At 40.0% G+C, this 1,115,375-nt stretch overlaps 3 protein-coding genes and 1 long non-coding RNA gene across 14 annotated transcripts; 2 read left to right on the top strand and 2 right to left on the bottom strand.

Moving 5' to 3' along the window:
* Positions 1-84,122: 84,122 nt before the first annotated feature.
* SUPT3H (SPT3 homolog, SAGA and STAGA complex component) lies at positions 84,123-644,220 on the bottom strand. 3 transcript variants are annotated; one of them, XM_032340149.1, is made up of 12 exons: positions 643,921-644,205; positions 630,946-631,046; positions 380,232-380,316; positions 273,946-274,032; positions 270,775-270,865; positions 263,247-263,386; positions 217,456-217,531; positions 212,281-212,393; positions 210,983-211,090; positions 206,391-206,558; positions 198,079-198,189; positions 84,123-84,432 (listed from the first exon to the last, which is right to left on the bottom strand). In XM_032340149.1, the coding sequence occupies exons 2-12, from the start codon at positions 631,044-631,046 to the stop codon at positions 84,400-84,402; spliced, it is 1,113 nt and encodes a 370-aa protein (XP_032196040.1). In that variant the 5' UTR covers positions 643,921-644,205; the 3' UTR covers positions 84,123-84,399. The 3 variants fall into 3 exon arrangements, with proteins under 3 accessions (XP_032196040.1, XP_032196042.1, XP_032196039.1); XM_032340151.1 differs by lacking the exon at positions 84,123-84,432 and adding an exon at positions 113,623-113,776 and having other exon boundaries at positions 643,921-644,220; XM_032340148.1 differs by lacking the exon at positions 84,123-84,432 and adding an exon at positions 113,623-113,757.
* LOC116588702 (runt-related transcription factor 2-like) lies at positions 591,776-638,904 on the top strand. The gene is made up of 3 exons (XM_032340152.1): positions 591,776-591,972; positions 592,173-592,296; positions 638,741-638,904. Exons 1-3 carry the CDS (start codon positions 591,835-591,837, stop codon positions 638,881-638,883), a joined length of 405 nt encoding a protein of 134 aa, XP_032196043.1. The 5' UTR covers positions 591,776-591,834; the 3' UTR covers positions 638,884-638,904.
* Positions 644,221-681,561: 37,341 nt separating the features above from the next.
* On the top strand, positions 681,562-905,812 carry LOC116588700 (runt-related transcription factor 2). Of its 9 annotated transcripts, XR_004285049.1 has the most exons (8): positions 682,109-682,982; positions 691,698-691,854; positions 697,990-698,094; positions 748,184-748,357; positions 767,900-768,061; positions 797,536-797,601; positions 799,156-802,339; positions 802,551-803,529. XR_004285049.1 is itself a non-coding variant. In XM_032340146.1 (7 exons), exons 1-6 carry the CDS (start codon positions 682,620-682,622, stop codon positions 769,132-769,134), a joined length of 987 nt encoding a protein of 328 aa, XP_032196037.1. In that variant the 5' UTR covers positions 682,105-682,619; the 3' UTR covers positions 769,135-769,177; positions 797,536-797,593. The 9 variants fall into 9 exon arrangements, 8 of the variants coding, with proteins under 8 accessions (XP_032196034.1, XP_032196030.1, XP_032196037.1 ...); XM_032340146.1 differs by lacking the exons at positions 799,156-802,339; positions 802,551-803,529 and adding an exon at positions 769,109-769,177 and having other exon boundaries at positions 682,105-682,982; positions 797,536-797,593; XM_032340141.1 differs by having other exon boundaries at positions 799,156-803,529.
* Positions 905,813-998,374: 92,562 nt separating this feature from the next.
* On the bottom strand, positions 998,375-1,003,358 carry LOC116587806. Its single transcript, XR_004284650.1, has 3 exons — positions 1,003,258-1,003,358; positions 999,628-999,696; positions 998,375-998,510 (listed from the first exon to the last, which is right to left on the bottom strand). It is a non-coding gene; the product is annotated as an uncharacterized LOC116587806 (long non-coding RNA).
* Between the last annotated feature and the right edge of the window lie 112,017 nt (positions 1,003,359-1,115,375).

Genomic DNA, 1,115,375 nt, shown 5'->3' on the forward strand with positions numbered 1-1,115,375 from the left:
CCAACTGGGTGGTCAATTACTGTAAAGAGGTAACAGTGAGTTCTAGAAAGGACGTAGGAGGGCGGGTGGTGAGAGCTTGCTTGTTACCTTGTCCAGAGTGAGACAGGACACCGGGGACAGGGCTGTTAAACTAAGGTCAAGTACAGGCTTTCCAGCACCTCCAATGACAGCTGTGTGACCTTGGGCATATTATTCCGATCTCCTCTGAGCCTTGCTTTCTTCATCCCCAAACCGAGGACAGCGTGCCCACCTCTGGGCGGGGCCTGACAGTTCAGTCAGGAAGCACACAGGAGCCGCACGTGGCCGGGCACACAGCGTGGCAGACTGGCTGTGACTTTGTCCCTGATAGATGGGTCAGAAGGAGTCTGTTTCTTTGAAGCCATAGGATGCCTGGTTGTTTCTTCTTGGCCTTCCATCTGTTTTGCTCATTGTTATTTTCCCAGCCTCTAGACCAGACTCTGAACGTTTGCTCACAAGATCTGTTAAATAGAGAGGCCATTCGTGGCATTTCCCCAGTAGCTGTCGGGGATCCGTTATCTATTTTCACACGCCTGGGGAGGTTTTCTGGTAGCGGCCCCCACGCCCGCCCTCTGCCTGCGGTAGTCCATCCCGCCGGGGCCCATCGTCCGTCCTCCCCGTTCGCTCTGTCTCCCCACTAGCCAAGAGTGCAGTTACACCCCAGCCCCGCCGACTCCTTGCGCAACCCCACTGTGACAGGCCGCTCTTCTAAGGCTATGCAGATTCTTGACCCTGCTCTCTAACCCAGCCCTGTGCCTGCAGAGTCACCCTGCGGTTTGCTGAGGGTCAACCCTGATAACTCTAGATTTTCTCAAGCGGAACCCAAAAGTCATCAGCTGAGGGGGTCATGAAGACAGTGGCCGGTGGATCGCACTCAGAGCTCTGGCTCCTTGCTCCAGCTGGGGCTCACCCCCACCCCACAGATGGACTCATAGGCACGTAGGGTTGAGGGACCCCCCTCTCCTTGTATTTTTTGCTTCAGCTCGCGTGTGTATCAGCCCGTATCTAGATTGGGGAAGGCCGGTTGGGGCCAGCAGACCTGGGTTCATTTGCATCCCTTGTTTCCCCAGAAGGGAAAGGGGAGCCACTAGCAGAGGGGGATCCCTTCCTTACAAACTCTGGGACAACGTCCTCGGTGGTGTGCGCAGCTCTGCCCACCCTGAGGATACGCCTGCCGGGAGCTCCTTGGCCAGAAGCCAGTGACCTCCCATCCCCAGCCTCAGGATTCACTGTGGATCTCGGCTTCCCTGTCCATGGGACCGTGGTCACCCTTCTCTGGCCCTAAATAGCCGGCTCCAGGGAGAGAAGCCAGGGCACCGATCCCAGGCTCCGCCCAGGTTCCCGAGTGTCACTGCCGACACCTCCTTTGCTTTTTTGTTGTTCCTTCCCTTTCTCTCTCTTGCCGCCCTCACTCCTTCCTGCTCTCTGGCTTCGAGGCTGTCCTACAGCCATACGTCTGTGTGGGGACCTGATGACCACGTAACTGAGGTCACTCCGGGCAGTTGTGACACCACCCTTGTTCTAAAATCCGCTCTTTGGCTCCTCTGACAAATTCACATCCACTTCAGTGTTTGGCTCCAAAGCCACCGGTCTCCCTTACTCCGTATTACCGAGGAAGACCCTTTCACGCTCCCCAGTGCTCCTCAGCTGCTGAGGTTGATGGGGGTTTGGGTAACACGACCATCCCACTGTTCTGGGGGAAAGGACAGGGGCTCGTGATGCTTTTGGCTCCTTAGCGCCCCTCTGCGGAAATCCCTGCAGCCCCTGAGTGTTTCTCAAATCCCTTCTAAACATGTTCATATTTTCAAAATGTAGAAAGCAACAGTGACCTTCGGCTGCTCTCGCGCCACGTTGGGAGGAAAGAGGCAGAACTCATGCCGTGCCACTTACATCTCTCCTGTCAATGGGACCTGGTTTTCTGCCAGAAGAAGCTCATCATTCTTTAAGTAATAAGGTTCATGCTATCAGATTCTTGGATGCTGAAGTTTGATCCTTGTCTTCAGGGAAGGGGCCAGTAAGGCCACAGGAATAGGAACGAAACAGCATTCCTGCAGCTCAGAACTGGGACAACACTGCCCCAGACCCCTCTCCCAGCTTCTGCATCACGCATTGTCCCTCATCATCCTGGACACCCTGTGACATCTTCTTGTGTCGTGGCCACGTGGGTCTCTGGCTCCAAGACTGCTGCTCCAGAGGGAGACTGGTGGTGACTCAGTGGTACTTTCCCTGAGGCTTCTCCTCCTGACGTTGGCCTGTCGTTCCCAGATTGCCTCAGTTTCCAGCACACTCCCAGCCCTGTCTCTGAGTGCTCATGGACCAGAGAGCCAGTGAAACACCCTCACCACCCGCCTTCGACAGTCCCAAGGTGACCAGCCTTGATCCCATGACACAGTCATCTTTCTCTCCCAGTCTCCCTTCTTTGGAACTCTAGCCCAGGCCCAGGTAACCTGTGTCAGAGTACTTTGGCTAAGGGACTGTGCAGAAGGAGAGGGTGATCTGTGTTGTACACATTCAAGTTATTTGGAGACAATCCCTGCCCATCTAGAGATAACCCATTGTCCCTCATCAAGCAGAAGCATCTTTAACCTCTCTTACCTTCAAGAGGTGGCTCTCAAAGGTGGTCAGGTAGTAGGAGTACCTGGGGGGATTTCCAACCCTTCTACACACACACAGATTCTGACGCCTCCACGCTGCCATGGGTGGAGTAAACACTGCTGGTTGCCTCCTGTGCCGTACTGACAGTAGCTCCTTGCCCCTAGTCAGGCCCACATCTCTTTTGTAATACAGGGGATGAAAGCCTGGGAACTACATTTCCCAGAATCCATTGCCAGCAGGCTCTGATTTAGACTCCCCAGTGAGAACAGGGAGGAAGAAGGGACCCACAGGCCGTATCTTTCCTCCAGCTATGGTGGGCAGACACGTTGCTTTTGGCCGATGTGGGATTTTGCAGTCACCTCTGGTTTTTCCCTCTGTGAATAACCTGTCTCAGGACTATCAGTGGTTCTAGGACTAGCAGCTCTGGAAACAGTGGTGGTTTCCTGCAGTAGTGAGTTCCCAATGCCCTGAAATCTCGCAGTGAATCTCAGAGCTAGCACCAGCCTTCCCTTCTGTTGCCTCCCTTAGTGCTTTCTACGGTCTAGCAAGACTGAAGTCCCTCCTCCGAGACCCTTCCTACTGAAACTACATGAATTGGGTTCTGTTTTTCTGACAGATACACACGGACTACCCTTCATTCTTTCTTCCTTATGAATAGAATCTTGGTTTCAGAAGGCCAGCCATTGGCCCAGCTAAAACGTCCAGATGTTGTCACAGGGACTGACAAACCACTGCAGAAGTCTACCAGGGACTTGGAGGAAACATTTTGCTTTTCTGATAGCAGCATGGCCCCTTCTTTCTTGCTCTTAATTCCTCTTTTCTACTTTCTGGCTGGAATTTGGATGTTGTGGCTGGAAATGCAGCAGTCATATTGTGACCATGAGGGAAAGGCCAAGGAAACTGCAGAGACTTTGGCCTTGGAATTCTTAAACCCCTGAAGTAATAATAGGAACTTCCTCTCCTGGACTTCTTCGTTTATAAGGGAAAACATTCTTAATTTATGTTAAGTACCATTTAGTTATGATTTATGTTACTTTCAGCCAGGAGCAGTCCTAACTAATTCAGTATAGGTGCCCATCCGCCTCACCTCTTTGGGGAATCACTGTCGTACTGAGCCACATTACTGCAGGTGTGTTAAGATAGAAAACTGGTTGCAGAATTCTGCATGAAGGATTCCCTCCCGAGGCTCCTTGGCCTCTCATGAGAATACAGTCCACTCCAGCTGCTTCAATAGCTCCCAAACATGTCCAGGCATGTCTGCATCCACAAGATTTCAACAAGATTTAAACATCTTAGGCAAACTTTCCAGCATTAAAGCATGTATGGAATTTATCTAGAATCTCTTAATCAAACAAACTCAGTTCTAAAACATAAATTATCTCTCTCATCTCTATAAAGCCTCCCTAGCAATCACAATGTTATATGTAATGAGGGTCACAAATTCACACAAATAGGCCCCATTCCCTCAAAAAACAAAAAAACAAAAAACAAAAAACCTCTCAGGTCTCACAACTGGGCTCCACTGGAAAAAGTTGTAAGTGACTGAGGCCATGCTAGGAGTAACAGTGACAGAGAAGGGTGTCTGCTTAGGTGAAGTTAGTGGGTGGTGTTTTTGCTTATTAAGGAGGAAAAAAAAGTGAATTTTGTCCTAAAGTAAAGAGGTTGATTGTTTCAGATCTTGAAAGAAGACAGTGAGGGTTACAATCTCCATGAAGATAGGAAGCAGTAGAAGCTTTGTGGAAAGACTTTTATTTGCCTTGAATTATAACACTCGCAAATAATGAGTCTCAAAAAGGCAGTGAAATGTCAGATGTAAAATTTTCCGAAAGCTGGCTAAGGTTTTATGGGTTTATTAATAAGATTTTTAAAAAAGAAACCTATTTAACATTTACTGCCAAATATTATGTTAATGCAAAAGTCAGAATTTGTTTTCTTTCTACTGAAGGAACAAATTATTCAGTCTGCTCTTAACAAATGGTAGTAAAAGATTTTTCTTTATTAGATCACAGAGATTCTATATTTCAGAATGTCTTTCTGTGCTTTGTGCCATTTTTAAAAAAATTATTTTTAACATAGAAAATTACAAAACTTTCTTACTTTTAAAAAGGCTAAGATTCTATAAGAGAGTTTTTTCCACAGTCTTGAGACCATCTTTGAGTTTGCAACAAAACCTAAAGTGGGTTGTAATTGCAGCCAAGGTTTATACCAGAAAAAGTGTATAGAGCAAGACAGCAGGAAAAGGATTATTATTACAAATTTAAGATATTTTATGGATCCATAAAGATAGGCATAACATGTAGAAAACAGGGTAATGACTTTTGTCCAGTAACAATGTAAATACATTTTGTTCAGAGGAGATACAATTACCATTGACCCTTGAACAAGGGGGTTCAGGGTGTTGACCTCCCTACCCTCACGCTATATAATAGAAAATCTGCGTATAACTTGTGACTCCCCCCCAAACTTAACTACTCATAGCCTACTGTTGATGGGAATCCTCACATAATATAAACAGTGTGCATGGATATACATTTTTGAATGTTATGTGTGTTTTATACTGTATTCTGACAATAAAGTAGGACTGCAAGAAGAAAATATCAAGAAAATCATAAAGAAAATTCTTTTTTTAAAAAAGATTTTGTTTATTTATTTGACAGACAGAGATCACAAGTAGGCAGAGAGGCAGGCAGAGAGGCAGGCGGAGAGAGAGAGAGGAGGAAGCAGGCTCCCTGCTGAGCAGAGAGCCCCATGCAGGGCTTGATCCCAGGACCCTGGGATCATGACCTGGGGCGAAGGCAGAGGCTTTAACCCCCTGAACCACCCAGGCGCCCCAAGAAAATACTTTTATAGTATTCTCCTGGATTTATTGAAAAAAGTCTGCATCTAAATGGATCTGTGCCATTCTCACCCGTGTTGTTCAAGGGTTAACTATATTTGTCTAATAGAAAAGATAACTCCAAAGGTTACAGTGTTATCACTCTCTGGGATATTAACTGGTTCTATATGTAAATTAACAATCCTATAAATAGTTTGCTATTTATTTAATCAGTAGAGTTGGCGCATTCCAAGTTCCTTTGAATCAGTCTTGTCATTATGCTCCTTCCACCACTGATACGTGCTCAGTTAAAAACAAACAAAGCCCTGAACACTCAGAATGAAAAGAACATCATCGTTGAGATCAGTTTCTTAATGTTCCTTTTAAAATATCATGAATGTTAATCTTCTGACTTTGCAGAAAAACAAAGAAGAGATATGATATTAATCATCAACCGTAGCATGCAACATCTTCCAACACCATATGCAACAAACCCAGACAAAATGTCTTATGACTCGGGGGAAGTAATGGTACAATACAAAGCCCAAAATGTCTATTTCTGGAAAGGAAAACAATTTACAGATTGATAATTTCAACAAAAACATGGACGTGTGGGATGCCAACAGCGTTTAAAAACTCTGTCATTGAAATTCGAAGTGCCTGGGGGCGCCTGGGTGGCTCAGTGGGTTAAGCCGCTGCCTTCGGCTCAGGTCATGATCCCAGGGTCCTGGGATCGAGTCCCGCATCGGGCTCTCTGCTCAGCAGGGAGCCTGCTTCCCTCTCTCTCTCTCTGCCTGCCTCTCTGTCTACTTGTAATCTCTGTCTGTCAAATAAACAAATAAAATCTTAAAAAAAAAAAAAAAGAAATTCGAAGTGCCAAATACTTAAATATGTTATCTAAAAGGCAAGCCTGTTTTGGTGAAGTGCATGGTCCAGATAAAGAAAGTTTGCTATCGTCAGTGACTAAAAGATTATCAGGAGTTAAGTTTATATATAAACCAGCATTTGAAATCATTGGAATTTATGGGGCACCTGGGTGGCTCAGTCGTTAAGCGTCTGCCTTCAGCTCAGGTCATGATCCCAGCGTTCTGGGATCAAGCCCCGTATCAGGGTGCTTGCTCAGCAGGAAGCCTGCTTCTCCCTCTCCCACTCCTCCTGCTTGTGTTCCAGCTCTCACTGTGTCTCTCTCTGTCAAATAAATAAAATCTTTTTAAAAAGATGAAATCATCAGAATTTCTGAAAATATTGTTTATTAATGTCAATAAAGAAATTAAAAACAATCAGAGTACTATTAGATTTGTAACAATATCAAGTGGTTAGTTAAGAAAACAGTATTTTCAGATATGAAATATTTAGTATATTTCAAAAAACAATAATTTCAATATGGGCATATTATTATAGTCTAGATTTTGTTATAAAGCATTTATCTACTACAATGTGAAAATTGCTTTCTGGAAAACATACATCTGGGCTATAAAATGTGAACCATTAATAACAAAGCTTGAACTATTTCATATTGAAGTATTGTTAATAATTTACCTGTATGTAAAATTCAAGACTTTGAAGATAATTTAATAGATTTTTGTTTACCTCGTGGAATGAAGTAGTAACATTTGATGTAATCTATTTTAGTTTATCATCAATGCTTAAGAAAAATAATTTTTCACTGAGAAATGTTTACATGAAAATCTCATTGCACAGAGTACCAGGATAATAATATGGACAATATCGGAGATTTCAACCAAAATTTTAGAAAACCCTTCAGCTGTTTTAATTTGATGTAGTCTAAGCCATTGTGCTCAGTTGTCTTTGAAAGATGCAATGGAAAATGTAAACAAAGAAAATCACTTTAAATCTTTCTTCCAAAAATTTTGTATTTACCACCATTCTTCAAATAAAACAGTCTTGGGGATTAAATAATACATTTGAAGAGATCAGAATTTAAATAACACCTGGAAGAATATTGAGACCTCACGGGGCAGCCTTCAGTGTAACAGCTACAAAAGCAGGCTGGAAATTGTGTCAAGGTTTGGATATTTGTTTTAATAGAAATAATGAATAGTAATAGTGGAACAGTTTGAAAAATAACTTTTTTTTTTTTTTTAGAGGTTAGGCTTTAATAAATGATATCCTAACAAAAATATCAGTTTTTTCTTGTAAGAAAAAACATTCTATGAGTGTTAATTTGGGGGACGACGTACAAGACTAAGTCTGGGAAACTACGGAAGAGAAGCAGGAGATGTTATAGAGACAAAGAAATGAAATGTATCTTCGTATCTTCTGTTGGCCCCTGGGGGACCCTCTGTCCTCTTCTCCGTTCTACTCTCTGTCCTGTCGAGGCTGGCTTGTGTGGGCTCATCAAAGGACTCCCTGTACTTGGCCTGCCAAGTGGTTTTAGCGACTAGGAGGATCAGCAAAATGTCCCAGAAAGGAAGGACTCTGAGTTCAAAGTGATTATATCCAGGCTATAAGTCCCTGCTGGGAGTTACTGCCCACCTGCCTTGTGACCTAGGGCCTGCGAGGCTGCCTGCCCACAGCTCTCTCTCCAGATTTGGTAGAACTTGCTCCTTCTCGGCTAGGCTGAGTGTGGACTTCCTACTGTTCCTAGCCCTTGGGTGCTGCGCTGTCGCTGGCCAACCTTCCTCTCGTCAAATTACCTAATTTGAGTGTGCCATCTCTCTCCTGCTGAGACCTTGACTGATTCATATACCATTTGAAAGAACAAAAAATAGGATCTACTCAAAAAAAAAAAAACATAAAAAAACCAAAAAAAACCCCCAAACCAAAAACCCTACTAGCATTAAACAAAAATGTTTATTGACAATGCTAAAATGAAAAATATAATAAATGTTTATGTTCTTTTAATTTATTGAATCCTTTAGTAAGACAAACAATATTTGGGTTAAAGGTAAACAAAATTAATAAAGTTGGGCCAATTAATTAAATATGACATTTGAACAAATGATTTTGTATGACTTCTTCAATGATGGAGATGTGGGATATATAAAAGACAGTATTTTAATTTGTAATATATAACAAACGGGTGCGTATTTTTAATGGTGGCCACGACCTCTAGCATAACAGAGGGTGCTCCTAATGTGAATAATGAACAATAGATGGTAGAAACCCATTAAACTAAGGAGAACTTAAATTAAAATAACACAATCCAGACGTTATTATAATTTTTTTTAACAAAGCAACACTCAGATTTCTTTTGGTCATTGTTTGAGGTTGAATCATAACCACAGTTTTTCATAAAACTTAGAAAAGAGTCGAAGGAACAGGACCACTGATTTTTTGCCAACTTTCCTGGGCAGAGGCCAGGGGAGACAGAAGTGGGCTCCACACCTCAGCCGGGAGTGGAGGCAGACCCTGACTTCCAGACTGGTGCACTGCGGTAATGACAGCAGGTGTCCCTGGGTGGCAGAGAGACGACCCCAGGGAGAACACTTATGGCCTATTCCCTGGGCCTCTGGGAGAGAAAACTGCTCCACAATCAGTATGAATCTGCCTCCCCACCTCACTTCCCCCAAGAGACCCAGGCTGCAGGGCTGGGAGTGCAGGTTTTTCCTGAGGGGTCCTGTCTCTGGGGATGGGGGCTGTGCTTGGTCAGAGGCAGGCCGTCCTCCAGCTGTGGGGAGGTGGCCACCTCTCTGGAGGCAACTGTTTGTCTCCAGCTCCCAAGCTCTTGTCCACAGCCCCATCAGACTTGCCAGGGGGCCTTGTCAGCCTGGAGTGAGACCAGCAGGAACGCAGGTCTGCCCCCCTCTCCCTGGAGACAGGGAAATGTGTCTGCAGTGATCTCTGGAGGTTTGGCTACACCTGTTGGAGCCAAGAAAGTTCCAGAGCAAGAGAGGGGTTCTGACACCCGGAAGCTCCTAACACATGTCCAGCATGGGAGGAGCACAACAGGGGTGGAGGTGAGGCGTGGGAGGACCAGGGCCAGAAAGGAGGATTCTGGGCCAGTGGGCTAAGAGGGGAGGTAGGTACACCCCTGCCAGCTTGTCCCAGCTGTGCTGGCCTTCAGGCCGTGGTGGGCCTTCGAGGCTTGTCTCCAGATGTGCCTTTGCTAATGGCCTCTATTGGACTATGGATTCCTTCATGCTGGGGGATCATGGACAGGAGATTTTGAGAAAGAGAAAAAGTGCACCCTGGCCAGGCCCACGAAGTGGGCAGGAGCCTAAGGAGATTGTACTCCTTGCCTCAACCCTTTCTCCCACTCCCTGAAAACCCACTCTGGGAGGCAGGAGAGATATATTTGGTATATTCTTGGCTTAGAGTCACACACACACATGCACACACACACATCAGTCACGCTCCAGTTTTGAAAATGTCACAATTTTTTTTAATGCGGCTGCGATGATGACATCCTTACACACTGGGAAGGGATTCTCCGGGGGCAGAGGCAGCGGGAGGCGGTAACAGGATGGGGGCAGATGGTTATAATCCTCCTGTGACTCTCCAGAGTGCACAGAAGAATCTGTCAGCCATTTAGGAAGCACAGTGTCAGGCTGTGGCTGCCCCAAGAGGAGGCTCTGAGACAGTTCACACCATGGCGGCTGAAGCCCGCGGTTTGGAGATTGTCTCAGCTAAGCCAGCTGTCGGCACCCAGCCCTGAGCCTCAAACCGCCTCAAAGGTGGGACTGGGGCCACTTGGGATGTTCTTCTCAGGTTGCTAATCTCTGGAAAGAGAGTCAGGTGGGGGCAGCCCGAGGTGCAAGCTGCAGCTTCGTAGGTGTGGCTCTCCTGGCCACTCGGGGACTCCACCTCCGCAGGGCAGGGAGCTGGGTGGTGGGCAAGGCAGACAGACACCTCCACTTCTGGGAGACAGTGAAGAAAATGAACACAGCTGCCTTGTCTAGGGCATGTAGAGGACAAGCATGGAGCAAATAGAAACACCTTCTCTAGCCGTGTCCTCACCAGCCAGGAAAGCTGGCTTTCCTCCTGGTGGCTGTGATAAGTCATCTGTATGTTCTCCCAGGACCATCACATCCTTCCCCACAGTATAAGCCACCATCTTAGTGATGATCACAATTTCCACCAACCACACCGTGAACCACCAGTTCGTGTTTTTCTCCTCTGCCCGGTCTACTCTCACTCTGCCCATTCTATTTACTCAACACCTTTACGAGCTTCCACTATATATCACCCCCAGTGCTAAACCTGGAAAGCTCATGAATTCAGAAAGATGTAGGTCCAAATTCCGGTTTGGCCACTTACTAGTTGCATGACCTCAGGTGTCACTTAAACTTCCTGAGCCTCAGATCTTGTAAAAGGGGGACAATTTCACATGCCTTAGAATGCAACTGGCCAGATTTAAATGAGATGATACCTGTAAGGTGCTGAGCACAGTAGCAAGTACCCTAACTCTTCTTCTTAGTTCTGCTTCCCTTCCTTGAAGGTAGAGGTCTTGCTTGGTACTTCCCCAAATGCCCAGTAGCACCTAGCACACAGTGAGCACTCCAGAAAGACTGGTTGGGAGACTCCACGTGCTGTCTGGGGGTAAGCCGGGACAGGAGAATCGTCCATGTGCCTCACGCTGGACGATCCTGCCTATGCCCTTCAGCTCTGGTTTACAAGCCTTATGGCTGTAGTTGTCTTAGAGACACTACTCCTATCCCGACGGTTTCATTTATTTTTTTTCTCTCTTTTGTTAGCAAATGAGTGAACGAAGACATGAGAGGTGGCACCTTGCCAATAGGGAAGCTGAGCCGTGGAATGGGGGAGCATGCTGGATGGGGCCAAGAGATCTGGTTCAAATCAGAGCTATGTCATGAACCACATGTGTGCTGCTGTTAAGGCTCTTACGTTCGTAATGTTCAACTCTGCCTCCTCCAAAGTCATGTGGCTCATCCCTGCCCCATCTACTCTGTAAGGTTGCTGGCAGGGACTAGGGCCTCACATAGGCATGATTAAAAGGATATGGAGGATGAACAGAAATTGGGCAATGGGAGCTCTCACTGTTACTGCTCATTAAACCACATATACATTTGTGCTAAGTGAAATTACTGTCATGCTGGAAAGAACAGGTGATGGGATTGTTGGAATTTAGGTTTGAAATTTGGACTTAAGCTGCTAACTTGTTGTGTGACCTTGAGCATCTTGTTGCCCACTTGGCACATCCAGAGTCTGTGTGAGGTCATCTGTTACTTCCCTCCAGGATTTGAAGGTTGAGTACCATGATTAGACACTAATGACTTTGAAAAGTAGCAAGCCCCCTCCAGTTCTCGGTGCTTTGGAGAGTGACGATCTGTTGACAATGCACTAGTTGGCTGCTTGAGGCCAGACTCTCTTGGCGGTCATCCTGGGAAGCAGTACAGGGCGGCCCGGACCATCGCCGCAGCCCACGTGTAAGGCAGCTGTGAGGTTGCAAGCACATATTTGAGAGGAAAATAATTTTCCTTCAACAATAAATTGGGCAGCTGCAGGAGGTGTGGCTCCCCGGCACTGGGGTTTTCCAAGCCCTGTCAGACCAAGTGGGCTTTCACCTGAAAGATGCAGGGAGCGAAACCTTTGGATTCATCTACTCCCAGGCCCAGCACTTCTCTGTAACAGGGCTCTTGACACACAGCCAAGCTGAGCCCATCTTTCAGACCTCTTTCCACTGTTTTGTGCTGTTTTGTCTCTCCTCTCAGTAGTCCCACATAATATTCCAACCCCGTAGGGAAGAAATGGGGAACCACAGAGCCTCTGTATTGGAAGAATTTCAAGAAAACTTGAAACCACTTGATGGTCCTCAAATCTTTTCAGTAGTTTTGTCAAGAGAAAATGAAATCACCCAAAGTGGTGCTTTTTAAAGGTCAGTTAAAAAAAAATTGTATTTATTTATTTGACGGACACAGATCACAGGCAGGCAGAGAGGCAGGCAGAGAGAGTGGGTGGGGGGGAAGCAGGCTCCCTGTTGAGCAGAGAGCCCGATGTGGGGCTCGATCCCAGGATGCTGGGATCATGACCGGAGCTGAAGACAGAGGCTTAACCCACTGAGCCACCCAGGTGTCCCTAAAGTTCAGTTTTAAAACATTGTCTTATGATAGAGCCAGTAAATGAGCACAGAGATGCTAGTTTAGATGGACCTCAAAATTGGAAAATTCAGAATTAGGAGTGACAGTTATAATCACATTAACATCGGCAATTTATTTCTGCTTTTGTTGTTGTTGTGGGTCATTAAGAAAATGAATAGCTGCAAATGGTAATCCTTTTTAACTAGCTTGCAATCTTGGGAAATGTTTTAATTAAATAGAGATGGCTAAGAAACATCATTTGAGGTCTGTTTAAAAACAAGCTCACCTGCCCCTTTCTCTGGGAGTTAGGGTGCATTAGCAAGTTTAGAAACCACAGACAAGGTTAGTCAGTGTCACGGAACATGACTTCCGCATCTGTGCACCTCAGTGCCCGGCACAAACTTTGGCTCATAATAAGAACTTGAAAAGTGTTTGTTGAATAAATGAACAAATGGTCAGTTTACTTGATATTTTAATCTTGAGTCTGTCTTCCTGCCAACCCTCTACCATATTCTCAATGAAGATGGATGGATGGATGGATGGATAGGTAGATAGATGGGGATCTAGGAGTGTCTCAGAGTCATCATAAGAAGAAAGAATTCTCATCGTACAGTTCTCTGGATGGATGGCGGATATACCTATACGTATATCTGTATCTATCTGTATCTATCTATATCTATCTTTTTAAAAAGAAGGCTCCATGTCCAGCATGGAGCCCAACATGGGCTTGAACTTACAACCTGATATCAAGACCTGAACTGAGATCAAAGTGGGATACTTAACCAACTGAGCCACTCAGACACCCCCCACATTTACACTTTCATACAAAAACCTTAATTCCTGTGGTGGCAGACATTCACCTTGCTAATAACCACACTGCTCAGCCCCCCCAGCAGGTGGGGACAGCTACATAATTAAGTTCTCACTGGTGGAACGTAGGCAGAGCCCAAGTCTGTGATTTCTGCATCACTTACAGAAAATACATGAAAATAGACTGCCTCCATTTCTCCTCTACCTTGCTCTCTATGAGTAGGGATGCTGATATGGTAGTGACCCAGTCTTTAGAGAACACAACTCTCTAGAGGCCAACAGAGGAACAAAATGGAAGGATCTCAGGTGCCAAGTGAAGCAGAACTTCCCTGCAGACTGGGGACACTTACCTCCAGGCTATCACGTGACAGAGAAATATCCTTCAGCCTGATTGGGGTCTCCATTCCAGCTACTTATACAGTCTACATCCTAACCACTACACCAGTCTGGGATTTACTCCTTAATTATAATCACTTTTTGCAGAGGGTGTATTTGGCTGAAACTATAAAAAGTCCAAGGTCAGCACGTTTTATGTATGAGAATCCTCTCCCCCAGCACTCACCTCTTCAGGGACATGTGTAAAGGGACCAATGTGGTGAGACAGCAGCAAAAGAGGGAGAGGTTCTTAGAGATGTTGAGGCAAGACACCAAGGCGGTCTTCCATACCCTCTAGCTCTGACCACTCCTCCTCAGTCCCAACCAAGTTTTAACCTCAGAAGAGTAAGAACAGCCTTTCAAAGAAGCAGTCTTTAAGTCCTTATCATCTCAGGGCTCCTATCTGACCAACTTTTCCCTTTTTATGTGGAGTCTGTATGTGTGCACATGCACGTACACATGCATTTGAATCGTGAGGGCTAGAGAGTGTTGGAGCTGAGAATTTAAATAAGGTCCCCATCTAGAAAGCCCGCTCTAACTTCCGTCCTGCGTGTTGTGCCAACTGTCCAACTGGGATGGATCGTGACTCTCGTGCCAGGCTTGGCCTTTTCTCTAGACCTTACAGTACAACCATCGCTGGCTTGTGCCCTGTGGGGTGTGGGTCCCCCAGCCCAGGAAACAGCCCCTCCTCGGCCTAGGCTTTCCATCTCTGACTATAGAAAATGCAAGGAGCTAGTAGCTTGTCTCACTCACAGTTGCTTGTGGCTGTTCATTTCCAAGGGCCTCGTCTTTGTCTCTTTTGATCATTCGGAAGCTGACACAAAACCCCAGGACTGCACTAGGACTTTGATCCGAGTAATGGAATCAGGCAGAGGGAGAGACAGCAGCATATGCTGCAAAGCCTTTTCGGCTGGCTTTGGGCTTGGATGTTTAATGAGAGCAAATTCTGGGAAACCCGGGAAATAAAAACTGAAAGATGTAAATAGGGAGAGATTATCGCTGAATTCTTGTAATTGTCTTACAAGCCCCTCTGGAGGGGCAGACAGTGACTAAGAAGGGACTCCACCATGGGATGGCGATTAGGGCTTGGCAGGCAGAGGTGCGGTTTAGCGTTGGTCCTGAATGAAGCTAAATGTTCCAATCTGGGTTTTTCTATCACTGGTTTTGTCAGTCTTCCTCCTCCTTTCCCCACCCGGCAGACTTGTTAGGCATGAGTCAGGAAGAGGATGCCGAGGATCTAGGGAAGTGGATGGTTCCCCCTGGTTTAGTGGATCTCCACTTGGAAGGGCTCGATTGGCCCCAGCTCTGCCCTAACCAGTCACATGAAGGGACAAAATTGTCTTTCACTTCTCTAGGCCTCTGTCTCCTCACTGGAGGTGTGGCTCCAGGCACCTCTCACCACCTCTGTCAGCCTGTGCTTTCCTTTACCTGTGTATCCATTTCTTGTGCTGGTCCGCAGCTATGGGGCGCAGGGAAGGGGGTACCTCAAAAGGCCAAGCTTCCTGCTGAGGCTGTGAGGCTGAAAGTTGCAGGAGTTCACTTCTCCGGAGCTGGCCTGGCTTCAGCTAGCTGGATGAACTTGGACTTGTTACTGAGCTTGTGGTAGACATTGTGCTAGGTAGATAAGCTAGACAAAGACAAATACTGCATGGTATCACTTACATGTGGAATAGTAACAAAAGAAGAGGTCAAACTCCCAGAAATGGAGAGCAAAAAAGTGGTCACTAGGGGCAAGGGCTGGGGGAGACAGAGAGAGGTTGGTAAACAGGGACAAACTCCCAACTGTAAGATGAGCAAGCTCTGAGGAGCTAATGAATAACGTGGTGACGATAGTTGATGCTGCTGCATTGTAGACTTGAAATTTGCTAAAGGAGTAGAACCTAAATGTTCTCACAAAATATATGCAGATATACACACACACACACACATATATATATATATAAGGTGATGGGTGTGCTAATTAACTACACGGGAGGAACCCTTTCATAACGTACGCATATACGTACATATATGTGATGTACATTATAAATAGCTTACAATGTTATTTGTCAGTTAAACCTCAATAAACCTGAGCCAAAAAGAGAGCTGTGGGGGCTAAATCCAATGTTCCACGTAAAACGCTCTGCATAGCGCTGGGTTCAAAGTGAGTGCACACTTCGTATTTACTGCTACTACTATTATTTTCTGACTTCTCCTTGGGGCAGGACCTTCTTGCCGCAAAACTCGACTTGACCTCGAATTCTTCAGTGTCTCCTTGGCCTCAGACTCTGAAACGCAGAATCCTGACCTGGGTAAAGACGGTGTGACTCACCCATGGTGAGAGAAGCACATCCTTAAAAGATTTTCCTCCAATCAACAGCTACCAGGCACCGCAATACACGTTTTGTATACTCATTTCCGACTCTTTCAGCGTTCTTTGGTTTTCTTCATTTTACAGAAGAGACTGAGTCTCAGGGAAAGTAAGTGAATTGACCACAGTCACACACTTAGAAAGTGCTGGAGCCAGGATTGTACCAGTTGGGTCTTGTGCCAAAGACCACGAAACACCATCCCTGCCGTGGGTACCAGATGGGCCTTTCCAACTTCACCTTGTCTTCTTATGAGGCTGACTCGGGCCAAGTGAGCAGGAAAGGGGCTGAGGGTTTAAGTGTACACAGTAGGCCAAACACCTGATTCTGGCAGCTAGAGCATCACACTCCAGCCAATGAAGCCAGACTGCAGGCTGGAGCTCCCCTCCCAGGGAACACTTGAGAAAGAAAGAAAGTTCTGGTTGAAGATATCCAGCCATAGACTCACAGAAAGATAATGGAACCCCGCTGAGGCAGAATTTTATTTTATTTTCATTAAAAGATTTATTTGAGAGAGAGAATGAGTATGCACACACACACAAGTGGCAGGGTGTGAGGGGAGAGAGAATCCTAAGCAGACTCCCCACTGAGGGTGAGCCCAACATAGGGCTTGATCTCACGACCTTGAGATCATGACCTGAGCCAAAATCAGAAGTCAGACACTCAACTGTCTGAGCTATCCAGGCGCCTTGAGGTCAAATTTTACACTGGACAAGAGCTGGCAGTGATTGTGTCTCATTGCTATCTAGGAAGAAAGAACTTGCCAAGCAAATTAATAATGTAAACAGGATTTCCCAGAAGAATCTTTAATCCATGTAATCCTGTCTAATCCAATAAACACTTCCTAAGGGTGCCAAAGATACAGAACTGAATGACTCTTTCCCTTTCAGAAGAAGCTCCTAGGCTAGCCCAGAAACAAGCATCTAAGTGCTTATACAACAAACAATAAAATTTAAAAATGAAAAAAAAAAAGAAAGAAAGAAAGTTCAGCATGAGCACAATGATAAGAGGGAGGAACTGGGTTTGCCAAGGTCTAAGAAAGTTTAAGACTCAATCAACTATTTTGGAAACCTACTCCCTTCAGAAATACCTGTAGTTGGAAAGATTAATTTAGTAATTAGTCAATCCCATCAAGTTATTAAAGCAGGATATCAAAGGGCTGATATCACCTCAACTTTGGTAAGTCTAACTGAAACCACTGTATGAGTTTTCAAATAATAAGATTTCCCCCCTTCTAGAGACATTCTAGAATTTAGTTGTACATTTAGTTCAAGTGCATGTTCCTCTCAGTCTAGCTTCTTGGTCCAGTGGGCCATGTGTGGGCAGATTATGTTTTCTATTTCTTAGGGGGCCTCAGAGTGTTTTTGCAATGAGCATTTTCCAGAAAAATGTGCAGAATAAGGCAGAGTGGGATTCAGAGCCAAGATAAATGGAGAGCACAAAGGATGGTACCAAAGGGATGGGACCTGGACCACAGACTTGGTATTTCAACAGATTTCTTGGGGGAGACATAAGAGGAAGAAAGTGGGGAAGGTGTTAGTCAAGAAATGGCAACGTTCAGAGGCAGAACTGGCACGAGGCAAGAACAATGGAGTGAGAGGCTTTGGGCCTGAGCCGTCTGCTTTGGAAGGTGGTTGGGAGGCTGTGACCCTCCCTGACAGGAAGTCCGAGCCATGGGAAGTCGACAACAAACAGTGGGCACTCTCAGTGGTTGCAGAGCCTGAGCTGGCTCAGTCGCACGCCCCCTCTCTCAAAAACCAACTGCCCTCCTTGAAAACTCACCCAAGTCCGACTACACTGACTCAGCAGGCCCGGGAAGCACCGAGAAACCCTTTGGGGGAAATCCAAAGCCCAGATCTTATTCTGAGAACCTCCCACCACCGGAAGGAAGAAAAGATCATGAAACTCAGCACTTTCCAGCTTGCCATTCCTCTCCACCGTGGTGGCACTGGCAAGGGGCTGGCGGCTCTGCAGCTATTTTTACCCTCAGATTTCCGGAACTGCCTACGGATCCTTGTTAGAGGTCACCACAGTAAACTCAGCTCTGTCCACAGCAGTCACAAGAAGTCTAAGCCACAATGCCCAGCTGTGCACAGCCACACTCATCCATACCCCAGAGACATGGGCCCTAAAACCAGAGCCAAATGCCAGGGCCCATGCTGGACAGCAAGGGGACAGCTCCCTCCAGCTATCCAAGGATCAGACGTGAGGTGATGCACGTTGTGGCCAGCAGTCTCTGGCCCACTGGAGGAGGGCACCCAAGTTCACAGTTTGTGTTTTAATCCTTCGAAGGGCCTCGAAGTTGACTGTTCCTGTGGTTTGTGGTGGACATAGGCCAGAATAGCTCTTTAGAGCCGCAGAGAGCTACCATATGGAGAGCCATCTTGCTCTGACCCTGTGTTAACGGTCACCAACTTGACCACGGTCTCTCTTCTCTCCCTCGGAACCCCTCACCTGTGAGCCTCTAGGCAGGCTTACATTTTGCTTGCTATCTTCCATGTGTCTTTCAGTCTATAGCCTTCTCTCAGGGGCTTGGATGCTGGTGTATTTTAAGAAGGAAATACTTCTTCATCGTATAGATAAATAAATAATGTCAATGCTGGAGAAGTATTCTACACCAAGATAGGATCTTCTTGTGCCCAGCATCCGTGTGAACAAAGCCTGTGAACTGTGAAACCCCACTCCAGGCTTGCTCAGGTGCACCGTGAGGAGGCTGTTGAAAGATAGTGAAAATGACCACTGTGTTCTCTCCTCCAGCGGCAGCCAAGGGCCTTGGGTTTCTCTGGGGTGACAGCTAGAAAATGGGCAATGACAAACGACTTAAAAATTCTTGTTAATAATGGCAATTATCATTGCTGCAATGAAGAGAATGCTGTCTGCAGGCCAAATGCCCCTCAGCCTTCTTCTGGAAGGGGGACTTCACGCTGAAGATTTCTAAGTCCTTGTGATCCAAATGTTGTCAACTAAAAGCAACCAAATGTCCAAACTACCATTTTCTCCTTTTACTGACCAGTTTTTTAGACCTCTAAACACTGAATTATGAAGTCTTTTCCCATCGGATTTCCCTCAGAAAATTAACTTGGATCAAGAAGGATTCAGTGTGGGTTGGCCTCTAAATCTGCCCAGCTCAGGGAGCTCAGATGTTGGCTCCCCGCCCCTCCTTCACAGGTCCCGGCTTCCGGTGACCGCCCGGCAGGGGATTTGCGGCCCCAGCGATTTCCCATCTCAGTTATAGGGCTGTGACTCAACAGCTGCAGAGTTGTAAGCCCACCGGCAAGGGCACCACCCGGCTTAGAAGGCCAGGCTGAGGGTGGGGGTGCGGAGGAAGGAGAGCTTTGGAGGGGGGGAGGGCAGAGGGAGAGAAAAGAAAATTACAAAATGATGGACTTGCTAGGCCTACAATTTCATCATGCGATATTCAAATATTAGACCCTGGCCCCAAATAGCTGCTCACTTACTGCCTTTTCCCTTTGTGTTGGCTCCAAGAAACACGAAGCAAGAGGTAGCTGAACAAAATGCCCCATTCATGAGAGTCTGGCGGATGCAAGCGAGTTCATGACTTGATAATCCCTGACAGCCCTCATTAAATCAGGGAGCTGCAGGTGTGAAGGCGGCTGGGGGTGGGGGCTGTGATCCCGGCCAGGGGACCGGAGCTCTGTCGGTTGTGGGACCTTGTCAGGGCAGGGCAGCTTTCCAAGTTGATAAGGGAACAGTGCCAACTCAGAATGAATGCTTAACGCAGAAGTCTCTTTTTATGGCAAGAAGTCAGAGGCTGTTCTCTTCATTTGAAGCGTGTTTATAAATGCCTGGTTTCTCCAACAAGATGGAGCTCTAGAGAGCTCAAAACCGGCTAAAGGGGTAGAATCTCCTGGTGGTTCCGGAGTTCATCCCTGTCCCGGTCCTGACTCTTGTTCCTCAAAAACGATCTTCCTTTTAGGCATCCATCCTAACTGCTGTTTCCTGCACACGGACTGCGGGAGACAGCCCTCCTCTGCAGCTGCGGCACGCCACGTGACCCCACAGCGCCACCATACTGGGCTTCCCCAGTTTGGTCATGGAGTGTGGCTCTCTGTGGGGAGGGGGGCCTCCCCCTGGGGAACTCTCCCTCCTCTTCCACTGGGGAGGTGAGGGCGTCGCAGGGCATGTTCCTGACAGAGGAACGGGTGTGGGCCGGGGCAGGATTAGCAGCTGCCATTGTAGTGGGGTTTTAGGAGTGCTTTTGGGAAAGTCTGAGGTCAAAACATTTCTCCCATACTGCCTTTCTGTTACTGATCCCCGAAACCCCTCAGCGGAGGAATTTGCTAATTTTAGTAAACATCTTGTTAAATTACAAGGACTGATGAGAGTCGTAATGCATAATGCTGTTTCCTGTATCAAAAAGTATCAAGAGGAAACATCAAGAAGTGAAAGACCACAGGTCCTGTCCCCAGTGACTCGACCAGCACACTCCTGAATGGCAAGGCAGAGGCACAATAAAGAAATGACGGGAGGCAGCTCCGGACAGCCTCTTTGATCCTGTTTCTCAATCTGTGTAAATAATGGGAGTGATGGTAGAAACAGCACCTGACTCCAGAGGATTGTTAAGAAAATGTAATGACGTCCAGGAGTCTGTATGAGCACCTTAAGATTATACCAGTCACGTGAAAGCTTCCCATTGTGCTATTTGCCAGAAGATGGGAACTAGGTAAGTGCAACTCTCTTAGATCCTTCCAGGTAGTTTTGCTTATGACCCAGCAGAGGACATGCTCTCCAGGGATGGAGGCTGCGGCATTTACCCCAAAGACTTGGCCTCTTGAGGTCTCAGAGTCAACGCTCACAGAGGAAATTGGAGCCTCTGGGTCTCCCAGTACACAAGCTGTCTTGTATCTGTGGGAGCATCAGGTTTTCAACTTCAGTGCACATAATTAAGCTTAGTGAAAATACCTATTAATAGACTCATTCACCTGGTCACCTAGATAACAACTAGTATTTAAGGAACCGGGAACAAAAACACCAGGAGTCATTCAAAACAATCCAAACCATTGAAATTCAAGCACCATGTCAACCAAAACACTTTGCAAGCAGACAAGAAAAATGTAAAACTCAAGCTAGTTCTAATGGCTTTTGCTAAACAAAATAAACCTGGAGGGGAAAATAAAAGTATTTCTTCCAACTGGAGTTTTTACAAGAGGAGAAAAATCAAATGCTTTCCTTAAACTCTACAAAGCAAACAAAACCCTTCAGAAGTCCATGAGAAATGGAGGTATTTAGGTGATTAACTTTGAGTGGATATGCAAGAAATGTTTCTGGAACAGTGTGGGGCAACTGGTCGGGGCAGTGCTTGTCAGAATCATCAGGATTTGACGGTATTAGAAATGCAAGCCTGGAGCTACAAACTCGAAACCTGGGACTTGGAAACTGAATTCCATACTTAACTTCCCCCTCGCCCCCCAAGCTCACCTCCCAGTAGAATAAAATCTCAATGTCTTCTACAAGCTATAGTTGTGGAGGAATAACAGGCAAAATATTTGAAATCATTAACGTTTACGGGGGCCTTCCTTCTGCTTTTCTAATTGGCTTTTCTCTGTGTAGGTTGCTAGGGCTGTCATAACAAAATATGACCAACTGGGTGGCTGAAACAACAGAAATTTATTTCCTCACAGTTCTGGAGGCTGGAAGTCCAAGATCAAGGTGCTGGCAGATCTGGTTTTTCCTGAGATCTCTCTCCTTGGCTTGAGGATGGCCACCTTCTGTGTCTAAACATGGTCGCCTTTCTGTGTGTACACATCCCTGGTGTTGCTCTTTGCGTCCAAATCTCCTCTTTGCATAATGACACCAGTCGGATTAGATTGGGGCCCACCCTATCAGCCCCATTTTAACTTAATTACTTCCCTAAAGGCCCCCAATACAGTCCCATTCTGAAGTACTGGGAGTTAAGACTTCAACATAGGAATTTGGGTGAAGGGGAGTGTGGCCACAATTCAGCCCATAATATTGTTCTTAAGCTTTCCATACCTTTGTCCTGGGAAGATTCTGCTGTGGGCTCTTTTGTTTTTAGCTCAGTCTGTCTTTGCTTCCACCCCGGTACCTCTCTGTCTTTCTGACCCTCTGTATCCACAGTTCCTCTGTGCATCCCAGTCTGGGTATCTGTCTCCCACCCTCACTCCTAGCCCTCTCACCCACTCCATTCTTCTGGTCTTTCTCTAAATACCTAATAAGTAATTTCTATGTGCCTGCTATAAATGATGGCAACAGAAAAAGGCTGTCCCTGTCCTTAAGGCACTTTTATTCTAGAAGTTCAGAAGAGATCTGATCTCAAATAACTACATGTAAAGGCGGACTGTGGTAAACCCCATAGAAGACAAAAGCAGAGGTTGGGCCCACAGCCCAAGGCCACAACCTGTTTTCATAAAGTTTTATTGAAACACAGAATGTCATTTACTAATGTACTATTTATGTCTGCTTTTACAGAGTTGTGACATAGATCATATAGCCCTCAAAGCCAAAGATGTTTACCATCTGACCCTTTACAGAAAAAATTCACTGACCCCTAAAGTAAAGTCAAATTTTTTACGAGATGAGAGGCAGGAAGAAGCCCATCTGACTGTTATCTTCTGGGATGTGTCACTGAGCATGCGTGATTTTAGCTGGCCTTTGAGGGGTAAATAAGAGTTCAGGAGGTGGAAGTGGGTTCTAAGTAACATCAACAGCATGAGCAGACGTGTGAGGTGGTAGGAATTAAAGACGCAGTTGGGGCTCTAAGTGAAGGCCCTCAGACATCAAGATAAGAGCCTGGACCTCAGTCAGAGGACTCTGGAGCATCTTGGAGGGCTTTTGCGCAGGAGGTGACACATAATTAGCACATTCTATGTGAGAGGCACTACATGGAACGCACAGATGAGTCAGACCCAATTCCTGCCATCAAGGAACCTGTGAGTTTATTCAAGGGAATGAGACAAGTACCCAAACAATTCAAACAATTACTTTTCAGGGCAGAGTAATGCTTCCCTGGGGGAAACTTAAACCAGAACAGTGATCAAAGAGAGGTTCAAGCAAAGTCAACGCTGACAAATGGGTGGAGGATGGATTACTGCTAATAATGATAGTTCAGATTCACTCAGGCTGTGGTACGAGTCAGGTCCTCGGCTAGGTGCGTCACACACATTGCATCTCATTTAATCCCATAACAATCCTGGAAGGAGATACACCTATTATCCCCACTTAACTGATAAGGAAAGGGAGGCTAAGTCTGAGCAGGGTTCAAACCTAAGTTAGATTCTCCCGTACTCTGTACATCCAAATTAGAGTCTCCATACTCTACAGATCCAAGTTAGAGTCCCCCAGCCTGTTCTTTACTGCTCTGCTGAGAGGGGAGGCAGGGAGGCCTATCAAAAGAGATTTGCAAAAGTCTATCATCTGGACAGAAGCAAACAGCAAGATTCGGGATTCATGATTTACAGGTTAGTATTTGAGTTGGTTCTAATTTTTTAAAAAATTTCCAAGCGTAGAAGGATAACTGATAAGCCTCAGGATCTGTATTTGGCTCTGACGTGTGGCTTGTGAAGCAATGACCTCTACCTCCGTTTCACAAATGGACCGTGGGCCATTTGTGCTTCCCGAGAGATGGGCAGAGAGCAAAAGCTTGTCTATCTAGGAGGGAACTCTAAAGAGGTGTTGTTCTCAATACCAGGCCAATAATGTTCGTTTTACCACACCATAGTATTTTGTACTGCCATTTAAATGAGCCATAATAGGGCGCCTGGGTGGCTCAGTGGGTTAAGCCGCTGCCATCGGCTCAGGTCATGATCTCAGGGTCCTGGGATCGAGCGCCGCATTGGGCTCTCTGCTCAGCAGGGAGTCTGCTTCCCTCTCTCTCTCTTCTCTCTCTGCCTGCCTCTCTGCCTACTTGTGATCTCTGTCTGTCAAATAAATAAATAAAATCTTTAAAAAAATAAAAAGAGCCATAATAATACTCAGAGAAGCCCTTCCGGACCCTCCTACCATCCTCCCATGCCAGCGACGGCTCCGGCTCCTAGAGATGCCTCCTGAGGCCGGGTGTTACGGAGAAGTGTGGCTCAGACCGCAGGAGGGCAGAGGGCCGCATGACCAAGCAGGGAGCCATCCTTCGGGGGTGAAATCGAGGCTGTACAGTCCTGATGACCAGCAGGAAGACAGCACGGCTCGTTGGCTACGTGGGGATCCTGAAGGGAAAGGTGGGGAGCTGGCTGCAGGATCCAAGGGAGCACAGAGCGGGCTGAACACAGGACCGCGGTAGCTCTCGGGTCCCCCCTCCACCCCCGCCCCGGGCTCCTCACATACCACTTGGTCCTAGATGACAAGCTGCAATTAAGTAAAGTGCTAAAGTTACAAGTTGTTCTAAACACTCTTCAACAAAGACTATTCTGTGAAAAGGAACCCCAGGCGGTTATAAACCTTTTTTTTTTTTTTTTTTTTGCTGTGTAGAAACCATAAGGTTTGCATCCAAGAATGTGCTGTCTGTTTGAGGCTGGCCTTTATTCTTTCAGTCGGGTGCCAGTGGCATGCATTTCAAATGAGCAGTTGTCTGTGGCCCCAGAGTCTGTGGCCGGGGCATATCTAATCAGGTTAAGCAGCCGTTCATCCCAGCTGTCAGCTCTCTGGAAATCAGAACAGTATCTGCAACCACACACAACTCAAATAGAAGGTTGGCACTTGGAGCCCTGAGTCTCCGACTCCTCCCTGACCTTACTGCGGTGGCCCCTGGTTTTTCTTTTCCTATGTGACTCCATACAACAGTAGCAAAGCTATTTTAGGGATTCAAACAGCTAATTGCAGATTTCCATCAAGGCCAGCCACTCCGAACACAGGTTTGGAGAGCACGTTGGTGGTCTCTGCTTGTGGGGATGGTTTTGGCTTGTTTGCCCTGTGAAGTGGCTCATCCACACCCCGGACCCACAAAGCTGTTAATTGGAGGCTCTTCCATGTAGGCCGCTTGGTTCTGGGGGTGAGGGATTTGGTGGAATTTAGTGTGAAAAAGCATGTGATGTTTTCTTGGCCCTAAACGCATGGCTAGAAGGGCGTTTAAAAGTCATCGAGTTGGCCTGCTTGCCGAACCGATGAAGAAAGCGCAGTTCAGAGAGTCCCATGGCCACAGAGGCAGAGGTGGGATGAGACTCGGGGCGTCCAGACTTCCTTCCTGGTGCTCTGTGTTCTGAGATGTCTGCACAACTCCATCGTGTTGTTTAAGCTTAAAGGAGGCACTAAAAGAGGCCTAAGGCCAGGTTTAAATCCAGCTCCCTTCCCCAGCTTTCCGACACATAAGGCCTGCCTATCAGATCGGTCAAGTATTACACTTGCATAGCTCCTGACACTTTGCAAGTGTCCCCTTGACACTGCTTGATGGGCCTGTTCCTAATTAACAACATGCAGCTCCTTCCACTGAGGGAGGTTCTGCAGACTGTCCCCCTGGGAGGAACTGCACCGGAAGCAGATTTTCATGCAGTGACTACCTCCAGCTTCCTAAGTACTTCCTGGCATTTCTGAGAAGCAGTCTCCCTAGGGTTAGTGGGACACAGTCCGGAGAAAGCTGGGGACATAGGGGGATCAGAGAAATTCAGGAGACAGAGATCTGTTATTTTTCATCAGAAGACTATAAAGATCTTATATTACAATGAAAATAAGAACTTTGAATTATGCTTCTCCCTTTTCTTTAGAACAGAGTGGATGTGCAAGTTATCACGCTTGCCTAAAGTGCCTTGCGTGTCTCTATCCCCGACTCTGAAGGTATGCTGCCCAGAGCAGTCGGCAAGGTCTTGTGAAGGTCTTTCTTCCTTCCTCCAGGGAAAAGTGTTGCTTTCGTGAGAGAAAGGACAGGCTCCTCCCTTGCTTGCTCTAGCCTCTCCCACTGACCTGGAGATGTTGGGATGGAAAGTTTATTCCTTTGCCCAAGCAAAAACGGCCTTCTAAAATACGTGGGGAAAGTTGGAACTTTGTGGCCATTTTGCCAGATCTTTGAGGAAGATTAAAAGAATGAAGCATGGGGCACCTGGGTGGCTCAGTGGGTTAAAAAGCCTCTGCCTTTGGCTCCGGTCATGATCCCAGGGTCCTGGGATCGAACCCCTCATCAGGCTCTCTGCTCAGCGGGGAGCCTGCTTCCTCCTCTCTCTCTCTCTGTCAAATAAATAAATAAAATCTTTAAAACAACACACAAACGAAGCACTACATGAAAAGAAATGACAACTGACAGAAAATCACGAGACTGATTATTTAGAGTCAGAGTTGGAAAAAAGAAAATTTGGTGACTTAAAAGATTTTTCTCCCTTTTTCTCTCTTTAACTTTTGTCTTAGTCCATTCAGTCAGCTCTAACAAAAATACCATAGTTTGGATACTTCATAAACATCACATATTTATTTCTCACAGTTCTGGAGTCTGGGAAGTCCAAGACCAAGGCGCTGGCAGGTTTGTTGTCTGGTGAGGCCCCACTTCCTGGGTCACAGATGGTCATCTTTTTGTTCTAACCTCATATCTCTTGGGCCTCCTTTATAAGAGCACTAATCTCATTTATGAGGGCTCTACCCTCATGACCTAATCACCCCCAAAAGCCCCACCTCCTAACACTATCAGCGATTAAGATTTCAACATGTGAATTCAGAGTAGAGGGGGGCCGTGAACAATCAGACCATGGCAGGGTTTCTCTCTCAAAGAGAACATTAAGTCCAGTTAATACAGTAAATGTCTTTATTTTACTGTAATACTAATGTCCTTTACTAGTCTTAATTCTCTGCCAGATCCTCATCTCTGATTTCTTAAAGCTGAACATGAACCATGACATGTTTTGTGACTTGAAACTCTACTTCCACTATCAATTCTCAAAGAATATGGTCAGCATAGAAGTTAAATTTTTAAAAAATTCTAAATATTAGTCGACCCAATGCAACATCTAACTTTAAAAATGACATCACATAATCCCTATTATGAAGTAACTCATGAAGGAAAGGATGGTTCAAAACCAGAAAATCCATCAATATAACTGCTCATATTCATGGATAAAAGACGAAAGGAATCGCATTATCACCTCGTCCTAGTTGCAAAAGAAGCACTTTCTAAATGTCAACACTTACATGTGTTCATAAAATAAAATCTATGCTATAGGCTGAATTGAGTGCACCTCCTCAAGCCCCAAATTCATATTTTAAAATTCTAAACCCCAAGGGGATGGCATTAGGGGGAGGGGTCTTTGGGAGGTGATTAGGCCACACGGCTCCATCCTCATTAGTGGGATTAATGCCTTTATGGAAAGGCTCCAGAGTTGTCCCTTGCCCCTTTCACCACTAGAGGACAAAGTGAGAAGTTGGTAGTCTGCAATTTGAAGAAGGCTTTTGCCAGAACCTGACCACACTGGCATCCTGCTCTTGGACTTCCACTCTCCAAAACTATGAGAAGTAAATTCCTGTTGTTCATTAGCTACCCAGTCAATGGTAATTTGTTAGAACGGACTAAAAGAACTAAGACAACCTCATTACAAAGAAGAAATAGCTGGGTATTTCGTCCACTTAGTAAAGGTCAGCTACATCAAAAGCTATAGTAAACATCATGTTTAAACTTTGGGGATCCCCTTTAATACTGGAACAAAACAAGGATCTCACTATTGCTGCTATTACTTTGCAAAGAATTGGTCCGGGCAAAAACTAGAAGTAGGCTTTCCTTCCCCCACCTCCCAAAATCCACAATGGAATAAGACAGCAATAAGAAAAGGCATGAAAATTAGCAGAGAAGAAATAGCTGTTCTTACATGCAAATAAGAAAAAAAAATCAGCAAACTCATAGAACTGATAAGGATATCTGGTAAGGTTGCTAGAGACAAGTTTAACTTATAAAAATATCAACTAATAACATTATTTCTAGGCTGGCAATAGGCAACTAAGGATATAAGAAAAAACAAAATATTATAATTATTAACCAAAAAACAGAAGTATCCAGAATTTAATTTAAAAAATACACCATGGAAGAGGCACCTGGGTGGCTCAGTCACTTAAGCTTCTGACTCTTGATTTTGGCTCAGGTCATGATCTCAGGGTCATGAGATCAAACTGAGCACTGTGTTACTTGGATTTCTCTCTGTCCCTCCTCCTGCTTCCACAAGTGTGCATGTGCATGCATACTCTCTCTCTAAATAAGTAAAACCTGAAAAAGAAAAACTGTGTGGCTCAGTCAGTTAAGTGTCTGCCTTCAGCTTTGGGATCTAGTCCCCTACAGGGCTCCCTGCTCAGCAAGGAGTCTGGTTCTCCCTCCCACTAGTTCTCTCAAATAAATAAAATAAAATCTTTTTAAAATTTTTTAAAAAGGGAATACACCATGGAAGAAAATGGAAGTTCATCTAAGAGAAAATTTAAATTTAAAAGAAAAGAAAATTTAAATAACTGGGAAAGATAGTCCATACATTTAGATGGGATTGCAAAACATTATAAGGTTGAAATATCTTTCCTAAATAATCTGTGAATTTAGTACAATCCTACTATAAAAACTCATTGCATATTTTGAGAAACTCAATATTTTTATTTTAAAATTTTTATGGAAACACAGAGGTCAACAAATAATTTTGTTAACAGAACACAAGCAAAAAGGAGAAATCTATCTTACCAAACATTAATATATATCAGTAAACTTTACAAAGGAAACCCATATAGGAAAAAAAGGGGCAAAGGATGTGAATGGACAACTTACAAAAAAGGGGACTTAAATGGCTGAGGAAGCCATTGGTCCATGTGGAAATATACTCAAACTCAGCAGAAACCAGAGGATTCCAAATCAAATCAACAGTAATGTATCACTTCACTTCACTGGGATGCCAACATTGAAGAGCTGGATAATGCCAAAGTCGCATGGGTCTGGGGAAATAGGGAATTAGTGTCCCACCGGTGGAAGTGCAGTTAGGTGCACTCATGCTGAAAAGCTAGCTGGGAATACTCAGTCAATGAAACGTGTTTCTGCCTCATGTCCCAGCTTGTCCCCTCTTTCACCTGTAGTCCAGTGAATTCATCCTCTAGGCCCATAAGGGAGTAGGTAGGAGCATGCTCACCACACATGGTTTGTGGGACTGGAAGGAAGAGGAAATCCTTGTGTAGACAAGGAGGGGAAATCTCGCTATGGAGTGCTGTGTCGCTGAGAAGCATGGTGTGTTGTGATATATCTTAAGAATATGGTGATTAGTCAGGAGAGGGGGTGGAATAAGAAATAGAATAAGGTTCATAGGGCCATGCCATTTATACAAATATTTGCACCCTTAAATATCACACTGATACTTAGAAGTATATATACAAATAAAACACATTAGAGTGCTTGCCAAAAGGGAGAGAAGAATGGGGGCAAGAAGTGGGGAATCAGCAGAACCAGGGCTAGGCCCTGCAGACTGACCAGTGACCAAGTGCTATGAGCAGAACATTGTGCTCTGCAGCTGTAGTCCATGTAAAGGTGTAAGAGCAAGAGAATTCGCCACCTGTAAAAGAAAGTTCTATGCCTCCCATCTATTTTGACATTGTACACATGCAAATTTGGGAGTGATTTATTCTCCCAAAGAGATGTTGGTGCATCTAGGAGGATTTGACACATTAGATCTGACAGATTCTGGCTATGATTAACTATGTCTCCAGCACTTTGCCTGTTTACATTATGTTTTACGGAGAACTGAGGCCTAAGGTAGTTTGAGAGTTGGTAGTTGGAAAACAATGCTTTGTTAAGCATAAAATTTATAGCAAATGTTGGTCATTTTGAGAGGGTTTAACACCAAACAGGTAAATTGGAGAAAGAAGTAGAAGTCCTCACTTGAAGACTGCTACCAAGGAAAAAGAGATAAAAGAACAATAATAAGAGATATAACACTGGGACGGACAGAAATTTATATTGTTCAAGTTTTACTGATCTTAAAATTTTGCCCTGGAGAAATACTATTTCAACATTTCTTTCTACATCTTGTTAAGTTCCTTTCCTATAAAAGGAATTATCCTTACACTAATTCATTTCATTCTCTAACAACCCTATGAATGAGATATTGTAAACTTTATGGAAAAAAAACCCTGAAGCACAGAGAGGTTACTTTCAGTTACTTTCCCTGAGCCATGAAGGCAGAAAATAGAGAAGGACTCAACCCAGACATGGTTGGCTCTTTCCAATGCTATATACCAGAAGGTATTTGAGATTAACTATGCTTGTAAAGAGACTTTTGACATTATAGTATGGTATGCAGAGTTCAGTGCAGGAAGACAGAAACTACTCTGTATTTTTAAGTGGAATGGGATTTAATACCATGAAGTTGTTGCTTAGGAAATCTTTGTAAGTGTTGGAGGGGCAAGCTCACAGCTGCACGACCAGAAAGGATTCCCAGAACACTGTAGAAATGAATTGCCAGTCAGGAAGATGGGAGAAGGTAGATCAGAAGGTCAGAAACCACGTCAATAAGGGAACCAGAAATCAGGAAACCAGATCAGGAAGCTGTTATCGTCACCAATATTGCTTGTAAACACCCAAGAATCTAGTTATCAGGCAATGGAAAGCTGGTTTCAGCCAGTGAAGTTCTTCGAATGGTTTTCCAAAACCATGTAAATGGAACTGGACCCTGTATCTTTATAATCTTCCTTACTAGCAGAAAACAGCCAAAAGCTTCTGGAAGGAGGCATCTGTCTCATTTCTGCACCCAATGATAGAGCTTAACTGTCATCTAAAACTCTGCCTGAAAGGGAGTCTTGGAAATGAAGTTTTTGGTCCCCCAGACTTTGTAGTATGGGACATCCACTAGAAAGTTGACTTTGCTTGTAAAGAGACTTTTGTTATGGATGGTGAGTCCAGCAAAGGCATAATATTCATTTGAAACTCAGAGGTCATGCCACTAGAAGTAAGAAAGTCAATGAACTAACTTCTTAAACTCAAGAATGTACTCCCTGCCTGAATCCTGTAAAACCATCATCATCTATATCACCTGCTAGCAACATATCAAATAAAATAGACTTTATCAAATAAAATAAAATAAAACAGTAACTAAGAAAAAGTCATCCTCAGTGTTGATCCAAGTGGAACCTCTAGAAATAAAAAGTAAAGAAGTACAGTCATTAGGGGGAAAAAAAAAAAAGATCCAAAAATCTAGAACCTCAATGATTGGTTAGACTGCAGATTAGATACAGTTGAAGAAAGAATTGGTGCACTGGGAAACAGGTTGAAGAAATTACTCAGATTGGAGTCCAGAGACACATGGAGTTGGAAAACATGAGAAAGAGATGAAGGGTCATGGAAGCTAGATGCCACATGTAGGAGCTGCAGAGAAAGTCAACTCAGAGGATGGGGAAAAATATTTGGAGATAATTGCTAAGTTATTTCTAGAATTTATTAAAGATATACATGTCCAAGTAAGCTAGCTAAAAATAAATCCATTCCCCAGGACACCAAAGACAAAGACAATATAACAAAAATAACTGGAAAGGAAAGATAAATCACTTTTAAAGGAGTAACGGACTGATGGTAGACTTCTCATCAACAATAATGAAGGTCATAAAAACATGCATTAATAGTCTAAATGTGTTGAAGGGAAATAACCCCACCTAAAATTCTATTATAAATTATCATTTAAGGAAGAAAACCATAGATTTTTCCATTAATGCACTAAGACTAAGAGAATTTAAAACTCACAGATCCTCACTCAAAGATTTAAAGGACAGACTCCAGGAAGCAGGAAACTGAATCTATTAAGGAGAGGAGGAGACACAAGAAAAAATGGTACACAGGAAAACCTTTGTTCAATGTGTCACTCAGCAGGTTGAAAGGGTCACAGAGCAGGTAGAGCCCTGAACTCAGCCCTCTGCCTGGCCTGTGGCTACCTCCACAGCCTTCCTCCTCTGGGCCCTGGCTGCCAACTTAGCTCTAGCCTCCGTCAGCTCTCTGAGCTGGGGCTGGGGCTGTCACACTGCCTGCCCATCTGCATCCCAGCTCTGGCTCTGCCTTGCTCTTGCTGGGACCTTTCGCAGTCCCAGAACTTTGAACTTGTCCCTGCCTCCTGTTCAGCTCTGGGAGCAAGACCTGCCCCTGCCTTGCCACAGGCCACCTGCTATGTCCTGCTGTGTCCAGACAATATCTTCACATGGCAAGAACTACCACTTATGGAGCATCTGTGAATCATCCTCATGTTAGACATCTTTGGGCAAATTGCTGAACCTCTTGGACTTTAGTATTCTTAGCTATAAATGGGGCTAACAATAGCATCAAATTTCTAGTGCTGACCTGAGGCTCAATGAGTTACTCTATGTACAGCACATACAACAGTGCCTAGCACAAAGCATGCACAACATAAGTATTGGTTAAACAAGACTTAGTTCTTTTTTTTTCATCCTTTTATTTTGATATTTCACTTTTGATTTCACATTTTCAAGAAATGTTCTGAGAAATTTTGCAATAGTAAAAAGCCACTTATTGTTATGGGGGATATTACCAATTTCTTCTGACTTGTGTCATTCAAAAGTATTAACAAGAGTTAGTTCTTCTTAGCCCCATGTTACAAGGTGGGGAACCAAGGCCTAGAGAGACTCAGTAACTTGCCTGAGGCCACACAGTGAGTGGGGTGGGCCTGGCACTCTTAGTGGCTAAGGCCTGTTTGCATCCCTCTTCTTCTGCAGTGATGAGCAGTGTCCGTGGCTCCCTATGCCCAAACGTTATCATGCTCAATGAGGCCAGTGCAGACTCCAGCACTCACAAATGGGGCAGTGACTCCCAAACACAGCATTGTGCCAGCCTAGGAGGGGGTCTTGTCCCAGGTCCCAGAGTTTTTTGGAGTTTTCTATATCATGTCCCCGTAACTGACCATGTTTGGTTTTGGGAACAAGCGTGGGCTAAGCCACCACAATGAAATGGCAGAAAAACCAGACAAAGTGCTCCTACCAGACTGGAATGCTCTCTCTGAGAAGTGGGAGGAGGGGGATGTCTACACGAATTTAAGATTCGGTGGGTGGGCGGGCGGGGGGGTGCCCTGTGACAGGCAGCAGCCAGTCTAACAATGAGGTCATTGGTTTGGCTGGAGTCCTGAAGCAGGCTGCCCACCTGGAGAAGGGGCAGTGTCCGCCACCTTGAGCATCCCCTGGGGCCTGGAAGCACCAGCTGGGGATCTCCCCTCAGCCTGTAGGAGCCCCCTCCTCACCCCCTGGCTCATTTCCATAGGAACTTGACTACTACTAGAGAAGCAGCTTGAGCAAGGTGCATGAAGGTACTCCTCAGACATGCTTTGAGGCCTGGGGGTCGAAGGCAGGGTTTGTTTAAATTACCTTCTGCAGGAGAGCCTTCCACAAGGGCCTCTGGGGCCTCTAGGATTGAACCCTGGGCTCTTTAGGCGCTACTCAGGGTCGACCATGCTTGGTTTACAAGTAACACTCTGGGTGAAACATTCTTCATTCACGCCTCACCACTTGGCACTCTGGGCTCACTGATCACACTCAAGTCCTCCTCCTCCCATCTTCCTGGTAGACTGTCTCAAAGGGCTTTGTGAGGGATCAAACACATAGAAACATGCAGGTGTCCCAGAACTAACAGCTCTTATTATTGGGAGATGGGCAGAATAAAGCAGTGGTGGTTATGAGCCTGTCTTTAGAGTTGGGCAGTCTGGGTTTGAATCCCAGTTTTTAATTCTAAAAAAAAAAAAAAAAAAAAAAAAAAAAAAATTGAATCTCCCAGTGCCTCAGTTTCCTCATCTGTCAAAGGGAGATAAAAAAAAAATGCCTACTCCCTGAGCTTGTTATGAGGATGAAGTAAGGCAAGGTGAGTAAGGAGCTTAGCACCAAGGTGGCCCAGGACAGCCTCTGCACATAGAGGGTACAGTGACAACGGTGATCACGTTCCTTGAGGAAACTGAAGCTTTGGGAGGTAAAGTAACCTGTCCAAGGTCACCTGGCAAGTAAATGGCAGAACTGGGACTGGAACCAGGTTTCCTGGCTCTCCCTTAGGAGCTCTTGCCCAGCTCCTGGCCCTGGCCTTAGAAACCCCTACCTCCTCCCATGCCCAATGCCTGAGAGCTTGGTCTTTGTGAGGATAAGATGCAAGGACCTGCCTGGCATCCTGAAGACCTCTTACTCTGAGCCAGTAGAACCCATCCGCACCCAGGAGGCAGCATCTTGAGGTCGTTTCCGAGGAGTGAACTTCCAGTCGGGGGAAGATACCTTGCAAGAGAAGTGGGTCTTTAACAGGGAATATTCTCTTGAAAGGATAATGTGACTAGAAAGAGAAGGGAGCTGCGATGGGGAGAAACAGAGCAAGCCTCTGGGCAAGGTGCTGACTGGCGTGGGGTGGGGGGCGGCTTGAGGAGGAGCTGGAGGAGGCTTCTTGGCCCTGGGGCAGAGGCCGGGTAAGGGGCTCTGTGCTCAGCCCCCGCTCTAAGAGTCTATCTCCTCACTCTGGGAAGCCAGCGGAAAGCTCTACCTGGTCTGTGCTCCTCGGATTGTTTCCAATTGCCATGTGGAACTGCCAACATTTTCCACATTAAGAACAAATCAAAAGAGATTTTTTCACTGAGCATGAGTTAGTGGAAGGGAATGAGAGCAAATCAAATTCATACAAAAATAGAGGAAATTAATTTTTAAAAAGCCCAACCAAACACCCTGTAATTTTCAGTGATTTCCTTTCAGGGAAACTGACCACTGTCACTATAAACAAAGCAGAGAATAAATAAATAAAAAGGAAAAGAAGGTTGTGCTTTTTTCTTTTTGCCTCCCTGATGGATGGTTTATAGAGGCCTCAGGATAAAAGTCAGCCTCTAATTGGTCCCAGATGGCGCCCGCCTCTGCCCCTGCTTCAGTGTTTCCCTGTGCCTCAGTCCAGGCTTGCCAGACATGCTGGTGGTAACGGGAGCTGGACCCTCATCCCCCAGTGGTGGCTGCGGCCAGAGGGAGATGGGCCATAGAAAGTCAGGGTCACAGACTCGTTACCACCGTGGAAATGACAGGCTGCCGGAGCCGGTGCCTGCGTCTGGCCCTAGGATGGGCACGCCTTTCTCTGGAGGTCCCACTGCCAAGGAGAAGGCCTGGCTGGGCAGGGAGGGCTGGTCCTGCCGATGCCCCACCGGTATTGTGCAGCTACTGGGAGCGGGCTCCCACTCTTTCTGAAATGACATGGGGGGTTGTCACAGTTACAGCAACCATCTCGTGACATCTCTGTTTCTGTGGGATTGGGGATGAGGTCGGCACGGACTGCCCTCAGCTGGCATCGCTGTCTCAGCCGGCTCGACACCCCTCTGCTGCCTCCGGTTTCCCGGAGCATGTGACAAGGGCAGTGGCTCTGGAAGTGTCTTCCCTCTCCATTCCCCTCCCCCACCCTCAGCCCAGGAATGAAGCCCAGAATGCCATGGGAGTGGGTCCCCTCCAGACTCCTCGACAACTAGAATTTAGCAAGAATGGGGGCTGGACATGTAGCTAGATTCTAAACCTCTGTTCTCACCATCTTGGCTTCTCTTCTGACTATATTTTAGGGACTCTAGTTTTCTTTCTTTCTTTGTTTCTTTCTCTCTCTTTTTTTTTTTTTTTTTTTTTGCAAGAGCAGACATTCTATTTGTATATGAGAAGACATAAGCCTTTCTCTATGAAGAATTTGAAAATAACTTTTCATTGCTGAATCTCTCTTGCAAAACAAATATCATGATGAGTTGGGGTAAATGAATCAGAAACAGATGGATAAAATTTATCTGCAATACACAGAATTCCAACCCAGAGGGAAGGGGTGGGGAGGGTAGCCTTTGGGGTTTCCATGATCCCAAATACAAGGAATGGGGCTTGAGCCACTTGACTGATCCAACTAGCTAATCTGGGGGCACCCAGTCCAGCATCAACAGAGACGTGTGTGCAGCTCTCCAAGGAGCATGGTTATCAAGAACACAGAGCTGCTATCGAGTTTCTAAAACGTGGCTTCTGAAAATAAGCTGTTCTAATTTACAGTATATCTTCTCCTAACTACTCCCCTGGAGCACATGGCCCCATGGAAGATGGAAATTATTTTGGAGATAACCAGTTGCTGGGTTTGGCATCCATTCTGCAACAGTTACATGTGTGGAAAGAGGCCCTGATTGGTGGGGTGGGCGTGTGCTGGGTAAGGGGTTGAGGGGGGAGTGGGGCAGGGGCACACATAAGTGGTTTCAACAAGAATGCAAAAATACTATATTTTGTGACAAAGTTGCTCCAGGGAAAGCAGATTGTTCACAAATCGGTTACAGATTTCCCTGAAATATGTTGGGACTTCCACGCAGAAGAAAGGGAGTTTGGGGACCAAAGGCATTTGGGGTTTTGCTGAGCTCAAAAACGGGCATGGAGCTGGAGACAATGACTGGTCCCAGCAGTGGACCCCGGGCCAGTCCTCACCCTTCCTACATGCACGGTCATGCTAGGTCGCATGTCTGCAGGGTGGCTTTGCAGGATTCTCAAGAGAGACCACTGTCCCCTGTTCCCCAGTCTGCCCTGTGGGGTTGTTAGTCTTTCCATAACCAATCTGAACATCTGAATACCACTGCCATGTAGCTATCTTCATCATTCTAAGGACGAACCTACTTTCCAGTTTAGGACATGGTGTTCTGAAAATGACACCAACATGAAAAGTGACTGGGGATCAGTTTGTCTTGAATTTACTATTCGACCCAAAATTTCTGATATTCAATCACAGACCCAACTGTGGTACTTCCCAGAAAATAAAAGGCATTAATTAATTTATTAGTTCACCCTTAACACTTCTGAAATGGGACTCTGTTTTTATCTTGATATCCTTAGTTTGGCAAGGGGCAGTGGCATCTACTCAAGCAGGATATCTCAGGTTCCTCCTTGAACGTTCCTTCTTTCTCGTTCCTTAAATCTGGTCCAACGGGAGCCCTGGAGGTTTAAGTAGAATCCATATACTGCCACTGTCCGCCTCCAGGCCACCAACATCTTCTGTGTGGACAACTTTAATCACCTCCAAGATGATCTTCATCTTGTCACTGTCACTCACTGGCCACTCACTGTCTCTCCTGTCCTTTCACTCGTCCATCCTCCACACAGGTGTCCCAGAGACCACTTTCTTCTCAAAATGGGATTCAGATCATGATGCATTTTATGCATTTCTCTGCATAAAACTTAGTGGCTTCCTACTGTAGTTAAAATTAAATCCAAACTTCTCACCGTGACCTTTAAGACCCCGCACGAGGCAAACTTTGCCTCCCTCAGCTACCTTCCATGTTCCCCTCTGCTCTCTGCTCCGTCTTCCCTGGACATCCCCTCTCAGACCCCTGCCCCCATTTCAAGTCCCTCACAGACACATATCAATGGTCCTTTCTATTGCTGCCTTTGAATCTCTCAGCTTAAACCTCTTCTCCTATTTGTTCATAGATAATGATCCAAAACCCCAAGAGCTTAATGTAAGTTAGCCGTCAATTAAAGTAGCAAATAGAAAAGTTTTCTGGCTCTAGATCTGATATTCAGTCTCTGACCCTTGTTAACACAAGGATGAAGACTGGCATGTGTGAGCACATACATTAACACACAACACATGAATTAACACCTGATCCTGGCAAGGACTTTGCTGATGAAGAAGGGCTGATAGGAACAGGGCTGGAGTTCATGAACAAACCCTATAATGAAAAAACCAACTATAACTCTGGATCCTACTAGCCCAGGAAACCCTGCCATAGTGGTCCTGTGAGCAAGGGCCTCTCCCCTCTTTCCTGACAGGAAGATGAGGACCCTGGGACACCTACTGGGCTGGTGATATGTAAATTGGTGAGCATGCACCGGGTAGGCAGCACAGTGACAACCAATCCAGACTGATTCTCTGGAGCATGAAGAGGAGTAAAAGCACACCAAGAGGAAGGTCTTATTTAGGACACAGGAGGGAAGAGGGGGGCTCTTAGGGCATTTGGGTCTCTCTTCCATTACTTATCCCCAATACACAACAATGCAAGCTCTCCTAGAAACTTTTAGACATTATAGAAAATTTAGATCTAGGAAGAACAAATCTAGAGTACACTAATGTAAAGACAACTATTGCTGTATTCTTTAAAGACTGATTTATTTTGGAGAGAGAGAGAGATTGTGTGCGCACATGAGCGGGGGAGGGGCAGAGGGAGAGGACAGAGAGAAAATCTCAAGCAGCCTCCCCACTGAGCATGGAGCCTGAGGCAGGGCTAGGTCTCATGACCCTGAGGGCATGTCCTGGGCCGAAATCAAGAGCTGGACACTCAACTGACTGAGCTACTCAGACACCCCAACTACTGCTATTTTGATGTTTTTATTCTGGCCTTTTCTCTGTGCAGGTTTTTGGTGGTGGTGATAGTATACTCTTACACAGCAGTCATCATACTGTTATCTATAGTTTTCTGTCCTGCTTTTTCTATTTAATCTAAACATTTTCAGGTTATTACCTACTCACTGAGAAAACTGTTGCTAGAGGAATGGATATACCCAAGATTTAGTCTGTCTTTCCCCTATGAATGGGAATTTATCTGTAATAGTTATTACACATAAAGCAATGACTCACAACTTTTGTATGAAAGATTTAGGACAACTTGTCAGGATTAGATGGATTCTGTAAGAAGGGCTAGCTACTTTAACCTACAACTTCACATTTATTTAGTTCATTGTGGTCTGTAATATTTTTTAAATCTTTCTTGATCTCCTTTTGTTTTCTCTCAGATTCTCTATCAAGTAACTTCAAATAGTTGCAGGAGTTTTCATCAGTCTGTAAGTGCGATTCCTATCACACTCACAGCAAAATAAATCCTTTCTCCCATTCTTCCTAGACACACAACCAAATCCATTTCCTGGTTTCCCTTGCTGGGAAGATGTGTCATGGTTGAGTTTTATCCATTGGAATATGAGATGAAGTGAGCCACCCTGCTTCCAGGCCTGGTCATAGTCTCCCATGTATGATCCACCACATTTTTGTCCTTCCAGCAACTGGATGAACAGGCTCTAGAGGTGGACAGAGCCATGAGAGAGTAGGAGCCTGGGTCCCTGAATGACAGGGAGGAGAATCACCCTGCCTTTCTGAACAGCTGCCCAGAATTATTTATGTGGGTAAGAAATAAACTTGTATTGGGTCTATTTTTTACAACAGTTTACTCCATACCCACAAATACAAGGTGCAAATACAGCTCCACCAACATTAATATCTCTCTTTGTTCCAAGTCCCTAACAGTATGAGTGTAGGACCTCATCCCCCTCGCCCAGGTATTTCTGGAGGTGCTGGGCTTATGTGTGCACAGCAACAGTTCTGCTCACCCCATCCACCAGCCTCACCAAAGAATCCTCTCTCCTTTTGCATGGTGAATGAAGTACAAGAGTTATTGGCCCCCCAGGGGTGTGGCCTTGGAGCTCACAGTTGGGGATGTTCTCTGAGTTCCTCAAAGCTAGGGGTACTATCAAAGGCTCCACCTGGCCGTAGGGTTGAGGCACCTCACCTGAGCTGTCCTCTGGGAGGGGGTCCTGGGCTCAGGTAGAACCCACAGGCAGCTAGATGGAGCTAGAAAGTTCTGAAGAGCACTAGCCAAGGTAAATGCAAGGATAATCAAAGGAGAGATCTCCTTAAGCCTCCTTATGGAGAGACGTGGTATGGAGAGCAATGACAGCCAGAGATAGCTGGCAGGGGAGCAGGGTGAAGCAAAGGTGGAATGGCACATTTTGAATTTCTAGGAGCTCGAGAATAGGGCCTGTGGTCCTGCTCATGGGGTCTTGCAATGTGCCAAATCTGTTTAAATATGTGCTACAAAATTATAAGGCCTATTTCCTGAGCTGCCTAATTAAGGGGGGGAAAAAAACCCCACATCAATGACTGGGTCATAAAAAAGCTTCCTCTGTGCCACTGTTCTTGTTAAGGAGCCTCTTGCTCTGTGATAGTCCCACCTGGATAGCTCCAGTCTGCCTCTGGCACAAGTGGAGGTACAGGGAAGCGGGCACATCCCAGCTCCAGCAGCGCAGCCAATCCAGGGCTAATTCCTCACCTTCCTAGGCCCTCGAGTTCTGCTCTGTGATGGGGACAAAAGTGGAAACTGTCTCAGAGGTACTGGGAGGACTGAATGGATTACCGCCTCAGTTACCTATGCTGGAAGATAGCTATTCTTGTAAGATGCAGGCTTTCTCTGGCTGAATTCTGCAGTGCCACATACATAGACTTTGATCTTATATTTACCAGACACCTGAACCAAGTACAGCAACTGTCCAATTTGAAGAGCACTTTTATGCTTTATTTTTATTCCATTTCAGGGTTTTTATTTTCATTAAAAAACTTGTACAGGTCCAATTATTTTTTTCAAACTAGGACCTTTTTTTTTTTTTTTCTTTTTTTCCTGGGCTTTGGGAAAAATCTCTGGTTTGGTTCACGACAAACTTTGAAAACTAGCATTTGGGTTTGGTTTGGCTTTTAGTTGGAGAGAGCAGCTTGGGCTGATTTGGGTGCACAGTTCGGCTCAGTTCAAAGCCTGCCCATGGAATTCTGATTCTCTCTCTGCTGCTCGCCAGAGCATGCACCAGGGAGGACAGTGGTGCCCTGGGGACCAGCACATCTGCATATCCTGCAAGCTGCTGTGCCTTTGGCTTTGCATCAAAAAGCTATTTGAAAAGAGGGGCACAGGAGCATTTTGCAAGGTGACCATTTTAGAGGTCTCAAAACCAAGCACCTCACATCGCAGAACCCTGACAGAGACAGTTTTGTTTTGTTTCATAGGCACTATGTAAGTGCTTTATCCAAAGAACCCAGAGGCACTTGGAAGTGACAGCAGCAGAATCAGGTTTCAACCTCAAAGTTCAGCAGATTTCACCTTAAGTTCACGTCCACTAACGAATGCTAGCTTCCGGCCTCACAGCGTTCGAGCATCACTGAATTTGTAGAAGATGTTGAAGTCATCCCCTGAAAAATTTCTTTTAGATCTATTTTCCCAACTACTTTGAACCAGAGAGGTTAAGTGAATTTCCAAGTCACCTGAAAGCACATGAGGGAACAAGAAATACCAGTGAGACTCCCGATGTCTGGTGTCCTGCTTTAGCCTCCAGAATTTCCTTATCTTCAAGAGGGTGTCTATGTATCTGAATGGGATCCTTCGGTTCCCTGGTAAGTCCATGGTAATCCAACACTCGAGTGGATAGTGTTTTCTCATTTTGTTTTGGGTGTCTCAATAACTGAACAGAGATTCAGGTCTATGACACAGAGCAGCAGTTCATAAATGAATGCGCTGTGATTTCATTTACATAGCTTCTTCAGGGATAATTATTTCCCCCTGGGAGCCAAGTTTCCCCAAGCTCCAAGTACAGAGGGGGGCCCATTACCAGTTAAGAACCCACAACTCGGTGGTTCTTGCTTCTGCCTGTTCAGGGAAGAGCTTGGTCCCCCAAGTTTCTGGGGGTCATCTCCAGAGACACAGCCCATGGTCTGTGGAGAAAGAGCTCCCTCTTGTTTGGGGTTATAAAAGGCTCCTACTGCTATGCTGCCTCTAGATTTTGTTAGCAAGGCATCTTCTGTTTGCCCTCAGCCTTCTACCTTTCTAGGTCCCACCACATAGGAAACCTTGTGCATTTCAGAGGCGGCTGAAATCAGAGTCATAGCTTTCGAGCTCAGACCCTCTTCAGAACCATGGATTCCCTCCTCCCCTAAACTGAGCCAAGCTGGTCCCATGGGACTTTCTTGTCTATGAAGCTGTGCTCTTCCAGGTGTTCCTTGTTCCTTTGGTTGCATGTTTCTGGCAACCCTGTCTGCAAGCTTTCCAAACACATCCCAAGGAGTGCAAATTCCAGTTGAGGCCTCCTCTGCTTGTCTTGATTAAGATAAATGGTGGCTGTGGGTAAACGAAGCTATCATGAACTTAGAGCTTAAGCTATCAGTTTATGAGATAGAGTTAAATCAGCCACATTAAATAAGTAATGAGAAAGCACACTGTAAACTCGAAGTGCTCTGCAGATAACAGACTGATTTGCCAAAAATCAGTTTGCCACATAATCTGCTTGCCGGTGTTTCCCATTTCACTGCAGTCCTTATTTGGAAGGGGTTGGAGGATCTGTGGCCCACTCCTGCCTTTGATCAGGTTGGATTACCTACCAACCCAAATCGTGTTTCTATTAACTACTTATAATGCTGACAATAATTCACACTGCATGAAATGGTTTCCACAGCCTTTGAGAGTATTTTTCTTGTTTTCAGTTCTAGTTTTGCTGAGGCTTTCTAAAGCCAATCCTTGAGCTGGCTTATGGGGTTCCAGAGATCCTGCTTTCAGAACAACAGTGGTATCCTCCCCTGCCCTTCATCTTGTCCCACAATTGCCCTGTGTCCTGTCCTCAAAAACCCCTAGGAGCAAATCCTCAACACATCCTCTCACACCATCATGGAACCTGCCAGCTTGGAGTGCAGCTGTCATTTCTGGAAAGTTCCAGGGATAAGATTTATTCTAACTGGGGTAGGCAGTCTGCAAAGTCGACAAATAATTTTTCACAGCCCCAAAGGTGGACTCTATTCTCCCGCCACTTGAATCGGGATTTTGTGGAAGTCATCAGGACATTCTGGAACTTCTGAGCTCAGGCATTAAGACAGCTTGCAGCTTCTGCTATCCTGAAACTCATCAGCTACCCCATGTAAGTCAGACTCTCCTCCAGGGTGAGAGGCTGCATCAGCTCTGGGCTGTTCCAGCAACAGCAACTGAAGGGCCATCCAGCCTCGGTGTAGTCTCCAGACTGCAGAACCAGAAGCAAATAAATGGTTCTTGTTTTAAGCCACTAAGTTATGGGGTGGCCCATTATATAGCAAAAGATAACTGGTACACCCTCCGCAACAAGCTGATTGATTACTCTGGAAGTCTGCATATGATTGACTTGAAACTTACAGGGAAGATGTGAGCAAATCTGCATAAGGAATTCAGAGGTCTTCTGGGAGAAAATAGAATAAAACCTCTTTTTTTCTTCCCAGAGATTTCAAGTTGTGGACATTAGCCAGGCTGGATCTAAAGTCTGTAAAGACTATAATCCAGTAATATGACAGTACAATAGCCTCCTGGAAAAAACCCAGCAGAGTGGCTGTGATCGGAGCTCAGCATACTCATTAGCAGCCATGGTGCTTCTTGTACTAAGACAGTAGCCTGAGGCAAAGGGACTCTAATACTCTAGATAGCTCGTTTCCACTGAGAACAGCCAGAAGGACTTATTGGAGTTTCCTTGACCCTTAAGGAGGGGGAGGTGAAGGAAAGGAGGGGCCTCAAGCATTATCCTCTAAGACAATACTGAGGGAGAGGTTATATTTTGACTCCCAGACTGTGAAGATTGACATTCCAGGTGTACTACTATTATAATTTCCCATCTTGCTTAATTTCCCATCTTAAGATTCTGAGGAGGAAAAATTGTTGGGAAAAAAAAAACAGTAACAGAAGTCATAAAGAAATACCCTCCCATTCACAAGCAGTGTCGGTCTTTCCTTCCAAATACACATTGTGTGAGGGAAAACACAAAGAAATAATTTTTAGCATATGAGGAAAATTGTTCATAACATTCCCACAACCTAGTGTTTGAAAATATGTTCTTGCTTTCACTGAAGATATTAATGGTTAAAATATTGATTTCTTTTTTCAAACAAAGGCTCTAAAAGGTAAGTTATTTGGCTTTTGGGGTCCCCCCCCAATCAACAAATCAGAATACACCTCCACCTTGCTGAACTTGAACTCTAAACATGTGCTTAAGGGAGACAGGACTGACAGCCCAGGGACTTGAGGGTCCCATTAGCAGTCGTCCACCCCCATTACCCTGTCTCTCTGGATTTCCTTTCACGCCACGGTTCTAACACTCTTTGCAAAGAGAGCCGGCAGACAGATTCTGAAATTTGCATGCAGATCCCTCTTGATAAAAATGCTTCAAGATGTGGCTGGGAGGGCTGGGTGGTTGACTTCTGGGTTTTGAAAAGCCCTTCCTGGCCTCAGCCTATTTCTCATGGTGGAGTGTACTGACAGCGCTCCAGACAGAGGGACCCCTCACCTCCTCTGCAGCAAGGGGTTCCCAGGGGAGACCATGTGACCCAGAGAGTGACGTTCTTCAGAGCATTTGGAGGTCAAGTCTCATAGAGGTGGGGACGGGCAGTAAGACATTGCAGAAGCCAGTGTGTGAACACGATAGTTTTGCAAATCCTGTTCAGTGACTCTCATCATGGCTTGAGTTCATCTAATGACCAAGACTGGACTTGGGGTGAAAAGAAGAAAGTTCACCCACCAGGTCACTGGGATGGTTGGAAGCTGGGCCTGCAAATCTGTCAGACCTTTTCCTTTAACTTCAGCTTGACAGGTTTCTAGGATTCTTCCACCAGACATCTCGCTCCCACACCAGGTTTGCTTAACCTGGAGTGATATTTCAAGCTGTCTGTGAGTTAGGGTGAGGAAAAAAAGTACATTTCTATTTTTATTCACCTCAAACTGAAATTTAGCCTTCGTTTTTTATTGAGATATAATTGGCACTTAACATACCAGTTTCTGGTGTACAACATAATTTCCTATTTGTACATATGGTGAAGTGATTGCCATAGTGAGTCTAGCTAGCTAGTATCCATTACCACAGCTAGTTTACAGAATCTTTTTTTTTTATGATAAGAACTTTGATTTATTTTAAAGATTTGTTTAGTCATTTGAGAGAGAGCAAGAGAGGGCAAGAACAAGCAGGGGGAGGGGTTGGGGGAGGGGCAGAGGGAGAGGGACAGGGAGAGACAATCTCCAACAGACTCCCTGCTGAGTGTAGAGCCCCATGTGGGGCTTGATCCCATGACCCTGAGATTATGACCTGAGCCAAAACCAAGAGTCAGATGCTTAACCAACTGAGCCACGCAAGTGCCCCTCTAATGAAAACTTTTAAGACCTGCTCTTTTAGCAACTTTAGCAACTTTCAGGAGACAATACAGTATATTATTAACTATAGTAACCATGCTATACATTATATTCCCATGACTTACAGATTTTACAACTGGAGGTTTGTACCTTTGACCACCGTCACCCATTTCATGACCCCTCCTTCCTCTTTAAACAAAAGCTTTATCATCAGTAGAACTCAGATATATAAATATTTTTTATTTATTTGAGAGAGAGAGTGAGCATGGGGGTTGGGGGAGGCTAACAGAAGGAGAGGGAGAAGCAGGCTCCCTGCTGAGAGCTGAATCTCAGGACCCTGGGATCACGACCTGAATCAAAGGCAGATTCTTTACCTATTGAGCCACCCAGGGCCCCCCAAAAATCAGTTATTTTCCCATTTATAGTTGCATACATAAGAAAATATTACTTAAGCTCATCACTAATTATTATCGCAGTCCTCATATCTACTACTAAAGCTTGTTATTTAAGATCTTAAAGGAACACATATAAAACTATATCACATCCTCATACACACTAGGATGGTTCCTATCAAAAACAAACAAACAACAACAATAACAAACCTGCTTGAGGGAACAGCACTGATTCCTAGATAAATAAGGATGGCCCCTGAAAATCAGTTTTACTCAAGGGTCACAAAACATGGAAGTATTATGGAGTAGAAAGCAAACTTTCCAGGATGTTTTGGGCCAAAATATGAAATGCTGAATGCATTTTGTGTATGTGTGGCTGGTTGTTAAGATAGGACTTCAGCAATTCTGGGGTTCATAGTGTCCTCCCCCGTGTTAGGGACAGATACATCCTTTACAAATTTGATAGGTGCTTGAGTACCGCAAAGGAGGAAGGCCTCTGGTCCCTCTCTGGCTCAGGTCACTTTAAATTAGGGAGGATGCACAGAATGGTTCAAAGAACAGACATTTTCACAGGAGGTAAACTTGGGCTCAGATATGAGCTCTGCCACTTATTAGCTGTGTGGCTCTGGGCACAGTACCCTGGCTCTGCATTTCCCTACCTGTAAAACTAAAACAGCAATACCCATCCCACCACATATATACCTACTCCACCACATATATAAAACATCCGGTCCCTACAAGGGGCTCAATACCATCGAGTTTCAAAAAAGGGCATCCAAGTTCTTTTCGGTCTGTGGACCCACTCTCCTAAGGATTTCGTGGTCCCGGGCCCCAATTTTCATCTCACCTCCAGCACCCCAGTCCAGTCTGGAGGGATGGATCTAGAAGACAGGCTTAGGTGAACCAAACCTTCTTCCTCTTTCTCAGTCTGCCCCTGGGGGTCTCCAGTCTTTCTGGCTGCCTCAAATGCTTCCACTTTGTCCACAAATCTGAGCTGGCTGATAACAGCTTGGCGAGCTCGTGTAGGGTCGCTGAGTTGAAGCTGGGTTATCCCATCGGCACCTCAGAGAGGCCTGCAATCCTCTGGCTTCCACCCGCACGCCGGGATCCCAGCACCCTAAGTCCGCGGCCCTGGTCCCGAGGCGACACACGGCCAAAGAGGAGGCAGCCGCAGAAGCCCAGAAGAGCATGCAAACCTGTTCCCACCTGGTGCACATGAGGCACGCATGGCGCATGCGTAAGGCGCGCAGTGTGGCACTCAGAGCGCATGCCCGAGGCACTCAGGTGGCACGCAGGGGGCTTGCACAGGCAAATAGGCACACACAGAGCGCATGCCTGAGGCATGGAGGTGCTACGCACAGGCATGTAGGGGACAGGCACCCGGCAGGCTCTCCTGCTACTCCTGGCTTTCCAGGAGGCTTGCTCAGGGACAGCGGGGCGGTTGGGGATCCAGGAGAGGCGGGAGGACCCAGGACATTTTTGACAGGTCCCGGGAGGAAGGTTCGGGTGGTGGAAGGGAAGCCAGCAGCCTGAGCGGGTCTGGAATCCGCTGGGTGCCTGGGGCAGTGGTCAGGTCAGGCCAGGGAATTGGGCCAGGTAGGAGCACTGGAGGACAGTAGAGCAAGTGGAAGAGCCCCATCTCCTCTCTTTTTCTCTTCAGACCTCTCAAAGTCTGCATTAATGTGGTCCCAGGGCACATCTTCTTGCTTCTCACTGTTTCCCTATCGTACTCTCAGCCCTAGACATTATCCCTTGGAATGGGTCCTCTCCTGGCTTTGTCCCATCCTGGGCGGCAATAGATCATTGACTCCTCAGTTTCCTGCCCAGGAAAACAGGTCTGATTTTATGTCTGCCTGGTGGTAGTGAGAATTGAAAGAGGAAATAGAATCCAAGTCTTTGGACCCTGCAAAGCTGTGTAAAAGCCATTGTCATTTGCTATTTTGTTGCCATTGCCACCATGCCACCTTCTGGGGAGCTTTCATAATCTAGAACAGCCAGTTCCCCACAGTGGCTTTGCTGACTGCCTTGGGCCTTCTGTTGGCAGTCCCCCCACAGATGGGGAGATGGGGAGCACAGTGTTCAGCACACCAGTCCAGAAAGGGGGAGGCTCAGGCTTTTCCTCACTGAGGTCAAAGGATGGGCTGTAATCAACACATGTTGGGTGTTTCTCAAACAGGTTCAGTGGCCTAGTGTTATTAATAGTGCAGAGTAAGAGTATAAGCCCTATATTTGTGCTTCCAAGTTTGAAAAGCCTTTTCATCAGTATTATTTAATTCTTACAGCAACATTATGGGGCTAATATTATCCCTATAATAATATTACCATTTACTGATGTAGAAACTGAGGCACAGAAAGGTTAAGCAACTTACCCGGGTCACTGGATTTTTTTTTTTTTTCCCTGTTCATATTCCTGATTGTAAGAGCCTCTGTAGTTGGATAGGGGTAGGCAGTAAAAGAACAACTGTGAATATCACCATAGATAGTGTCTGCTCCAAAAGTGAGGGTGTTCAGTTTCTTCTAAAAGCTTCCCTGGTTGATAAGTGGGTCTAAACTTAATGATACCTGAGTTGCTGGGGATGGTGTGGAGACCAAGGACCATGTGAGAGACGAGGCTGGGGGCCGGGGGCGTGCTCAGAGGAAGTCCTCAGTGGCCCCACACATGTACCACTCTGTCAGCAAACCAGCGTGATGTCCCAGCAAACCCTTCATTGGTGTTTTTGACCCTGTGATACCCAGTATCCCCTACTCCCTGCCTCCTAGAGCTCTGGGAAGAGAGGAGACTCCAGTTCAGCCATTCTGAATAGGGTGGTACAGGGATGCGTTGAGGACTACAGCTGGTATTTAGTAAGTGAGCCAACGGATGCCCGACACCTTGTCATTCTGCAGGAGATTGTAGGAGATGGTCTTATAAAATGAGTTGTCCCACAGCCCACACAATTGTCAAATGTCCAGCTTTTACAGTAGTTCCTAGAGGTGAAAAGCCTGTTTTTACTAGAACCTAATAAAATTATTTTTGCATGGTTTTATAGTACATTAAATTTTCCCAAGAATGCAACCAATACATAAATTAAGATGGTACTTCAACAAAGTTCATTATTTAGTTAAAATTTGTTCCCACCAGAAATGCTGCCGGTGGTTTTGGAATCCTAGTACCACTCACCTGCATCCCTCTGCGTTACTGGTGTAACTGGCTCAGGGGTCCATTCACAGGTGCAGCTGTGCTCCCTCGGGGTTTTCAGGAGAGTCATGCCTGGGGATTTGTCTATGGCAATACCCACTAAATTATCATCAGTCACTTCCTTTTTGTTGGAGTTGAGTTGCTGACCTTTAAAAATTTTGTGTGTACATACATAGTACCTTTTCCTTTCGTTTCAGGATAGTAAAGGAGCATTATGAAATATTTGAAATACAGAGGAGGCGTTGCATTGGAGAAGGTTGAGAATCCCTGCTCTGAGCAAATAGCAGTTTGCTTCTTTTGCTGAGAATCAGTATTTCAGGTTCAGAGACCTTGACGGTCACCTAGCCCCATCCCTGCCTCCAACCAGTGCTCAAATCTATGTAGTTGGAGTAAGAGCTCAGGACCTTCACACACCTCTGCTTCCTTTCTCCCTTCTGTAGTGTGACCCCTGTGGGGTTCCGGGATGGGGCAGAGCAGAAGATGGGCCTGGAGGACGAAGGACCTAGTGAGCCTTATGGATGTTGGCATGAGGCATTGTAGATGCTTGGGTCCAAGAGGCACTTCATATGACCCCTTAAAGCTCTGGGCACTAGCTCGGTGGCAAAACTTGGACCTGCATTCCAAGTAGAAATACTCTCCTAGCAAAGGCTCAGTCTGTATCAGGGATCCCAGAAATCTGGGCTCCACCAAGTAGTAAACAAACATACCGCATCTCAGAACATGTCCTGGTGTTGGAGTTCTGAATGACTCTGTGGGCATCTGATTGTCATGAAGCAGGGGGCTAGGTGGAAATCAGTACATAGAGGCATTGAGGTCAGCATGGAACTCGAGAGCACCTAAGCGAAAATGTCTACACTTGGTGGTTTCTTCCAGAGTCCAGGGTCTCTGGCTCCATATTCTAGGATAAAGGGATTGTCAGAAGGTTGCTTTAGCCAGGGTTGGCCCATATTTCCACTGAGTGTCCTCAAAGCTGCCTTGACAGAGAGAGACAGGAAGTCCAAAATACTGGGATGAACTCCAGCTTTGGCATTTTAACCCGGTTGCTTTGCCGCACGCTGCTACCGCACTCCATCCTTCCCACTGCCCCCTCCACCTCATGAGCTTGCAACTCCCTTGTCCTGTCTTATGCCCTATGCCCTTTCCGCTGGGGGCTGGACAGCCTTACTCCTCCTACTTCCCGCCTGCCCACCATCCCTGGCTGACACAGAGCCCTCTGTCTTCCTGTGGAATGCAGTAGCAATCCTGAGCGTGGTGTTGGACAAGGAGTCCAGCTCCCCCTATAAACTTTTTATAGCTTAGGAAAATAAACATGTGGTTTAAGGTCTTTGCATACGCAGTGCTCACAGAGTGTGAGCTTGCTTTACAGAACGATGAAAGAAAATATTGGTAGAGCTAATAAATTTCTGAGCCAGCCAAGGGACAGTCTTCCAGAAATCTCAGGGCGGCTTTGATGGTTTGGGAGATAAAAAGAGGAGTTACCTTTCCAGCTGCCATGCTGCTCAGAATGGACCCGCCTGTGTGATGCAGCCAGCCTCCTGAGTTCCCCAGGATGGGGGGCGGGGATAGGCATTTCCCTGCTGCTGGAGGGCCCTTGGAGATCATTTTCCAGATGAGGAAGCAGGGTCCAGAGAAAGTGGGGAAAGTGATGCCGGGTCACACAGCTCATTAGAGTTGGGGGCCAGGGTGCTTTTCATTTAAATGGCTCTCAGGTGTCTGCTGTGCCCTTGCCGGGGAGATGGGGGGAAGCAGAGAGCATACGTGGTGGGCGGCGGCATGTGCTGCATGACGCAGGCAGAGGGGAAGGCTTTTAAGGGCCATTTCTGAGGTTTACTTCCTGGGTTTGTGGAGGAGCAGAGACTCTGGGAGGAGGGTGAGTGACTAGAATGTTTCCAGCTGGAGCACTGGGTAGTATCAATAAAAATGATAATAAGCATCGCTCTTGCTACCGTTTATGAAGCATTTACTCTGTGCCAAGATGGAAGTCAACCCACTGAATCCTTCTAGCTTGGAGAGACCAGAACCACCATCCCTATTCTGCAGCTGAGGGACATTGCATGCCACTTTCCCCCAGTCGCCTGGCAGAGCGGGGAGTCAGACCCAGACTGTGTCACACCTCCCCCGCCTAAGCTCCCCCAACCAAGGCCCCGGACACCATACACCTGCTCAGACAGCCTGCAGCAGCAGGTCATGGGAAAGGCAAGAACAGATGTAGTTCAGGTGAGTTTGAGGACCCCACAGAACTGCCAAGCAGGAGATGGGCGTCCGAGGGTGGCCTGTGGATTTGGGCATCATGTGCTGGAGGGTAGATTCTAAAGCCAGAGGGGTGCTGGAGAGTTGGGTGAAAAGCTGGAACACACTATGACAGACAGGAGCTCCCAGGACACTGACGGTGGCTCTGCCAGCTGGAGGACATACCACAGCAGGCTGTCACTGCTCAGAGGGTCATGGTTCTTAAGTGATGAGAGCCCTTGCTCTCCAGTGAGAGAAAGGCTCTCACATGACCAACAAGGACATGGGAGGGCATGCGCATGTCCCTCTGCCACTGTGCTTCTGGAGGGACTTATTCTTTCCAGACCAGTCCAGCAGTATCTGAATCAAACCATCCTAAAATGCAGCATGTTTCTGGGTCCAGAATATCCTCTTTTAGGAACTGATTCTGAGGACATAATCAGGGACATGCACGAAGATCAGCATCACAGCATTATTCTTATTTGTGAAAAAGTCACAAATCATATAAATGTCTCACTATGAGAGACCAAACAATGAAATACATGTAGCCAATAAGATCAAATCATCAAATAATATTTATAACCAACAATTTTGACATATTGTTAAATTTTAAGTGACAGACCATGAACAGTATGAGTAGCTCGAGATAATTTCTTCTTTTTTAAAAGATTTTATTTATTTATTTGACAGAGCACAGCGAGAGAGGGAACACAGCAGGAGGAGTGGGAGAGGGAAAGCTCTCCCGCTGAGCTAGTGTGGGGAACTCGATCTCAGGACTCTGGGATCATGACCCGAGCCGAAGGCAGAGGCTTAACAGCTGAGCCACCTAGACGTCCCTCAAGATAATTTCTTGTAAAGAATGGAAGCATATACAGATTTCAGTGCCCATGCCATGTGGTTTGTTGGCTTTTCTTTGGATGGTGAGATTGTGGATGAGTTCTCTCTTTCTCAGATACTGCAAGGTTGTTTTGTTTTTTAATTGGAGTATATATTTTTTTGTATTTTGAAAGAAGTTCTTACTGTAAGGATTCATAATAAGTAATATTAGCAGGGCACCTGGTAGCTCAGTCAGTTAAGAGTCTGCCTTTGGCTCAGGTCATGATCCCAAGGTCCTGGGATCAAGCTCTGCACATAGGGCTCCCTGCTCAGCAGGGAGTCTGCTTCTCCCTCTGCCCCTCCTCCCCACTCATGCTGTCTCTCTCGCTAACTCTCTCTTTCTCAAATAAATAAATAAAATCTTAAAAAAAAAGTAATATTAGCAAAACTTGCCTGGTACTTTTTTCATGTCAGGCACTGTTCTAAGTACTTTGCAGGGATTCCAGAATTGAACTCCCAAGAGAATTCAGGTGAAGGAACAGTGGCTCAGGAAGATTGGGCTAGTTGCCCAGCATCACAGAGCTGGTGTGTGGCAGGGCTGGGACCCGAAGCCAAACCATCAGTCAGCAGGGTCCGTGCTCTGACCCTATTCTCTAACCACTGCCTGACACTATCACTCCCCAGTGAGACAAACAGGGTCCCCATGCCCACAAGGATGTGGAGGACATGCACATGCTGCTGTTGGTAGCAAGCATCCTTGATACACCTCGATCCCCTGAGTGCCCTTTAATGACAACGCTTAGGTGCCATGTTCAGTGAATGAATGAATGAATAAAAAAAGAATGAATGCACACATGCAAATGACAGGCCCCACTTATTCTCCAGAATATGAAAATAAGTTCTCACATGCTTTTTGCTAGATTTGAGCATTACCATAATGGGACTCAAGGAACCTTTCCCCCGCCTGAGAGCAAGTAGCTTAGCTTCTTACTTCTAGGAAATGTCTCTGATTGCTGAGACACCTGCCCTGTCTTCCAGCATCCTGGGAGAATGAAGTGTGGCTTATGGCTTCATGTCTCTGTCCCCACCAAGGGCATTCACCAGCTATCGTAGATTATTGCCTTGGTAGTCTCCAGTGGACCGCGTCTCTCAGAATTCACGCTTTCATGAGTTCCTCCCTCATTGACTTGTGTTGTCTGAGTGGCCTGCTTTGGCCACTGAGACAGTAACAAGTGTGAAGCAAGCCAAGTCTTCGTAAGTGTTCGCACATCAGGCTTGTCTTCTCAGGATGGCCTCTCTTGGAGCCCAGCCACCACGCTGTAAGGAAGTCCAGCCTATCAGTGAGTAATATGAGGCCATGCGAGAGAGGCTCTGTGGGGAAGAGGCCATCTTGGACATTCCAGGCCCAACCAAGCTCCCAGGTAAATGCAGCTTCTGGGTGAGCCCAGCCAAACTCCCATCTGAGAACAGTCAACCTGGAGATTCAGGAGAAAGAATCCATGGTGGTTGTTTCAAGCCACTAAGCTTTGTGTTTTGCAGCCGTTGGTAACTGAAATAGTGGCCTTACTTACTTACTTACTGGATGGCTCTTGGAAACAAATCCGCACACCCTTATTAAGCACTTGCTATGTGCCTGGCACTATGGGCTGATAATGAAAGGTCCCTGATTAAGAATAGTAGACCTAGGGAGATGAGACTGTTGCATGCAGTACGACTGAAGGAGCATCCAGGGCTAAACTTGCTGCATGAAGAGGGAAGACAGCTGACTTCCCCACTGGTTCAGCAGCAGGGAACTGGTCGTAGCTGATCTATTTGGTAAACAGAGATATGTTGACCACTTACTTCATTATAAAACCATCTTTTAAGTCCTCTGGATCCCTGTGTTGCTGCATGACATTCAGGTGGCAGATCAAGTGATTCTCTGTGAACCATTTGCATGGCCCTGGGAGCAAAGAAGAGAGATGAGATGGGGAACTGAGTGGTGTGCTCATTTGTGTGTGGACCATGGGCCCATCACTGCTCTTCAGGGGACGCGAGGGGATATGTTTGTGCTTCTTCTGAGCTCTGGCTGTGACTGGCCTGCTCCAGAGGGACCCACAGCCGATTACATGGGAGCTGGCGAGACTCGGACATCACCTGACCTGATGTCCTCAATGTCCTCACTGTAGACAGGAAGGAACGCAGGCCCAGAGATGGGTAGTGCTCGCTGGAAGGCACACAGGGTTTCTTAGCTCCTCCATCACTGGCCTTCCTGGTAACCAGAGCTTAACTTCCCACCTCCTGCACGTTCCCTCTTCCTGCCCCGCTCCCCACACGCCATCCTATCCCCACCCAGGACTGGCTTTGGTGGCCAAGCCGAGCTGGGCTGCAGGAAACAGCTTCAAACAGGGTCCGAGAAAGTCCACCCAACTGAAGCAAAGCCAAACACGTTAACCCCCACTTTCAGACAATACGCAAGAAACTGCACATGTGTGGTGAGAATATCCTGCTTAAAACAAATCCTTTAAAGGTATTCTGAAGCGACTCCTTTAGGAAGCGGACAGCCCATCGCTTTGCTCTCTTTCTTAGTGTGATTTTTTTTTTCTGGGTGCTGCTTGCTGGGAGCCACAGTGTGCCTTGCACGCTGGAAGGAATGCCAGCAGGGCTTGGAGTCCTACATGTTCCCAGGTGTCCCGTTTGCCCCACCTGGACTGAAAGGGGGTCACTTCTTCCTTTGCTTCCTAATTTCTCCCTGGGACCAAGCGAGGAGAGCCAGGACTACGCACAGTTCTGTGACTCAGAGATACACTGGAATACAAGGGAGAGCCGGGGAGGCTAGCCCAGCCCAGGAGGCATCACTGCACAAAGCAGCAATGCAGGCTCTCGGGGTCAGGGGTTTCTCAAGGCCAGGGGCTGCAGGAGCCCGGCCAGGAGGAGACTCCCGGAGAGGCTTCTGGCGGGAGGACAGGATGAGTCAGGCCCGAGGTGTTTTCTTCACATGGTTTCGGTTCTCAGGTCAGGATCTTGGCGCCCACGGAGAAAGCCTGGTCCAGGCCCCGGGGAAAGCCTCAGTGGCTGTAGCTTTGCTGTGCTTGGATTGGGTGTGGCTGGGAGGTGCGTGGCTGTCGATAAGTGATTTACAGTGTGTTCCCTCCTGTGTTACCTTTTCCTCTTGTCATGTCGCAGTCCAATCTCCAGTAATGGGATCTGCAGAGGCAACGACTCCCCCCACAGCTTCCTGGAGGAGGGGCCCGAGTGGGGCAGGCAGCCCAGTCCCGGCCACTTGGCCTTGATTTTCACCGTGGCTCTGTCACGTCTCTAAACTCTGTATCCCAGAACCTTTGTCATGACCCCCTTGGTAGTCCTCCCTCCCTCCCTTCCCACTCCTGCAACCCCCAGCCTCTTAGAGTGCTGTCTGCAACCACACTGTTCTGGGCTGAGGGTTGGGGAACTTGGATGCCCCAGGAGCCCTAGGTGGGATTTCCCTTCTCGGCCTCCCGCACATCACACAAAGCCCCCAGACGAATCCTCTACCACCTGCTGTCTGTCTGAGGATTCCCAGAACCTTTCCACTGGCAGGAATGTCAAGGACATGGCCCCCGTGGAAGACTGTTCTGGGGGTCCTCAAAAAGTTAAACATATTTCTGTTACATGGCCCAGGAATTCCACTCCTAGGTGTACAAGAATTGAAAGCAGGGACTCAGCAAACACTCGTGTACTCATCTTCACAGCAGCATGATTTACAATAGCCAAGGGAGGAGAAAAGCGTGCATTGACAGAGGAATGGAGAAACAAATGGCCACACAGTGGAGTATTATACAGCCATGAAAAGGAGTGAAGTACCGCTAGGTGCTACCACATGGCTGACCGTGGAAATTGTTGTACTGAGTGAAGGAGGCCAGGCCCCACATGTATGACATGGATATGAAATGTCAGGATAGATAAATCCATAGACAGTAGATGAGTGATTGCTGGGGGCAAGAGGAATAAGGAGGGCCTGCTTAGTGGGCACAGGGTTTCACTTTGGGGTGATATAGAAGTCGCAGATGCACAACCCCATGAATGTAGTAAACGACATTCACCTGTATACTTCCAAATGGTTCAGTTTGTGTTATGGAATCGTACCTTTGAACGTTTATTTTTAATTAAAAAATTAAATTAAAATAAAATAAAATTTAAAAATTCAGATAAAAATTTTTTAAATAAAATATTTTTTCCACTGCCTAAAAATCTGCCAGCACCCTAGCACACGCCTACGGTGTTCATCCTCTCCACTGCTCGCCCAGGACTCCAGATGCAGGACGTGAGGTGGTTGGTGAGGTTGTCAAGGCAGGAAATTTGGGATTGGCCTCTTGTGGGGCCGGGGATGGGGCCACAAGGACAGGCTCTTGGCCGGGGCTGCACTAGAGGCTGTCCAGGGCAGGCGCCAGCCGTTCCGGGCTCTCTTCTTGCTCCGGGTCCCCAGGTGCGCAGTGATTGCCGTCCCGGGGAGGGAGTCACAATGTCTGATAATCCTTTCTGGCTGAGAATCCTTTCTGGCATGCTGGGGATTTTTGTGAGGTCTGGATCTTTGGGGTGGGCTTCTCGGCTCAACTCTTGGGCCTCATAACCCCCTGAGCATCACTGCCAGCCCTTGGTTAGTCACTCTTAACCTCCCCTGCCCCAGAGTCACTCCTACTTCCACATCATGTGGCCCCCCAGCAGGGTCCTTTCCTCTGCTCTCCTTTATGGGGCACCGCGTCTTCCTCAAAGACCACCCCACGACTCTGGCCTCCAGGAGCAGCCCCTCCCCAAACTCCTGAAGTTGCCGTCCGGGCCTCTTACTTTGTGTTCATTCTATCCGGGCGCGGCTGTGGGTCGATCCCATGGCACAGCCGTTTGGCAGTTCCCACACTTCGGTACGAGCCATACTTTGCCTCTGCTCTTTGAGAAAATTCACGGCATCCTGTGCAACTGTTTTATCTTTCGTGCTAGGTCAGTATTTCATAAATTACAGTTGCCATTTGAATACAGACTGCCGCATAACTCCTTCCAATCTGACACAACGGCTTCCCGGTGGACTTGTCCGATGGGTGATCGGACCTGGGTCTGCCCCGGGACCGATGGAGGCAGGGTCTTCAGGAGGAAAGCATTTGCCTGCAGGGTTGTGATGACAAAGAAGGCGGAGCAGGGATGCTCCCTGTGTTGGGGATGTGGATAGTGGAGGCATGGCAGCGGCACCCCAATCCTAGCCTGGGATAAGCCCTTCTGGGCAGAGCTCCCAGTCTTCCGGGCCAGACCCACTCCCAAAAGAAACCCTTGAAGAAAAATTGCTTTCCAGGAGGGCTGAGAGCAGAGGGCACAGTCCTGGTTTCTTCTCAGCTGCTGTGGAAAGTCCCCACATTTCTCTCTTCAGATTCTTATTTTTTCTTCCCGTGACTTTAGGCTTCAGGTTGGCAGAAATAAGGCCCTAGCATAGAAAACAAGCAGGGAGGCAGGTGGGACCCAGCAAAAGAGGGCATACCCAGAGCATTAAAATAAGATAATCCCACTGTCTCTTGCAGTGGTTTTGAAGTGGTTTTTCTATTTAGAAGGAAAGTCTTTGTTTCCAGTTGAAAAATAACACTGAGGATTCATCTCATCAGGAGAAGGGTTACGATAGGCAACTCTCTTAGCCCTCTTGGGCTCCACTGTTGGGGAAAGGGGCGTTTGCAGCAGGAGAGGGGAGAAGAGGAAGGCGGAAGGGACAGACTCTCAGCCCAGGCCTGGCGGCCATCACTAGGCACCCGTGGGGAGAAGACCATGAGGGAGCACAGGACATGGCTTGGCTCAAGAGGAGGGAGACTGAGAACAAAGAAAATGAATACCCACATGGGGAGAAAAAGCAAAAGGATGGGGAGGGGTGGTGGGGGTAGACCCCAGAAGGAGGCCTCACGCTCTCCCGCCCCCTTCCTCTCCCTTTCCAGACACTGACGTTCTCCGGGCTTCCCTCTCACATATGGGCCTAATTCAGGTAGAGTGAAATCTTGCATCGCTCTGGGTAAAAATTATTGCTTCGGATAATGAAATCTTTGTCATTGGAAACTCCAAAAGAAAAAAAAAGGCCCTTCAAGCCATGACTTATGGGCAGTGTGGTGATGGAAATGAATTCATCATCCCATTTTCCCCGCATCGAGCAGGAGGACAGGCTTGATTCATAACTGGGCCATGTGTGGCTGGTCCCCGTGGGCAGGGTGGTGGCTGGGCCTGCTGAGGAACCGACCCGGGAAGCTCCCAGAACGACTGGTGGGGGTGTGGAGAGCGATAAGCGGCTCCTTGGCAGGCTCTGGCCTCAGGTTTTCCTGAGAATTTGCCTGAGCTGTCAAAACATTTCAGGGCTGTGCAGAGACTGTCTACTTCTACAGAGAAAATCCCACAATAGCTTTATGAAATGAACCATTTTTTTCTTCAGACCCTAAACCTCACACCCACATAAAAATCTCCCAGACAAAGCCATATGACCTTAATGGGTGAGCAAGATGGCTGAGGATCTCCCTCTGACTGTGGCCCTTCTTGTCTGAGAAGCTCAACGTCCTTCCTATTTCAATTTTCATGGCTGCCCTAGCTTCCCTGCCACGCGGTTCAAGGCAATAAGTGGCTGATCTGTTGGACAGAAGATGAATTTAACTGTGGCCCATGGATGTGGGCCCTAGGGATTTGGGAAGGACAGGACAGATAGGGGCCACTCTCTCATGTTGGGGGAGGGGCGGATGGCAAATGATAAATTAATAAATGGATGGTATACCTAGAAGAAAATTCCATAGGGTGAGGTGATGGAGAGGGTCCCAGGGGGCTTCTTTGGATTGGGGGGTCAGGGAAGCCTCTCCAAGATAGAAGAGTCACTTGAACTGGGTCCCACAGATGAGATCGGACTTGTCATATGGAAATCTGAAGGACAGTACTCCAGAGCAGGGCATGGTCCCCGAGGTGGGAACGGAAGACCCAATTTACCAACAACCCCAGCAGCTGAGTACTTTCCCAGAGTTAACATGGCAAACCTGGACCCTAGTCAGCCAAAGATGTTTACCTCAGGCTGCGAGTCAGCACCCAAGACCTAACTTGGGTTTACCTGCCTGAGGAACCAGGGGCCCAGAACAGACCCCAGGGCCCCTCATCTTTGTTTGGCTCAAGCAATATGGAGAAGAAGAACAATCATAGAACTTGGAGGTAGCCATGACTAATTTGAGTCCTGGCTGCCTGGGGCCCTGAGCAAAATCATCTACCTTATCTGTGAATCTGGGGGGATAACTCCTCTCAGACTTGCTGTGTGGATTAGAAATGACATCTATACATGCTTTAGCACAGCTCCTGGTGCCTGAGGATTGGTAGCTGTTTCAGAGCCTCTCCAACCCTTCCAGACCTTCCTCCTTTTTGTTCTCCCGCTACCCTGAGACCTGTTGCTTGGGAGCCAAGGCCCTGCCTTCTGTACCAGCCCCTCATCCCACACCCTGGCCTGGTGGTCTTGTCCCAGCTACCGGCCATAATTCTTGAGATCTCAAGATTGCCTGTTTTCTTCAGACCGCAGGCACTGTTGCTTCTAGAACTATGACTAGGCAGAGGCACGCTTTCCAGACGCCCTCCGATGCAGACCCTCTCTCAGAATCACCTGTTCCTCTGGCTGCAGACCTCTCCTGAAGGTCAAGTTCTCAGCCAAGCCTGGAGTCATCCCAGAAGGAGATGAAGATCTGAAGACAGATCTGAGTGAGATCCTACTTCTTCCCAGCTGTGAGACATTAACCAAGCTACTTAGCCTATCTGTGCTCAGAAGTTCTCATCCCTTTAGGATCGTACTTTAAGAGGAAGATACTATCATCACAACCTTATCCATTTCACTTAGGAAAGGAACAACCTTAGTTTAGGAAAATCCAGGAAGGACACTTGGAGAGGGGAGGGGGCCCTTGGGGAGGCAGGAGGAAGAGGAGGAATAGAGAACCATCTCAGCAGCCCGCATAATACGGGACCCGGGACCCGGAGTTGGCCGTGGGGGTAGGGCAGGGGGATTAGCAGAGAGAGGGCTGGAGCAATGGGGACCTGAAGCTGAGTGGGAGGAAACAGCTCAAGGACCTTTCAGAACTTCAAAGTCCGCTGTTTATTTTCTCAGCAGCGTGGAGTGGGATGGATGCCTCCTGCTATTGCCCTGAATCTTCAGAGAATTCTCGACACCCAACTTCTATGTCTGCTTGTATGCAGAGCCTTGGGGAGTCAGGAAAAAGGGTCCTCTCACTTCTGCATCAGCGCTAAGGAGGCATCATAAAAGAGAACAACAAAATACAGAGAGGAGGATAACTGAGCAGAAGCCTGGAATCAGGGCCAGAGGAAGCCGGAAAGGATGTAAATCTCAAAGATTTCCCAGAAGTCCTGGGGCGGGCACGAGACATGCCATGGGAGGGGGTCAAGCCTGTCAGCCTGCGCATCTGTCTTCCTGGGGCTCCAGCCACTGCTCCTGCTGGAGCTATGACTAGGCAGAAGCAACCCTCCACCATGCTCTCCCTCAATAGCCCAGGCCAGACCGTGGGGTTCTGGTGATTTCTGCAACGGGGAGCTGTGGGGGCAGCTTCCTCAGAGTGTGGGGGGAATTGGCTGGTGCCTTGATGGCTTCCTACAGCCCCGTGCCCCCACGGCAGCCTATGACTGACGGTCAGAGCAACCCTCAGAAAACAAACAGCACACACGGAAGAGATCTCTGCTCGTTTCTGCTCTGAGTGCTGGCACGCTTGGCGGATTGGCCGGTTATCTGAGCGAGGAAGGGCTGCCAAGGAATTCCCTCCTGTCCGAGGGTTTGTGAGGCCGGGTCCTTGGGAGGGGAGGTGGGGGTGTAGGAATCCAACTTCTGAGAGCTAGTCGAGTCACCACACCCACTCCTGCTTGTGTGGGGCTCCCCCTCCACCTCGAGATGGGAAGGTGGGAGTTCAGAACCTTCTTAACACAAAAATCCAGGTTCTAGGCTTGGGGCTAAGAGGGAAGCCAGATGCTCAGGCCTATCCTTGGTCACCCTGGGGGCCACTGAACCCCCGGGAGGTCTCATTTGGTGAGAGCTCCTGTGTGATCTAACCCGGGTTTAGGGGGCAGAGAGGAGAGAAAAGCTTGACCCAGAGACAAAAAGAGATAAGCAGACCGCTCTTGGCATAGAAGAGACATCAAACCACATTGTTTGCTTTCAATCAAATTAAGTCTGGCCCTGAGCTGCCATGGCCACTTGTGGGGACCCTCTCCTGGGATAACGCAAGAGCCAGAAAACAGGGGGAAGCTCACCTTCAGCTCCTCTTGGTGGTGGCTCAGAGCAAGAGGCTCTCACACTGGGGTCAGCCGAGACCTCTGCCCCACATTCAGTGACCAGCTTGCCCCGGTCTGCCCCAAGGTTTTCCCAGGCTAAGCACTGAAAACCCTTTTTTCTGGGAACCCCTTTGGTTCTGGGCAAACTGGGATAGTGGCTTACAGTAGCTCTTCCCACTTCCCATCACTCAGGTGCCTTGGTGGCCATTTTCCTGACAGGTCCTGTCCCCTCCATGGGTGGGGGTGCTGCAGGCCCTACTGACTTGGGGAAGTCACAGGCTCCTCTGTATAGGGCCCCACCACGCTCCCACCGGGGGACCCCCGTCGGCTTCTCTCACTTCGGGAAGACGGAGGCCCGGAAGGTGGATTGGTCAGAGCGGCCTGTCCTCCGCAGAGGATTTGGACCTGCAACAGAGGGACAAGCCCAGCACACACGCGTATCTCGGTGACTTCCCTGCACCAGTCTGTGTAAATCACTTCGTGCAGCTCACACTTTGGGGAGTCAGGGCAAGTCTGTGCTGCCACAAGAAGGCTTTTCCTGGGACCTTCAGGAGCACGGTTCCTTGAATCCAGGGCTTAGACTATAAACGTGTAATCCCACCGGCCCCCCACCTCCACCCTCGGCTTTTCCCCCTGCAAATAGTGCTTGCTCACTCCAGAAAGGCTTCCACTCGTTCCCGGCGGGAAGTTTCCTCCCAAGGGACGTGATACTTTCAGTTTTCCGAAAATCAAGACCAGGAGCCTCAGACTCCTACATTGGCTCCTGGTCACAGAAAGAGTCCACGATTTAAAAACGTTCCAGGGCAAGGGGCAAAAGCCAGCCTACAGACAACGATGCTTGTTAGCCGGGTAGCACCACGGCTGGTGAGAACCCACAGCCGGTGGGCCGGTGTGAAAGATGGGGGTTGGAAGTGGCCATAGTCGGGCCTGCAGCCAGCCCAGAGCTCACCTGTTTCACTCCCTGCGCACAGAAACAGAGGGTGGAAAAAAGGACGGGAGAGTGTTTAAGCTACTTAAGAGAACAAATAGCTTTTAAATACTTCAGACATGTCGTTTACATGTAACCAAATGATGTGCTAATTCCACTCCATTCTTCCCTGTTGCACCAATGAAGAAAGCACTGAGGCATTCTTCCTGCCAGCAGCCCAGGGCGGGTTACTCTCTGTCCTCAGAAGTAACAAACTCTATTTCTTCAGGCTTTATTTAATTTCTTTAGGAACAGTCTGTAATCAAGAGTTTTTATACACTGCATTATTTCCAGTTAGCTCACGCACAGTAGGCCCATATGAATTGTCGTCCCGACCCCTCCAGGTCCCTCCTGATTTCCAGCACGAGGGGCAGGCTGAGGGGCAACGGGGCTGGGAGACGTGGTGACATGACCCTCAAGAGGTTGGGGACACTTCTGAGCATCTCTGGATTCCTGACTCAGGGGCCTCCAGAAGTGGCGTGGGTCTTCCAGGAGCTCCTCGACTAGGTGAACATAGGCCACACTTCCTCACAGAGGAAGCCATCTTCCTTTTCTTTCGCAGAACTCGCCTCTGCGGACTTACTATGGGGTACTTGTGGGCTGCACACAGTTTGCCTGTCTCCATCTGTGACAGGCACTGTTCCAGACGCTGGCTGCTCCATGAGCTGATGGCCAGAGCAGTCACAATACAGAACTCTGGGCCAGCTGAAGGACATGTTTCATAATTAAGGAATCGACCTTTTGTTTTTGTGGTGGGCCACCAAGGTTTTGGTTTTATTGATCATCACAGCATAATCCAATTCACTCTGACAGGTCCTCTCTACCACGTACACTCCTTTGTTTATTGAACAAATGTTTACTTACTGTGTGCCATCCTGAGCCCCAAGGATACAGAAATTAATATAGCTCAGGGCACTGCCTTTAAGGAACTTACCATTCGGTGAAGGAGATGAACAGGGCAAGATTCAAACGACATTTTCCTTTACCGTCCACCTCATATACATATCTGTGTTAGATGTTAGCACTCTTTGGCACTTTTTTTTTACTGTATTCTAGTGGTTTCCCATGTCTCCCCTCCAGCCAGGCTCAAAGCCCCTGGTTAGAGGATGGAGAGATAGATGATGGGTGGATGGATGGATGGAAGGAAACATGGAGAGAAGAATGAATGGATGGATGGACAGGTAGATGGAGTCAGGTGGAGCTGGTCTGATTGAAGAGACACCTTCCAGGGCCCATCCTGTACCCTTTCCCCACACCATAGGAAGCTCACAGCAAAAGGAAAAAGGTATGGTCCTTCCCTGGCTCTCCTTTATTACCAAGACTGATACTGTTGATTCTAAAAACTTACCTGAGTGATAAGAATACTTACATCTCTTGGATGCACCTTTATCAGACACATTCTATAGCCACTGTGCTTTTGAAGGGCCAGAAGTAATTCTCAAACACACGGACCTCAGTTTTGGCCTTTGAACATCTTCCTGCAAGAACCCCCACCAGCCAAACCCCTGTATCCCATATTTCTCTTTTCCATTTCCTGCTGCCACTGATTTATTAGAAATTCAAGGCAATTCCAGGAAGCCTTAAATCGGTCTTCTCTCCACGGTTGCTTAGAATAGGATGGGTAAGTCTTTTAGGTTGGATTAGCTTGTCCCCATGCATTTTTAAATCTTTCATTTGCTTCTGAACATAATTTGAGGCAGTTTACCTGAAGAGTATTGTTCTGCAACAGACGTTAGACTAAGAACAAAATGCTGAGAGCTCTTGGGGACCCTGGTGGCAAAAGGTCAGAGAGAGCTGGTTCGTGGCTAAATTGTGAAGTCAAAATCATGGTCTTCATCTCTGTTTCTGACATCCTTATCTCACTTATGTCTTCTGGTCTCCCCAAACCCAGCCTGGGCCCTGGAAAGAACACCAGACTGGAGGCCAGGATGTCTGAGCTCATCCAGGATCGACCAGGAAACAGCTGGGCATGTCATTTCATGTCCCTTGGCCTTGGTCTCCTCTGTAAGAGTCCAGGGTCACACCTGGTGCCCTCCGATGCCCCAGCCATGTCCAGAGCACTCAAGTTTTGTGACTCAAACACAAGAGTAACATTTTTATTTCAAATGAAATATTATGTATGGTTGAATAAGTAAAACAACCCTGTGGTTGAGAACATAATACTATGAACAAATGCATAATAAGAAGTCTCATCCTAGCCCACCTCCTTGTATGTCTTCCCCATCAAGAACTGTGAAGGCTCTAAGATTTTATCCCACCTGCAAGCTAAAAATGAAGTCTACCACATTGTCATGGATATGGGCAGAAGACAGGTGACAGAGACACTGGCAAGCAGCACGAGCTTGCTGCTCTCGTGGGTTCTCCATATCCGACTCCCAGGGGGAAGGGGGCCCCGTGCGGTGGCCCAGGCGGGTGAGGAGCATGCAAAGTGGGGGGCCGGTTGCCTCACCTCGGAGGAACCAGGAGCTTAGCAACTTGAAATCTTTTCTATGGGGCTGAGAATAAACCTCCCCAAACTGTCCTGAAGGGATAGTAAACAAGTAAACAAGCTTGTTTTCTGCACTGGAGGGACCCACTGTCACTATCTTCTAGGGGTATTGCTGTAAAGTCCCCTGGAGAAGGATGGTCTACAGCAAACACAGTCAGGCCTCTGCGCAGAAAATTGCCTCCCAGCTGCAAGCATCCAGGTAGCTAGCTGCTGCACTGTTGGGTAGGCAACCGCTCAGACTTTTCACGTGCTGCTGGAAGCAGATACACACACATTTTCTAACTTTACTGTGTAAGTTGCACAAATGCAAAGCACTATTTTCATCACAATGCACTTCCCTTTTTTAATTTGACAATGTAAGTTTCTCGCTTTTTTTTTTTTCTCTTTCAGAGTTTCCATTGAATGGATAAACTGGTTTCTTTAGATAGTCCCCTACAGAAAATGGACACTTTCTGCTCTTTCAAACAGTGTTGCAGTAGATGATCTGGACCTTGAGGGTGTGCCAAATTGCAACAAAGAGGGATTGGGCACCAGGCCGGAGGGTGGTGGAATTTACAGTTTAGTTAGACATTGTTAAATTGTTCTCCATAAGATAGAACCACAGTCTGGGGGCTTTTACCAACTTCAACCATTCTATCAGTCAAGGGCCAGGGAGATCCTCTCAAGAACAGGGAACAGGCAGGACGTCCACAGGAGGCAAAAGATGCAGGAGCTTGCTCCTTCTGCCGCCTCCGACCTTGCAGACCCCTGCTAGCGCCCCCTAACAGCAGAGTCTCAGAGGGAGCCCCTGGTAAAGCAGAGGCGCTCTTGCAGAGTCCCAGCCCCTGGGGCACAGCTCAGGAGGGACAGGGGTGAGTAGGGAGCCCAGGTTACTTAATAGCCAGCACACCTCAAGGGATGCTTGCAAATGTTTGCCTTCTCTCCATGCCGCCAGGTGAGAAGTGGCATCCCGCTGGAGTTTCCACGTGCGTTTCTTTAATTAGAAGAGTGTTTCTGTCATTTCTGTGTGTGTGTGGCGCCATTTATGTGCTCTTGCTGTGAGCTCACCGCTCATACCCTTTGGCCATTTTTCAGTTGAGCTGTTGGTCTTTCTTGGTAACATCTTAGTCCAAGGAAGCACACTTAGCTGAATGATTCCCCTACACAGAGAATGTTCATGTTCAGTGGAGAGGGGGGTGGAGAACCCAGTGGAATGAAGCTCACGTGGGGTAGTTTCAGACATGGCAAAACCCAGCCTGGGAGATCATGGGGCTTCCAGGGACCCTCACAGCACATCCTCTTAGCTCAAGCCTGTATTCCTTATGTCACTCAGGCCCTGACCTTGGAAGCCACCTCTGGCCACCTCAGACTGTGGCTTGGATGCTGTTTGCACATCTGTGGTCTCCATGGTGAGCCCTTCCGGAGACCCATGCCAGATCCTTATTGGTGCCCGAAATCCAGGTGGTCTTTGCCAAGGCCACTTCCTCAACTGACTCATGCAAGGTGGGAAATTCTGTCATAGGGCATTTTTTTTTCAAAACCTGGAAAGTACAGGAGAGTTTTACTCAGATTCAGGGTATGCGGCTTTGGATGTGAAACACACTTTCCAAAGGGGAACAGAAACCTGCATAAAATGGTTAAATCATGCAACAAGTTGGGAAACCCCTCAGCTGCTTTCAGCTGAGAACCAGGAAGGAAGTGGAAAATCCTCGAACATCCCAGAGGTCCCTGTACCAAAGACCTTGTGCTTTCCTGACCAGGTTGAGCCCCTCAGGCCTCCATCTGCAGCCTGCCCCCTCTGCTAGCAATGGGGGAGAGAGGCGTTTGGCTTTGATTGTGATAGCCACCATGCATCATGCCCTTGAGTGGCACTGACTTGGCAGGTTTTCTTTCTAATGCCTACAACCATTGGCAACTCAGGGTCATGATCCCCATTTTACAGAGGAGAAACCGAGTAGGTCACTTGTTGTGGGGCACTGGTCTGGAGCCAAGTTTATTTTTTGGGGTGAAGGCGAAGCCATTGAAGAGAGTCCCAAGATAGGGTGCAGGTGCCCTTAGCCAGCTCTGGAGGATATGGTGGAGGCAGAGACTCCAACCAAGGCAGCCCAGGCAGACCTCCTAAGAAAGGAGGCGAGGCTGGAGCTGGACCTGGACTGCTAGGAAGGGTCAGGGCAGTAGGGCCCGGCCGGGGCATAGGAATATGGTGGTCCTGGCACAGTGGGATCCTTCTGGCTCAGGCGGGGGCTCACCATCTCTCCCTCTGCAGTGACAGGCAAGGCACCTGCCCACGGGAACTCGGGCTGGACGTGTTCCTGTATTGCCCGAATTAATGCTATGTGGAAGGGGCTGAGCCTCGACGGTGTGGGAATCAGAATAAGAACTGAGAGGGTTTGAGCCCCCACCCACCCTCCCCGACCCAGTGCTGACCAGAGCTACAACTACAGGCAGGACTGGCCCAAAGCCTTCTGGAGGGCAGTCTTCTGGCCATGCAGCAGGAGGAAGGGCCTTTTATCCCCATGTCCTTGGTGGGGAAATGGAGTAAGGTTGTCCAGGGTATATGAATAGGGAGGCTGAGTTCTTAGTCACTTTGCTAGGCTGTCATCTCGTGTATCCCCCTTTGTCCTAACTCACCTTCTCATTTGGCAATATAAGACTTCCGATTTCCTAGATCAGTAAATATTCTTCTATCACACCAGTTTTAAGGTCAGCATGTGGATGCAGAATTTATTAACTAACTTCCTGTATTTGTTTTTCTTTTTTTTTTTAAGTAAGCAAAGGTGCCACGAGCATTCTTTCAGCCAAATCCCTGTGCCCATCTAGGACTATCTCTTTCCTAGTTTACGAATTGTAAATATTGAACAGTGGTGGTGTTTTAACCGCTTTTGATACAAACTGCCCAAGTGCCCACCAAGTGCTTGCGACAATTTATCTTCCCACCCGCCATAGGGACAATGTCTTACTATGTAGTGATGCTGGATTTATCATTTCAAAACATCTTTTCTGATCTGATGAAAAGTGAGGACTTGTTTTAATTTGCACTTTTTTTTTTCTATTCCAAGTGAGGCTGGATTTGCCCTTCAGTGTCCCATAGACATGTGGTCCTCACTTTGAAACTCCCTTTGGGTCTCTGTGTTTTCCATTTATGATGAAAAGGTGATGACACCAGATCCCTTCCTGGGGAGACTCCGAGGCCCCCTGTCTCCACCTCTCCCCAAGAAAACTCTCTCCATTTAGGCTCCAAATGAAACGATTACACCTTTTTTTCTTTCTCACCTTGGAGGATTTTTTTTTCCCCCTTTAATACAAGATGAAACACATTCACTGTTTCTTTTGGGGCTTAACCACAAATTTCACCCAGTGTAGACAGCATCCATTATACACTTTGCTGCAGGAAAGAAGAAGAAAAAGAAAGAGAAAGAGGGAAGCACTCTCTCTCCCCCAAACTTGAAGGGGGTTCTCAAGCCAGGACAGAATGCATGGGAACCAGTTTGGAAATAGGGCCCTCTCATCCCCGGGAGAGCCAGTCAAAAATTTCCCCCTCTTCTGTGGGGGCGGGAACAGAGCTTAGGAGGTGAGGGTCTAGATGGAGTCAGAGAAGGAAGAGAAAAGCCAAGTTGTCTCTAAAGGGATCCAGTCTATAGGAAAGGCTGAACTCTGCCTCCCCTTGCAGTCCAGATGTGGACAGCTATAGAGACAACCATTCCTTGGGTACTGCTCAGATGTTTCAGGTTCCCACCCGTGGCATCATCCAGGGTGATGCCAGAGGCAGGTTTGCATTGACAGAGCTGGCTCTGGTGGTAAATTCCTAAAGTGGTGTTAATATCTTCCAGCTGGAAAGCAGGAAGCCCGATGGCACTCTGGGGACAGGTTTCCCCCTGACCTCTGACTTCACCCTGGACTGTTCAGTGCGTGGTTGGAAGCTTCCACACCAGCATGATTCATATCCAGCACCGGATCCTGGCCAGGGTCCCAGGGCAGCAGGGGTGAGGGCAGTGAACTCCACGGCTTCATGCATGTTAATGTTGGGGTGAATCCCTCTCTAGGCACCTGCCCCAATACTGAGCCAGCCGTCTGAAGCAATACAGGAGCTGACAGTTGCTTTTAGTGCAGTGAGTTGACAAATGATTCTATCCAGTAATATTCCTGGCTCAGTGAACAACAGCGTACAGTAGTTAAGAACCCGCTACCTCACCTACTCTCTGGGAAATCTCAAGTTATTACACATTCAAATTCCCACGTTGCTCACTTGTAAAATATGAATAATCACGATTTCTGAATCATATGGAACTTGGTCATCTCAGTGAGTGACAATTCCATGCCTCTAGTTTGCTTAGATCAAAACTCCAATGGTCTTCTTGATTCCTCTCTCAGACTCCTTATCCAATCACTCAGCAAGTCTTAGCTCTGCCTGCAAAATATCAAAAGATATGCAGGATCTGAGCCTTTCTCACAACCTCCACTGCTTGCTTGCTGGTGCAAGCCATGTCATCTCTTGCTCATATCATTTTATGAGCTTCTTAGTAGGTTTCCCACTTCTGTTGGTTTCCAGGAAGCGAGCAAAAGCTCGAAGGACATTGACAAGAGTGTCAATGAGAGCCCAGAGTGCCTTGAATAGTCTGGATGCGGAGGAGGCAGCTGGCATGGGTTTAAGGGAACTAAGGAGCCTGTTGTTAGAAACTGAAGGAAGGGGAATCCCTGGTATGCCGTGGCAGCCAGCCTAGCAATAGTGTCATCTATAGTTAATGGAAATAGGAGGTGCCTCCAGTGAAGGCAGTGAGTTAGCTAAGGTTGTTTTCAGCCAGAGTGCTAAACGTCTTGCTGCTTGAACTAAAATGCACCAGGAGGGAGATAAGGTAGAGAAGCTGCTGCCAAACAAAAGGGAAACAAGATTTTGCCGATTTAGAATTTCCCAGCCACTTCAGATGCCAAATGATGATAAAATTAAGAAATATCTTTCAACTGAAGTTCAAATCAAGGGCACTGCCAGGAAAGAATAGTCCCCAAATAAAGCTGATGGTGGCTGTCAAAATTCTTTGTTTAAGACCTCAGAAAGATCATAGTGGGTGCCTCAGGGTTCCAGTCAGCCAGATGAAATGCACTCTACAGTGCCGAGGGATGGGGGCGTTTGGGTGGCTTAGTTGGTTAAAGGTCTGACTCTTGATTTCGGCTCAGGTCATGATCTCAGGGTCATAACATTGAGCCCTGCATCTGTCTCCCTGCACAGTAGGGAGTCTGCTTGTCCCTCTCCCTCTGCTTCTCTCTCCCAGTGCGCACTCACTCACTCACTCATAAATAAATAAATAAATTATAAATTATAAACTAAAGACTTTAAGGATGTGTCCCACAGTCGTAAGCAGTACGGCTTCTGAGAAGCTTAGCATTTAATGTAGGCATTGCAGTAGAAGCCCAATGTGGAGAAGAGCTTATCTCAAATAGAAGTGTATGTGTGGCCTATGCCTCATGGAGAAAACCCCAATGAATTTCAAAGGAGAACCAAAAAATGTTAAAGATAATTATACACACGCACACAAAATCTCCAGACTGTACTAAAAGGCGCAGAGACAGAACAGGATAAACAGACATTGGGACCTCCAAAACTCAACCGGCAGGAAGCTGAGTGAGAAAAATAAATGTGAAGGACGACTCGGGAGATGAAAGCAAGAGCCACAGAGGGGAGCACGAAGAGCCTAGAAGGTAGCTTTAAGAGCCATGGAGAATTATTTCTCGGCAGAAATAAGACTGAGTCCTTATCACCGAACTTCCACCATTTTCCCCACTGGATTTCAGAAATCTTGTGGGCCAGTGGCTCCTGTGTGTCTTCCGTTTTTCCCCTTTTTGAACAGGAATGACTACAGCAGTTATCCTAGCCATGTCCCAACACCGGATGTTGGGGGCTAACGCATCTGTCTCGCTTGAAGTTCTTAAACTAGAAAGCTACCGCATTCAAAGAGCTTCCCTCAGGAGCTACACTGCCTGAGCCTTGTTTGCGCCTAGATCTGACTGAGATGATGAGATTCTAGACTTCATAATGTCCTCTTGTGTTCTGTGGAATCTCTACACTATGTGTAGATGTGTTCCTTTTCTCATTCCTAAAATGGTGTGTTTTCATTAGCCTCTTTCTTTCTGGATTAATCTTGTAAGAGGGTTGTCTTTTCCAAGAAACAACTTTTGACGTTGCTGATTCTATTATTTTCTGTTTCATAAATTTCTGCCTTAAGTTTTATTATTTCCTTCCTTCTACTTTCTTTGGGTTATTATGTTCTTTTTCTAATTTCTCAAATTTCCTGGCTATCTCCCTAATCATGATGTTTTCTTGTCTTCTGATGTGAACGTAGAAAGCTTTAATGGCCTTCTAATTGCTCTTGGGCTGCAGCTCCCAACTTCTTCTTCTTTTTTTTTTTTTTTTTTTTTTGGAGACAGGGAGAGAGAGAGTGGGGGAGAGGCAGAGGGCAAGAGAGAACCTTAAGCAGACTCCACGCCCAGTGTGGAGGCCGATATGGGGCTCCATCTCACAACCCTGAGGTCATGACCTGGGCCAAAATGAAGAGTTGGACGCTTGACTGACTGAGCGGCCAGGCTTCTGAGAGAGTATCCACACGTTGTCTGAGGATCGATCCACCTCATTTTACTTGTCTGTGCCCCTAGGGATAAACATTTAAGATTTTCCTTAACTCTCCAACACCAAAGTAAGGCCACACGAACCTCCTCATAAACACCCCTTTACTAAACGATTGCCAGAACTTGGGGAAACGCATACTGAATTGCCTTCCATGGCGCCAGCTGGCCGTCCCAGAAGGCCGTACCCGTTTGTGTCTCTCCAGCAGGTCGTGTGCCCTCATATCTTAGCCCTGGGACATTCAAGCAAGACTAGGTGAGCCTCAGGCGGCGTCAGATTGCTGTGTGCTATAGTCACTACGCAGGCTGAGTTGGCGTCTCAGAGGAAATGGTCTCCCCCTGAGTGGAGCCACACGTGAGGGGGGAAGGGAAGAACAACCTTTGAATCCCTGGGGTGTAGCTTGAGGTGATGCTTTGTGAAAGGCCTAGAGCCTTGCTTGTGGGTGGAGAGGGCTCTGTCAGGGGTAGAGAGGCAGCCCCAGCAAGAGGCCCCTTTTCCCTCGCCGGGTGCCTCCCAGGGTTCTGTGAAGGGCTCATGGTCCTCCTTACACATCTGGGACCCTGAACTATGGCCCATCTCGACCCCACCCCTTCCCCCGTCAGCCTCCTTCCCACTCTGCCATGTCACTCATGACTTGGCACTTGCCCGGGTGCCCACGGTAGGGCTGCTGGAGGCCCAGCGGGGGCAGGGGGACGGCTGAGATGACAGGGTTGCACCAGGGACAGCTTCCTGGAAGACATTTTAAAGACAGAGCCTGACTCCCAACCCCAGCCTCTTGTGATCTTAATTTGTGGCTTTGTCTGATGGGATTCGCTTCCTTCTGCATCTTCCTCTGGCTGTTTATTTGGGTAAAGGATATTCTCCTCCCTTTCATGTCTGAGCGGTTTCCTCCTGTGTGTGTTCACTGTGAGGTCTTCCGCGCGCCTCGGCCCCGCAGGGAGGGCCCGGTGCTTCTCCTGAGAAGGGAAGCCTTTGGGGCAGTGAGGGCAGACGGAGCCTCCCTCGGGGCTGCCTCCTGGGGGGCCGCCTCTGCCCTGTGGGCAGAGCCTGAAGAGCGGACTGAAACTCTGGGCAGATTTGCTTGGACTTGGGCTAATAAGATTTTTCCTTTAAAAGGAACTTTCCATTGTTTGTTTTAAAAGTGAAATGAGCATTTTTTCCAACCGCAGGGGCAATGCTGAAGGAGCCTGTAATTTCTAGGATCCAAGACTGGGACTTAAAAACAAGAAGAAAAGGAAAATAGAAAAAGCCTTCCAATTAAAATGGTCTCTCTCTTCCTTCCCTCGGGCGTTCTCTTGTCTCCGGCTTCATTCAGAGTCGCAGAGGGGCTCTCGTTTTTGCATTCTACCCCAAGTCTAAAGAGCTATGTGCAGCTAAGGAGACGGGAGGCACTGGGCCCAATGGGGAGTGAGCCTTACACTTGGGTACACACCTACCTGGTACCGTCCAGTCTCCGGGCCACGGGCCAGGGTCTGATGGAGACTGGACCCTGCTCCCCGGGAGCCTGGAGGGAAGATGGCCAAGAACACAGGCTCAGCTTTTCTCCTCTGCTAGGGGGGCTGTGATAATCACAGCATGCAGTGATAAGAGGGACAGCTCATGATGGAAAGGAACAGAGGGGCACAAAGAAGGGCCAGAGCAATTCTCCTTTGTTTCTCTTGTTCTCAGCCCCTTCTAGAGTGAACCAGGGGGGTGGGCACCCACAGGGCACTAGGATAAAGAAGACTTCAGCCCCGTCTTCCAGAAACCACAGGCTTGGACAATAGATTCACTCACCTGTCTGGACCGAGGCAGGTCGACCAAGACTAAGTACCCGGTACCACAACGGTGCTGAGCACAGTGTCACGGAGGCTGAGGAGAGGGAGAGAGGAGTCTTGACCAGGGAAGGGAAGGATTCAGAGGAGACTAGAAGCTGGAATCCCACAGGCCTTGGGGGGGACAATGTATTCCTCCTGAAGCAAGCCCAAGGGCAAGAGAATGTGGGCCTGGGAGGACACAGAGCACGGATGAGTGAGGTTGGCTCAGAGCCTCAGGGTGCACAGCAGGGGTGCGCTGGTAGGGAGCAGTGAGGCCTCTCCCCTCTCCCCTCCTGAGTTGGGGGGCAGGCTGCCAGTCACTGTTCAAAAGAGCTCAGAGCTGACCTGGCCTGAGTGCTCAAGTTCATTACTAGTCTTGATTCCTCCTTCCAGAGTTTGCAGAGTTTGGCTGGAAAGTTTATGAGAACTGGCTTATTCTCTGGTGTCTTGGCACTTTCCCTTCATGTCCTGATTGGAACCAGGGAGGCTGTAAGTGCAAACGTTTTTGTACCTTAGAGTAAATTATATCTGCGTTCCTGGAGAAGGCCGTGGTGAAAGTGTCTCTTGTTTCCAGTGGCCCCACTCTCCCCCCCTCAGGAGACCTGAATTCCAAGCCTGCGCTTCTATAAAGTTGATGAATGCATGCCAGGCCCTAATCCAATATGCAATTGCCCTTCTTTCTCCTCTCCTTTCTGCAGGGAAAGGAAGCTGGATTTTTTAATAAGGTAATAGCACCTCTTTTATATTTTCCTTTCATAAATTATAAGGAATTGAAAGCAGAATAAGGCAGCAGCTTGGCATAATGGAAAGATTACTGAACTGGGTGGGGGTGTAAATTGGTACAACCACTTTTGGAGAGCAAATTGGCAAATATCTAGTAAAACTGGAGCCGTGCCTGTCCCGCGGCCTGGCGATCCCTCTCCTGGGAAGTCCCTAGAGAAACCCTCAGCCACGTGTCTCGGAGATCCGGCAGCTCGGGCCGGGACAGGGACACGCTGGGGAGAAGGAGTGTCCCAACAGGACGGTGGAAAAGTTGCTTCCCCAGACAGAGCTGAGACAGTCATCAAGATGAACGTAAAGAAATGATGATAAAGAAAGAAATGAAGGCATCCGAGTAACTAAAAGGATGAACAAGCCCTGCGCTTACCATCACGGTTAAGGCTCAAGAACCTACTAGCAAGTTGCAGAAAGGCTTCTAGTGTGTAATGCTGTTTATATCAAGTTTAAAAACATACAAACCGATCCTGTGTACTGTTTATAGATACATACATCTGCTGTGTAAGTATAGAAACAAGTGGGCATGGTGAATGCCAATGTCAGGATGGGCACAGCCTCTGGGGAGGAGGAGAGGAGGTGAATGGAATTGGATGAGTGACCTTCCACGGGTCATAATGTTTTATTTAGAAATGAAAACTGGGGGCACCTGGGTGGCTCCGTCATTAAGCACCCGCCTTCGGCTCAGGTCACAATCCTGGGGTCCTGAGGATGGAGCCCCACTTCGGGCTGCCTGCTCTGCGGGAAGCCTGCTTCTCCCTCTCCCACTCCCCCTGCTTGTGTTCTCTCTCTTGCTGTCTCCTTCTGTGTCCAAAATAAATAAAATCTTAAAAAAAAGAAAGAAATGAAAACTGTCCCATCTTTGCAAATTGTAAAAATTCAGCAGTGTTGCGGTGTGAGTATATTCACTGTGCTTTTTGGCTTGCAGGGGGCCTGGTTGTACCCCAGCTCTGCCATGAATTCACCACTTCTAACATCTCTTTCATGGCTCAAAGGTCTGGTAGGAAGTTGAGGCATAATTACGCATTGAGATGCTGTGGGATCAAGGGAAGGAAAGTCAGTACCCAGGGTCTCCTGTGGGAGGGGGCCGAGTGGCACCTTCATAGGCTGCCTGAGTCCTCAAACTGCTTTGCAACCCAAGTATGGAAGGAGAAGTGTTGCCATTCAGAGGATTTATTGCTCCACTTTCCTGAGACCAGGAGTAGGACAGTGTGTAGTATGTGGTCATGGAGGAGCACTGAACTAGGAGTCTGGAGATCTGGACCCGAGAGACCCAAATCCTATTAACTGGCTGTGTGATTTTGGGAACTCACGTTCCCACTCCTGGCACACTCATGGGTGAGAACATGAGAAATATGAGGGATCACCCTTGTTCCCCCTAAGGAGGAGGTTTGTGTTGACCAAATAGGACAATGCCCAAGACAGGGCTATGGAACAGAAGCTCTGTTACTTTGTCATCGCTCCCTGATGCTCAGATCTGCTTCTTCTTCCATAAACATCCAGCCTAGACTAAGGATTTTCTCTGTGCTCCACTCACTCTCGTGTTCTACGTATAAGCCACACTTTCTTCTGGAGCAGAAAGACAGCCCCAGCTACATGTAAGCTTGTGGACAGATATTATTGGGGAGCTTGAATTAGATACCAAAATAAAGACATCCTATAAGCATCTGGATCTATCAGGGTAAGGCTCCTTGGAGGATTCAAGGCTAGGGATAGGAGTATAGGATTCCCTGGCGAAGAGATGGTGTTCAGAGTCATCAGACTAGACGTGATCTTCCACGGAGGAGGAAAAGCCAGCAAAGTAGAACAGGAAGAAATGGTCACCGAGGGAAGGGGAAACCAGGCAAGGACAGTGCCACTGATGTCCCAAGAAGAGGATGAAAAGAGACAGAGTGGTTTTCTGTGCCAAATGCTGCTGAAAAGCTCAGTAAAAAAGGAGAGGACTGACAACCAGATTTGGCAGTGTGGGGGTCACACAAATGGCCTCAGCCAGAAGGGGAAGACTTGAAGAACAGGTCTGAGTGGGAATCAGAACACATGTCCCATAACCTTTAGGAAGGAAGCTGCAAGCCATGTGATTCCAGCCTTGTGGCCACAGACAGGAGACACAAGAGGAGACCCTTTCCCCAAGCTGAGCCGATCAGATCGTTTCTCCCTGGACTGGGGACTCGAGATGCAGTGACTCCCATTGAGTGACCAGTGCCTCTGGCTCTGGAGGGGCTTTTCTTGAGTAAGTATAAGTGGGCAGGGTTTCACCAGTCTCCTTGCTTCAGGAAAGATACTAGGCCATTCAGTCCCATGCAGAGGAGGGTGCTCCATACTCTACCCCCTTCGGCATATCACTGGTATTTGGGGAGGTTGTGTTGTTATCATAGATGCATTCAGGATGGGTCTGAGCAGTGTCTCAGGGCAGCACTGATCCAAGAACAATCACCAGGCCGCATGCAGACTACTACCAGAGAGAGATATTTGTTGGTTCACTGTGAGACCCCCTCGCCGGCTTCTGGCTAGAGCTGTGAGTGGTGGGTGACCCAGGAGTCTGAGGGTGCTGATCTGGCAGTCTCTAGAGAGTGAGCCTACTTCTCTCTCGCCACCCTGGACCCTGCCAGTCTCGCTTTGTGACATCCCCTCTGTTTGTCCCATCTACTTCCCAGGCTGGGATCTGATGATGTCTTTCCCTCGTAATCATCAAGGCCATCAATCATGGATTAGGGCATTAGAGCTCCTTGGGATTTTGCCTTTTGGGTTTCCATAATCTGGTTTTTAGAACCCAATAGTCTGTTTCCCTTCCTTTCAGATGAATAGCCCCAGACTCCCTGAAAGAATGGATACCACTCGCCAAGATCAGCCCAAGGCAAGCAAAGTGTTCAAGATGTTATCCCACAGCGTAAGTGAGACGACGCTGGTGGGCAGAAGTGACAGAGAAGTGGCTGTGTTTCCTCTAGGTAGCTAGGTTCCAGTTCTTGTCCCTTATTAGACCTGCCCCACTTAGTGCCTTGACTCCTTACTCCAAAGCCCCTGTCCTTGAGCCCATTTGAGAGGATGTCTATTTTTTTCCACCTAAGGCAGTGGGAAGGGTCCCTGGGGCTCATCTGGGAGCTCACAAGTACTTTTCATGGGGGTGTGGGTGAGGCAAATGCCGGATGGACACAAATTATCCTTGCTTTCCGAGGTAAGTCAGGCCTCACAGTCACTTCTGCCACCAAATGAGTGGGATTTCACTGAAGTTTCAGGGAATAGCTTTGAGTTCTGCCATCTTTATGGTTTTTGTTTCTGTTTCTTTCATCAGTGCCAAGCCTTTAGAGCATGGGACTAGAGCGAGTGATCAGTGCCACAGTAGACACTCAAGAAATGTTCAGTTAAGTGGATTTTTGTTTGTTTGTTTGTTTGTTTGTTTGGTCTTGTTTTCCTAGAGAGAGTCCTTTACTTCTGGTCAGTCCCCACAAAGATCATTCAGCATCTGATTGGTGAGTAGAAGTCATCTCACTAACTCATATGACGTGTCACTTTTGCTGGTCTCTGGTCTGAGACCTGCAGTCTCATGCCGTATCACAAACCGCCCTCCCACCCTGTCCTTCAAACTCTCTCTTTCTCCCCTTGTCTGCTCCCCACTCCCCCCATTTGTTTTTAAAAAGTCCTTTTATTGTGGAAAATCTCAAACATAAAAGTAGACAGAATAGTGTGATGAATCTCAAAGTGCCCATCTCTTAATTTCAGTCGTTACTGGTATTTTCCCAATATTTCATCCATTCTCCACTGGGGTTTTTTTCTTTCCCTGAAGAATTTTAAAACAGATACCATATGTATTAGTTTTCTCTTATTGCTATAGAAAATTACCAAAACCTGTGACTTAAAACAACAGAAATTGGTTATTTTTTAGGTGTCTGCAGGGCTGGACTCCTTTTTGAAGGCTCTAGGGGAGCATCCATTTCCTTGCCTTTTCCAGCTCCAAGAGGCTCCCCAACTTCTTTGGGGTCTGGCCTTCTTCCTCTATCTCTTATGTGATTAGATTGGCTCACCCAGATATTCCAGGCTATCCCTCCAGCTGAGGATCCTAATGTAACCACATTTGCAAGGTCCTTTTTGCATGTCAAGTAATGTATTCACAGGTTCCAGGGATGTAGACATCTTTGGAGGTCATTATTTTGCCCATCACAAAGGGATATCATTTAATTTTACCCTAAATACCTTAATAGAGTAGGTTTAGAGGGAATCTATCTCAACAGAATGAAGGCCGTATATGAAAAACCTACAATGAACATGATACTCAATGGGGTCTAAGGTCAGGAAGAAGACAAGAATATCCACTCTTACCACTTTTATTCAATATAATACTAAAGTCCTAGCCACAGCAATCAGACAACAAAAAGAAATAAAAGGCATCCAAATTGGTAAGGAAAAAGTAAAACTTTCACTATTTGTGGATGACATGATATTACATATAGAAAACCCTAAAGATTCCACCACCAAAAAAAAAAAAAAAAAAAGAGGTACTAGAACTGATAAAGAATTCAGTAAGTTGCAGGATGCAAAATCAATGTGCAGAAATTTGTTGCATTTCTATACACTAATAATGAAGCAGCAGGAAGAGAAATCAATCCCACTTATAATTGCACCCAAAATAATGAGATACCTAAGAATAAACCTAACTAAAGAGGTGAAAGACTTGTATTCTAAGAACTATAAAACATGGATGTAAGAAATTGAAGATGACACAAAAAATGGGCTTTTCATGTTCATGGATTCAAAGGACAAATATTTCTAAAATGTCTATACTACCCAAAGCACTCTACAGATTTAACACAATCCCTATCAAATTACTAACAGCATTTTTCACCGAACTAGAATAAACAATCCTAAAATTTATATGGAACCACAAAAGACCCCAAAGAGCCAAAACAATCTTGAAAAAGAGAAGAGAAGCTGGAGGTATCACAATTTCAGACTTCAAGTTCTATTACAAAGCAGTAGTGATCAAGAAAGTATCGTATCTATACGAAAATAAACATAGATCAATGGAATGAAATAGAAAGCCCAGAAATAAACCCATGATTAACCTTTCAATTAACCTTTGACAATGCAGGGAGAAATATCCAATGGGAAAAAGATAGTCTCTTTAATAAACGGTATTGGGGAAAACTGGCCAGCTACAAGCAAAAGAATGAAACTGGACCACTTTCTTGCACCATACACAAAATAAACTAAAAATGGATTAAAATACCCAAATGGGAGAACTGAAATGATAAAAATCCTAGAAGAGAGCACAGGTAGTGGTATCTCTGACATCGGCTGTAGCAACTTCTTGCTAGATGTATCTCCTGAGGCAAGGGAAACAAAAGCAAAAATAAACTATGGGGATTACATCAAAATAAAAACCTGCACACTGAAGGAAATGGTCAACAAAACCAAAAAGCAACCTACAGAGTGGGAAAAGATATTTGCAAATGATATATCTGATAAAGAGTTAGTATCCAAAATATAAATGATAAAGAATTTATCAAACTCAACACCCAGAAAACAAATAATCTGATTAAAAATGGGCAGAAGACATGAACAGACACTTCTCCAAAGAAGACTTTCAGATGGCCAACAGACACATGAGAGAAGATGCTCAGCATCACTCATCATCAGGGAAATGCAATCCAAACCATAATGGGATAACACCTCACACCCATCAGAATGGGTGTGAAAATAAAAAATGGGTGTGAAAAATAAAAAACGCAAGAAACAAGAAGTGTTAGTGAGGATGTAAAGAAAAAGGAACCCTTTTGCACTGCTGGTGGGAACGCAAGCAGGTGCAGCCACTGTGGAAAACAGTATGGAGGTTCCTCAAAAAATTAAAAATAGAACTGTCCTAAGGACACTACTGGGTACCCCCAAAATACAAAAACACTAATTCAAAGGGATACATGCACCCCTATGTGTATTGCAGCAGTATTTACCATAGCCAAATTACAGAAGCAACCCAAGGGTCCACTGGTAGATGAAGGGATGAAGATGTGGTGTATGTATCCAATGGAATATTGTTCATCCATAAAAAGAAGGAAGTCTTGCCATTTACAATGACATGAACAGAGCTAGAGAGCATAATGCTAGGTGAAATAAGGCGGTCAGAGAAAGACAATTACTGTATCATTTCACTTGTGTGGAATTTAAGACACAAGCAAAAGGAAGAAGGAGAAGGAGGAGGAGCGAGGAGAGGAGAGAGAGAAACCAAGAAGCAGACTTTTACCTACAGAGAACAAACTGATGGTTACCAGAGGGAGGTGAGGGGTGGGGGATGGTTGAACTAGGAGATGGGGATTAAAAAGTGCACTTGTGATGAGCCTTGGGTGTTGTATGGAAGTGTTGAATCACTGTATTGTACACTGAAATGAATATAACTCTGTATGTTAGCTACATTGGAATTAACATTTAAAACAATAATTTTACCCATCATAATTAGCGTGCATCTCTAACTATTAAATGTATCTCTATGACATTGCCCTATCTTAAAATTTTAAAATTAATTCTTTAATATCAGCAATAGCCAGTCCCTATTCAAAGCTTTCTGATTTTGTCTTCCTGATTTGCTACATTTGTTTGTTCAAATCCTGGCATGTTTATACATTGCATTTGGTTGTTGGATTCCTTATTCTTATTCTTTAAAAACTCTCCCATCCACCATCCCCTGTCTTTTAAATGCCATTGCTTTGGTGGAGAAATCAAGGTGTTTGACCTGTAGGAGATCCCACGTTTTTTATCTGGCTGATTGCTTCCTTTTTCTCTTCTCTGATGGCGTTTCAGCAGAAGTGTGCTCCCCTCTGCCAAAGGTTATGAAAAAAAAATCTGGCCAGGAATAGACTCACCCAGGAGACAGGCGAAATACTTTTCTGGAGGAAATCTTCAGGGGAAAAATGAAAAAGAACCGAAAGACAGAGAGGGGATGGAGCATTTGGCTTTTGGTAATTACTGACTATGGTAGGAAAAAGAAATCCTCTGAATCCATGAGAGAGTTTGAGATAATGATGATGACAATGAAAGTGCTGTCCTATGGGGACCCACTTGCCGGGTGCGCTCTTGGCGCTGCCTCAGATCCTGGCTGGGGAGGAATTCTCACCTCCATTTTACGTGGATGAGAGACTGAAGCCCAAAGAGGTCATTGTCAAGCCCCAGAGCAGACGGTGGACCAGGACAGAACCAGAACTCAAAGCCCGGGAGGTTCTTACAAGTTCACAGTGCCTTCAGGTCCAGGAAAGTTCGGGTCACAGGAAAGTGAGCTGTGTTAGGCGGTGGGGTGGGACACTCCCACAGCTGGCTGGAAATCTGCCCTGAGCTGAGCTTCTCTCCTCTTGACCAAGGAAACACTGTAGAAGTTGCAACCTCCATGGGCTGCTGTGTGGCCCTGGGCTTGGCGAGTTGAGGGCTCAGTGAATGAATGAAGCAAGGCTGTTTCAGAGGGTCCTGGATGATCTGCCGGAAGCTGGAGAGGGTGTCATGTTTGCGCACACAGCCCTGGGAGCCAGGGCTGGGACCCCAGTGGCCTTGTTGGCTTTATGGCCTTGTGGCCAGAGAGCAGTTCATCGTTTCAGAGGAAAGGGGAGAGGTCCAGAGCGAGTCACCTGGAGGCTACTTAGATCCACCCTGGGAGGTATGGTAATGCAGGTCACCCTCTTCCCTTCTCCATCCAGGGCAGGTAAAAACGTTAATGTGCCTCCTGGTGTCATCACGTCTGATTTCATGAGAGCTGGACCCATAATAGAGGGGAAACCTCTCTAGGTTCAGTTTCAGCACAAATTTAAGGCCTCGATTTTTGTCACCATAACTGATAGAGATACAAGCTCTCAGCTGAGCATTTCTAAGACCCTTGGGGAAAGGTCTAGAACCTTGCCCACGTCTTATTATTTCATTGTCTTTTGGCCATCTGAAAGTAGACAGACTTGCTGTGATTAGTTGTTTTAACTTTGAGTATTTGCCTCCATAACTGTTCGGAGCCCTGTTTTCTGTCTAGAACCACATAAGGATCTCCAATCCTCTCCTTGGTTCAATCTGTGTGCCCTCAAACCCCTCTACACATCAGATTATCATCTGTAAAAAAGAAGGATTTGATTGGCTGTAAGGATTGAAGGAGAGAGAAACATATGCATATGTGTGTATATTTCAGATAATGGCATGTGTAATTTCATGAGTCCTTTTAGTTGACTTTCTCTCCCTCATTCTTCACTACATAAAGTTCTGTCCCATTCTCTGATTTCCTTTCTCTTACTATCATCAGAACACAGATGACAGGGATCAGTCGAGACCTGGAACTTCTCGTTCAGAAATCCCACCTCGAAACCACAATAGGGAGAGACATTTTCCTCTAGTTCCAGAGACAGCAAACAAGAATCATGCCTGCAGGTTGCTGGAGTTTAATTATTAAATAGAATTATGTATTTATTACATGTACATGTTTTTATTACTTTCATTTTGCCCTAGAGGGGAGCAAAGGACTTCATTCTCTTTCCGTTCTTTTCCTGATTGGCTTTTGGTGCTCATTGACTTCCCTGCCTGTTTACTGCTTCTAGAATGTCTCTCAGGTGCTGCAAGCTGGGAGCAGAAGGCACAACTCGAGGAGAGCGAGGGCTCCTGTGGGAAGCAACAAGCGGTTGCTAAGGAGGGCTGAAGAGAGCGTATTTGTTCAACATCCCTATTCCTGCCTTGTCGAGTCCAATGGCATGTTATTTCCACTGGGTGGGAGCCAATGCTGAGTTCCTCTCCGTTGTATCCAACCTTGAACATTTCTCAGCGATTATGTTTCATCCAGGGATTAGCAGAATGCAGAGGGGAAAAAAACCTGAGAAGGTGTTTGGCACGGGGGCTTAGTGCTGCGTTAGCACAATCTGTGGGCATTCTCGGCTAATTGGAGAACAGCAACAAACAGAAGGGGCTTGGGAGCTCCCAGGAACGTCTCGTCTTTGGTTACTGGAAATGGTTTATTTATCAAGTGTCAGCTTTTTTGTACGTTTTGTTTGTTTTTTAGAAACACCCCACCCCACCCCTACCACCACCAAGAATGCTGCAAATAAGCAAAGGGGTCTCACCCCCCTCGTCCTGCCCACACCATCGCTTTGCTATCAGGAAATCTGGGAGTGGTGAGTGAGAGGCTAAGAATTCTTCTTTCAGACCTGCCAAGTCTCATCATTCTTGAGCAAACCTTGAAGAGACTTTTTTTTTTTTCCTTTTATAAGGGGACACCCTTTCACTCAGCTGTTAAAAACAGAAGACAGAGCAATTCCCATAGACACTCCACCCATTCCGGTCTTACGGGCAGAGTCGGGCCGGCGGCAGGTAGTGTGTGTGTGAGGCCAAGGGCAGTGTCCAGAGTGACCTCTAAGTGCCTTGCAACCTCTTCTCTTCACCCCAGACCTGGCCTGCCCTGCTGTGTCTTGAGCATACAGTACCTAGTGAAGAGGATAGGCTGTCAAGAGAACAGGAACATGCCAGGGAGGAAGTGGGGGGAGGCTGGCTTGAGGAAGACTGTCCTCTCCAGGCCCAGGAGCTGCTGTGCCACAGTCTGTGTCCAAACCCTCAGAACCCTGACCTTCTACAATCCTTCTGTGGGACCAGGGGGAGGTGACACCCCAGCAGGCACTGAGCTGCCACCAAGTTGTTCCAGAACCAGGAGCTCCGGGTCAAGTTTCTTATTAAAACTCCAAGGCCAGTGATTGCATTTAAATGGTTTTCAGCACACTTGAGGAGTGTGGGAGGTCACCAGCTTATTCTATAAAAACTGGAAGAGGGCCAGTGTCTTGGGAAAGAAGTCAACAAGCCTTAGATGTCAAGAAGACATCCAGAAAAGGGAGAGAAGGGATTCAGGGTGCAAGCAGCAGGTCTGAGGTTGGGATATGCAGCCAGATTGGGATATGCAGCCAGAAGTTGAAGCATGACAGCAGAAAATAGACAAAAGGGCTAAGATGACTCTTAGCGGGAAGACCCAGATTTAGCAAGAAATCAGAGAATTTGAGTGAGCAAGAGTATTAGAATCAGTCTTTAATGAAGTGTCCAAGAGTGGTGTGTAGAGTACAGTATCTTTCCGGGATTATTTGGCCTGGGGTTTCCAACACTGTGCTAAGGGGACACAGAGACCAGGACCTTGGGGTCAGGCTTGATTTGGAACAATGAGCCTCACCCCCAACTCACTACATGTCCACACATTTCTTCCCACACTGTGCAGGAAACTACTTGTATAAATGCATGCCACCAGGCCAAAGGGGATCTTCTGAGTGGAATATTGGAAATGGCTCTGAACTTGCCAGCGGAAAACCTAGATTCTAGTCCTCTGCTGCCACTTACTAGCTCCAGGCAAGGAACTGAACCTGCAAGAGCCTCTGGTTTCCTTAGCTAATGCGTTATGTAAAACAAACAAACAAACAAACAAACAAAAAACCTGAAAGAGATTTAGCATTATAAAGACCTACATTTAGAATCAAGAAAAGCTATTTACAAATCTTTGGTCGATTGATTGCACAAAATATGCATGATTTGTCATTCTTCCCTGTCCACACCACTTGCAAAGTCACTTTGTAGTTAAAGAAATAGAACTCCCCCCGCCCCCCAACCCTTTGAATCTGGGCAGGTCTTGTGATTTGTTATGGCCAGTAGAAAATGGCAGAAGTGACATGGTACCGGTTCTGAGCCTAGGACTCAAGAGATCTGGTGTGCTTCCTCTCTCTCAGAGATTCCTGCCAACTTTCTATGATCAGCCTAAGGTTGGAGGGCGAGACCATGGAGAAGAGGCCAGTGGTCTCAACCATGGCCATCCTACATCAGATGTAGTCACTTGACTCCCAAGTGCCCAGCCAAGAAGAACACAGCTGCTTACCAACCCACAGCAAACCAGAGATGCATGAGGGAGTCAGCCAAGAGTAGACAACCTCTGGACTCATCAACAAAGTGCTTTACTGGGTTAAGCTGAGTTTGGGAGTGTTTGTTATGTGACAGTAGCTAGTAGATACAGAACTTGTAGATGACTTAGCCAAAAATTAATTGGTTGGAACTAATCATCAAGGATAAGCTCGATATCTCAGTCAATGGCAGGGGCACATGCAACTGGTCACCGAGAAGAGCAATATGGTGGCCAGCCCTGAGGGGCTCTTCTCCAGGCCACACTCTTGGGCGGGAAGATGGAATGTCAAATCAAATGGTGTCTTGTTCAGATCTTAGGTGAGTCTGTAATATAAGAATAATATATTAGTGTGTGAGAGGCAGTCTCCAAAAGGAAAACCAATATTTATTTGAGGTTTATAAAAACATTATTGTAACAAATGAATTCTTTCTGTGGAATCTGTTAAACTAATATGCAGCATCATAAATTAATAGTGTGAAGTCAGAATCCCCATTCGTGATTTATAGATTTACCAAATTAACCTGCCAAATTAATATCCTTCTTGCAAAGACAAAGGGTGGGTTCAAATGCCATGTGTCATTTCTAGTGCAGCCCTTGCTGGGAGGCATCTGGGACTTCGGTGGGGGCTGAAGGGCAGAAAAAAGGAATCAACAGATGCCTGGTGCTGGCGTTAGCAAAACTGAAAGGAGGGTAGGGCTGTCTCCACAGGAGATGGGCACTAGTCTGAATCACCATCCAAACAGAGCTCTGGGCTGGGGTATCTGTGCACAAGTCTGAGCTGCTGGAGGGCCCTACCAGGAGCCTCTCTGCAGAGGAAACAATCAGGAGGTTGGCTCCAGGGTACTTCTTCCACCAAGCTGAAGCTGGATCTCAATCAGAGGGTGAAGAGGGTGGAAACAAGAGTGTCCTGGAGAGAGGGAGTAAGGATTGATAGAATGGGTTCATGTATCATCTCAATGAACTAGAAGGGATCCCTGGAAGCCAAGGCAAAAATGCAGAGTACTTTAGCACTGGTGAGAATGGGTGTCATGTGCTGGCTTGGTTGGGCCCGGGTCAAGGACTGGACTAGTTCCTTTGGAAGCCTCTGGAAATCATGGATGGCCAGTGGAGAGGATCTGAGGCATCAAATCCTTCTCTGTGAATGCTGGACATCACTGGGTCATTGATGGTAGAAAAGCTTTCTCCAAAGGACTTGTGGAAGGAAGTGGAACACCAGTGGGTCTGTGCCCAAGAATCAGAATCCTCTCCCCCCATGAAAATCTAGCGCACCAGAAGTGGGGAAGAATGGATGTAGGGGGAGAAGGGGGCTGAGGCCTGTGAGGGACCATACCTCAAGTTTGTGGGCCCATCTTAGAAAGTGGCACCTGGACCTTATAGGGCTCAAGGCTTCTTTCTTCTCTAGGCCCCAGTGATCCCATGGTTTTATGGCAGATTGAGAGAACAGCTAGGCCAACCAAACTAGTCTCGAATCTGAATAGAACCAGTTCTCTCTGTAGAGACGATTCGGCAGGCTTTAGGCTGAATGACAATGAAAACAGCCTCCTCCTGAAGCTAGGGGTGATCCTGGAACTTTGAGAGGTTTCAGACTTGCTGTCTGGGACAAAGTAACTTCTTCTGTAGCACTTTGTCCCTAGAAGTGATGACACCATTACTACTGATGGCTGACCCCGCCAACATGTAAGCAGCAGAACTCTGCCTCCTCTGTCTGTTGTGGCCTCATTCCTCCAGGTCCAGTTCCGGGGCACCTGCGAGCATTCACAGAAACTTGATACAAACCAGAAAGACGTATCCTGTCCGGGTACAAGAAGTGCCTCCTCCAGGTGAAGAAATGAGAAATAATGTTCCCTCTGAGTGAAGGGACCTCGCTCTTGGCCGACACAGCTGCTGTACCAGGACACAAGGCTTGGCAAGTGAAGCCTGAGCTGGAAGCACGTGCCCCCATGAACCCCCTGACCTGGTACCCCATTCAGCCCACTTGCTGCCCAGAACCAAACTTCCTGACACCTTGTTCCACTAGGTCTAGTGCCCCCTTGGGTCTGGAGAGGTAGGAGTCAAATGTTGAGTGGGGCAAGGAAGTCTGGGGAGAGGCGGGGGTGTGAGTGAGGACAGAAGGAAAGGCCGCCTTCAAAGACTCACATTCTCCTGCCCTGCCAGACTTCTGTGAATTTCTTGCCACTTGCTAATTAAGTGACCCAGGGGATTCAGGTAAGTTAGAGGGAACTCCTGTCTTGCTCCAACAGCTGGAACAAGGTGGTTATTTTCTATCACACAAATGCAGGTAATGAACAGAGAAAGAGCCAGCAGGCAGATCAAGTTCCATAAAACAACAACAACAGTAACAAAACAGCAACACAACAACAACAAACCCGCACGTGCAAACAATGCACCCTTCCATGACGCAGGCTCGCAGAGATGACAAACCAAGTGTGTGAGACGGGTCCCACGCAGGGACGTATGTGGTCCTGTAGCTCTAGACCCTGCCGGCAAATGCGGGATTCTATAATTCCTTGCTTCTCAGCACCAATGACATCACCACTCCATAAGAGAGGGAATCACAGCCACATTTCGAAGAATCATTCAGTTTTCTCATTAAGAATCTATAGGATCTCCTCCCCAACCCCCCACCCAGCAACAGCCTTGCCAAAACAATGTTAAAAATAGGCCCGGTAAGACTCTTCACATTTGTAGGCAGTCATGAATGTTTAACAGTGTATATGTCCAGCAGACGCACATAACTTTAGAATTAGGCACTGAATTATATAGGACATATATTTGCCAAAAGGATTAAGAAAAATGAAGCAAAGAACAAACCTTGGGTTTGGTTTACTGAGGGGAAGCAAAACCCGTACTCAACTTCATTTTCTCGAAGGAGGGTGTTTGTTCAATATGTAGGCTATTTGGGGGTAAAATATATGTGAATAAAAGTCAAAAGAAGTTAAATCTGGATATTTTGACTTCATCAGCTCATATGGTCAATTCTTCAAATTCAAGGGCTTCAGTGCTGGTTCTCAAGGTATACAATTATTTCCGAGACAGACAGCACCCTATGCTTGTCTGGGCCTGCACTGCTTAGGAAAGGACACAGTTCGGGTTCAGCCGGAAGAGGTTAGGGTCAGAGGGTCTCTCTGCTGCGAAAACGTACTCAGTTTGACAGCCTGAAATGTTAAGCAAGATAAGGAAGGCATACAGAAAATGAGACGCTACCTAAAAAGAGGTAATGAAGTAAAATATAATTATAATGATTATAAAAGTAAGTACCACGCATGAGTAACTTTATTTGGGGAGCGACCTGAGTGAGTTCTAAATAAATCACTGGCTCCCAGAGAGGAAGGGCTGCAAAACTGGCCCAGTCCCCCTCTTACGAGTCCTTCCGCAGCTGAACCGACTCAGCATTTTGGAAGTATATCAAATGTGCCTCCAAGCGTTTGAGGAAGGAGGAGGATGTCTCCTGAGGTCTCAGCTCTACTTTTTGTTAGTAGTTAAAACCGATCAACAGATGATAAGGAATCGATGGTTTTATAAATACAGCTCTTAGGTGTAACCATCATAACTTTCGGACTGGGCTGGGCTAGGACTTCTCCATCTCCAGCAGTACATCTACAAATGGATGTTTTCTTGCTTTTTGGTCAATCATGGGGTCAATCCTCTTCTGCCCCGAGGCCCCCAAAATTATTTTGACCAAAATGTTTAAGTCAGGGGTTTCATGTAGACAGCTTAAATGAGTCATTAAGAATTTTATTGGTTAAAGTAGGCATATTTTTTCCCTAGTAGACATAATGACATAACAGTAATAAAAATGTAATATTCAAGTAATTGCTGTAATGTAATTATAGTTTGGTCATAAAGTAAGATTAGGGGTCTGGGATGGCTGTTTTGTGGGTATTTTAATGTCTGAAAGCAGTCTCGGAGGTGCTGCTCCCGTCCCCCTGGAATGCAAGAACCTTCCATCACATAACCAGGTGGCCACGAGCCCAGCTGGACCAGCATTATCTAGGCGGCCTGCTTACCCCGGCTGCCCTCTCTGGACTCCAGCATCCTGCCTGCTGCAGATCCCTAACCATCACTGTAACTGAAAACAGTGTTCTGTTTTCCCAGAGACCACAAAAGGGGAAATAAAGAGGGCCAGACTCCTCACTAGGGGAGCAGATGGAAGTCAGGTGCCATCCGGGAATAGGCCGCTCTCTGCCCCCACAGCCTGGTAGCTCCCAGTCTCCCTCTGCTCCCAGGGCTTGGAGTTCTGCTTCTGTCCATCTACACTGTGCCGGCTGCAGAACTAGCCTCTTCTCGCTTTTGGAGGGGAGAACGAGTTCCAGATTGAGTCTAAACAGAAAGAGCTGAATTGTTTTATCAAAGGATTTGTCATCATTGGACATATTCTTTGAACAGTTATAAATTAATTTCTGTCTGTGTTTCTTATTTAATGGCATGGCCTGATGACAGAATTAAGGCAAAAGAAGCGCTTAACCATTTGCGAACCAAAACAATACAACCATATTTTCTTTTTTTTTTTTTTTTAAGATTTACTCATTACTCATTACATTTACTCTCTCTCTAAAATTAGAGAGAGAAAGAGAGAGTGAACATGAGCAGGGGGAGGGGCAGAGGGAGAGGGTGAGAGAGAGAATTCTCAAGCAGGCTCCGTGCTGAGCAGGAGGCCTGTGGAGCTCACTCAATCCCAGGATCCTGACATCACGACCTGATGGGGAATCAAGAGTTGGATGCCCAACCGACTGAACCATCCTGGTGCTCCAATAAAAACACACTTTATTTTAATATATTTTTAAAAACATTATTTATATATTTACTTAAAAGCAAGAGAGAGTGTGAGAGCAAGAGAGAGAGAGTGTGAGAGCAAGAGAGAGAGAGAGAAAGGAGCAGGGAGAAGGGACAGAGGGAAAAGCAGACTCCCTGCTGAGTGGGGAGCATGATGTGGGGCTTGATCCCAGGACCCCGGGATTATGACCTGAGCCAAAGACAGACCTTAACTGACTGAGCCACCCAGGTGCCCCTAAAAACATATTTTAATTAACAGTATCTGCAATTGGGCAGAAATCTAAGAGGAAACCAGCCCCTCATTCCCAGTAATATGGATACATCACACACCATGTCAGTTACAGTCTGGGCAAATTGTTAAGCTACTTAGACTTTTCTTCCTCTTGGCAAATACCGGTCTCTAAGCCCCTGATACCTTTCGATGTCTGCTGAACTGTGGTTCAGTCACACAGAGGGAATGTAGAGCGTTTTACAAACCGATCTTCTTGTTGGTATCTGTGACTTTAAATATTCGCTGTCTCCTAATGCCCTCTTTTATGCACTTTTATACATCTTGAGTCTGTGGTCTGGATTTCCACAATGGTGAGTGCTGAGTGGAGGCCTCAGGAAGGCGGGAGAGCCAGCTGTGCTGAGCCCGAGGGCGGCAGGGCCCGATGGACAAGAGTTCCTCTTCAGCTCCTCCCACTGAAGTCAAGGGAAAACAAAGTGTGGGGTCTGACTGATCCAGGAGGGGTGTTGGCTTTTACTTGGCATCCACACCCTTACTGCTTGAGAAATGTTATTTTTTCCTTAAGCTTCTATCTCATTAATCTTGTGTTAAGAGTGGTCTAACCCTATTAGTTGGGCAGCCTGCTTCTGCTCCAATTAGCATATATTTCCATAAGTGTTGAGAGGAGAAGGGGATGGAAGAGGCAGAATTTCTAAACTATTGACCCAGAGGGACTTGTAAGAAGGTGTGTCTGACGTGAGCATAACACAACCGAAAAAGCCCGAGTAAATGGTAAATTATGGTTGGCTCTGATGATTTGTGCGAAGCAGAATAAACTATGATGGAAACATAAAATATTTCTAAGCTTACACTTTAGTCACTCAATACACATATAACTCAATTTTCTTCCTTAAAAAATAGATATTTCGAGCACAGAGACTTTCCAGAGGAAATCCGCTTATTTGCTATCTTTGTGTTCACTCGCGTCACATGTTCCAAGCTTAAAAGTTGAAAATGTTTTGATTTTCCCTAGTGAAAGGGACTGTGTGATGCCCCCACTTAAATATAAATCCCACGATTATATTATCCCTACCATTACATTAAGTGACTTTCCTCTCTACAAACAGTTTGAAGGGGTAATGTCAGAACAAGCCTTCAATAACCAAACTCATTGTTCAAGTATTGACAGGCCAGTCGCCTAACCAGAAAATGCAGAAGTCATCCAAGGGAGCTTATTTTGGGGATCAGGTTTGTCCCACCTACCATAGGTGAAACCAGGAGGTAAACAGGAAGTGCTGAGTGGGCTTGGTTTACTCCTACAGGCACAGAGAGAAATAAAATCAGTGTTTACCAAATGGAAAAGCACAAAGTTGGTACAGAGAGCAATGCTATTTTCATGCTTCTAAAAAGGTATTACAAATAACACAAAGTTTCAAACCTATAATTAAAAACTATTTTAAAAAAGCTTTGATTAAATTCCCTTCAAAAATAGACGTCTTAGGCTAAAGCCTATTTCTTAAAGGGTCTGCCTCCCATCTATGCTGCTTTCCCCTAATCCATACTCTATAAATGTCCCTCTTAAATAACAGACTTCAATGGAAAAAGCGTGTCTTAGAGTCATCTAGCAGAAGTCCAGAGCTCCTGGGGCATTTGGGTGGCTCAGTTCGGTAAAGCATCCAACTCTCGGTTTTGGCTCAGGCCATGATCTCAGGGTTGTGAGATCAAGCCGCATGTCAGTCTCTGAGCAGGGCATGGAGGCTGCTTGAGATTTTCTTCCTCTGTCACAGCTTGTGCTCTCTTTTTCTCAAAATAAATAAAATCTTAAAAAAAAAAAAAAGAAAAAGGTCAATGCTCCCACCTAATTGAAGAATCCAAGGCCCCAAAGTGAATTTATCAAATACCATGTAGCAAGAGGTAGAGCCACTTAGAAGCAGGAAGAATTTAGGATCCAGGCAAAAGTTAGAGATAGACTGAATTTCTTAGTGCCAGACCTAAGGACACAAACCCTGTGGGAAATGGGCTAAATGCATTGTTGGTGTTATTTTGACCAGAAGCTGAAAGGCTGGTCCTATGGGTCCAAACAGGGGAGACACCCCCCCCCCCCGCCCCAAGACCCTCTCAGAATCTCTGGACAAGACCCTTTCTTCTTTTGTGTTAATAGTCTCAACGGAAAACCAAGGGGATTTGTAGTTCTAATGTTGTGAATCTAAGAAAAGAAAAGGACTGAAAAAGGTGACGATCCAGGGAAATAAAGAATAAACGAATGGAAATGAAGATAGATTATTTTGGGCAAGAGTAAGTAATAATATTTAAAAACCCGGTAGGGTTGTCTGAGGTCGGTTAAACTTTAATAACCCAGATTTCAGACCAAGGTCAACACTCAAACCAAGAATAGCCGAAGAAAAGAATGGGCAAAGTGCAAGATCAGGCAATTCAAAAAAAGAACATGTAGACATGGCCAATAAACACATAAAAAATGTTTGGTCTCAATGGTATTCACACATGCAGGGGAAAAAAACCCCTGCACCAATCAGACTTTCCCTGTCTTTAAACCGCTAAAGGCTAAAAAGGGTAATGACACCCAGTGTTGGTGAAGGCACAGAGAAATTGATTAGTGAGTACCACCAATGAGAGTGCAACCTGGCAAAACTGAATGGAGGGACTTTTGGACACGTGTCAAGTTTTTAACATGAATACCCTCGATGCAGCAGTGCCGATTCTGGAAATTTACCTTAGAGGAAATTTCCACGACCGGTTTAGTGGATTGCCGATGGGCACAAATTCTTTGCTGCTCCTCTCAGCAAGAGGGAGAGGGTATTTCCTTTCCCCTTTCATCTGGACTGGCCCTGTGGCTAGCTTTGGGTGCCAAATATAGCAGAGGTGGTATTGTGGGACTTCTGAGCCTTGCCTTAAGAGGTCTGGTGGTTTCTATTTGATCTCTGTTAAATGCCAGTTGCCTTTGAAGTTCAATTACCCTGAAAACTACCATGTTGTGAGGAAGCCAAAGCTCGTCACAAGGGAAAGGAGAGATCACTGAGGCTCAAAATCTCCAAATCTACCAGCAAAGCCTTTTTGATCCTTCTGGTCCAGCTCAGTGGCCTCCAGACAATGCCATGTGCAGTAGTAGGACCACCTAGTGAAGGCCTACATGAACCCTTGGTCCCTCAAATCATGAGAAATAATAAATCACTGCTGTTTTAAGCCACTGAGTTTTGGGGTAGTTCATTGCGCAGCAAAAGAGCACTGAAACGGAAATAGGAAGGATCACCCCATCAGGCAAAGCATTCCAGCTCAAGTGTCTACTGATGAGAGCAACAGGAATGGAGACTGGCCAGCGGAAGAAGGAAGTCATAAATACCAGCTACGACCACTGGACCATTAGAAGTGTTTCTTTCTTGCTTTAGTATAATACAAGGATGCCTGGGCGGCTCAGTTAGCTGAGCGTCTGACTCTTGATTTGAGCTCAAGTCATGATCTCGGGGCCATGAGATGGAGCCCTGCATCATGGAAGCCTGCTTAAGATTCTCTGTCTCCTGGGATGCATCTGCGGCTGGGTTCATTAAGCGTCTGCCTTCAGCTCAGGTCATGGATTCCAGGGTCCTGGGATTGAGTCCCACATTGAGCTCCTTGCTCAGTGGGGAGCCTGCTTCTCCCTCTGCCTGCTGCTTTCCCTGCTTGTGCTCTCTCTCGCTTACAAATAAATAAATAAATAAAATCTTAAAAAAAAAAAAGATTCTCTCTCCCTCTGCCCCTCCCTCTGTCTCTCTCAAAGCAAAAAAAAAACAAAAAACAAAACAAAATGAAACAAAAAAACCAAAAATCTTTTGTATAAATACAGCATATTTGCTTAGGTATTAAAGACCTCTTTTTCTTTATCTCCACCCCGTGCTCACCTTCCCATTCCCCTGTTAGCTAACATAAGAGGTATTAATAGTGGTTAGTCATGGATCTTTGTATTTAAGTTACAGGATATCAAAGGGGAATTATAATTTAGAGAAAAGAACATTGCCCCCAAATGAATAAATCTTCATATTCTATTATTTATTTATTTATAAAGATTTTATTTATTTATTTGACAGATAGAGATCACAAGTAGGCAGAGAGGCAGGCCGAGAGAGAGAGGAGAAAGCAGGTTCCCCACTGAGCAGAGAGCCCGATGTGGGGCTCCATCCCAGGACGCTGGGATCACGACCTGAGCCGAAGGCAGAGGCTTTAACCCACTGAGCCACCCAGGTGCCCCAATATTCTATTTTTTAAAATAAAGTTTTATTTTAGAATAATTTTACATTTATGGAAAAATAGCAACGACAATACAAAGTTCCCACATATGGGCCTACCTCATTTGATTGCATTTCTTTTTATTGAGATTTGCAGATATTGCGGATTTTACAAATTGCTGGTTTGTGGCAACTTTTCATTGAGGAAGTCTACCCATGCTACTTTTCCAACAGCATATGCTCACTTATCACATATCTCCATGTCACATTTTGGCAATTCTTGCAATATTTCAAGCTTTTTCATTATTATTATATTGGTGATGGTGATATGTGATCACTGATCTTTTTTTTTTTTAATTTTTTATTTTTTATAAACATATATTTTTATCCCCAGGGGTACAGGTCTGTGAATCACCAGGTTTACACACTTCACAGCACTCACCAAAGCACATACCCTCCCCAATGTCCATAATCCCACTCCCTTCTCCCAAACCCCCTCCCCCCAGCAACCCTCAGTTTGTTTTGTGAGATTAAGAGTCACTTATGGTTTGTCTCCCTCCCAATCCCATCTTGTTTCATTTATTCTTCTCCTACCCACTTAAGCCCCCATGTTGCATCACTACTTCCTCATATCGGGGAGATCATATGATAGTTGTCTTTCTCTGCTTGACTTATTTCACTAAGCATGATACACTCTAGTTCCATCCATGTTGTCGCAAATGGCAAGATTTCATTTCTTTTGATGGCTGCATAGTATTCCATTGTGTATATATACCCCATCTTCTTGATCCATTCATCTGTTGATGGACGTCTAGGTTCTTTCCATAGTTTGGCTATTGTGGACATTGTTGCTATAAACATTCGGGTGCACATGCCCCTTTGGATCACTACGTTTGTATCTTTAGGGTAAATACCCAATAGTGCAATTGCTGGGTCATAGGGCAGTTCTATTTTCAACATTTTGAGGAACCTCCATGCTGTTTTCCAGAGTGGCTGCACCAGCTTGCATTCCCACCAACAGTGTGGGAGGGTTCCCCTTTCTCCGCATCCTCGCCAGCATCTGTCATTTCCTGACTTGTTGATTTTAGCCATTCTGACTGGTGTGAGGTGATATCTCATTGTGGTTTTGATTTGTATTTCCCTGATGCCGAGTGATATGGAGCACTTTTTCATGTGTCTGTTGGCCATCTGGATGTCTTCTTTGCAGAAATGTCTGTTCATGTCCTCTGCCCATTTCTTGATTGGATTATTTGTTCTTTGGGTGTTGAGTTTGCTAAGTTCTTTATAGATTCTGGACACTAGTCCTTTATCTGATATGTCGTTTGCAAATATCTTCTCCTATTCTGTCAGTTGTCTTTTGATTTTGTTAACTGTTTCCTTTGTGATCACTGATCTTTGATGTTACTATTGTAATTGTTTTGGGACATCATGAACCCTATTCATATAAGATGACAAACTTAATCTGTAAAGGTTGCGTGTGTTCTGATGTTGAATACTCCACTGAGCAGCTGTTCCCCCATCTGTCTCCTTTTCCTTGGGTCTTCCTGTTCCTTGGGACACAGTGATACTGAAATTAGGCCACTAAATTCTATGATGGCCTCGGAGTGTTCAAGTGAAAGGGAGGAGTTGCATGGTCAACTTCAAGTCAAAAGTTAGAAATGATACACTTAGTGAGGAAGACCTGTTCAAAGCCCAGATTGGTGGAAAGCTATAACTCTTGTCCAACCAGTTAGCCAAGTTGTGAATACAAAGAAAAAGTTCATGAAGGAAATTCAGTGCTGCTCCAGCGAACACAAGCTTGGTAAAAAAATGAAAGAGCCATACTGCCGAGATGGAGCAAGTCTGAGTGGTCTGGATAGAAGATCACACCAGCCACAACATTCCCTTAAGCCAAAGCTTGATCCAGAGCAAGGCCATAACTCTCCTCAATTCTGTGAAGGCTGAGAGAGAAGGGGAAGCTGCAGAAGAAAAATCTGAAGCTAGCAGAGATAGGTTCATGAAATCTAAGGAAAGAAGTCATCTCCATAACATCAAAGTGCAAGGATTAAGCAGCCAGTGGTGTAAGAGCTGCAGCATGTTCTCCTGAAGATCTAGCTAAGATCATCCAAGATGGCAGCTACAGTAAACAACAGATTTTCTGTGTAAACAAAACATTCTTCTGTTGGAAGATGCCATCTAGTACTTTAACAGACAGAGAGAATAGTCAGTGCCTGGTTTCAAGGCTTCCGAGGACAGGCTGACTCTCTTATTAGGGGCTAATACAGCTGGTGACCTTAAGTTGAAGCCAATGATCATCTACCATTCTGAAAATTCTAGGACCCTTCAGAAATGCTAAATCTACTCGCCTGTGTTCTCTAAATGGAATAAAGCCTGGATGACAGCACATCTGTTTACAACATGGTTTACCGAATATTTTGAGCCCACTGCTGCAACTTACTTCTCAGAGAAAAACATTCCTTTCAAAATAGTACTGCTCATTAACAATGCACCCAGGAGTTCTGATGGAGACGTACAAGATTAATGTTGTTCTCATGACTGCTAACACAACATCCATTCTGCAGCCCATTGATCAAGGAGCAATTAAGACTTTCAAATCTTATTATCTCAGAAACACATTTCATAAGGCTAGAGCTGCCACAAACAGTGACTCCTCTGATGGATCTGGGCAAAGTAAATGGAAACCATTCTCAAAAAAATTCACCCTTCTAGAGGCCATTAAGAACATTCATGATTCATGGTTAGAGGTCAGAATATCAACATTAACAGGAGTTTGGAAGAAGTACTTGTGGAGGACTTTGAAGGGATCAAGACTTGAGTGGAGGAAATAATAGCAGATGTGGTAGAAACAGCAAGAGAACTAGAATCAGAAGTGGAGCCTGAAGATGGGACTGCATTGTTGTGATCTCATGAAAAACCTTGCTGAGGAGTTGTTTCTTACGGATGAACAAAGAAGGTGGTTTCTTGAGATGGAATCTACACCTGGTGAAGATGCTGTGAACACTGTTGAAATGACACAAAGGATTTAGAATATTACATAAACTTAGTTGATAAAGCAGTGGCAGGTTTTGGAGGGACTGACTCCAATTTTGAAAGAAGTTCTACTGTGGGTAAAATGCCATCAAACAACATCACCTGCTCCAGAAAAAGCATTCATGACAGGAAGGGTCATTCAATGTCATTGTCATCTTCTTTTAAGAAACCTCATTGTCATCTTCTTTTAAGAAACTGCCACAGCCACCCCAGCCCTCAGCTAGCACCGCCCTGATCAGTCAGTGGCCATCAACATGGAGTCTAGACCCCCCACCAGCAAAAATACAGCTACTCGCTGAAAGCTCAGATGATAATTAGAATTTTTTTTAGTAATAAAGTATTTTTAAGTTAATGTATGTATATTGCTTTTTAGACAAAACATGATTATACATTTAGTAGACTAAAGAATAGTACACATATAACTTTTATATGCACTGGGAAACCAAAAAAATCATTCAACTTGCTTCATTGTGATAATTCACTTTATTGTGGTGGCCTGGAACACAACCCATAGTATCTCTGAAGAATGCCATATTCCACAGGGAGTTTCTCCTATTATTATTTTACATTGGCATTGTATATTTATCAGAATGAATGAATGAACCAGTTTTGATACATTACCATTCACCAATGCCCATACTTCATTCAAAGTTCCTTCGTTTTTACTTAATGTCCTTTTCTCTATCAGAATTGCATCTAGGAAACCATAAGTATATGTCGCGTCTCCTTAGATTCCTCTTGGCTCTGATAATTCCTCAGGCTTTCCTTGTTTTTGATGGCCTTGACAGTTTGGAGGAATACTAGTCAGGTCTTTTGTAGAATGCCTGTCAACTGAGAGTCATTTGATGCTTTTCTCATAATTAGATTGAGCTCCTGGGTTTTGGGGAGGAAGCCCACAAAGGTTAGCATGCAGCATGTTACATGGAAGTATTTTGCTGTTTTTATTTGGAGGATTTTAAAAATATGGTTAAAAGCGATATGTATGGGTGCCAAATTGACAAAGCGTAGACTGTGGTCACCAGTACGACGTCAACTTGGTGAAACAGAAACCCTTTTTCCAGAATCCCTTTCCCTCTATGGTTCTGAGTTAGAATTGGACAAAAAAGAAACTTATGCAAGATTTGGAATATGGAAGTGAAGCAGTTTCTAACCTTTGAAGTTTCTTGTGGTCGGATACAGTTAGAGATGCAGAAGTACTGATAGCTCTAGCATGTTCTCCCTTTCCTCCATTCTGGATGCAGCTCTTCTTGACTGTTGACCAACATAGCTCCAAAGTTCCTACCAGACACATGGTGGTGAACCAACAGGGGTGGTAGTTATACAGAAGCCTGGCTTCTTCCACACTTTCCCAGAAGACATCACTCTGCAGCCACTTTTGGCAGGTGGTTGTGCTTTGCTTCCCAAATTCAGGGGTTGGTGACTTTTTCTCTGATCCTCCAACTTCCTTCCTACGCTTATATTTTCACAGCTCCTTCCACAACTATGTCACATCTGATTCCTATAATAAAATCTTTACCCCATAATGTACATTAGTTCTCATTCTGTGACTGAACTCAGACGGATACATCAAGCTATGGGAAACTAATCCTTGACCTGAGAACAATTATAAAAGCTAGCAAAAAAATAGAAAACAATTGTGTAAGAGTCTTATATGCTGCCATTACAAACTGCCACAAAGTTAGTGGCTTAAACAACACAAATATATTCTGTTGCAGTTCTCCAGGTCAGAAGTCTGGTATGGGCCTCACAGATTAAAATCAAGGTGTTAGGATGCCTGAGTGGTACTGTCAGTTGGGCGACTGATTCTTGGTTTTGGCTCAGGTCGTGATCTCAGGGTCATGGGATTGGGCCCTGCACTGTGCTCCGTGCTCAGAGTGGGGTCTGCTTAAGCTTCTCTCTGCCCCTCCCCCCCCACCCTCTCTTCCTCTCTCTCTAAAATAAATAAATCTTTAAGAGAATGACGTCAAGATGTTGGAAGGCTGTGCTCTTTTCTGGAGGCTGTAGGAGAGAAGCAGTTTCCTGCTCATTCAGATTGGTGGGAGTATTCAATTCCTGGGCTGTAGGACTGAGGTGCCAGTTTTCCTGCTGACTATAAACAAAGAGGCGTTTCCCAGACTACCACCTGTCCTGGTTCACAGCAGCCTTACTTCATCTTCAAAGCCAGCCATGTCAAGTCTTTGTCATGTTGCAACTCTCTCACCCACTTTTCTGCCTCCCTCTTCTGTTTCTATTTTTATTTATTTTTTAAAAGATTGATTTATTTCAAAGAGAGACAGAGAGAGAGAGAGAGTATTAGTGGGAGGGGCAGAGGGAGAGAGGGAGAGAGATCCCAAGCAGACTCCCTGCTGAGCGTGGAGCCCTACCTGGGGCTTGATCTCACCACCCTGAGATCATGAACTAAGCCGAAACCAAGCATTGGACCCTCAACCAACTGCACCACCCAGGTACCCCTCTCATCTGTTTTTAAAAGCTCATGTGATTAGTTTGGGCCTACCTGGATAATATATGATAAATTTCCTATGTTAAAATCTGTTGATTAGAAACCTTAATTCTATCTCCAACTTTAATTCGCTTTTGTTATGTAATATAATGCATTCACAGGTTCTGGGGATTTGGGTCTGAATACCTTTGACAGACCACACTCTATTTGTGGCATCAGAAAAAGATCAAACTCATCAGGATTTAAAAGGATGTGAAATTTCCCCCTCTCAGGACATTTGCCACTTAAATGTGAGAGGAAAAAGAGCCATGGAGGAAGCAAAGGTTTAGGGCTTTTCATAGTTTCATTGAGCCAGAGGATGGAACATGAGGCTGCCAATAGCCGAGGGACCAAGATCTCAGAGAGGAGGAAACTCAGAGAAGTAAACCTATAATTCTACATGAAGTTTCTCCTTGAAATACATGTTAACCCCAAAGTTGCATGTGGGTAGGTTGAGAGCAGGAGCTGGGAGGCTAAGGAGGTAAGCAGAAATTTCATCCATCCTGTGGGTGACTGGAGCCAGAAGCTGATTTCAGAGCTTACCATGGTTGAAGGGCTTGGCAAACAACACAAAACTTTAGCTGAGGCCCTAGAGATACTTTCCATGAATAGGGGCAAAGCAGAAATAGATCAACCTTGATTTGACTACACCCCCTTCTATCTATCAGAAATGCAATCCTTTTGGGAAGAAATCATCATCCAGAGCTTCTGTACTTTTTCATATACAACGTCTGCCACTCAATAAAAAAATCCTAGTCATAGCAGAGGATACAGAACTAAATGACTGAAAACCAAGAGGAAAAAAATGCAGACAACAGAAGCAGATCCACAAACAACCCAAACATGGGTATAATGAGAAAGGGATTTGAACTTTTTCTTTTCTTTTCAAGAATCAAACGGTGATTATATAACTAAAAAATAAAAGAACTAAAGTTGAAAATTCAATACATGGGCTTATCATCTCCATGACTTATTTATTTTATAACTACAACTCTATACTCCTTAATGCCCTTTATCTGTTTTATTCATTTCCCCATCTACTTCCCTCCTGGCAAACACCAGTTTGTTCCTTGTATTTAAGAGTTTTTGTTTGTTTAACAGAATTTCAGATGCAGCAAAAGAGAAGGTTAATAGAGATAAAATGGATTAGGAAGCATCCAAATTGAAGCACAGATAAAAAAACATAGGAAGTACAAAAAGACCATAGGAGACATATTGTATGTCATGTAAAGTCTGACATACATGTCATTAAATTCCTAGAAGACAAGAAGAAATATCTGAAGAAAAGTCACTGGGAATGTTAAAAAATTGATGAAAGATATCAAACCACAGATTCAAGAAATTATACAAACTCCAAAAAAGATACTTACAAAGAAAACTACACGTAACCTAGTCATACTGCAAGGGCTGAAAAATAAAATAAAATCTCAAAAGTATCCAGAGAAAAAGTTCAAATTACTTTCACAGGGGGCAACAAAAATGCTGACAATGAAAATGACAGAATACAAAAACAAAGGAAAAATTATATGTACAGAAAATAATGTACATTTTATAATGGTAAAACTTTGGGAACATAAATACATCCAACAATAAGATACAATTAATTAATAGTAAAACAGCCATAGTATGAAATATTCAGAAGTAAAAAAATTGGTATAGGAAAGCATTATAACAGGCTACAAAGAAGTATGTACTATATGAATGTAATTTGTGAGTGGGTATAATAAAATGTCAAGAATGTTTAATCTCAATGTTAAAGGGCTGTAGATAATTCTCCTTGTATTCTTTATGCTTTCCTGAGTCTTTAAGGTTTTTGTTTGTTTGCAAAATGTGTATTCTTTAGGTAATTAAAGAGAATTATAATGAACAAATTAAAGAGTTATAATGGTAAAAATAAGTTAAAATCAAGGAACACAAATTAGTAAGTTAAACAGTTATGATGAGGACAAGACTGTAAATTTAAATGCAAGCATATCAATAATTAAATGTAAGCAGTCTGAACACCTCAGTGAAATGGTAAAGATTATAAAACTGGGTGAAAGACCAACTTAATTATAGACTGTCAATGAGAAAGACACTTTAAATATAAAGAAATAGATAAGTTAAAAGTAAGAGAATGTTAGAATATACTCCATATAAACACTAATACAGTGAAGTAAATTTACTAATATCAGACCTAGTACAGTTTGGAAGATGAAAAATTGCTAGGGATAAAGTGGACATTATTTGATGCTAAAGGAAACAATTAATCAAGACATGTCATTCCAAACTGTACATGCAACTAAAAACAGAACTTTAGCATATAGTGAACTAAAACTAAGAAGACTTAAAAAAGAAATAGACAAAGCCTCAACATTCCTTTCTCAGTCATTGATTCTTTAAAAAGCAAAAAGCCAGAGAAAGTGGACACTACAACTTGACCTAATTGACATTTATAGAACACCCAACAACAGCCAATACGTTTTCAAGTGCATATGTACATATTCTGGGCCATAAAACAAACACAAACTAAAAGAACTGTAATCATATAAAATATGTTCTTCATTATAAAATTAAACTAAAATTTAAAAACAGAAAGATACCTGAAATATTCTCAAAAAATTGAAAACTAAAGAACACATTTCTAAATAAGCCACAGGTCAAAGACACAAACAGAAAGGAAATTAGGAAATATTCTGAGTTGGATGGAAATGAAAACAAAACACATAAAAGCTTCTGAGATACAGCTAAAGCAGTGCTTAGGGGGAAGCACATAGCATCAAAATGTTTATAGAAAAGAATGATCTCAAATGAAAAAAAAAAGAAGAGTGAATTAAATTCAAAGCAGCAGAGGGAAGAAAATAAAAGCAAGATAAAAGCAGACTGATATTGAGAACAGGAAAAAAAAGGGAATAATCAATGAAACCAAAGGCTGTTTTGAAAAATACAGAAAAAAGAAAAAAATTTTCTTTCTTTCTTTCCTTCCTTCCTTCCTTCCTTCCTTCCTTCCTTCCTTCCTTCCTTCTTTCTTTCTTTTTTACGTTCAGAGGAACTCACCAGTGAGGCTACTGGGAACTGAAGTTTTCTTTGTAGGAAAGTCTTCAGCTATGAGTAATCTTATATGTAAAGCTATTGGGATTATCCTTTTCTTTTTGAAAAATTTTGGTAGTTTATGTCTTTCCAGGTTATTTGTCTTTCCTCTAACTTATTTTATATCCTATACTTTTTATCCTACAATATTGGTGATCTCACTTATTATCTATAATAGGTTGTTGTTTTGTACTGTATATTCTTTGGAGCTTTCTACATAGATAATCACGTTATTTACAAACGGAAAGTTTTACTTCTTTCTAATCAGTATGCTTTTTATTTCTTCTTGTCTTACTGCAGTGACTAGGATCTTAGGTACAATGTTGTGTACAAGTGGTGAAAATATCCCTGCCTTTTTCCTGATTTTATGGGGGAAACATTCAGTTTTTCACGATTAATATAATGCCAACCTCTGGGAAAAACTTGGGCAGTTTCCTTTCTTTTTTCCTGATTTTATGGGTATTCAGTCTTTCACCCTTAAAACATCTGTAAGATTTTCTTAGATATTCTTTATCACATTGAGGGAAACTTCTTTCTCTGTTCCTAGTTTGCTGAGCTTAGTGAACGGATTTTGAATTTTGTATTATTTTTCTACATCCTTGGATATCTTACAGTTTTTCTTTTTATAATGGTACATTACATGGATTGATTTTTCAATTTATTCATTTCATTCATTCATTTCAATTCATTACTAATGAACTTTTCAATTCATTACTACGATGAATGCCACTTGGTCTTGATGTATTAATCATTACAGGAAAATTCCAGATCAATCTCTTTCATGAACACAGATACAAAAATACTTAACCAAATACCATGAAATCAAGTCCAGCAAGATTACTGGACTTGATTTCATGGTATTTGGTTAAGTATTTTTGTATCTGTGTTCATATATATATATCTTTTTCTTTTTCATATATAGAAACAGATTTTATTGGTATATACTGGCAATGAACCAGAAATTAAAATTAAAAAAAAATCTTAAACGATCAAACATGAAAATCCACAAATAAATCTAACAAAATATATACTAGATCTATATTCTTAAAATTATAAAACACTGATGAGGGAAACTACAAAAGAACTAAGTAAATGAAGAGCTATACCATATGCGCTGATTAGAAGGCTTAACACCACTGTCAATTTCCCCCAAACTGAGTTATAGATTCAAAGGAGTTCCAATCAAAATCTCAGCACATGAGGGCACCTGGATGGCTCAGTTGGTTGAGCGTCTGACTCTTGATTTTGGCTTGGGTCATGATCTCAGAATCACGAGATCAAGCCCTATGTAGGGCTCACGTGCTGGGCATGGGGCCTGCTTAAGATTCTCTCTCTTCCTCTCTCTTTGCCCTTAAAAAAAAAAAAATCCCAGCAAATGTTTTGTAGAACTATTGAAAAGCAAAGAACCTGGCATTTAAAAAAAAAAAAAAAGGTTTGAAAAAGAAAAAGCTGAAGGATTCATAAGGCCTGATTTCATGATTTAGGAATAAAGACAGTTGGGTGCCGGCCTAAGGATAAGCATACACATCAATGGAACAAAAGAGAATCCAAAATAGACCCATGTACATATGGTTTTAGATAAATATGTCAAGATAAATAAATGAAGAAAGGATAAATCTTTTCAACAAATAGTTTCGGAACAATCAGACATCCTTATAGAAAAAGGAAAAAGAAAGAACTTCAACCCTCACTTTGCATCATATACAAAAATAAACTCAAAATGAATCGAACACCTAAATGTAAAAGTCAAAATTTAAAATATGAAGATTAAAACATAGGAGAAAACCTTTGTTGGCCTTAAATCAGGATAAGACAAAAAGTATAAGCCATAAAAGCATAAAAACCCAAAATTGGACCCCTTCAAAATAAAAAAATTCAGCTCTTCCAAATATACCTTAAGTCAAGCCCCAGACTCAGAGAAAATACGTGGAAAACATATTTCTGTATAAAGACTATAAAAAGAACTCTTATATTTTAGTAAGAGAAAATAACTATTTTTTTTAAGTGGACCAAAGATTTGAACACTTCAATAAAGAAAAGCTACAGATGGTAAATGAACATGAACAATGCTTAGTATCATTAGTCAACAGAGAAAAGCAAAGTAAAAGCACAGTGAGATATTACTTATTAGAATGGCTAAAATCAAATAAAAACAAACAACAGAATGAATCATATTCAAATGCTGGCAAAGTTATAGAGTAACTAGAAATCTCACATTTCTGGAGGGAGGGCCCACAGGTTCAGACGCTTTGGAAAACACTTTCTTAGAAAATTAAATATTTACTTACCATATGACCATATCCACACCTAGGTATTTACCTAATAGAAATGAACATGTAAGTCCACAAAAAGCTCTGTCCATCCATGTTCATAGCAGATTTATTCTCAATAGCCAGAAATTGGAAACAATAATAATGTCCACTCAGTTACACAGACAAGCAAACTGTGGGCATCCACAATGGAATATTACTGAGCAATAAAAGGAAGTAAACTACTGATACACGATGACATGGGTGAATCTCAAAAGCATTACGCTAAGTGAGAGAAGTTAGACACAAAAAACCCTTAAATCCAAACTTGTTTAGAACTATTTAAATTTATTTGCTATTATGGAAAAGTTAAAAAAAAAAAAAAGAAAGAAGTCCGATCAGCGGTTGCCAGGAGTGGTGGGTGCGGAACGATTACGAAGGAACATGAGAAAACTTTTTGGCATTAATGCATCTTGATTGTGTTGGCAGTTATATGATTGTGTTTATTTGTCAAAAGTCATTGACTTGTACTGTATATCTAAAAAGGGGTTATTACTGTATGTAAACGATACTACATTCAACTAATTTTTTTAAAAAAGAAATATATTCTATGTGTCCTGTCTAAAAAAAACTCTATGACTCCATGAGGTCATAAATAAATACACCAAAACCATTTGCTAACCTGGAGTTTTGGGAAAAAGAAAATTTGAATAAGTAGTGAAATAAATATATCAAAAAGTTTTACAAGATATTAAATGAAAACCTAACTATGTCATAACTCAACTCTTGCTTGTGGTGGCCAAACTTCTCGTTCCATTGAAAATGCACTGGGATTTGGAAGTCCTAAAATGTAAAGACCTTTTTTAGAAAGTTGTGCTGACGAACACAGCTGAGGAGGTTCAGAGGACTTGGGAAAGTCAGGGGGAAGGAGGGGAGAAAAGGACAGGCCAGGCCAGAAGTGAGAAGGAACAGTGCAAGGCTGGAGGGCAATCCCACGGGTATGGCGTTGCAAGACTTTGCAGAATTAAAGACTGAACGATGATTTGTCCATCTAGGAAAGCACTGACTGGCATGTAGTAGATACTGGGCCTGGTCTAAGTGCTGGAGGCAATGGCAGCAGAGACAATCTGTTCTAGAAGGAGGAGGGAATGAACAAACCATGTGAGTATATGAAATGGTAAGCAGGTGTTAGGGTGACAAAAGGAGGCAGGGAACAGGGGTATGGGGTGCTAGGACAGAGGTTGGGGTTTCAGTATGTGAAAGGGTGGGCAGAGAAGGCTTTATGGGAAAGTGGTATCTGACAAAAGACCTGAAGAAGGGGAGGGAGCCGTGAGGAGAGGTCTAAAAGTGGGTGCTTTCCCACACTGAGGCCTCATGGCCCTACTTGGCTCACATCCGCCTACTTTGCTGAGATCTGTTTCGCTTCCATAACAAGGATATAAAAAGATACCATTTAATGCAATCACTGGTTAGGATAATTTACAAAAATGATTTATGGAATACATATAATCTTCATTTCACCTGAACAGGAAACATTTGAAATCTAACTAAAAGAAAACACGCCTCAATTTCTTTTTAAGCGCTACTACCCCTCTTTGAGACCTGTCTCTCTTTTAACATTCATTATACACGATTCTGGAAAAGCTGAATGGCACAGTTAAGTATTAATAAATTTCTGAGTATTATTAACTGGGAAAAGGGGTTGGGAAAAACCAGGAGGAAATAGCCTATCCATATGAAAACAATAATCACATAGTATTTATTGTCTGGGATTGAAATGTTTCAAATACGCAAAGCAATAAAATGTCAGGAAAAGCGAAACTTCCTAATGTTAAAAAGATCATAAATTTTCCCCAAAATAAGACATACTAAAAAAAAAAGTTCAGGTGATACTTTATGTCACAGGAAAAATATACACTTAAATCTAAGTTACAGCAGCTCAAAATCTTCAGAAGGCCCAAACCATTCACCACGGGACGGAAGAGCCCGATGAAAGTTACCGTGAGAGCACAGAAAGCAACAGCTTTTTTTTTTTTTTTTTTTTTTTTTTGAGCTTGAGAATCACTTTTTAACACAAAGAAATTCACGGACCCACACATTCTATAACTTGTACTTTTGTTAACTCTTGAATGAAAAATCATATGTCATGTCAAAAAGCTACCAGGATTTCAGGATCCCTTTTAAATGAATCGAATTTTATAAAACACATGAGCACATATGTTATATTTAAAACTAGAGTGGCACCTACATGGGCAAAACATGTTTATTTAATCTACAGGTAATTTAATGTAGGTGGCCTCCTAGGCCCCTTTCAAGAATTGCACTCTCTTTCAAGAATTGCACTCTCGCACAGGTCCCTGGCTCACTGCTTGGGAATTACAGACTTCATGTTGATTTTTCAACTTTCAAAGGTGCTATTTTTTTTCTTTTTTTTACATGATGGAATGACTGAAGGACTGACTGACTGAATGAATGAATAACAGAGACAAAAACCCAGATTTTTTCATTGTAAGCTACTCTTGGGTGATAAACTGTTGCTTCCAATTCACAAAAATCTCATTATTTTCAAGCTAAATAGATCTTCATATTTGCTTTATGTTCAGTGGACATATTACTGCTGTTACCTTTAGGGAAATGTGATTGTAGAATGGCTCACTTTAAATAAACCAGTAGGTGAACTGGCACATTTTCAAAGATGTTGCTATATGTAAAAATAGCAAGTATGTCTCTAACTCCTTCCCAGGTTTGTACAGATGCAGATGGAACAAAAATGTTCCTAGGTTTAGTAGTACAACTGTGAGTGAGGCAACCTCTCTTTCTGAGGTCACTAACCCCTTCCAATAAGACTGAAGTGACAGTGACCTACTCATACAGGCTCCAAGAAGCCCCATGCCCAGAGGGCTCTGGTTTCTCTGAGACACTGCATTTGTCTTTAAGAAAAAAGCTGTGATCATCTACAGTTCATGAGATTTGAGCCAAACATGCATCAATACAAGATTAAACACATTTAACCAAACAAAAAAAAAATAATTCTGTGCTTATGTTTAAATGAATAATTTTGTTTCCACCAACCAACCAACACATGTTTACTGAATACCTAATATGTGCATGTGGGGATTTCAAGGGGGTACATGCTCAAGACTTTGCCCTCAAGAAATTCTTCATCTGGCGCAGGCTACGAGACATACAGAGAGACAATTAGCGACACCAAACAGGAAGTATAAAGAACAAGAGGGCCATAATTAGCTCAGAGGAAGCAGAAGGTAGCATGCATGGAGGCAACCTTTACGGGAAAGAGCTGGGGAAGGAGGCCACCATGAAAACCTAGGAGGGGAGGCAGATTTATTTTTCATGTTGGGAACAGCATGTCCTACATACCGTGGGGGAAACACCTTTTTTCGGAAACGAGCGCCAGCTAAGGGACGGCTTCCTTGTCCTTTAGGCTTGGCGCTGCATGGTAGACCATGGTAGAGTACCCCAACCCTCACGTCTGGTGTCATCTGGGCCCCCCTCCCTGGAACACAGGATGTTGACACCATGCTGATCTTCCCTGTGTTGCCGCATAGCTAACAAACTGCCTAAATCCGTCTGTGCTCACTGTCTCTTCGCTGGTCAGATCTATGGAAGTGTGGCCAGCCAACCCACCAGCCACACACTCCCTGCTGCTTAGGGACACCTTGGCTAAGTGACAAGAAGTGGCCAATGTGCTGGCTGGTGAACTAACTTCTTGAAGTGGTCTGAATGAAGTGAAGAAGTCAATCCATGCCATTCAGAAAACGCTGCAGGTAAGCTGGTCCGTTCCTAGCTGGGAATCCTAAGGGACCTAAGTCAGCAAGTAACTTGAACTGAGGCAGAGGAGACCTGGGGTTGAATTAGGGAAGCTGCTGACTACATATCATGCTCAGCAAGTTTCTTTCCACTTTCTTCTCTCTCCCTGTCTGCCATTCCCCCCAAGCACACACACAGAAATCCCTGGGCAGGAGAAAGAATGACTATGTCATCATTAACAAGCAAACAACTAAAAAGGGCATTTTTATAAAGTTTCAGGGGTTGTCATATGTACCTCTGTATCTGCCACTGCAAACACAAAGTACACAAGATGGGGATTATTTTATAACAGGACAAGCATACCTTACATGAAAGCATAAAACAGTAGCATAAGTAGTTAGAGCTTTCTGGAGAAATTTGATCTTCATAAAGGAGGCTTTATAAGCATGGATCTTGGATCTTTGAAGAAGATTTTCTTATAATTTGTATAGGGATTCTGAGTATGTGCATTGATCATATGTAATTATCTTTAGATTTAAAACATTATAGAGGACTTGGCATCATTCAACGTAACTATAGTCTATGGCATGTGATATGATATCCCATTATATACCTAGTACTTGGCCTTAGAGAAAGAATATTCAGTTAAAATGAAATTTTCTGGGCGCCTGGGTGGCTCAGTGGGTTAAGCCGCTGCCTTCGGCTCAGGTCATGATCTCAGGGTCCTGGGATCGAGTCCCACATCGGGCTCTCTGCTCACCAGGGAGCCTGCTTCCTCCTCTCTCTCTGCCTACTTGTGATTTCTCTCTGTCAAATAAATAAATAAAATCTTTAAAAAAAAAAATGAAATTTTCTTGTGACCAGTTTTCTGGCACTGAGAAGTGCTGCTAGGTTCAGAGCAACATTTCTCTTTAATACATTATTGGAAACCTATACTCGAGCATGCTCCATGCGGTGGAACAGTGGCGAAGGATATGGGCTTGGGGGTCAAATCGTTGGGTACAAATGCCAGCTCCACTGGCTTCCCCTCTGCTACCTGTGGGCAATGGAGGGTGGGGTGGGGGTAACAGTGCGCATCCTGTGAAGGGGCTGTGAGTATCTAATGGAAAAATTCGGACAAAGTACGTGGTACACAGGATGGCACATGGAGTGCTGTAATTATTATGTCAAACTTATTCTTAAAACGCTGGTACAACGGGGTGCCTGGGTGGCTCAGTGGGTTAAAGCCTCTGCCTTCGGCTCAGGTTATGATCCCAGGGTCCTGGGATCGAGCCCCGCATCGGGCTCTCTGCTCAGTGGGGAGCCTGCTTCCTCCTCTCTCTCTCTGACTGCCTCTCTGCCTACTTGTGATATATCTGTCAAATAAATAAATAAAAATCTTTAAAAAAATTAAAAAAACAAAAAAAAAAACCCAAAAAACGCTGGTACAACATAGCCTCATTTTGAGAGCAAGCAAAGCGTTAACCTGGTTTGAGTAAAATTAATTAAGCGATCATCTTGATTCTTGATTTTTCCCAGTATTTTTTTGATTGTCCCAATATCCCAATAAAGAATTGCCAGTAATTTTTTTCCTTTAAAAAAATGGAATAGTGAATATTAGGTGGCGATGAGCAGAAGGAGGAACATGAATATAATGCTCTATAGAGAGTTATAGTGGTTTCCAACAATGAAATATTGTATGTAGGTTTTTTGTGACTTTCTAGGAATTGATTGTTTTGCAACATGCTTCAATTGCCAAAGCTCCGATGACTTATGATGGCTTGAATATCTGATATTTTGTTCCAGAAAACAAATGCAAGTCTCATTCCTTGTGTTGGCTTTTTTTTTTTTTTTTTTTTTTTGAAGTGCTACAGTATCACTCCCAACACTGGAAACTTACTTTAAGAGATAGGACTTTTTTAAATATTTGAGTTTTGAAAGGGATCTGGCCCTTATTTGGCCATCACATTCATATCTAATTCCTGCAGGCATGGTTTTGTTGTTTAAGTTTGGCTTGATGCCCTCTGTGGAAAGCCTCTGCTTTAATGAACACAGCTCCTGGAACACTGTTAGAGTCCCGCGCCTACCTTCACCCCTCTCCCCTTTACTCTAAAAGCACGGAAAGTTTCATCTTGGATTTCGAATAAGGAAATAAAAATAAGAAAAATACATTGCTGGAGAATCAGCTTTCTGTGGGAGCCACTGCCGTGACACAGTCATTCAGCTTGATGCCCTCCTATTATTTGCAGAAGTGTTTATGTACTATGAAATGTTCAGCCAGAGCGTACCGGAAACCATAAAATATTTTATGAGATGTATACATGGTTGAAGGTAGAATTTTAAATGCAACCTGGGAAGGTTCTATCTAAATTCCAGGAGGGTAGAGGAGGGAATATTTCTCTGTAGTGATTCAGTTTTACACAAGGGGTTATATGAACTGGAAAGAAATACCTGATTTGGGAACTATATAACATTTTTTCATAAAATTAAACCTTCTAATTTCTAGACAAGTAAACTTGTCTTCTTTCAGACCAAGAATCGCCACTTATGTGTATTTGTCTTCTATGTGGTAAAAGCATTACATGTGGATTGTTTATTATTTTATAGAAACAAAGGACAAACAGCGATAAATGAAGAATTTTCCCCAGGTACAGGAATTATATACACCGTTTAAAAAATATTTGTGCTTCTGATGGTTTTTAAATAAAAACTCTTGGTTCTAAAATTGGAACATTAATTCTGAATCTTAACTATTGCAATATGTGAAGGCAGGAAGGTTAATGACATGGCCTCAAATGCCATGTTCGGAACGTCACATTCCCAATTTAGGTGAAGGGAGAAATATTTCTATTTCCTTTACCCTCAAATCTACGAGGCCCTGTCAATTTCCCATAAGAGGGGCTATTTTTACTGATTTGTTGGGTTTTACTTATTCAGATTTGATCTCCAAAACACAAGGCTACAAAAATACAGATTATTTTGTGTATTCACATTTGTTTTAGAAATGAGCCTGATGTGGTTGTTTTTGTTTCTGATAGCCTCTATCTCATGAAATCATTGTGAAGATCAGTGAAATCCCAGAGGTGAGGTTCCTGACAGAGAGTTGGTGCTCAAAGTATATTAGTTCCATCTCCCCTGCTTGCAGACCTCCTTTTTTTTTTTTTATTTTAACTGATATATAGGGGCTCCTGGGTGGCTCAGTCAGTTAAGCGTCTCCCTTTGGCTCAGGTCATGATGCCAGGGTCCTAGGATTGAGTCCCGCATTGGGTTTCTTGCTCAGCTGGGAGCCTGCTTCTCCCTCTCCCTCTGCTGCTCCCCCTGCCCTTGCTTTCTCTCTGACAAATAAAATCTTTAAAAAACAACAACAAAACAACCCAAAAAACTGATGATAACTGACATATAATACAGATTATTTAATTATACCATGTCCCTTTGAAGATTTTAATGTAACACTTATGCTTTATAATATGCCCAAACTAGTATCATTTAAAAATAAATGTAGGTTATCATCTAGGATAAACATGCCATAAAATCCCAATATGACTTGGGAGTATCTTATGCAAATCCAGTATGGTGAAGCAAAATGGTAGCCTGAGAATTAAGGGCCATGGGTGTGGTCTCTGGGCCGTCACTGCCACCGCTGAGTGACCTTGGGAATGTTAACTCTCTCCAGGCTACATACTTTCATTGGGAAAACGAATGGTTGTTTGCAATGATTTCCAAGACTCTCTTCTGCTCTAACATTTTATGATTTTACTGAACATTTTAATCTTGAGAGAGCAATTTATTGAAGTCACATTTTCTGAAATTTTCCTTCTATACAATTTTTTGTATACCCGCTGCTTAAGAAAACTTTATTTCATTTTATTTCACTGAGTTTTATTTCAAATTCAGTGTTGCTGAAAGAGTCAGAGAAAGAAGCTAAGTGTAGAAAAGAAAAAAAGAATTAAAAATATTAATATTGAGCAATTATGGGGACATCTAGGCTGGATTGGGACAGACATAAATGACCTTGTTTTATTCTAAATTCAGCTCACTGGCTTATGATGAAAAGTGAAAGGTTATTATATGGACTTACTGGGTAAAACCAGATTTTATAAATAATTACCTGTCAGACTGTTCAAGATAGACAAACATACGCCAGACCAACAAAAACACAGACCTGTCATATTTCTGAGAGAAATGTACGTTGAGTCTTCCTTCTCTGGGACTATAAGGAGATCAGGTAGAATAAAATGAAGGGGAAAAAAACCTAAACCCTGTGTTTTTTTGCCTTGTGCATACTTTAAAATGTATAATGTGGGAGAGCAGGAATTTTGATGTGAAAAATTAGCCCCTGAAAATTTTATACATCTATAAGCCTGGCAGATCGAAACCAAATACAATAAATGCTGTCGTTTTAAAAGTTAGGCTGTTTACTGCAAGCTTATAATTTTCCATGATTAGGGATGCCAAGAAAAATAAGAATGATGATAAAAAGAAAAGTTTAATCATACATTTCAACAAGCACAGATGGAACATCAAAACCCCTTGGCAATTTTTTGGTATTATATATCTGCGTTTTTTTGTTCTTGACATGAAGATTTTTTCCAGAAGGACTAACACAGAACAGGTAAATGATAGTTAACAAATGTCAACAGTATGGCACAATCATATTAATGGAGACTCACGATCATTTGGTCACAGGAGGAAAATCTTTCATGCTTCTTATTTCTGTTTTTATTAATGCTTTACAAAAGGCTCTTTCGGTTTGTGCAAAAACCACGATAAAAATAAAATTGCACAGAAGTCCTACCAAATTAAAGAAATAACTTCCTTTTTTGTAATTCAAGTTGAAGCAGGAACTGTACAATTACATCTGCTACATTTTGATTTGTTCTCAAAAGTTTGAGTTCCTCATTTAATGGAGAAAAGTACAGAAGGGTAGCTCAGCTGCTACTAGCAAGAAATTACCCAGTCCACAATCCCAGTGTAGCTGTGGGAATGCTTCAGAGGGAGAAAGCAAATCACTCAACTACTCTTAATCAACGGATTCTGATTATTTTGCTTCTAAAAGGCTCTGTGTGTGTGTGTGTGTGTGTGTGTGATGGGCCTGGGGACTGGAGGGACAGGGGATGGAGAGACGTGAAGACAGGGAAGAGGGCCTAGAGGAGGGAGAACACGCACAACAGGCAGATCCTCAGGAAGTTTGGGAAGAAGGCATGACAGATAACACGTACGCTGCAAGTGCGGGCAAGGGATGCGAAGATGGGAACAAACAGTTCATCAGATCGATTATGTCTCTGATTAGTGTGAGTTTATAAAATGACTACTGGTCTCTAAAATACGAGTAGGATATATGTAATCAGCAGATGTTGCAAAGTGAAGTTGGTTGGGACGGTGCCAGGGGAGAAGTGACTGTCCTTTTAATTTTGTTTCCTTTGTCCCAAACCTGGATTACAAAATGCATCAAATAAAACACAGACTAAACACTGCGGGGGGTGGGGCAGGAGACGGTGGTGGGGACAAGACACTGCTTTTAAGATCTGTGAGCTGAGGGCAGTAAATCCATTCCAAATTAAAATTTCAAAATTGTGTGATCTGCATTCTTGTCCACCTACACACTATCCCAAACATCCTGCCATTAATTAGCTAAACGGCCCAGCCAGTAAACAAGACGAAGCATTGAGAGGGCTGGAAAAAAGAGCTGCAGTCAGCCAGTTGATAGTCACAACAAACCAACCCACTCCTGAGGACACAGAGAAGGTAAACTTGTATTTTATTTTGTCCAAAGAGGGGAACAGAAATCACCTTAATATAACATTGCCTTTCCTGTTGTTACAGTCACAGTCCCATCAGCAGGCCAGAAAAGCCATCCCATTCCTGCGGTAGGCACTCTGTCAAAGAAAAAGAAATCTGCAATGAATTATCACATCAAGTCAAACCAGGAAAGGAGGCAAAAAAGCAAGCAGGGCTTTCTTCCTGTTTTGCAGACTCTGCTGCCTACACTGTAACTGGGTGCTGGATCTGAACATTTCTGGGGCCATCACTCTGTCTGGTAGAAAGTCAGTGTGGTTAACAAGTGGTTAGCGATTCTATTTTGGGGGGAGTGGGAGATATGCAAACTAAGAGATCCCATTTTGTTAATTGATTGGGTTTGGTTAGGTCAGAGACATGTTGTGTTGAATCTGTTTGTCCTTTATAAACATGTGTTCTTGATTGGATATGCTCAAGAATCACTTCTAATTAACTATCTTAATAGTCTATAAATTACTGACTCGTTAGAGCCTTCCCAGGCCTCATTTATAGTCTCCGTGAAAAGCTTGGAAACAGACACTAGCAGAGGCCTTTCCTCCTCGCTAAAATACAGTGATCTCTAAGGAGTTCTGTACATTGCGGACGTTACAGAAAGCTTGAATCTTACATAATTTTATGTACATACACATGTAAATATAGAATGTGTATGAATAATCATAGTGGGATAAAATACTACCATAAAAGAAAATGGGAAAATGGATACTAATGGCAATAATATGATGTACTCCAGTAAATCAAGTAAAACTGCATGATTTTTTCTTCCTGTAAGATACACTCTACAGCTCAGCACTAGAAGAGCTAGACGACACAGGGCCTCTTGTGACTTGCCTTGAGTCTCATAATGAAACCCAGAATGAAAAAGAACTAAAATCGAGGACTTAGGAAGAAAATTACCCTTTTCACCACATTTTTCATTATTTGAACTAGGACTAGTCATATCCAGAGAATTCATAACCCTCAATTAGATGGATTTTTTTCTACAATCTGTTTTCAGAAAAGCAGAAAAATGACAAAATCTCCTATTAAGGATTTTTTTCCCTTTAGGCTAATAACTTTGATGCTAGAGTTTGCATACTTCCAGTCCAATATATTTACCTTCAACAGCCACATTATAGGAAATACAGAGTAAGTTTTTATGAGTAAGATAATGCTGTGGAGGGGCCGAAGAGTTTACATCTAAAAATGGTTAAATTACATTTAAAATTACACCCAAAGAGAGAAAAGTGGAAGCAAGCTTTTCTGAAAGCTCTCTACCTACATGAGGCGAAACAAAAACGGTTTTCTGCATAACTTCCTGTTCGTCATAAAATTCAATTCCCTTCCAAACCTCTCCTCCAAACATTCAGCTTATTCAGGATGTACTACTGTTGTCAGGCTTTGGGACGCAGGCTGACATTTCAGAGGCTGGTCGTGTGGCTCTTCAGCTCATTCCAGATCAGCATTTCAAGGATGAGAAAAACAGTGGCACTTTCCACGTTTCCTCCCTCAGAGCTCTGTCTGGGGGCTCGCTCATTACCGTCAGACTTTTTGTGCTACTGGATGCTTGGATGGAAGCAAACATTCTAAGAAGGACTAGAAAAGTCCAGCTTTACCTCCTACAAGTGTGCACTGGAGAACAGCATTAGATGAGCTCCTCAGAGAGCCGCAAATAAATTGCAGGAATGGATAGTGTCTTCCCACAATCACAGGCAGGGGAGCCTCAGGTCTTGAAACAGCACCCCCCTCCGCCCCCCGACATCCCCTCACCACAGTTGCCTTAGAAAGGCTTATGCCAAAGTCATACTTTCAGGTTCTTGACCTTGATGTTTGAAATTTTACAACCACAGTGACAGCCGTTAACATAATATTGAAAGCAGGGGGATGGTTTACATGGAGATAAATGGACCTGGGAGTTGAGCTGGATTCCTTGTAAAGGTAAATGGTTGAAGTGAGTCCTGCTTGAAAAAGCAGTTTTGGCTCAAGGGAAGACGGAGTTTTGGCTAAGCACACCTGAGAAATTACGAAGTTTCATTTTTCCAGGGTGGGCATGTGAAATGGTTCTGTCGAGTATTGAAGAGGTTACTTTTCAAAGATCAATTCACCTTCACAGATGAGTTGTCACTATTGTTTGCAAAGGACTACAAGACTAGAGAGACTTCGGGTAGCCACATTTAACAAGAAAGCCAGAGTTTAGACCTGCCCCAGATTTCTGGAATAAGTGCTTCCTATTCCAATTCTAAAATAGAGAAGGGACAAATAAGCATGTGATTAGTGAAGAGCAATTTCGGCAAACCAATCCCCTGGGGTCCTCCAGCTTGAGTCACAGCTTTTTCCTTTTGATGTACAAAGGATGTATGTTGTCTGTGGAGGGTGATTATGGGAACATCCCAAATCTGGCATCCTTTCCCGAGTAAGCAACTTTAAAGGAAGATGGATGAGGACAGCTCATCTTTGTGTCAACTATGAATTTCTCTCTGTTTGTGTTGTGAATGCTGAAACTAAATTTAAACACTGCTTGGTGTGAGGGCCTTCCAGAGGCCACATTCTCTTGAACACTTTGTATCCTGCTTACTCTCTACTGTCAGATTCTATGAGTGACTCCCTGCTTCTATATCTTTACAGATACTTCTACTTAGTAAAAGCCAGGCCTTGGCAGGGAAAAGCTGGGACCACCTCCGCCACTACTAAAAATTAATCAATAACGCAGTTATCTTCAACCCAACAACCCAGCTTCTATGTGATATATACCACTTAAACTTTCTTATTTAAAAAAGCTCTGTTCTCAACTATGAGCTGCTCCTCTGTGAATTTGTTGAAATCCTTAGACATGCTAGGATCTCTAAAGTTACCAGCAAAGATACTTTTTTTTTTTCTTTCAAAGACCAACTGCAGTTCATAGGCTTTTTGTTTCTCTTAAATTGAGGATCAAATTAGCTCCCAATTTTACACATTCATATATTCATTCAGTTCCAAATTACGGCCTACTACCAGAATGTCGATCTAACTGGAGGAGCTGACACATATTCTCCCTATAGCATTATAGGCACTGATAGGTAGAAATTAACTCATAAGTTTTCACTTTTGAAATATGTTTTTTTTTTCTTATCTGCATATAGACAAGCTAGAGAAAAAATTTAAATCCTAAATGGGTTTGTTGCTTCTTTTTTGTGGGCCATGATAAATCGTAGATTTTAAGGAATAGAAATCAATATTAAAAAGCAGAGGATTAATATTTAAACAAAAGGTAAACACACTACAAAACACGACCTATGTTATTTGTACCATTAGCTTGATTACTAAGGGTTTAACTATAGATAAAACTACCCCTTCCATCAGTTTGGATTTATACTTATTCTCCACTACTAGCTTTCCTGATTCTTTTCCACTTTCTCAAACAAATAAAATAAAACAAAAATTTCACTGTAGGGACTGATATTGGCAAGATGGCTGGCTAGGTGGTCCCAAAGCTTGTCTCCCCACAAAAACGGTGAATAAACAACTATAAACAGACAAACCAGCTCTGGGAAAGCTTGAGACTATAACTAAGAAGCAGCAGAAGCCCTGCAGGGCTCAAACACTGAGCACAGCCTCATAGAAAAGTCTAAGAAGCATTTAACCTGCTTCATTCCATCTCCCAGCCCAGAGAAGCTCAGTGCAAAGAGGAACCCCTTTGGAGGGATTAGACCTGATGGGAAAAGGAGAGGAGCATCACTTCCATGGCCACCTGTAGACTTTGCCACTGAGCACTCCCAGTCTGCACCAACACTGAGTGTCTCCTCACTGCTGTGTCTCCTCACAGGGACTTACTGGAGTTACTGTTGTGGTGAGACTGCTGTGGTTGATGCTGTGCCCCACTCTCTGGGACTGGGATGCCACAGCACCTTGCCATTTGTGAAACTAGAAGTGCCATTGCTTTTTATGCCCTGCCTTCAGGGTTCTAAGTCATAGCTTTGATCAGCCATCACTGGGGCTGACCTGCTGCTTTTCTGTGACTGATCCCTGGAGTCACAAGCTGTGGCTTTGACCTGCCATTACTAGGTTGTGATGCTGCTGTTGTTGCTCTCTGTTCCACCCTCTGGGTTCTAAGCCATGGCACTGACTTGCCATGAGTGGGTTGTAATGCTACAGCTCTGTGCCATGCCCCTTGTGCCTTGAGTCACAGCTTTGACCCTCCATCCCCAGGGCATGCTGCTGCTATACCCCTCATCCTGGGCCCAAGTCACTGCTGTACCTTGTCATCCCAGAACCTGTGCCACTGCTGTGTGGACCCCATCGTGGGGTCCAAATCACTGTGGTGATCCCCAGAGTCTCTGATTCTAGTTCCTTGGAGATCTGCCCATGCATGCTCATCAGACATTTGAACTACCATCAAAACAAGTGCATCTGGGCCCCAGGACCCCTGGTTTCACTGCTGTACTGGGTGCCAGTTCACCAGACCTGGTACCAAGAGGCATTCCCCTTGGATAGAACTCCCTGCCACAGGGGAAAAAAAAGAGAATAGCAAGACCCCATCAGTCTCTTCCACCTAGAACCCCAACAGCCTTAGTCACTGTTGCTGCTTATAGGATCTCCACAGTCTTGGTCAAAGAAGAACCCCATAGTCTTTGTCAATGTTGATCTCAGTTGATGTAGGTGTACAGATTATGTTGTGTGCCCTCTCCAGACCCAGAGACACAGTACCCTATTCAGCCAGAACCCTCAGAGCCACTTTCTGTTGAGTCTTTCCCCACCAAAATCAATCTAAAAGGCTGGAGGAGGTGACTCCTCTCTCAAATGAGCAAACATTAATGCAAAGGCACAGAGATGTGAAATAAGGAAACACAACACTACCAAAGGTGCTTGATAGTTTTCAAGTTATTAACCCCAAATAAATGGAGATCTGTGAGTTACCTGAAAAAGATTTCAAAACAATTATTTTAAGGAAGGGCAGTGAGGTTTGAGAGTACACAAAGAACAATATGAACTTAGGAAAATAATGCAACAATAAAATGAGGGGTTCAAACAAGAGAAATCATAAAAACATTTTGGAGGTGAAGTATACAGTCAATGAAATGAAAAAAAAAATGCAACAGAGAGTTTCATTAACAGGCTCAAACAAGCAGAAGAAAGAATTTGTGAACTTGAAGACAGATCTTTTAATATTATCCATATGGAGCAGAAAAAATAAATAAAAATGAAAAAAAAAATAAAGAAAGCCTGTGTGAATTATGGAACCCCATTAAATAAAACAATATTCATGTTATAGGAGTCCTAGATAGAGAAGAGAGGGGGAAGGGATCAAAAAATGTAAAGAAATAATGGCTGATAACTTCCAAACTCTGGGGAGAGATGGGTAGCCAGACACATGAAACTTAAAGATCCCCAGATTCAACCCAAAGAGATCTTTACTGAGACAACATAATCAAACTCATGAATATCAAAGATAAAGAGAGAATTCGGAAAGCAGCAAGAGTTTAAAAAAGAATCATCACATACAAGGGAACCCTGGTAAGGCTATCAGCAGATTTCTCAGAAGAAATCATTCAGACCAGGATACACTGGGATAATATACTCAAGTAGTCAAAGAAAATAAAATGCCGATCAAGAATACTTAACCCAGGGGTAGAGTTAAGACTTTTCCAGACAAATAAAAGCTAAAGGAATTGGTCAACACTAGACCTGCTTTACAAGAAATGCTAAAGAGAGTTCCTTAAGATGAACAAATGAGTGCTAATTAGTAACATGGAAACATGGAAGTATTAAAATCACTGATGTAGGTGAATATACAGACAAATTCAATATACTCAATATTGCAATGGTGGCATGGAACTCACTAGACACTAGTATATAAATTAAAAGACAAAAGTGTTAAATATAACTATAGCTACAATAATTTGTTAATGGTTTTACAATATGAAGAAATGTAAATTGTGACATCAACATACAACTGGGAGGCAAGTAAATGTGTAGAATTTTTTCAGGCAATGGGAGTTAGGTTGTTTTCAACTTAAAACAGACTGTTACAAGGTTTACTATGAAAGCCTCATGATGATCACAAAGAAAAACTTATACAAAATACACAAATGATGAGAAAAGAATCAAAGCATACCATCTTAAAAAAATAATCAATTTTCAAAGAAAGACCGCAAGAGAGGAAGAACCAAAGACTACAAAACAATCAGAAAACATTTAACAAAATGACAACAGTAAGTCCTTACCTTTCAATAATTACTTTAAATGTAAATGGTTTAAATTTTTCAATCAAAAGACACAGAGTGCTTGAACGGATTTTAAAAAAAGATCCAACTATATGGTGCCTATAAGAGACTCACTTAAGCTTTAAAGACATTCATGGGCTGAAAATGAAAGAAATGCAAATGGAAAGAAAAAAGGATAGTGGTAACTATTCTTATAACAGAAAAAAATGAACTTTAGGTCAAAGGCTGTAACAAGAGATAAGGAAGGTTGTTCGGTAGTGGGGGCAATTAATCAAGAGGCTGTAATAATCATAAATGTATATGCACCCAATATCAGAACACCTAAACATATTAAATGATTATTAACAGATCTGGAGGCAAAAACACACTGATGCAAAAATAGGAGGAAATGGACTTCAATATCCCACTTTCACAATGGGCAGATCATCCACACCTAATATCATTAAGGAAAGAGTGGACTTGACCTACACTTTAGAACAGATGGACTTAACAGACATATATAGAACAGTTCATCCAACAGCAGAACAATAAAAAATATTCTCAAGTGCACACAGAACATTCTCCAGGACAGATCATATGTTATGTTATAAACTAAGCTTAAAAAATTTAAGAAGATTGAAATCTTATCGAGTATCTTTTCTGGGCACAATGGTATGAAACCAGAAATCAGTAACAGAAGGAAATTTGGAAAACTCACAAATAAATAGAAAATAAACAATGCATTTCTGAATAGTCAATGGGTCAAAGAAGAAATCAAAAGGGAAATAAAGTATCTTGAGACAAACCAAAAAGGAAACATAACATACCAAAACTTATGGAATGTAGCAAATGCAGATCTGATAGAGAAGTTCATAGCAGTAAATGTCTGTACTCAGAAAAAAAGAAAGATTCAAAATAAAAAATATAGGGACACCTGGGTGGCTCAGTAGGTTAAGCCTATGCCTTCAGCTCAGGTCAGGATCTCAGAGTCTGAGATCTTTTTTTTTTTTTTTAACATGACTCCTAATCTTGCGTTGCAGGATTTTTTGCATCCGTTTTTGTTTGTTTGTTTGTTTGATTTTTAAAGAATTTATTTATTTATTTGACAGAGAGAGACCACAAGTATGCAGAGAGGCAGGCAGAGAGAGAGGGGAGGAAGCAGGCTCCCCGCTGAGCAGAGAGCCCGACGTGGGACTCGATTCCAGGATCCTGGGATCATGACCCGAGCCGAAGGCAGTGGCTTAACCCACTGAGCCACCCAGGCGCCCCTCAAATAAATAAATCTCAAAAAAATATATAACCTTATACTTCTTAGAACTAGAGAGAGAAGAACAAACTGAGCCCAAAGTTAGCAGAAGGAAGGAAATAATAAAAATAACAGCAGAAATAAAGGAATAGGAAAACAGTAGATAAGATCAACAACTAAGAGATGGTTTTCTGAAGAAAAAACTGACAAACCTTCAGCTAGACTAAAAAAAAAAGTGAGATGACTCAAATAAAATTACAGATAAAAGAAGAGACATTATAACATATCTCACAGACATTCAAAGGATCATCAGTGCCACTATGAAAATATGCAAACAAATCCGGTAACTCAGAAGACATGAATAAATTCTTAGAAAACTGCTAAGAAAACTTAGAAAACTGCTAAAACACTTACCAAGACTGAAAAGCAGCAATGTCCACAATAGCCAAACTATGGAAAGGCTAGACATCCACTGACAGATGAATGGACAAAGAAGATTACACACACACACACACACACACACACTCTCTCTCTCTCTCTCTCTCACATACACAATGGAATATTATTCAGTCATCAAAAATAAGAAATCTTGGGGCGCCTGGGAGGCTCAGTGGGTTAAGGCCTCTCCTTCAACTCAGGTCATGATTCTGGGGTCCTGGGATCGAGCCCCACATTGGACTCTCTGCTCAGCAGGGAGCCTGCTTCCTCCTCTCTCTCTGCCTGCCTCTCTGCCTGCTTGTAAACTCTATCAAATAAATAAATAAAATCTTAAAAATTTTTTTAAATTTATTTGTTCTTCAGATTTATTTAGGTATAAGTGACAAAATTTTTTAAAATTTAATTTCTTTTCAGTGTAACAGAATTCATTGTTTATGTACCACACCCAGTGCTCCATGCAATACGTGCCCTCCATAATACCCACCACCAGGCTCCCCCAACCTCCCACCACCTGCCCCTTCTAAACCCTCAGATTGTTTTTCAGATTCCATAGTCTCTCTTGGTTCATCTCCCCCTCCAATTTCCCTCAACTCCCTTCTATCCATCTCCCCCTGTCCTCAGTGTTATTTGTTATGCTCCACAAATAAGTGAAACCATATGATAATTGACTCTCTCTGCTTGACTCTTGCCATTTGCAATAATGTGGATGGAACTAGAGGGTATTATGCTAAGCAAAAAATTCAATCAGAGACAGACAATTATCATACGATCTCAATGACTTGTGGAATTAAAGAAACAAAACAGAGGACCATAGGGGAAGAGAGGAAAACAATAAAACAAGATGAAATCAGAGAGGAGACAAAACATAAGAGACTCTTAAACATAGGAAACAAACTGAGGGTTGCTGGAGGGAAGGTAGGTAGAGAGGGATGGGGTAACTAGGTGATGGACATTAATGACGACACATAACGTAATGAACATTGGGTGTTATGTAAGACTGATAAATCACTGAACTCTACCTCTGAAAGTAATAGTACATTATATGTTAATTAATTGAATTTAAGTAAAAATTAAAAAATACAAAAAAGATGAATATAAAATCTGAACAGACCAATAACAAGCAGAGAGACTGAATCAGTTATAGAAAATCTTCCAACAAATAAAATCCCAGGACCTTCAGAAGACTTCACTGATGAATTCTACCAAATGTTTAAAAAAGAATTAATACCAATCTTTCTCAAACACCCAAAAACTGAAGAGGAGGAAACACTTTAAAACTCACTTTACAGGCAAGCCTTATCTTCATATGAAAGCCAAACAAGGGCAGTATAAGAAAAGAAAATTACAGTCTAAGACTTTGGTCACCAATTCCAATGTGGTTTTTCTTCCACACCAACAAGCAATTCTTGGACACCAGTTCAGTGTCCTATAATTCAACTTAATTCTGACAAATCTATCTACAGAGAGCATCAGACCCCACAGGTTAAGGACTCAGTCCTACAAAACTGCTGCTTCCCTGCCCCCCACGTGGTAGATGCCAATCATAAGTCCAGGTTACCATCTGTGTTTCTGACTGACCAGCTGTAGACTTGAGGGTCTGATTAATTTGCCAAAGTGGCTCACAGAACTTAGAGGAACATTTTACTCATAAGATTACTGGTTTATTACAAAAGTATATAATTCGGAACAGTCAGATGAAACAGATGCATTAGGACAAGGTACGAGGTTAGGGTATGGAGCTTCCATGCCTTCTCTGAGTGTGCCACTCACCCTGAATCTCCATCTGTTCACCAACATGGAAGCTCTCTGAACCCCAACTTTTTTTTAAATGGACTTTGTTACATAAACAAGATTGATTAACTCTATGGCCACTGGTAACCAAACTTAATCTCCAGGCTCTCCTCCCTCTCGGGAGGTTGGGGAGTAGGATGGAAAGATCAAACCCCTAATCACATGATTGGCTCCACTGGTAACCAGCCTCCATCCTTAGGTGTACTCTAGAGGTCACCTCACTGACATAACAAGAGATACCTGTACAGCCCATGAGAAATTCCAAAGGCTTTAGGAGCTCTGTCCCAAAAACAGGGATAAAGATCAAATACATATTTCTTTTTTTTAAATTAAATTTATTTATTTTCAGCATAATAGTATTCATTATTTTTTCACCACACCCAGTGCTCCATGCAATCCGTGCCCTCTATAATACCCACCACCTGGTACCCCAACCTCCCACTCCCCTGCCACTTCAAACCCCTCAGATTGTTTTTCAGAGGCCATAGTCTCTCATAAATCACAGTATCACACGGGCCATGTCCCTGCTAAACACAGATGCAAAAATCCTGAGCAACCTACTAGCAAATCAAATTCAGTAGCACACTAGAAGGATTATACATCATGATCAAGTGAAGTTTTATCTCTGAGATACAAGGGTGATTAAACATACATAAATCAGTAAACATGGCATACTACATTAATAGAATAAACAGTAAAAACCATATGACCATTTCAGTAGGTACAGAAAAAAGCATTTGACCAAAGTCAACATCCTTTCATAATAAAAACTCTCAACACATTATATTTATTAAGAACATGCCTCAACATAATAGAGGCCATTTATGACAAACCCAAAGCTAACATCATGCTTTGTGAAAAGTTAAAAGCATTTCCTCTAAGATTGGGAACAAGACAGTAGTGCAAGTAGTAGAAGTCCTAGCCATAGCATTTAGACAAGAAAAAAAAAATGCCACTTAATTCAGAGAGGAAAAAGTAAAATTATCTCTGTTTGCAGATGGCATAAACTTAAAAAAATTAACATATAGTATATTATTTGCTTCAGGGGTACAGTCTGTGATTCATGTCTTACACAATTCACAGCATTCACCATAGCACATACCCTCCCAATGTCCACCACCCAGCTGCCCCATCCCTCACACCCCCTTCCACTCCAGCAACCCTCAGTTTGTTTTCTGAGATTAAGAGTCTCTTATGGTTTGTCTCCCTCTCTGGTTTCATCTTGTTTCATTTTTTCCTCCCTTCGCCTATGATCCTCTGTCTTGTTTCTCAAATTCCTCATATCGGTGAGATCATATGATAATTGTCTTTCTCTGATTGACTTATTTTGCTTAGCATAATACCCTCTAGCTCCATGCATGTCCTTGTAAATGGCAAGATTTTGTTTTTTTTTTTTTGATGGCTGCATAATATTCTGCAGATGGTATAATCTTATACATAGAAAGCCCTAAAGATGTCAGCAAAAAAAAAAAAAAATAAAAAATGTAGAACTATATATTAATTCACTAACACAGGATATAATATCAACTGCAAAAATCAGTTGTGTTTCTTTACACAAACCATAAACTATCTCAAAGGGAAACTGAGAAAGCAATCCCATCTACAATAGGATCAAACACAATAAAGTCATTGGGAAAAAAATTAACCAAGGAGATGAAAGATCTCTACCCTCAAAACCATAAAACACTGGTAAAGAAGTTGAGGAAGACACAAATAAATGGAAAGATATCCTGAATCTGTGGGCTGGGAGAATTAGTATTGTTAAAATGTCTGTTACTACCCCAAGCAATCTACAGATTCAATCCTATCCTATCATATCCTATTCAAAATTCCAATGCTGCCACCCTTTTTTTTTTTTTTTTTTTTTTTTACAGAAATAGAAAATACAAACCCAAGGATGGAACACAAAAAATCCTGAATAACAAAAGCTATCTTGAGACAAAAGAACAAAACTGTATGTATCACATTTTCTGATTTCAAACTATGTTCAAAGCTATAGTAATCAGAACAGTATGGTACTGGCATAAAAACAGATACAGATAAATGGAACAGAATAGAGAACCCTGAAATAAACCTACATGTATATGGTCAATTAATTTTTGACAAAGGAGCCAGGAATATACTAGGGAAAGGACATTTTATCAAATAAATGGACAGCCACATGCAAAAGAATAAAACTAGACCTGTATTTTACACCTTATACAAAATCAGACACAAAAACCAATTCAACCTGGATTAAAAAGTGTGAATGTAAGACCTGAAACTGCAAAGGTCCTAGAAGTAAACACAGGGAGTAAGATCCTTGACACTGGTATTGGAAATAATTTCTTGAATCAGACACCAAAAGCAAAGGCAACAAAAACTAAAATAAACAAGCAGACTACATTAAAAGGATGAGTTTCCGCATAGCAAAGGAAACAATAAATTGTAAAGGCAACCTACAGAATGGAAGGAAATATTTGCAAATCATATATTTTAGGAGTTCATACCCAAAATATAAAAAGAACTCATATAATTTAACAGCAAAATAGCAAATAATCTAATTAAAAATAGGCAAAGGACCTGAATAGACATTGTTCAAGGAAAACATACAAATAGCCAAGGGGTACATGAAAAGGTACCCAACGTCACTAATCATCAGGAAAATGAAAATCATAGATACAATGAAATATCCCCTTTTACCATTTAGGATGGCTATTAACAAAAAGGTAAGAGATAACTAACACTGGTGAGGATGTGGAGAAAAGAAAACCCTTACACACTGTTGGTGTGTATATAATACACTACAGTCATAGAAATCAGTGTGACAGCTGTTCAAAATATTAAAAATAAAATTATGATAGTCATGACTCAGCAATCCCATTTTTTCCCTATCCCAATTTTGATAGGATATGATAGGATAGGATTTCATTTCTCATATCCTAAGGGAAATGAAATCAGTATCTTTTATTTTTTAAAAAATTTTATTTATTTACTTGACAGAGAGAGATCACAAGTAGGCAGAGAGGCAGGCAGAGAGAGAGGAAGGGAAGCAGGCCCCCTGCTGAGCAGAGAGCCTGATGTGGGACTCGATCCCAGGACCCTGAGATCATGACCTGAGCCGAAGGCAGCAGCTTAACCCACTGAGCCACCCAGGTGCCCATGAAATCAGTATCTTAAAGAGATATCTGTACCTCTATGTTTACTGCAGCATTCTTGACAATAGCTAAGCTACGGAAACAACTTAAATGTTCTCTGATGGATGAATGCTTCAAGAATATATATATATGGTATATATATACATACATACACATATATGTGTATATATAAAGAATATATATTATATATACAGATATATTTAAAAAATATAAATTCTTTATATAAAAATATATGTATATACACACACATACAACAGAATGTTATTTAGTCATAAAATAGAAGGAAATCCTACCATGTCTGCAAACATGGATGTTTGGAAACTGAAGAACAAAACCCTCTGCTTTTATCTAGAATCAAAGAACAATAGAATTTTGGGATCTCTTCCAATTCCTAATTTAATAGATGAAAAAAACCAATACCCAGAGAGAGAGAGAGAGAGAGACAGACTCATCGCTGGTCAGCGCAGGATTCTGGACTCAGTCTAGGGCTCTTTAAGGATGGTTCTCATTCTGCCCAAAGCTATGTGTTTAGCTTCTCTGACCCTGATGGGGAAAACAGATGTAGGGAAAGATATTGTTTTTCCAGATTAAGAGCCCTTGGGATCAGAATAAAAGTGAAGGGATTGAAGTATGTGTGTGTGTGTGTGGGGGGGTGCTTAATGATGTCTAAAACAGGACAGCTGAGTAGTTAGAACAAGGCAGGTCATTATGAGCTTTTCACTCTACTTCTGGCTCTTCTGCTATATGATTAGCTCCTCCTTGGAGAATCACCTAATTTCCCTAAGTGCCCCAAAGAATAATTTTGATAAATGGGTGAAATATCAAAATCAGTAAGAAAAACGTGACTGAGAGGTTCCATGGCCAAAGTATGCATCTTTGGGACCTTCGGGGGTGACAGACAATGTGTTCCCATAGAAATTTTACTAAGGATCTGCTCAGTGTCTGATTTAAGGCTGAGCAATAAAGCGGCCCACCTGGATCTGTTTGGAGTGGGCCAGTTGGAGTTAACATCCAGTAGTAAAGAGGACAATCAGAAGATTTGGAGTGTATATTTGCCCTTTCCCAAGCTCTTCCTAACTCCCAATTAACTAAATGTAGGGGAGACTCTTTGCATTTTAGGTGATCTGTAGGCCCCAGGAGTTGCCCTGGTTATCATGGTCCTGGTGGTTTCCTGTGTGTTCTCTACACCACAGGGACAAAGAGGCACAGAAGGGACAGGGGTCCTACAGCCACTAGCTTGGCCCTGCTGGAGGGAAAATGTAGAAAGGGAGTGGAGCAAACAAGAAGTAACAGGCTAACCTGAGTGTTTGCTTTATTAAAAGAGCCAGTAGAGTTGGGGCAGGAAAGTAGGTATTTTCCCAAATTTCTTGTATGAATGCTATTTCGCAAGACTGCTAAGTTAGCCCTCCTTTTTGCCCCATCCCATTCCTAAGTTTTACCAGTAAAAACCAGTTTGCTTCCACTTCACCTTTTTCTACCTCTTTACTGGCAGCGACACTGGAGACGGTATCAAGTTGCCGCCAATTCTACTGGCCCCAGGTGCCCCAATTCAACCTGTGGTGGGGTCTCTGGATTCAGAGTCCAAGCCCTCTCCCGAACCCTCCATTTCCCTTAGGAGGTGACTGTACCCCAAGAGACATGCTGTTTTGTTTTAATGCTACAAATCTTTGAAGCTCTGGAACTTCATATCAAAGCTATGTAGTAGTTTTTTAAGAGATAAAATATGCCCCCCTTTTCTTGCTCCCCTTGTGTCTGCGTGTGGGCAAGAGATTTAATTACAATGAATAAAACTGAATGGTGGTCCAAGACTCTTAAAATCAAAGTGGTAACCATGACTGAATTTCATTAGCAAACATAAATACAAATAGGCACATCTTGTTTGTACCAATGCCATGTGACTTTTCCCCTTTTGATAATTTCATTCTAACTCTGATATTTAAGAGAATCTAAATTGAACCATATGATGTATAGCGCTGTAACATGCAAAGCTCTTCATTAAACATTTTCATTTTTTGTACACTTCCCAATGTTATAAATATCCTGTGAAAATCATGGAGGGCAGTTTGTCAGACAGCAGAGCCCTGATTTAAAGAACAGTGGAGGGAGCCCTGCCCTTCAAATAAGAGGTCTTGTCTGGCTGGCAGAATGGGAAAAAAGACATAACATTAACTCTCATTCTATTCCCAGTAACTGGGAGCCTATAAATCTTGAGGAACTTGTCATTTTATGCATGGTTTTCTCTAAGTGTGTGTCATACTCTTCTTATTACCAAGTCATTTCAGCATTCTGAACACAAACATCTCTAGATTAAAATTTAGTTATTAAAAATGATCATTTCCAGTGGTGCCTGGGTGGCTCAGTGGGTTAAAGCCTCTGCCTTCGGTTCAGGTCATGATCCCAGGGTTCTGGGATCGAGCCCTGCATCAGGGTCTCTGCTCAAGCAGGTAAGCCTGCTTCCCTTCCTCTCTGCCTACTTGTGATGTCTGTCAAATAAATAAAATCTTTAAAAAAATTATAATTTCCAACTAAGTCATCCCAATCAAAGTATATGAGTGATGTGTTAATTTTTGATGTTGTTAAGCAAAATAATTAAGTGACTGATACATACAACAATGTATTTCAGAGAAAAGGTTTCTCATGAATGTCATTTTTAGCAATTTTATGAGACTAAAAGTATGCCATTTCCACATAGAAATTATTCTCTCCATGATATTGTGTGTACTCAAGTATATCTATGATTAATAGCAACTTTTTAGGAAGCCGTCTGGCCCTGGGCTTTTGTTTGTTTGGAGATTTTTAATGACTGTTTCAATCTCCTTACTGGTTATGGGTCTGTTCAGGCTTTCTATTTCTTCCTGGTTCAGTTGTGGTAGTTTATATGTTTCTAGGAATGCATCCATTTCTTCCAGATTGTCAAATTTATTGGCGTAGAGTTGCTCATAGTATGTTCTTATAATAGTTTGTATTTCTTTGGTGTTAGTTGTGATCTCTCCTCTTTCATTCATGATTTTATTTATTTGGGTCCTTTCTCTTTTCTTTTTGATAAGTCGGGCCAGGGGTTTATCAATTTTATTAATTCTTTCAAAGAACCAGATCCTAGTTTCGTTGATTCGTTCTATTGTTTTTTTGGTTTCTATTTCATTGATTTCTGCTCTGATCTTTATGATTTCTCTTCTCCTGCTGGGCTTAGGGTTTCTTTCTTGTTCTTTCTCCAGCTCCTTTAGGTGTAGGGTTAGGTTGTGTACCTGAGACCTTTCTTGTTTCTTGAGAAAGGCTTGTACCGCTATATATTTTCCTCTCAGGACTGCCTTTGTTGTGTCCCACAGATTTTGAACTGTTGTATTTTCATTATCATTTCTGCAAAGAAGACATCCAGATGGCCAACAGACACATGAAAAAGTGCTCCATATCACTCGGCATCAGGGAAATACAAATCAAAACCACAATGAGATAGCACCTCACACCAGTCAGAATGGCTAAAATAAACAAGTCAGGAAATGACAGATGCTGGCGAGGATGCGGAGAAAGGGGAACCCTCCTACACTGTTGGTGGGAATGCAAGCTGGTGCAGCCACTCTGGAAAACAGCATGGAGGTTCCTCAAAATGTTGAAAATAGAACTGCCCTATGACCCAGCAATTGCACTATTGGGTATTTACCCTAAAGATACAAACGTAGTGATCCAAAGGGGCACGTGCACCCGAATGTTTATAGCAACAATGTCCACAATAGCCAAACTATGGAAAGAACCTAGATGTCCATCAACAGATGAATGGATCAAGAAGATGTGGTGTATATACACAATGGAATACTATGCAGCCATCAAAAGAAATGAAATCTTGCCATTTGCGACAACATGGATGGAACTAGAGCGCATCATGCTTAGCGAAATAAGTCAAGCAGAGAAAGACAACTATCGTATGATCTCCCTGATATGAGGAAGTGGTGATGCAACATGGGGGCTTAAGTGGGTAGGAGAAGAATAAATGAAACAAGATGGGATTGGGAGGGAGACAAACCATAAGTGACTCTTAATCTCACAAAACAAACTGAGGGTTGCTGGGGGGAGGGGGCTTAGGAGAAGGGGGTGGGATTATGGACATTGGGGAGGGTATGTGCTTTGGTGAGTGCTGTGAAGTGTATAAACCTGGTGATTCACAGACCTGTACCCCTGGGGATAAAAATATATGTTTATAAAAAATAAAAAATTATATAAAAAAAATAGTAACTTTTAAAAAAATTTAATTTTGGGGCACCTGGGTGGCTCAGTGGGTTAAAGCTTCTGTCTTCCACTCAGGTCATGATCCTGGGGTCCTGGGATCGAGCCCTGAATTGGGCTCTCTGCTCAGCAGGGAGCCTCTCTCTCTCTCTTTCTGTCTCTCTGCCTATTTGTGATCTCTGTCCGTCAAATAGATAAATAAAATCTTTAAAAAAATTTTTTAATTTAATTTAATTTTTTTTCAGTGTTCCAAAATTCATTTTCTATGCACCACACCCAGTGCTCCATGCAATACATGCCCTCCTTAATACCCACCACAGGGAGGGTGGGAGGTTGGGTGAGCCTGGTTAATAATAAGTTCTTCTTCAGCTACTTTATATTGCAAACAATCAAAACACAGATGTCTGAAATTATTCCAAGTTGCAAACACACATAAGAATATGTGTAAACAGTGTCACATTGGCAGGAGCTAGTAATCAAAATCTCCATTATTATGGTGGGGGTGCTCAGATCTGATAACATTTAATTCTCATTTCTCTTGATTGACGTGTAGCCTCTGGAAGGCAGGGAACTTGCTATTTTATTTATCTTTATATGTCTAGGGTATAATCCAGTGAAGAGCCCAATAAATAGATGCTCAATAAATAATCACCTATTGAATGAATGCATTTGACTAGCAAATAGCTTTGCTCTGGACAACAATGAGAAGTGGTAACATGTGTTGACCATCAGAGCAGGGGCTGGGCTATGCTCAGCTCCTAAAAATTAGGCTCAAACCACACATTTATTATTTCACAAGATAACCATCATCAGCAGTTGTTAGAAAAAAAGAAATTAGTGACCTTAAGAATTCAACCCTAAGCCATACTGCAAAGCAAATTGTTATTCTGATATTAGTTCTCAGCTCCCACAGGAGCATTTCTGGTCTTCTCATTATTGTTATCTGCCAGGAGTAAAATCTTTTGCACTGATGAAGCCAACTGCCTCGTTTGCCAGAAAAAAGAATCCAAGTCATCTAAAACAATACTGCTAAATTGTTTTGTTGTGTCTAAACATTTCAAGTCCAAATATTCTGTTACTGAAAATTATAATTAAGAGAGAGTTTATAGTAGATAGCAGAAAATAATTTCTTTTTTTACAATCTTGGTTGTGTGGCAGTGTTACTTAATTGCCTTTTCCAAGTTTTCAACAATGATGCAAGCTAAAAATAAAAAGAAAATACCGCCTCAATGGCCTTTACCACATCAAAAAATACAACACAAGGAGTAAGAGCAAGGATGGCAAGAACTGTTTACCAATAATCAAGACACCAATTTAGAACAGTAAGTACATTATAATTAAGGTTCTTAAGTATTTTTTTGAAGCTAATGAGTAATAAAATTATGACAGAATAATCAGGACACAATAGTTAATAATATCCACCACATATGGTAGCCACCTGAGATGGCATATTTCTATATAACCCTTCCATCATTTATTTATTTATTCAGCAATACAGAGTGCAAAGTGCAATGGATACTACAGTGATCACAGATGTGGTTCCTCCCCTTCATGCTGAACAGTTTAATGGGGGACATGTATTGAATGAGAAATGAAAGAAGTGATGGGAGTTACAGAATGAGAATAGGGTGTAATAGGACCATATGACAAGGTGGTAGGGGTGGGTGGTAGTGATCAAGGAGACTTCTTGAAGGAAAAGATATTCAAATGAGACCTGAACTGGAGATGAGAGGGGAACAGGTAGTAAGTGGGTAAGACCCAGAGGAGAGAGAGCTTGACTTACTTTATTCCCAAATGGCAATCTTAAGCTAGGCTTGTCACAATAAATATTAAATCTGATCCACACTACCTACCACTGAAGTTTCTCAAAATTCTGGTAAGAAATGCTTATGTTAAATAAGCATGTAACCAGTTTTGTTTTTTTTTTTTCCTGAATCTCTGCATTAGGGCCTGATATAAACTCTTCATATTAAATTGGAATAATCTGAGGACTTCCAGTTCTGGTCTGGCATGTGATCAGAAGCTTGGAAGTTGCCACTCTGTCCTAACAATAACTAAAAGCTGAACAAATTGGAAAATCAATAACTCTTCTTAGATCCAAAAGAGAAGTGGGGTCACAGGGCAAACCACTTCTCCTACATTCAGAAAGACAGATAGGAGTATACAGGCATCAGAACTTAATGAGAATACAGATTGAATCACAAACGTCCACAGGAACCTGTGCCAGGTAGAGAAACCTGAACTGTATGTAATGCACAAATTGCTAGAAGTTCGTGCAGACAAATCTGGGAGATAACGCTCTAGGTGGACTCAGTCATGGGGGGACAGGGAAGAGGGCCCGCACTTTTATAAGTTTTACCTCCGGAGCCCTACCAGGTTCTCACAGTGAATATCACTGAAAAATCTCCCATGTTTTGGGCAGAGAGAGGGGAAAACATTTCGAAATATGCCAGAGCATTCTGTTCTTCTCAACAAGATCTACCCTGAGGGAAACTATTTAGCCACAGCTTAACTGCTGGGATTTTATCACAGTCTAACTGACCTGGGAAAAGGGAAATACCTAACTTATACCCACTGTGGCCATCCTATTCACCTAACAGAGGAGTGGTTGGAAAGGGGAAGACTAAGGAGTACTTGTAAAGTTCATAGTCCAGAGGCACACACTTGCTGAAAGACTAACACCTCATCACACTAGTATAGAATGCTTCCCTGCCCCTGCCTACCCCCTCAACATCTAACAACTACATTAATAAATGCCTTTTTATAACAGTTCCTTTTACCCTGTGCATCATGCCTGACTATTAAGACAAAATGGCAAGGTATACTGAAAAGCAAAGAAACAGTTTGAAGGGACAGAACAAGCATCAGAACCAGACCCATCTGTGACCGACAAGCTGGAATGAAGAGACCATGAAGTTTAAAGCAACTATGATTAATATGCTAAGGGCTTTAGTGGACAAAGTAGATAGCATGCAAGAGCAGATCAGGAATGTAAGCAAAGAGAATAAAAAAGAGAATAAAAAAATAAATGCTAGAGATAAAAAACCACGTAAGAGAAATGAAGAATGCCTTTGATGGGCTTATTAGTAGACAGGATACAGCTAAAGAAAGAAACTCTGAGCCTGAGAAAGAAAGAAACTCCACTGGAAAGTGGAGTTTGATTAGCTCTAAATGTGTATCCTGAATTCTAGACCAACAACCAAAACAAGTTTAAAAAAAGGAATATGCAAAGAAAGAAAAGAAGGTGTAATCACATAAGATGCTCCATTAATATAACAAAGGCAGAAAAAGACGGAAGGACAAGATGGGGACAAAGAATGAGGGCAACTAACAGAGTAAGTAATATGGTAGATATTAGTCCAACTATATCAATGGTCACTTTAAATGCCAATGGCCTAAATGTACCAATCAAAAGTCAGAGATTATCAGGGTAGATCAAAAAACAAGACCTAACTATTTATTGTCTATAAGAAACTGACTTTAAATATAAAAACACATGTAGATTAGAAGTAACTGGATGGAGATATATATATACCATGCTAAGAGTAATCAAAAGAACGAGGGGTAGCTAATTTGCTTTCAGACATGGAAAACTTTACAGCAAGAAAGTTACAATAATCCTTAACAGGTATACACCTAACAACAGAGCATCAAAATACAAGGGGCAGAAACTGATAGGACTGAAAGGCGAAACAGATGTATCGACTTTTACAGTTGGAGACTTTGACACCTCTCCATCAGAAATGCAGGGATTCAGCACTCAGAAAATCAGAGCACATGGCAGAATTCAATAACACCATCAAACAACTGGACATAACAAGCATCTACAGATTACTTCATCCAACAACAGATTACAAACTCTTTTTATGCTCACATGGAACATTCAACAAAATAGACTACATTTGGGGCCACAAAACATACTCCAATAAATTTAAGAGAATAGGAATTATACAATGTCTGCTCTCAGACCACAACAAAATTAAACCAGATAGTTGGAAAACTCTAAAACACTTGTAAATTAAACAGCATATTTCTAAGTAATATATGGACTAAAGAAGAAATCTCAGAGAAGTTAAACATATTTTGAACTAAACAGAAATGAAAACACAACTTATCAAAAATTGTGGGATGTACATATGGAAGAGAGCCTCTTTTCTCTGTCAAAAGGATTTTCTGTCATTTCCCTACTCTATCCTCTACTTAGTACTGCTGATAAATTGGTATGATGCATTCAGTGGGATGCCTGGGTGGCTCAGTTGGTTGAGCGTCTGCCTTTGCTCAGGTCATGGTCCCGGTGTCCTGGGATTGAGTTCCACATCAGGCTCCTTGCTCAACAGGGAGCCTTCTTCTCCCTCTGCCTCTGCCTGCCACTCTGTCTGCCTGTGCTCACTCTATCTGACAAATAAATAAATAAAATCTTAAAAAAAAGAATATGCCTTAAAAAAATTATGGGATGTGATAAAAGCAGATTAGAAGTAAATTCATAACATTGAGTGTCTATATTAGAAAAGAAGACAGATGCAAAATCATTCATCTAAGCTTCCATGCTAGGAAACTAAAAAAGAAGAGCAAATTAACATTGAAAATAAGCAAAGGAATAGAAATAATAAGAAATTAGAGCAGAAATCAAATTGAAAACAGGAAATCAATAGGAACCCCCCCCAAACCAGTTCTTTAGAAAGATCAATATGATCGATAAACCTCTAACCAGGCTAAGAAAAAAAGGAGGACTCATATTACTAATACCAGAAATGAAAGAGTAGACATCACTATCCTTTGGACGTTAATTGGACAATAAAGGAATATTATGAAAAACTTAAACTCAGAAATCTGATAACCTATGTAAATGGACCAGTTCCTTGAAAGATACAATCTGCTAAAAACTCAAACAAGAAGGAACAAACAAGATAGGATCGGGAGGGAGACAAACCATAAGAGACTCTTAATCTCACAAAACAAACTGAGGGTTGCTGGGAGGAGGGGGAGTATGGAGAGGGGGGTTGTGTTATGGACATTTGGGGAGGGTATGTGATATGGTGAGTGCTGGTAAGTGTGTAAGCCTGACGATTCACAGACCTTTACCCCAGGACAAAAAATATATTATATATTAATAATTAATAAATTAAAAAAGGTGAGGGTGGAGGATATAAGAGAAGGAAAAAAAAAAGAAGGAACAAACAATCTGAAGAAACCTGTATCTATTAATGAAGTTGAATTAATAGTTAATAACCTAAAGCAGAAAGCATTATGTCCAGGTGGGTTCACTGGTGAATTTTAACAAACATTTATGAAAGAAATTATATCACTTCTCTACAGTGTCTTTCAGAAGATACAAGCAGAGGCAGTTAGGTCTTAATTTATTCTATGAGGTCAGCATTGCCCTAATACCAAAAGGAGACAGAGACATTATAAGAAAACTACAGACCAATATCTCTCATAAACACAGGTGCAAAAATCCTCAACAAAATATTAGTAAGTTGAATCTGGAAATGTATAAAAAAATTATATGCCATGATCAAGTAGGATATAGTCCAGGTACACAAGGCTGGTTGAATATTTGGAAATCAATTAATGTAATCTATCACATCAACAGGCTAAAGAAGAAAAGTCACATGATCATATCAATGGGTGCAGAAAGAGCATTTGACAAAACCCAAAACCCATTCATAATAAAAACTCTCAGTAAACTAGAAATAGAGGGGAGTTTCTTCAACTTGGCCAAGAATATCTACAGAGGTCCTATTAGCAAGATGGCAAGAATGTTCCCTCTCACCACTGTTTTTCGACATTGTACTGATAGTACTAACTAATTCAATAAGACAAGAAAAGGAGATAAAAGGGTCATAAATTGGGAAGGAAGAAATCAAACTTTTTGTTTGCAGATGACATGATCATCTATAAATAAAATCTGAAAAGAATCAACAAAAGCATTCCTGGAACTAATAAGTGAATATAGCAGAGTTGCAGGGTACAAGGTTAATATACAGAAATAAACCATTTTCTTATATGCCAGCAATGAACAAGTGGAATTTGAAATTAAAAACACACTGCTGTTTACAATAGCACCCCCACCCCAAAATGAAACGCTTAAGCATAAACTAATAAAATATGTACAAGATCTATGTGAGGAAAACTACAAACCTCTGATGAAAGAAACCAAACAAGAACTAAATAAATGGAGAGATAATCCATGTTCATGGATAGGAAGACTCAATATTGTCAAGATGTCAGTTCTTTCTAACCTGATATACAGTTTCAAAGCAATTTCAATGAAAATCCCAGGAAGTTATTCTGTGGATATCAACAAACTGATTCTAAAGTTTATATGGAGAGGTAAGAGACTCAGAAGAGCCAGTATAATAAAGAAGGATGAAAACAAATTTGGATCATGGACACTACACAACCCAAAGACTTATGAAGTTATAGTAATCAAGACAGTGTGGTATTGGCAAAAGAAGACACAAATAGATCAATGGAATGGAACAGAGATCCCAGAAATAAATCCACATAAATATAGTCTACTGATCCTAGACAAAGAAGCAAAGGCAATAAAATGGAACAAAGAGAGTCTTTTGAACACTTGGTGCTGGAATGACTAGACATACATGTGCAAAAAATGAATCTAGTCATAGATCTTTAACCATTTACAAGAACTAACTGAAAATGGATCATAGACCTAAATGTAAAATGCCAAACTCTGAAACTCCAATAAGATAACAGGAGAAAATCTTGACAACCTTGGGTTTGGTGATGACTTTTTAGATACAACACCAAAGTTCATGAACCATGAAAGGAAAAATTAAGAAGCTGGATTTCATTGAAATTAAAAATTTCTGCTCTGCAAGAGATACTGTCAAGAGAATGAGAAGACAAGCTACAGACTGGGAGAAAATATTTGTAAAATATTAAGACTATTATCCAAAACATACAAAGAACTCTTAAAATTCAACAGTAAGAAAACAATCCGACTAAAAAAGGGGCCAATGACCTCAAGAGGGAGATCACCAAAGAGGATCTATGGATGGCAAATAAGCATCTGAAAAGATGCTCCACATTATATGTCCTCAGGGAAATGTAAATTAAAACAGCAAAGAGATATCACCATACACCCATTACAATGGCCATGGTTCCAAACCCAGAAAATGATACATGCTAGGGAAGATGTGGAGCAACAGAAACTCTCATTCATTGCTGGTGGGAATGCAAAATGGTACAGCCCCTTTGGAAGGCAGTTTGGCAGTTTCTTACAGAACTAAACGTACTCTTACCATATGATCCAGCAACTGCACTAGGAGTCGAACACTTAGGTCTATACAAAACCTACACATGGATATTTATTCATACTTGCCCAAACTTAGAAGCAATGAAGATGTCATTTGGTAGGTGAATAGATAAATAAATAAATAGATAAATAAACTGTGGTACTTTCAGACCATGGATTATTAATCAGTACAAAAAGAAATGAGAAATTAAGCCATAAAAATTCATGGAGGAGGCTTAAATCCGTACTACTGAGGGAAAGAAGACAATCTGCAAAGGTTCCATGCTGCAGGATTCCAAATAGATGGCAAAACTATGGGGCCAGTAAAAGATCGGTGGCTGCCAGGTGACAGGGCTGAAGGGAGAATGAATCAGCAGAAGACAGGATTTTTAGGGTAGTGAAACTATTCTGTATGATAATGCAGTGATAGATACATGTCACTAGACATTTGTCCAAACCCCTAGAATGTTCAATGGAAGCTTTCCCACTAGAACATTAGAGTGAAACCTAATGCAAACTGTGGACTTTGGGTGACAATGATGTGACACTGAAGGCTCATGGAATGGAACTAATGCCTCATTCTAGTTGGGGATGTGGATCAAGGGGGAGGCTTATGCATGTGTGGAGCAATGGGAACTCTCTGTACCTTCTGCTCAATTTTGCTGTGAAAATAAACCTGTTCTTTAAAATAAGTATTTTTAAAAATGGGGATACTTTCTCTTGACATTTATTTCAAAACTGAACTGCTGTACTCTGACAATGACAGGCATGCCTCCACGCTTTTCCCTAATTGGGTGTTCCTGAGGTGCTATGGACATATTCTTTTACCTCCTACATATTATACACCTCTCTCTCTCTACCAGTGTTCTATTAATGGAATCTGCCACAGATATTTATGGTTTGCCTGAGCCATTTCAAAAATTTACCTCCAAAATATCCCCAATTACCAAAGTTTGTCCTCCAATGTTAAAGATTAAATTGAATACAGATATTGTATTAAATGACTAAACTCCTGAAGGTATGGGACTACCCCAAGTCAGGTATATTATTGGTACAGTAGTGACAGTTTCATTTTATTGCATATTATTCTAATCAAGCCTAAAAGGCAGACTATTTGGGTCACAGTAACTAGGATGTCCCACTCGCTCAGACCACCCCTATCACACGCTATCGTTCAAATCTACCATTTCCTGGTGATATTGTCTCTCAAAACCAGTGAGAAGGTTTAAATTTCACACAGTAAAAAAGTCACAGGAATAAAAGGTACAGCATAGGGATTATAGCCAATGGTGTTGTAACAGTGTTGCATGGTTATAGGTGGGAGCTACACTCACAAGCACAGTAACAAAGAGTAATGAATCTGTTATTACCCCAAACCAATGTAACACTGTGTGTCAACTGCACTCCAATTAAAAAAGTTCTTAGTTTCATGTTTAGCAGAAGTCATTACTATTAAAATATTTAAAAAAATACTTTGTTTTATCAATCACAGCCAAATTTAAAAAATAGATTTTTTGAAGGCCTGTGAAGAATTCAGCACCAATTCTGGCCTTAGAGAATTAAGAAAGCAGGTGACATTCTTGTGCCAAACTGGTTGGCAAAAGTTGAGATCAGAGTCATCCTTAGGAAAGAATGTTGTATTTCAGTAACTCCTCCCATGACTTCTTGAGGAAGGGCTGAATGAAGTCTACCTTTATGTATGCTACTCACGTAACACTCAAATGAAATGCAAGCAAGGCAATCTAAAAGTATAGCTTCAGGATGTATAATTTCTGCACTGAAATTAATTCAGTGAATCACTTCACGTAGGCTTTAGAAGAAAGAAAGAAAAGCTATTTTGCAAATGAACCTCTCTCTGCCTGTGTATTCCATGTGGGGGTGGTTGAGATTTAAGCAGGCAGGTCCCATCACTTTCCGGACCGCTGGCCGCCCAAGCGTGTAGCCAGCCTCTTGCTTCCCACAGCCACAGGAGGTGACAGGAGGTAATGTAATGCGTGAGTAGCTACCAGGAGAAAAGATGGGAGGGGGAAGACAAGCTAAAGAAATATAGTATTTCAATCAAAGTCTGAAATTTGTAGAAGTGGTTTTGGTCTCCATATAGTAAAAATATTTATCCAAGAAACTCCTACTCGGGTGTGAACATCCTACTTCTAGTGGGATTTTGTTTGGCAAAGGGCTGTGAAAGAGTGGGAGCTAATACAGAACATGTCTATAAACAAATTTATTTAGTTAGTACAGATTGACACAGTCACTAGAGGATTTCAGCAATTATATGTGTAAAACTATTTCCTCCAGTGGTTTCCTTTTGTGATTTTGCTAATTTATTCAATCTAGGCCATTTTCATGCATTGACTGCTATAAGCCACGTAGCCACCCAGGCTGAAATGAAACATATAGAGACTCTGCCTTCTTTTCGATTCTTCATGTAAATATAATTATATGGAGATATTAAAGAGCCAAACATTAATGAAAGAAAGTCAGGTAAGGTTGTAATACCTTAAAACATGATGCTGTAGTCTAACTTGAGAGAAGAGCGATTTTTGAGGTTTGGCTATGATAATGTACACAGAAGTATTCAATAAAAGGCAAACCCATGTCTGAGGGCAAGGTGTTTGGATCTGTATTCAGTATGTATTTTTTTAATTGAAATTCAATTAGCCAACATACAGTACATCATTAGTATCAGATGTAGAGTTCAGTAATTCATCAGTTGCATGTAACACCCAGTGCTCATCACATCATGCGCCCTTCTTAGTTCCCATCACACAGTTACCCCATCCCCCTACACACTTCTCCTCCAGTAACCCTCAGTTTGTTTCCTCCAGTCATAATAACATATGGTCAAATCATATGCTTTTAGAATTTTAACTTTAACAAATATATGTTTGTTAAATTGCATATTCTCAACTCTGGAAGCACTTTGATTATAATTATCTAGTAATACATATTTCTATTTATATATGTTGGTATAATTCATTATATTAACTAATTAAATTTCTACTTTTTAAACTCTGTTTCAGCCATTATTAGTGCTTCCATGCCTTACAATTATATGCTCAGTAAATATTTGGTAAATGAGTAAAGACTATTCAAAGTTTGGCTAGTCCTCATGGAAGAAAACCAATATGGATGAATACTTATGTTTGCAAAATAATTTATTTCACAAATTGAGAATTTATCAAACATATTTTGATATATTTATCAAACATATTATTTTCAATTATATATATATATATATATGTTTTTTAAAGATTTTATTTATTTATTTGAGAGAGAGCATGAGAGGTGAGAAGTCAGAGGGAGAAGCAGACTCCCCATGGAGCCGGGAGCCTGATGCGGAACTCGATCCTGGGACTCCAGGACCGTGACCTGAGCCAAAGGCAGTTGCCTAACCAATTGAGCCACCCAGGCACCCTTCAATTACATTTTTAATTAAGGAAACGAAATGCAGAGTACCTGTTCTTAAAGGATTGTAGAAGTACTATCATGGGAAGGGGGTAATTGTCCATAAAATATATTTATATGAAATAGCGTCCAAGATGACTGGGAATCACTGGCCTTGTTCCAGGGCAAGGGTGGTCTATCCAGATAGGGTATAGTGGGGTCTTGGCATTCAAGGTAAAGGGGACTTGGGAGGGTTGGACCATTGAGTAGTCTAAGTGACAAGCTACTAAAATCTCCAATATGGAGTCTCAGATCACTAGGCTACCTGAGAGCTCTCTGTGCTGGGTACAGAAAGGAATTCTATTACTTCATTTTCCCAAAGTTAGGTTGTAATTATACTTATAAAAAATGTTAAAAATCCTTATTAATAATGGAAAAGTAATGATGGTAATTTTTATTTTTTATTTTTTTACTCCTTAAAGTGCCATGTTGAATTTCTTTTGTTCCTTCCTTTCTTTCTTTGGTCATTTGTTTTGCCACAATAAAGTCAGCAATATCATTGCTATGGGTCTTACACTGGAGCTAATTTTATTTACAATTACCATCTTGATATAATGGCAATTGGATGGCGTTACTGGTTAAACTGTGTCCTCTGAAAAGATAAGCTGAAGTCCTAACTCCTGGCATCTGTGACTGTGACCTTAATTGGAAATAGGGCTTTTGCAGATAAAATCAGGTTAAGATGAGGTCATTAAGATGGGCCCTAATCCAATATGACTGAAGCTCTTTGAAAAAGAAGAGAAAGAGACACACAGGGAGAAAACCACATGAAGACAGAAGCAAGAGATTGCAGTGACGTATCTACAAACCAGAGAACACTGGTCATCACCAAAAGCTCAGAGCCCTCAGAGGGACCCAGCGCTGCCGACACCTTAATTTCGGATTTCTATCCTCTAGTACTGTGAGATAACACATTCTGCTGTTTTACGCCATCCAATTTGCAGGACTTTTGTTATAGCAGTCTTAGGAAACTAGAAGGTTGGTAACCCACCTCTCTGTAGATCTGTATGGTGTGGGAGAAGCCAGGCTCTAAACAGACAGTCTGGAAACTAAGGCCACTGCTCAAGTCCTTGCAAACCTAAGCAGTCTAGGAAGTAGAAAGGGCAACTTCTGTAATCACTCATTTTCTGAGGCAAAGGGGTCAAATGAGATTAGTTCTGCTTCTACCTGCTCAGGAAATTCTTCTTTCTGGGTTTTATAGCAGGTACAGGGGAGTTACCGTCGGCTGAAACAAAGACTGGCCCCAAAGTGTATTTTAAGCAAAGTTTCTTCCTAAATGATAAATCTAGAAGGTGGGAAACTTAGGGTAATATTCTCAAGACTGGCATTTTCATTGTAAGTGCTGTGTAAAAACATAAGAAAAAAAGGACTATTAAGGACTGGCCTCGAAAGGAACAAATCTGAGATATTTTAAAAGTCAAGTTGTTGCTAATGACCATCACACCAGTCCCTTGCTTTAAGCTAACCTAAGTAACTAAGATCAAGTTACTTTATTTTTGACCTAGCAAACCTTAGGATCAGTAATTCCCATCTTTTTAATGTATAAGGGAATATTAAAAATATAGTATGGTGAAAAAATCTGTGTACAGGGAAATAGAAAAGTTTAAGAATGCTCACATGGGAGTTGTATTTCTGGTAGCCACCGACTGAGAAAATGTTAATGATCTAAATCCTTTGATGATGCTTTTGAATGAATTCTACTAATCACAACAGTATCTACACAGTGTTGAAAACATACCAACATGCATCAGTTATCCTCTCTACACACAATGTTCAATGTGCCGTTGGGTCTGGGGATGTCCCAGCTAACTCTAAGGTTCTTGGAGAATGCAGGCTCACAGATGTGAAAATGGCCCTCTGGCCTGCATTTATTTATTCATTCATTCCCCAGTATTTACTGAATGCTTATGATGGGTCATGCTCTGTACTAAGTGCTGGGAATGCATCACGGATACACTGGCTCTGACTTTCTAGTGGGGTGGGAGAGTCACTAAAGAAGTAAGTACACAGTCTACAAGATGACAGTGGCGGTAAGTGGTACAGACACTAATAAGCCTGCCTGATGGAACAGAGCGAGGCGGGGTGGGACTGCTGTCTCTCTGTCAAGGTGACATTCAGAGGCCTGAATAAAGTGAGGGAGAGAGCACTGCAGACACCCACGTGTGGATGGCCTCTGAACCCAACAGCAGAGTGTGGGGCATAAATGGAATCACACTTAGAGGAAAACCCTGGTGAGCTCAGGGGAATACCGAAAACAACCTATCTTCCTCCCAACCTTTTCTTGCGTGTACACTGTGAGAAAGGCACACAGTGCGTTCCAAGGAGCAGTAAAACGGTTATTGGGTTCTTGTTACTAGGAATCTTACATAAGGGTCAGGGGTAGGGAGAGGGAGGAAGTGATTTGCATGTGAGTGTGTGCGCGCCCATACACACATGTACACAGAAAGCTATCAAAGAACCTTTCCAAGAATGATGGTCAGAGCCCTGCTCAGTCCCATGGGAGTGACAGAGCCATAGTTTCAGTTCAAAAAAGGAAAATTATCTGATTTTCAAAAGTCCATTCTACCACTCACTGGCAAGCGCGGAGTGTGAGCTCTTTACTAAAATATTTGCAAAAAACCCACAAATCATCTCCTAATCAATTTTTCAGTTTTCTTTTTTCATCTCTAAATTCAGTTCAAGCAGTTAAAATATGTTTCCTCAGAGAAGGTTAGATCTTAGTGAGAGTTTCCCTTACAAAGTCCCCTAAAGCAAGCAGTGCTCTGCAGTCTATGAATATCTGTGTGCCAAAAGGGAGAAAGTGCACTGAGCCAGCCCTACTTTGAAGTCATCTGGGAGGAAGAGATGGTGTGTATGTGGGGCACATAATTGCAACACAGTAGCATACGAACTTAAATACAGCAGCATACAAACGTAACTCTGATGAGGATCTCAAAGTACATCACACATGACATGTGACCTGCCACTTCTTTAGTTCCAAGGTCTTACAGAGAGCTCATTTACCCATTGCCACCAACCCCAACTCTTTCAAGAGACACTGGGAGGTTTTAGTAGCTGCTGAGAATGCTAGGCCATGGATAAAGGCCTATCTACAGTAGCCTGGGTTGAGAAATAAATGGAAAAGTTCTGCTTTCTCTCTAAAAATAGTACCAGTTTAATAACAAACCTACCAGGGCATGAGATCATGAGGCCGGTCAGGGCTGCCCAATTGCTTTGGGATTATTTCAGTATAAGAGAATGAACAGAGAGAGGGAGAGAGAGACATTACCAGCCACAAATCATTCAAATGTTTTTCATGCATTCATGGATTTATTAAATACATATTAACAACATTTGGATGATCTATAAGGATAAGAAAAATTATTTTTTTAAATGCCAGGGATAAGGGCAGCTTGATGGTCTGTGCTTTGACATAAGGGGAATATGGCTGCTGTGTGGTGACAGTCAGGCTGTTTTGCCAGTCTCCTGTAAGAGCAGAGGGTCATTTATCACATGACCGTACAGCAAGGTGGTGATAGTCACAAGCATGAAAGCTTACATCAGAATGAATCATGTCAAATGTTCAGTGATGTCACTTGCTTTTGGTGGGCACCAAGACATAGTGCTCAATGAAAAAGACTCAAGTCCACTGACTTTTGAAAAGAAATGTATTGTTATGTGGAAGGGAACTGTTAACCAGGGCACAGTGGCCACCTGGATGACAAGGTGGATTAGGTAAGAAAGTTTCCAATATTGCTAGAAATTTTAGAAATATTAAAAAATGAAAGTCTAGTTTCAGGACAGATACACTTTGGTGTGCTAACAGAAGACCTTCTTGGTGGCAGAAATTACTTGAAGTGTATAGAATGGTATATGTGAAAAAGCATTAATTCCAAAACGAGGCATACACATATACAGATAAAGACAGGTTAAAGACAATGGTGTTCCTTAATCTGATAAGAGACATGTATGAAAAACCCACAGCTAATATGAATCTTAATTGTGAAAGGCTCAAGACTTGTCCCATATGATCACAAATAAAGCAAGATACCTACTCTCACCATGTCTATTCACCATTAATACCAGTGAAATCAAGAAAACAGAAATAAAAGGCATACAACAAACTGGAAATGTTGAAATAGAGCTGCCTTGATTCACAGACATTTGTCCACCTAGAAAACAACAAAGAAATCTAAAATAGTTAATAGAACTAATGACCTTATCAAGGTTTCAGAATATGAGGACAACATAAAAATCAATTTTATTTATATATTCTAGTAATGAACAAGTAGCAACTGAAATTAAGAAATTATAGAAACATGAAAAAAACATGATATACTTAGGGGCAATTTTAACAAAATATATGTAAGACCTATACAATGAAAACTACCAAATGTTGATGAGAAAAATTTAAAAAGATCTAAGTGAGGGCGCCTGGGTGGCTCAGTGGGTTAAGCCGCTGCCTTCGGCTCAGGTCACGACCCCAGGGTCCTGGGATCGAGCCCCACGTCGGGCTCTCTGCTCTGTGGGGAGCCTGCTCTCCTCCCCCCACCTGTCTCTCTACCTACTTGTGGTCTCTGCCTGTCAAATAAATAAATAAAATCTTCAAAAAAAAAAATCTAAGTGAGTGGGTAGGTATACTTGTGTTAATGGATCCAAAGAAAATATTAAGATATTCTCCATAAACTCATCAACAAATTCACTGTAATTCCTTTCTAAATCCCACCAAGCTTTTCTGTAAAAAGTAACAGATGGATTCTAGATGAAAATGCAAAGGGCTTGAATAGCCAAAAAACTATGAAAAAGAATGAAGTTGGAGGATATGTATTACCTGATTTCAAAATTGAGTAGAAAGCTAAAATAATCAAATCAGTATGGTGATAGCATACAGTCAGAGATGGAGGTCAATAGAATGGATGCCAAAGCACCAAGACAGACTCACATGTATGGGGTACATTTATTTTCAGCAAAGGTGCCAAGATAATTCAGTGGAGGAAAAGACAGTCTTTTCAACAGATGAAGCTGGAACAACTGAACACTCATATGCAAAAAGAAAGAGATAAAAAGGAAACACCCTCAATCCTTACCTCACACCTTATACAAATATTAAGCAGAAATGAATCACAGACTGAAACATTAGAAACTATAATACTTCTACAGAACAAACAGGAGAAAACCTTTGCGACCTTATGATAAGCAAAGGTTTCTGAGCTAACACACTTATACCCAAAGAAAAAAACTGAGTAATTAGACTTCTTCAAAGTAACAAACTGAAGAGAAATGAAAACATGCCTCACAAAGACTACTATGTCAATGTTTATGTATCTTCAACTTTACTCATAATTGCCCCAAACTGGAAATAACCTGAAATGTCCATTAACATACATAGAGAATGAACTATTGATACATTTAACAACACAGATGAATTTCAAATGCATAATGCTAAAAGAAGAAATCAGACTCAAAGGCGTACATGTGTATGATTCTGGTTATATGATATTCTAAAGGCATAACGATGAGGTCAGAAAACAGATCAGTGGTTAACAGGGTTGCGGTTGGGGAAAGAAGACTATAAAGGGGCATGAAGACTTTTTTTTTTTCAGTAGTAGAAATGCTCTAAATTGTATCTAAATTCTAATGGTGGTTATAGGACTCTTCGTATTTGTCAAAATGCATCAAACTACACACAAAAAGAGTGAATTTCATCATATATAAATTAAACCAGTAAAACAAAACAAAAAATAGTTAAATGCTTTTCTGGGGATAGTTAGGATTTGTATATCACAGACAGAAAAAATATCTGTACATGAACAGTGCTAGGAAATGAAAAACAACACTTAGTTCCCAAGTTGTTGGTTTTTCACATGGCAGCATACTATGTTTTCATAAGAAAGATCCAGTTGAATAGAAAAACTATATGGCTAGGGGAAAAAATTTTTTTTTGGCTAGGAAGATTTTATTAAACTAAAGTTAGAAGTGTATATATTTATAAAATCAATTCAACTTGTCAGACATTTATTGAATACTCATTATGTGCCAGGCACTGGACAAGGCACCTCAAGGGAAGAAGACAGATAGATCCCTGAGGCATGCAACAGCATCTCCAGGAACTCACGATGTAGTGGATCTAGGCCACCTTTTCACATACCATTGCTGGAAATGATGAGGAATCAGTAAAAGAATTTGAAGTAGCTCTTCCCTGTGAATGCCTGAAATCTAATTCTGGAGAACTGTCCTTTGATAAGAGTGCATGCAGTAGCAGACTTTGAGAACTGTTTTGGGACAATCTCTGACCCTTGGTGCCTTTCATCCCTTGGCTTTCCAACGTTGCTACCCTTTTGCACTGTAACTTTAGACTTGACAATCATGAACTTCTCTTCAACTTCATGTGTAAGTCTCATTAAGGACCGAAGTGGAGGGTTCACTCATCTTTTTAAGAGCTGGACTTCTAAATACTCCAACAAGCTAGCCACAGAGGTAGCGACAAGAAGTTCAAGAGTAGTACAGACACCAGAAAGCCTTGCAGGGCAACTTCAGAGCCCTTCACTAAACCACATGCAGCAGACGATAAAAGAAACAAAGAGAGCTTTTAGAAGGGAAAATGAGGGGAAAGGAGGTAAGACAGAGACAGACATGTATATTGCCGGGAAACTGAGAAGGGTCTTTGGAGAGAACATAGGAGGCCTGACCTTTCTGAACATTTTTGTCTTTTTCCCAATTGAAAATATTTTTTGAAGATTAAGAATAACTTTCCACACCAGGAATGGAGTTTTTAGCATTAGAGTTCATATGACTTTCTCGTTTTTTTTCTGTGTTTAAAAACAGAACTTGAAAACACAAAAATGTGACTTTTTCTTGGTAACGGACATTAAGGATCGGCTTGAACCCTTGGGCATAAATCAGGACAATGCTCTGGCAGCTGGACCCTGAGTACCACAATGAAAGGCTAATACTCTGTTTCCTGCATTTTATTTTGGGACTGTGCTAAGTACTATATACTTTTCCAATTGCTGATACAGTTATTTCGCCAAGCATAAAATGCCACTGTCTTTCTTGCGGAAAGATTTTTTTGGCGGGGGGTGGGGGGCATTTCTGTAAATGACCTGAGACTACAAGTCTGGTGACAATCAAAGTGTCTGCACATTAAAGGGAACCAGCCATGATTAGTTATAACAACTCAGATTAGCCGTTACATAAATATTTACTGCAGGGAATGAGAATTGTGAAAATAACACTTAATGCTCATGTTTATGTATACCTATTGCCACTTGACTCACCCTACAGCTCTCAGATTACTGGGTGGAAACTCATTTTCAAATGTAAACTCTAACAATTATGGGAAGGTTTTTGTAACCCCCCTCTGTCTTTTCTTCTGCTTTTCTTTTTCACCTGGTGGGATGTCAGCCCAAGCTACTGTAACACTATCGGAGCCCTGTGGGTGCCACCAATCTTCTCTACATTTATGACCCACATACATCCTTCTACTGTTGCCAGTTATCTCTTTGTGTCCATAAGTTCTATCTTTATCATTAGACTTTTGGAGGTCTTTTTTGATCTTTTTATTTTTCTAAAGGTTTTATTTATTTATTCCAGAGAGAGAGAGCACATAAGCAACAGAGAACATGAGCGGGGGCGGGGGGAGGTGCAGAGAGATTAGCAGACTCCCCACTGAGCAGAGAGCTCCACAGGAGACTTGATCCCAGGACCCCGAGATTAAGGCTTGAGCCAAAGACAGATGCTTAACCAACCTGGGCCACCCAGACGTCCCTTTTTTGATTTTTCTAGCACAGTGATTTTTCTCAACAGTGGCTGACTGTCCATTAGAACTACTTGGGAATCTAAAAAATCCTGACACCCAGAAGGCACTCCCAGGTAATTAATTTCTGAAAGTGGGGCCTGGGCATCAATCCCTCATTTGTTTTTTGGGGTTATTCTGAGTTTTAAGTCCCCAATGCCTTTCTCCCCTGTGCTAGGAAACATATTACAGTTCTGTTCTGCGTACATGTGCTATGGGGGTGTCTGCAACTGGCCTTCCTACTCAGGGCTTTCTGGTCAGCCAGCTTAGACGTGAACCCTTCCTAGCAGAGACAGAGATATTACAGAAGTCCAAACTGCTTGCTCTTGAGACAGTTCTCTTGATTTACTGTCATCATTTTGCTTCTGTTGGCTGGCATTAGTAACAATCTATTTTGTGCGCATGTTTGCATGGTAGCTTATGGTTGACAAGGACCTCTAGAAGCACTCTCTCATGTAAACCTCACCATAGTTCCCGAAGGCAGGTGGGGTTATTACGCCCACTTTAGAGGAGACAAATGTGGTACAGGGAGGTTAAATGACTTGTCAACATCTCTCGGAATGCAGTGATAGAGGCCAGACGGGGAGCCAGAACATCCAACACCCGGCACACTCTCCACTCCTTTCTATCTAACTTTCCTCTGAAGGAAAAGAGAGGTGAGACATGGTTCTTGTTACCTTGTGACGATTTCAATTCAAATGTGATGTTAAAGGCTAACCTATAGCTGAAGCCTTAGGTACCCTATATGGAATCAGATTAATGTAATTTAATGATGTTCCTGGAAAATGATATGTAGTCCACAATTATCTGTGGAATGAATGAATATGCAAAATCCTATTTTCTTGTGGCAATATATATGACCCTTCTATGGAGGAGAGCGGGAGTGACTAACACTTCAAATGAACCCCAATTTCTATCCTGGTTTGATCTGCTTATAATGATAAGGGCCTGGAAAAAGGGTCAAAAAAAGTAATTCAGTATTGAGGCTAAATGAGTCTTGGAAGAGCATACAGGCAGACAGACAATAAAACACAAAACATAGTCGTTGATTCTTCCTGTCTGGAAGAATAATCTCAGGAAGTCACTAAATGTGTGCAGGACATGTGTAGCTTATAAGACCTACATGTTAGATGAAAATCACTGAGCAGGAACAATACAGGAGAGCACTTCCAGGAGATGAACCAGATGTATGACTTGAACTCCAACTATCGAGGCTGTAAATTTATACATTTAGAAAAGTGAATTCATAGTGTTGGTGATGTATTTAGCTGGGAAGAAGCCAGTTACTATGTATTTGTAATCATGCTCCCAGCACACCTGGTCTGAGGACCACCACTGGCTGACATTCAGAGCAAAACACAGACACCACTTCCTCTTTAGACGTTCAAGTCTACGTAGTTGCAAATTGGTTCCGAGGCCAAGAATTGGTCAGACACGATGACCAGATTCTGAGAAACAAAAATGCTAGTTAATGGTAGGATGACTTCCAAGAAACCGCATCAGCAAGTTCCAAAAACTCTGAAAGAAGGTACTAATGTTCAGATTATATTTTAATGAGACAAAACTAAACAAGATTTAAAGAGGCCAAAGGGATGATCTCATGGTTGAAAAATAAAAACTTGAACCAAATAAAAAAAAAATGGACTCACAGGCTCCACACTCTTTTTTCCCCACTTCCCTTCAGGTTCCCGAGTCTCTTGATGATTCCCTGGGGGGGCTCTCAAGGGACACACACTTCTTGACATATATTATGCAGGTCAAATCCAGATGTATGTTTTTTGAATTAAGATGGCTTATTTAAAGCAATAAGAAGCTGCCACAGAGTAGCCAAAATTACAGATATTAAGGATGGAAAAGGCCTATTAGATCATCAAGTCTGTCCCTCAGGGCCAGTGCCGGAGAAGCAATCGAAATAAAATGATCCACTTGCTCCAACTGTTCTCTGTGGTTAGCAAGACAAAAACACTCTCAAAAAGAAATGAGTCTTGGAAATTTATGACTGAAACGCTGAACTCTCTCTTTTTTTCAGATATTTGGCTCTTTGTCAGTCAGGGTCTGGGGATGTTGGGCTTACTTGGCAATAGCTTCTATATATGGTATGTATATGTGTATGTATCTATCTTTCTAAATGTACCTGTATTTGCGTGTGCACCAAACACAGATGGATGCTGTGAGGCCACTTATTGTGGCTTGTAGTCACCTTCTGCATAGTCACATTCATATTCATGAGAAGCTCCCGATTCATCTAGAAGCACAGATTTAGATTATATTCAAGATTTGCCAGTGTAGGAATCACACTCACAGACAAAGTCTCTTTTCTGGGAGCTCAAGATGTAATAATGACTCTGTAACCACTGAGAGATGGTGTATGTGGACAATGAATTAAGTTCATGGGATGGAATTCTCAATAGAAGCATTAAGAACTTGAGGAATTTTTGTGTGCAGAGACCAGAGAAAGTGAATAGCTTTTAGCTTTCCTCACTGGAATGGTTTCAATAATTTTGAACAATACCTTTCCATGACATTTTTTAGTATATTTCTTGAATTATTAGTATATAAAATTTACCTAAGTATAGGCATAGGATAAAGCCACATCAGCATGGAAGGAATAAAAGGAGTTTTCCAAACTGGCTGGGATGAATAGAACGTGGGTATACAAAAGATTCTTTTTCAATGGTAAACAGACAGCCTTGGAAAAGACACAGATGTGACTCACAGCAGTGAGCATGCCTGGGTTGGTAACCAATGAAGTTATGACGGGCAGCACAGATAGACTTATAAGGTAATTATGAGGAAAGGAATCCAGCCACAAACTGATCTACCAAAATACTCATTCTCTAAAGCTGTGTTGGCTATGGTGGTATTAGCAATGAGAAAAAGCATGATTTCTTTATCAAAGAGTCATCATTGAGTGACCCTATGCTTCCTTGAAAAAAATGGGTCAAAATGTTCCCCAAAAAGCCTTGTAAATTTCCACACTAATGTAGACAAATGGTTACCTTCTAGTTTCTTCAGATTAAAATGTGATAGAGAAAAAAATTTAAGATGGTTCCAAAGGGTTAACTATGGCCTTACAGTAAAAATACACAAATGTGTCTTAAGTTATGAAATACTAGTGTACCTTCATTGACTGATTTCATTGATGAAATCTTGGTACTGAGTTAGTTCTATAAAAAGCTGAGCATCAAACCCTTGGTCATGAATATCAACTCCTTAACATGGTTTTTATGGGAAACGTCACAATTGACTCACATCATTTTTACTTGTTAGGCCTTTCCCAGGAACTTAACCTGCCAAAGGGATGAAGATTGACTCCTCATTTAAAGATGAGGAGCCCCAAAGGTGCTTCCTATGTATTTGGGTGCCAAGGGAAATGGAAAACCCAGGATCTTCAGACATTCGAAGACCCATTCATGGGAATGATACCACAGTTTCCATTTTCCAGCTTTGGGAAACCTAAAAGAATTGTGCTCTTAATTTTTATTGTATTCTAGTAAGTAAGGATGGAAGAGGCTTTGAATCAGGTACTTAGAAATATTTATGGCAGAATTAGGAAAAGGGGCACCTAAGATCAAGTCATTATTGGTGACAGTAAAAAAACTCCTCATTCTAGTCGCCTTTTCCATTTTGCTTTCTCCCACCTTTCAACTAATTCCACTTTTCTGTTTTCCCCCTAATTATGCACTGTGCAGGGCTGTGACAGGCTTACACCTTGCCCAACTTCATTAACTTTGCTGAAAAGCTACATCATGGACCTGTGGACATTTATTGCGGCACTGACCTAAAAACGGGCAACGGCAAATTTCAGCAAGTCTTCCATTTTATGTCTTCTTCATCTTCTTTAAACTGTGTGATTATAAGGCCATTGAAGGATTTTGTCCTTTGGAAAACCCAGTGCAGAAGGAGTGATCTGTTCTCCCATGCCTCTGCTTCCTTTTCCTACTCCCCTTCCAACCCCACACACAAGAAAGAATATTCACAGACATTAGAAGGGAGTGGCAATGTTCAAAAAATTTATGCTCTATTTGTCCATTCTTCACTTTGGAGAAGAGACTATTTTCATAGTCCAATAGCTACGGTAAATTATCTATGTTTTGTACATTTTAGTGGTTTTTCTTTTTCTTTTTTTTTTTTAAACAAAAGACTAACTGGACACAGTCTTGTTCTCCCCATAAAATTAGCAGTGAATTTGCAAATAATGAACGCTACCTCTTACATACTTGTCTTTGTGAGCTAACCGTTCAGCAAAGGCGGAAGGAAGATGTACTAAAGCAGTAACTAGGCAACTATCTGCTTCCACACTCTGTCTTCAGGAGGTTCCCTTCCACCACCTGCTTCAAAACAATTACAAACTGAACCTTTAAAATGGATGCATTTCTAAATGATGTCCTAGTGGCTGTAGAAAGTATTTTACCTAAAGAGTGCCTTGTTCTTTTGGAGATTAAGAGAAATAAGATTTTGTTTCTTTATGACTATAAAGGCTAACAGATGGTATTGACTCTGCCGGGCACTGTTCTAAACACCTTACATACGTGGACACCTTTGATTCTTACAACAATCTATGCGGTGGGTGCTGTTAGGAAGGCTGTGTAATTTGCACACGGTCACATAACTACTAAGCGGTGCAGTCGTGATGGGAATTGAGGCAGTCGCTCTAGAGCCCATGTTCTCAAGCTGTATATCATCCTGGCCTTGGAATCTCTGATCCCTTTGGGACGCTCTAAAAATCATCACCGGAAACAAGCACTCAGTAAAAGTATGCATGTAATAAATGCATGCTAGGTGCTTACTCTCTACCTAACTGTGCTGTGCCCTGGAGACGGAAGCACGAACGACACACAGACATCACCATAATGGCTTGTTGTATTTTAGACAAATGAATAGTTGTATTTTGTTTGGGTCTTGGAAATGCACGTTGAACAAAGTACAAAGGTGGAGAGCCTGGGTGGCGCAGATGGTGGAATGTCTGCCTCTAGATCTGGGCTCAGGTCATGATCCCAGGGTCCTGGGATTGAATCCTGCACCGGGCCCCTTGCTCAGCAGGGAGCCTGCTTCTCCTTCTCGCTCTGCCTGCAACTCCCCCTCCCACTTGTGAACTCTCTCTGATACATAAATAAAATCTTTATAAAAATACTCATATAACAGATAAATAGAAACTATCATTTAGATAATTTTTACCTTCTAAAGATTTTCTAACGAAATCTGGAAACACGATAGCCGTCTTCAAGTATGAGGAGGTCTATCTCATGAAACAGGATTAGCTCTATGCCTGAAGTTCCAAGAACCAATCCCCCCAACCCGAGATAAGACATAGTATCAAAACAAAAAGGAGGAAGCACCATGTGTGTTCTGATGGCGTCCCTGTGAGAATGGACACCATTGCAGAGTTCACTCTTTTCCATTCCATGCTGGAAAGTTAAACTCCTTGGTTATCAAACACCAGTCAGACTTCAAAGAGGAGCCCATGTTTTCTGATTTCAAAGCTTGTCAGGCTCCTTCCAGAGAGAAAGAAATTCCGTCATATGGAACTGTACATAAACATGTTGCACTTTCTAGAGACTCTGCCCCCGTCTGTCAAGGTCTCAGCCCTGAAGAAGGAGGTGCGGAGGGGCTTGAGCCCATCTCTCAGGCTGGCGGCTCTGATGGGCAGATGCTTCTACTGCGGCAGCAGGTTCTCATCCCCCTCAGCTTTCTGGCCTGCACTGCAACAGATAAGGGGTAGCAGACATCCCACCTCTCATGCCACCAGAAACAAATGCAAACTAATGCAAAACAGAATCAGAAGGTGTGGTTTTTCTTATTTTGCTCGCCTAATGAAAGGGTCACCTTCAGTCCCAGAGCCCTCCATTCCTATCTCGCCGCTGCTCCTGCTGTGCTGACACAGGTACCAACCTGCGTTGCACTGTGTGTTTCACCCCTGGTCAATTCCAGTTTCTTGACTACTGCAGGGAATCACAAGTTAGGATACAGCCAAGGCCACTGTAACAGAGGTGGCATGTGTATGGTTTTCTGAGTATGTGTGTGTAATGCATTCATGCATGATGCACATCTGAACACACCTGGTAGATATGGGTTCACAAGTTTTTTTTGTTTTTTCTGTTTTGGTTCAAGGGCAGCCGCTGGGTTTCCCCCGTCCTCCTCTGAGCAGGGACATTTCTGACTGTCTCAGAGGTGGCCCAGTATTTACGCTACCATTACTCTTATTAAATAGCAGGAAGCCCAAAAAGCCACCATGCCTACTCAAGCTACTGACTGTCTTTTAACAGTTTCAGTGAAAGTTGTGCAAGGAAATGATACTGTAGGATCTCGGGTCTCCAGGGAAGGATACAGTCAATCCCGAGGAGAGCGGGCCTTTGCTGAATCTGCTGCTTTAGAAGTAAAACAGGAAGCTTGGGCCTCTTTTATTGTACCTTTCTCAGTTCTGAAAAGCCTCTCAAATAGTTCCAAGTAGAATTGAAGCAAAGTTATTAACGTCAAGAAGCCAAGATCTTTCTCCATGGTTTGCTGGCTTGAGGAAGGGAGAAAACTCTTTGTACTCAGCTGTCCTTTGCTGCTTCTGCGTGAGCCAAAGAAGCAGGAAGGAGAGGGAAGGAATAAGCGAAAAGAGATGGTGTTTATCTCTGCACAAAATCACAACGTTCTGCACTCAGCTCCGGCAGTCTGATGTGACCCCTGCATCTCTAAGACAGATAGTTCCTTCTGGGAGAGACCACGCACACACTAATTATAGTGCTTCTGCCAGAGAGAACTCACACATGCAACCTATTACGGAAAATGTAATTTCTTTGTCTTTAGGAAGACTCAAGATCATTAGACATGGTTTCCTCAATGCTAAAAAATCAGAACAAAAAAAAAAAGAAGAAAAAAAGAAAACAAACAGTTTCAAGTATTTGCAACATAATGCCTGCACGTATTTATGGAAATACAGTAGAAGTGCCCTAAAATGTGGTTTGATGTTTCATGCTGCACTGTTTTTCTATCTTCCCAATTCTCTAACATGTGTCCTCTTACCCTATCTCACTTTCATTTTACTGTATTTCAAACTTCCGCAGAGCAGTAGCCACAGTGATTCCCAAATAGTTGGGCTTTCAGGGAGCTAATGACCCACAGGAAGCAGCCCAGAAGCTTGTTGTAAATTAAACAAACTCCTTGTAAATTAAACATGGTAACGTATGAACACAAAGGTAGGGCATGACAACATGACATAACTTTTAAAAACAGCAATTAAATGTAGAGCACTGCTTTCTCTAATGATGTGCTATGCTAATTTAAGGCTAAGGTGATGATTCTGTTGATTTAACAGTTTAACATGGAACTCATAAATGGGAATAAAGTCTGTAATAAAGAAATCATGGGGACTTTAGCATTTATGAGTATAGAATTAGGTATGTTATTATATGGGAGAAAGATATACATTTCAATCCAATCAATTTTCTCTGTCATAAACTAACCCAAGACATTTAGGTTGAACAGTAAGCAGGCTTTTTAGAAATTAGAAGAAAATACATCCTTTCATTAAATATGCAGATTCTGAATGGGATATTAAGTGATAAATTATCTTTTTCATTTCTGTTTCACATTATTGTCTATGTTTTGCTTCTTTCACAGGTTTACCCTTTTAACATGTTTTTTTTTTGGGGGGGGCAAGATATTCTGAAGACACAATAGAAATGTAAGCCATCCCTTATAACCCCCTTATCACTCATAAAGTCCTGTAAAGGATGTTCAGGTTCCACTGTAGTAAAAGGACAAAAGCAGAAAGAAAAACATATCCTCGGTACAGGGTTTTGGTGAAGGAAGGGACTGCTCTGTTTGGGGGGGGGTCAGCCTCACTGGAAGGAATGTGTGCTGCATTCCTTTGTATTTCCTGGTTTACTTGGCTCTGGAGCAAAACAATCCTCATCAATCAGGTTGGTTTCTAATGTTCATGGTTAGCTCAGCACTAACTGGCTTTGTTTTTGAGATAAATTCTGACACACAGGTCATCAGCTTCTACTGTCATATTACTGTTTACTATTACATATTACTGTATGTCTACTGTCATATTACTATTGATACTATTGTGATACTATTGTGTGGCATTATGAACAGATTTCTTTTAAGTCCTTTTTAAATTTCAGAGTCCAGATTTTGGGAATCCCTTTTTTCCTATCTAGAACATTTGCTACTCTATACCCTTTATAGAGTAGCTACTTCTGCACAGGACAGAACCATTATAGTTAGAACCCCTTGGTCAGCAGCTACCACGTTATCCGAATTGGCAACTGGCAATACTCACTTGATTATATTGGTGGAAATCACGTACATTTCTGCTTTAGTGGCAACAGATGGAACCTGCGGATGTTATGGGGTAACAAGTGCAGAGTAGGAGGGAAGTAATGACTTCGCGTTTCGCTCCCTGCTCCCGCCACAGTTAGCCACTTGCAGGTCCTGGAACACACCGTGCTCTCCCTCCCTCGGGCCTCTGTACTTCACATTCATGCCAATGAGATTGACTTTTCTGGTCCTTTCTCCTTGACTGATTTCATTCGTCCTTTAGGTCTCTGTTTATTTTTAAAGATTTATTTATTTGAGAGAGAGAGGAAGAGAGAGAGGGAGCACACAGAATGAGAGGCAGAGGGAGAAGCAGACTCCCTGTTGAGCAGGGAGCCCAATACGGAACATGATCCCAGGACACTGGGACCATGACCTGAGCTGAAAGCAGACACCTAACTAACTGAGCCACCCAAATGCCCCCTTTAGTTTCAGTTTAGATAATACTTCCTCTAAGAAGCCTTGCTTCTATGGTTAAGATAAAGTAAGGCTTCACCTATGTGTGTCCACGGTATCTGTTGAACTCACACCAGCAATGACTATACTACATTGTAATTTCCCTACACTTCCTTGTAAGCTCTTTAGGGTAGAGAATATAGCTTATTCAGAAATTTGGTGCTAGCACCTGGCACTCAGCCTGCCATACAGTCACATGCCCACAATTATCTGTTGAACAGATTAGTAAGGTGTTGATAATGATGAGAATGCTGGGGGTGCCTGGCTGGCTCAGTCATTAAGAGTCTGCCTTCGGCTCCGGTCATGATCCTGACATCCTGGGACTGAGTCTCATATTGGCCTCCCTGCTCAGTGGGGAGCCTGCTTCTTCTTTCTAATTCCCTCCTGCTTGTGTTTCCTTTCTTGTTATCTCTCTTGTCATAAATAAACAAAAATCTTAAAAAAAAAAAAAGTGATGACAATGCTAATGATGCCTAAATTTACTCAGTGCTTATTGTGCACCAAGCACCGTCCTAAGCCTTTACATTTAACCTTCACAACAGCCCTATAAGGCAGGTGCCATTCCCATTCGCATTTTATAGATGAAGAAACTGAGGCACAGACAACCTTCAGTACCTTTTTGAGTTGCTTCATTTTGAAAACGGCTTGTCAATTTAGGTGAACTTAGTTTATATGCCAGGAACTAAAGTGAATTGAAGGGTAACTACTAATTGATAACAGATCCAAGTAATTACCAGGTTGAATCATATGAGACTGTTGATATTCGATTGGTTTTTACTTAAAAATATGGCAATTTCATCCGTTTCGATCTTGTATACTGAGCTCAGTTACAGCTCAGTCTTCACCCTTGTTGCCTACCCCATTCACCCACAGCTGGAAAACATACCACAATCCTACATATTGTCATGCTAACGAGTGACAGGTACATGGATAGGGACCAGAGAAAGCATTTATGCATAGAATTCTTTTTAACTGTGTCAACAGAGCCTTGTTTCTATGGTTGGCTAAGACTTAATGATCTCTTTGCCATATATAACCCTTTTGTGAACAATGACATTGATTGTAATGTGTTCTGCCTATGTAGACCACGTCTAGGGCCCCAGAAGAGGTAAAATCAGTAATAACATGTTTTTCCATAGTTTTAACTCATATATGATGACATAAAGCCAAAGGTAAAAGGAAAAAAGAATTTGGAGTTGAAAATGATTTAAATTTGCCAGTTCCCAGCACTTCTGGAACACTGCCAGGGTTAATTTGGATTGGGCCTTTCAGAGTCTGCACTGCTCTAACCTGATGTAGCCTAAAAAACCTACTTGATATAAAGAGGTAAAAAAAAAAAAAAGTCCACCTAACTCAACACAACTGACAGTCTGTTCTCAGGCTGCCTAGTCCCGCACCAGAATGTTCTATTTATTTCATTCCAGAAGAGGGTGATACTGTGTCTCTTATTGAAAGGTATTTGTGATGAGAATAACTTATAGGCTCATCCAAAGCTACGGAAGGCAAATGCTCACAGGAGGGAACAGGACTTGTTTGCAGGCTGGAAACATTTTTAGCATTCGCTGGAGATTTTTATTTCAAAATCTCCAAATTCAACAATTCTTCAGCCTCTGTAAACTTTCAGATGGAAAGCTCCAATATTTAGAGTAAATAATGTCTAAGCTTCCCCTTCCCAGCAAGTTTTCTTTTTCTCCCCTGTCATAAGAGTGTTATATCCTGGCAACTGAAATACAGAAGCCCTTTGTAGTCAAGCTATCATACTATAACCCTCAGAATGTGTTGCTAATGAGGTTATAGCTTACTAGAACCATAGAAGGGCACTGAAAAAAGAAAATACCCTGACAAATGTGTTGACCAAAGGATGCCAACAACTCTCCCAGGGTCCTGTCCGAAATTCAAGGATTTACAAAAAAAAAAAAAAAAAAAAGTAAAAATGAACTTTAGTGTATGTGAAAAATCATAACATTGAAACATAAGTCCATTTATCTTTTAACTATTTTTCTAGCTCTCTTCCAAAATTTTACTGGTTATTAAAACACTGCTGTGTAAATACAAATGTTCTGCTTTATAACTCACCCCCTATTTCTGGTCCTTACAATATAATAATGTCATTGTTTGTTGTATCACACTTATTCTTAAAGTAATAGGGCTTGATGTGAAGGACTTTACATAGCAGAGTGAGGAAGGGCTTCTGCACCAACAGGAGATGGAGGAATCAAGTGCAGAACGGGGAGTTCAGAAAAGGACTCTGAAGGGCTTCTCTAGTTCTGAGAGTCCTTAAAGAGTTTCTATACCATGATATTCACTGAGCTAAGTCAGCAGTGCTCTTCATAAACATCCTCCTGTTCCTGAAGCAGGCTGTCCAAGACTGGACTGTCCACTGACAAGGTCACAGGGAATGTACTACCAGAATTTCAGCCAATCCATTCGAACTCCCAGACTGGGAGTTTAGGTGCAAATAAATTTCACTAGCATATGCTAATTAATATGCTACATTTTATTAGCATACACCCTTTGCCTCGATGAGTAAATGAACAAATGCCCACTTCTCTTTTTGAGAGATTCCCAAACAACTGCTTCGCGTAACCAACTATCTTGAGGGAGGACCACCAGAACTGAGAACTCTCAGCAGTCTTTAAAACATCAACACTCTCAAAGATAAGATACCACATGTGCTGTAATTAGAATCACAGACTGTAGGGGCTGGAATGGGCCTTTGAGGTAATTTAGTTCAAACTTCTCATTGTACAGTTGAGCCCAAGTGACTTTTCTGAATGTTATTCAGCCAGCTAATTGCTGGCCTGGGAGTAGAACCGGGTCTCCTGACTTTTATTCCACTGCTTTTGCCATTATAACAGGCGTCAGCCATGATATACTATTTAGACAAGGTCAGTAAACTCAGGCTCTATCAAGGCTTGATGGGGAGGGAGTCCATTAACAAGAGGCCTTAACAGAAAACTCCCTGTATCTAATTCCTAAAAATTCAAGTTGAAGGAAAACTTGGTACTCTCTCAGCATGAAAAGTCAAAGGGAACTATATGAACTAGGATCCAATTCTAATGAGTCTGTTAAAAGAAAAAAAGACCTGCATCAAGAGTTAGCATGTATTAAATGTAGAAAATTTACTCTAACTTGGGCATTTTCTTTCTTCATTTCTTCATTTCACATTGTACCTGTAATAGGAATGAAGAATTTCTGTTGCGTGAAATAGCCAATTTTTACTCCAATGACAGAATGTTACACTGTGGTGGGGGGAAGCACTAAATTGGGAATCAAGAGGCCTGGTTCTATTCTGGGCTTTGCCATTAATTCATTGGGATACTCGAGCTTTTTTAGCCAGTTGTCTAGTTCATAAGATGAAAGGTTTATTTTTAAAAAGGCTGCTCAGAAAAGCCAAAGAGGTTTTGTGACGGTGTCCCAGGAGCTGACTAAAGGGCCAGGAGAAGGGCAGGGGAGGCCATGCAGGAAGTTCTGAGTTTTCTACCCCAACCTCAACTGGGCAGTTCTGCTTTGATTTGATTTTGATATCAAGCTAATATGTAAGATTTTGTGTGAACAACAGCTATGTGGTAAAGTTTCAAAACCACCAAAAAGTTGAAAGTGATAGATTATTCCTTCTACGTCTGATACTCACTTGCCAGCTTATAGGCCCTTGGTCAAAGAATAAGCTCCTAAACATGGTATTCTCCATGCCTTAGCCCCCACATCTCCGGGAATTCTGCACCATGTACTTCATGCTTTACTAATCTCCAACTGTTGGCAATGCTGTCCCTCCCTGCAACTCTACTTCTGCTCATGTTCCCTCCGCAGCTCTTCCTTCCCTGCTTGGCTAACTTCTTATCCTTCGCAATTCAGCTCAAGCAATCCTTCTCCATGAAGCCCTCAGGACCCTGGAGTAGGTGAAGTAGCCTTCCCATGCTCCCACTTCCTCCTGTGAAGGACTACCAAAGTAGTTAAAGAGTATAATGAGATTATATAGTTCTCGGCTATCTCTTTCAACTGGGCTTTAAGCGTCTTGTGGGCAATGCCTTTCTCTTCCATATTTGTTAAAATACTAGTTTCTGAAAGTTTAATAAACATGTATTGGAAGAGGGAATAAATCAATCAGAATTAGGATCAGAATTAGAATAAATAAATCAGAATCAATCAATCAATCAGTCAATCATAATTAGGATTAAATCAGAATTAGGTCAAGCAAAACTTGACCTAAAAAATTGATTTTAAAAAATTCTCAAAAAGCCCTTGATGATGTACAACTTATTTATTTGAAGCTTTTTTCTCTTATTGTCCGAACCTTAATTCCAAGCTGGATTAAGAAATGATTCTTCTCAGCAAGGATTTGCTTGTATCATTTGATATCTATTTATTATGAAGCAAAAGGAAGGTGTAGCCAGAAAGAGCAATGCTCCATTTAAGCACTGTTTTTAAAAATACCTGCACAGGAAAAAAACCCTGAAAATTCACTGATTAAAAAAAATACCCCAGGGGCACCTGGGTGGCTTAGTGGGTTAAAGCCTCTGCCTTTGGCTAGGGTCATGATCCCAGGGTCCTGGGATGGAGCCCCGCGTCGGGCTCTCTGCTCGGTGGGGAGCCTGCTTCCTCCCATCTCTCTGCCTGCCTCTCTGCCTGCCTCTCTGCCTACTTGGGATCTCTGTCTGTCAAATAAATTTAAAAAAAAATCTTTAAAAAAAAACCCCAAAGCAACAAAAGAACAAAGTTAACCAGAGAAAGGGTTAGTATATATTTGCAGGATATTTATATATATCTGTATCTTTCATCCATTCAATAGTTATTGATCAAGTGCCCACTACTTACTTACCAGCCACTCGCAGAGGTGCTGGGAATGCACCTGTAAGCAAGAGGCAAAGTTGGTGCCCTCAGGCAGTATCTTACACAAATATACCACACAAATAAATACACAGTGTGGCAGGGGTGACAAGTGTTCTGGGAAAAGACAATAGGGACTGTGGAGGGGGGATGGAGTTAGCGGTACAGGTAAGCTGTCAGGGAAGGCCTGTGCACAGAGCTAACATTGGATCAGGAAGACCTCTAGGAAATGAGGGAGTAAGCCATGCAGATTTTTGCAAAAAAAAAAAGGCAAGCAAGCTAGAGAGACCTGCAAGTAGAAATTCCCCAAGGGAGGAGCCTAAGTGGAGTATTTGAGGCATAGGAGAAAGGCCATCCTGGCTGCAGCAGGACAAGGTAGACGGATGAGTCTGGAAAGGTTGTCAGGGGCAGGAACAAGCAGAACGTTAGACAACGTAAAGACATGCAATACATCATCCATGCAAAGTAGTAGTACGTTCTCCAACATTCTGAGGAATTCTGCTGTCAAAGGGCAGTAATAGTAATAGTAAGCTGAACCATCAAGGACAGGACTCAGGATGGGGGGGGTACCTGAATCTGTTCACATACAGAAAGGAGGGGGAGATCGGAGGGAGAAGGGGGGGGTCAGGCACCTGCCCAACAAAGCCACGAAGACGTCTTCAGAAACAGGTCCAAGAGAGATGATTTCAGGCATTTTGAGGTCAATAAGAAAAGAATTCAGAAAGCCTACACTGGCCTTGGATTTTTTTTTTTTTTTTTTTTTTTTAAGCAAAGTAGACCATCTAGCTGAGAGTCATGGAGCAAAACGTGGGGCTTGGGAAGAGTTAACTGTTTTGCTCTAGTTCCTACAGGGATACTAATGAACCTCCCCACTCCCTGGCTTGAAGGGGAGATGACAAAAAAAGGTCTGCATGAATTGTGTTTTATTGTTCAACTGGGGAGTTGGGAAGAATGTAGAGATTAAAAATGATGAAAGCAGAAGGCTCTTGTAGACGTCGAGTGAGGCTCAGTCCTTTTCTGTACCAGCCGGGGTGACAACTCCTTTTCTGGTCCAGGGCCTGCACTGTGAAGACCTGAAACTATTCATTCGACTCATGTCCTAGAGAAAGCTCTGGCTACACGTATTTATTTTTCCCCATTGCCTTCAGTGGCTGCTTAAGTGGAAGTTCTAAATTATTCTTCAGCTGGTAGAACACTGGCTCGCAGTAAGACAAGCAGGAAGGAGTGACCAAAAGCAGTATAAACACAAATCATTACTAGGGGCTGTTCTTAAGTCAGAGGAACAGCACACTTAGTTAAGAGCCATTCCTGAATTATAAAGAATACCCAAACCTTAGATAGTCTTAGATACAAGGGAGAGAAAAGTGAAAGGAAGCCTCAGCACTACTTTAACTGCAGTTGTTAAATTAGTAACAACTAGAAAAAAATATCCCATTTCTCCAATGAAATGAACTAAAAACAAGCACTGTAATTCCTGAAATTTGGGTTTCAGGAATGGATAATCCAATCTTCAAAGCACGTTTCATATAGTTGCTTGTACAGGAAGATACGACTTATTAATGAAATTCATGTCATATAGAGGGCTACTAAATTGTCGACCCTCAATTCAGAATAACGGAAAGACCTTCTACTACAAATATGACTGACTAACGTCTAAGAAAGAATCAGTTAGTTGGAATCCCAACTTCCCTTGCTGTCTCTTCCAGCAAGTTCTCCCTTTTTTTTTTTCTAAAGCAGTAATAAGCAATCGCACCCAAAATGCTGATTTACAATCACAGCCTGCATGTGTAAGCCCATAACAAACGTGCCTGACACACGGTAGAATCTCACTGGTTCACACCCCTGCAAAAACCACAACCCCTCCCAACCCCCAGCTTTCAATAAAGCGAAGGCCTCTTTACCTAAGTGCACATTAGCTGCTGGCTTAGCTGGGCTGTGTGACATGGCGGCCTCCCCAGTGGGCAGGCACACCACAGCAAGGCACTCATTAAGCTATAGAGTTTCATTCCAGTAACCGTTCAAATACATTCTTCATTGTACCAGAAAGTATGTTTGTTTGATGCTGGAACTTTGATTCCCCCCCACTCCCATTCTCCCTCCATACCCCCTCATCCCCTCACCCTTGTTTTGGTATTTGTTCCCATGCTAACATATTCACAAAAATTCAGTAATTCTCAATGGGTCTCTTGGTCATTAGTGCAAATTAGTGAGGTTTTACTGAATATGGTCAGATTTGATTTGCCAAGTTCTTTTCCCGTTAAGGTTTTAAACCCATGTGTATTTCAAGGGAAATCTAATTTGTAGGTTTCGGATTCATTTACACTCAACTCACAAACGTGGTTCTGTGAGTGCCTCCATAGCTGGTGTACAAGAAGCCACAGGAGCTGGTTTCCCTTCCTTTTAACAAGTTCTTGTTAGAATGTTTGCTTTGAAGTAGGTATTTGGACCGTGCTGGAAGCAAATAGAACTAAACCCCAGGAAAATGTAAAGTAAAATTTAAAAACCAAGTTCAAAACAGTTTTCCTTGCCCCCACAATTATACCTTTTAAAGAAAAAACTCCAACCATGGAACCATCCACTTCAGCCTTTTAAGGATGATGTCACCCACCCGCCCTGCCTACATGAGGCCGTGTCTCTTAACACTTTTGTCTTGCAGGGTGACAAAATCATCTGTGAGAGCAGGCTTTGTGTGCTGGGCTCCTGCACTTGGAGTGTCCACTTGGTCATTCCACTCTGTTCAGCTGCTGGGCCACCCATCATTCCTGCCAGGGCCCCACTGTTGGGATTCTTTCAGGTGTCATTTCTGTCCGTGGCTGGTCTCAAACTGATTCGTGCCCATCTCCCCTTCTTTGGAGCTCGGAAGGCCTGACTTCACCATGGTAACCACTTCTGGTGTGGCCAGATGTTTGCTCCAACCTCCTGATAAGATGGAGTCTTTGTCACCTCGCCACAGATGCCCAGTGCTACTTTCTAGTGGAGACCCCAGCTGCACACCAATGCAATCTCTGACCCTCATGCATCTTCCTCCAGGCTGTGCTTCTGTGATGATGACTTCATGGGAACCTCTGCTGGCCCAGGTGAGGACCCACTGCTGATTCTGGCTGCCCTCCCTCACTTTGGATTGTTCTGAGTCAAAGAGGTCAATCTCACTGATGTTCTATTACCCACTGCCACAGTAAGTAAAGTAAGCAATTCTCAGCGCTGAGAATACATTGCTTTGTCTTTCTTCCCCTTCCCAGAGCGCCTGCCTGGAAAGACAGATAGTATATCACACCCCAAGGACTGCGGCCATACCAAAAAAGCCCTTCTTACCAACTGCAGCCTACACAAACAATGCCTTCCAGTGCTTGGGAGGGAAACAGCCATGGATGCTCTGAATGCTGGCATGACTCATGAAGACAGTGGTGAACTCTGAGCGGAGGACAAAGAGTGGAGAAGAAACCACTAAGAGCAGCTAAGGCTCCAGTGGATGCAGACCAACTTTAAACTACAACTACTCGAGAAATCTACGACTAAAACTAATTCAGGGACGAGCAGAAGAGGCACACTGACCAGTACCCCTAGTAGGCTCAGACAATGTTGATGTGTCTGTATATATAAATACAATACACACACACACACACACACACACACACACAGCTATATTATATAATTATATTTTTATATATTACGTATACAAAGACAAATAAATCTAAACCAGTTATGCACACCTATGCATGAGAAAGCCCTTTGCTGACCTGCCTGGAATTTTCTAACATCTTTAGAGAGAGCTGCACACGATCCATTAGAAGATCTAGTATAATTATCTCATAACCACCACTTAAGGTGTCCCTCCCTATTAAAGGACCACTGACTGCTAAGGATAGTAATTCATTCATCTGCACTCACCTAGGAATGTTTAACAAGGGAACAAGCATGTGTCAGGAGCCACATGAGATTCTCTCCAGTTAGTGAGAAAGGATTTCTAGGGATGACAGCGGAAAGCAGAAACATCTTTTTTTTTTTCCATTTGCCCGCCCTCAAACTTGCAAGGCAAAAGTAGAAAGCCAATCATTCATGTGTGTTCATACAAAGTACCCAGAGGCCTATCACAAGTCTTTCCTGATCTTCTGCTATATTTACCTTCTTTATTTAGTTTTTTTCAAATCTGCCTTTTTAAAAAATTTTTATTTATTTTTTTGAGAGAGAGAGTGAGCGAGCGCAGGGGTGGGGGCAGAGGAAGAGAGAGAAACTCAAGCGGGCTCCATGCTCAGCAGTGTGGAGCCCAACGCAGGGCTGGATCTCATGACCCTCACTCAGATCATGACCTGAGCCAAAATCAAGAATCGAATGCTCAACCAGCAGAGCCACCGAGGCGTCCCTTCTTCTTTTCTCCTTCTCCTCTTCTTTCTTCCTCCCTCCTCCTCCTTCTTTTTAAAGATTCCAGTATTTCTCTTCATCTCCCCCCTCCTACTCCCCAGCTTTCTCCTTTTTAGTGATTGAAACGATGGTGATTTTAACAACTAGTATTAAGTCATAAATAGCTTCTACTAATGGAACTGTGTCCTTTTCTCAATACTCTTTCCTTTACTACGTATATAGAACAGTAAGATTTAAAATAGTGATCCAAAGGAATTTTATCAGAATGCTACACTTAAGAATTGTGCATTTCATTGTACAAAAATTTTATCTTAAAAGAAGGAAGACTGGACTTTAGCTCAATGCTTAAGTAGTGATGTCTGCAATCTACTTTGAAAGGCCTAAAAAAAGATAGTTGACAGATGAACGGAAGACGGATAGATGTGAAAGAAAACAAGAGTAAAATATTAAGTGAGGATACAGTGAGGATATATGTTTGTGGGCTTTATGTTAAAAGTTTCCATAATAAAATATTGTGGAAAAGTTTCATCAAGCTACCATTTCCATTTCTAATCCTTTTACACATTTGTTGATAATGTATTTATTATTTATTTCTCTGATTTTTGGAAGCTCAAGAAACTTCAGGTTTCTTCATCTAAAAAAGAAGAAAGTCAGTACCAGCCACCGGAATGAAGAGATTTCTAGAGATTTCTAGATATTTCTAGAACAAAATATCTAGGAGAGCTGTTCTGTTCTCCCAAACTTCAACTGTTGAAGCTCCAATGCCCAATGTGACTGTATTTGGAGACAGAGTTTTTAGGAAGTAATTAAACTTAAATGAGATCACAAGGGTAGGGTCCTAATATGATAGGACTTGGCAGCTTTACAAGATGGAGATAATAACCTCTCTCTTTCTCTCCATGTTCTCCCAATGAGAAAAGACCACATGAGGAGAGAGCAAGACAGTGGCCATCTGCAAGCCAGGAAGAGTACTCTCACCAGGAGCTGAGATGGCCAGCACCTTGATGGGGGATTTCCCAGCCTCCAGAACTATGAGAAAATAAATGTCTGTTGTTTAGGCCACCCCGTCTATGGCATTTTGTGATGGCAGCCCAAGCGAACATAAAACCTGGAAGTTAAACATCTGTCGGTATTTAGGTAGTCTACATGCAAATAACACACAGGGAAAAGAAGATGCGAATCAGTACATTCAGAGTTAGAATAATGAGGGATGTTATAGCTCAAAGGGGTTGTCGTCAAAACTCTCATTTTACAGATGAGCAAACAGAAGCTCACGGGGGTCAAGTGATTTGTCTGAGGTCCTTCAGAGAGATTAGTGGCAGAGCCAAGGACTTTTAAGCCTGAGTCTCTTGATTTCTGCTCTTTTCAAAGCCACACCACGCAGCTTCATTAAATCAAACCCCTTGAGCCAAGGGTTAGCAGCCAAAAATCTAATTTCTTTCCCTTTACTGAAATCTCTTTGAAGAATTCAGCTCCAAGTTTTTCTGACTCTGTACTTTTCTCTCTACTCAAATTTTTTTTTTTTTTTAAGTCACAAATCAATTTACCCATACAGGATAAAAACCAAATCAGAGTGTTCTGAACAAATACACAATGTGTGTAAAAATACAAAAGGGTTAAGTATAAACACAAAACTTACACTTAAATTTAGACAAATGTTAACTCGATATTCATTTTGGCGTGCACGCCTAAAGACAGCATATGTGCACATAGAAGGCATCTTTCTTCCTAATAGTTGCCTATTAAAACAAATAAAGGCATTCTAGGAAAAGTAATAAAAATGTATTTGTTTTCCAAATTAATCATTTATAGTCTAATTTAGCACAGTATTACATCTTTATAACATTTAAAATATCCATTTTGATAAAACATTCTCATAAATAGACCAAGAAAACCAGGTTAATAAGCTTGTGTGTTTTATAGGGCAATAAAATAATATATTTTTATAACATTTAAAAATAATATAAAATATAAAAATTGAATATAATTATTGAAAATTATTTTGTTAAAAAGTGTTCCTATAGAATGTTTTATTTAACTTTTCCACTAGGTAAACTTAGAGTATATGAAGGTAAATATTCTTAATGATGTTGATACAGTGGAAATGTGCCAGTGACATCCAGAAATGGCAATAATCTATTATTACTAGTCAATACTTAGACATTTTTCTTTAACGTTTCTTTAATTTTCTGCATAAGTTTAGCTTCACTATACATAGACGCTGAGGAGCCACAAGACAATCTCTGCCACAATTTTTCTTTTTCTGTCAGTAGTAGTTTGAATCTACAACCATAAAGTGTGTTAGTAAAATAATGTGATTGGTGTGTCACCACTGAGGCTTTTCAAAAGAATGTGTTGCAAGCTCTAAAGATAATTGCTAGAGAGTAATTTTAAAAATATTTTGGGTAAAGGCAGCACTGTTTGGAATTGTACAGACATTCAAGGACATTTTGTTTTGAAATACACAACCTCCGAGAAATGATGTCTGGTTATATTTGAAAACAAAACAAACAATAAGAACAGTAAAAGTAATCAGATCACTTTCCAGGGTCACCTCGCTTTTAAAAATGGCTACAATGATGTTTGCACTGTCTGTGGCCATGGAGCACCCCAGTGTAGTAACTGCACGGGCGACAATGCGATTTTGCTTGTCGTGCGGTCGCCTGAAGCGGAATCAGGACGAGTGGAGAAGACTGGAGAGCTGGAGGACAGAAAATCTATTTTACTTCATTTTATTTTATTTAGTTGTTAAAGATGTATTTATTTGAGAGAGAGAAAGAGACAGAGTGTGGGTTGGGGGAGCAGAGGGAGAGAGAGAGAGAGAGAGAATCTGAAGCAGAATCCCTGCTGAGCGCCGAGCCACTTGCAGAGCTCAATCTCAGAACCCTGAGAGCATGACCTGAGCCAAAATCAAGAGTCAGATGCTCAACCAACTGAGCCACCCATGCGCCTCCAGAGAATCTATTTTAAATTCATACTATAATCTACTGCTTTAATAGGCTGAACTGTGTACAATGAAATGTGTTCTCGTTCTCTGAATAAGTGAAAAGCATCGAGATATGACTAAGGCAGGGTAATATGAGTGATTACCAGCAGAACTAAGGCAGCCACACGAGTGCTTGGGAACTAAGTAGAATTCTCTTCCACCCTCCTGGGGGGTGATGCCCTGGTGGAACTTGGTTTTGAAGGAAGCACTGCCATATGTCCCACCAACCGTCAGAATCCTGGGGACAAGTAACACCCCATCTTCTTCTTTCTCTCCTTTTCTGTAAAACAACCTTGGCAGAAAGTGACTGGGTGGGTTGGGGGGCTAGCTGTTTAGATGCTGTGATAATCAACTGTGTATTTCAAGGTTTGAAAGGTGTACGTGCCAATAAGGTGGTTTACTAGAAGAAAGGAACTCAAGTCCAGCTCTATGACTTCAGAAAATACAATCAGCTCTCATGAGTCTCAGCCTTCTCGTCTGCAGAGTCATCTGAGTTTGCATTGCTGACACTGCCACTGCTTACCATGTTCCAGGCACTGTTCAAAGGACTAGATGTACTTGAGCTCATTTAATCTTTAACTAGCCCATGAGAAGGCACTATGCTTAGTCACATTTTCTACCTAAGGAAGCTGAATGCCAGAGAGGTTAAGTAACTCACCCGACGATAAACCTTACTCAGGGCTGTTATGAGATCAAATACAAAATCCATGGGATGACTAGCGATGGAAGGGATCTTTAAGATTATCTAGTCTTAAACTCTGACTGCAAGTATGAGGCATCCAGGGTTTGTGAAGGAGCTGCTTACCTGAAGACACTGAGCCTCTTCTAGATCTTATTCTAGGGGTCTATTAAAAGAAACTCTTTCCTATTCTGCTTTTCTTTAATTAAGTTTCATATATTCTTTCACTTATGTGTATAAAATTCCTGTAGGGTAGAAAAGTGGTAAAGAGTGGTCTTGTCCACTTTTGAAAAAAAAAAAAAAAGGTTAGAAAACACAGGAAACCTCAGAATCAGCAGGTGGTACAGCTGAACAGAAACTCAAAGTCAACTGCACGATGGTGGTAGTGACGGCACAATTAGGATGGCTATAAAACCATTTCATTGCATCCTGATTCTCTTTCTCAAGCACGGTGCCAAAGCATCTTTTCTTTTCTTCCCCCCAAGATTTTCTTTGCTCTTCTTTTCTTTTCTTACTTACTGACTTAATTTATGAGAGAGAGCTCGTGCATATGTGTGCATAAGGAAGGCGAGAGGTAGAGGGAGGGAGAAAATCTCAAGCAGACTCTGCACTGAGTGTGGAGCCCGACATGTGTCGCAATCTCATGACCCTGAGATCATGACCTGAGCCAGAATCAAGAGTCTGAGTTTAACCACCCAGATGCTGCTCTGCAAAAGCATATTATGGACAATATCGCACTTAATGCTAAATCTACCTTTGAGTGTATAACTTAAAATGTTACTAGTTTTAAAATCAGAGAATGGCTGAGTCTGAGGTTTAAAAAATGCAGACTTTCTGGAGTCAAGATTCCAAATCCCTGTTGTGTTGAGTCAGCCTTAGGTCCTACTAAGAGGATAAAGTGAAGGCCAGGTAGATTAGTGAGTGTGGGGTTGGGCTAGACATCGACAAGGGAGGCCATCCCTCTACCAAGAGGACACACTCAGGCCCCTCAGTACTTTCTGAAAGAGTGGGGGTTAACCTCAGCTCTTTCAGCAGAGTCTCGGGTTTATTTGCCAAAATGGATTTTTAAAAACAATGGCTGAATTACCCTACAGTCCATTAGTCATCCTACAGAAATCTAATGTTAGAAAAATGTTCACTTAAGATTTAGTGGCAGGAAAAGACTGAACTATGTTCAGCAGTTCTTGGCTGTGATCCTTTACTCAACAGAAATTTCTTCCTTCAAAATTATTAGTTACTGAATGTAATACAGTTTAATCTTCAGCATTCGTACTTATGGAGAAGAGATGAAGCTCTTGACTTCGCACTATGTTTTCTAACTAAGCCCAAACTGATCTTTCCCTAAAGACTATATCCTGCTTGAGCTGCTGTGGTAGCCAGTTTCCAAGCTGGTCCTTGATAATTCTTGCCTCCTGGTACTCATGCCCTGTGCAGCTCCTTCCCACACTGAATGAGGGCTGGTGAAAGTTGACAGTAGGTGACCTTTGGGGGTAGAAGACACTGTGGTGCCTACCTTACTCTCTCGGATGGCTTGCTCTGGAATAAGCCAGCTGCCGTGCCGTGAGAACACGTGTAGCTCCATGGAGAACAGGGATCCCCAGCCAACCGCTCACACTGACCTGCCAGCCATGGAAGTAAACCACCTAAGAAGCGCATCGTTCAGCCTCAGCGAACACCTGACTGACACGTAACTGACTGCAACCCTCTTGGGAAAGCATAAGCCCAAACTGGTCAACCATGTTGCTCGAAAATTCCTGGTTCACTGCAGTCATGAGGTAATACGTGATTATGGTTGTTTTAAGACACTACATTCTGAGGGTGCCTGGGTGGCTCAGTGGGTTAAGCCTCTGCCTTTGGCTTGGATCATGGTCTCAGGATCCTGGGATCGAGGCCCACATCAGGCTCTCTGCTCAGTGGGGGGCCTGCTTTCCTCTTTTCCTCTGCCTGCCTCCCTGCCTACTTGTGATCTCTGTCAAATAAATAAAAAATCTGTTTAAAAAAAAAAAAAAAAGACAGGGGCACCTGGGTGGCTCAGTAGGTTAAAGCCTCTGCCTTCGGCTCAAGTCATGATACCAGGGTCCTGGGATTGAGTCCCACGTCGGGCTCTCTGCTCCCTGAGGAGCCTGCCTCCTCCTCTCTTTCTGCCTGCCTCTCTGCCTACTTGTGATCTCTGTCAAATAAATAAATAAAATATTAAAAAAAAGATACTATATTCTGGGGTTATTTGTTACAGATATGATACCACAGATCAAGAATACTGCTGCCAACCTTAAGAGCATGAAACAGCCTACTGTGATTGTCTTATAACCCATAAGCCATCATCATTCCATCACTTATTACAGAGTATGTACTGTTACTAATGATCACAGTTGGCCCAAAGGCCAGCAGCTAAATCACTGTATCCTGCCTTACATTTCGTTGTTATGGCACGCATTGTTTTGAGAGCTGATTTTTCCAAGCTGCTGATAAATACATCAAGGCTGTCTCTGTTTCCTTATGCTGATTTTATGGACTTGCAAAATTTCCGATTTGATGAAATTGTTGGCAATATATGTTTAATACATTTCTCCAATGTTAAGTTAAACACAAATACTTGCTTAGTTTACTTTTGGAAGGCGCATTTTGATGTGGCTCTGTCTGTGGTGGAGAAAGGAACTGTGGGGGACCCAAAGAACAAGGAGAATCAGAAAAAGCTGCAAGACACAAATCTCTCCGTTGACATCCACTGCAGTGGCTTTCCAAAGGAAGGCATTTTAACAACTCCCCATGGGTCCAAAAGGCTTCTTTTCAACCAGTGCAAAAATGTAGCAAGATTTTCAGGGAGATAATTTTTTAAAGCTAGGGAACTGGATCTCAATTCTAAACAGAGAAGAAATGCTACACTTGAATTCATGGAATTTGCCTGCTGCCCAAAGTTCGATTTACCCATGCTGGTACTATGGGGGAAAATATTTAAGGGGACTGCCAACCATGCGATCCTGCTTCCTGAATTAGACCCATTTTATAGAAAAGGAAAGTTACCTCATGCTCCGGAAAGCTTTTACGACAAGCCAGCTCTGTGCCTAGGACATGCAAGGACTTGCAGGAAGGTGTATTTCTCTAACTCCCAATGTACTAGATACCAAGACACTACAATACCTGAGTGAAAAGTTAAAGCCATCACTCAGATATTTGGTTAACGGAACTTCCCTTGATTCTCGCTTACTTGGAGCTAATATTTTTTTAAAAAGCATAGAAATAGGTGGTATCTGAAATGGGTTTAAAATCCCCAAACTATAGCAGAGAGATAGCAGAGAGAGTATTAACCAGTAAAGCCCCCTCTCATGGCTGAACTCATGCATCAACAAACACTTTTACCAGTTTCATACGGGTCCTGCCAGATAACTCTACATGCATACAAGCATATGCAATCATATGCACGTATGTGTTCAGATACACATGTATTGATAGTCTCATAGTATTGATAGTCATGTATTGATGACCCCTCTTAATATAAATGACAACATAATATAACTTTCTGTTGTTCTGTATCTTAGTGTTTTTTGTGTGTTTTGATCACCAATATATTTTGGAGATTATTATTTTATCTTTATCATATATTACATTCACTATCTATATTTGGGTGTAATTCTGGTCTTTCTAGGCTGCTCAATTAATCTAATTACATAGCAACATCAAACTTTGAATTACTATAGCTCTGTAACATGTTTTACTATCTGGCCTGGCTACTTAATATTCCCTCTCCCTGTTTATACTTTTTGAGAATTTTCCTGGCTCTTCTTACATATTTGATTTTCTACATGAACATAAGAATTGCCTATTGAAGTCCTTACCCGCGCCTCAAATTACAACTTTTAAAAACTGGAGTCAGAAGTGATGCACCTTGGCTTTAGTCTCACAAACCCCGCACAGTGGTACGCAGGCTCAGTCTTCCCATAAACTACACTAATAGGATATACTCCAATTAGTTTAAACTTTACGTTTATCTAGAATTTTTATTACATATGAATGTTCACTTTTATCACATCCTTTAATATTCCTGACCACCTCGGGGCTGAGCAGGACATTCATCAGGGCTCTCACATTTCAGATGGAGAGACTGAGAGGCTCATGGATGTGTCCTCAAGACTGGCACCAGGAGACAAGGGCTCGGACACTTGGCTCAGGGCTCCCCCCTCCATACCAAAGGCAAAAAGCACTGTGAATCTCTAAGAAATATTTTAAAAACAAAGATTTTTTTCATTTTTTTTTGCAATGTACCTTTTAGAAATGCTGGTAAACTATCAAATTATGATACTTTTAATGAATTTCAAAACTTACAGCAGCAGTGGCAAAGATACAGTGAAATTTGAACTCCCACAAATTACCGGGGCGGGGAGGGGAGTAAACTGGCACAGCCCCTTTAGAAAGCATTTGGGCAACACATACCAAGGGTGTGTTTTAGAGGAAGAAGAAAATTGCTGCTGGGATTTCTGGAAAGACTTCACTTCCCTCCGCTCATGAACTTCCGTCCTTTGCCCGGGGCTGGGCTGGTATTCTCACTGTCTTCTGAGTGCCTGTCCGCACCTCCCTCCTCCATCCGCCTCTAGACTCTGAACCCAGAGACCTCACTGAAGGTGCCCCCACCCTCTTCCCCCACTTCTGCATCAGCTTCCAATCCCCACATGCCACTCTTCCCCTCACAGTCTGGTAGCTTCTCCCACCCTCTCGGCCACACACCCTGCTGGAGACAAGGTTTACTTCTTATAGGTTACATTTCAAAATTAATAAATATGGCTAAAAATTGAAACTTTCTTGAACAAATCATATCCCCTCACTCACCCCATGGAATTTAAGTGACTTTTCCAGAAACAACAATGAAAGCAATAAGAGATTCTTAGAAATAGTTCTCTTAGAATAATACACCTCGGGCGCCTGGGTGGCTCAGTGGGTTAAGCCGCTGCCTTCGGCTCAGGTCATGATCTCAGGGTCCTGGGATGGAGTCCCGCATCGGGCTCTCTGCTCAGCAGGGAGCCTGCTTCCTCCTCTCTCTCTGCCTGCCTCTCTGCCTACTTGTGTTCTCTGTCAAATAAATAAATAAAATCTTTAAAAAAAAAAAAAAAGAAGAATACACCTTGATTTAGAATGACCAGAAAATATACCCTATAGAGATTAGTTTTAAGACTGTGAAACTTCTCCATAATTAGGCAAATGTTTTCATTTCTTGTTTGAATCTTCCTTTGATTTAGAAAGACTATTTTCTCTTAAACTGAGAGAAAATGTTAACTTCTTTCATAGGCGAAATAGCCAAACTTAGCTATAGTTTTTTTGGTAAGTTTCTGCTAACATTATTGGTAACAAACAATACTTCATATCAAGTAACTGTGGGGAGCACAATTTAAAATTGATCTCATTTTCCTCCAATGAGCTTGGAAATTTCCAAGCTCAGAAACAACAGAAATTTCTGTTGTTCCTATTTTTTTTAGTTCGTCTTGTATCTTCTCAAAATTTCCAAGCTCAGAAACAACAGAAATTTCTGTTGTTCTATTTTTTTTAGTTCATCTTGTATCTTCTCAAAATTAAATCTAATCACTTCAACTGTGTCTAGCTAGCATTCCCACCATGTGTGTGACAGTGGTTGCAAGGGCAAATTTGCTATCTATTTCAGCAAGATGTTCCTTCTTTGGGCAATCCAGAAAATATCATAAATAACCTTCAAATTGTTCCAAAGGATGTCATCACTATTGGCAGAGTTGTGACCACAACTTCTAGTAACAAACTCAAAAGATGATGCATTGCTCAAAGCACAAAAAGCACCTCTTGGAATTTTTGCCAGAATTCTAGCATGTATACCTTTTCCATGGCCAACTGTGTGAGTACTACGATGATGGTTTTGCCCTTGAGATACTTTTAAATGATTTCAATGAGGCTAAAATTTTATTTTAATTTCACTGAAAATTTAATGTACTCTCATTAAATATTTTTATAAAAAATAAATATTCACAATGCTAATGTCTAATCCCCGTCTAGTTGCCGATTTGTGCACTTTTCATCTAGACCTAAACATACACAACAGGATGCGTCACTGCAGGTGGATACTCCTATTTCAGCTCCCATGTGCAACCATTGTGGGTCCTGGGTTAATTTTTGAGTGTATCTGGAACCGTCACTTGGAACCTGAGAAAAAGGGCTGGATGAGTTACACTGCCTTTTGTTTTACTTTAAAGCTTCTCTTGCTCAAACCTTCCCCCTCCTTCTACTCAGGCAGCATCCACCTAAGACTCTGGTTGTAGCACAGCCTGTGCCCCTTTATGGCATTCAACAGCAAATGCCTTCCTTGGGGGTTGGGGGGAGTGTAGAATATATATGAAATTTATATACAAAATGTCTGCAAAATTTTGCAATTTTAACCATTTTTAAATGTATAATCCAGAGGCATTAATTACATTCACAATATTGTGCCACTATCTTTCCAAAAAAATTTTAAGCTTTTTGAACAAATGCTCTGTACCTGTTAAACAATAATTCTCCCTCTTCCCTGCCCCTGGAAACTTCTTACTTGCTGTCTCTCTGAATTTGGCTGTTCCCAATATTTCACATAAGTGAAGCCATACGGTATTTGTCCTTTTGTGACTGGTTCATTTCACGTAGCATGTTGTCTTCAAGGTTCATTCGCACTGCAGCGTGGTGGAACTTCATTCCTTTATTTAGCTGAATAACCGTCCGCTGTATGTGTAGACCACATTTTGTTTATCAGTTCATTAGCCCTTGACTTTTGGTGAAGGCACAGTGTGGAGAAGTGGGGTCTGAGTGGTGTTTGATATAATAGGGTCCCTGTACAGCGTGGGGTGTAGGACAGGAGTCCTTCCTACGAGGTCTAGGAGAGTGCTGCTGCCTCACAGAATTCACTGCTGGAGATTCTCCATTACTCCAGCCGTTGTGTTTCCCTCTGTCTCTGAATTCCTGAAGCACGCGCAGTCGGTGAACTTTAACATTTACCTCTGGTGAGCTCCTCTTGCCCTCCCCACAATTAAACTCCGAGTTCCCTTTCTGTCTTCAGGTGTCGTGTTGGTGGTTCCAGGGAAGGAAACGAGGAGTGGTGACTGTGCCAGGTGGTGGGGGGCTCAGGAACATTCAGTTTTCCTTTCTCTCCTTTCCAGTGTCTCACCTGGCACTAACCACATGCCAGGAATTCAAAATGACTGCTGATTAATTATTTGGAAAATGACTTCATCCCAACAAAATAAATGAAATGCTCATGACCTTTGTTCTTCCTTGCCCATCAGGGGAATGGACTTCCTTGGCCAGTGAGAAGAAGTGAACCATACCAGCCCTCAGGAACAAGAGAGAGGCTTCAGAGAATTTGGTTTCCTGAAGGTACATGGGGCAGGGGCTTTCTTCTCTTTTTCTTTCCCTTTCCTTATTTCCATCTGCCTACGGAGCAGAATCACCATCCTTCCAGCTGACACTGTACATCAGGACACATGTCTGGGCACTAACTTCCCTTTGTCACCCTTCTGAGAATTCTTCTGTGTTTTCCCATGGAAAGCAGAATCAGCGTCTCTATGATGTCTGCTTGACTTCTCTTACAGCTAGAAAACATGTAAAGCCCAATCTTCAAACTGTAGCTGTCCAGTGACTTTACTTGGCCATACAGCACAGAATACGCTATGTTGGGAAGGTACTTCTTTAATGAAGCGAGAGAGGAGCTCCTCATTAAGAATGAGGACAACTACCATCTGTGTGGGGACCTGATATACGTATTTCATGGCAGTGTGTGAAAGCTGTCAGCTAAGAAGAAAACAGGTCTTCTAAATTTGAAAACAAGACATCTAAACTCTTCCTCACTGATGGCCAGGCATAAAAACGTGTCTGAAACGGCACAGGAGCACACCACTAAGAAAGAGACTTCTGTCAGAAAAACTCTTTTGTGTTTATGAGAACACATAAACATCTAACAGATAGACGTGTCTCGATATCCAAATAATTTTGTTATTCTGGGTTCCTCAGATCTTGTTTTCCAAGTGGTTATTTCTGGTGCCTAAAAGTCTTTCTGACAAAAGTTTCAGAGTGGATTGTGGTGATTCGGTGCCACCTCTGCCACAGTGTGGTTCCATATTTATAACTGCTATCATTTCAAAACACCTATTAACTATCAACTTTGGTCCTCACTGAACGTTTTCAGTTTGTTAGCTCGTAAAACAGCCACACTGACTGGAACCTGACTTCATCGGGTACCGTCACAAACAATAATTTTCTATAACAAGGCTACTTCCAGAGCCCAAGAGTTGGATATTGCTCTCCTGGATAAAACAAAAACAAGAACAAAAACATACGCCATAATAACTTGCTATCAAGAGGAATTATGAAAACATGATGGTTTCTGTGATAAAGTAAAACTGTGTGGATTCAATATTTTGTAAATACTATCTAATTTCCTAAATACCACTCTGCAAAATGATCCAACAGTGATCAAGACAGATCAGCTCTGGAGCCTGCAGCTGATAGCAGAGTTCCTTCTACCGAGTGAGTATGTGGAGCTTCGTTCTCGGTGCTGAAATGCTGAGTGTAAACAAAGGTCAATCAAAGCAACAGATGCATGTTAGCTCCAATTATGGTTTCAGTATGACGCTGGGAGTGGAAATTCATACTTTTCCCAATATGCTAAGATTCTACAGTATGTTTGGTACAGAACTCCACACTGAACATACTCACTTTAGAACAGATACTGCTCATGAGGTGGCTTGGGCATTATTCAGCCTTAGATTATAGAGGAATCAATGATAAATGCTGGTTGGTAATACTTAACCAGCCCATCATTCCTTTTTGCCACCCTGCAGTGATCTATAAGTTGTTTAATTACAGGAGTGGAGGGTCCATTTACATAGGGCACACCAAGTTTAGGGGACCTAAAACTGATCAAGGAGATTAAAAGTGGAAACTTTGTCCATTGTTAAGTTGTTCTCTCTTAAAGATCATCATCTGTCCATCTGATCAACCACTCATCCACTTTTATGTTGAACTCCAAATAAGCGAAACAAATAAAACACAAAACAAACCAAAACAAACAAAAAACACTGTACTTTGTTGAGGGAGATGCTAAGATGGTTAAACATGGGTCTCACTGCTCTACCTGATGATAGGCCCTCATTAGGTTTGGATCAGACCAGGAAATACAAAGTATCTTAGAGGAAGTGGGTCAAAGTTCAGGACTTGATTCAAAATGAAAACACAGTTCTGAGAAAAGTCAAGGAAGTAAGAAAAGATGGGATCTGGACTCCCACAATGCCCTACATCTCCAGGAACTCCTTGGGCCTACATTTACCTGTTTCTTTCTTAGAAAAAAAAGGAATTTTTCCTCTAGACTTTTCCTCAAAAGAAGTATGGGCGTTCCGAAGCTATCTCAAGATTAAAGTGGAGACAGTGACAAAATTTTCCCAAGAAGTATGTAAGAAATACTGTTACTAAAATTAGGAAGGGCCTCAGAGAGTTCATTCATATGACATTGTAATATTTTTCTTTCCACTGAGGAGAAATAAAGAAAAGCATTCAATTTAGGTTGGAAGAAAAATGTTTAACTATGGGATGGTGGAATAACCTGAGACTAGAGATGTCAAGTTAAATTCTTAGGAGATTTTTGGAAACAATAAATTCTCATTTGCCTTGAATAACTGAAGTAAGATCCTGCTCAAATGGACTAAGAGAATGGACCAAAGTTCATACTTTGAGCACCTTAAGGTATCATTACCAAACAATTTTGTTGAATTATGGATCCTTTTACCTAGATATTTGAAATATTACATTTTCTCATGTGTATAAAATAAAAGGACAATGACTGTCCACTAACAGAAGTTTAGGAATCGTTAAAAGTTGGAGTAGGAAATGTTTGTGGGGAAGGGTCTTTCCCTGACCCACGAGTTGGGAACTTATAATTAAAGTCCATCTGCAATGTACTACATCTTTCATTCTTTCCTTTCAACCTAAAGCTTCCAACTTCTCTTAACTCCCATTCCTGGAAAAGCTTTTGGCAGTTACTTTTGCAACCGACAATTTCTGTGGCTTTTCATCTTTTCACCCTATACTCTTTTGGCATCTAAGCCTCACTGCCCATATGTGGTCAGTAGTGCCACCACCACCGGAAGTAAAGCAGTCCTCAGCTTGGGCCTGTTTGCCCACACAAAGGCAGAAATGTGTGGCAGGAAAGGAGTCTATCATTCATAAATCTCAAGATACTGCGAAACTATAAAGTTATGCATTTATACATGTGGAAGTGGAAACAGAGACATTAAGGGATTCTCTGAGGGCTACAAAGATGGTCAATCAGTGTTTGGGTTTCCATCTCACACTGAGAGGTCAGGTTGAGACTCCTTTTCCAAGGAGTCTTAGTAAACTGGCCGCCTTCTTTACTTTTGAATTCTACTAGGATAGTAATGATTTTAAAAGAAAGCATTCTTTGCATTTTTTGGAGTATCTTTATATTTTAGCACCGTGCTAGGAGCTTTCAAGTGTTTTTAATAAATACTTACTAAAAATCGTTAATTTTTAGAAGTGATTAAAATGTAGCTCAGACATGTCATCGGACTCAAAACTTTTGAAAAGCCATCAAAGATGGTAGAATGTTAAATGATGCTCTACAGCAAACAGTATCAGTGAAATTTTTGGTTCATTAAAGACAATCTTTTATTTATTCAGGATATTAGCAATATATTAATAATAAATAAATTATTATTTATTCAGGATGCTAACAATGGTACCACCTTCTGGGGTGCTGTAATGATTAAATGATACACATTTAAAACCCTTAGAAATCTTTTTAAAAGGGACCCTATATATGGGTGTGTTTGCATGTACACACACATACAAGTACACACACACGTTATAACTATCTAAAAGATTCTATATGTGTGTGTGTATTATTTTCTCTTTTTAATAAAAGTGCCAACTTAATGCAAATACTGTGCCCACATCTCTGATGCTGACTTTCTCTAACAACAGCAGTCTTACCTGTAATGCTTCCCTGAAAAGCACGTCAGTACCATGACTGTCAACCATTCGAATATGACCGACACATTCCTGAGACACCTTCCACCTCGATGCAACACAGGGAGTTCCAAATCAATTTTGAGGAGTATCAATGAAGTCTGTTGGGATATATACTTTCAGGCTTAGTGGGACCACAGCCAAGCAGTCCAGAAGTTCTTTCCTTTGCTTATAATAGTGTGTGAACTATGATACTGAGATCTGTATGATCATAAGTTGTTTTAAAGGTTTCCACACCATTGCAAGCACAATCACGAAACAGAAAAATGTTCCTCTACCACCGTACAGAATAGAAGAAGAGCAGATCTTTGCAAAGCTGAAGTGAGATATTTAGAGTGTTTAAAAACCTACTTTAAAAACTGTATCAATCATGTCATGCTCTCTGAGCACAACATTGACTTCCTCATTAGCAAATTCACTCTGAGTATTAAGGTTACCCTCGGTGGCGATAACTGGTAGCCAGTTCCACGGCCAGTGCACTCCTAGAAAAGGAGTTCAAAACGATGCATCATTTTGTCCAATGCTCTTAAAACTTAGCTCTTCAGAAATATGAAACCCCTCAAAACCACTACCACAAATAGCCCACATTTGAAATAACTACCAAGCCACCTGCTTTTCTCCAGAAAACACCATAAACCTCACAAATTAGTACAACTATGGAAAACCTACCAAGCCTCTATCTTTGTGATGAGGTTTGCTTGTTTTGTTTGAGACTCTATTTCCCCTTTTCTGAGAAATGAAAAGTCCCCACCACTGACTCTGCTCAAGACACAGATTTATTTGCAAGACAAAAAAAAGTCTCGTAGCAGAAGTGGATGCCAAAGAACACTTCTTTGTCACTTTGGTCTTGACTTGGCATCGTGTTTCAGGTGGTATTCATTTGGAACAGAGAGATCGATGACATAACATGTCCAATCTTCCCCTCTAAGTGGCTTTACTCGAAGTGGGTAAGGGCGGACAAATATAAATTCATCTGTCCATAGGCAACCAAAAACATACCAACTCATCTTGGAGTAATTTAACCAATAGGATGATTTAGAGGACAGTGCAGTGGCACCATTTTTGGAAGGTAAAAGCTTAGCAGAAGGAACATAAATCAAAGGTGACTGGCAGGTAAGGGATATATGCAGCCTTCAGCCAAACCATGTGCACACTGGCACAGATTCAATAAGATCATTTATAACATTTTCAAGGCAGGAGTACACAAAAGGGGGTCTGGTGCTAACTAAATCCACAGATAGCTTACATGCCACTGAAATAAACACTTCCAGATGCGGTGTACAAAAACCTTTCAGAGAAAGAAATGTTTTCTTTCATAAATCTGAAGGAGGGGCTCTTAGCGAGGAAGGGCTGAAAGTCTGAATTTGAGACTGGGCTGCTTACAGCCTGGAAGTGCTTGCCGAGGTGGAGAAGTGGTATGGGCAAGGCTGGGCTGCACACGATCGACCGGCCTCCACGGAGAAGCATTCTCGTGCCTTCGGCGAGTGTGCGGAAAACACGCCAACAGCGTCCCCCTCCAACAGTCCTCCAAAATCTGGTGTCTGAGTCAGTGTTGTGCTCCTTCCTTATAATTTCTTTTGGGGGTATGTGTGTGTGGTGGTAGAGACAGGTTTCACATGGAGATGAAACCGCTCATCAAAGTTTAGAAAAATGATGCTTTGCATCTCACACTAGTGCAAAGCTACTGCGGGCATGGCTTTCATGACGAAAACATTTTTGAAATCTGGTTACAGTCATCCTTCAGGAATGCGTGACTAAATTCATGAATGCTTAGAGAGTCAATTTGTTCATCAAAAAGGCATAATAATATGTGGGACTTCCTGGTCATACTCATATATAAAACACTCCCAGAAGTTCAAACAGAAAGCTAGAATTTTTTTATTATTTTGTTTTTTAATTTTTAAATATATATATTTTTAAGTTCAGGTGATCCAAGCATTGAGCTCCCCACCAATATTCCTGAGAATATTTTTGTCTGTTTTTTGCACTGACCTAAGTTATCAGTATGTCATCTTTTATTCTTTCATTCAGGGTCATGTTCTATTTATTCTTGATTCCAAATATCTCTTGAGTCTATCTTCTCTAGTGTTAATGTCATTGCCTTAGTGGAGATTTTTCTGGATTCTGGCTTATAACACCTAGTTGGCCTCTGTGCCTATTCTACTCCCCAACCCTAGTCCCTCCTCTACATCATCATGTGAGTAATTTTTCTACTGTATGGATTTGTGCATATCAACCCCTTGCTCCCAAACTTTCAAACAGCCCCTTGGTGATCGTATTAGTTGTTAAAAAGAAATCTTCCAAACAAAATCTTCCTGAGAACCCAGTGTATATTTTTATCAGAGATAAAAACTCATCTGCATTATTTAGAGAAAATGCTTTCTTCCTTGCACGACGCCTGCATGATAACCTGGGGTTTCTGCAGAGCATGGTTAGGTAAGTGTTGGCCTACATCATAAAGTCTAGCTAAACCGGCTTGGAATTCAAAGTCCTCAAACTGTCATCACCCTGCCTTTGAGGCTTCATCTCCCCTCAAGGTACTCCAGACTCGGTTCCTCACCTCTGCCTTAACAGACTGCTTTCATACATCTAGCCTCCCCTCACATCCCATTTTATTCTTGTTCTGTTCTTTCTTTCTCTCTCTCTTTCTAAAAAGATTTTACTTATATATTTGAGAGAGAGTAAGAGACAGAGCATGAGCAGGGGTGGGGGAGAAGCAGACTCTCTGCTGAGCAGAGAGTCCGATGCAGGACTCGATCCCAGGCCCCTGAGATCATGACCTGAGTTGAAGACAGAGGCTTAACTACTGAGCCACCCCAAGTGTCCCCCTGCTCTTCTTCTACCTGAATTATCTTTTCAGAATTCTTTTTTTTTAATTTTCAGCATAACAGTATTCATTATTTTTGCACCACCCCAGTGCTCCATGCAATCTGTGCCCTCTATAATACCCACCACCTGGTACCCCAACCTCCCCCCCCCTCGAAACCCTCAGATTGTTTTTCAGAGTCCATAGTCTCTCATGGTTCACCTCCCCTTCCAGTTTCCCCCAGAATTCTTAGTTATTTCCCTTAGCTCTGCTTCATAAGCTCAGTTGAAATGTTAATGGCCCCCCACAGCTTCCCTGACTTCCTCAGGCAGATAGTGCCCTCCTCCTCTATACTTGAAACACTTTACCCAAACTTCAGTTGCAACACCAGTCACATGCACATCTCCTTTCCCTTCATTACATCCATCACCTGTGTTGAGACAGCTAGTTATCTCCGAGTTCCGTACCCCCACTTCAACAGATTGCTGACACAATACTTGGGAAGTGTTTATTGAATGAATAAACAGAGATATCAGATCTGTAGGGGTCTGAGGACATGTAAGGATGTTAATACTGGTCCTTCTACTTTCAGTGGTGAGGAGTTCAACTGTACAAATACAAATTTTGCCAAACGGACTGTTCAACTTAGTCCAAACTCAGAGGGCAAGTGCTCTCCTTTGTATGTGAAGTGTGTGGTCACCCTGGCAGCAAGGCACGTGCTCTGAACTGGTTTTCCAGCAATGGTGGGTGACAGATGGACTTGTAGTGGTACAGAGTCTTGCCTTACCTCCTTATTCTTTTTTTTTTGTTTTTTTTAAATTCAACCATTTGTGAGCTGGTTGTGTGTGTGAAAGATATTGCTTGCCATTGAAAACTGAGGGCAGTTTACCCACATAAGGATCAACCCCTATTACTGTTTTCTTCAGACAGTGACTCAGAGAAAAGCACATGGTAGAGCCCAGGCTAGTTTTCCTTTCAAGAGAAAGACTTTCAAGAGAAGACTCCCCTCTCTCTCTCTCTCTCGTACATTGTAGGCTTGCTTGGATGAGAAGTGCTTGTCAGCTATAACTTACATATTGGGCTCTTACCTAATTAGTCTAAAATATAGGAATAGGTGTTTTAGGTTAGATCAGGAATGAAGAATTAAATCAGAGCCAGAAATGTAGTTTCTAACTTCTCTACTAGAAACTATAAAATCTGCACAAGTGTTTGAATTGGAATTGACAGGAACCTGTAGGCCAGGTTGTGAACTTCTGGAGCCGGAGAGTCAACTAAAATCCTCCCTCCCTGGTATTTCCATCAGGGGCACAGCTGCCCAACTGTCACCTTGAATGCACCTGGGCAAATTCAGAGCCCGACACTGGACTCTGCCCTCGTGACCTCTGCCAACTAATCAGCCAAAATATTTCCAGATCTGGAGAGCCTACTCCACATTTTGGGTATATGCCCAGAACTGCAAGTGCACTCCAGTCAGGTGGGAGAGCCTATCCAGGTGCCAGGGCAAGAATTAACATCTGACTGACATATGGGCCGTGAATTTTCTCTTCTCACAGCTTGGGGTCATGCAGAGGCAGTGTGTGGGGGTGGAATATTTGATCTGTGCATACATAGCCTAGGGGATTTGGTTTAAATCAAATCATAATTAAAACACCAGTCAGGAAAACAAGGCGTAATTATTTTTTTTCCTGCATATTTTTCCTACCTTGGATATAGCCTTAAATACACGTTGGGTACAATAAAAGCTAGGTATCCATTTCATTTTGGGAAGGTGTAAATTTTCCACTTAAAACAATCCACTTATTATGTTGTGGGATTAACTCGGCAACTGCATCAGTAAATTAAGTGACAGTTCAATGATTATATTTGTAAGACTAAAGTACGTAACACTATTTAAGAAATCAAGAAAAAGTAAATCATCTCCAGTTCAACAGGCTCTCATCATGGCTGTGGGAGGAGATTTTTGACACACTATCAATAAAACAGTACACAAATGTTTCACTTAAACAAAACACACTTATGAATGTTAGATGTTTCTGGCAATGGTCAATAAGCAATGTATTTTAATAAAACCAGTGTGCTCCTTTCTAATATTCATCCAATCAGATATAAAATATTCACTGAAAATTTAAATAGTATTTTTGCTAGGTGAATGTAAACAACTTAATTTACTGGAGCTGTATGTCTAACTCAATATATATAATTTTCGTATTTATTCACAGACTTAAAAGAAGATTCTTGCCATTTTTAGAGTATAATTTTTAAGTTTAGAAATATGTCAGCTGAGGTTCTTTCCTCCCAACTAATCCTTTTGCTGCTTTCATGAATATATGAGTTAAAAGAATCCATGATTTTTTTTTTTTTTTAAAGAAAGAATAATTTCCTTCTGGGAGTCACTCTAAATATTTTCCCACACTCTCTCCATTCAGAAGACTGCAAAACCTTAAAAACTACAGTAACACAGTCAAATCTCAAGATCTCATCCTTTTAGAATATTCTACTCAAGAAGTTTCTCTTTGTTGTCAATCACTGCTCTTTCCTTGCAGTCATGTTTGAATTTTTCCTCTATTATTCAAAATACAGCCTGCCTTTTACAATAAATAGAGATATGTTAACATCTTGAACTACTTCAATATTTAAAAATCTTTGAAGGACACAACGTTGGAGAAAATACACAGGGCTGGTTAGGGCTCTCACCTTTCATTTCTATTTTGAATATGGCCTCCATTAGGGAATACAGGTTTTCGCCTTTTCACGCTGTGTTCCTGAAAACTCTAGGAATTTTTGAAGGATTTTCAGGGGCCTCCTGATGTTTGATTTGAACATCCATTTACAATTTCTGTGCTATTCAGAATAAAGGTTCTGTCATCTCATGTTTTATATTTAAACTTCTTATAAATGTTTTGTTGATGAGCAAGTTATGTCTTCAAATTTGTGTTTTGTTACTTTATTTTTTGATATTTAAAGTAGACCAGATAAATATTCTCTATACAGCTGTGGAAGTTTGAGTACATCACTTTAGCATCTATACTACATGCCAACCCAAATTTGAGGTCTTTACTACTAACATAGAAGTGAAGGCGGAAAAAAGCAAAATGTGTTTGAATAATAGCTATTTACTAGAGACAACCTAGTTGTTAATGACAGCAGAATTTTCAAATTGGAACTGGATAAGTTCTTACAAACAAATTCGCTGGCTGCCCCAACTTGAGATATTGCTGTAGATGGAGGGGTTCAAATGAGAGAAGATCTTGCTTTCCTTCTCCCCCCTTTCTGTCTGATAATTAAGGAAAATTAACTGAACAGCTTTTACATAATGGGGCGGTGCCGCCTCTATCTGGCAATACAAAATTATGATGCTATGCTTATATAGCAGAGACAGTTTCATTAATGAAGTTCACCAAATTTGGATTCAATGGGCAAAGCAAAATAAATTGGGCCCTGAAACTTATTAAGTAAATATCTGTCAGAGAAGGGATGTCAGGTGACTGAGATTTTCTTTATGACATTGACTTGCTTATCATATTTTAAGAAACCTTAAAAAATATTTTCCAGAAATCCATGAAGAAGTACCCTGGATTAGAAATCCATATTTTAATTTTTAACATTACCAGTTTAAAAATGTGAGCATTTGTTAGGTATTATTAGTGAAACAACTTTTAAACAAAAAATTCTAACTATTTTTCTTTTGGGCCAAGACTATTGCAGGTCTGTTTAGAACATTAGTTAAAAAAAAAAAAAACCAAAAAAAAAACAACATATTAGTAAAAACTGATATATATTTGTGAATCAAAACTTCTCAATACTGAATAAATAAAAGAAAATATAGACACTGTGATGGATATATTACAATGTCACCTGCAACTTCATTTTTGAAACAGCTTGACTTTTCTTTCTTTTTTTTTTTTTTTAAAGATTTTTATTTATTTATTTGACACAGATCACAAGTAGAGCAGCAGACAGAGAGAGAGGGGAAAGCAGGCTCCCTGCTGAGCAGAGAGCCCGATGTGAGGTTCGATCCCAGGACCCTGAGACCATGGCCTGAGCCAAAGGCAGAGGCTTTAATCCACTGAGCCACCCAGGCACCCCATACCTTGACTTTTCTTAATGAATGAGATTTTGAGTGGATCTTCTAGATATAACACACAGATTTTTTGAACTATCTTATGAAGAAACCCTTTTCTAGTGGAACATGTTTTAACACCTCTTGGAACACTTGCCTTTGACACAATGCAGTTTAGAAAATATGATCTCGTGTTTCCAGGCTAAGACTACTTAAAGAGTTAAGAACAGAGACCATTCTGCAAAGAGGAAGTTTAATGAGTAGAATGAGTGAGACTTCACTGAAGCCCATGGTCCCAGGGAACCACAAAATATTCCTGTCCACAGATAGAGCTCTGGGACTTACTATGTAACTTTAAGCTAGCTACTTAATTTTTCTCTAAATCTCAGTTTTCATACCTAGAAAGTGGGGATAATTAATACTCATCTTGCTGTGTTGTGAGGATAAATAACATAATGGAAGTGAAAAGTTTCTTCTAAAATAGTACGTAAATTATTATTTGATCAACCAACACTCATTTCAGATTTTAATGATCTTCCAAACTCTTCCAACTTCTTTATTTCTAAATTTCAAACATTCTCTCCCTAATTCTAAAATGAACACTGTGTTAGTTGAACCATAGGAAATTCCTGATATTCAACTGTTTCTCACCTAGAGAAACTGTAATTTCATGAAATTTGACATAATGAATTTCATCACTGCAATCCCCCCACCCTATTTCAAAATTAAAAACAACTACATTAAAAGTTTCACAGAATTTTCCTAGAGAACACTGACTTTAAGATTATTCTTATATGATAAATACAACATATGTTAATTTATTTCTGAGAATCTGTAGCCCACAACCATAAAATGGTATGTGCCTCCAATCTAGAAGGATAGATTTAGTACTTCCAAAAAATTTATTGAGAAGATTTTTGCTTCCAGTCAAAAACACAAATATTTAAGAATTCTTACCTGATTTATCTTTGGTATTTATTTTAGAAAATTATTCTAATATTTTGTGACATTTCATTTTCCAGGTTGAACAAATAAAATGCCAGCAAATCTAACGTAATTATGACGTAAGAATTTTTGATGAATGTGAAAGTCTAGATCAAAACAGTCAAAGCAATCCGCTATACTGCTTTTGTTTTTAAAAGCTTAATGTGAGGCATTCCTAAAGGAAATATCACATTTTTGATACCTCTGTGTCTACTTTCAACAGTCCTCAAGAACCAAAGATATGAGAGGATCCCTAGCATCCATAACAGATCTCTCCGCATCAAAGTCAATGGCCAGAGTGGAAGAGCAGTCAATGGAGAGTAAGGAGGCCAGGTTCCAGGGTCAGCCCTCTTGCTCCCTCGCAAGGGGCCTCTGGGTACACTGTGAAGTTTCTCTGATGCTGAGGCTCACTGGCTTTTGCAAATCTCAGCTGGATTTAAAATACTGTGATTCTGTCTGAGAATTTAAGGCAGCTAATGGACACTGAAGCATGACTCGCTTCTAAGGATTTGCTGAAGGTATTTTATAGGTTAATGACCATGCTTAAAAAAAACCAACTTTACTGTCTCCCTATTCTAGTGCAATAGAAAATCACCTAATAACAAGCAACCTCAGAGGGTTAACATGTTTTTCTAGGCAAAAATTATTCAGGAGGAGCTAAAATAGATTTGGGCATTACACGCTGGATTATGTCATCTCACCCAATGAACACAGTTTCCTTTTTCTGGCTTTCAAAATTATACACCTGATTTTATATCAGCCATTTAGAGCACTTGCCATAGAGAGCTGGATGGTGCTTCAGAGTAAGTAGACGATGGGCACCGCTCACTGCTTGTGAACAGCAAGGATCTGGATAAAACACATGTCTGACCTTCTTCTGCATGATAAACAATCAGTATACTGGGTAACTCTTTGGAGTATTATTTTCCCTAAAAAACACTTCATTCACAAAAATTTTAAATGCTTTTTCCTTCTAAACATGCACAAGGAAATTCTAAGATTTTAAAAAAACCATTACCAAAAGCATTTTAATTTTTAGGCTGAGAAAAGAAAGTATTCTTCAAACAATTAAATATCAATTTCTGATAGGACAATTCATTTAAAGCTTTTGCTATACCTTTTATTGGGATGTGCTGATATCCTTCTTAAAGTAAGTTTTATTTGCCCTTCACTATTGTATATTTTCTTAATTTTCTAACATACCAGCACTAATTTCAGTAAATGAAAAAAATTACTAAAGAAATGAAGAAATTGGCACCATGAAAAAAAATTTAAAAACTGAGGGATGAACAGACACGTCTCCAAAGAAGACATACAAATGGCTAATAGACACATGAAAAAATGTTCAACATCACTAGGAACATCACTAATTCAACGTCAGGGAAATACAAATCAAAACCACAATGAGATACCACCAATATCTCATTACAGCAGTCAGAATGGCAAAAATTAACAAGATAGGAAACAAGTATTGGTGAGGCTGTGGAGAAAAGGGAACTCTCTCACACTGTTGGTGGGAATGCAAGCTGGTTCAGCCACTCTGGAAGTTCCTCAAGAAGTTAAAAATAGAACTACCCTACAACCCAGCCAACTGTACTACTAGGTATTTACCCCAAAGATACAGATGTAGTGAAAGGAAGGGGCATGTGCACCCCAGTGTTCATAGCAGCAATGTCCACAATAGCCAAACTGTAGAAGGGCCAAGATGTCCTTCAACAGATGAATAGATAAAGAAGATGTGGTTTATATATACAATGGACTATTACTCAGCCATCAAAAAGGATGAATACCCACCATTTGCATCAATATAGATGGAACTGGAAGGTATTATAGTTAGTAAAATAAGTTAAGCAGAGAAAGGTAATTATCATATGGTTTCATTCATATGTGTAACATAGGAATAGTGTGGAAGACTACAGGGGAAGGGAGGGAAAACTGAATGGAAAGAAATCAGAGAGGGAGACAAACCATGAGAGACTCTGGACTTCAGGAAAGAAACTGAGGGTTACAGAAGGAAGGGGGTGGGGGAATGGGGTAAATGGGTGATGGGTATTAAGGAGGGCATGTGTGATGAGGAGCACTGGGTATTATATTCAACTAATGAAACACTGAACACTACATCAAAAACTAATGAGGTACTACTATATGTTAGCTAACTGATCATAATAAAAAACTAATGATGTACTACTATATGTTAGCTAACTGATCATAATAAAAAAAAAAAAGAAAGCTTCTATCAAGCAAGATCTTTCTTCATGAAGATAGAACTGCTTTCCAATGGCTGCATGGATCCATAAGGGAATTACCAGATACTGAACTCTGAGAAACATGTCTAGGTAGAAAGCAACTTTCCCCCACTGTCTTCCTTTATGAAAAAGGAAGCGTTTTTTCAAAGGATGAGAGAAAAAAAAATGAGGAAATAATTTTAAAAAATTACTACCAACTTTAAGATACTCACCAGTCTCTAAAAATTTTTTCAATAACTTACACAAATATACAATCTTACATAAGTTGAATTGGATGAAGCTTTATAAATCTGAGACCATGACATTTGTCTTTTTCTTCAGATTTCTGTTTTATAAGAGCTAGTATGCAAAATCTAGCTAGTACGCAAAAACAGAGTGACAACTATGCAATTCAGTTCTTGAGACCTTATTTTTATGGTGACAATGTGATTAATGTTCTTCAACCATTACCAATCCCCAAAGTAAAAATGAACACAGTTATTCTCAGGAATAATTATCTTTAAATGGTATTTAAATTTTAATGGTAAAAACAATTAGTCTGATAAGAAATCACATTATTTTTCAAGTTTCGGTTTCTTTTTTTCTTTTTAAAGATTTTATTTATTTGACAGACAGAGATCACAAGTAGGCCGAGAAGCAGGCAGAGGGAGAGGAGGAAGCAGGCTCCCTGCTGAGCAGAAAGCCCAATGTGGGGCTCGATCCCAGGACCCTGGGATCATGACCTGAGCTGAAGGCAGAGGCTTAAACCCACTGAGCCACCCAGGCGCCCCTCAAGTTTCGGTTTCTTTGGGCATCATGAAGTGTAGCCTCTGTGTTTTTGTGTGTGTGTTTGTGTGACTGGGTGGTGGGGGGGTGGTTTCTATTTCAGACTGTTTGTATTCCTATTTCAGACCTTTTAGAAAATATACTATAGCTACTACTACTACTACCATTGCTATTTCCACTATTATTAGTATAATTTATTAAGAGCTTATCACATGTCACCCAAAAAACATATTATCCAGGTAAGAAATGGGCAGAAGACATGAACAAACATTTTTCCAAAGAAGATATCCAGATGGCCAACAGACACATGAAAAGATGCTCAACATCACTCATCATTAGGGAAATACAAATCAAAACCTCAATGAGATACTACGTCATATAGGTCAGAATGGCTAAATTCAACACCACAGGAAACAGCAGATGTTGGTAAGGATGCAGAGAAACAGGAACCTTCTTACACTGATGGTGGGAATGCAAACTGGTGCAGCTACTCTGGAAAACATTATGGAGATTCCTCAAAAAGTTAAAAACAGAGCTACCCTATGACACAGCAGTTGTACTACTAGGTCTTTACCCAAAATACAAAAATACTGATTCCAATGGACACATGCACCATGATGTTTACATCATCAGTAACAGCCAAATTATGAAAAAAGCCCAAATATTCATCAACTGATAAATGGATAAAGATGTGGCACGCGCACGCACACACACACTGGAGTATTATGCAGCCATCAAAACCCCTCAGAATCTGACCATTTGCAACAACTTGCATAGCACTAGAGTGAATTATTATCCTAAGTGAACCAAGTCAGTCAGAGAAAGACAAATAGGATAATTATCATGTAATTCCATTCACAGATAGAATTTAAGAAACAAAACAGATGAACTTGGCGGCGGGGGGTAGGGGGAAGAAAAGGAGAGGCAAACCAGGAAATAGACTGTTAACGATAGAGAACAAACAGGGCTGCTGGAGGGCGGGGGGCTGGGTTAAATGGGTGATGGGAATTAAGGAGGGCACTTGTTGGGATGAGCACTGGGTGTTGTATTTAAGTGATAAATCACTAAATTCTATTCCTAAAACCAGTATTACACTCTGTGTTAACTAACTAGAATTTAAATAAAAGTTTGAAACAAAAACAAGCAAAAAGAGCTTATCGCACATCAAGTTCACAGTACTCCTTAAATTCTATTATTATTACATGTTTTACAGATGAAACTGAACCATAGAGAGCTTAAGAAACTTCCTTAATGCTACTTAGCTAGCAGGTGGCAGAGGTGGGATCTAAACCACGGCTCTAGGAACAGCAGTCAATCACTACCTGATATAACTTCTGTAAATACCAGCTACTCTGAGTGCAAGGACAACATAAGATGACGAGCATCAAAGTCACTTAGGACATCTGAGGATGCATACATACTGTAAAGTAATGACTACAAATCACACTTTCTGACATGATTTTCAGAGTTATAGGAAAAATAGGCAAAAACTAAGATTAGTTTTTAAAACTGTTCTTTACTATGTGTACACAGAAAGTCAGGTATATTGGGGTGGGGACAGCTGGAAAAATGTATTGAGGGAGCATATTCTGGAGCTGGGAGTTTTAGCCTTGGTTCCATCAATTAGTCTAATTAATAATTTAATGTCAGAAAAATTATTTCAATCCTTTAGGTATGATATTTTCTCTGACCTTCTGCATAGAACTGAGAATGAATGAGAACAGGGAAAAGAAAGCAGTCACCAGCACTGTGAATTGTGGAAGACTGATGAATCACAGACCTCTACCCCCAAAACAAATAATACATTATATGTTAGTAAAAAAATTAATTAATTATTTTTTTTTTTAAAAAAAAGAAAGCAATCACCAACTAAAACCAATAAGCTAAACACAGTACTGCTCTAACAGGGTGAGTGGAGATGGTGGTTTACAAGTGTCTCCACCACTCGCACGTCCTCACAGCCAGGCTGTTTCAGCTCTCCGCCCCCTTCCTCTCTGTGCCAGCACCTGTGCTCTTCTTCCTCACCTCCACCTAAGAGGGCTTCAATCATTCTTTTCTTCTATCATTCCAACTAATAACCAAGGTGAAGAACTCATAATTCTTTATGCAGTGAACTGCAGTTCTGAAATAGATCAAGCTGGGATTTTGTACAAAATTATATCAACAGTCATAATATGGTGGAAGACAGGAGGATGACTCACTTTAGCAGATTTTTACTGCTCTATTGTTGAAATTGGAATTAAATTTCTGTGTAACCTATTGGTTGTTACTTTAATTCTCTAAATCAATTTCCAATTACTGGGAATTTCTACATACGAATCAAGTTTGGATATTCTAAATTAGATATCACATATATATCTACACCAGACAAGCACTTCAGATTTGGAATGACAAGGAGCATAGACAATTTCTATGTTTCGTATACATAAACGAGTTGTTCATGAGCATTTTAGTTTACACAGGAGGTGTTATGCTGGAGGTGACTGAGCTCAGCCTTGCTGTATGAAAATTTAGGTCTCAACCTAGGCTTACTATAGAGGCAGTCAACATGCCTCCTCTCTTCTTACAAGCTGCAGCTCAAAGCCCAGGTAGCAAAGAGTCCCTAGTGCAGCATGAAGTATATCTCTGGGAGTGGGTATCAGGGAATGGGACAACAGGATTCCCCAACATCAGAAGCAACTCCTTTGAGAAAGTTGAAGGTATGTGGGAGCCATGGCAGATACAGATACACAGTCTAGGTATAATAAAATCTCTCCCAGTTTAAAGTGAATTTTTAACTAATTTAAAAGGCACATTTATGAGAGGTACACCATGAGGAATATAGTCAATGATATTATAATAGTGTCACACGGTGACAGATGGTAGCTACACTTGTGGTGAGCAGAGCGTGATACATAGGGAGGTGGAATCACTATGCTGTATGCCTTAAGCTTATGTGTGTCAACGATACTTCAATAAAAATAAAGGGCAGATTTATGTACTGTAATGTATACCATGAAACTGTATTTCCCTGATCATATTAATCATGATATAAAATAGAGTAAGCACATTCAGTCCTGCAGCCTGGACAAATTAGTATGGCCCAAGGTAATGAAGCAGACCTCTCAAGCTGGGTCCTTTCTAGGGGATGATAAACATGCAGGTGCCCCTCTCTGATGATTTTTTGTAACCACTTGCTGTGTTCTGGTAATGGTTCTATTTTTCCAGATCTATTTAAATTAAGCATTTAAAAATTGTATCATTAACTTAAAAATCATATTGGTTATATGTTTATTAGATAAAAATTAGCTTAAATTGTATCTGAACTAAGTTTAAAGTACATTTTCTGACCATATGCCACAATTTTAGATTATCAAAGCAACCTTGCACGGGTAACAGGATACCAGTTAGACATGAGGGAATGAATACACACATACACACACACACACACACACACAGACACACACACACAATGGCATCAACCAAGATGGTTAAGTGATCCATCCAGTGTAGTTAAGTATAAAAAAGGTGGAAGAATGAAGGAGCCACCACCACCTCCTTTTGAGGAAATACCAAAGACATTATGAATGGAAGATTTTCTCCTTATATTAGATACATGTTCTGTTATATAATTTTAATCCATTATTTTAGTTACCATTTTAGGTTTTTTCTCAAAACACCAGCTTCCCCTTGCTACTCTCTAACTACTTCTACATTATTATCAACACTACCTTCTTTTCCTTCTCTCTCCACTCCAATGCCTCAACCTTTTAGTTATTAGTTATTAGTTGGCTCTTAAATGTGGACTTGGTATGTTTAATCCTTTGTCAAAAGACAGCTGTTTTTAAATTCTATCAGTCATCTCCTATTTTGTAAATTTCATCTTTCTTTTGACTCATCACTAAAAGTAGTCTCACCTATCATGAAAAATAATAGAAAAAATAGAAATATAGAAAATAGAAAAATAGAAAAAATAAAACAAGAGATGCTTGATTTCATTCTGCCCTTTCAATTGTAATAATCTAAAAACACGCATGTAGAAGGATATAGTGCTTTCATCAGCAGTCCTGAAATCATGTTCTCATAAGATAGAAGACAGATTCTAAATACTAAACAAAAGTGAAAATAATACTTATCATTACAAAAAGCTTCTGAAGACATACATAAAAGGCTTCTGATACATGCTTGCTGTAACAGTGAGAATCCATACAATTAACTAATGACAATAAAGAATGGAAAGAAAGCATTCCCTTTAACTAAAAAATGGGAAAAACAGATGATCTAATGAAGAAGAAATCATGATTTCTATCAACAGGTCACAGTAAAATCCAGGAGAAAATTTCTCTCTCAGAAGAAAAGATACACTCTGTTACACTTATGTATGCATGTATGTATATATATACATACATATTGTTATATGTATATACTCTGCTTTGGTATAGTAAAGCAGAAGTGAATAAAAAGAAAGCAAACAGACAATAAATTCTGCTGTTACTCAGTCTTAAATTCAACCTCACTTTCTGAAAATCAAACCAATGCCTCATAAACAAAGACTTGGAGAAAGTTCTATTAACATGAATAAAGGTTTTTTATTTTTTTTTTTTATTTTTTATTTTTTTAAAGATTTTGTTTATTTATTTGACAGAGAGAAATCACAAGTAGATGGAGAGGCAGGCAGAGAGAGAGAGGGAAGCAGGCTCCCTGCTGAGCAGAGAGCCCGATGCGGGCCTCGATCCCAGGACCCTGAGATCATGACCTGAGCCGAAGGCAGCGGCTTAACCCACTGAGCCACCCAGGCGCCCATGAATAAAGGTTTTTTAAAAAGGGCCACAAGATGAGCACCTAATTAAAACACACACACACACACACACACACACACACAATTTCCTTAGGCTATTAAAATATAAAGTCTTTAATTCTCCATTAAAACAACAACAAGAACAACAACAACAACAAACCCTGATTATAAGCTTTAAAACCATCTGAAGATGTGAAAGAGTATCTGCATTTCAGCCTACTTCAAAGCCAGTGACGAAATCACTTCTTCTTCCAACTCAGAGTAGGTTTAGGAGCAGGACATCTGATAGAAGTGGTATTGCCAATCTAACCGATTTTAAAATATAAAGTGCTTCTAGCAATATTTGGAGACATATAATTTGACAAAAAAGTTTTATAAACCTAAGCTTTGAAAAACAGAAAATATAAGCCCCAGCAAAAAAAAAGCATAATTTGTAATTGAAAGAAAATAATATTTTGTAGAAAAAAAATTCGTCCTTCCAAAAAGAGACAAAAATGACTAACTTTTATTTCCCAAGAGAATTATGCCACTTTTATACAACAAAATTACAGCCACCACAAATTGCTTTCAACAATTCCATTGCTTCTTCATTTGACCACTTGAAAATCAAAATTCTTTCAGATTATAAATATAACTTTTTATAACTCTGTTATTACGTACTGTGAATGGGGAAAGGGGGCCAATCTTGTGGCCATAGCGTCGAACGGCCTCTCTGATGTGGCAGGGCTGGATGGCATCGCTGTGAGCCTCAACACCACAGGCCGCGGTGCTCTGCGACAGAAAAACACATAAATTGTTACTAAATCAAAAACACATAACAGAACTACAGTGTGTAAAATATGAAAATAAACTTTTATAAAATGGATGCTCCCCCCCTTCAGGATGCACGTTCCTGCTGCCGTACAAAACGTTTAAAAAAAGATTGCGTTAACAAATCAAAGATGACTTTGACGTGACCCCTTCCTAGCAGACCTACCAAATGCAATTTTTATGCCCACAATATTTCACCTAGGCCCGCACGTCAAGGTCCAGGAGAATAGAACCACTCGTGCGCAGATGAGAATTTTCATGGGGGATTGCTAACAGAACTGCAGGAAGCTGTTTTTAAAAAAAAAAAAAAAACACTTAAACATTTATTATTATAAATGTTTCTTGGGAGCTTGTTGGGCATATTTCTGAAATAACTTGAGGGTCATCAATTTTAAAATGAAAAATATGAGATTGCTATATATTTATTTATAATACTGGAGCTGTCACAGACAATCATTTTAACTTGGTTTCTAATTTTCTAGGTGTCCTCAGGGCAAAAATAAAATAAAACAAAACCTTTCTATTTTAATCTGCCTCACGTGTAAAAGGCAGGTTTGAAAGTATAAAAAGACACATGGAAGAAAAGGACTATTTGCAAAGAAAGTATGGATACCAGCTTAAGAAATGTATGTATACTATTTAAATATGATGAGACTGGGTGTTATACTGGACTAACGAATCGCTCAACATTGTACCAAAAACTTATGGTGTACTATACCTTGGCTAATTGAATTTAAATTAAAAAAAATTTAAAACCTCAATAGGAAGAAGATAGTCTCATGGCTCACTTGCAGGCTCTGGTTTCCCAAATACCTGATCCAAAGCCTATCCGTTACCAGTTCTGTCAGGTTATATAATATCTCTGCACTTCGGCTTCCTCAACTGTAAAACAGGGATAATAATTATAATTGCTTTCTACTGCAGTGGATAGCAGATGTCAGTCATTAACATTACAGAATCAAGAGAAAGAAATAGTAGTATGTGCATAACTCTTAACTGTATTCTATAAGTCAGTCATGGTCACATAATCATTACTTGTTTTTCTGATAATTACTACAATTACCAATTTCATAATTCCTTGTAGGAGTATAACTAATATGACCTTTATGGATAGTAATTTGGCAAAATCTTATCTAGTGAAAGTGTACAACCATTTGGACCCAATTTCACATCTAAGAATTTATCCTACAGATATATTACACAGTTATTAAAATTTTATATGTCTATAGGTCTATATCTATATATCTATCAGAGTCACACACACACACACACACACACACTCAGTCACTGCAGAACTCACTATATATATATACTTAGGATTGATGAACTAAATGTTCATCAATGAGAGAACACTAAAATAAAGTATGGTATATCCATTTAATGAAACAGAAACTATAGTAAGTACCAAAAAGAACAAGGGAGTTCCATATATACTCCAATGTAACTATCTCTACGATGTATGGTGTGAAAAAATGCAAGGTGTCCTACTGGGTGGTACTACGTTACCACTGATTTTTTAAAAAGACTGAACACTACATAATTATTCAAACAGACCATTTTTTGTAAGGGTATACCAAAAATCAGGAATAGTAATACCTTATCTCTTGGAGTCTAACTGTGTGTTTAAAGGACATGGATCAGAAGAGACATTTTTCACTGTATATCCTTCTGTACTTTTCAAATGTGTTTTCTGTACCTTGTGCATGCTTTTCCTATAACTAGTAATAAAATTTGAAAATTCCGATTAAATGAGAGCATTGGCTAATTATCCAAGCTGAACCTGAAATAAGATATGAAATGTAAAACAAAGCAGATCTTGATTATTTTTATTATTTTAACAAGATATTGAAAGAAGTCAAATAGGAATTTACTTTAGAATATCTTTCTCAATTTCATTCCAACAATACCCTAATAACAGATCTGCAATGCCCCAAAAACACAAATTGTTAACTTAACCCTTCATTTGGCACTGATAAAAAAGTACACAGGATTTTTTTTTTTTTTTGAGTGCTTTCTTGGTTCTTATTCCAAGTACTTTGTGTCAGTTGGAAATGCAATTACCAGGTGCCTGATAAAGGCACAGGCTCTTCTCTGTGTTCATTTGACCCCAAAAGATGAATAGGACCTACAGAGACTCATTAACGGTTGAGGCAGTCTACCCATTTATGGAAATGAATGCTGGATCTAGAGTTAAGTTTCCCAATGGAAATACAGAAGAGAGGTGTCAAGAGGGTCAGTATCCTGCATATTATGTTGGGTGGGAAGTTCCTCTATGGCATCTCCTTTATCCTTGCAACTTAGGTTTGTTTTTTATTTCTTTCCTCCATGGCCAATGTAAGATTCTACTCTTCCTTACATTCCCCGATGAAGCTGTTTTTTGTCAAAACCATAGAACATTTAGGTCAAAATCTCTCAGAGGCTCTGGCATGGTAATCAAATAGGATTTCAGAATGTGGAAGGAAGCATAAGCTAGAAATTTATAGCTGAATCGTGCTCTTTGACAAAAAGGTGAAGCTAACATAAAAATGGAAATATCCAATTTTGTGGAAAACGTTAGATTTTCTATTATGCTAACTTCAGGTTTATTTGCTAGAATTAAGTAACTGTAAATAACATGCAGTTACCATACACACTCCTACACTTTCTTGATTTGCCCACTGAGTTCTTTGAAGGGAACCCTTAAATCCGAAATGATGTATTTCCAGTGTTGTTGTCACCTCAATTGATCTCTTCATATTTCTGCCAACATTCAGGCCTTCACCAAGGTACTTTTAATCCATTCAAATCCAAAATTCATACCAGGTTGAGAATTTTAACTTAGCAGTGACTCTAGCATTTTATACAGAAGTTTCAATAGAGCTTTCTTGGACCACAGCTGAGAGTTCAAACTACTGAGACATTTTACTTGGCATCAGCCAGCAAGGATAAGTAGAGCCATGGTGCTCAAATCCAGGAATATGGAGGATTCCATAAGATACTTCACCTTCCTGTACCGAGCATCAGCTTTTGGACGAAGAGACATACATAAAGTGGAAGAAAGCAAGAACAGAGTATGAATGCAGGTGAGAGGAAGTGGACCTGACATCTGAGGAAGAACTTTACCAGGCAGCCTGTACTTTGCTCAAGGAAACAGTCTACTTTGGCAGAGATTTCAGCACTCTTTAGACAACAGGACTCAGTATTTTGTTAAATATGTTTCATTTTTGAAAATTCAAACATAAAGGATATCATAAAGTGTTGGCACACTCAGAATGGGGAAGATGAATTGGTAAATCAAATGTGGTCCAAGGAAGCTATATTGAAACTTCTATCGCTGCTGGATCTCTTACACATGTCTGTACCTGTCCTGACTTTTTAAAAAAATTGTTGCCAAGTTAAATCATCCTGTTCTTTCTCAGCTTTTCCCTTGCCAGGGAAATCCAAATTTAAGAAGGACTTGGAATCTCGATAATTGCCACTTAGTCTTTCCACATAACGGTGGACTAGATCTTTCGTTAAACTTGAAACATTCGTTCTTACAGAGTAACACATATCTCGGATTAGAGCAAATGAAAGGTTAGACTACTATTACTAATAATTTTATTACTCACTGACCACAAAGGTTGATATACAATCTGACTGGCAAGGCAAGTGTCTTCCTTCTATTCACTGTTGTACACATAGCTTTCCCAGAGTTTTATGTTTATGGAGGATGTCTTTTTGGATGAAGATGGGCCATTCTTTGGCCAAAGGTTACAACATTTAGTATAGTTAATTTTAATTTAAATTTAATTTTAGTTTTAACAGTTAATTTTCTCATTTCAAAGTTTAATTGAGATGTTAATTGTTAAAACTATAGTTCTATATAAGTAGAAAACTCTTTCCTTTAAGGAAATTAAAACAAAAAGTACTTAAGGAGAAGACAAGAGAATCAATAATTTTAAGGATTCGTACATTACTAAATCTGGAAGGAATGCAAGGTATCATCTATTCTAAACATTTCCAAGTCCCACCCCATTTTATAGATGAGAAAGTGAAGATAAAGGACTTGCTCAAGATTATAGTGACACTATCAGAATATGGCTATACATCAGATTTCTCGGCTTCTAGGACACACAGTTGTTATATAGAGGCTTTCTTATTTCATGTGGAATGAATCATACCATGTTACCACCATAGTGGAAGTTTCCAAGGAGTAAAAATGAAAACACAGCAAGAATCTGAATGTAGAAAGATGTGGATGAATGGAGAAATAATTAATAGCTTTAAAGTGGGACATTATTCTGATGTCACGGATTAATGCAATAGCTTTCAACAAGATTAGGAGAGAAATGTTTAAATATGTAGGAGAAAAAATACTTCTTTATATGTCTTTGAGAATTCTTGAAATTTTTATATACAAATGAACGATTATATCAGGTTAATTACAACTTCTTCTTACTTCTTACATACAACTTCAGTCCACTTAAGAGGTCTTTTAGGTAACACTTTGTTAACCTAGTTTTAGTTGTTAAGTGAGCTGAAGCATTATAGCCAACATTCTCTAAAGCTACTTTACAATATGCATAAGTTCCTTATAGTTCAAATTTCCCCTTAGTAAATAAGCACTGAGCTCTGTTGTTTTGTAAATGGAAGAGGAAACCAGATATGCGGCTAAACTTAAATGTGCTTACTATCATTTTAAAATTATATCTTGGTATGACTCCACTACTTGTAATGGCAAATGGTTCTTACTGTAGCAACTGAGTTTTAGATAAAAAGTATCACGTTAGACAAATTATAAAAAACAAGAACATGAAAGTGATAGAGATTGATCAAAACCAGGCAGAAACTGGAAAGGGGAATGCCTATATTTACAAGAAGAGAAAGGCAGTGGCTTGAGTTTCCTGTTTTTACTCTTTTAGGATAAGGGCAGGCCCCAGTCAGGACAGGAGGCACATAACCTTAGAGACTCTAAGAAGTATAGGCCAGAGGTCAGGGCATGCACAATAGGTATAAAGTGAGGAAGAAAATACCAAAAAAAGGCAAAATCAAAGGAGAACCCCAAATTCACTATACAAACTTTACCCAAATATATTTCTCTGTGGTACTGAATTCAAGAACCAGTTAAAGCTAAATGAACTGAGGAGAGATTCTAAGCTGCTGTCAATGAAGAGGAATTTGGGTTTGAAATTTAGAGTTGATTGTAGAATAGTAAACTGCATGCTTAACACACATGCCCACATCACCACCACTATTAACACCAACAATTCTTCAAAGGAATATAACAGAACAAAAAAAATCTCTACCATGTATTACCTGTGATGTCCAAGATATAATTCAAAACTACTAGACATGCAAGAACTGACCAAGAGAGGAGGCATTATTTTGGTCTCCACTGAGCCTAAAGAAGTCTCAAAGAAACCGTGACTTATACTCAATGGAGACTAAAATAATCCACATATTAATTGATCAAAGCAGGGTTTTATTTTATTTCAGGATTTTTATTTATTTATTTGAGAGAGAAAGAGAGAGACAGTGAGCACGAGAAGGGGGAGGGTCAGAGGGAGAAAAAGACTCCCCGCTGAGTGGGGAGCCTGATATGGACTCCATCCTGGGACCCTGGGATCATGACTGAGCTGAAGACAGACATTCAACTGACTGAGCCACAAAGAAGGATTTTAAAGTAGCTATTATAACTGTGCTCAAGAAGATCAAGGAAAATAAACCTGTAATAAATGAGGAATAAAAAAACTAGATAAATAAAAACTAAAAAGAATTCAAGTGGAAATTATGAAAGCATAAAATAAAATATCACAAGGGAAAAAATCATTGGACATGAAACAGACTGGAGCTAACAGAGGAGTCTGGAACATAAAGAAATATTAATAGAATTTATCCAACCTAAAGAACAGAGAGGAAAGATTTAAAGAGAAATTAAATAAGTACCTGTGGGACAATATCAAAGTAAATAACAAATAAGCCTTGGAGTCTCTGAAGTGGAGGAGAGACAGTGAATGAAGCAGAAAAAAATATCTGAAGAAGTAATTGTTGAATATTTCCCCCAAACAGTTAAAGTCATAAACCAATATTCAAGAAGCTCAATGAACCCTAAGTAGGACAAATACAAAGAAATTCATGTGTGTGGATAGCATGGTCAAACTGCTGAAAACCAAAAATAAAGTTACAATCCTGAAAGCATTCAGAGAAAAATAACACATTACAAACACAGAAACAATAATACAAACTACTGACATATGATTAAAACAATGGATGCCAGAAAACAGTAGAATGATATCATTAAAGTACTAAAATTAAAACTACCAACCCAGAATTCTATGTCCTGTGAAAATATCTTCTAAAAATGAAAGAAAAGGATATTTTCAGAAATATGAAAACTAAGAGAAACCATTACCAGCCAACATGCACCATAACAAATCCTAAAATAAAATTTAGTAGAGCAAAATAGGAAAGTAATACCAGAAGGCAGTCTGAGCATAAAAAAAGAGAGAAAGAGAGAGAGAGAGAATCAGAGAGAGAGAGAGAAATGAGGAACAGTGGGGATGGTAAAGTTAGTCTATTTTTTCTCTTAGTTTCATTGAGATACATTTGATTCCTTAAGATACAAATAATATTATGGTTTATAACATACGAAAATGTAAGATGTATAATGACTATAGCATAAAGGAAGGACAAGAGTAAAGTACATCAGTCTTATAAATGTAAGTGTCTCACATTTTATGTAAGTAGTGCAGTTACTCCAAGTACACTGAAAATTTAAGGATATATTATAATCCTTAGCATAACCACTGAAAAAATGATACAAAGAGGTATCACTAAGAATTGAGTAGATGAATTAAAATAAATTTTTTGAATAGTAAACAATCCAAAATTAAGACAAGAAAGACAAACTGAGGATCAAAAATAGACTAAGCAGAAAACAAATAGCAAAATAGTTGAACTATATCTAGTCATGTCAATAAATTCATTAAATTTCAAGGAAATGCAAACTCAAAGTGTAATGAGCCACCATTAAATATCCATTAGAATGGTTAAAAATAAAAATGATAACATCAGGAGTTGACGAACATGTGAAACAACTGGAACCTCACATACAATGAGTGGAAGTATAAAATGACACATCCATTTTTGGGGGGAAAAAATAAGGTCTTAGAGTTCCTTTAAATCCAAACACATATACACTCTGTGACTCAGTAATTTCATTCCTAGCTATTTACCTAAGAAAAATGAAGGCATCTGCCCCTGAAGACTTGTACAATAATGCTCATAACAGATTTACTCCTAATACCTCACAAACTGGAAACAGCCTAGGTGTCCACCAAAATGAGAATAAATACGTTGAGGTATTCATACAATGGCACATTACTCAGCCATAAAGAGGAATAAATTACACTTCTACTGAAAAACAAATCTCAAAAAAAAATCCTAAGAGTAAAAGAAATTTCACTCAAAAGAGTATATACTGCATCTTCTTTATATGATTTCTAGGACAGAAAAAACTAATCTATGATGAAAAAAAATCAGGACAATGATTGCCTCTCTGTGGTGGCAGGAACTTTCTAAACTGATGATAATGTTTTATGTCTCAAGGACTGAGAAAACAATAGGTTTATAGGCCTGTCAATACTCATCAAATGGTAACTGAATGGTTCACTGTATATAAATTTTACCTTAAAAAAACCATAAAAATTATACATAATGAATTATTAAGCCAAGAAGTGTACTAATATCTATAGCTTACTTTGCAATATAGCAAAAAAAAAAAAAAAGGATGAACTGACAGATGGACAAAAGAATAATTAGATGTGCCGATATAATGAATGTAAATACATAAATATGTAGATAATACAGCAAATATAGTACAATGTTCACTGTAGAATCTAAATGGAAGATCTATGGTGTTAAGTCTATAATTCTCTTATTATTTTTGTATGTTTGAAAATTTTTATAGTAAAATGTTAGAAAAAAATCAGAATCTTGCTTTATCCAGAAGAAAGCTGTTAAAAGAGCTGGAGTAGAAGTCATTAAGTATGGTTAAGCACAAACTGGCTGTTTCTAAAAACTTGAATTATGAGAAAAATGGAGCAGACTTTCCATATCTCTGAAGCACACCTAACTTCATCCATTCTGCACTGGGAAAACAAAAAAAAGAAAACCAAAACAAGATAAAACTTATCACTGACCTTTTTTCTTTTCCTTTGCTTGGTTTTAGTTGAGTCTTGCCCAGCACTCCCATTCCCTAGGGATCCCGATGTGGTTTTCCCTGAGTGCTGTGATCCAGACGAGGGGGCAGTCGGTGTGGGAGGAGGTGTGTTCTCAGGAGACTCTGGGTAGGACTTCATGCAAGACCCCTGCCCAAAGAGACATGCCTTTGAAATCAAGGGACCGGGACTTCTACTAACATTCAATTTTTGAGATCTCCTGAATTCAATAGTTCTTGAAGCTTACAAATATCAAAACTCAATTCATTATCCAGTCCACAGAAATGATGCCTCATCTTACCCCTATTGGTTTAGATACGTTCATTTTTAATCTGGCTGTCATTAAGATAAAATCAGGATTTCTCAGAGGCAGACTCCAAAATTTCTACCAATTTTGTCAGATACAGAGATTTCTACTTGCAAGTTTTGTTAGCATGTCAGATTTACATGTCTCAAAAGGCGCCTTTGCATTCCCTGCCAGACTGGATGCCGTCCAGACAGTATTTGCATCAGTGTGACCAGCCTTCCGTAGTGACTCCAACTCAATGCCTGGGGGTCACTGTGGATACCTCCAGCTCCTTCCATTTCTAGTTGCTTCCTTCTTTCATAACAGCCCTCATTTCTACCTGGTTTCTTTGGCTACGACTACAAGTCTGTTCTCCTCCATGTGGATGCACTTCAAATATTTGAGGACTGCGATCTTTCTCAGCCCCATTTCTTTTTTTTGAGAGAACTGCAATGTAGTTTATTTGTTTCCAGTAACATTTCTTCTTTTTTTTAAATTAATTTATTTATTTTCAGAAAAACAGTATTCATTATTTTTTCACCACACCCAGTGCTCCATGCAATCCGTGCCCTCTATAATACCCACCACCTGGTACCCCAACCTCCCACCCCCCCACCACTTCAAGCCCCTCAGACTGTTTTTCAGAGTCCATAGTCTCTCATGATTCTTTTATAGGTCAAGCTGCCTCAAATTCCTTCAACCACTTCTTATGAGACATGTTTTCAGGTTTCTTCACCCTCTAATCACTCTCCTTCAGACATTCTCTACTGTGTCAAAGTCCATCCTCTAGGATGGTGCCTAAACACTAAATAAGACAAACAACAACAACAACAACCTTTTTCTTATTAGTAACATCACAATATTGGCTCCTAAGAAATTTACAGGCCAATAAAAGTCTGTCAATCTTTTTCATACATGGTATTATTAATCGACATTTTCCTTATCCTACCAACTATACTAAACCATACTACCTGCTGGCCTACACTTCTCTATGATGTATTTGTATTTAAAAAAAAAACTGTGCTAAACTTTGTAAAATATTTGGCTGAAATGCACATATTGGTTTCAAAAGTATATCCGTATGTTGTTCTTTTGGGAACTGTATTATTTATTTAAAGTTAAAAGTGAACATGTTTAAGGAAAGCTGGTAAAGAACATATTGGAACTCTGTAATATCTCTGCAATGGCTTTGTAAATCTAAAAATTATTTTAAAATAAAATGTTTTTTAAAGGAAAAAAGTATTGCTTTGATTGTCCTGCCTAGGAACATTATTAAAAACAAGAAATAACCCTAATTTGGCATGGATTATTTTTAGAAAAAAACAACATAATTTCTAGAGATCATGCTTCCTATGCATAAACCATGTATTAGAAAAAAACTTTTTTTAATTAACTCCAGTTGGGGCGCCTGGGTGATGGTAGTTGATTAAGCATCTGACTCCTGGTTTTGGCTCACATAGTGATCTCAGAGTCCTGGGATCAAGCCCTGTGTCAGGCTCCATGCCTAGTGTGGAGTCTGCTTGGGATTCTCTCTTTCCCTTTTCATCTGCACCCTTACCACCAAGCATTCTCACTCTTTCTCTCTCTCAAATAAACATATAAATCTTTAACAAAAATTACCTTTAATTAATATTATACCTGCTAATCTGAGAACCCAAGCTTAACTAGCTTGGTTTTTCATAAGTTTAGCTCTCAAAAACGACAGTCATTGAAAGAGACTGTATTGTGTATTAGCTCCATGTCTTGAGAGCTCCTGATTCCAGATCCATTGTACATAGCCCCTTCCTTTGGATCTTCTAAAACATTTGAACTCATCAACCTTTAGAAGCCAAGAAATCTTCAACTCTTCCTTAGGCTCCTTAAGAGCCTAAGGCTCAATTTTCTAATCTGACTGCCTCTTCCTCCTCAACAAAACCTTTGCTTGAATATTTAAATCAGAGTTTTGCTTCTCCTTTGTACAGCTATGCCTACGCTGCCTCTGAAGCCTAGAGCATTCTCTCCACTTTTACCATCTCATCAAAGTCCCAGCTTCCTTCAATGCCAGTGTCCTTACTCAAGTTCTTTGTTGTTGGGGCTTGTTTTTACCTCTGCACTTCTGGTCTATACCACTCATTTGGAAATTAGCATATACATAATCTTGAATTGTCAGTTTTTTGCTTGTTATTTCCTTGTTTTCCAGAATGTTCTATCTCCCTGAATATAGATCACACCAGTCTTTGGAGTCCCCCATTTGTGCCTAATTTGGTAAGGCCCTTAAAAGGGGCCCTTGACATTGGTTGCTGGTTTGTAATGTCAATTAGTAAGAATCCTACTTTACAGTGGCCATTCCATGTTTTGTCAGGTAGTAAAGGGCAGGAAGATTTCCAGTCCCTCTGAATGTTCATTTTGACCACCAGTCGCATAGGAGGAGGGGTGTCTGGAAGGCCAGGGAAACGCTTGCGGCTTTGCTAACATATTTAGTTGGGATGCTTTCCGACACTCCTGTCCCGCCTCCCAGAGAGCCCGGGAAACCCAGCACACACAGGCCATTTTTCTTAACTGCTGGGGAGCTGGGAGTTGCAGCTGTGGTTGCTGAGCAGTTGCCCAGGGCAGCTTGACCACCCTGGAGAACCAAGAAAGGAGGGGAATAAAGAGTTTTCCTAGCCATGCAAGCAATTCCTTGAATGTTAAGGGAAAACTAGGCTTGTTATGTTCACTGTAAATTTCTTCAATTAGAAATGTTACAACAAATTTGTCTGATGTTAATGAAAAGCATACTTACACACATATTCATAGGGTGAACATGTACCAAAGATATTTTTAAAGGGTGTTCTTTGACATCGTAATTTGGGTTTGTAACATAAAGAAAACAAAGTATTTAATCAACTGGGTAAAGCTTTAGGGACTTATAAAGCATGATGACTGATAATGATGTATGATCTTTTCTAGGAAAAAAAAATGGATTTTAATGGGCATAAACATTTTAATTTCTACTTGGGTTCCAAGCCAATCTGATTCTCCAAGGGGCACAAAAAGATGTCAAACTTTTGGAAATAAAATATATTGTTTATATCTTTATATATTTTCTAAGTATCCTAGAGCAGAGGTACTTAAATTTGGGGTCCATCCCAGACTGTTTAGATCCAGAGAATGATTTCAGAGGGTCTCTGAACATCCTGTAATTTTTTTCTTAAAGATTTTATTTATTTATTTGACAGAGAGAGATCACAAGTAGGCAGAGAGGCAGGCAGAGAGAGAAGGGGAAGCAGGCTCCCCACTGAGCAGAGAGCCCGATACGGGGCTTGATCCCAGGACCCTGGGATTATAACATGAGCCAAAGGCAGAGGCTTTAACCCACTGAGCCACCCAGGTAGCCCAACATCCTGAAATTGTATGCAAAATTTGTGAATGTGTTTATGAGAGAGGATTTATAGTTTTGGTCAGCTTCTCAAAGGGGCTTGGACATTTTCAGGTTATACATTTTACCCAGCTTGATCTAAAGCTCACCTGACAATTACACATGGAGATGTTAAGCTAACCTCCTTGCTGCCTTCTCACTGGTTATTAGATGAAATTACATGAAATTGGTGTTTAAGCCAGGAAAAAAAGTCAAATATCAGCAAATTCATTCAATAGGTGATACTACATTTCTAGTTTGTAGGTACATGCAGCTCACAGACAAGCTCATACTACAAGTGGTACACAGTTATTGCATAATCCCTTAAAGTTGGCAAGATGACTTTATTGCCCCCCACCCCCTGGTGGAGGTCCCAGTAACATAAATGTGATCAGAAAGAATGTGACCCTCACATGATAGGGCCAGTATGGGCACAGAGAATAAATGGAGCCATGCTTTTTTAAACCATGTTTGGAGATGGATCAGTAACTGGGAAATAAAATGATGAGTAATTGTCAGGAGTTATTAGGACATGAATAATAATGATTCTCTTGTCTTTGAGGTACGAAGAAATAAAGACCTATTATCAACACTGTTCAGCTGTCTGAATCAGTTTTTCACCTCCCATGGAAATGAGGCATGCTCTCCAACTATTCCTTTTTTACTGAAGGGCTAGGGAAGCTAAATAAGGTAAGAAATAGGTGAAAAAAAATAACTGTATTAAGTGGATTGTTAAGGTGTGGAACATAGTCGGTGCTCAGGAAGTATTTGTTTGGATGTTGAGCATGTTAAGACTCCTGATTGAAGGCTATACATTCCTACATCGCCTTTTCCAAAGAACTACTAATGTAATAAACACCAGACCCAAGAAAAATCCATGGAGGCTTCAAAGACAGATTTTCTGCTACTCACCTCAGCAGAGTTGTGATACTGAATGAACGTTGCTGAAATGGCATGGCTGAAGGGGTCTCCTGCCTTGGTTACCATATCCTGCCTCACAAGAAGAGCCAGGTCCACTAACTAGAAGATCAGAGTAATGGAAATAAAGTCAACAGAGCTGGAAATAATCAATTAGCAATGTTACTGAAGTGGCAGAACTAGAAGCAAGACATTCCAAATGTTATTGATGATATAGCCCATCTGAAAATCTGTGTTGTAGACACGAGCATATGCTTTTGTTGGTAAGCAGACCTTCCCATGAATATAAACAATATATTCTGACTTTCTAGGGGAGGGATTCTCAAAGTTTAATTAATAACCACTAGTGAAGTGCTTTAAAATATAGGTTTTAGGGCGCCTGGGTGGCACAGTGGGTTAAGCCGCTGCCTTCGGCTCAGGTCATGGTCTCAGGGTCCTGGGATCGAGCCCCGCATCGGGCTCTCTGCTCAGCAGGGAGCCTGCTTCCCTCTCTCTCCCTCTGCCTGCCTCTCTGCCTACTTGTGATCTCTGTCTGTCAAATAAATAAATAAAATCTTTAAAAAAATATATATAGGTTTTAGTGCTCTAGACCCCAAGATTCTAATTCGATAGGTATGCTCTGGGTTACATTTTCAACAAGAAGCAAGGAGAAGCTGACGCTTGTGGTCAGAGGACTGTGCTTCGAGACGCTGTCAGAGAGCAGCGATTCTAGACTCGGGTTTTGGTAAGCACTCAGTAGGTTGTACATAGCAAGAAAGGTATGTTTCAAAGTTCAAAAACAAACTCTAAGCAAGGCAGAGGGGTACTGAGAAGTCAATGTTGAGAAAAAGTATGTGGGGATTCCATTTCTGGTTAGGATTGAGTTGCAAGCAACAGTCACTTTCACGCTAACACCCGCCAGGGCTGAGGATACAAGGAAACATAACTGAATTAAATTCCGGAAAACTTAAGATTGTCATTGGATAAAACTCATGGCTGTCCTCATTCCTGGTAGAGTAGCAGGTGGGGGAATTTTGATCATGGACAGGGGTAAGAAGAAAGGGACGCCTGGGTGGCTCAGGAGGTATGTGTTTGCTTTCAGCTCAGGTCATGATGCCAGGGTTCTGGGATCGAGTTCTGCATTGGGCTCCTTGCTCAGCGGGGAGCATGTTTTTCCCTCTGCCTGCTGCTCCCCCTGCTTATGCTCTCTGTCCCCTGCTCGCTCTCTGACAAATAAATAAATAAAATCTTTCAAAAAAAGGGAAAGAAAGTGGTCATGTATGGCCTGCTATAACACATATTATCATTCTTACCTGTGCCACAGTTTCATACGCTAAATATGCTAAAATTTCCATTGCGACAACATTGGGTTTTATCTCCATACTGCTGCAGTCCAACCAGTCTCGAAATTTGGAGGCCTTTTTGGCTAGCCATCAAAAACAAAACAAAACAAAACAAAACTCAAATATGGAAAATTTAGTTTTTGGAGTGTTTTAATACTGCATATTACCATCACAAAATGAAAAATAAGTCTTTTGAAAATTGCATTTGAAAAATAATGCATATAAAATGCCATGTTTTTAAAGTTTTATTAGTGTCGAAATATTCAAGCCCCAAGAAATTTCTTATGCATTTGGGTCTTTGATTTTGTATCTGTGCTACATAACACGGTCTATACTAAATGACTTAATATTCAGCACTTCTCACTGTATCTGAGTAAGTTACCACTGGCCATAGCTTAGGTTTTAACAATAGTCAGAAGGGTTGGTTGATATAACTTTAATTTATTCTGGTGGAAAGGAATTCCTGCAAGAAAGAACCCATGGTGGAGAAAGAACATACAGAAATTGTATTTGCAATACATTGTCCAATGTGTCTATTGCCAGAATAGGCTCAAAATCACATATTTAGAATACGATAAGAAAAACCTAGTCCTGCAGTTACGTTTTCCTGACTACAAAGATGTCCAAATTCCTAAGCCAGACTCTCAGACTGATTTCAACCTGTCTTCCTATTACTGCCTCCTGAAATGCTACCTGGCTTTGAGTCTAGTTCTCTCTTAGTTCAGCCCTGCTCCTTGCCCTCCAGAGAATGCCATCCTACCTCTCTTCCTTATTCACAGGAATCCTGCCTGTCCCATGTACTTCCCCACACTAGGCATTCACTGAACTCTTGTATCATCAGATAGCCTTTCATGTCTGCTTATAATTTCTCGAACCATGTTAGAAACACCATGCATTATGTCTCTAACAGTACCAAGCGCACGTGGAATCTTCCGGTATATCTTTCCAAAATGCTACAGTGCTAAACAGAGTCTAACTGCATGGAGGGTCTTTATTAGATACTAATAATCTAACTAGTAATCCACAGGGAAGAGATTGATGGTAAAGATTTTGTCATATCTAAAACATAATAATCTTTTAAAAAATCCACTGATTATTCTTTTGGTTAATCCAGTCCCACGGGTCTATTAAAAGACTTCACGGTCACTCAAAGCATGATATTTTGATCCTTATAGATGTGGTCTTCATGGATTCCATGTACAGAAGAGTTTGTTTGTTTTTTTTTTTCTCCCAATAAATCACAGAAGACTTGAAGTCTTGCTATGGAAGTGCATGCCCAAGCTGTCAACTGTGGCAGAATTATGATAATCCTCTTAAAGCTATCTCCCTAAAGTAACCAATCTTCCACATACTCTCTGACAGGCAACATTCCATCTAACTAGTCAGCTGCATTAGCTCACAAACACTTGTTCAACATCTGTGGAATACTTCTGAAGTCCAAGTTAATAGGCGGCAATTTGGCAAGATCAATAAAATGTACCTTATTCACTTCTCCCTTTGACAGGTTGTTAAGAACACAGAAACAAGGTATTTTGTAACTATGCACTAAACGATTTATTTGAAAAGAGAGGTAAAGGATAGTTCTTAGTATTCTGTAGGATCTGTCCACCCAAACAACAGAACTGGTAGCTCCCTCATGAGATGTTAAGCACTGAGAATACAGGATAGGACCAGGTGTCCACCACTGTATCCCCAGCACCCAGAATACTGCCTGGCATCAGCAGTCTCTCAATAAATATTTCCAGAAAAAAAAAAAAGAATGAATGGATGAATGAAAGCTACTTCTTTAATAAAAGGGTAGGGTCTCAACTATTCAGTAGCAGGAAAGTTATACAGAGGGTCCCATAAAACCACTGTGAGTTACTGCTATTCCAGCAACAGGTGAACATTCCCTGAGATAATTCCCTGTCACCTGCAGAAAGCCGGCTTCAAAGACAGACCTTCCCACAGTATTGCTCGTTTCAGCAAATAAGGCACAGGCGCTCCTAGTCACAACAGTAGGTTTCCATCGAGATGTAGGGGCACCAGAATGAATGAGTTCCTTCATCTTTACCGCTCTTCTCAATGTATCAGGAGGAAGGATAATCAGGGAAATAGATCAACAATTAAAACAGAATCCTTAACAAAGGTCAGAAGTTCCTAAGATTATCAGCCTTCTGACATTATCTGGTTTTTCAGCTTGTGCTGGGATTAAAACAATTTTGTATAGTAACTTCATATGGGAAATTTCAGTTTACTTAATTCTCATACATATTTATTTTCTCATCATTGACCGTTAGTAAAATCTAAGTTTCTCTCAATATCCAATTCTCACATCTCTGGATACTATTTCACTATTTCTACCTCATCCCTCTCACCCGTCTTTCTATTCCTGATCCTTCCCTCAGGCCCTCCGTAATGCTCATTCTACTCTGAAGAAATTCTTCCATGACTTCAATCTCTTCAAAATTACTGCTATTTGGATTAATCGCAAATACTCTTTCTCAGAGGGCATGGTTTTCCCTGGAGTCTTTTATGGTAGAGGTTCCTTATTTCTTTCCTTTAGTACGTATTTATTGACCAGTCATTGACTGCCAACCTGTTTATTTCCCCATACACCAGAGGGCTTGGGGGTCACATCTTCTTCTCTTAGTTTCTCCCACAAGGAACATACAGGACATGTGGACAGAGACAACAGAGGCTAAAAAACAATGATATCCTGTTTTAACAAATAACTACTAGCCCACAATTTCCTACCCAACTGAACTACCATTTAAGTATGAGGGCAAAATAAAGCATTTTTAAGACAAAAATCAATGCTTTAAGCACTTACAGAGCCTTGGAAAAAACAAAATTAGGCTGACAAGGCATGTTTACTAATTATCAAGTTAAAAAAATTAAAGTCAAAGACACATATTAAAAAAATTAAGGATAGCAACTAAAATAATAGAACTAAAATATACACTATACAAACTGGTTGAGGAAAAATGGAATGAAGAAAATCCAATTAATCCAACAGAACAATGAAGAGGAGGAGGAAAAGCAAATAAAAAAGGCACAGTAAATTTAAAACACCAAGACCAAAAGCTAAAAACAACAACAAAAAGCCCCCAAAAGACAGCACATTTAAACCCAATGTATAAGTAACTGAACAGACATAAATTAAAATCATCAATTAAAATACAAAAAGACTCTCAGATTAACTAAAAAAGAAAATCTATGTATTTGTTTAAAAAATCCACATAAAAACAAAAGGCTGAAGGAAAAGGCTTGGAAAAAGATTTAGCAATTTATAACTAAATTTAATCATTGTGAATTAACATGAATATCAGATTTTAAAAAACTTTAAGGGAAATGACTAACTTACATAAATATAAAAACAAAAGTCTGGTGAGTTTGATCAGTATCCCAATTCTACAACTTACCTTCAGTCTATAAAGTCACACACTCATAAATTTTAAAATGCATCAGTAATCCCAATCAGTGAATGCTATGATCAAATATTTAAGAAGATATATACAGCTGGATCGTCAATCCTATACCCTGGTAATTTATCAGAAGGGGAGAAATGAAAAGAGCCTAACACTCTGACCAGTTATGGGTATTAGTTCTGAATTTGCTGACCCACTTGGATAAAGCATTCCCAACCACAACATTTTGGCATATAAAACAGATTCTGCCACTTGGGTTTCATAATGAAGCACGTATGGGCGTCAGACAAAAAATATTTTTAAATGCCCAAATCTCTCTTCTTTAAAAAAAAAAAGTAAGAATAATATACTGTTTAAACTATAATTATTTTATATAGAAAGGGAAAGTATTAATTTTAATTTATTACATTTTATTACTTAGTTATAAACAAAAAATTAGTTGTTAAAAATGTGATTTTCGAACACAAGATGTATTAGGACCTTTCAGTGACTACACATTTTAGTGTGAAAACAGCACTTCTGTTCCTTTAAGTGAATTACATTTAAAATATGATTTTAAAAAATAGTTGAATAGCACTAAATGTTACTTTATAAACTGGAGATTTATACTTATAAAAGACTTGAATGCCATCTTTAAACCTAAAAATTACAATACACAAACCTCTCATTTGCTGAAATTGCCATGATCTGAAGTGTCATTTACTTAATGCTTCACAGATGTATGATGCCAAATTGTTAGTCAGACTGCAAAGTATATTTAGTTAGGAAAAAAGGCTTCCAAAACATGTTTTCCTATATTTTACTGACATTTACATGGGGCGCTATTTGAAATGTGTCATTTATTTGCACTTTATGATCTATAAATGAAGCTCTCCTTTTCTTTTTTCAAATCAAATACATTGTGATTATGACCACAGAACAGTTTTTCCACTTAAAGATACCATTGTGTCTCTCATCCCTCAGACTAGGGTCATGTGCTTTTCTGTCAGATTTTTCACTGGACTTTTCACCACACTTGCTCTTTGACCTTTCCCCTCAGAGGCTTAGTCATCATTGAACTGTTGTGGTAAGGATGTTCGCTACACAATCGAGCCCACTATTTACCATGAGCCTTTATGCACTTTCAGTAAGCCTCTGTGCAGTGATGGGACAGTCCTAATTTTATCATTAGGTTATTAGTGTTACAAGAGCTGATGAATATTACAGACTGATGAATTTGGCTAACACTGAAAGCTTGTCACAGTAGGGGGTTACAGACAAAAATGGAAGAGACTATTGATACGTTTCCTTGTGGTAATATGAGTATGCATAAATAAATGGAAAGCTTGGTATTTATTAATATTGGGGGTTTCTAAATGTCATGACTGTGCTACTAAAGTCCATTTGGGGTCAAGAATGATCAGCCATACTAGTGTCAACAGGATGAAGAAACTGGAAAATAAAATGAGAATGCTAAAGAAAATGGAAGTATTTGAACTAAAAGTAATGCAAATAATTAACATGGCTCTCTGTGTCTTACTTTAAAACTTCTTTAGACTATTCATTACAAAATAGTAGAGTGGGGTAAAATCTTTTGTAGAGTTCCCTACAATGTAGGGGCTGTTTCTAACAGTTATAGCTATGCATATGTTAAATTCACCCATTTCTAAGGAACGGAGATTGTGCCATACTTTTGTATATCTGTAACACATGATCTCTTAAACATACAATGAAGCAAAATTAAACATTTACTTACAGAAACTTAATTGTCGACTTTCACAGAATTCTGCATATTGGGCTGAATCCATAATTCGAGTTTGTCTTTCTGCTCTCTGATAGATAAAAAGATACACAAACAATATTTCAGAGCAAGTAGACCATTATCTATGTCTTTGTGACTAAAATGCAGAATTGAAATTCCATTTTCCTTTCCTGACTTTACTAAGTAAACAGTTTCGTACTACCATAAAAATCATGAAACTTGAAATTATGATAAGTAACAGTAGTTTTGCAACTTGAGTCTTTTGGAAGAGAAGTTTAGAATGCCATTTTCTTCTCTGTTATTGTCATTACAGTGAAAAAACTAAAGGATCTTACTTCTTAGACTGTGTGCCAAATATTCTTAATTGTACCATCCTTTTAGGGGATAATAACAAATCAAACAGAGAAAACCGTTTATCATTATTGCCCAGGTACTAACTTAAAGCTGGGGATTTTCATTGTTAAAGTCAGAGTCAATGAATGGAATCTATCTACTTTCCCTCAGAACATGGAGCCAGAGCTAACAAGTCCATATTTTAAATGGAAAGAAAATAAAGAAAAAGGTAAACACAACACAAAACCTTTCATCTGAGTCCACGTATGATTCACAGTTTAGTATAGTTTCACTCGTGGGTTTCTGATTCAGTATAGCAGATGTTTGCTGCTTCATTGTCCCACAGGAGGTAGGATAATTATAATTCACCCATAGTTCGGTGGGAAAGAATATGACCGCTTCCGCTTCCTTGGCAAGGGAAACATTTTGAAATGAGACAGGCTGGTACTTCTTGGAATGAGATTCTGGCCAGGAAAGGAAAAAATTCCCTGAGATTTTAATTTTTTTTCTGCTTTGAAGGACTTTCGGTAAGTTTTCTTTATCATAGTTGTGGATTACATAAGTACAACTAATGTCTGGATATTTTTACATTTTTTTAAACTGAAATTATTCTTTCTTCATTTTGTTTGATTTGGGTAGTGGTCAACTTAATTCCGATGATATATCTGTTGATAGAATGAATAATGGTACACTAGCTGCTGCTCAGTACAGGAAAGATAGATGGGGTGGTGGGAGTTAAGGTAAAATTTACTAACTCCTGTGGTTTCTTCTAAGACCATTGACTATTTTTTCCTTGCTTCTCTTCTTCTACTCTGTCCCCCCCTTCTTTCCTTCCTAATCTCCTCCTCACCCCATAGATACAAACATGCATGTATGCTGACATAAACCCAGACTTATTTACCCTCTAGTTTCGAGTATCCTTTTTGAACATGTATCATCTATGTAATTACATAATGTACATACATACACTACATAATACACACATATGTGCATGAGGATCCTCTCTGCAGTGTATCTGAAACATTATGTTTCCTAAAGGGTATATTATTGGGTGAATTTTTATATACTTTGAAGTATTTTTTAAAAGGATTTATTTATTTTAGTGGGGAGGGGCAGAAGGAGAGGGAGAGAGAGTCCCAAGCAGACTCCCCAGTGAGCACAGAGCCTGATGTGGGGCTCAACCTCACAACCCCAAGATCAAGACCTGAGCCGAAAACAAGTCAGATGCTTAAATGACCACACCACCCAGGCACTCCTACTTAGAAGTATTTTTTGATACGTGAATGCATTATTTAGTTTTGCCCTTTTAAGTGTATTTGATACATAACTCAGTAAGTGTATGCTAATGGACAGCAGCAAGAGAGAATTTTGAACATCAGAAATCAGTTACTGATGTGTTTATTAAAAAAAGGTCCAAGGTTAACAATGTATCATTAATGTGGCTTTGTCTGACTATATCAGGGATCTCTCAGATTTTTTTTCTAGCTCCTAGAGAATTTGACACATGGTAAATGAACAATGAAACCTCCGTGGAATGAACAAATGCTACCATTTTAGTTTGCAATCAGGGCGGACTACCATCACTAACATCACCATAATGTGGCTAGTTCTTGATTATCTATGCATTCCTATAAGTCTTCTCTGCTGCTCTCCGGCCAGGCAGCCTCATCCCACCCAACACATGCGAAACAGAAAGGACTTAGATAAATACAGAAAAAGAAAATTCATAATGGGACTTTTCTTCCACAAGTTGGACAATTGATATTTGGTTTCTGCATACATGGTTACATGGTTCATGTATCTGAGTAGTATTTCTGGAAATGAAAGTTAGGAAAAGTCATCCCAAGAGGTTCAGGCTGTCAGGGTTGCCAGGTTTAATCAAGTGAGGCATTTAGCTAGATGGGAATCCTGAACCACACTTAAAAGACACTGAAGGACTTTCAGTGATCCCAGCTAGCTTCATTCCTTTCAGATGCCCGACTGAGTGTCTATCATCTTTTCTTCATCAAGCATTGTACTTAGGTTTCAATTCCTCTAGCATCCAAATAGTGGAGCCCCATGAAGCTGGCCCTAGGGTACATGCAGGAAGCCAGTGACTAAGCATCCAAACAGCAAACGCTCAGGGAAGAGCAGCTGACTTGACAGCAAAGACGCACAGGCATCTACAGAGCCAGGCATGTCGGGGCACCCAGGTGGCTCCGTCATCTGGCTCTCAGGGTTGTGAGATCAAGTCCTGCGTTGGGCTCTGTGCTGAGTGTGGAGCCAGCTTAAGATTCCCTCTCCCTCTGCCCCTCCCCCTCCATGTGTATGTGTATACTCTAAAAAAAATAAACAAGAAGAAATAAATCAAAACTACAGAGCCGGAGGGTTCATCTTGTTCAAACCCCCTCATTTTAAAGATAAGGAAATTGAGGTTCAGAGAGAAGTGATTTGCCAAAGGTGATCCACGTTAGCATGGAAGTCCAGGACTCTCAGTTCCCAAGCCAGCTTATTTTCATTATGAGAAGCTGTCTTCGACCTACAGTAATGTTTTTACTCCAATATTTTTCTTTGGAATCCTCTAAAGTCTATACATTCCCTACTAAACCGTAACACACGGCCACCATAGTTAATGTGCTCAAAGTGTTCATGGCCAAACAAAATTAAGTAAGGCCCTGGGTCAGCGAAGAAGGCACAACCTGGGGATAATTAAATGCAGGGTGTTCCAAATGTAACGTAGCTGACAGTGCACAGGTGTGCTGCAAACACATCACAGGTGTGCAAACACACTGTAGCCCCAACCACCTTTTCAGTGCTGCACAAGATTGGGGCAGCAAAACCCCTGGGCTGGTACCTCATGATAAGCTGCCTTGTTCATTTACCTCAGTGTGGCATACACAATTTCATTTTCTGTGTGTGCTCTGATGTGAGCGAGGTTGGGCAGCAGTTCTATGAACACCAGCAACCTTGATTAGTACATGACACAGCGCACGTGTGCTATTCACAGCATGGTCAAGTGCACTCAAAATGAGATTAGAGACACGGATTGGCAGTCAAGGATGCTGAGGATGATACAGATATGGTCATCATGCTAATTTCTGTTTACTTCTCTCTCTTCCCCATGAATTATTTCAAATAACCAAAGGAAAGGGACAAAAGTGGCCTTGCAAAAGGATCCAAATCACTCAGCATCTGATTATATTATCTCTAGTCTGTACAATATCACCTCAAAGTTGGGAAAGGCAGGAAATATCTAACCATCATAGGCTCTGTGTTCTTTAAAGATAGTAACTATGTTTTCCTTCTCTAATCTCAGGCCAGTTTTTGGCTTGGATTTACCGGGGCCCCAGTAAATGTTGCTGGCTCACTGAATGAGCAGATGGGTAGATGGATGGAGGCAAAAGAAATTAGTATAAATCTTTGTTGTCTGATCTAAAATCAGGAACTGTAATATTTGTGATTAAGTTGTCCGAATTCCAGAGATGGCAGGCAGCTTTTTAAAGACAAAAGTCTTTAAAAAAGCTTGGTTCCTATTTCCTGTATTATCCTGATTCCACTTTCCCTTCCGCCTCGATTCAGATCACCCATTCCAGTCCACATGGAAGTGCTCACTGACAGTCCTTTTCTATTCCCGGTACTATAGGAAATCTCTGGAAAAGATGCAAGGGGGAAAATCATAAGCCTCATAGGACAGCATGGTCACAATGACAAGGCTGACAATGCCTATCTATTCTTTTCAGAGAGTAGCACAATAACTTTTTTTTTTTTTAAAGATATTATTTATTTGACAGAGAGAGAGAGAGAGAGAGAGACAGTGAGAAAGGGAATACAGCAGAGGAAGCGACCCAGGGAGCAGGAAGCCCGATATGGGGCTCAATCACAGAACCCCGGGATCATGACCTGAGCCAAAGGCAGAAGCTTAATGACTGAGCCACCCAGTGCCCCACAATAACCTTTAAAACAAACTGTTATAACAGCTCCGTTTTACAGTTGAGGACACTGAGATTTCAGAGAAGTAAAAAAAAAATTTTTTTAAAGACATATAGTTGATAAAGAGGCCAAGCTAATAAATAAAACTTGGATCTAAATGACTTCTCCGAGGTCTATCACTGAATAATCATGGCAAATTAACCACAGCTTCTGTTCATACTGGATGTTCTCAAATTACACAATGGACTGCCACACGAATGAAAGGTCATCTCTGGACTAGTCATGCTTTTGTATCTGCAAGACCAGTTTGTTTTCTTCTTATCTGTTAATTCTACCAACTCTTTGGTTTCATTAGGTATTAGTACTGCTCTTGGAAACTCATGGTGTACACCCAGAGGCTTTTTAAAAAATTAAACCTTACTAGTATTACAACATAACAAAGTATTACCATATAGGGGCAAGGAAAACTCACTTTTGGAAGAATTATTCCTAAGATTTTCCAAGCACCCAACGATATTATCAAAATTTCATTCGAATGGCTTTCTAAAAAGGTAAGAGAGAATAGTTATGCTAATAGTCATTCATCTCACTACCAAGAAGTTACAGCTTTTTCTGGTTATTGTAAAACAAACTCAGAAGGCAGAATTCCATGCCAGATGAACTCATTTTTTGGGGGGTCCTACCTAAATGAAAACAGGGAAGGAAATGTCCCAACAGATGCATTACCTAGTGTAATCCGTTTGTTTGTTTGATACCTTGAACACAACAGACTCCTAGTATGGATTTGTTAATTTAAATGTTCAGTACCATGTTTTCATTTCAATTAACATGAAACTGCTTGTGTCTTGGAAAAATACTTTCAGCAGTGACAATCACCATTTGCCTCTATCCCTACCAGTCTGAGGCCAGATTACTTATGCAGCATACAGTTTCACTTAAATTCTCCACATGCTTTCACTGAAGCATATGTAAAGGTTAGAGAAACTATGTGCTGGCATTATCTCTTGGCGGCTTCTCAAGACACATGACATTTATCTTTCTCCAGCAATACGGAATCACAGAACATAACTTTTAAACCAAAATGAAAGTTTATCTGTCTCACTTCCACCTTGGATTTTTTTAAAAAAATCTTACTTTGATTACTCTTAGAAGTCCCATGATTGAAATGTGAAGTCCCTTCTGCATGGAAAAGGCAAAATGCCAACAGTAATCTGCCAAGGACCTCATGTTAAACAGGAATCGGCTGCTGAAGTCGAAAACCTCTGATGGAGTGGTTGGTGGCAGCATCCAGCAATGTGAAGGCATGCAAATTACGGAATGTGTATACATGTTCATATATGTTGTGGTTCATCTGCCGAATGATACTAAATAGATCAGTAAACACCACAGACTGCTCAAGAAACTTAGAAACCATATCCCCAGCTCCCTGCAGATAAAGAAGCTGAGGTTAAAGGGTTTACCTGGATTGTTGCAGGGTCATCTTGGTACCGAGGTGTGTGCTCATTCTGCTTGGGGATCGGTCTGTAATTAAGTGGATTCTCCTACCCAAGAGTCAAGTGAGTCTCCCTCCAACCATCTGGTATGTTTTCTTTGCTTCTACACCCAACTACAGGGCTCATCAGTTTGGGCCTGGAGTCCTGCAACCAGTTCCTGGCTGGTTCCTTCCAAATATTTTAACTCTCCCAACCCATCTGGGTATGACAACTTTAAATAAAAATAGAGAGAAAAGGCTGTGGCACATAGCAAGACCTTACCATATTGGGGCCTCCTGGAGCCCCCTCACCCCACTTTCATTCATCTGCCTCATAAACTTAAACAAATGGCTCTCAGGTGATCACTGTATCAAATTCAAGCTCAAATGCTTGGCTTCCAAATGCAGGCATAATCTGGCTCATTCTCTATAGGCAAGCAGTGTTCTCACCAAACCTAATATCTTCTGTGCTTTATTCAGATCACCCTTTGTCACATCTGCCATGTTGCTGACCTGTGTTCCCCGCCCCCCCCCCCCCACCCCATGACTGTGCTGGCCATCTCCCTCTCCTCCACACTGTATTGAACTCCTTCCCCTTCAGCATAGGTACCACCTCCTTTAGGAAGTTTTCTCTGAAGTTCTCAGGGCACCCTGATTTCTCTTCTGGAACGTTCGTTTTTCTAGATAGATTACACCCCTGTACTTTTCCATGTGTCCTACACTTATATCCCCTTAAAAGTTGTAGTTCTAAGATTATTAACTGAAAATGGCAGTTGAGAACTGGAATCTTTGTGTCTTGATTTATGATTAAAACACACACACACATGTGTGTGCGTGTGTGTGTGTGTGTGTGTGTGCCTGTGCAAATATCCAGAAGCATGCATGGTATATTTTAATAGTACATATCTCTGGGGTTAGGATCACAGGGAGGCTTTAGATTTTCACTTTCACATTTCAGTGATGTTTTAACTTGTTCTTAGGTGAATTACATTAAGAAAAAATATTTTTAAAAATAAAAAGAATCTGGGGCTCCTGGGTGGCTCAGTTGCTTAAGTGGCTGCCTTCAGCTCAGGTCGTGATCTCGGGGTTCTGGGATAGAGTGCAGCCCGTGTCTGGCTCCCCACTCAGCAGGGAGTCTGCCCCTCTCCCTGACCATCCCCTCAAGTTCTCTCTCTGAAATAAATAAAATCTTTAAAAAAGGAGAGAGAGAGAATTCAAAAGTAAAGAAACTCCTTTTGAATTAACTTTGCTTGACCTACAGGAGGTCATTAAATAAATGTCCACACACACAAATAAGCAAAGCTTTTATCAAGAGGCAGAAAATCACAGAGAAACAGCACAGGTTTGGATATACATCCTCACAGAGTGAGAGAGTGCTGGCGAGAGAGGGGGAAAAGAGAATGTTACTGTATTATTTAGGGAGCCAATGCAATCCTCACTGTTTCTGAATCATACAACTGAATAAAAAGAAAATATATTTTCTGTATCACTGTCTAAAAAAAATAAAGCTTTCCATAGGTGCTTATTTGTTCTTGCCACATGATTTTTCAAAATAATCAATTTTGTGTGTCCAAGGTATTAAGAATGTATTACAGTAATCATAGGAAGTTCCCTAAAGAAGTAGTTATTAGACTCTAGGAGAACATTGAAGGGGTTTAAAGGGAATTTTGTGCTAAAAATAAGTGAGTAATTCCCAGAAAGTACAAAGCAACAGTGACTGAGAAATACACAAAAGGATATTTGTGATAGTGGTTCATAATAAAGTTGTTCCAAAATATTGAATTTTGGGGGGTCTATAATGGGTCTAGATATATTAATTAATATGAATACAGGAGTTTTTTCTATTATATTCTAAACTATCAAGAACAAGCATGAATTGGTCACATAAGGAAAATACAATTGTTACTTAAATAGTATACTTAAAATTGTTTCAATATCTATTAAAATTTTTTAAATATGAATTTATTAAGCTAGTAGTGGGGAAGATTACACACAACAAATTATTTCCTATCCTGGAATAAAATGTGTGCTCTCTAAGAAAAGTATAATTTTTTTCCTTGTAATCTAGTACCACGCAACCACACAATTCCATGTTTAGTTATAAATCCTCATACAGTGTTAGAACTTATTTTTACTAACATTTCCCTGAAACTGTAAACATGCTCTGGAATAACTAGGTTGGCAAGTAATGTAAGAAGCTACGTGAGCTTCTACCCAAACTAGTTCTTTAAAGTAATAGAAGAAAACTGACCTCTTTTTTGTTTTTCTGATTGAGGATGCTGTAACCCTTTTTTGTGGCTTTTATTTGGCTGCATATTCAAAAGTGCACGTGCTGAATTAATACATGTAAGCTCTTTAGGTATTCTGAATAACATTCCTAAGCATTCTCATTGGTTTATGTAATATCCAGATGAGTTGACAGGGCTTTAGAGTCTAGCAAATATAGGAGGATATAATTAAATATTTTAGTTATTTGGGATAAAATTTTACAAACCTGCCTAGAAAACATGCATATAAAGCCAATCCTGCATAAAATGTAGTCCACATTTTCTCTTTAACCTTGAGTTAGAGTTGTGGACCTTTCCATTTTCATTTAGAAAGATCAAATTCTCAAGCAGTTTAACACACATATTGAATGGAGGCTGGCTTCACTTACATAGTGGGAAAATCTGGCACCTTTAAAATAAAATCCTATGGAGGAGGAAGCTTGTCAGTGCAACGTGGCTCTCATTATCCTCTTCAAGGATATAGATGGAACTCTAACAGAACAAGGGAGTTCCTGCTTGGAATCTCCCTTTGTTGCTACCTTGGGATATATTTAATTTTTTTTTTAAGGATTTTATTTTTGCATGTAAAAATAAAATTCTTATCTTATATTACTTCATCAATTAATTCCCTCTAAGGCCCCTCAGCCCTACCTTTAAAAATATATCTAGAATAAACCATTCTTTATCACCTTCCACCTTCGCTGCTACTACTTTGGTTCAAGCCATCATGATCCTCTCTCCCTAGACTACGGCAACAACCTCCTAATGGGTCTTCCAGCTTCCACTCTTCCTCCCCCCACCCCTGCCAGTCCATTCACCACACAACAGCCAGAGGGAGCCTTTAAAAGATGAAAACCGGGGCATGTCATTTATGATCAAAACTTCCAATGGTGTCTCATCATGCATAGGATAAAAGTCAAAATTCTCAGGATGGCCTAGAAATTGCTATACAGTCTTGTTCCCTGTTAACTCTCTGGTCTCATTTCCTAGTACTCTCTCTCCTCCTTACTCTGTATCCCAGCCACACTGGTCTATCCTGAGGTTTCTCAAGAATGCCAAACACACTCCCATCCCAGAGCCTCTGCATTTGCTACAGCCCTGTCCCAGTGATTTTCCTGCCGCATCACTTGTCTGGCTTGCTCACTCATTTCCTTCAGGTCTCTGTTCAAAGATCACTTATCAGAGAAGCTGTGTATGACCAACTTCATATAAAACAGCAGTTTCTTGCTGGTCATTCTCTATTACGCTGCCTCCTTTTTCTTCAAAGCTCTGGCTATCATCTGCCACACTAACATATTTATTTGTTTATTGTCCCTTTCCTCTGAACTAGAATGCAAAGGTACTTGAAGGTAGAGACTGTGTCTATTTTATTCACTGCTAAATCCCCAAAGAGCTGGACACACAGTAGGTGTTTCATAAACATTAGCAGAATTAAATACATATTTATATTTATATTCATTCTACATTCTGTATGTGGAAAAGCTAAAACCTCGAAGGCAGGTTTCTCAGCCTTGGCACTACTGACATCTTTGTTGTGGGGACTGTCCTGTGCATTGTAGGATGTTCACTGAATTCCTGACCTTGACTGACTAGATACTAACAGCTTCTACCTATTTCTTCCTGGGTTGTGAACACCAAAATGTCCCCAAGTATTGCCAGATGTCCCCTAGAGGGCAAAATCATACCCAACTGAGAACAACTGCTCTCAGGGGAAGGGGACGACCCCTAGTTGACTCAGTACTATGTGTCAGGTGCCATGGTTGGTCCTTTCCATTATCTCTTTTAAGTCTTCTAATAATCTCAAGGGGCACATGTGGTTCTTATTTTTAAAATGAAGAAGCTATAGCTCAGATGTTAGGTGACTTGTCTAAGGCTGCTAAACAAATAAGGTTGCTGCCATCTCAAACCAAGTCTGTCTTATCCAAAGTTTATGTTCTTTATTTTTGCTATGAACCCTCATAAATGAAATGGCCAAAAACAGAGATCCTTTGATAGAGGCAAGAGAAGTGGACTTAAGAGTCCTCCAATTTTCCTCCTCCTCTGAAAGGTATTCCCCAGTGAAACACCAAAAATCGTAAGACAGAATTTGAAAACCACTCACTCTCCTACGCTGTCTGCCCTTCAAGGAACAAGCATTATGCTTCTGTATCTGGTTTCAGAACTGAGGCCATTTTAGACATGAGATTCACAAGATGTCCATGATACTGAGGGAATAATTAACCCCCATGTGTCAGTCTGGGTCATCTTTAAAAATGTAATCATGTTGTGTCATTTCAGTTAAATCCCTCCTTGGTTCTGACACTACGGTCTATTGCAAAAATGACAGGTTTATCTGTGGGGCACACACGAAAGAGTGCTTCTAAAATTAGGACCAAAACTCATGCTGTTACTTGGAATGCTCCTGAGTCAATGCAACAGAGCCCCTGCTCACCTTGCATTAGAACCCTCCTCCCTGTCCACAAGCCGCACTATTGCTACCAGAAATGCCCAGCAGCAGCGCAACTAGCTGGCTCAGTAATGGATCAGAACGATCAGTTTAAAGTTTTCCTGTTCAGAATATATGTTTATAGTTGTATATACAGCATTTTAAAAACTGGCTATTTCTAGAGTAAACTTAAGTATTGTAACTAGGAAGATAGCTTAATACGATGGTCAAATGATTCATTTAGGAATTTTCAACTGAAGGAAAATATTACTGTAGACCAACTTTGATATGAATGGGGCTATCAAAAAACATGCTTTAACAGTAAATCTGAATCACACACACTTTAAAAATTCATAAAGAAGGAAGACGAAGTGATGAGAAAATGAATAATGATTATGCCCCAGTGAAGAAATGAAGTCACCAGTCTCTGGAAAATTCTCAAGGGAATGTATTATAGAGGAAAAAAATAGGCTTTTACAACTGGGTACCATGTGAGGTAAGATGAGCAACAAAACAAACCAAATTAAATTGTTTATTCCCTACCAAGAACGTGCTTCATCATTTTACAGCTGAAGTTTCTTTTCTCATAACTGGCTGAGTTGTTTTCATGAGTCAGAAGTGAACAAGTTCATCAACAGAAATAGGCCACAGACACTGATGTAGCTGAAAGCACGAGTTAACATAAAACAAAGGAAGAAAATGATTTCCAGAGTATGCCAAGTTTTAATCACTGAAAAGCACCAGCAACAGACTTGACCAAATATGGCTATAATGTGAATACAACAATCATCATCATAGCTATCGAAATTGCTTTTGTTTCCAATGTAATAGATGAAAATTCCTATATATTTAACAGGAAAAAGCAGAAATGTCTACACATTCAGAAAAGGAATGTCTATTTTCAACTCTTATCTTTAAAAAATTCTACCTACTGAACTCAGAAAATAAACGAAACCAGACACCATCTTTATAATCACTGTGTTTTCAAGATCTCTGAAAGATTAAGCACTGGAGGGATTTATCTCCTGAAGAAGCCCTGGATGCACTCAGATTCGGTGTTTCCAGCAGCCCGAACACTATGACAGCCTCGTGGGCTTCAAAGAATGCAGAGCAGCGAAATCCCCTGGAATCATAAATGTAAAACCTATAATTATGGTTATTTAACAAAATGGTTTCTGTTAAGATATTTGATGATGAAATTCCCATCCTCAGATGTCAGTGCCCAAATTTTAATCAGCCTTTACTCATAAGTAAATGTGTTCTAACTGTTATTTGATTAAATGTCAGTGGCCATTAGGCCCAGTTCTTAAGTAAGAAGGCTTACAGCAGGCATGCCACAGAGAGGGTGTGGAATGGATTATGAGGAAAGATGAAGAAAGGAGAATTGTTTTAGTAACTTGGTGATGTGAGGCACAGTTTCACCTTAAAGCAACCACAAAAACTTGAAAGAAGCAGAGGGCAACTTTGGCAGCCGGCACAAGGGAAACTCAGAGGTGGTAAAATGGGTGAAGTCAAGTGAGGAGGAATCAGAGCACAGAACAGCAGCATTTCTGAGTTTCGTGTATATTGTCTGACTTTCTGGTCCTCTCAACAACTGTGAGAGGTAGGAAGATCTGCTGCTAGCGACGTCTCCATTTTAGAGACAAAGAAACTAAAGCTTGCTTACTCTCTGTGGCTTTTTAAAAAAACTTTTGAAATAATTTTAATTTACAGAAAATCTGCAAAATTTAGTATAGACAATTCTGTATCTTCTTCAGCCAGCCGTACCACCCCAATCTCTCCTTAAACCTTCTGATCTGAGAAGCCAAGCTGAGTCATGTGTTCAGTACTGGGATTAGAGTTTCTGTGGCTTTTCATAAAGGCAGGACATACTGCTAGAGAGACTTATGATTCCTACTCCAAACCTATGCTCTTTTCACTGTATCATTGACTCCTTTAACAAAGCTCCTTTAAATATAGAATTTTCTTTCTGAATATAGACAGGACTATCCAAGTAAGTTTGACCCGAGTGAAATTACTCAAAGGGTACAACTATACTTTACTACTATATGTTACCATTCTACATACCTATAAAGTGTGCAGTAATCTAGAACACTCTAACTGAAATGTTCTTTAGTGGCTCTAGTAAGAAACTGGTTTAGTTTTTATGGAACTGAAAATCCTAAAACTTGAACTATGTGCAGTTTTGACAAGATCTAGAAATGCATTCTAACATGAATATTTAGTAAGATGTAAGTGAACAAATGTCACAAAACTACAGAGTGACTTCTGAAGAAGCACACTGAAATTTCAGTCATTTTGCTGGAGGAGAGCAGGCAGTGTTAGATAGCCCCAATAATTTGATCTTTCATAGATGCTGTAAATTCCTTCACTGATTCTGGTTGTACTCGTTATGAGAGGAACGTTGTATCTAAACTCAGTTCCATTTGTATGTGTACCCTGGGAATTTCGCCATATTGCACATTTTTATAGAGAAGATGTGGTGTGAGAAAATAGCTACTACTTGGGGGTGCTGGGTACTGAGCTAGGTACATTATATTTGTTATCATAAATCCTTCCCAACAGTTCCAAGAGGCAGGTTCTGTGGAAGAATCTGAGACTTGGAAACATTAATTTGTCTAGGGTAACAAGGCTACCCTGGTACAGGTGATTTGAACACCGAAATCTGTCTAACCAAAGCTAGTGCTCTGGTTAGAACACCATGCAGTTTAAAGAGAACATTAGAAGGAAGACAGACATGCCATAGTTTCCTGAAAGAGAAAAATAATTCTGTCATTCCATAATAAAGGCTTTATCATCTTTTGTGATGACTGCACCCATCCTTGATTAGGAAAATAAAGCCGTTGAGAAAATATACTCAGCACTGGAGAGCGGATGTATAATATGGTGTGTGCGTGCATGTGTGTGTGCGCACGCATACACGCAAGCACGCACATATGTGTTGTCAGTTTGTAGCTTTTAGGAGGGAGTGCATTGCTGTGACATAAACATGGCCTCATCTGTCTGGAAAGGTCATCCTCTTTGAAGAAGTAAGAAATAAGAAGGGGGGGCAGCGTGAGGTGAGAGTGGGGAGAACAGTTTAGTTGGCTGGTCACAGCCGTCCAATAACCCTGATGGTCACTGAAGCAACAGCCTTCGTAACCAGACTGACTGCGGGTAGGGGCATTAAACAAAACAAAACAAAACAAAACAACAACACAAAAACACACCATGTAGGCAACACTGAAATGAATGGTGAACATGTGATCTTGCTAAAATAACAAATTAAAATTCTTCATAGCATAAAAGTCAACTTCTTAGAATTCTTTAATACTGGTGCTTTCCTGGTACATTTACAATATGATGAAATGAACTAAAATTTGATTTCTACACAACTTTTAAGTGAGACTCCTTCTGTACCACATCGGGTATCCTATAAGTACAGTGAAATGAAGCAGCACTTTATAGACCCTCCTTTGCATAGTATTCTTTAGAGGGTAGAAAAACATACAGCCCAGATGAGACTTATTTTCTATGGCACAGCATTTTAATTTCTTAAGTATCAGCATGGGTATTTTGATCCACAACAACATCAAAACCTAACATCAAGTCTTTTTTCCTGTTTTCCTCTGGAATGTAAGAGAAAGTAAATCTAATAAATGCTAAATGATTTCTTCAATCTTTCAGGGTAGGGAAGTCTGGATAAACACAACCCTTTAAATAATACAAGACTTAGGCTGAAACTCATTAAGACATTAACACTTGTCCTGTAAGTAGGATAGTTCCTTGACTATCATAGCCACATGACAAAGTATTCCTTTGATATAAAAAATCAGACTTAATTTGTCAATAATCTAAGAATTAACAAGAAGGAAAAAAAACAGTGTCCACTTTGGAGCGGACTATGAGAGCCCATACAGAAGCCTGTGGGAGAGGGGCCAGAACAAGCCACCATTTTATACCCTCCTTGACACATCAAAAGTGATGAGTTCACAGGACAGCTGAGAATTATCTGCTCTCATCATGAGGCAGGAAGAAATTTTGTTTCACAACTTATGAGTTCATTTTGCTGGCATAAGCTAGGCCCTGTCTGAGAGAACCCGGATTTCTACTAGCATCAGGCAATACAGAGTCCAACTGCTGCTAAATGGAATGCAACTGTCAAATGCCTTCCATTTATGACTTGTGAATAAAACTATTTTTATACCAGACCAGGCCTATTCTAGGACATTAATGACTTTCTTGAAGTTTATTCTCAATTTTATCAACCTGGCCTCATCCCCAGGTTTTCCTAGTTAAAATATTTTTGGTTGCATGCAATTTGATTCAGAATTACAGTTACTTAAGCAAGACACTGGAGATTGTCTCCAGCAAGACAATAAGCAAGATTCTGGAGATGATAAGTTCAGACTTGACATACCCCTTGCTGAAGTCATGAGGACCTCAGTATCTTCCAGCATTAGATCTGACATTTTCCTAAGATGTGGCTTTTTTTTTTCTTTCCCATTTAAAAAGTCAGTTATCCCTTTTATTGAGATATAAATGACATCTAATAATGTATAGGCCGTGACTTTGTCTTCACGATTCAGAACGGCTTTTAGAGCTCCAGATGGTACATCCGCACAAAGCCATCAGATGTAGGAAGGTGAGGAAAAAAATGCACTCCTGTTTTAAGAAAACTAACAGGGTGGTTAGATAGAGTATTCAGGCTTATATTTTACTGGCCAGATCTCCGTAGTATGATCAGACCTAGTGGCCAGGTAGGAAGAGGAAGGCCATATTGTGTCAGGAGGGCAGTATCACCAGCCACAAATCAGTTTTGTTACAAAAGAAGAAGCGAATGGCTATTGGGTGGTAAGTAGCTGCCTCTATCATGCTGGCATAGGACTGAGGTAGGAGCCATCACATTTACGTGATTTAGCATACCTATTTCTAGGCCTGATCTGTACCAGTCATAAGAGCTGAGGCTAAAGAGATTCTCTCCCAACACATCACTCACCAACTTAAAAAAATGCATTTTATATATTTTTTAACTTCATGGAGTGTTCTCAGAAGATAAGGAAAGGACAACACTAAGTCAAACAAATAACCAGGAACAAGCCTATTCCAAAGTGACTGAGATGCTCTGTCTAGAAGAAATCGATTTAGCTGCATTTAATCTCTTCCTAAGTCAGGGGCGGCACAACAACTACTCAATGAAGGTGAGTGATATGAAAATGGGCTTGGCAAATGATTCACTCCAATGGGGGCTAACCGCCCTGCCATTTTTAGTCTATGCACTTTGCATAAATGCTGGCTGGCAGGGTGGGGACATCACTCTTGACCTGTTCTCTTCTTACCTTTTAGTGAAATCCTAGATAGAGTCAATGAAAAGCTACCAATCTCAAACTTCATCAAAGAAAGAAAAGATGACTGAAGTAGACTGGAATGGGAAGGGCTGAAGTGATCCCAAGAACAATGAACTCAAATGCGATAGAGAAGATCTTCAGCACTGGATATAAATCAGTGCAGGGTGAATTTTAATAAAGAGGCAGGCCATAATATCTGAAAAACACTTCTTCATTTTTTAATGAAAAACTTAAAATTGCAAAAAAGGCAAATATTGCAAACTTTTCAAGAGGTCCTACATTTATGCAGTTTTATTTTGGTGAGAAAGAGAACAAGCAACAAGCGAATGGGATGCCTTTCAAGATGTATCTGAAAAGGAAAGAAGGGGATACATCACAGGATTCATACAATTTCACCTCTCTCTATATTCAAAATCTACAGTGCTAAAGAATAACGGTGGAGTCCTAATCTTAATCTAAAGCTGTAAAATATTCTTACATAATTCTGAGGGCCATTCTACATCATCAGGGGAGGGCTGGAGTGCCCAGTGAAGACGATGCAGACCTGGGACTCAGAAGACCTGCACTTTAGGTCTTGGTTTTGCCTCTAACACAGGAAGGGAACCATTAGGCTGGTTGCTTCCTTGGTGGCTGAATTCTCTCTTCTTGAATACAGCTCTGATGATCTGTGGTTCTGTGGTTCCCTATCCTAGGGAAGTCTTAAAATGTTTAGAAATACTTTAGAACTGTGGGCCCTAAGATTTAAGAGACCAGACAACCTGTTCAAGTCGATGATGGAAAACAGTCTCAGTTGGTGTGCAGTGATTCTGATTTAGAAGAGAAATCACTGGGAGAAACCAACGGGTTCCTAACCTCTGGGAAACAGCAGGTATTTCAAAACCCTGGAAGAGTGTGTGCACCATATCGCCCACAGCAATGACACAGCCCTGTCACCCACTTCATGAACTTCCCACAGGACTCCCATTGCTCACACAGAAGGGCACTGGACTTAGAAAATCAGAAGGTGCTGCAATACTGAACGGAACAGATACTGTGGCATATATAAGAATCTGCATTTTCGTAACAGAGGGAGAGAGAAAGAAGAATTCCGGGTACTACCCCCTCCCCCCACTCCCCACCGCACTCCCAGGAAGTTAAAGGACAGGAAGATCACTATCCCTGTGGCTTCCAACACCTCCCCCTCAAATGCTCCTTTCTGGAGAGAATTAGGTCTGATACAAGAAACTTAACTAGACACACTGATGAACTCTGCTAAAAAATTTCAGTATATATCTTACTTATTCTTAAAAGAGATATTCAGCTTCCGTATAAGTTGCGTAGTAATATGCCTGTCTGAAATATGCTGAAAGTTTTTAGCAATCTGTTTTTTTTCTTAGAGAAATATTCAAAGGCGCGTAAATGTTCTCTGAAATGAAGAGCACATTTTCAAATGATTGTCTGACTTAGATAAACATAGATGCGCCCAAGAAAAGAGAAACTTTGTAATCGAATAAGGTTATTTATAAATCATCAAAGCCCAATACCTGTTCATTGTACTAGTCTATACACAGAGTCACTTAAGTAAACTTAAGTAAAACTAGTAAAACTAGTCTTTGGTATTCTGATCATTAGAAATTAATAGTAAGCCTTCAAAAATGAAGGTAAATCCAGGAGATACATTTTAAACTTCCTTACTTCCTTTAAGAAAGTTAATGTCTATTTCCCAATAACAAAGGTGGAGGGTTCCTTTAGTAGGCAGGAATAAGAACATACCTTTGCATATTCCTTAAGAGAAGCATCTCCTGGGCCATTAACTGAAGAGGGGGAAAAGAAAAAACCTACCATGTCCCTATGAAAAAGAAATCAGATCTGGTATGCTTGTGACACTTTAAAGAGCATATTATGTGGGAAAACAAAATAAACATTTGACCTGGCAAATGAAAATGGATTTGGAGTTTCAACATATTTGGCAGACAGGTAGAATTAAATTCAAGTCAAGTATGCAGAGAAACTAATATAGTATTTAAATATTTGCTTAAGTAATACAGTATTTAAAATAACATATTTGAAGACATGTTTTTGTTGAAATGTTTTACAGTTTTAGTGAGGATGTTTTTTGAGAAAAAGCTTGACTGGAGCATATTTTACTTTCTCTCTTTGTCATTCTGTGAACTTCTGTGGGATTTCTATATGAGCCATTTTCCTTTAAGTCTCAGATAACTATGTAATATCCCCTGTAGCTTTTAAAAAGAAACTAGATTTAGATTACAAAAATGAATCTTGAAGTGAGATACTGATGGGCTCAAGAGCCAACTCCAGTGTGTTTGTGGGCATGCTATACAGGAGGAGGGGACGAACGGATGAATGGTCTGGGGCAGGAAGTGGCTTGGGCGTGGTCTGCCTACTTTTGCTGCCCCCATCACTGTAAGTCTAACCTTCCAAGCCTCCTCATGAGAGTGGGGCAGGAGGGCCCTGCCTTTCAGCCACATTGCCAGGTCTAGGCCTGGACACCCAGCACAAGGCGGGTCAAACAGAGGTCACTTCCTTGACACTTGAAATTGGTAATCCAGAGAACTGGGTCTGGCTCTCTCTAGGTGATGAAGCTAATTTGGGAGCACCTGCTGGCAGAATGTTACCTACCACACACAGAGAGAGAAGAAAAATTTGATTTCACTGGTGTCTGGGTTGTAGTTCCTGCAATCCAGCTGTATGTCTATCCTTGGGTTGCTTAGAAGACATACATCCTTACAACATGAGAAATTTGTCTATTTGTAGAGTTCACTATTTTCCTAAGCAACCTATCAAACAAATTATAAGTCAGTATTTTATAAATTTGTCCTCCCTAGTCTCTACATGAATCTGTGATCCTTTTTAAAAAAGATTTTAATTATTTATTTGAGAGAGAGAAAAAGTGAGCACAAACAGCGGGGAGAGGGAGAAGCAGACTCCCCCCTGAGCAGGGAGCCCGACATGGCACTCAATCCCAGGACCCTGGGATCATGGCCTGAGCCAAAGGCAGATGCTTAACTGACTGAGCCACCCAGATGACCCATGCATCCATGATCTTTGTACTGTCTGTACAATCACAGAAAGAAGAGTTGAAGTATACCTCCCATGGCACCTTTCCTTCATCATCCTGAAAAAGCTGATATCTTTCCTATATGTAACCAAGCTTTCTTTTATTCGATAGCACACTGAATTATATCTACATTATGAATTCACTATTAGGACATTGCCAGTAGCTTAGACATACATTACATAAAGGCTTAAACACAATCATCAAGTCCTTCACTCAGGTAGAAATGTCTTCCTAAATAACGTTGCAAGAAAGCAGGCTGAGGTACCAAATTTCTATTCAATACTGGTTTCTAAAACTAGTAGTTTTCTGTTTCCAGAGAAAACAAGCTTGGTAAGAGAATTTCTAGAGATGACAAGCAGTTCTGTGTCACTGAAAATTAATGAACATGTAAAGGTTCATAATTAAAACTAAATTATAGAATCCTCCAACTCATAAATATATCTTCAAAGTTAAAAATGTATCTTCTCACAAAAATACTGTCTTAAATGGTGGTTAATTTCCACATAATCTTTAAAAAACTCTCTAATCCTTATGCATCTATACTCAGTTTATATAGGGGTCTGAAGGGGCATAATTAAGAGAATTTTGTCCCCTTCCCATATGGATGAATACTGTTCAAAATTCTGAAAACATGAAGTTGGTATTTGATACCTTTTCACATTATTTTTTAAATCTCAACTTCCTAGCATCCTTCTTTTGAATTTTCTTCCCCACAAGCACACAATACAGCATACTGCTTAATGTTCTTTACTCTTTAAATTGCCCTATGGTTCAAAACTGCTTTTCTCCTTACTGACCAGAATAGTTTAGACCAAATCCCTTTCAGCTAGTGACTGAGATGTAAGCAATGTGATTCACATCAATATATAAATAACCAAATGTTCTTGGACCTTCATGTGTTTTCAAAAATTGTGAAAGAAGACACAGTAATCTCTTACCGACTATTTTGAAAATTTGTGGATTTAAGATAACAATGATTCACATTTGAAAAACAAGTATGATAAATCCATTATCTTTTCAAATCTGTGACTCTGCTCAGAAATTACCTGAAATGCCAAAGAAAAGCAAAAATAAAGCAAAATATCTTTACTCAGCCTTGAAATTAGGGAGGCTAGTAACTATATACAATCAAACCCAAGGAATTTCTTCCAGATAAAAATCACTACTTTTCTTCTACTTTCCTTTTCCAGATAATCCACACACTGGTTTTCCTTCCAAGCACTTACAGTTTTTAACTGTGATCCTACACAAGGCATAATCTCTGTACATCAGGGTCCTAATAAGAATAGACTGTACCACATGAGTACACTGTGATACTAGCTAATACATAGACTAGCATTTAGAACAGTGTCCGGCAGGTAGTAAGTCCTATACAGGACTCTGCTGTCATTACTACTATGGTTATTTCTATGTTATGCTACACATTCTGTCAAGGATATAGCTATTTTATGACTACTACTCTATATCCCCAGGATCGAGTAGTAGTAGGCACTAAGTGGGTAATCAAAGCATATTTATCAAATGAGAAATACTAATTAAATTTTAAGACTGATAAGTTGAGACACATAGGTTTAAGTTTCCTCAGAATTTAAAAATAACCACCAAAAAATTTAAACGCAAGGAGACTCTGAAGTTACAAATAAAAGACAAAGAAAACAGGGAGGGAAACATAAAGGACAGGATAATAAGATAAGAACATATTTTATGTCAATAAGCAATTGAAAGAAATTAAAGAAAAAAATCTTAAGATTTGGGGCAAAAGTCAAAATCCCACTATATATGCTGCTAATAATAGTTACATCCAAACCAACTGGCTCAGAAAGACTGAAAATAAGGATAGGCAAAGCTCTAACAAGCGTAGGTATTAATCTAAACAAGAGGGCCAGTTTCTACTAATGAAAGGTCCACCAATAATGACAAAAAATGCTAGAACTTCTCCCTCCTAATATAGGAAAACTGGATTGTATACAGCAAAAATAGCTGGAAATTAAAAGAGATATTTATCATGGCAGTGAAAGACTTACTTTTACTATATCTCTTGGTTTCTATTTGATTAAGCAGCGAAAAAAAAAAATAAGGGGTGCCCACAATGAACAACTGGGATGTGAAAGAAATAATCTATATTTATATTTATTATTTATATTTAAGTACAAATATATACTTATTTTTAATTTAAAAAAAATTGAACACATTTTACATGGACTGACATTTCTACCTTCAGTCAGTCCACAGGCCCAAGAATTGTGTGAGGTGGTTAAAACATCCTGAAAGATGGCAGTGCTCACACATGGACGGACTAACTGCGGTTCAATCATGAGTCCGTACAGCGTGAGGACAGTGCAGTTTGTTTCACCTTACTTGGAACAGGCGGGTGTCTTCACTGTGTCAATTAAAAAAAAAAAAAAAAAGACCACCAGTAGTAGAATCTGCGTAGCATTTTGAATTAAGATGCAACATGAACATAAAGGTCTTTTGTATCACCCACCCAAAGTCTCACAGGTTAATCCGAGCTAATTAAGTAAAAGTGTTATAGAACTTGAAGACAAGGGGCACCTGGGTGGCTCAGTGGGTTAAAGTCTCTGCCTTTAGCTCAGGTCACGATCCCAGGGTCCTGGGATTGAGCCCCACATCAGGTTCTCTGCTTGGCAGGGAGCCTGCTTCCCTTCCTCTCTCTCTGACTGCCTCTCTGCCTACTTGTGATCGCTATCAAATAAATAAAATCTTGAAAAAAAAAAAAGAACTTGAAGACAAATGAATTTTTTTTTTCTATTTAGAATACAAGTGTTATAAATTTGCTGAACTTTTCTGATGACCACTGGATGCTACCAATAGATATTTAAAGTGAATAAACACAACTTAAGTGTCCCTTTCAAGGTCAAAGCAGTAAACTATAAATGCTTTCATATGGCTGTTCCAAATGATGGACATCTATGATTTATGGATGTATAGAAAATTTTCATTATTATTGCTTGTTTATACAACATATATTTATATGTGAGCACCTACTATAATTATATGCTATTGTGGGCACTGTAGATATTGTAGTGGACACAACAAACAAAGCTCTTGACCTTCTGGAGCTTACATTCTCTTGGGGGAAGACAGTAAACAAGTATATAAAAGAGTGAAGATAAGTGCTATGAACAAAATGTAGTAGGAAAAGTAGACAGAGAATGACTGGGTAGGAGAGGTATTATTTTTGTCTTAATTGCTTGGGCTGCCATAACAAATGTATGGTGGCTTAAACAACAGAAACTTACTTCTCACAGTTCTGGAAGCTTTAAGTCCAAGGTCAAGGTGCTGGCATGGTCACATTCTGGTGAGAACTCTTCCTGGCTTGCAGACAGCTATCTGCCTCCTGTGTTCTCACATGATAGACAGAGTCCATTCCTCTTCTTGAAAGTGCACTACTCCTATCATGAGGGTCTTACCATTGACCTCACCAAACCTAATTATTTCCCAAAGGCCCTATTTCCAAATACCATCACATTAGAGGGCTTCAACATATGTATTTATGAGGGGACATGATTCACTCTATAGCACCTTCCTATTGGAAGTCTAGGGCAGGTCTCTGTGGTGACGCTATTGGAGCAGTGTTCTGAGGGAAATGAGAGGGCTAGAGGAGAGTACGTGACAAAATCTGCAAGTGGCAATGTGTCTGTCTGGTTGAAAACCACTGAGAGTGGACATCTGGAGGAAGATGGACAATTGACCAAAGTACCCCGCAACAATGGAGGTTATTGCGACTTTAACAAGAGCAATTTCTATAGGACAGTGGGGATGCAAATGGGATTCAAGTGGGTTCTAAAGAGAATGAAGGAGAACAAATGAAAACTCTTTTGAGAAGTCCTACTCTAAAGGCGAGCAGAGAGAGTAACTGCATGTGATTTAGTGGGAAGGCAGAGAAATTACAGCACTTTTCCATGCAGATAGGAATTAATAAAGTGTACTGGTGTTGTGGTGGGAACTTTGGAAATACTGTTCTCATTGCTCCTCTTTCCTTAGTGAAACCGGAAGCCAGGTATCTGCTGAGCAAGGAAGTCAGGTGCTAGAGGTCCAATGAGACAAGTTTAAACAGTTATTAAAAGTAGTGGGAGAATGAGTACACTAGCAATATTCTAAAATTGCTGGGCAGCACTAAGGCCAAGTTGAGGCTCTTAGTTATAAACTGGAAGTGAGACTAGTTAACTTGATTGGGTTTTTCTCCACTCATGTTCTGCTGCTGGGACTGAGGCATAATGTAGGTATAAAATAAACAAAGAATTGGATTTACCCAGGATTGGGTTTTGCTAAAGGCACGTGTACGTATGAGCTTCAAGTGTGAATAAATTCTTAGTGCTAAAAATAATCTACCAATATATCTAAGTAAATCTCAAATTTTTGCTGACCAGGGTTCTGGGAACAAAAAGAGTTTGTAGACTAATGATAAACAGGAAGTGAATATTATTAATAATGATGATGTAACAGATACATAAAAATCTCCCTGCCTTGTCTATGGATCACTTACAAAAACTCATCACATATCAAAATACCAAGTAAATTCTAGTAAATTCCTAAGATTAAAACAATATATCTAAATATAAATCTAAATAATATATCTAAATATATCTAAATAAAGTATATATCTAAATATATCTGACAACTATGTAATAAAGCAACTAAAACACCTAAGAGGGTCAAAACAAACAAAAGATCCAGCCACTTGGAATACATATATTTTTAATATTCTTCTATATGAAATGGGCCAAAAAGTGATTTGAAAGTACAAAATTAAGTATTAATTATATAAATATACCACAATAATATAATATATTATTAATAAATATTAGTATTAAAATATTTACAGATAAATTTAAATAATAGAAGTAATAGATATTTTTAAACTCTATGGGCTATATCAAAAGCTATGCTAGGAAACATTACAAATGTAATATTTCTATTGTTAAACAAAGATTTTACTAATACAAATAGCAGTGAACATGTTTGAATTTTTAAAGTCTTTGTTCAATTATTTCAATTATTAGGGTACCTAGAAATGCAATTTCTGGATCGAAGGACATAAAGGTTTATTTTTTCTTTTCATGTGTTTGACAGATAGTGCCACACTTTTCTCCAGAAAGTTTTATCAACTTATGTTCCCATTAATATATGAGATAGTCAGTTTCTCCACGACCAAGTAAACACTCAATAATTCTTGGTACAATTAAAACAAAATACATTTTCAAGTTGAAATGAAATGTGATTTTTCCCCCTAGCTTTTTTTTTTTTTCCCCTTGGGGTTGGGGGCAGTGGAAGTAGGAGGAGGTATGGAGATGAGATTCTATATTATTAAAATTATTAAAATTTAAATTACTAAAATTATTATTACAAATGATTTATAAATTTTCTCATAGCTATCTCTTGTCCCAGAGAATCCAGAGTTCTTTGAATAACTCCCCAATATAACCAGCTGGCCTGTAGTCATCATATTTGAAAGTACCCAAGTCCCACACAAATGGATGGAATGATTTAAAAGAATTCCAAGAAGAGAATTTTTTGTAAGAATTTATGAGTTTGAGATGACTGATATCCCAAAGCAATAATATCCAGGCAACCAAGATCACTCTTTGGTTACAATAAATTAAAAAACCTTCACTAGGAGTTTCTATGAGTCACAGGAAAAGTTTAAGCAATATTTAATTATACAAATAATGTACTGCATTTTTCTACTTCAAAACCATGTAGTGGGTTATCAATAAGAATCGCTTAAGACAATGAGAAAAATTCTCCTGAATTTCACTTGAAGCATTTTTGTTTTAACAGAGAGTGATAACTGCCTTATTAGGCTATTTTATTTTATTCTATTTATTGTAATGAATTCATTGTAGGGCCACAAGGAACAAGCCTTTCAGGACTCAAATATCCTCCCCACTAAACCTAGATGGGTAACAGGAACTCTACACAGAGCTACTCCCTAGGAAAAAAGATCGCAAGTTTTTCTTCTTTTTTTTTCTCTTTTCCCTCATCTCTTTCTTTCTTCTTCCCTCTCTCTCCAACTCCCTCTTTCCCTTCCAGTCTTTCACTGGGATAATTTCCATGGATACAGCAAAGGAATAAAGTAGTATTTTTTGGAGATAGTTGTGTATGTACTGAATTTTGGTAAATAGGGTCTAAATTCAAATTATTTAAAAGCTCTGCTAGAGCAACACAACTGATGAATTATTGAACTCTACATCGGAAACTAACAATGTACTATATGTTGGCTAATTGAATTAAAATAAAAAAAGAAGTTAGTTGAAAAAAAATTCACTAGACCAGAGGGCACATATTGCATGGAGCACTGGGTGGGGTGCATAAACAATGAATTTTGGAATACTGAAAAAAAATTATTTTTTAATTATAAAACTTAAAAAAAAAGCTCTCCTGGAGTTTTTATATAATAAGGCATTTTTCAAAATAAAAACAGTAGCTTCAGAGATTTTAGATTTTTCTGTAGTGTGTTTTCCCAAAGATGGTCACTTCTGTACTTACAGCTTTTCCCTATCTGAGAACAGATCGAGACCCATTATCAATGACTGTCTTCTATTTGAGGTACAGAGTAACTACAAAAACCAAATGTCTTTTCTTCAAGGACTTTTAAAAGTAAGATTTAATAAACACTTTAAAAGAAAAAGATAAAATGTCCAAACTGTTAATGTTTATTTCTTATTTTAAAAATTAAACATCATGCTTAAAATAGTTTACTACCTGGCTATATTAAGGGGGAATGGCTAAACACTGTCTTTTGCAATTAAGTATAAAAGCCAGAATAGTGGTGGTAATAATTAATGAATTATTAAATAAAAAATCCCATAGTTTATCAATATAGTGCATGAGGCAGATAAATTCAAAAGTAACTTTTGTGAATCTGGTGATTTGATGATAAAGCGTTCCTTAGTGTTAGAAGGACTGAGTGAAACAACACTTTCCAAGTGTAGGAAGCACAATGAATGGAGAGGCAAAATTTTTATGCCACAGAAAATTCAACAGTTACCCAAGGCACCTGCAAATTCCAACTATTTTCTAACTATACATCAGTCATTAAATAAAGATTTTCCAGAAGAGGTATTTAATGGATCAGAGAAGTGAGTAATGTTATTATTTGAAGATGCTAAATTATAAAATCTTATAATAGCAAATAAAGGAGAAAAGGCACATAATCTGTGTTGCTAAATGTGAACTGGCCAGCTAGGTAGAACAGACGAATAGTCACAGATAGTACTAGTCTTTTTGAAACAAAATCTACTGACTGAAGCTGTAAATGATGCTCAGTGGCAGTTTTATACATATCTGGGACACAGTAAAGGTCAAGACTGAAGCAGTAGGGTTAGAAGAACTTCTATAGCTAAAACTGGAAAAGTCACTTTTATTATAATTTGAACAGGAAGTTATTTGAGCAATGAAAACTATTAGCAACTGAAAAGCACCTGAAAAAGATTTGTTGGAGAATTGATAGGAGAAGTTCATACAGGTACATAATATCCTTTTTGCAATCCTATGTAAGTCAGAAAAAAAGACTGGTTTTATATACTCAGAAACTGCATTATTTAAATAAAACAGAAAAGTGTTCAGATCATCCAAAGGAAAGATTAATAATATTCACATATACTGGCTACAAGATCACACCTATTTTAGTTACCTTACTTGGGCAAATATTTACTGAAAGTTTATAATGTACACAGCACTGTGCTAGGTACCAAGGATGTGAAAGTAAAATAAGTCCATGCTCTCAAGGACCTTATTTAGTAAGTTAAACTAAGGAAACACAATGAGTTATAATCTATCACATACTAAAATACCTGAACTTAGATGTTGCCAGATGGAGAAGACTCAGCAAAGGGAAGAAAAGTGAACAACTGGTTTAGGGGAACTACAAGTTCAAGGGGGTTCTTTAAGCAGCATGTCTGTGTGTTTGTGTGTGTGTATGTGTACGTGTGTTATGAGTGTCCACACACATATGCTCGGAGGGAATAGTAGAAAAGAGGAGGATCGGGAATGGTGAGAGATGAAGATGAAAAGGCTATCTGAGGCAAAATTAAAAAATGTAAATTCATATCATGCTTAGAAATTAAGACTCTTGGGGAGAAAATGGAAAGTCAAGAAAAGCAGAAGGCTGGCAAGATCCAATTTGCCTTTGGGACCAGCCCTTTATGAAAAGGAGAGTTCTCAGCACACATCCAAACACCATAGGTTACAGTGATCACTAAATAGTTATAGTTTCGTCCAGAACTCTTATGTCTAAATGAGGAATGCAGTATCAGGGACTAAGTGTAATTGCATTAAACAGTCTGACAGGCATGATGTCATGAAGTGGCAGCACCCTTAAGAACCAAACTGAAGACAGCTCCTCAGCACTGATGTGAAAAAGGAACAGAGGGAAATCATCTATACCAAACAAGCAATGATCTGTTAATTCCACTAAATAAACTACAGCATTAAAAAGACAAAAATCTTGCCACAGAATACATTTATTTTCATATTCAGAATGACTAACTTGTTGAGATTAAACCAATACAGATAAATAAAAGCCAGACTATGTAACAACAATCTGCCCACCTACTGTGGGGAATGTGGGTGAAGGAAAAAGAATAGGGAAATATAATCCACAAAATATTCAGGGCAAAAATATTTTGGTTATTACAACAACCACAATTTGAGAACTATAAACATTAAATGTAAATTAGTGGTAAATCTTGCGGTGTTCTTAAATTTGATGATATTTTAAAACTCTTCTCTGCCAAGGTGTTTTATAAACAAGTTGGTGGACTGATCTCTAAGAAAACCCTTGTAATGTATCTTTTAAAAGAGAAGGATATCATTTTAAAAAGAACAAACTGAAATTATTTGAGAAAGAAAATATTGATTGATTCCATAAAAACCCAATTGAACAGTATAATCAGATGTGTTAGTCAAATACCCATTTATGTAAGACTAAACACAGCAGCCCAGCAAGGCCCTGCACACATGCATTACCACTGGTAGACACAAATGTTTAGTTTGCAGGGCTGGTGTGTATCTTTACCCTCAAAAATGGTTCTCTGTTTTACTAAAATTGAAACTCCTTGATGTGGGGAAGGTGGAAGTGAATGGCAATCATTGTTCCTATATTTTACTACCAAGTTCTGATTTAAAATATTCTAGCCCCGTAACAAAAGATACTTGTGGACATTAAATCAGAAATCTTGGTTTGGATCAGGGAAAGCATGATTATTATGAGGATTGTTTCAATGCTGTCACCATGTGTTTAGCTCCCTAGTAGTCTAGGGAAAGGTCAGTGAGAAGAAATCTTTTCAATTTCACCCAGGGACTAATAGTTAAAAATTCCAACTAGGTCTGACAAAATGGGAAGGATACTAAAATTTTTACCATAAAGACAGTAGTCATTTGGCTAATCTTGCTCTAAATTTTTTCTACAGCAAAGCATAAATCAAGAGATGAAACATTCTGTTAGAGAACAATTAAAACAACAACACAACCAAACTACCTCTAGTTTTACACCAGATACGTGGAGTGCTTTCATCAAAGCAGAAGTCTGGGGGCACCTGGGTGGCTCAGCTGGTTAAGCCACTGCCTTTGGCTCAGGTCATGGTCCCAGAGTTCTGGGATCGAGTCCTACATGGGGCTTCCTCTGCTCTGCGGGGAGCCTGCTTCTCCTTCTCCCTCAGCCTTTCCCCCTCCTTGTGCTCTCTCTTTCTCTGTCAAATAAATGGATAAAATCTTAAAAAAAAAGAAAAAAAAAAGCAGAAGTCTGTCTCTACCCTCAGTTGGAGCCCAAAGTTCACACCTGGTTAAGGAAAGCCTAGAAGAATCCCTGAAGAACTATCAGTCAAACATGATATATTAAGCCACAGAATGATAAGGACCTGGGTAAGTTAGGGAATGTTCTATTTTTATAAGATCTGTAACTTTTCATGTCATTAATGGGAAAATCTCTTCTCCAGAAGATACCTTTCTCAGGTTTAGACAAGCTTTTATGGCAATGAATATACAAATCTTTACCATTATGTAATCGGAAGATAGATCTAGCTGTGGCTACAGAACAATCTGACAGAGTCTATAAAGATGCAAATGGAAATCAGTTTCAGAGCGATGCATTATTCCTACCTTTGGGTTCTCCTGAAGTCATGTAATATTCTCTGTTCTGCTGTTTCTAGGCCAGAAAAACATGTACTAAATTACATGTTTAGTAATTCTGCTCTGTGTAGCTGAAATTACCAAAGGCTTTTTTTTTTTGGAGGTATTTCTATTAATATTTTTTTTTGGAGGTGTTTCTATTAATATTTTTTTGGAGGTATTTCTATTAATATTTCCTGAAGAATGATTTCATAGAGCATTTTTCAATTATTTGATCAAAAATTACCTTCAAAAGAATAAACAGACATACTAATGTGTTCTTCTGATGAGTCTCTTCAGAGTCTAGCCCTAACATACTAGCCCTAGCATACATTAAACATACATTTCATGTTTTAAAATGTACCCTAGTTCTGTTCTATTTTGTGCCCTCTTTGGCAAACCATAGTGACCCTAATTCTATGGCCCTGTCTGAGGCTAGCCATAATAATTTCTTGAAAAAGTAATGTGCTTTACCTCAGAATAAACTCAATTTTATTTATTTATTTATTATTTATTTATTTATTTTAAAGATTTTATTTATTTACTTGACAGAGAGAAATCACAAGTAGACGGAGAAGCAGGCATAGAGAGAGAGAGAGGGAAGCAGGCTCCCTGCTGAGCAGAGAGCCCGATGCGGGACTCGATCCCAGTACCCTGAGATCATGACCTGAGCCGAAGGCAGCGGCTTAACCCACTGAGCCACCCAGGCGCCCAATAAACTCAATTTTAAATAAAAGAGCAAGCAAAACAGAAAATACACGGTTCCATCACACAACCAATAATCCACCAAGAAGGTTCAAAATTCAAGACCAAATAACAGAGTGGTAATAACAACCATTTATTGAGCCTGTATTCCCCTTAACAAGGCACATTGTTATCTCTTGATCTGCCACTTATTATTATAGGACTGTGAAGGCAGAAGCCATATTCTGTCTTTTTTTATAGACATAACCTCACAGAGTAGGTAGTACGATGACTTACACAAGAGTCTCCAAGAATAAATGCCGAATGAGTTCAACAGTGGAAGGAAGGATGTATAAGTTGGTTGAACCCAAAGAAAAGGATTTCTACTCACTATACATGCTGTCTCTTAGGGAAAACTTAGAGATCTGAGGCAACTCCAGGCTGTCATGCATCACTCTATCCATCTTTCTGTCATAATGTATGATACTCTGCACTTACAGACCTTTGCAGCTGCCTGTCCAGCATTCGTACAGTCTTCCTAAAGCTCCAGGGAACCATGCCTTTGTGAGGGGCTGACTGCACCTTCAGCTTTAGGGATGGTAGCCCATGACTTAGGCCAAGCCAGTAAGAACACGTCATCCTACTAGCTACTGAGGGTGCTAGGGCTTTCAGAAGATCCTGTGATAGAAGCATTTTCAGAGTTAATCTTGGACAAAGGCATTCTCTCTATTATGAACTGGAGAATTAGTGCTCCTGTGAGGTCAGTCAACCAAAAGATTAGGCCAAAAAAACAGAAAAGGGCAGGAAAGAGTGAATTATAGGGAAATGGAGCTACAAATCCAGTGACATATTATAAACCTCAATAACAAACGTTGCTAGAAGCCAAATCCACCTCTGGTTGTTTACCTGAACCATTTCCCTAACTGCTTAATTCATTTGAAATGGGCTTTTTGTTCATCAGAATCATGCGAAAATGTTAACTGTTTTAAACTTCTTAGATCATTAATACCGCTCTGAATGTAGTCTGTGCCACGCTGTATGGTTATATTCTCCTACTCCTCAATTATATAATATGAACCTACTTAATTTGCTCACAAAGCATATCCTGGCAGCACCATGTATAGACTAATACTTCTGATGGGGGAAAAAACATGAAAAGGTGAACTGTGGAATCTTAACTGGAGATTAAAAGAAACAACATAAATGATAAATATGTAAAGTCAAAACAGCATACATTTACACATACAATTCACTTATAATCTCATCACCTGATGAGAGCCAGTGTTAAGTTAGCCTGTGGGTATATATCCTTCCAGTCTTAATTTATGTGTGTGAGGGAATATACACATTTCCTTATCATTGGATAGTAGTATTCTCTTGTCCCATTTCCACTGTTATAAACAGTGGATGAATAGCCTTGTATATAAGAATATGCATATGATCAAAATTTCAGATTATATCTTAAAGAGAAATTACAAACTGTGGGTTTACTGGGTTGAAGTAGATAAATGCCTCTAATGATATTTTTAAATAGTTTCTGATTTCTCTCAAACTTCTTTTCCACCAGCAGTTAATGTGTACCCAATTCCATCTTACTCCTGACCATTTTTATAAGCAAAAATGGCATTGGTTCATTACAAGTTAGCAGATATTTTGCATGCTTACTAGTTATTTTTATTTCTCTTCCTATGATTAATCTATTATTATCTTTTGCCAATTGTTCTACTGGAATGTTTTCTTATTGACTATAAGATCTACATAAATAAACGATATTAACATTTTATCACTTTTTTACATTAATTTGTTTTTCAATTTTGTCTTTTTCTGACATCTACAAGTTATATAATTTTTATCATCAAATTTAACAGTCATTTCCTTTGTGGTTTGTCTCCAAACTGAGCTTTCTTTACAGAAAACTTTTTTTTTTAACCTTTTATTTTTTATAAACATGTATTTTTATCCCCAGGAGTACAGGTCTGCGAATCGCCAGGTTTACACACTTCACAGCACTCACCAAAGCACATACCCTCCCCAATGTCCATAACCCCACCCCCCCTTCTGCCCCCCACCCCCCCCCCCCCCCCAGCACCCCTCCGTTTGTTTTGTGAGATTAAGAGTCACTTATGGTTTGTCTCCTTCCCAATCCCATCTTGTTTCATTGATTCTTCTCCTACCCACTTAAGCCCCCATGTTGCATCACCACTTCCTCCTATCAGGGAGATCATATGATAGTTGTCTTTCTCTGCTTGACTTATTTCGCTAAGCATGATACGCTCTAGTTCCATCCATGTTGTCGCAAATGGCAAGATTTCATTTCTTTTGATGGCTGCATAGTATTCCATTGTGTATATATACCACATCTTCTTGATCCATTCATCTGTTGATGGACATCTAGGTTCTTTCATAGTTTGGCTATTGTGGACATTGCTGCTATAAACATTCGGGTGCACGTGCCCCTTTGGATCACTACGTTTGTATCTTTAGGGTAAATACCCAGTAGTGCAATTGCTGGGTCATAGGGCAGTTCTATTTTCAACATTTTGAGGAACCTCCATGCTGTTTTCCAGAGTGGCTGCACCAGCTTGCATTCCCACCAACAGTGTAGGAGGGTTCCCCTTTCTCCGCATCCTCGCCAGCATCTGTCATTTCCTGACTTGTTGATTTTAGCCATTCTGACTGGTGTGAGGTGATATCTCATTGTGGTTTTGATTTGTATTTCCCTGATGCCGAGTGATATGGAGCACTTTTTCATGTGTCTGTTGGCCATCTGGATGTCTTCTTTGCAGAAATGTCTGTTCATGTCCTCTGCCCATTTCTTGATTGGATTATTTGTTCTTTGGGTGTTGAGTTTGCTAAGTTCTTTATAGATTCTGGACACTAGTCCTTTATCTGATATGTCGTTTGCAAATATCTTCTCCCATTCTGTCAGTTGTCTTTTGATTTTGTTAACTGTTTCCTTTGCTGTGCAAAAGCTTTGGATCTTGATGAAATCCCAATAGTTCATTTTTGCCCTTGCTTCCCTTGCCTTTGGCGATGTTCCTAGGAAGATGTTGCTGCGGCTGAGGTTGAAGGGGTTGCTGCCTGTGTTCTCCTCAAGGATTTTGATGGATTCCTTTCTCACACCGAGGTCCTTCATCCATTTTGAGTCTATTTTCGTGTGTGGTGTAAGGAAATGGTCCAATTTCATTTTTCTGCATGTGGCTGTCCAATTTTCCCAACACCATTTATTGAAGAAGCTGTCTTTTTTCCATTGGACATTATTTCCTGCTTTGTCGAAGATTAGTTGACCATAGAATTGAGCGTCTATTTCAGGGCTCTCTATTCTGTTCCATTGATCTATGTGTCTGTTTTTGTGCCAGTACCATGCTGTCTTGATGATGACAGATTTGTAATAGAGCTTGAAGTCCGGAATTGTGATGCCACCAACTTTGGCTTTCTTTTTCAATATCCCTTTGGCTATTCGAGGTCTTTTCTGGTTCCATATAAAGTTGAGAATTATTTGTTCCATTTCTTTGAAAAAGAAGGATGGTACTTTGATAGGAATTGCATTAAATGTGTAGATTGCTTTAGGTAGCATAGACATTTTCACAATATTTATTCTTCCAATCCAGGAGCATGGAACAGTTTTCCATTTCTTTGTGCCTTCCTCAATTTCTTTCATGAGTACTTTATAGTTTTCTGAGTATAGATCCTGTGCCTCTTTGGTTAGGTTTATTCCTAGGTATCTTATGGTTTGGGGTGCAATTGTAAATGGGATTGACTCCTTAATTTCTCTTTCTTCTGTCTTGTTGTTGGTGTAGAGAAATGCAACTGATTTCTGTGCATTGATTTTATATCCTGACACTTTACTGAATTCCTGTACAAGTTCTAGCAGTTTTGGAGTGGAGTCTTTTGGGTTTTCCACAAACAGTATCATATCATCTGCGGAGAGTGATAATTTGACTTCTTCTTTGCCGATTTGTATGCCTTTAATTTCCTTTTTTTGTCTGATTGCTGAGGCTAGGACTTCTAGTACTATGTTGAATAGCAGTGGTGATAATGGACATCCCTGCCACGTTCCTGACCTTAGCGGAAAAGCTTTTAGTTTTTCTCCACTGAGAATGATATTTGCGGTGGGTTTTTCATAGATGGCTTTGATGATATTGAGGTATGGGCCCTCTATCCCTACACTTTGAAGAGTTTTGATCAGGAAGGGATGCTGTACTTTGTCAAATGCTTTTTCAGCATCTACTGAGAGTATCATATGGCTCTTGATCTTTCATTGATGTGTTGTATCACATTGACTGATTTGCAGATGTTGAACCAACCTTGCAGCCCTGGAATAAATCCCACTTGGTCGTGGTGAATAATCCTTTAATGTACTGTTGAATCCTATTGGCTAGTATTTTGGTGAGAATTTTCGCATCTGTGTTCATCAAGGATATTGGTCTATAGCTCTCTTTTTTGGTGGGATCCTTGTCTGGTTTTGGGATCAAGGTGATGCTGGCCTCATAAAATGAGTTTGGAAGTTTTCCTTCCATTTCTATTTTTTGGAACAGTTTCAGGAGAATAGGAATTAGTTCTTCTTTAAATGTTTGGTAGAATTCCCCCGGGAAGCCATCTGGCCCTGGGCTTTTGTTTGTTTGGAGATTTTTAATGACTGTTTCAATCTCCTTACTGGTTATGGGTCTGTTCAGGCTTTCTACTTCTTCCTGGTTCAGTTTTGGTAGTTTATATGTTTCTAGGAATGCATCCACTTCTTTCAGATTGTCAAATTTGTTGGCATAGCGTTGCTCATGGTATGTTCTTATAATAGTTTGTATTTCTTTGGTGTTAGTTGTGATCTCTCCTCTTTCATTCATGATTTTATTTATTTGGGTCCTTTCTCTTTTCTTTTTGATAAGTCTGGCCAGGGGCTTATCAATTTTATTAATTCTTTCAAAGAACCAGCTCCTAGTTTCGTTGATTTGCTCTATTGACTTTTTGGTTTCTATTTCATTGATTTCTGCTCTGATCTTTATGATTTCTCTTCTCCTGCTGGGCTTAGGGTTTCTTTCTTGTTCTTTCTCCAGCTCCTTTAGGTGTAGGGTTAGGTTGTGTACCTGAGACCTTTCTTGTTTCTTGAGGAAGGCTTGTACCGCTATATATTTTCCTCTCAGGACTGCCTTTGTTGAGTCCCACAGAGTTTGAACCGTTGTATTTTCATTATCATTTGTTTCCATGATTTTTTTCAATTCTTCTTTAATTTACCGGTTGACCCATTCATTCTTTAGAAGGATGCTGTTTAGTCTCCATGTATTTGGGTTCTTTCCAAACTTCCTTTTGTGGTTGAGTTCTAGCTTCAGAGCATTGCGGTCTGAAAATATGCAGGGAATGATCCCAATCTTTTGATACCAGTTGAGTCCTGATTTAGGACCGAGGATGTGATCTATTCTGGAGAATGTTCCATGTGCACTAGAGAAGAATGTGTATTCTGTTGCTTTGGGATGAAATGTTCTGAATATATCTGTGATGTCCATCTGGTCCAGTGTGTCGTTTAGGCCTTTATTTCCTTGCTGATCTTTTGCTTGGATGATCTGTCCGTTTCAGTGAGGGGAGTGTTAAAGTCCCCTACTATTATTGTATTATTGTTGATGTGTTTCTTTGATTTTGTTATTATAGTTTTGTTTATATAGTTGGCTGCTCCCACGTTGGGGGCATAGATATTTAAGATTGTTAGATCATCTTGTTGAACAGACACTTTGAGTATGATATAGTGTCCTTCCTCATCGCTTATTATAGTCTTTGGCTTAAAATCTAATTGATCTGATATAAGGATTGCCACTCCTGCTTTCTTCTGATGTCCATTAGCATGGTAAATTCTTTTCCACCCCCTCACTTTAAATCTGGAGGTGTCTTCGGGCTTAAAATGAGTTTCTTGGAGGCAACATATAGATGGGTTTTGTTTTTTTATCCATTCTGATACCCTGTGTCTTTTGATTGGGGCATTTAGCCCATTAACATTCAGGGTAACTATTGAGAGATATCAATTTAGTGCCATTGTATTGCCTGTAAGGTGACTGTTACTGTATATTGTCTCTATTCCTTACTGATCTACCACTTGTAGGCTCTCTCTTTGCTTAGAGGACCCCTTTCAATATTTCCTGTAGAGCTGGTTTGGTGTTTGCAAATTCTTTCAGTTTTTGTTTGCCCTGTAAGCTATTAATTTCTCCTTCTATTTTCAATGATAGCCTAGCTGGATATAGTATTCTTGGCTGCATGTTTTTCTTGTTTAGTGCTCTGAAAATATCATGCCAGCTCTTTCTGGCCTGCCAGGTCTCTGTGGATAAGTCAGCTGCCAATCTAATATTTTTACCATTGTATGTTACAGACTTTTTTCCCGAGCTGCTTTCAGGATTTTCTCTTTGTCACTAAGACTTGTAAATTTTACTATTAGGTGACGGGGTGTGGGCCTATTCTTATTGATTTTGAGGGGCGTTCTCTGAACCTCCTGAATTTTGATGCTCGTTCCCTTTGCCATATTGGGGAAATTCTCCCCAATAATTCTTTCCAGTATACCTTCTGCTCCCCTCTCTCTTTCTTCTTCTTCTGGAATCCCAATTATTCTAATGTTGTTTCGTCTTATGGTGTCACTTCTCTCGAATTCTCCCCTTGTGGTCCAGTAGCTGTTTGTCCCTCTTTTGCTCAGCTTCTTTCTTTATTCTCTGTCATTTGGTCTTCTATATCACTAATTCTTTCTTCTGCCTCATTTATCCTAGCAGTGAGAGCCTCCATTTTTGATTGCACCTCATGAATAGCTTGTTTGATTTCAACTTGGTTAGATTTTAGTTCTTTTATTTCTCCAGAAAGTGCTTTTATATCTCCCGAGAGGGTTTCTCTAATATCTTCCATACCTTTTTCGAGCCCGGCTAGAACCTTGAGAATTGTCATTCTGAACTCTAGATCTGACATATTACCAATGTCTGTATTGATTAGGTTCCTAGCCTTCGGTACTGCCTCTTGTTCTTTTTTTTGTCGTGAATTTTTCCGCCTTGTCATTTTGTCCAGATAAGAGTATGTGAAGGAGCAAGTAAAATACTAAAAGGGTGGCAACAACCCCAGGAAAATATGCTTTAACCAAATCAGAAGAGATCCCAAATCGTGAGGGGGGAGAAAGGGGATAAAAAGAGGTTCAAAAAGAAAGAAAGAAAAAAAAAAAAAGAAAAGAATTAAAAAAAGAAAACGAATAAAGAAAAAAATAAAAAGGAAAAAATACATATATATTAGATAAACTAGTTAAAAAACATTAAAAAAGAAAAGGGTAAACGTTAAAAAAATTTTAGCAGAAGAAGAATAAAAAATGAAAAAGAAAAAAATTAAATTAACTGTAAGACTAAAAAAATCACAGGGGAAAAAGAAAAAAAAACAAAAAACCACAGGGAGAAAGCCATGAGTTCCATGCTTTGCTTTCTCCTCCTCTGGAATTCTGCTGCTCTCCTTGGTATTGAAACCGCACTCCTTGGTAGGTGAACTTGGTCTTGGCTGGATTTCTTGTTGATCTTCTGGGGGAGGGGCCTGGTGTAGTGAATCTCAAGTGTCTTTGCCCCAGGCGGAATTGTACTGCCCTTACCAGGGGCAGGGCTGAGTAATCCGATCAGGTTTGCTTTCAGAAGCTTTTGTTCCCTGAGCGCTTTCCGTAGAGTTCCGGAAGATGGGAATACAAATGGCAGCCTCCTGGTCTCCAGCCCGGAGGAGCCGAGAGCCCGGGGCCCCACTTCTCAGTGCGCCCTCAGAGAACAGCGCCCAGTTACTCCCGTCTGCCTGACCTCCGGCTGCGCTCCGAGCTCACCGAGCCTGCGACCGGTTCAAGGTAACCCCGAGCTGTGATCTTACTGTCGGCTCTGTCTCTGTAGCCGGCTTTCCCGTTCCAATACCCGCAAGCTCTGCGACACTCAGACACCCCCGAACCTTCTGTGACCCTGCGGGACCTGAGGCCACGCTGACCCCGCGTGGGCTTCTCCCTGGTTTAGCCTCTGGAGCGATGTCCCTCAGCGGAACAGACTTTTAAAAGTCCTGATTTTGTGCTCCGTTGCTCTGCCGCTTGCCGGGAGCTGGCCCCTCCCCCCGGGGTCTATCTTCCCGTTGCTTTGGATTCACTTCTCTGCCGGTCCTACCTTTCAGAAAGTGGTTGTTTTTCTGTTTCCAGAATTGCTGTTCTTCTTCTCTTCGATCTGCCGATGGATTTGCAGGTGTTTGCAATCTTTAGATAAGCTATCTAGCTGATCTCCTGCTAGCTGATGTAGTCTCAGCCTGCTACTTCTCCACCATCTTGACTCCTCCCCCCTTCTTTCCAGAAAACTTTAATAGATTCTATTTCCATTGCTGAAAAATTCACAATATATATTTGCATACAAAAACCTCTGGAAGGTCTTAAAAGGAATCTCTTCAATTTCTTAGTGTAGGATTTCACAAACTAGTTTGAAAATAGACCACTTCCCCATCCCCATTCCCAACAGCGCACCTGTTAACATCTTGAGGAGCAGTTCTTTAAAAGCTTGTTTAGAAAACAAAAGGCTGGAAAATCCTTCCACATCCCCAAATGGATATTTACCAGTCTTTATTTCTATTTTTTTAAAATGGCTTTACTTTTCAAACCTATTGTTTCAACCCACCTGAATTTATTCTCATGTAAGTATAAGGTTAGGAATTAACTATTTTTTTTCCCCAAATGTTATCCAACTGTTTGGTGTCTTTCTCCCATTAATTTCTAAAGTTACCTTTATCATCACTAAATTATGCTCTCTACATTTATGTCACGTATTCTATTTGTTGGTATGCTTATTGGGTTTTACACCAGTACCACACTATTTTGATGACAGTAGTTTTATGAAATGTTATATCTGGTAGGATAAACTGAACTCTGCCCTCTACTCTTTTTTTTTTCTTTGACATTTTATTTATTTATTTTAGAGAGAGAGAGAGAAAGGGAGAAGCAGGCTTCCCACTGAGCAGGGAGCCCGTGTGGGACTTGATCCCAGGACTCTGAGATCTTGACCTGAGCCAAAGGCAGATGCTTAACCGACTGAGCCACCCAGGCGCCCCAGCCCTCTACACTTCTTTAATGAAAATTTCTTTGCTTATCTTTTTTTTTTATCACTTAAAATAACCCTTAATATCATTTGAGAGTTTTAAAAAAAATTCTGCTCAGAGTTTTGTTGAGGTTACATTAAGCTAATAAACTAATTTGGGTACAATGTATATATTTATAATATTCCATGTTTGTATCTAGGAACACAGTATTTCTTCACTTACGCACTCCTCATATTTCAATACTTTATTAAATATTACTTTCATATTCTCTTACATTTCTTGTTAATATGAAGTTCCCCTCCAAATAAACTTCATCCTTGTGTTATTTTGATTGAGATTGTCTTTCTCATTTTTATCAACTCTTATTGAAGTATGGGGGAAACTACTGATTTTTAAAGTATCTATATGATTTAATGAAGGCAGTAACTGGTTCTAATAGCTTTTGTATTGATTCTCAAGGATGAATAATAAAAATTATATTATCTATACATAATGATAAATTTTGTCTCTTACCAATAGCTATGCCTTTTATTGCACTGGCTAATGTTTTCTGAACTCTGGCAAGTGAAAATGATAGTATGGGCATTTTAGAATTTAATGGAACTCTGTTTATATTTTTCAAACTATAATGATGTCTATTCAGTGGAGTGAGGTAGTCTTTATATTGATATGGAGGTACTTTTTTATTTCTAGTTCATTGAGAATTTCTAAAAAGAATAGGAAGTTAATTTTGTCCAATGTCTTTTTAAAACTTAATTTTAAGATTTTATTTATTTATTTGATAGAGACAGAAAAACAGAGCACAAGTAGGTGGAGGGGCAGAGGGAGAGGGAGAAGCAGAGGAAGGCTCCCCACTGAGCAGGGAGCCTGATGTGTGGCTTGATCCCAGGACTCTGAGATCATGATTTGAGCCAAAGGCAAACACTTAACTGACTGAGCCACCCACGTGCTCCTGTCTAATACCTCCTAAAGTATATGGTTGCTTTCCTCTGACTTAGTTATTGGGTATATAACATTAATGTATTTTCCAATATTAAGCATGCTTAAATTCACGAAAAAAATCTTATTCGGTCATGGCACATTTCTTATTATAGATACTGCTAATCAAAATTGCTAATATTATATAAGATTCCTGCATCCATTTCCTTCATTTCTTTCTTCCTTTCTTTGAAGATTTTATTTATTTATTTGACAGAGAAAGAGAGACAGTGAGAAAGGGAACACAAGCAGGGAGAGTGGTAGAGGGAGAAATAGGCTTCCTGCTGAGCAGGGAGCCCAACATGGGGCTCGATCCCAGGATCCTGGGACTTAATGACTGGACTTAACGACTGAACTTAACATCTGAGTCACTAAGGCACCCCTGCATCCATTTTCATAAATGAGATTATATTATGATACTTTGTAAAACGTAAGGAGTTTTCCTTACTTTCTTTACCCTGACATAGCTTATAAAGCAATGGTAATGAACTGTTTTATGAATGTTTGAAAGAGCTTTTCCATAAGCCATTTTGGATTCATAGACTTTTGAGGACATAATTCTTTAAAAACATTGAGCATGTCTTCCAAGTTTACTGATCTATCCAAGTTTTCTACGATCTGTTGAGTAAAACTAATCATTTATGTTTTCTTAGGAAGATACTCATTCCATCAGGCTTTTCAAATATGTTAGTAACAGAATTATATGTGAATTGATTTCTCCAGTCTATGGCTAGATCCCCATGCCTTGCTAATTTTAGCAGCTATCTTTTCATTTTACTTATTGAGACTTATTACAGATTCATTCCACCATTTTGTTCTTATTTTTGCAAAGGGTTCTTAGATTGTAATTATTTGTTTTCTAAGTTTATGTGTTTATTTTTGTATTTTCATTTTTCCTGTTTTCTCTTTTTGATGTAAAACTTTTTTCTTTTTATTATATGTACTGCTGAAGTGAGTACTTTTTTTTTTTTTTTTTTTTAAGAAAGAGAGAGAGAATGCGTTCAGGAGTGGTGGGGTAAGGGCCAAGGGAAAGGGAGAGAGAAAATTTTAAGCAGACTCTACACTCAGCATGGAGCCCCACGCAGGGCTCAATCTCATGACCCTGAGATCATGATCTGAGCTGAAATCAAGAGTTGGACATGTAACTGACTGAGCCACCCACAAGCCCCTTAATGTAAAATTTCTAATTTTAGTTGAATCATTTATTTTCATTTTTCCTAATTTAACAAAGGCTTAAAAGCTAAAAAGTTGCCTATGTTTTAAGTAAAGTTTTGTCCGAATTTTGTAATTTTTACGTGGACTATTCTTAGTGTTCTTATTACCCAAAGAGTCAATGGTAGTAATTTTTAATCTGTTGTGGGTCCATTAGCTGCTCCTATTAGTTGTTGGTTTCTTCTTTTTATATTTTCAGTCAATTAGGGTTTTTTATGTTTAACTTTTCTTACTACTTGTAGGTTTTCTTTTTTTGCTCTGGGAAGGTAATGGGCTCTATCGATTTGTACGTTTTTGAAATCTGTTGACCTTGAGAGACAGAAAGACTCCAGTGATGTTTTATAATGATTTTTGATGGAAAAAAAATAATGAAACCCCTTCTTTACCAATGATATGCAGATCCAGTAAGTCAGAGAAGTTCTTCTGACTGAGGGAAGTGTGGGCAGAGAAGGGAGGCTAGAGACTCAACAAACTTTTCCTCACTTTCCCTAAAGAGCACTGTGGAATCCTTAGAGTTAGCTGAATAAGATTTTAAAACTGCTGCTTGTTTAAAAATGTTTATATACATCTATAGATAAACTTAAATTTTTATTATTAAAATTTTTTCCCCAAGTCAATCTGCTAAGGACTGAGAATAGTGTGTCTCAGGCTCAACAAATGCATTTTTCTGACATCTCCCCCATTACTGGAAGCTTTTAGTTTGTGTATTTCACCTCTCTGGAATTTGATGATTAACATTTTGTACTTACTCTCTTCACCACAGGCAGCATCACTTAGTAACACAAAATTACTGACATTGTTGTCTTTTAAAGCCTTTCCTCTTTAATATTCTTTTTTTCTGAAGTAGTAATTGCTATTATTAGGATCTGAGTTTGTCGGATATACCTCTGATTGTTCTTTTACTTTTATATGAAAAAAATTGACTATCACTATATTTCTATTCTTACAGAATATACATACATAGGCATAATAGTATGCATGTAAAGATATATGCATTTCTATATATACCATCTGTATGTACATACATAAACTATATCTTTCCAGTACATAAACTCTGCATCTTAATCTCATGTACACTTAAATTTTAAAATTTTCTCTGGGCCTCATTTTTAAACTCAATGTTTGTATTTTTTTTTCATATTTGTAAACATTTATCTTACTAGGGTTAGCCTTTTTTCTTTTATCTTTTTTTTTTTTAAGATTTTATTTATTTATTTGACAGAGAGAGATCACAAGTAGGCAGAGAGGCAGGCAGAGAGAGAGAGGAGGAAGCAGGCTCCCTGCTGAGCAGAGAGCCTGATAAGGGACTCAATCCCAGGACCCTGGGACCATGACCTGAGCCGAAGGCAGAGGCTTTAACCCACTGAGCCACCCAGGTGCCCCCTTTTATGATGAATCTTATCTAAGATATTTTTGAAAACTTAGTCTTAGAGGCATTTTATTTTACTATTATAATTAAAAAATAATAATAATAGAGAAGGGGAATGGTAGAAAGAACAGACTTCAAAATGAGAAGATGGAGAACGTCTACAGCAATCCATGTCTCTGGCTTCTTCAGTGAATTTTCCAGTATACTTAGCTCCACAAACAATAACACTGAGTTTCAACTTCCCTAGGGATCATAACCTCATTATGCTTGGCGCACAACTGAATGTGAACCTGATTTCTCCAATCATTCAGCTTTTATGAGAAATTTTGTGTTTTAAATCTATGGCCAATCACTTTAAGTTAAATTCAGATGGCCACCTGGAATGTTATTCAATTGTAAGCCAATTACAAACATTTTTAAGAGACCTTAAACTTTATGTATTCTACTCTGCTTTATTTCTAGATTACAGTAACAGGCCTTTGAGGTTTTAGTACCCTATTTTATTTAAAGGCTTGTCTCTCTGGTAGGCTCTAATTTTGCTTTCTTGTTTACTTTTAAACAAGAAATTTTAATCCTCAGGTTGAGGATTAGTCAGAAGGTAGAGTTCACCCAACTTTTTACACATTTATTCTTTACATCCCCCTCATAAACCTAGTAGTTTATTAGACTAGGTATTTTCCTTGATTGATGATAAACTTGAGCTTCTCAGGTTCCTTCACAGTAGAGCTCTGAGTGACCATAGTCACTCTGTTAAGAAAACCCAAAGATGGGGCAACTGGGTGGCTCAGTATGGTAAGTGTCTGACTTTGGCTCAGGTCATAACCTCAGGGTCCTGGGATCAAGCCCCACTTTGGGCTCTGTGCTCAGTGATGAGTCTGCTTCTCCCTCTCCCTCTGCTTCTGCCCCTGCTCATGCTCTCTCTTAAGTAAACAAATAAAATCTTTTAAAAAACAGAAAAACCAAAGCTATTTGCAGTTTTTGTGCCACCCTCTTGGCCTTTGGTCGACACAGTCACATTTAATTGATTGATGCTCAAAAAATTAGAATGTAAGAAACAGGATTAACAGTAAAACACACCTGTGTCATTCTGGCATGGGGGTTAAGTGGAGGAACACAAGAGAAGTTGTGAGCATTCAAATGTTTTTTATTATGTTTACCAAATCTGCTCTTCCCTAACCCTCAAAGGTAATTTTGAACATTATTCTAATCTTTATTTGATAATTTGTAAGTATCTTCAGAGGCAATGGATCATAGATCTCTACAATACATATATACCCGTGTTAAAAATTTGGTGCTGGAGGAAAACTAAAATAGGGCAAGAGTTAGTTAGCTAACTGTCATGATGAAGGATAGGCAAGTAGAAATGGAAGTAAAAATCTAGACTTTTTATATCTCAAGTCATATAATCTTTAATAATGATGAAGCAAATTATGACCTCAAAAAAAAAAAAAAAAAAAGCCAGGAACACACAGAAATCACCTAAAAACAACAGGAAAGAACTCATTTTTTCTTGTATGCTTGCTCAACGTTTTGAGAAAAAGCTAGGATCCCAAGTGGGTTTTTATGTCTATAAAATTTTTTTCTCTTCTAAATCACATTTAAGAAAAAAAGGAAGAAAGCAAAACAATAATAAGCTTTGTTGGTAGGCCTATACCATTTTCATACATTCTTGGGAAGGAGGTAGCAAACAAAATTTCTGCAACAGTAAGTGATGCTTAGAGAAAAATGAAATCACGGAGTGATGCCAGGACTGATTACCCCCCTGCACTTGAAAAGCAGAGATTGCAGTCTGCAAGTCCAAAGTGGTTTCATATGGACTGCTGCCGTTGTGGTTTACGCTTGAAACTATAACCTGTCAAATTAGAAGCAGGCAAGGCCGATGCTCTTAACAGTCCCACTTTCTACTGTCTACAGTTACGTCTAAGTTCAGCACTTTTTATTCAGTTAAACTCTGTTATTTGGATGAGTAGAATCTCAAAACTGCTCTCTGTTCTCTTGCTTGGAGAAGATTTTAGTTATGATATAAAGCTTAAAGACCTGCCAATCTGATTTTTATTACATAGATGAAGCTTACTGCGTTGTAACCATTTTCACCAACTATTGCTATTTTATTATCCTGGTGACCACTGTGTAATATATAACTGCAGGGAGGAGGTATATAAACTGCATCAGTTCCCATGCTTTTCCTCTCCTGCCTTTCCGGATATTTTATTGACTTTAACTTGTACCTTCCTGACTCATCATTTTTCCAAGCCTATGGTAGCCTGTTATTATTAGCTTAGTGCTACAGCATGCTCCATTTCTTCTCTTCTTCCTGATTGTGGAATGCCCTTCCAGGCAGCGGGCTTGGTTGACAGAGATTTTACCATTAACATTGAAAAGCTACTTGTTCTATTTCATTAATGTTTCACATATAGTCCTTCCTCCATGAATCTTTCTTAATGCCCATTAGTTTAATATAAAAATGTTTTTTTAAAAAAGCATAAATAATATTTGCTCTCTGTATAATGCATCATAAGTGAAACCATGCCACTAAACGATCATATCCTGTTTAGGCCATAATGACATCAGAAATATATGTTTATCATCTGCTTTGGACAACTTAGCATGATTTTGGCCCACGGCGAAGTTCAACTAAAACCATTTGCAGTTGCCCCAAACCAAGATAACCACACATTTTTAAGGTAATTGATACCTAAAGAGACCATTGCCTTTAGATCACAGTTCATGATCTAACCATACTAATTCTTTAAAGAAGGTTGTTAAAGTTTACAAAGCATGCATGTCTATTGGACTTCCTCCAGAATTTAACATGAAATAATTATATTTTTAGCATGCATAGAGATTATTAGCATGGTCTTTTTGGAGTTCTGGAATTACCTCTCTTGCCCCATTTAAAGAGAAGGGGATAATGGAGATTTTTTTTTTTTTAAACTGTAGAAGTATTATAATAAGGACAATAAGAATAATGCTTTTTATTTTGGAAGGCACTCAAATAAAATCAGTCATTTTTATGTCTGAATAAGTATTTAAGGAAACAGTAATTTTATGAATAGATAGCCTAGGCAAACAGAAAGCACACAATTTTCACATGTATTGTGAAAACATGTCCAGGGAACCCAAACCCATGGCACTAACTTTGTGTTACGGGGCTGGAAAGCACGTACTTGCCCTGGATACTACCTCAGCTAGTTAGTCCATTCAGAGTCTGAAAGATAGCTCTTCATGCCACGTGCCAACACGAAAGTGGGGAAATTACCTTTGCCCACAAGATAAATGGATGATTTGGAACAAAAAATAAGTTTGGAATAAAATAGTATCAGTAGAAGTTAGGCCTAGCAGGAAGCTTAGGGAAATCTACTTGTATTTAGAGGAGGAAAGAGAGAAACAGACTCCCAAAGTCTTGGCTGAAGGCAGAAATGGACACCCGTACAGGGCGACTCCGGGCGCCTTCAGACATGCAAACCCTGTTCTGGGCAATTCAGATAACAATTAAAGAACATAATAGAACCACATAGCATAAGCACTGCAGTAGGTTTTCTATTACATAAGAAGGAGAAGAGTGTACCATACCTCCATTCTTTCTTGCTTAACTTCATCGATCTCATCATCTTCAAACATTGCCAGGAGTTCTCCTGTTTGGTCAATAGAGTTGAGAAAGTCTTGGGCGATCTTCTGTCTTTTGTTCGCATTATTGCTGCCACTCAGTTTGTCTTCATGAACATAAGGGAAGGAACAAAATGTGCTTAACAGGTTTACATCAACACTAATCACTACATGTATCAAATACTACATGTGAAATTCAGAATTGGGAGTTCTCTCAAAATAGTCTTTAAAGGGAGAATCTTTGCATCTGAAACAAAAGCACAAGCCACGCAGAATTAAATCATTTACTCATGTCATGAGTAAAGTTGAGACAATAAAACACCAAATTGTCAATCCACATAGTAACTGCAAAGGGACTGTTAAAATTCCTTAAAAAAAAAAAAAAAGAGTCCTCGCATATTTAGAAAAAGCATCCTGTATATATGGAGCACATCTTCTTTACCCATTCTTCTGTTGAAGGGCATCTCTGCTCTTAAGGAGGGCATGAATTGCATGGAGCACTGGGTGTTATACGCAAACAATGACTCTTGGAACACGACATCAAAAACTAATGACTTACTGTATGGTGACTAACGTAACATAATAAGAAACAAGAAAAAAGAAAAGAAAAAGAATCCTGCTATAGCAAGCCTAATTCAGAAAATAAATAAAAACACTTAAATAAAAAACATCAAGACTGAGATCTGAAATTAAAAGGAGAGAATATTATGTATTTTATTGTGGCAATGTATTTGAAGCATAAAAGGACAAGATCTTACACTTTTTCTCTTAAGAGGTAAAACTACCATACTTATCTAGAAGCAAAACATAACTTTAAAAAATTATTGCAAAAGATCAAGAAGGAGTATAATATTACAATAGTTTAATGCATTAATATCAGTGTGGGTTAGGGAGAAAGAAATAAATTATTATTTTTTTAAGTGATAAAATACATGTGCAGATACCAGGTAAAGAAAATCCAAATATCTTAGGGTGAAAGCATCCAATTTTTCACAATTAAGTATGATAGGAACTATGGGTTTTCCATAAATGGCTGTCCTGGTCTATTTACAGCACAGACAATAATAAATATTTAAATATATCACAGATGGGATGGCTTAAAACAAATACTTATTTCTCACAATTCTAGAGTCTGGAAAATTCAAGATTAGGTGCTGGCACACTTGGTATCTGATGAGAGCCTGCTTCCTGGTTTGCAGATGGACTGTCTTCTCCTATCCTCATATGGCAGAAAGCAAAAGCAAACTCTCCTGTGTCTCTTCTTTGAAGGGCACAAATCCCATTCATGAAGGCCCCTCCCTCATGACTTAATTGCTTTCCAAAGGCTCTACCTCAAAATACCATCACGTTGGGGACTGGGCTGCAAAATACCAATTCTGGGAGGATACAAACATTCCATTCATAGCAATGACCTTTACCAAGTTGAGAAAGTTCCCATCTCGGTTTTTTTAGCATTCCTCTCATTAAAGACTTTTGAATTTTTTTCAAATAATTTTTCTACATTTACTGAGATGATCATGTGATTTATGACCTTTATGATGTATTATACAAAGTATTTTCTAAATTTAAACCAATCTTCCATTTGTGGGATAAACCCCATTTGGTCATGGGGTTTACCCTAACCCTAACCCTAACCCTTTTTAGATGTTGCTGGATTTGGTTTACTGAATATTCTGTTAGGGATTTTCACATCTATATTAAAGAAGATGTTATAGCATCCTCCTGAATGGCAAAAGATATTTGTAAATTATATATCTGCTAAGAGCTTAATATCTAAAATATACGAAGAACTTACATAATTCAATAACAAAAACCCCCAAATAATCTGATCAAAAATAGCCAGAGGACTCGAATAGATATTTTTTAAAGAAGATATACAGATGGCCAATAGACATGTGAAATGATGCTCAACATCAAAAATCAGGAAAATGCAAAACAAAACCACATTGAGATACCACCTTACTCCTGTGAGAATGGCCAGATTAAAAAAAGGCGAGAAGTAACAAGTGTTGGTGAGACTGGTGAGATGTGGAGAAAAAAAGAAAAAAAAACAAAAACAAAAAAAAACCCTTGTGCATTGTTGGTAGGAATGGAAACTGGTGCAGCCAGTATGGAAGAAGGTATGGAGGTTTCTCAAAAAATTGAAAGTAGAATTATCATATGATCCAGTAATTCCACCACTGGGTATTTACCCAAAGAAAATAAAAACACTAATTCAAAATGATAAATGCAACTAGATGTTTTTTTACAGCATTATTTATAATAACCAAATTATGGAAACAACCAAAGTGTCCGTCAATAGATGAATGGATAAAGAAGATGGACACACACACACACACACATACACAAACACAATGGAATATTACTTAGCCACACACACACACACAAAACAAGATCTTGCCATTTGCAACAAAATGTATGGACCCAGAGTATATAATGCTAACTGAAGTACTTCAGAAAGAGAAAGGCACGTATCTCATGATTTCACTCATATGTAGAATTTAAGAAACAACCAAAGAAAAAAAAAGGACAAATGAAAAAACAGACTCTTAAATTCAGAGAACGAACAGATGGTTGCCAAAGGGGAGGTGAGGAAACTGGTGAAATACATAAAGGAGCATAAGAGAAACTTCCAGTTACAAAACAAGTAAGTCACAGAGATGGAAAGTACAGCATCAGGAATACAGAGAAGCAATGTATTAGTCTTTAGTTTTCTTTTTGTCTTTGTCTGGTTTTCATATCAGCATAATACTGGCCTTGTAAAATGAGCTGGAAAAGATTGGTGTTAATTGTGCTTTAAACATGTAGTAGAATCCATCATGAGGTCATTTAGCCCTGGGTTTTTCTTTGGGGAAGTCTTAATATTATTAATTCAAAGAATTTACTTGCCATAGGTGTACACACATTTTCTATTTCTTCTTGATTCAGTTTCAGTAGTTTGTGTTTTCAAAGGATAAAAAGCAGGTATTTATAGAATTGGTTATATTAACTATTGTATTTACCATTTGTTTCTTTTCATTTCTTTCTGTAATTGGAGAAGCCATCTTGTGCCACTCCTTCCTCCAACACAGCTTTGTTACCACCCACCTAACTTATGTTGTTACTGTCAAATATACTGTAATATATAACTACATGTATCTACATGTGTATATCTACCTGTTATAGACTTAACATTATAATTATTATATTGTTTCATACATGGTTTTTTAAATCAGTTAAGAAAGGGAAAAAGATGCAATTATATTGTCTATTTTACTTACATAATTACCTTTACAGGTACTTTTGTTTGTGTGTCTGTATGTATGTGTGTGTATGTGTATGGAATGAAAGTATTGTCTGGTGCCAGTTACTTGAGCCATAAGAACTAACTTTCCTATTTTTTTTGTGTGTGTAAGATTTCATTTTATTTATTGACAGAGAGAGGCACAGCAAGAGAGGGAACACAAATTGGGGGAGTGGGAGAAGGAGAAGCAGGCTTCCTGCTGAGCTAGGAGCCCAGTGTGGGGCTTGGTCCCAGGACTCTGGGACCATGACCTGAGATGAAAGCAGATGCTTAACAACTGAGCCACTCAGGTGCCCCACTTTCATATTTTTTAATATGGATTTGCTACCAAGAAATTCACCCAGTTCTTATTTATGTGGGAATATATTTCATTTTGTCTTTACTTTTAAAAGATAGTTTTGCTGGATATGTTTCTTGGTTAACAGTTTTTTTTTTATTTGTTTGTTTTTGTTTTTAAGCAATTTGAATATGTCATTCTATGGCTATTCTGACATATATATATATATATATATATATATATATATATATATATACATAAATATATATTGTTTTTTAAATCTATATTGTTAATGAGAAATCAGCTGTTAATATTGCTGGAGCTTGACTGGATGTGAAGAGGTGCATTTCTCTTGCGGCTTTTGTGATTTTCTCTTTGTCTTAGTCTTCTTACATTTTTAGAAGAATATGTGTGAATGTGGATCTCTATGTGATTATCCTAATTGGAGCTGGCTGACCTGCTTGGATATAATGATTTTGATCAAAGTAGAGAAGTTTCAATCATTATCTCTTTGAAGATTTTTTTCTGCTCCTCTGTATCATTTTCTTTCCTTCTGGTAGTCCCAGTATGTATATGTTGGCTTATATAATGATGCCTCAGATTTCTCTGTTAATTTATCTTCATTCTGTTTTTTTGTTTTTCAGATGGCATAATCTTTAACAATCTGTCTTCAAGATCAGATTCTTTCTTCTCACTTCAAAGGTACTACTGAGACTCTTCACTGAATTTTTCATTTTAGTCATTGTGCATTCCAACCCCAGAATTCTCAATTGTTTCTTTTTTATGATTGGTCTCTATATTTTATTCTTTTTTAAAGTTTGTAAAAGTTATTAAACTTTTTTAAAGTTTTATTTTATTATTTATTAAAATTTTGTTAGTTAACATTCAGTATAATATTAGTGTCAGGTATACAATATAGTGATTCAACACTTCCACACAATACACAGTGTTCATCAGAACAATTTCTTAATTTCTCTTAATCCTTAATATCTCTTAATTGATATTTTCTATTTTGTGAGACATTATAATCATACCTTCCTTTTGTTCCTTAAAAATGGTTTCCTTTATTCTTTGAACGCATTTATGACTGCTACTGTGAAGTTTTTGTGTTGTAAGTCCAACATCTTGGCCCCCTCAAAGGCAGTTTGTGTTGTCTGCTTTTTGTTCATTTTTAATGGCTCACACATTTTTTTGTTTTTTTTTTTTGCTTGTCTAGTATTTGGTGGTTATCATTGGTGAAAATGGGTATTTTATTTTGTAGTAACTCTAAATAGTAATTCCCTTTTCTTCCTGGGGCCTGTTGTCATTATTTGCTTGTTTGGTTGTTTATTTGATTAGTGATTTGGATAGACTGGTTCAATAAAATCTTTTTGCCTCATAGCACATGGCCTCTGAAGTTGTTTCCCAGAGAGCACAAATGTGAGCATGCAATTGGTCTCCTCAGTCACCAGGGATACCGTAGTGTTAGTCAGTTTCTCTTTGACTGTCATTTTTCCTGATCTCTCCATTAAGTTTCTGGCTGGTTTGATTCCACATGGGGTATCACACACAGCTGTTAGCTTCCACTGACTTCTGGATGATTGCTCTATTGTTTTTGATAATACTCTTGGGCATGTTCCACAGATTGGTCTGAATGATGTCAGGCCCCTTTGCAGAGTCCAGATATTACCAGCCTTTACATTTTGCTCTGACCCCAGAAAGATTCTTCTTAGCTGTCTCTTCCATTTGTTTCCTCTGTCAAACCTTTAGCTGACATCCTGTTTTATTTGTTGTCCTAGTATCATGTAGCTTCCAGCTTCCCCTTAATTACTCACAATCAGGATTTCCATAGTATTTTTATAGCACCCTTAGGTATGAAATTCCACATGCTCTGTTCTAAAATGTCAGTCCTCATAGAGAAAGCTGCCAAGCTCTCTCTTATCAAAGCCTATCTCTCCCTCGGGGCTGAACCTCTGTATCACTGTACTGGATTTTACTAAAAAGATTCCTAGATCTATATGTGGAGAGCTAGGAAGGGATGGCAGTCCACTGTCTTCTGGGCTTCTCCCTTCTGGTGTGGAGCTTTACTTCAAGCTAGGTTGGGGCAATCAGGACCCAGTATTCTTAGCCTGTCATGTCTGGGTTAGAGCTTTCCTATGAAGAGAGAATGGGTGGAAACTCTGGTCCTTTTAACTGTGCCTGCATGGAATAAAGCTTCTGCAACATGGAGCCAGAGGAGATGAGAGATGCCAACCTCCTGGGGGGAAACTCTTGTCCTAGACTGGTAGCTGAAAGAATCATGTGTCCAGTGTTCTTGGAAACACTTGCTCAGAGTAATGCTTCCACCATTCTGAGCTGAGGTTCCAGGAGGAAAGAGGAGGGGTAATGGGAGCAGGTCATGGCTCAAATAAAACAGACTCTCACTGTTCTTAATGAGATTTGGATTTCCTTAAATATGTACTTCTTCATTTGCTGTATACCCTTAACGACAACTTATAGAGACTTCATGCCATTACTTTTTAAAGCTTTCACCAGTAAAATGTGTTTTACTGGGAAAAAAATCTATCCTCATATGGCCATTCTCAAAGTCCTACCTCAGTATTAGATACATTTTACTGGAGTACTTTATCTTATTAAGTTATATCAACTATTTTAAAACTTTATGTGATACAAAAAACTAGAAAATTTAAATGAAATTAAAGAGATGAGATCTGAAATAAATAAGGAGGAGAGGGCATCAGACACATATGACATTGCTAGTACAACTGAATACTAGTCTCACCACTCTGAGCTTCTTATGTTCTGAGTTTGGTATTAAAAGCTATCATTTATTCAATCTCAGGGATGTATCAGGTGATTTTCATACATTATGTTAAACTCTCATAAGAACTCCACTATGGTGAGTGGTATAATTTTTGACTTACGAGAAAAATGATACTCAAGTTCACATAGAGAGAAAGCAGAGAACTAGGAAAGACAGGAATTCAAGTCTGTATTCTTTATGCTCTTCAAAAAAGGAAGCATGTAAATTCAACTGGAGAACTACTTATCAGAAATTAAATTCTCTGAGAATTGCAGGAATATTAAATAGGCAACACTGATTAAACATTTGATATGAATTTGTTTGTGTTTTGCATGGTAATTACACTTACTTATTTATTGAAGTTATGTAAATCTAAATTTACTTCCAAGATTTATTAACTCTTCAGTGGGTTTTGAGCAGTTTTCTGAAGTTCTCAATCCAAAAGAGTTTGTTTATTTATCAATGTATTTATTAGCAATGGGATAACCACTATGTAGTGACTACATTCAACACAAATACATGAGTTATTTTATAGCATGTATTTATTTTGACTCAGTAAGTATCGTTTAGTACATTTCTGTTTTCAGCTTAGCACTGCTTGATTCTACAACATTAATATCTTTTTCTAAATATTCTGAAATGGAATTGAGTTGGAAAATCAGATAAGGAAAATTTTTTACCCCGTGTTGGGCTGTTGGTAAGATTTCAAATAGCACAGTAATAACACACCAAAATGAGGTGACTTTACATCATACTGCATATCAGATACTTTCTATAATAAATTAAGAAAAACCCATATGTGAATTTCAGAGATCTATGATAACAGTTCTGGCTTCCTATACCCACAACAGAAAAACTTTGCTTGCTAAGATCAATTATGTTTTGAATCAACATGATTTTCTCAGTTTCATGACATTCTGATAAAAAACAGGCCATATGATTAAAAGAACTGACATAGCAGATTACTATGAAGCCATGTAAATAGAAAATCACAAGATTTAGCTGCCAACTAAATAGCTACTTGGATAATTTCTAAGCTACATTATTTAACAAAAGCACATATATTTCACGGTGATGGAAAAGTCCACACTAACAATTTATCAGTGTGTCATCCATCACGCATGTCACATTGCTCTCAGTGTTTTTGGGTTACCTTCCAGAAGGTCATCCTCATCTATACCCTTGACAATCTTGGATTTGTAGTCTCGGAAAAACATGTACTTTAGCAGTCTTCTAAGCTTTTTCTGTTGAAAATATGAAATAAGAAATCGTATACATTACATTCACTTTACTGTTTGCAGAATACTATGATAATTAAATTTAATAAACTTATATTCTAGGATCACTGGGAAAAATACAGCAATTCTTACCATAAAACTATGGAATAAAAGATGTCACCATATTAAACATAAAAGCTAAAAAACATTTTTGAAGGCACTTTTCATTTGTAAGTATCCAAATGTTCCAGAATTACAATGATTGCTTTTTTTTTGTCTTACAAAAAGTTTAAATTCTTCCTGAAGACTGTGATATCACACTCTCCAAACTAAAATAACTATAGTAATTTATAAACATCTAGACAAGGATTTTATAACAACTGCTTTAAAAAAGCCAAGCAACTTTCCTTTTTATTGTTTTTTAATCTCTGGAAATGTTTTAATTTTTTTTAGAAGTGTTGGTTTATGTTTTATATTTCTGAAAAACATTCTATAATCTGAGAAATATGTTTCAATGGGACTCAAAGCTGATGAATGATAGATGGGTCCTGATGGTTTTCTTTAGGGTTTTTTTTTTTTTTGACATTTTTTTATTTGTTTTTATTTATTTATTTTATTTTTTTCTTTAGTTTTCCTTAGGTTTATTAGAAGACCTTAATACTGCTTAACTTTAAAGGTAACTGATAATACTCTGTAATTTGTTGTGCGCTTACACTTGGGATGTATTATAACTTGGTTCCTGACCTTCAGGTTTGATATTCCTAATTACGGCTGAAACATAGTACATTTTACAAAGCTCTTTTATAAGCACCTTATTTGATCAACCCTGAAATACAGACAAATAAAATCATCTCCTTTTTATATACAGGCAAACAGGTTAAAAATAGCTTTACAACTAGAGCTTAGCCGGGCCAGAGATAGAACATTAGTATTGGAATTCAGTTTCTTTATTTACGATTTTAAGTAAAGTGCCTACCATATAGTACCACTGGGATGAATAAATGAAAGAAAGAGTGAAGATGCTGAGAGTGAGACAGCAGACAGTCAATAAATACTGCATGAATATAAACTAGAATTAGGAAGAGAAAAACAACACACCTGTAAACAGTTCTTCTGCTACCCTTCTTTTTTTTCTTTGCTCTGATTGCATTCAATACTTCAGATTTTATTTTGTCTTATATTACATCTCTATAAACTACTTTAATTTTGTTTAGAAGATGTCGGCATACAAATACAATTATTATTTTCAAGAGAAAAGGAGAACTCTGGCAGCTCTCATATTACATCTATGTTCTCAGCTGATGAAAGGATTCTGGTTAAGAGTCCTACTGGACAGTAGAGGGGCCCTGTCAGTTAGTGTATATTCCCATAGTTTCACTATGATTTTAAATGCAGACTTTCCCAAAAGGCAGGAGAAAGTGTCAATGTGGACTATTTTTTGTGCTAGCCTCTTTAACTCTGTCATGAAAGACTGGACATACTCTGTAAAGTACTAATACAAACTCCGCTGTTCTCTAGGGGCCTTCATGAAGGACCTTGGCTCCAGGTCCTCATTTTCTATCAGTGCTAGTTCCCTCCTCACAGCACCACTGCTGCCCTGTGCCTATTACTGCTTGGTCCCTCCAAGTATAATGAAGTCACCAAATCCTGCATATTTGTACTCCTTACTATCTCTCTGAAATCCACCTTCCTATCCACTTCCAGTGCCCATCATATTTTGCATTGATTACTGAATCAGCATCTTGGCTAGTTCCTTTGCATTTGGTCCATTCTACATACAACTGCATGAGTCTCAGACACCTCTACTTCAACAAATCCTTCAGCCTCTCGACTAATGACACAACTTTGAAATTCTGCTTCTTCAACTAAATCAGACAGGTTTCCTAAACCAGATTATAGCTTCTCAATAGTGAAGACATTTCTCTTCTCTTCCTTTATATTCCTCATACAAAGAGTTAATGAAGTAAGAATTTATACAATTTAATATTAGATTGGTCATGGTGTGGTTTGTAGGTCTCTGAATCTTACTGTCTAAAGAAGAGAAAATACTATATCTAAGTTTAAGTTGACCTTCAATCAATTAGAATTAAAATATTTCACAAATATAAAGGAATTGGATATTGGAAAGGATGTTAACAAGGCTATCCAAAAGGTGGATGAGATGTCTTCTGATTGAAAAAACACCCAACCCCCCCCCCCAAAACAAAACAAAACAAAAAACCAAAAAACCAGCCACAAGCATACTAAATTGGTAGAAGAGGAATGGGTATGTATAATGAAGAGGCCAGGGAAAAACAATCAAGAAGAGAAAAATGGACCATCAGAAACCAAGCCCTGCTCATTGGGGACAATAGCTACCATAACTCTGCTAGTTTTTGTACATGTAACATTTAGATGACACTACTAAAAACATGTAAAACATTATAAAATATATTTGTTCAGATTTATAGGAAATTATTTTATTAAAGTACAATGTACTACAGAAAACGCAGACATCATGAGCATAGAGTTCAAAAAATTTTCCTATTTTCAACTAGCTACTCATGGGAGATAGGACAAAATTAGACAGGTAAATACCACCCTAAATATTTTAATTACCAGAGTTCAAAGAGTAAGAAAGGTAAAACTTTACCATAAAAACTCTGAACATTATTATATTGATGCCACTGAAAGACTCATCTCTATTGACTCTTCCTATAAATGGTATGTCACAGAATAAACCTTGAAACAAACCCTGGGAAAGCCTGTAATCTTGTGTAGAATTAGAAGAAAAATAAATATGCCATTCAGTTCTATCTCACTTATCTGAACAAAGCATACGATTGATACTCAGTGAATATTATGTAGCTATGAAAATGTTGAAAGAGATACAGAATGGTAAGTGAGAATTAGTTGGTAGCATAATTCTAGGTCAGTGCTCTGGTGCTGTTTGAACAAGCATCTATTCTCTTAGAGCAAATCATTCTATGCAAACTATGAAGAATAAAACATCAGTTTAATAGTTGCATTCCAATTTGAAAGCCATATAACAAGGATACAGTTCCTTAAATAAGCATAACTGAATACCAAACATGGCATGTTAATACAATGAAAATGCTGTATATTACCTTATCCTTGCGCATCAAAAACAGAAGGTCTTCGGCAGAGATTACCCTTGCTCCCCGGAGCTGAGAAACTTCAGCAGCTTGCTGTAACTAACAGCAAAGAGAATTTAGAATTTTTTTTCCTCCATAATTTAAATTAAATATACTACAGTCATGATGTCTCAAGAGAGATAAATATACTAAGCGTTAAAAACCTTTGGGAATAATCTGGCAATCACATTACTGCTTTAAAAAGTGAAATGTCTTATGTTTGAAAGTTAAAAAAAAAAAGAGCAATTAAATAAGCCCACCTGTAACTGATACAATAAACAGAAATCCTTGATTTCTTTCATGCAAAGGAAAAATCATGTGCAGCTTCCAGAAATGCATTAATGCACCTGAAAATAATCTTATGAAATTTTATCCTCATATCCATGTGAGCAATGGTTTCACTCAGTATCACTAGTTGAATAAGTATATTATTAATCTGAGCTCCCATGCTGGTATGATTTGAAATAGGCCCATTCAGAACTTTAAAAGATCAACAAAAACAGTAGCTGTTTCTAATATCCAAAGGAAAAAAAATAGTTTTAGTTTTGGCAAGTCTTCAGTGGGCAAAGGATTCAGTCCATAAATCATAATACTGGACTGCATTAATTTCTTTCCACACTAATCACATGCACACAAAAAGTTAACTGTATCTGGAATGCACAACACAAAACATACTGCATGAAAAGTTAGATTCCCCCTGCAATGTTCATCTGGGCCCTTATATCTACAAAGTTGAGATTTTTCTGGAATTCAGAAGTCCTAGAAACACAATCTTACTTGAAAATGACCTGGAAAATAAAAGAATGTGAAAAATGATAGTTCTATTTTTTTGGCAAAGGCAAAATCGGTTTCTTATTTTGATTAGTTGGAAGGAACATAAAATACGTCCAGATGAAAAAAATAAAGATGCTGGAGAAAACACTACAAATATGTGCCTGTAACTTCTTCCAAATTTGATCAAACCGTGGTGATTGCACCACACCATCTCTGTCCAATATTATAAAAATATTTACATATAAAGGTAATATTTACATATAAAGGTTCCTAAATGCATTCTTCTTTGAAAGGAATAAATCTAACATATTCCTGAAAACTAATCTTTAAAAAGTGACATACTGTTATCTTAACAATTATAAGGAATCAAATAGTGCATTTGTTCTAAAGAAATTCTGCTCAAATGTTTAAGCGATTTTGCTAAGTAAGCTTCAAACCTTGTCTAAATACACAGACTACAAAATAGACTATAAACTCCCTATGTGTCAGCCTTACCACTGAATTTCCTGGATACTGGTGGTTGGTATATAAACATAATTCTACCTAAATATAGAAATTTAAATTTAACTGTGAGCCATTTAAAAAGAAATCTTGGGGGAAAGGTTTTAAAAAGATGATGTATCTACTCAGAAACTAAAAGTTTTCAGCAGGAAAAATGTGAACATATTTTTCTAAAAACTGGAATAGTGTCGGGGAAATATTTTTTTTTTCAAATAAAAACATTTCTATCACAGTATAAAATACACACAATCAGTGTGGAGAAGAACATGGGCCCAGTATCCACTTAAATGTGTGGATGTATACAGGGAACCAGGAGGCAGCCTTGTCAAGTAAGTTTGTATTTTCTTTCATGAGGGATGGTGAGGATTTGACAACTGTCAAGTACTATACAGACAGAAGTAATTTCACTATGTTAAGAAAGGATCAGAAGTATATATCCCAGAAGAGTTTTCCCAACTAATCGTTTACAAATACTACATATCCATAAATCATCTGTATTTATAATCATCTTCAAAATGTCAGTTTACAAACACATTGACCAGGAAAAAAACAGAAAATAGAAAATAAAGACATAGGAGAGTTAGACATTTAAAACACCTTTGAAAACCAGTAAACGATGACTGCAGGGATCTGGAACTTATGTCCTGGTATGTGGTCATAATTTTCAGGAAAATCTAACTTTAGTTTTCATCTATCTGATGCACTAATTTCCTTCACCTAACTTCGTGCCCTTACTAGCACTGGCACTGCTGGAATTCTCCTAATATGCCCTGGACTTTCAAGAAGTGATTCCTTAGGACTGAATGCGATCACTGTGTTACTTCAACAAGGCTACCTCCCTCAATGTGCCTCGTGCTCTAAAATTAGCCCTCCCGAACTCTGACCTCTTCTCTACAGAGTGAGGCGAGCAATTTTATCAGCTAATTGCAGTGATCACACTGTAAACGTGTGTATTCTGCACTGGCTTCCTTCTAGAAATTTTTGTCCATGTCTACCCGAAAATAAAGAAACTCCTCTTTAACAATATAAAGCTTAAAAAGCTTAAAAAACAGATTAGCAGCTTGTCAGTCCAGTTCCACAGAAAGCTGAGCTCAGATTTGGTGTCTTTCATGTGAAAGCAATTCTCGAGTCAGGAAACCAAAATCATAAAATATTCCTAATAACTTCAGTGTTAAAAAAAATCATTCTATATTTTATGCAATCCCTCAACTTCTCAATCTTTGAAACTAAATGGAAGTTGTACTTACTTCATTACTCACTGTTGTATGTTAAATATTTCTGGTAGTAAGTAGAATAACATGAAATAATGGCATACTTCACAATTTTTTATTTATAATGAAAATAATATACATTGAATTGTGATATAAAATATGCAAGAAATAATGGGGCACAAAAATATTTTAAGACAAATCACTAGTAGAATGAGAATACAAGCTTCATTTTTTTTTTAAATTTCTTTTCAGCGTAACAGTATTCATTGTTTTTGCACCACACCCAGTGCTCCATGCAATGTGTGCCCTCCATAATATCCACCACCTGGCTCCCCCAACCTCCCACCCCCCGCCCCTTCAAAACCCTCAGGTTGTTTTTCAGAGTCCATAGTTTCTCATGGTTCACCTCCCCTTCCAATTTCCCTCAACTCCCTTCTCCTCTGCATCTCCCCATGTCCTCCATCTTATTTGTTATGCTCCACAAATAAGTGAAACCATATGATAATTGACTCTCTCTGCTTGACTTATTTCACTCAGCATAATCTCTTCCAGTCCTGTCCATGTTGCTACAAAAGTTGGGTATTCATCCTTTCTGATGGAGGCATAATACTCCATAGTGTATATGGACCACATCTTCCTTATCCATTCGTCCACTGAAGGACATCTTGGTTCTTTCCACAGTTTGGCGACCGTGGCCATTGCTGCCATAAACATTGGGGTACAGATGGCCCTTCTTTTTACTACATCTGTATCTTTGGGGTAAATACCCAGTAGCGCAATTGCAGGGTCATAGGGAAGCTTAATTTTTAATTTCTTGAGGAATTTCCACACTGTTCTGCAAAGTGGCTGCACCAACTTACATTCCCACCAACAGTGTAAGAGGGTTCCCCTTTCTCCACACCCTCTCCAACACACGTTGTTTCCTGTCTTGCTAATTTTGGCCATTCTAACTGATGTAAGGTGGTATCTCAATGTGCAAACTTCATTTTCTTAACTATACGGATAAAGGTATGGTAATGTAACCTTGAGTTATTTATTAGCAACTTAGTAAAATATTGTGCTACAAGACATTATTATTTTACCACAACACCAACTCATGTACAGAATGTTTTTTCTGATAAATATTATTTGTTCTTCAAAGTAAACAAAAAATAATTTATAACAACTGTTCTTCAAAGTAAACAAAAAATAATATAATTTATAACAATTGTTTAAAAGACAAAAGTGGGGCACCTGGGTGGCTCAGTGGGTTAAAGCCTCTGCCTTTGGCTCAGGTCATGATCCCAGGGTCCTGGGATCGAGCCCTGCATAGGGCTCTCTGCTCAGCAGGGAGCCTGCTTCCCTTCCTCTCTCTCTGCCTGCCTCTCTGCCTACTTGTGATCTCTGTTTGTCAAATGAATAAATAAAAGTCTTTAAAAGACAAAAGTTTCCTTTGCATAACTCATCATGTTTGCATTTTAAAATATTTTATGACACTTTATTTGGAAGTTAGGCATAAAAAGTCCTTAAAAATTTACATGTCGGGGCGCCTGGATAGCTCAGTGGGTTTAAGCCTCTGCCTTTGGCTCAGGTCATGATCCCAGGGTCCTGGGATCGAGCCCCGCATCGGGCTCTCTGCTCAGCGGGAAGCCTGCTTATCTTCCTCTCTCTCTCTGCCTACTTGTGATTTCTGTCTGTCAAATAAATAAATAAAATCTTAAAAAAAAATTTACATGTCATCTTAAATGCCTCATCTTTGATCCCACAAATCTCTTTTTAATTTCTCATTGCTGTTAATGACACTAACATTCAAACTCATTTTATTTTCCTCCCTCTGCTACCTTTCCACTAACCTCTGTTGATCTGGTTGTTTTGTTTTACTCTGTTCATGGTCTTGAATTTGCTCTCTACTTAGTATTCACCCTAATCTAGGCTTGTGGGGCTATTTGCATACTGGTTTCAAAATTTCAATGTCTCCAAATTGTGATGCAATCAGATTTAAGTGCTAAAACGATCTTGCTCAAATATAATGCCCGTAATTCTTTTTCCAGGATCTGTAGAAGTCATGATTATCTAACTTCAGTGTGGTCTTTAAAGCCTGACTGACTCACAGATTTTCACTACACCTTCATTCTCATTATATTCCTTTTTTTCCCCTCATATCATTCTACGGTTAAACTCCAATAATTTCAATTATATTTTCATACTTTTGTGCATTTTTAATGATTAATTTTTTTAAAAAAGATTTTACTTATTCACTTGTTAGACAAAGAGAGAGAGAGAGAACACACAAGCAGGGAGAGCAGCAAGCAGGGGGAGCAGCTTGAGCAGCAGGAGCAGCTTGCTCCCTACTGAGCAAGGATCCTGATGTGGGACTTGATCCCAGGACCCCAGGATCATGACTTGAGTTGAAGGCAGACACCTAACCCACCGAGCCACCCAGGCATCCTATGTAATGATTAATTTTATGTGTCAACTTGACTGGGCCATGAAGTGCTCAGACATTTGGTTGAACATTATTCTGGGTGTGATTATGAGGGTATTTCTGGGATGAAATTAATATGTGAATAGGTAAAATAAGTAGACTGCCCTCCCAAATGTGGGTGGACCTCAACCTATCAGTTGAAGAACTGAATAGAACATTATCACCTCACAACTATCAGAATAGCTAAAATCAGCAACACAAGAAACAACAGGTGTTGTCCAGGATGTGGAGAAAGGGGAATCTTCCTGCACTGTTGGTGGGAATGCAAATTGGTGTGGTTACTCTGGATAACAATATGGAGGTTCTTCAACAAGTTAAAAATAGAACTACCCTATGATCTAACTGCACTACTAGGTATTTACCCAAAGGATACAAAATACTAATTCAAAGGGACACATGCACCCCGATGTTTACAGTAGCATTATCAACAATAGCCAAATTATGGAAAGAGCCCAGGTGTCCTTCAACTGACGAATGGATAAAAAGATCATATAAATATATATATATATATAAAATCTTATACACATACATGCACATACATAGAATGGAACATTACTCAGCCATAAATAAGAATGAAACTTTGCCATGTGCAATGGCATGGATAGAGCTAAAGAGTATTACGCTAAGCAAAATGAGTCAGTCAGAGAAAGACAAATAGCACATGATTTCACTCATATGCTGAACTTACTAAAGAAAGCAAACAAGCAAAGGGAAAAAAGAGAGAGAGAGAAGCAAACCAGGAAATAGACTCTTAACTATAGAGAAGAAAACTGATGGTTACCAGAGGGGAGGTGGGTGGGGGGATGGATGAAATAGGAGTTGGGATTAAGGAGGGCACTTGTTGTGATGAGCACTGGGTGTTGTATGGAAGTGCTGAATCACTATATTGTACACCTGAAAGTAATACTACACTGTATGTTAACTAACTTGAACTTAAATAAAAACGTAACCCATAAGTGCCAAATAAAAGGGAATGGAATGCTTTCTGCCTACCTTAAAATGGAACATCTCCTGTTTTTCAGGCTGAACTCAGGCTGGAATTATATTTCACCTCTCCTGTGTCTCCAGCTTGCTAACTACAGAACTTGGGACTCCTTAGCCTCCATAATCATGGAATCCAATTCCTTACTACCTACCGACTATCCATCTATCCAACCATATACACCCCCTCCACACACACACACACACACACCCCTCTTATTGGTTCTGTTTTTTCTGGAGAGCCTTAATACAGAATTATAGTCAAATTATGAGAAATTCTTGATTCCTTATGGGATACAGCACTTTACTCTTTAAAATATAGGTTTTAAAATAATTTTATAAAAAAAATCTGTGATTATCTTCATACAATAGTGTTTGTTACCTAACCTAGGTGTGAAACTCATATACCCAGTTTATAATATGTTGATTATACTTGTCAGTGAGTTTCTACTTTATCTTTCTCACCCAGTTACTCAATACTTTCACTTCCCAACTACACTTTGAATAAAATCTCCAGGTCCAGGACCACCATTCCCTAACAGGCAGTTTTTAAATGTTTGTCAAATATTGGCAGCCCATTTCCCCTTGACAACTGTCAGTTTTCTCATCTTTGATATAAATGAATTGGGCTAGATGAAGTCAATGAACTCTGCATCTGTCTGGGACCCACATAAATTCGGCAGATAAGTTTTCTCTAAAGTTCCAAAAGGTCTTAAAAGTATAGCAAGTTTCACAATTATTAACATCCTGAAAATATTCCATTTTAACCACACTTCTGTTGTACCTTTTTCCTTTGGGTTTTAACTAAATCCCTGGATCTTACCTTTTTGAGGATACATAGTAAATAAATAAATAGTAAAAGGCAAGAGTTGTTGAAAGCCATGTTATGAAAAGCTAGGCTGTCCCCTGGCCCAAGATTTATTTGTCTGTCTTTCTATCCATTGGTTGACCACTCACTATTTACCAGGCCAGATTCTAGGTCAGACGATGAAAGGAAGCTCTGCTTACAACTGTACTTCTCAGCCACCAATTCTCTCCGAGTCTCCATGTTGTGACTGAAAGCAGCAGGAGTTCGGAAATCTGGATTCCAGGTCTAACTCTACTACTCACATATTCACATAACTGTGAGATCAGATATATCAATTATTTCCCTAGATTTTTCAGTTTATAAATATATTTTTTTCCATTTGAAGTGGGTAACCAATGGTTTTAATGACTACTAGGGGAATTAATAATCTTAGCAGTAACAACAGTTATCATTTATTGAATACCTAATTTGCACCAGGTACTGTACTGTGTGTTATATTCAATTTGCTTAAACATTTTTAAAATTTAAGTTAAAATGTAAATAACATTAAAAGTCAAACTATACTCTAAGTTTTTAATGACAGACATGACTACCTTACCAAACTTCTTTCTAGTGGTTCTGCTTCAAGAGGCAACCACTTTCAACTTGTTTAGCTTGTTTTGCTGTTATTCACCTACATATTTGAAATACGCTTATAATATGCTTCTTTTCTTTATTTTTCACCTATAAATACTGTCAATTCTACCACTGAAGATAAAGAAGACACAGTATTCTCAGCTGCCTCTTATTTAACCATCCCCTTCTTCCCCTCTTGATCTACAGAATTTAATTTAAAAATTAATATCCAGGGTTTATATTTTTAGATTGTGTAAACATCATTATAGCTTGGCTGCTATGAATGAATTTTTTTTTTTACAATTTATAAAAAGAATTTTCTTATAGTTAATAATTTCCTTGATTTGTTTCTTTGCTTCTTTTTCTGTGAGCCTAAAACTGTTTCATCCTAAACTCTCTGAGAGATTTGAAACATATAAGGATTTCTTTCAGTTTCATTTTTTTTTTTTTAAAGATTTCTTATTTATTTATTTGACAGAGAGAGAAAGATCACAAGTAGGCAGAGAGGCAGGCAGAGAGAGAGAGAGAGAGAGAGAGAGAGGGAAGCTGGCTCCCTGCTGAGCAGAGAGCCCGATGCGGGACTCGATCCCAGGACCCCGAGACCATGACCCGAGCCGAAGGCAGAGGCTTAACCCACTGAGCCAACCAGGCACCCCCAGTTTCATTGTTTTTATTTTGCTTCAGAGACATCTCATCTGGAGTTCTCCAACTCTTCACCTATTCCTTTTCAATTCTTCATTTCTTGATCCCATTTCTTGCTCTATCTTAGTTTACATCCTTATTTTGGTAGATTTTTTTTTTCTTTTCTTGAGCATAGATTTAACAGCTGCCTTAAAAACCCCATCTGCTAATATCAACACCTGGTCATTTTGGAGTCAGTTTTCATTTGTCTTTTCTCTGGGGTATGAGTCATATTTGCCTGTTACTTCATATTTTAAGGAAACTGGAATTTTAGCCGAGATACTGTGATTGATACCTTACAAGGACTCTGGATTCTGTTATGTTCCTCTAAAGAATATTGATTTTTTTTTTTTTTTTAAACAGGCAGAATGAAAACTGGAAAACTAGAATGAGCTCAAACTTCAATACCTTTCTTCTTCACCCTGTGGTAAGGCTATAGTTGAAAAATACATCTGGTAGTTTGCTGAGAAGGGGTTTATGGGAAATAAAATTTTAAAGATCTAGTATTCTGAAAATTCATTTAAGCCAGCCTCACATTCAGTTAACAAATGGGGTATGGAATTTGAGCTTAAAAATCGTTTCCTTCAGAATTTTTTTTTAAAGATTTTTATTTATTTATTTGACAGACAGATCACAAGTAGGCAGAGAGGCAGGCAGAGAGAGAGAGGAGGAAGCAGGCTCCTGGGTGAGCAGAGAGCCCGATGCGGGGCTCGAAGCCAGGACCCTGGGATCATGACCTGAGCCAAAGACAGAGGCTTTAACCCACTGAGCCACCCAGGTGCCCCCATTTCCTTCAGAATTTTAAAGGCATTGCTCCACTGTCTTCTACTTAAAATATTATTGTTGAGAAGTTAGCTATTGTTGTTGTTTCTATTCTTAAGGCTTTTTTCCTCCTCTGAGAAACTTTTAATGTTTTTCTTTTCATACCTAAAATTCTGAAATTTCATGGTGCAGTGCCTTGGTGAGGGTCTCTCTACATTTATTTTCTTGGTACTCACAAGGATACTATAACTCATATATTTTGTCCTTCATGTCTGGTAAGTTTTCTTGCATCACTCTGAATTTTTTTTCCTTCTGTTTTTCTGGGTTCTTTTTAGAACATCTGTGGTCTTTGTGCCTAAGATCTCTAATACCAGAGTTTGTTTTATTCAACCTCTCCAGAGTGTAAACCTATGTTATTTTTGCCAAGTGGATAAAGGATAGTTGACTGCCTATATGACTTTGACAGGGACTGGGATCTTTATACTTTGAAAAAATCCTCTTGCTTTTCACCCATCCCAAGATTTCTTTTTTCAGAGGTACTTTCAATCCTGATTTAAAAATTATTATTTCTTTTCAGTGTAACAGTATTCATTGTTTTTGCACCACACCCAGTGCTCCATGTAATACGTGCCCTCTCTAATTTTTCCAGGTTCCAAGGTTTCATTTCTCTTAGAATCTTTAAACTTCTGGCATTTATATCCACCTTTAAGCTTCCACAATTTTTTTTGACAAATTTCATCTGTTATTTAATCTTCACCCATTTTGTCTTTGTAGGTTTATGTCTCTTTAAATTATTTTGCTGTCCTTTAGTGTGGTTTCAGAATGGTTGAAGATAAGCACATGTTATCACCCATATTTAAGCAGAAACTGATACTTCTTTTTTTAAATGTTAACATTTACTGAATGTACTATCTTGTGCTTCTTGTCTTCTATATATTACCTCTTTTAACTCATATGGAAAACCTGAGAGATGTTCAGGTACAAAAAACTGGTACTAAATAATAGATGCTTAACATCAAGCCATTTATCTTTCTCTCCAAGATTATTAATTTCTTATTCAGAATACAGGAAGTTATGATCATTAAATCAAGCCTTACATTGTATAGAAGTCTACCCACAAAAACATTTATTTGCCTTTCAAAACATTTTCATTGCTGGCAATGAAATGACTGCCAAAATAAAAATTGTTTGGATCAAAACATTCAAGCCAGCTGCTTCATGCAGACATAGCTTAAGGACTGAGGACTAAGCAAGTGTTTGAAAGGAAATGGATTTGTAACTAAATATAGCTAACATTCAGGATACTATAAATGTAAGATATATGACTTTGTATTTTCCTATCATATGATCTCCTTATTCTTTGTTAGTGAATCGTCTTCCACTGTCTTAGACATCCGAAATATAAACAAGTATATAAATTGATAAAAGTTGTGCCTAACTTCTTAGAGTTTCATTTTAACTTTTCTTTTTAGAATAGTAAGTCAAAGGCCATTAAGGAAAATTAAAAAAAAAATATGATGAAGTTATAATTATCAGTATCTCATAACTCAAAAAATTCAGTTTTATTTATATACATATTTTAAAGAATTACCAAGTCACAATCAATATAAGCCTGCAAAGTTTTAAAAATGTCCATTAAACAATGGCTGCATTTATTGTACAAGAACAGCAAACTTGACAAGGAACTAGTTCTTTGGTTACTCTTATTTAAAATATGAAATTAGGAGAAAAACAACCATTTGTAAGTTTTCTTTTAAACTATTTTACATAGAAGTTATTGATAAGCAACTTTTAAGTCTAAACACATCAAGGTTTGCAAGTACACAAAAGTGTATGTTGGAAAAATTTTAAAGTTGAAATTAAAGTAATAAACTAGGTCATAACACGGAGGACACTGGGAGAGGGAGAGGAGAAGTGAGTTGGGGGAAATTGGAGGGAGACAAACCATGAGAGGCAATGGACTCTGAGAAACAAACTGAGGGTTTTGGAGAGGAGGGGCATTGGGGGATGGATGAGCCTGGTGGTGGGTATTATGGAGGGTAAGTATTGCATGGAGCACTGGGTATGCTGCATAAGCAATGAATTTTGGAACACATATACACACACACACACACACACACACACACACACAAATTAAATTTAAAAAAAAATAAACTACGTTATAGTTTAAATAGTACACTATTCTGGATTATACCTTAACTACCACACTAAACTGGATTATAGTTTATTATCTGTTTATTTTTAAAGATTTTATTTATTTACTTATTTGACAGAGAAGGACAGAGTACAAGCAGGGAGAGTGGCAGGGAGAGGCAGAAGCGGGCTCCTGTTGAGCAGAGAGCCCCATGTGGGACTCAATTCCACATGGGGTTATAGTTTAAATGTTATACTGAACTAACTATAGTTAGTACTATTTAAAATTTAATTATTTACTATTTAATTATTAAAACTAGAATACCATGTAACTGCTTCAACCAGTACACATAAACAGAGAAGGAGGTAAACCATAATAGATTCGAAATTATATGGAACAAACTGAGGAAGGCTGGAGGGGAGGTGGGTGGGGAGATGGGATAACTGGGTGATGGGCATCAAGGAGGGCACTTGATGGAATGAGAGCTAGGTATTAACATGCAACTGATAAATCACCAAATTCTACCCCTGAAACTAATAATATACTATATGCTAACTAACTTGAATTTAAATTAAATATAAAAATTTAAAAAGTAAACTAAAATACATTAAAACTATAGAAAGATGGTAGATCTTGACTTTGCTCAACATCTACATAGCAATTTTCAGTTACAATTCAGTACAATAATTAAAATGATATAGTGTAAAGATCTAAGGTTGTACATCTTATTTGCATTTCTTAACACTTTAAAAGTGTAAACATTTTGGTAGATTACAAAATGTGTACTTTTCTTGTCTACAATTAATACTGACTCTTTTTTTCTCTGCTTATTTCAATGTTTGTGCTTCCCTCCATATTTCCTTCTGTTCCCAGACTTCCATAAAGGTGTCCACTCAACACGTTGTGGCCATTAGTTATTTCTTCAAAGGACAAAAATCTAACAGGTAAAAGACTGAGTTAACTGCTTTTCTTTGAAACCCTGCTTAATTTTTCACATGATAACCTGATTTCATTTTGCCCCAGAATGTTTAGGAATAAACAAAGGTCTTGTACTAAATCTTCATGATTAGATCGGGTTATTAAAAGCACTGAACTACAAGACCACACACAGACCAATGTAATGATTGGAAAAAATCACCAAATGGAAAGAATAAGGTAATCCTAAAGAATAATCACATGGAATGAAAAAGAAATGGATTTCTAATTTTATTACCCCTGTTTTACCCCAAAAGCAATTTTATAATTTGGTCCTTTTGTTGAGAAAATACAAGGAAAAAGTGCCAACTTTAGAATTTTAGAGTTCTAGCTTCTGATGCTGGGTCTTAGAACCTGTTCAATGCATGGGGGGCAACAGTCTGCTATGAAACGCAGTTAAGGTGTGGCTTCCTGTCAGTACTGTGATCGTGAAGAGTGTTCCAGACCATTTAGATGATTACCTCCTTTTATTGTCTAACTCAGCAGTTTTCTCCATGTGGACCACTGATTTCACAAACAGTTTAATCGAGAAGCTTTAAAAAATCATTAACTTCAAAAACGTTTCCAAAACCACAGATTGTTTTCCCTTTCATGAAATTTTAAAAATGCCTCTGGTTTGATGTTTACATGAGGCATTGTCATGCAGCATACAGTAAGCCCTGAAAAATTGCTACCTACATTTATTCAGAAATGAAAATTTAAATTTCAGGATCATCATAAAAAAGGTTATTTTTTCCAGTTATCATTTCCAGTATTCACAAAGATTAAAGGCCATTATTGGACTACTGATTAGCACTAACGACTTATTTTAACATAAACAAATTTAGGATATAAAAAATTTGTTTGGACATATACATATATACACACAATACATATATACCATGTATATACATATGTGCACATACATGTATGTGTATACATACACACATACATATGTATTTCTATGTATATAGAGTGTATATATCACTAAAATCCCTCTCTTAGCAAGTTTTAAAAAAAAAACTCTTATCTGAGGTTAAAGGTTATAGAGTTCTTCAGTTAGAGAGCTAATGGCTTCTGTAATAACTTCTCATGTTGAATCACCCTAACATGAAATATAATGCATGCCTTAAGGTGCATACATTCTTAAAGCTATAGTTTTAAACAGAAGAGTGGCTCTTTCTGGTCCTCAGTTTCTTCAAATGGGAACAAAAGAAAGGTAGACCCCAAATGAGCTCCAAAGGTGCTTTTGGCTTTTACTTCCTGGTTCTAGTTTTTAACCTTAGGAATAGTTTACTTTCAGCTTCATAATTGAATGCTTGTATCACTGAGAGAAGAAATAAATAAAAAAGAAAAGCTAAAAGAAGTGAGGTGCAGGAGGGAGTCAGTTTTCAAAAAAAAAAAAAATCTACTTGGTTAAACCAGTAGAAATAGCAACCAATCCAATTAATCATGTCAGTGGATGAAGTATGAGGTTGGATCATTATTTAGTATTAATGACTTATTTTACAACAATGTTCCCCATGGTACACAAATCAGCAGGTGAGAGAGTTAATTATTCCAGTACTCTACCCAGTAGTTCCAGATACATTTGAAAGCCAAAGTCAGTTGCAAAATGGGATTAAAGCAATGCAATTACCAATACATAATTAAGATTGGTCTGTACCTGATTCTAATCTGTTCTTTGCTTTTATCATAAGATGAACAGAGACAATTTGTATATACTTCCCCCTCAGTCTGTCAGAGAAAGTAGCCCTATTCAAATTCTGTATTCAAACTTTGCTTGGATAGGAAAACCAATCAATGTTGTATATAGTATTTATCAAATTAGAAGATGTATATGTAAAACTAAATGAAAAGTCAGGTTTCCTGGGCTCAGATGTCAGTCCCATATTCTACTCAAGAATTAAAAAGGTTATTTAAAAGGGCTCAAAAGGTGATATAGTACAGATCTTGTTACATTCACAGGTCACTGTGAAGATCAAATGAAATAATGTTGTATAGGCACCTGGACTTTTAAGTACCATAGAAGCATAATGTATTGCTTAGGAATGACCCATTCTTGGTTAGAAGATGAAAAAAGTAATCTATATAAGGAAGGGGGGAAAAAAGTCTACTGATAATTTGATTAGCAGAGAAAATGTTTTAGATTTGTTATTTAAACCCAAACCAGGATATTCTTAAGAGATTCCTTGACATCAAGCAAAAATGGTACCACCATCCTGCAACACTGCCACAGTCACAGTCTGAGAAAGCAGACAACATAGAAAAGACAGAGTCCCACATTCTTCAACAAATGCAAGTGACATGCCACAGCCTCTCTGAGGTCTCCTCGAACTCCAGCACAGACCTAATCACCCTCTTTCCATTGTTTCTGGGGACATCGTAAGACTTCAGCCAGCTTACCACTTATCACCCTACTTTGTAAAGATCTCTTTATAAAAAGGCTTCCCTTCCAGAATGTAAACTCCATTAATGTAGTCTCCACAGACCACATAAAGGCTATGAATCTTAAGAGAGACTCAAAGACATTGCTACAGATTATCTGAAACGTCTAAAGAAAATTTGACTCATCTGGAGTTAGCTCAGTTAGATACTAGCCATGATGAATTTCCAGCCAAAAGGCAAATCAAGTTGTGCCTCCAACTCTAATCAGGATTTGTAAAAAACCTCAATTTATATAATTTATCTGGCTGAATCTCAGCTAACATATGTGTGTCTGGTCTACCTCTGGGGATGACCCATACAGGAGCACTGATGTTTACCTGAATATACCAGTCAGTTTACTGGTCAGGGGCTTGGAACTAAAAAAAGATAGCATAGTTAAACTGGAATTTGGAGGGAGTTTACCCAGAAACTATTTATGAAGATGTGGGGAAGGTTTAGGGAAACCGCAAGGGGTAGTGTGGCATCCTCCTGGCTCTAAGAGCAACAGAGGCCATTATGAACCCTAGGCTTAGAGGGGGAAGGGGAAGGCAGCCACCACCTGAGCCCAGAAGCTGGCGAAGCCCACCCTGCCAGGGATACAGCTATCTTTGGCCTTACCTTCATTCATCCCACTCTCAGCAATCCTGCTGGTGCCTTTCACTGGCCAAACTCAACCAGAAGTCAGACAGCAAGAGAGATCTAAAGAGGAGACTCCCAGGGTACAGAAAAGGTGGAAGGTTGAAAAGTAAGTCTAGAAGGACGAACATTAGATGTCCATTTTCACCTGAGTCTTCAGTCTTACTAAGGCTACTTTCCCCCTCAAATACCAGAAGTAGAATGGTTTTCATTTCCTTTTAAAATCTTCTGTTCAAACAATTTAAAAACAGAACTGGGTGGGAAGTGTCTTCCTCCAAATATACAATGTGATCTGGTGATGGAAATTATAATCCTAGATTTTAAGACTTAATTTAAGGAACGGTAGCACCAATAATACACAGAACAAGAACATAAACTAGCACGGAGTATATACACTACAAGATGACTAACGTATTTGACATATTTTAAAAATTGTTAGTTTTTCTAATTTTTGCAAAAATCCTGTGAGTTAAGGGATATTAATATTTTAGTTTTTTTCCATAGATAAGGGAAGAGCAGCTCAGAGCATTTACATGACAAAGATGTGACTAGAACAAGTCTTTCAGACAATAACTCCCTGTTTCCATTGTATCCCATGGCTAGTATCTTTTCCATGGCAGCTAACTTTTCCATTTTTCTCACGTAAACTAATAGTTAATAGTTTCCTCATATAAACTACTATTTAAGTATGTAAAATTAGTGACTTGACCGATCAGCATTCAACACTTTACAGAATTTAGACAGCATTAACAGTTTAATATAATTTTCATGGAGTTTTAAAAGTCTCTGATACAAATTTCTGGAAATACTCTTGTGTAAACATAGTTTGGTTTTTAGAGTTGAAAAAATTTTGTCATATGGTCCATAACAGATCTACTCTTAGACACATAGCAATTAGTTTAGAAGTCTGAATGTGCCATTAAGACTTTAATTAAGGGGCGCCTGAGTGGCTCAGTCGGTTAAGCGTCTGCCTGAGCCTCAGATCATGATCCCTGGGTCCATGATTCCTGAACCTCGAGTCAGGCTCCATGTTGAGTGGGGAGCCTGCTTCTCCTTCTGCCTCTACCCCTCCCTCTGCTCATGCTCTCTCTCCCTCTCTCAAATAAACAAATGAAATATTTTTTAAAGGAACACTTTAATTAAATTCAAAGTTAGCAGTTAATGTTTCAGCTCCAACCCTGGGTGTATGATCTTGTGCCAAATGATTAATGTGTCTTATCTTCAAGTCCCTATTTTTAATATGGATGTAATGATACTTGCACCTTGGGGTTGTGTATGGACCATGTTAAATTATACGTGCAAAGTGTCTGGCACAGATTCTCAAGAAATATTCATTCCTGTTGTGCCCTCATCATTTTCTGTCCCAAAGGATGTGTGTTGGAGTTCATGTGAAAAGTGTGAGCACAGAGCCTGACAAAAAGTGCTTCTCTCTGCCTTCTTATAGGGAAGGGTAGAGAAGGGAAAGGGAATTTTCACCAACTAATTTTATTCAAGTGTCATATATTTATAAATTCCAGTGTTGTCCCATCCCCATCAGTATTTGTGCTCTGTACTGTTTAAATTATTTAGTTATGAATTGTTACAGTCATAGCTATGAATTAATTAGAAGGGAAAAACTCCCCGAAATGATTTACTTTTGTGATAATGGCAGTTAGTGAATAAATGTAAATAAGTACTACAAATACATAAATAACTGTAGGTAGAAAACTCACTTTTCATTTTTACTTCTCTAAAGCACCTAACCTAGTATATAACACAAGTAATTAAGACAAGAAATTAAAAGGATATGTAATTTGGATGGTTAATTAACGGAAGTTCTAGAACAGAATACGGAGAGAAAGGAACATCTGAAGAAATAATTCATGAAAACTTCCCAGCACTGAAAAACATAAGATTCCAGACTAAATCGATCAATTGTTCAACACAATGCATGAAAAAGTGCATACCAAGTCACTTCACACTCATTCATCCACAAGTATTTACTGAGAACCTGGCACAACTCTTGATGGCAGGGATAGAACATTAAAAAAATAGTCAAAGTCCACCCTGTCATGGAACTTATATTTGAGGGGTCAGAGACACATAATAAACTATTTAATATGTTATCCTAATCCCTATGCTACCCCAAAAAGAGTAAAAAAAAAAAGTTTAAGGAGGGAAAAAAGATTAAACAGGATCAGGTGTGCTGGAGACATATGTGTGGGGTGTTATTTTATAAGGGTAATCAGGGAAGTACTCATTAAACTAACACTGAGCAGAAACCTGCAAGAAGCGGGTGAGCCACATGGATATTTGGGAGAATACTTCACACAGGGGTAATAATAAGAATGAAGGCTCCGAAGAGAGACCATTTTTGGACAAGATAGAGAAAAAGAAAGGAGGCTAATCTGGCTATAGAAAAGACAGTGGTTATAGATTAAATCAGAAAGGCAGCCAAGGTGGGGTGGGGTGCATATCATGTAAAACATTCTAGATACATTATTGTGAAATTTTGGAATTCTGAGGACCAACAGGAAGTACTAGGAACTTACAGAAATAAAGGAAGAAAACGGTTCACATGTAAAGGTTAAATAATTAGAATGTCATCTCTACAATGACCTTTAACATCAGAAAGTAATAGAGAAATGGCTTCAAAACCCTGAGGTAAATAATTTCTAACCTAAAAGTTTTTGCATACAGGCAAATTGCCAGAAGTCTCTAAAGGTAGAGTAAACAAATTTAAGACAGGCAAATTATATAAAAATTCACCTCCATGGATGCTTTTTCTTTTTTTTTTCTGACTTACCTATTTCTGAGCATGGTTGATACACAATCACAAATTCTTCCTCAGAAAGCTTAATGAACAAGGTATTCAGCAAAATAATGGAATAAGGAAAAAGGGCGAATTTTCCTTGGCTTACTTCCTTGTAGGAAGTAGTGTAAGACATAAGTATGCTACAGAGAATGAAATAAAATCCCAAGACATGAAGGCAGATACCCAGCATGGTAAAGAGCACTCTCTCCGGACTTGAACAAGCAGACAGAGGGGTCTAGGAAAGGTGTTCTTAAAAAAGATGAGATTACAGGAAATATCTTTTTTTATTTATATCCAGAGAAGATTCACATTTAATTGAGAGCTGGGTATGAATTACTGGCAGATAAACAGAGAACTAAGCAAAAGGGCAAGACAATTGCTGCAAGGAAAATACAATAAAAATTACAAGAAAGTGCAAATACGATACTGCAGAACTCGGCTATGGGTTTAGGTGATCTCAGAGTCAAAACAGTGTAAACAATAACTAATGAATTAAGTGAAAATTAGGATATAACTGTATTAGGATGTTAGAGCAGGAGTGGCTGCAGTGGAAAGGGATGGTGGGGGAAGGGAGAAAATGAAGGATTGAGGAATAAAAAGGAAGAAAAATTATGTGGGATAGTAGATGAATAGGATGAGAAATAGGTAAAAATTTGACAGAAGAAAGGGGCAGTTTATTCCAGTGGGAAAACAGAATTATTTAATCAATGGTTTGACAAACAGCTAACTGAAGAGAAAAAAAGTAAGATTTCATCTTCTGCCATATGTAAAAATAAATTCCAGATAAGTAAAAAACTTAAAATGTAAAAGATGAAATGATACAAATCATGAAAAAAGATCCAAGGCCTATATCTACAATCCAAGGATGCAGGAGACCATCTCATGTATGGCTAGATGTCTGCAAAGAAAACCTAGGCCTTGTGGGAGGGAGCTAGTCTCTAAAGAAGACCCTGGCGAATGGTTCCTTATATTCATGCCCTTAGCTAGTTCTCTCCCACCGTGAATCTAGACTGGGCTGTGACTTGTTCTACTCAACAGTTATAGAGGAGGTGATGTTCTAGGACTTTTCTGCCTTGACAATAAAAGTTGTTGCACCTCCTACTTTTGAAATTTTTAGAATATGGTGCCACCAAGTAAGACTCTGCTGGACAGACCATATAAAGGGACTAGATGGAGAGGAGAGGCACTGAGTCTACATAGGGAGGGAGGGAAGTCCAGCCTTCCTAAGAATCCTGGTAAAGATTCCAGATGACATAGCTCTAGATAGTATCTGACTGCAATCAAGTGAAAGACTACAAGCAAAAAACAAAACAAAACAAACAAAAAAACCCCCAAAACACCTAGCTGAGCCAAATCACTGGACCACAAGAAATAATAAAGTGAAAAGAAAGAAAAGAAAATACTGAACAGGCTCTTCGCTAAGTGTGGATCCCAAAGTGGGGCTCGATCTCACAACCCTGAGATCATGACCTGAATTGAAATCAACAGGTGGGACACTCAACCAACTGAGTCACTCAGGAGCCCCAAGTGGTTTTTGCTTTTAGTCCTACTATGGTTTGAGGTGATTTATTAAATATCAAGAAACAAAACCATAAAAAACTTACAAGATGATCTAAGACACAATACATACAATCAAGTATTAGAGAGACATCCTTATTCAATGCTGGAAGTTCAAAAAGGAAAAGTATAAACACTTATGATTATATAATATTTTAAAACATTTTCATGGTTTATTTGAAAAAAATTCTGCAATGCAATTTTAAGACATGTAATGACTTAATAAATGTTTTTAGAAATTTATAAGAAAGAAATCCATTAGAAAAATGTAGGAACATGCAATTCATAGAGGAGTAAATCCAAATGTCACCCAACATAAAGATGTTCAAAGTCTCTAGTAGTCAGATGGCAAATTAAAATGAGATATTTCTTCACATTCAGTATTTGAACAAAAACTGGAAGGAGCTACAACTTTTATTGTTAGCAGGCATTGAAGGAAAAGCATCTGACTATATTAAGACTGATCAATTATGATGAAAAAAGAATGCTATAGATAGAGAAAAGGTAAATTATAAATTATATTCCACAGCCACAAATGCCCATTAACTGTTGAATGGATAAAGAAGAGGAGATATATATATATATATATGTATATATGTATATATATAATGGAATATTACTCAGCCATAAAAACAGTGAAGTCTTGCCATTTACAATGACATGGGGATGGATGGAGCTAGGCGGTATTATGCTAAGCAAAGTAACTCAATCAGAAAAGACAAATACCATGATTTTACACTCATGTGTAATTTAAGAAACAAAACAAACAAGCAAAGGAAAAAAAAAAAGAAGACAAACTAAGAAACACTTTTTTTTTTTTGGTTAAGATTTTATTTATTTGACAGACAGAGATCACAAGTAGGCAGAGAGGCAGGCAGAGAGAGGGGGAAGCAGGCTCTCCGCTGAGCAGAGAGCCCGATGCGGGCCTCAATCCCAGGACCCTGAGATCATGACCTGAGCCCCTGAGCCGAAGGCAGAGGCTTAACCCACTGAGCCACCCAGGTGCCCCTAAACTCTTAAATATAGAGAACAAACAGATGGTCACCAGAAGGGAGGCGGGTGGGGGATGGGGAAATAAGTGATGGGGATGTAAGAGGGCACCTGTAGTGATGAGCACTGGGTATTGTATGGAATCACTATATTGTATACCTGAAACTAATATTACACTGTAAGTTAACTAACTGGAATTTCAATAAAAATTTTAAAAAATAAAAATAAATAACACATTAGGTCTAAAAATTGTCAAAAACTAAAAACAAACAGAAACAAAAAACCACAAAATCAGAAGAAACTCCAGAAAGCAACATAACAGAGTTTCACTGATTGACTTAAAGAGAATTCAAGAGAATTCAATGACGTATCTTTTAGCAAGAAAAACAAGATGGAGGAAAGTATGGATAATATAATCCCAGTTTTATAAAATAAGTAACAATGGGGAAAAAACCCTATGCATGTTGATGTTTCTACATGTATGTACACTTTTATTTATATACGAATATTAAGGCATGGAGAAAAAGGGGAACTAAAAGGGCTTCATGGGTTTAGGGATGCATAAAGACCAGCCAAACAGAAAAAAAAAATCTCCTAAAAAAGGTACTTATGTTATGAACACAGTGGCACATTCAATTAAAATTATTTATAGGTATACCTGTATACTGAGATATAACAAAGTTAGATCTTTGTCTCATTCTGTATATCCAGATAAATTACAACTGTGCAATTTTAAATGTAATAAATAAATATAGCTTAAGATAATGCATGGGGATATTAATCAGTTCTCAAGAACTTTCTAATCATAAAAGCACTACTGCTGAAAGGGGAAAAAAATCAGTGAACTGGATTACATTTACAATAAAAACTTCTGGCATTAAAAAAAAAAGACATCATGAAAAGATACAAGCTGGGAAAATGTTTCTAAAGGAGTTCATAAAATGTTACTATCCTAAATACATAAAAAGCTCATGGAAAACATTCAAAACCTAAAGAAAAAACGAGCAAATGATGTGAATAAAAAATCCAGATTAGAATACAGGAGGCTAATGTGATCATAAATACAAATTAAAACAACTATAAATTATTATTTTGCATCTCTAAAATTAGCAGATTTTTAAAAATGCTAATGCTTTTTGAGGACAGAATTCAGAAAACAAGCTAATTCACTGCTAGAGAGACAGAATGTTCTAGAGGACAGCTTCAACTTGCATGCTAATAAAGTTAATCCCCTCTGATCCTGTAATTTTATTTCTAGATATTTATCTTAGAAAATAATCAGACACAAGAATTTATGAATATGGATGCTATTTGGCATATTATTTAAAACAGCAAAACACTGGAAAGGCACAGGCTTCTACTGATAGGAGACAGCTTCCTCACAATGCCATGAGACTCTGCCATAGGAAATGTTTTTACGGATACTCACTAGCAGGAAAGAGCCTAACAATAAGATGTTAAATTTAAACAGTAGAATGCAAATCGGAAGTGCAGTAATGATAACAATTTTTTCAAAGTAAAATTTTATTAATAGAGACAATAATACATACATGAAGACACTAAGTAGTTTTATATATACAGTAAAATCCTGTGATTTTTATTTTAGTTTCTATTTCAGTATTTTTCAAATTTGCTACAATTAACTTTATCCCTTTTAAAATGATACAGTTAATATATTCAGATTGCATCTTTAGATTTAAAAGGTAAGGGACTGTTTAATCAGGTAAATATTCTGTGGCTGAGGAAATTTATCTTGGGGCTTATGAACTTTCTGAAACTGTATAAAATGTTTAGATGGGAGGCTATCTATAATTTCATCAGATTCCCAAAGACAACCAGGACAAACCACTAAACGACAGCATCTTAAAAAATTTATAGATAAGTATCCTGATAAAAATATCCAAAAGTCATTTTCCAAAACTACCCGAGTTTTTACTTATAGTCTAAAACTTGTCTTCCTGGGCCTAACAGAGAAGCAGCTAGCTGGCTTGTTCCAATACTCAAATTAATTCTTCAAGCCAGCCCTACCCCACCCTCTCCTTTCTCTGCTTCCCCTCCCCTCACGCACTAATCCAAATATTTTCTTGTATATACAGGTTTTACTAGCATTAAAAAACATGTATGACAGGTTGTAAAACTAAAATGAAAAGGGCTGAATGTTTAATATCCACCAATAGCTCATATATAGGTATAGAAACCATTAAAGAAAATGAAATGCCCAGTGATTAGAGGAGCTATTTATATTGTAAAACTGCTTTGTTTTTGTTTTTATGTCACTTTCCATAATAGTCAGGAATGACTATTTCACCAGGATAAAAACAGTCAAACCAGTTAATAATTTCTACCTCACTGTATTTAAAAACACTGAATGACACTGCATCGGTGAGAAGTGCCTGAGTTTACTTTTGGCTTTAAATAACACAAAACAGCTATCACAGTCTACGCAAATATGAAAGACTCCTCTAGTTGTATTTCATCTGAGGCACCAGGACTTCTTTACTCCCAATTTGCCATAATGTTTTATAAAGCTAACAGAAAACTATTTCTCAACATAAACAAGATAAACGAATATAGCATGTAACACACAAATATTTGAATAGAAGGTATGATTTTTTAAAAGGGTTCTCTTGGTATAAAAAGTAAAACTTATTTGATAAGGACTGAGTTGGCAATGAGTTTAATTATACTTTACTCTGTGTATCTATTTTATGGCACTGGTTTTTATTTTTTTATTTTTTAATATTTCGATATTTTCTTTTTATTTCCATTTTATTTTATTTTATTTCTTTTCAGTGTTCCAAAATTCATTGTTTATGCACCAGACCCAGTGCTTCATGCAATACGTGCCCTCTTTAATACCCACCACCAGGCTCACCCAACCTCTCACCGCCCCCCTTCCAAAACCTCAGTTTGTTTCTCAGAGTCCACAGTCTCTCATGGTTCATCTCCCACTCCGATTTCCCCCAACTTACTTCTCTCCATCTCCCAATGTCCTCCGTGTTATTCCTTATGCTCCACAAGTAAGTGAAACCATACAATACTTGACTCTCTCTGCTTGACTTATTTCAGTCAGCATAATCTCTTCCAGTCCCGTCCATGTTGCTACAAAAATTGGGTATTCATCCTTTCTGATGGAGGCATAATACTCCATTGTATATATGGACCATATCTTTATCCATTCGTCCATTAAAGGCATCTCGGTTCTTTCCACAGCTTGGTGACCGTGGCCATTGCTGCTATAAACATTGGGGTACAGATGGCCCTTCTTTTCACTACATCTGTATCTTTGGGATAAATATCCAGTGTGCAATTGTTAGGTCATAGGGTAGCTCTATTTTTAATTTTTTCAGGAATCTCCACACTGTTTTTCAAAGTGGCTGTACCAACTTGCATTCCCACCAACAGTGGAAGAGGGTTCCCCTTTCTCCACAATCTCTCCAATGCATGTTGTTTACTGTCTTGTTAATTTTGGCCATTCTAACTGGTGTAAGGTGGTATCTCAATGTGGTTTTTTATTTTAATCTCCCTGATGGCTAATGATGAGCAAACAGTCAACAAAGCAAGGAGGCAACCCACAGAATGGGAGAACATATTCGCAAATGACATTACAGACAAAGGGCTGATATCCAAGATCTATAAAGAACTCCTCAAACTCAACACAGAAAAAACAGATAATAGCATCAAAAAATGGACAGAAGACATACATGAGCAGATACTTCTCCAAAGAAGACATACAAATGGCTAACAGACAAATGAAAAAATGTTCATCATCACTGGTTTTTAAATGATTGAATCATTATTTAAAAATCTCAGTATTATTTCTAGAGGAGGATCTAACTTAGATTTAACCATCAGATTTTTCTAGGGAAAAATGTTTCTGTATTTTTTAATTAACATTCGTTTCTGAGGAACACTGATTTGAAAGGGCTATTTCACTTTATTTTAGTGAAGAGAGAAAGGATCCCATTTAAACTTAGGAAGGCATGGAAGAAATAAACAAGTTGGCCGAACATAATTTCCCATTGATTCCTTTTGAAAAGTTATGAAATAAATATAAAATACAGAATATGAAAAGTTAGGAAAAGGTTAGGAAAAAATCTATTTAACTACATTGGCTAAAGAAACAGGAAGAAAAAGATGCATTTAAGTTGCAACACCCATAAAAGAATAAATTATTATGCTTCCTCTTGGAAGAAAAGTGTTTTAATATGTGGATGGGCATTGTCTAATCATTTCAAATCTACTTTGCTAAGGTGTAAAAGGTTTCAAATAAAAATCAGCAATAAAATGGCAAATGTCAAAATTGAAGGAACAGAAAACCTATTTGTTAGGACTAATTTATGGGTGTTTCTGTAATATTAAACTTAGTTTTTGCTCTGAAGTCTGCTTCTATCAGTTTATTAAACATCATATATACACATACAATTTTGATAGGCACAGTTAAGAAAGTTTTATTAGACAAGTAGGATTTATCTTTGCCATGCTTGAATAAAATTTCCAAGATGTTCCAAATTGAGTACAATGCTTATAGAAATAAGAATAAAGGTTTTCAGTTCTTTTAACCTGCGGCAGGATTCCGGAGTTGGTCAAACTCTAGCAGAGCACTAAGAGGGGAACACTGCCTTCGTATGCTCTGCAGTAAAGGTTAACAAACTTTTTATATAATGGGCCAAATAGTAAATATTTTTAGTATTGCAGGCCATACACTTTCTGTCACCTCTATTCAACTCTACCATCATAGTGTGAAAAGAGCCATACACAATATAACAATGGATGAGTGTGGCTGTGTTCCAGTAAGATTCTATTTACAAAAATAGGCAACGGGCCCGATTTGGCCCACGGGCCATCATTTGCTAATCCCTGGTCTCAATTATTGTGGAGAAAATATGAAAACTATATTGTGTCAGAAGAAAACGTTATGGTATAAAGTGAAGCAAAACAAAACAAAAAAACAGCACTCAAAACAACATAAACTGAAGAGTTGAAATGTTCAGCCATTATGTACCTGTAGCTAAAGGATAGCTGGAAAAACATAGGATTAGTTATATTAGCTGTTCACAAGATTTGCTCTGACCTTTTAAATTTCTTTGTGAAAATAACATTTTGAACTTTTGACATTTATCTGTAAGGTATATCCTTGCAAAGTCCTACTTTCTCCCTAGACTTTTACCCTTACGACCAGACAATAGTCTCCTCAAAAAAACCAAAACTAAACAAAACTTTTTCAAATAGAAATTCATACTTTTAACAATACACTAAATATATTTCTACTGTGTTCTCATTTACTCTCAAATAGTGAACTAGATGATACTGATTACTGATAATTTTGTTGAATGATAGAGAAGAACCATAACTTAAGATATAATTAAATGTTGACAGTGATAAGGAAATATAGACTACAAACCCACCACAAGCCCCAAACTTGTTACACTTAATTATTCCCTCTCTCTTAACAGATCTTTCCCTTTATATATGTGTGGTCAAATAACTGGGCCTCAAATTCTTGTTATGCAATTAATTTCTTCCCTTTCAAGAGTGAGCTAGTATTGATTTTAGCAAAGATGACAGAGAATCGGTCACTATTTTCTGTCTTATTCTACAGAAGCAAGGCTAAAGCAAGTTTTGGCTTTTAATTTGTCTTCATTTATGTATTCAACAAATGTTTACTAAGTACCTACTATGTACTATGCACAATGCTACGAGTTAGGATACTGTATTGAAAAAAACAAAACAAAACCAGAAAGCCATGCCTTCAATAATCTTCCATTATGACAGCAAAGAAATACATCAATAAATGAAAGTTTTACAAGACATAATATGTGATATAAAAAAAATCCCAGGTTGCTGAAATAACCTATAATAGAGAAGGCATCTACATTAGGCAGGATGTCAAGGAATGCCTTTCAAACCGGTGACATTTTAGTTGAGATTTAAGACCACAAGGAATATAGGGCTCTAGTCATTCAAAGTGCACTCACTGGTGGGGTGAAAGTAGTAGAGAGCTGCACACCAGGTAGAAGGAAGAACATGCAAAGACTCTAGGATAGCAAAGAACTTTGCTTGAATGAGAAACTGAGAGATGACAATAGTGAGTTAAAGAAATAACAATGAACAAATGAGGACAGAGGCAAGGGCAGCAATCAGTTCATTCAGTGCAGTGTTGACCACTGTAAGTCTGAATTTACTCTAAGTGCAGGGGAAGCCACTGAAGAGCTTTAAGCTGGTGGACCACGATTTATCTAGATTAGGACTCTGAGTGTGAAAGAGTGCATTATCAGTAATCGCACCTGGATAACTGGCTAAAACCAGAATGCCCTGGATAAATGGAGACCTATACAGAAGAGTGGCAAGGTCTGACTGCATTCTGAGAACCTTCTGCTGTTGTGAGGAGAATGGACTGAATTAGGGCAAGACTAGATGCAGGAAGACCAGTGAGTTTACTACTGCGGTTCTCTAAAAGAGAAATGGGTAGTGCTTCATGGCATTGGTAATGGGAGGCAGTGGATGAAATGGAGATATACTTTGGAGGTAGACTCAACAGAACTCCTTGACACTCATCTACAAGTTTAAACTTCCCTGGTGGTCTAGTGGTTAGGATTCGGCGCTCTCATCTACAAGTTTATTCAAGGATAAGATTGGTATATTGGCAAGTAAGGTACTATTAATGAAGTAATGTATGGGATATATTGACTTACTATACAATACTTAAGATACTAAGCTGTACACCTGGAACTTATGTAACCCTGTGTCAACTATACTAAAAAAAAAAAAAAAGAAAGAAAAAAAGAAAGAAAGAAAAAGGAAAAGATTATGACTCCACAGAATACTACAGAACCATAAATAGGTGCCTGGGTGGCTCACTTAGTTGAATGTTCAATTCTTTGTTTTGGCGCAGGTCATGCCCAGCATGGAGCCTGCTTAAGATTCTCTTTCTTTCCTTCTGATCTTCCTCTTCTCTTTCTCTCTCTCTCTCAAGAAAAAAAATTAAGTTAAAAAAAAAGTTTTAAAAAAACCCATAAAAAATACATGCATACCATCTTCAACAATTTTATGTAATCCCTTCTATACTCATCAAAAGTAATGAACATTTATGAAAAATGCTAGTAAATGTTGATTTTAAAAACTATTTTAAAGAAAAGTGATATTCTTATGTAAAGTTAAACTCAGGTTTCTGGGATATTTATAGTTCCTTAGTTTACACAGACCTATATAATCAATAACAGATAAGGCTTTAATAGATTTTCAATATTTCATTGTTTTACAAGTCTCGAAGTTCAACTCACATGCATTTCTTTAAAATCCTTCAAAATTAATGAATAGTTAATGTAAAACTTGCCAAGTGAGAAATCTTTAGGAAATGGACATTCCTAAGCAGAACACAACATACAGAGAAAACACGTTCATTCTCACCTATCATCTTATAAAAAATAATTTCCTCCTCCCTAATCATAAGTCCTCAAATGAGGTAAAATTGTCTTGTGCCAACAGAACATTATAAATATGTTTGTACATTCTCAGGATGCAGTGATTTTGTCCTTCTGGGCCCCACTTTCCTCATGTAAAATGGGAGATAGTAAGAATTTCTTAGGATTATTAAGATGAATATGGCTTCTTCTACAAGGATACACAGACACCACTGTATGCAAGCATGTGTCTTAAGGTAAGATATGCTGAAGAAGAAACATACAGCACATCTTCCGGAATTGTTGACTGAATTAGACAGTAATTAAAATAGTGTATTTATGTTGAAATAGACATAGATATATTATGACATAGAATACAAAATTTGAATTAAATTTCATTAAAAAAATTTCTTAAAAGTCATATTCAAAAATTCATTTAGTCTAACTTCTCCTTAGAGGGGTGAATGTACACAACTACCCAGAACATGGTAGGGCTACTTACAGTACTCCTGGAACAGGGTAGGCACTCCATATATGGCATTTGTAGGGAAAACTAGCTTTAGTGCTTATGAAATGACTGGTATATAATTATTTTTATGAAAGAATTATCTCTTTCTCAACATTTTGTTCAAAAAAGAAAAAAAAGGTAAAATGGTCCTTCTTTTCCAAATATTTAATAAAACAGTGTGGCATTCAGCCCATGTAAAAGGACTCTTTTTGGTCTCCCTGGTGATTTGCACTATCCGGTAAAACACACACTCTTCTGAGAGCCTTACAGCTAAAAACAAACAAAATCAAGGCAGATTACAAAGAGAATGTAAAAAATTTTACTCAATTAATTCTGACTGAATTTCCTTTTATTCTCCATAAATGAGAGAGGCAATAATGCACACACACAGACAGAGATAAGGACTTAGATGTTGTCAGTTCTTTACCCCAGTCCTTTGCCTCAGACTATACTCCCACATGGAACAATAATCAGACGTACATGTAAGGTAAAAATCCCTTTCTCACAACTCAACATTTGCTCTGTTCTCTGTGCAGAACACTATATTACGTGCTATTTAGAGTTGCAAGTAAAACAAGAAAAAAAGAGTAGAAAAATGGAGAGCAGAAAGTCCCACCCTGCATTTAAAGAGCCTATCCCAGTGTGGGAGACCATACACATATCTCAAACGCTGAAAACAAACATAAACTCATAAATAAATATGACCCAGTTTAAGCTGTGCATAACTACTATTGGATAAAATCACATCACTTCAGCTTTCACTAACTGCAAATTTGTAAATGTTAGGCTATAGCGGACATGGGAATTCAGCTTTGACTCATGAAAACTGACAAAATGCATTGAAGCTGCAAACAATCCAAATAGAAGGGCTTTCAAGAACTATTCACTCCTTTTCTAAAAAAAGGAGAAACTCAGAAATATGCAACTTAGAAACAATTTCTTCGTTTCAGGTCTGTGAGTCAAGAAAGATAGGTTTCCCTTTATTTGTCTTTGCAACCAAGCGAGCTAAATTATTTTATTCAAGTAGAGCTATTACAGTTGCCTCTTAATTCACCTAGCCATCTAAAATGATAATACTAATACTAACAGCAGTGGTAATGGCAGTGGTAATACTCATTGATTAATTGCTTAAGGCCCTGTCCGAATCAAACCTCTATCTTTTCCCACCCTTCCCCAACTGCTGCCAGCCAAAAGCTCTCCACACTAGTCCCATTGTAATGTGTCTGAATCTGTTGTTCTAGTAGGCTGCAATAATCTTTTGAATTCTGTCTAACTCTTACTCAATTTTTTAAAAAGATTTTATTTATTCATTTTGAGAAAGCAAGTGAGCACAGGGAGGGGCAGAGGGACAGGGAGACAGAGGATCTCAGACAGACTCTATACTGAGGGAGGAGACTTGATCTCACGATCCGGAGATCATGTCCTGAGCCGAAATTAAGAGCCTGACCTTTAACCAACTGAGCCACCCACGCACCCACCCCTTGTTTCTAACTCCTACTCGATTTTTAAAACTCAGCTTGACCTCATATCCTCTAGGAAACTGTGCCCAATAATACCCTGCTCCCAAAATACCCAGAGTACTACTGAGTAAGTGCTGGCATATATCTGGTATATCTGGTATACCTGGCACCAGAAGGGCAGATTTCCTTTTCTATCTCTACCACATATCTGGAGAATTCACTTCAAGTCTGAAATCACATCTTTCCTTATTATGGATCTAGAGCACCCAGTATTACAGACACTGAAAATATATTCCATTAAGTGAATGAATGTGTTGGGCACTATTCCAGGAATTTATATTTCTACATAGGAATTATTCAGGTCTGAGAACTACTTCAATAATACTAGCTTCAGATTTGGGAAAGAACTTGATGAAGCTCTCAGAATTACCAAGTGATGGAGTCAGGAATAATTCCAGGCCTGTTGGGTTGCAGCCCAGGTAACTCCATGCTGTCAACTCAAAATATTGTCTTAAGTTCAGGTCTTTGGTTCCTGGATGTGATTTCTTCTCATACTGAAACTTGAGCTATCACCCTCTGGCCAAATGAAGACTCATTTTAAAGCATGCAAACTGGGATTTCAATGAAAAAATTCAGTGTTTCAAATCGCCACTGAAGGACTTCTCAAAGCCTTCACAGTCATGTGAACAGACATCTCTAAGGTAGCGGTTCTCAGTTTCATACAGTGGATTATTTCATGAGAGGAAAAAAGAATGAGGAACCACCAACTCCGTCTTACCCAGTTGCCACTGAAAAGAAACCTCACCATTACTCGTGGGAAGAATGGCATCTGAGAAAATACTTTAGCAATGTCATTCAGTAAATTATTAATCCATGCCATAAAACAGACTACAGACACTGTCATATTATAAACTTTATAAGAAACCAGCTGGCAGACCACCCAGAGACTCCTAGGAGCCCATCAGTGGTCTGTGGGGACCACACTTTGAGAATCACTGTTAAAAGAAATGATACGGCTTCCTCCTCAGTAATTCAGGAACTCATAGTTTTTGTTTTTTTCTAGGGGAACACACTGCCCTTGTAAGCCAAAAAAAAAAAAAAAAAAAAAAAAAATCAAAGCAGTAAGACCTCTAAATTCTTCTAAAACACTGTCATAACCCCAAACTACCTTTTTTATGGGATGTAGTCATGTAGGCAGTGAACTTCTCTATTTGTGTCAGTATATATATATAAAAGACTAAATACATATAAACACAACTTTTATTTAGCTTTTAAAATTTCTTCTTTTTTAACTGTGGAATCACTAGTCATTCTGGAAAAATAGAACTTGATGTTTTTCTTCTTTAGGATTTTACATTAAGTGAATGAATGTTATCAGACATACCTAATACCAGTATCTAAACCAAACCAGACCACTATGTCATTTCAAGCACGATCAGTCTGTCTACGTAGCTGGAGTCTGGGTCTATAATGCTCTCATCACTCAGAGTTTGCAGCTGCCTTCTCAATCAGTTTATGAGCCACAAAAGAGAGCAGTCTTGATACTTTGCAGTGAAAACACATTTATTGGTCACTGTCTTTGTGCCAGGAAATATTTGAAGAGCTGAGGATACAACAGTGGAAGAGAAAGGAAAGGAAAACTCTAAAATCATCTTTATCACCTTAGAATTTATATTCTACTAAGGAGAAGGACATAAATAAGGAAAGGACAGAAATATGATAGGTAATCAGAAGGGCTGTCAGTGGGAGGGAGGAAAAGCATCGGTACTTTATTAATAGAGTATTCAGAGAGTGTGATTTGTAGGAAGAAGGGAAGCAAGACAGGCAGGTATCTAGGGAAAAAAATGTTCTAAGCAAAGGAAGTGGCAAACTCAAAGGCCCAGAGCCAAGGCACAGCAAAGAGGGCCAGGAAGCAGAAACACAGATGAAGAAATGTGGTGGGAGACTAGATCTTGCAGGGCCTGGCAGGGGACTGAAAATTCTGGCTTTTACACTGAGTAAGATGAGACGACAGTGAGGGGTTTTGAGGAGAACAGTGACATTATCTGACTTGTATCTAAAATGACCACTCTGCTCTGTTGTGATTAAACTCATCACATCAGGATACATCAACAGCAGAGAACCTAGATACAAGCGCTACTGTACATTGGAGATACAAGTCTGGAGATCAGTTAAGAGGTCTGGGTTAGAGCTATAAATTTGGGACTTATCGGCGTGTATCTGCTACTTGAAGCCAGCTCCTAGAAAAGATCCCTGGAAGGAGTGGAGACAAAGCCAAAGAGTGCCAGAGACTGATGTCTGATTAATTCCAGATTGAGAACAACAGTCAGCAAAGGAGGCTCAGGAAAGTGAGGCAAAGGACAGTAAGAGTGTTTAGTGCCCCAGAAGCCAAATGAAAACATTTCATCGAAGAGAGAATGTGTGACTGTCAAATACTGCTGAGCAGTCAAGTAAGGTGAAGACTGAAAATCAGACCAGCCTCAGCAACACGGAGGTCTCTTGTACCTCTCAGTAAGAGCAGTTTCAGAGAAGTGGGGAGGGTGAGATCTGACTGAGAGAGGCTAATGAAAATTGGACTCAAGCAAAAATTTAATTAGGTAGCACAAATATATAAGATTAAAATACCAACATCTTTTCTCTACACACAATAAATGAAAATGATACTAGAAGAAAATACTTCAGGAATAAACATCACAAAAATGTGCAAAGCTTCTATGAGGAAAACTTGTAAATAAAAAAACTGCTGAAAACCATTATAGACTTGAACATATGAAAAAACACATCCCTTATTTGTAAACAGAATGACTCAATAGCATATAGATGCCAGTTTACTTTACATAATTTGTCAAGTCAAGGAGATCCCTCTAAAAACACCAGTATGTTTTTCTCTAGAGCCAGAAAGTTTATTCTAAAACTCAGGTTATTTTTTTTAAATGGCATTCTTAAACCACTGGGGATAAAGTGGAAATTATTACCTCCATTTAATAAATGGAGTTGGGACAAACAGACAGTCATCTAGAAAAAAAAAATTGAATCTATATTTCCTCTCATATACAAGAATAAAATCAATTTTTTTACCTCGATTGTTTTTTTGGGGGTATTGAATTTTATAAGTTCTTTATAGATTTTGGATAAAAACCTTTTATCATATATGTTACTTGCAAGTATCTTCTCCCATTTGGTAGGTTGCTTTCAGTTTTATTGACTGTCTCCTATGCTGTACAGAAGGTTTTATTTTGATAATGTCCAAATAATTAATTTTTGCTTTTGTTTCCTTTGCCTCAGGAGATATATCTAGTAAAAAGTTGCTATGGCTGATGTCAAAGAGGTTACTGCCTGTGTTCTCCTCAAGGATTTTGATGGTTTTCTCACACTTAGGTCTTTAATCAATTTTTAAATCTATTTTTGTGAATGGTGTAAGTGGTCCAATTTCATTCTTCTGCATGTGGCTGTCCAGTCTTCCCAACACCATTTCCTGAAGAGACTTGTGGTGATGAGCACTAGGTCATGTATGGTACTGTTGAATCACTGTAATATATACCTGAAACTAATATTATACTGTGTGTTAACCAACTGGGATTTAAAAGAAAACAGAAAAAAAGAGAAATAAGTGTAATATAACCTATGGGTACAAACGTATGGGAATAGCTATATGTTTTCCTCACTGAAAGCAAACTGTGAATAAACCTTCTTTCAATTAAAAAAAGAATAAATTCCAAATGGATCAGAGATAACAAATGTAAAAATATAAAACTATACAATACTTTAAGAAAATATGAGTGTTTTTCATACAACCTGAGTACAGAAAAATGTTTCCAAACTGTGATTTTAAAATACAGCTACAAATAAGGAAAAGATGGCCATATTTGACTCTACAGAAATAAGAATCTTCTGCATGCAAAATTCACTATTAACAAATCCAAAAGAAATGAAAAACTGGGAAAAATACTTGGCAAACATGCAATACAAAAAAGGGGTTAATATCCCTAATTTATGAAGAACTATCAAAAATCAAGGGGAAAAAGGTTACTGAAAAAATACACAAAATATACTGATAGCTCATGAAAAGAGATATAGAACATTATTTCAACCTTACTCAAGATTAGAGAAAAACAAAATAAAACTGCACAGAGATATCACTTCTTACCTATTAGATTAACAAAAATTCAGAAGCTTGACTTTAAATCCCCCAAAATCAAGGGGCAAAAAAGTATATCAAATATACTATCTTTGTGAAGAAATCTGTTATTATATCTGTGCATGTAGATAGAGATGTATGTTTGCAAATATGTGTATATGTATATGTATACATACATACATACATACACCTAAAAGAAATGGATTTTCCTGAGAAAATTCTTTAATATATTGCTGACTTCTGAATCATTTTAATGTTTTATACATTCAAGAAATCACACTGAATCAAAGAGTATGTATGTGGCTAGTTGGGGCAGAAATGAACCAAACCACATATTAATCAATAACAAAACACTCAGAAGGAAAAAGTACCCAAATACATTTTTAAAGAAACAATTTTACTAAGATATAATTTACACATAATAAAAATATCTGTTTTTTTTGTTTTGTTTTAACTTTTTTTTTTATTAAATTGATTTATTTTCAGAAAAACAGTATTCATTATTTTTTTACCACACCCAGTGCTCCATGCAATCCGTGCCCTCTATAATACCCACCACCTGGTACCCCAACCTGCCACCCCCCCACCACTTCAAACCCCTCAGATTGTTTTTCAGAGTCCATAGTCTCTCATGATTCACCTCCCCTTCCAATTTACCCCAACTCCCTTCTACTCTCTAACACCCCTTGTCCTCCATGATATTTGTTATGCTCCAAAAATAAGTGAAACCATATGATAATTGACTCTCTCTGCTTGACTTATTTCACTCAGCATAATCTCTTCCAGTCCCAACCATGTTATTACAAAAGTTGGGTATTCATCCTTTCTGATGGAGGCATAATACTCCATAGTGTATATGGACCACATCTTCCTTATCCATTAGTCCGTTGAAGGGCATCTTGGATCTTTCCACAGTTTGGCGACCGTGGCCATTGCTGCTATAAACATTGGGTTACAGATGGCCCTTCTTTTCACGATATCTGTATCTTTGGGGTAAATACCCAGGAGTGCAATTGCAGGGTCATAAGTATAAATTCTGGTGAGTGTTGACAAACGTATACATTCCTGCACTAACCCCCACAATCAAGATCTGTAGGACATTTCTTTCTTTCTCTTTTTTTGAGAGAGAAAGCGAGTGAGCAAGCATACATGGAAGTGGGGTGGGGTGGGTAAGGGCAGAGGGACACAGAGAGAGAATTTTAAGCAGGCTCTATGCCCAGTGCAGAGCCCAGCGTGGGGCTGCATCTCATGACCTGAGCCAAAATCACAAGTCTGATGCTTAACCAGCTAAGCCACCCAGATGCCTCAAGATCTGTAGGACATTTCTATAACCCCCAAGCCTCTAGTCAACCAACAATAGGTCTTCTGTTACTATGGATTAGATTTCTCTGTTTTAGAGCTACGTATGAATGGAATTGTACACCATATATTCTAGTTTGAAGTCTTTCATTCATCTGTGTTTGTGGTATCCTTAGTTCATTTTTAAAGTTCTTGAGTAGTATTTTATGACTACTCCACAATTTGTTTATTCATTGAACTTTTGACAGATATTTGAGTTGTTTCCAGTTTGGGGCTATGATGAATAAAGCTGTTTAAAACCATCATGCAAAAGTAATTGCATACGCATTTTCATTTCTCTTGATTCTTCATTTCTTTTAGATAAATACACAAAACTGCAGAGACCTATGCTAAGAATATGCTTATAAGAAAATGCAAAACTCATTTTCAAAGTGTTTGTGCTATTTTACATTCCTGTCAGCTCCTCATCCTCACCAACAATAAACATTTTCAACCTTTTCATTTTTATCCATTGTAATGGAAATATAGAAATAGCACATTATGGTTTTAATTTGCATTCCCCACTGACTAATGATGTTGAGCATCTTTGCATGTGTTTATTGGTCATTCACAAATGTTCTTTAATGAAGTGTTTTTATAAAATTTTTTGTTCACCTTTCATTGGATTGTTTGTCACATAATTATGGATTGATCAGTACCTTATATATTCTAAATACAAATCCTTTGTCTGATACATATTTTGTTTCTATCTACGCTGAGGTTACAAAGGTTTTCTCTGATGGTTTTTTAAGAATTTTTACACCTTTAGCTTTCATGATAATGTTTACATAAAGCATGAAAGAGGGGTTGAAGTTCATTATTGTTCTATGTGGATATCCAGTTGTTTCAGCGCTATCTGTGAAAATACTACCCTTTCTACCTTAAATTACTCACTCTGTCAACTTAACTGAAATGCAACTGAATATTTTTGTGGCTCTATACCTGCATTTCTTACTCTGTTCTATTGCTCTCTAGGTCTATCCTTGTGCCAATACCACTGCTTTGATTACTGTAACCCTGAGACAAAGTAAATCATCTCATTTGTTCCTTCTCAGAAGTGTTTTGGCTATTCTACATCCAGTGCATTTCCATATAAATTTTATAGTCAGTTTACCAAGGTCTCTAAAATAGCCTACTGGGCTTTTAATTGGGGTTGCAATAAATCTATAGGTCAAGGAAACCCAACAAGATTGATTTTTCCAATCTACAAATTTTCTCTCTTAATACATTTCAGTCTTTTAATGAAACAATGTTTTGTAGTTTGGGGTGTACAGTTCTTACATAGAATCTGTTCAATTTATCCTTGGGTACTTTATGTTTTTGAGGCTATTTCAAAGGGTGGTTTTAAAATTCTAATTTCATAATTAGTATAAAAACATACAATTGGCTTTTGAGGACTGACATTGTGTCCTTGACCTTGCTAAATTTGGTTATTAATTCTAGAAACCTGAATTTTACATTTTTTTTCATTTGCTAAGCTTTCTGATTTTTATCTCATTTTATGGCATGGTTAGGGTATCCACTATTACATGATCAAAATACATGATACAAAGAGCATCCTTGCCTTGGCCTCATTCTTCAGGAAAAAGCATTTGGTCTTGAACTTTACTAAGCAGGTTTGTTTCAGTAGAGATCCTGCTATAGCAATCCTGCCATGCATATCTTATGTATTAGAGGATCGACCAAATAAGTACATATATTGAGGCTGTTGATAAGCCAGTTCTTTTTATGAAGGAAAGGTGACTAAGAAGCAAGAATTTGATTGTTAGAAAAAGAAAACAAGGAAGTAGGAACTAGAGATGACCCCTATCAGCAACTTTTTTGGGGAATTTTGCTGTTAAGAAAAGCAGCTAGAAAAAGAAGGTCCAAAAGAAAAGGGGGGGTGGATTTCAGACAGAAGAAATAAGAACATATTTTTATGTTGATAAGAATGATCTAGTGGAGAGTGGCTAAGTGATGATGCAGAAGAAAGGCATGCTGGTGTCTTTGGGTGAGTGAGAAGGGATGGAATCTAAAGGACAAGTAGTCAGGTTGGCTTTAGACTGAGAATGGATAAAGTCATAGTTACAGGATGGAAGGCACGTATGTGGGCATCCATGCAGGAAGAACAACAGATGTGGGAGGCCTAATCTCTTTATCCCAACTTTCTCAGAGAATTAAGAAGCACGCTGTAAGTTGAGAATGAGGATGGGAAAGAAGTTGTCAGAGATTTAAAGGAAAAGAAAAAGGTACAATATGTCATCCACGAGACTGGGAGACTGAACAAAATGGGGGAATACGTATTATGTATCGTATTTTCTATATGACATATATAGATATAGATATATATAAGTACATATAACATTATACATTATAAATATCTCAAAGGGCATCAGCAAACACTTTATTTGAAGTTACTGGTCATGTACTTAATGTGAGACCAATCAGCATAACAGTACATATTTCTCCATTGATAGCTGTGCAGGTACAGGATGACTGCTGTTCAGAATTTAACCATCACTGAGTTTTCCAGGTGAATTAGACTAGGAAGGAAAAGGCCAAGAATTAAACACAATATGCAAGAAAATGATTATAGTTATTGGCTGTTAGGGGAGGGATTAGGGAAGGTGTTGACTGTTTTAATTGAAGTTCTAGAGAGGTGCAGTTACTGTTAGCAATGAGGTCTTGGGTGTGACCATGGGAATTAATGGCTGAAGCAAGCTAAAGGACAGCATCACTGGAAGAGAGAAAATGAAGAACGTGAAAGACCAGGTTGTTGGAAGGATCATGTATGTAGCTACTGAACTGACCAAAAATTATAGAAGGAGTAGGATGACCACAAAGACAATAAAACAATAAGATCTTTTGAGAAATCAAAGGGAATGACCTATGTATTTGGCAGTATTGTTTGATGGAATGACAGTTTTAGTTATAATAGGGAAGTAAACAAAAAGCTTTTTTGAGATGAGTCACTGATAGAAGATTTAAAACATATTTTCTGAAATGGTATAGTTAATGGGGTGGGAGAACTATGCCATGGTGGTGTTATGAGTTTGAAAAAGGATATTTAAGTAATACTGTTAAAATTTGCTATTGTCATATTTAATTAATTCTGAAATTTAATATTAAAGGGCACGAGACTTTTGTTTATCAGACGTGATAAGAGCTAAGAAAGATGGTTGAGGGGTGCCTGGGTGGCTCAGTGAGTTAAGCCTCTGCCTTCAGCTCAGGTCATGGTCTCAGGGTTCTGGGATTGAGCCACACAATGGGCTCTCTGCTCAGCAGGGAGCCTGCTTTCCCCCCTCTCTCTGCCTGCCTCTCTGCCTACTTGTGATCTCTCTCTGTGTGTCAAATAAATAAATAAAATCTTAAAAAAAAAAATAGAAAGAAAGATGGTTGAACAGATACACAATCGTATCAAGTTTCACTGGAAAGTTTCTCTAGGAATGTGCTGAATGTAATTTCCAGATTATGGCATGAATGCCATTCAACAGCTTTGCAAAAAAACCAATTATACAAATGGCAGAATTTTGTATAGACTGCATTTCTCTGTAGATGATAACTGTCAGTATAATTAAACATTTTTGATGTGCAGATGCTCTTATTTAACCAAATTTAAAGCCAACAGCAAAACAAAACATACACATAAATACAGCTCTTATAAAATGCCCCATTATTACTAACAGACATTACCTTGGTTCTGCTGTCAGGAGAAAAGAATCTCATACGCTATATCTTACTTCAAATTCCCAAGAGGATCTCTAGTGCACTGGGCACTGCACTAGAGGCTGGGAATGCAATGATAACTAAAATGAAGTCCTTCCCTGTATGAAGGTTGTATTTTAACGGGGAACTCAGACCAGGAAAGCAGGGTTTGGGGAAAGAGTATGAAAGAGGAAAAAAGCATTCCAGGAAGAAGAAAGCCTAAGCAGGGCAGAAGGCAAGAAAAAGATCTATGTGTGAATTTGGTTGAGTGAGCAAGGTAGGGGCAGAAAGAGGGGGAGAGAAGGGAAAGAAAAGAGAGAGAGAGAGAGAGAGAGAGAGAGACGGAGAAATTAAGAAGTCAAGGATGACTTTATGGGGTTTTAGTTTTACTAACTGAGTAGAAGGCAGTATCCGTACATGAGAAATATAACATTTGCAGGAAAACAATAATTGGAGGGATAAGTAGAGTTGTTTAGTTTCTTATACACATACAAGGTGCCTGCCCCTAAGTGTCAAGGCTAAGTGGACAGGCTCAGACCCACCATAATACAGATGGTATTTAAAAAAAAAAAAAAAAAATGCAAGCGTGGTAGGCAAAATGGCAGCCCAGGCTCTGAATAATGTTCTATATGACCTGCACTGAGTTACTGAAATTTTAAATTATTTAAACATCAGATCCCACATAAAGATCCATACTTCCTGACTTATCTTGAAACAACAAAACAAACAAACAAAAACCCAAAAAGCAAAAAGATAATACTAGATCCAGCTGGTGACAGACCACTGCTGCTGAATAGCAATATTTGACATATCTTTACGATTCAGTGTTTTATACTCCCTTGTGGCAATACTTATTTAAGTCATCTGACTGGATTCAATGTGCTCTTGCAAATTCATGATCTGAATTTGCTTGAGTGCCTGTTATGTACAGAGTAGTAGTTAAAAGCATGCATTTTGAAGCCAGTGCATGCCTGGTTCTTTAAATCTCAATTCTGTCACTTCCCAAACTGTGTGACATGGATCAAAGCATTTAGTATATGCTTTCTTCAGTTTCTTCTTCTATAAAATGGGACAGCATTTATCTGAGGATTATGCTGAGGATTAATGAATTAACAGATGTAAAATGCCTAAGACACTAGCACAAAGTAAGCACTCAAAATGCTTACTGTTCCACTAGAATGTAAACTCCATGAAGGTGAGAATTTTTATTCATTTTGCTTTCAGTGAAATATCTCAAGCCCTGGAACAGTGTTTGGCATACAGTAGTTCTCAATAAATATTTGGTGAATGCATAGGTGAATAAATAAATGAAAAGCAATTACTCTCGCTATTGATATCAAAGTAACCAATCTTCCTTATATTACACTTGGATACCCAGAGATATGTATATAGCTCAGAATCTCAAAAATTTAGGTGTGCATTATTTAGTATTTCAGAGATCATATATTTCATTCTTTGAGAGTAAACACATTATATATACAGATTACAGGGTAGTTTCTGATGTAGTTTGTTATCCCTTCCTACATTTCTTGAGAAAGTGCTGGGAAATACATCTGAGCAAACTTCTGCAATCAGCATGCAACAATCAATTCTACTAGCTATTTCTCTCTCTCTCTTTCTTTTTTTGAAATTTTATTTGTCAGAGACAGAAAGAGAGTGAGAGAGTGAGTGCGTGCGTGCACACAAGCAGCGGGGAGCAGCAGAAAGAGAGAGAAGCAAGCTCCCCACTGTGCAAGGGCTCTGGGATCACGACCTGAGCTGAAGATAGATGTATAACCAATGGAGCTACCCAGGTGTCCCTAGTTATTCCTCTATAGATTATAATGATATTCTTGATGAGAGCTTCACTATAAAAAAAAAAATCCATGAAGAATCATCTGCCATTCTCTCACACCTATCTCTGACTGCAATTTTTCATAAGAATTTGTATTGCAAACTAACTTCCTTGCTATTTATTTTACTAAAGATGTTTTCCTCATTAAGCCTTTATAATACAAAGTGAAACTAGGGGGCTAGTAATACTCTTTTTCAAGGTCATGTTAAGGGACATCAGTATTTCCTAATATCAGAAATAACCCATAGGATCTGAGGAATGATGGGAGAATCATGACACACACGGTCCCTAAAACAAAAAAAAAAAAAAGGAAAAAAAAAAAGAAGAAGAAAAACTGGCCATATCGTTGCGAACAAACAGTTCTGAACTCTGGAAAATAGCCAAACATATATAACAAGCTGAAAAGCATTTCTCCAAGAAAGATGACTGAACTGTAGTAAGCACATTGGGGTGTGAGGTGTACTAATGTGAGGGTCAACCCCGTTCCTTCTCCACACTCCCACCACTTCCAAGGCAGGTGAAGCAGTCTCTTAAGCATCACATGACTAGGAGCTCTGTGAAAAAGCTTGGCTCCTAGGGCACAGTAAAAACAGTAGTAATCGGTGGCAAGTAATCAGGAATACCACCATCAGAGCTGTCTAATGCAGCAAATGTGGCAAGCAAAATTCAACCAAAAATTTAAAAAGGAGTCCTGAAGAACAAGAAGAATAAGACAGCCATAAGGGGTTTTGAAAAGCATGTACACATTCCTAGGGATTTGGAAGGTTTATCCAGGCACACTTAGTAAGCCCAGGAAGGATTCCAGTTATCTCCTTATCCACTGCACACAATGAAGCCCTCTGTGTCCGGAGCTACTTGTAAACCATCCACCCTTTGAATGTGTATTACTACACACACCTCTCTCAGCAAAGATGGAAGTCATACTGACTCATAGCTTTTAAAGAGAAATGACCAGTCTCTGGCTGACAATTAAGAAGAAAGTGTGGCCACACACAGTAAAAAAAGAAGAAGAAAAAAGAACAGTCAATAGAAAGTGTCCTTGAGAGGGCTCAGATGTTGGACTTAGTAGGCAAAGATAAACAGCTTTAGATAAACTATTATAAACACAGAACTGAATGCGGCACTTGTAAGTATTCTACAAAGCTGCAAAATAAGAACTCTCTTCTTTCTAGAACCCAAAGAAGTACTTTTTAATGATTTAAAAGAGACATCTTAGGGAAACACTGAAATTAGCCCTCAAAAGGCTATTTTATTTAAATTATTAAATGGGAATGCCTGAAAGTGCTTCTTAGCATTGAAAATAAGAAAAAACAACAAAGTTTAGTTCATTTCCTTTGAGAAGCTTTTTCCATGTAAAATCCTTCTTACTACAGACCCAACCTTTGACCATTTCCTCCTAACAACCAGGTATTTGCACCATATTGCACAAGTTGAAGACAGTGTTTATAGTAGTCTTTCAAGTACTCTCTACACATATTTAAAACTATAGTAAATTAAATGAAGCGAAATTTTTAGGAATGTTCATTTAGAAAAATCAGAATTTTTTCTTAAAAAAAATTGAATCATAAAAGGTCTTGTGATACCACAAAACTAACCTTCCAAAGTGGGAGATAATAAAATAAATGCCAAAACTTTAAGCTTTAAACTTCTATCTGAGGGAGTGGGGACTGAGGGAAGGAAGAGATGGGTGTGGCTAAAGGGAGAGAGGGATGAGATGGGAGGGAGGCATGGCAGTATTTATTTTGCTTCTCAGTATAACTCATTTGTTTTTTCAATAATCATGCATTTCATATTTGGAGATAAAAAAAGAATATTCAGATAACTGATATCAAAGAGCTAGCAAGGCTTAGAATACAAAGTTCAATTATTAAATCTGTGAACAGAGACAGAGTTAATACTTTTAAAGGCCTGATTTGTGAACGACTCCCAAACTACTAGGAAAGCCACGGTGGAAAAGAGAAATGTGAATTTAGCTATCAATAGAATCAAATAAAAAAAAAAAAGAAAGAAAATGAAAATCTAGGAAAATTTGTTTAAATAAACTGATAGGCAGTTCTAGATAGAAGTTACGTATCATTATGATAGCTCCTTCCTAAAAATATTTCACTTGCATATAGCCTGAAAAGCCTGACATGTCCTTAACTTTAGTTACTATGTGAAAAAATGCCAGTTAGAAAGTAATCTAAGTTAGTTATCTAAATTAAAATTAGCATGAGAGAGAGACACAGAAAGAACAGCAGGAGGTGGAGAGGGAGAGAGAGAGAATCTCAAGCTGACCCCATGCTGAGCGCAGAGCTGGATACAGGGTTCGAACCCAGGGCTCTATGATCAGGACCAGAGCCCAGTCAAGAGTTGGACACTTAACTAACCGCGCCACTCAGGTGCCCCATCCACACTCACTTTTTAAACTCCTTTATTCATTCAATAAATAGTTACTGAAATTCTTCTGCATTCTAGGGAATATGCTATGCACAAACTTGTAAGGGTTAGAATAATGGGTGCAAAGTACTTAGTACAGTGTCTGGAATGAAGTACTCTACAGTGTGATTTTCCATTTTAGAAAGGTTATATTAGAAGTACCTGTGGGGCTTTTGAAACCTCGCACATACATATACCTTTATTTTCTCCCTTTTCCCACTAAAAGGAAGGCATAACTATCATTGAGAAATACTGCTTTATAGTATGACTTCAGCTACCTTTCAAGTTTCATTACCTTTTTGTTCCTCAACATTCTTAGCTCTACCCAAACTCATTATTCACTGTTCACTAGTTTATAAAGTTACTCATATGCATACATTCAATTATCTGTTCTCCTTGGCCTTGAATGACTGTCCTCTGCGCTTATCCATCTTCCCACCTGAAATCCTATTTATCCTTGGAGACTCATTCCAAAAGTCCAAGTGCTTTCTAAAGCCTTTTCTGATCTATTAAGTAGATCTGATTTCTCCCTTAGTTGAATATCTAAGCACCTTATTATTTTAATGGCACTTATATTAATGATATGTCACAGATATGAGACAGGAAGCACCAGGAGGGCAGGATTTGTGTTTTGTTCATCTTGCTTTGCTTCCCCTTCAGCATTTGGCTAGTGCTCTTTACACAATACAGAATTAATTATTCAGTATACTGCATCTGAACATACCTTATTCAGAAATGAATGAGTGTTTCTACTTTTAAAACCAGAATTTAGGGCGCCTGGGTGGCTCAGTGGGTTAAGCCGCTGCCTTCGGCTCAGGTCATGATCTCAGGGTCCTGGGATCGAGTCCCACATTGGGCTCTCTGCTCAGCAGGGAGCCTGCTTCCTCCTCTCTCTCTCTGCCTGCCTCTCTGCCTACTTGTGATCTCTCTCTGTCAAATAAATAAATAAAATCTTAAAAAAAAACCAGAATTTATAACAATATAGATCCATAATTTTTATTCTTTTGAGCTTCTGCAATGTTATGTGTACAGCAATTTAAAAAATCCATTCTATATGAGTATATAAATCAACAGGTTAATATTTTAAATGGTATTCATGCCTAAAAGAATTTTAGTCATGATATCTTTGAAAAGGGCACCAATGTTCTGAGTTGCTAAATTCAGAGTTAGGTTCCAAAATCAATTGTAGTATAGTAATTTTTTATCCAAAAGGTGTTTTTTCGGCAAAGACTCATATTCAAATTAAAGGGGATTCAGCTGGGTAATAACTTGTTGTATGGACATCCATACACTGTTAAAATTAACATACTATACCATATCCAAATTATCTTAAACAATCTGGACAGTACCCAGAATCGATTCACTTGTAAATACAAACTAAGCAATTTTCTATATGAATATGCATCTTACCTTCCATTTATATTGGAATCTGAGAGGGTAAATGATACAAATGCCTCTTTTAAGCTAATCATTCAATGCAACTCCTGATAAACTCAAAGTGGTTGTAGCACTTTGGTGAAAACTTGAAGAATATACTTGCAAAATAACTCTCAAAATACAAAGTAAAATAACACACACAACATTGTACAACACTAAAATAGAACTATGGATTCTGCACTGTAATAAATTCTATTTCTTCAAAGATTTTATTTATGTATTTATTTGAGAGAGAGAGCGCGCGAGAGAAAACACTTGCGAGTGGGGGGAAGGGCAAAGGGAGAGAGAAAAAGAGAGAGGCAGAGGATCTCAAGCAGCCCTGACACAGGACTTGATCTCATGACCCAGAAATCACAATCAGAACCGACTGAGTCACCCAGGTGCCCCAATAAATTCTATTTTTAAGAGCATAAATCAGAGCATGATGGTAAATACAGTAAGATTATAACACTTAGACAAATTCCTCAACAGTATAATATCAGATACAAGGCAACATTATAGCCAGAAATTATTAAATAGAGCTTCAAAGCAGCTCTAGCTTCTCAGGAGTGTATCTTATTACTTCCATCTGTAATTCCTCCACACATTTTATAGTACCTGGAGCATAGCAGAGGGTCAGTAAAGGTAGAATATGTAAATATAAAACACTGAATTAGAAGATGGGGGATAAAGAGAAATATGGATCCTGCCACCAAAAAATTATAAAGGCAGTAAAACAAGGTAGCAAATAGGAATGGAACAATGACAGTTCAAAGAAAAGGTACTAGAAGATCCCAAGCAGAGAGGTGTTAAACAGCATTCTAGGATTCTGAGTTGGGGTTGAGGGAGGAGTGACATGATAAAAGTTGACTTTAGGTATTATTAGTATGTTCTAGAAAGGGAGGATACAGGAGGAACTAGTACTGAAATCCAGATACCACCATATGGATTAATTTCATAGTTATAGAAAGAGAGTGAGAAAAAAGGATGGATATGTGGTCCTAATACTACTCAGATTTATAGGCCCCTATAAATTGGCACAGCACATTTGGCTTGGTTTAGAAAGTTCTGGAGAGAAAAAAATACAAGTATGATTCATAGAAGTATATGTAAACTAATGGAAGGAAACAGGGTATTGGTAGATGCCTCCATATTTCCTAGAAAGTTCCAATTAAGAGTTTTAAAGATTAGCTGCTCAGCACATGACTGAAAGTATCTCAGATATATGAGAAGAGTAGGAGGAAACCACCAAAAAAATCCATGTTTAACAAAATTATATTTTGCAGAGAACCCTTAGTTGGTTTTTTTTTAAATGTCACTGAATTAGTTTTATATTTTGAAAAATATTGAATGGCAATTTTGAGCTACCTTCTCCTCTGACATGAAAGAAAACACATTAACTCCATTCCACTGGTATAACTAAACCTAAAGAGTAAACGACCAGAAGCTATTGGTCGGAGCATTTGTAACTGCTGGGAGAGGACAATGACTCTGCTCACTTCAGCAGCAAAGTGGCCGTATGTGGCAAACCCATTAGATTAATGCCATGTGTCAATACATCATGATTTATTGGTAGTTCCCAAAAAGGATTTCTAACAAAAAAAGCTTCCCAGTGCAGAGAAGAAACTCTGGACATTTTAACTGGCTGTGAATCCAATAGCATATCATTATTACTTTCATATAATCTGGAAATGTAAGGGGAAAAGGCCACTGCTACCCAATAAACCCATGTTTTCCAAAGAACATTCTCTAATCAGACTAGAGTTAAAACACACTGAAATTCATGAGAAGTTACAGAGCTTTCAGATAAAAAAGTAGATTTCCAATTTTTTCAGATCACCCTAAAGCCAGTCTATAAACTATAGAATTCAATCTATTCTTATTCAGTGTTCAGAGATACAAGTTTCTGCTAAAGGGGTTGTAACCATGGACAACAGCTGGGAAAATGAAATTCTTTCACCTGAAAGTGGAAGGAATTTCCTTTAACAAACTGGAGTGCTGAACTGGAAGCAACTCTCACTACGAGTATAAAGTAAGTAGCCCATATCACTGGGTTTTAAACCACCAATGAAATCACAGGAAATAAAGCAGATATATAAGCAACAAACATCTAAGACACAAACCAAATTCCTATTCCTTGTAAGTCTTCTGCCATTTAGTCCCATCATAATCAACATCTCATTCTCCTTAAATGAAAATAAATATGATAAAGAATAATAAGCCCTAGACCAAAGAAGAAGTTTCTCAGTATTTTGTCTCTGTCTCCCCTTTAGCAAATGTAACATGAGAAAAAATGGATACAGTAGTAGAAATATATGTATCTCAATTTCAGGCAAGTTCCTGTTTGGCAGGAGTTTCAAGTTTGTTGAGAGATAGGAACAATGAGGCCATGGTTAAGAGACATCTGGGAAACCCAAATTTTTATTCATCCCTTAAGATGGTGAATCAAGGATTTCCTAGGAAAATGTAAAGAAGATCAAATCTATATTTTAAAATCATTTCTCAGGAACATTTTTAGAAAGTTGCAAAAGTCACAGGTGAGGAACCAACCCAATCAAATCACTCTTCATTATTTTCCAGTCTTTGCTTTGCTGCCTTTATCCATGAAAGATGATTAAGGGGCAAACTCAGTCCTTCCTAGGCGTGCAGCCAATAAGAATGAGTCAGCAGCCAGAAAGGGCAAAAGAAGAGTCTGCAATTTTAGTCTGATGTCCACGGTGCACAGGAGGTTCTTAAATGTTTACGTGTCAACCAAGACAGAGGTTTCCCAGAACTCCAACATGTACGCCATACCTTCCGACTGGGCATCTCTCCCAGTTATCAGCTTGCGCTCCAGTTTTCTTCAGGGGCTAGAGTCCTGTCAAGCATCAGTCTCTTCGAACTTGAGTCCTCATGTTCCAACTTAGCTTTTATCAGATCCCTTTCCCTGGGAAGGTAGGTCTTGACTTTTTATCAACTGCTTACTAAAGACCAACTTTGACCCATGGAGAATCCCTCCTTCAACCTGACAGATACCTGATACCCAGACTTACCAAAAGAAACACACAGGTATTCCCTTTGTTAAATCTGAGTTTATTGGTCCTTAACAGCGAGCTCTGAAGGAGAGGTAATCCTTCCCCAACCAGACCTGCCATGCTAATCACCTCTCTACAGTGGCTTGTCACTGAGTTCCTAGGATAAAGAGTCTGGGTGAGAATGACAATATGCTTTAACATATATGGCACTCCTATTATTATGTCATGACAAGCAACTTCTGTGCATTTTCACAATCATCAGAACAATGCTATGAGGAAGAGACTAATATTATCTCCATTTTAAAAGGAGGAGACTGAGGATTGCAAAGGATATGGGACTTGCACCCAAAGTTAACTGGCCCTCTGACTCCAGAAACTCTGCTTTTAGAGAAATTAAGCAATATACAACAAGTACTTCATCAAACCTCCAATACCATCAATACCATTATTTTAGCACTAAAAAAACCCGCAATACCTGCCAATTAAACTGATAAAATGCTTTCTTATCAGCGGTGCTCAAAATGTGTGCCAGACCACAAACTGTTGTCAGTCAACAAGATAAGAAAAGATAATAGAGTGTTTAGAAATTTTTATGACATTTTGATAATGCTATGATGTTTTAAATTGTATTTCATAAAAGTGGTGGAGTTCTAACAAAGCAAAAACCCAAAACTGGACCTTTACTTCAAATAGTTTGAGAACAACTGAATTGAAATTTTGACTCTTCTGAATTTCTTGACTTGAAGTCATCAGTATTATTCCTGTTTCTCCGTGTTAGTACTGCTGCTCCACAATCAGCTCCTGGGTTTTAATCTGAGACATGGACAAGCATTTTCAAACTCTGAGGATACTGACCCTCTCTCTATATTACCAGAAGAACTCAGGGAATGACAGCTATGTCACCACACATTCAAATATCAGAAAGTTAAAAAGTTCTAAAATATCATGTTAGATTCCATAAAACAATGGTATCATTTGTTTCCCTGTCACTTCTAAAATTTCTTGATGTTCTCTACTATTTACCCAAAACACAAACTTAAAAGGTGCTACTTTTCCCCATATGGTCTGTTTTTTGTCTTGTACCTATACTTATACACAACATTTTGGCTGATATTTTAGCAGACAGTCTTCATTAATTATACAGAAGATGTGTGGTTAGTCCACAAGCAGTATTAAATATACAGATCTATATAACCCAAACAATTTAACTAAAGACACCAACCTGAAAACATTCTAGAAACTCAATTTTCCCATCTTCTATTTATACGAGCTTGAAAATTCCTTAACCAAAACACCCTGATATCTAAATTTGTCATGTTATTAATTAGGCTTTGCCAAGAGTTTAGAAAATGTATTCTACTTTGGGGCATCTTTAGTGGCTCCTCTTTCTTTCCTGGTTATAAAAGCAATGCATATATGTCTACCATGGGAACCTTGGAAAATATTAAAAAGGATAATGAAAATAAAAGTCAACTTATAATCAAAAGCAAATTAGTAAATGGAACTTCCAGTTTATAAGTTTATAAGTGTATCTACTCAATAAAAAGGATTATTTAATCTGAAAAACTACAAATTAATGTTTTCATGACTTCACTGATCAGGTCATTAAAATGTGGTCCTAAGATGAACAAAGAACCCTAAGAAATCTTACATGGGAGAGGCACTGGACTTCAGCCCCTACATTGCACTTCCACACCTATAATATTGTAGGGGCATCACATTCTGAACACTCAGCTAAACAGCTTTTTTAAAAAATACTTAACATCTTACGGCTTGTTTTATGAAGTACTGGGGCTCACGTCTTTACTTTTAGCTTTGGGAAGACCAGGAAAAATAGATGAGGTAAGATACTGAGGAGGGTGTAAGATAGAGGTTGGATACAAATACACAAGGGTTACTCCACTTTGACAAATAGAAGTAATTCATCTGTGAGCATACCTATGGAAGAGAACAGAAAACCAGAATGGATGATGATACCAATTTGTTGAAAAGCTATGGTAGATAGAGTTTAGTGAATTCTCTAGTGGACAAACTGCAATAAGTCCAAAGGAGCTAAGAGAAGAGAAAAGTAGATGAACTGTCCAAATTATCTAAAGTCACAAGGTCCTTTATCCAGACCCAAAAACAAGGCTGAAACATGAGTAACAAATGTTATAACAACTGAACAGAGAAAATAAGCTCCAATATTTATCTCAATTCATACATACAGATTAATTCAATGTGGATCACAGACTTGAGGACAAAATCCATAACCATAGAAATACCAGAAGGAAACCTATAAGAGAATCTTTATGATCTTGGCGTACACAAAGATTTACTGGACAAACAACCCAGTAAAAACAGGCAAAACATTGAACAGATACATTACAAAGTGAGATATATAACTGGATAATAAACACATTAAGAGGTGCTGATTAGGGGCACCTGGGTGGTTCAGTGGGTTAAAGCCTCTGCCTTCAGCTCAGGTCATGATCCCAGGGTGCTGGGATCGAGCCCCATATCGGGCTCTCTGCTCAGTGGCGAGCCTGCTTCTTCCTCTCTCTATCTCTCTATCTGCCTCTCTGCCTACTTGTGATCTCTGTCTGTCAAATAAAATAAATAAAATGTTAAAAAAAAAAACCAAAAGAGGTGCTGATTATTATTCATGTTTAATTAAATAGAAATAAAAATTCCCGGGAGATAGTACCACACATGTTTAGAAGTGCACAAAATAAAAAGATTAACAAACCCAAGGAAACTGGACACAAAAGAGTACACTCTATATGATTCCATTTATATGAAATCCAAGAACAGACAAGCTAATCTATGGTGAGAGAAATCACTTGGGGGGCTGTGGGGGAGGTTGTGACTGGAATTTTCTAAAGGAATGGAAATATCATTCTTTGGGGTGGTGGTCACCTGGGAGTGCAGAATTAATTGTCAAAGCTCCCTGAACTGAGCAACTGAAATCTGTGCACTTCTTATGCTACCTTTGTATACATGACTATCTATATTTATATATACATATTGGATGTAGAAGAAGTATTAAACTTATCGAATTAAGCTCTCTTTGTACAACGAGTAATTTAATAAACATACATATACTTAGCATGTGCTGGCACTCTAAGTCATTTGTTTTTCTATTAAAAATTAATATAGCTTAAATTGACTTATATGTTCCAGTACAAATATTACAATTAAAATAAAACACACACTTTAATTTCCCTCCCAAGGAATGATAACTTGTCAATTCCCAGACAACAATATAATTCGGTGCCTTTTTGGCAAATAAAGTATCGCTTATCTTTTTAAAAACAGAATATGCCACTGTTTGCAGAAATAAAAACTATAATTATGGTATTTGAAAAATTATTAACATTTGTTATCAACAAATTTCCTTGTATGTTCTTGTATATTTTTGAATACCTTCCTAAAGCTTGTAATTAAGCCTAAGAAAAGCACATGTATAACAGTGGGCACTAATACCAGACACGGTTACATTGATGTTTTGCTATACTTGGAGGGTCAGAACTGTCCTTGGCTCTTTCGCCTACATGGTATTTGTGAGCAACACTCAGGCTTCTCTAGTCTAGAACATTTCCAACCAACAATGTTAATCACTTGCAAAACAACCACCGAATTTCAAAATATTTCTTTGGGAGAGAAATGCTGACTGTCTTCCAGATTGTTATGCCTGAGTCATTACATTATCTGGTACAATTTCTCATTATGAAATTCCATCTCATGATAGCAAATCCTCAATATTGTTGTTACAGATCGTTCAAAAGTATGTGCTCTTATGAATTCACATGTTTCTTTGTGACTTCAAAATTGTTATTTATATAACAACGGCAAGTTCCAGACAGAAGAAACTATCATGATTTCACATAGACAATGTACCAACAGTATGCAAAACACTGCCCAGAATGTTCTGATTCTTCCAAATTTCATACTTCTTCTAAATTCAATTAAGGAAAGAAAAAAAAAAAAGTCTTCCTGATTTAAAACTGAGTCATTTTTTATCATAAATAATAATGATCTAAAATTACTATGTTTGCATGTACCAAGGATTATAACAAATGCCATGTGTCAAAGAGAGTATTACTGGAGTAATTTTCAATTTCTATAGAATTAGTTCATATAACATAGTTAATGGTCTGTTACATGTTTAGCTGGCAAGTTTCTACATTTACTAACCCCATAACTTTAAATTAGAAAATTATATTTCAACCTACTGTTTTTATTTTGACTGCATCCAAAATATATTAATTGTGGCACATACAGTCAATAAATGAGCCATTATTTCTCCAAGGTGTGTAAAATACATACATAGTTATGCCAATTGCATTAAATTTTCCTGCCAAACAGGGAAACATTTAAAGTTGTGTTAACTATAAAATCAGGATTACATTAATTTTAATAAAAGGAAAATATTTACCTTATTTTTTTTTAACTTCAGACATGCAGTTATGTCAATGGTAACCTAATGCTGACTGTATAAAATACGAACTATGCAAAGGTTTTACAGCTGGTTTTGATCAGCTTCCTTTGTTTAACATTAAAAGTTAACTTCCAGAAGACACATACAAGCTACAGGTAATGGTTACCAGATGGAGATGTCCTTACTGTTATTCTGTCTGATATAAAGAATATGCTGCAAGAAGGGAAAAATAACTTGGGCAGTGATTCGGATGTTTTCTGTCGTACAAACAGACTCTTCCTAACTTATGTGGGTGAGCAAAGTCAAAAACTCTATAGTATCAAAATGTTTCTGCACTTCCGTAACAGTTAAAATAGGGTTATATTTAGCATACGTGGCCTAACATTTAAAAAACTTAAACGAAGAACAATAACAATAAAACCTTAAACCAACATTTTTAATTATCAGTTCCTTTAATCAAAATGATTAAGATACATCCTAGTAATATAAATGTCTTCTTATTATTCATAATCAGCTCAGAATAAAGTGTTTGCTCCCCATTACATATGCCACCCCTTCTACTCTACGTCCGATAACTGTCCAACTTACCGATAAGCCCAGGGAGAGTCAAGATGCCCAGTTTCCTAGCAGGGCCCCCAGCTATACTGTCTCTGCCCCAAACTATTACATGTACTTGTATTAGGTTATCATCTAGAATAGCAAGTGCAAAATAAGCCTAAAAGTTTACAAGACTCTTAATTTCTATTGATGTGGTCTAGGATTATTAAATTTTTATGACCTTTTGTTCCTCTTCATGTATGCTATATTCCCCTCAAAATAAACTGTTTTTCTCAAACTGTTCTTCTATGTTTACCTTCCATTATGTAACTCCAAAATGAGTTATAATCTATGAGATTAGAGATCTCTTCCTTGCCCAGATAAAGATTATTTTCTTCATGGGGCTTTCCTTGATTCTTTGAGGAAAAACAAATTTTTCCCTTATGGAACCACTATAATATCTCATACAGCATTACATCTTCATTAGTGGTATATTCATTTCAGAATTTATCACATATACTATTAAACTATAACCTTTCTCATAAGGTAGAATCAGCCTATATGATACCTAGAGTAGAATTTTGCTTATGGTTATGATGTAAGAAATGTAAGAGAATAAATAAATGAACTCCGGATTTCTGCAGGGCCAAATACAGTGGTGGTATGGAAGATACTTAGAAAAATCATTTATGTCATCAAATATACTAATACCAAAAACCACAAAGGACAGAAATGTAAAAAAAGACAGATTATAATAAAAATATGCATGTTTCAAATTTTCCTTTTGCATACAACTTCATGAAATTTTAAAAATGTATATGGGGGGAGGAAGAATACATCAAAAACAACACTGGGAAAAAAAAAAAAAAAAGAATGGCATCAGTGGGCCAAAACTTTGAGAAATTTCCAAGACATAAAAATTCAACAGAATGAGATGGAAGATTGGTTGAGAAAAAACAAAATCAAAACCGAAGAAAGAGAGGACTTTTCAGAAGGTAGGAACAATCCCTGGTAAACTCCAAACTCAAGAGAAACAAGCAAGAGGGAATCCTTAGACAATAATCTGGGTGATTAATGGAGGAGCAACAAGAGACTAATCAAGAAAAAAAGAATGAGGATTTTCATTAGCTGAGTTAAGATGAATTCCATAAAGAGTAGAATCCAGGCAGACAAGTATACACACACCCTATGTTCCACACCCTAGAACCTTACAATTTCCTATTCAATTCACACTGACTACTTCCAAGACATGCCAGGGCTCTTCCCAGGGTATGTCTTCTTAAGATCAGATCGTTCTGTGACTATGTGCATCTCTAAGCTTATGGCTGAATGTGAGGGCTGAGGTAACCCTATATATGTAAAAGAGACCCTGCAACACGGAGCCAGAGTTCAAAAGAGAGGGGCTACACTGCAGGGTGCCACAACTTTCCATTATGAAACTCTATGTAGTCAGATAATTCTAAATTTGAATGTGACAGTCCAGGTTGTTAGAAAAATATCTGTCAAGTTAGGGATACATATTTCATATAAAAATTCGTTAGACTGATTCATAATTTAAAAAACAAAACGGATGAACATGGTGGGGAGAAGAGAGAGGCAAGCCTTAAACAGTCTCTTAACTATAGAGAGCAGACTGAGGGTTGCTGGAGGAGGGGGGCAGAGGGACAGGTTAGATGGGTGATGGGTATAAGGAAGGCACTTACTGTGATGAGCAATGGTTGTTGTATATAAGTAATGAATCACTGAATTCTACTCCTGAAACTCATATTACACTGTATGTTAACTATCTGGAACTTAAATAAAAACTTGAAATAAAGAAATTACACTAAAAAAAAAACACACAAAAACCAAAACACCAAATAATGTAATCCACACATTGACAAAGGAAAAAAAAAATCATATGATCATTTCAGTAGATAGAAAAAGAAAAAATAGATGAAACAAGGATTTGCCAAAATCTAACACTCATTTATGACCCCAAAAAATATCAGTAAATGAGAAACAAAAGTAGACTCCACCACCTGATAAAAATATCTACAAAATACACACAGCTAACAGCACACTTAATGGTGAGAAACTAAAAGCTTTCTCTTCAAAATCAGGAACAAGGCCCAGATGTAACCTCTTACCACTGCTTGTCAAGATCCTATTGGAATCCTGCTAATGCAATAAGACAGGAAAAAGAAAGGGGATAGATATCAGGAAGGAAGACATAAAACAATTATTGTTCACAGATGAAATAATCACCTATGTAGAAAATCCTAAAGAATCAACAAAAAGTCTCCTGACATTAAAAACCAATTATAGCAAAGATTTAAGATACAAGATTAATATATAAAGTCAGTTGCTTTTCTGTAGACCAACAATGAATGAGTGGAATATGAAATTAAAAACACAATACCACTTACTTTATCACCCCCTAAAATAAAACCCTCAAGTATAAAGCTAACAAAGTATGTACAATTTCTATATGAGAAAACCCACAAAACTCTGATGAACAAAACCATGTGAGAACCAAACAAATGGAGAAATATTCCGTGTTCATGATTAGGAAGAATTATTATTGTCAAGATTTTAGTTCTTCCAACTTCACTTATAATCTCAATGTAATTCCAACCAAAATCCCAGAAAGTTATTTTGTGGATATCAAACAAACCAATTCCTAAGTTAATATGGAAAAAGACCCTGAATATATCAATACAATATTGAGAAAGAATGTCAGAACTGACATTGTCTGACCTCATGGCCTACTATAAAGCTTCAGTAATCAAGATAGTGTAGTACTGGCAAAAGAATACACAGATCAACAAAAGAGAATAGAGAAATAAAAAATTGACTCAAAATATACTCATCTGATATTGACAAATATAATAGTGAAGGTCACAAAATATATAGCAAAGGTAATAAAATGGGACAAAGACAGTCTTTTCAAAAATGAGAGTGAATTTATACACAGATCTTACACCTTTCAAAAATTAACTCAAAATGGATCTTTCTTTTTTTTTTTTTAAAGATTTTATTTATTTATTTGTCAGAGAGAGAGAGAGAAAGAGAGAGAGAGTGCGAGCGAGCACAGGCAGACAGAATGGCAGGCAGAGGCAGAGAGAGAAGCAGGCTCCCTGCCGAGCAAGGAGCCAATGTGGGACTCGATCCCAGGACGCTGGGATCATGACCTGAGCTGAAGGCAGCTGCTTAACCAACTGAGCCACCCAGGCGTCCCAACTCAAAATGGATCTTAGACATTAATGTAAATTATAAAGATAACATAGGAGAAAATCTAGAAAACACTGGGATTGGCAATAACTTTTTAGATGTAACACCAAAGGCATGATACATTAAAGAAATGATAAGCTAAACTTCACTGAAATTAAAAATTTCTGCCCAGTGAAAGACAATTAAAATTTAAAGACAAGTCACAGAGTAGGAGAAAATACTAGCAAAAAACGTAACTATAAACATAACATAAAGGACTATTATACAAAATACACAAAGAACTCCTAAAACTCAACAGTAAGGGGCTCCTGGGTGGCTCTGTGGGTTAAATCTCTGCCTTTGGCTCAGGTCATGATCTCAGGGTCCTAGATAGAGCCCAACAGGGACAGCAGGGAGCCTGTCCCCCAGCCCTGCTGCTTTGCCTACTTGTGATCTCTCTCTCTCTCTCTGTCAAATAAATAAATAAAATCCTTTAAAAAAAACCCAAAAAACAAAGCAAAAAAACCCCAACCAAACAACAACAATAACAAAAACTCAACAGTAAGGAACAAACAATCTGATTAAAAAATGGGTCAAAGACCTTAACAGATACCTCACCAAAGATGATATACACGGAGTTCTAGTCCAAAATAGCAGCACAGGGCACTCCTGAATTCAGTTTCTTCTATGAACACACAGAATCTATAGCTACACATGGAGCAAGTCCCTCTGAAGGAAATCTAGAAACTAGCTGAAGGACTCCTACACACTGGGTGAAAAAATAAAATATATCAAAACAAGTTAATGGCACAACTACTAGGAGCCACTAAGAACAAAGAAGGCAGATTAGGGAATCAGAAAGGTATGATACACAACCAAGATGTAGCGCCAGGCTGAATGACAAAATTCATATCTTATTAAGGCTACTCCATCAAGACTGGGAAAGGTGGCTCCTTTTTCTAATGCGCAGAAATCAAAAGAGTCAAGGAAAATAAGAAAAAGAAGATAATGTTCGGAACACAAGAAGAAAACTCTAGAAACTGATCTTAAGGAAATGGAGATAAATGATTAACCTGATAAAGAGTTCACTTTAACAGTCATAAAGCTGTTCATCAAGGTCAGGAAAACAATGCATGAACAAAGTGAGACTTTCAACAAAGAGATAGAAAATACTAAAAAGTACAAGAGAGAAATCAGAGTTGAAGAAAACAATAACTGAACTGAAATATTTTAATAGAAAGATTTACCAGCTGTCAAAATGAAATGGAAGAAAGGATTAGTGAACTTGAATACAAGGTAGTAAAATTTGTTCAATACAATGGGTAAAAAGAAAAAGGATGAAAAAGAGTAAAAGGGGACTTATGGGACACCATCAAGTGGACCAATAAGGGTCTCAGTAGATGAGAAAGGCAAAGGGAGCAGAAGCTTATTTGAAGAAATAATGGTTAAAAAATTCTCTAACCTGGGGAAATAAGACATCCAGATCCATGACATGCACAAATTTCAGAGAAGATGATTCCAAAGAGACCTACACTGTAACACATAATTAAACTGTTGAAAGTTAAAGAGAGAATCTTAAAAGCAACAAGGGAAAATCAACTTTTTATGTACAAATGAATCCCCATAAGACTGTCAACAGATTTTGCAGCAGAAACTTTACAGGCCAGAAGAAGATGGCACAATATATTCAAAGTGCTGAAAAAAAAATTGGCATTCAAGAACAGTCTTCCTGGCAAAACTGTCCTTTAGTATTGAAGGAGAGAGGAACAATTTTCCAGACAAGGAAAGCCTAACGAATACATAACCACAAGAATGGCCCTGTAAGAAATATTCAAGAGACTTCCTTAAGGTAAAAGAAAAGGCTTCTAAATAGTAACAAGAAAAAAAAAAGACAAAAACATAAATCTTACCAGCAAAGTTAATATACAGTTAAATTCATAATCCTCAAAAAAATTCTTAATTCTCAAATGTTTTAATGGTGGTGGGTGAATCACTTGTAAATCTAGTATAAAGGCTAAGGGACAGCTATAACTACAATATCCTATTAATGGATATACAAAGTAAATAAATGCAAATTAGGACATCAGAAATATAAAATGTTGGTGGGGGAGTATAATAATGTAGGGCTTTAGTATGCATTTGAAGTTAAGTTGTTATCAGCTTACAATAAACTTTTCTAAGATTTTATTTAAGTCTCATGGTACCACAAAGAAAAAACCTGTAGTAGATATATAAAAGATAACAAGAAAGAAATCTAAGCATATCACAAAGGAAGGGAGTAAAACAAAGGAACAAAGGAACTAAAAAACAGCCAGAAAACAATGAACAAAATGTCAACAGTGAATTCATACCAATCAATAACTTTAAAGTGGACTAAATTCTCCTATCAAAAGATACAGAGGGGCTGAACAGATTTACAAAACAAAAAACCAAAAAACCAAAACAAAACCAAAAAACACAAGACCCAACTATACTGTTGTCTATAAGAGACTTGATTCAGAAGTAAGGACACACACAGAATGAAAGTGAAGGGATGGGAAAAGATTCTCTACACAAATGAAAATCAAAAGAAAGTTAGGGCAGCTTTGTTTATGCAGACAACAGACTTTAAACCAAAATGTAATGAGACATAAAAAGATCATCATATAATCAGGGATCAATTCAACAAGAAAACATAACATTTATAAATATTTATGAACCCAAGATAGAAGCATATAAATGACAGACACATGTCATTATACATTTTTCCAAATCCACAGAATATACAAACACCAGGGATGAACCCTAAAGTAAACTTGGGGTCTAGGTGTTAATGACGTGTCAATGCAGGTTCAGTAGTTTCAACAAATGTACCACTGTGAGGGGTGATGCTGATAATGGGAAAGTTTATAAATGTGTGAGGGCAAGGGATATATGGGAAGCTGTACTTTCTGCTCAATTTTGCAATGAACCTAAAACTGCTCTATATAATAAAGTCTATTCAAAAATAGATTTTACAAATACTTTTCTTCCTTTTTTTTTTGTATTTATGAGATGATGAAGGTTAACTAAACTTACTGTGGTAATCATTTCACAGAATATGTACACCTTGAACTTCCCCAGTGCTGTATGTCTACTATATCTTAATAAAACTGAAAAAGGAAACAATTAATTAAAAAAAGAACTTTGTGAAATACAAACAATTATAAAAACATATTATGAGCAACTATACACTACCAAATTTGAACATCTGGAAGAAATGGATACATTCCTGGAGACTTATAAACTATCAAAACTGAACCAGCAAGAAACAGAAAACCTGAACAGACCATAATCAGTAAGGAGATTGAAGCAGTCATCAAAAATCTCCCAACAAGCCCAGGGCCAGGCGGCTTCCCAGGGGAATTCTACCAAACATTTAAAGAAAAATTAATTCTTATTCTCCTGAAATTGTTCCAAATAATAGAAATGGAAGGAAAACTGTCAAACTCATTTCATGAGGCCAACATTACCTTGATCCCCAAACCAGACTAAGACCCCATCAAAAAGGAGAATTACGGACCAATGTGCTTGATGAACACAGATGGGGAAATTCTCATCAAAATACTAGCTAAAAGAATCCCACCTATTTAAAAGGATTATTTAAAAGGACAGTAAAATGATTATTCACCACAACCAAGTGGGATTTATTCCTGGGCTGCAAGGTTGGTTCAACATCCACAAATCAATCAATGTGATACAATACATTAATAAAAGAAAGAACAAAAATCATATCATACTCTCAATAGATGCTGAAAAGGCATTTGACAAAGTACAGCATCCTTTCTTGATCAAAACTCTTCACAGTGTAGAGATAGAAGGTACATACCTCAATATCATCAAAGCCATCTATGAAAAACCCACCGCAAATATCATTCTGAATGGGGAAAAACTGATAGATTTTCCCCTAAGTTCAGGAACACAGCAGGGATGTCCATTATCACCACTGCTATTCAACATAGTACTAGAAGTCCTAGCCTCAGCAATCAGACAATAAAAAGAAATAAAAGGCATCCGAATTGGCAAAGAAGAAGTCAAACTCTCACTCTTTACAGATGATATGATACTTTATGTGGAAAACCCAAAAGACTCCACTCCAAAACTGCTAGAACTCATACAGGAATTCAGTAAAGTGTCAGGATATAAAATCAATGTACACAAATCAGTTGCATTGCTATACACCAACAGTAAAACAAAAGAAAGAGAAATTAAGGAGTTGATTCCCTTTACAACTGCACCCAAAACCATAAAATACCTAGGATTAAACCTAACCAAAGATGCAAAGAATCTGTATTCAGAAAACTATAAAGTACTCATGAAAGAAATTGAGAAAGATACAAAGAAATAGAAAAATGTTCCATGCTCCTGGATTGAAAGAACAAATATTGTGAAAATGTCTATACTACCTGGAGCAATCTACATATTTAATGCAATCCTTATCAAAATACCATCAATTTTTTTCAAAGAAATGGAACAAATAATCCTAAAATTTATACAGAATGTTGAAAAAGAAAGCGAAAGTTGGTAGCATCACAATTCCAGACTTCAAGCTCTGTAACAAAACTGTAATCATCAAGACAGTAAGGTACTGGCACAAAAACAGACACATAGATCAATGGAACAGAACAGCCCAGAAATAGACCCTCACCTCTATGGTCAACTAATCTTTAACAAAGCAGTTTGTCTGTTGTGGACATTGCTGCTATAAACAATAAATAAACTATATATAAAAGAAAGAACCTAGATGTCCATTAACAGATGAATGCCTAAAGAATATGTGGTATATATGTACAATAGAATACTGTGCAGCCATCAAAAGAAATGAAATCTTGACATTTGCAATGACATGGATGGAACTACAGGGTATTATGCTGAGTGAAATAAGTCAAACAGAGAAAGACAATTATGATCTCTCTGATAGGAGGAATTTAAGAGGCAAAGTGGGGGGTTTGGGGGGTAGGAAAGGAAAAAATGAAACAAGATGGGATCGGGAGGGAGACAAACCATTAGAAGAGACTCTTAATATCATAAAACAAACTGAAGGTTGCTGGGAGAGGTGGGGTATGGAGAGGGTGGCTGAGTTATGGACAATGGGAAGGGTATGTGATATCATGAGTGCTGTAAAATGTGTAAGCCTGACGATTCAGACCTGTATCCCTGGGGCAAATAATATATTATATGTTAATAAAAAGAATTAATAAAAAAGAGCTTTGTTATAATACATTAAATATGATTCAAGCTAATGAGATATTGATAAAGAAACTATAATAGATTCTTGAAATGGAAGAAACACACTGCCAGGAATAATGTAGAATTAAAAATACTTAACTCTCTCAGTAAAATGTAGGAACTCAGAGGAACAGAGAAATAACAGCGTTCTAAATGTTACTTGGGACAAGGTAGAACAGTAAAATAAAACCATTCTTAAATATGGGGAATGGCAGAGGAACAAACTATTTTAATGGGAGCAATTGTGGGTATTTTGTTTTTAAGTGGTGGCAGGACAATGAAATGGCAACTGACAAAAAGGGAAAGATAACTATTACTGGAATGTAAAATATAGGAAAACTCAAGAAATAGTAAGAAGAAAGCTATAAATGGTAACCTGATAAAATTAACAACTAAGGTTAACATAGAGAAAACACGAAAAATCAATAATCATAAAATTTTGAAAAAATAGGTTAAGATTTTGAAATAGGTGACTACTTTTGCTAAAAAACAGACTGTCAGTTTTGCCTTAAAAAATAAATGTATTATGTTATTTAAAACAAGTATTCTTGGGGAGCTTGGGTGGTTCAGTCTGTTAAGCATCTGACTCTCATCTGTTAAGCATTTGAGAGAGTCAGACCTGAGATCAGCTCAGGTCTTGATCTCAGGGTCTTGAGATCAAGCCTTGCAGTGGGTTCCATGCTGAGTGTGGAGCCTCCCTAAGATTCTCTCTCTCCCTCTCTCTCTGCCCCTCCCTCTCAGCTCATGTACATGTTCTCTCCATTAAAAAAACCAAAAAAGTTCCCCCTAAAACAAAACAAAAAAATATTCTGAAAACTAAGAGATGAATAAGGAATATAAGGAAATCATAAATAAAAAAGATAGCAGGGCACCTGGGTGGCTCAGTGGGTTGAGCCTCTGCCTTCAGCTCAGATCATGATCTCAGGGTCCTGGGATCGAGTCCCACATTGGGCTCTCTGCTCAGCAGGGAGCCCGCTCCCCCCCCCTTTCTCTCTCTCTGCCTGCCTTTCTGCCTACTTGTGATCTCTGTCAAATAAATAAATAAAATCTTTAAAAAAAAAAAAAAAAGATAGCAGAGGGTGTTTGGGTGGTGCAGTTGATTAAGTGTCTGCCTTTGGCTCAGGTCATAATCCCAGGGACCTGGGATGAAGTCCTGCATCTGGCTTCTTGTTCAGTGGAGAGTCTGCATCTCTCCCTCTGCTCCTCCCCTTTTTTGTGCTCTATCTTGCTCTCTCTCTTAAATAAAATATTTAAACAAAAAGATAGAAGATTTCAATGTTAGCATAGGAAATATAAGAGTTATATAACAGGGGCGCCTGGGTGGCTCAGTAGGTTGGGCGGCTGCCTTCGGCTCGGGTCATAATCTCAGGGTCCTGGGATCGAGTCCCGCATTGGGCTCTCTGCTCAGCAGGGAGCCTGCTTCCCTCTCTCTCTCTCTCTGCCTGCCTCTCTGTCTACCTGTGATCTCTCTCTGTCAAATAAATAAATAAAATCTTTAAAAAAAAAAGTTATACAACATTATAAGCCACAATTTATGAAGATAAAACAGATATATAAAACTGTATATTCAAAGAAGGTAGAAGTTAACCATAAAATATAAAATATTAGAGATTCAAGACTTAATTAAAAAAATGTTTCTTTTTAAATTAAGTTTTCCATACATCTCTCTCAGAATTGGCCAGATCTACTAAAGATACAGGTGAACGGAATATTGCAATCATGTGTGTATTTTATGTATATGGATATGTAAGTGCTTGCGCACACACACACACACACACACACACACACACCTCCATTTGTTTTTAAATCCCTTGAGTTAAAAAAAAAAATTCCAATTTTTTATGCCCCCAAAACAAATACAAAATGACCACATATTTGGCTATATGTCCACACAATTTGAACAAATATACAAAACATAAATATATAAAACATAAAGCACATATTCTCTGTTCATATTGCAACAAAATTAAAAATAAAAAAGGATTGTTAAAGTACTCAAATAACTGGCACGCTCTCCATGGAGCAGAGAAGAAATCAAACCTCTTACTGAAAATTACATGGATAGCAAATGAAAACAGGAAGCTATGGGTCAGAGTTAAAACTGTAATTACAAGAAAATTAATGGCCATAAATCTAGTTACTCATTAAAAAAAAAAAAACCTAGTAAACTTAGTCCTAAATTTAAGAAATTAGGGAACAAAGAACAATTAAAAAATAATAATGAACCAAAAAGAGGAACAAAGATAAAAGAAGAAATTAATCAAAAGAAAAACAGAAAAAATAATGTAGACATAACAAACCCATCTAAGTGCTAATTCTTTCAGAAGACTGCTAAAACTGATAAACCCCCTTGGAGATTAATGAAGGAATGAAAGAAAATAAACAGGCAATTTAAGAAAGGACTATTCCACAGATATGGAAGGAAAACAATTATTTCTTTAAACCTTCATAATCTGAATGGAGGAAAAAAATCAATAGGGATAAATCTTCTAACAAATCTCTATCAGAAACTCAGAAAAAAGCAGATTCCAATAGCATGGTACCATTGTTATATGAACTTCCTATATGAACTCTATATGAACACAATCCGAATTCAGGAACTGAATAGATGTAAGCATCAAGGGATGTTCTTGTACTAAATGCAAATTTGTGGCTATTGTGTTAGTCAGGATTAGGTTCAATTGCACATCAAAGGAAACCCCAAAATAATATATTTTTAACAAAATGGAAGCTTATTATTTTCTATAAAGGGAATAAAGAAAACAGAAGTACCAAAGAAGGTAGGCCAGTGTGGCTATAGTAGCACAATGTTATCTACAACCTCTATCCTGCTCCGCTGTCTTGGTGTGTGGATGTGTGCACAAGTCATTTTGAACATAGGGTAGCTGCTCCAAGTCCAGCCGCCACTTCTGAGTTAAGCAGCTTGACCCCAAATCTAAAAGACTTGTCCCACCATAATATGAACCATAGGTCTGGCTAGCAGCTGGAGTCTTTTGTTCCAGACAACACTGTGCCAAAAACACAGGAGCTGTTACTAGGAAACAAAGTAAGAATGGACATGTGCTTAAGCAACTTATAATTGGTGTTAATATAAAAATTTGAAAACCTAAAGAAAAATAAAAGTTTCCTAGCAAAACATAAAATAGAAATTTAACCTCAGAAGTAAAAATCATAACCAGAGCAATTAACTGAGAAGAATCTGTGAACTTTAATAAAGATCAACGATTTCAAAAGACCCCAGTGTCAAAAAATCTTCCACCTTATTTTGATTTAAACTTTAAAAAGAACAAATATTTTCAATTTTAAACTATTCCAGACTCAAGGATATAATGGCTCATTTTGTGAAATCAGAAAAACCTTAAAAATTAATACCTGTTAAAGATATTAAGTGGGGGAAAATTACAAAACTACTATAAACTAGTACAAACAGAATCTGGGAATAGGCCGAAAGAATTACATTCTGTGATCAAGTAGTTCTAGGAATGCAAGAAAATTCCAATTTTCAAAATAAAAAACTTCAAACATTTCAAGAAAATTTCAGAAAATTTGACATTCTGAAACATAAGATTAGAGGGGGAAAAGAATCATATGTATAAATAATGAAACAGAATTTGATAATATTCAGGAGTCTTTGCTAATAAAACCTCTAAGTCATATATATATATATATATATATATGCAAACTACCTAAATATAATAAATTCTGGTTAGTGAAAATTATAGGGAACACCATTCCAAACAGAGATGTGGTAAAGCCATTTGAAAATGAATCATCATTCTAGCAGGTAACAAAAATATAAAAAAAATTTAATAGAAAAATGGATGAGGGCTACAAAGAGGCTATGCACAGAGCAACAAATGAAAGTGATGAAGATTAGTAGAATGTTCTTGTGCTGTGTCTGTAGAAAGGAAAATGCAAATCAAATGCTGCAGTGGGGCAGTGCTGTAAATCATCAGACATGCAAATTACACTGTGGTCACAACTTCTAAGGGCAAATAATACCAGTGCAAATAAAAATGGTTAACAGTGTTCTTTCTTTTTTTAAAGATTTTATTTATTTCTTTGACAGAGATCATAAATAGGCAGAGAGGCAGGCAGAGAGAGAGAGGAGGAAGCAGCTCCCCACTGAGCAGACAGCCCAAAGTGGGGCTCGATCCCAGGACCCTGGGATCATGACCTGAGCTAAAGGCAGAGGCTTTAACCCACTGAGCCACCCATGTGCCCCAAGAGTATTTCTGAAGAGATATCTAGTAATACCAGGTAACATGTACTTTTGTTCAGCAATTCCCCTGTGGGGATGATGACACAAAAGGATATATTACAAAGATAACATGTAGAAGTAGCAAAAATTATAAGTGAATGTCCATCAGCAATGCAACAGCTGAACAAAATATGGGATGATCTCACACTCTAAGAATATTATAAAACCTTGAAAGGGAATAACATGGTAAGTATGAAAAGCAAGCAGAAAACTAGATGCAGTTTAAGTAATTTATGATCTCAGTTTTGTAAAATAATGACAAAAGACCACTACTATAGTTGTAACTTCTCTCTAAATATTTATGGAAAAAGTATAGAAAGCTATATACCAAGTCATTTATAGTAGGTACTTGATAGGAAGAGATTAAGAAAGTTAAAAAAAATATATTGTTCAGAATCTGTTCATATAATTTATTTCTTTTAAATTACACATATTTATGTGTGTACATATAGGAAAAGAGAAGTACAACAGGATGGTGAACAAAACGGTAATAATTATCTCAGAATGGGAACCAATTTGAAGTCAAATGAGCTTTCCTTTCTCAGTTTTTCATATACTATTACAGTGAACATGTGTAAAAAACAAAACAAAGAATAGGTGCTAAGGGAGTTCAGAAGAAAGAGTGAGAAAAAAATCAGTCAATGAGAGAAGTGACTGAGAAAAAAATTGCTCAACAAGTTCAAATTTGATTGGCTAATATATATTAAATAAAATTCAAATGGTTTGATTTCAGGTTCTCAATACAGTGACTTTGTTGTCCCATAATGTTTAGGTTTTTAGGCTTTTTAACATTTATGTTTTTATGTTTTTTTATGTTTTTATATATTTTTTAAGTTCTAGCTCATGCATTTACAGAAAAGACTTGGGCGGATGAAGTTATGGTCTGGAGGAACAGAATGAAATAGCTTTTTAGCTTTTCCTGGGCTGGGTCAGTCCTTACTATTATTTTCATAACTTTATTCTCAGAAAAATAGCAGAAAACATCAGATGCATCCATATTGTCACAGATAGCTACAACTGCGTTCTTAAATTAAGTACAAATGATTTTTGAGTTGCCTGCCATTTTGGATTAGTCCTATTTCTAGAGAACAAGAATTGTTATTAAATTTCAGATATAAAATAAAGTGAGCTGCTACTTTAAAAATATTCTTTGCAACAATACTGTACACTTAAAAAGGTAAAAACATAAATTGAATACTTTATACATGGCATATAGATACTATGTTCTACCAACTTCTGGCATTTCTCCCTCTCTTTTATCCTTCAATTAAGATTTTACAAAAGATGAATCTAATTTGACATAAACTTTTTTAAGTGGAAATACAGGTCATTAAAAACAAAAAAGAAAAAAATAGCAAAAAGAAAAGAAAATACCTCTAAGGGAAGAAATTGATGTTTTCGGCTTCATTTATCTAACTAAGCTCACAAAAGAAAAAACTAAGTCACAGACTCTCTCACAGGTAGTAGAAATTTATGGTCTTGTTCAATATAAGGCCAGGAAAATTACCTATAACATGTGCTGTAAAGTAAATTGCTCTTCCACATTGTAATACCACCTCTAAATCCTCCAAAGTTTATCCTCCTGCCCCAGAAGTCTCTAGTTGAGGAGGCTAAAGAGGTATGTCAAGAACTGTGAGTCTGGATCTCTGAAATCCACCCTTCATTGTAATCCTGGAGTAGATACGGTTTTAGAAAGAAAATCACAACATGTTCCGTATTTTCATAAAAAAAAAAAAAAGACATGAGAATTTTTGTTTCACTTAGCCTCACAGCTGATGTAACAAGTCCCTCCTCTATAAAGAATTATCAATTACCTAAATGAACTACTGGTTTCCATTTTAATACAGTCATTATTCTGGCAAAGGAGAGATCAGATCTGAGTGTAATGCAGATGGTAACACTTCCAACTGCCTATGAAGACCCATTATTTCCAATATATGGACAGGATTCTAAAAAGGCATAACTCTAATTTTACATTTGCATTTTAAACACTTTAATTATAGTGGAGTCACCTGTTTAACAGAATTAGAGGGCACCTAATGATCTCAAAATCATTTTGTAGAAAACTACCTACCTCACATTAAGAGTATTAGAAATGCAAACGCCACTATATTAAATAATGTTAATGGAGTTAGATAATACTAATACACTAAATTGTACATTGAGAAATAGTTGAGAGGATAAATTTTGTGTTACATATATTTTACTACAATAAAAAAATATATTACAATATACATACTCACCAGAACAACTAAAATAAAGAAGAAAGGCAATACCAATGATGGCAAGGGTGTGAAGTAACTCAAAGTCTCATACACTGTTGGCAGGAGCATAAACTGATATAACCACTCTGATAAACTATTTGTCATTATTTATTAAAGTTGAACTTTTGCATACTACATGACAGAAGTTCTGCCCCTAAGTCACCCAACAAAAATCAAAATAACTTGTTCAAGAATATTCATGAAAGCATTATTAGATGATAGCTCTAGATCAGAATAAGTCAAATGTACATAAAAGTAAATTTGATCAACTGTTACAAACGTACACAATGAAACACTACCCTGCATGAGTATAAACTATTGTTACACATAACAACAAAATGAATCACGCAAACATGATGTTGAGTCAAAGAAGCTAGACTCAGAAGAATATACACTGTAAGATTTTACTTATATAAAGTTCAAAGTGAGCAAAACTATATTTATGGTGTTAGAAGTCAGAATATTCTGTTAAGAAAAACAAAAAACAAAACAAAACAGACACAGACTGGGATAAAATATTTGCAGATGACAAATACAACAAAGGACTTGTATCCAGAACAAAAAAGGAACTCTCTCAACACAGCAGTAAGAAAACAAACACTCCAATTAAAAAATGGTTAAAAGACTTGAACACTCCATCAGACAGGATAGACCTATGGTAAATAAGGGACAAAAATATATTTAACATCATTAGCTATTTGGAAAGGGCAGATGAATACCCAAAGAGATACTTCTATACACTGATAAGTAGGATTAAAAATCACCGGCAATATCAAATGCTGGTTAGTATACAGAAAAACCGGATCTTTCATACACTGCTAATGGGAATGCAAAGTCAAAGAGCGTCTCTGGGAACAGCTTGGTAGTTTCTTTTAAAAAATTTAACTTTTAACTTTGAATCTAAAACTTTCCCATATAACCAGCAATCACAAATCCATGGCATTTATGCTAGAGAAATGAAAACTATGTCCACACAAAAACTTGAATGCAAATGTTAGTGGTTTTATTGGGTTTAGCTCAAAACTAGAAATAATTCAAATGTCCTTCAATGGATGAATACATTAAAAAAAAAAAAAAAACCCGAGGTACATCCAGAAAAGGAGATACTACTAAGCTATAAAAAGACCATACTGTTGACTCCTGCATGCAACAACCTGGAATGATCTCAAAATCTTTATGCTGAATTTATTTTAAAAGGCAATCTCAGAATATTAGTCACTTTACAATGTTGTTTGGAAAACTGCAGAGGTGAATAACTGATTATCGACTGCCAGGGTAAGGAAAGAACAGAGTTGGGGGAACAGCTGCTCAGATATCAAGGAGTAGCAGGAAAGAGTCTTTTTGTGGGGTGACAGAGGAAGTGCATATCTTGACCTTGGTGATGATTATACAAATGTTCAGATGAGACACAATGACATAGAGCTGCATACACACATGCATGTCTGTATGTAAAAACTGGAGAAATCCTAGTTGATAGTGTTATACTAATATCAATTTCCTGGTTTTGGGTAAGATGTTACCATCAAAAGCAGCTGGGTGAAGGGCTCCTAGGAAGCTCTGTGTTACTTCTGCAATGTTTTGTGTCTACAGTTATTTCAAATTAAAAAGTAAACAACGAAAAGAAGTAATAAAAGTGGTTGTCCTTGGAAGGGAATTAGTATCTAGAAGGAGTCATGAGGGAGGTCCCTGGTTGCTGGCCATGTAGTGCTTAATGAGCTGTATGCTGTTCAATGAGTGCACTCACTCCGTGGAAACTCATCAAGTTGCTAATGCTTATGATTTATGTACTCCTCTGTGTCTCTGTGTTGTGTTACACTAGAGAAGTTTACTAAAGAAAAAGTAAGCATAATCTTTATTAACCTATAGACTTCCTAGGAAAGTTGCACTAAAAATAAACACTTGAAACAGTACAATGAGTAAACCATGTTTAGGCATGGGAAATACACAACAAAAATGACTAAGTGGGGCACAGTTGCTTTGTCCTTTTCGTCAGAATTTAAAGTCTACAGCATAACAACTCTATTGTTAATTCATTAGAATAACACTTACAGGTTCAGTAATGCCACATCCTCTCCTACATTTTTGACTGTAGAAATGGACGTAATGCTGGGATCATGCTGGGATCATGGCCATAAACCAGAACTTCTTGAGCAAGCTGGGGCATATGTACACACAATTTTTAGAGCAAAAATTCTTTAACAGATTGACTCTCATTTTTGCCTTCACCTTCTTATCTCCAGTTCTCTTTGTGATTAATTCTAGAAAGATTTTTTTTTTGTCTCTATCACTGAATTGGAACTACTCTTGCCAAATACTATCAAATTCAATAATCAACTCCTTGTCTTCATTTGCACCTTGGAAAACTGCAGAGGTGAATAACTGATTATCGAGTGTGAAACACACTCTTTACCCGGCTACCAGGATACCACACTCTGCTAGTAACACCCATGGCAAGGGCTTATGTCTTTTCTCCAAACTGTGAATGTTAGAATACCTCCAGGGGCCACTCTCCAGTCTTCCCCTTTCTTCCTCCTCAGTGACTTCAGACTATCTTATGACTTTAAACCCCATTTATATGGCAATGACTCCAAAATTTTTATCTTTAGCACAAATCTCTTTCATGAATTTAAGTCACATATTAAACTGCTGACTTGACTCCCCCACTTAGATTTATGGACATCTCAACTTTAACACTAATAAATGCTAATTTTTTTGCTCTATAACTACTATCATCTAGTTGTTCAGATGAAAATTCTAAAGGTCACCCTTGATTTCTTCCATACCTTCACATCTAATATCAACTCTATCAGAAGTCCTGTTTGGTGCCACCTTCAAAATAATGCTAGAGCATCTGGCCACCAGCACCACACCAGTGCAAGCTTTCCACAAACCATGACAGAAGCCTCTTAACTAGTTTCCATGCTTCCATTCTCAAACTCCTTCAGCCTCATCACCAAGGGCAGCCTGAGTCATTTTTTAAAAGCTTTAAATCATACAGGGGGTTCTGGGGATCTGTTCCACAACGTGCACATAGTTGAAAAATATGATACTGTACACTTAGAAATTGTTGGAATGGTTAAAAAAATCGGTACATTTCCTTTGCTGGGATAAAGATACTTCTGACACTTGTGTGCTTTTGTCTTAAGTCAAACGCTAAAAAGTTAAATTTAAAATAAACCTTGTATCAGAGCACAAATCAGGCTCCTATTAAAAATTTTAGTAGTTTTATCAGACTTAGAACAAAATTCAACTTAACATGACTTATCTGTCAGTGTAAATCAAACCATTGAAAAACTTCTTACCCATACAGAGTGAAAGTGACAGAGAGAAGAGATACAGTCCCCACGTAATCCAGCCCTTGTGTACCTTTTATACCTCATCTCCTACCATTTGACCCCTCACTCATTCCGCTCCAAACACTGTTACTTCTCACTGTTTCTGAAGCTCATTCCAGTCTGGAGGCCTCTATACTTCCTGTTCACTCAGTCTGGAATGCTCTTCCCCTATATCAATGCATGGTAATTCATTCTTTAATATTTTGCTCAAATATCATCTCATATGAAGTGATCTAATTATATACCTTTCCCTTTCCTTATCTAGCATTATTCATTTATTTACCAAAATATAAGCTCCACAAGAGCAGGTACTTTATGTACCATTATATCCCCAATTCCTAAAACAATTCTCAACACCTGTATCAATAAACACAGTTCCTGGATGGAACCAGATGATGGAACTCCTGGGTGGCTAACAATCCCATCTGACCTAACTCTACCTCTTGTATATACAGTCTAATTTAGGAGACAGGATTTTATTTTATCAGAATTCACACACCTAAATACTATTCTTAGCAGGATTCTGCCTTGAGGGTAGCAATACAAAATTACAGTAGTTGCAGAATATTTCACTCTTGGGCCTGATAAAACATTAAACCAGACACTATTCTAAAGTAACTGCCTGTCTTGGCCCATTCTTACACCTGTAACAGAAAAGTAAAACAGTCAGGAAAACTTTCACTCAGTTATGTGTAAGTGTGATGCCTTTAATTTTATTTGGGTTTCTAAACAAGAAAAGGAATTTGAACAAAAATGGAAGCTAGTGAACTTACAAATAAAAGAAGGTGCATTATCAATGCATTTTCATTAAATGCCTGGGAAAACAATGCAATCCGAAAGTTTCCTGTCCTGCCTTATAATAAGAAGCCTTAAATATTTGATAATTATTTTGAAGCATCTATACACACAGAACCATAATATTTATGTACATTATTTACTACTGCTCTGATTTTTATTGAATATAAATGTATGCTGACATTCCAAATTAAAAGTTTCAACCCATTTAGGCCAAAGAAAAACTATGTGCTCCATAACTGTTACCTACTTTATTACTCATTTTTGATAAATTCTTTTCAGATCTATTATGTCAAATGTGCTACAGTGTAACTAAAGAGAACAAAAGAATCTTGAAAACATTAATTCAGAAATACACTGAGATCCAACCGAGAAAAGAATCATGTGAGAAATATACTAGAAATTAAAAATGAAGAAATGGTAATCAAAATTCTTCTCTAGGGATGTTTGGGTGGCTCAGTCGGTTAAGCATCTGCCTTCAGCTCAGGTCATGATCCCAGGGTCCTGGGATAGAGCCTCGCATTGGGCTCTTTGCTCGGCCTGCAGCCTGCTTCTACCTTGCCTGCTCTGCCTGCCGCTCCCCCTGCTTGTGCACCCTTTCTCTCTGACAAATAAATAAAATATTAAAAAAAAAACAAAAACAAAAACAAAATTCTCCTTTAATTTTTTACATTTCTTTAGTCTTATCTTTTCTGTTAACCAAAACAGCATGAAGACTTCAGTAGACATCTATCTTTTGCATCTAGAATAGTGCTTATCAAATAGCAGATGATAAATAAATAATGAATGGATTAAAGGAAGGATGACCAAATATTTTTCCTTGTCTTGGGAAAAGATATTACATAAATTATAAAACAATAGCTTATGACATAAAGTTCCCCTTTCAAATTTCATAGATTACCTAAAAACACTATTAACACCATTAATATTAAATATAATTCAATAATGATTATCTCCTGTATCTAAAATGTTTAATTTTTAGGTGTGAAAAACTCATACTCCGCTGAAAGACATATTTGGATATTCAAATACTCTGAAGTTTGCAGCAATTTTATTAGAGATGACTTGGAAATTAGTCTTTGTTATTGACTTTGTAAATCCTCAAATGTTCTACCTAGGTTAAAAATTTTCACCTTATTAAAATCTTTCCCCACTTTAATGAAAGACAGAAACAATGAAATGAATAAATTTCATTCTGTGCACTGGCCACCTGGATTTCTAGTTTAATAACTGCTTACTTTATAAATAAATTTTCTCTAATTTATATATACATTTTCACTTAATTGTAGGTAATCTGATTATTCATCTAGATCTTTAAACTTTATTACCAGAAAAAACTGAAGCACTTAAATCATACTTAAGAGTTCACAAGAAATAGGAAACATACAATATCATAAGGGCACTCTTTTACCTGGGTGGCTCAGTGGGTTGGGCCGCTGCCTTCGGCTCAGGTCATGATCTCAGGGTCCTGAGATCGAGTCCCGCATCGGGCTCTCTGCTCGGCGGGGAGCCTGCTTCCTCCTCTCTCTCTGCCTGCCTCTCTGCCTACTTGTGATCTCTCTCTGTCAAATAAATAAATAAAATCTTAAAAAAAAAAATAAGAAATTCTCAGTGTGGTGACTATAGTTAATAATACTGTATTGCATATTTGAAATTTGTTAAGGGAGTAGATCTTGAAAGTCCTCATCACATGAAAAAAAAATTGAAATTATGTATGGTGATGGATATTAACTAGACTTATTGTGGTGATCATTTTGCAATATATACAAATACCAAATGCTATGCTATACACTGAAACTAATACAATGTCTTATGTCAATTATACCTCAGTAACAAAAAATGAGAAACAACTCAATCTTGCTTCATTCCCCACCAACTAGCAATATCAAATCTTCAATGCTTACATGACTATATGTGACGTGTTACTTCTATCACCAGGAACCACGCTCACATAAACAAAACACCCACTTGGACTTGTGAGTTGAAGGAACTATGTGCATACATAATACAGCACTGGGATCTTAAGACTCTTGGTTTTACAGTCTCCCTTGAGGTCCTTCCATCTCCAAAACTCTATGCTTCTTTGAGTTTTGCTGTGTCCAAAATAGCCTCAGCAATTGATTTACAATGGTGTTATTATGTAACTACAAAAAGTGTGTCTTACTTGGTGTTGAAAATAGGAGTAATTGGTTTGTGAACAGGTGCACTGCTAAAAAAAAAAGTTTAATGAAATTCTAGTTCCATAGCTATTAATAACTAAATTTCAATATGTAAGATATCAGGAATAGTGAACACTAGGTGTCAGTGTAAGAAATGGAAAAATATTTTTAAAAACTTGTTTCCAATCAGGTGTATAACAAAGAAATCAAAAGCAGCTGTGACCACATTTACTTATAATTGCATAATTCAGTTAACAAGCCAATCTTTCTCTCAAACAAAAATTCCTGTTCCAAAACCATCAAGAGTTTAAAATCAGATTAAGCTGATTATTAGAAGTTACAAGTCTTTTGTAACTTCAGCTACATAAAACACAGCAAATTAATTTTACTTTTAAGAATAGATGTTTCGAAGGATGGTGTTAAATACAGGCATAAATCTGGAAGTATTATGTTGCATATTTTTAGTTAGTGGAAAAGAATTATTTTCAGAGTAATAATGTTGGATGATTAATAAGTGATACTGAATTTTCAGATCTGCCCTGAACAGAAATATGAAACATGAAGGCATTAGAAATTACAATGCTTAAAATGTCAATTCACAAATGAATACATGACCTTGAGAAGGATGACTGACTCTTCCCTCAAATTCTGGTACCTACAGGTTATTTCTAAACTATGAATGCTAAAACTAATACTAAAAATAGCACCTATTAACTATCTGATAAAAAAAGCTTTCTGTAAAGACTTTTAAAACAGGTTTTAGTTTTAAAAAGACATTAGCTGTTAACACTAAAAGCTAAAATAGTGCCTCATATTTTACAAAGTGCATTCAAAGGAAATACCCAATTTAAGTCCAATAATACTAATGTAATAAATCTATATTCTTTTTAGCACAGCATCATTTGGGGAGCTTGAACTCTTCTATCTACTAAACTCACTCACATACCCACTTGGCCATTTTCATGTTCCATCTCTCAAACTCCACATCATTATTTACTTATTTCATCTTTCCATATGTTTTTCAAGCATGTTGGGAAACTTTTCGTATAATATTCTGGAAGTTACTCATTTGTAGAAATGGAACAAAACTAAATACAGTAGTCATCACTAGGGTATGAAGTGCTGTGACTCAAAATTCTTTTAGGAAAATATTTAAGGATTTGCTGGAGAGAAATAAGTGCTTTTAGTTAACGTTGTACTCTTGTTTCACTGATAGTTAACTTCTATTCAAATTCTAATTGTAAAATGAGAAAGTATGAAGTTTATGGAAAAGGTTTCCAAGCTTGAGGATTGAAGCAAATTAACAGAGGCAATTTACACCACTCTGTGTAGGTTTCTTACCAGGCACATAAAGTCAGATGGTGACAGACAAGGATGGAATAGGGAAGTTCACATATAATACATTATCTAAACTAGTATCTGTGAATTTTAAGATATCTTAGCATATCAGGAATGAGAAACAGAACTGAAACTGAGTTAGCACTATATATGATATGACGTTCAAAGGCAGGAAAGTGCCCCAGAAATATATAGAGTATATGTCTCTCCAAGTTTTCTTTCTGGCTCTTTGGTGTCTTTGCCCTTGACATTGTGATACTCCAAACATATAGATTAATGTGTAAAATTTGTGGTATTATTAATCAAATCACATTTTCATTGACAAATAGTGTGGATCAGAGCTAGGTCATTTATACACATTATCTTTTATATGAGGCAGGTAAATTCCTGCAGAGGAATAAACCAAGATTCAGAGAGATGAAGAAATATGCTCCAGGTTGCATAACTGGCAAGTTAGGAAGCCGAGATTCAAAGCTGGGAATCTTGTCTGCAAACACCTTCTACTATACTGCTGTTTTCTAAAATAAGCTCTTGTGTGTTTTGCAAAAGTAACCAGGAGAGTCACTTTTAGAACAATGATTAGTAAGTGAGAATATGTCAAACTGGTAGATCTAAAAATGTACTAATAACAACTTAGTATTTCCAGCAGTTTTGCAAGCAGGTAAACACTAATAGCTGCCATGGTGGGTATGACTATTGCATCATTTTGAATCATTTATTCTTGCTAATCCAGGATTTACTATCACGGACTACTGCTCTTGGACAGCAAATAAAGTTCAGAACTTGTTACCATCTAACTTGAAGCTGGTAATATCTCTTGCCCTAAATACTTCAGTATCCTTCCTCTAGTAGTTCTCTTCAGTAATGGCATCTTGAGACTTTCAATAACATTTTAAAAATAGCCAGGTTATTCTATCCACCTTCCTCAGTTGTCATTTTGTGACTTTGCCCCCCGCAGCAATCTACAGAACAACAAATAAACTCCTCGGTTTGAAATTCAATGACCTTGAAAATCTAGTCCAAAGCTGCTTTCTCATCCCTTTCTGTAATATAAATTTAGGAAAGGTTGTTGATAATACAATTGAAAATCTACATGGCTTGATCAGAGGTGATTTCATATAAATCAATTGTCTAAATTTGGTTTCTTGGCATAAAATGCAAACTCTATGTAATTTATCTGACATTTAAAAACAGGACTTCTGGGCACCTGGGTGGTTCAGTGGGTTAAGCCGCTGCCTTCGGCTCAGGTCATGATCTCAGGGTCCTGGGAGCCTGCTTCCTCCTCTCTCTCTGCCTGCCTCTCTGCCTGTTTGTGATCTCTCTCTGTCAAATAAATAAATAAAATCTTTAAAAAAAAAAACAGGACTTCTACTTCTGACAACATCATTCAAACCCATTCTGCAATCTATACATAGTTTTCATTACTAATGGTTACTAAGTGGCTTATTATCCAAGCATAAAGACTTAGCTAAAACAGAAACAATTGGTTTTGGAACTCAAGTGTAAATAAGAGGTTGATTTATTAATTATCATTTATTATTATTATTAATTTCCTCTTTTAGAGAGTAACCATACGGTCTTTAGTACTGACAGAGATAAATAACTTTTTTTCTTGCTTACGTGACAAATTCTTTTCCTGGCTAGCGTAAAAAGAGAACAAATATAGATAGATGTGTTAGGGGGAAAAAAAACTTCTAAATTCCAGTATTTTAGTTCCACAAGAGAGACATTTGCAAACATTAACTATATCACCACCTGAGCTCTCATTTACATGAAAATGCAGTGGCTTTATTTTATACTCATGTTAGAAAATATAAAACTTTTTTTTAAAGAGCTAATACTTCTGCTTCTAAATGGAAAAACAAACAAAAATAAAAATACCAAGTGCCTAGTAAACATAAGGCACCCACAACAATCTTATTCTTACCAATGAAATTAAATGCATGTCTATTTAGGAAAAGAAAAATATTTGACTTCTTTCACCCTGCCATAGACACCATGATTGCACAGAATTTTAAAGCTGAAGCTTTTAAGAGGGGAGTAAAGATTAATACAAGAAAACACTAAATAAAATTGTTACTTTTTTTAATAACATGTGGACCACAAGAATTTGTTAGGAATACTATGAGGCATTTTAATTTTCATATTATCATAAATCTTACTTGAAGTCTAGTGATCTTCTTCACAAATCAGGCTTCAGGGGGAAACCAAGAAGCAACTTAGTCTCAATGGCAAAAGCTTCACTAGAACTTTCCTTCTTGAAGCCTATTACAAATGCAAGCAGCAAGAATGTAACTTTCTAGAAGAATTCATGCTTTACATATCTTATTTCAAGTATGCTTGAAGTTCTTCTTTTGTTTACATTTAATTACTTTGTCCAGAGAGCTATCAAATGATGCCCACTTTAATTTTATAAAATTACCCACTGTGCCTAAATGTTTTGTTTCTTGATGCTAAATGGTTGTTAAGATGCTAAATGGTTGTTAACAACCATTAAGGTTGCTAATGGTTTCTCATGTTGAAGGATGGTTTTCTCTTTACAAACTTAAAGTGTGATGAAGCCCTTATCAGAGACTTGATATTGAATTTGTATGTTCCATACCAAAAGAAGATTTTCCTGGGGCTTCTCTTTTTCAAATAATCTCTTTTTGTTAACAAACCATCTGTAAAATACAAATCCTATTTTGAAAACATTACTCTTCACTTCAGAAAACCCCAGAATACTCAGAATTAGGAGAGACCTTAGAGATAAAGAATAAATTCAGCCAGACAAGTATCCATTCATACCCATAAGTCAGCATTTTTCATTCTAAAGATTCCCTAAACTCTCCAGAGAAGATTACTTAAATTCCACATCTACTACTTATAAGGTATGTGACTTAGGCAACTTGCTTAATCTTTCTGTTCTTCAGTTTCCAAGCCTAAAAAATGAAGACAGTATATTCTAACTCTCTAGCTTCATTATAAATATTAAGTAAAGTGACTGTTATTAGAGATGCTCATTCTATCAGAGTCCACATATTGGAAGTTTGAAAAATAAAATATTTTAATTTTCTTAAGGACATCTGCCCAGTCAAGATAACTTTACATAAAGTTTTTGGTCTTTTATATACAGTATGCTATATTGTATATAGAGTATAACTAAATTTCCAGATTAAAAAACATTAAAATTTATTATTGAGAGATATCTTACTAAATGTGTCACACACTCTCTTCATCTTCTAAAGAGCAACCTGAGGTTTAACAACTTTTCTAATTGTCTTAAGCCTTCACTGTGAATATCATTCATCATATTTTGTTAATGTACATATGATGGTCTCTTCAACCAGAGAATTTTATTAACAGGTTTTAGATATTACCATACACACTTTCTGGAACATACTTTGTAAATTTTACTGCTGGATCAACTAGGTACTTTTAATTTGGGGTGTCTGTGTTTTCATAAGCAATTATTTTCTCTTGGCTCCTTCACTCTGACAACCTCTTGCTGCTTCTTTATCAGTGCCTGCCTTTGTAACTAACTGTCTTGTCCTCACTATTCTGCGGCTTCTATTCTATTGCAAAAAAGAAAAACAGATAAATAAACTTTAAGATTAAACACACTCCCGGTGACAAGCATGACTTTTACACTATCTACTGCCTTTTATTACTCTCTGCCAGATTCTCAGCTGGACTGAAAGTACAAAGTCAGTAACATTTTACTGATAATGTTTTGAGACCAATATTTAAAATGTTTAAAGATTTTTTTTTAAATCCTTTTCTAATTCACAAATTTTTTAAGAGATTTTATTTCTCTTTCCATTCCCTTTAAAAATATGAAATCAAATTTATATCATTGCTTCAAATATAAATAATAACTTGAATTTCAAATTATATACATCAATTAGAACTTCAAAAAATTTATTCTAGAGAAGGATTTAAGGGTAGGTAACACATACTTGGTAAACTAACAATGTGATCATAAATTCAATAAGAGACAGGAAAATTACTAGAAATATTTGAAATCATCAGCATAAACAAATTCTCCCTATCGCAATCAGTAAAATAACACTTCTAATAAAACAATAGGATGGAAGTAAATATTTAAAGGCTGAAACACATTTTTAAAAAGACTTATTATATATTCTTCAAGTATAGGATAATATATGCTGAGATCTGAGAAATAAAGGTTTCTAACTATATATATAATACATATATAAAATATTAACATATATAAGTATATTATATATATATAAAACAAAGCAACGTTAAACTGGGTTAAATTTTTATACATTCAAATGCTATATAGAAATAATAGTTATCTTTTAAACCTGGAAAATGGTCTACATGTGTACAATAAAACAATATATATAATATATATAAAGTCTTTAGCAGACTGGCACATAGTAAACATTTACTAACTTTTACTGTCTTCTTTTCTGTATAATCTGCACATGAATCAGGAGTAATAGCAACACTGGGGAAAGGAGAGATACAGAGCTATGTATATATAAAAGCGTGTTAGAGATCTTAGAAAGGTACTGAAGAATAGGAATTTAAAAACAATCTCTTGGTTCAGATACAGTGAAGAAAAATTTTGATGAATGAGAACCTGGGAGACATTTGCCAGATTAAAAAGCATTAAAGGTAAGAACAAAGAGAAAGGGAGACAGAACCCAATACCTGCTAATCCAGATAGGAGACTGGACAATTCCTCTTTCGCATATGTTTATATTTTATTTTAATTAACTAATTAATTAATTAATTAATTTAAGTAAGCTCCATGCCAAGTGTGGAGCCCAATATGCGGCCCAAACTCACAACCCTAAGATCAAGACCCCAGATGAGACCATGAGTCAAATTCCCAACAAACTGAGCCACCCAGGCACCCCCGCATATGTTTATTTGTTAATTAAAATAATTATTAATTATTAGAATAAATCTAAAAGTAGATTCACATAATGAAAACATAATTCAACAGATTGGCTTCCTAGTTGCCTGACAAATTCACAGAAAATCCAGTATGATTTTCAAATGGAATGATAGATAATTATATTCTATAATAAAACAAACAGATTGTTCTGGTAAGTTTGATAAGTTTCAGTGAATGGAGAAACAGAAGTAGTCATACAGTCATCACAGATCATGATGGTTTTTAAAACTTCACTCAAAATGGCTACTATCAAAAGAATGTTATTGATAGCATTATCAATTCACCCATACAATTTCCAGTTACAAATCTCTACCTATTTTCATTAAATGATGCAACTCAATGGGGAGAGTGAGAATTCTATGGAAAGTCTGCATCTCTTTGGTAAACCTGAAATTCCTGGAAAGAGTGCATTAAGCATTTTTAAGAAGTTTAAGCCACAACTCAAACTTGCAGCATACGTCAGAAATACAAGCTCGGCACAAGTCGTTAATAGAGCTTAGCTTAGGTCAAGTGACAGGATTCTAGTAGACCAACAGGAAGAAAGTGAAGAACCCTAAAGGTAAATCCTTGACACACGTGGAAAGGTGGGGAGTTGGTGTTTTACATCTATGCTAAGAAAGACAAGGAACTGAGACCCTACTTAAACTTACTGGAACTGTAAACACTTTATATTGAGACTATCTTACCTTGTAAAGTTGAGTGACTATGAGTAGGATGTAGCGCAGCAGGAAAAAAAAATGCTAAGAGAGGGGGAAAGCCTGGAAATTCCTTCCTGGTTGGCCCTTTAGGTTATGGCTGTAGCAAACTACCTAGAAGAGTTGGTGGGGAAAATGCAGCTGAAGAGGCATTTTGCCTAAATATGACCATTTTGTGTCACAGATTAAAAATTAAGCAAGTGTCAACTACAATATAAACTTACTATTTTTTTTTCAAGATTTTATTTATTTGTCAGAGAGAGAGAAAGAAGGCGAGAGAGAGAGAGGCAGGCAGAGGGAGAAGCAGGCTCCCCACTGAGCAGAGAGCCTGATGTGGGGCTCAATCCCAGGACCCTGGCATCATGACCTAAGCCGAAGGCAGGTGCTTAATCAACTGAGGCACCCAGGCACCCCAAACTACTATTTCTTAAAAAGAGGATTTTAAATATTATTTCTTGATGCATGAGGTAGTAATATCTGAGAGAAAATAAGACTAATTAAATAGAAAATATTAAGATCAATTAGAAACAAGTGCTATTCAAAACTTATCAAATTTCCACAGCACATTCATAAGAAAAGAAAGTTATTAAGTAAAAGTCAAAAAAGGTAACTGTTTTTTAGTAACATACAGTGTTCTGTATCTTAATCCATATGTATATGTGTGCACTTGTATTTTCCACAAAGCAGGTGTGTTTTTAAGCTGTTTATAATAAATACGTGGTACTTGATTTACTCCACAGTAGGAACAGACAAAATATGCCAAGAGTTTTTTTCCCAGATGTTATCTGTGAACTCCTTTATCCCATTCATGTAAACACAGAGTGTGTTCCGGTTTGCTGAGTTACATATATGCGCTTTGACTTAGTACAAAGTCTCAATGTTTAGTTAGCTAGAAGACTGTTTCCATTCCGTGATTCATTAGGTCCCCGTGGTACCTCTACTTCCTCTATTTTATGCAATCACAAATTATATTAGTTTGTCCTATTTTAATAACCCCTTACAACTGAAGTTCTGCACAGCAAACTTTATTACTGTTTTAAGTTTTTATTTAAATTCCAGTTAGTTAACATAGAATGTAATACTAGTTTCAGGTGTACAATACAGTGATTCTACACTTCCATACAACACCCAGTGCTCATCATGAAAAGTGCTCTCCTTAATCCCCTTCTCCTATTTAACCCCCCCCACCCCTCTTCTAGTAACCATCAGTTTGTTCTCTATAGTTGAGTTTCTTGGTCTGCCTCTCTCTCTTTTTAAAAACATACTCCCTTTTTTGTGGAGCATAAGGAGTAACACAGAGGACATTGGGAGATGGAGAGGAAAAGTGAGTTGGAGGAAATCGGAGGAGGAGACAAACCATGAGAGACTGTGGACTCTGAGAAACAAACTGAGGGCTTTGGAGGGGAGTGGGTGGGGGTTTGGGTGAGCCTGGTGGTGGGTATTATGGAGGGCATGTATTCTGGAGCATAAACAATGAATTCTGGAGCACCGAAAATAAGTAAAATAAAATGAAAAAATAAAAATAAAAACATACTCATAAACCATTACTGTGGTGGCATAAGTGACAGCCTCACAGAAATGGCAATGAGGCTCAAACAATGCCTTACATGAGCTCCTTCTATCAAGGAGATTGACTGCCAAATTAGAAAGCATTGTAAGTAAGAAGGCCAGTAGAGGGGTGGTGAGGAGATGGACGATTCTGCATCTGAGTGCGCTGCGAGAGAGTTAAGCAATCGCTCTTTGCACACATAAATTTACCAATTTTCATATATTTTTAGAAAGACTTATTTATTTGGGGGAGGGAGGCAGAGGGAGAGAATCTCAAGCAGACTCCCTGCTGAGCATGGACCTGGACGTGGGCTCAGTTTCATGACCCATGAGATTATGACCTGAGCAGAAACCAAGAATCGGACATGTAACCCACTGAGTCACCCAAGCACCTCTATCAGTTTTCATATTAAAGACTGTTTGACTAACCCTGTACTGGTTCTGTGTGAAAGCAGTAGGACAGATTGAACAGCTTACTAGTTGCCTAGTAGATGAATACTGAGAAAGTCCCAATATGATTTTGAAGTGGAATGATAATTATATTCTATGCATGAAGTGAAGAGATTCTTCTGGTCACTAAGCTTGAATGAAAAGAAAAATGAAAGCAGCTATATAGCTAGCAGAAGTTGTAATAGTTTTAATCTTAAAGGAGAGTACCATTATTATTGAGAACATCATTTAATAGCAACTCATCACACCATTTCAAATTGGCACAAACCACTAGCTGTCCTCATACTGGAGATGCAGCTCAACCTGGGGAGTTGAGGGAGAGGGAAGCTTAGCACATGAAAAGATTGGCATCTCTTTGGTAAATGTGAAAGAGCATTTCATTTTCCAATCCATTTCTAATCTAAATCATACCATCAAATAGTCCTCTTATCAGGATTAGTCACAACATTAACCACTTAACATTAGCATTACTATAACTTGGAGAAAGGATGCTACGTCCCAAGAATTTCATTCACTACTACCTTTAAATACATTTTACCTAATTTTTATGACCCTCTATAACCACTGTAACTATTAGCACTGTCATTTTACAAAATAAGGACATTAAGACTTATGAATACCCTCTCTCTCTAGTGGCAACTTCTAATTTGTATTGGACTGAACCATGTAAAATTGGCAATATTCAACCATTTGTGATCTATAAAAATGACAATTCTACTTTGATTCAAAACTAGACAACTTAAACTTAAAATAATTTCTGAAGTGTAGTTCAACTTTAAAATACTATGATTTTAATATCATCACTTGTTCTTTAATAACACTGAAAGCCTTATGTAGATTATTTAAACTATATATTTTCATTATTTAACATATCCTGTAATCCTACAGAACTCCAGTGAGAAAGAGTCAAGTGGGGCCTAAGCCAGATACAACCTAACAAGTAGAACAACGCAGAGGAAGATCATGCAGAAGGAAGGTGGGTCTGGCTGAAATACTACTGATTAAGAATCAGGGGTAGGATTTGGGGTAAAGGATGAGAGGGTAAAGGCCAACAGGTTGAAGAAACTGGCACAAAGAAGAGATTTAAGGAAAACTTCCTAATTTGCTAATCTTACTATAGCATTTCCCAAATGAAACAATAAGCAGATGCTGCCAAAATAATCCCCAAATTGCCCACCATTATTAGTATTAGATACGCAGATGATGTTCAACAAAAATCTGCATTGGAAACAAAAATCTGCATTGACTGACTGAACAAGAAACACATTTAAAAGAAAAATCAAAGTATACCACATAAACTTGTCAAAAACATAGCTGACCTGCTTTAGGACACTATATTCTGTGCGGCTATCGGTATGTCAAGAGAGAATACCTTGAAATAGTGGACAACACAAAATTCTGTATGGCCTATGACAGAATGCAAATCGACATTTAAAAAAGTGCTAATACAAGGGCTAATATGCAATACACACCAGGTATCAACTTGTGTAACTTGTTACCTCACACAAAGTAAAATGCCGAAAATAGATTCAAGACTGATTTCAGAAATTTCTGACTGAAACAATCTTCTTCTTGAAGAAGCTGTATTTTGAGGTAGATATTTTGTTCACAGAGATTACACATTAAATTAAATGAATATTTTCCTTTGCTTATATTCTTCATGCTATATTATTATCTAAGTATAAACTTTGTGATTAAAATTGTATTTATAACTATCATCACCCTCTGTTTTTTCTGTCTCTAAAATGAAGAAAATGGCATTGTGTGCGTGTACTTACATATGTGTTAATCATTTAAACTATTCCAATCACTTTTTTTAAATACAAAGTCTGTATTTTTCCATTTAATTGTCACCAAGCATTTCAAGCCTTAAGAGGCATATGCCTACAAAGACACATCTTTAAGAAACTCCATCAAAGAGGCCAACTCACGCACAAATAACCGAAAGTAAAGTGCCTCATACCCACAGCTCCTCAACAGAGTCAGCAGGAATGCTTTTTTAAGGGGCACTCACACCCAGAATAATTCTTCCCCCAGAATTTTTGATTGGGCAGATAAGGAGTAGAGTGTGGTACTTGTGGGGTTTTGATGTTGTTGTTGTTTTAAAGAAGATGGCTTTAATGTGAACTCCAAGTTGAGAACTACTGCTAACTGCCTTGGGATAGATGATATAATCAACTACCCTATTCATCTGACTTGTTTCTGAATGGTTTTACTGACTTTTTAATAATCAAGATCAACCAAAATTGGGTAAACAAACGTGATGCTTTGAGTAATGTCTAGGGTTATGGAAACAATTTTATGGCATCTTAAGGAGATCTGTTTTGAAAGAGAAAGCATTTAGGTGCATTAGGGTGTAAAGCAAAAACAAATTCATTAAGTTACAGTTAGATATACTTCACAGTTTCAAGGAGTAGCCTCGCCTGTTCACCTGAAAGTTGTCTGAAAGTTCAAGATCATGTTTTTACTTTTTCAAAAATACTGGCAATTTTGTTGCCCAGCTCTGGTTACAAACCACCAGCCTATAAACTAGTTTCTCAAGTCTGATTCTTGGACTACTTAGATTACAAAGATCTTGGGATTTTATTAAAAATACAAATTCTTGGGGTGCCTGCATGTCTCAGTGGGTTAAGCCTCTGCCTTCGGCTCAGGTCATCATCTCAGGGTCCTGGGATCGAGCCCCCCATTGGGCTCTCTGCTCAGCAGGGAGCCTGCTCCCCCCTCTCTCTGCCTGCTGCTCTGCCTACTTGTGATCTCTCTTTCTCTGTCAAATAAATAAATAAAATCTTTAAAAAAAAAATACCAATTCTTCAGCTCCATCCGAGCCCTCCTGAAAAAGAATCCTTTGGAGAGTACAGATGAATAATCTGAACTTGCTTATGTTATGCAGATAATTCTTAGACAATCTAACAACTGACACTGATTCTATACTTAAGGAGACTCTGGGTTTTGCTTTTTTTTGAGACTCTGGGTTTTTATAGTCCCCTGTAATGACTCAGAATATTTGTGTAACTGAAGAATTGCTAGGTAGCCTGAATAAGTATCAGCTGCGTGCCTACTCTTTCATGTGTAAGAGTTCAGAACAGATATTTTAAAAAGTCAAGGGATACTGGCAATAGTATTGAACTCCTATGTTTTTCTTTCCCTTTAAGTTTTAGATTACGTTTTATTAAATTTTAGCTTTCAGCTGCAGAAGGAAGAACAATTGAGTTGCTGAAGTCCTAGCTCACTGTCCCAGTAGGTAAAGGTGCTTTCTGACAGGAGACACAGCACCACAGAAGCTGTGATGGCGGAATGCCCTTCTCACTTCTACACAAGCAGTAGCAAGAACCTAAATGCTTCCTGTTGTTTTGATGATTTTTGTATTACCTTTGACAGATCACTCTTCCATTAACAGAGCCAAGTTGCATGGGTTTAAAAAAAAAAAAAAAAAAGTAAATCCACAGGAAACAACCTTCTTTATTATCTTTCTGAATTTCTGCAACCTACATAACAACTGTTCCCACAGCTTTTAGGGGAAGTAAAATTTCTTTTAAAGTAACGAAATTTTCTTCCAAAATTCGGTTTCTTGAAAAGTGAAACTGGGGAACTGGGGAGGACTATGGCCAAAATGAGTACCATATGCTGCATAACTCCATCAATACTCAGTACTTTCCTGGTTAAGACAAGGAAGCTGGTCTGGTTTACCTCCCACAGGTAGAAGTAGCCACTGAGCAAAGATTTCCATGCTAAATTCAGGCCTATGTTGTCTAACATTTCAATTTTAATGTTTCAAGAGAAGCCCCAAATCCTGTTTTTATGTAAAACAAGTCCAATTTTTAAATGCTGGCAATTAAATTCACATCTTTAAAAATATAGGCCAAGAAAAATAAAATATGCTTTCATGCTACATCTATGCAGAGGTAACCGTTTATAATGTCTATTCTGATGCTTACTTTCCTCAATTTAATACTGTAAATATGTAGATTCCTATAAAAGATTTAACATGTATTTTTATATAGACAAGTATATACCAATGCATGATGAACTCCAGGTTGGATACCACTTGTCAAAACCCCCATCACTCTTTATGCATATTAGCATTACCAGCCCTCATGTTTTAAAATTATTTTCGTACTCAATTTACTCAGATAAAAAACAAAAACAAAAAATAGCATACCAGTTTCTCCACAGCAGTACACCCTCCACCACACTACTAGCAATCACTATCCTGTTTTCAATATGTATGAGCTGGCTTTTTATGTTTTTGTTTTTAGATTACATATGTAAGAGAGATCATACGGAATTGGTCTTTCTCTGTCTGACTTACTTAACTAGCATAATGCCTTCTAGATCCACCCATGTAGCTGCAAGTGGCAAGATCCCATTCTTTTCTGTGGCTGAATCATATGACACTGTGGATCTGTATCACAATTTGTTCATCCATCCATCCATCGACAGACACTTAGGTTGTATCTCGGCTATTGTAAATGGGGCTGCAACAAACACAGGCACATCCACCTTTTTGGATTAGTATTTGTTATCTTATAATAATACCAAGAAGTGGAACAGCTGGATCATACAGTAGTTCTAGTTTTAATTTTTTGTGAGAAATGTCCACACTGTTTTCTGCAGTGGCTATACCCATTTGTAATTCCACTAACAGTGCACAAGAGTTCCCTTTTTCACATCCTTGTCAACATGTGTTCTCATCTTTTTGATAACAGCCATTCTAACAGGTGTGAACGAGTATCTCATTGTGGTTTTGATCTGTATTTTCCTGATGATTAGTGATGTATAACACCTTTTCATGTACCTGTTGGCCATCTGCACGTCTTCTGTGGAAAAATGTCTATCCAAATGTTCTGCCTATTTTTTAATCACATTTTTTCCCTATGAACTATGTGAATTCTTAATGTATTTGGGATATTAATGACTTAGCAATATATGATCTCCAAGTATTTTCTCCCAATCAGTAGACTATCTTTTCAGTTTGTTGATGGTCTCCTTTGTTGTGTGGACATTTTGTATAGTTGAAATAGTCCCACTAATTTTGCTTTTGCTTTTGGTATCAGATTAAAAAAATAATGATGAAGACCTATGTCAAGAAGATTACTACCTATGTTTTTCTTCTAGGAGTTACATGGCCTCTCTGCCTACTTATGATCTCTGTCTGTCAAATAAATAAATCTTTTTAAAAAAATGATTTAATTCAAATATCCAGTAGGTTAAGTTGGAGTAAGCACACTCTCCACTGCTTCTCCCAATGAATACAATAAAAACCCTGGATATAGGACATGCAACAACTATCTGAGAATTCTGAATAATAAATGGTAGGAGGCCATTCGAGAAGGAAATGAGAACCTGAAATACAAAAATCTGGCAGTGAGTTTCATGGGTTTTATTTTGCACTAGTAACTCCTACCCTGGACACAAAAACCATGTAAATTTAGGTCTGATTACCAGGTACATACAAAAAGTTATGAGACACTCTCTCATTCTACTTCAACAAAGGTGAATGGAAACCTCAAGGAGGTGGGAGCTTGGGATAAGGAAGAGAAGTCTGAATACAAATGGGTAAAACAAGGGAATTTGGTAGGGGGGCGTGATGTAACAGTATTGAATCTTGACTACTGTGGTATTTATAAGATTCTGCACATCTGTCACAGAGCTGAAAAACAACAAGAAAAAAACATGGATTTTGCCATATGTAATATAAACAACACACTTCAAATACAAAAAGTCAAAGTAGTAAGAAAACATAATACAGCACAGTGTGTAGTTGCTGCATTGTATTCTAAGGAAGTATCAATATTTAAACAACGTTTTCCTATTATGTTTTCTTTTCCTTTGAAGAGCAGAAATGTGTTGAAATGCACAAGCTCGCATGAGATGCAGAAGAGATGAAGCCAAAAAAGCCATAGCAGGAAGTTTTAAGAACTGGAAGATATGTGAGGTGGCTCATAACATGGCAGAGTTTATATTTTATGTCCAGGCAAGTTACCGGCCAGATAAAAGAAAAACAGCCAAAATTTTCAGAGGTGTCATAAGGGTATGTCATCTACAATATCCACTTGTCAAACAAAAATTACTAGGGATGCAAAGAAACAAAAGGAAAACTGAATAAATAGGGGTGTCAATGGTAATGGGTTCCAGTGTGATCCAAATATTGAATATAGAAGATAAAGACTTTCAAGGAGTTATTATAAATATATTCAAAGAATTAAAGAAGAGGAGATGCCAATTAAGAGCTCCCATGCTTGCATTCACCCTCAGCAACAATAATGTGGCCACCATCCACAGACAAAAGGGCCATATGTGTGCTTTAGGATACAGGTAGGAGACTGTGAAAGTCCAGTGCAGTCTGAGGCTGACAAGAGTTGTTTTGCAACTGATGCAGTGAACATGGTACTGGCTACACACCCAGAAACAATCCTGTACCCCTGAAGGCTAGGTTACAGCCCTGTGTGGCCACCATTCCATTACCAGCCCCACACACCAAAGGATCTAGAAGGAGTCATGCCCACCTGTGGCTCAGATAGTAGAGACACAGCTTAGTCCCAGCTGTGGACCTTGAAATGGTCTGTGCACTGATTCCAACCCCATTGGCCGCTGTCCAGAAGCCCCCACAGGTAAGCCCACCAAACTTGGTCTTTCAGTAGATTCTGAAAGGGCCCTATAACTGGGCTCCAGTCCTTCCTGGCTGTTGTCTCAAGGAGTCCTGCTGGCACAAGAACCAGGGAGGAAACATTTCTGTCTACAGACTGAAATCATAAATCAAGTATTTTTTTTTCTGACCCCAACAGTAAGGAACCAGAAATCAATAATAGAAGGAAAACTGGAAAATTCTCAAATATGCAGAAATTAAACACACTCTTCTGAATAACCAACAGGTCAAAGAAGAAATCAAAAGGGAAGAGAGAAAATAGCTTGAGACAAAAACAAAAGCAGAACATACCAAAATTTTGGGATGCAGCAAAACCAGTTTAAGAGGTAAGTTTATAGCAATAAATGCCTACATTAAAAATAAAGAAAGAGAGGGGAGGAGTCAAGATGGCGGAGAAGTAGCAGGCTGAGACTACTTCAGCTAGCCGGAGATCAGCTAGATAGCTTATCTAAAGATTGCAAACACCTGAAAATCCATCGGCAGATCGAAGAGAAGAAGAACAGCAATTCTGGAAACAGAAAAACAGCCACTTTCTGAAAGCTAGGACCGGCGGAGAAGTGAATCCAAAGCGACGGGACATAGACCCCGGGGGGAGGGGCTGGCTCCCGGCAAGCGGCGGAGCAACTGCGCACAAAATCAGGACTTTTAAAAGTCTGTTCCACTGAGGGACATCGCTCCAGAGGCTACCCGGGGCAAAGCCCACACGGGGTCAGCGTGGCCTCGGGTCCCGCAGGGTCACAGAAGGATCAGGGGTGTCTGAGTGTCGCAGAGCTTGCGGGTATTGGAACGGGAAAGCCGGCTACAGAGACAGAGCCGACAGTAAGCTCGCAGCTCGTGTTACCTTGAACCGGTCGCAGGCTCGGTGAGCTCGGAGCGCGGCCAGAGGTCGGGCAGACGGGAGTAACTGGGCGCTGTTCTCTGAGGGCGCACTGAGGAGTGCGGCCCTGGGCTCTCGGCTCCTCCAGGCCGGAGACCAGGAGGCTGCAATTTGTATTCCCGTCCTCTGGAACTCTACGGAAAGCGCTCAGGGAACAAAAGCTCCTGAAAGCAAACCCGAGATGATTACTCACCCTGGCCCCAGGTAAGGGCGGTGTAATTCCGCCTGGGGCAAAGACACTTGAGAATCACTACAACAGGCCCCTCCCCCAGAAGATCAACAAGAAATCCAGCCGAGACCAAGTTCACCTACCAAGGAGTGCGGTTTCAATACCAAGAAGAGCAGCAGAATTCCAGAGGAGGAGAAAGCCAAGCATGGAACTCATGGCTTTTTCCCTGTGATTTTTTTTTAGTCTTGCAGTTAATTTAATTTTTTTCTTTTTCATTTTTTTTTTTTTCTCGCCTTCGGGTAAAAATTTTTTTTTTAACTGTTACCTTTTTCTTTTTTAAGGATTTTTTACTAGTTTATCTAATATATATATTTTTTCTTTTTTACATTTTTCTTAGGTGTTTTCTCTTTTTCAAATTCTTTTCTTTTCTTTTTTTTTTTTTTTTCTTTCTTTCTTCCTTTTTGAACCTCTTTTTATCCCCTTTCTCCCCCTCACGATTTTGGATCTCTTCTAATTTGGTTAAAGTATATTTTCCTGGGGTTGTTGCCACCCTTTTAGTATTTTACATGCCCCTTCATATACTCTTATCTGGACAAAATGACGAGACGGAAAAATTCAACACAAAAAAAAGAACAAGAGGCAGTACCGAAGGCTATGGACCTCATCAATACAGACATTGGTAATATGTCAGATCTAGAGTTCAGAATGACAATTCTCAAGGTTCTAGCCGGGCTCGAAAAAGGCATGGAAGATATTAGAGAAACCCTCTCGAGAGATATAAAAGCCCTTTCTGGAGAAATAAAAGAACTAAAATCTAACCAAGTTGAAATCAAAAAAGCTATTAATGAGGTGCAATCAAAAATGGAGGCTCTCACTGCTAGGATAAATGAGGCAGAAGAAAGAATTAGTGATATAGAAGACCAAATGACAGAAAATAAAGAAGCTGAACAAAAGAGGGACAAACAGCTACTGGACCATGAGGGGAGAATTCGAGAGATAAGTGACACCATAAGACGAAACAACATTAGAATAATTGGGATTCCAGAAGAAGAAGAAAGAGAGAGGGGAGCAGAAGGTATACTGGAGAGAATTATTGGGGAGAATTTCCCCAATATGGCAAAGGGAACGAGCATCAAAATTCAGGAGGTTCAGAGAACGCCCCTCAAAATCAATAAGAATAGGCCCACACCCCGTCACCTAATAGTAAAATTTACAAGTCTCAGTGACAAAGAGAAAATCCTGAAAGCAGCCCGGGAAAAGAAGTCTGTAACATACAATGGTAAAAATATTAGATTGGCAGCTGACTTATCCACAAAGACCTGGCAGGCCAGAAAGAGCTGGCATGATATTTTCAGAGCACTAAACGAGAAAAACATGCAGCCAAGAATACTATATCCAGCTAGGCTATCATTCAAAATAGAAGGAGAGATTAAAAGCTTCCAGGACAAACAAAAACTGAAAGAATTTGCAAACACCAAACCAGCTCTACAGGAAATATTGAAAGGGGTCCTCTAAGCAAAGAGAGAGCCTACAAGTGGTAGATCAGAAAGGAACAGAGACCATATACAGTAACAGTCACCTTACAGGCAATACAATGGCACTAAATTGATATCTCTCAATAGTTACCCTGAATGTTAATGGGCTAAATGCCCCTGTCAAAAGACACAGGGTATCAGAATGGATAAAAAAACAAAAGCCATCTATATGTTGCCTCCAAGAAACTCATTTTAAGCCCGAAGACACCTCCAGATTTAAAGTGAGGGGGTGGAAAAGAATTTACCATGCTAATGGACATCAGAAGAAAGCAGTAGCGGCAATCCTTGTATCAGATCAATTAGATTTTAAGCCAAAGACTATAATAAGCGATGAGGAAGGACACTATATCATACTCAAAGGGTCTGTCCAACAAGAAGATTTAACAATTTTAAATATCTATGCCCCCAACGTGGGAGCAGCCAACTATATAAACCAATTAATAACAAAATCAAAGAAACACATCAACAATAATACAATAATAGTAGGGGACTTTAACACTCCCCTCACTGAAATGGACAGATCATCCAAGCAAAAGATCAGCAAGGAAATAAAGGCCTTAAACGACCCACTGGACCAGATGGACATCACAGATATATTCAGAACATTTCATCCCAAAGCAACAGAATATACATTCTTCTCTAGTGCACATGGAACATTCTCCAGAATAGATCACATCCTCGGTCCTAAATCAGGACTCAACCAGTATCAAAAGACTGGGATCATTCCCTGCATATTTTCAGACCACAATGCTCTAAAGCTAGAACTCAACCACATTAGGAAGTTTGGAAAGAACCCAAATACATGGAGACTAAACAGCATCCTTCTAAAGAATGAATGGGTCAACCGGTAAATTAAAGAAGAATTGAAAAAAATCATGGAAACAAATGATAATGAAAATACAACAGTTCAAAATCTGTGGGAAACAACAAAGGCAGTCCTGAGAGGAAAATATATAGCAGTTCAAGCCTTTCTCAAGAAACAAGAAAGGTCTCAGGTACACAACCTAACCCTACAGCTAAAGAAGCTGGAGAAAGAACAAGAAAGAAACCCTAAACCCAGCAGGAGAAGAGAAATCATAAAGATCAGAGCAGAAATCAATGAAATAGAAACCAAAAGAACAACAGAACAAATCAACGAAACTAGGAGCTGGTTCTTTGAAAGAATTAGTAAAATTGATAAACCCCTGGCCCGACTTATCAAAAAGAAAAGAGAAAGGACCCAAATAAATAAAATCATGAATGAAAGAGGAGAGATCACAACTAACACCAAAGAAATACAAACTATTATAAGAACATACTATGAGCAACTCTACGCCAATAAATTTGACAATCTGGAAGAAATGGATGCATTCCTAGAAACATATAAACTACCACAACTGAACCAGGAAGAAATAGAAAGCCTGAACAGACCCATAACCAGTAAGGAGATTGAAACAGTCATTAAAAATCTCCAAACAAAAGCCCAGGGCCAGACGGCTTCCCGGGGGAATTCTACCAAACATTTAAAGAAGAACTAATTCCTATTCTCCTGAAACTGTTCCAAAAATAGAAATGGAAGGAAAACTTCCAAACTCATTTTATGAGGCCAGCATCACCTTGATCCCAAAACCAGATAAGGATCCCACCAAAAAAGAGAGCTATAGACCAATATCCTTGATGAACACAGATGCGAAAATACTCAACAAAATACTAGCCAATAGGATTCAACAGTACATTAAAAAGATTATTCACCACGACCAAGTGGGATTTATTCCAGGGCTGCAAGGTTGGTTCAACATCCGCAAATCAGTCAATGTGATACAACACATCAATAAAAGAAAGAACAAGAACCATATGATACTCTCAATAGATGCTGAAAAAGCATTTGACAAAGTACAGCATCCCTTCCTGATCAAACCTCTTCAAAGTGTAGGGATAGAGGGCACATACCTCAATATCATCAAAGCCATCTATGAAAAACCCACCGCAAATATCATTCTCAATGGAGAAAAACTGAAAGCTTTTCCGCTAAGGTCAGGAACATGGCAGGGATGTCCATTATCACCACTGCTATTCAACATAGTACAAGAGGTCCTAGCCACAGCAATCAGACAACAAAAGGAAATTAAAGGCATCCAAATCAGCAAAGAAGAAGTCAAATTATCACTCTCCGCAGATGATATGATACTGTATGTGGAAAACCCAAAAGACTCCACTCCAAAACTGCTAGAACTTGTACAGGAATTCAGTAAAGTGTCAGGATATAAAATCAATGCACAGAAATCAGTTGCATTTCTCTACACCAACAACAAGACAGAAGAAAGAGAAATTAAGGAGTCAATCCCATTTACAATTGCATCCAAAACCATAAGATACCTAGGAATAAACCTAACCAAAGAGACACAGAATCTATACTCAGAAAACTATAAAGTACTCATGAAAGAAATTGAGGAAGGCACAAAGAAATGGAAAACTGTTCCATGCTCCTGGATTGGAAGAATAAATATTGTGAAAATGTCTATGCTACCTAAAGCAATCTACACATTTAATGCAATTCCTATCAAAGTACCATCCATCTTTTTCAAAGAAATGGAACAAATAATTCTAAAATTTATATGGAACCAGAAAAGACCTCGAATAGCCAAAGGGATATTGAAAAAGAAAGCCAACGTTGGTGGCATCACAATTCCAGACTTCAAGCTCTATTACAAAGCTGTCATCATCAAGACAGCATGGTACTGGCACAAAAACAGACACATAGATCAATGGAACAGAATAGAGAGCCCAGAAATAGACCCTCAACTCTACGGTCAACTAATCTTCGACAAAGCAGGAAAGAATGTCCAATGGAATGAAGACAGCCTCTTCAATAAATGGTGCTGGGAAAATTGGACAGCCACATGCAGAAAAATGAAATTGGACCATTTCCTTACACCACACACAAAAATAGACTCAAAATGGATGAAGGACCTCAATGTGCGAAAGGAATCCATCAAAATCCTTGAGGAGAACACAGGCAGCAACCTCTTCGACCTCTGCCGCAGCAACATCTTCCTAGGAACAACGCCAAAGGCAAGAGAATCAAGGGCAAAAATGAACTATTGGGATTTCATCAAGATCCAAAGCTTTTGCACAGCAAAGGAAACAGTTAACAAAATCAAAAGACAACTGACAGAATGGGAGAAGATATTTGCAAACGACATATCAGATAAAGGACTAGTGTCCAGATTCTATAAAGAACTTAGCAAACTCAACACCCAAAGAACAAATAATCCAATCAAGAAATGGGCAGAGGACATGAACAGACATTTCTGCAAAGAAGACATCCAGATGGCCAACAGACACATGAAAAAGTGCTCCATATCACTCGGCATCAGGGAAATACAAATCAAAACCACAATGAGATACCACCTCACACCAGTCAGAATGGCTAAAATCAACAAGTCAGGAAATGACAGATGCTGGCGAGGATGCGGAGAAAGGGGAACCCTCCTACACTGTTGGTGGGAATGCAAGCTGGTGCAGCCACTCTGGAAAACAGCATGGAGGTTCCTCAAAATGTTGAAAATAGAACTGCCCTATGACCCAGCAATTGCACTATTGGGTATTTACCCTAAAGATACAAACGTAGTGATCCAAAGGGGCACGTGCACCCGAATGTTTATAGCAGCAATGTCCACAATAGCCAAACTATGGAAAGAACCTAGATGTCCATCAACAGATGAATGGATCAAGAAGATGTGGTATATATACACAATGGAATACTATACAGCCATCAAAAGAAATGAAATCTTGCCATTTGCGACAACATGGATGGAACTATCATATGATCTCCCTGATATGAGGAAGTGGTGATGCAACATGGGGGCTTAAGTGGGTAGGAGAAGAATCAATGAAACAAGATGGGATTGGGAGGGAGACAAACCATAAGTGACTCTTAATCTCACAAAACAAACTGAGGGTTGCTGGGGGGAGGGGGTTTGGGAGAAGGGGGTGGGATTATGGACATTGGGGAGGGTATGTGCTTTGGTGAGTGCTGTGAAGTGTGTAAACCTGGTGATTCACAGACCTGTACCCCTGGGGATAAAAATATATGTTTATAAAAAATAAAAAATTAAAAAAAAAAAGAAAGAAAGAAAGATCCCAAATACACAACCTAATTTTATACCACAAGTATTAAAAAAAAAAAAAAAAGAACAAACTAAGTCCAAAGAGAGCAGAAGGAAATAATATAGATCAGGCAAAAATAAATGAAATAGAAACTAGCGACATGATAGAAAAAAAAAAATGAGGAATTTTTTTTGAAAATATAAACAGACTGACAAAGCTGTAGCTCAACTAATGAGGAAAGAAAAAGAGGACCAAGTAAACAAAATTATAAAATAAACAGGAGAATTATAACTGGTATCACAGAAATGCAGTTCATAAAAGGATGCTGTGAGCATTACATGAAAACAAAATGGATAATCTAGATGAAATGGATAAATTTCTAGAAATATACAGAAATATAGAGTTTACCAAGACTGAACCATAAAGAAATGGAAAACCTGAACAGACCAATACTAAGAAACTGAAGCAGTAAATCAAAATCTTCCAATAAAGAAAAGCCCAGGATCAGAAGTTTCACTGGTAAATTCTACCAAGTATTTAAAGATGACAATCCCCAAACTCTTCCAAAAACTGAAGAAGAGGGAACACTTCCAAACTCATTTCATGAGGACAGCATTAAACTGACGCCAAAGTCAGATAAGGACACTACAAGAAAACCACAGGATAATGTATCTGATGAATACAGATTCAGAAATTCTCAATAAAATTCTAGCAAACCAAATTCAAAAGTACATTAAAACAATCATACACTATAATCAAGTGGAATTTTTCCCTGGGATCCAAGGTTGGTTCAATATACACAAATCAATAAGGATGATATGTTACTTAAATAGAATGAAGCTTATGACTCTCATAATAGATACAGAAAAAACATTTCACAAAATTCAACACCCTTTTATGATAATAATTCTGAACATATTATGTAAAGAAGGAATATAACTCAATATAATAAAGGCCATATATGACAAGTCAATAGCTAGTATCAAGTGAAAGATTAAAAGTTTTTCTTTTAAAATCAGGAACAAGACAGGATGCCCTTTCTCACCACTCTTATTCAACATACTACTGGAAGCCCTACCCAGAAAAATTAGGCAAGAAATAGTAAGAAATAAAAAGTATTCCAATTTGAAAGGAAGATATAAAACTCTGTTTTGCAGATGACATGATGTCACATGTAGGAAATATAAAGAATCCACCAAAAAAAAAATTAAAGCCGATAAATTCAGTAAAGTTACAAAATACAAAGTCAAAATACAAAAGTCAGTTGCATTTCTATACACCAGCAATGAGCTATCTGAAAGAAAAATAAAGAATCACATTTACACTAGCATAAAAAAATAAAATATTTAAATTTAATTAATGAGGTTAAATGTCACTACACTGAAAACTGTACAATTTTAAGGAAAGCAATTAAAGGCAACACAAAAAATGGAAAGATATCTTGTGCTCACAGATTGAAATATTAGTATTACTTAAATGTCCGTATTAGTCAAAGCCATCTATAAATTCAATGCCATCCTTATTAAAATTTCAATGGTATTTTTCACAGATAGAAAAGACAATGCTAAAATTTATATGGAACTGCAAAAGACTCTGAATAACTGAAGCAATCTTGAGAAAAAAGAAGAAAACATCACAGTCTGATTTTGAAATATACTACAAAACTATAGTAATTAAAAACATGATACTGGCATAAAAATGCACACAAAGATGGATGATATAGAATTAAGATCCCAGAAATATGCCTATGTACACACAGTGAACTAATATTTCATAAGGGAGCCGAGAATATTCAATGGAGAAAATAGTCTCTTTAATAATGGTATTGGAAAACTGGATACCACATGTTAAAGAATGAAATTAGATTTCTATCTATCTCACACTACTCACAAAAATTAACTCTAAATAGAATACTCAAATATAAGAACTGAAACCATAAAACTCTTAGAAGAAAACTTAAGTGAAAAACTCCCTGATATCAATGATATTTTGGATAGGACATTTTTAAAAGCACAGCAAAAAACAAACAACTGAAGAGTACAACAAATTAAAAAGCTGCAGAGTGAAAATCACAATCAGTAAAATGAAAAAGCATCCTATAAAATAGGAGAATATATGTGCAAACCATATACCTGATAAGAAGTTAATATCCAAAATATTCAGGGATATATACAACTCCTTAGCAAGAAAAGAATATTAAAAAAAAAAAAAACTGCATAGAATGAGGGACAGGAAGCCTCAATCCTAATTCCAATCCCAGCACTTAATAAGCCTGTGTCTTAGACGAGCTATTTCTCTATACATGGACATTCAAATTGGAACATATCCTCCTCTCTGTTTTCCCCCTTGAGATTTAATGCTTGTCAAATAAAACATGAACATAAAAGATGGTTGGAAAACTTAAAATTGGGGAAGGATCTGAATAGACATTTTTCCAAAGAAGATACACAAATGGCCAAAAGGTAGATGAAAAGTGCTCAATATCACTTATCATCAGAGAAATTAAAATCAAAACCACAAGAAGATATTATCCATGCTAGAAGGACTATTATCAACAAGATGGGAAACTACAAGTGCTGGCAGGGATATGCAGAAAAGCAACCCCTTGTGCACTGTTAGTAGAAAAGTAAATTGAGAAAGCCACAATGAAAAACAGTAGGAAAGTTCTTAAGAAAATAAAATTAAAAACAACAACAACAACAACAACAAAAAAACCTGCCATAAGAGCCATCAATTCTACTTCTGGATGTATATCCAAAAGAAATAAAATCTTTGAAAAGATATCTGCACCACAATATATACTGCAGCATTATTTACCATTGTCAAGACACAGAAACCACCCAAATGTGGATCATGGATGAATGGATAAAGAAAATGTAGTACACATGCACGTGTATGTGTCTGTGTATGTGTAATGGACTACTGGCCACTGAAAAAACTCGTGCAATCCCTGCCCTTTGTAGTAACATAAAATAAACCTTGAAAGCATTATGCTAAGTCAAATAAGTGAGAAAGAGAAGATCTCATTATACGTAGAATCTAAAAAAACACCAAACTCACAGAAACAGAGAGTAGACTGGGGGCTGCCAGGGGCTTAGGGGTGGAAGAAATGGGACAATGTGGTTTAGAGTGTATGAATTTCCAAATATATAATGGATCAGTTCTGAGGACCTAATGCACAGCATGATGACTACAGCTAATGAAACTGTATTGTATACATGAAAACTGTTAAGAGTATAGATATTAAATGTTTTCATCACTCATGCCAAAAAATGTTAAATATGTGAGGTGATGGATGTGTTAACTAATCCTAACATGGTCATCATTTCACAATATAAACAGAAAATCGTGTTATCGTACACTTTAAATTTACAAATGTTACATGTTAATTGTATCTCAATAAACATGGAATAAAAGAATTAAAGCAAAAAAGAGTTAAAGAGTTAAAATGGAGGTACCTGGTTGGCTCAGTTGGTTAAGTGGCTGCCCCTGGCTCAGGTTATGATCTCAGGGTCCTGGGACTGAGTCCCACATAGGGCTCCCTGGTTAGCGAGCAGTCTGCTTCTCCTGCTCCCTCTGCTCTCCCCTCCCCCGCTTGTGCTTGCGCGTGCTCTCTCTCTCTCTTAAATAAATAAATTTTTTTTTTTTAAAGAGTTAAGATGTATAGAGAATTATCAGATGGCGGAAAACACATAGACCTACATATTTTGTTATGGCTACAAATATACAATGCTAAGAAAGGACTAACTTTAAAAACATTTCTCTATTACTCTTTTCATCTGAAGAACTCATTCTAATACAGGCCTTGATACAGGAGAAAAAAGCAAGATCTTCCTCTAGTAAGGTGTCTCATTCCATTTTACTTTTAGTGAGATTTGGACAGGGTCAATCTTACAAGCATAGATCAAAATTATTATCCAAATAATACACAGATTATTACATATATATGTAATAATAAGTCCTAAGCAAATTCTTCTTCATATACTGCAATGACCATCATGAAATAACTTCTATAAGTAACTTGGAACTTCTATATTTGAAATGAAAGAACAATATAAAAATGTGTCCATAGTTCAAAAAGGGATATTATAGCACAATAAGATACATTTTCACATAGTGTAATAGAGAATAAATATTATGATTAAAATGAAAAATACAACAAATTGACTAAATAGTAGATTAAAGACTACAGAAGAATCCGTGAAGTTAAAGATAAATCAGTAGAAACTACAAAGCCAAACAAAGTAACAGCAAAACAAAGGGGAATTTTTTTTGAAAAAAAATTTAGAGGTTCTCAGAGATTTGTGAAACAATAGCAAATACTTCAGCATACTTGTCACTGAAATTGAAGAATAAAAAACACAAGCAAAAAATAATGGCCAAAAACTTCTGCAAATTGGCAGAAAACACTGGTTTCCATATCCAGCAATATCAGCAAACTAGCAAGAAAGATAATCATGAAGAAAGTCTGTCCTCCATACATCAAACTTCTAAGATCCAACAATAAAGAGAAAATCTTGAAATGAGCCAGAGAATGGTAACATGTTACAAACAAGGGATCAAATGATTAATATAAGCCCTGCATCAGAAACCAGATATGCTGAGAAACACTGGAGTGGCACATTTGCACAGCTGGAAGGAAAAGATGAGCAACTAGAATTTCACATATAGAAAAGACAGACCTCAAGAAAAAAGGTGAAAATAGGTATGTTCAGATGTAGAAACTAAAGATAATTCATCACTGGCATACCTGTACTATTAAAAATTTCAGTGTTTTCAAGCTGAGTAAAATTATTTAAATGGCAACTCATACGTATAAGAATAAATGATGAGCATAGAAAACGGTAACTATGTGGGTAAATGTAAAAGATTATACATACTTCCTTCTGTATTTTAATCGCTTTAAAAGACAGAGGACTCTTTAAAGGAAAAGCAACAGCATTGCGATGTGAAAATAAGAGTATGTATAGATTTAATACACTAAATAGTAAATGTCTGATCATATTTTTAAGGTAATAGGACACATAGAGACACAGGAGCAAAGGAGAGAATGCCACGTTAATATGGAGTAAGAGAAAATTAGCTACCGACTGAAAATTCTATATCCAGTACTTTAAAATTTGTACTTCCTTCTAGTCTCCATGTTTTCTTTTTTAAAATTATTATTTTTTTTAATTTAGATTTTAGGTAGTTAACATGCAACACAGTATTGGTTTCTCAAGTAGAATTCAGTGACTCATTACTACAGCAACTCCCAGTGCACTTCATTCCAAGTGCCCTCCTTAATACTCATCATTTATCTAGCCCATTCACCACCCACCTCCCTTCATCAACTCTCAGTTTCTTCTCTATCATTAGAAGTCTCTTATGGCTTGTTTCTCACTCTCTCTCTCTTTTTCTTCTTTTCCCCCTCCCATATGTTAATCTATTTTTTTTTTTTAATTCCACATGTGGGCAAGATCATGTATTTGTCTTTCTCTAACTAGTTATTTCACTTAGCATAAAATAATGTAGCTCCAGGGACGCCTGGGTGGCTCAGTTGGTTAAGCGGCTGCCTTCAGCTCAGGTCATGATCCCAGTGTTCTGGGATCGAGTCCCACATCAGGCTCCTTGATCGGCAGGGAGCCTGCTTCTCCCTCTGCCTCTGCCTGCCTCTCTGTCTGCCTGTGCTCGCTCGCTCGCTCTCTAATAAATAAATAAATAAAATCTTAAAAACAACAACAACAACACTGTAGCTCCATTCATGTCATTGTTGCAAAATGGCAAGATTTCATTTTTTTGATGGCTGAGTAATATTTCATTGTGTGTGTGTATACCACATCTTCTTTATCCATTCATCAGTCAATGGACACTTGGGCTCTCTCCATAATTTGGCTATTGTTGATAATGCTGCTCTAAACATCAGGGTGCATATACTCTTTGAATCTGTATTTTCATATCCTTTGGGTAAATATCTAGTAACACAATTGCTGGATGCTAGGGTAGTTATATTTTTAACATTTCAAAGAACACTTATGTTGTTCTCCATAATGGCTGGTCCAGTTTGCCACTACCAATAGCGCAAGAGTGTCCCCCTTTCTCTGCAACCTTTCTAACACCTATTGTTTCTTGTGTTGTTAATTTAAGCCATCCTGACAAGTGTTAAGATGGTATCTCATCATGGTTTTGATTTGTATTTCCCTGATATGAGTGATGTTGAGCATCTTCTCATGTGTCTGTTAGCCATCTGGATGTCATTTGTCATTGTCATGGAAAAGTGCCTATTCATGTCTTTTGCTCATTTCTTAACTGGATTATTTATTTTTGGGGTGTTGAGTTTGGTAAGTTCTTGGTAGATTTTGGATACTAACCCTTTATCACTTATGCCATTTGCAAATATCTTCTCCCATTCTGTAGGCTGCCTTTTAGTTTTGTTGATTGTTTCTTTCACTGTGCAGAAGCTTTTTATCTTGATGAAGTCCCAATAGGTCATTTATGCTTTTGTTTCCCTTGCCTGAGGTGACATGTCTAGTAAGAAGATGCTATGGATGACGGTCAAAGAGGTTTCTAGGATTTTGATGTTTTCCATCCCACATTTGGATCTTTAATCCATTCTGAATTTATTTTTGTGTATGGTGTAAGAAAATGATCCAATGTCATTCTTCTGCATGTTGCTATACAGTTTTCTAAGACTACGTGTTGAAAAGAATTTTTTTTTTCCATTGGATATTCTTTCCTGCTTTGTCAAAGATTAGTTAACCATATAGTTGTGGGCCCATTTTTGGGTAGTCTATTCTATTCCATTGATCTATGTGTCTCATTTTGTGCTAGTACCATACTGTCTTAACGACTACAGCTTTGTAATATAGCTTGAAATCCAGAATCACAATGCCTCCAGTTTTGTTTTTCTTTTTTAGAATTGCTCGGCTATTTGGGGTCTTTTGTGGTTCCATACAAATTTTTGGATTTCTTGTTCTAGCTGTGTGAAAAACGCTGGTGATCTTTTGACGGGAATTGTATTAAATGTGTAGATTGCTTTGGGTAGCACAGACATTTTATCAATGTTTGTTCTTCCAATCTATGAGCATGGAATGTTTTTCCACTTCTTTGTGTCCTCTTCAATTTCTTTAATTCTATAGTTTTCAGAGTGCAGATCTTTTATTCCTTTAGTTAGATTTATTCCTAGGTATCTTATTGTTTTGATGCAATTGCAAATCAGATCAATTCCTTGATTTCTTTTTCTGCTCCTTCGTAACAGTTTTACAGAAATGAAACAGATTTCCATGCATTGATTTTATATCCCACAACTTTGCTGAATTCATGTATGAGTTCTAACAATTTCTGGTGGATAATGCACCAGGTTTTCTGCATAGAGTATTATGTCATCTACAAATAGTGCAAGTTTGACTTCCCTTGCCAATGCAGCAAGGGAGGAAGGGTCCTTAACCTACAAGGAAAGACAGATCAGGTTCACAGCAGATTTGTTCACAGAGACTTGGCAGGCCAGAAAGGAGTGGAAGGAAATACATTCAAGATGATGAATGGGAAAAATATGCAGCCATGAATTCTTTATCCAGCAAGGCTATCACTGAAAATAGTAGGAGAGATAAGAGTTTCCCAGACAAATAAAAACTAAAGGAGTTCATGACCACCAAACCAGCCCTCAAGAAATTTTAAGGGGGACTTTGAGTTGAGAAAAAAAGCCCAAATGCAACAAAGACTAAAAAGGACAAGAAAACATCACTAGAAACACCAACTCTATATATAACACAACGGGACTAAATTCATCTCTCTCAGAAATAATTCTGAATGTAAATGGACTAAATGCACCAATCAAAAGATATAGGGCATCAGAATGGATTAAAAAAAAGAAGATCCTTCTATATGCTGCCTACAAGAGGCTCATTTTAGACCTAGTCTCCATGTTTCTAATAAAAATTCTGTCTTGCAGGTCATTGTTCCCTTATGATAATGAATCTGGGTGCTTTCAGGATTTATATTATGTCTTTTGTATTCAGCATTTTAACATGCACTTCTTTGGGTTTACCCTGCCTGGAGTTGGCTCAGTTCCTTGAATCTATAGATTTATGTATTTCAGTTTCAGATGTTCCATTTGCAGTAATAACAAAGATCAAATACAAAGGAATAAATGAAATAAATATGTGAAGCGTATAGAAGATAAATGTTAAAACACCCATGAAAGACAGAAAAGTGGTTTTCAAAAAAGGTAAAGACAATTCTCTTTTCTTAGATGGAGTCAACATTCTTAAGATGCAGTTTTCTCTAAGTTGATTTATAAATTCATGAAATTTCAATAAAGACACCAAAAAGGTATTTTATGAAGCTAGAAAAATCTAATACTAACATTCATATAAAAAAATAAACATACAGAAATAACCAGGACCACACAGAAAGAAAAATTGGGGAGTCTAGCTGTAACAATCTTTAAAATATACCATTAAAACTTACATAATTTAAAATTTATTATCATATGCATAGAAAAATAAAACATTGGTAATAAATATAAAACCATAAATAGATCCCAAATATACTTATTCAGTATATGATAAAGGAGGCATCTCCAATCATTAGGAAAAGCATAGGCTTTTTAATAAATGATGATGGTATAACTGGGTAGTCATTTGGATAAAGATAAAATTAGATCCACATCTCACATGATAACAAGAGTAAACTGCAAAAGGATTAGGACCTAAATATTAAAAAGGAAACCATACAAGTCTCAGAAGGCAACATGGGTGAATACCTCTTTAAATTTGGTATAAAGTAAGTCTTTCTAACTATGTTTCAAAATTCTAAGACAATAAAAGGTTGATATATTTGGCTTTGTTGAAATTAAAATATTTGTATGCCTTAAAAAATCATAAAAACAAAGTCAAGAGGTAACATTCACACTGAAAGAATATATTTGTATCATATACTACATGGATTGATATCTTTAATATATATGGGACATAGGATCAACACCCTAACGGACAAATGGGAAAAGGACATGACAATGTAACTAATGGCCAACATTATAACAACTTAAGCAATACAAATAAATAATGATATAACTGCTGAATGATCTTAAGATTAAATTTAAATATACATTAGTACATACAAATACATATTAAAAACTGAATAAATAAATGGTGATAAAGGATAGATACTCCTTTAAGAATAATTGCAATTAAAAAATATAAAAAGGAAAGAAGAAAATAGAAAACCACTATTAGGCAAATACCAACAGTCATAACGGTCTCAGACAAGATGCACTGACAAATGGTAAAATAAATAGGCAAAAATTTTTAGAGAAGGAAAATATTTGCAGAGCCACAAAATAAATCCCCCCTCAAAAATACTCCCCCAAGATATTTATTACAAAATGAAGAAACTTGTAATTTCATTATAGTAAAAAAATTCAGCATATATTCAACCTTAACTAATTTATCAAGGTTAAAATCATAAATAAAACATCAAGAACATGACCATGTTGATGTGACACACTGAAAAGGACCCATCACTTCCACAGTGTTCTTGGCAAAAATGTAGAGCCACGTTCTAATCATAAGAAAACATCAGACTGAAAAAAGAAGAACGTCTTATAAAACAACACTCTGGCATGTTTAAAAAGGTGTCAAGGCCATAAAACAAGGAAAGATGGAGGAAGTATCCTAGAAAAGGGCTGACTACAAAGACAAGGGAGCTAACTACATGTGTTACCCCAGACTGGATCTTGAGACAGGAAAGGAATATTAAAAAGAAAGCTGATGGAAACTGAATAAGGTCAGTAATTTCTTTAAAAATATTATACCAACATTGTTGCCTGTTTTTGATAATTGTACTGTGGTTACATAAGATGTTAACAGAGGAAGATGAAAGGTATCTGAGAATTCTATGTACTATTTGTGCAGTTCTTTTATAAGTCTAAAGTGCAATATAGGAAAGTTTTGAAAAGCGTTTTACAAAAACTGTCGTAATCGTGACAGAAAGCAATTCAGTGTTACCAGAGGGTCAGGGAAGCAGGGAAAGGACTAAATACCCAGGGGCACAAGAGAACTGTTTTGGATGTTGAAAATATTCTATATCACAATTGTGTTCATAGTCACAGGACAGTATTCAGTTGCCAAAACTCACCGAATTACGTACTTACAGTGGTAAAATTTTGTTTTATGTAAATTACACCTCAATCCACCAGACAAAATAAAAAATTTCGTATATAAATACAATCTTTAAAGACACGTGTTGGGTTGCAATTGCAATATAAGCAGAATGGAGAAACATCAAATAAGATTACACATGCTCTTACCAGATTAATTAACTGCGTGTGTACCACATCTTCTACCAAAAGTGCCGTTTCATGAAGAGGCCTCCTAGCATCACCTAAAGAAAACCTGTCAAAAAAAAAAAAAAAAAAAATTAAGCATACCAATATTAAAGACTGTAAAACTAAGAAAGGCAAAAAGTGAAAGATATTGATTATCATAATCTGTTAATAAAGTACAGATTTTTCTCTCAAATAACGGAGTGGATGTACAATTCTCTATGGACAAAGAATTACATCTTTCCCAAACAAGCTACAACTTCCAAAGAGAATACAGTGTTAGCTATGCTATTTCTTGATCTCTGTAGTCGTTTTTAAGGGCACTTACTCTTTTAAATGGAAAATATTAACAACTACCTCATAATATTGGCCACTAGAAAACCATGTTACTGTATCTAAAGTACTAATAAAGTAACATACTAATAGCCATTTTGAAAATTATAAAAGCAAGCAATGTAATTAAACCAGTAATGTAATTAAAATGAAAAGCTTCTTAGAAAAATGTATATAAATGCCATAATTTATCATTTCTAATTATATACAAGCAGAATGTCAAGAATGGATTATTGATCTTAAAAGTGCTTTTCTCAAGTTTCATATGTAGACCAGATGTGCAGAGAATCCCTTCCTGGTAAATGACATTTGAAAATGCACAATACTATATTAACAAATTAGTTTGCTTTAATCAGTTTGCTTTAACCAGTAGTGTGGGAGATAAAACAGAAGGCTGATAAGATGAGAAAATCAGTTTCCCTGGATACGAGAGCCCTGGAACCAAAATTTATTCTGAAGGCATCTAATTATTCATAGTAGTCAATAATCTGGATTTTGTCAAGTGTTGTATTCAAGATATAGCAAAGAACGCTGGGACCACAAACAAGGCAGAAAATCAGTTTGAGGAACCAAATGCACAGTGATATCTGGTATGTATGAAAGCACTTTGCCTATCTTGCCTGAGGCTACAGGTGAAAGAACAAAAAATGTAATGCTGGTCTGAGGACAGACAAATGGAACAGAATAGAGAGCACAGAAATAAAACTTTACATTATGTACAACCGATTTTTGATAAGGGAACAACCAAGCTGTAAGAGATAGTCTTTTCAACAACTGATGCAGGGAAACAAGATATCCACATGCAAAAGAATGAAGTTGGATTCTAACCTTGTACCATATATGAAAATAAACTGAAAACAGATCAAAGACCTAAATTAAAAAGCTAAACTATAAAACTCTTAAAATAAAACTGGGAAATCTTCATGACCTTGGATTTGGCAAAGGTTTCTTAACTAGGACACCAAAATAACAGGCAACAAAAGAAAATATAAATAAATTGGAATTCATCACAATTACAAACCTTTTATACATCAAAGGACAAGACGGTGAAAAGACAACCCACATAATAGGAAAATATTTGAAAATCATAGATGAATAACCAGAATATATTTATAAAACTCTTATAACACAACAATAAAGAAAACAATCCCAATTTTAAAATGGGTAGTAGACTTGAACAGATACGTCTCCAATGAAAATATACAAATAGCCAACAGCAAATGAAAAGATCCTCATATAATCAGTCATTAGAGAAATGCAAATCAAAACCACATTGAGTTGCTACTTCAAACCCAGAAGAATGGCTATTACCAACAAAATGGAAAATACTAGCTAGGATACAGAGAAACTGGAAACACTGTACATTGCTGGAGAAAATGCAAAATGGTACAGCCACAGTGGAAAATAGTTGGGTGGTTCTGGAAAATGGTAAACACAGAATGAGTTTTTGACCTAGCAATTCCACTCCTGAGTATATACCTCCAAATTAAAATTGAAAACAAGGATTCAAACAGGTATGTATACACCAATGATCATAGTAGCTACATTATTCAGAATTGTCAAAAGGTAGAAATAACCAAAATCTCCATTAACCAATGAACAAATAAAATATATACATACAATGGAGTATTATTCAGCAATAAAAAGGAAAGAGGTTCTGATACATATTCCTGCATGAATGAACTTTAAAAACAGTATGCTAACTAAAATAAGCCAGACAAAAGTGACAGCTGTTGTATGCTGCAACTTATATGACTTATCTGGAATAAGAAAATTCATAGAGATAGAAAGTAGACTAGTGGAACACAAAGGGATTGGAGAGTTTTTGCTTAATGTGTAGAGAGTTTGCCTGGGATGAAAGAACTTCTAAATAATAAACAGTGATGATGACAGCACATTTTGAATGTATTTAATGTCAGAGAACTATATAGTTAAAAGTAAGTAAACAGGTAAATTTTAAGTTATATATGTTTTACCACAATAATTAATATGGATGAAAAAAATTAACCAGACTAGATCCAGCTATAAAGATAATTAGGATTCAGAACAGCGTATCTTAGGAAATTGCCCATAACACATCGTGGGTAATAACAAAATACCACGATCAATGTTGTGCCAAATATGATGATACTGTGGTGAAATGGATAAATTTCTAAAAGAAAAATACAAATGGTCAAAGCTGACTCAAGAAGAAATAAAAAACCTGAATAGTTTTATAAATTTTAAAGAAATTAAATCAGTAGTTAAAAATCAAAACCAAAGCAAAGAAAAACAAACCACCTTACCTCATCTGTAATTTTGTACCCAACATGCAAAGAATAGATTATTCTAATTTGATACAACTTTTAAAAAGAATACAAAAAGACAGATACTCCCTAATTCATATATTTAGGCTAGTATAACCTGGGTTTCAGAAGTAAAAAAGCAAGAAAGAAAGTAAAATTACACATATAATTTACTCATGTACATAAACAGAAAAAAATCATAATTAAAGGGCTTGAATAAAACAAAAGGTAGAATGAGGAAGAATTTATTTTCCCTCCTACTCTGCACCTATGACCTCTCGGGAGCTCTTCATGATTAATTAACAGAAAAAGAGAAGACTCAGGCCCTGGTTTACATACCATCTGCATGATATGCAGGCACCACCCAAAAGTTAACAGCCTGGAGCACTGCAGTCCCCTTCTGGAACATCACTTAAAGATAGCAGCTAAGGGAAATTCTCCTAATGGGAAGAACTCCCAATGGGAAGAATAGAACCCTGTCATCATTCAATGGGGCTCATGAACAAAGTGGTCATGGTGGGAGGGATGGAGGATATGCAGTGCCCAGTGATATGGACTTCCACTAATCAATGCCATCTTTGTTATAGCCCCTGCTGAGTGCCCATCTGTCAGCAGCAAAGATCAACACTGAGTTTCTGAACTTGCTCCATTCCCCAGGATGATCAGCTATCCTCCTTGCAACAAGCTGATTACATTAAGACCACTCCCATCCTGAAAATGAAAGGGTATGATTCTTACTAGAATAGACATTTACTCTGGATATGGATTTGCTGTCCCCACATGCAATGCCACTGCCGAAACTACAATCTGTGGACTTACAAAATGCCTATTTGGTGTCATGGTACTCCATACAGCAATGTTTGTGATCAAAAAACACTTTTCAGCAAAGGATGTGGTGTACTGGGTCTATGCTCAAAGAATTCATGAGCACTAGTCTTAACGTGTTCCCCACCATTATGAAGTAGCTGGTTTGACAGAATGGTGGGAATGGCTTTTGAAAATCCAGCTACAATGCCAACTAGGTGGAAATACCTTGTAGAATTGGGACAAAGTTTTCCAGAACACTTACACATCCTGTGAATCAACATCCAGTATATGGTGCTGTTTCTCCCACAAATAGAATTCACAAATCCAGAAATCAAGGAGTGGAACAGTAGTGGCAGCATACATTATTATCCGTAAAGACCCACCAGCAAAATTTTTGCTTCCAGTTCCCATGACCTTATGATTTGCTGGCCTTGAAGTCTTTTCCAGAGGGAGGAATCCTTTCACATTTATTCCACTGACACAACAATTATTCCATTGAAATGAAACTTTAAGACTGTAGCTCAGTCACTTTGGATTCTTCATGCTTCTGAGTCAACAAGCAAAGAGGGAGTTACTGTGCTAGCTGGGATGAGTGATGTTGACTACCAACTGGAGACTGGACTGGTTTGCCACAGTGGAGGTAAGGAAGAGTATGTCTGGAATACAGGAGCTCTCTAAGGAGATCTCTTAGTATTACCATGCCCTGTTATTAAAACCAATGGAAAATTACAACACCCCAAACCAGGAAAGGCTATTAATGACCCAGATCCTTCAGGAATGAAGGTTTGGGTCATTCCACCAAGTGAGAAGCCACAACCAGCTGAGGTGCTTGCTGAAGGCAAAGAAAATACAGAATGGGTAGTAGAAAAGGGTAGTTACGTATACCACCTAGTCACATTACAAGTAATAAAAACAAGGACTGCAATCATTATTTCCTCATTTTGTTATAAAAACGTGTGTGTTTGTGTGTGTGACTACTGGGCAAATATTACTGTTTCCTTCCTTTCCTTTTTCCCTTATCATGTAACATAAAATGTACTGGATTAATAACATAATATTTAAATATTATTAATTTTACATCATAGTAAATGTAAAAACTTAAATTTAACCTTAAATTTAAGAATTAATCTCATCTTCTGGGAAATGTGTTAACATATTTTCAGTTGTACAGTGGATAACTGTATCAAGTTTGGCAAAATTATGACCTCGTTATTGTCTTTATTTGGAGATCAAGAATAGTTTAAGGAGGGGTGCCTGGGTGGCTCAGTGGGTTAAAGCCTCTGCCTTCGGCTCAGGTCGTGATCCCAGGGTCCTGGGATCGAGCCCCATGTCGGGCTCTCTGCTCCGCTGGGAGCCTGCTTCCTCCTCTCTCTCTGCCTGCCTCTCTGCCTACTTGTGATTTCTCTCTGTCAAATAAATAAAATCTTAAAAAAAAAAAAAATAGTTTAAGGAGATGTATATGAGTGTCAAGGTGACATGGGGTAATGCTTAATTTTATATCTTAACCTGACTGGGCTAAGAGTACCTAAATATTTGGTTAAACATTTATCTGGACATGTCTGTGAAAGTATTTCTGAAGGAGATTAGTTGCTTGAGGCAAACTGCCCTCTCCATCATGAGTGGGCTTCATCCAATCTGTTGAAGGCCTGAAAAGAACAAAAGGCAGAGTAAGGGAGAAACACTCCCTCTGCCTATCTTCAAATTGGACCATCAGTCTTCCACTGTCTTTGAACTCAGACTGGGACTTATACCATCAGCTCTTTGCTTCTCAGGTTTTCATACTGTTTGTTCCTCTGCTCCATTTTGGTTTTTGAATTTCACAATGTACATCTTTTTACTTTATGTATTATTAACAAATTATTATGGTGGGTCACTATTTCTACTACTTTTGTTTTTTAGCCTTCGTACTAGATGTATGAATGATTTACTTACCACCACTGAAACATTTGAGTACTATAAATTTAACTGGTGGAATTTGCACTTTTGTATGTTTTCCAGTTACTAATTATTATTCTTTCATTTCTGCTTGAAGGAGTCTCTTGAACATTTCTTTCAAAGCTAGTCTAATGGTCATGAACTCCTTCAACTTTTGCTTCTCTGGAAAACTCTATTTCCCCTGCAGTTCCTAAGGTCAATGTTGCCAGGTCAACTATTCTTGGTGGCCAAATGCTTTCTTTCAGCACTTTGATTATTATCATGCCACTTCCTTTGGGTCTGCAAAGTTTCTGTGAAAAAAATTTGCTAACAGTCTTCTGGGGGTTCCTTCATATATAACAAGTTGATCTGTGGGTTTTAAGATTCTTCCTTTGTCTTTAACCATTGACAATTTAATTATAATGTGTCTCAGTTTGGGTTTCTGGATTCATCTGATTAGGAATTCTGTGGGCATCCTGAATCTGAATAACTGTTTCTTTCCCTTGGTTATAAAATTTTTCAGCCATTATTTCTTCAAATAAGCTTTTCACCCCCTTTCTCTCTCTCTTCTCCTCTGGTACCCTTATAATACAAATATTGGCCTGATTGATGGCATCTTCAGTTAAAGTATCTTTATTCTTTTTTACTCTTTTTTCTTTTTGCCCTCTGATTAGATGAATTCCACTGCTCTGTCTTCAAGTTCACTGATCCTTTCTTAGGGTTCATCTAGTCTGCTATTAAACACCTCTACGGAAATTTTCAGTTCAGTTATTATATTCTTTAACTCTATGATCTCTGCTTTGTATTTTTTAATATTTTCTATCTCTTTGTTAAAATTCTCACTTTATTAATGCATTGTCCTCTTGATTTCAGTGAGCACCTTTATGACCATTATTTTGAATTCTTTATCAGGTAAATCACTTATCTCAGATTCTTGGATTTTATCTTATAATTTTGGTTAGAACATTTCTTTCTCTTTCTCCATTTCCCTTCATTCTCTGTTTTGATTTCTATGCATTAGATAAAATAGCCACCTCTCCCAGTCTGGACAGAATAGTATTCTGTAGGGAATGAACCTTATTATTCAGCCCTAGTTCTTGACTGTCTCTCTAAATATAACCTTCTTCGTTCTTAGAGACTCCTAGTCACTTAGGTAGGCCAAGAACTATCAGTGTCCCATAGAAGAAGATCTCAGTCAGCACACTGATTTAGGCTGATTGGAAGCTGGACCCCGAGGCCATATATTTTAAAGTATTCAAAGAGGCTTCCCTTAGGAAATGACTAGTAGATGCATGTTTCTCTCTGTTCCCTCTGTGCTGAACCCTGGGGTGATAGCTGGTTGAGAAGTATTTCCTTGCTTGCTAAGGTCCCATGGAAACGGCAACTCAAGATTTGTTGGCCACCACCGCCAGATCAAGAGATGCCTCCCTTAGGCAACAGCCACAAAATCCAAGTCACCAAATGTGTGCAAGAGCTCTCTGCAGGTTGATACTCTTGAATTAGATCTGGCCAGAGGGAGAATGAAGACAGCTCCCCAGTATGTGGGGAGGTTCACAACCAGCCCCTAGATATGTACCAAATTAGAAACCTGACCCTTAATCAGTAGTTTTTAAGATATGCAAATAAGGCCTCTTTCCAGGAAAGAGGAGAAATGGGCATTTCTAACTGCTGTCTCTATGCTGACCCTTGGGGGAAAAAGTCAGTTAAAAACTTTATTTTGGGGGACCCAGAAATGCAAGCCCCAATGGCCGTCACAGCCAGCATGTCCTTTAGATGGCAGTCCCTATTGTGGTAATTATTTCACAATACATGTAAATACAACCTTAAACTTATACAGTGATATATGTCAATTATTTCTCAATAAAAATGGGGAACAAAACCTGCAGCCTGAAGATCAGGCTTCTCACTTAGCATATGCCTGCAGTATTCCCTCTGCCCCACTGTGGTTCACGAGTATCTCCATGAAAGGAGCATAAGCACATATCTAGTCATCCAGCTTTTGTGACTGCCATCTAGAGGACACACACGCAAAAAAACCAACCCAAAGAGGTCTGCACCAAGACACAAGGTAAATAAGATGGCTGAAAGTAGTGATAAAGGAAGAATTTTAAAAGCAGCAAGAGAAAGTAAAGAAGTGACATACAAGGGAAACCCCATAAGGTTATCAGCAGGTTTTTCAGCAAAAACTTTGCAAGCCAGAAGGGAGGAGCATGATAAATTCCAAGGGCTAAAAGGAAAAAATCTACAGCTAAGAATACTCTATCCAGCAAGGCTTTCATTCAGAAGAGAAGGAGAGATAGAGGTTCCCAGAAAAACAAAAGTTAAAAGCAAACTAGCCATGCCCCTGTCACACATGCCATCAGCCTACGGGTTCCAAATTCACAGTCCAGCTGCCCTCCTGCCCTAGTGAGCACGCACGGCCTGTCACCTGCTCAATGCCAAGTCAACATGCCTTCACTTCAGATTGATGAGAACTCAAACTGACACTCTCTCCCTCAAATTCCACCCCTTGAGCTCATTTGTGCACAAAAATGGGCACAATTATAATAGCAGAATGAAGCAACCCAGTGACACTAATTCTATGGAATATATAATGGAGAAAAGGAGTATGCTAGGCTGAGAACATTTCCAACAAGCACATCAAAGGACAATACATACAGCATGCTTCTGGTTCCTAAAAGAAACAAACCCAGGAAAAATAAAATGAGGCAAAATCAGAGAGGGAGAAAACCATAAGAGACTCTTAATCCAGGAAACAAACTGAGGGTTGCTGGAGGAGAGGTGGGTGGGGGATGGGGTAACTGAGTGATGGGCATTAAGGAGGGCACATGATGGAATGAGCACTGGGTGTTATATGCAACTGATTAATCACTAAACTCTACCTCTGCAAAAAGTAATACACTGTTAATTAATTGAATTTAAACTTAAAAAAATGGAAACCTCCCCCCAAAAGAATGCAAATAGTCACCTTTCTGGGAAAGGCTGGGAGACAGGCCTTTCTGTCTGCTGCCACTGAGCTGAGCCCTGGAGGAAGAGCCAAGGTGAGTCCTTGGGAGTCCTGGCAACCCAGTTATGAACTGTTCCTTTTTTGCTATCATCTTGTGGACAAAACCCCACTGGCTTTCAGAGTTAGTTGCTATGGGAGCCCATCCTTCAGGTGGAAGTATTAAAACTTGGGGCACTGGATACTGGATCCAAATCTTTTGCTCCTCAGGGACAAGCTAGTTCTGAATTCCTACCTAATTATGTGTCACAGTGCCAAGACGGGGTTTATAGCTAGTATGTCTCACCCATTCCTTCCTGTTTAAAATAGATTTTTTAAAAAAATCTCATTTGCTTAGCATACGGGAGTTGCTCAGCTGGTTTCTGAATTTTGTTCAATGGGAATTTTTCTGTGTATAGTTGCAGATTTGGAGTGTTCATGGAAGGAGGTAAGTTCAAGAGGCTCCTATGCCACCACCCTAGACTGGAGTCTTGGAATTCTTAGGCTTTCTACTGACACTAAAATTTATACCACTTGTTTTCCTGGATCTCGTGCCTCTGGATTCAGATTGTAACTTACATCATCAGCTCTCCTGCTCCTTGGACTGGAAATACCATTGGCACTCCTTTGTCTCCAGCTTGGTGACTACAGATCTTAGGACTTCTAGCTGCCGTAAGTGTACAGCAAATTCATTCTAATAAATCACTTCCATACACATATATACAAACACACATGTACGAACCCTACTGCTTCTCTTTCTCTGCAAACAGGAAAATATGCCCAGGAAAACAAGAGTGGAACACATATCTACTAATGATAATAATTAACTAAAATATGAGAAGAAAAAAATTACCTGATCATCTCAACATATACAGGAAAATCACTCAACAACTATTCATGATGAAAATTTTAGCAAACTTGGACTAAAAGGCATTTTTTTTTCATCTGATTTCAAAAACCATATAGGAAACTCATATACTCAAATACATTCATACTCTTTGAAATTCATACCAGTATCAGGACTCCTACTGCCCTACTTTCACACAGGTATCACATGCTTCTCAAAGGTTTACATTACACCATTTTGCTTATACAAAAGATCTATATTAGTACCTTTTTTTTTTGCTAATTTAGAGAAATCAAAGAGGAAATCTGAGTTTATGACAAAGTAAAATTCATGTTCAGCATCTGGTTTACAATAGACTGTTATAAATGCAGGCCACATCCCAAACAGTGAGAGTTACACCATGAAGTTCCTTTCCCAGAGACTACACTCAGCATCTCAGCATCAGGCTACCATAGCTTGGAACTGTGTCTACGAGCATATGTTCTTTATCTGGACTTATTTTGTATATTCACTAGTAAGATATATTCAAAGGTATTAGAAAAGCCTAAGTGAGGTTATTTTTTCAGGTCTGGGAAAACTTAAAAAGTCTTCCATATAAGTTAATGGTAATTATGTCTTACTTTACACCATTTTGGCTTAGAAAGGTTTCAAAGGAACACTCTACTTTTGGATTGGGGGGTTGAGGGGAACTTAAAATATTTAAAACTGTAGCCAGAACATTAAGAGAAGAAAATGTTTAAACTACATAAAGATTTAAAAAAGAATAAACGAAAGCACTCTTATTTACATATAATCTGGGTATCTACACAGAAAATAAAAAATAATTGGAAAACAAACTATTTGATTTAATAAAGGAAGTTATTGGTATGTTTTTCAAATACAAGATCAATTCACAAATATCATCATCAACACAAAGGAAGAATAAACTCATTAAAACAGACAGCAGAGTGGTGTTTATAGGAGTCAAGGGTGAGGGAAATGGGGAGATGTTGCTTAATGGGTACAAACTTATATAAGATGAGTAAGTTCTAAGGACGTAACATACACCATGGTGATTATAGTTAATAATATTATATTTTACACTCAAAAGTTGCTGAGAGTAATTTTTAAATGTTCTCACTGCATAAAAGCAATGGTTATTATGTGACGTAATGAAGGTGTTAGCTAAAGCTATGTAACCATTTTGCAATTATTTGCATATCAAATCAACATGTTCTGTCCCTCAAACTTACTCAATATTATATGTCAATTATATCTCAATAAAGCTGGTGAACTTTTTTCAAAATGCAAAGGCAGGAAATGCAGTTAAAAAGAAATATAAATCGGTTCTAAACTTTTTATGAAAGAGCTAAGAGCCAAGAATAGTCAAGACACTTTTGAAGTAGAAGGATATGTCCTACCAGACTCATTATAAAGATATAGAATTAAGACAGTGTGTAACTAGTACAAGGACAAACAATAAACCAATAAAAACGGAAAAAAAAAAAAAAACGGAAAGGAAGTAAAAAGCCCACATTAGAAAGTAAGCTCCACAGAGGCAAAAATCTTGTTTTCATGGATATATATATATTCAGTAATTAATTCTTTGAAATGCTGAACAAAGTTTCCCTTCCATTATTTAAATTATTTAGTATCTCACTAGACAAAAAGTACAAAGTTACCTAAGTGAAATTACTGACTCAAAGATAACAAATTCAATTCACATCTCTAGTAAAAAGAACACTTTAAAAATACTCCTTGTATTAATGTACATAAAATGTACAAATTATCAAATTTTACCTAATAAAAAGTTAAAATTTTTCTACTTGAAATCATCATTAGCATAAACATGTAAGCTACCTAAAACTTGTCAAGTGTCTAAAACTAAGGATGAGATTTGATGAGCACTCTATTTTAATTTTCAAGGTTGCTAGTATCTCAGCTTTAATTCCACAGTTTTTCTCACATTACTTCTGCCAATTTTTTTCCCACACACAGAAAGCTAGATATTGTCCTAGTGATTTTTGGAAAACAGAAATGAAAACCACCATACCTAGCCACAGTCACTTCCTCTTTGCTCTGTAATGTATATGATATTTTAAAGTCACTTAAGGACAAAATCCAAGTAACTGACACTTATAAAAATCTTTTGATTTTTTTTTTTTCCATTAAAGACCTACCTTACTATTTCCTGATGCCGTGACTGACTTGTCCTGGGTCTGGTTCCAACAACTAGAGCCTGATAAACCATTCCTTCATATACTGCCTAGATGCCTCTAATAATACCAGTACTCTAGACCAGCCTCCACTAAACATCTTTCAGGAAACTGTCCTAAAAAGGCTATCCCTGCCCTGGTCTCCTGCAGTAACTTCACTGCTATAACACACCAGCCTCCATTTTAGGAAGGACAGAACTTTAAGAACCATGGTCACAGCAAGCAGTTTAAGTCCAAAGCAATCCTGCTGGACTCTACCTAATGATGATAGTGGCAGAGTCACCCACAGCCTTTCTCACCCAAACAAGACTGGTTTGATTCAATTTCAGGATCAGATGCTTCAGTGAGCACTAGCTCACGCAGCTAGCTCTATAATTCCCTCATTTGAGTGCATGATGAAAGTACGAAATAAGCAAATTATTTATGATGTAAAGTTGCACTCCTTATTATGTACATTTATACTCAGATACAGGAGGGTGTATGCTGAATAAAACCATGGGATATTATTCCAAAAGGAAGAAGAACTTAACACTCAGCCTTTCAGTATTTTTGTTATGTGTATGCCCAAAACAGTCTACAGTTGGGGGCTACCCTTCAAACAGACATCTATTAGAGGGAAAAAAAGACCTACTAATAGAAAGCATGTAAGTTAAAATAGAAGAACTAGTTGCAGAGACACTTCCAAAACACAAAAAATACATTTTTAAAACTATACATTGACTATTACTCTAGTCACTATGTGTTTTGAAAAAATATGCTCTAGGTCAGCAGTTTTTGATATTAATTTTAAAAATAATTAAAAATCAAAAAAAGGAGGGAAGAAAGATGCCAGATATTTGTTATCTTACTCTAAGTTGAGCCCCTACTTAACATTTTGTTAGTAATTCATGCCAAGATGCTTCCCAAGTAAGTATATGCTTCCACTACCTCTGTAAATTCTAAAGCATTATTCAGTTACTAAAATCTTTAGCTTAATTCCAAATCCTACATAAATGTATATATCTGATTATGTCCTCAAAGACCCATAGTTCTTATACCCACTTACCCCCAAGAGTGAAAGGCAATGAACCCCCAATTCTTTTAATGGTTTTAAACAGGAAAAAAAAAAAAAACTTTTTGAGCAAGCACATACCGTATGAAATACTTCTCTCTTTTTAAGATGTGTGTGTACACACACACACACACACACACACACACACACACACACAAGCATTTCAAAGAAGGTAAAAATAAAACAAAAGGTATTTTTAAAGTATTATTTATTGGCATGGGAAAGCTTTTTGCCTTGATTAAAAATATATGTATTTTTTTTAAAGATTTTATTTATTTATTTGACAGGGTGGGGGAGAGAAAGAGAGAGAGATCACAAGCAGGAGGAGCAGCAGGCAGAGGGGGAGGGAGAAGCAGGCTCCTTGCTGAGCAGAGAGCCTGACCTTGAGCTTGATCACAGGACCCTGGGATCATGACCTGAGCCAAAGGCAGCCACCCAGGTGCCCCAAAATATGTATTATAAGCACCACAAGCACTTGCAATTTGCTTAGGACTAAGAGGTTCTCCAAGTTATTCGCTACCAAATAAATTAGCTTAATTAATACTAAAAGGTCATGACACGCTTCTTACAAAAAAAGACAAGCCAGAAGTTCCTTTTTTTTAAGCGAATGAATAATGAATAAAACTTGTATATTTACTTTCAATTACCCTAATTATTTCAGTACTTGGGTCCCAAAATAAAGAAACAAATAGCACATGGGAATCTATCCCTCCATTTGGAGATCATGATTTTCCATTCATGAAGCTGAGGACAAAGTTCATGACAGAGGATGAGGCACAGTTCCCCAGCTAAATCTCACTGTAGTCCTTGCCTACATGCAAGAAAATGAACAGCATCTACTGAATAAGGGGCCAGAGATGTGAGCCCAGAAAAACAGAGTTCAGTGTCCATTATCACACTAAGAAGATTACAGTAATTGCAGAAGTCCCACTCCATCCTGGCCATCAGCTGCAAAGAAGAGGAAGTCAGTTACAATGAAAAAATCAGTCCAGGAGTCTGACGGCCTGGTTCTAGTTGACACTCTGCCACTAAGGAGTACTGTAACCTTGGGCAAGTAACTTTTCTGGATGCCTCACTTCCTTGACAATGAAAGATTAGATTCATTATAAAGGTGCCTTTTCAGATATTTGATTTTGGTGTATGAAAGTAGCTGTAACCCTCCCATCATAACTTATTTAAGAATTATTAAAAATTATGTTCTATTTTATAAGAAAATGATATCTTACTAAATTGAGTAAATTAGATAAAAATCATGATATGAAGAAAGAAGAAATACATTTTTTAAATGGGTAGCACAGAAAAAATTAAAAGAATAAAGCCAACTGGAGGAAGGGCAATAAGGCTACAACTTATTCCTTGTCCTGAATGTGGAAATAGTTCCCAAGAAACGTTCCACTGCCTCCTAAAGAAACTGGAAAACAATAACAACAAAAACAAACCCCAAAATGCTAAGTAGTCTTCGTATTTAAGACGTATTACTATTCTTCAGTATATTTAATGAGATTCACTTTTGAGTCTAAAATATTTATGTTCAAATTTTCAAGCCCTGATTAAGAATAGAGTGGCACAACTGAATAAATTAAAGGGACTGTTTAATTAAAAAGATCGTTTCACAATGTATACGTGTATCAAGTCATCATACTGTGCATTTTAAAGATCTTACAACTTTACTTGTCAATTATGCCTCAATAAAGCTGGGGCAGGGTGGCAGGGAAGAGATTGTGAAAAAGAAATCAAGGAGGTAATTTCTGGCGAAAATCTGTGACAGAGAGACTGCTGGCCAGTGCCGGAGAACATGAGACCCATAAGCAGATCAGCTCATTAAGTATCCAGAATCAAATATAAAAGAAAAGGACAAAGAGACGTTTCTTAACAGCCCTGTGTGCTTCTTCTTGGATGCTGAGTTGCTTTCAGTACTTACCACTGGCTACAAACTCTAATGTGGTTAAATTATTCTGGATGCTGTGGTTAAGTAATTGCTGTGGTCTTGGGAGCTAGGTTTTTTTTTTTTTTTTTTTTTTTATTACTTCTGGTTTTTTGGACGTTTTTCTAACTCAGGTAATTAACGTTACTTTGGAATGGACACTGTGTGACTACTGCTTGGTGTAAGAAGGCCCTGGGTGACTTTCTGTCCCCAAAAGAAAGTTTCCCTTTTCCCTTCAAACCACTTATTTGATTATACTTTTATAGGGTAGGTATTACTATAATACCCAGGAATTTCTCCTAACTGGAATTAGAGTGAATAGCAGGCTACAACCCTAACATACACTCTAGTCAGCTAACCTGGCACTAGACAGCACATGCAAACACAGACATCATACTGTTTATGTCATTCTTACCCAATATTTGTTGAGACTGATTTACCCACTGTCCAAAGGGGGGGGGGAGTGCAGATGTTTGACCACGAGCAGTCATTTAAGGCAATCAGACAATCATAAACACATGCAAATTATCCTTACTCTTCAATTTTTAATACATCTAACCTTTCTGAACTCTATAATTTTATCTACCTGTTTTTCAAAGAAAGAAATGAATTCACTTAACAACAGCTCTGAGAAATCCAAACTAATGAAGTAAATTAAAACATTAAATGAATACCTAAGATGGCAGGTTTTTTAGCAGTGGTTTTTCTCATTGCTTGCTTGAATTTTCGTCCATTTCTCCACTCCCTTTACTAGCATACATTCATATATCATTTAAATGAAACTTGAGACTATTATTAGACTTTTATAATACTGCATGAAATAACTATAAATATTTGGAGATATAAGAAAAGCAAGAATATAAAATTCTTTATGATGTAAAATTTACAATACCAATGTGAAAAAATATGGGAATGTTAAATATCTTTGTTAAGAATAAAACAAGAGTTAAAACTTAGAAAATGCAAATATTTAAATAATCTATATGAATTAATCAATCCACAAATTTTTATCAAGTGCCTATTACGTGTCAGGCACTATTTCCAGTTGCTTAGAATACAAAAATGAATAAAATAGATTTTTAAAAAGTGGGGTTTATATTCCAATGAGGAAAGGATGCAAGAAACACTATATATAACAAGTTTCCAAATAAAAGATCTGTACATTAAAAAGACCACGTAGGAAAAAAGAAAACATCGAATCAGGAAATGGAAAGTGAGGGAAAAGGGAAGGGAGGCAGTGTGAAACATTAAAATGGACATTTCATTGATTTTTAGTTTTTTTACTGAAAGAAATGGCCTTAAGAAATGGGAAAGTGAAAAGATAAGTTAGAAAACTTTGTAAAAATCAAAGACTCACCTAGGAAAGCTAATCTAGAATTACCAGAGCACAAAGCATGGAATGTAAATCTGAGAAGTTCACAAAAGCAGCAAAATATCCCTATAAATTTCTTCTAAAAATTCATAGAGTCATTTCTCTTACATATCTTATATGTTTTTAAAAAATTCTTTTATCTGACTACACCTGACACACAATGTTACATTAGTTTCAGGAGTACAACACAGTGATTCAATATCTCTATATACATTATGCAATGTTCACCACACTTGTCACCATATGACACATATTATAATCCCATTGACTGTATTTCCCATGCTGTATCTTTTATTCCCACGCTTATCTATTCCAGAACTGGAAGCCTGTATCTTCCACTGATATATCTTATATTATTGAGAAGGAAATATCCCAAGTTCAAACCCTAATGCATAAAGCCAATGTTGATAAGCACTCCTGACTTGAGGAACAGGAAAGACAGTAAATGAGAAGTGTATCAATCACTGAATTTTAGGTCAGGGCAGGACCCAAAAGATTATTTAACCCATTCTCCTGTTTTAAAAAGAAGGAAAATAGAGGTCAGAGAGGCTAAATAACCATCTCAGGGTCACAAACCACTACAGGCAAAAGCTAAGTCTTTTGTTTTGTCCAGAACTCTTTTTCCACAATACCATGTTAAATGTGCAAAAACTGTAACAAACTAGACAAATTAACCTTAAATGCCCATTTATCAAAGATTTAGATTAACAAAATAATTTTAAAAAGGGAACCTGGTGCAATTACTTTGTATAACTAAATTTTTTAAGGCTTTTAGAGAGATACATCATAGCATCCAGAAAGTTCTTTTGGTCCCTGAGGCCCTGAAAATATTTAATAATACAAGGACTTTATCTCATTATTGCTGAAATTTAAGTCAAAAATTAACATTCTATAACATTGGATATAGATACACTATAATCACGAATTTCACCCAAATTTTTAAGCACATTTCATGGACTGGGAATCAGAGATTCAAGAAAGTTAAGAGATTTGCCCATGGCATTAGCAAATGGTAAGCTTCAGAATTACATGCTATGACGTGAGACAGTCACTTAGAGATAGGTGAATTTGCACTACACAGGTATTTAACAAATTGGCAAAAGGGAAAAACGTGTATCAGCACTTCCCAAATTGATGTTGGCCAGAAAAAAAAGTATTCTGTAGTTATAGGCATTCCAGAAATGCCTGATGACTTATTCTTCTCTAGATTTCCAACACATTACATGAAATACTAAGAAATTCTGCAGGAAAGAAACTTTTGGTTTTCCACGTACTTACTGTGTACACAATCATTTTTCTAAGCCCACTTAGTTATACACCTCTGAAAATCATTTCAAGAAATGCTGACATAAGCAAAACAAACAAACAAAAATCTCCAATGTGACTGAAGAACTTTAGTGATGGGATTCCAAATGAGCTGCAGCCTAAAGTGTTAGGAACTTAAAAGTTTTCCAGTTTTAAACAATGAGATGATGCTGGTGCAGATAAATCATTTTTTAAAAAATTGTTTACTTACTCACCAGGTATTTACTGTTTGTCTTTATCATGTCAGGCACTGAATTTTACAGTAGCCAAGAATTTCTTTTTTAAGATTTATATATTTATTTGACAGGCAGAGATCACAAGTAGGCAGAGAGGCAGAGAGAGAGGAGGAAGCAGGCTTCCCGCTAAGCAGAGAGCCAGATTCGGGGCTCGATCCCAGGACCCTGGGATCATGACCTGAGCCGAAGGCAGAGGCTTAACCCACTGAGCCACCCAGGTGCCCCAGTAGCCAAGAATTTCTAAAGTTCCCACAAATTAAGGATTTTTCTGTAGCCATGGTAATCAGCCACCAGAAGTATTAAAGCTTGTCAGAGGAACATGTGACAATGGCAGCTCCCCCCTCTGAAAGCCAAATCAAGAAGAGACTTACTCCAATACACTTGTCTCTTGAGTGCCAACTAATCCACAACAGTCCCATCCGGGTAACCTGTCTTCTACAGATGATGTCAAGCTCCAGAACACCACTGCTTCCTGAAAACTCTATGTAAGATCAGCTGTCCCCCCTGCTGAGAGACTGTGCCTTTCTTTTAGGATAAGAAACAAACAGTTATCTCTACTTCAGGCATGGAATGATGGACCTACTATGCTTTTACACGCATCTGAGGAAGTCTGCTCTCATAAGCCTGTGAGTCTGAACCTCCTCCTGTCTTTTTTCCCTCTTAACTTACTCCGGAAGATTTCAAAATCAACAGAAATCCTGAAATTAACAGTACAAAGGACACTATATAGCTTTCACTTAGAATCACCAACTGTTAACATTTTGGCACATTTGCTTTCTCTCAAAATTATACATGCACACAAAATTTATATACATATAAACATATACGTACATACTTGTTGGTTTATCTATATTTTTCCTTGTACAGCAAACATTTTTTTTGAGTGTCTCACATGTGCCTGGTGTACTTAGATGAATTATATCATTTAAACTTCCTAAAACCCCGGTAACTCACTATCACTATGCCTGTTCCTCCCCGTCTTAGAAAGAGCTATTCCATTAAAGTGAGTGAAATTCTGCTTGTTAATTTCCACACATTGGGTCTAATTTTGCCACCTAGACCTAGGTGAAATAATAAATTTACATTTTACGTGATAGGTCTTCAAAAATAGGAAGAACGCTTGCTTAAAAACTTTTTAAACAATTTCACTGAGGTATTATTTATATGCCATAAAATTCACATGTTTAAGGTACACAATTCAATGATTTTTAGTAAATTTAAAGAGTTGTGCCATCATTACCACAACTGAGTTTTGGAATAGTTCTATTATCCCAAAAAGATGCTGCATGCCTATTCCGATCCCCAGCTCAGGGGAACCATTAATCTACCTGAAGAAACCAGGTACCCTCTCTAGTCTTCTTACAAGTTAAAAACTCGCCACTTCTTATCATTTAGGTCTCTACTTGAACAGCATATCCCTGGAAAGACCTTTCTCCAAGTATTACCGCTTTCAGTCGTCACTTGAATGAGAGTAGTTCAGCATTTATTTGGTGAATATTTTATATTGAGGTCCTGCCCAAGATCTCATTTGAAGAGAAAGATTCTAAAACTTTTAAGTTAAAAAAAAAAAAATGAAAACCTCTAACTTAAGTGTTGAACAAGTCCTGTAGCAGATACAAAGCCCTGTAGCTAAGAGACACCCTTGAGATAACAGATCCACTAACCAATACTTGTGGGCTCAGAAAGGGTGAACCAACCATCACGCTGCCTCTGTCAGAACTTAAATTCTCCATCTCATTCATAAGAACATTTTGCTGCCACTTTATATTCTACTGCCATGGCACTACTCTTCAGAAAGGGAAATTATTATACTCTGATATAAATTGAGAATTGATGTTTGTTCCTACTAATTACAGATCCCAGAATTTTTGTTGAGATTGATGTCAAGTTCACCAGGGTATAATGACTAGAATCTCCCTTCCCCCACCATCATTTTTTAAATGAAGCAAACTCATACCAAAGTTATAACTTAACTATGCTTCCTTAAATAGCATTCTAGAAAAACCACCTGGTAGTAATTAATACCACTGTTATAAATATTCTCTCTCCTTACGTATTTGTATTTCCAGAATTTAATTTGTTACCCCAAACAATAGTTTTAGTCTCATATATTATACTATTGACTGACTAAGCCTATAAATTAAAAAATATGAAAAACAGTACAAAGTTGTTATATTACCAATTAAGAAACTAGGAAATTAATTGTGCAAATATTCATGACTGCCAACAGAAAAATACATAATATATTCCAGTTGTAGTACATAATACATTCCATTTGCTCTTTCACAAAGGGCTTCAGTTTCAATCAGGAAGTGTACAAGACAACTGTCTTTCTAGAATATGTAAACTGGACAATGATCAGTCACTTTTGTTCTGAGAAAATGAAGAAAAAGTTTATCTCCAGTCTCCACAATGTTCCTCAAATCAAAATGGAATTCAGTATGCCCAGAAGAAATGCATTTTAAGTCTGTTCTCAAGAACATGGATAAAAAAGTGATAACATGAGAAAGATGTTAAGACTTAATTACATATAACAATTCTACTGAGAATAAACACCCAGGATATAATGAATGATCTCTTGGTTTTACTATAGATTATACTCTACAACTTCAAAATTTTGGCATGTATAAATAAAAATCTTTTCTAGATGTTTATCCACACTATCACTGAAACTCATATGTTAATCTTTATACTATGAAAAGCTTAGTCTGTATTTCTAGTGACTGCAATGAATAGCATGTGCAGTCTTCTAAGTGTACCAAAAATATTAATATAAACACTAAGTAAGTCTATAAATTATGTACCTACCATCTATGCACCTACCAACTATCAGTCTGTATATTATTATGTATCTTCACAAGGACTAGTTGTGGTAGCAAATAAAAAACACTAATAATAATTAACATCAATAAAATAGTGGTTAACACCTAGGCTTAAAACCATGACAGAATTCTACAACTTCCAAACTCCTTTTGAAATCTGGCTTTTGCCTTTAATTCTAACCTTATTCCCTGCCATGCATCCTCTGTTCCTGTTCCTGTAGTTAGCTGACGACCCAGGTTTCCCATCTTCTGGCCTCTGTATGTGAGGTTCTCTCTGACAAATATGGCCTTTGTTTTTCCTTCCATTTAATGAATTCCTTCAAAATTTAGTTCAAGGGTACATGTTTAAGAACTGTTCCCTAATCCCCAGTTTAATGTAGATGTGCCCCTGTGGTATATCACACTGATGGCCCTAATACTCTTTATCACACACAGGATCGACTCCCACTGCCAAGTAATTTTGAGTGCCTTCACACTATAACTGACAGCAATCATGTCATATGCTTTGACCAATAGGTGTTGGCACATGTTAGCAGGAAGAGGATAAGGAACACTGAAGCATTTCCATTTTGCTCTTGTATCCTGCCATTGCCACGAGGAAGTGCGCCCAGGCTAATCTGCTGGAAACTAAAGACAGAGGGAGCAGAGCTGAGTCACCCAGGTTCTCCCAGTTGAGGTATCCTAGATTAGCTGAATCAGCTGATACTCAGACAGTTGACAAACCCTGTCAAGACGGTAGAGCTGCCTAATATACTCTCCTAGACACATACACAAAAATGCTGCGGTTTTACTATTGAGGTTTTATGACTTTTTGTTATGTAGTATTATTGTGGCAATAAATAACATACCCACCCTCCTAGATGCTTCCATAGCACTTATCTATCATATGCTACGTCATACTTTTATAGTGACTCACTTATTTCTCCTTCCTCTGGATTTTAGAGGAGAAAGCATGTCTTATTAAAATTTGTATTCTCAGCACCTAACACAATGCCCGTTGCCTGTGGGCGCGAAATACATGATTGTGGAGAAAAGAAAGAAGGGAAGGGAGGAGGGTGAGGCAAAAGGAGGGGAGGGAAGAACAACAAAAAGAAGGGAAGATGGAAGGAAAAAAGGTGGGAGAGAGGCAGGCAAGGGTCAAAAGGAGAATCACGTTATACTTCTGATCTCTCTGTCAAATAAATAAATAAAATCTCAGGAAAAAAAAGAATCACATTAAAAAGAAAAACACTGTTAAGAAAAAACATAGAGGTGATGAAGAAGGGCTGTATTTGGATAGGATTCACCTCCCATCTGATTTCACTAGGATCTCAGATTCTTTTTTTTTTTTTTTTAAGATTTTATTTATTTATGTGACAGATCACAAACAGGCAGAGAGGCAGGCAGTGGGGGGGAGGCAGGCTCCCTGCTGAGCAGAGAGCCCAGTGAGGGGCTCCATCCCCGGACCCTGAGATCATGACCTGAGTTGAAGGCAGAGGTTTAGCCCACTGAGCCACCCAGGGGCCCCGGGATCTCAGATTCTAAGGAGGCTTTCCCACGGTGTACAATTTCAGTGGGCACTCACAGTAAATACTGGTACTGCAGATTAAAACCCTAAGACTGCTCAATGGGGGAAAAAAAATCAATTCATAGGACTTGTCAATATAGTATTAGCAAGAAAGAGCCAATAACTGTAAGACTTTGGCCAACAACACTGGGTGGCATTAGGCTATGTAGTAGATACCAGGGCAGAGCATCAAAAGATGTATTGTTAGAAATCTTAACATTTTAATATACAGAAGAATAGGCAAAACGTCAAAGATGCAAAGGGAAAGGGCCCCCATTTCTGCTATAATTCCATACACATTTCCCATACCTCACTGCTTCTCTACCTTTGCCTCTACCTGGGCTTTGCTGTACTCCCTCAGTCTGTTACCCACTTCCATTACCTGTTTAATACCAGTATATCTTTTAAGGTCTTGATCAAATGTTTCCCCTTCTATGAAATCATCTCTAGTATCTATCCCAATCTACCCAAGAACAACTAATTATAGCCTTGGAAATACATGCATATTTATTAGCAGTAACTGAATGATAGTAAAGACCCAATCGTTTTCATCTCTACAAAATGAAACAGCACATAGTAGGAACTAACAGATTTTTACTGAATGAAACAAAAACTTAGGGGAAAAAAACACTCTAAATTTTATTATAGTTGGTATGTTTTTGGGGACAAAAAAATTATTCAAAAAGGTACCAGATGAATTTTTTTTAACAGCAGCAGATATTTAAGAAAGAAAAAAAAAAATCCATGAATCTTAAAGGACCTAAGATTTAAATCAGTATAATAATAATAAGTTATGAGAAAATGACAGAGAATGATATTTTTAATGTATACTAAAGGGTGACTATTTGTTAGATACTACTGAACTGATTTAAATGTTGAGACAACCCTCTGAGGTAGGTACTGCTATTATTTCCATTTTCCAATATCTCATATTCAAAGAGTGACAGAAGTGGAATTTCAATTCTCAACCAATCTAACTGCCAATTCTAAAAACCAACCCCCTGACTACACAATAATCTTGCCTTTCATAGAAGCTGAAGGAACCTCAGATAGAATTTATTTCAACTTCCACTAAGTTAAAAAAATAAAAGAAAAATTTTCGGACCATACAAGCATGTATCCAACTATAGAGAGTACAGTTGAGTATTGGTGGGCACTTGGATAAATTATGAACAGCTTTTTTTTTTTAAGATTTTGTTTATTTATTTGACAGACAGAGATCACAAGTAGGCAGAGAGGCAGGGACAGAGAGAGAGGGAAGGAAGTTGGCTCCCTGCTTAGCCCAATGCTGGGCTAGATCCCAGGACTCTGGGATCATGACCCAGGACCCTGGGATCATGACTTGAGCCAAAGGCAAGGCTTTAACCCACTGAGCCAGCCAGGCGCCCCTACAAACAACTTTTTGACACTTGAGTGCAGAATATGAAGAAAAGTAAACCTATATAAAAAGGCTGCAATAGTTGAGTTTACACAATTAAGAGGAAAAATTTGGAGAACTGGAATTATCAAATGCTTTTTGTATCAACAGCCAGAAAATAAAACAAAACAAAAAACAACTCTACTAGATACATGAAAAAAATCTTCCAAGTCAAATGTAAATAAATGGCTTCCTCTCTAGTCATTCAAATAGCTGAGTTTGCCACAAGAAATTCATCTTTTTAAGTCTCAAGAATTAATTATAAATATTAAAACTGTGTAACTTGGAAAATCCATGTACGTTTATACATAAATCACATATACAAATACATAAATCATTGGGGTTCTGGAACAAAATTCAAAAATCACTCTACTAATTAAAGTTAAAATTTCCAAAGATAAAACTTGGCAAAAAAAATATGCTTTAGCTTAACAGAAATACCAAAATAGTAAGTGTACTGTTAATTTCATCATATAACATAGAATACAGATGTGATAAAGAAATTAAAATTGATAATTGAGAACATGTTAATTAAGTATATAATTATTATACTCAGTGTGAAATTTTCTTTGCAGCATAAAGACACCAATACCATTCCTATAAAATATACAGAGAGTTTAACAGAGAAAAATCTCAGCTCAAAAAAATTTGGCTTCCCCATATAACTCCAGGAATCCAGGATCTCTAATTTCTGTGACTTCGGGTTCCTATTTAGCTTTTATAGACCGACTCCTAGGCAACCCTGAGGGGGAAAGGAAAAGTAGGATGCTCTATACCTGGGATCCAGAGGTTTACAACATTCAAATAAGTGTAAACAATTCAACTCTCTTCATATTGTTAAGTACTATGTTTTACATCCACAATCTGAGCTGTCTCAAGTTTAAGGAGCTCCCCCATTCCCCTCACTTCAAAAATTCAAAAAGCTATGAAATTATGTTTAGATGATGGTTAAAATATACCTTTCACAAAGATGGATGACTCAAGTAATATTTAACATTTTAAATTAAATTGTTCCTATGGTACCATTCTTCATTAAATGCAGAGAGCTTGTTTTTACTTACGAATGTGTTCTTAAAAAACCCTAAGTGAAGAAAGTTAAGTGAAAGAGAGAGTTCATTTTCAAAACAGAAAGAGGAAAATAAAAGAGTGCCGGAGTGAGGAAATACTATTTTCTCTCTATATAAGCTTTGACTTTAAAAAAGAAGATGCCAAATTACTCTCTTTACCCTTCATATAGGTGTCATCTTTCTTATACTGTTACAATGCAAAGTCTACAAAAATCTATTCCAGACATGGAGGGGGGTGTGGGGTGGAATGAGGCATTAGTGAGGGAGTAGAAAACAAGTTTGTAGCACTTTCCGCACATGGTTTAACAGTAACACATAACAGAAAAACCTTGGTTCAATCAGTATGACTATCTCAATTTTCTTTCTTTCTTTTTTTTTTTTCATTTTATTTCTTTTCAGTGTTCCAGCATTCATTGTTTATGCACCACACCCAGTGCTCCATGGAATTCATGCCCTCAACAATACCCACTACCAGGCCTCAATTTCTTAAAATCACACACCTTTGTGGTTAAAGCACTTATAGATTTCTTCTCCAAAAAACTTAATTTAAGAACAATTTGGTAGCATCTTTGGAATAAGAAAAGTATATTTACTTATATTTCTAAAAATATATTTTTATTTTAAACATTTATAAGTATTGATATTTAAAACATCTCTTTTTAATCAGTTTGCAAGAAAACAAAACAATGGACTTTGAAAGGGTGCTAAATCTACTATCATTACTTTTATTTTGGTTAACTAACTTTTATCCTAATGTCTTCATAACAAAGCTAAGCCTTAAGGCTAAATGGCCACATAGTTCATTAAAACAGTGAAGATAAAAAAGAACGTTACTCTTACCCCCAGAAAATAGCTGTTTCTAATTTTTGTGAAAAGGAAACAAATTGGGAGTATCATTGAAGAGGAGTCACATCAGGAGATATTTTCACATTAAACAAGGAGGAGTACCTCACATGTATTTTCTAAGTTTAAGTCACACAGAATACTGAACTCTCAGATCCAATCAACATAAATAAAAATTACTTGCAAACTGCTAAATTTTTTTTTTTGGACTATATAGTATATTGAAGATGAGAAGTGAAAATTGAGAGTCATATATGTTCTATTTTCAGCTTTATCATTAATATGTTGGAGGACCTGGGGTGTATCTCTTTATAACAGCTAAATATTCTAAGTATGCTCTTAGTAATAGAGGTTACTCTTGTCTACCCAAAACACACACTTTTTTAGATATAAATTTAATTCACCCCAACCATATTCATTTAACATCAACCAAAATGAAGGCCTCTATTAAAGGCTGAGGAACACAAACATGAGAATGACCAAGTCCTTGAGAATGCCAAAAATAACGTATAGCATAGTGAAAGATGTGCATACAATGAAATGAGTAAAACTGTCCCTATTAGTCAAACATAAAGTTATATTGATTATCTACCTTTTGAAAAATATTATATAGGTGAGGTAGCCTAACAGGTTGGAAATGAATTACTGGTATAATCCAGGATCAGGAAACTTTCTGTAAAAGGTCAGACAGTAAATATTTTCACTCTTGTGTGCCATTCAATTATGCAACTGCTATGTGGCCCCAAAGCAGCCACTGACAATCCATAAATGAATGAATATGGATAGTGCAACTTTATTAGTGGTTATTAAAATTTGGAATTCACGTAACTGTTAAATGGCACAAAATATTCTTTTGTTTTTTTTCAATCATTTAAAAAAGTAAAAACCATTCTTAGTACATGATGTATAGAAACAGTTGGCTGTCAGGATTTGACCCTCAGGCCATAGGTAGCCAACCCCTGTTATAATCAAACACCAGTTCCAAATGTTACATGTATTGAGAGTGACTGTAGTATGTACCCCCCATGACTGCTACTGGTATTCAGAGAGAAGAGGGGAGAATATGTTAGAATAATCAAGAAAGATTTTAATGAAAAGTACTTGAGCCAGGGCTTGAGTTGATCTATGGATAATGAGAACTCAGTCATGGAAGCTACTCCTTAGTTAGTTAGCACATGCAAAAAAAATCGTTCTACCAGCTGAAAAGAAAACGAAAATGTTATTTTGTTGAAACATGTAGCAAACAATGAGCAATGAAGCATCATGCTGTTATTTAAGCTGTCCTGTACAGCTTACCAATTTCCGAAATATTGTATATCTGCATTTAAAATGACAAGCCATGGGATATGGAAAAAGATTAAGTCGAAGTTCTAACTCATCATACCTCAAAAAAATGACCTTTGGAAATCGGGTCTTTAGAGGGGTAAAGACGTTAAAATAAGGTCATCAGGGGTAAAGACGTTAAAATAAGGTCATAAGGCCTAATTCAATATGACTGATATTCATAAGGATAGGAGAAATTTGTACATAGACACAGACACAAAGAGAAGACCACATGAAGGAAGAAGAAAGCAATGTGAGTGGAGTGATGATCTAGAAGCAAAGCAACGTCAAGGATTACCTGCAAACGTTAAAAGCTAGAAGAGACAAGGGAGGATTCTTCCAGAGAGACTTGAGAGACAGCATGGCCCTGTGAACACTCCAGTTTTGGACTTTTTGTCTCAAGAACTGTGGAACACAGTTTCTGTGGTTTTAAGCAACCCAGTATTTGATACTTTGTTACAAAATTTAATTTCCTAAGAAATTAATGCTTAAACAACAAAGATTAGGAATATTTTTTTTTACTTTGTAAGATAGTAGTTATATTATGCAAATAACATGACATAATTTAAAAAACAAATAAAACAAACCATGCTAAAATTGTCAAGTTAAAATTAAATTGATTTTCTTTGCATGATACGGCTACCAAGCAAGTCATTCCTTGTCTTTTTTCTTCAGTACCTCAAAGCTAATATTCTTTGGTTAGGGAACAGCTAACAGGCAGAAGGAAAGACAGAATCATACTTATTTATCTTGTCTCTAGGGGTCAGGTGGAAGTTACCTCAATGAAGCAAATGGTTAATAATTAAGTTGCTGCAATTAGGGGTCCTGGGGTCCTGAATGATCATATGGTACATCTCTGCTCTTGAAGTCTGTGTTCCTGAGTAACCAAGAAAAGATCACGAAAGCTACCTTCTTTCCAAATGGTGGTAACGTAAGTATCCAGGGAAATTCCTTTGGATTTATGTCAATTTTTTTTAAGATGGTGCCTCATATTAAAGAATAAAAGAAACCACATTTTATTAAAGCAAATAAAAGCATATCTACCTTTCACAAGAGTCCTTTCTGACAGAGGTTATGCTCTAACATTGCCATTAAATGGTCTGTTAATGGTTTAAAATGTGATCACAACCTCAGTTCTTTAGAGGTGGAGCAGAATTGGGGCATTGTTTTGGATGGAGGCCACTCAGAAAAGTAGAGTCATCAACATTAAGGCGACAACAGAGTTGTTATATTGCTTTTCTTTTTTTAATTTTAAGAGTATATATCACTTATTTTAATTTCTACAATATAGGATATTGAAGTGTATTAAGAAAGCCTCAAATGGTAAGATATCTCTGAAAATATGAGTCTACTAAGAATGTTAAAGAGAATTTACCCTTAATTTGAAGATCTTTACATTTGCCTAGAGGAAGCTGACTGATCTAGGCCATATTTAGCTGCTATAACTCCTTATTTTGTTTTTTCTTCTCAGGCCTCCAATTTATACAAACACTTTATTTGGAATCTTTTCTAATCTTTTTTTTCAATGTACTATTTTCTATAATGTGTAGAATTAAAACAAGGTGGCAGATTCTAATCCAAGACATTAACCATAGTCCCAAGATTATAATGAACTATAATGTACTAAGATAACAACAACTTCTATGGGCAAAAATTACTTAGAGTTGGAGAAATGTATTAAAAGACCCTTTTGGTAGTAAATTAGTAGACGTATACTAGGTACAGACACAGATTCCATTTATATTTAAAGTAGAAATTGAGATTTCTACAATCAACCAATTAAACTTATACTTGGGTTTAACAATATTACCTTAAGATGTGGCAAGAGAGAACTCTACTCAGAACCTAAATGTCACAAACACAACAAAATCAATACTCATCACTGACACATAACCCAAATCTTTCATTCTTGTTATCAACATCATTCAGGCCCTTAGGGGGAAAATTCTCTACATTTCTCAAAACAGAAGGCTACTGCATCAGAATGCCATGAAGGTTTGTGGGTTATGTTACTACTGACATGGGAAATGCACACTGTTCTGGGGAGTTGGGAGGATTAAGTGGTAGAAATGCTGAGGGCCTCAAATCTTCCTCAGACAGCATGAATGCACAAGATTACTGCATTTCAAAGTACCATTTTCAAATAGTGCCAAAGATCCATTTTCTTGCTTCCCTCCTTCTGATGTGTGATTTCAGGGGTATTTATGATGACATATGGTACACCGGTCATCATTTAAATTCTTGCTCTTTGCCCTACAAGTTTTGGGGGTGAGCTTGAATAAAACCTGAATCAGACATATTATAACTCAAATAAAATATCATTTCTATCTCATTTTTAGCATAGATTTATATTTTAGTAGTTGAAAAAAACTGCATGTGTTTGGAATTTTTGAATTAAAAATACTAAGAACTATTGACCCTAACCTACTCCAAAAAAAGTGGACATCTTTCCTGTTTTTAAAGATTTCCAGTAAAATAAAGTCCAAAGCTGCATTAAGCTGTTTATGTTAAAGTTTCCATTTTCAGTTTATTTGTATTTCATCCATTAAAAAAATGTTTTGAAAACTGAGATTCGCATAGAATGTTGGCCAAATTTTCAAAGAGTTCCAAACATGCTCTCTCAGAATATGAACCTACAAATTTCTTAATGTCTCTGAACTCAGATTTGTGCATTTCGATGTCATCTGGGTGCCCAAATTTAAATTTCATCGCCGCTTATCAAGCACAGTAACTGAAAACTTGAACTAAACTCACAAGTGTGCAAAGAAGTAAATATCCATTGGAAAAAAAAAACCCTGATTTACAGGGTGGCCCATTTAAAACAGTTCCCATTTAATAATGTGGCTGTGTACAGGGCCTCTTTTAAATGGGCCACCCTGTATGAAGCTTAAGTCCAAGATAAAAAATGTCCTCCCTTGAGAATTTTTAAAAACCAAAAACACTGTAGGTTTAGTGGTTATTTTTAAGGTTTTAGATGGTTTCTTTGGACTCTTTTAGAACTGAAAAAAGATGGATACACATTTTAAAAATGAAATGTTACAACCACACATCTGTAATGAGAACCAGTGCCAGTGGATATTTTTAAAGCAAATTAAAACGGTCAACTTTTTTTAACTTAGGCAAACAGCTGCTACACACACAGTGCACAGTAACTACTTTTCAGCAAAAGTTCAGAAGGAATTTCCTAATGAAGATTTATAGGATGTTCTGGGATTGATAATTAAAGGTTCCCCAAAAAAGATATGAATGACAGCATCAGAGATGTGAGGGTTAAGGGCACTGAGCATGCCTGTCCTCTAAGGGAGGGGCCTAGAATTTAGAATGAAAAATACACAGAGGTTACAACAAAGGGAAATTTGGATGAAGCAGACATGGAGCAAAGTTATAGACTTCAAAGTCTTTTTGTAAGATTCCAAAACGATTTCTAGTGTTTAAATACCTCTGTAATTGAGTTCTTTCTGTAAAAAAAGTAACAGGGGGAGAGAAAAAAGGGAAAAAGCCTTGCCTAAAAAACTGCACGGTTAAAGACATTATGGGCTCTGAAGATTCTGACTTCCATTGTGTTCCTGACATGAGTAATGCTGTTTCCCTCTAAACACAATGGTAGTAGTAATAATAATGATAATAATCCTAATCATAACAGTAACGACTATGAACACCCCCCCCCCCAATCATACTGATGACATCTACTCTCCTGGGAACTTGGCATCAGTAAATTATTTAATCCCTACAACAATACTATGAGTTTGGCAATGTTATTTCCATTTACAGGTAAGGAAAATGAAATCCTAAGAGATGAATAAAGTAATGTGCTCAAGGTCACAGACATAGTAAAACTGCCTACTGAGATTTAAGCTAAGATTTCAGGGTCAGTGCTCTGAAGTATTGGGCTATTCTAGATGTTTATGAAGAAGAAGAAATCACAGAATTCCCTGAAACTCTCATTTTGTAAGGATCATATGCTGAACGCGCCACGTGCACTCTTACAAGTGAAGCAGGCACATTCAACTTCATTCTCCAAAGTAGCTCATTCATTCAACAGGTATTTACTGAACACCTGACTGTGACAAGTATTGGTCTAGGCACTGGTCATAAAGCAACGAAACAGGCATTTTACTTTACCCTAACAGTCTCAAAACTCGGGTCCTAACTAATTGGGTACAATGCCTAACCTAGAGGGATGTATTTATGGACAAGCCTGCAGACAATGAGGTAGAACAACAAAATAGCTCTTCTCTATAATAAAGTAGTAATTGTATTTATTCTCCCAGAAAACCGAAAAAGTCAAGAGGAAGGAGGACAGGTGGAAGTAAAGAAACGTAGAAGGAAGACAATAAACTCAAGCAATGGAGGAAGAGAAGCCCAAGTAAACAGAAACTGCAAGACAGAAAAAAAGGGAGTGAGAAGAGGAATAAGGCCACAGCAAATGCAGGGAGAATCAAAGAGATAAGAATCTCAAGAACAGGCAGTTGTTACTGAGTGTAACTGTATCTCATTAGAGTTACCTATATATTTCCTCAAGGCTAATGACGTTCAGCAGTTTTCGTGTGCTAATCAGTCATTTCAGATGCCTTCCTTTGTAAAATGCCCAGGGTTTTGCCAATTTTTTATTAGTTGGCTTAACTTTATATAATTGAAGCCTAATAGCTATACAGATATTCTTTTACAATTCCTTTCTCAGGCATAGGTTCTACAAACATATTCTACTAGTCTGTGGCCTACCCAGTCATTTTCTTCAATATACATTTTCAGTAGATCCAGGATAGTCAAAATGGTATCCATTCATCACTGAATTACCTGGCATCTGTGCAGATAATAAGTTGGCCATTTCTGTGGGTCTATTTGTAGACTCTATTCTATTCCACTGAGGTAGGTCTATCCTTCTGCCACTACCACACTGTTTTGAATAACGTAGCGTTTCACTTTTTATAAGAAGTCTAGAATTCAGATAGTGTAAAGGTTCCAACTTTATTCTTTTTAAAATCTATTTTCTGTCCACATAAAATTTTCAGAATAGGCATGCCAGTTTCTATTTTAAAAGACAATTGCTGTGATTTTCATTGGGATTGCATTCAACTACAAATCAATTTGGAGAGAGATTACAATAAATTACAGTAGCATATATCTCTTTATATTTTGATATTTTCTCTCAGAAGCATTTTGTAATTTTCACTGTACAAACTTGTTATATTTTCAGTTTATGCCTACTGTATGTTTTTAAATCATATTATAAATGGTCTTGCTTTTAATTTCATTTTTAAATGATTTTATGAGGTATGACTGATACACAAAAAGCTACACATACTTAATGCATACAATTTGATGAAATTGGAAACCCGTACTTATCCATCTCCATGAAATCATCATCACAACTGGTGCCATAAATATAGCCATCACCTCCAAACATTTCCTCTGGCCCTCTTTTATTATTTTTTGTGATAGAATTATTTAACATAAGATCTAGCCTCTCAGCAAACTCTAAAGTATATAATACAGAATTAACTATGGGCATTATGCTCTATAGTAGTTCTATAAAATTATTTGTTTTGGATAACTGAAATTCTGTACCCTTTGACTAATACTTCCCTGTTTTTCCTTCCACCTAGACCCTTACAATCACCATTCTGTTCTCTACTTCTAGGAGTCTGACTATGTTAGATTTCTCATATAAATGGTATCATGTATTTTTCCTTTGAGTCTTGCTTATTTCACTTAGGATAATGTCTTCCAGTTTCATTTATGTTGCCACAAATGGCAGGATTTCTTTCATTTTTAAAGCTGAAAAACATATCATTGTAGGGGCACCTGGGTGGCTCAGCTGGTTAGCATCCGAGTCTTAGTTTCAGCTTGGGTTATGATCTCGGGATCATAAGCTCAAGCCCTGCATTGATCAAGGCTATGTGCTATCTCCTTGAGATTTCTCTCCCTCTCTCTCTTCCCCTTCCCCTGTTCACACATGCCCTCTCTAAAACAGATAAAAACAAAAACCTTAATTTAAAAAAAATATCACTGTATGTATATCCATACACCCATACACCCATAAATGGATATTTAAGTTGCTTCCGTGTCTTGATAATAGTGAATAACAAATTTCAGTTACTAATTTTTCACTGTTGAGATACAGAAATACATTAATTTGTTTATTAACTTTGTATCCTATGACCTTGACAGATTCTTTTACTGGGTCTGGTAGTATTATAATCATTTTGGGCATTTTGCCTATACAAGATTCTGTAATTTATGAATAAAGACAATTTTACTTCTTTCTTTTCAACTGGAATGTTTTGCATCTATTCAGCTTGCTTTCCTGCACTGTTTAGGACTTACAGTACTATGCAGAAGGGAAATGGTAAGAGTAAACACCAAGCCTTGTTCTTGATCTTCAGGTGGAAAATGTTGTCTTTCCATTAATTATGATATTATATGTAGGTTTGCATAAGTGATCTTAATCAGTTTAGGCATATTTCCATTGATAGTATTCTGAGAAATTTTATTATGAATAGATATTTAATTTTATCACATGCTTTTTATCACATATCTCTAAGATGATTATGAATTTTACCTTTATCATGTTAATGTGAAGAAATATATTGATGGGTTTTTTAAAATGCTAAAATAAATACATATTGCTGAATAAATTCTTCTTAGTCTTCATGTATTATCCATTATATATACTGCTGGGTTAGGTTTGCTGATATTTACCTAAAAATTTTCACACTTTATGTTCACGAGATAGTGATTTGAAGTTTTCCTGTAATATTTTGGTTTGGGTATCGGGATAATGGTGGTCTAATAAAGCTGACTGGAATTTATTTGTTATGAAGGTTTTTAATTAGTAATTGAATTTATTTATCTGGGGGCACTTAGTTGGCTCAGTGGGTTAAAGCCTCTGCCTTCGGCTCAGGTCATGATCCCAGGGTCCTGGGATCAAGCCCTGCATCAGGCTCTCTGCTCAGCAGGGAGCCTGCTTCCTCCTCTCTCTGCTTGCCTCTCTGCCTACTTGTGATCTCTGTCAAATAAATAAATTAAATCTTAAAAATAATTTATCTGATTACAAAACTACTGAGATTTTTAAATTTATTCTTGTCTAAATTTTCGTGATTTGCATTTTTAGGGAATTTGTCCATTTCATCTAAGTTAACAAGATTCCTTTATTATCCTTTTAATAACAGTGGAAGCTACAGTGATATTTTCTCTTTCATTCTTGATACTAAATAATGTTTTCATGTGTTGGAGAGGATGTGGAGAAAGGGGAACCCTCTTACATTGTTAGTGGGAATCCAAGTTGGTGCAGCCACTTTGGAAAACAGTGTGGAGATTCCTCAAGAAATTAAAAATAGAACTTCCCTATGACCCTGCCATTGCACTAATGGGTATTTACCCGAAAGATACAGATGTAGTTAATTTCTTGAGGAATCTCCACACTGTTCTCCAAAGAGGCTGCACCAACTTGCATTCCCACCAACAGTGGAAGAGGGTTCCCCTTTCTCCACATCCCCTCCAACACATGTTGTTTCCTGTCTTGCTAATCAATATCTTGATGTTTATAGAGAACTGGCTTTTATTTTCATTAATTTTTCTCTATTGTCTATTTTCTAGTTTACTGATTTCTACTCATCTTCATTAACTTTTTCTATTACTTTGGTTCCATATGCATTTCTTTTTCTATATTAATGTGGAAGCTTAGAATATTGATTTTCAACCATTTTCTTTTCTTTTCTAATATAAGCATTTAGAGCTACAACTTTCCCTGGAGGTATTGCTTTAAGAATCCTGACATGTTGTGTTTTTTATCATTATATGAATTTTATTTATTCCTTCTGTTTTTTCAGTTTTATTGTGCATATTTTGAAGCCCTCTTGTTAGGTACATACATATTTAGGATTATCCTCTTTTCATAAAAAACTCATACTTTTTTTTTTTTAAAGATTTTATCTACTTATTTGACAAAGATCACAAGTAGGCGGGGTGGGGGGGAAGCAGGTTCCCCGCCTAGCAGAAAGCCCAATGCGGGGCTTGATCCCAGCACCCCAAGACCATGACCCGAGCTGAAGGCAGAGGCCTCAACCCACTGAGCCACCCAGGCACCTTGAAAAACTCATACTTTTATCATTATACTCCTTTTTTATCTCTAGGCACTTTTTTATCCTGAAATCTACATTGTCTGATACTCTATAGCCATATTAGTTCGCACAATCACTGCAAGTGGACCTTCCATGTTTAAGAAAAGCAAATAACCTTTCTTAAGGAATAAATAAATGAAAATATCTCATGATCTCATGAACTGTGACAAAATATGAGAGTCTTAGAAAATCATGAGTTCAGTCTCTAGAACTAATAATTGCTTTCTATTGAAAGATTCTTTGCCACTTTTAACCATAGATTTGCAACAAACTTACCAATTTATCATTTCACTGATTTCTTCAGTAAGCAAAAGATTTTTTAAAAGATAGAACATGTTTATATATTCATGTATAAGTTGCATTATATATTTTAAAAGAGCAAAAAATATTTACAGGCAGAACTTAAATAATATTCTGCTTAAAATAAATGGAATACAGAATAGAAAAATAACTGAAAGGATTAACAAAATTTTAGAGATGGATCCTTTAGAGTTTCTTTAGATGGATCTCTAAAAGGATAAACAAAATTGACACATTTTTAGATAGACTAACCAAGGCAAAAAAAAAAAAACAAAACAAAACCACAAATCAGGAAACAAATTAACAAAATTATAAATGAAAAAGAAGAAATTACAACTGATATCAGAGAAATACAAATGATTTTAAGAAGTTACTATGAACAACTAAACAAAAATAAACAACTAAACAAAAATAAACAAAAAATAAATCTAGGAAAAAATGGAAAAATTCTTAGAAACATACAATGTGCTAAGATAATTAGGAAAAACTAGAAAATCTGTAATAAAAGTATTACTAGTAAAGAGACTGAATCAGTAAACAAAAATCTCTCCATGAAGAAAAGCACATGCAGAAAAGCCCATAGTAAAGCCAGAGAGCTTCACTAGTAAATTTTACAAACATTTAAAGAAGAATTAACATGAGATTTTCTAAAACTCTTACAAAAAGTCAAAGAGGAGGAAACACCCCAAACTTATTTTATTGGGCCAGTATGATGCTGATACCAAAAACAAAAAAGGACACTAAAAAATAACTACAGGCCAATCACAAATGAATATGAAGATTCTTTTTTTTTTTTAAGACTTTATTTGAGAGAGAGGGAGAAGTAGAGAGCAAGGGAGCAAGCACAAGCAGGGGGAATGGCAGACAGAGAAGCAGACCCCCAGCTGAGCAGGGAACCCAATGAGGATCCTGAGATCATGACATGAGCCAAACTTAGTGAACTGAGCCACCCAGGTACCCCAGACAGAAAGATTCTTTTTTTTTTTTTTTTTTTAAAGATTTCTTTCTTTCTTTCTTTTTTTTTTTTTAAGATTTTATTTATTTATTTGACAGAGAGAGATCACAAGTAGGCAGAGAGGCAGGCAGAGAGAGAGGAGGAAGCAGGCTTCCTGCTGAGCAGAGAGCCCGATGCGGGACTCGATCCCAGGACCCTGAGATCATGACCCGAGCTGAAGGCAGCGGCTTAACCCACTGAGCCACCCAGGCGCCCGACAGAAAGATTCTTAATAAAATAGTAGCAAACTAAATTGAGCAACACATTAAAAGGATCACTCACTATAATCAAGTGGGATTTATCCCTGAGATACAAGGATATTTCAACATATGTAAATTAAATGTGATCCATCACATTAAAAGAATGAAAGGGAAAAGTCATATGATCCTCTCAACAAAGATATAGAAAAATCATTTGATAAAATTCAACATTTCATGATAAAGCCCTTACCAAATAAGAGGTAGAAAGAACATACTTCAACATAATAAAAAATATAAATGATAAGTCGACAACTAACTTCATATTTAATGGTGAAAAGTTGAAAGCATTTCCTCTAAAATCAAGAACAAGACCAAAGTACCTGCTCTCATTCAACTCCTATTCAATGTAATCCTGCAAAGAGAAAATAATCAGGGAAGAAAAAAAATAAAAACCATCAGAACGGGAAAAGCAGCAGAATTAGTCCTATTTCTAGGTGACATGATTTTATGTATAGAAAATCCTAAAGAACCCACCAAAAATCTGCTATATCTAATCAGCAAATTTAATAAAGTTTCTAGATAAAAAATTAACACAAAAAAAATCAGGAGTGTTTCTACACAATAACAACAATTTGATAAAGAAATAAAGGAAATGAGGGGCACCTGGGTGGCTCAGTGGGTTAAGCCTCTGCCTTTGACTCAGGTCGTGATCTCAGGGTCCTGGGATCGAGCCCCACATCGGGCTCTCTGCTCAGCAGGAAGCCTGCTTTCTCCTCTCTCTCTCTGCCTGCCTCTCTGCCTACTTGTGATTTCTGTCAAATAAATAAATAAAATCTTAAAAAAAAAAAGGAAAAAAAGAAATAAAGGAAATGATTCTATTTACAATAGAATAAAAAAATAAAATATGTAGGAATAAATTTAAAAGGAAATGCAAGATCTCTACACTGCAAACTAAAAGACATTGATTAAAGAAATTTTAAAAAGACATAATAAACGTAAAAGTATCCCATGTTCATGGATTAAGAGAATTACTATTGTTAAAATGTCTGTACTACCTAAGGATGTCTACAAATTTAAAGTAATCCTATCAAGATTCTAATGGCATTTTTGAGAACAGAAAAAACAATCCTAAAATATTTACGGAATCACAAAAGATGCCACCAAATAAGCAAAGTAATCTAAAGAAAAACAAAGCAAGAGACATTACACTTCCTGCTTTCAAGCTATATTAGAAAGCTGTAAGAATGAAAACACACAATATTGACATAAAAACAGATACACAAACAGAACAAAGAGCTGAAAAATAAAAATATGCATATGCAGTTAATTCATACTTGACAAAGGAGCCAAAAATAGTCAGTGGAGAAAAAGTCTCCTCAATAAATTGTCCTGGAAAAATTGGACATTCACATGTGGAAGAATGAAATTAGACCTTCATCTTACATCACTCAAAAAAATGAAGCTGGAATGAATTAAAGGCTTAAATATAAGATCAGGAAGCACAAAACTGCTAGAAGAAAATAGAAAAGGAAGCTTGACAGATTTTTTGGATGTTGATTTTAGGGATACAAGCAACAAAATAAAAAATAAATGAGTGGGACTACATCTAAATAAAAGGCTTCTGCAGAGCAGAAGAAATTATCAACAAATAAAAAGACAACCTATATAACAGAAAATAATATTTCCAAACCATAATTTAGATAAGGGGCTAACATCCAAAATATATTAAGAACTTATACAATTCAGTAGTAAAAAATAAAAAAAGAATCCAGTTAAAAAATGGGCAAAGAAACTAAATAGATATTTTAATAAAGAAGAGATATGAATGTCCAAACAGACATATGAAAATGTCTCAATATCAGTAATAATTAGGGAATAGTAAATCAAAACCATAAAAGGATATCACCTCAAGCCCACTAAGTTGGCTCTCATCAAAAAGAGAAGAGATAACAAATGCTGGAGAGGATGCAGACAGAATGAACCTTTGTGAACTGCTGGTGGGATTGTAAATTGGAATAGCTACTAAAAAAACATTATGGAGGTTCCTCAGAAAATTAAAAACTGAACTAGCATATGACCCAGCAATTCCAATTCTGGAAATATAAGTTAAGGAAACAAAAACACTGTGTCAAAGACATAACTGTGCCTCCAGGTTGACAGCAGTTTTTATTTACGATAGCCAAGACATAGGAACAATCTAAGTGTCCATCAATGGATGAATGGGTAAATAAGCTGTGGAATACATACACACACACATATGCATACACTGGAATATTATTCAGCCATAAAAAGGGAAATTCTGCCATTTGACACAACATGGATATACCTTGACTGCATAATGCTAAGTGAAATGAGTCAGAGAAAGACAAAGCGATATCACTTAAAAGTTGAATCTGAAATTTAAAAAAACAAAGTCCTAGAAAAAGATATCCAATTTATGGTTACCAAATGCAAGAGATGAGGAAAAGATAAACCAAATAAAGGTAGTCAAAAGGTATACCCTTCCAATTATAAATTTAAAACAACTAGGGATATAATGTGCAATAGGATGAACATAGTTAATATTAACATAGAGAATGTCTGAAAGTTGTTAAAGCAGTAAGTCCTAAAAATTTTCTTCGTAAGAGAAAAACATTTTTTTCTATTTCTTTTTTTTTTCAAGTCTATATGAAATGATAGATGTTAAATAAACTTAAGGTCATTATTTCTCAGTAAGTTTAAGTCAAAACATTACACTGTATACTTTAAATGAATGCAATTCTGTATGTAAAGTATATCCACAAAACTGGAATGTGGGGAATCCTCTGCTCAAACACTGTAATCTAGTATTCTACTAGGCAGAACCCTTCAAATTCATTCTCTTTACACTGTTATGAAAACTGATATGTAAAAGACAACAGAGTAACTTGCTACAGACAAATGTTTTAAACAGGTTTTGTGGGGCAAAATGATGTTTTAGTGTGGCCATTTGGACAATGGTACTCAATAATAAACAAGGCTTAGTATAGGATAATAAAGATCTGGAATCAAGTCCTTGTCTGCAAATCCTATTTATGTGACCCTCAAATTCAAATCTGTGGTTTCCTTGTGTAGATATTCAAGCACCAATTTCATCTTTAAAATAGGGGAAGTGTGACACTAAACAAATCTTATTGAAAGCTTATTCTGTCCTAGACCAGTGTGGACCAAATGTTACCCACTTAACTACTATCTTCCCAAGTTGTGTTGTTTTTTGTTCTGGTTAAGCTGTCATCTATTACTTTCTTTAAGTTAATATATATTTCTACTTCATAAATTTATTTAAAAAGAAACTTCCTATCACAGCAAATCAGTGTCATATGACAGAAAGAAAAGGTTCCTACTCTTGATGGCAATTAATAAAACTGTCTGATCACCCCTTTTGGGGAAAAATTGAATGGGGAAGTGAGGAAGACATGGAGAGAAATGTAGGAAACAAATGAGAAACAAGCAGAAGGGAGTCAAGTCACAAAACTGACAGTGTTAAGATTAGAATAATGAGTAATGTGTCATACCACAAGACAACTAAGTCTTCAGATTATTCCAAAAATTATTTTTAACAGTATTGAGATATAAATAACATTACCATAAAATTCACCTAATTAAAGTGTATACTTAAGTGGTTTTCAGTATATTCACAGCTGTGAAACCATCACCACAATCTAATTTTAAAACATTTTCATCACCTAAAAAAGACCCCCTCTCTTATTTACTAAGAGCCATTCTCCATTTCTGTGTCCTCTCCTAGCCTTTACTCTACCCCAGGCTACACCAATCAACTTCTGTCTCTATGGATTTACTAATTCTGGACATTTTATGTTTGTTTCCAAAGATATTCTTTGATCCTTTCATGTCTTTCTCTCTGTCATGGTTTCTTAATTTTCTTTAGGAATATATTTGGATTTTTTCTCTTTATTCTTTGCATATCTATTAATGGCTTTTGATATATGGTTACCATTGGGTTTGTATATAACCTCTTCTCTATATAGCATTCTCTGTTAAGTTGATGGTTGTACAAGCTGGAACCAATTCTTTACTCCTCTATTCCCACATTTAAGACTTATGGTATCATATTTCACATTGTTTTATTTTTTGAGTTCCCTGACTGATTTTTACAGAAACATTCATTTTTACTGCTTTGTGTTTACTACCTTTATACTTTCATTTCTGGCCTCTCTTTTCCAATCAACGAGTCCCCTTTAGTATTTCTTGCAAGGCTGGTTCAGTGGTCATAAACTCCCTTCATTTTTGTTTGGGTAACTCTTTATCTCTCCTATTCTGAAGGAAACCCATACTGCATAGCGGAGCCTTGGCTGCAGATTTTTCCCATTCAGCATTTTAAAGATATCATGCCATTTCCTCCTGGCTTGGCAAGTTATAGCTGAGAAATTCCCTTCTAGCCTTATGGGTTTTCCCTTATAAGTTACTGTCTTCTTGTGTTGCTTTAAAAATTTTTTTTATCACTACATTCTGCCAGTTTAATGACAAAATATCTTGGTGTAGATCTGTTTTTGTTCACTTTGATGAGCATTATCTGTGTCTTCTAGATCTGAATACCTGTTTCCTTCCAGATTATGGAAGTTTACAGCTATTATTTCTTCAAAAACATTTTCTACCCCTTATCATTCTCTTTTTCTGGGACTCCTATAATACAAATGTTAATACTTATGATGGAGTCAGAACTTCCCTAAATCTTTCCTTGTTTTGTATGATTCTTTTTTCTCTCATTTGTACAGCTTGATTACTTCCCATTACTCTGTCTTCTATATCATTACTTCATTCCTCTGCTTCTTCCAGCCTGTTTATTCCATGAAGTGTGTTTTTCATTTTACCAATCCCTTTATATTTCTCTTATATTATTCTTTATCTCTGTGTCACATGTCTCATCATGTCTTCCACTCTTTTCTCAAGTCCAGTGACTATCCTTATGACCATTACTTTAAATTCTCTATTAGATATGTTGCTTTTATCTGTTTTGCTTAGGTCCCTGGCTGTGGCTTTGTCCTTTTGTCCTTCCATTTGGGATAAATTTCTCAGTCTTCTCAGTTTGTCTAAGTCTCTGTGCCTGTTTTTCAGTGTCAGAAAATTCAGGGATGCCTGGTCGGCACAGTCAGTTAAGAGTTTTACTCTTGATTTCAGCTCAGGTCATGACCTCAGGGTCCTGAGATTGAGCCCCATGTTGGGCTCTGTGCTCAGAAGGGAGTGTGCTTGAGAATTCTTTTTCTCTCCCTCTGCTCCTCTTCCCACTCAGTTCTTTCTCTCACTCAAATAAAGAAAATAAATCTTAAAAAAGAAAGAAAGAAGAAAATTCAGCTGTCTCCTACTCTTGAGAGTAGCAGACTTATGAAGAAGAGGTCCTGTAGTGCTCTGATGTGTTGTGTCCCCTATTCCCCAGGGCCTGGGGCTTCTGGAAGTCTCTCTAAGGTGTGCTGCATGTGCTCTACTATTATATCCTGGCTGATTTATCCTTAAAGCCAGTCCTCTGCAGAAGCTCTCCTTGCCTGTTGTGGGCAGTATTTGGTCCCTGGCCTGAACGTGGCACATTTTAACTAAGTGTGCTCTGTTTGTGAAATGAGACCTGTTGCCACCACCTCCAGAACCAAGGCTCCACAAAACTCCCACATCAGGAGATGAGGTGTGAGAAGGGGTGTGGGTAACCTTTGGGGGAGGAATCCCATCATGCTGGGACTGAGGCATGCATGAATGAGAGGGGTAGTTTCACCTTAGTGGGGTGGTGGGCGGGTTGGTGTAGGCAAGATAGGTTATGAATGTCAGTACTGCACTGGTTCCTGTAGGCAACCTGTGCTTATGCTGAAGGGCAGAAGAGGGAAATGGCACCAGCCAATTCCTTTGTTCCCAGAGTTCTCTCTATTAATGTGGTCTATCTGAAACACATTCTAAGAGAAGCAACTAACCTCCCCACTATGTGCCCCAGGTGCTCTTTAGATCGCTTTTCCATGCTGTACGTCCATGAGCTGTTTGCCTGCCTTTTGTGCAAGAGCAGCCCCAATGTCCTTCAGGATCTCCCCAAGCCAAGCCTGCTGACTTTTAGAACTCTAGGCTTTTTGCCCTACTGATTTCAAGAATTCACAAAATTTGGGACCTCTCATTTTCCAAGCCAATTGCTATGGGGGTTTGTTTTCCCTGTGTACTCCCCTTTGTACAAGTCTGTCTCTCACTCTTCTCCTCTACAATAGATACCTCTCCACTACAGTGGCCACAATCTGTTTCACTCCTAAACCTCATCTCTGCATGTCATAACTTCTTCAACGTATCCTCTTCTCTATCTTTAGTCGTGGAGTTTGTTCTGACAGTCTTCAGGTCAATTTCTGGGGTATCTGAGATGACTTGATAATTATTTAGTTCTATTCACTGGACAATACAATGATCCTAGGATTCTTCTACTCTGCCAACATTTCCCTAAGATCAAATTATACCATTTTATCTATAACAAAACTCAACTGATATACATTTTTCTCCATGTTTTGGCCATTATAAATAATGTGGTTATGAATGCTTGGGTACAAGTTTAAAGAACTTACTCTGTAGCTGCTGGGATAGTGGTCTATTTGTCTATACTTCCTATTTGATTTTTACTGTAAATTCATATCATCTGAAGGAATCCCTTAATCTTTCAACTCAAAAGAACCTCGATAGTGGGAATATACATTACATGAGGAAAAAGAAAGCTAAAAAAATAGTTTAAGTACCAAGAAAGAGCAGTGGACTAAAAGTCCAAAGAATCTGAGTTGTCTCTGCAATGCTATCTATTGTTATCAGCTCCATAATCCTGATTAAATTACTCTCCCTCTAAGGATCTCAGTTTCCTCATCTGTGAATAAGAGTCGTTGAGTTAATAATTAAAGTTGTATTATGTTTTAATATATTACGATTTAAGGTTAAATGTCTCATCCTTCCAGATATAGTGAACTAAAGTAACAGAAAGAAAAAGTTTATATAGTTTTTCCCCTCAATATTCTGTCAGATTTATGGCACAAAGCCTACAATAAAATAGGAATCTATTCTTTCTCTAATAACATATCTTATTATCTAGAAATCAGCATAACTTAATATATTTTCAAGCTTATATGTACTGCACCTCAAGTACATGAGGGCTTTTAATAATATGGTCAAAATAAAAACACACATTAATATCCTACACATCAGTTCTGATAAAGGAATCCATTAAAGTAACACACAGACACATACATATAAGCCACAAACATGTAAGCCAAACCCACAAATAGTTCTATTAAATTTCGCAGTCTTTTTGTTTTTTTCAAAAAGTCATCCTTGAAAGCTAGTAACAACCTAGACATTCAAGACATAAAATAAGAAAAAATGAATAGGTAATAAAATTACCAACACACTGGTCACAAGAATTAGTTTAACACACACAAAAAATTTTAAGATAAAGCAGTTCCTTAATGAATATACTAAATTTCAATTGCACTGAAATATAAAATGCTTATTATGATCCTGCATGAAGTAATCAACAGATATTATTTCCATGGTTTCTTAAATATGTATTTCTTTTGTCTTTCTATTGATTTTATATTTCACTTTTTCATAATATATTTCATTTATTACTAAGTCTTATAAAACAGTTTGTGACTGCTGGTGGTTTTCATCAATAATTTTTATGAGGGAGAGCTTATATACTGTCTTTTAATTTTTCAGATGAAGTCATTAAATCTCAGAAAAGTATAAATGATTTCAGAAGTTAACTAAGCTACTTCATGATGCTGCTGCCTCAGCACCCATGTTGTGTAGCCTACAGAGACCTTCAACTAACATTAGCCCCTTTATGCAAGCACATGTTCTACACAGCAGCTTCAGATCATAAGCAAATATAAATTCCTGATACAAATTCCCCCAAACAACCCTTGTAATCAAGAGTCTCCCCTGCCTCCCAGCACCTGTATCCTTTTGCACCCCTTCGGAAGATCCCTACGAAAGTAGCCAAAACCCCATTCTTTTGGTTTGAAATGATCTATCTGGCCATAATCCAGGAAACACAAAGCAGTCTACTCTTGGACCCTAATAAAAGCATGGGCTCCAGATCCTGACTTTCTCTCTTTGTTAGGCACTCTGCCTTTACCTGCCCATGTAGGACCTTGAGGTATGCCAGGTACTTCCTCCAAGACCTGTGATAAATGCCTTTATTTCAGTTTTTCTTGTTGTGTTATTGAACCACAGCTCACGATCTAGAATCCTGTGCTCCACTTTAAAAATGTTAATTTCACAAAGTCATAAAGAGTGACTTAGCCAAGATCATTTGCCTCATGAGAGATAAAATAAAAATGCTGGTCTTTCAATCACTAATTTCAGGTGAATTCCACTAATGAGTGAATAAAAATATTACCTCAGCCTTGATTTCTCATTTAAAAAAACAAACCAAACACCTACCTATCCTACAGAACTCTATATATAAAGTTTGAACTGCTACATAATCTGCAAGGTGTTCTACAAACATTAACTTCTTTCATCATATTGAAACATTCATTGTTTGAGGATAAACAATACTGAATAAATATTTTACCCAAAAAGGGGGAAAAAAGCTTATTTTCCCATTGTTGCAAGCACCTCTCCCTCTGGCTAAAGTGACTTCCAGGGGATTTAAAGAGCTGGGGTTCTTTCCTTATCCTCCACACTTCATTTTTCACCTTTTTCCCCTTTCAAGAGCCAACTTTTAAGGACCAGGATATCCAAAAATAATTCTGTATGTAGAGGAAAATTTAAAGTGACTGAATGGCTAAGGAAAGTTTTAGAAAAGACGTCAGAAGAAAAATGAACAGAATCTAAAGAACTGAAGGGACATCACAAAGTCAATAACATACATATTGAGAGAGTCCAAGAAGAACAGTGACAGAAAGGAGCAGAGAGAATATTTGAAGAAATAATTGTTGAAATTTTCCCCAATTTGATGACAGATACAAATATAGACATCCAATAAGCTCAACAAACTCCAAGTAAAATGACTTCACAGACCCACACCATTACAATAAAACTTTGAGAGACAAAAAGAGAATCTTAACAGCAGCATTAAAGAAGGAAATCATGATATACAAGGGATCTTCAATAAGATTATCAACAAATTTCTTATCAAAAACTTTGAGCACTGGCACTGAGCACTCCGTGTTATACATAACTAATGAATCATTGAACACTACCTAAAAAATTAACGATGTATTGTATGCTGGCTAATTGAACATAAAAAACAAAAACAAAAACAAAACAAACAAAAAAGAAAAAACACTGGAGGCCAAAACAGAGTGGGCCAATATGTTCAAAATGCTAAAAGGGAAAAAAGAATTATTAACCAGGAAACCATTATCCTGCTAAACTATCTATAAAAGTGAGAAAGAAATTAATATATTCCCACATAAACAAAGGTTGAGGCAATTCATGACCAAAAGGCTTGCCCTGCAATAAATGCCCAAGGGAGTCCTTTAAGTTTAAAAGGACAATGGACAGTAACTCACAACCATATGGAGAAATAAAGATCCCAATAATGGTTGATACAGGGAAAATCATGAAACTAGCATCATTGTAGCTATACTTTTTTGTTACCTACATGATTTAAGAGACTAAGTTAAAGAAACAATTAGTGTGAACTCAATACTACTGTAACTTTAGATTTTAACTCAAAATATTCTTTTCCATATAACTTGAGACTAATGCATTTTTAAAAATTATTAGTTTATGGTGTTGTACACATAATGTATAAAAATGTAATTTCAAGACATGAACAACTAAAGGGGGTATGGTGCAGCTGTAAAGAGAGTTTTTGTAAGTTACTGAAGTTAAGGCTGTATAAATTCAATTATGAATGTTATTACTTCAGGATTTTAAATACATTCCCCAGGGACACCATGAAGAAAATAGCTATAAAACATACAAACAGATTTATAAATTTCACTACAAAAAAATCTACGAAACACAAAAGAAGATATAATGACAAAAACAAGGGCCTAAAGAAACTGAAAAACATTTAGAAAGCAAACAGCAATATGACAAAAATCCATACTTAACAGTAATCACTTAACATGTAAGTTTATTTTAGTGTCCAATCAAAAGACAGAAATTGGTAAAATGGATAAAAACACATGACTCAACTATTTGTTTTCTGTAAGAGACCAGCAGGAGATCTAGAGAGACAAACAGGTTGGAAGTGAAAAAGATATTCTACGCAAATAGTAACCAAAACAGAGAAGGGTGACAATACTAATTTCAGACAAAATATTTTAAATTTTTAAAAATGTTATAAGAGTCAAAGAATAACATTATATATTAATAAAGGTTCAATACAGCAAAAGACTATAACAATTACAATCAGAAGCAAAAAGTGACAGAACTGAATGGAGAAATAAAGAGTTGTACTACAATAGTTGGAGACTTCAATATTCCACTCACAACAATGAACAGACCAACCAGATAGAAGATAAGTAAACAAACACAGGACACTGAACAACATAATAAAGGAAACAGGTCAAAAAGATATTTGCAGAATACTCTATTAATCAAATAATCAAATACAGAATACACATACCTCTCAAGTGCACACAAGGACATTTTCCAGGAGAGACTATATGTTAAAACATGAATTATCTCTCAATAGATTTTAAAAGGGTAAAGTTGAAAATCAAAAATGAAAGAAAAATTGGAAAATTCACAAAATAATGCAAATCTAACAGTATAATCTTAAATAACCAATGGATCAAAAAAGAAATCACAAGGGAAATGAGAAAATAATTAGAGAGGAATATAATGAAAATACAACATAGCAAAACTTGGGAGATGCAGCAAAAGCAATACCAAGAGGGAGATTTATAGTTATGATGTAGACATTATTAAAAACAAGAAATATCTCAAATGAACAATCTTCTTTTACAACTTAAGCAACTATAAAAAGTACAAACTAAATGCAAAGCTAGCAGAAGGGAAGAAAATAATAAAAATTAAGTCAGAAATAAATGAAACAGGGGCGCCTGGGTGGCTCAGTGGGTTAAAGCCTCTGCCTTCAGCTCAGGTCATGATCCCAGGGTCCTGGGATCGAGCCCCGCATCGGGCTCTCTGCTCGGCAGGGAGCCTGCTTCCTCCTCTCTCTCTCTGCCTCTCTGCCTATTGTGATCTCTGTCAAATAAATAAATAAAAATCTTTAAAAAAAAAAAAAAAGAAATAAATGAAACAGAAAAGGCAAACAGAGAAAAGTCAATGAAACCAAGGTTGATTCTTAAAAAAAAATCAAGAAAACTGAAAAAACATTAGCTAGACAGACTTATAAAAAGACTGAAATTAGTAAAATAAGGAATGAAAGTGGAACACTGCTACTGATTCTACAGACATAAAAAGAATTCTTTTTATGTCTTTATGTTCTTTTCTAACACAGTACTATGAACAATAGTACACCAAAGATTAGATAACCTAGATGAAATTTTAAAATCCTAGAAATATAAAACTTACTAAAATGAAATCATGAAAAAAAAAATCAGAATAGACCTCTAACTAGTAAAGATATTTAAATCAATAATCAAAAAATTTCCCAACAAAGAAAAGCACTAGACCTGATGAGTTTCCTGGTGAATTCTACTCATTTTATGTAAAGAATAATTATTTCCAATATTTCCCAAACTTCTCCAAAAATTTGAAAAGGAGAAATATATCCTATCTTGTTTTATGAGGTCAGCATTACCTTGATACCAAAGCCAGTCAAAGACACTACAAAAGAAAGAAACTACATACCTATAAATCTTATGAACACTGATGCAAAAATCCTCAAAATGGTAGCAAACAGATTTCAGCAATATGTGGAAGGATTATATATCATGATGAAATGGGATTTATTCTTGGAATGCAAGGACGATTTAACAAACAAAAATAAATCAGTGTGATATGCTACATTAACAGAATGAAAGGAAAAAATCCACTGGACCATCTCAACTGATGTAGAAAAAGCCATCTGATAAAATTCAAAAAAGATTTTTTTTAATTTTTTAAGATTTTATTTATTTATTTAACAGACAGAGATCACAAGTAGGCAGAGAGGCAGGCAGAGAAAGTGGAAGGGAAGCAGACTACCCACTGAGCAGAGAGCCTGATGAGGGGCTTGATCTTGGGACCCTGGGATCATGACCCAGGCTGAAGGCAGAGGCTTTAACCCACTGAGCCACCCAGGCACCCCAAATTCAACACTTTTATGATAAAAACACTCTATAAAATAAAAATAGAAAGAAACTACCCACCAAATAGGAACTACCCACCCAACAGAAGAAACACAGCAAACATCATACTCAATGTTGAAAGTTTGAAAACTTCTCTTCCAAGTTTGAGTTTAAGACAAAAATGCCTACTTTCAACACTTCTATTCAACACAGAAACTGAAGTTCTAGCCATAGCTACTGTGCAAGAAAAAGACATGATAAGCATCCAAACCGGAAAGCAAAGAGATGATTTCTGTTTGCAAATATGATCTATCTGCAGAAAATCCTAAAGATAACACACACACACACACACACACACACACACACACACACACACACAAATACCTCTTAGAAGTAATGAATGAATTTGGCAAAATAGCGGGACACAAAGTCAATGCATGTGCACATACACACAGACACACAAATCACACTTCTACACGTGAACAAAAAGCTGAAACAAAAACAATTCCATTCACAATAGCATCAGAAAGAATAAAATATTTCAGAATTATATTAAGCAAGTGAAAGACATGTATTAAAATACAAACTAAAATACTGCTGAAAGAAATTTTTAAAAATATAAATAAATGGAAATATATCCCATATTCAAGCATAGGAAGACTTAATGTTGTTAAAATGTCAGTACTAACTAAAGCAATATGTGTTCAAAGCAATTGCTATAAATCCCAATATTGTTTTCTGCAGAAATAGGAAAACCCATTCTAAAAATCATAAGCAATTTCAAGGGACAGTGAACAGTCAAAACAAACTTGAAAAAGAACGAAAACTGAAGGACTCACACTCCTGATTTCAAAAACTTACTACAAAGCTACAGTAATTGAACAGTATGGACCTGGCGTAAGGACAAACACATAGACCAAAGGATTAGAAAAGAAAGCCTGGAAACAAATCCTCACATATATGGTTAAATTTGACAAGGATGCCAAGACCATTCGATGGAAAGAAAAGTCTTTTCAACAACTGATGCTGGAAAAATGGGATACCTACATGCAAAAGCATGAGGTTGGACCCAAACAACAAATCTTATACAAAAATTAACTCAAGGAGCATCTGGGTGGCTCAGTCATTAAGCGTCTGCCTTTGGCTCAGGTCATGATCCCAGGGTTCTGGGATGGAGCCCCACATCAGGCTCCCTGCTCAGCGGGAAGCCTGCTTCTCCCTCTCCCACTCCCCTTGCTTGTGTTCCCTCTCTCACTATCTCTCTGTTAAATAAATAAATAAAAATCTTTTAAAAAAATTAACTCAAAATGGATCAAGGATATAATTAACAATTATACTCTTAAGACTTGGGACAAAAGATTCACAACATTGGATTTGGCAATGGTTTCTTAGACATAGCCAGCAAAAGCACAAGTAACAAAAAATGTAGTAAAATTACTCCAAGAAAATTAAAAATCTGTGCATCAGAGGACAATATCAATAGGACAGTATTTTTTTTACTAAAGCCACTCACAGAATGAAATAAAATATTTGCAAGGCATTTACTTGAAAAAGGATTAACATCCAGAATGTATAGAGAACTCCTAAAACTGAAAAAACAAAAGCAAACAAACTGACTCAGTTATAGGGAAGGACCTGAATGGACATTTTTCCAAAGAAGATGGAATGCCCAGTAAGCACATGAAAAAATGCTCAATACATTTAGCACTAGGGAAATCCAAATCAAAATTATGATACCACCTCACAGTCATTAAGAGAGCTAATATTAAAAAATGAAAACAGGGGCACCTGGGTGACTCAGTAGGTTAAGCCTCTGCCTTTGGCTCAGGTCATGATCTCAGGGTCCTGTGATCGAGCCCCGCATCCAGCTCTCTGCTCAGCAGGGAGCCTGCTTCTCTCCCTCTCTCTCTCTGCCTGCCTCTCTGCCTACTTGTGATCAGTCTCTCTGTCAAATAAAAAAATGAAATCTTAAAAAGAAAAGAAAGCAAAACACATATATACACACATACATGCATACAAACAATAAGTGTTGGAAAGAATTTAAAAGAATGGTACCCATGTGCATTACTGGTGAAAAAAAAATTTTAAGATATAGTTGCTATGGAAAATAGTATTGTGCTCCCAAAAATATTAAAAATAGAACTGCTATCTAATCCATAAATTCTACTTTTAGTATAAATCCAAAAGAATTGAAAGCAAGGTCTCAAATATTTGTATACCCATATTCACAGTAGCATTATTCACCACAGCTAAAATTTGGAAGAACTCAAGTGTCCATCTATACATGAAAGCATAAACAAAATGTAGTACACAGGCATACTTCATTTTATTATGCTTTGCTTCATTGTGCTTCACGGATACTGAGTTTTTAAAAAATTAAGGTCTATGGCAACTCCGTAGTTGCCAGTCTACCAGTTTCCCAACAGCATTTGCTTACTTCCTATCTCTGTATCACATTCTGGTAATTCTCACAATATTTCAAACTTTTTATTATTATTATATTTATGGTGATCTGTGATTAGCACAAATGATGGTTAGCAATTTTTAGCAATAAATTACTTAAGTTATTACACATTACATTGTTTTTTAGATATAATGCTACTCACACTTAATAGACATTATAGTGTGAACATAACTTTTATATACACTGGGAATCCAAAAAATTCATTTGACTCAACTTTATTGCAAACTTCTATTATGGTAGTCACTTTATTATGGAACCAAACCTGCAATATCTCTGAGGTGTGCCTGTAGATATACAGTAGATTATTATTATTATTATTCAGCTTTAAAACGGTGGGAAATCGGGACACCTGGATGGCTCAGTTGGTTAAGCAACTGCCTTTAGCTTAGTCATGTTCCTGGAGTCACAGGATTGAGTCCCGCATCAGGCTCCCTGCTCATGGGGAAGTTTGCTTCTCCCTCTGACCCTCTCCCCCTCATGCTCTCTCTCTCTCTCCCTCTCTCATTCTCTCTCTCAAATAAATAAATAAAAATCTTAAAACAAAAACAAGGTGGGAAATTCTACAATATATGCTACAACATGGAAGAAGCTTGGAGACATTAAGCTAATGAAACTAGACAGTCATAAAAAGACATATACTGTATGATTCTACTGATTATGAGGAACCTAGAGTCATCAAAATCAAAATGACAGAAAAGGTAAAAGTGATTCTGGGACCTGGGGGTGGGGGATAGAAAATGAAAACTTATGGTTAACGTGTACAGACTTACGAAATGAAGAGCTATGTGGATAGATGAGGCAAATAGTTGAGAATAATGTGAATGTATTTAATACTACCAAAATACACAGTTAAAAATAGTTAAGATGGTTTTACATTATATGTATTTTACCACAATAAAAATTATTTTAAAGAACAGAAGAAAAATATAAGAAATGAAAAACATATGTTTTTGGATACAAAGCTTTATTATTACAAAGATGTTGATTGTCAGAAAGTTAATCCAAAAATTCAACACAATTTCAACAGGAACTAATATAAATTTTTAAACTAATCTGCAAAAGAAAGTAAAACTAGCTAAGAAACTTTGTAACAGAATAATAAAGAAGGCACTATCTTATGCTATACTTAAGAAAATACATTTAGGAAAAGATAAATATTTTGTACTAAGTTTTTATAGAATTAAACACCTCTCCTCTGTGGCACTTATAATACTAGTAATTTTATATGATACGTAAAACGTTTATTTAATGGCTGTTTCAACTACTAAGGTATTCCTACTTTAAGATAATGCCTAATACAAAGTAGGTATTCAAGACCAATATGCTCAATGAATGAACAAATGAAATGAAATAGAATATAGCAACATCTTCATTTATATATAAGAATAATACATATGTTCTCACATCAATGAGGAAAGAATGGATTATTCCATTAGTGATACTAAAAAACTAAATAGCAATCTGGGATACAAATGTTAGCCCCCAATCTCACATCATATATAAAAACATCTTCGGATTGCTGGAAGATAATGTCAATGTAAAATTATGGGTAAAGAACAAAATCTAATACTCTTCTTAACTCTTCACTCTTCACTACAGTAATCTAGCTAAATATAAAGAATATTATTCCCAAGAAGTAATGTGAAATAGAGAAGAACAAGTAGATTACAGCTTTAGTTAAGTATTATTTCATTGTAATTATGTGACCAGACATTTTAGGATGGTGGGAACAATGTTGTCTTTATGTTTTCCATCCCAGATACTAGCAATTCCAAATATCCTATAAAATTGGCTCTCTCTATTCTACGGAAGCAGTCCAAATGGAGAGGTGGAAGTTTTGCCTCTTTAGACTATTTGTAAACCTCTCATTAACTCTGATACACACATTGAAATAGTAAGGCTTTTTTCAATTCCATTTTCCTACTTAAAATTGTTGTAAAAGGAGACTTCAAATGTCTCCACATCTAAATCTATTACACTGTAACAAAAGCATAAGAAAGTCAGGGACTTAACGTACTTTATATGTTTTACATAATACCTGATAGCCTATTCCAAAACTCAGTCAAGGAAATGAATGACAGCATAGCAAAGAAAATTTTTCATTTCTTACATTTTTTTTTCTTACATTTCTTCATTTCTTCATTCTTCATTTCTTACATTTTTCTTTGACTATTGGAACTTTCCTGGGACCAATCAGCTTACATATTAAATTATTTGAAATACAGTGTGTTAAATTTTAATTGAAACTTTCACTAATAATTCTACAAAAGACTTAGCAGATATGCATTTTTTTAAATTAGTGATTGATCATGGAGGAAAAAAAACCAAATCTAAATATACCAGTATGCTATTTTTAGAACAACCTGATGGAAAATGACCCCTAAATTCATAAAAACAAATCTTCAGATAATATGTAAAATAGTTCACCCTAATTCATAAAAGTAAATACAGTGATTTTATTTTTCAAATGATTATATGCCTTATTTTATTATTATATATTACTGCAAACTGATTTAAATTATCATTGATTAGTTTGTAAATTTGTTTTATTTGAGTATAGTTGACACACAATGTTACATTAGTTTTAGGTGTACACTAACTGGATAAGTTTATACAATATGCTATGCTCACCACAAGTATAGCTACCGTCACCATACAACACTACTGTAATATTACTGACTATATTCCTTATGCTGTGCCTTTTATTTCCATGACTTATTTATTTCACAACTGGAGACCTGATGTCCCAATCCCCTTTACCCATTTTGCCTACCCTCCCACCCCAATTTCCCTCTCTTCTGGCAATGGTCAGTTTGTTCTCTGTACTTATGGAACAGCTTCTGCATTTGTTTGTTTATTCATTTTTTAATTCCACATATGAGTGAAATACGGTATTCATCTTTCTCAGTCTTACTTCCCTTAATATATTGCCCTCTAGGTCCATCCACGTTGCAAATGGCAAAATCTCATTCTTTTTATGGCTGAGTAATATTCCGTTTTATATATGTATGTATGTGGGTGTGGGTGTGTGTGTGGGTGTGTGTGTGTGTAAGTGTGTGTATCAGATCTTCTTATCCATTCATCTCTACTGATGGGCACTTGGGTTGTTTCCTATCTTGGCTATGATAAATAATGTTGCAATAAACATAGGGCTGCAATATATCTTCTCAAAAGTTTTCTTTGGGTAAATATCCAATGGTAGAATTACTGGATCATATGGTGTTTCTATTTTTAATTTTTTGAGAAATCTCCATACTGTGTTCCATAGTGGCTGCACCAATTTACATTCCTGCCAACAGTTCATAAGGATTCCTCTTTCTTCATATACTTGTCAACACTTGTAATTTCTCATCTTTTTCATACAAGCCAATCTGACAGGTATAAGGTCAAGGTGATTCTCATTTAAGTGTTGATCTGCATTTCCCTGATTAGTGAGGTTGAACCATCTTTTTATGTGTCTGTTAAGAAAGTAAAAGCTAGAGGCATCACAATCCTAGATTTCAAGATATATCACAAAGCTGTAGTAATCAAAATAGTATGGTACTAGTACAAAAACCAAACACAGATCAATCGAACAGAATAAAGAGCCCAGAAATAAACACATGCTTATATGGTCAAGTAATCTATGACAAAGAAGGCAAGAATATACAATGGGGAAAAGATCATCTCTTCAATAAATGGTGTGGGAAAACTGGCCAGCTACAAGCAAAAGAATGAAACTGGATCACCATCTAACACCACACACAAAAATTAACTCAAAATAGATTAAAGACCTAAATGTGAGACCTAAAACTGTAACAATCTTAAAAGAGAGCACAGACAGTAATTTCTCTGACATTGGCCATTGAAACATTTTTCTAAATATATCTCCTATGGCAAGGAAAACAAAAGCAAAAATAAACTAAGGGGACTACATCAAAACAGAAAGATTTTATGAAACAAAGGAAACCATCAACAAAACAACAGAGCAACCTACTGAATGGGAGAAGATATTAGCGAATGATATATCTGATAAAGGGTTAATATCCAAAATATAAAAAGAAGTTCTCAACTCAACACCAAAAAAAAAAGGAGGGGGGGGCAGAAGACCCAAATAGACATTTTTGCAAAGAAAAAATACATGTGGCCAACAGACACATGACTCTTTTCTTACAGAAATCTACTTTGCAAAATGATTCAACACTGCTACTTAGAGAAATGCTGATGTAGACATTAATAGAACTCTAACAATGATAGAAATGATAGAATACAATTCCTACAGAAAACATAAAAACGATATTACTCTTATTCCTTTACACAAGGAAAATTGAGACTTACACTAGTTATGTAATTATACAAGGACACAAAGGTGGTAAGTGTTAGAATCTGTATCTGACTCCACATTCTGAGGGGCTCTTAACCAGTGCAAGCATCACATCCCACAGGTAATAAAGGAGTGAGATAGAAGAGTAATCTCTTGAAAGTAAATACAAACACATACACTGAACAGTTGTAATCTTCACCTGCTTACTTTCAGCTCAGTTCTGCTTAACTGCTCAGCCTGGTTCACATAGGCTCAGCTTGAGGAAGCAATATCAAAGTCATGAACTTGAACAATGAATGATTTGACACAAAGTGCTTTTCTGCTTGTTAATACTCTCTATACCACTTGTTCAGATATGCAACCTGCATATTTAGTCTCCTGCAGTCCTAACCTCAAAAAAAAGTTTTAAAATGTGAATTGAGGGAGTCCTGTTCTTCCACAGTGGGAATTTTTTTTTCTCAAATACAGAATATTCAGACAAGGGGAGAAGATAACCATGAAAACCTGAATTTCTGATTATCTGTCATATTTGAACCATTTTAGTTTAGAAAATAAACTGCACCACATACTTAAACACAGATGTACTCCTGCATAATAGGAGGGCAACAAGTCCCCTGCCACTCCCCCAAAACACCATAAAGCTCAACGCAACTGTCACAAACAACCATTTCGGCACTCAGAAAATCAAACAGAGGCTTACAGCAAACTGAGAAATAGTTACTAATAAAAACCATTGAACTCTGAGTGAAAACAGCATCAGTTGATGGTGACTTTTCCTGGGGCTTCTGACAAACCCAGCTCTGCATGTGCAGTTCAACTAGGGCAAGGCATAATGTGATAACTGCACGTTTTGCTGCTGTTATTTAATTTGAAGTGTTGTCATGTCAGTTAAAATGGTGATTTTAGTGGCACATGGCACAGGGGGCACAGCTTCCATCTTTTTCAAATATTGGGTCTTTTTCAGGCAACCAACAGCCTGGCAGGCAAGTGAGAAACTTAATAGGTAATTCTGGGAGGTGAGACAGCCACATGGGGCCAGATGAGATCGCCAACTATCCTGCACTGACTGAGGTTGGTATATGTGCAGCAGAGACTGGAGCGGGTGCAAGCCACTCATACATTCTTGGAAAACAGAATCTGAGCTAACACACAGAGGAGCTACAACAGAGCCCAGTGGAAAATAAGAGCCAGGAAAAACTTCAAATAGCCTAAACACAGAATATGCTTCCCAAATCAGCACAGAGAGAGGAAGCCGTACTGGCTCCAACTACTTCAGCACAATCTCTGACCAATAGCGATTAAAGATGAAGTTAAGCAGAAACAGAGGAAAATACCTAAGAACTGAGGCTTAAAAATAAAGACAGTTAAGAAAACAAAAGCAAAGGGGCGCCTGGGTGGCTCAGTGGGTTAAAGCCTCTGCCTTCAGCTCAGGTCATGATCCAGGGTCCTGGGATCGAGCCTTGCATCAGGCTCTCTGCTTCGCCCTCTTTCTCTCTGCCCGCTTCTCTACCTACTTGTGATCTCTGTCTGTCAAATAAATAAATAAAATCTTAAAAAAAAAAAAAAAAGAGAGAGAGAGAGAGAGAAAGAAAAAACAAAAGCAAAAACAAAAAACACTCAACAGAGACAGCAGGGGCCACACAGTTTGGTGTTTAGTCTAAATAATTACTAACCACACAAAAAGAACCACAGCAACCCTTAGGGGGAAAAAAATCAGAATCTAGAATTGCTACAAAATATTATCTAAAATATCCAGTGTTCAACAAATTATGAGACATAAAAAGAAATGCAAAAGTGTAACCTACTGACTCAGGAAAAAAGTCGAAAAATTGAAACAACTTCTGAATGTCTTTTTGTGTTGGATTTAATAGATAAAGACTATAAAACACCTATTATAAATTAATTCAAAGAACTAAACATGTCCCACCATGTTCAGAGAACTCAAGCATGATCTACTGAATGGCATATCATACAGAAATATTATTAAAAACAATCAAAATTCTGAAGTTGAAAACTATAATAACCTAAATTAATGATTTATTAGTTTTCCATTTTAATCACATTGCTACTGACTTTATGAGTTCTTTATACATTTTGGATATTAACCCTTTATCTGATATATGGTTTGCAAATATCTTCTCTTACTCCATAGGTTGCCTTTTCACTGTGTTGATTGTTTCTTTTCTTGTGTGCAAGTTTTTAAATTTAATGTAAGCCCACTTACATTTTGATGTAAGCCCCTCCCTTTCAATCTGAAAGATGTGCTTTAGTATTTCTCATAGATGCTGCTAGCAGCATCTCCTCTCAATCTTTGTTTGTCTGGCACATCTTTATGAAAAGTGGTTTTGCTGGATATAGATTTCTTGGTTGGCAATTTTTTTTTCCATTAGCACTTTGGACATGGTATTCCATTCTCCTTACTTTTACTTTTTAAAAAAATATAAAGTTATCTGTTAGTGTTATTGTGATTCTCTATATGGGATCAGTCATTTTTCTTCTGGTGCTTTTATAATTTTCTCTCTTTGGGGGGTGCATATAACATGTCTAGGTATAAACGTCTGAGTTTATTCTACTTGGGGTTTGTTGAGATTGATGTGTTGATTAATGTTGCTTTTTGTTTTTAAATTAAATTTGGTTTTCAGCCATAATTACTTTAAATATTGTTTTCTTCTTTCCCCTCACTTTTTCTGGGACTCTGTTTACACTTAGTTTGCGTATTATAGTTCCTGGAACCACCACAAAAAATATTTTTAAAAAACAGCCTACAAAATGAAGAGAGAAACTGAAATGGTGAACTAAAAAATATTTCACAGAAAAGGAGACAGTAAGGAGGCATGGACCCAGAAAAAAAGACACGAGACAGAGAAAAACCACAAAATAGCAGGGATAAATCCCACCATAACCAACATATTTACATTAAATGTGAAAATATTAAACATTCAACTCACAGGACACCAGCAATAAAAGACAAAATGGATAACTTAGACTTGATTAAAATGGAAAACCTTTGCATTTCAAAAAAGACAACATTAGGGAAATGAAAAGACAATTCACAATGGGAAATATCTACAAAAATGTATCTGATGGACTTGAGTTCAGCATACCTAAAGATGTATTCTTAAAACTGAATAAGATGATGAACAATCCAATTAAAAAATGGGCACAGGATCTAAGTAGACATTTCTCCAAAGAAGATATACTACTGGACACCAAGATAATGAAATGATGTTCTATAACATTAGTCATTAAAGAAATCCAAAACAAATCCATAAGGAGAGATCACTTTATACCTACTCTAGCATAGCCATAAACAAAAAGACAGACAATGACAAGTGTAGGTAAGGATGTGGAAAAAATGGAATCCTTATATGATGCTGATAAGAATGTAAAACAATACAGTCACTTTAGAAAAACAGTTTGGCATTTTATTAAGAATTTAAACATGATCTTACCATACAACCCAGCAATTCCCCTCCAAGGAATCCATCCAGGAGAGTAGAAGACACATGTCCATTCAAGGAACTGCATGTATATGTTCACATCACACTGTTCTTAAAAGCCAAATATAAACATAATCCAAATGTGCATCAGTTAGTAAATGGGGGGAAATGTGGTATGTCCATACAGGGAAATATTGTTTAGCAATAAAAATGAAGGAAATACTGATCCATGCTATGATGTGAATGAACTTCAAATACATGCTATATGAAAGCAGCCACATGGAAAATACTCCATGTATGTGATTCTATTACATGAAGTACCAAGAAAAGGAAAAACTACAGAGATAGAAAGGAGATCAATGGGCCTGGGAGTCAGGCTGCAAACAAAATCAAAACAAGTTTAGGGAGAATGAAAATATTTAAAACTCAAGTACAGTGATGGTTATATATGCCTATCAATTAATGAAAAAAAGCACTGAACACTTAAAATAGTGACTTTTACACTATGCAGAATATACTTCAGGGGCACTTGGGTGGCTCAGTCAGTTAGGCATCTGCCTTCAGCTTGGGTCATGATCCCAGGGTCCTGGGATGCAGCCCCATTCTGGGCTCTCTGCTCAGTGGGGAGCCTGCCTCTGTCTCCTGCTACTCCTGCTTAAGCTCTCTCTCTCTCTCTCTGCCAAATAAATAAATAAAATCTTTTTAAAAGTCCAAGAAAAAAAAGAAGGTATGGATACTACTTGAGAAGTCTGAACCACTATAAAATGACCACAAAAAGAATACAGCCAGATGCAATGGCTCAACAGTGATCTACTGAAGGGGCATCCGTTTTATGCAAGGGAATGTGTTCAGCAGCTGCTGAAACAACTTGTCAGGGAGGGACACTCAGTTATTAATCAACTATGTTTCCATTTGGGGGGAGAAAATAGTCAGAAAAAGGACTTTATAGAATCTGTGAATCAAGACCTACAGGACCTTTATTCCTACTTTTGAAAGGTAGGAGGAAGGATGATCTAGAGTGAAGGAAGGGGAAAAAAAATCCCTGAAACCTAACAGCAAGTTAAGACTGGGAGGTAGCAGGGCCAAGAGTAGAACCAAGTATGTCTGGCTCCAGAGACTGTGTTCTTAACCATTACAATATATGGCCAAGGTATTTAAAAAAAAATTTTATCCTGGCTGTAGAAAATAAAGGAATGTGAAGTTAAATGAAACAACGAATGATGAAAGCTAAAGTAAACAACTCATTAACACTGAACCCAGCTGTTCAATTCTGTAAAAATCCTGATCTACATATAGCTCAATGTTCAGACTTTCTTTCCTTTGTTTATTTCCCTAATATTTTATTGAACATCCAGTATGTGCTAGACTCCAAAGGGTAAAAAGAAATAAAAAATCTCCAAGCATAAAAGGTTTAGACGTCAATGAGGCCATAATTTGGAAAGAATTATCATCCAGTTTAATTGTTGTGGAAAGAATATACATAAAGCGTGGATAGGACTGGGGTGCCTGAGTGGCTCAGTGGGTTAAAGCCTCTGCCTTCGGCTCAGGTCATGATTCCAGGGTCCTGGGATCAAACCCTGCATCGTGCTCTCTGCTCAGCGGGGAGCCTGCTTTCTCCTCTCTCTCTGCCTGCCTCTCTGTCTACTTGTGATCTCTGAGTGTCAAATAAATAAATAAAATCTTTAAAAAAAAAAAAAAAAAGAGTGGATAGGACTGCCACAGACAGATACACTCCAGGCATCTCTAGCAACTTGGGCAAGAATCAGATCATTCAGGATGGCTGCAGTGTGCAACGTTGTAGGAGGAGATGGCTGGGGAGTGAGGAGAGTTCTGAGCAAGCAAAGGGGAGGATCAGTTTGTCATTTTGGCAACAGTAGGGAGGACAGATGAATTGGGGCCATGGAGAAAGAAGGTACATCTTAGTACCAGGAACAGAGAAAGAGGCAGAAAACAGAGGGAATTCAATTTTATTATGGCAATACAAAAGATAAAAAATTAAGGCCTCAACTGAAACAAAGGGAGTAAAGGAAAAAGGAAAGAAGATGAAAGATATAATGTGTATTAGCTAGCAGTTACATAATTATGCTGTTTTAATAAAGGAATTTATCATTATAGAGAAAATTAAGCAATAATCTCATGTTATCTTTCTACCATGTACTCCACAGGAAAGCAAGGCATTATTGCTTATAACAACTGAATTATAGATATAGACTTAAATTATCTATAAAAAGCTAAATCTGTATATCTACATCTATACCAAACTAGAGAAATAAAATCATAAAAACATATATTTTTACATTTTTAATTATTCTAGATAAAAGATACTTCTAAACAGAAGTTATAGGAAAGTCTTCAATTTTTAATAAATATTCTTTCCCCAATGAGCATGAATCCATTAACTTACCCCTCCCCCAATCCCAATAAGGTGAATACTATTATCCCTATTTCACATAGGAGGAAATCAAGGCCCTGAGAGGGTAAATAATGGGCCCAAAGTCACTAGATGTTAGTTCTGGTATACAACATCTTTTGAAAATGTAGATTTATTCCAGTGCAATTGATAAAATTAGGGAATAATGGTATAACTCAAGTTTTACATTGCTCATTTACGAGAAATTTCATCCACAAGAAACAAGGTGAATGCAAAAAAACAACTGTGCCTAGCTGAAGTAGGAATGCATGAAAAGCACACACTTCAAAACAAAAATCTACCAGCTACCTCACTGTTTGAGGTGTGACTCACATCCATTCACATATGGTGTTACAATTTTCCTTCAGATTTCAGTAAGCCTCCTTGCATCACTCCACAGAAACTCACAATCTTGCAATGCTTTCCATACCCACTTCCACAAGGGAATAATACATTTTGAAATATAAAGTACCAAATATATTGCAGTATTTATTTGTTAACCACTTAACATTTATGATCTTTTTAAAAAATATGTCACTAACAAGTTTTTGAGTATTATGCTGGAGTATCATTTTCCCATAAGCCCTATGGTTTTCATTGTGTATTTTTGCATAGCATGGTGATTTTTTAGCAACAAATGCTTAAATTAATAGCAGAGCTCAGTTGTGGAGTGATACATGAGTTTGCTCATTTCAGAGCCAATAAGTTACAGGGTCTCCCACTTTCATGTATGTACTCATTACAAACTGTTTGCACACAATGTATTTTCTGAACATCTTAAACTTCCAGTTCTCTTTTACATAATTTGTACGGCTATATATATTCATTCACCCAATTCTTCAACCCAAAGGCCTTAGAATCAACTCTGACTTCTTTCCTTTTCTTATATTCCAAGTCTGATCTATTAGAAAATCTTGCTAACTACCTTCAAAATATTTCTACAATTTGATCACTTTGTACCTCTCCAACTGCCACTGCCCTAATCCAAGTTGCCATCGTCTCTAGCATGCTATGACAGTAGCCTCCAAGCTGATCTTTCTGCTTAAATCTTACACCTTTGTCTCATGGAATGTCCTTTCTCTATATGGCAGCTACAGTAAGCCTTTTAAATCTAATCATGTCCCTCCTTTAATCAAAGTCCCCAATTAAAACATATACATATATTCAAATAAAAACCTAACTTTTGACCATAGCCGAAAGGTCTCACTTCTCTGCCCTTTTCTACTACCCTTACCAAACAGCTTTTGCACTCTTCCTTGAACACACCTAATACTTCCAAACTAAAGGTTTTAACATTCCCTGTTCCCTCAGATGGGAAATTCTCTCCCAGACACTGACATAATTTCACTCAAATCTCTGCCCAAATATCACCTGTCACATTGGCTTTCTTTGGCCACCATACTGAAAATATCAGCTTCCACCATATTGTATCCCCTAAACTTACTTTACTTTTCATCCTAGGACTTAACACTATCAGACATATTGTGTATCTGTTTGTTTACTGTCTGCCTCTGCCATTAGAATGTAAGATCCATGAAGACAGAAATTTCCTCTTGTTCACTATTGCTCTCCCAGTAGCCACTAGTTCTTAACAGAAACATTAATGAAAAAATAGGAATTAGTCAATTAGTAAAGACAACAGACATTAGGCCATATTTCTCATGTTCATTAAATAACTTTCAATAGTAAAGTAAAATGGATAATGAGACAATGAAAAAAAAAACTGGTGACTAAACCTACATAGAAACTATATTATTAAATATTAAATGGAAAATGACTGTGCATATTTGTGTCACTAAAGACAGGTCTAAAGTTACTGCTCAACATTCACAAAGTACTATATTGTTAGAGTTGCCAAGTCAATAGTTCCACAATTAAAACAGATTTTAAAAGTTCACTCACCCCATTAGGTTTAGTTTATTTCTTACTAATGTAAGATGGGGATTTTTCTACAACCCACCCTGTCTAACCATTATTTCCATGAATCACCCTCTAGCATACAAAATGTACTCATACAATTACTTATAAACATAAAAATCCTTTATATAGTTCATCTATTTGTTTTCTGTTGACAAAATACGGATGAGTGTATCTGTCATATAATTTAAATTTCTAGAAAAATTCACTTAGACATCTTCATATTTAGAATCATCTCAGGAAAACTGACTTTTTGAGAATCAGTGAAGAAGGGGAAAAAAGAGACTTCAAAGATGATCCAGAGAAGTGATTTAACACTGTGTTCTTTTCTTTGTTTAAGCAGCTGGAATTTTGTCCTTAAAATCTTATATGAAAGCCCATTAAGTAAAACTTAAATTGATCTATTTTAGGCATGGGGGTGGGGAGGAAAAAAAAAGGTGGGTCTACAAAGAAGAAAGATCCTGAAATCTTCACGGTTTATTCCTCTAGGACTTCAAAATCCCTCCCATTTACTATGACTGTCTCTAGGAAACTCCAAAAAGGAAAATGTCCGTTCTAGTCAAAGTGCTACTCTACAATAAGGCAAGAGAACGGAAGTTCAAATATGACTGTGGGAGTTGATGGTCTTCAGTTAATAGTGAAGATGAAATTCAGTTCATAAAACAAATCCTACTTCTTGAACAAAGCCATTTTCTGGGATGAGAAGTAATTTTTGTTTCCTTATTTATAGAAAAATTAAATGTGAGGTTTTAATTTTTGTTGCTGGAGATAAATTCACCATGGTAATATATTCTAGTGACAAGATATCCTACTTTCTCTATGTACTTTTGTACTTGTCAATTATGTCCTGGCACTTGTTCTGTTAAAAGGATCACTTCATTTGTAACATGTTTGAAAATGATACCTCATGTGTTATCCAACCCTCTTCTAGTTCTAAGAAATTAGTTTTAAATAAACTTAAATCAATTAACCTCACAGCCAGTTTTGCTGGTCATAATATATTATATGGGAAATCTCTATGTGATATGCCTCTCTACCCAAACACAAAACAAAGTGCAAACCATACAGAGAAATCAAATTAGGGCAGACATTATGTATAAATACATGAGTAATGGAGAAGGAAATACAAAAGATTACAGATTATATTTACTAGCTTTATCAAGAACTCACTTAAATTTAAGTGAGCTATACATGATTTTAAAAGAAAAAACTTGTTTCAAATAATCACAAATGTGATCACTATAAAGCAAATAATTTTGCCGTGGCAAGATCAGTTTTTAAAGATTTTTTTTTTTTTTAATTTGCCAGAGATAGAGAGAGAGAGTACACACAAGCATGCAGAGAGGCAGGCAGAGGCAGCAAGAGAAGCAGGCTCCCTGCCGAGCAAGGAGCCCGATGTGGGACTCAATCCCAGGACCTTGGGATCATGACCTGAGCTGAAGGCAGCGGCTTAACAAACTGAGCCACCCAGGCGTCCCAAGATCAGTTTTTAGACACACATCTAATGTTTTCACTTAAACAAACCTTTTCTTTTGGGGCACCTATGTGGCTTAGTCAGTTAAGTGTCTGCCTTTGGCTCAGGTCATGATTCCAGGGGCCTGAGATGGAATCTCACATCAGGCTACCTGCTCAGTGAGGAGTCTGTGTCTCCCTCTGCCCCCGCTGCTCCCCTTGCTTGTAATCACTCTCTATCTCAAATAAATAAAATCTTTTAAAAAAGATAAACCTTTTCTTCTAATGATTTTGGGCACATATGGCCTTAGGAACTTTATCTCAATTTATTTTTTAAGTAAAGGCGTTAGCTGAAGTTTACCATTAAATGTCTTAAAGTTGAGAGAAGTGCTGTGTTTTTCACAATAATTTGGTCCAAAAGGTGTTAAATTACTAAACATAAAACACATATGTTTAGTAATTTAATAGCATGTCTAAAAGCAAAAGTCCTAAAGTGTTTTTAAAATTCTTAATCATCAATGCTTGCATCACTGGGATAGCTATATTTACATCAGAATAATAATATTGTTGACAATCTATTCTTTCTGGGATGTAAACCATGTAAAGACACAAGAGGAAGCAGAAAGAATGACAGCCTACAAAATTCTGAGAGAGACGGAGTCTAACCTGAGGAAGCAGCTTCCTTCCTAATTTCAGATGCATAAGAATCCTAAAGGTTAATACCTTGTATGTTGCCTTCTTGGTTACAAATGACAGGTAGCTTTATATCTGATTCATTCATTCATTCAAAGATTATTTACCTCACATCCATTATATGGAGTTATGATTCTGGAATGGTTAGAAACAAAGTAAACAACATGGTCTCTGCCTACACAAAGATTATAATGAGCTCACAGTAAAAACGATTTTGAAGTTCATTTTCTCCTGCATTTGGGCACATCCCACCTTGCCATTTGCAAACAGACAACTGACACCCAAAGTGAGGAGCACTGGGAAAACAACCTTTTCACTACAAGCAAAATCCCATCTTAACTATGTGACTACTTGACAGCTTATATTGCGCAAACTCCCCTTACTGTATGTGTGAAGCTAGTATTAAAAAAAAAGACTGTAGGATGACCAATGAGGGAATGACAAAACAATGGAAAAATAAAAAAGAAAGTTTACAAAACTGTCATCAGGATTAAGGATAACTTGTGCCAAAATACCTGTACAAGGATGCTGAATATATGACTTCCATGAAGGAGGCAGTTTCTGATCTGTAGTTTTGGGCGTGTAATCCTGACCATCTTAGAAAAAAGGAAGACACGTCTGGGAAGGATGGCACATTAAAATCAGTGTGAAACAAGTGGAAACTAAACTTGCTGGGGTGATAAGAATCTTGACTAAGTTGTAATTTCCTATGATATATAGGTTGAACTGTAAGTTCATGAATTCTCATGTAAGTTATGAATTTCTTAAGTGAATGAGAATGTTGTTTTTTTAATGAATAAAAGCAAAGGAAGGGAAAAAATCAAGACTAAGGGGTAAGACTGAGATTTAAGGGTGACTGTGTTAAGGACATGAACCCCATGGATTAGGGCAAAGGTGCTAGATGCTAGTGTAAGGCATTCTGCTGAGGAAGGAAAAAGTTCCTTTATACATTCATAGGCCATTCTTCCCAGCAATTGTCAATTTTTATTTTTGAAATATACATTATAACAAATAATCATCTGATCGTCAAATACTGTAAAACTGACCCCAAACACAGCATTTCGATCTTACAGTAAGCAATGTATTTGTAATTGCTTAGCATAACCCACATACATTCTAGGAAAAACAAAAACAAAAACAAAAACAAACAAACAAAAAAAGTCACAAAATGCCCAACAGAACACATTCTGTGGCCAATAATGATGCTATCACGCTACATGCCCCTAAAAAAAAAAAAAAAAAAAAAAAAAAAAAGCTCATTTTGCATACATAACTTGTTTCCCTCAGCCTCGAGACTAGCAAAACCAAAGGAACCCACATCCTAAGCCACAGAATGGAGCCACCTGGCCTTGTTCTTATCACAGGATGACAAAATTATTTCAATCCCCTAATGTCATGCAGAGATCCTCAACATTTGTATAGTGTTTTTTAACTAACAAAACTGTTGCATCCTTCCTGAGTTGTAGAATGGTCACAAGGTTCAATGTAAACATTTCTTCAGATAACCTTTGCTGCCACATTTAAAGGCACAGAGACTGACTGACTGACATAAATTTCAAATGCTTTCTTCCTTTTTCTTTCCGTGTTCTGTTTGCTATTTACATAATTAAATATGATTTCAGAAGTTTCTGGGATCTCTCCTTCTAAAAATGTTTAAATCAATGCCAGCTTTGCACTATTCATCTGTCAATCTAGAGAAAACGTGAACAACTTTATGAGCACAATAAGAAACAAATTTTTTTAACGCTCCAAAATTCCATGACAGTAATTACAGACAAGTATGAGAAAAAAAAACCTGTCACATAGAAAAGTACATAGGCCTTCTCTTAAAATACATGTATCTTATAATAATAAAAAACTGTTCTTTCAGATTTTATCATGAAGATTTTTTGAATAACTAACTTGAAGGGTAATTTATAATATTTGTAGTTAAAAAACCTGAGAGTTAATCCTAGGACTTTTTAATACCACAAGTTTTACGGTACTAGTGAAAAAGGATGTGGGATTCTGATAATCTAGTTAAACGAGATACATGTGTATAAAATTTAACAGACACCACCACTTATATTGACCTCTACTGATCTGACGAGAGAACATTAATATGTAAATGGAATATCACTGTCAATAATTTTCAATGAAAATGCAATTATCTGAAATTAATGTTTCACCAGAAAAAAAAAAGCAGTAGCATTTTTAAAGTATCACTTTACTCAATCCTTGAAGGCACACTATAAATTAGACAAGACGTGGTTATCTTTTCTTTATTGTAAGAGGTTAAATGGCTCGCTTAAAATAATGTGGTTTCTGTGGCCAAATTAGGAACCGTTTTCTTTTAAACTCTCTATTGACAGAATTTCAAAGAGAAAAATGAGATTTACCAAACAATAATAATTTGCCTAAGTATATGTTATGGATGGAACTATGTGTCTCCCCCCAAAAAAGATATGAAGTCCTAAACCCCACTAACTCAGAACGTAATCTTATCTGCAAACAAGGTCCCTGTAGATGTAATTAATTAAGATGAGGCCATATTGCAGTAGGGTGAACCCCAAATCCGATGTAACCAGAATCCTAATAAAAAGATTAGGACACAAAGATACAGGGAGAATGCCATGTAAAGATGGAAGCAGATGTGATAGGATCCATCTAAACTCACTAATCCCAAAGGCTGCCAGTAACTACCACAAGTTATGAGGGGAAAAGGGAAGAGAATCCTCCTCAGAGCCCTCGGAAGGAACCAAGCCTGCTGACACCTTGATTTAGAACTTCTAGCCTCCAGAACTGTGAGACAATATAGTACATTTGTTTTAAGCTACTGGGGTTTTGTGGCACTTTGTTGCCAGCCTACAAAACTAATACAGTCTAAATATAGTTTGTGAAACTACAGAAAGTGCTTCATTATTTATAAAAGAAGGAAATGATTTTTAAAAACTTAAGGATAAAAAGATAAAGAGGTAAATGACCTGGATCCTGGTCCCAGCTATAAGATATACTTGCTGATTGTGTTTCTGTTGTTATAAAGTGACTTCTCTCTGGGTAATTCAGAGTTGTTGTGAAGATAGCAAGATTCTTATACACCATCCACAAAGTTATTAGATATAATTATCATAGTTGTAAATCACTCTTATTCCATATATTATCCTAATACTTATAAACTATCTAAAGAATTACATTTGTAATCCCCACAGAACCCATAATAAGGCTAAGGAAAGATTAGACACAAAATATTTGATTTAAATTAAAAACCAATTCACAGCTTTTACATATAGCTTATCCAGCAAACTACACCTAACTCCCTATCTATTTATCTATCTATAGTGGGAAGCAGCTCCTACTATTTTACAATGCTATATTGATAGACCCATATTGTTTTGTCTATTTGTATTGTATTTTCTTGATCCTGTAGTAACTTCCAAGTTCATTTTAAACAACATACACACTGAACAGATACACAAGTGGATTTACCATGAAGTTAATGAAGTTAAGCTTCAGGTCTCCTCCCTTGTATCAGATCTTGCCCAGGCCCTGGAGAGGTCTAAGATACAGGGTCATATGGTTCTATTTAAAAAATCAACAAAAATAAAGCATCTTCATTAGTCAGTTAAGAAAGCTGTCTTCCCTCCATATGGATTTTCTTCTATCATAGTTCCCTCTTATTGAGTAACTTTGGAGTTACTGCCCAAATAACTCTGAAGAATCCTGCTAAGGGAAGGAAGAGCTGGAGACACATCTTGTTTGGGGTGCATGTGACACATTTAGTTGTTAACAGTCACTTCCTTGTATGGTTATTGCTAGCTCTCATGGTATAGGAATGGCTTCCAAAAATATTCCTAATTTCCCCTGTATTGACTTACACGTTTTATGCTATGAAGATGCAGAGACGAAGGTCTTATCCTGATATAAACACATTGTACAGGTCCTGGCATCAAAAATACGTAGATAATGAGAAAACATCAATACACACCCTACCACTACTGGGTACCCTGAGGCAGATGGCCCCTACTAGTAAGTGGGGCTCTCTCACTGGGAAAGCAGTTAGAAGATCAAAGAAACAAGAAAGATCAAAGGGGATCAAATCCAACTGGTAAGGAACAGACCTCTCATAAAGCCCTGTGCTAGAGGTCACCATTACTAAATTGGCTGGCATCATTAGCCTCACCTAACTTTCTTCAGAAAGGAGTGTCAGGGAGACTAGCTAGAAACATGCAGATTTAACCATAACCCACAATTTATCTACCTAGTTTCTGAACAGTCAACACTACTGCATTTTAAATAGACTATAAATTTTTAGTTTCTACACAACTCTATCATAAACTTTAGAAGTTGTATTTTTTCATTTTTTAAAAAGATATTACTTATTTTAGAGAGAGAGAGAGTGCATGCGTGCATGAATGGGGGCAGGGGGTTGCAGAAGGAGAGAGAATTCCAAGCTGACTTCACACTGAGCATGGAGCCCAAGGGGGGCCCGATCCCATGACCCAGAGATCACAACCTGAGCCAAAATCAAGAGTCACTCAACTGACTGAGCCACCCAGGTGCCCCAAATTTTGATAATTTTTAAAGTATTTTAATTCTTTTATTTGTTTAGCTATTAACAGTAAAATTCATATTTACTTAGTTGCTATTATTTGTTTTGTTCGTTTGTCTTGCGCTTGAATTATTTCATATTCTGTTGTTTCAGAAATATAAGAGTAAAATACTAATAAAAATAATCAGTTCAGTTATGTCAGCAATTTTCAAAAGACAATTATTAGTCTCAGATTTTTTCTGGAAAGCAGAAATTAGAAGCCATAGTTTAAACACAAACACACACATACACACACACAAACACACATCCCACACACATTCCACCATCACCACCACCAAGATGGTTTGTCCAACGTCTTAAAAATTAATTCTATGTTATAAAATAATGTCGAGTCCAAATGATTAGCTTATGTTGTAATCACCAGAGAAATGAAAGAGAACTGGAAAATATCATTTGAAATGTAGGTGTCTAAGGGCTATCATAAAGCCTGGCATTTACTTCTCAAATGGTTAAAACCAAGATCATCAACATATCAACAATGTGTTTTTCTTAAACAGCCACTTACATGAGATATAAGTCATTTATGTTCTTTACAATCAAGAAACAAACTCACTATATCATTTATTTATTTATTTATTTATAAAAAGATTTTATTTATTTACTTGACAGACAGAGATCACAAGTAAGCAGAGACGCAGGCACAGAGAGAGGAGGAAGCAGCCTCCCTACTGAGCAGAGAGCCCGATGAGGGGCTGGATCCCAGGACCCTGGGATCATGACCTGAGCTGAAGGCAGAGGCTTTAACCCACTGAGCCACCCAGGCACCCCACTATATCATTTATTTTGAAAAACTGTTAGAATGAGGCCCGTCTCCAAACAGAGTAGTTAAAAGTTTCTGGAATGTTAAAAGGAACTTTACAAAAAGATAGGTCTATGACAAGTACTCAAAGAAGTAGCAAAACAGTAGGGCTTAGGAGTAGAAGAGAAAACATTTTAAACGCATGACCAAATGTTTTCTTGAAAATTAGTCTAAAATTAGATGACCAAAGTATAAGTACTATGTCTACAGTCTAGAGATGTAAAGATTTTCCATAAAAATGAATCACAACACACATAGATTCTGCAAGCATAGCAAAATCTGAAACTAAAAATATTGTTTTAGCTGGTAAAAACATTTTTTATATGTAAGTGAATTATGGTGAGTTTCCTAACTGCCTGAAATGAATACTGAATTGAAACCAAAAAAAAAAAAAAATCTATAAAATTTGTATGTTTAAATGAGAAGAGTAGAATAAGAAAAGTACAATAAAAAAATTAATGAATATAGTAAAACTACTCATAGAAGCAAAGGAAGTATAATTTGTAAGAGAATAACGCTTCTGTTATACAGAGAAAAATCTGGATACCCAAAAGGTCTATTCTAGGTCTTGACAGAAGCTCCTTCTATGAAATCTTTAAACCAATCCACAAATTTTCCTGTCTCTGAAATAGGGTAATGTTTAACTGACAAATGATAGTGACCAGGAGGAAGCATTACCTGGAGCTGGCTATAAATGCCACTCTTGGGCCACAGAAAAAAGGAACTCTAGTTCATAGCCATGTTTTAAATTCTGGGTTGACTCTTCCTACTTCAGGAGCCCTGACCTCTATGCAAGGCAATATTTTTCAAGAACAAAAGTCTCTAAAAGGACAGATACCAGAGAAATCTCTCCTCCATTGTCTGAACTCTTATTACGTTTCCCATTCTCTACAATGAAATACAGGTGAACCAAGCCATATTTTTTTAAAGCGCATTTGGAAGTACCACTGAGCTCCATGAAGGCTAGAATTGCGGCTGGTTCCCTCTCCGCCCAAAAGCTACTAACCCTCAACACACACAAAGCCTGTCTTGGTACCTTGATTACAGTTGGCAATCAATAAGCAATTAATGAAGACTTACTACACTATCAAACTCGGGTTTTTTTTCTTTCCAGCATCACACAAGTAGACACTTTATTTTATGTTACTTTATTCTAGCAGTGTTTTTGAACAATTTAATTCAAATGCCTTTATTACTCAGTAAGACTGTTAAGACCAGGGAGGTTAAGGATTATGTCTTTTGTTTCTTTTGTCTGTCAGATAGTTTTATTTCTGATTTATTTATTTATTTGCTTATTTATTTCTGTTTTTTTTTAATTCAAGTATAGTTTACACATAATATTATATTATTAGTTTCAAGTATAACCAGACTGCATGTAACTCTTCAGAATGTGTTAAAAACATGAAACTACGAAGGGAATGGTACAGTTTGCTTTTAAAGGGGATAGACACATTACTTTTCTCAACAATACAAAAATAGGCAGGATCTTTGTTCTACAGACTTAGAAATGATCACGTAATCCACCAAAATAACTCTATATTAGGTGACTTCCCTGTAATTTAATGAGACCCATTTTTTTAAATGAAACATTTTATCTAAATAAAAGACAATTCAACAAAGCAAGTGGGAAAAGAACTACCTATTATAAAGCCCTGTGCTGGAGGCTGTGGATATAAAGATCAGTAAGATACGGTTCCCAACCTGAAGGTGTTCACAAACTACATGAGGATCTACATGAGGAGTTGCCCAGGCAGTTCAAAGGATAAATCTAGCAACAGACCCCAAGCCCAGTCCCTGGATGCTCATTCTCTGAGAATCAGGAGACTTGTTCATAGCAGAAAATGATAAATGAATTATTTTTATTACAAGAATAATGATCTGCTTATCATGATCAAATAAGAGGAAACTGTGGGCAGAAGAGGAGATTTCCCTTAACGGTAAGATTAACCTAACAACCTAGGCAGTAAAAGGGTAGGGAGTTTTCAAAAGACTATCTTCATTCAAGATCTTTAGGTTGTAAACTGAAAATTCCACTCTTATTTTGATACTTTTTTTAAAAAATTTATTTGACAGACAGATCACAAGTAGGCAGAGAGGCAGGCAGAGAGGGAGAGAGAGGAGGAAGCAGGCTCGCCACTGAGCAGAGAGCCCGATACGGGTCTTGATCCCAGGGCCCTGAGATCACAACCCAAGCTGAAGGCAGAGGCCTTAACCCACTGAGCCACCCAGGCGCCCCTCTTATTTTGATACTTAATTGAAAGTAGACTATAGGACTAGTGATGCTCAAGGTTTTTCGCTGACCTATGAAATTACAGAATTATGCTGGAAGAGAAGTGGGAGAGATGAGGTGATTATATATCTTACAGATAATGATCAACACAGAACTTTTGAGCACTAGCGCCTGTATTTCCAATCCTTCTGGGTGAACTACGGACGTAAGTGAAAACAATAAGCTCTGTGCTGCATTACTAGTGATTCAAAGTAATAATGTCACCAAAGCCAAAGCTCAAGTTAGTACAATTCATTTCACTCCTTATTGCTTTGTTGTTGGTAATTGTCAAAGAACACGCACTAAAATACCGCACCTTACTTAGCATGTGTTACCTAAACCTAGCCATGAATAGAGCCATTTAAAATAAACTTTTATCTAATATAGTACATAAATGTCACATAGATAAAGCGATAAGCATTATCAACCACCAGTAAGTATGTTAAGTTCCTATGTTTCCAAAAAAAAAAAAAAAGCCCTACTGAATATAAAAACGAAAAAACTAAATTATTGGCTATCAATTAAGACTGCATTTGGTTCCAAGTAACAAAAAGCTTAACTAACAGTGGCTTAAATATGTGCAGGGTAATTTTTCTCACTTAAAAGGACTGTAGATAGGCAGCCGTTAGGATGGGTTTAGCTGCTAATCAGCCACAACCAAGGAACATGATCTTTTGGCCTTCACAGTGCTATTTTTCATCCTCATGCTTGTTACCTAGGAGTCAGAGGATAACTGCCACATTTTCCCAATTAGATCAACATTCAAATCAAAGAAAAGGGTGATGTAGCACCAGTCACTTTGTGACTCTTATCAAGATAAGCAAAGCCCTATAGCACACTTCTACTTACTTTTCATTAGCTAGAAGGCAATTACCTACCTACCTCTAACTACTAGGGAGATTGGAAAAGTAAATAGAGTTGATCCTCATAATTCATGATTTTCGTATTTCTGAATTTATCTACTCATTAAAATTTATTTGTAATACCAAAGGCAATATTTGCAGTATTTTCATAATTATTCATAAATGTGTGCAGAGGGGCAAAAAATAAGAGCTGGAGATACATGAATTCTCAGCTAAGGTATAACAGGGTGACAATCTGCCTTCTTGATTCAACTCTCCTACAGAGGTGACCAGAAGATGAAGACTGTAGGGAGCACAGCAATGTAGGGCAAGAAGTTCCTACTCTAGGGCTAGCTGTATGCGGTTTGAATCTCAACTCTGATGTTGCAAAGACAACAAAAGCAAGCATAAACAACTGGGTCGACATCAAACTAAAAAGCTTCAGCAGAGCAAAGAAAGTCAACAAAAAAATAAAAAGGAAACCTAATGAAAAACCTACTGAGAAAATACTTGCAAATCATATATTTGATAAGGAGTTAATATCCAAAATATATAAAGAACTCCAACAACTCAAGAGCAAAAAACCAAGCAATCTAGTAAAAATATGGGTAAAGGATCTAAAGAGGCATTTTGGGGGGCACCTGTGTGGTGCAGTTGGTTAAGTGTCTCTCGGTTTTGACTCAGGTTGGGATCAGGGTTGTGAGATCAAGTCCCACATGAGCCTCCACACTCAGCATGGCGTCTGCTTGAGATTCTCTCTCCTTCTCCCTCCACCTCTCCTGTTTGTGCTCTCTTTTTCTCTCTCGTCTAAATTAAATAAATAAATCTTTTAAAAAAATAAAGAGATATTTTTCCAAAGAAGACATAGAGATCGCCAACAGGTACATGTAAAGATGTGCAACATCATGAATTACCAGGGAAATGCAATCAAATCACAATGATATATCAGATCAGATCAATTAGGATGGTTAGTATCAAAAAGACAAGAAGTACCAAATGTTGGAGAGGATGTGGAGAAAAGGGTAGGACTCTACTATAGCATTGGTAGGAATGTAAATTGGTGCAGTCACTACGGAAAACAGCATGGAGGTTCTTCAAAAAAATTAAAAATAGATCTACCATATGATCCAGCTATTCCACTTCTGGGTATTTACCCAAAGAAAATGAAAACACTAATTTGAAAAGAAACATGCTCCCCATATGAACTATAGCATTATTACACTAGCCAAGATGTGGAAACAACGTAAGTGTCCATCAGTGGATGAACAGATAAAGAGTACTATTCAGCCACAAAAATAAAGGAAATCTTGCCATTTGTGATGGCATGGATGGACACTGAGGGCATTATGTTAAGTGAAATAAATCAGAGACAGAAAGACAAATACCATGTGATTTCACTTATATGTGAAACCTAAGAAAACAAAACTTACAGATTTGGAGAACAGTGGTTATCATAAGGGAAAGGCATTGAGGGGTGGACAAAAGGCTGAAAGAGGCCACTTGGAAAGAGGGTAATTAGACTTACCAAGGTGATCGTTTTGTTGTGTATATGAATATCTGTAAAATACGTAATAATTACAATACCTATACCTGAAACTAACAGAGTGTTAAATACCAATTTACCTCAATTAAAAAATGTGGCCTAACATATAAAATTGGAATGCCAGAAGGAGAAGAAATAAGTCACATACTGAGGGAAAATACTTGTAGCATACCTACTAAAGACTTATATTTGAAATATATAAAGGAATTTCATAACTCAATGATTAAAAGACCAAAAAAGCAAAAACCAAAATAAAACAAAAAGCAATTAAAAACTGAGCAAAGGATTTGAATAGGTACTTCACCTAAGAACCTATCAAAAGGCTAAAAGCCCATGAAATGATATGCATCTTCATTTGTCATCAGGGAAAACCAAATTAAAACCACACATGTACTGTTACATACCCACTAGAAGAGCTAAAATCTAAAAGGCAAAATAACAACCACTGCCAAAGATGTGAAGTAACCAGAACTTACTAAGTGCTGGCGAAGACATAAAGTTGTATAAGCACTTTGGAAAACACGTTGGCCATTTTTTTTATACAGTTAAATGCACCAAGCAATTCCACTCTTAGGTATTTACCCAATAGGGTAGCCAAATCATTAAAAAAAAAAAAAGTCTTAAATTTCACATCAGGATCCCTAAAAGGAGACAACCATGTAGTTTAAGATTACTCCTGGACAGGATTCTCCAAAAACGGTTAAAGCCTTCAATGGGTAGGCACTGTAGGCAATAGAAAACCTAGCTAGCCAAAGCCATTACTTCCCTTTTATCAGAACTCAATGCTATGGCAAGATCAAGGAAGGATGACAACAAAAGTGTATTCCAAAGTCTGATACTCTCCTGGAATTTCTCTTAGAACTTTAATTCTCGCTTCAGTGTTCTCAACGAGCTCACTAAATGGTAAGGAAAGATCTATCTTTCCTGTGAAGCTGCTAGAATCCTTTTACTCCATTGAAGTGACTGGGATACAGTTAGTTAAGAAACTATTTAAGGGTCAGTGTTAGTATTGTGGCCAACAAAAGGGGTGGAGGGAAGGCCTAGTGGATTTTTTTTTTTCTGACCTTTTCTGTCTTTGATCATGTGCTAAATTAGCTGCTTTATATTTTTTAAGTCTTGATCCATCTGCATCTTTTGGTTAGACTCAACATTTATGACTTGAGGGATTTGGGCATTCAATTAAAAGTCCAAGGAAGGAAGAGACTGGTGATTTTGGCTGATTTTTTCGCTTTCTGGCTGGAATAAGGAAAACGAAGATGATGATGAAAACACTGAAAGAAATATTTACTGAACTTTTGATGAAACATGGCAATAGTCTGACTCAGGTCTTGACTCTGACACTGGCTGTTAAAGTTCACTTCTCACATCATATGAAACCGTATCTGTGATCACAGTATTAACAACATCTTTTGATTTCAGTGTGCAATTAGAGTACTTACTTGTGTTCCTCAAGAAACTATTGCTTTCTAAAGCTTCTAGAATTTATGCTAGGGAATATTTCTTTACAGCTGAAATTATTAATCATAATCATAATTGACCATAATTATTATCATAATCATAATCAGCATAATTAACGACCTGAAAATTTTTAGCCCCTTGTTTCTCAAACTGCAACAGAGGCACTTCTATCCCCAAAGATGACAGAAAGCCATAAGATAAAAATAGCATATTTCAATGGGCATCAGGTTTACTTCATATTACATTATTTACAAAGAACTGTTTTAAGCCAGATTTAGTGAGGTGTAATTCCCATACAGTAAAATTCACCCTTTTTGAACGTATTGAGGGGTTTTTTTTGTTTTAATTTTAAAATATTTATTTATTTGACAGACAGAGATCACAAGCAGGCAGAGAGGCAGGCAGAGAGAGAGAGGAGGAAGCAGGCTCCCTGCTGAGCAGAGAGCCCCATGTGAGGCTAGATCCCAGGACCCTGAGATCATGACCTGAGCCGAAGGCAGAGGCTTAACCCATTCAGCCACCCATACGCCCCTGAATGTATTGAGTTTTGACAAATGAATACAGATGTGTAAATAGAACCACGATCAAGATAGAGATCATCTCCATCACTGCCAGAGTTTCTCTGAGCCCTTTTTCTTTAAAGATTTATTTATTGGGGCAACTGGGTGCCTCAGTCAGTTAAGTGGCTGCCTTCAGCTCAAGTCATGACCCCAGGATCCTGGGATGGAGTCCTGCATCAGGCTGAGCAGGGGAGCCTGCTTCTCCCACTGCCTGCCATTCCCCCACTTGTGCTCTGCCAAATAAACAAAATCTTTTTTAAAAAGATTGATTTATTTGAGAGAGAGAGAAAACATAAGAGGAGGGGAGGGGCAAAGGGAATGAGAATCTCAAGCACACACCCCACTGAGGGCAGAGCCTGACATGGGTTCAGTCCCACAACTCTGAAATCATGACCTGAGTCGAAACCAAGGGTTAGTCGCTTAACCAACTGAGCTACCTACCCAAGCACCCCTCTTTGAGCCCTTTACAGACACTCCTGCCCCTCAACTCTGCCAACTACTGATCTGTTCTCTATTCCTGGTTTTTCCTTTTCCAGAATGCCATCATAATAATGGACTCCTTCTCTGTGTATTCTTTTATGGCTTAGTTTTGTCATGTGGCATAATTCTTTGAGATATATTCATGTTGCTATGTGTATCAATAATTTGTTGCTATTTACTACTGGCTAGGATTCCACTGTATACATGTGCCATAAGCTGTTTATTCATTTACCAGCTGATGAACATTCAGATTATTTTCAGTTTTGAGTCACTGTGAGGAAGCTGTTATAAACACTTCCCTCTGCTGCTATGCTATCCACATGTCTCACTTGCTTAATGTTCTTTGGGACTCTGTTCTAAATGTCATCTAATCAGAAAGCCCTTCTCTGCCTACTGCATTTGACCAGGCACTTTCCACCACTCTCCAGGCCCCCAACTTCTGTTTCATTTCTTCAAAGTGCTTATTAGTATTACCTTCATTTACATTACACATTTTATAAGAAAGATATATAGAGATTGTATTAGCATTCTCCAGAGAGACAATAAGATATATCTTTAAGAGTGAATAGGATATATTTACATAATTTTAGAGCTGAAATCTAAACTCATTCATTTATAGATGGAGGAAAATTAAAGCCAAGACAGTAATGTAATCTGGTCTCATATTAAAGCCCATTACTCTTTTCATTACTCAAATGTGATCTAACTCTAGAAGTAACTACTATGCTACTATTTACATAAAGCAAGCAAAACAATTATTTCTAGAAAAATAAAAAACATTTCAAATTATTAGATTTATTTTAAATTATGTGAAATTATGTGGAAAATGGAATTTATACTTAAACTGCAGAAAAGACTCCCTGAAGACTGACTTATTCAATAAATATTGTTGAACCAACAATATTGGCCATGAACCAAATATAGGTGGCACTAAATGCTACCTTATTCCAAATCAGAGCTACTTGTTAAATAAACATTTATTGGGGCACCTGGGTGGCTCAGTTGGTTAAGCCTCTGACTTCCACTAAGGTCACGATCTCGGGATCCTGGGATCAAGTCCCACCTTAGGCTCCACGCAAAGCATGGGGTCAGGTTGTCCCTCTGCCCCCCATTCATGCTCTCTTTCTATCAAATAAATAAAATCTTTAAAAACAAATAAACAAACACTTTTTGAGTGTTTATACCAAAAGAACTATGTCAAACAGGATTCAGAGGTTAAAAAAAAAAATTACTGTATTCTGTCCCTGTCTTGAAATCACTTATAATTTAATATTGGAGCCAGAGTCTTTAAACATTTCACATAACCACAATCTCACATGTCTGAAAGAAATGAGAAAAGAGGGTTTTCCACTAGTAGTATAAATATCCAAATTAGAAGGTGCTTTAGATAAAGTGGGGGGAAAAAAACCATGGGATTTGAGGAAGGAGACCAGAATCTGTTCTATCAGCAATCTCTGGGCAAACCTTCCTTGAAACAGTAAGATGTTGGGTTTCAGTAGTTCTTCACTCTGAATGTTGATCAGAAGCTTTATAAAACTGTGCCATGCATGGAAACCAATTCAAAACTACCCAAACAAATGATCCAAGGAAATGTGTGGACAAGTTCTTCAGATTGTTCTGCTATGATTCCCTCATCAGTGATCTCAGTGATCTAAGGTTTTTTCTAACAAGCTCATTCTGTGAAATGTAGTGTTAATACTTTCTAGTCGGGGGCGCCTGGGTGGCTCAGTGGGTTAAAGCCTCTGCCTTCGGCTCAGGTCATGGTCCCAGGGTCCTGGGATCGAGTTCCGCATCTGGCTCTCTGCTTACCAGGGAGCCTGCTTCCCTTCCTCTCTCTCTCTCTGCCTGCCTCTCTGCCTACTTGTGATCTCTGACTGTCAAATAAATAAATAAAAATCTTTAAAAAAAAAATACTTTCTAGTCAGAACAAGAATATATCTAAAATCTCTTTCCCCCTTTAATAGGAAAAAAGACTTTTATAGGAAAGAAGAAAGAACTGCAGTCAAAGTACATGAAAAGTAACAAAAATCAGTTAAAAAGGATAAGCTGCTTGCAATGGAATTTATTTTAATTTACAAAGTTAAACTACAAGCTAGTATACAAAGAAGATGTGAAACGAAATTACTGACTTCGAGTCTGGCGACTCAAAATAGACCCACAATGCACAACCCCAGGAGGTGGGAATAGGAAACCAGACCCTGCAGCTTGCTTTCTCCCTCCTATCTGTCAGCGTGGGAAGTTAACAGTTGCTTCACTTTCACTTAGGAAAGGCTACGGTTTGAAAAGCAACTCATGATAGGTTTTTAGGTAGGAAATTTACTTTTTTAAAGGATATACCAGCAATACTTCCCTTAGTTACAGGGATGTAATTATTGTTCCTGGGATTGATGGAAGAAGGAAAATAGCATTTTTTAAAAGTAATCCTACCCTGGGTACAAATGTGAGCTTAGCTGAATTAAGGGCAATGGAGGACTTTAGGTGGTACTTCGTGTTTCCTTAAATTTTTCTGGATTAGAACAAGATCGTAGTATATGAAAATTTCCTCAGTCTCCCTATGTAGAGCATTTCCCTTCTCTTTTCTACAGGAAAACCTTTCTGCCCTTTCCAGCCAAATGAAATGTTTATGTTCGTTGACTGTTGAATAAGTCCACAAATCCCTTGTAGGCAAAATGAGTTCAGTGAAACTGTGTTTAAGGGATCTAAAATACATCTGCACAGTTTATCATAATCTTTACTATAGATTTTATTACATCATCACTACCTTATAAAAGGTGTATTTAAACAGCATCACTACAAGGAAAACTGTTATCTTGGTAAGTTTTCATTTTGCTTTCCTTTAAAATAATGATCTATAGTTCTCAGTTGGTTCTGCATTCAGAATGTGAATATGATTTTCTTTCACTTAACTTGGATCCTACAATTACTTTCATTTTCATACGGCCTAACAATTCACAGCATCTCTATAGTTGTCATCTCTGACTGGTAACATAAGAATGCTGCCTTAACTTCTGCTAAATTTTTTTTCTCCAAAATGCAACAGAAGATCATATGAAATAATTCTAAGATCTCATGAGTCCAATAGTCATTAAGATTAATTTTAAAGTTAAGACATTTCTTTGAGGAATCTGGGAAAGAATATGGAATCTAGAATCTTACATCTTGGTGGTGTGACTTACTAAGTGCTAGGATCATGGGCAAGTCAATGAAGCCCTCCAAGATAGTAACAGCCGTTCAACAAGTTGATGATAGGATCAAGAGGACATTCTGGGGGCGCCTGGGTGGCTCAGTGGGTTAAGCCACTGCCTTCGGCTCAGGTCATGATCTCAGGGTCCTGGGATCGAGCCCCGCATCGGGCTCTCTGCTCAGCAGGGAGCCTGCTTCCTCCTCTCTCTCTGTCTGCCTCTCTGCCTGCTTGTGATCTCTCTGTCAAATAAATAAAATCTTTAAAAAAAAAAAAAAAAAAAAGGACATTCTGTACCTACATAGCTATACAAATAGTTTAATATTACACCAGTTAACTGCTGGTATCTTTAAACTTATGTTTCAAAGTAAATCTATAAGAGCCTCTGTCTCTGGCCAATAAAGATGATCAGTAATAGGCTTTTACAGATTTGCTTCAAATCTCAAAGGTACCCAAATAAGCCCACCCGGGTCACATGTGAGGACTGATTATGAATCCTGACTACTCCAGCAGAACAGTTTATGTCTATAAAAACCATTTAAATTTCTAAAAAGTATTCATTTTCTGTACCTATATTAGTTTTAAACATCAGCTTTAAGATAACGAAAACTAAGAAATTGTAATTAATCTTAGGGCTCTAATTTATTAGGAGAAATGTACAGAGAGAGGCAAAGGAAAAAAACACTTCTCTGATGTTCTTTGCTAAAATGAATGCCTTATTTAACATGTTATAAAATGTGTATGTATTTACACCTTTAGTTTTGCTTTTTCTGTTTTATAACACAAACAGGACAAAAATACACTTAAGAAATATTTGCTAGAAATAAAAGCAATACCAACATTGAATAAATGTAAACAAATATGGTAAGCACGCCTACACAGAAATCAGCACACTCTATTTTTAATCAAAACCCCAAACCACCATGGCATTTTTACAGCTTATAACTGAAGAGGACCTTTCAAACCAATGCCCCCAACTTGAACAGTGAATCACTTCAAGACTGATAAAAGTAAGATCACAATCTAATGTAAGACCAATACCTAGCTGCTAAAAATGTAGACAACTCTTTGAAATCAACCCCTCCAGGGTAAGGCATTCACAAAAATTCCACTTGCTTTTTAAAGTGTTAAGATGAGATTCCAACAGAAATGGTTTATTTATTTTCTTATTTCTGTTATGCTCAAGATATTATCCTTAAGTTACCCTGTATATATCTGTACCATTCTTCTTCATCTCATATTTTAAACTCCTTGAAGCTGGGGGTCACAACTTTCTTATGATTAGCAATGGATCCAACATATTTCAAGAAGGAAAAAAAAGTCTTTACATAAAAGAAAATTTAGCAGTGAAGCAAATATACTGGCAATCCTTCAACAAAGATAGAAGCAATCTAAAATTATAAATGAAACAAAAAATTTCTTTATCAAAAACTTCTTGGCCCAATGATGTGATGGGAGAAAGATATACACAAAGCATACAGATATCCAGTAAACATAAACAAATACTAAGACATCCTGAGGCCACATAATGAAGAATTCTATGGGTAAATTCTGTGTGGTTTTCTTAGAAAAACATTGTTTAATACCTATTTACAAAAGTAGAACTGCTCTTAATTCTCATTTTTTCACATATGTTTAAATTTATGGTTACTACTAGAAATATTATTGTAACTCTACATAAACTTAAACAAAACATTTTTCAACTATTTTCAGCACAAACTGAGTACCAAAGTCAGATGTATTAACATTATATTTTCACTATAAACACAGTTAAGGTAAGACTCACCAACTAATAAAGCAGATAATGCAGTACTCAGTACTTACCCAGGCACTACGCTAAGATCTTTATAAATATAATCTCATTTAATATACAAAACAGTATAGTAAGTACCCTATTTTATAGAAATTATCTACTTTTTTCATCACCACATAACTGTAGGATCCAGATTCAATCAAATCAGTCCTACCTGATTTCAGAGCTGAGCTCTTACCACTATTAAAAAAAAAAAGAAAAAAAAAGAGGCTATTTTTCATTATATCACTATCATGGGTATCTGTCGCCTGTGGTACACATAGATTTTTTATTATTTTTAATGGTTACAACAACTGCAAAACATACTTCCTCAATTGGGCTTGGAATCTTAGTAGGCTGGAAAAAACCTTTGTCAGCACAGAGCAAAAAAAGATTACAAATGTAATTCAGAAGTCCTAGAGGTTAATATTTTCAAGACATTGATGGTCCTGAGTAAAATGCAGCTTAGCCGTCTCCTTTTTGGGGGACAATATCCCTGATGTACTACTTGCATACCCCAAATTACTTCAATCACAGCCTTAATCATGTTGCACTGTCATTATCTACTTTGTTGTTTTACTCCCCGCACTGCCTTCCACCCTTTTATCTTTGTGCCCTGCATACCCATACAATTTATTAGATAATAGAACACGTTTATCATATTATGACTCCAATGGTTAGAATGGGGATGGGACTGGATAATTCCTGTATCAAGGGATAAATTGGGTCCATTAGATTTTATTCTAGATCAGCAACTTGGTTTCAGTGTCAAAAGGGAATGAATAAGTCTGGAAGAGCTTCTAGGCACAGTCCTTCCTTGCTCAGGTACTGGATAGAGATTCAGAGTTTTAATCTGGGTTCCACCATGAACTTTCTAGTGAGTGACTCTGGGCAAGATTACCCATTTCTCTATCTGCAGGTTTATCAATACACAGTAAGTATATGAGGACATATTATAGTTACAAAGTAAGAGTTTAATATATGTTGTTAGATTTTGCTTTTCTCTAAACAAATAGAATAAGAAATTAAATTTTTTACATCTCTGGTACTTAGTTCCTCCTACATAATAAGGGCATACAAGTATATTATTTCAAAAAGTCGGACCCTTTTCTTGCTAATCTATAATGTATGCTCAAAATCTAAGAAGATATAGACCATTAGCATTTTAAGATTAATCACCTGGCATATAAAGGGAGACAAATAAGCAGAAAACTGAGCAATCATGTACATCAACTTCCAGAACAGTGTGAAATAACTCCTTAAATCGGCTTTCACTTTTAGGAGCTATAAATCAAAACAGTACCTTTGCAAAATAAAAGAACAACATATGAATAGTTTATAATATCAGGCTCTATCTAAAATGAACATATACAAAAATGGTTTTTACATTATATTTTACCTTTCTTGTGTTCTGAAACAATTACATTTTCCAAATGTTTTGATGAACTAACTTTTGAAAATACGGATATTTTAGAATACTGAGTTAGGCACAGTATAAGGATAAGTGGTTGCTAGGAACTGTGAAAAAGGGAAGGAGGAAGGGCGAAGGATGAATAGGTAGAGCACAGGGGATATTTTGGACTGCGAAACTATTCCAAATAACACTTTAATGGTGGACTCATGTTGTCTGTTTGTCAAAACCCATAAAATGTGTACTGCTCATCAATGTAACAAGTGTAACAGAGTGATGTAAAATGCTAACAAAAGGAGAAAGGAAAGGAAGAGGTACATGTGAACTCTCTGTACTTCCCACTCATTTTTCTGTAAACGTAAAACAGCTCAAAAAAATAAAGTCCATTAATTAACAACAACAATAAAAAGTTTTGGAAATGATAGTTCACAAGACTGTAAACATAATCAATGCCACCAAACTGTATACTTAAAAGTGTTTAAAATGGCAAATTTTATCTTCTATATATTTTACTCCAATAAAAAGCGTCGTAGATGAAAATAAGAAAATAATTCTGTGTTTTATAAGAAAATAATTCTGTTTTATAAGAAAATTAATTCTGGGGTTCTAGAAACAAAAAAGGCTGACTGATAATCAATCAATCCAATGTAGAAATCAATGAAAATCTTCATGGAAGAAGTTTTCACTAAAAAATACTCCATTGTAGCAAGAACATTTAATTTTATTTATAAGTGCTTTCATGTTAACAAAAACAGTATCTTGAGAGACGTGGTTTTGGCAAGATGGAAAGCCCCGCAGCTCTTAGGACTTTTTCTCTCACAACTAAAAATCTCTAGCAAAAATTTGTATGGAATCAGAAGAGACCCCGAATCGCTAAGGAAATGTTGAAAAACAAAAATAAAACTGGGGGCATCACGTTACCTGATTTCAAAATTTATTACAAAGCTGTGATCATAGACCAGTGGAACAGACATAAAAACAGACACATAGACCAGACACATAGACCAGTGGAACAGAACAGAGAGCCCAGATATGGAACCTCAACTCTATGGTCAATTAATCTTCAAAAAACAGGAAAAAATATCCAGTGGAAAAAAGACAGTCTCCTCAATAAATGGTGCTGGGAAAACTGGACAGCTATATGTAGAAGAATGAAACTCGACCATTCACTTACACTGTACACAAAGATAAAGTGAAAATGGATAAAAGACCTCAACGTGAGACAAGAATCCATCAGAATCCTAGAGGAGAACATAGGCAGTAATCTCTTCGATATCAGCCATAGCAACTTCTTTCAAGATATGTCTCCAAAGGCAAAGGAAACAAAAGTGAAAATAAACTTTTGGGACTTCATCAAAATCAAAAGCTTCTGCACAGCCAACGAAACAGTCAAAAAAACAAAGAGGCAACCCACGGAATGGGAGAAGATATTTGCAAATGACAGTACAGACAAAAGGTTGATATTGAGGATCTATAATCAACTCCTCAAACTCAACACACACAAAACAGGCAATCATATAAAAAAATGGGCAGAAGATATGAACAGACACTTCTCCAATCAAGACATACAAATGGCTATCAGACACATGAAAAAATGTTCATCATCACTAGCCCTCAGGGAGATTCAATTAAACCACATTGAGATATCACCTTATACCAGTTAGAATGGCCAAAATTAACAAGACAGGAAACAACATGTGTTGGAGGGGATATGGAGAAAGGGGAACCCTCTTACACTGTTGGTGGGAATGCAAGTTGGTGCAGCCTCTTTGGAGAATAGTGTGGAGATTCCTCAAGAAATTAAAAATAGAACTTCCCTATGACCCTGCAATTGCACTCCTGGGTATTTACGCCAAAGATACAGATGTCGTGAAAAGAAGGGCCATCTGTACCCCAATGTTTATAGCAGCAATGGCCATGGTCGCCAAACTGTGGAAAGAACCAAGATGCCCTTCAATGGACGAATCGATAAGGAAGATGTGGGCCATATACACTATGGAGTATTATGCCTCCATCAGAAAGGATGAATATTCAACTTTTGTAGCAACATGGACGGGACTCAAAGAGATTATGCTGAGTGAAATCAGTCAAGCAGAGAGAGTCAATTATCATATGGTTTCACTTATTTGTGGAGCATAACAAATAGCATGGAGGACATGGGGAGTTAGAGAGTAGAAGGGAGTTGGGGGAAATTGGAAGGGGAGGTGAATCATGAGAGACTATGGACTCTGAAAAACAATCTCAAGGGTTTGAAGTGGCGGGCGGGGGTGGGAGGTTGGGGTACCAGGTGGTGGGTATTATAGAGGGCACGGATTGCATGGAGCACTGGGTGTGGTGAAAAAATAATGAATACTGTTATGCTGAAAATAAATTAATTAATTTTTTAAAAAAAAGGAAGAAAAAAAAATCCCTAGCTATGACGTGACAAAGAAACACAGGAAGTTTCTGAAAGAAGGACAAAGACTGGATACCTATGAAACTCACAGTCTGGGGAACAGCATGACAGAAAGCACCCAGGACCTCCTACCTCCTTACTGCCTCCTATAGACACCAGCCAGCGTCCTGCAGAAGACTCTGTGAAACCACCAATAGGCAGAAACCAAAAAAAGCTCCAAGAAAACCTTGTTCCCTACTAATCACAGGCAAGGAAAAGAGTGAAATGACAGAAGATATTTTTTGGCAATAATCGTCCCACTCCAGGCAATCATCTGTAGAAAAACTTCATTGTCCCCTTCACAGAGGTCAAATAAGAAGTTACATTTCTACCCCCAAATCTCCACCCTACTTTATCCCTGCACACACATAAAAAGACAATCTAATTCCCCCACAGTTAGCAAATCAGAACGTTTGGCAGGCTGATTTTCCATTTCCCACCAGAGAGAACGAACAGAATTCCTCTGATGGGATTATTGTCAGTGGGCAAAAAGAGATCATTTTACATTCCCCTATGTTGCTCATTCTCCTTCACTGCTCCAATTCCCCCACCAAAGTAGCATCTGCAGAGTATGGCAAAAAGTTGAGCCACCACCTCTACTCAATAGTAATAAGATTTATTAAGAATCTTAAGCAGTCTATTCATCTGTTGATGGACATCTGGGCTCTTACCATGTTTCAGCTACTGTGGACATTGCTTACTATAAACATTGGAGTGCATGTGCCCCTTGTGGTGTGTATACACACACACACACACACACACATACATACATACACATACACATAATGGAATATTACTCAGCCATCAAAAAGAATGAAATCTTGCATTTGCAATGACCTGGATGAAACTAGAAGGTAATGCTAAGCTAAATAAGTCAGTCAGAGAAAGACAAATACCTTATGATTGCACTCATATGTGGAATTTAAGGAATAAAACACATGAACATAGGGGAAGGGAAAGAAAAATAAGATAAAAACAGAGAAGGAGACAAACCATAATAGACTCTTAAATATAGGAAACAAACTGGGGGTTGCTGGAGGGGAGGTGGGTGAGGGAATAAGGTAACTGGGTGAAGGTAACTGGGAGGGCACTTGATGGAATAAGCAGTGAGTGTTATATGCAACTGATGAATCACTGAAATCTACCTCTGAAACTAATAATATACTAATGAATAAACTGAATTTAAATTTTAAAAAGTAGTCTGAAAGAGAGCTAGTCACCACTCATGCAAAACCAATGAGACTGACCAAGATAATAGAAGTGGGATCTAGTCCCCACTCTACCATCCCCCTTACTTTAACATCACTGGGGCCAAACAGGGACCTGAATCTCCAGGTACCTACACAGCAGTGCCAACCAGGGCTAATCAACACTCCCAATTCCCCACATCGCCGGTGTCAGCAGGGCCCAGGGGGAAGTAGAGTACCGGTCTTCCTTAATGAGGCCAAAGGAGGTGATGTGATACTGAGCTGGATATCACTCCCTTCCCATTATCGCTCCCCTGGTAGCAAAAGGTTCAGCAGGAAATTGAAACTACAACCCAAATCCCCAAGACAGGATGGTGAATATCCAACCTTCCCATCTGCAGCAAAGCAGTAGGAGTGAGTGTCCTTCTTTTGCTAATTGTTCTGGAGTAATACTGGAGGTAGGAAGGGGACCTAGTGGGTTTCTAAGCAAACATACTCATCCAAGCCTCATGTTACATTTCAATGTGGGGGCCTGGCTGACTTAAAAAAGTCTTTAATAGGATCTAGAGTCTCATAATACCCAGAAAATAATAATTAAAAAATGCAGCCATACCAAGAACGAAGAAAGCAGAATATGCATGAGAAATAACAACCACCAAAGGTCAAATCTAAGATGAATCAGGTGTTAGAACTGTCCAACAAGGATTTTAAAGCATCCATCACACATGCTGCCACAAGCTATTACAATTTTTTTTTAATTTTATTTATTTATCAGAGAGAGAGAGGGGAAGAGAGCGAGCACAGGCAGACAGAATGGCAGGCAGAGGCAGAGGGAGAAGCAGGCTCCCTGCTGAGCAAGGAGCCCGATGTGGGACTCGATCCCAGGATGCTAGGATCATGACCTGAGCCGAAGGCAGCTGCTTAACCAACTGAGCCACCCAGGCGTTCCAGCTATTACAATTCTTTTAAAAACAAACAAATAAGTTTTAAAACAACCAAACATAAATTGTATAACTAAAAAATACAACAACCAAAATAAACTCACCTAGATGAACTCAATGCTAGAATGAAAATGATAGAGGAAATCATCAGGCCCAGATGGTTTCACAGGAGATTTCTACCAAACATTTACTGCAGAATGAACACCAATTTTATACAATCTGTTCCAGCAAGCTGAAGAGAAGGGAAAACTTGCCAATTGATTTTATGACTAGTGTTTACCTGATATCAAAACATAGAATAGTACAAGGAGAACAAAGTATAACAAAACGAAAGTACAGTTCAAAAAAAAGGGGGTGGGGAAATAATTATAAACTAATATCTCTCATAAATTCAAATGTAAAATTCTTCTATAAGATATTAGCAGATTAAATCCAGAAATATATAGAATTATACACAATAACCACTAGAATTAATTCCATGTACACAAAGCTGGTCCAATATTTATAAATGTAACCCAATATATCAATAAACTACAGAAATCATATGATCATGTAATTTGATGTAGACAAAGCATTTGACATAACCCAACATCATTTCATGACAAAATTCCCAGCAAATTCTTTCCTCCTAAGATCACGAAGAGGTCTACTCTCACTACTCCTACTTTACAGAGTACTAAAAGTTCTAGCCACTGCAATAAGACATAAACAGGAAAGGAAGAAATAAAAGTATCCCATCTTTGCATATAGATGATTCTCTACAAAGAAAATCCCAAACAAATCTACAAAAAAAAAAAAAAAAATTAAAAAAAAAAAACTAGAACTATTCAGTCAGTTCAGCAAGGTCACAGAATACAAGACAAACACACAATAAGTATATTTCTATATGCCAAAAAGGGACATGAAGAAACCAAAATTAAAATAAAATATATTTATAATCACACAAAGAAAATGAGCTATTTAAGTATAAAGTTAACAAAATATGTACGGGATCAACATGCTTAAAATTAGAAAACACTAACAAAAGAAACTGAAGAATACTCAAATAAGATGGAGAAATACCACATTTTCAGAGATTATAAGACTCAACATAGTAAGGATTTCAATTATCCCCAAATCATCTATAGGTTCGGTGCAATTTCTATCAAACTCCCACCAATGTTATTTGTAGACAAACAAACTAATTCTCAAATTCATATAGAAAGGAACAAGGCCCAGAATAATATTAAAAAGCAGTAAAGCGGAAAAAAATCAACTTCACTAATCTTAAGATCTATATTAATCAAAACAGATTTTCGCAAGATGGCGGAGAAGTAGCAGGCTGAGACTGCTTCAGCTAGCCGGAGATCAGCTAGATAGCTTATCTAAAGATTGCAAACACCTGAAAATCCATCGGCAGATCGAAGAGAAGAAGAACAGCAATTCTGGAAACAGAAAAACAACCACTTTCTGAAAGGTAGGACGGCGGAGAAGTGAATCCAAAGCGACGGGAAGATAGACCCCGGGGGGAGGGGCCGGCTCCCGGCAAGCGGCGGAGCAACGGTGCACAAAATCAGGACTATTAAAAGTCTGTTCCGCTGAGGGACATCGCTCCAGAGGCTAAACCGGGGCGAAGCCCACGCGGGTTCAGCATGGCCTCAGGTCCCGCAGGGTCACAGAAGGAGCAGGGGTGTCTGAGTGTCGCAGACCTTGCGGGTATTGGAACGGGAAAGCCGGCTACAGAGACAGAGCCGACAGTAAGCTCACAGCTCGGTGTTACCTTGAACTGGTCGCAGGCTCGGAGAGCTCGGAGCGCGGCCGGAGGTCAGGCAGACGGGAGTAACTGGGCCCTGTTCTCTGAGGGCGCACTGAGGAGTGCGGCCCTGGGCTCTCGGCTCCTCCAGGCCGGAGACCAGGAGGCCGCCATTTGTATTCCCGTCCTCCGGAACTCTACGGAAAGCACTCACGGAACAAAAGCTCCTGAAAGCAAACCCGAGCGGATTACTCACCCCGGCCCCGGGTAAGGGCGGTGTAATTCCGCCTGGGGCAAAGACACTTGAGAATCACTACAACAGGCCCCTCCCCCAGAAGATCAACAAGAAATCCAGCCGAGACCAAGTTCACCTACCAAGGAGTGCGGTTTCAATACCAAGGAGAGCAGCAGAATTCCAGAGGAGGAGAAAGCCAAGCACGGAACTCATGGCTTTTTCCCTGTGATTTTTTTTTAGTCTTGCAGTTAATTTAATTTTTTTCTTTTTCATTTTTTTTTTTTTTCTCGCCTTCGGGTAAAATTTTTTTTTTTTAACTGTTACCTTTTTCTTTTTTAACGATTTTTTACTAGTTTATCTAATATATATATTTTTTCTTTTTTACATTTTTCTTAGGTGTTTTCCTTTTTTTTTTTTAAATTCTTTTCTTTTTTATTTATTTTTTCTTTTTTCTTTTTTCTTTTTTTTTCTTTCTTCCTTTTTGAACCTCTTTTTATCCCCTTTCTCCCCCCTTACGATTTTGGATCTCTTCTAATTTGGTTAAAGCATTTTTTCCTGGGGTTGTTGCCACCCTTTTAGTATTTTACTTGCCCCTTCATATACTCTTATCTGGACAAAATGACAAGACGGAAAAATTCAACACAAAAAAAAGAACAAGAGGCAGTACCGAAGGCTAGGGACCTAATCAATACAGACATTGGTAATATGTCAGATCTAGAGTTCAGAATGACAATTCTCAAGGTTCTAGCCGGGCTCGAAAAAGGCATGGAAGATATTAGAGAAACCCTCTCGAGAGATATAAAAGCCCTTTCTGGAGAAATAAAAGAACTAAAATCTAACCAAGTTGAAATCAAAAAAGCTATTAATAAAGTGCAATCAAAAATGGAGGCTCTCACTGCTAGGATAAATGAGGCAGAAGAAAGAATTAGTGATATAGAAGACCAAATGACAGAGAATAAAGAAGCTGAGCAAAAGAGGGACAAACAGCTACTGGACCACGAGGGGAGAATTCGAGAGATAAGTGACACCATAAGACGAAACAACATTAGAATAATTGGGATTCCAGAAGAAGAAGAAAGAGAGAGGGGAGCAGAAGGTATACTGGAGAGAATTATTGGGGAGAATTTCCCCAATATGGCAAAGGGAATGAGCATCAAAATTCAGGAGGTTCAGAGAACGCCCCTCAAAATCAATAGGAATAGGCCCACACCCCGTCACCTAATAGTAAAATTTACAAGTCTCAGTGACAAAGAGAAAATCCTGAAAGCAGCCCGGGAAAAGAAGTCTGTAACATACAATGGTAAAAATATTAGATTGGCAGCTGACTTATGCACAGAGACCTGGCAGGCCAGAAAGAGCTGGCATGATATTTTCAGAGCACTAAACGAGAAAAACATGCAGCCAAGAATACTATATCCAGCTAGGCTATCATTCAAAATAGAAGGAGAGATTAAAAGCTTCCAGGACAAACAAAAACTGAAAGAATTTGCAAACACCAAACCAGCTCTACAGGAAATATTGAAAGGGGTCCTCTAAGCAAAGAGAGAGCCTACAAGTGGTAGATCAGAAAGGAACAGAGACCATATACAGTAACAGTCAACTTACAGGCAATACAATGGCACTAAATTCATATCTCTCAATAGTTACCCTGAATGTTAATGGCCTAAATGCCCCTGTCAAAAGACACAGGGTATCAGAATGGATAAAAAAACAAAACCCATCTATATGTTGCCTCCAAGAAACTCATTTTAAGCCCGAAGACACCTCCAGATTTAAAGTGAGGGGGTGGAAAAGAATTTACCATGCTAATGGACATCAGAAGAAAGCAGGAGTGGCAATCCTTATATCAGATCAATTAGATTTTAAGCCAAAGACTATAATAAGAGATGAGGAAGGACACTATATCATACTCAAAGGGTCTGTCCAACAAGAAGATTTAACAATTTTAAATATCTATGCCCCCAACGTGGGAGCAGCCAACTACATAAACCAATTAATAACAAAATCAAAGAAACACATCAACAATAATACAATAATAGTAGGGGACTTAAACACTCCCCTCACTGAAATGGACAGATCATCCAAGCAAAAGATCAGTAAGGAAATAAAGGCCTTAAAGGACACACTGGACCAGATGGACATCACAGATATATTCAGAATATTTCATCCCAAAGCAACAGAATACACATTCTTCTCTAGTGCACATGGAACATTCTCCAGAATAGATCACATCCTCGGTCCTAAATCAGGACTCAACCGGTATATTAATCAAAACAATAGGATTTTGGCAAAGAAATACACCTATCAATCAATGGAACAGAAAATAAACCCAGAAGCATACACACAAAAATATGCCTAACAAATTTTTGACATTTGCAAACATAATCCAATGGAGGAGCAGCTTTTCCAACAAATAATGCTAGAGCAAGTGGGGGTCCATTGGCAAAACAAACTAACAAGTAAACCACCTTAAAACTAAATCTCAAACCTACACAAAAATTAACTCAAAATGGGTCATGGATCTTAATGTCAAACTAAAACCATTAAACATTTAGAAAAATAGGTATAGAAGAAACTAGGGCTGCCAAAGAATTTTCAGATTTCACACCAAAAGCATAACTAATTCATAAAAGTAAAAATTGATAAACTGAACCTTATTCAAAATTCAGAACTTTTCTCTGCAAATGACCCCGTTAAGAGAATGAAAAGACTCTATAGAACTGTGACAAAAATATTTGTGAATCACTTAAGGACAAGTATCCATAAAGAACTCTCTAAAACTGAACAGTAAACAATTTAATTACAAATGGAAAAGGACATGAAGAACCATTTTACAAAAGAGGAAATACATGGGAAAGAAGCACATGAAAAAATGTCCTATATCATTAGTGAAATGCAAATAAGTCATCTTACACCTAGCAAAATGCTTAAAAGAAGAAACAAAACAAAACAAAACAAAACAAAACAAAACAAAACAACATGATAGCACCAAATGCAGGCAAGGGCAAGGATGCAAAGGAATTGGATAGCTTGCACGTTGCTGATTGGACTGTACAAAGGTACAGCCATTCTGGAAAGCAGTTTGGTACCTAACTGCTATTGGTACCTAACTAACTATTCAGGTACCTAGCAGATAGCAGAGTAGGAAGACCCTAAGCTCACGTCCTGCCAAGGATATACCTAGATAACACCCACAACCGTGTAAATAACCTAGAAGACAACTCAAACACTGAAAGAACAAACTCTACTACAGCTAAATATAGAGTGAGGTCACATTAAAAACGGTAGGTAGGATGGGAATGGGGTGGGAGCTAAACAGACCCAGAGGACTGTCCATGGAAGGGAGGGACACCACAGGAGTAAAAAGGGGAAACAGACCATCTCAACAGGCGTCCTTACCACAGATAAGAAGAATCCCCAAAACATTTGGCTCTGAAAACCAGAGGAACAAAATTTTGCAAGTTCTTACAATCAGTGGGGCTTAACACCTAAAAGTTTAAAAATCAGGAGCCTCTGCTCTGAGAGAGCAGGGAGGATGAGAGGAAACTGAGTCCTCATCCTTCAAGACACAGCACATGAACAGCTTCACAAAGATACAGCATAGATGCAACAGTTTGAAAAACCTCTAGGGTATAAGGAAGGGAGATTAATTTACTACTCTCAGATCATGTGCCAGAGGAACAGGGATCCCTGTGAGACTTCCCCAAGAACAAAAGAGCCAGTGGGCGCCATTTCCCTCCCCGCCCCCCAGCCTGTACACAGGTATATGTGAAGGAACCTGCACAGCACCAGCAATCACTACCTAATTTGCTAACAGCCACACCCAGCCTGCATTCTCCTGTGGACACATTTCCTCCGGGTCCTCCTCCAAGGACTGGCTCCAGGTCCTTTTCCACAGCACATCAGGGAAATCCTTGCTAAAACTGTGTTCCCCAACCCCACTGTCCTATGGACTTTGCCCTTCCAATAAGTCCTTGGCGGTAGCGCTTCAAAGCAGTGCCACAGGCCCAGAAGGACAAAAGCAGCCCTGGCAGGGAGCAGCTCTACTCCAAAGTGACTCCTGAGGAGAAGAGAAAATAACCAAACAAACCAGGCCCACTGCAGCCCCAGCAGTGGGCGGGGGCACACATCTGGTCTGATAGCAGGCCCTTCCCAACAACAAAAGCTTCTCACAGGTGACAGCACAGGGAAAGGACCCTGAACTCTGGTGCTACTGCAACTCTGGCAAACACCTGGTCTGACTCAACTCAAACTCAAAGCCGCATCATATTGGCACATTAATGATACAGGGGGCGGAGCTTGCCCATAAGAGGCAAAGATAGCCATTACAAGTGATTAGACTACAGGCAAAAGTGGCTGAGCCACAATATTTAAGGAACACCCAACATACATAAGAGACACACACGAAGTGCCAGCTTCTAGTGAACAGGGGACACGACACTGCATTACAGAACACTACTGGACTTCTTCATAAGCCAACTCCTTTCAAGAGCAGAAGATGTAGTTAACTTTTCCAACACAGAGAAACAGAAACAGAATTAAAAAAAAATGAGGAGAGTGAGGGGTATGTCCCAGATGAAAGAACAGGACAAAATCAGAGCTCTCTTTAGCAAGAGAGCTAAACAGAGGTAAGTAATAGGTCTGATAGAGAATTTAAAGTAATGGTCAAAGGGCACCTAGGTGGCTCAGTCAGTTAATCATCTGACACTTGATCACAGCTCAGGTCTTGATCTCAGGGTCAAGCGTTCAAGCCTCTCACTGAGCTCCACACTGTGTTTGGAGCCTCCTTGAAGTAATGGTCAAAAAGATACTAACTGGACTTGAGAAGAGAGGAGGACCTCATTGAGATCCTTAAAAAAGACATGGAAAACATAAAAAAGAACCAGTCCGAGATGAAGAACACAATAAATGTAACTAACAACACAGAAGATAGAATAAATGGGTTAGAAAAAGCATAAGACAAGATCAGCAACCAAGAGGACAAAGTAGTCGAAAACAATCAAGCAGGACAAAGTAATGGAAAGCGAACAAGCTGAAGAGGAGTAAAAAAAATAAAAAATTAAAATAGAATTTAAGAATTCAGCAACACCATCAAGCATAACATTTGCATTATAGGGGTCCCAGAGGGAGAAGAGGGCAAAAAGGGGGAACGATATTTCAGCTGATATTTGAAGAATATCAGCTGAAAGCTTCCAAATGTGGAGAAGAAAACAAAACTCCAGATCTAGGAGGCACAGCAATATTCCAACAAAATCAACTCAAGGAGGTCCACTACATGACACATAGTAATTAAAATGATAAAAGTAGTGAGAAAGAAAAATGTTAAAGCACCAAGAGAAAAGAAAACAGTTACATACATGAGAAACCCTATAACACTATCAACTGATTTTTCAGAAGAAACTTGACAAGCTGGAAGGGAGTGCCATGATATATTCAAATTGCTGAAAGAGAAAGAACTACAGCCAAGAATACTCTCCCCGGCAAGAATGTCATTCAGAATAGAAGGAGAGATATAGAGTTTCCAAGACAAACAAAAATCAAATCAGTAATTTTAAACTATTAACAAATGAAAGTCCAGGACCAGATGGCTTAACAGGTGAATTTCACCAAACATTGAAGGAAAAGTTAGTACATTTTTTTTTTCAAACCAATCCAAAAAATACATATAAGAAAAGGAAAGCTTCCAAACTCATTCTATGAGGTCAGCATTACTCTGATACCAAAACCAGATGAAGACACTACAAAAAAAGAACTATCTAATGAACACAGACATAGAAATTCTCAAAAAAAAAAAAAAAAGAAAACAAAGACTTAAACAGAATCAAACAATATATTAAAAAATCATTCACCACCATCAGGAGGTCAGGGTTGTTTACTCAAATTAATCAATCCCATATTTCAAGATATACTACAAAGTTTTAGCAATCAAACAGTATAATAATAGCACAAAAATGGTCATGTAGATCAACTGAATAGAGATCCCAGACATAAACCCACAATAATGCTGCCAATTAATCTTTGACAAAGTCAAGGATATGCACTGGGAAAAGGTCTCTTCAAAAAATGGTGTTGGGAAAACTGGACAGCAATGTGCAAAAAAAAGGAACTGAACCACTTTCAAACCACCTATAAAAATAAACTCAAAATGGATTAAGGATTTAAATGTGAGACCCCAAATCAGAAAAATCCTAGAAGAGGGCACAGACCGTAATCTTTCTGACACTGGCCATAGAAATATTTTTCTAGGTATGTCTCCTGGGATTACATTAAAATAAAAAGCTTCTGGACAGAAGGAAAGAACAAAATGAAAAGGCAAACTACTGAATAAAAGAAGATATCTGCAAATGACATGTCCAATAAAGGGTTAATATCCAAAATATATAAAGAACTGATATAACTGAATACCCAAAAAACAAATATTCCAGTTAAAAAGTGGGCAGAAGATATGAACTGACTTTTCTACAAAGAAGACATACATATGGCCAAGAGACACACGAAAAGATGCTCTACATCACTCACCGTCAGGGAAATGCAAATCAAAACCACCATGTCACCTCACAATGTCAAAATGGCTAAAATCAAAAACATAAGAAACAATACCGGCAAGGATGTGGAGAAAAAGAACTCTTCTGAACTGCTGGAGGGAGCTCCAACTGTTGCAGCCACTGTGGAAAACAGTATGGAGACTCCTCAAAAACTAAAAATAGAATAACCATATGATCCAGCAACTGCACTACTATTTGTCCAAACAATAATAAAAGTACTAATTCAAAGGGATATATGAATCCCTATATGTATTTCAACATTATTTGTAATAGGCAACTTATGGAAGCAATCCAAGTATCCACTGATAGATAAATGAATAAAGAAGATGTGGGGTGTGTGTGTGTGCGTGTGTGTGTATTCCACTTTGTATGTGTGTGTGTGTGTATATATATATATTCCAATATATGCATAATATTCCACCATATACATATGGTAGAATATTACTCAGCCATAAAAATGAATGAAATCTTACGATTTACAAGAACATGGATGGAACTACAGAGTATAATGCTGAGGGAAAGAAGTCAGTCTAAGAAAAACAAAGACCATGATTTCACTCATATATGGCATTTAAGAAACAAAATAATGAACAAAGAAAAAAGAGACAAGCCAAAAATAGCTTGTGGGACTCTATCCTAGGACCTCAGGATCATGACCGGAGCTGGTCATGTGCCACTCTATCCTAGGACCTCAGGATCATGACCGGAGCCGAAGGCAGATGCTTAATGGACTGAGCCACCCAGGCATCCAATAATGGCCATTTCTCCTTTTATCTGAGACACTACTGATTTTAAGAAATCGGATTAGTAAAAATGACTAAAGAAAAACAAGAAAGGGGCACCTGGGTGACTTAGTAGGTTAAGCGTCTGCCTTGGCTCGGGTCATGATCCCAGATTCCTGGGATCGAGCCCTACATTGGGCTCCCTGCTCAGCAGAAGAGTCTGCTTCTCCCTCTCCTTCTGCCTGTTGCTCTCCCTGCTTGTGCTCTCTCTCTCTTACTCACTCTCTCAAATAAATAAAACCTTTAAAAAAAAAAACAAGAAAAACAAGAAAGAGTAAAATTTTCAATATACTAATATATTGATAATATTAATATATTAATCTATAATAAAATATAGTAATTATTATGACTATAATTAATAATATTGATAGTAATAATAAATATTAATAAATATCAACTTAAGAGGTATCTTACCCTCAGAAAGGTAAAACACATATATTAGAATCAAGGATATCTGCTATTTCACAAAATGCTATAATCATGAGACTGAAAAAAACTATGCTATTCTCTACTCCAGCCAAACTTGAAACTCAAGTAGGTTAAGGCACCTGCAGTAACAACCAAATCAATAACAACCAAATCAGTAACAACCAAAAATCAATTAGAGGGAGCAGAGGAAGCTAGTGGATTAGGAGGTCCTGAGCTCATCTCCTCCCACAGACATACCAAGGCAAAAGACATGCATTGCAACTCTAAAACAATGAAGAGTAGAAGAATGAATCTTCCGCAGCTGAAGACATAGCAAGAAAACCACATCAAGAAGGGTAGGAAGAGCAGAAACATGGTAGGAAATTAAACCCCTACTGTGTTACCAACAAGAAAGATGGATATCACAGGCTCAGAGGAGGGAAGAAGATCAAGCCCCACACCAGGCACCCCCTGCCCTAGGTATCTGCACTGGGGAGCTCAGCCCCAGTGAGGTGTGGCTTTGACAATCAGTGGGGCTTCACTCCAGGAACTTTGAAAATTAGCAAGGTTTAACTCCAGGACAGATGAGGGATATAGGAAACTGAGTCTATGGTTTTAATGGGCCAGTTCACTTTATCACTTTGATCAGAGATGCAGCACAGCAGCTTCGGTTTAAAAACACTGGGGAGGGCGCCTGGGTGGCTCAGTGGGTTAAAAACACTGGGGATATATATAAAGGAGATTTATATGTAATTTTAAGATCTGTGCCAGGGAGACAAGGATTTTGTCACCACTTGTGTTGCATTCCTTTAGCTTAGCTGGCAATAGTTCTAGGGGAGCCAGTTTTGAAACCTTCCATATGCCTTGCTAGCACACCAGTGCTCCCCTGCAGATCTGCCCCACCCAACATTCCTGCCCCAGCAGGTGCCTCTCCAAAGCAGCCCCCCAACATGACCACACTGAACAAGCATCCTTAGTAGGAACCAGTGTCCCTCTAAAGTGACCACCAGTTTCACCACACCTAGTGGGCAGCCCCAGCCAGAGCAGCACCCTCCGGACTGATTCCTGTCTGGGGGAGAGAAAGCAGTCAGCCCCACCTACTAGCCTGTACATAGCAACTGCAGCCCCACCTCACAACCAGAACATGAGGGACAACCCCTGCCCACCAGTGTGTCCACAGCAGTCACAGCCAGTCATTGTAGACTGTTGGGTTAATGGCCATCCCTGACCATCAGCCTGCAGGCAGCAGTAACAGTCCAGCTGAAATAGTAAGTGGCACATAGCCCATAAAGGTAGCACCCCTAGAGCTCCTGTCCTGGTGTCCTGGAAAGACTGAGCAACAGGGAACCAAAGGATGCCTTCTACATAAAGCCACTACTTTCAAAACCTGGAAAGACAGGTGACCAACCTAATACACAGTAACAAACACAGAGAGCAAGATATAATAAAAAGAGGAGTAAGTTCCAAATGAATGAACAAGACAAAACCTCAGAAAAATAGCTACATGAAATGCAGTAAACAACCTACCTGATAGGGTTCAAATTAATGGTCATAAAGGCACCCAACAGACTTGAGAGATCAGTGCATGAACCCAGTGAAAATATCAACAAAAGACAGAAAAAGAAAGTCAGTGTAAAAGAATACAATAAATAAATGAAAAATATACTAGAGGAAATAAACAGTTGATTAGAGGATAGAGAAGAACGGATTAGCAATCTCAAACACAGAATATGAAAAGCAACAAATCTTATTAATTACTCAGAAAGCTAATACAAAGATTAAAAAACAAAAGTAGTAAAATAAATTACATCTAAAATAATTATTCGGGGCGCCTGGGTGGCTCAGTGGGTTAAAGCCTCTGCCTTCGGCTCAGGTCATGATCCCAGGGTCCTGGGATGGAGCCCCACATCAGGCTCTCTGCTCAGCAGGGAGCCTGCTTCCTCCTCTCTCTCTCTTCCTGCCTCTCTGCCTACTTGTGATCTCTGTCTGTCAAATAAATAAATAAATTCTTTAAAAATAAAATAAAATAAAATATTACTCAAGGAACACACAAAATATAAATATATAAAAGATATCACATGTATAAAATATGAAGGGGCAGCAATGATATAGCACTTTACAAATATGTTTGAAATTAAGCAAACAACAACTTAATAAAAACTGATATCTACAACAGATGATATATATGAACCTCATCATAACCCAAAACCAAAAACCTAGAATATGAACACAAAAAACAAAGAGAAAGGAATCCAAAAATGACATAAAATAAAGTCATCAAATCACAAGGGAAAAAAGCAAGAGAATAAGAAACAGATAACTTTGTTTTGTGGTACAAAAACAATGAGACAATAATTAACAAAGTGACATTAACTACATACTTATCAGTAATTAATTATAAATAAAATAAATACTCCAATCAAAAGACACAGAGTGACTGGATGGATAAAAACACAAGGGCTATCCATGCCAACAAAGACTCACCTCAGACCTAAAGACACATAGAACCAAAAGAGATGAAAAACCACATTCCATAAATATGGAAATAAAAAATAGCTGGGTTAACAATATTTATATCAGACAAAATAGACTTTTAAAAAAAGACTGTAACATGAAACAATGTAGGACATAACAATAAAGGGATCAGTATAGCAAAAAGGTGTAAGAACTGGAACTGTCTATGCACCCTATAGAGGAGCACCTAAATATGTAAAGCAAATATTAACAGACATAAAGGAAGAAATAAACAGTAATACAAGTAGTGAACTTACCATCAACAGATAGATCATTCAGACAGAAAAGCAGTAAGAAAAAAAAGTGGCTTTGAACAACACATTAGACCAGAAAAATTATACATATATATATAAAATACATATTTGAAACTTTCCATCCAGAATCAGTAGAATACACATTCCTTTCAAGTGCCTATCAAATATTTTATAGGACAAATTACATGTTAGACCACAAAACAAGTCTTAATTAATTTTTTAAAATGGAAATCATATCAAATATCTTTTCTGATTTCTAGAAATCAGTTACAAGAAAAATGCTGGGGAAAAAAAACACCAAACATGTGGGGACCACTCAACATGCTACTAACAAACCAATGGAACAATGAAAAAAGTGAAAGAGCAAATCAAAAAATACCCAGAGACATAAGAAAATGAAAATACAATGGTTCAAAATGTTTGAAAAACACCAAAAACAAGTCTAAGAAAGATGTTTATAGCAATATAAGCCCACCTCAATAAACAAACAAAAATTCTCAAGTAATCAGCCAAACCTTATACTTAAAAGAACTAGAAAAAGAAGAACAAAGCCTAAAGTTAGTAGAAAGAAAGAAATAATAAAGATTAGAGGACTCAAATATAATCAGAAATGAAAGTGAAGAGATTATAACTGACACCAGGAAAATACAAAGAGACTATAAGAGATTACTATGAAAGAGTATATGCCAACAAACTGTAAAATCAAGAGGAAATGGATTAATTCCTATAAACATACATTCTTCTAAGACTGAATGAGGAATAGAAAATCTGAACAGATCAATTAATAGTAACAAAGTTGAATCAGAAGTCAAACACTCCCCAAAAAAACAAAACTCCAAGACCTGAGAGCGTCACAGGAAAATTCTAGAAAAAGTTAAAAATAAAGTTAATACCCATCCTCTCAAACTATTCCAAAAAATTGGAGAGGAACAACTGCTTCCAAATTCAGTATGAGGCTAGAATTATCCTGACAACAAAACGTGATGAAGATACTACAAAACATAAAATGACAAACATCCCTAATCAACAGATGCAAAAATCCTCAACAAAATATTAGCAAACCAAAACGACAGTAGAAGGATCATTCATCACAAACAAGTGAGACTGGTTTAAGGGATATGACAATGGTTCAGTGTGATGTATCACATAACAAAATGAAAGATAAAACCATATAATCACCTCCACGGATGCAGGAAAAGCATATGACAAAATTCAACATCCATTCATTATAAAAACTATCTACAAATGGTATAAAGGAAAGATATCTCAATATCATAAAGGCCATGTATGATTAAACCCATAGCTGACATCATACTCAATAGTGAAAAGCTGGAACTATTTCTTCTATGATCAGTAATAAGAAAAGGATGCCCACTCTTGACATAGCTTTGGAAGTCCTAGTCACAGCAAGCAGTCAAGAAAAAAAATAAAATGCATCCAGATTGGCAATGAAGAAGTGAAATTATCACTATATACAGATGAGATAATATTATATATAGCAAACTCTAAGACTCTACCAAGAAAATATTAGAACTAATAAATCAGTAAAATTGCTGGATACAAAATGAATATGTATAAATCTGTTATGGTAGAACCACAACTATCAGAAAAAGAAATTAAAGAAACAAGCCTATTTACAAATGCATCAAAATAAATTAATTAATGACTAGGAATAAATTTAAGCAAGGGGGTGAAACACATATACTCTGAAAACTGTAAGACACTGACCAATGAAATTGAAGACAACACAAATAAATGTAAAGATACTCCATCCTCACGAATTTTGGAGACAAAAATATCATTCATGTCTACAGTATGAAACGCAACCTAAAGATTCGATATGATCCCTAGAAAAACACAAGTAGTATTTTTTATAAAACTAGAATTATCCTAAAATTTGTATGGAACCAGAAAGGATTCCAAAAAGCCAAAGCAATCTTGAGAAAAAAGAAAAAAGTGGAAGTATTACAATCCTAGATTCCTACTACTACAAAGCTATAGTAGTTTAAACAGTATGGTAGTGGCAAAAAAAAAAAAAAAAAAAAAAAAAGACAAACAGATCAACAGAATAGAATGAAGTCCAGAAATAAACCCATACTTATATGGTCAAATAAATCTATGACAGAGGAGAAAAGAATATACAATGGGAAAAAGACAGTCTCTTCCATACATAGTACTGGAAAACTGGACAGTCACATGCAAAAATATGAGACTGAACTAGTTTTCTTAAACCATACACAAAAATAAACTCAGAATAGATTAAAAACCTAAATGCAAAACCTGAAACCATGAAACTCTTAAAAGAAAACATGTGCAGTAAACTCTTGGATATCAGTCTTAGCAATATTTTTCTGATCTGTGTGCTAGGGCAAGAACAGCAAAAGCAAAAATAAACAACAGGAACTGTATCAAACGAAAAAGCTTTGCACTTAGAAGAAAAACATCAACAAAATGAAAGGGCAACATACTGAATGGGAGATAGTTCCAAGTGATATGTTCAATAAAGGGTTAATTTCCAAAATATATAAAGAACTCATGTAACTCAACAGCAATAAGTAATCTGATCAAAAATAAGAAAACCTGAATGGACATTTTACAAAGAAGGCATACAGATGGCTAACAAATGAAAAGACACTTAATATCACTAGTCATCAGGGAAATGCAAACCAAACCCACAATGAGATAATAACACATCATACCAGTCACAATGCCTAAAATAAAAAAGACGAAATATCTAGTGTTGTCAAGAATGTGGACCAAAGGGAACCCTTGTGAACTGTTGGTGGGAAGGTAATTTGGTGCTACCATGGTGGAAAATGGTATGGAAGTTTCTTGAAAAATTAAACATAGAAATACCATATGATCCAGTAATTCCACTATTGGGTACTTAAAAGTGAAAATACTAATTTGAAAAGATACATGCACCCCTAGATTTACTGCAACATTGTTTACAACAGCCAAGATAGGAAGTAACCCAAATATCATCATTAAGTGAATAGATAATGAAGATGTGGTATGTGTGTGTGTGTGTGTGTGTGTGTGTGTATATATATATATATATATATATATATGAATATTACTCAGCTATAGAAAAGAAAAAGACCTTGCCATCTGCAATAAAATGGATGGACCTAGAAGGCATTATGCTAAGTGAAATAATTCAAAGAAAAACAAATACCACATGTTTTCACTTATATGTGGAATATAAAAAGAAAACATTCTTTTAAACACAGAGAACCATCTGGTGGTTACCAAAGCGGGGGTGGTGGTGGGGACAAGCAAAGTATGCAAAGGGGATTAAGAGATACAAGTTTCTAGTTATAAAATAAATAACTCACTGAGATGAAAAGCAAACCCTAGGGGATATAGTCAATAACATTTTAATAATGTTGTATGATGATAGATGGTGACTAAACTTACTGTGAGGTAAGCACTGCATAATGTATAGAATAGTCAAATCAGTATGCTCTACACCTGAAACTAATTTATGTCAACTATAATTCAACAATAAAAAATTTTTAAGATGTGTTACATATACACAATGAAATATTATTCAGCAATAAAAAAGGGTATGTTGCTATTCACAACAACATGTACAGACCTCAGGGTACTAGACTCAGTGAAATAAGTCAAAGAAAGATAAATAACATATGATTTTACTTTTACATGGAATCAAAAAAAAAAAAAAAAAACAAAAACAAAAACAAATGAAAGCAGACTCAAAAATACAGATAGCAAACAGGTGGTTGCCAGAGGGGAGAAGGTTGGACAAAACAGGTGAAGGGGATTCTGAGGTACAAATTTCCAGTTGCAAAATAAATATCATGGAGATGGAAATTATAACGTAGGGAATATAGTCAATAATAATATAATTGCTTTGTATGATGACAGATGGTAACTATACTTATTGTGGTAAGCATTTTATAATTTATGTAATTTTTAAATCACTACATTGTACACCTAAAACTAATATAATATTATATGTCAAATGTACTTCAAATTAAAATAAAACCAAAAAATGAAAAAATTAAAAATCATAACCCAAGCCTCTTGGCTCCCAGAGTCCAATAGAAAAATTTTTGTATGAAACAAACACTCATGAAGGTATATCTTTAAAACAGTAGAACATGTGATCTTGAAGTACTTCCCAGACTATATTTGTAGTGACTAAGTTATATTAAACACCCTAAGGTATTTTCTCTTGTTCTTTTTAACAGACTGCTTAAGTCCACACTTCAGCCCAGGCTTGAAGATTGTTGTTTTGGGCTTTTTTAAAACTGTTTTCATATGAGAGATTTTTCCCCACCTTTATTGAAAAATAACTGACATATAATGCTGTGTAAGTTTAAGTTGTATAACATGTGATTTTATACACTTATATACTGCGTAATTGTTACCACCATTGTATTAACTAAAACCTCCATTTCACACAATTATCACTTTTTTTATTGTGGTAAGAACACTTATCATCTACTCATGGGCACTTCCAAATATTATTATTATATTTGTTATATATTAACTATTATCAATATGCTAATATTACTTATTTATCTTAAAACTGAAACATACTTACAATACCTCCCCATTTCCCTCTACTCCTCAGTCCCTGAAAACCACCATTTCTGTCTGTTTCAATTACGTTAGCTATTTTAGATTCCACATTTAAGTGATATATGGTATCTATCTTTATCTAACTAATTTCATGTAGCATAATACCCTCAAGGTCAATCCATTCTGTCAAAAACGACAGGATAAACATCTTCCTCGTGGTTGTATAACAATCCATTGCAGCAAAAAATATATGTATTTTTATATATGTATATAAATATAATATATATACAAATGTATATGTAACACACTTTTATCCATTCATCTATTGACAGAAACCAAGGTCTTTATAGTGTCTTGGCTACTGTGAATAAGGTAATGAACATGAAAGTGCAAATAATCTCTTCAAGATCCTGTTTTCATTTCCTTTGGATATATGTCCAGAAGTGAAAACAGTTGATCATATGGTGGCTCTATTTTTAATTTTTTAAGGAACTTCTAAAGTTTTTCAATGTGGTTACACCATTCACATTCCCATCAACAGTATTCTAGGGTTCCCACTTCTCTACCTCCTTGCCAACACTTGTTACATCTTGTCTTTTCAATGATAACAATTTTAACAGGTTTAAGGGGATACTTCAATGTGATTTTGATGCTAAGCACCTTTTTATGTACATATTAGCCATAGATGTCTTCTGTGAAAAGATGGTCTATTCAACTCCTCTGCTTATTTTTAATTGAATTTTTTGTTCTTAAGTTCTTTTTATATTTTGGATATTAATCCACCATCAAATATATCATTGCCAAATATTATCCCACTACTAGAACTGCTTTTGCAGCATCCCACAAATTGTGGTATGTTGTATTTCCATCTTCCTTTGTCTCAAGATACATTCTTATTTCTCTTTTGATTTCTTTTATGACCAACTCATTCATCACAAGAATGATAGTGTTCACATATTTTTTAATTCTCCAGTATTCTTCTTGCAGCTGATTTCTAGTCTCATACTATCATGGTCAGAAAATACTTCATAGACTATCAATCTTTTTAAATTTATAAAAACATGTTTTGTGGCCAAACACATGATCCAGGAGAATGTTCCATTGAGAATAAGAAGAATGTATATTCATCTGTTGAGTGGAATGTGCTATAAGTGCTATAAGTGTTATACCCAGAGTTTCCTTACAGATATGGATGTTCAATTGTTGAAGTGGCATACTAAAGTCCCCTAAACTTGTATTGTTTATTTCTCTGATCAGATCTTTAAATATTTGCCTCATATATTTAGGTGATCTTATGTTAGTTGCATAAATATATAAAACTGTTATACCTTTTCCATAAATTAATCCTTTTATCATTATATAATGAACTTCTTTGTCTCTTGTTATAATCTTTGGTTCTGTACCTATTTTACTAATGTAACTACACAGCTTTCTTTTCATTTCCATTTGCATGCAATATCTTTTTGCATCCTTTCACTTTAAGTCTACAAGCATCCTTACATTTTATGTGTCTGTTATAGGTAACATACAGTTGGGTCTTATTTTCTTAATGTATTCAGCCACTCTGTGGCTTTTGATTGAAGATTTTAGTCCATTTACATTTAAAGTACTTATTGATCTGGGTTTACTCATGTCATTTTCCTGGTTTCTGCTTTATAATTTTTTTCTTCCTAACTGTCTCTTTTTCTTTGTAATCTTATGACTTTTGTGGTATGCATAAATATATTTCTCTATCTTTTCCAAACTTACTACAGGTTTTTGCTTGTAGTTGTCATAAGGTTTACATAAAACACAGTTCTAAGAGTATTATTTTAAGCTCATAACTACTTAATTTCAAATGCATACAAAATCTCTACATTTTTATACTCTCTCCATCATAATTTGTATTTTTGATGTCACAATTTACTTGGTGTATCCAGTAACAAAATATTGTCATTATGGTTATATTTTATACTGTCTTAACCTTCAAGCTAGGGATAGAGTACTTTATTACCACCATTACAACATTAAAATATTCTGAATTAAATTAAATATTTACCTTTACTAGTACTTTTATAGTTTCATATGTTTTCCTGTTACTAATTAGCATTCTTTCATTCCAGACTGAAGACCATTCTTCAACATTTCTTATAAGGTCAGTTTAGTAATGATGCACTCCTTCAGCTTTTGCTAGTCTGAAAAACTCCATTTCTCCTTCAATTGTGAAGGATAACTTGGATGGGTAGATTATTCTTTATTGCCAGTTTTTTGTGTTTTTTTTTCCCCAGCACCTAGTGCCTCAGTCAGTTAACTGGCTGCCTTTAGCCCAAGTCATGAATTCAGGGTCCTGGGATTGATCCAGCCCTATGTCAGGCTCCCCACTCAGCAGGGAGTCTGCTTCTCCCTCTGCCCCCTCCCACCAGCTTGTGCTCTCTCTCTCTCTTTCTCTCTCAAATAAATAAAATCTTTTAAAAAAAAATTATTTGTTGCTACAATCCTGTAGGGCCTGAATGCATGCCCCACTGGATATAAGATCCAGGTAATCTGGAGACACAGCCCTCTAGCATCATGGCAAAAGCTTGAGTGTCAAGTGTGTCTATAAGATCCTTCCAGAAAGATGCCAGTGACTTAGAGCAGACTACAGGGAGAGGGCAAGGGAGGTGTCTGCCGCCTACCTTGTTCCCTTGGGATGATCACAGTCATCCTTTAGATGAGTGCCATTTCAGCATGGGTATTTCCTCATTCATCTAAAATACAAGAGTTATGAAGCTAGTTTCTGGATTTCTTTCAGAAAGGTAATTGCTCTGTGTATAGCTGTATATTTACTGAGTCTGTGAGAGGGAGGTATTTCGGAATCCTTCAGTGCTGCCATGTTTGCTGCCCATGTCCCAGTTTTTCTTTATCAAATGAAAGATTTAAATCTGTAGTAACAGCAGTCTCAGAAATAGGTAATTACAAAGTTATAAAATAGAATGAGCTTAAAATGCTAGGTCATATAATATAGACAAAACTCCACACATATATCTAGGCAAAAATATAAGACATATGCTCATTGCAAAGCTCCCTATCTTCTCAATCATAATAGAGAAGCCTTGATCTAAGAAAGAACCCAGTAGAACAATGGGAGAGGTTTCATTAGAATGACCTGGCACTCATCTCTCAGCTGTTGGGAGCACAAGACTTTTGGAAAATCTCAGGATTCTAATGTCACGGCGAGTTTTTTCTTTAATATGACATATAGCTTTTACTTATAAACAATAGCAATTCAAATATGAACAAAGAGAAAAAAAAGCCTCTGTAAGACTATACTATTGTTGTCAATTAAATACACTTCAAAAGAAAAGAATAGAAAGAATACTTAACATAATTTTACAAAGAAGTTGAATTAATGGATTTCCTTTGGCAAGCCTCCTACATATAATAAATGAAAAGGTAACTTGATATGAAACATAAAAATAAAAGGAGCAGGATAAGATCATGTTAGAAATTATGTACATCTACCCATTTATTTAATAAGCAATAAAAACCAAGCAATAAAAACTTCAGAAGTTAAGACTTCAAAGTTACCAACCAATTATGAAAACCTAGAAAAAAATTCCCAGATCTACTGTTTAAGTTTTCTGTGTTATCAGCTACATCAAGCTTTTTCACCCTGATAAAAAGTAGGAAAATGTAACACCTACATAAAATCCATTCTCTACTGCCATAATTTTCAGACCCACCTATATAGTACTTATAGAAATATTTTGTAAATAGCAGTATAACTGAACATATCTATTTTTAGATAATTTGCACTGGGTAATAGGAAAGCTATATCATCATATGATTTCCTAACAAAAAGGAAAGGGTAACTTCTAAACTGGAAAAAAAAATTATATATATATATGTGTATATATACACACACACACACACACACACACACATATATATATATAATTCAAACACAAAAACCCTATAAGAGAAAGAGAAGAAAGAGCATTAACATGTTTTGAGATACTATAAAGTGCTAATCATGAAACTCAGTAGTTCAAAAATGTCTTACCTCCTAATGTGTCAATTTCCTCATTTGTTTAATGAAATGTAATACCCCTATGCCTCAGAAGATTATTATGAAAATTAAGTGGATTAATATAAAGTACTTAGAATATATCTTCATACATGGAAATATTTAATAACTGTCAATAAAATGATGATGCTTAAGTATTTTCCCCAATTTATAGATAAATTGATAAATGGAGGAAACTAAGAGTCAAGAAAAGAAAAGCAATCTGTCCACAATCACAGAATGAATAAACACCAAGATTTAAAGCCAGGTATATCTGACACCAAAGTTCTTGCTTTATCCATGAAGTGAACACCTAGAAAACACCTTTGACGTTCTAAACCAAAACAATAAAGAAAAGCAAGCCTTCTAAAATGCTTTCTTAAAAAAATATTGTGTATGACAGTGTGTGTTTAAAGGTTAACAAAAAATGTCCTGTACTGCAAAAAATACTGTACTGCAGTTCTTTGAACGTTTGATATTCAATACATAAGTCTTTATTAACCAGAATATTTATCTTATCAGATCCATAAGATACAAAATGTGTACACAATATGAAAGGTTGGATATTAGAAGCCAAAGAGAATAAGATGAGAAGACACACTAGAGCAGCTTACAGTGTTAGTGCAAAATACATGCAAACATGACTACAATAAAATACTGCTTAGCACCACAATATTAACATACTCAAATTAGTAAACTGAGAAAAACAAAAGATTTCATACGTGAAATGCAAGCAAACAAAAAAACTACATCACATATTTTAGAGATATGAAAACTTCAGCCTAAGATTTGTCAAAATTCCTCAGTTCAATCATTCAAGAGCTATTTATGAGCTAGACAACGGTCTAGGGCCTTAGCAAGAAGCAAAGAACAAAGCAGTGGCTCTGTACTCTCAGCTTACATTCTAACAAAGAAAACAAATTAAAAAAAAAAAGCAGTGGAAAGCAAATAGATGTATGACATAATCACAGGCAGCAGTAAGGGCAGTGAAGAAAAATAAAACAGAGCAGAGAAGAGAAGAAAGAGGGGAGTGCTACTTTCGATGAGCTGATGTCCAAAATAGCAGCCAGTAATCACAGAATGGGTAATATTAAGAGAGTCCTGAGTAAAATGAGGCAAATACTGGAAGGAGTGGGATAGGAAGAAAATTCCAGAAGAAGGAATCAGCAAGTGCAAACGTCCTTTGGGGTAGTATGCTAGATGTATCTGAGCATCTAAAATCCAACTTTCTTAACATTCTGGTTCAGACACCTTTTTGTTGTAGGATACTATACACTTCAGTGCTTAGCACCATTAAACTGTGTTGTTCATTCTTGCAAGTATTTTGAATTCACTCCAGAGCAGTCTTTTTATTCTGTCAAATAGATGGAAAATTGTTCACTTTGTAGAAGCTCTTTTTAAGGTGGCTAATATTATTGGCACTTTCTTAGAGAGGACTTTAAAAAAAATAAATATCAGGGATCATTTGTCTGATTTCCCAAACAAGTAAATTTATATCGGGCAAAAGCAAATTTTCTATGTTAAATACATTGAGATGGAAAATAAAATCCTCCAGATAATTACTCTATCACTGAAAACTCTTACACGGTAATACCCATTCTTCGTTTTAAGAGTTTGAAATAAATAGTTTTCTCCATTTCCTCCATTAATTTGAAGAAATAACAATTTTAAAAAGCCAATCAGTTACAAACCATCCTTAACTATCTCCTATAATTTGAAAATAATGAAGCAAATAATTAATATATACTGAAAAACTACATAGCCAAAACAAATATTCAAAGAAAGAGAGTAAGTATATGAAGGGAATGCAAAGAACACTAGGTAGAAATTTAATCTGAAAGTTTCAAAAGCATAAACATTTTAATTGTTGTAAAGACAAAGGAAGATACTCTTCTTTTATTCCTTGCCATTTCATATATCATAATTTGGCATTAAAGGTTCAGGTTCTTCAATGAGAAACAAAATCTTTGAAGTATCAGTCTCTAAAATTAAAAAAAAAAATTATGTGAATATATTTCAGGTTCATTTCAGTTCAACTAATGAAAAATGTTACGGTTCTCATAATCCAAGATTTCAAGGAAACATGTTTCCCTTTTAAAAAAGCAAGCCTCAGAAAAGTTCATATGCCAATCCTAATCGTTTGGTCAGATCATAGAGGAAATCACAGGATGAGATTTGAATAAGAGAACTACAGTGGCTATTTATCAGAAAAGGTAACCAAGATTTCTGTATCAATCCCCAGGCCAAAAGACCACCCAAAGACATTTTCACTGGTCAAATCTTATAAAACTCAAAGAGGAAGTCCTCACCACCAAAGAAAACAATACTCCTTCCAGAAGAATTCATTTGTAAGACAAATCAAAACCCTCAAGATTGGGACTCTTTTTATACACAAGAGCAAATGGTTTTATTTTGATTGGAAAGCCATTAAGTAATAACCTTGGTCCTTGATGTCACAAGCTCTATGTAACACAACTGGCTACTTTTAATAAGTAGAGAATTGGAAACACATTTAAAAAGTTATCACAGAAAAATCCCTTTATAGTCATAGTGAAAATTAAACATTTTAACTTCGTATCTTCCCTGTGTCAGTTGGCCAAGGGAATTCCCCAGGGCATGCAGCTTTAAGGCATCATTTTCTCCACTACTATTCTACACCATGGCATTGTAAAACTTGTAGTAGATGTTCTAAAAGAAAAGATTCCATCGTCAAAGTTTTCTGGGACCACTGCAAGAAACAAGTAATATGTTTCTTTATAATAAAAATGTGTTTTTAAAGCTTTAATATACATTGCAAACTCCAAGGGGTGGGGAAAAAAGTATGAAATATTTCCAAACTCTTGTGACTAAGTGACAGAGAAATTAAAATTAGTGCATAAAAATCAGTATACATCTTAAAAAATATTTAGATTCCATGAAATATAGTTTGAGAGACACTATTAGAAGTGCAAACTATGATAGATGAGCGATTCTAATCAGCTCACAGAAATCAATGGGTTCAATGCAAGGCAAGACACAGCAAAAGCCCTGTACTGTCAAACCTGACATTAAACTTTGATGAATGATTTTACATATTTAGAATCCTGAAACAGGACAATTCTTTGTGCTGAACTTTGTGAAATAATACTCCACTACTTAACTAGGTAGTGGAAGACTTTCTTGGGTCATTCTCAGTAAATTAAGAGTAGATCCTTTAGGTCAAAATGAAACAGAGATTTGAAAAATTTGTATAGTCTATAAGGGTAGGATTTTTGTTTTGGTTTTATTTTTGAGGGAAAATTCTTCTTTTAAATGTTTTTTAAATGTTCTAAGACAATGAAGAAACAAGCCACAAACTGGATGAAAATCTCTGCGAAACACATACCTGATAAAGGACTGCTAAATAAAATAAAATACACAAAGAACTCCCAAAACTCAACAGTAAGAAAATAAACTCAATTAAAAACTATGCAAAACAATCTGAACAGAAATCTCACCAAAGAAGACATTCAGATGGCAAGTAAGCATATGAGAAGGTGTTCCACATTGTATTCCATCAAGCAACTACAAATTAAAAGAACAGGATACCACTATACACCCATTAGAATGGCCAAAATCCAGGATACCTGACAATGCCAAATGCTGGTGCAGATATAGAGCAATGAGAATTCTCAATCATGCTGGTGGAGATGCAAAATGATGCCACCCTGGAAAACAACTGACCATTTTCTCACAAAACTAAACATACTCCTACCATATGATCTAGCAATCACATTTCTTGTTATTTAAACCAGTGAGCTGAATAGCTATACATACACAAAAAGCTGCACACAAATGTTTACAGAAGCTTTATTCACTAACTGCCAAAACTTGAAAGCAACAAGGTTCAATAAGTGATTAAACAAACTGGTCTAACCAGATAATGGAATATGATTCAACTTATTGTTTTATTAACCACATGAGCTATCAAGCCAGAAAAAGACATGGAATAACCTTTGATGCATCTTATTAAGTAAAAAACAAAAGCCAGTCTGAAAAGACCACACACTAGAGAATTCCAACTACATGACATTTTGGAAAAGATAAAACTATGGAAATAGTAAAAAGGTCAGTGATTGCCAGGGGATCACAGGGAGAGAAGGTATGAAGGCAGAGAAGATTGTTAGGGCAGTGAAACTACTCTGTAGGATAACAAAATGGTAGATACGTGTCATTACACATTTATCCAAATCCAAACAATTTACAAGACCAACAGTGAACCCCCAATGTACAATGTCAATAATAAATATTTTATCAATACTAACTCATCAATTATAACTGAAAAGGAAGGGATGCCTGGGTGGCTCAGTGGGTTAGAGCCTCTGCCTTCGGCTCAGGTCATGATCCCAGGGTCCTGGGATGGAGCCCTGCATCAGGCTCTCTGCTCAGTGGGGAGACTGCTTCCTCCTCTCTCTCTCTCTCTCTCTCTGCCTGCCTCTCCACCTACTTGTGATCTCTCTCTCTCTCTCTCTGTCAAATAAATAAATAAAATCTTTAAAAAATAAATAAATAAAATAACTGAAAAGGAAGGTGAAGCAGTAGTGGTAGAAGGCGTACAGAAGAACCCTCTACATTTCAGCTCCACTTTTGATTAAGCCTAAAACTGCTCTTAAAAATAATGACTATTATACACAACTAATAAATCACTGAACACTACATCAAAAACAAATAATATGTTGGCTAATTGAATTTATTTATTTTTATTAACATATAATGTATTATTAGCCCCAGGGGTACAGGTCTGTGAGTCGCCAGGTTTACACTTCACAACACTCATCATATCACATACCTTCCCCAATGTCCATGATCCAAGGCTAATTGAATTTAAATTAAAAAATAAAAACTATGAATTTTATTTTTTTAAAAGGTCTATTTATTTTAGAAAGAAAGATAAAGTGAGCAAATGGGAGGGCCAGAGGGAGAGGAAAAGAGAGAATCCTAAACAGATGCCCCACTGAGTGCAGAGCCAGACTCAGGGCTCAGTCCCAGGAGCCTGAGATTGTGACCTGTGCCAAAATCAACAGTCAGATGATTAACCAACTAAGCAACCCAGGTACCCCTAAAAACTATACATTTTCTAACAACAGAATTAAATTTAAAAATTAGGAAGGGGCATCTGTGTGGCTCAATTGGTTAAGCATCTGACTCTTGATTTTGGTTCAGGTCATAATCTCAGGGTCCAGAGATAAAGTACCGAATGGGGCTCTGGCTCCGGGCTCAGCTGGGAATCTGCTTGAATCCCATCATGACCCTATACCCCTCCCCTCACCTCACTCATATGCATGCTCAAGCTCTCTTTCTTTGTCAAATAAATAAATGAACAAAATCTTTTTAAAAATTAGGCATCTTGGGGCACCTGGGTGGCTCAGTGGGTTAAAGCCTCTGCTTTCAGCTCAGGTCATGGTCCCAGGGTCCCAAGGTCCTGGGATCGAGCCCCATAACAGGCTCTCTGCTCAGCAGGGAGGCTGCTTCCCTCTCTCTGCCTGCCTCTCTGCCTACTTGTGATCTCTGTCTGTCAAATAAATAAAATCTTAAAAAAAAAAATTTGGCATCTTAAGAGGAAAAAGTAATCTACATTCAAATTTTATGAATGTATTATTTTTATTGTATCACAAATTGCAGAGTAAGAACAATTTTAAAATAGTTATGTCATGTACTCCAGAAGAAACGAAGAGGATATTATCTCAGAACTTCCAGTGTCCCTGCCTGAAATAGTTCGGGTCACGACAGTAAAAAATATTAATACACCTACTGTATTAATTTATGGCACCAAATTTACTTCATATTCACTTATTTTACTGGGAAACCTGATAGACTATTATGTCCAAGAGCGGCATTAATTCACAGGAAATCTATTACACAGAAGTAAGTTCACTCTTACTGCATAATCCCAGTCTCTATATACCTGTATATTTCTTAGTAATTGCTCTTCCCAAGATATTTCTAATAATGTTTGTAGATATTTCATTTGAACTCTCAGTCTATTTAAATTCTATTAGTCTTCTGATGAAAGGAGAAGTCAAGACTCTCGTTCTGGCATTATAGATTCTCACTCTGATACTAACTTTGTGGGGAAAAACAATCAAGGTTTAGAACAAATAGAAAATAAAATAACAAAATGAAAAATATCTCTCACATAACAAAACAAAATTGAAAAGCAAAAATCTGGCTAAACATAAGAATTATGTAGTTTGAGAAAACAGAGTTGAGGTCCTATGAGCTTCAGTTATTTAAAGAATAATTTTAAATTTATTTGAGAATTGGGGCGCCTGGGTGGCTCAGTGGGTTAAGCCTCTGCCTTTAGCTCAGGTCATGATCTCAGGGTTCTGGGATCGAGCCCCGCGTCGGACTCTCTGCTCAGCAGGGAGCCTGCTTCCTCCTGCCTGCCTCTCTGCCTACTTGTGATCTCTGTCTGTCAAATAAATAAATAAATAAAATCTTTTAAAAAAAATTTATTTGAGAATTAATTTTATTTTTTAAAGGGGTATATTTCAAAAAGGGGTATTTCAAATAAGTCAATCTAACAATAGTGAAAATTAGGTAATTTCTTTAGTTTCTCATTTAGTTTATTAATAAACTACAACTCTTCAAATAAGTGTTCTTAATCTTAGGTCTCAGGAAAGAAATATTTTTGCACATTTTATGAGCTTTTATCACACAAAAAAGCAAAACTCATTCATTAGTTTTGTGACTTAAAATTTCTAATCAGAGCAAAATGGTGACCCCTGAGAATAAAAGATATAACTTAATAAGTTGTTATGACCCATCACATCACGTAAGTTAGATCTCTACTGCAGAAACTTAGTGACAACATATTAAGTCAGAAATACAAAATCCCTTAAGGTTTAAGGTTTAAAAAAAAAAAAAAACCTCAGACTTTTAGTATCCAAAAATATATGCAGACAAGTAATGTAGGTATTTAAGAACATGTATCCCATTCTTTCATTCTTTAAACTATAATAAAAACTTTTTGTTGTGATCAGCTCAAACATTCTAGATCTGATGGCAGTACTTACTATAGAAACCAGAACAAAAATAATGCTGATAGGATTCCATAAAAACTGCTTTGATGGTGTTTTCAAACACTGCATGTTATAATTCATTAAGGTACTATAATTATCAATTTTAAAAAATGAAATATCATTTTAGGTATGTGTGTAGCTAGAAACAAGTATTGCTCTTTTTAAAGTTCTTATGTCAATTCAGAGACACCCCCCTCCAAATAACATACATACATTTCCATATAAAAATATTTTACATTGGTCCCTAATATGGCTGAGTGGGTAAAATAATAAGACCCATCTGTACACTTCTCACAAGAGACTTACTTTAGATATAATGACATACAGACTGAAAGTGAAGGGATGGGAAAAAATATCCCATGCAAATGGAAACAAAAGCAAGCTATACTTCTATCAGATAAAACTGACTTTAAAAACAAATATTGTAGTTAGAAATAAAGAAGGGCACTACATAAAGATAACCTTCTGTCAACCCCACAGAAGTATATACCATTTATAAATAATTATGCACCTAAATATATAAAGCAAATATTAACAAGCCTCAAGGAAGAAATTGATACCAATATAATAATAGTAGAGAACTTTAATACCCCACATAATTAATGAATAGATCATCCAGAAAGAAAATCAATAAGGGAACAGCAACCTTAAATGACACATTAGACCAGAAGGACTTAACACATTTCTGCAGAACATTCTATCCAAAAGCAACATAATACATACTCTCAATTGCACATGGAACATTCTCAGGATAAATCATACATTAGGACACAAAACAAGGTTTAATAAATTTAAGAGGACTGAAATATTATCAAGCATCATTTCCGGCCACAGTGGTATAAAACCAGAAATCAATTACATGAATAAAACTGAAAAATTCACAAATGTATGGAGATTAAACATGCTACTGAAAAATCAGTGGGTCTGAAAAGAAATTATGAGAGAAATTTAAAAAGTATCCTGAGACATATGAAAACGGAAATGGAACATACCACATTTATGCAAGTCAACAAAAGCAAGCCTAGGAAGGAAGTTCACAGCAATAAGTACCTATTTCAACAAACAAGAAAAGCCTCAAATAAACAAGCCAACTCTACAACTCAAGGATCTAAAAAGGAACAAACAAAATCATAGTAAGAGGAAGGAAATAAAATTTGGAGCAGAAAGAAATTAAAAGTTTAAAAAGACAATACAAAAGATCAATGCAACTAAAAGACAGTTCTTTGAAAAGATACACAAAATTGAAAAACCTTAGCTAGATCCACCCTTTAAAAAAAAAATACTGGGGCGCCTGGGTGGCTCAGTGGGTTAAGCCTCTACCTTCGGCTCAGGTCATGATCCCAGGGGCCTGGGATCGAGTCCCACACAGCGCTCTCTGGTCAGCAGGGAGCCTGATTCTCCTAATCTCTCTCTCTGTCTGTCTCTCTGCCTATTTGTGATCTCTCTCTCTGTCAAATAAATAAATAAAATCTTTAAAAAAATAAATAAAATAAAAAATGAAAGAAATGTTACAACTAATCAGAAATACAAAACATCATAAGAGACAGCTAAGAACAATTATATGACAACAAATTGGACAATACAGAGAAATAAATTCATAGAAACATCTATCTTACCAGATTAAATCATGAAGAAATGGAAAATCTAAACAAACCAAAAATTAGTTAGGAGGTCTAATCAGTAATAAAAAACCTCCAAACACACAAAAGCCCTGGACCACATGGTTTCACTGGTGAATTCTACCAAAAATTCAAAGAAGAATTAATACCAGTCTTTCACCAAGTCTTCCAAAAAAATAGGAGAAAATCTTCCAAAATCATTATACAAAACAGCATTACCAATTCCAAAACCAGACAAGGACACTACAAGAAAGGAAAATAACAGGTCACTAACCCTGATGAACATAGATGCAAAAAAAAATCCAACCAAACAAGAGCAAACTGAATTCAACAGTACATTAAAAGAATTATATACCTGGATCAATGGAATTTTTCTCCAGGGATGCAAGGATAGTTCAACATCAGTAAATCAATGTGATATACCCCACTAATAAATGAAGGATTAAAAAGCATACAATCATCTCAGAAGATGCAGAAAAAGCATTTCACAAAATTCAACACTGATTTATGATAAAAATTCTCAACAAAGCTATATGGAGAGAATCACCTCAACATAATAAAAGCCATATAGGACAAGCCCACAGATAATATCATACTCAGTTGTGAAAAGCTGAAAGCTTTTCCTCGAAGATCAGGAACGAGACAAGGATGCCCACTCTTGTCACTTTTATTCAACATAGTATTGGAAGTTTTAGCCAGACCAAGCAGAATTAAAGAAATAAAATGCATCCAAATTGGAAAGGAGGAAGTAAAACTTCCACCATTTGCATGTGATTTAGGATAAAAACCCTAAAATGACTCCATCAAAACACTATTAGAATAAACAAACTCAGTAATGTTGTAGAATACATAATCAATACACAAAAATCTGTTCTATGAACTAATAACAAACTATTAGAGAAATTAAGAAGAACAATCTCATTTACAATTGAATAAAGAAAAATACCTAGAAATAAATTTAACCAAGGAAATGAAAGATATATATATAATGAAAACTGCAAGACATTAAGGAGAGAAATGGAAGAAAACACAAATAAATAAAGAGCTATTCCATGCTCAGGGACTGAAAAATACTCTTAATATGTCCATATCACCTAACGCAATCTGTAGATTCAGTACAATCCCTACCAAAATTCCAATGGCATTTTTCACTGAAAGAGAACAAGCAATCCTGAAATTTGTATGGAACTAAAAAAGACCCCAAATAGCCAAAGCAATCTTGAAAAAGACGAACAAAGCTGGAAGCATCATGCTCCCTGACTTCAAATTATATTATAAAGCTAAAATAATTAAAACAGTATGATATTAGCACAAAAACAGACACAGAGATCAGTGGAACAAAACAGCCCAGAAAGAAACCCATGCATACATGGTAAATAAACAAAAAGGAGCCAAGAATATACAATGAGGAAATTCCAATCTCTTCAATAAATGGTGTTAGGAAAACTGGACAGTTACATGCAAAAGAATGAAACTGGACCACTGTGGTACACCATACACAAACATGAAATCAAAATAGATTAAAGACCTGAATATAAAACCTGAAATCATAAAACTCCTGGATAAAAACAAAAGCAGTAAATTCTTTGACATAGGCCATATAGGACACCAAAAGCAAAAACGCCAAAAGCAAAAATAAACAAGTAGGACTATATCAAACTATAAAACTTCTACACAGCAAAGGAAACCTTCAACAAAATGAAAAGGTAACCTTCCAAAAGGGAGAAAATATTTGCAAATCATATATCTGTTAGAGGGTTAATATCCAACATATATAAAGAACTTATATATATAATATGTGTGTGTGTGTGTGTGTGTGTATATATTTATATTCTCAATAGCAAAGTAATCTAATTAAAAAATGGACAGATCTGAATAGGCATTTTTTCAAAAACATACACATGGCCAACAGGTACACTAAAAACATTCAACATCATTAACCACCAAGTAAATGTAAATCAAATCAAATACAGCATCAGTCAGAATAGCTAGTATCAAAAAGATAAGAAATAGCAAACGATGGCAAGGATGTGGAGAAAAGAAAATCCTTATGCACTGCTGATAGGAATGTATTCTGGTATGACTACCATGAAAAACAGTATGGACGTACTTCAAGAAATAAAAAATAGAAATATGATTCAACTATTTCATTTCTGGATAGTTATCTGAAGAAAGTGAAAAGACTTTATAAAAATATGTGTGTGTGTGTGTGTGTGTGTGTGTGTGTGTGTGTGTGTATACACTCCCCTGTCACTGTGTAGTACTATTTACAATAGCCTAAAATAAGGAAAAATCCTAAGTGGCCATCAATAAATGAATGGCTAAAGAATATGTGCTATATATATTCAATGGAATATTATTCAGTCATAATAAAAAAATAAAATCTTGCTATCTGCAATGATATGGATGGACCATGAAGGCATTATACTAAATGTCAGACAAAGAAAACATGATCTCTTACATGTAGAATCTTTTAAAAAATCTATCTAACAACAACAACAATAGCAACAACAACAAACAAGCTCCTAGATTTAGAGAACAGACTGCTGGTTGCCAAGGCAGGAGGTGGAAGGGTAAGATAAATGGGTGAAGGGGTCAAAGGGTAATAAGTAAATAAGTAGGTTAAAAAATGCAATGAAGTGGTCTTTAGTTGAAAAATGGGAGAAAACCTTCACCATTCAAAATTCTTATTTCCCAGTAAATGTCTTAATTTATGGGTGCCTGAATGGCTGGCTCAGTCAATTAAGCGTCTGTCTTTGGCTCAGGTCATGAGCCTGGAACTGAGCTCTACACAGGGTTCCCTGCTGAGCAGCGAGTCTGCTTCTCCCTCTCCCTCTGCCCCACCCCCAGCCTGTGCCCTGCCTTGTGTGCTCTCTCTCTCTAATAAAATCTTTAAATTTTTTTAAAATTTTGTTAAAAAGTCTTAATTTTCCCTATAGAGAGATTGTTCAGGTATATATGGTATAAAAAACAGTGCAAGCTACTGATGACAGTATTACAATGGGAAAGTTTTATTTAAGAAGTGTTTTATGAAGCATTCCTAAAGCAAAATTACAGGCTGTTTCTTGAAGAGTACAAATGAAGTTATCTTGTACTTTATGAAGACCAGAAGGAACTGTGACAGCATGGTTGCTGGATTCTTTCTTTTCCTTCTCTTCTGTCTCTGCCTTTTTCTAAATACACACACACACACATACACACACACACACACACACACACACACACAGAGCATACTATTTACCAAGGACATTAAGAAGCTAATGTCTAAATTACAATTTATAAGATTTGCAAATGAGATAAAAATCTCATCATTTTGTAACAAACAGAAATCAGACTTTTTAACTGAGTAAATTATTGGGATTCACATGACCTACATACAAGCACACACATTAGCCCTCAATATAAAATATATTGTTTGTAAATAGGCCATGACCAGAAAAACCTGAAGTCCTAAATAAAGATGTTTTAAAATGCAATTCTAAAGTTTAAGATGGATTTTTTTCTCTAAGAATCTTCAGCATTCTTATCAAAGATATCTTAATATTTCAAGATTATGTCATGGAAAACAAGAGCTTAATATCAAACTAAGTATTAAGACACTGCATCAAATTCATCTTTATAGTTCCAGGGCCTGGCAAAGAGTAAGAGCTCTTGCTTACTGAACAAAACTGAGTAAGACAGTGCCTTTCTATTAAGCTGTCATAGAAAGGCTGTTATCAATAGGTCACAGGATGTCATAACCTGTATGTGGAATTCAACCCACAGATTATCACACAGAATTCTTGACATGAGCCCTCAGACAGACTAAAAGACCCTGACAAACATCAAATTATTTTTAGTTCCTTAAGCTAACACATAGCTTTAGAAATTCTAATTATTTTATCTATATATATATATAAATTATCTTTGTTTAAACAAACATTGAATAGATCATGTAACAGTTCATATAACAGTTCCACATCAGGAATTTTAAAATATCAGGTTATACATCAGGGTTTTCACCTTCTTTTACCAGTTTACCCATGAATTAGATACGGAGAATCAATCCCTGGTGATTATTAGCCGGTCTGTGTTGCTATTTGACCGCTGACATGACCTGACAACCAAAAAGATTTTGTCAAAGTTTACATTTGGTAGCTTTTTTTTTTTTTCATTTGGTAGCTTTTATTACAAACATAATAAACACAATTTTTCCATCTTCTAAATAAGTAAACCACATTCTGATATTAGCCATATTTTCCACTGTATCCACTGCACACATACCCCTTCTCTCCAGGAAAATCATGTTTTATGGCCCTTATTTGACAAGGAAAAAAAAAAATCAGCACTCTGAATGGTATTTCGAAGTCCTGTCAGCAGTATGGGGGGAAGAAAACACCTCTATCATTTGTTTGTCTTGATGTATACATGTATATCCTATTTTAATAAACCAATTGTTTATTTCAAATGAAATCCCAAAGTTACAACTTTAAAGTAAATTACTCAAATACTTGTTGTATTGGTAATAATTATTTTTCACCAAAAAAAAAAAAGAATGCAGAGTAAAACTGTCATGCATAACTCTGTAACTAAATTATTAAAGTGAAATGTTTATCTTCTAATGTCTTTATCAATACATTTGCTTAAAAAATAGCAAAAAACACTTTATTTAAATACACACATATATATACAATTAAAATCTGTTTGCCAAACTGGCATCAAAGCTATTATGAACACATATTTTGGTTCTAGAGAAAATATACTATGGTTGTAAGCAACAAAAAGAAAGCAGCTGCAGTAGAAAACTTGTTAAATTGCATCTGCTGTGATTTTTTTTTTTTTTTACTACAGTGACTTGTAGTCTGCTTAAACCAGATTTAAGCATAATCTCATCCTGAGTAGTAGTCATCTAATCTCATGCTGTTTAACAATTTTTACTCCAAAATAGGTTGGCTACTCATTTAGCAAATGTATATTTCCAGGATACCAAGTCATAAAAGACATAGAGTATTAAAATGTTTAAACTACTGTAAAAAGACCTGTAAATACCAGAGTAGTTTCTCTAAATTGAAGACTGTGGACCTAGTTCCTGGGAATTCGCAAGTTTTCTGTAATATTTCTGGCATTAAATTTTTGTGTCAATAAAAAATAATGAATCGGCAGCCAGCGCCTATTCACTGGCAGGATCATGGAAAGTCAGGAAGAGGGAACAAGGAGTGATACTAACTGAATACACAAATAAATGGCCGAATAATGCCAAACTATGCCATACACGGATTTCCTAATAACTAGAATGAAGTCACGGGAAACTGAGTTATCACAAGGAAAAATTAGCTATGATGAGAGCTTTCCAACCTGAGTCCCTTTGAAAAAGCCACCAACTGGGTACAGGTGAAGAGATATCAGTCCCCTCAGCCTGTGAAGGGGCGAGCTGGGCTTGGGGGAATTCAGGGTCTCCCTGACCTGCTGTCTCCTGTCAGGAGCAACTTGTGCTTTTATATCCCATGGCCTACTGAATACTATCATTTGTACTTGTACCATGATGTGACAAAAGATTGCAAACCACTGGAAAGACATAACAAACTCTTACACCACAACAGTCACACTGAGGAAGGGGATTTATTTTCAGGTGTAAAAAGTCTGTCACATTAAATTAAGATAATTAATTCAATTGCTATAGGTATTATGGATTTGTCTGTAATTTTTAAATTTGTTTGATTTCATAGTTTCATTAGATTTAAATTCATCAGATTAAACAAGTAGTAAGTTGCTATCTAGATGATTATGTTTATTAATAATTCAGTAACCTTAACACAAAACGCTCTAGGTTAGAATGGGGTCTATGAGGAATTCCTTCCCCCTTTTAATGGGACCTGTGCAAATGCTGAAAAACACCTGAATTCATTGGTGGGTATAGGGTTAGAGTATTCATTTGAAGCTCAGGTCTCCTCCTTAGAAACTTTGTGACCCTGGTTTAGTTACTTCTTTTCTCTTTAAGACTCCACTTCCTCAATTGTAAAAAAGGATAATGACAGTTGTGATCATGAAAGAGTCTACCAAGCGCTTATGCCCACTAGCCGGCATATAGTAACATGTGCAGATAAGCAAAGGGAGGTGACTATAGGAGGCTTGGGAGGCTAAAAGCATATCTCACATCTAACAAAAGCATACTTGTAACTTTGCTTATTTAATCCATCTTAGATAAAAGACACTGGGAACCTGACTTTATATATGTGACCATAATCCATCTTTAAAGGGGATGGAGGGTAGTTATATTGCTTTAGGAGGGCTCCTACCATTCTAAAAATACTGTCCCGCAGCTGTTTAAAATTTATTTTTTTAAGACCATAGCACCACTGTTTGGTTGTTTCCAATTTCTAAACCACAAATAGTAAAAGTGTACTCAGTCTACTGCAAACATAAATAGCAAATGCACGCTTCAGCACTTTTTAAAGGATATGGAAATTGGCAACAAAAATGCAGTTCATGTTGAAAATTTATGACAGCCCTGCCATATTTCTTCAGAAATACAATCAGGTAAAAATTAGGAAGATCTCTACCAGCTGGGTGGTATTTTTATGTTTTTTTACTTATATTTTCACTAACTGAAAGACTTTCATTATGCAACTTCTGGCACTTGATAAAATAGAGCAATAGTACCTTTGCTAAAACCACAGTTTCTTTGGTTATGTTTAGCATTACACAAACATCTTTCACCTTAGATATCCTTTTGCATTAGAGTGTTTAATTTTAAATTGACTAAAGAGAATTTCTTTTTACAGATTGTGCTTTCTGGATATCATTAAGCACAAGAATTGTATTTTCATAACTTCTCAAAAGGTTACGTGTGTGTTACAATTATTAGGCATTTGGTTCCATAAACATATTGTGAAAACTACTGCTAAAAGATGAGAATAGAAAAGTGACTCAGGGAAACACAGAGAAGACTGATTTACTGTGATGCTATAAACTTAAAGAGAAAAAGCCCTGTTTTCTAAAATATGTAAAAAGGAACAACATGGATTTAGTGTCCCTTTCCTGATGCAGTTTCTCTAAAATAACACATTCTCAGCTTCTAAGCAGAAGAAAAAACATCCTGGTACAGAGGTTGAAATAATTTTTACCAATAAACTCAACAATGGAGAAACAAGTTTTATTATTAGGAATAATTCTTCAATACTCTGTTTCTTATGATTGCATTAAAATTACTACTGCTATATGTTATAACTGGTTTTTAAGTATCAGGGCTAGCAAAACTCAAAGATTACTTGTTAATCTTCTGCTGTAATCAATGAAGTTCTTGAATCTACACTGAACAAGTGATTAGATAAGGAGAGAAGAAAACAGCACTTAATCATTTCAGATGCTTTTAATGAGATTTTTTTAACTGAATGAATCAAAAGTTGAAGAACTATTATTTCATATTATGTCCTAAATACTTAAATGAATGGAAAGGAGAATAAAACTACCAAGGAACTTTCAACAGCTACTGCTTTTCATGGTGGTTCTTCTTAATATGCATTTTTACCAAGCATGCTTAACTAATAAACATTTTCAAAGACTCACTAAATATATACTTATTGGATTGGGTGAAAAGTTTATAAGTATAACATATGCTTTCATAAATAATAAAAATAATTTAAGGAAGAATTCAGATTAAAATATCCAGTGTAACAAAATGTAGGTAAACTAATGTAGTTCTGGGGTACCTGCAGAAAAATTAACTGGCTATGTTGTATTTTTTAGTTTACTGAAAAGAATAAGAGAGTCAAGACTATCAAACTATTATGCTTTGTATTTTTAAGGCCCTATTTATGTAATGTAAACAGTTGTCTTTTCCCATGTCTTATAACAGGCACCTGATTTTTGTCAAATAACTGCTTTCCTCTGAATTTACAAACAAGAAAGAGAATCTAACTTCTAAGCAAAATCTCAAGAACACCAATTACATATCATAAGTTAAGAAACAAAGACATTTTTCTTATCTACAGCTGGCATCTAATCAGAATGTGAACTTATATATGCATTCAGATTTAATTTCTTCCTACTTTGAAACCTTTTTAAATAATACAAACTTGATACCAATGCACTACTACATTTCTAGAAATTATATAAAAATTCCTCAAAGTTCTCAACTTTTATCTTGTTTGCTGAACAAGAAATCATTTGAAAGTTCCACTGCTTTGAACTGCCCATTATAAAAATAATACTGAATCATATTTTCCTAAAATATGAGGTAGTCTAATCAATATGAAAGCTAGAAACAAAGTAGCATTTTTAAAACAGCTTTTCAAATTAGGAATATATATTTTAGTGACGCAATTTTCTGATTTGAAAGAGGATCACTTTAACAAAAACTGAGTGGGCTTTCTGTATTCAGCAATAGAAAAAAGAGAATAAAGGTATAAATGTTTATCTCATTTGCTAGAATCGTAAGTTCTAAGATGGAAAGAAGAATTAAACATTAGCAGTTTTTGGAACATACGAAGCTTGCAATTTAAAACTAGAATGTTTCCTCTTAATAATTTAAAATAGCTTCTGGTTCAAGCACTTTTTAAAAAATAATTAGCTATGAAATATGGAGAGAAAAAATATCCATCCCTAATATATTACGATCATTTGCTGAAATTTTCACATCTGAGAACAAATTCAAGTTTCAGAATTTGGGAATCACCACAACAATGAATCAATATGTCATTTATAATAACACTGAGATACTTAAAAGAATTTCTATTTGGTTAAGTTACAAAATAACTAAAATTGTGAGGAAACTTAGTTTGATTCTAAGCTAATTGTTAGAGCTGCCATGACTATTGTTTGACCATGTGAAGAGCTATAACTTTTTAATTCTATACACAGTCCTTGAGTTACTGTGGGTTAAGTCACACTACCTGAAACTGTACCATTTGGAACACTAATGTCAGTTATTTAAACAGTTACCTATTCTTTGTAGTAGACACATTAACTTCTAATCATATCTGCTATTTTAAGCTCTGAATAACATGGGATTAAATCATGTGATTTAGGGTATAGAAAAATTTAAGAAAATAGCTACAAACAGACCGATTATAACACTTCATTTCCTGTACTGTTACTTCCTTTACAAATACTTGTGTTATTTTATAACATTTTAAACTCTTAAGAAAAAAAATAATTATATCTCTACTCTGTTATCATCTCTAGAGATATAGGATCCTTAAAATTAGAAGTACATACAATTTTATATTTTAAAATTTATTAACCCAAAAATAGGAAGATATATCTGTTAAAAAAAAAAAAAGAACTATTTTGAATGCTGCTGTTATGTTGGATTAAATTGTGTCCACAGTTCACAAATACCTCTAATACAGAGTTAAGTCTAATTTTCGTTGCCAGAAAACAAAATCCAAAAAACAAAAACAGCTTAATTGTAGACTATTTCATCAATACCATTACAAACATATGTTATGTACAAATAACGTAACCTGAGACCTACTCTGGTCATCTAAGGAATTACGAATTAAAGCATGAATCTTCAGAGTCCAGCACCACTTTAAATAATCTAATGAAAAAAATTATTTTTTGCACATTTATTCCCTCACCACATGAAAATCATTTCCTGGGCTTCTTACAGTGAAAAAAGTCACTTGTTTTGGAGCACAGTATATATCAAAAATACTTGGTAATCCAATAGACTATTTTTCCTACATTATGGTCAGGCAACAGACCCTACCAAATACTGAAGATTGACATTTGTAGGTAATTCAATAGTTAGATGATGATTCTTCAGTAGTTTCACAGTGGCACAATTTTTCACATTACTTGAAACCACTGTTAAACCTATAACACATTTTCTGCTTTGCCATGGGTATTTTTTCTGTCTTTAACCCTAAAAGGAATATCTTTTATCTGTTTGCAGTACAAAAAGCATTCATAATTCAGAAATGTTTTCCTTTTTTGCAATGCATGACTTTGAACTCAAGATTTTTCAAAGATCAGTTAAACATTATGTTTCTTTAAGACCAGAGCCTTATTTATGTGAGTCTGTGGCTTAACTAACAAGAATTTTTCTGTTCCAGGGAAAGTCAGTCAGTTTGTATCTTAAATACCATAATCTAGTTTCAATTCATATAGACATCTGCAAGGGAAGGCACTCAGTCAAACGTTATATACTCCAGCAAACCAAATCACAGACTGTAAGAATAATTTCTCTACATAACAGGCAAAAGAAAACCAGAACGCAGAATGATGGGAGGAAATAAAACATTTGTAATTTTAAAAATTAATAAGCAACAACACATTTATCATTTATGTAGCAGTACATTTATATAATACTTTCTATTCAATTCAAATATTTAATAAAACCCCAACGTGTGAACATAGTGAGTGCTGTTTTAATCAGATGTCACAGGCCTCCATATGAGCCCCTAAAATTTGTTCTCTAATCATATTATTGTACAAAATACTGTCTGTGTAATCACTATGTATATTTTATTGTCAATTTCTAAAAATTACCAATATTAAATGACAAACTGCCAATGTTACACGAAAATTAGTATGAATTAATGCATTAATGAAAAATGAACCCACAATCAAAGTGTCTGGCAAAACAGACTCTTTTTTTTTCAGGCAAAATTGACTGTTTTGTTTTTTTACTGTTTTTTTAACTTAACAAACTTCCAAGATTGTAAAATCGCATACTGAAGGGCGACTAGTATAATAATCTCACACGTACTATATGCTAATATCACTCATTATATGAAAGCTACTATTAGTAAGTACTTTATTTTATTTAACTTACCTATTGCTCAAAATACCTTCCACTTTATAGATGATGAAAACAATGCTCAGAGGATTAAGTAACTCACCTGAAGTCATGCAGTTACTAAGTGGTAAACAATTTGTCTCTAAAGTCCATGCTCCTGTCTACCCTTATAAGCACTATAGTGAAATGTTACGTTTTATATCTGAAAAAAAATGTGACATTCACAGACTTAATGTCTGGATCAAATATGTAAAAGATTATTATATGAACATACATAAATATCTTAAGCCTTATGTAAAATTTTTTTACTTGTAACAAATGACTGTTCTGTTTGTATCTTGTTATCTTCTACAATGAAAGGAATGAATCAAGTTAGTGGTTACCTAAAGTATGAACAGTCTTGATGTGAATTAAATAATCACATGTGCACAGTGACACTTGTCACATGTATACTACTTCCTTATGGGAACAATATGAGAATTTCAATACAATTAATATTAAAATGAAGCACAAAAATATTTTCTGATAATTAGTAACCTAAAAAGTAATATAAACACACATTAAACTGTATTTTACTTATTGAAATTTAATATTTAAGTTTAGATAGGTAATATGTCACTTATTTTACTTTTACTGTGAACTGTAAGTTAGACTTTAATTTTAATTATTCTCATTTTAAAAACCCAAAGGCTTCAAATCACTATGTTATACAGCTGAAACTAATGCTGTATGTCATTTACACCTCCATAAAAAATAAACCAATAAATAACATAAAAAACTAAAGGCCAGTCTAGAGTTTAATATAAGAACTGATAAATGTAAATAATCTCATTTAGCAACTTTCCAACTTAAAATGTAAGAACTCACTTCTAATTGCTTGGGGTGTTGTTCACCCAGGTAATTTTATTTCTTTTCCAGTGAATAATGTTTGGTTAAATGTAGAAAGAGTTATACCATCAATGGAATGTGATTATCTATAATGAAAGTAAGTTATTCCATATTCCCATTCTGAAAAATAAATGAATATATCAACATACCCTATAATATAACATTTATATAAACTTTAAAATAACAGCTAGCTGAAAGTGAACAGAACATACAATCGGGATAATTTCATACCGTGCATAATCATTCCTCACAGCATTTTTATTATGCAGTATGGAATGGATTATAGTAAATGTATTTCACACATGCTATTTCTTATTCAAAAGGAAATACAGAATAGGATATAAAACAGTTCTAGCCAAATCTTCATTCAAATCCAACCTTCATGGACGCCACTCTAATTGAAAGACATTTCCAAACAGATAGCTGTGGACCTCATTTTCCTTTAAAATCATGTCTTTGACATCTGTTCCAACTAAAACATTCATGTTCTTAAACTTCACCAAACTGTCTTGTGCTTAGTTTTTAAAATATTGTAGTTTTATTTTTGTTTTATTCAATTTACAACTAGTTATGCTCATAAAATCATTTAAATTTTCAAATTATGCTACCATGTTAGAAAAACTGTATAGTATGCATAACTAATCAACATTGTACATCAGTGATTTCCAAAGTTTCTGAAACTTCACTTACTTTTAACTGACCTTCATGCAACTCCTTAAAATGGGATAAAGAAAATATTCTGTCATTTTAAGATTAATGTGAACTCAAGTTTTTATTGTGAATTTTTAATTTCACTTTGAATATCTCTTCCAAAATAAAGAGTCAATGTCTCCAAGACCAGACATCAAAATGTATACTATTAATTTTCAATACTGTACTTTACTTTTGACCTACTCAATAATAAATTAAAAATAAACATGAAATATTAAAATATGACAAATTATAGAAATCTCTGACTTAATGATATTCCTTGAGCTTCTACAAAATTAGAAGATTTCATATAATGAGGAAATGAGTTAAAAGAAATTTCAGATCTAGAGTATATTAAAAATAACTCTAAGCAAAAATGATAAAGAAAGGAAAAAAGAAGAAAGGAAATTAGTAAAGGCCTTATGCACTTCTCGATGAAATATATTTAAAATGCAAAAATCTATAATAGCAAAAATTAAGGATTAGTATTTACCTAACAATAAATTCAGAAGCATTTATAAAGCCCATGGAAACTTAATCGGATTGGTTTCTACTAATGATCTTTTGCATTAGTAGTCAAATGAAATCCAGTTTAGGAAGACTGCCTAAATAATTTTATCCACAAGCCTTTCTTAATGTATTGGTAACTTCAAAAAATCTCGCATACTATTGTCACTCTTCCCGTCAAAATCCCTATTTTAAAATATCTTTGCTATTAAATTTAGAGTATTTACCTAGAACAGGCAATCAATGGTTCTCAACAAAAGAATGCAATATTTGTAAATATAAAATTCCATTTAATGTACCAAAGAATGAATTAATACCACAAAGGGGTATTTTAACTTTTTACTCTAATTTTCACGTGCAAACACTCAAAACACAGAGGGGTATTACAACATAAATTGGGTTCATTCTATTAATGTATGTACCTGCATATAAAAACAGCTAGAGAACAATTACAAAGCAACATCAAATACATGATGGTTAAGATACAGATTATACAAAAATACCAAAAAACTATAAAGGTAACGCTAATCAAGTGTGAGATTACTGATGGCCGACTCCAAGAAGGAGATTTTGTACCATGGTTTTGGAAGAAGGTTTCAGTTTCATTTAAAATACAAAAATAGATAGTTATTTTAAGTCATGGAATAGACGGTGATGAACAGAGGCATGAAGGGCGCAGAACAGAAACTGACAAGTAAAGGTAAAATAAAAACAAGTTAAAAAAAAAAAAAGGAAATACAGGCCATGAAGTTAATAAGTGGCAGTTACATTTACCAACTATTGAGATCAAAATCTGAGGTGTCATCTCTGATATAGGTTCTCTCCTTTATATTCTGTAGCTTGTTTAATCACCAATTCCTCTTAAGTCGGCCTCCTAAACACAGCTGGAATCAGTTGTCATCTCCAGTTCCCTAGTAAAGCCCCCAGAATTCATACTAACCATATCTCACCTGAACCGCATTTTGCGGTATCAAAGGTAGTCTCTGTGAATCCCCTCACTCCCATTTCCATCTCACCCTAATGTGACACCAATTCTCTGCCAGGTTGGTCTGTTTGAAATGTAAATCAGGTCAGGTTACCCCTCACTAAAAAACTTTTCAGAGGATCGCCAATGTTCTCAAAATAAAGCCTAGAATCTTTAACATGACATTATTGATTTGGTACTTATCTTTATTTCCAGTTTCACCTTGCACTCCTCTAACCTCACGTGGAGCCTTCTGCCCTGCCCATAAAGAACTTCTCTCTCTTCCTCAGATACAACCTCCTCTCTGTGTCTTTATCTCTAGGTAATCTCAACTACAGCTTCCCCAAGGAAGTCCTCTTTGACCCTCTCTCTCTCCCCAACCCCCTGTGACTAGGCTAGAGCTTAGAAACTCAACAGGTACTTTTCTACGGCAGCACTTCTATATATACTGAAAATTATTTGACAATCTTTTATTATCTTTTAAATGATGGCTTTCTATTATAAACTTACAAGTTCCAAAGAGGAAGGACTATAGCTTTTTTGTATTCCATTCTTTAGAATCATTCCCCAGAACCTAGACAAGAGTCTGAAATAATAAATATTTGCTGACGGAAACAAGAAGACACAGGAACACATTGCCACCCAGAAGATTCACAGGATACAAAAGACTCTCAAATCACCAAATATTCAATCTAAGAGAGCACTCATCGATGATCAACTTCAGTGGTTTCTGACTATATTCATCAGAGCCCTTGGAGAATGGACCATAAAAGCAAGATGTCGGACCCATCTACTATGCATCTACTATGCACCTCTGCCCTTGCTCCAACTGAATCAGCTTCATTTTTTTGTGTGTTTTTACATACTGGCACTTTACATAACATTTCATTTTAAAAAAGGAAAGAAGTTTGAAAACCTCCATGCTGAATAATTTCCAAATCCTGACCTGCAGTCCATCTGTTCATGTAAGATCCTTTCCTCCTGCTATCTATCATTCCTAACATAGTGATAGAAACCACCCTAGTGACTCTGCTACACCCAAAATCATCTTAATTTTCTGATCCCTTGACGACTCCACATCTAATCAGTTACCAGATCCTGGTATTCTTCCCCTTTCCCCATTTCCTCTGCTGCCAGGCAAAAACAGATTCAAATCCTTTTGGTTCTTGGAATTACTATGGCAGCTTCTTATGTGGCTTACTTAACTCCAATCTCCCCTTCCTTAATAACATCCATGTTGGACCTATCTTTCTCGTATTCTTTCTCATACAGTGCCTTCCTTGTATCCCTAATAAAAATCCTGGGCAGATTCCAGTTTAATACATTAAAAAAAACAACTGCCCCTCTCTGGCTTTTAAAACCCTCCTTCAACAACCTGCCCAAACCACCTATTCAGCCTATTAGGCTTCCTTCTTTGATCAGTTTTCTCCAAACTACATCATAATCATTCAAGCAGGATCTCTACACCTCTCCTCTGTGTCTATCCAGACCACAAATCCAAAGCTGAGTGGCCTAAGTTACCGAGGCATATCAGATATGGTAAAATAGAACTCCGTGTTCCCAGTTTGACAAGTTTAAACTTCAAGAACCATCTTTATATCTGCTGCACTCTCTGTCCTCCTTCAGTGCATTGGCATCAACTCCCACAATTACACAATATTAAATTACTGAGGTTATGAAAGACCTTAGATAATATAGCCCACAACCTGCATTTTATAGATGAGGAAGTGAAACTCCTTGTTCAAGGTCACACAGCTAAGTTAATGGTAGGCCAGGAACTAGACTACTAGTCCAGCTCAGCTCCTCTGATTCTGATAGTCCAGCTCTATTCCTATTTTCTTATTAATAATCATGAGATAGGACTAGACTCAGGCTGCTAGAGTTTGAGTAAAGGTCACATGTGTACCTGAAAAAAATTGTGATTCTCCATAATATTAATTTTTAGCTACTTGTCTTTCCAGTTGGGCAAGATGCTAAGACTCATTCATTTAACAAATACTCTTTGAACACCTACCATGTGCTGGGAATATAGCAGTGAAGAAAACTGACTAAAATATCCATCTTTAGGAAGAATACATAGTAGTTTAGAGGAAACTGCTAATATATGAGGGCACCTGGGTGGCTCAGTGGATTAAAGCTTCTGCCTTTAGCTCAGGTCATGATCTCAGGGTCCTGGGATTGAGCTCCACATCGGGCGCTCTGCTTAGTGGGGAGCCTGTTTCCCCCTCCCTCTCTCTGCCTGCCTCTCTGTCTACTTGTGATCTCTGTCAAATAAATAAATGAACTCTCTGAAAAAGTATTATGAATATTACGAATCATTTATTCCAATGATTGAATGAATAAATAAGTTAAATATTTACAGTGTTGGGCAGCCATAAGGTCTTTAGAGAAAGTTAAGGTAAGGCATGGTATACCCCATTGTTTAGTGATCCAGGGGATGAGAAGCAACTCATGTCCAAGAGGTGAGAAAAGAGAAAAAAACCAGAAGCGTGAGGTTCGGAAAGGCAAGTGAACAAAGTGTTTTAAGAAGCAAGGTGAGCTGCTATAAACAGCACATTCAAGTGGATGTGCCCCTTTGGATCACTACATTTGTATCTTTAGGGTAAATACCCAGTAGGGTGATTGCTGTCTATCAACAGATGAATGGATAAAGAAGATGGGGTACATATACACAATGGAATACTACACAGCCATCAAAGGAAATGAAATCTTGACATTTGCAACATGGATGGAACTAGAGGGTATTACGCTGAGTGAAATAAGTCAATCAGAGAAAGATAATTATTATAAAATCTCTATGATATGAGGAATTTGAGAGGCAGGATGGAGGGTTTGGGGGGTAGGGAAGGAAAAAATGAAACAAGATGGGATTGGGAGGGACACAAACCATAAGAGACTCTTAATCTCACAAAACAAACTGGGGGTTGCTGGGGTTTGGGTGGGTAGGGACAGAGTGGCTGGGTTATGGACACTGGGAAGGGTATGTGATATGGTGAGTGCTGTGAAATGTGCAAGTCTGATGATTCACAGTTGGGCAAGATACCCCTGGGCGAATAATACATTATATGTTGATAAAAATAATTAATAAAGTATTAAAAAAAAAAAGAAGAAGGAAGATGAGAAATTGTGTCAAATGCTACTGATAGATCAAGGAAGATGAGCACCAAAAAATGACCACTAGATTTAGGAATACAGATGTCACCAGTGACCCTGAGAAAAAGCTTTGGGTGAGTTATGGAAGCACAAATCTGAATCATTAGAGATAATGGAAAGACAAATAGAGACAGAACACACAACTCTTGGAGTTCTGCTAAAAAGGGGAGTAATGAATGGTAAATGGAGAGTGATGTGGGATCAACATGTGGTTGTTGCTGCTATTTGTTGCTTACGATGGGAGAAATTAGCACAACTCTATGTGCTGTTAATCCAGTAACAGAAAATGCAAAGAAACTCTGGGGTAATGTCCTTGAGGAGGTGGGAGGAAGATATTTCAACTACAGGAACAGTCAAGAAGTGGGTACAGATAGATGCAGGGAACGTCTGTAAATTTTCGACTGACTCGTTATATCCTCTAAATGAAATAGGAAACAAAGTCAGCAACTGAGAGTGAATATAAGGGAGAAGGTGCTGAAGGTTTAATGGGAAAGGAAAATGTATGAAATGGCTGTCCAACACAATGAGTGAATGGACCCCCCTGTCATCAGGGGGATGTGGGGATGGGGTAACCCTGGTGGTGGGTATTATGGAGGCACATATTGCATGGAGCACAGAATGTAGTGCATAAACAATGAATTTTGGAACACTGAAAAAAAATTTTAATTTAATTTAATTTTAAAAAAAGACTGAGGAAGGCAAAAAGAAGAAGAAGAAGAAGTAGTAGTAGTAGTAGTAGTAGTAAAATTTGCAGGTAGTGATCATGGTTCAAATTGGTGCTGAGTGTTTCTTCAGAAACACTGACTTGTGCTCTGCCACAAGAGTAGGCAGAAAGTTAATCCAGGGAAGGAAGGAGAGAGAACCAAAAGAACAGAGGAGGAAGAAAGAGAAAAAGAAGCTCTTTTATTGTATTTGCATTGTGACGATTATACTGACAAACTCTAGACTATAGGTGGGTAAAAGGAGGAGGTAACAATTCAAGAATGGTGGGGTGCGTGGGTGGCTCAGTGGGTTAAAGCCTCTGCTTTTGGCTCAGGTCATGGTCTCAGGGTCCTGGGATCGAGCCCTGCATCGGGCTCTCTGCTCAGCAGGGAGCTTGCTTCCTCCTCTCTCTCTCTCTGCCTGCCTCTCTGCCTACTTGTGATCTCTGTCTGTCAAATAAATAAATAAAATCTTTAAAAAAGAATTCAAGAATGGCAAGAGGATAAAAAAAATGGCCCAGAAAGGGTGCCTGGGTGGCTCAGTCATTAGTGGCTACTAAGGTAGTGGTTACTAATCAGTAGCTAAGGTAAGGGACAAGATATTTAGATCCAACAAGTACTCATTTGCAATCTCAAATTTCTAAACAAATCTTCACACCTAACAATGCCCTCTAAACCTTCACAACCAGGAATTTGGCCTGGACCATGTGTTTTTAAAAGTCCCACTATGGCCCTCTTCTAGCCATGCCCAGCCTGCTGGGGAAGAAGTCCTTGGGAGCAAAGGGGACTTGCTTGATCCAAGCCTGCAAACTCCTCTCCTTAGAAAAACTGTGTTCCAGGTCCCACGACCTTAAAACTCCCTCCTCCAATGTCCAAACTCCAGGTTCAAACCGATGTGAACTTCCTCCTCAGGTCCTCCTTCCTGAGGACTGATGTATAGCGACTTTAAGCACCCTTAAATCTGAGGGAAACCCAAGAGGAGATACAAGGGTAGGCAGAGTTTGAACATGTGAGCTGGAATATCCATATCTGTGCAAACAAGGTCCCTCATGATTGGGAATGAGAATAGAGGGGAGTGGGTAGACAGGGAGGGAGAAGCAGACTCCCCACTGAGCAGGAAGCCATCGCAGTGCTTGATCCCAGAACCCTGGGATCATGACCTGAGCCCAAGGCAGACGCTTAACGAACTAAGCCACCCAGGTACCCTATAACCTCACAAGACTTTAAAAAACAAAGAGAGTAATTATTATTTTATGATTGGGGACACTAAAATTAAGGAAAGGTAGGAGATTTGACAAGTTCACAAATATGAGTAAGTGGATAACATAACAACCTCATTCTTCAGTTACAATGCAATTAAATTTGAAATAAAAATGCAACCCAAATTTTCAAATCTTGGGAAATTTAAAAATACAATGCCAAATAAATTTTTCAAAGAAGAAATCACAAAAGTTATCAGAAAATATTTAGAACTAGATACCAAATGTGACAGTTATTTATAATAAGATATACATATATTTGATCTTCAGCCCAGTTCCCAGCAAAAAATTCCTAAAAATCATGGAATATCTGACGTGATTAAGGCAATAAAGATGTCATTTGTTATGTTAATGAGATGACATTTGGACCGCCCATAGGTAACCTATTTAGGGGCTTTTGCCAGGGGAACTAACCACAGAATTAGAGGGTTGGAACTTTCACTCCCACTCCCTTAATTCCCCCACCTCCTCTCTGTAAGAAGAGAGCTTAGAGATTGAGTTCAATCACTAAAAGCTAATGATTTAATCAATCATAACTATGAAGCAGAGACTCCATAAAAACTCAAAGGACCAGATTCAGAGAGCTTCTAGTCTGGTAAAGAAACAGAGATTCAGGGCAAGTGGTGCACTCAAAGAACATGGAAGATTGCACCCCTCCCATATACTGTGCCCCATGTGCCTGGCTGATCTTGTGTTATAAACTTTCATAACAATCTAGTAATCTATTAAGTAAATGGCTTCTCAGAATTCTGTGAGCTATTCTAGCAAATTAATTGAACCAAAGATGGGGGACTGTAGGAACCATCTACAGGCAGTTAGTCAAGACTATAGGTAACAACCCAGATTTGCCATTGGCACATGAAGTGTGTGCTGGTTGCAAGTCTTATAGGCCTGAGCCTTTAATCTGTGGTATCTGGTTTGCTGGTGTGAAAAAAAAAATCAAACACTGGAACAGCTGTCAGAATACCAAGACATGCAAGATACAGCTAAAGCTGTAGCAGAACAAAAAGAAAAACAAAACAAACGAACAAAAAACTGTACTTAGAAGACAAAATAATCAATGTGTTTGGTGTTTAATGTTGCAGAGGTAGAATAAGTCCAAAGAAAAGCAAGGAAAAGAAACCATACTTATAAGGCCAGAAAACAATGAAATAGAAAACACTGGGGGAAAAAAAAAAAAAAAACCAGTATCAACGAAACTAAATGCTACTTCTTTTAAAAGAGTTTATCCAAGATGAATCAAGGAAGAAAGACACAATATGGGAATGAAAAGGACAACATAACTGTATAGAGAGAAAATACTATAAATACCTTCACTGGGATAAATCTGAAAAGATGAACTGGTTAATTTCCTAAAAACTTGTAACTTAGTAAAAATTAATCAAAAAGAAATAATAACCCTAAATACACCTATTTAAAAAATAATTTTGTAGTTTAAAAAAACTCTCTCACTCCCTTATACACACACACACACACACACACACACACACAGAGTTATACAGCTATGTTATATAATACCATCCACAATCAGATAATCCTGACCTAATTTCAATGGTTCTAGAGAGGAAATAAGGGGGAAATTACCCTTATCTGGTAAGAACTGCAAATGGCTCTTTATAATAGAGACTCAACAAGAGAAATTTAAATACATAAGGGTTTTGATTGGTTTGCTTTCATATAAGAGGCAGGTAATTGCTGGTATTGGCTTTAACGGCTGTATTAGCTTTCTGTTGCTACTAAAACAATTACCACAAACTAAGAAGCTTAAAACAACACAACTGTATTATCTTATAGCTCCAGAGGACAGAAGTTTGAAATTGGTTTCACTGGGCTAAAATCAAGGTGTCAAAGGAATGCAGTCCTTCTAAGAAGGTCAAGTTGCCTTCTACAGATTCTAAAGCTGCCTATGGTACAGTATTGTAAAAAAACAGTATATGCAAGCTCATCAAAAAATTTAAAACAATTATCATATGAACCCAACAATTCTATTTGTGGGCATATACCCATAATAATTGAAAGCGGGGTCTCAAAGATATATTTGTACATCAATGTTCATAGCTGCATTTTTCATAACAGCTAAAATGGGGAAGCAACCCAAGTATCCATCTACAGATAAACAGATAAGCAAAATGTGGAATATACATATACTTGAATATCAGTCAATCTTAAAAAGGAAGGAAATTCTGACATATGCTAGAACATGAATGAACTTTGAAGCCATCGTGCTACATGAAATAAGCCAGTCACAAGAAGACAAGTAGTGTTATGACTCACTTAGATGAAGTCACATAAAGGAGTTAAAATCAAAGACACAGAAAAAAGAATGGTGGTTGCCATCTGCTAAAAGGAGAGGGGAATTGGGAATTATCATTTAACAGGTATAGAATTTTAGATTTGTAAGATTAAGAATTATGAAAATAGATGATGATCATTATACAACATTATGAATGCCATTTAGTACCACTAAACTGTACACTTAAAAATAATTAAGATGGTGAATTTTATGCTATGTGGATTTTATCACAGCAAAAAAAAAAAAAATGGGAAGGAAGACAATTAAAATATATATGTATGCCAGCTTAGCCATACAAATCACTCCCCCCAGTTCTGCAAAATAAGAGTCAAAGAGAAAACAATTATGCTTGCCACACAACTCAGTCAGGACATGCCCTGAAGAGAGAAACAAATTGACTGTTCTTGCAGCATGACTCAGTTCCCCCAAGTTTCATTTAGCTTGAGCAATCTCATCACACTCAATGGTTGGACACTTTGATATCATTTTTCAAACAAGAGGGACCCCCAAAATAAGCATTCAGGTACTCACCTGAATCTAAAGTAAAATGGTCTATAAAGAATACAACATATATAAGAAAATGGGTTAGTATCTATAACATATAAAAAGCTACTTAAATTTAGGATGAAAGGAGCACCTGGGTAGATCAGTCTTTGGCTCAGGTCATGATTCCAGCGTCCTGAGATAGAGCCCTGTGTCAGGCCCTCTGCTCAGCAGGGAGCCTGCTTCTCCCTCTGCTTATACTCTCTTTCTCTGTCGAATAAATATTTCAAAAAAATTTTATTTGAAAAAATCAGTGCCTCCAAATAATGAAATGTTTGTAATTCACAGGACAATAAATATAAATGGCCAAAACCTTTGCAAAAATGTTCAAATTCACTAAGATAAATGTAAATATTAAATAAACCAACATTCATTCAAGTGTTGGTGAAACTGTTGGAAAACAAATATTCATAGCCATTGTTTTAATAAGAATATAAACTAATACATTCATAAAACAATTTAGTAATATTACTCACAACTTTAAATGACCAACCCTGTTGAAAAAGTGGTTTCACTTTTAGGCATACATCCTATGATAATAAATTTAAAAAGTTATTAGGAACAAAGATGTACAACAGTTGGTTAAATATTTAAAAGCTAAAAACAATCCAAATGCCTACCAACAGAGACTGTCTATAATAAATAAAAGAAGTATACTTATATAAGAATAACAAAGGAGGGGTGCTTGGGTGGCTCAGGCAGTCAAGTGTATGACACTTGATTTTAGCTCAAGGTCATGATCTTGGAGTCATGAGATTGAGCTCTATGTGGGGCTCCACACTGGGAATGGAGCCTGCTTGGAATTCTCTTCCTTTTCCTTCTGCCCCTTCCCCATCAGGCAGACACACTCTCTTAAAGATTAAAAAAAAAAAGGAACAACAAAGGAGACTTAAATGTACTGACACAGAAATATATCTACAACATATAACACAGTTTAAAAAGGTTTTATGCCTTCATTTTCAAAATAAAAAGTTTAAAAAAAAAAAATAAAATAATTAAAAAGTTTTAATCACCTTTGTTATTACAAAAATAATTCTGAACTCATACTGAATATGGGCATATTAAAAAGATTAAAAAAGAAAAAGAAAAGTACCCTCAATCCTTTTAGCAAATAATCCTCCCAGACCAGTAGGATTTTTAAGAATCATATAGAATTTACTCCAAATTCAGAATTAAGACAATAGTCTTTAGTACAAAATCCCTATCATCATAATCTATAGATCTTTTAAGCACTCATACAGTAACCAATATACTATGGAAAACACCAGAAGTTCTATTTATTGGTTTGGTTTTGTTCTAAGTTGGTTCTTTTTTTGGTTTGGATTAGTTCTAAGTTGGTTTATTTTTTCAAATATTAATTTTATTATCATTCTCTAAATTATTTTTTAAGTTTTTATTTAAATTCCAGATAATAACATAAAATGTTAATATTAGTTTCTGGTGTAAAATATAATAATTCAACACTTCCATAGAAGACCCACTAAATACAGTCCTTCATGTCCCTACTCACCTTCCCTCTGGTAACCATCAGTTTGTTCTATATGGTTCAAAGTCTATTTAAAGAGGATTTATTTCAACATCCTCAAATGTACTTAAATTCACGTAATTTACTACTCAAGTTTAAAATTCAAGACAACTAAGTACACAACTATGCCCATACAATAGCATTCAAAAGCCTTCTCAGATTATAAAACTAGAAAAAAGAAAAAAAAAGTCAATAGACTGGGGCGCCTGGATGGCTCAGTGGGTTAAAGCCTCTGCCTTCGGCTCAGGTCATGATCCCAGGACCCTGGGATCGAGCCCCAAGCCCCATGTCGGGCTCTCTGCTCAGCAGGGAGCCTGCTTCCTCCTCTCTCTGACTGCCTCTCTGCCTACTTGTAATCTCTGTCAAATAAATAAATAAAATCTTTAAAAAAAAAATCAATAGACTGAAAGCAATTAACTCCAGGAAGAGATTATAAACAATAAAGCAATGTATAAATTGAACAAGTATAGCTCACAGCTACAGTATCAAACGATTCAGTGACCACCCAAGTACATAACAGCTCAGAAGGAAGAAATGGGTTTTCTATGACACCTTATGAAACAAAATCAAATATCTGACCACACACATTCCCAATCCATGTAGTTACAGAGGATCGGAGTAACAGGAAAAATAATATAAAAATGAAGAGAAGGTATAAATTGTACCATATGGGAAAGTGATTTGATTGACAGCATTCAAAGAAATGACAATAGCAAAAGCTAGTGAAAAGAAATACAAAAAGTTCTGTCTAATGATTAATTTGCCCTATTATTAAAACACTAAAAATGCATAAGCATTTAAATCTGGATCATAAGCACTATTTCAAAATAAAGGTTAAATGTTATTCCATTCCAGACGTTTGCAAATATACAGAAAAACACATTCCTGAGAACATGAGTGGTAGCCAATAATAGCTGTTTATAAAATTGAACAGAAGTCAAATGCTTCCACATAAAAGTTGAGTATCAACAACTTATATATTCTGAATTTATTTCAAGGTACCAAAATTCATATGTAACTATTTAAAAAGTTAACAGCCAATAACTTAAACAGGTATATTGTCAAAGTAACAGAGCTCCAGTTCATCTAAGAACAACTTTTTTTTTTAAGATTTTATTTATTTGACATAGAGAGATCACAAGTAGGCAGAGAGGCAAACAGAGAGAGACAGAGAGAGAAAGAGGAGGAAGCAGGCTCCCTGCCTAGCAGAGAGCCCAATGAGGGACTCAGTCCCAGGACCCCGAGATCATGACCTGAGCCAAAGGCAGAGGCTTAACCCACTGAGCCACCCAGACAGCCCTAAGAACAACTTTTTGACATTGAAAATACCACTTTCCTTCCTTTACGATAATGAATCAGTGTAGGACGTTATAGGTTGAGTAGGAAATGTCTGTATTGTTATTCAGATACTATTACTAATACAGATCTCAGCAGAGATAACTATACAAATCTGAGGGTTAATTATAGCAGTTTGATATTCCCTTAAGGTTAAAAAAACGTATAGCAAACATCTCCTATTCACTGTTATTATTTCAAAGCATGGAAAGTCTAATCAGATATGTTCTTAAAACATATTTTTATAGTCCAAAATATTTTGTTTATTCTCACAAAGCACAAAATATCCCTTTTGTATAAGAAAATGTCTTAATGTTCCTTATACCCTAAAATATATAATGTCTTTAATACATTTACATTTACTCCAGAAACTTAATCTTGTGAATAAATGAATTTGTCCTTGAAAACTGGCTAAAGAAACTTTGTCAAAAATAAATATAATGGGGGCGCCTGGGTTGCTCAGTGGGTTAAAGCCTCTGCCTTCGGCTCAGGTCATGATCCCAGTGTCCTGGGATCGAGCCCCGAATCCGGCTCTCTGCTCAGCAGGGAGCCTGCTTCCCTCTCTCTCTGCCTGCCTCTACGCCTACTATGATCTCTGTCTGTCAAATAAATAAATAAAATCTTTAAAAATAAATAAATAAATAAATAAATATAATGAAGGGGTGCCCGGGTGGCTTAGTCACTTAGAAGTCCAACTCTTGATTTCAGCCTAGGGCATGATCTCAGGGTTCTGAAATCGAGCTCTATGTCTGGCGTGTGGAGAGTGCTTAAGATTCTCTCTCCCTCTCCTTCTGCCCCTGTCCCCCTTCCCCACTCTCTAAAAATAAAACAAATAAAATAATTTAAAAACAAAAGAAAAAAAAGTTTTTAAATAGCACAAGAAAGAAACAGAAAAAGTAGAAATATGGGTATATACAACAGACTATCACTTCCCCAAGTTTTCTAAATCGTATTTGATAGCTAAAACAAAACCTATACAGCTATCTGGTACTAAAGTTAATGACATTTTAAGAAGAGAAACGTAAAGGGACCTATATAGAAATAAGCCTTTTATACATCACTTGAAGTGAAAAAAGATTGATATTATTTTAAGATAGCTCACATATGTATATTGTAATACTCAGAGTAATCAGCCATAACAACACTACCAATGTTCACAACCAAAGAATAAGAGTCTCAAAATATGTAAGGCAGAAACAGAGCTGGAAAGAAAAACAGACAAATCCACAATTATAACTGAGGACTCAATAAGTCATTCCCAGCAACTAATAAAATATCTGTCAGAAAACTGTCAAGGAAATAGAAAATCTGAACACAAACAACAGGATTCAACTGAAATATACAGAATACTCCCCCCAACAATAATGCCCATGGCACCATACATCAAGACAAACTATATAAATCCTAGGCCATAAAACAAATATCAATATATTTAAATATATTCAATATCAATATATTTAATATATCAATATATTTAAAAGAACTGAAGTCATACAACGTACATATCATGTCACCTAACCAAAATGGAATCAAACAAGCATTCAAAAATGCAAAGACAGGGGCGCGTGGGTGGTTCAGTCATTAAGCATCTGCCTTCAGCTCAGTTCATGACCCCAGCATCCTGGGATGGAGCCCAATATGGGGCTCCCTGCTTAGCAGGAAGCCTGTTTCTCCCTCTCCCGGTCCCCCTGCTTCTGTTCCCTCTCTAGCTTTCTCTCTCTTTGTCAAATAATAAATAAAATCTTAAAAAAGAAAAAGAAACAAACAAAAACCAAAAGCACAAAGACAATAAGAAAATGTCTCTGGGCACCTAAGTGGCTCAGTCGTTAAACCTCTGCCTTTGGCCCAGGTCATGATCCCAGGGCCCAGCAGGAAGCCTACTTCTCTGTCTCCCACTTTTCTGCTTGTGTACCCCCTCTCGCTGTCTTTCTTTCTGTCAAATAAATAAATAAAGCCTTAAAAAAAAAAAAAAGAAAAAGAAAATGTCTAAATACTTGCAAACAAAACAGGATACTTCTAAATAATTGAAAGATCAAAGATGTCACAAAGAAAAGTTTCAAATACATAATACTGAAAGGAAATAAAAACAAGACATCAAAAATAAGTATGATGTAGCTAAAGTAGTGCAGAGAAAGAAAGTAAATGCTTATATTATTAGAAAAGAGTGATCTCATGTAAATAGTCTAACTTCTTACCTCAAAAAACTAGATAAAAATGAGGAAATAAACCCAAACAGAAAAAAAGGAAAGAAATAAAGACATAAAACTGAAAATAAAAAAATAGAGAAAAATCAATAAAACAAAGAACTGGTTCTTGGGGGGGGGGGAATCCATAAAATTGATAAACCTCTAGGAATACTGACAAAATAAAAGACAAATCACAAACATCTGGAATGAAAAAGAGGTCATCACTACAAACCTTAAAGCCAGTAAAAGAGTAATAAATAAATATTACAAACAATTTTATGCTTGCAAATTTGACAATTTAGCAGAAAAAAACTAATTCCTTAAAAATCAACACTAATAAAACATAATCAAGATGAAACAGATATGTCCTATAACAAAGAAAATGAATTCAAAAGCTGCTCCCCTTCTAAAAAAGTCTCCAAGCCTAATTATTTTCAATAAAGAATTTGAGCAAATATGAAAAAAAGTAATGTCAATTTTCACAACCTGTTCAAGAGAATGAGTCTTATAAGATTAATTTTATCTTGATACTAAAACAAGAAAAAATAATACCCCAAAAATGTAGATCATTTTCTCGCATGAATATAGATATGAATGGATAAACAAAACAAAAACCCTCAACACAGTATTAGTGAATCAAATTCAGCTATGTATATAAACAAATATCATGATGAAGTGGGATTTATTCTAGGGTTGAAAAGCTAGTTCAACATGTAAAAAAAAAATCAATGCAATCCATCATAAATCCATCATACCAACAGGATAAAGAAGAAAAATGTATCAATCAAGGTACAATAAATTTGACAAAATTCAACATCATTTCATTATTAAGAATTAGGAATAAAGGAAAACTTCCTCAGCATGATAGAGAGTATCTACAAAAAACTTAGAGCTAACATTGTACACAAAGATAGAATTATTTCTATAGTCTGTACACAAAGAATTATTTTTCCCTAAGATTTGGAACAAGACAAAAAGGTCCACTCTCATAACTTACCATACTACTGGGAGTTCTGACTACTGCAATAAGGCAAGAAAAAGAAACAAAATGCATATAAATTGGAAAGGAAAAAATAAGTATCTCTGTTAATAATATTTTCTTTTTTACTAAAAAATCCCAAGGAATCTACAAAACAACCTCTCAGGACTTAGTTCATTAAAATTGGAGGATACAAAGTCAACACATAAAAATAAAAAATCAAGCTACTTCTAAATGGGAAAAATGAACATGTGGAAATAGAAATAAATTATAATCACTCCAAAGAAACTTAAGTGCTTAGATATAAACTTAAAACATGAACAAGAGCTGTATACTAGAAAGTATAAAATGTTAATAAATGAAACCAAGGAAGACTTAAATAAATGGAGAGACAATTTTTTTTCATAAATTGAAAGACAGCAAAATAAAAATGTCAATTATCTCAAAATCAACGTAAGTTGTTTGTAGACCTAGGGAATCATAATGTACACTGTAGCACTACAACAGATAATACAATCTTTAAAAAAGAATAAAATTGGGGCGCCTGGGTGGCTCAGTGGGTTAAGCCGCTGCCTTCGGCTCAGGTCATGATCTCAGAGTCCTGGGATCGAGCCCCACATCGGGCTCTCTGCTCAGCAGGGAGCCTGCTTCCTCCTCTCTCTCTGCCTGCCTCTCTGCCTGCTTGTGATCTCTGTCTGTCAAATAAATAAATAAAATCTTTAAAAAAAAAAAAAAAGAATAAAATTGTAGGAAGCTAACTCTTCATGATATTAAGGACTATATACAGCTATAGCAATCAAGAAAGTGTGATACTAGTAAATGGAAAGATACACAGATCAATCGGATGTTATAAAGAACCAAGATATCAACACAAACAAATAAGGCCTACTGATTTTTGATACAGTTACAAATGTAATTCAATACAATGGCAAAAAAAAAAAAAAAAAAAATGGCAGAAGTATAGTCTTTCTACAAATGGCAACGGAGTATTTGGACATGAAGAGCAAAAGAATATACCTCAACAGAAACCTCACACCTTACATAAAAACTAACTCGAAATGGATCAGAGGGCTAAATGTAAAACACAAACATTTTCAGAAAATATAGGAGAAAATCTTAAGGATTTTGGGCTAGGACTGACACCAAAAGCTTAATTCACAAAAGGAAACACTGATAAACTGAACATCATGAAAATTATTTTTTGCTCTGAAAATACTCTAAGAGGATGAAAGGACAAGCAAAAAAAAGTGGAAGAAAAATATATGTAAACCATGTGACAAAGGACTAGTATGTACATCTATAAAGAACTCTCAAAGCTCAAAGAGTAATACAATAACCCAATTAGGAAAATAGTAAAAGGCATTAACCAACACTTCACAAAAGAGGATATATATATGGCAAATCAACACATGAAAAGACATTCAACACATTGGCTATCAAGCACCATAATAAGACTACCACTAACACACCTATCAGAATGTCTAAAATAAAAACAGTGGCAATACAAAGGTTGGCAAGAATACAGAGAAAATAAGACTCTCATGTATTACTGGTGACAATTTAAAACAGTACAGATAACTCTGAAAATGTTTACAAATTTCTTTAAAAATTAACATACAATTACCATATGACCTAGGAATCATGCTGTTTGGCATTTATTTCAGAGAAACTAAAAACTAAAGTACACACAAAATCCTGTATACAAACAGTCGCAGAAGCTTTATTCAAAAGAGGCAAAAACTAAAAACTAAAACTAAAACTAAAGATGTCTTTTGATAGTGCATATTAAACAACCATGGTACAGCCACACCAATGAATACTATTCTGCTATAAGGAGTAATGAATTATTACTTAAAGCTTTTACTTATTTATTTGCCAAAGAGAGAGAGAAAGAGAGAGACAGAGAGCACAAGCAGGGGGAGCAGCAGGCAGAGGGAGAAGCAGGCTCCCCGCTGAGCAAGGACCCCCCCCCCCCCCCGTAGGACTCAATCTCAGGACCCTGGGAACATGACCTGAGCCAAAGACAGACGTTTAACTGACAGCCCCCCAGGTGTCCTGTATTAATCTGCATTTTACATTAAATAATTTATAATATTCAAACTTTTTCTTAATTTGATATATCTCTTCAATTTCTTTCCCTCTTAAAACATAAAGCTAAGTTGTAGGTTATCTCAAATTCCAGCAAATTCTGAATAAGTGGAGTCTAACAAATACTTTAAATGATCTTTAAGAATATATTTGTTGGAATTACTGCATAAGTATATTAATGTAATCAAAATCCGAATTCTATTTAAGAACTTCCTATAAAGCTCAAAATTCAAGTTAAAATTTTTATTCAAAAACATGACTAGAACATTAATTTAATGATGTTAAATTACAAGTTATAATCCTATACATGACACACTTAGCTAGATTAAATTACATAAATCATAATAAAATGTGCCTAAGTATCTGAGTTGAAATATATATTATATATACATTTTAAATTTAGGTTTTATAACTGATAAGCTGACAAAAACAAATTTACTGAATCCAGTTCCATGAAGAAGCAAAGGTGGTATTTTTTTTTTCAGTTAGAATTCATTTACGGAATCCAAAACCAAACATAATGCACTGCCATATACGGGCATATCTCATTCTACTGCACGTAGCTTTACTACACTTCACAGATACCACATTTCCCACAAACTGAAGATCTGCTGCAAGATTGCATCACACAAGTCTACTGGTACCATTTTTCTTAAAGCATTTGCTGAATTTGTGTCTCTGTGTCACATTTTGGTAATTCTAACAATATCTCAAACTTTTTCATTATTATATTTGTTATGGCGATCTGTGATCAATGATTATAACTCACTAAAAACTCAACTGATTTTAGCAATAAAGTAAGAAATAGAACAGTTCTTAGCAATAAAGTATTTTTCATTAAGGTATGTACTTTTTAGATATAATGCTATTGCACCTTTAATATGCTACAGTGTAATGTAAACAAAACATAACTTTTATATGCACTGGAAAACCAAAAAAATTCATTTGCTTCGCTTTACTGTGATATTTGTTTTATTGTGGTGGTATGGAAAGAAACCACCAGTATCTCTGAGGTATGCCCGTAAAATGTAAACATGTCATCCTAAAAATAATCAACATCATTCTTACCATCCACTATTCCTGAAGCTTCCTGTCTCCATTGTACAGTCTACTTAAAGATGTCATTACCCATATGTAAGTACTCCTCGTAAGTACCATGAAATTCTCTCAATGGGATTATTAAAGGATCTACAGTACTTCATGGTTTGAGCAGAACAAACTATGACATGCTAAAAGAATGTTTCTCTCTGTGTGGTTCTGCCACCACCCACACACAGTTTATTATTAAAAAAAAAAAAAAAGGACTGGCACTTGACACTTGACACTATACATCATCTTAGTACCAAATAATCTCAAAAAAATTGTTTCTTATATGGTACCACCTTTTGATAAAAGGACACATAGGGATGCAGCAGTTGATTTAAAATTATACCAGATTTTTTAGAGCATTAATAAAGGCTACAAAATTACATTATCGTTAATATTAACAATAAATTTTAAATGAGAAAATAGCAAAATAATTCTTATAATTATACACCTTTTTGAACATATACAACTTCCTACCTAGTTTATTATTAAACACTTTTTAACAATTTACACTGTGAAATGGGATTTTTACTTTCTTTACTATCAAGGCCCAAATAACATTCAGGCAAAAATAGCCATCCCATTTAATCTACACTTTATGTAATTTCTTATATGTCTTTATTTTCAAGGTTCAGGTTTAACACAAAGCATATAGATAGCTATTAATCATACTGTCAGAATTGACCCCAGCTGTGACCTCTACTAAATTTCTTACCACTAATTAAAATTCAGACTTAGAAATGTTTCTATCTATTCCACATATAGAGAAATTGGCTAGTTGGAATTTACTGCTCTCTTTCTTCTTCTATCTTCCTCATCACTAAATAGGTGGTTAAATGGTGTAATTTTTTTCAAACCTGAAAATGTCTTCAAATTTTGTCTCAGGTCCTTCTTTAAGAATACATAATAAAAATCCTCTTTTTACCAGAAATCACATTGGAATTAAAGATAGCAATTCCAGTAAATTTCATTTTCACCATATTTTTATATATGTATGGAAAGTTCACTATACCCACATGTCAGACACATCCCCAAAAGACAAACAGACATATAGCCATTGCCCTCCCTCTTTCCCAGTGCTCATGGTGGTTTATTAGTAAAACTAAAATACAAAATTAAACCATTCCCTAGTTTACATAACAGGTGACCAGCATAAAGCAAATTGTTTATGACAATTGGGAAAGGAACATAAATTCATTAAGGATAAAATAATTAATCTAAATATGGTCATCTTTACAAGACTTCAATATACCAAGGTGATCTTCAGATATGTAAGAGTAAGTATCAGATTTATTGAGTATTTATAGGCATTATACCCCTTCCATGTGTTAATTAAATTTATCCTCTCAATAATCCTACATATTATTTCTACAATTTAAAACAGACAAAACATAGCCAGCAAATAACGGTATCTTTCAATGTGCTAGAACAATAAGTTTTATTTCAGAAAAATATTTCTATTTTAATGCAGCTAAATGGTTTTAAATAATTTTCTGCCACCTTTGGTTATACACTATGAATATATATATATATATATATGCATATATATATATACATACACACACAGAAAAAAATTAAATTGTAAGTCTGCATAATAACTGAATATATTGGTAAAACAGGCTCACTAAATTTTCAGACTCAGATACAGATCACTAAGTTCTTTAGTGACTTTTACTTTATGAAATGAAAGACTACTGCAAATACTCTCCACTTACACTACTCTTCAAGCCTATTTAATTAACTGAAAAGGAAACATGAAAGAAAATTCCCATTAAAAATAGAGCAATCTGGGGGTGCCTTCATGGTTCAGTGGGTTAAGCCTCTGCCTTCCGCTCAGGGTTCTGGGATTGAGCCCCGTTGGTCTCTGCTCAGCAGGGAATCTGCTTCCCACATCCCCACCCCTGCCTGCCTCTCTGCCTACTTGTGATCTATCTCTCCGTCAAATAAATAAAATCTTTATAAAAATAAAAATAAAATTAAAATTAAAATAGAGCAATCTGAGAACCAAGGACAGTTCAACTTTCTCCATCCATAGTTACTCCCAGAAGCCACAGTTGCATAGGTTCATACTATAATTACATCAAGAAGGCAGTTCAATAATTAAAGGGGACAACAATGATATCTTTATAAAAGAATTTCTAGAATTAAAATAATTATGAAAAATTTATATTAGTTATCAGATGTAAAAAAAACTCTCCTCTCAGAAACTCAGTATTTGTAATATATTAATTAATCTGATGAATTCCTTAACCTTAGAATGTTTCTGTGCTTATCCCTTCATGACTGTGTTTACCTTCTTTACTTCAATTCTATATCTCAGTCTTAAACATACATAAATGATTATAATAAAACAAGATAGTGCTCATTAAAAAATAAAATTCATGCATTGTCAATTAGCTTTTCCTGCTAGTTTTAGGTTCCAAGCTTCCCCCCACCAAAAAAAATTATTTATACTTCAGTTTCATTTTCCATTTTATGTTTCAGATGTGAGACTTACATGTTAAGTAAGAGACAGATGAACTGGACACTCACTGCATTCCCAAACATAATGGTTTTCCAGAGAGATAGGATACTCAGAGCCACTTGGCAGCTGTATGCTCTGAGCAATGGAGACAAAGGTAGGAAATTTAAAAAGGACAAAAACATGGGTACTAGCTATTTCACTGAGCAACTCAACACTAAATATTCTTCAATGTAACATTCTGTCTGCCCAGGGAAGAAAGAAAACACAGCAAAGTTATAAAGCACTCAGGGTAATAGAGCTAACATTTACAAATGGGATGGTGGCAGTTGGTGGGAGTGAGGACAGTAGTCCAAAAAATAAAAAATAAATAAATAAAACTAAAGCAAAACAAAATATCTATACACTCAAAGTACATAATAACTTCTGACAATTTGAAAGCAAACAACAGTGCGATGGCAACAGCATATATGGAGTAACCTCTACAATTAAATCAGCTCACAGCTGGATTTGAGTGAAAGCATAAATGGAAAAAGTTTGATTTCATTTTCTGCTCAACTTCCATGATGGTTAATTTTATGTGTCACCTTGACTGTGCCAGGAAATGCCCAGATATTTAAACATAATTCTGGATGTTCCTCTGAAGGTGTTGTTGGATAACAATATTTAAATTGCTAGACTTAAAAAAGCACATGGCCCTCTACAATGTGGTGGGTCTCATAAAATCAGGTGAAGCCCCAAAAGGCTGACCTTCCTGCAAGTAATCCTGATGGACTTTGACTGGATTGTAGACCCTTCGTGCCTGACAGCTGTCAAACTGAAATATCATCTGTCCCTGGTTCTACAGCCCCTTCCAGCCTTACTTGCCAGCCTCCATAATCAGGAGTCAATTCCTCACAATACATCTCTTCACCCCTATATCCTACTGCTTCTATTTCTCTGGAGAACCCTAATACATCTCCCAAAAACAGATTTTTTATAATCAATTTACCATCAGGTTTATTAAGATTATAACACTGTGATGAGACCATTCCTGCACAAATACATTTACATTAATGAATTAAACCTCTAAAACGTGCTATGATGAATACTAACATTTTTTTTTAAATATTTTCTTTTTTTTTTTAAGATTTTATTTATTTGACACAGAGAGAGAGATCACATGTAGGCAGAGAGGCTGGCAGAGAGAGAGGGGGAAGCAGGTTCCCTGCTGAGCAGAGAGCCCGATGCGGGGCTCAATCCTAGAACCCTGAGACCTGAAGGCAGAGGCTTAACCCTCTGAGCCACCCAGGCGCCCCTGAATATTAACTTTTAAAAAAACATACAGGGGGCGCCTGGGTGGCTCAGTGGGTTAAAGCCTCTGCCTTCAGCTCAGGTCATGATTCCAGGGTCCTGGGATCGAGCCCCATGTCGGGCTCTCTGCTCAGCAGGGAGCCTGCTTCCTCCTCTCTCTCTCTCTGCCTGCCTCTCAGCCTACTTGTGATCTCTTTCCATCAAATGAATAAATTAAAAAATTTAAAAAAAAAAAACATACAGAAAATCAAATCCATGGCCTCCTGTTATATAAGTTGTGAATTTTTTAAAGGAATAAGCTTTTAAAAGTAATACTGGCTACAGTTTTTTATTACTTTTATGTATTATTGCAATGATCATTTTCACTGAAGTAGCTTTTTTTTTTTTTTTTTTAATGAACTTCTTGGGACTCTGTGTATCAATGCAGCAGCTAAGAGCCTTTAAACTCGTTATTTTTCCCAGGAGAAGTATAAGTCAGATTACACTAGGAGAGCAGTGTTCTGATTTAGCTGGGTTTTCCCATTCTGAGAGGGAATACTGCCTCCTTAGCATGTAATACACAGAATATGAGCCATGCTTTCTGAAACAACAAAATACCACACCAAAAATAATACTGGACACGTATTGAGTACCATGCTCCAGAAATGGCACTCTAAATACTTTTCAGGCATTATGTCATTTACTCCTTCCAAACAGCCTTTATCACTGATAGAATTATCAGCCACATTTTGAATATGAGAAAACAGAGGCGCTGAGGCCTCCACTATTCCAGGAACACCTGACCAGTAAATGGCTTACTCTCCATCTGAACCACTGCACTGTACCAATAGCCACCCTATAGGAAAATGGTTTACCTTCCGGTACATCTTTTAGAATTATATGGCTAAAACTATAAATTACATTCCAAATAGCTTCCCTTAATTGTCAGACTCAGACATGTTCCTAAAAAAATAAAATAAGTGGATTCAATCTCAAAGTCTTAATATTCAAAAAAATTTGTTGACCGATTCTTAGAAGATATTCACTACATATGTACCCAATTCTGAATCAGCTATGATGCTGTAACACATATTCTCTTTTAAAGCTATTAAAAATCCCAAATATCTTCTTTTAAACTATTACCTATGTATTTTCAACTCTTGGATAAAATACATTTGTGAGTGAATAATGATTACTTATTCAGTTATTTAAAATTATTTAATCCCTTGGTAAGCCACATCAACATTGTTGAAGAAAAGCAGAAGACTTCAATTTCTAATGTTTTACCAGGCTGAATACTTATTTTCAAGTTAAACAAATACTGAGTTTTTTTAAGTCTTTGGTGGAAATACAATATATGTTTTCTTTCTTTACCTAATTTAATCACTATCCCTATAGCATTACAATTTAAAATTATTATACTTGAAGACTTTGAAAGTGTAAACAAATTATAGCTAGATATCAAGTTACTATACCTTTATATCCAATTTATAATTTTCTTCAGTTAAATGACAAGTACTCCAAGGAGATCTCTGCTGATTGGAGGCTCCTCTAGGGTACAATGGATTTGTAGAGAACTAAATAGTCCCATGCTCTTAAAACCCCTAGAAATACTTCAGTATGATACAAAGCCTTTCTTAATACAATGAGACAGCCAAATAAACCAGACATCATGCAAAATTTGCCCTAACTACCCCAGTGGGAAAATAGCTCTCTTTGGAATTTTTTTTCAGATTTAAAAAAAAAACACAGAAATTATCTTAGATTAGAAAAAGAGAAGGGAAAGAAATTAAAATTAACACAAGGAAGAAAACCTGTAACAAAGATCATCAAAGGTTTTATATAGAATTATGAATAAAATATTTTATATTGCTGTTAAAGGGATAAAATTACATACACATACACACACACACACACATATCTAAAACAGATTTTCCTCAGTCAATAAAGGAATTTTAATGAGCCAATATTTTAAACTAAATAGCTGAAAACTAAAAACTCCTTTTAAAAATACTTATGAATAGTTGTAATATCTTGGAATTTAAATTATTGTTGAAGAACAGGCTGTATTACATTCTCTATAAATGTCTTCCATTCCACCAAAAGTATCAAAAACCAGAATAAATTCTCTTATGAAATTTGAATGTTCAAGTAGCACTGCTAAGAAACAAGTTGGTAGATACTAATCCAAATATTATTAGGGGAAAGGAGAAACTTCTTAGAAATAGTAATTTATTTTTAATTTTAGAGGAACCACCACACCATTTTCCACAGCAACTGTACCATTTTACATTCCTACCAGCAATGCACAAACATTCCAATTTCTCCACATACTGGTCACGGCTTTTTATTTTCTGTTCTGGGGGGTTGCTGTGTTGTTGTTGTTTGGGTAACAGCCATCTTAATGGGTACAAAATGATACCTAATTGTGGTTTTGACTTGCATTTCTCTGATGAGTAATGATGTTAATCATCTTTTCATACTCTTATTGGCCATTTGTACATCTTCTTAGGAGAAAGGTCTACTCAAGTCCTTTGTCCATATTTCAAATGGATTACTTTCTTCTGTGTTGTTGAGTTGCAGGAACTCCCAATATAGTTTGGATATTAACTCCTTATCATATATATGACTTGCAAATATTTTCTTCTACTCTGTGGGGTATATTCACATTCTTTTGATAGTGTTCCTTGGCATGCATAAGATTTAAAATTTTACAAAGTCCAATTTATCTATTTTGCTTTTGTTTCTCTGCTTTTGGTGTCATATGCAAGAAATCACTGCCAAATTCAATGTCATAATCATTTTTTCCTAGTTTTCTTCTAAGAGTTACATAGTTTTAGCTCTTACATTAAGGTTTTTTGATCAATACAAGTGAACTTCTGAAACATAATAAACATAAACATAGGAAACCATCATTAACTTCCAAACCAATATTATATTAATATAAACTATAAAGTGATTTATACCAGAACACCATTATAACCTATCTTTGCTATAGTATAAAATATTTCACTGTAAGGTCAAGGCTGGAAAAAAGATACTAGTCTTTCCAAACACAATAAAGATAAGGAAAGTTCTGGAAAAGAATACAGATCACAACAAGATTTACACTGCTCATCAACGGTCAGTCCATATAGTACAATGGCTCCAAATCACCTTCCTAGTGAAAGGTCTGGAAGCATGGTACTCCCATTGTGACTCCTTTTGGTTATAAAGCATTACAACTAAGGGTAAAACATATATTCAAGATGTAACATTCAGCAAAAATGTAAACTTTTCTATTTGACAAATTTCAAATAATTTTCTCCAAAAGACTATTTCATCACCAAAGGGAAATGTGTTAAAGTGATAAACTGACATGAAAATATTATCTAAAAAATTTTTTTCTCAAACATATCTAAGATCAGAACAGGAAATAGAGTGTAGCCTTGCAACGAAGTTAACTTGCTACAGTTAATTTTCTCCAAATTATGAAATGCATTTACTCTCAAGAATAAAGAAAGCATATTTACTTCTACCAGGATATAAAAAGTAATGTGGATTTTTTTAATTTATTTATTTATTTGTCAGAGAGAGAGAGTGCACAAGCAGGAGGAGCGGCAGACAGAGAGAGAAGCAGGCTCCCCACCACGCAAGGAGCCCAATGCGGGACTCAATCACAGGACCCAAGGCAAACACTTCACCCACTAACCTACCCAGGCATCCCAAAAGTAATGTGGATTTAAAATAGAAAAATATGATGCTATTATTTGCTATGAAACCCAACACTGAATTTAGATCTGAGCCTGGACCACCACTACCATCACATAGTTTAGAAAGGAAATGTGTTATAGCAAAAAGAACAAAGAGTCATAAGATAAGGATACTTCTCCTAACTCTGCCTCTACTCATTGTCTTTAATTTTTAAAAAAGTAATGAAATGTGGGGGCGCCTGGGTGGCTCAGTGGGATAAAACCTCTGCCTTCGGCTCAGGTCATGATCTCAGGGTTCTGGGATCAAGCCCCGCATCAGGCGCTCTGCTCAGCCAGAAGCCTGCTTCCTCCTCTCTCTCTGCCTGCCTCTCTGCCTACTTGTGATCTGTCTGTCAAATAAATAAATAAAATCTTAAAAAAAAAAAAAGTAATGAAATGTGATTATCTCAAATGTCCCCCCAACTCTAAACATCTATGATTATTTTAAACAGCAAATGGGCAAAAACTTCCAGATATCCAAGGTTGCACTCTCCAGGGAATGAATGTAGACAATATAATTTTATTTCACTCACCCATTGAGTCCATCATTCAATAAACAAGGAACTAAAAGCATATGCCAAGCACTGTTTGAAGCACTAGGAATTACATACAAACATATACAAAGTCTCTGCTTTCAGGAAGCTTACACGCTAGTGGAGAAGACGAGGAAAAAACCAAAGGACAAAAGACATTGCCAAATATCATTCCATATAATGATAACTGCTGTAAAGGAAAATAAAGGGGCATGAGAATAAAGAGTTGTGAGGAGAGGGGAGAATGTTTTAGATAGTCTGAGGTAGCAATAATGATCTCTATGTTTAAAAAACAGTAAAAAGGACAGTGTGCCTAAAATGGTATGAGCACAGGGAAGACAGGCAGGAGGTAGATCTGAGAAGTAAACAGGACCAGCTCATGAGGGTACTATAAGAAGTTTAATTTTTACATGTAGAATAGGAAGCCACTAAAATGTTTCCGAGTATAGAAATGAAAAAATATATAATTTATATTTTTAAGGTAAATCATGGTTGCTCCTTAGAAAAGAGACTGAAGGGAGTAAGTATGTTCTTAACTAACAAAAAAGTAGCACTCTTCTAAGAATATTATAAATATTCTTTAATTCCATTGCAATTGCTTAAGATATGTATTGCATTACTATTTTGAGGTGGGACACACAGAGGTCAAAAAGATCACACACATGGCAAAGATCACACAAACCAGAATACTGCAAAACTATTAATTTTAACCCATGTAGTCTGACTACTTTGTCTGTGATCTTAACCATTATTTTCTGTTGAATCTTACAAGAAGCAAATATTTATAAATAGAAACCTCTCAAATTAGAAAACATTACCGTGATTTAAACATATCATGAAAATATGGGTGAAAGGACTTGCTGATAAAGTAGGTATAGAATATAACGGAAAGAAAACAATTAAGAATTATGCTAAGGAGTCTGATATCAAACGGAGATGAAAAAAGTAGGAAAGAAGAATGTTTAATAGATGGAATCATGGATGTTATTTTAAATTACTAAACATCGAAATGAAGATATCAAGTAGGCAGCCAACCCATATCACAGCATAATGGGAAAGAAGTGTGGTCTAAAAGTATAATTTGTCTTCAGTGTATCAATCATATTTAAAGCCATTTGAAAGAATGAAATAATCTAAAGAAAGATTACAGATAATTTACTTATGCACAGCCTTGATAAAAATTCTAGACAAAGACCTGCATAATTATTTCCCTAAACAATTAGTGCACAACCCTGAGATTTGCATTTGAAATCTAAAGTTCCATTTCCACAAACACACAGGTGAATATTTGTGATCATGTGCATATTCCCAGAAAAATTAGTTCCACAAAACTGTAAGGAATGTATGTGAGTGCAAATTAAAGAAAAAGGATATAAAGGCAGACATGGGCTCTGAGCTGGACCTAATGTGATTATTTTAATGGTAACATAAAAGAGGTTACAGTGCACTAATAGAAAAAGAAAAAGTTGTGGGTTTCACATGACTTTTATTTGCTACTAAAAAAATCATATCTCCCCAAATATCTACATATTATCCATTAATGATGTTAGCCTTCCTGCTGAAATTCAAATTGTCAGCGAACGAAACAGTCCTGAACCTGAACAGTGACAATGCTTACTGTGATTAGGAACCCCAGAGATAGAATGTGCTAAAGAAGTTTTACCCAAAGTCTGTAACGAAGCCTCAGAAGAGACAACCTGGTAACTGCTCTCAGAGGAGTTTTCTGATTTTTTTATTACTTTTCTCAACACTGTGGTCCCGTGGTATAATCCAATTACAACCACATCTTAAAATAAAAATCCAGTGACAATCTCAATTCCTGGTTAATCCCAAAACATTTCTTTTTACTTCAATTATGAATACAAAAATACAAGTTCCTTCATAGTCCATTTAAGTAGATAAGGGCATCAAAAAGAAAGACAACCTACTTTAATTCAAGTGATATAGATTAAAAGTAAATAGACAAAAAAAAAAAAAATAACATTCAAACACTAATCAGAAGAAAGGAGTAAATGAATATCAAAACAAGGAAAATCACAAGGAATGAAGAAAAACATTACTTCATCATGAAGATATAACAATCTTAAATGTGTATGCAACTAATAACAGAGCATCAAAACACATAAAGCAAATACTGACTGAACTAACAGGAGAAAGAAATAAATGTGGACAATTTAACGCACTTTCATCAAAATAACAGAACAAGTTAAGAAAATCAGCAGGATATGTAAGACCTGAACCCCATAAAACAACTTGACCTAAAAGACATTTGTAATACAATTATTATATACTCAACAACAAAATAACATTTTTTCAAGTACAAATGGAAATCTACACATACAAACCACATTCAAGGCCATAAAACAAATTTTAGAACGTATTGAAATCTTACAAAATATTTTCTCTGTAAGTAAATTAAAGTAGAAAATAAAAGAAACATAACTAGAAAATATTCTCAAATAATGAGAAATAAAACAAATTTCTAAACTACCATGAGTTAAAAACGATGCCTTAAGGAAATTAAGAAATACTTTTTAAATTATTTTTATTAACATATAATGTATGGGCGCCTGGGTGGTTGAGTGGGTTAAAGCCTCTGTCTTCGGTTCAGGTTATGATCCCAGGGTCCTGGGATCGAGCCCCACATCAGGCTCTCTGCTCAGCAGGGAGCCTATTTCCCTCTCTCTCTCTCTGCCTACTTGTATCTCTGTCAAATAAATAAATAAAATCTTTAAAAAAAAAAAAAACACACACATATAACGTATTATTTGGCCCAGGGGTACAGGTTTGTGAATTGTCAGGCTTACACACTTCACAGCACCCACCATATCACATACCCTCCCTAATGTCTATAACCCAACCACCCTCTCCACAATCCCCCTCTCCCCAGCAACCCTCAGTTTGTTTTGTGAAATTAAGAGTCTCTTATGGTTTGTCTCCCTCCCAATCCCAAGAAATATTTTTAACTAAATGAAAATGTAAATATAACAAACCAAAATTTGTGGGTTATACCTAAAGCAGTGCTAAGTGGGAAATGTATAGGGTGCCTGGATGGCTCAGTCAGTTAAGTGTCTGCCTTGGGCTCAGGTCATGATCCCAGGGGCCGGGGATCGAGTCCCATATTGGGCTGCCTACTCATTGCGGAGCCTTCTTCTCCCTCTCCCTCTGCTGCTCCCCCTGCTTATTCTCTCTCTCTCTCTCTCGGTTAAATAAATAACTTTTTTTTTAAGTGGGAAATGTATAGCTTTAGATGTATATATTTGAAAAGAAGGTCTTACGTCAATAATCTAAAGATTCCATCAGAAGAAATGAGAAGTAAACTGAAAGCAAGCAAAATAAAAGATACTATAAGGAGAAGAAATCAATGAAACTGAGAACAAAACAGCAACAGAGAAAAATCAATGAAACCAAAAACTGTTTCTTTGGAAACATCAATGAAATTGATAATGCTCTTGCCAGTTTAAACAAGAAATGCAGGAAGAACTATCAGAATAGAACTCATAGATAATAAAAGGATAGTAAGAGAATACTACAATCTTATCTATGAATGTAATTCTGACAAATTAGAAGAAATGGACCATTTCGTTAAAATAAACAAACTCATTCAACAGAAACACACAACAGAATAGTCCTATAATGTGCAGAAAAGAGTTAACATTGCAGGCCTGATGTTGCTATCATGAGACGGGCCTGACTGCAGAACTGGTGTTTGGCTAGCATATCAAACTTTTGGTTTAGGGATATTCTCTATATAGCAAACCTGTTTTATCTACTTGAGGCATTGAGCCCTGTGGTACCAGCTTGCATAGACTGTACAAATATCATGAGTTAGGGTAAATATCTGTTTTCCTTTTTAGAGTCTGGAAATTGGGAAGCTGTGGCTATGACCACATCTGGTATGGCTACATGAACAGTTCTCAGTAAAAGTCCTAGATTTTGAGTTTTAAGCAGGCTTCCCTGGGCAGAAACACAGCCTATGTGTCACTGCAATTTACTGCTAGAAGAATATGTTTCTTATGCCTTGTGCTCTCAGAAGGGAGAACTTTAAAGGTTGAGTCTGGATGCCTCCAGACTCTCCTTGAGTCATTTTCCCTTGCTGATCTGTAATAAATCATACTTATGAGTAAAAATATGATGAGTGCTGTAAGTCCTAGCAATTCACTGAATGTGCACATGGTCATTGAAACCCTGGAATACATAGCAATTAAATAAATTACATATGTACTTTAAAATCTTTCTGGAAAAAAAAAAAAAGGAAATTCCAGGGCTCAGATGGTTTCACTGGGCAACTCTAACCAACTATACCCTACATATAACACCAAATCTACATAGTTTATCCCAAGTAACAGAAGAGGAGAAACACTGCCTAAATTCGTTTATGTGGCCAGCATTACACTGATAATAAAACCAGAAAAGAATAGTACAAAAATGAAAATCACAAATCAATATCCCTCATGAACATAGATGAAAAATCCTCAACAAAATATGAGCAAATTGAACTCAGCAATATATAAAAAGAATAGTGCATAACAACTAAGCACAATTTATCTGAGGAATGCAAGGCTAGTTCAATATTTAAATATCAGTTGATATAATACACCATATTAACTAACTGAGACAATTACCACATGGTCTTTATCAACTGGTAAAGAAAAATAACAGCAAAATTCAACACCATTTCATGATAAAAACTCTCAGCAGGGGCGCCTGGGTGGCTCAGTGGGTTAAGCCGCTGCCTTCAGCTCAGGTCATGATCTCAGGGTCCTGGGATCGAGTCCCGCATCGGGCTCTGTGCTCAGCAGGGAGCCTGCTTCCTCCTCTCTCTCTCTCTCTGCCTGCCTCTGCCTACTTGTGATCTCTCTCTGTAGAATAAATAAATAAAATCTTAAAAAAAAAAAAAAAAAACTCTCAGCAATCTAGAAATGAAAAAGGAAATCATCAATGCAATGAACCAGATCTACAAAAGACATAGCTGCCATCACATTTAATGGCAAAAGAAAATGCTTTCCACACAATACTCAAACAAGGCAAAATGTCTCTTCTCACCACTCATTTTCAACACTGTACATGAAATCCTAGCCAATGCAATAAGACTAAAAGGGAGGATGGAGAGAGAGAGAGGAGGGCATACAATTGAAAAAGAAGAATTAAAACTGTTCTGATATGCAGACAATTGTCTATAAAGAAAAGCCCTAAGTATTTATAATAAAGCTCCTAGAAATACGTTGTTTACCAAAGTCACAGGATACAGCTTACCATACAAATATAAATCAGATTTCCATGTAGTAGCACTGAAGAGCTGGAAATTGAAACTTTTAAAACAGTACTATCTGTAGTATATCCACAAAAAATTAAATACATGGGAGTAAATCTAAGTATATGACCACTCAGTGCACTAAGAACTACAAAACTCTGATGGCAAAAAAAATAAATAAATAAAATAAAAAGACCATTTTCATGGGTTGGAAAACTCAAAATAGTTAAGTGTTAGTTCTCTTCAAATTGATCTATAGATTGAAGGCAAACTGAATTAAAATCTCAGCAGGATTTCTTGTAAACAAGACAATTCTAAATTGCACAGAGAAAGGTAAGAACTACAATAGCCAAAGCAATTCTGTAAAAGAGAAACAAAGTTAAACAACTCATTTTAAGAGATTTTCAGACTTATTATAAAGCCATAGTAATTAAGACAGTATAGTAATAAAGACCAGACTCAAAATCACTGGAACAGAAAAATGGGCCCAGAAATAGAACCACAAAAGTACAGTCAACTGACTGTCCACAAACATGCAAAACAATTCAATGGAGAAATGACAGACTTGTCAACAAATAGCATTAGAACAACTGGACATACATATACAGAAAAAAAGTTTATATTAATACATACTTTGCAACTTATATAAAATTCAAGATAGACAACTGTAAAACAAGAAAACTATCAAACCCTTAGAAAAGAAAAAAAAAATCCTTGTGACCTTCAGATAGGCAAAGAGTCCTTAGACACAATACCAAAAGAATAATACATAAAAGGAAAAAATTGATAAGTTGGACTTTATGAAAATTAAAAACTTTTGCTCTACAAAAGATGCTGCTGAAAGAATAAAAAGACAAGTTATATTTGTGGAGACATGCACTTCAAATCATATATCAGACAAAAGACTTCTGAAGGACTGGTATCCAAAATATATAATTAACCCAAAAAATAAGAAAATAAGAAAAAAAATAAGAAAACAAATTAATACAGTAAGAAAAAAATAATACAGTAAACAAAAAGGAGAGACGTTGGGGAGATGTAACTTTTACAGATGGCGAATAAATGAAAAGATGCCCAACACTGCTAATCATTAGGGAAATGCAAAGTAAATCACAATGAGCTACCACTTCACACCTATGAGAATGACAAAATTAAAATAAAACAAAAACCAGGCAATGCCAAGTACTAAGAAGGATGTATAGGAACTAGAACTCTCAGATACTGCTGATGGGAATTTAAATAGCAGACAGCCTTTCTAGAAAACAACTTGGCAGTTTTTATAATACTAAGCTTACACTTACCATATGATCTGGCATTTCTACTCAGGTATTTGCCACTTCGAATTCATACACTATCCTTTCTAATATTCTATAGCAACAAGAAAGGAATTGAACAGTAGTAGTTATTCTTTCTCAGGTGTCAGGTATTTTATTTAAGTAATTGGTGTGTTGACTAACATTCAAATATTCTTTCCCCATTCTCTGATTTTACTAACTCAATCTTGAGAGATATTCATCTTTACTCATTATTGTTCTCTCATTCTGCTTGTAAGTCTCTTCATATTTCATGTTTCTGTACCATGTAAATGAAACTATACAAATATTACGTGCTCCAGGGGCGCCTGGGTGGCTCAGTGGGTTAAAGCCTCTGCCTTCGGCTCAGGTCGTGATCCCAGAGCCCTGGGATCGAGCCCCACATCGGGCTCTCTGCTCAGCAGGGAGCCTGCTTCCTCCTCTCTCCCTGCCTGCCTCTCTGCCTACTTATGATCTCTGTCTGTCCAATAAATAAATAAAATCTTAAGAAAAAAAATATATTACATGCTCCATCATAAGAAGGAAGTGGCATTTCTATTTAAATACGCTGTCAGTTTCAATGAGAACAGGCTAGTGACAGAATTTTGAAGTCCTAAAACAAAACAAAACAAAACAGAAGAGAGGAGTACTAAACAGCAAGCAAATTTTAGATTATGCCAACAAAACCTAAGTCACAACCTTTCCCTTCTTATTAACAAATGATTAACCAGCTAAGATTAGCAGGTGCAGTCCTGTGCTCAGCAAGATAAAGGGCCTTCAAATTTAAAACAGAGCCCAAGCCCTCCAGAAGTTTTAATCCAGTGATAACATACTAAAAATATACATATATGCATTAATATATACAAAGAACAGAGGTGATAGAATAAAAAAGTTAGGAGAAGGTGACACCTTATATGCACTGAAAAAGAATCAATGAAACCCCAGAAGAAAGGTGCCTATCAGTAAGGTGCCTTCAGCTGTAAGAAACAGACTCCCAAATCACATGGTAGTCCCAAAGCAAGGCAGTCTGTTGGAGTCCTTCACATGCTAGGACCTTCCTTCTCCTGCATACTGTTTCCTCATTAACTACCCTCAAGGCCCTAATTAATTTTTAGCATATTTATCATTTTTTGAGTGCTTGCTATAAGCCAAACACTGTTCTAAGAACTTTATGCTCATTAATTAATTTTTTACAATAGTCTATAAGAAAGATATTCTTAGCCCCATTTTTTAACAGCTTTATTGGAATATAACTCACATACCACATAATTCACTCATTTAAAGTGTACAATTCAATGATTTATAGTATATTCGCAGATACGCATGCCCATAATTAGACAATTTTAGAATATTTTTGTTGCATGAAAAAGAAACAGTAAGCTTTAGCTGTCGCTCCCCATATGCCACCCAACTACCAGCCACAACTGTAAGCAACCTGTAATATATCTTCTGTTTATAAATTTCCTTATTCTAGAGTTTCATAGGAGTGAAAGAATATATGTACATGTGGTCTTTCATGACTGGCTTCTTTCACCTACTGACGTTTTAAAGGTTCATCCACATTGTGCATGTATCAGCTCATTTCATTCCTTTTTGTGGCCAAATAATACCTCATACTGATAAATTATATTTTGCTTATCTATTTCTCCATTGATGGACATTCAAGTTGTTTCCACCTTTTGGCTATTGTGAATAATGCAGATATAAACATTTGTGTATAAATCCCTGTGTTGATGTACGTTTTCAGCTCTCTTGGATATACATATCCACACCCACCCAGAAGTGGAATTACTGGGTCATACTTAATCATCTGAGGAACTACTATACTACTTGGGATATACTACTATATCCCAAAGCAGCTGGACTATTTTATGTTCCCCCCAGGATTATATGAGGATTCTGATTCCTCCAAATCTTCACCAGTATTTGTTGTTATCTGACTTTTTTATTCTATTCATTCTAGTGGCTTTGATTTATACTTACACATTTTCTCAAATGTGTATATTAGCCCCATTTGTACCATCAGGAAAACTGAGGCACAGAGAAATTAAATAAACTGCCATGGTTACAAAACTAGTAAGGGAAGCCCTGGGATTCTAACATAGGCAACCTAGTCCAAAAGCTTGTATTATAAAGTTGCAGCACTTCCAAGCATTTCACCCACAAGAGAGGCAGCCTTCTTTAGGTTATTTGATTTATCAGTGAGGGAACCTTCCCAGAGGCCATTCAGACTTCTCACAACTCACAGACTAGATCTGAATCAGGAGACTCTTCCTAAGCCAATTACTGAGAAGAATAGGGTCACCACAATGGGCTAATATTATGCAGGATTTCTATGCATATTCAGGGCTCTGAAAGAAAGAAAGAAGGTAAGTAAGAATGGCTGGCTTGTAACTGGTCAAATCAAAAATTTTTGCTACAGGTGTATTTGGGAAGAAAATAAAACTGATTTTCTTGCTTCTACCATCTCAGAAATGAGAAAAGTTAAAAAGTGTTATGCAGGTACTACTACTGTGCTAGTGTTGTCTGTATGAGTATATGAGTAATTATAAGGTCAATCAAGACAGTAAAAAAATTTTTTAAAAAAACAACCATCTCAGTAAGGCAAAAAAAAAAAAAAAAAACAAGACTTGCATTAGGCTGAAATCTGGCTATGGAAAATTAAGCCTTGACTATAGGAGAAAAGCTTTAAAAAGGAACATTTATTTGTACATTTTCAAAGAGCAAAAGTATAAATTAACTGCAGTTTATTTAAAGCTGGAAAATGACCAAAGAAAGCATCAAAAAAACAGCATTTTAAGTTATAAGGCTTTAAAGATTCTCATTCAATATAACATCATTATAACAAAATTTTTTATCTACTTTAAGTTTTGTGGGACTTAAAGTTTACTGTAAAATCACTCTAAGTGCTAGTTTATACTACTTTAGAAAGTATACGAGCAATCAGATTTCACAAACCATATTGTAAGCACAGCTTAAATAATTCATAATGGACAAATGGTTTTTATTTTCCACACTTTTTATAATGTATTACTTGTAAATTAACATATGTGCTCCAAAAGTGATATAACGCATATTAGCATTTGCTTCATGGGAAGAGATTAGAAAATAAGTTTACCAATCAATCAAACATGCATTTGAAATGCTTTCAAAGTATCTACTTTGGTCTCTCATTAAAATAAAAAAGTCAAAATTTTAAATATGTATTTTATACACACACACATATAAATATAAATATATATTAAGATGGGGAGGCAACTGAATAAATAATTACAAACCAGGCCTGACTTTAGATAGAAGGTTTATCATGTAATTATAATGCTGATCATTTCAAAGTATCCAAATGTCTCCAGCATTTTAAAGAGCTATGCAGAGTTATTTTTAAAATCAAACATATGTGCTTTTTCTGTTTATGTCTTTGGAAAGAACATTCTGTATAATGAAAAACACAACCAAATTTTTCACAGTACATCACTATAAACCCTATAATTGACTTTTGGGGTTAGTTTACTCTGTATCTATTTTTGACCACGTAGAAAACAGCAATGATGTGGTGGAAAGCCCGAAATGTAAGTCCCATTGCAGGATAAGACTCCATCCTGATTAGTAAAGAAGTATCATATTTATGCTGGGAAATGTGCCCATTTTAGAAGGAAAATTTCAGTGCATAGGAGCCTCCTCTCTGTTAATCAAGCCATGTAAAAACTAGTAACTCCCATGCCCAGCCTGGACCTTGGTTACAAACTGGGTGTTATGAACACTGATCCCCTCCATCAAAGTCAGCATAATGTTGATGTTCAAAAGTGATGTTGTGAATAACTAGTTCATTTCTATCAGTTAATCCAGTTAAAAGTAACATTGGATATTAGGGTTTAGCACTGTAAATTGATCTCTAAAATATGAATTAATAATGAATAGCTACTTTTCTCATGTCTTAATACAGATGAAATAAAGAACTTACTCATTCTCTAAAAGCTCTGAGGTTACTCAATGACAAAACTAATTTGTCACTCCTATCTAAGCACAAGTCTAAAATATCTCTGAATGAGCCCTCCTGGTTTCATTAATAAAATTTGCCTGTTAGCAAGTTTATAAATAAACTAAAAGAGAGAGATGGCATGTGGTGTAAAAATCAGCCCTGTGACACCTAGCATAGATTTATCTCCCGCGAGCTGACTCAACTGTTCCTTCTTCACAGCAAATAAACCAAATTCTATGCAGGGTACAGTGGTAGAGTTTTTCAAGGACCAAGTGAAGGAATATGTTTTAGACAGAATCTTCCAAACTGACAGCCTGCCCATTTCTGGTAGGTATTAAAGGATCCACAGGACTTTATGAATTAGTTGTGGTTTACCTAAAAAATAATGGCCAAAGCAGCTACGGTCACTGCATGCTCAATTTATTCCTATCAGAAATCAATGTGCCTTAAAATTTTTTTTAACAGATTTAAAAAAAAATCAAGCCAAGTGAGCTAAGTGACAGCTTTCTAGTAGCATTAATGATTGAGTGGCAATCATATCACTTTAAAACATATAAGAATATTTAATGATTTGTCAATATTTTTTTAATATTTAGGTCTTTCCTAATGCAGATCATTATAATTTATGCCTACATTTTAAATGGACCAATGAAACAACGAAATAACATTAACTGCATTAGGATATTTGATAGTTTTTAAAAAATATTTAGTTATTTACTTGAGAGAGAGAGAAAGGGAAAGCGAGCACACAGTGGGGAGGGAGGGGAACAGAATCTTAAGCAGGCATCACAGTGTGAAGCCCCACAAGATGCACGATCCCACAACCCCCAGATCATGACCTGGGCTGAAATCAAGAGTTGGATACAACCAACTAAACCAACCAAGTGCTCCAAGAATATTTAGTAGCTTCTGCCGACTTCTTGGGGAGCAGGGATTCAAAGATATTCACAGAATCCTCACTACTTAATGAAAAAAACTCCTGAAAATCCTTATAAGAATTACCTACTTAAAAGTCACCTAAACAACAGAGGAATTTTTTACCAAGGTGACTAGACAGCCAAATGAAATATCACACTCAAATATCTAATTTGCAGTAAGAAACACATGAAAGCCTTAACTGAGCTACATCAAAGTGTCAAGATGAGAATTAATGTCAAGGACTTGATCAAGCTGTGTCACAGTCCTAGTCCTGTTCCTTGCAATAATTCCCCATCTCCACAGATGAGCATATTACCTGCATCACTGCATGAGCCAGCCTTTATGAAAAGTGTTCTTATATACATTTTTCAACTGTTGTGGTAAAGGAAAATAGGAAAAAGTTCACCAGCTTTTTCTTCTCCTTTGCTAGCTTTCCCAAGAAAATTAAACATGTGTTGAAGAAAGAAAAATAAATTACCATTTCACTAAATGATAAAAGAAGAGTAACAAGTGGAGCTAAACAGTTCCTTCAGAATTCTTGAACTGATCCTTTTACTGGAAAACTTTCCCACTACAGTACTCCTATGTTTGATAACTAAAATTTTACTATGAAGCTCAAATTATTAAGATGTTATTAAGTCTAAATTAGAGGCTTGGAAATGTCTAAATTTCAAACGGAAAAGAATTAAACCTAACTGCTGCAAACTTGTAATGATACCAAAACATTTGTTTTTTCCATTACTCTCCCAGGTAAGTCTAAAGTATTCAAAGGGTGGGCTAACCCAGAACAGTGTGGTGGGGAAGTCCTCCCTGTCACCTTCAGCTGACTGTATACTCTTGTAGAGACCACCATCTTAGGTAGAGCACAGAGTTCATTTGGTTATCCAAGCTCTAATGCATACCACTGTGAGACTTGGAATACGTAACTCCATACCAGAGCTGTTGCCTTATCTATAAAACAGGGACAGTGACAGAACCTCACAGGAATATGGTAAAGCCACAGTTAAATAATTCAATTCATTCAGTGAATTTACTAAGGATCTACCACTTTCCAAGCACTGAACTAGCCTCCAGGGACTAAACATCATAAAAGACACCTTCTTGGGCTTCAGAACTGTTAGGATACAGTGGAGCAGAAACCACACCTATAACTGAGGGACAGAATTACAAGGAGAACAACAAAGCCCCAGAATTGAAGGTATGCGAAGGCATCTGCGAAGAGATGATGACTGACTAACATTTTGAAAGTAAAGAGGAGGTTAATACTTAAAAGAGCAAAATAACTTTGATAGCCTGACCAAAGAATACAGTGAGGAGCAGCAGTAGATAAAGCCAAAGGGAGTGTGAGGGAAGAAAACCAGGAACATGCTCTGCAAGCTATCACAAAAAGTATCTTATACAGATAGACAGTATTACTATATCTCAACTAAATCAGGACCCACACCGTATTATAAAGATACACTTACATATCTGCTCCCTGAACTAGACAGTGAGTTAAAAAGTGTAATTGGTAGTAAGGAGATCCATGCAGCACTGGTCTTTGTACCTCTCTGATCCTTTCCTGCCCTCAAAGAAGCTCCATTTTTTATTTAAAAATATTTATTTAAAATAAAACCTAGCGGTAATACTTTTCACTGAAAAATAACCAAAAGGAAACCTACTGAGCAGTATACTTATCACTTATTTGTTCTTTCCATTCTTGCTTTTGAGATTGGACCTGAAACAACTCTAACTGTTCTCTCCTAAACCTGAGAATCATAAGACCTATGTGTGGATTCAGGGTTTCTTACTTAATAGCAGAAACACACTGGACAAAATACTAAATCTCTTTTGAACTTCAATTTTGTTTATTTTACAAAATGTATTTATTATTATCTAATGTGAGTCTCATGGGGTTTTGAAGATTTAAATGAGGAATCAAGTTAGGCATGTACATTAACAGTTAGTTCATGAACTGTATTGGACTTTGCAAATATAAAATATAATTCTCCAGAATGATACCTGTGGGAGGTTCCTGCTCTTCCACACTCCAGATTAAACAAAATAACCAATTTATTACCCTCTGTAAACTAATCCTATCCTCCCTAGTGAAATGAAAAACGGTATGAGTGTGGCAAAAGAGGTGACAATCAGGGCTCTATTGGGAGTACAAAGTTCAAAGTCTTTTGTAACATCCGGACAAAGTTCAAAGTCTTTTGTAACATCCGGGACTCTAGTTATCTTAATATCCTCACTCAGGTTCAAAACACACACACACACACACACACACACACACACACACACACACACACACACTCACACTCACACACAAATCCTGTCGGAGTTTCTGCTTTGCATGAGTGAGTAAAACTCACAGTCACACTTTTGGATGTGCCAACCACTGCACTGGAAACTGCCAGAAACAGTAAAGAAGCTCTGCTGGATGTTTAACATCACAGAGAAATAAGGTCACCATCCTAACAAAAAATGTGAAGGGGGGAGGAGGAAGGAAAGATGAGCAATGTCAAACAAAGCTGGAGAAGCCTTCTATAAACTTTACCCCAAGAATGAAATAACCGAGAAAGATTCGACTTCCTAAAACGTGCATCTTCTTGAGGCTTTCCTGTCCGTTAATGGTACTATAACTCATGTCATTTTCAAAGGCAGAAGTTCTAAGAACTTCAAGCACATTCCCAACTTTTCTTCTCTCAAAGGCTAGCATTTGATGGTCTTGGGTAGAAAATGTCTTTAACAGTTGAATCTTCCCAAGCAGATTTTTGTTCTGCCATGATACAGCCATCATCTCATTTGGCTCTCTTTCCACCTTATTTTCTTACTTTGTCATTATAAAATCTCAAGACTCCACAACCTACACTCCCATTCTTCCTCCAGGCCTCTGTGCAAATGTCTCCTTATCAGTGAGGCCTTCATGGTCAGCCTATCACAACTAGCAAACCCTTCAACAAAATATTTTTATCTATTATCCTATTTTTCTTTATAATACTTACTAAAACCCAACATATTGTACAATTATTTGCAAATCATAATTGGCTTGTCTCTCCTAAGATATAAGGTCCAAGAAGGCAGGAATGAAGGTTTCCTTCACTCATACATACCTAGAACCCAAAATACATAGTATGTGTGTTTTGTTGAATTAATAACTAAATCCTTCGCTCTCTCTTCTCTTTAACCTCCAAATCCTATTGGTTTCGTCTCGGTTTTACACTTGCATGTATAACATGTACCTTCCTCTCTTTTTCATCAATGTTTTACCTCTTTTTCATCCACACTGCCTTTGGTGGAAGATCAAAACGACATCATCTCTCAAATACTCTTAAAGGAGTCTTCTAAAATGCATTGCCATGCAGCTATCCTTAGTCTAGTTCAACCTCCATCTGTCCAGATAGTTTCCTTCCAAAAACATAAAAAAGTCAGTCACCTGCTTAAGACCCATATTGGCTCACCTAAGCCTAAGGTCTTGAGCCTAAGGTCTTCAATATGATACCCACAATCCTGAACTCCATGACCTCAATCTACTCTGCCATCTAGATCTTCTTATACCCCTCCATGTCACACTCAAAGATGCCCACAATAAAATCAACATTTCTTGGACATGGACACTTTCACAGTTCTTTCCTTGTCTCCCTTAACCCCTCACAGGATTTTTCCTCTTCCCTTTGCCTAGATCAAAGGTCTCTTTATGAATGAAACATTTCTAGATTTCTATATGCAAAATTATGCCAAATCCATCTTGAAAACACATTAGGCGTGCACTTCAAATACTGTACTTGCCACATTATAGTTATCTCTCACTGAGTCTGTATATAAACTACAAAAAAGTCAGGTCTTATACATTATCTTTTCAGATCTTTCTACCTTGACTGAAAAGCTCTACTACAGACACATTGTGCCCATTCATTTAATAAATTCTTAATGACTGCCTAAACAGTTCTGACTCCGGAAATACAGAGAACAAAATAAACAAAATCTCTACGTTACTGAAGCTTTTATTATTATAGTGGAGTAGATAGGCATTGAATAAGTGACCTGATTTATCATATAACATAGTATAAAGTGCTTCGGAGAAAAATTACATAGTGATATTTGGTGTACAAGAAGGAAAATGTTGGTTGGGAACTTGTGATTTTATGGTGAGGGAAAGCTTGACTAAGAAGGTAACATTCCAGTGACAGCTGTGAACTATGAGAATCTAAAGGAAAAGCATTCCTCTAGAAAAAGCAGAGTAGGGCGCCTGGGTGGCTCAGTGGGTTAAGCCGCTGCCTTCGGCTCAGGTCATGATCTCAGGGTCTTGGGATCGAGTCTGGCATCGGGCTCTCTGCTCATCAGGGAGCCTGCTTCCCTCTCTCTCTCTCTCTCTCTCTCTCCCCGCCTGCCTCTCTATATACTGTCAAATAAATTAAAAAAAAAAAAATCTTTAAAAAAAAAAAAGAAAAAGCAGAGTAAATGCAAGGGGTCTGGCACAGGAATAAACCTGGCATTTTAGAGTAACTATCAAGAAACTATCATGAGAACAGCTGCATGCGGGGAGAAAAAGTAGAAAGGGTAACAGGAGAAATATCACGTGATATTTTTTACTTCCTACTGTGAGAATATGAAGACACCGAAGGCTTTTAAGCAAAACTTCATGTGCTCACCTTGTTTTAAAACATTTAAAACATTGAGAACATTTAAAGCATGGCTGCTGCTTGCACGCAAGAACACAGGAACAGCAAAGATAAAAACTGTGGGAAAAGTTAGAAGATCCATTTAAAAAATAACAAAGCAGGAGATAATGAGATCAGAAATTCACATCAGCAGAAGAGTGAGGAGGTCACAAAATCCTCTTACAAACTACACAAAACTGTCAAAAATGGTATCAGCATTGTGGAAAGGATACAACAAACTGATAAGCATGTATTTGTGAAAAATACAGAATTTCAGTGGAAAATATCCATCCACCAAAGCCCTATGAACAGAGTAGCTCAAGCAGGGGAAAAGAGGTTACAAAAACCACCAGCTTCTCTGCTGTTGCTGAGCTGAAGTGGGCTCACCTAATGGGGAGCACTATGATGTAAAGTGGTGATCCCAGTGTAACTAGAACAGGGATGACCAAAAGCTCAGCACACCTCAGGTTATGACTGTGTTTAAAACAAGCACAGGCAGAGGGGCTTTCCAGAAGATAACAGAAAGTTAAAGACAGGCAAACAGGGGCTACATAGGAGAGAATAGAGGAAATCCAAGTCACCCACACTGTCATGACTTACAGTATCCACATAAATGCATAGCAGAGACACTAGATATGAATAAAGGAGTAAAAAGGGGGCAGACTTTAAAAGAGCCAGCCCACAAACAAATCCACAGCAATCCTCCTTAAAATATCCCATCATGACTTTTAACAAAACAATGAATGAGCAATCATCAATGTAGATAAAGGAATCACCCCTAGGCTGTCACAGATAAACAAGAAAAAAAGATAGGTAAAGATAATAAGCATTCTCACATTGTGAAGGAAACAGACTTCCCAATACAAAAAAAAAAAAAAAAAGCATTTGATAGATTATCTCTCAGACTGTCAATATTAGACTTAGCAGCAAATAACTTCAAAGCATCAATTTTAAATATGTTCAAAAAAAAGCAAAGGAAACCATATTTAAAGAATTATAGAAAGGTATGATATCAATAATTCAAAGAAAACAGAATCTTAATAGACAAAAATTAAACAAAAAGGGAAAATATAAATACTTGACTAATGAAAAAATTCACTAAAGGAAATCAAAAGCAAATTTGAGATGGCAAATAAAGAATTACCAAAGTTGAAGATAATGGAAATGAGGAATACTCACTCTGAAGAAGAGAAAAAAGAACACTGAACACAGCCCTATAGATCCTTGGGACAAAATCAAATGTATAAAAGTGCAGTGATAAGAATGAAGAAAAAAAAAAAGGGAAGAACAGATGATCAAAAGAATGGCTAAAACTTCTTAAGACAAGAATATTAATGAATGCAAAGTAGGATATATAAAAAGACACGCACATGTACGCTACATCATAGCCAAGCTGCTGTAGGTCCCTCCCCCCAAAAAAAGGACAAAGAAAGGCAGATGAATTCTTAAAATCACTAAGAATTCTTAAAATCACTAAGAGAAAAGTGAATTTTCACATTATATGGGAACATCAATAAGATTAAAAACTAACTTATCAATGAAACGAACACAGGCCAGAAGGCAGTGGGATAACATTCAAAATGCTCAAAAAACAAAACAAAACAAAAAAACTGTTGATCAAGAATTCTATATCCAACAAAACTATGCATTCAAAATGAAGTTAAAAAACAGAAAATTCAGGGCGCCTGGGTGGCTCAGTGGGTTAAGTCGCTGCCTTCGGCTCAGGTCATGATCTCAGGGTCCTGGGATGGAGCGTGCATCGGGCTCTCTGCTCAGCGGGGAGCCTGTTTCCTCTTCTCTCTCTGCCTGCCTCTCTGCCTACTTGTGATCTCTCTCTGTCAAATAAATAAATAAAATCTTAAAAAAAAAAAAACAAAAACAGAAAATTCCTTGCTAGTAGATCAATCTTGAAAGAAATGCTAAGGAAGTAGTTCCATCTAAATGGAGATAATAATTCAAATATGCAGGGAAAAAAACTGTTAAAATATAGTAAAAATATGGACAAATTTAAAATTCTAAAAAAAATTCTTATCCCAAATTCCTAACTTCTGTTAAAGATGTAAGAATGGATATGCAATAATTACAATAAATTGTTGGGTTTATAGCAAATAGATGTTACATATCTAACAATAATAGAACAAAGGATGGCGGTAAAGAGTCAACTAAAGTTTTTATTTATCAAAATTGAATAAATATCATTTTGTACAATGTGGTCATTAGAAAATACTGAAATCCCTAAAACAATCACTAAGAAAATACCTATTAAAAACAGAGTAACAAAGAACTCAATAGAAGATTCAAAATAAAACACTAAAAATAGTTAACACAAAAGATGGCATAAAGAGAGAAGGCATAAAAAGACATGAGACAAATGGAAAACAAAAATGTGTATATCAACCCACTATTAAAAATAATCATTAAATATAAATGCAATAAACCTATCCAAAATGCAGAAACATCAAACTAGAAAAATAAATAGATCCAAGAATATTCTGCTAACAAGAGATAAAAACCTCAGGTTAAGTGACAAATACAATGAAAGTAAGAGGATGGAATTAGATACCATATAAAAACAGAAGTAATAAGGGAGCTAGAGCGCCTGCATTAATATCAAACAAAACAGACTTAAGAAAAAGAAATGTTCTTAGAAAAACAAGCAACACTTTATATTGATAAAAGGATATACGAGGAAAGTATAAATGTATATACAAAATAGATGAGACCCAAAAAATGACAAGATCAAAAAAAGAAAAGCACAATTCAACAGCAATAGCAACGGACATAAGAGAGAACAAATTCACAAATATGCAAAACAATGAAAAACAAAAATTAACCAACTTGACTAACATACATTTATAAAATTAATATTATTTCACAAACTCAGAATATAGAGAAAGAAAGAATATTTAAGAATTCATTATCTGAGGTCACAGTTACGTTGATGGCAGAGAAAGACAAAGATATCATTAGAAATGAAAATTAACCCATATATCTACTGAAAGTAATTCCTTAAAAAAAAAAAATTAACAAGCTGGAGTGACATCAGTGAAAAAATAGACAGTATCTTCAAAATTCTGACCTTCCATAAAAGCAATGAAAGTAAACAATGTCATGGTCAATTTTTTTTATAATTTTGGAGATTACCTAAATGAGCAATGGGGGAGCATCTATATAAGAAAAATGACTGTATCTCAGTAATAATTGGGATCTTTACAGTATTTTAACTTAGAGTAGTACCATGTGCCTCACCCAAACTCAGAGATAACATTAGAAAATGTTTCTAGTAATGAAAAGAGCAAAATAAAGCTTAAATTCATTCCAACCTCAATCCTAGGACTAGTAACTATTTGACCTATCTAGTAGCGTTCTAGAAGGCCTTCATTCGAAAGGCTTATGTTTACACCACATGACTCAAAATTCATATAGAACAAAAGCCTCTCCCAGCAAGAGTAGGTATTTGTAGAAAACATATTTTACAAGCAAATGTTTTTAACACCACTAGTGAGATAGTAACAGCTGGGGCAAACCATAAACTAACCAAAAAGATTGAAAGGAAACTTGAGGAATGAGATTGTCTATAGGGACTTTGAAAAACTCCATTATTCCTGGTAATCTAAAAACTCATACATAACGTGAGGGGCTATGCACACGCTCAGGAAAAACTTATGGCCTAAAGCTCTCACCTCTAGCCAAACCTGAGTGTCTGTATAAGTGGGAAGTAAATGTTAAGGCTTAGTTGTAACCTATCTTGCTTAGTATTGAAGACATCGCAGCACATACAGTCTTTAGAGATTTTTTTGTTTTGGACATTTAAGAAAATCTCTGCCCAATCATTAGCTGAGCATTAAGCTTATAACTGAGAATTCTGTGACCACACATGACAAATACAGACTTTTGTTTAGCTCATTAAAGTCACAAAGCAAACAATAAGATAACACCAATAAACTCTAGGGAGAGAAAGTAGTAGGCTGATTTCCATACTTGCCACAATATTAAAATACACATTTTTCAAAACCTTAAAAAAAAAAAAAAGGTGATGAATTCAAAGAAATAAGACCCATGCAAAAGAAAAAAAGCAAAGAACAGAAACTGCCCTCAGTCAGATAACTGACTTATGTGACAAAGGCCTTAAATAAGATAGTTTAGATATGTTCAAAAGCCTTAAAAAAAGTCTAAGGAATAAAAGGATAGAACTATGAGAACTATATCTCAACAAATAGGAAAGATCAGTAAAGAGAAAGAAATTATAAAAAACATACAAATGTAAATTCAAGAGTTGGAAAGTTTAAGAAATAAAGTAAAAAATTCACCAGAAGGGCTCAAAGGATATCTGAACAGGAGACAAAATCAGCATACTTGAAAACAGATCAGTTTATCCAGCATGAGATTATCCATCATGAATAACAGAAGAAAATGAAGAAAACAGAGGCTCAGATACATATGAAGCACCATCAAACTTACCAATATTAACAGGAATGCCAAAAGGAAAAAAGAAACAAAGGAGACCAAAAAAATCTCAAGAAATAATGGATGGCAACAAATTTGATGTAATAAATTACACATCCAGGAATCTCAACAAACTTCTAGAAAGATAAACCTAAAAAGATCCACACATACACATACACATACTGTAATCGGACTGTTACAAGACTAAGAAAGAATCCTGAGAACAGCAACACAGAATCAAATCATCATGTATAAAGATCTTCAAAGAGATTTCTCATCAGAAACCATGGAAAGAAAAGGCAATGGGATAACAATAAAACTGCTAAAAAGAAAAAACTATAATTAAGAATTCTGTATCTGGCAAACTATCCTCTAAAATGAAGGAGAAATCAAGATATTTCTAGGAAAACAAAACCTTTGTTGCTAGTAGACCTACCCTCCAAAAAATACTAAAGGGGATCCTTCATGCTGAAATGAAAAAACAGAAGATGGTAACTGGAATCCAAATGAAAAAATAAAGACAACCAGTATAAATCTACATTAATCAAGACAGTGTGGTACTGTGAAATAATAAAGAGATTAATGGTTCAGAACAAGAATTCAGAAACAGACCCACATAAATATAGCCAACTGACCTTTGGTAAAAAAGCAAAAGCAATACAATGGAACACATGGCACTGGGACAAATGAATATTCACATGGAAAAAGAAATGAATCTAAACACAGACTTCACAAAATGAACTCAAAAGGGATCACACACCTAAGTGTAAAACGCAGAACTGTAAAAATTAATAAAACACTTTTAAAAACCCAGATGACCTTGGGTATGGTGATGATCTTTTAGGAAAAACACTGAAGGCATAATCCATAAAGGAAATAACTGAAAACTATACTTCATTAAAATTAAAATTTTCTGCTCTGGGAAAGACAATGTCAAGAGAATGAAAAAAACAAGCCACAGAGTGGGAGAAACTATTTACAAGTCACATTTGATAAAAGACCATTATTCAAAATACACAAAGAACTCTTAAAACACAATAATAAGAAAATAAACCATCTAACTTAAAAGTGGGCAAAAGATCTTAACAGACACCTCACCAAAGAAGATACACAAATGGCAAATAAGCATCTGAAAACCTGTTCCACATCATACAGCACCACAGAAATGCAAATTAGAACAATGAAATATTGCTACACGCCTATAAGACAGAATGGCCAAAATCCAGAACACTGACACCCCCAAATGCTGACAAGGATATGGAGCTACAAACTCACATTCATTGCTGTTAGGAAAGCAAAACAGGGGAGATGATTTCGGAAGACAGTTTGGTGGCCCCTCGCAAAACTAAATACATTCTTTTTTTTTTCTTAAAGATTTTACTTACTTATTTGACAGAGAGAGATCACAAGTAGGCAGAGAGGCAGGCAGAGAGAGAGGGGGAAGCAGGCTCCCTGCTGAGCAGAGCGCCTGACGCAGGGCTCGATCCCAGGACCCTGATATCATGACCTGAGCTGAAGGCAGAGGCTTAACCCACTGAGCCACCCAGGCACCCCCTAAATATATTCTTACCATAAGATCCAGCTACTGTTTACCTTTGTATGTGCCCAAAGAAGTTGAAGATTTATGTTCATTCAAAACCCTGCAAAGGAATGTTTATAACAGCTTTATTCCTAACTGTTAAAACTAGGAAGCAACCAAGAATCCTTGCATACGTGAAGGAAAAAAATAAACTATAGTACATTTAAACACACTCTGAGATGAATAAAAATGAAAACTCAGTAACAAAAGTTATGGAATGGAGCAAAAGCAGTACTCAGAAATTTACTGCTATAAATACTTACATTTAAAAAGAAGATCTCAAATAAATAACCAGTATCACAACAGTGGATTACAGCTGAGAGAGCTCTAAGATACAGACTTACACTTTAGGAGTAATAATGAAGCCCAAATTCAAAATAATACAAAAACAAGAACAGCAGAAGAACTTGAACTCTCTGGTACCAATTGATAAAGCAAACATTAAATAAAGGCCAGCTCTCAACCAGATTGATACAAATCCTTACAGTAAACATCTAATTATCTCAGTAACCATTACCAAATACGACAAGTCTGGCTGTCAGCAAAAAAATTACAAGCCATGCCAGAAGACAAAAAGGAATACAGAAGAAACAAAGTAATCATCAGAAACACACTAGAATATGACAGATTTTGGAATTACCAGACAGGGAATTCAAAATAACTGTAACTAATATGTTAAAGACTCTAATGGAAAAATGACAACTTGCAAGAACAATGAAAGGATAAAAAAGGAAGTTGAAATCATTGTAAAGGTAATGAAGAATCCTGTGAGAGAACTGGCAGTAGATTCAACAGAGCCAAAAATAAGAATCCAGGAACTTGAACACTGGTCTATAGAAACTTCCCAAACTAGTATTCAAAGGGGTGGGGGGCGGGGGGAAGCATGAAAATAAGAACAAAACAGTACACCCAAGAAATGTGAAATAATACCGAATGTGAGAACATGTACATAATCTGAACACCAGAGGTGGAGAAACAACAGAGAAATAATTGAATTATAGTCAAAATGTTCCAAAATGTATGAGAGACAACAGCCATAAATCCAGAAAGCTCAGAGACTACCAAGAAAAATAACACAGACACACACACACACACAAAACCAGGCATATCATACTGAAACTGGAAAACAAAAATCAAAAACAAACAAAAAAAGGTAAAATCATGAAAGAAGCAAGAGGGAAAAAATATCTTACCCACAGAGGTACAAGAATAAGAATTATAGTTTTTCTTCGGAAACCGAGCAAACAAGAAGAAAAAAGTAAAATATTTAAAGTGTCTAAAGAAAAGAAAAATCCACAACCAGATTCTATATCCAAAGAAATTATCCCCCAAAGTAAAAAAGAAATAGACTCTTCTCAAACAAAAAATAAGGAAATTCATCACTAGCAGATTTACCCTGCAAAAAAATTTCTTCAGGCAAAATTTAAAAAAAGGAAAGAAGAAAGGTTAAACTTTAGGTAACACAGGGAAAAAGAAGAAGAAAATGAAAGGAAGAAAGAAGCAGAAAGAAGGAAGAAGAAAGAAAAAAAAGGAAGAAGGAAAAAGGAAAGGGGGAGGAGGAAGAAAAGAAGGAAGAAGAAACAACTGTGAAAAAAGATGGTACATATCAAAACAATAAATGTAAATAGGATAAATTTGTCTACTGAAAGGAAAAAATCGCTTTAATTAGATTAGATTGAATTTCCCCTAAGAAGTGTTTGACTGAGAAGACATCAGCTATAATTAAAGTTTTCCTTGGCATACACATAATTACTTCAAGACCAGAACATTTCCTCAAGAGAATCTGCATTCTTCTGATTAATGCAATATTTGTTGAAGCCAATTAAATACATATGATACAGAAGAGCTCATGAGAACACCTAACATTATCAGTTTATTTTAAATGATTATAATACATACAATACAGACTTAGTAGTTATTCCTGGGGGAATTACTTTACAATTGGAAATGCTAGAGGTTACTGTAAGAAAAATATGTAAATGTTAAAAAAGAATTACATTATTACCCTCCTTATCTATGGGGTACACATTCCAACACTCCCGGTGGATGCCGAAACAAGAGAGTAGTGAACCACTGTTTTTTTTCCTACATGTACTAACCTATAATAAAGTTTATAAACCTATGATAAATTTATGAATTAGGCATAATAAGAGATTAAGAACAACAATAATAAAATAGAAAAACTGGGGTGCCTGGGTGGCTCAGTTACTTAAGCGTCTGCCTTCAGCTCAGGTCATGATCCTGGGGTTCCGGGATTGAGCCCCATGGGCTCCCTGCTCAGCAGGTAGGCTGCTTCTCCCTTTCCCACTCTCCCGCTCGTGCGCATGCTCTGTCAAATAAATAAGTAAAATCTTGAAAAAGAACAATTACAAAAATATACTGTAATAAAAGTCATGAATGTACTCTCTCTCCCTCAAAGTATTTTACTGTACTGTATTCACCCTTCTTCTTGTGATGATGTGAGACAACAAAATGCCTACATGATGTAAAGTGAGGTAAACAAGGTAGGCATTTTGACATAGCATTAGGCTACTAAACACCTTCTGATAGGTTGGAAGGAGGACCACCTGCTTCTAGACCATTGCTGACCAAGGGGAACTGAAAACATGGAAAGCAAAACCATGGAGAGAAAAACTACAGATAAGAGGGAAACACAGTGGGTCGAAATACTTATCATGTAGATATCATAAAAAATAAATAGGTAATTTTCTAATTACTTTATTAAATTATGATGTACCTCAAACAATCAAGAATGAATAAAGCTCATACACCCTAGAAAACTGTTATCTTCAAAACAGCTCCAGCATGGACAAAGACACTCAGGTCAGGTTCATGTGAACAATTTGAAAGATCCATGAAATGTAAATGGGCAAAACAGATTACTATTATTTTTTATGTAATGATTTAAGTGTAATGAAGTTAGTTAACTATTGTGTATAGACGTTTCATGATATTTACCTCCCTAACAGTTCTCATGTTCAAGTAGGTATAAAGTTTTTTCAGTCTTCTCATTCAGCATCTGGGAATCTGCCTTATATTCAGGGGCACTATAATCAGGCATACACAGCAACTTGAGAGCGTGAGAGAAAAATATTAAGAAAGGTAGCTATAATGAGAAACCTTCTTTACTAAAACTGCTTACATACTTGATACACCAGTACTAATGAAAAGGCTGACCATGCCACACATATCTCAGATTCTAATTTATAAAAGCCCTAGAGAATATGCATTTTAAGACTTAAAATTCAAGCCCTTATTAAAGAACTAAAATTGATATCTAAAATGCCTTATTTCTTCGATCTATTCCTTTTAGGTACATAGAGTGAAAACAAAGTATTTTTTTAACTTTCCAACAATCTTCATACACAAATACATATGCAAACATGTATGCACACATGATTATAAGAGCAGTGTTTTTATTTCAAGCTTTAAAACAATTCTAACATTAATTTGTTGTATGCCAGGGTAAATAACAGATACTTTTCAATTAAAAAATTAATTTAAAAAAAATGAGAGATTAGAGGATGATGATTTGGGAATTTATTTAGTATTTAATCACTCAGTGTAACTGAAGTGTCTAGTATCTATCTCTTTGACCTCTCAGATAGTGGTAGGTTATAAAACTGGCTCCATGTCTTCATCCATGACACTGCCATGGTCCCACTGTATGTATTTGTACTCCTCTGCCTCTTGACTGCAAATGGGCCACAGAAACGTTTTTTCGCCAACAATGAATGGCAGAGGCTTTCTCAAGACTCTGCCATCACCAAAAAAGAACATTCCCTAGGTAGTCCCACAAAATAGAGAGAAAAGTCAAGTGGAACAGAGCCACCCAGCCTACCCACACATCTGCAGTGAGAAACAGAGCTGCCCAGGAAAGCCCAGCCAACTAAAAAATAGGCAATACATAATTACTGTCCCTGAGTTTTGAAGCACTGTCACAGAAGCAAAATGAGTTATAGGCTGATTATTCTCCTTGGCACCAGTTTTGAAATAGCAACAATATAAAAATAATTCTCTTTACATAGTGAAATGCCATGATCTCCAAACTTATAAACAAAGAATAAAACCATTAAACATGCCATTTAAAAATTAGACTTTTCCTTTGACTATTTCTTATAATTATATGCACATAATCCTGCTACTATGACCAATGACAGACTCAGTGACCCCAATATTTTCTATTTTAGAACTTGCAGTGAGTACTTTAAGAAATAAAAGAGAAGCATGAGGATATTGTAAATCATTCAGAATATAACGATTCAATCAAATTTTAAGGATAAATGATGTTTTTCCCCATTGTTTGGCATTTAAACACATGGTTTGTAAATCTGGCTAACGAAGTAAGAAAAAATACGTATCCAATGTAAAAGCACAAGAGAAAATCTTTAGAATACCTTTAAATGAATAATTAAGGTTAAACTGGGGGTGATTTAAAATACAATCACCCAAACATAATAACATAGTCTTACGTAAGTCAATTGACATACACAAATTTTTTTCTCACTCTAAGCAATTCTACAAATGTATAGTTCATCTACTTTCAAAAAAGGACTTAAACTACAAGAAGGGTGCAGATAAAAAAACCAGAACTATTCAAAAATTAAAAAGGTTATTAAATAATTAAGAAGTTAGTTATGACAGTTTCAAAAAGAAAATTGCTTCAAATAACCTAGGCTGGATTGATTCACTGAACACGTATCTGTTTTGAACTTCATGTCAGCCAAAATTAAAAGAAAAGAATACTGGTTTATATTTTATATATTTTATATTTATATTCCCACTATCTTCATAAAATGAGACACAAACAACAATTTGTGAGGAAAATGTAACTTTTTTTCTATCTTCAAAAGTAGAGTGTCCTGCTGGGCTTTTTGAAAGAGAAAAGTGAGCACTGTGACTGAAGGTACCGTTCTGCAAAGTCACTCCTCTACAGACCCAGATAAGTAAAGTCGGGTATATCGTGCCATCTTCAAAACAGCTGGTAAAAAGATGCAGAAATCAGAGCGGTATGGATATGTGTTTCAGGGAACACGAACTGCAAAACATGTTAACCGTTATACTGACAACAGAAACATGTTGGATCACTAGCTTTGAGAAACCAAGGGTTATACAAAATCAGTTTCTTTATCATGGAACTACCCTGAGCCTTAATACAGTCCATTGGCTGTTAAGCACCAAAAATTCCACTTTCCTCAAACTGAAAATAAATTCAAGTAAGTACAAAAACTATAAAAGCATATATAATATAACCAATATCTAGAGAAGAAAGCTGTTCACTGAAACAACTATTCATTTGTTTTGGTTTTTGATGTTTAAGGGTATGTGAAGTAGATTGCAAAGAGGGCCCCAATTACTTACTCCTCCCCATATCTGGACCTTTTCCCTTGTGAGTTTGCTGTTCCTCCCACTGAAGAGATTACATCTATTTCCCATCCCTTGAACTTTGCTGCTCTTGTGAATTCCTTTGGCCAATAGATTAAAATGGAAGTGAAGATACACCCACAATAGTATCAGGCTTCTGAATGTACTGCAGTTGTTGTTCTTTATTACACTTCCGCCACCATCATGAGTTCTGTACCTAGGGCTAGCCTGTTGAATGCTGTAATAAAACTAATGGAGTCACTGAGCGCCAAGGCCACCCTAGAGCAGCAGGGCTGCTTAAGTGGCCATCCCAAACACGGGAGCAACATTTACTGTCCTATACCACAGAAATCTGGGGGGTGTCTGTGATACATAGTTACTGTGGCAACAGATAATTTATACAAGATACTTAACTGTTTACTACTTTAACATCAGTACTTTGGGTGCCAGAAAACTGTATTTTAATTACAATATATCGAAGATAGAACACATTTCTGTTTCCCATAAGAGTTTCTTACAACTTTATATTAAACTCTTTAATCCAACGTGACATTATTTAATAACTGCTTATGCTTGTTTTGTGATTTTTTTTTTTAAAGATTTTATTTATTTATTTGTCTCAGAGAGAGAGAGTGAGAGCGAGCACAGGCAGACAGAGTGGAAGGCAGAGGCAGAGGGAGAAGCAGGCTCCCTGCGGAGCAAGGAGCCCGATGTGGGACTCGATCCCAGGACGCTGGGATCATGACCTGAGCCGAAGGCAGCTGCTTAACCAACTGAGCCACCCAGGCGTCCCTGTTTTGTGATTCTTATATTAAATTCTTAAGTGTGAAACTGAATCTAGTTTGAGGCTCTCCATTTTACCCACTCACCTCAAATTAATTCTTTTTCTTTTTTTAAGATTTTATTTCTTTGAAAGAGAAAGACACAGATAGCGAGGGAGAGCATGAGCTCTTCCCAATGAGGGGCTCAATCCCAGGACTGTGGGATCTTGATCTGAGCCGAAGGCAGACGCTAAACCAACTGAGCCCCCAAGGAGCCCCTCAAATTAATTATTTTTAAGATAAATTCAAATGCCTTATCCAATTTTTTAGTATGCCTTGAATAGTTTTTACTATCAGAAGTTCCTTTTTAAATAATATATAACTATTTCTGTATTACTGTATAATACTATAATAATTTTTCCTTTACAAAGAAAAAGACACTAGATCAGATCATCATTAAGTATTCTAAATTAAAATCAGCCCTTCTAATACATATGGAATCCTAAGGCTAAAATAAACAAACAGAAACAAACAGGTTTATATGGTCTACAAGCCAGAGGAAAATAAAATTCAGGTACCAGTAAAAATGGACAAAAATGATTAGGATAATTATTCCTTATTTCTACTACCCACAATTTTCCATCACAGGTGGAACTGATGGGCCAGACACCATAAGAAAGAGTGATATATGACGAAACAACAAGAATTCAAGCAGGTACAGATCAGATGGCTCTGATTAGAACATCCCCCTACAGGGACTGAGGAGACACAACTCTCAGCAGAATTCATACTGTATGTGCTAGATTTACACACTAAATACTACACACTACTTGGCTCCCTTACTATGAAATATAAATTAATGATATTTCAAATCTACAGAGGTCTTTTCCTAACTATAACATAAGATACAAATCACATATTGGTCATGTTAAATATAAACTGTTGCCTTTCAAAAGTTCCATCATTATCTTATTCCATGAAAATATTACCAACTATGAAAATAAGTGAGTCTGAATGTGTAATTTGAAAATATTTGGCCAAAGAAAAAGCCCACTATGACTAAAACAAGATGGCAAATGACTTCATCTTCTTTTGGAAAATGACCTCATTATGACAACTAGCTAACCAACAAGCTTCCAAAGCCACTAACAGTAGCTTACAAAGTCACAGCTGTTACTTTTTCTAACAACTGAAAGTTGATTTCATGTTAAATGTCATTTCCAAAGAACTAAATGATTGCTTCAAAGTACTACAACTTATGAGCAAGAATTATATTGAGTAGAGCACAATGATAAGTCTGTGACTTATTCAGTAAAGATGATTATAAAGAATGACAGAACAAACAGTTAAAAAACACTTCATTGTGGCATTCTTGAACAAAAAGCAGACATATTTAGGAGAACTGTTAATCATTCATGAATAAGACAATGAATACATAAAGTGCTTACTTTGACCTTTAAGCAATATAAGAATCATTTGATAGAGAAGGTATGATATAAATGTTTGATAACTAGTTTCTTTAAAAAAAAAAAACAGATAAATATATGAATAATCTTTCTGGAAAAAAATATTCAAATAATTCATGAAATTTAAAACTTTCAGATCCCAAGTACAATGGAAAAACTGTCACCATTAAAATTCTTGTGGAATTCTGTTTCTGCAGTTTATTACCATTTTCATGATTAAAACACCCTGTGTGATAGAGTACCTACTCTGTCCTCAACTCCACCTTCTACTATATTCCCTGCCCCACCACTACTCAGTTCATTTAAACAGATGTAAATAAAGACAGATGGAGTGGGGACTAATTCAGATTTTAAGGCAGATAAAGAAAGCTGATACACAAACTATCATGCTCAAAGAGGTGGAGGATTTGGGGATAATATAAGCATGGTACACAAAATCTTTGATTCTCTAAATGCATTCTTAGCCTCATTGCCCACGGGTCTTTCACATTTGCCAGCCAAGTGCTAAGTATAAAGCCTGCAGTTCCCTCAGGGGGGCTCCAATCTCTCACAAGTCTACAATGTTGCATAAGATGTTCCATTTTTTTTGGAATTCCCAAACTTACTTCCTTTAGTGTCCCCACAACTACCAGCACCTGTGCCACAATCTTCTTTACTATTCCAACTGTGGGACTCCATGAGTCCTGAGATATAATGTACCAAATGGTTAAAAGCATAGATTTGGGGGCCAAACTGACTAAATTTCAATCTTATTCCAAGCTGAACTAAATTCTGTATCATCTTTGTAAAGTCCTTAACTCTCTGTGCCACAGCCTCTTTATCTATAAGCCGTGACAGTAATCATAGTTACTACACAAGATTGTTGGGATGTAAATGAGGTAATGTATGGAAAGCCTTAAAAGAGTATCACCCATACAAGATATATTTTAAGTGTTAACTGTAACTACTATCTTAAGATTCAGCTTAAGTATCATATCCAGCCCAACTATCATCCCCTCAAATTGTTAGGTATACATCCTCGGTCATCCTTGTAATGTTCTGTTCATCCAATTATCACCTAATATGCTCTCCTGTTCTTTATCCGTTCTCTATCCCCAGCACTAAGCACAATTAGCACCACATACTGCAAATCCAGAACACTTAGTACCATGAAAGAATGAAAAAAATAAAGTAAAAGTAATACAGGATACAATGATTACAAGGCACATGATTTTCACTATAGGATATAAACAAGCAGGACTATCAAACATGGTTAGAGGATTCATACACTGCACAAAAACACCTGGCTGAGAAAGCAGGTCAAGACTGAACTGCCCAGTGATGCATCCTGGTACAAGGCCAAGTATACCAGAAAAAGGAAGTGGCTGTTTTTGCTTTTTCAATCCAAAGATGCCATCTTCTCACCAAATATACAGGAAAGGTGTTTTAGCCCAGAAAGGGAGTCTTCTATCCTTTTTTTTTTTTAAGATTAATTTATTTGAGGGGCACCTGGGTGGCTCAGTGGGTTAAGGCCTCTGCCTTCAGCTCAGACTGTGATCCCAGGGTCCTGGGATGGAGCCCCGCATCAGACTCTCTGTTCAGCAGGGAGCCTGCTTCCTCCTCTCTCCCTGCCTGTCTCTCTGCCTACTTGTGATCTCTGTCAAATAAATAAATAAAATCTTAAAAAAAAAAGAAAGAAAATTTATTTGAGAGAGCGTGTGTGTGTGAGAGAGCACATGTGTGTGCATGAGCGCACATAGAGGTTAGAGCAGAGGAGAGGAAAGAGAGAATCTCTGACTCCACGCTCAGCGCAGGGCCTGATGCAGGGCTTGATCTCACAACCGTGAGATCACAAACGGAGCTGAAACCAAGAGTTGGAAGTTCCACCCACTATGCCACTCAGGTGCCCCTGAGGGAGACTTTTTCTAATTAATCTCCCCAGAAAGAATGAATCAAATGTAGTATATACATACTACAAAATGTAGTACATGCATACAATGGAATTCAGCCTTAAACTGGAAGGGAAAATTCATAAACACACTACAAAATGGATAAATCCTGAAGACATTATGCTAAGTGAAAAGGACAAATATTTTATAATTGTACTAGTAGCTAAAACAAACTCAAGAGAGAGAGAAAATAGAATGGTAGCTCCCAGGGGCCAGGGAGAGGGAGGAATGAGGAGTTGTCATTTAATGCATGCTAAGTTTTGATTTGAGAAGATGAAGAAGTTCTAAAGATAGATGGTACAGATGCTTAGAAAACAATATGAAAGTACTTAATACCACCGAACTGTACCTTTAAAAATGGTTAGAATGGCAAATTTTCTACCTACAAACAAATTTAGATCAGTTTTTTCTTATTTCCAAAAGCAAATGCAGCTTCCCAACTTTACATGATTCCTCTAATAATTACTTGTAGCAAGTTATCACACTTGTGTACCTTGTACACTTTTTTAAAAATGTTAAACATTACTTTTTTATACTAAAATAATACATTATTCAGTTAGACATGCTGTACACTACTTTCCTAAAACGTCAACATTTTTTTATGGCTGAGAATAGCTAATAATTAATCTGCTTTAAAAAGTAACAGGACTCTGGTTATGCTTTTATTATACAATATTATGGGGCCTCATGTACCCTTTCCCTACTCGAATTTACCTAATAAATTTTTCTAAAGAGAATATTGATGCTGCCATCAGGTAATTTCTGAACTCATCTCCCCTATGTGGTTAATCTCACTTCCAGATCTCAACTTTCACAATATGATGTCAAATCTATTCCAAGTCAGGTGCACCTGCATGGCTCAGTTGGTTAAGAGTCCAAAGCTTGGTTTTGGCTCAGGTCTTCATCTCAGGGTTGTGAGATCAAGCCCCAAGAGGGGCTCCGCACTGATCAGGGAGTCTGTTAAGAGATTCTTTCTCTCCTCTCCCTCTGCCCTTCCCCCTGCTCGCTCGCTCTCTAAAATAAATAAATCTTTAAAAAATCTATTCCAACTCAACCTGAAAGCATAAGTCACCACTTAATTGGCAACCAAGAAGAGCTGAAATCTGTCTCTTTCAAGAATTATCACTGAGAGCAGACAGTAACAGTATTTTTTAAGAAGATACTTAAGCATATATAATTTGTCAATTCAATAAAAAGTGGTACCCACTTTTGGTCAGGATATTGCTTTTTATTATATTAATAACTCATACAAATATAATAACCATGCTACATTAATGAAGAATATAGATGACCAAAACCATTAGGCATTCGGTAGTGTTTTAAAATGTACTTGTGCTTTACTAGCCACAAAAATATGTGTGGATACTAGAGACATAGTAGGATGTGAGCTTAACAAAACATTTTAAGGTCTACAGTCAGTATTTTCTGAGTGCTATTTATAAATCCATAGATTCCTTGCAATCATCAAGCTACTAGATCCTTTATGCTACTCTTAAGATCCCCCTCTTGATAAAGACCAATTATTAGAAAGAGCACAACTTTTTGTCTATCTGCTCATCAATCTTATTTCCGCCTACCATTCCTCTCTTCCACTCAACTGCACTTTGGTGTGACAATATCAATCAATTTCAAAGCATAGTAAGAGACAATCCTATGCCTGTACTCCGTATATGTGATATAGACAATACACAGGATGAACAGGAAAAACTACTATAGGATATTTATATCTTATATATTTAAATCTAAAGCACCATTAAGAAAGAATGACTTATATATTAAATCTTAGCACCATTAAGAAAGAATGACTGACACACTTCTGTTAGGCTTACAGCAAAGTGAATCTTAAAAATTGGTGCTTCCTAATTAATCTCTTTTCCATATCCCACCTCCAACAATTCTGCATATCAACATACTATCACACTCCTATATACTGAATATTTTCTTAAAATATCAACCCTTGTTTTACTTAAACAAATTTTAAAGGGAATCTTTTAATTATTATTATAAATAAAAATCCAGAATCATTTACTATATAGAAGAGAACTGAAAATAAAAATGAAAATCGTATTCAATTTTAGTGCTATACTGCTACTTGCTTTTTGTTAAAACTTTTCATGTAGTTTTAATTACAAATTACTTTTAAAGCTGGTATGTTATTACTGAGAATGTAATATAAAGTCACCATCACTTTTTTTTTCCAAATACATTATGCGATACAGCTGAAATCCCTTTTCCACTAACTTCCCTCATGCTCTGTCCTTCCCCTCTCAGAAATAACCACTGTTCTATAATTGGTGTGTATCCTTCCCATTTGTGTTCTGGAATACTTTTGTTATGCACAGTAAAATAGCATAGTTTTGTTTTTAAGAATCTGCATCAGTAATGTCACTGCTATACTGTTTGTTTCGTGCTCAACTTTGTTCTCACAATGTACCCATTCATATTCTTGAACACTGACTTTGTTCATTTTAACTGCCCAATAGCTACTATTCTATGTATTTGTTTCTACTATCCATTCCCCTCTTTGTTATTTGGATTGTTTTTCATTTTAGGTATAAGCAATGCTGCAGTGCTTTAGGCATATTTCTTTGGGTTCAGTTTCCTTGTCCTATGTGAGAGGTTCTTAGATATATTAATTATTTTGGGGTGGAGTGGAGGATTTAGAAACTGACAACCCAAAATTGCATTCAAGCTTTACTGAGAGTAGTAAACACAACAGTACATTTTACATACAAACCTGACTCCTAAACACTATCCTGTTTTCCTAACTTTATATTCCATTTGCCTTCTTTTATTACCCATTCTTAATTTATTACATCTTGCAGGACTATTTCTACTTTTAAAAGTTATTTTAAGTTCTTTGTGGAACAAGGAAGGGTATAAACAAATAATGTGTTTCTCATGAAAATATCAACCAAAATCTCAGATCCAGTTCTACATCTGGGAATTACATACACAATGGGACTTGAAAAATCAATCAATCCTGGTGTCTTAGTGAGCCTCAAGGACCTCATAAAATGGAGGAGACGGGTGTATAATATTTTGCTTTCACAACTATCATGGAAATTTTAAGAAAGTGAATTATGGTGCCCCTGGGTGGCTCAGTGGGTTAAGCCTCTGCCTTCAGCTCAGGTCATGATCTCATGGTCCTGGGATTGAGTTCCGCATCAGGCTCTCTGCTCGGCAGAGAGCCTGCTTCCTCCCCTCTCTCACTCTCTCTCTGTGTGCCTCTCTGCCTACTTGTGATCTCTCTCTGTCAAATAAACAAATAATCTTTCTAAAAAAGTGAATTATGAATACTATATGATCCTTGGGTGGTATTATATTTAAAAGATATCAGCAGAACAATAATTTATTGAAAAGTCAGCTAATACTTAACAGACTTCTTAGAAAACACATAAGCATAATCACCTATCTTCTCAGTTCCTGAAACAGGTAAATATAAGAATCAGTCATCAGTCATACCTACAGTATGTCGTATGCGGTAAGACTCATCATTAAGGGTGAGATAGTTACTAAATATTCTTGCTGAATGAAAGATTTTAAAGAAAAATCTTATCTAAGTTAGCTGTTAGCACCAGTACAGAGTAGACTAAAGTATAATTTTTTTTAACCACTACAATTTCTTATGTGAATATTAAAATACTGTTGTCTTCCTTTGGACAAATTCAATCTAAACTTGCCAATTTGGGGGGAAGTCAAAAGGCTCTTGCTTTCACTTGTGGGCAAAAGGAAGATAACTACTGAGCTAATATGACATAGAACTACCTGGGAAGAAGTGAGACTGGGATTGTCTACCAGGCCAGCCTATACATTTGCAGCACTGGAGTGAGTTCTGAACTGTACTACCATAGGATCAAATGAATCTCTTCAAATAAAAGAAGGCAGTGAAGACTTCAAGTAAAAGGCTGGAAGGAGGAGTAGAATGGGAGAGAATGCTAACATTCATTTCATATTTACTCTTCTGTGCAGTTTTAAGTATGCTCTCCTTCAAAGAGCAAAAGTCCTGTAAGGTAGGTCTTATGATCTCTTTTTTAAAGATAAGAAAGAAAACTTAAGCTTCTAAAAAGTTAAACTGTTCAATAAAGTCTCACTCAAACCTAAAAAGTACAAAGAGCTAGACCACGTGCCAGGTCCATGCAATTCCAAACTCTTTTCATACTACTTACTGTTTCTAATATCACATAAAAACAGCAGCAAACACCAATCAAGTTCTTACTATATAGACTACAGCAACCCAGAGTACTGTATTACAAAGTCCTGTTCAGATAGATGCCTTGCTACTTCCATTTTGCAAATGAGGAATCTGAAGGCCAAAAAGTAAAGTACTTTGCCACCAGTCACACAGCAAATAAATGGTGAAGCCAAATTTCAAACCCACGAAGTCTGATTCAACTATTACACTACAAGCAAAACAGAGAAAGCAAGAAGGCTGACCTTGAGAAGATAACATCCAACAGAGATATAACAACTGTTTTCCAGGCTACACCCCGACCTAAGACATTACTATACAGAATTGTGGTCAGCAACGAGGGACAAATACACACAGGTTCAAAACTTAAATATACTACTTCTTAGCTGTGTGAAGTTGGTCAATTCAAGTAAGCTTTCTCTGAGCTGTTTTTGCATTTGCAAAATGGAGATAAAAACAAAACCTCAACAGCTGATGAGTAAGTGAGATAATACATGAATGTCTTACCTACTTTGAGCTAAGCATGACAGAATTAAACTTATATCATTTTAGTCTTATGATAATCTTTTAAGATATATTATCATCACTTTTAATGTTTCAGGATAGCTTCTCAAGGTTATATGGTTTACTCAAAGTCACAACTACTAAGTGAGAGAACAAAAATTTAAATTATGCCCTTCAAAATTCAAAGATAATGCATCCTACTCTTATACCAATGGTATTACCAAATGTAATAAAGAGTTCTCAAAACTTGTACTTACTCTCTTAAAAGTTAATCTGAATTACAATGAGATTATCCATTCACCTGACCTTTTAGCAATCTAACAGCAATTCTAGACAAGCAACATTGCTCCAGATTGTCTAGGCCATCCACAAATACCACTGATACACAACTTCTCATCCACCATAACAGCCAGGGAAAATCCACTGTGACTCTCTTCCCTTGCTTATTCCCATGTGCAACAAAGATGTGCATTAAAAACAACAGTGTCAAAATTTTGGTGAGACCAGAAACCACAAAGTCACAGAGGGCAGTGAGAGGGTAGGTGCTTTTACTGCCATTAGTAGTAATCACAAGACTGAGGATAAGTCATTTAAGCTTTGTGTGCTTCCATTTCCTTATCACTTTTTTTTTTGAAGATTTTATTTATTTGAGAGAGAGAGCAAGAGAGGGAGAGTGTGAGAGCACATGAGTGGGGGAAGAGACAGAGGGAGAAGCAAGCTCCCCACTAAGCAGGGAGCCTGATGCGGAGTTTGATCCCAGGACCCTGGGATCATGACCTGAGCCAAAGGCAGACACTTAACTGACTGAGCTACATAGGTGCCCCATGGTATGTATTTTAGACATAATGCTACCGCACACTTAAAAACAATAGTATCATGTAAACACAACTTTTATAAGGACTGGGAAACCAAAATAACCACTTGATCTACTTTATTGTGATAATAACTTCACTGCAGTGGTCTGGAACCAAACCACTGTGTCTCCGTTACACCTGTACTTTGTGTTAATATAACTAAAAAGGAACCTCAAGTATAGACAGTTTCCTTTAACTCTGTATTTTAAATGCCCTTTATTCATGTGGATTTCAGTATTTATTGTAGAAAAGTTGCATAAATCTGCTACAAGGCAACTGACTGCCCATACACCACGGGTCAGGATCAATGACAGACTAGAGTCACTCACATGAATTGGATGAGATGTAAATGGAAAATAATATATACTTTTATCCATTTAAATGAATAAATACGAGCATCTAATAATTACATTTCTTTCATTATAGATTAAAAGACATTTAATACTGTTTTCTACAGGAAAATGTTACAGATAAAAGTAACTTCTCTCTACCCACCCATCCAAATTAAAGAGCTCTAATTCTGAAAAAGAGTTTAGCACTGTGAGGAATTTATTTTAAATAATTTAAAGGAAAGATAAATTACCACAATAATTAGTCAGTAATTATGCTGAAAAAGAGATACATTTCATTGTAATTACATCCAAAAAAACTAAACTTATATTCAGTTTTCCACTATTTTATCATTATGTTTGGCATTAATGGTAACATTTGCTATTGCGAGTATTCCATTGCTTTAAAAGGCTAGTATCATTTTCCTAAAACTAAATAGACTATTAGCAAGAACTATTTCAAAGCCATACCAACAGACCTCAAAACGTTTTTTTTTTTTTTTAATTTCCTAACAGGAAAGGCCAAGGAGGAAGGTAATTAGCAGTGAGAAAATAAAAGAAACAACATCCAAACTAAGAGCAGAAAAACATAAATAGAAAAGCTTCCCAGATGTTTGTTTTCAGTTGTTGAGTCTACTAACAGAATCATTTTAATGGTAAGAATGTCAAAAAGATCTTAGAAAGCGAATGAACAAAGCCACTACACCTAGTTTTCTTTTTACTTATTTTTTTAATGCAACCAATGGTACAAAATCATTACCAATCTATAACATACTTACCATTAAAATGCATGTGAGTGCTCAAAGAACACAAATGGCAGAGGAAGTCAACAAGCTGAAATTCTTATTCCTAGAAACATTTAAGAAACCCAACTGAAACACTGAGAGCAAAGGCAGTGTGGGTTCTATTACTACTAAATCCATGGTCCGATTTTTCAACTCTCAACCGCAATGTGGCTAATCCTGGCTCATAGATATTTCCAAACTAAGATTCAAGGCTACCTCCATTATTTAAAGTAAGAAATACCAGCTTTTAACTATAAAAAAGAACAAAAGCAATCGCATTAATGGAACATAATTCATTTTATCTCACCACTTGCATTTCTTTCTTTTTTTTTTTTTTTTTTTTGAGAATATTTTTTGGATTTTATTCAAGGCTATTAACACACAATTTCACTTTGTTAAATATAGTGCTAAACTTTCAACCAAAACGTTGTGTCTTTTTTTTTCCACTACCACATCCTCCATCTACTGACTGGATTCTCTCCCCAACTAGCACATATATACCATTGTCTATCTTTAGGATAAGTAAGGGTCATCTTTTGTCTTTATTCTATTCCTCGTATGCTTCTGAACTTGTTGAATTTTAATACAGTCACACCATAAGCATCACATATTTGATTCCCCTTTAAATAGTAAACAGTGCACAACCAGAGCATACCTTCAAAGCTATCAATATACTTACTCTGATATATTATTTTTACCACTTGCATTTCTAAATAATCTTTTTAAAAAGCACAAAATATCAGGGTCTTTTCATACCAGCTCCAATATAACTGCAATATTTGTTGTTTCCATGCATTATTTACTGTGCTTCATGATTTAGTGTTATGACAGTCAGAAGTATATCTAATTTGTCATTTTGAATTTATAGAGTAACAAAAAACCTTTTCACAAATATATTCACCTAAATTCAGTTAGATAAGTCTATTATCACAATGCTTAACAAAATGTGCACTCTGTCCATTAGTTTATGAACAGAACTGCATGCTACATAAACTATCAACTTCCATCAATGGTTTTTAGAGTTCACTTTCCTTCTATCATTTTGACTGATTCAGGCTCTCTTTCAACTACAAAATCCTCCTGGTCTCCCCTAATAATACATCCTCCCCACTGCTACCAGATCATCTACACCTTTATCATGTCACTTCCCTCCTCAAGAAAATCTAATAATGGTTCCCCTAAGTTTTGAACATAGTGTTCAATCAACTTAAATAGTTTAACAAGTAAGGTCCTTCCTGATTAACCTGTCTACCTGTCTACCTTTCTAGACTCTTCTCTAGCCATTTTGCACCCAACTTTTGCCCCAACATCTTAAAATTGAGTGCAACTCACAAAATGCTGCATGTTGTTCCATGTGATCTTGGTCCTTAGCATTCCACTTTGTATTTCCCTCCTCTTGCCTTTCCTACCTACAGGTGTAGTCAACTCCTAACAGTCCTTCAAATTCAGCTGATTTTCACCCATTCTGAGTAACTTTCACTGAATCCTGCAGTCTGACTGAAATTACTTTTCCACCACTACCTAGCACCATGTTTATGTGTCACAGTATTCAACACACAGTATTACATTCAAAAACTTCTTTTTGTGCTCCAAATAGTTCCTTCAATATAAATTTGTTTCACTTGCAAACTATGCTTTAACTCTGTAGTCCCAGCACTAACACAGAGCTTAATACCTAATACATATTTAGTGTTTAATAAATGCCGACAGAATGAAAAAATGATGAATGATACTAAACTTTTAAATTTCACATTTTAAGATAATGCTCTCTATAAAATTGTTGTAAAAAAAGGTTCTGACTTCTGGTTTTCAGGCTGACATATAAACAGGTTGGAAGGCATCACTCCCTTCCTCAAGATAAGAAAAAAGCTAAACAAACTGAAAATCAACCACTCTTCTTAAATCCATCAGAGAATTGAGGTCACAGGGCAAACCAGTGTGGTAAACACCAGAGGAGACAGACATATGAATACAAAGAGTTACAGCTTCCAAGAAGCAGAACCCATAACTGGAACCAGGTAGGAACACTTAAAGGGTAAGTATTCATTAATTGCTAAAGATTAAGCCTGGACTAGCAAGAAAGACAGAAACTCAAAGCAGTACAGCCTCCGGGCGGCGGGGGGAGGGGGTATTGGCTAGACTGCTGTGTTTTACCTTCCACAAACCCACCATGTTCTCATGGTGAATACCAAGGAAAAATCCTCTCCAGGAGGGGAAAGAAGAAAGTAATCGTTTTTGAAAAAGTTCCAGGGTACGTTGTTCTACTGAACAAAAGCCCTTGGAGAGAACTATTTACCAAAATCTAACCAACCTGCATTACACCAAAAACCAACTGCCCCTAGAGAAAGGAAAACACTCAACATCAGCATCCACTAGAGTTTTTGGAATGGGAGAAGGGAAATATCCAACTCCAGCCTCATCTAGCCTTACATATGGGGAAAAAAATACTCAACCCCTATTCCTCTAGCCTTCTGATTTAACCCAGTGTGATGTGAGGAGAGAAGGGATGAGAATTAGAGAAGCACTTATGAAAGTCACAAGCTCACTAAAGACTAAAACCTAAGCACAGGATTATAGACTTCCCCTCTGCCACCCCTTCTACCACATCAATCAGCTTCTCCCACAATAAGAGTAGAGCTGAGAGACCCAAAACTCTCAGACGCTACTTAAGAAGGAGTCTTGAGGGAACCCCAACAACCATAGGAAAAAGAAAAACAGGGACACTTGAGAAAACTTTTGTCTTTGACACTATGGCCAGAGCAACAGCAAACACAGCCTAACTCCTAGCCAGATAAACACAGAAACTTCACACTGAAGGCCTACCTACCCATTTCTTTTATCAGATATATCACATCTGACTTTCAACAAGAAAATTACAAGACATTCTAATTAGACAACACACCAATCTGAAGAGTTAAAGCAAGAATCAGACCTATACTCAGATATGATGGAAATTTAAAAATCATAATGAAATTTACATTAACAACGACTAGTATGCTAAAGGCTATAATGGAACAAATGGACATCATGTGAGAACATGGGTAATGTAAGCAAAGAGAAGAAAACACTAAATAAATAAATAATTTTAAAAGAAAGGCTAAAACCATAAAATCAAACCACTGTAAAAATAAAATGAATGGGCTCACCAGTAGATTAAACATGGTAGAGGAAACAATCAAAAAGCTTGAAGATATGTCAATAAACTTAAAAAATTTAAAGGTGAAAAGGTAAAAGAATAAAAAAGACAGAAAAGAATATTCAAGAACTGTGGGAAAATTGCCCAAAAAGTAACATACATGTAATGGTACTACCAAAAGGAGAGGAAAAGTAAAGAAACAGTTGAAGTAAAAATGGCTGGGAGTTTTCAAAAATTAAGGAGGACAAATACCAAACCACAAATCATCAAAGATCAGAGAACACCAAGCAGGATAAATACTGAAATACTGACACTGAGGCATACCATATTCACACTGTAGGAAATCAAATAGAAATTCTTGAAAGAAGCCAGAAAAATAAACACACACACACACACACGCACACAAACACAAAAATCTTACCTATAGGTCAAAATAAGAATCACACTGGACTTCTCTTCAGAAACTAAGCAAGCAAGAAGAGATGAATGAAATATTTAAAGTGTTGAAAGAAAAAAAAAAAAAAAAACTTAGAATTCTGTGTCCAGCAAAATTATTTTTCCAAAGTGGCAAACTAAACACACTCTCACTCTCTCTCTCCCTCACACACACACACACACACACGAGGCAATTCATTACCAGTAAACCTGCCTTGAAAAAATGTTAAAAGAAATTCTTCAAAGAAAACGAAAATGATATGTCAGAAACACATATCTATATAAAGAAACAGTATCGGGCAAGGAATAATTATTAATTATTTACTGATCTAACAAGTAACAACTCGGTCAAAATAATAACAACAATATACTCAATGATTATAGCTTTTAGATAAGTGAAGTGACTGACAACAAAGCTTTATAAAGGAGGGAATAATCTTTCATAAGGTACTTGCACTACGTGTAAAGCCACATATTGTTATTTCAAACTGGAGTTGGATTAGTTTTAAGTGTATATTAGAGCAACCACTAAAAAAAGTTTTTACAAAAAGTAAAGAAAAGTTTAATTGATATGATTCAGAATTGAATAAGTAATAACCTTCCAAAACAGAAAGCACAGGCCACAACAGCTTCACTGGCAAACAATTCTCTACAATTCTCTACAGTCTGATCCAGAGAGAACACTTCTTATTCATTCTCTGAGGCTAGCATCACCCTTATACCAAAAGCAGACAACAACATTACAAGTAAGGAAAAATACAAAAACTATCTTCCATGAACAGGGGGAAAAAAAAAATCCTCAAAAAAATATTAGTAAGTCCAATCCAATAATGTATAAAAAATAATTATATGCTATGATGAAACAGGATTTTTTTCTACGCATGAAAGGCTCATTCAACATTTGAAACTCAAGTGATAAAATCCATCACACCAACAGGCTAACGAAGAAAGAGCATATGTTCCTTTCAATAGATAAGGAAAAAGCATCTGACAAAATTCAACACCATTCACGATAAGGAACATTGGCAAAAAACCTATAGCTAATGTCATACCTAATGGTGATAAACTAGATGCTTTCTTAGTAAGATCAGTAAAAAGGCAAGAATATCTCTTTCACCATTCTTATTAAACATCATACTGGAAGTTCTGGCTGATACAATAAGCCAAGGAAAGAAAATAAAGGGAATGAAGATTGGAAAGAAATAAAACTGTCTCCTCACACATTACATGAATATCTATGCAGAAAATCATAAAAAACAACAAAACACTCCCAGAAATAATAGGTAATTAATAGCAAGGCTTTAGAATGAATACAAGATCAGTATATGAAAACCAATAACTTTCCTAAATACCAGCAATCAATAACTGAAATTTGAAACTAAAAAAAAAAAAAAACTATACTGGCATAATAAATAAACATGTAGTTATTAATCTAACAAAAATACATAGAAGATTCAAGGAGGTAAACTAGAAAACTGATGAGTGTGATCAAATTAGACCTAGATCTAGATAAATGATTTTAGTGACCAGAAGAAAACATTGCTAAGATGTCAGTTTTCTGCAACTGGATCTACAGATTCAAAGCAATCCCTATGAAAATCCCAACCAGTTACTTTATGGAGAACCAATATTCTATCACTGTAACATAATAAAGCTATATTATTCAAGTCAGTGTGGTTTTGGCAAAAGAGCAGACATCTAAGTCAATGGAACAGAACAGAGAGTCCAGAAAAAGATCACATAAATACAGTCAACTGATCTTTGTCAAAAGCTTGAACAACTGCTGGAATGATGGACCAGAAAAATTAACAACTCAAGTGTCCATCAACCAGTATCTGTATAAACAAAATGTGGCATACACAAAGAACTCTTAAAGAACTGAATACAAAATAATAAATTAAAAATAGAAAAAATACTTAACAGATTCCACCCAAAGAAGATATATACATGCAAATAAGCATATGAAAAGACGTTGAATATCATTTGTCATTGAGGAACTGCAAAATTAAACAACGAGGTGGTACCATTATACATCTATTAGAATGGTTAAACTCAAAACAAAACAGCCAACGCTGACAATGTGGAACAGGAGCTCTCACTCATTACAAGTAGGACTGCAAAATAACACAGCCACTTTGGACAATTTGACAATTTCTTACAAGGTTAAACCTTTGGTTTGGTTAGGTCTTACCAAACAATCTAGCAATCACATTCCTAAGTATTTACCCAAATGAGCTAAAAACTTTTGTCTACACACAAACCTGTACTTTTTATTCATAAATGACAGAAACTAGAAGCAAACAAGGTGTCCTTCTATAGTTGAACAGATAAACTGTGGTACATTCATACAATGAAGTATTACTCAGCAGTAAAAAGAAATCAGTGATGAAACCACAAAAAAGACATGGCATCTTAAATACATATTGCTAAGTGAAACAATCCTGTCTGAAAAGACTGTATTCTGTATGATTCCAACTACATAATATTTTTTTAAGATTTTATTTATTTATTTGACAGACAGAGATCACAAGTAGGCAGGGAGGCAGACAGAGAGAGAGAAAGGGAAGCAGGCTCCCCACTAAGCAGAGAGCCCGATGTGGGACTCAATCCCAGGACCCCGGGACCATGACCTGAGCCGAAGGCAAAGGTTTTAATCCACTGAGCCACCCAGACGCCCCCCAACTATACAATACTTTGAAAAAGACTACACACACTGTAGAGACAGTAAAAAGGCCAGTATCTAAAATGGATAAGATGCTAAATTTTATGTTATGCGTATTTAATCAAAATTTTATGGAGATTTTTTAGGAAAAACTATTCTGTTGGATACTATAATATATATATAATGTAATATACACAAAATTACCCATTTAATAAAACCTATAGAACTGCACAACATAAAGAATAACCCCTAATGTAAACTACTGAATTAACAAAAATGTATCAGTATCAGTTCATTAACTGTAACAAACACAGAATACCAATGTAAGATGTTGATAGTAGGGGAAATGGGGCTTGGGGAAGGAAAGGGGGTATATGGAAACTCTGTGCTTACTACTCAATTTTTCTGTGAAATTGAAACTGCTCTAAAAAAAGCTATTAATTTTTTTAAAAGTTTTTTGACACTTTTCAGTATTAAACTTGATAAAGATTTCATGCAATAAATGACTACAAAGAAATGCTGCCACATGTATCAGTAATACTGAATAATTCATAAATATGCAATCTTTAGGATACTTAATTTGGGGAAAAAAAGATAGCTAAAAAACAAACAAAAGTCCTAGATATTTAAAATAGTGCAAAAGAGATGGTAAAATATAATAAGTAATTCTTCATTTAACCACTAATCTTTAGGTCAGGTTTTATTCTTCAAAGGTTAATTTTCCTAATAAATGCATATTATGATTTTAAATGCCAAACTATTTTTTCTTAACTTTAGATGAAAATGTTCCCTATATAAATTTTAAATATTTATCTTTTTAAATAAAGTATACTTAATAAAATGTTCCTCCTGTCTACTCCTCCTGTCTAATAAGATGATCCTCCTGTTCCTCCTGTCTTTTTAAATAAAGTATACTTAATAAAATGTTCCTCCTGTCCTATGAGTTTATTAAATTGCTGTAAAAACAATATTACCTTTTAAAATCCATTAAGGTAAACTTCATTAAAAAAATAATAATAAATAAATAAAATATATTAAGGTAGCTAGGACAGTATGAACTCACATTAATGACCCTGGATGATGCTTTTTGAGTCTCTAAATATTGAATTTTTATGCTCATTGCCAGATAGGCTATTCTTATTACTTATAATGATTTGTGTGTCTTTTTTATAATTAAGTATTGGAGAAAGGGGAAAAGTATAAAAGCATTCATGTTAAAACTTTATTAAAAATGAGGGCAAAGAGGCAGAATCCCTGTTTATTAACTAGGATAGCATAGATTCAGAGCTTCTTTTAAGGAAGAAAGATTGGTGGAAGGTTGCTCCTTTGTGATGAAATTATATGAGGTCTATGTAATAATAATTTTTCAACTGTCTAATCCTTAGCTATGTGTGTAATAACTGGAATTGCTTAAAATGCTAATGGATAAAATAAGGTGTCCAACAATTGAATTGTAAACTTTTGCTTAAAGCTATCTCATTTCTATACAGCTCATTATTTAAAACTTAAAATATTAATATACTACAGGTCTCAAATTCAGATCAGAACACGGATTCCTTATCCGTTTTTTAAAAAGGTACTTTTTTAAAATGGGTTAAAGCCTCTGCCTTCAGCTCAGGTCATGATCCCGGGTCCTGGGATCGAGCCCCGCATTGGGCTCTCTGCTCCGCAGGGAGTCTGCTTCCCTTCCTCTCTCTCTGCCTGCCTCTCTGCCTACTTGTGATCTCTGTCTGTCAAATGAATAAATAAAATCTTTAAAAAAAATAAATAGATAAAATAAAAAATAAATAAATAAATAAAAAGGTACTTTTCCTGTTCAATTGTTGTAATCAGCAGCAGCAGCCAATAAATAATACTCAGTCTACCTAACGTACATGAATCTTCAGAAAACTAATTTACTTTGGATATTATGTCCAATGATGGGTGCAATGAATGTTCTGGAGATTAATACCAAAAATAATTAAGTCCTTTTTCTACTCAGATTTAAATTCAAATATAAATGGAAAACAGGGAAAATAGTGCATCACAATCACTAATAAAATTACTTCACATTTTTCTTATTAATAATGAACTGGATAAATTAAAAATTAAGATTTATGATAATTTGGAAATAGTCTACAATCAACACTTATTTGGATTCAAACCTTATTCCTAAAAAGATCTCAGGGTGCCTTATAAAACTATTTACAATGCATAATGATTACATGACCAAGATGAAAATGCAATGCTCAGTTCAACACAGTTCCTAAGACCCATACCTGTGATCTTTAACATAATAAACTAAAAACAGAACACAAAAACAAATTTTTATAGACAGTTTAAGAAGGAATTCCATCATAACATGTAAATTAAAAGTCTGATCATGTGGTGGGTATTATAGAGGGCATGGATTGCATGGAGCACTGGGTGTAGTGAAAAAATAATGATACTGTTATGCTGAAAATAAATAAATGAAGAAAAAAAAAAGTATGATCATTATTTCAAACTTTTCTTGCCTGTTTTGCAAGAGGCTCTTCACTGGCCACAGATGCATGTCTACAAAGCATAGGCGGCAGGAGTGAGCAAATCTGGCACGCCAGTGCCTGCTTATATACAAAGCTGTACTAGAGCACAGCCATGCCCATTCATTCACTTACTGTCTAATTTACTTATCTGCTTTCACACTACAATGCAGAGTTCAGTAAGTAGACAAAGACCCTATGGCCTACAAAGTCAAAAATATATTCTATCTGGCCCTCTACAGAAAAAACATAACAGACGCCTGACAGGGTATTAACTAGTATGACACAGACTCCGGATAAGTAATTTGCATATAGAGATAACAGGCTTCTGCTCATTAAAATACTTCTTGACAGAGTATAATTTAATAGCATAAACAAGTTAATAAGTCAGTACTTTCAAAATACCATTTTCCAATTTATGTTTTCCATGTATAAACTTGTGAAAATTAGTTGTTTTACTGTGAATAACATTTAAATGTAAAAAATAAAACTATAAACTAAAATCTTAAAATTGCTATGTAGAGCCCAGGCTATTCATACTGACTCATTTTTTTAAAACTGACTATACAAATAAATAAAATTTCCCCCGCTATTTGATTTCAACTTGAAATCAAGTCCCTATACAACTTTTCCACAAAATGTTTCACCTTTCAGAACTATTTAAGGTGAAAGATAGTAAAATGAATGCCAGTATACCCTTTGCCTAGATTCACCAATTGTTAACATTTTGCCACATTTGTTTTGTGTATTTATTCATGTTTGACTTCATGAAAATAACTCATTATGCACCTCTATTAAGAATAAGGGTATTTTCCTATATACATGCAATAGCATTATCACACTTAATAAATATTCCATAGTATCATCAATATCCAGGCCATACTGAAGTTTCCACAAATATCCTACAAATGATTTATAAAGCTCTTTTTTAAAACCCAGCATCCAATCAGGATCCACAAACATAACCAATTGATGAGAGGAAAGGGCCAAAGTTTTCTTTAAACAATCTTTTTGTGTATACTATGTTCTCTCTTCGTTCTATAAACTTGTTCTCTGGAAAAGCTGTAGGAACAATTTCCCCAGTGCTTTCCTGGCAGAACCATTCAGCAGTGAAAGGGTATCATGATAATATTGGGGAGGAAATTAAATTTCCAATTATCTTGATAGATGCTATTTTCCCTATGAAAATATCTAGAATGAAACAGTAATCTTACCTTATAGTTGGTTACAATTTTTGAATATACCTAACCAACATTCAGTGATCATCAAGTCAAAAATCTTATGACCAATTACCTGCTAGGACTCAAGAATTTTTAATATTGTCTCTAATAATAAGAATTATGAGTAATATCCAAATTGCCATTTTATAAAAAGAAACAACATTTTATAAAAGTCTAAAAGAGTGCTTTAACTGGTCACTTTGTTGCCAGTTTCAGAAGACTAAACATACTCTTTTGTAAATATATAGTCAATTTTATATAGTTTACTAAAATGAATAAAGTTTTAATCATTCCATAAAACTGGATAGCTTACATATTATGCCTATGCATTTAGAAGCTGACTTTTGGCAATTTGTTTCAATGCTTTCAAGCTTTTACTAAAGTGTAAAACATTTGAACAATGCCTTATTATATCAATATTATAAAACTATGTACTTCTGAACAACTAGAACCACAAATTTTTTCTTACTACTAACGTAATTAAGGTATATGAATAATTTAACATTTTTTCCATAATTTATTTAATCTTAAAGTTCAAAGTAGAGCAATTTTTGATTACCAAACTTTCTGAGAAATAGAGATTTCCAATGGGAATACTGTCAAATTTATAAAAAAAAAATCAATATTCTAAGTGATCCATTTTCAATATATTTTCTACACTGTTAATTATGGCTGAACGCAGAGTATTTTCCAGTGTAAATTACACACAAAGCTTAACAAAGATAGATCTAAATCTACAATCGCCTTTACTGAAACCAATGAAAAATCTATACACAGTAATGAAATTGGCATGCAAATAAAAGAACTGTCAAGACAAGTATCCCTAAAAATAAGCCTACAATAACTATTTTAAAGACTGTGTGTGGTCTCACCCATATATTTTGGCAAGATGCACTTTCTCCAACCGCAGCTAGATTCATCCAAAAGCAGTGGCACTGGAGAGCCTCTGTCTCACCTGTCAAAGTTGAAGAACGTTGTTCCAAAGACCACCATGCGTCCATGGAGAAAAGCCACAGTACTACAGCTGTTATTGATAAGCCCTCTCTAAAGGAGAAAATACTTCAAACAATTAAGCAAATCATCCTTAACAGAGATGCAGACAAACAATTTATTAATGTTCAAATGATGAGATGACAAATACCAAGCCCGGTATAAAACAGAGACAATTTCATACACTGGAATACTAAGAGGGGATCTTTCATAAGTAACATTAGCTTGATAGTCTATTATCTCTCTGATAAAATTTCTATACATTATCAATTCAAAACCCTATTATGTTCCCGTATTTAAATCTTACAAAACCTCCCTTATAAAACCTCCAAATTCATCTAAATTTCTAAGGTTCTAAATCCATTTAAATTGCTAATGTCTGACAGCTAAGAGCAGAGATGATTAAGATTTATAAACAGAAACCCTAAGTATATTGAAACCTGATTTTTTAAGAAGATATCCTAATATCTTTATCAACCACATTATAAAAGCAGTTTACATTTTTGCTTTAAACTAACCTCTCTATGGTAAAGCATATGGACTGATCAGGTAATCTATAGGTAGGTTAGTAAAAAGAAACAACAAGAAAAACAATTACTTTGAAAAGAAATACGCCTCAGTGGACAAATGAAGTCCCAACCTAAGTCCCAGTTCAAACCTGGCAATAAAAAACAACTTAAAACAAAATGTAAAGAAATACACCTGGTTAGGTAAAAAGTTTAAATAATCATGACAAATATATCTCATAATTAACTTATTTTTCCTACCAGATAATGTCCTTTTAACCCTTTTTAATACGGCAACAACTCAATTGAAAGAGAAAGCAGGTGTCGTTTTGTGCCTTTTTCAGGAAAGTTAATACCCAAAAGGTTCTCATTATAAGACAGTTTCACCTACAACCAAGTCTCACTGCACAAAGGCCAAGTTACCACAGGGCTCCAATGTATTATATGATGTCCCACGGTTTCACTTACTATATTCTCCAAGTACAAAGGTTCCAAAGAGATTAGTTTCACTTTTCCCTAGATATATTTAGTGCATTAACTAGTACAGTTGGGATATTATTTTTCCTTGGTTTTGTCAGTAGCATGTTTGATATAAATTTTATTAAGTGGTAGTATATGTAACATTGCATTGTGGGTAGTAGTTTCCTGCTTTGGCCTAGCCACATCCTCAGCTGTCATATGAGCATATTTCCCATATTTTCTGCAAGTTCTCGCCTTTTTTTTCTTCTTACAAAAATGACAGCATTAGAAGATGAATTGTTCTAATAATTATAAGAAATATGAATTATTTATACAACTATATTAAATGTAGTATGGACCACTCTATACTTCAAAGAACAAAGGGGGGACAAGGAATACTCATAATTAAAGTGTTAAACTCATGTGAAACAATGAGTCACAAGTAAATTAACACAGAGGAAGGAATTAAAAACTATTAAAAGAAAGAAAATCTCTAATCAGATGCCAATACCATCCAACAAGTGAGGTGTACTATATCAGTAGAGAACAATGATCTGCCTTGAATGCTAGAGGCTTCAAAGCCACCAGGTCTTCATTAGTTTAGATTAATGTCAGTATTCCCTACTAGAACCTTAAGAATCTACTTTGAGACTTTGTAGAACTATCAAAACAGAGAAAGAGAAAGAAAAAAGAAAAAAGAGAAAGAAAGAAAGGCCTGGAGGAGAAAGGGAGGAAAGAAAGGGGAAAGAAGAGAGAAATGAGGGGGAGAGAGAAAGTTAAGTATTTTCTGTTTTGGCATCCAATTTCCACATAATTTCACTTTAGACAGATAGTTGCTAATACTAAGCAAATGAAGTTGTTCAAACAATTATGGACATGGTATTGCTCTGGGTTTTTACATAATTTAATTAAGACAAACTGAAGAGGGAGGAAAAAAAACAACAGAAAAAAAATACTCTCATTACAAAAAGTACCACAAAATAACACCCTGTACAAACACACAAAAACCATACACGTGCATGAAGTTGTATACATGAACATATACTTCCATTAAAATGAGGAAGTGAAATTAATCTCTCATAATCATAATTTAAAGCATTAGTAAAATTATACATACCTTACTAATACAAAAATTTTTCAAACTATCAACATAAGGCCCAATAAATGTTACGTAAAGTTAAACAGCTATACATCAGATCCAAAAAAAACTGTCAGAAAAAAAATGATCACAAACTAAGTTGAAACAAGAGATTAAGAAAGTTCCTTACTAAAACCACACAATCAGTGAGAACATCTTAAGCCAAATCAGGATTTCTACAATTTGCAAAATTCCTACACCAAACCATTTGCTTCTATTGTTTTCAATTAAAAGAAAAATAGAGGAATAGTAAATAGGTCTAAAACAATCCCCCCCCCCCAAAAAAACCAGACACACACACACACACACACACACACACACACACACACAGAAATGAGCACAAGATTGATATTAATAAAACTACTCTATTCAAATAGGATAGTTAGTTCAGAAAATAAAAAGTAAATCAAAAGTATCAATGAAGATATATGTAACATTTAAAACACTTTTACGGTATGTAATATAAAAAGTTCAACTTATGTTGACAAATTTATTAAATACAAGGTAATAGGGAAGCAAGATAATTGCTTTACTTTCTGAAACTGAGATTTCAAGTTCAAAGCTGTATTTCATTTCCATGGCATTAACGTATGTAATTTATACAGCCGACCTAAACTTGTTACTTACTTCAACGCAGCAAATACTAACATAACCCCAAAAAGGATGGAATTTTGAGGATCTACGGTTTCCATTTCTAATTTTAAGCATAGTATAAATCCATAATCAAGAGCTTTACTTTAAGTAACCTATGAGTCAGTCTCTTCATCACATGTAGTATTATTTCTAATGAAACAAACTGTCAGTTATCAAATGTGCACCAATTACCACGGTTGTTTTAAAATGTTTACCACAAAGTAATATTTGCTCTAATGAGGATATATTTTAAATTTAGGAAAAAAAGCATGTGGATAATAAGTATACCAACTTTAAAGCACATGACTTCTCTTTCTCCTGCCAGAATTTGATGGACCTCACGGGAAAAGAAAGGGCATAATCAACAATATCTATTAAGCTCTTATGCAATAAGAGTAATCATCCAGACCAAAAAATTACATACAGGACAGTTACCTGCAAAAAGAGAACAAGCAGTTAAAAAACACACAGATGTTAAAAACTGTTCAAATACATATAAGTCAATTTGGAGGGCCAAAGTTCGCTTAATTAAAAAAAAAAAATAAGGGGCAAATACTTAGCAAAAAATTGGGGTTATAAGATGTCAAAGAATCCTTCTGCAAAAACTAAAAGTTCATTCTAAAAGAGGAAAAGCATTTACTTACCACACACACTGTAACAGCTACCTAAATTTTTTTCAATTACCTGATTCTGCTATTGTGTGCATATGGCACTATGTTTGGAAATTCCACAAATTATATAGACAAATCCCTCCTTTAACATTCTCTGGAAATTAATTCAAATATAGATCACACTGGTACACCTTATTTATGAAAGAGAATAACTGAGTAGCTTACACATTAAATGAAAGTTTTTACTTTCCAATGTAAAACCTGTTTATACACACCATGAGGCATAATAAATCTGTTTTAAAATACACTAAAATGTATTTCTCGTTTTCTATCACTAAGAGTTTATTATGAAAAAGTTCTGGGCATTTGAACAATAAAGGACTGAAGTCATCTCTTGTCTTCCCAGTATATTCTGGGCACAAGAATTTTTTGTAAAGAAAGTTATGAATGTGTTTGTACATTTATCTTTATCTAGTAAAAAACAAAAACAGATAATGAACTGCTAGGAAGATCAGAAGCGGGAATATTTTGGCTATAACACCATCCTTAGTGTTTTCCAGCCCCAAACTCGTTATACACCCCAAATAATGTTTTGTAATTCTCTGTCTCCGCCCACCCTCCCAGTCATTTACTTCACGCCACTCCTCGTTACTATCACACTAGGAAGGAGTCTAACATGCAAATTCAGAGTGGCGTGGATAAATGGAAAAAAAAAAAAAAAAGTCTAGAAAATTGGTCTGTTCGGCTTTATAATTTTTGTTGAAAAACACCCCATCACTCTCAACTGATGAAAACAGGAAGCTCTATTCATAAATATGAAATTCTCTGCCTATGATATATAATCATCCTAATAAGAAAATGAGTTCTATACATACATGTCCAAAGGGGCAAAAAAGGAGATAGTTTCACAAAGATGTTTCCAATTTTCTTCTGAATCAGAATTAGCAAATCGAGACGACTAACATACTCTGTCTGTGTGCATTATTCCTTACTACACACAGCATTTTGTAATTTATTTCAAAGCTTCCATTATAAACAAAAAATACAGCTTCTGTTAACCCACTCCATTCTGAGCTTATAAAGTCAATAACATTGAACAATATAAGTTACAACATAAGAATTTTACTTTATAGATGTATAAGATTTGCTATCAAAGGCTCTGTTAAAGTTAATATCCAAATAAAGTATTTAAAGAATTATATAAAATGAATACATTCCCTTGAAAAATAAAAAATTACAAGCATAAAAAAAAACCTAAGATTCATCCAATAAATTATGTCACAGTTCTTGCCATTCACTTTTATAAGATCCTCAAACTGGTCATGAGGTAAACATATACATAATACAAAAGCTACTAATTACATTTAATCTTCATTGTAAGAGCCGGCATCTAATATTGATCATACATTAACTAGACAGACATGATTTAGTATTTGTAAAGGAATCTCCAGACTAACACTTTCATGACAGCCAATTACAGTCGAGCCCAGCAAGCAGTTTTGCAACCAGACCTTAAGGAAGGTAAACTTTTTTACAATGAGTTACAGATTCACAAGTTTAAGGAGACAAGAAAAAGAAAAACAGAAGGACTCCAATCACCCAGCAAATATGAAGCAGACCCCAGAATGTGATACAATCCAAAGATGTAAATTATTGTAAATCATCACTGTTGTTCAGAATTTCACACAGCCTCTTGAGCCAATTTTGTTCTTTTCCACAGACACAATAATGAACCAAATAAAAGGGAGGAGGAAAAAAAAAAGAAAAAAAAATGTGGGGGTCGGGGAACAGAAAGGAAAACCTTAACTGCAGAGTTCTGCTGTACAAATGTGTAACCTTACAGGAGTTTGGTTCCTTCAGCATTTGTATTCTATCCAAATCCTCATGAGTCACAAAAATTAAAAAGCTATATCCTTCTGGATGCCAGGAAGGGCCTTACCACAAGCCTTTTGTCAGAGAGAGAGAGAGAGAGAGAGAGAGAGACAGTGAAAGAGAGAGAGCAAGAGCAAGGGGGGAAAAGCCACAGTGGTAGGCAGTCCCACTTTACTTTGAGTACTGTGAGGTCACAAACCACATGATTCTGTCTCTCCAGTAATAGTGCTTGCAAAAAAAAGGAGTTTTAAAGCTTTTGCTTTTTTGGATTGTGTGAATGCTTCATTCGCCTCACAAACAACCACAGAACCACAAGTGCGGTGCAAACTTTCTCCAGGAGGACAGCAAGAAGTCTCTGGTTTTTAAATGGTTAATCTCCGCAGGTCACTACCAGCCACGGAGACCAACAGAGTCAGTGAGTGCTCTCTAACCACAGTCTATGCAGTAATAGTAGGTCCTTCAAATATTTGCTCATTTTCTTTTTGTTTTGTTTCCTTGCTTTTCACATGTTACCAGCTACATAATTTCTTGACAGAAAAAAATAAATATAAAGTCTATGTACTCCAGGCATACTGTAAAACTAAAACAAGGTTTGGGTATGGTTTGTATTTTCAGTTTAAGGCTACAAGCAGAATTTACAACAGAGTGTACAAGTTCTATCTGAAAAAAAAAGGAGGGACTATGGCATCAAACAGCCTCTTCAGCACAGTGACACCATGTCAGCAAAACTTCTTTTGGGGTAAGTGTTATCATATTTTAAAAATCCTATAAGAGATGAACCTGTTAAACAGAAAGGTATGTTTCTTGGATAAATTGCTAACTTTTCCGGGTAATGTTGTAGTATACTAAATATTATGATGATAATGCTATTTTGTTGCACTGAAAAATGGAAAATGAAAATGCTGTACATATTTGCATTTGGAATCTGTAATTTATCTGCTTCTCGGAGTAATGACTTGAAATAGAAAAAATGACATTATCTTACAGTAGTCAAAATGTTTTCTAGAGTTGTAGAAATGAGGTAGTTAGAAACAGTAAAAGAAAGTTTTAATATTCTCATTAACCCTCACTGCAATAAAATGAGACACTAAATTAATCAAAGTATTATGAAGTATTCACCCTGGCAGCTCCCAATATTTGAGCAAACTTCAAAAAGGAAGCAATTTTACAAAATAACAGACCACAGAATTATCTCGACATTATGCTCTACCATTATGCTCTAGTGCAGAAATAAACCTGAAGTACAGTTAACATTTTATCCAGCTTGACTAAAAGAAATCTATTTGTAATTTTAAACTGCATCATAAGATAGATGCACAAGCTTGTTTCTAAACAACTTTATATAACTGAAGCATATATTCATATATAAACTTATAAGCATGTGATAGCGATTTTTAAAAGATCTTTATAGTTATCCAGGACATCCAGGATATTAAAAAGTCCACAGAAGTCTTTGCAAACCTACACACAATTACATTTTTCTATGTGATTTTAATTTTACATGTATATAGTATTATCCACATGGAAAACTTGTTATAAACACACAGCAAACACTGAAATGTCTAGGATTCTTTTAATCATATTCTCGGACCTACCAAAATGAATAGCGTTTAGTCTCATGAAAAATAAAACTCCGTAAGGATACCCTGCATGATTTTAAAAAGCCATACCTATTAAATCATGCTGAACTTTGAAAGAAAACAGGCATAATATAGTCCCTTAATATTCAATTTCAAATTAGTGTTGATATACAAAAGTAAACTACTTCAATATTCATCAGCTGACACAGTATTATAGTAAAATATCTAAACACTTACAAGATTTTCTTTATGAGGTCCAACATGTTCCAACTACAAGGCAAGTTTATAAAATTTTCCTTTATCCTTTAAAATAAATCTTTTTGCTCTGTATACCTGTATTAACTTTGCTTTATAACTTACAACTAACGATTGGAGTTTCCTTTACTCCTCCTACTTCACACATTTTAACTGGCTACCAGAGGATCAGTCTTAGTTTAGGTCAAAGAGAAATAATTAAACCTGAAGGAGAAAAAAGGTTTCTCTTAAAAAGGTGAGGAAATGCAGTTTGTATTTTACCAAAAAAATATAAAACTGCTGTAGTGAATCCCTCAGTAGTTGAACATGGTCCCCGCCCAGTTATAACACATAAAAGAATCACTGATTGTTTTTTTGAAATGTAATGAGGTAATAAACATTACTCTAAAAATTTCTGCATTAAGGAAGCAAAACATACAAACAACTAGGCTGCATTACAGCCCCTACTATAATTACAGCTTATACATGGTAACTTTTGCAGTTCCTACGTAAGAGATAAGGGAAAAAATGGTTAAAACTATTGTTATATGAAGGAATAACTTGAAACAGGCATCTCAAGCAGTTAACTTATTCTTTCACAATCTTACTGTTTAAAAAGCAATACATTTTTCTAACCAGATGGGGAACCATACAAGTTTCAAAGACTACTTCAGCATTAGAAGCAAAGACATTAACACTCTCACAAATAATATGTTAAAATGCTCTTTATCCTGTCTTATGAAGGATCTTATATTTCCTGTGACAACCTTAATAACTATTTCTACAACAAAATTTCTAAAACCGGACCAAGTTTCTAAACAAGGCAGAAGAGTAAGCGAAATAGATAAAGATCATCTATCGCATGTCATATATTTTTAGACATTGTAACTAATTCTTCCTCTTCTAAAAAGTGGGATTTAGTGTCTCCCACCCCCAAATAGTACTTTAGCACCTGAAGGACAATTTAAGATGAACCCACTACACCAAACTAATTATAGGTGTGTAGTGAACATTATGTATAGGTTGTCATCACACTGCAAACATTTCCTCAGCCCATAATCTATCTGAAGTCTAAAACCTCACTTCAGGCCTTAAATTCTCATAAATGATTATCAAAACAACCTAATTAAAAATCAAAGGTATGTGCTCTAATGTTGTAAAATAAGTTTTTTGAAGTTTAAGCTCTCCCTAGGTGAAGGACAAAATTGGCTCGCCTCAGTATGAGTGAAAAGTGTGTGTGTGAGGGAGAGAGAGAAAGAGACAGAGACAGGAAGATCTTTCAGTGTCTGTTCTCTCAGCACACCATTTACCTTGAATTGAACAAGAATTTTCAATCTGCATTATTCAAAATCTACCCATTATTTATGATAAAGTTTATTGAAAATGACAGATCTGACTCATGGAGTTTCTTACAATTAAGAAGTTAATTATGACAATATATCAGCTGATTAAATTTCTAAATAAAGCCTTTGTAACTGACCATAGTAACTGTACATGATGTGTAAACATTAACTTCCAAAATAATAGCTGTGGTCCATATCAATAACTTCATAGTTTCAAGATCTAATAATGTTGAAGTGTTACAACTTGCTTTTAACAGCTAACTTCCAAAAGCCAGGGAGACAATTTAAAAAGTCAAGAACATACACAGAAGACCATTCCAACATATATTAAAAGTTAAAAATGTCAATGCAATTCCCAAAAGACTCATAATACAAATTATTCTGAATTATAATAAATAATCCCAATTTTACATGAATAGCTGTTAAAGATCTCACTTTTAAAATTTTAAAAACATTTTAAAATGCAAAAATTTAAAAGAAATCACAGAAAAATATTTTGTTAGTCTGTATGAACCTCTGGATAGTCTCCAAATCACAAGAAAGGCATAAAATATACATGATAACATTATGATACATTTTAGTTATTTTAAAAGAACAAAAAATTAATCTATTCAATTACACCCTTCAAACTAATCACTGATAGTTTGACTTGTTTAAATCAGTCATGCTAAAATTAAATTCAGTAAGATAGAAATGTTCCAGTTTGTTAAAAGAACACTGAAATATTTGATGGTTAAATAAACTGCAGAGGGAGGAAAAAACTAACTCATTGAAGGCACTAAGATTTTATCAAACACACAGAATTAATCTTTATTGAATAGAACCATTCACAAATCAAAACTCACTGTACTTCAATACTTTCAAGCAGCGCTAATCAATTACAAACCTTTTCTAGTGCTTCAAAACTCATGTGCTTTCAATTTTATACACTGGTGGTCTTCAAGTACTGTATTGGGGCTGAGTTAAGACATTCTGTATCACAACTTTTTTTTCAACAAATATCCTTCTAGAGGGCTTTTTTTTTTTCCCTCTCTAGAGCTGCTCAAATGAAAACTGTGGTAATATTTTTATACTGTACTTCTTTGTTGAAGCTAAAGGTTAGGGGTTACCTAAATACCTCAACTGTATATACAAAAAAGGGAAAAGGTAAGTATTCATATAAAAAAATCCAATGGGACTGGATTATTTATTTTTGCATTTCCTATGATTAATGATGCACCCGTACCTACTTGAAAACTGATGGCAAAACAGGGTAACATCTCAAATTCCTGTCCAAAGCATACAAATATCAACCTCCCATACTGTTCTAGCCCTTGTTCCAAGAGACTAAAATGTGACAATCCTGATAGTGAAGTCATGCAAAAGCTCCTCAAAAGCATTAAGATCACAAATGCTATTACCTAACAAAAGACTTTAACATAAAGGGTTCACTGAGATAGCCTACTTCTACAGTGTCTCTTTAAAGACATTACACATTTGGTCAAATAGACAAATACTTTCAATATGAAAAAATCCTTCCTGCAAATAATAAAATTATAAATGTGACAAAGTATGACCATTTTTTCTAGTCATTTACTATTCAAGACTTATTAAATGGGAGCTAGTAAAACCAAACATAATTTAGGCAGAAACACCCCAATAGGCTACCTGAATGCACTATTTTTTTTCTCTTATACCAATGAATCCCACTGAAAAAAACTACCCCCCACCAAAAAAACTCTGTCCCTGAACTCCAGTAATAAGGATAGCAATAAACTCCAATAGTCAGTATTTTCTAAAGAGCAAAATAATCAAAGCTGTCTCAAGTATTAGGTAATTCTTCATGAAATCTAAAATGTTTACTATTTTAAAACAAATATTTAGAAAAGGAAGTCTCACATCATGAAAATATACACCTTAATACAATATACTGCCATTTCAAAGATTATGGAGTTCAGTGACTACGTGTTTTGATTAATGTGTTACAATTCAAAAAAGTAACGGGGATATTCTATACCTTATTCAAAGGGAATTTCCTCACAATTGTCACCACAGCTGACCACAAGCTTTTGTCCATTCAATAGCAAACCTATAAAACAAGCTATACATTCCTACATAACTTTTTAAAAAGATTTGTACAAAAACTGAGCTTAAATGTTCTTTTACTACAGTGTATATAATATCTTCATCTTACATTGAATTCTTAGGCATTTTCCCCCCTTTATACTATTTTTTTAAGAACATGGACTCAAGGTTTGGAACAGTATTAGATGAATGTAATTAACACCGTATCAACATTTCAGGTGTTTGTTGTGATTACTGAACAGGATGTTAACTCTAAAACATTTTTTTCATAAATATGCTTTCTTTTGACTAGAAAATAAAAATCCCATTATTTACCAGGATATACAAAACAATTTCCAAATAAAATTAGGTGTAGAACTAAGAGTCCTTCAAAAGCTAATTGCTACATAAGCATTTAATATTTGCACTGAAAAAAATTCATTTATTAATACATCTCCTATAAATACCCTACATTCTCATTAATATTCATAAATGTAATATCAAATATATATTCTAGGACCAAAAATCATACCAAATGTGATTTTGAGTCTATTAAAAAAAGGAAAAATGTTAGTTCATCTTAAGTGCTTTTCATTTTTCAAATTAATTGCCCACAAGGAATTCTGTACCATATAGACATATTAAGTGAATCCAACTTTTCATAATACTTAAGATATTTTAAAATTATTTTATTGATGACAGAAAATTTGCATTGTTAACATTATTCTCAGACATGTATTTAAGATTATTGTGGAAATTAGCTTAAATGTTCTATTATCTGCATTATTTCTATTGCCATCCCTTAAGAAATCACACACAAGTTACATTAGAGAAGTGACATTCTTACTTAACAAGGTACAACTAAAGGTACAACTAAAGGTACAACAAGGCAAACAAGGCAAACAATTTTTACCACAAAATCAAATAAATTTTATTTTACCTTTCATTTAAAACTGGCTTTTTATTTTTTTACATCAATTGTAGCCACTAAAAATCATTATGCCATCAACTAGAATTACATAAAAGCCTAAGTTTAAAACTCTAAAATTTATGCATTTATAGGTTCCTCTAAAATTTATATGGACCTTGAGTGTGCCCGCCATTGTTTATATATTCCTTATAGGCAGATGTCTTACAATTAAATCCATTTTGGTGGTTCAGTATAAGCAAAAAATAGTAGTAATAATAATAAAGGACAAATGCTAGCAGCCAAAGTACAATTAATGACCATCAGTAAGGTTTTAAAACCTATACACGTACAAACTCTTTGAAAAAATGAGAATAATGATGTTGCGCTATTCCACAGAACTTTATATGAAGGTGGACATATTTTTATACAGAAACAAAATATATAACAAAATATAACTTAAATCTCTTTCAACTATTAGTCCGCTCAAAATCTTAATACAGTCTCTGCATTTGCATGTGCATACAAAATCACACAAATGAGTGACTACAGAACTTACAATAATAATTGTAAACAAAGAGAAAAACAATTATAAATTATGTAACTGAGGTATTGCTTATAGTTCTTTTGTGAGAGATAACCAATTCCTTTTTGCATGTATACTAACAAAGAAATGTCAAACTCTAAAACCATTAACAGACATCAAGCAGACAACCCAGTCTACCGGGAAACTCAAGATAAAAATAATCAAAAACTACACCTGTAATATCTAAAGACATTATTTTCCAGTTATAAACTTAAAATAATTAAACAATGATTATCAGTTAAACAAATTATTAGTTCACAAAGGTAAATATGAGTGTAACCATTGTGTTAACAGACACCTATTTAGAGACATTCTCTCAAACAAGAATTCTGGCTTGGAGGTAAACAGGTATATTTTCTATATATATACTTACTGCCTATATAACTTGTGAAAACAATTTAAGTTAGGTATTGTGATTTTTAATTTGCTTATTTTGCTTTAGCCATAATAATTATAATTCTACTTTTAATTTCTCCACTGAACATCTCAATTTAAACTTCAAATTTCCAAGATAATCTTTACATGAAAAGGTATTATTTCTATCAAATGATTAAAAATTATTTAAATGAATCTAAGCAAAGTGAATTCACTGTGAAGCTAAAAGATAATAAAGTGCTATGTTTTATAATCAATATTTTAAACCACTATTTTTAATGTATTGCTGTAACGTGGTCCTAGAAAATAGACATAAAAATGTATCCAAAAGATACAGGGTGCAAGTTCCCTTTAATCAATAATATTATAAGATTTGTTTGTAAATATAGCTCGAAGATAACATAAGTGAATTCTCAATTTCATAAAATTTTACCACCTTACAGAAATCTGCAATATTAGATATATATACTGTATTACATATAGCATAGAAAAACTTCAATAACCTACATTATATCAATCAGTATATTTTCCATAACATGAGTAACTGTAAAAGTATGTAAGCATTTCATACTAAGGATACCCAATTTGAAATATCAGGACAATATAAGAAAATATCTGAGAAAACTTCCATTAAGACAGTAACATCCTAATATTGGGCATAATTGGTTATAAAAGGTAATCTAGTGAGATTAATTTTTATTAATTAACCTCTCATGAAATTGGTAAAGCTTTTAAAGTTATTCGACTTCCGACAAAATGCAGAAAATATTGCTATTGCTCTTTCAAATAATTCAACACAAAATGAAAATATTTAAGAAGATAATCCATAAAGCAGATAGTACTTACAAAAACAATGTACTATAGTACCTTTGTAAAACAATATAAAGAGAAAAGTTAATGTAATTCAAACTTTTGATCATTAATTCAACCTCCTCTCCATAATAGAAACTCTTATTTTTTGTATTATTAAAACCTGAATGTTCACACAGAATTCTTTACATTCCCCAAGTTGTTAAAACTAAACACATACAGTATGTTCTCACTCACTCTCTCTCTCTCCATACCCCACTTCCCTCCCTCCCTCTTTGAGTACCTTTATCTTAGGAGGAAATCTTATAACATTTTCAAAACATCTTACCACTAGTATCTACCTCAATTCAAAAATGTCATTATCTAAGCTAGATAGTGACAACTGGTACTGTCAGAAGAACACTATTCGTGATTTAGCACTAGAAGTTTAACAATACATTTCCTTTATAATATGCATAAGCATACTGCAGAATGTTTTAGTGAACGAGCAAGACCAGAGAAAACATATAGATTTTTTTTAAATTACCATTCACAGGATCCAGAAAGAAAGCAGATCCATATGCAGATTAGGCTTATTTTTATTTTATTTTATTTTTTTAGGCTTATTTTTATTTTCATAAATATTCTTATTTTAAAAAATATAATGATAAATCAGAATATATCAAGGAACACTTAGATAACTTTTTTACAAGAGTAAAATATCTGGCTTATATTGCCAAATTATTTAATTACTAAATGACTAAACCACTCTATATTTATACATTTATATATGTAAAAAAATTCCACTGAGGCATATTCAAACCATTTTCTTGGCTAAAAAATAAGATCATGTGCTCCAACAAATAACAAAATATTTTTCATAAAGTATTTATTTAAAAAGTTATTATATACTACATGTACAAAATGATGAGATTCTCTATAATGAAATTACATTAATATACATAACTCAAATCTGCCACCTTGATTTAAACCTTAATCAGCCAAGAGCATGATCAATTCATTGTGCTTACATTATCCAAAAAATTCTAATACCCCAAAGCCGTTTTAAAGCAAACTTTAAGAAAAATCATATTACTATTATAAGCTGACAGACATTTTTTGAAATATAATGTGAAAATAATGTGATCTGAAGACTTACATATAAACTTAAATAAACTTACATACTCAAACATATTAAATGAACAAGAAGACAGCAAACACATGGATGAAATAAAACTCTACCAAGCAACAGTATAATAGCAAAAAGCCAACCCTAATCACAAGAGAAATATATATGCTTTTTAAAACACATGCCTAAGTTAAATGCTTTTAAATACATGCTCGTCTTTCGAACTGCTCAAATGAACAGATAACATCCCAATGACTACAGAACTTTCCTCTAAACCGGCAAAACCAAAAAAAAAAAAAAAAAAAAAAATCTAATTCTTAATTTTGCAATTATAATGTGTGACACTTTCTTTAATCATAAGAGTACCATTCATTCTAAACTGGCTGGAAAGCTTGCCCATTGCATTTTTCCTGTACGTACCTCTTCCTTATCAATTATGGTGTATCTTCAGCATTCGGAGAAGAGGAAAAAAAAAAAGGCTTCAAAACTTTAACTGAGTTTAAAACACATCATTAAACCAATATACACGGGGCTACTTTAAAAATATTCATTTCTAGAAGGCCAGAAAATCTTACTTTTTTTAAGCTGATGCATCTACACATAGAAAGCAACTTTTAGTAAGTTCTTTTGCTACGCCATAATGATCTGCTCCAGGAACTCAAGGGTACCTAAAACAACGGACTACCTGTTCTAGCCATGCTTAGGAATGTGTCCAAATCATTTTTATTGATTTAACCTTTATAGGAATGCTACATATCCTCAGAGCAAAACATTTTGAACGTATTTATAATATGACACACTTCTGAGAAACCATGAAAAAGAAAGCTAAAAACAAATCTAGATACTCCTCCACTCTTGGTTGTTATGGGTTTATTTTTTTTTTTTTAAACACTATCAACAGACGTAAATATTAAATAATTCTATGTAGGAAAAACTTACTTTGGCACCACTGTAAGTAGAAATAAAAATTTATTTTGGAAAAAAAAAAGGTGCATTTAAATAAATTCGAACTTTAAGAAACAAAATGCCTGACTTGCCCGTGATGTCACATCTACAAATTTTAGCGGACTCTAAATACTCATTTTCATATTCTAATTGCATATTAATCATGGAACCTACAAACATATCAAACTTAAAGAATTCAGTCCTTATTGAATAAACTAAGTTGTACTCTAGTTTACATTCTGAGAGTTTACAGAGAGAGTTCTGTTACCTATCTCTCCAGCTTTCTACAAGTGGTACTTTATTAATGGCTTCAGCAGCTAATGCCTGCATTAGTTATGTTTCCCAAATAATAATTCACAATATTATGCTTCCTCATATTATGGTTCATCATTCGTTAACTTGAACCTCACCTCTAAAGAAGTTATACTTTCACTGCAAACTGTTCTCTTAAAAAGGCAAACAACTTCTGAGCATTTCCAGATGTAGCACTCAAAAAAAAAAAAAGAAAAACCATAGGCAAATTCTCAAAGAATTCGAAAATTATTAATAAAAATGTAGTAAAACTTGAGTCACTACTTATTACTTCAATGATATCCATAAGTTTAAGAGCTGAATGTACTATATATCAAATTAAGAAGCTTATGATAGATTTCAGGTAGCTGCCAGTAGATAAAACAACCAAGCACATTTCAGGGTGAGACAAGATTCTACTGAACTGGCAGTTCCGAAGCTCTGACAATCACTGAACATGCAAGAATAAAATGATAATGTTATCTTTTTCAAACAGCTAACTTTTCTTCTGGGTAATATAAATTTGGGTTTGGCTACATTATTTTCATTTTGTCATTAATTTTTTATAAAACATCCAAGCATGCATGTGATTATGCTAAACCAAAATTAAAATAATTTATATGCAGCCTACTCTCTGGAGCAGGGCTGGGACTAGAGTGAGGCAAGCAGGCGTCTAGGGCACAACATTTAAGGAGGTACTTACTTGTGCCCAACCCTGAAAATGAGCACCTCCTTAAAACGTTGTGCCCTAGACACTGTTTGCCTCACCCTAGGCCCAGGTCCTGCTCTGAAGGTACACTAGAACAACCATTTCATGAGACATATCCTAAGGAGGATATCATAAAATACATATATATGGTAATATAAGAATAAGAAAATGAAAAATAAGAATATTTACATGTTTATCAGCCTATCTGATTTGTACTTTTCTTTAAAAAAAGAACCCACTCAGACTTATATGCAAATAAACATTTTAAAAAAAATCATATTATAATGAGCAATTTGAGTTCAGAGATGTCACAGTTGACATATTTTTTTAAAGGAGCCTTTTATTTGCCATATCTATCTTTATTATTTGACCATATGCTTTAAAAAAAAAAAAAAAAAAAGGATTGAGCAAGTATGTTCCATTAATGGGCTCACAGGACAACACAGGACTTGCTACAGCCCAGTGGCATTGACATCAGACTGATTAACAGAATCACCTGAGGAAAAGGTCTTGAGGAGGAAGGGGAAATGAGAGGGGAATTTTTTTTTTTTTTTAAACAAAGCTCTATAAGTAAATTAACCAAGTTTGGGGCCCAATAGAGAGACAACTTTTACATTCAGAAATAAACCAAAGACAAGACAGATACATAAAATATGTACATTTCCAAATTGTTTCTCCACTAAACATTTGTAAAGCTATTCACAAGAAAGCAAGCACTAAAATTTCAGTTTTTTACTTTACTTCCCTTCCTTCTAGCAGACATGTTAGTCAGTGAGGATGTGTCCAACAAGTAATACCAATAAAGAAGGTCAGAAGCATAGTTAAGTAAGATGAATAAAGCCAAAAGTACTAATATTTTTCTTTTAGGTTCAAATAGCTATTCCAAGTATATAATCAATCTATTCTAAAAACTTAATACTTTAAACTTTAAATATATTTAATTAAGCTCATCTTAATGTATTTTAAAGAAAATATATGTGCCTAACATACTTCCCAAGATTTTTAGAGTATATCTTAATTGAAGCTATATTTTGTTTTTGTTAGCTTTTCTTTGCTGACTGTTTATTGTGCCAGGCACTGTGCTAAACCCTTTATAAACGTTATTTCCTTTAATTCTCAGAACTCCCTTTTATGAAATGGGAGTTATAATTATATACAGATGAGAACACTGAAAATGAGGTAATAAAACGTGCCCAAGGTCACACAGTTGAAAAACAAAGATTCAAACCCAAGCTTTCTCACTCTCAAATCACCACCTTACAGTGGTATACACAACCTTCTTGAAGTTACCTCCTAATCCCCAATTTCATCAATAAAGGTATCAATTCTCAGAAACATCATTAATGTAAAGTTATTAAACCAACAAAATACAAAAAGAGAGAAAATCTCTGAGACTCAAAATTCTCCAGAAGTATGTATCTTTAAGTAATACTGGTCAGTGAGAACCAAAGAGATTAAGGAAAAATAAAACTGTAGAGTATACCAAGGGATAAGATTTAGGTCAGGTTTGATCAGAAAATGAAGATTCCAAGGAATTAAATAATTCTTAGCCAATCATCATAACCAATAATATTATTCAATGTCCACACCACACAGTATATATACTTCATGTGACATGAAAATACCATTTAGGAGCTAAAAATTACCATTACATTAAAAAGGAATTTATAATCCTCTGTATTTGTAAAATTTTTAAAACTATAATGATTTCAGTCATGACCTTTATGTCAGTCAGATCTGGAGTCAAATCCTAGTTTCTGTAATAATCTATAACACTCCTTTTACCATGGTCTCACTGTCCTACCTAAAAAGGGTTATACACCCACACTCATGCTAAGTGAACAAGGTGGCCTTAATTCCTAAATTTTATTTTCTAATTATAATTGCTCAAATTCTTAATGAAATCTTTGCTAGTCCCAAAGATCCACTGATAAAGGTATATTTTCTTTGCCTACCAAAGAAATTATGTACCTAATTCTAGAAAGTAACTCTTTGACATGTACTATCTCTACCAATTTCATCTACAACCATTTTCTCCACTATTATTAAAAACAAAAATTCTTAGAGAAGCCACAAAAGAGTTCTAGCTCCTTTTTTCTGGCAAAGGATATGAATAAAGCTGTGAGATTATATTACTCAATCTGTTTGGATCCACCGAGAAAAGATGCCCTGGCCAGGAGCCACAGGCGATGGCAGGTAGATGAGACACGTCATCAAAGAATAAAAAAACTGAAAGGAAGAGAAAGCTGTTTAAACATCGTAAATGTCAACAAACCTCGCCAATAATTTTTAATTTGGTACGTAATGTTTTAATGATCACACCAACAACTTCAATAAGGTAGAGAGAGAATCATTCATTAAAATGAAGTAAGTACATGTGCAGGTATGAAATCCTAGATACCACATTTTAGAAAAGTATGCAAACTCGCATCCTGTCTGGCAATGGACAAGAAGACAGAAAAAGATCTGGTTAGATATAAAAGCCGATAGAGGAAGATGCTTCATGGGCGTTAGCTTCAACTCCCCAAGTGTTCATGCTTATTTCATTAGAAGTCACTGAAAAGATTTGAGAAGAGAAAGACAAAAGATTTTATGTACAGCCAGAACAATCAACCAGTGAAACCAGGAATAAATTTAAGAATGACATAGTGGGGGTACCTGGGTGGCTAAGTGGTAAAGCCTCTGCCTTCAGCTCAGGTCATGATCCCGGGGTCCTGGGATCGAGCCCCGCATCCGCCTCTCTCCCTGCTGGGTGGGGGGGGGGGGGGGCCCGCTTCCCTTCCTCTCTCTCTGCCTGCCTCTCTGCCTACTTGTGAACTCTGTCTGTCAAATAAATAAATGAAGTCTTTAAAAAAAGAATGACATAGTGATTTACTAGTTGTTAATTTAGTAAGAAAAAGCTGGGCCCAAACGTGAAAAAACATAGCTAAACTGAAGAGAGATTACAAAGAAACCAGCAGCAGAATTTGGCAGCCGTCCTTGGGAGAAGCAAGAAAAGGAAAAGGAGATTGCAGCCTAGGGGAAGATGGTGGTGTTGATGGTGGTCAGGAGAAAATTAGGGGAGGGTAAAGTAGGAAGAGTTTTGTCTTTCATTATTAAAGCTGTGTTGAGCGGAAGAAAAAAAGACCCTAATTATAAACAACACAATCTCAACTTTTTGTTTAGTTGTACAGGGGTGAGCATGTTATCAGAGAAACTCAAAATGGTAATAATCACTATGTTTGGATAACAGTAGAATTATAAAGGATTTTTTTATACTTGCCAGTATTTTTCAACTAAAAAATATTTATATTTATATAAAGATATAATATAAATTATTATATATATAAAATATATGATATATATAACAAATGCTTTATATATTATATATGTATCATATATATGTAACAGTTTTAAAAATTTAGTGGACAATATGTTTTAATGTTTAACATCCCATACAACAAGTTTGGTACTGATAATGATGTTGCTGTTTTTAATCCCACTCTCAAGTTGAATAGTGCAAATTCTTACAATTAGAAACTATTTTTATGGGGGAAAATCAGTTTCACAAAAATCATAGAATCTCATAAATATGATAGACCCAGCAAGGGTTTTAGTGTTAAGCTGAAATCCCACTTATACCATTAATTCTTGTTGTGAGAGGCCAGATGATGTATAGAAGTGTTCAATCACTATATTCCTACACCTAAAACTAATATAATACTGGCTGTTAAGTAAGTGGAATTAAAATAAAAACTTAAAATATGTATAAAAAATAAAATTAAAAAATAAATCCCAGTTACATCAATTTTAAAACCTTGAGCAAGCTATTTAAGCTCCCTGTGTCTCAATTTCCTCATCTGTAAAGATATGTACGCCCCACCTTGAAAATTTTCTGTGAAAACTAAGATAAATGCATGTAAAGTGTCTACAACCCAATCAGGAAAAATCACTGCAGTTATTATTATCAAATTCCAATCCTGAAATTCTCCTAAGAGTCTAAATCTGTCTATTCATAATGTGGTCCACAGACTAGCAGCACCAGCAGCACCTGAAAGCTTGCACAAAAATCCCAGACTTTGAGAATCAGAATCTGCATTTTCAAAAGATCCCCAGGAAGAACAAAGTTTGAGATGCCCTGTTCAAAACAACACTGAAGTAAGGGAATGTCCAGCTTGTCCACATATTACCAGCTCCCTGAAATCATCCACTTCATCTCTGTTTCAGAGTTCTCTCTGATGCTGAGTGAAGAGCAGCTAGTAGTTTACTCCTAATTCATAATTGCGAGACACTTTCAGGAAACTGACACAAATTCTAATCTACTACCACTTCCAAAAGACGACATTTCAAAAAACTAAGAGAACTCCCGTGTTCACCCCTCAGTCTATCCACTTTGAACAAGAAACAGGGCCCTGTGGTGCCTAACTCTCTTTTATAAAACAAGGTCTTCGATAATTTGAGATATTTTGTAAATCATTAAACTGTACAACTGTATTAACTAGGCACCAATCTGTTTACCCATGTTGTCAATGATGTCTTACCATGAACTTGTCAAATGCTTTACTGAAATTTTAAAACGCTATATTTGTCCTATGTTCTTGAGACAGAAATCTAGTAGAGCCCTGACAGACCAGAGAGTTTGCAAGGCATGGTTAAGACTGAGTGAAACTATAGGGCTTCTGGTGCTCACCTTCTAGGTGTCTCACAAAACCTGCCTTTAATAACCCATTCTGGAATCTTAGCCAGCACAGGCCTCCAGCACAGGCCTCAAGCAGACAGGACTTCAGACTTTCATTTTCTAACTAATTCCCCTCTTTGAGATTTTTATACTAATTTTTTACTCTTAAGTACTGTATTATCACAGATGCCTAGTCCTGTCTCTTTTCTATTCCATGATGACTGTACTGAATAAATAGGAAATACAGAAGACAACTGTCTATATGAAAAACTGTCAGGCCAAACAAACATTCAAATTTCCTAATTTAGAGAAATAAAAGATGGTATGAAGTAGATACGACACAGAAAAAAAAATCTGCTAGACTTCACAGTATACTAAGAGTTTGATTATCAGAGCTCCAGTAAGTTTATCTCCACTGTAGGGATTTCTTAGACTGCAGAACTTTCAACTTCCTCTTAGTTGTTACACAGTTGAGAAGTCCCTCATTTATCTAGTCTATTTTCCTCTTACCCATATATACTAAGGACATGCCCTTACTTGCCCATGCAGGCACTATTCCCATCTTTCCACTCATATCCATATGAGCACTGCCTTAGATTCCAAACTTCCAGTGGAGGGCCCCCAGCTGTAGATCTGAACATCATCTAGAATAGTAACATGATCAATTAAGCTGTAATTGCTTTATGATGAGCACATCAATAATTAAGAGCCTACAGAAAGATATGCTTATCACAAATTTTAAATCCATCAAAGATTAGGAACAGAGAAAAGCATATCAACTTTTTTTCTGCAAGATGTTCTACATGAACCAGCACTTTATTCTTAGTTGGAAAGACTTGGAGAAAAAAACACATGACTATGAAAGGAAAATTGGCCTTAAAGACAAACAGAGGAATATACCTAATGGATGGAGAAAGGGAGGCCATTTAAAAAAAATGTGATAGGCCAAAACTCAGGATTAGGACAGGGAGACAATAAAACAAGTGGCAGGTACAGAATTTTTAAATCTCTTTGGTATAAGGGACTACGTGTAAGAAGACTGGTTTAAGAGTTGCCATCTACTATTCTTCAAAGCAGGCTTCATTCTTATGAGTTTAGGAATGTCTCTACCACACATAATGAAATCAAAATCTGGCAAACATGTATGTGAACAAAGGGGTTGTACTAATGTTAAAATGTACCTCATGACCACTATCTACTTGCTCACAGCACCTTAGTATTTAATAGGTAGATCTATGACAGAAACAAATTTAAAAAGAAAAAGTATGATAGCCAGGAAATCAGAAAATTTTCTAAATGAAAGACTGATGCTATGAAGAATGTTCAATCCTCAAATCGCTATTTCAATTCCTAGAGATGAATACAGTCTTATTTTCTCCTTGTTATCTCGGTGTACCATATGAATGTGCATTTATTGAGGCCTCAGTACATTCTGAGAGAGATGTGCTGTCTCATCAAACAAAAATAAAACCTCCTTTCTTGAGCGTCAAAAAATAAAGATCGAGTTTGATGAACAGTATTTTTTATTTTTAAAGTTGTTAACCTTTTAATTACTGATTTTTAATGGTTTCCTGTTTAATAAATCCTTGCCTACATGGTAAGAAGGGGGGGGAAGAAAGATTAGTTCTAGTCACAGAACATAGTCTTAATAAATTATTCCTCTGGATTTTTTTCACACTTGGTTTGCTGGGTTTTCTCCAAGCTTCCCACCTCACCCCAATTCCTTCTAGTATTATCATATTGGACTTTCAAAGGACTGAGCTTCCAAGTCAGGAGACTAAGATCTATTTGCAGTTATCATGTTACAAAAAGACAAAACACTTTTCTGAGTTTCAATTTACCAGTACTGAACTATATAATGCTAAGGCTTTTCAAATACTATGATTCTGCCATATTTACTATTGCAGGTAGAAGATTATTTTCAATAGTGTTTGCTGGTCAGCCTAAGGTCACCAAGAGCAGACCTGAAGGCATTTTTTTCCCACCGAGACTCTGTATAACAATAATCATTCTCAGCTCAGGTCTGCAGGGAGCCACTGACCACCAACAGGAAACTTACTAACAAGACGAAAAATTTTTACCATCTGATTGCTGAATATTTAGCATTTTCATTCAAAATTCAATGTCTTCTTCCTGACTTTCTTCTAACCATGCTTATTTCCACTGAATCCTTGACATCCATCTTCTACTTTGGGTCTTTGCATCTGCAGCCCTAGATCCATGTTTTAAGAATGCGTTCACAGCACAGTGATAAGAAGCACAAAAGGTAACGAAAAAGGCAGAGAAGTGGAAGAACTTTGTTCTAGAGCCCTTTTATTCTCCCGCATGGCTTTTCTGATCTATGAAATAAGAGAAAAACTATGCACCTGCTTGCCCTGCCTCACAAGGAAGTTTTGAGATTTAAAGGAGATAAAGTTTGTCAAGACACTATGAAAAATCTCAAGTACACCCAATATATGTTATTACAATTTAGTACTACAAAAACAAAGTTTAAACTTCCATTCACTTGACTATAAGAACATGCTTGTGCCTTTAGATGGCAACATAAAATAGGAACGAGCCAGGTTTCTTACCAGAGAATAAAACTTTAAAATCTTCAGCAAACCAAGTAGTTTTGAAGGCTAAATTCTGTGAAATAATATTCATTAAAAATTATCTCAAAGGTTAGTCTTCTCATTCCTCTAGCTCAGCTCACTTTTTAATATAAACCATCAGTAAAATACACATATGATAACCACAACTGTTATTTGTTTATAAATTATATATGTATATACATATATATCTGTTATCTTTCTAACATATTATTCATTTTATAAATTATTTATGAAAGTTGAAATTTTAAGGAACAAAAATGTATAAGTAAAAGTCTTCATATTGTTTCCTAGACTCCACTTTGGGGACCACTGCTATCAGTCAATGGTTTCCAACTTTTTAAAACTTTGTTCAAACGCTGCTCAAACACCAAATTTTAAAATGCAAACCCACTCTATAAAAGAAATAAATGTAGAGCTGCTCTGATTAAATGGGAATTGGAGAACAGGAATCTGGAGTTCCATGAAACTGGCCCCAGAAAGCACAACTTAAATCTACTGATCTTGAGATCAGACTTTCCGTTAGTCTCTTTATAAATAAATAAATAAATAAATAAAGCGTACTTTTACTTCAGAGTGCTGCTTCCTAAGCCTGAGGCCAAAGATGTTGCAAAATTCAACTGAATACTTGATGTTATTTTTACTAGTGATAACTGCTGACTACAAAATTAAGCGGCCCAACAGGCTTTTATGAAGGAAAATTCTCACAGGCCTTAGCACCAAAAAATGTTATACTCCTAACTGCTATGCACAGACTGTGAATCTGCTTTGCTTCGAGACAGTATAATACACAGTGTTAACGCTTTCCTAGTTGCTAAGAAGCTAAACAGTTACACTCTTGCCCTACCTCAGCAACCAGAGAGTACCTTTATTCAGTGCATCTCTGCATTTTTACCTTCTGGGTTAATTTTGTATCCCTACTCCTTTTAGGCTTCATTCTGATTTCTTGTCTTTTCTATGCTACTATAAATACTTGTGATAACCTTCTCATATCTTTTTGGAATCACCTAAGATACAAATGATAAAACTCAACACTCAGAATCCCTACTTGGCATACCAGTTTCCCTTTCCTCCAGGATAGAAACCTTGGAATCACCTCTGATAACTAATTCACACCCAACAATCCAGACTTCACATGATCACTTATACTTGGTTCCTAGCCTTCATTCCCACTGCCAGTACCTGGACTGCTACAGAAGATCTTCCCTCAGCCAGTCCATCTTACGTGCTGCTTATAATCAATCCTCCTTAATCAGTATCAACACATTTCATACCTTTATTTTTCCAAACACCTTTTAAAGGTTACCCACAACCTACGGCAAAGTAACTCCTTAGTCAGGCATTTAATGCTTCCCATATTCTGACATCAATCAGATGTTTTGTCTGTATTTCCTATAATCCAGTTTCTCTCCAGACACATTAAACTATTTGCAGATATGCCTCATCTTTGCCTCTAAGTCTTTGAACATACTGTTCCCATTACCTGCAATGTTCCCTACTTATCCTCACTGCTACCCTCCCCTTACCTTCTACTGTGCCAAATATTACCTTAGCCCTGACTCAAATGGCATTATTTTCACAAGTTTTCATCCTCCAGATTGAAAATGCCCTTACCCACTTCTGTATTCCCAGAGTAGTATATTTATAACTCCTTTCACATATTTATCTTCATCATTTCCTCATATTCATCTCCTGGCATCCTATTTTGCTTTCTGTATATGACATCACCTCTCTCCTTACAAACATAGGTTAAATGTATAAAAAATTTCAAACCGGTGAATCTTAAGTTTTTTTTTCTTTTTTTCCTTTTGTTGAAGCTTTTTTCTTTCTAGCTGCAAAATCCATTTTCACTTGAAATGCTAGAGAAAGCCCAGTAAGTGAAATGGATTTTTAAAGAAGATTCTCTTGTTGCATGGGAGACAGACTGAGAAGATAGCTCGAATCTCACACCCTCTCCCGAGCAGCCCAGCAGCATCTTCACAAAGCACAGAGAACACTAAACCATACAACCCATGAAGACAAGAAGTGTACTTTATTTACCTGTCTCCCATAAAGGAAAGCAAACAACAATGCAAAATCAGATATTCTTGGAGTCAAATCATAGTTCTGTCAGTTATAAACTATGTTCTCTATGCAAATCCTTAAATCTCTCTGAACCCAAGTCTTCATTTGTAAAATGGAAATGGTAAAATCTATTTCCATGTGACAACCCCACAAGAAAAGGTACATAAGTCATACTTCATAATGTTGCTAGCATAGATAAAAAGAATTCCCATTCCTTCTTTCCTCCCTCTCCACATCACCTAGCTAAATACCTAGCATATAATAAGAATTAAATAAACACTTCTTGAACGAATTATTGAATGACTAGATGGAGAGATGAATGAACAATCATCTAAACAAAAAATAAAAGGACAGAAAAGGGATTTGGTAACAGGTATAGAAAAAAGACATACTAAAGAAATACTATATGAAGAAAAAGGAAAAATATTTTTAAAAAACTTTTATGGCTGGAAAAGAAAAAAAGGTTGCACTTTATATATTTAAAAACTGGAGATATTTTCAATAAAAATTTACTACCATAGAAAGAAGCTAAGACAAAATAATTATTTACACACATCATTTTAGGGCTTACATGTGAATAATATGATACCTGGCTAAAATCTAAACTCAATTTATATTCACCAGCTTTAAAATAAGAGTTAAAATAAACTACAGTGAACAACTATCATGCTTTTTTTTTTTTTTAAAGATTTTATTTATTTATTTGACAGAGATCACAAGTAAGCAGAGAGGCAGGCAGAGAGAGAGAGAGAGGAGGAAGCAGGCTCCCTGCTGAGCAGAGAGCCTGATGTGGGACTCGATCCCGGGACCCCGAGATCATGACCTGAGCCAAAGGCAGCGGCTTAGCCCACTGAGCCACCCAGGCGCCCCAATTATCATGCTTTTTAAAATGAATTTTATTTCACTGATTTATGTATGATTGTTATGGAATGGCATTCTGATTTTCTTCTTAAAATGTGTTTCCTTGTTTCTCAAGTTACAAATGTAAAGTTCTGCAATTGTATTTAAAATCTTTTGGAGGTAGATGTGCACAAAAGAAATACCTCAACACAAATCACTGTGACAGATAATGAACCCAAAAGGAATAGGCATATATCATTTAAGGCAAGATGTTAAGTTTGATAAAAACAAAATCTGACCTTTAATATTTTTTAAAATTGGTTAATAAACATAAAATGTGGCAAGGCTTATATTCCACATATTTTTAAACTCTTCTGGCATCCTTGGGGTCTACAAAAGCAAAGGCATAGGTACATGGTAGAAACTAAAAAATGCAAATGAAAGAAACAAAATCCTGTGGGACTGTCATTTAAATAGAAGGCTGAAATCCAAATGGCTTATTTTTCTGTACACACAAAACTGACTTCATGCAACAGATGAAATTCAGTTAATGAAAAGTAATGGCATAAAAAAAATAGTTACACAATTAGTACAATATTCTTGAATGGTAAACTACAAGTCAAGATTAGGTCTTACTCTTTCAAGTTATTTATAGTCCTTAAAAATGAGAAAAACAGAACAGAAATTAGATTATAAATATCTCTTATAAAAACGTCACTCCATCAGATCAACAAAGTTAAAGAATGATTTACCAAATTTGACTCCCAAAGAGGACTACTATAACAGAATGCCTTTTATTTGACTTCATGAAAAGTGTGAAACCTCTTCCTTCTCACTACTATATGAAGGCCAAAATCAGTATTTTATGGAACTATTTTTAAAAAATTTACTAGGGGCGCCTGGGTGGCTCAGTGGGTTAAAGTCTCTACCTTCAGCTCAGGTCATGATCCCAGGGTCCTGGGATCGAGCCCAGCATTGGGCTCTCTGCTCAGCAGGGAGCCTGCTTCCCCCACCCCACCTTTGCCTGCCTCTCTGCCTACCTGTGATCTCTGTCAAATAAATAAATAAAATCTAAAAAAAAAAAACCTACTAGATTCCAAAACCAGAGAGATGTATATTTCATTTGGACACTGTATGCCTATCAGTAAATAATTTTGTATACGCAGGCTGATTACAATTTAAAAAATAATAAATGCCTAAAAACTGAAATAAGCATAAAAAATGTCAGTGTGGTTATCTGTGAATCATGAGATTATTTCCTTCTTTTGTCCTTCTGAAGATTCCAAAATCTCTCAAATTTGTTACTTTTAAAATCAGAAAGTTAAAGTTATATAAACATAAATATATAGGTATATATGCAAGTGTGCACACATTTATGTATCTTTAATATTTATGTGTACATACCCTAAGCGGCCTACTTAACTCTAATTATAGAAACAGAACACAGGTCTCTGGTGTAAAAATGAGAAAAAGTAAAATAGGAAGATATAACTTATGTTATTTAATAATTAAGAAAATATTCTCAAATCTCCCTAACATAACATGGCAGTTAAAGCTTTGGCTGTGGAGTTGGAAAGACCTGATGAAATCCCAGCAGGACTACTTAACAGCAGGGTAGCTGTGAAAAAAAGTTAGTGAATTTCTTCAATCCTCAGTTTCCTTCATCTTAAATTTGGGAATAATATTATCCAACTAACAGGGCTAGTAAGTGGAGTAATAAATGGAAAGATGTCAGTGCACAATGCCTATTTAGTGATGGTAGTATACTTCCTCTTCCCGTAATTCCTTGTGTAGCCTAATGATCCTTCAGGTTTCAGCTTAAATGAATTTCCTAAGAGATGCTTTCCCTAAATTAAGTTCTCACATTCCCATTTCCTAGTACCTTTTACATTTTCTTTCACAATCCTTATCACAATTTATAAGTATTTACTTAGGCAAATGTATGTACAGGGCATAGCATACCATATGTACTTAGTAAATTATCACTTAATGAATTTATAAAGATGTTTATATTTTTTTTTAAAGATTTTATTTATTTATTTGACAGACAGAGATCACAAGTAGGCAGAGAGGCAGGCAGAGAGAGAGAGGGAAGCAGGCTCCCTGCTGAGCAGAGAGCCCGATGCGGGACTCTATCCCAGGACCCTGAGATCATGACCTGAGCCGAAGGCAGCGGCTTAACCCACTGAGCCACCCAGGCGCCCAAGATGTTTATATTTATTATCTTTCCCCTGATACCATAAAATTATGTCTCTAATCAGTGTGATCTTGATTATAAATGTTACTGACTGTAATATAAATGGGGTTTCTAAATTTGAATTTAGTACTTCTGGGGACAACTGCACTCAGGGAAAAAAAAAAAGGACCTATATTAGTCAGAATGATAGAAGCACAGTAATTCTCTACATCTCATCCCTCATTCTTCCATGACTGAGTCTACTAAAAACAAGCATTAAGAAAAAATGTTAAGTTTTTTGGCTTTTAGTTTACCGGCTGAGTTTTCTTTTAAGCACTGTCTGCTACAACTGTGATTAAATCAGCGGTTTACTGATAAATCAGGGAGTCTCTGCTATCTACTACCTTTTTTAGCATTTGATAAAATTCAACTCCCTTTCATTTTCTTTTTTAAATTCAAGAATATTGAACTATATATAATACTACTTCCTCAAAATGATTTAAACTATTTTAAACCAAAAGCCAACATCATACTTTCTAGTGAATATGAAAAGCATTTCCATTAAATCAGGGATAAAAAATTCTACTATCTTCACTGTTCACTATTAATATTTCGGAAGTTCTGATTTAAGAGAGAAATAACCATTATTTATGGGTGATAAAATTCTATAACTAGATTGAGGAGAATCAACTTAAAAATAAAGATGATTAAATTTAAAATGTTCTTACATCTTACACTAACTACATGTAAATATAAACAATTAAGTCAAAGGTTCAAGAGCAAAGAACTGAACTACAAAAATAGTTCATTATGAAAACAAAAGAACTTCGGAGAAATGAGAAACAGTAACGTTATTTCTAACAGAACTAGACTGCAAGCCCCATGAGATGACAGACTGTTTTGTTTTATTCACTGATATATTCCCAAAACCTAGAACAGTGTCTAGCACACAGAAGGCACTCAACGGGCATTAGCTGAATGAATAAATTAAAAGCACTGGCATATAATAATCCTTCAGATCAAATGTGGTCTGCCAACAGGTGATAGTCTAAGAATGATTTATTACAAGTCCACAATGAGAGGAGTCTGCACCAGAATGAAAACCAATGGCATCCAATGCACACTATTTAACTCAGCTTTTTTCACAGGAAAATGAACTCAGTGAAGGCCACAGGGGACTGGTTAACAATCTGGCTCAAGCTACTTACCTCATAAAAAACCAATGATACAGATTTCACATACTGGCTACACTGGATGGCACTGCTTTAAACTAAATGTTGGGAGTTGATAAGAGGGGGGAAAAAACTAGCTTTAAACCAAAGAATAATTTGTAAAAGTAACATCTGGCTTTTGAAATGTGGTGATATTTAGGTTAGTGCATTTTTTTTTTAAAGATTTTATTCATTTATTTGAGAGAGAGAGGAGTGGTGAGAGGGGTCAGGGGAGAGGGAGAAGCAGACTCCCCACTGAGCAGCCCAGGACTCCTGAGATCATGACTTGAGCCAAAGGCAGACCTTCAACCTACTGAGCCACCCAGGTGCCCACCACTGGATCTTTTAAAGGAAACTTAAAACACATATGAAAGCAACAAGGATAAGCTCTTTTTGTCAGTTAAAAGTCAGGTTCTAATCAGGAAATTTAGACATCCCAGGAGTATCTAAATGAATGAAGCCTTACACTTTCTGAGCCATTAATAGTAGATGACCCTGAAACCCAAAACTAACCAACTACACATCCTAAGCCAAATCACCTCATCCCTCTCTGCTCTTCAGCTTCTTTACCAATCAAGACCGCCTTAAACAATTTCTAAAAACTCTCAAATTATCCCTACAGTCTAAGTAACTGACATTACCAGACTGGTTTGTTTCTGAATGAAGGCAGACAGGTGGTTCTACAGAGATTTGCTGACGTTAAATGTTATCTGTAATCCTACAGAGTCAAACTGATTGAAAAAGCAGACATTTATAGAGAGATTTGCACTGAACACCTGTCCATCTCCTATATAAATGACTTACATATATGATTTAATTCACATGAGAAATCTGAGAGATTGGATATTATCATACAAATTTTGTAAACAGTAAAAATTTCACAGCAATACAAAAAAAAAAAAAGGAGAGGAAAAAAAAAGAAAACTAAAAGGGATTCACTCATATCTGTATGACTCCACCAGACCATACTTCCTTCTACAAACCAAACACTACATTGATCTTACAATTTTCTAAGGACACAGCAGAGATTTCAAGTAAATAAGAGATTTTCTAAATACAGAATGTTATACCTAAAAATGTGTTTCATGAGGTAAAGATGAAGAAGAAACTAAAGTTAGTGTACTAAGAGAATAATGGGAATGGTAAAACTTCAATTCCAAAATTAGTAAGGAAGCAAAATAAATACCTGGTGCATGATATACAAATGTTCAAACCCTTAAAAAATCAGGGGAAAACCAAAATAAAGCACTAATTTGAATTTCTAATATGAATTTACAGTATGACGATAGACTACCCATACCCCCATTTCCTGTCTGGTCTATTTTGAAGACTTCCAACCTCTTCTTAACATTAGCAACTCCCATTGAACACTGTCCTTCTAAACTACCCACTATGAACAGGACTTCCTGTTTATTCTGTTTATTCTATTTATTCCTGTTTATTCTATTTAACACCTACTAGGTTCCTCATAGGTACCAGGGCACTGTAATACAGGCAAATTAAAGCAATCTTTGCAGTCATAAAGCTTACAGTGGGGAATAGAAACGGATAAGATCCTTACCATACAATGAGGAGTTTGGTAAGAGTATAGTATGAGAGGCCACAGAACACAAGAAGGCAATTAACAAAACCCAACAGGCAAGGAAAGCCTTCCTAGAGGATGAGATGTCCAAGCTGATACTTCTATTTTGTTACATTTTCTATTCCTTCAGCTCTCATAATTACTACTTTTAACCTGCTTATTTTAAAACCTCACTGAAATCTCCAAACCCTTCTTTTTCTCCCATTTTTCTACAAATTGATCAATTCCTTCCTATTTTCTGTTCCATCCTGCCTACCAGCCAAGACTCAGGGATCAAAACCTCTAACATCTTAAACTACAATATTCTTCTGCTACATCTGCCCTTCACAACTCTAAAGCAGTCCAATCAAGCCTCTTTTCCAGTCCTATACCCAGCAGCTAAGCACTGCTATAGAAATTATACAACCTCACTGTTAGAGCCCCCATAACTGCTGACTAAGCTCAGCTGAGTCTGGGACAACTTAGGCAAGACTAAGCATACTCTTAATTAGCTTTCACTCCCTAACTCCCCTTACCATTACAAACATTCACCCCTCCCCTCTAGTTTCCCTACCTCCCGTCCTCAGCCAGTGGCCTTGCCTACTTCTTCAAAATGATATGAACAATAATTAGACATAGATGATTACTTTAGACATTTTTTATGGATTAAAAAAAAAAAAAAGTTGTGTGTACTGAACTAACCCAGCAATGTAACTAAAGTTCCTCAAATGGTTTCATTGAGAAAACAGATTTAGTCCCAAACATAGGACTTACAAATAAACTTTGACCTGCCATCTGACAATTTCAGCTATTAAAAATACAGCCAAAACCAGAACTAAGAAGTAAGTAAACTCAACTCTCAAAATTGATACTAAGTTTATGCACCAGTGGTCATATGATTTTTCTCAGAAGTAGTGCCTCAGGCCTTCCTACCTTATGAACTCTTATTTTAAATATTGGCTTAAATTTGACTACTAGTCTATCACAGACTGGAAGCAGTATTCAAAAAAGCGGGGGGAGTGAAACATTACCAGAGTGTGGCACATTGATAGCAGCAAAATTAGCAGCCGGGGGGGATGGGGGGGTGGCAGGGCATAAAACTCTATAAAAATAAATAAAATTAAACAGCATGAAGTAGGGCCATTTATCATAGGAGCAAAGTACCTCTGTCATACCCGAGGGCATCACTACAGTACAAATGGATCACAACAGATGATACTAACAATGAAATTTCAGAGTAAAAAAGAGTAATTATATTTGGTATCCTGCTTATACACAGTAATAAATGTCATAAATAAACTATAAAATGTTCATTAAAATGGTCAAATAAAACCCATCTGATGGCTTAAATTAGCTCATATATTTATATGATGAATATATTAAATATCTCATTTTCTATAATTTATATTGCATAGACACCCTTATATATAAGTAATTCTGTTAGAATACAATGTGGGGGTTCCTCAAGAAATTAAAAATCGAACTTCCCTATTGAACTACTGGGTATTTACCCCAAAGATAGAGATGTAGTGAAAGAAAGGGGCACCTGCACCCCAATGTTCATAGCAGCAATGTCCACAATAGCCAAACTGTGGAATGGGCTAAGATGCCCTTCAACAGATGAATGGATGAAGATGATGTGGTCCATATGTACAATGGAATATTACACAGCCATCAGAAAGGATGAATACCCAACTTTTTTATCATCATGGATGGGACTGGAGCAGATTATGCTGAATGAAGTAAGTCAAGCAGAGTCAATTATCATATGGTTTCACTTACTTGTGGAGCATAAGGAATAACACGGAGGACATTTGGAGAAGGAAGGGAGAACTAAAGGGGTGAAATTGGAGGGGGAGAGAACCACGAGAGTCTGTGGACTCCAGGAAACAAACTAAGACTTTTAGAAAGGAGGGAGGTGGTGGGATGGGTGAGCCAGGTGGTGGGTATTAAGGAGGGCATGGATTGCATGGAGCACTGGGTGTTATAAGCAAACAATGAATCATGGAATGGAATCAAATATGGTGACTAATATAACAAAGTAAAAAAAAAAAGAATACAGTTTTACATACCTATAAAAAATTAAGCTAGTCTTTTATTTCTAATCGTGCTTATCATTCAAAAATAAGACAATAACTGCATAACTTAAAACCAAGGGGATAGTTTGGCTGATTTTTATATACTGCAGGCACAGCACAATTCTACATTCAAGCAAGAAAAACACATATTAAAGAAAATGGAGATGTTCTTCAGAGTCTCTAATCCTGCACTAGTAACCAACTCATTCATTAGCCAGTTTCTACCCAGTGTTGTTTCAAATAAACTTTCTAACTGTAAAATTTTTTCATTAATCAACTTTAAAAGTAAAATGAACTGCAAAGACCAATGTCTGAAATCTGAGTATACAGCAAAAAGCATAAAAAGAAGAAAAATGAAACTGCTTAAAATTTGCACTTAGAATTTGTTTTGGAACGTGATAAAATGATTCCTAAAAATTCATCTGGAAGAATAAAAATAGGAAAAGAGAAAAGAAATATTTTAAAAGGAAAAGTTATGCTGATGACCCTGAACTACAATACCAAATTTTAAAACATATTAAGAAGCTATAATAACTAAATTAATGCAGTACTGGCAAAGGAAAAGACAATTCAATGGAACAAAGCAGAAAACTCAAAAATAATAATTTATTATCTGATAAAGGTAGCATTTCAATTCTGAGGGAAAGGAGGCTTATATAATTTGTGGTGGTTAGACCACTGGCAAACCAATTTAAAAACTGTTTTAACTTGGAACCCTTCTTGACACTATACAATAAAATAATGGATTAAATATTAAACTTGAGAAACTAGAAACTTGAAATGTATATATCAGACGATATATAAAAAAACTTGATGGGAGGGCTTTCAGTCAAAGGCAGAAGCAATAATAAATAAATAAATAAATAAATAAGACTGATTTTAACCACATTAAAAATGAACACTTGCGGGCGCCTGGGTGGCTCAGTGGGTTAAGCCGCTGCCTTCGGCTCAGGTCATGATCTCAGGGTCCTGGGATCGAGTCCCGCATCGGGCTCTCTGCTCAGCAGGGAGCCTGCTTCCTCCTCTCTCTCTCTCTCTCTGCCTCTCTGCCCACTTGTGATCTCTCTCTGTCAAATAAATAAATAGAATCTTAAGAAGAAAAAAAAAATGAAAACTTGCATATTGAAAAGAAATCATGCACTATAAACAAACCTTAAGGAAATCAAAATATCAGACACACTAACACACACCACAAAGTATGAGACTCTGTGTTGGTAAAAGATTACAGATTGCTTTTATTTTCTTCTTTCTGCTTATCTGTATGAAGATCTTATTGCCTCTTCTGAGTTAAGGACGTCATTTAGAAGTTGCCTCAGTTTCCTTGAAAAGATACATGCACCCCAATGTTTACTGCAGCATTATTTACAATAGCTAAGGTATGGAAGCAACCCAGTGTCCACCAACAGATGAATGGATAAAGATATGGCACACACATACAGTAGAAGAGTACTCAGTCACAGGAATGAATGTGATCTTGCCACGTGCAACAAGATGGATGGACCTAGATGGTATTATGCTAAGTGAAATAAATCAAAGACTATATGATTTCACTTATATGTAGAATCTAAAAAACAAAACGAAAGAGCAAGCCAAAAAACAGACTTTTAAATACAGAGGACAAACTGGTGGTTGCCAGAGGGGAGGTGGTCTGGGGGATGGGCAAATAGATGGAGGGGATCAAGAGGTACAAATTTCCAGTTATAAAAGGGTCATGGAGATAAGAGTACAGCATAGGGGGGGCGCCTGGGTGGCTCAGTGGGTTAAGCCTCTGCCTTCGGCTCGGGTCATGATCTAAGGGTCCTGGGATTGAGCCCCACATCGGGCTCTCTGCTCAGCGGGGAGCCTGCTTCCCCCTCTCCCTCTCTGCCTGCCTCTCTGCCTACTTGTGATCTTTCTCTCTGTCAAATAAATAAAAAATAAATAAAATCTTTAAAAAAAAAAAAAGAGTACAGCATAGGAATTATAGCCAGTAATAATGTAATATTGTGTGGTGATTGATGATACCTACACTTATCTTGATGAGCACTGGGTAATAGAATTGTTAAATTATTAAGCTGTACACCTGAAATTAATATAACATTGTCAATTTACTTCAATTATATATTTATTTACATATAAATAAATGAAAACATATGTAATTTATGTATAAATAAATAATACATGTCACATTACTCAATACTGGCAAGGTATATACACATATATGCACTACTGGTGAGACTGCAATTCATTAAAGCCTTGATGAAAGGTCAACAAAAACCTTAAAAGAACTAATCCTAATGAAATATCCAGTCATGTGCTCAAAGATACATATACATACATACCCATACACACACAGTAGAGAGAGAGAAAGCAGGGGGAAGTGAGAGAAAAGAGAGAGGAGAGGAATAGATCTATATATAAAGGAAGTTCATTACAATCCTATCTGTAACACTGAAATATTAGAAACACGTATTTAACAAGATTGCTTAAAGACAAGATAATGGAATATAAACTATCATAGCCTTAAAGATAATACCATATATTTATCAAAATGGAAAGGGCTTATCATATTATACAAGTAAAAGCCCAAGTTATACAATAGCAGTTATAATATGAGCTTTTGATATTTATTTTTTATATGCGTTGGACAGAAACTAGAAAGATAAATACCAAAGCATTAATATTGCTTTAAGTCAATGAGTTTAAAGTGTTCTTTATGATCTTTCATCTCCTGATTTCTTTTTCAGAAAATAACATGAACTGAAAGACATTTAATTTTGAAAAAAAATGTTAATGTAACAGTTCCCCTATCCATAACATTTTCTTGGTTTTAGGGGTTTTTTGGGGGGGGAGGGAGGGAGTTATTTTGTTCTTAACATAAAATTCACCAATGCAGAAGTGAACCAAGATCTTCCAGTTGCAAATCTACAATCCTTTCCACTGTATCATGCTATCTAAATCATTCATATGTGGCATTATTGTCCTTTATATTAACTTACCCTTTAAAATATTCATATTTTATTATAAATTTTAAGAAAAGTAAAGTTTTACTGTATATTAAAAACAAGTATTATCTCTGTTCACATCCTTCCAAAGGATCAGAAGATAGCATCAAACCCAAATTCTAGGTTGGAAGAGACAGAATAAAAAAATAAAGTACTTGACTCCAAGTTTGACTGTTTGGGAGTAATTCCACACAAAAAGAATGTTATTTTTATTGTAGAAATAAGCATCAACTGATTGCCAGGTCAGCCCAAAAAGATTAATTTAAACTTGGCAGAAATATACTACTAGTGTATTGTTATCCCTATTAAACACACATTACCAACCTACATAAAACAGAAATAAGGGAGAAACCCCAAAAGGCTAGGAACACCCTACCAGCCATGGAAAAGCATGGTTCTTTCAAGACAGAAATCCATGGAAAAAAAGAGGAAGAAAGCAATCAGTCAAAGATAACAGATGAAGAATTATTTCTCACTTCTCTTCCTTAGAACAGTGGTTTGTGAATTCTATGTGCTCTGTCCCATGAAAAAATGTTATGCCAGTTAGAAAAACCTAATTTTTAAAAGGCATATGATACTTGAAGATTTTTTTAAATATTTATGCAGAGATGTCAAAAAAGATACATCTGCAAAAGTAGCACACTCACAAAAATATATATTTTTGTGACATATTTTAGTACATCAAAAACATATACACACATATTAATATATATGTTAACATGTTAAAAATACATCACAGAATAAATCAATTCTCATTTCTTTGGATGTAATACAAAACGCATATTGGTCTCATACCTACAGAGAATCAGAACTGTCCTCAGCTAACTTAAAAATGGTCATGAAGCTTGGACCCACAATTTGTCAAAATAAAAAAAGATTCATTCCCCTATATTAAAAATCTACTATTGGGGTACATTCCGGGCTCAGTCTGTAAAGCATGGTCTCTTGATCTTGAGGTTGTGTAAAGAGTCATTTACATTCTTTATTGATAGCGTTCACTGTTAGGAGGCAATCAATATATAATGGTAATATTAAATTTTAATCTCCAATCCAAAATTACTAACCACTTTTTGATATATTTCGGTATTAAGGAATCCATTTTTTTCTAAGATTCTATTTATTTATTTGACAGATTGAGACACAACAAGAGAGGGGACACAAGCTGAGGAAGTGGGAGAGGGAGAAAGCAGGCTTCCCGTCAAGCAGGGAGCCCGATGCAGGGTTTGATCCCAGGATCCTGGGATCATAACCTAAGCCAAAGGCAGATGCTTAATGACTGCGTCACCCAGGTGCCCCTTGAAGAATCCATTTTTACCCACTACAGTTTTGAGATTTTTTTTTTTAAAGATTTTATTTATTTATCAGAGAGAGAGAGGGGGAGAGAGCGAGCACAGGCAGACAGAATGGCAGGCAGAGGCAGAGGGAGAAGCAGGCTCCCTGCTGAGCAAGGAGCCCGATGTGGGACTCGATCCCAGGACGCTGGGATCATGACCTGAGCCGAAGGCAGCTGCTTAACCAACTGAGCCACCCAGGCGTCCCGAGATTTTTTTTTTAAGTGGTCTTTACACAACACGGGCTCAAACCCACAACCCTGAGATTGAGTCACACACTCTACCAACTGAGCCCGCCAGGTGTCCCCATTCACTACCATTTTTAAAGATTAATTATGAATTTGGCATATTTAAAAATAACAAGTTTTTGAAATCCTAGCATGTTAAAAATAACAAATTAACAAAATACTGCATAACATATTGCTAACTCTCTAGCTACCAGAAATTCTACAAAACCAGCTAAATGAAAATGAGGACCCAAAACTCACAATGCTGTTACATATTCAATTACATATTCAATTACCCTGGCAGAATAATCAAGTACAATACAATATGCTCAGAGCTATAGTGGTGGGACTTTTAGTAAGACTAAACACAAATATATTATGTAAATTTACAAAGGAACATTTTTAAGAAACACACTTCGGTATTATCTGTGCTTTCCAAAAAATGGAACATGAAATATAATATTAAACCTCCCAATCAAATCTAACCTGCCAAAGTAACCAAAAATTAATATCCCCAACTCTTTAAAGAACTGTGCAACAATGACAGCCAAAAGAAAGGAAGCAGCAGAAAGTAAATTGGTGACAGCACTTATTTATTTACTTAAAAGTAAATAGTAAATTTTAAAAAATGATATAACACGTATATGTATTTTCCCAATTTCAATAAAAATATAAGAAACCGGGTGGGGTTATGGACATTGGGGAGGGTATATGCTATGGTGAGTGTTGTGAAGTGTGTAAACCTGCCGATTCACAGACCTGTACCCCTGGGGATAAAAATATATATTTATAAAAAATTAAAAATTAAAAATTAAAAAAAGATATATAAGAAACCGAGAAAAGTAGTAGTCCATGTATAATTTAAACCATTTTTTTTAAGATTTTATTTATTTATTTGACAGAAAGAAATCACAAGTAGATGGAGAGGCAGGCAGAGAGAGAGAGGAAGGGAAGCAGGCTCCCTGCTGAGCAGAGAGCCTGATGCGGGATCTGAGCCGAAGGCAGCGGCTTAACCCACTGAGCCATCCAGGCGCCCCTCCATGTATAATTTATATTTTCCATATTTCTTCTGTGTTGTCAAACATGTAGCTACTTGCAATATGTGACTATTTAAAGTTAATTAAGATAAATGTAAAATTCAGTTGTTCAGTTGCCTAGCTCACTTAACGTACTCAGTCAGCACACATAGTTAGTGGCTATCATACTGGAGAACACAGAAATAGAAATTTCTATCAATGCTGAAAGTTCTACCAGACTGCAGGCTACAAGGCAGACAATTCATTTTTTCTCTGTAATTATAAAAATTCTTCCCATGAAACTGCAAACATTTCCCCCTGCACTTGAAACATTTTTATAAGCTTCCTAACCAGACATTGATGAGAACCATTTTTTTTAAAAGATGATGGCAAAAACTAACAGGACAGTGCCTACTATGCACTGGAAACAGCAACTATCTGCCTTGACTCAGAATCTCATTTCATCTTCATATAAACCCTATGACGTAGATGCAGGTCTACAGTCCTTTCTCTGAGAAACGTTCTTCAGAATTCCCGGGTTTTCAGGTTTTAGAAAGTTAATACTGAACATGAAGCATATATATATACTACGTACCACCACAGGCAGTCTAGGTAAGCACTCAGGAACACAATGGAATGTATGTACGAGAGGTAAGTGAATTCTAGAAGTACCCGTGAAACAGCTACATCCTGGTTCTGCCAACAAACTGGTTGAGAACGGGTATTCCCATTCTCCAGTGAAATACTTTGCAACCATATAGTACTTTTGAATGACGGATCTATGAACTGTCACCTATTTTTCCCGACACAACTACGGATTTTCATTAGAGAATCACCAAAATGACCATCCCCCTGGACTTGAGGGATTCATTCTAAGACTGAGCAACATATTTTTCTCCCTGGTAATTACAGACATACTATCTTAAACTTGAAAGCCTTGTTTACTTTCTTTTCATGAGATAACTGATAGAGATATTTCAGTACAAATTCAAAATTATATTTTGTACCATTTATAAGACGACACTTTTTTTTGGTGCAAGCACTTAATTCAGTTGGGATCTAGCAAGTTAAACATTTCCTTATTTCATTTCTGAAAGGAAACTAGGTAAAACCAACTTTCAGTTACATACCACTTTTTAGGTTCTCAATCAGCTTTCACAGATTTTCTCACTTTCAGGAAAGACTGTGACCAATTTTAAATAATTTTAAAATCTTCCGCATTATTGTATTTATAAACCAATGTATATCTTAAAATATTCCAAATAGATGCATTCCACAAAAAGTACAAGGATAAGTTTATCCACATATTTTAGTGTAAATTTATCAAGAATTAAAAGAAAATATTAATGGCAATAAAATATAACATTTAAATATTCAACAATGTAGCTATGTTTATATTCAAAATTATGACATATCACAAATATGAGCATCCAATAAGGAGCCTATAAGTATAAAAAATACACAATTTCAACAAAAAATTACACTTTCTCTTCGTTATTGACATGACCTTACTTAAAAATATTTGGTGATTAGGCATAGGAAATTAAAATAAATGCTATGATAATATGAAAATAACTTCATCCAATACTTATAAAAAAATTAGAGCTCATTATTAACGATACTAATTAACAATAATTATTCAGCTTTCACATTATTTCATTAGAGTATACTACTCACACATAAATTAGTAAACACTGATTCATAAACTAAATTTTCTAAATCAAAATCAAAGCTTGATTGGCTGAAATGTAGTTTAGCATAATATGTCAGAAGTACGGACTCTTGAGGGAGTTAGACTTCCTGGCTTAAATATAAGGTTTTGCCACTTACTCTAATGGCAAGTTTTTGTAAGTTACTTACTTTTGTGTCTCAATTTCCTCATCTAATTTTTAAAAGGGGAATAGTAGGATCTACCTCACCAGGTTGTGTGAAGGTTAAATGAAACGGTACATGAAGTAGTTAGGCAGTGCCAGCATTCACTATTGTCAGTAGTATTAAAGCACCTCTGAACTTGAAATGAATTGTTAGCACTATTTACCTTTTAAGAATTCTTCTCCAATTTCCTAAAAAACTTAAATGCACCAAGAAAACAATATTTGAAGGAATGCTGTGTGAGTTGAATATATATCTAATATTTACACATATGTTTACATATCAGGTCTCTTTAAAGTCAGATTAACATGAGGCTAGAACTGGGAACATGACTCTTTCACAGCTCCTAACTTCAAAATGCTAAATTATAGCCAAATGATGCCATTTCACATAGACATCTATGCCCTCACCTAAGGCAGCAATGAATGAATAGTTGTTGCTACATGCCCCCAAAAACTCCTAGGAAAAGAAGCAAATCTGACTGAAAAAACTATTAGTTCAGTTTTGGACATACTAAGTTTGAGGTGCTCATAGAATACTGCAGGGCGTTCCGGGAAAAAGTCAGAAGTAGAGACCTCAGGAAGCTTATTCTCAGAAGTTCATCACTCTTTGTACTACCATAAAATTAATTTTTCATATCCTATTACCTAATAGTTATGTGTCTCCACAAACCTCTATTGCTACACTAAGTGGAAGGCATCTAGGTCCTGCCATGTAAGGGGTCAATAAATGTTGATTTCTTTAAAAACAAAAAACTTGCAGAACTATATATACAGTTAAGAGAGTAAATTTTATCATATACTAAAAAAGCTAAAACAATTTTTTTTCAATCTGTGAATTTTAAATAAGGATGAAATTTTCATTTTGAAGAATTCTTACAAAATAAAGTAAGTACCTACAATGGGGATTTGAAAAGATTTCACTTTGTAATTTACGGAGTTAAGTAAATTACTTGAGTTCAATAACTTAAAAATGAAAAGCCTCTGGACCCTCCCAGCACATATTATTCAAAGAGCTGTGATAAGAAGCATGTAGCAAATGTGCTGAGTTATTTGCTCTAGGTAAGGGAAAGCTGCTATCATCCCCCATGCACCAGCAACTGTCTGCTGCTAATCCTTTAGTTTAAAATCTACAGAAACACCTCCTAAAGAATGCTTCACTGTACTATTTAGAAGCCAAACTTAAAATATGATCCATTCTATCAAGGCTCTAACAGTAGTACAGACCTGCTAGCCGCCAGCTCTGTATTTAATAGCAGATCATGACAATTTCATCTGTGCTTGACACCTTTCATTGAAACTATTCCCTGGAAATGACACTACAACACTGTTACTTATGTAGAGGGCAGGGAGCCAGGAGAAAAAAAGCCATTTATGGTGAATGGGTGTGAAAGACAGTAACAGTAGAGGATTAAAAAATGGTAATACAATATAAACAGGCTTAACAGAACTGTGAATGGGGATACACAGAATGGAATTTCTACAACACAAAATAAACACGAAGATTTAATCCTGCACTTCTCATCAGAAGTAAGCAAGAATAAATATATACTGCTTCTCATATAATCAAAAGCCTGAAAACCTTATACTGATATTGGTAAATTTAAAAGGATTCCCTCAATTTGGGCCCTTTTTTCCTGTTCTATGAAGCAATTCATAAGGGGAAAAAAATAACTTCAGACTATAAATGATGAATGTAACTATTAGGAGTAGCCTCTCTAAGAGGTCTGAAATAGAAGGAAAATGTACATTTCTTCCAAAGCTGTAGCCAACAATAACTTTTGCATTCTGAATCCAGCTTAAGCATATTAGTTGAGAAGATGTTTGCAAAAGTATTTAATAAGAAAGTGCTGAATTTAGCTTTTATTTTTTTCTGTTTTCGTAAGTGGCCTGCAGTCTATCAAATGCACTAAGAACCTCCCCTAAGTGTCAATGACCAAAAGGAAATAAAGCTTTCCCCTTATAGAAAGCTGTTTCTATAGATCAGGTAAACCTTTTCTGTAAAGGGCCACAGAATAAATATTTTCAGCTTTACAGGCCATATGGTCTCTGTCACAAAAACTCAGCTCTGTCATGTAGCATGAAAGTAGCGACAGGTAACAGATAAATGAGTATGGATGGCGTCCAATAAAACCTCATTTTCAACAACAGGCAGCCGGTCCATGGGACCATGACCATAGTTTGCTGACCTATGCTATAGACCTTGTTTTTTTTTTACCTACGACAAATATATTGTTTTAATAAACACCACCAACTTTGAAATATGATGTCTGTGATTTGCTTTAAAATATTTCATAAAAGAAAAGTGGAGAGTAGGTTAAATGAGACTAGCAAAACACAATTATTGTTAAGGTTGGATGATGGATGCATGGAGTTCATTATCCTATTCTCTGTAATTTCATGAGTTTGAAATTAAAAGCTTTTAAAAATACAAAGTAAATCAATGAACCAGCTCTGCAGGAAAATGAATTTCTTCACTTTAATGTAAACCTTCTAAAGCACATTTATTATTCTGAAATATAATTAACATTATGCCACATAAAAAATTCTTAATGTAAAGCAACAAAACTAAAATGAAAAGGCTTATCATATGGAAGTGTATACCAGCATAAACCCTTAACATTTTCCATAATTTAAAACACAGGCTCCCCCATACAGCTCCTAAATATATTAAATTTATTCTCATCTTATCTAACAAAATATTACTAATTTTTGGTTTAAGAATATAATTATTTTTATAGGGCACATGTTATTTATGTTAACATGTAATAGGTTTATTATTTTCCAAATAAATTAATATTTTTATATTATTTAAATTTAGAGTCCTAAACTCTAAGAAATAAGTATTCATGGATACAACCTACATAAACAAACGCTTTAGGTCTTCAACAACTAAGAATGTAAAAGGATCCTCCGACCAAAAAGCTTGAGAACCTATGGCTTAAATGTTCTCATTGTTGTCTAAAGTATGTTTACCAAGCATATGAACAGCATATGTATTTGAACAGTCACATAATAAAGTTAATCCACTAAGAGGACTATCAATATTCACCCACAAGAGGAAGATACTTAAATCATCAACAGAAACATTCTTTTCAACTTGCCCTGTATGTCATAAATAATGTACACACAGGAAAAGAAGAGCTCTAATGTGTTGTCCCACTTATGCAGATAATTGTCTCCTGAACCAATAATAAAGAAAAATATATGCTAGCAGACATCTCTAATAAGAGCACTATCTCCTACCAAATCAAGCTAAGCCACGTCACTCAGTGCAAAAAGCTAGAACTCAAGCTAAACAGGGCCTTAGGAAAGAAATCTTAATGACTGTATAGTTTCTCAAAAACAATAAATGTGTTTTTTAAATGTTCTAGGTTTTTTCTCAACATTTAGCAATATAGTGATTTCAGATATTATCAAAACTAAAAAGAAATTTAAATTAGGCCCATGAAATTATTATGATATTTGTGAAAAACTGAGAACCTCTGTGAAAACATCTGAACTATCCAAGAATATAATCAATCTCAAAATTCTCTAAATCTAAAACTAAAATAGGAATAAACAATCTGTAACACAGATTTGAACAGATAAAACCAGAGCAAAAATATTCATGTGATTGTCCATTCTTTTATAAAGATAAACCAATATTTATTTTTCAAATACAATACCACCTACTATTTTTAATCACTTTTGCCCCTTTTGTATATGGCTATTTAATCTATTATCAGACTACTTCATTGTTACTTAAGTACGCATTTCCAAGTTAAGTTTTAGAAACTTTATTGTTTTTGTTGTCTTTTATCAACCTGAATAAACTTAAAATAGTAATGTGTGATAGAGACATACTTACATCATACTCTGTAACTCTGCTGCAAAGCTTACAGACTTCCCTGTACTTCTTCCACTACTTGAAGTAGCAGTAGACATGGGGCTGGCTGCAGTATTATTCATCTAAATAAAAAGAAATAAAGCTTACAAAATGTATTTAACTATAAGTAAATGCATCAAAAATGGAAGCAATCATAAATTACTTCAAAAAGTATAGAAAACTTTAAATTTCTAGTTTCTTCATAAATCTGACTTGTCCATACTTAATGTTCTTTATTAAAATGAAATAGTAAAATGGGGGCACCTACATGGAGTTGTCAATTTAGCATCCAACTTTTGATTTCCATTCAGGTCATGATCTCTGGGTCCTGGGATCAAGTCCCGCCTAGGGCTCTACTCTCAGCATGGAGTAGGCTTGGGATTCTCTTTCTCTCTCTCTGCCCCTCCCCCTACCCATCACACTCGCATGTGTGCTCACTCTCTCTCACAAATAAATAAATCTTTAAAATGAAACAGTAAAGAAGAAAAAACTGCTTAGTCAAATACAATATCAAAAAAGTACTCACTTAGGCGATTAACATTTTATGGAAGAAAAAGATTCATTAAAATACTTTACTAGAACCCCATGATTTTCAAAATGTGTTCCAGGGAGCCCTAACGTTCACAGGCAATACTTCAAGGAGCTTCCAGTTGTCCCAAAGCACACCCTCCCAGTTCCATCCAGAATCAGAGAACAACTCTGATTTTTCTATTTCATGTATTGGGGTTCCAAATAAGAGTTAATATAAAGAATTGGGCAGCTGTAAAATACAAAATTAGAAAACCACTGCATAATCTAATTGCTATTTGAACCAAAACCTAAAATATAAATAATAAAGTCAATCAGTAGATCGTAAATAAGCATTGTGATATTTTAAAATCTCATGGTTAAGTAAATCATCAATTTAAAATGTGACTTTTTCCCAATAAAATTAAGTTGATGCATAAGGGGAAAAGTAGATGCCAATCCTAATATATGCTATTTTATTTAATGCACGTGGTAGTCCCATAAACAAGAATTAGTGAAAATAATGTTAAAATAATGAAAGTAGATAAAAACCTCAATTACGCAGTAAGTGCTCAATAAATGTTAGCTATTATTTCATCTGTCCATATAAATTTTGCAATATAATTTTCCTTAAAAATCATCTGCAGATTTGAATATATGATATGAGATATATATATATATATATATATATATATATATATATTATCCTATTCTCTGTAATTTCATGAGTTTGAAATTAAAAGCTTTTAAAAATACAAAGTAAATCAATGAACCAGCTCTACAGGAAAATGAATTTTTTCACTTTAATGTAAAGTGTAATGTAAACCAGAAGTCAGGAGTCAGACTGTCTAGGTTCAAATCCCAGTTCTGCTACCTTACTAGGACTTTGGGCAAATTGCTTAACTTCTTTGTACTCCAGTTCCTTCATCTTTAAAATGGGAATGATAATCCCACATTCTTAGGGTTGTTGTGAGCATTCAATGACCTAATCTGTACAAAGCATTCAGAACAGCTCTTAGCCCACAGTAAGCGTACAACATTAACTTAGTATTGTACAGAGAAAGAATTCTTTTACTGGTCAGCTAAAAGCTTTTATATGACAAATTGAGGTTACTCTTTTTTCAGAATTGCAAGTCTCAGAAACTTGAATATTTTCACTAAACAGCCTTAACATGATTCAACAAATATTAAGTACTTGGTTTCCTTGTAAAATATTTTTCAGTACTGACATCATCACTACAGCTAGCAGTCATCCTAGCTCAAACATCTGTCTTTGACTCCTCCTGCACTCTATCATTTGTAAAAACAAAACAAAACAAAACAAAAACAAAAACAAACAAATAAAAAAAATTCTACTTATGTTCTTACATCCTCCCCATCTTGTTCTACTGTATGGCCCTCTCCATAAGCACTATTTATAGCTTTTCTCTTTCCATCTCAATTCATTCTTCACCTTGCTGCGAAATTTATCTTCTTTTATTTTTTTTTTAAGATTTTATTTATTTATTTGACAGAGAGAGATCACAAGTAGGCAGAGAGGCAGGCAGAGAGAGAGGAAGGGAAGCAGGCCCCCGGCTGAGCAGAGAGCCCGATGTGGGACTCGATCCCAGGACCCTGAGATCATGACCCGAGCCGAAGGCAGCGGCTTAACCCACTGAGCCACCCAGGTGCCCCCAAAATTTATCTTCTTAATACATCCTCTAACCTGACAGCTCCTGTGGGCAATGGAGGCTAAAACTGATATAGGAAACCCAAACCCGGGTATTTACCAAGCTCTGAGATGGAAGGACTGGGCTCCATGAAGATGACTGAAGGGATGAAAAAAAAAAAAAAGCCACCAAAAACAACAACAATAACAAAACTACTATAAACTACCGCCTGAGACAGGCCATGTATGAAGCGTTTGAGAGAAGGCAACGGGACAGAGGCCTAAGATGAGCAGCACACTAGCAGGTTGGCTAGATCTGGAATATCCCAATATCCTCCTGTGGCAAGGCCAACTATCTGCCAGCATAAGTCCTGGTCTAGTATGAGGTCCCTAAGGGCGAGAGCAAATGAAAGAGCAGAAAAGGCAAAACCTTTTACTCAAATTGAGCCTGAAAACCAAAATTCTAAAACACATAAAGAAGCTAACGCTATGAAAGACCACTGACTGTTTATAAGCCTCATTTTTTTTTTCCACAGACTTTTACAATAAGTACTTTTTTCTACAAACAATATAGGAAAAGAAACATCACCATGAGAACTCAGGTTAAAAAGAAAAATCACATTGCCAAATCCAAGATTGGGGGAAGACAAACAGGAAGTGACTAGGAACAGTCCTACAGAATCAGGACAGTGATAAAAAAGGAACCTGGCTCTCTCAAGGACCTTAGAAATGGTTTCCCTCATCCCACCAGAACCCTGGCAAAGATACGATGTCCCAGAGAAAACGTTAAACTCAATTTATTAACCCCAATCTCCAAAAACAGTTATGATTTAAGGTGACTCATATCAGACTGGAAGACATGCCAGTGTGTGGCACGATCCTGTGGCCTAATGTCCCATGACACTGCAGGAGCAATCTGCCCCTTTTTCATTTTGCAAATCCAGTCACCCTACTTTAACACTCTGAAGAGGAGACACTTCAGAAAGTAAATTTGTATTAAAACCACAGCTCTCTTCAGTTGTTCCCCCTACTGCAAATGTTTCACATCAAGGGTATTTATTGGTAAGAGGTAAAAGGTCCCAATCGTAGTTTATTATAACCGCGATCATCCTTTCACAGTCAAGTTATTTAATTTTTAAATCAAACAGGTGAATAACATTTTTCTGACATGATGAGCTGATAGCTCATTAGAACCTTTAAAAAATTATTTCCCATACCCGCATTTCATTTGATTTAGATAATTAACTTCTTTAGACATAACTTCTTTACACATCAAAGTCCTATCATCCCAATGCTTTATTTCCTTTCTCCTAGACATTAAAAAAAAAAGTCAGTTAAAAGCAGAAGCACTCAAGTCAATTTTCTCTAATAAATACAGTTAACATGGAACTGAAAACCTACTGTAATCTTCTCAATGGGTTAATGTCCTGCAGTTGTTTTAGCTTTCAATCGAAATGCAGCTGTTTGCCATATTTTACAAAATGAATTCAGATGTGCAGATGGAGACCTAGATTATTTCAACATGCAACAGTTTAAATGTGAACCCGAAGAGTAAGTTCATCTCTGATTAATACTTATATTTAAACCTGATCGTTAAGCCAAGAGCCAATACTATGTCACACCTGTAAGCTCTTATTCTGGAGTAGAAAAATTGAAATCTTTTATTTCAAAATGATGGAATTTAAGGATATACCTTTTCTCATACTGTCACAACAAATTTTTTTTTAATTGTAGTAAACTTATACATTAAAATGTGAATTAAACAAAAATGTAATGAACATGCTACTGGGTTTCTAATTATAGCTCATATTTTTGGTGCTAAATGACCAAAGATGAAATACCATGAAACATCTTTGGCTTAAAGTACCTCCAAGAGTTGAAAACTTTATTACTAGTTATAGCACCATCAAAACAACATAAATATCTGGATTGTGAAATCCATCAGTTTACCCATTTATTAAGACAGTGAAATGTTTTATCATTTCTTCTACTACATCACTGCTGAAGAAAATTAAGTCAGCGGACCTATATACTGATTCTGAGCATAACAGTTCTAATTCCAATCACCCATAAGCTGAACATCCTGCATAATATAAATTAATAGAAAACTGTTACAATCAGAACATTCTCATCTTCATAGAACTCCAAAGGCAGGAAGCAATTATGGTTAAGCCAACACTATTATACACTTCATTCTGGTTCTGTTGTTTAAAAAAACCTCAAGTTACATCATGATACAAATTTTTCCTGCTGTGAAAAATAATACCAAATGATCATTCAATGACCGAGAATGTAAAAAATAAAAAAAAGTTTAAGTGTACAAAGTGTTAAAACTTCTATACCTAGTATTTGGGATACCACAATGGTAACTCCAATATATTTATATATGCCCCATTTCAAGTGGACTTCAGAAAGTATAAAGCTCAAGAGTGCATACAATTACCTGCTAAAAGAGAAGCAACATACCATGAATAACTGAAAGAACAGATGATTCACATATAATTTTTAACTGTTTCAAAACCAACTGCAATTTTTTTGAAAATGCTAATTGTATTTTCATAACTAAAGATCATTTGTATTCACTTACCCCATATCAAATGAGTTCAGGACCTAAAATAAGATGCATCAGTCACAGCATTTCTCACACTACACACTACAATGTTAATTATTTCCTTGTCATCAACCTAGCTAACTCCTTAATGACAGGACACTGCTTATTCTGTAATTTTAATACCTAATATGCTGCCTACCACTGCTGATACTCAGTAAACGTTGCATGAATGATCAAATTACTAAGTGGTGTAATAAGGGATAGAAAGATAAGAAAGATGTATCTGTGTCATTTAGTAGCTTATAGCCTACTGAAGTGAACAGATCAGATATACTCAATGGAATGAGTTTAGATAAAGCACAAGATCCTCTTAGACAAGAGGAGCAGCTAAGACCCATTCAATTATTATGGGAAAACCGTCCTGAGATTTAATACTTGTAACAATCTGAAAATAAAGCATATTTAACTGCATTACAAACAAAACCAGATAAGTGAACAGCACATCTGAACTATCCATGTCACTGGATTACTATAAAATCAAAGTGCAGAAGTGAAAGTACGTTGAAAATTATGAAGCACCATAAAAAGCAATATGATAGCAAATATTTTTCCTTACCATTCACTGAGCAATTATTTTTCTTAAAAACTACTAGAACAGGAATAAGTACTTCCTAACCAAAATTAGTTTGATTCTAATTAGTATGGGTAAGAAGCTACAAATTTTCATTAGGAACAACCAATGATCAAAATGACAAGTTATTAACTATACTATAAATAGAGAATCACCATTTTAATATAATTATCAAAGGCTTCATATTTACAGACAGAAAAACTCTCCTCTGTAATATACTATTTCCTGGTATATTTTCCCCCACCAAACCTGCTTCCCTATTCAACATTCCCAGTTCTATTAAGAGCAACACTACTCTTCAGTCACAGAAGTTCATAAAGTCCATGGCGTTTTTGATTCGCCAGCACCTCTCCTGACAACATCCATGCAATCTGCTCCTGGCATCTTTTGTTTTAATAAAGCAATTCTAATGCAGTCTCTTCCTTTCCAATCTCACCTTAACAAATACACTTACTACAGTACCTTTTAAACACATCTCTCACCTTTCTTTTTTTTTTTAATCTTTTTAAAAGATTTTATCTATTTATTTGACAGAGAGAGGCACAGAGAAAGAGGGAAAACAAGCACAAGTAGTGGGACAAGGAGAAGCAGGCTTTCCACTGAGCAGGGAGCCCAATGTGGGCCTCAATCCCAAGACCCTGGAATCAGGAACTGAACCGAAGGCAGACGCTTAATGACTGAGCCACCCAGGCGCCCTCCCACCTTTCTAATTAATTCTGTATACCATCTATAAAGTACTCATTCTTATTTAGAATTATTTGTTACTCCTCTACTCAAGGCATCCAGGATTTCTCCTTCACCTGGAGGATAAAACTTATCTAAAATCAGTCCCACAGTACCTCTGCAGCCTCCTTTCCCACAGCAGTCAAAGCAAATATCCAGTTATCTCCCAGGCCATCTCAGGTTCTTCTGAACCTTTAGCCTACAGTTCTTCCTCCTTGCAATACCTTTTGCTTCCTCTCCACATCCTAGCTGCCTAGAGAAGCCCAACCTAAGCTCATTTATCTCCAAGAAGACTTTCCAGACTCATGATCATCAGGAATTCTCCTTTCCCTGTCATCTAATGTTTTCATTTTGAATTATTTTGTTGAATTTTAAATATTTAAGTGCACACACATTACTTTAGTTTTATTAATAAAATAAACTTCCCAACTGTTGGCAGTAGACTGTACCTGTACCTCCCCCTTCACAGAGAAATGAAAAGCCTTTATTTTCTAACTCCCTCCACTCCCCTCTTTCAAAATCACCATACCTTCTAATTCCCTCTTCTTACATTCAAGGCACCTCCTTAGTTAAAGCCAATGCCCCACCTGTTTGTTGGCTTTATCCATTCCTAACTATTTAGTGAGCACCTACTCCAGGCCAAACACTGTTGTAAGAACTCTGGATATGGTCATGACTGAGCTAGAAAAAAAAACGATGTTACAATGCAGGAGATGAGCATATAAATACAATGCCAGGTAGTGACAAATGCTATGAAAACAAATTAAACAAGTTGTTTTCAGCCAGGAGGTGACATTTAATAGAAAATATGAATGAAGCCCAGGAGGGAGCTTTGGAGAACTTCCAGGCAAAAAGAATAGCAAAGTACCAAGATCCTGAGGCCAATGTGGTTCAAGTGAAGAGAACAAAGCAGATAAGCAGTAGAAAATAAAAAGGTCTGAGAGGTAGCAAGAGGTCAGATGATATAAATCCTTCTAGGCCATAGAGGTTAAATTTCAGTTAGATATAATGTAAAACTACTAGAGAACTGTAAAAAAGGAAGAGACTTGAAATATTTTAGGTCTTAAGGTTTATTTATTTTGGAGAGAGAATAAGATAGCATGTGCATGCACAAGCACAGCAAGTGGGCGGGACATAGGGAGAGGTGGGGACGGACGGACACACACACACACACACACACACACTCACAAGACCCCAAGGGGACTCCTGACTGAGTGCAGAGCCCAATAGGAGGCTCGATCTCATGACCCTGAGATCATGTATTATCCCCCTACCAATGAGGAAGGGGGGAATAAAAACTGGGTAAAGAACGTAAGTCTAACAAAAAAATCAGGCTTTGATCCCAGGTAGCTGATAACCTGAAATATTCTGTCCATGTACATACGTATTTTTACAAAAATTCACGGATGTCCCATTTTAGTGCCTTAGTTTTTTTCATCTGTAAACAATGCCAATCTCCTTTAACATACTAAAATAATGTGAAATTACTGAGAAGCTGTACACATAGTAAGCAGTCGAGGACTTGTCATTAAGTTATTTCAGAGACTGCTGACTTCAGAAATTCTTTGCTTAAAATTAAATCTTAGGCAAACGGATAAACCATTATAACAGACAAAACTATAACTACACAAACTGGTGGGAGGGGAACCAAAGACATCTGAGGTTCAGAACTACAGTTTGAGAAAAACTAATTTCATCCAAATCCCTCATTTTTCAGGTGAGGAAACTGAAGTCCAGAGGGGTTTCTTGAACTGCCCAAGGACACTTCACTATTTAGTGATACAGCTGGGACTAAAACTGAAGTCCCGACTTCTGATCCACAGAGTTCTCTCTACTATCCCACGAGGAACATACAGATAAAAGTTGATCATAATTAACTCACAAGACTTTACAATGTGTTTGTTATAGTGAACTTTGTTGCAAAATATCTGCCTATGCTGAGTCAGTTTAGCAGTAAATAGCTGGGCTCTGGAGTTCAAATACAGGCACACTTACGACGTGCTCTTGGGCAAGTCACATCACCTCCCTGCCTTAGTTCCCTCATCTTTAAAATGCAGGTTAAGGGGCGCCTGGGTGGCTCAGTGGTTTAAAGCCTCTGCCTTAGGCTCAGGTCATGATCCCAGGGTCCTGGGATCGAGCCCCACACCGGGCGCTCTGCTCAGCAGGGAGCCTGCTTCCTCCTCTCTCACTCTGTCTGCCTCTCTGCCTACTTGTGATCTGTCAAATAAATAAATAAAATATTTAAAAAATAAAATAAAATGCAGGTTAAAAGTGTACTCCCCTTGTAGATTACATGAAGCAATATTTTTAAAGCACCTGGGACAGTGCCTGGTACATAGAAAGCACTCAGTTCATTATCATGATGAAGAAGAAGAAGAAAGAAGAATCCAAGCAAAATTACAGTTTCTTAAAAACATTTCACAAAGAATTACCATTAAACATACATATTCTCAAAGAAGGAATGTTATGATTAGGAGTAGTCCTTTAAAGATCCAGAAGCAAATAATATGAATGAAGTGAAACAATCTTCAGTCATAGAACCTCTCTGGCATTTAAAACAGCAAGAGTGTACTCGGAGATTTTAAAATAATTTATATTTGTATAGTATTTTCCATTTATAAAGTACACTCACATAAATTATTTCAATTTTATTGCCCTATGAATTTCATGAACAACTATTTTTTCAGCAGCTACTACATACCATATGCCAGACAGCATGCTTTTTTCATATTCAGTACCTTATTTAACCTTCAATATCCACTAACTATCCACCAGATCTTATCAGAGGCAGTAGTATGATGCCAAAAAACTGAGAGATCCATTCCAGAAAGTAACAGCCTCTTCAGTATCACCTATTAAGTGGGAATGACATGTTTGGATAAATAAATGAGATACAGCATTTTGCATAGTAGATGGAATACATCAAAGGCCCATTAAAACATTGGGTCTCCCTTAGTGGTAATACGGAGTTGTTTTGTGTAGAAAATATGTCACAGGTGCCTGGGTGGCTCAGCCGGTTAAGCATCCACTCCTGGTTTCGCCTCAGGTCACAATCTCAGGGTCCTGGGATCAAGTCAGACTCTGTGTGCATTGTGGAGTCTGCTTAGGATTCTCTCTCCCTCCCTAACCAACCCCCCCCCCCAAATAAATCAATCTTGGGAAGAGAAAATATATTGCAACCAGATCAGCAAAGTACCAATACCATGATTTACAGTATTGTTAAAAAGAGCAACCTCGGGTAGTGCCTGGTATACTTTATACAGTTTCACAAATAAAAATATACAACAATTTTTGCAGATTTAAAGTCAGTCTCTACTAGAGGTAGTAGGTTGACAAGTTGAGACAAAACCAATTAAATAATGAAATGTCTGTAAAGCATTTAATGTGTTTCACCCATAAAACTGCACAAAGCAATTTATGCCAGTCTCTTCTGAAGTCTTCAACAATCCTGTGAAAAGTCTAGGACGAGCTGAGATACTAATTCCATTTTACAGAAGAAGAAATTGAGGCTGAGAGAAGTTAAATACTTTAACTGAAGTCACAAAGACAGAATATGATAGGGAAGGACTAAACTTAGGTTTTCAGAATTAGATTTAAGTACTTCTTGGCAGTTATCCACAATGTATCTCAGAACATCAATATCTCCTCCAGATCCTTTATTCAATAAACTTAAGGGGTGCCTGGGTGGCTCAGTTGGTTAAGCAACTGCCTTTGGCTCAGGCCATGATCCCAGAGTCCTGGGGTCCAGTCCCAAATCGGTCTCCCCCTGCTGTGTAGGGAGTCTGCTTCTCCCTCTCCCTCTGCCTGCCACTCCCCGTTTGTGCTCTCTCTTTCTCTCTTAAATAAATAAAACCTTTTAAAAAATCAATAAACTTAAGGCTAAAACAGCTTATATTTATTGAGCACTTACTTTTTAAGTGCTTTGCTGTACACAATGTATCACATGGATTACATCTTTTAAACCTCAGCAGAGTAAGGATTCAAACCAAGTGTGTTTGACTCTCAATAAAACATTTATCTACCACAGTAAAAATTAATACAATAGTGCATTTGGCTGAAGTATTTTTCTTTACTATTTAAGTGAACTATAAACAAACTCCTTCTTGAACATCCTAAATACATAAGAAACGGATTTCTGACCAACTTCACTATTCAACTTCACCATAAAATAAAATGGATATTATTTTCAACAAGAATACTCAGTCTTCTGATTTGATTGGCATGATCTGACTTTCTCTGTAGCCTCTTATACCAGAAGATCTTTTAGGTAGAAAAAACAAAAATCAACCTGCCCAAGAATTACATTCAATATAAGGAGAGAAGCAAAAATGTGTAATTCCCAGTGGCTTAAATGGACAGGTCACTTTCTGGTCTTATTCCAGATAATCTATTATTTAAGCACACAAGCTCTCAATACTTCAGTACATTTGTAAGACTGCAACATGGTTAATCCTCCTAAAATTATATATTACAAATCTCAACAAGAATAAAAGTAGGGTGATATTTTTATGTAGTACCAACTGGTACATTTTTTATATGAGAGGGCCTCTATTAATACTTATGCCACGAAAAACAGGCCCTAAACAATGACTGTCACAGAGAAGACGGGGTATACAATCACTTATATGAAGCAACCCATTTTGACTCGTATGTTATAGGCTATTCTCTATATATGCTAAATCCATGAGCTTTAAGTTTCTGGCCCATTATCGATTATCTTCAGCCTTGAGATCAAGAACATCATTTTACAAACACCAGGCCAGAGTTAAGGGTGCTATCTATAAAAAATGCTTTTTAAGTTTTATTCTCAAACTTAACTTTATGGACATCTGCTTAAAAAAGAAAAAAAATCTACGTATTTCAAAGAAAAAAATCTTACAAATATCACCAAGTTTCAGACTATCTCTTCAAAAGTTTTGAATACCAATAACCGCAAAACTACTTCTAAAATGGTCCAGTGCTGGGGCACCTGGGCAGCTCAGACAGTTAAGTGTAGCCTTCCACTCAGGGCATGATCTCAGGGTTCTGGAATCAAGCCCAGGATCAGGCTCCCTGCCCAGTAGGAAGACTGCTTCCCCTCTCCCTCTGCTCCTCTCCCCCACCCCCTTAGAGCTCTCTCTCATATAAAATGTTCAAAAAATAAAATAAAATAAAATGGCCCAATTCTCAAAAACTATTAGAAACTATCAACTCACTTTATTATACAAAAATTATAAAACAAAAAAATACCATGTTTCAAATGGAAAAAAAAAACCTTCAGAAATAAAAACGTTGAAATGATGAAAGAATAGTGAAAATCCACGGTCACAATACGGTACAATATGATTAAAGGAAATGCCAGATAGTATCGCTATCCGGATAGCATAGTATGGCTCTCCGGATAAATCTGGCATTAGCTGTACAACTTAAGGAGTCAAAAGAATGATCTGCTTTAATTTGTCAAGGCCTAAGTAAGTACTAACAGAACTATGCACTGAATCATATATTTGAGCAAAAGGCCTTATTTGAATATAATTATGATTCCCAAAGGCAATAAATGCTCCAAGAGTTGTCTTGTCTTAAAACTCAACCAAATCCAGAACTGGGAGGGATCTCAGAGTCTAAATTCTAAGCTTATGCTGTCCAATAAGGCAGTGACCAGCCACTTGTGGTTATTTATACTTAAATTAATTAAAATAAAATTTAAAATTAAGTTCCTCAGTGCACTGCCCATATTTCAAGTGTTCAAGAGTCACCTAAGACTAGTGGATACCATATTAGTACAGCAGAGATTACAGAATATTTCCACACGGCAGAAAGTTCTACAATGTTGGGCATTGTTGCTCTAGGCTTAGGCTGCTTTAGATCTTTGCTTGAATATTCCCAGAGATAAGAAAGAAGTGCATTCTCCTTTTGCAAAGTACCATCAAAAAACTGTTCTCATATTCAGTCAAATCCAGTCTCTCTGAAACATCCACCAGAAATCCCGGGAGTTCCGTCCTCAGTTCGGTCTTCAAGAAATCTCTGCACGGCTAACTCCATTCCATTTCCAAAGTTCCGACTCTCGACATAATAAATACATAATTTCTTTCAAACGAAACAGTTTCAAGTTTGTATCAGCCTCACGAAGGTATGCTAATTTATCCAGTGGACATTAATAACACGTGTTAGTGTCGTCTCCGAGCTTCAGATATCACATTCCGCTGTTCCTATAAACCTACTCTCGCTTATCGGACCTTCAAGGGTCTTGATTTTTAATTTGGAAAACAGGATCACAGTCACTCTGAACTTCTCAAAACATGGAGACTCAAATTAATTACACTTAACATGTAGTCGATCGGTGCCTGGTGCTGTATGACCTTATATAACCCTGGCAATTCTGAGCTAGGCTATTACTTCCCCCATCTACAGAGCGCAACTACCAGCCAACGGCAGGTTAAATGATTTCCCCAGGGGTCACAGATGTGGGCCCAGCCCCCAGAGAACAGAGCGGCGCTTTTCGTTTTTCCGGATGCTACACTTTTCCCAGCGCTTCTTCCACCCTGCCCGTAAAGCAATTTCCTTCTGTAAAGATTTTTCCCAGCAAAACACTAGCTACATGACGCGCAAAAGGTGCCTAACACACCCCAGCCACGCCAGCTCCCCTCGCCCCACGCCCACCCGCCGACGGGGAGGAGTCAAGAGCCGGCTAGCTCCACGCTCGGCGGGAGGACCGGGTGCCGAACCCGGACGGTGCCTCACACGACCGTCCTCCCTTCAGCCCTAAAGCGCAAACGCCCATTCCTCCCCCGCGGCCGCCCTCGGACAAGAGCCAGGGCGGGGCCGGGGCCCAGAGACGCGGGGCTCGCCACGCGCCGTCCCTCCCGCTTCGCAGACTTCTCCCGCCCGCCCCGCACCGCCCCCCGCACCCCCTACAACCTCTGCTTTAAGAACACTTGTAGGCACGGCTGCGCGTCCCGCGTGGAGAATGTGGGGAGAGATGGTGCGGTTTCTGCTGCGGCGGCCCGGGACACGCTTGGAAAGGGGCGGGGTGGAGGGCTCAGAGTGTAGAAAGGGAGAAGGTGGCTCGGCCGGGGCAGGGGTGGGGGGGGCACAAAATGGCGTGAGCCCGACTCTCCGTGGGGCGGGGGTTGCGGAGACGGAGGAGGGAGCGCAGTAGACGCCCCCACCATTAGCTGCGCGGACGCTGGCGCATGCGCGCTCGGCCAGGTGGCCGTGGTCTCCTTTCCCGAGCAAGCCACTTCCGCCACGCTCGCCGGGGGCGGGGCGTCGTGGAGCGCACCGACTGCGGCTTTCCTAGCCCCGGGCCACCCTGGTGCGGGCGGCGGGCCTCAAAGCGGGGCCTGCAGGCAGAGGAGTGGAGTTGAGCCGGGAATCGAAGGGTGCTGGAGGGCCGGGCCGTTCTTTAAAGCGTGGGCTGAGAGAGCTGGGGTGTTCGAGCGGTTGGGTGACCTACACTGGAAGTTTGTTTTCAGCTTCAGGGCAGAGATTGGCCTGTGTAAGCGTCTGCCTACGAACTGGGGTGAAGCGGGGTATTCACCGGATTGTGCTTTTAGGATGGGGAAGGGAAACGGAGAGAGCAAAAAGACCGGCTCCCGCAAGGTGTTTCTGGGACCTTGAGACTACCTCTTCCGCAGGCTCCCTAACACCACCACTCCCCGCCCTGCCTCTTGCAGCAAAGTCATTGGAGAGGCGGTGGGAGATGATGGTCTCCAGTGAATATCCCTCACTCCCACCGCCAGACTCATTTTACGAAGTTCAGGCATTTAACGATTTCAATTTTTTATGATTGAACCCTTTTTCTGTATCAAGGGGTGGTTGGTTTGTTGTTATGGTTGTTGTTGGGTGATTCTATTTTTATTTATTTTTCCTTAGAATTAATTTTTAAAGCTTGCACCCCCACTGTTGAACTGCCTGTCTTGTGCTCTCAGTTTGAGTGATAAAGATGGACTTCTTTAATACGATAGTCAATTACTTAAGTATACGAAGTCTTGTTATGTATATTTTTAACATTATTTTCAGCTGTTTAGGAAAGAAAACTGCGTTATCATCCATGCTTACATCCAGTCCTGTGACATCAAATATCATAAAGTATTTCACAGAAATTCAACTACTAACCTTCAAGTGTTTGTTTTTGCTTTTGGGTTTTTTTTTTTTTTTTGAAGATTTTATTTATTTATTTGACAGAGGGTGAGACAGCAAGAGCAGGAGCACGGGCAGGGGAAGTGTGCGAGGGAGAAGCTGGCTTCCCACCCAGCAGGGAGCCTGATGCAGGGCTTGATCCCTGGACGCTGGGATCATGACCTGAGCAGAAGGCAGATGCTTAACCATCAGAGCCATCCTTCAGGTGCCCCTTCATCAAGTGCCCCTTGATCAAGTCTTTTAAAGCATTATAGCTTCAGTTATTTTCTTGCCTATGAATATTTGTGTTCTGACATAATCTTTTCTTCTTAACTGCTTACGTTTTTTAAAGTAGCAACTTAAAAAAAATTAAAAATAAAAAAATAAAGTAGCAACTTATTTGAACATTTTCTCTGGGTCATAGTTGAGTCTACTGTTAATTTTGTACTTAGTTCTCTTTAATCTTCCCCAACACTTTACTATTTGCCAAATACTTACAGTTCCTAAATGATAAATATATTTAAGATGTAAAAGCTCATCATAATGTGTGAGTCAGGGCTTAATGCAATGCTAGGCAAAGTTTAGAGAATATGGAAAGGAAAGTAACAGAGAATTGTCGTATATCTTACAAAAGAAAACTGATTTATACAGTAGTTGAAAAGCCCTTTCAAGTATGCTACCAAGAAAAATAATTAGGAGAAAATGAAGAGAAAAATTGATATTACATCTAAGGAAATATAACCCCAAGCAGATCGTTTCAATTAAAATTACATTCAGTTAATGTTGCCCTAGTACTTGCATGGGAGTTTTACCTGCATCACGTGGAGGCCAGATTTGACCTAGCTTTTCAGAGTAGAACCCAGATCTTCTTACTCTCAGGCTACTGGTGTCTAACCTACATATAATCACACATAACAGGAGTTAATGAAAGTGAGCCATGGAAAACGGAAACTGAATTAAACCAGGCACTGGTAGACGGAACTCAAAAATTCACTCTTAGGAAATTGCGAATTGTGCTGTTGGCAGAGATCTTAGCTTTGAAGTCACATGAGTTATCCTAGTGTTCCTACCTCCTGGAATCTATTAAAATCTATTTTAAAAATTTGATTTAGCCGTAATTTTGTTTGTAGTTTGAGAGCACTGCTGTACACAAAGGGTCAAAATATCTTCCCTTAGATTAATATCAAATATTTTAAACTATCGAAGCTACTAGGGTACCTTAATTAAAACAAAGTTAAAACAATGAAGCTGTTGCTGTAATTAAGACATTCACAACTACCACCTCTCAGAAAAATACATGATTTCCAAAGCATGTGGAGAAAACACCAGGAGACCAAGTGAATGCACCACACCAAAAAAATGTCTCTATCCCTTAAACAGAGCTGTGAAAGGAAAATGAAGCATTGTTACCATCGAGTTTCACATTCCTCTGGCATAATAACCTTCATATAGAGTCACTAGTACAAAAAAGAAAGTGCAGATATTTAAGTAAAAATACCTAAAAATGATTAGGTTAGATAATGAAAGAAACCCTAATTCTCCAGATAGCAGACGCTATGCCAAATATGGAAACATCTCCGTGATGAAGAGGTCTCTTCTCATGTGGATGTCATAAGGACAGTTCTCTGCAGGTGACCTGCAAATTCTTACTCTTTTGTGATCCATGACTCTTATTTACTAGAATGCCTGAAGGAAGCTCTTTCTTATTTATCAATTATTTTGTTCTTTGTTCTCTCTGCCTTAGATTTCCAAATAGTGGCTTATAAAGTCACCATGGAAATAAAAGGGGCAGAACTGCATATTGTTTAGAACCACAGATTGCGATTGTTGCTATATTCAATTAATTTGCTGATATTAAGAACTATTTTTCAATTCCCACTTGCTTTATTTTAGAACAAGTTGTTCTGACCAAAAGGACTACTCAGCCCTCTGGTACCTGGGCAAGTTACTTAGCATTGTTCGGCCTCCATTTTCATGTCTATAAAATAAGATGATCAAACCAAATGAATGGAAACCTTGTAGCTCTAAAATTCTATGCTCCTTTAAAAGGAATGGCCAAAAAAAAAAAAAAAAAAAAAAAAAGGAATGACCAAAGAATGGATATTAAAGTGATAGAAAATAATTTCAGCATTCAATATATTTGTGCTACCCAAAAATACGGAATATTCAAGGCTCTTGGCTGTAGGCTGGCATGGATATTCCACTGATAGTACACACTTCAAAAAAAAGACCGACATGAAAAACATACATGAATTATATCTGCTGAAATACAGGAGAGGAGGATGCATCACATAATTTTTCAAGGTGTAATCAAAGTGACTTCCCATACCTTCCAAATTACATTCAGAGATTTCAAATTAAAAAGGGCTATTCTGGGCGCCTGGGTGGCTCAGTGGGTTAAGCCGCTGCCTTCGGCTCAGGTCATGATCTCAGGGTCCTGGGATCGAGGCCCGCATCGGGCTCTCTGCTCAGCAGCGAGCCTGCTTCCCTCTCTCTCTCTCTGCCTGCCTCTCTGTCTACTTGTGATCTCTCTCTGTCAAGTAAATAAATAAAATCTTTAAAAAAAAAAAAAAAAGGGCTATTCTGTGGGTACCTAGGTGGTTCAGTGGTTGGGCCTCTACCTTCTGCTCAGGTCGTGATCTTGGGGTCCTGGGATTGAGTCCCACAAGGAACCTGCTTCCTTCTCTCTCTCTGTCTCTCTCTGCCTGCCTCTCTGCCTATTTGTTATCTCTCTCTGTCAATTAAAATAAAATATATATTTTTTTTAAAAGAGCAATACTGTTATGAGAGAAGAAATGTTAAGAATTCCGAGCAGCTTGTAAAACTGTCATCATGATCCCTCCTTTTAGGAACCTCTCATTGCAAATTTAACACTCCAGAATCTTTTAAAATTAGTCCTTTGCTGCTGAGAAAGTGATCATATTTTGAGATTTAGAATGGGAATGGGAAAGGAATCATACTTATCAAGCTCTTCAAAGAGCCCCCCAACTCTCTAGATACATGGAAACTTCGCTGCTTTTATTACCATGGAATCCAATATATAATCCTCTTGTTCTGGAAATAACTTCTACACTTCTCCCCTTGAAGATAAAATCTATTCGCTGAGTTTAAGTGATGGGTGCTTATTAGTTCATTCATTCAACAAATAATTATTGTAGGCCTACCTTGTGCCTGACATTATTCAAGAAGCTGCAGATATAGCAATGAACAAAACAGACAAAAATCTATGCCATTATCAAACATAGTAGTAGTTGAACAATAAATGAATATTTAAATAAAAAATGTGTTAGAAAGCCATGGGTGTAACAGAACAGGGGGAAATTTTTATACACCAGGGAGGGGATAAGAAATGAGACAAAGCATAGGAGGAACAGGATAATTGTTCATTTTTTAATTAGGCAAGTAGGGTAGGTCTCACTGAGAAAGTGGCATTTGAATAATGGCTTGATGAGGTGAGGGAGGTAGCTGCAAATATCTAAAGAAAGAGATATCTGCAGATATTTCCTTACAGTGAGAACAATCCATGCTAAGGCCCCCCGAATTGGGAGCAAGCCCAGTAAGTTGCAGGAATGGTCAGAGGCCTTTTTACCTGAAAAACAGTGGTCCAGGAAAAAGAAAAGGAAAGAAAGAAAGAAAGAAAGAACAAAAGAAATAGTATAATGTGAGGTCACAGTTACTAGGTCAGATGCTAGAAGGCCTACATGCCTAGGGCTGGAAGGCTATTAGTAGAGGATTGACATGATATGGTTTAGGTTTTAAAATAATTACTCTGGCTGCCAGGTTCAAAATAGTCTATAGAGCACAGGTCTTTTTGCAATATCCCAGGCAAGAGGTGATGGTAGCTTACACTAGGGTCATTACAGTAGACTCCGTAAGACATGGTTAAATTCTGGATGTAATTTCAAAATCAATATGATTTCCTGACAGATACTGGATTGGGGGTTCTAGAGAAAGAGAGGCATAAAGAATGACTGAAGTGTTCTGGGAAACTGGAAAATGAATTTGCCATAACTGAAATGGGAAAAAGGGGGGATGGATATGTTGGGTAGGTGTAAGAGATCAAGAATTCACTTTGAGGGGTGCCTGGGTGGCTCAGTTGGTTGAGCGACTGCCTTCGGCTCAGATCATGATCCCGGACTTTCAGGATCGAGTTCCGCATCGGGCTCCCAGCTCCTCGGGGAGTCTGCTTCTCCCTCTGACCTTCTCCTCGCTCATGCTCTGTCTCCCTCATTCTCTCTCAAATAAATAAATAAAATCTTTAAAAAAAAAAAAAAGAAGAATTCACTTTTAGGTATAAATAAGTAATTAGGTACAAAGTTCGTATTATCTATTATTTTGCCATCAATAAGTAGAGAATAAGTAAATTCTTACGGAAATGAAGAAAAGTTTCATCTGTAAACTTCTTTTTTTTTTAAGATTTTATTTATTTATTTGACAGAGAGAGGAGACACAGCCAGAGAGGGAACACAAGCAAGGGGAGTGGGAGAGGTAGAAGCAGACTCCCCACTGAGCAGAGAACCCAATGTGGGACTTGATCCCAGGACCCTGGGATCATGACCCAAGCTGAAGGCAGATGCTTAACAACTAAGCCACCTGGGCATCCCCCCATCTGTTAACTTCTTTAATAATTTTTTAATTAGGAGTGCCTGGGTGGCTCAGTCATTAAGCATCTGCTTTGGGCTCCGGTCATGATCCCAGTGTCCTGGAATTGAGTCCCGCATCAGGCTCCCTGCTCAACAGAAAGTCTGCTTCTCCCTCTTCTACTCTTGCTGCTTGTATTCCTTCTCTCTCTGTGTCTCTCTCTTTGTGTCAAATAAATAAATAAAATCTTGAAAAAAAATAATGTTTTAGTTAATTTCAAATCCTGCCCAGATAATAGAGACCCATCTAGACTGGTATAACATGTCTCAAGGAATATCTTACTTTTTTTTTTTTTTTTTTGCAAAGCCAGCTCAACATTCCCTGTTTAAAAAAACAAAAACAAAAACAAAAAACCCTTTCTTTTGCTGTTGTTTTATCAATACCTGACTGCAAGGTGGGAAATTCAGTTAACACAAATATACAGAACATCCAGTTCCCCAAAGTATTTTCATTGAAATATTCAGATTTAAAATGGATATATCTCAGTGAATTATTTGAATAACTGCCTCCATTTGCTATTACACATATACATTTCTTTTTCTTTTATTTTATTATGCATCAAAGCAGTGCCAAAACTTAATCAGTGCCATGAGTGAAATATACCATAGTATGGCTAATGCAACCTGCTATTCCTGGTTCACACTCTAAAGCTGGATGCAAAAACCTATTTTGATTTAGGAATGCTCAGAACAATTCTTAGTGGCCAGGAATATACCAGCAGATTGAATCAAGTTGTTTTAGTTTTTTATAGCTGAAGGTTGGGCCATATTTTCTCTTTCTAGAATATATTTCAGACAACTTCAATAACTCAGTCAGTGCAGTACAAAATATGTGGGCTTTGATGCCACTTACCAGTTATGATGCCCTGGACAAATTTCTCAGCTTTCCAAAAAATAAGTGTCCTCCACTATAAAAGAGTAATAAGGATATCTATGTTATAAGGTTGTTATAAGGATTTAAATGAAAAGTTCTAGACACTTTGAAAATATTCAGTAATTTATAGCTATTGTTGTTTTCCAGTTTTTAATGAGCTATTGAGTAATTTTTTATGATGTTTATATTTTTTATATATTAGACATGGAAATAAATTAAACAGGAGATCCTATCTCAAGTATTAGTGGTTTATTTTTTCTGAATTCAATAAATACATGTTAGTATGACAACTATTTTTTTTAACAAACATTTATTGAGGACCCATAAGTACATGGCCATTGTTAGTTCTTGGATATATAATGACAAATAACACAGAGTTTCTGACCTAATAAATTTAGGAGAAACAAAGTTGTATGAATAAGAGCAAAGTCACGGTGATAATATATAACACAAATATTAGCTGAGATCTCCCTGACTTTTAAGCCGCAGGTTAAAACTGGATTGAGCAACAATTTCTCCTGATTTGCAAGCCCAGTAGCCAACTCATAGTCTCTTCATATTTTTGGAGATCTAATGTTCTCATAGTCCTCTCTTGCTCTAAATGTGCATTTATGCTAAATTACTGAAGTTCATGGAAGAGTTTCCAACTGTCCTTATTCCACAAACAACCACTCAGATATAGAACTTAGCCCTCTTCCTAGATTTCACCCAAAAGCATTTTCACAAAACCTTGTGTGGGGACAGCAGACAGAAGATGACAGGTAGGTGAAATAGTAAAGGAGTAGAATTTATAGGACTTAGTGACCAGTAACATATGAGGATGGAAGTAAGGCAAAGAGCGGGAACTCAAAGATGATTCCAAGTTTTCTCAACTTACTAAGTGGCAGGTTGAACATTTTGAGTTTAAAGTGATCATATAAAGTTTCTGGCGGCAACCATCAACACTAAACTAGACTATTCAGATGCATAGCAAAGATAGAAGCTAGACTAAAGTCTGGAACTCAAGAGAGTAAATGATCTTTTAGACTTGGGAACTAGTAGCCTACAGCATACAGCATTCCAGACACATCACTTAGATGTGGAATTTAGCCCTTTTCCTAGATTTGGCCAAAGAACATTTTCATAAGCATCTCTGTGGGCACAACTGAAGCTGAGGAAGACAATGAAATACCCAAGAGAGCTTGCATGGAGCAAAGAGAAGTGAGTCAAAGATTGGATTCCAGACACCCACATTCAATGGGAAAGGGAGAGTAAGAACCTACAAAGAACATTGAGAAGGCAGGGGTGTCACAGAAACCAGGAGAGCAGAGAGCTTCAAAGAGAGACACGAAAGGCACTAAAATGAGAATTGGTGTTAACTGTGCTCAGCTAGTTCAAAGTCAGCATCAATAGAGTGCTAGGATTAGAAAGTTGGTTGTAGTGACTTGAGAAGAATAAAAAGGAAGTTGAGAACTCAAGTGTGTTATTCTTCCCAAGAATATGTCCTGTGAAGAAGAAAGAGATTGGCTAGAGAAATATTTAGGGTCACAGGATAGATTTTCAAAAATCAAGGACTTGAAAAAAAAAACAAAAAAAAAAAAAAATCAAGGACTTGGGCTTATTTACAAGTTTTGGAGAAGAAGTTGGTAAGGAGGGAGAGGTTGAAAACTTGATATAGAAGAGGGCCAATTATAAAATCTCTAGGAAGCAAAGATGGAATTTGATCCTGAAGGAGACAGGATGGTTTTTGATCAAGAGTTCGGGAAATAGAGGTGAAAATGGAAAAGAGAATGGAAGAAAGAAATAAGAACCTGAGGCAGTTCATATGCAATGACCCAAATTTTCCCTGTAATGTAAGAAAATGGAGGCACTGAAAAGTGGGGATGATGCTGTAAGATAGGTATGAGGTGATAAAGTTTTGTTGGACCACTCTGGGGAATAGGAGAGAAATAGCCAAAGGACTGTTAAATTGAAAATAGACCAAGGTATACCTTGTCTATACAGAGGGTCCTCAAAGCATGGTTGCAGTATCTACTTTTTGCTAGAAATGCAAATTTGGGCACCACTCCATTCCCGCAGAATCAGAAACTGGAAGTGGAGTTCAACATCAGCCTTTTTAACAGGTCCTCCACATAATCACCTCCCAGTGATTTTGAGGTTCCCTAACATTTGAGAACAACTTCTATAGAACTTGTGACTTCCCCCAATAAGCCAGCAAATGATAAGGCACAAATTACATTATTTGACCACATTCTCGTTATCTTTGGTCGTATTGTATATTATGGTAAAATATATACAAAACAATATCCTTAGGGATTAAAAAATTCTGCTGGTTTCTCTTCTGAAATGGGTACCTTATAAGATTTAAAAATCTGAACAAAGATAATCTTTTGTTTCAAGTTTTGCAGAGCGAATACTGTAAAACATTTTTGCCTCTGTACTCCACTTCCACATTTATAATAGAGAAATAGTAAAATGGCTGTTTACTGCATCAAAAATACTCACTAACTCGCTGTATAACAGCAGTTCTCAAATTATCCTCCTGCACTAGTATCATCCTATTCTAACTAAATAATGGTAATCATTTCTCAGTTCATGTGAAGAAACTTAATGACTTAAATCCTTAATTTTTAAAAAAAATTTATTTATTTATTTATTTATTATTACTTTTTTTTTTTTTTTTTTGCAAGGAAAAGAGAGAAGAGACTACAAGCAAGGGGAGGGCCAGAGGGAAAAGCAGACTCCCTACTAAGCGGGGAGCCCTATGTGGGGTTCAATTCCGGAACCCTGGGATCATGATCCAAGCTGAAGGCAGACGCTTAACCAACTGAGCCACCCAGGCACCTCTTAAATTTTTTAAATTTTAAGTTATTCTTTATTAAGGTGATACCTGGGTAGCTCAGTCTTTTAAGCAAGCATCTGCCTTCAGCTCAGGTCATGATCCCAGGGTGCTGGGATCAAGCCCTGTGTCAGCAGGGAGTCTCCTTCTCCCTCTTCTTCTGCCTCTCCCCCAGCTTGTGCTCTTGCCCATACTCTCTCTCTCAAATAAATAACTAAAATCTTTTTTTTTTAATTATCCTCCAATAAATTTTTCCTAAATCTTTGGCCCTCACAACAACTAATTTTGCAACAAATGCTAATAGATTACAAAATAAGTGACCAAATAGTCAATGAATATTGATGAAACTTTAAGTTATCTAGACATGGTTAGTTCAACAGTTTCTCTGTAATTGGATACATGTTCATGACTGATTTCTGTATTACAGACCAATAGTACATCTATTTTCTACTACCATTGTTCCAACAATGTTGCCTTTGCTCAAATAATTTGGAACTACATTCAGGGTCTGTGGGATATTCTTTTGAAAACCCTAAACAATGGAAAAGCCAACAATCATGGTCCAGAAGGATCGCAAAGATTTATTTTACAGCCGAATAGGTGAGTGTGTCATCAGGTCGATTTATCCAGGTGTGCCTTGCATATTTACAATCCATAAGTGCACATGAGATACTCCCCAATTATTTACAGATAAGACTAACCTCTGAAAGCTAATTGTGCAATAAGCAAATGATGAATCACAGAAGGAATATAGATCCAAGCCAACAAACCTTAATTATAACCTGCTTAAAATACTGTATAAATAAGAAGAGAGGTTGGTTAATCACAAAGCATAGAAATAGCAAAATTAGAACAAATTAGCATAGTACATTCCTATGCTGTGTTACTGAGTAGAGAAAAGATAGATGGGTCAAGATATCAGTATCCTAGTATCACTCAGGAATTCAAATTAGGTAAGTAACTCCCCTTATCCCAATTCTATTGTGACGGGCAAACTTTACATATTTTGACTTCCATGAAGCTTCCCAAAAAGTATGATGATCAGGCTGATGGGAGGTTCATTCCACCCAACGGTTAGTTATATTTTCCTCATTGCCAATCAATACTCAGCATTTTGGTTTTTATGCTGGGTCTCTTCTGAATTAGAGTGAGTTAGATCTGAAACAGTGATAATGTTGCCTATTGAGGGTCAAAAAGCCAAACCCCACTTTTCAACTCCAACTCTGAGGAAGCTTAGACCGCTCTCCTTGGCAGCCCCTCAACCTAAAAACTTGCCCTTTTTTCCTGAACAACTACAGGAAACAGATCAATTAACATGTGCTTATTCACTTCATAAAAGAATCATTTGCTTTATGAAAAGATTTTCAAATACAGGGAACTTAGAGTGGATGAGAAACTGAGAAATGACTTTTTAATTCAGTCAGAAATTATTTTTTTTAAAGATTTTCATTTATTTTATGTATTTGACAGAGAGAGACACAGAGAGAGAGGGAACACAAGCATGGGGAGCGGGAGAGGGAGAAGCTGGCTTCCTGTGGAGGAGGGAGCCCAATGTGGGCCTTGATCCCAGGACCCTGGGATCATGACCTGAGCCAAAGGCAGCCACTTAATGGCTGAGCCTCACAGGGACCCTCAGTGAGAAATTCTTTAAGCTTGGTGGTGGCAGGGCTGTGAATGGAAATGTATTGAACAATCATGTGTTTGAAAAGCTTAGCTGTTGAAGGGAGGAAGGAAAGAGGCAGAAGGGAAAAGGGGTAGTTGGGTAAAGGGAAAGACGTCCAGTTGTTTGTTGTTGAGTAACCCCTATACATCAGAAAAGGACACCAGTCTACGGGGGAAAAAAGAGAAGGAACCAATGGAAACAGATATGAGAGTCCTTGGTAGAAGGGATTTGGGTGGGGGTCCTCCCCAAATAGATTGGGTTTGTGGGGCAAGAGAGTGCATCTCTTCTTCTAGGGAAAACTCCTTTAAAGATAACTCTGAGACACAATGGGGCACCTGGGTGGCTCAGTGGGTTAAAGATAACTCTGAAACACAACATTTTGGCCCCTCTCTCAAATGCATAGCTTTATTACTGCAGAAATCCTTCAGACTCTCTTTCTTCTGATCAGTTATCTCTCATCTTGTATTTACCAAATATAAATTAAGTGCCTCTCACAATTAAAATAGGAAGAAAGATGTGATCCATGGCTTATGATCTGATGGGAAAAATGGACCTGTAAACAAATCACTGTGGGTCTGTGCACCACATACTGTGAGGATATAAAAGGGATGAGTTTTGCTTTTTTAAGTATTTATTTATTTTTATTCTTTTTAATTTAACATTTTAAAGTATTAAAACGATACTTTAAAACTGCTTAATCCATTTGATTGGTGGCTTATCTCTTCACCAGGTCCTAGTTCTAACCGGCAAATTCTGGTATAGTCAGGCTTTTTACACTTGCTTCCAATCAGTTAAAACAACATGCATTTCATTGGATTATACAGTATAAACAGTACTAGACACTCCAGGGAATTCTGAATTCAGAATCATATAATATATTATCCCTGCCTTCAAGAAATTTGCAGTCCATTTGGGTACATAAAGCTAATAGTACATCTTATTTTTTTGATTTATATTTTAAAATATATTTTCCTTGTTAAAGGGGGGAAATAATTAGGTGTACAACTCCATGGAACAATTCTAATAAGTCCCAGAGAGGAGAGACTTTAGGTTGGGAGAGTCAGAAGAGAAAGAAGGTAGACCAAGAAGTTGTAGTATTAGTTTGGAAAAAAAGCCAAAACACAGAAACCCCTTTACACTTTGGATGCATGCTCCATTATCGCCTTGATTTTCTGATTTTGGATGTTCTATGATATGCTTAGGGTGTAGATTTGGGGGGTAATTTTTCCATTTGGTGATCTCTGAGCTTTCTGATCTGTGGTTTGAGTTCTGCAGTTAATTTTAGAAGTCTCTGCATCATTACTTCAAATACTTCTACTCTCTCTCTCTCTTTCTCCTCCTGCTGGTGTTCCCATTACATTTATGTTACACCTTTTCTAATTGTCCCACAGTTCTTAGTTATTCTGTCCTAATTTTTTTACTTTTCTCTTTGTTTTTTTTTTTGGCTTTAGAGGTTTCTATTGACATGTTTTCAAGTTTGCCTGTGTCCTTTTATTGATGAGCCCATCAAAGGCATTTTTAATTTCTGTTACAGTGTTTTTTATGTCTAAGATTTCTTTTGGATTCTCTCTTGGCATTTCCACTTCTCTGCTTACATTATCCATCTTTCTTGCCTTGTGGTCCACTTTTTCCATGAGAGCCCTTAACATAATAATTGCAGTTATTTAAATTCTCAGTCTGATCATTCCCCAAATTCTGCCATATATTAATAAGTCTGTTTCTGGTGCTTGCTTTGTTTCTTTGGATTATGTTTTTTGCCTTTTAACATACCTTGTAATTTTTGTTGAAAGTTGGACATCATGTACTGGGTAAAAATAACCGAGGAAGACAGACTTCCGGTGTCAGGTTTTATGTTTTTCTGGCTAGGAGTTTAGACTGTTTTCTGTCACTGTAGCCATAGTTCCAGAAGTGAAAATTTCCTCCGATGCCCTTGTTTTTTGTCTCCGCTTGAGATTTCTTCTTGAGTGGGGTCTGAGACTGATAAGTCTTTCAGCTGTATGGTTATTATACAACTGCCAAATTGATGTGGCAGTGAACTATGGGCCAGGGGAATCCTAGGATTAAGTCTTGATTTTTTTTTTGGTGAGCCTGTGTCCCTGGCCTGCAACCTTCACAAATGCTTCTCGTCTTTTCCTCCCTACTCCCCTCCACTCTCTATTAGTTTGGATAGGAAGGTTAGAGGGATATTTTTCTTCACCCACATGGAAGGCTAGAGCAGACTGGAATTGGATATGTACCGTGCCCCAGGTTAGTTAGGCTCTGGTAAAATAATTTCTCGAGGGCAGACAAAGACACAACAGAGAACTCTGGGTATATTCAAAATAACTATTGTTCCCATCCCCCTGAGATGTTCCAGGGTATCTTCCTCTGCTCTACAACCTGAAAACTTAGTGGAGTTCCTGGAGATAAAACTCAGGAATGTAGGGGGCCCGCTTATGGTTGGGCCCCCAGGAATTTTTCTCTCTCAAGCTGGTCCACAAGCTTAGTCTCCAGGAGTTAGTCAATTCCCTTTGAAGTGTTCCTACCAGGTTCCAACAATGGCTTCTCCTCCTAGGAAGCTGTGATTGTCTGTATTCCTCTGTCTCTCCACTGTTGGGGCATGGTTTGCCCTATAAACTTGATTCTCTGATGAATCTTTAAAATGGTTGATTTTCAATTCATTCAGCAATTTTCTTGTGTGAGGATGGAAGTGGTGATTTTTTAGCTCTTTAAGTGTCTTACTGAAAACTGGCAATCCATTCCAAATTCTTATGGAAAAATAATCTATAAATACGAGAATCCTAATATCTATCAGTTGAGGCTACTCTAGTCTTCAGTGATAGGATTACACTGTTTTATGCTCAGATTTAGCTGCTAAAACCTTGGGTGCCAGTTTATTTCAGTTCCATCATCCAACCCATCTAAGCTTGTTTACTTATTTGTAAAATGAGGGTAATACCCTTTCTTTCTAAATTATAGGCTTATGGAGAGAGTAAACTAAGAATATATGAGAAAACATTTGAACAAAGAAAAAGAACTTCTTGAACAAGAAGTGTCACAAAAATTCACTGAGAAAGAAGACAATTTCTGTGATTCTTTACCTTATACTATGGTGTATAAAAGTAAACATTTCAAATGAGTTGTACATTATATAATCAAGATATTTTCAAATCACCATATTAATTACAAAAGATTCTTTGCTCTATGAAAATATTCCTTAATTAAGTAATTGTTTTAAAATTAAGATGTTTTAAATCTGAGTAGGTACACGCTAGTGACAAGCAATTATAAAGCTTTATTATAGAAACTCCCCTACTAGATACTAGAGAATACATTTGTTAAAATAAATATTATATAGAACAGAAATTAATTCCACATTAATAATAATAACAAAAATATCTGAGATTTTTTGGTCACACAGTTGTCTAGGATTTTTTTAAAGCTTTAAGAAGGTTATAATTTATATGTCATAAAATTCACTTATTTTTATTATATAAGTCAATGGTTTTAGTAAGTGTACAGAGTTGTACAACTATCATAATCTAGTTTTAGAACATTTTTATCACCCCAGTAAAATCTTTTATGTACATTTACTATTAAACGCTGCTCCCATTCCCAGCCCTAAATGGCCACTACTTTATTTACTGTCTCTGTGGATGTGCTTATCTTGGACATTTCATACATATAGAATCATATATGTGGCTATTTGTTTCTGGCTTTCTTCATTTAGCATAAGGTTTTCAGAGGTTCATTTATCTTTTAGCATGTTGCAGTATTTCATTCCTTTTTATTGTTGAGTAAGTAACAGTATCCACTGAATGAATATACCACATTTCGTTTAACCATGCACCAGCTGATGGTCACTTGGGACATTTTCACTTTTGGGCTATTATGAATAATGATACTATGATTCATACTTATACATACTTATGTGCCATTTGTGTGTGTGTGTGTGTGTGTGTGTGTGTGTGTAGATGTATGTTTTCATTTCTCCTGAGGTAAACCTAGGAGTAGAATTTCTGGGTCATACAGTAAATTTGTATTTAACTTTTAAGAAATGATCAAACTGTTTTCCTAAGTGGCCATACCATTTAAGATTTCTACCAGCAGGTGTTTGAGGCTTGTGGTTTGTCCATATCCTTGCCAACATTCATTACTGTCTGTCTGATTATAGCCATTCTAATAGATGCGAAATGGTATCTCATAGTGGTTTTAATTTGCATTTCCCCAATGACTAATGATGCCAGACTTGTGACACTTGTTAACATTTTAAGAATAGCACATTAGCCGTTTGTATACCTTTTTTGGTGAAATGTGTATTCGATTATTTTTCTAGTCATATAATATTCTAAGGAATCAAAATTAAAGAATTACTTATGGGGCGCCTGGGTGGCTCAGTGGGTTAGGGCCTCTGCCTTCAGCTCAGGTTATGATCCCAGGGTCCTCGGATGGAGACCCATATCGGGCTCTCCACTCAGCAGGGAGCCTGTTTCCTCGTCTCTTTCTGCCTGTTTCTCTGCCTACTTGTGATCTCCGTCTGTCAAATAAATAAATAAAATCTTTTTTAAAAAATTTTTAAAAAAAGAATTACTTATATAGTTATGGTCAACCTGATTTTTTTTTATTCAAGAATTGGGCATATACATTAAATATAGGTGTAGTACAATTAATTATCTTTAAACTTATAACATTAAGTGAAGAGAAACCAGAGGCACCTGGGTGGCTCAGTCAGTTAAGTGTCTGACCTTCAACTCTGGTCAAGATCTCAGGGTCCTGTGATTGAACCACCAGCGCGTCCAGCTCCCTGCTCAGTGGGGAGCCTGCTTTATCCTGTCTCTCTGCCACTCCCCTCCAATCATGCTTTTTCTATCTCCCTCTCTCTCAAATAAATACATAAAACCTTTTAAAAAATAGAATTTCTTAAATTCTATTTTTATTTTTATTTATTTATTTTTTTTAATTTTTATTTATTTATTTGACAGAGGGAGAGAGATCACAAGTAGGCAGAGAGGCAGGCAGAGAGAGAGGAGGAAGCAGGCTCCCTGCCGAGCAGAGAGCCCGATGTGGGGCTCGATCCCAGGACCCTGGGATCATGACCTGAGCCGAAGGCAGAGGCTTAACCCACTGAGCCACCCAGGCGCCCCTAAATTCTATTTTTAATAAAATGATTTTTTAAATTCTATTTTTAATAAAAGACTTTCAGTGTTGACCTGTTGAAGCCCTCAAAGGCAGGGATCCCATCTCACCTTAGCATTCCCTGCATCTCACAGTGAAGCCTAATTCCCTGCATCTAACATTGTGCCTAAAACATTTGAGAGTTCAATGGATTGTTATTTAAACGGGATCAGGGTTGGAAATCCAGACCGTGTGATGTTATTTCTCTCCTTAGAACTTTTTTAAAAAAATTTTTATTTCTTTTCAGCGTAACAGTATTCATTGTTTTTGCACCACACCCAGTGCTCCATGCAATCCATGCCCTCTCTAATACCCACCACCTGGTTCCCCCAACCTCCCACCCCCGCCCCTTCAAATGATGGGTGCCCCACTGAACTTCCTCCTTGGGTCTGGGACACAGAGCTTAATATATAATGTATAGGTCTTCTTCTACTTATGATGGGGTTATATCCCAATAAGTCCATTGTAAGTTGAAAATATGTTAAGTCCAAAATGCATTTAAAACCCTAAACTACAGAACATCTAGCTTAGCCTAGCCTGCCTTAATCAAGCTAACAACCCTTACTTTAGCCTACCATTGGCAAAACCGTAACATAAAGCCTACCTTCTACTAAACTGTTGAATCTCTCATGTAATTTATTGAATACAGTGCTGTACTGAAAGTGGAAAACAGAATGGTTGTGTGGGGACAAAATGACCATTAAGTGTATCAACTATTTACCCTTGTGATGGCGTGGCTGACTGGGAGCTATGGCTTGCTGCCTCTGCCCAGCATCACGAGAGAGTATCACACAGCATATTGCTAGCTTGGGGAAAGACCCAAATGCAAAATTTGAGGTAAGGTTTCTACTGAGTGCATATCGAATCCATACCATCCTGAAGTCGAAAAATCCTGTCAGGAACCATCTGCAGCAGCTAATGGTGCAAGCTGACAAGTCAGATCGCCTAGCCTCACTCTTTTCTAACTGTGAGCACTCGGAGAACCTTACTTAGCACCTTTTACAAGGTCCTAGATTCCTCATCTAGGAGCCATACTTGCCACACAGCATTGTACTGAAGAGTAGGTAAGGCAATCCACGCAAAGCTCTTAGCCTGGTGCTTGGTCACAATCCCTGCCCCATACACTTTAGCTATTCTCATTATGGTTGTTAGAGTCTGAAAAGCCAGACTTCAGCTATAGACTTGATTAACAGAGAAATAGGTTAGTTGCTTTTTCCCCTCAATTTTACCCAAAATGTTTATATGTGTATCTCTTTCTTTCAAAAGAGACATTTAAAATATTTTAAACATTTTAAATATTCAAAAGATGATATGTAAAGAGCAAGGTTTTAAACAGATTGGCAACTAGATATAATATGGTATCTTTATTATTCATCCTTAAATATTAACAATAATTACTTTATCACATTCTAGCATCATCCCCAGGCTTGTATAAATCATTTTTTCTAACTCATCTTAAATCTTTATCCATTTTTCTACTGACCCCCCGCCACCATTTATTTCTCCCACTCTTTGTCTATATCTTTATTTAGCAAGATCAGCACTGGAGGCAGAGAGAAGTGCCCAGATCCCTTTTCTCCTTTTCCCTTGTTTTCTTTCTATTTTTCCTTTTTTCTTCCTGTCTTCTGTTTCTCTCTTTCTTTTACCCGCCAAAGAATGAAGGAAGGGGGGGGGGGGGAGGAAGGAAGGAAGGAAGGGAGGAAGGGAGAGAGGAGGGGAGGGAGGGAAGAAAAAGAGAGGGAGGGAAGGAGGAAAGGAGGGAGGGAAGATGAAAGGAAGAATAATTATAGAGGCATGAGGATTGGAGAAAAGAGGGAGCCATTGGCAATGGCTGAGTCCTGTGGGGTTTTTTCCTCTCTTGCATGCCTCTTTCCCATCATAGGTGTTGCCTCCAGGGTTAGAACATCTTTAGCTCCCATAAATGAAATCTGAGAAAGAGGTGGGAATCTGCTTGTCAGCTGGTGTTTGCCTGGTCCTTAAATGATCTAAGTAAGAAGGGCTCAAATCCCTACTCCCACCTTGTGTGAAATCCAATGCTCTTCCCAAGACTTCTCCAAATTTTAGGGAGTTTATAGTTTTGTGGTCACCTCTAGTTCTGACTTCCTGATTCCACTAAGTTTGGATTCTTCACTCTGTCTTATACATTCTTTTATCTCAATTTCTGAGTCTATTTACACTTGGAACTCAGTCATTTGTCTTGATTTCTATTATTTTTAAAATTTTATTTATTTATTTATTTATTTGGGAGTTGGGGAGGGACAAGCGGACTCTGCTGAGGGCAGAATCCAATCCGGCCCTTGATCTTACAGCCCTGAGATCATGGCCTAAGCAAAAATCAAGAGTCAGAAGCTTAACTGACAGATCACCCAGGTGACCCCTATTCCCCCCACTTCATTTTCGTTATTTAAAAACACCATTCTCAAAAAGCTTCCTTATGTATAGTGAGCTTTACTGAAGGTAAGGGGAAATGCAAATTTACAGTGCAAACAGAAACAACCTAAGATGGAATAGAACACATCATTGTTTTAAAACTCCTGCACTGGTACTTATGCCTGCAATTTACTTAGAAATTAATTTTTTAGAAAGATGAATTGCTGGAGAGATAGAGGGATGAGAGATGTACAGATATGTGTAATAAAGCAAGTATAATAAATAACCATGTAGAATCTAGGTGGTAATGGATGTTCATTGTAAATATTATTTGAACTATTTCATGTTTTTCATAATAAAATATTGGGAAAAACAAAAACAAAAACAAAATTTCTTCTGTCCCTCTCTCTGAGAAATGCATTAATTCTCAGCCATCTGTCCGACTCTTTCTGAGATTCTGGATCCTCTACTGTGGGGAAACCCTGACAAAACTTCCTTTCATTTCAAATGAACATAGTCTAGCTTTCTTTGTTCCATTATCTCCTACTGATCATACCTTTGTTGTCTTCACATCCAAGCTGCTTAAGATCTTCTGCAATGACCTCCTTAAGAATTCAAGAGCAAGAACCACCTTATACATATTTCTATGTTTTTTTTAAGATTTTATTTATTTATTTGACAGAGAGAGATCACATGTAAGCAGAGAGGCAGGCAGAGAGAGAGGGCAAAGCAGGCTCCCTGCTGAGCAGAGAGCCCGATGTGGGACTCGATCCCAGGACCCTGAGATCATGACCTGAGCCGAAGGCAAAGGTTTAACCCACTGAGCCACCCAGGTGCTCCTATTTCTATGTTTCTTAATGCATTTAACAATGTCTTGTCCATAAGAGAGACAATTTATATATATAAATAATTATATATACTTTCTATATAATTATACATATATCACATATGTATAATTCATGATACTTAATAACAATTAATTAATGATATACATATTTAAGGGCATACATTACTGAAAAAAATTGATTTGAGTCCTGGATCTCCCAGTAACTGTGTGACCTTGGACTTACTGACTGACTTCTTGGAGTCAATTTCCAAGTTTTCTAATCTGAAAAAAGGTATGATTTTTAAAAATGGCCACCTCACAGGATGATCATGAGTTTTAAATTGGATAATGTGGGCTTTTAAAAACTCTAATCAGTAATTGAACAGTTGGATAATGAAAAGAGGGCAAAACCTGTTTATGTGATTGACTGTTGGGGGTCCCTGCCTTTCTAGCTAATGAGCAACAGGCATTTAAAAGGCAGTACCTTCTCCTAATGGGGAAGCTCAACATCTTCCAACGGTCTCCGTCCTTCCACTCCCTGTTCCAACCCTAGTGGCAGCCTTCTTAAATAAGCCACTGTCCGGATGGTCCTACTACTGCAACTTTCTGCAATACCCATTTGATCCCAAACAAACCTCTGCCTCCTTGTCAATCCGAACAGTGGTATTGTGCGTACTCAACTTCTCTTTGTCTTCAGCTTTGGGTCCTGGTGTCTTGGGTTCAGTAGTTTCTTCTGGAGCATCAAGAAATGTCCTGTTCAGTGTTCTATCGACTATGAGAAAGCATAGATTAGATCATGCAAGTGGGGAGAGGTGTTGGTTAATTATGCTTGTAGGACACAGAATAGTATCTCACTGTGAATGTTCGCTCACCTTCTTCTCCATAAATTTTCTTTAACCATTTAGAAGTTTCTTTACTGCTTCACTTTCTTGAAAACGGTTTCAGCATTCCTTATCCTCTTTTAACTTGTCTACTTCCTTAGCTGAAGCTAATATAAATGGGAATTTAGAAGTAATTGGTCCCTTAGCAACTGGCAAATTTTGCAGTTTGGCTCCTACTGAGCTTGGAGTTGCAAAAGTCAGATGCCACAGGCTGAATTATGAAAGATCAGTTGACGTCGGGATGTCTTCCTGATATTTTGAAACCAACATTTAAACAGAAGAATACAAAAGATTTTACAGAGCCCTGAGATGATTTCACTGAAGTTTATTAAATACATAATAATGCTTTACATGTTTCCAAGTGAATATTTTGGGAATTTCTATAGGTCTTCTTAGAAAATGCCAAAAGATAATAATCTGTTATTTAAAGCAAGTATTAAAAGTCTTGGATATAACAATCAATACTTAAATATCTATTTAATAGTCCTTTTTTTGGGAAAGGCACGAATGTAGATTTTTTTTTTAAAGATTTTATTTGTTTATTTGACACAGAGAGAGAGATCACAAGTAGGCAGAGAGGCAGGCAGAGAGAGAGAGGGGGAAGCAGACTTCCCACTGAGCAGAGAGCCCGATGTGGGGCTCTGTCCCCGGACCCTGGGATCATGACCTAAGCCAAAGGCAGAGGCTTAACCCACTGAGCCATGCAGGCACCCCCAAATGTAGATTATTTTTTAACATACCTTTACCACAATGTCTGAAAAACGTTTTGGCAGACCTTTGCAGTTTGAAAAAGTAACCCACGCTCCCAGGACCTTTTTCTTCTTAGGACTGTAAAACACTTGCAAGGATATAATCACAAGAACCTTGTAGCAAGGACCCACGTTCATTGTGTTAACTGTGACATTAACATAAAAAGGGTTTGAGGATTTCTTTTGTTCTTCTTAAGCAGTGGCTTAAGCTGTTTTGTTCCTACTTAATCATTTTGATTTTCCTTATAATCAATAGAGGCATGTTTAATGTAGCCAGTGGGTGCTGGAGATGTAGTCTATTCAAGGTAATGGAATATCTCTGCTACATTTGATCACCTTCTTCATTTTTTTTGTATTCAAACTAGTATTCATCCAATTCCTATGGTGTATAAGGCACTGTTCTAGGTATTGGGGATTTAGCCATAAGCAAAACAAACTTTCACAGTACTGACATACTAACATGTGAATTGGGGGGAAGAGAAAACAGATGAAAGCAGATTAAAGCAAATAAACAGGTCAATATATACAAAATGATGAACTGTTAGAAAAATGGAGAAAAATAAGGCAGGGTAAGGGGCATTTGGGGGAAGAGCAGTTGGGGGAAGAATTGCTATTTCATATACACAGTCTGGGAAGGCCTCACTAAGAAGGTGACACCTGAAAGGACAAGGGGTGGACCATGTAGTTAGGAAGGAGGACAGTGCTTCAGGCACAAGAAACTGCAAGTACACAAAGTACTCACCTTCCTGAACTCTCTTCCCCTTGAAGATGTCTCTATCCTCAATGCCTGCTTCTCACTACCCCCTTCTCTGTATCCCTCATTGGCTTTCTCCTCCTCCTGCTTCGTTAGAGAAAAACCTGCATGGAAACTTCTTTCTGCTACCCTCCTTCTAATTATTCCTTGATGATTTTTGATGATGTTGTTGTCAATTGACCTTTATTCATTGATTCTTGAAAGTATCCATGCGATTGAACAGACTTTACAATTCTCAGAATGTCTGCCAATGACAGATTAGACATCAATAGAACAGACCAAACTGATTGATTACTCACGAAAGGGATAGCAAAAAAGGGATACGAAATTCATATTTTAGACAGAGGAAGATTCAAAGCATTCCAGAACCAGACCATCACATTTTGAAAGATTAGATTTCAATGCTTTCTTCAACTAACACATTTCTAGAAAGGCAGTGATAGAAATACAGAATCAGAAAGGCTAATGATTTATAACTATAAGAACTAGAGAATTGGGAAAAGATTTTAAAAGGCCATCTGGTTCACCCTCCTGCCTCTCAGCAGATCAATGTTGAAACTGATCCAGGTTGCTGAAAAAATCTTTGATGAGAAAGGTTCTATAGTTTTTCTTTGTAGTCTGATTTAGTGAACTGAATTGATTTTAAAGAATGTTAACTCATGTAAATTATTTTTTGTTCATGTTCTTGCTCTTGTTTCCTCTCTACCTATGCAAATTCTTCAATGATTTAATCATCTTCAATGATTTAATAACTTACTACTTCTCCATAAAATCTTACCTGTCCATTGAGGTCAGTGCTATTTTTTCCACCTCTAAACAAATACGTGGAACACTTCTTTGGTACTTAAACGTGAACTATCATTCCTCTTATGGAGTTACATATATGTGTTATTCAATATTTCATGACTGTAAATATTGTCTCTCCACTCATACTGTCACTATCATAAGGACAAGCATTGGAGCTTGAACTTTTGTTTTGTTTTGTTTTAGCATAGTACTGCTTGTATACAATTAGCATTAGATAAATCTTCGTTCAGTTTTGCACTAGAGTTGACTCCTATCAGCTTGCTAGAGCCAACCATACATACCTTCTTTCAGTCCAGTGTTTGGTGACATCATGCTGGTAGCTTGAAGTCAACTGTGATAGGAATGTCTTCACCATAGAAATTGGCAGAGGCTACAAATCAGTAGCCTGGGTTTATGTCTGGCTTGACCATCTACTTGCTGTGCAAAATTTGGTGAGATACTATGCCTCAAAATTTCTTCATCTGAAAACATAGATATTAAATTATCTACTTCATAAAAGCATTGTTTGGAGTAGATGCATTTATGCATGTGAACTATTTAGAAAAATTCTTGGTGTGTAGTAAATCTTAAATAACTGAGAGTTTAATTTTTATTAAATTATCCCTCTACTTATTTCATATATTCTCAACTGCTCTGTGAAGTTTTCACAGAAGTCCGCAATATGACCATGCTTGATTTATACATTATTTCCTATAAAGAATGATACAGATATCTGTATACAGGTCATTATGTGAACATAGGTGTTCTTTTCCCTTGGGTGTCATTACTGTGCTCTATGGTATTATGTTTAACTTTTTAAAGAAACTGCCAAATTGTTTTCCATGGTGACTATGCCATTTTACATTCCCATCACTAAGGTATGAAAGTTCCAATCTTTCCATATCATCTCCAGCACTTGTTATTGTCCATTTTTAAAAATGATAGCCAACCATCCCATTGGGTAGGAAGTGGTTATCTCTTAATTTTGATTTGCATTTCTCTAATGACCAGTGACGTTGAGCATCTTTTCACGGACTTTTTGGCCATTTGCATTTCTTTTTTGGAGAAATGCCTATGCAGATCTTTGCCTATTTTTTAAACTGCAGATCTTTGCCCATTTTTTAAATTATAGGGGTTCTTTATACATTTTGGATTCTAGACCCTTAACAGATATAGGATTTGCAAATACTTGCTCCCATTTTTGAGTTCTCTTTCCATTTTCTTGATAGTGTTGTTTGAAGCACAAAAGTGTTTTTTGTTTTGGTTAAGTCGAATTTATTATTTTTTCTTCGGTTGTTTGTCTTTTCGGTGTTATATTAAAAAAAAAAAACAACAAACACTGCCTAAGAAACCACTGGAATCGAAAAGGTCACAAAGATTTATATCTGTGTTTTCTTCTAAGAAATTTATCATTTTAGCTTTTACAGTTAGGCTTTTGATCAATTTTGAGTTATTTTTTGTATATAATACAAGGGAGGGATCTAACTTCATTCTTTTGTCTGCTGCTCACCCAATTTTAGGTTCACATGTATGCTAGTCACTTGTCTCCTTCCCTCCCCACTTCTACCCGCCCCACCTCCCCCCTTGCCACCATTTCTGCTGTATATTTCAGGGAAATGTTTTTCTAGTCTCCCTTACCAATTGACTCTCAGGTAGGGTCAGTCAATGGAGACCCTAGTAGAAGATCAGAGGACAGATGGAGAAGAGAAGCCATGGAATTTCTTCCCTCTTTCAGCCACAGACATTCTCTCCAGCAGTTGCTATATGGCCTCTGTGGCTCCATATTACACTAAATGACTCTTCCCTCCACAGTTCCTAGATCTGCAGGGTGGTCCCATCATGCTTCTGGCTCCTAAATGGTCCTGCTTTCTGAATTCTGGTACTAAAAACCACTTCTTTTGTTTCTATAATCCTGGGATGAGTGCTACTCCACTTGTTGCTAACCTCTGGATACTTTTGTATTCCCTGTTGATTTCTTAACTCTTCCATAGCTAAAAATACGTTTATTAAATTCCTTGTGTTAAAAAAAAACAGTACCTGGAAATGTTTCTATTTTCTTTCATTGGACTTAATTAATAAAATATCTAACATTTTTTATTCTATCTTTAAATAGTTGCCAAAGATGCCATTTTCAGCATATTGTAATTATTGGCTTGTAAAAATAAAACCTATATATCACTCTTTCAGATGTATTTAGTGGAAGCTAAAACCATAGTGATTTGAGACCACCTACATCCATTATAAAATACATGAGTAAGGCCTCATCAGTCAAAAGTTTTACATTGTTTCCATTCATTTCAGTTCTATTCCACTTCCTCTACAGAAAGTGTCTAATATAATATATTTTTATGCTTTAAATTCTTCTATTAGTCATACTAAGCTATTTCTTGGAAGCAAAAATAGGTACATTAAATGAAATTGCAAATTGTTAAGCTTTCTGGGTCCACAATTTCTGTTAAAATACTTCTTCTAGTTTGAGTTATTGTAACATTACCACCATAGCATATACTTGCTGAAAACAATATAAATAAACTATAATTTTTTTATAAATAGTTGTTGAACATGAGAGTTAAACTTTTTTTGGGAAATCTATCTCTTAAGGTGTTGAGTGAAGTGATGAAGTGATGCATTTGGCATCTTGATAATGGAGGTTCTCTGTTGCAGCCAGATTTTTTTTTTTTAAGGTTTTATTTATTTGACACAGAAAGAGAATGCAAGAGAGGGAACCACAAGTAGAGGGAGTGGGGGAGAGAGAGAAGCAGGCTTCCTACTGAGCAGGGAGCCCAATGCGGGGCTCCATCCCAGGACGTTGCGATCGTGACTTGAGCTAAAGGCAGCCACTTATCGACTGAGCCACCCACAAGCCCCACAGCAAGATTTTTTTTTTATACCATGGGGCAAAGCACAATAGGAAGGGGAGGTGGCCAGGAGGTATCCTTTCTTTTGTGAAGGGGAAAAGGGAAAGGATAGGAAATGGGATCCCACGGAGATCACTTTTAGCAAGGAGTGTATATGACTTTGAGGGTTTGGAAATTCTTAAAACTGCATGTGCCCTTGGAAAGTTTTCTTATTCTGTAAGGATATGACTTACACGTAACTTACATGTATGACATGTAACTCAGCATTATGTGGGAAATTATCTTGATGTCAGAGTAGCCTCTAAGAACACTAAGACAAGCTATTTGCCACTAAACAAAGGCTTACAGACCACACTGAGATTCTTGAATCATGCAGTTTATTGAATTAATTGAAAACAGAGGAGGAAGCAAGGGAATAGAGATGGTATAGATTAATACACTTAGAACAGAGTACAAACAGAGTTGAAGGAGTATACTACTTAGATTCTGAATTATGCAAAGTTCATAGGTCTTGCCTTCTTTCTCTGATGTATCAAACTTGCCCTAATGTTGATGTGGATATAAGCCCACACTGAGGTTTGTGCAAAAGTGCTCTGCAGAAGGAAGGTGCTTAGAACCAATACACATCTGTTTTAGGATGCATCTGGCCAAAACTGTAGCTTGCCTGTTAGATTGAAAAGCAGCCATAGAGTTTACTGGGCAGAGGACACATGGGTCAGAAATGCTGTCAATAATGGGATACCAATTTAAGATCTGATAAATATTGAGTACCTCATGTATATTTAGTACATCATGAATATTTGATGCTCTTCATCCTTCTATTCCTTCCAATGGATGTTAAGCACACATGTCTAACATGTCTTATAAGCTACTAGCTTTTCTATATTTAGTATCATTTATCATCCTTATTTGTTTCTCTTATTTTCTAGGACATAATAAATATTCTTTTTTTTAACTAGTTCAGTTAGCCACTGTATCATACCTCACTAAGTTTTGATGTAGTGTTCAGTGATTCATTAGCTGCATATAACACCCAGTGCTCATCACAACATGTGCCCTCCTTAATAAATATTCTTAAATAATACAGCAGACCACATCACACAAGGTTTGAAGGCCACCACTACAGCACAAGTGCAGAGATTTTGATCCTTGAGCATTCATGACACAGTGTGGGTTCCTGTGGCTGGAGCTACTCTCCCTTGCCTCCAAGCACAAGTCTCTCACTATTTTATTCCAGTATAACATACATAATATTATCTCTTGTTATGTGTTTTACAGCTAGGGTAGATACTTGGGTGTAGAACTGTTAAGTCACAAAACATATGCAGTCAACTTTACAAGATATTGCTAAACTATTATCCCAACTCTTTTCCCCCAGTTCGCATTCTTAAGAAAACAAGAAAGTTCCCAGTGCTCCACATTCTCGTCGATAGTTGATAGTTTCAGGCAGAACCATAGAATTTAATAACTTGGAAAGTTCTTATTTTAAAGGGCATAAAATTCAGGTCTAAATGGAATTTTAAGTAAGTATTCATTAAGTCACTTTAATAAATAGTTATAGTCAACTTACTGTATTCTAGGCATTGTGCTAAGTGCTAAGGATAAAAAATGAATAAAACCAATTTCTGCCCTGAAAGTACTTACACTCTGTTTGGGAGACATTGATGTGAGTAGAGAATTCAGGTGATGAGTGCAATAATGGAGGGAAATGCAAATTGCTATAGTACTCATGAGGAAGAGAGAGGAAAATATGGCTGAGTTCAAGAGGACAGATATTAGGAGATGTGTGGATTGGGTTTTTTCATAAGATACATTTTTTTTCAAATTTGGTTTCACCATTAAGCCCTGTGTTTGCGGTTCAGGGATGGCAACTTGAGAAGGCAGATCATGAAGGGGTTTGTCTTGTATGAGAGAAGATACAAACCACTGAAGAGCTGTAAGCATTGCAATGCCATGATTGACGTCACATTCTAAAGAAAGAACTCGGATGGACTAGGGTTGAAATGTGCATGAATGGAGGCAAGGAGACGAGCTAGAAAGCTATTGCAGTTGAGGGCACCTAGGTGGGTCTGTTGGTTACGTGACGGCTGTTGGCTTGGGTCATGATCCCAGAATCTTGGTATCGAGTCCCATGTTGGGCTCCCTACACGTGGGGAGTCTGCTTCTGTCTCTCACCCTCTCCCCTCTCATGTTCCCGAGCATTCTCTCTCAAATAAATTTGTTTTAAGAAGAAGAAGAAGAAGAAGAAGAAGAAGAAGAAGAAGAAGAAGAAGAAGGAGGAGGAGGAGGAGGAGGAGGAGGAGGAGGAGGAGGAGGAAGAGGAGGAGGAGGAGGAGGAGGAGGAGAAGAAGAAGAAGAAGGAGAAGAGGAAGAAGGAGAAAGCTATTGCAGTTGAGATTTAAGATGGTAGAGCCCGGGATGAAGGCAGTGCTGGAGAAGGAAAAAAAATAGGTAGCAGTGATATTCAGGAAAGAGCATTAATAGAATTAGGTGATAGACTAAGAGAGGAAAATGATGGGGACGATTAATTTATCATAATACCCGGGTTTCTGCTTCAGGGGGAATAGTCATTCATTCAAGCCATATATATATATATGGCTTGAATGAATACAGACATATATATATATATATATATATGTCTGTATTCATTCATTCAAGCAACCAATGACTATATAAATTCATTCAAGCAACATACATATGTGTGTTTGTGTGTGTGTATGTGTGTATTATTTTATCATCCATGTGATAAATATATATCACATACCATATGTTAGACCTTATGCTAACTGTGGGGGCTAGCTAGGGCTACCATATCATACCACTCCAAGGGACTCTGTTTGCATCGTGTACACATGGTATATAGTAGGGACGGTGTTTCCTAGATTTCTTCAGTAATGTGGCTCCATCTTAATCGTGAACCCGACAGACATAGTACCTACCGTTATGGAACTCACAATCCTGTGTACAGTGATACTATTGCCTAGGACAGAGAAAAAATAAGTGCTGTGGACTGTGGGCCTTGGAAAAGTAAATGTTGTTCTTTGCCTCCTTTTCTGTTTGAAACAATGACCTGAGTATACTGGATATTTTGACCTTGAGGGATTTACAGAATAAATCTTCAGGTGGAAAAAAAAAAAAATCTTCAGGTGGATATTTCTGCAAGGCTGTAGGACATGTTGGTCTGGAGCCCTTGTTCAAAGTTTTATAGGGTGTTAGTTTAAAAGATGTCCCGGTGCACTTCCATTTTGCAGGTCTACCCTTTCTTCTAAGATGTGCTGAGAAGAAATATAGTTCAAATATGGTCCTGTTGCTCTGCTCCTGGAAAGAAGTTCAAAGGGAAGAAACCAATCTCCAATCCAATATAAACCTTCTGAAAGTTTTTTCTTTCAGTAGCTCCAAATTGCAAACTCTCCAACTGAGAAGTTCAGAAAATTGAGCACTTCATTAAAACGATCAAGGCCATGTAGGTTTTTCAAATAATACAACAATTTCAAGGATAAAGTGAAGGAATTAAAACTAATTTTTCTTTTCATACATGTCTAATGGCAAATACTCATAAGTTGTTTAGACTTTATTTAGATATATGCCTCCCCCTTTCTTCAGTGATAAGTGCATTACTACTTTCCAACTACTTTTCTTCTAGTTTTATAATTTTCAACACCGACAGTAAGAAATATTCTTTAGAATGTTTGGCTTTGAACTTAAATGCTTTTGCCAGATCTCTGCCTAGAAGGAATTGTGATTGAGTTTGTAGATGCTTGCAAAACAAAGTTAAAAATTGAAACACTTAAGACTTTCAATTTTCAAGGTTAACTATGAGTTGTGGTTCCTATGGATCATACTTCTAGTAATTCTCTCCTTATTACTCTAGTTTTCACAGTTCAAGTTTTATCACAGATATGTTGGGAAAGGGCATTTATTTATTTATTTTAAATAAAGAAATTTAAATTCCATTCAGTGAACATATAATGTAATATTAGTTTCAAGAGCAGAATTTAGTGATTCAGCACTTACATATGACACCCAGTGTTCGTCATATACAATACCCATGACCTATTTAGCCCATCCACCCACCCACTTTCCTCCAGCAATCTTCAGTTTATTCTCCATAGTTAAGAGTTTTACGGTTTGCCTCTCTCTTGCTCTCTCTTTCCCTATGTTCACCTGTTCTGTTTCTTAAATTCCACATATGAATGAAATCATGTGGTATTTGTCTTTCTCAGACTTACTTTATTTAGCATATATACTCTAGTTCCATCCACATTGTTTCAAAGGGCAAAATTTCGTTCTTTTTTATGGCTGAGTAATATTCCATTGTATGTATATACCACATCTTCCTTATCCATTCATCAGTCGATGGACATTTGGGCTCTTTCAATAATTTGGCTTTTGTTGATAGTGTTGCTATAAACACTGGGGTGCACATGTCCCTTCAAATCAGTAGTTTTGTATCTTTGGTTAAATACTAGTTTTGCAATTGCTGGGTCATAAGGTAGCTCTATTTTTAACTTTCTGAGGAACCTCCGTACTGTTTTCCAGAGTGGCTGCACCAGCTTGCATTCCCAGTCAGTGTAATAAGGTTCCTCTTTCTCTGCATCCTTGCGAACATCAGTTGTTTCTTCTGTTGTGGATTTTAGCCATTCTGACAGGTGTGGGGTAGTATCTCATCATGGTTTTGATTTGTATTCCCCTGATGATGAGGGACGTTGAGCATCTTTTCATGTGAAGAGACATTCATTTTTGTATGAACCAATACTATCAGCATAAACGAAGCCATGATTAAATCTTGAATGATGATATATAATAAGTTGTAACACCTCTAGTAGTTTCCATTTCTGCAGTTATGAACATACCATAATAATATCATTCAATAAGGATAAATAGCAGCAAAGGAAATTCAAAATGGAAAAAAGTCTATAGTCAATGAAAAAAAAAATAGATGCAACCCACATTTCCGGCAATCTTGGAGAAGACTAAGCTTTAAACTAAGCAAATCAGAGTGTCTGGGTGGCTCTATTGGTGAAGTGTCTGCCTTTGGCTCAGATCATGATCTCAAGGTCCTGGGGTTGAGTCCCACATCAGGCTCTCTGCTCAGCCAGGAGTCTGCTTCTCCCTTTCCCTCTGTGCTGTCTCTCAAATAAATAAATAAATAAACAAATAAAATAAACTAAGCAAATCAGATGAAGACCTGGAACATTTAATCAGTTTCTTTCTTACTTGATGATAATGAGAATAGTGTTACCCAATAGGATTTTATATTTGTTGATTAGCCATGTACATATAAACCTGGACTAAATGTTGAGGTCAAAATCCCAATTAAGGCTTGCTAAGAAGAGTTAAGGGAGGCATTTAATTTTAAGCCACATGAAAAATCCCTATTTCAGAACACCTGGGAATCAACATGTCATGGTTAACTCTCATGCCTGGTAATTGAAAACTGTAGAGGTTTTACTTAGTGTGTGAAAAAATATATATTCTCTGGGTAAAGATGTGAAGTATCAGAAAAAGAACTGTATCAACAGAGGAAAGAACACTGGCCAAAGAAGCTTTTATTGGGACTGGGGGGTATGTTTTTTTTTACTTTGGTGAAAATTTATTTCACCAAAAAAATAGAGATTGTCTCATATAATTCCTATAAAGATTAGATAATGGAATCCATTTGATTTATTACAAGAATTTAAGTAACTTAACAAGAGATAAGAGATACACATACAGAAATGAAAGATACTAAGGCTCTAAGTGCATTAAGTAACTTAACAAGAGATAAGAGATACACATACAGAAATGAAAGATAATAAGGCTCTAAGTGCATTAAGTTCACAGCATATTTTATTTAAATAAAGTTGGAGATGGTTCTTCTAAAGTAGAATTGAAAGCGGGTAAGAGAGACAGTTAAAAGGCCCAGATCCATTTTCACAGAGCAGGTAAAAAAGGATGAATTTGGATCTGAGAGGCAATAAGTTGATAAAGGCACATCAAGGGAAGAAAAATCATCCTTAAGAAAAATCATGACATACAGGAATGTGATTGAAGAACAGATCTCTCCCCCCAAAAAAGATAATTCAGGGGAATCATTTGATGTCAAAAAAGATAAAAGAATCATTATACATAGAACTTGATCATGGCTAGAGGGTAAGAAGAAAGTACTTTCTGACTATGAAATCCTGAGGAGCAACACACTTGGATTATAACTTAAACCCAATCTCACCTAAGGACTGCAGCTAATGGAACCAAGCTGGACTCTTGTTGGTTTTTTTTTTTTTCCTCTTCTATTTTTCCTACCTTTCTAGTTTTTTTGTTTTGTTTTGTTTTTTAAGGAGACAGAAAGAAAGAGGGAGAAAGTTCAAGGTGGGGTTGGGGATGGGCAGAAAGAGGCTCGTAAGCAGGCTCCACACCCAGCACAGAGCCCGATGAAGGGCTCGATTGCATGACCCTGAGATCATGAGCTAAGCTGAAATTAAAAGTCAGATGCTTAACCGACTGAGCCACCCAGGTGCCCCTGTGCCTCTCTAGTTTTTAATTTGAATTTCTCACACTGCAGAAATGATTCTTGTACTTTGTTAAGATGGACTGGGAATGTTACAATGTGCATTTCTCACCCCGATGGCAGGGTATGGTAAGGGAACAAATGGTTCAGACCATCCCAAAGCATAAAGTGAAATTTTAGGAATCTGGGCAGTGGGAATAAAACTGGACAGCAATAATCCTTGGTGCCTCGAGGTAATACACATGCATATCAAAAAAGAATGGCTACATTACTACAGAACCATTAATTTTAGGGTGTTCTTAGGTGTTTCATCACAGACTGCTGTAAACTTTCACATAGACCATTCCATTACTTCTGCTGCTGCCACAGGGCAATAGCCAACTCCAAAATACCAAAGGGCAGACTTGGGAAAATTAGTTTTATTTTTCTTGACTCTGGGGTAATAAGTTAGACACTTTTTAGAAATTATGTTGGTCTCTTCAAGTAAATAGGGTACCATTTAGTAGGTTGGTATTTTTTAAATAATTTTTTTAAAGATTTTTTTTTTTAACAGAGTGAGTTCACAAGTAGGCAGAAAGGCAGGCAGAGAGAGAGGAGGAAGTAGGCTCCCCGCTGAGCAGAGATCCTGATGCGTGGCTCAATCCCAGATCCCAGATCCCTGGGATCATGACCTGAGCCGAAGGCAGAGGCTTTAACCCACTGAGCCACCCAGGTACCCCAATAGGTTGGTATCTTAATCAAACAAAGTGTATGCTCTAGTCAGGTTCCTGAAAAGCAATTAGATAGATGCTCCATAAAAGTGTTTCTGAAAGATCATGTGGCGAGTGTCAGCCTTTTTTTGCGACAACACCTGAAAATGACCTGTGGGAGGGCTAACTAGAACAACCAGGAAAGACTTCTGATGCTAAGATCTCCACTACAAACATTTCATCTGTTGTTATAGCCATTCAAATTATTAGAGGTCCACTGACAAAGGGAAAATTTTAGAGAGCTTAGGAGAGATCATATAGAATTTAACTATAAAAAATTGGAATGGAAAAATATGTCCAAAAGCTTTGGGATCACTTAAATTATTAAGTTAACTATTTTAAAAGTATATATAGGATTTGTGTAAATATTATATACCAGAAAATTCTTGGTAAGCTCGTTTATGTTTCTTGTGTAAAATGGATGGAATAAACCTATTAAAGTCTTCACTGATTTTTTTTCAAGTTCACATTCCATGAAAGTTCCTTTACTCTTTTCTCATCTATTCAGTTAATGGGCTCCCACACTGAAGGACAATAGAAGATACTGGTATAGAGACAGGTAGAAACAATGGTTCTTAAGGGGCTCATGGAAAGGCACCAACTCCTTATTCTTTTCTCTGTGTTGGTACAGGCAAAATTATTAAGTGGAAAAATAGTCTAATTGATAGTATTTTATACAGAAAAGAATTTTTTTCACTTAAAAAAAGAAACTAATCTGGACCTTACACATGTTCCACCCTGATGCCCTTTTTAAACTTATTTATTTATTTGTTTGTTTGTTTTTATCAATGCCTTCTTTAATGTCTGCTCCCTTCTGCTGTCCTTCCCACCAGGGTACTGCATCCCTTTCATTTTAGGATTGGTGAACTTTCTCTGCAAAAAACCAAATATTAAACATTTTAGGCTTTGCCGGCCTTACAATCTTCGTCACAGCTATATAACTCTGCTGTTTTCGGTGAGGGCAGCTACAGTCAAACATAAAACCAGATGAATATACCTGTGTCCCAATACAACTTTATCTGTGGACCCTGAAACTTGAATTTTATATCATTTTCATGCAATGTTAATTCTTCCTTTAGTTTTTTCCAACTATTTAAAAATGCAAAAATTGGTCATAACTGTGGGTTATACAAAACTAGGCATCAGGCCAGATTTGACCCATGGGCTGCAGTAAGGCCATTCCTGGTCTAGCCCAGTAGTGCTTCTCCAAGAGCCAGGGAGCGTTCACTCAATCAGGGTCTAAAGGAAAACTCCCTAAAGATGGTTCTGTTTATAAAGTTTTCCCACAGAATGCAGTTAAAAATTTATGGATGAACACTATGTCCGTGATTTTCTAATACACATCTGAAAGTTTGTCCCACTTTATTAGATGGTCCATTGAAAACCATTTTCAGTGACTTTTTAACTTTTCATCAAGAAAAAGTATGTATAAAATAACATATAGGGCTTATAAGATAAAACCGGAATGAAAGAAGTATGGGTTATGTTCCTGGTTTGGGGCATTCAGTTCTTTGACTAGATAAGTAACTTGACTGTTTTATATCTCATTTTCTGTGTCTGGAAAGTCAGAATTGGTGGGTCTTGTTACTAAAGAGTTATATTAAATATTAAAGGAGATGAAGGGAAAAATATGCCTATATCTTCCGGAGTAGCCACATGTTCAGAAAGAAAAAATAGTATGTTCTTTTATATGTTATAACATACAGCAAAAAAGATGAATATTTCTGAACAAGAATGGAAATCTAATGAGTGAGTGATTTTTTTCTGAACATTTTGGGGTAGAAGAAAATCTAAACCCAAGGGTGAGATCATGCAAACTATAGCAGAAAATACACAGATGAAAAATCTCCTGGTTTTCCTATGTGCCTACTATTACCAGGAGTGGTTTGGTTTAGGGGTCTGTAAAAATGTTTTCTTCCTTTAAATAAAATGCTCTGAGCCAAGACATCATCAGTTCCAGGCTCAGTGCCTTCCAGCTGAAAGTGTGAATGTTCAGCAAGAGGGTATTTTTGAAAGGAGACTGAAAATCTGCTGTGCCAGATACCTGAACCGATGTTAGGGTATTCAGTGGAAAATTTCATTTCCACATTATAAATAACTGTAGGATATTTTAAGGGATCCAAGACCAGGAACTTCCAAGAGCTGCTTATATTAGTTCAACTGAAATGTAAAATGAAGGGAAGATGCCCAAGGAAGGCTATAAAAGCTAAATCACTGGATGTTATTAATTAAAATAAAGAATTCACCATTGATTAAATCGCCCTTAAAATCCCCAGTCAAGGCAGCCAACCACTGAGGCCTGCGTATTTCACTAGCCTCCGAGGAAAACAAAGACAGGACAGAACAGAGATGGAGAAAGAAAGGAAAATTCCCCAACAGGATTACTTAAATTTAAAGTGCCCTAGAATTTCTTCTTTGAAAAAGCCCATCTGGTCGCCTATATTTGAAATATTGACTTAGCGTCTTCAAATTTTCTGGGAGTTCCTTGTTTGGTGGACTTCCTGGGAGAAGGAGGAGGACAGCCCCCGAGAAGACAGCATATCACCTACTACGGTCACAGAACCGTTGTCTCCCTTCGAACACAGAAAAGATCCCGTTCCTATAACGTTTTCCCTCCTTTGTAGCCCCTACACGTTTAAAACCCAAACAAGAAACAAGTGAGATCTTTGCTAGACAGTGGTACAACATACCCCAAATAAAACGGCCCCGCGAAAAGGCAACCAAACCAAACCAAACCAAACCAAACCAAACCAAAATAAAGCAAGCAAGCCTGGTTGTGTGTGTGTGTGCGTGCGTGCGTGTGTGTCCCCGAGAGAGCGTGTATCCGAGTGTATCTGAGTGGGTGTGTAAGGTAGGAGAGTAATGAATGCAGTGTGGTCTCTCTCTCTCTTTTTTTTGGAGGGCTTACGGCCGCTTGCGGCTGGGGAAGACTCGACCCTGTGCGCGCAGGCTGCGAGCCGGTGCCCGGGGTTAGAGCTCTCCCCTGTGACCGAAAAGATAATTAAAAATCGCACGCGCAGGAGATGGCTCAGTTCCTCGCTGCGCAGCCAGTTCGTTGCGATCAGTGGGCTCCCCAACAACCTCTGGGCGCCGGGGTCCGGAGGCCAGTAGGCCGGGGGCGAAGAGCAGGCTGGGGAGGGGGTTTCGTCGCGGATGAGGCAGAATGGGGTATCCAGAGTGGCAAGCTGCGGTGGGGAGGTCGGGGAGGCGGGAAGGGCGCGGCGAGGAGGCGCGCGTCTGTGGGGGGATTTTGGGGAAAGGCGGGAACGTGGAAAGAAAACTGGGAAAGGGTAAGACGCACGAGGGAGACGGGGAGGAGCGAATGGAGGAGAAGGTGAAAACGAAGCCCCAGAGAGGAAGGACGGAGCAAGGTCCCCCGTGCCCGTCGTGACCCCCACGAGGGCGCACACTTAAGCACCTTGGCCCCTCACGTCCGCTCCAGCAGTTGGAGGCCCCTCTGCCGCCCGCGCATCTCTTTAAGAGGCAATCCTCGTGTCACAGTCACATTACTACAGCCCTCCACGTTCACCGTGCACTGGAAATGGGCTCCAGAGTCCGTAACTGGCACCGGGTCCCTTCTTCCGCGCCCCCAAGCCCTCGAAGCCCTTCCAGACCCCTTCAAAGGCGCAGGCCCCCGTGCGCCGACTCAGCGAGTGGAAACAAGGCTTTAAAAACCCGCAGGGAGGGTCGTGGCAGGTCGCTACCAGGGTGACAGAGGCATTTGCGCTGAGTGAGCAGTAAAAACGCCAATTAATGGGCACGTGAATTGCTTTAAATAAGATAGGGGGCGGGGGAATGAGTGATGACTCAACTATCTTTATTCCTTAATACTCCGAGGGCAAAGCGTTATAATTTTTTCATTTATTTTATAAAATCACTTATTATGGTGTCAGCTACCGTATTATGAATCTTTGAAGCTTTGGCAACTCTGTTTTTGCAAACACGTTTTCAAGCTTTGAGAGGTTTAAAGGAGTTTGACGGTAAGCAAGGAACGTAGCAGTACACAACAAGGAGGGGAAAGGGCCCTGTGTCCCCTTTTGGGGGGTGCAAAGCCTCAAGCGGATTTCCCGGCTTCTGCGGGCGCCGCACATTGTTTTATTTGTTTTGAAGGTTCGGAGTTTGAGGCTGGTCGGAGACACCCACGTGCTTCTGACTCTCATCAGCGTAATGATCGCCTTAGCCAGAGTCGTGTCTATATAAACCACAAAAACCTAATCATTAGAAATCCCAGCCTCCAAAAACCACATTTTAGGTAAAACAGCCGCTTTTTTCCCGCGCTCCTTCATCCTCTCGACCACAACTTTTTTGGGGATCCAAAGTTGCTTTCTTAACCCACATTGGGAAATAAATACATAAATAGCCAATGAAGCATTTTGGATATTTTATTTTGTATTTTTATTTTTTCCCCTGGGAGTGCTGGGGAAGAAAGTTAAGATATTAGACTTAATTTTAGATGCAGAATACACTTAATAAAAGATTTAAAGTCATGGAAAACTGCTGGAGTTTTTCCTCAGCAAGGTTTTTGCAATTTATTTTAATCATCCAACTGACAGTTTACCAGTCCTTAAAAAAAAAAAAAAAAAAAAAGCAGCAGCTCATCCTTGTTCTCTAGGAACAAGTTTGAGTATAGAAAAAGTGTCCAGCCACCCACTTGAGGTTCTAAAAACTATTTAGCAAGTGTCCCCTTCACCCCATTTTTTTTGTGTTACTTAAGACAAAAAAGCACCCAAACCCTGCAAAATCATTTTTGCCCTGGGAGCCGCTCCGGCAGAGGTGGGGGGTGGGGTGGGGGAAGGGGGAAGAGTGCCGAGAAGTCAGCACAGACGCTCAAGAATTTTCCTTCCTCCTCTCCTGAAGTTACAACGAAAAATAACGACAGTCAGTTCAGCGCGCGGCTCTCTGGCGTCTCAGCTTCAACCTCGTGCGACCAAGAGGGGGTTCCTTGTCCTGGGCCGGGGGAAGCGAGAGGACGCGATCAGGCGAGATTCCCCTCGACCCGGGCCGCCTCTCCGGCTTCGGAAGCTGCGCGCTGCGTCCGGGGGCTCCTGCTCTTGGCCGGCGGGCGGCGGCAGCGGCTGCGATTCGCAGGCTCGAGAGCCGTTGCCCCGAGATCCGCTGCCCGCGACTTACCTCCTGGCACCTCGACGCGCGAGGGTCAGGGAAGCTTTGCAAAAAGCAGGAGGGACTGGATGCAAGGAGGTGGCCCTGAGAAGGCCAGAAGAGGAGAAAGGAAAGGAAGGATCGGAGCCGGGGAGCCGGGCTGGCAGCCGCCTTGGGAGGAATCTGAGCGTGCGGCCGGCGCGGGGGGAGCGGAGGCCGCCGCGGAGGCGGCGGCGGCGGCGGCGGCAGCAGCAGCGCGGGAGGGCGGGCGGCTGCGCGGACGCCTGCAGCTGGGTAGCTAGCTGAGCGCGCGGCGCGGCGGTGGCGGGCAGTGCGCGGCTATGCTGGCCGCGGGGCTGGACTGCTGAACCCACTCGGAGCCATCGCGGGACTCGACCTGGGAGGGGGCGCCAGCGCACCCAGGACGCGGTGCCCCAAGGGACCCCACTTCAAGCTGCGAACTGAAGCCCCCTGCCACCCCAGGACACACACATCTCCGCGCCGGTTCTCCGCTGCCACCGCCAGCGTTCCAAAGGCTCCGGCAAGATCTGTGCCTCTCGGGTCTCCCAACCCGCCAACCCGACTGCTCCGCATCGTCACCGCCGTCCCCGTCAGACTCCTCCCGGCAGTCGGCTTCACCGAACTTGATTTCTCACCTCCTCGGCCCCATCACCTCCATCCCCTTTCCCCCCGTCTCGCCTCCACCCCCCCAATTTCCTCCTCCTCGCCCCTCATTTCCACCCTCCTCCCCCTCCCCCGGCCACTTCGCTAACTTGTGGCTGTTGTGATGCGTATTCCCGTAGATCCGAGCACCAGCCGGCGCTTCAGCCCTCCCTCCAGCAGCCTGCAGCCCGGCAAGATGAGCGACGTGAGCCCGGTGGTGGCTGCGCAACAGCAGCAGCAGCAGCAACAGCAACAGCAGCAGCAGCAGCAGCAACAGCAGCAGGAGGCGGCGGCGGCGGCAGCGGCGGCGGCGGCGGCAGCGGCGGCCGCGGTGCCCCGGTTGCGGCCGCCCCACGACAACCGCACCATGGTGGAGATCATCGCTGACCACCCGGCCGAGCTGGTCCGCACCGACAGCCCCAACTTCCTGTGCTCTGTGCTGCCCTCGCACTGGCGCTGCAACAAGACCCTGCCCGTGGCCTTCAAGGTAAGAAGCTGCGGCCGCCCCCCCGCCCCCGGCCGGGCGCCACGGTATCTGCCCGCCGGCGTCTCCATGCCCGCGGGGGCCGGGGCCCCGACGGCCTCTGGGGCCTCCTACCTTGGTGGCTCTGACCCGAGCACCCCCCCCTCCCCGAGTGACCCTCTTCCTCCGGATCCCTCGGCGGGCTCGGGACGCGGTGACCCCGCGAAGATCCCCTCTCCCACCTGTGCCTGCAGCCAACCGCCTCAGTCCCTGACCCCTTTATCCTTTCATTACCCCTCAAGCTTCCCGACCAGCGTTCTAACCCACTCCTCTGAGAGGTCTCCCCTCCCCCTAGAAGCCCCTCGGTGCCCACTCTGGGCGCCACCACCCCGGCTTATTCCACCCCCCCCATTCCCCCGGGGTGAGGAGCCCCGGCCTTCTCCCCCGGGACTCCCGCGTTCGCCCGGCTGGGCATACCCACCCGCCCAGCAGCGCGGGCTGCAGGCGCCACCCCTCCCCCGAGTCCCGCGCGCGCTTCTACTCTCTCCGCTCCAGTCGGACCCCCCTCGCCCGGCTTGGCGCCCCCTTCTCTAACCCGCCTGAACCTCGGCGGCCCCGGCCCCTCCCGGGCTCGGGCTCGGGGGCCAGTGTTCGTGGGGTGCCGGCGCCGGGCGTTAGCGTCCGGGGCGGGGCGCGGGGTGCCGGCTGCGGAGCGTGGGCCGCATGACCCGTGTCCAAGAGGGTCTCGGGCAAACCTAGGGACTCTGGGAGCGAGTGAGCGGGAGACAGCACGGGGGCGTCCGCTTGGCTCGCAGACCTGCGCCTGTTGCCGTTACCGGGAGGAAGGCGGGGCCGCCAGGGTCGCTGCGCGCCCGGAGGCGGGGGAGCCCCGGAGTCTGGGGCGCTGGACCCTCGAGTGCCGGGTGGTGGCTAGTGGAGGGGGCGGGGGCTCGGGCCGCCTCTTGGAGCCGGTACCCAGCTCCCCGCCTCACCCCACCTGGGAGGGACAGGGGAAACCTGTGAAATGCCTTTGGCTCGCCCGCCTTGAAAAAGGAGGTGAAAGTTTGAGGATTTCTCTTATTGGTACTTGTGAAGGACTTGAGTCCCTAAGGGCCCTCCTGCTTCTGAAAGGTCATGGGAGGCTCCGGCCGGAGGTCTGGGGGCGGAGGAGCGACCCCCGAGGCCTGAGAGCGCTCCCGGCGCACCGCGGCCTCCTCCGCTCGCCCGCCGGGCCCGTTAGTTGGAGGGCGGGTGTCGTCGGCGGGAGCCGCAGCAGCGGCCCGGCAGGTTGCGGGTCCAGGGTCTGGGGCCTCTCGCAGTAGCCGGATGCGTCTCCACAGCGCGGTCTAGATTTCCCTGGGCGGACCTCGTCAGGGGTAGACCGGGAGCCCCCAGGGCCTGGCAGGCACTGGGCTGATGGGGAAACAGGTTCCCGGGCAGTCCACACTCCCGGGACCAGACTCCAGGGATGGAGGGGGCGGCGAGCCAGACAGGGAGAAGAGCATTCCCGGGAAGACGCTTCCGGCCCTGTCTGGCCTCTGAACTGGTAAAGGTGGGCCTGGGTCCTCTGGGTTCTGGGATCTGGGGAGAGCAGGCTAAGCGAGGCCTGGCGAAGTAGGAGGAGGAGGGAGGAATCCTTCCAGTTCCTGCACTGTGGACCCCGGGGCCAAGCTCCTACAGGCCACTGGCAGTTCCCAGTTGTGGATCACAACACCCGCCCCCCCCCATCACCACCCCACGCACCAATTCAGATTCCGTGTGTGGGTGGGGTGGAAAGAAAGAGGAGTCCAGGTCAATTAGAGCTGGTTATCTAGCTGGGTCTTGTATCAGAACAGAAATCAGAATGAATTGTTCAGGAAAGGGGATGTTGCATTCTGGGGCAGGTTTCATTTTGCAGTTGGTTCAAGAAGTGTGTGTGTGTGTGTGTGTGTGTGTGTGTGTTTTAACCGTCCCATTTCTCCTTTTATAAACCACCTATTTTGTAGGTTAACGTTTTCCTCCTTGAAATACGAAAAGCTTAGAATGGATGTGAATTCTAGAAATTAGAATTTCCACACAAGAGCTATCTTTTACGACGTTCATCGTCCCTGGGCCCAGAATGTTCTAATTGGCCTTAAGCGAAGAGTGGAAATTTGTAACCCCCCCCACCCTCAAAACACAAACAAAAAAAAAGCCTGGATGAAAACAGCAAATACAAATAGATATTTTGTCTATAAAATGCCATGTCAGGCATTCCAAGTCAGGATATATGAAAATAAAATGGTAGGTACCTACGTTTTAAAAGATATCATTTAGATGTTTGGTGTTCTACATTCTGTTTGCTCTGCTAGACGTGTTTAAGGTATAACTGTCTTGTACTATTCTCCTCATTTATGGTGCTGAATTGATTTTGAGTCTTGGTACTTTGGATAGAAATGAACGTTTTGGTGCGAAGATAGAATGCAGTGTGTTTGAGCTGTTCTCAGATATTTTGGTTATCTTTAGATTTTCTTATTACCACCCTTTTAAAATTATTTTGAAAATAAATTGTTTTCTTTGCTATTTACCATCCTTATTGTTAATTACAGAGCAGTTTTATTTTTAACCAGTGAACAAAACCATAGATTATACATAGCCATATTAGATTAAGTATTTTAATTCATATTAATTAAAAAAGAAATTGAGTTAATTTAAGACTTGATTCACTGTGTCCTCCCACTCCCATACCTGTATTTAAGAAAATTCAGACAGATGGTGATAGCTGAGATCCCCTGAGGATTTAAGTTTTGTCTCTGCTGAAAAAGATGTGTAGAGATGTGGAACATCTAGATTTTGACAACATTTTTTATTGTTTTCATCTGAATGTTAGTAAAAACAATCTCTCTTTACCTTTCTTTTGAGATAAAAGCCTGAGATCAGTAGACTTTCTACACCCTTGTAACATAATCAAATACATATGCAGCAGAGAAATAATATGAAGAAGTCTCAGTTTTAGAAGTGGTGACCACAATTTGGCTATCATATTTAGAGCCATGTACAAAGTAAGTTACAGTGTTGTTGGGTAGATAATATGTGGGTAAATATATTTAAAAACACAAACACACAGAATTTAATTGTTGAGAAATCTGGGATTCAAATCAATACAGTATTTATTGAACCCATATTTTATGTCTGTGACCCTAAACTCAGCATTGAAGAGCAACAGATTGAGTTTAATATGTAGTGTTTTGATGTGTTAATTTAAAATAATGCTTCATGATGATATTGACAGTTTATTATATTTAAGACATAAGCAATGTATTAGTGTTGTTCTTCTGATCTTGTTTCGGGATTATACAAGAATACTTATAATTTGTTTATACTCAGCATGTAAAAACACAAAATCAACTAGTATGTTTTAAAACATGCCAAGTTGTTTATTGGTATTATATTTTTAACAAAGTTCTGCAGGTTTGTAGTGTTCCATCCTTCCAGGTGTCAAGGAAATGGAAATAAATATTTTTAACATTTCTTTCAGGTGTATCTTACTGAAAGCTTAAAATAGTTAAGGGATACTATTAGAGGATCCCCATGCCCTTTCTGTCTTAGATAATTCTTGTGACAAAGAAAGCAAAAAGCAATTTGCAAATTCATTACATTTGTTAATGGTCTGGTAGAAATAGGGAGAGCACATGTCAGCCTGGCATCCAGTAGCACCCTTAGAGTCAGAGGTCTGTCAGCCTTTCCACCATGAATCCTGGTGTTCAGGGCTTATAACTCAGTCGCTTTAAATAGCTTCGAGCTGAGACACTATGCAGAAATTTTAAGTCCAGATGTATATTTTAAAACTAAAAGTGGTGCAAGGCTATTGTGCTGTTTTAAGTTAGAGAACACTGGACTGTATATTTGCCAGTATCAAATGTTTTTCTGGCAATGTTAAAGAAAGAAAACACATTTTTAGACATACGATCTATTACTCATAGTTAATTCTGCATGTTTGATGATACCTTTCAGTATTTCTCATGAGTAGGGTTTCAAAATGATGGAGCAATTTCTATTCGAAAATAATTTTTTCGACATCACTGGCCATTTTCCTCTTCCAAAACAAGTAGGCAGCTAATAAATATTTGACATTAGTGAGCTGTGTTTTCCTAATGTATGTAATGATCAGGTTTTTATGTTTTTGTCTTTTTGAATGTAATTATACCCCAACAAAGAAAAACAGATTATTGAACCTATTAAAACCTAATTGAATCTACTGTGAATTGTTATGCAAAATTATGTAAATCACAGTAGATTTCAGGTTGTGTGAGGACAGATACATTATTGTGTTGTGCCTGTAAGTGCAATAAAAATTAAAGTTAAAAATTTTAGAACTGAATATTTAAAAGGTAATTGAAACATACAATTTTAGGTGGAAAATAAATATTTAAAAAATTTTAAGAAAAACTTCTATTTGGAAAAAGATATGGTTAAGATATCTTTCATTATATTCTCCCATTTGGCATTGTTGTTTGTCTCTTTTCAAAATTTCAGAACATCTATTGTTAGATGATCTAAGCCAGCTTGATATATGGCACTTAAATTCCTGGCTTACACTGAAATAATTTCCATCAACTTATTCTTTGATATATATTTTTAAAAATTTAAATTGGTATTTTATATTGCATTTATTTTTTTTCTACAATTCAGTTAAGTTTTCCTAAATTCGAGGATAAATGCTAAAAATTAACTGTAGCATTTGTGAAACTTTTTAATAGTTTATTTGATGTTATCTCTAGATAACTACCATAGGAATACAATTTTCCTTTTTTACAATTGCTCCCTTACATCTTTTTATACCAAATAAAGATTTGATCAGATTTTATATTGAGAAAGAATTATATTTCACTTTTGCTGCAAGTACAATGTGCTAAATGATATTGGTCTGCAAGAGTAATTGGCTGGTTAAAATTAGACTTCTGTCCACGGAAATGTCAAAGGCAATTTTAATTTCCATACAAAAAGACCACAAAAACAGTTTTAAGGGTCTGAGCTAATTCTGTATTGCTGCTCCTTTAGAGTAATTCACAGATTTAGTCATAAGGAGTCTCATACAAAATTTTAGTAGTTTCTAGGGTTAAGTATCCTTTTACCTTATTCTGTACAAGCTATGTATCATGTGATTTAAATGCTAGTTCTATTGAGGTGTGCTAAATAAAGGAACTTCTTTCTCTGTTCTGAAATGTTAGGACAAAAATTACTTCCGTCTTCTCCCTTAAGTTTCTTGAATTAGTAAACTGTATATTTTAAAAACACTTAGAAATGTAATTGTTCAGGTTTCATCACAAACTGTTCTTTGCAGAACGGAACTTTTGTGTTGGGTAGTATGGAAACAACTTTTAAAGTGTGCTTGCTCCTAACTAGTTAAAAGAACGATTTTTGAGTGCTCTCTACCCCTTAAATTGTTTTCCATTGCTTGGGTTTGGTACAGATGAAATGTGTAAAAATTTCTTGATTCTTTTGGTTTTCTTTTAGATAAACACAGTTGAGAATCTCCAAGGGAAACTTTTTAGCTTCAGAGATCTATTTTCTTTAAAACCCTCTGACATATAATTATACTTTTGATTGATATAAAATCGAATACAGTACTCTCTCTCTCTTTTCTTTTCCTCAGAAAAACATTAGGCATTTGATTTGGTAGAGTGAATAGTAGAAAAAAACCCAATATATTTAGCCATTAAAATAGAGTTCAGCCATAACAGGAAAAGTTGTCACCACATTCTGTGAGCATTTCGTTTTTAGGCCAAGTTCTAAGCCTCCTAGAAGACTCACACAATTTGTGATTACCTATTTGTTTGGTTATTAAGTGTAATACGTAAAGCATACCAATATTTAACATGGTCATTATTCTGTTGCTTAAGCAAAGAAAAGTGGATTTGTGTGTTTCACTCTTAGGGGTCTTTTCTTTCATATTTTCCCATATTGAATCAATTTTCCTTTTCTTCTAACTAAAAAAAATCCATTATGTTAAAAATATGCAGTAAAATAATAATGTCCCAGAACTCTTGAAAATCTTTATATTGGGACAGATTTCTTCATTGTTTTTTAAATTTAGCCAGACAGAAGCAAAACCCATCAGCAGTCATCCTTTATCTCTCAGCAACACCAAAAAACATATCAAGACATGAAGTAAAGAATTACATGTTCAATTGAACCTGTTCAGGATGCTTATAAGTTAAAGCCCGTGTTTAGCACACAGCGGACTTAGAACCAGAGTTAGCCTCCTCATCTTACAAAAAATACATCATTGTAATTACACTCTACTTCTAGAGTATCTTCTACATTATACAGACTTAAAAAAATTATTTCCAATTTATATTGGAAAACTGTGGTTCCTGGAGATGAAGTTATTTGTGTAACATCATAGCAGATGTAAAAAAGAGGTGGGAAAAAAGAAGGGCCTCTTAATTTTTGGTACATTCCTTTTCTTCTGAGCAGTACAAACTTCTCTGCATTAATATGCTTACTGGTTCCATCTTTACTTTGACATCAAAAACCGCACGGCAGGTGCTAAAACACAATATGCTGAATATAAAAGAGGTCAGACTTTCAAATGCAGACTGGCCAAACGTGAATTTTTTCAGTGTTTTCAGATGTTCCCATTTTTAGCCTTGTGAATTTGAAAAATTGAAAAGCATATTGTCTCCAGTAGGAGTAGGACATTACCTCTATTCAGGAGCCCCTTGAAGCACTAGATAAAGTATGCAGGGAGGAAATCATGTTCTCTTGGAATTTGCCCTTGACCTGGGAGACTTCTCAGATTGAATAGAGTCACTCATAGGGTAGTCGGCAATTCCCATTTCGAAAAAGTTGTCAGAAACCTAGTTTGGTGCAAGAACATGTTGCTTATGGAGGGATGCTGACTCAGCCTTTAACAGGTTCTCTTCCTTGGACTTTTAGCTGGTACCCTTGCAGACTCTTGGCTGTGGGAGGCATTGCTCTTTATGGAGCACTTCTGTATTTATTCCAAAATTATTTATCAACACTTACTATGTGCTAGGTACTGTTTTGGCGATGGGCATGTGGTGGTGAGCAAAGTCAGTGAAGGCCAATCTAATATAATCTAGTCTCCTGGGAGTAAGTCTCAGAACTTTGGACTAGTGTGTCGAAAGCAGTAGATGGATCACTAATATATGTACATGGAAATGAGGATCATTTGAGAACAGTGGGGTTCTGGGGAAGTGTGTTCTGTAAGGAAGGCTATAGGATTTTGAGCTGAACAAAGTGCTAAGGCAGGCATGGCATTGAGAAACAGCCTAAGAGAAAAGCCAGGGCAAAAAAAAAAATTTTTTTTTTGACGAGTTTTTTTTTGTGTGGTTGGTGGTTTGCTTGCATGGAACAGAGGGTATGTGGTAGAGGAGGGCTGGGGTGGGGGTCATGAGTGGGGAAAACTCAGCCCTCAAGCATAGTTACAGGTCGGTTTTATCACACTATAAAAACTTGCTTTAATGAGAGTATGTACAAATTGTATTGGGAGTCTGGAATCAGATGCTTAGGTCTGCCTTGTGGAAATCTCGACAGAGGGGAGAGCAGCCCTAGGCATAGAAGAAGAAAGATCAGAGGGCTATTGGCCAGAGAGGCAAGAGCACGTGGGCGTCATTATCAGAGAGCAGTGGGCTACTCTCACTGGAACCATTGCTTAGTCACCACAAGGGCATCTGGAAGTGGAATGAGGAAGAGATGGAAAAAATCTGAAAAGAAGATCCTGGAAGTTAGTTGAGAAAAATGATATGATCAAGAATGGATCAAGAATAGTGTGTTTCTGTGACCATGTGGCCTCTACACCAACATTCCCTCACTAGCCTTCCTGTGAAAGAGAGGTACCAATTTGCAGGTCAGCTGACCTCGGTTAAAAGTGTGACCCCTAGCCTTGGAGCAGTGAAAATGTTTGTGGACCTCAGAGATTCTCACGATCCTTACTTGACTGAGTTAATCTGCTGCCGGTTAGCTGTTGAAGACTCAGGAGGCAGTGGTGTCATTTCAAAATGGAGGACGGGACAAGACAGAATCAATTTGTCCAAGGGCACTTTTTTTTTTTTTTTTTTAATCTCTACCATTCATTGGTCAGTGACCATTTTCAGCCCATTCTAATCCTTGATTCTGCACCTAGACTTTAAGTTTCTCGAGAGCTTTGTCTATATTCCACAGTAGGGTGGGCCTTCAGAAATTATTTGCAGTGTGATTAAAAGCTGAATATGTAGCCCGAAGTTAGGAGATGAAATGTAGTGTTGGATACCACAGCCTATTGAAGCTTCCATATCATCAGGAACTCTAAGATTTCACCTCAATGTCTTCTCCCATTGAGCAGCTGACCAGATTTTCTTTTTCCAGCCTGTGATCTGGATGAGACCACACCTCAGGGGCTCTCCAGGCTGCAGACAGGCGATGCCTTCATATGTACGATGCAATCTGCAGATGGGGCATCAGCCTTCCTTCTGTGGCATAATTCTCATGGACAACCTAACATGGGGATTTAATAAAAATGTACATGTATTCTGCGAGGAGTCCAACAACAAATGAAGGAAACTCTTGCCTGCCTTTGAAATGGGTGGACCCTGAAACATGGGTCTGTTTGAAGTGGCATCCTGACCCATATGCAGATGCTTCCTTCCTATCTGCCATGACTGGGCTAGAGCACTAAATCCTGATAAGACACATCATTTGCAATGGGAATATGTTCTCAGTGTCTAAGCTTTTCTGATGTGCCCTTATTGCTGCTGTGTTTCCTGTTTTATGTAGGTGGTAGCCCTCGGAGAGGTACCAGATGGGACTGTGGTTACTGTCATGGCGGGTAACGATGAAAATTATTCTGCTGAGCTCCGAAATGCCTCTGCTGTTATGAAAAACCAAGTAGCAAGGTTCAACGATCTGAGATTTGTGGGCCGAAGTGGAAGAGGTAGGTCTCTGGTTTTTAATATTGATAGTGGAATAAACACATCAGGATCTCCTGTTGAAATGTAGGCTAGTTTGTATACAAATCAGCACCTTCTTGCGCTGAACAGAATTGCTTAAGCTTTTATTTAAATATGTCCAGATGAAGTTGAGTGTTTTTCTGAGTGCTCAGGCTTTTTTCATTTGTTTTATGATACTGAAAATTCAAACAGTGTTTTCAGAAGAACTAGTCCCTAATTTCACTGGGCGTGAGCACATAAGGTGGAGAGAACAGTTGGAGGTACAAGTTCTGAATTATGAGGAGCCAAATAACTGAGTAAATTGAGTGACAATGAGGAAAAAAAAAAAGGAAAGCATTGGATCAATTTCCTGATAATATCAATTTTGCTCTAAGTTGCTGCAAGGACAGCCAGTATAACGTTCTTCACTTAGCACATAGGTTACCTCAGTATGATTTAACTTACTCTTGTAATAAGAATCTATTTTAAAAAGTCATAGTTTTTTACAGAAGGCTTCTTATTTGAATTGGGGAATGATGTGTTCCCTATGTTACAGTGACTATATAGAGTGGTCTAGACAGATGAGTGATTAAGATTCTAAATAATTTCCACATTATTTGAGGGTCTCCCCCTCCTGCATCTATCTTCAAATATTGGGAGTCCTTAAAAAGATCATAAAATAGAAAATAATTTCTTTTAGGGTTTTCATAGCTGTTTCATAAAGGGGATTAATGTTTTTTAAAAAAAGTCTCCAAGGAAACCAATATTTTGGCTTTTATTTACTTTCCTGTAGAGAGACTTGTAATGGTCCTTCACAAGAAGTATGATGCTCATTTATGCATTTATTGAATCTACTATTTCCATTTTAAGTGTCTCGGTAAGAAGAGAGAAAATAGACCACTTTAGGATGGAGGTGAAATAAATTAGAATGACCTATGGAATGATTTCTACCCAGGTTCAAATTAGGAAATGAGAAGCATCAATTTTTAAACCATGTCCCATAATTGCTCTTTAGTTTGGATCAGATGTCATATTATTACCATTGTAAAAACTTGATAAGGGAAATTCAAGCAAGGCTGTTTCCGATGAGTAGTTTTAGTTTACTTTCTAGGAACAGGGCCAAGAAGCTGTACTTTTTAACTTAAAAAAAATGATGCATGCTAATGAGATACTGTCACTGAAAGGTTGTTTGAAATAAAATGAGGCTCAGAGCCTCTGGTAGACTCAAAACTAAAGGGGTTATCTCTGCATCAGATTTAGTTTACTTTCATTAAAAGGAAAAAAGACACATCCTATCTCACTGTTGACTGATTAGGTGTGAAGTGTGTGCATTCTTTTTTTTTTTTTTTTTTCTGTTATTGGTGCAGGTCCACAGTACAATGAAAGTTTCTCTCTTTTCTAGTAGAAATCAAGAAACATTTGAACAGGATGATTTACCTGCATGCTCTGAACTGTATCTTTCTCCTTATGTGACATTAATTTTGTTTTTAATTGGAGTAATGAATTTCAGTATTTAGAAGACTGGATACTACCTTACAGAGTCAAGCTAGTGTTTCCATTTACCTTGCTTTTGTATTATATAGATGCTGCATAACTTTTCTCTGATCAATTTGAGTAGAAACTATGGCAAAGTGATAGTGTACTTTGTAAACCCTCAACATATTTATTTAAGAAACTTCAAAGAGAAACAAAGGGTGTGCACTGTTTTACTATATTGGCTTTCTGAGTTTTGGCTGGTTTCCCAAATAGCAATTTTTATATTTAAAAAAAAAAAAAAAGACAGACTTAACTGCTTGCAGACTTTTCACGCATGGAAGATGAAGAAAGCTTCTTTTGATGAAGTGTAATTATGTCCAAACAGAGCTGACCCCCTCCCCCTATATTTCTTATGATCTTAACTGAAGAAAGTAGGATTTTTCCTTTGAAGCAGCCGGGACTTGGTGGAGGATCTGAAATGCTACAGTCTGCTGCCAGAGGCAGGATGGAGAAATTGGTCCAGACTTGTCTTCGAGACTTAGATTGGGGGCGGGGGGGGGGGGGGGAGTGGGTGGAGAGAGAAAGAAAAATTGATTTATCGCTAATAATAGATTTTTATATCATGACATTAATGTTATATGAAAGGAAGCAGTAATATCAAGCTGAAATGAAGAGGACAAAAGGAGAGAGAACACTGATAAGAGATACCATTCTTTGGGGGAAAAAAAAGAAAAAAGGTCAGTTTTTCAGTGGCAGGAAACCCTTTAACCTGCCTGTGTACCTGACCTGCTTTCTAAAAACAAAACAAAACAAAACAAACTCCTTCCAGCTTCATCTCTGATTTTTACATTTCTACATTTCTCTTAAATGATGAAGTCTGGATCATCATGTTGCTACCATTGTATTCTCCCCCGCCCAGCTATTTACAATTTTCTATTTTGAGTAGCATGAAAAAATAAAGAATACAAAATTTCTTAAATGTTAACACTTTTTCTTTTCAGTGGTAGAGAGATAAATTCTCAGAAATAGAAAAACAGTTTTATTATTTTTTTTTTTAAAGATTTTATTTATTAATTTGACAGAGAGAAATCACAAGTAGACGGAGAGGCAGCCAGAGAGAGAGAGAGAGAGGGAAGCAGGCTCTCTGCTGAGCAGAGAGCCCGATGTGGGACTCGATCCCAGGACTCTGAGATCATGACCTGAGCCGAAGGCAGCGGCTTAACCCACTGAGCCACCCAGGCGCCCCAGAAAAACAGTTTTAGATATATAAAGGAGTTATTTCACTACTTACTTTGTCATTATGGGTTAACTGATGACTTTTGAAAATGCTTTGAATTAAAAGTAGAGCATCTGTGAAACTTGCATCAAGTTAGGAGTGGCTTATCTTTTTTTTGTTGTCCCCTTCCTTTTTTTCCTCCTTTGCATTTTAAACAAAAGTATTTGTTTGCTATTTCAGCAGAAATATTTGGTCCTTAAGTTTTCTTGCTGTGTGTCCACACTTCTACATCAAACATGCTGCTTGTGGTCTACAAGCAGTTTGAAGCACCTACAGTGTACAGAGCTCGGTACTGTATCACTCCAAGATACAATCCTTGCTTGTAGTTTTATCCTATCGACTGTCTCTGATAGCCTCTCGAGTTAGGTTAGAATTGTCTTTCAGTGACAGTGCCTATATTTATCTTGGAGAATATATGACTCCAGGACATATTTTGGAACTAGTTCCTAGCTGAAGCCAAGGATGATATAATTAGTTGTCATTAGTGCTAGCTAGCTAGCTCCCTCGGTAGAAGTCAGCATTTTTATCACTTCTGCAAAGTAGTAAACAATGGAATTTAGAAAAAGGCTTTTTTTTTTTAAATTTTTAAGCAAAATTTAAGTAAATCATGAGTACTCAAATAAACATTTGACTTAGGAGATGCATTGTTATTTGTGAGGTGAAAAACCAATTACTCAGTTGGGTAGTAGTTTCTGGAAGTTTCTTGAACACTATGTTCATGTTCCTCCTGAAGGGGCAGTAAGAGGTAGAGAGAACCTCCTTAATTTTTATTTTAGTTGTCAAAGTACATCTTGATCTTCAGGATTTGATTTTAGAAGATTGCAGTCATACTTCAAGGACTGGTTTCCTCTCCCCCAAACCCACCTCTTTTAAAAAAGAATTTTTACTGGTTCTGCTTTGAACATGTAGGTGCTTTATACTTACAGGGTAAATTTTATATTGGCTTTTGTTCTTACACAAGGTGTTTGAATTTGGGAGAAGCATTGATGACTTTTAATATCTGAACGAAGATATGAAAGCCTCAAGTAGAAATATTCTCAGAACCGGTTTCGATAAGTTCACGAGTCTGAATAACACTAGCAGGTCATTTAGACTTATTTAAGGACAAGTGAGATATATACATCCTCGCTTTGTTAAGATCTGTGCCAAGGATGACAGCTACCTTGCTAACCAGCCTTGTAGAAGTGCAGTCCTGGCTCACAGACCACTGATCTGACTCAGAATGGCGTCTTGTATGGTTTAATCTCATTTACCTTTCAATCTAGGGGTTCAGCCCATTCACTCCCCGAGGTCTCTACATTGTTTTGAGTTCTCTATCTGGATCTCTATCAGATCTCTTCAGCTTTCTGATCTCCCATTCTGTACACTTGGGAGTTTTCTGTAACTAGTTCAGATTGCCAGCTGCCTTTTTCTTCCAGTGAGCCCTAATGTTTATAATAAATCCTCTGGTTCCTAACCAGACAATTGCATTTCTTTAAACCCATGTAACATTCAGTCTATAATGGATGAAATATGATCTATCAGTGACACTTTAAAAATAGATGCTTTCCTCCTCCTGGCGAGATATTATGCTAGTGGATTTATATCTACTGTTTCTTGGTCTTATAGAGCTGATGGGGACACGTATAGAAATAAATGATCTGTTAATTTTTAAAAATTTTCTCTGACAGAGTTTAAAAGAAGAGCACTCTCTTTAAGGCCTGGAAGACCTGGGTTCAGACCCTGATTTTTTCCTCTTATTAGTTGTGTGGTTGACTTACTAAGCCTCTCTGGGCTTTAGTTTCCTCATTTGTGAACTGCAGGTGATGAAGCTAACTGGAGAGGACTAGATGAGATATGTGTGAGGTGGTTGACAGTTAGTAGTTTTCTAATCAGTATTCATCTCTCTCTGCTCCCCTCCCCCCATTTGCATCTTGTCTTTTTTTTTTTCTTTTTCCTTTTCTTTCTTTCTTTTCTTTTCTTTTTTTTTTTTTTTTTGATACTGGCCATGGAAAAGTATAGCCAAAGAGACTTAAAGCTAAATATACTGAGTAACAAATGATGTGTGTCTTAAACATATTTTAGGAACTTCTATGGTCGGGGTTGAAAAGAAAACCCATTCACTAGATTTGACAGCCAAAGACCTGTTCTACATTAAGCCTCGTGTAGAACCTGTTCCACATTAAGCTTTGAGAAGATTGCCTTAAACTCTGCATTGCTACATATTGTTTAAGATTTGCGTTTTGATTTAATACCCTCAAGCTTTCAGTAAAGGGAAAAAACAGTCTCTGACCAAAAAAACAAAGCAAAACAATACGAGCTGTTTCAAGGTCTGGTACAGGAGCAGGCCAAGAGCACACTCTGGCCCGCGATTGCCACGAAGGTTTTATTGAGTCACTGTTTCACGCCCACCTTTTCCTGTCTTGTAACAGTTTGCAGTTTTGACTATCTGACATGACTAACCGTTGCAATTCTAACTGATTACAACTGTCAGTGAGTCTGGGTAGCAGGGTCTGGGATCTTCTTCTGGAGAAGGCAGACATCCGAGTCTGCTCCCAGACTTCTCCCTGTCTTCTTTCCCCCACCTCTATTCATCACCTTTCCTCATTAATTTGAAACATCAGATGTCGTGTTTCAATGAAGCACACCCTCAGCTAAAAGCAGCAATTCTCACTTACGTTGGGAGACGTTGTGTACATGGAGCGAAGAAGTCACTGTCAGGGAGTTAGTCCAGGATTTAACAGCAAGGTTGTATGTTCGGGCAGGGGTGGGCAGGGAGGAGAAAAGCTCTGTTCCAGTAACGATGAAATCATCATACCACAGGCACATTAAGGCAGGACAGGAGACACCGGCTCCTGTTAAAATGATTCCCATAAGAACCTTCCTCTTTCATCTTCTTATTGTAGTGCAGTTAAATAAATGAAATGCTAAAGCCATGTGAAGTAAATAACATAATCAACAGTGATTTACTATTGTTCTCTCATGGGGTCATGACCTAATCCTAAATAAAGACTTCTAAAATTGTCTGTGTTTGGATGTGTTCCTGATGTTGTTGGAGAGGACTGGAAGGAAGAGAATCTTCCTTAAGTGGGCCAGCGTTTTTGTTTTCATTACCACTCCTTGCTACTGAGCTGCAGTTTTTTTTTTTTTTTTTTTTTTTTTTTTTTTTTTTGGAGTCGGAGCCCTCTTGTAGAGCACTGCAGTGAAGATGGTCTGGATACTCAGTTTAATCCTTCCCCAAAGTGGCCATTGGAGGCTTTCTCATTGAGAATAAAGAGCCCCGTCTCTTGCTTTTGTTTCATTACCTCCTCAGACATGCTCGAGTGCAATCTGGACGTCCATGCTGTTCTGTTATCCCTGGTGCTGTCTTTTTATATTCACTGTGGATTTTCCCCTTTTACATCTGCAGGCAAGAGTTTCACCTTGACCATAACTGTCTTCACAAATCCTCCCCAAGTAGCCACCTATCACAGAGCTATTAAAGTTACAGTGGATGGACCCCGGGAACCCAGAAGTAAGTACTCGCCTTCCTGTTGGAAACGGTAAACAGGGTGTGTGGGGGACCCTATGAGGAATGTGTCCCTGAGCATTAGGACTACTTTCATGTAAACGGTTTCTTTGCCAAGTATGCTCTCTGCATGTGTTTGGACTGAGGGGCAGTTAGCAGAAGTTCACAGTTAGTAGAAGATCAAATTACACTGGTCAACTTTGCCACAGAATTGCTAAGGCTTACCTAACTTGGGGGACATGAGTGGAGAATTACTCAGTCACTGTAGGTGCAGGCTAAGACATTCTTCTCATGTGCTGTACACACTAGACAGCAGACCCATGAGATCTGAGGAGAAAAACAACAGACTGAAAAATCTTGAGCTTAGTCAAAAAGCATTTGTGTGTGTTTCCCATGGTCTAAGAATGTGTTTTAACTTTTTAGCTCGCCCACTCAATTCCCTTTATAAAGAGCACACTGCTTAATTACAAAGAATTTATTTGCAAATGATAACTTGCTTGATTGTTACAACACTGTTGTTTGGTCATGTTCTGGTAATTGTTATAGATAGTTTCTTTTAACAGATAGAGTCAAACCACGTCTAAATCCGCCTTGGTGTGTTTGTCTGTCTGGATATCCAGAAGGTTGATCGGGCATTCATTTAAGAAGAACACATAACCCATTTGGGCCAATATGCATTTTCCTCCCAAATCTAAATAGAGACAGGTTTTCTCCCCAGTCCCACCCCCAAAACTGATTTGATCAAACTTGGTACAGCAGCATTTAACTGCATTTAGGGATTAAAGATTATTTGATATATATGACATGAAAACTATATGCCAATGGAAACATTGAACTCTGCCTTTGATGAGTGAGTACATGGGAGTCCCAGCCATTGGGTTTAGAGAGTTTAATTTGGTTTGTGGTGGAGGTACAGCTGGCAGAAATATTTGTTACACAAGGATACACCTGCCTGGATAGTGAGAATGACCTATCTTCCCCTAAAAGTGAGAGAAAAGGACTGATTTTTTTCCCCTCCTCAAGTAGCATATCATGCAGGAGCATAGGGTGCCTTCAGTTCCTCTTGCCGCTCTTTTCACCAAGGCTCACTGCTTGTCTGAACTAGGGAGGTTTCCTGCCTCAAAAGCCAGTCTTTGAAGTTTTTCTTTTCTCCTTCTTTCATGTGTATGGCTTCTTCTAGGCTCACAGTTTTGGGTCAGTGCAGGCTCCATTCAGGTTGAGAATGTTCTGTTAGGCAGTGTGTCTCTGGTCACCCTGAGTCTCTGGTCATAAGAGCCAGTGGTTATGCAGTGCAGGTGACTAGAACAGAGCAGGACTGTCTGGTCTGGTGTGGAGCTTTGGCTGAAGTTCCTGAACTGCCATATTCAGGGGAATATGCCTTGTGATGGAAGCCACATGTTATCTAATTAGCCCTTGAGTTCCTGAAAAGGCAGGGACATCCATTTCAGTCTTGTGTAAAGCAGGACAGTAGTCTTTTAACACTTCTAATACTTATCTTTTAAAGATGTTTCCTGCTGATCTCAGCAGCTCTTCTCACTTCTTGGAAAAACCATTATTGTGTGTGTGTGTGTGTATGTGCGCACCTCTCTTTGTGTATGTGTCCATACACTCAAGAGTGATGGCTGTGAGAGGAAATAGGGAAAGGTGGGTGGGTGCAGCCCTGTTCTGAAAGGGGTGACAGAAGGTGAGGAAGTGGGGTAGCTTTGGGAAAGTCACTTCTCTCAGGTGAGGATACCATTTCCTAATTCCCAAGAGGTTATTGGCAGAATTAATTGGCTGATAGGCTTGCTGTCCTGTAAAGGCAGAGAAGTGCTCTGAAAGCAAGGAGGGTCCAGGATAGAGGGGCAGATGGTGTATATGTGACCTGAGTTTGGGCTCTGGGTGCCGAGGGTGGGAGGGGGAGCAGATGCAGATCATGAGTGGCAGACCACTGAGTAATAACATTTTTCAAGGACCAGAAATGTATGTGACAATGTGTTGTCATGATGACATCATGAGGGGGTGTACCAAACTCAGTGCCTGCACACAAGGATGGATATGGTATCAGCAACATCTTAATCCTATAACCTTGAGTCTCTATATGGGATTATTGCCTTCTGCTCTGCTCTTGGCCATCCTGGGCATGGAGAGCATAACACTCTTCCCAGTATTGTTCTTTAAATTTTCACATCCCAGGTGTGAAAAATGCCCAGCATTTTCCATTTTCTTCAACTCTAATAGGATTTGGAATGACTGGTGCATATATAATGTTAAATGGAGATTCCTCCAGAATGTGGATTGGCAGACTTTTTCTGTGAAGTGCCAAATAGGAAATAACTTCTGCTTTGTGGGCTATATCTTCTCTGTCACAAGGACTCAACTCTGACAACATAGCTCAATTGACCTCGGCCAATACATAAATGAATGGTTGGGGTTTGTATTTCAATAAATCTTTATTTGCAAGAACAGATGGTGGGTCTGGTCTGGCATACAAGTTGCAATTTACTAACCCTTGCTTTAGATTTCAAACTGGCTTATGTTATTAACCCTTGACAGAGGAGGGCTTTAGAAAAAGGCTTTCCTGATGGCAGAGAGAAAAAGACAATGCAATTGTCTGAGCCGTCCCTCCAGTGAAATTATAATTCCTCAAATGGTGGTTGTCCTAGAAATAGTATCCATCTGTTTATTATTGTAATGGTTTGATGGAGTTGAGGATATTATACCATTGATTCCCATTAATGGAATTTTACTGCTTCCTCCAGAGATCAGAATATATATTGAAAAAGCTGCTTTTGGTAGATTAGCTATTTGGACAAGGACAAGTTCTGGGTCAACTGGCTGGGTCTTTATTCAGTCTCACATAGTGATTAAGGGTGTGGCTTTGGTGTCTGACTGTCTGGATTGAAATCCCAGCTCCACCACTGACTGACCCGTTAGTTGTATGGTGGTAGACCAGTCACCTGACTTTTGTTTCCTCAACTTCCTCATCTGTTAGAGTGAGACTAACGATGGTATTTTCTTCATTGGTTGCTGCCAATATGTTAAATGATGTAACGTCCATAAAATATGTAACACAGTGACTGTCATGTAGTAAGTGCTCATTAAGTCTAAGTTGTTACTGCATCAGTTCCCTTCAGCATCAGAGGAGTTTGCTGTAGAGTTTTGCTTCTCGTATGCTTCCAGGAAATAGATACCATCTAGACTCTGCTCCCTTGCGTGTTACTTATTTTTTTTTCTTGCAGACGGTTTTACTAATTTCTGCTCATTAGTAAATGACACTAATAAGTGTTATAAACTGTGCCTTGAGCAGGTAGTCCTGCTGCCTGGGGACAGCTATGCAGAGACAATGATACACACAATTTGTTGGCAGCCAAGAGAAGTCCGAAAGAGGATACAATGGCTCTAGTGCCCCCCTCTGAGGCTCTGCTTATCAGCACATCTGCCAAGACTTGCTTTTCACTCAAAAATCAGAGAGGTTTCATCCTTGTGTGTTCTCTGTCTCTGGCAGCTGAACCGGTGCTGTCAGATCACAAACAATTTCTGTCCTTAATATACACATCTGGCGTTGGCAGTTGGACGAACTTCATAAGAACACATGATCATCACTCATTACAAGATTAAAAAGTACCCCATGGCATCATTGATGTTTTTTCACTTTGATCTTCTGCAGTTGTGATTCATCTCAGTTATAAAACTTCCCTTGAAAGGAACATAGCCGATGACTTATTAGAACCTTCATCTTAAGTAGCGTAAACATGAAAACGGTGCACATCTTTACAAAATGCCATTTGTTTTCTCTGCCAGCTTATCATTTTAAGACATGACATCATACCTAAGATCCCAAATTTGTAAGTCCCGTGTTTAGGCAAGGCGTTTTGACCTTCTGTTGGCAAGTGAGCTAGAACGACTGCCGTATGTTCGCCAGCAGAAGAAGTCAGTGGAGCAGCGGCAGCTACGGTAATGTGTTCAGATGCCTGACTCTTTCAAACATCAGTTTCTATTAGGATTCTTTGTTCCGTATGTGCCCTTGGTTCCCACTGCCGTCCGAGTGAGAGAATTTCTACAGGAAGGTGAAAATTTCCCAAAGTCGGAGTTGTGGTTCTGAGTTAGGGAGGCCGGCTGATGGTAAAGGTATTACCGGCCATGCAGAGGATGGAAAAAATAAATTGCCCTACATAGTTAGGATCCTTTTAATTCTCTTGCTATTTTTTCAGTTATCTATTGCTGAATAACATACCATCCCAAAACATCATGGCTTCAAACAGCAACCAGTTTATAATTCTTCAGGATTTGGTGGGCTGCCCGGGGTTCATCTGGATGGGTTTTCTGCAGGTTTGCCTGGGGTCTTTCATTGACTGTAGGAAGATGGTGGCTGGTGCTGGAACATCCATGATGGGTGCGTTCTTACGTCTGCTGCCTTGGCGGGATGGCGACAAGGCTGGGCCTGGCTGGAACGATGGGAGAGCTGGGCCTTCCTCCCTCTCTCTGTGTTTCTAGAGCCTTTCCCCCTCCACATGGTCTCTCCATCCAGTCTCTCCAGCATAGTCTGACTTCCTCCATGGCAGGTCAGGACTCCCAAAGGTGCAAGAGTGGGAGCTTTTAGGCCTTCTTCTGGCTTTTAAGACTCCGAACTGTCATGGAGTTACTTCCTTCATATACTGTTGGTTAAAGAAAGATACAGTTCAGTCTCAATTGAAGGGGAGAAAACCCATAAAGACATGAGTGATGGTGACACTTGTTCATCGACTCAGCAATTCCATCAACCTCCATAAGTGTTTAGATGGCAAGTGTCATTGTTGCCATGGGACACAATGATATTTTTGAGGTATCCTCTTCTGAAAGATCTCTCAACTTTCTAATCTGGAGGATGTTTAAAGTTCTGCAAGGTTTTCTGTCCAAAGTTTATAGGATGTGTGCAGTACTCACAGCGGGGCAGGAAAAACCAGGCTAGGCATCAGGCTTGGGCATGGTTCTGTGATGTCTTTTTATCAAGGGAGGAAGTAGTTCAAGTCCTGTCCTCTTCTTACCAGTTTTAAGGAGAGAACTGAGTCTCCAACCCAGGCCTTCTAGTTATATTAATTCACAATCGCAGAGACGTTCTTTCCTGCCAAGTTCCATTTAAGAACCCAACCATCAAAATCACAAAGGCTTTACCCTACTTTCCCACCTACCCCATTTTCTTCAAAAAAAAAAAAAAAATTCTGCGAGGTGACTCCCAAGTTTTAATTATAGTAACTTCCTTTCGAATTGAAGATATTTGGTAATTATCCGGTGAATTAAGGGTGAGTGTTACCTTGGGGTGCTTGGTATTAGCAGGTCAAATCAAGGTGCACCAGATCAATACTTGAATGAGAGAAGAACATTTGCTGTTTGAACAGAAGGAGGTTATTAGCCTGGCCTGGCAACATGGCCAGTCTGAGGCGGAAGTATTTTATGACTCCTCAGTTGGATGAGCCTGGAGGTTTTATAGTTTCTATCGCCCAGCTTTGGAAGGTTTCACTTGCCAGCACATCTGTGAACCTGATAACCTAACACACATGAGTGGGTGTCTAAGAGTTTTTGCGTGCTGTGCCCTAGGGAAGTAAATCATAGCTGCTCTGGTCACAGATGACCAAAGCTGTCATCTGTGTACTTAGGGCTGGGACACTGCTGTTCACTGTGGACCAGCTAGCTACCTGTCCTGACTCTGTAGGAGAAGGAAGAAGCTCGGCCTCTTCTTTCGTGTTGACTGAACTCCTTTCCTGCAACACTGCCCTGCTTGGCTGCATTTTTAAGAAAAAAATATTTATTTGCTTATTTGAGAGAGAGAGAGCGTGAGTGCGAGAGGGCGTGCAGGAACATACGTATCAGCAGCGGGAGGGGCAGAGGGGAAGGGAGAGGGTCCCAGGTGGACTCGGCCTTGAGTGCAGTGCTCATCTCGAGGCTCAAACCAGGATCCTGAGATCATGACCTGAGATCACGACCTCAGCCAAGATCAAGAGTCAGATGCTTAGCTGAGCCACCTAGGAGTGCCCCTGTTTGGCCACATTTTGACGGGAGTAGGGACTGGCCCTTAGGGGAGGGAAGAGGCAGTCTGGAAGTGCAAGGTGATGTTTGTATTCCTCAGACTGCCTGAACCCCCCTGGGCTCACTCAGCTCGTCAGGCTGAGGTCCTCAGCCAAACCGGTTTCTTTTCCTGTGTGCGGCTTCTCACCTGGGCATCACACATTTATAATTCTTCAGACACTGTCCTATTATTCCACCTTCTTAAGGCACTTTCAGCTGCAGAAATTTTACCTTAGGAACTTAAGGTAACAGGCTGAAACATATCAGGGTGGTCTGGGACTGCCGTCATTTCATTTTTCTCTAATTCTGTTCTACCTGGGCCTGTTTGCCAGCCCCGGGAAGGGTGAGGGTGTGGAGGGCTTGGCCTTTTCTTTTCCTCATTCCAGTTGATGTCAGTGGCAGCTCACCTTTATCCTCTGCTACTCTTCATCCCAGTTGGGTGAAAGAGTAGACTTTTTTTTTTTTTTTATGGTGGTTGGCCCATGCCCTCTGCTTATTTATAGCTGGTGGATGCTTATGTAGAGCATGGCCAAATGGGAAAGGCGGGGAGAATGTAAAATGTGTTGGATGGAGGGCTAGCAGAAGAATTTTTTTAAGGCCATCGGACACCTCTGGACTTCAGTTCTTGGATTCATCATCTTCCTCCCTGTGCAGATAATTTGGGAAAATCTTGCTAGTTCCTGTACCAAACCCCTGATGCCACAGGCCTGGATTTTAGTCCTCAGTGCAAAGCGTTAGTAGAAAAGCTGGTTACTTCTTGCCTTGCAGAATTTCCCTGGTTCTTCATTGTCTCTGAAGTGCCCAAATAATGGAAATTACACATAAATGTCATACTTTGATATTGACAAGTCAGCAACCATAAGCGTGATTGGGTTGTCATTAATATTAATCAGTCCCATCACTAGTGTATAAAGCATTGTTGAAAAATCTTTGACTGTAGGGAATAATAACAGGTAAAAATACTCAAAAAAGTGTTCCCTTTTTCCCTTTCTTGAAGAAGGATGGGGCAGGGGGGCAGTCAGAAGGGCTGGTAGAGGTCATGTCTGGTGGTGGGTGGAATGTGCTCTTGAGAAGAGCAATTTTAAATCTCTTTCAGTCCTTTTTTTTTGTTGACTGACTGTCAGGAGCTGGGAAGATGGCCAAGAAGGAAATGACACATCGAGAGGCATTTTGTGTTGTGCAACGTTCTGTGGAACTGATGCAAGGATATATGGCCTGTTTACACATTCCTTCGCGAGCAGACTGCATGGCAGTAATTGACTTCAGCAGCACATGGCAGGCTGCAGCAAGGAGCTCTGGCCCTCGCGTCCTTTCATGGCAAATTATCACAGCCATTAAAACACGCTCATGTCCCTCTTCTGCACTTTCCCCCGGCTTCCCAGCTCTCACGGGGCTTCCTCCTTGTACAGGACTTGTGTTCACAAGGAGCTGAGGCTCTCACAGCAAGATCACGTCTTCCACATGCATGTGTTCCAGTTGATAGATTTACTAAATAGTCTGGCAGGTTTTCAAGTGATATGTGTCCGAGAAACACACCTATCCTCGATCCGATGTGTACGGACTTTGTGTTTTGGTGCAAGTCAGAAATCATTCATTCTTAAAACAGTGTTAGGGATGTGTGTGTGTGTGTGTGTGTGTGTGTGTGTGTGAGAGAGAGAGAGAGAGAGAGAGAGAGAGAGAGAGAGAAACAAATATCTTTTTGGCTATATTGAGTAATCAATTAGTAATTGATAAAAAAAAAAAACCACAACTTTTTTTCTTTCCCAAGGAAGAAAATGCCTAATAGATCACTGAACTACCTTACTTCTGTTTTGTTTGTGCTGTAACATTTTCTTCAAGGAGGACTGGACCAGAGGAGAATAGTGTACTTAAAGAGAACAGAGGAAAAAGACTGTGTTGCTGTTTAGAGTGTTTCAGTTCATACTCATCCCTACTTAGCATATTTGTAGGATGTGTGGATTATGTCCGTGAAAGCCCACCCATTGTCCAGAGGTAAAATTTCCAAAGCCTTAATCTAGGCGGATATGGAAAATCATTGCTCATGTTTTTCAAGTAACTTTGGGAAATTGAGAGGGCATAAAATCTAGTTAGGTCTAAATTCAAGGTCATACACAACAGTTCAAGTAGGAGACTGTACTTGGGGTTTTGTTTTTTAGTAGCAAAGGAAGGGCCCCCTGTTTCTCCCCTAATGTCTCTGCCATTATGTCCTGGTGACTAAAATCTATCTGCTAATAGATTAGAGCACTTTTTCAAGTTCATGTCTAAGGCTCAAGTTCGTGTTCAAGTTCACGTCCAGAGATGGTAACTTGGACTTAAATTCAAGTAAGTCAGTAGAAGTGATCTGGAATCCTGTTTTGGGAGCAGGTTTTGGGAAGTAAAGGGAGAGTGGTTCATGAAGTCGTGGGCCCCAGAAAGTAAACAGTGACTCAAGGGGACAGGCAGGGTCTCCACCAGCCTCACAGGTGGTTACTGCCAACTTGAACCCTTGCAAACTTGCTGCAGGTCTGCACTTGCAGTGTGGATTTCTGACGCTTTTCAGCTCTGGCTACTCTTAACAAGTGCAGGATTCTACTATTTTAAGGTGTGAGTTTTGGTTTTTATATTTCCGTATTTCCTCCTCTTGCAAGTATTTCCCATTTACAAAATGTTTCCTCATTCAGTTTTGTTCTAGGTACGTGCTGGCTTTCCTCCTCTATTGGTTCGAAATTTACCATTTACCCTTTAATTTCTCTGTTTCTTTTGGTAGTTATCCTCACTGTTTTAACCCATATGTTTGTCTTAATAAAATTAATCATGATCTCTGTCTGCCTCTCGGATAATATAATAACAACTTTGGCATACTTTAAACTGCCGTCACTTCCTCTCTTCTCCTCAGTTGTCTGATATTTTTTATCCTCGTTTTATCCTCCCCAGATTAGTCGTCCTCAGTGTTTAAGCTGTACGTTTATCAGTTTGTTTGCTCACCGTTCCTTCCTGCACCTCAGTTCTTCCTTCTGGATTCAGTTTCCTTTTTCATGATACAGAGCCCTTCGTGGTTCCTTCATGAGAACCTGTTAGTGGTAAACTCAGTGTTTGTTTTTTTTTTTTTTTTTTTTTTTATTTTTTTTAAAGATTTTATTTATTAATTTGACAGAGAGAAATCACAAGTAGACGGAGAGGCAGCCAGAGAGAGAGAGAGAGGGAAGCAGGCTCTCTGCTGAGCAGAGAGCCCGATGCGGGACTCGATCCCAGGACTCTGAGATCATGACCTGAGCCGAAGGCAGCGGCTTAACCCACTGAGCCACCCAGGCGCCCTCAGTGTTTGTTTTTGAAAATGACAACATTTATGCAGACTGGCTACTGTGATATGCAGGGCACCCTACTGAGAGTCTGTCTGCTCTTGGTGCCCCCTCTTACCCATGGAGGATATATTCCAAGACCCCCGGTGGCTGCCCGGAATCATGAAAAGTACGGAACACTATAGGTACCTTTTTTTGTTTTAAATTTTTTTCCTATACGTATCTACCTAGGATAAAGTTTAATTTATAAATTGGGTACAGCAATAGATTAACAATGATTAGTAATAAATAAAATGATCATATTAGTATGCCCTAATAAAAGTTATGTGAGTGTGGTCCCATCCTCTCTCTCTCGAGCTCTCTTGCCCTTCTGTACTCACGCATCGTCTCCGCGTGATGATGTGAGTGGATAACATGCCCACCTGGTGAGGTGAGGGGAATGACGTAGGCATGGTGACACAGCATTAGGCTGCTGTCTTGACCTTTTGAGGATCATCTGCTTCTGGACCATAGTTGATGGCTGATAACTGAAACCATACAATGTGAAACTGAATAAGTGGGGGCTGCTTTACTCGTCTTGCTTGGTGCTAAGACTTTCAGGCCCTTGTTACCAGGCTTGTTAGAATAGGATTTAAGGGACTAAAATACAGTACAGCTAGATTTTAATGGAAGATGGATGAAGGGAAATGGATCTGGTGCCTTTCACCATGGGGAGCTGTGAAGAGTCCCGAGCCAATGGTGGAGAGGAGGTGGGAGGGAATGTTCCGGCAGAGGGGGAGAAGTTGAAGAAAGAGGCATGTAGGGAGAGGAAATTAAATCCCTTACTTCACCGTTTTGGCTTGGGCAGGGCCTAAGTTGCTTTGGAACTCTTGACCCAAATTTATGTTAAATAGCTCCGCTGTTCTACCTGGTCCTCAGAGGTCATTTGACTGTTGCTCATTACAAAACCAGGCAACATTTTCTAGATGTTGTTGTCCACACATTTCCTGTCATTTTGTGAGAGTACATGTCTCCAAACCAAAAGAGGCTTCTTTTATACAGTAACTGAACCGCTGAATAAAGCAGAGGGAGGAAAATAGGCGAGTGGGTGGAGGAGCATGTTTTAAGAGAGCCAGGGACCATAACCTGCGTTGGGACTTCTCTAGGCACAGTCGATATAGGGTGACTCCGGGGTTCGCTCTGTGCACCTCTCACTGGCGTTGTGCAGGAAGTGGCTCCTGGGGAAAAGGTCAGCTCACACCAAGGCAAGCTGGTACCTTCTGTCTTTCCATTAGCTCTCAGCCTGCACGTCACCTTCTTGACGCTGATTTTCATGATCTGTAACTTGGGTAAAAAATGCTACTATGCCTTTTGGCTGGGCAGTATTCAGGGTGATTTAACCAGGCCTCTGTGCTCCTTTAGGTTTGGCTCTGGAAATTATTAGTAGAAAAATACAGGCTCTTCAAGTAGATGAGGAAGGTACCCAAACAGTTTGTTGTACTTACCGGAAGTGAAGAGAAACATGGATGTGTCAAAGGGGGTGTGTGTGACTGTGAAGTCAAGGTTACTAATTCTAGAACTTTGGTTTCTGTTTCAACCTCTCACCATTCACGCAACCCTGCAAAAACAAGTTGCAACGTTTTCCATCCTGTGAGGGCTCTTTCAGAATAGCTTAATGGAGAGTTGGTCCATACGGGCAGTTTGGATTTAAGATGTGGCTTCAGTTATAGTTAAAAGAGGGGGAGGACCTGGAAATTCCTTTGGTGAGACCACAGCGCGATGTTGGTGACCCTCGGCAAATCATTCAAACTTTTGTCCAGCTCAGTTTCTTCATCCTGAAAGCAGAAATAGGCGTGAAGACAACTTCACAGTCGTTGGGAGTAACTCCTAAGGAATGATCATAAAGTACTTGGCGCACATGAAGGGCAACTTAAATACCAAATAGTAATTATGTAGCGCCTTTCTGCCAAGGAGTTCCAAACACTTAGACATTACCTCACTGGATTCTCTTTACACCCCTTTGAGGGATGTATTGTACCTTTTATAGGTGGGTAAACTGAGGCATGGCCATTTGAAGACTCCTTTGCTCCGTGTCACTCTGCAAGTCAGTGGATGATTATGATTTGTGGAGGTGGGCGAGGAGCCCAGGTCTGGTCCTGCTCAGTTACTCCCAAGACTCCCTGATGCTTTGTCATTAAAGTTGTGGAAGCTCCTGGTGTTGGCCCCAGGGCTGATGTTAATAAAGTAACGTTCTTTACAAAGAAAGCCTGTTGATGTAGTTGCGTTGTTGTTCCGTAGTAAAGAAATCGCAAGGTGTAAGGCCTCACACAGGAAAGGCATATATGTATGTATGTGTATGTGTGTTTGTTGACTGAATTGAATTCACTCAGATGAAAGTTTAACTGAGAACACTGGATTTTGCGAGACGAAAATAAGGTGTGCGAGTTAACCCTCAGTAGAATCTCACTTCAAATACCAGTGAGATAAGAGTGAGCACTTGAACAAAAAGTTAATTTTTAGATTTTATTTATTTATTTATTTGAGGCGGGGAGGAGGAACAGTGGGAGAGGGACAGGCATACTCCATGCTGAGCAAGGAACCCGATGTGGATCCACAACCCTGAGATCATGACTTGAACTGAAACCACAAGTCCAATGTCTAACTGACTGTGGATCCACAACCCTGAGATCATGACCTGAACTGAAGCCACAAGTCCAATGTCTAACTGACTGAGCCACCCAGGCGCCCTCCAAAAAGTTAACTTTAAAAAGGTTACATGAAGGGCACCTGGGTGGTTCAGTCTGTTGAACACAGGACTCTTGGGTTTCAGCTCAGGTTCTGATCTCATGGGTCCTGGGATCAAGCCCAGGGTGGGGCTCTGCTCTCCTCAGAGAGCCTGCCTGGGGATTCTCTCCCTCTGCCCTTCCCCCCACTCAAGCTGGCAAGTGCGGGTGCTCTTTCTCTCAAATAAATGAAAAAATCTTTAAAAAAGTTGCATGAGAAGAAAATGGAGGCAAGTGCATGGTAGAAAGAGTAGAAAGTAAAAATTAGTTAAGAGAATAAAACATGTCCGTAATCACGTCTCCAAAGATTGCCACTGCTCATGTTCTGATCATCCTCATCGCCTGAATGTTTTCTTGTGGTAATGCTGGTCCTTTCAGGAGGGGACAGCAGGGAGGAAACAGCATGGGGACAATGATGGAATGCTGTTAAGCGGCATGCCTTTGTTGAAGCTGAACAGAGAATAACTAGAAAGGAGATCAGTTGTTTGAAGGAGCAGGAGCGGGACAAGGGGACAGACAGCAGTTTCTAGTTAAGGTCTTGGAAGAGGCAACAGCCGTCTCTGGATTCGGTGGGCTGGCTTCTCCTGAACAAGACTGGGTGGGTCTGAGGAGGAGGACCCCTACCCCTTCCTCCCACTACTCCATCCCACCACTAAAAGCTCCTGCCCCCTTTATAATAGCTAACAGAGCCCCCTTTTAATGATAATTAAAGATATGCTTTAAAATGTAAATATCTCTGGCAGCGGGGGCATGTATTCATTCAAAAATTATTTTTGAGCGGATACTGTTAGCCACGTGCTAGGCTCACGAAGCATAGCAGTTAGGATCCCTGCCTTTGAAGAGCCTGCTTTCGGAGGGGAAGATGGACGAGAAATGAGTAAACAAACATTCATGTTTAATTGCATCTAACTGTAAATTGTGCTAAGGGTTGTAAAGGGAACTGATGTAGCAATAAAGAATGATGGGGCATCAGGGGAGGGATAGGAACGTATTCTAGAGTGTGCAGGGAAGGCCTCTTTGAAGACATCACATTAGAGCTGAGACCTGAAGGGTGAGAAGGAGCCAAATCTGGGAAGGGCGGGAAAGAGGCTTCATGGTATAGGGCATATCACGTATCAAGCCCTGAACACGGTCAGTGTCAGAATCTACTATCTGATTTTGATAGGAGAGAGCACTAGGAGAATGCCTGTGTAATCGGGAAAAGGTTTGCAAAAAGAGGTGACCAGCCTCACACACCTCAGAGCGGCTTGTTTTATAATTCTACCCATGGCCTCTGTAGCATAATTTGAGGAGTGCAGAAGGATTCTCCATGTCCACCCCCACAGGCCCGAAACCTCTCTCATGGGACTCTAGTCCAGCTGCCTGACATTCTTCTTTGAGTTAAGGCTTTGAGGACAAGACCCTCAGAGATGTTATCTGCAATGGAGAACACATTTGAAGACATTTTTGGTTAATAACTTGGTTTACATAAGTGGATCAGATCAGATTAGCTAGATACTCACTTTATAATGGGATCATTTAGGGAGAGTAAGTTGGGAAAGAGCTCTGTCTGGCGAGGGAGACTGAGTGGGAGTCGGGGGAGGGGAACAGCTTCTCCATGGCCAGCGCCCAGTAAGAACACCGTGTTTTTTTCTGCTGGAAGGAGCCCCGGGAACAGGTTTGTACCCAAAATAACCCAAACAAAGCAGCAGGTTACCCACTCAAAGAGAGTCTTTGGGCTTTTGTGAACAGGGAGAAGCAATTCCAAAGGTGAGCTGGGTTTCAAAGCCTAAGAGCAACATGGAAAACTTCAGAATGTTTAGTGCAGAGCATTGATGATGATTAAAGGATTGTAAAATTGAACCTAGAAGGATAAGTTGAAAGACGTGGGATTATTTAGCTTCAAGAAGAGGAGACTGAAAAATGACTTAATAACAGACTTCAAAATTATGAGGAGTTATGAAGCTGTGTATGGTGACCAGCTGTTCTGTTCCTGGCACGGTCAGAAAAAGAACAAGTTTTAACTGAAGCAGGAGAGATTCAGGTTAGATTTAAGGAAGAACTTCTGGACTGTGTGAATTGTCACAGGGGACGAGTTGCCCAAGGCTGAAGTTTGGACCTGATGGCTTTCCATTCAATTCCCTGCCTCGTTGGTGATTTTCTGTGTGTTTATGAAGTTTAACAAAGCGCCACCGTTCTGCTTGTAAAGTCAAAGGCATGATTTCTGTTTCCCATTATAATTCTGAAGCTTAAGAGTTGCAGAGGTTTGTAGACACAAATGAGGAGGGCAATTTGTCTTGCTTCAATGGCCATTAGAATCTTTAATTGAGAAAAACACGACCAAATAGAGGAACAGCTCTGCCGCGTGATCAAAAATTATTATTGATGATTAGAAGAGAAGATAGATTATCAAGAACGTGGGGACTGAGTGAGGCTTTATTTTTGGAAAAACTCAGGTGTGTTTGACATAGATGCCAGAAGGTGGGGTTTTATGGAGTTGACTGCTTTTTTTTCTCTCTGGTCCCTTCCTCCTGGGAGAAATTAAAAGCACTTCCAGGTCAAAGTTCACGTCTCCTGGAGTCTGAGAGATGCGATCGGCAGGTCACCCTCAAGGAATGTATCGGCACAGAGGAGGAAGGAGAGAGGAAAGAGGCAGGATTTATTTCTGAAAACAGAAACTTTCATGCATGTGAGAGCTGTTGGAGCAGAGGTGAACCCGAGGAAGAACCAAACGTGCCCTCCTTGTCCATTTTGGAGCTGGAGCGCAGGGAAGCAAAGAGCCTTGTTTCTGGGGTTCACCTCTCTCAGTGGAGCCCAGCGTCGTTTTTATTTTAGATTTATTCTTGAGTCCACTCTTTTGCTGCTTAAATACCTGTCTGTGCCGCTGGTATACTAGCAGACGAGCACGCCTGCTGATGGGCTGCGCGGAGCGCTCCTGATAGCTCTCTGCCCAGACTGTGGAAAACAAAGCACACGTATGTAGCATTCTCAGACGAGTTCTTTGTTTTCGGCTAAGTGGATACAATTTTCTTTAAAGGAAAGAAATAATCAAAGCGACTCAGTAAGCAGACTTTGAAACAGGTGACCCAACTGGGAAGAAAGCTAGGCGGGTGTGGTGCTAAGCAAGGGGAAAGGAAAAATACTCAGAAAACATGTTTTTCTTTCCTTCCAAAATACCTTGGGCTCGTTGGTCCATTAAGCACACTTAGACCCTGGAGCCACCATACTTGACCTTTCCAGAGCATCGTCGCTGCTGCTGAGCCACCGGCAGCCCACCGTGGGCTCAGAAGTCATAGCCCACTTCTTCTTACAGGCCTCCTTTCTTTCTCGTCTCTTTTATTTTCTTTGTGGCCTTGGCGCTTTGGGACGTCATTTATTTATTTTTGTGATGTCAACGTTCGGGTCTCTCCCACCCTCAGAAGATTTATTTTTAAGACCCCTCCAAAGGATTCTTAAAAATGACAGCTACCTTTTCTGTAGCAAAAGTTAGCCTGAAGGGGGTCAGTGGCTCCCTCTCTTCTGCTCTTGAGGTCAAAAGATTGAGAGAGGGAAGGAAAAACAAGAGGTTTACTCCTATTATAAAATGGAGCTCTCTTCTGAGGATTTCACTACAGGAAATGTCTCTTCATGATTCCCCCCAACCCCTCAGATGGTTTTGTTGTCTCCTGAGCTCCTTTTTTTTTAATCTTGAGGACTTTACTTAAGACTTGAAAACTAACCTCTCTTTCCTTTAGAGAAACTGTGATAGGGATCAAGTGAGAGTGGTCGACAACCAGGGTTTATGGACAGGTGGGACACGTGGCTGCGAGAATGTCTACCAGGGAATCCAGAAGGACAAAGGTTTTCATAAACGTCTTGAAGTTTAAAGGGAGCAAGAGTGGATGATTCGGGTAGCATGCTAGTGGAAGGCCCTGTGCCTTGATCACTTCTCAGGGGATTCCCACATGGACTCCCCTGGGTATTTTTAGAAGTCCACATTTGATGGCACACATCAGATGTAGCAAGAAAGTATGCTGAGGCTGGGGCTGTAGGAATTTATAGATTCCATAATTAGGAAACCATGATGGACCAAAACATAGGATACGTGTCTATTTTATTATTTACAGAGCATGTTTTTGCCTTCCTTTAATATATTATATATTGATTCTATATATTGTGAGACCTGATGCTGCATTTTCTTGGTAGAGCTAAGCAGGAGAGGTGTCTTTTCTCTTTGCTGTCATCCAGGCTGTCTAGGTGCCGTGCTGAGGATGTGGTTTGATTGTAGTTAACTTGTCTCATCCTAGCCCAGTGGTGGATGTAGGAATAGAAGTTAGTCCCTAGAAAAGGGACTTGATGGGATTTAACTGCACCGAACACCCATTTTTGCTAAGGGATGACTTTCTATCACCAGTTACAGCTCAGGAGAAATCTTGAGGAAGAAGAGTGACCACTTCATTCTCTTTTGTTAGGAGAACAGAAGTCTAATGAGAATTTGCAAGGAAGTTGGAAAAAATCTGACACGGAAAGATGAAATGTAGTTTTTGCAGCACGAGATTTGTGGCACAAACTGACCAGAGGAAGGAAATCTGATGATCTAGATAGATGCTTCTGGTAATTACCACTTTTGCTGTGTGGCCCTGTGTAGGACCTCAACAGGATGAGTCAAATATTCACTGTAAATAAAAACTTCACGGGGAACGGAAGATCCAAGTGTTTGAAGGAGTAGGTGGCTTTTATAAATGTCTCCTTTCATTCTCTTCAAAGCTGGAATAAGTTGCACTAAAAGTCTACTGGAAGAAAACCGTTTTTAATTGTTTTAATTATTTTATTTCATTTTATTATTTTCCTGCTACTGCAAAGAGCTCCTGAAACTGAACCACGGCTGAATTGTATTCCTTGTTCTAGCCCTGGTGCTATTTGGCTGATTCTTGGCATGGATTTTGGTAGTTTTCACATCAAGAAAATATGGTCACATCAATCTATTATCTTTTCATTTTGGTCGCAACTGCCAAGCAGTTGGAAGACTCATGGTCGTAAATTATTTAAGATAATTGTTTTAAAAAGATGATTATTTATGCATTAGGATATTAAATCCCAAGACCTCTACACACTTACAAAGTACCTGTAAGTAAGTAATTCCATGGAATTCTGCTGTTGATACTCAGGTCATTTTGGGCTGGGTGACTTTGGTCGGTAAAAGAGGTTAATGTCAGGAAGAAAAGTTAGCTTTAATAAGATATCTGTGTCCACTCTTTCTTCATTAATTGGGCACATGGATCTAGGAGGCCTGCTTTGTGTCGGAGCCTCTGAATATTGGATGCTGGTGAACTTTGTGAAGCGAATTCGGAAGAGACATAACAAAATTGAGAATAAAGGCAAGTTTAGTCATCAGTATTGTGCTGAGCCTAGCAGGACACAGAGGGCTTAATCTGTAGGGAATGTGAGCAGGGTCCCTGCTTTTATTTTAACAACTTCTGAAAGTTTACAACTAGTCAGTCCTACTTTACTGGGAGTTGTCTCTGGCCACAACCACATCTCCTGACAGATTTAGGTCCCCTGTCCCCGCCGCACCTGCTCTGTGCCCTCACTCAGGGTTCTGTCCCATCCACTGATCGTGGCGCGGTTCTCTCCTCTTCTTCATCTGTCCGTCACCAACCAGGTCTCCTTCCTTGCCTGCGCCTGCAAGCTCTCTCGCTCTCTCACTACTCCCTTTGCCCAGAGTAGGGGGGCACTTCTTTGCCTTACAGAATGGGCTTCCAGGTACCTTTTGATTCGAAGAAGGGTGTCCAAAGCTAAGGAGAGTGTAACGAAACTCATCCAGTTTAAAGAGTATGTTTGCATGGCCGGGAGGAGCAAAAAAAGCTAACATCACGCTTTCCAGCCATTTTCTCCTCTTTTACAAATGAGGAAACTGAGGCCTCAAGAAGTTGTGTTTGTCAACCTAGTTCCTTTGCCATAGCAAAGTCACCTCCGTTTTCTGGCTTCAAGTGCCCACTTTTGCTGCTGTTTGATACCACGGGCTTTGAATTCATGTGAGTAATTTGTAGAGCGAAACTTTAAAGAATTTTATATCAGGTTAAGGCAAATCTAAATTAACTTAAGTCTCAAATATTATTTGTAGTTCCTTATTTGTCCTGGGTGCAGTGGGAAGGTCTAGGGCACAAAGTGAAGAACCCGTTTAGAGAGAGGGTCTCACGTGACAATCCGCAATACAACCTGGACCCCTCTGGCTCTGGCTCTTCTTTGCTGGGCCACCTTTTCTTCTTCGAGAAATTGAAATTATTAACATTCACTTACTTACTGTCTGGGATTTGCTTTTTCCTGTTAACCTTTAATGCCACTGCGTACCGAGCGCTGTCATTGTTGAGAAGTAGCACTACTTCTCTTTTTTGGTAGTTTAGACTATTAGAATAATACACTGTGTTGGTGAACATGTTACATTGGTGGGACTAGTAAGAAAACATATGTTCATTCAGTGCTACCCATTTTTTCTTCTTACATTTTGAATACCACTCATTTTCAAGATGTAATTTTTTTAGAGCAGTGAGGTATACAGCATAATCGAAAGGAAGGTATGGACATCTCCTGTGTCCCTTGTCCCCCGACTGTGCGGGTTCCCTGCCCCCCCCCCCAATCATCAGCAGCTCCCACATTGGTTACAACCAATGAATCCACTTTAACACATCACGATCAACCAAAGTCCTTATTTTATATGGGAGTTCACTCTATTTGTTACACATAATATGGGTTTGGAAAAATGTATAATGACATGTAACATACAGATGGTTTCAGTGCCCTAAAGATTCCAGCTCTACCCGTTTATCCCTCCCCAAACCAAGCCCCTGAAAACCTGTGATATTTTTAATGTCTCCATAGTATTCACTTTTGTAGAATATCGTATTCATAGAGTTGGAATCATACAGTATGCAGCCTTTCCAGATTGGCTGCTTTTGCTTAGTAATGTGCATCTAAGTTTCCTCTATGTCTTTTCATGGTTTGAGAGCTCATTTCTTTTTAATACTGAATAATATTCTGTTTAGATATACCACAGTTTTTCCATTCACAAGAACATTTGTTTTCATTTAATTACTACATAAGAAAGACATGGGTTGCAAAAAGTTCAGGAAACTCGGGGACCCTTGGTGGCTCAGTCATTAAGTATCTGCCTTCAGCTCAGGTCGTGATCCCAGGGTCCTGGCATCGAGCCCCGCGTCAAGCCCCTCATCCTGCTCAGTGGGAAGCCTGCTTCTCCCTCTCCCACTCCCCCTGCTTGTGTTCCCTCTCTCACTGTGTCCTTCTCTGTTAAATACATAAAATCTTTAAAAAAAGGGGCACCTCGGTGGCTCAGTGGGTTAAGCCTCTGCCTTCGGCTCAGGTCATGATCCCAGGGTCCTAGGATTGAGCCCCACATCGGGCTCTCTGCTCAGTGGGGAGCCTGCTTCCCCCTCTCACTCTTTGCCTGCCTCTCTGCCTACTTGTGATCTCTGACTGTCAAATAAATAAATATAATCTTTAAAAAAAATCTTAAAAAAAAAGTTCAGAAAACTCAGAAAGCATAAATAAAGAAGAAAGTAAAAGTCACTTGAAGCTCAACACCAAAGATAATCCTAGCTAGTATTTTGTTGCATTTCCTTTCAGTATTTTTCCCGGGTGTATATTTGTGTGTATGCATAAATATTAACACATCCTTTTTATCTTATCCAATTTTGCCTATATCTTCTAAGCCGATTTCATTTCTTTGTGGGGGGGAGGGGCAGAGGAAAAGGGAGAGAGAGAATCTCAAGCAGGCTCCATGCCCAATGCAGATCCCAACACAGGGCTCAATCTCATAACCCTGAGATCACGAACTGAGCTGAAATCAAGAGTTGGATGCCCAACCAACTGAGCCATCTCCCTCTTTTTTTTTTTTTAAATTATTAGAAGGAAGTGGACAAATCTCAGATGGTAAATCTTCTATTAGGGAAAGATAAACTTTTTGTAAATTAGTTTATAAAAATTGGTATGAAATTTCTTATTTTAGTTCCTTTAAGATTACTCTAGCACGTGGGGTTATTTACTTCCTGATATAGTTGCCTGCCTCACAATACAGCTTACATCAGTTGTAATCGTCCTCCTTGCTATTCTTCTTGTTTCTTTTTTCCTTTCACTTTATTCTGTTTGACAGGTGCTCACCTGACGTCTGGCATGTGAAACGGCCAAGTGTGTGCTGTGCTAGGGGCCGTAATCACGCTTTGAGGAGCTCTGTGGCCCTCTTTCACACCCCTTTGAGGCTCCATATACATATTCCCTGCTTTGTAATGGTGCTGTGTGCCTTCCCTTAGCATTCTCAGAGCTGCCTTGGAGAACATTCTGTATTGGTATAGTTTACAAAGTTTATGTTATTCTTTGGACTTCAGAGTAACTCTGTGAAGTAGTCAGAGAAGAGACTTTTACAAGTGAGGAAGAAGCCTTGAGAAGTTAAGGACTCACCCAGGGTCACACATCTCTATTAAACATTTCAGGTTTAACAATGTTTTTATATGACTCTAACCAAATTCAAGAAGAGAAGAGGTTCCAGCTGAGAATTTAAAGAAAGTACAGAAAATATTATTACCTCAGCCAAAATTATTTCAATTTACTCTAACTGGAAACTTACCGATTTTTATGTGCTTTCTGTTTGTTTGTTTTTTGTTTTGCAAAAGTAAGTAGCAGGAGCACCTGGCTGGCTCAATTGGTAGAACTTGTGACCCTTGATCTCAGAGTCGTGAGTTCAAGCCTCACATTGGACATAGAGCTTGCTTAGAAAGAAAGAGAGACAGAAACAAGTAAGTAGGGATCAAGTACAAGTGAAGAAAAAAAAAACAAGTTAAATTAATTAATTGAGCAAAGAAATGTATATAGGAAAAAAAGATTGTCTCTTCAGTGTAGCTGCTCACTGATTATTGGGGAGGGGAAAATAGGGCTTCACTTCTCCCAACAGAAAAAGGCAGTGGCTCAGAGATAGCTGAATCAAGGGGTAGAATAATTCTCTCCTGATCCATAGAGGATAGGGTGTCTGGTGAAGGGCCAGTGGAAGGAAGACCCAATGCCAGACAATGGCTTTTCCAATTTCTGGAGGTCTAGTGACATGAAAGATAATAGAATACAGATTCAAGATTCTTAGGGAACCCTTAAATGTAAAACATCCTTGATTCATGAGGATATCTGGAAAATCAGAAGCATCCTATTTGGCAGATACTTTATTTTAAGCCGTTTAGTCTACCAGGAAATGTAATTTGAATATTATTATTTTTTATTCAAAACTTGCAAAAATGAAACCAGCTTTTCTAGTGTCTGACTTCTGATATCCAGGGGGCTAAGTGAAGTAGAGGAAAGCAGCAGCAGCTCCGTGGAAGAGTCTGCTCCACAGAACGGGGTAGAAGAACTAAGCCTGGCCAGTGGTGACTGGGCTGAAGAGGGTTTGTGACCGAGGGGAACAATCAGAGGCTCAGTCAACTCTCAAGGTCAGAAGCTCTGCAGCAGATTTGCCGAGGTGGTTCTGAAGTGCATTTTTCCCTGTTAATAAGGCAGGGAGGCATGTAGGCATAGACTGGGATGAGTGGGGATGCTCTGGTCGTGTGGAGATAAACAAATGCAATGGTGCATTCTGGGTAGGAAATTAAAAATGGTAACAGTGTGAACTTACAGGCAATGCAGAGTATTTGTTGAGCACCTTAAAGGTCTTGATGAAACTACCTAGAGTTCACATTTCACTGTTGTGACATTGAAAAATCAGAAGGAAATACTGAGTTTTTAAGGAGCCAAATGTGATAATTGCCGTTGGATTTGGCATGGTGGAAGCCATTGGCGATCTTGGCAAAAAGAAATGTCAATGGAAGGATAGGTTCAAGAGGTCATTTGGTGAAAGTTAAAGAGAAAATGGAGGAGGTAGGGAAAAGGTATTTAGAAAGTGAACACACTTTTAGTGTGTTCTCTGAAAAGTCATTAGAGACAAGGGTGGGTAACTGGAAGGGGGTATGGCAGAGTGGGAAGACCACTGGGACTTTGAGATACAAAACTGAAGGCTGAAGTGCTGACCCTTCACGAATGAGCATCCTTGACAAATCACTTTGTTTCTCAGGACCTTGGCATCTTCAGTAGAAAAATGGATATAATGAAAACTATCTATAATGGTGATTTTAGAAGAGTATGTATAATAATAGTTTTTCACTTGTAAGTGGCAAATAAATGTAAAAATCTCATCCTTTTTAGCATGTAATCGATATTCTCAAAGAAACATATGATCACGTGGAGGAAGCTGAGTCTGGAAGAAAATAAAGATGAATGACTGGATGAACTCAAGACTTTATTAAAAGCTCAGGAAGAGGAAAATCATAGGATGTGTAGGGAAAGGCCAGATTGGAACAGAAGATGAATGTTGAAGAGAAGAGAAAAATCAGGTTGGATAGGGGGAACTGGGCTATGGATATAGGACTGTAGGGCCATTCAGAAGAGTTTGAGTTGATGGGACAGATGTTGGGGTGGCCCTTTGGGTTCTCCAGCAGGATAATTGGAAGTGAAAGGTGTTGCATTTCTATATAGCATGGAATTACATGGATTAGAGAAAATTCTACTTTGTCTATAGAAGACCTCCAGTGTTGTAATGCAACTGGGATATTTTAGTTTGGTGGAGGAAGCAGGAGGAATCAAATACAAGAAGAAATAGGAGGGAGAAACATGAAGGCAAGGAAGCCAGCTGGAAAGGGTCTTCTCCAACCCAAGTATGGAGAATCAGAACTGAACCTTATTGTTTGGGGGATTATGTGGCATGAAAGTCAGTGTTAACTTCCTGGAGAAAAAAAGTGCAAAAGGAAGGAGCGTCTCAAGAGGGAAACATTGATGAAATGAGTCTTAGGTCAGTCAGTCATCAGGTATTTACTGAGTACCTACTATGTGACATTGCTGTTTTTGGCCACCTTCTGGGCACTCTTTCAGGCTCTGTTCTAAGCGTGGACTACAATACCCTTAATGGCAGGAAGTGTGTGGGAGGAAGCCAAACTGTGACAAAACTAGGCTTACATTTCATTTTCTTTTCTTTTTTTCTTTTTGTTTTGTGAGAGATTACATCTTGCAGCATTTTCTACATCATCTGGTGTCTATTGCATAGTTTGCTAAGTGAATTTGTAATATTTTGTGTTAGCCATATTAATCTGTTGCTGCAATTAAAAAAAAAAAAAAGTGATTTGTCTCTACACATTACTAGCCTTAAAAATGTTCCCAGGCAGCTGTGGTTAGAACTCATGACCAGATTTGGCTTGTCCAACTGCAGAGCACCATCAAATTCCGTTCCCCCAGCCATTCATGTGATACTCATATAAATAAATAATCAAAATAGAATATACTAAGATAAATAAGAGCAAGCTTACAAAGAAACAATGATTTAAAATAAGGGGGAAAAGACCTCATTTCTGACTATATGAAGGAAATTGGGTTAGCGTATTTAAGGGTTTAGGATCCATGAACTGTGGGGCTGGACATTTTGGTGAGAGTAGACAGATGCATGAGTAAATGAGCTCTCCATTTGGTTCAAAACTACTCTGAAGCATAAAATCATGAGTGCTAACTAATTTTGAACTATAGCTTCATAAAATTCATCAGGACTAGGACTTTGGTTTTAGTGGTCTGTGCAGTGAGCTAGTCACGACAGAATTTTCCCCAAAACGGTGTCTTTGTAATTGATGGCTTTAGAAGGGTAGACTTGGGTTTGAGTCCTAAAGCAGATGTTCAGTTGTTCAGATTAATTTCTCGCAATGGTTTTGGAGGTTGAAACCAAGATTGTGTCCAAGAGCAAACATATCTCTTGCAGAACAAATAATTTGAACAAAACATCAGCAAGTAGGCACCAGCTACAAGTTAATTTTGACACAGATGTCGGGAAAGCATCAGCAATTAGCGTACTTTTCATCAGAGCCACAACATATTATTGTCTCTCTGTGGTCGTGGAAGGAAGGAAACACGTTGCTTTTTGAAGCCTGGACTTGTACTGGCTGGCCAGAACCTGAGGCTGAAGTCATCCCCTTCTGGACCTGGGTGAGGGATGCAGGCGTTGGTACAGGCAGCCATTCGTGTCCGAACAGAAACAGGCCCCCGCTGCGGCCAGTCTCTTTTCACCAAATCTCCATCAGGGTCTCCGAAAGGGAAGGTGTCTTCACCAGATGGCTTAGTTCCTGGGTCAGTTTGTTGTCTTTCTCTCTGGTCTTAGGAGCACGGGAAGCAAAAAGCATGCTGATAGTTTCTCAAGGAAATAAAAGGTTCATCGTTGCTTTCCAATAGAAATAAAACCTTTCCATAGAGAAATAAGAGGAGGAGTCTGGACAAGGAAGCATTTATATCATCCTCCGGCACATTAAAAAATGAGTGAATTGACAAAGACATAAACCAGTGAAGTAAGGTGGTAAGGTGGGCGGCGTGGTAAACGCACTGACATGAAGGCATTGTTAGTGCCCTTATTTTTCCAAAAGGATGGAGAAATCTCTCCACCTCCATCTCTCCCCTTTCTAGCTGGGGAGGGAACAAAAAGCAACAACCAACCTTTTCCATATTAATCTTTATTTCATTTGGTAAGTGGTTTTATTTTTTCTCTTTTATCTTGTCAGTAGAGTTAAAACTGATGGATTCCCTCAGCCCTTAAGTGTCATGGTAGTCAACCAAAGACATTCATACAGCGATGTTCACATTTTGGTAAATGCTCTTTTTGAAAACATTAATTTTTCCTCCTCCGAGTTTTGTTCTTTTTTCCCTTCAGTTTAGCTTTTCGGCAAGAATGGGGGTAGCTCAGTTCATTCGTTATTTTTTTTTAACTGGATCATATTGCTTTGAGACAATACAGGGAAATTTTTGCATCCAGACTGCTCTATCCTGGAAATAAGCACATGAATGGGAATGTTTCTACTTTTATTAATTGGTGAGACAAGACCAACTAGACAATGAGTTGAACTCATTGTTGACTGTGCTCAAAATTTTAAAAATGGTTGCAGCGATGAAGATAGCTGGGCTCCTGGACGAACATCCCCAGGTTCTCTATCAGGGCTTACGTCTTTCCCCACCAAGTTCAAGTTTCCAGCTTACTACCTGTCAGGTCCTAGTGAACAGTAAAATCTTAGAATGAGTACATGCGCTGCTAAGTGATTGCTAAATCCGAGAAGTGCCCTAAATAGAATTTTCCCCGCTTTCGTGGTCTAGGATGATGATGTGAGAATAATACAAAATGAAATATGAACCTTTGTTTCATTTTGGGAAGTGTCAGCATTTGAAGGCTGTATCTCCACTGGCCCTTGAATGGCATCAGCTGCTTCAAACCAGATCATCGCCTCTTTTACTTTGTTCTCTACAGAGCTGGAAAAGACCAGCGTCAGAGCCTGATCCAATACTTACCATCCTGCAGGGCTTCCTCCTTCAGAATCTGGATATGATCGAGCACATAGATAGCCTGCTCACCAACTTCTCTCATTTGAGCCTAATGAATATCCTCATATCACCGGTTATGTCAGAAGACATATCCAGAGATAGCTAGAGGCCCCTAACTGTGTTCCATTCATGTTTGTGGTTCTTTAAGTTGTCTGGACAAAGCCTCCACTCTGTGTGAATCACAGTGTGTTTCATTGCTCAGTGGCACCGTGGCAGCCTCTTCAGTATGTGGGACCTTGGTCCATGACTCGACTACATCACTGCTTTCAAACACAGGAGAGCTCTGAGGGGAGGGCCCTTTGGTACCTGAGTGTATAGGATTTTCCATCTTCTTGTGCTGCGTAAGGGAAACATTTATACATTGGACACAGTGTTTCAGAATTTCTGTGTCTCTTTCTTTTGTCTCTACTGTAGTTCCTTCTAATTCTCTCAGGGACTCTGGGGAGAGTAGTATGCTTTTGCGATATGATCGCCTGTGTTGTGACATATTTATAAACTTTGGCCAAGCCATTGCTTGTGGGCATTCCGTAGATACTCTGAAGACCCCAAGAGCCTATGACACTCTCAGGGGCTCTTTCAGAAACACTCTTCAGCAGTGTTCCCCGGCCCTGAGACAAACACACAGGTCAGATGTCTGTGACACCTTCTGGTGGGCCCACTGCCCAGCCCATTGGGCTCCTCCCTGGCACCAGATCCCAGATGCCCTTCTCTGCCCACAGCCTGGTGGGTCAGGAGGGCAAGGGTTCAGGGACCCAAAGAAGGTAGTGGAGTGGAAACAGGACAACGTTTAATCCATTCTTCTGAAATAGTAGCTTTTCGTGGTTAATTATATATTTTCAGGTTTTGCATGACATAGTCGGCAACAGATAAATATTACTGGTCACAAGAGACTTCTTCTTTTTTTTTTTTTTTAAGATTTTGAGAGAGAGATCGATCACAAGTAGGCAGAGAAGCAGGCAGGGAGAGAAGGGGAAGCAGGCTCCCTGCTGAGCAAGGAGTCCAATGCTGGGCTTGAACCCAGGACCCTGAGACCATGACCTGAGCCGAAGGTAGAGGCTTAAATCACTGAGCCACCCAGGCACCTGACTCTTATTCTTAAAGGACTCTAATTTTAGAACCACACTTAACCTTGTACAACGAGCATCAGTACTTACTTAATCTGAGCTGGTACAGACTATTTAGTCCATAAAGAATCAGCCTAGCCTAGTTGATGTGGTCACTGTGTTGTTAGCTGTCAAATTTGCCTTCTTTCCTGTGTCTGTAGCAATATAGGAAAGCCCTGCAATTTCCCTAGGCCTCAGGTCCTTACCTGGGAAATTGCAGCAATAACTGTAATGTGGAGATCCCAAGAATATGGATACTAATACCTTGCGTTTAGAATATGCATGACAGCCCTGTGATATAGATGCTGGGATACTCCCAATTTAAATGCAAAGGACAAAGACACTGATGCTGGAGCCGAGCCCTTGCCAGTCTGTAGTATCTCCTGGGTGTTTGTGTAGCATGGTCATCTGGGCCCCAGGTAGGGGGGCTGGTCTGGCTCTGATACCTCTTAATGGAAGGGCTTGGTGAGTCCCCCAGGTGAAACCTTGTAGTTTATAATAGGAGCCTAGTAGGACTGGGCAGTTTATTGTTTTCCCTCATTAAAGCCTGTTTTCATGAAACAGGTGCTTTAGGGTGCTTTATTTCCTTACCAATATAATTTGTACATCTGAGTGGCTCATCACAGAATCTTCACGTTGTCACAGAGACCCCTGGGGCTCCGTTCATTTATGAGATAGACTATTGGCCAACAGTCCCTGGCAAGTTTTGTTGTTTATTTCGACAGACTTGCTGTCCTAAGATGTTCTTTTTTCTTTACTACTCCTTTGAGCTGATATCTTATTTCTCTTCTTCCTAACCACCAAACTTCTTGAAAGAGTCGTGTAGACGTGTCATCTCCACTTCCTCACACCCACTCACTCCCAACTCCTCGTAGTCTGGCTTCCGCTCCCCAGCCTGACCGAGTCTGCTGTCTTGAAGTTCGCTCATCATCTCCCTTGGGTGCCCTCGACCCCTCAGCAGCAATAACCCTGTAGACGCTCTCCTTTCCCTCTGTCCCTGGCTTCTGCCGTATCATAGTCTGATCTCCTTCTGCCTGTCTGACTGCTCCTCTTTCTCTTTTGCTTTATCTTCTAAACCTCCACTTGCTTCCTACAAGTGGACATCACCATAAGTTCTGAACTTGGATTTCCTCTCTCTCTGTGCCCTTGCTTGCTTGTGCAAGGCACCATCGCATGGACAATCGCCCTGGTTTAATGAATAGCTCCCAGATCGTTATCTTTAAGCCCCACCATCTTCAATTTCCTCATCTTCCTTAACCCTAAAACTAGTAGCACAAAACACTTTTGATCTTTGATCTTTAATCTCTATAAAAGCTATCCCTTCCTCACCTTAGTATATAGGGATCTAGCCACGAGCCGGGATTACTAACTCTTCTTCCAGCCAGCAATACCTTCCTCCTTAAAGTTCTCTTTACACAGCTGCTGTTCCGTCTTCCTGAGGCTGAGCTTTGATCAGGTTAACGTGCAGACCTCATATCGCAGGGTACTATATCCCTACGTGCCTCCCAGCCCCTTGCGGGCTTTTCAGGTGGCTTCTGTAAGCCCACCATCCCTTGGCTCCATCTTATCTTTACATCTCCAACTGCTTTTCTACACACATTCTAGTAATGTCACAGACGTGTTGGAGCCAACCCCACCTTTAATAACAAATACCCAATAATTGTCCCTTATGACCCTGAAGTGAAGTCATTGGTTTTCTCTATTTGTCCGTACAACTTCCAAAAGATCAGTATATTGCCATGAAGTAGCATAAAGGAAAATAAAGGAACTTAATTACAAATAATATTGTTGTGTTAATGTATTTTAATGTCTAAATACTCAGAGAAGAATGTCCTAGAAAACTTAATGAACTAGCCAGCTGCGTGGACAGTGCAGAATCCTCTTGAATGTGATGGTGATAAATCAGGTTTGATGCGGACGTGTGTTAGTGGCTTGATACCAAAAGTGACATTAGTGTTGGTGAAAATTTTCTGAATTCTTGAAAAACTCTTGCAAATATTCCTAGCAGAACAAAGTAGGCTTTTTTGATTTCTAGGTAGTTTTATTCCTAGAAGATTCAACATTTTATTTTTATCATTATTATTTTTTAAAGATTTTATTTATATATTCGGCAGAGAGAGAGCCCAAGCAGGGAGAGGAGCAGAGGCAGAGAGAGAAGCAGGCTCCCCACTGACCAGGGAGCTGGATGTGGGATTCCATCCCAGGACCCTGGGACCATGACCTGAGCTGAAGGCAGTTGTTTAACCGACTGAGCCACCCAGGCAGCCTAAGATCCATCATTTTAAAACCATAGAGAGAAACCTTTGTTTATATTTAACAAATAATAGAGCTTTGGTTCTAGGCTCCAATAATTATAACCAGATTTTTTTCCATCTTCTTGAGTGTCCAGTGGGTTTTCCAAAAGTCATAAGGAGCATGGGTGGTTGAGTGGTAGAATTCTCACATGCCAAAAGTCATGAGGGACTTGGAGAAACTTTTCTGGACGTGGAGAAACTTTGTGGGACTGTCCCATGCATTGCAGGGCACCTAGCATCCTTAGCCTCTGCCCACCCTCTGTACCTACAGTCATGGGACAGTCAAAACCACCTCCAGGAGTTTCTGAAACCTCCCCCGCCGCTGGTATCCTCTGTCTTGAGAACCACGGCTCAAGCCAAACTGTTCTCATCGTTCTTGCTGAATCCCATAGATGTTTTCACGCTGTGCTTTTGCTTGCAAACTGTGTCTTCCATTTCCATCTCTGGAAATCTTAGCCACCTCTGAAGCTCAAGTGGTACCTACTTCATGATGATTTCCATCAGGAGGGGTGTCTGCCAGTCTAAAATCTTGCAGCACTCTGGCTGTTCTACTTGAAAGTTCTGGAGACACATCGTTTTACGGTAGTTATCACCTTGTAAGATCCTTGAGAATATAGCCCATATATAATGGGAGGTTCTGTTCCTTTCTCAGTGTTTCTAGCAAAGTGCCTATCGGATGTTTATTTGTGAACAAATGGGTAGCTTTTAAAGAATATTTGTAGAGAAAAACAAGGGGGAAGCTTGATTTTAACATGTAAAGTGATATTTATAGTTTATCTTCTAGTTGTATACTTCTCATAATACAAATTCATATCAGAAAAGCACATTAAAAAGTCTATGGGTCTCTAGGCTTGGTCTCTATATATTTATTTTGTGTATTCTCTACCCGTAACAGAAGTTTGGAACAAAATTAAGCTAGCCTTCAAACACTGTAGAGGACATGTGGATAAATGTGGTTAAAATGCCTCCTTTTTCATTCAGTTCTATAACGTAGAGATAAAATCACCTTTTGAAGTTAATCAGGATGCCTTCGCAATTTCCTTGTTTTCCTCCTTTATGCGAAAACCTCAAAACCGCTCTGGGTAATTCCCTCAAGATTGGTTTCTAACACGTCCAGTCTGAAGAGTGAGCACAGTTTCCAAGAACTGAGGGCTTGCAACGTTTACTCTTTATACTCCATTCGAGAGCATCTCTCCCCAGTGACACGAGCTGTAGGAAAACCCAGGGCTCCCTCCACCCACCTTTCATCTCTAACTGGAGTAGCATGAAGCGTTTGTGCCGTTTCCTCTTCCATGGCTTCATTTTCTGTCATCTTAACTCCATCACCAGTCCTCAGCCTCCTAACGACATCCGTATGAAAGAAATCAGACCCCTTCCGCAATGAAAAACACATTGAAGCTACTGCGTACAGCCATTGCCACTGGAGAAGTAGGTATTACTCTTTCTGTCAATCCAACCGCAGCACAGTGGCGACGCGTAGTTTGGATGGGTCGCGTTTTCATGCATCCGATAATTAGTCAAGTTGTGGGTGCTCATCGACAAAGTATTGTTACTGTTTAGGATGATGGGATGCTTAACGGCTCTGGGCTTCTGGACTTTTTTCAAGTAGGAAGTATTTGTCTTTGAATGTGGAGACCGTGTAAAGTGATCCAAGAAAGCGATATGGCCAAATGACACTATTAATTTTCATTCCTTTTCTTTCCATCTCTTTCCTCAGATGCATTTGAGCCTTGCCCAGACCCCAACTTGATAGAAAAAAGCCCAGACTTTGGGACAAATCCGTCAATTAAAAACCAGCTTTTCTTGTAGTTTGAGAGACAGGTAATGGGGTACAAAGATGTGCTCTGCCTTCAGAGATTTTACTAGAGCTGGGGAGTTTAGAAATACCTTCCAGAGGCGACAGAAAAGTGTATGATAAGTGTCAGGTGAGTGATACGGACAGAGGACCACAGGTTTGGGGGATGAGGTCACTGTGGACCCTGGCCCTCCTTCTGAGTCCAAGATTGCCCTTTGATCAGAATGTCCTTCTTTGGTACCCCAAACTCTTCTTGATCACTGTGAGTTTACCTTGAGGCTCAGAAACCATGCCTTCAGTAGCACGGAGGTTGGGCATTTTAACGTCCCACTTGCAGGCCAGATTCCTTTTATAGTTCACTGCCTTTTTTTTTGTTTTGTTTTTAAAGATTTTTATTATTTATTTGACAGAGAGAGCAAGAGAACACAAGCAGGCAGAGCAGCAGAGGGAGAGGGAGAAGCAGGCTCCTTACTGAGCAGGGAGCCCGATGTGGGACTCGATCCCAGGACCTTGGGATCATGACCTGAGCCGAAGGCAGTTGCTTAACCCACTGAGCCACCCAGGCGCCCCTGTAATTCACCTCTTTGAAGACACGCTTCCAACCCTGTTAGCATGAGACTCTGGCAGGTACTGTGGCATTGGGGAAGGCAAAATGTTTCCATAAAAAATTAAACAGATTCATTTTAACTCACTCCTTCTACCCCCTTGTCCTAGGGTTATTTTTATAGACTTTGTGAATTCAGTTCCACAAATTGAGTTTTAACCAAAAAAACCCCATAATAATGGTATTGTGGTAATTAAAATGGTATGGCTATTTAGTTTTGCCCATTGAAGCCAAGGATAATAGAAAATCAAACCAGGAGCCATGTTAACATGCAGGGACACTGTGGGGTGGAGAGTCGGGAAGGAGATGACCGGGTCTTCTGATTCTTTTGAACAAAAATGTCTCAACTTTTAAAAAAACGTGGTGGAGTAATTCTCACTCATGGGCTTCACCAGGTTTGTAACATCAAAAAGCAGGTCCACACCAGAGGAATTCCTGGCCGTAAAGGGTATGGATAGCTTTGGTTCAAAATGCTAAGTGTTCAGGTGATGTTTAAGGATATAAATCGGAATTGTTCTGTTTTTAAATTCCTAAAACGCAGAGCTTATGTTTTGTGCCCTTTTTTTTCCCCTCTGCAGAACTCAAGCAATACCCATGCTCCTCACCCCAGGCATCTTCAAAGCTATTTAAATTGAATAGAATTGTTGAGAAGATGATATCCTATTATTCTGTTGAGATTGGAAGCTAGGTCTGTTGACAGTTAATTTTTCAGGTTAACCCTCCTTTTCTCATTGAGCTGACTTTTTCCTTTGAAGGGCACAGAGTAGCGGCTGTTTTTCTTTATTTAATAGAGCTCTCTTCCTGTTTTACTGTTTTAGCAGTACACTGTCGAAGTAAAACTCTGGTACTTGCTAATGTTTTAAGAGAATCAATCTGATAAATGATGGGAAGTAGAATTATTTTTTTAATCAAACAAAGTTCAACCAGAACCTGCTTGGCGACATAGTTCTCATGCATGGCTAAGCAGTTTCCAGTTGTTTCTGTTTTTAAGAAATTTCAAGATTTCCAGTTTGTTTTTTATTCAAACATTCCCCTGGATTGTTAGAAACAAAAATGCCTTAGTGTTGGCTGGTGCAAAAAATGAGATGTAAAAGTGTTCCTGGGAACGAAAGTGAGCAGAGACATTTCTCTGGCCGATCAGTAAGTACATACACAGAAACAAAGAGGGAAAGTGAGAAACCGAATTCAGGTCCAAGGTATCAGCAAGAGAGGCAAGGTTTTAATCCAATGTGCATGATGTTGGAATTAGATTCTCTAACCCCCCACCCCCACAAAAAAAAAGACCATCCTTGGGTTTTCTCCTATTCTGCCAAGTACTCCCTCCCAAGCTTTTGCTATGTTCTATGGGCCACACACACGGGAGCAGGACTGCCTGTCATAGAACCCAGATGCCCGGCTGGGGAAGAGATTGTTTCAGCAGCATCCGTCTGTTTCTTGGCAAGACTTTCAGGCAGTCTAAAGAAAACAGTCCTGGAACAGCCTTTGGGCCTGCCTTGTGGCTAATGCTGAGCTGCTGTGTATCTGGTTCCTGCTCTGACCTTGGGGGCCTGGACGCTGCTTTCCCTGAAGTCTGTCTGTCTCTCTTAAAGAATATCTGCGGATTTACTTTGATTTTGTGCAATTCCTCTAGATGTCCATCTAGAGAGGCTTGGCTCTTTTCTGGGGGGTTGCTTCTCTCACGGATTCTAAGAGACGTGGGTAGGCATTGGAAGGCACAGATCTTACGGGAGGGCAAGGATCCTTCTGCAACCCGCCAAGTGCGCTGGCAAAATTAAAAAGTCATTTTCATTGGGTTTATTTTCAAACTCCGCAATCTTTCAAAGTCTGAAAAGGGAGAGTTAGTTCAATTCGTAGCCAACTGCTATAATAAAATTCAGGTTCAGGGGCAACCTGGTGTGGGTTGGCGTACTCTGTTCATAGGGAATATTCTTAGACTTAAAGGGTGGTCTTCTTTGAAAGCACTATTTAATGGTTGTATTCTTTGGTTTAAATCTTTATTTTTACAGTATTTGTGTTCAGCTTTTGCACTGAAGGGATTTTATTTTCCTATTCTCCTGATTATTTTAAGGTTAGCAGTTGAATGTTGTTAAAATTACGCAAGGGAGTGGTTCTCGTTACCCTCCCCCCCCACCCTCCCCTCCCCCAGTCCTCCTACCTGCCAATTGTGTCTGAAATAATTTCCCAGCAGTGCTGTTGACTTTGGGAGATGCAGTATTTCTGGTTCTTGGTGTGCGTATGTGTGTGTGTATGTGTGTGTTTTCCCTAATATCTGGCTGGTAATTAGTTGTTACTCAACGTGGAAGTCTGTTCATCTCTCTCCTCTTGACCCACTCTGAGAATTAACATGTGGTAGTCAAAGTAGGGGTGCCTTATACATGACGACAGGTGCTAATCTTCAAGGAAATTTACCTTGCATTCCACCCATTAAGGGTATGGTACATAAAAATGGCTTAATGTCTCTTTGAAGGTGTCAGTGGGCATGTGTGGACCACACAGAATGGGTTTCACTGCAAGTAATAGAGTGAAATTGTCTGCATAATTATTTTCGTTGGATTGAGAATCAGCAGCCCTCGTTGGGTTCAGGAAATAAACCTCTGTTAAAACCATATGGCACTATTCTCAGAAGAGACGTTATTACAGGGCCACTTCCCTCTGAAATTTTGAGTCAGGAGTTCTTGAAAGGAGTCACATATGTTTAAGAATGAATGTCAAGTTTTCTTCTTCCAGTGTTGTTATGAAAGTCAGATGTTTTCTTGCCTTTTTCATGAATGCCACCGTGGTCAACAGGTACAAGGTGCTTGGGAAGAGGCGGGCCACCTCAGGTGTACACGCAGTGAATTATTAGCTGGGCCAAGGGATTTGGTTCTTAAGAGAAAAAGGACTTTTAATTCAGTGAAACATGTGATTTGTCAACACTGGAAACACATCTTGAGGTTAGGATAATTATATTTTGTCTTCCCAGGACCTCCATGCAGATTCAGTGGCTAGAAAATTTTTGTAACTGCTTGTCATGGTACTCGTGTGGCCCAGAGAGAGCTGTGTCAGAGTGAGAGGTAAAGTGAGGGAATGCAGTGTGCACACCAGCGGCTAGGGAACATTTTGGGAAGAGCTAAACTAGGTAAATATATTAAGTAACACCCACAATAGTTTTATGTTCATATATAGTATATACATTTCTATATATATTTAAGTTTTTCTGTGTGTTTAAGTACTTAAGAAGACAATACAGTGTGTACATTGTGATGATTCATTACGCATCTCACTTTTTGGGGGGCGGTTTGCGGTCTGGTTTATTAATCTTTTTTGTAGAGGGACTCTAAGCAGAAGTTGATTTTGTTCATTTTTTTTAATCAGCTTTGAAAAGGATCAGGCTCTGTAGCGCTTACTCTGACTGTGCCTAAAGCTAGGAAGTTCAAGTGTCTCCTTGAGTGTCATAGTCCTAGCGAGAACTTACTAGGTATTAAGTCTTGCTGTTCATTTCAGACTGGAGAACAAGAGGGCAAGAGAGCTGTGACTGAAAGGTTAGAAGGTTTTTCGGTTGCCTTAGGTGTTTTTATCATGAGAACTGGTTTTTACTAGGTGGACAGGCTGCTGGTGTATGGATTCTGTCAACCACTGACCTGCATTCTGGACTCACTCATATTTATCCCATGAACTTGTACTGGGCACCTACCGATTGTGCGTTCAAAGGGCCGTAGGAATTCAGCTGGACTTAGTCACATGAATGGCTCAGGGAGAGGCCCAGTCTTGCCTCTCAATGGCTAGGACCATGTGACAGATGTGATAGAAAATGAGAAAGGGCCCAAGAAGGTGGCAGAGCCAAAGTAACATGGAAGTTCAGAAGCAGTTTTACTTCTGTCTAGGGGTTTGGAAGGAAGATTTTATTGAAGTGAAAGTACTTGAGCTGAATCTTGAGTTATCAGTAATTCAACTTACTGGCGGAAATTCTTGAATATTAAGTTCTAGGTGGACAGATGGTGACTTCCAGGAGACTAATGCTGAGTTTCTTTTATTTTTGTCATAAAAAGACCTCCCAGCCCTCCTCCTTGATCTTGGCCTCTTTGCAGGTCAGCTGATGGAAGTTTTAGCTTGGTCCTTCAGCTTTAACTGTTGTCTGCTCTGTTCTCTATTAAGCTGGAGCCTTCGCCGTGGTAGGGGCTAAGTTCCAGTGCTGCTTCTCTAGTACACTAACAATCCTGTCTTTCCTTTTTTTTTTTTTTTTTTTTTTAAATTTTGTATTTAATTTAGTTCTGTAGTTGTTGACGACTTCTGCTGAATCTGTGCTAGTACCAATGGGATAATATTTTTGCATGTTGTAGATACTGAGTTGCATGTAATTCAGTAGAATAAAGTAGATTAGATAATTGAATTAACTTCTTAAATGTATATTGAAGTTTGTGTTCAGGTTAGGATTAAGGAATAAAAATTTATACCGTAAACTGTTATGTAAAATGAAAAGAATAGCTAAGGGCCTAATTTTGAATGAATACAAGTTAAGTGGAGAAATCAAACCAGTGGAGGTGACGATCATATTCCTTTAATCATAATTCTAAATTGTGTTAGATTTTAGCAACTTCTGGAGTGCAGCTTTCATGGAGGGAAAAGGAAGAGGTCTAAAAACCTTCAGGCCAATGTGGTGGCTGAGACTTTCCTTTTTCCCCCCCCAAAGTCCATTTATGGGCGTTTATTAGTCAGGTTGCTGTTTTATAAGTGATATCACTCATGCTGTTTGCCTTGGACCCTTGCCATATCTCCATCCATAACAGATGGATTCTTTTTTTTCTATCTCTGTATGGATTCTTTCAGGGCTTGTTACTTTCTGATGGACAACGGGAGTGAGCACAGAAAGGAGGAGGGCGGAGATGAGGGACTGTGTTTGTTTTATTTTATCTCCCTATCTCTCTGGAGTGCCAATGGCACGACAAGAAGCACTCTCATATGCGGCTCCCTGGGGATCAGGAAGGAGCCTTTCTCAGAAGATACGCTGGGAAAGGCCGTTAATGGTAGAGAGTTTTGCTCTTGATCCCTGTTTTCCTCTGCTCTCCTGCATCTTTCAGGTTGGCTCTAATTTTGGCAACTCCAGTGTCATATTTAGACCACAGCAGATTTTGCTTATTTGCTGATGTGTGCAAGTTTAAGTACAGAGCCACAGTCCTACTGGGGACTTGGCCTAGAAAGGGCTGAGTATGGCCCACGGGCGCTTCAAATTGAAGCGCCCGTGGATCATACTCACAATATCTGGGGTTCCCCACCTCCACTTCCACCAAACTTCTCTCCTCAGATAGGGATCCCCTTGGGTTTTACCAGTTTTGAGGGCCCCACAGTATACCTAGGTGGCCGAACCAGAGACCTGAGACTCCTCCTCTCTCCATCCGATCGTTCTGTTATACTGTCCTCTGTGTCTCTGCTGTGCGTCTCACCCGCATTCTCTTGTACCCATTAGCACCGCTTTCTCTTGGTTGCCCCTCTCCGTGTCATCTGCTGGCCTGTAACACAAAAGCCATTTCTTCTCCAGCTCCATGCCTCTAATGGTACTCCCTTCTCAATCTGTTTTCCCATTCAAGTAGAGTGGTCCTCCTAAACTGTAAATCAGCTCATGGCACATGGTGCTGCAAATACCACCGGGGTCCCCCGGGACTTCCGGGGTGAAGTTCAGACCGTGTGGTGTGGTGGACAAGACCTTTTGGCATCTGACCTGCCCACCTACCTCCCACCCATGCTGTCGTGGCTGAGCTCCAGCCAAACTGTTTCACTCCACACTTTTTTAATCTTTTTGTCTTTGCACTTCCTGTTCCTTCTGCTTGGAATGTCTTTTTCTTCCACATTTGCTTGATTGAGTTTTACTTATCCTTGAATGCCATCTCTTCTATTAGCCCTTTCTGACCACCCTTGGAAGTTAAGCATTTATTCTTTGGTTCCCCTTTGCCTGTTAGACTTTGATTATGGTGTTTATCACGTTGCTGCAGTGATTTGCTTACACGATGCCTCTCCCAGTATGTCGTGAGCCCCCCAGTGTAGCACAGTTCAGGGCACACAGAAAATTTTAATTGATACATAGATGGCATATTTGTGTAGTGGTTTTACCTGTGTGGGATGTTCTCACCTCTATCAGTTAAATTCCGTCGGGGTGATATTCCTGCGATGCACATACTTTGATCCTCATTTGACAGATGAGGAAGTTGAGTCACAGAGATGATAGATTATTTGCCCACAGCTCCGCAACCAAATTAGCAGCAAAGCTGGGAACAGACTGCAGGTTTTCTGCTTGTGTAGTCAGGGCCGGATTTAGATACAGGATTCTCCTATTTAGTCACATACTGGCTGGGTCTTTTAGTGAACTTTTTAAATAAGTTCACTAATTGTGTGTGTGTCTAGGTGTGTGTGTAGCCCATAGTGACAGGTGAGACACCCATAGCGTCATCGATTCTTAGAGCTGGAAGTTAGGTAGTCTGTTATTTCACAGACAAGAAGATTCTGTACCAGAGAAGTTCACAACTTAACCATCAGTGGCAGAACCCACGCCTCCTGATGTAGACATGCGGTATTTTTCTTACTCCCTGTGGGGCAATCATCAGTTCTCTCGGATAGTGTTTTAGTGTTCAGTGTCCCTGGTTGTCAGTAGGATTTTTTTGAGCCATTAGGCCAGTTAACTCTTGGGAAGAGCCTATCCTGGGAGCAGAAATGATATCCTTTCTGTGAATATTCTCAGTGAAAAGTCCATGAAAGGGATAAAACCCTGATGAGAAAGAATCAGAGATGCTGTGCTTTTATTGGTTATGTCCCCTTTCAGAGTGCATTACTACTTTCCCAGTGAGTGTCCTAGATTCCTGATCATGTGCTTTGAAAACAAAACAAAACAAAACAAAACAAAATAACCAACCAGCAACAAAGGCATCTCATTAGGCTGATTCGGAAGAACACCAGGTTGCAAGGAAAGGTGTGTTCCGTAGTGGTGTGATGGTGTAAACAGAGTGTAAAGCATTTTTACAGTGCTTTACTTCTACTTCTACCTTCTACCTTTATTTCTACCAGTGCTCCTCTCCTTCTCTGCACAGTTACAGCTAGATAGAGATGGATGGAGATATATGATGGAGATACCAGTGTACGCGTATATGAGGAAAAGTCAACACTTCATACATCTCACACGGACAAAAGAAGAGCATTCACCATACTGTCATTGATTAAATAATTCAGCATGAAGCTGCCAGACAGAGCTCCTTCAAACTTAACACCACACTTGCTTTTGAAAAACAGAAAACTTTTTATTTTCATCCCCTGAAGTCTTTTTTTTTTTTTTTAAATTAAAAAAAAAAAAAATGGACTCTGGAGCTAGCGTCTCCATAGTGTTCTTCCCTTGAGGGAGGGTTGTGAGAAAGCCTGGAAATGGGCACCAACCCACTTCCTTTGGATTCAGAAGAATGCATTTTCTCATCTGTGTCTGAGAAAAAAGGTTAAAACTTGCTATCTCTCAACTCCATTTAGCAGTCCTTTCGATTCCCTTTTATATAACAATAACTTGATCCTACTCAAAATACTTGGCACCTTCCGTGACAGCCTGGAATGTAAGAACACTTTAGCAGACCTGAGTGTGAGTGAACTCCAGGAGTTTTGGAATGAAGAGGTAGAGTTCTCAGTTCCTTATTCAGAGTTCACAGAAGAGAAGAATACCAGGATTAACACAATAGACTCCTTTCATGTCCCTCGGGTGAGGAAAGCAATTATCTGTCTATCAAGACTCTAGTAAGTGGTGTGGGAGCCTTAAGGAGGGGTGGGCGGACAGGTGGGTGAACGCTATGCCATTGGGAAACGGTGCTGGGGTAGGAGGGGCGTCCTTTGCATTTAACTCGTTAACTGTTTCTTTTTGGAGTTTATATCATGTTTCCCTTGCAACTTAGAAATAATCTTTTTAAAAATATATATATGTATATAGTCAATGGCATTTTTCAGTTCCTTACCCATCTGAATTTTGTTAGGGGGCTTGTTTCAAAGACATCTCCTGTTTAATCGTGTTTAAACAATCTGTTTAAGTCGCGTTGTGTAGATATAAACACAATAGCCCTTTAATGTAGTAAAACAGACTTCTGACAGACACGGCACACAACAGACATCCTTCCATTATTGCTTAAGCCACCGTTCCTTCCATGCCTGACCTGAGAGGGTAACCACAGAGCTCCGCTGACAGCCGTCGTTGCTCAGAAGACCCTGACTTGCCCATATTAATGTCTAGTGAGCCGAGAACTGCAGAACAGCAGACAATCAGAGAGGTCTTAGACTAGATTAAAGCTAAGTACCTTAAATCTGGTTTAATGGCTGTGTTTACATCTCCTTCTTCTTCATTCCTTTAAAAAAGTAATCAGGTTTTGCAAGCGTTAAGAAAACCACCTCTTCTTGCCAGCTGGACTGGGTCCAGTTGAAGCAAGAAAATCCCCCCCTCCCCAGCCCTTTCTTTTTCTGTCTTTTTCTTTTTATTTCCTCTATGATCTTCACTGCCATTCAGCACAGCAAGACGGGGCTGCGAGAGCTGGCTGAATTTTTCCCGGGTTATTACTTTTTAACATTTTCTTCCTGTTCCGGAGCTGGGAAAATGGAAAACGATGTTCTCCTTCCGTCTTGGTGTGTGTCGAGAGACGAGCCCTTCACACTTTTCAGTTACTTTTATGTACCGTTTTCTTTCTCTGCTTCAGACACACATGAGGTTACATAACGTATATCCAGTACCATAATAATGAAAGAGAAAGAGGGACGATCGCATGCTAAGGACAGTCAGTCAGGATCCAGGAATTGCGTGATGGTCTGTAGGCTGGTTGTCACTGGCCTCTTTGAAGAATAATGCCATCCATGTTTAGCTGATTATTGGCAAATAAACAGTGATGCTTTTTGTTCAGCTGTGGAAACTACCATTTCCATTGCTTAAAACGTTACCATTAAAAAAATCTTTGCATCTCTCAGTGGGGTCTCTACAAATGCTAGTGGTGCAAAACTGATGGGTGTGTGAAGTATCTTAGAGTAAAAGAAGGCAAAGGAAATGTTTTCAGAAGTAAAACAAGTTTTATTAAGTTTGGGGTGGGGGGGGGTTAGTGTAAACATAGAGAAAGAGATCTTTTGTTCATTTCCCAGAAACTGAAGGGAGAGATGCAGTTTCAGATGGCCCAGGATGGTTGTGGATGTTGGGTTGTGATTAGTCAGAGGACAGGAGGCATGGAGATAAAACGGAGTTGGAAAGATCAGGTATAATGTAATGAATTCTCAGAAGTAAGCTTCTCAGCTTTTTCTTTCTTTCTGTCTCCTTTTATAAATTTTTATTTATTTATTTGAGAGAGAGGGAACACAAGCAAGGGGAATGGGAGAGGGAGAAGCAGGCTTCCTGCTGAGCAGGGAGCCCGATACAGGGCTCCATCCCAGGACGCTGGGTTCATAACCTGAACCAAAGGCCGGTGCTTAACGACTGAGTCACCCAGGTGCTCCTTCTCTGCTTTTTCTTATTCTGTTCTTTCTGGGCCCCTTTTTCTCAGCCTTTACCGCCTCTCCTTTCCTTTCCTTGTATGAAAAGGAGAGCTGATGCCTGTCAGGGGACTGGCTTCCAGTGTCACTGCCTACCTCCACGATTTCAAACAAGTCACAGGACTTTTTCTGGATATCGGTTACTTTTCTAGAATGAAGAACATGGTCTAGAAATCCCTATTCTCTCCCAGCTCTGAAAAAGTCTCATTCATGTAATCTTGCTTTGAAATGAGAATAAAGAGGAAAGAGCATCCCTTGGAAATGACAGCGGGGAAGAAGTCAGGGATAGCAGGAAGGGAACTGTTCTGGGCCAGAGAATCTGGAGGTGGAGGGGCCAAGGAGATGAGGGATGTTTTAGGACCTGGAAGCGGGGCTACGGTAAAGTCAGCCAGGTTCTCTGGGAGCTCTTTTTCCCCCTGCTTGCAAAAACTATTACATCTCCTCTTGTGTGTTTCCATTATACTTTCATCTGGTCTTTCTTTAAATTTTTTTAAGCTTTTTTTTTTTTTTCCCTTCTTGCCTCCCATGAGTTTCTTTTTCTTTAGATGTCTCAAGCTTTTTGAGTCCATTATTTCAAGAAAAAGGATTACACTCTAAGCATATGTTTTTTAGAAGCTATCCCCTGATGTGTGACTGATACCGGCAGAGCCTGATCTCCCCTTCAGTCTTTGATGGTCATGATTTGCCACAGCCTGAAATCCAACAGTTTTATAAAGGAACTCACAGTTACTATACATGCATGTTAATATTTCACAGTTCTTTCATTAGTATATTTATTGAAAGATCTTGAATTCTTGAGCCTTTAGGAGCCTAGATTTTGAAAGAGGCTGTCCTTCAGTGATCTCTCTCATGCATCTAGTTGCATTTAAAAAATAAGTTTGGGAGAGTGAACTTTTTACTCACTGACCTAAACTGGCGCCTTTCATTATTAAAAGAAAGCAAATTCAGTTTTTAACATTTTTTTTTTTTTCTGTGAACTGGAGTTCCTAGAATATTTCTATGGAGTCTATGGCTTAACTATGTAATTATGTCTCTTGAGTAGATTATGTTTTTTCTTCCCATAATTATGTTTTTACCCGAGAGACTGGAAGGCTTCAGTCCTCTCTTGGGTGAAATTGTTCTTCCTCTCCTCTTCCTTGTTAAACTTTGAATTTTACATGTCTGACTCTGTTCAAGGGCTGAAAGGGAGCTCTTGAAGCTATGTGGAAGTGATTAGGAGGTTTTTTTTTTTTTTTTTCCTTCAGAAATTGGTTTATATATTAAGAAGGGCCCTTAGAGAGAAGCTCTGTTAGTTCATTTTTGAAATGCCATCAGAGAAGAATCTCCTGGAAGGAGATTTGTTTATGATCTGTGGTCCTCTGTCTGAAGCCACACACTAACATGGCTCTAGGGCTGTCTCCTCTCACGAGCTGTCTTTTGTGAGCTCTGGGGCCCCCATACACATGTCCTGTCGCTTGGCTGCTCACTCCTAGTGGCTCAGAGGGGCTAGAGGCTTCTGAAGCATGAAGGCAATTTCTTAGTTCGTTTTACTGTTCTAGTCCAGAAATAGTTTTTGACCTGAACCAGACAGCATACTCTTAGCAAAAAGATGACTCAGCAGCCTTTCCCAGCAAAGATTATAGACTCATCAATTTTACTGTGGGAAATGTTTCCCAATGACTAGCTCTTTTTTTTTTTTCCTCCTCTCCTTTCTTTTACTGGCTAAAAGGAGAGGTAATTCTAAATTTACCAGTGTTCTTATTTTTTAATTCAGTAAGTATTTGTTGCAGGCCTTCTTTGTACCAAGGCCCCATGTTAGGTGCTAGACATGAGACATGACACCCATCCTCAAAGGGTCCCTAGTCAAGTCCAGAAGACTCCAAGATAATAGGGTTTGAAATTTTGTATAAATATTTTATATCAATTCAGAGTCAGTTAATGCTTACTGAATGCCTACTACACTTAAGTATAACCACATGTAGTAGACAAAAAACAGTCATAGCTGTTTTCGGCTTGCTCACATGGAAACCAGAGGGATCATGGAGGCCCTAGAGACAGAAAAGACTAGAACAGTGTGATGGCCAAATGGAGATGATGGGGTGAGGTTATTCTGAGCTGGGGGAGACAGTTTGGGGAAAGGAACGGTGGCTCTTTGAAGAGCCATGGATAGTCCAGTGTGAGTAGAGCCTAGGTGGGGAGAAGTACAGTTGTAGCCATTGGAAACGAGAGTGGTGACATGTGTTCAGAACCTATTTTCCAAGTCTTTCCAAATCTTTGCTTTCCCTGCTGGGCTCAGGGAACTCTGTTTAATTCAATAGACAGTGTTAGACAGTTGAGAGGTTTTGAGCAGGTGAAAAATGTTAGGATGTAGGGACTGAAAAGACGTTAGAAATTTTGGAAATTTTCAGGAGGCCCAGAGATTTCCATTAAATCTCTTCCCGTGGTCGGCTATACAACTTGTGGGTGTCCTTTTGTTTACTCCAGCCTGCTTCTCTGGTGGATTAGCCACAAATTCTGGTGGGACTGGAAAGTGGGGGCCCCCTCTTGCAGAAACTAGGAATGGCCTTACCCAGATGCTGGGGTCCAGGAAAGGGAGGCAGCAATGGTATACTTGGGCTGGATTTTGAGCCTCGGAGATTAGAAAGTAGTGATATTAACAGAAATAAGGAAATAACAGAAATAAGGAGATTAGAAAGTAGTGATATTAACACAAATAAGGAAATTTGAGGAGAAGCTGGTTGGAACTGTTTGTACTGGGGGCAGGGGTGTGTCAGGGAGAGGCAGAGGGCTTAATGAGACATTACAAGTGTCATAAGAGTATAGGCCTTTGCTTTTTAGACTTTGACAAACCACCAGTGAAATGTAGTCATCTGAATGTAAACAGAGAGGAGTTTCACTTTTCTTAGTAGTATTTCCATTTTCACATGTACATAGGAATGCAGAAAATCAGGGTTTTCCATCTGGAGCCTCGATGGTTACAAAGTATTTGGATCCCAACTTCGCCCAGCTCCCCTAAGACCTCTCTTGAGTCTGTGTAACCTCGACCCTGTCACGTTGCTTTTGCTGGAAACCCTGTAATCCGAGTTCGCTGAGATGAACTAAGGCTCCTCCTTAGTAGTAGAATTCCAAGTAATTTCATTTGGAATAGAACTAGGACTTGAAAATTCGTCACCCTGTTCCTATGCCCCTCCCTGCACACTCTCCTTCATGGGTCACTTTCAGGGTAGAGAGATTGGAACCACGGCTTTGTTTTTGTTGGTTTTCCAGACCTGCTGCGGAGTCCCAGCTCTGTTGCTCTCTTGCTTTTTTACTCCAAGGATCATGGTCAGAACATCTGAAGTGGGCATCTCCTGGGGTTTGAGCCCTCGAGTACAAGATCAGGTCTCCTCCTCTCGCACACTTGCTGACAGCAAAATTAGCTAATACCTCCCCGGTTGCCCCGTCCTTCCGGGGGGAGCCTGAGTGCCTGGCAGAGGAGGCTCTTGGCCTGCCAAAGGACCGTTTTGTTAGGGGATACAGAGATCTGTCTTAAAAGGGCAGGTTCCCATCCAGATTGCAGAGTTGAAGAGAACTAAAGCGTGGTTGAGAAACTAGAGGCATCAAACTATTTGAAGAATAGCGGGCTTCTGTTGAGGTTGTTATCAGCTACATGTTCCACACTATCTTCTCTCACAAGATCTTTATTATCATATTTCTGTCATTCGTCCTCCAGCTAGCTTTCCTCCTTTCTTCTCGGCTTATCAAAATCCTACTTGACCTTCGAGGACACAATGATTTCATCAGTGAGAGCTTCCTCTTTGCTTTTAGTCAATACCATTGACTCTCCTGTTCTTCCCAGAACCATTTATTGGTTTTATTTTTTAAAAAGTTTTCTTTAATTATGAAAAATTTCAAACATATTAAGAGATTATATTTAATAAAATCCCATATACCCATCGCCTTATTTTATAACTAATAACATTTTTCCATATTTGCTTCATCTGATATTCTGCTGAAAGGTTTTAAAGCAAATGGCAGTCATCAAGACACTTACCCCTGTATATATTGGTTAGTTTTTCTAAAAAATAAGGGTATATTCTTATGTAGTCACAAAAAGCACCACTTCCTTAATATTTGAAAGTAGTCTGTACTCGTATTTCCTCAATGGATCCCCAAACATAAGCATTTTAGTGATTGCCCTCATCACAACCTTCTCGAGTTATACTTAAAGATTTGTCTTTCTTACCTACTAAGCAGTGAACTGCTGGCGGAGAAGGACATTATCTTTTTTTTTTTTTAATTTTTAATTTTTTATTAACATATAATGTATTATTAGCCCCAGGGGTACAAGTCTGTGAATCATCAGGCTTACACATTTCACAGCACTCACCATAGCACATACCCTCCCCAATGTCCATAACCCAACCACCTTCTCCTGCTGTCTCCCTCCGGCAACCCTCAAGTTTGTTTTGTGAGATTAAGAGTCTTTTATGGTTTGTCTCGAGAAGGATATTTTCTTAAAGAAGTCTCTCTCCTCCTCCTTGCAGTGCCTGGGGAGACTTACACATGGACAGATGCCCCGCACAGGCACACGTGGGCTGGACTAACAGATCCAGATGTAGATGTGGTCCTGGTTCCTGATTGAGGGTCCCTTGCACATCTGCCTTTTTGCCTTCTCTCTTCTTTCTTTCTTTCTTTCTTTCTTTCAAATTCTATTTATTTATTTGACAGAGAGATAGAGAACACAAGTAGGGGAGCAGCAGGCAGAAGGAGAGGGAGAAGCAGGCTTCCCACTGAGCAGGAAGCCCAATGTGGGGCTCGATCTCAGCACCCTAGGGTCATCACCTGAAATGAAGGCAGCAGTTTAACTGACTGAGCCACCCAGGCACCCCTCGACTTATTTCTTTTATGGTGTTATCATGATATCCAGAATGAAAGTAGATATCCAATAAGAGAAGTTAGAACTTAAAATTGACTTAGAATACCAGTGTAAAAAGGCGAGATGCCCAACATCATGCCCTAGTGATCCATGAAATGACCCGCTTGCGCCCCACAAGAGTGGGCCTGGTGTGATGTGGTGCCTTGTTGAGGTGGCCTTGTATTTGAAAGGCGCAGTCTTTTGGAGGCACTTTTGGGTGTCCTTCAGGAGTCCATCTTTCCTTTTGGGGGAAGATAGCTGATCAGCTGTGAGTACAGGGCATAAAGTATGACTGTCTGCCTGGGGGCCCTCAAAGATTTCCAGTTCTCAGTCGACTTTTATAAAAATGGGCAAAATGAGTCCCATCCCAGAAGCAAGTTTGTTTTCATAGTTCATACAGCACAGTTTCCAGGTCTTCACGTACCCCTTTCAGATGTGTGATCTTTTAAGCAGCAATCCTAACGGCAGTATTCCCAACTAGCTTTTGTGAGTGTGGGCCCCTTTCACTACCAGGGCTGCAGGGGTGGGGGGAGGGAGGAGACAATCAGCAGCACTCTTGCTCAGGGACCTAACTGTTCCTCAACATCTTTGCTCTAAGGATGTGCAAATGCTGTGACCTTTGGATCATGAGTTCTCCTGCCCCTGATTTTATTGCAACAAAAGGCATATTCAGCCAAATACACTCGACTTTTTGAAAGAAATTGTTTCTGAAAATTACTTTTTTTTTTTCCATTTTAAATTCACTTTTGACCATGATTTCTCCTGGTGCTGCAGTGTTATACTCTGAAATAAGCTGGTTGGCAGTTGGAGGGAAAAGAGCCTGGGACCAGGAACCAGAAACCTTGAGTTCTAGTCCTGTCACCAACTGTGTGATTTCGGGCAAGTCACTTCTCCTCTCAGGGATTCAGGGTCCTTATTCATAAAAGAAGTACAGTGGTCCAAAGTGCAGTATAAATGATTTCTATTGTCCTTTTCAGTGCTCTGATTCTAAATGACTTGCAACAATGCTGAAGAGTTAGAGTGAGGGCTTCTTTAGAAAGCAAGCGAGCAATTAAGCATTTGCTTAAATGAGTGTCCTTCAGGGAAATTATATTTAACAAAGCTCGCTGGAGGATTTTCTTACCCAGCTGGGGTGGAAGAACCACTGCCCAAGGGAGAAAGTTTCCCATTCTTTATACCTTCCTCCTGTTTGCAAGATGCCCTCTTTGGCCCTTTGGCTGATGTTCAGTTCTCCCTGTGCCGCGGCAGAATCCCCTGTCTTTGATTTAATTCAGTGTGCCCTAGTCTTCCATGCTTTCGATTTCTTACGGGACTCCTTGAGTGTGGAGGATTGGAGGGCGTCTTCTTCCAGCCCGTCATTCTCGTGCTAGCCCTGATGTGGTTTAGTGGTAGCGGTGTTTGTCATGGTTGAAAGATGAAGAGCCTGTTTGGCTTTTGTTCTTCCTTGTGCTGTAAGAATTTTGTTGTGGTTCTGGTGGTAGCTCTGAGGGGGCAGACATCTACAAGGAGAAATGCATACTTTTGTTTGGTGTATGCAGCCACAGAATGATATCTCCTGGATTATGCCAGGTGTCTGGATATACTCGGTAGCTAGCGTTTGAAGGTAATTTCCATAAGGTCATTGAAGCTTTTAAAATTTCACCTGCTTTTCCATTTTTCATACTTCTCAGTGCTGCTTCAGGTCCTTTAACCTCGCCTACAGCCTCTTGTGGCTTTCCTGAAGCCCTGGGCTCAGAGGAAATAAGAAGTGGACTCACCCATCCACACGCTGAGCTCATATCTTATATGGTCTCCAGGAAAACCCAGGAAAAAGGCTGTAGAGAGCAGAGGCGAGACTTTCTGAAGTTTTCTTGTGACCCGTAGCCCACATAAAGTCCCAGTGTTTAAAGGAACCATGCAAGATCTTGTAGCCCTCTCTTTAGCCCTCAGGGAATCTGCCATTCCAAAAATACGGCCCTATTAAAAAAAATAACTTCCAGGGACAATTCCATAAGCTCTCTTGTTAACGTTTATAGCTGTAGCAATACCACACCAATACTTTCGTGTGTGTGTGTGTGTGTGTGTGTGTGTGTGTGTGTGTGTAACAGAATCCATGGATCTAACTGTGAGTAGTACTATATAATTCCTTAATTGTGAAACTGGTTAGATCGAGCAAGACGCATTGATGGGAGTTTGTGTAGGGTAATGGGTGAGCTATTAGCTTTGTCATGGAATTCTCACTGCTGCTTCAGCTTGTGTTGAAATACCGGCCTTGGTACCACACTGGGCTTAGTTCTTAGGTGGGTCTGTGTGTCGGTGGGGGAGATTGTCTGATTTCCATGGCAGCCGTGAGAGGGAGGGAAGATAAAGCAAGAACACCAGCATTGATGGTGCCTCGTGATGAGTGGGAAGCTTGGTCAGATTGGACAGGAACCGTATACCATCCAGGCTGGGCTGGCCAATGGCTGAAGACCACAGACTAGTTGTTTGACCTCCACAGGCTGTAGTGACTCTGTGGGCACCTTGCTCGCTGGGGTGTGGGGGCTGTTTGGGGTACTCTCTAAAGGCCCTGTAGAGTTCTAAAATCTATTCATAATCTGGATAAGGAGTCCTAAACAACAGGGAAAACAGCATAAGAAACAATGACTTTCCCTGATCACTTTTTCTCCTGGCCTCCATCCCTCATTCCAGCAGATGCCCCAAACTGACGCTGGCAGGAAATAGGGTGGTGGGTGCATTTCAGTTAATGGGCCTATTTGGAACATGTTTGGCTACAGAGACAGCTACACTCATATTACCAGGCCTTGGCTTCCTGTCTGTTTTCTTTGGGCTGGGTAGGCAATGAAAAAGGAGATAGGAAAATACATTTTGGGGCAAATAAAATAAGGAATTTGTCTTATGAAGACAGCTTATAGCTGGGAAATTCTCATGTTCACCTTAACCCTCTCCTCATAGATTCCTCTTGTCCTCTATTAAGAGGAAGATGAGGTGGTCTTGTTGCCCTCAGTCTTGAAGGCTCTTAACAATCCTTCTTTTGGGTTTTTTTCCTTTTATGGATAATAATCCTGATTCCCTCGGTTTTTCTTCAAAGTGAAGATTCTGATTCCAGTCATTATCTTAATGGCTCTCCCCCCCCCTTTTTCCTTTTTTTTAGAGAGAGAGAAAGAGAGAGAAGGAGCATGTGTGAGAGGTGGGGGGAAGGGGTAGAGGGAGAGGGAAAGAGGGAGTCTCAAGTAGACTCCCTGCCCAGCACAGAGCCCAATGTGGGGCTCCATCTCATGACCCTGAGATAATGACCTGAGCCAAAGTCAAGAGTCAGAGGCTTAACTCACTGGACCACCCACCCGCCCCTTAATGGCTCTTCTTTGGATCAGCTCCGGTTTCAATTACAGTATACTGGGGTAACATACTAGGGCCTCCTTCTGGCACAGAATATGGAAGAAGGAATCTATAGTGTATTTCCATTCACGTATGAGGCTTTATCGTGCTCGTCCACTACTGGGTCACTCCACAGATGTGCACTGAACTTACGTAGCACCAAGATTCTGAGGTTTTCTGTTATACTTGCACCAAGACTTGCTGAGAAGGAGTTCATGCTTGTCAAGAAGCCTTAGAACCTTAGTTATATTAATTTGTGTATTTCTTTAATATCTAGAATTTCCTTAGATTTTAGACTTGAACAAACTAGAAGAGAGACAAGCTTTTTTTTTTTTTTTAAATGATGGCTTTTCACATTCAAATGGGAACCCAAAGACTATTTTTCAGTTTCTTATACAGAATCATAGTACTAGATTTGAAGTCAAAAAGCATTCTGTGATTTAGCCTAGTTTATCATATGCTTTTACATTTTGGGATCTCACAAAATATCCAGATTCCTCTTGTGAATTTTTTGAGTTTCCTTGCCTCTACTTCCATTTGATCCTCTTAAAGGAGTTCTAGGTTTGAGTTTTAATTTTTTGGAGAAGAGTCATGGTGAAGTATAGTTGTAACATAAAAAAAGAAAAGTCGCGTATGGTCATCTTGGAAATTGCCCTTTGACAAATGTGTTTGTCTTTGTTTCTGCCCCAGTTTTGGGAGAGGATGTGCGACATGCACAGACTCTCTGAACTACGGGGAAGTTCCTTCATGAAACAAGCAAACACACCCCAGTCCACAACCACTTTCCCCATCATCACCAAGAGGGTCAGGGGAGGCTCGCAGAGAGTCTCTCCTGAGTTCCAGCGTCCTGCCTTCGCTGCTGATGCTAGAATCCAGGTCATCCTCTGGGACCCTCAGCTCTCCATTTGTAGACCAGGAGTAGGAACGCTTGCCACCAGATGATGCTTATAAAGCCGCTTGAAACGGAAGGCATTATAGAGACATTTCATTGTAGCTATCAGTATTGATGATCCCTTGGCTTGTAAACCCCTAGTATGTATGTTCACATATCTATTTAGTATGGTCGATTGTTCAGCTAATTAATATGCTTTTATTTTATGATTTGCTGTTTCCAGGGCACAGACAGAAGCTTGATGACTCTAAACCTAGTTTGTTCTCTGACCGCCTCAGTGATTTAGGGCGCATTCCTCATCCCAGTATGAGAGTAGGTGTCCCGCCTCAGAACCCACGGCCCTCCCTGAACTCTGCACCAAGTCCTTTTAATCCACAAGGACAGAGTCAGATTACAGGTAAGACAGACTCCTAGGTTTCACCGGCACACGCTCCGGCAGGCTGGGGGTGAGGGGCTACCACACGATACGTCCTCACGGCAATACTCCTGGGCTGTGAAATGGCTTTATTATGAACAAATCAAGACGTGAAGATCTTACGGGCCCCCCCCTTTTTAAAAATTTATTTATAAAACACAAATTCCGGTATGCAGTAACTTTGGGATAAACTTTGGGGGAAGTTGCAGATAATGCTGTGCCCTGGGGCACAGTCGTTCTGCACACTGGTGGGTGGTAATAACTACGCTCTCCGGGAGAATGTTTGTTATGAGTTTCTGGACCAACCCCCGGGGGCGCAGGGGAGAGCATCACACCCTCGCTATTAGAAAATTAGTGTTACCGTCTCAGATTTGGGCATAAATTTCTTACATGTATAACTGTTTCATTAAGTGTGTTTGAAGATTGCTCAGGGCTAACAGGAAGCCTTAATTGGTGGGTATAAGGCAAGGTCAATGAGCAGCTCATCAGACAGACAGAGAGTTTGCTGCTGATTCACATTTAGCTCTGGGTCCTAAAGTGACATTTGTCTTGATACTACATTCTAGTGAGCTGCTTACTACCTTTCTTAAAAATTAACGCCAGCATTGCATTACAGACTAATCATTCGCATTTGGTGCACTGAGACTCCCAACTCTCTCTCTCTCTCTCTATTTTTCTGCCCCACTCATACAAAAGCAGATCTTGTGTTAAGCACAGTTGCTTTTAGGTCATGGTGACAGAGGAGCATGTCAGTCATCATAGATCCTTAATTTGTCCATCACAAGTATTGAGAGCTGATGTCACCTGGTCATGTCATCTAGTTTCTGTTGTTGGCAGGGGTAGACTACAATGGAGGGAAAATAACTCAAAATGTACAGTAAACTCTTAACATGGATCTATTCTAATGGTTAGGTTATGGTAGATAGTAGTTAGATGCTGAGTGTCCTTAATGGTTTATAAACATAATTGTTTATAAATGGAATGAATTCCCTCTCTTTCTCTCCTGATCATGTTAGGTATATGTCTTCTTGGGTGTTTACTCAGAGTAGGATTCTGTGGGTATATGTATATTAGTCTGAATATAAGGGTATGCCTGAATATATAGTTAAAAACAATGCAGAATTATAAAAATAAAGTAAACACTAAAGAGATCCAGAGCCCTGCATCAGGGAAGAACATTAGAGCTCTGTGAAGAATAGCCTTGTATTAGCCTAAATAAGTCTCTAAATGTTGATATGTAGGAATCAAAAGGTTAGTGCCTTTACTAGACATGTGTCCTTGATAAAAATACAGGGGTGAAATTCACACTCACTTGTGAATTTGAAGCTTGTAGCTATAGGTGCTACTGCATTTAAAGTAGTGGGCTTTAGATCTTTGATTATGGTCCATAAATAGCTCTCCTTTTGTCTTTATAGTAATCTTTAGACCATATGTGTGTATGGAAGCATTTGGATACATATATAAAAGTGTTTATATGTGATTTGTAAGGGACGCATGGTGGCTAATAAAATATATATGAGAGAAATACATGTTCTATGATTTGGCAATCCCTGGGTTCTTTAAATGTTTGATTCCTATATTCTCACCCTTAACTGCCAATTATGTTTTGTGAATGACAAACACTTTCAGAATGGCCTTTGAAAACCAGGTGTTGCTATATCCACTTAGGAAGATGCTTTTCTCAAGGCTTTGACCCCAGACTTAAAGACGGCATCATTACAAAAAGAACCAGAGGACATTTTAGAAAGCGAAGGTAGCTTAGATCTTATGAAGTAGAAGGCTGGCGAGCATGGTGAAGGGAAATCTACCTTTTAGCAGCAGGTGTAAATGCAGAGTGATGCTCTGAGTAGGGGTAAGACACATGGAGAGAGCTGGGGCAGGTCAGCGTTGTGATCATCTTCACAGAGCGGGGGGCTCAGGGCTGCCTATCACCGTCCTCCCTGTGGGGTCACTCAGGAAGGTCAAACTTCCTGTCTGCAGTTCTGCTTTAAGTTCCTGGTGCAGTATGTTTTTTCTAATACAAATCATGCTGCCACACCATCACCAGAAGTTACAAATAACATTTACTTATTTGCTGGATGTATTTCTAAAAATGAAAATATAAAACAGTTGTATTTCCAGGTACCGATAGCTTTCTGGAATTAAGCCATTATTAGCTCTGCATTTCGGATGACAGCACCAGTATAATTGATTTCAAGATCAGTTGTCTTGTTTTTCTAACATTCACAAAGTATTGGGCCCAACAAATTTCTCCAGCCTTCCTGATTTGCACGTTGTCCCACACAAGCATGCATGCATGCGCACACCACACCTACCCACTCCCAGCCATGTGCACTTTGTTTCCGTGCCCCTGTATTGTCAGTGACATCATACAAGGTTCTACTGGTAATCAAGGGTATTCACGGTTCTACCATGACTTAGATGAGTAGGAGAACCAAGAACATCCATTGCAGCAGCAACTTCCAAGTGAGTTGGACTGATTTCAGTTTTTTTTTTTTTCTCTCTGAGCTATTTTTCTTATTTATTTAATAAGTATGAATTAAAGCCTACCCCATGTAGGGAACTGGGTCTTAGATAATGTGTGTTGGGACGGGGGGGGAGCAAAGTGCTCTGTCCTTGAGTTAAAGTCTAATTGAAGATTTAGCCGTCCTTTCCAGCCCTTGCACTGCCACATCCTGTCCCCAGACAATAATGTCGTTTTCCCAGAGGACACGTTGTCTTGTCTGTACCTCCTTCCTTAGGCTGTTCTACCTCTCATAGAACCTGCTGGAAGGTGTCATCTATCCTTCACTGTTAGCTTCTTTAGGGGAGTCCTGGCCTCTGTGTCTCCAGGCTGCCTATTTATCCTCTAAGCTTTAGCTGGGATTGCCTTATTTTACAGCTTCTGCATGTTTGTTTGTTTTTTTCTACCCTGCTAGATTGCACATTCTTTAAAGGATTTATTACAGGGATTTATTTTGGTTTGTGCCTAGGATAGTTTAGCATCTTGTACAATGTTGAATGGATGAAAGTTTATTTTATTTTTTAAAAAGATTTTATTTATTTGAGAGAGAGAGAGTATGAGAGAGAAAGTATGAGTTGGAGGGAGGAGCAGAGGGAGAGGGAGAAACATGCTCCTCACCGAGCAGGGAGCCTGACGTGGGCTCCATCCCAGGACCCTGGGATCAGAACCTGAGCTGAAGGCAGATGCTTCACTGACTGAGCCACCCAGGTGCCCCTGAATGAAAGTTTAGATGAGAAGCTATCCATACAAGAAGGGATGGGATGTCATGCCTTGTTGGAAGTAGCTGTTTCTAATTTCCTGTTCCAAAGTGCCCTTGTTCCCTGGTGATGAACAATAATGGCAGAAATCACATGTCAGTATAATACTTACATAGTTAAACCATTTGCTTTCCTCCAGTATAGTATCTGCATAGTTGCATGATTAAATTTAAATTCTACTTACGAGCCTTACCTATAATGGATTTTATAACTTCTTTGAAGGATGTCACCTCTGCATTTTAGTCCATGGAATCTTTTCAATAAAGATATTTGTCACCTCTCATTGGCTTGGCCCCTTTGATAGTTCAAGCTCTTAGCTCAAGACTGTTGATGACGATTATGGTTGTATGGTCACTACTGGTTCTCCCAGTTGCCAACAGAAAAGGGGTGACATGAAGTTAGAAGTCATAAACTGAGGAAGTGATAGGCATTTAGTGTTTCATGTTCATGTTCTACAGTGTCTCTTGGAGTTCGTAGGGCTAAGGGTCCCAGCCGTGCAGTGGGCTGACTTCTTTCCTGTGCTGGTCTCATGGTGTCATTCTGTCACAGTCATGAATGGCTGATGTTCTCTCTGAGGCTATGGCTTTGCTGAGGAAGTTGCTTCCTTCCTCTGTACCTTTTTTTTTTTTTTTTAATCTTTCAGACATCTGATGCCTATCTCTGGGTGCTAGGAAACACCTAGTCTTGTCATAAATGTCTACTTCTTTGGATCAGAATGTTGTGATAGCAGGGGCATAGGCATATTCTGTTAGGAGATATTACTAAAGATAATCACTATTTTAAACTCAGTACTTTGTGGGTGGGGGAGCTACACCTGAAACAAGCAATGAAAAGCAGACTTAGGCCCTTGGGTTTGGTGGATTGAAACATTTGTCTAACCTTTGGGTGGGCATTCTGCTCTTCTGTTATTCATTCATTCAAAAAAAATTTGGGTGCTTACTGTCTGCCAGGCATTAAGTGAGCAAGACAGAACCTAGTTTCTACTGACAAGGAGCTTACAGTTTTGTGCTAGATATAGTCTGTAAATGGATAAATAAACATACATACAAGATAATTCCAGATAATAACATCATGCATTGAGAAATGGAATAGGGTAATATATTAGAGAGCAACTCAGGGAAGGAAGAAGGTACTTTTGATTAGAAAGTTGAAATATGGGGTTCTTTGAAGAACTTGGAAGACCAGGAGGAACAGCGTTTCAGGCAATGGAAAAGTCATGCAAAGGCTGACCGTGGTGGGCTCAGAGGGCAGGAAGGTCCATGTAGGTGGACACGGGAAATGATCCAGAAAGGCAGGCAGGGAATGGATTAATTCAAGGACCCGGTAAGGAGCTTGGGTTTTGTTCTGATTGCATTAGAGTGCTCTTGAAGGATGTGAAGCAAGAGAAGGGCGTTATCTAATTCATATGCTTTTTAAAAGTCAGTTTTCTTACTGTGTGAAGAATGGATCATAAGGGGCAATGGTAGAAACAGGGACATCATTCGGGAAGCTGCTGCTATAGCCCAGGAGAGAGCCTTCTTTCTTCAAGACTCAGATCTGAGGCCAGCATCTCTGTCAGCCTTCTTCCAGCCTACCCACGCTGAGCCTAAGGCTCCCATACTCCTCATCCCCTTTGTGACAATTTTCTGTTTACACATCTGTGTCTTCATCGGACTTTGAGCTCTTAAAGTTTAGCGCCATGTTTTATTTACCTTTGTGTCCTCATTGTCTTACACAGTGTCTGTTACTTTGTGAGTTTGATTTGGTGATGAATGAATGAATGGGTTATTGACTTCTTCAGGAAGTGTGACCCATTATTATCCTTGCCCTAGTACCTACTTGATTGAATTATTTTAAGCAGTCCTTTACTGAGTGCACATTGTGTATTTGGCATTGCTGTAATGAAGTTAGTCCTTTATGTTCCTTACCACAGCTCTGGTGAGGTAGGCGGCATTATGATGCAAAGCGGAGGGTCTGAGAGGCCAGATGCCTTAGATACTTTGTCCAAGGTCCCAGTATCCACTAGGCGGTGGTGAATACAGGAACAGAAGCTGGATGTGCATTGTCTCAGGGCACCTTAACCATGCTCCTTAACCACCGTGCACTCTTGGGAGGCCAAAGCATGCTTCTGTCGTGGCCGATTCCCCCCATTTCTCTACCTACGCAACTTTAATTTATGCCACTCTTCTCCACTGGTGAACTAGTCTTGCATGAAGTTCTTCTTAAAGCTTTAAAACGATTCTGTAAAGGACATATCTTCCATGTGGAAGAAATTGATTCTTCAAGACATGACTCACTGAAAGCTTCTTCAGCCATTATAGTCGACTGTGAGCTCCATATTTTTAGTTGGTGGTCTCCCTCAGCCCTACCAAGTCAGCCATATTGCTGACATTCTAAGTGATATGTGTCTTAAGGGACTAATTGTTTTTTCTGCTCCCCACTGGGTATTACTTAGAATCCTCAGAGAATGATGTTTTCCTAAAAGAGATGCATTAGGAATATCTGAATTATGCTTTAAAGTGCAATAAAATGATTTTTAATGATTTATAGTTGTGTGAGTATGTATTCAAGGTAACACTTTTAGGAATATCTCAAAAAGCAACTTGACCAGGCATCATGTAGAAGAATCATCTTCTCATCAGTTACGGTGACTGAAGTGCAGTAGTGTCCACCCATCTTTGGTCTGATCCCCTATTCCCTTGGCCAACAACATGCCTTTAAATGTGAGGAGGCCCTCAGCCACCTGGGCCCGCTGAGCTTGGGCCGTGTATGTTTGGCTGTCCTAGGCCTTAGTTCACTGTGCTCACACTGCAACACTGACGAGCATAATACTTTCCTTTTAATGTGAAACAAGGTGGGATCTGGTGTGGGCATGGGGCCTGGGGGCAGCAGGTGGTGGCTGTGAGTGTGAGGGAAAGTGAGGCTTGAGAGAGGCCCAGTGACCATTACCAGGAAGAGTGACCACAGGTGTGTCACTGTGGGAGGGTGGTGGGCTGTAGAGGGTGGGCGAGGTAAGGGAGGTCTCATGCTTTATGATCACCAGAGTCTTACTCACCTGTAGGCATCTCATGTCTGAGGAACAGAAATCACCGCATTCAAAGACAGGCTGTTGATAGTACTGTTCTTTTACTTTTGTGGTGCTATTGTTTAATTTCTGAAGTTTCCAGAAAGTTCTGTCCTATCTTCTTCCTGTGAGAGAGTTTGAGCAGGATAGCTGAGTCAATGTGCTGCTGCTGTGCACATCTGTGAGCTGGAAATCTCTTCAGAGGAGGTCACTGGTTACAGTCCTTAAGAGAATATAGTACAAATGATGTGTAATTGCCCATCCATTCAGCTCTGGCAGCTGCCTTATGAAGAAGAGCAGAATTCGGGTTCAGCCTGTGCTGGCTTTGAAGACTAAGGCTCAGGAAGACCCCATGGAAAGCTGGTGGTCAGTATGTCATGCTGTTGTTAGCCTGTGAGCAGTGTTCTTAGATCAGCTTCATGAAGGGTTCTGGACTTGTCAGTAGGAATTCCCTTATTAACTGAAGATGCTTGGGCTTTATTATGCTTTTAGAAAAATGAAGAGGGGCAGTGTTCCAAGAAAAATTAATTTCTTGAGTTCCAAAAACTTGCCTTTGTAATTTCCTCCTATCTGGACTAGAAGATGCATAGTTAATATCTAATTGTGATAAGAAGAATCCAGCTACATAATGCCTCGCTTTATCCTTCCCCAAGACTGCTCTGTTTCTGGCCTGTCTTTGGGTCTCTGCCCAGAGGAAGTCTGGATTTCTTTCTTTCATTCTTTTCCAAAGCATTATCTTTCTCTGTTTGGTTTTATATCTGGTTTTAGTCTTTACCTACGCACATATATGTATGTGCATATGTAATACAGACATACAGAGACATGTACATATGTATGTGTGTACACAGACATACACATGTCTTTCCTCTTCACTAGTTGCCTGGGGACCCTTCTTGGCCCTTTTCACCTTTTGCAATGGACTGTAGGCAAAATCATCAGAATAGGAATCTAGCTTTAAATGGCATATTCGTCCTACAGGGCCAGTCCAGGAGAGGGGCATGTCAGGTGTGCAATTTGATGTAGTAGATACTCTGATGGTGGATTTGATGTTTAATCATTGATGGGAACCCAAGGCTTCACACTGAGAATGGGTGTATATTGTACTGTGCAGTATTAAAGTAACAACAGTATCTTACAAATATTATCAGTTGAGAAAGTGTTTTGATTCTATTTTTTCATTTTAATATGTGCAGAAAATACTCCAGGAATAAAATTGTATGTCCCTTTTCCCATGTAAGACCTTCAGATCTTTTTCTAGGGCTTTGTTTATTTGGATAAAGGCTTGCTTTTTGACTATTTAAAAAATGTTAGTGATAGCAGTCTTTGAAAGACAAATATCATTGAAGAGTCCATATTGTAAAGCCTGTTTAGGGAAGAAGAAAACTTAGGTACCAGGAGATTTTGGAAACTCTCAGAGCTAAAGTCAGGGTCCCAGGAAGGTGAAATCTGACAAGGTGGTTTTAGGTGGGCAGGAGGTGAGGGGAGAGGGGAGAGGGTTAAGAAGAATAGTAAGTGTTTGGAACAGTCATCAAGTGAGCGATGGGAAAGGAAAATGACTTTGGGTGAGCATCGCTGAGGAGCTGCCTGAGGATAGAGGTAATTGGAAGTGCCAACCAGCCTAGTTATGCCTACTTATGTGCTTCCCTCCTGCATTGTTTGTGGTTTGGTAACAGGAGTGGGTTGTGGTGTGGTGGATCATCAGGGAGAATGACAGTCTGTCCCAGGATTTGGTAGGACTTGGTACAAGTCAGGGAAAGAAGGAAGATATTGAGCCAGTTACCAATATGGAGGAAGGTTCTGGAGGTCGGTAGGTCATGCTAAACATGGAAAAACTTCTAAAGAGGAGTTGGCTCATCTTGTGACCTTGGAGAATGAGCTAAGTGGAAAGGTTATCTGGGGAAATCCAAGTTTCAGGTCAGGCAGGAGGTAGGAGTGTCCTATGGAAAGATTGAAGGTAGTTGGGAGCTCTTGGCCTCTCCTTTCAACCATTCCTCACATGATGGCTGGAGGTTCCATCTGATGCTGCCTTGAGAAGACACGGTCCTCTAGCCATGTGTGACCAGGGCAGTAGGGGTCTTCTGGTACTCTGTTCATGCATCCCAAGGTTGTATTAACTTTTTGTCATCCCGTCACATTGTGTCTCGCAGTCCAGGAAAAGCTCTGCTCTTAGGGCAGGCTTCTGCCATCCTGTCTTGAATTTGACTGAGACAAGGATGTGCTTTCTTTCTTATTCAGTTCCATTATGTCACTTGCACTCCCTTTTCCCATCCTTGAGGGTTATTTTATAGTTCTGATGCTTCACCCAGTGTGTTGGCTGTTCCTCACAACTTTGTCTCATCTTGCAGCTTAGAAAGGTTGTTTCTAATTCTTTAAAGACTTTCATGAACATGCTGGGCATAACTAGGACTATAATCCTTGAGCCTGCCACTGCATGTCTTTCTCAAGCCGACCATGAGTCATCTCAACAACCACTTTCGGATAGGCCTTTTAAGTAGCTCTAAATCACATTACAGATAAGGTGTATATCTTGCTGAGGTCAGGATGTGCAATGGACAGGTGAGCTGTCTTCTAATCCAGTGCTGTGGTAACCCCAGGAGACAGGTTTTTAGTGAACCTCTTCTGCTTTCTGGTTGTCACTGTGGAGCTCTGGCATGAAAAGCTCATTGTCCATGGGCTGCTGAAGGTGACCTAGTGTTTTCCGTGGACTGCAAGCAAGTCATCACCAGTAAAGGCTCCAAAAAACTAGTTGACATTTAAATCTTACCAGTAGTAGTACTTTTCTCAGAATAAAGTGAATGGAGTCAACGAATGTCCAGTGATCATCTAGTAAAGGCATTAGCTTCTAATAACTTCAGGACTCTCACGTGGTAGAGGAATGCCGGAGAGCAAAGCTGAGGTTAGTAGTGAGTGGAGTTATGGGGAAACAGGCTTCACTTAATATAACTTTGGAGCCCCGCTCTGTCAAATAAAGGACAAAACAGAACAAAAAAGGGAAAAAAAAATGCCCTTTTGGCCTATTGGTCTCCACAGTTCTTGCAATATTGTGCGGTTTAACTCATCCAGGAACAGAACCTTGAATTCGTTTAAAGTACAAGTCTCTCTCCTCTGTCTTCTTACCTCTCCGGGGCCACAAAGTCCTCTGAAGCATGTTTGTTTTGCTCCTTCTATTTGGAGATCATTCTTCTTGATAGGGAAGATTAAATCAGAATGGCGTTGGGTAATTTTCCTTTCTGACTGTCAGCAGTAAAAATTATGCCCATTGTTTTCAAACTGTGGCGTGGATTAGGCATCACCTGGGGGAGCTTGTTAAAAGGGCAGGTGCCCAGGCTCTACCCCTGAACCAGAAGGTGGGAGGTGGGGCCTGCTCAGATCACAGCGGCGGGCCCAAGGCCCCTGACTGCAGGTCAGCCTGCTCAGCCCAAGCTGATGTGATCCAGCCTCGGGCATCTCAGGGATGGTATGTGGAGGCAGCTACGGGCCCAAGGCTGCTTGCTGGCTTTCCTGGGCTCCTCCTCCCCTCTGTCCATTTCAGCTGCTGTTTGTCCTATACACCCTTCTCTGTTTGCCCAGTTCTAGACTGGACTTGTGCCCTGTTTCTGTTATGATGCTGTCGGACAGAGATTTTAAAAATGCATATCTGATTATGTCACCTCATACTTAAAACACCTCAGTGACCTTCCGTTGCACTTAGGATAAAGCCCTGAATCTCTGGTGTGGCCTAGCAGGTTCTGCTTGCTCGGACTCCTCCCCCGTTCTCCTCTCAATGATTTTGAGCCTTTTGTCAGTAATCCACCCACACTGGCTCTCTCAACTCCTCCAAAAACGGTACTGCCTCTGTCCCAGGAACTTGATACACACTGTTCTCTGGCCTAAAGCCCTTTTACGCTCACCTACTGATCTACTGGACTCTTGCTTGCCATTGAGTTCTTGACTCAGTTATCATGTCACATCATTAGACCCCCCAGGCATGGTTGGGGTGGCCCACTGTGTGTTGTTATGGTGCCAAGGACTCTCCTTTCTAGTACTTATCGCAGTTATGTAATGAGTTGATTCATGTCAGTGTCCCCGGCCAGACTGTAAAGCCTATGAGGGCAGGGATTCAGTCTGTCTTTATTTGCCATTAATATCTCTAGTGCCTAGCCCAGTACCAGAAAGGCCACTCAGTCCATATTTTTCAAATGAATGAATGAATGAATGGTTGGATACATGAATGAATGAATGGTTGGATACATGAATGAATGAATGACCAGGAGATAATTCTTAGCACCATGGATACCATGACCCATCTGACAACAGGAATCACCAGGCCTGGGGACCTTCTGTGATGCCCTAGCTGCTGTAGCTGCCTCCTGGATGTTGACATCAGTCTGAGTTGACCTGACTGACTATACCCACTTCGGGATGATTTGAACTGAAGTTCACTTTCCCTGGCCAGCCCCACATCCCAGTTATATCTCAAGTTCTGGTTCTGTGTGTAGCTTATTCCCATCCTTCTGTTGGCTTCTGATGGAGGTCCAGGGCATGCCAGGGCTGAGGCCAGGTTAGGTGTGACATGTGGTAGAGACTCTTGTTTCTTAAGTTTTTTTCTAAATAAGAAAATATTTTTCATATTTTTATGAAACAGTTCATATTTTTATGAGACAGTTAAGAGTCCCATTCATCCAGAAGTTGGTGATGTTTTGAAGGCACTTCTCATGACCTTGTCTTAATTCAACTTTCTGTTTTTTTTTTTTTAACCTTTTGTTGTGGCATATGACCTCTCAGACTATGCATATCACTTCTCATTCTCTTCCCTGCTATTGTCTCCTAAGAGTGACTAAGTCCCTCTTCTCCCATTGTTTGCTTTGTGACCTTACTCATCATCCCCAGTGTACGCTACGTAGGATCCAGTTTTATCCAAACAGTGTGCTGCTCTTTTCTCCTCAGATTTCAGTCACAGTTCTGTGAATCAGTTGGGTTGGTCTTCTGCCAAATGAATCTGGTAACCATCTTGATCTGTTTGGGGAAGTCCCAGGTAGGGACAGAAGGGGGATTCAAGAACCCTGCTCTTAGGGTCTTCTCTGCTCTGTGAGGGCCACCTGTCACTGACCTTTCACAGCCAGCCCAAACCTGCTCAACACACCATCAGTAATTTCAGTGACAACTACTGTCTCCAGAAAGGACTGAGGGGAGGGTGCTTGCTTTCCTGAGTAGTTAGTATCATAGAGTTCAAAACTGAAAATCATCTTAGTGATAACCCATCTGTTCTCATCTCCTCTTCCAGGTGCAAATAGTGAGACTCAGAGAAGGTAAATCAGTGGTGCACGGCTGCATGGTTGGTGCCAGAGCAACCAGTCCAGGGCTCTTCCTATGCTGGAAGAGGAGCTTGTTTGTTCTAAGAACCATGTGTCCTACTAGTCAAGAGACCCAGAAGTGAGTGGGAGAGCTCATTCTGAAAATCCAGTCTAGCTAACAAGGTTATTAGAGAAGACAGAATTAAACATTTAGTATTTAGTGTAAATTGTTTTGAAATGGGAATTAATGTACATATGAACGTGAGTGTATTTGTACTGTGAATGATAGTAGTACAACAGACATAGTTTAGGGTAGGAAATTGTAAACCTGCCTCTCTCTGTTGAGATGACTGGCTATATTTGACCCTGGTAGCAATTGACAGGGCACAAGTCATAAACTATTAGACTCTACACAGTTCCTTTTAAGAACCCCAGTTTTCTTAAGAAATATTTCAGGTTTACACAGGCTGATGTGAGTGCTGATTAGGGTAAAAAAATGGGTGGAGGATAAGGGTGGGAACGTGGAGCTTTCTAACCGTACCCTGTTCCCCAAATAGAGAAGGTGCTGCCACAGGCACACGGAGCTTTGGCAGAAACCATGGGCTCCCGTCGGGTCACATTACACAGAAACCTGCTGGCACCAGAAGCAGGAAGAAGCCTTTTGTGCGCTGGTTTGGGCTTTGCCCCTGCTAACTTGTTTCCTCCCATCTCTGCACGAAGTTCAACGCCATGTGCGCGGTGTGCCTTGTTATGAGTGATTCTTAGGAAAGCAGGCCCTTCTTCACACCTACACGTTTAACTGAAGTGTTTACAAAAGGAGGCCCGCTGAGAGCAACCATTGATTTTCCACGTTACCTCTCGCTGGACTTTCATGCAGCTCTGTTCCCCCTTGGCTCCCCCAAGACTCAAACTCATTCAAACTGAAGAGAAGCCAGACGTCTGCATATTTTCTTAGAGCCAGTTCATTTTCCTAGGGTGGCTTTTTTCTAACGCTCTGCCTCCTTCCTCTCTTTTTTTTTGTCCCCACATGTTTGGAGTTCAATTATGCAGACATGGAATTTGCTTTCTAGTCATTTGAAAGTATGGATCCTCTAGAAGCCATGACTCTTTCAGTACCATTTTAGGAGATGAATGGCCACTCCTTCCTTTCCCCCATACCGGTGATCAAACTTCAGAAGCTGTGATCCAACTCAAAGAAGAGAGCTTGATCTTCTTATGTCCACAGCTTTAAATAAATGGTTGTCTCCATTTTTGCCTGGCGCTTAGACACCTTGAGACATGGGAACCACTTTTCCCAAGTTAGGATTTGGGAGCATTGCTGGGGTATGTCGTCCTCTATACTTTTTGTTTTGGGAGTTTCTGGAACAACCTCCAAGTAGCCCAAGCAGAAGAAACAGCCCTCTAGAAAGAGAACTTAGGATATCTGCTCTGACATTGATGCCTTATGGTTCATTTCTATCTTTAGAGCATTTTTTAAAAAGACACAAGTACATACTCTGAACATTTCTGAATTAATTGTTTACATCTTTCCATTTTAACTTCCCCAATTGCTTCTTCAAGGCAGGAAAGGTCTTTTGTGCCCTGCCCCTTAGACCATCCCACTGGCACATGGGCATACAGAAGCTGTTTATCGCAATAAAAATTGATAATTTTTTGGTTCATCAGAACACCATGCAAAAACGTCTCTCCCGCTGCCCCTCAAAAACCCTGTTAAGGTGGCAGTAATGACCATTTGTACCCCACAGATGGAAAAGAGATGGCTAAGAAGAACCTTGCCCTTGACTTAGTGAGTTGGGAGAGAGACAGTGAAGTGTACGCTGACCTCTGGGCTTCTAGTGTCTTTTTAAAATATAAGCTATATGGAGGAGCAGCCCCGCACACTGTTGTTAGTAGCGATGTCTCTGACAGACTCTGCCTCAGATAAAACCAACACTGAGGAATTCTTTTTTTTTCCCCCCAAGTTTTTATTTAAATTCAAGTTGTTAGCATATCACACAGTATTGGTTTCAGGAGTTGAATTCAGTGATTCATCACTGACATACAACACCCAGTGCTCATCACAACAGGTGCCCTCCTTAATGCCCATTCCCCATCTAGCCCATCCCCCACTACATCCCTCTAGCAACTCTCAGTTTGTTCTCTACCTTTAAGAGTCTCTTACAGTTTGCCTCTCTGTCTGTTTTGAAGGGTTCTTTATGTTGAATGACTGGTTCCTTTTTATTCAATATGAACTCTTAGTAGCTAGAATTGGTCTGTTCTCACAAAGGAAACCACGGTTTCTTCTGGAAGGGTGCAGTTATAGATTTGAGGTGTCTTCTAAGTAGCTTGACCTTATGTGCCTGGTGGTGGTTCTTGGCATGATTGCACGGTTCAACCTGGTGCCCATCTTCTCGCTGGTTTCATTTAGGCTCCAGGACCTCTTTTGCTCCTAGGTCCCTCTGCTGCTTTTTCTCCTCTCTCTCATTTAGTCATTTTGCTTTGTCACTTCCTGGCCGTGAGTACGGCAGCCCTCATAGAGGGAAGACCTGATTTTCTCTCAGGTTTATCTTATAGGTCAAATTTGATCACAGGTTCCCTTTTAAAACCCCCATTTTAGGTGAGAGCAGAGAAGTTTGGGGGAAAAATAGGGTAGAGGCCTATTTAAATGTTCAAGTGCTGTTTAGGACTTCAGATTTCTCAGGCACTAAGGAGTATGTGCACATTGAAAAAAAAAAAAGCAGCACTGAAGGTTTTGTTTTTAAATTGTACCATCTGTATAAAAACATATGCCGATCCTTTGAATTTCTATAATATGGTCATAAAAATATCGATACTGTTCCTGAGGATTCTCATGTGAAAGTAGTGAAAGACGGTTTTAAAAACACCATAAAATATTTAAAGCTCAACAGCAGTTTTCATTTCTTTCGAAAAATTTCTGAGAAAGGAAGTTTACTTATCCTCTGAAAGCTCGTGGGTGCTTATGTGTTGTTGCTTATAGGTAGTTGCTTTTATCCTCTGAGACACAAGAATCAAGAATATTCTCATTTATGCTGGAGTGGAGGACACAGTACCTCCCTCTGTTCCTGCAGAGTCAGAGAGACAAGCAGTTTGCTCTAACTCTGGGCAGGATGGACTGAAGGAGAAGGTGCTGTCAGCCCCATGGGACCTGAAGTCAGGGTGCAGACCGTCTGTTGTGTGTGAATGGCTAATTAGTAGGTTTGTCTCAGAGCAAGGCCCTACACCCTTCCCTAGTAGCAACCTTAGGATCGAACAGTGATACCTGAAAACCTTATCTGTCACCTGCTCTGACTCACCCAAGTTCAGAGCGAATCCCAGAAGTCTCAAGTTTCTTCAGGAAGTTGAGTTCCAAAACTGTTAATGAGATCAGGTTAAGGTGACTTTTCTCTACTTGTAAGCATTAATAATTGTCCATAACAAAGCAAATATGCTATAATTGTATATTTAAGATAGGATTATGTTTTCTTGGTGATGGGGCATTTAGGAAGTCAAGATATTTTAAATATAGCTCTTTTTCACTACGGGTTTGAAAAAAGTTAAGGTGTACGTATTAAAAAATACACTAAACTGCTTAGGATTTCTCGGTCTGGGAGAAACCAGGACTAAGAAAGAACGCGGTTAAAGGTAAATGATCATAACGGTCGGTTATTGACATGACCCACGTGGATATATTCTCCAAACAGTGGACTTCAGAACTTACATGAAGCTTTCTAAAAATTGTCCTCTGCTAGGATAAGAGATACAGGCTGTAAAAACAAACGCAGAATAAAGGTTCGGGAAAGGTAGAGGTCTTAACGGTGGTGAACATGTATTGGGTTCTTCTCATGAGCTCACTCTTTACTATATCTCGATTGATCTTCCCAACAAACTGAGGAGGAAGGTCTTCTTCTTTATCCCCATTTTACAGACTAGGAAGATTGAAGATTGGATAGATTATAGGACAGAAACAGTGGAGTTTGGACTGATAACATCATTCACAGCGTATTAGAGAAGGCCTTGGGCTATTGGAGACTGTTACTTTTTTTTTAGAGATTACTGTGTCTTTTTAAAATTATTTTTTATGAGATCTAGTGAACCCCCATGTGGCAGTTCTGGCTCGGCAGTCTGTCCTCTGGGACAAAAAAACAAAAAGAGAGACCTCACTTGTTAAGGATAGTAAGAAGTGATTTTCACTAATCTTGGAGATCTTCAGGTAGGACCTCTAGTAAAAGCAAAACTGTCCTTTGATAGACTGTTCTGGTGTATATTCTGGAACTGGAGGTCAGGGACATGATATAAAAACTAAAATCTTACTGATACAACTTCTTTTATCACCTGAGGGGAAGTTAGAGGATGACTAATTACTACTTCGTTATAAAATTTCATTATTCACTCAAACCACCCTGGGAGGTTCCTTGAATGTTTGCTTATCAAGCACTTACTATTTGTGTTGGGTCTGATCTTAGAAACCTTCAAGAATAACATGAGACAACCCAGCCCTCCTGGATGGTTTAGAGTCAGATTTTTAATTTTTTTGAATGATAACGATGATTTGCCACTCCCTGTGTATTATTTAGTCCTTACGACAGCTCTGAGATAGTATCATACCCATTTACAGGTGAAGCGATTGAAGCCCAGCAACATTAAGAAACATAACCCTTGTCACACAGCAGGGCCTTGACCACGTGAGCTCCTAAAGAAGAGCAGTAATAATTTTAATATAGCACTTGATAGTTACCGAATGCTTTTACTTACATTATCTCATTTACTTTTGTAACAAAAAGGTAGCTGTTGTTACAGTACTCATTTCACAGCTAGCAATAGTCATTTATATTTATGATGTACTTAATATGTACCAGGAATGCCAGGTGACTCATCAGATAAGGCCGTGTTCATGGAATGCTCCCAGCAACCCTAAGATGCATCGTTATTCCCATTTTACAGATGAGCTGTTGAGGCCCTAAAGTTTCAGAGGCTTGCTCAGCACCGAGAGGAGCTTGTCTCCCCTCCAAAATTCAGAGAGTTCCCTACCACCACTGAAGCCATGCAGCTTATAAATCATAGAGCCAGGGTTCCAACTCCTATCCTTCTGCTAGAAAGCTCACTTGTTCCCCCTGGACTGGGCTGCCCGCCTGCTCCAGGAGAACTGAAAGGCTGCCCACATTAAGTTCTCCCGATTCCTCAGTGATATGTTTTAAACATTAATACTTCTATTCATTCTTTACACTTCTTTGTATTTTTTCCCATTTTTAGGCAGGGAGTCCTGTGCTACTGCTAACAATGAGTTACAGTAGAGGAACAGACATGCAGGTTAAACTGCTTGCTTCAGAAGGCAAGTTCAGAAGAACCTGGTCAGGTTAGATTAGAACTCAAATCCAGATCGGAATCCTGTGTGTGCAGCTCAGTTATCTATGGGATTCTTGTCCTTTTTGTCTATTGAAAACATGGCTTGAGAGAAGGCCTTGCCTTTATGAGATCGCCTTCGGGTGCTGTAAGGAATGCATCCTTTTCCATCTGAAGGTCATTTGTATTTACGTCTGAAATGTAATGAATTACATTAATGGTTAAAACAAGGAAGTATGTTAGTATCAGATATATCACAAGGACCACTCACTCTGATTTGAAATGTTGCCAATCTATACAATCTCAGCCTTGAACATTTTAAAGCACAGAAGTTCATTACTTTAATGACCTAGTTCCCCTTAGATTTCTGAAGGAAAAGTTTATGTTAACCATTTACAATACCATACTTTTTTTCAAGTTGCAAACTCCAGTAAATGTTCCCTAAAATTGAGCTGGATGAAATTTTCCTATGTATCTGTTGATACAGTAAACATCAGATAAATATCCAGATGTATTTCATTATTTTGACTCAGTATGTCCTATTTAGACAGCCTTTAAATAAATTGTTTCTGAATTGAACAAATAAACAAGAAATAGCTGAAACTAACTGGCTTTGATTGTATGGAAAAACCGAGAGGCTTTAAAAGAGGGACCATTTCAGAAATACCCATGTCTTGTTGTACTCATTTTTATTTTTAGAGATAAGCCTGCATTGACTATTAAACATATTGTTTTAAAAACTTAAGCTTTTCGTTTTCAGAGGCTGATGGGTGTTAGGAGAATAGTTTTAAGCCTGGTCCAAATGTATTAGTGCCAATTCAGATGTGTTCTAACTGTGGGACTATCCTTGTGTCACTGGGAGGAGTTTTGTTTTTGTTTTTTAAGATAAGAGTCAATACTTACTGGGTGCCTCCTTGTGCTAGTTCTCTCCATATGGTTTTCTCTTGTAAAGACATTTTTTAAAAATATATTTTATTTATTTATTTGACAAACAGAGATCACATGTAGGCAGAGAGGCAGGCAGAGAGAGAGGGAGGAAGCAGGCTCCCTGATGAGCAGAGAGCCCGATGAGGGGCTCGATCCCAGGACCCTGAGATCATGACCTGAGCCGAAGGCAGAGGCTGTAAACCACTGAGCCACCCAGGCTCCCCTGGTTTTCTCTTGTATTCTTACAAACTGTGATTCGTATATAACCCGAGGAAACAAGGCTCAGAGTTGCTGAGTAGTTCACACAGCTAGAAAGTAGAAGTCTCAGAACTTGACCCCATTCCGCACATCACAAAGTCCTTGAATATTCTAATATACGATGCTGTCTTGTGAACAGCCTGGTGTATTAGAATTTTTAAAACTAGCAAAACATTTTGGAAGTAGCAAAAAAAAAAAAAAAAGTTAAGAGAAATTTGCTTATGAATCTGTTTGATTAGCCTTCCAGTAAGAACAAAATTAATTTGAAATACACACTGGAAATATATGACAAATTTACCTTTTTTTCCTCTGTAGACTGAAACTCTTTTGATAAATGTACTTGGCCTTGAACTTGTGCCTCCAGGAAACCTCATAGAGATACATCAAAAGATATTGTTAATGCTCAGCAGTTAACCTAACAAGTTGGCTGCCTGTTATTTTTATTATTACAGTGACAGTAGGTAACACTAGGCTATATTCCAAACATGTGGCATCTTTAAAACAGATTCCAGTAAGATTAAAGATGTGTCCTTGCTCTTCTCTTTTTGGGTCATTTTCTGTCAGAAACTCATATGCTTAACATTGAAACTGGATGGTGATGAAGCTTTCCAGTTTTTTTGTTTGTTTGTTTATTTGTTTGTTTAAGTGGGAGGTGGAGGGAAGAGCTGAAGGAGAGGGAAAGAGAGAATCTTAAGCAGGCTCGACACTCAGCACAGAACCTGACAAAGGGCTTGATCTTACAACTCTGAGATCAGGACCCTGAGATCATGATCTGAGATATCCCTTTCTTAAAGGTCATTTTCTAGAGTAGTTCTAGCATGAGAATCCTGTAACTGACTGTCCTCCTCTGGGTTTTCTCACATGCTGCTCCCTCTGTTCTCCTCCTGACCCCCAACCTCCTAACCCTCCCTGCTAGAAAGTGCCATCCATTGACCTGCCTGGAGAGAAAGCGAAATCATGGAATTCTGCATTTTAAAACCAAAAAACACATCTGAAAGATAGCAGCTGGGTATTCTGCCGGGAAAAGTACACTGAACCTGTTCTTTAGCCAAGTTGGCTATTAAAGAAAATCTGACTTAAAAAAAAAAGTTGAGAGTTGTATGTGTTCATGGAAGTAATATGAGAAGATACAGAAAATAAATAAAGTAAAATTCAACTTTGTAAAGGTAACTGAAGCAAGTTGTTTTTTTAAATGTCCATTAGACTTTCCAAATAGAAATACTTAATGTGTGAGAGAGAAATAGTCGTTGTGCATGATCCATTTTGTCACTCTGAAACTAGAAAGTTGTGTGCCACACAGGGCCTGAAAGGCTAGGGTCAAAGGAAATAAACACTTCCTTATAGAGTGTCATTTTACTCTTGCTTTCTCCTTTCTCAGTTTGGGGTTGCATGTTCGAAGTCCACGGTGGCCAGTACACTAAAGATGTTTCTTCTTTTTCCCAGACCCCAGGCAGGCACAGTCTTCCCCGCCGTGGTCCTATGACCAGTCTTATCCCTCCTACCTGAGCCAGATGACGTCCCCGTCCATCCACTCCACCACCCCACTGTCTTCCACACGGGGCACGGGGCTTCCTGCCATCACCGACGTGCCCAGGCGCATTTCAGGTAAAGACCACACTTTAACTATAAACCCACTCCCGTGCAGGGGTGGGGCTGGGGTTGTAGGCCGGGCCGAGGCTCACAGGAACTCTCTATGAGAGGCGTGTGGGCCACGGTATGACAGCTGGCAAACCGGGTCCTCTGAATAACGGGGTTATCAAGTCCTTGAACATTTTAAGTTAAAAGACTAAACACCCACCAGAGCTGGCATCATTTTCTTAAAATGACATTGAATGCCACCCAGCATTAGCCCTGCTGAATTGTGGCCCCTTTGGTGGGCACCGTCTCAACTGGGGCCTTCTCCTGAAGGTCTAACGCCCGGCCTTCCTCTGCTCGCATTCCTTTCCTTCTCAACATCCGCCTGTCAGCCAGCTTACAGACCGATGGCTCAGCCTTCCATCTCTCGAGCCTCTTAACCCCCTGAAGTCCAAGCTGGCTTGTTCTGAGACAGGACCCCAGCAAACTTAAGATCCTTAGCAGAAGCTAGTGATTTGAAGTGTGGCCAGGCCTGGAAGAGTCTTAAGAGGCCATGTGTGGCCCCGGAGCCTGACCCAGACTGACGTCGCTGCCTGTGCACGAACCATCCAGCAGCCGCAGACTCTCTCAGCCTGGCAGCCGCAGAGCTCACACATCCATTATTCCAGAGGCACCGCAGAGATCTGTGGCTCATGGTGGAAGTACACGAGGCGCACGTTCTGGCCTTCTCTTGCTATCACGAGAGAATTCATGGTAGAGAGCCTGAAAGTGTACACAGCCTTCACGCTGGCAATTAGAGAAGAGTTAAAGGCTCTCGGCCAACCGTATGAGTCCTGTGAATAAGAAAAAAAATCTCTCCGTGCATCTCAGGACAGCCCTGACACGCAGACCCGAGCACGGTCCCCCACACAGAAAGTAGACCCACTGAGGCACACACAGTTGGATCCTCCGTGTCAGACACTCTGCTCAGCGGTCGCGCTCCGTGCACCTGTTTGACTCCTGGCCAGCTTAATGCCTCTCTTTCTTTCTCTTTGTGTTTCTGTCTCTGTTTCTCTCCCTCTGTCATTTTCTGCAAAGCTCGAAGCCGCTACTCACTCCGCTGAGTTGCATCACTGACAAGCTGAAACTCCACCAGGAGGCTTGCAGGTTTTGATTAGCTCAGACTCCTTTATTTCTTTCCACTTGGGAGGAGGGAAGGCTTTGTTTCTCAAGCGAATGGCAGGAAAGGGCTCTCTGGTCCTAGTGCCTTCACATTTTCTACAGCAGATGGACTCCCGCAGGGGTGAGTAGGGTAAGAAGAGGGGTGGAGGGAGAACCACAAGATTCTTTGGAAAACCATGTTACCCCTTTGACCCCTTTTCATTATGACGGCTATTACGATTTTTATGAATCACGTGGTATTTCTTGGGGAATTGCGCAGAGTATTAAATTTTAGTTATCACTTCCCTTGACAGGAATTACTGCCTCCTTTAGGCAAACATCGGTTAAAGACACGGGAAGGGATGAGTGAGGCAGAGGGGGAGAACGAGGGCCGATGTGGGATCCGAGGCACGGGGCTGGACAGTGTTGAATGAGTTCTGGTCGCTCCTTCTGTATTTTCTGCCGAGTCTGTTTTGTTTCACATAGGGCCAAAATGACGCTTGGCCAGGACAGATTGGCGCAGACTTGCTTCTGTTTAGGGTCCTCTGGGGCTTCTGTCTGTCCAACCCTCTGTGGCTGAAGCAGATTTGGCTGTTTGTCCTCTGGCAGTACCTAGAGGACAAAACCTCAGGGAGTGATTGCAGCTTTAGGGACACTGTTCTACAGAGGTTCCTCACCCAGGTGCATTCTCAGAAGATTGAGTGGGAAAACCAGGGGAAAGAACACTGAAAACGCGCCGCGTAAATGCGGAGTCGCTGTTGATCACCATTTATATGTGTCATATGGGATCATGAGATTGCTTTGAGTCCACTGACTGAGGCTTATTTAAAACCTTTCCTGAAGCCCGTACCACACAACTCTTTCCGTTTCACAGGAGAGGCAGTAGGAGCAGAAGCAGGTGAATTACCCAGCCATAAATTGATCGGAGGCCAAGAGTACGAATGAGCCTCTGCTCTAAACTAGTTTAAAACTGAGTTTCGTCCAGTTTTTTCCTCCTACCCCAAACACTTCTCTGAGTCATTCCTGGCCAAGTAAACGTGGTGCCAGGGTGGGAGGTTCTGTGTAAACATTAGAGGGAGGAGAACAGAAAATCCCTCTTGTCAGCATGTTGGGAAACAGGAAGAAAGAACTAGATGGGGACTGTCAGGGAACTGGAGGAGCCCTGATTTACCTGACCTTGCTCTTGGGCATGGGGCTATGCCCTTACCCCAGAGTACAGCCTGGTGGGCTTAGAGACCAAATCACCTTGGCCCCAGGGAGTGCTGCTTTCGCTTCCCTGGGGGCCGGTCCCGGGAACATCCCAAGAATAGAGTCTGTCTCCTGGGTTTCAAGGTGTCACATTGCATATTTTCTGTCTTATTCCCCCCGAGATCTAAAGCCTAAGGTCTAGGATGCTTTCTCTCCATAAGATGGGCAGCTAAAATATTAAACTTCTTCTCCATCTCTAGGCAGTCCTGTATTCCCTTTTTGAGATGCTTTTCAGAGCAGTTCGTGCTTTTGTGTAGAGAACTCAGTTCTCATCTCCTTATAGGAAGGAGCACAGAAATACCCGCAGAGGCTCATGGGTGAGAAAGAAGACCTTACTTGCATGGTAGGACTGAAGGTTCAGACCCAGGTTTTGAGTCCCAGCTCATGTACCTGGTGGGCAAGTTCCTTACTTCTCCGAAACTTAGCTCTCTTATTTGTAAAATAGAGACATAATATTAATCTTCTAGAGTTACTGTGAGGGACCGTGGGATGCTTTATATAAAGTACTGCCACACACTGCACACACGCTATGTGCTCTGCAGAGTGCTGCTGATAGTACCAAGCACAAGTTGTTTTGTAATAATTGCTTATCTGTATATAATATGCAGGCAAGCACTAGCTTAAATGAGTCAAGCAGATAAAAATCTGAACTCTTAAAGGGGATTATTTGCTTTGTAAAATGGATCCACCACAGAGCAGAGGTAAAGCAAACAAACAAAAATTTAAATATTTAGATGAGTGGCTCCTCAGATGGCATTCATAAGGCACTGTGCATAGTGCCTAGCCCGTGGAAGTCCTCAGTGTTTGCTGTCATTATTACTGTACAGACTCAAAATGATGTGTGTAGTGTTAAAAGCAGGTGGGAGTCATTCACAAATGGTCAATAACATACTAGGAGAAAATAACTATTTCATTACAATGTTGGAAGAATAGCATGATCATGTTCTTTTCAAAGGGATCGTAGAAATAAGAGCAACCAGAAAGATCTTTCAGGAAGTACTGTTCCTAAGGAAATTCCATTTCATCCTAAAAGACCATTCCAAAGGAAGAGCATCATTTAATATACTTGAAGATCTTCAGAGAATCCGATTTTACAACTTCCTTTTCGGGTATCTCCCCCACCCCCCCACCCCTGCCCCGAGTAATTTTTCATGTGTAGCCACAAATGCTAGACCTTCATGAATTACGATAATGACAGTGATGGATGCTATATTGTGTTGTCCCTGCCGTGGCCCTCATGAAGGCAAGGTATAGAGAGAATAAGATGATACATGTACGTTACCTGCAGTCCCTCCTTTACCACCAATAAAGATGCAAAGCCAGATATCTTGAAGTTCACGAGCACAAAACAAAAACTCAGGAAATATTTCCTTAACCTTGAATAGCCTTCAATATTGTAACAAAAACAACAGCAGCAGTCATGGGTTCATGACCAAACAATAAATTACTGTCATGTAATTGATCAGTAGGGCTTCCCTTATTGTAATGAGTTTAGTTCCTATTCAGCAGAATGAGAAAACTCAAACGCTTCTTATCAGAAACTAGTATGGAGACATTGGAGGGCAGGATGAGGCCCACCAGGTTGGTTCCCCTCCCCTCCCATACTCACAATGACAAGCATGGCCTTATCACCTTACAATCAGTATTGAAGCAGCATCCTTCACCCCTGAGGGATTTTTATTCATTATCTCATTTAATCTTATAAGATCCTAAAAGAATATTCACTCTACAGAGGTTGCCAAAATTGTTTCTCACTGATTCTGTCAAAGAGCAGGGTGTGGCAAGGCAATGACGAGTAAGCCCACAAACAACCCAAACCATTGTGTGTCTTTATCATTGTCATAATGTTATCACCCCTGGCATCTTTGATGTTCAAAGCACTTGTGAGGCTTGGCACAAAGATGGTAATTACTTTTCTGCAGGTCATTACAAAATACTATGTAAGTAAATAATTACAGACTTTCAAAATGTATTTTATGTAATTATCCGATATGAAAAGAGACACAACTGTTTCTTTGACTTGTGGGTTAGGGTAGCGTAGGAGCTATCTGTCGCTGGTCTCTGGAAGGAGACCCTCCGTAAGTTTACTCCCTGCTGATAACTCCTCTCCTGCCCCACCCAGCCGAGTGAAGCAGCTTAGGTTGACCTAAGTCTGTCCCACTCTTTGGCATAAGTGAAGTGGAAGGGACTCATACAAGCATTTTTCTGTGGTCTTGGTCGTTGTGCCCATGGACCTCTCTGATGCTTTTGAGGGGTCTCTTAGAGAGTTAAGATACGTGAATTAGAGACGCAGGGTAGGATCATACGTGTTGTCTGCCTCTTGTTACTCTGGGAGAGGCCCATGCAGGTTGTATGCATGATTTTTTTTTTTCTTACACGAGACAGAGTTAGGAACTGTACCTCTTTGAAGGTTACATATTATTTTTTTGTTTGTTTCAGCAAATGGTCTTGATTTTCTTCTTTCAAAATATTTAAATATCAAAAAATTCCACTTAATCAACTGCTCAGGACTAGTCAAGATGTCTCTGTTTTTATGACTCTTAGTCGCTAAACTATAATATTTCCAAAGGTCAGCAGAATTGGCATTAGTCTAGTAAATAAAGTTACTAAAAATTATTTTATTACTACCACAAAATCGAGAAATTGCCAGTGGAAAAACCCCATTTGATCATTCAGGGCCGATTAGGGGGGGATGTTTTGTGTGATTTCAAATGGGGCAGTGTTTGCTTCACTTCATCTTTAAATGTCCCTTATAACCGAGTTTCTGTCAAGTCCCCTGAGTCCGGTTTTGAAACCAACAGCTTCAGTAATGTGCCAAGTATATGTGCACATTTATTTTCACTGGGCCACTCTTAACTCACAGGAGGGAGTGACGCCTTAAGAGAGGTTAAAAGGAAAACTCCAGCAATTAATACTAATAAACCAGAAAGTTAAAGCAACGATAATAAAACACTAGAACATCTACTTTTTTTTTTACTACAGAACCATTTCTTTATTAAGAGCCACCTGTCGGGTAGACACACCTCAGCCACAGCAGCCACGGGCAAGTAATTAAGTTTAATAGGAGCCACTCTTATTTTGAAGAAGTTCTCTGTTTAAAGCCACAGAGGGGGAAGTTATTAAATTTAATAGACCCTAAACAAAGGCAAGCCCTGTGTTACCAGTGGAATGTTGTTCAGTATTCTTCTCTGTGTTATCGACAGTGATTGGTTGGGTTATTTTGCTTTCTAGAAGTGGGAATTCATCTTGCTTTCTCTAAAGGTAGGCTCTCTTATGACGCGGGCAGTTGAGGTTTTTATCTTCTTGCTGGTTCAGGGCATCCTGGGACCTCAGTTTACCGAGAGTTCTGAGCGCTGGGTGCTGAGGACCTAAGAAGTGGTTTCCACTCCGACCCGATCAGTCGGGTTAGTTGGGCCTGCTCAAAGAACTGAGGGAACTGGGTTATATGGTATTTGCTGTTACTTGTAGTTAGACGGAGGTACGGAAGCTCCCCATGAAGCCTGCGTACATGGCCTGACTCTGACTCCACACATGGTTCTTGTCAGTTGTTTTCGTGAGGACTGGTTTTTGGTCCATGTGCAACCACACACACATGAGGAAAAGATGTAGAAATGAAGGGGCTCGTGCCTATGCAGGGATGGCAAAGACATGGCTATGGATTTTACTGAAAGATTTGCCGCAGTCCCTTTCTCTTCATAGGAGAAAGCTTGCAAGCTTGAACCTCACTTCACTTAAAGTATTAAGGTTAATTCTTTAATGACACGGTGACTTCTGGGGTTCCCTGGGATTCGAGGAAAGGGTAAAGGCAATGTGACTGAGGGAACCCCTGAGTTTTGGTTTCATTGTCACTGAAGATTCTTTGTGCTGTTCTTAGACATGTCAGTTAATTCCTTGGGCCTCTGCTGGCCTGGGTGAACAGATTACTCAGAATTGCCCGTCCATGTGTCTCAGAATTTTGTGCAAGGAGTGAATGATGTCTTCCCAGGGATTTGTTGTTCTTAGGACTTCTAGCAAAGAAAGCTTGCCTTACCTGATAAAAACCAGTGCAGAAAGTAAGTTGTATTGTGAGCTTCAAAATGGTAGAAACATACTGTTTTATGTATACATGTATTTAAATTGATACCTTATTTTTTAGAGCAGTTTTATTTAAAACTTTCTAGAGCAGTTTTAGATTTACAGAAAAATTGAGCATAAAGTAGAGCTGAGATCTATCCCCTAACCCCATTGTGCCCCCCCAACCCCCGCCATTTTGTCTTGTTATTCACAGCTTGCATTTGTGTGGTGAGTTTGTTATGAATGATGTGCCAATATTGATACATTATTCTTAACTAAAGACCATAGTTGATGTTAGCGAGTTGAGTTCAAGTTCGCTCTTGGTGTTGTGCTTCTCTGGGTTTTGTCAAATATATAACGCCATGTATCTACCACCACAGAGTCCTTCAGAATAATTTCATTGCCCTAATATCACCCTGGGCTCCACCTGACTATCCCTCCCCACCAGCCCCCACAGCCCCTGGCTGTGATCTTTTACCTGCCTTGATAGTTCTGTCTTTTTCAGAACGTTGTATAATTGGAATCATACAGTCTGTAGCCTTTTCAGACTGGCTTCTTTCTCTTACTTTGCCATGTGCATTTAAGGCCCCTCTCTCTCTATCTTCCCATGACTCGAGAGCTTGCTTTCATTTACCACTGGATAGTATTCTATTGTAAGGATGTTAAGTCTGTTTTTTAAAACATCAAGGCTGCTCTCCCTCCTCCTGGGAATACCCCCACCCCATTTCCTCTTGTCAATGACTTTGTCAGTGGTGCTTCTTTTTCAGAAAGCGTTGCATGCATTCCTTCCTGGGGAAACACTTCTGCTGTCATAGCAGTTGTCCCCAAATGGTCCAGATTATGATTTTCTGTACCTTTGGTCCATTTCTTAATGAAGACTTTTCTTTAGCTTTTTCCATTGACTGTGTATTAAATTTACATTGTGGTGATGATTCTTAATCAATTCAAGTACAGAACAGACCCAGATAAAAATAACAACCCACTTATCTGGCGACTTCGCTGCTCTCCTAGGTAAAGGATGGTCCTTTCCTCTAAGAATGCCTGGCATTCCTTATGTAAGCTGCGCCAGTTTCCCACTTCCACGCAGGCCTCCAGCCCTCTCCTCCACGCTGCTGGCCAGGGCCCTGTTCATCTTTCTCAGCCACCTCTTTCCCCAAAGGAATCCCTTCCCCAACCACCACTTTCCTCAGAGTTTATTCCTCTGCCTACACCCATCCATTTCTCATATCTGGCTTTGGACACACTTATAACGTGATACATACCTTCCTTTAGTATCATCGTTTGCTCACATGCCTTCCGCCTTCTACAGGAGGTGAGCTGCTCAAGCATGGTGACTGTGTTGTACATACTTGGAAACGTTACAACCAAGCACAGTTTTGGGCACATAGTATGTGCTCAGTAAATCTTGAAGGAAACAAATTATTAGTGGCAAAGGTGATAGAAAAGTACAGGAAGATAGGCATGTAGAAGACATAAGGGAAGAAGACAGGGGAAAAGAAGAAAGAAGATTTTGTTCACCTGGAACAACAAAGAAGGGACAAAACAAGAGGAACTTTTTATTGCTGATAAGGACAGGAAATAGCACACTGTGAGTGTGCATAAGCAGCATATATTTTTATCTCCAAGCCTTTCTGCAATGTGTTTCATATTTAGAACACATAGCAAGACTGCATCTGTTTCCAGAACTTGCTGCTAACAGTTGGTAATAATGCCAAAACATACTTTAGTTCCAGCTTGAAACCAAATGATCAAATAGAATTTTTGATTTCTAATTTAGAGTCTGACATTAATTATAGCCATCATGTAATAAAGTGACAAAGTCTTTTTTGGGAAAATAATAGAAATTATATTAACTAAGCTGTAAATTGAAGCAAAACTACTTCTCTAAAACAAGGCAAAAGATCTGGTTTTGACAACATTTTTGACAAAGTCTTACCTTCTCCAGACTGGATTTTTCCTGTTCTCCCCCTCCTCCCCGCCCTTGCGGTATGATGGGGGTTTCCTGTTACTGTCCAGGTCTGTGGTTTCTGGGCACATCACGCTTTGTCAGTGTCCCACTTCATGCCTGGCACCCAGAACCAAATTTCCTTACTCTTGGCCTCTCTTGGCCTTCATGCTTTGGTGACCATGCTACACTCTGTCCCCTCATGTTTGCCATTTTCCAGCAAGCCGCATTACTCCCTCTTTTTTCTTTCTTTCTTTTTTTTTTTTTTTTTAACTTTTACAGTTATTTGTTCAGATCCAATAGGATAATTTACAGTTATTCCCGTTTGGTTTTTATCTTATTTAATTCAAGTAATAGTTCCTGCCTGTCAAGAATTTTTTGATTTTAATCACTTCATCCAATATAGTAGTAGCCTCTTGGCATTCCTTCCTACCTAGGATGTCTTTCTTCAGTTGATTTCAGTCATCTCAAGTCAGCTCAGCAAATCCTTTGTACATAATTGTAACATGCTTAGGCAGCCAGCAAACAAAAAACAAAATCGAAGACATCATCTGAACCTTCAGGAAGCTTTCAGTCTTAGTTAGGAGCTGACACATGCAAATAGGACCTAGTGACACCATGATGCCGGCTCAGGTTGAAACCCGAATGCGCAAAAAATGCTCAGGATTTTAGTGGAAGGTTACTTCTTTGCCCCAGTGCCCAAGCAACTTAAAACCTTCTCCTTAGAAAATTAAAAAAAAGAAAAATCACTTCTACTCTACTAGATTATACTTTTACTCTGAGTACTAAAATGTCAATTACATTTTCAGTTTGGAAAAAAAAAAATTCCACTTGTTGGTCTGTGTGGTTTCATAATGTTGCTTAAGACAGGACAAGAACATAGAGAAAATCTTGTCTTTTCCCAGCTAGATTGAAAGTTCCCTTAGGTCAAGGACATGGCCTGCTAAGTACGCTTTGAGGTCTCTCTGTGAGTCCTTATTTTATGCTTTGTGTGTAGATGCTCATGGAAGTACCTGCCCAATGCAGAAAGGTTTGTCCAATAGTGTTGCATGCTTTCAGATCCCTTATGCTGTATCTGTTGCTAGGAATTGCTAATAAATCTAGAAGTGGGGCTGGAGGAGACCAATGACAATTGTCATTTACTTTATTGTCTTATTTCATAGGCACAAATACGGTCCTAGTGTGTGTTTATATGATAGAATTTTTTACTTTCTCTTTTGAAGTCAAGCAACATTGTTAACTCTATTCCATTACATATTCATATGCACATATGTATGTACTCACCTGTTCACTACACTTAGGATGAATATACATATAAATATTCTTGACAGGTTTATTATTTGTCATGATAGTAAGTATCAGCCAAGCTACTACTTGAACTTTTTTCTGGAAAAATAGGAACCATTGAAACTCTTCATGTCTTTGTATTATTTTGTTACTTCAATGAGCATTGATTTCTCAGGAAATATTAAGTGATCACTGCTGCTAGAAAGAGGGAAAGAGACACTGCATGATTATTTTAAGTTTGTTTTTAGATTTGTTAACATGTAGAAATAGTTATAAGGGGAAACTTAAAAAGATATAATTGAAAGAAGTAATTAAACAAATAAAAAATTTCCATATAACTAAAATCCATATGGTAAAATGCAAATGACAGCCCTTTAATTTGAATTATTCAAAGTCATTTTTAGACAATATTTTATTTCAAACAGTTCAAAGCCCTTTTCAGACTTCTTTTTTGTTTGTTTTCTTGAAAAATGACCAGGAAGGCATATATTATTAAATTGGGTGAGAATTTGAGAGACTTGGTTTGAGACAAATCTAGGATCCCATTTGACTACACTACCATCTAATTTTTTTTTTTTTATTTTTACGTGATGCTCCAGAAATTCACACATCTCAAATTCATGAGTCTCATAAATGAAATACTGCTCAGGTACCAGTGTCCTGAATATCTGAGAGGATTTCTTAAGCAGGAAGTTGTCACCTTTTCCAGAGAGATTTTGGCCTTAAGTGATAAACTTAGAAAAGCAGTCTAGCATGGTAAACTGGAATAAGACTGATGTTCTTATATCCAGAGTTCATCACTCTCTTGCTAATCAAAATGGTCACTGTTCCAGCTTTCTGTTGTAATTAGTAATAATGCTATAGTTAATGGAATAATAATAACAAATATAATGATGGTTATAAACACTCCACCCTGGGCCAAGGAGAGCAGTGACTCATGATAAATCAATAAACCCATTGATGTGGTCACCATAAATCCATACCTAATTAAGAAGAACCCTTTATAAATAAAAACCACCAAGGAAATAAAAACAGGCTTGGAAAAGAGGAAAAAGTCTGAGAATAGTGATGTGGTGTACTCATCATTAAAAAAGGAAAAAAACAAACCCAGAAGCTCGCCAACTACACCTGAGGAAAATGATACATTCTCAGTATTGCTTAAGGGTATCGTTGTGAGTTGACTTAAAAGATCCCCAAAAGGAAAGAGTTTGGCCCTCTGGACAGTTCACAGAGAAAGTTCAGGGTTTTGTGGGTTTTTTTTGTTTTTTGTTTTGTTTTGTTTTGTTTTTGACCTCAGAGTGGTCAGGTGTCACAGGTACAGTACCTTTGAAGAATTTGTTGGGTCTTGGTTTTTGGTCCACTCTGATGATCTCCGTCTTTTAACTGGTACATTTAGACCATTGACATTCAAAGTGGTTATTGATCTAGTTGGATTAATGTCTACCGTATTTGTTACTTTTTTTTTTTCTTGCCCGTGTTCTTGATCTTCCTTTTTTTTTTGTCTTTCACTCTTTTTCTGCCTTTCATGGTTTTCGTTGAAGGTTTCATATGGGTCCATTTTCCATCCATTCTTCAGTTATACTTCTCTTTCTACCCTCTTTTAATGGTGACCCCAAGTTTGCAATACATAGTTACCACTACTCCCAAGTCTACTTCAATAACACCGTAGCACTTCATGGATAGTGTAAGTACCTTATAACATATGCACAGCTGTGTGTACGTTTTATGTGGACATAACTTTTCAGTTTCTTTGAGTAAATGCCAAAGAGTGCAATTGCTGGATCACATGGTAAGAGTATATTTACTTTTAGGAGAAACTGCCAAACTGTTTTCCCAAAGTGGCCGTACCATGTTGCATTCCAACCAGCAGTGAATGCAAGTTCCTGTTGCTTTATGTGATCTCTGTGTACATTTATATTTAAAGTGGGTTTCCTGTATATAACATACAGTTGGGTCCTGTTTTCTAATCCATTTTAGCAATCTCTGTCCCAAATGGTACATTTAGATCATTGATGTTCAAGTGATGATTGTTGGATTAACTAATATAGTTGTGTTGACCTTTGAAGGGTTATTAAAACCTCAGATGATCCGTTTAATTGAGCAAATGATTGAAGCATTTAAATTGGGACATGCATCCCCAAAGGGGACTGAACCTAATCCCGATAAAATAGCAGTTGCTCAATAAAATTGTGTTGTGTTGGTTTATTAGAAAAGTGTTCCTTCCAAGGTCCAGGCATGCAGCATGGTGATTAACACTCCCAGCTTCCCTGGCAGTGTGTGGAAATAGCACTTGGCTGGGAATTGAGGAACCTGAGATCTATTTTTAGATGAGCCTCCGAGTTCTTGAGCAGCTCGTTTAACCTCTATGGGCCTTAGTTTCCTTACGTACAAAATAAGTTAGTTGGGCTAGATATTCCCCAAGGCCCATCATTCTGAATGTCTAGGATTCTAAAATAAGACCTGCACGGTTAGGTTTTCTCTCAGAAACATTTAGCAGTCAGCACATCAGAAATCTAAATACCACCACCCATAATAACAATAAAGGCTAATGTAGTATTTGACTTATGAACTGAATTCTTAGGAAGAACTACCATAGATGCTAAGAAAAGCTTTGTCTTGTGCCTCCATTGATTCTGATGAGGAGCAGTCTGGGATCAGGTTAATTACTACCAAAGAACTATACATTCAGACCTTGACCCTTGACCATAACTGACTTCTGTTTAAGGTGAAGCCCTGTATATGTGCATGCGTGTCTGAGTCTGTAGACAGGTTTTGAAACCACAGATTTATTAACATCAAAAAACTTTATTTTATTGGTATTTTACATACTTTGCATGATTTTATGTAACTTAACTATTTTACACTCTCTTTCCCTGAGAATGGTTATAATGAAGTGTAATTTATCTTACTAGAGAATCTTGTAAGTTAAAGATTATGAAAACAAAAGAATAGGTGAATTTTATTAATAATAGAATAAATGAGGTCAGAGGACCAGATTACCTATATTAAAGAAAGTATATATTTAGAGAAAATATTATTAGAATTATAACAAAGTTCCTTTTAGTGTGAAACATTGCTATCTTAGTATTTTTTAAAGAGATTTTATTTATTTATTCGTCAGAGAGACTGAGAGTGAGCACAAGCAGGGGCAGAGGGAGAGGGAGAAGCAGACTCCCTGCTGAGCAGGGAGCCCGATGTGGGACTTGGTCCCAGGACCCGGATCATGACCTGAGCTGAAGGCAGGTGCTTCACCTACTGAACCACCCAGGAGGAGCTCATTGCAAATCAATCAAGTATTTTATGACCACATGATAAAAATCTTCATTAATAAAAAAAAACTTCATTAATACAAATTACTGTCGACATTAAATTTACTCATTTATTGAGACTGTTCTAGTCATTGGAGATACAGTGATGAGTAAGACAGAAAAACTCAGGGGGCTTTTTTCCCCTGACACGTGATATGGTGATTAAACACTCAGGCTTTGGAGCCAGACTCCCTGGGTTTAAATCCAGGCTTTTTTACTTACTTGCTGTGTGATCTTGGGAATATTACTGAGCTTGTCTGCACAGCAATTTCTTTATCTGTGAAATGGGTTAATAATAATAATAATACCACCAACCTCAATAGGTGGTTATAAGAATGAAAGGATAAAGCATGTAAGGCTCTTAGAATAATGCCTAGTAATAAATGGTAGCAATTACTGGGGAAGGGCCGGCAAGTGAAAATGAGAAAGTATTATCTAGGGGAATGTACTGTGAAGAAAGCAAAATGGAGCAATGTTATGAGAAAGCTGAACTCTAAATTTACAAGAAGGAGTCAGCCCTGTGCTGCTCATTGCAGACAGAGGGGAAGGCAGGTGCAAGGGCCCTGGGGTGGGAAGAAGAATGCCTGGTGGCTAGAGCGTGAAGAAGATGAGCTGGAGGCTTCAGGTCCCCTGGAGCCTCTGCCTGTCAGGAGCCAAAGTTTGGGTTTGCTGGTCCTCGCAGTGAGAAGCCATGGACAGATTTCAAGCAGGGTCCTGACATAAATGGATTTCTAATTTCAGAAGGTCACTCTGGCTGTTCGAGGGTGAATTGTGGAAGAGGATGAGGGAGCAAGCGAGAGTGTGTCTGGGAGGACAGGGGCTCATGCTTGCCTGGAAGTCATGGGGATGGAGATGCATGGGACGGGAGTTGGATGTCAAAATGTCTTAGCAGTGCTTTCCCCCAGTTGTTAGTCTACTTGAAAAAGAACAATATTACATCTTCTAAAATGTTAGTTAACCTTTCGACTTTGTTCACACATCCCAGAGTGCAGCAGTAATTCAAGAATCGCTTGATTTATTGGGTGAATGTGGAACTAGCAACCTGGAAAATTCAGGCCGGAAATCCATTGTAAGAGCTGAAGTGCTCAGTTTGGTAGTTTTCATTGACACATTAATCTGATTATTTCCGGGAGCTCCCCTTCCTTGGCACCGCGCAAAGACAGATTTCAGGGGCAGTGAAGCACAATGAGGAGATTAATTTGGGAGACTGACCCACATTGCGTGTTCTCCTCAGCCTCTTCAACTATTAGTGGCACATTTTTAGGTCTCTCGTAGCCTTTAGATGCTCTAATTCTGTTTATTGTTTTTAAGCTGGGGTGACATGAACATGGCCACACTGGTGTGAGCTGGCTGGCTCTGCAGATGCTCATCCCGGGAAGCACGTCCAACAGCCCTGAGGTGAGGAGACCCCTGAACAAGGGGTTAGCCTCAGGCTTGCGTGCCTCTGTTTTGCATTTGAGCCAAGTGAAGCTAGATGAGGCCCCGTAACTTGTCCTCTCTGTGAATGGAGGAACCATCCAGAACAGCTTCGTCCCAGAGGACTGAGAAATGGGGGCATATCTGAAATTGGAAAGAACTTAAATTGATAAGGGAGGAGGAACTTGTTCTAAGTCAGATTTCGTAAGCAGAAACTAAGGGTCAAGGAGGAAGTTTGAACAGCTGAGATGATTAGTCTAAGTGTGTAGTCAGCTATCACTGCCTTCTCAGGTTCTTTCCATACCCTGTACCTTAAAGAGACCCCCTCCACCACCTCCCCACCACCAACCTTCAGTTAATGGCTCTTGAAATTAGCTTGAAGATCTTGTAAAGATACGAGTTGTTCTTAACATTTCCTATTTGAAAAGTAACAAAAGTCCTACTCTCCATGGGCAAAAGCTCCTCTTCTTTCTGGCATCCCAAGGTGCAGAAGTATGCATGATGCAAACCGGTATTAACCATTTTTAAAGAAAAGAAGGAAAACAGTAAAATCAGTATCTTGGGAGCAGTGACCTAATCTACTTAAATTTTTTTTGATGGATTTTTTTTGAGTTTTAGAAACCCAAAGGACTCAAAATGAGATACAATTCAAAGGGTATCATCCTCTCCTAGGATGGGAAAGGTAGAATGATTCCCAGGGCTCTAAAAACTTTACAGATTAGAACTCTGGGTAATGGGTTGGCTGTTTCTTGGGCTGTCAAACCTAGTTTTTAACCTTTCTCCCTGGCTTTGACCTTTAGAATAGAACAGTAATGGGGAATAGAAGTCAAAGAAACAATGTAAGGAGGAGACAAATCTAGATTGAGGAGCAACAGGTAACACCACTGACAGGGGCGGGGCAGGGGGAAGTTACTTGTGAAAGTAATAAAATCAAAGGACAGTGTGCTCTTCTAGGAAGAGGTGTATTTTCTTCCTAGGAGCCAGGAGTTCCAAATCTCAGTGGTACAAATGTGTGCAGTTAATTCCCTTCCTCTTCAGAGGAGGGATGGTCTTGATCATGCTCATCCTTAAGGCTTGCCTACTGTTATTTTTTGCTGCCACACTGCAATATAATATTGAAAATCACCATAGAAGCGGTAACCAGATAAAAGTAGGACCTTAGGACTAGAAACCTGGGATCTACCATGCTCCCCTTCACCATGTTGCCTGATGCCTGAAAGAGAACAACTATTTCACCAAAGTGAACCCCGCCCAAGGTTCTGCCTGACAGTGTTTTAATAAAAAAATAACATCTCAAACTATATATAGTAGAACTTCTAGTTAAATGCTTGAAACAGATATTTCTGAAAGTTTATAAAAATCCAATAAGCAGGACCACTGAGGGTATGTAGAAGGCCCATTGGAGCCGTCCACCTTGAGGTAAAACTCTTCAGTGACCCACAGATGGGGCAGGTGAACTTTAACACAAATAATAAACAGGCGAGTGTTGAGGGACATGGGATGAATGAAGAGATCAGTACAAATCAACCCTGAGAGTTAGGACCGTGGATTCCCCCACAGCATCATGTGGGACATGAGAAGGCCCACAGCCTGGTGCAACTAGGTGACAGGTAGATTCCAGCCACTGGTCAGGCTGCTGTCTCAGAGGATGCTGGCCTGGAGGCTGGGTCAGCCAGGAGGTGGGAGACTCGGGCAGGTGCCAAGGGGCATGTGAAGAAAAACTGAGGGCACTATCAGGAAGGAAGAAGCCTCCTCATGGGGAAGCTTGATTTCTTCTTCTGCTCTAATTTGGGAACTCCAGAGAGCAAGGAAGTTGAAAAGATTCAGGACACCCAGGTCATATGTGACGGTGGCTTTTCTGATGGCAGAAATGAAAGCTTCGGGATAAACAACACCATGTATTCCAGGACAAATCAGGTGCTGAGGAAAATGGGGAGAATTAAAGCAAAACTAAGTCCAAGGGTGATGGTAAAAACTTAACATTAATAATAATAATATTTAGATAGTATTTTTTTAAGTTTTATGTATTTTAGAGATGAGGGCATGAGTGGAGGGAAGGACGGAGGGAGAGGGAGAGAGAATCTCAAGCACACTCTGCACTGAGTGTGGACCCCAGCATGTGGCTTATTCCAATAAGCCTGAGATCATGACCTGAGTTGAGATCAAGAGTGGAATGCTTAACAGACTGAGCCACCCAGGCGCCCCTAGAAGAATATTAAATGTACAGAAAGCACTCTCACAGATACTGTCTAATTTAATCTCCATGACAGCTCATTGGAGTGTAGATACCACTATAGCCTCTATTCTGCCAGTAGGAAATTAGGGCTTGGAGACATTTAGAGACTTGGCCTAAGTCACACAGTGAATGAGCAGGAGCGTCAACCCCCAACCCCGAATCTTTTTGTTCCAAATGTGCTTTCTTCACTACACTTTGGTCATAGGGGTCTCCTCCTGTCAGAACCAGACTTTGCTACAGAGCCTGCTGGGTGGCATCCTCAGAGGGAGTGTTACCGCACTGGTCTTTCCAGGTGACACGTGGGGGACAGAACACCAGCAATCCTTAATAATAGCCAATGTTCATGCTTTATTAAGGTCAGAGTCCCAAAATAAAGTAAAAGTCACCGAGTTCCTGCCAGAAATAACAGGGGAAACAATCTATCTCCTCCTTTCATAATCTGAATTTTATTCTAGAGATTAAAATTGTACATATTAATGAAAGCTTAGAACCTCAAAGTTCATATTTTTATATGTGGAACAGGGAAACTAAGGCTACTGGAGTGAGGCATAACAGTACATCCTATCCTGCAAAAGTTGGAAAGGTTGGTGTAAAATTATTTATTGTAGCTTCAGCTAGTTTTGATCAATACCACTTAATTCGAGGAACCCAGAACAAGAAGGAAAGAGAAATAGCTCACATTCTATTTCCCACATTCTATTTCCCATTGAAAGTCTGAGCCTAGAGCTAATTTTAACCTTCTTTACCACTCAATTTAATGGTAAAAAGCTTTCATATAAGGTACGTTTCGTTCCCATTTTCTTTTGGCTTCTGTCGCAAATGGTTATTAACAATAACATTTTTTCAGTTTGTGGAAAAATATTGTAGATTTTCTAATTGGCATTCATATCTGGAGAGAAAACCTGGGTATTTCATGCACAGTGCATATATGCCTCATTAAAAAAAAACTGTAATACTATTTTTTAATGAAGGTACACCTTTCATGGAGGAACAGTATTTCTAATAGAATTTTTAAAGAAATTTTTGGAATTCTCAAGGTTGCCTCACATGTAACGGAATCAGATTTTTGAAGCTGGAAATCCATGGGGACGACTTAGTTAAATCCTGTCATTTTGCTGACAGGGAACAAGGGGGTCAGAGAGGGGAAGGGACTCCAGGTGGCTGTCCTGCTTGCTGGGGACAGCGTTGTGACCAGAACCTACATCCCTGGCTGATAGTCAACACTCTAGAATTGTTTTCTCCTGCTACATTTCCAGTAGGGTGCTGACATTTTTTCTGTTATTGCTGTACATGGCCCCTGTGATCTGAAGAAAAAGAAAAATGCTACCCTCAAATTATCTCCTCCTCCCTTGCTCTTTCCTCTTTTATCCTAAAATTAAATCCTTATGAAGAAACGGAATAGATTTTGCGCTGGATGTGGACAGCACCGTCTCTTTTGACCAGTCATTGGCTGTTTTGGTCCACATCTGGACCAGCCTCAGTACACTGTATGCTAAGGCTGGGAAAAATAGGGCTGGGGTTTGGTGTGTGTCAGGCCGAGAACTTCCACTGTTTGAGGAGGAGTCCCACTGGACTACTGTTTGTCCCACAGCACACTGCGCAGACCAGGCTGGCTTGCGCGCGCGCTCTCTCTGTCTCTCTTTTTTTTGGTCATCAAAACAAGTAGCTCTTCTCAGACACCTCAATACATAATTAGGTGTGTCTGTTTACACTTGGGAGACAGAGGGCTTCATGTCCTAAAGCAATACAGGGGATCTGGGAGCAGCCACAAACAGATGTTGGAAATGTCCATTTGTGGTGAGTTTATTACTATAGCACCAGAAGTAAACACTGAGGATGAAACCCCTCTGAAGGGGTGGGTGTGTGTATTGAGAGGGGAGTGTTATCGAGCACAGGAGAAAGTGAAAGGAGGTCCTAGTTTTCTTTCTTTCTTTTTTTTTTCTTCCCCGATTTGCTCTAGTATTTGTTTATCTCCTACAATAAGGAAAAGTTCACTCTTTGGCTTTGGCTGTTTGAAGGCTTTTGCCAAATGCTTAACAATCTGTAGGGTTTGATTTCTCTCAAAAAAACCACTTTGAGAACAAGGCTCTATGTAACTAAGATGTGTTTGTTTTTGTTTAAATCACTCAGAAGAGAAATCATCTCTTGTCCATTGTTAAAAGAGAGGTTTCAATCAAAGGAAAATTCTACATATTCTAAAATATACAAACAGCTCTTTGAAACTGATGCCAAATCAAACTCTAAAAGGGACGTTTCTCTTGCAGAAGTTTTGAGTTAATTCCGTGTGCAAGGCTTGAGTGGAAAAACTCTGAGACAGTCAGAGGAATGAGTTACTATAACACTGAATTTTGGATTCGGAAGTCCTATGAGGAGCATTGTCTGGGGATAGCGTGGAGACTCTTGGACATGGTTTTAGGCTAAACTCTAGAAACAAAGCAAAGAAATGATCTGTAAAGTGAATCAGTTTTTAAGTTAAAAAAAAGTCCGTAGTTTGTTTTCTGGTGTTACTGAATCTAAACCTCAAATGTGAGGAGGCATGCCTGTCCTCACTTTATTAAAAAATTCAACTGAAATGTTCCCTTGTTGTTAAAGAAATGTCATCCTTTCCCCTATTAGGATTCCTATTAGGATGAAAAGTAGTAGATGTTAATAAGACAAGCTCAGTGGGGGAAAGAGGCACAAATTAGGAGACCCAACAACTTCATTTTGGTTCTGCGGCTAATTGACTTCGTGAAATGATTCATTGTTTCTTTGATGGAACTTCTTGATCAGTTGGTATCCATGACGCCTATTTCACAGGACCATTTTGTGAAGGTAAAACCAGATGTACATAAAAGCAGGGACAACTCAAAAGCAGTGTGTGAATTTGAGACATTATTTCTTTTTTATTTATTACTTTTGAGGGTAAGTGTTGATGTGGCACAAGATACTTTGCTTGGGCTGAAAAAAGGTGAGAAAAAGCTTTCATTTTTAGGATAAGGGAGAAAACTGGGGAGCAAGGTCTAAAACAATAGCTGCACCCCAAAACTGGTGGTCAGAGTAGAGTTGTGGGTCTGGAATTAACCTAAGCCCTTGAGGTCCTGGTAAGCACAGGGATGGTAGTTCAGGAAAAGCAATTGACTGAAAATGGGCAGGCAGAAATCAGAAAGCAGACACAAACCCCACAGTCAGAGAACTGGTCACTGTCTCTTCCTCCCCCACCCCCCACACTTAAACATTTTCTGTGTGTCACTCTGAGAAGAGCCACAGTGACTTAAAGATAAGTTGGACAGAGCCTGTTCTCAAGGAATTTATAGGCCAGTGGCAGTGAAAAGGTAATGGTAGGACTGCTGTGTGCACCCAAGGAGAGACAAATGGAGAACTGAGTGCAGAAGGAGAGGTCCTTGTGGGCTAAGGCAAGAACATGAGCAGAATCTTGGAAGCAGAAGTGGATTGTGAGGTAGACTTTATTTTTTTATTTTTCAAAGAATTTTTATTTATTTATTTGACACAGAGCACAAGCAGAGGGAGCAGCAAATGGAGAGGGAGAAGCAGACTCCCTACTGAGCAAGGAGCCTGATGTGGGGCTTGATCCCAGAACCCTGGGATCATAACCTGAGCCAAAGGCAGTCGCTTAACCAACTGAGCCACCCAGGCACCCCTGTGAGGTAGACTTTAAAGACTGCTTAGAATTCCAAGGGACTGAGATTGGGGTGGGGGGTAATCATGTAAACCAAGGCAGGAAGTGACAGTGGGGCGTAGGGAGTACAATAAATGGAAGAGGGTCCAGTCTGACTGGATTGTGAGTTGATGAAGTGCAGTGAGAGACAAGACCGGAAAGGTAAGTTGGGACAAGACTGTCATTGCAGCAGATGTTTGTCGTGTGTCTACAGAGATCTAGAAATGTATACATACTTAAGTAAAAAGCATGACATGAAGTCCCAAAACATGTAGGCAACAATGAACAATAAAATCCTGAGGACCCAGTAAGCTGCACAAGACAAGGATTCAGGAACCTAGATAAGCCGTGTGGGCAGAAGTTTCAACACACACACAAAAATAGGTCTTGATTCTAAGGCAACCTTCTGTCCTGACCAGGAAGCCCCTTGTATTTTTCTCCCAGGGCAGGAACCTTGCCACGGCATGAGCAGCCCAGGCCTGGCTCTGGGAAGCAGGTCAGCGTGTACATCTGACTCTCAAGGGAGAGATGGCAAACATAGGCTGGGTCCTGGCAGGCTACAGCTGGAGGCTCGAGCCTGTGGCTTTGATCCTAATATTAATATGGATGGTGTTATGTCTGTCATAGCTGTACGCCTTGCAGCTGACACAGACTGAATAGTACTGTGGTGGTCTGGTTCAAGTTCTGGTTCAATTTGAGGCCTTGGGTGGTTTGAGTCAGGTCCTTTAAGGTCCAGGATGGCCTCAGGGCTGTTGGAACACACCAGGGTGCTAAGTCTTTAGAGGGGAATGATATTTGAAAAAGCTGAGCTCCCTCACTTTTGAGTGGCTCTGCTGCCTGGAGCTGACTCTTCCTTCCCCTGGGCCTCTCGTGCTCTGTGCCAGACTTGGAGGCAGAGTCTGAGACTGGATTGGTGCTGGACTGAAAGGAGCAGAGCTCTTCCTATTTTAGGAGGTGGAGGATTGAAGCTCAAGCTGAAAGCACAGTGTGTGCATCATGGGCTGGTGGAATGTGGCCTCTGTGGTGCTGATCTGCTGTGCTTTTTTACAGCATAGTTCAGTTGGGACTGGAGCTGGGTGTTAGGCGAGGTAAATGGGGACTTTCGGGATAATGATTCTCAACTCATGTTGAGACCCAATCTTTTCTAGTTTGGACCCAATCTTTTCCGTTTTCTTTTTCTCTGGCTCCACTAGTTTAAGTGGTACTGGTAGGAAGGGATTTCCTTTCGAGATGGAGACATTTGCTACTTGCTGTGTCCTTTTGCCAGGTTACACTTACAAGGGCGTTATCCAAAGAGAGAACCTGATGAATAGAAAACAAGATTTCTTAGAACATTAGTGGCAAAGACTACATGAGAATCTGGGGGCTGAGTCACACGTGGCAAATTGGTGGCATGTATTAGCCTCCCCATTTCACATTGCATCACCATCTCTACCCCCATCCCTGTCCCCGTCCTCATCATCCCTGTCTCTATCCCCATCCCTATCTCTGTCCCATCCCTATCCTCATCCCTATCCTCATCCCCATCCCTGGGGCTATCTTTGACCTTTGATCAGGCCTCTTTCCATCACTGTCCTTCAGGTGGGTATGGCCAGGTAGTTAGAATTGCCATGAAAATAACACTGATTCCCTGCTTGGAAGACAAGATGGGGTAGCTGAGCTCCACAGGTCTGGGGCCAGGTCCCGGCCACCCATTAATGGTCTTCAACTTTGAGGAAATCACTTCACTTCTCTGAACTTCAGTTGGTCATCACAGTATAGGGTCAGTGACAAGTTCTACCTCACAGGGCCAGGGGAGGATTCAGTGCCATCACGCAGGTAGGAGTGTTTCAGCAGAGATCCTCTGCCAGTCAGAGTCATCCGCTCTCAGTTGTCTGGTTAGCCAGTCCTTCCTCTCAGGAGAACCGGCCACAGCATGGGATACCACGACTATTAAATCACGTATAGGATTCCTATGGTTGGAGCGGAGTGAAGACTGCCTGCTCTGGGAAGCAACAGCCAGTGCTGTTCTCAGCCCATCATCAAGCAGCCTGGAGTCAGAGCGCTCCTACACGATGGCTTAGGCTTGCTACCAAACTCAAAGAGAAACTCTCCTCAAATGTTTCCACTGAAGTACCCCAAAGGGCAGAGGAAACTCCAGGGTTCCTTCATGGCTCCTGCTCTCCCCAACCTGTTGACATAACCCCAAACAACCCCAGCTCCTGCAAGGAGAGCACTTTCAGGTTTCTCATTTTATCTTAAAACTCATGTGAATTTTACTCCATACTATGCCTGTTTTTTTGTTTCAATACAAAAATAATGTTTTAACTTAATAATACTCAGTTATAGGTCCTTCTTTAAAAACCCTCCCCCATTTGTTCCTTTCTTGTATTTCATGCCCTCCTATCAGCCAGGCTTTGGTGTCTAATATAGAACATCTCAACCAGTTCATAAATTTCTGCTTTTAATATAGTCTGAGTTACCACTCGCGCAGGCCACAGGAAAATACCAGGCCGTCCCCTCTGCATTCGGGCTTTTTTTTTTTTTTTTTTAAAGATTTACTTAGTAACAATTTATCATTTAGTTGCAATTTTTAAAATAATCTTAATTGGCCACATATGTTATCAAATAAGAGCGGGTCTTGGAGCCTCCGCCTCCCTCCGCATCCTTCACGCCCCTCCTTTTGCCCCGCTTGCGCATGCGCACTGCCTCCTGCCCGCTGGAGAATGAATCCTGCCACTGGAGGCAGATACTATCACAGGAAAGCCTCCCCGTGATTGGAGATAAGATTACCGATACTGAAGCTGTTATTTTTAGGAGGGGAAGACTACTGCTTTTAAACCTCTTTCCCTCTTTTTCCTAGTGTGTCCTCTCTTAATTGTGGCTCCAGGTAGCCATAAGTCATTAGTGGTTTTTAATTTCTCTGAAACTGAAATAAGGTCTGAAAGGGTGGATTTGTCCTTTTTTCCCCTACTTTCCCCCCCTTCCCCCCACCCTTTTTTTTTTCTGGCTAATCGGAGGAACGCAACCACATCTGAAGCCACTTGGCTCATTATGAATTTCATGGAAACTGATTCTCTGAAAGTGTTTCCATATGTGTGTTCCCAATATATCCCATCCTCTCTAAATGGGAGCACAGACGTGTGCATGGGCTGGAAATGGCTTCAGGATGTGACAGAGCAGTCATATGACCGCCACGGCACCGTGGGTGGCCTCTTCTGAAAGACACGGTGTCCTGGGTGCTGGCCTCCTTCCTGCAGCGGATCTGGTTTCAAAGACTACCCACCCTTCCTAGCCTTTAAAAAGTTCTTAATCAAGGCCCAGCAAGAAGATCTCTCTCATTTTTCCTCCGTTTCTCTGCCCCCCCAACCCTCCGGTTCCTTCCTTCTCTCCTACTCTCCCTCCCTATGTGTATGCATGTACACTCCCACATCTCCTACCGCTGGCCTCCTCTCCCCTCAAAAGAGGAAATATGTTATTCCAACAATATCCTCAAAATTTGGGTGGGTTTAGGGAATGGCTGAAGTTTCTGGAAACTGCCAGGTTGTTGTTTCTTTGTTTTTTTCCCTTTCTCTTTCCTTCAGCATAACATACTTTCTTAGCCTTGGGATCAGCTGGTCTTCCAGATTTTGTGAGCATGCAGTGGAAAAGTACAATTCATTACAACACGGAAAATAAATATTTATCCTGGATAGTTGAGGCACTTTTCCTCTCTTTTGCAAAACTATGGAGTTTGCTAGTCTGACCTTTCATTATCTTAAAAAATTTGGTTTCACATTCTCCTTTTTTCTGGTTTCTTCTCCATCGGTATGATCTACTACACTTCTTCCACATAGGGTATATTTTTCCAATTATTATCTAATGTAATTACAAGTAAAACTAATTTAGAGATACATACTGGGTCATTTTAGTGTGAGGGGACAAATTCAGGGAAATTGAGAAAATTGATGGAAAAATCCTTTAAAACCTCAGTTTGGAAAATGCAAAGTACTATTCTGCATATAGTCTAAAATTGATTTTTGGATAATATTTACATAGCATTTCTGCTTCTGTCCTATTGCTGTTTGAGACTATGTTAGTCGTTCATCTGTGAGGCACATTTTTTGGAAGTACCCATTTTAGCATCATACTGTGTAGGTAGGATTTAAAAGAATACATAGTTCTTATCCTTAATTTACTTTTCTTCAGCTGGAAAATGAAAATACTTCTCTAAAGACAATGATAAATACCTTAAAATGCACGGAGCAAAATTTACGTGCAAAAAAGTTCAGGAGGTATATGATTAAAAAAAGATGATGAGACTTTGTATCCTGGGAAGTTTTAATGTATGGGTGAGCTTTAAAGATGGTACCTGCCTAGACTTGGTCTGGCAGAGAGAAGAGTGGGGGGCCATGAGTCTGGGGAGAGCATGAGCAAAGCGCCTATGAGTGTCCTGAGTGTATGTCCTGCTGTGAAGAGGACAGTTCATACTGAGGAGCAGTGGGACATGACCTTGGAAAAGTAGAACAGATGACTCTGAAAATATGCCAGTAGCCTCCTCCTCATTTCCTCCCCTCCATGGCTGAGGTGTCCCATCATGCTTTGTGAAAGGTGGCTGACCTTTGCCTGGGAGGGGGTGGTTGTCAGGCTCTGCCACCTGTGTGGCCTGAGAAGGCGATGTGTAAGCAGGAGGTTTCTCCCTGTCCCTGTGCATTTCCACAGAATGCAGATTTAAGACCCCTCGAGACCGATCCTCCCCATTTTCCCACTGGCAGGCCGAGTCAGAGCTGCAGAGCCAGAAGAACCTCCTCAGATTTACCTTGTGTCTAGGCTTCTGTTTCTTCATCTATAAAAGTCACCTCTGATTCTTGATGCCTCTCACTTACTTGCTCTGTCTACTGGTCCAGAAATTCAGACAGAGTGTTTTACCCTCTGTCACCTTTCTACCTACTCCACATAAATACCACCACCTCGGTGACAGCTGGTGCCCTGGGGTCCTGCGGCAGAAGAGTGGGCTTGCTCCCCTCCCTCAGGTCCTGTATTTGTGGCCTGGCCCTCTTGTTCCCTCATCTCCTCTCCGCATGGCACTCGGCAGGGACTGGTACCTGGATTCTGGCTCTGAGGGTACTGGGAACGACACCAGCGGACAGGCAGCAGTATCTGTTCACTACTGGGGATGGACTGTCCAAAACGTGAGGTCCAGTGATGTCATGACACTCAGGAAGAGCTTCGACCACTCTTTAAAGAGAGTGTTATAAGGGTGGATTCTTCAGAGTCATATTGGGATGCTGTTGGTCTGATATCAGTATTGCTTCAACGCTTTTTATATCTGTTTTTTTAACTTGTCAGAACTATCCTACAGAGTTCCTGACTCCCAGACTGATTTACTTATTCACTCATTATCACCATCCATCCATATACATACCCTAAAAAGCAAAAACCAAAACACTTAAGCTCCTGGAGTATAGAAGCAATATGAGAGGAAAAGAAATCATGACCTTTACACCCAGTGCTTTATAGCTGGGAGAGAATAGGCTAAGAAACAGTTAATAATTCAGTAAAGTAGCAACTCTTAAGGGCCCAAAAGAGAGATATGGGAAGGAACTGCTCTTGACACCAGAGGGAAAAAAGGAATTATAGAATAGAGCAGGTGGGGCAGGGCAGCCAAAAAACACTGTCGAAGGGGAAGAAGATTCTTCAAGAAAGCAGCTCTGTGGCGAGTTGAGGACTATACATTTCCAGAGGAAGAATGCCACAAAGGGGTCAATAAAAAGTTCTTGGGCTTTATTCGAGATTTGTCGAAGCAATAACTCCTACCATTTAAAAGGCCCCAATGAAGCTTTGAAGTTAACACCTCATTGCGGGGAAGCATGATGGCTTTTCATTCTGTACACGGATGCCTTCGTGTTACAGAGGAGAGCAAGGGACGCTGCCTGTGCCAGCTCGGTTCCCCCGGCTTCAGGGCCCCTCTTCCTTTCCTGTGCCTGACCTGTCTCTGCTGGGGTGCGTCAATTCTGCTTCAGGGAGGGGACGATGGGCGTGCCCAGTGTCTCCCAGCTGACAGTCCCAAATGACAAGTGCCTTGTCTGTTACTGTTCCCAGACTCCTCTGTTTTCTTTCATTCTAGAGATCGCCTTGCCTATTCTCAACCAACCCTGATTTACTGAGGATCTAGTCAGTGAGAAGGTGTATATCAGAGTGCTAGGTAAAGGCCTAGAAATGTCCAGTAGTATTGTGATTAAGCACTGAGGGGGAGACAAACAAGGATTAGACAAATCCTGCCCTCAGCAGCCCACTGTTGAGTGAGGAATCAGGGATGAGCCAAGGTCACTGGCATTAGAAAGCAATGTGTGAAAGATGCTGGTGGGGGATTGCAGGCCACGGGACCCAAAGATGAGGGATTCTCTTTTATTCCCCCTTGTCTTTTTGGTTTTACTCCTTCCACTATGCTTTCTGCTTGCCCTGATGACCCAGGAAACCCCAGTGGGTAAAGAGAGGCAATTTCCTTTTTCCCTGTAGACCTTGAGGAGGCTGGGGGAGGAAGAGGCAAGACATTTTAAAAATTTTTAATATTGATTTTATTTCTATTTGAGCTTCCTGCGCATTTTATTAATATAGTCTCCTCATGTATATTAGGTCTTGCTGCTACTGTGTTAACAAGCAAGGTTCTTGCAACTCTCTTTATGAGAGCTGCATTCCTTCACAGGCTATCTGACCGTGGCCAGAGGTGCAGATAGCAGAGCCAGAATGAAACACGTCTGTAGGAAACCAGCAGGTCCTATGGGAATCAAACCCTTGACCTCGGTCTCATTCACATTATGCCACAAGCAACTGAACTAATTGCCCACGATTTAGCAGATTAGCTCCAACAAGGCCTCAAAGAGCTGTCAGGATATCCCAAAGATAGTAACGCTCCCGGGGGTAACACAGAGGCTCCAGAAGAGCCTATGGAAATACTCAGGTACAGTTAGATTTTCAAGGCAAGAAATGCATGGACCTGTGATTGTGACAACCACATTCCTTACGGGTAAATAAGATTGCAAAGAGGTCATGACTCTGCATCTTTCAGGCTGCATGATCTGTAGTGTACACAGATCCCCTTCTCCGGATCTCAGCTTGCCTGTGTGTTAATGGGTTAGCTTAGAATTAATTATCCAAGCAGTAGGTGAGGAATTTGGACATTTCCATCAGATACCCCAAGCAGCAGAGGAGGGTAAATGGGTGCTATAGGGAATCTGGAGGACATAGTCTAAAACTTAGTAAGTACAAAAGTTTGTTCAAGTCTCTTTTAGTTTGTTTACCTAAAAATTCACCCAAGTGTTCTATTCCATACATATCCTATTACTGTCCATATGCCCTGTCTCCAAGCCGAATAAAACCAGCCCGTTGGGAAGATGCCCCATGTTTATCTTGGGCTTCAAGTAACTCCTGGCAGTACTGGCTTTATTTAATCAGCCAGTTGGAGGCAGGAGTTTTAAACTGGCTCGGGGGAGCTCTGTGCGACGAGGCACCTCCCTGGGGCAGTTACTGAGTTTTGTTTTCACATTTATAAAGTTAGATTGAGGTGTTAGCACTTTTAGAACTCTCCAGGCTTTTATCTGTGACCCCTCAATAAGTAGATAATACATTTTCTTTACCGTTTTTGATATTAATATCCAGGTCTTTTTTTTTTTTTTTTAAGTTTGTAGTTGTATTGAGGCTAACTAGCATAGTTTAGTAGAAGTAGTAGAAGAAGAAGTAGAAGACCATCTATAAGTACACCTGAGTTCACGTAAAAAACAGATTAAAATTATGGATGCAACCTTATTCAGGGAAAGGAAATTTATTTATATTATTTGCTTCTGCAAAAATGATTATAAACTGAAGATTAGGAAGGGCTTTATGTTTTTCTTTTTAGAATTCCGTCTCCTCACCTTAGGTTATTACATAAAGGATCTCCTGTGAAACTGTAACGAGTTGTTAATGTCTCTCCATGCAGAACACACTGCAGTATGTTTCAGAAACATTTCTTGGTAACACAACATGATTAAGGGAATTCCAGAAAATCCCATTTTTTGTTAATTATAAAAATGACTGTATAATCCCTTTAAAGTCCACATTAGCTGTCTTTGCCCAGAAGGAGTTAATCCTCAAGACATTACAGTCTCAAATGACTCAAAGTGATTGGTCCACATTCTGTCAGCCTAGCAGAAATTTGTTGCATTGTTTTCTATAAACCACAAGCAGAGCTCATTAATTGAAAAATGAATGTCAATTTCCATTAGCTGGCATCTATAAACCAGAAAGGTACAGTGATCCTGGCATGTGATGGGTAATAAAAACATCAGCAAAACGTCTCAGGTAAAATAGAGAAGGTGAGGGAGTAGAGGAATAAATTCAAAACCATATTGGAGTTTACTGGCAGGGCCCCACATCAAGGGTTTTAATGAGGCTTCTGCATCAAAATAAGGGAAACCACATGGAATGTTAATTATGACTGCAGCATATTTTAAGTACAGATACCCACGAGAAGCATTTCTTTCTTTCTTTTTTTTTTTTTTTTTTTTAACATGGACAAGCCTGTCTGTGTGAGCTTCGTGCTTCTGTGGGGGGCAAACGGTGGTGTTTTCAGTGTGACTTCTTTCTGTTTGCGATTGTCCACATTATTCTGGTTTCTCTCACATGAGCCGAACATTGAACTTAATCTGTACAGAAGTGGCCTGCCTAGAACAATTAGCGGCGCCAGCACTAGTTCACCTAGCTGCTCTGCAAGGCAAAGGCCGGCCGAGGAACATCTGGGGCCGAGGAACATCTGGGGCCCTCACGTCGTGCGTGTGGCTCCTTCCGCAGAGGGCACCAGCACCGGGCTCGAGAGACCCTACACCTCACCTGCTCCCGTTTGCCCTCTGTCAGAATCACTCGGCCCACATCTGAACACTGCAGCCGGTTAAAATTTTGCATCCGGGAGGGGTGAGGTAGAGACCGGTGGAAGATAGAAGACTTTGTAGAGAGCAGAGAGTAAGCTGCCCAGAGTGTGTGAGTTTTGGTGCGTCATCTTGAAAGTGTTTGCTTCTGGTATCCGGAGCTGCTCACTAGCTCTTTACCCTCTGCTTAGGGGCCTGCGGATTCCGGGAAAGCACTCAGGAGGGGTGGGAACTCCTCTGCCTCCCCCTCCCCCTCAGACTGTTGCTTCTCCTCCTGTCCCGGAGTTCCCGGTGGTGATAGAGGGGTTAGAGCTGGAAGGGAACTTAGAGTTCATCCCCCCTCATTTTACAGATGATGACACTGCCACCTCTGACTTCTGCCTCTGGCCTTCCACTCTCAGTAAGAAGAGCCAGGCAGGTGAGACTTGTTATTAACAATTGCTGGGTGGGGCTGGGTGGGGCCGGCTGATTGGTACTGTCCGATTTTTGAGAACAACTTTTTTTTAAACTATGTATGGCTTTTTAAATTGTCGCTTTTGATGACAAACGCACATCCTGGCCCTTACAAAGATCCCAGGCAGTGTGCATTTTAACAAAGATCCACAACTCTCAGTCAGCACCTTTAAGGAAAACCATCAGGATCATTTCTTTAATAAACACTGTAGCATCCAAGAACAAGAGTTCAGTAAAAACGGGACTGAGGATGTACCTCCTGACGGAGGCCTTGATGGAGCACTAAGTGCTTCCCCTTACGGATGAAAACTGTAGGAAAAGCAAACACGGCAGACGCAAAGACTTGGAAGGTTTTAGATGTGACAAAATCTTAAGAACGCTGGGATCATAAAAGGCCTTGTCCTAATTCTGTCAATTTTTGAAAATCATAACCCAGTCTTTAAAGATCACCACTCTTAATTTTTTAGGCATTTCAGAACACTGATTTCCACATGAAGTGCTTTATGACTATGGTTTTATAAGTTTAAGCACCAGAAATAGCTACAAAGGAGCCACACTGTTGGCTTTAGAAGTTAAGGGACTTTACATTTTAGAGCAAAACAAGCTTTGTCTCCAGGTACCACTTGGAGTTAGCCTGAAGCTAATTCTGTAGGATATGGCACAGGGGCCTGGTGAATGGATGCTGAGGGAGGCGCCCTCTTCCTTGTCCGCCTGCCGGGCATGGAGCCTCTCACAAAAGAGGCTGTTGGCACCTGGCCTGAATAAGCCCTAGGTCACCCATCAAGGCTCGAGATGCAACTTCTCCCCCAACCTACTTATTTAGTTTATGACCCTCAGGAGAATTTCTAAGGGCTAGACTCTCCCCCTTTGCCCCCAGAAAAATAAGATAGTTCCAGAATACATTGAAATCTGGTATGATTTTTTTTGGCATTCATTACTAAGATGACGAATAAAATAAAGACTATAGGCGATTTTAAGAACTGAAGAGAAGTGATAGGAACATGTTAGGGTTTCTTTTTGGAGTTCCTTCATTGACGAAGGGGCCCTGCCAAGAGTACCAATAGCAAAACTGATCTTTGGGATTTCTTTATATTGGGTGGAGAAAAAGAAACTTGTCCTACTTAGTAAAAACATCCCTTTCAAATACCTGAGGTGCAACGAGAAACAGAGAGGAAAAAAAAATCCATGAGGATTCAGTCTTAAGTCTGGTGAGTGAATCTATGTGTTGGGTTGGTTTACACATAAGACCTAGCACACATTGGGGTTTTTAAAACCCTTTGGGGTTCTCTGGGGGGTGGGTGAAGGACTTAAGTACTGTCAAGTGAAAAAACAAAACAAAACAAAACTGTGTAGTGACCAGTGCATTTGAAGGTCTATTTGTGACTTGTTGTTCCTTTTTGGGAAACTAAAGGTTTTTTTGTTTTTGTTTTTGTTTTTGTTTTTTTCTTGTAAAAATTCTCTCATTATTTTAATTGATATTTACAGATTTTTTCCCCCCATCTTCTGTTATAATTTTTAGGTGCTTCAGAACTGGGCCCTTTTTCAGACCCCAGGCAGTTCCCAAGCATTTCATCCCTCACTGAGAGCCGCTTCTCCAACCCACGAATGCACTATCCAGCCACCTTTACTTACACCCCGCCAGTCACCTCAGGCATGTCCCTCGGTATGTCCGCCACCACCCACTACCACACCTACCTGCCACCACCCTACCCCGGCTCTTCCCAAAGCCAGAGCGGACCCTTCCAGACCAGCAGCACTCCATATCTCTACTATGGCACTTCGTCAGGATCCTATCAGTTCCCCATGGTGCCGGGGGGAGATCGGTCTCCTTCCAGAATGCTTCCGCCATGCACCACCACCTCGAATGGCAGCACGCTATTAAATCCAAATTTGCCTAACCAGAATGATGGTGTTGACGCTGATGGAAGCCACAGCAGTTCCCCAACTGTTTTGAATTCTAGTGGCAGAATGGATGAATCTGTTTGGCGACCATATTGAAATTTCCTCAGCAGTGGCCCAGTGGTATCTGGGAGCTGCATCCCAAACGTATCAATATATACATATATAGAGAGAGTGCATATATATGTATATCAATGAGCTTTCTACAAAGTGCCTATTTTTTAGAAGATTTTTCATTCCCTCACTCAGTCATGATCTTCCAACCATAAGAGGGTAGAGATACTGAGAAACAAAAGGCCCGAGAGACACCATCCTATCTAGGTTCCAGGTTGTTTTCTACTTAAAATGTACTTTTACAAACCAAGGAAAAAGGTATTTTTTTGTTGTGTTGTTGTTTGGCCTGTTACCACAAATCATCTGTTCCTATGGCAAGTCAGAGAGGCGGACTCCAGGTTCAGGAGGAAGAAGAGCAAAGCCACTTCCTCTCTGTGCTTTGATACCACACACCCTCGTGGTGGCGGCTATGTCTGGACCTGTGCACTCTGCAGACCAGCTTCCAAAACCGGTCGAGGTGCACATCGGGCAAAGATGCACAAAGGTGCACAAAGGGCAAAGAGGGAGAATGGATGATTCCATCACAGTACCGTCCATTCCGAGTCACTGTCCCAAACTTTGCTTTCAGACTTGCCGTGAGTTCTCATGTGAACTATTTGGTTCAGTTTTTGTTCTTGTTTTTTTTTTTTTCTTTCATACTTTAAGAAAGTGACTTCAAAAAAATACTGATTGGGACAGATGATTTCATTTTACTTTTTAATACTTTTTTTGTTTCCTTTTCCCATTTAACCAAAAAGAAATCCCACCCCTCAACACCACCCCTGCCCCATCCCTGCACCTTTCTCTTTTTATGCAAAACTCAAAATGGCAATACCTTATTATAGCCATAATGGTATAGATAGTGTTTGCGTTTGGCTGTGTGTTGTTTTCTTTTTTTTTTTTAAATTATGAATATGTGTAAAATCTGAGGTAACTTGCTAACGTGAATGGTCATATAACTTTAAAGATATATTTATAATTATTTAATGACATTTGGACCCTTGAAACATTTCTTAGTGTACTGATACGTTGACTTCGGTCTCTAAAAGTGCTCTTTATTAAATAACAAATTTCTTCAGTGGGCTAGAGCCATATCTGAAATATTGCTAAGCAATTTCAGTTCATCCAGGCACAATGTGATTTTCAAAAATACGTCCATCTCCAAATATCTTAGATGTAGCTTGTTTTTTGTGATGTATGAAGGAAATGTTATGCTTCGTTCTTTCAGACCTTGAATTGCCTCTAACACAGCTTTGCCTTCTAAAGCAATAATTAGGGATTTAAAAACCAACTCTTAGCCCTGTATCACTCATGTTGCCCTTTATTAGCATGAAATGCTGGAGTGATGTGGTTTCCCAGTTTCTTTTGAATAATGGTGACTCTTGTCATATTAAAAAGACAAGCACAAGTGAATCATTGAACTGCAGAAAAATGTTCTGTGGTTTCCTAGTAAAAGCAAAACTCTAAATCGCCAGGCTTCATAGTGAAGACACAGCTTAAAGCCACCCATGTAGCTTAAGGACTGATCATGATACACATAGCCAGTAAAGCCAAATTGCACCAGGGATTCTTAACTAACTCACCTTACCAAACAGTAAGTCAGGAGAACCCAGATCTGCCTCACCTAAGGCCCCACTGGCAGCTCTCTACGGAATCTGCATTTAAAGGAGCAGATTTAGCCATTGTCTCATGGGAGCCATGTCATCTGAAGGAGTTGGAGACTTCCAGCAGATAGCTGAGCTGAGTTAATGTAGGGCCTTGGGGACCCATATCAAACCCCCTGGGGTCAAAGGAAGGTAAGGCCATGTGGAGTTTGGTGTCTACTACTGTGTATGAATTTGAGCAGAAGCCCTCCTGTAGGATGCACTTTGGCCACTCCTGGCGACCACCTGGCAAATTCTCAGCGTGAATCCTTATTCCAAGCCAGGATCACTCCATGACACCACTGGGCAAATCCCTGCTGGCTCCCTCTCAGGTTCGGGGGACCCCTTTGTTTCAGTTCTGTGCCCCCACTGAGCAGAACCTTATAGAGATTTGTCCCAGCCTCTGGGGACCCTTTCTCTGTAGTCATTCCCAGGCCCGCTTCATGGGCCGTCAAGCCTGGTGGGACGGTGTGTGTTGTGGGGGCATCTGGCCCTGTGCTTCTGGCTGGGGGCCTCCCTTGCGACCACCCCAACTCCTCCTAACAAAAATCGAGGGCAAAACAAAACAAAACAAAACAAAACACTGCCTTCTAAAGGTTGTATACCAAGTATGCTTAGATAAATAAGCCACTTTTCTATTACTTAACTAAGATGGAAGTAGTAACTGATACTATTTATTGTTTGTGTGTGGTAGCTTGAAGCATGCCACTGTCCATTTATTTGTTAAGTGTAAAATATGTGTGTTTGTTTCAGCAGCACTTAAAAAAGCCAGTGTCTGGTTACACATTTCAATTTTAATTAATTGACATAAAAATGTTACCGCCAGTGCCAGCTGTACCCTATTTAATAAAAAAGGTACTATATTTGTACATTATTTTTTAATGTTAAAAGGGCTTTTTTAAGTTTACAGTACACATACTAAGTGACTTTAGGGATGCTTTTGTGTTGAAATGTTATTATAGTGGCTGCAGGCAGCAACCCAGAAACACTTTAAAAAGTTTTTTTTTTTTCCTTGGGAAAAATTCAAGCACTTCTTCCTTCCACCCTCACTCCAACCACTCCAAAGGGGTAAGTCACATTTCTTGGATTGAATTCTGCCCTTTTTCAGCCTGGGGGTTAAATATTCCCTCCTCCTCCTCTTTTTTTTTTTTTTTTTTAACCGAACCCTTAATTTGCACTGGGTCATGTATATGATCTGTGATTTCAAGACCAAAGCAAAGCCCGACTATTCCTCCTACCACGGAACCGCGTACTAGCCAACACTCTGTATTTCCTTCAGGTTCAAAGAGCACGGTTCTCTTTGTAGCACAGACGTTGCTGGAGTTTTCGGCGTGACCAGCTCAGCCGCTTTCTGTCTTATTTTAGTTGTCTCACAAAGTGTGACCAGTGTCAGGGTTCCAGAACATACCACAGTGTTGATTTTAGATGAGTGAAATGACTTCCAGCCTGGAACTGAGAGACTCGACCAATGAACTACGGTTTGCTCTTCAGACAGTCTCACTAACCCCCACCCTGCCCCCGGGGCCTTTTAAAAATGAGCAGAGAAATCCACACTGTTAGGGACCATCTATTGCAAACCCAGAGGGGAGGAGATGTGTGTGCTCCTTAAGAGTTCCCTTCATTCCCAGGAAAGGGACTGACTCAGAGTCTAGGTTAATACATGGAAACACAAAGCATGAGTGAAGACAATAACGACTTCTATGACATTCGAAAGAACAATCATAAATAAAATAAAGAGGACTCTGGCAAACCTTGAATTTGTTGTTCTTCAAAAGAGAATGCATTTAAAAAATATTTTCTGTGTGAGAATTTTTTAGATGTTTGTTTACTTCATGTTTACAAATAACTGTTTGCTTTTTAATGCAGTACTTTGAAATATATCAGCCAAAACCATAAGTTACAGTAATTTCTTAGGTATTCTGAATAAAATTCCATTTTTTTTTTTTGGATATGCTTTACCATTCTTAGATTTCTGTGGAACAAAAAAATGTTTGTAGCATTTTGTGTAAATACAAGCTTTTCATTTTTATTTTTCCAATTGCTGTTGCCCAAGATCTGCTTTCCCTGCACATATTGTACAAATTCTGCTTTGTGCCACAGGCCATGATTGTGGATGAGTTTACTTTCAACTTCAAAGGGACTATTTGTATTGTATGTTGCAACTGTAAATGGAATTATTTGGCATTTTTCTCATGATTGTAATATTAATTTGAAGTTTGAATTTAATTTTCAATAAAATGGCTTTTTTGGTTTTGTTACGTGTGTACTTTGGGTCTTTTCTCAGCCGCGGTTTCTTCTCTAGTCTGATGCCTACTCCTGCCTACACCTGGGCCCTTCTTGGCCCTAGGACTTGCCAGGGCCAGAGGAGGGCGGGGTTCTCTGTGACTGGTGAGAGGTTAAAACATTTCGCTGAGTGCTACCTTCTTGGTTCGTCCTACTCCTACAGAGGCGTGGGCAAAGGATCTAGCAGTGAACTCATTTCCTTGTCAGCCTGTGTCCGAAGGAGAGAGCGCCCTCCCCATCCTTGGGTAAAGCCCCTTTACTCTGACAAAGGGACCAGACTGGATATAAAAGACAGTGGGCTCTGCAGTCCAAGGGTTCTAATCTCTGGGCAGGTGAGCAGGAGCCAGCAAGTGAATTTCTTCCTGGTTAGGGTCAGAGGATCTCAGGCAGCCCTGCCATAGGAGATAATCTAGCTGCTTCCCACATCTCTTTTGGGTTCTTAAAAACAAAATCAGTCAAAGCTCAAGGGTAAGTAAAAATGGACCTTGGCCTGGAGAGCTGTAGCCTCAGAAAAATTCTACTAGGGAGCAGGACTATAGTTTGGAGATGTTTGTTTTTAACGGGTTATTGTGTATTTTTGGTAAGTCCCTCCCCTTTGATAAGGTTGAGGGCCTGGGGTAGAGTGGCTGCTCTCTTTCTGGCCTGTGCTATCTGTCCGCCTTGGCTTACCACAGTTCTAAAAGAAGGACCAGAAACCGTGAGGTGGAGATGCTCAGGCGCGGGCCAGTGGACCACGTGATCTAGAGAGAGAGGCCTCCTTTGAGATCTGCTCATTCTTACCCCTTTGGCATTGTGTTCTGAGAAATCTTGGAGACCGCTAATTTCTAAGACTAGGAGACATCCTGAAAGCACGCGGGTGAGACCTAGGCCAGTGAACTTGTTTGCAGCTCTTTGAAGATGTATATTCATTTATCCTTTTTTATTAGACATCTGTGTGGCTTTCAAAGGCATTGCATGGGAGGTGGGCAGAGTGGCTTTTCCTTTCTCTCCATCTTTGTCCAGCAGCATGGTTCAGGGCAAATGGCTTTACTCCTCTGGGTCTCAGTTTTTGGGCATATGGAGAGGCATCGGGCTAGACCTTGGCTTTGTTGACATTTCAGGCTGGGGTGTGTGTGTAGGGTGTGTGGTCCTACACATCATAGAAGGTTTAGCACCCTGTCTCTGGCTTCTACCCACTAGATGCCGATAGCACTGCACCACTTGTGGCAATGACATGTGTCTCCAGAATGTTCCCTGGGAGGAAAAGTCGTCCCCAATCCACAACCAGTGGGCTAGAGGCTCTCTCTCAATTCTTTGGTCAGGTTTTCTTGACAGAACTGGTGTGAAAATACACTGCTCATTATGACAGGATAGCCAGGGGGAAGACAGAGGGCCCTTCCCAGAGGTGGATGTGCATCAGCCTTTTCCAGTCCTTCACCTGCTTGTCACTCTGAGGTTGGGAGGTATCATGAGTGGGGCTTCTGGCTTTCCTGTCTGCACGTCTCTTCCTCCTCACGTCCCAGGGGACGGCTCAGCTGGGGAGCTTTGTGAGGCCCTGATGGCTTGGCCATGTTCATCATGGCTGCTTCAGTTCTCACTGGAAACAAAAGGCGGAGAAAGAGAGACGTTTGTCCAGTGTGCCTGACCCTTTGTGCCCCCTGCCCCCCATATACCTTATCATCAGGCAGTGCTTTGAGAGTGGGCATTTCCTGTTAACTCAATCCCAGCCAACACTGGCCCAATAAACACCTCAGCTCTCTGCTGCAGAGTTTATTTGGCTGGGAAATGGGTATTGTCATGTAAACAGGAAACCCCCTGAAGTTATAATCTACAGATGCGGTTGAAGAGCCACATGTTTATATTTATGGAATTTGAGAACAGTCTGAAAAGGCAAGGGAGGAGGTAGGGGAAGACCTTGTTCACAACCAGTGAGTGAGAGCAGGGTGTACAGATCCTCACAAGCCGGTTTCTCCTTCCTCTGGAAATGGGTGGCTGACAATCACGTCACAGCCAAAGCCACAGCTTGACTGATTCAAGCAAACAACCCTACCGCGAGTATCAGGTAAACTGGACAATCCAGTCACTTCCCTGCCCCAATCATTTGGAAATCATTTTAGAGACCAGTTCTAGGAAACAATGGTTTGGGGTATCTACAAAGGTAGGAGGCTTAGGAGAAGATGATCATGTTACCGTCTCTAAGTTTTTCTGGGGACAACTCAACTGCCTGCCAGTTTTAGTGAGCCCAGGCCAGCTCGCCTGTGGGATGGCAGGCAAACTCCTCAGGGGCCCCAGGAAGGATGTCTTCTTGCCAGAGCTGTCTGGGTTTTGGTATAGGGAAAGTGCAGGTGGTGAGACAGCTGGACTGCCCGCCAGGGCACTGGGTTACTCCAATTCCTTTTCCGCCCACTTCTGCTCTTCCTTCGTTGGTTCTCCCTTCAGGACTGCAGAAGATGCTAAGCGAGGCCAGGTAGGAACCAATGCATGGAGAGCAGATGCTCTGTATTTGAATTCTGAGCTCTGAGCAAAGGCAAGGGAATCTCTGTCCTCCTTGTCTCCATTTCTGGGTACCCTGATAGGTCTCTCGGTGACTTCCTAGTAGAGGGTACTCAACTGGGAGGCCTTGGAAGTGAAGATGTTAAGAAGCTATGAATTCAGTTATGAATGTAACAAAAAACAGGGTCCACCACAGAAGAAAAGAGAACTACACTGAGGGCTGTGCGCATTCGTGTCCCTCAAGGGAGGTAGCGAGGACGTAGAGGGATGGAAAGGGATGACTGAGCAACCATTCAGGGAAAACTGAAGCGCGCGCACGCACACACGTACACGCACATATACTCCTCCATACAGCATTTACTTGTCTCAGATGTTTTTCTTGCAAATCCTACAAAAGAGTACCTCATTCCATAAGTGGTGAAGAAGCAATTCTTCTCCGTATAGGTTATTTAGACAGAACAAGGGACACCGGATGTTCCCTGAAATGTCGGGAGTACCCTGAAGCTGACATTTAAGAAGGGGTTGTTATTTTTGTGAAGCTTTTATTTAAGAGCTTTTTTTGTGACGCGACTGGCCCTGCTGTTGAGACATGCACCACTCGTTGGAAAGCAGAAGGATCAAGTTTCTGGAAGCCCACTTAACTTTTGCTAAAACTTATTTTGTTTTGTTTTCTTATTTCGTGGCAATGATGTCTGGCCACTTAGTGAGGTTTTCTGGAAAACCTGCTTTCTGTTTTTAGCCAACACAGCTCACAACTTGATGGCTCCCCACCCCCCACCACCACCCAAGGTCATTCTGTGCCACTCTGTAGCCAGTAAGGAAAAGGGAAGAATTGCTCACCCACCCTGTCCCCTTCATTTTTATAAAGAAACCAAGACCATACAGCAAAATGGTAAAAGAAAAAAAAAAAAACTGAGGTGGAAATCTGGGGGGCAAGCAAAGGTTCTTCCACACAAGCCCCTCAAGAAGTAGTTTTGTCTGCACAACATTAAATGAGACCAGAACCCAAAATTAGTAATGGGGTCTCAGGTGGCCTGTACTCCTTAGGCCTTAGACATTTCTCCTGGAGAAGCTGAAGTATCAGAGTGAGCTGGGATGTGGAAAACGGAAGCGGGATACAGCAGGCTGTGTGGAGTGAGGCAGTCAGGATCCGGTGGCTTTGAGGGAGAGGAGTACCGGGAACTCCCAGCTGGATGATGGACTGATGTAACCGTGCGAACTGATTGCTCGAAAAGAAACAAGAAAGCTAGCAACGAAACCCGCCACATGCATCATCGTGGGAGAATACAACGGTTTTATGTTTAAATCTCCTTCGACATCATTTCCTTCCTAAATGAGGTCATTTATTTTTTTTTTTTTTTTAGAATTCCATCCACTCCTCTGACAGAGCAACAGCTCAGGCGAGTTTCACTTTCTGTTTCTGAGTTTCTCTGAATTCTTTTGCTCCCCCCCAAAGCAGAGCAGCCTTCTGTGGCATCCTGACATCTCCAGGGCGGGGCTAGTGGGGACACCTCAGCCCCATTCTGTCTTCTCTAACACTCATTTCATATTTCAGTCTTGAAAGTCACCCTGACCTTTCTTCTCCTCAGCCATATGTGCTTCAAGAGCTTTTTTGTGTGCGGATTTGGAGGTGGGGGGAGCGTAGGGAGTGTGAGTCCTTATCAAGATCTTCTTATGAGTGGTTTTCACAGATGAGAAGGGCAGAGATTATCACTGAGCGTGATCCTCCACCATGGCTTCTGGAACCTACTCTGTGCTCTCAGGTTGCGCCGGGCAAGATGGAGGGGCCCACTTTCCTGTCTTGTGGGCACGAGAAGGAGCGAGAAGGACCGGGAGGGAGGCGAGTGTGGAACTTTCTCAAGGAGTTAAGTGGTTAATAGGAACTCAGTTTTTTTTATTGGCTAATAAAACCTCCCAGGGTTTTTTCATATTATATGGTTCCTTCAGGCTCCCAGCTCCCAGCCCGATGCTTAAAAAAAAAAAGAAAAAAGGCGCAAACAACAACAAAAAGCTGGAACCTAACTACCAGGGCCGTCCCAGTCATGTTTACTTTTTCATTTCCGCAGTTGTAAAAAAAAAAAAAAAAACCTCCTCTGGTAGTTCAGTTTTATCACACGGCAGGAGCAGATCAGTGTTTGAACGGCTCCCGGGCTCCCTGCCTCCCAGGGTGAGGAAGAAGCCCACTCTTGGTCTCTGGTTCAGGGAAAAGAGGAGGGAACCTCGAGGCAAAGGATGGATGCGTCGGGGAAATTTGGAAAAGCGGTGGGGGGAGGAGGGAGAGCAGATATTGAACTGCGATACATCTCTGGAATCCTGAATGCAAATGATCTCTGTCCTTTTATTGCCAGTGGTGCTGTTCTCCCAACAGAGCAGGATGTTCTTGTTTTTAATAATAGCCAGACCAGATGCTAAATTCTCCTCGGCAACGTGCTGTATAAGTGAGAAGGCAAACAGCTGATTCCTGTTAAGATGAACACCAGGAGAATAAGCCAGAAAGTATGAGAAGTCTCTGGAGGTTTTTGCTTTGTAAACCCCTGTTTGGCAGAAAGATCACAGAACCCAGGCTGAAAACACAGTGTGTTCCTCCTGCACCCGTTCCTCATCGGAGCCGCTCGCTGGGGGCCTCCGGGGCCTTCTGCCTCCGCCAGCCGGCCCTCGCCTGAGCGAGCCAGAGGACTGGCTCGCAGGTTCCCCCAGAGGGGAAGTCGGAAGCCCCGAGCCCTTTGGCTTTCAATGACTGTAGAAAAATACGCATCAATAGGAGGAATTTTTTACTTGCTCCTTGCCATAGAAAATAGTGAAATCCTGAACATGAGCCAATAACTTTAAAATGGCATCTTTGTTCCATCCTTTTCACTCCCTTCTTCCCCCTGTCAGAGTCTATAAAACCTCTCGGTTATTATTTTGTTTTAGAATATGCCACACATGTAAGATGCTGCTTTCTTCTCTCCCAGGGAGCTGCCAGAGCCAGAGGCGCTGTGGGGGCTGGTGGAGGGGCCCGCTGACCAAAGCAGGCAGAGACCAGTCCTTGCACTGCTGCCGCTCAGGTCACCTCAGGAGGCTGGCCTGAGGTGGCTTCCGTGAGAAAGCGGGGGTGCCCTGAGTGAGGGGTCCACACAGAGCCCTCTGACCATCTCTCTCTGGGGCCTTGCCTGCAGGCCTGCAGGTGAGTGAGGGAGAGAGAAGGAAGGGCTGCGGGGAGCAGGTGGAGAGGCAGGCACATTGTAGTTCTAGAAAGTCCCTTTGCTCCCCTGGCCTCTTGACACCACCCTCCTGAGCCCTCCCCTGTGATTCACAAAGGGGCATGCTAGCTCCCCCTTCCTCACTGTTTTCTTCTTCCCTAACTGTCCTCGAGGTTCACTTGGCCCCAGCCTCCCTGAGATGAACATCCTGGGGAGAAAGGAATGGAAGCAGATTATTTACCTCCTTCCCCCTTAGGATGGCACTGAAGGCCATTCTTTTAATTTCCTTTTGGGGGAAAAGTTGGATTTGGTACTGGTGGCAGGATCAAGTAATAACAGTAAGACTCAATATTTAATTTACACTGTACACTTGACTTTAAGCCTGGTGCTTTGACTGGTATTTCACGTGCCTTGTGTCAGACTTCCCAGGAGCCTGTGAAGAAGTTAGTACTGTTTTTATCCCTCTGTTTCGGATGAGGAGACCGAGAATCAGACTGGCCCAGGGTTATACAACTATGAAAACTCAAGCCTCCATCTGCCCAATTCCAAAGACTACGTTCCTAAGCTAAAACTTGACATGCCATCTCGGTTATCATCCTAATAATGAGAATTAAATGAGTTAACGAGATAAGAAAATGCCTAGCACATAATAGATAGATGGTACCCATTATTATTACTCATCATAATTAAGACAATTATATTAAAAAGCATAAATAAAATTTTCAGATCATGTGAATCACCAAAGAGCTGGAGCACCAAGTGGAATAACTTTTTAGAAACTATTATTTTAGGTGGCTCAGTCAGTTAAGCATCCGCCTTTGGCTTGGGTCATAATCTTGGGGTCCGGAGACGAAGCTCCGCCTCAGGCTCCTTGTTCAGCAGGGAGTCTGCTTCTCCCTCTCCCTCTGCCCACCCTCCAAATAAATAAATAAAGTCGTTTTAAAAGAACCATTATTTAAACGGTTTAAAAAATGTCACTCTTTGAGAGAGTAAATTTTAAGAGAGAGAGAGAAAGCACAGGAGAGTATAAGTGGGGGAGGACAGGGGAGAGAGAGAATCTTAAGCAGGTTCCACACACCTCATGGAGCCTGGTGTGGGGCTTGATCTCACAACCCAGAGATCATGACCTGAGCCAAAATCAAGAGGTGTACACTTAACTGACTGAGCTACTGATAAAAGGTATTATGGAACTTAAATCGGCAGTATTGGCCTCACGTAATGGGAGAAAGATCTAGGCCAAGAAATTTCTGTCAGCATCAACTCTTACCTTTCCAGGAGTGGCTTTGGGGTCTGTCTCACCACCTGACAAAGGGGCCTGTCTCACCACCTGACAAAGGGGCAGCCCTGAGGGCCCCATATCTGAACTGGCATCACTAAGAGGCAATGCTGTGTAGTGGAGACAGCTGATCGGAGGCCCAAGGCTTGTGGAAACCCAGCTGCAGCCTGAGATAGGATGCTGATGTGTGCCAAGCTTTGCACACACGTGTCCAGCCTGGAGGATCCTGGGAAGGGGGCATCCTTGCTCCCAGCCCTAGATTACTTCAGTCTCTTTTGCTGAATAGGTGGGGCTTCTCCAACTTTCTTAAAGCATTTTACAGACTATTTCCTTAAGTTCACCTGATATGAATTTGATATCCCATTTTATTGAAATCCCAGAGAACAGAAGTGACCTCTCTCCCTGTCGCCACTCTGCTTCATTTTTGCAAATATTTATTGAACCCCTACAATGGGCAGAGCAATAGGCTGGAAGGCTCCCTCCACTAAAAAGCATATCAGAACGGGGTGCTTGGGTGGCTCTGTGGGTTAAGCCTCTGCTTTCAGCTCAGGTCATGATCTCAGGGTCCTGGGATTGAGCCCCACATCAGGCTCTCTGTTCAGCAGGGAGCCTACTTCCCCTGCTCTCTCTCTGCCTGCCTCTCTGCCTACTTGTGATCACTCTCTCTGTCAAATAAATAAATAAAACCTTTATTTAAAAAAAAAAAAAGCATATAGGAAGACATCTTTGTTTAATTTAATGCCTCCCAATAAGAGGGGTTTGTCAGGACCTCTTTATGGAAGCAAATTCGTGAGAGCTTCAGATTACCAACAATAGAGATTAAAAAGTTAGCAATTGGTTTCTAGAGAGAATTTAGATGGTTTTGATTTCTGCTTATAGCCAATTTCATTTCCCATTTCTCATTTCCGAAAATACTCAACGTATTTATAAGGCACTTGGCATCTATATTTAGTCATACAAGCCTTTCATTTCCACCACAATATATGGGAGGCTTGGTGTTTAAAGAGTGGGTGATTTTCATACAGGCAAAGGGAGAGGGGCCGCTCTTCCATTTTCTCTTCCTCGCCGTAACAGCCGCGCGGCCAACCATGCGTGGAGGGATTGAGGTATGTTTTGAAAGGGGGAAGCAGAGAGTGGCAAAAAGATCTGGGTTCCAGATCCTTAACCCCTACGGACTAAATATGTGACCTTGAACAGGCCACTTAACCTCTCTTGACCTCCTCCTTAATAGTGGACAATAATATATTACCTGCTAGATGGCATGTTAAGAGAGTATGTAGTAACTCTTACCTGTAGATGAGGAGTGGTTTCTAGAACACAGAAATTATGAGCAGTTTTAAGAGGTGCAGCTAGAGTCTGCCTAGCATTAAGAGAGAATGAGGTCCATTGTTTCTCACAGAATTGGCAAAAGTGACCATTTTGTAGAGGGTGAGGAGACGGAATCCCAGAGAGGTCAGATCACTTACACGAGGTCACCCTGAAATTGAAGAGGGGAAGCCAAGTGTTGAACATCTACTTCCGAGCAGCTCCCATCCTCATTCTCTGAAGAATCTTTGCTCGTTTATGATGTCAGTGTCTTCCTTATTCTCTTCATGAAGCCTCAATGCTTCATTACTTTTCTAGTTTTTATGAACCGATTTTCACTTGATAGAAACTCAGGCAAGCTGATTCTGTTAAAAACTTCGTATACTCATGTAAATAAACTTCCAGCATACTGATTCCATACCATGCTCCAGCTAACCATATTGAAAGACACCTGTTATATATTATTTCAAAAACAAAAAAACAATAGATTTGTACACCAGGCCTGACTTGGTGAGTGGGACATTAAGGCTAAGAACATCCATGCCATTCCTTCCTGGACAAAGATGACCTATCCCTTTAGTGGACAAGTAGACAAGTAAAGGAAGGAGGTCCTGGCCTTGTTGTGGTCAGGGTCTTTCTCTTTGCTGTTTCATGGTCCGACTGTAGGGATGGGGCCACACTCTTGACTTCCTTAACATGGTATCCGAGGCCTCTCAACAAATGAAAGCATGGCAGCTAATCTTGAAGAAAGAGAGAATTTTCATCTCAATTTTACCTTTTATTTGCTTATTGAGTTCCCTACAACCGACCTCTCTCCTCTTTGCAAGCTGTAAAAGGAAATCCCATGCCAATGGGGAAATGATGGTGCACACAGGTCTTGGTATCATGTTAGCAGACAAAACTGAGTGGTTCACCATCTGACCCCTGATTCAGGGTAGACATAACCATATTGTGTTAGGCGATGGCAGCACAAGCCATGTGCAGGGCAGGAGGAGGCGGAGGGCTGAGAGGAGGGAGAACTGGTGGCCTCACTCCATCCCTTGCTGGAGAGAATGGTGAGAGAGCATCGTTGCTTTGCCTCACCATCGGCAACTGTCATCTGATCTTCAGGGAGGGGTTGCGTTTTTATTCATGCAATAACCATTGGAAATGATAGAAATGAAAATGAGTGAGACATATCCCTATCCTCAAGAAGCTCACCACCTTCTCAGAGAGACAGAAAGATAAACTCTTAAGTGACAGTAGAATGGAGCGGTGCCACTGTAGAGATGTGAATGGAAGTCTGGCTTCCCACCCTCTCCCCCGCCCCCGCCAAAAGGAGGTAGTGACTCCTGGCCAAGCAGGAAGATGACACTTGAGCTGATCTGGAAGGATGAGTAATTCTTGGCCTTTCTGGGTCTGCAGCCTTGCGGGTTTTGGCCCCACATCCACCCTGGAAGTAGGCAGACCGCCCCCTCCCCCCATGGAGATCCCGCTGACAGTTCTCCAGAGAGAAAAAGAATGAGACAGTGCCCCTGGGCTCTGTGGTGTTCCTTAGCATGCCCTATCACACTTCTACCCTGACGATGAGCAAGAGGGATTCTCAAAGAGGTTAGATTTGGTGGGGGGGCGTGGTTTGGGGTGAGTGGTGTCAGAGCCACAGTGGGGTATGAGTCATAAAAATGTTGAGAGGGCTCAACGTGGCTCATTCGGTTAAGCGTCTGACTCTTGGTTTCTGCTCAGGTCATGATCTCAAGGTCGTGAGATTGAGCCCTACGTGGGCTCCATGTTGGACGTGGAGTCTGCTTGGGATTCTCTCCCTCTCTCTCCCTTTGCCTGTCCACCACTAAAAAAGCTTTAAAAAATGATGAGAAGTGACTGCATAAGATATCAAACTTTCAGAGTGTAGGTACATTTTATCTAACTGCTTATTCACCACCAACGACCATGTGCAGTGGAGTCTGGATGAGTGAGGGTGACTTTGGTACATAGGGCCCGTTGGCATTCAATAGGGAAGGGTGACAAGTACAAATGGGTGGGATTAAGTTTATGCTCTGGATGGTCACATACTCAAAGAAAGGAGTGAGAGCTAGGCCTGTGACTGACCCTATGCTAAACTTTAAAGCAGGATCTTGCGGTCTTCTCCACCCACACCTCCAGCCATCTCCATTGGAGGCCAGCCCTTGGCCCTGTCTCTCTCCCCATAGCCACACCAACTAACCCTGCACTGTGGACCTCCCCTTTTATAAATGAACTTGCCCTGACCCTCACCTTTGAGCAGTCAGTGTATTTGCATTTCAAGGGAATCTTGAACCTCACTTCCAAAGCCACATACTCTGCTCGAAGGGCAGAAACTTTCCTTGGGAAGCTTTTTTGAGATCCCTCACATCCCATCCTGGGGGCCACTGCTGCCTTCTTGTAGGCTGCTCTTCCTTGTCCATCTAAAAGCCAATCCTCCTTTTCTTAATCTCTCTTTCTCTCTCTCTCTCACTCTTGCTCTCCCCCTTTCTCTTGGCCAAATACCTTCTCCAGACAGACGCTTTGAGGTAACAGAGGGTTCTTCCTGTCCTCAACCACCACAGGTTAGAATGAAATGTAGAAGAGTTCTGGTTCTACCTGAAGCTCACTTGAGGAGCCCAGCATTTATTTCCGTCTCTGCAAGCGGCAGTTTATTGATTAATGGAATCTTTATTAGGGTTATTAGGACACATAAAACACACGCACATGCACATAAATCCATCTCTACCCCTCCCAAGCCCCTGGCTGGCAAAACGAGTTCTATTTCCAGCCCTGATATCTTGCCAGTTTGTCATTCTCCGTCCTGGCCACATCAGCTTCCATCGGGTTTGGGTTTATTGGCTACACAGTGGAGTTTATGTTGTCATAGAAATTAGCCTTGATGGACAGGGATATGGCCGGGGGATCAGGAGAGGTCAGCAGCCTCGTGGTGTTGGCATGGCTGAGATGCTAGGGTGCCTGGAGCCCTCTCCAAGAAAAATCAAAGCTGGCTCACGGCAGCAGCAAACAAGCGCAACGAGACCCTCCTGAGGGACAGGAGCTTGGACGTGATTGTGAGCCGTCCAGTTCCCACTCCACCCGTCCGCCCTCCCCCCTTCCTCCCAGTCCTCCCGGTGCCCCCCGGTGCCAAAAATCCTTCCCCGTGCAATGAAGGCAGGGCCGGGAGGCCTGAGGTTAAGCCTCTCTCTTCTCCAGTTCGTGGTTAGCTTTCGCAGGCTCTTGGCTGTTTGACAAAGTTGGATAATAATTCAATATTTCTTACTGAAATACTTGACCTTATTGTTAGTTTTTGTGACAAGGGGAATTTAAAGGAGCTGCAAAAATGCAAGCAAGTGTGGCTGAAAAAGGCCAGGGTAGGCCACTGAGCAGTGAACAGTTTCTTTTTCTGACATCTATAAAATTTAGGTGAAAACAGGTCAACATTGATGTTGGCAAATGGGAAAGCCAGTTCTATTGTTAGCAAATGAACTTCAGATAGAAATGTAAGTCTGGTTCAATCAAAACCACGTTTGGTTTTAGACACCAGCGATGTGCTTTCTATTAAAAAGGGGGTGGGAGTTATTTATAGAGACACACAACGTAAAAATATTTTTTGGCCCAAAGGATCATTTTCTAAATATCAAATCAACTTGTTGAAGTACAAGATGAGACCACTTTCATTTTCTTTTTAAATTTGTAGGGCATATGCTCCCAGAATTCTCTCTTCTCTTTATTTTGAATTGGCAAGGGCTGTTGAAGATTAAAATCGTATATTAGGAAAACCCGGCATTGCCTGACGTCGGGACTTGCTGGAGACTGCCAGCTGGTGGCTGAGAAAGAAATGAAGTTATAGGATTCAAATGTATGGCTCCCTGGATTTGGCCAGAGTATTAGAATCCCTTTTATAAGCTCCACTCAGGAGTCTCATAAGACAATTTTGAGCTCACAGAGGAGGGACATAAGAGAAATTCAGTCACTTGCCAAGTCCAGATCATGGAAGGTCACTTAATTTTAGCCTACAGGGCAGCTTGCTGATCTTACTTTCTCTCTGTCCTCAGACCATCTGAGATCCTTGTCCTGCTGGGAGCTGGAACAATCGTCGCAAGACAGAACCCCTTCTTTTTGCACAGCCTCCCACCAGCAAATGAGGAGACTAATGTCCAGTGTCAAATGTAGTTTGGTCGACAGGATTCTGGAAGTGTTGACCCTTTTTTGGGAAAGCTTTTTTTTTTCTTTCTTTGAATCAAGGTGAAATTCACATAACATAAAATTAACCATTTTAAAGGGCCCTATCCGTGGCCTCTCTGCACACGCTCAGTGTTGTACAATGCTACATGTCATCACCCCAGACGGAAGCCTTGTACCCATTAAGCGGTGGCTCCCTGTCCCCACCTCCAGGTTCATGTTTGAGTACAAGTTGGTTAGCTCGGTTCCCACAGAGCGTCATTTTAGGGCTTCATGATTTTAAATAAGGTTCGGCTGTGTTTCTGGAAAGGCGAGGAGGATGGAGAGTGTTTCTGGTGGGGAGGGGCGGGGAACAGGAGAGACGGGGCGTCTGGGAGCACAGGGTCCCCAGAACCGGAGACTCGCTGAACTGGAGCATCTGTTAGGGGAGCTGTTCTCTCTGAGGCTGAGTGTCGGTCTCCTGCTGAGGTGATGATCCCTTTAAAATTCTCAGCATTCTCACTCCCCCGGCCCGCCTCCGTCTAGGAGGCATTTTCTTCCTTTAATTTGTGTTGGTAGGCATCCAAGTCTGGCACCAGGCAGTCCCCACTCGGGAAGCTGGGAGGTGGTGGAGGCTCACCCAGGTCTAGAAAGGGAGCTCTTGCCGGGATGCTAACTGCAAGCTGTCTCCTTCAATCCACATCATCCTGCAGGATAATCATTTTCAAATGGCAAACAATAATAAAAGCTTTCCTCTATTTTGCTTCCAAGCGTCAACGTATCTACACAGGCTGTGTAGATGTGTGTGTGAGTGTGCGCGCGCGTGTGTGAATTGTCTGTCTAAGAAAAAAAAAAGGCAGTTTTGGGAGCATTTGAGGATGTTGGGCAAGGCTGGAATTGCTTCGGGAGGCTTTCCAAACACTGTGAGAGGCCGACCTGAAACGTGGGTCAGAGATAGAAGAACTAGATTGTCATGTGACTTAAGTTTTCAGCCTTCATTTGGAGGGAGACCCCGCAGTCTCCCTCCAAATGAAGACTGAAACTTAAGCCAATCCTCTCCAGGATTGGGTCCCTTGTGACCACAGGGGCAGCTCACAGCAGAGAATGGGATAGAAGAGGGGGAACTCAGGGGCCAGATCTGCCTACTGAAGATGTGTGACTAGATCCTGAAAGGAAAGTCCCAAATCTTCAACCTCAGCAGGTGGGTAAGCCTGATATTCCCTCAGGGTGTCTGTGTATTCTGGGGCTGCACAGAGTCCCAGGTCTCATTTTCTTGAAGAGTTTGGGGTAGGGTGAAGTGAAGTCATTTAACTGGTAAGTAATTTCAACCATTTTTAAAAAATATCTTATTTATTTATTTGAGAGAGAGAAAGAGAGCATGAGCAGGGGGAGGAGCAGAGAGAGAGGGAGAAGCAGACACCCTGCTGAGCAGGGAACTGGACATGGGGCTCAATCCCAGGACCTGGCGTGACCTGAGCCAAAGGCAGATGCTTACCTGACTGAGCCACCCAGGCTTTCTGATGTATTTTGAGATAAAAATGCAGATGAATAAATTATGGAATTCAATACCAAATTCAAAAGAGTTATAAAGCTAAAACAAGACTTTGGAGAAATCTTCTACTTGTAGTAGGTTACTTTGGGCCAGATTTAGGGTTTACTTTCTGTAGTCAGGTGACTAGAGTGAGAATAATTGAGAAGTCCTGTCAGTGTTCGGGGCATTTTTCCAGAGGCCTGTGGAGTAACAGGATCTTATAGAATTTTCTCTGCCCACACCCTGCCCTTTCACTCGTGCAACTCTCATAGTCTCTGAAACCCCAGAGCCCCCTACCTTATGAGGACTCCTTACCATTCGTCCTGACCCAGCTGTGCAGGGCAGCAGGTGGGGGTAGCTTCTGTTGTGTGCACCACGAGGTCGGTGCTCTAACTGTCATACTCTTTTGGTTATCTGTCTCTGCCTAACAAACTGCGCCACAACTTAGTGATTTAGACAACAGCCATTTTATTGCTCCTGGTTCTGTGGGTAAGGAAAGCAGGTGGGGCTCCACAGAGCGGCTCTGGAGGGTAGCTTGGGCTTCCTCACAGCATGGCAGTCCAAGGGTAGGCAGAGTCTTCCCCGAGCTCTTAGAAGAAGCACACAAGTGGAAACCGCGCGTCACTGAGGGTCTGCCTTAGGGGGCGGATGGGCAGGGTTGCTTCCATTGTGTTCTGTTGGTCAAAGCCAGTCACAGGGGCCATCCCAGAGTCAAGGGGTCTTAAGACCCCCAGCTCTTAAGAGGAGAAGAGGCAAAAGATGTTCAGTTGTCATCAAACAACCACATGTAGCTGACGCACAACCTGTCTGGCTTTGATGCTTGTGATCCTATCTGCTCTGCAATCATCCCTCTTAGATTTCCCGGTTCTTGATGGTCCCTCACAGGGCCAATGGCAGTGGGCCTTTGTCAACCCTTGGCAGTTATTTTAGGCACCAGTACCAGGAGTTTGAGAGGAGATTTGGGGGCGCGAGGCATCTCCACACAAGAAGACCCCTCTTCATCCACACTTCTCCTGTGCTGGGATGGGTCAGGTGTATGTCAAATATACTGGAATTGAGGGACTCTTGTTAAAGGGAAAATAGAAGCTCATACCAGCTCAAGTTTCGAGATCTGCATGGGAGAGCTGGGTGGCAGGATTCCTCCAGACTTGCCCAGGGCACCTGGGGGCAGTCGGGCTGGGAGGGCAGCCCTGGTTGCCACTGAGATTCAGCAGGGTCCAAGAGCCACCCTTCCAGGAAAACAGAGAAAGAGGGTATTGTTTCCTGCCACATCGAAGCTGCTGATGACAGTACAAAGGAATGCAGTGGGGACCCTCCCTCTGCACTGGGGAGGATTAGAGACTGAAGAACCAGACTCTCTGCCTCTGGGCACAAGGTGTGGGAAGCACTGTGGGGGCATAGAGGGGTGTGAGCATTCCCTGGAGGGGGAGACTTGTGGATTCTGGAATTGCACCCCTCCACCTCCCAGCTTCTGACAACTCCATGGACATGGTTTCCTCATGTACAAAATGGGGACGCTGGTTGTCAGGAAAATTTTTTTTGATGATTAAATAAAATAAATAGAAGGCCTAGCATGCTTCTTGCCACAGGGTAAACACTTAATAAGCACAAACTTCTTCCTCTCTAAAATGTTAGAAAATGAATCCTAGACATCATTGAATCCCATTTGTGCATGACCCAGCTGAGGCCTGGAAATGTTAAAGTGACTCGTCTAAGTGTAAGCAACATGTCTGTGAGTCCCTCTGTCCCCCCGTCTGCTCCGAGCTCTCCCTTCTCCCCACCAACGTTCAAGCCCCTCCAAGGACATAGAGAACTTTTCCTCACAGCCACAGTGCAACTAAAAATGGCCACTTTTGCCTTTATTCTTGGGTAGAGTACACATGACCTTGAAGAACATAGGGGTGATCAGAAAATGCTAGCAGCACATTACAACATAACAGGACAAACAACAACAACAAACAACAAAGCTGCCAAAAAACCTAACGCACCGCGCACAAGTTCTACGCAAAATTCTTTGAATAAAACCATCTCCTGAAATCACATTAGTAAGTCCTTGCTCCTCTATCAATTTTTTTCCACTTAAAAAAGTTATTGTAAAGATCAGAGTCGTGACATTTCGGTCTGTGGAGTTCAATTTCCTGGAGCTGGGCAGTCAGGAGGCTTGGGGCTCTGGGGAACACAGAACTGGAGCCCCATCCTCTATTACCGAGCAACATCACCCCCAAACCCAGCGGTGCAAGGGAGCAACATTTGATTATGCTCACGGATTGTGCAGAGCGGATACAGCAGGTCTCCACTGCAGATGTGTGTGGCCTCTGCTGGGAAGGCTCGAAAGGCTGGGGTGTCTCTGTTCTGTCATCCAGGCCAGATGCCTGGATGGTCTTCACTGGGATTGTCTCCTGGGGGACATCTGTGTGGGTCTCTAGCATGCCGGCCTTGGGGTAGTTAGGCTTCTAGCTTGGGTGCTGGGCTCAGAGAACAAGGGTCCCCACTGACCTGGTGGGGGCTGCCTGGCCTCTGTCAACAGAGCCTCAGAGGTCACATAGCGTCACCTTCACCATCTTCTATTGGTCAAAGTGTTCAAGAGCCCACCCAGCTTCAAGGAGGGGGCCCCACCCTTGGGGATGAAGGTCAAAGAATAGGCAGCCATGTTGTTAAGCCCTCCCATCTGGGGATAGTGCTTTCTGGAGGCTGACTTCCCACCATTTAAAGGATTTGGGTGCCATTTCTGGAAAAGAAAGGCGGTCTAAGAAGTGAGATTGGGACACTTGATGAAACATGGGATCATCTTGCCTAATCCTGGGAAAGTATGCTTTTTAAGCAGTTTGCTTAACATTTTCTTCTGCCACACCAGGGCCGTGGGACAAGAGCACCTGCGTTTTAACTGGAGGGGACTGTCCCAGGGGACACTGAAGCCTTCACTTGGGGGCCAGTGTGGCAATGAACTAGACTTTGCATTTTTATTTTTTTCCCCACTGACAGCAGAGGAAACGTCCGTGCGGGGAAAATCTGCCCCCCAGAGCTGAGCAAAGGGAGTTGTAGCCCTCCTTTAAGAGGTGGTTGGGCCTCACCCTCCAGCCTTCCCCCCACCTGTGTACATATCCAGGAGGAACATCGTTTGTATTGAGTCCAAAGAGGAGTCTTTGAAGCCCTCAGAGATCTTCAGAGCAAAATGCTGGGTGAGGTCAGGGCATTCAGGAGGCCTGAATGAAGGGAGGGAGGCTGGGTGCGTGCCAGCCCGGGGCTGCTGGAGGCTGAGCAGAGCTCCAGTGATGCCCCGCTCACGCCTGGCAACCCAACCATGGTATGGTCTGAGGCCAGAAATGCGAATCAGCACACTTTCCCACCTCTCCCCCATTTGCTTGTGCTCCCGACAGTTCAGAGTTTTGCTCTGGGCTGGCAACAGTGTTAGTCACTTTGGATGACGAACCTCTCTCATTTCATCCTTGCCATAATCCTGTGAAGTAGGCATTATGGTTCCTACTTTACAATTAAAAGACTGAGGCTCAGAGAAGTTAAATATCTTTTCTAAGGTCACACAGCAAATAAGAAGGCACACTGGAATCCCCAAAAGGACAGGGCCTGTTTGCTTTTCCAAAATCAGCATGGTCACGAGGCGAGGAAGCCTTCCTCGTCTCTTGTTGTCCTCCAGTCTTCACTCCATTCCACACTTTCTCCTGTGCTGGAAACCATGAGGTTTCTATCAGCAGGCTTCTTGATGCTTGCAAAACCCAATCCCTTCACAGTTAGGGCCAAGAGGGAGTGTTCTACAAAATGGATTTGAAGAAATGCCTTAGAGCTGTGCTGTCCAATAGGGTAGCCCCCAGCCACACTTGACTGTTTAAATAAAATGAAACAAAATTAAATAAATGTAAAATGCAGTTCCCCAGACATGCTAGCCATATTTCAAGCACTCAATAACCACGGGTGGCTAATGGCTTCTGTGTTAGATGGCAGAGGGGTAGGGTATTTGAATCACTGTGGACAATTCTGCACAGTACTGCTTGAGAGACTACGTAGAGGAAGAGCCACATTTTTTTATACCTGGCACCATTGTCAGCTTTATTAATACTTTCAGTGGTACTCGAGGCATTGATTTATCCCAAATCTTTTTCAGAGGTAAAATAATAGGTCATATTTTTATGGTACTTTATAGTTTACAAACTGCCCTCCTGTTCTTACTCTCATTTAACGCAGCAGCCTTGCAAAGTATGGTAGATAATGACGTGACAGGTGAAGTAACAAAGGTTCAGAAAGGTCAAGCAACTTGGCGAAGGTTCTATAAACAGTAGATGGTAGAGCCAAAATTTCAACACAGGTTTTCTCATTGTATGCTTTCCACAGGGAGAATTTGAGCATATGACGCCTGAAATTATCCTCAGGCAAAATTATTAAGTCAAAACTAATTTACCAGGGTTCTTGTGGGGAGAAGGGTGCTTGTCAGTTTTTCTTGTTTGGACCATCAGATTTTTCATTAGGTCTTGCCACTAACAAATACCTTTGTTTTCTTTCCAAAGTTGTTGGCAGCTTCTATAATTATTTTACCATGAGAACAGTTTACACTGGTGCATATTTATTAATTGGAAAATTACCTTTTTAAATTAGTTTATAATGAGAATGATTATGTTTACTGTCACTTAGACAAGTGGTAAATAAAAGAGAATCAATTAAAAAAAGTAACTTTCCAGAACTAGGTGAGATGGAAGATAGATCTACATAGAAAGATAACCAACAGGGGTGCTGGGGGTTCAGTTGGTTGAATGTCTGACTCTTGGTTTTGGCTCAGGTTACAGTCTCAGGGTTATGAGATCAAGCCCTTTGTTGGGCTCCGTGCTTAGTTGGGAGTCTGCTTGAGATTCTCTCTCTCCTTCTGCACCCCCGCACCACCCCTGCTCTCCCTCTCTGAAATAAATAAAATCTTTAAAAAAAACCAACAAGGTAACCAACAATACCTGGTCAAGTATGATGTGTGTCAGATTAGCATATGAACAACAGTTAGTTTTTCACTCATTTTTAAATATAATTTAAAATATTTACCATCCACTGTTCTAGATGCTGGAGGTAGTAACCAAGACAGATGACCAGCAAACCTGAAATAAAATAGATAACATTAAGACCAGGTAGGACAAGAGTTTTGTGTAAATAAAAGAAAAAGGGGGGTGGGATAGAAAGTGATGCAGTGGGTGGGGATACTGTTTTAGTTTGAGTATGAACACTTCCACCATGGCCAAGTTCAAGCTACCAGTATGACATCACTAAAACGAGAGTTGTGTCCACAGTGGGCTCTCACGGGCTGGGGTGGGCTGTCTCCACCACGAATTTTCTTTCCATCTCTGCAAAGTGCCTGGGCACCTTTTCTATGGGATCTCTAGAGATCCTGGTCCCCTCATACTTTCTGAGGGCAAGTAGAAACCACAAATGCTTTTTTCTCGGCTAGCCTTGGGAGCAGCTGGTGCTTTGGGGCTATTTTGCCGGAGTTGGAGGCTTTGTTGTTTCAGGTTTCTGATAATTCCACGCCAGCCTGTCTCTGTTCATTGAAGTGCATGTGCTGGGTTGTCATTGCAAATGGTCACAAGGTCTGTGTTCCTGAAAGGAGAGGCCTGATTGTAAGCTTTAGCAGTATGATGAAAAAGAAGGAGCTAAGGCAGTGGTAGAGGAGAAAACCTGGCTTATGGTAAAAGTTCTTGTGCTTGGTCAAGGCCATTTGCCAAAATCATTTCCCCGAGAAAACTTGATAGCATCGTGGAGAGGTGTTGAAACGAGGGGATTGGGATTTGGATCCCTCATTGACCTTGGGTAATCATGACACTCTTTGAGCTCAGTGTTCCTATCTCCTGTGTAAGGTCACGGTGAAGATTAAGTGAGCTAATGTGCAAGAGTGTGTGAAGATACATGTGAAGATACAAAGTGTCTAGCATGGTTTCCGGAGCAGGATAGGTACTTAATTCATGAAATCTCCCACGGGAAGAGCAACAGCCATGGGAATACAAAGAAACAACCCTAAAGCTATCCTCCTTGGGAGAACTTGGGAGGATCCAGACTGGAAAAGGTGGATTGAGGAAGACCCACATGTGACAGGTGCTGAAAGGACAGAGGAGTGGGTGGAACTGTGCCTCCAGTCCAACAGCTGAGACTCTAACAACTATGAAACTGGGGCTTTATTTGCCATCACTGTGCCAGCTGGTGGCTCTGGATTCCTCATTAATTGAATGGTGACAGTGGTAGTGCCCGATGGTTGATTTCTCCAGTCATACTGGGGAAGTTGGGAAAGAAAAGTCCCTCTGAGTTGCTTTGTTTGCAAAGTGAAATATAAACTAAGAAATATACATTAAAAACATTGCCCGTAGCATCGGTAAATCGCTAGAGAGTCGTTGGCCAGAATTTCCTATAATCCTAGAGTCTATAGATGCTAATCATAGTCTAGAGCCTCTCTTTGATATTCTGGGACTGTAGTAGAATTGATAGAGGAGCTGCATTTGACTTAGAATGAAATACGACATTTCATAAGCCAAGCAATGCAGAAAGAGCAGACGAAGAAGTAGAGAAAGACAAAAAGGGTGAGCGGGGAAACATCCCTTGAAACATGAGCCAGGGAGCATTAGATCATAACGGACAAAAGATCTGAGCTCCCAAGAATCCAAATGTTGCACTAAGAGCTGAGGAGTAACACAAGCAAGGAGGCTGTGGGGCTGGGGAGGGACATCCATGAATAATGGAAGGTGGTGGTCTAGAGACAGAATAACACCTTTCCTCCCAATGCAGTCCTAGGGAACCCAGCATGTCTGGGACCAGGACAGACTTGAAGCTGAGCTATCAGGACCCGTCTCATAGCATACCCCTCAAGCTGTGCTGGCTGGACCCTGAGCACGAGCCTCCGCAGTGAGCTACGGCAGCCTGCTAGGGTTCACACCACCTCTGGTATTCCTTGCACGCCCTGCGGCTCAGGGAGCTTTGTTTTCTCAGAGTGAAGGAAATGGCCAGGAGGGTGAAGTGGGCATGGAGAAACCAAATGTCTAGGAAATCGTTCTCCTCTTCACTCAGCCTGGTGAGTCCCTGAGCACCAGCTGCAGACAAGGAATAAGGGAGTGCCAACAGGTTAAGGAGGAAGAAAAGAGGAAAAATCAGGCAGGGTGAGTTACAAAATCCCCCGAGTCTATGCAGGAGGCGGAGTGGAGAGCCACATTCTCTGTGAGGGCCTGGGTTCTTCGCGCCGCTCTGCCCTGGCTAGCCAGGCTAACGAGGGCAAGTCCCTTCAGTCCCTTCAGCTTCAGCTTCCATAGTAATAAAATGGCGATGCTGGTAGCCCTAGATGGTTTCCAAGTCCCCTAATCCTCTTCTTTTATCAAGGCCAGTGTCAAGGCTGGCTTCTGAGGGGTGCAGGTTTGGGCTGTGGTCCATTGGCTAATGTGGACAGGACCCAATAGCATCACCACCTTCGTGTTTCAGTGTTTGCCCTTCTTTTGTGAGGTCCAGTGGAGACTGGCTCTTGCCTGGAATGGTCAACACATGGCATTCACGGGGCGCCTGGGCGGCTCAGTCTGTTGGGCATCTGCCCAGGGTCCTGGGATCGAGTCCCGCATTGGGCTCTCTGCTCAGCAGGGAGTCTGCTTCTCCCTCTGCCTCCCCCGCCCCAACACCGGCTTGTTCTCTCTCTCTCGATCTCTCAAATAAAATCTTTAAAAAAAATACATGGCATTCACATTCTGTCTGCCACATCATACTAACAGCAGCTAACAGCATGTGTTGTTAAATAACCCATGGTTTCCCACTGCTTCTGGGTTAGATGTCAGGATGTTTAACTGCATTGCAAGTGCCATTGAGACAAGGAGCACCTTACCTGGACATCATGGCTGTGCTCTTATATTTGGACTAAGCATAGAGGACTTTGAGAATTTAGCCTGGGAAGGTCTCCTGATCTTCTGAGAGCATCTGTGATGCTCAGGATAGATTTTCCACCTGCTCAAAGTATCCTGGGACACTTAGCTGTTTATCAACTGACTCCTGGCTCAAGGGACCAGTCAGTCCTGTTACAATGTTGCTTAACTTGTAACGTGGAAATAATAATAGCCGCCTTCCCTTCATTTTAGAGTTCCAGGGAAGTGCTTGGAAAAATACCAAGTGCGAGGCAACTGTACGATTATTAATAATGTTGCTATTATATGTTTTGATTGATGAGATTTTGATAAAGGGAAAGGCTCCCTGCCCTCCCCCCATCCATAAGACCTGTTCCCAAAAGTACATCTCAGTCCACACTCCAAAGACATTTCTTGGAACCACATCTTAGTGTGGTTCACCCAATAAAAAGCCCCTCTGGCTCCAAGTGGGCATGAAAGTTCATCGCAACATTTGCCATCAATAAAAAAACAATTCTTTCCATATGAAAAGCATTACTGCTGTCAAATGGTTATTGAGTGATGATACCTGAATATTGGGAACACAGGAACAGGGAAACATGCGTACAAAGGGAAACTTCACAGGGCCGCCAAATTGTAAAGATAGAAATGCCAGTATCAGAGGGAATTGGTTAAGCAGAGCAGGGTACGTTTGCCTTTGCTGATCAGGGACGATGAGGGGAGAAGGAGTGGTGGGAGGTGAGGAGAAGCAGCAGGGAGGAAGGAGAGAATCAGAACTGCCTGGTAGATGCGTCGCAGATGAGGGGGGACATGCAGAGTGACCGTGACAGCCCACAGACCATGCTGCCATGTGGCTAACACTTTCAGTGCAGGAATTTGTCAAAAATTATCTTCTAGAAAATATGGTCACAACAGCTGTTGCCTTTATAATCAGAGCTTCTTTGAGGCCCCTTGAGAAGGTCAGCTGCTTTCAGAAGCCCAAGCCATTACCTCTGAGCCTTCCCTGCCAGGACATCCTGCCTGCTCCTTCATGCCATTTTTCCCTCTGTCACACTTCTGTTCCCATTCCAGCTTCTTGTTCCGCCACACATGCTCACTTGCTACCACTTACCCCTGTGGTCATTCCTGGCTGGCCAGAAGAATGTTGGGTCCATGTGGTGGATGGGGTTGAACATGGCTTTATTCATGCCCGGCAGGCCTGGGGTGAGTTGCTTAGCTTTTCAGCCTCAGTCACTTGATCTCTTCAGTGGGAATGATCCATTGCCTTGTGGTTGAGGGTGAGAAGCAGATATAATCAAACAGTGAATATCCCATGGAAGGAGCTGGACACATGTGAGGTTGAGTGACCATATTCCTGGTTTGCCTGGGACAGTCCCTGTTTAGAGCTGTTGTCCCTATGACATCAGTAATGGGACCCCATTTCATTCTTGAAAGTGCCATGGTTTGGGTGATAAATTGTATCACCTTGGGCATTGTGATTACCAACAGATGGAAATATGGGGGGTCTAAATGGGACTGGGAACTCTCCAAAGACCCCCAGGTCCTCAGAATGTGTGTCCCTTCTTCCTCTGTCCCAGAGCAGAATTTCATGTCTGTGTGTCGTGATTCACTTTCAAAATTAAAATTCTTCAGTTAGTCCATTAAAAGAAATAACCGCCCTGTTTTAATTTCAGCAACGGCCTTGGAATGAAAAGACTACTAATTACTCCAATTAACCAAGCACATTAAGTGCACATGTTCAAACGAATATTAACATACCATCCATCTTGGTCCTGAAATTCTTGAGATGCTGGGATGCATAAACATTTAGTGGAAGAAATTGTGACTGCAGAGAAAACACAAACAAAGCAGCTGTTTGTTTGTGCAACTGTCTGCTTGGGGAGAAACAACCAAGAGACATGGAAAGACATGAGGGTGTTTCCCAGTTTATGTTTCCAATTATTGCCCAGAGGAGACAGAACAAAGAAACTCCTATTTATAGCCAAAGTCTAAAGTGGGAGGTGGCAGGGGTGGTGGGGAGGAGAAATTTCGTCATGAGAAAACACAATCTACTATTGGCATTAATAAAATAAAATATAGTGTAATAAAGCTGTAGATTATCAAAAGAACAAACCATCTTCGGGGAAAATAAAGGACTCCTTCCATGTCTTGACTCCATGTATGATGTTCTCTAAAACGACTTTACTTACTAGGGGTGAGAGCCAAGGTGGGAGTGGGCTAACACCACTGGAGTGGAAGAGCTTTGTGGTGGAAGATAGGGCTGGTACCCAAGCTTCAGTCTATGACGCACCATTATACCTATAACCAGCAAGGCCAACGAAGGCCACGTTTCTTTGTGCACACCACTGTCCCTTCTTAGAGCTCAGACTTCAGGAAATGCTCACAGGAAGCAGAGGATGAAGCTCAAGGGCAAGGTTAGCTACTCAGAAAGAATTCTGGGCAATGTACAAAAGGCCACAAGTCTCAGGATCTAACATGTTGGCCAGGGATGCCACAGTGGTACCCTGCTTGGTATGCCAGTTCTGCTGTCCCAGCCTTGGAGGAGGGCACCTGTCTTGCATGATTATGGTTTGTCCTTTCGTCTTCCTCCCCTTACTTCCTCCCTCCCTGTATCCTCTGTTTAAAAAATTAATTTTAAAAAATAAGTATTAAGTACGTACATGGGCCACACACTGTGTCAAGTAATTTTCTGTATCATCATCTCATTCAGCCCTCATAACAACCCTTTAGAAGTCTGTCGTTACCATCACCAGTTTATAAATGAGGAAGTTAGGGCTCAGAGAGGTGAGCTAAGGTGCTCATGTCACACAGTTGGAGTTCTAGAAGGCCTGGGAAATGGCCAACTTGGAAACCATCTGGAGACACCAACATTGATGAGGAAAGTGCCTCCATTTCCAGGGAATTGGTTCCTTGCCTTTTGGGGCTAAGCACTGGAAACATGGCTGCAGAAGCATCCTGGTCTAGGGCACAGAGGGTGCACCTGCCAGCCCCATGCAAGTGCCCATGGTATGGTTGATATGCCCTCTCCCTTCTAACATCATATTTAAAATGTCACAGTCATTACAGATCATCTAGTGTTGTGGACTGGGATTAGGGAGGGTCCTGGGAGAACATGCAAATGAGGGGTTTTGTTTATTTTTTGCATTCTAAGCAAATTGGCTTGTGTTTTTGAGGCTCTGAAGGCCATAGTGGTATTTCCTCTTTTGCTATGTCAACTCCCTTCAAGGGAAGCTATCAAGGAAGGCTCTCTATTCTGTATAACCTTTCTGAATGCCCAATGAGTTGAGTCTTTTTCTTTCTCAATCAGAGATTCCCTGAAGCTGGCTCAGGCTGGAAATGAATCCTCTGCAGGAACAGACTAGAATAGGCATTATCATCACCATTCATTAAGTAATTTTTGCCTCTTCCTTCATCTTTAAGTACTCAATTGCTCTTACTTCTCTGGACCTGCAGGAACAAGAACAGTAAACAAATTCTATCACTTCTTTCCTTTTGGGTTTGTCCTTTCCTTCCATCCCACACTTATTACATTGGTTCAGACAATCATTTTAGTTGTTCCAACTTACTTTTCTGATTCTAGTCTTTGTCTCCTGATCCTTCAATTCACCTTGAAGTCTCCTTTCCAAACAATGTTCTATTCTGAGATCCCTATTGACGCAAAATTCTGCAGTACCCCGTTGCCTATTTTTGAGTTTTTTTAATCACAAAAATTGCCCTTATGATTCCAAATTCAAACAATACAGGAGTGTATAAAGGAAGATAACCAACTTTTTTGTTTTCTATTTATCTTCAAACTAGAGGATTGTTATTTATTTTGAAATTTATTCCTCTTAACTTTAAAATGTTTCTCAATAAAATCCATGCATATGCTAAGCAAAAATTCATTCAAATCATAATAGAATTCATATTAAAAAATAACAGACTCCTACCCCACACTTTTCACTAGCATAGCTTGTCAAGTCAAAATAAAATGCCTCAGCAAACGTTTCAAAATTCTATGTGCCACAGTGCTGCTGGGGTTACCCTTCAAACCTTATTTCTACTCCTCTTCAATTCAGACCAACTACTCCCTCCAGGTCATGCTCTCCTCTGATAGTCTGCCTTTTAACTGGAGATTTTAACCCATTTACACTATTTGTAATAACTGAACTATTTGGATTCATTTCTTACTACTTATTTTGCACTTTCTAGTAATATTCATCCAGATTTTTCCATATTCTTTGCTTTTTTTCTTCTTTGCTTCCTTGTTTTGAATTGCTTGGTTTTGTCCCCCCACCCCCAATTTCAGTATTTTCTCTGCATTCCAGTTCTTTTAGGGGTCACTCTGGAAATTTTTGTATGTATATTTAGCATAATAGAATTAAAAGTTCATCAATGTATTTAAGCTCTTTCTGAACAATAAAAAAGCAAAGAACTTTCAAATTATGATTATTCACTGCCAAATTTTATATACAGTGGTCCAGATTTTAATATTCTCTTGATTTTTAAGAAAGATTTATTTATTTATTTGGGAAGGAGAAAGAGAGCATGCAGGGTTGGAAAGAGTGGCAGAGGGAGAGTGAGAATCTCAAGCAGACTCCACACTGAGTGTGGAGCATGATGCAGGGCTTGATCTTAGCACCCCAAGATCATGACCTGAGCAGAAGCCAAGAGTTGGATGCCGGACCTTTGAGGTGTACCACCTAGACACCCCTTCCATTGATTTTTTAAAACCCAAAGAATCCTTGGTTTTTCAAAACTCTCTTGATTTCATTTTATACTATCAATTTCCATTTCTACTTAATCATGTTTACCTTAAATTAAATATTTGTGTACTGATCCTCCTACATTTTTTCAGTCCTACCTTCTGAAATCGTTTTTTTTTTCCCCCCTAAAATACATGTCCTTTAGAAGTCCCTACAATGAGAGTGTTCTGGTAGTAAATTCTCTGTGATAGTTTGAGATTCCTTATTTGTCACCCCCTCCATTTTTGAAAGATAGCTTTCCTTGTTTAGAATTCTAGATTACTAGCTATTTAATATCAGTTGGTTGACATTAATGCATTTGATTTTCCTTGCCGTTCTTGAGAACTCAGCTGTCAGCTTGTCATTTTCCAGACAGTCTGCTCATTCTCTCTGATTGCTTTTAAGATCTCTTTGTTTTTGTTGTTCTGCAGTCTCACTATGATATGTTTAGGAATGGCTTTTTACTCATTCTGTTTGGGATTCTCTGGGCATTCTTTAATCCATGCACTGATGTCTTTCATTAATTCTGGAGAATGCTTAGCCATTATTAGTTTTAATGTTGCTACCTTCTGTTTTCTTTATTGTTTCCTATAGAATCCTCTCACCCTATTTTCTGGGTTTGTTGAATATTTTCACATTGTCCATTGCTATTTCCTTCTCTACTACAAGTTTGTGCAATCTCTTCAATATCCCAGTTCAGCAGTTTTCCCTTTTAGCCTCATCATTGAAATTCGAATTTCAATGTTTTTCATTTCTAGTTTCTAGTTAGTCATTTTTTAGACCTGGCCAGTTATGATAATCTCTTTTCTTCTTTGCTATGCTTTCAACCTTGTCTGATTTTTTAAAACCTATTAATTATACTAATATCATATTCTGTGTTTGATTAGTTCTGGTATCTGTGGTCTCTGTAGATCTGATTCTAGAGTTTCTTGTTTCAGTTGACTCTCACTCAGGGTGGCTGATTTTCTTGTGCATTTAGTGATTCAAAAAAAAAAAAAAGAAGTTCAAGTTTCCTTGTAACTCATTGTGTAATAATTCATTTTGAGGTCCCATTTAAATATATTTTCTGCCAGAGAAGACTAGAATTTGCTTCTGCCAGGTGCCTGATGCTATTATTAAGTAGAACCAATTTAAACCAAATCTTCAGAATTTTCTTTCAGCCATAACAGTTGTGTATATTCAGACTCCAAACCCATGAAAGTCCAGATCTGAAATTAGAAGTGGACTGTGAGTATTTTTTTCTTTTTCTTTTGCTGTTCCACTCAGAGCCAAGGCCAAGCTGGGCTTGTATCTTTATCTTACTGTTCTTGTGGCATAAGCCTTTTTTTAGTTCACTCACTGAGAGTGTTGCCCTTCATTATTCTTGGCTTCATTTATGGGGTCCCCACTTAGACCTTTTATTCACCGTGGGCTTTGGGTTTTGTCCCTTTTGTGGGAAATGCTGATTCAAACACTTAATGGCTGCTCTGGATTTGGGCTTTCTGATCATTTCTGGGGCCCAAGTAATTACTTCACTTTCTAGCCAAATCTGTTACACATTAGAAAAATGTTTTTCATATTTTATCTAGTTCACTTAGGAATTCTATGAAAATCTAGTTTGTCCTATTGTCAGAAAGAAAAGGCTTTGGGTTTTAGTTTGTTTCACTGGTGAAGTAGTAATACTTCCATCATTAAGATTTTTGTGAGGATTAAATAAGATACTGGGTATACTTCTATGCAGAAGCTTACAAAATGATGGCCATTACTGTTCTTGCCACTCTTCTGTTACTACTACTATGAGTACAACAACGATTACTACCAAAAACACAAAAGGGCCTGTTCTTCCATGGAGAAACAAAGAATTAGACGGTTGAAAGGAAAATAGTTGATTTTAAAAACGGTTAGAAATTAAGTTTTCTAAACATATTTCTCATATATATTACGTGTGAGGGCTTTTTTTTTTTTTTTAAACACTTTCCTGAAGTAGCTAATAACAGATCTCCCTGTAGGACTTGAGCCCTGTCCCCTGAGCTATAGCTTTGATAGGGGTACGTGTGTGGGCTAGAGGCTAGGCTCCAGTCAATAACCAGTGTCAGAGTCCACAGTGGAAACACTTCCGCTCTGTGCAGTGTGGGTGGGCAAGCTGAAAGAACGCCATTTATTGGAAGAAAGGTGCTACACATATACAACGAGGTGTTATATTTATTATTATTTCTATTTTAAATTATCCATCGGAGAAAGAAGACATGGCAAGAATTTTCAATGAGGCCCAAGGTCAAATTGGGTTCAGAAGCCCAAAGGAAAACACGGTAGTGCTCTGATCGGGATGCACGTGACCTTGGGCAAGTCAAATAACCTCTTCAGGTCCATCCCCCCTTGGGTGTGAAGCAGAATAGTGAAGCTGTATGGTTTTAGGAAGCTTCTACATCTCAAATTCTGTGACTCTCATCTCTTCCCAACTCATATCCCCCAGGATCCCTATTTCACCAGCTTCTTAGACCCACCACCATGGCTGTGCTAAAGAACACCATTTATCCAGTGTCTGCATGGAGCCCCCCTTTCTCTGATGTGAGACACAGAAATCAGAGCCACAGTAGAAGCAGAATCCTTCATGTGGCTTTGGCCTCTCCCCCTTCATGAGATGCTCATCTGTTTCGGATGTGTGGTTGGAATGGGAGGAGCTACAGCAAGGTGCCCCAACTGCCATCTAAGGAAGGAAGTAGTTGGAACGGATGCCTGGGAGTGACGTGAGCCCTGTACAAAAGCAGACCACACCCAGAGACAGTCTGTAGATGTGTTTTAAGAAGACTTGGGTGACTGGGTGGCTCAGGGGGTTAAGCCGCTGCCTTTGGCTCAGGTCATGATTCCAGGGTCCTGGGATCGAGTCCTGAGTCAGGCTCTCTGCTCAGCAGGGAGCCTGTTTCCCTCTCACTCTCTCTCTCTGCCTCTTTGCCTACTTGTGATCTCTATCAAATAAATAAATAAAATCTTAAAAAAAAAAAAAAGAAGAAGACTAAAGCAACAGCCTGATCTTGCCCACGGCAGGGGGGCTTCTCCTTAAGCCTAGATGTCACCACCACAGCAGAGGTGCACCACCTATTAGGAGGAGGATGGCTGAAGCATGGTGGTGTCTTGGGAGTATCTGAATAATGGGTGGCTGGAGCAGGTGTGGATAGCATGTCCTAAGAGAAGGCAGAGGTGCTGGGGAGTGATAGAACTATGTTCAGAACTTGGGTCTCCTGCTCTTTAGCTTCGGGGGCCTCATCTCTGACTGGAGGCTGGAAGCCAGGACATGGGTGCTACTGTGTCATCATTTCCCAAACTTCGGTCATTGGAAGGCCACATCAAGATGGTTGCTGTATTCACCTGCCACCTGTCCTATTACTTCCTCGTATTTGAACTGCAGTTGAGTTTCTTTCTTATTGAAGTGTTTGCTTTACAGGGAAGCTTTCTGTTACTATCAGAGATGGAAAACCAGTATCATGTGTCACAACTGCAAGCCAATCACACATGCGCACCCCACAGTGAAAACAAAACAGTGTTGTTAAATCATAGCTCGGTACTACTACCTGTGGAATTCTCTGGGCCTGAGGTTTCTCTCCTTTTGCTAAAGGGCAGACTAGCCATTAGTAGGTTTACCAGTACACCCTACTAAGACTTTCTTTCTTCTTGATGTAATGAAGAAGACTGCCAAAGGACAGCAGTAATGGGTATAATTTGTTGATTCCCTCCTTCTGTGTATTGCCACCAACACCTCCACAATCAGATGAGACAGGTTCTCCTGTTATTTACATGCCTTTTCCAGCTGAAGGCACCAGGGCTGAGAGATACTAAATCACTTGCTGAAAGCGCGCAGCTTGCTGGGGGTACAGACAAGATGGGAACCCTAGTGATTTGTCTCTAGAACTAGAGTCTGGCACCGCAGGGCTGTTTCTTCCCTGGCATGGTGAGTCAATGTTGTTTACTGCTATGGCTTCATGATGTCCAAGAGCATCTTAGGTGCTGCCTCAAGGCGTTTCCTGCATCATGAGTTAGAGGCATTTCATACATGAGGAGACCTTGAGAGCATTGTGCCTAACACCTGGAAAGAGCCCAGTAAGGCTTGATCCCTTCTCTCACCACGTCTCCCGTCCATGCAACAGGGGATCCTAAGCTCTGTTCCAGTATTCCAAGCTGCTTGAAGAGCAATGAACACTTTAAGCTGTCACATCTTAAAGGCACTTGGATATCACTCTCTGATGATGCCATAACTTCAGGCAGCCTTCCAATGGCTACTTGCTTTCCACAGCAGAACTTCTACCTGGGAAGAGAATGGACCAATCAACTGACAGCAGTGCTCTTGCTTTGGCTCACCCGTGTACCTCAGCGACTGGCACAGGGCACTGAGAGAATTCGCAGAAGGAGTGAGGAAGTGGCTGGTGCTTATATTTCTGATGCTAATACTATTAATGATGAAATGGCCATGTTACGGAGCTCTGACACTATGCCTGACCCCATAGTAAGTGTTTCTTCCCTGTGTTACTCGGTTTTTCGTCCATAACCCTAGGAAGGACATACTATCATCCCGTTTTACAGATGAGGACACTGAAGCTTAGTTTGATTGCAAAGCCTGTGGGGACTTCCAATTCGAGCAGAAACTGCTCCCACCAGAGTTGGCCAAGTGGCTCTGAGTTCTGGTGAATTTGGTGGATGATGGCCAGGCCTTTGAGCACCAACTCTGACTTTACTGACCACCCTGGCCTATAGAGCTCTCAGTGTGTGTGTGTATGTGGGGAGGAGGGTGTGGTCAGAGGCACTGACTTTGGTCTCAGACAGGCTCGTGTCCAAATTGTCTTCTGCCCACTATGGGCCAAGAGATTTGGGGCAAGCCACCTAATGTCCCTGGGTCCCGATTTCTTCTTCTCTGAACAGAACACTGCAGAAGGGAGCACTCAGCAAGCACAGTGCTTTTAGTACGAGCTAGCATTGAGTGAAAGGTATTTATTACTACAGAGAGGAAGCAAAGAGAGCCTGGGCTGGGGAAAAGAGGTCATTTTAAGAGGAAAAGAGAGTTGGAAGCAAAGTTATTTCTGTTTCTCTGTGACTTTGGTGGGAGTGTTAGAGGAGGCCTCGGAGAGCCGATTTCCTCCTTTTCTTCGAAACACCCCAGGTGAGCAAATGGTCCCACCCAAGCGCCCCTAGAATGTGTCTTCACACCGCTCACTGTTGGCTACACGTTGTCCTGAGCCACGTGGACTGCCCTGCCGCCTGGTCCTGAAACGGCCTGCTGAGGCTGTGGCCTTTTAGGAAATTAATTCCCTCACACGGCAGCCAGAGCCAGAACACCCAAGAAGCAGGGGCAGGGGCAGCGGTGATGATGAAGTGAGTGTGAGCCGGGCCTCCTCAGGAAGGAGCAGGCTCAAGCTGCAGGGAGCGAGGGGGACAAAGGCCTGGCCCAAGCTGGGGCTCCTTCTCCAGTCGGGATGCTGGTGGGCCCATCCCTCTCCCGGGCCCTCAAGGGTCCCATCCATCACGGCCCCGGAGTTCTGCACTGGAGGAAGACTCTGTCAGTAAAACATGCCCTCTCTTCCTCATCCGTCCTCCCTACCCCACCACTCTGCCTTCCTTCCAATCACTGCACCAACCCTTACTCGCCTGTTTACTTGGTTTTGTGGTTTTGACTTAGATGTGGTTGGAAGGGGTGGGGCAGAGGACAAGTTTCCACCCCACCGCTTCACCTCTCCCTCACACACAGAGGTGCCCTCCTTGGTCTCAGAGACCCAACCTGGTATTCTTGGCATAGCAGATGGGGAAGTTCTGAGTCAGTTTCTCTGGGGTGGGGCTCAGGGATGGGCATTTGTTAAAGATTCCCAGGTGATTGTAATTGAGAGCCACTGGTCTAGCGATGGAAAGAACCAGATGACAGCTGTCCTTGAGAAGGCAAATCTCGGGGGAGGAGTTGGGCCTGGCCATCGTGAGAGGTAGTATTGCTGATTCCTGCATAACCATTAGCTAAGGATGGTTTAATTATCTACAGTCTTTTGAGATGCCTCTCAAAAGCTTATTCCCAACATTTTGTGCATGTGGACAAATAGCTCGCTTGACTCCCACCAAAAAATGGTCCTCCCCACAAACCTCTGAGAGAGGGAATCATGGCATCAGTGACATGATTTAGCTCAGGTGGAAGTGGTGATAGTAAGTGGGACCAGCCAAGTCGGAAACCTCTGGTGCTCAGGTCATTCTAGATCCCTCCAGACTGAACCAGTAGGTGTGCCCTAAAATAACGAGCCCCATCCAATTCGATCTGCTGGGTGCTGGAGGCTATCTTCAGCCTGCCAGGTTAATCTGGAGGGCACCCAGGCACAGAGAGAGGGGAGACTGCCCCTGCTGCTGTTTCCAACAGATTTATAGTAGAGATCATAGGCTTAGAGCCTCAGCGAGGTTCTACAGGGGAGATTTAAGGAAGGAAAGGTTTCCTTGGTGGGTGGGATTACGTGGCAAGATAGGGTCGTGAGCGTGGCAGTGGTATGGGGTCAGGAAATGTGAGGTTCATGGGAAGCAGGCCTGTGGGGGTCTCGGTGATGAAGAGCGTGAAACACACTGATCAGGCACACAGATATGAGAAGGCTCCTCAGCCCCGCCCCACCCCGCCCCAGGCTTTTCAGCCTTAGGTGCAGACCTGAATTCTGTGCTTGGTGGCACACTGATCTGCAAGAGGGTCCTCTGTTCTTCCACTTACTTTCCCCTTCCCCAGCCAGATTGCCACAGTCAAGATTCATCACGCACCAGCAACAACCAACTAGAAAAGATGATAGAAAACCAGAGCCTGTTCAACGCGCCAGCTAAGGCCACAGCACATCTGGGAATTAACCCAACAGAGGATTGCCCCAAACTTTTAGGAAACGTTAATTACTCTTTGAAAGAAGGGAAATTAAAGAGGGATATGATACCAGGATATCTTTAATGTAAACTGAAACGCACATACTCTATTTTTTAAAAGCGTATAGACATATTCAAGGTCTTATAGTAAGTAAGTGGGTGCCCATAGAGGGGGGCATGAGATAGGGGCTCACGGACATAGACACATGTATATTATCTAACAACACTTCAACACATTTCAGTGAATAATGGTGAATAATAGCTGCTCTCTTGAATACTCAACCTCAATAGGCAAAATGTGCATATTGTCACCGTCATTACGCATGTCCTTACTTTTAAATTACCAATTTTAGATTTCCTGGAGGGCAGGGATCATTTCCTGTATTTCTTTATATCCTCCGTGGTGCTTAATGGAGGCCCTTCCGTGTAGAAGATGCTGTATACACATTTTTGTAAAATATCCATGAAAAATAACATTTATACATCATTGGACATTTAGAACATGTGCATTACAGAGGAAATCTAGAAAAATCTCTGTTTTGAAAATTTAGAAAATGCAGCTAATCAAAACCTCATAAACTCACCTGTAATTCTTAGAGATAAATGATGTAAACCTTGTGGGTATATTATTCCAGATTTCAGTTGGAGTATTATTTTTTTTTATGATTGCTCGATGGCTTTTTAGTTTTTACATCTAATAGTTTTGCCATTTTGTAGTTGGAATGAGAAAGCATTTAGAAATGAATTCAATGTACAAACTGTGCTTTGCAAGGAGAAGTGTGGAGTGAACAAGAAAGGAACCGTTAGTCCTCAGGATGATCTGAAGGAAGAGGAGGGGCTGGCCAGGCTCCGTGTGGGTGCATGTGTGGCCAATGAGGGCAAAGAGTGCAGAGATCAGCCAACCTTCTCTGTCGAGGCCCAGCTGGTGAATATTTGTGGGTCACACAATCTCTGTGCCAGCTGCTCACTGATGCTATTATACCGTGAAAGCAGCCATAGACAGTATGTACACAGATGAACGCGGCTGGGTCCCAATAAAACTTTATTTATGGGCGTTGACATCTGAATTTCATACAACTTCCTCAGCTTTCAGAGGGAAAAGAGAAAACTTGGCAAATCCAAAGAACCCATAGAAGGTTCGTAGGGATCATCCATCGGGGTTGGAGGGGACGAATGCACCTGCAGAAGCTTCAGCCACAGACAGCTGGGTACAGTGTGCCCCGAAGGCTTGCAGGTGGTGGAGGGAGATCAGCTGGAAAGAGCTTGAGAAGAAGGACCTGTTCAGGGATCGCAGGGAGACTTGAACCATTGCTCAAAGGCCAGAAAGTCTGCTTCCAGGTTTTTCTGCATGCTCTCAAGAAGAAAAGAAAGAAAAAAAAAAAAAAAAAAAAAGCAACACCCAAGAAGACAGTGCCTCTCCTTGGGAACACCCAAGATTTAATGCAACTAGCTGACCCTGGAGTTGGATGGGAGAGATGTCCGTAAATCACTACATAAGCGGGGCAGACAGTCTGTAGGATCCTTGCAAAATCAGCCCCAGGGTAGGTCCTCCTCGCTGTTTTTATTTTGACACTCCTTGGTACACACCTGTCATTTCCACGTTGCAGGCCCACTGCTGCTATGTTCCCACCTGTCCCAGCCACCTCATCCCCAACTTCCCTGATGATAAAACCAGATCCCATTGTCTGTAGGCCTCTTGTTCCGTTCTTGATCAGTTTCATCCTGATTTAAATGCTCCTTTGAAATCCTCCTAAACAGAGCTTCCCTCCTCCCTTGGTTATTTCCCTCCTGCCCTCCCACACTCCCTGACGACCCCGGGCTATGAATGTATGCAGTGACCTGCGCTGGGCAGAGGAAAGATTATGTTTATTCTCATTTCATTACACTTTGCCGAAGTTAAATGCGTACCTCAATGAAACACGACACATCACAAAATCTAAGCAGATTGTTTTTCTACAGAGTGCCCGATCTCAACCCGATTCCTTACACCTTTTTCCAGATTTCCTGGACGTGGTGTCTGGGGGGCCACACCTGTCCACTTTCACTTCGTTGCCCTCCCAACTGCAAGAAGGCTTTCAGCGTCTGGAGTTTGAGATGGGATTGCTTAACCAGGGGAGACATTAAGAAGTGATCTCATGGGCAAGATTTGCACCTTGCAAAGTTACTCAGAATTTTGAGCAGGATTTTTTTTTTTTTTTTTTCCAATGGACTTGCCTCACTATCCTGGTTTGCAGGCCTAAATGATGAAGTAGTTAATATACAGCACATAAAACTGTCCAGTCTGTTTGTTCTCGCTGTCATATCGTCAGTAATGATGGCAGGAGCTAACTAATGAGCCGGCCCAAGTATCTGTGTACACAGAGGAAGAGAGAGGAGGCCAGGAGCACGCATAACAAATAGAACTCCTATTTCTCTATGAGAGCAACTCTTCATTTCCTAATGCTTTTCTCGTGAATAGCTCAGGTCTTTCAGGAAAAAAGAAAAAAAGAAAAAAAAATCCTTTATGAAATGTAAGCTCCGTTTCTCATTTCATTGAAAAACCTTTAAGAAAAGCCATTTTTCATACTTAAGACTTTTCCAAATCTCTCGTAACCAGTGACCCTCTGCATTGTATCTTTCGGAGCTGGCAGTCATCCAGCGACAATCCTTAAAAATCCCTTTACAGTTTTAAAGGAAAATACAAGCTCTCATTTACCACTGGATCGAGTCAGAAAATAAAAGCTTAATGCCTTGACAGGCCTGGCTATTTTTTTGAGGCCTAAGTCTGATTTATGGCAGTAGCCAGCAAAGCAGGCTGGTGAGATATTTGCTGCTGCTCCCAGGGATATGGAAAAATGAAGTGTGAAGTTCTGGGGAGAGCAGGCCACAGCCTTCCAGTCACTAAACACTCCCACCAAGTTGGCAGGGGAACAGAGCCCCGGGCTGCAAGATGAACCTCAAAGGAATAGGGGAGGAGAAGGGGACCACGCACCGTGTCAAAATACTGCCAAGGCTTACCGCTCGCCATACATTTTGTCACATGGGGTGGGATGTTTATGAGGGGGTTTTAGGGAGGAAAGAAGAGAAACATTTTCTTCCTTCGTTCTTTGTTTTATTTTCTTTATAGCTTCCCTGTAGAGGTTTCACTCCAAGTAGGAGAAATTAAGAGCAACAACGGCAATGTAGGAAGTTGCTTAAGACCCCGCCATAAAATCGTTCCGCTCGAAAAATATGATCTGGTTAGAGAGAAAGCACGGACTTGCCCTGGGCTTGGAGCTTCAGGGCAGGAAGACAGACCCAGTTCCCCGCACCAAGGTCCCCGGATCTGAGAGCGTGGGAGCCAGGATTTTCATTCCCATGAAAAGGGAATTTCCTAGAGGTAAAAGTCAGGTGCCCCCCGCCCTCTCCGTATTTTCTTGAAGTGAGTCATCACAAGTGCATATGCCAGGTGATGAAACACTTGGTGGTTTTCCCCCTCCCTTTTTATTTAAAAATTAAAAAAAATTAACATCCACTGTTTAGATCTATTTTTAATTTCAAGTTTCTTAAGAGTCCTGGATACCCAGGCTTGTCTCAAAGGGCTTCCTCTGTACCTGGTATTATTTACAGCAGAGATGGATGGAGCCCCTGGCGAAGCAGGAGTTGATGTTCATTGTCTTCTTAAGTGAAAAACCCTTCTTCTAGGTGGTATTTTTGATAAAGGCAGGAAAGGGCAAAGATGGAAAACATGCATCTCATTTTCTCCCCACACAAACTTATCTTCAGAAGATCATTGGCCAAATCTGATTCATTTGAGAGCTAAAATGCACCCCTTTATTATTTTTAACTTTTAATAACGGCATCTCTAACCGCCAGATGGGGATTTACGTTCTGGTAAAGTCTCCGGGTCAGTTAAAGCAGGCTCGGTAATTACAGAAATGTTTACGCTCAGGCGTAGTCGTCCCGTTGCCTCTCTAAATCACTAACGAACACACCTACTCTCCCTCAGACAGACTCTCCCAGGCTCACTTTAACACCCCCACAAAAACGGCCTCCCTCATTTACTCCCTTATCATAAAGCTAAACTTCCAGATAATTCCACTCAATAAACATTTATTGGTGCCTACCACGTATAAGGTCGTGTTGGGCAATCGAGGGGGCTTGGGATTTGGGTAGACTATAAAAACAAGACCCTGCTCCTACACTGTAAGACATTTGCAGTTGGATGGAGGGAGAGACTCATCTTTGATCTATTTGCCTTTCAGTAAAATTGACCCTTAGGAAAGGCCATCAGAAGCGCTTTTTTTTTTTTCCTCACGTTGGCAGAAGAAGAGAGCAAGGGGGCCTCCTAAAACTGAATGACTTGCCCTGTGCCACCAACAGTAATTGCAAATATGGTTGAGCTCTGCTCTGTGCTGGGCACTGGGCCGTGCACTCCCTGTGCCCATCTCCTTACATCTTCGACACTCCTGGCGAGGCTCCTGCCGAGGAGGAAACCAAGGGAGCTGGCGGTTAAGGTCAGAGGCCAGCAGCATGTGGCAAGGAAGAATGGGGCCGGGGCTCACAGGCCCTCATAGTCCCTCCACGGAACTGAGCCTGGAACTCCTCTCTCCTGCCTCCTGGTCCACATTTCCCCCACACTTGTCTCCAGTCCCCATACCTGTGAGGTGGAGGTGGAATTTTAAAGGAAAACACACACACCAACGTTTCGCCTTTGTGTTTGTTTTGAATGGGTTTGGGGTGAAGAAACCAAGGAGTGCTTTGCAAGCTATTTTTGTTTATTCGAAAACAGCTAGGTTTCAGCCTTGAGGAGGTTTGAAAATACTTGGTGAACATTGGAATAGGGTCATTTTTAAGCCGTACTTCTTGAACAAAATGCTGTTAGGGGAAACGGAGAAATCCAGGGCCCGGTCCGTGGCGACCAGACCTCCAGAGTGGCCACCCTGTGTTTGGCAGGCGACACACTGAAAGAGGTGATGGAGCCCGAGTTTCTCCACTGGTGACTACCACACACACACACACATACACACACACACAGGCTGACGCATGCACCCACAGTTCAAATATTTTGGCAAATGTCCTGGCTTCCCTCCACCACTAAAATGAAAGTGAAGGTGAAATCATTTGGGGGCCACTAGAGTAGAATTCTCACTCTTGATAGCTGGCCATAGATTTAAATGTCTCACAGGAGGCCCAATTAAACATTAGTGAGATTCCCAATTCACGGAAGGATCATATTTTCTGGCCATTTTCATCACTCACACTTCCCAGCAAGTTAACAATGAGTTTAGAACAGGACTTCTTCCCTCAGGCCACCTCTCTTTATTTTATTTTATTTTATTTTATTTTATTTTGAATCTGGAATCTAGTGGGCTCGGGTGTCGGGAAATGCCATAGGCAGATTTTTCTAACCAAGAAACCCGTTGCTCTCGACACACAGCCTGGTTTTGTTAGGATACAAAGTTATCTCAGTCGTGGGCTGGTAGGAATCTCTGTATGTCGTTGGTAGTGATTATTTAAGAGGCTCCCTGGGACAGGGTGCCAAGAGGACATACAAAGCACCCACCGTGCCTCACACAAAGAAGATGCTTGTTGAATGAATAAATGAGGAAGGGAAGAGGGGGCACCCCTTGCTTGTGGCGGCTAGAGTAGCAGGGCAGACAGTGGTACAGCAGGTGTTTCTGCTTGCCCTAGAAGGCTTCCTGGATTGTGCGCTACCTTCCCACTGTGGTTTGCATCCTTCTGGGGGTACCTGGAGATTTTTGAGGGGCTATGCAGATGCATATGGCTTTCACAGTATTGATTTTTAGATTCTTGACTTCCTCTGCCCTCTTTTCTAGAGCTCACCAGTCTGAGAACACACCTCTGGTTTTCCTTTACCACCATCACTTTAGTTGCCCCTCTCACACTTTTAAAAGGCATCCTCTCACCCACCCCAATCTCTCTGTAGAGCATTGCCCCAAGGTCTAAATATCTTCTGCATATCTGAGTGATGAAATACTTTGAGAAGGCATTTGGCCCAAAGAAGAGTCCCAGGAGAACAGAGGAAAGAGAGCTTTGGGGAGAAATCCTGGAAGGGGACAGAGCTCTGTTTCATCCCGAGACAAACTCACGGCAAATGTCTGTGCACTTATGTATCTGCCACGATTACCTGTCTACCCGCTTACTCATCTACTACAATGACAATTCAGAAATGAATGAATTGCCACACGGACACATATTAACATAACTTATATTGGAATTGAAAAATGAAGTTAGAATTTCTCTGTGAGAGAGTCATCCTGATTTGGCCCATGAGATTGGCAATGAGAACAGCATTGTCATTTAGGTTTTAAGGCAGACATTTCCCATAAATGGAATGACTGAAATCTTTTGCAAAAAGGATTTTGACGAAAAATAGCTAAAGAGTAAATAGAATACACATGACCTTTATAACCATCGAAACATGTGATGCTATTTAGATGTCATCTTAAAATGCAGTTTAAAAAATTCTCTTAGTGGGAGTACACACACACACACACACAATTACTTGAGGACCCCTGGTTTAGAGAAAGTTGGAGACATAGACAACGAGGAAACTCATTAATAAAAACGAGTCTGAAGTTAGAAAAAATGCTGTCCAAATTGCAGAACTCTAAGAAGAGGTGGAAGGAGAGGTATTAAGAATAAAGAAACCATGGGAGAGAAGAGAGAGGTACGTGTGCTTGGGGATGAATTTGTCTCACATTTGTGTGATATTGGCGAGCTGTCTGTTTTTTTTCTAGAGAGACACATACCCATACCACTCAGGTTTGTTATATGCATCAGAACACTCTGGAATTTTACTTCCTTCCTGCCAAATTTTACTTTAAGAGAATCAGACAATCACAGCACATGTACAAATATTGTGAGCTTACTTGTTTTTTTTTTTGTTGTTGTTTGTTTATTTGTTCTTAGCCAGTTAGTAAGAGTACTTTATTTTATTATTTATTATTTTTATTTTTTAATTTAGATTCAATTACCCAACATATTTTATTTATTTATTTATTTTTTAAAGAGAGAGAGAACACAAGAGAGGAGGGGGAAAAGGAGAGGGAGAGAGAAAATCCCAAGCAAATGCCCGCTGAGCTCGGGGCCCACTGCAGGGCTCCATCTCAAGACCCTGAGATCATGACCTGAGTGGAGACCAAAAGTCAGATGCTCCACTGACTGAGCCACCTGGGTGTCCCTAGCAAGGGTTTTTCTAAGTCCTACTAAAAAGCCTTTGCTCTTAAAGATACATCTGGCTATTCATCCAATAACAGACCATGACAATATATAACATATCATTAAGTAGGTGAATCTGAAGTAGTCGGGGCAGTGGCGTGGTGAATATTAGCAGGCTGAGCTCTCCACAAAAGTATTTATGCCGAGGTTCCTTACAAACAGAGGCCCTCATAAAATGGACACACTTTCAAGAAGCTATGAGAAGTGGCCGAGGCATTGCAAAAGATGGGCAAACTGAGTGCTGATGTTACACCAGAGATTGCTGGGTTAGCTGCCTAATTTACTACTATCTGGCCTCTGCTACACCCCCATTAATCTGTCAGCTGAATGAGCTCTAATTACGCATCTCGTAACCTGGTGTACTCTAGCACCCTGTGTTCCAGCGGGGATAGATCTTCAAGATTTACTGCGCATACGCCCATAGTCTCATTGGGTCTCTAAGCTGGGCGCGGGGGAAGTGGGGGTAGGGTGCACGTGCTTCCTCCCAATTACGGAGAACACCTTTAGCATTCAAGAGAAGCAGATGGGCATGGCAGGAGCTGCTGAAGATTTAACTAGGAATTCAGCGCACTCCTAACAGCCTGAGGAGATGCCAAATGCATTTCGGAGTGGTGCTTTCACGTGCATGGGCAGTGTGTAGCCCGGAATACATAGTATGTGTATCAGCTTCACCCCACCCACTGCCCACCTGGCTGCCTTGGACTTTCTGCCTCCATCTGTGGCTGGCCCATTTTCTGAGTGGATACGGCAGTGGGGAGAGGAAAGGGATGGGTTTGGGAGGGAATTGCCTTTTATTATGGATTTTTTTTTTAATGACCTCTTCCTGAATCCTCATTAAAATCCGGTGACGTATACACTGTAATCCCTATTTTGGAAGTGAAGCGAAGAGTCACAGGGAGGCTCAGACTGTGTGTGTGTGTGTGGGTGCGTTAGGGGAGGCACGCAATCCTATCGCCCTGACTCTTGGGGAAAGCTCAGTGCCTCTGATTTCCTTTGCCACCAGCTTGCTCTTTCTCGAGCCTCAAACTGGCATTGTGGCTTTCCGACTGGTGTTCCAATCTGTTCTGCCGGCTTCCTCTCACTTCCCTCCAGCTTCCAGAAAGTTGGGGAGATAAGTCAGATAATGCTCATAAAAGGCTTTTTATCCCTCAGGGGAAGGTTGTCCACACACAGACACTGTGTCCTATCAAAATTGCATGTGTGTTGGTCGCCTCATCCATCCCCAGGGACCCAAGTGTCCCCAACACCCAGCTGCTGTGGCATCCACTCCTCCTGAGGTAGACAGTTGCTCTGGGTTGACTGGGCACTGCAATGTCACCAAAACATTTTTGCAGGGACCAAGAAAAAAAACCTTTCTGTTTCACAAACACTTTGACTGACTTTTCCTTTCTGTTTCTGTTTTTTGTATCCTTTATCCATCCCTTCACCAGTCATAGCAGGGATTTTAGATGTTGTGAGTTGGATTTTTTTTTTTTAAAGGTCACAGTGTGGGTTTATTTTGAATTTTAATCTTCAATTAAAACCCATTTTGCTTGTAACGTAATTTCTTTTAGGCTCATCTTGGCTTTGCTGGCATAGGAAGCAAACAATTTCACTTCATGGCAATTCCATGGACTAAATAAAAAAGACTTAGGCCCTAGAGTCTGGTTGAGACTCCAATCAGGCCTCCAGACACTGGTGGAAAGGAATCTCTAACTGATCCCAAACCTGTAGGACTTTGGGTTTCATGGGCTTCTCTCCAAGTGTCTGCCAGCAGCTCACTGAGCTGCTTTCAACCACATTGGAAGCTGAGTTCTGAAAAGAGAAAACGTAACCATGATAAGTTGTGTCACTTGGGTGATATATCTCTCAGAATATTATAAACTGGGTAGCTGAATTTTTCATTGCCTTAGAGACGTCCACAGCCAGAGATCTAAGGATAGAGGGTTCATGTCTCTCTCCATTAAGAAGTTTAATTCACATTTTACCCAGTCTTAGCCTTTGATTAATATGCTGGATACATCATACAGCAGTCCCTGGGATTATGAAAAGTGATTTGTCTAATCTGCATGTCAGTCTCCTTTGGGGCCTCTGCGGGAAAACACACACACACACACACACACACACACACAAAACCAACACTTTATAGCTATTGATTTCATGGCATTTGCTTAGCGTTTGCCTCTACATTCCGGCCAAGTCAAGTGGATAAAGAGCAATTTGATCCATGGAGTGTGGCGGGAGTGTTGTCACCGTCTACAGAACCAATTCATCTGGAGGATTTTGTGCATGCATATATCAACACTGGAAATGGGTTTTAATGAAATTTCTAGCAAAACGAAGTTAATATAACAGTGAACGTAAAAACATATGCTTATGGTTCAGGCAAGGTTGCAGAAGGGTGAGGTCCTCACTCCAGGCTCTTGGCCCCCACGAATAAATTATGGATGATCTGAGTCAAGGCTGGGTTGAAGGACAGTTGTAAAGGACAACTGTTTCATGCCACTGGCCTGCACCAGTGTTCTCTGAACGTGAACTTGCCCTCCTCCCCGCTGACTTTTTCCTTTCTCAGGACCCACTTCTCCCCCACTCAGTTCTCACTTCTCCCCCAAGGCAGAAATTTCAACCTCTCCCCGTTTTGGTCCACAGATGGAGCTTTCCCTGATGTAAGTTGGTAGGTCTCAGAGTCATTCTTTTACAGGAATGATTGGCCTATGGGATGTGCACATTCATTTAAGTAGATGCGTCCAAGATGATGCATGTGTTTTATCTGTTCCATTCTGGAGACTGTGCCTTCCCTCAATGTATTAAATCAAGTGGAGGATTTTCATGTCAGATGGTCAGAAAGATACGCTGGAGCAAGTGGGCCTTCTACATATGTCTGTGTTAGAACTTGCATGCTAGTGACCTCTTTTTTCCAGATAGGGATTTGGTCCTGCCTGGGAGCATGTAGCATGCAAGAGACTTGCTTTAACTAGTTACAGGAGAGAGATGTAGAAGCACCTAAGACAAACAGCATATGGAACACCGGCACTGGTGGGGTTGCATGGAGAGCCTGTCATTCTAATTTGGGAGGTGTGCACAGGGCTGTAAGAGGCTTGGGCAGTCACCCCCTGCCCTGGTACTTGAAAGGAGACTTGGTAAACAATTCATTACTGCAGAATGAGATCATGTAATTTTTGGAGACAACAAACTTTAACGTCTCATGAATCCTTGAAAGAAGCAAGGTTTTCCTGATGAAATAGAAGTGCTCTTCCTATTGTTTTGTTTTGCTTTTTTCCTTAAGTGAAAGTAACAGTCTAGTGTTTACTAGCAAACACTGATATCACTTTTTATATTAAATATTGTTATTCTATTTTCTTTTTATATCAAAAAATCCCAAATATTAAATTTCTCTCTTTCAATTTGTATTTCAAAATCTTTCATTATTCTTATGAATTTTCTCAGGGCTCTTTCCACATTCCCCAGTTTATTTTAGCTAGATAATATCCCAATTGAAGGAGGACATTGCACTGTGTCTGATACGGACTTGAGTGTCTGATGTCTGTGTTTGAATCCTACCTTTACTCCTTAAAAACTGAGATGTTTCTTTCTGAGTCTCAGCTTCCACATCTTCAGAATGGTCATGTCTAGGCTTCACTCCTTCCCAGCAGTGCTATTAGAATTAAATTTGAAAGATGGTAGAAAATTTCTTGGCTCCTGGAACATGGGTTGTATGTAATAGATGCAATTTGTATCTGTATCATGACCAAAATAGACAACGTCACCTGAGCTATCCAGAGGATAGTGCTGACTCCTAATCTGATTTTTTGAGATGTATGAGGCTCTTTAAATTGCTGGCATCTTGTGTCTTTAAACAATTAGGGAAGATTTAGATGTAGGTGGAGAATTGGAAAAAGATATGACTTAGATACAGTAACCATAAGAGAGCTATATTCAAAGACAAAATAGACTTTAAAACAAAAAACAATTATTAGAGACATGGAGGAATATTTCATACTGATAGTTGTTGGGTCAGTTTACCAGGGAGATATAAAAGTTAAAAACTTATACACACCTAAAAACAGCATCCCAAATATATGAAGAAAAAACTGATAGAACTGAAGGGAGAAATAGATAATTCAACAAATTTAACAAAGATAGTTGGAGGTTTTAATACCCCACTCTTAAGAACTGGTAGATAACCAGACAGGAAATTGGCAAGGATATTGGAAGGCTTGATTAACACTAACAGCCAACTTGGCACATTCTATAGAACATTCTGCTCAATATTAGAAGAATATGCTTCTTTTTAAGCATACACAGAACATTCTATAGGACAGACCATATGCAAAGTCATAAAGCAAAGTGCCAATAAATTTTAAGAAAAAAATATTTAAATAATATAAAGCCATTTCTCTGAACGTGATGAGGTTACATTAGAAATTAACAACATAAATAAGTATGGGTAACCTCCAAATATTTGAAAATTAAACAATGCATGTCTAGATAGATAACCCATGGGTCAATAAGAAATCCCAAGAGAAACTAGAAAATATTTTTAACTGAATGAAAACAAAACCACATCATTAAAATTTATATGATGCAGCTGTAGTCCTTAGAAGGAAATTTGTTTATAAACAGCTTTATTGAGATGTACTTCACATACCATAAAATTTACCCTTTTATAGTGTATAATTCAGTGGTTTTTAGTATATATCATAGTTTTGCAAACCCCACCACTAATTTTAGAGCATTTCATCATTCCAGAGAGAAACCTTATACCCATTACCAGTTATTCCATATTGTCCCCTTTCCCCATTCTCTTGAAAACACTGATGTAATTTCTGTCTCTATGAACTGCTTGTTTTTCAGATTTCAGTCAAATGCAATCATATGACATGTGACCTTCCGTGTCTGTCTTCTTTCACTTTGTGTGTCTTAAATATTCATCCATGTTGTACCATGTGTTAGTATTTCATTTCTTTTTGTGACTGGATAATGCATTGTATGGATACACCACATTTTGTTTATTCATCAGTTTAGTTGATGTCATCATCAATTTAGTTTAGTCATCAATTGATGGACATTTAGGATGTTTCCACTATTTGGCTATTATGAATAATGCTGCTATGAATATTCAGGTTTTTGTGTGGACACAGGTTTTCAATTATTTGGGGTTATGCCTAAGAGTGGAATTGCTGGGTTATATAGTAATTCTATGTTTAACTTTTAAAGAACTACCAAATAGTTTACAAAGCAGCTTCACCATTTTATATCCCTACCAGTGATAAAGGGCATCTAAGGCAAACCTAGAGCTAAAATAAAACTTAGTTGTGAAAGACTGAAATTTTTATCCCTCAAGTCAGGAACAAGACAAGGTTATCTGCTCTCACCACTTCTATTCAATATTGTACCAGAAAGTCTAGCCAGGACAATTAGGCAAGGGAAAAAAAAAAAAAAAAAGTTCGCCCAGTTGGGAAGAAAAATAGAACTCTCTCTATTTTCACATGACATGCTGTTGTATTTAGAAAATCTTAAGGAATCCACAAAAAACTTTTTAAAATTAATAAACAAATCCAGCAAGTTTACAGGATACAATATCAATATATAAGAATCAGTTGTATTTCTATTTACTAGCCACAAACAATCCAAAAGGAAATTAGAAAAATAATTCCATTTATAATAAAATCAAAACCAAGAAATAAATTTAACCAAGGAAATAAATAAAACCAAGGAATAAATTTAACCAAGGAAATAAAAGACTTATATATTGAAAACTTAAAAAAAAAAAAATTGTTGAAGGAAATTAAAGAAGATCCCAAATAAGTGGAAAGATAGCCTGTGTTCATGGATCAGAAAGCTTAATATTGTTAAGATGATAATACTCCCCTTACTGATCTACAGATTCAGTGCAATCCCTCTCGAAGTTCTAACTTCCTTTCTTGCAAATGTGTGAATGATTATGCTAAAAGTCATTAATAGTCCTTAGATTGTTAACAAATTCCACCTCCCAAAAAATTGATTTTGTCATTTCTGCCAGTGTTCTTGTTGCTTTTATGGAGAAGCTGATTTTCACAGGTCCTAACTCCACCGACTTATAGTGCTTCTAGAGGGAAATTTATAGCTTTAAGTACTATATTTGAAAAGATGAAAGATCTCAAATACTAACCTTAGCTTAGAGTTTAAAAGACTGGAAAATGAGGAGTAAACTAGACTCAAAATAAGCAGAAGGAAAGAAATAATAATGAATATTAATGATCAAAATAGAAAATAGAAGAAAAATAGAGAAATTCAATGTAACAAAGTTGATTCTTTGAAAAGATCAATAACATTGACAAACCTGTAGCTAGACTGACCAAGGAATGAAGGGAAAAAACAAAAATCAGCAAAATTAGTAATGACTTTGAAGAAACTAGAAGAATTGGGGGGATACTATGAATAATGTGCCAACAAATTAGACAAGTCCAATGAAATTGATAAATTCTTAGAAGGAATCAATATCAAAACCAACTGGAGAAGAAATAGAAAATCTGAATAAATCCATAACAAGTAAAGAAATTTAAATTGGTAAGTAAAAATCTTCCCATAAAGATATATACTATAAAAAAGGCATGTGGAAGTATTTGACATGAAATTGGTCCCAAATAAATGTGAGTCCATTTCCTCTGGCCCTTCCAACAACAAAGGTATCAAAACATAGCAAAATTTCTTCTTTCTTCTATTAAATTTTATGGATACCTGCTGTATCCACTGACATGATTTGAAGATCTAGAAGTCTGTTATCAGTGAGAAACTCATCTTCGGATTCATTTGGGGTAATAAATGCTGAGATAACAGATGGGGCAAACCAAGACATCTTGACCTCAGTCAGACCCCATCATGAGCAAGGATAGTCTTTAATGATGATCACCAACAGTATCTTGCACACACAGACAACTTAAGTATAAGTGGCTCTTTTCTTCTTATGCCTGGAATCTGGGATGGTCGAAAGAAGAGTTTTATTTATAGTTGGTAGATGAAGAATCCAAAGTAGAGTCAAAGACCATATAATAGTATGGAGGTAAACTTCATGCTTAAACACTTGCCACTTGGTTTTCCATTTAAGACAGCATAGCAAGGAGACAGAGGACTTAGGGTCTAGATCAGACACTGCTGCTGACTTGCTATTGATATTTATTAAACTACTTCTCTCTCTGGCCTAAATACCCTCATTTTAAAAATGAAAGACTAGGCCTTGAATTATCATGAGGACCCCCACAGGAGAGACATGTCTGATCCCAGCCTGCTGGCGTGCTGTTTCCCTATATGCTTGTAAGAGAAACTGATCCAAGAGAGACTTAATGTGGTCTGTGATCATCTGGGTGAGAGTGGACATTACAACTAGAGAAGAACAAAATCTTTACCTCAGAGAAGGAAGTGTTCATCCTAGGAAGTTGGGAGAATGCAAGATTAAATGTAAAGAAAGCAGAAGGCAGAAGATATGAACAGACACTTCTCCAATGAAGACATACAAATGGCTATCAGACACATGAAAAAATGTTCATCATCACTAGCCCTCAGGGAGATTCAAATTAAAACCACATTTAGATGCCACCTTACATCAGTTAGAATGGCCAAAATTAGCAAGACAGGAAACAACATGTGTTGGAGGGGATGTGGAGAAAGGGGAACCCTCTTACACTGTTGGTGGGAATGCAAGTTGGTGCAGCCACTTTGGAAAACAGTGTGGAGATTCCTCAAGAAATTAAAAATAGAGCTTCCCTATGACCCTGCAATTGCACTACTGGGTATTTACCCCAAAGATACAGATGTTGTGAAAAGAAGGGCCATCTGTACCCCAATGTTTATAGCAGCAATGGCCATGGTCGCCAAACTGTGGAAAGAACCAAGATGCCCTTCAAAGGACAAGTGGATAAGGAAGATGTGGTCCATACACACTATGGAGTATTATGCCTCCATCAGAAAGGATGAATACCCAGCTTTTGTAGCAACATGGATGGGACTGGAAGAGATTATGCTGAGTGAAATAAGTCAAGCAGAGAGAGTCAATTACCATATGGTTTCACTTATTTGTGGAGCATAACAAATAACATGGAGGACAAGGGGAGATGCAGAGGAGAAGGGAGTTGAGGGAAATTGGAAGGGGAGGAGAACCATGAGAGACTATGGACTCTGAAAAACAACCTGAGGGTTTTGAAGTGGGAAGGGGTGAGAGGTTGGGGGAACCAGGTGGTGGGTATTGGAGAGGGCACGGATTGCATGGAGCACTGGGTGTGGTGCAAAAATAATTAATACTGTTATGCTGAAAAAATAAAAAATTAAAAAATTTAAAAAAAAAAGAAAGCAGAAGGAAGGGAAAGATAATAGTATGCACATGACTTCCAAGAAATGGAAACAAAGTTTTAAGAGGGAATTGCTGGAGTCAAAATCCTGTCCTTTGGAAAGACAACTCTGTGGCAAATTCAAGCAAGATAGAGCTGAAGGCATGAATAAATCAGGAAAAAAGGGATAGAATTATAAATAAGGTCTATCTTGAATAATTTTATGGCATACATTTGAAAATTTAAATGGACAACTTTCTATCATATTACCAAAATTGACTCAGAATAAATACAAAATGCTATGGATCTATAACCACTGAAGAAATTAAGAAAAAAAAATTAGTGGCTTGGCTGGACTCATTTTAGAAAGTTACTTCCAGCCGTGGTGGCCTCCCTTCCTTCTCTCTTTTCCCCTCTTCCTCCACCTCTGTCTCTGTCTCTTTTTTCTTTTCTCCTCCATCTCCTCTCCTTCCCGCTTCTCTCCATGTTCTTTTCTCCATCTTTGTGTTCACAAGAATGTTTTGAACTTGCAGATTCAATGGTAGAATTCATGTGGGGTGACATCTTCTGGCAGGGTGTAGGGCATGGCCACACTTGGGTTTTCACAGGAGCAGTTCCGGCTCCAGTTAGCTCCTAAGTCTTGAAATGCAGTGGAGAGAAGAGGGGTGCAGAGGGACTGTGCTATCAGAACTTAATGTGCATCTCTCTAGGACATGCACAAGATGGTTCCTGAGCCTACCAAGGACCCCAGCGTTTGAGTACTGAGTCTGAAATCTCTCAACTTCTACCCCATGCTGCAGGCTCAGTGAGGATGAGTATATGCTGCATCTGGCCTCACATTGTGTGGCCCGCTGACTCTTCTCAAGTCTTTCTATAGAAGGGCAACCTTAGGAGAATTTTCTAGGGGCATACAATGCCACAGTGGGGCCAAGTATCCATGGCGAGGGGCTAGGCCTTTAGAGACTTTCTGTTCTGTGCTACAGTGGAGGGGGGCAGAGGGAGGGTATACCCTGAATGGGTGGACCACAGCCTCTTCCTCAGGGAGTTGGAGACAATATTATACATCTCCCCTTTGCTTTACCTTACCCAGTCTCTGTGGGCTTGCACGTGCCCCAGATGCTGAAGTGAACATTTCTGAAGTTCTGTTACTTAAAGGGAGAACAAAAAGAGATCTACTTTTCTAAGAATATGTTTTATAGGAGAGAAGGCAGTTTCATTAACCAGATGCTGGGCTCCTTGAGAGAGGATGGGACTGACTGGGGCAAAAGGGGGCATGGGTCAGGTGGCAGGGAACACTTTCTTCTCACTTAGGTGAGGGCTGGCCTGAGAAGCTGTTCTGCTTGCTGAAATGTTCCCCGGAAAGGTGGCTTGCCAAAAATGGATCATAGACAATGTTTTAGTCCAACTGTCGTTTTTCAGGTTAGGCAAGATGGATTTCATTTGATTGCTTTTTGCATTTTCTTTTTATCTTAGATGAAGGGTGTGCCTGGTTTTTCTGCTGTGAACAATAGCCTGATTGTTAGAAACCTTGCTTACATGTATATGTGTGTGCGTGTGTGTCTGTGTTTTGCCATGACTCCTGTGTTTTGGAAGTCTTTGGGGACAGATGATATTTATGAATGATGTCCCAAGGGTATAATCAGGATGACTCATTCTTGGAACCAGTTTCATCCGTTAAGAGATGCCAGCTGCACCCAGTTCACAACTGAACATACTTGAGATAACTTCCCGCACTAACCTGCTCCTGGTCTGGGGTCAGAAGGGCATATTTTAGAGGCCTTTCTACTTTTCCAGGAATGATTTAGTTTCCCATGATGGAATCGTGGGGACTTTCTGTTGAGTGTTTTGACAAGGTGAAGACTGTTACATAGTTGAGAAAATATTGTGTTTCAGAATTTCAGAAATCATAGGCAGTTTTACAAATTTCATCATCATAATAACAAAGTTTCCTATTTATTCTCTGTCTTTCTTTGAAGTAATTCAGAAGAATGTCCTGATGTTATCGTCTTTGTATTTGTAGGACATCAGGCAGGCAGGCAGGATGGAGATCACTGATCATCTCTTCTACACTGCCTCCTGCCCTCCTGATAGTCACCACCAAAATGGGGAAACAGAGGTTGGCTACATAATGCTCAGAAGCCCCTCCAATAAGCCTTGCTCAGAATTGGAGGCTACCGTCTTGGGCTCTAGATTAGTGAGCTTCATTAAAACTTCTACCCCCTCCAGTGAAGTCCAAGTTCCTGGTGACACCTAAGACTTAGATACTGAGATGTGTCCCACACATCAAACAAACCCACCACGTCCTTGACAGAGGGCTGCTCTTCAGGTTTTATTGGCATCTCCCCAACACAAAGGCAATTTTCAGTTCTTGAGGTGTCAGTCATTGCCGCTTGTGCTTTCCTGACTTTTCCCATGGCCTGGGGTCCTAGAGACCTTGGGTATGCCCAATTGTGCTTTCTGTCTTCTCTGCTGTGTTTTCTGGGGGTTCTTCATGACCACAGATTAATGAATCCTGAGAATTTCACTGTTTTTGCTTTTTCCACCCACCTCACCCAATCAGACATGCTACCAGCGTAAGGGGTAGGTATCCCCCACCCTCAACACCCACATACTTTTTGACTCATCTTTGAAATAGCTGCCTGATCTCGTCTCTCGGAGAGAAGACATGTGGAGCGTCAAAACACACTTCAACCTGCACATCTGGCAGGCAGGCGGGCAGGCGGGCGGGTGAGAGTGGAATTCCTGGATTGCTTCCTTGGTTTGTGGTCTCTGGGGATTGCTTGTTGAATAGCTTCACATCACATCACTTCACAGATAAAGAAGATGTCATCCCCATGGCATCTCTGATTTCGGCACAAGCTTCAGAAAACCCCAAGCAGCTAATCTAGAACATGATGTTTTAAGCTGCTATAATCACCAGCCAAACTTTGAACATGTGCCGTGCACATGATGGCCTTCTCTTCTCAATGACAACACCCAATTGTGGGACTACCTGAGCGGACTCTTTCCCTGTTCTGGTAGAAGGTGCTAGAGCTGAATGCTGGGGAGACAGCACCCAGCCAGGGGCCTACGTAATGCTTGTAGGCTGGAGTTCTGGAAGGCACTGGGCTGTGACACCAGGGCTTCCTGGAATGGGCACTGAGGAGAGGACAGTAGCTCTTGATTCAGTCATCTCCCTGGCACCAATGTTTGTGAGATCATAGGGAGGAAGATCCCTCTCTGGGCATCAGTTTCCATATCTGCCAGATGGAAACCTGTCTTACGTGTGAGGCTGGGAGGGAGCTTGACTATTTTGGGAAATGGAGACAGGATCCAATTGAGGCAGGCTGGACCAATAGGTCAAACAAACTAACAAAATAAAGTTTAATAGGAAGAGATTTAACATTCCATACATGGACTCAGAAAACAACTATACTAGTCAGGAATCTGGAAGAGCAGAATAGGCGGAAATAAATGTGGAACATTTAAGTTAACTGCAGTGAAGAAATGAGGATTCTGAAAAGACAAGTGGAAACATTGGCTGCGGTGGTAGAAATACAGTTCTCAAAACAAGGGAGATGATAATCATATGGGCCAGAGCAGAGCTGTAGAACTGTGTTCTGTTCAGGGCCTTATGCTTAAGAGGACTGATACCCTGGCACATATTTGGAGAAGACTGGCCAGTATGGCAAAGGGTATGGAAGCCCAGGACATCCAGGGATCAACAGAAAGAATGGCAAATGTCCTTTTCCATTTCTGAGAAAGGGTCCAGTTAGCAGGACCCGATAGATAGTTGCCCAGAGACTTGGGACCAAAAAGCAAAAACCTTTAGGGAAGCAGAGATTTTGCTCAGCTTAAGGAAGAAATTATATTTCTTTTTAATCTCAAACTACCTTCTCTTCCCCACTGCTTCAAACATTGTCTCCTCACAGTAACCAGAGAAACCTCTGTGTATTATATAATGTGTTCACATGGTTTAGAAACAAACCAGCCAACCAACCAACCAACCAACGAAACAACCAAATAATTAAATAAATAACCATCCAACCAACCAACCAACCAACCAACCAATGAAGTATAAAAACAAATATGAATACAGGCAAAAGCCTCCCTTCCACCCCTGTGCTCTGGTAGGGATAGTATAGCATGGTCCTTAAGAACACAATATCTGAAACTGTGCGGCGGCCTGGGTTTGTATCCCAGCCCTGCTGCTTACTAGCTGGGTGACCTCAGACAAGTTCTTTACCCTCTCTGAGCCTCAGCTGCTTCGTCTGAAAAAATAAGGATAACAGTGTAGGGCTGTTGTGAGGATTCAATGAGTTCCTCTATGTAAAGTACTTAGAATAGTCCCTGGTATATAGTGACTTCATGTACATGTTAGCTCTTATTACCTTCTGCTTCATTCTCCCCTTTCCCCCATAAATAGCCATTATCTTAACAGGTTTCTTGTGTGTTATTTCAGAGTTTCTTAGTACACATACAAGCAGACATAAATATCAATTCTTATTTTTCTTGTTTAAAAATATCCCCAAGTTAGTGTAGTGTACACATGGTTCAGCACCAGTTCTTGTTTTTTTTGTTTTGTTTTGTTTTTTTGTTTTCACTTGATGGTGTATCTTGGAGATTTTTCCACATCAGTACAAAGAGAATTTCCTCATTCTTTTTCACAGCTGCACATATAAGGAAGGACTTTCTAACAATCAGAGCTTGTTTGAAAAGAAATCTGTCACTGGGCGCATTCAGGTGAAGACCAGACAGCCGCCTCTCAGGGAGGTTGCCTCAGAGACTGATGTGTTGGGGAGGTGGTTGGGCAAGAATACTTTTAGTGTTCCTCCAGCTGAGATTACCAGATCCTGTGTTAAGTTTTCTGAAAGAATTAAAGAACTGGTCAAATCACTCTAGACAACAACGTTGTTGTTCTGTGTCTCTGACCGGGTTCTGACTTGGGATTCAGCCAGCCCTGGGAGAGTCAAACTCCAGAGGGGTTTCTTGAGGGGCTAACATATGCCATCTCAAAACGCAGGGAGCTCTGAGTTGAGGTCCTGGCTCATCCTCTAGCTCTAGCCCCTGTAGAGCTGATGTGTCCCCAGCATTATTCCCTAGAGGGAAGAAGGATCTCATTCCAGGGGGACTCCAAGTCACCCTTTGGCAGGCATGGTCTCTCTGGAGTGTGTCCTTCATAGGACATTGGGTGTGTTCCCCACTTCTCAGCCTGGAACTCACCGTTTCAGGTGCAACTTTGTGGTGGATAGCACAACTGGGTTTCCAACAAGCAGCAGCATTCCAGGGCCTTCTCAGCACCTGCTCTTTCTTGAGTATTTAAGTTGAGGGGAGGTCAGAAATTAGCTCAGCTTCCTTCTACCAGCAGACCAATAACCAGAGAGCAGAGGTCCCCTGACTCATAACTGCAGAAGGTGAGAGGTGATGGCAGGCAATTGTTTCATGTGGTAGAAAGGTTCCACAAGCCCTAATAGAATCTGAACTGTCCTCTCTAGGCGTGAATGTTTTGGGGTCTTTCTGTTCTATAGATCTTTAAAAATGTAGGTCTTGTTGACCTACATTTGTAGGGCATTTCTCTTGTTGAGAGAAATAACAACAAGCATTTTCCAGGCACTAATTCCTCAGTGAGACTAGATGAGAACAGAGCTCATCATGGGGCACTCAGACAAGGTGACCAGGAGGAGTGAAGATAGGAGAGGGCAGAAGAATGCTAGACAGAGGTGGGAAGCCTGCTGAGGGCTGGCCATGGTTTTGGGTGGTAGGGGACCAGATCCTAAAAGGAATCCTTCTTATTTACTTGGTAGGATTCTTAGCAGAGTTAACAACAGCAACAGAGCCCCATAAATCTCCCTCCCAGAGCACCCACAAAATACTCACCATAATCCTCATAAGCACCCACAAAACACTCAAAAAAATCAACAAACAACCCCCCCCAAACCACTCAACAAACATAAAAGTCCTAACAGTTTTCTATACAGACTCAGTTTCAAGATAAGTGTCAGGAAGTACCCTGTACTATTTTCATCCATTGGTATGCTCCTTCACGCCCTGTTCTATAGAAACTCTGGAGCCACTGTCCATTCACTGGTGTACAGGGAAAGCCACAGTGAATCTTGATTACACAATTTCTATTGCTAGTTCCCTAAGGTCAGGTGCCATTCCTTGTACCTCCTTCCTCCTTCTATTCTTCCTCTCCTCCTTCTCTTTCCCTTCCCCACCTCCACTTCTTGTTTTTAGATATAATTGACAATAAACCACATGTTTAATGTATGATTTGATAAGTTTTGACGTATGTATACATTGATGGAAACATCACCACAATCTAGCTAATGAATATATCCACTGCCCCAAAAGGTTTCCTTGTGCCCTTTTATCATTCCTTTCCCATGGCTCTCCCCATTCCCCTCATTCCCAAGCAATCGCCGATCTGCTTCTGTCACTAGAGATTAGTTAGCATTTTCTAGAATTTTATATAAATGGAATCATACAGTATATACTCTATTTCTTGTCTGGCTTCTTTAATTTAGTGTAATTATTCAGAGATTCAACCATATTGACGTGTGTGTGTGTGTACAGTTACTTATTTATCTCGTTTTATATACATATAGTTATACATATTTAGTCAATTCCTTTTTATTGCTAAGTAGTATTCCATCATATGGATATAGACATCTGTTGCCTTATTCAATTGATGATCACTTAGGTTGTCTTTATTTTTTGGCTATTACAAATAAAGCTGCAAGGAACAGTCCTATATAAGTCTTTGTATAGATATATACTTTCATTTTTCTTGGGTAAATGCCTATGAGTGGGATGGATTATACAACAGGTGTATGTTTAACTTTTTGAGAGAATGCCAAATTGTTTTCCAAAGTGGTTGTATCATTTTGCTTTCCCATCAGTATTGCATGAGAGTTCTAGTTGTTCCATATTCTTGACAACACTTGCTATGGTCAGTCCTTTTATTTTAGACATTCTAATAGGCTTGTAGCAGTTAGTGGAATCTCATGATGGTTTTAATTTACATTTTCTGAATAACTAATGATGTTGAACACCTTTTCATTCATTTATCCTTTTTGGTGAAGTATCTGTTTAAATCACCTGCCCGTTTTTGTATTGGGTCATTTCCTTTTTTTAAAAAAAATTTTTATTAGCATATAATGTATTATTAACCCCAGTGGTACAAGTCTGTGCATCACCAGATTTACACACTTCACAGCACTCACCATAGCACATACCCTCCCTAATGTCCATAACCCAAGGGTCGTTTCCTTTGCTACTATTAAGTTTTGAGAGTGCTTTATGTAATATAGATACAAGTTCTTACTCAGATATATGATTCACAAATTTTTTCCCAGTGTGGAGCCTGCCTTTTTCTTTCTTCCTTCCTTTCCTTCTTCCTTTCCTTCTTTCTTTCTTTCTTTCTTTCTTTCTTTCTTTCTTTCTTTTTTCTTTCTGAATGATGCCTTTAGAAGAGCAGAAGTTCTTTATTTTGATGAAGTCCAATCTGTAATTTTTGTTTGTTTGTGGATGTACTTTTGGTGTCATACTTAAGAAATCTCTGCCGAACCCAAGGTTACAAATACATTCCCTCATGTTTTCTTTAAAAGTCTGGTCATTTTAGGTTTTAGGTCTGTGACCCATGTTGAGTTAATTTTTGTTTGTGGTGTGAAGGTAGAGATAAAGTTTCATTTTGGGGCATATGACTATTTAATTATTTAAGCAACAGTTGTTGGACAGAGTTTCCTTTCTCCCCTGAAATGCTCCTACATCAGAAAGCAAGTTGGCCAATGTAGCCTAGGGTGTGTTTCTTTTGTACTCCTGTGCCTCTGTCTGTTGTGGACTCTGCTCAGGGCTAACACACAGCAAGTGTTTAAAACCTACTCAGGGATATAACTTGAGTCCAGCTGTCCTCAGAGTTTTCTCCTTAGATCTAGTTGAATGTTGCTGGGCTTAGGGACAGTAATGCAGTAAGAAGTTCAGATGGTGTGAAGTCACAGCCACGTGCTGTTGGCTTTGTCCTAGCACATGCTGGCTCTTGTTCATACTGTTTTTCATAATCAGCTCTAAGTAAGTTGGGATTAGCCTGAGATTATCCTTGATTCTGGGTCATTCTCCAGAGCACTGGTGTCCAATAGAGAGATAATGCAAGCCACATCTGTACTTTAAGATTTTCCAGTAGGTGTATTTAAAAACAAAAGAAAGAAAGAAAGAAAAAGGATAGGTGTAATTAATTTTATAATGTATTTTTAAACTCAACATGTTGTCAAGATGAAAGTGCTGATGAGATATTTCATATTTTTTTGAACTAGGTCTTCAAAATCCTGTGTATATTTTATGATTTTAGAACATCTCAATTCAGACTACCCACAGTTCAAATGCTCAGTAGCCACACGTGGCTAGTAGCTATGATGTTGACAGCATGGCCTTTGAACTTGCCTTAAACCGCTAGCTTCCCTTCCCCACCCCAGCCTTTCCTGTCACTGGAAAGCCAAGATCAGAAGAGGAGGAGTGGAAGAATGTCTTAAGGGTGGAAGATATAAAAACAAAACTGAAATCCAGGTCAAACAAAAGCTCAGGAATCAGATTCTGCTTAGATGGCACTGGAGGAAGGGTGGCTGAGGAAAACCCTGTGGTGTGTGGGAGCTAGCTCACTCATGCTGGTTCACGAGAACCAACTGATGACTTTTCAGGAATTTTGCAAGCTAATTGCTAAACACAACCATGAATAAAAATTAAACTTACAAACTTTGCATTGAATAAATCATATTTAAAACATAAGTAAGAGGGGCACCTGGGTGGCTCAGCGGGTTAAAGCCTCTGCCTTCAGCCTGGGTCATGATCCCAGGGTTCTGGGATCGAGCCCTGCATCGGGCTCTCTGCTCAGCAGGGAGCCTGCTTCCTCCTCCTCCTCTCTCTCTCTGCCTGCCTCTCTGCCTACTTGTGATCTCTGTCAAATAAATAAATAAAATCTTAAAAAAAATAAGTAAGAAATACACAAAGCTTACAACTTCTAATTATGACCCTGCATTTCACTATATCCATGTTCTTGAGGTAACTTGTGACAATTAGGTCTGAATGGTAGAAACACTATGTGCTCCTGAGACCCTTTCCAACTCGGAGTTATTGCTTGAATTGGTAATATTTATACCATAGAAAAATGGCAGATAATACAAGTCAGGGCTTTACCCTCAAACTTGCCAGTTGTTAAACTTTTCGGTAACACCCTTGAGAAGGCTCTTAGAAGATACCAACTTGAGGTGCCTGGGTGGCTCAGTCACTTAAATGTCTACCTTTGGTACGGGTCATGATCCCAGGGTGTGGCGATTGAGCCCGTTTCTCCTCCTTCTGCTGTTCCCCTTGCTTATGCTCTTTCTGTGAAATGAGTAAATGAAGTCTCAAAAAAAAAAAAAAAAAAAAAGACTCAACTTAATGAGATGAAGGATGGCTGGCACGTTGTAAATGTTCAGTAAATGGTAGCTTTGATTATCGTGATTGGAAGTCTGACCAGTTTAGGTTAGAAGGCTGTCCCTGTCCCTTCTTCTTCCCCACTGCTCCCAGCACAGGGGAGGATGTTTTGTTTGAAACAGCCTCTATCATTTCTGTAAGTTTTTTCCACACACTCCTACTCTCGGTTTTTCTATGTGTTCAAGATTGTGGTTAAGACCTAGAAGGTACAGCTGACTCCCAGTACTCCCAGTAGAGTCTTGGTAACACAGTTATTCTCTGAGTACCCTCTTCCCCATTGCTCTGAAGGACTGAGAGGGAGGGGAAAAAAAAAGGCTTTCAAGCTTATATGCTAGATATGCGTAGCAATTCTCTCCAGGAGCTAGGAGTTTTTCTGATGCTTATCTACATTTCATAATTTTTCTATACTAGCATCACCAGTTTTAAATAAGTTAATTTTCAAAGCAGCACATAAAAATTTTAAAATGTTTTGAACGGCCTATCTGGGCATAACAGGCTCATGCTAAGAGTGGGCAGGGTGGAATTAAGCATGGAAGGGTTTCAGCTGGAATGGATGAATCTCCCTGGCTGCCCAGCATTTGGGGATGAATCAATTAAAAGGAGGTGAAACAGGAAGGCAGCAGACAGGTCTCCATAAACCCTGGAGTCTTTCTGTTGCTGCACCCTTTCTCCCACACCAGAGCTGCCATCCATCCTCGTAGATGACATACGGGATGTCTATAATGAATATGGATTTGATGTGATTTCATCTCTCTGCCAAACTAACTCAGAGAACTAATTCCACCGTAGACTATGTTAAATGAGGTTTTAAAAAGTGTATTAGGGGATAACTTTTGAAGTCTCTAAGCTAGATCAAGGGGTGCATTTGGGAGAAAACTTTGGGGACAACTCTTTCGCTGTGTCCACGGTTGGAGCCATATTTTGATGTCTTTGATTTATAAGGGTGAGAGACTGTGGGGATCTGTCTTGAGAGAGTTTTGACTTTTAAGGGATTCAACTAGTTGAAACCTTATGTGCATTTGGAAATAAAGCTCTTTCATATCATAGAGTCTAAAAGCTTGAAGGTGGGGCAGGACCTCAGAGGTCAGCACTCTAAACCTCAATCAGATGCCTGAGTCCCCTCCTTTATGTCTCTGCCCGGTTTCTAGCTTTGCCCAACAGCCTCCCAGGGCAGTTCTGTCCATTTCTGGTGCAATCCATAGAAAGCTCTGCTCACACTGACCCTACACCCACCTTCCTGTGGTGCACACCTGCCATTCCAAGGACTGGAAGGTGCGGGCAGGGACTCACACAGGTACAAGCTAGTGAGATTTGTATAAGGAAGAAAGACCATTTTTGTAGTAAGTTAATTCAACATGACCAGCACTAACTGAGCCATCCTCTGCATATGAAGCCCTGATCTTGGCCCTGTAGGGATATAAAAATAAATAAAACGGAGGACTCACCCCCAAGGCACAGTTTAGTGTGTGTCTGCAACAAACTCTAATATAAGGCAGGAGATGATCTGAAGAAGGAAATGGAACCAATATTTGTTGAGCACCTTTGATGGGCCAGGCCCTGCTTTCCTTGTCGTGGGTCTCCTGTAATCCTTGCAGGCTTGCGCATGAAACTCCCTGAACTCCATTTTCCTTATTTGTGCAATTTGATGTTGGCCTAGATGCCCTCTGAAGTGCCTTCCACCCTCATATCCCATGATTCATCCCCTCTTTCCCGGTGGCCCCAGGCTTCTCTCTCTGCTGGGCTGGGCTGGCGAGGAAAATGGATGGGCAAGAGACATTTTTGTTGTTGTTGTTCTTTCTCTCCCTCCCTGTGGGATGTATTGTGGACTTGAAAGCAGTTTGAACAAAGCACTCAGGAACAAACCACAGAGAACCATCTAGAATTGGCAGAGGATAACCCTGTGACCCCAGAGGCCTTTTCCAGTTCTAATTTTTATGATTCACTAATTTGCCGCACCACACTCAAGTCTGTCCGGGAATCCAAAGTTCAAAAAAGATGCAATGTAAATTGCTGGAGGTAATGAGAAGGGCTGCAGGCACAGCGGGGCCAGAAGCGTGGTTTTCAGTGAAATTAAATACAGGGAGATATTTAAGGAAGCCAGAGACTGCTCTTTTTTTCTTTTCTTTTTTTTTTTCCCTTCCCTGAGAGTCTCCCTTTTTAACGTGGGTGGGGTAAATTTCAGGGTTTTCACCCCCCCACCCCCACAGTGGTCTGACTAGATTTTTGCTATGTTATGACTCCAGTAGAGCTGCTTATCTGTTTTATAACCTCCCTCCAAAAAAGCTATTGAATGCAGACATGGTTGTCTAGCAGGGAATTCTGCCACAGTTTAACAGAATCACTTTTGAAGTGGGAGATGCTATAGGAAGACCAGTGTTCTATAAATATGTATGTCTTTGCTGAGAGATTTGCTGAGGGCAAGGAGCACTAATTTGGTATTTGGTGAGTCTCATGAATTTTTAGTGCTTTCTACATTTCCCCAATTTTTGAGAATCTTTATGCCTCTTGACGGCTTCTTTGCAACTCTGCATGAAAATTAGGTAGTGTGGATAAGATAGAAGTAGGATAAGTTGCAGAACACAGTGTTGCCGGAGGCCAGTAGCCTCTGGCATGTATTCAAGCTCAGTGGGGGTTGGTTGAGTGGAGCAATGGGAGGAAAGGGCTGACAAGCCCAGTGCACAGCTGTGTGAGAGGACAATGACCTTCAGTACCCTGGAGTCACATCTTACCTGGGTCCATGTCCTGAAGTCAGCTCTAAGGTGCACACCATACATGCTTTCATAATTGGCGAAAATCCCATCCAACTGGAGACTGGCAGGAATTCAGAAGGTTTTTCCTTTATGTTGGATCATAATGCTGTTTTTGCGTGAGGCACTGGATGAAGAGGTGGGCTTGTGTTTAGGGACCATGTTCTATTTAAAAAAAAAAAAATGTCTTTAAAAGTCGGACTTGCAAACACACACTTCCCAAAGCACCTGAGGCTGAAGACTAGAGGAAAGAGGAGATTTATTTCCTCCTCATATGCTCCCTGTGGCAGATGCCTATGGAGAAAAAGATCAGGCTTAATTCCCCCACAGAATTTAAGTAGTTTTGTGTGTGTGTGTGTGTGTGTGTGTGTGTATGTGTGTGTGATTATTATCTTTTTTTCTCTCATTTTCTTCTTTCCCCTAATAAGGAAAGTTGGATCTGCAGGATAAATGGGTACCCGATGCAAACAAACTATAGGAAGATTGATGTGTTTTATCTCCTTTGCTTTTCACAAGAACCCAGCCAAAGTGAGTGGCAAGAGCCCATTTTGAAGCTGTGAAAACTGAGGGAGGTGATGTGACTAGCCCACGCCCGGCTAAAAAGTGGTGGTGGAATTTGAGGGAAGGCTTTAAAAAGCCTGTGCTCCTTTTTCTATACCTTTCAGACTGGATTTTTTTTTTAAAAGGAGGGTGAGAGAAATAGAAGACACGTGAAGAAAGGAAGGAGCAGAGAAAAGCCTGCAAGCAAGAAATGTGTCTATTATGTACCATCTATTACAGTAGGCATTTTCACATCCCTTGGCATTCTAGACTGTTAGTTTCTCATCACTGCTGTCATGAATGATCACAAACGTAGTGGCTAAAATGGCAGGAATTTAGTCCTTCATGGCTCCGGAGGCCAGAAGTCTGAAGTTAGCCTCAGCCGGGCCAAGGTCAAGGTGTCAGCAGAGCCACACTCTCTGTGAGGTATCCGGAGGGAGAAGGACTTGTTTCTTGCTGCTTCCAGCCTCGGGTAGCTGCCAACATTCCTTGGCTTTAACCACATCCCTCTAATCTGTGCCTTCTCCTCTTCTGTGTGTCAAATTTCTCTCAGCCCTCTCTTTGCGGCAATTGATACGAACCTTCATTTTTGCTCTTGGCGTGACGTTGACTTCAGCATTCAATACCTAACCTATGGCTGCCCTAGGTCGGGGTGTTTTCAAAAGGGTGCAACCTACTCAGTGCCCACACCTTCAGAAAGTACCAGGCTCACGCTGAAGCTGAGAGGGGTGGGGAAGGTGTGCAGAATCATAGGGCGAGCAGATCACAGGAGCGAGTGAGAGGCCAATGAATGCTTCTGAACCTGAAGGGGGTGCAGCTGAAGGAGCTTTGAGAGGCTTTCAGAGACTGAGGCTGTGGAACAAGAAAGAACTCGTTAGCATGTTCTGTGACCTCTGCGTAGGAGACTACAATTTGGGGAGGCAGTATACACACAAGGAAGGGCTGATGATCCCTCACAGTCCTCCCATGTCAGGAGAACATGGGCGCCATGATGTGGCACATGCAGACTCACAGGTGCCAGCCAGCCCGGCTTGGGCACAGGAAGTGCTCCTTTCCACGGGAAGGACAGGTCCTGCCTCTGACCCAGAGATGTGCAAACCCGAGTGCGAGGCATCTCTACCAAGGGCTTGAAGTTCTCTTCTGACTTAAAAATTAGACGCAGTTGGGTGTCCCTCCATCGCTTCAAATTCAAGTTTTTCCCCCACTCCCTTGCCTAAACCAATCTGCTCTGCCGATGTGTCCATTTTGGACATTTGTGCCAGCATTCTCAGCCTCTTGGGACTGGGCCCTTAGTGTCAATACCAACTTCTCATTTTCTAAGCTTTCCATGTTCCTCGGTCCCTGTACTGATGAGACAGGTAGCCTAGCGGTCGGACCATGGGATCTGGAGTCAGCAGGGAAACCAAGAACACAAACTGGCTTGGCAACAAGCTCTTCTATTTATTTGCTGTGTGTCTTAAGAGCTGTTGTTCAGTGTCTGAAGACTTAGGATAATGCAATAAACCTTACCCCATAGGCATATTGCAAAAATTATGTAAGATAATAATAGTTATTGTTGCTATGGTTCTTTTTCTCAGAGCTCCCACTTCAGTTCAGGCCTTGATCACCTCACATCAGAACTTCAATACATGCTTTTAAGTCAGTAATTTTTGACCCACAGTGAAAAATTTATTTTATATCATGACATCACAAACACATCTACAAAATGAAAATAAGAGTTTTACAAAATATTTTTCTATTTAAAAAATTCTTTTCTCATCAATGCATACTAAATTTTGTTTTAATCTTATTAAATTGATTTTACAGTCCACCAATGAGTGAAGACCCCTTGTTTTAAAAAACACTCCTCTAGAGATAGATAGTCCTGACTAAAGTCTCCCCCTCCCCAGCTCAGGGACGATCAGATTCTCAAGGGGAGGCCACTCTCTGTTTTACAATGTAACACCAGTACCCACAGCCCCCACTTACTTCACACTGTATAGCTCCAAGACTTCTGTGTATAGATCTCACTTAATTCTCTCCACCGACCCCTCTCTGAAGATGCGAGCTTCAGCTTCACTTCGAAAATGAGCACATTCCGATTCCAGGTGGTCACGTGCCATGTTCAAGATCATGTCCCTGGAAGTGACTGAATCAAGATCGAATCCCAGTCTCTTCAACCCCATCCAGGTCCTTTTCTACACACAATGGGTTCAAAGAGGAATTCAAGTTTTTAAGACTAAGTAAGAACACAAACGGATTATGGTTATGGCCAAATCTTCTATTATATGCTCTCTTTCATAAAAAAAAAAATGTGTAGGATGATGATTATGCACTTTCCATAAGAGAGTCACTTAGTGGCCCTGCCACATTACCGTATGCTCATTCCTTCCTCCATTCATTCATCTGCCCACTCAACAAATTCATTTGTATATTCATTCAAGGAATAGTTATTGAGTGCCTACTGTGTGTTGGGCACTCTATGTGGATACCACATTGAGCATAACAAATTTTTCAAGTTCCCTCCCTTGTATTAACTCATAGGTGGTGCTAAGTGCTATGAAGGAGAAATAGAGCAGAGTAAGACGCAAAGATGGCTGGGGGTGGCCTTTTCAAATAGCACAATCAGAGAGGATTTGCAGGTAAGGTTACCTTTGGGCTGTGACCTAAATGAAGTGAGGGAGCAAGCTAAGTGGGTATCTGAGGAGAATTTTCCAAAAGCAGGGTGGAGTCAATTAAAGAGGGATTGGGTTTGCTGAGGACTGGGGAGGAACCAGGGAAAGAGGAAGAGGAAGTCAGAGAAGGGGTGTGATAGAATGGAACACTGAAGCCATGACAAGGCCTTTGAATTTTATTTAACTAGTTCTCTAGAAAAGAACTGTATGCAATATTAAAAAACAACAACAAAAAACCTTGTTAGTTAATTTTTCTTTCATACTCAAACGTCTTTACGCTCCAGTTGCTCTTGGGCTGAGCCCACATCGTTGTCATTGCCCACAAAATCCCAAGTTGTAGTTTGAGAAGAAAACACCCCACCCATTCTATCCCCATTCCCTCTGAGCAGGGTGGGATCCCCAGGCCTCAGCTGACCTCTCCTCTTGGGGGTGATTTAACTTGTGAAGAGCTCTGGTCTAACTTTTTATTCTTAGCTAAAAAATAACTCAATGGTCAAGAACCAGTAGCTTTCAGAAAGCAGTGTGAGGATCACGTCTCACAGGCAGTGGAGAGTCTCATGCTAGCCTAAGTCTTAACCTGGTATTAGGCAGGGGAGGTATTCAGAGCACTGGTAATTTGGCACCTGTGGCTTACTTGAGTTTATAAATAGAATCCAGGCATGTCTCTAAGGTCGATCATTGAGCAGAACTCGCTTTCCCATTTTACGTGGTGTGACTCTGAGGCCTTGATGCCTTAATGCATTTGTCCTATTGAAAGGACACTTCCTGCTCTAGATGCCTGCCCCTCTCTGGTTCGGGTTGAATTCCTCCCTAGCACGGACAGGAGCCTACCTCCATGAGTATTTAGTGAAGAAGGTTTAACATGCGCTATTAACATGAATCCATGCTTTTAATCCTCAAAACAACATGCATTATTGCTTTAAGTCCTCAAAACAACCCACGGAGGTGGGTACTAATGTTAGCCTTTTATAGAGGAGGAAATCAAGGCATCAAGAGGCTAAATCACTTTTTTGAGAGGTTGAGTCTAGATTCAAGTTTGGAACATTCTCTTTCTGCTCCATTAACTACTGGGCCACATGCCCTGTGGTATATTTAACTGAGTTATGACAAAGGGAAGACCAGTTGAGCAAAATTGTGAAGAAGGTAACCTCAGCCCCACTACCTTTTCTTTCCCTTTCTGCCTTTTTTTTTTTTCTTTTCACGATGGCATGTTTGAGTTCATTGGTTTATGCCCCTCTCTCCTTTGTCTCATTTTCTCCCTGCCCCCCATGGACTAAAACCCAATTTTGAGAAAGAATCTGATGAATGTAGAAGGATAAGCTATCTTAAGGTCTTAACTGGCCAGCAGGCTGGTGGGTGGCGCGAACACATCTGTTCATCAAATATTTGGAGGGCGCCCCCTACAGGCAGTCCTCCAGGTTGTGTAATGTTATTGATTCAGTAAATTGTTGTTACTCCCCGGGGCCTTCATGGACTCCATGAGGAACCAGAGAGGTAAAGGAACTCCCTAGGGTCACATAACTAGCTGATGGCAGAGTCAAGAGGGAGATAGAAGCCCCGATTCTCAGTGCATGGGCCTCCCACTATCTTATACTGCCTCTTCCATTCGCTGTTTAATGTACATCACAGTGAACCTCTAAACAGCCTTGACTCAGAGGTAGAGGGTTCTTAGAATGACGAGGCCAGCAACTGTTTGTTTTTCAACCCCCATTGTGCAGGAGGTGACTCACTTCAGTTATTTTTAAGGGTTTCCCTGGAAAACGCATTGACAGTGATTAATGATCATCTCCTAGATGGGTCAGGAAAATTTGCACATTTTGATGGGTCAGAAAAATAAGAGGTAAAATTCTGGAAATGGGCAACATAGTTCCCTATCAGCAAAGACAATGCATTGGGAATGCCTGGGTCTCTCAGATGCAGAGAGGGTCCAGAGAACCTCGTGGGAGAGGAAGATCTTAGAACAAGAGCTGAAGAAAAGTCCACTTCACAGCTGCCCACACTCCATCAGTATTAACTGACACTTTCACCATTTGGGTCATCTTCCAGTAGCCAGTTCAGCGCCAAGATAATAGGTCAAATTGCTGCAGAACTGAGTGAGGTAACCGACCCATCAGATTCCCATACCGTCTTCTCTGTCCCCCACCCCCAACTACCCAAGTGCTTTTAACTCTCCAGGCGAAATTCACTTTGCTCCTGGGCTGAAACACACTGGGCACATTCTTGAACAGAGTTCAAACTAACAGGATTTCCCTAAAACAAGCAACTCCCTGGATGCCCTGGGAAGCACTGTGACTACCGGGAGGATTAACATAGCCAGAGCAACGTGGCTCTGGTCCAGAAAGAAAATGTATGGGCTCAAGGAGAAAAAGAAAAAAAAAAAAACAAAAACTGGCGCAGAGTCTTGGGAACCCCATAATCAGAAGCATACTCATTCTGACAGTTTCAAAAGACCCAACACCCACCTCAATGCGACCTGGCGAGGGTTCAGAGAAATCCTCCCCCTCTTTTGTCTTTTGGATGGAATGTAAGAACCATATAAGACTTCCTGCCTAGGAGGCAGAGAAAGGGCAAACCTTTGCCACCCTGTCTGAGCAACGTTGGGGGACAGTTGGAGGCCATCCTTTGGTTCATCCTTGGGTGCTGTGATTTAATCTTATGGCACAAGGCTTTCCGGTTACTTCTGCTTGGCGCCCAAGTCCCTACAAACCTATCTAGTCTTCAGCCAGTGTTTTTACTGGTTTGTATTTTGTTTCATTTGTCTCCTGGGGGAGAGCTACTCTCAGGCTCGGGTGTGGGTGGCTCCTGTCAGGACTGGACAAGCAGAGACGGAATAGGAATTGAGACCAGGGGTCTGCGGGCTAAGAGTGATGAGCTTGATGCTCTCAGACGTCAGGAGCAAGCCTAAGGCCCAGCCAGTGCATTATTCATGGCAGGGAAGGGAAAACATGTCTTGGAGGTCAAGGCAAGCAGCGTCAGGAACCCAGATGGTGAGGTACTTCACAAAAGCAGTACCGGCTGGTAGAAAAGTTATTCTGGGTCCCAAGTAGAAGCTGAGTCACTGCTGGCTTCCTGATTATTTCTAGTAGGCTGGGTACAAGTCTGGGCCACAAGGGAATCTACCTTTTACCTTTAATGAGCAAGAGACCAACTTTGAGGTCTGGGAAAAGGGAGAGTCTCACAGCTACTAACAGACACCTTCCTGTGGTCTCTAACTTACACTATTCAAAGAACGTTTGGGTATGCAGGTTGCTTTGGTAAAGGAGAACAGAGCCTCCTACCTGTGGCCTGCTGTGATCCACATTGTCTGCAACTGGAAATGCCAGCGGAAGATTTTAAAACATTGGATCCACACCGAGCCAGGTTTATTGGGGGGGAGGGGGTTGTGGAGGAGACTCCGCCAAATGAATGCTTCGAACATTTCCTTAGAAATTTTGGTTTTCTAGAACACCCCAAATCTTAGGACAAAACTCGTTTTGCAGGTCTGGTCACAACAGCCATCCTGCCTTTGCACATCCCGATTCCGTTCTGTGCCTGGGGATGGGCACAGACCTTATTCCTTATTCAACCTTATTCCTTATAAGTCTTATTTCAGGCATACAACTCCAGGGATGATCAAGAGTGCATGTGTTACTGCATTTAAAGCAAGATGCTTTGTAGACAACTCCTAGTTAACACATCGGTGGTTGCTTGCCCACTCCAGACTAAGCCATGCACCCATGTAATCACGCATTCAACCAGCAAACACTTACTCAAGGCCTTAAATTTGTCAGAATCTGCCCCGTGCTGAGGAAAGATACACACAGCTGATTAAAGACGGAAGAGGAGGAAGTGTGGTCTGAAGGGACTGTAAGATGGCAGGGTCAGCTTCTGTCTTAGAGAAGGAGGAAGAGGGAAGCTAAGGAGATCTTTTGAATAGGTAGGGTTGGACAACCCTTGAAAGCTTAGTAGATTAGACTGATACCTGTCAGAGCACATAGGGTAGTGAAATGAACCATAAGAATGTTCAACCCCAGAAAAAACTAGGCTCTAGACTCTGAGAGGAAGGACATGGTTTCCTTCCTGGGGGTGCATGTCACCACTGTCCTTAACTGAATGACCTCAGTGCTGGGTATGTCTGTGAGGATGAGCTTGGAGAGTCCTTCCTTTGGTTGGAATACCTCTACGCAAGTGACTTCCAAGATTTTAGTCTATGGTGAATTCATCTGGCTGGTTTGATTAGAGCAGGACATGCTAAGCCAATACCCCAGCCTCAGTCCTCTGAGGCAAGTTAATTTCCCTTTGTTTTCATGGCAAGAGGTTATCCTATTATGGGCTTGCATGTGATCACACAATTGTCTACTAGACCAAATGCTCCTTGAGGTTGGTAGCATTTTTGTCCATTATATATCTCCAATGCCTAGCATGTCCCATGACAATGAATATATGAACGAAGTGAAATTTGGGTAAGTGTAAAAATCCATTACCATGAGGAGAAATCCACTGCCATCACTTGAGAATCTCATCTAGTACAGATCTGCTCTTGCTAGATGAGTAGGAAGACTTGAATAAATTTTTTACCCCCCCATCTCCACTCCAAAGGCTGGGTGCAGGGTTACCATTAAATTTTCCTTCTCTGCAGTAATTAAAAAAAAAAAAAAACAATGCTAGGCCAGGAAGTTTAGAAATCAGGAAGTCAGTTTTGACAAATTCTAAGCCCCAGGGTCGAAAGCATCTGTATCAGCCAGTGTCTGTAAAACAAACAAACAAACAAACAAAATAAAACAAAAACAACATGGATCAATTTAATAGAAGAAATTTAATGCGGAAATTAGTTATAAAGATTTTCAGAAGAGTCGAAAGAGCAGCCATGCAAAGCAAGGCAACCCCAAGATTAGCAATTGCAGAAAGCCATTGCTTCCTCTAGGGCTGGAAGAACAGGGATGTTACCTGAGTGCAAACACCTGGGTTACCCGTAGGAATCTGGTTCTAGAGGATGCCCAACTGGTATTGTGCTGAATGGGGAAGACACAGCCCCAAGTGTGGGGTGGAGTGGAGGTGAACACCTGGCTTCTCTTTCTCACTCATTCTTCAGTTTCCTGCCTGTGCTTCTCACTGGCCAAACTGAGTGGGAAAAAGTGGGTAAGGGAGCCTTGGTAGTATCCTGGGGTCATCACTTTTGAGTACAGAGAAGGGCAAGGAAGTGATGGGGACTGGATCTGAGGGAAAACAGGCAAATGACAAGTAAAGCATCCATCCATCCATAGTCCCCCAACACTCTTCCTGGTGTTTGAGGGAATATGGCTGTACTAAACTTAGATAAATGGTGGCCCCTTGAGAGGGTTGTACTGACCAATTTCTTTTTCCTCCATATTTAGTCTTTTTCGGAGAATTATGTAGAGTGTTCGGTGAAGCTGCTGCACTCCCCAAACTAGCTCTGCAGTTGAGACTGAAATTTACATGGATGGAGTACCTTAGAGGCAGTTCCTTGTTATGTAAGCACTTGACCCGGAAGAGCACACGTTGAGCGCACTGTGCTGCCCAGTTTTTGTTTCTTCGTTTACCCTACCAGGGGCATTGGAGTGTGTAGGAGGCAGAAGAGAGGACTAGAAATGTGCTCTTGAATTAGAATTCAGGTCTTCTGAGTCCTGGTTCCCAGGGAAGGAGGCCAAACAGACCTACAAGAGAGAAACGGGGGACACTGGGAAGCCGATTCTGACTGTGGGTGTCATCCTACATACCTTTTAGGCTTCCAGGGAATGAGACTCATGGCTGGGGCTCCATTTTGTTTGGAGGCTCTATGATCCCTTAAGTAGTCAGGTGGTCTCTGTCAGTGAGGGTTTGATCAAGGAAGTCAAACCACTGTGAGTAAAATGGGAAATAAGAGATCTTCTGTAGAGATTATCCTTTGCACAATTGTTGGTGAAGAAGTTGATGAGAGGCTGTTGCCTCTGTGTCTGGTGGTGAGCCTGAAATCACTGCAGGTCAGTGCTGGTGACTGGGAGGAAAATCTTGGATAGGTGAAGTGACACTGGAACCACGTTCAAGAAGCCCAGGAAGACAAGTTGGAACCTGGGTGAGGAACTTGTCACCTCTAACCTGAGCAAGATGGATGACTGGTGGAAGCTCTTCTCCTTGGAACCACATGCATGGCTGGCCTGAACCTCAGAAAAGCTGAAGAAGGAGATCCTGCAGGATCCGTGAGAGCTACAGGCCCAGCTCTGCTCTCCTCCAACAAGTGGGTTCGTGGACTGGTGGCAACAGGTGCAACTCCCAGAGGCTTCCACCTTCCCAGCCCAATGGAGGCTGCTTCACTTCCACCTCCTAAATCCCATTCTTATGGCCAACCTTCACCTGGAACCACAGAGGGAAGGGAATTCTGAGAATCCTAGTTACAGCTTGGGCAAGTTGACACTGAACAAAGCCAATGCATGTTGCAAGGATACTGAAGACTGATGCTTGGAGAAGAGATCTTGGTTTGGATACAGAAATGAACTTTTATCACCCCTGAAAAAAAGACACTGTGTCTTTCAGTTCCGGGGAGTGGTAGCCATAAGCTGGTGCTCCCCACTTCTGGAGAGCTCCTGTACCCAGGGGATGGAAACCAGTTAGTCCGAAGTGGTCGTTGAGCTGGGGGAGCCCTGGCTGACCAGAGTCTCCCAAGGATTTGTATCTCCGGAGGCCTCTCTCTCAGACTTAGGAAAGGTGGAGCCTTCTTCAGGCCATCCCATCCCCTCTCTCCAGCACAGATATGGTCACACCTCCCCAACAAGGGTGTTTTGAGGTTTATTCATGAATGACAGGGAAAGAGTGAAGGTGACAACATTATAAATGGTGCTATAATGGCAGCTTGATGCCCGCATCCCAACTTGCAGACACTTTGCTGACTAATCATAGAACTCGGTGGAGTTGGTGGTGACCTTTTCTTCCCATTACATATCTAAATATTTTGGCTGTCAATTGTAAACAAGCCCATTTGGAAACAAAAGCCAGGTTTGCTATTGGTGCTTTAAAAGTTGTCCCTGTTCTTTTGAGCATTTCTGGTTAATCTCTCTCTCTCTCTCTCTCTCTCTCTCTCTCTCGTTTCTCTCTGGTTAAAGATGGCCAAACGAGGTCTACTTCGCTTCTGCCTTTACCTAGAGAAGAGCTTGGTGATGAGACCATTGCACCCAGTTTACCTTCACACTCATTTCTGACCAGATGGACAGGATGTCAAAGCTTTTCAGCAATTTCAGCAATGTGGCAAACATATTAGACACGTGGATTTCTTTTTTTTTTCATGATCAGAAATAAATGGTCTTTTCTTCTCAACTGTTGAGATCATGGAGGTCGTGCTACTGTTTGGATTTCAGTTCTTTTCACCTTCCTCCCTTTCTTTCTTGTCCCAGCTGCTTCGACATTGTAATCGTCAAGTATGTCACAAGGACAAAGGTTATCATCACGCTCTTGGCCTTTCCCCTCATCCAGTTCTCGGAGGAAGGAATCCCTGTGGAGATGAGGAAAGGCTCAAGTGGCCTGGGGGCTCAGTCGATACATGTAATAAAGAACAGAGCCCAGAGCCATCCAGGGAGCAAAAAGGAAGCAGGCAGATTGGGGGCATTAGGGAGCGTCTGTGTGTGTGTGGGGGGGCGGTAAATAGGTGTTTTGAGGGAATCCCTGAAAGGTATATAGAGAGAATAAAGGGGAAAACCATCTAAAGAGGCTTGTCTGTGTTTGCTCGGGCTGCCACCATCTAATGTCACAGCCTGGATGATGACTGAAACAACCAAAATCGATTTTCTCCCAGTTCTGGAGCCTGGAAGTCCAAGATCAAGGTGTGGGCAGGTTAGGTTTCTCCTGAGGCCTGTCTCCCTGGCCTGCGGATGGCTGTCTTCTCCCTGTGTTGTCACGCAGACTGTCCTCTGTGCACATGCATCCCTGGTGACTATTCCCCTTCTTACAGTGACACAGCCTTATTGGATCAGGGCTCTCCCTCATGACCTTCATTGCCTCTTTAAGGGCCCTGCTTCCAAATGCAGTCGCATTGCAGGTAGGACTTCAACATATGAATTTGGGGGGGGGGGCGCACCTTTCCATCCATAACAAGGGTTTTAAGATTATTTTTATTGTATTAAATATGTGTCTCCCCACCCCTGGCACGCCCAAATTGGTATTTTCTAAACAACAACAACAAAAAGATACGGAAATTTTAAAATTGTTTTCTATTATATTTACATTTTCTGTTGAATTCGTTTTGATACAGCATGCAACAAGCCTGGGTCCCAGGTGTTCTGGGTTTATAGGGGTTGTACATCGATTTAGACAACTCTCTGTTACCCAATTTTCGAGAAACTATAATGTAATAAAATAGTCTTGCTAAGAAAATTGGAAGGCATCTAATCAAATCTCTCATTTGTAAGTTCAAAGTCTTTGTTGGAGTGAACTTACCCTCAGCAAGGACATAATTACCATCTGTGAAAAGCCAAGAAATATTTGTACTGTCGAACGAACGAATGCCATATAAAACTTTTAGCTTTGGTAGGTATAAATAAGTATTTGTAACTACATGGAGGTCTTTGTAGTTGCAATGCAGATTTTCTTTTGCTATTATGAAAAAGAGTTATAGCCTCCAGTCTGCTAGTTTCATTTTGACAATCATCTAAATAAAACTTGTCATTTAGCAACTGCCATTTGGAACTATCAATAACTGTTTGAAAATAAGCAAACCACAATCTGGATGGAAAAAAAAAACCCAAAAAACCCTGTCCTCCAATACCATGTTCTGCTTCTCTGATTTCTGCTGGGAGCAGCCGCTGAGGCACATAGAAGGCCCCTTATCCAGGGCTCGGTACGGCGGCTGAGAAATCTGGAGCAAATTTTGCGGAGACTGCAGACACATGTTCTATGTCAAATACACGATGCTTGTCAAGGTGCTGTTCTAAAGGATTGGTGGCCTCCTGTCTTCAGGGAGATGTGTGTTGAGAGCATGGAGAAGCATGCGAGTCATGTTCCATGGGGAGTGAGAGCATGTCTGTGGTCATCAGACATATCTGAGGTCCTGCGTCACCTTGAGACGTCGTTTGGGGGACCTAACCTGAGACCATCTGGCTGGATGATGCCCCAGAGCAAATATGTTAAAAGTGGGGCTGTGGGTGAAGGGCTGAGAGAAGAGAAGGAAAGAGAGAGACAGAGAGACATCTGAGTCCTATGCTAGGTATGTATAGGAGATGATACACATCTCTTCTCTGTCCAGGAGCAATTTCTAGCCGATCAAATCCGCACCATAATGAGGCTAGTCTGGTGCCTGCTTATACAGGAGGATGGGCGTGAGATACAGGTCCAATATTACAAATACCATAAAGTCCATCTATGTTTCCCTGGTTTGGGCCTGGTGGTATTTTTTTAGGTCATTATTATTTATAATCCATTTCTATATGGAAGACGATGGTTCTTTATGGTTCGAATGATTTAAATCTGGGTCTTTAAAGTCATGCATGATTTATTTGCACAAGGAAATCATGTTTTCTTTGGAGCTTTTCAATGGAGGCATAATTACAGTGTTGCAAATACAGTGCTCTATTTAAGGGTCTGTCAGCATTTCCATAATAAACCTCTATTTTCAGGCGTCCAGAATATTGCCAGACACACACACACACACACACACACACACAGGGACAGTGAGAGAAAGAAATCCTTCTAAAATCCAAGATTAGTGGGTCCACCTGGGGATTTTCTTTTTAATCCAAATCTGTGTATGTATCTGCAACGACACTTTCTTCTTTATTTGTGTGGTGGTACCAGTAATGTGCCAGGCATCTCTGGGTCCCGTCCAGTGGGGCTTTGGCTGTAAAGCAGGATCTTCCCCGGGAAGCAGCAGCTAGCGCGTTGGGTGGCTGGCCGGCTCCCTTTCCAGACCCCAGCAGATTGCCAAGCTGCATCTCAGCTTTACAAAAAGAAAAGCATTTTTTTTTCCCTCTTGCTTCTGGTGTGTTTGTTTATTTTGGTTAACGTAGGCATATGCTAATTTGGAACTTGACTAATGATAATAATAGAGGTATTATCATTATTTCTAACAACTATATGAAGTACAGCCTAAGTGCCTGGGATGTATCTGGCACTTTCTGAATATCATTTACAATTTCAGCCATCCTGCAGTGTAGAAATTATTAGCCCTGATTTTCAGAGCATGGAAACCAGCAGGGGTGGGGGTGGTCTGGCAGAGAACCAGGAAGCAGATTTCAGGGTAGCTAAGGTCAGAGTTGAGAGGGCCCGTTGCTGGGTCCTACAGTCTAAGTGAGGTAGGAGGCATTTCTCAAATTGGAGTAGCTCATTTAGTTTAGAGAGTGAGTCTCAGAGTGGCGGGTGGTCTCAGAGACCACATAGGTTGGGAAGTGACCCGTCAGTTGGGAAGCAGAGTCTCGAAGCCCATTCAACAAGTCCCAGAGCATGGTTTCCTAGGTAAGTGTGCATCTGGTTGAGCCTGGATAAAACCATGTGAAGAGTGTTTGGAGGCTCCCTGTGTGGCCAGCTTGCACTCTACCTGAGTTATCTCCCTTATTTCCCAAGCTTAGCAATGCGGAGAGTGAGCTTTATGGAGACTGGAGAAAATGCCAGGATTATATAACCAGGAAGTGGCGGAGTTCCCAGGTCTGGAATCCTGGTTCTTGACTGTGATGCTTTATGGCCTCAGGGGAACCAGTTTCCCTCCCTTTGGAAGGTACATTGGCTGAAGACAGGAAGCTGAAACTCAGGATTCTCTTGCCTTACGTGGGAGAGCCTGCCTTGGAATTGCTGATGGACACTTTCCAGCAGTTTGTGTGTTGGCATTTAACAGGAGGGAAAGGTAATATACACCCCACTCACACAGGGGGGACGAGGGGCAAGCAGTGGAGGGAAGACCACCCTCCGCATTGTGTTCACAGCCAACCGCGGGGAAACTATTTGGTAAACTCCTGATCCCTTGTGGGTGGTGTGATTTAATTCTTTTTCCTTCTCTTTTCTGGGACTGCTTTCGGGTTGTTCGTTCCAGCTGAGACCAGAGGTGGTAATACACATCCCAGGGAGAAGCAAGAAAAGGAAGCACGTTTTTCATTAAGAGTATGTTCTTCCTTCTTCTGCAAGCAAAATCAGGAAACTGTATAGGGGTTATTATTCATTGAGGTGATCTTCTGCTCTCAAAGTGGAGGTTGAGCCTCAGAGTTCCGAAGAAAGGATTCAAATTACCATTACAAAGCAGAATGCATGTATCTTATTGGAAACAACTCTTAGAGACTGTAAATTCTGTTCAATAAGTATTTGTTGAGGGTCCTCTAAGGGGTTGGTGTTGGGTGTTGTTCTCCAAGAGGGAGGTGGCTTGATTGGCATGGAACATCTGACTCCAGCTAGTGTTGGCAGTGAAATGGTAGGGAGGCCACTCTACGTGGTCCATGCCTAAGTACTAATTTGAGAAATCACTGCAACAGTGCTCCTGGGAACAAGAAGCAAAGTGACCAGTGTCCATTTGGAACCAGAACTATTTATTTAACCAGCAAGTATTTACTGAGCATCTACTATCTGCTGGGCACTGAGCTAGGAGCTGGTGATTTGATGGTGAGCCAGACAGATGTCATTCCTGCCCTCACAGGACTTAAAATCTAGGGGGATAGAGACATGAAACAGAAAATTACACTAATAATTAAATAATCTATTTATTAAGTCATTACAACCGTAGGCTATTCAGAGGAATATATAAAGTCCTATAAAAACTGGTAACAGAGGGACTAAATCCAGTAGAATGCATTCAGCTCTAAGTAACAGAAAACCCATGCAACAGTGGCTCACATAAATTGGCCTTATTTTACCCCCTATGACAAAGAGTTCAAAAGCCAGCATTTTCTAGTGTTGATTCATTGATGTCATCAAAGTTCCAGGCTCTTCTATGCCTACCCCCCACCATCTTTGACATATGAGCTTTTCGATCTTGTGCTTGTATCCTCATGGTGACAGAAGGGTTGCTGTGGCTCTAATTTCAAAGATGGGATCCAAGGAAGAGGCTATACCAGAGAGCTCTTTTCTCCAACACAAATATATTTCAGCAGCAGCAAAATTTCTTTTTTGGAAAACTTTCAGCTGACTTTTTACTAATTCATTAGCCCGAACTGGGTTTTTAGTGAAGACAAAAGAAAAGACAAAATAGTCAGCAATTATGTATGTATAACTGTAGGTCAGAGTTGTGGCACGTTGTACAGACCACATTCTTGTGTATTAAGTTGTTTGATTCTCCCATCAATTTTGTGACAATAATCAGTTTCTCAGATGAAGACATTGAGGCTCAAGTGAGGGGCTTGTCCAAGAACTCATAGTCAGACCTCCTTTGGCCAGGGGTCCTGGATCCTTCCTGGGGGCTGACACTGTGCTGGGTCTACCAGGTTTTGGAGACTGGGGTCATCTCCTGAGCCCTAAAAACACAGGGCTTCCTGAAGAGACAGGCCGGCACACAAGAATTTGCAAAAGGGTGAGGGTTAGCTTTCTGAGATGTTTGCTTGGGGGCTCAAAATTTAGATTATCCCTCTGATGTTTTCCTGTGATTATCACCCCCCCCCCCAACCCGCTATTGAAAGTCACACAGTGGGAGGGCAGGCTGACTGGGAAAGAAAAAGCCTTCAGCTAGCAAAGTCAGAATCTCACTGTGGAGCCTTTGGGATCCTGACTTGCCAGGATATAAAAACAGGTATAGAAAATAGCATCTGCATATGGGTCTGTGATCTCCTTTCTGGAAGACTTTGGAAATATCACTTTTAAATGTTTTTGAGTAAACTTCCCCAAATCCTGGCACCTAACCCGGGCAAAAAGGTGGTGTGTTTAAGATCTAGGATACATGAAGGAAGATTAAAACCACAGCTTCTTGTGATATTTTAAAGGCACCTTGAAAAATGGGTCTGCTAGTCACGTGGACCTCCCAGCTCCACACCCCTCCCCCAGCCTCCCGGCATGCTGTGCGTGCTGTGCCGGTCACAGCAGGAGAGATGTCCTTGGCCCATTCCACTCTCCCTACCACCTTCGTAGCCTCCGGGATTGGGGCCATGAGGTTGTCTGTTGTCTGTCGCTGGGCTGGTGGAAGGTAGAGACAGACCTGTTGGCTGCGGATTGTCCCATGAAAATCAGGGTGGGCAGGGTGCCCGGAGACGCACCAGCAACCTTGAGTTATGCCAGTGGAAACAAGAGTCATGTACCCTGTGCTGGAGAATGTGTAAAATTGACACCGTTTACCAGATGTTCCAGGGTTTTATGAGCTTTACAAGGCCTTCTGTTAAGTAACACTTACTTTAAAAAAGTAAACCTTGCCTGCTCTGAGTGGAAAGTTTTGTTTTTGGATTTCTTTTTTTTTTTTTTTCTTTTTTTTTTTTTTTAATATTTTGGGTGAACTCTGTAGCACCTGTTTGCCCAGCAGAGCTGTGGCTGCAAGAAGCTCTTCTGGTGAATGACAGGAAGGGGGGCAGAACGTGGCAGGCAATCTGGTCGTGATTTCAACAGCCAGATACCAGAGGCCCACGCATAGGGATGCAGACACCCACCCACAAACAGGGACAAAGATGTGCTGCCTGCCTTTTAACACAGTAAATCTGCTTCTGAAATTTTGGGTACAAGTCACTTATTATTGTAGTCCCAAATAGCATTTTCCTTTCCTATGTAACCAGTTGGTTTTTAAAGACCTTATTTGTTTATTTGAGAGAGAGAGAGAGAGAAAGCACATGAGCTGGGGGAGAGGCAAAGAGAGAGGGAGAAGCAGACTCCCTGCTGAGCGGGGAGCCTGACTCGGGGCTCCATCCCAGGACCCTGGGATCATGACCTTAGCTGAAGGCAGATGCTTACCCAATTGAGCCACCCAGGGACCCTGCAGCCAATTGTTTTTTTATCTAATAACTACCATGTAATTCATCTTTAGAGTACACCTAAATTTTCAAAAGATAGGTTTGGTTAAAACGGCGTCCATTCTTAGCGCGGGCTGTAGGATACAGCCCCTTATGAAGCAGTCATTTGTCATGTGTGGGGTTTCGAAGATACCACGCAAGATGGTAAACTAATGTCATGTATGAACAGGCATGAAGAGCTCAGTGCAGAATATGGTGAGTCCGATGAGGGGAAGGGCAGGAAAACCAAGGTCTTGAATAATCACATGAGAGAAAGAGAGAAAGGAAGAAGTTGCTCAGTGGGAGCAGAGAGGGATCCTATTCAGCAGGATGGGGGAGGACCTTCCAACCAGGGACGGGTTTGTTGGGAGGAGAGTGCAGCTCTGAGAAGGCTGGCAACAAAACCTGGTTGGGTACCGTCCTGCCCAAATCACTGCCACACCCGGAGGACCAACTGAAGTCTTGCCTAAAGGGGCTTTGGGGGTGTGTCGAAATCCATACAGAACTGCCTTTACCTTATGCAACTTAGTTTTGGGAGGAGGAGGAGAAAGAGGAAAACTCTTTGAAGCTGTTCTGTTGGTCCTACTGGTATCTTTTCAGTAGAACTTGGCTCTGCAACTGACTCCAACAGTCCTTAAAATGATAACATCACATCCAGCATCTATGGGGCAGAGGTCTTCTGACTTCTAATCAGAGCTTCCTTAATTGCATGTGCGGACCTCCTTCTTTGTCCCCAGGGGCCATTGTCAAAATCTGGGCCTTCCTCTGGGGCAGCAGGGCTACTCTAATGATCCACAGCTGTAGAACTCAAAGAGTAAAGAAGTAAAGAGCAGTGTAGAAGGAGGCACATGAGGTAACATTGGTTTCCTGGCAGGGGGACTATGGAGGAGGGGGAGGTGGGAGACGAGAACAAAGATCATGAAAGAGAGGGAGGAAACACCATACAGAACACAGTATGCGTGGTCTCCCAGTTATACAGAAAGTATGTCTCTCTTTGTGTACCTAGCTATGAAGAGATGGGTCACCAAAACGGGAATGGCAATAGACTAGTGGATTTCAGGTTATTTTTAGTTGCTTATATTTTTCTAGAGTTTCAATGTTCTGTACTATTATTTTTAAATCAGAAAGCAGACTTTTTTCAATGTAAAAATTAAGAATAGCAACAGTAAGACAATAACAACAACAAAGGCATATATTTCAGTGTCCCTCTGTTTCTCTCCATGGAACCCTGACTACATTTTGAAATGTGGCCTCTGGGAAATATGGGAAAAAAGCTACAGGATGTAGGTCATGTACTCTATGGTTGGGGCCTCAGATTGGTCTCTGGAAAACCAGGTGTTGATTCCAAAGTGAATATCTCAGCAGAGCATCGGCAGCATGCCTGTAGAGGCTGGGTTTGCAGAGACCCCTATGGTTCCAGAAGCAAGGCTCAGCCTTAGTTAGTTCCCCCCATATTTCTCTTTCCAACAGGTAACAATCATCAAGAATGCAGGTATTGTCAAACAAAGTCAGGTTGATTAATTTGCTGCAGCAAGGGAGAATGTACCTCAAAAGTGGGCATCTCAGATGGAAGGAATGGGGAAGGGCTTTTTATGATTTGGACTCCTACTGAATAATTATGAGGAGGGGCTTGGAAAAATGAGGTCTCCTCTGGATTGTATGCCAACACGAAGTAGGGGCCATTTAGAAACTGGGAATCTCAGCAATAGGCAGGAGGAAGGAAGCAGAGCTGGGGAAGGCATTGGCAAAACCAAAAACTAAAAATGAGGAGGAGGCTGCCAAATAGTTGCTTAGCAGCATGGTGTGGCCTTGGGGGAAACACTGATTTTGTTGGCCTTTTGTTGGGGCCTGTCTTCATCAGATGAGGTGCAGGGCTGGTTTTCATGGTCTTACTCCCTGGACCCCAGAGTTAGCGGTCATTCCTGGAGAGGGTGCTTGGGAGTGGAGTCTGATGGAGCCAGCTCTGTGCACAGGCCTGGCTTAGGTGAATGAGAATGGACCACATGGTGCCTTAGCTGCTGTCCAGGACTTCATCTTCCATGGTTTGTGTGGGCCTTGGAAGTTAGTGGAGGGGATTGCTCATCAAGGTCTGTGGGTTAGGTCCTTCACCCCCTGATGTGGAGGCTTCTGGAGACAGATGCTTAAGAAGCAAGTACAGATACCTCCACGCAAAGGCCTTGGGCCATGCTGGGTGGTGGGGCTTTAGGCCTGGCCTGAGGAACCCTGCCTGGATTCCTCCAGATTCACTTCTTTATCTCATTGTCTGTTTTCTCACTTGCAAAGTGGGGAAAATCATACTGACTTCTCCGAGTAAGGCTAGGGTGACTTTGAGTGGAACCCACACTATATTCTCTGAGAACTGGCATCAAAGAAAAAGGTGACGTAGAAACATGTCAAGATCTTAACATAGAGCGGATCTTCTTCTGTGACCAGAAGCCAACAGTGCACTCACCAAGGACGGTGCATCCCTGCCTGTTGGCCCTGGGTACTCTCATGAGTTCTTATGGTGGTTGCCTCCTTCTCCCCTTCCCCTCCCTTGTCCACTCTGCATGGTGTCTTTCAAGCAGACCCCCTCTGAGTCTTGGCTTCCATCCCTGTCTCAGACCTGACTTTTCCCCTGCTTCTGGGGCTTTCTTGTCTGAACTCAGCCCAAGTCCCCTTCTCCAGGTAAGAGGATGGAGGGCCTGAGGCCAAAGGGTTCAAGGAGGAAGGTCTCTGAATCTTGGTCTTCTGACTCAGTCCATTGGGCTGCCCTGTGGCTGCCCAGTGCTCAGGCATGGCCTCTGTCCCGGCGCCTGACCTGGACTTACTTTTTCTACTGAGGGTCAGAACCAGCCTTATAGTCCACTGATAGGAGATCTACCTGTCACGCGGGGCCAGTTCATCCCAACCAGATGTGCGTCTAGGTATACGGAAAACAACAGAGGCCACCTCAGCCAAATGGAGACCTTCCCTTCGCTCACAGCTGTGGTAGGCAGACATGGGAAGGACGACGTATTTGCCTGTGACATTAGAATAAGATTGGCAGTGGTTTTGGGGGGCTGGGCTCCAGCAGGCACTTGAAGAACACCCCAGAACTGCAGACGAAGTCCTGAGGTGATTTCATGGGGCAATTCCAGCATGGGCAATATCTGTAGTCTAAAGAAATTTAAAAAACATGCTGGTGGTCTGGAAGCTGGGTGGGGTACACACTCTGCACATATTTGAGATGACCTTGTGATTGGGTGACAGGCCTGCTCAATCCCGGCCTCTAGAAATCAGTTAGGATCTACCAGAGAAATAAAATAATCTAAAAGGCCCTGAGTCCCCCCCATTCCTCTGGCTGTCCCCTTTCCCCCTTCTCCGCTAAGAGCAAGGATTTGTTGCTGTTGGTGTGACCCCCAGCAGCGACTTGTACTTTATTACCACACTCCAGACTTTTCTGTCCTGCACTGGAAGCCTGAACCAGCTTCCTCTTCATCTCTTGCTCTGCAATAACATGGCTCCCTGTTCACGATTACCGCCGTAATTTGGGAAGATCTATGGTGTACACCGTGTACAGCTCATCGGTTTGCTTTAATGAAGCTTCAAAGGACAGTACGAGCCTCCAACTTATTTCCCGTTTGCTTCTTCCTTCCTCTTCCACAGTCCCTGCTGAAGACGGGAGGTCCGGCCCATGCTCTCGGACCGAGGCCCGACCCTCACGGTCTGGGCTAGCCTCCCCGGTGTAGGAATTTGCCCAGGGAGCTAATTGCCAATGTTTGTCATTACTCCAGACCCAGAAGGAAGAGAAAGGGGGTGCCAGCAGGAAGAGGGGAGAGCCTGTGGCCAGCTGCTGCTGACCCTGGCACTTGAGAGCTCCTAGCAGCAGGCCTGTTTGCCACAGGGCCTCTGGAAAAGCCAGGTTGCCTCAAGTGAGGGGCGGCCTACTGAAAACAGGTCTCCTACCCCTGTACTTTTGTAGAATTTTCCTTTTAAAACTAACACGGGGGCCACACGCAGCAGCTTTTTGTCCCAGCTAATGACCGGATGGAATTCTTACTTATTTATTTATTTTTTTTTGACATCCAGCCACCAGCTTCTGAGGTCCTCAGAAAGAACATTTGTAACCATGCATTCTTTATGTGGTCTTCGATTAATAAACAGGAACCCACCTTTCTAGACGGACAGAGAAACATTTTTTTTCTGTTTGCTGCTCCTGTGTGTAGGGTCCATGAATGGGGGCTTTGAGAACTGGCCCTTTCGTGGCCAGATATCAAAGTGCTGCTCACACAGACGGGTCGACCGCACGAAGGTGCGGCCCTGGGCCGCCGCCCCTGTGGCTGCCCTCTGCGGTTCCCCGCTGGCCGCCTCATCGGGCCACAGGGCCAGGCTTGTGATGGCCCCATTTTCCTCCCTGGAATGAACACCGACCCACCAGGAAGAAGGGGGAGACCACCAGCATCCATTCTCCATCGAGTCCCAAAATAACTGTATTTATAATTATGTGTATGTGTTCCGTTTTGTGGCCTTCCTCGCCTGGTCACATCCCTCTGTTTGGGAAGAGAAAGCTCTTGTCTAAACGTTTCCTGGCCTGATGTTCTTTCGCTTCTCTTTTCTTTTCCATTGCTCCCCCTTCTTTCCTCCCCTTTTCTGTAGCCCCCTTCCCTCTTGTCCTTGGATAGTGTGCCCTGACTCTCCCACGTGACAGGTGGGGGCACTCCTGGAGTCTTTCCGTGGCTACCTCAAGCCAGGAGCTCTGATGGGTTTGCGGGGGCTTCCGCGAAGCAGCAGGACAAGCAGCAGTGACCATGGTCAGGTCCCTGCAGACAGCAAGGGTGTGTGAAGGGCTGGGGCTTTGTCTATGAATCCTAAAGTCTGAGACTGGGCGGATGAAAGCTTTGAGTTCAAGTCGGAGGATCAAGGTACAGCAAGAGGAAGCACGTTGAGCCTCGTCAACATGCTGGCGCTCTGAGGGCTCTTCTGTCTGGGAAAAGTCATCTGCTAATCTTGGGCTTCCATTTGACTCATGTTGGGCAAAATGCTGGGAAGCAGCTTTGGGGCATCCGTTACTGGAAGCACAGACCTGGCAGTTGGTCTGGGCTTGTGGGGAGGAGGCAGAAATGAACCCATCCTAGTCTCTCCTGCCTTCTCCCCTCTGGTCCTGTCCTCTCACTCCATATGGATCTGTCGGGAAGATGGAGGTATGGCTACCCTGACTGAAGTCATCCTTACTCTGCCACCATCTTTGAGAGCTTCCCAGGAAAGGCCTTGCAGAGGTGAAGAGACACTCAGGTGTAGTTAGAGCAGGGTAGGTGGTCAGCGAAGGGAGCTGGAACCTGTCTTTTCTATTACACAGCTTGTCCCAGGTGAGGCAGCTCAGGGGACCCTCACCATGTAATTCTTTAATTAGAATCTAATAAGGTGGGATTTTTAGGTCTCCTGTATTGGCAGAGAGGGAGTCTGGAGTTGATCTGCCTGGGGAAGAGAGGCTGAGTTGCAGGAATGGCAAGCTGTGGGAAAATGGATGAGAGATTCACCCTTGGTTCTCTCAGTGCCCCCCTCCCTGCCTTGAGTCCCAGAAGCCCCTGTGAGATGAACCAGAAGGGAACCGTGATGCTCCTGTTACAGGTGAACACGCCGATTTCATCCCTGCCTCCCCGTACTCGTGCCCATGGAGAGAAAGAGGAAGAAGCATGAGCTGGCCTGAAGAAGCTTGCTGCGATTCTTAGAAACCCTGATGGCCGCTCAGAGGATGTCATCTGCCTGCTTCTCCTATAATCCCCAGCCCTCTCTGTAGGGACAATGTCTGGGGGAAATGAGGAAATGACAGGAGTCAACTCTGGCACCAGGGATGCTACTGTCAATGGCTGGAGGTATAAAGATCCTTCCCCAAGTGCGCTCTGATTTTCCACGTTTCATTGTTGATGGTGCACTGTGGAAACCTTCCTGGCTTCTCCACACACCCTGGTCCTGTCCTTGGCTTGGCCCTGACAGTGCCTCCTACCCACCCAGGCCACCGCTCTCTAAGATTGAGATCCCCAACATCCCCAGGAAGCTAGAAGACCATTCCTCTCTTCTCTTCCCCCTGATCTGAGAAAATGAAATTGGGTCTTTGGATGTATGTCTAGGCCATAGGGCAGGTCAGAGGCTTCCAGAGCAAGGGCTCAAGTCCCACCTCCTTGTCATCTGGATCACCAAAGTAAGCACCCCGGGGTGGGGGTGGGGGCAGGAGGTGAGATTTGATTAGTGAGAGGTTCAAAGGAAGTTAGGCCAGGTCCCAGAAGGCTGGCAGCAGAAGAGTTAAAAGTTGTAATTAGGAGTCAACACAGCCCAGTGCTAGATCTTTACTTTTCTAGGCTTTGCAGTGCTTTTGTTGCCCTGATGCTGGATATTGATGGTGGTCAGCAACTGAGGGGTGTGGCTTTTTCTGAGGGTCATGGCTTTTTCTGAGGGTCTTATTGTGAAAAGAACAACTTTGGATATCGCCTTATTACCTGGGTTGAAACACACCCTGGAGCAAAAATTTGAGCAAGTCCCTCATTTGCCAAATGGCTTCTTCCACCTGGGACAGCCTAGGGTTCTGGAAGATGAGGCCAATTCTGTTCTCTGGTTTGAAGCAAGGCAAGAATATTGGTCTTACGTATCAGGCTTTTCCCGATCCTATGCTGGGCACTGAACATAATCCAAGAGAGGAGCCAGTGTCTCCTGCAGCCTTGACCAGAGTTATCAGTCCTTTAGAATATTCCTCCATAAAGGGGACTTTAAGGTAGAGTAAATATGGAAAATTCTGCATTCTACATCCCCCTCAAGGATGATTACCATGACTGTTATCATGTTAAGGTCCTGAGAAGTCCTGCAGTGAGGAAATCATTTAACTTTGTTCAGCTCAGAATGGGTTGGCATTACTTGGAAATTAATGCAACTGAATTTTCATGGAGCTCCATTTTGTAGCCCATGGGAAATGTAAAACACAGTAAAATAAACTAAAATATAGGTAAGGAGGACACAGTAAGTTTCTTCACAATGCACAACGGATTGGGATAGGAGATTTTGGATTGTATGCACAGACGCGGAGAGAATTTAACATGCCATGTTTTTCTGATTTGGTTTTCAAGTCTGCAGAGATGAGTAACACACTGTTGGGGGTTGCTGTCTGGCCGTTTAAGACAGACTTCCTACTCTCATCTTGTTGAGGAGGCAACGCGCATACACACATACACTCAAGATAACTACCTATCCCTGAGCAGGGAAGCGAGGGTAGACTGGAGTGGAAATGGTGCCCGGCAGAAGAGGAAGGAGCGAATCTTGGTCGCGCTGGGGAGGAGCTGGTGAAGCAGGGCCAGGAGGAAGGTACCCGGTTCTGTCCTGTCCCAAGCTCAGGCCTGCTTTTGCTCTCCCTCATGTGGTTCTTCCAGTCTGAGGGGAGCAGAGAAGTCGGGGCCTGACTGACTATGTGGGGTGAGCAAGCTTTGTGGGGGTGGCGGCGGCGGCTCACTTGTACCCTACACAGAGTCAGTCAGGGAAAGGTCCGCTGTGGCCTTCTCTGGAGATACTTCCTTCCCACGGGGTGGCCAGGGAGGTGCCTGTAATTTGAGGGGCAGCTCGAACTTGTTCAGTTAGCCACAGGTTGAGGGGGGCGGGCAGGGAAAACGTGACTCTGGGTGCTCTTGGTTGCAATGGACTGCCTTGTGCTCAGAAATCTCTGTGGCCTTGTGCCTGGCAGTGGGGAGTAGGAGAGAGCCCACAAGGATGCCCCTGATCTGGGATGCATTTCTGCATGCCTGGGGAAGGATGGGACAGATGTGGGCACATCCTTCTGCCAGGCAACACCTGTTGAGAAACCCAGCTGCAGTCGGGGTAAGGGGCGTTCTTGGCCCCTGCCTCACAACCGCCCTGGCAGAGCCCGGGTGTGGCTCCACACTGCACCTGTGATGCCACTCTTGCCAAGCCCCGAACGGGCAAGACTTCCTCGGGCCGCAGGGCTCTGTGCCATCACCGCGGCAGTCACCCATGCCTCGGGCGGATCCAGTCCCCTATCTTGGCCTCCAGTCTGAGAAGCAGAAGCAGATTTCACAGCCAAGGGCTCAGAGTCAAGTTTGTTTTAAGTCATTAAAACGTACAAGTTATTAAAAACTGGAGGTGGGGAGCAAAGGCAACTAGAGCCAGAGATGAGAGACCAGTAGAAAACACCATGATGGGAATGGTTGGTGCATTTCCGACCAACCGGCTCCTATGCTAATAATTATCCACTAGAAGGAAAAAGCATTTGGCTGCAAGGAACCCCTCCCCGCCCCCGCACCCCCAACAAACAAAACATAGTAGAAGAAGTTTTTTTTTTTTTTTTTTTTTTTTTTAGGTAGAGAAAAGTAGGCCAAGAAATTACTTAAAGGCTTTCTGATGACCTCATAGCTCATGGTCCTTGTTCCAAGTAATGTAACACACAGGGGAGAGCAGTGACAGGAAACAGGACAACTCAGCGGAATTCCACACTGTAATCATTTGTGTGTTTTCTCGTTAACCGCTTTAACCCGAGGACCTTAAAACAGTTCACAAATTTACAATGATCAAACCTCATGGCCCACCTGAAGGAGGGCAGAATGTTGTGTTGCTCATTTTATAGATCGGTGGACTCCAACATGGAGAGCTTGAAAGAAAATGTCTCCAGAGCCCTCCAGTAAGAGAAGCCTGCCCAGGGATGTGAGGAGAGCCCTTCCTCCTGACAGGCCTGCCCCTGGGGCCTGGACTCAATTGTCACCTCCTTTCCTGTTGGTTTAAAAATATGTCTATACTTTAAAAAAAAAAAAATTCTATACTTAAAAGTTACAATAAAAATATCTTCAAAATAATATATATAGGAAAATATGCAATGTATAATAAAAATTTGCAAACAAAAATTTAAAAAGCTGTAGTTTGCCAAGATGGGGTTCCTTTTTACCCAGTGGCCTCCTTTTAGTCTTTTGTTTTGCCCTCACAAGTCAGTGGAAAGGCAGCAATTTGGAAAGAGGTTTTCTTTTCCAGAAGGAGAAGGAAATGGAAGAGTTGCTTTTTAAGATGAAATGCTGTGAGATAATGGGATGAGGGTTGGGGGAGGGGAAGAAGAGGGGTGTGAGAACTTTGTTCATCTTGGTTGAAAGTGCCCCAGAAAATATTTATCTTAGTTTACCTCAGAAGGGCAGGACGTGCAAGAGCGCTGCGAGCTTTGCTTGCAGTTGGGATTTTCCTTCCCAGCTTAGGCTTCCTACAACTGAGGATGCTCTGTTCTCACTCAGGGACCTGGGCTAGAAGGAGGCCAAGGGGCCAGAGCGGCTCTGACTTTAGGGCAAGAGGTGTCTCCGTTTCCTCAATGTCTGCCCAACTCACTTGGTGTCTCGCCCTTCATTCTCTCCATTTGAAGGCAAGGAATAAAGATGTTTGCCCCGAGATTCCCAAGGATAATAGCTACTCTATGCTGCGTTTATAAGTGGTTTTCATCTTTGGTTCCACAGTAGTGTGTTATGCACGCAATGATGGTAATAGCAACACTTCCTTGCTGTTTGCATAATGTCTGGCAATTTGCAAAATGCCTTAGGGAGCTTAGTTATATGCTCCCCCAAGCCTCGTGTGAGGTTGGGTTCCACGGATAGTTACCAGTCTCATTCGAACACCTCTGCTTTAATTCCGGGATCTTTCGAAGGATGTCATTGAACTGACCACTTGCCCCCAGACTCTCAGGGGAGTAATTATAAACCATTTCTAGCAGAGACTGGTTCTAGCTGGTCCCCATGAACAAGTGATACCCAGTCCTGGGAGTCAGACAATTCACATATGAAGCTGGAATTTGTCTGCTTTGTTTGACTATTTCAGATTGAACATCAATAATTAGGTAAACACGAGTAAATTTGGTCCAATAATTCTCCTTCCCTCCCTCCCTAGTCCATTGTCGTTGGGCCTTACAGGGAGTTCTGGGTTCTCAGATCTTGTCAGGGCATTGTAGATCTGAGTAATTCTCAATTCTCCCTTCCTCCTCTCATGCCCACTTCCAGCCTCTAAATCCCCAAAATGTCATGACCGACAGAAATCGTACAAGAGAGCTTAATTTTGAAAGGAGGTGAACTGCCTCCATCGAGATCTTTCTGGAGAAAATTAATAACCTACGAAACATGATGTAGAGATAATTGTCTCATCGGCTCTAACTGAAAGCCAGCGTGGAGGGAAAGTTGAGGATGGCGGGAGCCTTATGGATGTTGGTCCTCCATTACTCAGCAGGGAAATGCTTCTTATGGTGTTCCAGAAGGGAGGGGTAGTCACGACAAGTCATACCATGTGTCACAGTGCATCACATTGACTCACGGCCAGATCTTGAGAAAAATTCACAGCAGTCAGGAAATTCCCCGAGAATGCTCTCATTTCACCCTCTGCTGACCCTGCGGTGAGAGCATAGGTAGTAGGGTCAGGCTGGAGGACGTTTTTTAAAAAGGGAAAATCAAAGCAGTTCTGTTGTTTCTGCATGTCTCTGGCAGGGCAGAGTCCTTATGGGCCTGGCTAAAAATGCAGGATCAGCCTTGAGCCCTGGTGACCTGGGGGCAGCCTGCTTGGGTCTGTTCCTTCATTCTAGACTTTTGTTTTTGCACAGCTCCATCCCTGTCCCACCCAGCTTTGTTTCCCTTTGGGGACCAGCATCATTCCCTCTGGACAAAGCAGGATGCCCATGACCTCGTCTTCCAATGGACAGAGCCAAATTTAGAGTTGGGGCTGCTCATTTGAGCTTTGCATATAATTGGGCCTGGCACAAAGGGTTATCATTAGGAGGAAGGGCATGAAAGAAGGAAAAAAAAAAGGGAAAGCTGGTACTCAAATTAGAAAAGATTTTCTGAGAAGAGACACAGTGGTAAGGCTGAAAGGTCTAATCTCAGAGGAGTCCTTAAGAGAAAGGACAGAGTATTAAAAATGCCCAGATGAGGGCACCTGGGTGGCTCAGTGGTTTAAGCCTCTGCCTTTGGCTCAGGTCATGATCTCAGGGTCCTGGGATGGAGCCCCACATCGGGCTCTCTGCTCAGCGGGGAGCCTGCTTCCCCCCTCTCTCTGCTTGCTGCTCTGTCTACTTCTGATTTCTCGCTCTGTCAAATAAAATAAATAAAATCTTAAAAAAAAAAAAGCCCAGATGGGGTAGTTAGAGAAGCTAATATGGCCATCTCTTAGGATCACTTGCTTCCAAGTACGGCAGGTGCAGGGGGATTGTCGTGATAGGTGGCAATAGACACCGGAAGCATCCATTGTTAAGATTCAGGGTCTGCTCCCCGGGCGGCAGAGAACAATTGCAGAAACAGGGAGATCCACTTAATAGATGTTTGCCAAGCATCTCTGGAGCTGGGCATCGTCACTTCGGACTGATTGACAATAGAGGGTCCTGGGGGATCCTGAGCCCTTTGCTCAGCCATTGGCTTAGGGAACACCTTTGTCTAGAACCTGGCTGCTCATTGCCTTGGGAAATGGGACCATTACCGCTCCCTCCTCTCCAGCTGGGGAGCCTAGTGCTTCCTTCCTTACTCAGTGTGGGTCCAGGGGGCACCATGAAGCAGGTCAAGGAGATGCTGTTGCCGCTAATCTGGCGGGTGGATACGCATGTGTCCCCCGCACAGGGGCCTGGGGCCCTGTCGTGTGAAGAGGACCCAGGGGACCCCGTGTAGTGGGCCCGGCACTGCTCTGGTCCAGCTCTTCCGGCCCCTCCAGCTCCACCTATGGACTCACATGGGGGGGAACTTGGCAGCCTCTCGCCAGACTCTCTCTGCTCCCCACATTCCTGGTGGCGTCCCAGCTCTGCGTGACCTCGGGTTCTAATATTCTTGGGTTCGTTCAGACTACCCAGCTGGCTCCGCTCCGGGCTTCCTGGCCTTGTTAAAACCAAAAAGCCGTCTTTTACAACCCGGCTCTTTCCATCAAGTTCATCAAGCAGCCGCTCTTTTACAAGCGAGATGGCCCCTTTGGTGAGCTCTTCCTGGAGGGGGTGGCGGTTGTGGGCAGGGAGCCTAGGCTCCAGCCGGGTCTGGTCTGGGCTCTATTCTTTAATGATAGTTAAAAAAAAAAAAAACAACAAAAAAAACCAAAATGAAGTTCGAAGGTGAGTGACCCTCCAAGAGGAAAGATTAAATGGGTTGATTTGGGAACTGTTCAACCCTGGAGGCATGGCTAAGAAACGTAATGTATTTTGAATTTTTCTTCACGAGCCAAAGTTGGTTATGGTGTGGGAATAACTTTTTCATTTTGTCCCTCTCTTTCTCTGTGCTATAAAAATATTCATGGCAAGGAGTATACAGGTTGTGTAAACGTCCCTTCAAAAAAACACATAAAGGGATTATGTGTAGTCAACTTGTGTCTCCCTCCAAATGGGGATGTTCACAGGGACACATAGAGATATCCTTCACACCCTGGATGTGAAAAAATAGCCAGTTTAGAATTTGGCAGAGCAGCCCCGCCTGAGCGAGTAGAAAAGCTTGGCTTGGGGCTTAACAAACAATCCCATAAAACCCACACTTGCTTTTATTGAATGGTGATGCATGAAGGACCGAGGGTGGCCAACTTGAACAAGGACAAGAGCCAACATTCACAGTATTGTCCATAAAGGGTGGCAGCAAAGTTTCTTTTTGCTGAAATTCAATCTATTCCTAGAAAAAAAAAAAAAATGCTTCTCGTACTAGTTGGCTGGGCTTCACTCTGGTGCGTCTTTCCGCTGTGATATCATTTCAGTGCCTTCAAGGTTCAAGATGCAATGTTTTTGCATTTGGTCTTCTTGCCTCCAGCCTCACCCCTTCCAGGTCAGCCTCCACAAGGCTGGCTGCCAGAGTAATCTTTTTAAAAATGCAAATCAAATCTATCACTCTCCTACTGAAAATCCTTCAGTGGCTCCCTATTGCTAAAGTTCAAATTCCTTAGCTTAGTGGACAAGCTCTTCAGCCATCTGTCCGTGCTACCTTTTAAGCCATGTCACTCAGAGTCTCCCATCCCTGCACACCCTACACTCCAGCTATTTCAAACCGACAGGCCATAATCTCCAAGCCTCATGCATTTGCACATATCATTTCCTCCATTGGGACTGCCTGGGGACGTGAGTTGGGATCCATGAGAGCATATGCTGCACAGGGCAGGGGGGCACAGAAGGCTGATGTGGGGCAGGGGGAATGCAAGTTGTAGTTCCAACTAGGGTATTTGGAAAAGGCCTCTTGAGAAGGGGACTGAGCAAAGGCAGAAGGAGATGAGGGAGTGGGTCATGCAGATACCCAAAGAAGGAGCATTCCAGGCAGAGAGAACAGTAAGTGCAAAGGCCCTGAGGTGGGAATGTGCCTAGTACCTTCAAGGAATAGTTGGAGCAGAGTGGATGAGGAAGGTGTGGGGCAGCTAGGAGCCTGGCTGAGGACAGTCGGGTTCTTTTTTTTTTTTTTTTTTTAAGATTTATTTATTTATTTTGGGGAGAGAGAGAGAGAGAGAGAGAGAGAGAGAACATGAGCAGATGAGCAGGAGGGGCAGAGGGAGAGGGAGAGGGGAGAATCTCAAGCAGACTCCTGCTGATTGCAGAGCCCAACATGGGGCTCAATCCCATTTCAACTCAAAGAGCTGAAACCAAGAGTCAGACACTTAACTGACTGAGCCACCAAGACACCCCCATGGGGCTCTTGAACTGAAACAATTCCCACCTTTCTCCTGTGGCCAGTGGCACTAGTGAGAATGCATGACCCTCAGAAGCCAGAGGCTTGGCTGGGAAGTGCTTTGGAGGGTTGAATCACTTTGCTTATGGAAGCAGAATGGGTCTAAAAGTAGGTGCAAGTGTCAGGCTCTGGACTTGATTTTCTTCCAACCTATGTGCACCCAGTCTCCACAAAGCCATTTTAGAATTGTTCACACTGGTGCTTGAAAAAAGGATACACCTTCGAAATGCTGCAGTCTTGTTTATGTCCCAGACTGAATAAGTGATCCTGGTCCTCAGTGGACCCTCAGTGGGGGGTTTAACCCATGTCTGACCTATACTATTCCCAGTGGCAATTTATTTTATTTTATCAGTCCTTCCCCATTCTTCCTTTACAAACAGTCCGGGATGTCATATATGGATCTTCTCTCAAGCCTTTGGGTAAAATTGTGAATTAAGGTGTCACACTTTCCACCTCCCCTCCCCGGTCCCCACTCCGTTTTTATTGTGGCAAAATAATTAACATTTACCATTTTCACCATTCTGGGGCATGAAGTACCTTTATGGTGTCGGTTAAGTCATCCCCACCGTCCATCTCCAGAATGTCCTCATCCTCCCCAACCGAAAAAAGGCTGCCTGGTTAAACACTGACAGTCCCCACTTCCCCCCGCGGCCCCTGGCAGCCACCATTCTCCTCTCTGCCTCTGTGATTATGACTACCCAGGGACCTCGCACAAGGGGAATCATACAAGATTTTGTGGATGGGCTTCTGCGGCCGGCTCATTTCACTTAGGGTAAGGAATGTCTTCAAGGTTCATCCATTCAGCAGTTGTCAAAATTTCCTTCCTTTTTAAGGCTGAATAATAATCATATACAACATATATGTATATATGTCTGTACGCACACACACACCCTGCATTTTGTTTTCTTGTGCATTCATTTATGGACCTTTGAGAGACTAAGGATGCTGAGATTATGGGCATGTAGATACCTGCTTTCACTGCTTTGTTCCCTCTTCCTTGAAGGTACTTTTTGGAACAGGAACACCTCTTAGCTTCCCGATTCAGTCTCTGTGGCTGCCTTTCTCCCTTCCAACCTACTTTGCTTTATTAACTTGACTAAGGATGAGCACTCCTCTTTAGCTCAGCCCTCAGCCACTAGGGAATTAGAGGCTGAGTAAGTCACACAGAAGTAAAAGGGGACAACTTTTCTCATATCACTCTCCAGGAAGTTACTAACACTGCAGGAAATAGAGACCATGTCCCCGGGCCTGGGTCTTCTGATCCTTAGAGGCTGGGGATAATAAGGGACTAGGCAGGGTTCTTCCTCGAAGAGTCAGTGCCACATCCCGGCTGGGGCCACTGGACATCTCTTGGGAGGACCTCGTGTTAGCTGTAATAGAACCTGGGTGAAGGCAAGGCCATGGTTTCGGGGCTCCTTGGGCCAGCGCATTTTATTCCGTGGCTGTAGGTGGCACCTGTTAGTATTACTTTGGGTCGCTGGCTTAAATAGCACTTGACTTTGAACGAAAAGGATGCAAATTGCAAAACAAATTGTACATTTTAAAAGTTCGCTTCTAAAAGAGAGGAGGCACAGATAAGAGGGAGAATGGAATCAATAGGAATGAGCACTCCTGTGGGAGTCCGCCAGATACAGGTGAAGATGAGGGTCTTGTTAGCCGTGGGCTTTGGCCAACCTGTCCAAATTCTGTGAGCTTCCGTTTCTCTATGGGCAAATGGGCAGAGCTTCATTGTTGGGATTAAATGAGAAAACGGATGAATAACCCTATCTGCATATTAGCATTACAATCACCTGGGATACTTGTTTTTTTTTTTTTAAGATTTATTTATTTGTTTGAAAGAGGGGAGAAGGAGAGCATGTGCAGAGGGGAGAGGCAGAGGGAGAAGAGTCACAAAAGAGTGTGCTGAGGGGTACCTGAGTGGCTCAGTGGGTTAAGCCTCTGCCTTCAGCTCAGGTCCTGGGAGCAAGCCCCACATCCAGCTCTCTGCTCAGCAGGGAGCCTGCTTCCCCCTCCCACCCCCCTCCACCGCCTGCCTCTCTGCCTACTTGTGATCTCTGTCTGTCAAATAAATAAAGAAAATCTTTAAAAAAAAAAGGGGGGGGTGACCTTGCCTAAAATAATGGATTCATTGATATTAAAAAAAAAAAAGTGTGCTGAGCGTGAAGCCCATCACAGGACTTGATCTCATGGCCCTGAGATGAGGACCTGAGCTGAAACCAAGAATTGGACGTTGGACACTCAGCCAACTGTGCCACCCAGGTGCCCCTCACCTGGGATGCTTTTAAAACATAGGCTGCCTGGGTGCCCTCCCCAGAGATCCAAATTTAATTGGTTGGGAGCATCAGTGATTTTTACAAAGCTCCCCAGGTAACCTTAATATGCAGCCATGCTGGCCAATCACTGGCCTTGGGTGTAGGAGACTCTCTGCGAATGTCGGCCCTCCTTCTCAGCTCTCCTAAGGCTCTCGGAACATACTGGAGCCTTAGTTTCCCAGCACAGGAAAATGGGATTCAGAGCAGAGTCTGCCCTGGTTTTCTACAACCATGGAAAGAGATACCAGCTTTGCACGTGGCCTGATGCTAGGAAACAGTCCGTAAATGCTGGCTTTTCTGGCAAACGTGGTGAGAATGACAGTGTCCTCTGCACTGTGGCAAGCCCTCCCCACCACCCCCAGAGCAGCTGACCATCCTCTCGCCTGCCTGCTGGGGCTGTCCAGCTTCAGCTCCCCTGCTGAGCCATGTTCCTGGGAGATGCCTGGTGAGAACTTGGGATCAGACTGAGTCAGAGGTATTTGCAGACTTGACTCACCAGGTCTTAAACCCAGAAGACTGCCCTGTGGGTCTTATGACGTTCCTGGAAAATAAAAGAAGTGAATATTATTGGGTTGAGTTCATCAGACACTCACCCTCCCTTTTGTGTGTCAGGCTTTCTGAAAGGAGCAAGCAGCAAGCCAGCCAAGTCTAAGCCATCAAAGGAAAGCGCCCGGCTGCAGGCCTGAGAGACGCTGTTTCTTCTGCCGACAGGTTCAGCCTCTTCCCACAGACTTCTGCTCCTCTGGCTCCCCAGGGCTACCCCGTTTCTCCTCCCTCTAGGCTCCTGGGAAAGTGTTCCCAAGGGCTGCCTCTGGTGAGGTGTGTCAGAACTGAGCTATGCTGGAGGGCTGGGTGTGGGCTGGGAAGGGCCATCTGGACTCCAGAGAACAAGAAAGTGGAAGTTCTCCTTCTGGAGTGAGAATTTCTGCAAACTTACACTTAAGCAACAGCAGGTAGGGCATCCATTTCTCGGATGCCTCCTTTATCCCTGAAGATCTTAAATCCTAACATTTCCACATTCCAGCTGTCTCTAGAAACTGCCTCTCCACATCTCTAGAACTGCCACTTTAGCAATAACGACTGTCATTTTGTAATTTCTCACCCACAGCTGAGAACTCCTAACTGGTGGTCCTGCTCCTACTTTGTCTACTCCCTGCCCAACACAGCCGGGTGAACTTTGCAAAATACAAAACTAATTATATCACACACACACACACCCTTATGCTTAAAACTTTCCCAAACCTTGCCATTGCTCTTAGGATAAGGGCAAAACTCCTTAACAAGTTCAACAAGACCCTGTGTGTCAGGATTTGGTGAGGTTGTGAGGATAGAAAACCCAGTTTAAAAGGGTTTAAACAGATAAGATTTTATTTTATCACAAAAAGTCTGCAGTGGAACCAGCTAGGATTGGCATAACAATTCCCCAAAGTTATCAAGGACTCAGTGCTCTGCTCTGTCATCCTTAGCAGATGGTTTCCATGTCATGGTCCAAGAGGACTGCTTGAGCGGCAGCCATTGCAACCAAATCCCAGGCAGAGAAAGGAAGAATCGCACACAGTACCTTTACTGGCATCTTTCTGCCCAGAATTTATCTACTAGCTACAGCTAATTAGAAGACAGGCTGGAAAATGTACTCTTTAAGTGGTCATGGGCCTAAAAGGCAGGAAGAGAAAAACGGATGTTGGGCAACACTGGGAGTATATATCATACACTATATTTCCTGACCCCTACTCTCTTCTTGAGCATCATCTGGTCTCCTGCTTCCTTTCCCTAGCTATTTCCATTCCTGTCAACATTGGCTTTCTCTAGAAGTCCCCTGTATTTGCAACACTCCCTCCTGCCACAGGCCCTTGCTCAGAATTCAGCTTTCTCCCCTATTCTGATTTGACTCTAGAACTCTGCTCAAGCAGCATTTCCTCAGGGAATCTTCCTTGATTAGGTCAACCCTCCCATTTAGATGCTTATCACATGCATGTCGATGGTATCATCGTTGCAATTACACATTTATTTTATGCAGTCATTTGATTATTTTCTGCCCCCACAATGAGGTCAGAGTTTAGGTCTAGCTTTGCACAGGAAAGAGCATTCTGCGGGGCATACTGTAGGTACTCAATAAATATTTCTTGAATGAATTAATGAATAGATTTAGCTCTTATCTCATACAAAGTAAGAGAGGCTGAGACTCAGCAAGAGATTTTCCTAGGTGAGTGGTGGTGGGTGGCCAGGAGGACTAGGGAGAGGCAGTAGAGCCTGGGGACCTTCCTAATTGACTGAGGACTTCCCCTGAGGGGAAGTCAGAGAGAAGAGCAGGGTTTAGGGAAATGATCTAAAGGGTTTATTTGCAAATGAATGGCAGGTTCTTACAGGCAGCCTCAGGCTTCATCTCTCCCCCAGGGGCATCCCCAGAGCAAGGGTAGCCCCAGGCTGGTGGGTCTACCCGGTGGTGACAGGGAATGCCAAATGAGTGTCAAACATTTAAAAAAGGGTCAGCCTTTCAAGGTGGCTATTTGCCAGCCAAGAAGTGACTCAGTCTGACTCAGCAATAAGATTGAAAAGAAAGTGGTCAGAGGACCTTGACCCTGTAGCCTGGGTAGGAAGCCATCACTTTCTGCTAAAGGTCAGTGACCAGTGAGAGGGAAAGCATACCCATGCGCACTCACTGCCAACATCTCTGCAAACGCAGAAAACAATAATCCCCTCACATGCCTAGCATCTTTGTGTACTTCCTCCCAGTCCTTATTTTACACGTTTTTCTATAAGCAGTTGAACTCCTTCACAAAACATGATTTGGCAATTTCCTTTCTCACTAAACAAAGCACGTGTTTTTAAATGGCTTTCCGGAGAGGATGTACTGATCTACTCTACTACAAACAATGTGCTAGAATGCCTCTCTCCTGACAATCCTTGCAAACTTTACCAGTTAAACATTGCAGTTTATTATTCCTAATTCCTAATTATTTCAGTTCATTATTATTATTTTAATTTGTGGTTCTTTCATGTCTAGAGAGAATGAATGCTTCTCAAATGCTTCTTAGTTATATATATTTTTGATAATATATATTTAAATATACTTATTTTTCAACCTATATTTTTCAATCCATGTATTTTAGTTCATAATTCCTTCTTTTAATTTGCAATTCTTTCATTTCTAGAGAGAATGAAAACTTTTCAAGTGCTTATTAGTTGTACAAAACTGACGTTTTTCAAAACTGACTTTTGCACCGTTTTTTCTAGGATGGTAAATAGGAACTAGAAATTTTCCAAATGCTTACGATTTATACATATTTTTTCAAAACTGACTTTGGCAAAGTTATTTCTAGGATGGTAAATAGAACCTTTCCCACCTCTAGAAGTAGCATCTGTCCCAAATGGTTGTGTGTGTGAGGAAGATGGGGGTAGCGATGGGGAGAGGAAGGAGTGCTGTGGCAGAAAGTTTCGACTCCGAGTTTGGGTGACCCTGGCTCCCACGCCAGTCTCCAGCATGCCTTTGGAAGGATGAGGCTCCAAGCTTTCTCAGCAAACCAACACTCACTAAATAGATGGCGGATGTTTGCAGTGCAGCTTTTTTGGATTGCTGCCCCAATCTGATCCACTGGAGGGGTTTTGATATCTGGGAGGCAAACTGGGAGCCAATGGAGCAGGGGAGGGTCTGTGTCTGGTGGGGCTATGTCTCCAGAGCCCAGTAGGTCACCTGGCATGTGGTCATTCCTCAGTACAGGTATGTTCTGTGGCTGAATGATGGGAAGACTGAATGAATAGTTGCTAGGAGAAAGGAGACCCTGTCCCTCTGTGTTCTCAATTCGGTTCCGTGCTAGGTCAGGAAACAGCAAGTCCCTGTCTCGCACAGACCTCCATCTCCATATCTTTGGAAGTTAATCCAAATAGTAGCAAATATTCCTTCTGACTCTGAAATTCTATGAAAACGCCTAAGCTGTTTTGCTTTTCTTTTTTTTAAAGCGCCCTCATCTATGAAACCAGATGAAAATGTTGACCTCCCATGGGGTTGCCAGATAAAATATGGGACACTCAGTTACATCTGAATATCAGATAAACAAGGGATACTTTTTTAGTGTAAGTATGTCTCAAAGAGTGCATGACTCTGAAAATAAAGGAAGCACTGAATGATAGACAACGTCCAGCTGGATCAGTGTATTGCACCTGGGCTTGTGTTTCTGGACTGATGATGATTACTTGGCATTCATTCAGCAAGTATTTATTGAGCATCTAGTAGATGCCAGACACCATTTAGGCCCTGGTGACATAGCAGAGAATAAAATAAAGCAGTGTCTTTGTTTTCACATGACTTACATCCTTACAGATGAAAAAGTACATAAAATATCAGGTGGTCCTAAAGCTCAGAAGACTAATAAAGCAGGATAAAGATCAGAGACCCTGTGGGTGGGGGGGGGGGGAGGAGGGAATCAAGCAGTCTGATGACCTTGACCTTCTCCACCTGAGAGCCTCTGACCTCCATCAAGAGTTGTGTTTGTAACAATAGGACCCTGATGTGATTTTTATAGCAATTAGTGAAGCTGCATGAAAATGATGTCATTGATTCAAAGGCACCTGTCCAAATCAGGGATAAAACGGTCAGCTGCAGGGATGGAAGAGACCTATAAATCATTTGGTGCAGATTTTAGCTGAGCTGGGGCTGCAACCAAGTTCCCTGACAGCTGGAAAAAAGTTCAGGAAGGTCAGGTACTTATTAAAAAGATGCTTCTGTTTTCAATTTCTATGTGGCGGTCAGGGTGGATTGAGTCCTGACAACTTGATGTGTTTTTGAAGTTTTAGCTAGAACAGCAGGGAGGGATTTTCCTTTTTAAGAAGTCTTCAAGCTGGGGTGCCTGGGTGGCTCAGCTGGTTAAGCGTCTGCCTTTGGCTTATCGAGCCCATCGTGGGGAGGCAGACTGCTTTTCTCTCTCCTCCCTGTTCATGCTCTCTCTCACTCTCTCTCTCTCAAATAAATAAATAACATCTAAAAAAAAAAAAAAAAAAAAGTCTTTATGCTCCCTGGAGGTTCAAGGCTGGGCTGGGGACCGTGAGACTCATTGCTGGAGAGGCCACCTGTTTTACTCTCCTACCATTAGTACCAGCACTGTTGCTATCTTCATGATCATATCATGTTTGCAGGTGGTTCCCCTACCCCTGGTTACTCAAGTTGCTATGGTCATGAATCCTACGTTTTATTGCTAAGCTGTGTATTTGGTCTACACCTTTGCTAGGCAAGGTGTGGTTCCCAGGCCAGCAGCATCCCGTCATCTGGGAGCTGGCTATAAATGCAGAGTCTCTGGTCCCACCCCTGACCTGCTGAGTCACAGCCTGTCCTTTAAGAGTGTCCCACGGAATGGCATGAATGTTAAAGTTTAGGAAAGACTGTGCTAGAACATTCTGTGTGCTTGTGTCCATTGCGTTTCATACACTAGACTTGTATTTGATTTAACGTACAGGCTTCTTATCTGCTATGAGATTTGGATGTGTGGGGCTCAGTCATGTCTTCCTCAACATCAGTTTGTAGAGTTCTTACCATTTTCAGCTCACGGGAATTATGCGCTCAGATATGTCTACAGATTCTCGGTTTCCAAAGGAAGATCCTCATGGAAACCGGAAGAAATGAAGTTTTGGTAGAGGAGGGGCAGTTCCTTGAAAACCAATAGCAGAAGGTGACCAGGAAATTTCTACCAGAGAAGTTTTTAGGCATTCTGGTGGTTTCTCTGCAAATTGTGTTCTCTGGAGGAACAAGAGCCTCTAGGCCCGTCAGAGGGGATTCCCGACTACACAAACTGGCCCGCTGGAAGTCTGAGGCCTCTAGGGCCCTGTGAGAACGCCGTGGGGGACCAGAGTCAGGATGCAGGAGGGAACAAGCTCTCTTCTGGTGATCAGGGCTTCTTTGAGCCCCAGCCAGGCACAGATGAAGGGACAGCTAGCCCATGAGAGTGCACGTGTTCACCTTCCAGGGGTATAGGTTTACTCGTGGGCTTTCATCATAGGGCCCTTCCCAAGATAACAAGCTGAGGGATTCGAGCAAGTTCTGCCTCTGAAAGGCTTGGAAGTCCTGAAGGGCAGGGCGTAAAGGTGGGCCCTCAAACAGACAACGCAGAAAGCCAAGAGAGACACACTCCAGCTAGAACTGGGGGCGAGGCCTCAGAGACTTGGTCCCAGTAAAACTCAGAACTGCTTCCAGGGTGAGCACAGACCATCTCCCCAAAGGCAGCAAACAAGGTGGCTGAGACAGCTGAGTTAAGGGCTTTTGCACTGATGTGGATCCTTTGATGTGAACTTGGTAAACCTCCTTACCAGACCCAGTCACAAAGAGCTGCCACCCACTTTTTACCTGGAGGCTCAAGGGATTAGGGGCAGACTAGAAAAGGTAGGCTTGTCAAGAGCCTCCTGGGCCTTGAGTGAAGCCCACTGTGAACCCAGATCAATGCTTCAAATTGAAGATTTTTGAAAGTGGACTGATCAGCCTTGGAAGGGTCTGGGGGGTGGGGAGGGGTAGGGAGTGTCGCTGGACCCAACATGTATAACTTATACAGATGGGAAAGTGAAATCAAGTCCCCAAGTGGGGAGGGGAGGATGGGACTGGCCCAAAGTTCCATGGCATTTTCTGTGACGATTAGTGCTACTGTCCTCTGGCTCCTGGCCCAAGATTCTTTCAACTGCCCCCTGAGAGCCTGGCTTTGGTGGGACGGTGAAGGAGGCCATCTGTTTAACACACTTCTGCTTCTGAGAACAGTGGGGAAGGGCCCTCCTTTCCATCTTCACCCACTGTCCTTGGCAGGACAGTGTCAGTCAAGGCTGCAACTCTGTCCCCATGCCCTCACTGTCTTCACGGGAGGGCCACCTCCCTAGACTGCGGGGGACAGCCTGCCCCACCTGGATGCTTTGTTGAACTCCATTATCTTCCTACCTCAGAATTCCTACGCTCAGCCCCACACCCTTCCCACTTGGTTCTTGGGACATTTACTGCTCCTACAACCCACTCTTCGTTACTACTCTGGGGTAGGACATGAATGTCCACTGTCTCAGTTCCTAGAGGGCCTTGCACGGAGCTGGGCATACAGCTGGCACTCCGTGCGTGCCCTAGTGACTCTTTCTCCTTTCTTCCTCGACAGATTCCGAGCCCAGTACCTTGGATTCCCAGTCTTCGACCACCCTGTTCCTGTCCTCCGAGGAGCCGGGCCCTTCCACGGCCGCACTGCCCTCTCCCTCTTCCTCCTGTGAGCCCCAGGCCTTCTCCCCCGGGGCCTCGGTCCTGCCCCCGCTGCTGCCGCCGCCCCCCACCGCCGCTGCTGCCCCCGCGCCCACCGGCCCTGGTGCCCCTGGACGCGCAGGCCTCTACGCTGTCGTCGTCTCCTCCCCCGACGGAGCCCCGCGCCTTGGCGACTGGCTGCCCGGCGGCCCCGTGGCCACCCCTCCCGGCGTCTGTGGGGATGAGCGGGAGCGGCCCGCACCCACCCTGCATCCTGGAGCAGCAGGCAGGGATGACGGCGCCGAGGCCCCCGGAGCCTCCCCACCGCTCTGCGCCCGGCCTGCCGCGCCCACCAGTCTGGAAGCCAGCGTCGGGGACATCCTGGTGGAGCTGCGGACCATGAACGGCCACCTGGACATCATAGCGAGGGCCCTCACCAAACTCGCCTCGTCCCTGGGGCCTCCGCCACAGCCCCTGCCCGAGGCCCGGGATGCCAACTGACGCAGAAGCCGACACCGGGTTGGTCACTTTCAAGGGATCCCTAGTGTGCTGGAGCGTCCCCGCCTGTCACCTGTCACCCACAGGGGTCCAGCAAAACCAGCAGAAGAGAGCTTTTCTCTGCTCGGCCTGCCGGAATGGACCTTCCGTGGCCGCTCAGTCTGAAATGACCGCGCTTCTCACACTGTCCGGCCAGGTCCTCTCTCGGTGGTCACCACTGCCCCCACTCCCCGGGGCTCTCCCGGACCTTCAGATGTCCTCCTTGTTTTGGAAAAGGCCTTGAGCTCTGGGGAGGAGAAGTGCCCTCAGAAGCTGGTGGAACTTTGGGCGAGGAGATGCTCAGGAGAACCATCCTTTCACATCCCACAGTTGTGACTCCTGAGTAGCGTGGCAAGAAGGCAAGCCCGCTCCAGCTCTTCTCTCTGACTTGTTCATGGTCTATCTGATCTTTGGTGATGTTTACATATTTCTTTAAAAAAATTTTTTTTGCATAATTAAATTTATTTTTTCTCATTATAACCCTATTACAGGAAGTTTAGAAAATAGAGACGTGAAAAAATCTGATGTATTTGGAGAAGGAGGTATTTAAGTCTTTCTTATGAATAAGAAAGTATTTGTGTAATAAACAAAACTTTTATGTGTACTTTCTGGATGTTGGCCTCGCTCCGCTCCCTTTTTTTCCTTTGCATGGGCCCCTGTTCCTGGCTACTTGTCCCGACCTTCCTGTACTCCTTTGGATCTTATTTCAACACTTCTCATGCTTGTGAAGAATAAGCTTCTAAAGTTCTCATGATTCTTTTCTAAAACTCCCCTAAATTTGTAAATCCACCCCTTTCCTCTGGATTGGAGCAGAAGCTGAGTCTCAGAGTGCCTGGACAATATGGAGGAAGCCAGCACCCTTGGCCTCTAGTTTTTAGGTGCCAGTGACACTGCCCTTCCCCACTGTGACAACCAAAAACATCTCCAGGCTCTGCCAACATCCCCTGACTGAGACCTAGATGGAATTTCAGAAATTTGGAATAATCTCTACCCTCCAGGATCTGACTTCCCATAAGAAGCCAGGGCTCTTCTCACTCTCCTATTTGAGTTAGAATTAATTTGTCAGAAGCAGATACACTGCTCTTTTCCTGGAAACAAACCAAGAGTCAGAAGCCACACTGCACAGAGTAAAAGGCCGTCCGTCTCTGGGCATTTGCAGGACACGCAGGTGATGGGCTGAGGCCAGTGGCTGCCTGGGCTCTGTAGTCCTTGGCATACCCGGCACATGTCTGACTTCAGCATGCACGACCCACCTGGAGAACTTGTGAAGGTGCCCATTCTGCTTTAGTGGTTCTGGGGTGGGGCCTGACACTCTGCATTTCTAACGAGCTCCAGGAGCGTGTTGATACTACCGGTACAAGACACGTCTTGAGTACTAAGGGAGTAGTAAGGGCTTTTTCCACTTTGGGATTCCTGATGGTTTGGGTTGCTTATCTTTGCATCCTTTCGTGGCCTAGATGCCCCCAAGCTCTTACCAAAACTTTCACTGCTGTTCTGGAGGAGTTCTTGTTTTATTTTTTTTCTATTTAAAGATTTTTAAATTTTTTAATCGAGAGAGAGAGTGAAAGAGAGAGAGAGCAGGGGGAGGGGCAAAGGGAGAGGGAGAAGTGGACTCCCCACTGAGTAGGGAGCCCGATGCTGGACTAGATCCAGGGACCCTGGGATCATGACCTGAGCTGAAGGTAGACACCTAACTGACTGAGCCAGGGTGTGGGCTGCCTTCAGCTCAGGTTATGATCCTGGGGTACTGGGATCGAGCCCCGTGTCAGGCTGTCTTGCTCAGTGGGGAGCCTGCTTTTCTGTGTGTGTGTGTGTGTGTGTGTGTGTGTGTGTGTGTAATAAATAAAAGCTTCAGACATTTTTAAATAAAAGCCAGGGTGTATTAGGTCTAGCCACCCACTTCTAAAGAAGCTCTACTGGAGTTCAGACCAATTCAACATTTATTGGGTGTCTACGATGTTGGTGCCTGGGGGACACAAAGATGAATAGAGTAAGGGCCCTGCCCTCCAGGGGCTCCCAGCCTGGAGTCCCACACAGGGAGGGATCAGCAGTTCCCTCCAATAAACAACTTGAGGAGGAAATGGGAGAAGCAGCAGAGAGTGGTGAGAATGGCAGTCATTGAGGTCAGGCTTCTGGCTTTGACTTTGGGAGGATTATCCTGCCTCAGTCTCTTAATCTGTGTCAGATGGGGATGATGGCATCTGCTCCGTCATGGCCCAACAGAAGCAGACTTGGATGTTCTGGGGGCTTTGCATTCCAGAAAGTGCCGTCCAGATGCCCTTAGATGGCGAGTGAGTATCATTACCTCCTCTCTCGTGGGTCCTGTGGCTGGAGGTACCCTGGAGAGGGGGAGTCACACACTCACATCCGAGCTGCCCCTCCACCTCTGACTGACTAGGAGCTCCCCTTTCTTTTTCTTTTTTTTTTTTTTTCTTTTTTCAGGAAAAGAATCCATGGCCCAAAGTGACCATCCTTTGTTCTGCTCTTTAGCTGAAGAAACGGCTAAGCTGGCATTAACCCAGTGGCTGGGCACATCAGTACCGGGCTCTGACTCAGATGCTCTTTTCAGTCTTCTGTTCTCATTTTGAGGGGCTTCTCTGGTATCAGATTAAAAACAACAAAAAACGAAATCTTTCGAGAACAAAGAGGCACTGACATATAAATCCTAAATTCAGATACAGGGACTGTATCTGACTAAATTCAGGGACTAAATGCAGATATAGGACTGACTCCTTTGCTCAGAGCCCCATATGTGCACATGAGATTGAGGTTGGGGAAATCAGAAAGAGCGGCTGCTGTAACACCTGTTCCATCTAGGGAGAGCAGAGGAAAGTCTGAGCGCCTGTCCTGGGTGCATGGGGTCTCAGAAAATGGGCCTCATCTAAAGTTTTTGCAGATGGGGCTGAAGGGGGATAGGAGGGGCGGGATTTGCAGAAAGAACAGCCAAGGCAATGGAATTGCGTTCAGACAAAATAGCAGTCTGAAGGGGCTGGGCGGAGAAAAAGAAATCTCATCTTGTAGATTGTAGGTTGGAATTTCCCCCTGAATGACACCAAACTGTCCTGATACCTCTTCTCCTGAGGCTTAGGTGTCCTTAGGGTTGGTACAACATAAGACGGGGACATGAGGGTTCAAGGTGGCAAGCTGAAAATTGGTCTAAGACTTACGGTAGCAATAGAAGGCTTAAGCCAGTGACGGATGTAACAGTCATTACTGTAGCTTGTCTTTGTGAGGTAATGAGGGGCCTGTTTTTGAGGGCATTCTAGCAGAGACCAGATGAGGAGCTGCTGATGCTGAAACAAACGGGGTTCTACAGTGGGTAGAGCAGTAATTTAATGATCCTCTCACTCTAGTATTGACATAAGCCTTGGCTCCTCTCTCTCTCAAGCCCAAACCCAATCCAATGTCCAGTCACATGGATTCTACCTTCTAAAGAGTTCAGTCATCCAACCACTTCTCACGGCTACCACCTGGCCAAAGCCACTGTCCTCTCCCACCTGGGTTACCACAATAGCCTCCTAACTGGCCTGTTGCTCCCTCCCTATTCTCTCAGAGAAGCCAAAGTGGTCTTTTTTCTTCTTCTTCTTCTTCTTTTTTAATGTTTAATGTGATTCATTAGTTGCCAATAACACCCAGTGCTCATCAGATCACATGCCCTCCTTAAGCCCCATCACCCAGTTACCCCATTCCACACCCACCTCCCCTTCTGCAACCCTGTTTGTTTCCCAGAGTCAAGAGTTTCATATGGTTTGTCTCCCTCTCTGACTTCTTCTCCTTCAGTTTTCTCTCCCTTCCCCTATTGTCCTCTGCACCATTTCTTATGTTCCACCTATGAGTGAAACCCTATGTTAATTGTTCTTCTCTGACTGACTTATTTCACTTGGCATAGTACCCTCCAGTTCTATCCCTGTTAATGTAAATAGTAGATATTCATCCTTTCTGATGGCTGAGTAATATCCATTATATATATGGACCACATCTTCTTTATCCATTTATCTGTTGATGGACATCTCCACTCTTTCCACAGTTTGGCTATGGTGGACATTGCTTCTGTGAACATTGGGGTATAGGTGCCCCTTCTTTTGACTACATCTGTATCTTTGGGGTAAAGCAGAGTGGTCTTTTAAAAACATTTCTAATCAGGTCACTCCTCTGCACAGACTCTCCAGTGGCTTCCATCTCACTCAGAGTAAGAGCCAAAGTTTTACATAATTTGGTCTCCTATTATCTGCCCAATCTCATCCCTTATCACTGTCCTCTATTCTAATTCTCTATTCTAATCCCACCAGCCTTTGCTGCTTCTCCCATGCACTGTTCTACCTCAGGGCCTTTGCACTGTCTATTTATTCAGTCTGGACCACTCTTCTCCCAGATAGGTAACATGGTTTGCTCCCTCATATCTTCAGGTCTTTGCTCAAACCCCCTTTGAAAAGTTGTAACCCCCTCCCTAACCTTAACCCTCCATACCCCAGATATATTTTTTATTCTCCTTTCTTGTTGTCTTCTTGTTGTTGTTGTATGTGTGTGTGTGTGGTTGTTTTTGTTTGTTTGCTTGTTTTCTGCCTTGCAAAAAACCACCACCCCACACACTATATGCTTACTTTATTTTTTGTCATTGGAATGTCAGCTCCATGAGGAAAGGACTTTTTGCCTGCTCTGTTACCTCAGCATACTGCCTTTGAAAAAATAAAAGTGTTTTGTAAAAGGGACACATCAATTGTAACAGTTCAGACCATACAGAGGGGAACAAAGAAGAATACAAAAGCCACCCTAAAATCCACCCCCAAGAGATAACTACTGTCAGTATTTTGGCAACTACTATTTGAAACATCTGTGTCTATACAAAATGCATACGTATGTGTGTACTTGTACTTAACTGTGATTACCCTAGGCCTGCTATTCTGCTGCCTGGTTTTGTTTTTTGTATTTTTTTAACTTGACAATGGATGAAAATTTTTCCCTTAAAAAAATACATGTTATCTATGAAGCCACACTTAGTTAGCCAGTCCTGTGTTTTGGTTTCTAATTTTTCACAGTCGTGAGCAGTACTGTCTTGACCATATCTGGGGCAGACCTGTTTTTGCTCTCCTGTGTGTTAAGGTAATTTCCTGGAGGTGTGATTTCTGGGTCAAAGGGCACACATTCCTACTTCTTGTTTTATGCTGCCGCTGCCATCCTGGCTTCATCGAGGTTCAAAAAGGGGAAGTGAATGAATGAGAGGAGGAATTCAGTGGTCTCGGGGTGGTTCCATTCAAGAACCTGGAGAAAGGAGGAAATGAAAACGGGACTGCCTTCTGAAGGTTGAAATCGGAGCACAGTGGGCCAGAACAGAGTTGTGCAAAGCCACCTGGGAGGGAGGAATCTTGACTGTCCCTCAGATGGTGCATAAGTCTGGGTCTGATCAGGAAACAGAAGCCATCTAAGTTTTGCCCACCGAGGGGCTCTTTTGGGGATTGGAAACAAGGGTGTTGGAAAGGTCTGGAGGAGCATGGAGGGCAGGTTCAGGTGGCCCAAGATGAGTAAGTGCAGGAAAGCACCACCAGCCCTGGGCTGGGGCAGCCAAGGGAGTGCAGGACCCCAGTGATCCCAAAGTTGGGATAATAGAGCTGAGCTGCCTCAGCAGGAGATTGGGAGTGACACCGCCAGGCCTTAGGCCCTGCCACTGTCACTGTCCCCTGTGAGTATCACTAGTGCTGTCACCAGGACCTGAGACCCCCACCAGAGAGCAGCAGGAGGAAGGGAGGGAGTTGCTTCTCCCCTCCCCCTACTTTCTGGCTCTCAGCCAGTGCCTCCCTCTCCTAGAACCTAGCTGGAAGCTCCCGTTGGAGGGAGTCTAGGAAATGCAGACCACAGACCCTTTGCCCCGATGACACAGGACAGAGCACAGCTGACACCACATAGGCCAAAGACAGTGCTAGCAGCAATGTGAGTCAGAGCAGTGGTATAGCGAAAGAAAGCAGCTGTTGTACAGTCAGCTCCATTGGCCTTGGGAGCACCGGGAAGCAGGCCCCCTGGAGGCCCACATGGGCAGAGCCCATGCCAGCCAGAGAGGGATGGATGACCCTCAGGACCCAGCCCCAGGTGGGCTCACGCAACCTGGCTCTCTCATTGGATACTACTTCCCAGTATGGGGGTACAATTGTGAGACTGTCCTCGAAAGACAGGATGGGTTTTGCAACCTTCGTTGGGTCTTGGATAGTAGTAGTTTAGCAATGAGCGTTTCCACTCTGGGAGACAGGAAGCAGCACTAGGACTTGCCCTTGGACATATTCCTTTATCTAAAGGACATAGGCACTAACACTTATTGGGCTCCTATCATGCACCAGCTCTGTGCTGGGTACTCTATCTACAAGCCAGATCTTATTCACGTCTCATAGCAGCCCTGTGGGCAAGGTTGGGAGCAAGATCCTATAATACTCATTTCATTGATCAGGAAATTGTGGTACAAGGAGATGGTGTGACTTGCCCACGGTCGCACAGCTGGTAACTGACAGAGCCAGGATCTGTCTGTCTCTGGGGTCCCGGCCCTGCAGCCACCTAGGGCTGCCTATCCCATTGATTGGAGCTCTTCCTTTCAGAAGTATGTTAAAAACCCGAGGTTGCTGAATGGCCTTTGGCTGGTGAGTCTCCCCCAGAGTGACAGCTGAGTTGCTCTCCGGAAGTTATAGGTCCCTGGACAAGTGAGAAAATGCCATCACTGGAATAATAAACCGGAAAGCAAGGGGCTCTCCCTTCCCCCCACCCCACAACCCCAATGCTGTCATACATGTTGGGCTCGGGAGGAAGAGGAGATGTGGGAGGACAAGACTAGGTACAGGGAAGAGTGGATGAGGAGATAGGCCAGAAGGGTTGTGCCAACTTGGTGTCTCTGAAGTACCTTTAAGGTCAATGTCATTAACTATATTGCATGTACAGGTGACTTAGCTTCAATTGTATTTTGTTTCCCCCGCTCCTTACCTCCTTGGGCCACCTGACTGAAGCAAAAAATATGCTTGGAGGACCAGAAAATGCAAGGATTTCCACAAGCCTCTCAGGGGCCAGTATGAGCATCTCAAGTCTCAGGGGCATTTTTAAGTCTCCTATAAAGCAAGGACCATAGCATGCAGCAGGCAGGCTGACTCTAACCTTGGCTGACCAGTACCCAGCGGGTACTGTGAGGCTGGCCAGTACCCATGCATGAGGCTGGCCAGTACCCAGTGGGCTCAAACCATTTCCACAAAGCAAATGTGCAAAGCCTCTGCTGAGAGGCCACCAGGAGCATCTCCCAAGGCTCTTGGCTCCCATCTTCCTCCAGAACGCATCCAGTGTTGTCTTTACTACTCACGTGCTCTCTGGAGGGTGCTCTGCTGGCCCGGCCGTCCCTTCTGGAGCAGACACTGTATCCTGCCCCCCACCCCCATCCCCACTACGCCTAGCACCCTTCAGACCCAGAGCTGGTGCTCAGCAGATGTTGCTGGAGAGCTCTGCTGTGGGAGGGGGAGCCCCCGGGGTCCAGTCCGGCAGTGTGGGGGCTCCGCCTCTCGCTTCCTGAGCACTGCCCGCCCCGCCTGGATGGAGAGGAAGACCTGTCCGTCCGCCAGTCTGGTGCTGGCCCAGGAGGGAAGGTCATGACGACCTGCCTCTGCTGTAGCTTCCAGGCCTCGCCTTTGCTTGTTTTCTGGGAGCCTCGGTGTCTGCCCACAATGGCATGGCTCATTCAGCTGCCCGGATTCTTGGCGCAGCGTGCGGGCCGCATTACTTGTTTCCGTGGTGAGCATGGCAGAGGTGGTCGGCGCTCCCAGGCCTGGCCTTCCTCGTGGTCTCCCCAGGCAGGGAGTGTGCCAGGCAGCTGCTCCCAAAAGTGGGCTTTCCGATGGGGTGGGGCGGGGGGCGTCATCTCAAACTCGGCCGTGTTTTGAGCTGCAGTGAACAGATCTAACGGATTTTACTTGTTCCTTCCTCTTTCGTCCCACCTTGTTCCCCAAAGTGTTTGAGAGAGCTGCAGGGAATACCACATGTTGGGGAGCGCTTGGACGGCATCTGGTCTGACCCCCTTCACCTGTTGGTGTTTTGCTCGGGGCTGCCCAGCGATGAGCAGCTGGGTTGGGCTGGCAGCTACCGTCTCCTGAGTCCTGTGTCCTTCTAACCACAGCACTTCCTGGCTTCCTGAGTGACTCTTCCCAGGGGTGAGATGGGTCAGCCCAGAACAGTCCACTTCCTCCAACGCCTTTGCCCCTGAGGCTGGTTACACGCTTAACACACAAGTATGCACATGCAGGATGGATCCAGAATTTTAAATGAAAAAACAAATTTTTTTTTTTTTTTTTTGGGTAAACAGGAGTCAAGCTAATTGTGGCCCATGACCTGTTCTCATCGGTCCGGGAGCGAAGGGTGATTTTTACATTCGGAAATTGTGAAAGCAGCAACAGCAGGGACAGCAGCTTAGGTGACAGAGACCGGATGTGCCCTGCAAAGCCAAAAATATTTCCCGTCTAACCCTTTGCAGACAGTTTGCTGATCCCCAGTCAGGACAATACATTGGCCTTTCCCCCCAATGACAGTAAACAATCTGCCCAGGAGACTGAAGACTCCTCTTTTAAAGGCCCACCTACAAGGTCCTCTCCATAGGGTTCCAACTGTGAAATTGAGAATTTGCAGGTTTCTCTCTTTACCCCGTCAGATGCTTGTGACTTCTCTGAGTGGTCTTTCTGTGGCTTGATTCCTGTCTTCCCAGGGTGAACCAGGAGGCGAACCTATTGTCAGGAGACACCCAGAGGTGAATTAGGGGGTCAAGGCCTTTCCTGCTGGTACCCAGCCTGGGTCGCTCCTGCGCGGCCCCAGGAAGACTGACTGAGGGGGCAGCCAGAGAACAGACTCCCACGAGCGACAAGGTAAATGTCTTTTCCCTCGAAGAGAAGCACGGAGCTGCTTGTGATATGACTGACTACCTCTGTTTCCTCCTCACCAAGGCAGGCTTCTCAACTAGTTCCTGTCTATTCGGGCCGCTCATTTCTTTAGAGTTACTGAACCAGAGTAACCACAGCTCAAGCCGGAAGAGCGCGATAACCCGCTGAACTCTGCGTGGCCTTGGCCGGGCCTCTCCCTGAGCACATCGGCCCACCGGCCGCCTCTCTGCCGTGGCAGGGAAGCCAGCCAGGCTCTGGGCTCCGGCTCCTTATTGCCAGAGTCGAAAGAAAGGGGGGAGGCGGAAAGTGACAGGCAGGCAGAACCGGGAACATTCAAAACCATCAGAGCTGTTCACGGTTGTGAAAGATTTACAGGCAGGCAGTTCGGAGTTTAAATACGAAATGACACCAGAAGCCTTTAATGTAAAGAGGAGCTTTAAGCCTGATCTGGGAGCAGAAAATAGTCTGTGAACTCCCCTCTTTGAGATCTTAGAAGTTGTGTGCTAGTGAATCCAAGCAGGGCCGCCGCCGTGGTGCACTTCACGGGCTCATAAATATAACATTATTGGACCCCAAAACCAATCCTTCTCCAACTGATTAGGCCCAGATTGGTCAACCCATAAATCAACACTGAATGAGAGCTATAAAGTTGTGAATCAATGTGTCCCAGACCTCCAAACCGGAATGAAAATGTTGGAATAATATGGCTGGAGGCCTTCCAAGATCCTCCTTCTCCTCCTCCTCCCACCGGCCCCATATCCTACTACACTAATTTTAAAAGTCCTTTTTCTTTTTTCTTTTTCTTCACTCCTTCTCCTTCCCAACCTCCCCCCCCCCGCCCCCCGCCCTGCCCCCCCCCGCTGCTGCTTTTTCTTTTTCTTCTCCTCCTCCTCGCTCCTGGGTCTGGCCACAGACAGCGTTTCAGGGCAGGAAATTTGGTCTAGAAGTGAGGGTGGGGAAACAGAAGGTTGACCTGTTGCATTTCCGGTCAGAACTGCTCGGAGGCTCCGCTGTGCCTCCCCGGCTGGGAGCTCCACCTGCGGCGGAGAGCTGATGGCCTTTGTCATCCACATCGTGGAGCCAGGAAGGGAACCAAACACCCCCGTGGCCCACGGTGAGTGAGTGACTGGCTCCTGTTTGATCAATGAGTGGATATTTAGATCCAATTAATTTAAGGGTTGTGAACTCCCACATGGAATTACTAAATATAATAATCCATTCACCTCTTGGAACTGCACGTCAGGTTCAAAAATGCCGTGTGGCTGTCCCTGCCGGACGTGATCACCCTTTTGGCCTGGGAGCGGAGTCTGTCTGCAGGGGACATTGCCCACACATATCACAGAACATTCCGTGTCCCAGTTCCTCTGGAGTTCTAAAGCAAAGCTTGTTTTCCGAATCCCTCTTCTCCAAAATATACCTTCCCTGGGTCCCTTCCCTCTCTCTTGGACACAGCAGACACCCCCCCCTGCCCCTTCTAAGGGCTTATTGTTAAGTACCTGCTTCCCAGGGCTGGGAGCTCTTTTCTCCCCGTCATCCGGATGCCAAGCTCGCCTGCCATCTTCTTCCCCTTGGGGAGGACCCATGCACGATCCTGTACAAATTCCTTGAGCTGCTGCCTTTCTGGTTTTTCCCAGACACAGATTCAAAAGGCTGGAAGGGACCTCCGTTTCACCCAGTTCCAGCAGCTCATTTGGGGAAACCGAGGCCTAGAGAGGGGTTCTCACTTATCTAAGGTGAAAATCAGGCCTCTTACAACCCATTCCACTTTACCCTAGTGCAAAATCCTATGCTGACTGCATACTTGTTCTCCTCTGTAGAGAAAGAAGGTCCTTGTCAGGTTCTCCTGAAGCTGGTCTTAAAGCACCATTTCTGTACATTTGGCTGTTTCCTTTGGACACTTTTATTTGCCCCCGTGTTTCCCTCTCTCCTTGCTGGGACTTACAAGACCACGAACAGACTAGCGCAAGACCCCAGAGGAGAAATTCTCCCCTCCAGTCTGTGCCTCTAGGAGGAATGGGGCTGAATGACAGCACTATTTGACGAATGAGCTCCATTTAGGTGTTTTACCACCAGCAGTCAGAGAAACCTTGCAGGATGTGTCCAGGGAAATGGATTTTGTAGGGTTAGCTAAATCCGTACCACCCACTGCACAATAGCAGTACTGTGCAGAAAAGGCAGCTTTGAAACAGGTTCAGTTGTATGTTAGTTCCAAGTTTAGGTGAAGAGCCAAGTTCAGGTGAAGGGCCATTTCTGCAGCTAAAGGATTTGTATTCCCCCTGCTAACCTTGATGCAGTTCTTTGTCGTCTTGGCTCTTGCACCGTTTAAAAATCCCGACGTTATCTCTCTACTTTCTGGGAAGACATTCAACTCCCAAAGCGAGCTGTGAGAAATAAAGTGATCATGCTGCTTGGACATAACTCTTCAATCAGCAGACCTGGGAGTGAGTGAGAATGTGATGAACCTTACTGCCTGGAGAATCCCTTTTTGGATAATCTCTCTTTTAGCTTCCAGGTCAGAGGGCCCATGGAAAGTGGATGGGGGAAGATTGTAAATCTGAGCCTAATTCTTCATCCCTGCTGAATCCGTGGGCTTTGTCATGTAACTTTGTATCGTCCTCCAAGGCTGGGTTTAGGCATGAACTTGTTTTGGCCAACAGGAGAAAGTGAAATTGACATGTATGGGTTCTGAACCTAGACCTCATGAGGCCTTGTATGTTTCTTCTTGCTCTCTATTGCATCTATCACCACCATGACAACAGGCATAAGCTAGCCTGTTGTAAAGGGTTTACACTGAGGTGCAGAGTCAAGTCACCCTAGTTGTCGCAGCCAATGCCACTCTAGATTGACGAAGTACCAGCCAATCCCCAGACATGTGACCAGTCAAGATTGGCAGAGCCATTTAGCTGACCTGTGGCGGTCCCTTGATGTTTACGATGGTAAGGCTTCATTGTGGAAGTAGCTGATTGATATGGGCCATTACCCCATATATTTTTATTATCAAATTTTAATCCTTATTTCAGTCAAATGGTCACCTAAATCATCTGGTCTACACCATAGGTGTCTACCTAATACCCATAATTCTCTGCTTCACAGCTATCAGAGCCATGTGGTTGTGGGGAACCTGGGTGGCTGAGTACGTTAAGCATCTGCCTTCTGCTCAGGTCATGATCCCAGGGTCCTGGGATGGAGTCCTGCATCAGGCTTCCTGCAGGACAGAGAGTCTGCTTTTCTCTCTCCCTCTGTCCCTCCCTCTGCTCAAGGTCTCTCTCTTTCTTTCTCTCAAATAAATAAATAAAATCTTAAAAAACAAAACAAAACAAAGCAAAACAAACCATGTGGCCAGCTAAAAACCTCCAGCTTCCTTTTCTGTAAAAAGTTGTCATGTGACACTTCTTTGCCCAATCCAGTAGAACTCCCAAATGGGGATGGAGATTCCTTTTGTCCCTGTCCTTTTTCCTGCCTGAAATGAGAATGTAATGCTGGAGGTTATTCTGACCCTGAGCACAGCTAAGCTAAGAATGTTTGGGAGGATAGACAGAAAGAGCTTGGGTCTTGGAGAGTATGGCCATAGGGCTAGTACTGTACTAGTACTAGAAGCCTTCTTGTACATTTTGTTATATGAGAAAAAAAATGAAACTTCTTCATCACTGGTGCTACCCTTTTTCTAGCTTCTCTTATTTGTAGCTTACGGTAATTCTTAGTATCACATTCTAAGGGCTACTTTGTCCTCTCTTGGAGAAAGTGCTTAGAACAAATATGTAAAAGTACTTTCTTAAGATATTTCATAGAAAATATGACTGCTAATTACTGTAGAGTTTTACCACTTATACACATAACAATAATCTCTATGTATTTGTGTTTATATATAACGTCTGTTAATAATTTTCAAAGCTCACAATGTTCTTACTTGTCCCCCTCCATACACTTGTGATTAGTATCCCATATTCATTCTATGGTAGGGGAAACTGAGGCATAGGGAGTTTAAATGAGTTCTCCAAAGTAAACAACCTGTAAGAGAGTTGCGGAGGGACTGGAAAACAGGTTCCCCAGGCTTCCTCAGGGAGGATGTAATGCACATCTCAACTAGACCAAGCTAAAGTGATTTAACTTCTGAATCTTGGGCTGTGACTGACCCCAGTCAGGAAGACCAAAGGCAACCGAATCTTTTTAACCCTGCAGAGACCATCCAAGTCTGAAAGGCAGTGCACTCTGAGACAGGCTAGTTTGTAGGAAGAAAGAGAAGAAAGAAAGGGCAACTTTGTCGTCTTGGCTCTTCCACTGTTTAAAATTCCTGACATTATCCTCTACTTTCTGGGAAGACATTCAACTCCCCAAGTGAGCTGTGATCATGCTGCTTGAACATAAGTCTTCTACCAGCAGACCCTGGAGTGAGTATCCACAAAAGTATTTGCTCTCTCTTCTCTGTTCCACTGGGAAATGGAGTTGATATGCTGTGGATTTATCTTCCCAGAGCTTCCCAGTAAGCTCCTCAAGAGTAGCACAAGGCTTGTGGGTACAGTTGTGCATGTTGGTCACTGCACAAGAGTGCTTGGCTTGAGGAGTGAGTAAAATCCACATTCATCAGGCAATGGGCCCCATTGGATTGTGATACACCAAGAAGTGCTTCTTTCCTAATTTGCACGTAGATACTCTCTAAGGTCATTGGCACCTGGACCACCGTACAAGCTACTTATTTGAAAAATGAATAACCCTCAGATGATTTCTTCCTTCTGAATGTCATTTTGGTCATGTTCTACTAGCAATACCGTGTCTCTAAGATGGGAGTTGGTCAGTGTTAAGATCTTTCCTTCTCAAGCTGTCATTCATAGTCACAGAAATGAAGGAGCAGTTTCAAGATTCAGAGATTAGAATAAGAATAAACATCCACCATTTATTATGTGTCAGATAAAAACCACTTTACATCCATTACCTCATATAGTAGTTATAGCAAAACTGTGAGGTAGGTTCTATTAACATTCTCATTTTTTTTCTTTGTAAAGATTCATTTATTCACTCTAGAATGAGGGGGAGGAGGGGCAGAGGGACAGGAAGAGAGAGAGAGGGAATCTCAAGCAAACTCCCCTACTGAGCCCAACTTGGGGCCCAATCCCATGACGTTGAGGTCAGGACCTGAGGTGAAACCAAGAGTCAGATGTTCAACCAACTGAGCCACCCAGGCACCCCATAACTCTCCCATTTTAAAGATGAAGAAACTGAGGCTCTGAAAAGTTAAGCACTGCTCAATGTCATATAGCTTGTATGCAACAAAGCTTGGATTTGAACCTTAGCTTGTCTGATTCTAAGGTCTTTTTACTTTGTCCTGAAGTTTCCCAAACATGTGAATCCCTTGCCATTAGTGCGAGTATAGCAGAGACAGTGGTATTCACCAATTGGTCCATGGGCTCCCCTAAACTTCTCACTCTCACTTGCAGTTAGGTTGGGCCACATGATTGGGTCCTGCCAGTGGGATGTAGGCAGAAGTGATTGATGACCACCCCCAGGAATGGATTTTAACAACATCCTGGATAAATCACTCTCCTTCTCTTTGTCCACAACCCAGGGCAACTCAGATGTTGAGATGTCAGCATCTCAAATAGAGAGAGCCTGGATCCCTGAATCACTGCGTGGAGGAGAGTTGCCCTCAAGAACCACCCAATCCACATTTGGCTTTATGTGAATAAGAAATGATTCTTTGTTGTGTTCTTGGAGCAGAGGATAGCCTAACTCATCTAATATAGCAGACATGGTATGAACAATTTTCTGTATTTTATATAACTGTGCATAATGCACAATTGTTTTCTTGATTCTCATTAACTTGAGAGATATGTACAAATTATAAGCCCCATTTTATAGGCCAGGAAACTGAGGCCTAGAGAAGTGAAATGATTTGCTCAAGACCACATAGTTGGTAGGTGGTCAAACCAAGGTTAGGCTCTCAGTCTTTTTCCCACACTCTGTAATTTTACAGCTTCCTTAGCTCAATGTCATAAAAGCAAGCAATAAGCTCAGAGGGAATGAGGGTCCCACTGTATAGAGTTCTGCAGATTAAATTAAACACCTTGAAGGACTACAGGGCTAGGTAGCCAGTAAAGACAGGTGTAGTACATTCCAGTGGCTCATATTCTTAAGTCAACAAGCTGCAGGCGTCCTGTGGCTGCTCAGACTCCTGGGTGGTCCTGGAGGGGAGTCCCAAGTCTCCTTCTTAAGCAATCTGGTGCACAGATCTCCAATCTGAACCACAGTTCAGGCCTTGAATTAAAGAAAAAATGGGTGAAACTCTGGGTGAAAATCCTCGGTATCTCCAGAGAATAAGGGGCCTGATTCTCTTTCATCAATCACACACAGCCATCATCATTTTATTCTGTAGAGAATTCTTCACCATATGCAAAACACTTCACCATCCTTTATCTCATTTAATTCTCACAATAGGGAGTCATCCTTTTTCTGTGGAAAACTCTGAAAGATTGATTGGTTGTAAGATAATGACAGGATTTTGCCCCTGAGAATAAAATCTGACATTTATTGGGTACTACATGTGTAGTATCTCATTCAGTCTAACAACAGCCCTCCAAGGTCATGGTGGTGATAGATGCAAAAGAAAGCAGGAAGAAATGTACAAGGCCTCCTAAGGTCTGGGTTCAAAACTGATACACATCAATTCCACTTTATCTTGTTGGCCAAAACGAAGCCCAGACACAGCTTTGGATGATAATACAAAGTTACAAAGTTACATGACAAAGGGTATGAATATAGCAAGGATGAAGAACTGGGGTCTTATTTACAATATCTTCCCCATCTTCCCATCCTCTTTCCATGGACCCTTGGACCTTGGAGCTACTTTGCCTGTTCTATGGTGACAAATATGAAAATGAAAGTCTAAAAACTTGTTCAAGGCACTCAGCTGAGAAGGCTCCCACTAGAGATCTATAAAGCCCATGGAGGAGTTCCCAATCAAGACAAAAAAGGAGAGGGATGGAGAAAGTAGTTAATTATCCCATCCTATATAAGGTATGTGCCACAAATGCCCATGTAACTTCTAGTAACTTTATTTGCCATAATCAGTTTAACACCTTAAAAGTCTGTTGTAGTTCTTTGATCTTACCTCCTCTCAACAGACAGGGATCCAAATTCAATGTGATCCCTTCTCCAGGAAGTAAAGTTTCTATTCAGTCGACCTCTGGTAACATTCTAATACTAGGAAGAGGGCTGGAATCTTTTTGTTTTGGTATTCACTTCATGACTCTCTAAACATTGACCTTGTCCCTGTTCAGTCTCTTTTGCTAACCAAAGTCTCCAAATCTCTTCTTCTCTTTCTAGGTCAAGCTCCTGGGATTCCTCTCTCACAAGACCTGACAAGCTATTGATAGCCTGAATGTGACAAGGATCCAAGTCACCTCTGCCTGTGGTTATTTGGTATCCTCTCTTCCTTGCTGTGGCTGAGGGTTCATTTACCACCCTCCCTCAACAGGAGCCCATCCTCAAACGGAGGTGTTCCTGAAGAACCTCCACCTACCTCATACCAGGACACCATTCATTTTGTACCCTTTGTAGATACAAGTGCTGGGCATTTAAGCAAGACTGTGGCCCTATTTTTTTTTTTTTTTTGTGACCCTATTTTTGACTCATTCATCCATTCAGAAATATTATTAAGCACTGGCTATAGCTTAGGAACTCTGTTGATCTCTGAGGATGGAGAAGGGGATGAATGACCCTGGTCTGTCCTAGTGACCTTTAAAAATCTGAGAGTCCCAGTTGACTCTTCTTCCCCCTTAGCTATCACATTGCTATCAAACACCAGCCCTTCCCAATTCTGCCTTAGAAATATTCGTCATACTCATTTGTAATTCTGCTTTCCAGCAACATTCCTTTACTTTAGGTCTTTCACATCTCTTTTATTGATCATTGCTGTTCCCTCATAACTAGTCTGTCTGATTTGGTCTCATCCTCCTTATTTGCTCTTCTATATGGCAGAAACAATGCCTTGCCTAAAATATATGGCTAGCGAAGTCACTCATTCAAACTTTCAATGGCTCCCCTTGGCCCACCCAACATGGCGTACAAAGTCCATGGTGCCCTGGCTTGTACCTGCCTCTCCAGCTCTGCCCCTTAGTGAGGCTCTTGAGTATCTGAGTCATTCTTCAGCCATGTTGTATTGGTGGTCTTCTCATCCTCTGGGGGTGAGTGTGCTCACTCTCCCTTTTGCACATCTTTTCCCCCACCCACTGCTTCTCTCTCTTTGCTCCTTCATCCCTGCCTCCTCATCCTGTATCAGGATGAGTCCTATTCATTTTTCCAAGGCTTATTTTAAGACCCAACCCCTCCAGAAAACCTTTGTTACCTCTTTCACTGCTCTGTTACAGGTGCCTTTCCTCAGTGGGGCTACTGTATCCCTTGCACATCTCCCTCATTGTTCCTAACCTATGGACTGGTGGTAGTCAATGGAAACCTACAATGACCCAATCTAGATGGGACAACGAATGGCCCAGACAGAATGGTCAGGAATGAAGGTATGGACCAGCCCATCAGGTAAAGGGCCCTGACCAGCCTAGCTGCTTGCTGAAGACAAAGGAAATGCAGAATGAGCAGTGGAAGAAGGTAGTTTATAGGGGTGCCTGAATGGCTCAGTTGGTTGAATATCTTGATTACAGCTCAGGTTATGATCTCAGGGTCTTGGGATTGAGCCCCATATGGGGCTCCCTGCTCGGTGGGGAGTCTGCTTCTCCCTCTCTCTCTGGGCCTCCCCCTACTTGTGCTCTCACTCTCTCTCTCTCTCTAATAAATACATAAAGTCTTAAAAAAAAAAAAGAAGGTAGTTATAAGTACCAGCTATAACCATGTGACCAGCTGCAGAAACGAGGACTATAATTTTCATGACAATTCCTCCTTATTTTGTTGGCCTGTAAACGTGTTCATGTGTGACATGTAAAAATCCACTCCAGCTACTCTCACATTCATCTTCCTCAAGAGGACGTATCCTTCCCTGGCTGTAAGGGGCCCGGCCCCCAGCCCATTTTCCCTACAGTCACCTGATTTCTGTCTTCCTGGTGCTGGGCAGGTGATGTGTTACATTTCAAAGAAAATGTAGTCAACAGCATTCAAGAAAAATGTATCAAGAATTTACCAGAGCAAGAGGCTGTGTAGAAAGATGAGTCAGCCCCAGATTCTACCCTCAAGTGGTTTTACAGTCTGATAGCAAAGCAAATGCTGTGTTTTTTTTGTTTTGTTTTGTTGTTCTCCCTAATTTACAGTTATATTTGTCTGTATTGATGTAATGTTCGCACATGGCTATAGGGGAGGAGATGAGCCTCACACACACTTTTCTGTGTGGTCTGAGGACGTGTATTGTCCCAATTACCTTGCTCATCAACACCTGTTGCTACCTGTGAGTGAAACTGGCTTGGTGCAGGCTCCTTTGCTGGGAAGGAGCACAGCATCTAGGAAACAGATCCCTTCTGGACTTGGAGGGCTGACACAAGAACCCCCAGACCCCCCGAAACCCTAATGCTGTCCTCACTGGCCCCCTTCTCCTGCCTTTCTTCTTGGTAATCTTCATTTCTTCCTGGTAACCCATGATGGAAGCAGAATGGTGCACTTGGAACAAATGGAACTTCTATCCTCACCTTTCAGGGGTGGTCAACTCCAAATTACCACAATTATATAATAATGAGTCTCCAGAAGTCCCCACAGACAATTTGGTAGTGTTCTCCAAGAGTTAAAAATGTGTGCACCTTCCTATCCATGCAGTGGAATACTCCTCTCTAGGGAGAAGCAGTGAGCGCTCTATAAAGTGCAGTAACATGAATGAAACTCAAAATAATTATGCTACATAAAGGAGCAGGAGGAAAAAGACTAAGCCTTGTATGATTCCATTTATAGAAAACCCTAGAAAATGCTAACTAATCTATAGTGACAGAAAGCAGAGCCGTGGTTGCTAGAAATGGGGAGAGCAGAGGGAGGCAGAGATTACAAGGGGCACAGAAATTTACAAGGGTGATGGATACATTCATTATCTTGATTGTGGCGGTGGTTTTAGGGGTGTGTACATATGTCAAAAATTATGAAATTGAGCACTTTAAGTATGTGCAATTTATCGTATGTCAATTATGCCTTAATAAGGCAGTTTAAACAATTTTTAAATATGTGGACATTTTGACCCAATAATTCCATTTCTCGTCACCCTCCTAAGGAAATAATTGAAGTGCCCAATTTACATTCACGATCTTCAGCACAGTGTTTAGAAGAGTGAAAAAGTTCTATGAGAGGATGTAGTTAAAAAAAATTAATGCTTAAATAAATTCCAGATGATGATGGGATCCTGTTTATGCTTTTAAAATAATCACTGTCTTGTTAAAAAAAATAATTTTAAAAAATAATAAATTAATCACTATCTTGTTTACGGTAATGAAGGAAATGTTTACCCTGTTGTAATTGGTGGAAAACCCATTTACAAAACCGTATGAACATCATGAGGTCCAGATCAATGTGCCACAGACCAAAGACATGTGCAGAAGAAAGACTGGATGTTTTGATCAAAATATCCACATCATTTCTGGGGAATGGGTGGGATCACAGGTCATTTTAATTTTCCTTTTTTTGAATTATTCCTTTTGTTCATCACATTTTCTACTTTGGAAATGTTTTAAAGTAGAAAACACCCTGAAGCAATAAAAGAATTTGGGGGCAGAGGGGGGACTCTGCTCTGTATGGACGCTGCAGGGGAGGGCCTGTCCCTTCTGTCTCCTCTCCCGTTGCCAAGTAGTGCTGTGCCTTGAGGACAATGGGTTGCAGAAAGCTTGAGAAGGCCTGTTCCTGGGGCTCTCCCATTCTGCCTGGGGCCCTGGTGCTCCTTCTCTGCTCCACAGTTAGCCTGCACAAGAGATGACTTGCTATAACTGAGCCAAGGATGGTTGGCCAGGCCTCGAGCGTGTGGGCACTGGGGAAGAAAGCAAAGCTGGGCCTTCCTAGCTCTTTTGCAGCTGCTTCCTCTGGTTAAGTGCAACTCTTAGAAGCATTCAGGAAACCAAGCATTAGTCACCATAGACTTACCCACGCCATCGGTCTACTACTTTCCAGCAAAAACTATAACACAGCGTGCAGAGGTTGGGGGCAATTTGAGACTGTAAGGTGGCCTGTCTTTTACGACTCTCTTCTTTACTTTTCTTCCCCCTCCCCCCCAACTCCCTGAAACAGAAACTGGGGAGGACAGAAACATGTGCTCTTGGCCTCACACTCTTTGAAAGCAGGATGGCTTCCTTTGGGCTGGTGGTGCTGTTCTCTGGGCCGTTAGCTGCCTATGGTGGTATTGGTCTCGGGTCTGGACCAACCAGCTGAAAAGAAGTTTAATGCAAGAGGTTTAACATACTTTGAAAATGCACCTGGATGTTCCTTGGAGGATGGCTAGGTTGGAGGGACCAAGCTGACTTATTGCATTCATTGTTGTTGAATGAATAGTAGGATGAACCAAGACCAGAAGAGTCTGTGACCTGAAAACTGGTTTTTGTTTTTGTTTTTTGTTTTTTTTTTTTCCTACAAGTGGGTGGAAAGGCTTGTGGAGGCAAAACTGTGTGTATCATGGTTGGGCTGCCTGACTTCTAGGAGGTTCGGTTTGCTCATCTGTAAAATGGAATAGGAACACACATGTTACGGGATTCTTTTATGTATCCATTTCTTTTCTAAGTATTGACTTAGCACATACCATGTGCTAAGTACCGTGCCAGGGAATGGAGACACAACAGATTAATTAGGCATGACCTCTCGTTTCACATGGGTCTTCCCTCCAAGGTTGCTGGAAGGTCTAAGGTTTATATATATCTATGGCCAGGCTGATTGACCTGTAGTAGATGCTCCAGAAATACTACTGTTGTCACCAAGGCAAGCACTCCTGGGCCCCGTTACGGTACCTACAGCCACAAGGCAGACACCCAGATGCAAGGTCAGGTGCACTGACCACTGAGGCTTGATTAGAGAACCTTCAGGAGTGAGTAAAAAGCTAAGCTATGGGCTAAAAAATGTGTGGGATTCAAGGTGTCCTTGGACAAGGGTTTTAATTGGTTGCTGGAAACAATTCTTCTGAATGTGTGTATATACGCTATTCATGCCAACAGAGGTTTATTTTGTATATCATTCACTTATTTTAAAAGCATGTGAAGGGGCGCCTGGGTGGCTCAGTGGGTTAAGCCGCTGCCTTCAGCTCAGGTCATGATCTCAGGGTCCTGGGATCGAGTCCCGCATGGGGCTCTCTGCTTGGCAGGGAGCCTGCTTCCTCCTCTCTCTCTCTCTCTCTGCCTGCCTCTCCAACTACTTGTGATTTCTCTCTGTCAAATAAATAAAATAAAATCTTTAAAAAAAAAAAAAAAAAAGCATGTGAAATAGTCCCCCTTTTCTGTGGCTTTGCCCTCCAGGGTGTTGGTCCCCAGAGGTCTGAAAACAGACGAACCTCCCTCTGCCTCATGGTCAGAAGGTCAATGTGTCAGGATGTCTGTGTTCTTCCCTTCACTCATCTCATGGTATGAGCATTTATACTCTTACATCATCACAAGAAGAAAGGTGAGATACTGTGAGATATTTTGAGAGAGAGAGAGAGAGGCCACATTGATGTAATTTTTATTATAATATGTTGTTATAATTGTTCTATTTTGTTATTAGTTATCATTGTTAATCTTTTACTGTGTCTAATGTAGGAGTTAAACTTTAGTAGAGGTATACATGTATAGGAAAGATCTATATTGATGGAGCTGGGCACTGTCTGTGGTTTCAGGCATCCACTGGGGTCTTGAAACATATCCCCCACCGCTGAGTAGGCACCTACTGTATTCATTTAAAAAACACTTACTCTATGCGAGGCCCTGTGTTTAAAGCTGAAGGAGAGACTAAGGAATTGTGACACATGGCACGCCAGGGTCCTCTAGTCTGGTGAGGAGTAAAGTAAATTCAGGTAAACAAGGTGAGTGGTAGCCTAAAGGGCCAGATTGAGTGACTCAGAAGGTCAGTGCAGTGGGAGTTCAGAGCTGGTGAACAGTCTGGTTGGAGAGGGTAGGGTGCTGGCAAATGCTCTAGAGCAGATGGATGGATATGGGGGCCTTAGCTAGGGCTCATGGGCTGTGCCTTGGGGATGTTCTTGGGAAGGTGAGCAGATGGGCCCTGGTGACTGGAAGGTGTGGTTGGTGGCATTCATTCATTTACTCATTCATTCGCTGGATCTTTATCAAGTGCCTACTACTGCTAGACACTTCTAAACTAGGGACTTAGCAGTGAACAAGACAGAAAACAACCTCTTTCTTATGTAGTTTGCATTCTAAAAGAGGAAGACAAAAAATAACAAGAAGTTATATATAGCAGCAGTGCTCAAATGTTTGGTCTCAGAAACCCCTATGTGTCCGTAAAAATTATTGAAGACCTCAGAGAACTTTTGTCTGGGCAGGTTATAGCTGCTGGTAACGACAGTACTAGAAATTAAAACTGAGAAATTTAAAATATATAGGGAAATTTAAAAATAACAATCGATGCATTATATTTTAGTATGAATAACATTGATTTAGTGAAAATTACTGTTTTTCCCTATGAACAAAAATTTAAAGGAGAGTAGTATTTTTTTACATGTTTGCAGATCTCTTTATTTTCCAACCAAAGTAGAAGACAGCTGGATTCTCATATCTGCATTTGACCTGTGTTGATATGGTGTTTTGGCTGAAGCTCATGAAGGCAATCTGGCTTCATGTGGATATGTAGTTGAAAAGGGGAGAGTATTTTAATAGCCCTTTAATTGTGGATATTCTTCTTTGATTCTACACCAGAACTCAATACGTCATAGTTTTCTGAAGATCAGTTGCCATGTCAAATCTGAAACCATATCAATACTCCATTTCATTAAAATCCACTGGTCCATTTTGAATGTGTCGTGAATGTACCTTTGAACTGAGTTTCTACCCATGCACCATGGATCCATCACTTGGAAAGAATGGGTTCGCCAAATTGTGCAGATCTTCCCAATATTAATACATTTCATTATCTGTTCCCCAAATCACATTCATGAATAGCATCACCAATCTTATCAGACAACTCTTTGAACTGAGTTTCTACCCATGCACCATGGATCCATCACTTGGAAAGAATGGGTTCGCCAAATTGTGCAGATCTTCCCAATATTAATACATTTCATTATCTGTTCCCCAAATCACATTCATGAATAGCATCACCAATCTTATCAGACAACTCTTCAAGGGCTGGGAAGTGGCAGTTTGCAAAAATTTTGCTTTTGCTTGAAAGCTTGTGTTTTATTTTTGAGAGCAAATACTACCAGTTGGATGTCTTCCAGAAAATGTCTGTCAATGACCCAGGTCTGAATGGCCATCATTTTATCAGCCAGTCATTCCTTCAAGTAAAAATGTATGCTAGAAAAAAAGCAGCTAGTTCACGGGCAACTCAAGCAATCACACAGCTACTTTTCCTTCAGGTAACTCATACTTTGGTAGGTGACAGGAGGCTTTATGCCAAGTTCTCAGACTATGAAAAAGACGTGCACTCAGGGGTCAAGATTTAATCAAATGAATAATTTATGCAGTTTCCTTAGGGACCTTCTTTGTGAAACTAGCATCGTTTTAATTGTGTGTGGTTGTGAGGGACCCAATGACCAGCCACGAGGTTTGGTGCCACTGACTTGATTCATGTGAAGGTCCCAACTGTTTACTCACTCTCTGTGCGAACACCAACATGGCAAAAAGGGCCACTATGTCTTAGTATTATTAGTATTATTAGGAAAATCGTCTAGATGTGGCTTGGAGACCTTCAGAGGTCTGTGTACCATGTTCTGAGAACTGTTGGTGTGTAGTGTATTTACCACATAGACTGGTGAGAAGTGCAATGGAGAGAATTATAGTAGGGAGAGGGTGTGGGGGGTGTAACAGTTCAAACTAGGTAGTCAAGGCAGGCTTCAATGAGAAGGTGGCATTTAGACAAAGGCTTATGGAACAGAGAGAGTGAAGCCCTGGAGTATCTTGGAGGGTAGGAGTTAAGGAAGAAAGAACAGCGTGAGCAAAAACTCTGAGGCAGAAGCATACTTGGCTTATTCAAGGAACAGCAAGGAAGCCAGGGCAGCTGAGGAGTGGGTGGCAAAAGTGTAATGGAAAAGGAGATCAGAGAGGAGATAAGAGCCAGACTCCATAGGGTCCTCCAGGTAATCATAAGGATTTGAGTTTTTGTGTGTGTGTGTGTGTGTGTGTGTGTGTGTTTTAAGATCTATTTATTTAATTATTTGAGACAGAAAGAGAGAGATTGAGAGAGAGAGAGAGAGAGAAAGAAAATGAGAGAGAGCAGGGGAAGTTCAGAGGGAGAGAATTCTCAAGCAAACTCCCTGCTGAGTGTGGAGCCAGATGAGAGGTTGGATGCCAGGACCCTAAGGTCATGACCTGAGTTGAAACCAAAAGTCTGATGCTTAACTGACTGAGCCACCCAGACTCCCCAAGGACTTGAGCTTTAATTCTGAGTTATCTGGAACACCATGGAAAGGTTCAAAGTAGAAGAGTGACATGATTTGTTTCCCTAGCCAAAGGGGAAAAGGCTGAATGGTAGGGTGTGGTCAGATTGTGTATTTGTAAGGTTTGCATGTGTATCCTTGAATAACACCTAGCACATAGTATGCTTAAAAGAGCTATGTTGCATAGAAGAAGAATGGCTTAGATTCCTGTACCTGTCAAGGAACAGGCTGTGTTAGCCAGCTTTTGCTACAGCAACAAACACCACCCCAGTAGTTTATTGGCTTAAGACAATAAACATTTATTTCTTGCTTATGTTACTTTATAGCCTATGACTTACTTATATTACTTGGCTGAAGCTCTGGGGAAATGGGGAGGAGAGAACGAATATTTGGGAACAATAATGCAATCTGTAAGGGGCACTTTGAGGATGAGTCAGCTATAGTCAGCTAGCTGAATTAGCACATTTGACTAAGTCTTTTGCTTATGGGGCCCAGCATGGGCCATTTTACAAGAACACCAATGCCAGAATTGAGTCATTGGCTTGTATGCACAAAGAACAACCACACAGTCCTCCTTCCGTGATTCATTCCAAAAGAAGGGCCAAGAAACCATGGCCTTTTCACCCTAGGAGCATAGAGCTTATCTTAGAGTTGTTCAAACTTGACTAAAAGTTTTATATTTGGGGCCCACAAACAGAGCCAGGGCCCGTTGGGAGAGAGTCTTGTTCACACCTGGTCCTTTGACCACCAAAATCAGAATCACTCAGAGAAGGAGGCTTAACATCACAGGTTCCTGGACTACCTTAGGAATCCTCGGTGATTCTGTATGCTGGAGAGAGGCACAGCATAATAATATAGTCAGTTAGAAAATGGACAATATCACAAGAGCTTCGCCTTGCTTTTGTTCTCTTCATCTGCGGGTACTTACAGTTTGGATCCTGGGTTGGGTTCAGTGTACCAAGTCATCACAGGCTGAGTATTGTTGGAGACGTGGGTGAAGCAACTTCAAAGTTCAAGTTCAAACTACTTTGAAGTCACATACTTCACCTGGCTGGGTCACAACTCACACTCAATTTTAGACCTTTCTCATCTGGATCCAGCTGACTCTCTAATAGTAAAAGGAGGCCTCTTACAGCCCACTGAATATTGTCTTTTCCTGACCTGGACCCTTGAAACTTGAACCACGGCCTCAGGGTGTCTCAACCCACCCTGCTTTAGAGAAACGCTTTCTTAAAAATCTCTCAACCGCCAGGACCCCACACACGTCAGCTTCCTTTTTGTCGGGTGACTCAGTGGGACAGAGCTATTGTCTCTCATCCTCCTCAGGTGATTAAAGAGAGGCTGTAGTCGAACTCCCTCCCAGCTCCTGTGGAGGTTTCTTCTTTTCAGGTCTTACCAAGTTCAAGTAGCTTAGGGACACCGCCACGGAAGCCCTGTTTGTGATCTGGAGTGATTTACGACAGCACTAAAACCTCTCACAACAGACAAATTAATACTCAGACGCCTTTTCAGCGCCTCCTTTGAGAAAGAGGTTTTGACCTGGCGCCAAGATGTGGGAGGCAAGATGTTTCTCTGGAATCCCATTGGATGGCAGCCTCTGGGATCATACCCAGCTTGGCCTGCAGTCCAGTGCACTCCAAAATTGTCTCCGCCTTTGACTTGGTTTCTGTATCTTTGTTTCTCAATTTTGGTTTGTGTGAACTCATTGTTCCTCATAAAAAGGAACACCATGGGAGCACGCTCAGTCTCAGGGAGCCGGAAAGAGTTTTGAGTGTTCTGGCCCATCCTGGGTTTGAGCCAGGTTCACTTTTCCTCCTTGGAGGACCCCATCAGTGGTTCCCAAACACTTCTCCTTTGGCAGAAGTGCAATCTTCTATTGCTAAAATTCTGGCTGAAGTCTTTGAGGCTTATAATTAGAACCGACGAGCCCCTCTCACTATCCTCGGGTAAAGAGAAAACAAGACTCCGGAGTTCTGGCAGGACTGGAAATGGGCTCAGCAAGGCAAAGACTGAGAAAAAGAATCGCAGTCCACGTGGGGAAGGGCTCACTTTCAAAGATCATGTAAGGTAAAGGCAGGGTTTTTAATCAGTGGGATCTCAACTTCCATATCTTCATGTGGGGTGATGAAGAACATTTTTTTAATAAACTAACCCTTCAAAAAGAAACGAAGAAACAAGCCGATTGTAGTCTTAAGATGTCTTCTCCCCCTGCCAAGTGGCAGGGTTAGAAATAGGCCTGTTGGGGCACCTGGGTGGCTCAGTGGGTTAAGCCTCTGCCTTCGGCTCAGGTCATGATCCCAGGGTCCTGGGATTGAGCTCCAAATCGGGCTTACTGCTCGGCGGGGAGCCTGCTTCCTCCTCTCTGCCTGCCTCTCTGCCTACTTGTGATCTCTGTCTGTCAAATAAATAAATAAAAATCTTAAAAGAAAAAAAAAAAAAGAAATAGGCCTGTTGTCCGCAGTTTTGAAAGCGATGGATAAACACTAAAGACCTAAAAAGTCAGTTTTGCCAACGTGTTCCCACCTGGAGGTCTTGTGCTCGGAAGCAGTGCTTGTCAAATGGTCACCTACAGACTGAGAAATCCAGATGGTCAAGCTTAACCCAGGATGCCCTGGTTCAGCAAGTCTGAGGTGGGTCCCAGGAATCTGCTGTGTAAATAGATGTCTAGGTACTCTTGTGCCAGCAGGTCTTGTGTTTGGGAACTGCCACACCAATAAGGTCAAGATCATCAGTTCCTGAACTTGGATCTGCTGGTTCACCCTCCTGAACCGTGCCTCCCTTCTTTCATGACTCTGGACTCAGAAATCTCTCTTCTATGCTTCCAATGTAAGGAGGGTGCCCCCAAACTGGAGGCAGGGGGCAAGCCTTTGCAGGCAGAGTTATTTGCTATCCTAATTTAGAAGAGGGCAGTGCTGGGAAACAGAGGTCTTTCAAAAGGGAAATGATTAAGTGAATACGGTAACTGCTCTTAACAGAACACTGCAGGCATTACAAGTGAAGCCTGTTCAGTCTGTGGGATTACAAGGGAAGTGCTCATGATATAACAGAGAACAAGACACTGATTATAAAAAGCTTAGAACTAGGTTGAGAGGGGAAATCTCTGTGCAGAAATAGGAGGTAGAAATATAACAACATGTTAATTGAGGTTGTATTTGGATGGGGGTTCTTATTTTTGAGATTTTATTTATTTATTTGTCAGAGAGAGATAGAGAGAGCACAAGCAGGGGGAGCGGCAGGCAGAGGGAGAAGAAGGCTCCCCACTGAGCTATGAGCCCAGTGTGGGACTTGATCCCAGGACCATGGGATCATGATGTGAGCAAAAGGCAGCTGCTTAACCAACTGAGCCAGCCAGGTCTCCCTGAATGAGGTTCTTTGGATGCTTTTGTTTATATGCATTTTTAAATTTTCTTTGTATGCCATTTTCTGTAATGATCAGTTATTGTTTTGTATTACATCACATACACACACCTATCTGTACTTATGCACGGATACAGGTATATCTTTATTTTAAAAGCAAAAGAGAGGCACCAGAGTGGCTCAGTCAGTTAAACATCTGACTCTTGGTTTTGGCTCAGGTCATGATCTCAGGGTCACGAGATCAAGCCCTGTGTTTGGGGTTCTGTGCTGAGCTTGGAGTCTGCTTAAGATTCTCTCTCTCCCTCTCTCTCTCCCCCTCCCCACTACTTACACATTCACGTCCGTGTTCTTTCTAGAAAATAAAAATTAAAAAATATTAAAAGATTAAAAACAAAAGAATTGCTTGAATTTGATTATGAAACAGGAGCTGGCGGAATAGTGGGAGAGTCAAGGCTAGACTGACCCTTTCACTAAGGAGAGAGCTGGTGTGTTGGAAAGTGGTGTGTGCCTACAGGCCACATATAAGCAATGTTATCCTTAACCAGGAAAGAGATGTATGTATATCCACATCCAGTGGGGAAGCTTGGCCTCCCTGCATAGAGACAGACAGATGCCATTTCTGAACACGAATGTATCTGGTGTGGGATCTTTCAGGTCTAAGTTGCTGAGTTCATTCTAGCTCTCGCAAACACCAGCTAACAAAGATGCTGGGGTAAACTTCTTCCAGCAGAGCTGCCTCTGCCCTTACTCAGAAAGCCACTAAGTCACCCCTGCAGGACCCACATGCTCCACTCAGGTAAGAGACCCTAAGCTTCCCTGATGAATTAGAATGAGACTTGCCTCTCCTGGATAGGGACAAAAAGGAGTTTTTATGCTAATTCTGGTTGCTTCAAGCTCTGTGTTGGAAAAAACTGTACAAGTCTGGAGAGCAACCCCCACTCCTACCTACCTCCAACAAAACCCCACATCAATGTGCTGCCGTTGCCCATGTTGGTGCCAGCAACGTGCTATGCGCCTGAGGAAGACTGTTTGTTGAGCTGGTCTGAATGTCTCAGGACCTTCTGCTGTCCAACTCCCCGTGCTGAGTGACCCAGATGGAAGGGTTCAGACCATGCAGTACTTCTTCCTGACAAGACCAGGTTTTCTCTCCAGATCTAACTGGCCCCAGGAACACCTCAGACTGAACTTTCCTGCATCTCATGGTTGGCCATCCTTGCCCTTAACATTATCACTAAGACTGAAATGTCCCCTTTGAACCAAATCACTGTCTGACTCCACTGCCACATCTAGGTCTGATGGAGAGCCTTTGGCTGGCTTCATTATTCATTCAGAGCAGGACAGAAGTAAATTAAAACAAGAAATAAAGGCTGCCACATTTTCAAAATATCTGTCCCCTGGCCTTCAGACAAGTCCTCATTGACTCTAATTTAGCACATTGTTTAAAACTGGTGCTATCCAGTACAGTAGCCATTAGCCACACAGAGCTATTTAAGTCTAATTTAATTTAATTACAATGAGATACAACTTGAAATTCACTTCCTTAGCTGAACTAGCTGTTAATTAAGCTTCCTAGTGGTAAATAGTGCACAGAGAAGTTTCCATCATTGCAGAAAGTTCTAAAAGTTTTATTGAGTTACATTATAATTTTATCTTATCTAGCTATATCTTTTCTTTTAAGTTTCTCAAGCCATAACAGATTAGAAATAGCAAATTAAAGGCAAAGGGAATGATGACAACAAATGACCCAGTATAAAAGGAGGAGATAGAATAATTAGGGAGCAAAACACTCACTCATTTATTCGATCATTAAACAAATGTTTACTGAACTGCTACATGCCAGGTATAGGTCTAGGTGTCTAGGTGCTTGGCCTACATTATTGAACAAAAGAGACCTAAATCTCTGCCCTCATGGAGGGTACAGAACAAGTAAAACACTCCACTTTGAGGACATTTAATACAGAGACCAATAGCCTTGTTTTCTTCAATATTCTCTGGAGGCGTCTTTGGTTAAGAATCCAGTTCAATAATTGATGTTTATCTTGAGTCATCAAGAATAGTTAGTATATGTTAAGAAGGCCCCCAAGTACATACATTTTAAAAAGGTTACCGAAAATGACCAGGGTTACCTTATTTTTGTTTTTCCTTTCTGAGTTGGATAACCCTCTTTTATATGTAAAGAGAAAAAGAAAACAAACAAAAAAATCCCCTGTCATTTTATAAGCTCCTTTTTACCAATGAGTTTATACTGACCTTTCTTTCTATTCCTTTTTGAGTTGATATAATTTGCTTTCTAGTTCTACCTCTTAATACTATATGACTCTGGATAAGTTATTTGAATTTTTCTACACCTTAGTCAAAAGGTAAATAAGAAAGAGAACTAACACAATTGTAACTGTGGGGGGGGCATAAATCTCATCAACAAAGTGCTTGAGAATTAGGACAAAAGTTTTGACAGACTTTCTTGAGCAAGCAAGAAGCAGGTGGGATTTGATGATTTCATATGATCTCTCTTTTCCCCCACTCTCCTTCCTGTCCCCCACCTAAAACCCATAGTGAATTCTCTTCTTACCCTTTATAACTGGTGGAAAAATCAGAAGCCATGCAGTAATAAGCTTAAATATTTCCTTAGAGAAATGCTTCAATTCTAGTAATAAAAAAATTATGTCAAAACAGGTGAGGAAGAAATTAAGGTCTTTGTAGAACACTCCAGGCCTTGGAATACATAATTCTTCCAGGTGAGGGAAGGAGTTCTGTGAAGGAAAGGGGAGACATATTTCTAAACTGCTTTTAAAAAGTATAGGTCAGAATCAGGGCAGAAACCTCTAATTTAAAAATGACGTCAAAGACAATCCAAGATCACTGATGGATGGGAGACAGGGTGATGTAGAAGAGGGGTGGAAACAGAGCATTTGGAGCCAGACAAATCTCAAATTCCAGCTCCAACACTTATTAGTTGTGACATCCTGTCTAAGTAACTTAACCCATCTGTGTCTTAGTTTATTGGTTTGGAAAATAAAAAGAAGGATAGTGATAGTGTCTAACACATGGGGCTATTACAAGTGTTCAGTGCAATAATTTGTGGGAAGCACCTGGCACAGAGTAGGTGCTTGTATTAGATAAGGTAACACTAGCTGTTGCAACACTTAAATACCAAACCCAGTGGTTTAACACGACTAAAATTTATTTCTTGCCCACGTACTAGACTACATAGAGAAAGCAGGAGGTTCCCCTCCATGTGGTGACTTAGGGATCCAAGCTTCCATATTCCCTCATCTAAGTGGGGAAAGCAGAAAGCTTCCCTCCATGTGGTCATTCAGGGATTCAGGCTCCCATCCTGTGACTCTCTGACACCCTGGAACCTCAAAGTCTTCTGCTTCCAGGTGGCAAAGGGGAAAGTGAGAGTGGAGAAGCCCTGGCCTCAGAGGTGAGACCCATCCAATTTCATTCCCATAGCTTCGATGAGAACTGGTCATGTGGCCTCACCTGGGTGGAAGGAGAGCTGCAAATGTAGTTCCAGCTTAGCAGCCCCCTCTTACCAGTAAGACCATAGTATGAAAAGGGAGCCAAAATGTTCTGACCAACAGCTAGCCTTTTTCCCACCATGTCCAATAATTGGTAGGAACACATGGTCAAATGAGCAGTGGTTTTGTTAGATGAGAAAACTTGACATGCTGTAGAATTCTGAAGGATAAGAGAAAACATTCAAAACCCAGATGATAAAAATAGATGATGAGTAAACTAGTTTAAACCTTCAGTATTTGGGGTCATGTTTTATTTGGTCATGTTTGATACTGAAGACCAATGTTTCTATTAATTTGAGAAACAAATATTTATTATACTGATCATATGTAAGACACTGGACTAGGCACTGCATATGGGCTGGACAGGGGGTACAAAATTAAGACCTGGACTTGCCTTCAAAGAGTTTATATTCTGGTTTGGGAGGAAGATATGCACATCCTCAAGGAACCACAAAGACAGAGGCAGTGTGTGCAGTGATCTGAGCGGTGCAAAGTGCTCTGGGATTTTGAGAAAGGGTGGGATGGTTTCTGTCCAACATGATTCAGCTGCATGAGAGCATTTCAGACACTCAGAATGGCAGTCCATCCTTATCCAATTGGCCCTTGACACCATGCCTACTTGCTCCACAGAAACTCCCAGCTTTGTTCTCAGATATCCCATCTGCTCCATTCCTGATCTTTGTAGCTCAGAGGCCTTTTAGCTCTGAGTCCTTGGTTTATTCCTTTTCCCTGGAAAGGCCTGGGTTTCCAGACTTGGGTACCTGCACTGACTTCTTATGGCAGCTCTTGTGAGCTCTGCTCTGGAGGACTGTACCTTCCAGCTATGGCCTGGAGTTTCAGACACCAACAGGGTGATGATACTCATTGGCTCTTTTCTATCTTGGGGTTGGGAGAATAGACCACTTCACAGATAAAACTGCATTTGACTTAGGGCTTGAAAGACACATGGAACTTTGTTAAGTAGTGACAAGGCTTTCATGTCTATAATGCTTGATTCAACAAAAAGGTCCTTTATTAACACTGACTCAATTTAACTACAATCTTTTTTGTTCCATTTTGTTTTTGGAAGGCTAGTATGTATCAGGCCTTGTGTTGATTGGCGAGGACACTGAAATTAATAAGATATAGCAACTCCTATGATGTAGGTTGGGCAGTTAGTATCGCCCATTTTATGAACATAGAAGACCGAGGCTTAAAGAAGTCAGGTGACTTTCCTATGGTTAATCAGCCATTAAGTAGAACAGACAGGATTCCTCTCTGATTGTCCTTATCCCTCGTCTAGTGCTCTTTACTATGCTGGAAAATACCACAGGTGTTCAAATGAGTGAACTAAATTTTGTCAAATTGAACTCCATTCAATAAGATGTAATACCTTGTAAGACTATTGACAATGTAATAGTGTATTCTTAAGGAGTAGATCGTAAAACCTTCAGCAGTCAAAGAAGTAATCTCTCCATCACTATTTGCTGCGGAAATGAAGGACTGCATTAAGGAATTAATGGGTACACAGAGCACTGATAATTCTTCTAATCTGATTGTGCAGACACGTCCAAATCTTGTCTGTTTGGAAACAAGTGCTGACTCTGATAGTTTAGCCTGTAAGCATAGAGGACAAACAGTTCTTAACCTTTGCTTTTTTTTTTCTTCAAGTTTTTAAAAGTATTTTTTAAAGTAGAATTGACGTATAGTATTGTTTTAGCTTGAAGTACACAACATAATTGACATTTGTATGTGCTATAAGATGGCCACCACAGTAAGTCTAGTGATATCCCTCTTCCTACAATGTTACAAAATTTTTTCTTGTGATGAGAATTTTTTTTTTCTTTAAGTACAGATAGACTCCACACCCAGGGTGGAGCCCAACACCGGGTTTGAACTCATAGCTCTAAGATCAAGACCTGAGTTAAGATCAAGGGTGAGACTCTTAACCAACTGAGCCACCCAGGTGCCCCTTTTGCAATATGAACTTTAAGATTTACTTCTTAGCAACTGTCAAATATGCAATACCATATTAGTGACTACAGTCACCGTACTGTACATTACATCCCCAGGACTTATTTATTTTATCCCTGGGAGTACCTCTTGACCCCCTTCACCTGTCTCACCAACCCCCTCGTCCCCTTCCTTTTGGCAACCACCACACATCCATGAAATCATACGGTATTCGTCTTTGCCCTTGGCTTTTGTGATCTTGTCTTTGTCGGGTGGCAGGATGGGAAACACCTGGTGACAGCGTGCTTTGCTCAGGTTAGCTGCACCTGACAGTTACCTCGGTACTGCTATCTCCCCTTCCTTTTTATAGTCTTGGGCAGCGTGGCAGGAGGAAGGGACCTCTTTGAGAGACGGAGGCAGAAGTTGTCACTGGTGAATGAAGAGGGATTTAAGAAGAGGGAGGAATGGGAAGCAGAGTGGTTTGATGGCGCCGGAGAAATTGGTCATCCTGAATACCAAGGGACAGTTTTGGAAATGAGAGAGCCATGATGCGAGTGGAGGGGACAAAAAAAGCAGATCCCGGGCAGGTGGTGGGGCATGGGGCATGTTCTGGGTCCTCATTGTGAATAATGACAAGGCCATTAGATGTAACAAGGGACAACTGTGCTGGGTGGTCATGGAATGGGAGGAAAGTATTCAGAGAAATGGCACCTGAAATGAAAATGGCCAAGTTCACTGCTATCCCAGGGCCCAGAACCTGTCCTGTGTGCCTGATTTTAAGAAGCTCGGTATTCCCCCTTGGGACTAAGCTGCATCCCATCCGCCCTCGGAGGCCCTGACGGCCAGATATGAGAGAATCGCTCTCAGTTCTAGTCATGAGCACTATTTTAAAATACTGTTTTCTTAAATGCCCCATATTTTGAAAGGTAACAGAATCTATATTTGAGACTAGAAAGATAAACGAGCCAGAGAAGTGTTCAATAGAAGAAGCAAACCCAGCCATTGCAGGGTGGCTTTCTAACAGAGCTCCGATGGGGGGGCCTTCCTTGCTCACCTCGGGCCTCCATCTTGAGCCCATGGCAGCCTCGGCTACCACACCCGACAAGGGAAAGACTGAAGAGAAACCCCTGATGTGTAAAGAAACCCACTTTGGGCTCAACTGAAGAAGTGGGAAATGGAACCAGGACACCTGTTTCACATCAGGCTTTGGGGACAGGGTGTGAACACAGAATGTCCACGGGCCTGAGTTGCCTGGTTCTCTTCTCTACCACCCGACCAGAGGGCCGTGGGGATAGCCTGGGCAGAAACAGGTGGCGAGGGAGGGGTTTGGCTGGTGGGTGCCTCCCTCGGGATTAACGCAAGGATGACACAAGAACAGCTAGCTGCTTGTGGCACAGCTATCTGCTGAGCTCCTCCTGGTGTGGGTGGGGAGTCACAGCAGGAACAACGTAGGCAGAAACCCCATGCTCAGGGCGCTTCCATTCTGACGCGACGAGGTAGACAAACACATAGATAAGTAAGAGTGGGAGTATGTTAAATGTTGTAAAGTGATAGTGAAAAATGTAGCAAGAAAGGGGCCAAGGGGTTGCGGGGCAGCGGTCAGGGAAAGGGGCATCTGAAGCAGACATTAGAATGAGAGGTACGGCCGCTTGGGGAGGAGGGATCCACAGGGAGGGCACAGCAGGTGCACTGACCAGGGAGGCTGCGTGCCAGGTGGTTTCTAGGAGCTTTGGGGAAGCTGAAGCTGGGGATGAGGTCGGAGAGGAGCCAATCCTCTGGGCCTTACAGGCCTTGCCTAGAATATAGGTTTTGACTACAAGGGAGATGGGGCCTCTGGAGGGGAACGGAGCAAGGACAAGAACTGATTTCATTTGAACAGAATCACGCTGTGTGGACTTAGTTTGTCCCAAGTGAACACACTGGTGAGAACATAGCACTTAAAAAAAAAAAAAAAAGTTCTCTGTAGCTACTCTGAAGCTGATTAGAAGGTGGTAGGGAGAGTGGGCCGCCGAGTGGTAAAAGGTTTCCTGTAAAGTGTGTTGCACATTACTCCACGAGCTCCTCGCGCGGACGTTCTGATAAAACTTGGGGCCATCAGATAGTAAACACGACTGGGGAGTCCTAGGCCTTGGGCCTGAAACTAGAACAGCAAGTTGCTGATTTTGTGATTAATTGTCTCCTGGGTAGAACAAGCCTGTATTGAACGTGTTCCATCTGTGAGGTGCTAAAGCAGATGCTGGGGGGACAGTTGTGAGCAAGACGGATGGGTGCCTGCCTCATGGTGTTGCTTATTCCAAATCTCCTCCTCTGCAGGGGTGTGTGCAATGACATTCAGCACACAGTTATGCCAATAATTATCCCATTTTCATAGTGATGAGTGAAATGAAAGTTAAGGGCAGAGGCCCAACCTGGTCATCACAAGAGGCTTCTCTGAGGAAAGGATATTTAAGCTGGAACAGGAAGTGGGGAGCATCTGGGTGACTCAGTTGGGTAAGCTGACACAGGAAAAAGAGGAAGAAGGTGGTTTGGTGGAGGGCATGGTGGGCTCAGGCTCTCAGGGAAAGGGGACAGACAACACATGCAAAGGCCCCGTGGCAGGAAGGAGAAAGTGAGCGCATAAAAAGAAGGGAGGCATGAACCTGTAGATAGGTATGCAGGGTGCGTCAGGTGGGTCCTCTGGCGTGTGGGGATCGAGGCCTTTATTCCGAGTGCCATGGGCAGGGCTGAGGGGCTTGTGACAAGAGAGTGACCTCATCAGACTTGCATTTGCTCACTCTGGCTGAATGTGGAGAATGGCCCACAGGTGGACCAGAGTGAGCTCGTGTCCTATTGGAAGGCCCCTCCGGCGTCCTACTGGTCAAGTTGATACACGTGGAAATTGTGGTGGAACAGGAGGATGCCTCCAATTTTCACTCTACTCATCAGTCTGAAAGCTCTCCTGGTTAGCTTTCCCTGTCTGGCTTTTAGTCCTGTTAAGCTGTCCCTTTCTGTCCGTCCCCATCTGAACTCAGCTGCTAGCCCTCAAAATAAAGATCATGGGCATTGGGCTCAGCCTGATTTGGGATCCCAATTCTGTTCCTTCTTGTCTCTGTGGCTTGGACGATTCTCCCTGACCACAATGCCTGATCTCCTAAAATGGGCAAAATTACACTTGAGAGGATTACATGAAATAACCGTGATGAAGTGTCTGTCTCCATGCCTGGGTAGGTAAGCAACTCCACAAATGCGAGTTTCAGACTCTCCAAATGAATCATCTTCTAATGAGAACAAGTCTCTTGAAATTAGGTTTCTATTCCACAAAAGCACTGAGGGAGAGTGAAAAACGTGATGGCATGAGATACGGCAGGCCATGACACTTACCCTGGGCCTTCACAGCCCACTGGGGCTCTGAGAATTGAAAATGTGAACAGTTGTCAAGCGATCTGAGTGAAGGGTGCCGGGCAAATGGGAGATCCAACCACTGAAAGCTTAAAGTAGTTTTCCTTTCTTGCATCAACTCATTTCAAGGATTAATGAATATACATTTAAAAAGGAACAAATTGGGGCTCCTGGGTGGCTCAGTCGTTAAGCATCTGCCTTTAGGTCAGGTCATGATCCCAGAGTCCCAGGATGGAGCCCCGCATCGGGCTCCCTGCTCAGCGGGAGGCCTGCTTCTCCCTCTCCCACTCCCCGTGCTTGTGTTCCCTGTCTCTCTGTCTCTGTCAAATCAATAAATAAAAATCTTTCCAAAAAAAGGGAATAAATATCATCCAAATCTTAATTAGAGAAATGATTGCTAAATATGGGAAGACTGGACTCTGTATTTCAACTCGTATGGACTATTTGTCTGCATGGATATGTATTTATCCTTCACTCACTTATTCAACAGATAATAATTACCTCTTACGTTGCTGCTACAATACCAGGGGGCATCCATCAGGGACAAGACTGGCCACCTGGTGTCTTCCCTTCCCCAGGAGACTAAGATTTTCTGGCTTGATTCCTCAGAAACCAAAGGGCAAAATTCTGGTTTTCAGTTTCACAAAGGTTTTAACTGTCTCTTTAAAGTGCCAAGATTTAATTGTCTGTATCATCAGCTCTTAAATTACATTATCATGAAAGTTTCTACTCAAGCTCCTACTGTTTAAACTTTCAAATGTCAAAGCCTTCAAAAAAAAAAAAAAAGAAGATGAACCCCAAGTAATTCATCTTATGAAGTTACAGAAGAAGAATACGTGCCTCAGAGACCACTAAAAAACAAGCAGAACATAGACACATGGAGAATGTCAAAATGTGTCATATACTTCCCAGTCCGCAGAGACCCATAATCTATGTAAATCCCTGGCTTCTGGTGTTGAGCTAAGAAACAGGATGGAGGCAGTGTGTGTCCCACCATCCCCATCATACCAGGCCCCCTGTGCCAAGCATTCTATCCCATCACCCCCCACCCCCCGCAATGTGCCATTGTCAGAATCATGATAATACAGTAAACTCGCCAGGCAAATTGTGAAATGTGAGTCATGGTTCTGTTTGCTCTGCAGTTGTGAAAGTTGCAAAATTTTTATCAAGATAGAAACTGAAAACCCTGAGTGTTGCCTCCTGGGGAGCCCTGGTGCTCTCACATCAGACTGATCTTCTCACCCACTCCCCATAGCTCGAGTCACGCTATGCTTCTGCCAGGGAATTACCTGCTGTTGAGCTCCTCGGCACCAAAATTGTCTGCCTGGAGGCCCTTCTAAAGGGGTGGCCCAGCCACCCTGCTGTTAGCCTGGTCTCCAGCTGGCCAGCCAGGCAGGGAGTCGTCCGGAAGATCCATTCTCTCCCATCACCCTCTCATCCTATGCTTCAGACTCTGGGGTCTACCCTCCTTCCCCCTACCTCTGCCTCCCAACCCCCAGCCTCTGTGTCCTGCAGCTGGACTCTCTCCTGTCATTGCTTATCTATCCTATGGCCCATTCTTATAAAGAATTTGGCTTTTGAAAAGTGATTCCTACTAATGCACTAATCTGTTACTCCTTCCAGGAAGGAACTGTTTGTTTAAGTGACCCTTGGTAGGTAATGTTTCTATCCAGGGGCTTTAGAACTGGGTTTCATGGGGTTCTAAACTTTCAAGAATGTGCCCAAGGGTTGCTCTATGGAGGCTGGAGCCCCTTGCCCTCTCCCCAGGCTCTAGCCAGGGCCGTGCTGTTTCGATAGGCCTTCCACATTAGGGCCACACTGTGGGGTCAGGAAGAGGGTGGGGTCTAGAACCCGCTTTACCACCTGCCAACTCTGTGATGGTGGGCAGGCCATTAAATCTCTCTGGGCCTCAGTTTTGTCATCCATGAAATATTAGTAGTAACTACATTGTATGAGTTAAAACATCTAGCACATAGTAAACTCTATTTAAGAATTTGCTGTTGTGATATGTACGGGGTGGGGTACTCTGCAAGCTTTCACTTGAGAGAAATTTTCCATTGCTTAAAAAAAAAGGCAAAACAAATAAACAAAACCCCAAACTCCTACGACCTTCACTCAAAAATAAGTAACTTACTCGAATTCTGCCACCAAGGGCAGGTTTCTTGGTGCCTCTCAAATCCTACCTAAGTGTAGGTCTGAGTTGGCTTTGGTCTGCACGGAGACTAGATCAACCAGCTCCCACCCAGCACTTACCTTCATAGTTGCTGACTTAGGGACAGAGGTTAAGTGCAATGTTTGGGGCATTCCATTCCTCCTATTATTCTATGGGGTCCTTTTTTTTTTTTAATAGTTGTTATTATTCAGCTAATAATATTAGGCTCTTTTCATGAGCAAGAGGCTATTGGCTCAAATGCAATAAGGGCCACATGAAGACATGTTTCCTGATTTTCTAGGACAGGGGTCAGAGGCTATTAGAACTGGAGCTTAAAAAAAAAAAAAGAACTTGAACTTTAGAGTCTGACATGTGGTCTTCATTTCAATGTCTGAGGGTCAGGGAGGTAAGCATCATATGATACCTGCAGGTCTTTTCTGATTCCAGAATAAGCATCTAAATGTTCTTTGAATTTGGTCCTGACTGAGCTACGATTCTGTGCCTTGTGAATCTGGGTGTAACCCAGGGAGTTGTGGATGTGGGGAGAACAGTGCAGGTTTTGGAATTAGGATCCCCCGCCTCCTCACAGGCTGCCACCTCAGAGCCTGTGCATCTGATCCCTCTGACCTTTGTTGGCCTCCAATGCTCTTACTTGAGCCAGCTTCCTCCTCCATATCCCCAGGAGCCCTCCTGGGCCCCACACAACACTGATTCTCTTACCTTAGGACCGTGGCCTCCTGGTTCTTGTCAGCATTGCTCATCACGACTAGTCTGGGGCTTCTCTCCCTCCCATGGGCTCCACAGTGCCCCATGATTGTCCTGCGTGTCACCTATCACCATGCACTATTGGTCTCCCCTGCATCTTTGTGAGGTCTTTAAAGGCTGGGTTTGCGTCCAGTTCTTTCTCAGTTTTCCCGGGTCTGACATATGGTAGGTGCTTCATAAAAGTTTGGTGAAATGACTGAATAAACCAGCCCACTTTTCAATTAGGGGTGGCAACATGTTATTGGTCACTTGGGGCATGTCATTGCGAATTTCTAACCAGGCTTGAGGTCTTCAAACTTGGCAACAGCACTCTTCCTTCCTTCCTTTTTTATTTTTTTATTTGTGTGGTCACGGGGTTCTTCTTGCATGATAATATGACTCTCACTCGTAGGAGCAGCAGGGCTGGGGTGAGAGCCCACGGGAGTCAGGCTGCCACTGAGTTATCACCCAGAGCATGGCTGAGGAGGGGGATGGGAACCGAAGCACACGCTGGCAAACACCTTCATGGCGCTAAAGTCAGGATGGATCCAAACTCTGCTTCTGATTTCCAGTCACCAGCTCGTTCACAGTGCGTTATTGCCCTTGGATCTGAGAAATACTTGTTTTTCGGTTGATTAATACTCTCCCATTTATATGAACCATGTGGCTTCACTCGTGGAACTCCAAACACACAAAGGCTATGGGGAAGAAGGGGAGTAAGTATCAAAATTGGCGTCCAACTTAAGTCACACAGGTATCAGAATGTTAATTCTAAAGAAGTTCCCATAACTTATAGGAAGAGAAGATTTTATCATACATCTCTATCTCTAAACTCATAAGGTGGTTGTGGTATTATTTTATTTGTAAAGTGAGGAATAGGAGCTAACATCTGGGGTGTGCTAACTATATGCCAGACTTTCATAGGGTTATTATTGCAAGGAATCAATGAGATAATCGGTATAAACTAACTATATGCCAGACGTGGTCTTTTTATACCGATTATCTCATTGATTCCTTGCAATAATAAACCTATGAAAGTAGGTCCCACTGCATTTTACAGATGGGAAAATCATGAAGATTCAGCAGGTCTAGGTGACTTGTCCAAGGCGATCCAAGGGGAAAGTGGTAGGGCTGGGCTCTGAACTGACATCTGGCCCCAAAGCCTGGACATTTCTTTCCCTTATACACACAGGCTCTCCTAATGAACACGAGGCATTTATTCCTGTACATGCTGTGGCTACGCTCCCCAAACAGTTCAGAGCTTCAGAAAATATTTTGAGAATTCTCGCTCAGCCAGCCCAGCAAATACACCTTATTTTGCTTGAGGACTTCCCTGTTTCTTGCTCCTTTGTCTGCTCAGCATGGATACCAAAGTTGGGGAATGAACTGTCCCTCCGACTATGACATAGATTCTCTTTTGATTTTTTTTTTTTTTTTTTTTTTGAGAGAGCAGCTGAGTTGACTTCACTTAGCAGGACAGGTGCCTCTGCTTTAAACAGGAAGTGTTGTGACCCGAGGTCTCTGTCTTCAGCACCCCTCCCCCAACTCCTCGGAGCTGACAGATGCTGAGGAGGCTGGATCCAGGCACCATCTTGAACCTTAAGACTGAAACGGGACATTCAGAGGGCAAGAGTCCTTCTGTGGAAATGTGACTGTGAAGTTGCAAAGGATGCGTGCCCCCCCACCCCCCTCCTTGGGCGCTCACAGCCAGAGGCCTTCTTGACATCTTTTATTCCCATCTTTACCTCTGAAGAACTGAATGGAGAAATCACAGGAGTTGGAAATCCCACTGACCCCTTTGCTCTCAGCTGTTGCTCTGAGGGTGGGCGAGTCTCTTTCTCAAAAGATGGTGAGAGATGGTGGACCGTAGGGGCTGATCAGCCCTCATCTGGGGAGGAAGATTTGAATCCAGTCATCAAAGAGGGAAGGACAATGAGGCAGTTAGGACAGAGGGAATGGGGATTGCATTTTTATTCCCTTAGAAGCATTCTGTTTCGAAAGAGGCCCACTGCCAGGGTCTCAGGCAGCCGTGCTGGGTGAGGAAAGTCTATTCTGAGGAAGGACAGGGAGGGCACAGGAGGGGAAAACTCACCTGGGACATTAGTGAAGTTTGAGCTTTTAAACACTGGTCGATCCTGCCAGGTTCCAGCTTTGGACAGCTGCTAAATAAGGCACCTGAGGAAACAGTTTCAATTTTGCAATTTGGAAATGGGAAGGGAAAATTCATCAGGGCTAAAAGCACAGGAAGAACTCAAGGGGCTTTCCCGAGTCTGTGCAAAGGTTCTAGCTGTGACTCATCAGGTCCCAGGGCTTGGGGAGGACATCTGGGGTCCTGCAAGGATGAAAGCTGCATTTCCTACCCTCTGAGTTTGGGCGCTCACGATGACCAGCTTCAGGCAGTCTGTTAGGAAGCCGTCTCTATGCAATATCCCCCTCTACTGGACTTTCACGTAGCAAACACCTCTCTGAAAGCCTTCAGCTGCCTTTGAATCTCTTCAGAAGGGTTTCTCTGTGTGAAGACATATTTTGGTGTTGGTCAAGGTGACTTCACCCGTATTCTCCTCCTGCTCCCTGGGTTAGGATGAAACATTCTCTGAATGTATATACACCCAAGAAATGTAAGCCACATGTGGAGACAGATGAACGAGATGATGTAGATGAGAGCAGGCCGGCCAGCATCAGGAGACGGGGCTGTTCCCTAGCCGTGGACTGAGGGGAAGCCACTTGCTGAACACACGCAGCTGGTAAAAGGCAACGCTGGGTCTGAAACTGCCCTCTCCTGACCCGTCCCCCCCTTCTGTGCTCTTCCTCCTGCAACAGAGTGACTTTTAAACACTCAGTGTGGCTGAGAGGCCGCCTTTGGTCATGGAAGCCATAGGGCCAGTCCAGGGAGAAGGTGTTCCTTTAGTCTGTTTCTCTCTTGGGGTCCTCAGGTCTTTGATGGTGACCCGTAGACGTAATTCCAGGCAGAGTTTGGGTGACATGCAAAGCACCTCCATGATCTCCCCAGTCACAGGGCCTAGACTCTTTCCTCTGCTTCCTCTTACCACTACTTCTAGAGTGGGACTGCCCAGAACTTTCTACAAGGATGGAAATGGTCTGTATCTACGCTGTCCATATGGCAGCCACTAACAGCATATGACTTATGACTACTTAGCATTTGAGATGTGCTAGAGAGACTGAGACACTGGATTATACATTTTATTTAATGTTAATTAATTTAAAATTAAATATCCACATGTATCTTGCCCAACTGACAGCACCATTCTAGAAGGACCTGTTGACATACATTCATCACTTGGCCAACAACTATGGTTTCCTTATGGGGCGTCACCCGGTAATGTGCAGAGCTGGGTGGAGAGGATGTGGCAGAGCGGCCTGTACAAACAGCACTGGAAGCAAAACATCGGGGTTATAATTTGTAGTCTTGCGTCTGCCCCAGAAAAACCACGTGGGTTTTGGGGAAACCTAACTCCTGGGACACTGTTTCCTCACCTATAAAATGGGAAGGCTGGTCGTTTCTGGGCTCTTTGCCACTAAAGAGAACTCTCATTATTTTTCCCCTGTTGCCTCCTTGTTTAGGAAAAAACAAAAACAAAAGGAAAGTTTAGGGACTCCTGAGTGGCTCAGTTGGTTAAGCATCTGCATTCAGCTCAGGTCATACTCCCAGGGTCCTGGGATCCAGTCCTGCATTGGGCTCCCTACTCAGTGGGGAGTCTGCTTCTTCCTCTCCCTCTGCTGCTCCCCCTGCTTGTGCTCTCTCTCTCTCTCTCTCTCAAATAAATAAAATTTTTTAAAAAAGAAAAGTTTGTCTATTTTACAAACAGCAGTCATTCAGCAATAATTGCTGACATTTTAAAACTGCAAACTCCTCTCGGAACTTTTTTTTTTTTTTTAAGATTTTATTTATTTATTCAACAGAGAGATAGAGATCACAAGTAGGCCGAGAGGCAGGCAGAGAGAGAGGGGGAAGCAGGCTCCCCGCTGCTCAGAGAGCCTGATGTGGGGCTCGGTCCCAGGACCCTGAGATCACGAGACCTAAGGCAAAGGCAGAGGCTTAATCCACTGAGCCACCCAGGTGCCCCTCCTCTCAGAACTCTCAACAGCATCAGCTAACTGGAGCGAGCACAATGAATTGATTCCATCCCAGAGATACTGAGACACAATTAGCCTCCTCGGTCTCATATGAGGCACATGCATGCTTTATGAACGGCTTTTAAAAATACTGAGAATATCTCTAGTGCCCCCATTATTGTCTGCTAGGACATTTTTGAGCTCAAGGACCCAAGTTAGAATCTAGGTGAGACAGAGCTCTAAGTTCTGTCTGTGTCTCTTCGACAGAAGGTCAGATGGGCAAGCTGATAGGGCACTCCTGCGGGGATCTGGGTCTTGCTGGCGGGGGTGGGGAGGGGAGGGGCTGAAATGCTGATGGGACAACCAGGAAGGAGCTTTTGCCTGCTTCACCCCTACCGAGGGCACTGCTCGGGCCCTCCGGGAGATGCTGGGGCCATCTATCCAGAGCTGCCACCAGCAACAAGTCAGACTGCCCCCCCTTCCCTCCAGGCACCACCACCAACAGCAGGGGACAGAGCATGAGGCAAAGGGCCATTTGCCTCTCAGTATGAGGCCCTCTAAGGCTCCTAGAAGTGCCACAGGGAGGGTAGTGGGAGGGAACCAGGAGCAATGAGGCAGAACTGGAGACAAACTTTCTTAGGAAGCTGTAATGAAGCCCCTTCCCCACTTGAGGGTCTCGGAGAGTGGAATGGTCTTTCTGAAGAACTCCCTCTCAGGCTGAGCTATCGTCTGAGCAGCACCTCTGTGGGCTCTGGCATTGGCCACCTCCCTTAGATTCCTACAGTGCTTCTTTATCAGGGAGGAGACTGCAGTCCACCCAGCACGCTAGGAGGCCAAGGACCCAGCTCAAGGTCGTTCAGAGCTTAGATGGCAGCTCTGGGATTCACACCCAGGACAGCTAAGGATCTGAACTCAGGTACTAGGACGGTATTCTCTAATGAAAGGACATAACCTGTGACACAACATGCTCATTCTTACTCCTGGTACCTAGGACCATTTGGGCGGGGAACTCCTTTAGCTCAATGTGCTCCTCCTTGGTTCACCCGCCATCTGTCTTATTCTTATCACTGCCGGTTTGTGTATCTAAGTTCCTATTTCTTTAGAAAGCTTCCTCATGCTATCTAATTTTATTCTCCCAAGAATCCTGGCAACTGGATGGAGCAGACCTCTTTGTTCCCATTTTAAAGGTGCATTAACTGAGGCCAGGGCATTACATGGCTTGCCATTGATTTCAGGGTGGGGTTTGCTAAATAAAAGGGAACTTTCCTGGCTGGTACATTTGCCCTCTTGAACTTCTCTTATCCATCCTACAAGGTCAATATCCTTCTGGAACTTTCTTGTGGGTGGCAGTGGTCAAGAAAAGATTTACTCACTTCAGTTGTGATAAAGAGCCAGTGCTGTCAATCTCAGCATTTTTTCTAGTGCTGAGAGAGATTCCAAAATCTTTCAGTGGTCCCCCAGATGTTGGGGAAACAGTATTTTCTCTCATAGTTTGTGTGTGTCTGTGCATGGTGTCTGCCTTAATCCATTTTTTGAAGGACCTCAGAGAGCTACTTTCTCTCAAGGTTAGGTACAAGCTTCAATACAATACATCAATCCGACCAGCTAATAAGCATGAAGGTGCTTTTGAAAATCCCAGCACCCCGGGTTTATGTGGGAATTTCAATTACGACAGCATATTCTGTCTGCTTGGGCTGGAAGCCTGACTCAACGCGGTCCAGGGGTCTGCTTGTTGTGTACATGCTCATTTATTAAAAATTTTTAAAGATTTTATTAGAGAGAGAGAGAGAGAGACAGAGCATGAGCTGGGCTGGGGGCAATGTTGGAGGGAGAGGGAGAAAGAGACACACCTCTGAGCAGGGAACCCAATGCAGGGCTCAGTCCCAGGACCCTGAGATCATGACCTGAGCTGAAGGAAGACGTTTAACTGACTGAGCTACCCAGGCACCCCCCTGTGCTTATTTATTTTTAAGTAAATATTAACTGAGCATCTATTATTGGCCAAACATTGTCTTCTACACTCACACAGTCTTCATCCCTCTGAACGGGCTCATGTTTAATTTGGGTTTTGTTTGGGGAGAGCACTTAAGCATCTGGAATAGGATTAAAATAATCATAGCCCTCTCTTTCCCCTTCTTAACTCTTCAGATTTTATTTCCCAAGAGATGGTGTTCAGTTGTTTGATTTTACGATTTATGATGATGGATTTTTTTTTTTTTTTTTTTACATTTAATGCTTGCCAAGGAGGTGTGTTCTATTGAGAGTATACATCAGGCTGGAATGAGAGTCTGCGGTGAGGGTAGCTTAGCCAGGGGGAGGGGACGGCAACATTAATAAACTGAGATCACAGAGAAACGGGGGTGGGGAGCCCAGGGCCTTTGTTGGAAAGATATTAATAGGGATAATGCTTACATACTTAGCTGAAGAAACTATTTGATCTCCTGAGCATAGCTCTGATGTCTCTTATGATATGTATTAAATGTAAAACCCCCTTATACTCAGAAAGTCATTTGTCAAATCAAGCGGCTGGAAGTTTCTGCAAAGTCCCAGGGCCTCAGGAAGAAAGACAGGCATGGCTGGTCCATCATACCAGCTGCTCTAGGAGACAGCGATGTCGTGAATGGGTTGGGGAACCTTCTGTAAGGGTGGGGACCTTCACAGCCAGTTCGGTGTTGAGATCTGAACTTTATGGCTTTGGTTAGCAAACATGGAGGGTGGGAAAAACAATGAAGCTGGCTCGTGGATAAAGCGCCTGTTCTGTGCCAGGCACAGAACAAGGGACTTTTAAGTCCATTTTCTCTTCTAATATGGATGATGGCCTCAACCATGGGACATGACTCTCCTTTAAGCGTGGAGTGGAATCAGGAGAGGAAGGGGAGAAGGGGCAGGAAGAGATGGAGAGGACCTTCAAGTTTCCCACCATACCCATGGTCAAGCCGAGAAAATGGAGGATTATTCTCTGTCATTTCTGGGACAGGAGACGGTTGGCGGGGGGAGGGAGTGAGGAGGATGTTTCTAGAAGATACTCTGGTCCACACTATAGTCCCCAGTAGATTAAAATTCTAAACAACTGAGCCACTGGTGAATCAGATTTGAAGCATGAGCCACAGACTCCAGGAACCCCTGTTAAACGTCCCTGAAATTCCCTGTGAGAGAAGGAAAGCTTCCCCATCCCTGCCCCCAGTATTGGCAAGTAGTTATTTCTCAGGTTAATGGAAAACTGGGGAGCTGGAAGAGTTGGGAGGGATGGAGACCCAAAGCTCCATATAGAGACGTCATTTTCACCTTTCTCCCTTAGCATCCAGGTATCACCAAAAACAGTTTTCCACCCACAACCTGTGAAATCTTTATACAGTTTCATGCAGATGCAGTCCAGCTGTCAGTCATGAAGGATGTTGGGGAGGCTAAGAATTTGTAGGATGTCAGGGCAATTGCCTGTCTCAGTGTAGGCTGGCAGTCACAGGACAGAGGGCAAGGGAGGGAAAGGAAGGAGAAGAAAACCATTGCTCACATACCTTGTCTCCCCAACCAACTGGGCAGCCAAGCGACTCACAGGGAATTTTAGGAAAACCGGACAGGCATCAAAAGAAAGCAACAGAATCAGCTGGAGCCTGAGAGTAGTAGATTCTTCCAGGGAAGAACAAAAGGTGAGCACTGATCTAGTAAATCTGATCACACACACCGATTGAAAGGAACAATCTCAGCCAAGATTTCTGAAGTTACTTAGGCATTGGTGTGAAGTGCTTAATACAAAAAATCGGATTTCCTCTTCAAAACTACCTAATGGAGAAGATACGATTTTTTACCCACATTAAGAAGACTTACCCCAATATTTTAAAGAAGATTTTATAAATCTATTTGAGAGAGAAACAGCAAGCATGAGTTGGGGGAGGAGAAGGAGAGAGACAAGCAGATGCCACAGTGAGTATGGAGCCCGACATAGGGCTCGATCCCACAACCCTGAGATCATGACCTGAGTCGAAATCAAGAGTCAGACCCTTAACCGACTGAAACACCTGGGTGCCCCAAGATACTCCCCAGGAGGAAGGTGGCTCTCTTTTCCATTGAGGGGGTCCTGGCATGTGGAAGGAAGTTTATTACCACTGGAGTTTGTAGCTGACTCTTCCAGGGACACAGCCATAGCTGGAAATCTGAATGTCCTCAATGGTTGTCATACCAGGAAGAACAGTTTCCATTTTTTGGAAGTCGAATCAGGTCTGGTGAATAAAATAAATGAGGGGAGAAACAGCGAGGCCAATTTTCTTGTATGGTCCGTAAATCAATCCAATTTCTAGAAAGGAATTCCAAGACTGTTTGGCAGCAGCCTGGGAATAAATGCATATGGTTTCGCGGGGTAACAGCTCCAGGGATACTGTTCATTGGTAGGAATCCGGTCTGATGTGTCAGGAAGTAATCAGCTGCGTTGCTTTGTGGGTCTTGACCTCCCAAGTGAAACAGAAGATCCAAGAAGCTGGGGGCTAGAGGAGATGCACAGCTTTGCTTGTGTTGGTGGAAATGCTACTACTTGGTTTCATCCCTCCCCATCCCTTATTCGGTGAGTCTTCCTTTCCCACAAGTGACTCCATTCTCTGATGCTCTGAACAATACTCTTTTTTTAAAAGAAATTTAATTTAATTTCATTTATTTATTTGACAGACAGAGATCACAAGTAGGCAGAGAGGCAGGCAGAGAGAGAGAGAGGAGGAAGCAGGCTCCCTGCGGAGCAGAGAGACTGATGCGGGGCTCGATCCCAGGACCCTGGGATCATAACCTGAGCCGAAGGCAGAGGCTTTAACCCACTGAGCCACCCAGGCGCCCTGCTCTGAACAATACTCTTGAATCACCTTGACTTTTCTCTTCCAGTCATATCCGGTCTGTCAGGAAATCCTATTGGCTCTACCTTTAAAGACGTACCTGCAGTGGAATACTACACAGCCATCAACCCCCCCCCCAAAACTTGACATATGCAGTGATGGAACCAGAGGGTATTATGCTGAGCAAAATAAGTCAGAGAAAAACAATTATCATATGATCTCTCTGATATGAGGGCTTTGAGAGGCAGGGCAGGGCGGGGGGCTGTGAGGGGTAGGGAGGGAAAAAATGAAACAAGATGGGATCGGGAGGGAGACAAACCATAAAAGACTTAATTCATGAAACAAACTGAGGGTTGCTGGGGGGTGGGGGGGTAGGGAGAGGCTGGTTGGGTTATGGACATTGGGGGGTGGGGTATGGGCTATGGTGAGTGCTGTGAAATGTGTAAGCCTGATGATTCACAGACTATACCCTTGGGGAAAATAATTCATTATATGTAATAAAAAGAAAGAAAGAAAGAAAAAATATATACTTATAACAAGACCACCTTTCATAACCTCCACTGTTCCCAGCCCCGTCCCCTTCTCTCCCGCTTGGGTCATTGTACGAGCAGACTCCCAAGTCTTCTTGCCTCCAGCTTTGCCTTCCATGGCCTGTTCCCATCCAGTAGCTGCTTACAAAGAAGCTCACTCTTTGACACAGAGCCCCCAGTGGTGTCGGTGGTTGGTAGACTAATGGTCCCCCAATATGTCCACAGCCTGATGCCTGTAGTCTGAGAATGTGTTGATACATGTGGGCAAAAGGAGCTTTGCAGATATCAGAAAGGGTATGGGCCTTGCTATGGGGAAAGTACCCTGGCTTCCGTGACTGTCATGTGAGAAGAATCTGGCCCCTGTAGCTCACTCTGAAGATGGAGAAAGGGGACATTGAGTCAGAGGATGAGGTCAGCCTCTGGACACCAGAAGAGGTGAGCAAGGCAAGGGATTCTCCCCGGAGGCTCCAGAAAGGATCCCATCCCCGCTGACATCTTGATGTCTGCCCAGTGAGAACCATGTCAGGCTTCTGGCGTCTAGAACCGCAAGATAAGAAATTGTTGTTGTTTTAAGCCACAAAGTTGGTTTGTTTGCAGTAATTTGTTACAGTAGCATTGGAAACATAAGAGTTTCTCATCCTATTTAGGTTTAAACCCAGAGGTTTGACCATAGCATGACCATAGCATTCAACCATAGAGGTTTGACCACAAAGGCCTGTGTGCTCTGGTCCCATCATTTCTGACGTAGTCTTCTCCTCCCCACTCCTGTTCACCTGCCCCAGCCACACAGTCTCCTCCACACGTGCTGGTTCCGCAGTCCGAGAGCTCTTCCTGATGACCGCTCCGCCTTCTCTCCCCATCCCATTCCACTCGCATTCTGATTGAAAACAGCGCCCCCTGCTGGCTGTTGTTCCCAGCCTCTCTCTTACCTGGCTTTGTTCCTCATCTTGCTTGGGACCCTTCAACAAGCACACAGAAACATGTGCACATTGCTAGTTCCATGTGTTTGTTGTGTTTTTTTATTTTTTTAAAAAATTGTATATCATTATCCACCAGAAATCAAACTCCAAGAAGGCAGGGATTCTCACCTGCATTTTTTCTCCTCTGGTGTATCCCAGTGCCTGGAATATGGCACACAGCAGCTGCTCAGTAAGTCTTACTGAATGAACAAAGGAAAACTAGATTAAAGGTATTAATGGTCATGTGCTATAAACACACCCCTTGTTATAACATACTGACAGTGATTAGCTTTCACTGCACATAACCTTAGCCCTCCACAATAAATTCCCTCAATAGGTGAATCATTTTAGAAAATTTTAATTGTTTTTCTTTAGCTTATGATAAAGCTAGCTGTTGGCATCCATAGCCCAAAGATGGAATGATATCTCCCCTGTCCCTGCACAATTGGATGGTAACTTCTGCTTATAACATAGGCCTGGGGGCAATGGCACAGCTGCCCCCACTGGATTGGTGACCTCAGGCCAACCACCTTCCCCTCTGGGTCTTCATTTCCTCCTATGTGAAGGGGGTTTGAGATGATGATTTTCTGGACCACTTCCAGAATATTGTTCCATGCCCACCATTTCTGTAACTGTTTGGCTCACTCATGGTGGTTAACAGCAAGGAGATCGGGGTGCCATTTTTCTGAGGGACTTTGAAAGACAGATGTTCTTTCATGCTCTGCCTATGGAAATGCTCCCGATTTCCAGAGCACAGGTGAGGTGTTGGCCAATGTCATCAGCAGGAAGGTAAAAGAAGGGACAGAGGGAGAAAACAAAGAAGGCAAGGTGGTCGGAGAGGCAGAGCAGAGGAGGGGAATAGGTCACAACACAAAAAAGATTCTTAAACTTTCAGAGAGGAAAAATGTTGAATTTGATTGAAGGAGGTGACTGGTGTGCCTAGTCAAGAAGCCAGTGGTCTGAATGAGGAAACCGGCCCAGAGCGTGGATTTTAAATGGACTTTTCTTAGACAAGAGTTTGGCAACATGTAGTAAAGTTGAAGATACTCAGAACCTATGACCCGGCAATTGTGTTCTGTTATGGAGTGAACTGTGACCCCCCTCCTCATTCATATGTCGAAACCCTAATCCTCAGAGTGATAGTGGTTAGATATGGGGCTTTGGGTTTAGATGAGGTCATGAGCATATGGCTCTTATGATGGCGTTAGTGGCCTTTTCAGAGAGCTGGCTGTCTTTCTCTGCCACATGAAGACGGAGTAAGAAGTAGCTGGAAGAGAACTCTCGCCAGAGACTGACCATACGGTGGCCACCTTGATTTGGGACTTTTAGTTTCTAGAACTGTGAGAAATAAATTTCTGTTGTTCAAGATACCAAGTGGTATTTTCTTAGGTCATCTAAGCTGAGTCAGAGACTTTTCCAGCATTTATACTCTAGAGAAACTCTTGCACGTGGACGCCAAAAGATAAGTGCATTAACAGCACCATTGTTATAGAGATAAGTAGGAATAAGCTATATGTCTGCCAGTAATAGAAGAGATCAATAAATGGTAATCTAGTCATATGATGGAATATTATACAGCACAGAAAATGAATGTAGTCCTCTAGTCATATCTATGTGGATAACCCTCAGAAGTTACAGATTATTTGTGTATGAACCTATTTAAGTAAAGTTCAGTATTATGCACAAATCAGTAATCTATCATTATAGATCTATGACTATGTATGTACATATACATAGGTGTGCATCTGTATATCTATATCTATCTATCTATCTAGTGAAACTATTGAGAAAAGAGCAAGGTGGAAAAAAATACCCATAACATTCAGAAGAATGACTACCCTAGAGAAGGGGCTGGAGAAAAAGAATTAGGTGGGCACACAGGTAAATTTGAAAGCATCTAGAATATACCATTTAAGGCTGGGTGGTGGGAACATAGATTTTGTTGTGCTATTCTTTCTACCTTCTACATAGTGTTATGTATATTAGTACATATATAAATTCTTCATCATTAGGAAAACAACTTAGACCATGAAAGGAAGCATAATAAAAGCAGAAATGTTAAAGGCAGGCCAGCCTGGGCTCTGCTTTTGGGGTCTGAGCAAGACACGTCCCTCTGCAACTAATGCCATTTCCTCACAGGCTCCTGAGGGAAAGCTGGGAGCAAAGAAGGAGGGCCTGCACACAGTAGGTGTTCAGCGGTGGGAAATCGTGATGAGGAACTGAGAGAAGGCCCATAAGAGAACTGTTTGAAGTGTTCTTTTTCTCAAAATGATGATAGGCATTGTGAACATTTTCTTTTCTTTTCTTTAAGATTTGATTTACTTATTTGTCACAGAGTGAGAAAGAGAGAGAGAGAGCACAACTAGGAGGAGCAGCAGGCAGAGGGAGAAGCAGTCTCTCACTGAGCAAGGAGCCCGATGCCAGACTCAATCCCAGGACCCTGGGATCAAAACCCAAGCCAAAGGCAGACACTTAACCAACCAAGCCCTCCCGGGTGCCCCAACTGCAAACATTTGCAGCAGTCATAAGTAACCTGCCCACGAAGCTTTGTCGTTTGCAGACACTGCCTTGTTGGAGTTGACAGCCCTCTGAGGCCAATGAGAGCAGATAAGTTTGTAGAGGATGAGCCAGCTAGAAGAGACTGAGACCCACCATCCCAGTGGGAGAAGTTCAACACTTGGCCCTTAAGATCAAGCCGACCACAGTGAGCTCAGCTGTGGAAGATCTGGATGACTCGTTGAACAAGATCTATTTGGTGGACATACAGGGAGACCAGCACCCCGCCATTGGGACGGATATGTTTTCTTTTGCGTAAATATTTATAGAAACTGGCCATATGTTAGGCGACAAAGAAAGGCTACCAAATTTTCAAAAGTCAGGAACATACAGAATCTGTTTTCTAGCTACAAGGCAATTAAGGTAGGTAGAAGCTAACGGCCAGAGGGTAACGTATACGCATTTGTGAATTCAAACATCTAAATAGTTTGGGGATCAAGATGGAAACTCTGGCAAATGAGTTTGCAAAGCTGGCAGTGGCCAGCACTCTTCACTAGGCTTGGGCTGGCCTGGAGAATGTGACAAATATGTGTGATACCTGCCCTGAGACCTTGCCTTTCATGATTCTTCTCCTTAATCCAGGCTTGGAGTGATTGCCTGCTGTCCTCACACTGCTGTGCAAAGTATTTGCTGCTGCCTGCACGCCGTGCCACCCTGTCACTCCCTCTTCCTGACCGTCGGACTAGAAGGGAGCCCATCCTTGTTGAAGGCTGGTTGTGTCCCGCATGCTAGGGCTGGGGGCATACAGACAACTAAGACACAGCCGTTGCCCATAAACAGCCCACGGGGGAAAGAGTGGAAGGAATATTATTATATCTGTGATATATTAGTATAGAAGAGTCTATAGTATTGGTTATAACCCTACACAGTCAATGGCCCATGGAATGAATGTCTTTGCAGAGGTGTCCATAAAGAATTCTCTGGATGGAGCAGGGTCCACAGAGGGAGTGGTGTGGCATGTGGATACCCAGCACACCGGAGACAAAATCTCAGGTGGGTCTCCAAGGCTGAGATGGAGCTCTTCATGAGAAGTGGAGGAAGGGCATGAGAACAGCATGGGGAAGGTAGGGTAAAGAGCCTGGTTCACTTGGGAAACACTCAGGGTGTGGGTAAGGAAGGTGAGGGCTTCCATCTCCACGCAGGAGCCAAAACGCCCAAACATGAGGAGATTGAGTTGTATTCTGTAGGAGAAGGGCAGCTGACAAAGGCTTTTAGGCAGGGAAATGACAAGGACTGTGGGGTTTTTTTTTTTTTTTTTTTTTTTTTTTTTTTTTAAAGCAGTCGCTGGCGGAAGAGAAGCTGAATGGTGGGGAGGAGAAAACAGTGCAGGGCAACTGGGGAGGGGCTGCTGCGGGGTAGGGGGCATGATAAATGGATTCTGAGATGCTGGAGACTGATACTCAGTGTGTTATTCTTCTCAGGAATTTTTATATTTTGACAGGGGACACTATCTTAACCCAAAGGACTGAAACTCTAAAGATGGCAATTCCTTGGTTATGATAAGCCTGGGGGAGAGAGGTTTTTAGGTGAGGGGTCCAAGGAGGCCCTGAGGCTCTTTTAAGTAGGGACCACATGTGGTGGTGGTGGCGGGGGTGGGGCTCACTACACTGTTTTCTATGTGGTTCCTATTTGTGGGCAAAATGCACTGTGTTATAAAAAGTTATCGCCGAGACTATATAAAAACATGTAATTGAGCTGGATTTGGGGAGGGGAGGAAGCTCTTTCTTCACCTAGGCCATCCCAGACTCGGGCTAACCCTTTGCCAGCTGGTCCTGAGAGCGCACGCTTCTCCCGGCCGTCAGTTCACTGACACGATAGGTGGAACCTGGGCCTGGTCAAGTCTCGACAGAAGGCTCTTCTGCTGAATCCCGCCCTGTCACAGAACATTCTGTAGGGAGGTCATATCAGGAACCACAGGACCAGAGGGACATCCTGGAGACGGGGCTCTGGGGTGGGGAACCTCAGACTCAGGGAAATCCTTGTGTCGTCTTCAGGTCTCAGACCAGGACTCCTGCTGAAACGCTTTCTCCAGTCCTGAGCAATCCTTTGCCATCCCGGCCACTATTTGGGTGGACAGAGAAGACGTTTGGTACCCATGGTGATGGAGCTCCTTGAGAAGACTGATCCTTTCCCCAAGATGAAGCTAGTTCATCCCCCCCCCGGGGCTGGCTTGGGTTCTTTTTGTGGTCGCAGGAACAAGTCCCCTGAGCCTTCCACACTCTCACCTGGCTGCCTTATTGTCTACACACGGGTATTACAAACCAGCCGGCTCAGGTCATGGGTAGTGGGAGGACGAAGCCGTGGCTCAAGGCTATGACCTACATGGACTACCCCATCTGCCCACACTTAGGCTTGTGTCTTGGACACACTAGCACAGTTTTTCATGCTCCTCCCCAGACTGGCCTGGGTGTCTCTTCCCCATGTGCTTCTCTCAAGGCACAAATGTGAACAGGCAAGTAACACCCAGAGTCAACACAGCTTGGAGGAGACGGAAGCTCAGATTTCCCTGGGGAAAGTTCATCGGAGGCCAGATGAGCTCTGGGGCCAGCATCACCAATGCCCAAACAGGGTCTAGTCATTGCCAGGCTGGAATCTCAGGTGCTGATCTGTAAGGAATCTAGATTTTCTTCTATAGCCCAGAAGGCTAGAACTTGGTGTGAGGGATGGAGAAGCCACTCAGAATCTTCTGTGTGCTTGGCTAACATGGGAGGGGAGATGAAAAGTGGGTGGAAGATGGGTCCCGAAATTTGTGGCATGTACTCTGGAATCAAAAGATGGCAGCATTTTTTTCCTCCCTGAAACATTTGAGTGTTTTTTTTTTGTTTTTGTTTTTGTTTTTAAAGATTTTATTCATTTATTTAACAGAGAATGAGAGAGACTGCAAGTAGACAGACAGCAGACAAAGGGAGAGGGAGAAGAAGGCTCCCCACTGAGCAGGGAGCCCGATGTGGGGCTCAATTCCAGGATGCCAGGATCATGACCTGAGCTGAAGGCAGAGCTTAGCCCACTGAGCCACTCAGACACCCCAAGCCTAAGTTTTATGCTGATGTCATGTGACCCTGCTATGCACAGGTCTGGACCTTTTCTTGTTTGTGTCCCTCCCAGCCAAGGTTTTGTTGAGCTTTGTATCTTGTGGTGCGCTTTATGAAAATAATTTTTAAAAATCATTTCTGAATACAAAATAAAATTACAACAATGGATATGTTTGTATTAAAGTTCGCAGGCAAGGACTGAGGGGTTTGTGTTTGACCCCGAGCGTGGCGAAGAAACATTCACTCAGAATAGGGAATAGCTCAGAGTAGCTCAGAATAACGGCCAGGCTCAGTGTGAGGTATGAACACTTGGCTACTTAATCCTCTCACCAGCTGAGTCAAGGTAGGTTTTGACAGTCCTGTTTTGCAGATGAGGCAACTTAGGAAGCTTAGGAAGGTGAATGAATTTTTCCTGGCATCAGAGTTGAGAAGGGCAGATGCAGCATTAGAACTCATGTCTATAGAGCTTCAAAACCCTCTTGTTTGCCAAGACTCCAAGTGGCCCGAGAGCTGTCACACCCCCGGGCTCTGGCTTACCATTCCCAGCAGGGGCAGTGCTCAGATATAACTGTTCGCTTGGGTCTTCTCAGTGGGGCATCTCCTTTTGTTGTGAATGGAGGGGTAATTGGCATACACCACTCCATTAGTTTCTGGCAGACATCATTATGAGTCTGTGTTTATATACTGTCAAATGATCCCCATCACAAGTCTAGTTAACTTTCAGCACCACACCGAATTCCAAAATTGTTTTTCTTGCGGTGTGAACTTTAAAGATCTCTCTTAGCTGCTTCCGAATATACAAATAAGCAGTATTGTTACGCCCAGTCACCTTGCTGTTCCTTCCATCCTCAGGATTGAATCATGGAACTGGAAATGTGTACCTTTGGGCCACCTTCATCCATTGTGTGCCCCCCCAACCCTGCTGCCTTTGGCAACCACCAACGTGTTCTATCTATGAGCTTTCCATTATTTTTTAAATCATACACGTAAGTGAGATCATATGGTATTTGTCTTTCTGTGTCTGTCACGTCTGTTAGCCTAAGGCCCTTGGGGTCCATCCATGTTGTGCAAATGGCAATATTTCTTCTTTTTATGGTTGAATAATATTCCATTATTTCTCTAGATAGTTGGATAGATAGAGATAGATAGAGATATAGAGATCTATATCTCGCATTTTCTTTATCCATACTTCCGCTGATGGACACTAGGATGGTTAGGTTGTTCCGATAGCCTGACCGTTATAAATGCCACTGCTTTGAACTTGGGGGTGCACATATCTTTTTGACTTAGTATTTGCATTTCCTTCAGACAAGTACTCAGAAGTGGAATTGTTAGATCACATGGTGGTTCTGTTTTCAAGCTTTTAAGGACACCCTAGAGTGGGGGCATCAATTTACATTCCCATCAATTGTGCACCAGGCTTCCTAGTGGGGTATCACCCTCTACACCCCACTGGACCTGTCAAAATCCTACCTGCCTCCAAGACTGAGCTTATGTGACACCTCTACTGGGAAACCTTCTCCAGACCACTTCTGCGCCCCCCCTGCAAGGGCTGGCTCTGTCCTGTTTGTTCCCTGATCCCTCATTGTCTTCTACTGTCCCTTGTGGCTGGATTGAAGGTCCCCACCATGGCTTGGGCTGGGCAACTTCCCACTTAGAAGCCTCAGAGGCCTCATCTCTAGGCTTCTCCCACCTCTCTCAAAGTGGCCAGGGGTGGAGCTTGTAGGGCAAATTGAGGAACAGAAGGGCACTTGGGGAACAGGAGAGTAATGCCTGGGGTAGAACAGGATTTGGCCAAGAACTGGTGTGTGTGTTTGGAGGTGGGGCCATTGGTCTCAACCCTGGGACACACAGGAAAAGGTGGACATCCCAGGTAGAGAAAGGGTCCCAACAGGAGTGTCACTGAGTGGGAGCAGAGGTGATGCTGAGAGGTGATCCAGGGGCGGAAGACTAGAGGCGAGCACTCTGCCTCATTCCTGCTCAGGGGTGAGGGAGGAGGCCACGTGCAGAGAGGGAAGCTGTTTGGACAAATGCAAGGTGGTGATGCTCTCTTCCTAGTGGTCTGGACCCCAGGGCCCCACAGACCACCTGGCATGTGGCCTTTAGAAAGCCTGAGGGGCTTCATATCCCAAAGAATGCCAGAGGGACAAGGAAGTAGTCTGGGAAGTAGGGTTTCTTTCTTTCTTTCTTTCTGTGTCAATTATATCTTTTTTTTTATTATTTTTATTAACATATAATATATTATTTGCCCCAGTGATACAAGTCTATGAATCGTCAGGCTTACACATTTCACAGCACTCACCATAGCACATAACCTTCCCAATGTCCATAACCTCACCACCCTCTCCCTACCCCATCACCCCTCAGCAACCCTCAGTTTGTTTTTTGAGATTAAGAGTCTCGTATGGTTTGTCTCCCTCCTGATACCATCTTGTTTCATATTTTCCTTCCCTACCCCCCACAACCCCCCAGGCTGCCTCTCAGATTCCTCATATCAGAGAGGTCATATGATAATTGTCTTTCTTTGATTGACTAATTTCGTTCAGCATAATACCCTCTAGTTCCATCCATGTCATTGCAAATGGCAAGATTTCATTTCTTTTGATGGTTGCATAGTATTCCATTGTATATATATACCACATCTTCTTTATCCATTCATCTGTTGATGGACATCTAGGTTCTTTCCATAGTTTGGAACATTCCATATTATGGACATTGGTGCTATAAACATTTGGGTGCACGTGCCCCTTCAGATCACTACTTTTGTATGTTTAGGGTAAATACCCAGTAGTGTGATTGCTAGGTCATAGGGTAGCTCTATTTTCAACCCTTTGAGGAAACTCCATGCTGTTTTCCAGAGTGGCTGCACCAGCTTGCATTCCCACCAACAGGGTAGGAGGATTTGGAAGTAGGGTTTCTAATAACTTCCCTTTCCCTCAGTTGCTATGCCCACTTGTCTGGACATCCTCTCACTTTCTGCCACCGGACATGGGTCATCTGGGAGGGACACATGCCAGGTAATAATGGGGCAGGGGACATGGTGGCAAATAAGACCTAAGTGGTCCCCATCATCAAGAAAGTCACTAGCTACCTGTGTGATGTCAGGATATTAGTGCTTCTGAACCATAGTTGGCTTTTCTATAAAAACAGGAAATTCCTATCCATCCTGAGACATCTGGAAGATGCCTAGCTCTCAGTGGGCACTGGAGACAAGGCTAAATCACCATGTTTTTTGCATAGGGCCAGGGCTCAAGGTACGTTGGGCACAGCTATATCCCTTGAGCATCCTCCTCCCCTTTTTCCCTCCTGACTCTACCTGATAAGAATTAGCTGTTGTGGATTTTTTGGCTAATTTCTAAGTGCTTGCTGTCTTAAGTTCTTTACATACGTTATTTGATTGGATCTTTAAAACAACCCCAATTATTATTATCTCCATTTTAGAGATGAGGAAACCAAGGCACAGGCAAGTAAAGCAACTTTCCCAAGGTCACATAGCTTGTGAGTAAAGAGGTGGAATCTGAATTCAGGCCTCTAAGCTGTGTATACTCAAAGACTAAGTTAAACCACTCTACGTAGGAGCAGGACTGAGTGAGGAAGTGGTCTGACCCACATACAGACCCTTCAGTGGTATTTGGAGGGCCAATGTTTTCCTTTGAAGAACCACTCCAAAAGGTGAAAACTAGGAACTAGGTTCAGGATATGTAGATCTATTATATGCCAAGAGAAAATGCACATAAACACCATTTAGCTGAAATAGTTCTCACTTATGTATTTCCATCAGCTAAATCCTCAGCAACTGTGGACAAGCAAGGGGGCACTGGGAGGCACAGGATATTTTATCTGAGACCAGCAAGTCTCCTCTCCTGACCTTGGCTACCACTCATTCTCAGCCAGTGCAACTGCTGGTGGTGGTGTTCCTCTTAGAATTCTCTATCCTGATCTGCACGATGGGCTGAATGGTCTTTGTGTGGTGGTCGGCCACTAGTTCACTGGGTTCCAGAGAGATCTAGAGGGCCAATGCTCCACATGACCTGGATGACCAAGCTTGGCACAGTGAAATGAAATGCTAATGGAAAACTTCTTAGATGGTTGAATATTTCAGGGAAACTCAAGTTATTGCTCTGGAGGGATTAGACAGCATCTCTCTCCAAAAGGAATAACCCAAAGATCAGAGGGGTTAACCTTTGCTCAAGGTCACAGATGGGGAGAGTAGAACCATGACTGGGCCCTGGGTCTCCCAACTTTTTGTCTCTTCCAGCTGGGGGCTGGATGCTGAAATTTTGACTCCAGACTGGGCTGAAAACATGAACGTTTTGAAATGTATGGCTTTCTCTATAAAGAATCAGCTTTAGTGAAATCGGGAAGATATCATTATTTCTCTTTTGTGTATGGAAGCTATCAACATCATACCCCAAACATGGTTCTGCGGTTGGGGACGAGGGCTTCATTCTTACTCATGGAACTGTTCCTGGCATACACCAGGAGCTCAATCCCTGCACTGAAACGAGTCCTATAGCTTTGTCATTTCTAATCCATGTATCGTCCACTCCATCCAGGGATTCCCAGCTGGTGTTGAAATGGCCTGGGGCCTCAGAAGTTTCACAAAACACAATGAGGGGCGTTGTGAATGGAAACCTTGGGAACAGAAGCAGGTCAGAGGCAGTTTCAAAGTACAGATAAAAGTGAACCAAAATGCAGAAGGGAAGGAAAAACAATTGAGAACTCAACTAGTAAAGTTCTATGTGTACATTCATTTATTGGTAGAATACACCCCCCTTTCCAGAAAGTATTTAAGAGAAGTAAAATGCCCAAGAGGTAAAGCACAGATGTGGATGGAGAAAAAGGCGTGGGCTGGAGATCCACAGGTCTGAATCCTCTGCCTCAGATGAGGACTATGACCTAAGGCCAGTTATGTACCTAGCCTGAGCTCTCATTTTCTCAACTATCACATAGGGCTTATCACAGATTAGACACCAGCTGCATAACTGTGCCCATCAGGGCAGTTTCCTGGCCTACAGTAGACCTCAAGGGACTGAAATCTATTATTATTGTTACTTGACCAAAAAGAAGGAGAGAGAAGCATCCTCCTGTCCTCACCACCACCCCATCACCATATCATTACCTCCCTCATCATCACCATTATCACTAGTATTTGTGCTCACTAGGGCTTAGGCACCATCCTAAGGTCTGGGCATGCGTAACCTTATTTAATCCCCACAACCCCCTAAAAATAGAAACATGAGAAAGGAGACATGAGAAAGGAAACGTTAGAAAGGCATTGAGAGTTTAGGGGATCTGTCCAAGATCACACACTTTCTTAGGACATGCCATCGATCGAAGACGGTGGTGGTCCCCGCCAAGGTCAGGCTGTGCACGCAACCTGAGCGTAGGCTTACTCTACCACGTCCCAGAAGGTGACCCAATGACAAGACCAGGAACTTCCCAGGTGCCTAGTGACTGATAGAGTATACGGGAGTGAATATCGCAAAGCAATATTCAAGCAGGAGGCATTAACCAGATGGCGTGGCAAAAAATGCCACGAGCCAAGTACCCTGCACTTTAGAAGATATCCCAAACCCCCTTGCATAAAACTAAACCTTCCTCCCCGCCCCCACCTGCTTGCTGAACAAGGGGAACAGAGGAACCACACTGATTTCCAATTGACTCCTTGTAGCCCATCATTCAGTGTCCTCAGGTGGGCCAGTCATCTCGTCCCAACAACCACAGATGAGATGGAGCAAATTTACCACCCTTTGGCACTTGCACCATTGGAAATAAACACACAGAGGAAACCTCTGGTTAAAATGCCTGCAATGTTCCTTTAAAATACACAGGCGCTTTCTAAGACAGCCATGTCGCTTGGCAGTTGGGAGCTCAAAGCTCCAAATTAAACAAGAGTGTTGGTGAATTGAGTGAATTCATCAGCTTCTCCCAGTGTAAATGTACACGCCAGTGTGGCCCTGGGTGTCTGTGTGCCGCCAGGAAATGTTTCCATGGTGAGAAGCGAGCCTGAACACTTAGGATTTGATCCCTTCTTCCCACTTGGCCTCTGGTGCGCAGCAGATCCTAGCCTTCTTTGTTCCGAGGTGGAAATTCTCTGCACGGGGTGAGCTCACAGCTTGGGGTTCTGGTCCCCCAGCTGAGGAAACAATGCACCTCTTGTGATGTCCTCTTCCTTTGACGTTTCGGGCCATCACAACAGGAAGGAAGGAAGGAAGGAAGGAAGGAAGGAAGGAAGGAAGGAAGGAAGGAAGGGAGGAAGGAAGGAAGGAAGGAATTGCAAAACTCTTCAAACCAAGCACCGGGTTTTGTTTTGGTTTGTTTTTTTTTCTATATCTCCATTTTACATCTGAGGAACCCAAGGCCCAGAGAGGTTAAAGCAGCTGCTAGATTGGCACGGGTTGCCAAGGTGGATCTGGGGTTCACCCTGAGGAAGCCCGGCTCCGGAGTCCACATTCAAAATTGCTCGATTTCCTCTCTGGGGCTTCACTGTCTGGAGATGGCACAGTCAGGATGTCAGCTTGGAGAGTCTGCTCTAAGAACGGACTCTTCTATGTCATAAGACAAGTGACTTCATGTTCCTGGTCTCAGTTTGCTCCTCTGTGAAATGGGTGCTGTGATCCATGTGACAGATCCTGTTGGACTGTAAGGAGGAAGAAATGATATAGAAAATGCATGCTCTGAGGGGCAGTTTAGATGTAAACACGTTTATATAGCTTTGAGATTTACTCATGTTACTTAGTCTTTGTGCCAACTCTTTGATCCGGGTCTTATCCTTCCCAACTCAAATATAAGGAAATGGATACCAAAAGGGAAAAAGAGACTTTGGTATAGTCCATGACATAAACCAAGATCTTCTGAATTCAAGCCTAAGAATCTTCTATATGACTTATGCTAAGAGTTTACAGGTTTGTGGAGGTGGGGGAGGGTAGAGGATGTCATGTTCTTTGTTTGCTTTATTTTATTTTATTTTATTTTATCTTACTTTATTTTAATCTCTCTGATCAGGTAGTGTAGTGATTTGCACATGGAAAGGATTAAGTTAGCTTGTTCTTCACTGAATGAATCATGACTGGATAGAAAAGAGGCTTGGTTAACCAGAGACTTGGGGAAAGGCGAGCTCCTTTATTTATGATTGAGTTTTTGCTGAATCTAGAATCGTCCTGGAACAAAGGTACTGAAAATATATCTGACACATTCCAGTTCACGGCCTTTCTTTCAGGAAGGGAAGTGTAGTACGTAAGTGAAACCTCACTGGTTGCCCAAGGATCTGGCAACATTTCCTAGTCATGCGATTATGGAACTTTTTGAACTAGAATGTGTCTCGGAAAGCATCTGATCTGACCTCCTGCTCCGTAGGAGGATTCTTCCATCACTGGCAACCTCATTTGGTGGCTAAAGCGCCAAGCCAACCTCCCCCTATCACTTTTCAGAGTTGAAATTAGGTTTGGATTCAAGAATGAAACCATTTATAAGAAATGCAACATTGTGAAAATTCTTTAAGTACCCTATGCCTCAGTTTACTGATTTGTAAAAACACGCTTCAACACCCTGCTTTTTTCCACTTAACTACACACCTGGGAGATTGTTTCTTGTCAATACTGATAAAGCTCTCTGATTCTTTAATGCACACAGACACACACGTGCACACACACCAAATTATTTAATCAGCCCACTCTCAACATAGTTTATTTCCTATTTTTTGCTATTGCAAATATTCTTATAATAAGTACTCTTGATCAGAATAAAAAATAGCACCAACTTCATAGGTTGTTGTGGCAAATACATTCATATAAATCACTTATAAGAGTGCCTGGTCCATAAGAAGAACTCCATGAAGATTAACTATTGTTATTCTGATTTCTGTTTCTTGAATAATTGGAATTCCTGATAGAGGGACTATTGGAGTAATGGGAAGAGGAAACAAAGTGAGAAAACACCCAGCCTGGTTGGGGAATATATTAGTTATGATTGAGCTTAGCCATGAGCAGCAGCATAAACAAGGTAGAAGTTGATTTACAAGTCCCTTTCAGGAGGTTCGTAGGCACTCAGTTCCGGGCTAAATGTCCCTCCGTGTCATCAGGGATTAAGGCTTCTTTAATCTGAATCCTCCCCTTTGGGTGACCTCTGTAGGTTATCCCATGGACCCCATTGTCCCCACTACTGCTGCAGCTCTCCACAGTCCAGCCAGTGGGAGGGGAAAAGGCTGGGGAGAGGAGCAGGGACAAAGGGCACAACTTTGCTTTTAAAACTACCTCCAGATCTGAGGGGTTTGAATTGGCGGGCGGGTGGGAGGTAGGGGTACCAGGTGGTGGGTATTATAGAGGGCACAGGTTGCATGGAGCACTGGGTGTGGTGAAAAAATAATGAATACTCTTATGTTGAAAATAAATAAAAAATAAATTAAAAAAAAAAAAACCCACCTCCAGCAAATTACACACACCACTTTCATCCCATTGGCTAGGACCTAGTTACATGGTCACACAATTGCAAGGAAGGCTGGGAAATGTAGTTTTTAATCTGGCAGCCAGGTGCTTCACAAAACATTGTGCATCTAAGTACTGTGGAAGACGGAGAGAATAAGTATGGGTGGGTATCAGTAATCATCACCTCAGGGAGTTTGTGAAATCTGGGGAAAGGCAGTCCTACAAACTTTGCCTTGGTAAGAGAGAGTCTTGGCTAAGCTGAGAGTTTTTGATCCATGCCCCAAGGATTTTCACTAAAACAACCTCCTTCTCCCCAAACCATGGCCTCTCCAAGTCATGGTCTAGCAGGCCATACCCATGGTGGGAGGGTGTAAGCTTTGGTTGTTTAGCCCTTGGGTTGACTTTGAGACATGCCTAGAAAGAGTTGTGGACCATGTGTGGTTTGTGGAATCAGCTCACGAGACTTAAGTCACGCAAGATCAACTTGACTCAATATGCAGCCCAGGTCAGACCTTGACAAATTTTAGCTGCTTTTCTCCTAGAGAGAAAACCATCCTCGATAGGATCTCTCTAAGGCTCTTCTTCTAACCGTGTAATATAGACCTTTTGGTTTCTTGAAATATCTAGTAAATCACATTCTAACTGATTGGAACCTATCTGTATTCATCAGAGTTCCTCCTCTTATTCTGGATCTGATCTCTCCTTTTTGTTCCAATGTGATTATGATCTAAAGTAGGTCCACCTGGATGCCACACACACACAAAGAAAATTTCAGGCCACTCTCCCTGATGAACATTGATGCAAAAGTCCTCAGCAAAATATTATCAAACTGAATTCCACAAGACATCAAAAGCATCTTATATCACAATGAAGTAAATTTTGCTCTGGGGATGTAAGGACTGTTCAGCCTCTCCAGGTCAATCAGTGAGATACACCACATTGACAAACTTAAAGGTAAGCAGGGAGGGGTGTTCTGCTTTCTGAAAAAGATGAGCATATTTGTACAAGGAGGGTGTCTTCTGACTGAGGCCAAATTGTGGAATAGATGCGGTTGGCTTCAGTACCCTTGGGCTCCACTTCCTAAACCTCCTGTTCCCTCCTGGGCTCTCCAAACTCAAGGCTCTGCCTACTTCATACTCTGCCCATCTTCATCCCTGCTAAGTTCCCATTCTGCCAAAAAATTCTTAGGTACATCATCACTAACTTCTTCAAAGATTGCTTAGCATTTTGGGCACCTGGATGGCTCAGTCGGATGAGCCGCTCAGGTGATGATCCCAGGGTCCAGGGATCAAGTCCCACATCGGGCTCTCTGCTCAGTAGGGAGCCTGCTTCTCCCCCCACCCCACCTGCCTGCCTCTCTGCCTACTTGTAATCTCTATCTGATAAATAAATAAATAAAATCTTTTAAAAAAATTGCTTAGCACTTCTAGGGGACTGAGCTAGAGATAGATGAACATGTCCCTACTAAACATGCTGGCTGACTAATCAAACTTGGACCAACAATGTAATTTTGAGGTACTAAGGCAAGTGTTAGGATTTTTTTGAAATTATTAATGTTTGTGTCAAGAGTTTGGTAATTAACCCACCCAAATTCATACAGAGAGAAATTGTGGAGGTGGAGTTCTGACCCAGATTCTCTGCTGACCACTCTTCCCAGCCTCAAGGGCGGATTCCAGAAAGGTCAACAAGGTGACACTTTGGGGTGGATGTGTCTTTCAGGGTAGACTTTGTCCCTCCTCCCTCACAGACTTGCTCTGCTCTCCCAGGTTGAGCCCGGGTTTAGGGAATTAGCTAAATACACGAGACTTTGCCTTCAGAATTCAGCGTGAGTCTGGCTTGGAGGAAAGATGACCAGGAATCACAGAACTCTGGAGGTGAGCCAGTTTTTGTGGGAGAAATTGGAATGAGGCTGGGGCAACCTGCCCACCTCTGTCTTCTCCACAACTCAATCTGAAAGTACGTCAAATAATTTGGTTTCAGCTCCGTTTAGCTTCTTTCAACCTGAAAGTCAAAGTTTCTCTCTACAGGAGGGAAACCTGCATGAACTAAAACTGAAATTAGTTAATGAGAAGCCCTGTGAACTGAAACTGTCAAATTTCACACAGCTTCGGCTTATCTTTCTCTTTTCCCAGCCACCCTCACACCCCCACACATTCATTCAGGAAACAGGTTAGATTTAGATGTTTTCCTATTGCCAGGCTCACAAAACCATCCATACACCAAACATATACTGTAGGGGTATAATGGCTAACAGTGGCAAGGAATTATGGCTGGTGTATCTACCACTGAGTTTGACATGTTGGGCTAATTAAAAGGATGATTCCATTTGTTATAGAAAGCCCATCTCCTGGAAGACTGGGCAATTTCCTAGGATACCTGGTGTGCTGGAATGGATGGCAAGAAAATGTCTGCTTGCCTCCTGTCCTCTCTCAATAGTCTCTTCCCTCCTATGAAAAGACCCGAACATTAGGTTTACCTGAAGATGGCCACTCAGAGGACTTCCCCTGATGCAAATGAAGAGAGAAACAGCTGAGACAAATGGGGCTTGTCTAATACTAGAGACTAGGGGTGACTATGGGATGTGGAGGTTTCTGTGAGGGATTGGTTCCAGTACGTCTCTCCTGTAGCCCCAAATGCCCACCATTAGTGTCCCAAAAGGATCGTCTACTCTAGGAAGTTGACACTCTGCTGGCAGCATGAGCAACTCGGCCCCCTTTGGGCTACCTGAATAGGAAAGAATAGATTTACTGGACAGAAGAGTGGGCTAGGTAGAAATTCCTTTGTTGTTTAGGTGGGTTTCTTAACCACTTTGTGCTTTACTAGAATTTTCTGTCAACTTAGGAAGGGGCCATAAGTCGATGAAGGGAGCCAGAGGGAGAGCAAATTAATATTTAATTTTTTTAAACGTGTTTCTCTGTGTGTCACCTCAATTCATTTTCTTGATATATGTTTACCAATGGCTTTTCTGAAATTCGGAGACAAACCCAAGGGCAACTCCTTAGAAAGTACTTGAGCTGGGATTCTCTGACTCCTTCATGATCTCAACACTTTTTCTCTAAGGGAAGGGATTTTTCAGGATCACCTAGGATAATTTGCCCATTTTTACTGAAGAGCAAGCTGAGGCTAGAAAGGTTAAAGACAAAACAAAACAAAACAAAAACCCCAAATGGAACAAAACCCAAAAACCTCACTTAAAATCATATAGCTAGTTTGGGTCAGAGAAGGGGAAGACCATGTTTCTTGGTTCCTAGACCATGATTCTTTCAACTACACCACACAGTTGCAACAAGGAGAATCAAAAGGCCCTTTGCAAAGGCCAATTAAAAATATCCGATTATGATTGTGGAGTGGCAGGGAGAGAGATTTCTATTTTAGCCATGATGAGGAGGAAATTACATATATGAGCCTTTTAGCCACAAGTTTTTATTATAAGCAGAATATTCTTTTCTGTTGCAAACATGAACCCAGCATCGTGAATGTTGGAATACTTCATCAATAGATTCTCTGGAGGGATGGACTAAAAATATCACAGTCCAGGTGATTCGAAAGTGTAGCCAGAGATGAGAACCATTGTAAAACTCAGTAAACGTCTTTTCACTAACTCCGTGGCCTTTAAACTCACCTTAAGCTGAATAAAAGTCTTTCGCAATTAATTTAATTATCATCATTTATGCTGTGAGTTGAGATTCTGACTTCGTCAGGTGTCATCTGCAGAATTTCGCAGACAGGCCAGACTGCAGACGGGCAGTATTTCTCTTTGGCTCTGACCCATGCTACGCTTAATGCAGGCATAATTCAGAGTGCATTACGGAGAAGGAAGGAATTCGACCACACGCGCCCTTCTGACCTTGAGATTATAAGATTTAGCGTGTGTATGTGTATTATGTCACACACCCACATATATTTATACATAAAATATAGATATCTGAACACTACCTAACTGAAACGATTAGAGGGGTTTTTTTTTCCTTCATTTATTTTTTGGAGTCAATGCTTTTGAAGAACGGTGACATTATTTCTGGGAGAAGATTTCTTGCCTCCCCCACGGCCCTGGTGAAAATCTTGCTTGGAACAATACGTCTTCTGTGAAACGGTCTCCACAGAAAGTTGTGGAAATAAATCTTCCCTCTCACCACTCACGCTGAAGTCAAACCGAATAGAGCACAGAGGCTTTGGAAGGATTGACACTCAAAGGAAGAGGGGAGAGTGTCCTGAAAATGGTAGAGGTTGGAGGAGGCCCCAGCATAGAATTCCCTTGTGGAGACTGTTCTGTGGCACCGGGAGGGTGTGAGTTAGGCTAAAAAGAATATAAAGCCTTCCCTTAATAAATTTTCAGTTCTTACCTTTCATGCCCCTTTAGTGGAGAATTGTAATGGCATAAAAGGGGATGTGGGGATCTACTTGTCTTAACTCTCTGCTTTCTGGCTGAGAGGAAACCCCCAGGCGAACCAGAGCAGCTCCTGGAGTGGTCACAGGCAAGCCTGAGGCCCCGTGAGCCGCTATGGTGGGCCCAACAGACGGGGAAGCAGGATTTCAAATGACAGGGCAGGGTGTTCTCAGAGACACCTCTCACTATCCAGCTGCTCACGTTCCTTCTGATGAAGCCCCTTGTTCTCAACTCGTAGGGCCAGAAATCCAGAGAAGAGCCAGCTGGTTGATAGATGTCTTTTGTGAGTTAAGATACAACTGTAAATAACGTTTATTTTATTTAATTAACTTAGAAATTGCCTTCTCCATGGATCTTGCCCTTGCTACCTTATTAAATTTCACCTGATTCCCCTGTTCCCCACCCCCACACAGCGCTTGTAGATGGAAGATTGACTCAAAGCCCTCCACTGTGTGATAGGCACTGTACTAAGTGCTGTCCTGGTGGTTCCACTGAATCCTGAAAACGCCACCCCCCAAGGCAGGTTCTATTACTATCCCCACTTCATACATGAGGAAACCAAGTCTTAATGAAGTTAACTGACTGCCAGAATCTGTCTTAGAGGCTTGACGGGTGAGTCCCCCAAAGGTCACCGGCAAAGACGCACAAGGTGGGCGGTTACCTTCTCACTCCCCATTCCCGCCCCCTCTGTGGTGAAGGCCTGGGCTCCCAGAAATTTCTTTGAAGGAGAAGCCCTGTCCTCTTGTGGTTCTTGAGGCACTTTCTGGCCTTGCTGTGTGGGTTCCTGTGACCTGACGTTCCAAACAGAGGCATTTGCTAATTTCCTGAAGAAAGCTCCAGGAAGTCTTGTCCTCTGGTGAAAGCTGTTCACAGTAGGTGAGAAAAAGGGAAGTTTTCAGACCACCACACACTTGGAGGTTTCATTTTCAGTGTATGTGTGGAGCTGACAAATAAACCTATCTGAGTTGGCTCTCCTTCCTCTCCCGCCCCACCTCCTGCCTCTCCTCTTTTCCAGATCCATGTGAATGTTTTGGTTAACTTTATCCCCTCCTGTGTTATTGTTGTTGTACCACATATTAATGTGGTGCTTCTGTAGCCCAGAGGAGCACGGTTGAGTTACAGTAACAAGCTACGAGCCCAAGGAAAGTCCTGCAGTTTTTTGGCTGGTCCTGTCCCAATATACACCCGCACATCTGGACAAGAGATCATGTGACAGCCTGAAAAGCCAGAAACATATCCTGGATACCATAAAAAATGAGTTCTGTTAAATTAAAAAGGCTTTAAATACTGGCTCAGCTGGTTTGGGGGGGGGTCTTTATTTCTCTCTCTTTTTTCATTGTTCTGGAATGTGTTGTACGATTTGTGATTGCTGAAGCTTTAATTTAATATTGTGAACCCATCATATCGTGAATTTGTTTGCAAGTTTTTCTGAGGTTCAGCCAGACCTTCTCCACTTTCCTAACTTTGGGCATGGCTTGTCGATTTTTGGGATCAAGGCTTCATATCATGGTAAAACAACAACAACAACAACAACAAAAACCCACTCTAGAATAAAAAGAAGAAACTCTCCCCTTTCCCACTTGCCAACCTTTCCCTCAAACCCCACCCCCACCCCAAGAAATCCTTCAGCTCTCCCCCTGGCCAAAGCCTGTCTCTTTTTACATTCTTTAAGGAAGATCCTATAGGGTAGTAAGCTTTAAAATATTATTGGTAAAGAAATGTCATTGTTTTCTCTGGAAAGAATCCAGAACAGATGAAACAGTGAAAATGTTTCTTGAGAAGAACGGATGTTAAACACCAAAGTATGGTTAAGACTCTATCCCAGCAACTCAGAAAAAAAAAAAATATATCTATTTTCTTTTTCTTACGCAAATAAAACATTCTTGCGTTGCCCGCTGGACATATCTTTCTCCCTGATTTACCAAGATTGCAGAAACCAGGATTAAACAAGGCACCCATTCCAAAACCAAAAATCTGTTTTCTCAAACGATCCAAGACAGAATGACTTTAGAAGTGAGCATGTGATGAAAAGACAAGATAGAAAACAAACTCTGCCTTCTTTCTCTTTAAAGAATAAACAGCCAATTAGACAGAGTGCTCTCTCTTGGTATTTGTACTATCTGTTGGTGATGATTTGTCTTTTCATTTGGAAAAAAAAAACTAGAAACAATATTGGTAAAATATCACCAGCTTTGGGTTTTCTAAAGTATGTGAAAACATTTTATTTTAACATGCTTATAAGTCTAGTGTTTCTCTTTGCACCCCCGACTGTCGGCTTAGTGGGAGCAAGGACCTTGTCTGTCTTGCTCACCGCTCAGTCCTCCGGATCTGAAACAAGGTCTCACCAACACTGCTGCTCAGCATGGGCTGTGTGTTGTCTCTGTTTACCCCTCCAGACGCGCTCCATACCCTTCCCTACCCTCGGCAGCCTGGAGCTGACTTGTGTGGACTTTGGTGACGTTTACGTTCTAACTTGACTGGGCCAAGAGATGCCCAGATTGCTGGTGAAACATTAATTCTGGGAGTGTCTCTGAAAGTGTTTCTAGAAGTGGTTAACATTTGATTGAGTGGATTAAATAATGTGGGAAGCCATCGTCCTATCTGTTGGGGGCCCAGATGGAACAAAAAGGCCAAAGAACAGTGATTTCTCTCTTCTCAAGCTGGGATGGCCATCTCTTTCTGCCCCCAGATACCAGAGCCTCTGGTTCTCAGGTCTTCTGACTCTAGGCAGAACCAACAGCCCTTAGTTCATAAGCCTTACCCCTGCCAGCTGTCCTCATTTTCCAGCTTGTAGGTGGCAGATTGTGGGACTTCTCGACTCCATAACCACATGAATCAATTCTTACCATACATATTTCTTCCCACAGTTGTATTTCTTTGGCGAACACTGGCACACACAGGCTCCTTGCCCCCCTGGCTTTCCTTTAGATACACCGAGGTACATCAACATATAGGCTGGCCAGGACCTCTCAGGACCAGGGATGGTAATGGCTCCCCTTCTTCTTGTCCCAAGGCACTGCACTAGCCCTTGTAACAGTCTCTTTATTGCTCTTATAAAAGCACCCATTTGACATTATCTGTTCCTATCAGTATGTAGATTTTTCTGGAGTCCTGATTGATGAAATGGACATTTATTGAATGACCAAATAGACTGAAGTTTCACCACAGTGAGCCATGCCTCTGGATCGCTGCAACAAGTCGGTTCCAGGATCATTTCATCCCACACTCCGTTCCTTAGAGATGGAGAGGGCATCATGGGTTCAACGCTCTAAGGATGTGCTGGAGTTGTTTTTCCCCAGTAAAAATCCACAGTCTTCTCCCACGCTATCCGTACTTGGTTTTTTACATGACCGGTGATATGAACAAAGTAGTTTGTTGCCTTTAGAAAGTTCCATTATTGAATCACTTGTTCATCCATTCCTTAATTCATTTCTTTATTCATTCATTCTATAAAAATTTAATAAGCATCCCTATGCATCTTGAGATGACAATTTTAATTTTCTCTTGCATGCCACCTGGGAGATTTTGTACAGCATGACATTGCAGAGAATTCTGAATTCTGGGATTAGTGGGAAACTGCCAAGATCAAGGAGTGGAAGCACATATGATCAATATTTACAGGACCAGTATTTACCATCCCTGGGTTAGATGCCACTGAGTGAACAACAACAAAAAATCCTAGCAACAAGGTGATTTTGGCCTTCAGCTTTGCTCCTTCATGTTAAGAGCTTCTGATACACGGTAACTACCACCTCTCAGAAACACCCAAATGATTATTTTATTTTACAAAAGAATCATTGACCTGCCAGTGTCTAGTTTCCTAATTGACATTCCAGACAAAACACAAATTAAATGGAAAGCTTTTTATTCTGCTTTCCTGAAATGTAAATGGCAGGCTGCAAAGACAAGACAGTCCCCCATCTTAACTGAGATGAAGATTTGCTAACTGGTTTTAATATTTTTTTAAGATTTTATTTATTTATTTGACAGAGGGAGAGAGATCACAAGTAGGCAGAGAGGCAGGTAGAGAGACAGGGGGAAGCAGACTCCCCGCTGAGCAGAGAGCCCATTGCGGGGCTTGATCCCAGGATCCTGAGATCATGACCTAAGCTGAAGGCAGAGGCTTACCCCACTGAGCCACCCAGGTGCCCCCACTAACTGGCTTTAATTACTTTTGGGTAATTTGTTACAACCATCACCCAGGAGTCAATGGCATCCTTTCTGGAAAACTTGTCTCTAGACCTCTCCTCCTGGATTTCCTTGATAAGACAACACACATGAGGAATGTACGATCCTCAGCCTTTCATTCTTGATTACAGTGGATTTTGGTTCTATATCTAGCTCAACCAATAAGACAATGGATCTGACATGCAGATTGCCTTGAATGGAACTTCCCGTGTCCTGGATGTGCATTCCTCTGGGGTCAGATTTTCTGACAGCTCTGTTTGACACCCAATCCTCTTTCCTGAGTCCAGTTTCTTTTCTATTACCTTGCTCAGCAGTCCTTGGCAAATCACTTACCCTCTCTGGGCCTTCCTCTGACAAGAGAGGATTACCTAACAAAAGCTGATATTTACTGAGCACATAACTTGGGCCAGTCTGTACACTAAATGCATTTTATTACATGCATTACATTTAGTACAAAATTAGTACCCTGGATATGAAATAAATGGTTTATATTAGGGATCCACAAACACTTTTCATAAAGCAAATGTTTTCAGCTTTAAAGCCATATACCCTCTGTGGCAGTTACTTAATTGTGCCATTGTAGTAGTGAAAACAGCCATAGACAGTATGTAAACAGATGGCTGTGTTTCAATAAAACTTGATGGATGCAAGCAGGCTGGGGGCCTGATTTGGCCCACAGACTATAGTTTGCCACCCTTACTTTACATGAATTTCCCTATTAAATCTGTGTAACAATCTATAAGGTGAGTACTAATTAACTACAGCAAGTCACTTTTCTGGGGTTGCCAAGATAGGAAGAGCCAGGATTCAAAGTCAGTCTAGTGGCCCTATTTTTAAATCACCCTTCTGAGTTTCTAAAAGCCCCAAACCCACTTTTCCCTACACTTGTCCCTGCACAGTGTCCCAGCCTGAGTCCTACCAATTCTTTCCTCTCCCTTAACCCCTCTCTCAAAAAGGCCACTGTTTCCAGGCATTCATTTCCTGTGAATGTACCATCTGTCCTCAGCCCTGGGTTTGGCATCAAGCCCAGCAAGTCCTAATTTCTCTCATATTCTGAGTATTAAGTCCTCTGCCAGACTGGGGTTTCTCTCAGTCCCCATACAATTGGAATGAAATCACCAGAGGAAACCAAAGAGCTCACATTCGAACAATGCCTGTTCAATAACTAGGTTGAAGATCCTGTGGTTTTGAGTTTGAACCTTTAGTTCCACTCTTAACGTGTCTTGTGACCCTGGGCATATCAAAATCTCTTGGTTCCTTATCTATCAATGATGGTTAAAAACAACAATAACAGCAACAAAACAACCTGTAAGTTTGTTGTGAGGACTTGCCAATAAAAGTTTCACGCAACCATAGAGATACAGAGCATAGGGACGCCAAGCTGTCCTTTTCCATTTCCTTGTTTTGAGTCATGGCCGTAAAAGTATTTTACTCACTGTCAGTTAGTGATGTGTGCTTGGGTCTGGTGGCCCTCGTCCCGGGTGGGTCAGAGTGGAAAGCCACAGGGAGGCTTCGTCTTGTGCTCTGGGTTCAGAGCTCAGCATGAGGGGTAGAAGTTACCACTTTCAAGCTCCAGTCCTTGTCTTCTGTGCTGGGAAAATCTCCCGAAGGTGGACCTCTGGATCTGCCACTCATCGGGGCCGCCATTTATTGTGAGCGAACTCTGGGCCAGGCACAACCCTGAGCCCAGGGAGTGTGGTGGGGAATAACACGCCCTAGGTCTCCTATATTCCAGCTAGACCCACAGGCACTCCATGGCTCCTCACCCAGGGTGGAAATGACACTGTGATGAGTGTGTGAGGCAAGAAAGGGCCTTGAGAACTTATGACAAAGAAGAACCCCAGACCGGGGTGAGGAGGGTCCAGGGAGAGCCTGCCTCGAATGTGCCTTCCCTTTCCTGCATCCACCAACCCTGGCTGTGCAAAGGACCTGAGGACAGAAGCAGCTGGGTGCTCTGAAGAAGTGAGACCAGAGTGCTGGCCGTCTTGGGGATAGGAGCTGAAGCCAGACAGATGAGGTAGAGGCCAGATCAGGGGATGCCTTGTAGGTGATGGGAGGATTGATCTTATCTCAAAGATAAAAGGAAACGATCAAGAGGTAATAGACAGGGGGGAAGATGAATATGGATGGGCTAAGAAAATAGGGGCTCAAAAGGATACTGATGGTTCTTAAAGCTTTTGAGAGAAAAATCTGGCCCCAACCAGCTTTCTCATCCTTCTCTTCCCCACATCTCCTTATACTTCTATTTCACTTACACAAATGAAATTATTTATATAAAAGTACTTATATATTCACTTTATGTTTATATCATGTTTGTATTTCAACCCTTCTCTCTAACATACAGGTCTTCTCTAGGTCCCTTTACCCCCTACTCCGTGGCCACACCTCAGGCAACACCCTGCTCCCGCAGGAAGGTGATCTCATTTCCGTGGTGTAGGGCCTGGCCTCCTTCAGAATGAGCTGATGTCTCACCTCCTCCATGAGTCCTTCTTGGGTGGCCCTTCATCACATTCCAAGATGTAGTCAGCACTATAGACAAACGAGAAGGGGATAGTTCAAAGTCTTCCCAATCTCTCACTTTAATCTCTTCCCCTAAAGCTCTTTCCAAAAGCCCCAGCTCTGGTTTTCTCTCACTGAGAAATTATCTACAGGCCATTAAATACCACCCTTGCTCGTTCCCTCAAGATGGACCTCAGAATCGCTCTTCACATGAAACCTCCCTGACTGCTCCCGTGGGAAGAGACTTTGATCTAGACCTCCTCTCAAGTACCATCCACTTACTGATTATTGTTAGTTAAGAAGACAAAATGAAACAAAACAAACAAACTTTTGTCTGGGTAGCCATCATATTCCTTAACCCATCATAAACTTTCTTAAGCATGGGGACCGTTCTTTGTGACTCTTCCTCTATTCTTTGTCATTGATGCAGAACCCTGTAGATGTACAATAAATCGTGTTTCTTGGTGGTTCTTGGTCTCAGGTCACAAGATCATTTGGGTGCCTGGCTTCCTGGGAGACAAAAGGCTTGTAACCTTTTCCTTGAAATCTTTCTCCCACTCTGTGATCTGAATGATCAACCCCAAACTTCCTTCCATGTCACTCCCCTCCTTTGAGCCATCAGCCTGGCTCCTCATTGGCCACATAATAAAATCTGAATTCCTTAGAACAACACCTTCTGCATTTCTAGCTGTGTTTTAGTTTTTGAGCCATCAGCCTGGCTCCTCATTGGCCACATAATAAAATCTGAATTCCTTAGAACAACACCTTCTGCATTTCTAGCTGTGTTTTAGTTTTGTGCATGCGTGTGTGTGTGTGTGCACACATGCATTTTAGTTTTTACCACCGCTGTGTAACGAACTTACGTGAACTCAGCAACTTGAAACAACTCATTTACTATCTCATGGTTTCTATGTTGGGAGCATGGGCCTGTCTTAGCATGGTGTTCTGCATCAGTCTAAATCAAGTTGCCATCAAGCTATCAGCTGTGACTGGGGTCCCATCGGAGGGTCCACTGAGGGAGAAATTCACTTCTAAGTTCACGCTGATTCTTAGCAGAAATTATTTCCTTGTGGTTATAGGCCAGAGGTCTCCCTCAGCTACTAGACGCCTCCTCAAGTTTCTTGTCCACTTACTTCATGGCAACTTGCTCTCTCATGGCCAGCAAGGGAAGGAGAGACTCCCTGCAAGTCTTCTGGGAGTCTTATATAATGGGATAGAATACTACCATGGCTTTTGCCATGTTTTATTGGTTAGAAGTCAGTCATAGGACATTTCTATTCGCAAAGAGAGGATTATATGAGGGTATGAACACCAGAGGAAGAGGATCTAGGGTCTGTTAGCCACATGTTGTATCTCTCTTCACTGCTTCTAGAAAGCAAACTCCAGAAACACCAGATGTTTCTATTTCTGTAAACATATCACGTCCTTTTACATCTCGAGGAATTTACATATGCATTTGTATCTGACTGAAATGTCCTTCCCTACTGTATGTCTCCAGTAATTCTTCCCCAGTATCCTTTATCCTAAAAAAATTTAATCAAACCCTTCTCTGCAACACTTCTGTTCTCCGGGCTCATATCTACGGTCATGCTCATGGTTTGTCTATCTCTGTACAACATAGTACACTATAGAACAGAGCATAGAAACCATACAATATCTAGAGTATTAGTCTGTCGTTTCTTTGATATTCGGAAGTATGTGTTCTTTTCTCTGTCCCCAGTGATCGCATCTAGTATGTGACTGACAAAACTGAAGAATGTGTGAAAGGTGGCTTCTTTAATGGGATATGATCATAAATCTAAAGTGAAAGGTCTGCAACCTTTTTGCTCTCATGCTCCCTAAATAAATTCTGAAAAGTTATTTACCCTTTCAGATGTTTTTGAGTGGATATCAATAATTGATCAGTTCTTATTTAGTTCTTATTTAGTTATCCTGCTGTAGCAAATGTGCCCCAAATCCTTGTGGTTTATAGTAACAGAGTTTTAAGTCTTGCTTACCTGATACTTGGATGTAGGTCATTTATGGCTCTGTTTCATGTGCCTTCTTCTTTCCAGGATCCAGGCTGCTGTTTGGGACATGATATTCTTGTTAAAGAACAAAAGAGCTCTGGGAGAGCCATGTGATGTATTTAAAGGTTCTGGGCTGCTAAGGCCCACATCACTTCTCCTACATACAATGCCAAAGCAGGTTATATGGCTCTGCCTGACTAAAGAATATTCCTCTTATGAGAATAAAGCAATAAATAAGCTGAAGCAAAAATAAAATCAATCACAACTGATAAAACATTTTAATCATAGGCTTAATAGTTGAAAATGTTATGAATTTTGGCATATTGTGTATGTGCTTGAAATACCTATCTTCGGTTATACAAAACCCCTTTGGGAAAGGGGAGGGTTTCCAATAAATCAGTCAGATCAACCTTGCTTTTGTTAGAAAAACTGACTTAAATTTCAGTTCAAATACATTTGTTGATAGGTTCCTACGGCAACCATTCATTTCTAATTCATAGATAGGTAGATAGTCACACGGATAAAGTCACAGAGCTCTGTCAACAATGGTTTCCTGAAAGAAATAAGGTTCTGCCCCTTTAGTTATCTCACTAATGTCTTCATTGCTTTGCTGTCACGGAGTTCCTTTTAGAACAGTGGATGATTGAACTGTCCTCTTGTTTGGCATCCCAGAGCTTTCTACTCTGGTAATTGCCCAAAGCAAGACTTGGATGGGCAGGAAATAGACCCTATTTCTTCAGGTACCTAACTGTGAAAGGGACATGAGGAGCAGACATAGTCGCCTAGAGGTGCTCGGTTAAAGAGTGTTTATGGTTGTTGACAATCTGGAGAATGATTCTCTCAAATTATTTACCCTCCTGCCCCCAGTAGTCTTTGGGCCCTGAGGAACACACACACACTTAGTTTAAAGATTATTTCTGTAAGATATGGGATATTCTAGGTAGAGGTGAAGGGGAAAATGAATGGAAGAATCTCAATGAAAAAAAGAGCCAGAAAGAAGAAAGTAGAATCAGAGACTCAAAGCATACAGAAAAAGTGTGAACATTGAGAAGTAAAAGTTTTCCCTTGCTAAAGCTGGCCAGGGAGATGGTATGTCTTCCCCTTCCTGGAGAGGAGGAGACACCAGAGATGGGGGCGGGAAAGGAAAGAGAACTTAAGGGCTTTTCCCAGAGCAAGGGATAGCATGAGGGGAAGAGTCCTGGACCCCAGCCCATGGAAGAAGAATGTGTTGGTACCAGTTTGAGGAAACATCACGTACGTGGTCTCTCTCGTTGGTTTCAGAGGAAGTTTTAGAAATCATTGATTTCATCTGCTCGTCACCAGCATGATTAATATATGTTTCAGGACACACACACACACACACACACACACACACTCTTATTAATGAAGCCCGTATGCCTTGTACAAGAAACAGATCACAAAGCTCTGGAAATACTTTTCTGGGACATTTCCTGTCCCTGCCCCCACTGCTCCATCACCCACCACCCACCGCTTCTTTTCTTTCCTTTCTTCACCTTCTCTTCTTTCTTCCCCTCTTTTTGTTTCCTGCCCTTTTCCTGTCCTTCCCTTTGATTCCCATACTCGTCCCCAACAGCTTTCCCCTGCCTCAGTTTTTCAGTCAGCCACTGGCAGATTGAGAGAGAAATAAACATACTCTGCACCTTACCTCAGAAAAGCTCAGGAAGATGTTAGCTTGGGAAGAACATCATTTTTGGGAAAATGAATCAAGGTGATACGGTATTACCAAAAGTCTCTGGCCAGGTATGATGTGGCACAGCATCAAAAGGCTTCTTAGGTGCCTTAGTCATACCTAGATTTATTATTTAAAAATATGTGTTTGGATAGAACTGTAGGATGCCAGAAAGGGAAAAAAAAACTTGGAAACCATCTAATTCAAAATGTTCATTTTACACAAGAGGAAACTGAGGCCAAAGAGAGGAAACACTTTGTCCAAAGTTCCATAAGACTAGCGATTTTCCACCTCATAATCCATTACATAAAGGAAATGTTGGGACCCATGTGTCAAAAGTCCAGAGGAAATCTGTTAAAGTGCACATATATGTACAAAGCAGTCATAGTAAATACTGCAGACAAAATGTGCACAATTTTTTTTATCTCCTTTATTTGTTGAGGTTTTAACTGAATATACTCAGCTCCCAGTTACTTAAGAATGGGATACTTATGGTAACTGGGTCACATGCTTGCCCACTGTAACCATGTGGCTAGATCACAAACAGTGATAAACATCAGAGTAGTCTTCTTAATGTTCTGAGGCATCTATTTCCTACCTTAAGCAAAATCTGCCTGATATTAGGATTAGCCAACATGATCGATCCCCCTCAGAAGCACTGGGTTGGGAATTAGAAGAGCTGGGTTCTAATCCAGCCCTGCCGCTGGGTTTTCTTCTGAATGGCTTTGGGAAGTCTCCATCCCTCTCTGGCAGTGGATTTCGACATCTGCAAAGTGTGAATAATACCTCATCAATTGTGAAAAGTTAGTGAAATGCCGAGTTCAAAGCACATGATAAATGACTGACTGCGGCAAAAATGGGAGGGACTTTAATTTTTATTACTACCTGCCATGGCCATGAGAACCGTGGAGATATATATACATGAGATGTCCTCGCGCATTCTCTCTTGTGGAAGTTCAATCTCCATCTTGTGTGTTCCTCTCAGAGAGGTTCTTCTGAGCAGCCCCTTGCCATCTGAAGTACTCCCCAGTCCCCTTCCCTGGCTCCCCTCAACCCACTTTTCCAGTTCGACCTCCATCTTACCGCCCCCCCGCCAGCATATTATGAAGTCTGCTCTCTTTTTCCTGTGTGCGAATGGAAGATTCATATGGGTAGGGACGTCTGCCTTTTTCCCAGGGCCTAGAACTACCGGTGCCTGGCTCCTAGTTCCCATTGAATAAGCACTTGCTGATGGATGAATAAACACGCGAGCTCCTAAGGGAACAGGACACAGCAGGAGATGAAGGAGCCATAGGAGGACGAAGAGGGGACTCAGCGCTGGTGGTGATAGCCTGCTGATCTACAGATGCAGATTTTGTGGTCTGAATGCATGGTGTGAATGCCCAGAGGCAGCTGAGCAGTTTTATCAGAGTTTTATCTCTAAATGTCCAGGCGCAGAAAAGACCAGGACAGTTGAGTGTCGGTGGCTCACCAGAGAGACCTGGGGGAAGCTAAGATGGCGGGGAGGAGCCTTTCATTCTCACAACACTCTGGGCAAGCAGGAGAAGTGAGAGGATGAGGGGGTCAAGAACAGGAGGCAGATTGGCCCATAGCCCTTAGAGACCTTTCATATCTCCAAGTGTGAGCCCACCTCAGAGAAGCAAGTCAGGACCTGAGGCCAACTAACTGTTTCCCAAACTGGGAAGCCTGTCAATGGCGGACTATACATACAGGTGACAGTTATAGAAACTTCTGGAAGCTTCTGGTTTTGGGAACCAGGTAAAAGAACTTTCCCATAAAAAACATTTGAAACACTGAAAGGAAGCGCACTTGGTTCTTCCTCTGAAATTTGGGTTAAGGGAAGAGATCTCTAGGTGACCTTGCTCTGAGCTGATTTTCAGGGTGTTGGGCTAAGAGAACTGGTCATTACCAGAAAGTCAGCTCAGGATCCTGACCTCTGTGGTAGTACACAGGCTGTATTGTAATGTATTCTGTCACACTCTATATATTATTTAGTGTTAGATATGTACATGTATACATATACACGCATGTAAGGAAAAGGCCACAGACTGAAGCAGGCCAGGAGGGAGAGGGTGGGGATGTCCCAGATGTCCCAGTGAGCAGTGCTTACTGTGGACAAGGAGCCTTGAGCTAGTCCTCTCCTCATTCTGGATTCACAGCACACGGAGTGGGTCTGTGGCACTCTGCAATCCAACTCAAGGCCCTGCTTAAAATGATCTGAGCAGCACTTCTAAGAAATGAAAGAAAATAGTGAAACACAGCTAATCCCTGCCTTGGACCCAGGTGGTCATGCTTGCCAAATGCCTACCACCCAGAAACCCACTCTGCTAGCTGACACAGGTTGTGTTTGCGCGTTTCCCCCTGCCATGTACAGTCCACAGACATGGGTCTGCCTGTGAGAAATTCTTAGTCATTTTCTTTTCCATTCTGGTTTTGGGGCTGGGCCTCCCCAGGCCCCCGGATACATCCATTAGGGCCTGCCCTCAGGGATCTGGGGGATGCTAAGCTGCAGGGTCAGCTGGCCTTTGCCTGGGCCTCTTCTCTCCTGAGGGAACAGATGATGCGTCTGGTGTGTGTCTGAATTTGGCAGATGGGGAGGAGGACATGGGGCAACCTGGTCCCTGGGGCTCACTAGGGCCTGGAAAGAGTGTGGAAGAGCCATCTGCCCTCCCCAAGATCTCATTCCCAGCTCCTGGCTCTTCTTTGGTCAGTGGCAGGATTTGGAGAAGCTCTTCTGGTGTGGCTATGGGATTCCTGACCGCTACACAGTCCTCCTGCCTTAGAGCAATGGGGCCGATATTGGGATCTTTCAAGTTTTCTGTGACAATCTGGAGAAGCTGCTTTTCTCCTCAGGTTGCTTTCTCCCGCCAGCCAAGTCATGTTCCATTGAGGTCATGGGAGATGGATTATGTTACACAGGCATTTGCAAATGACAGCTCAAACTTGAATCTACAAGTAGGTGTTGATGGCAGAAACTCCCAGGCATCTGCTTCCATCCCTTTTGTACCCCCTTCCCCAGCATCTGCTCCACACCTTCTGGGCTTGCAGAAACTTTCTGTTCTCCTTTGAGTGTGTCTTCTCTGGCATTCAGTAGGAGCTCTGACACATGGAGCCCAGAGCTGGGGGTAGCTGGGAGACTCAGGGTGCTGGGGTCATCTGCCTGGGACAGCGGGTTCAAGGCTGAATGGCATTTGGAGGAGCCCATGGTACCAAAACTCACCCGCCAATTGCCAATGTATGTGAGGAAGACCACACACCACTGTTTTCTTTTATAATACACTCCCTCCTTGTCTCCCACCTCACGTTAGAGTTAATGTTGTGCTATATCCGAGGGAGTTTTTCTTGGCACAGTCATGGACTTGTCTCCATTTTTTGATGTAAGCCACAGAACAAAGGTTTGCAAAGACAGTGAAAGGAAAAATGGGGTAACCAGAACCAAATCATCTCCTCTACCTGCTCTATTATTCCCCACCCCTCTGAGAGGTTTAGGTAAGACCATGGCTTCTTCCTTCCCTCAGCTCTGTAGCTTGCCTCTCCTCCCCTAAACTCTTTCAGACGTTGTGTTTTTAGCTAGGAGAGTTTTAGAATAGCCCACGATAAAGGTTGGACAACTGTGCTAGGTTTTATTTTGACATCATCTCCCCCCTTAGAAAACTTTCACTTGAATGAATCCAAAGGCGCTAAGTCTGTGAATGTAAAGAGCACCATAGCTTCTCTCCTTTCCTTACCCAAATTGGTGGTCAATTATTTCGGTGAATTTATGCCCATTTCTAAAACTCTTCCAAGTCTGGATATATAAAAGCGTATATAAAAATAACATTCATTTTTAACAACAACAGATCTAAAAATCAGATCCTGGTATCTTCCTCAAAAGCCTCCAGGACCTCATGGCTATCTGTAGGATAAAGAAAGTCCAAAGAGTCAACCAAGTGGCTAAGTACATTTGCATAGGTTGTATACTGCACAATACCAAGGTGCACCATATTCTGCTCAACCATATTAAGGCCCAGCAATAAGCAAAGTTTTCAAAGCTCTTCACAGTGCATTTTTAAGCAACTCATCTAATTTTAGCTTCTCTAAGCCTATAGGTATTCCTTTAATTTTAGCCAGTCTGGTCTCACTATCTTTAAACACACCTTGGAGTTCCTACATTTTGGCCTTTACACAAACTCTTCCCTGAGAATGAGGGGCACAGGTTCCTCATTTCCACTCAGCTGCATCTTCCCAGTCATTTAAAACCTACGTTAAGTTTCACCTTCTCTGCTCACAACACCTGGAAGCCATTGCCATTGCTTCTGAGCTTCCAGAGTACGTGTTGTCAATAGGCCCCTTGAGAAACACTGCACACAGAATTTCAGTTTTCTTCCTAGGAATTCTCTATCTCCAACTAGATTATGACGGAGGCCACAGTAACATTTCCTGGATTTCCTACAGCACCAGACACAGCGCCTGACATACAAAATTGTGCTCGATAGATTGTTGATCTACTGGCTGATTGGTTCAAGTTGCTTTGTGAAGAATCCACGCACCCTCTCTCTCACCCCCTTGTTATTTTATTCCAGTTCCCGGAATTTCATAATAACAGAGATGGTTCCAGAAAGCTGATACAGGCCATTTCCTCCAAATAAACCCATGTTTTCATATGACAAGCTGTGGAGCTTTCTATAAAAGGAACCCTCTGTTTAGGTCCCATCAAACATATGCCAGATAATAAGGATAATGAAACAAAGTCCATTTATTAAGTGCTTACCGACGGTATGCCCATGGACTAAATACTTTACATACATGATCTTATTTAATCCTCAGCAAACCAAAGGGTAGATACTTCTATTTTTCCCAGCTTTATAGATGAATAAACAAAGCTTCCAAAAAGTAAAGCAGTTTGCGGGAAGTCACGGAGCCAGTGAGCAGTGGTCCCAGGATTTGAACCCAGTCCTTCTGAATCTCCAAGGTCTTAGACACCGGGCTGGTACACAAGGTTTCCCAGGTCAGGTTTACAGCCCTCTTTCTTGACGGGCGTCCTGGTCGTAAGGCACTCTGTGTTCAGAGCTGACCTTCATGTGGCCACAGGCCTCAGTGCTCATAGCGTGTCTGCCAGAAACTAGTTAACAGGCCTTATCTTGAAGCGATTGGACTAGGTCCCTTCCTGTTCTAAGAATTTACGAAGCTACAAAAAAGTAAAGACACGGCCCTTGCTCTCAGGAATTTACAGTCTTGTTGGGGAGGGAAGATATAATCCTTGAACGGAGGAAGAGTTGGCTAAGCAGTTAGTCCCAGCCAGGTGAGCGGTGGAGGTCGGCAGCTGCAAGCACATCGGAGGGTCTGAGAGACCAGCGCTGTTTCTCTGTGAGCAGAGTGAGCTCCGATCAGTCAGCAGAGGGATACCTTTTCTTGAGGGACAATGGGCTTGACCTTCTCAACAAGGCCATGCCGGAGGAGAGAGCAGTGTCTATCGCAACCCCAGGATGTTTATTGGCCGGGCCATTTTGACCCTTCAACAAGATGTTTCTTGAGCAAATTTTTTGGAATTTTGGTGGGCTCTGACCTGCAGTTTTCACTTCCAAAATAACTTGACTTTTCTAAAGTGGTAATTTCATTTTCATGATAATACTAAACTGAAGCCACATGATCTCTAATTGGAAGCAGGTCTTGGGCCGCGGAGTTGCCAAGAAGCAGTAAGAAACATGCTTATTCTACTAGTTTGCTTGAGGCACTCAGCATTTTTGAATGCCTGGGCAGAAATATAGTTTTTTAAATAAAGCCAATCCCTGAGAGAGCAGGGGGTGAGTGGAGGGGAAAACAAGGCAGGGTGGGGGTGGTAAGAAATGGGAGAATGGGAAAGGGTTGCTTTTTTTTTTCCCCTTCTTTCTTTCTTTTTTAAATTCAAAGCAAGGAAAATCATACTCTTTATTTTTGTACTTAAATTTCACCATGTGTGTCTGCCATCTCTGGGTATTGGTGAAATCGGGGTGTGTCCTGCATCTACTGGGGTGAGGGTGGGAACACACTGATGTTCTTTCCACTTTCAAGGTTGCTGTCCTGATTTCCTTCAGGCCAGCGAAGCACAGGGTCCCGCTTCAGGAGATGCTCTGGGAACCATTCCTTTTTTTTTTTTTTTTTTTTTCTTCAAATTTTCTTTCCCACATCACACTTCACTTGTTCTATTAATTGCATCCTGATGAGAGATGCAGTAACTCTTCCTCCAGTGGCAATTGGAAGATTGTTTTAATAAGTCTCTCTGCAGGGAGACAAGAAAGCCATCCCAGTTTTTCTTTTCACAGCACAGCAGAGTGTGTCCCAGGGAGGGCTCCAGAAAATACTGACACGAAGGAAATCTTTTAATGACGTTTTTAAAAAGAAGCAAAACAAACCCCCTCTCTGAAAACAGAAATTATATAACGGATTAAATGCACATCGGAAATTTCTGACGGAAGCCAAAGCTGTTTTCTAAATACAGTTGGGAGCTTAGTAAATCACATGGTGTTTTCAGAGCCTCTTCCTTTCCCCGCTGCCCTCAGTTTCCTGCGAGGCACCGTTTTAGACAACCTCGCTGGAGGGGACTCCAGGCTCTGCGGCGGGGTCCCACCCTGCCAGTTAATATCCTCCTGCGCACCCACGCTGGCCTGCAGCCCGACGGGGACTCCTCCTCCAGGAGGGCAGCGCCCCTCCCTGCGCACACCATCCTTCCTGCTGGCCCGGCCACTCCTGGACTTGGAGCCTTTTGCCAGGGCTGCCCGTTGCCTGGGCTGTGCCGGAAAAATCCCTGGCACGATCCTTATGCTCCTTTTCCCATTTTGCACACCCTACGAACAGCAAGATCTAAAAGGAAGTATTAAGAAGCGAGAAAGGAAGGGCCCAGTGAAGGGGAGAGAGAAAGTTCTAGATTCCATTCGGTAACTGCGGCCTGTAAAAAAGCCACTGCACCCTGGGCTGGGAAAGGGTAGCTCAGAACTTGGGTTGAAAGAGAAAATCCCCGGGGTGGGGGTGGGGAGAATACTTAGAAATGCAACCACAATGCCTTAAGATAGATGCGACTCAGTGACTTCCCAAAACATGGATTTCAGATAAATACCACCTTTTGCCTTTCCTATACTTTTCACTTGATTTTTCTAATGTAGTCACTGACATTTTTAATGTAAACCCCGCTGTTACACACCCACTTCAGTTTCCAGGGAAGGCACGCAGGTGCTGAAGGTTCGGTGGGGACATTTGCTCTCTCCTGACGTCCACGGGGACCCCTAGGCCCTAAAGCCCGAAGAAGCCAGAACATCTGGTCCATTTCAGCAGTTTATTCGCAAGTTCAGCCTGTCATCTGGATGTTTTGTCTATGCAGTGCCAAACATCTGGGTTGACATTTTTTTAACCAGACTTACTAGATGTTTTGGCCATTGTGTAGACAGGAATTCAATTTTTAAAGTTATTTCTCTACTCATCTGAGATCCTAACCGATGCTCTGGTACAATGAAGGACAGAGATACAAATGAAGGCCTCCTCCCCAGTCCCTGATTAATTTACAATTTTGGAGTTGTCTAGACTACTCTAAATCAGTGGTTTGACTGCTTTCCTTTTTTATTAGATGAACTTAAAAAAAAAAATTTTAGTGTTTTACTTTTTATTTTAGTCAATGAAATTGACCAAAATAATATGGTGTCCTCATCTTCACAAAATGCAAACTTAGATGTCCTAAATTCGTTTTAAGATAATTAAAATTTTAATGTTTTCAAGCAGTTTGAAAACATAGAGGCAGGAGCTTAAAAACAGAGAATTGACTCCTGAAAATAGTTTATGAGGATTAAGTTACCACAGGATTTTCATACTTATTTGAGTAAGATTGTGAGATTCTGGAAGGGAGATATGATTTTTAAACAGATTTATCATCTAACAGGTCACAGTTGTTGTTGGGGATGACGGTAATGGTGATACCGAAGACAGAATGTGAGTTTAATTTTTTTTCATTTATTTAGAGTTATTTTATGCTGTTTATCTTTCACTTGGATGTTCTAGACTGTAAGTAAATAAAAATGTGATTTGTACCATGAAAACTGGTGTTTCACAACACTCCTGAACTAGAAAGACCTTTCTTTCCCCCCAAAACAGTAGGAAAAGTTGAAAACTTGCTAATATTTGTATGTTAAATAGTTTCAGTCTTGGGGGAAGGAAGAACTAGCTATCTGAAGAAAGCCTTGTCCCCACATTGGACAGGTTTTTGCCATCAACTCTGTGTAAGCCTTGGTCAAATTCCTTTTTAGCTCATAAAACCTAGTGGAGGCAGGGGGAAGAAAGAATGGTGTTGGTTGGGCTGGGAGATCCATGAGGTCAGAGATCTTCTTGTAAAGTGAAATTTTCACAACAGTGTATTATCCATGGATAGTTACTAGTTGGTCTTGTGAAGGGGACTGAAGTCAGAATGTCCCATGTTGCCAGCTTGAGCACTCTGCTACCGTTTTCAGAGTCCTCAGAAATTACTATACCCAGCAAAGTTGTCCTTCTGAAATGAAGGAGATGTAAAGACTTTCCCAATAGTAAAAAAAAAAAAACAAACCCAAACTGGAGGAATTGATCACCACTAAACCTGCCTTATAAGAAACTCTAAGAACATTCTATAAGCTAAAATTAAAAGTTGCCAGTTACCATGGTTGAAAACATATGCATGTATAAAACTTAATCAGCAAAGCGAAATATGTAGTCAGAGTCTGATTCTCTAATATTGTAATGTAGTATATAAATCAAACTCTAGTTTAAAAGTTAGAAGACAAACATATTAAACTGTAACTATAATAATTTCTTATCAGATGCACAATATCATAACATTAAAATCCTATAATGTGAGAGGAAAGCGATAAAAATAAAAAATATCCTCATGATTTTGAAGTTAAATTGTTATCAGCTTAAAATAAGATTATTTTACATAAGCCTCATGATAACCACAAAGTCAAAACCTATAGTAGATATACAAAACATTATGATATATATGTCAACAAATTGGAAACCTAGAAGAAATGGATAAAATCCTGGAAACTTAGAACTTGTCAAGACTGAATCTTTAAAAAACAGAAAATCTGAACAGATCATTTACTAGGAAGAGATTGAATCAGAAATCAAAGACCTTCCAACAAAAGTCTAGGACCAGATGGTTTCACTGGTGTATTTTTACCAAACAATTAAAGAAAAATTAATACCAATCCTTCTCAAAATATTAAAAAAAAAATAGAAGAGGGAATACTTCCAAACTTATCTTACAAGGTCAGCTTTACTCTGATACCAGAACCAGATGACGACACTATAAGAAAAGAAAATTACAGGCCACTATCCCTGATGAACATAGATGCAAAAATCCTCAACCAAATTAACAAACCAAATTCAACAATATATTAAAGGGATTATTTACCGTGAGTAGGTGGGATTCACTTCTGAGATGCAAAGATGATTCAATATCCACAAATCAATTAATGTGATACAACATATTACAAAGTTCAGGATAAAAATAAGTCATCTTAATAGATGCGGAGAAAGCATTTGACAGACCTCAATATCAGTTTAAGATAAAAACTCTAAACAAGGTGAAGATAAAGAAAATATACCTCAACATAATAAAAGCCATATACTGTATACTTGCTGTATAGCATATACATATACATATACTTGTATATGTATATGGTATATGCATATGTATATGTTACATATGCATATACCATATACATATACTTGCTGTTTAGCAAGATAACATCATACTAAATGGTGAAAATCTTTTTTCCTTTGAGTTGAAGAGCAAACAAGGATCTTTACTCTAGCCACTTTTATTCAACATAGTCCTGGAAGTCCTAGCTAGAGCAAGTAAGAAAGAGAAAAAAGTAAAAAGGCATCCAGATCAGAATGGAAGAATTAAAACTGTCTCTATTTGCAGGTGACATGGTATTCTATACAGAAAACTCTAAAGACTCCACCAAGACACCATTAGAACTAATCAATGAATTCAGTAAAATTAAAGGATACAAAATCAGTACATAAAAATTGTTTCAATATATTAAAAATGAGACATCTGGAAAAGAAAGAAATGGTTCCATTTACAATGACATCAAAGACAATAAATATTTAGGAAAAAATTTAACCAAGAGAGTAAAACACCTGTAAACTAAAAACTATCAGACATTGATGAAAGAAATTGAAAAGACACAAATAAATGGAAAGATATCTCATATTTGTGGATTAGAAGAATTACCCTTATTACCCAAAGCTTTCTATATTTGATGCAAATGTTCAGTGCCATCTTTTTTTTACAGAAATAGAAAAACAATACTAAAATAACATGGAACACAAAAGACCCTGAATAGCCAAACAACTACATTATTCAAACTATATTACAAAGTTATAGTAAACAAAACAGCATGGTGGTGACATAAGAATAGATACATAGATCAATGGAACAGAATGGAGACCCCAGAAATAAACCCATACATATATATTACTAAGGAACACAACCCAAAACTACAATGAGATACCACCTCGCACCTTTTAGAAGAGTTATTATCAAAAATTTCTTCTCATTAAATTTTTTATAACCTCCCTTTAATTTTTGGAGTCATTTTATTACATTACAATGTTGCAAACTCAGTGCCCAATGTTCTAAAGTATGTAATTACATATGTAAGTATATAAAGAACACCAACCATCAAGAAAAAAGAAGCATAAAAGGTATTATCCACATTGAAAATTCATTGAAATGTATATAAATAATAGAAATTAAATACTATATAATTAAATCTAAATCTAAAAAAATCCTACTAGCAAAACAAAATATAGGTTATGTGATATTCATGCACAGTAATCCCAGTTCATATTCTCTTGTTTGTTTTTTTCACAAAACATTGACAGAGACAATAAAGTTCCACACAGAAGCTACATTCTTCATAAACCTGGATTACAACAGGAGATTGTGGGACTTGACTTTGACCCTGGGAACAGATGCTTATTCTCTAGGGCCACATGAGAAATGAAGGTTTAACAAACAGAGCAGATTCTCTTAGGATGACATTTTCCCAAGTTGAGTTGCATGGATTGAGTGCAGATGCTATTGCTTTCAATATATTTTTTTCACAATGCTTAAGACGTAGACAAAAATTTGAGGTTTTTTCCCCCTCTATATTCATTTATTACTATTCCTTTTGGGGTTGTCCTCTAAAAGTAGAAGGCTGGGACCAATCTTGCTAAGGGACATCAACCCTAAATTAGAACTCTCTGCCTCTTTCCCAGGTTCCTAGTCAAAATTTTATCATAAATATGAATGAAATCGTCATTATAAGTGTGAAATCAGGTTAAAATGAATCAATGAATCAGTGCCTCCTGTGCTACCCACCCAGCTGATCACTGCAGGCTCCAAAGTTTGACTGACTTCTAGGAAAGATTCTAGCAATCTCTCTTGCCCTTGGCTCTGGGATTTGTCTTCCAATAAGCTTCCCTTCCCTCCCTAGAATGCAAACCTGATCACTTCAGTCACACAGGTCTTTTCCATCTTTAAAGATTCCTCTCTCTAATTTCTGTGATGCAAGAGATGTAACAGAGCTTCCATCTTATTTTTCAGCATTAAAACTGCTCTTGCTCTAGAAATGGTGAATGACATTTTGAAAAGATCTTAAAACTAATTCTCTGTAGTCTGACCTTCACTTCCTTGTGTAATGTCCCGTGAGATTTTTAATCTGCTACACTTTCCCACAGGTCTCTGCACACATCACAAATGCACAAATATGCCCAAGGCTACCAGGAATGAGAAGAGACAAGCGCTAGGGTGTTCTCTAACTCAGGCAAGGGAGAGAAACTCAGTGAGTCATCTGATTGAAATAAGACAGAAACTCATTAATTTTCGTTATCTCCCACAGTGTCTTCAGTCTACAAGGTCTCAAACTGGCAAATCTCAGTTAATACTAAATTAAAACATTTGCTATCAAACTCAATGGAATTATTTAAAATGACAGCAAAGCGATGGAAGCACAGAACCTCCCTGCTGAGAACGTTCTCCTTATCAGCTCCTAAACCCGACTATGAGAAGAATTAACTTCCTCGTATAGCAGTTTAAAAGAAGTCCTGAGGAAATGACTTTTTCAAAATGTTATGTCCAACAAAAGTAAAGATCTCCAAATTAGTAAGTGATTGAGTCTTTTGGAAAAGAAGTTGGAATTCTCCCAAAGGCAACTGGGTGACAAAATCTCAGAATTGAGGAAGATACAAGAGAACATTTAGCTTGATCCTTTTATTACGCTTGGAGTGGTGCAGTAGCCTATATTAACACCCCTAGCAACCTCTTGGTCCTTCATTCTGTCTTTTTGGTAGACCATTGGTCTTTGCCTGTTGTCTTTCTTCCTAAATAACTTAAACTCCTGGAAATTTAATTTCTCTGGGTAATTAATGTGACTAATCAAATGCTCTGACCCTTTAAAATCCATTCCATACAAAGTCTTAGTAACAACTGGGGAAAAGCAAGCTAAGAGAGAAACATGGGCAGTTCAGTCCCTAAACACACAGATCGTTAGCCAGATCTTCATGACTATAAGCAACAGAAGAAAGTTAAAATAAATTAATTTGGGGAAAAAATATGATTTAGTAAAAATAATCTCAAGCCTCTGATGTGAAAAACAGGGATTTAGTTATCCTTGTTAGGGATAGCTTGTATCCAAGTTTTAAGATCTGGCTCTTAGAAGCACAGTATTCTGTCAAATCCAGCAAAAAGGATGGGCACCATCCAGCTCTGTTCCTACATTGGTAGGACACAGTGTGACATCAGCTGCTTGTGACGTCAGCTCTCTTTCATTTAGTTCTGAAGACCATTCCCTGTTCAGATATATCATAGTCACCACAGACATGTAAAATGTCCAAATATTATTTCGCATCATTCCAATCTAAGTCTTTAACCTTTTCAGGTTTTTTTGTTTTCCACAAGAAAATTATAAGTTTTGTCCCCTAATCAAAAGCCAGTTTGATATTTCAATTAAAAATGGAGAAGGAGAAAAAAACAAACAGTAAGGTGAGGAGAATGAATAAAACTCAAATTATGGAAGACTGGATAGATTCTATTTTTAGCTACTCAATGGGATAGTTGGTAGCCACTTAAAATTATTCAGATATTTGTTTATTGACATGAAAAGATTTTCACATTATGCAGCTAAATAAGAAAAAGATTACAAAATGGAAGGCCTGTTCTTTTCAGGCTTTTACAATTGATTGCAAGGTGTGAAGGAGTTCTATTAAATAAAAGGATCATTTTAGTTCGATTAAATAAGGTGATTATTTTGGCTCCAAGGGAATACTTATGGAAATCCAGGAATAGATGTTCCCCAGGACATCCTGGGAACAGGCATGTGGAAGCTATCAGACCCTGGGGACAGTGGAAATACAAAACTCTTGGGTGTTATTTTAAGTTATTTCATTCTAAATCCTTCGACCACTCCGTTTTGTTTTGCAGAAAAGTTTCAGGGTGTCAGGGTGTATATTTCAATAAAAATCAGTTTAAAAACTTTAATAAAGAATGGAAAAGAGAACTAGAGCTTAAAGTGAGAAACTTATTTAATATGTGAGTATAAGAATATTTTTAATGTGCTTATAATTTCTACTTATTCTTTCAACTCTGTTTTTGTATGTCTTAATATGAGAATTGTAATCACCTGAAGATCATGTTATTATGGTTTCAATGATTACATATCTTTAGAGATGTAATAACATTATTTGTTGAACAATTACTAGGTACTGGGCAGTACACAGATTCTCATTTTCTCTCTCTCTCTTATTTTTGAAGATCTAGTCAACAAATAATTATAAGATACTGTTTTTGTACTATTTTTCTGGACTCCAAATGTAGAGTATTGAAAAATTCCATGTCTGCTTTGTGGGCTTACAGTCTTTCTTGGATGATAAGACTAGACAGATATAATATGTTAGAAAGTCAAATTTCCTCTGAAGTAAAAATAAGTTATTAGATAATGGAAAAGGATGGGGGTAGGAGAGGGACTATTTTAGTTAGGACAGTCAGGGAAGGCTTCTCTGAGGAGGTGACATTTGAGCTGAGGCCTGCTGAGGAGGGACAGCAAAATGGGGAAGTGGATTTCAGCTGAGTCCCTGAGTTAGGAGTGGGTTTGGTGTGGTGAAGAAATGGCAAAATGCCCAGGGTGGCTGGAGCAGGATGATTGAAGGTTGACGAAGATGAAACTTGAACAGGCGCTTCTCAAAAGAATATAAATGAATAGCCATTAAGCACACAAAAGAGTGCCTAACATCGTTAATCATCAGAGAAATGCAAATGGAAATCACAATGATATACACTATTCACCTACCAAAATGGCTAAAGATCAAAATGCTGTTGATATCAAGTGTTGGCGAGGATGTGGAGAAACCAGAACCCGCATACATTGCCGCTGGTAGTGTAAAGATGGGGTTAACAGACTTTTGTCAGCCAGGGGTACCATAACAAGGTTCCACAGACTGAATAGCTTAAAAAACAGATATTTATTTTCTCACAATTTTGCAGGCTAGACGTCTGAGGTCAAGGCGTGGGCAGGATTGGTTTCTTCTGAGGCCTTTCTCACTGGCGTATAGATGGCCATCTTCTCCCGATGTCTTCAAATGGTCTTCCTTCTGCATGAATGTGTCTCCTGATCCCATAAGGGCAACAGTCATATGGGTGTAGGGCCCATTCTGATGACCTCATTTTAACTCAATTACCTCTTTAGAGACACTATATCCAAAAATAGTCACATTCTGAGGTACTGGGGATTGAGACTCCAATGTATGAATTTTGGAAGGACACAATTCAATTAATAACACCTCACTCTGAAAAACAGTTCAGCAGTTTCTAATAAAGTTAAACATACCCCTATCCTATGACTCAGTAATTCCACTCAAGTATTTACCCAAGTGAAATCACTTTGCCCCTGCAGCTACTAAGTGCCTTATATAAAAATATTCATAGTAGCTGCATTCATAATAGTCTCAAACCTAAACGTCCATTAGCAGGTAAATGGGTAAATTGCACTATATCTATATAGTAGAGTACCACTCATCAATAAAAAGGAAAGATCTATTGACACATGTGACAACACAGACAATCTTACAAATATCATATTAAGTAAAAGAATATCACAGAAGGGTAAGTGCCATACAATTCCATTTCTATGGGATATAGGCAAAGTGAATCTGTTGCCAAAGAAATCAGAACAGTAGTTACTTCTGGCTGGGGAGGGAAGGGGTATTGACTGGGCAAGAACTTCCGGAATCATGGAAATATGCTATATCCTGATGGGGTGTGTTACATTAACATATGCCTCTATCAGAATCAATCACAGTTATATCTAAGATTGATAATATGTAAATTATGCCTCTATTAACAGCTTAAATAAATAAAAATCTAAATAATTACAATAATTGCCTGAGAACTGGCACAAGACCAAATTGTTTTTGTGCAAGCTTTGTTTACAAAAGTGTGGGCAGGTGCTCTTGGGGCCGATCTGCTTGCTGGCTGTGCTGGCCCAGGGCAACCTCTGGGCCTGTAGGTCACCTCTTCACCTTCTCCAGCTCCTCAGCCAAGTATGAGTGCAGCTTTGTGCAGAAGAGCCCCACATCATTAAGGTTGGAGCTAGCGAGAGCTGCACACATCCCTCTTTTTTTTGACCTCTCCCACTTCACTCCCTTCCTCCCCTCCTGATTGCCCACGCTGATGGCAGACAGACTCATAGAAGCCACATAACCCACTTCCCTGGCTATAAGACCTACCTGTAGCACATATCCCATTCTTATGTCACCATGAGCCATGGGGAGACTCGCAAAGAGTGGAAATCATTTCTAGGGGAAAAAATCAGGGATTGTGAGGGCATGTATTTGACTTCCGGTACCTCTTTTCCTTTCTGTGTGTCCTTAGCTGAGTCACTTAACCCAGGTGAACCTACAAAATGTGTGGTATCACCTCCTCTCATTATCTTGCTGAATGCCCAAGGATGATACAGAATGTCAGAGATGATTGTGATTATTTCCTTTCCACCCTCCAGGAGGTGGTCTTACTCAACCCGGGGCCAGGGAGCGAGTGGCTAGGCCTTTCCCAATCTGTTTTTGGATCCACTCAAGACCTTTAAGTCAGAAGGAGGAAAAGTTAAAATAGAGGCTAAATGGAAAAATGAGGATCGCAAGGAAACAGGAAACTTGACATCTGTGGGTTTTCATTTCTCATGTGCAAAGCACATTTTCTCCAACCTATCATTTCTGAAATAAATGATCCACAATCATTTAATGTGAATGCATCCCAGACCTGGGTTGGGCCCATGTAATTTGGAATCAAAAATGACTGACGGGTTGACAGGAAAGTCCTGCCAATAAATTACATACATCCTGTTAGCACAGTCTCATACCTAAAAATATCTTCAGAGACTAAAGAGAAATTGGCAATGGCTATGGATTGACTGAAAAAAAAAAAAAACCATAAAAACTAAGTAAAATTATATCCATACTCCTCAAACTGTAGTTAAAATTAATTTGCTTTTTGACCAAAGTCAGATATGCCAGTGCAACACTTCGGGCACTGCATCCATTCTGTGAAAAGTTGGGTCGAACTAGATTTTTGGTGTTGCATAGACTCAGTGGGTAGGATTTGCGTGTTTTTCTTAACAGAACTGCAGGCTACTACCCTCTCATAGATGTCGGCTGCGTGACTCCATGCAGTGTCTCTGTTTCAGGAAGAAGAGGTGGGTGACCGCAATAAAGATAGCAGGGTTCTCGTTCTGGGCAATCAAATTTGCTTATTTGTTTCACTGACTCGAGCCAAAAAACAGGACTTTTAATTTCTGTAAAATCAGCCATTGGCTGCCTCATAGCTAGAAGTCACTTTTACACAATTAGACAAGGTAAAAGTCGCCCAGAGGAAGCAATTTGGGGCTTTAGACCTTTCCAGAGTATAGGAATTGCCTTTTGCTTCCCTGATGGAAGACCAGCGTCTGGTTGCAAAGGCGCTCAAGGTGAGCATAATCTGGGCTGAAATTGGGAAGGCCATTCCTCAGCCACCGCTCCCCATCACTGCTGCCAGTTCAGGTCAGGAAAAGCTAAATAATTTGTTTAACCCGAACCTCCCTTCCTACCTTGAGGGAAAACTCCTATAAGCTCACTGTAAACACAATTATGCCATGTGGGGCTTTCATTAATCTAGTACAAACCACAGCCTGACACACACTGGGCAGGGTATACTTGATTTTTTTCTTAGCTCATTTTCAGCACCAGCTTATCCTCACACTTCTTACCTAGAGGTGGTTATTTGTAGAGTGTGAATGTGGGGGAAGAGAAGAGTTACCAGAGCCAACCTTTGCTGTTGCAAAAGCATTTCCCAGCACCCACAGACAGGCATGGGTTATTAGGGTAGCCTTTGAAGGGACTCAAAGTTCATCAAAAAGGGCTGAAGGCTCATTTTATAAATGAGAGGAGTGAGTCCCAGAGGTCACCCAGCCAGTGAGTGGCTTTCATTCATGTAACTGTTTATTGGACACTTACTTTATGAAGATATTGAGTGAGGCATGGGGATGCAGTGGTGAATAAGACAGCCATGGTGTCTATCTTCAGAAATCCTCTTTCAATTACATAGCCCTGTAGTCCCAGGAATTAGCTAGCTAGAGCCACAGCTTTGAGCTGCAGGAAAGCTGGGTTTATCAAATGTGTTCGATCAACACCCACAATAGCAGACACTTAATATTTCATTTTAGTGCGTGAAGAATATTTATGTTTATACATACAGGATATCTTTGTACATAGCTTAAAAAAAAAGTGTTACTGTATATAAAAAAAGTTCCAGAAATAATATTTATGTTTATTAAGGATGATGAGCTGTGGTATTTTCTGTTTTGTTTTTTTTTTTTTAGAAATCCTGGCTATGACCCTCTGCATTAGAAGGTGAAGTTTTGGTTCGTAGCTGAGCATTCCCTGAAGCTTAGGGGTGTGGTGACATTGGTAGAATTGTGATTTAATGAAGGCTTTCGAGGATTTGAAGGATTATGGTGTGGAGGATGAGGAACCAGATGCTTTTGCTTGCTTGAGGCACTGGGGACCAAGCTGGAGGAAGTGGGCTTAAGTGGTAATGTCTGTGATTTAGAGTAGACAGGGGCTGCCAACAGGAGCATCTTCTGGGAAAATGCCATCTGATGGAAATGCATGCAGTGGGAGAATGGCAGGTCCCATAGATCCTGCAGCATGGGAGTTTAGGGACCAGGCTCATTGGAAAGTAGCCATGTGCCTTAGCTGCAGCAGGGACCCAGTACATACCTTCAGGGAAGCATGGCACATAGGCACAAGTTCAGGGGCTCATGAATCTAGCTTCTGGGAGGATTATCCACACCCTCCCTCAATCTATAATGCAAGCCCTTATTCAAGCCATCTTGTTCAGTGAATTAAAGGAGAGACAAGGGAATACAGCATTATTCACAATAGCAGATTTGTTCTTTTGAGTTCTATGGAGTAACAGGAGATGCAGATGTGATTTGGAAAGGAAAAAACTAAGACCCAACAAATATCTCCAAATATTAAAAAACAAACAAACAAACAAAAAACAGCGACGTGGAAGAATGAGTAAATCTGTTACATTTCTTTGGCTGATAAAACTAGTACCAACAGGTGGCAGAAATAGGGAGACAGAATTTAAGTCAAAGTGAGAAAGAACTTTCTAAGGAGTAAATGTTGCCCAACTCTGCAAGTGAAATCCAAATGACCAATTTTAAGCAATGATTAGATCCATTTGGTCACTCACCCACCTTACTGAGTTCCTTCTATGTGCAGTAAGTATACTGTGTCAGCCAGGGAATACATTGACTTTAAGGGTCTTATAGAAAAAAAAAAATCTGCATTGATTGAGAAATAGAGTTTGGTAACTTCTTAGATTCTTTCCAATTCTAGAATATTCTTCAAGGTTGTTAAGTGTGTATAACTTAGTAAGAATTATCTGCTAATACCATATGTGATGAGGGCACACCTGAATAGTTTTTCCATGGCTGCTAGGAGCAAGGACTACCACTGATAGAAGTGATCAATATTTCAGATTTGCTTAGCGAATTTTGGATGACAAAGAACCTACCTTACATTGTTATCTTCAGGTGTTCCCTACTTCTGATAGGATAAGTCTGAGTTGCTTAGCCTGGACAACTGATCTACCCAGTCATTGCGATGTCATATCTCTCTGCTCATTCTCCTCCAGTGTTGGTGCCTACACTCATTCTTTCAGCTTTTTGGCAGTCTCTCCTCTCCTCTTCACTGTGCTTCTCATGCCCACAACTCAAATTCCTCCTCCACAAAACCTTCCATGACCTGCTTACTCCACACTCTTTTTGCTCACTGCACACCTGCACACCCTGTCTCTATCAGTAATTTGGTACTTACATTGTCTGATGACATCTCTTGGGTAGATTTTAACTTTGAGCACACGTATAATTTACCTCACCAGTTGGATAACAATCTTGTAGGCAGAGGCCATTCATTCTACTTTGTTCTATACTCTTTTGCCACAGGGCAAAACATGCCTTCAATTCATACAAAGTTGACTGCAGTTGAGTAAGAGCTTTCATCATCCATTCTTGTTACAACACAGTCACAGCTCAGGCCTATTATTTATATGAATGGAGAAAGTCTTGTAGATGACAATACTGAAAACATTTTTAAGGTGTCTGTGGAAGACATATTTTACCCAGGTTTTGGACAATAGGTGTTTTTGTTTTTATCTTATTTACTTACAAATGCTCTTATAGCATTTATCATAAGCTAGGCACTAGCTACTCTGGTTCACAAACCTTTAAAAAGCATGCCCATTTTTATTTTCATTTTCCTTGTCTTGACCATTTAGCATGGCATTGCGTGGTCATCACATGTTGTTCACTGACTTCAGCTCAATGTATTGGTAAAGAACTGGAATTTGGGAAGGACCATAGATTCTTCTGTGTCTGTCTTCTTGTGCGTTTGCAGCTGTCTGGAATGAGCACACCCCTCTGACTCTTCTAGCAAGACTTCTAGTATTTCTCCACAGCCTACTTCTTTTTACCACTCTCTGTGCCCCCACTGTTTTCACATAGGGCTCTGCTTTTCTACTTCTTGGACCATTTCAGAACTGTGGCCTGTGACTCTACTCTCCAGGAGTTTTTCACCCAGCAGTGGAGTGGAGGATGGGCCTTAAGAACATTCTCAGAAAGAATATTTCTTCTTGGAAGGCTATCTCATTAATAAACATGAACATGGAAATGTGGTACGAAATGTGGTCACATCGCAGAGAAAATCAGCTTTCTTCTAGAATCAGGGAAGTTTAAGAGGAGTTTGTTATTAAACTTTTGCCTTATACAACCTTCCTTACCTTCCCCACGTCTCTCTCTCACACACACATACATATGCATGCACACACACAGTATTTTTATTTGGGCTATCAGATATCTTAGGAGCTGTAATTAAGTTAGAGTAAGTTAGAAAAATCTATGTTCTCAAATATAGAATTCAAACTCTCATTTTCTGGAAACATAGTCTCTTTCTTACCCCAATAGATAAGAGAGGAGAGAATTCTTGGATTTGGGTATTTATGACCTTAGTTGGTAATCTCTGCATTTTACAGAGGAGGAACCTAAGGACCAGAGAGGCTAAATCATTCACCTGCGGTCACAGGTGCTTTTGTGATGGAAGTGGACTTAGATTTTCCATCTCTTGTTTCATGGTTGGTTGCTCCTCAAAGAGGAGGAAGACAAATCTTGATAGTTCACAGATATTCCTTTTCCTTCATAGGCTCAACAACAATGGTCATGCTCTGAAGAAAAGGGTAGGTTGACTGCTGTTTTATTTGGATGCGCTCACTCTGGGATTTGTTTTGAAATTGATTGGTACTGACTGCTTCCTAGTATCACAATAAGCTAAGGCTGAGTTTATTCTCTTGTTATTCAAATTGCATACTTTTCTAAGAGGCTCGTTAGATGGAAAGTTTGGGAAACCAAATAGGTTGGATCTTTCAGAAAAGTTAAAAACACACACACAGAAAGAATGTTTTCCAGATGACACAATCATTATTAGGGGCTGATCTTATGGATCCAAAGGGAACACTGAAAGTACCAAGAAGGCTTGTAGGGAGACCTGATTTACCAGCTCTTGCAATGAATCAATGTAATTAAATTTGTTTCAGCAAGCAGAAAAAAAATTTTTTTGGACAAGGCAGTGTCCTAGACAGGATCTTTAGATGGATATAAGAGAGAATAAGACCTTGTTTTTGCCTCCAGACGCTAACAATCAAATGGAGAAATGTGAAGACATTTGAGAAATATTCTCTAGAATTGTGCTCCTGGTTGAAGAGAACAATTTTTTCCCTTAAGAAACTGATTCTTCTTTGGTCAAAGATATACAGAGCTTTATTCTTCTTAAATCAAGTTCTCATATTTATTTTTTTTTCCCTAACCATTCTTGAAAGGATTTACAACATCTGTTGTAATTGGAATAATAAGTTCCAAGTTCCAAGCATTTCTTTTGGGTAAATGTGAACAGTTTACCTGTGAGAGAGCCTTTAAAGATATTACTTTATTGGCAGAATTTTTTTTGTCAATCTCCATCCAACTTTTTCTAAGCTCTTATGAATGGGAAAAAGTAAGGGAGCCATTAGAGAAAGACCACTGCCATTTTGTTTCTCCTTCATTATTTTGTAGATATTGGTAACATCCCTTCTCAATGTTCCTGACTGAAGAACATTACGTTATTTTAGTTCTCTCAGTCCCCATCTGTGAAATACTTTAGTCCATCCTTCATTTCTCACTCCCTTACCCTCTTCCTCTTGTTTCTTTTGCTTTATGTTCTCTCTTGTCCAGCTCATTACATCTTTCCAAGGTAGGAGAATGAGAACAATGCGAATTATGCTATTTGAGTTGCACCATGCTTTCAGGAGTTGGATAAAGTATCTATATTTTTTTCAAAAAAGGCAATCATGCTGATGATGTGCCTGGAATTTTATTGGTCTTTTTGGCCCTGGGTACACATTGGGATGATGTCTTCAGGGAATAGCCTATAAAGTTTCTGCATTCCTTTGTTCTAACCAGTTACCTGTGAGGATGCCAGTTGGGTTTTGGACCTAGTGGATGTCAAGTGTTTCTTTTTGTTGTTGTTGGGCTTCCAGCATTGATGCAGAAATGCTGATACTTTTTGGCTTACTTTCCATCCACTTCCCACACCTGCTGGTTGCCTGATTAGGTGTGCAAAGAAATTGTCCCAGTGTTTCCTATGCATATGGATTCTCTCCAGATCCCTCTAATAAGACTTCTGAATCCAAGGCTTACATCCTTCTTGTTGGAAGCTCATTCTGTTAGAGTGGAAGGCACTTCAGCATCTCATCTAGTAGTATCAGTAATTTTTCTTTGTAGTTGGGAAAGCCTTTTTACAAACAAAATTATATTTTATTTTTAATTTTGAAAAGATTTATTTGAGAGAGAAAGTATGTTTGTGTCTGTGTGAGTGGGGGCAGGGGGCAGAAGGAGAGGGAGAGAGAGAATTCTCAACAGACTCTCTGCTGAGGGTAGAGCCTGATATGGGTCTTGATCCCATGATCCTGAAATCATGACCTGAGCCAAAATCAAGAGTTGGATACTTAATTGACTGAGCCACCCAGGCGCCCCCACAAATCAAATTTTAAATTTTAAATGAAAGATCATTGCAGAAGCATTAGTTTATGTATTCATGTACCTGTGTGTGTGTGTGTGTGTGTGTGTGTGTGTGTGTGTAAGACAGAGTGAGGGAGAGAGTGAGAGAGAGACAGACTCAGCCTGATGCTTGGCTCAATAGTGGCATCCGCCAGAGTAATTATGAGAGAGGAAGAGATGACTCTGCTTTTTTTCCCTTGGTTTTGGTTCTTTTGGACTTCTCACAGTATACATTCAGGTGATTTAAAGATTTTTTAAAGAGTAACTTTGGCTCAAAACATTTCCTTTTATGAGCCAATCTTAAGATCTTATAAATATAGATGCTTGGACTGAATTAGGGACAGAGACTCATCCTGTTCTCATTCCTGTCTCTTCCCTTTCTTCCCTAATACAGGTTCAAGGAATATGGTTTTTTAAGTCAAAGAACTAGACTAATTCTATTTTATATGCAAGAAAACTTGGAATTAGAGATAGTGTTGACTCCCTCAAGGTCTCACAACTGGTTAGTAAGAGCAAGAAATCAAATTTCTTCCCCCTGAGACTCAAGACATTGCTCTAGAAAGAGCATATTGTCTTTTCCTTCCTACTTTTGGTTTAAAAATCTTCTCTACCACTTTGTGAATATTTATTGCTCATGATCTGGTACCTCTTTAGTTCAAGCTGAGATCATACTTCTATTGATCTCCCTTTAAACTCTACCCACTTGCTAGTGTCCAGAACATCACTAACCATCCATCTCTTCCCATTGTTTCATGCATTGAAGCTTGGATTGATCTTTGCCAACCATATATCTGGGCCCTGCTCATGATGTGAACGATGGTTCTAGAACACCTTGGGCATTAAGTCTATCTAGTGTCATGTTTTTCATTAATTATCATCTATCTATCACTAGATTTAGGGAGATATTTACAACAGCCCTGGCCCTGTGTTAGGCACATTACAAAAATTATATTAGTTGACACTTACAACAACTTCTGAGGTAGGTCCTGTTTTCTGTTTTCCAGATGAGGAAGAAAGGCTCAGAGAGACCGCACAGCAAGCAGCAGAGCTGGACTTTGAGTCTAGGTTTGTCTGACTCTAAAGCCTAAGCTTTAGACCTCCAGGCTCTTGAGACCAACTCTCAGTCATGTGGAGCCAGGACTTCCTTACACCATCCGCTCCCACACTTATTGTCTAAATAACTGTAAAGATGAAGGGAATGGTGTGGGGTGGGCTGCTGCTTTATGAGGCAGCCTAAAATGATTGTAACTCCAGTTTATAAAGTAAAGACTGTGGATGGGCTTTTTCATCAAATTCTGAAACACTAGGGCAAATAGGCAGTTTTGAAGCTTAAGGTAAGTTTAGAGCAAACAAGGAAATAATACTTCTCCTAGCACGTAATAAAGTTATGGAACTCATTACCCTGAGAGGCAGTACAGACAGGAAATGTAAATGGATTAAAAAAGAGTTTGGGCAAATTTATGAATGACAGAGTCATAAAAGGCTTCTAACAGAAGCTGGAATATACGAGGTGTGACTATAAAGCAGTGAAAATCTTTTTTTTTTTTTTTTAACAAACACCAGAACTTGTACATCCAAATAAATATATATTTCCTTCAAAGTAGTTGCCTTGGGAGAATACATGCTTATTCTAATATTGCTTGCTTGCTCAGACTTTGGAACCTATAGGAATTTCAAGGTTTGATTTCACCTGCCTTCCCTTTAATAGATGAGGAAACAGAACCTTAACACCATGATGTAATTTGCCCGCAGTCACACAGAAGCCGTTCTAGGCTTAGAATCCAAGCTACCTGACTGTTGCTTTATTGCCCTGTTCACTGCCTCATGCTGTCTCCTGTTCTAGACTTCTTCAGAGTTTGTGACTAATTCTTCAGGATATCCTAATGGTGGTAAATCTTCATCCTTTGTGTATGGGTTTCTGGGAGAGCCAAAACCGGTTAGATTTAAGGGTATGAGTGAAAATGTTTGTTCAAGTTCTATATTAATATTTTTGTTTGAACCTGAAGCCTTTTTTTTTTTTTTTTAAAGAAAGAGTTACTAAAATCATGTTCTTTTGCTCCCTGCAAACTGGCTTCCTGCTGGCCACTTCTGCTATCCCTAAGGAATGCATAACACACCTTTACTTTTAGGTCACTTCATAGGCCAGGTCTGAGTTGAGTTACGGTGGCAACTTCTGTCCCATGACAGGTAATGAAAGCACAGCCAGGGGAATTGCGTGCTCAAGACAAAAGGAAGTGAGCAAAGAAGGAGCTCCTCTTGGGACAAGAGGAGAAGGCTTTGGAGCTCTTAGTAACCCGGGAAGGAAGGCTACTGGTACCCCAGAGCCCTACTTCAAACAGATCAAAGACATTTTGAATAATGAGGACAGAGAGGAGAGACTTCAGAAAGCAGGGCTAAAGCCTAAGCATAGACCACCGTTATCATTGCGAAGATAAAAGAGAATTGCAGAGATCGGATAGAAAGAGGAGAGATGGCTGATCTCCCCAGAGGCTGCAAGCATGGGTACGGGGGATGGATCTCATCAAAATCCAACCAAAGACAGAAGTCACTGGGAGCTCATGGGTTTGTGTTCATTCATACTCTGCCAGTTGAATTCACTTTGATCACCAAATATCCTTTTCATTTGGACTTATAAGAAAAATAATGGGAGAGGGAGAGTGATGGAAGGAAGAGACAGGCAGAGAGAAACCCCAAAGTCCATGAAGCATGTTAGACCAGTTTCGCTAAGGCTTGAAAACATTACTTCTCCAAATGGATTCACGGCCTTGAACCAAAGCTAACAAAGAAAAGACAAACATGTCACTGAAAGTAACATGTTGACATGTGTTGATGTCTTAGCCAAAATTTATAACATAACCCAGAAGGAGCCCTTGAGATGCCTGGCCATGCTTTCTTGTTACTGGTGTGTTTCTGGGGAATTCTGGTAGGAGATATCCCAGAAAGGTCAAGGCCAGCAAGGAAAGCTGGAAATAGCAGCTCTAGGTCCTAAGACTGGGGCTGTTTAAAAAAAAAAAAATTAGCCTTTGTTTTGCAATGTTTGAAGCAGACATAGCAGAAAACCTGGTTAGGATAGAAACGGAAAAGAATGGTTACCAGATTTGATGAAATCTTTGGAACAGGATCTGTAAGAAGAGAAAAGATCTCTCTCTCTCTCTCTCTTTATATATATATATATATATATATATATATATATATATATATATACATATTTTATACATACATGTATGTGCATGTTTGCACACATACACACACTCACACGCATGCACGCTGAAAATGTGAAAATGCTTGTACAGGCAACCACTGTGCATGTTTGCCCTGGGACCTGAGCAACTCTGTAGGCAGTGCAGGTAAGGATCTAGCCGTGCAGTTCTTGTGCGTAGGTGTGCAGAAACACATGTGGCCCACTGTGAGTGTGTGCACAGGTATGTGTGTGTGCACACACAGATAAACACACACTATCTCATGCAACAGAATTATTACGGATCCTTCTTGGGTAAGAAAGGAGCGGGAGAAGTTGAGCCTTAGCTGTAGGTGCGAAGTTGCTAATGGTAGGAAACTGCTTATTTGCAAAACTTTTACAATTCTACTTAATCCCCAATTGGCTCCCACCCAACCCCATACAGCCTTGCAGATTTAGCAGAGATACAGAGGTTTAAAAAGGACCCCCGGATGCTATTTGGGAAAGGCCCTCCCTTTGGAGGGTCCCTACTGGTTTCCTGGAATGAGGGGACATCACTGCCTCAGCTTTGTAGATGGGCTACTGGGGAGGGCACTACTTGGAGCAGCACCGTCATGTTAGGGCACAGTTTTGGGAGTGGGAGGTTGGCTTGTTCTACAGTGTGGGGAAGGTGTGGATGTGGCTGTGGTGTGCTTGCTGCTTTTACTTAAGAATGGACAGTCTTCTGGCTCCAAAGTGTTTTTTTGGATCTTACTCACCACCCCTTACCCCCACCCAGTTCTGTCTTGCTGAGTAGCAGACTGGATAAGCCCCTCATCTTTCTCCTGATCTTTGGCAGATACAACTCTGGATCCTTGGTAATCACAGGCCACAGTGGACCCAAAGGTGCTTTGAGTTCAAAGAGGGGTCTTCCTCCATCTCCAGGCCAACATTTGACTACTGTGCCCTCACCTGGAATCCAAGAGACCTCTTTTAAAAAGTGGCAAATATTATTTCTTTAAAGAAAACCCATTCATTTTCAAATTACAGTGCATGTTTCAAATTAAAAAACTAATCTTGACAGACACTAAGAAATGAGGTATAACCAATGCTTGCCAGACCTGAAGGGGCAGAGAAAACACTAGAATCATCTGGCCCATGAGTAAACTGAGGGTTAGAAAAAGAGACACCTACCATCCTGTCCAGTCAGTCTCCTGTAAATTCTTCAAGTGGGGTAAGGACAGACTGTGAAAGCTTGTCCTTCAATAAAAATAAAGCAAATTCCTTGTCATCCCTTGCTGCTTCTCAATTTCAAGAGTTAAATAGAGAGAGTCTCTTCTGGCTCACCATGGCCCTCTTCCTGAGTTTAGATGACAGATCATTGCTTCATGTGCTCAAGTTCCACATGAAAACTTCATCAGTAAAGAGCAGTGGGGATATACAGAGCTTCGGTGGCAATCTCAGAGTCCCACAAGCCCTAGCGAGAACTTTGCAGCCCGAGAATACCCTCGAAGGCCAGTGCACTCTCTTCTAGAGACTCTCCTCTCTAGATCTTCTTGCCCAATCTCAAGAGTTTCTCTCACCCCCTCAACAGCTGACCAGGTTTGCATTCCTTAAATAATCTAAAAGGAAATGGAAAACAGAAATGGGTACCATGGATCCATTACCTGGCCTCCTTGAAATCCTTGAATCTATGTGGGTTTGAGAAAAATAGCACCTGTCAGAAAAGAAGATTTTTCTTGTAGCATCTTTTCATACTTCATGTTTTCTTCATGAAACCGTTTTATCCCCCAGACCCTTTTCAGACTAGTTCTACACAATAAGCTGCTGAGACATGAAGAGGAAAATTAAGGCATGACATGTCAAGGGACTTGTTCAAGCTGACACATGACCCTGGACACTCAGAGGAGAGCGGAGTCCTGACCCAGGCATGGAGTAGGGAGACCCATGAGTGGATGACCTCAGGGCTGGGCAGCTAAACCTCCTCAAGTCCTATAGGAAATGTGGGGGAGCATGTGGAATGGAAAACCAAGCACTCAAGCCAACCAACAAGCATGGCTTTGGGGTCCTGGTTCCGCCACTATCTTGCTTTGTAAATGTGGGCCATTCATTTAATTTCTGGACCCCATCTGTAAGATGGGAATAATAGTGGGTAATATGGCAATTTGATTTGGCATTTTGGTAACCATGGCAGAGATTTTGGCATTTGTACCAAATTTTATGAGAGTAAAAGAAAAACATCAAAATGCTACTTTTTTTTTTTCAAGATTTTATTTATTTATTTGACAGAAGAGATCACAAGTAGGCAGAGAGGCAGGCAGGGCAGGGGAAAGCAGGCTTCCCGCTGAGCAGAGAGCTCGATGTGGGGCTCAATCCCAGGACCCCGAGATCATGACCTGAGCTGAAGGCAGAGGCTTTAACCCACTGAGCCACCCAGGTGCTCCTCAAAATGCTACCTTTAAAAAATTATCAAATAGGGGCTCCTGTTTGATAGGAGCTCCTATCTCCTTTCAGAGATAGGCTGAGGGTAACATATCAAATGGAACGTTTAATTATATGACTTCTGAGCTTTCTCAAATGGGCTCCCTTTAAAATGCCCTTCCTTGGGGATGAATTCCATAGGTTTGGGGGAGCCTTAAATTAAATAATGTCTGTAAAGAACATGGCACATAGTGGGTGTGGCATTTGTGTGAGCCCTCCTCCTCTCTTCTTCCACCCTCATCCCTCCTTCCCTCTCTCCCTCTGGCTGGCTTCAGAGCCCATGGTCTTGACTCCAAGCTTAATATCTCATAAACAGCCCTGTCCTGGTACAGAGAAATGGGCATTAATTTTCTTGGCATCCAGAGGGCATGCGGCCATTCTACTCAGTCAGTTAAATGATTGAACCCTTCCATCACCTTTACGCACTCTTCCAAGAACCTTTAATATCGACTCTCTCCCTTTGGGGGTAAATAATGAATCATTCATTTGTCCCCAGCTAGGTGGAAAGAGAGTGTAAGACACTGTCCAGGGGTCTAGGAGCCCTAATGGAGATGAACTGGGCTCATGAGGAAAAGCTAATGTACTGTAGGGGCTTAATTAAGGGTCACATGTCACAGGATGGGCCAGGGAAACAAGGGCGGGAGCAGCTCAGCCAATCGAGAACCCATGTCAGCTTTGTTCATCTGAACTACTCCTTGGGCTCAGAACCACGCTGCTCTGGGTCCCACCTAGCACCTAGAAACAGGCCCGTGGGAGAAGTTCACATGTTACAATTATTTCAGTATTTTAATTTCAAATTATCCAAATTATCCAAGTGTAGCAGGGATTTTTTTTTTCCTTCCTATAGACTACTATTTTTTTAAGACCTCATCCCTTTTGGGAGAGAGATCTTTAAGAGAGACATCCAAAAGTGACTTTTGGTGAACAAACTTATGAGAGTTACAGTGCCATTGGCCAACGTGGGCAAGAATTTTGCTGGGTTTGCAGATGGCGCTGTCTGAGTCTTCCAAGGCCGTCCAGAGGTCTTAAAGTTCTTCCTGTAGACAGGGCTGGGCCTGGGCAGGCAGAGGGTAGGACAGTCCCAGAGTTTGGGGGTTGGGTTGCAGAAGAGCAAGGTGGCTGATTTTTCACTCTGACATAGACCATCTTGCAACTGTTTTTGTCTCATCAACTAATTTTGATCGCCTTCCTACACTCAAAAATTTATTTCTCCATCATCATTCTTAAGGCCTGTAATGGATTTCATGGAACAAAGGTACCCTTTTTAATTTTTAACTTCGCCATTTGTCTTTTTGGGTCACTTGTCATAGAGTCCTCTGACCCTCCTTGCATGGGTTAGTGAGCTGGGGGAAACATGGGTTGCTGTCAGGTGCCCCTCTCAGGGGTCCATGTTGGCCTGAGCCCCTGCTCCTCACAGTGGGGCAAGTCCCAGGCCTCCATGTTTGCAGCCACAGTACCCATGTGGCATTTCAGCCAACACACACAATTATCCTGTCCCTTAATTAGAACCCTCTCTTTCTACCAGAGAAAGCCTCAGCTGCTTGTCAACGAAAACATATTTGTACCATGGCTTTAAAAACACACACACATAAATTGCCAATTATTCCCCATTCATAGACTCTGGCAAGACACAGAGGAGAGCTGTTTGCTTTCCCTTAGGCCAAATTAAGACTTGCCTTTCATGGCAACTTATTTGTAGGAGTAATTTTCCACCTCATTTAATTAGGCTAATTGATTCAGCAGTTCTGTCGAGGGGCGACACAGCACTGGGTGCTTGGGGCAAATTACTCCCGTGCTCTTTGGACTCTTTGAGCAATGACCTGATTAGCTTTCCTGTTTTCAAACCCAGGTCAGCCCAGACCCTGTGTGTCTGACTTTGCGGCGCACAGGTAAGTACCTGTGGAGAGCCACTCATTTATTAAGTGCTTTGAAGAGAGCTAGGTGCTGAGCCTCGGCGGCTGATTCTATCCAAGCAACAATTAGCCCACTGAAGCATGAGAGTGAGTTGTAATAACCGGATTCCGGGGAGCTGGGGAATTGAGCAGATTCCAGCACAACTTGGTATTATCATTCTCATGAACTGTTGGTCGAAATTTTTATAGGGGTCATGTTCTAGTACATCCAGTTCATGAATTGTTATGAATGATTTTTAGGAAAAATAAATAAGGGTTAAGTCCTTGGAACTTGCTAAATGACAAATGAGTTTCTGCCCCTTTTCCAGGTTCTCCTTTTTCCCCCTTTTCTGATGAAGGTGTGTTTCATGCAATGTTGGGTGTAGAGAAATTGGCTACACGATGAACAACCAATATTTGTTGAAGCCATCTATGGCCAGGCACTGTCCTTGACTCTATCCATTTATTTAATACTCATTACAACCTTCTAAGTTAGGGGTAAGTGGGTATCCCCACATATAGACGAGAAAACTGAGACGAGAGGTTAAGGGACTGACCCAGACATATACACCTGGAGAGCATGGAGGCAGTTCTCCAAGGCTGTGCTCTTTATAACCCTTCTAGAAAATGCTTGTGGGTGCAGAAAAAACAGTGACATGATCATAAGCAACGCATTCTCCTTTTGCATTGATATATGAATAGCCTGCTGTTAATTAGTGAGGGAGATGAGACATTGTGTCAAAGTTGGCCTAAAACAGGAATTGGCAAACTCTTTCTGTAAAGGGCCAGATAGTAAATATTTTAGGCTTTGTGGATCATGTATGGTCTCTGTTGCAACTACCCAACTCTGTCTTGTGGTACAAAAGCGGCCATAGACAATATGTAAACAAGTGGGTGTGGCTGTGTTCTAATAAAACTTTATTTATAAAAAGAGATGGCTTCCCAGATTTGGCCCAAAGGCTGCAGTTTGCCAACCTGTGGTCTAAAAAATAGTATTGTATGGGCTTACACCATCACGAAATATTCTGAAATCTCAAAAAGAAAAGAGAAAATGTAACCCATCTGTTTTCCTTAGGACTTAAATGCATTTATGTTTTCATGTGCAGACTAACCGATTTCTTGAGCCTCATTCTCTCTCTCTTTCTTCTAGGTGATAGTTCAGTACTCTTTCTTCTAGGTGATAGTTCAGTACACGGCCCAAACATGGCCCTGAATTTGCCATTTTCCCAACCTAAAAGCAAGGGTGGTCAGGCCACCCGGGGCAATGGTGAATGCGAGGTGAGAGGCAGAGCCCCTTTCCAATAAACAACCTGGACTGTTTATTGGGTTTTTGAGGCAATGAGGCCTCAGGGAAATTCTGAGAGCCTGAGGTTGGCAGAGACACATAGTGGGGTAGACTCTCCTGTCGCTGACCACTGCAAATGTGCCTTCGTTCTGTATGCCGTCAAGAACACCTCTGTAATAATTTTCCTGTCCTCATTACGTTTGAGTTTGCAAGGAGACTCTCCAAAGCCAAGTTAAATACTCTGAGGCTTTATGTCTGTGATTCAGGCAGATGCCACCCAAGAGAAGGGAAATGCCTGGCATTAGAGCTTCTCCCACAGAACAAGATCTGGGGCGGGTGTACAGACACTTTCTTCCCAGAGAAATCGACATAAAGCAGCCAATATTTTAATTAAAATAATAGAGCCTTAAGAGGAAAAATAGTTAAAGCAACTTGAACATTCATAAGTACAAGAATCGACCACAAAATACAGGATCTGTGGCAACTGAAAGCAATACCAAAAAATGTAGCTTCAAAATGTGGAAGGAGGGTCAGGAAAGAGGTAATACATTTTTTTCTTATATGTCTTTTCTATTTCTCTTGTTAAACAAATCCTATTTTATTTTTGTAGGAAAGCATTGAATATAAACCCATTGAGACAAAATAATAAATAGTAAATAAAATAATGGTTCATTCTCAATAATAAAGAAGGCAATTTTCCTTTCACAGTGACTTTCAATATTATTTTTTCCTTGTCTCTAGAGTCAGATGCCTTCTGGAACAGATCTAGAAGCCCATGGCCAAATTAGCAGAGCTTGTGGAGAGTGGTACTCTATCAGAAGGAGGAGGGCCAAGGGGTTCAGCCCAGCTTCATACAGGTGCCTCTACTGGTCCCAAAGATGCTGTTCTTAGAGATGGCTTCAGACAGGCATATGGACAAGGCTGAACATGCCTAAGAAAGGTCTAGATTGGGAAAGAAGCTGGAAGTCCCCCGGAGGAGGGGTAGCTGGGAGTCAGTAGGCATTTATAGGCATCAGGAAGTGCTACATACCACATAGCCCTCGGAGATGCTGTTCAGCTGTTGTTCTAGATTCTTTCCTGACTATAGCCTTGCTCCTGTTTTGGGGTATTTCCTGTCCTTTGCTCTCTTATTTCCTCTCTTCTATAACCAACCCCTACCCCTGACATACTCCATTTCCCTGCTCTGTTTTTTTTTTTTTTTAATTTTTTATTTTTTATAAACATATGTTTTTATCCCCAGGGGTACAGGTCTGTGAATCACCAGGTTTAGACACTTCACAGCATTCACCAAAGCACATACCCTCCCCAGTGTCCATAATCCCACCCCCTTCTCCCAAACCCCCTCCCCCCAGCAACCCTCAGTTTGTTTTGTGAGATTAAGAGTCACTTATGGTTTGTCTCCCTCCCAATCCCATCTTGTTTCATTTATTCTTCTCCTACCCACTAAGCCCCCATGTTGAATCCCTGCTCTGTTTTACCCTGTAGCCAAGAGTAACCAACAACAAAGAAGAGAGATTGCCATTTCTGCCTAGGTTCCTGACAAAGAATTGCCAACATAAGCCTGGGGATCAGGGCTGAAGTTCTGGGTAGAAACTTGAGAATCACCAATGTTCCAAATGAAAGACTTTCAAAATAACACATGCTACTTTGGTGCAGGTACATTTTCAGCCAAATTATAGAAAGGGAACAATCCCAAGCTTCTATATCCTCAGTGTGTTATGTAGGCAACTTGATTAACAAGACTATAAAATGTCTCCCAGAGAATGATTTGAGTATTTTACCTTTTTTTTTTTTAAATCATTTCTAGTTGACATATAAAACTTAGCTATATTTTTCAACAAGATATTGGAACTTGTTGAGTTTTCATTCATTCCACAGTTTGGATATTGTGGACATTGCTGCTGTGAACATTGGGGTACATGTGTGGAAAGACCCAAGATGCCCTTCAACAGATGGCTGGATAAAGAAGATGTGGTCAATATATACAATGTACTATTACTCAGCCATCAGAAGGGATGAATGCTCAACTTTTGCATCAACATGGTTGGGACTGGAGGAGATTAATCTGAGTGAAATAAGTCAAGAAGAGAAAGTCAATTATCATATGGTTTCACTTATTTGTAGAACATAAGGAATAGAATGGAGGACATTAAGAGAAGGGAGGGAAAAATGAAGGGGGAGGAATCAGAGGGGGAGAGGAACCATGAGAGACTATGGACTCTGGGAAACAAACTGAGGGCTTTAGAAGGGAGGGGGGTGTGGGGTTGGGTGAGTCTGGTGGTGGGTATTAAGTAGGGCACATTTTGCATGGAGCACTGGGTGTTAGACACAATAAATCATGAAACACTATATCAAAAACTGATGATGTAGTGTTCATCATAACATAACTAACATAACATAATTTAAAAAAATAAGTAAAAATAAATAAATAAAATAAATTTTTAAAAAATTATTGAATTATCTGGGTTACTTCAATAAAGATTTTCCTAAGTAAGAAAAAGTTTTCATTCACACCTATTCATTAGGTGTCTCCAAAAATGACAGACACCATGTTAGACTTCAAAATATAAAGATGTATAAGATATATTTCTTCTCTCAAGGAACCTCATGACTAATTTGCATTCCACTACCTCATAAATGTACCTGGTACCTTTATCTGGCCACTCTTCCTTCTTTGGAATTTTCTTCAGGTAGGGTGAGTATACATCTTGGTTTTTTCAGGACAGTCCTGATTTATGCCTATTGTCCCTGAGAAATTATTGGTAACTCTACTCTTTTCTCTCCAAAAAGTCTCAGTTGGTTGGTATGATGAGATAGTAATCCTAACCATGAGCACTGATGAATGAATAGGCCTAAGAATACATGTTTTTATCTGGTGACCTGCTCTCCCATCCACATCTGGTAAAGTTAGTAGTGAACATCTGCCTGAAGCAAAGTCGATCAGATTCCCTCCCTTGAAAATTTGCACAACACTCAGGAGTTGAACCAGATGGAGTTGAGCAATGGAGCTGAGGTAAGGTGGAATGGCCACCAGATCTGTTACCACAACAACCCAAGCCATATCTGCAGGTAATCCTTGTGAGGGAAAAGGAAACATGAGGTCTGGAAAGAAGCCATGTAACAGGGAATGAGATCCTGCTTTCTTATCATTGATGGATCAGACACCACCACTCAGCTTGCAAAGGAATGTAGCTTCTACTTCTCTTCATCCCTTCTCTCAGTAGGTATCAGAGGGCAACTGGGAGGGGAATGAAACTGGCCAGTTCAGGGAAAGCCATGAAAACCCCAAGCCATCATCCCCCATTCTTCTTCCCAGGGGACCTCTGCTCTCTGAAGTCAAAGGATGGAGACCTCAAGAGAATCACTTATAACTTTTTGTGTAGGCACTTGAAAAGAGTAAGTCCAGCAAGCAGAGGAAGGTGGACATTTTATTCCCCAGTTGTGACACTGAGTCACGAGTCATGAGAACCTAAACCAGGGATACCAGAGAGGCAGAAAAAAACCCTGGGCAGAGATTGCACAGTGTGCCAGTAGGCAGAGACAAAAACTACCCCTCTTTAGTTCCCAAGAGTATAGAGAATGGATCATGTACATGTCATGAACCTCAGATTTGGGGTTAGGAAGGGTAATTAGGGTTTAGGGCCATGGTCTTGACATAGACCAAAGTAGTTTGGAACATCCGAGCAAGTGGGTGAACTCATTGGCTGGAGGATAAGTGAAACAGATGGCCTAATCTCTCTAGAGACCACATATGCCTAGGGGAGCATCTCTAAATTGAGCCCCTCATCCCCAAGGCTGTTGGTACTGCCACCAGATTATTCTGAGTTCATAGATACTGAGCCAAATCAGCAGTTATGGTGAAGGTGAAGTCTGGAGAAGCCTGAAGGCTCACTATGAGGGAACACTTAGGAAGATTCATGCCTTCCATCCCTCTGCTCTCCACCCCAACACAACAGTGGAGAAGAGGAAGGTGGAGTATGTGTGAGTAGACTGTGTCTCACTTTCCAGTGCCCGGCCAAAGTCCCAGTGTAGAACTACCCCAGAGACAGGAAGGTAGAGGGAGAAGAACATCCCCCTGGATATGGAGTTGAGGCTTGATGTTGGCAGCACTGACTCTTGCAGAACTGAAGTGAGCCTGGGCTTCGATAATCATGGCAGCCATGGAGCACCTGGGTGGCTCAGTTGCTTGGGCATCTTCTTCGACTCATGCCGAATGATCCCAGGGTCCTGGGATTGAGCCTCACATCAGGCCCCCTGCTTGGTAGACAGCCTACTTCTCCTTCTCTATCTTTGCCCCTCCCTACTGCCCATGCTCTCTCTTTCTTGGTTACTTGGTCTTGCTCCCTGTCTCGCAAATAAATAAATAAATAAATAAAATCTTTAAAAAGACAAGATCATGGCAGCCTGGAGGAAGGGCAGTAGGACAGGGAGGGTGGCAAGTACTCACAAAGGAAACCATCTCATGTTTATCTCCCAATGACTTGATAGTCCTCATTAAACCAGTTTCTGGAGAGAGTATTAGAGACTCCCTCAAACTCAGTAGGAGGCTTCCCTGGCAAACCCAGGTAACTTAGCATGCTCAGTTGCCACCAAGCAACTTCAGTTTCCCTGCTACCTGACATAATGACAGCTGCCAAAGTCTAATGAACATGTACCAAAGAAGCCTCTGCGGTAGGCAAATCAGATACACACCTTTCTTAATACATTGCAGTCATGGTCCTTGAAAAGTATGTCATGGTTCATGTACCAAAAATCCCAACACAGAACACTAGATTTTATATAATGTTTTAAATTAAACTGGTCCACTTAAGAATGGCATATGAGTTAGGCCATCAAATATTACAACAAATGGTGCCATGTAACTCACCCTATATTATTCCTCTTCCTTGTTTAACAGTGAAGGGACCCAAAAGGTTGTGTGGATGGGAATTTAGGCATTTGGATTTGTGGAAGAAACACCCAATACCGGGTGGGAGCCAGTGAGAGCCTTCACCTAGAACCTACTCTGGAGAGAACTCAAGTTCCCAGAATAGAATAAGGATGAGATGGTAGCTGCCTGATTATGACTTTTCAGGCCTTTCTGAACTTCCTGAAACCGACATCTTGACATTTCCTTGATTGTAGTAAATCTCTCATTACTTGATACCGGACTAAAGTCTACAAATAGTTGCACCCAGAGTAGAGAATAATTGTCACCGCAATTCTTGGGATAGGACATGGGAGCAAACTTAATGGTCATATTAGGATATTTCTTTCTCCTGCTTTTGTGAAGAATTTAGAGACTCATTTATCTAGGACATGTATTCTTAACAGGGAAATTATTACTGCCGAGGGAACAAAAATTTTTTGGGGGGGGTGGGATTAGATATTACAATGATTTATGACCCTCAAAATTTCAACCCTACCCATCAACATAAACAGATATGCAATATATCTGTAGTGCCCAGATTTCATGTGGACAGGGAGACAATTAAGAAAGAAAGGATAAAAAAACCTCCCTGGGGTAGATAGCTTGAAAAAAATTTAAGAAACACTGATCTAGGGAAGAAAAATAGAATATGGGGCCCTTTCCATCTAAAATGCAGGGCAACATTTTTCCACTTTCAGTAGACATATATAAATTCCTCACTGATGATTCACGTAAGAGAATTAAATTTAAGATGGCTTTTGCTTCTAAACAGACATTTGCCTTGGATTTCTGGCATCCCTAGGGCTCTTAGGCACAGAGAGAGAGCCTCCACACACCAAATCATGCCTGTTTCTTCTAGGCAGTTTGAATGTTATACAGACTCTGGGCTAGAAAGAATTCTTTCCAGGCTTTATCTCTGTCAGATGCATTTTCTCAGCCTCTGAGCAATGTTAGAGGTCTATGGATATTTTTATAACTGTGCACCAAAGTCTGGAATTTGTTGAGGACAATTTATTTCACACCACCAAAAATGTAAAATCAATTCCTAGGATATAACAAGGCAAAGTAAGTGGATGTAAGTTTATGTGCATGAGGACTGCATTCCAACAATAGCTAGTTGTGTTTTTCCCTCATGCCTTGTATGCTTACTGGCAAAGTTAAGCAGAATCAATCAGCCACATTGTTCTCCAATAGAAATTTCTCACCAGAGTCATCTGAGTTCCTCAGTCGGTTAAACATCTTACTTAGGCTCGGGTCATGGTCTCAGGGTCCTGGGATGGAGCTCTGCATCAGGCTCCCCAGTCAGTGGGGAGTCTGCTTGACCCTCTGCCTCTCTCCCTACACACACACACACACACACACACACACACACACACACACTCTCTCTCTCTCTCTCTCTTTTTCTCTCTCTCAAATAAATAAATAAAATTTAAAAAAAAAAAAAAAAAGAAAAGAAATTACCGGCCAAATGAAGGCTAGTACATCACTGGCCCCCAAGGCAGCAAGCTTGGTACAATGCATACGTCTCCTCATTCAGTCTGATGTATCCACAATACCCTCTTCCTTGGTACACTGAGTGTCAGCATTATGTTGCCAGCATTCCATAATGCTGGTGATCTCTGCCTGGATCAGTGGCCTCTAAAGCCAGCCTTGTCAATCTGACAGGTGAGGAAGTACAGTGGAGCTCAGAGAAAGAATGGTTTGGGTGAAACTCAAAGATACTACAACCAATTTGCATTAACATTCCTTATCATTTGTACCTTCCAGGGATACAAAGCTGTGCTAATAGTCTGAAATTAATCACTTTAATTCACCATATTATCAAGACTATAGAAAAAAAGATCACAGGATCATATAAGTTGATTTTTAAAAAAGTATTTAACAAAATTCAACACCTGTTCATGATAAAAATACTCAGAAAAATAAGAAGAGAGGGAACTTCCTCAAATTAATAAAGATCTTCAAAAACCCTGCAATTGATATTATACTTAATAATGAAAGACTGACTGCTTTCCCCTCAATAGCAGGAACAAGGCAAGAATGTCTATTCTTACCATTCTTACTCAGTATAGTGCTGGTAGTGATAACCACTGCAATAAGGCAGGGAAATGAAATTAAAGTCATGTAGATTAGAAAGGAAAAAATAAAATGTCCTTACTTGCAGATGACATGATTGTTCGTTTGAGCAATCCAAAGGACTCTAAAAAATAAACAAATCCTTCTAGAATTAATAATTGATTTCAGTAAGATTGCAGGATACAACATTAACTTATAAACACCAATTACATTTCTATTACCTAGCAATGAGCACATGGACACCAAAACAAAAAATACAATACAATATATAATCACTCAAATTAAATGAAATATTTAAATGTAAACTAACAAAACATGTTTGGGACTTAATGGCTAAAAACTACAAAATGCTAATTTAAGAAATCAAAGTTGGTCTAAATAAATGGAGAAACATATCATGTTCATGTATTGAAAGGCAACTTGTTAAATATAATTCTTCCCAAATTGGTATGCAAGTTTAATTTAGTCCCTATTAAATTCTAGGATAGGTTTTTAGAGGTATAGATAAGATTAGTCTACAATTTATATGGAATCACTTCCTGTCCTTCAGGTTAAAATCAAGTGTAAAATTTATTAAGAGAGGCAAAGGAACTAGAGTAATGAAAACAATTTTGAAAAATAAACAAGGAAGAATCAGTCTTTCTGATATAAAACTTATCTTATTGCTATAATAATCCAGACTGTGTAGTACTGGTGGATGGATGGGTACATACATCAGTGGTAGATAACAGGAAACCTATAAATAGATCCACACAAATATGCCCAACTGACTTTTTTTGTTAATTTTTTATTTTTTATAAACATATAATATATTTTTATCCCCAGGGGTATAGGTCTGTGAATCGCCAGGTTTACACACTTCACAGCACTTACCATAGCACATGCCCTCCCCAATGTCCATAACTCCACCCCCCCTTCTCCCAACCCCCCTCCCCCCAGCAACCCTCAGTTTGTTTTGTGAGATTAAGAGTCACTTATGGTTTGTCTCCCTCCCAATCCCATCTTGTTTCACTTATTCTTCTCCTACCCACTTAAGCCCCCATGTTGCATCACCACTTCCTCATATCAGCGAGATCATATGATAGTTGTCTTTCTCCACCTGACTTATTTCGCTAAGCATGATATGCTCTAGTTCCATCCATGTTGTCGCAAATGGCAAGATTTCATTTCTTTTGATGGCTGCATAGTATTCCATTGTGTATATATACCACATCTTCTTGATCCATTCATCTGTTGATGGACATCTAGGTTCTTTCCATAGTTTGGCTATTGTGGACATTGCTGCTATAAACATTCGGGTGCACGTGCGCCCAACTGACTTTTGACAAAAGTGTAAAAGCACTTCAATGGAAGAAGAGTAGTTTTTTTTTAACAATTGGTGCTGGAGTAATTGGACATCCATAGCCCCACCAAAAGAAGAAATTTCGCCTAAACCTCATACCTTATGAAAAAAAAAATCTGAAATGGATAATGGACTTGAATATAAAACATAGAATTATAAAACTTTTAGGAAAAATATAGAAATAAATGTTCGGGATCGAGGACTAAGTAAAGAGGTTTTAGATGTGACACAAAAAGTATGACTCATAAAAAGAAAAAAATGATAAATTGGACTTCATTATACTTCAAAACTTCCACTCAGAAAAAGAAAAATTACAGAAAAGAAAAAATATTTGCAAACTACATATGTGACAAAGGCCTAGTATCTGGAATATACAATGAACTCTCAAAACTCAACAGTAAAAAAAAAATCCAATTAAAACATGTACAAAAGACATGAAGAGACATTTCACCAATGATATTATACAAATGGGAGATAAGCTCATGAAAAGTTGTCCAACAATCAATAGCCATTAGAAAATGCATATTAAAACCACAGTGTGATATTACCAAACGTATATCAGAATAGCTAAAGAAAAAATGGTGAAAACACCAAGTGTTGGAGAGGATATGGGGAAACTAGCTCACACTTCCATTGTTGGTGGGAAAATGGTACAGTCACAAGTTTGGCCATTTCTTTAAAAACTGAGCATGTAAGTACTATACCATCCATTAATTAAACTCTTGGGCATTTACCTCAGAGGAAGAAAAACGTATGTTCACAGAAAAACCCATCCACGAATGTTTATAGGAACTTTATTCTAAGAGCACCCAACTGGAAATGACCCCTATATCCTTCAATGAGTGAATAGTTAAATTGTAGCTTATACTGGTACCATGGAACTTATTCAGGAATAAAAAGCAACAAACTGTTGAAACATGCAACAATCTGGATGAATCTCTAGAGAATTAGGTCTAGTGAAAACATGAATTTGAAAAGGTTACATATTATGTGATTCCATTTATGCAACATTCTTGAAATGTCCATCAGTGTTTGCTGGGGGTTAAGGAGGGTTTGCTGGTAAGAAGGAAATGGATGAAGTTGTAAAAGGGAGTATTTTCATCCAGTGGTGATGAAAATAAATCAGTATCAATATCCTAGTTGTGATATTGTACTATAGTTTTGCAAATTGTTACCACAGGGGGAAACTGGGTGAAGGGTATAAGGATTCTTTCTGTAGTCTTACAACTGTGTATGAATCTATAATAGCTGAAAATATGATGTTTACTTAAAAGGTGGAGTTAAGGTGGTGCATAAAAAATGAATCTTGGAACACTGAAAAAATAAAATTAAATTAAAAAAAAACATAGTCTTATTAAAAAATAAAAAATTAATAAATAAAAAGCGGATTTATGAAGTACCCAGGTGACTCAGTCTTTTAAGCATCGGACTCTTGATTTTGGCTCAGGTCATGATCTCAGGGTCATGAGATCAAGCCTCACAGCAGGCTCTGTGCTCAGAGTCTGCTTAAAGATTCTCTCTCTCCCTCTCCCTCTGCCCCGCCCCCACCCCCCACTTGCATGCACTGTCAGAAAATAAGGAGGAGTTATATGGTGAGAAGTAAATGTCTCATCTACCATTGTCTCCTGGGCATCAGTCACACTCTTTACAAGGGCAATCTTCCTGTTTATCTGTTTAGAAAATTCTGTGAATATACAAGCTCAGCTGATAATATATTTATCATATTTAATATAATATATAATATTAATTCATAACATATGTAATAGTTCACTTTAGTTTTTATCTTTATTATGAGATGAATATACTTTCATGTAAGGATGATTATATTTTTTCCTGTGAACTGTTCTTACCTTTAGTTTATTTTTCTCTTTGAGTCAGTCTTCTTTTTGCCCCTCAGTAGGAACTTCTGGGATTTCATTATGTATTGAAGGAATTAACCTTTTATGATATGAGTGGCAATTACGGTTTTTTTGCATAGTTTATCTTTAATTATTTGACTTTTTGTGGGGTTATTTTTTCCTCTGCAAAAATGTTTAAATTTTAATCTGTCAAATGTATTAATCTTTCTTTTTGTGGCTTCTACATTTTATGTCATCCAGAATGGCCCTTCCTTCTCTAAAATTATTTTGTAAATTTTCCACATTTCTTTTAAAAGTTTTGTGGGTTTATTTTTCCTCAGGGACCTGGGCTTGTCCCGCCCTCCTCTAGCAGCACCCTTATTTTGTGGACATTGATCTTTTGGGTCACGGGATGGTTGTGAGCGTCTAGGCACAGCAAATCCTCAGAATGTGGAAGAGAAAAGAAACAAATGAATGAAAACTGTCAGGCTGTTCAGTCTGTCCCTTAGAAAAAGCTTTCCAGGAAGTTCCTGATCAATTTCTGCTTATGCTCATTGGCCAGAACTGAGTCAGATGGCCACTCCCAGCTTCCCGGGAGCCTGGTGAGAGAATAATTTTAGCTGGGTACCTTGATATTCCCCCTCTCCAAGAGTTGGGGTTCTATTAGTACAGAAGAAGGTAATAGCAATATTAGGCATGAAGCAGACAGTGCTGCCCCTAGCCTCATTGCATGACCCATAGGTGTACTTCCTGGCTCCCTCCTTGTCTCCCAGGTGTGTGTTTGCCCTGCTTCACCTACTGAACCAACACATAGTCTGATGTTAGTCTGCTTCAACTTCCTTTATAAAAACTATCTTTCTGGGTACCAGAAAGTCAGATATTTAGTCAGCTAAATATCTGCTTTCGGCGCAGGTCATGATCCCAGGGTGAAGGGAGGTAGGTCCTGGGATTGAGCCCTGAGCCCTAATTGGGCTCCTTACTCAGCGGGAGCCTGCTTCTCCCTCTCACTCTGCCTGCTACTCCCCTGCTTGTGCTCTTTCTCTGTCAAATAAATAAATCAAATCTTTTTTAAAAAAACAAAATAAAAACTATTTTTTCTTCCAGAAGCTTTAAAGTTTTTCTCTTTATTTTTTAAAAATTTGAAATTTCCCCTACCCTTAGTTGGGATCCTTTCAGACATTCTGCTGAAAATGCATGGGCCCCTTCCAATCTGGAGAGATTCCTACCATTCTTCAGTCCAGGGCAAGTTCAGCCTTTTTTTTTTTTAATTAATTTTTTAATTTAAATTTTCTCCTCTCCTTTGTCCTTGTTCTCACCTAAAATTCTTACTGGACATATACTGGATCTAGTAGGTTTTTCTTCTATGTCTCCTAACTCACCTATCACATTTTCCATCTCTTAGGCTTCTTGCTTTACGTTATGAGTTGTTTATAGGTTGCTTATAGATCAATTTATAGATGCTCATAGATCGGTAATAAATTCCAGACACCTGGTCTTCAGTCTACATTATTCTATTGTTGATATGATGGTTTTATTTTGAAAATTATTATTTTTTTATTTCCTGAAATTCTTTCTTGTTTTTTAAATGCTTCTTTTTTAAACAAATTGTATTTATTTATTTGAGAGAGAAAGAGAGAGCAAACAGGAAGGAGAGGGAGAGAGAATCAGAAGAAGAGGGAGAGTCTGAAGCAGACTTCACACTAAGTGCAGAGCTCAGCCTGAGGCTCAATCCCAGGACCTTGAGATCATGACCTGAGCAGAAACCAAGAGTCTGACGCCTAACCTACTGAGCCACCCAGGCACCCCTAAAGGCTTCTTTCTTGCAGTAGCCTGCTCTTGATTTCTGAATGCTTTATCTTCTTCAAACTCTGCAGATACAATTATGCCTCTTAAAAATTTCCCTTCTATTTTCTGAATTAAGGCTGATCTCTTTATTCACCCGATTTTTCTCTTTTATGGAATTGATTTTTCTTCGGGGTTGGATGATCCTTGTTTGTACAGTTCCTTGCTGTTCAGAGCCATCTGCCTAATGAGGCCTCTCCCATGAAGAGGACAGGCTGCCTGCTGTGTTGACTGGACTGAGCGTGGGCTTTCCCATAGGGTGCCTGGGCATGGAACAGGCTAGGGAACCCAGAGGGGCAAAATAAAGCAGGCTTCAGTTGGGGGATATTGCCTTTTAGTATATTTTACTCCTGGATGGAGCTGCCTTTTTGTTTCTCTAGGAATCTAATGGGGATGATGGCTAGAGTTACCAGATGATTTATTTTAATATTGTCTCAGACTCAAACCCACACCTGGATCCTTCCCAGGCAGAACACCTATTGTCTTCAGGGATCAACGCTCAGGTTTTATTCTGGGGGCAAAATTTGCCACCAGATGTAAGGTGTTGTAGGAGGGGGTGAGACGTCACTGCCTCAAGGGTTTAGAATACAGTTTAAAAATAATAAATACCCTGATGATGGCTAAAAGTTCCTCAACAGAATCTGAGGACCTAGTGAAATGACTGATGCTTATAATTAGAACCATCATGATTCATTGCTTATAGTTTATATTATGTTGAGAATTTTTTGTTTAAGAAGTTAGAGTAGTGTGTATTTTCTTTAAGAAAATTTTGTGATCTCAGTTAAAATGTATAACTTTAAAAGGGTGAGCTCTATTTATTTGGGAAATGTACTAACAATAATGTCAGATAAATGAAGCATTAATCTGACTACAGATGTGTGTGCATTTGCGTGTGTGTGTGTGTGTGTGTGTGTGTGTGTGTGTACATGAATGAGCTATAGTTAACTTGGCTTCATTTGGCTTGGTCAACAGTCAGGCCTACTCTTCAATTACCTGTTAGGTGCTCAGCTCTGAGCTAAGTGCTGTGACTAATTTCTAAGAAAGAAAAGGGAGATAGAGACCCCAGGCCATATGTTTTTCATAATCTCATAGCTCATTCATTATTCAGAGTTATGTTTATATTTTTATGATGAACTTCTTAGCCTGAAAAAGATTCTTTCTCTTAATGAGATATTCGAGATATTTACACACATTTGAGAAATAAGTGTATAATTTGATGAAAACTAAGGAATCATCACTATTCCAAATATATGATTCTAATTATCAGTAGAAATGTAGGTATGTCCCTAATTAATCAAATTTCCAATTACTTGTCCCTTGTTTAACACCATTAGCCTAAAAAAACTCTTTTTAACATGTAAACATATGTATAGCATAAATTATTATATGTCTTCATTGTGGAGAGGCTTTAGTGTATGTGTGTGTGTGTGTATGTGCTTAAGTAAGTACATATATTGTTTTTTACAGAAAAGAGGCTCAATGTAATGCACTGAACTGGTGAATCATATAACCATAAGGAATATATGGATTTATAAAACTTCTTGAGGATTTATTGATAGATTCTATGATTCAAGCTTTGGTCCCATCTTAAGAACTGGTATTTCCCCTAATACATCTTAATACATCTAGAGACAGAGGCACACACACATGAGCAGAGGCAGTGGAGCCACTGCTACCCCTAGGCTGAGTGGGGGAGGAGAGAAGTGAGGAAAGGTTATCAGAACCAGAAAGGAGGAGATTTCTGGGAGAGAGAGAGAATGATGGGCGTGGCAGCCCAGGGTAACCTCACAGGGAGGGAACTGAGCAAATAAACTTCCTAGGATGCCTAGACTAAATAGAATAAGGATCCAGAGCACACTCTCCTCATCCTGTCTTGGTCCCTGTCAGGGTTCCCCACTGACCCCTTGGGAAGTAGAAGATCCAGGAGTCCATTGGTTGGGTTTATGCAGGCATTAAGTCTCTGGTGTCAGAGAGCAAGGTAGGATGGACTTGGAGGGACAGAAGCACATTCACAGTTTGTGTGCGTGCTTGTGTGTGTGTGTGTGTACAAGGGGATGTGTATATATATGGGGAGGCGCCAGGCCCAGTTACACATGTATCAGAGGTGATCTTCCAAGACCGAGGCTTAGTTTGGCACAACGTTCAAAGGATGTAAACAAGGGAAACTCCACTGGATCCATAAAGATCTCAAAGATTATTAATGTCTTATAGATAAGGAATACAATGTAGGACTCTTCAAAAGGTGAGGGGGACAGGACCTTACAAACCTTTATTCTTCCATTTTCCAGGTGGTGATGAGACCCAGAGTGATAAATTGGCATCTGTGGGTCTGTGCCAAGTAGAAGCCATCCTAGATGAGAACCCAGGCCTCCTGGATCCCTAACTTCCCTTCTTTCCATCCCACACAGTTGCCATTCCTCTCTAAGTTCTGTCGAGTGTCCAGTGCATTGGATCCCATGAATGTGGATAGTTGGCCTTTGAAGACACCCAGGCCATATGCTCCTGCCTTCCTCTGGCTTTGTTCTCTGCCAGTCTTGAACCAGGTTACAGTGCTTTGTATGTAACCCTACCAAGCTGATCCACAGAGCATCCCTGAAGAATGCAGATTTTACTGGAAATTAGAGGGCAGGCAATAAAAATCTATTCAACCTCTATGATCTTCCCCAAAGTTACTCTTGGCTATGCATTCTCCCCTTCTCCTGAAACTCCCAGATCTACTTCTTCTTCCTTTTCTTTCAGCTCTTCTTTCTCTCTTTCTCTATTTCTCGGTCTCACACACACACACACACACACACACACACCCACACACACACACGCCTGCTCCAATCCACTTTCTCAATATTTTTCAAACTTTGGGTTAGTTATAAACCAAGAGTGGGTTGTGAAATCAATTTAGTGGATGAGACCAATTATTTTTAAAAAATAAAAAAAAATTTAAAAAGTGAAATAAAAAGGTATGTGCTGGGGGGAGTTGCAGTGTAATCCTCATTTCTTATTCTGAGTCATGGTGACAAAAGATCAGAAAATGTTGTCCTTGATCGTATCGCCATCGATATGTGAAAGCCCATTATTCTGAGAATGATAGTGCGGGGCTCAGTTTACCAAAGATCCTCTAGTTTCTAGGATTCACTCTCTAGAGGAGAGGTGGAAGGGGAGGCAGAAATGACAGATAACGAATAATATTTTCCTGTTACATATGTAAATGAGCCCATCAGTTAATGAGCAGCAACTGAATTTTTTAGGTTGTTATTGAAGGGGACGTGGAAAGGTTCTCCGTCCCCGAAGAGTAAGGGGATCTATACCGACATCCAGGATGAGTAATAGGGAGTAGGGGGTCAGGGGCTGGTCAGAGTGGGAGGGAGCATCTGAGGAGCATCCCAGAGGGAAGACCAAGCCACGTAGCTGGGTTCCTCTTGGGTATGGAATAAGAGCTCTGATGGTTGTTTAATTCAGGTAATGGCTGCCCTCACCAGGCTGGAGGTTCTGTGGATATCCAGGAATATCAGTTGAGTTAGACAAGCTTTGCCTTCTTTACATTTCTTAACACGAGTTGACCTTCAGTGTTGACTCTTTTACTTCAGGAAATGATTCTATGATGGCAGAAGAAGACAGAGAAGGTGGTTTTAAAGCTGGAGGAATCCCTCTAAAGTCCAAGACACCAACAAGGGAACCAAGGAGCTGCTGGGACTCCCAGGAAGGCACTCTTCATGTCACTTATATATGTTCTCAGGCTTTTTAAAGAACCAGGTTCTGTTTTCTGAATGTCCAAATTGTTCAAGCATGGGTCCATGCCTATATACTTTCAGGACACAAACCATCTCCAAATGTCCCTCAGATGCTTCTGACAGTCTGGCAGAAGTCTGTGCTCTGAGAAAACCCTCCAGTGTTATCTTCTCATCTTCCTTCTGGCTCAGTGCAGAACACTCTGACATTGCCTCTCCGCTCTCTTTTCCAGGGTATCTGCTGTTGATGACCCAGCAGCACCAGCAGGTTGGGGTGCTGCTCACCTCGAGTTCGCTGGAACATGGAAACTTACTCTCAATCTTCACTAGCACTACTGAAAATCCAGACATACCCTCTTGAACCTTGTAGGGCTTCATAACTGCTGCCCTGCCTCCTCGATGCCTAGAAATGGGCCACTTCTCTTCACTGTCATTATGACTAGCTCCTTCCATTGTCTCAGGGACAGCTGATTTTCACCAATAGAATGGATCCAGTCTATCTAAGTTTTAGAGTCTGGGTCCAGTGCACTCTAGTCTCCAAAAGAAACAAAAAAACCTACCTTCCAGTCCAAAGTGTGTTCCTCATTTCTTTCATTTTTCTAACTTCTTTCCAGTTAGAGTGGCAGGTCTTCTTGGGAAAACTCCACTTATACACACTAAAATGGATAATAACAGAATAGTACTATATTGGTGTACTTCACGAAGTCCGAGTTATCTTGTCTTATACATTGTCATCTTGGTAAAACATTCTAGAAATGGTCATGCATTACTCACTGAATGGCTGAAGTTGCCTGCAAAATGACATTACTAGGTACCATCCCTCTGAGTTCCTCCCCATTCCATTCCCCTTTTTACCCCTTCATTTTCTTCTTCTGCTTTGCAAACTATGAATATCATTCCTCTTCTCTATTGAGTCTTGCTGATATAGACTAATTCAACACATATATTTTTGGACATTTATTGTGCCCTAGTTAATGCTGCCAGACTACACAGTTTGCTCCTTCAGCAGAGAGAATTCATACGCCACTGTACCATGCATTCAATGGTCCATGTCCGGAAGCCACCCAGAGGGAAACAAACATGGAGGAAGATCAGAGTCTCTATGCCTATGAGATTTGTCTTCATTCCAAGTGACAGGAATAAAATCCATCTGGGCAGGGTGTCTTAGGAAGCTACAGTAAACCAGAAGTAGCATATTCATGTAGATTTTATGGGATTCCAGACTGAACACATGAATGAATGTTTATTTTTAATCCCCCTCACAAGGGTCATTTTAATTAAAGTCTTAAGTTAAAGGGAGTTGGTGAGTTTATCAGCCTAACATCTGACCTAATGTATCTTCTGTTTCTTTGCAGGGCCATGAAATTCTTCATGCTCTGGGAGTTTTGTTTTCCTGTACCCTTTGACATAGAGCTTTCATTGAGAAAGGGGACATGAAGAAAGAAATGGTGCCTTGAATAGCCCCACCCTAGGGGGAGAAGCCTGTGAACTGGGGAAGCGCCCTGGGTGAGTCAAGGAGCTGCCATTTAGCTGACAAGAGGATAACTGTAAAGCATGGAGGTAAATGGAATTCCAAGGGAGGGGGAAAGAGTTGCCAGAAAACTGTCTTTTCCAAGTGCATCCTGTTTTCTAGTTTGACTGGTCTAAAATTCGATCCTGGGCCAGCAGCTGCCCAGCCCAAACCTTTCCCTCTCTGTCCATCAGTGAAGGGAGAGTTGAAAAATCACCCGTGGGAGAAAGGTTGTTGGGAATAATGAGAAAGCATTGGGGCAGATTTGGTCCAAACTTCACGATTTCTGAGTTTCAAGCTGAATTCAAATCTTTTGGGGCTCAGCTTTTTTTCTCTTGGCAAACCACAACATCCTTTTTCTAAGAAAGGAGCTTTAAGAAAGACTTCTTGGCCATCAAATAGCTGTTAGAAAACAACATTTTGATGAGTTAAGTGTAAATGAATCAGAAACATGTGGATTAGATTTACCTCAAAGTCCGTGTGGGTTTGCAGGGAAAGGAGGAAAAGGCTTAGGCAGAATCACACTTGGTGTTTTGCTGAAGCTTATGTGAATGAAAAATAGGTTTGCGGGGTCATCAACTGCCAACACTAGGAGGTTGTGGTTGGTCCCATGTGTATTATTGTCATTTTTGTTGTTATTATTATTGATTGTGTATGTGGGCATTTATTTTGCAGTGTTTCTTTTTCTTTTTTATGCTTGTTGCTCAGACCCTGTCTTTGAAGTGAACTGCCCAGAGGCGGAAGGGTCAGTGGCTAGACTGGACTTAGGACACCGAACTTACCCTTACTTTACCACTGAGTGTTGCTTTGTCTCTCCAAACATATAAGAAGAGAATGTACCAAAAAAAGTCCCTACATTGTTTAAAAAGGGGTTCGTTTAGCTATTATGGGCAGCTTTTCAATGTGAAAACTACTTACCTTCCATGACTCAAGAAACCTACTGGCTTCCCAAAGTAGCATGGAAGTAAAAGGAAATTTCTAGGGAGAAGAGGTATATTGATGGAAAGATTAAGTAATGTAGAAATGGTTATACAAAATGGTCTTTGATATTTGTTCCATTCTCTCTCAAATCTCCACCAAATCTCCAAACCCTTCATTCACCACCAAATCTCTAAACCCTCCTTCATCGATGCCCTGAGTCCTTTCTGTCTTTCAATGGGGAAACTTTTTCACTCCAGCAAAGGCCAAACAATCCCTCTACTTGTGCTCAAGACCTGCTCTATCCAATATGGTAGCCACCAGCCACAAGATGCTATTGAGTGTTTGAAATGAATCTAGTCTGAATTGAAGTGTACTCTAAGTTTAAAATACTTAGTATGAAAAAGGAATATAAAATATCTTTTTAATAATTTCATGTTGAAATGATAATATTTTGAATATGCTGTATGAAATAAAATATATTTTTGAAATTAATTTTACTTCTTTCCCTTTTATAATTTCTAATGTGGTTACTAGGAAATTTAAAATTACACATGAAGCTTGTATTATGCTCTAGACCTAACAGTCCCTAGGAACTCAGGGACATTATTCTTCTAATAATCTAATTTCTCTTCTATATCTTCAATTTTTTCCCCTTGTCTGGATCATTCTGTTAGCTTCCCACTTGTATGAATGGCTCTCCTTTGATACTAAAACCCTCCTCTGATACTATCACCCTCACTAGCTCCCACCCTGTCCCATTTTACCATCATAGTCAAGCTTCTTGGAAGTGTTATCTATAAGGTCTGCCTGCACTTCCCCATCAGCCAACCCCAATCTGTCTTCTCCTACCACTAGCCCAAATTTGCTCTTGCTAAAGCCACATAGGGCCTCCATGGTGTAGAATCCAAAGGGCACATCTTTCCTGATCATCTCTACAGTGCTTAACACAATTGGTCACTCCCTGTATCCCGAGACTCTCTTTTCTTGGCCTTTTCCTAGATATCTGCATTCCCTATTCTCTCTGGCCATTCCTACTCACTCTCTCTTAGATCTTTCATACTATCTCCAAATGCTGGAGTATCTCAGCCTTCTTCCTATCCTGTATATTCTTTCCTTAGAAAATTTGCTCCATTTTCATTATTTTAAATACCATTTATGTTGACAACCCCTAGTCTCAAGGCATCTACTGCAAACCTAGAATACCTCAACTTCTGTACTCCAACCACACATCTAAGGGCATACAGGACTCTTTGCTTGGGCATCTCTCAGGCATCTCAAACTTATCACTGATCAGGAGATCAGAAGAAAGAGCATCCTAGGCAACAAAAAGAGCAAGTGCAAAGGCTGTGGGGGTGGGAATGAACATGGTGTATTTGAGGAACAGAAAGCAGGCCAGGAAGGTTGGAGTAATTGGAGAGAGAGAGGGTGAGCCTGCCTTGAGGTCAACAGGTATTGTGTGACAAGTGGTTGGAAAGGGAGCTCCTATGGAAGTCTCAACAAATGTTGGGAGCCTCTGTGCTAAGTTGGTGCTTGAGCTAAATTATGCTAACAGAGGGGAAGAGAAGTGGATTTATTTGAGATGTGCCATGGAAGTAGAACCAACAAGACTAACCAGTAGGTTGAAAGCAAGAGAAAGGCGGGACTCCTTTTCTGAGATGGTGAATACCCAAGGATTTGTACTGGAGCCAGGGAAGCTATGAATATGCTAGTCTGAAGTTCAGAAAAGAAGTCAGAAGTATACTTTAGAGTCATTGGTGTACAGACGGCATGTAAGGTCACGGGGATACATGAGAATTTCTAGAGAAGATAGACCAAAAGAAATGAGAAGAGGGCTCATTACTGATAAGTATATAGAGAAGAGGAACCAGCAAAGGGGGGTGAGAAGGAGCGGCCATAGGGGTGGGAAGAACACCAGGGGAGTGTGGTCTTCCCAGAATCTAGGAGGAAACTGTCTTAGGAAGGTGGGAGCAATCCCCAGCATCAGATGCTGCTACAAAGGTGATGAGAATGAAGCCACAAAATTGTCTGTTAAATCTGGCTCGATTGAGAAGGTTGATGGTAACTGATAAGAAAAGTTTGAGTAGAGGAGCGGAACTTTTTAAATGCTTTTAAGAAATTTGTTTTGGGGCACCTGGGTGGCTCAGCAGGTTAAGCATCTGCCTTCGGCTCAGGTCATGATCTCAGAGTCCTGGGATCAAGTCCCACATCAGACTCCCTGCTTAGTGCAGAAGCCTGCTTCTCCCTTTCCCTCTGTAGCTCCCCCTGCTTGTGCTCTCTGTCTGTCAAATAAATCAATAAAAGTTTTTAAAAAATTTGTTTTTAAGGAATAGCCAAGATATAGTGGGCCAAGAGAAGCCCTTTTGGCAGACAAGTGATGGTAGAGCTTGTTTACTTGTTGATGGGAATGGTCCAGAGGAGACAGAGAGATAAACAAGGCCGGACAGTAAGACCTAGGTTTGAGCTCCTCTAAAACCAGTGATTTTAACATCTGTTTGCAGAGTGACAGTCCTCATGGTCATTGCTTACTCCTCTTCCTTCTTAAGATCAGCTTGGAGGGTGAGCATTGATTTCTTCGGGTCATGGGAGTCTCTTGTGTGTCCCCTTGCCTGGACATCCAGGGGCTCTCCTACGACAAGTGTCTACCAGAGTTCCGCAGGTCTGAGCAAGATGCCTCGGTCTGAGAGAGTATATCCCAGGAACAGGGCTCAGAAGCTGCATCTTTCCCTTTGAACACAATATAAATGCTACTGTGGACCTCAGAGGTTAATTCATTACAACCAAGCAATTAAATCTAAGGACGGCTTGGAAGATAAAACGCGGCGAATAATAACCAGTTTGGATCAGCCATGATGGATTTCTATAATTTCCTCTAACTTCACAGAGTCACATCTAGTGACCCGAGGCGGGATGGTGTGACTGCCTGGTGGTGTCAGAAATGCGAGGGGGAGATTATTTTTATTAAACAAGTTACTTCTGAAAGCGTTGGCCTCTTGCTTCCCCTTTCTCTCTCAAGAAGGTCATTTGCCAGCTGGTAATGCATTTAACCCTTCCGCATACAGCCAACCTCATGTTAGCCAGGGGGATCATTTTACAAAGGGAAGTGATCTAAACTGCTCTTTCTCCCAGCTAGTATTCTCAGTTTTGAACTTGGACTGCTTCCCCTCCGTTGTTAACACACCTATGCTGGTCTCATTGCTTCCCTTGCCCGCCCTCCTCGGGCGGATTTTGTATAAATAATTGAGAAATAAGATGCTTGGCTTGTCCTCTTCTTCATTACACAGCTTCACCCATGAGAAAAAAACAGCCGGGCTGGAGCTGGGATCAAAACCCTAGATTTGAATTATTTTTTGGCTCTGTCCTCTGCACCCCTTTCTATCCGACAAAGCATGTAGCCATCCGGAGCTGTCTCTTCCACAGACATTCCTGGGCACCCACTTTGCTCTGATACCACGCTGGGCACCGTGGAGCAGATCAATATTTCATCACGCGGCCCCCACCCTCTAGGACCTCGTCCCTGCTCTGTTTCAGCGGGGAGCACAAGGAGGTTGCTGACACAGTCATTTTAGGAGACGGTTTTCTCCAAGCCAAATTGCCCTGTCTCATTAATGACAGGCTCAATTTCCATCAGGTTCCTTGCTGGGTCTTGCAAGACGTCCAAGAGGGAGCTTCCTTCCAGCGCAAACTGTAATTCTCTGTAGATAGGTGTTGGCATGCGCCACTCAGGAACATAAGCTAATTTTAAGAAAAAGCAAACACAAATATAACAGTGATCAGGAGAGCAGCCACAACTGTCTGAGCCATTTTTTCCTTCAGTGGAGGCATTAGCTTGTTAAGTAATTTGCACCGCCTCTTTTTCCACAAAGGATTTAAGGAGACGATTGTCCTATTCAGAGCAATAACGGTTTCAGGTTTGCAATCAGGAGCTGAGTCCAAGCCCCAGCTCAGATTATTTGCACCCTGCCCCTTTTTAGCCTGGAGGGCCCAGATGTCATTAAATCATTTGTTCTACCTACTTCTCAAGGGCTGGTGGGAGGATGAAATGAGATAGTAATATACATGAAAGGACTTCGTTAAGGAATAAAGTGCTATGCACATGTTGGTTATTATTTCGGGAACCAAAGTTAAGAAGAGATAAAAATCTTAATCGGACAGGAATTTTTCTACAGAGCTAGTTGGCAGGTCTTCTCTTTCTCATTTCTTCTCTGTTTGCATCTCAGAGAATTAGCAACAAGATAGGAAGGAAATGCCATTATTAGAATATAGGCTGTCTGGGTGGCAGCGAGGTTTTAACTGAGGCATTTTTTAGTGGTGTGGTTTCCAGGACTCTGATTTGCATACCTGCCACTGTCTAGCCCACTGATGACAAAAATATACCCAAGTGACATATATCATGCTGCGGTTTGCTGGGACATCTTCAATTTTTACCTTGAAGTTTGTTCTTTTGGGTGGAGGCACTGATTCGAGAGAGATGATTCAGAAAAGCCCTCAGCCCAAAGGTCTGTAGAGAGTCTGGATGCCAGAGGACCACACGTGGCCCCTGCCACCAACAGCTGCATTGTCCATCTGTGGGGATCTGATAGGACCTAGCAAGCGGGTCATTGGGCCATATTTTGTATGTCATGAAATCCATGTTAGACCATCTTATTTGAAAATTAATGCATGTCTATGTCTATGATGGAGAGGAGAAGTGAGTTGGGGGAATTGGAGGAGGAGACCAACCATGAGAGACTGTGGACTTTGAGGAACAAACTGAGGGTTTTGGAGGGGTTTGGAGGAGGTGGGGGGATGGGTGAGCCTGGTGGTGGGTATTATGGAGGGCACTATTGCAGGGAGCACTGTGTGTGGTGCATAAACAATGAATTCTGGAACACTGAAAAGAAATTTTAAAAAATACATAAAAATTTTTTAAAACTGTCTATGTGCCTCCATACATATACGCATCCATTTATCTATTGTTCCTTTCAATCTCTAATCTGTTCTCTTTGTTTGTTTGTTTATTCACCAACTGATGTTGACCAGTTATTTGCTCACCCATTGGTGGTTCACCAATGCTCTCTTAAAAGGAAAAAAAAATGTTTTGCAAAGAGCAGGACCATGGAAGGTTTACCTTTAGGAGAATGACTTGGGGCATTAATAAAAAATGTCACTTGAGACATTTGAGACATAACAAATAAGACTACCTAAAGGTGGGGGGGACCCAGGAATCTGCATCTTCAACAGGCTTCCCTGGAAGACATCAAGCACACTCAAGTTTGAGAATTCTTCTCGAAATATTGTCCATATGGGTTTGGTAGCTTTTTGCCATTTCCCTCGGGTTGGAAGTTCCTGGACTAGCACTCCTGATTTCATTTAGAGCAGCTGGACCAGCACTTATTAGCTCTACATTTGTCTTCAGCCTTGGTGGACCCTTAACCAATTTTGAGTTTATTCTTCTTGGCCTAAAGATCATTCTTCTTCCCAGACAGAACAAAAGCAGAGCAGGAGTCAGAGAGCTCTGCTTACATTATACCATCCCTCAAATACACAGCACTGAAACCAGTCCCTTAGACCTCTCTCTGAGTAGTTAGTCTGTGCCTGCTACAAAAAGATCTCTTCTCACACTGGGGACACGAGTGTCGTCCCTTGTGGCCCTCACCACGGATCAGGGTGACTATTCTGATTTATTCGAAGTCTCCCAGACTTAGCATTCAAAGTTCCATGTCCCGGGAAACTAGAACAGCTAGTCACGCCTTCAGGACCCTGACCTCCCTGACTCTCTTCTTCCAGTTCAGCCTAACTTGTATATCCAAGCTATATACATACTTGATTTCATGTTCATCTTTGTCCCTTAATACACTTCTGAGAGCTTCCTCTGCAAGAATACTGATTTATTTCAATGCATTGCTTTTTTTTTTTTTTTTTTTTGCCAGGTAGTAATGTCACTTAACTTCTGCCCAATGAAAGGAGGCTTGGCGCTTCCATGTAACACCCCCACTGCCCCCCCCCCCCCCAGCGTGAACTCAGAGCTGCTCCAGGAACTGGCTGCGCTTTGGCCTCCTGCCTTTTTGCATGGAGTGATGCATCGGCGGGCTTGCTTGCTTTCCTTATCTATTAAAGTAGGGTCATCCTCTCGGTGTCTTAGGTCTTTTGTGTCATCCTTTTTGTCAAAGGTAAGATCTGTTTGGTTTAGGATTCACCTGAAAATAAGAACCCAAGAGTCAAGCCAAATAGGAATTAAAGAGGACTTTAACAAGCCACCAAAGGTTCCCAAGGATACCCAAATATTTAGAAGGTGATCCCATGCCTTCTGCCACTATCCCCCCTCTCACTTGTACCACTTACCTTCGCACTCTGATATGGATGGTGCTAACGTTCTTTTGGGAAGGGGCTGAAACCACAAGAAGACTGTGTTGTCTGGAGTGAAGAGAGGGGATTTCTTGAGATCTGAATTAGTCATAGTCAGATTGCACACACTTATGACAGCCTTAAGACAGTACTTCTCTGTGATCCCTTGTCTTCTAATGGATAATAAAGTTCTCAAACATTACTTCATGTCAATGTCAAACCAACTGTTAGTTTTCTTTAGTTACTCTAGGCCCCCACTATTAAAAAGGGGTATAGGAATCAGTACCCTCTATGGGTATATTCATTTTATTTTATATTTAAAAACAAATAAATTCCCCGAATAAACTGTTTGGCAGAATTGAAGCATTGCCCTCTTTTCCCTCACTTGAGAGCAATAGAGAATTTTCCATCACAACAATCACTGCTTCTCCAGTCCTTTTTGATATCTTCCCACCTCCATGAGATAGGTTTCCTGCCCAATCCCAAGGCCATGAAATAATACCTTCAAATTCTAGCATTGGCCAGACACTCTGCTCCTGGCATGTCCCATCACTAACATCTGGGTGGCACCCTCCACATGTTCAGCTGACCACAGCCTCCTCACCCTTCCTCCTGGCCTGATGCCATCGCACACATTTTCGCCAGCAGTCTGTCAGCAGCAGGCTTCTGAATTTTAAGAGAGCTATCTCCTGACTTGCGTCACTCAGCCTCTCTTTCCACATTCCAGTTTGAAGACTCACTCCACTGAGACTTGGGGATACCTGGGACAGCATAGTCTGTATCACCTTAACTTCTGTTCATTCATGCAGCAAACAAAAGGCCATCTTAGTTTGCAAGTATGGTCTGCCCTTTCTCTTCCAGCCAGGGACACCTTTAAATTCCACCTGGAAATGTTTAAGAAAACTAAAAACACTAAAAACCTTCCAGAGTGATTGGAATAAATCCTCGGATTAACCTATCGGGGTGGAACCAAAGAAAGAAAGGTGTTGCTTTTCAAAGTTATAGTCATGCCACTTCCTAGAAGGTAGATAGAACTGCTATTAAGAATAGAGTTGTACTTTAAAAAAAAAAAAAAGGAAAGAAAAGAAAACAATGAAGGTTTTGATTGAATAATCAAACATTCATTCAATGAAGAAAACAATGAAGGTTAATGAAGGTTTGAGTATGTATCATGATTTATTTACATAGATGCATTTGAATTAAAAGGAGGCATAAATAGCTTTGCGTATTTTTAATAAAAATTTTAGTGTCCTTTGGGCCAGCCCAAAGGCTCGCCATTGGGGAAAGGGAAGTGGTGGCAGGCAGAAGTTTGGTGGAGAAAAGTGGTAAGAGAGGAACTCTGATTTGTGAAAGACCTGAGGCCATGTGGTGGCCATTCAAGCCCTCATGAAGGGCTTAGAAAATCAACTTCATTAACATCAGTATCTAATATCCAATTATATTCAACAATATCCAGTTTTCGCTGTATTCTGTCCTCTGTTGTAATCCCCCTACATTAACTCCAAATGGTCAAAGTGTCTTCCATACAAGGCAATATTGGGTTTGCTTTGGGGAATAAAAGGAGGCTGCTCTACACTTGGGAACAGTGGTGTAGATAAGAACACAGACTGAAATCAGAGATGATTGGGGAGAAACCAGAAACAACAGGTTAGGGCTCTTGGGTTTAAGCAAACCCCAGAAAATTGTAAATACCTTATAGAAATCCTGAGAAATAATTGAGAGTCACTGAATTCCCCATAGTTACAGAGGATAGAGGCCTGAGCTATTTTACCTGAATATTAGACAAGTTTGTAGAAGGTTGTAGACCTTGGGTCACTTGGGCTGTATTATTTATGAGAATAGTTCTTTCCCAAAAGCAGACAATCTAAAATCTTCAGGGAGGACAGCAAATCTCTCAACAGACTTTAATAAGCGCTATTGCCTGAATTCCAATCCACTGAAAATTTAATTTGTATAATAACTTTCTCATGTTTTGCTACTTTCCCCTGACATAATCACAGATATACAGTCCTGTTCACGATTCGTGGACAACAATCCCACTTGTGAACATACATCAATCACGTCTACTGTCACGGCTGTGAGGCAATCTCAGCCTTCTAAAATAGGGCAGCAGGAGAGGGGAGCGTGTCGGGAGGTGTAAAGCCAGTTCTAGTACTGGCCCCCAAGGAGAACGGCTGAGTGTCTTACAGTGTCCATGCCTGAGCTTGAGTTGAATGCCTGTTGATGAAAACATCCGAGGGTGGGAGGGGCTCAGTAGCGAGGGTACTTGGACGAGGTAAGGTTCTGTCTGGAGGGCAGGTGCCTCGTGCATCCAAGAACTTCTGTCCCTTAGAAGCAGGGAAGAAGATGGTGAATAATTCCCCCCGAATCTAGAGAAAGAGGCCTGGCTAGAGCTATGTGTCTGGAAATGAATTTGTCCAAGATCATGAAATCCTTGTACCTGACCTGCTGCTTACTATTGCCAGAAGTTCCTGAGGTACAGGTGCCAAGGGAACATGCTTTAGTTCTTTTTTTTGGGGGGGTGGGTGGGGGAACATGCTTTAGTTCTAATTCAAATTTCTATGGGGCTTTGGTATCATCCCCAAGGATGTAAAGAGTAATGACCCCATTTTTCTCCTCCAATCCAAGACCTAAAGTCAGATCTCTTGGGCCTCTTACCCATGGGCCTGTATATGGTTTTACTTTCACTAATCTGGTAGTGAGGATGCATACTGAAAAAGAACCCAGGAGAAAGAAAACCTTGGCCACATTCACAGCCTTGGAATCTCCTCCCAGCCATAATTCCATTGCCTGGGACTGAGATATAACATTGTCCTGACCCCATGATTTCAGAACTGTTTCTGTTGGAAATGGGGGAGACGTGAGGAGATTGGAGAAGTCACCTGGAGAAGTGGGGAAACTTTGAGCTACTTCTAGGGGTCACAGGGTGTCACTAATGTTATGTGAGGTTAGAGACTCGTGTGAGAGGACTGTGGTTCAGAGTTGGGCATTCGTGACCATGGAATTAATGGGATATGGAGGATTAATGACTGAGAGAATGTGGCTAATGCCAAAGGCTTAGAGTGGGGGGGGGGGGCACGGAATTCTCACCTCATTCCTACAAACCATCAGTTTACATGACTAATTCCAAACAAATTCCAAACATGCCCATTAATTGGCACAGGATTTCTAATTTACCTCCTGGCTTGATTAGGGCTGAGATGGGGCCAGAATGGGTTCCGGGTGGTAATGGAAAATGTTCAGGTCTTACAGAACGTGAGGCTAGGGCAGGAAGGAGAGATAAAGTTTTCACCTGTAAGATGCTGTGGACCCCATCTTTCCCCACCAGGGAGACTGACGTTAGCCCTCTTTAGCTTTCCTGCTCAGGCAGAATTGGGAAAATAAACCTTGAGCTATTTTGCGATGACCTCTCTGACACACCTGGGAGAGGGTCCTAGACAACAGCAGGAAATTTTCAGATGAATTGCTCATGGCAGACCCAGCCACGCCTTTGGCTAGCTGACATCCAGTTATTCTGATATATTATCTGAACATGTTAGTTACTTGTCTCCATGTATTGCATCTAACACGTTTACAATATGTAAATCAGCTTGAGGCTGACTCTAACAATCAGGAGGAACATCAAGGTCAGTTGAATGGATGCCACACCCAATCAGGATGGACACCACGGCCAATCAAAACGGAAGCTGACCATAGCAAATGAGACCTGCGAGGGTGCCCACTGGCTGAGGGGCAGCTCTGCTCTGATGAGTGCTTGCAGTAATTAACTCCAAGAGGAGCCTTCTACTAGTGAGAATTTCACAAAGTATGATGGGCTTGTTGAGTTTGTGGTTCTTTAAATCCTTGCAAGAGCTGCCTCGAGGCAAAGCGGGTCTCCTTAGCACAGGGCATATGCAGGGAAACGTCTTCATGAGGGTAAGGCGGCAGCCAGAGCTTGGCCCCAGGCCACCCCTCTTCTGCTGAGAACTTGAAAGCAAACATGTGTGGGGGGTGGAAGCAAAAAGATGCATGCCAAGATTTAGCCTGAATTCCCTCGAGAGGGTTCGGAGGCCAGTATGCACACTCATGCACACGTGCCGACGCTCGCATGTGTGAGCTCACATGGCGTTCCGTGCCTGCTCGTGCTGGAGGGGTCCGAGGGAGCTGGGCCCAGGCAGAGCGCGCGGCTGGCAAAGGCATTGTTCATTGTATCCTGAGTGACATGAAATCCACCGTTTGACAGCCAGCCCACATAGCTGTGGTGATGGGAAAGGCTCCCTTTAGATCACGCATTCCACGGCTGTGCATGGATTAATATGGCTTTGAAAGGGCTTTTCTTTCTTTCTTTCAAATTTAATATGAGAGTATATGAGGAAGAACATGGTAGCAATTAGCTGCTGCCATGAATTTTATGAGCAGTTTGCTAGAAACCACATTAATGACTCCATGGGTAGTGCTGAGATCAGTTTTGCTGTGTTATTTTTTTCTCTCCATTCCCCCCACCTTTCCAACCTCTTTTCATGTTAAAAAGGCCAATTCGAAGCTCCAGGATGGTATCAGGTGGGTGGGTCTGATGGCCAAACTTCCCTTTTCCAAGACAGGTAGCCTACCTCTGTCTTGGATCCTATACAGAGCCTGCTGGCTGGTTCCAGCCTTGTTTTGGAGCCTGGAACCAGCTGTACATAGAGGAAATAGTCTGGCCTTGGTTCTGACAGGTGGAGAGAAATCCCCGTAAGAAGTGTCCACAGTGAAGTCATTACCAAAGAGAAACATAAGATCCTGCATGTTTCTCAGTTTTAACAAGGGGAGCTAGAATAAAATGTGGGCATTAGCTAGGGGAAAAAAATGCAAGGGAACAGTCTTTATAAATTCTCAGGAGGTATGGGTGGAGAGAGTTTAAAAATATTGTACCCAAAGCCAAGGGAAAGAGTTGGTATTGAATACAGAGGCCAGATGCAGGAATCCAGCCTCTCCACACACCTTCTTGGGCTCGTGTGATGAAGCCAACTGAGGTCTGTGTTCAAAATCAACTTCAATTTCGGTTAAGTGTCTGCTTTCAACTCAGGTCATGGTCCCAGGGTTCTGGGATAAAGCCCCTCGTCCAGGCTCTCTGCTCTGTGGGAAAACTGCTTTTCCCTCTTCCTCTGCCCCTCCCCCTGCTTCTGGTCTTTCTCCCTCCCAGTCAAAGAAATAAAATCTTAAAAAAAAAAAAAGCAACTTCAAGTTTTGAGTCTTAAAAGAAAAAAAATAAGTTTGTTACCAAGTCATAAACGTTGATCAAGTCCTGAGAAAAGGACCTGGAAACAGAAAACAAGTTAGATGCATTCTCATCCACACAAGGCAACCTGCTGGCAGGAGCGGTAAACAAAACAGAACAACAAGCAAAAAATCCCTCAGTCTGCTTGAAAGAAAAAGATACTAGGGTGGTGAGAACACAGCTTTTACTTCGGATTCTTTTCTAGGACATGAAAAATTGGCAACAGAGAGCTCTGGAAGAAGTAGAAGTGAGCTGATCAACTAAGGCTCCTTCTGTGTCAAGGAGACAGGCCACCTGTGCAGGGGAGAGTCGCAGACGGCTGCCTCCTGAGAACAAGCAGCTGTGCCTCCCTCCCTGCAGGCCCAACTGAAAGTTGTGGCTTCATGTCCAGGAAAACGCCAGGCCTTTGACTCAAGCAGAGATTCAGGTTGAGCATGAACGAGGGGCATAATAAAACGGTACCTCATTAGCACATTTTTTTCACCTATAATATTCAAGCTGACAGTGGTCTATTGACGTGGCTTCATCTCAAGCGCTTTCACAGAGTGCCATCTTTTTGACTGACAGGAAGTAGAAAATTCACAAAAATAAATCTACAGTAGCTTGAATCTTTCATGCGAGGCACATCTGACTCTTGGCAGTTTGTTTGGAAGATGGAAACGATACCATCAAATATCGTTTGATAGAAACATGATTAAATAGTCTGTTTCCTGACATTTCCTGATGAAAACATTGTATTTTCAGTTCAGACATGAATATTTCAACAATCGAGAACTCGACTGTTAGTAAACTTGGCTCATTGAAAACGTTCCCCATTTGAAGACTTTTTTGATCGCAGTTCAGTTTTTCAGAGTGGGCCATCTTATAAAACTTTTGATGATGCCTCAGCTAAATATTGTCAGGCTTAAAAGAGGCTCCATAACAAGCATGTGTGTGAGAGTGGGAAAAGCATCATTGGTTTAAAACATAGTCTGTGCGACGTAAATGTAAATGAAATTTAAAATATGGGACATCTGGGTGGCTCAGTCGGTTAAGCCTCTGCCTTCAGCTCAGGTCATGATCTCAGGGTCCTGGGATCCAGCCCCGCATCAGGCTCTCTGCTTAGCAGGCACCCTGCTTCTCCCCACCATCTGCCTCTTCCCCAGCTCATGCTCTCTCACACTCTTTCTCAAATAAATAAAATCTTTAAAAATAAATAAATAAAATAGAATGCGATCAGTGCCGAAATGACCCTCTGCCTCCTCTCAAATAAAGTGAAATCAAACACAACGTCAGTGTTAACAGAAAAAAATAAGTGGCACGGGTTGCCTGAGTTCTCATTTCGTTTTGTTTTTTAAACTATGCACATATGTTATACAAACTGTTCTTGATGTCTTTCACAACAACAACAACAACAACAAAAAGTAAAAACTTAAGTTGGAAGCCAAACTTCCCTCCTCCACACACACAGACACACACACACAGACACAGTATTAGTCAAATCCTCATACAATGTCTAGGAGGGAAGGCTGAGGGCATGGGCATCACTTAACCTGGAAAAGACAAGGACCCGGTTGATTTAATCATGGTATCCCAGTTTCTGGACGGTTAGTATTAAGAAGGTGTCCAGCCGTTTTTTATTTCTAGTGAAGACAGAAAAAACCCCAGGGGGTGGGATTGCATCAGGGAGAGAGATCAAGGTTAGAGCTAAGAGGCAGGGCCTGGTGGAGAGTTAGAAAACGTTGAGTGAACAACCCAAGGAAGATTATGAAACCCCCATCTTGGGAAGTCTGCAAAGAAGGTGATTTGCGCGGACCCGCGCGCAGTGGAATGTGTTGGTTATCTGCCTGCTAGCGAGACAGCGAGGCCAGGCTGAGCTGAGGGGGTCTGCAGGCCAAGTCCCCCACCCCCACCCCTCCCTGTCGCCATGACTCCGAGTGGCGTGAACGGCCTGCGGCCGGGAGCCCAGTACAGGAGCCAGGAGCCTGGGGCCTTGTGGCAAAGCTTCTTGTCTGTGTGCTTGGGGTAAGCTGACACTTCACTTTCCTTTCCACTCCAGTGGCTCCAGAGTCATTTATGATCCTTCTGACTGCCAACTGCCACCTTGAAATAGGGCAAGTATTTGAAACAAATCCCCCAGGACCTACAGGCCAGGGGGGCACGTGTAGCGCTGGGGAGATGCCGTCACTGGGCACCTCACAGAGGCCGCTGAGAACTGTTTGCCCAGTGGGAAGCCCTGCAGACCAGAGAGGTGGGAAAGGGGACGATCCGGATATTAAATGTATCTCCTCTCTTTCTCTTTTTAAAATGTTTTTTGATGCAGAAGCTCAATTTTCTTGACGACCAGATTTCTCTCTCTCCCTCTTCTCTTTCGCTCCCATTTTTCTTCCTCTCTTGAGAGCTTTCAAGCTTTCTTTACTTAAAAACAAAATATTTAAAGTATGACAATTAGGTCTCATGGATGCTGAGAGGCAAACCCAGAGAATGTGAAGAAGGCAATTTAATTTTTTTTGTTGTTTTTAAAAAAATAAAAGCCTAGAGCTTTGCTTCACTTCGAAAGGATACTCTTAACTTGTGTCTGTTTTAAATATGTTTTTTAAGGTGATGAAACATCCCCGGGAACAGAGCTGTATGTGAAGAGATTTGTGTGGAAAGCGGGATTTTAAAAAGGTTTTTTTTTTTTCTTCTTCCCAGAGCAGCCCAACCTCATACTTCAAAGGAGCTGAGCAGAATGTCTACCTAAGGGAGGCCTTGCCTCCCCCAGCGGGCTTGGTTTCCATACCATGGTTTTTCTGGAAATGTCCTCTTTCCATACGCTACCTCTGAGTCACGCCTCATTGAGAGTGATGATTATGATCTCCTCTGGACGGTCAGATGCTGCTGAGAATCGGGAGGATATTTTGAGCCCTGGAATTTGGGCTCCGCCACATGTTTGGATTAACAACCAGTTAAACCTTGCAAAGGCAATATTTTTCTATGCAGTTAGTTTTTATACCAAACAAGGTTTGTAGTAATTGGATGCCCTACTTGAGCAAAACTGTTTACCAGAAAATAAATCACTCCTGGCATTAAGAAAACACCAGGCCGGGGATTCGCCAGCCCAGCATCATCTCGTTCATTTCTCATAAACCTAGCCCCAAACATGTGCATTCTCATCTATGATGACTTATGCTTTGAATTGTGGTCTCTTTATTTCCATGCCCATTATAATGCTTACCTAAACATTTCCCTCTGTTTAGCTACAGTGCTTCTGGTAATGACTTCTATTTGGCTGCTGGGAAGCATTTGCCAGCTTTTAGTGAGCCCTATGGAAGAAAGAGAGAGAAAGCGGGCGATTGGGAGAAGGAAGGTGGGGAAGTAGAGAGAGCAGAAGAAAAGAGGCTTTTTTTTTTTCATCACTGGCCACAGAATTGTGGAGAACTAAAACTTGAAGCAACTTCAGGGTCATCTAAGTGAGCTCTGTGATTTGTGGATGGGCTGTGGGAGCGGGCTGGCTCTAGGTAGCATAGGAGGTAGAAAAGTGGGATGTGGACCCAGGTCCTCTGACTCCTGTTGACCCTTGCCTTTTACTGGAGTTCCTTCTGTCCTCCAGGGGTCTTCTCTTTCTCCAGACATCTCGGATGCCTAAAGATGAGCTTGCAAAAGCAAGATGAGGTTCTCTTGGGAGGAGAGTGGAACAAGGCTAAAGTTAGGGGGTTTCCATCATGGTAGCCAAGAGAGTCAGCGAGTTCCGGGGAGCAGGGCCACGTGCTGCTGATAGGTAGCTGGGCCTCCTAGGAATGGTCTTGCCAAATTGCTGCCAGTCATTTAACACTGGTCAAAAGCCATGTTAGAAGCTATTAAGAATGCAAATATCAGGAAAATTATCAAAATATGAGGTTTTCAGACTTGAAGAAATTTGTTGAATTTCTGTAGAAAATGGAAGAACAGCCTCCTCTTGTGTAGCTATTTATTTATTCTACTGACCTTAATCAGAGCCAATAGCTTTAATCATTTAGAATGAATCTAATTGGCTTCCCACCCGTGGAGGGATCTGATCCAAGTCAATTCTGCTTGTAAACCATAAGTGCAGTAAAAGGGGAAGGACCCCCAAAGTAATCCAAAAGATTTAGAATTAGTTCCCCTCATTGTTTTAGTCTGACTTTGGCATGTTGGAATATTTTGAGAGCATTTGCCGGCTAGTGTGTATTTTTGACAATAAGGGCAAACTCGTGGTTTTTGAGAATCCAAAAATGAGTTGTTAAGCATGAGAAGATTTAGTCATTAATGAAGTAAACATATTTTTTCTTCCAAGTAGGCTTTTTCCTTCACTTTAACTGGGTGCTGTCATTTGCAGAGAGACTGGGGTCATGAACGTAGCTTCAAGGGAATTCCCCCAGTTCACTTATTTCAATGATAAAGTCATTCACATGGAACCACATTGCACTTGGATTTTAGTGTTGAAACCACTTCTTTAGGCCCAATTTGCATAGGCTCGAAATATCTTGAGAGCTGGGACAGAAGTATTGAATAAGCCACGTTAGCTAACATTTTTCTCTGCAAATACTAGGTGATAAAGACACCTTGGCAGAAGGAATCCATGAATGAATGAAAGTCAGAGTGAATCATTTGACCGTAGGATAGACAGATAGTCCCACTCACCTAGCCATTCAGCAGTGACTGTTGGGTCCCTCCTGTATGCAGTTCAGTGTGTAGGACACAGAGTGGGGCATACAGACATGGCGTCACAGCAGGTGATTCTTACCCTCCAGTATCTTACACATGGCACAGGGCAGAGCCACAATTTGCAGGCTTTTGCTCTCAGTGACATCATGGATCGGGTTCGCAGTAGGGTCGCCATCATCCCCACTGGTCTCCCACCACCATAGAGACCAGAGCTCCTACCTTTTCTCCCTGTAAGCCTTCGACCCACATCCCATATCAAGGAAGTGCCCATGGTGCGATCCTTCACCTACTTGACAGTTTCTGAATATAATTAGGGGAAAACCATAGGAAATTGTAGGTTTTGTAGGTCAGAAAGGCCAACTATCAACAATGCCATATGGTGTAATCAAATTTTGACATGTTTATATAAAGTGGATAATCCATAAGCTTTTGGAAGTGTTTTAGATTTTTCTAAGAAGTCCTTCCTCTAGGACTCCCTCTCAGCCAGATGGGCCCTGTGTCAGAGGATCATGGTTTTTGGTTGACTGTGCTTCTGGGAATTGATGAGGTTTTGTTAGTTCAAGCTGAGGTACCCTGAACTAGGGGGATGTGCTCAGTGTGAAAAGTATTTTGAAGACACCCTGTGCTTGTCAGACAATCTGACTGGGATAAATACAGCATAAAAATGTCAAAGTAAATACAACTACATGAAAAGATCTAATAGCAAGCAGAACACGATGTGAGTAGGTGAGGCCCTGTTTCTACTATAATCACTCCTGTCTAAACCCAGGCTCCCTCCTTCTGGATTGGAAACCTACTGACCAATTTCATTTGGACTGAAAAATATCCAGTTTAAGAAAAAATAACTCAGATAGTAGATGACCATGATATTAACCCCCCAAAACGAAGAGGAAGAATAAGAATAAGAGCAGGAGAGAGTGGGAAAGAAAGGCGGGGGAGGGGGAGGAGGAAGTAAATCTCTACAACCACAAGATAGAGCTACTTTGATTATTTCAGTGAAGATGCTTCTGGGCTTTTTTTCCAAATGGGTAATACTTTGAAAATGCAAATATTCTTAGGAAGGCGAGGGGGAAAATATGAACCCATCATAATTTACTGGGACTAATTTATATCAAATGTTTTTGGAATCAGAAGTAACGTTAGAAGTATTTTAGACCTCTTCTCAACCAGGGATGATTTTACCCCCAGGAGATGTTTGTTATGTCTGGAGAAATGTTTGGTGGTCACAGCTTAGGGGTGCTCCTGGAATTCGGTAAGTAGAGCCCAGGGACGCCATTAAACATCCTACAGTGCATAGGACCAACCCCACGACAAAGAATAATTGGCCCCAAATATCAGTAGTTAAGATCTGATGAGAAAGTTTATTTTACACCAATTCCCTTCCTTTTGGAATAAGATGCCTAGGGCTTGGAGATGATTCGCAAAGTTACTCAGCCAACTGGTGGCAGGAGAGGGGTATGAATCTTGCCTCCTGCTCCTTGTCCAAGAGCACTGGACAGGAGTCTTTTCACTGCACTGGAATGAAAGATTTTTCTCCCAATATCTTGTCGAGACCAGCAGTGTGACTTGAGAAAATGTGAATTTTGATAGCTAACGGGGAATTCAGGAAAACATAAGGGGATAACTCTCAAACAGAGCTCTGGGAGGAAAGACAAATGCGAGTAGCAGGAGGTGAGAGTCTTTAAGCAGGAGAAATGAAATAACCAGAGAGTGTAGTGGGGGTGAGGGAAACCAATTCTAGAGGAGTCGCAAAAGGGGCAGGGGGATCTACCCCTCCAAATAGTGCTTAGCAGTTTAATATGAATATTTTTCAGGTGACTAACTCGTCCCAATTTGCCTGGGACTCTTTTTAAGTTTGAAAGTCCCATGCTCTGGGAACCCCCTCAGTTCCAGGCAAACCAAGTATGTTGGTCACTCTAGATCCCATTCCTTCACATGAACAGATTGATGAAAGTTTTTCTGCCAGATTGCATAGTAGTTTGGTGAATTGGATGAATATGATGCAGAGTACATGGGATCTCTTCTGTACATTTTTGCAATTTCTTGTGAACATATAATTATTTCAAAAAAATTTTTTAAATACTTTACCGAATGTGGTCTGAAAGGATAATTGACCTTCTCTCAACTGAGAGGGCCAGATGGAACACCCAGAGTAGAGAGTCATAGGATATCATACCCACTGTGGACAACAACTTCATAGGTCATGAGGGAGTCATCTGGTCACAGTACAAATGGCATGGTTGCATTTAGGCACAGTGAGAGGGTTACTTAATCCTGAAATAGTCCAGATCTTCTTGTGGTGGTAAATAGTGCAGTTTGGGCTATAAGCAAGGCAGGATGTTTTATATAAGAAAAAAAAAACTGGAGGAGAAACTTCCATTGAGACAGAGGTTCCTTCAACCATACATTAATTCCAGTGCTAAATACTCTGCCAAGTGATGAAGAATTCTTTTCCCTTGAAGGTTTTTTTGTTTTTTTGTTTTTGTTTTTGTTTTTGGTTTTGGTTTTTTTCTTTCCTTGAAGGGTTTTTAGTTCAGAGAAAGAACTAAAGAAGTGTGTGGAACAAAAATGCTTCATGTTAACTTGAACAATGTAAAATAGACTTCTTTCATAAAAGGGAGAAGGGGATATTTATTGAATACCTTCCATGTTCACATTATTGTGTTCAAGTTAGATAGCTCAGTATCTTCAGGCAGATAAATCTTCTGCTTTGCAGAAGAACCTGGGATTTCCAGTGTTGGGAAATCTTTTATTTTAAAAAGTGGAATTTCCATTTTTTAAGGGGTACATCCATAAGTAAAGAAGTGACCTGATGAGCCCAGGATCCTGAATATTGGATGGACCTCTTTGACCAGAAGGCATCTCAATCCATTCCAAATTTCTTATCTTTTTAGGTCAAATCCTGGAGAAATTTTTTTAATTCTCTACTGGGGGTCAAGGGTATAGAACTCTTCCACATGGCCAGGGAAGGGAATAATCTACAGGGTTTGATATAGCCATGTTCCTGACTCGTAAAAGTATCCTAATTTCTTTGCCTGAGGCCTACAACTATTTTCTCAGGGTTAGAGGGCCTTTCATTTTACTGTTAGAGGTCATCCTTCCTGAGACCAGAAACTCTCGAGATGAATTCTCTTTTAGCTGCATTAATGCTACTGTATGTTTTACCAAAAGCAGAAGAAAAGTAGAGTGGGTACTAGGCCATAGCAAGTGGGTCAAGAGAGAAAGGAAACAGATGGGAATGGGAAAAGGAGGAAGGAAAGCATAAATAGCTAAAACAGAAACTAGAAGTCATGGAGGCAAACCGTGGCCTCTTCTTTTCATTGAGAATTGTTCATGGTAAGGAAATCAGAGCTGCCATCTTGTTTTGAGATGAGTCCCTCTCTAGGGTTTTGTCTTTAGGCTTTAGCACAGACAGAGCTGGACGAATCAGTAGGGGAATCTTTAAAAAAATATATACCTACCCCCCAAGCTCCACCTCCAGAGATTCTGATACAATTGGTGTTAGACAGAACTCAAGCACCCATATATCCTTGAAGCCCCCAGGGGAGAGCCATAATTGAGAACCACTATTCAGCATCGACCTCTAAGTTTTACAAGTGGAGAAATTAAGTCCCAGAGACACTAGATAACTGACAGAGGTTCACCCACCTAGACGCAGAGGTGGTTCCAGCACTCAGGTCTCCTTCCTGCTCCCCATTTAATAATTTTCCAACACTGCATTTCAAATGCCTCACATATGAATTATAAGACCAGGCACCTATAGATGTCAAAGAAGTGTCACTACTTTCCCTGATGGACTTCTTAGGAAAAAAAAAAACCCAAAAACCAACAACAACAAAAAAACTTAACATGGTACCTGGCACAAAGCAGCACTTAATATATATTTGCTGAAAGAAGGAACATGGATGGCACCTGTTTAATTTTCTCCCCCACGCCCACCAGAAACATTACAATAACGCATTCTTAGACTCTAACTTGAAATAGAATGCCTTTCACATTCAGTCCCTTCTTAGGGTTCATACCTTTTTGTGACTCAATCTATGAGCCTGTGATTGAGTGGATCATAGAATTCAAGGGGATTTCCATTAAAGTAATGAAGTAGCAGTTGGCTTTTCAGCTTCAAATTCTTTCCCTTGTTAAAGAAAGTGAAACATTATCTTGAGTAGGGGCGGCTATTTAAATCCCGCTGAATGGATTTTCAATAGAAGTGATTGAAAAAAAACATTTTTAATTTTTCAGAGGAATTTGTTCCATTCTGTCTTGTGTTTCATTATAAACAGTTTCTTTTAAGCAGAAATTATTCTTTGTGCCATAAATGTGTGGTGAATGCCTCCCAACCATATTTCCACACAGACCGCACGTCTTTGCCAATTTTTTTGTATGTAGAGCCCCCACTGATGATGGCTCAGAACTGAAACCTGATCTAATGCTACTAAACTTCTGGATTGAGAAGGGTCTTAAAATCAACTTTGGCAGTTTAGACAGAAATTAACCCAGGGCCTCTGATTTCTCTCTTTCACTAGGATTGTTGATGATGCAAGACACAGGCCACTTCATGGTGGACAGTAAACCTTTGAGGGCAGGGATCAGTTATGTTTTCCTCACTCTGCTGTCCTACTCACACAGTCAGCTCTCTACATGCAGTCTCAATGGAGGTGACTGTGCCCCCCTTACTCCCTCAGGGGGAAATGACTCTTGGGGGAGGGACACGAGAAAAACCTGAGAAATGGCTAATTGCCCTTCAAAGGGCCAGTCCATAAGCAGATATACAGTATACCTGTGGCATTAAATATCTAAAAATGCTCCTTAAGCAAGTCATAATTTAAAAAAAAAAATTGAGGAACACTGCTCTAAACATATTTATTGACTGACTGAATGAATGTAGTATATGGCTAGAGAAGGTGTTTCAGGGCTCCATTTTCTAGAGCTGGACAGGGAACCTGCACAAACACTCCTGTACGTGGAGACATAGCCAACTGCAATAACATTTTGACTTGGGTTTGAACTGTTCTCTACATGTCCTACTATGATTGCGACCTGAGATTCAAAGTGAAGCTACAGGCACCAGGGAAGACACTCTGGTCCTTCACCTAGGTGAGTGTGAAAATGGAAAATTCCATCAGGGAATAACCTGAAGGTAATGAAACTGGTTCGAGAGTAGTAGTGGCAAGGAGCAAGGCAAAGTATTTCATAGGGAAGGACCCACAAACTCTCTCTTACAGAACATCTGATCAGCCACGGCTCTGCCACTTAACCAGTTTTTTAAAGTCATGAATCTCAGTGTCCTCATTTCTGAAATGGTGACAATAGTAGGTGTCATCACCACATCCTAGTGTTCTGGTTGGTATCAGATGGGATCACATATGTGGCCACACAGACTATAAGTTGTTAATTCCAGTGTATTACTGAACGTTATTTTCTAATGGACTTTCTATGAAGAACCAAGCAGGGATTTGAAGAAATAAGATGCAAGTCCTGGAAGATTTCACATGACATCTCCTACACCCCAACTTGGATGCAAAGGGAGCTCAAAAGTGAGGCCTCAGATGGAGCCACTACTTTCTAGAAAAAAAAATATTGTACAATTGAATCAGTGGGGCACAAGGGAGACAGTTAACAGACTCTGCTATGAAAGAAAACTATTGAAAACTATAAGTAAATATTAATTGTCCTTAGTAAAAGTGTATAAGAAGTTGAACCACCTTAGAGTGGTTCCCTTGAAAGTATTCCCTGTTCCAGACATTTTCCCCCATCTCTGTCCTTGGGTCTCTGTCGTTTTGCAAGAGCTCCTTCTTCTTTCTACTTCCATTGTGTAAATTTTACTGTTTGGGGAAGTGCCTTTCTATCCACAGGAGTTTCGCTAACCACAGGATCCATCCCTTACCTAGACAGGAGCTTTCGCCTAACCTGGAGTCATTTGAGGAATAATCTCCCATCTTGGGAGGTTACTGGAGAGAATGTAGGATGATAGGTCATTCCATGGAAGCCCTTGACATTCTAAGACCTTCAGACCAATCCACTGGGAACGTGGACTCAATAATTCTGGTCCCTATAGAGCTCTCCACACCAAAGTAAGGGGCAGTTACACTTTCTTATTTTTCCAGTTTTCTGGAGTATAGTGGAAAAAAATACATACCTTTCCATGAGCACACCCACATGCGCGCATGCACGCACACACATGAAGCAGGCTCCTGAAGACAAATTACTTTTCAAAAAATTCCAGTTTCAACCCACAAAAAAAGACAGAAACACTTTTTTTTTAACCACACCATCATCTGGTAGGTTGCTTCTTTCATAGCAGAGTTCATGATTCAAGTATTAAAACAGAGTAGTTTGTTTTTTCATTCATCTTTGACTTTTAAAAGTAGTCCCAAACTTTCTGAGAAGAAGGAATTTGAAGCATCAGAATTATCATTTGCAATAGTTAAATTAAATTCCTGGACAGATGCCGTCCTTCTGCCTGATTCCTGTAGAGAGTGGGACTAGTTTATTTCTTCTACTTGAGCTTATTTTCCCTTCCTTCCAACATGTTTCCTCCTGCTCCCTTATGTTTCAGTGCCTTTGCCTATGCTGTTCCCCTGATTAGGAATGCCCTTGGAATGATTGATTCATTCAATCATTGATTGAATCAATGATTGATTCATTCAATCATTTGGATTCATCAATCCAAATGATTGATTCATTACACAGAGTGAGTGAAGACTCACTCTCTCTGTGAAATGTTCCCTGTCTTCTCTGGCCCACGCTGTCCTCTTTCTCTGAACTTCCACTATGTTCCACAAAATGGATTAAAGAATTGTTCTACATAATTTTTGTCTGTTACCAGTATTATATTTGTGGGTACATATAGTAAGTGCTTTATACATATTTATTGACTGAATGAATCACACCAGATGGCTAGAAGTGAGAGACTGTTCTTAGGTAATTGATGAAAGCTGGTGTTTCCTCAGCCTCTCTGGGAGAAAGAAAATTATTATGATTCTTTTCAACTTACCTAGCTTCTATAAATCTCAGCCTTGGTATAAAATAGAGGTAATGGAACAACCATTTTGTCCATTTTGGGGGAGAATCAGGAAGGAGATAGGAAAAATGGCGAGCTTGGTGCCTGGCACATGGCAGATGCAATCAATAGTAACTGTCATTACTATTATGGTTGTTTATTGTTATTCTCTGCAGTATCTATCTGGGCATGTTGATTGACTATTTCATCCTGAACAATAAGGCTATTCAATGTCCGGTAACATCCTTCATTGGTCTGACTGTTTCTGTATGATATGTTCAGGGTGCAAGAAATCTGTTGAGAGAAAGAAGTTAGAGGGGAAACAGGAAGGTCCAGAAAGAGTGTCATATCCAAGCTTCGTAGCCTGAGCGAGATAGAAATGAAAACTTTCCCACTAAATTTCCTGGGCTGGCCTGAGGTGTTGCACCTATACCTTAGCTCAGACTATGTGAGGAGTGTGATAAACCAGGCCTCTGAATCGTGGCTTTCATGAATAGCTAAGATAAAAATCTTACCATTCAATTTTTTATTTACAACTTAGAAATTCTAGATTGGTTGACATTGGCTCCATACTCTAAACCAACTGATGGGAAGAAAAAATCTGTTATTGATTTACTGGCTTTCTTTTTTCTTTTTTTTTTTTCCCCCCTCTTTCCTCTGAGCATTGACTAAAATTCTCTCCAAAACAAGTATTAGGGGCCTAACAGTCTTCAGGGAACTGAAGGGGGAGGTGCGGGGTAGGAGGAATTTGGATCTCCTTGTTGGCTTCTAGGGTTCTGTCCCTTCTTCAAAGTTTCACTCTGACAGACCACTCTTCTTCCCCATCCCCAGGGGGGTTCCAGAAGCAGGACTCAGCAAACTTGGATTCTCTTTCAACTGGGCTCCCTCCACAGCCCCTCCCATGAGCTATACACATCTTCATCAACTCCTTTCCTGGAAGGTCTCCTACATTTGCCATCCTATCCCCAGAGGGAAGGGTCTAGAGCTGGAACATTCCCATCAAGTAGGCAAAGTTACAGGGAAAAAGAAAGACTTTGATTCAGCCACAGAGAGAGCCTCATACTCTGTGTGAGGGCTAAGCCTGAAACAGGGCACCCCAAAACGAGTGCCAGACACTGTGTTAGGTAATCAGCATATGTCATCTTATCTATGTTTCATAACAAACCTGGATGATGGAATTTACAATCTTGAATAAATTAGGCTCGGAGAGCCCAAGAAGCTTGCACAGTATCATAGGGCTAGTAAGTGGTGGAGTTGAAAAAAGCATTTCCCCTGTGCTTTGATATGTCATGGGAGTGGGTTGCTTGGGCTTCCTGGCCTCAGTAGGTACATATGGGTCACTACAGAGAATTATACTCAAATAAGCTGGCAAAGGAGCAGGCCCTGGGAGGTAGAGGCCTGTTCCTTGTCTTCCACTACCAGTCCCTCAAAAACCTGGCCTGGGTCCAGGCCCAGTTCACTCCCACTGTTGATAAAGAGTTGCAGAACCAACAAGATGCAAGGGGAGAGACATGAACTTTGCCTCTCCATTGGGGAATATGGCAGTAAATGTGTGGTCATAATTAATCCACACCAGGTTTCCAGAACAACTGGATCCCAAGAGGGTCTGGGGAGCTGAGTTCTTTTTTTTTTTTTTTTTTTAAGACTTTATTTATGTATTTACTTATTTGAGAAAGAGATAGCAAGTGAGAGAGAGCACAAGCAAGGAGAAAGGCAGAGGGAGAGGCAGACTCCCCACTGAGATGGGAACCAGATGCAGGACTCAATCCCAGGACCCTGGGATCATGACCTGAGCTGAAGGCAGAAGCTTAACAGGCTGAGCCACCCAGGTGCCCCAGGAACTGAGTTTCTTACTCTACTCCATTTTCATGTTGTACTTAGTGTTCTGCAAAACATCTCAGGAAGTACTATTTCATTTAGCTCTCTTTTCTAAACACAGCAGCAGAAGAGATTCTTTTTAAGACTCAAGTCAGATTATATCATACTTCTGCTAAAAACTCTCCAGTGGTATCCATCCTACTCACAATCTAAGTCAAAAGCCTTGCAAGGTCCTAGCCCAGCTGGTCCCACCTCCTAGGTCCTCAGAATTACTACGCTCCTACCCTTGTTCCCTCCATTGCTCTGGCCTTGCTATTTTTTAATGTGCAGGCTCACATTTGCCCCAGGACCTTTGCACTTGCCATTCCCACCACCTGGAATGTTCCTCCCCTAAATGTGCTCTGGATTTGCTTCTTTACATCCTTTGGGTGTAAGTCTCAGTAGCAGCTTCTTATAGATGCCCTCCCTGATCTCTCTCCAACACTCCCCATTCTCCTTCATGCTTTACTTTTTGCCAAGAAACTTATCACCATTAGAAATTCTGTATGTTTAGTTTACTCACTTATTTATCTGTTTTCCCACAGTGAAGCTTTAGGGAGAAGGAGACTTTTACTTGTTTTGCTTATGACCGCACCACTCCTTCTTCCCCCGGGGCCACATTAGTACCTGACCCTGACTGTCGATCCACACATATTTAAATTCAGTAGGAAATACTGAATGAAAGCATGAATTCTTATACCAATATTTTTAAGTCAAGGTAAGTGTTGCATTTTCAGTTTTACAGATGAAGAAACAGAATCCCAGGAGTTTCCGTGACTGAGGCCATGGTCCTGTCTGAGGTCACACAGATGGTGGTAGAGCCATCTAGAACCCAGGACCATGATCTTAGTCCGAGCTCTTTGGGATAGTCAATTGCTGAGTTCCCATGGGGCTATTTCCATGCAGGGACATGAACGACTCTGATATGGATTTAGGACAGGCCCGATTGACAAACACACAGGCTTTCACTGCAGTGAGAAGAGGGTACGATACTGTTGTCATTTCCTGGACAGTGAAATATGTATCTCTGCCTGCTGGGTTCAGAGCAGTAGTAATTACGAGAGTCTGGAAGGAAGTGAGAAAAGCATCAGGGACATTTAACAACCTTCACTGACCTGCAAATTATTATTTACTGTAACACAGAGCATTTCCTCTGTGAAGGCAAAGACACAGAACATATTATACATACATATATATAAATATATATGCTTGGATCCCCATAGCACTCTCCGGAAGCAGACAGAGAACAGAAAGAGTGAATGGGCAAATCAGAATGGACTTAGCCTTAGGAGATGAAAGGAATGAACTCTCACTATATCTTACTGAACTCCTCCCAGAAACTCTCCAAAGATGATAATAGAAAATCCGAGAATCACACTGTGAACTCTTCAGAGGCTGGGTCAGGTCTTATGGTTCATGCATCTCCTGTTGGCTCAGTGCACTGTTTTGCGATGGGAGTTGTGGAGAAGTGGGTCTAAACTGACTGCCATGACTGAAAGAGGCTTTGATTCTCAGCTCTTCCAAATTTGTTCCCAGGGCACAGAGCATTCCTGGCCTGGGGCTGACTGAGCTCTCCACCTCCACTGACAGGGAGCTCATTACCAGGTATAGCAGTCTTTTTGTCTTATTATACTTCCTCAGTTGAACTACAGTCTGCCTCCTGTGAGGCCCACACCCTTCACTTGCAGTTCTGGGCTCTGGCATGAAAGAGAGTAAGTCTACTAAGTTAGCATCAGCTAAGTGCTCGTACCTACAACAAACGTGTTCTCAGTGTCTCACAGGCTCTAAAAGGCAGAACTTGGCAACCATTAGTTCTTCAAAGCAGGAGTTTCCTGGAAGTCCTCCCAGGGTGTGTGTGTGTGTGTGTGTGTGTGTGTGTGTGTGAGAGAGAGAGAGAGAGAGAGACAAGTTGGGACTGGGTTTCTAGTGCGATGGTGCATAGCATGGCATTCAAGCATGGCTGCCTGGGCTCTGTTCCAGGCTCTGTTACACAGCTGTGTAGCTCAGGTGTAACACTCAGCATCTGTGTGCCTAGTTTCTCCATCTGTAGAATGGAAATAATAATAGTGACACCTTCATAGGGTTGTTGTGAAGATCAAATGAGCTAATAGTGTCTGTGAAGTTTTAGCACAGTATCTACCCAGCCCATTGGTAGGACTTGATACCTGTGAGCTCTTATATGCTGTTCCATCCTTTCGTAGGACTCCCCCCGACCAGGCTGATCCCAAGAGACTTTACTTCAGCTGGACAACCCCCCTTCTTGGGGGTTGTGGCCTGGGACACTTTCACAGGGGACTAGGGAAATCTGAAACTCTTCAAGGTCCAAAAGAGTGATTCAAAGTGTGAGTCTGAATGTGGACCAACTCAACACCTGAGCGTGGTCAGTGAGACAGGGATATATGTGGGGGAAAAGCCTGCCCTGTATCCTCTCATACCACTTGCCCCTTAACTCACCCACGTGGAACATTGGTTGGAGGTGTCAGCACATCACATCTTTCTCAAATGCTTTAAACGTGACATTCTCAGGGCACCTGGGTGGCTCAGAAGGTTAAGCATCTGCCTCTGGCTCAGGTCATGATCTCTGGGTCCTGAGATCTAGCCTGAGTAGGGCTCCTTGCTCAGCGGGGAGTCATCTTCTCCCTCTGTCTCTCTCCCTGTTCATGTTCTCTCTCTCTCTACCTCTCTGTCTCAAATGAATCAATAAAATATTTTTAAAAAATAAACATGACATTCTCTACCCCTCAACTCATGACAAGCCGTCTGAGCTGGCCGAGTGTGTAGCATTTACTTACATGCACATGAACAGAAACATGCTCCCCATGCTCTCCATCCGCCCTGAACTACCAAAGGCTATGGGGTGTAGATCTGTTTCTCTGGCCGCACCTCTGGGCCAGTGCCCCGGATGTAACTCCCTGGCTCTATCAGTATCTGGTTTCGGTGATTCCTACCAGACGCTTGGATAATTCCCCTGTACAGCTGGGCCTTGAGCTCATTTAAACCTCATCCGTTCCCTCCCTATTAGGACAGGGATTTTAGCACATTTACACTATCTGTCCTTTTCTCTGCATTTGTGTACAAGATACGTTATCTTCATAATCTCATGGTTACTTTCATAGTTTTCAGTAACACACTTAAATCTTCATTTTGTGATTTGTCAACTTTTAGGCAGTACCTACTGTCCTGCTACTAGAATAGAAGTGCCCCAGGGGTGAGACTGTCTGTCCCTTTGCCTCCTCGCTGCCTGCCCGGGGCCAGGACCATCCTGGTAGGTAAGCACTTGCTTGTTACTTGTTGCATGGAAGACAGTAACATGAGCCAAGAACACACCTGTTCTTCCTTCCACTCCCAGCCTTCCCCACGTCCTTCTCTGAATGGTAGTATTCATTTTACCTTTTCAAGATTTTTAAGATTTGTATTCTAAGTCTTCCAGGTTGTGTCTGTATGTTGGTTTGAAAATCTTTGAAAAGCAATACACAACATATAAAATTCAGTGATTATGAAAATATTAGATTCAGCAGAACCAAAGGGTATGACTGAATCTCCACCATTTATCAAGGGGAACTTGGGTAGAGAACGTTCCAGAAGCTAAAGCCAAATGGATTTTTTTTTTTTTAACACCAGCAAATGCCATCGCAACCAGTTGTTGTCTATAGAGGAGGGTTAGGGACCCCAAAACTCAGAAAGGTCTTTAAATAGTGACTCTAGGGGCACCTGGGTGGCTCAGTTGGTTAAACATCTGACTCTTGATGTTCGCTGTGGTCATGATCTCAGAGTCAGGAGATGGAGCCCTACATCGGGCTGCATGCTGGGCATGGAGTCTATTTAAGATTCTCTCTCTCCCTCTCCCTCTGCCCCTCCCCTCCCCTATTCAAAATAATAGTAGTAGTAGTAATAATAATAATAATAATACCTGGGTGGCTCAGTGGGTTGAAGCCTCTGCCTTCGGCTCAAGTCATGATCTCAGGGTCCTGGGATTGAGCCCCGCATCAGGCTCTCTGCTCAGCGGCGAGCCTGCTTCCTCCTCTCTCTCTGCCTGCCTCTCTGCCTACTTGTGATCTCTGTCTGTCAAATAAATAAAATCTTTAAAAAAAATTAAATAAAATAAAATAATAATAAAACAAATTAATAGTGACTCTGTAGCCCACCCCTATTATTTATAACTGTGGCTCTAATTTGGGAGGCTCCAGGGTAGGACGCCTCCTTCCCCTGCCTCGTTCTCTTCTGTATGTGTTTTGGGGTGTAGATCATTCTGCTCTGCTTTCTCTGTCAATATGATCTCATCTTCCTCATGTTCTAGGCATTTGTGAAATCTTCTAGATTGCTGCTGGGATCCTTTCCTCTTTGTTACATACTTATTCTTTTACGTTCAGTTACTGTTATTTCAATGAAATGTGGGAGGGAGTAGAGGTAAAGTAGACCCAAGCTACCATTTTGAACTTCAGTATTTATTTTACTTTTGAGATTCATAAATATTTCTTCAGTGAAGATGCACAAGACCTTCTGGTGTTCAGGTAAGGTAGGTTGTTATGAGTGGGTGTTTGATGGGATGAGAGAACCAACCCCTGCCTCCTAACAGAGCCATTCCGTGTCCTTAGAGATAAATGAATATTCCCATCGGGACTACCTTGACCAGTTCACGTGAGCATGAGATGAGAATAGAGAAAAAAGTACGGGGCTGAGAGGAAAAGTGACAGAAGCATTTAATAATTTATTGTAAAGTGCCAATCATTTGTATACCTGGAGAATCATTTTGCAGGCAAAACAATCAAGACTCATTGAGCTCACATTATGAAGCACAGAAGTGTTGGGTTGGTGATAAGCTGAAGGAAGCCTTAAACCTAATTCTGTCTTTTACAGCTTCTGCAAAGTGGGTACAATAAAATGGGCTCGGTGGGTGTGGTGAACATTGAGCCAAGTGCCACATGGAGAGCACCCAGCCGAGTGTGGGTTCTTAGGGCCTGTGGATCCCCATTCCTCAGAGGCCGTGAGATGGCCCAGCGCAGAAGAAAGAGGAAGGATCTTTCCACCAGCTCTGTGTGGTTTATTGCATCAGTTTTGTATCATTATTCTGTCTTTCTGTCTGTTTTCATCTGTTCCTCTCCCTGTCTCTTCTCCTCTCCCACCCCAACCCTCAGAGCTAGTAAAATCTTTAAGCATGCTTTGAAAGAAAATTGCATGGTATCTGCCACAGGAATGTGCTACCATTTCATGGTGGCCGTCCACAGCTCTCTCCCCAGACCCCAGATGGAGAATCCCAGCTGGGCAGAAGAGCCTTTAGCAGGTCGGCGGGGGAGGTTGGGTGTTTCCCGGATGCTCTTTTGCCCTCTCAGTCATTTCCCTGAAGATAAAGTCATCCCCCAGTTATGGGACAAACGAGACCTCCAGTCCAACATGGTCGCCATCCTTCCATGGCCGGACGCTGTGGCCATGTCCTACTGAGCTCCTCCTCCTCACTGGACTTCTGGAAGTGTCAGCTGGAAAATCCTTGTCAGGCCCTGAGGGAAACACACTATGGAATCACCAAGACCCGGCAGAGGATGGTTTTAAAAGTGCTTTGTTTTTTTTCTACAACAGTACCTTCAGGAAGTCTCACTCATATTGTTCTTTGCTGTCAGGGGGTCCAGCAAGATTTCCCAGGTCCATGTGACCTCCAGGAAAACAGGCAGGTCTCTTTCCTACCAAAGTCTGATGAGCTCTGCCTTGTGCCCACCTCTTGTCAACAGACATTTTTCCTAGTTGTAAGGCAGATGCAACATGAGTTCCCCAGACTCCCTGAGGTCAAGCCTGTCCGCCAGGGAGGGATTGGAAGCACCAACCTCATTAGCTATGTGACTCTGAGTAGATTACCTAACCTCTGTGTACCTCCATTCCCCAACCTCAAAGTGGAGTTAACAGTAGAACTTTTCTCAGAGGGCTGGAAGGGGAATTCAGTGAGTTGGTTTATACATGAACAGCCCTAGGACAGTGGTTTTCAACTTTATGTGCTCGCAACTCCTGGAGGGCTTGTTGGTCCCACTCCAGTCTGTCCCTTTAGTTTGCATTTCTAACAGGTTCTCAGGGATACATAGGCAGCTTAACTGAGAAGCCCCATTTTAGAACAATGCCTGACACGGGATTAGTGCTGTATGATTTATTTGTTTCTTATTATTTACGTGGAAGATTAAAAAAAGGAATGCCACAGTATCTTTGGAATATATGGCCTGATTAAATAGTACTTTTAGAAGATTCTGGATATCGAGGGGATTAGTGAGCCCTCCTACAGAGCTGGCAGGCCTATAGAGGAATTAGGAGGTTGTGGGGACCAGAGACAAGGAAGGCAGCCTGGAGGCATCTCAGGAGCCAGGAGCCCTGCTGGCCTCCCTCTGCTGCGGGATTTATGGGTAAAAAATGAGACAGGAGCTGGGGAGCCAGATAAGGCCTGCTTTGCCTCACTCCCCAAGTATTTGGAGCTCAGCGTGGTACCAGGTGCTGTTGGAAGTCATGACGCTAAAGGCTGGACTCCTGGCTTCAATGATCTCAGTTACAGAGCCAAGTCCTACACACACCAAACGATCATAGGTGCTTATGGTTGGACACAGTGCCACTGGACATGCTGTAGGAGGTGACCCTGGGTCGCAGTGCTAGAGAGGGTGTGCCATACTGACCCGTGTCGAAAGCTCACTCCTCAGGATTCCAGTTGTAAGGCCTTGGAGAAGATGCTCTTCCCAACTAAGGCTGGTTGAACCTTGGGGATCGCCTCTGTGATGGACAGGACTGCCTCCTCCCAGGGTCCCGGTGACAACATGATGTACTGTGAAGACCTGTGTGGTCCCCACACGGTGGCCTCGCTGCTCCCAGCTGGTCCTCGGGCATGTGGCAGGTGTGCCCTTCTTCTGGAGGAATGCATGCACTCCTGAGCACAGCTCATGGTGTCCGGCTGGTGCAGGCTCAGCATGGGGGACTGCCCTTCTCCTTTGGGATGAGGACTGGCCTGATAAGAGAGGACCAGCAGAAGGGACGGCAAATGCTCTGGATCTCAAGGGCCGGCAGGAAGAGGAGGAGAGGTGAAGGAGGGTATTTCTGATGTGGCCGAGGGCATAAGACAAGGTGGGGAAGCAAGGAACACCATGAAGTCTAGGGAAGCAAGGAGGTGGGAGGGCTGAGGAGAAAGCCTGCTGGCTCATGAGTGCAGTGGGGGAGGGGGGACCCCTTGGTCTATGCTTTCAACACATTCATTTCCCCACCACTGCCTTCTCATTAAAAAAACAAAACAAAACAAAACAAACAAACAAACAAAAAAAAACCACCAAGAGGCAAAGAGCACAGATCACAGTTTCTTCTTGTTTCCCTTTCAACTAAGAATGCATTTTGATGAAGTCGATTAACATAAAGGAACATTTCTTCATGTTCACCGATCATGTCTTAGTGTCTTAGATCATTCCATGCGTAGCGGGCTTTCCACAATTTGGCTTTCATTTAACATTCCAACTTCATTTCCATTTCTTCCCCTATAAGACGTTGGTGGCTCCCTAAACCAGGGTCTTCCCTGGAAAACTCCTATTCATCCTTCAGGACCCAGTCAGTGCCTGCTTCCCCACCCAGACCAAAGAAGAGGAGGTCACTCCTGTTGTAGCCCACATTTCCTCAGCCTCCAGGCTGGGAGAAGAAACACAATTCAGCCAAGCTCACTTCTCTAGCCCTGGCCCCACCTGTGACTATGGGAGCCTCAGCCACTGTTCACACGCTTCCGTCTCTAGTTTTCCTTCGGGTCTCTAGAAGGGGTCATCTGTGTGCTGTTGTGTGCAGCTGTCGGTCTCTTCCTGGTATTTGTCGGATCCCTTCTCTGCTGACATGGAGCAGGCTGCCAGGTCCCCCAGCTGCTGTCAGCGTGCTTGGGGTCACGGAGGCCGCAGCTCAACGCTGCCTCCTGCTGCTGCCCGTGGAAGGCTGCGCTCTTGTTCCCGCCACCCCACGCCCCTGGGTCTGGCTCCCAGAGCTGTCCTTGTAGTAGCACTCCCGAAAGGGGACCACGTGAGGTCAGAACTCCAGTAGGCTCTAAAGAGCTCACACTCCCCGCGCCTTTCCTGCGTGTCAGGAGCCGTGCTAAACACTTCCACTGAATCTGCATTTTAGTCTTCCTACGTGCCCCAGATGTGAGCACGGATATGGTCCCCATTCTACAGATGGGGACTGCAACAGCAGAGGCTCGGGGAGACCAAGTAGCTTGCTGAAGTCTTCATAGCTGGGAAAGGGTGGTCACGAGTTTAAACCCAGGTCAGTCTGGCTTCATGTACCCCACCGCTTCAGCGTGCACACCAGCACCCATGGGATGGAGCAGTTCCGGACTCGGATCTTGCCAGTCCCCTTGGCAGTCTATCAGCTGGATCTCCCCTTGTACCCCACCACAGCGCCTGGCTCGTAGAAGCTCAGAAATTCTTAGATGAGTGAAGGGATAAATAACTAGACTCCTATTCTAATCGGACCCTCTCTCCCTCAACTGATGGGCCTGGGAAGGGTCTCCATATCCTTCCTCAACCTTCAGAATCAGGTCACTGATACCACTTTCATGGGGTTTTCATAAAGCAAACTGAGAGGTCAATGTCTAGGAAATGGAACTCCAGTCCCACAGGGTTCAGTGACAACAGCGCCCTCCTCGTTGGGTTTGGCCCCCACCTGCTCACGCAAGCCATAGCCCTCTGCAGAGCCCTGCCCAATCCGATGGCCAATCCGATGGGGGAGGGGGAGTCCTCGGAGTATATGCCGCATGTGCCAGCAGCGGTCACCACACAGCCTCCTCTCTTACCCTCCTGTACCCCTCGAGGCCCTCACGACGATGTCCTCTCTGTGCATAGCCCTCTGAGCTGCCTCAGCCTGCCGCCTGCAGCTCCCACAAGAACACTGTCCCTCATGTTGAGGGCCATCTCCTCCGAAGGCAGCCAGCGCTCACAGGGCCGGGGCCATGCTGTGTTCTGCTTAGATGCGGGAGGACCGTACTCTGGGGCTCGATCAGGTGATGCCAGGCGTGCCCGTGACCTCCCAGGTCCTTTAAAAATCCTCTCCTGCAGCTTCACATGGCAACCTCTGTGTCCACAGCGCCCAGCCGCATAACTGGGACTGGCGGTTGTGTGTCTGTGTGTGTGTGTGTGTGTGTGTGTGTGTGTGTACACATGTGCGCACTCATGTGACTCCATGCTGTCCTCTGCCCCCCTCCTTGCTCCCCACACTACACGGCACACTGCTCTTTGCTCTTCTTCTCGCACGATGCTAACCAAGCCCTGAATATAGACATTTCCTGGTCTTGGCTCCTCACCCTCCTCCCCACTCATCAGGCAAATCCAGCCACATATGGATTCATTTTAAGGATTATCTGGGACCCCCTCCCCTGGTCATCCCCTAGCTACAGACCTAAGAGGACCAGCTCCTCAGTCCAGACATCAGGTGAGCCAGCCTCTTGGGGGCGGGGGGGGGGGTGGTTGAGTTTTATCAACAGCTCTGGCATTTCCAGATTTAAAGCCTGGATTTACTATGAAGCTGATGAGGGCTTAGGTTTCAGGACCTCCCTCCCTGATTTGCATGGAAGAGGCCCCAGTGCTCATATGTCTTTCTAAAATTGGTAAAAGTAAGCTATTTTAAGGCAGTCAGTTAACTGCTAGTTTTTCTTACCTCAGCACCTCCTCCCTTCCTGTTAGGTGACATTGGAGGGGCCATGGGCATCTTGGGAGGATCTGGATAAAGGGCAATTAGGCTGGGGTTCTACAAGTACAGTTTCCTTGGGGTACATCAATGTGGTTTGTCACCATTTCCATGCATGGTTAGGTTACTGCAAACCCTCCTAATGTGGGAATGATAGGGACACTCCTCCCACCCAAGCGATAGACTTGCCCCACGTCATGGCACAAAGATGCAGGTTCAGTGTCATCTTTCATCATGATGGTGTCCTAAGTCACAGGCACGGGTTGTATGAGGCAACAGAGGAGAAGAAAAATATTCATGTGCAGAACCAGAAACCATGCTGTGGAAAGTTCTCCACGTCATTTGTCCAAAACTTTTGAGTGGAGGATTTAGGCATCTCACCAAGGCCTAATCAAAACCACCACCCAAAACACTGAAAATCGAAAAGCAAATTTTTATCAATTTCATGCTGGAAGGAAGACTGAATTGCCTTTCCTTCCCATGTATAGAAAAAATACTTCATCATGATCATCTCTAGAAGCGATGCAGCAAAAAGAAATACAAACAAAAACATAGGGGAATAAAACCAAGTAGTATGGGGGCATGTCTGAAATTTAATTGATAAAAACGCCGTGGGCATCTTTTTGAATTTTGTAGTATTTTGGTATTTGATGGCTTTTTAAAACTTTTGTAGTATCTTGTGGTGTCTCTTCTCATTTTAAATAAAAATTCACATCTTTAACACATAATTGCAACAGAACTCACTATTTTTAACATACTCTTTTTTTCTTAAATAAGTTATAATTAGCTTCAGGCTAGTTCTAATTGTATTAGCCTGAATGGAGCGGTAATGGCTTCAGGCCCCGTATAATCTGCATCTGCCCTGGACATGGAGTTAGTGTTTTGACCTCCACCCCCTTCTTGTCTGAATGTCCGCAGTGCTGAGGTGAGGTGGGAAGAGAAACCTGTGCCCCTGTCAGATTCAGCCATGGCAGCCATTTGACAGTGTCTTTCTAGGCTTTTTCTCTTTGGGTCCTCTTACTCTTCACCTGTTTTCTTAGCTGTGGTGACTCAGGACTTGCTGCCCAGCCCAGCCTCCGTCAAGACTCCAAAACCAGTTTCCACTTGCCTTCTGCTCTGCCAGTCTCCCCTCCTGTCCCTGGCCAGGTGCCTACAGGCCCCATTCACAGGGTAATGGAGGAATCTTTCCTTCCTTTGCAGTCCATTCCTCTCCAGGGAGTCTCAAGATGTGCTCAGGGTAGACAAGGCCCTATTACTCAACCAAAATCCCATTTGGAATCCTCATTGCCCTCGGTTCTGGAAAGAGAGACCCAGAAACATCACACATTATCTGAGTCTACAAGACCAGGGTTTGTGAGGGGTGAGGGAGAGGTGTCTCCACTACTTTTCAAGTCGGTGATACTTGTTTTTGAGGTCTCAACACAGACATAGAAAGGCATGAGGACATCCCCGTGTCCTTCTTCCCCACCAATGTACAGCTTTTCCGGCTATTTGTCTACATCACTCCCACTAGGGGTAAGGAGCACCTTATTTGTAGGTAGAAGTTATGATAATATCTCTACTACTAATTCTTCAAGTGTCCCAAAGCAGCTCACTTCTCTCTTGGCTTTCATCTCCTCATTTGTAGAATGAGTTGACTAAGTTACATGATTACCACAGTCCCCCAAGTAATAAATCATCACGTGCTATGAATCATCATGCTTGCAAATTTCTAATTATACAGAGCTTAACTACTCATCTTTGCAGAACTAGAACTTATGCTCCCTCAGCTCAATGTTGAGAAGAAATCATAAGAAAACTGGTTAGGCGTTAAGAAAAGGGGTTGGGGGAAAAAGAGCAACAACCTCCAAGTTTCAGTACAATCTTTTATACCAACTACAGCTCTAATGTTCTAGGGTCATCATAGTTAATCATCTAAAGCTCTATTATGTTTATTATATTTTAGTAACGAAGGTAGGCAATCGGTGGACACATTTTAGAAAGATTAACACCTTTAAGGTAGAATTGTGCTGTCGTTATTTTTGTTCTTGTTTTAACTGGGGAAAAAAAGCGGTTCTCAGGGTTCTCTGTCCTCTCAAAGGCTGTGGTTAGGCAGTATCTTGTCATCTCTGAGTGTGTATGGACTCTCTATCCTCTGCCATGGTTAGCAAAAGCCCTACCCTTCACTTTCTCAGTTAAAAAAAAAATGTCTGAAAAAAGGGAGGAAATCCCAGGTTATTGGAAGCTACCAAGGACTCCTTCGATGTGACTGAGGACACAGGCTGGGGAGAGAGACCAACATGGCTTCCAACACTGGCTTTACCACTTAGAGGCTCTAGGAACTTCCAGAAAGAATGAGAACACTGGGGACAGTTTGGAATGGTAAAGACAGAAATGCCCAGGGGTCCTCCAGGTCCATTCAGGGAAGAGGGACATTTTGGCAGGGGTGACAGTTTCTTCAAGGCCATGTTCCTGTATTTGTTGAGTCAGTACTCTGTGACTAGCCTCCTTCAGATTCTTTGGGTCGTTTCCCAGGTGTCTGGAGAAGAGCATTCCAGACAGGGATGGGAGGCACAAGAGCATGCCAATCCCAGGAGAGGGTCAACTTCATTGCTACTTTATAGGTTAGCCTTTGGTTTATACATCAGCCCCCTATGAGTTGGGTTATCAAACACCTGCCTAAAAGAAATTGATCTTTCATTTCTGGGTATGTACAAGCCAAATCTAAATGCTGGATCCACCAGGCTGAGGACCAGTGTGTGGACTGCAGAAACTTCATCAAGCTACTGCTTCCCTAATTGCTGACCAGCCTGCCCTGATGACACACCCTCCCTCTTCCCAAGCTTCTTCTTAACTGTAACAGATCTCAGGAAATTTTGTAGATAGATGAGAATCATTACTGTGCTTTGGAATATTCAACTTAAACAATACAAAGAGTTTCCCTTTTTTCTTTTTGTTTCTTTTCTTTTCTTTTCTTTCCTTCCTACCTTCCTTCCTTCCTTCCTTTCTTTCTTTCTTTACCATATTTGGTAGCCTGGCTTATCACTCCCTCCTGTTCCCTGGCAGCTGCCATGTAAGCTAGTGGTTTGTTGTAGAGCACTGGATCTCTGGGGTTGATGATTTGTCACTTGGGTCTATGTGGCAAAAGAGGTGGATTCCAAGAAACACATGTTTTAAGAAATTCAGGAAGGAGCAAGGAAGTGGATATGATCATTGGCTAATTGGTTTGTTAGGCCAAAAATGCCTTTTGGTGCTCACCACAGCCCCAAAGCCAACTCTTAAGCAGCGGTGACCTCCCTTGAGGTCGCTGTGTGAATGGCTACGATAAATGGCTGGTTTTGGAAGGTTAGGGATTTTTCTCTCTTTGCTTGTTCTTTTTTCTTTTCTTTTCTTTTCTTTTTTTTTTTTTTTTCACCCCTTTGGTTGTTTGGGATCTTATTGAAAAATCACAAACCAGAAAGAAAACAGCTGCCAAGATCAGTGGTGAACATTTCAAGAGTCAGGTTACTGTGGCCTGTGGTTCTCAGCTCCGCTGAAGAAAATTCAGGTTGCTCTAGTGATCTCCCAGTACATTTCCCCTAAAATACCCACTGACCCTTGGTTTACCGAGAAGCAGGAGGTGGAAATGGGCAGAAGGTTCAGTCTAAATAACGTGGCAACATAAATACATATCATTTCTCCACACCCCGCCCCCAACCTGACAGTTGTGTCTATACAGGACTAACACTGAGTCAGATGCCTTGGAACAGAAGCAAATCCTAGAGGCTAAGGACATGGTTTGGGGGGAAATTGAACAATTTTGTAGGCTGGCTCCCAATGTACCTTAAACAAGTGATTCTGCGGCTGCTTGAGGTTAAGGCACTGGGTCAGCCTAGGATCGTTTGTGGACGAGCAGGAGGACCTTGTAGGGAGGGGAGCTGCTTTCAGAGAGTAAAGACCAGGGTAGTAAAAAAGCCTGAACTGAGAGCAAAAAGCCATGCTTTCTAAGTCTCGCTTTCCTTCTTGCTAAGCTGAGGGACCTCAGCAAACCAGCTTGCCTGCCTAGGTCCTCCTTTCCCCATGATCAGCTGATTGGCTCCATTTTTTTTTTTTTAAAGATTTAATTTATTTATTTGACAGATAGAGATCACAAGTAGACAGAAAGGCAGGCAGAGTGAGGGAGAGGGAAGCAGGCTCCCTGCTGAGCAGAGAGCCCCATGCGGAGGCTTTAACTCACTGAACCACCCAGGCATCCTTGCCTCCATTTTTTTTTTTTTTTTGATGACAAGCTTTTCTTCTACATTTCCCCAGACTCACCTCAAATATTCTTGCCGCCATGGATGCTTTCATTGTTACCCCGGGGTGAATCATAGGAAACCAATTTCACACTGTGATCAGACATGCTGCATTTTCCAATGGCGGTAGATTCTACAGTGGTAATATGATGAATTTCTATGAAATGGTGGCAAAAGAGCACCCAAAAGGGGAAAACCTGGAATTGTGGAGTGTTTAAAAAATAATTTCTTTTATAACCAGTGTCATAAACCATGACTAAAAATACAGTGTGCAGAGCAGAGCCATTGGGACAGCTTTGGAGATTAATTTAGAATCATTTGTATTTAACATCTTTTATTCAATTCAGAAGATTTTTTAATGCACTGAAAACGACGTCTTCTTAAGAACGCTGAAATTCCTTAATTATCATTTACACTACTAAATTGCCTAGATTTGCCTGTGTTCCCTCGGAGTGCATAAATTCTAAATTAGCGAGGTCTTAATTAATGAGATGTTATTATGTTTACTTTTGGAATGTGTTGAACTGTTTGATAATTCTGAATCACCCTAAGCTAGAGAAATAAATCTGATATGACCCAGGAGACTGCATCTGAAGCAGATATTCCTTTATCTAAAAACTCTAGGATACAGAGAGTTAAATTTAAACCAAAATGAGATTTCCTGAGGTCTCAAATGCTAATATGTACCGCATTAGCCTTGAGTTGGGTCGGGTCCTTCATAACAAAAGAGAACACTTGCCAAATCTAGTATCTTAAAACAGTAACGTAGACTCCAGCTTTCTGATTACATTCTTGGGATATTAAAATTCGGTTTGACCTAGATTCAAAGTGACTAGACACTTTTTTTTTCCCCCTGTAAATTTCAGGGAACTTCCATACAAAGGGAGAGGAACTGTATCTAAATCTCTCTTTTAAAGACACTCATAAAAATGCACTCAGCGCTAAAAGTTTCCACCCAAGGAAATGAACAAAACAAGTTGGATTCAAAGGCAACAACAGCCTTTGAACAGAAAAAAAAGAAAAGAAGAAAAGAAAATTCCACAATTAGGCTTCAACATGGAAATATGTTCTAAATAATTTAAGTAACTGTGGTCAAATGAAGAACAGAAAGGGCAAAGCGGCTCTGTGTTTGCAGGGCAAGTTTTCGGTTTCTTTCCCTGTGCTCATCAGTATCATAAACTGTTAGTGCTGGGAGAGCCATGAGCGATCTTCTATTCCAGGCCCCATTAACAGAAGAGGAGGCCCATCGAGGCAATGGAGTTGGCCAGTGACAGGCAGCCAAGTAATGGCAGACAGGGGACTCGAACTCAGCTCTCTCCCAGCTCCCACATTGTACAGCAATGCATCACGAATAGGCACTTACCAGGCCTTTGTGGGATTGAATGAATTTTACCCTTTGAATTCTTACTGGCCACCAAATCAATCAGAAGTCGTCCATTGCTTCTCAAGGCTGTCTTTTCTCCAGAACTTCTTCCCAATCTGATTTCGTGGATTCCAGAAAAGATTAGGGAGAAGGAAGTTGAGCTGGGAAGAGGCTTTTCTCCACACTCAAGTTTGGGCTAGGGAAGAAAGGGCAAAATAAAAAGAAAAGGGTCACTCAAAGTTATTATTAAACTCTGAGTTTCTGAAACAAATTCTTCTGTGTTTTAATAGGATAGGTAACTCAGTCCGTGTTCTCTGTTTTTGAAGGTGTTAAGAGTCGTCCTCTGTGGAACAGAGTGGGTGCTTGCTAAACATTGAATGAATAAGTAAACATGTGAGGGAAAGAGTGCTATGCGTTTTCTGTACAGCATCTTGCTGAAGTCACTCTAGCTCTCTGGAAGCAGACATCTTCCCCATTTCCTGAGGTTCAGAGGATGTAATAGCTGGACCATGGTGTTAAACAACCTCTTTATATACTTCATGCTTTCCCCGCCTGCTTCCTTGTGGAAGAATCCCAGTCTTCCCATCAACTTCTTGGTTCCCTTTATGAATTTTTTCATTTGGGGGGAAAAAGGAAAAAGATAAACCCCTAATACATGGCTGAAACCACAGATGAATTGGAAAAATCAAAATGGCTTTGGGTTGGCAGCTACCAAACATCATTGAACAAAAGAAGTGGCATGCCCATTTGGAAGGAGAGGAGGGTGAAAATGGGGGACAGCCCTAATGCTTTGTGATTTGTAACTGCTCTGCTTAATCCTGTTTCCAATTTAACAGTACACTCTAGGTCAATAAAGTCCTACATTCAAAGAGACTCTGCGGTGTCTACATAATGATACTCGTATTGAGTTCCTGAGTTTCCCTTTCTGAAGAACCCAGCATAACTCCATTTGCATGGTCTTCCAATGAGAGGAGAACAGCAACTCTATTCATCCCCATATATCTTGTGTCTGCCTCAGGGAATGACATCACCCACCTCTCCTTGAGTCTACTTCAACTAATGGAGAAGGTCAGAAACAGTGACTGGCATTACCTTTCCTGGATCTCACTCCATCTCTGAAATGAGCTTTTTATAAGGTAAATGATTCACTTACCAGGTAACATAAACAGAACAACATTGCCAAGTTAAAATGGAGTAAGTTTAGATTCAGAGTGATGCTGAGCAAAGAGCCAGGCTGCACCTAGAAGGCCCGTGTAGGACATGTGTGTGCCTAGATATCATGGTTTCTGTTAGCTTCAAAGGGGGAGGGTTTGCCGTGTGGCAAGTTTGTTCCACTGAAGCCCGAACTGTCCATCTCTGAAGAGCAGAAAGGCTGAGATGGGGAGATGGGAAGCTATCTGACGGTGGCTCACCTTCATTTTTTGAAATTCTGGAAATCACAGACTGAGAAAGAGCTGAGCCCCTCCAGGTGAATCCTGTCTTTCTAAACACAAGGAAACAGAGGCTCAGGAAAGCTTCAGGCCTTGGCGACAGTCCCAGAACAATTAACATCTGAGCCAAGTCTTAGACCCAAGTTTCCTTGATATCATGAGTCGGGGGTGAAGGTTTCTACCTTCTGGCATTCCAGGCAAAAATCATCCAGGAGAGTAGGAAACATGTCTGTCCTGTTCACTGGGCACATAGAAGATGCGCAAGAAATATTCGAAGAATAAAAAGAAAGATATCCAGATCTGAATACTGAGCAGACTCCAGATTATATCCCAAACCAGAACTCCAGAGTATACCCAGCTTGAGCCCTGAGCTGGTTCCCTGGAGGTAGGCTGGAAATTCTATCCTAGGCCTGGACTATGCATACACCCAAGAGAATCTAGAATCAAAATTATTGTGTTGATCACATATAAAGATCATCAACTTTTCTCTAACTCATGGTATTACAAAGATATTGAGTCCATAATGAGAAACTAGTGGAGAATTTGTGCTCAGTAGTTCTTAATGGTGGTGAAGATAATCATAGTGATGATGACAATGAACTTTGTGCCATATCAGATACAGGTCCTCAGCTTGAAGTTTGTTCTATGCTTTAGGAGCCTGTCTGACTCAACCATAGCCATTTTTTTTCATAAGTAGAAATAGCACAGATATATTCTTGAAAAAAGGTTGGGTCTCCACTCCAGGCTCCAGGCCTCCTTATAATGTGTGGGGAGTGTAGGTGCACAAAAAGTGAGAAGGCAGAGAATATTCCGAAGGATTTCCAAATGTGATGTGGTTGGAGCAGGAGGCATGTGTGGTTCTCCACAGCAGGACACACAGCAGGACAGAGTGACCTTGTTAAAATTGTGCAAACCTTTCATGGCTCCCCACCCTCTGTCCAGAAGGACACAAAACATGCAAACTCATTAGCTGGGTGTTCACAGGCATCTTTGGTCTTCCTGTGACTGGTTCCCACGATCCGCTCTAGCTGCTAGGGGACCTCTAGCTGGGACCTCCTCACCATTGCCTGCCCTCATCTGGCAACCCCCACCTTCACACTGACCTTTCCTCCCCAAATCCTCCCAATTGTTCCATTTCCAGTTTGTCTCTAACAACAGTGGGAAGGTCTCTCCTTCTTTTGAACTCTGAGTGGTGTTTTGTTTTGTTTTGTTTTTTTGTAAACTTGATAAGACCCTTAGGTGCTGCTGCCTCGCTTTGTGATCTCTGAGGTTACGGCTCGCACCAAAGGATAAACTCTGAGGTTAGGGAACGTTTCTTATGCATTTTCATTCTCTTTAGTGTTTTCCAGGGGGTAGGGTTCATATTTTCCTACGGCAGGAATGATGGAATGAATGAATGGTGGACGGGACAAGAAGCCCCAGCTCCTCGGACTGAAGAGCTTCCCGGCATAGGGTCTTAACAGCAAGGGATCCAGCAGTAGTCCCCCTGCTCCCCCACACGAGATTTTGGTGGGAAACAATGGTCATATTGCCAGGGGAGCACGCAATGTGCAGAAAGGTTTGCATCCCTGGGGAGAGCCCCAGTGAGAGAAGAAAGTGAGGTGCAGTATTTGGCGCCATGTGTCTGCTCAGCCCAGTGTTCTGAGATGGTCTGCATCAGCCCCTGGAGGCTCTTGAAGTACTTTCCTGGGCTGGAGCCTTGAGCTCACTGACTTTAAAGATTGCAAAGCCCAGGGCTCTCCCAGAAAGGTGCTCTTCCTACTCACAGCCAAATGACTGACCAGCCATTGTAGCAGCTTTGGGTGTGCATCTCTATGTGTGTGTGAGAAGAGATCACCTTGTGGAAGAAGGATTTGCAAAAGCTGGGATATTTGAACCACAGCTTGGCTACGTGATGAAGACTGGGGAGTGGCATGTATGGGGGCAGGGCTGTGCAGACATGTTTAGGCTCAGGGAGTAGCCTAGTTTGGCTACAGCTTCACACTGGAGAAGAGTGAAATGCAAGAGTGAGGTCGCATTAGAGATAACCTAGAAACCATATCAGAGGCCTTGAATCCCAAGGAAGGGAAGACGGAGCATGATGGCTGAAGGGCCTGGACTAGGGAAGGCAAAGAGGTTTCGACTCCTGTCCCAGCACTTTCAGCTCCCTATGTGATGGTTTATTTACAAAGTGGGGTGTGGTACTTTCCTTATAAAATCATCATGGAGGTTAAATTATACTGTGTATGTAAAATTACCTTTTGTGAAATGAATGGTAAACAAATTTGGCCAATGATTGCTCCTATTTTCCAAATGGATAGGAAGATGGGTTTTAATCACGATGGGGTTCTTGGGTGATATTCTAGATCAAGCCGTTGAGAACTTGGTTTGTGAGCATGAGATAAAAAATCTCCAGGAGCCAGCAGTGGTTCTTTGAGAACTCTTCTTGAGAGCACAACATCATTCCCTTTGTTGTGACGGTTGCCTGACTTACCCAGAAAATGCAACAGAAGAAGCATGTCTGGATTTCAGGGAGGCAAGTTGCAAGATTCTCCCTCATAACAGGCTGATGAATAAGACAGAAGAGTGTAAGCAGAACAATGCATTTGGCTGGTTTTAGAACATGGTGGACTCAAAGTGATGTCAATCTTCAGATGGTTTCTAAGTGGCACGATCTATTTCAACATAAGAAAAGAACTTAGAAGGTTTGCTTATTGAACATCCAATGGTGAAGGGCCTGGAAGCAAAATAAATGTTAAATAATAAGACCAAGGTTTTAAAAACTCTATTATTTAGAGATTGCTACAGCAGTTAGGTTTTGACAGTAAACACCGTTAATTTCATGATGAGTTTTCAGAACAGTCTTATCCATGCATCCAAATCACTAACACACTCCCTTCTCTCTCTCTCTCTCTGTCTCGGCTTCCTAAATTTCTATGAATATTCTGTTCCCTTGGCACTGAACCAGCACCATAGGAATGGAACAAAGACGGAGCCCTCCTTCTCAAAGACCGAGCTGTAAAATTAGCAAAGGAATAAAAAACAGCTGGCGAAACATGATAGCTGTTATTCCGAGCCCATGAACCTGAAAAGATAGTTTATTTTAGAAGACAAACAAAATCTGCCTTCTGTTTGATCTGGGGCAGCATCCGCCGTCAGAAGCAGTCCGTTCGCATTTAGTGACTCGGGAGGTTTGGGACAAGCAGTACAGGCGCTGTAAACAAAGCACAGAAAGGATCGGTTTCCATCTTAATTTGACAGTAAACAGTACTAATTTGACTGTGCAGCTGTTTATCGATACCCAGGGAAAAAAAAAGTTGCAATTCAATAGAGAGAACAGTAGCCAGTGTGTTGAGGCAGAATTGTTCATAAGATGGCAGGAGCCGGGCTGTCTTGAATCTCTTGATGTTAGAAGAACACAATGTAAATTGCCACACGATGTGGTTTTCATCTGGCAGCGTGGCCGGCCATGGGAGCCTATAGTTTTCAGCCTTCATAGAGGGCTCTCTGTAGTGGCTTCATCCTGACTTTCCAATGGATTCTCTGTCAATCATGTAATATTTTACAGGAAATGGGTCCAGCCCAAGGCAAAATTCTTTATTGGCTCACTCTCTCATTTTATAGATGTTTATTAAGGGCTTGCTATGTGCCAATGCTGAGCTGAATACTGGAGATAAAAAGATGAATATCCTTCATGCCTGCTTGACCTTTACTTTCTAGCTATGGAGAAATTTGCAAACAAGTAATTATGAAGCGATAAGGTAAACCCAATATAGAAGCGTACCTTGGCTAATCAAAGAATCTGGTTAGGTGAGTTCCCATGCGTATCATCTGTAAATTGGTCACACAGAATTTAACTTTAGTATTATCGATTGGACTTGAAAGCTATCACCTACATAGCTCATTCATTCATTCATTAATTCTCATTCATTATATTTTGGGTGAGTCTGACAAGAATTAATACACCAGACACCTTAGTGAGTGCTTCTCATGCATTATCTTATTCAGCCTCCCAACCACATTCTGAGATAGGTGTGATTGTCTCCATCCCTCAGCTCAAGAAAGAAGCTTCAGTATAGGGGTTGAATCTCTTGCCTGTGGCTATGCAACTACTCCAGGAATAGGATCCTAGTTTGGTGGACTCCAAATTTCATGCTGTCTGTAATAATGCTTCCTTTTAAGGTACTTCAAGGTTGTGAAGTACCAGTGGCTCTTCGTGGACATCAATGATCATTGCCAGATATTTTTGAAAAAGCATAGGTGTTCCAATGAATATAACATCTGCTCTAATATTTTTAAAAAAAATTTTTTTTAGATTTTATTTATTTATTTGACACAGAGAGAGAGATCACAAGTAGGCAGAGAGGCAGACAGAGACAGAGAGGGAAGCAGGCTCCCTGCTGAGCAGAGAGACCGATGTGGAGCTCTATCCCAGGACCCTGAGATCATGACCTGAGCCGAAGGCAGAGGCTTAACCCACTGAGCCACCCAGGCACCCCTCTAATAATTTATTACAATTTAAATCTCAAACCTGTTCCTATAATCTTAAATGTCACCTTAAGATGATGCTCAGGGCCTTCAGCTTAGAATAAACAGGATATTATGCTTCGGTTCTTTAAAACATATTTGCTGAGCCTACTATGTGCCAGGACTGAATTTGAGCTTTGTCATTACTGCTCTAAGTCCCATTAAGACATTGTCTCTGACATTATCCTGATTCTTTACCAGGAACTGTTGTCTGCCTCCCCCATACAAAATTTAAAACAAATACAATCCCACAGCATTTTAAACAATTTTGAAGACATTTGCCCTTTGTCATCGAATGAGAGAGAATAGTTAGAATGAACAGCTATTAGAAGGAAAAAAATCCGGTTGCATGTTCAGTTTGGTAAGAATATGCAATTTTACTACTTATATTTTAATTTATCTTCCTTTCAGATGCAATTAAATCTCTGTCATTAGGTCATATCTGGCCTGGCCAAAGAAAGCATTCTATTTAGAAAGTGGACCATGGGTGCTGCCAGCGTCTCTCCATTTCACTTAAAATAAAATAGAAGCATGGACTTGTGACTTGCAGACTATTTCGCCCAGTTGGTTTGCCTGTGTTCCGACGTGCAGTGGATTTTAAGCTTGGGAAATCTGAATGGCAAAGGAAAGTCCACAAGGACTTTATTATATGTTATTTCTTTAGGACACTTATCATTTGTTGAACAGGAGAAACACAGGGGAGACCCGGTTCTGAGCATTGTTCAAGGGAAAAGTGTGTGAAGCTCACTTAGACTCAGTTTTACACCAAGATTCTATTCCTTGTCACCAACCCAGGACTTGTCATCTGAGGGCACCCAACCACTTGGGGCTTTTCTGGAAACTTTGCTATTATTCTCCCACTTGTGCCGAGAATCTGGAACTTTCAGTATAGAGAATGGCTCCGTAGAGGCATAAAACTGTACGTTACGGTGCTCCATCACCTGGGGAATGTTAGGTGTCCTTGGGGGCAAGCAGTGCCATACCCTGAGCCTATGGCCAGAAACAAATAATAGGTGTGCTATTTCACAAGCAATTTCAGCAGCGGCACATCTTAGGATTAGTTCATTAAGAAGCTCAGTGACATCATCCAAAGATCCAGATGCTTCTATCCCACTCCTCTGCCGTCCTCAGAGAGCCAGCCTTACGCTCAGTCATGTCTCCTTATGGTCGCAAGACATCTGCAGCTGCAGGACCGTCCTATCCGGATGTGGCCACATCTGGGGGGAGGAGATACCATTTCTTCCTTATGCCTCTTTTTTTTTAATTTATTTTTTATTTTCAGCATAACAGTATTCATTATTTTTTCACCACACCCAGTGGTCCATGCAATCCGTGCCCTCTATAATACCCACCACCTGGTACCCTGACCTCCCACCCCCCGCCCCTTCAAAACTCTCAGATTGTTTTTCAGAGTCCATAGTCTCTCATGGTTCACCTCCCCTTCCAATTTTTAAAATCAAGGAATCCTTTCCCCTCTAAGCCCTCAGAGGATCTTGCCTCGCTTCTCTTGGTCAGAATTGTGTTACGTGACCCGACTTCCGCCAGTCACCATGGGGAATGGAGCCACCTTACGAGCTTAGGCCCATCAGAGCACCTGCCCTCAGGTGCGCTGCGGGGAGGGAGAGGTGGATCCCAGAACGAAGCTGAGGCTGTGTTATCCAGAAGTTGGGTGAGCTTTTGTTTCAGTGGGCAGCCCACAGCATTTGCTACAAGTGGTCAGGCCTGGCCTGTCTAACCTTCAGACAACCTTGTGTGGAAAGCAAGTCCAGCCTTACAACGTCCCACAGACAGAAGAGAAACCCAAGCATTTTTGTGTTTGTGCAAGGTCACCTGGAATTAAATGGCAGAGTGAAGAGACCAACCGCAGCCTTCAGTCCTTCCAAGCCCGTTGTGTTTGGCAATACTTCTGTCGTTGGTTTCAACATAATCGGTGACTCTCCACCCCACTGGTGCCTCCTCTGTCTGACTTCAACTGGGATCTGTCTTCTCCCCATGATGGATGTGAGGTCAATCCTCACAAAATGCTTTACTATGCCAGGCACTGGGCTCCGCCATTCATCGCACAAAATCCCTAATCACACATAGAGTCTGAGAAGATAGGGTTCAATTCCAAGCTATTGATTCTAAGATCATGTTCTTAACCATTACACTTCTCCTGTCTGTTGTCAGGGCTACCGTGGACTGGCCTGAGGTTAATTCAACAGATCACAAACCCGTGAGGGCTTTGGGATGGAAACTGATTTAGAAGAACAGACCACGGACACTTGGTCCATGTGCGACCACTCTCATGTGGAATGGTAGAAGAGCCCTAGTATTCAATTCAGTTATTCATAGTTACTAGCTTTTAGATCATAGTAATAAATAAATAAATAAATAAATTCCAACTGAGCCTCAGTTTTCTGATCTGTACAATGGAGATTAAAGTAATTCCTACCTCATAGCTTTGTTCTTGCCAAGATTAAGGAAGATTCTAAACGGAAATGCTCTGTAAGTTGTCAAACATTCTAATGATTATTAGTTAATAATTATTACGGGCATCACCAGCTTTCAAAGATGAGGGTGTTCTATTCTCGTAACTCGATTTCTCTGCCCTCTGAGATAGTTAGGGAGTCAAGAAATGAGAAGCTACAAAGTGATACTGACAGTCTAGTAGATGGCTGGGGACCATCAGCAGCTTCCTCCTGTCTCGGGCTCCTCGTCTCTGCAGTAGCTTTACTCTGCCCAGCCCCGTCCCTCCTCCCAGGCTATCTTCCTCACCTCTCCTGCTGGTCTCCACATGCCTCTGCTCTTGCCCTCAAAGCTGTTCAATGCTCTCCTTGTCTTATGATTTTTTTTCTCTTGGTGGCAGAGAAGGGTAAGGTTTCTCTGGGTAAGGGTAAGGTACATGACGCTAACACAAGCCATGGATGGACATCAATCCTAATACAGACACACTTTGTTACAGGGCACTGCCCTGTGTTGGCTGAGCATTTGCTCCTTGGAACTGACTGCAGGAGACATGGGCTGGAGAGGACAGAGCCCCAAGATGGGCCCGAAGGATATTACAGGTTAGAAGAATCTCAGTGACCACCTAAACCCTCCTGTTTCAGGTGTTAGTGGATGTGATCCAGAAAGAGAATCAATATTCAAACATGTTTCCCAAGAGTTAAACCCAGTTGAATAGGCTTCTTGATCCGTGGTTGAATTTTGGTCTTTGATGGGCTAATATACATCATAATTATCTAAGAAGGGATTTCGGCAGAATGATCCAGCTCTAGGATAACTTTTCACAGAGCATTGGGTTAAAGCAGTTTTCTAGCAGACACTGATTACTCCCATATTGTTTTATATTTGGGGAAACTGTGGTTCACAGAAGTTCAATGACTTACTCCAGGGTTCAAGCTGGCCAGAAGAAAGGGCAGGCTCCTAGCCCACCATGCTCTCTATAAAGTAGTTCTCAATCTTGAAGTATATCAGCATTACTTGCAAGGATCGTTGGGTCCCACTCCTTGATTTTCTCATCAGTGGGGTCTAGAGAGGGGCCCAAGAATTTGCATTTCTCATGCACTCCCAGGTGAGGTTCATGCTGCTTCCCTGGGGCTCAACTTTGAGAACCCCTTTGTTACATCCCTTTACTCTCTTGTTAGGTGCTCTGGCAGAAAGCAGATGTGTCAGGTTTCTAATCTAAGGAGAGGGGTGAATTCCTAGACATGGAAGCTGCTTTAGCCCTAAAGAAAGTAAGCATTTGGCCCCAAGATGTGATTCATGGGGCACTGGGAAACCAGCTCACCCTTCCCTGAAGTGCCCCACCCTTGCTGAAATTCTTCCCCTCCCCTTTGCCCTCCTACCTAGAACCTTACCAATCAGAGATTCATCACCATTTGTTGTTTGTTTGTCTTTGTCTTAGGTTGATCTTTTACAATATAAATGCTCCTAGAAGGGTTGAGAAAGATTGTCAGTCATTTACACGTGAGTAAGAGTTAGTTAAGTCAGATTCCCCCTTTGTACTCAGCTGACAATACTCTCATGGGAGAACAGGAATTTTGACGGGGCTGGAGAAACTGCAGGGAGAGCCCCTATTTTTGGAAATTGGAGGGGAAATTTAATATGGGTTGGGGGATGCCCAGTGAGTGAGTGTGCCCAGGAGCTGACATGCCACTTTGGGTTACTGCTCCTTCTTGCCTTGTTGCATTATCCTGAGTCTCACTAGCTACTGAACCAAGGTGGGGTGAAGGAGAGGAAAGGGAATGCAGATTTTCCTTTTGGGTCACAAAGGCTTGCCCTCATTCAAATGTGGGAATCTAAGGTGGTGGCATAGACCCGAATGACTCCCAGGGACCCTGTTGACTGAGAGGACTCCCTCTGGTGACAGAACGGCAGATCCGGTGAAGGAGTCTGACTGCTGGGTGGTCTGTGCCCTGCTGTGCCCTGTGTGCGTGGGAACATGTGCATGCTTCTTTGCTGAATTCGATTTCCCAAAGACTGTTGGTGTATTCTCTTGCACTGTAACAAAGACCATGCAGCCTCTGTCTCCAGCTTCCTCATTGTGTCGCCCTCTGGATCTTTTTCTCGTCTTCCTTTTGCCAGCCTCTTCATCTCTCTCTGTTTCTAGTCTCCATCTTTCTTTCCGCAGATGGAGATATGAAGAAACTTTTCTGGAAAGATTTAAATGGTCAGCTCCTGGACTACAGCTTTGCCGATTTTCAGGGAACACCATTTGCAGAGAATTCCATCAAAACGTCACCTCTCAAAGTCATGACTCTTGGGTGGCAGTGGCTGGTGCCTTTCAGAGTTCCTGCTGCTGAGTAGTAAGGAAGAATCAGGTTGAGGAAGAGTAGAGCCCCCTTCAGCAAGCCAATCCCAGGGAAAATTATAATTCCCTTTCAGCTTATCTTCTGCCAGTTCAGGACATGGGCAGCTCCTCGTAGGGTCAACCCTAGGTTGTAGATGATGGGAATTTCAGACCCCAGAACGCTGGTTGGGGAGATTTGTAGCTGCCCGTAGTTCTCAGAGTACCTCTCTCACACTGTGTCTCAGAGAGAGATCTCGGGATCGGTTACTGACCTTCAAACCTAGTCACTGAGCCTTCTAGATCCCCCCAAGGACCGTCTCAAAGCCATCTTCTCTCCCAGTTCCTGTCTTTTGTTCCCCAGTCTCGGACTGTGCACGGCAAGGACCAACAGCCGTGGAGAAGTGTGGAAATCATTTACTACAAGCCCCCAAGAGGAATGTTGAATTTCGGATCAAAGTTAGAATGGACCCGTCAGGCAGTATTTATCCGCCCCTTTCTGAGTTCTGATGACTGACATTGTTCTGTTTTTATTACTGGCCCTTGGAAGCAATTGTTTTAGAAAAATATTGTCTAGACCTGAAATTGAGTGAATATGACATTAATTACAGAGGCTTTCCCCTGAGTGTCTCTTTGCCAGCTGTGTTCTCTGCGCGGGAGCTGCTGGGGGCTCGCAGGGGATGAGATGGTGAAGGGCAGGAACCGCCAGCATAGAAAGGCTACAGGAGGCCAGGTTCTGGGCTCTGCCTTTATTTAACCCAGAATCCTTCAGTTTGCCCTCTAAACAACCCAGGGAAGGTGGTACCATTTACCCTGTTTGACAGATATGGAAACTGAGGCATGAGAAAGTCAGATATTATGTTCAGGGATGCACCAGGCAAAAAATAAAAATAAAAAAAGGTGCTATAAGGAATCATACAGGTCAACTGAGGTCTGAAATGTATGCTCTTTCCATCTCTGGCCCATTGTCAGTAGGTAGCTTGGAAGGTGAAATGCTCCCTGCAGTAATAAAGTCACTTAAAATGATATGTCCTTTGTATGGAACTGAAATGGGGCTCAAACTCAGGGTGGCTCTGCCTGACCTTTGTGTCATGGCACCACTGCGTCAGGGCAGGATGTGGAAGTACTATCCCTGCACACTACTCCCATCTTGGGAGGACTGGCAATCACGTAACCATGAAGAGGAATGGTTATGGTAGCTTCTGTCTTTTTATCTCTACCTATGTCCCACTAAACTCAAACTAGATTAATCCCCAACTCCGCAACTCAACTCATGTTCAGTTGGATTCACAAAAAATCCCCACATTCCTTCTAGCACCATCCAGCACATGCAGAACAGTGGTGGAGGGAAAGCAGGAATAGAAAGAGACAATGGTCTCTACATCTTTGTGCAAACATTGCAAAATCGTACAACCATGTGACCACATGACTGGGGCTCCTTCCAAGGACTTGTGCAAATGAGAGAGCCTGAAGTTTAAATTTCACTAACATCACAGGAAATCTTTTTCTCGTGTGTGTGTGTGGGTACTGGAAGCATCTCCACTACAGGCGTTAAGATGGGATTACTAATGAGAATACATCTTTCCCCACTCTGCGCTGGGGTTACAGGAGGGTTGAGAACCAGAACTTTGGAGTTTATGAAACGCCAATCTTGGTGCTCTGTGGCTGGTGTTCTTTCTAGTACAAGTGTTGGCAAACTTTTTCTATGAAGGATGAGAAAGTAAATATTTTACCCTTTGTGGGCCCTGTGGTCTCAATTGTAGCTACTCAACTCTGCCTTGTAGGGCTACAGCAGGCCTAGACATTGCGTAAATGAAGAGCATGGCCAAGTTCCCATGTAATTGTATTTAGAAAACTGGGGTGGTTTGCTGACCTCTGTTCTAGTCCATCTCCCTTAAGCTGATCATTTGCTGTATTGAAGACGGGGGTGCCCTCAAGGAGGGGGTGTAGCTTGAAAGTCTGCTCTGTTGGTTAAAGTCATTTCCAGTTGCCACCATCTTTTGGTGCCTTTGGGGCAGGAGGGATTTGAAGGAAGAAAGAGAGATGGCTTGTGAGAGGGACAAGATCGAGGATTATTTAGGTACGCAGATTTTTTTAAATTAACATATAATGTATTATTTGCCCCAGGGGTACAGGTTTGTGAATTGTCAGGTTTACACAATTCACAGCACTCACCATAGCAATACCCTCTCCAATGTCCATAACCCAGGCTCCCTCTCTTTAACCCCCACCCCCTAGCAACTCTTAGTTTGTTTTATGAGATTAAGAGTCTCTTATGGTTTGTCTCCCTCCTGATCCCATCTTGTTTCATTTTCTCCTCCCTACCCCGCATGACCCCCTGCCTTGCCTCTCAAATTCCTCGTATCAGAGAGATCATATGATAATTGTCTTTCTTTGACTTATTTCGCTCAGCATAATACCCTCTAGTTCCATCCACGTCATTGCAAATGTAAGATTTTCTTTCTTTTGATGGCTTCATAGTATTCCATTGTATATATATACATCTTCTTTATCCATTCATCTGTTGATGGACATCTAGGTTCTTTCCACAATTTGGCTATTGTAGACATTGCTGCTATAAACATTTGGGTGCACGTGCCCCTTCAGATCACTACATTTGTATGTTTAGGGTAAATACCCAGTAATGCAATTGCTGGGTCATAGGGTAGCTCCATTTTCAACTCTTTGAGGAAACTCCATACTGTTCTCCAGAGTGGTTGCACCAGCTTGCTTCCCACCAACAATGTAGGAGGGTTCCCCCAGGTATGCAGATTTTATTTGCTGCTTTCTCCACCCATTTTTAAGTCAAACATATTCTAACATATAGAAGTAGACACTTGGCTCTTTTAATCTAACTTGGGTCACCTGACTGGATGTAATTGAAACACTGGGTCCAATGAATCTGTTTTGTCTATAAGTTTTTGGGTGTTTCCATAATCCTTCCGGCGCCAAACCTTGTTATTCAGATCCACCAGTGTCTATTTCGACAGCCTACATGCTGGCATTACCAACATCTTACTTTTCCTGGGCTGGAATATTAGGATGATTAAGGTAAGGTTTCTGTATTTATCTTTTTGAAGAGAGGCCTTACAGGAAAAACACAGAAACTATTCTTTTTTTTTTTTTTTGCTTTGGAAACTTCAAACTATTTCACCAAATCACTATGATTATTGTATACTTCAGAGTTAAAATTAGGAATAAATTTTAGTATTACTTTCCCTCTCTTTTCTTCTCTTCCCTCTCATTTTAACTGAGTTATAAGAAAGGACTTGATTAAATAAAGTGGAAGGCATCATGTTGTAATTTAAAGCATTTTGGATTTCAGTTTTCCTCATATATACATGTCTTTATTATATTATATTTCCACTCCCCCAATTAGATGTTTAACATCAGTAACAGATGCATATATTGCGTCTAATGCATACTGAAGGGATAATGTCCAATATCAGTCCAGGGACCTAGCTAATGTTCGACATAAATAGTATAAAAATATTATATTTAACCCTTCATGTATGAAAAGTTCCATTTGTCAACGCTACCAAGAGAAATAAATGACGCTGCATTTTATTTCAGTCTTGGCACAAAGAGCAAGTTTTGGCCAATGGTGAGTTAATTCATTAGAGAAAGCTAGTGACTATAATTTTTACAAATGTGAAGTATTTTGGTTCTTGTTTTGATTGCAATTGATTCCCTGGAAATTATTTTAGAAGATGTTATATTTCTCCTAGGAACTGTGTAGGACCTATGAGAAAGGATGGGTCCAGAGTTGCACTTTTGCTAAGTGGTAAAGTTGGGACAGTCTGATCCTTGGTCCTTTATCCCAAGAATTTTCCTCATGGAAAGCAGGTTGGGATTCAGTGCTGGTTCTCTGGTAGCATGGGGGAGTGAAGGGTAAAGAGCAGAGCTTCGGAGTTCAGCCTGAACGAAGTTAGCATCCCATCCTTGGCACTCTGGTGGTGTGAATTTGGGCAGTAATTAATCTCTAGAATCTCTGTTGTTTTTTTCATGTGTGATTGGCAGTGGTAATACTCAATTCTTTTTGAGTTAAATGAGATTATTTTGTCAGAGCATTTGATAAGCTGTAACTTAACTAGTTAGGTTAGATATCTGGTTTGCACCTCACCTTCTGTAACAGTGCTTACTGACTTTGGATACACCTTTGGATTACTTGGCTTCCACTTATACTCTGACAAAACCCAAATCAATAAAATCTAATAAATAATTGAAAAAAATCAGAGTGCTTGTGTCTGAAATCATTTCACTGCTCCCACACCAAAAGTGGGCACGAGTGAGCCATAGGTCTTAGCCCACCCAACAATGTTTCATTTGTGTGTGGAAATTTGGTAGGAAGTGGGGGGGGATTGTATAATGATAGATTATATTTTCACAGCTCTTTCGTATTAGTTTTTATAGAGCTCTTCATAGATGTTACTGATTTTATTCTTTTGGCAATTCTGGAATATTTTTCAGTTTCAAAAAGATTCTCCCATTTACAAAAGTTCACACAGTTTTGAAGTGGCAGAACTGAGACTTGCTCCCAGATCTTCAGACTCCAACTCATTCCCAGTCTCTAAACTTGGTGTTAATCCACCGCCAGAAGATGCTCTATTACCTGTCTGGTGTTGCTTTCCTCCCAGCAGACTGGTGAAGGCACAAGGAGAGGGACGCCCCCTAGATCCGGGAGGAAGTTACCTGTGCCCATACCGCCAGTCGTGGGCAGCCTGGTGCTGTGGACAGCTGGGGGAGGGGACTCCGGCACTCCACTGCCTCCCGTCTTCCTCCTGAGAACCCAGGAGAAGTGGTTCGTGGGGTGTGGCTTTCCAGAGGAGAACAATTTCCCCCCAAACTGGAGGACTAACTAACATGGGATTGCCAACTTTTTATTTTACTGAATGAGGTCATAAGAAAAACAAAAACAAGAACAAAACATCAGTCATCAACAACCAATATCCTCTCAATGAAAACATTCAACACCACCTCCAAAAAGGCAGAACATAGGCTCAGAAAAAAGGATAGCTTTTCCATGGACAATCCCCTCTCTCCCTGTCTGCCTTCCTTTCTTCCTTCCACTCTCCTCCCTTTCCTTCTCTCTTTCACTTGTCCTCTTTTTCCTTCCCATCTCAGAGCTGTCCAGTCCACAAGCAGACCCAAGCTCTCTGTCATCCCTGGAAAGACAAGCCTCTTCATTTTGGTAGAGACCCCTGGATAGGAGTGAACGAAACCAACTGTGTGATTCTTGGAGTCTCTGAGGCCTGCGCATTTCCAAGGAATGTGAAGGATTAAAAATACTAGTGCACCATGATATAAGAAAGCATGCAGCAGAGCAGAGTCAGGCCACCAAAGTATTGAAATGGGCCCACAGAAAACAAAGGGGACCCACCTCTCCTTTTCCCAAAGGAGGTGCCAACAGCCCAACTGCCATAGAAAACATGAAGTCTGAGAACTGCCCATGTGTTTGACAGCCCTGGAGGGTTCCCTGAGGAACAGTCTGGGTGGGTCCTGTCAGGAGAGGGTGGAGGCTGTGTTGCTTGGAGAGGCTGCTCTGAGCTGGACATTCCACTTAGCAGTGGGGGGATTGGGTTTCTCTCATGCAATCACCGTTGAGCATGAATCACTTCATTTCCTTTATGTTGTCCCACCCTACTTACCCACACCCCTTCACACACACTTCAGCCTCCCCCAGAGTTCCCAGAAAATCCCCATCAAGCTCAGTTCTTTGATAATCTGAACTAACTCTTGGAGTGGTTCCTCTACCCATATGGGGAGCAGTGGACACAAGATCACAGATTCATTCAGTCTTCTGTGAAGACCGTTAACATGCTGTCCAGGGACCAGCATAGTCAGCGTTATCTGAGGGCTCATGAGAAGTGCCCTACCCCAGAACTGTGGAATCAGGATCAGCACTTTAACAAGATCCCCAGATGATTCACTTGTACGCTAGGGTCTGAGAAGTGCCACTCTAGGACTCTAGGGTTGACATGCCTCTGCCCATAGCTGAGATGTAGCTGATAGCTTTCAAAAAACAAGTCATAATTCCCATACTACTGTGGAGTGAGCACGAGTCAGAGAATCATTGAATTCAATCAGGAAACCTGCGAGATCCTAAAATTAGTTTCAAATAGAATAAAAGAGACTGCAGTATAGTCAGTGCAGGAAAGATCACTAAAAACAGAAACTTTAAATAAAACAGGAGTTAATATTCTATAGGACAACAAAAACTTTGATGTTATGACTTCTATTAGGCAGACAGTGTTTGCATTTCTATCAGATAAAAATTATATATAATACATCAATCTTCTGTAAATGAACATCTAACTTTACAAAATCTGGACTCTTAATATTAAGTAAGTCAGAAAAATCTATGTCCTCAAGGACAAAGCCAAATGGTTCTTATGAAGGCTTGTGAGACATGCTTTAGTATAACTCTGAATGGGAACTGGCTAATCCTTTGTGTCATTTCCAAATTTTGGATATTCTTTTTTTTTTATACTCCTTCTTCTTTTTTTTTAATTTTTAATTTCTTATAAACATATAATATATTTTTATCCCCAGGGGTACAAGTCTGTGAATCGCCAGGTTTACACACTTCACAGCACTCACCATAGCACATACCCTCCCCAATGTCCATAATCCCACCCCCCTTCTCTCAACCCCCCTCCTCTCAGCAACCCTCAGTTTGTTTTGTAAGATTAAGAGTCACTTATGGTTTGTCTCCCTTCCAATCCCATATTGTTTCATTTATTCTTCTCCTATCTCCTTAACCCCCCATGTTGCATCTCTACTTCCTCATATCAGGGAGATCATATGATAGTTGTCTTTCTCCGCTTGACTTATTTCACTAAGCATGATACCCTCTAGTTCCATCCACGTAGTTGCAAATGACAAGATTTCATTTCTTTTGATGGCTGCATAGTATTCCATTGTGTATATATACCAATGAATTTAACATGAAGTTTGACCAGAAGGATGTTGCCTACTTCCTTCTGCCACAAGAACACCTCTAATTTCCCAGCACACACATCCCATTCTACTAGGCTTCAACTCCCCTCATTGGAGATACTTTGGGATCAGAAAATAAGATTGAGGTGCTGCCTCCAGAAACAAGCATGAAGAACATGGGTTCTACCTGGGACAGAAATGGGAGAAATGAGAGACTTCTGTATTGTTCTTCCTTTAGCATCCTGGCATGGAATTCTTTAACTGATTGACCACTGATATTCCAGACAGAGTCCAACCCTAGAAGATGAGATGCAAAATGGGCAAGTATAGAAGATGGATTCAAGGAAAGAACAAGTTATTGGATACCAGGATAGAGGAGAAGTGACAGTAAGCAGTTCCTCACAAACAACAGGATCAGCCGGTCACTTAAGTCTGTCGCCTAAGGAGGGGAGACTGATGGAAGTCTCTAGGGGCCAAAAAGCAAGGGAGATACGGAATTCATCTTTAGACAGTTCATTCAGCCTTTATTGACCAACTGTTGTGTTCTTGGCATTGGGCTACTGGGATGAATAAAAATCAATCTACATTTCAGGTATGGTTCAGTCAAGGTGTTTTAACTTGAGTTTCATGAAGAGGCTTTGGGGGTCCTCTAAAGTTACAAGCATAACTTCATGTTTGTGTCAGTTTTTCTGGGGAGAGAGTCCCCAACTTCTGTCAGATTCCCAAAGTATCTGTGTCTCCACACAGTTAGAATCCAATTATCAAGTAGAAACAAAATTTTAAGAAGAGGGCACAGACTCACAAAATCTGCCTTATTAGCCCCAGAGGCCAACAAAATGGGAAAAATAGTCAACATAGAATAAAAGTAATGCCTATTTAGAAAGTTTCCTTAGGCAGAGTCCCACAGGCCTTCCAGTGTGAAATGGACCCACAGAACAATGGCAGCTTTCACAATGGCGGCTGTCCTGACCTGCCTTTCCAGTTTACTGTTTCTTCTCCCTGCAAGGTTTCCTTACTTCTTTCTGCTTCTCTGGGGACCTAGCCATACTCCAGGGCCCAGGTCCTCCAGAGAAACTTCCAGAATTCTCTAACTTGCAAAGGGCCCTTTCTCTTCTAAACTCCATGGCCTTTGCTCTGTCTTGCCTTATTAATGGTTCATGTCTTATTTTCTGTGCGTCATAAGGATTTTTAGAGCAGGGAAGGGAATGGAGAGGGTGTTACTCCTTTGTGTCCCAGCAACATTTGGGTCAGTGACAAGCTGCACTGTCCTTAAATGGTGTTGTGCTTTTGTTTTTTGGGGGGTTTTCGTTTTCGTTTTGTTTTGTTAATTTTGGGGGGCTTGGGCCTTCTGCATTGGAAAGGGGGCACTCTTCGTGGGCGTCTCCTGACAGGCATGGAAAATAGAGAAGGTCACATATACAAACCAAACAGCATGAGGCGGTAACAACTAGAAATCAATCCTGCCTTGTGCGTACAGCCCCCGTTTTACTCCATTTCTAACTTGAACCGTTTCCTTCGCAAATTGTTTGGCGCAGAAACATTTCAGTACCACTTGAGGGAGTGGAAAAGAAGATACGTTCAAGGAAAAAAATGGAGTTTGGTAGGGCCAAAACTGTAAAAAGAAATACAAACTATGGATTCCGGAGAAATAAACAAAGACAAGGAGCGACTTCTCCAGACAACACGGGCTCATCACGGTGCATGCATTGCCCACAACTATGTTTGCACAAATATATCAGGGGTATCAAGAATGTTATAATGATACTCCATCACCCATGGTTCTCGTTTTAACCACTGTAATAAGCAAAACATACAGAGCACATTGCTGGCTTTAAAGACTATAATTTTCTCTGAGGAGAAATATTGCAAAAAGGGAAAAAGGAGAGAGAGAGAGAAGAAAACATGATACTTTGTTCTGTTCCTAAAAAAAGCATTTTTCCCTTTCTTTGCTGCTCTTTCCTTTCATTAAACTGTCCTTAAGTGCTTTTAGAGAAAACTAAGTAGGCCACAATTCTGGGCTGCTGACTACATAATTATAAGTCTGGGAGGCTGTAGGGATGGCCAGAGAGAGGCCCAGTCCCCTTCCTGAAATCCAGAGACCCATGGGGATTGTGCCAGTTGTGGCTGGACTCCTCACGTTGAAATGATTTCTCATTTTGAAGGAAAATCAGGGACATTCTTATCCTTATTAGTCCTCTGAGAACTTGGGCCACTGCCAGATTTTATTGGAAAATTGCAACAAAAGAAATTAGAGATAGTGAGTTCTGCAGGGGTCTTATATTCGAAGGGTTACACTAGAGGCATATCGAAACCAGATTATTTCCAGATCAGTTCTGCTCCATGAACTAAAATATATTTTTTGCCCTTTAAATATTCACATTTCCTTCAATTGAGATTCATATTGTTCATGTCTGCGTGTGTGTACAATGTGTGTGTGTGTGCACGCGTGTGTGCGTGTGTGTGTGTGTGTGTGTGTGTGTGTAAGAACAAGTTATAAGATTACCACGGAGAAAGTTAGGATAGAGAGATGGGTGTGTATTCTGCCACCAAAGGGTTCGCTTCAACTGGGCAGGCATCATCTCATCTGCTGGGGCCCAGGAGATGGCTGGAAGGACCCCCTAAAAGAGACACAACGGGAGTCAGGACACACTACCCTCTGGAAGAAAGCACCGAGATTTAGTAGAAAGTAGTCATTGCAAAGGCCTCAGAACAAATGTGTCTGATGCTTGGATCTCTCCCTGGGGTCAATGTCGGAGCTTCCCTGGGGAGGCACAGCATGGGGAAGGAGTCTAGGCTTGGAGGTGCACGCACCTGGCATTGTGTTTTAGTTGGGTGGTTTGTGTTGTTGTGACCTGGGCAAACTGTCTATCTGGTTTCCAAGATGAAAAGATTATAGCAGAAAATCTAGTCACTTCTCATTCTGAAATGCAGAGAGTGCTCATCTCCTAGGCACATCCAGATAGCAAGGGGGGACTCAAAGTAGACATGTGTCCTCTCTCCATCTTAGCCCTCCCCCCACCCATTACTCCTGTACCACAGCATAAACCCTGACAGTTCTTAAGGGGATGCCCTCACGTTCCAGAACAAAAACAGTTGTGGGGAGGAAAGTCGGAAATGTGAACTAAGACAAATCATAACCTCACATAAACTCAACAAAGTGAAGTCACGTGCTACGTATGTCTTTATCCCCTGATAGTGTAAAGATCACAAGGATTAAAATCAGAAAGAGGAACTAAAAAGAAAGGAAAACCCTGTGCACAATCTCAGGAAAAGACCCACCACTGGGTTGTGTCTATCTCCCAGCCCCCAGCCTCCCCAATTTTGTCACTCAGCATCTCTGTAAGATAGGAACATTCACCCCAAGGGAGATCTTTCATTCTTCTCGTCATCAAGAAATACCTTCTCACCTCATTTGATCCTGAGTTTTGCGTTGTGATTAGCATCTCAAGGTTTCTGAACTCTGTCAAAGTTTCAAATTCTTCCCTCCAGAGCCCTTGGGGTTGGATGCACATTCTATGCAATTCTCATGAGACTCTAAATACCAGAGACATGGCCTCCATCATGAAGCATTTCAGCCATGTTGGCTCCACAGCATGGGCTGAATTTCAAGAGCCTTTGCGCCCAAGGACCTCGGCCCAGGCCTTGGGAGGCTGATTTAGGTCAAAGACACTGGTTTGGGCACTCTTGCTTTGCATGTGGTGTTTCCATGGGCTATCAAGAGTTTGAGGGACCAGCCTTAGCAAAGTTAAAAAATGTTCAGATGTGGACTTGATAAGTCATAGTGTTAATAGAGAAACGTAGGTGCTTAAAATAGAACAAGAATTAGGGAGCTCAGGGCAAACCTTCTCTCCTCTTCTCCTCCAACTGTGATTTTTGGAGATCATAAAATAGTTGATTCCATCCAGGAGCCTCAGCTAGAGACCTTGGCCTTTCATCTCCCTGGCCCAGAGTGAGCCTGGCATCCTGCCGGAGGCCTGGCACTGGGAAGCAAGCATCAGGCTTTCTTTCAAATAGATGGTTTGTTCATCTCTATGTCCCGGTTTCTCCCACACCAATTAGAGTTCGGGCAACACATTAAAATCCTTCAGAAAAGCAGTCCCTTTAGCATTGTTATCAAATGCTTTTTCCAAACCTCGGAAACTTCTTCTTGCTTTCTTTCTTGCTCTCTTTCCAAGAAGTGCTTTGCACCTGAGGCGCCCACTTTATAAATGTCAGGCTGGCTTCCCTGATCTCTCACAGATTGCTCCGTGCAAGGAGGATTGGGGCCATATTTTTTCCTGCTTGGCAGTGTTCCCTTGAGAGCTGTGGAATGATTCTCCCCATGGATTACAAGGGGCGCATGGAGTTATCTTGTTTGTGGTCATAAGCTGCAGAGGGGCAGACAGAGCCTGCAGACTGTGCACAGAGAAAGCAATCAGTAAATACCTATTGGATGCATAAAAATCAATTAATAACCCCCTTTTATACTTCCTTTTGCATTAGCAACATTGAGGTGTGGGAGATGTAGCTAAAGGGCACCATATTTTATCATACACTTCTCTTTGCAAACTTTCTGTTGGCTGGAACTGGAGTCCACCTCTAACAGAATTATTGGTGAGTGTTGTCTCTTTGGTAGAGACATCTACCCACCTATGCCTTTCTGGCACTTTCTGCCACAGCCTTCCCCCCAGTGATGGAGGGGCTCCTCTAGAGCCTTCCAAGGCAGAGCATGGTCACCACCACAAGTCTGCCACCATGTCTGACTTTGTGTTTCTACTTAAAACTGTTCTGTGACCATCAGCCAAATCTTGATAAAGTATATCACTTGGGTTCTCCCTCCTGGGATAATATATTTGCATTTAATAGGAGCTCTTAGGAGATCCTGTGCTCTCAACGTCTAGAGGTGTTTTCAGAGTGACGATTTAGGCAATGGGAATTTAACCACAGGTATTATAATAATTTATCTCTCCTTTTGGACTAAAATCCACTTGAGGGCAGTCTCCTATTTTATTCATTTAGGATGCCTGGAAACACCTATCTCTACCAGTCATCAGTAATATTTCATAAATAAATATTTCAAGAATAAATAACATTTCACACCTACCTAATATAATAACTTAAGAGATGATATATATGAATTAATATATATGTATTGATATATCCTGTCCCTATGACATATTTGAATCTTCTACAGTTCTGTTCAATGGTTTTAATCGCTTTTGTTGACAGATAAAATGTTTAATATAGAAGTTTCCAGTGATCCCCATCTCTTAATATTCATAGCCTTGTATAATCCCCTTCTCTTGAGTAACTTGCTTCTGGCCAACAGAATATGGCAACATTGATTAGGTTATGTGACCAGACTCTACTTCCATGACTAGGTTACAAAAGACTGTCACTTCCCTTAAGGTAGCAGACACCTCTGTTGGCTTTGATGATGAAGGAAGTCGCCATGTTGGAGAGGTCCAAATGTCCAGGAAGTGAGAGCAGCCTTTGGCCCTTTGGCTAGTAGCCAATAAGGAACCAAGACCCTCAGTCCAACAACTTGGAAGGAACTGAATTCTGCCAACAAACACAGAGGCTCAGAGGCAAATTCTTCCCTGGTGGAACTTTTAGATTAGACCTTAATTCCAGCAGCCATCTTGATTGTAACCTTGGGAGAGATTCTGAAGCAGAAGATCCTGCTGAGCTCGGCTCCCACTCCTGACCCACAGGAGCTATGAGATAATAAATGTGTGCTGTTTTTTAGCTGCTAAATTTGTGGTAATTTGTTATGCAGCAACAGAAAACTCATTTAGAGGTCTTTTATCCCGGTTGTCCTCCAACTTGTCACACATCCCCAGTGACATTTTAAATGAAATCAGCCCTGGGAAAAACGCCCAAGATTGGGAGTGATGGTCGGATCTTGGAGAGTTGCCCTTCCCATTTTGTCTCCTCCTTCAGCAGGAACACTTCAAGAAAATTTAGAGCGTTGGCCAAACTTCTCAGTCTCTAAAATCCTCTATGGTTCTGATGGACAGAGGCTGAGCCACAGCCAAGAGAGCCTTCCCTTGTGTCTCCCTGTCTAAGTTGAACTTCATGTCCCTCTGCAGGGGACATGAGAGCCTTCCCCTGTGCCTCCCTGTCTAAATTGAACTTCAGGCCCCCCCTGTGGGCTGCTTTGGTCCTTAAAGCAGTGCTTCTCCCTGTCCTAGGCCTTGTGCCTTATGCCTGAAGGAAATGCCAACCCCTCCAGCAGTGGATACCAATCCATTTTCTTCCATAAATCACCTGGGAAGTGGGTGGAAGTGGGAAGCAGATTTGAGGCTTACAGATAGAGAACCTGATTCAGGGAGTCTGAAATGAGGTCTAGGATTCCTAATTTTTAATATGCTCCCATGGAATTCTGATGGTTTGTAGTGAAGCCCCTTGAGAAATTCTGATCCAGAGTCTCTGACACATTTCTCAGTTTCCTAAAAGCACACCCTTGACATCAAGATGTCCATGTTTTAATGACTAACCAACAGTATTAGATCATCCTTGTGACCTTGAACGTTTTAACCTCTCTAAACTTCAGTGACCATAATTGTCATCTGATTGACTGATCTAGATAGATCTCCATTAGTCTTATAATCTAGGCCCTAAGCAGTGAAAGGGATAGTTGAATTTTAAATAAAGTAAGAGCACACAAATGGCATTTACTGTGCATCAGGCACAAAGTCATTCCACATGAACACTCTTAGCTCCTAAAATAATCTCATGAGGAATGTACCACTATTATCTCATTTTACAGATGAGGAGACTGAGGCCCAGGAAGACCAAGTGATGTGCCCAAGGTCATAAGCCTAGTGGATATTGTGGGCAGCAATCAAATATTGTCAGCGTGGCTCCAGAGTCCATGCTTTCAGGGGCCACGCTAGCCCACCTCTTTCACAGGTTAAGTGTTCACGAGTTTACAAAATGGCAATATTAGGGTGGACTACACTTATTGGAGATGAATATGAGTTACAATTATCCTTTATTGTGGAATAGGATCACTGTTGGCAGGAGGTATGGGAGGAAGCAATTATAAACACAGGGAACACCCAGAGAAGAATTGTGGAAGTAGGCCTGAGAGTGGCGGGTTTTCTCATCTGGGCCACTGACAGCTAAAGGCTGAGGATCCCGTTGCGCGGGGCTAAATGTATCCTAACCGATCAAGGTTCTACCAGGAAGCCAGGGTCTTTAGTGAAATAACACCAATAAGAGTTAACAACAGTATGTGCTTCCACACAAGTTATTTCATTGCATCAGAAATGAAAAAAAAAAAAAAAAACAGGGCGCCTGGGTGGCTCAGTCAGTTAAGCATCTGCCTTCGGCTCAGGTCATGATCCCAGGGTCCTGGAATTGAGCCTCTCATCAAGCTCCCAGCTCAGCAGGAAGCCTGCTTCTCCCTCTCCCACTCCTCCTGCTTCTGTTCCTCTCTCGCTGTGTGTGTCTCTCTCTCTGTCAAATAAATAAATAAAATAAAATATTTTTTTAAAAAAAGAAAAAGAAATGAAAAGTCACCAGCTTGGGAGTTGGAGAAACTATCCTCTCCAGCCTCTGTTTCCCCATCTGTAAACTTTGCAAAATACCATCACCTCCCTCAAGTCATGAGGATTAAAATGAAATCATATTTTCATTCCATTCAGCTCAGCATCCAGCACTGACCACCTCTAGAAAGCAGATAGGAAGGCAGTGATCACGACAGCAAATAATTATTGAGCTCCTACTGCATGCCTGCCTCCTTTCAGTGTATTCTTTCATTTCACCCTCTTGGAGAGAGGTATGGTTAAAAGCACCGCTTAGGATTCTGAGTCAGCAGAGCTCCTGGGGAGCAGGCATGGGGAGGGCAGGTGGAATTATCTTTCTTCCCAGTTGATAATTCAGGAAGCAGTACAGGAAATGGAAGTGGCTTGCTGAAGATTACATGATGTCAGAACTGGGAACTTCAGGTTTTCTCCATCTAAAATCCTGAGTCTGGGCCATGGCATGTCAGTGGCCTCTCTCAGTGTCTTGGTGTCTCATGCCCAGGGGTGATCATTTGCCTTCTGCTGGCCTTTCTTGTTAACAAACGCAATAGCCTCTGGTTGTTATTAAAAATATTCGCGGCCACAGACTCTGAAAGAGAAGCTGTCATGCCTTGCATGGCTCGGGAGAGGGCTGTGGCTCCCACCGGATGTGCCCAGAACACCCATCCAAAGGCCTGGATGGACCTGATTTAATGAGGTCGCTAGCTAGCTCTCCATGGTAGTGAGAAGGAGCCTTGTTGGGAGAAGATTTGCATCCTCCGGGAGCTCTTTGCAGGGTGATGGACCAAACTGTCAGCAGTGGGAGGTCTTTGGGAAAGATCTGGGACTCTTCTTATGTGGAAAAATCCTCTAAGCAGGTACACGATCTTTTCCACTTCCCTACGGGGACCACCCACGCGCTGTGTACACTGGAATGGGGAGGGGAAGTGACCATGTGTTTTTACTTAGGTGTGGGTCGCTCAATTGTGTAAGTGTCACTGCCTACATTGTTTTAGCCCCTCACAGCCCCCGGATCCGAGCAGTGGCTCTGACTCCTTCATTCTGGTTTTGATCATGCAAGTTGAAAATGAATCCACAGAGGTTAGAGGAGGACCAAGTCATCAGCGCACCTTCCTTATCTCCAGAGGGCCCAGTGTGTTTCTCGAGCTCATGCAGCCCGTTGGGGCTAGAACCCCGGGCAGCCGTAGAACCTGGAGCAGCCGCAGGCCAGGGTGGAAACAGCCATCCGGGCCAAAGAGGACCCAGTCCCGATTCTGTTTTCTCCAGAAAACAGAGTGGCAGTGGCAGGGTGACCTCCTGCATTCAGGAGTATACTTCACATCATTCTTTCTGTCATCCCGCTGGGTCCCTACATCAGCCTACAGCGTTCATGCTACTTTTCTATCCACTGTACAGATGGCTGTGGCCCAAGGTCACAGAGCACATGGGGGTAGATTTGTGGGTGTTTTTTTCTTCTCACACTGCTCAAGGCTAGTCTGGATCTGTTTGAAGAGATCCAACGTGTCCAGGACTGTCCTCTATGGTGGGCCTTACTGCGGCGGGAACCCTCCCTTCTTAGCTTTATTTTCAAAGACTTGAGGGATTCTGGAACTACATTGCAGGTGTCTCATTTTCACTCATGTTTTGTCCATGCCCCTTCCCTGACACCCTGTGTCCCTTATTTGGAGACAGCTGAGTTTGGCGGTACGATGTGAGGGCTGATGGAAACCCCTAGCCCCGAACCCCTTCCTCAGCTGGAGTCTGTTGTTACTAGCTAAAACCCGAAGCCCAGCTCTTGACTCCAGGCCCCTCTAAATGCAGACCTTCTTTGTGGAGACAGTGCACCCCATAATTCTTGATAGTTCAGCTTCTGTAATTTGTATCTGGAGGTTTCCCAGCTCCTTGCCTGGAAAACTAACACTAGGAGAACATTTGGGTCCCAGGCAGTGAGAGAGGAACTGGATCTTGGGGAGAATGAGGGATCACTGGGAAAGTCAAAGAGCTGAACTTGGACTTCAACCACAGCCCCACTGGGGGGTCACTTCAGCTGAGCGTGAGTCTGCACTCAGAGCTCCTTGGCACAGAGTGTGGGCGAGGCCAAGGCAGGACTCACCCAGCTACACAGAGAGGAGCGACACAGCAGAGCAGGGGGACCTGCTGTGCAGCGGGTGTTGGCAGAGGCAACCAGGGAGGGTGTCTGTGGGTGGCACGAGCACCCGACTCTGGTATTTCCATTTCTGCCTGATGAGGCCAAGTGAGCCCAGCCTTCCCAGGGCAATTCCAGCACAGCTCATTTGTGCCTGTTTTACAATGGTGTTGATAAAATCCCCATGGAGCCCCGGAGCATGTGTGAGGAGTTCCCACCAGAAATCTAAACAACGCCCTGGCGTTGCTGACAGCTTAATAATGTGACAAAGTTCAACTCGTTCAATGACAGGGACAAGAATGCAGCTGGGCTGGTCTGACCTAGAGCTTTACACATAACCCCCCTCCCAACGCTGACCTAGCATTTGACAAATAACCTTTTCTTAGCCTCCTCGAAGGTACCAGACAGAACCAAGTGCCATGAAGGGGCCACATGCCACCGTTAAAATGTTAAATGGAGTGGCAAGGGCCACCAGAGTCCCTGGGGACTGACATTTATCTTTATTATTATTATTAATAATAATGCATGTATTGCTTTTTGGTGCATTCCAGGGTTTTTTGCACTCCTAAATCACGCGGCTATACATCAGCAGGCCCGATAAATCACCCAATGAACCCAAATTCAATGCAGCTGTCAGGCCAGATCCGAGGGAAGCGGAGTTAGCTTAATTGAGCTACAGCAGGGAACCAACGGGCGTTGCCCAGAAAAATCAGAATAATAGCAGTGTTGCTGGTGACATTTTAAGAACTAGACGTGAACTGCTAGCTTCAGCTTTAATTTTATAAGAGGGAATGGGGGGGAACGGGTGCAGGGAGAAATCCAGACTTCAACAAATATTTAAGCTTTTTTTTTTTTTTTTTTTTTTCCTCAAAGCCAGTACAGACAATGAGTTCCACATTTCGAAATTTCGGTAGAAGGAATTCCACTTTTTCTCATTTCTCTAGCTTCTTCTCATTTCTTGTGCCTGCTCACCTCCTCCACTCCATGCCCCTTCCCTATAAAAAGAAAGCTGAAAGCAAAGGAACAACGGGATTTGAGTTGGAGCCAACTGAATGGGCCAAGAGGTTACATATGGAGCTAACAAATCATGGAACCGTGAAGGATATTACTGATTTAAAGTTATGTATGTTAAAGCCCAAATCTTAACAGCATTCATAAAGGTAAAGGTAAGTAATGGAGAGGCTTAACCGGCAGAAAATAAGCTTTTTCCCGGCTGCCCTGCCTCCCCCATCAGACTTGCAGTGTGTCTCAGCCAGAGAAGGATACCCAGCCACAGAGTCTCCCTGTCAGCTGACAAAAGGAAAGGCCTTACCCTTACCAACCTAGGAAGGACAAGTTCAGCTGGATCCTGCATTTATATACGAGGCCTCAGTTACCATGATTTGGTTTATTTTTGTGTGCACAAGTGTGTGTATTTCTTCTTCAGATGTTTTGGGATTACCAGAAAAACCATTCCCTTTTCCCTCTTAATTTTTAAAACTGTGTGTAATTTCAGGGAAATTTGATCCATGTGTTTCAGATTCATTTGCACATAATCATGAAAAACCTTTCTGGAAAGAGCGATTTTCCTTCCCTAGGAGACTTTGGTGCCCTTCTTAAATAAGCCCCAGGAGTGCCCTTCTACCCCAGGTCACCCTCTCCCAATGCAGAGGGCTGTGTTTGGCCAAAGGAAAACCAGCCTGACCACTGAGGGCATGGGGTCTGGTGTGAAATGTTGAACACGTGAATTTGGACTGGGTTTTGGCAGAGGGAAAATGATTTCCCCTGGCCCCAGTGTTTACACAGAGAAAGAAGTCTTTCTTACACACACACACACACACACACACACACACACACACAAATATGTGAAGATGCACAGATCTGCTGGGGAACATGTCCTGTGGAGCTCGGCCTATGAGGGTTAGCCTCCAGTTCACAGGTTCCGAAAAGGCAATTGCTGCTTTACTTTGAGGTTCTTTGGGAAAATGCTGTCGCCCAGAGACTCCCAACTACCAAAAACACCCCGGAACCCTCTTGGATGGGTTTCAAAGGCCGTAGCCTGTCTGCGTCCAGGACACGCATTTCCCCGCCCTCCATCCACAACAACCCAGCCACTGTACTGAAGCCACAATGGCATTCCTTCAATCCAAAACAAACATGTCATTACCAATCTCAGATTAATTGATGCCATTTGTGTGTCCTGCCTGTTGGGTTTCAGCTGGAGCCAGCCCAACAGCAATGGCCACCGCCCTTGCAAACCTCAAGGAGCTCGCAGCTTTGGCCCTTGGCAGAATTCCCTTAGCTGTTCTTTGTCACCCCTGTGACTCCAAGCCTTTTCTTCTTCCCACTCTGAGGCTTTGGGTAATTTTGAGTTTCTAGTGGAATGAGGTTATCTGTAGAGCGGAGTTTTGCTTTGAGTTAATGTCTCTTCTGTATTTCATGAATTTTAAGAAACACATTTGTTTTAACACCCCTGAAATCAGGATATTCCTTACAACTGATAATGAGAAAACATGATGATGAAGTAATGGAAAGCATTTCCCTTTTTAGGGGTACATGTGATAATGGTGGGTCTATTCTGGGTCCCAAAGAGATATATGATCACTTCTCAAAACACAGATAAACTTTTACCTCTCTCGCTCATTCTCTCTCCATTCATTCTGCCGTAAGCATATACTGACCACACGCCTGATTGCACAGCGAGGGGATCGGAACCGTGTTGGAATGACCTCTCCCTTTCAGAAAGTTATAATTTAGTTCTAGACATAAGTGAATACATGACCAACCTCTGCAAAGTGCTAAATTAGTGGTGTGGCCAGAAAGTGGCCAAGAAGAGCAAGCTGGAGCCACAGAGCTGGATGGAGAGACTGAGCCAGGGACCAGGCAGCCTCTTTGCTGGCTTGGCTCTGCACTCCCACCTGTAGAATGAGGGACTTGTAGCATATCAGAGCATCCCAGCATGTGTCCCCTAGAGTCAATGGGAATGCTGTGGGAGAAGAGGGTTCCACCGTCAGGGGTTGGGCCATTGAAAGATGTCGCCATATTCTTTTCTCAGAGACTCCCAATACATATTAGCTTATTATGAGCTCTGAGAAGTTGTACCATGAAAGACGTGTTTAAATTTTGTTTAACTCAGTGTTTCCCAAATATATTTGTTCCTGGAATCCTTTTTTTTTTTTTTTTCCAGTCAATGTAGCTAGCACTGTAATAAACCTTAAGAAAGCTGCAAGTCTATTCCAACTCCAACATTCCAGGAATTCATGAGACAATGTGTAGCTGTGGTACATGGGAAGAAGGCGCTTGAGCTGTGCTCGTAGTGTGATGGGCTCCTGGCACAGGGGCAGAATGTACTTAATAAATAGGGTTTAATAAATATAGTATAACTTAACCATAACAGTATATGGTATAATAAATAGAGGATATGGGGTGCTGGGTGCCAGGAACTCAGAGAGAAGTAAAACACTGCCCCGACCTCAAGTGGCTCTTACCAATGGAGAAGGCTGGATTTTTCCAAATGTTTAGAAGAAAATGTATATCTGGCTTGTCAGTTGTCATTGGAGGTAGAAAGAAAGGGCCTTAAGGAGGCAAAGCATGCCTGGAGGAAAGCAGTGACGGCTCCCCGCAGGGAGAACCATCAGAACCGGATCTCAAAAAAGAGGGGTGACGATCTGGGTGCCTGAAACAGGAGCAGAAGAAGAGCATTCAAGGCGGGGGTGGGGGGGGGGACATAAATACAAAAAAAAAAAAAAAAAGGCAGGAGGATGTTTTCGTAGCTTGTAGTAGCTTGAGGGCAAGATACATGGTGATGAGGGCTGACTAGTTGGTTTGGGAACAGACCATGAAGGGTCCAACTCAGCAAGTAGCAACAACAAAAGAGGAGACGTAATTACCTCCCATAATAAGGAGTCTGGAGGTCCATAATGAGAGGGTCTAGGACTGGCTCAGAAGCACAGGGATGCCTCCAGGGGCCTGTGCTCCTTCCATCCTTCTCCTTGGCCATTCCTCACCATGTTGGCTTATCATCCACATGCTGTTGTCTCATGTCAACAGACGCTGCCACGGAATCGGGCATACTCCTGGTGGATCATACACCTTATCCTTAAACATAGGCATTTGGAGGTGTCTTTTAGGCAAGGGAATTGGGCTTTTTTGCAAAGAGAAGTGATATGATCAGACAGGTGTTTTTGTAAGACGACTTGGTTGCCAAGTAAAGGCAAGAGGGGAAGAAGAGGAACTGGAGGCAGGAGACAATACAGAATTGAAATTATCCAGGTAAAAAAGTCTTGCATGCTAACACCAAATCCCTAGCAGGACTCCAAAGAAGGAGGCAATAGGGGGAAAAAAATGCTTTTCTTTTGGTATGTAAGGCAACTCTAGGCAGCCTCAAAGACTCACCTTTTCTCGCATTGGCTAGAACTTGGTCACATGACTACCAGCAGCACAACGGAGGCTGAGAAGTCCAGTTCCTGGCAAAGGCAAATGCAGTAGGCATGAGACCATTCAGGATTCAGTCACTGCAGCTGGGCTGTGGCTCAGATGAGAAATGAGCCTTTTAATTCATGAAGCACTAAGATTTGGCAGTTACTGGTTACAGCCATGAGACTAACTTTTGTAATACATGGGAATCCCAATGCTTAATAGTTATGGCTTGATGAATGAGGAATGAAATCAAAAACTGAGCTATGGCAACTGCAATTTTGGGGAGAGGGCGTATGTTGGGGACCAGGTACCCTTCACCGTTTCATCTTTTCAGAGGTTGATGATTTATAACTACCCAATATGTGACGAGCTGTCAAAAGTACATGTCCTGTGTATCTCATGAAATAAGTTTTCAATAATTTCAACTTTCTCATTAAAGGTTAAAAATAAAACAATTCAGTTGAGAATTCTTTTTTTTTTTTTTAAATTTTATTTATTTATCAGAGGGAGAGAGGGGGAGAGAGCGAGCACAGGCAGACAGAATGGCAGGCAGAGGCAGAGGGAGAAGCAGGCTCCCTGCTGAGCAAGGAGCCCGATGTGGGACTCGATCCCAGGACGCTGGGATCATGACCTGAGCCGAAGGCAGCTGCTTAACCAACTGAGCCACCCAGGCGTCCCACCGTTGAGAATTCTAATTGAGACACTTACTGTCCCACCCTTGCCCCACTATCTATTTCAAGTGCTAGCCTTCCCTAAATATGTTAGTAATGTTGCACCCATGATGTCAACAGAAAATCACTTTTTTCCCCAAAGAAGCAGGTCTGATGGAGAGGGTGGGGTCTGGTCTGTCCCTCAAAGTGGAAGCGTATGGAAAATGCTTCCCTGTTGTGGATACAGATCTGACAGAGGGACGATGAAAAGATGGGAGGGAACTGCAACTCTCCAGTTGCTGCCTCTCGATTTAATTAAAAAAAAAAAAAAAAAAAAACCTGAGGCTGATGAAATGAGGTCAGAGAAATCCAGGGAGGAAAGGGTCCTCTCATTCTAGAGGTCTTAAAAGCTAAGGGAACACCACATTTATAGGATATCTACAGTAGACTTTGGGGAATATATATTCAATAGGGTTCAAGAAAAATAAATATGATGCCATGTCAAGAAGTTCCAAATGTAGAGATAGCCCAAGCGGAATGGGAGGCCCTCAAAATTCTGAAAACATGAGCTTTGTGAAGAAGCAGAACTCCCCATCCGAAGTAACCAATATGGCACAGGAAATTTTTCACAGATTTCCATTGGATGAAAACAGGGGGACATAACTGAAGATGAATGTTGAAGACGGGATCAGTTGGCCAGAATAGAATCTGGAAGATTAGCTCCCAATGAATGCAGCCTTTTTTTTTTTTTTTAAGATTTTATTTATTTGGCAGACAGAGATCACAAGTAGGCAGAGAGGCAGGCAGAGAGAGAGGAGGAAGCAGGCTCCCCTCAGAGCAGAGAGCCCGATGCGGGGCTCGATCCCAGGACATTGGGATCATGACCTGAGCCGAAGGCAGAGGCTTTAACCCACTGAGCCACCCAGGTGCCCCTTGAATTCAGCCTTTTAAGCTAAGTACCATAAGAGCTTTCCTGGGCCTCTTCAGAGTAGGCCCTGAAATGGGCTGATCTTCCACAAAGCATGGAGAAACCAATTTCTCAATATTTCTCTCAGGGCCAGCCCACAGTCCTGATGCTGCCCAGGCTTCTATCTCTGCATCTGGGTCAGTAACGGAAGATGAACCCCAGGGAAGACACTTGCCTAACCCTCTATCCTTGGGTGTGCTCTGAGCCGACCCCCTCCCCATCCTTGTCCATGTAAGTCACACCTGCACAGACCCCTTTCATCAGCCCAACTTCAAGTGGCAATTTAAACCTTTTAAGGCCACCTGTCGAGCACCCACTCACTAGATTTCCTTTTATCACCGGCTTGAGGGGAGTAACTGGATAACATAATTATGAGGCAGGAGAATGGGGTGTTTTGATTTGTGTTCTTTGAGGATTAGCCAAGTGCCCCACTGCCAAATCCGTGATCACCTGAGAGGAAATCTGAAGGGAGAACCTGCCAAATCAGTCTTCCAGGTGCTCTTTAGGCAAAGGGCTTTGAAAATGGCCTTTTCTGCCTTCTTCTCATCACTGCAGAGCTCCAAGGCATTTGGGGTGGACAAAGCTGGTGGGTGCCTTCTTCCACAATGAGGTAGAAATAAGCAAAGGAAAACATTTTCCAAATACCTGGAGCTGGAACAAGACAAGAAGCCCATTGGATGTGGGAATATGTGCAAAGTAATGATATGGAGCCAGACCTCTGATCTCCTGAGCATTCTCGGGAGCTGTGCCCCCTTTGGTGTGAAGACTCTTGAGTGCTTACTGGCAATGCCAGGGAGGTGGCAGGAAAAGGCAACTTGGTCTCAGACTTCAGGGTGTGTGATGCGGAAATCCCATCTTTGCTGCCACAGACAGCCTCTCTGAAGATGCTTGAGTGACATTCCAGTTTGGGGTGAGAATATGTGGAAACATCAAGAAGGGACATAGGCGGGACATTTTCAGAAGTGAACAAATACACAGTATACTAGTTTCCAGGGCTTCCATAATAAGGTTACCATAACCTGGGTGGCTTAAAACAACAGAAATCTATCTCTCCTGGTTCTGGAAACCAGAAGTCCAGAAAGTGTTGGCGTGGCCATGTTTTTCTAACGCCTCTGGAGGAGAATCCTTCCTTATCTTTTTCAGCTTCTAGTGGCTCCAGCTATGACAACATAATATCAACTCTCTGCTTCTGTCTTCACATGGTCCTTTTCCTTTGGTGTCTATCTGCATTCAAATTTTCATCTTCTTATAAGGGTGCCCCTCATTTGGATTAGGGCCCACCCTGATCCTGTAGGACCTCATCTTAACCTGAATCCCTCTGCAAAGACCCTATTTCCAGATAAGGTTACATTCAGAGGTACTATGGGTCAGGACTCCAACATTTCTTCTTGGGGGGACATAATTCAACCCCTCACACATGGGTAGATGAAAAAGCAAAGTTACCATTGGTATAACTTATCCCATGAGTAGCTGGAATGCTGTAGAGTCTTGGACCTCTGTTACTTCAACTTCGGGTTCACCATCTAAGAAGCAATGGCTTTTTAATATTTGCTCTAATTCTAAAGAGAGATGATCTGTGATATGTAATATATATAATAAACTTAAAGGTAATAAAATTATAATACAAATTTAGAAGGTGGTTCTAAGCCTGAGGGGAAGGGAAGCCTTTGGGGACCTACTTGTTACAGGAAGGCTTTAGGAGAGAAGGGTAAAAAATATTGGGAGGAAGGAGGAAAATGATCCACTGACTAATAGAATCCCCCCAGTACCTCCTGCTTATTATAGTATGACTTGTTGAAGGTTGCAGTCAAAGACGAACTGAAAGGCAGGGCCAGAATATAGTAGGTAGTCCTAAAATTCCCAGAAGGTCCAAGGGGTGTGTGGTGGGAGGGGACATTCTGGATATTCCCAGAAATTGCAGTTCAAAGAAGCCAACTGAAGTGAGAGTAGTTCCAGAGGGTTCAGCTGGGGGTGGGGGGACCCACGAGGCTTGAAGCTCAAGGCAGTATGTGCTCCATCTCCCCTGTGGGCTCTCACCTGAGCTTGGCAAACCCAGGCTGCTGGGGAGTCTCCACAGCCATGTGTTGTCTCTTCACCCAATGCGGGATCTGTGTGTCATATGGGAATTTTCTATCAATTACACTTCTTAATTCAATTCTGTAGGAAGGATCTGTTAACTGGCACATCTAATATTTCTAGGGTTTCAGGAAAGTGATGATGGGAGAAATATTAAATTAACCAACTGGGGATGAAAACTCATGAAAAATCACACTGAGGTTGTGCCACAAGCTGGGTGGGACACGGAAGGGATGAGTTCAGACGAGAAGCATCATGGACACTTAGAACTTTGTCTCAAGAGCCTATGGAAGTCCTAAATGGCCTATTTTTTTTTAAATTACCCCAAAAGTTCACAGGAACCTGTCATAAACAGATTTTGATACATATTACATACTTTCCAAAATAGGGACAGAATACAACACCACAGCATCTCTTCACAATGCTTAAGTAATAAAATATATAAAAACATGTACAGAGAAAAATCTCTTTCTTACCTTGTTCCCTTACATTCAATTCCCATCCTACCCAGTAAGGAATATTATTATTAATTTTTTTGTTTATCCTTTCAAGGCATTGTCAAAAATTTGCCAGCCAGGGACACCTGGGTGGCTCAGTGGGTTAAGCCTCTGTCTTCCACTCAGGTCATGATATCAGGGTCCTGTGATCCAGCCCCACAATGGGCTCTCTGTTTGGCAGGGAGTCTGCTTCTCCCTTTCCCTCTTCCTCTGTGTTCACTCCTTCTCAAATAAATAAATAAATAAATAAATAAATAAATAATCTTATTTTTTTTAAAAATGGTCAGTCAACAGAGATTTGTATTCCATTTTCCTTTATTTATGGATTTATTTATGTATGCATTTATTTACTTATCTAGCTATCTATTCATAGAGAGAGCATAAGAAGGGGGAGGGGTAGCAGGAGAGGGAGAGATATAGTCTTAAGCAGCCTCCATACTCAGAGCAGAGCCTGATTCAGGAATCTGAATCTCCCAAACGCTGAAGGTCATAATCTGTGCTGAAATCAAGAGTCCATCACTTAACCAACTGAGCCACCCAGGCACCCCTCACTTGTTTTCTTTACCCAACTGGTGACACACTTTATGCATGTTTCTATATTTATTTATATGAATGTAAAATTAAGTATGTGCATACTTATTAATCACTGCCTTGTTTGCAGTAGCAAAAATTTAGAAGTAAGTTTGGTATCCAGCAGAAGGGGATTGGTTAAGTTATGGAATAGCTACACTACAGGATAGTATGCAGCTGTAAAAAATGTGGATAAACATTTTGTGCTTATATGGAAAGATCTGGAGGGTATATTAAGTAAAAAATGTAAGATACAGGACAATGTATGCAGTATGTGCTATTGGGGTAAGAATGGAGGGTATAAGAATATATATTTTCATTTTCTTGCAACTGAATAAAGAACAATCCAGAAGGATGCACAAGAAGCTAATAAAATCTTTACTTATAGACGATGAAGGAAGTATAATGATGAGGGATGGGGTGGTGAGATTTTTCAGTATTTAATTTGTTATACTACTTCAAGTGCTGAACCACACAAATGCATTAAATGAAAATAATAATTAATTAATTAAATGCATATACCTGGAATCTGCTAATCATACCATCAGGAACTTATTTTACAAATGTTTTCTCATATTTGTTCAAAAATACCACCAAGAATGTTCATGGCAGCCTTATTTCAATGGCAGAAGACTGGAAATGACCTTATTGTCTATTAAATGTAGACTGGTCAAGTGAATTAAGTTATACAGTGAAACACTGTGCAGATGTTATAGAAAATGTGAAATATATTGATATAGGAAGCTCCTTAAGATAGATTTAGTAAGAAATGCAGAATAAAAAGTCAAGCTCCCATTTTTTAATAAAATAAATCTGATACAATATATGCACGCACATGTCCTATAGTCTTCCAAAAAACATCATGTGCAATATAACGTGTGTGTGTGTGTGTGTGTGTGTGTGTGTGTGTGTGTGTGCGCATCAAAAATTTCTGGAAGTTAATATAAGGAATTGTTAACACTGGTGTCCTCTCGGATGTGGGTGAGAGTATTTGCCATAGGAAAGTCATCTTCTTCTCATTGTAATGCTTCTTGAAATGCATGACTTTTCTTTGACTGTGCATGATTTTTTTTCCAATTCAAAAATATTTACAAATTCATCAGTAAATAAACGTACAGAGGTGTCTGGGTGGCTCAGTGGGTTAAGCATCTGCCTTCGGTTCAGGTCATGATCTCAGGGTCCTGGAATCAAGACCCGCATCGGGCTCTCTGCTTTCAGCAGGGAGCCTGCTTCCCGCCCCACCCCCGCCTGCCACTCTGTCTATTTGTGATCTCTCTGTCTGTCAAATAAATAAATAAAATCTTTAAATAAATAAATAAATAAAAGGTAAACACATATCCATACAATGAAAATTGTACACCTATGAAACAAACAACTGAGGAAGCCCTTTATGTACTTAAATACAACAGTCTCTGAGAGACATTGTTAAAGAGTTTGTATTTTTAATTTTAGATGTCCTAAGGAGTCGCATACTATGTGTACCTTGTTCATAATTTTACCCGGTCACAGAGCTTTGTGTTACTTTGGGTTTGATCGTATTACAGCTCCGCCTTTCAGACTGAGGAACGTTATTTTTTGTTTCAGTTCTTCTTCCTCTTCCTTCCTTCTTCCTAAGACCTTCTGTTGGTCTTTTGGATTGAAATCCCAACTCCTAATGGCTAGTGAACATGAGCAACTTGCTTAATGGCTACAGACCTCTGATTCCCTTTCTGTAATTTTTTTTTTTCAAAAAAGGAGTACATTATGGGAATATTGCAAGAATTTGAGATAATTCCAATACATACTATTTAGCACATGAGGTCCCAAGGATACGCATTTAACATAGAGACTATTGTGACCATTAATATTCCTTGGGATATGTCCATCCAAACTGCAGACAGGAGTGATCATACCCTGGTTTTGCACTAGGAAGTACAAAGCTTTGTGTGTCTTGGCCAATGCTGTTCTAGGAGATCCCAGTATTTGGCTGGCCTTTTTGCCCACAGTATGTACTTAGGCTAGTATATCAGAGAATCAATATTCTGTGGATGCAGTTGGGGCTGTATTCTTACCTATATGGGGCATTTTACAACCCCTGGTAGGGAAGCTTATTGTCATCTTTTAGACATAAATTTTACCCAGTGGCTTCCCCCTCAGATGTCTCTTGCTGCCATTGGTTGCTCCCAGTCCTATTTGCGTTCAAGTCCATATTTATGAGAATATCTTTTAAAAGAGGAAGTGAAGATGTCCTTGTCGTCTCTTTTTATTTTTAGAGAGTTAAAAAGAAAACAACTGCCTCTCCATTTTCTCTCTCAGGGTAGCTCTGGGTCAAGTGGTCTCACTGATTATCTAGTTGGCTTTCTGCCTTGATGCATTTATAGACCCTTTTATTATTGACTTTGGAGCTCCTTGCAAGGTACTCCAAAAAAGCATTTTAAAATAGTCTCCAGTGGGCAATTTACATTTTAACTGCTCCTTTCATTACTCCCCTCAACACCCTCATATAGTTCCCCTTTCTAGAATTAAATAACCACATGATAGCTTTTGGGCTCCATGTCTCTCTTGGTTGTTGAACTTGGCCCCGTTGTGGTCTTAATTGTGCAATGGTTCAGTTAGAGTCTCATGATCTTTTACATTCATCACCTTTCTTCAACATTTGTTTTCAGATTATATCGCATCTTGATAAATCAAGAGCTGGATAATTAACGCCATCTTGGTTTGCTTTCTTTGAGAATCTCTCTGAGAATCGCTGGCACTATGAGAAGAGATGGTGTTCCAGGAGTTGTGTGAGGCATGAGAATAGGTTGGGGGCAACAGGAAAGAATGAAGATGATCATTTTCTGCAAGTCCTTTGGTTCCAGGTGAATGTAAAGTCTCTTTTCCCCCTTAATTAATCTAGAATTTAAGGGTGAAGATCTACCTGTCTCTTGGGTGTTACTTTAGAGGCCATAGTACTCTAAATATCATCACCCTTGAAATACAGACTTGGGATTTCAGGTTTTCTGGCTTCACTTTTCTATCACACTTTCATAAATCCCATGGCAGGCCCTGCCAACTCACAATTTTTCTTTCTCTTCACTTTATCCACATTCATCTTCCTGAAGGACAGGCCTGACCTTACTCTGAAGGCCAAAAGTTCAATGAATTTGTGGGAAAAAATTCTGGTAAAAAATAGCTCTTCACAAGTCCAGTGCTAATGTTTCCAAAGCTGGCCCTCTTGTGCACATACATACACAGCTTCCCATAATGTTCCTGACACCTCTGAGGCTATACTGGCCGGGTATCAACTGGGTTTGGTCTAGGGTGGCAATCCTTATGTTGCCAAAAGTAAGGATTTTTTTTTATTTTTAAATTTTCACATGTTTTATTCAAAGAAGGAATTCTACACCTGCCAAGGAGTCCTTCGGATGCCTGGGTTTTGCAGTCATTTAAGTGTCCGACTCTTGGTTTCGGCTCAGGTCATAGTTTCACAATCATGGGATCAAGCCCTGCATAAGGCTCTGTGCTCAGCAGGGAGTCTGCTTGAGTTTCTCCCTCTCTCCCTCTCCCTCTGCCCCTTCCCCTGCATTCTCTCTCTCTCTCTTTCTCAAATAAATAAATCAATCTTAAAATGTACATATATATAGGAATGATGTAGCAGATGAAAAGGGACATGGAAAGATGTTCATAATGTATGAGTAAGGGAAAAAATTGAAAAATAGTATACAGAGTGTTAGTTGACAATGACCAAAACAAATAAATGAGAAAAAAATCACCAGAAAAACTTGATTGGAAAAAGCTACAATTATTAGATTGATTTCAATCAAAAAGAACACCTCTTCAATAGAGTCTTCATATATTTCAGAAGAAGGGAGTTGGGGAGGATATCTACAAAGATTTAGAGCCAGAGCCCAGTGATTATAAGGTGGGTCTCACCAGGCAGGGAGGATTGGGCACTTTTGAACATAAAACTTTGGATTGGTGGGCACACCCTAACCCACCAGTTCCTAATATCTATGTATTTTCTGGTGATCAGTTTCTTTCCATTTAGGAGGGCTACCGTGAGACCTTCCAATGGACTGATGGTTCCAATTGGCTGAAATGTCATTTCCATTTATAAAATTCTTTATTATCTCTAAGTACTCTTCATCAGGAAACTCATCATCCCAAAAAAAGAGGCCTTAGTAATCCTGTTGGGGAAACAGTCCCAGAAAGTGGCTTTACTCAAGATCATATAGCAATGTAGTGATACATTTAGGATCAGAAGTCTGATCTCCAGTTTTCAACTCTGAGCTTCCCTGAGTCTGACACCCCAGGCACTTTCCCATAAGGTAAAATTTACTGGGAATTCTGGGGATCTTAGCTACTGGACATAAAAATGAAAGAGACACAATTCACAACCTTTGCAAGTATAATGAGACGCTCTTGTTTCCAAGTTTAGTTTTGGCAGGTTTTCTGGAACAGGGCTCCGTTCTCAAGACCAGATACAGGCATGACCACTCGCGCACCCCTTGGTCTCATCACAACACAATTAAGGAAACCAAGATGCAGAGAGATGAAGTCTCCTGTGCCCACCGCCCTTGGTCAACCTGCAGAGCAAACAATGGAAACATGGAACACGTCTTGCTTGAGCAATCTGATGACGGAACTGGCTATTAAAAACAAAAACAGCAATAATGACAACAAATTTGGCTCATCCACCACTTGGATACCTTCAGTCACTCATACAACAAACAAACAAATCCCCTCAAATAATCCAGGATGTATAACAGAACAGGAAAAGCAGACTTAGAGCCAGGATCACAGTGGGCTAATTCAGAAGCTCAGTGGTCCTATCAGGAGATGGACCCTCTCCACTCTTGGTGCCTTTTGCAGTACTTTGCCTCATGCTTGTCCTTCATGGTCTCTGGGGTGGGTGGGAGTGGGGCGAGGGCAGCATTTCCAGGCCTCAAACCCACATCCAGAGGCAGTGACTTAAGGAGACACTTGTTCAGAAGATCTTTCTCAGAAGTTCCTAAACAAATCTCTTCTCACAATACTGGGTGAAAGTTGGTCAAGAACCCACTCCCAAACCAACCACAGCCAGGAGGACAGGGTCAGACCATTCATTCATGCTTCGCCCCTTGGAAC

The sequence above is a fragment of the Mustela erminea genome, chromosome 4 (assembly GCF_009829155.1).
Source record: "Mustela erminea isolate mMusErm1 chromosome 4, mMusErm1.Pri, whole genome shotgun sequence".
Classification (NCBI taxonomy): Eukaryota; Metazoa; Chordata; class Mammalia; order Carnivora; family Mustelidae; genus Mustela; species Mustela erminea.

What these genes read in the sequence shown, in the direction of transcription:
- LOC116588702 (XM_032340152.1), top strand. Translation starts at nt 591,835, where the DNA reads ATGCTTCATTCGCCTCACAAACAACCACAGAACCACAAGTGCGGTGCA. An exon ending in CACGGAGACCAACAGAGTCA is followed by an intron (nt 591,973 to 592,172) that starts GTGAGTGCTCTC and finishes TTGTATTTTCAG; the next exon opens with TTTAAGGCTACAAGCAGAAT. An exon ending in TCAGCAAAACTTCTTTTGGG is followed by an intron (nt 592,297 to 638,740) that starts GTAAGTGTTATC and finishes CTCATTTTTCAG; the next exon opens with GTGAGGAAACTGAAGTCCAG.
- SUPT3H (XM_032340151.1), bottom strand. Translation starts at nt 631,046, where the DNA reads ATGAATAATACTGCAGCCAGCCCCATGTCTACTGCTACTTCAAGTAGT. An exon ending in AGTATCACAACTCTGCTGAG is followed by an intron (nt 206,559 to 210,982) that starts GTGAGTAGCAGA and finishes CTCTTTGGGCAG; the next exon opens with GGGTCTTGCATGAAGTCCTA. An exon ending in AGCAAAGGAAAAGAAAAAAG is followed by an intron (nt 198,190 to 206,390) that starts GTCAGTGATAAG and finishes TTTCTGTCGCAG; the next exon opens with AGCACCGCGGCCTGTGGTGT.
- LOC116588700 (XM_032340139.1), top strand. Translation starts at nt 682,620, where the DNA reads ATGCGTATTCCCGTAGATCCGAGCACCAGCCGGCGCTTCAGCCCTCCC. An exon ending in TGGACCCCGGGAACCCAGAA is followed by an intron (nt 698,095 to 748,183) that starts GTAAGTACTCGC and finishes TGCTGTTTCCAG; the next exon opens with GGCACAGACAGAAGCTTGAT. An exon ending in CGTGCCCAGGCGCATTTCAG is followed by an intron (nt 768,062 to 904,655) that starts GTAAAGACCACA and finishes CTTCCTCGACAG; the next exon opens with ATTCCGAGCCCAGTACCTTG.